Source organism: Camelus ferus, chromosome 1 (genome assembly GCF_009834535.1).
Source record: "Camelus ferus isolate YT-003-E chromosome 1, BCGSAC_Cfer_1.0, whole genome shotgun sequence".
NCBI classification, from domain to species: domain Eukaryota; kingdom Metazoa; phylum Chordata; class Mammalia; order Artiodactyla; family Camelidae; genus Camelus; species Camelus ferus.
The window spans coordinates 21,611,305-22,651,865 of NC_045696.1; the positions used below are offsets into that span (position 1 = coordinate 21,611,305).

General features: G+C 37.3%; 6 protein-coding genes, 2 long non-coding RNA genes, 1 other non-coding gene and 1 pseudogene across 19 annotated transcripts; 5 read left to right on the forward strand and 5 right to left on the reverse strand.

The window, feature by feature from the left end:
- The first annotated feature begins 50,092 nt into the window (after positions 1-50,092).
- On the forward strand, positions 50,093-157,283 carry TMPRSS15 (transmembrane serine protease 15). 2 transcript variants are annotated; one of them, XM_006184077.2, is made up of 26 exons: positions 50,093-50,353; positions 53,432-53,562; positions 53,830-53,897; positions 59,649-59,800; positions 61,277-61,321; positions 62,799-62,834; positions 69,784-69,915; positions 75,818-75,926; positions 81,180-81,286; positions 87,140-87,280; positions 87,961-88,110; positions 94,985-95,090; positions 95,370-95,520; positions 97,599-97,734; positions 104,953-105,042; positions 108,153-108,278; positions 110,195-110,335; positions 118,588-118,698; positions 120,006-120,138; positions 132,846-132,941; positions 137,038-137,087; positions 137,252-137,426; positions 147,615-147,796; positions 149,056-149,151; positions 152,181-152,320; positions 156,358-157,283. In XM_006184077.2, the coding sequence occupies exons 1-26, from the start codon at positions 50,209-50,211 to the stop codon at positions 156,511-156,513; spliced, it is 3,105 nt and encodes a 1,034-aa protein (XP_006184139.2). In that variant the 5' UTR covers positions 50,093-50,208; the 3' UTR covers positions 156,514-157,283. The 2 variants fall into 2 exon arrangements, with proteins under 2 accessions (XP_006184139.2, XP_006184140.2); XM_006184078.2 differs by lacking the exon at positions 61,277-61,321 and having other exon boundaries at positions 50,209-50,353.
- Positions 157,284-158,473: 1,190 nt separating this feature from the next.
- Positions 158,474-428,173, reverse strand: CHODL (chondrolectin). 2 transcript variants are annotated; one of them, XM_032477084.1, is made up of 9 exons: positions 428,056-428,173; positions 363,070-363,186; positions 322,357-322,408; positions 318,450-318,574; positions 168,831-169,140; positions 168,545-168,702; positions 165,107-165,193; positions 163,120-163,222; positions 158,474-160,183 (listed from the first exon to the last, which is right to left on the reverse strand). In XM_032477084.1, exons 4-9 carry the CDS (start codon positions 318,532-318,534, stop codon positions 160,099-160,101), a joined length of 828 nt encoding a protein of 275 aa, XP_032332975.1. In that variant the 5' UTR covers positions 318,535-318,574; positions 322,357-322,408; positions 363,070-363,186; positions 428,056-428,173; the 3' UTR covers positions 158,474-160,098. The 2 variants fall into 2 exon arrangements, with proteins under 2 accessions (XP_032332975.1, XP_032332978.1); XM_032477087.1 differs by lacking the exons at positions 318,450-318,574; positions 322,357-322,408; positions 363,070-363,186; positions 428,056-428,173 and adding an exon at positions 178,236-178,874 and having other exon boundaries at positions 158,776-160,183.
- LOC116662776 lies at positions 428,110-640,956 on the reverse strand. Of its 5 annotated transcripts, XR_004318823.1 has the most exons (7): positions 639,583-640,956; positions 636,141-636,218; positions 592,390-592,536; positions 509,782-509,932; positions 498,314-498,348; positions 437,090-437,193; positions 428,110-428,232 (listed from the first exon to the last, which is right to left on the reverse strand). XR_004318823.1 is itself a non-coding variant. In XM_032477115.1 (6 exons), exons 1-6 carry the CDS (start codon positions 639,856-639,858, stop codon positions 446,984-446,986), a joined length of 711 nt encoding a protein of 236 aa, XP_032333006.1. In that variant the 5' UTR covers positions 639,859-640,956; the 3' UTR covers positions 446,929-446,983. The 5 variants fall into 5 exon arrangements, 3 of the variants coding, with proteins under 3 accessions (XP_032333006.1, XP_032332999.1, XP_032333009.1); XM_032477115.1 differs by lacking the exons at positions 428,110-428,232; positions 437,090-437,193 and adding an exon at positions 446,929-447,007; XM_032477108.1 differs by lacking the exons at positions 428,110-428,232; positions 437,090-437,193; positions 498,314-498,348; positions 509,782-509,932 and adding an exon at positions 590,487-590,736.
- On the forward strand, positions 499,975-531,908 carry C1H21orf91 (chromosome 1 C21orf91 homolog). 3 transcript variants are annotated; one of them, XR_004318802.1, is made up of 6 exons: positions 500,255-500,406; positions 501,395-501,528; positions 522,122-522,658; positions 523,691-523,753; positions 525,209-525,459; positions 531,297-531,908. XR_004318802.1 is itself a non-coding variant. In XM_032477081.1 (5 exons), the coding sequence occupies exons 2-5, from the start codon at positions 501,402-501,404 to the stop codon at positions 525,373-525,375; spliced, it is 894 nt and encodes a 297-aa protein (XP_032332972.1). In that variant the 5' UTR covers positions 499,975-500,112; positions 501,395-501,401; the 3' UTR covers positions 525,376-529,868. The 3 variants fall into 3 exon arrangements, 2 of the variants coding, with proteins under 2 accessions (XP_032332972.1, XP_032332967.1); XM_032477081.1 differs by lacking the exons at positions 500,255-500,406; positions 531,297-531,908 and adding an exon at positions 499,975-500,112 and having other exon boundaries at positions 525,209-529,868; XM_032477076.1 differs by lacking the exon at positions 531,297-531,908 and having other exon boundaries at positions 525,209-529,868.
- LOC116662778 lies at positions 586,854-588,403 on the forward strand (annotated as a pseudogene).
- BTG3 (BTG anti-proliferation factor 3) lies at positions 639,076-657,926 on the forward strand. The gene is made up of 5 exons (XM_032477096.1): positions 639,076-639,295; positions 642,700-642,878; positions 647,050-647,187; positions 652,655-652,862; positions 657,250-657,926. Exons 2-5 carry the CDS (start codon positions 642,706-642,708, stop codon positions 657,487-657,489), a joined length of 759 nt encoding a protein of 252 aa, XP_032332987.1. The 5' UTR covers positions 639,076-639,295; positions 642,700-642,705; the 3' UTR covers positions 657,490-657,926.
- Positions 657,927-658,061: 135 nt separating this feature from the next.
- CXADR (CXADR Ig-like cell adhesion molecule) lies at positions 658,062-715,830 on the reverse strand. Of its 2 annotated transcripts, none has more exons than XM_032477071.1 (7): positions 715,300-715,830; positions 692,298-692,464; positions 687,535-687,739; positions 681,337-681,492; positions 680,255-680,377; positions 679,581-679,719; positions 658,062-658,441 (listed from the first exon to the last, which is right to left on the reverse strand). In XM_032477071.1, exons 1-7 carry the CDS (start codon positions 715,340-715,342, stop codon positions 658,201-658,203), a joined length of 1,074 nt encoding a protein of 357 aa, XP_032332962.1. In that variant the 5' UTR covers positions 715,343-715,830; the 3' UTR covers positions 658,062-658,200. The 2 variants fall into 2 exon arrangements, with proteins under 2 accessions (XP_032332962.1, XP_032332952.1); XM_032477061.1 differs by lacking the exon at positions 658,062-658,441 and adding an exon at positions 674,252-678,532 and having other exon boundaries at positions 715,300-715,492.
- Positions 715,831-726,157: 10,327 nt separating this feature from the next.
- LOC116662823 lies at positions 726,158-753,843 on the reverse strand. The gene is made up of 4 exons (XR_004318920.1): positions 753,733-753,843; positions 752,862-752,941; positions 752,711-752,768; positions 726,158-727,594 (listed from the first exon to the last, which is right to left on the reverse strand). It is a non-coding gene; the product is annotated as an uncharacterized LOC116662823 (long non-coding RNA).
- LOC116662822 lies at positions 726,612-730,015 on the forward strand. 2 transcript variants are annotated; one of them, XR_004318919.1, is made up of 3 exons: positions 726,612-726,738; positions 728,674-728,862; positions 729,763-730,015. It is a non-coding gene; the product is annotated as an uncharacterized LOC116662822 (long non-coding RNA). The 2 variants fall into 2 exon arrangements; XR_004318918.1 differs by having other exon boundaries at positions 729,803-730,015.
- A 54,441-nt stretch (positions 753,844-808,284) lies between the features above and the next one.
- On the reverse strand, positions 808,285-808,386 carry LOC116666859. Its single transcript, XR_004323680.1, has one exon. It is a non-coding gene; the product is annotated as a U6 spliceosomal RNA (small nuclear RNA).
- Between the last annotated feature and the right edge of the window lie 232,175 nt (positions 808,387-1,040,561).

Genomic DNA, 1,040,561 nt, shown 5'->3' on the forward strand with positions numbered 1-1,040,561 from the left:
TTGGACTATTATATGAGTTCATAATTTACAGCCTTTATTGGAAGACAAAGTAAAACAATGCATTTAGGTTTCAGCACTCTCAGAAATAATGTTACTATTAGAGGAGTCAGTATGAGAGAAAACACTCACACGGAGACCCTCTATGGTGCTGCCTCGCATCTTCCTCGTCCAGGTAATGGAGTCATCTCATCTCACTCACACGGTGTAGGTGTCCCTGGGAGGCTGCTAATTCATCATGATTCCAAGTCTGTGAGAGTAAGTGCCTGTGCCTGTGTTCTGGCTCCATGAACTTTGTTTCTCTCCCATAGAAGATGAAGGTACATTTGTGTCCTAAATTAGGCTAATCTGACTCCCCCTCACCCCATGAAGTAGAAAATTGGAATGAGAATCATGGACCCGAATACTGCTAAAACCTAATAACATCTTTTGTTGCCACTATGAAGAGCCCTTGGAAGGTTGTTTTTGGTACCTCTGGAACTTCTCTCGTCCCTGACCTTTCTAGAGCTTCACTATTTAGCTCCTCCTAGCTTCTCAGTAAAATTCCTTCTGTTGATCACAATCGCCAGATCACATATCATATGTTGTATCCATAGCAAAATGTCTACCTTTATATTGCTGCCTACCTACTTGTCCATGTACCTCTGTTGATATATGCATAGATGGATAGATAGATGATTGATAGATGATATATATATATATATATATATATATATATATATATATATATATATGACATATGGATATATGGGTATCCATATCATCTCTGAATACATGAGCATATATGATACATATTGATACATATGCCATTTTATATTATATATTTCATAATACACATAGGGTTACAGTAGACTTAAAAATTGCCCTTCAAAAGGAAAAAGTCCCTGACCACACTGAATAATTTAACAGTCACTGGCTTATGGCCTCTCTGTTCAATACCATCTATCTGTTCAGTACCACCTATCTGTACCAGTAGACTCAATCACATGTGAATGAGATATTGACAAAGATAGCACAAAGTCTTGATAGCAACCTAGATGGAATAGTCAAGAAAATAAAGACAGTAAATTATATCAATAAAACCAATTTTTCTGTTCATTAATGGAAAAAATACATTAACAATTATGTTGCCATAATTGACCAAAAAATTTACCTTACTCAATAATTGATTATAATATGCAGGCACTAAGGTGGATATTCTCAGGTGTGTGAATGGGTGGTATAACCAATTTCATTTTCTTTATTAGAAAGAGTAGTTGTCTTGGCCAGTTCCATGGAGTTGCTATGAAAGTTTCTCCCAGATAAAGTTCTATTTATTTAAAATATTTATGTGAAGAACAGATAACCTGAAGAGGGATTAAAATACACACACATGTGCTTATCAACTTATAACAGGATACAACTGTTTTTAAGATAGTGAAAAGAAAACAAGATTGTTGTATAAAAAAGGGGGAAAGTTGTGCCTGTGTAGATACAGCCTGCAGACTATCAGTAAATGTAAGGACAAATTTAAGGTTCATAATCACAAAATGACCATTTTTACAAAATAACATTCTACTAACCAACCTGAGCTGAATTTTCTTTTTTCTTTTTTTTATATTTTGTAACAATGTATGGTGATGGATTTTTTTAATCTTTTTTTTTTTTTTAATTTTTTTACTGAAGTACCATCAGTTACAATGTGTCAATTTCTTGTGTACAGCATAATGTCCCAGTCATGTATATATAAACATATATTCATTTTCATATTTTTTCATTAAAGGTTATTACAAGATATTGAGCAGAAACTTTTTTAAAATCTGTTTTTATATATAGTGGCTAACATTTGTAAATCTCAAACTTCCTAATTTATCTTTTCCCACCCCCTTTCTCCAATAACTTTAAGATTGTTTACTATGTCTGAAAGTCTGTTTCTGTTTTGTAGATGAATTTATAGTGTACTTTTTTTTTTTAATTTTCAGATAAACCATACCTCCCCCTCCCTGGTCAATGACTTCTCTTGTTTTTTATATAGATGACTACTCAACGGCAAAGAGAAACTTGTACTTTGATAAATCTACTCCTGCTTAAAGAGCTTCTGATTATTATGCTGCACCAGAACTCAGCTTTAGATAAGAACACTTTATTTTCATTCAACTCATTTATTACCTCTCTCCCTTGGAACTTCAGAAATTGAGCTAGAACTACAACTTAAACAGACCCCTTATCTAGCCCTTAAAAGTGGTCGCAATAGAATTTTATTTGGATACAAACTACATCCATCGCATAGTACTTATCACTACCATCACATGCTTTATTAAAGGAGTTTTACCAACCTGACATGCTATCATTGCACCCTCCTGTTGAAATGCCTACCTAGAATTCACGTATTTAGCAAAGTCATTCATATTCTAAAGTAATTCTTATGTAGTGTTTCTTATTGCCCCAACCTCATGCATTTCCCTTTATTGATCTTATCATTTATGCAGTTACTTTTTCTTTTCCCATGGAATTACTATACATAAAATTTTGTGTATTGTTCTCATTGCATCTTTGTCATATTTCCTCTTCCTAATTCCTACTTCTTGTCATGAGCTGCTTTATTATTGGTCTCATTTCTTGCTTTTTTTTTTTTTTTTTTTTTTTTTTGTGACTGTGCCATTCATTTAAATTCATCTAACACTTTATATCGGTACTTTGTGAAACTATTTTGAGCTATGTTACCTGAAAATCTAGAAGCTAATACAAAGCTAGCCATTTAGGTGATTACATATGTATCACTCTTTTGGCTTTAAATTTTTTCCATTACCCTATGTTCTATTTTATTAGAAATATTACTCAAATAATGGACTATTTGAGTTTCACATATTAAAAGGAACAAGTTCATCTTGAGAACATAACTCATTTATTTCTTTTCAGGCTACTTTCCGTTAAGATGTGATATACAAACTATGAGACATTCACTAGCTATACCTCTAGACTCTCTTTTCACTGAAAGAAAATATTTGTTTAGTGATATGGAAATAAAATCTCAGGCAATCACACAAAGGGGTAAGTGTTATTCATGCAACGATTATTTCTTAATATTTAGATAATCTAAATTTTCCATCCTGATAATTATTTTTTCAGTGAGTGGTATTGACATCCAAAGCAACTTCTGACTGAAGTCACATCATCTTCAGAAAAGATGAATTGTGCTGTCTCCTCCTGGGATTTTTATTTCATTTCTCATTTCATCAGTTCACTTCAGCCGCAGTTATACAATAGGGCACTACCTGTATTGCTTTGCCCTCAGCCCCCAGCAGGCTGACCATGGTGACTGTGTCGTTTTGTTGATCCCCCTTATGTTACTGGGTGTATTTAATTCTCTGTTTTGTTCACATGTGGTCACTTTGGAAAACCCTCCTTGGCTTCTGCCTTGCAGAGAGAGATCTCAAAACTCTGACAACTTGCATGGATCTCCCTGGCATTTGGCCCACAGTCTTTTCACACTCAGTGATTTTGCCATTTCAGTGACTCATTTGGGTTGCAAAAGTCTCAATAAAGATTATCATTCAGTTTTCAAATATACGCATATGCACCATTTGTATGACATTTGTTTGAGACACTGTATACATCCCACACACATATTCATTGGTGTATGTTTATTTTTGCACTATACATTTGCTAGCTTGAGCAAACATTACTTGGCCCTTAAGAACCATGAAAAACACCACATTATGTTGTTTTTCTTTCAAAACCTAAAGTCTGAGAAAACTGTGGTCAGTACAGGAATTATAGAGACAAACAAAGAATTAGACCGTTGACTTTTATTTGGTTGTACAAAGTGTTAAAAAAAAAAACACAACAGCTAAAATAATCAGGAGAGTGGTTTCTAAGTTGGGGAACGATTTATCTAACACAATAGCAGCATAAATAACTCTAGATAGAAAAAAGGTATAATTAGCTCATAGACATGAGATTAGATTACAAAACCACAAATAGAATACTAAATGCTTTTTTTTTTTTTCGGTATCAAAAACAGCCTAATTTCTTTCAGGAGGTACTGTGTGAACTTGATACAGTTCTGTTATACTTCAGAACTATTGAAACCCAACATTTCTGCCCTTGACAGTAAGAAAAGTGAGCTCCATCCCTGCTAGTTCACACGGTAGTGTGTTCCATCGCAGGAAATGGTATCCAGGTACCTTCTTTTGTATACGAATCGTCCTCGGGTAAGATAGATTTAAGAAGTCTTAAAAACAATGAGCCTAACTTTTACAAACTTTGTGACTTTTCTACTTCCAGACTAATCTTAAAGATACAGAGATTGGATTCCCAGAAAAGCATTCTGTGGATACTTGGCACTAACATGTCTATTAGTGGAAAAGCATTATCTTAACTGTTTCAGGTTTTTGACATTGTATTTTGAGCCTCGCTGGCTTTGTTTTTTCACAATGTTGAATATTCAATATAAGATTACTTACCCTTTGTATCTCCCACTCTTTCATATTTCCTTTCCTCTCTCTCTGATGCCTACATACAATAAAGTTTATCACTATCAGTAACTGCATCAAAAAAATAAATAAAGGAAAATAAAGAAGCTGTCAACTCAAGTGAGATGTAGGTGAAATCAAGTGAGAGACCTTGTCAATATAAATTTGCATTATAAATTAATCTCAAAACTCTGTTCTTGTACTGCTTGTTCTATACGCATTGATCACCTTCCAGTGCATTGCTTCCAGTGTATTCAGTGTTGTTTAGGCCTAGAAGCACCACATGGTAATATTGAAATTTGTAGTTCTTAGACACCTTTCACAATACTCTTAAAATTTTACAGGAATAAGGAAGGTCTTAAAATAGCATCCTCATTTTTGGTTTGTATATTGGAAGGGTATTAATATATGAGACCAAGAACCGGGATCTGGAATTGTATGTAAGAAAAGAATTCTAAGGATGGCTTGGGGTCCCAAAGAAAAGTTGGAGGGAAATGAAAGACATGGAGAGTGAGTAAATGGTGCGTAGTATCACGTTCTTCGGGAGAAGACAAAGGATATTTCCCAACTAATTCTCACTTGCTCCAGAAAGCAAAACTATGACTCCAGTAGATTTGTTCACCTAAAAACTGACTAAAACCCTTAGCTACCCTTCCTTTGTTTTAGCCCCCAGCAAATAAAGTAAAATGTATTTAGCACAATTTACCAAATTTACTAAAAGCTAACAATGATTCTAGTTCTGTCTGAGCTTTCTTGGTAATTGAGAAAATTCAGGAATTATTTCTTATGTGAATGAAAAATACTACAAACCGTATCTGTAAACAAAGACTGCTGAAGCCATCAAGTCATCAGCAGCTGCCACCACCCCCCAGGGAAGACAAGCCTGCAGCCTGGCCTCTGCAGCCACTCACAGTGGTGCACCCTGAGGGGACTCAGAATAAGAAAGGACAGGATACCGGCCCTAGATAGCTAGGTGCTTGTCAAAGGAATGAATTCAATGAGCCCAAATGTTTGCTTCCTCCCATGCATAGAAAAGCGCAAAATTCTTTAACTTCTTGAGATGCCTGGTTTTCTTTAGTTAACAGGTAATCTTTTAATGTTCCAACTACCTGGTCTTTGTTGTAAAGCTCCTGTATATCCTGGCTCCTCCCCTACCTCTACTGAGCAGTCCCACAGAGCAATCTGAGAGGCTGTCATCCTGGGCTCGAAGGGTTTGAGTCCTCAGAAATGTCCGCCAAATAAAACATAACTCTCAATTTTTAGGCTGTGCATTTATTTCAGTCAACACTTATAATATAAAAAAAATAAAGTTATGTTTAATAAAGACACAAGACTATATTGCATGCACAGAGATAATATACAGTATTGAGTCTGAGTCCTATGACTAATGCAAGTAAGAGTAGTTACTTAAAATTTCACTGCAAACTTATGTTGCCTTTCCCATAAGATTACAGAACAAAGCTTATAGGAGACTCTCTAAATTAATTCTGTCATCAATAACATTAAATCCCCACCAAAACCTATTATAATATGTGGTTCTTGCACCTATATACTTCCTCCCTTATATCAAGATTTCAACTATTATAAAGAATATTATTGCAATAGTTTAAGAGGAACAAGAAAACATAAACTCAGATGGCATTACACTGGTGATTTACTACACAAAAGCTAAGATTCTCTACAAAATTTTTTAAAAGCTAAGAATAAAATTTAGTATTTGTATCACCTAACAAATAACAAATACTAATAATTTAGCCAAGTTACTCCTTTTTAGGGTAAAAATGCTGCCTCAAAGCCAAGGATGGTAAACTGAATTCCAGGGAAATTCCAGAATGTAAGTTATCAAATTAAATAAATAAACTGAGCTAAGAAAGCATAAACTATCACCTCCCAAAATCTGAAGCCTAAATTTAGACATTCAAACACTTAAAAAGGAAGTGACCTCCTTCTTTTATTGCAAATATTTATTCACATCCAAAGGAATTCTGTAATCATCCATGCCTCCTCCGGCCTCCACACTGCAGTCAACAAATAAAAGGAAACTGCTGGAAACGCAGCTGTGGTGAAGGCTGTGTTCATTAGTCAGGTGGACATAGAGCCAAGGCTTTCAACAGCCAGCTGCAATTGCTTCTTTTCCCCTGGCATTTATGTTAAAGCATGCGGTTTTCTACTATATATACATGCAAATTTTCTTAGCACGAGAATGATTTCTTTTCCATTCAGAGGAAAGTCATAACTCAAGACCAGGCATGAACACTCCATATTTTGTCTTGCTTCTCCAAACTGATAATTATTATCAGAGCACATTTATCGAACCTAACAGGGTGCAGCCTGCTCTGCAAAAGGTGGAATTACATATGGTACCACCTGAAGGTCTGAGAGAGGTTAAATTAAAAGGCAAGGAACTGAGTACACATACAAAGTACAGTTGCTCATTTATCGTTAAATGAAATAAAATGAAACATTGAGTGTGGGTAAAGGAAACAATTACCCTCTTATGAAGCAGTTCTTAAATTTTTCAAGCTTTGCCTCATTTCTCAGTTTGAAATGTAAGACATAAATATATATAATGAAAAAGTCCTTGTAAATAATTGGTGAAGCAGATAAAAACAAGCAAAACTCTCACTGATTACCTTTTTGTTAGAAGGACTAGATGTTCCCCTGGTTTGTTCTATTCTGTATATACACCAAAACTTAAAAGGTTCCAGAAGGAAGCTAGTAAGAGACATGGCAGCTGATGAACAAGAGAAATATCTCCTTCATTAACCAGCCATTGCATAATTATGTGTCACTCTGAATTGGCTGGTGAATAATGGAAATAAAGCAATTATTTATTTCTTCCAGATTTATTGGGGTATGATTAACAAGTAAAAATCATATAGATTTAGATTGTGTTAACAATATGTTTTGGGGTTTTTGTTGCAGATGTAAAATGTGATGATTTGATATATCTTTTCATTGTGAAATGATTATCACAATCAAGTTAACACATCCATTACCTCACATAGTTAACTTGTGTGTGTGTGTGTGTATGTGTGTCTGTGTGTGTGTGTGTCTGTGTGTCTGTGGCGAAAATAATTAGGATTTACTCTCTCAACAAATTTCAAATATACAATACAGTATAATTAACTATAATCATCATGCTGTACATTATATTCCTAGAACTTATTCACCTTATAACTGAAAGTTTGTGCCATTTGACCAACATCTCCTAATCTCTCCCACCACCCAGCACCTCACAACCACCATTCTAATCTCTGGTTCTGAGTTCCACTTTTTCACATTCTACACATAAATGAGATGTTAGAGTATTCATCTTTCTGTGTCTGGCTTATTTCACTTAGCATAGTGTCCTCCAGGTTCATCTATGTTGCTGCAAATGGCAGGATTTCCTTCTTTTTTATGTTTGAATAATATTCCATTGTGTGTTTATATACCACAAAATAGCCAACAGGTATATGAAAAGGTGCTCAACATCACTAATTATCAGGGAAATACAAATCAAAACCACAATGAGATACCACTTCACATCCGTTAGGATGGCTAGTAACAGGAAGACAAGGGGTAATGAGTGTTGGCTATGTGTGGAGAAAAGGAAATGTAAATTGTTACAGCCTTTATGGCAAACAATACGGAAGTTCCTCAAGAAATTAAAAACAGAAATACTATGTGAGCCAGCAATTGCACTTCTAAGTGTATATCCAAAGGAAATGGAATCAGTATGACAAAGAGTTATCTGTACTCCCACGTTTATTGCAGCATTATTCATAGTAGTCAAGATATGGAAACAATCTAAGTGTGGATACATGAGTGGATAAAGCAGTTGTGTGTTTTACCAGTGAATGTGATGCCCTGGAAAGAGCACAGAGGAAAAAAACCTGTAGCACTAAGTCTAAATCACCCACTGAAGGGATCCTCTTTGCTCCTTGTTTGTAAATGAATGGGTTGAAACAGAGAATGTCAATTATACATAATTGACATATAAGCTTTCTAAATCTCTAAAGAGCTAAAAATGAAAACAAAATCTCAATGTTGTAATCACTCTGAAAATAGAAATTTGTAAAATATGTTTGAATTAATCAAGAATATATTCTACAATTTTTTTCTTATGTAAATATATCTCATTATAATTTGCACAATTTGCCTGACCTTTCCAGTGACACTTTCTCAAGTTCTTTTTCTCCTTTCTTATCACCTTTCTCTCTGTCTGTCTGTCTCTCTCTCCTGTCTCTCTCCCTTCTGTTAAGAAAATTAAAATTACAGAAACTCTAGATTCTGAAATACTTTCCATTTTTCTCTGATTATCCAACCATAATCTTCCTTTTCTTTTTACTCCTTTATCTTCTTAGCTTCATTTATTGGTAGCATCCACAGGGCGATACTATGAAATACATCTTCATCATACTATTATCCTCATGACACAAATCTTAAGTTTCTGGCTCCTGGTCCTGACTGATCCCACCCTCCTCTTCATACATACACACAAGTCTTTGCCTCATGATTAAACATGCATTTCTCAGGTTCAAAAACTACTCTGTTTCTCCTCTTTTAAATTCTCCTCTAAAACATTTTCTGAGAAAAATACTTTTTAAAAACCTTCGTATATTAATTGCTTTGTATTGAAGTAATTAAAGGTGAATTACTATATGTCCATTTGCATCTCAACATTGGATTCATTAAGGTTTATTACTCAACAGATTCATTTTTGTCCTTACATTTTAGTACTTTGATAGGTAAGGAGGGATATGTTTTTCTTTAATCTGAGATTTTTCTCGGTGCCCTACAAGTTACAATATTTTGGCAAGCATTCCTATTTAACTGAAAGCCATTTCTACACATCAATTTTTTTTTCTGCTTGTATTTCTCATTTTCAATTTCCTTGGACCAAGTTCAAATTCTCAATGTATTATAAGGGAGTTTTTAAATACATACTGCCCAAATCATTTCAAAACCTTTATATTCTTTTAATAATGTGTGAGACAACGTTCAAAGACTGTGGTGTCCTTTCTTGTCTTGCCGCATACATGGCCAGTTAGAAACACAGTAGTTACTGGATTGTGTCTAGTCATGATTTTCCTCACAAACTGGATTCTCTTCTGGGTATAATATACATCCTCAAGTGAATGAACTGCATTTGAGATGTCATGGATAAAACAGTGATTCCAAATAGAAAATTATGAGACTGTATCACACTCTCTCACGGAGCAAAGGTTTGTAGAAACAAACTATTTGAATTTATCGTAATTCACCACATTGTGTTTTGAATTGCTATTGTACATAACCATGAATACTGTTTTAATGCTGCTTTTAATCTTCCTTCAAGACTTCATTTCCCAAAAGCCCAATTATCTGCAGCATTCTATGACCTTGAGTACCAGCAATTTTGTCTCATTTTAGGATAGAAACTTATTTTCTTTGTGATAACAATGCTGTACAAAGATCTTAGATGTAACTGTTTCCCTATCACTTGAATGTGTACAACTGCATTAGGAAGAATAAATTCAAGTCATAGTCAGAATTGTAAACAAAAACAGAACAAGATATAATGATTCTCATGTAAAACTTAACTTCAAGAAATTTAATATATGTGATCAAGAATTTTATATGAGTTTTATAAAATTTTGTAATTTTAATAAATAAAGATTTAGAAAGAAATTCCTCCTCCTAGAAAGGAAGGTTAAGTCTCTTTTATAACACTTGGAAGTGAATTCCAGACAATGCCAATATTCAAAGGTAATTGGTAAATTTAAAGGGGCACTGGAAATAAATCCACTTTATGACCAACATTCCATAGTAAAGATTAAAAGAAGAGGACAGATGTCTAAATGAAGCATTATTATAAAAAAAGAAACTAAAAATTGTTAAGACAAATTTTACTTCTTTATCTATTTCATAAAAATCTGCTTAAAACAGAAAATATGTATTATTTCTGACAATTAAAACTGCATTAATAAAATGTTGATTTTTTTTCCTGTAAAAAGAGAGATGGTGGAGATTTTAGTTTTTTCCTAATTTCTAGTTATTATTCATGATAACAGATACATAAGGTAAATTTATATTATTTTTTCTTAATTGAAGTAACATTTATACCATGTAAGTTTCATGTGTACAATGTTATATTTCTACTTCTGTATACACTACATAGTGCTCACCACCAAAAGTTTAGTTTCCATCCATCACAATACAGTTGACCCCCTTTACTCATTTCACACTCCCTCACCCTCTTTCTCCTCTAGTAACCATTACTATAGTTTGCTTTTGTTTGGTTTGATTTGTTCATTTACTTTGGGGTTTTTTGTTTGTTTGCTAATTTGTTTGTTTATAGTCCACATTAGAGTATAATCAAACAGTATTTGCATTCTTCATGACTTATTTCACTTAGGTCCATTCATGTTGTTGTAAATGGCAAATCGATTTCATCTTTTAATGGCTGCATAGTATTCCACTGTGAGTGAGTGTGTGTGTGTGAGTGTGTGTGTGTGTATGTGTGTGTGTATCACGTTTTCTTTATCTGTTCATCTTTTGATGAACACTTAGGTTGCTTCCGTATCTTGGCTATTATAAATACTACTGCAGTGAACATAGGGTTGCATATATTTTTTTCAAATCAATATTTTTGTTTTCCTCTGTGATAAATACTCAGAAGTGGAATAACTAGATGATATGGTAGTTCTATTCTTAATTTTTTGAGAAATCTGAATACTGTTTTCCATAGTGGTGCAGCCATTTTGAATTGATTTTTGTGTATGGTGTGACATAGTGTTCCAGTTTTACTCTGCATGTGGCTGTCCAGTCCTTCCAGCACCATTTATTGAAGAGACCCTTCTGTCTTCATTACATGTTCTTTACTCCTTTGTCATAAATTGTCCTTATATGTGTGGATTTATTTCTGGGCTCTCAATTCTGTTTTGTTGATCTATGTTTCTGTTTTTTGGCCAATACCATGTGGCTTTGATTAATACAGCTTTGTAATATTAGTTTGAAATTAGGATGTGTGATACCTCCTTTTGTTCTTTTTTTCTCAGGATTGCTTTGGCTATTCAGGGTCTTTTGGGGTTCTATATAAATTTAGGGGTTTTGTTCTATTTATGTGAAAAATGCCATTGGGATTTTGATAGGGATTGTGTTAAATCTGTACATTGCTTTAGGTACTATTTTGACAATGTTAATTCTTCCAATTGATAAGTATGGGATATCTTTCCATTTATGTCTTCAATTTCTTTCAACAATGTCATATAGTTTTCAGTATACAGGTCTTTCACCTCCTTGGTAAAATTTATTTCTAGGTATTTTATTATTTTTGTTACTATGGTAAATGGAATTGTTTTCCTGATTTATCTTTCTACTAATTCATTGTTAGTTCATAGAAATAAAACATATTTTTGTATATTGATTTTTACCCAGCAACTTTACTGTATTTATTATTTCTAACAGTTTTTTGGTGGAGTCTTTAGGGTTTTCTATATATAAAATTATGTTGTCAGCAAGTAGTGACAGTTTTACTTCTTCCTTTTCAATTTGGATGCCTTTCATTTCTTGCCTAATTGCTCTGACTAGGACTTCCAGTACAATATTGAGTAAAAGTGGCAAGAGTGTGTATCTTTGTTTTGCTCTTCATTTTAGAGGAATAGCTTTCAGTTTTTCATCAATGAGTATGATGTTAGACATGGGTTTGTCATATATATGACCTTTATTATGTTAAGGTATGTTCCTTCTATACATTGTATTGAGAAATTTTATCATAAATGGGTGTTAAATCTTATCAGATGCTTTTTCTGCAACTATTGAGATGTTCATACAATTTTTTTTCCTTCATTTTGTTAATGTGATGTATCACATTGATTGATCTGCAGATGTTGAGCCATCCTTGCATCCCTGGAATAAATCTCACTTGATCATGGTATGGTTATTTTAATGTATTCTTGAATTTAGTTTGTTAATATTTTGTTGAGGATTTTTGTATTTATGTTTATCAGAGATATTGGTCTGTAGTTTTCCTTCTTTTTTTTAATGTTTTTAATGTTGCTCTTATGAGGTTTTTATATCCGGGTAATGTTGGACTCATAAAATGACTTAGGAAGCACTCCTTTTCAATTTTTTGGAAGAATTTGAGAACAACAGGTATTAAATCTTTTTTTTTTTTTTTTGAACATTTGGTAGACTTCACCTGTGAAGTTAATTGATCCTGGACTTTTATTTTGGGGAAGATTTTGATTCCTGTTTCAATATCCTAACTAGTAATCAATCTACTCAAGTTTTCTATGTCTTCAAGATTCAGTCTTGAAAGCATTTGTCCACTCTACTAGGTTGCTCAATTTGTTGGCATATGACTGTTCAGAATATTCTCTGATAATCCTTTGTACTTCTTAGTACTCATTGTTATTTTTCCTCTTTCTTTCTGATTTTATTTATCAAAGCCTTCTCTCTTTATCTCTTAGTGAGTCTAACTAAATGTTTCTCAATTTTATCTTTTCAAAGAACCAGATCTTAGCTTCATTGACCTTTTCTTTTGTCTTTTTAGTTCCTATTTAATCTATTTCCACTCTGCTGTTTATTATTTCTTTCCTTCTAGTGACTATGGGTTTCATTTATTCTTTCTTTAGTTCCTTTAGCTGTAAGGTTAGATTGTTTATTTGAGATTTTTCTTGTATCTTGAGGTATGCTTGTATTGCTGTAAAGTTCCCTCTTAGTATCAATCTTGCTGCTAAATGTGATGAGCTACAATATAGAAAAATTTAATTTGAACCGTGACTGCCTAATTCAGGCTACTTAAACATCTTATTGTGTGGAATAGTATATCTTACACTAAAGAGTGTTACTTATCTTTTGCAATAACTACTCACATCTTCTGTAAAGACCAAAATATAAATCTCTGGAAAAATACTAATTTTGAAGTGTGTGTATCAAGGATAATATGTTTATGCCATGTATAAACTTTAATTATGCTTACAAGTAGCAGTAGCACCACTTATGTATTAAATTATTCATTTATGATTTAAATTCATGAACAATACCCAGCTCTAATTAACAATTCTAATCAGCTCTCTAGTAAGTATCTTGCTAAATATTTGTACTATTTCCCCATGCTATTTTTAAAAAGATTATCTTAACTTAGTGGTTTGAGTATCATATTGGAATTTAGGAAACTAGACAACTCTCTTCAGCTTTGTTAATAAATTTCTCCTGAAACACGAAGTTGTTCAGTTTAAATGTCCTAAACACTGAGAAAAGTAACTGGTAAAATAAGTGGGCTTTATGCATGTATATGTTTTATTAAAGTGAATTCTAAATAATATAATTTTAATAGTTAAAAATCCTACTTGACTCATAATTTCTAAGATAAAAACAAATTTGCATAAGTAGTTGTTCAATGAAACTGTGATGTTGGACAATCATTTTATTTTAGGATTTGGAAATGAATGCTGAAGTTCTTAAGAATCTCCTGGAAGAGAAAGTTGATCCCTGAATGCCCTGTAAATATTTTACTGACTAGTTAAATTCCCTTCCTATGGGCTCTTTAAAGTTATCTATTAAATAATTCTGTATTATCCGCTCAAAATGTAATTGCAGTCATTTCATTTCTTTGAAGCAAAATAATTATTTGACTTTTCTAATTAAAAGATTTACTTCCCATGTTAATTACATTCATTCAATTTTACTCAAGGAATTCATTTTACTTTAAATAATTTGCAAAGGGTTTGGTTTATGCATTTTAGTAATCTGCGAGTAGCAAGAACTTAATGCTTCTGAGGAAACCAAATCAAATTGTATCTAGATTTTTCTTCAGTGCTGTGCAAGGAGAGACATTTTACTTTTACTTCCCCTTTAGACTTGATTTCATCTTCTCAGTTGTTAAAATTACTAACAATTATTTGCTATCCTTTTTCTACTAAAGTATTTTGTGTAGTTAAATAACTGTACCTCTTTCTCCCAAACTCACTATTTTCATTGTTGATATCTGATATAAAGCCAAGTGCCTTGCTGAGAAATTTAAGGAAGTTTTCTCTCCCTGAGCACAGGACTAAAAGATAAACAGCATTTTCCTTGCAAAGAGGATGTTCAAAAGAGAATTTTGATAAATGAGTAATTTTGAGGTTTGGGAAGCGTAATAGGGATTTAGAAACTGAAGTTCTGATATCTCTGGCAAGTAGAGGTCATGACTTCACCAGATCAATTATTTCCTAACTGCAGATATATTTTTCGTGTAACTCAAATATTGACGAGAAAATATCTGGAAACTATCTAATAGCTTTCTATGAAGGACTACAATTACTTGATTCCATTGACAATAATACAGTTTTATCCACACATTAAAATTTAAAAATCCACACATATGCCCCTAAGAAAAGCCATGTATTTTCATATTAAAATGGCTTTGGGGGAAAAAGAAAATATTCTATCCTCATTGAATAATTTAATTACCTGTAATTCCAATTGAAGGAGAAAACCCCATCAGGATGAAAAAAAAAAAAAGTATTACATTAACAAGGGAAAAAAATAGTGCATTTAACATCGAACCAGTTTTTCTTAAAAGTGATTTTCAGAATGCCCAAATCTCAAATTAGAGTTTAACTTTACAAGTATGAGTATCTTCTTTGGAACTTAGTAAATTGAGTTCTTTATATGACATTGTCACCATTATAGAATAAAAGACTTCAAATATTCCAATATTAAATTTCCAACACTCACATTTCTACCTTTGATAACTTAGTCTCAAGGAACTAAAGATAAGTAAGTAAGTGCTTTCTGTTTGGTTTATAGTATAAACTCTGTATTGAACTTTTCACCTAGTTCACTTTTATCTGTACTCCTATTCAACAATGCAGCACTCAAAATCAGAATATCTTACTGAATCTTAATGTTGTATCATATGGTCCTCCTGTGTTTGTTTATGTGTGTGGTCTGTGTGTGTGTGTGTGTGTCTTTGAGTTGTAAGTAGAGAATAACCTAAACAAGTTATTTCCATTCCTCATACCTGTGTGCTAATTTCAACAAACCATGCCTAAAAATAGTGCAGACCCAAAGAATCCTGTTGTAAGAGGCTTAACTAAGTTGCTAACTCACTCAGTCTCTATGTACTTGGAGGACCATCACATTACTATTAGCTCATCTATTGCTAGCTGATCTCTCTCCAAGAACCACAAAGTAGGAGGTCATCTTTCCATCCTGCACAGGCTTCTAGGAAGTCCAGAGTGGAGTTTTTGGTCTCAAGTGAAATCACAACAAATACTTTTTTTTAATTTAGTTGCATAAGTTGGATGCAAAAGTCACAATGAGAGAATAAAATCACAACTAGGAGAGTAATTGCTTTGGGCATGCCATGTGTATGAACCCTGACATTGGATTGACAGTAATGATTGCCTCTAAATTCACCTGAGCCAAAAGTTGTAGCCTTTACTCTGTTTTCATCTTGAACTGTCATATAAAAACTAAACCTTCTCTGCCAGGGGAAAACAAAGTGGAAGAAAAAAACAAAAACAAAAGTGAATTTAATAACAAATAGAATATGCTAGTGTCCAGAAAAGCACACGGTCTGGTAGAAATATATATATATTTTTTTGTAATTGCAGAAAACTATTGAAAGAAAGACAAACCAGATCCCAGGTAAGCACAGAGGACTCTTCTGTACTGGAGTCTCAGGTCAGCTTGAAGACCTCAGTGTTGCACATTGGGAAACTGAGTTTTATCCCTCCTGGTAAGAATATTGGCTTTCATTTTGGGGAGTTTCACAATTGCAGCTTTGCACAATATCATGACTTATCAACTTACAAAAGCGGTGTGGCAGACAAATCTATGACTAAATAAAAATAAAAATGAACATTTAATTTAGCAGGGTTTTTTTATGAACTTGCTTATAGTTAAATAATTTCATAACAACTAGTACACTGATAGCAGTGTTTGGCACATTATTTCATCTTATCCTTTTCATGTTCATGATCGGCCTTTTATTAAAAAATGCCTTTTTACATGGGTCCAAACTCCCGGTGAACAGAATTGTATTATAATAAAATTTCTAACAAAATCACTATATCTGATGTGAAAAAAAAAATAGCATTCAGTGTTCAAAAAATTAGGTCAATCTTTTGCATAAATTTGACAGAACACTGCATTGTAATGTTGTACCAGTGATTAATTGTGGATTATCTTGAAATGAGTAAGATAAAAATAATCATCCAGTTTATAATGAATATCATACATAACCATAGCATTTATTATCCAGGTTCAAATATTGGAATGTCTCTCCAGCTTTCCTATTGTTTACTGTGTATATATGGACTAAATATTTATATTCCAGTCCCATATTTACCTTTGTTTCACCTGACAGATGTAATAACTTCCAGTGTTTTATTTGAAAAGGCTGGAATTTATATATACACATGGCAATCGAGCCCCTGAGGCTGACGCCAGGGGATGCCAGGAGAATACCGACATTTAAGACTGCTGTGGATTTTTCTCCCAGCAGAAGGAGCTTTTAAGTGGGTCATGGCCCAAAGGTATTGAACTTCTTCCCTTGCTGACAGCTATTTACCAGAGCATGGTCAAGTAAAGGAAGAAGAGGATTAAGGCGCTCCAATTGATCAGAAAATAGCATTCAAAGTTGAAACTTGTCTCTACTCCCAGGACTCAGCTTTTGAAAATCTTTTAGTGAAACCATTGTCAAGGGATGGCATAATCACAGAATGAGGTAAGAAGATTTAAAATTCTTAAGCAGACAAAAATGCATTGGGATTCTAAGTTTTAAAGGCTCATTGGAAATAGCTATGTGCCACTGAAACACAGGGACTAGTCATTGATCCTTTCAAACTATGACAGACGTTTTCAGAAGAAAATAGATCCTTCTATTACACCACCCCAGATGGAATAGAATGTTAGAAAAACATGTGAAACAATGAAATGTGCATACTATTTAATTTGAAATAATTCATACAAGCGATAAAAACTTGAAGTTAAGATTATTTTCATTAACCTGAAAACTAATGTGCATTACATGTAAAAGAATGCAAAACTGCGTATTGAATGAACTATGTTCTGTAGCTGTTTATTCCATGGGAGTTTTCATTCAATCAATTTCTACCGCAAGTTGAAAATAAAAGACAAGTGAAATGTAAGTGATAGTGAGACAGGAGGGAAGAGGTCAGGGCATAACCAGTAAGAGAATGACACAGCAATTAGCACCAAGATGGTGGAAGATTCAACTCCCAGTAGAACTTGAGCTTCATTATATACTCATTGTAATACATTAGCGTGCTAAACGGCACTCCCACAGATGCCATGACAGTTTCAAGGCTGACTATAAAAAGTCAAAAAATGGGTGATGGCCCAATTCCTTGGAATCCCAGCCCCTTCCTCAAAGTAGAATAATCCTCCCACTTGTTAGCATATAAAGTTACTGAGCCCATAAAAACTAACAACCTTGCACCTCATGGGAGCTCTCTCACCTTCTGAGGCAGCCCACATTCTATGGAGTGTGTATCTACTTTTACTTTAAACACTCCCATGTCTCATGGCCTCTCTGGCCTTCTGAGACAGCCTGCACTCTGTGGATGGAGTGTGCATCTCTCTGAATAAATCTACCTTCACTTTACTATGGCTCATTCTTGTATTCTTTCCTATGCAAAGCCAAGGACCCTCACTTGATGCGGCTCATCCCAGGGACTTGCCTGGGACCTGGGATTTAGTCATCCTCTCCCTCCCCATTTGTCCTGTATCTATAGAAACATGAAGAGTATGTGTCTTAAGAAAAAACTGGGCTGGAACTTATAAATGATATTTGTCTTTTCTTTTGTATTTTCTCAGGATTTTTCTTCCATTTTGTGTGGATTTGTCTTTGTTTTGGAAGAGAAGATTGGTGATTTTCCTGGGTCACCTCAGAGCAAAGACCATTTCCCATTGAAGCCTGTGTAAAATGACTGGAGAGTCATTCAAGGATTTTAGTGATGGGCTAGGCATTCCTCATTGCTAAGATAAACAAAATTTTGAAAGTTTGGTTTAAAAAATAAAAAGACAAAAATAAGTGGTAGGCATTGAGTGCTAGTCATGTGCCAGGGACTCTTCTAAAACACTTGATATAAATTAACTCAACTACTGTCACAAGGACCTATGGAAAGAGGTTCAACGAGTATCCCCCATCTCATACAGGAGGAAACTAAAGTATGTAAAAGTTCAATAATCTAACCAAAATCACACACTCAGTAAATGGTAATGTCAGGAGTTCTTGTTTACACAAGGGAAAAGGAGAATGTTGCTAGGGCTTGTAGGGACCCTGAGGTAGAAGACACACATGCAGGTACTAGTTTGACAAGTCACCCCAAGTCTGAGCTACTTCCCATCTAGGAAATTTTAACTGAGCAGGACCCTATGGGGCCTTCCCAGGACAGGCCCCTCCCCCATATACTCTGCTTTGGCTCTTCTCTGAAGTAGCCAGACAATAGTATCTGATGCACATTTCCTGAGTTTTTTTTTTTACAGATGCTAAGAGGATTGATAATGTTAAACCCTGTGACACCACCCTGTTACCTGACTATCAACCAATCAGAGAATTGTGCATGAGCTGATCACACACCCTGGGATGCCCCTCACACATCTTGCCTTTAAAAACGCTTTGCTGAAACCCATTGGGGAGTTTGGGCTTTTAGAGCATTAGCTGTCCTGGACTGCTTGCTTGGCTCCTTATAATAAATGCTGCACTTTCCTTTACCACAACCTGGTGTCAGTAGGTTGACCCCGTGCTACACAAGTGAGTGGACCCAACTTTTGATAACAAAATAAATTAATAATCCTCATCTCACAGCATGACTACATGCAGTAAATAGAAATGAATGCACAAAAGACTGTTTTATTTTCTGGGTGTGAACTGTTAAATTCTGTATTTTATGTAGAAATTCTATGTTTCATATAAAACTACATTTTCAAAAGCTCCTGGAATAAGGTCATAATTTATTTGATAAGTATTAGCCTCTTCCCTTCCTTTTCCCAAGAAAAGGGAAAAAAAAAAGCAAAAACTCTTCTGGGTGTGGCCTTTAGGTCAGAAATGCAAATCATATTCATATATTTTAATTACTCAAACATCTATTCTTCATTTACCAACTAGGTTCATACAACTCGCATTTATGAGCAGCATAATTATCAAATATATTTGGAGAGCTAGTTTTGTTTCAAAAACAGAATAAAACACATACTGGGATATATCTTAAAATACCAGGCACCTTTCAAATCATTGATTAAAATGTTTTATTTATGGTATTATGTGGTAGTTAATTTTTTTTTCCTTTTGGCTTACTAAACCTAACAGCAGAAACAATACAAAGTAGTTTATCCAAACAGTGGTTTTTGACATTTATAAATAAAAATTGTAAATTAAATGCAAATATAATGGATTCTGGGCCTCTGAATATTAGACTAGAACCACAGTACAACATGGTATTTAAAATTATACAAATATATCATGTTGTCCTTATAAGGCATATACTAGTAAATTTACATTTGATCATATTCAATGCTTAGAATTTTGATATTTTTCAAAAAAGCAACAAACAAAAAGAAAGATCCTTACTGATTCCTCAAAATGCATCGTATATCTTCTTAGGGTGTTCTATCTATTGCCTTATTTAATCATCAAACAGCCCTATGCAGAAGGGACTATTATTATCTCCATATTGAAGATGGTGGAAATGTGGCAGGACATTTACTTAATCCCCCAAGTTCCTAGAGCGTGTGTTAGATCACCTGGGCTGTGCAATGAGGAAATCTGGCTCCAGACTCAACATTCTCAGTGGCTCTCCTATAGCTAAGTGTATTGAGATCTAAGACCTGAGACATGATGTCATAATTCATTTTTCTGACGCACGGGCCAGTATTCTTTAAGTGTGCTAAGAGAACCAGAAGATAGTGGACCGTGTTGGGAGACTGAACTAAAAAGCACCTTCCTGGGTCAACTAGTGCCAAAGAAATCAGATTCCCTGAGGGTGGGTCTGGAAATTATTATTTATTTTTAATCTAACTTTAAGTACCCAGATGATTCTCAAACACATGAAATTTGTAAAACACTGTATGTTTTTTTAAAATAGGATCATGTCTGTGTTCTCAGCCCTGATATATACATTGTAGGCAAGGTCAGTAAATCTGTTAAATGAAATAAATTATAAAAGAATATATCAGGGTGTCAACAAATCATTTTTCTCCATAAATCAATAATTTTTAAAAAAATCAAAAAATATTTGTAGTAGACATTCCATGCATATATATGTTAAGTCAAACCAGCCTTCTTGGTTTCTTTCCTCTTTTTTTGCTTTACTTAGTCCACCACAATGACAATCACACCTGTACACAGTTCTAGGATTTATGAAACACAAATGTGAAGAGTTCGGAATTTTTTTAAATATTGGTAACTGCTTTGAAAAATAAAAGAGGAATCCCTATGGGGATTTTACATATCCAAAGCACCACACTTAGTGTTTTTAGAATCAAACATAGAGAGGGAAAAATATAAATTTTCTCCTTTTTAAAGGTAAAAATACTATAATTTTCACTACGAACTTTCTCAAGCAACTGTGTTCCCCATTTTCTTTAAATTTTTCCAGTAATTCCCAACTTTTCATTTACATATACAGCTAGGATCCCCAGTACTGAAACTTCACATGATGCTGCGCTGCACCTGTAACCCTCTTTCACAAAAGGATAATTCCCTTTCCACAACATTAGATATCTATGTCTTTTTTATATGAATGTTTGATTATTGTGTTATGTTGAAATGATCATTAGGGAAGACCACATATCTACGGTTATCTGTAGCTTTCTCTGAAAGTGATCGGGTTAATTGTATGTTAGATATATAACAATGAGGAAATCCAATTTTGAAATGCCAACCAGAGAAAAACTATTTCCCCAGCTAATGGGTTTGAACATGGAAGATTATTCTGCCTATGCCCAGACGGTGTTGATTAATGACAGTCTCTGCCCTACCTGGGCAGACCAGTACCTGCTCATGACCATTTTCCTTTATTGGACCGTAAGTTTAAAATAATTGTTTTAAGCTGTTCAGGCTGCTATAAATAGCAAAACACTATAGTCAGGGGAGCTTATAAACAACAGAAATTTATTTCTCACAGTTGTAGAGGCTAGAAAGTCCAAGATCAGGGCACCTGCAGATTCTGTCCAGTGAGCTCCTTCATGGTTCATGGTTGCTGTCCTCTCCCTGTGTCCTCATGTGGTAGGAGGGAGGAGGGAGCTCCCTGGGGTCTCTTTTACAAGGGCATTCATCCTATTCGCAAAGGCTCTACCCTTATAATCTAATCATGTTCCAAAGGCCCCACTTCCAAATACTATCATGTTAGGGGGTAGGTTTCAACACGTGAATTTTGGCTGGACACAGTCTATAGCAGTAAGTTATTTAAACCAGATATTTCTGTTTTGAAATTCTGTGTTAACCTGCTGTCTGCTAGTGGCTATTAACTATTATTTAAATGTTCTAGACTTAAGTTGTAGAATACAGTATTAAAGAGCAGCTCCCCTGAGGCCAGGTTTGATGGTAAGAGTGAAAATTAACGTCAAGAGGAAATTAGCCAAAGGAGAAGGGGACTCATGGGACAAATTGAGAATCTCCCTCCATTTCAACAGAAGCTTCTGAATTTTATTTTAGAAAGATGGTAGCAGTTTCCTGAGATCCAGTCCCGTATGTTTCTTTTTTCCATCCAGCTTTAGTTCTTATTTTTGTCTCTTCTTCTGTGCTGTGTCCTCCTTTTGTATTTTTCTATACTTATTTAATTAGATTTAGCTTGCTAATTTATTTGTAATTGTAAATATACGCAAACAAAATGTCCGCGGAGAGCCTTGGGTAAAGGGTGGGGAATACACAAAGCTGATATATCTGAACTTAATTTTTATTAATGTTCAGAGTCACCTGTTTCCTCTAACCTGTTCAATAATTTCTTTCATAATACTTTATGGTGAGTAACTGTATCTGTATCTCCGGAGTTGACTTTTTCTTTTTCAGGCTAACTGGAATTTATAAATCAGAAACATGCTAAAATATACTCTGTTTTCACACTTTTTTTATTCACTCAGAACACTGTATGAACCCCAGAATGAAAAAGTCATGATAAACTTTGTGATAAATAGTTTGATTTTAGCTTAGGAGGAATTACCATTGACTAACTGGGTAAAAAAAAAATAAGCAGTAATATTATGACTTCTTGTCAATTTGCTGAATAATTGAAAGAGACTCATAAGCTGTCACAAACTCAATCTAATAAGAGATGTAATTTGGAGGTTGTGGTGCTTTGGCCATGTGTGATGGAGCTGAGTTTCCACTCCCAAAGATGCCAAGGAAAATTGTGCATCATTAAAGAAAACCTAACACTGATGACTTTGAAAAATTTATTTAAAAGTATGAAGAACTAGTTTATAGCTTAATTTCCTTTTGGAATAAAAGTTTGAAAGTGTGAATGACAAGATATATATATATATATATGTATATATATAGAAAATGCCCTTATTTGGTTCACATAAGTAGTCACGTGGTTTCATCACTTACAGTAGATAATCTGCTAGCAAATATATCAAGTGCATCTACGCCAAAAGTGAATGGGGCCAAAGTAGGATAAATATCATTCTCGGGAAAGATCCGTACTTGACGGAGAGAGCAGAGAAGATGTGAAAATAATGTTTTTTAAATAAAATTAATCAAAATCAAATTCAGAATAACTAAGACAGAACAGTTCATTGATATTAAAATGTAAACCATATCATTGGAGAGATAGGAATTTTAATAACAAAAAAGACAATTGCAGTAAAGTAAGAAGACAGGAAAAGAAGGATAAAATGAATAGGAGATTGTGTTAAACTGAGGAAGAACTTGCTCACCAGAGGAGGGAACTTAATAAAAGCAATGTGCTCTAAAGCTGGTAACTTTCGTAATCTTACTTTTTGTCAAGAATCTCCTATATATTCAATTGTTCAAATAGTTCATCTTACCTCTTGCTTTCAGGCAGTGCCTTGATTATTTTGCAGCATTGAAATAATTATCTTTAAAGCAGAAAATATATATATATTATTATCAATCACTATATTACACTGATTTCACTTCTAATCAGATCTTTAAAGAAAAGATATTACAATGAATGCCTATTTATTCATATGAATAGATCATGATGAGAGTTTAACAAAGCCTTATTTGAAGTTTTAAAATGCACAATTATTCAAAATGCATGAATACTGTCTAATTGTTTAAAACATTGAGGTGCTTTCATTATTTAATTTCAAATTTTAAAAATTTCACATTTAAAAATACATGTGTCCAAGATTCTGATATACACCAGATCTATGAAATTGGCAGGGAAATGGGATTTCAGCACTCAATGCTTTTTCCTTTCAGGTTACACCAGCTCTCTGTATTGACCCCCATGGAAAGATCTACCACTGCAGTTTGTCTAAGTAAATCCACAAAGGTAAGATTAGTCTATAACTTTCTCTGAGCACTTTGTCTGGGAATCCAGCAACCCCCATGCTCTTTAATTATAGGACTCCATAATAACTCCCTGCCTCCTTCACAACCATCCCACATGGGATGAAAATAGTCTATGCCCTTTTAAGTCATTATCTCAGACCTCTAATCTTTCTCAAGTGGTTTCTAGCTTTGGATAAGCCTCTCTGAACTGGGTTGCACTGTTATCTATTCAAAATATTTTACACTTTAATAAGAGATTTAAAGATGATATCCAGGGGGGAGGGTATAGCTTTGTGGTAGAGTGAGTTCTTAGCATGCACAAGGTCCTGGGTTCAATCCCCACTACCTCCATCAATCGATCAATCAATCAATAAACCTAGTTACTTCCCCCACCAAAAAAATAGAGCTGATATCCAGTCTTTCCCCATGTTATAATTTTCTGCTTCTAAATCTAAGCAGCCTGTTCTTGTCCATCCGTAATTCCAGTTTAACATATACCTCTCCTTAATCTGCCTTCTCATTACTGATTGTTGCAACTTTGATCATGATGCTTTTATAAGTCCTAGTGTCTAAAATTAGCTCACCTCTTTTCAAAAGCCTGTTTCTCAAAGAAAAGGTGATGACTGCTATTTGAATTGGAAAAATAGTGCAACATTCTCAGCTATGTATTTTATACTTTGATGACTCTGATGCTTACAAGTTTTTATTAAAATTAAAAAACGTGTTCACTATCTTTCTCTGAAATTCTTCCAAAATTTTATTACATATGCTGAACAGACTACTCTAAGGAAAGATTGAAGACAGCTGAAAAATAGGTGTTCTTGCCTTGTTATCATCAACTAAACTGTTCTTTTGCTGACTATCTCTGGGTACATCTTTTAACTTCTCTGAACTAGTTTCTCCATCAATAATATGATCACAGAAATCATTGCTTCCTTTAACATGGAGCTATTAGCAGAATTACATTAATTTTAAATGTAATGAACTATTTAAATGCAAAGCATTATAACAAAAAATACCATTTGCCATGGGTAAATTTGTAAAAGCAAATGCGGAGATGAATGCAGGCAAACCTCCAATGGCCAGCAGTAATTCCTGAGAATCATGGTAGAGATTTTATCTAGAATTGGATGTAAAGGGAGAATTGACTTTTTAGAGTAGATTGTTTTCAACATTGTTTAACCATAGGAGAGAAGATTTATAAGAAAGAATGTAGAGCATAGATTAATTAAAAGATTTAAAAGAAAACCATATGGATTAAGGAGCTTTGTGACTTTCAGAAAAAACAAATGAATGATCTACAACATTCTGCATTAAAGCATTCTTTTGTGATGATTTGAAGTCATTAATTAAATAGAGTTCGGTGTTCTCTTAGAAAAATTTCAACTTCCTTTAAATGGTGGCTGTAAAAATTAATGTAAGCTGATGTGCACCCATGTCTGACACAGAGGTTTTCTGCTTTAGATTTATTTTCTAGGCCAACACTCACAGTGTGTCAATTTTCCACATGCCCCAAATTTCCACAAAAATTACTGAATGTATGTATGCATGCACATATATTTTGCATATAGTTAGAGTGTGATTTGTTATTGTATTATTGTTGTTTCTGTCAACATTCCTACTATGGCTCAGAATCAGGTTATAGTGTTGGCAGTAATTTATGATATGCAGTCACGTGAAGGTGCTTGAAAGAGACAGCATAAAGGATCACACAGATGCCGAGCAATATTTATGGTTGCTGCTTAAACACTCAGTGTCTGTCTTTTACTTTACCATATGCTGATATAAAGGATGATGTGAAGAGGAATTAACAATGATGTTTACCTTTTCTTGAATAAGTATAGTTTTTGGATTTTATCTGAGGAAAGTGGAATAAAATGATGGACAGATGTTTTTCAAGTATTTAAAATGAGAGAAAAGTCAATTACACAATCTCTGCAGAACTCCAGAACAAAATATTAATCTTAAGGTTTTACAAAATGTATAAAATTAGTGCCAGTGACTGGAAGGTACAATATATTTGGCACTTACCAAAATCTGAGGTGACTGGCCTTTGGGGGTGGGGGGCTCGGTTTAAACTTTGTTATTTTGAAGAGAAATGATGAGGCAGAAATTCCGAACGTTAATCAAAGTTTCTCCTGCTTTTTCATTTTCAACACAAGAGTGTTTAGTACGTGAACAGCATCAACCTGGCTTCATTCTGCTGTTCCTGAAATCTTTCCTTGTTTCATCAGTCAGGGTGGATCAGGTCACACCTCCCCATCAGTTGGAGTATTGGACTGCTTTAAAATTAAAAGGACAGATATTCTTAGCGATGGTAGAATATGGAAATGTCTCCATTGCCCCACTGAAGGTAGGTCTAGCAGGCAGGACGCTTGCTGTTATTTAATGTTAACATTAAAAAAGTACATTTGCATGCTTTATGAACTGAGATTTTCACAAGGTTATTTTAAGTTTTACCTGTTCAGTTTCTTTCCAAATAAGAATTTCATCCTTCTAAGAAAAGTACATAGAAATCTTTGTGTGACTTACTTTATTAAAATAGTTGTCATGAATAATTACTGTCAACTTTTTTCCAAGATAAAAAATTATGTGATGATTAATGAGTATAAAACTATAAAAAGACAATTTGACTATTTCCCATAATACCTAAGATATCCTGACATATCAGTTTCCTGGGGCTGCCATAACAAAGTACCACAAAGTGGATGGCTTAAAACAACAGAAATGTATTCTTTTCCTGTTCTGAAGGCTAGAAGTCTAAAATCAAAGTGTCAGCCAGGCTGTGTTCTCTCCCAAACTTCTAAGGGGGTAATCCCTCCTTGCCTTTTTCCAGCCTTTGTTAGCCTCGGGCATCTCTTGGCTGGTGGCAACATAACTCCAATCTCTTTCTCTGTCTTCATATGTCCATCTTTCTCATAAGGACGTCAGTCACATTGGATTCAAGGCACCCTACTCCAATATGAGCTCATCGTAACTTTACTATTTACATCTGCCATGACCCTATTTCCCAACAAGTTCATGTTCTGAGGTATTGGAGGTTAAGACTTTACCTTTTTGGAGGTGGAACAATTCAACCCATAACATAACACAAAACTAAGCTTACATCATTTTTATGAGGTTACTCTACATTAGATAAGTTAGTTCAGAAGACTACCAGAGGAATAGTGTCTCCAACTAACAAAATAGTTCAGAGAAGTCTTATCAGAGGAGAACACCCTTGGAATAAGTCTTAAAGAATAAAAAAGAGGGCTCTAGGTAGCAAAGAGGAATGGAGAAGATAACTCTAGACTAAGAGGACACTTTATACTAAGGAGTGAGGTCATGAAAAAGCAAAATATAGTCCAGAACCTACAAATTATTTAGAATTAATGTTTCAGATAAGTGGTAGGAGCTGAAGCTTAAGATAAACATAAGAACATAATTTTATTAAAATTATTTGAATCATATTCCAAATTTTTTATTGTTTTTTGAAAAGCAAAGTGAAGTCATTAACACATTAAATTGTAAAAATAAAGGAGGTTTATCTTTGTGTTGTAGAAATCCAATCCTGAGGAAGTGCCAAGAGATAATCGGAAAGCACATTTGTCAAATGTTCAGAAAATGTACTCTGGAAATATTGTATGCATCCAGTTGATATTGCTAACTGTATAGATAAAGCTTTCGAAAGAGGAGGAACTTACAAAAATATATAAAAATTTTACTAAGTAATATTATATTGAATATTATATTGTATAATTTTTAAGTAAATTATTCAAGTTATCCAACAATGGATTAGGTTGCCTCATAAGATGATTTGGGAAATTTTCTTATTAAAAAAGAAGAAAAGATGTACACAATGATTAAAAATCAAAAACTTAATTTCTATTCAGGATGTTGGTTTAAATCAATCTGTTTACATTCATTGAATATTGTCTTTAAGAAGACAAAGAAGATAAAGAAACAGGGGGAAACTTCTGAAATCTTTACTTGAAAAGGATGAAATTAAGGGAAATAACCATAACAAAATTTATATAACATTGTCAACATAAGACTATAATTGAGGAATGTGTCAATATGACTGAAATTCAGCATGTGCTGAGGAAAAGTCTGTATGGGTAATAAGTGCACAGGAATTCTGTCATAATCTGAGACATCTGAGACATGGCATGATAAAGCAATAAGATCCAAGTCTAGATCAGCTCTTGGGGCATTTGTAGCCCAGATGGAGCACACTTTTCTATTCTATAATCTGATGTAGCAGGTGAACAATTCCTTGTCTGTCTTTACTGGATATCTCCTCAGTCAAGGAAGGAAGCCACCTGGACAATTTTCTGCCCACTCTTCTTGACCAGGAACAGTAGTCTTGGATTGATATTGACAAGACTTATGAGACATAGTAAATAATAAGACTCACGTGTCACCCAGCATCAATTTGACTTACCTTCAAGAAAGGATCCAGGACAGGTCACACAGCACATATAGTGATAGCTAGTGGAGGTCATGTGACTCACAGGCACAGAAAGCAACATTTCTAAATCACTCTGCATTTGGGACATAGGCGTGCTAATAAAAGAAAAGGCTTACTGGTTGGGCACCACCTTAGCACAGGGAGGTTGTTAGTTCTGGAGTCGCTTCCATCTTCATACCTTGCTCGTCACATAGCTTCCTTGGGCTGTCTAGTGCCCTTCTCCAGTGTGCCTGCACCTCACCAATTACTGCTTACAGATTTCTTAGTAAGAATTTTGATAACACAAGACAGGCCCTGAATTGGCACAGAGTATATATTACTTTCCAAAGTTCATTTTGCTCCTGTGAATGTTCCTTAATTTAGTGTTGCAAGAGACATTTGACCAGAAGAAATGTCACAGATCAAATAATAATTCTTTCTTTCCAGAGAAATATTTCATTATTCTTTGCAATTGGAGTCAATGAAAGAGAAAATTTTGAGACAATTAAAAATTGTTTTCAGATGATCAAACATGAGTACCAAATGGAAAAGTTCAAAGAAATGTATTGAATACTGAAGAAATATAAATCAAGGCCATAAAAGACCAACTGAAAACATTGAGAAATTGGAGGGATAAGCCTATATATTTATATACACACATATATGTGTTTATATATGAACATTTATTAAGTGTTAAATGTTATCCATATGAAAATAAAGTAAAATTTAAGAGGCATGGATACTAAATCCAGTTTCTCTGTATGCAAATTGGGAATTCTAAAAAGAATTACATAGTCGAAGAAAAGGGATTAATTAAATGAATAATAGGCAGTTCCCTGATTTGAAGAAAGAGTTGAGTAAGCACATTTATTAGGCCAACTTCATGATAAAATATAAATCCCCAGACACACTTTGGTGACACTTTTGAATTTTAAGTATTTAGGAGGAGAGGACATTACAGAGTTACCATGAAAGAAGCTCATGTCCAGTGAGCAAGGCTTTGGTCTTGAACATCACCAAAATCTGCTCCTACATCAGACAAAGGGGTTAAATCAAGAGCAATTAGAACCCCACATCGCTGACTTTTTCTTGAGAGAAAATAAACCAGTGAATGGAAACGTCCTGTCTTCAATGGGACAGCCTTTGAGGAAATGGGTTTCCACGGAGCAGCTCTGTTTCTGAGAGTCAACTAGTCATAAGTGGCTTGGCTGTTACTAGAGTCCTCTACCAGCTGGGACTAAAACAAATAACTTCTGATTCCCAGAGCACAGTCCAAACAAAGGGTCTGACTGCTTCAGAACAGCCGCTTAATGATACAGAAAAGGTAAGGATTTTCTTTCCTAGTCTTTAGCATTTTGACTTTATTAAATTGTAATAGCAAGTGAGGTGGGGAAAGAGGAAAATAGGTAGGTCAAGAGTTAGACTAACCAGGATGTTTTGTTGAGGGCTGTGCACATTGACACCCTGATCAAAATTGGGGTTCTGTTAGCGAAGAAGAAGAGGGGCAGAATTTTGGTTATGCAGGCAATCCTGTCTGCCCCAGATGGACACAAATGAGCAAGTGGCAGGTGGGGAGCTGAAACATTCTCCGAGGGCTGCTGCAGTGTACACATTCCCTGTTAACATGATGCTGAGAGCAGATCATTTTCTCTGCAAGAACCAAGTAACCAACCAGCAAAACTAAGTCACAGTGAAAGGAGTTCCAATAACATCATAATACTCACAAACTCCAAAAGGGATTAATTCACTCTAAATCGGCATGGTGGAGGGTAGAAATGTTAGTTTATTTTTTTGTTCCATAAAATTTAACTAAAATTTTATTTTGTTGTTTTAATGCCTACTCTTTTTCTTATTTATTTATTTATTTATATTGAAGTATAGTCAGTTACAATGTGTCAATTTCTGGTGCACAGCACAACGTCCCAGTCATAAAATGCCTATTCTTTTAATACCTCCTATTTTGACATGGGGGTAAACTAGGAAGAACTGAAATATATTATCATTATATGATTCATTGGTAAACCATCTGGCAACACATTTTTCCACCACTTTATTTTTCAAATTTTGTCAATTATTATGTACAATTTTAGGAGAAGGAAATCTTTGGTGAGCAGGAAATAAGCTGAGTTCACCAGACCTTCATAATGGAGCACATGTGATTGAGGGTACCAACTCATCAGAAAGGACGTTTTAATAAAACCAAGAAACAGAAAGTTTTTTAACCAGAGAGTTATTGTCATTGAATTCAGCTCCTCATGGAGTCCCTTGCTCTACAGGTCATACTAGTGCCCAGGAGGGCAGCACCCTGCGGCCAAATCATCTTCCCTAGGTTGAATCCTGAATCGGCCACTTCCTCGCTAAGTGACAATGGACAAGTTAATGAGCCTCTCTATTCCTCGGTGCCCTCCTCCATATAAAAGGAATAGTATTAATTCCTACCTTACAGAATATATATGAGGATTAAATGAAGTTGTATCTGTAAATTATAACTAATTAGGGAACCTGTCACTTATCTATATGTGTGTGTGTGTGTATATACATATATTTACGAGTACATATAGTAGTTAAGTAAGAGCTTATAAAAAAAGCATTGTGTGTTCTTAAAGCTGCAAAAAGAAACAAAGACATCATTACAGAAAAAGATATGTGGGGTAGAAAAGATTTTGTGCAAATATTTTGGGAATAAATATATGAATGAAGAGAGATTTTGTTAACATTTGTTCCATTCATAGCTTAGAGCCTGGTGCAGAACCAAAACTCAGTGTTAATGTCTTTCTCTTTTCCCACCACATAATGCATTCTTGTCATGTTTCACTCAGATCATTAAAGTATTTTGACACCAAGCTTGCTTGAAGCTCAGAATACTGATGTATCTGAATCACCAAAATATCCAAGAGAAATGTGTACAAGTATATATTTGGAAGATATTTTTAGACACTTTCACTGAATGTGGAATACGGCAAAACAGTTTTCCATTAAGATAATACTATGGCAACATTTGAAACTTTGAGAAGTTTTTATCTGCATATATATTTAAATGTTTAAAATGATTTATCTATCTAACTACATAAGCAGTGACTAAAGACTAATATATAACTTATGAGTCACATTCCATGGAAAACAGTGACAGAAACAGACTCACCCAGGAGAAACCGAAAACACAGAGCTTCTCCAACAATAGAGATGTTTTAGGTTACTTATGGAAGCTTTTTGCTCAGTTAAGATTTACATGATGTGGCTTCCTTTTTTACCATCTCTTGATTTTTAAATTATTTCTTAAAAGTTGAAGAAATATTGCCATCTATGCAGACTTCCTTTAAGCAGCATACAAAGGCAAAGAGCAGGTAAGTTTTGAAAACCAACTCTCTGTAATTTTAAATTCAGATTTGACTGGAGTTCTTCTACCAGGAAGATTTGCTGATTGCAACAAAACTTGGATGGCCAATCAATATGAGTGAAAATTTCAATAAGAATACTTTTCTGCTGGCACCACTACTCTACCTGTTTCCTTGAAGAGATTTTACTGTCGACATTCCAAAGATGCCTTCCTTTATTTTGGCTTCTTTGTGAACAGATACTATTCTGTATTGTATTAGTCATGCATTACTAAGGATTTTTTTTCCCTTAAAATGTCCAGCATCTTATTTTTTCTTTTTGCTTTCTATGAAGGCTCATTTGTTTAGTTTCTTCATCTTTTCTACTGTTGTATTTACATCAAGAAAACATGAACAGCATGTGACTTAGTAAGTCACTCTTGCTTTTCTGCACTGCTTTTGTCTAGCTGTTGGATCCCCAGCTCCTTCCCAACCATCAGCTCATAGCTCATAACATTTCATAAAGCAAAATGCATTCATGTGTTCAGTCCTTTTTGCCCCCACTGCTCCTTTTGTCAGTTCTTTGCATGAATCTGCAGAGTTGGCATTATTTAGCTCTCACTCCGAATTAAACCTATCAGGGACTTGCTTATTTTGTACTTCTTATTTTAAGCACAACAGCATCATGGGTTTTATGAATCAAAAGACTAATGAGCCCATCTGTCATATTTTGCAAGAATGTCGTGGTGAATCACTTTTTCTGACTTTAACTGGCATTGGGAAATGACTGCATGTAAATAGACTCAAGGAGATGTCAAAACAAGAGCGTTGCATAAAGAAATGTCTGTATAGTTTCTCCACAACGTTTGGCTGGGCTTGGAGCTTTGTTAGACAATTGGGAGAAGTCTGGGCACTGGAGTTTAAGCAAGATTTTCGGATGTGAAGAGAGTGAAAAGCATTATGAAAGGGCTGGAGGACAGAATCATCTCTCAAGTTAGCAGAGGTTATGAGGTATGGAAATTACTGCTGAGCTAAATAAAAACCTGAATAATGATAAAGCCTCAGATAACACTAAGAAACTTTTGATGAAGGATGTTTAAAATACTTGCTTTAAAAGTGGAAAATATAAGTGCTTCCCATTTGAGAACCTGTGAAGGAACCCTCTTCCCATTAAAATACTTAGGCAAACTCTTGGTGCCTGGTTGAAACTATTCCTTCTTTTAACTAAAGTGCACTTGAATCTCTCCTTTTTGTTTTGCTTTGTGATAATGCTTCCAGGAAATTTTTAAGGAGGAAGAGGATGAAGATGAAGATGAGGATGACACAGAATGTCACTAAGTGATCTTAATGTCCCTGGCATTATGCTAAACACATTGAGCTATAATCTGTTAATTTCAGGGAAGACTCTCTTTTATAGACAATCATCATCTTTGTTTTATAGACATATGCACCAGTGAGAGTTCTATTAGGGACAGAGAATCACTGAGCAATATGGAATAAGAAACTCATTTTGGTGATTAGATTCTCACAATTATGAAGGAATGCACAAAAGGAAAGATCGGGGAAGGTGCGGTTGGAGGGTCAGAGAAAAGCCACTAACAAGGAACCGTGGACAAGAAGTGGTGAAATCTATAGAAACTATTGCTTCTGCATTTGGGAGTGGACAGGCTATAGATCAGCAAGGTGAGCGATTATGAATAAAATCTGTACCTAAAATGAGAAAAATGAAAAAGAAATAAGAACCCATGGGGACAAACCAAAACCCGGGGGATAAACTAAAAGCCATATCTGCTTTTTGTCTTGTTTCTATTGCAACATGGAGCCTTTAGTGACCTGTGGAAGATGCTAGAACTCTTCATGTTGGCACTGCATACCAAGTTGTGAGCCAGGCCCACAACTTAAAGAACCAGAAGGAAGTCTGTGCTGGCTGCAGCCCATGCTAATGAGATGAACTAGCAGTTCAGCTACAAGGTGAGACCTACAGTGATGCTGGGAGCCGAGGCACCAACCTCCAACTTACTAGCCACTGTTTCACATTCACCTTCCAAATCTCATAAATTTATTTTGTGGCCAGCCTAGCCTAAAGCTATACCAAGAAGGGCATTTGAAAAATCAAGTTGGAGTTTACCTAAATTGACATATATGAAAACCACTGAGTTTAGTGTTTAGATCTAGACTACTTGAATCTATTTCCTGAAACTGGTGTATTTTGGCTCTGATACCTTAGGCTGGTTGGTGAAATGTTCTGTGCCTCACTTTCCACATCTCTCAAATGGGAATAGCAGGAGAACCCAACCCATAGTGTTATTATGAGAATTAAATAAATAAATATGTGTAAAGTTTCTAGAATTACACATAGCATCGTAAATGATCATTAAATGTCAGTAACTGTCTATATTATGTTTTATCTCACTTTACCCTATTTTCAGAATGATCTCAGAAATGATGTCTTAGGATCTCCTCCAAAATTACATGTTTCTCCTCTGAGTTAGTGCACACGGTGATTTTTTAAAATCATACAAAAGATGACAAAGTATCAAGACTCCAAAGGTTTCACCTTCCCTTTACTGTCTATTAAGGATAATACATGGCTTTCAGCCCTCTGCCTGAAGGCAGAAACACCAATAGTCTGAGAAGTCTTTTGCTCAAAGCTGGCATTGTAATTTTCAGCGGACATGACCAAAGGGATGTGTCAACAATAATTTTTCTTAGGGCAGTGAAGGTTGAACTTAAAGCAGATGATGAAATCTACTTACAGTCTCCTTGAGACTTAATCCATTATCTTTCTGGGCAAAATTTTATATCAGAAAAATGCTACTCAGACCTTAAACAAAAGAGCAAACTATTCCATAGATAGATTAAGGAGAAGTACATTCAATAGGCCGAGAGCGCAGTCCCAAAAGGCATGGAAATTGCAAATATTATCTATTTTTCTTTAATGAAACTGTGTAGTTATCTTTAAAAAAAAATGCTGACCTCTAGCATGCCTAAATTAAAACACTAGGCTGAATGTTATTAGAACCCTAAGAAAAGGAAAATTGTTACCTGACCAGGCATAAGAGTATCTGATCTCAATGGAGAACTTTTTTGAAGTTTTCCCTTAACAGACAATTATCATCCCCATTATATTGATGAAGAAACTGACATTCAGAGAAATTATGTAAAAAGTATCCACAGTTTTACAGTTAGTAAGAAGAGGCCACGATCTAAACCAAAAGTAGGACTCAAAGCCAACGTTCTTTTGTTTTTGTTTTTAGCAAAGAAATGCCTTCCCTTCACAATCAGGACAGAGCACTGAAATCTGCAACCAAAGTCTTGGAACATAAAATTCTAGATTCTTTCATGCAAAGACTGAGAGCCCATTTGAAGTATTTAATATATTGCATATTTTTATGTCATTACAGGTCACATTAACCCTATATTCGTTTTGTTTCCTGAGATTAGTATTTGTAGCATTAATATTTCCAGTATTATTTCCCAAGATTAGTATTTATTAGTATTAATATTCTCAGTAGCATTTATCAGTATGTAGTGTTTCTCAGTATTAGTGGTGTAGTATTCAATGGTACGGTGATTCCAACTGGTTATTTAAAATAATAGTTAAAAAGAGAATTTCCAAGTTTCTCCTCAAGCTTATTCTTTGAAAAGTCTGTGCTTTTAGAACTTAAATGTGCATATAAGTTACCTGGGCATCTTGTTAAAATAGAGATTCTTGGTAAATAATTCTGGTGAGATTCTGCATTTCTGACAAGCTTCCAGATGGAGTTCAGAGACTAAACTTTGCGTGGTAAAGATATAACCTCTTCATATCCTCTGTAGATACCACTTGGGAGAGAAAGAAAGCCCATTCCCCAGGAAACTCTTTGATTATATGTCGCTGGGACTCACTGCAGTGATGTCTGCAATGTAACTAAGACCCAGAGTGACATCTACATGGTGAATCCCACTGGCAGTACCTTCCTCACTGCCCAAGCCCAGCTATGCTATTTGTACTTCACAGGAAATCAAAGATCAAAAGCTTGTTTCCTGCAGCAGCAAGATCCAGCGTGCTTGTTATATGTTACACATCTTAATCCAGTATGGTGTCATCAAGAATAACAATATCACTAAATCAAACTGTTAATTGTTTTAGGTAACATATGGGTTTTACTATGCACAAGGTCCTGCTGGTGATTGATTTAACTCTCACCACAACCCATGAATTTTTATTACACCTTTTAAATGTTAAAGATCCTTTTTCCAAACCACCTAGAAAAAGCAAGTTCAATTGATTCTGTCTTCTGTCCAACCACAAAGTACCTCCCAGCTACCTAATAAAGAAATAAAGGAAAGAGATTATAGCAAAGCGAGATAATGGTGTCAAGGACTAAATGTGTTCCTCCAAAATTCATATGTTGAAATCCTAGCTCCCAGTGTTATGGTGTTAGGAAGTGGGAGCCTTTGGGAGAAGATTAGGTTATAAAATGAAGCCCTCATGAATGGGATTAGTGCTCTTAAAAAGAGACCCTAGATTCCTCCTTTTCTTTTCTGCCATGTGAGGATACAATGATAAAATGGCCATCTACAACCAGAAGACGGGCCCCTCCATAACTTGACCATGCTGACACCTTGATCTCAGACTTAAGATTCCAGAACTGTGAGAATTACATTTCTATTCTTTATAAGCCATCCAGTCTATGGTATTCTGTTGTCACAGCCTGAAATAAGGCAAATAGTGACTTTAGCAATCCTGTTTATCTTACCATAAACTCAATGATGCTAAAGCTGGCTAACATTGCCTCTTCCAAACCATTCATTCTATAAATGCAGAAGCTAAAACTTGAGGGATTCAGTTAAGTTGTTTAAGTTAACATTATTAGCAAAATCAAGAAGGGAACTTTAGATTTGTGACTTCTAGTCTGATGTTTAAGAAAGAACAGCACCCTTCTCCTCTCCCTTTGCTTATACATATCTCCACGATTACATTGTCAGTCAGGATAGGCTAAGTTATGCTGCATAAGAAAATGACTCTCAGGTCTCAGTGACACACAACAACGAACATCCATTTCTTGCCCATGTTGCATGCCTACTGTTGGTCAGCTGTGACTCTGCTTCATGGTATCTTCATTTTGTGGTCCAGGTTGACAGAGCAGCCCTATCTGGGAGATTGCTTTTCTCATTGCAGAGGGGAAAAATAATGACTTGTTTTTACTCACGTTTCATTAGTCAAAAAAAAGCTCACAACATGGCAGGATGTGTTTTCTACTTTAGGAGGAACACTACAAGGGTCATGGTCAAGCTTGATATCAATGGAGCAGAGAAGGACACTTTTGACTAGGGTAGTAAAATAATATTTTTAATGATGCAGTCTTCTACAATCACAAATGGTGGGAATTCTGTTGCTTTGGCTTAGATCTAGATATACTGATAGCATACACTCAATAAACAGCCCATAGTCAACCCATTTTCCTTTCCTGCTGGTTCCAATTTCAACAATGTTTTCTAGAAGAGATTGGTCAGGTTTATTGCAAAGTACTTAAATGAGAGTATACTCTCCTGGAAACTAAACATACAGCTGTATGTAGCAGCTGCACTATTTTATAACTATCAAGGGGGTGCCATTTTCCCTGCATCAGCAAGAGGCCACATCTACAGCAGCCCCCAAGCACAGGAAGGTTGGCTCAAGCTTCAGGTATAGCCTAGCCATCTGATATACACAGGAGGATAATTCCACTCTCCCAAAGATGTGGCCACTGTCGTTTCTAGCTTCATGGCTATAAAATCATTAGGATTCTACCTCCTTGGGTGTAGAATGACATTCGCATTCCAGTTGGCCACTACAGGTAAAAATGGTAAGAGATGCAGAAAATACCACAGGACACTTTTCAGAAGAAGGGACTTAACTCCCTCATGTATGATCCACAGAAGCAGGGTATCCCTTAGACCCTCTATTTTGGGTATAGTTTGCCAGCTGGTACTAAAGATTAAAGAAATTAATGGATGAAATGAACCCACAGAGGAGGGTGTGTTTGGGAGAGGTGGAGAGAAGGTGTCATTTCTTTTGCCTTAATTGGTTATAACTGAGAGAACAAATGAATAGCACAGTTAATTCCCTTTTTGCTGAAGAAAGAGACCAGGATGCCAAGTGACTGTTTTTCTTACATTGCTAGGCACGCTCAACATCTCCCAACAACAACTCTGCTAAGGGAAGATCAGCTTTTAAATTTTTTCTAACAAATTCCTCATGAAAAGTACACAGCACTTTGGCAATTATATTCCAATTATGTTTGTGTGTGTGAATATACGTGTGTTTTGCTTTTGTATGAATGTGTATGTGATTCTGAGTATGTGTTATGTGTATGTGTGATTAGTTCTAATCACAATTAGTGATTGTGTGTGTCTGTTTTTATGTGTGTGGATATACATGTGAATAGGTGTGCGTGTGCGTGTTTATATGCATGTAGGTTGCAGTTCTGACTGAACTGCTTATGATAACAATATTCTCCTAATTATTTTCATAGTATGGACCAATATGCATTGAGCAACATTAGTTCCTGACAATCTATTTCGATCATTTCACTAAGAGGTTTATTTTATTTTCTAGATCAGAAACATCTAGAGGATACAGACATCTGAGGGGTTCGGGTCTATTTTTATCACAGGGTTATTAAGCTTAATTTAACTGAATTGTGAAGTAACAAAACCTTGGTCAGCATAGATGCTAAATTAAGTAGTAGGAACCTTAAAATGTTTCCAAAAATAGTTTTTTCTAAGTAGTCTTCTGCTATTGAAAAGAAATTAGCTATTTTAATTGCATGCTTTAATTGCAGATTTTAATTACGCAACTGTATTTTGAGATCTCTCTACAGCATCTCTGTTTATTCTTTATCTCCAGAGTTCTCAATGGGGTTGTCATAGCACCTGCTTATTTGCTGTGGCAGAACTTTTTATATAAGGGAGACAATAGTAGGATTATGTAAAATGTTGGAATGATTTATTGCTGTCTTCTCACCTTCACAAATCGGAGACTTTTTAATTGAATTTTTAATAACATATTTTTGGTGAAAAGGGTAAAACAATCTAAGAGCAGAAGTGTCAAATAGATGGTGATTAGGCTTAACAAGTCCAAAATCTTGACACTATTTTTTGAGAAGTTATATACGAACCTTGGCTGAAATGTTAGAATCAACATGTTTTTTTTTTATTAGAGTTTATTCTATATCCAATCTCAGTTCAAACTGCTACCTTACACAAAAACATTAATCTTACAATTAACCAAAATGTGCATTGATATGATCATTTTACCATTATCTTCAAAGAAATAGAAAGTTGGCTGGCATGGTTTACTCCAAATAAACCTAATAAAAGCAGGCTTTGTCTTCAGAACTAATGTCTTAAAACCTCGTTAAAACAAAATAAAGATCATAGAAAATGTGTCCAAGATAGATAAGTACACCCGAGGTATCAGCAGGATAGGAAGTGTTTATATTCTTGAATGAATGAGCTTATCATGTCCAATAGCACAAGATAAAGAAAGTCAAAAGCTCTGGATATTTTAAAGTCAAAAACAAAAGACATTTTTAAAAAGCTTAAGAATACGCTGCAAATAGTTTGTGACTTTATCAAAGGATTTCACATGTTGGCCAAATATTAAAACTTCACAAACTAAAGAATATCATCTCTATTTTGTGAATGACATGGATAAATCATAGGGACCCAATGTCCTTCAAACTAGGGAGATGGCAAAACCAGACTCTCAAAACAAATGCCTTATATTAACAGTACGTCCACACGTTTCCACTGTCCAAAAGATATTTAGGATGATCTGAATTTTAATCTAGGAGTTCTGGAAAATTAAAGGTTAATATGGAGTATAAACACTTTAAAGTTATAAGAATTAGAAAAATTTTTAAAGAAACCAAGAAGACAAATGACCATGATACCTTAATAATCTAGTGGCAGTCTATTAAGCTCAGAACTAACACATTCTGACACTGGAATACTTACTCATGGAAAAGAAAATAAAGTCATTAAAATATTATAATTAAAGAATTTCTACTTTCAAACACACAAGTAAGCACTTTCTAAAGATATTTTAAAATCTTTGAGAAGTGCATCATGAATTATATTTAAATTCCTCATCAAAATCCAATAGTTACAGTTTACTGTAGAAGTGAGGTAAGGAAGTAATAGGTTGGTTAAATAAAACAGATGCTTGTTTTCCTCTCACTATTAGCGCAGATATAAAAGGCCAGGGCATGTGGTTTGGCTCTGCTATTCACAAGGAACTTCCAAGACCACTACTTTTTCCCATTTTATAGCTTCCAGGAGGAAAGAAGAAAATTCCAGCAAGGCTCCTTAAAGAGGTAATCCAGAGGTTGCACCTGCAGCTTTCTCTCATCCCGCCCTCCTGAAATCAAACATATCACCACGTCCAAACTGAAAGACGGATGTTTCTGGTGGCTCACGGGTAAAACTCAGGGAGTTCCATCACAAAAAGGACAGAGGGAGAAGGAACACAGGAAGAGAGTCATCTCCACCAGAGTTATGTTTATATAAATTTTTTCTTAGATTATGTGGTCACCCCAATGACCAAATGGAAGAAATCTCAATTAATTTATATTTATCCTGCTTAATTCCTTGTGTCTAACCAACTTTACCAAACTCATGCCTCTATCATTGACTTTGTCATCTTAAAATAATAACTTCAAAGCTACATTCCTGGTTACTGCCAGTTATTTTATTTTCAATGTAAATAGTTTCGTCTCTTATCAGTAGCAGCAAGAAACATCATTAAACACATAATTCTTGTTATAATACATTATTTTAGCAAAAGCTTACTACCTACCTGACCGTGTTCATCGAAGAACTGACAATAATAAAGAAGTAAATAAAATCCATATGAAGAAGCTGTGCATTTATCTAGTAAAAAAAAAAAATAATACCAAAAGGATTTATTTGGGTGATATCTAAAAAGACACAGTCATTAAAATGAAGTGCAGAATTTTACATGAGGATTTTGAAGCCCAGATCAAGGCCAAGAACTTCAGTTTCCTTAACTGGATGATCTCTTAATTGGATCTTATCTTTGTTCTTGCAGTTAAGAAAGAAAAGAAGACGAGCTTTCTGGAACTGTTTTAATGACAAGACAGTGAAAACTGCTTTAGCAAGTTGATGTGGGAAACTTACTGTATGGGAAAAGTAAAAGCTTGATGTAAGACTTTGGTGATGCTAGCAGGGCAATTAGATAAAAAAGCACTGAGAAACTTTGACAAGTAGGCTGACTCCCTTTCAATATCAAAAAATCTTTTGACCTCCAGGCACTAAGATGATTAAAGTTAAAAAGTAACATGGTGAGAGGATAAATCCATCCTGAGCTACAGATGTGGCTGCCACGACAATACAAAATCATGGGGTTGTGAATTGGTTAGGATTCTGGATACATGGGGGGTTTCTCTGAAAATGACCTAAACTAGCAAACGATAGGGAAGAACATGCTGATATTTTTTCAAAGCTCCCTACTAACCAACTAAGATGATATAAAAAGTGTGGTAACCCCTACTAGGAAAAACCAATCTCTCCCAGCCTAGTTCATTTTTCTTTCCTGAAATACAGGTCTATTTTTGAATACTGCCATGAATAGAGTTCTCTTATGGAACAGTTAAGTGCTATGCAGTTCAGCATGTTCTGGTATAATGCCTTTGATTCAAAAGTTTCATAATCCACTTTACAGACAAAAGTAGATTAGGGTGAGATGCCTGGTGAGAGTGACTTTCATACGGCAAGGTCCGAAGCCCCGTGTGGAGCGGGAACAAAGGATGAAGAGTTAGGAAGCAGAATTTGCATTAGCAAAGGGAAAGTAAATATGGCTTCACTGCAGTCAGACAAGAGAAGGATAAAAAGAAGCTGCAACGGGAATGAAAGTCCAGTAGGAAAGATGAAGGAAAAGATCTTAAGACAGTGTGTTTAAAGACATTGTCTCATGTAGGAGATTTTGAGGTGAATCTTTGAAAGAAATCTGGGAAACAAAGACTTTTTAACATGAAGAGACATTAATCATATCTTTTCTTTTGGCAGGGAACATAAAAGTCATAAACTCATGAAATTTTAGACATGAAAGTGATTTTAAGATCAATAACTTTGTTCTCCAGATGAGCAAATGGAAGCTCAAAAAGATTTAGTGAAATGCTCTGGGTTGCATATAAGGGTCCATGCCTACATGTGAAGGTGGGTCTTCTGTCTCCATGTCTAGTGCATTTTTCACAACATCACATCATCTTCTTTGAATGGTAAACACATTTTTAGCAAGTCAAGGGTAAATTTTTTGTGATTCAAATAGAGTATTTCCGCATGTTAGGGATTTTGTTTTACTATCAACCTAAAAGTATTAGAAGAATCCAACTACTCTTTGATCAAATGATCAACAGATTACTATTAATTAAAAGGATTTTATTCTCTTCATTTTCAGTTTTCATGTGTGTATCCTTTAGTAAAATAGTATTCAGCTGAATATATTGTTCATAAATGAACTAACTACAATTGTGTACCCAGACTTTTTCAGATCCAGGAAGCTTTGATATGACATCTAAATTAATTTTTGGTACAGTTTTAGATGAATGAAATTGTGGTTTTTAGAAATCACATTGAATAGACTTGTGGGTAAAATCTGAATTAAAGCTGAAGCTTAAAGCATCCTTCTCTAGAATCTAATTAAATAAGTTATAAACTAGTTATAAGCTAGTGAAAAAGCCACCAGCAGCAAAAAAGCAAAAAAGAAAAACAAGAAGAATAACCAAAAAACAAAAATAAGAACACAACAACAAAAACAAAGTTCATGACATATGCTTTGTCCAATAGCAAGAATGTTATGAGGCTTAATGTGGCTCTTTTTTCTATCAATCACCTACAAACTGTCTCCTCCCCATCAATGTTGCTGAAAAGAACTCAAAAACATCCTAATTTTCACTAATACTTTGCAATTTGCAGAAAAGCAGGTCATATTGGTGTCAGTTGCCCGAGAAAAAGGAGAAACTATCTCAAGACTAGTGAGCCCTAGTGGCCAGTGACAACTAGGGGATCTCAGTGGAGATGAGAGAAAACCACAGGGCCTTGTGATTTCTCTTTGCTCCTCATCAACTTGTAGGAAATAGTATGCAGTGCAGTCGGTGTCTCATGCAAATTCACAAGCAGAATAAACCCCCATATTAGTACAAGGGAACCTTGGCACAGGGTGTTTGACAAATTTGCAAAAGAGAGAAGGGAATATGACGGGTCATACAAACGTTGTATTTAGCCACCCATGAGTTCATTCTCTTCCCTCAACACCTTCCTCCAACCCCTCAGTTTACAGAAAAGAAAAAAAAAAAATATATATATATATATACACACATCCTATATACTCTTCAAACTGGAGTTCATAGAGATGCAAGGAGAATTCAGCTCCTCTATGGGAAAGCCATGGGAAAGAGCCTAAGCAGGATGGTCTAAGTGAACCAGAAACCAAGTAAAAAGAAATAGCAGGGCAGCCATGCAAATATACCTCTGAAGGAAAGAGGCAAGGGAGGGGGGGAGAAGAGAAAAGTATATAAAATGTTGCCCCCAAAATCTGACTCTTATCTAAAAGCAAATTCAACCAAAGGGAAGTTTTCTACAGTACTATTTATTATAAGATCAGTTAATAAGAAAATAAGTTCAGGACAATAATAATTCAATAAGATAATAAAACATGAAATTAGATTAAAAGAGAAAAATTATAACTCAGAAAACCAACTGCAATCTGAATCAAGAGCATTATACAAATTAGCAGTAAATTAGAAGCAGCAGAGAACAAAAAAAAAAAAAAACAGAGTTGAACACTGCATATAATTTAAATGCATGAGGGAGTTACAGATATGGTGATAATTAGGAGAAATATATAAATATAAAGACAGAACTAACAGAATCCAACCAAGAAAAACTGGACTCCAACCCCAGAAGACATCTAGTAAATTGAACAACCAAAACTTTCAAAATTTTAATAAAGGAATGTTCATTTTAAGAGGAAGGGGACATTGCGTAAGGTACTCAACATTCCAAGAAAACTCAATTCAAAATAATCAATGCCAATTTATTTCCTATTGAACTTCAAGTGTGAAAAAGGAATACTCTAGGCATTCAAGGAAATATAAAACATGTCACATACAAAAGTAAGGTATAGAATTAGCTTTAGCCATTTTCACAATTGTGTTCTGTGTCAGAAAACCAATATTAGAAAAATATCTTCAGCATTCCAAGAAAAACAATTAACTTATGGTTGGCCCATGTACATAATCCTCAGTAAAGTATCATTCAAGTATAAAAGAAAGAGGAAGGTTTCTCACATATGAATAAACTCAGAGAATATAGACTCCATTAGCCCTAAAATAACACACACACAGAGAAAAACTGGTTGACGATGATGCACACACAATCAAAGATGAACGGAGCTGCCATAAAAGAGGTCTAGTTCAATACTTGAGTCCAGAGAATAGTGGAGGGATACCTGCAAGCTTCTGAGGAAAGGGTGATACTGCTCCACATTTTTATGTATAAATTTTTCTTCAATTGTCAAAACAATTAAAGAACAATATCTAGCAATATCTACCAAGCAAATCTCTGGGATTATAGTATCTAAGGAGTCTTATTGACAAAAATATTTAATAATATTTGAAGGCTTATTTTCCCTCCCTTTCTTATGACATGAGATATTTATAAAATAGTTCTCAGACCTTGCACAAAGAAGGATTACGGTCCTCTTGCAACACTTAAGGTATTAAGAGTCTTACCAATTAGGTATTAATGTGTCAAAATTATGTGAAAACTCAAAGGAAAGAAATAGCTAGCCTTGGAGATGAGCAAATGTGTATTTCATACAGCTCTGTCACGTTTGAACCATGCATCATAGGGTAAGTTAAGGTTAATTGACTGGGGAATTTGGACACATTTTCAGAGAGAAAATCGTAGAATCTCCAGAAGTATTCCTGATGAGAAATATTGATTTTTCTTTTTTTATGTTAGTTCTTTTTTTAACTTAAACTTTATTCAAGAAATTTGTCCAATAAAAGCCTAGTCACAGGAAATTATTTAAAGACGAAAGGTATCAGGGGTTTCTCACATTGTGTTGCATAGAGAAAGAAATGTCTTATAAATGCTCAGGGCCTTAATCTTTAGAGACTCTGCAATTCCTTCAGCTACTTAGGAAAGTCAGAGTTAAAATCACACATTGGTTGAGCAAATGAATAGATTATGTTTTGCACCATAATTCTTAACCCTCTGATTCTTTTGATTCGATCATATTAACAAGAGCTTATGGACTCTTAATTTTCTTAGTTTTCCTACTTTTATCCTTTTGTTTATTATAGGCTAAAATCATCATAATCTGTGGGTTCTGGCCAGCAGAAGTCCCACCGAGATGGAATGAATTACTTAACACTCTGTGGAAAAGTCAAGAGAGCGAGAGGGAGTCGGGAGCCAACTCCACGAGCCTCTCAAATCTCCCATATTTATTGAATATAGTCAAAAGAGGAATGCAGGAATTTAGGGAAGGACAGAGTGGGATCACAATGAGTACAAAGGCTTTGTTTATTGTTGGTGTTTGCCTCAAGATCAGAAGACCCTTTTTGTTTGTGTTGAGCCTTATCAGGGCGGAATGTATGAGAATCAGCTGCTTAACAACTTGGACTCAGGCGGCTGTTCCTGCCTTAGGTTGCCCCCCTCAGGGGATCTTACCCATCATTGGCTAACCAGCCTTCTCACCTCTGAGTCTGCAGTTTTCTATAAGTTGTTTACCATTCCATCCCAAGGCTGTTTTGCAGATAGAAGACTAACAGCAGGCATGCCCAGCGTTTATAGCCTGGGGACTGGGTCATTGCTAAAACCTCAAGGCAGTTACTAAGCACATCTTCTTTAAGGAGATAAGCGGCTGGGATCTGTTACAATTTGTTAACCCAGTCATGGGCTCCCACAGTAATCCTCCCTTAGGAATCTCTAAAAGTTCAAACTCTACCTACTCTATCTACCACTATCTTCAAGTCTCTTCCTACTTCATTATTCACTTAACTGGAATATGTCATTCTCATTACTGAAGGGTCACAATTTTGCTTTCCTCATTGAAAGCTTCATTAAGAGCATTAAGGATGCTTCCCTACCCAGAGCTATGGATATCTTCATTCACAAGCCAGATATTTGTTTCTTCTTCTTTGTTTCTACTTCATTTAGATCATTCTAGATTTTATGGCTAAGTTTTTAAGTATATGTTTAAAATAAATGTTTTACTCTGCTATAGATATTCAATTACTTTGACTTAAGTGGGGTAGGGAGGGGTTATTCTGTAACTTCTACATTCCTCAAAGATGAAAACTAATATCACAAGGACTTTAATCATATACTTCCCTTTTCTTTCTCTCTTTCTTGTGCTCTCTCTCTGTATGTGTGTGTGTGTGTGTGTGTGTGTGTGTTTGTGTGTGTGTGTTTGTGTGTGTATATATATATAATGGGAAAATGCAGAAAACTATTAACTCATATGTCCTAAACATCTAACTCTGTCAAGTTAACATGGTTGATTCATTTATTTAAAAAATTTTAAAAGAATGACACAATTCAAATACAGTTGAAACCTCCTTGGTTGGTATTCCACTCCTATACTCTCCAATTCCCTTCCTACTTAGAAGCAATCACCACACTGAATTTTCTATTTATCAATCCTACATAAACTTTTATTACAACAACTGCATTACTAAACCAGTTATTTTCTTTTTTGACTTAAATAGTGTAACAGTGCATATATCCTTCTGAAACTTGTTTCTTGGTTTTTTTTACTGAAATATAACTGACTTATAATATTACTATTAGTTTCAGGTGTACAACATAGTAGTTGATTTCTAGTCTCGTAGCATTGTGGTCAGAAAATATGCTTGATTCTATTTCAATCTTCTTAAATTTAATGAGACTTGTTTTGTGGCCTAGCATGTGATCTGTCCTAGAAGAATGTTCCATGTGCACTTGAAAAGAATATGTATTCTGTTGCTATTGGATGGAATGTTCTATCTATCTATCTATCTATCTATCTATCTATCTATCTATCTACCTATCTACCTATCTATCTATCTATCTATCTGCTGGTGGGCAGGGCCAGATCCTGGGGTACAACATGTTTACATGTGTAAAAGTTTATTATTTCCAGAATGGTAAATACAGCTTCAGTTCTTGCACATTTAACTTGTGTATAGTATTTTATTATATAAAAACAGTACAATTCATTTTCCTGTTGATGGACACAAGGTTTCTCTATTTTGTGGGGCTTAAAATAGTGTTGTAATGAGTATTGTCTCATTGCCTGCATCTAAGATAAATTTGGGCGTCAAATTGTATGTGTGTATTTTTTGGTAGCTATTACCAAATTGCTCTTCATTATGATTATTTGAATTTTCTTTCTCACAAGTGATAAATGCCACCGCTTAAATATGGACTTAATTGTTGCTAGTATACTTGCAGGCAATAACATTTCATTTTTTAATTTTAGTTGGAATTCCATAATTACTACTGAAGTTGACCATCTACTAAAATTGTGCACCTATAGACATTTGTGTGCTTGTATTTTGTTCCTTTATTACTTGTTTGGTTTTGTGTTTTTGTTAATTATCTGCTGTTTGTCCTTTGTTAGTTAATTAGTAGAAATTCTGAATTCTGAAAAATGTTTTTCAGTTGTAAACTGTCAGAGTCCTCCGCATATATGCTCTGATTCATCTCTGCATGCTGACTTTCCATGAATGTTGTACCCATACACAGGGAGAGCTGAAAGTAGGAGAATTAAAGTCCCAGAAACTATTCTCAACCAGTGAGCAAGGCTGTTTGGTGAATAAAAATCCCTGCTTCCTTGCCTATTAATTGGGAGAACTCTGAGGACTTTTCTTTGCGTCTCTCACATTCCCCAGCAGGATTATGTTCCTGAGGCCATGGTGGTTCCTGGTTTGATTACACAGCTTTTATTGGCTTCTTTTCCCCCGACTTTTCATTTCCCAACTCCTCTTATGGACTTTCCTTGGCTTGCCTTCCAAATACATTTGAGAAACTCATAAAATCTTTGTCTTAATTCTGTTCTGTTGTAGCCAAAATAAAAGACACAATTTTTAAAAAAGGAAACAATCTACTTTGTGTCTCGAGTTTTTACTATATTTTTTATATCTTTTTTAAAAAACTGTTGGTCTTATTATTGGCTAAATTTATCATTATTCTCCTTCCCTACTTCATCCTTTTATTTTTTAATGCTTAAAAAAAAAAAAAAAACTCCTTTAGTATCCTATAACAGAAAAACATCTTTCCACATTTTCTGCAAACATTTTTCTATACTTTTTCTGTATATTTAATTCACCTGGAATTTATTTTCCTTCAGAGTGTGAGATAAGGATCTAATTTTATTTATCCCGAGATGAATAAGCCACTGACCCACTGATCCTTTCTGTATCTGTTGGTAACACTGTCATTTTGATACATGACATTTCCATATACAAATCAAGTTGTTTGTGAGATCTTTATTCTGTTCCACTGAGAGATTTTTCTACTCCTGGACCAATATCACTCCCTCTTTATTATTATAACTGTGTAATGAGTTCTGTTATCTGATACGGCAAGTTCCATTTTATTTTAGTAACTTTTTAAAACTTCAAGACATATGATTTGCCCTTTCACATCAACCTGCTTATTTTATTTCAGTCTGTCCTTCATAAGTTTATGTCTTTTTTCAAGAAAGCCATTCTTCTAATAATTTATTTGAGCATATGAGATATAATTACTTAAGACATATAGTTTAAGGGGAATTTATAAATGCTGATTTCATTTCTGAACCTAAGTATATAATTTCTGGTTTTCCATCTTTTAAAAAATTTTTTTGTATATATTTTCTAAGTGACTGTATCTTCTTGGTTTTCCATCTTATATTGAATATATTATTACCCTGTACTTGGAGCAGAGCACGTGAACTCGTTTTGCTCTCTTTTCCTTCCCTTATATAAATTCAGAATCAATGTAACAAAGTTCTACTCAATTTTCTGAAAGCAGTTGCATCTGCAACAGCCCTAATGAAGGAAACAGTGATTATACTTCCATCTTCTTGGCTCCCCGAATTCAAGGGTCAGTCCCCAGGCTCTAGTTGTATGGGAGGGCCTGGCCTATTAGAATCCTCTCCTAGAATATAAGTAAAATGAAGCTCTCCCACCTCCATCAGTGCCATTTCTCATTTACTGGGTAAAGTGTTTAAGAATACAGTTAGTATGAATTCAGTTAAATAAAAAATACATATATATTCCATGACATGTATTTATTTACTTCTAATTGCTTTCAGCAAGGACTTCAGAGAGCAATACATGGTTGTTTTCTTTCAAAAGTAAAGAAGAAGAAACGAAAGTGGCTATGGGTTATTCTAGCCCATTATAAAATGCCACAACTCCAGCTTATTAAGGGCTCTTGATCTAGAACTTCCTTATCTCTGGCCAGTTTTACTGGCCAGAGCGAGACAAATTGGTTCACTTCAGAACAAGTTTGGTTTTATAATTATTAATTTTTAATTCTAAGCTCATGGTTTTTCAAAGTTTGGAAGTTCCAATGGTTAACTTTACTTTAACGATCAGAGAAGAGTCTTGATTTCCCCACAAAGCATAGGACTCCAGTTAGGAATGCAGTTATTGCAACCGGTCCTCTTGTTATTATTGGTATGTTTAAAAAGATAAAGTTTAGGTCACCTGAGTAACATCTTCCCCACCCAGAATACTTCCTTAAAATAGAAACAAACACTTAATTCCTCTCACAGCGGCTGCTCCTGTTCACTGATAATAGCGTGAGGCCATAAAAAGTAGGCATATAACGCCTTGTTCAAGTGGACCTTCCTTTAGGTTAAATCAATACTACCTTACATTGCATAACTTCACATGGGTGAGATAATGAAGATTGCAACATCTGTGATTGCTTCAATAAAGAAATACATGCATACAGAGAGAGAGAAAGAAAGGGATACAGGGAGGCTGGGAAGAGAGATGTATGTATTAATATATATATATTAGGCTTTATATATACCTGTGCATAAAAGTTACCTTAGAATGTCTACACCTACATAAAACGGGAAAAATCCCTCAATAATGACCTGAGTCAGGGGGTAGAAGGTTGATCTGTCAGGAACTCTCTACAAATAGCATGTGCGTGTGTCCAGTGACTAATCTACTACCATGAATTTCACATTTATTCAGCTCTCAGAATGATAAAGTATAATTTTTGTTTACAACATGTATTTAATTTCATTCATCTCAACATCTGGCCTGTTGAGGTGATTCACATTTACAACTCTAAGCACTCCTTCACTCACTTCTTAAAGATTAACTGAGCTTACAACACTACTTAATGTATAGAGACGTAATGTTCCCAAAGGGACATACACAACTCAGTTACACTGGAGTAGGAAGACTAGTGTAGACTTGTTGTGTCACAAATCTTCTTTGAAAACTTGAGAGGTTTTGCTCTGCAGTTGATGCCAGATTCTCTGCTCTCTCAGAGTTCTTAGAGTAGCACCACCTTCAAAAGCCAAAAATGGGGTCAAAGCGAAGGGCAGTTGCAAGGCACCGTTCTCTCAGCACCTATGAGGTCATGTTTGCAGCTCTCTTTGTCATGTTGGTGGTGCTCTGTGCTGGTTTAATCGCAGTGTCCTGGCTGGGAATCAAGGGATCAGAAGGAGGTAAGTCCCATGGAGCTGGCCACTAAAGGTGCTCTCAGATGAATGTACACACTTTAATCTCAGGAATCCTGCCAGTATATTGTATTCATTGCTGTGCTTTTGTGACAAGGTATTTATATTGCTTTCAGATGCTCCACTGTAGTTCACTTCATAGAATATTAAAGGGAAAAACAGTTTGTATATAATTTGGAATTTAATTCAGAATTCATGCCTGAGACTAAGTTTTTGTTTGGTTGGTTGTTGGTTTTAATCCAATCCATTCAGCCACTTTGTATCTCTTGGGGGGGGGGGGTTAATTAATTAATTAATTAATTAAATGTATTTTTAATCACGGTACTGGGGATTGAACCCAGGACTTGGTGGATGCCAAGCACACACTCTACCATGAACTAAACTCTCCCTGCCAGATTGTTTTGAAAATTAAAAAATGGTAAGTTTCTCAATTTCAACATAGCCCAGGGATCTGTTCTGATATAAATCATAAACATAATCAAACATTGTTCACTATAGAAGCTGATAAATAGGCCAAGTTAAAGAAAAATAATGTTCTTTATTTCTGGAGAATTGTATCTTCTTTCTCTTATTAGTACAACAATTTGAATTGCAACAATGTAAGGGAATTTGGTTGTAATCATGGACTTAAAAGATCTCAAGCTGCCTGAGTAGCAATTTGTGATTGACAGAAAAAAATAAGTAAAGGTAACTAATATTTAGAGCTAAATTACCTGTACCAACTGCTTTCAAAGATCTTCAACTGTATTCTCTTGTTACAACAAATCTATGAGTTAGTTATTATTGTCACCATCGTTTGATATGTGAAAAATCAGTGACAAATTTTAAGTAACTTGTTTAAATCTGAAACATGACTAGATAGTGCAAACTAGACAATCCAACTTCAGAACTTGTGCCCTTATTTACCATTTATTCATTTATAGGATAATTTTTTAAATTAATGGCAGCATAGCAAAAACCTGGATTTATTTTTTCTCAGAAAATGTTTGCATTCTTTTAAAATGATGAATTATATATGGGCATATTAATTCCTTCTGAAAACTCACAGGGCCAAACCTTTTAATGTGAGTGATTTTGGTTTTACCAAGAAAATTCTCCGCCTTTGAGTTGGTTCTTTTCGCCAAGTAAATAAGTAAGTTTAAGTTAGAATATAATAAATGTAATTTATAGTTTTATAAAATAATTCCAATATAATCCCTGGTTTATTTAACTACTATAGCTATATGCAAGGGGTCCATTTTAAAGAGAAAGAAGGCTTGTGGATATTTTATGTAATTATATGAACAATTAAATAAATTATAGAGGCTCCTGGAGACTTTTAGAAAAGTAGCTGCTGTGGTCTTACTTAAATGCTGTGAATAACTTCAAGGATATGTAACCATTTGAAAGTCCATTAGAATCTTTGATGCTCAGTGAAAATACAGAGGTTGATTATTTTACCAGTAAAATAGAAAATACTTATAAATATTAATATGATTTAATTGTGAACTACTGAATATAAAAAGGGATTTGAGATAAGTCTAGAATAGAACACCAGAGGACACAAGACATACTACTTTTAATACACACTTTTACTTTAATACACTTTTAACTCTTTTTATTGGAAATCATTTTAGACTTTAAAAAAAAGCTGCAAAAATTGTAGAGTTCTTTTATAACCTTCATCCAGCTTCCCCTAATGTCAATGTCTTGTATATACGTAGTACGATGGCCACAACCAAGAAATTAAAGCTGGTACAGTATTATTAACTGAACCACACACTTCATTCAGATTTCATCAGTTTTTCCACTAAAGTCCTTTACCTGTTCCGAATCCAGTGCAGATTCCTACATGGAATTTAGTTTTCATGTTTCCTTAGTCTCCAATCCGTGACAGTTTCTCAGTCTTTCCTTGCCTTTCATTTTTAAATACTCAAATCTTAATGTAATTTTGAGTATTTAAAAAACAAATGAAATAGTATAATAATAATATGTTACATCAATTGTGTAATGATAACTGTTCAGACTAAGCGTACATTTATTGTTTAAAATATTAATTCTAATGTTCCTTCTGGAATAGGAGGTTTGTGTCAATATATGACAGATCATGGATTCTGAAGTCAGTCAGTCCTTTGTCCAAATTCCAGATCTGTCACTTTTATCATCTTGGGAAATTTTCTTAATGAATTTATATCCCAATTTCCCCATCTGGGATAAGAAGAAATAACATGTTCTCATACCTGGTCAATGTATCATTATGACTACCTTTACTAATGATTTCATTATTGTGTGAGTTTCACCTGAAGCAATTCATTTTAAATATAAATATATATCAAAGAATATATGCTGATAAAGGGATTGTATTGGGCTTAATGGCACATTTAATTACTCATGTTTATATTCAACTTGTTAGCTTTTTTCTTACATTTTTTCATATTGAGATAACAAATTGTCTGCAGCATTCTCAATAAGTTCTCCAGTAATGACAGTCTCCATCTGATGGCAAAAGGTCATACATACCAATTTTATAATTATTAGGATGAAAGAAGCAACTTCAAGGCTATGTTTCAAAGTAACACACACACTAAAATCTTCACAGCAAACTACATGTCGGAAACCAGCAGTGTCCCTGGATGCTAGGTGTTCAAGAAGTATCTGAAAGCAACTGCAAAACTTTTAATGGTACATTTCTCACCATGTTTCCCTGAATGAGTTCCCATAATTGGCGGAAGCTGATCATCCCTGTAACTTCCAATAGGAATCTCAATAACAAAGAAAATGGAAAAAAAACAAAAAACAAAAAACAAAAACTTGGAAGCTTGGAGTGTTGGTTAGACTTCAAAGAAAAGAAAAAAAATGGGATAAAGAAGTTCATTTTTCAATCTTTTAAAACAACCAGATACCTAAAAATTTAAAAAATAAAAAGTAGCTGATTATAAAACATGATGACTATAGAGGGAAAAACAAGAACTCCAGGGCCAACACATTAAGCCAGAACTTTACTTCCATGTCTTAACCGGCAGGTACATATTCTCCTTTATTCATAATTCATATTTTCAGTGTTTTGCTTCTTATTAATTCATCTAGATGCAGAATTTGGAAAAAGTCATGAAACCAGAGGGACATTCAAAATAACATCTGGAGCTATATATAATCCTAATTTGCAAGACAAACTCTCAGTGGACTTCAAAGTTCTTGCTTTTGACATTCAGCAAATGGTAGGAGACCTTCTCTTTTCACCTAGTTTAAAATTTCATTGCATATTTTTATTAACTACTTGCCAAAAGATATACAGATCCTGTTCTTTTTGAAACAATTAGTTAATAAATATAATATGCTTAGGATATTTAAAGGTATGAGACCCATTATCACAGACAAAGAAATTGCTCCAATCCAGTTCTAAGCAGAATATAAAGATTACTTTGTTTACATTTTTAAATGAAATCTTAGATTTAATATACCTGTTTAAACTTTTCTGTTTTCAGATAGATGAGATCTTTCAATCAAGTAATCTGAAAAATGAGTATAAAAACTCAAGAGTTTTACGATTTGAGTAAGTAAAGCTCAAAAATTTTAGCTAGATAGAAAGCACAGAATCACAAAATAGTGACCTTTTGTTAATATTTGTAAAAGAGTGTCACTATTTTTAGGAGAAAATGGAACATGTTGAATTTTCAACATTTTTGTGAAGATTGGGAAAAGTGGGACAGTAGAAACTTCTGTATATGTAGCAAATAATACTAATAGCTCTAGAAAGTTGGTCCCATGCTAACATGTTTCTCCTGAGTTCAAGTCTTGCAGACACACAGGGACAAGGCTGAAGCTGATTAAATGCAGTTGCATAGAAGTGTGATGTTCAATGTACATCAAGTGGGAGCCATAGGGGACTCAAGGTCATTGGAGAATGCAAAGAGCCTCTCTTATAGAAAGGCTGATGATCTCTTATCTCAGATCAAAAACCATTGAACAAGGGAGCCTGGCACTGAAGACACTTGGTGTACAGTCTTCACAAGAGTCCTGACATTAGCAAGAGTCCCTAGTTCTTAGTGACCAAGTAGAGGTAAAGAGGTCAAGTCAAAAGTGAAGAGGTTGTTTAGAAAAGCAATGACAGAAGGCCAAGTGAGGATTAGTTAATGGGCAGAGGGAAACTTCAGGGCTTGCAATTTCTTGTCGGAACAAAACATATCCACTCAGTGGAAGCCATAATGAAGAAAAGCACAAAGCTTCATCATTTTATACCAAAAAAAAGTCTCTTTTTCTCACCTACTTCTCTACCTGTATTTATCATCCTTTATCCCACTGCATATTCGTGATGTCTTAGTGTCAGTAGCCAGTCAACCCTTCCCCCATCTACATGCAGTCTTCATTCCTGTCTACAATACAGAGGCTTCTACTCCTGTTTTCCAGGGATTAAAATCTCTGACAGCCTCTTTTACTGGCCTAACTTCGGGTCTAGAAGGAGACATGTGGGCTCTCAGGAAAGGTTAGTATTATTATTATAGTTTGTTTTTCTTAAAGTGCTGTTTTAAACTACTTACTTAGCATTTATTCTGTGACGGCAGAACCATACATGCAAGAATTTATTTCACTTTTAGAGCTATTTAGCTACTTTGGAGTGAGTGGAACCAGTTTCTCTTTTCCGGTTTTGGAGAAGATTGAGTGTGGAGAGCCATATTAAAGCATCAGTTCGCATTTAGTTCCCAAAGCTTGTAGTCTTCCTTAAGGAGAGGTATTGCGGGTACCTGCCTCACCCTCATTGGGCTCCGCCCAGTGAAATCCACGCAAAGCCCAGGATCTAGTGCAGAGTTTATTAGGATAGTTTTCCTAATGGAAGCCTTTGTCTTTTCCTGTTTACAACATGCTAGATAACTTTGCTTTTCTAAAAGTGGAAAATTTGCTGAATATAGACTTGTGTACAAGGTCTGGTGGTTTATCAAAACCCCAGCATTTTCTTTGATACTTAAGTAATCTTTTATTTCTCTAGATGGTAAAATCACTTTATTTGAAACTATAAATTATTTGAGCTCAAGAATTATTTCTTTCCCTTCAGCTACCTAGGAGACCAATATAGAGCCTAAAACTTGATACATATTTTATAATGATACTCAAATAATATACTTCATCAGTGTAGAGAGATTTTCACCTAGTTGTAGCTGAACTACTTTTAAATCAGAAGTGAGTTGTTAAAGATGCAATGCAAGGAAATTTCATGAAAATGTCTGTAAGATAAATTACAGGTATGTACTTTGGGAGACTGAGAAGAAAAGGATAAGAAAAGAAATTCAGAGGCAGGAAAGAAAGTAACTAGCAAATATTTAGGTTTACTTTAAATAGTTGCATGTACAATGACATACTCCACTCATAGAAGAAAGTGGCAGACGCCTATTAGCTTTATAAATTATTTTCATTTTAATCTCCAATTGATAAAATGAAAAAATGAAAATAACTGAGTTCCCACTAACAATAGCTACACCAACTGTGAAAAATACATCTAAAAATCCTTTAAAGCACCTATTTCCATTTTTGTTACTGATTTTAATGAAAATCACACCCCATGCACGTGTATATAGTCAAATTGCTCGGAATACTAAACTTGGTCATTAATCTATCTCTTCTTCCTTTTAAAAATATTATTTAACATCAACTCTTGCCTCCCTGCAAAATTGTGTGTGTGTGTGTGTTCACAGAGCCACTGCAGGACAAGCAAATGGTTTACCCTCCTCTGGGAACCCTTTCTGTTATTCTGCTTTGTGGAAAGCGCTTTGACTCAAAGAGCAGTTAGCAGTCGATTCCTTTAATAAAGGTCTGTTTACCCTTTGTGGCAATACGAAGCTGATTTTGCCCTTTGAGCACAGATGAGTCACAAAGTTAGGAAAAGAAAGACTTTTGTTTATTCAGCAGCCCTAGAGGTTATCAATATCATTAAGGAAAATAAGAGATAAGAAACATTTGATTTATTGCACGCAGGCTTTCTGTATAATGATAGGATTTATCTGCTCAAAAAAAAAAAAAAAAGAAAGAAAAAGACTCAGTGATTCCACTGGAACAAGTACTTTGAAATGAAAATGAAAATGGCCATTGTTTCTTTTTTCTTTCCCTAAAAGAAGAATTCTCATTACCGTAATAAATAAATCCAACCTCACAGCAGTGATAGAGATCATTGCTAAACTACTGAAATAAAAGCTTTAGCTTTCTTATTAGGTGAAACACAAACGTTTATTATGGTTTTCCTGATTTCTACTATGTAGCTCTCTTATCTCAACATAAACACTGAATAAGAAATAAATTTTAAGAGAATACAACTGTATGTGGATAATAGGATATGTAACTCCTGTCCTTGCAAAGTGTAAATTATTAAATACGATGTATAATTCACAACTAAGAAAACATCTTTCATGCAGAGATGTTTCATTATGCCTGAGGATGAGCTAATTCAGTTACTTTCAACTCAGTGAAAGAAAATTCCAGATTTGCACTCTCTCTACCGAAACTACCTTACCTCTTCTACTCCCTAAGCCAAATGAAATAAAGGCAAGTTTTCAGTCAAATAAATATTACACAAAGAGAAAGTTACACAAAGAGAAAAATCCAGTCTAATCAGAATTAAAACTATCTGCTATGCAACCAAGGATGAGAGGAATATGTGGACTTGAAGACAGAGCAACTAATGAACATTGTTCACCTCACTTTATTTTAACCATATTTAACTCTGTCCATTTAAGAATTTGGGGTGTGAGGGTGGCTAAGGAGACAAGAAGAAGAAGAAGGGGTTATGGAGAAGGAGGGAGGACAAGCAGAAAAAGAAGGGAGTAAAGGAGGAGAAGGAGGAGGGGGAGAGGGAGGGAGCAAGGGAAAGGCGAGGGAAGATGCTCTTTTGCCAAAGTAGGGAAGCAATAAAATATCTATTTCTTCCCCCTCAAGAGTTCACCCAGATATTTTCCCGATCTATTTGGATATAAAGTTCTAGCAACAAAGTAAGATAGTTAAAACCTGGACCTGCACGCGTGGGCAAATGTGTTGTATTGTCTTTCCAACTGCAAAATAGTTCATAATGGTGTTGACAGAGGTGGTTATAGGGGTGGGGGATGGGAACTATATAAAAACACATCTGGGAAACAGAGGTTTTGTGTTTAATTCCTCTCTCTGATACTAATAAGCTGTATAACTCTAGGCAAAGTTAATTGCATTATTCTGAGTCCCATTCTCCTTATTGCTGAAACTACAAAGTCGGCCAACATCAGATGTAAAAATGGAGTCAGTTCTTTTTTCTGGAGCTTCATTTTAAATGTGGGATGAAGCCTGAGAGTTGTGGGCCAGTTAGGATTTTTTAAATTGCACTTAACAGGACACATGACAATAAAAGTGCCTTGAACAATAATTGTTTATCGTCTGACATCGCAACAAATCTGGAGGTTTCATCAGAGGTTAATTCAGTGGTACAACGACAGTGACGCAATTAAGAATTTAGGTGTTTTCCTTCTTTCTCTATGCTATCTTTAGCTTGTCAATCAGAGCTTGCCTCATGGCCCCAAAATAAATGTAACCGTTCTGACAATCGCATCTAAACGTATTGACATTCAAGGAAGAGGAGTAGTAGTCCACCACAGGTCTTTATTTTATTAAATATGGAAATGTTTCCCAGACATTTCCCATCAGTGCCCCCTCCTATTTCACCAACCAGGGCCTGGTCATACACCTATGAATAAAACCATCATTGACACAAAGAATGATTGGAGAAGCCGTGACAAAATAGAGAGTTATTCTCAAATAAAATTAGGGACTGTCTAGCACGGAAAAATTAACAAGTGTGGAAGAGTAGATAAAAACATTGTCTATGACAAAGTCTATCTTGTCAAGGACAAGAGATTCGACAGGTCAATAAATCTGGGGAAACCTGAACTAAATAGTTACTAAGAAGCCTTGTCATTTACAAGATTTGGTTACTATGATTTAATCAAATGATTGAAAAGTTAACATTCTAACATTTTAAAATTATTAATAGAGGTGAAATGTGCAATTATTGATCAGAGTATACTGTTAAGGGAATCACTTCTGCTAAACTGAACCTGAAAATTAGCACAGAAACTAAAAAAGAATATTCTACTGAGTGTAAATGCTGACCCACTACAATCTTTCAGGAGCATTTTGATCCTGTATATAGTCATGAAGGGAAAAAGACATTTACTATAGGCTCTATTAAGACAGGTATACAGACTCTTTAGGAGTTGATGAAGACCTTCCAGAAACTCTTTATCTTACAAATATCACAAGGATATGAATCTAATTGCTTACATTTCAGAACCAGCAAACATAACTATAGGCAAAATTTTGTTCTCCTTAGTCTGCCTCTTAAGGATCCAAGTACACCCTGAGCTCCCCCAGCTTCCTGAGGGGTGCAGAATGAAGACCAGAGAGCTGGAGTTTGTCTCCAAAGTGGTTGTAGCCTAAAAGCACAGTAGCAAAGTAGAAATGGAGACAGAAGAGGGCACATCTCTCAAGTATCCCTCTTGGGTCAAAAATTTATGCATTTTTATGATTCTTTAAAGTATAAACAAATTACCACTGAAGAAAACTTTTAAAATGCATGTTTCAGAGAAGATGAAGTAAAAGGGAAGATAACTTGGGCCACGTAACTGAACTCTAATGTTATGGTCAGAGGTGATGTAGGCAAGATAATCCCAGCCTTTGACCATGAGACTGAAAATCCCATACATCCCCAATAACCCACTTATGCTTGTCTTCTTTCTACCCTTTGAAATCAGGGTGTATTTCTATATTTTTATTAAAAACAGAGAAGAAAAAGTAGATATAAGTCAGTTGCTGTAAGCTAAATCTCAGGCCTTCATTAACTATATAGAAAAATTTTCTTTGAAATCGGTGAACCTACTTTAGACTTCTTCCTACTTAGAAGTCAAATGTTAAAAATGAAGGATCCGCACTCTTCACTTTTTTGAAACAGTAAAGTGAAAATAAATGTCATGATACCATGTGATTTTGTTTAATTTGACATAAATGACTCTGGCCTGGCCTAGCGATTAGTGTGCTGATGTGGGACTCAGAAGTGTCAGGGTATCAGGTTCTAATTCTGACTATGTTTTTGTATTCTTGGAGAAACATTTAGTCTTTTCTTTTTCTTCCACCTGTGAAACATAGATCATATTTGACGTGCCCTACGTTGTACAGGTGTAATAAGGATTAATAAGAGGATAACTGTGGAGAATTTCAAAGACACCTGGCATAAATTGGGCACAAACCACTTGAAGGAGGCTGACTTTTTTCTCTTCTATCACTTTTTGCTTGGCAGAAATGGCAGCATCATAGTCATATTTGACCTTCTCTTCTTCCAATGGGTGTCAGATGAAAATGTAAAAGAAGAACTGATTCAAGGCATTGAAGCAAATAAATCCAGCCAACTGGTCACTTTCCATATTGATGTGAACAGCATCGATATCACAGGTATCTGTGAACATTATTTGATTTCTTTGATTCATTAAGCTATGAAATGAAAATTCTAGCTATATACCAGAGAGGCAGTGGGATCACCCTGGACTTCAGGAACCTGTCTTATTGCCTGAGGTAACACATTTACATAAGAAAAGTGAAATATGGAAAACTGTATTTGGAGAAAAATATCAGTGATAAAAAGTTTGTAAAGTATCAAATATCAAAAGGGTTCTGAAAATATTGGCATTCATAAACGTTCGTGGCTCTGATGACATTTTTGGCATTGGCCAAGCACAACCAGACTTTGCAGAAACCCTCCATTGGAGAGTGATGCTCATTGCTTTCTGATAGAATCGTAGAGATTATTAGATTACCTAACTGAGTGGCAAGTCCAGTCTCTAACTGAGGACTTAAAAGAAGGAGAGGAAGTAAAAAGAGAGGCTAATGAGTTTGACTCATCCCAGTTACTTTTAAAAAAACCTCATTTTTTAAATGATAAATAGTGTTCAGATAAAAATAAATCAAAGGGGAAGAGATACAGGGCATCAAAAATAATAGCAAGACAATAATGTCCATGAGTGTTAGGTTATTGTAAATTTTCCATTCTGGTTATCCTTCGTTCAACTTAATTCAACAGACATTTACACTGTGTCCTATTTTCTTTGAAAACAATAGTAATTTGTCAGACCCATCCAGATCCGCAGTCTCTAATCTGTAAACCATGAGGCTAAATATGTTTTGGAATTCAGAAAACTTTAGATGTTAGAAAGCTGATCGGTATATAAATATCCATTTTAAGTGGAATAAAGGCAAATTTTATATCACCTGTTGCCAGTTCAAATAGTTTTGCTCCAGAATGAGATCAGTCAGTAGAGATTTGCTTCTGAATCAAGTATATTAAAACATGCAGATGTGTTTTGTTTTGTTTTGATTTTGTAATGGAAGATACTAAATCGAGGACCTCGAGTTCCTTTTCTCTATAGTACAGGTTCGTCGAGCACAGTTTACTTCCACCAAGTCTCCTGTGTGTAGTACGGTGCCTGTTCAGTAGGAAGTGCTGCTGAACTAAAGTGCTACAGCCAAAGGGCTTACGTGCCCCTTCTAGTGATGGTTTGGTCCCCTCTGGCACAGCTGCTGGAAAAGAGACGGTTTTGGATCTTTGTCTAATTCAGATTAGCTAAAACAGGTGTTTTTCTTATCAACAAATTACTCCTGGCATCAATCCTATTATGTGGTATCTTTACTACCCCCATGTTGCATAGGTAAATTTTATAGAGAGAATATACAGAGATTCTGGAAATTCATCAAATGCACCACAATCAACTAATAATGAAACAATTAAATAATAGGAACATTCAGTATGAGATAGGATGAAATGGAAACTCTAAGAGATCAGATACTCTGAATAAATATTCAAACTGCACTCAGTTCTTTGTGATCTATTTATACCATAAGCTCTAATTTTGAATCAAACTTACTTTATTCCAGCATCTTTGGAGAATTTCTCTACAATAAGTCCTGCAACAACTTCAGGTCAGTACTTAAGGCATTTTAAAATATGTAACTTAGTGACCGTAAAACTCCATAAAATGACGTTAGGGAAGGATTCAACTTTTTTTTCCTGACAACTCTTTCTGAGACATTTAGTCTTCACATCAAAATGTAAAAAGCATACATTTGCTTAGGAATAATGTAGTTCATAATACTGCAGGGTTCATAACGCCTAGTTACATATGCAAGGATATGCATTTCCAATTTCAATGCTCCTTTCATATTTTAAACTCTATATACATATATGCATATATGGGTGGGTGTGGGTGTGTGTGGGTGTGTGTTCTCAAAATATGCCTCTGTTCATGCAGCCTTGAAAATGAAGCCATGACACTTGTAAGGTCACTAAAAATGAGGGAAAGGAGTTTAAAAGATAATCAAATGGTAACTTGCAAAATGTATTGCACTCTTTGGAGAGAAGAATCTAGGGCTTAAGTTAACTTTTTGCTCTATTCTGGCATTTTCTTCACTCCATCTTTCTAACTATAATCAGTCACTACTACTTATAAAATTTAGAAATTCACTTTGTCTTATCAAGATCATACACACTATTAAAAGGGTGCTTTGAGAAATTATCAATAATTTTAGAATTAACCTGAGTTACCTTAAAATGTAAAATCACTCCATTGTAGAAAAATTATTTAAATTGAAGTCAGAAGATTTGAAAACTAATCCTTTCTCTGCCAACTACCAGAATCACTGGGCATTTCAACCTCTGAAAATCTGCTTCCTATAAATTGTGAATAATAAAATTTTTATCAATATTTCAGAAGTCATTCTTAATATAAAATTTATATAAAATGATTTTAATGTGTAAATTGTCATAAAACCATAAAGATATGACTTTCAGTATTATCTATAATCATGGCCATTTTTATAATATTTGAAAAATCTATTTTTTAAAGTATCTACTTGGACTGGGTATACATTTTACAAACATTATCTCATTTAATTCTCAGAGTGATTCTGTACAGAGGTAATATTTTTTCCACCTAAAAATAAATAAATAATCAGGAACATACCCAGAGTCACAGCTGCTACACGTCAAAATTAGGAATTAAAATGAATTCCTTTCGATTCTAAAGCCCGTGGTCTAAGCATATCTCAAGCTTCTATTTCAAATAACATCAGATTAACCTAGAACATTTAAGTCTACAGCCATTATGAAACTAATGAATCCTTATGTTTAGTTACTGAAAATTAAAAAACATCATCTTCTTTATTTAAAGAATAAAAGATGACTTATAAATCTAGAAACCTCTGCTCTGTAATTTGAAGAATCAATAAAAATATAAAAGATTTATTTTTAGATCCCAATACTAATAGTATATTCTTAAGTTAATAAACACCAATAATTCATAGTAATTTTTAAAACGTCAAGTAAAATATTAAACAGAAAGAATTCCTAATAATCAGTTTTAAAATGTAATCATTATTTTAATGTCATTTATTTTTATAGACAAGTTAACAACTAGAAGTCCTCTGCCAACTCAAGGTAGGTTTTAATAATATTACTTCTCTTATCTTAAAAAAGTTTTTGCTAATGTTTGATTTTGGGGCTCCTGAGAATTCTCTGATAATACGGCATTTAATAGGACCCCTATCTAATAGATTTTAAAAACTAAAGCATAAAAGTTTACAGTTTTAGCTTAAGATTCTACAAAAGTTAACAATATATTTCAGCTAATTAATGCCTGGATTATCTGACCTCACTCCATTCCTCCATCTATTAGAGCCATGGTTATTATCTACTGCTAAGAATGCCACCAACAAGGTTAAAATGTTTGCCAGAGAGGATGTAGGTTTCATCAGATGTGAGGGATTTTTTCTTCATTTATTCTCTCTGTATACAAATAGGAGATGCTTGCTGTCTCTTCTTAACACTCATATGTTGCCAAACCAGTACCAAAGTAGCCTTGGATTCAACCATCCAACAATTTTTCATTAAATGCCTACTTTGTGCCAACTCCTGGGATGTCTTTGATGTGACAGTTTCTCTGGATTCTTAGTAATGATCTACTGTGCTTTTGTCTATCTGCTGGTTAACTAAAGTGTCTTCTCTGGTCCTAACTTACTCTTCATGTTAAATGATCTGGGTGTGTACCTAATCTCTTTAGGTATACTCTGTAAAGGCAATAATGTATAGATCTTCAGCTCCTAAAATAATACCACCATTTTAATGTTATTAGAATTTATATCAAATATTATATACACACAAGGAGAGAACACTTGTGAAATTATAAATACCCTCTGGATGAGACTTAATAATTCTTGAATAAAATGGTTGGTGTGATGTTTGAAAAGCAAAGTGATACGTGAATCATTAATCAAAATGCTTTATGAAACAGATCTTCACATCTCCAAACGCACAGAGGTCTTCCGCGGTAAGATAAGCATGCCTAGGGTTGTATTTAGGTGTTATCCACGTAGTAGCACACCATACTGAAAAATAAAGCTGCTCTTGAGCCCCCAGTCCCTTCTCCAATGTAGAAAACTATTTATAGCATCTAAAATCACCTTTCAACACGCTTGCAAAAAAATATTTTTAGGATGGAGAATAGCTAATTCTTTTAATCTAAAAATCAACTAAAAAAATAATTTTAACATATTTTGAGAGATTTATTTCTAAAAATTTAAAAGCAACAAATATCTAAATGAGTGCTCTGTTTTTTTATTTCTGTCTGTTTATTGATTCATTGAGTGATTCATATAACATATTGAGGACCTCTCAGTTGTGTAAAATGCCCTAGGAGAACTACGTGGAATGACTTGGGGGAAAAAATCAGTGTTAAATCAAGAAACTCTTGATTTCAAACAAGTTTTTCCCTTTACTATCCTGAAGACAAACCCACCAAAAATACAAGAAGTGACTGAACCATATGCCCAGTTCCTTGTGGGACATTTGATCCTGTTCAAAATGTCCATAAGAAATTTGTCCACACCAAAAAGATCCTTGATAATTTGGCCCCATCCAAAACCATTTGTCATGGACCAAATTACAGTCGTGGACATTTTAGATAGGACCAAATTTCAAGGATCTTTTGGTATGGACCAGATGTCTTAAGGACCAAAGATCTCAAAGACCGAAATGTCTTATGGAGCAAATGTCCTGTGGTCATTTTAGGCAGGACCAAATGTCTGCTAACAACCCAGTTTCCTCTGGCCGAAGGAGATGGTGCCTAGGGAACAGAGAGCATGAGAGTAATATTCAACCCATGCTTTTCTCTCCTGGGGAGGGGAGCAGAAATCTCCTTTCCTACATGTAAACTGTAGGAATGGGATCAGTACATATTTAGTCCTATATTTTACACTTTATGTAGGCATATGATAATCAAAATGAAGACCAAAAAGTAACATGCAATTCTCAGTCATTGAAAGGGCATGGGTGAATCTACCTGTAACTGATCCCACCTATACATGATGTTTGGCAAGCTACCTAGTCTTTTTGAACTTTGTATTTGTTGTCTGAAAGATAAAGATTAAAATATGTACCTTAGAGAGTGGTCATGAAGAAGAGAGAAAATACGGACACCATTGTACTATCTCAATTAATGACTGGCACAAAGGAGGGATATAACCTATATTAGATCCTTTTCCCTTCCCTCTTCTGACTTAGAAAAAGGTAAAAAAGCAGTTGGATATTTCTTATAAAATGGCTTTTCAAAAAATGAACTAAGGTTAAAACAAGATGATTGTACTTGGTCATGCTAATTTTAATCTGATCATTTATTTGAAAAAAAACTTCCTTTTCCTGTTATTAGAGACTGTGTTGAATTACCTTAATCAAACCTCAAAGAATTATATTAAAGTAAGTAGGTAGCAAAATATCACATTCCCTCTTTTACTGGATTGTGAGTCCCCAATCATCCTTCCCATTTACTCCTCTCATATGGCAAGAGACCGTAGATTTATAGAGGGGAACGAGGCAATTAAACTTGAGAACCGCAATTTCCAAGCAGTAATTTATTATGAATATGCCTTTCAGGGATGTTAAGTTTATTTTCATTTTTATATGCCTGGAAGACAGAGTTTGAGAAAAATCAACAAATGCATGCATCATATACCAGGCGTTAGTACTGTTATAAATTCTGCCGAAGAGAATTTTTGGATGATAGCGGTACAAAGTCCATGAGGATCGTGTTCTATTGTTCAGCTGCCTTTGTTGCCAATTACTGTAAAGTTTTACTAACCCACTTGGAACACTAAGGGGAGAGATGGGAACTGAGGGTGCATTACACCAATTGATGTCCTGGCTGCTACAGAGTGCCTGGAGGGGCTCTTTGGGGCAATTGTTCATATGCTTGAAGGGTTTCTAGAAAATGGCCTGTTCTAGTCTTTTGTTGCTTACTGTGTAGGCAATGATTGCAGAAAAACAAAAGTTTCACTATCATGGGCTTTCTCAGTCTCAAAGAAAATGCAATCCTGCTATAGTTCTACTATGTGGAAGGCTTTGGGAACTGAAGAAAAAGAACTGGCTGATTTAGTGAAGAACATGAAATTGAGTCAAGAGAAACTAAAGTAGAATTATGTTCCTCAGTTGAATTAATTGCCCCAGGACTAAGGCACAACCACTGTATCTGACATAAAAATGCATTTTGACTTTAAGTATTTTTTTCCTCTGCATTCGAGAGAACAACATATATATATGTATATACAGCTAAGCACTCTCCCGTAATTTAAGACATTTTGATGCACATGATATCAGAACTATTAAAGTATCTTTCCACTGTAATTTCATTTGAATTGAACAGCCATAGTCTTGCCAAAAAGATTAAATTTATTCTATCAAAGTAGATGAGAATTTCTGTAAGGTGATCTCTATTTCTAATGCAGTACAATGAAATGAACTTGGTCTCTCAGAGCAAACGTTCATGGATTCAGATTACAATTTCATTACTAAGTGAGCTATAAGGACCTTGAGTTTAATTTGTCTCACTTTTGGCCACCAAGCATTATTATTACCCTCATTTAAATCATAGGAAAAACAAATAAACCTCAGATTTCCAAAATATGATTTTCAAATTATAATCTTGTATATAACACTTATTGTAACTGGTTTGGAAGGAAAAAAAATAATGGATTTCAGTCTTTTTTGTCCCCCACAATGCTCACCACAGTGGCTGTACAAAATAGGCACAAAAGATTTCTCACCCTAAATCTCTGGAAATTATTGTGCTCAGTCTGAAATAATCACATTTGAGTGTATACTGAATCCTTCATAATACAAATATAAATAGATAATTAAAACCTCCCATTTGCAGAATTCCAAATAATACTAATTTACTGGTGGGTTTTCATACTATGCAAAAAAATTAATATCCTGAAGATAAACAACCATAAAGACATAAAAATATGCCAGGTGTTTTCCCACTCAAGAGAACAGTAACTAATATTCAGGCAACTTGATCAGCTTCTAATAAACAGAATCAATTATTATTCTCTTTGTGTACATTTCCTTCAATAGAATTCCTTAGCTCCTTTCCTAAAAATTCCCTATTGAGAAGTATAGGATAGATTTCTTAGAAAAGGAGAAAGACTAGAGCAAAATTAAGGAATGGAATGGAAAGCTAAGTAATCCACAAGTCAAAGAACTCTAGTTTTAAGAACGGAAGGTCATTTCTACAAACTAGCATCTGGCTAATTTTTTTCGTAGTTTTGTTGGAAATTGTAATGATAGATGTGCATGTAAGGAGATGAGAGGGAGACAGAAGACTAGGTAAAAATACAACCTGATAAAATCCTAAAACAATCCATCTATGTAACAAGACGACATTCATATTTTCCATATTGGTTTCAATATGAGGAACTTCTCTTTATTCACAGACCAAAACAGCTGAGTGTTTATGCAACAAAGTCCAGAGAGATAGAGTGTACAACCTAAACAAGATTCTAGTATTTCCACCTTCAAGTCAGAATATTTCAGACTAGAGTCATTTTGTGATCCCCCCAGCTGTTGCGCTTACAGTCACTGTCATGACGAATGACCACTGGCAATGCACTGGCCACCCCAAAAGCAAAGCTGTCATCTTCGGCATCTCCTTATCCACCCCCCTCTAATCAGGAGCACATTTGGTCATGAAAGCTCATCGAATCTACTTGTAAAATAGCAAGTGGACTGAATATGCCCTGTCTCCTCTGCTAGTGCAAGAGTTCCAACCCTTAGCAACGTTCACCTTGACCACTGAAACAGTTTCTTAATTGGTCTGCTCCCTTCACTTGAGTCTCCACTTAGTCCCGGAATTGCTTTATGAAACACGGACTGATCATATCACACATATATGTAAAAATTTTCAATGCCATTGCCTATAGAAAAAAATTTTTTTTGATATGTTACAAAGATTTTTTTAAAAGTCCCCCAAGATTTGGCACCACATTCCCTACCATAGCTTCAACAAGCATCCTACATACAGATAAGTTAGATGCCTCTATTTTCCATATATTAATGTGCTTCTGAGGCATCTCCATGTATACGTCCCACATTCCTCTCTTCCTTGTGCATGTCTTAGCATCCTTCAAAACATAGTTTATATGAAGATGTTTTCAATCCATGCCTCAGAAGAAAACTAATCCTTGGTGCAGTCCAGTTCTTGGTGTTCCCATATCACTTTTTTTCTATCTCTTTTTTTAAAAAAATGATTAGTTCTGAACCAGTCTCCCACTAAACTCCAAGCTCCATGATGATAGCCTCTCCGCCTTCCTCATCTTTTTATCTCTATCCCTTAAAAATCCATGACATAAATGAGCAGAAAATAAACACTAGTTAAGTGAATGAACGATCATTAATTGAGATCAAAGGTCCCAAGTGGTGTCACTTGCCAGTGTGGTTTTGAAGTTCACTCTGTAGAGTTAAAAGCAACAGATAAAGTCGTGAAGCATCAGAAAGTAAAGTTCCCATGAGAAGCATTAGGACAGACAAAATTATCGTCTTAGTTATATCTGCAAATCTGTTCTTCTAGATGCTGAACAATTAGAATTCTATTAACTACTGTTAACATGAGACATAGAGTTTCTAGAATAATGTGCTTTTTTCTCATTTATTTATCAAGCATTAGTGGAATACTGTCAACACGATGCCTTTCACGGGGACTCAGTAATTGAGGATTCTCTTGATGAGTGTCTCATATATATCAACAATTATAACATGCATATGAGTTTATCCACTGTCATTTTTATCATTTTTTTATTCTCCTAAATGGGAGTATTCAGTCATTTGGGAGTGGCTCTTGTCTTTATCCTGTCCTGTTTTAGATATTAGGTGCTCCATGATTTCCCCAGTGGTTTATATCCATTTTAATTGTAGCCAATTACAAAAGTCCAGTTTAGTTGTATACATACGCAGCAACCCTGTCTATAATGTTCCTAATTAAGTATTGGCTTAGCAGATTGATTACAGAAGCACTTTTCTTTTCCCAATTAATTTTATGGGGTATAAAGAGAAATTTCAAAATCAAATATATTTTTTCAATCCAGCAGATGGCAGTGCAGTGCTGGTTTTAAGATTAAGAACAATAGCAAAAAATGCTATTGAGCTTAAAGACTTTCCAAAACCTTTACACCATCATTGTTATTCTAATCATAGACATAAGTATTCAAATTCTCACATTTCTCAGAAATATAAAAAGATATGTGTTCATCTAGTGGGCATATAAGTATATTTTTAGAATTGCACCTAAATTTTCCAAGTCAAATTTTAAAGGTAAAATGTGTTTCTTAGTCCATCTTTATATTTAGAAATGAGGAAGCGGAGCAGGTGAAGGACAGGACAGGCTGAGAGGTGCAAATTGATCAGATCCTGGACAGAGGATGGCATGGAACCCTTCAGAGCTATGTTTGCATCTTCCCCCCCTCACTAATAACTTCTGACCCAAGCAAGGAGATATTGAACAGAAATAGCCATTGGGTTTCTCTTGCTCAGTGCACTGGGGATCTTAAGTGTTTTATTTTACTATAAAATAGCTTTCTTTGACAAACTTTGGTCTGCAATATGGAAAACCTTGTCTTCAGTCACTATATTTTCAAATAGTAAGTTTTTAAGTAAATGAAGTGGCTTCAAGATACTGCAGATGATATGATACACATTTCAATAAATTGCCCGTATAATACGTAACAACCCTAGGAGGTGTAAATACTGGGGGCTAAATGTCCAAACTGTAGTATTGATTTATCAGTGTTAAAATCAACAAAGTAAATATCATATTTAACACCTATGAAGAAATATGTATCTTTTTTCAAAATTTAAAATTCTAAATGTTTACAAATTAAATCGATTCACTAAATGAAATAAATACTTCTTTTGGGAATTGAAATACATGCTTGTAAGTAAGTGTATATTTACCTAAGTGATGAAAAAGTACATAATAAATATCCAAACTTGGTACACATCTCATTAGTTGGAAATTAAATCTACTGTGCAAGAAACTTATAAATTGAATCTTTTTCAAAAGGAAACATCTCAATAGAGTGTCCACCTGATTCAAGGCCATGTGCTGATGCACTGAAGTGTATAGCAATTGATTTATTTTGTGATGGAGAATTAAACTGTCCAGATGGTTCTGATGAAGACCATAAAATTTGTGGTAAGTAATGACCTTCCCTCCCCTCTCCCCTCTTCCTTTTCATCTTCTTACACTGTGTACAAACACACACACACACATACACACACACACACACACTCACCCCTCAGGTGCCAGAAACTACTGGAGAATGAGCTATCTCCATAGCCATGTTTATAATTTAGTCAAAAATCTAAAAAATAATTATATTAAAGTTTTCTAAGCTATATCATATGATATTAAACATATTAATCGATTAAACCAAATTCTATTTGACAACTATAGAAAAAGGCTGTGGTTAACCCTGTCTGGGGAAGAAAGTGACATTATTTTTCATCTCTTATTAAACTATTACAAACTATTATGAATTTGGACACTTTTTCACCTTCATATCATAATATCTGTCATTTTATTTTTGCCATTTTAGTAGTCTCTAACTCAGTAATCACCACTCCTTAATTCCAATTGTTGCTTTTATTCACCTTTTGGCCAAGAAACAAAACACAGACAAAGAGTGTACCTGAGTTGCAGTTCTGTGAATAAGGAAAATCAGTTATGAATAAGATCTTCATGGCTGATGAATTTTAAAAATCTGTGTTTTCTTTGTAAATTTTGGCATCTGTTTTGAGTGCTAATAATTTTTTAAAAATCACTGTTATTGTTATTATTAACTAACACTTAAGTAGTGCTTACTATGCACCAAACACCAAACATGGCATATCCATGGCCAATCATCTAGGTGATTTAAACATCTTTAATCTTTGGCTTATTTCTTCGTTTTATAGCTGGGTAATGAAAGATTACCACGTAGATTAAGCACAGGTTGGTAAGCAGTATGAGGAACTAATTACATAACTCCAGCCTATAATTTGCTTTTGAAAAATTAAACAGCGGAAATCAATTTTTTGGTGTGGTTTATGGTCAGTTTAAAAACTGACCACGAGCACTATTAGTTCCTGAAATGTGTAAAGGCTGTAGATACAATTTGCTACACTTGGTCTCCTACTATTTGTTACCCTTTGTTCTTGTTGCTTGACGTTAACTGAAGAGGAATGCTCCAATACCAACCAAAGTTGCAAAAATTAACCTCTCCACTTGGTACATACTTGAAAAGACAGGCAGTCTGTCCGTTTCTCAAGACCAGCTCAAAAACTGGCATCTTGACCAAAGAGCTTCTAGTAAGCAATCCCAATTCAAATGTTCTTGGATAAAATTCAGACTTCAAAGTTTAACCACACACTTTGAAGTGCACTCAGAGCATATTGGAAGAAAGTGCAGGCTACAGAATTTTTTTAATCTATTTTATATAACCAAGTTACTCAAAGAAGAAGAAAGCAATATCTATTTTTTTTTTTTGGTTTTTTTTTTTTGCTACGGTTTTTAGGTGGTTTTCAAAACCTTGTCAGAGAGTATCTGAAACAAGTGTGCCATCGTGAGGTAATAAAGGCGATATTGATTTATATTTCAAAAATAATATGTATCAAAGTGAGACATGGACTTTCAAGCCTGTGTAATGATGATCGGTAACTTTAAATGGGGGAAAATATATAAGATGAATTAAATAATAAGAAAATGAACCACACCTATTATTTGCTCACCACTGTCACAGAGTTTATCATTTTTAAAATAAATTAGTATCCATGCATATCAAAAAATAACCATAGAAATATTCAATGATAAGTTATAAGTTATCCTAAAATAAGTTATAAGGCCATGAATTCTTCTTCTGAGTCACTATAAACTCATGACACGAACCTCAGTATCAGAACTAAATCCTCTAAATTTGCCTAAAGACACAATCACACTGCATTATTATTTTTCAATATCATGAAGGATTTGTGTTAAATGAACTTTAGTGTCAATTCACTGTCCATGTCACTTTCTTAAACCTCTAGATCCTCATGTTCCATTTTTCTTGATTCTTTTCATTATTTGTATCTTACTTATTTATTTTATTTTTTATTGAAGTATAGTTGGTTTACAGTGTCGTGCTAGTTTCCAGAGTTTAGCATAGTGATTCAGTTATACATATATATATGTATATATTCTTTTTCATTATAGGTTCCTATGAGATACTGAATATAGTTCCCTGTTCTACACAGTAGGATCTTGTTATCTGTTTTATATATCATAGTTTGTATCTGCTAATCCCAAACTATCTCAAACTCCTAATTTATCCCTCCCCCGCGTTCCCCTTTGGTACGGCTGAATTTGTTTTCTACGTTTGTGAGTCACTTTCTGTTTTGTAACAAGTTCATTTATATCATTTTTTTTTAGATTCCACATATAAATGATACAATGTGACATTTGTCTTTCTCTGTCTGATTTACTTCCTTTAATATGATAAACTCTAGGTCCATCCATTATTTGTATTTTAAAGTTAGCATTATACCTAGCTTTGAAAAGGAATTTAAAGCCTTTGTGGAATAAGGAAGTGGACAAATCAGTCAATTACTTTACCTTTATCTGTCTAGGATTTTCAGGCATGTAAGTTGTTTCATTCATTACTTAATCATTAATGGTGATGAGTTCTTCACCTAAGCACCACCTTGAACTCCTAGTAGTGTAATTTCTACACGGAAGCCCTTGTCCATCAACCTGCATTCACCACAAAATCATTTTAAGAGAATTCTCTTTATGAAATTGACCTTTGTTCTCTTTTTTCTCTTTTGTACCCTCCAGCTGTGAGCTCTAATTCTAATTTGTGTTATTAATAGAGTCTTATTAATGTTGACTTCCTCACGCAGCTTCCTTTACTAGTCTTTAGAGATTTAGGTTTGCACAACTTATAGCTGACTATAGTAGAATCAAGATTTCTTTAAATTGTTTTCCTTCTGATGTGAATTGCATCAGCAGGAAAGAAAGTTCACTTTTTAGCTGACCTGTGAGAAGAAGAGATGCTGACTCACAGCTTTTAGGCCAGCGCTCAGGCCTATTTGGAAGTTGGCAAGTGTCCTCACTGATTGTTTGCATGTCTCACATGTATGTGCCCAGAGGACCTGGGTGAATGAGCATAGATCGTGTTCGATTTCCGTGTCCTTTAGAGTTCAGTGCCCTGAGCAGACAACTAGTAAACATTGAGCCAGCAGAGGGCGCTCTCAGCGGGTCCTAAGATCATACCCTTAGGAATCCCATCCCACTGCAGGCAGCATTTCAGATAGAGCAATAGAATACCTGGTATTATTTGACAGGCTCATTTATCTCTCACGCAAAAATTTTTTTTCTGATGCTTCGTGGAATAGCACTTTGTAGTCTAAAAAATTATGATCCTGAACATTCAGTAATCTTATTCAGCTGCTGATGAAATATTTGTTTTTCCAGAAGTCTATCCTGCTTATCTAATATAAAATTAGATTCTCCAAAAACATCCTGAAATTAAAGGAAAGAATTTAAGAGAAAGTCCCTAGCACAAGTCTGCATCTTGAAATGATAATAATTTGGCATTCTGAATTGTGTTATTGTAACTAGTTCAACACTCTTGTAATTTTATTGTGGATATCTTCAAGAATATTCTTCTTACTCTTTATTCACATGCAGGATTCCCAGAGGCCCTTTAGAGCAGAACTTGACCTATAGGTGACCCACTTTCACTAAAACTCAGCAATTTCATGGAAAACTGAACAGGCAAATTGATCATATTCTTTAGGGCAGATTAAATATTATGATAAACAGTCTTACCAATGTAAGATGATTACAGGTCATTTATCACTTACATCACAGTCCAAAAAAGATGGCAAGAGGCTGTGCTCTGTAGGCATTCAGGATGCCAGTTCCACCACCATATTGACAGACAATAGAAGAATGTCATAGATCTTCTTTGGAAATCACATCTGCAAATAAACTCAATTACTTCTACATTTTATTAACCAGAATCAGTCATATGACCCATTTTGGAAAGTGCAGTCTAGTCACATGTCTAGAAGGGGACTGAAAAAGGGTACAGCAAACATACAACAACCTCAGCCATCAGGGACATAACTCAGCTTTCTGGAAAATTATGAATCCTGTCGTGCAGCAGAAAGCTGTTGATACTTTTCCCCAAAATATGTAATGAATGGATGTGAAGAATTCCTGAAATGCTACCAGCTTTGCGTATAAGTTTCTCACTGGGTTCCTAAGTATCAGAGTTTAAATATAAACTATTTACAATAGTAGTGGACTTCCTTGCACTGCTTATAGTCTTGGAGTCAACACGTTTCTTGACAAACTATGCTTAAAAGTCTCCATATATCACTTAAAATACACCCAGACACCATTTTCGTTTTTATGGTCATTGAAACTAAGGAATTAATTGTCCCATTTATTTGGCATGGTTTGTGATGGGCAGATAGGTGAGAATGAAGGACAAAATTTTTTTACAACTAGAAAATGATTTATCTCTGAATTAATAAAGTCACGTGTTTTACTGTTTAATCTTCAAATCATACAAATTAGCCTTAATTGTCCTTTTTACTCCAGTAAGTATTACACAAAAAGTGATGCAGTTCTCTCAACAAGCCATAATATTTTCTCTTTCATTTCTTGAAGTCTGTGAGATTGGGTTATTATCTTTTTTGTTCTTAATTTGTTCTTTTTTTCCTTTTTTTTTTTTTTCTCCTGCTGGGAATTGGGCTATCATAATCCAATATAATTACTTCCTAGGCCATTATTTTTAAACAGACTTTGAATCGTAAAATTTATTTAACTTTTTTTCATTCCTTTACCATTTGTGTCTTTAAAAAGTATATAGCAAAAAGCCAACCAATATGTGAGATTTATAGCAAGATTTCTATGTGCTGTTCAATTTCTTCCTTTTGTTCATAAAAATGTTTGATGTCATATAATAGCTTGTATTTTATAACTTGACAGAATAACTGTGTAACATTACAATGGGCTTTTCCATTTACCAATTTAGGATTAGTTTAATCTAGAACTCAGATTCCAGGAGCAACAATTTAATTTTGGTAACTTTCTTTGATTTCCTGGCCCTCCATCAAGTCTGGCATATGAGGAATTAACAATGTACCAAAAAAAAGCACACATTCCAAGAGTCATTCAACATAGGATATCAACAGAACTAAGTATACAGAAAATAACCTAAGAAAAGCTAAAAATTGTGAAGATTAAATAAATTTTATTTTTAACACAGACTATACATAGGAAGTATAAAATAAAAAGCTACAAGTTATGACTCCTGGTTCATGCTTTCAAGATGATTTTAATATGGTTGGAAATGACTCAGACATAAATTAAGACAACTAATAATGAATTGCATGACATTAAAGAGAGGTACGTGAAATAAATGTTCTGCAAGAATTAAAAGAAGAAAATAAGTTGTCTTGACGAGGAAAAACACATATACTGGAATACTGAATGAAAATATTAAGCTAGATTGTGATTGCATACAAAAGGAGAAAAAGTGATGAAATTTGATAAAAGTTGTGTCCAGAAGACTGAATGGAAGACTCTCTCCAGGCCACTTGTACCATGTGTATCATTTTCCTGGCCATGTTCTGACCATATTTTCACAGAGACGTGTCGCTTGGTGCATGTGGTTGAAATTCACCCTAGCTCTAATTTCATGGGGAAAAGAAAACAAAACATAGTTGTTTGTTTAAATTGGAAGTTTACAATTCAGATATATTTGTTTTCTTACAATTATGGAAGAATATACTAAAAATGCAACTTAGCTACGGGCATTTAGAAACAGAATGCTTTTCTAAAGTCCTCTATAATGGAATATGTAAGAATATATGAAAATAGCTAATAGATTTAAAGCTTTAAATTTGATCTACTTCCATTTGATTATTTTGTTTTTGAGAAATAGCTTTATACAGATTTAGTCGCATGTTCTATAAAGGTTCGTTAGCCAGTTTGAATCGCCTTTCATTTGAGAAATCCTTCGAAGATCGTTTTTTGTCTGACATTAGTCGCCATTTTTTCACAGCCACAGCTTGTGACGGAAAGTTTTTGTTGACTGGATCTGCTGGGTCCTTCGATGCTGCCCATTATCCAAAGCCCTCTCAATCAAGTATTATTTGCCGGTGGATTATACGGTAATATACCATCTTCTATTCCATATTCTTAAGTCATAAAGTCTTCCTGTGATACAGTAAGTTTACCATCCTTAGTAATGTGTTTACTTTTTGGACACTTGTTTTCAGTAACTATTTAAATGTGACGCAAAACCTTTCCAACTGGTAACCTATCCAAGAAGTTTCTCTCTCATTCTTAACCTTTTAAAAAGGAATTTTGCTTTCTAGAAGATAAATGGGGCCATCTCATTGGACTCCATAGCAGTTTTTCCCCTATGGTTGGCGTAAGTCAGATGCTCCCAAAATGAAGAGCACACATGTATTTCTGTGTATCACAAGAAACTGTATTTCACTCAGCTGCATCCTGGCGACAGGATAGTTCCTTTCTCACTCAGCTTGCATCTGGATGAAAATCTGCTATGGTGTGATTTGGTCATGGCAGATCCAGAGCTGGGACACTGCCTGTACTCATCTCGTTTGCTGGATCTTGAGTAACAGTTCAATTACTATACATTTGACCTCCAAGTCTAAATTCAACTGAGTAATCCAATCATTATGATGATCAAAATAGTCAAATGCTGATGGCTGATCTACCTTAATATTTGCCTAAACATTTTTCATAGAGTAGTACTTGATGTTTCTCTGAGATATTCCAAAGGAAAGATTATTTGTACTCAATTTAATATAAGGAACATTGGAATAAACTCATTATAACTTTTAAAAAGTATAAGACTTTTCATAGCCTTAAATAAGCCAAGATGTAAGTAAATCTCCTGAAAAATATACAGTTGACCCTTGAACAACAGGAGGGTGAGGGTGCCAACACCCCATGCAGTTAAAATCCATGCTTAACATTGAACACTACAGTTGGCCCTCTGTTCTAGGTTTGGATAATGCATTTATTGAAAAAAATCCATGTATAAGCGGACCCACACATTTCAAGCCAGTACTGTCCAAGAGTAAACTGTATGTATGTGTGTATATATTTCCTATTAAGCCACTGAACATTTCCCCCACAGAGCGTTCAGCACAAGTGCTCTGTGGAATTCGCTTTGAGAAATGCGTTCTAGTTAGTTCATTTCTCTTAACAGCTGGATGGGATTATGGTTTCCCAATCTGACCTACTGTGTAATTATTTTAATGATTGTGATGACTCACTAGAAAACAGGGAATCAATATAACAGCTAATTAAAGGAGGTGAAACGACAGAGCCTCGGGTTCTTGCCAAAGAAATGATAGGAAACGGCCCCATGAAGATTCACAGGGGTTGTTTCCCTGTGTAGATATAGTCCAGAGATGAGATGAGGTATGAAGGGACGATTGTTCTAAACACATTTACTTGGCCTTGTTCAGGGAAAGAAGGACATCCTGTTCAGTTTAAACAATCTCTGTCTGGGAGTTCAGCCCCGTGTAAGTTATGTGATATAAATAGGAACACAATTTCCTCTGTTTTCAGGCTCTAAAAACATGTTACTTGTGTGCTGAAGATAAGATTTTGTATTAAAAATGGCAATTTTAAGTAATTCCTGCCAAGTGAAGAATTAACAATTTAGAGGATATCATTTCAAATATAGTCACATCATATTTAAAAAGAAGGGTTTAAAAATGGCTATTATCATTGTTCATGAATAAAATGAAAAATATTCTGTTCTTTACCTAAAATGTCAGCAGAAAATGTTAGAAAAATCTTCAGTTACTTCCTTTGAACATGGAAAGAACATAACTTCTAATTAATCTACATTCCTAAGTGCACAATGATTTCTTCACACAATCTTTGGAGTTTTATTAATACCGAATAATAATAACTTAATTGTCAAATCCACTTCTTAACAAAGCTACGTCAAATCTACACGGAAGTTGTATTAGCAAGCAGAATAAATTTTTGCTATAATAGTAACATCTTTTAGGTAATAATCACACTATGTTAATTAGGGATTTACACAGTTTTATTCTTTTTACTTCCTTTTTCATTACTTAACTTTTAAAGCTATTTTAAGAAATATACCATTAATCTAGGGATGTTTTTAAAACCCATAGAATCTAAAATATCACCCTAAATAAATACTATACTTCATGATAGAATTATGATTTAACTAATTATGTAAATGATCTAAGTATCTTTTCTTCTTAAGACTGATCACTATATTAGAACTGCATTGTACCTGACAGTTTGTTTTTCCAAACTGTGATCAAAGTAGAGCAAAGACAGTGATGTTTCCTACAAGCTTGGGAGTTGAAGAAACTAGCAGAGAAAGGGTTAAGATGCAATTAAACTATATTTTTGAATTACATTAAGACCACAAGTAGCGGAGTGTCAGTAACTAAGAATGTGAGCCCTGGAGACAGTCTCTGTGCATTCAGATTTGGCTTCTTTAGATTCAAGATGTGTGATCTCGGGTAAATGACTCAATCTCTTAGATACACAATTTCTGTATCTATAGAGTTCAACATCTCTTAACTACAGGGGCCAAGATCATGATTAAATGTAATAATAAATGTAAAACACTTAGCACTATATTAAGTGCTCCATTAAAGTGGGCTTTAAAAAAAGTAACTATTGATACAAAAATGTAAAATATATGTTACATTTAGAAAAGTATCCTTTCCCCTCAAAAATTCAGAAGGCAACCATGTCTAATATTATAAAAACATCAGATACAATATTCACTCATTAATCTCACCTTTGTAAATGCCTGTGTTTTATTGCAAGTAAAGATGGTCTTTCTGAATCAGAAGAAAAGTAGAAAACAGTATGCACTTGTTTCTCTCTTCTACCTTCAATTGTCTGTTTTGAAAAAGTAAAGGGCCTCTGAACACATAGGTTCCTAGTGAGTTTCTCTTGCATGCCTTAGTTTCATAGCTTGAAAACATCATTTAAAAAAAAAAAAAAACACCTAACTATATTCTTGCCTGGAGACACCAAAACTTTCATCAAAAGAACAGAAATCATCCCTGAAGGCTGCTTATTTCTTCTTCTTCTTCAGTCTTCTCCACCTTTGATGCTGGATTCCCTTAAGGTCTCACTAGCAGGTCTCACTTTCGTCATCGTTAAAGAGACCCAACAGAGGCGGAATTTTTATAATCAGCTGTCACCATCTGCTGTGCTCTCCTCCTCTCGGTCTGGGCTGGAAGGACCTCCTGCCCCCTCACACTGATCTCCTTCCAGCCCTGTCTTCCTCCTGTGGTTTACCTGTCTTCCTCCAGTGGCCCTCAAGCCTGATAGCACATCACAGTCACTCCTGAAGTATTTAAAAATATACATCCCCAAATCCACTCCAGAACTGCTGAATCTGATATCCAGGATCGAGGTCCACATGTAATAACTCACTATTGTTCTAAAATCACCTCCGTAGCACCAAAAACTGGTCAGATCCAAAAACCTGAGTTTCTGTCTAGATGTTTTTAATGCTGTCCTGCTAGTCATTGACATGTCAGTGCTGTCAGCCTCACTCCTAGAGGACTGAACTCCAGCCCCACACCAGGAACCTAATACAGGGCTTGCCAAGCCAGAGGTCTTGCCCCACATGGACATTTCCCAGCAATGAAACGTAGGGTTTCAAAACTAACTACATTTGTGATGAATGTTCCCAATTCCCCAACTGATCAAGGTACTACTGATAATTTACCAAAATTCCTAGCTTGCAATGCCCCTGGCCAGGAGCCCTTATTCAATCAGCAGCCTCCACAGCCAGCCTCTGAAGCCAAGTATCTTCTCAGTCTCCTTCTTGGCTTTGGAGATGAGATCTCTCTCTCTATTATCAGCCCTTTCAACCTCCAGCCGTCTTTAACATTATCATCACCCCTGCTCTGCTTTATTGTTCAGCCTTCCTCCTTTCTGAGGAGTTCAGGGGAACATTGTACTTCCGAAGCACTCAAGAATTATTCACATTCCTAACCTACACTTCAGTGAAACAGTGGAATTATAAATAGGTGTTGTCCTAAACACCTTTTCCCCAAACTGAATATCTGAAAATTAAAATATGAACTAGATATTCAGATGCAGAATAAAATTGGACCCTTGTCCTACACCATACACAGAAATCAACTCAAAAAGAATTCAAAGCTTAAACATAAGACCTGAAATTGTAAAAATCCTAGAAGAAAACACTGGGCGAAAGCTTCTTAACGTTGATCTTCATAATGACTTCCTCGATTTGGAAACAAAAGCACAAGCAACAAAAGGAAAAATCAGCAAGTAGCAGGACATCTCATTAAAACCCTTCTTCACAGCAAAGGAAACAATAGAATGGAAAGGCAACCTATGGAATAGAAGAAAATATTTGCAAACCATATATCTTATAAAAGGTTAATGTCCAAAATATGTAAGAAACGCCTACAAAACTCAATAGCAAAGTACAACAAATAACCCAATTACAAAGTGAGCCAAGGACTCAAATAGATATTCCTCAAAAAAAGGCATACAAATGGCCAACAGGCATATGAAAAAGTGCTCAATATCAATAATTAGCAGAAAAATGCAAATCAAAATCGCAATAGCCATTATCAAAAAAACAAAACGTTATAAATGTTGGCCAGGATGTGGAGAAATTGGAACCCTTGTGTGCTGTTGGTTGAAAAGCAAAATGATGTAATTACTATGGAAAGCAGTATGAAGGCTCCCTAAAAAGCTAAAAATAGATCTACCACATGATGTAGCAATCCCGTATTTGGGTATTTATCCAAAAGAATTGAAATCAGGATCTCTAAAAGATAAACACTCCTATGTTCACTGCAGCATTATTCACAATAGCCAAGAGGTGGAAACAACCTAAACGCCCGTTGACAGATGAATGGATAAACGAAACATGGTCTATACATACAATGGAATATTATTCAGTCATTAGAGGAAGGAAATCCTGTCATACGTGACAACATGATTGCACCTTGAGGACGTTATGCTAAGTGAAATAAGCCAGTCACAGAAGGACAAATACTGCATGATTTCATAAATATGAAATGTCTGAAGTGTTCAAACTCATAGAGACAGAAAGTAGCATGGTGGTTGCCAGGGGCTGGGAGAGAAAAAAATGAGAGTTACTGTTCAATGGATACAGAATTTATCCATACAAATTGGAAAAGTTCTAGAGACCTGCCATAGAATATTGTGCTTATTGTGTCAAAAATAATGTTCCATATGTTTAAAAATGTATTGAATGTCTATTTCATGTTAAGTGTTTTTTATCACAATTAGAAAAATACATCCAAATTCAAGAATACCAACTGTTGTACCAACTGTTAAGAGTGTAATCATCTATTTTTTTGCTTTTAATTCAGAGTAAAACAAGGACTTTCCATTAAATTGAGCTTCGATTATTTTAATACATATTATACAGATGTATTAAATATTTATGAAGGTGTGGGTTCAAGCAAGATTTTAAGAGGTAAGTTAAAACAAATAACACTCCATTATCAAAATGAAAATGTGTGGAAAACTTTTTGGAATGACATGTTTTCCCTTTGATATTGAACTGAATGTGAACTTGTACTTTAAGTTACTGAAAGGAAAACAAAATTAGTCCTCATTACTCATTATAAAAATTAATATTTTAGTGCTTTATGATATCAATCTTCTTAGGAATAAAATAGTTACTCTTTCACATGATCCTCTTCTAACTGATGCTTTAAAAATCAGGTGGAATTCTACTATGCTTTGTTTCTGTTACTCCCCATTAAACAAAATTCAAACCCTAAAAAATGACGATTTTTCTTCAACATTGAATCTCTTTTTTTTTTTCTATTGTTCAGTATGCACTCTGCTTCTCAGTCTCTTGCAGGACTATTACTAACAGTGTGTAAAGCAATTAGACCAGGTTGTAGGCTCTGTAAATGGTAGGTGTGGATGGTATTGTTACTATGTAACCATTTGTCATTATGCACATAGACATCGATGGAAACTGAGAAGAGGCAGGGAATGCACTAATGATATGTGTGTGTCTACCCCACGTTATTCCATCTGGTCCCCAAATGCATAGACCTCTTCATAGTAGCCAGTAAAAGTAGGAGTTAAATTCCAGCAAGGAATAAAATAAAGATGAAGGCAAGAATGTAGAAATGGAGTCCCTGGAATAACTAGCTTTCCTCACACTTTTGGGGAATAGTCAAGTGCAGAGCTAAGATGAGGTTACAAGTGACACCTGTTATTAAAGTTTATGTAATAGTTGCATTTCTTTTAATAATTTTGGATTTTACATTGCACTCATGAGTAATTAAAAGCTAGATTCTATTGAATAAAAGTTTTTGATTGACTTACTGGTTTGTGAACTAGCCAAGCATATGATAATAATATGTACTTTTTATTAGGTGCTTTTAAGGTGGGACTTATCATACTGAGGACTCTATGTGAATGTTCTTATTTAGTATTTTCAATAAATCTGCAAAGTATGCATTACAAGAGACAAAAATGAGGTCTAATGAAGTTAAATGACCACAAGTCGACAAAGTTAGTGTTGGAGATAGAAATCAGACTCAGACTCTGACTTCAAACACAATGTATTTATTCACTGTGCTTTACAAGCCCCAAGCACAAATATAATCATGAGTAGACATAAAACAGATGAACTCATGGTAAGTCACATTTGGCTTAAATGAATGGACCAGCCATTTCATAATCTATTTATTTCTGTAGTTGATAAATCTAGTTCCTTAAAATTAATGTCAACATAAATATTTACATATCTGGACAAATAAGCCAGTTCATATAAATTTCTCCAAGGGCTAAGGTGATATTAATAATAAGTTTTAGCATACTTTGATCACTTTCAATATGGAAAGTTGTGTTCTCAACACTTCAACTCAAAAAATGCTCCCCCTAACCATATTATGTAGGTGATATTACAGTCTTTACAAATGATAAAAACTAACTTCATAGAGGTTAGTTGCCCAAAAGTGATAGGTGTAAATTTCCCTCAGGTTCCCTTCTCTTCAAATATCATTTGCCTGAATGCTAATTTTACCTATCTTCATATGCTTAGACTGTCAGTAATACATAACTAAATCTTAAAATCATAAGGTGTAGCGATGTGAATAATGCACAAATAATTATTGTGAAAATGCAAAAAAGAAACTGAATATCAAAACAGAAAAAAAATCTAAGAAAATCTAAAAATCTAAGAAATTTAAATTATAACAACTTTTTAAAAAATGTAAATATATTTTAAAGTTTTTTAATTGTTTTCATTTAACTTGGAAAAATATGAGAAATGACATTGCCTGTTAAAATTACATTTTTTAAATTCAAAAATAATACTTTTTTTAAAGACAAGAAGGTAAAAATTCCTTACCTCCAACATCTAGCATGTGCCTGATATATTGTAAAACCCAGTATCTGCTGATTTAAATTTAAACCAACAGTTTATATATCATGGTATTACAGTATGTAATCAATGGATAGCAATAGCATTTCTTACAATTCTAAAATTATTTAATTTTGTAATAATGCTGATAATGAAATAATACTTTCATTCTTGATTCACAATCCCATCTTTTTTTCTAAATATTTTAGCAATTTCTTTTTGTGAGAGATGTATACAAATTTACTTTCATTAAATTACAATTCAGAATGTGGATCTCAAATAATGTAATTATCTTTATCGCATGGGAAATGTCTACATAGTTTAATTAAATCAAGGAAAACAATATTCTCTAAAGAAATTATAAGAAAATAAAAGTATTCAGTACCATAAACAGTTCTTATATACTTGATTAAGGCATAAGTCAGTATAAACAAATTCTAAAGGCATTTTTCAGTCGTTTTTACATACAGTCATGATGTAAAAAGTTTATCTGGTAAAAAGTTTCAGAGGAAGGTGGGCATTTCATAAAGACAGATTGTATAGAGTAAATAGGGTCTTCTCCAAGTAAGTGTGCAAACTGGGGTAAATCAGAATAGATTAATAGGATAATTAGTTCACAAATGTTTTCTTTAAGTTGTGTTGATGAAGGTACAATATTCAATTCATTGGTGGTAATAATTATCTGTACTGGGTATGGAAGTGGTAGAAGATGGTAAATGTGCTCCTTTAACTCCTTGTTCAGAAAAATGCATAGATATTTTTGCACATCCTCAAAGAAAGACAGCCTGTGTCAGCACACTGAAACTGATTTCAAATTGCCAAGCCGAGAAAATGCACTTGTGTGTGTGTAGTTACGCCATTCTTTCCTTCCTAAGTGCTTAGCTGTTATTCCATTCCCAAAGGACTGTTAACAACATATCCATATTATTGGAGCTTAACAGTTTAAGACCATGTTTTTAAAACCAAAAGTGTGCATAGATATAGCCGAAGATACATAATAAACATACTGAATCTTTCTGAATTGTCAATTTATCCTACAGCAAAAATAATCATATTGTAGACACAGAACTAAATAGTAGATGCAAACATTTTTCACAGCATTTTCGTTAAAATTTGTGCTTTTATTAGAAGACTTTCACGTATGGTTAGAAGTACGCTTTCACTTCTGTTCATAGGGGTTATGTTATACGGAAAAGTTTGACTAGAACTGGCTTAATGTGTTGGACTTCCAGGAGGCTCTTGACTATTCCCCAGACATAGTGCCTGGGAAAATTAAGAATTACTTCCTCAGTACTCCCATGGCATTTCTCCCACATCTATCAATTCCAAAGTAATTTGTTAATATAATTCACTAATCTGAACTTTCTAGGAGGCTAATGGGGAACTTGGTTACTTCTTCTCCAGGTCATCAGCACTTAGACCATACCAGATCCACAGTGAGCACTCAAAGATATGTGTTGAATATGTTAGAAATCTCTTATAATTCACAAAGAAGCTAATCCAATGGCAGAATTTCTTCTCCTATAAATTAGATAAAATAAACAGTTTCGAGCTAGATCTGCTGAATTATACTCTGTGGAAAGTCTGTCATCCCTGACCATTGCCCTCATTCCAAATTCCCCTGTGTCTTAATTATACTTCCCAGCTTTCCTCTTTGGCAAAACCTATTCACTGGAGCCCTTATTGTTAGAAGATAAATGAGTAAACTCACACTTAAATGTGGCTGTTTGGCAAGTTTAATATCGATAGAAGTATTGTTTATTTTAGTAATAGACACCGGATTCTCTTAAAGAATTACTGCCTGAAAGTTTATTGGGTCAGCTAGAGAAAAATCCAGCCTTTAGAAATGATTAGGAAATTGGTTTTTCTTTTAACTCCAGTCCCAGCTCTTTGATGACTCTTTTATGTAGGCGAACTCTATTGCTCTATTTACTCACATCTTAATTCATGCACCCAAATATTGATGACAAATTGCCCATGCTCTGACACAATGGCAGAGGCACAGAAGGTGTTAAGTATAATCTCTGCATCTTCAGGGTTTACAATCCAGTGGGGGAGATAGAGGGATAATGGCTAGCATTCACTGAGCATTTACTATAAACCAGGTAGTCTATCATATGGAAATTACTTATTTACTCCTCACCACAAATCTTTATAGAAGGTGTTATTATATCAAAGCAGAGAAAACTGAGGCACAGAGAAGTCTAATAAGACATGGAATCAGAAATAAATCTCAACATTGCCTCTGGAGTTCTGTTTTTAACCACTGTCTTGTACTACTTTCCTGAATGCATAAGATATGTTCCTTCCACTGGATCTGTGGTCTGGGACTCTTTCTAGTCACAACTTTAAGGATCTGATGAAAATTTTATGAAGTCTCTACAGATGCAAATATTCTACACCATTTCCAGAAGTTTGTGTGTATCTTTGAAGCATATTAAAGGATCTCAGGACATAAACCCCAGACTATCTAGACTAGTGCAATAACATTAGACAACGTGGGAATCCAACAGATTACAACCACGAAGAGTGCTATTGAACCAGTAGCCATTTCTCCCCACCCGTCCCCTCAAATTCCATTGCTTTAAAAAAGAAAGCAAGAAAGAGAGGCAGATAGGTTTGAAGCAAATTTTCTAGAATATTCACATCCTTTAAGCAACTAGACATTTATGGACTACAAAGATTTTCAATATGAGAATCATTTGGATGACACAGTTATACAGGAGAGTGGAAGGAATATGAATAACCAATGTAGTTCTTCATGAGAAAATACTGAAAGACTGACATACAGCATTACTGGGGAAAAGATGCGAATCAATGCTTGCTCACGATTTTCTTTCCATTCGATTTTATTGAAATTATCGTGCATGTATCACATTTTCTCACTAATTTCTATATGATGAGCACAGAATTTTTCAGTAGTTTATGACAGTATCTTTCTTTGGAGCTCAGTAAGTAACACTGGTGCTTTGTCTTCAATTTGCAAGCATGATACTTTTCATAAACTTGAATTTGATGCCCAGTTCAAACCATCAAACTAAAATGCTAAACCATTGTTTCTTATCTTTTTTTATTACCATTCCCACTAAGGAATTTTTAGATCTTTTTTTCCCTAATTGCTCCCCCATTAAATTTTAATTTTTCAGATATTCTGTATACCTGCTTATGTCTTGTATGAATAACTGAGCTTTATACGTTTAAAAATTAAGATTCTTTTGCCCTTGAGAACAAATTTTTACCCCGTAGGAGGAAATATCACCCACTTTGAGAATGTATGTGCTAAATAATTATTTTTATAAAAGCAAATTTTATATAGCAATGCTTTTATAAATCATCATATGAGTACTCCTTATATCCCAAGCACTATACTAACATTTGAGAATCAAAAATCTAAAAAGATATTACCTTTTGTAGCTAGAATCAAGATGGAAAAGTGATGAAATCAATATTAAATTCTGTACCATCTTTAAGTTGCCTGGTACTTTTCTGAGGTCCTACAGTCATAGAAAGCCAAAGGAATACTCTTATTTCTATTATTGTGATTGAATTTAGCCCCTGTTAGTGTGGCATGGGAAATACCTGACAGAATCAAACTCACTTTTTGTTTTATAGCTGTTTAACTTGTGTGTTTCTTATAGGAACTTTTTCAAAAAGAAATGCATCTTTTTTTAAATATGTTTAAAGTATATGTAACCAATAATTAGAAATAAAAATATAGTTTTTAAACCACAAATATATGTAATAATTTGAAACATTATTATCATAGGAGAAGAGATGTTTTAGTTAAATAAATTAATCATAAGACATTCTTTCAGTTAACCAAATAGGATCAGGTAAAAAATTTGATAGATCGATAGATGGATGGATGGATGGATGGATGGATGGACAGATCAACAGATAGATAAACAGATAAATATAACAGTCATTTACTTTCTTTTGTAGCTTCTCTCTGGGAAAAGAGCCCTGGCACAATTAGGATTTTTTCCAACCAAGTTACTGCCACCTTTCTTATAGAATCTGATGAAAATGATTATATTGGTTTTAATGCAACATATACTGCATTTAACAGCACAGAGCTTAATAGTAAGTACTGTTTATTCCTCAGCCTTTGAATCTTCAGTTGCTTTAAAACTGTAATGGAATTTTTTAAGTAGCAGAACCTAAAATTCCAGAACAAGATCATTATATGTTTCATTATGCAAGTTCTTTAATGAGTATCTCTTAAGTATACCTCTACCTGATACTTGGAAGGAAATGAATTAGAAAATAGTTAACATTTTTCAAAACAATCAAATAACCAATTTGAGAAAAATTATGAATTAACAGGAAAATTGAACTAAACTTTTATATACAAGTATTCAAAGTAAAAAAAATTAGCATAAAACTAACTCTGATAATATTCCACATCAACTTAATTTTAACCAGAATATTACATTTAGTAAATAAAAAGGGAGAGACAAAAATTGAGGACAAAGTTTATGTGGGTAAATCAACAGAGGTGAGATTTAAAAATCAAAGAGTAAGAACAAGATGCTTTTGCTAAAGCCCTAGTGGGGCATAAGAAACATATTAACACAGTTGGCAACAAAAAGCTGGGTTTTTTTTTTAACTAAATGGAGTTAAACAGTCAAATAAAGTTTAAAAAATAATTTTATGCATGCCACTTAATTATAAACTGTGAGTTTATATTATGTTCATCTCGATCTATTATAATTAGTCATATTGTAGACTAAATCTGAAGTTTTTTTTTTTTTATTTCACAGATTATGAGAAAATCAACTGTAATTTTGAGGATGGCTTTTGTTTCTGGGTCCAGGATCTAAATGATGATAATGAGTGGGAAAGGGTTCAGGGAAACACTTTTCCTCCCTTGACTGGACCAAATTTTGACCACACTTTTGGCAACGATTCAGGTATAATTCGTGTTTAATTCATAAACCAAAAGAAAAGTCGCATGTGTCATTCTTCGGTTCAAAGTGAGCAGTATTAAATGCAAGACAGTCTCTTCAGATATTCTTTTTTTTTTTTAAACATGAACTAGTAAATGAATTTAAGTGAAAAATAGTAATCAAATAGGCAAGTAAAAATATTTCAAGAAATATATTCTTTTATATATTCATGAAATACTGAAAAGTACACAGAGGGTATTAGAGATAAAGAGACAGTTTGTCACCCTAGACTTGCCACTTATTATTAACTAAGTGGACTTGTGGGAGATAATTAACTTTTCTGAATTTCGGTCTGTTTTGTCTTAATTTCACTTGCTGATTGTTTTTAGCTAGTGTATAGAAATACAATTGATTTTGCATATTGATCTTGTACTCTGCAGCCTTGCTGAAATTGTATATTAACTCTATTAGTTTTCTAAGAATTCTTTAGAATTTTTAATATACAAGATCATGTCCTCTTGAAATACAGATATAGAGGCAGGTTTACTTCTTCTGACAAGCTTTTTTAGTCCGTCAGGGCAGCTATAACAGCTTACCACAGACTGGTTGTCTTAAATAATCAATATTAATTTGTCGCAGCTCTGGAGGCTGGAAGTCTGAGGTATGAGATGGTTCTGAGAGCCCCTTCTTGTCTTCTAACTGTATTCTCACATAGTGGAGGGAGACAGAGAACATGAGAACATCCTGTCTCTTCTTAAAAGATCACTAATCCCATTGTGAGGGCTCCACATTCATGACCTAATTATCTCCCAAAGACCCCACTTCCAATATCATCACATTGGGAATTAGGGTTTCAATATATGAATGTTGAGGGGGACACAACCATTCAGTCCACAGGAGAAAAGCTATGGAAGAGCTGATTCTACAGCATGATCCTAAGGGAAGGGTTGTGTTTTGTACATATATTTTGCACGTGAATGGGATATTAGAATTGAATTTCAGGTGGAAACATTAACATTGAAACAATAATATTTGACTGAGAAGACCAGAAATCACAGCGAATTATCAAGAGGTAAGCAACTCATAGTGAGAAAACCACCCATGTAAACCGTGGAAGCCTGTATTCATAACACCAAATATGATCAAAGTACAAATCTGGAAGTAATATGGATCATACAAAGTAAGGAAAATTACAAAAAGGACAGAATAGAAATTTATGCATTTAGATAATTACCTTGGACAAAATCTATCCTATAATATTTCTTGTTACTGATGAGAATTAAATTCAATTCAAAAAATGCATATCAAAATCTGTCTCTAACCTTGTCTTTGAAGACACAGGTCACATATCACCATTTCTACAAAGTCTTTCTGGACCCTCCTAGTTGAAATCTTCCTTTCTGTTAAACATTAAAACACCTTTTTTCTTGTTTGTTTTTCCCATCACGTGGTGTTATATTTGCTTACTTACTTTTTTCTTTCCACCACAGTGTTCTCTTCAGGAACCAGAACCTTATCTTTTTACGTCTTTGAATTGCCAGTGCATTTGAGTGCCTGAATCTCACTAATGTGGGAAGTTATTTTCAAATACATGAATGAATGTCTACAGCTTTCACTCAATAAGTAATTTCTGAGTGAGTGAGTTATTAACTAAATTAAATAGCTTATAATATAAAAACAGCCTGAGCACATGTGCATCGTGATTTGTTATTAATGGCCATTTATATTATAAAAATCAATATTCTTATTTTTATAATCTGAAAGTAAATAGCTGATTTAATGTCAATTGTGAATGACATCTAGTAAAAATATATTAAAAAGTTATTTTTTTTCATGGTAGAAATGTATCTGACTAATCCTGGTTCCTTTAACAATACATTACCAGAATAACAAAATATGGTTCACCATACTACTTCACCTTGAAGGTATTTCTTAATAAAAAGTGACTACTTTTAATCTATTTCCCTAAGAAATCACTGAAAGCCCCATCCAATGTATTCTTTCACTCCTCCCTTTAAGAAGTAATTTTTGACTCCCAGGCCCTATTCAAGGAACTCAGAATGTATCTGTGAATAAAATAAGCCAGATTTTCTGTTCTCATGGAACGCATATTGGCAAAGAAAAACAGAAATAAGCAATCCACCTGACAAGTAATTACATTTGGGGGTCCATTAAATGTGAATGAGTACTCTGGGAAAACACAGAGCTAAGTAAGGCCAATGGGGAGGCCAGGTGTTGAGGTGTTACAAATGTAAAAAAAAAGTGATCAGGTCAGGTCTTATTGAAAAAGTGACATTTGAATCAAACCTTTAAGGAAGTGAAGGAATTCACCATATAGATTACTCCAGACAGAAGAAACAGAGCAAAGGCTCTAAAGGGACAGCTTGTGCCCGACAGCTTGAAGAAAAGCCAGGAGGCCAGCGTGGCTGGAATAGAATGAATAAGGCCAGTAGGGTCCGGATTACATGGGTCTTCTATGGCTTTGGCTTCTTCTCTCAGTGAAATGAAGAGCTATGGAAGTTGCTTAAGTGTAGGAGTGATGGGATTCGTACTGGCCGGTACAATAGTTTATGGTGGAACAAGACTGTTGTCAGGGAGACCAGGGAAAGGCCATCACTTAATCCAGAGAAGAAACCATGGGACTCTGAGAACAATGCGAACAGATATGGTAAGAACTCAGATTCTGGATATAACCTAAAAGTGACGTTAACAGGATCCTGCTAAATTAGTCACCAGTGTGGACCTGCGGACCAAAAATGTGCTCTGCGTAGATGGCCGATCCCATCTGACCTACATGTTTAGTACTGGAAATTATGACCTGCATAGTCTCATACATAATTAATCTTCTCTGAACAAATTATTTCCAAGAGCCTGATCCTCTATGGATAAATTTGTCATCTGCACAGCTGAAGTAACCCCTAAGTGATAATCACCCCAACCCTCTAAAGAATCCTGACCTAAAACAGTCAAATAATTTGACCAATTTTTTCCATAACTGCAATAAAAAAAGGGAAAAATGTCTCTACCACACTTGGACAAGAGTAGTTAGAGGAAAGTGGAGAAAGCATTTATATCTATTGACTATGACAGATAGCTTTTATGGAGTCGAAGTCTTTGATGTTCAAATCATCATTTTCTACTTTTATGTCATCATAATAAGAGATAAAATAATTCCACTGATAGTTGAAGAATATAAGTACATTACAGGAGAAAAATGGTTTCAGCTTGCCAACAGATTAAGTAACTAAAGAAATAAGATGAAACTGACCAAAGGGAAACAGGTTGAATGTCAGGTGGAGGTTTTTAAATAGTTGGGTTGGAAATGGAGTCTCAGGATAAAGTCTTGTAGCAGGAGTTATTTAAAATGAGACGAGTCAGAGCAGTTCAGAGCCCACCAGAGGCAGCAGCGTAATGAGAACGGAGGAGAGGCCTTAATAATTCCTTCCTAACTCTCATACCGGTGATTTCATAATCTACCAGTCATTCCCCCTCAAGGGGCATTTCTCTTTCAGCCTGCTTTTTTATGTGTCAGAACATCCTGCCACTGAAATGGAAGAGAATTAAATTTCTCCCGCTGTTCCTCTTATCCATGCAGGGGTTTTTTTGTTTTGTTTTGTTTTGTTTTATTTTGTTTTGTTTTGTTTTGTTTTGTTCTTTGCCTTCACTTTAAATGACAGGAAAGTCTAAATGAAACAGATAAACTTTGAATTAACATTGCTTTAGGGAGGAACATCTAAGCCCTTTAACTTTCTGAGTCCTTCTAAAGAACTTTGTCCTGGTGGAGCACCAGCTCCTAAATCTCTATACAGTCAGTGCTGATTCTCCACACCACTTAGAAACAAAGGGAATTGAGACCATGCCACTGATACAGGTCTGCATCTTGGGATGCTCAGAAGTGGCCCCTTTGTTCAGAACATTCAGGGGATATGAGGTTAGTAACATGTGAAAACTTCAGAAACATAGGGGTCACAAAAGAGCTAGACAGCTCACAAGAAAGCATTTTTTGTTGGCCTTTCTCAAGGAAATCATGGTCATTTCTAGTACTTGGGGATTAGTGTTGTGTTGTAATAAGGATCATCAAAATCTGAAATCTTAGCTAGGTGTAAATTTGAGCTCTGCCATTTAGATGCCATTCCCTCATCTGGAAAGTGGGCTGATGATAATAGAACCTGAATTTAGAGGCATATTATGAACATTACATTATTATGTTATAAAAAAATGTAGAAAAATACCTAGTACATGAAAAATGCTATACAAATATTACATATAATAACTATTTTCTTTTCATGCCACAGATGTATTTAACAGACACAAACTGGCTGTGGTACTGTTCTAATTAGGAAGCTTGAAAAGAAAATACTTATACTGCTCAATTTTCAAAAGTACAGTAAATCTTTTAGATATCTGTATTTTATATTTAGCATGTAAACTTATTCTAAAACAAGTGTAACTTTAGCATTCCCAAAAATATTGTCCTTATTTCCTTATCTTTCCTGTGATGTAGAATTTTGGAAAATAACATTACTCTTCAATATTGACCGAATCTTACTGAATTTGCACTATTCTCCAATCAAAAACTTTCAATGTTTATCTACTAGATTCAGTTAATGTATATGCACCACAACTCACAAAGTGATTTATATCAGCTTATTTTCTTTTTGAGAGGGACCTTGAGTTTCCAGGAAGTTCTGCTACCTCTTTGGTTTCTGCTATCTCTTCATCACCATCAGCACGTGTCCGGCACTTTTTCTCTTCAACTGGAGCACTGGGTGGAGGGAGGTTAAGTTCAGTTCATGGAGAAACAAGCAGAAAAAAGGTATAGATGGAAGAGAATTTTCTAGTCATGTTGAAATGGAATGGGCTGCTTTGAAATGCAGTGATTTCTGCTGTATCTGACATATGTTAAATAGGGGTCAAGTGACCCCATAGGTAAAATGTCGTGGATGAAGTATAAGGACAGTTGGGTAGTTTGACTAAGTAAATTTTTCTCTACTCTTGAAATTCATAATTTTATGAGGAATTTCCTTCATCTTCTAATTTGTTAACTAAAGAATTTAGCTGATTCTACAAGTGTAAAAATTTAATATGTTATTTTACTTTATTACAAAATATGCAATTCTATATGCTATTTAGTATATTGTGGTTTTTCAATTTATTTATGCAAAATTCATAAGGTACGACAGTCCATCTAATGGTGTTGTATCTAAACAATGATACAAAGCTCATAGCATCATGATATCTTGTTCAGACTGAAAACCCAGAGTATATTACTTTTTAATGAGTAAATAATAGATTCAAAAATATTTCTAATTATAACTAATAGATTGTGAACATGGCCAAACAAAAGTAGGAACATAATATGTGTTTGATTTATGTAATTATAGTTAACTAGAAATATTTATGAATAAGCTAGCCATTTCAGTACTAATTTATGACATTCAGAAGTGTTTTAATTATTTCCTCTCCAACAATATTCTAAGCAACTCAAAAGGGACTTAGAGTTGAGCATTTAGATAGTAGATTCTGAAACATGTCCTCTGTATCTATACTACATTTTTATTGGATTGAATAATTGGCCCTAACCAACTCCATAGGTAAAAGAAGTACTCATGAAATATCACAGCATTATATAAAACATAAGTAGTGTGTTAATAATATAAAGTATTAAATATACATTTATTTCTACTTTATATCTTGTAATCTAAATCCAGTGAATGTGCATATGTTACATTTACTAAGATATTTGATGATGAGTTCATCTGAAATATTCACTAAGTTAAAGAAGTCATTTACAAAAGACCAGCTGTTGCATGATTTCATTTATATGAACCATCCAAAATAGGCAAGTCTATGGAGGTTTAAAGTAGATTAGTGGTTGCAAGAGGCTGGAAGAAAGGTGACAGGAATGAGGAATGACTGCAATTGGGCATGGGTTTCTTTTTGGAATTATGAAAATGTTCTAAAATTTTTTCTATTGAAAAAAAAAGAAAGGAGATTGATTTCAAACACACACTACATTTCAGCATTTCATAAAAATTACATTCTAATAAAATTAAATTTATCCAATATTTCTTTTGCTTTATATCATAATTTGTTCCATGATTTCTGTGTTCTGTCAAATACACGAGCTGCAAACTAAGAATTTAAAAAATTATTTGCCTAAGAAAATGTTCAAGATGTCTCACCCACAACTGCACTTCAGGTAACTCAAATCATTGGTTGGAATAATGAATTCCAGATCAAAAAGCACTTTATGTAGTGGCTTGAGCCATTTAGAAAGCTATTATGTGAATTAGCATGCTTCCTGCTCCTTTGTAATTTGACTAGTTATCATTCAAAGGAATTGGAAGAGAAGACCATTATAAAATCAGTTAACTTCTTGTTTAGAGAAACACAGTAGACACAATGGAATGAAAAACTGACCATCTTTGAAACACTTAACTTTGCCTACAAATTTGTATTTAAGTCTTTGCCTATATCATGAGTTAGTCCACCAGCACATCTAAATACCTTCATGGACTGGTTGTCTCTAAACAGGTTAATTAATCAAAACATTAATAAATTGGAATTAAAGTAGTACTTGGACATAATAATATGATGCAACAGTCATGTGGACTCATAATAAGTCAGAGCCTGATACATCCTTAGTGGTGCTCCAGTTCAAGGCTCTTGTTTTACAAACTAGGAGGTCCAGTGTTGAGAAGTGATATTCTTAAATAACAATTTATTATGGAAGTTGCCTTCTGGATTCCAGTCTAGCATTCTCTCCACTCTACCTGAATATGTGTCCTTACACTTTCATCTTAAAGTTGTTCTTTACTGCTTATGAATGATACAGCTCACACAATGAAACTGCTAATATTTAAGTGAAGTAAAAATGTTTTTGCTGTTTTTACAGGATTTTACATTTCTACCCCAACTGGACCAGGAGGGAGACAAGAAAGAGTGGGACTTTTAAGTCTCCCTTTAGACCCCACTTTGGAGCCAGTCTGCCTTAGTTTCTGGTATGTTATTGACCCATATGAAGTAATGTTTTATTTAATGAGTAACATAGATTTTCTTATGTTGCCAGGTTCAAATTTTAATAAGATGTTATCCCAGGTTGTCCCATTACTTTTCCTATTGATAGAGTAGCAAAATGCTGGGGGAGTCTCTCTCTTTCTCTAGCAACTCCCTCACCAGAGGGGAAAAGGAATATTTCAAAGACAATAAAGTATTTAGAAGAACTCTAAAATACTCATATTCTTGTAGGAATCATTCATTTTTGCTTGTTTCCAAACTAGGTATTATATGTATGGTGAAAATGTCTATAAATTAAACGTTAACGTCAGCAGTGACCAAAACATGGAGAAGACAATTTTCCAAAAGGAAGGAAATTATGGAGAAAATTGGAACTACGCACAAGTAACATTAAATGAAACAGTGGAATTTAAGGTTGGCAAAATACTTTATAACTTCTAATCATGTATTTGTATTACGAAAAAGTTTATGGTAATACGGTGAAAAAAACTAATTTTATGGTTAAAGTTTATGGTTAAAGTTTATGGTAATACGGTGAAAAAACTAATTCAGTTTCTGAACGTAGCCAAGGCACTTTCTCTACTTTCCTAATCTTCCTCCTTTCTAAAAAAAACTCTTTAAGTGCCTCTATTTTCACTTATTCATTGACTTATTAAAAAGCACTTATTGAGGAACAAATTACTGCATGAAGTACTACTTATAATGAGCCATAAAATTTATAAAAACCTTAAAGGATATTTCAGCTTTCTTCAGCAACTTTTTAGCACAGATCAACCATACATGTCTCCTGCCTGACTAGATCTTCCAACTTTTCACAAACAGCACCTATATCAGCCCTGCACTTTTCTAGGGAATCATCTTTGCCTGTTAGAACATCCTTACTCACCGATATCCCTCCACCCTGCCCCACTCTGACTTAATTGCCATATATTTGCTGTAGCAAGAAATTCTGTGATCTGTATCGTTGGGAAGTCTCTCATCATTTATTTCACATTAGGGTGAATTAATTTTTCACATAACAACTTAATGTGTTCTCTTCCTAAGGGTGTTTGCAATTAGAATATAGGATAATCTAGGCTAATAGTTTGACTAAATGAACAATGCTTTAATTGGATAATTTCAGACAAGAGAGTATAACTTTCAGAAGATGTATATCTGGAAAGACATTGTCATCAGTGAAGCCCGAGTGCTTTCCTGTGGCTTGATAAAAAGCAGACAATAATCAATGACCCTCAACTCTAGTCCTCTCATCTTTCTTTTTCCTTCTTTTCCTTTTTCTTCTTTCTTCTGTTCCTATATTTCTTCTGTGAAGTTGTCTGCTCCATCTTTGTTGGTTTTTTGATCACTCCAGAAAGGGTAAAGGAAAATGGAACACCAAGGTAATAATAAGATGGCAGCAGCAGGGAAATAAGTATTGCAGTGACCAAATCTGGCTCAACTCACCAAGAATTTTTTAAAGGTAATAAAACTGCATCCACATTTTCAAAATGAGCTCATCACGCAGTGTGAGAGTGCCAAGTTCTACAAATATTTGCACCTAGGCTTTGTCACTTTGTTGTGAAATCTTGAGCAAGTTCCTTAGTGTCTTTGAGATTCAGCTTGTGCATATGTGAAAGGGGGAGAAAAGGAGAAGATACTTCCTATTTGGAAAAGTATCTGTCATGAAGTAGGTGCAATGAATGAACAAATGAGTGAACAGATAACTGTACATCAGCGTTGGAAAAATTAAATGAGATAATGTATGCAACGTGCCTCACATGACAATTAACATATGACAGGAATTCAGCTTATGTCTTTCCTTTCCTAAACAGGAGAGGATCCAGGAAAATCCAGCTAAAAATACCCACTGTCCTTAAAAACCTAATATGTTTCATCTGCACTGGACCTTTTCTCCCAAGCCTGTGTCTGTGTCCTCTGAGCATCACCCTCACCAGCTTCCTGGGTGAACTCTGATCCATGCCAGCTAGCCCTGGGTAGCTGTATCATACTTATATTTTCTCTTATTTCCTTCTTCTCTCATCTAAATTATCTAATCAGTGTGTATTCTCTTCAGGGTTTGTGTGCTCTAAGAAAGCAAACAGCTACCTGGATTTTTAATATTGGTGGGGGAAGAACCTAAAAGAAGAATGCTCTCCCCTGACAGATGATGTGTGTATATATGGTGGGGTGCAGTGGAGTATGACAATATCACAAGAGAAAGACAGAGATAGAGACAGAGAGAAACTGACAATGTTGCCTAACAAAGAAAAAAAAACACTAGAGAAAATTCAGACTTGTATTATGAGCACTTGTATTATAATTAGGGAGTTGGGCTCAGCTGAAGGACCTTAAAAAACGTGATTCATCAATATTTCTCTATGCGATGACTAGTCCACATTTATTTGGACATGGCAATATTGATTCTCCAGAGGACACAGACACAAAAAATCAACGCAGAGAAGATTAAGGTGGAATCATTTTATGAAATGATTGTATGCCTCTCTGAATTACAGGTTGTTTTTAATGCATTTAAAAATGCATACCTGAGTGATATAGCATTGGATGATATTAGCCTAACATATGGGATTTGCAATGTGAGTCTTTATCCAGAACCAACCTTGGTCCCAACTCCTCCACCAGAACTTCCTAGTAAGTAACCTTAACATGTGTTTTCCATAATTCAGTTATTAATATTTTTAAGCCAATCTCTTTCTGGCTTATTTTTTATTATCTTGCCCTAGTATTATTTTGTCACTGAAAATCAAAAACTTTAAAATATATGTAAAATGGAAACTAGTAAAATATTACATGTTATATATAAATTCACAGTGAAATCACTTTGTTATGCTCATATTGTTGATAATTTTAGTATATTTCCATTTTTGAAAATAATTAAGGTGCTGATTGCCATTTCATTTTCAATTTAATACAAACTAATACTTTATTCGCCATGTAGCATGGCCTGTAATCTTTTGGGAAGAAGCCTTAAGATTCTCATAGCCTTCTTAAAGAGTGATGTTAAGATCTCAAGAAGAGTTTGGTTAAGCCTGAAACCCACCAAGCTTATTTCCAGAATAATTTAATAATAATGATTGTGCCTGGAATTTGAATACATAGATCACACAAAAGATTTGTGTCCTAAAATGGTGCCTTTGTAAGACCTTGCAATAGCAGTGAGCAGGATTTCCCATGTCCTCTGGGACCTTTTTTTTTATCTCAAACGAACAAAATGGAGCTTGTGTTTACCTGTGTTCTAAACTCAAAGTGGGATCGTGACATCTCAGAAGCAAAAGATATATTACCAACCATCTTATGTCAACAGAGAAATCACTTCATACCACCTTCAGATTCAGACTATGGGATTTGAGCAAAAACAAACAAACATATAAACTATATATGTGTGTCTGTGTATTGATATATGATATCAAACATCTATTACCTATTGTCCCTCTATTGGGATGTTTTCAGTACATTGTAGCTTTGATGCAAAAGCATCCCTTTTGTCTTTGGATAATGCTGGTTGGAAGCTCATCTAGCTCTACAGCTTTGCTTGCATTGAATCTCATAGATGTTTTAATTCTGTCATGAAACACAGCACGTTTTCCACTTCCCCTTTTGTGCCAAACACCCTTGAAAGTCTGCCCATATTCACATCAGCAAATCAGCTGGTAACCTATCCAGATTTGATTTTACTTCCAAAATTATATATTTTTCTTGCTTCTAATCTTTAAGTTAAAAAAACAAACCTGACTTTTCAGATGCATGTCTTTAACAACTCAGAAGTTTTAAAGACAAATGACTAGTATTTGGGCGTGTCAAACAAATGGGCAGCCATTAAGATGAGGAGAGACATCACACTATCATACTTGTTCCATGATGAGCAGTTACATCCCACCGAAAGGCTGGTTTACATTTACCATTGTGTGTATTAACATGTTTAGATACGTGTATGGGTTATACGTAAACTCCTCAATATTTCGAACATCCATTCACACTTTATAGATGTCTACTACATGCAGAGCACTGCACAAGAAATGTAAGCTTAGCAATAACCACTGCTAGATGAAAAATACATAATCTATATCATATAAATTTACAAATTAATCAATATTAAAAACAACATATAACTATATGCCCCTAAATATTATAAATGAGAAGATTAAGTGATAGAGGACTTTGGAGAAGAGAGTATAGAGTGGAGAAATCTTTAAGGAAGCAGTAAGATTGAGAGACAGAATGAAACTCATAAAACTGAAACAAAAGCAGGACAGTAGCATGCATTCCCACATAATAATATTGGCCACGAAATTGTTGCAAGAATTTTTCTTGACATCAAACTCAATCTAATTCATCTTTGCTTCACCAGTGTCTGACTGGCTCTATCACATAAATAGATCATCAATAAATACTATTAGGTGTGAACTAAGTCTCTCTCTCTCTTTCTCTCTCCTTTTATTTTGGCTGTATGTTTCTTTCAGTGACACAAACATTTTTGCCAAACAAAATTTTGATACCAGAATCAAAGCTTGGAAATGATGGTGAGGTTACGGATGTAGAGAATACCAACATGAATGCAATAATTTGGGCTTCACGGCATTGTTTAAGAAAAAATTGTCTCCATTTTCTGTAGGTGTCCCACATTGTTTCTGTCTATTATATAAAACATTTCCATGCAAAAAAATTATAATCTTTAAAATCACTGCTGGTCTGATAAATAATTGCTATGGATACCAGACAGTTGCAACATCTTGCTATTTCGATATTGCAGTCATTTAATAAAACAGATTGTCTTCATAATCCTTTCTGCCGGTATGTTCCTCTATTCACCAATCAATAAGTGGTCAAGAAGAAAAAAATTTTAGGTGAAAGTAACATAGTTTCATAGGATCAATATTTTAAAAGTAGCAAAACCTCATCATTATATGAAATAGAAAATTCGAGGCAACTTTTGGGCATAAAATCATACATATGTAAATAAAACTATAAATATGATTCTCTATATTAAAACTTTATCTAACCCACACAGTCCTCATATCTATTCCAATCGGAAAGAGAAAAGGTAATACCTCGAGGTCAAGGAAGCATGATATCCCTGCATATTTTCACAATAGGGAAATTGTAACGGTAGAATAACCATCTGATTTTAAAATATAAACTTTCAGATTTGCCCAGAGAATATTTGTTCCAGTTTCCAACTGGTTCACTTCAGGGCAATATTTAGCACAGCAGAAAATGTTAATTACCATCAAATGCATTCTGAACAATTTCATTCTAATGCCATTTGCAACTGGTTCAGTGAAATTCTTATTTGAGCAGAGCTTTTCTAGTTCCAGATCACTGACTTGTTTAAGCAGAAACAAAGGGAAACTATGGCTGACTGGCTAATAGCCTTGTCTTTGGCTCTTAAAGAGCATTTAAAGAAGAAAATAACCTCAGTCAAGTAACTAACTAGCAAAGGCCAGTTTTTTCTGTTGCTCCAGGTAGTGCCTCGTTTGGGGAAAGGTAAATTCAGTTTCCATAACCTTAGGGAGTCTTCCATTTTGTGATGTTAATCTGCTGCTGCACCAGCTCTATGATTTTTGCCTTGTGACATTAGCACAAATAATTTAAATGTTGGGCTTGTATTGAGCCTACTTTAAAAAGTTAACATTCCATTGCACAAATATAATGCCAATTTGCAACACAGTTGGGATGATTCATGGCAAGTTCGCACTGAGTAATAGTACTAGATATATACAAAAAGAAATCCACATTTCAGCCCCTGACTTACTTCCAGACTGTTAAAACTAATTAAGGCAGAAAAAGGACAAGCTAGTTTTAGCTATTGTAGTAGTCACTCTATTTCTACATTTTGCTCAATTCTGCCATCATTAGGCCATTTTCCATTTCTAAAGACAAAATAAAAGTTTATGTGAAGTTTCATAGGCTTGATATTATACTTAGAGTGAAATAATTTTTAATTTTGGTTATTCCTGTAAAAAATAAATCAGTACCTATTTAATTCCCTTGTAATTGATGACCACGTTCAAGTCGAGCTGCTGGTCTTTTATACTATTAGTATGACTTGATATTCAAGCCCTCAGCAAATCCCACATCAACTGCACTCATACATTCCTAACTCAGTGTGTTTTGGGCTCTTCTGTTTTCATCTTCTTACCTTCAAAACGAATAGCTTATTTATTAGAGTTATTATTGGCTAGATTGCTATTAACGACAAATAAAATTTAAACCACAAGGAATAAAATTTGAACTACATTGCCACAAATTGTAATAAAAAAAATTTTATCATGGCTGATCACCATAACCTGTTCACAGAAATATAAATTTTGACAAACTGAACCCCAGATTTTCTTTTCATTTTACAACCTCAGCTTTTAAAATGTTGTCTGTAATACTGTAGGGCTTGTTATCTGTTACTCTGATAATAAAAAATAATTGCTGATTTGGAAAATCAGCCACTTTTAACATATTCAAACATCAATGTGAGATATTTTAACTTAAAATTTACTTATTATTTCCCTCGCATAAGAGTACCCATCAGCAACTTACTTTTATCATCCTTATTTCATGTTACAAATATCGTGTAAATTAATTTGAACCCTCCTACTGCAAGTGAAAGCTGGCCTCCCCTTCCTTCCACCCTACAGTGTAAGCCTCCACATTGACACATATCTCATTATGCCAGAGCGTGGATTAAAAATGACATGCCTCACGAAAAATATCTATCCTGGACAACCAGTTTACAAGATGCTGCACATTATTTACATATTGCATGTAGTGGAAATCCCTATTGGCATAGTAAGAAATTAATCAGAATACAAATCTTTGAGAGAACAGTGCCAAGAAAAAGAAAAATGGAAGAATTTAACAACCGTGAATGTGCAGAGTTCCCTGTACCACGCAGGCTATTTAACTCTTGATCTCTGGGTGAAGATGATTTACTAAATGACACAGCATGACTGTGATCTCCAGAATTTCATGAGTTTTGGGCTCTTCTGTTGAGAAGCACATGCTGCATGTCCATTATAGCAGCACCACCATGAAAATAAATTGTGTCGTCATGTTTAGAATGTCTGAAAGAGCTTTTGCCAGTCCCTTACAATCATCTACATACAGAGAGTAACTGATATAGCTTATAAAGCCAAGGATCAGAGCTATCTTACTGATCAGTTATTTGATATAAAATTATGTTTGCAATGTATTTCAAAAATTATTTAAGTATTTTATTATTTTTAAAAGTATTTTAAAGCGATGGATTTTCCAAGGTTTCTATTCAGTGGAGAAATGCTAAGTCAACTTCATACCTTGACATACTTAACAGTCACACTTGACAACATTTTAGCTCTGGCTGTGTGTTTATTCAAGTCTCACCTACTCGTCTACAAATGAGTACTGTCAAGTACTGTAAGGTACTGCCCAAGTGTTCAGAGAGGTGAACATTCAGTACCTTCTCCAAGTTGGTTACTATTTACTGTATTAGGAGTATATGATTTTGACATTTTCCTGTTCCTTGAAGAGAAAATGAGAATGCTTAAACAACAACACCCCCCAGCCCCCACCGCATCAATGGCCACGCTGGCCGTGACTCAATCTATGAACTAGAAAGAGCTGGTGTTCCTCAGTCTTTAATCTGCAGTTTTATGTTTGTCCCTGCAGCTACACTTTCCCTTCTCCATTATTTCCCTTGAGAAGACAAGGAAGCATTGCATGGCACCTAGAATTGCTAAAATTACATGCATTGTGTACACGGGAGTTGAGGGATTATAGTGAATCTTTTTTCAGAAGTCTTTGCAAGACAGTGAGTCACACGATCAAGGAGAGGATTAGCTCAGAAGCACAGCTGCTGTGGGAGCACGTAGTCTCCTCAGACTTTCCCTCACCCCTTCCAGAAGATGCACTTGCCCTTGTTGTGCATCATTACTCTTTCTTTGGTTCCAGTGCCTTCTTCAGCACCCTGTGTTCACTGCTTTCTTCCTTCCAGACCTACCCATTGTTGACCTTACTTGTTAGTGCTCTCATCTGTGTTCCCTTCTGTCCTCCTCTTTGTCATGTACCCAAGTAAACATCACATACCCACCAAGTGCCACTTACTGAGACTCAGTCTAAACCCTGCCTATGGCTTGGACCACATGGTTGAAATAATTTCATTTGATCAACCAGTAAGAGACAGTAACGTACTGTGAGATGAGCTTGAGGTTAACTGAGTTGAAGTCTTGACTTTATACTGTTTATATGCACAGCATTAGCAAGTAACGGAATACCTCCAATGCCCAGATTGTCCATTTAAAATTGAAATAGTAATAATAATTACCTAATTCACAAGGATGCATTGGAAACCAGTACTGAGTATGCCAGGTAATGTGTAGGCACTTTTCATAAATTATGTCTGATTTTTACAATGACCCTGAAAATCTCTAATATATATACATATATCTTTTATATACAAGCAAATCCAGTCTCAAAAAGACAAATAACTAACTCAGAGCAACAATTTTAATCCACCAGCTTCAACACATCTTTCTTTTATACACCATCTTCTCTCCCCAGATGAGACAATGTGCATGGAAACTTTGCAAACAATAAGGTTTTGTAAGAGGTCTTATTATTCTTGCTAAGCTCATCTGGCTTGGGACAAGCCTGGCCCAGGAGGGCATATAAGGCAGACCAAGGCTTGTCACCTTGCAAACAGGATGTGTTGGCAATGATACTACTCTGAGCCACAGCAACTGCCTCTCTCTGTCCCACTGTGCATATCATAACACCCAAATCTAAGAGGATTATTACATACAAGTTTGGAAGATGCACATGGGTTGAAGGGATCTATATAAATGAGGCAAGTAACATGTAAAAGAGGGATCAAAGAAGAGGATATGACTGAACTCACTGCCATAAATGTAGAGACATTTAATTTTCCCTCCTGTAATCTGATTTCTATTCCTGAGTGTAAATAATTCTTCTATCATCTGTCTTTAATGATTGGGAAAATATATACTTATGTCGGTTTTCTATATTCTTCTAATTAGGTTACTTTTATTCTTTTCATTTTAAATGTAACATGGTAATAAAAAATAAGATAAAATTAGGATACTTAAAGTAGTTGATGAATTTTTACAGTACTTTAGAATTTTCTGTTAATAAGTCAGATAAATATAAATTCCAGAACTTCATAAATTCAACCTACCCATTTGAAAAATCAAACTATTAACTGAAAGATCTGTGCTCTGTTTTTCTAATAAATCAGCATTAAGTTCAGTCCCAACTTGACTCCTGGACAGTCTAGGGCAATTATTTAGCAAGTAGAGATTTTGTTTGTCTCCCTTTCTTGATGGCCAAATGCCACAGTACAATATTCAGGATGGTGAAGCTTCCTCTCTACTGAAAGAAAAAGGTAGAAAAAAAAAAGAAAAGAAAGTAGAAAAACAAGAAATATCATGATTAGTGATTTATTAGCCCTTCTGATAAGAGATTGGCAGATACAAAATTCATTCTACTATGAAGATTCATTTTTTTATCTGCAGCAGAGGGTTGATACCTTATCGCATGAAGTCTATTTACAAAGGATGCTCATCCAAATTGTTTCCTTGCCCAAATAATTTTGGGAAATACTGAACAGTGCTATTCCTTCTTGGAGAATCACAAAGAACATAAGAATATTTCAGATTTTGAGGAGTTCTTCAGTAAGGAGATTTATTTACCTATATTTTCCCCCTTATTTAAGAGGCATGATTTTCCCTGACACACATTCTAAAATGTGTCTGTCAAAACGAATATTCCAAGATATATAAGTGGAAATTTGCTGGCATATAGTATTATGTCTCTGAAATTAACCTTATGTTACTAATGGTTTTTCTCTGCTTTATTTTTTAGCGGACTGTGGAGGACCTTTTGAACTGTGGGAGCCCAATACAACATTCACTTCGATGAACTTCCCAAACAACTACCCTAACCAGGCTTCCTGTGAGTCATTTCTTTTTCAGGCCATGAGAAAAAAAAAAATGTCTATATCAAAGTTAGATTCTCCTCTTGATACAGCACAGTAGATTATAAATTTGCCATTTCTGTACACAACTACCACATCTATGAGATTGCTTAATATAGTGATGACAAGAGTAACCGTAATTAATTGCTACCTTTTTCAGCATTTATTTTATGCCAGTCACTGCGCTTGTGCTTAATATACCTTATTTCAGTCAGTTCTCACAATCATTCTTTAAAACAGGTGATATTATCATAATCCTCCAATTTAAAAGGTGCAGAAAAACAGTAAGCAAAAGAGCCAGCCTTACTCCAGATACCACACTCCTTGATTATGCATCTAATGCCTGTAGTGAATAAAACAAGTTTGCAGTTCCATAAAATAAAGTCAGTGTAAAGTATAAAAAGCCAATGGAGACAGCCACGCCTTTTGTAAATAAAGACCAAAGTTAGTAAAACAGACAGCTAGATAATGTGATTAGATTTCCAGTATAAAAGATGAACTAACGAGACTCACTGAAAATTTCTAAGACTAGAGAGACGACCAGACTAGTATGCTAAAAGTATACAAAGCTTATCTCTAGGTCACAGTTCTAAATACAAAAGCTCGTTAGAGCTGCATAGGGATTGCTTGCGTTAAAGATGCTGATTCCCCAGCTCATCACACAAAGATTCCACTCCAGTAGTTCTAGGAAACAGACATGTTCTTCTGCCTTCTATGGCTACACCGCCAATCTAAATAGAAAATTCTACCAGTAGAAAAAAAGGTCTCAGTGGCAGTGAAAAATGTGTTCTTAGAAAATTTCAACTTCTCTTCCTTTAAATGATCCAGAGATAAGGGTCACTTCCATAGGAGAACAGGATCACTATGATGAAGAGATATTGGACTCAAAAAAATGAACAGCCATTAATCTAATTTGACTTATATGGGGAACTAGAGATTATCATCTCTACTTCACATTGAAAATCTCTTTCAAGTATGTCATTTGTACAAAATAATGATCTAAAAATATCCAAAAATTAGTGGAACACTGAAAAAACAGTTTGGAGAAATGTATTAAATTTATTTTTTTATTCAACAAATATTTATTGATTACTTTGTTAGGCATTAAGGTAAGCAAAGAAGAAACAAACATAATGCAGTCTAGATAAAGACTCAGATAAGTTGTCAGGCATTACAAAATGTCTAACGTACTGTTAAAATAAGGGCAAAAACGGGAGGCTGTGGAGGGACATGGAAGGTTCTCAGCCTACAAAAGTTTACAGGTAGATGACCTTGATTTATTCCTGAATCTCCAAGCAGAATTAATTAATGATAACAAATGAGAAAATTGAGGTGTGAAGGTATTTCACACCATGTTAAGCAGTTTGGATTTTATTCTGTGAGCACTGAGGAGACTTTAAATGGTTTACAGGAAAATAGTGATACAATCAAGTTTCCTTTTTAGATGGAGCCATCTGGCTGTGAGATCAGAGAGATGGTGAGGGAGGAGAGCCACCCGCATCACCAGTTAGGAAATGAAAATAACAGTGGCTTGAACTCAGAGGGTGGCAGTGGAGACTGAGAAGGGAGTGGGAATCCAAGGATTTAGGAGGTAGTGTTGGCAGCCCTTGGAAACTGGCTGGATGTGGCAGGAGAGAGGAGGTCAAGGAAGATGCAGAGGTTTCTGTGAGTGGATGATTAGTGGTACCGTTTGCTGAGACAGAAAGAATGAAAACAAGAATGAGTTGGAGAAGGAATAATTGTGTGTTCCCTTTATTACATGTTTAATCTGAGACACCTACACCCATACACAGTAAATAAGTTGATAAATGTATCTACTTCTCAAAAAAGGGTGTAGAAAATGAAGACTATCACTATGTTGATAAAATGATCTTACACAAATGAATTATTCTACAAAACAGAAATATATTCACAGACATAGTGAACAAACTTTTGCTTACTGGGGAGAAAGGGCATGGGAAGGGATAAATTGGGAGTTCAAGATTTGCAAATACTAAATATTATGTAAAAAATTGATAAACAACAAATTTCTTTTATATGGCACAGGGAACTATATTCAATATCTTGTAGTAACCTATAATGAAAAAGAATATGAAAATGCATATATGTACATATATGACTGAAACATTATGCTATAAACCAGAAACTGACACAGGTAAATGGACTATATTTCAATTTTTAAAAAAAGAGTGAATGAGAATATTCATCAAGAATGAGGAAAGAGGCTAGAACAAAATCTAAAGACAAAATCATTTAAGGAATCAGTAAAGAAAAAGAAATGTTTCACAGGCATAGAAAACAAACTTATGGTTACCAAAGGGAAAACATAGGGGAGGGATAAATTAGGAGTTTTGGATTAGCAGACACAAACTACTATATATAAAACAGATTAAAAAAACAAGGTCCTACTATATAGCATAGGAAGCTATATTTAATATCTTATAATAACATATAATGAAAAATAATATGAAAAAAAGTGTATATATATATATAATGACTAAATCACTATGCTGTATGCCAGAAACTACCTCAGCATTGCAAATCAACTAGACTTCAATATAAAAAGTAGAACGAGTGTTTATTGATACTAATTTGTGTTGTTTTGCTTCAGTTTTGTTTCAAAATGAACTAGCAACATATAAATAATGGCAACAATTACTTAAAAGAATATTAAAGTTTAGTTACCGTACAAACTGCATTTTAATCACCTCATTTTTCCTATGAATTTAATCATGGAAAATAAAATAAATGGAAATAGAATGTCCATAACTTTAGATATTCATAACTTTTGGATTGTAGGAGTAAAAGGCTATTTGCAAGCTTTGATTAAAGTATTCCATTTTATATGAAATAAAACAAATTCAATTACAGTAAATTATTTCATATTTAATTGAAATTTTACTATAAATATTCTGGATTACACAAGACATTTCTTCACATACATACATACACAAACAGCTTGGAATGTTGTTTTTTATAAAATGAAAAAATCTTGGAAAGTGATTTGAAATCCTCAAGAGATTGAAGTTTTTAAGAGAAATCAAAAGAATTCTGCTTAAACTAAGTGTTGCTATTTATTACTTTTAAGGTGTTTGGAATTTAAATGCACAACAGGGAAAAAATATCCAGCTTCATTTTCAAGAATTTGATCTAGAAAATATTGCAGATGTAGTTGAAATCAGAGATGGTGAAGGAGACGATTCCTTGCTGTTAGGTAAGTCTCCGACTGAAGTGTTGTGAATGTCAAATGGCTCAAGACGTTGGACTGAGAGCATCTCTGAATAAGTGCAGTCACACTTTCACAACTAGCAAAATGAAAATACAACAGCAGAGTAATGTCGAATTTCACTGAAGCTTCCAATATGAGGCATGTTTGCAATGACGACAGAATAATATTCTTCTTGAGTGTTCTTGGCAAGCCAGGATTAATAGCTTTGCATCAGCAGTTCCTTCCAACTGATACTAATTCACCACAGTAAGCATTACACCTTGTAGACTAAGAGCTAAGAACACCCTTAATGCAGTTTTCTATGCATTATGTGCACATCGTATGTCCATAGATAGCTGTTCAATTAGGTTTCATTTCACTTCAAACTAAAGAAACAGTTGTGGGTTTTATGCAAAACTTTTAAATAATTTGTATTTTATGTTCCATTATTACTTTCTCTGTGTCTCTAGTACTAGTTGCTTCTATATGTCTCTGAGAATGATTTAAAAAATTGACCAAAGTTGATTTTCCCTATATTTATTGATCATTAATTTTTTAATAGACATAGAGGAAAAGTGTACTATTCCAGGGGAAATTATTATACCTAGATCATAAAATAGATGCTCATATAGTAAAGATCCAATAATAGCCAATATCCTATTGAACTACTTATTAAGAAATTGTCTCTCGATAAGTCATGCATTAAACTATGAAAATGCATGAAAGGTCAACTGAAATGCAGAAACAACACAACTTACAAGTAAAAGTGTCTTATCTAACTGTGTTTTAGACCTATATTAATCATTTCCTATAAAATCTGGCCAGATAGCTATGCAATCACATGAACACTGCAACCAATGGGTAAAAACTCCAGAGGGTACTTTCTATAGCAATGAAGGAGCTGAGTGGTGGAGAGGGTTCCCCAGCCACACTCATCCATCACCCATTATGCAGAGTTCTTCAGCAAAATCCCACCAAGTTCTAGAGTATAAGTTTCCTGGGAGAGGATTTTGAGAGCCACACACAGAACAGATAAGTAATGAAAGTCTCAGTGAGGCAAGGAGCCTCGTGCTAGCAAGAACCGAGGAACTTCAAATATGATTTTCATATATGCAGTTATAAACGCATTTTGAGGAGTTTTTCCATTTTCAGCTTGCATTGTCTTTCTAATAAAAACTACAGTGTCTCATTATCTAAGAAAAACCCATTTTTATCATTTTACCTCATAGTATTTCCATCAATCATTGAAAAGCAAGTAAGAATTCCAAAAAGATCTCATAATCATAGTTTTCAAATTTGTAGACAAGACATTCTTTTGAAACAGAATCACTTTCAAGGACTCCAATGTATATTGGATTCATATATATATACATAGAGAGAGAGTGTGTTTTTTAGTCAAGAGTATTTTATTGTTTATGAAACCCTCAAGCCCAGGGATTAGATGGAAATAATTTGAGAGCTACCATTTAGGTTTATTTGTCTCTAATTAATTCATCTTTTGGATTAAGTTAATGATTCAACTTATAAAAAATGTCGAATAAACTTGGACAAAAAATTATTAAGGGAGACTATAATCACTGTTATTTTATAAAGGTCTTTAAAAGCAGGAAAAGAATCATTTTTCTAGGGTAACATGAGCTTTGAACAGTGGTGCTAAGCCAGACAATATTGTGAGTCATTCATTGTTAAATCATAGAGGTATAGAAACCTTAATTAATACTAGAAAAAGTCATTGGGGAAGTTGGCTTTCCTAGAAGCATTGTCTAAAATGTAAAAGAATGTACACACTCACTTACACGTGGCTATTCTGCAGCGAGCCATGCTGCACGTTGCATACATCTGGAAGACAATTGAGGAAAAGGATCTATTTTCCTCGAGTTGAAGAATTGTCTCACTAATTATCTCGTTTTCCTTTGGAGCAGCTGTGTACACAGGGCCTGGTCCAGTAAAGGATGTGTTCTCAACCACCAACAGGATGACTGTTCTTTTTATCACTGATGAAGAGTTGGCAAAGGGAGGATTTGAAGCAAATTTCACTACTGGGTATCACTTGGGGATTCCTGGTAAGTGCACTCAGGATTGCATGTTGCCTTGTAACTTTTGGAGCAAAACCATCCAAACATACAGGACTTAATTTCAATGTTTGCATGCTAGTGCACTCATTCATTCTTCCTCATCTTAAAGGAGATTTTCTTCCTTTCAACCTCTTTAACCACTACCTGATTTTGTTCAAAGCAGCAATCCACACTGCTTTTTCAGCAGACCTATTTTCACTTCTCTGGTGTGGCAAGAGTTGTGCGTTTTGTTCCTTGCAGAGGGGCATTTTAAACTGTAGAGAGAGGTTCTTGGCACTGTAAGGAAGGAGGATTGGCTGTCATGATCCTTTTGCCAAGAACGTCTTGAGAGAACAGCAGGGAGACAGGCAAGTGAGCTGTTTGGATGCCAACAACGTCCAATTAAGAAATTAACATCATTAACTTCTTGGAGACAAGCCATGTAAAGACACTGCCATGGAGGATGAGGAATTTGATGCTGATATTTGCTGGGATGCACAACCTTATTACCCTGTAATTTTATAGTATCCATAACAAAATCAGCAGGAAAAACAAAATGGTGGCCTGCCTGCTCATCATGGAGATTATATATATATATATGTGTGTGTGTGTCTTTTCATTCAAATATGCAAGATATGAAGCTACTCTGTATTCAACAGTCTGCAGAGAATTTTTATAGCTTACTGCTTCACTTGGACTATGATGATTTTAAATGCTTCTGTCCCACAACTTAGTGGTTCTCTCTAGGTACAAATATGTCAGGTAAACAGAACACACATTCCTCCTATGTTGACCTTTCCCTTCCATAGGAGATTATGGTCAGTTTGTCTTTAGCCAGAATGTCTAGAAAAGAGGTAGTATTGGAGCATTGATCTTCATCTGGCCTATTATCTAATCCCAGATTTATCTGTGCAAATATCTGTCCCTCCACTCACCACCGGCCCAGGCCTTAGACTCCATCCCAGAAAATTGTACACTTCCAGCTTTGCTACAAATGTAGAAGTTGACCTGTAGCTTATCTACCCTCTGGCCCTGAAAATAAGTCATAAGAATTGTTATTATGCAAGCTACTTGGGTGGGAGTAAATGGTAGCCTAACCAACTTCCTGTTCTTCTGGATTTTGTGATTGGTCTTAGAAGCAGCTACTTATGATTTATGAGCAACACTGACAGGAATCAATCAAAAAATCAGTGAAATAAGCAAACAAAACTATGAAGGCCTATGAAAAAATTTACAGCACGAAAGAAAAGGAATAAAGACTTTGAGACTGACAGACAATTAGAATTTATCTCAAAACAGAGTACATGAAAAAGGAGAAAATGTAGAAAATATGATTTAAAATTATCTTAATTTATAAATTAAATTATTTGTTTTTAAATTACATTTATAATTATTTTTCAAAACAGCACAAAAGGAAATATATTGACATGAAAATATCACTGGATGTTATGTACTTATGTATATATGTGTATAAATATAATGGGTAACATATATAATGTATATAAAATCAGAAACATAGAAGAAAAGTAAATCACTGCCTTGGAAAATGTTAATCAAGACAATTTTGAGACTACTATTTTGAACTGAGTTACTAATTCTATCCCTATGTTCATCTATGGGCAGAGGAATTTCTTATTGAAATTCTACCACTACTAGATTATTTTTTCTGATTTGATCAGAGTTTCTTGTTAACAGTGGAAACTGCATGGTTTTTTGGTCAACTGCACACTGATTCAAAGTCTCTGGCACCAAAATACCACATTTTCACAAAAATGTTGCACAAAAGCATGATCAAGAATGCTAAAACAATATATAAAGAGACAGAAAAATGTGTGAGTCTGTGATAGACATGCAGGAAAAAACACCAACCCACAAGCTGAAAGTGATAGTCATTCAGAAGGAAAAAACCCATCAAAACTAATATTGAAAGGTATAGTGGGGGAAAAAAACTATATACTTTCTAGACCATATTAAAGTGACTGAAAAATGATACAGTCTTATCGTTTATTGTAAAAAAATTTACAAGCAGAAATCAGTGTTATAACATTTCCTATTTGAAATTTTAAATTTCCATAGGAAAATTTTTCAGCACATTTTTAAGGAAAATAAATAGAATCACCTTTCAACGATGTTAAAAATCAGTCCAGCTATATATTTTAGTCATTTTCTGATGAATATTTAAAAACAGTGGAGTGGTATTTCTAAATTTTTGAGAAGAAACTTCCACAGTAAAAAAAAAAATGTATAGGCATTAATATCCCTTGTATTTGAATGCAATAGAATTCTGTGCTCTGTTCTATAAAGCAGCTTAAAATAGAGTAAGAAAATACCTAACAGCAATTCTCTTGGAGGGAAGGGGCTCCCAACTTGCTTTCCTAGAATTTCGTGCAAGGAATTTTTGAAAGAAGTACTATATTTTTAAAGAAATGGAGATGAATAGAAAAACCGTCTGAACTAATGAGATAAAAAACTAAGAGCTCTAACCAATAAGGGAGTGAATTTATTCACGAATCCAAACTACTGAAATAATGATTGAGCCTTCCACCATCTGCAAAAGTGAAAGCATTTTGAAATGAAATTTTAGAGAAGTAGTAGGTCTTTAAATCAATGTTTTAAATAGTAAATGAGAAGGGAAGAAAGAGGTGGAAAGAGAATAGATCGTGGAAAAGAAGGTGGCAACATCTCTCCCATCAAAAATAATACAGTTACTGGCTTTAATAAGAAAAGTATGCTAAGCATTTTGAAAAATAGTACAAGCAATTTCTATTCAAGATAAAAGACAAAAGAACTTAATCTATGGCTTCCAACACAAAATAGGTGATTTATGGTGTAGATGTTTAGATTGATTTGCCCTTCGGGTAGATTTTAGTTACTGTGATTAGTATTTAAGCATAAATCATTTAGAGAAAATTCCCTTGACTGAAGCTAGAATGGAGTCTTCCATGACCATCACTGTGTGCTGAATACACTGGGAATGCGGTTTCATGTTCCTCTTGGACACGGGACAGATGCTGCGGGGGAATAGAAAATAGAGTGATTGAGTCATCATCGGCACAGTCTTCTCCCAGGGAGATTTTTACACCAAAAGGCTTAAAAGCAATTACAGAACCAGGGAGTTGGCAGTGGAAGATAATCACGCTGGTAACAGAGAGATTAAGCACACAGATCTGTTTATATTGGTGCTCTGCTTTGCTGGTCATTTTAGGAGAAAAAAGCGTAAAAGGCACAGCATCCATTTTCAGCATTTATGTGCTTTATTTATCTTCTGAGATACTTTGGGGACACCTTCCAAAGCATTCAGTTGAAATATATGTCTATTGTATAATGTATTTTTGTATCTCCTTTCTTTATCTAATTTTTAACATTTTATTTACACTAAGGTATATGAAATACAGATTTATTAAGATCATTCTCCTATACATGTCCCCGTATTGCACTTTTCTGAATCTCAGAGTCTTAATTTGGAATTCAATTGTGCTTATCAGGCAACTGTGGAAGAGGTGGCTGATTACATTTGGGGGTTTGGAGCCCTCCCCAGATTGAGTGGCGTGTGCCTTAGAGATCAATTCAGTTCCATTTCAAACCAAGCATATGCTGACTAAATGAGGCAGGGCTATGGGAGACTTCATAAAAAGAAGATGGAGAAATTCAATTCTTAGCAATATTTCTTTCCCTTGCTCTCACCATGGGCACAAAATGATCAGAAATAAGACATCAGAGGCCACAGAGAGTTAAACTTTTGGATTAAAGTTTGCTTAATGAAGTTGAGCCGTTATATGTTGCAAAAAATCAGAATCCAGTTCATGTATAGGAAGGAAAATTTTGAGAGAGTTTATTTACACTTCTCAGAATTTGACATTTTTATTCAGTTAAGCAAAAGTGATTATTTTGCCCCATTCAGCATTTTTTTATCCAATACATTCATCTTAGAGAAATAGGTTCATTTTTTGATGTTCATAGGGGATAACCCTAATCACATTGGCTAGAGCACAAAAATGAATTAGTTTTCAGATATTTACATGTTTCCATTCATATTTTTATTCAAATATTTAAATTTTCATTAGATGGATATGTGCTTTTCCAATTAAATGTAGCTTGGTTATACTAGTAAAAAAGTAAAATTATTAATAAATTTATCTGTGATTAAATTATTGGCATTAAAAACTCATTTTTACATAATGATTTTAACAAACTATGAAAACAAAGTAATGGGATAATTTAAAAATAACTGGTGGTGACTAACATTCTATAAGTATATTAAAATATTTGATTATGGATACATAATTAGTCTGTTGACTTTCATAATATATATTAAATATAGAGTTAAAATAAATACGTAAATTTAAACACATGTATACCTAGTTTTAAGTATTCCTGTTTTCTAAATGAAAATTAATACTAGAAAAATTAAAATATAAAGTCAGTTAAAGCATTAATGCTTGCCTGTAGAATATGTGCCCATTTATCATCCTTCTAATCTGGTTTAAAAATATGCATTTGTGAAATAAATTGATAATTACATTTGCAAGAGTCTCCCTAATAGCATTATATTTGATATATGTAACCTGTTTCTTTCATCGGGTAAAGATTTATGGAAACAACTAGGCCAGCCATGCCTTGCTTAAAGTATTTTTTTATTATTTAAACTTGGTAAGAATGAAAAAATATAGACGTTATCAAAGTTTACAGTAACGTATACAAATAGCTCCAATTACTGTTGTACGATACCCAGAAGAAAGGATTAGGTGTGTTTTTTTGTGTTATCTGGAGGAGAAAATTGCACAACAGGCATTTGGAAGAAAGAATGGCAACTTCAAAATATTAATGAAAAGGAAGATTTTTTACTAATTTTGCTGCTATAGATAAAATTGATTCTGCATCCAGTGTATTCATATTGGTATACTAAATACATTTAATTTTTTTAAATTTATTCTTATGATATACCCAAGACATAAGTAGTATTTTTTCTTATTTGACAGTCAAGGGGATTGAATCTCTGAAAGATTAATTTATTTGCCCATGATCAAAAATAAATAAAAAGAAAATGGCTAAATTACAGATCAAACCAAGATCATATAATTCCACAGCTTATGTTTTAACTACCATTCAAGTTCAAATAAGTAAATTTTTTCTTCATAAGTCATAGAATCCATTCTTATTTTTCAAATTAATAGGGTTACCGTCAGTCAACTGCCTTATTTAAAAATAGAGTTTTTGAAATCATACTTTTAAAGATTTCTTTATACTGTGTCAACTTTATTACTAAGGTTCATACTGATTTTTGAGGCATACCTCTCATTTAACATAAATTAATTCACTTAACAGCTAACAAATATCTACTGATTTTCTACTGTGTGCCGGGCATTTTGTTAAGTCCTGGGCATACAAAGATGAAGAAACAAGGTATATGGGTGTTACAGCTAGTAAATTGCATATTCAATTTGAAGAATGGACTCAATGAGAATATAAACAGAAAAAGCTTTATTTTCCTCCATCTACTTTATTCTAAACCTCTCTTTTTGCTCCTGGATATTTTAGGCAGATATCTTCACTTTTCCAGGTTATGCAATTTTCTTAACCAGGTAATTAAGACTCTCTCTTAGGTATTAAAATGTACAGTCAAATATAGCACCAAAACTTTAATATCATCTAATTCAAAGCTTTTTTTTTTTTTTCCAAATCTCCCAACTCAGGCACAAATCATGGCCCGAAAATTTAAGGTAGAGGAGAGTGAAAATACTGTCTTTAATTTCTCTCCCACTTTCTTTCCCTTCCATCTTCCCATGGCTTCAGTTTTGGGAGAAAGGCCAAAAGGAAAACTCTGTCACCACCGTAGTTTTCTCCTGGCTAACAGTGTTCCTGGCCAAATGCTAACTCATGTGCAGAACAGAGTTACGTGTTCCTTTGAGTGTTCCTTTCCCCCTTCCCCAGGACTCCCACACCATACGCACGGGTAGTACACTGCTTCCCCTTGTGATGTCTTATAACTCTGCTTAGTTCCCAATCCCCACTCGCCAGCCTCCATTCCTGCACTTCTTTGTCCTGGAGCCAGCTTGTCCTGACAGGCAGCTGTCACTCCATTACCCTTCCAAGCGCCCACATGGCCGAAAGGAAACTCACGCATGGCCCTGGACATGGAGAAAATGTAGGTTGTCTCTACCGCCCCCTTCTCTCCTAGACCTAACTACCATCAAGGAAAGGTCCAGCCAAATTTCTGACTTTTAAATTCATTGCACAGGATGTGAATACAAATCTTTATTGATATAGCTATCTGTCCCCAAACTTAAGGAAACTAAAGTCACCACCTCACATGAAATTTTTCACTTCACTTCAGTTTAGTCTGGTATTTTTTAAAAAGCATATCATGAAATCAACTTACTGGATTTTGCCCAGCATTCTTGTTATGGAACAGAATGGATGGAATTGGATACAATGAAATGGGATAGAATGAATGGAATAGAATAGAATAGAAATAATAAAACAAAATAAGAGTAAATTTTAATTTAGTTACACACGCATGCACACTTACACACACATAAGTATACACATTGCTGTGTACCCTGGAGTATGATTCAAAATATATTTTTTACTGCAGTTACAGTTGAAAAGAAAAGTCTGAAAGTGCCTGTACTAGCCCTGTGTAAGTGGCAGTCCTTATGCCTCTGCAAGGTAATAAATGTTCAACTGGGGAGTGAGAGTACAGCCTCCCTTCTTTAAGGCAACCCAGTTGGGTTCTTTCAGAGAGCCTAGAATTGGTTCTCCTGGGGCATCCCTCACTTGCTTTGCTGGATGGCCCCTTCCTCCCGTCTTCCACATGAAAACACTCCTCCTTAAGTTTCCTATGTAGGCTTTTTTAAGAAAAAACTCTAATCATTTTTGTAATAGCTGGAAAAAAAAAGTGATAGCTGGAAATTTATAGTTGCTAGACTAGTTTTGGTAATTTTTTTAAGTATTAGTATGGCTACATTTAGTACCTCTCTTTAGAACATAACAGTATTTGTCAGTGCCCTCAGATTTGGGACAACCACCTAGATTCTAAAACAACAGAAATGATTCCTTACAAGTGCCATTACATTTGGTCATCATAAATTGAGAAAGTCTCTATGGAGATGAGTACCATTTGTTTTGGAAACCATTTTCACTTGAATTGTGTATTCATGAAAGCAGTATAGTAGTTAATGATTAATATTCACTAACAGTTTTTAAAATACAGGTTTCCCTGTTTCTTTTTTTTTTTTTTTCAATTGCTTTTGCTTCCCCGTTATTATTGTCCATGTGCCACTTAGGGGAAGAAACTTTAAGCCTCTCCATATCCAACTACCATTTCCTTTCCCAGGGGACCCAAATCCCATGTGGCCCTCAACAGAGATCCCAGTGTCAGCACGTAGATGTCCCTCCCAGGCCGTAATCAGAAAACAACTTGAGGGAAGCAAATCCTTCTCCTCCAGGGAAACTAGGGCTGTCCCAGGGCACACGTCTTTAAGAATGAACAAACATATCCAGGAAACATAGTTCTCACTCCCTTTGAGCAATGAATATGTGTATTTCAAGTAGGCCTCTTTTGGCACAACTCAACCTCTGGCAAGAACCACCAGATCTACTCAGTTCCTTCCTTGTCCAGCTTCTTCATTTTCCTTCTGTGTCTTCGTGTCCAAGCACATTGCCATGACTTCAGCCTTGTCCTACTAATTTGGAACTGCATCCCTGTTTCCTTTCAAGTCACTGCTGCTACAGATCCCATTTCTTTAGACTACTTTTTCCTGCCTGACCATGCTTTAATTCAGCTCACTGTTTCCAGCCGGGTCCAACTTTGGTCCCTCCAAATAGCAACTTCTACATTTCTGTATAGTAATGGTGTGGAGGTATCCTTTGGACGGTTAAACCAAGAGGTCTCTTTATGCTTGGATAACATTCCAGTGGTTGTCATCTGTATGTTCATTTGGGTTGGAGATGTTTTATTGAAGAGAGACTAGCGGAGATTGTGAGAGAGGAATGGGACCAAAGCCATACCCTGCCTCAAAGGAGCTGCTTAAGCTTTTAGTCACACTCTTCTTTCTCAAGCCACGTCTCTGGCTTTGACAGGACTACTGCGGAAGCATTCTGAGCAATTAAGTATGTAATCGTATTCGGTATCAAAGCCAGCATAACTTTGCACTGTGGCAAAGAACTGGGGTTTAAGGAAGCAGAAGTGGGATGGGTACTCCAGAATTGCCTATTTGTCATTTCTTTATCCTATACAATGCATATTATTTCCCCCACAGAGCCTTGCAAGGAGGACAACTTTCAGTGTAAAGATGGAGAGTGTGTTCCACTGGTAAATCTCTGTGACGGGTTTCCACACTGTAAGGATGGGTCAGATGAAGCACATTGTGGTATGTTTTCTTTTTAAGAAAATACTGCTTATCCATTAACCTCTACAGTTGGATTCTACAAATATGAAAGGAAGATTAGTCCTGTAATTATTAGGGCAGATTTTGGTACTTTTGGGTTATGATCTCCTGGTGATTTCAGCACCTCTGTCTCCGTCCTGGTTAAAAGGAAAGTTAACATGCAGACCTTTGTTTTTGTTTGTTTAAATTTGACGACTTTTAATAACTTTAAGTCTAGGACAACCCATATGCAGGAAGAAAGCACAAAACACCACAAAGAGACAACAGCCCACACCAGGCACATTAGCACCATTCTTATTAACTGTTCTATTCTGTAGGTTGCCTACATACAGAGGCACCGTTATGCTCATTGATAACTCACATTCTTAGACTTAATCCTTTGCATTCTTGATTCTTCAGTATCTACTACTCCTCCTGCCTTGAGTCTTCGATTCAGTCCTACTCCAAATCTCTATAACATTATGAGAAATGGCTAGTTTTACTCCGTCCTACTTTTATTTCAAAGAAAATATTGAATGCAACTTCTTATGTGCCACGCACTATAACTGAGTGCTGTCAAACAATCTTAACAAAGTTAGAATTAATTCTACCTCAGCCACGGGAAGGTTGAGGCTTGGAGAGGTTAAGTGGCTTCCAAAGTTCCCTATAAACACCTAGTACGGGCTAGAGCTGTGTTTTCAACCTAAGTCTGTCTAATTCTAAAGTCAATGCTTTTCCTCTTTTTATAAGAAAAACAAGTAAACAATTAACGTTCACTTACAGAATTACAATATGGTGTCTGTGGATAAAACTACTGTTGGTGATGTTTTAACTGTCTGATAAGCCAGCTTAGCTTGGCCCAGTCCCTACCTGGCCTTAACACTCTATCCAAAACAGTTGTAAGATGGAAGGGAGGATGATGGAAAACAAATAGCAAAAGAAACAAGCCAAAGAAAATAGTTTCTGGGGAAAGAAGTAGAAAAAAAATGCCTAAAGTTATCGCTGAACTTGAGTTTTCCTTCTTTCAAAGACTAAGCTTACAAGCTATGCTCTTCAGAAAAGATTTACTTTCTTTTTATTTGCTGTATTGCATATCTCTGCCCTTTCCACTTTTATACTGATATGAAAGAGCAAAATTCAGCCTGCCAAATTTGTATTTTTCAACTTAAGACTTCCAATATACCCTTAATAAAAAATACAACCAGTCTCTAAACTCTAAATGTTAAGAACATTGCATGTTTAGTTTAGAGTCATTTTTTACTTTTATCAACTTAGGTCAAAATGACTCCATCTTGATCTAATCTCTTTAGTGCGTCTTTTCAATGGTACAACAAGCAACAGTGGTTTGGTGCAATTCAGAATCCAGGGCGCATGGCATGTAGCTTGTGCTGAGAACTGGACCACCCAGATCTCAGATGATGTTTGTCAGCTGCTGGGACTAGGGTAAGTCATTCTACTCTGCTCTCTTTTAAATTATTCTCAAGCTTTTTTATGGGTCTTAAAGTGGGTTTATTAAGAAATTTAAAATTTCTGAAAATTATCTATTTAGAAAATACACATATTCAAAAGGAAGAAAATAAAAATCTAGCTTAACCCCATTCTCAAAAAACAAGCACAGTTAATAGCCTTTTTATAAATATTACATAAATACAAGGATATAGTAATAGTATATTATAAAATTACACAAAATATCATATTATGCTCTGTTTTTTAGCCTACTTACACATGAACATTTCTCATAGCATTAAATATTTTCTATAGATTATCATTTTTAAGAAAATGAAATATTCCATTTTCTGCTATATGGTGTAATATATATATAACTAATTGCAAGTGTACTTTAGAGAATATGCTTTTGCTGTATCTTCGCAACATGTTTATAATAGTTCTTTTGGGAAATTTGTAGCAGTATAATTGTGAGAAAGCATATGCAAAATTGCAAGACTTTCCCAAGAAGGGTGATGCAAGTGATAATTGCATGTTATGGACTCACCAAAACTTTATTATACCTGCCAATTTAATGTCATAATATATTACATCAAATATATAAGTTCACCATATTCATTTTTTTACCTTCCCATCAATCTCAAAAGTGATAAGATGAAAATGGGAGGTAATAAGTAGTGAGGATTTACTTCTTTTAAGTTGTATAATCAGTCCACTCTAATTCACCATTCTGACCCTTCGTTATTCATGATTTTGGAGATCTAACCAAACGCGGTCAGATGTGAACGTTTATCACTTATAGCACTGTATCATTACCAGGCTGGCCTGTCATATTCAACTACAAAGTCTGTAAATGTAAGAACCATGTCTATTTTATCATTGTTGCATTGCTAATATCTAGACTTACCTTTGTCTCAAAATACAGGTGCTAAATAATCTGTTGAAGTACTAAATTATTCGTTATATAAAATATATATATGTATAAATATATATCTAACTAAATATATGTTAAAAGTATACATTTCTATATTTGTCAGTTATAAATCATTATAATTTCCTTTCTGTCCTGAACTGGAGAATGATTTTCTAAATTATTTTAAAAGATTACATAAAATTACAAAGGAAAATAATTTAAGTCCACATGCACACATGCCCCCAGCATTTCCCTGTTTATCTCAACTATTCTTAGTTCATCAAAATCAAATTTAATAGCTTTCCTCATCAGGGGACCTCTCTCTGATTAATAATTCATATAACAGTCTTCATGCTATACACAGATTTTTAAAAATTGATTTCAAAATGTTTATTTTCTAACCCCCAAACCTATGTTCCACTAGAAATAACATTAGTGAAGTGTTTCAAAGTGTTTTTTTTTTTCAACCCAAAACATTATTTTCCACTAAAAATAATGTTAGTGCAGTGGTTAGGTCCTGGTGTCGCCGTAATAGCTGTTTAATTCCCAGTAGACTGGGAGAGTTAAATTGATTACTAATGCCAAGATAGTACCTAACCACCACATACAGATATTTTACAATAAGAAAATTTGTTGAGGTCCCAGTCGGAGTATCAGAAATGCTCCATAACTTCCTGCAATTGGATTGAGAGCTTTCGACTCCCTTTACCTCCTCTAATGTTACCCATTCAGAACAGGAACTCCCCAGCTCCGAGTCTCATCCAAGTGATCTCAGCCTCATCAGAAAGGCAATTCCTATCAAGATCCAAGGGAGGAAGTGAGTTTCGTCATCCAGTATGTAAATCATCATCAATTTGGTTTAGGTGTATTAGTCGGAAAATTCCTGCACTTTATATATATTTATCCCTTTAATTACACATTGCAGTTTGTGTTCTACCAGAAACCCTTTCAACATGGGGGGCTTTGAGACATAGAGTCTTGGAGGAAGGTAGGTCGTAGGGAGAATACTGTTTTTTGATGAAGAATCCACACAACACTGAAAAGGACAGTTGTTTATCCTCACTTCAAGTAAAGCGCTGGGTAAGTGGCTTGGATTCCAGATTCCTACCTTAATGTTGACTTCAGTTCAGTAGTGAGTTCATACAGCTGCGGCCCTTGGAAGTCGTTTGTTTCCCCTTCTAAATCTGCCAATAAAACGGAGGAGCTATTTTACAAACTGAGAAACTTAGTAAAGTTTAGGCTGACGAGATAGGTTACTTGACATTGTGTCCCCAGCTGATGAATCCAAATGCCCTGGGTGACTGGGCTCTTCCTGCACAGGAGCCTGTGGTCCAGTTCATCACCTTCCTAAGCAATCACTATATGATTAGAAACACAGGCATGCTTTCCATTGTGGTGTTCCCTAGAGGACATATGGGGTTAAGATGAACCATTTACAAAGATCAAAATGATCAACATCTTCTTCGGCAGAAATGTTTCTTAATGCATTTGAATAAAAATAAAATATGATAGCATGCTATTGACTCCCGTTATGTGAGAGAAGATATTAGAAAGGAAATATTTAACTTTATTAACAGTTGCTAATATAAATATATGATTTTGATTACTCCAGGTCAGAAATCAAAGCATTGGCAATCATATTCTATCTGTTCTTCAGATAAATAAGACATGGTTTTGGCTTTAAATGCTTATGTGGTACAGATAGTCACATCAATAGATAATTGCAATATAATGTGATAACTACAACGTGCTATAGGAGAACCTATATGCAATTTGTGCATGTCAGGGAAGGCTCTCTAAGACAATGGCTAGTCCAGTGGCTTGCGCCGTGTGGATGACAGCCAATTCCACACAGCTGTATACGATCTATTTACATGTTTTTCCCCGCAGCCAGATTTTGCTCTCTGGTTCACTGACCTTATTTCTTATGAATCACAGTCCTTCCAGATGGAGACCGGGACAGAGAGCTAAATTTTTTACTGGGTGTAAAGCTAGTAGTACATCCCACTGCCTTCGATACAGTATTTTTGATAAAGGTCAGGCGCTTGCTTTCTTCAGAAATGAGTCAGGTCATCTCTGCAAAGACTTTAATCTGTGGGCCTGCACTTATTACATGGTCTCCATAGAGCTCTAGTAATTGAAAGAAAGTTATAGCCTTAATGAGAATTTGCCTAGACTGGTGCATGGTAACCAAAAGAAAACTTAGCGAGTTCAAAATGATGTGTTTGGTACAGTGGAAAGTAATTTAGGAGTCGATTTATTAAAAAGGCACTGGAGTCTCTCAAGATTATTTATGCAGATAGGGCACAAAATGCAGTTCCCCACAGATTCTGGTAAGTCATATGAGGCAGATTTCATCAGCCTTCCCTTTTTTAAATGAAATATTTTCATTCCCTGACACTTACAGCATGCATAAGTAGAAGGTACTTTGAATAACATTTTCATGTCTCTGATCAAAGTATGAAAGAAAACATTTTATACTGATGCAGAAATAATCGTTAAGGAAACTTAGAGTAGTGATTTTTAAAATGAGATTTCCTAGGAAAGCACACCACCCTGTTACTAACCCAGTAAATGACCTATGCGGTTGATTTGCCCCGCTAAGCCAGTAAAAGCTAGAAGTCATCAGGGTCTGTACAGCTGCACAAAATTTAAGAAATACTAATGTTTTTTTTTAAAAATAGAGCTAGATATATGTATCCCCATCAGGCAGTGCTATAAGGAGCTGGTGCTCATGTTTAAGTCCCATGATAATCCTGTGCTAGGTATCTTCTGTTCAGATACCAGAAACATCACACTGACTCTCTTGTTCTGAAACCCAAAACAAGAAATGGAATTCCTTCAAGGTTCTTCCATTCCAGAGGTGTTTTGAAAATGTTGGTGGAGAATGGAGGGTAAGGGGTAAAATTTTTTTTAATTAGTCTTACAAATAAATAGAGCATGATAATTTAACTTCCTGTATAAGCACCACCACAGAGTTGCATTCACAATTCAGCACTGAAAATAGTTTTCTGGGAAACTGAAAAATGGAACCTGTGCTTCAGATGAGTTTAAGAAATTGGTGGACAAATTATGTTCTTGTTCATATTTTCTGTCAGTGTCCCCAGCTTTTCAGCTATGTGGGCAAAGCCTTAACAAAACTACAAAAGTATAGGAATTAGGTGAAAAAAATATAATGATGACCTTCAATTCTGAATGATTTTATTTGCTATCTTGACACAAAAATATGTAAATAACATTTTCTGGTTTTTTAGTTTTAATATTTAGTTTTTTAATTTATAAGTTCAACACAAAAAGGAAATTTTAATTTTATTCTTAGCTATGTTCCTGGGGAGGGATGGGTAAGGCAGTGGGCTGGTGGGGCAGGGGCAGCTGTGGGCAAGATCATGGAAAAAAATTTTTATTTTACTTGGTTTAACTGGCCAAGCTAAGAAGCTCACCATTTGCCTGAATTACAATGTATAACTCTGATTTTTTTTTCCTATTTCGGAATTAGAAATGCATTAATTAAGAATAAGTAAAGAGAAAATAATTAATAGCAAACTATAGTCATCGTATAACTTCCTGAGAGTAATCTTTAATAGGCTTATTATCTAACAGGGTTGGGGAAAGCACAGTGGTTGGGTAACTATATTTGCTATGAGCAAGGGAGTGAAAATAAGAGAGCCACTGACTTGTAATCCAGGAGCTAGATCGGCAGCTCCCAAACCTGGTGATACGTTAGAGTCACCTGGCCGTCGTCCCAGACATTCAGACTCGGGGCGGTCTAGGTCAGTGATTCCCACTGTGTGATTTTAGAGCTAAATTTCTGCATCTGCAACACCTGGGATGCATGTATACAAATGCTCGTGCTGGAACCCCACTTCAGACAAGCTCATCAGAAAGTCTAGAGCAGGGAGCAGCAATCTGTTTTTGAACAAGCCTGTCAGGCGATTCGGTTGCTGGTTAAAGTTTGAGAACCGCCGTCAGGGTGGGTGTCCTTAATCTTCTTCTGTGTGTCATGGACCCTTTTGGCAGTCTGGTGAAACTTACCAACCTCTTCTTAGGTACATATTTTTAAGGGCATAAAGTAAAATAGACATAATGGCAAAAGGAAATTCATTACATTGAAAAAAGTTATCAAATTATTAAATTACAAGTTATCAAATTATTAAAAATACAGTATGGTATTATATATGTCTTTATTAAGGTAATAAATACGATAGACCGGTGATTCTCATGATTACTCTAAACCAAGATGAGAATAAATGATACTTTTGATGTATGCAGTAACTGCAGTGTGACCTGAAGATCTCTGTCATTTGTTTGGGTTGCAAAATTATAGGTGTTGCTAATAATACTGTGGTTAGATGGAAAGCCTATATTTCAATTAGAGGTTAATAAAATAAAGTGTCATTATTTTTCCTCCAACTATAAGCCCCCTGCATGTTAATCATGGACCACTAGGGGCACTGTAGAACCCAGACTGGAACCTTGGCTGGAGTGAAGCCCAGAGAGCCTGGGTCTTTAAAGATAAGTAGTTGTCTCATGTCAAAGGAACCTGAACCTTTGTGTACTTGTTTCAGTAGAAAACACACAAGTTATACAAAACGTCTCTAAAGTTTGGCAGTTTGATTTCATCTGGTATTAAAAACAAAGTCAGAGGTGGGCATAGTTCAGTGGCAGAATGTGCGTTGAGGTCCTGGATTAGACATCCAGTACCTCCATTAAAAAAAAAAAAAGTGAAAATGAAATCAAACGTTTTTTTCCTACTGTAATCAGATTTAAATGCTTTATGTGAGGGCATCTCTGACTTAATCCAGGGGATTTCTTAGCTTGTCATTCTGACACCAGCCTATTTTAACTTCTCAGGAAAACTTCTTCCTCCCAATAGATCAAACACAATTAGAGAGTTTCAAAAGACTACTGTAAATAGGACATCATTAAAAGGGTATATACATATATACATATATATCTCCATGGCTAAGTTTTCACCAAACACAGGCTGGTATTAATTGCTTGCTTGGAAAAAAATCATTCCCAATTTCTCCCACTATGTATTTGAGAACATTATTGGGACTTAAGGAACTCGTTTATTGAAATGTCATTTATTTTATTAGGGAGAAATCTCTTTAATTTTGACTTACACTCTAATTTGTAAGAGTTATGTGGCAAGGAAATTACCAAGAATATAATTATACATACAAAGAGTTAAGAAAATTGGTCAGTTGTGACTTATCTACCAATAAATTTTCTACAACATAGCTATTTAGTCTCTAAAAATCTGTTACAGAGTTCGGGGGGGTTGTTTAATTTTTATTCGTTTGTTTCTTTTTTACTCAAAGGCCATTTTTTTCACTTAAAGTTTGTTACGTAAAAACAACAAAAAATTACGGTTTTCCCCAAACTAGAATATCCTCCACCATGCCCTTAAATCCTGTTGTTTGGGAAGGTGGAGGGAGGCTTCTAAATTCTAAAATAGAAACAGATAAAGGCAGGAAGGAAACTATCACCCCCTGAAATGAAAAACAAAAGTGTTCTTGTTCGTTCTGCTTCCCTTCTGAAAACTGTTTCCAACTGATCAGCCTGTAAAAAACTAATGCTGTATATTCTGTGAGCCAAAGACAATTTTGAATAAAATTGATAAAATCTAATGGAATAACATACTTTTTTCTCCTTTCCTTTAATTTTCCCTTCCTCTTTCTCTTTTCTATTTTCTTTCTTCTATATGTTTTGTTTCCCTCCTCATTTCCTTAGTCCCTTCCTTTTTTCCCCTTATTTCCTTCCATTCTCTCTTTTCCTTGCACCCTTATCTTTTTAAAAGAAACTGAGGTGATTTATAACAGAGTATATGCAGTAAGATTAATAGAATAGTGATATAAATAAGGTCCAAAGAAATAAGGAGGTAAATTGATAAAACATGCAAGGTCAGCATAATTACTAATAATTGTGTCTGAGATTCCTGGAAACTGATGACACAAAAAAGGAAAATACTAAAAATTGCATAACTTTAATTATGAGACAAGATAAATAGTACCAATTCTATGGGGAAAACAGATTTTCTTCTGACATTAAATTCTAAAGGAAATTTTGCATGTATAGTCTTACAAAGTAATAATGCATTGAAAAAACATGCGCCCTGAGAACACGTCATAGTAAACATGGAGGTTTAGATCATATGCCTCTTATTCAAAAATAAGTAAACTCCAATGGTACTGAGAAAATAATGTTACAAATGAATCAAGGATATACTACAAAGGATTAAGATTATTTTGTCCAAGATGCTATCCATGGAGATGCTGCCTCTGACAATCTAAGTATCACTTCCCTCAGCTGCAGTTTTGGTAGGAGATGCCAGGAGTTCATTTTCTTCTGAATATCGTTATGTCTGTAGGATAACAGAGAGCAGCGACCAGACTGACCCCATGGATTTCTGTCTTGTTCTTAACGCAGTGGCTTGCACAAAGGGGGAAATTGATCAGGTGAAGATAGTTCTTTTCTGTTGACATTTTTTTTCCTTCTGTATATGTCACAAAATTTTGAGTTGAGATCAGAACATCTAAAATTAATTAAGCTTATCTAAGTTTGCTAAGAGTTATGATAGTGCTGAGTGAGTGCTAGATGTGTTGCTGTAAACATGGTAAATGAATAAGCAGTTGTGGCTGAAACGCATCCAGTTCAGTTGTGGTGTTTAGGACCTGCCCACGTGTCCTGACTCTCCTAGTGGGATGCGTTGCCGTCCTTTGCCTTGAATCCCTTTCATTCACCACGCCCCTGCCTATGAAAATGCTCTCTCCCGCTTTCTGCCCTGCCAAATCAATGCCCTTCTTCCCTCCAAGCTGAAATGGAAAGCCCATCCTTCTCCAAAACCCTTTTCAGACTAATCCCACCTGGCTCAATTCATTACCTACAGCTTTTGGGTGTGACATGAGCGACAGTGCCTGGCTGCTGCATTTGCAGCATTTGTTATTATTCTCTGCAGCTTTAGTGTGTCCAAAAGCTTAAAACATCCCTCCTAAGCTCCTGCTTCAGGGAGGAATTCTTATCACAGCACATGCAGTCTGAGTAGCGAGACAAAAGAGAGGAAACCTAAGCAGGGTCCAAGAAGAGAGGCAGATTTAATACTGTGCAAGACCCCTTGGGATAGCCTTCTTTTTCTCACTAGAATTCCTCTCTGCGTATATTTTTATGCCTTCATATATGACCTCAAAAATAATAATGGTGGGTTGCATGTGTATGCTTCTTTTCTCAGACAGAATAAGGTTCCCCTGAAGCCAGAGGAGCCCTCTGAGGGCGCACAGCCTATAAAAGTGGTAATAAAGGCTTGGAAACAGGCAGTCAGGAGGCATTAACATGTCATCAAGGTGCTGCTACATGGGCGCATTTTTAGGTAATACCAAACGACAGATTTCAAACAGTCATGCAAATGCATATACAGTTATTGAAATTTGCAGAACTGGAACACATTTAGGATCTTTTTTAATGCAAATTCTAGTTTTAATTTTGAGAGCATGCCTCTCTAAAATTTAACTAATTTTTTTGCAAGAAAAGGAAACTGAGGCTTGCTTTAATTATAGAACTTAAAATATATTCTCAACAGTTCAATTTTTCAGTTATTCTGAGATTTTTGTTTCTCAAAAATAGATGGTGACTTAACACATGGTTCCTAACCTTTTATTTTGCCGAGAACGTTTTAAATATATTTTTATTGTTTCAGTCATTTCTTAAAATAAGAAGTAGTTTGTCATCAACTTCTGCTGCCACTTATATTCTGTTTACTGTGAATACAAACTGGAATAAATTGTGTTCAGTTCAAAAAAGGATGAGTTCAACTTGGCAGGATTTGAAAAGTACTCTGTCTCAAATTAAATTCCAAATTTTAACATCCAACACTGACACCTGGAAATGTGTTTATGAGCTGATGCCTCCGTGCACCACTCTGGTGTTGCAGATATCAATACTTAACAAAAAAATTAATTATGTGATTACTTTAGAAGCTTTTTCCAAAAGAATGTTTTACCCAGTTATTCTGAATAACCCAAACCCACATATCTACACCATTAACTGCAGTCTATTTTCTCATATGAAGTTTGAGACTACAAATGTAGAACACACTCTTAGAATATAAACTGTACATGTGTCTTTTGTCCATATGCACACATAATCTCTGTTTTTCTCAGCCAGGTAGGGAAAACATCACTGTGGTACAACACCTGAGAATCCTAGGGTGGAGCATTTAATATCTACTGAGTATTCTTTATTCTTAAAGCTTTGCCTCTAGCCTTCCTTTCTTCTAGAATAGGCTTATGTTAAAAATTTAACTGGCAATCCCATCACAGTGCAAGGCCACTGGTAGGTAAGTGCAATAAACAGATGCTAGATTAAACACTGATTTACAGATATTTCAGTATTTCTTGCAATTTAACTTTGTCTAGATTTTGTTTTAAATTTCCAGAGAAATAAAGGCAACCCCTCAATGTTGTCTTAAAAGAGATAGCCAAGCGATAGACTAAAACCAGTCAGAGACAATGGAGGAGTCTTAAATCCACAGCTTTGATGTATATTTTTAAGAAATTACCTTTCTGGGTGTTCCTCCACATTATCATGAGTGCTGTCCAATGACAAAATGAAAATAATTTAATAACAAGTCTGATGTCCTTTATTAAGGGTAAATAGCCCACGGACTTGGGGAGGTCTGTGCCTCACAAGAAGTAGGGCAGTCTTCCTGGGGGATTTGGGGTGAGAGTGACTTTAATAGAACATTAGAAGAGGCAAGGAAGAAATGGTCTGATCGGCTACAAGATCCAGGAGGTGAGGACCCCTGATGAGGCCACCGGCTTCTGTTTTCTAGGGCAAGGATGGCTAGCTCAAGGTGAGCTGGAGGATTGCGATTGGTGGTATGTTTCCCTGACAGGGAGGCAGTTCTTGTACATGTGGGCTGACTTAGGTTTAGATGTGTGACAGCGGCCAGACCACTGGACGACCCCTACTTTGTGGGTCCTGATATATGGATTAACTCTGTCAGTTCCTCAAAGAGATTGCTTATCAGGCAGCCAGAAGTCACTGTGGAAGCCAAAGAGCAGACCCCTGAACAAGTAAAGAATCAGATTTTATATTTGGCTACGATGGTTGTTTGCCGGCTAGCAGGTACCAGAATCACCTGGAGGGTTTGGTAACAGGCTCATCACCGGACCCAACCCCCAGAGGTTCTGAATGGGTACGTGGGTCTGGAATGGTGCTGGACAATTTGCAGATAACCCCTGGTGAGGCTGATGCTGCTCGCCTGGAGAAGACACCTGGAAAGTCCTTCATCGTGGAGCATCAGGAACACAGAAAACCACCTAGGAGAACATCCAGCCCATACAGGCATTCAGCAGAATACGGATACTGAGAACATGACCAAAGGCAGTAAAAGAAGACCCACAAACAAAAGGGAGATTGGAGAGTAACTAGGTTCCACCAACTCTTCCCTCCCAGCAAATATTTGCACTAACCAACCAATTCCAGTGATATTTCTGGAGCCTGTAGGCAAAGTCAGCACAACTAGAACCTCTTCAGATTGGATAGACATTCCTTGGTATTCTTAAAAGTCAAGATTAATGTGATGAATTGTACCAGGAGTTGCACCAATGGTAAAAATTAAAGTTCTCTAAAATCTATTTTGATCCACATCCTGTCTTCCCTAAATGTGTGAGTCCTTAACTAAAAGATTCCTGCAGTGGTGAAGTCCTTCCTGATCCAGAGCATTCCTGACTGCCTTTCGAGTTGTTTTTTTTTTAATTGAAGTATAATTAACTTACAATATTGTATTCGTTTCAGGTGAACAACGTAGTGATTCAGTATCTTAATAGATTACACACTGTTGGGGAGGAAGAAATATTCCTTTACCCTTCTATTGGGTCTACTGAGTGGTCTAAGAATTAAGTTAACATGAGACAGACTAACATTTTGTGTCTCTTAATCTCCTTCACCTAATTTCACCCCTCCCTCCATCCGTTTCCGTTCTGGCAACCCTTAGTTTGTTCTCTGTATCTGTGAGTCTATTTCTGTTTTGTTATATTTTTTCACTTGTTTTGTTTTTCAGATTCCACATATAAGTGAAAACACCCAGGATTTGTCTTCCTCTGTCTGACTTGTTTCACTTAGCATAGTACCCTCCAGGTCCGACCATTTTGTCACAAATGGCACAATTTCATTCTTTTTGTGGCTGAGTAATAGTTTGTTGTGGGTGTGTGTGTCCACATTTCTTCATCCCTCTGCCATCTGTCGATGGGCAAGTAGTCTGCTACCGTATCTTGGCAACTATAAATAATGCTGCTGTGAATACTGAAGTGCATCTTTTCAAATTAACATTTTCATTTTCTTTGGATGTTTTTATGCCTGTTTTGTTTTCTGAGCTAAAACAAATACATCTTATGTAAGTACTTAGATAAGATGATTTTTCTGCCCACATGGAAGGAATATCTTAATCTTTAACAATAATAGTAGTAACACTCATTTTTCCCTTTGGTAAATCCACGCCAGATTTTATTAAAGGAACAATCGTTGATTTATGTGCTTGAGTTACTTTTATCTGTTTATAAAATCAAAGTGCAAGGGGCTAAATTCTGGGACATTACATACAGGCGCCATTGTTTCAGCTCTCCATTCAGTGGATGAAAGTTACCAGACACTTTCAGTTTCTTTAAGGCGTTGTCTTACCTGAAAGAGAGAGGGAACACCCTCTGCTTAGATCTTTTCCTCTTACTGAGCATAACAGCCATGAGTGTGGCTTGGAAATTTCCTCCACATGCACAGATAGAAAAGGATCACGGGCGAGTATAGCCTAGGGAAGACACTGGACCTTCTTCTGAAGAGGAAGTGGGCGGGTCCTTCAGATACCCCGAAAGATAAGAACCATATCATCTCCCCGCTAATCAGAAGCAAATAGCGGGAATCAGGATGTTTCCAGCCCAAAGGGGTATTTTTATATGAAGGTTAAAATCTCGAATAAATAAAAGCCAGGAAAAAGATTAGAAAGTGAGAAGCCGGAAGAATAGAGGAGAGAGGATGATTAAAAGAAATCTTCAATTAAGGCTCACAATTGACAGCACGGATGTAACAGGTGTTCAGGGATAAGAAAGACCAGTCCACGTCTTTTGTCTTTTGTCACATGGAGGCTTTTCTGTCTCTTTCTCTGACCCATTCTGGCTCAGTGGGTTTCCAGGCTACATACCCACCCATTTCAGAGCAATAACATAGCTTCTGGCTTTAAATTAGGGCAGTTAGACTTTGAATTGAATGAAATACCAACATCAAAGCAACACACAGAAAGGTAAACAATCAACATCTCTTTTTTCTAGGTTGTTCCTAGGCAAGGTGCATTTTTTAAAAAGATGAATTCCACTCAATAGGAAAAAAGTTTAATAAATTATGGTATGGCAATTCTCTGAAGTTATTATAATTGATGTGAAAATTATTGAACATAGGAAAGTCAAATGAAAAAATCAAACACTCCAGTGATATATACACTGACTTTAGCCTTGTTAAATAATATATATAAGCAAGCAAACAAGAACTAGAGATATTACATAAAAATTAAAATTATATTTTATGTCATTATGGGAAATCCTAACTATCTTTTAGACATAAAACATTTGAAGTTTAATATTAAAATGTTTGGATCTAATATTAAAATGTCTGTCTGGAGTTTCATATTTTATTTATTTATTTATTTCATATTTATTTCAATGTCCACAGCATTAAATAACTAGAAGTTTAGTTTATGGGTCTTTTCCGTTTGTGTTTTTGTTCTGTCTGTGTTTTTCCTTAGGAGTGGAAACTCATCCATGCCAATCTTTTCTACTGGAGGTGGACCGTTTGTAAAATTAAACACAGCACCTAATGGCAGCTTAATACTAACACCAAGGTGGGTCCCAAAATGTGTTCTTTTATTAGTTTTATATTGACTAGAAAGAAAATGGATTTTGAAGCTAGTCAGATTTTAATACCACCACATGCTAGCCATGTAATCTTGAAAGTTATGTAACTTCTTTATTATTTAGGTGACGCCAACAGCATCTAACTGACCTTACCCAATAACATTGCCTAATCCTCAGATAGATGGTAGGATGGTCAAATGAGGTATTGTATGTAATTATCTAGCACGCAGATAGAGATTCAATAAGTTTTACTTCCATATCCTTTTTATCTTTACTCTTGGATTTATGAACAAGTAAATCCCATAGAAAGAAATTGTAAGAGTTAGAATAAAAAGGTCCAGTGCTGATCAGACTAAAAAGAGTGACACAATTAGCTATTGTCGAGAGAGAGAGAAAAAAAAGCCATGGTATTCATTTCTCTAGCAAACAGAGCATGGATATTCAGTGAAGAGTTCAGACTTCTTGTTGTGCCTGCATTTTCTCTTTTGCTCTTTAAAATTAGGTTCACTTTTACAGCTTTTACCAATGTTTTAAAAGCAACCTCCTTCCTGTATTTAAAGATCTGTTTTAGCTTAGTTTGTGCCATTCCTCCTGTTTGGGCATTAATAATAATTTTTGTTGAAACTGGCTTCTGAATTTTACAGTTCCATTAAAGGCCAGCTTGGGCGGGAAGAAAGTAATTTCAAGAAGAGACTATAACAAGGATTTAAGATATCATCGCTGGTGCGCTAGCTTGTAGTTTTTTGAACATACTTAAGAGTGAAAAGCAAAATTATAATTATATTGTATAATAATTATATTATTATAATCATTATATAATGATATTTATTATATTTTTATTATAATATAAATATTATATTATAATTATTCAGCTCTTCATGAAATGTGGCCATTTCTGTGAGCTCTATCAGTAAAACAAATTGTTAAAGGAGAATTTTTAGTACCAAGGTACTTAGCAGTTGAATGTTTTATATGAATGTTTGCAGGGCCTTGACTGATATTGTTAGTCTCATTGGGGGTGAATCAAAGCATCTGCAGGTGAGAAAGCAGCCTTCTCGATTCCCTTTGTGTAAGGCGTGTCTAAATGTGCATTACCATTACAGATCCTGAGCCGTTTTTATATTGAGAATGTCTCTCATTTATACTTTATAGACATTCAAGAGTGAGTTAGGAAAAAAGGAAAAGGCATAAAATACTTTCATATTAATTATACACATGTTTAAAATAAGAACTAGGTCATTCCATGCTTAGCACCAAAATGCCAGTATCATCACACATTGATGTCTTTATTGTATGTATGTTCATGTTATTTGAAAGAGACACCATTTATAGACAAGGATACTAGAAACTTTCATCACATGAATAAGCCAGGACATTGTTAATCTCTCCCGTGATTAGCCATGTTATACTGGGTGAGCAGGAAATCAGACATGTATGCGTTTATCTAGTTAGCTAATTTATGTGTTTATTTATTGCAGAGGTACGTTCACTGCCCCATGAAAACTGGTACTTTTGAAAAATACCCTTTCACTAGTGGTTGTAATTGTTAAAAATTAAAGAAAGGAAGAGGATATCAAGGAAGATGATTCTTCCATGTATGCAGGTCTACTGAACTAGATCTCCATTTTTTCCTTCCTTTTATGAGGCATATGCATGACTAGGGGATTATTTCCCACCACTGAGAAAGGCCGCTCAGCACGACCCCAGCAACCTGCCCCGATATCACTGGAAATGTACAGTTCACGCTGCCACCAGCGCTAAGCTTCCCTTTCCTCCAGTTCTTTGGACCACTTTAGTAGTAGTTCTAGATGCAAAGAAAAAAAAAAGAAAGAAAAGAAAAGAAAAGAAAAGAAAAGAAAAGAAAAGAAAAGAAAAGAAAAGAAAAGGAAAGAAAAGAAAGGAAATGGACTTATGATATACTGATTGACAATATGTTCTAAGCATGGTGCTGGATACCGGATATGAAGCGCTCATCAAACACTTTACTGAATCCTTATCATGTGCAGATGCTATGGTAGGAATATTACGGTGTTAACTAAGGAGATTATTTCCAGTCCACTGAAAAGCTCTGTGGTTTGGTAGCACTGCTCCCCCATCAGGATAAGGAAACAGGCCTGGTGGTGGTAAGTGACTAGGACATGTTCACAAAGCTGGTAGGCACCGTGGAGATTCCAACCCAGGTTTATCTGACTTCAGAGCCCTCCACTTTCCCACTCTTCTGCTCTGTGTTCTAAGCCCCCCAAAGAAGCAGCTCACTTTAAATAGCAGCTCTGGAAGGAAAAAAGAGAAAGAAAAAAGGCCATGTTGTTGGGCATATATAAGGAGAGAACTGAGTTCATTTTGTCAGTACAGTAGATATAAACCCATTCATTCGTCTCCTGGTACTGCCCCACTGGGCGAGAGAAAGACGCAGATCATGGCACTGCCTTTTTTCCTGTACAGAAGGTTAACCTAGTTCTGACTCCAGGACCAAAGGCCAGGACAGTAATTCTATTTTTTCTAATCTCTCTAAATGTTCCTGGACAAATGTACTCACTCTCATTGTGACCAGAGGTGAAGCAACATATTGCTCTCTACTGAGATGCTGCATGTGTGCATTTGTGTATGAAGATTGCCCAAAACACATGGAAAATGGGGTGCTAGGCTCAGTTTATTTTCTGGTTAACTATTAAGTTAACCAAAATCTTTTCTGTGCTTGCTGAAAAGAATGCATCCATCTTATATGTGCCACAGAGTATTAAGCATTATTAACACCTAAGAATGGTGAAGCACTTTGAATGTGGGTTTCCTGGATGGGTATTGTAACTGTAGGAAATGCTTGGATGAAACTTGACAGGATGCTGAGAAGCGTCCTAGGAACTACTTCTCTCCTAACCATGGGCAGATAATAGAAGGACAGTTAACTGAGGCGTCATCCTTGTGGGACTGTGAATGCATATGAATATATCTGTATCTAGGTAAATATACATACATGCACATTGCTTATTAATAAATATATTTCCTTACATTTAAATTGAATATGTCTATTCTAAAGGACATATCCGTTGGACAACATGGATGCATGTCATTTCAAATGAACCTTATCACGTATGTTCCAGAAACACTGAACTGCTTTGATTGTACTTATGAGCTCATGCAGATCTTGGGTCATGTTTTGTATTTTTTGGTTTGTTCTTCCCTAAAATTACAAGCACCTAAACAACATTCACAATGGATGGTGTTAAGTATATAAATATTAAAACTGTATGTCTGTGTATGTGTATGTGTGTGTGTGTGTGCATGTGCGTGTGTGTTAATGTGACCAACAGCTTACAGTAGCTGGATCAGGAACCAATGCAAATACTTTAATTTCTTGTGTTATACTGACCTCTAGTGGTTTGTAAGTATAGCACACTTTAAAACAATTTCTCTGTGTTTAAATTTTCCTTTAAAATAGAATTCTTGGCTTTGAAAAAGGTTGATATCCAAATATTTAAACAAAGAGTGAGTTTTTTAATTATTTGTGCCTACAATTTATTTTATATTTGCCTATTTACATGTCTGCCTCACTTGAAAGCAGGACCCATGATTTATTCATCATTGAATTCCCTGAATAAAGTGCACAGCTTCACAGTGTTGAACACTGAATAGCTGTCTGATTAGCAACATTGAAGCATGTCCTGCATTACAGAATGGTGAAATCCAAGGTTAGTTCGTGCAAACTAACAATAACTATTGTTTATTGAGTATTCACTGTGTATAATGCACAGTAATAACTTCATTGCAAATATTTCTTTACCTCTCACAAAACTCCAGTAAAGTACTAATGTTCCCATTTTGTGGATGTTAAAACTGAGTCTCAGGGATATGAGTAACGTATCCAAAAATCATATGAAGAGTAAATGGTAGAGTTAAGGATGCAAACTCAACTTTATTTGACTTTAAACAGGATTGTCTGCTGTGCATTTCAGCTTCCCTGCATTTTATATGTAACAAATTTAAAAGTCCGTTTTACTAAAGAGAAAAAACAGGATGACCTACACTATGTTTTGTTTTAAAATGTTCTGTGCACAGCTTTTAAATATAATTGTTCTTCTATTACAGTAAACAGTGCTTAGAGGATTCACTGATTCTGTTACAATGTAACCATAAAGGTAAGTAAATATTTCATCCTGTCCTCCTTCAAGCCTTCAGTTTAAAATTCTGTTTAGAGTTAGTATGTCACCTCAAGTTACTTTGTAGTGAGCCACTCAGTTTCCACAATCAGAGGAAATCCACCAAAATAAAATAGATGCTCTTTCTTCAATGATCTCAATAGCTTGTGGGAAAAAACTGGTGGCTGATGAAGTTAGCCCGAAGATTATTGGAGGAGATGATGCCAGAGAAGGAGCCTGGCCCTGGGTCGTGGCCCTGTATTACGACAACAAACTGCTCTGCGGAGCTTCGCTGGTCAGCAGGGACTGGCTGGTGTCCGCCGCCCACTGCGTGTACGGGTGAGTGTGACGTCATGGTGTCCCTTCCCAGATGAGGTGAACCTGGCAGGCACTGTGCATCCCCTTTCAGGCAGCATCCCCAAACCCTCCCAGCAGGGAAACGTTCCCACTGTTTAGAACACTATAAACTTTCCAATCATGTTCCCATTAAAATCATGCATAAAAATAGAGAAGGTTCAATTAAAATTCATTCTTTGTTAGATACTCGCATCAAGTGTTATGTTTCCTGCAAACATAAAAATGGAAATTTCTACCTATTCACAAGGTAAGCATTTTTTAAGGTGTAAAATTAGTTTTTAACGTATAAAATGTGCTAGTTATCAGCCAATTAGGACAATATTTATTGTCAGCAAATTGTCAATATTAAAAAAAGCTTGTATAGATAGCCCTCAAGTTACAAATGTAAAAACTGTGCTCCTTGAAATTCATGCATAAGCACTTTGCTGTGAATTGGGGTTAAAATGTTACTTAGTTCTCAAATCATATCTATTTTGATACTAACCATAACTAAAACTAAGAACAAATATCAACTAACCATAGCTCACTCTTTTTTTGTAGTATAATATGAGAAAATACATGCTGAATCGGGGGATTTACCTTCTCCCTCTAATAGTAGTCGTACTCCCACACGTCTGAATTAAGTCTGAAAAAGAGGTAGCTTCCTCATAAAGATTCGTAAGCCCTGACGAGGGTGATTTCCTGCCCCTGGTTGAGTAGAAAAGGCCTCCAGAGACTGACCTTACCTGTGAGGATTCAAATGAGTCTCTAGTGTCCAGGATCTCTGAGAAAAGAGCCCTGGGTGTGCAGAATGGAAGATGCAGTGGTAGTTAATCAGGTTAAAAGACAAACTCTGGACAAACACAGACATTGATAGTTCTTGGATAGATGGAGACAAATTGCCAGCCACAGAAGTCTGGGAGATTTGTTGGGGAGTTAGGGAGGGTCAGGGAGAATGAGTAGTGAACTACCCATCATACCAGAGTGAGGGTGAACTCAAACTCATAGTCCTGGGAACTTGGAAATGAGGACCCTCAGCTGCATCCTGGCTTGGCCAATTACCTGGGCTCCGAAAGGACTGTCCAAGGTGCTGCCCATCTACATCAAAGCTCTCTCATCCAGTGCATGATACCCTGCATCTGGGTGACTAAGCTATACATAGCCTCTCCCACAGCTAAAAAGCACCTTCATGACTTTGCTGATAATCATATTTTATCTGTTAATTATATTTTGATAATTACATTTTCATCTGTTTTCAACTATATCATAACAAACGTGCATAATCGTCAGTTTTCCCATCCCCTGCAAAATGTGACTTCATATACGTACTCTATGCCTTGGGCGTATCACAGATGAATAACCTTGACCTTAACTATGTTACAAGTAAAAGGTATCTTCAGGTATTAAAAAATACAGTGTTTTCAGTGACACTTAGATAGGTCTTAGTAAGATAGCAACCTCCTGTATTAACCTCAGATTTGGTAAATTCATCCATTTGATGTTCTTACAGAACGTATGCTTTCTAAATGTCAACCAGGCTTGCAGTAATATTTGGGACATCTTTCAATTATTACCTCACAGATGTACTGATTGTAGGTCTAGGGTACCATGTCTTTTCAAACCACAAATATACAAAGGAAATAGAAGAGCAATTCCATCTAATATAAACACATGTTCAGTCATACAGGACATAAAATGTCTTTTCACATGGTTTCAGTCTGAACAAAGCAAACAAACGTAAGCTGTAATAGAATTGTGATGAATTCACAGTTATCCTCACCAACCTTGCGTTTTACTCTTCTTAGCTGCTCTGTGATATTATTTCTTCTTTTTCCTGTTACCAGGAGTTTTCTGGCTTTTGTCTTTATGTCTCTAACCAAGAAAGTAAGTTTCTGATATTATTTCAGACAGCTTCATCAAAAAAAATTCTTACCAGTATGCTAAGAATTACCACCTGTTATTGGTCTTTTTTAAACCCTACTTGTGCAGTGAAAAGCTTAAATTCCTAACAAAAAGAACCCAGATCAACCAACTTATTGAAACCATACCACACAAGTGACCTGACTGCAGTATAAATCTGTTCCAGGTGATTTAACCTGTAGGTGGTGAAGCAGTTTAATTGGACAGGTCTTCTCTGTCTACAGTCATATTGTCCTCCCTCCCATTCCCATCCCTGAGCCTCAGTGTTCCTTGATGTCACTGCACTTCTCTGTGTCTGTTCTGTTTCTCTCTCACTGATTTGTCTTCTTTTCCAACCTTCAAAGGAATATTTGAAAAGTATGGGCCAACTTTGCTATGATTTAAAGACAAGGTTAACTTAGAACCAGAGAACAGGATTTTGGTCCTACCTGTGCTACTGACCTTGTGTGACTTAATGTCTGTGGGTTTTACCATCCTCACCAGTAGAGTGTCCGTAGGATACCTACCTGCTGAGGTGATGGTCAGGACAAAATTAAGACGCCGCAATACTTTTGGATACTGTGAACTGTATAAATGTGCAACACAAAGTTTACTGTGCTGCTGTTCCTGTGTGGGAAAGCTCCATGAAAGAAGGGTCTAAGACTTACCCTCTACACATGTAATGCATTGATCTTCTAAACTTTTTATATTGATATAATTTCAAACATGCACAAAATTGCAAATAATAGCACAAAGAACTCTTGTGCACCCTCGCCGAGATGCAACAATTATTTACCTTTTATGCTATGAAAACTTCCTTATCACTCTTGCATTCCCTCTGACTTGGAGAAATGTTTATTTTCTGAATCAGTTGAGAGTCAGTTAGACATTGTGCCTCTTTCCATGTGATTTTTACAAGAACAAGGATATTTCCCTACATAACGGCAGAAAATCACGGAATTAATTAATGCAATACAGTTGCCCAATCTAATTATCTAACACAGAATACACTCATTCTTATCAATTGTTGCAGATAAGTCCTTTATGACACTTGTGGTTTGTTTGTGTGTTTTCCGCCCAAGAGCCATTTTGGGGTAAGGCGCTGTGTTTAGCCGTGAGGCCTCTTTCATCCTTAATCTAGAGCAGCCTTTCTGTCAGCCTTTCTGTCTGTCTTTCTGTCTGTCTTTCTCAGCCCTTCTGTCTTTCTTGTCTTTTTTTTTTTTTTTTTTTTTTTTTTAATATAAGCGAGTTATTTTACAGAAAGGCTTATCTTTGGGGAAACCCTTCATGCTTGCTCCTTTGTTGGTCTTACTATATCCCCATTCTTTGAGAACTTTTTTCCTTTTTTGGCAAAATAAGATGTTCCAGGTTCACTCTATGCATTCCCTGGCCTTGCCCTCAAATCAGGTGTTCTGTAAGAAACCCCAAATCCACTTAGCCATTTTAGTTCCTTCTACATTAAAAATAAAAACAAAAAACAAACAACAAAAAAAACAGGGTCCTCTTCACCCCTTGCAGCTGCTGGTGTGTCCTGCTTCTAGACCCTCCTAATGGACGTAGCTCTATACCTATAGATATGAACCTAAAATGATAGCTCCAGTCCAAATAAAAGACCACAGGGTACATTCTAGTCTTGTCTCCTTCCGTATTCATAACTCTTATCTCCAATAATGAGAAACCCTGTTTGTGCATCCACAAAGTATTTATGGGTTTGCTCAAGCTTAGAACACAAAAAGTAGTTTGAGGATTATTAACTCAGACCACTGTGTAAAGCAAACTTACCAACCAGAGTTTTATATTTATTTTCAATTTTTTCCCACTAACATATAGCAAAATGCAAAATCTTAAGCGTGGATCCCAGAAGGGACCACTATTCAGTCCCTTGGGTTGGCCAGTCATGTAGAGACTTACTGTCTGGATCACATCTATTGAACAGACATATATCAATGATGAAATTGTCCATAGAGAAGGCTCTTGCCAATCTTCCATTTTTAAATTTGCTCTTCAGAGGGGACCAAATGCAGCATATGGATTACCTCATTTCTTATTAAAACAATTTCTTGAAATAGGTGTCAACATTTCTGAAATAGATGATTCACGATGAGGTGTTTTGGAGTAGGGCAAGAAATGCACACTAATATTTGTACTTTATTTAGTGCTAAATTAACTGATACATCTAATAAAATTCAAAAACCAACTTTTTAAACAGTTAAGTATTGATTATAAAGTAGCATTACTTAACTAATTGATGCAGCAATTACACTTTAAAATTTGAGTTCTTTTCAATGCCTCAAAATTTTTAAATAGGTCTAGATACAGAATCTATCCAAATATAATATTTTAAAATTTATTTCATTTCTACTTAAACCTACTCTAAAAAATGAACATCATGGGTTTAATTAATTTCTCTATTTATCTTCCTATCCTTATGGCTTTAGGAGATTAGCTACTAATATACTATAATTACTTAAATATTTTAAAAGTATAAATACTTTCTCAAGATTATAGTCATGTTTATAGATCCGAAAAAAAAAAAAGGAAGAGCATTTTCCTAGGCCAGTAGAATGTGCAAGATTAGCTTAGTGACATTGGGTTTTGGTTAAGGCATGGCTCTTGTTTTCTTTCCTAAAGGAGTTCAAGTTTGAGCTGCTAGTCATCTTTTTGATAGTTAAAATTTTCTTATTCTGTCACTAGGACTTTTTTGATTTATGCCTTTCTAACAGGTTTTACCAATTTCCAACCAACCTGGTTTCTCCTTAAAATTACGTATTTTTTAAGTCTCCCTTGGTCAATTTTATATAACCCATCTCCTTGATATAATTCTATTCAGTGTTATTTTAATAACATATTTCTCATTAGCAGGTAACATTATAATTCTTAGTCTACCCAGAAGTTTTATTTCCTAGATGCTCCCATTATCAGAGCTCTGAAGTTACTTCTACTTTGAGAACTATTTCATCTTCTTGAATCATGTGACTGTGCCCTCTTTCTCCTTATTTATTTTGTGCTACCACTTGTGTTGAAATGGCCTGATATACACTTCCCCTCCCTTTACCTGGCTGTTGTGTGTGCCCACTGGTCATGCTCAGTCCTTCTGGCTCCTGGATTGCTTCCTGTTTCTCATATATTCACTCAGTCAGATGATATTTACTGAGCACTTATCTTGTGCCAAGCATTGTTCTAAGTTTTGGGGATGATAGTGCTTTACAGACCAACAAAGTCTTTGCCCTAATAATGCTTATATTACAGGGAAGGGCAGAAAGACAGAAACCTCGAGAAGCCCTGCTACTGCTGTTGACAAGGAAGTGATTGGCAGAGGAGTAGGAATAGGATTGGATGTATGGGCAAGACCAGATCCGAGGCCCTGGTGAGAACTCAGATGGCCGTGGTAAATGGGATGTAAGACCATCTGGAAGGCTGAAGAGTGATGTTAACTAATCAGGCATCTGTGTGGAGATGAGACTGCTGGGCAGAGCAAGAGTGAAACTGGGGGGACCAGTTAGAAAGAAACAACGGTGGTCCTAAGATTATGGCTGAGGAAGGCGAGCAAGTGTCTGGATGTCATTAGTGAGTTCAAATGCTTGGAGACATCTGAGTGTACTAATGATCGCAGAGAGATAAGGAGAAGGAAAGAGGAGAACCAAGGGTTTGGGTTTGAGCAATAGGATGTGTTGAAATAAGGAAAATGTGAAGAAATGGAATTGGAAAGGGAATAAAAGTTCTGATCTTTATATATTAAATTGAGACTTCTTACCAGAGTCCAGGTGGTATTTGTTGGCCAGTTGTGGGCATGTGAGTCTAGAGTTCAGAGAAGAAGTCAAGAATTGGAAAACAAATTTGGAAACTTTCAGCATATAGCTGGCATTTAAAGTCATGGCATGGGATGCAATCATCCATGACATTAGTGTAAATGGAGAAGAGAAGATGGAAGGCAACATTCTAGAGTGTTCTAAATATTTAGAGTTTGAGAAGAAAAAGAGCTGAGGGGGAAAACCTAGGACAAGCAGAGAGTGAAATGAAAAGAAAATCACAAGTTCATGGATAGTCTTGGAAGTCGAGTGAAGAAGGGAGCTCAGAGATGATTCCTTTAGTTTTGAGAAATAATCTACCAGGTCAAATAATGCTGATGATTAATTGGCTCACTCTTGGTTCGCTGTACTTCTCTTTTTTACACTTAAGTAAGTACATACCTATATTTTAAAAACAGATTTTTACTTAATAGATGAAATAAAAATACCCACATGTATAAAACTCTTGTCCCTACTCACGAAAAGGAATAATAAGTGAACAGATCCTCAATGTCCACCTCCTTTTACAATAGAACTACCCTTTACACACTTGACTTTTATTTTTTCAAGTTTCATTATGGACTCATGGCCCTTCATTAAGCATTCATTTTATTAACTAGGATAATTACGATTCATATGATGCTCAAGTTGTTTTCCTATTTAATCTGGCTCCTTTGTTCTTTTAAAATTACCTCTGAGATTCTTGAAAAGTTCATTACTCTCTGACAACAGCACTACGTTTTGGAAGCAGTCTAAATTTTAATTGCTTTTAAAAATTAGAGTTGGCAATTTTCTTAGGAATCCTTTCCATTCAGTGGAGAATAGTAATAGGGACCAAAAGCATTGTGCTGTGGGTAAACATTGGGCTTGGCGGTGGGCAAACTTGCTGAGGTCGCTTTATGCCACCGTTAGTAATGGTAGAACATAAAAAACTTTCAGTTTATATTATTGATATATTCCCATTGATTTTTTTTTTCCTTTTAGCATATTGTGTTGCTCTATCTACCTTACCACGTTTATTTCCTACCACAATGAAAATCCCACTTAGAAGAGGATAGCTTCATGTTCGGAGTAGTGACATTATTTACACCGCAGCACATAGCAACATAGAGTGGGGTAGCGCCAGCTCATCCCATCCAGTGCAGCATCTGTGGAGCACCTACTGTGTACCAAGAAGTGTGCTAGTCTTTGAGGTTAGAAACATGTCTCTCTGCTTTTTCTAAGCCTGTACCTTTCTTTCCCTTGCTACTGAGGAAAACACTTTGCTTGGACAGAGCAGGCAAAGGCTAAATGTAGCAGAAGTTCAGCCAACTTTCCCTACCTAAAGCTATCCTATTTCCCTTTAGCCTCTGCTGGCTTGGGGTCTGCCTAGCCAGTGGGTTATCTCCTGTTCCCATCCCCACCTGTCTTCTGTCCTATAACATTTCCTTGGTCAATTAGAATGCAGATGCTTTGAAACAGGGATATTTTTGGAACATGTCTCCTTTCTTCATCTGCAATGATGTCTCTGAAGGCTTTATTCTTCTATCTCTTGGTTTTAGGAGGATAGAAAAATCTGGGGAGGATTTTGTATTGCTCAGTATCCCAACAGTGATTACAAAGTACAGAATCTTGGGTCCCACACCAACCTTCCAAATTAGAATCTCTGGAGGTAGAAACTAAGAAACTGAATTTTAGCAAATTTCTGTTGATTCATAAACTTTAAGTACCATTGGCTATGACGTCTGTATTCTCAAGTCTTTATCATCTGAGAGAAAGAGGTGGTCTTGTGTTAGTGTTGGGCTCGTGGTGGGTAAATTAAGTGCATAGACACAGAAAGGTACGTGGAGTAAGACTTGAGAGAGAAATGCAATGATACGTGTTGGGGAGATAATTCCATTCCACAGTGCTACTTACAGATGCAGGAAAAATGCTATATTCCATGCAGCACATTAACAATTTCAGGTATCGTTAAGAATGTGTCAGAACAACATTCCTGTAAATCACATTAGACCAGGAGCTTGAAACATGTATGTTTAAACTTCACAGTTGGTGGTTCACGTATTGGTTTTCTACTCAAAACTCTAAAATAATGAGAGAAAATGGTGATTACTAAACTTTGCATTACCTACAAGCTGTCTCATATCAGTAATTATATTTATGGTTCTCAGATGGAGTACAGTGCTTCCAAGAGAGATAATTTGGGAATTTAGCTACTGAACTGCATTATTTTATTGACACTGCATTATTTTATCATTGACTTAAATCTATAGCAAATAAACTGCATATAGCACTCTGAACTTTTATGTAATTTTTTAAAATAAAATATGCAGAAAGCATTTAAGGAGATAATTCTATCATTTTTTTAAATAAATGTACTCTATTAACTTCAAAATAGAATTTATATAATGGGCTCATACTCCCTTTGAGCAAATTTTTATAGTTATTATTTAAATGGTATACCATTAATATAGTTAGTATTATTTATAATTTAATATATAAATGCATTGGGTATATAACATATAATGCAGACTATAATATGTGTAAATAAATATAATCAAATACAAAGGAGGAAACATGGTGTGGCAATTTTAAGATTAAATTTCTTCTAAATATTGAGTAAATATAGAAATCAAATGCTGAATAAAAACATACAATTCTTTAAAAAGAGTAACCAGCTGTTACCTAACAGGCATGCTAATCCAGTGACAGCCCCAATCAGCTTGGCTATTGGAAACAAACTTGTGATAGAGGGAAAAACTCAGGGATGGGACATGAGGGAGGAGATTTCACTCCATCCCTTCCTTCTCCCTGAGCAGGCCAGGGCGGGCAGGGGAGTTCCAGGGTTCAGTGGGAGTGGGTGCGGTCAGAACATCTGAAATAATCATTATGTCCAGCTTGACCAAAGTCCTGATTCCTCTGTGCCGGAAAAGAGAGAGTGAGAAGGCCTTCTGACAATCAGAGGGGCCTCTGTGGCACCGTAATGCCTTCCCAGCCCAGCATCTGGGCAGTTAAGGAGTTGCAACCAGCTGCTAGGAGCAGAGACATCAGCCCCTGGCTGAGCCTAGGTAACTCTGTGTCTCCCCCTCCTGCCCCTAATGTTCTCAGCTTTTCCCACAGAACCCTGCCAAGAGCTCCATGAGGCACCCCAGCTCCTGGTGCAAGGGCAGCTTCTAAAGTCAGTCCCACGTCAGGTCTCCACCCTATCATTTTAAACCGTCAGCACCCAGTTTGTTCCAACTGTAAAAGCCGTAGAAACTGGGATAAGGATGAAATGAGATGATGCCGTCAAAGTACTTGGCATCACGCTCGGCACAAAGCAGCTTCCCCATGAATGGGAGTTGTTCTATTGCTATGAAGCACTCAAGGAAGTTCCCTCAGATTTTAATGCAGTGTGGTTGTAAGTGGACGCTTACTGAATGCCTGGGCTTTGCGGATGACTGCTACTTGATCAAACATAATCCTTTGGGAAATATAACGACGTAATGAATAGATAGAAAGATAAACAGATGGACTTCAAACAACTTCAATGCCCCTTTATATTTGTAGGTAACTTGGATTTTAACCTTTGAAATAGCACATGACACTAGGCATTTGAGACTACTGAGAATTAAGTCACTGGTTCTGCTAAGACTGTGTTACTGAATTTTTACATCATTGTGACTATGGCTCAGGTGGCTTAATTCCAGCTGTTCACTGGTCATTTCTTGGCATGAAGGTGTTGCAGGCCAATAGCACATATAGGAGTCCCTGTACACTTTCAAATTACAATATACTCTTCAATTTAATCTGCCTACAATACAAATGTCATCTTTTACCAGTACATTCTCAATATCAACGTTGTATGTGGAAAACCATTGTGTGGAAATCACTCAAGTTGGTGTGTTAGTTTATAAGCATTATAATAGGTTGTATTGCTTATATGAACTCTGTGAATTCAAGGACCCCCCCCCCCGAACAAGAGATGCTGCTGAACCTCTTTCCGTTATTACCCGAGCTGCGTGGTTGTCTGAGGAGACCCTGGACCAAGATGCAGTCACCACAGTGGAATGCACTATAAAGCAGTGGTTCTCAAACCTCACCATACAGCACCATAATCTTCAAGATTCAATTTGAAAATGAATTCTTAAAAGTGCTCCTCTCCATCCCAGATTCATTAAATCAGAGACGGGAGATGGGCAAGTAACAGTGTTATTTGAAAGAATGTATGCATGTATGTGTTACTGAATCACTGTGCTGTACACCAGAAACACAGCATTGTAAGTCAACTATACTGCAGTTTAAAAAAAAAAAAAAGAGAGATGATTTAAAAGATGTGATAAAGATTAGCATTAATTAAGGCTTCATCTATGATCTGATCAGAAAAATAAAAATTAATGGAAAATTTTTAAAGAAGAATTCTTCAGAGAAATTCAAGGATATCTGAGGATGAGAACACATAGCCCTGAAGCACCTGCTATGAAGATCTCTAGAAAGCAACTTGGCAGATGAAGGGTTTCTTATACTTCTTTTTCATAATCTTTAGGAGAAATTTAGAGCCAACCAAGTGGAAAGCAATCCTAGGCCTGCATATGACATCAAATCTGACTTCTCCTCAAATAGTAACCCGGCAGATTGATCAAATTGTCATAAGTCCACATTACAATAGACGGAGAAAGGACAGCGACATTGCCATGATGCACCTTGAATTTAAAGTGAATTACACAGGTAAAATAAATCAGTTTTAGTCATCTCATCTGCCCAAGTTAATTCAAAATTAGATTTAAGTATTATCAGTACCAGTGCATTAATAGTCCATAAAAGTTGGATCATTTGTTACAGAAATCATTATAATTTAAATGGAATTGGGGAATGGAGAGAAACATATTAAATTACCTTCATCAAGGTGCTTAAATCCAACTTTCTAGGAAATTAACCAGTGAAATATAACCCTCGGAGCCTTCTGTAACAGTGGGCTCGGAGGAGCAGCCCAGAGAAAATGTCACACTCTAATACATGCCTTCTCTGGCTCTCCTGTGCAAGAAAGGCAGGTCCCCCTGCCACAAAGGTCAGAGTAGAGCAAACTGAGAGATGAGAGTATGTTCCAGGAGCAAAGTGAGTAAGAACTGCTACCCACAAAGGAGAGTCAACAGCATCCATGAAAATGGCAGGTGGAGGACTTCCTCCAAATACCTGGATAATGTGCGAGAAATCACCTGGGGGAGTGAACTTTACCCCGAAGGGCTCTGCTCAGCTCCAGCCTTCACTCTAAGACTCTCCAGTGCCCAGGCAGGAGGAAGTGCTGCTGTCTCTGTGCTCCTGTGGCACTGGGTCTCCACGTGCATCAGAGCGCTTGTCCAGGGCAGACTGTTGCCACGGTTAGTTGTATTAACCCTGTCCTTTTATTCCCTTTGGTGTCTACCCTGGGTTTTACAGGTCGTGGATGCTGAATAAATGTTCGGAGGCTTGCCAGTTGTTGGAGAAGTGCATAAAAAGCCAGCAACCAGTGCTAATGCCTCCATAAGGGTTCTGTGAAACAATCGCCTAAAAGCTTTGTTAATGTGGAGATAGTTGGGGAAAATCAAGGAAGCCTCAGAACATTGGCACAAGTTGCTCTTAGTTGATGCTGAGAAACAGCCTTACCAAGATTTTCACAGAACTGGCACCACATTCTATTAAGTACCGTGATTATTTAGAAATCAAATATAAATGACTAATTCCAGAACTAAGACATTGTCTACATTAGAGTAACTAGGAGACAATGTGGAGGAACTTAAAAAGCCACCAGTGGTACCTGATTCACTAGCAAAGAAGTGCTGCTCTGGAAAGCTTCTTTCCCCTAAGATTGATGTCAAAAAAATGTCCAGCCAGGATAAAACAAAAACACATTTTTTTTGTTTAGATGAAATGTTGAAAATGATTGATTGTTAAACCTTTTGGATATGCATGTGCGTCTGTTCTTATTTCTGTTTTCTTCATTTTTCCAGATTATATACAACCTATTTGCTTACCAGAAGAAAATCAAGTTTTCCCTCCAGGAAGAATTTGTTCTATTGCTGGCTGGGGGACGGTTGTATATCAAGGTAAATTATCAGACTCAAAAACAAAGAAAACATTTGCTGGTAAAAAACATGCTATTGCTCTATCCTGTGAATATTTTCAACACTTTAAAAACTCATAACAGTTTTCTGCAAAATCTCTTAAAAGCACTGTTAGGCTTATATTCATATGTTGTATATTTGCATAATTTAATTTTTTTCCCAAATTGTGTGAATTATATTATAAAACTACAATTTTTATTGGAGGGGAATTCAAGCATTCTCCAAACTCAATATCTAATTTAAGTATTACAAACACTCTGATAAAGGGAAAAGATACAGCTATTGAAATGAATATAACCAAGGGCTACAAAATTGTATCTCTGTAAAACATGGATAAAGTCTTATCAAAATAAAATCTCATCAAAAACCCAATTATTAGCTGTTACATTTCTCAAATCAATAAAGCTATTATTATTTGTCACATAAAGGCTTCACACTCACATTCCCTAAAATGAGAAGGGGATCAGTTTTATCACGCTGGTTCTGCCTACTGACAAGGAGACTCAGATATGGCCAATATAAATAGATATACCATTGACTCACTAGCGTCATTTAATAGCACATTCTCCAATCAAAGAAAAGATGCATATTAAAAATAAGCAAACTTTTTAAAAAAGCCTTCATACTCTCTAAATGTAACTGTGAGGCTCATTGGTTTTGAAATTCCTAATAGGAGATACTCCATGTAGGATAATGTTTGACAACTCATCAATAGTTAAGCAAAGAGGAAAAACTATTGTCTGGTGGGAGAACCTGGTCTCTGCAGTCACAACAGGTCAGAGCCGTGATATTTAAAAATCCTAATTGCACTTGAGATGAAAAGGCATAGAATCCTGCGGAAAGATGCAGATGCCAGCAACAAAGGATTCACAGCTAAAATATCCTTACTTCTTGTGAATGTGAGCATAAAGTCTAAGTCGAATCCTTGCCTGATGATTCCAAAAAACGTTATTCACTGCAATTACATTATGTTGCTGAAATGCTTCATTTCTGCCATCCATAAAATACACTGAAGTCAAAGACTGTAAATTCTTCTATTTCCTCCACTTGAAAAATGTCATGACTTATTAAATCTGAAATCTAAAGAGTAACAATGATTCTTAGATAAAAATTTTCTCTATCGGACTTCAAGTAAAATACATCTATGACCACAGTGTACTCTTCAAAAAACAAATTATCCACTAACAAAATATAAGACTCTATTCCATAGGAAATTATTATTTTTTTAAGAGCTGAGTAAACTTGCTCCCATTTGCTTATTGGTACTAAAGATATGCATTTAATTGGCTTAAGGGAAGTCTCTCAGAGTGATATGGAGCCAAGAAAAAAAAAAATCTACATCTGAGATCAATTTCATTTAGGAATAAACAGATCATGTTTGAATACTTCCTGGGTGATGGCAATTTTAATGAATTCTATGAACTTTGTCTGAGGGTTTCCAACTACTTCTAAAACCTCAGTTTTCCCCTCTTTGAGTATTTTACACTAATTAATTTTCTAGGAAGATCATGAACATGTTGCTTACTAAGAAGTAATGAAGTAGTCAATTAAATTAAGGCAATTGGTCAACTTAAAATATCATTACTGACATTTTTATGTTTTGTGTGTGTGAATATGTGTATTCTCAATTATTCTCATGGCAACTCATGTTGACAGATGTCACATGTAAGAACACTGCTCAAATTTTCCTTTACCAAAAAGTTTTATCACATACCCAGCCAATTTTTTACCCCTTGACAAGCAGCAAAATTGTCTTTGATCTTTATTATAAAGCTAAGTCTACCAGCCCATTCTTGATCTTCATAGAGCAAATGACAGTGAAATGCTGAAAGTTCTCCTCCATCATAACCTCTTTAATTCACTTTTTAAACTTAAAGTCTATTGTCAAGCTTTAAAAATCATCCAGCTGCTGGAGTCACTGGTACCAGCTGGCATCAGCTCCCAACTTCACATTCACTGTCACTCTGGCACCCTGAAATGGACCGTGGTTGGAGTGTTTACAGCGGGCTAATTGGCAGACAATACACATTGGGGCTTTGTTTTTCATTTCTTGAAGATCAGTTATTAAACATTTATCAACCCACCACTAGGTTATACGTACATTGTTTTGCACCTAAATTATACACACGCAGGTAGACACACACACATACACACACATACATACATTTCTTATCTTCTTAGTGTGGGTGTTAAACTTAGCTGGAAATGAGATCACCTGCATTTTTGCAACAATGTTGGCTGTCAAATGTACCCCCTTATCCTCAACTTTCTGCCTCTCTTGAGAAACTAAATAAACCTGCCAATTATTAGAAAATGCTTACCAGTTACCTTTTCTAGGGCACTAGACACCTGCGTTTTTCATGTCTCTCTTGGGATCAGTATTCCTGTAAACAGAGATTCGTGCTTCCAGTAGATGAGTCATTTTTGTAAAAAGCGTGGAAGTATACTCTGCCACTAAATGCCTCCTTTCTCTTCGCCTGCACGTGGCTGACAAGCTGATTGCCCTTAGACCAGGGCACAGTTCATCTGAGCTTTGTCTCCTGCTCAGTGTGCACCTGCTCGCTCACACTGCATCACACAGGAGCTGAATGCCATTATCCGGGAGCACCTCTTCAGGTGCCAGATGAAAAGCACGCCTGGATTTCTGAGCCTTTGCTAATTTCCATGAATGAAACTCTTTATGTTGGTCGGCTTTTTTCCCCCCATGAGTAATGCTGTAACTGTTTAAAATTACTGAAAATACCTAAAGGCTATCTAGTCTAATCTACCACCCTGTTGGCCCTTGGAAACTAAAGAAGTGCTTTACTGTTATCCATTTGGCAAAATCCACAGATGGGCTTTATTATGTGCTTGAAAGTACGAGGTTTAGCATTTAGCTCCTTTATACGTACACACAGTACTTGATAATGAGCGTGAACTGCTGAAATAAAGAAGACTGATGGTGGCTCATTCAGTGATGCATGCTGATCACTTCTGACTGACGGGCTGGCTGCATTATCCGTGTTGAACAGGTCCTCCTGCAGACGTATTGCAAGAAGCTGATGTTCCCCTTCTCTCAAATGAGAAATGCCAACAACAGATGCCCGAATACAACATTACAGCGAATATGGTGTGTGCCGGCTACGAAGAAGGAGGGGTAGATTCGTGCCAGGTAAATGGTAAAACTGCTTCCGCTGCATTTCCAGAAAGCACTGCTATATGATGACTTCGTTGCTCAACAAGGATCAGGGAACACAGAAATCTTCAGGGTGCTAATTTTTCATTTCTTCTTTTTCAAAACTGTGACTTTTTACTTTTCTGTGTGGCTTTTGCATAGCTTTCCTGGGTGGACCTGAGCGTTAGAAACAAAATGGATTTTTACCGACAAGGGTTACAAATCAGATGTCTTTAGGGATGAGGCATAAAATGCGGATGTCAGACAGCTGAGTAAAATATGCAGTCGTGGGCCTGGGGGTGAGCTGGAGAGTGTACCCCTTAGTTATAAGCATTTATTTCCAAATTTCCAATTCTTTAAAATTTCTATACAAAGAAAACAAACAAAAACAGATCTGCAGGCGAATTTGGCCTAGACTCCTTGTTTTCAACCCTGGTTTAGAGGATGATCCAGGTATCCAGTGACTCAAAATAATTTCCAGATGAAAACCAACCTGGATAGCCCGCAACATATTTGAATATCACTAGCTTTTGACTTGCATGGCTTTCAAAGAAAACCCTTACTCGCAGACTACCCTCTTGGAAGATAAAAAAAGTCTTAACCACCTAGAAATAATGTAGCCATCTGTGAGCTCCATGAAATCTACACACACTCAATGAAAAGTAAATTCTGCTAGATTTTAGAATTATAATTAATTTGTAGGTGCAGTATGGAGTAGCCATGAAAGTATAGATTCTGTGCTCAAACTATTTGACCCTTGCTTTAACACTTACCAGTGAGACCAGGCAAGTCACTTAGGTATGGCTGAGGGGTTTCAAAGAGGTAACACATATAAGACACTAAGTAAGCACTCAAAAATATTAACAATTTTTATTAAGAGACTTTGTAAATAAGTTTTCTGGCATATTTTCTGTATTTGAAAATTAATAAAATATTAATGCGTTAACATCTACTGGATTAGATTAAACCTGATAGCAGAACTGAGCAAATAATTTACAGATGTGGACGTAGCAATTTATATTGTGGACAAATGGTTTCATTTTGTTAACGTGGAAACAACTTATTTATCTTAACACATATTAATGCATATGTCATAATTTGTCTTGATACAAGACTTTCTTAATAGACACTTAGGAAGGTGGATCTAAGTGTCCTCTAGTTAAGTCAATGGCTTGTGACATGTGAAATATTCAGCTTTGTTTTACATTTATTCTGCTTTGATGAACACTGCAAATTGAAGACAAATAGGAGAGCAAACTTGTTTAAAATTTATCTTTGATCTTATACTTTCCTTTTAAAGTGAAAAGTGTGCTAAAGGTAAGATATATTGCCACTTAGCGGGAGATTTATAGAATTATCGTTCAAGAGGGAAATCAGCTGTACAACTTCAATTAGAGTTAATAGGGGTTGCGTGGCAGACGCCTCCTGTACCAGGTAGGAAATATGACTGTTGACGCTACTGATGTTAGGGTCACATTAAGCCAGTAACTCATGCCACATCTCTGAACTGTCATACTTGGCTCTGATTTCCAGAGAGTCTAAGTATGTTGTCCATTAGCAAGTAAGGAAGCTCCCACACAAGGCAATACCTTGTGTGATATGTTATCATGACTGAGTAATCAATAGTCTCGAGTCACTAGGTTGTCTTTGTTCAGCTTTAATACTGTGTTAAACAAGAGGACTAACCGATTAAATAAGAACGCATTATTTTACATGATGCATGTTCATTACTGAGACATCACTTGAGTACGTTCTCTGAAGCATTATTTTTCCCCCTATAGTGGTGAAGAGCTTGCCTTCTTAATCATTTACACGTTCTTGAATATCTTCTGGTTTACCAACGGCTTGTGCTTGTGGGGCAGTTGTTTGGATTTTAAGGTGCCCTGTGTGGCTGTAGAAAGTTGTCTCTCTATAAAACTAAGTAAATGGCAGAAACCCATCTTGCTGACTATTCCGAGCCTTGCTCTGTACGCCACTGGTTTTTCAAAGCACGGCCTCTGGTCCAGCAGATCAGCATCACCCGAATACCTGCTACACAGGCAAGTTCCCGGCCCTGCCAGAGAGCTGCCGAGTCAGAAACTCCAGGCGTGGAGGTCCAGCAGCGTGTGCTAGCAAGCCCTCGGGGATTCCGACGTGATCTGAGGTTAAAGAACCACTCCTCTAAACAAAGATGGTCTCCAACCCTCACACTCAGCTGCTAGGTCAAAGGAGGTTTTTCTTTTCCAGTAGAGCATCTAAGTGGCAGCAGACATTTTAGGTTAATACTGTACATTCTGGACATTTCCACTTCTATTTTTGGAGTACTTAACACATCTCTGGGACAGTGGAAGAAGGAGACACCTTCATTGAACAAATCAGAAAATTAAGGCAGAGAGAAGTAATGGAATAGAACTGAAATGGGGTCTCAGATGGTGGGAAGTGTTTGAACCAGACGTAGGGCTCGCAACCAGACGGACCGCCCAGCTGTTTGGCCTTAAGCCTGCTGGTGGATTCTTTGAATAACTGCAACAGAGCCGGTATGTGCGGGGTAACTGAAAACCCGTGTCCGTGTAATAAACGTCTGGATTCTATTGTCTGTTAAAAAATTGAATCAGTTTAGAAAATATGAAGAAAACCAAATGACTACTTTTAAAAATACCCAAACAGTTGAGGTTTATTTTGACGAATTTCAAGGTCACGTATAACTTTGAGCCAGTATTTATCCTTCTATTTTTATTTTTTATTTTTGTTTTTATTGAAGTATAATTGATTTATAATGTTTCAGGTGTACAGCAAAGTAATTCAGTTATATATCTATATATGTGTGTATATATATATATATATACACACACACATATCCATATATATGTATTCTTTTTGAGATTCTTTTCCACTGGGCCTGTATTTATTCTTACCTTGGATTGATACTGTTCCATAAATATAGACGAAGGGTTTAGGATACAGAAATAAAAATCACAATCCCTGCCTTCAAACAGCTTGAACGCACTTGTTACTTCTAGAAAAGAAGCAACCTGTGGTTGCCAATGCAACTGATGCTCCTCTATACCCAGGAGAGAGAGGGTGATTTTCTAGACCACATTATTTTCCCTCAAATATAGGTCCCAAAGATAATAAAGAATCAGGCAAAAAGTCTCTCTCAGGATAATTTTTAACATAAGCTTGGGTGAAATATTCTATTGTACCAGTGACTTCAACCAAAGTACACAAGGCTTTAAGTTCCTTCATAAATATAAAAAAGATTAACTTAAAAATTTTGCCCAATTAATGTGAGAAAGTTTTTGTCAATTCTGTCATTAAATAATGGTACTATGTGTTTATGTGATATTCACTTGCATTACACGGAAATAATCATGTGCAGTAAAATCTAGGTAATTAACTGTGAATTGCTATAATTAATATTTATGAAAATTAAAAACTTCATCAATTAAAATCTCAGCTGAAAACATGTGTGCCTATCACTAGAAGTTATATCATAGATGTGCCTATTTCAGTTGAAATGTTAAGTTTTTTTCAAATCTGATTGGGCTTGTCTAATGCCAAAAAGTGAATGCTACCCAAGAGAATTAAAATCAACTTTATGTGTGAGGTTTTAGTTATTCTAAAGCACCAAATGTGGGATAATTGTCTTTTCCACAAAGACCCTCATAATATTTAGGGCATACCTCCTTTATTAAAAGGATTAGCTTTTAATACATATTTTACTTGGGATGCTCTCACAGTTGTGCCTTAGAAAATTTCTTAGTACCCAGTAAATTGCCATAATTAAAGTAAGGAAATGCTTGCTATACAAGTGAATCATAAAAAATTACATACAAATTTTTTTTCGTTGTCATAGTTTCTCCGTGTCCTTACTGAACAGCAAAAGGTTCTCATTCTCGACCTTGATTTAAGTGATGGTGAGACTATATACAGATGACTAGCAATTAAACCAAAGTTTTGATCTTCAGTTTTGAATTTATTTGCTAAAAATAATTGTATATATTTCTGTCAATTGATCACACATCTACAACTTTCTTTTGCGATGTACTCTTCAGGGGGATTCGGGAGGACCACTAATGTGCGAAGAAAACAACAGATGGTTTCTCGCTGGTGTGACATCATTTGGATACCAGTGTGCGCTGCCTAATCGCCCAGGGGTGTACGTCCGGGTCCCGAGGTTCACAGAATGGATACAAAGCTTTCTACATTAGGACTGTTTCCTAAAACAAAGATGAATATGAGGCAGCTTTCCCATTCTACTTTAAGAAGTATGAAAATTGAGAGTTTTGAAAAAATTGTTTCTAAAAGCCTTTATTCTTAACTAAGCCACTGAAATGCTGAGTGGAAAAATGATCTTTACAGTACAAAGTAACTTTGAAACAATACATTTTGATTTTATTGGGAACAGCTATTCTTTCACAGATATCATTATTTCCTATGGTCTTAATCATTTTTATCATATTCTCTATAAAGGAATGTTATTTTAAAGTATAAACTATTACACTTAAAGTTTGAGCAAAATTAGGAAAAGAAAGGAAATAAGACTGTTTTGCACAAAGTATGTTATTGTTTGAAACAGACTGCTATAAATTATCTAATTCTAGCTTTGATCACTATTATCAGAATCTCAATTGTCTCCCTACTTTCCTATCCAAATGCATTTCCAATCCATCTTGAGCACATCCTTAATATTTCCTCCACTTATAAAAAAAATACTTATTGTAAGCTCATGTCACAGACCTGGACTACACTGAATGCACAATTCTCTCAAATAAGCTTATTAAACTAGCTTAGCAAACTAGTACAAGTCTATATATCACCGCTGTATCAAAATAAAAGCTAAATTAACTAACACTGTCATTCTTTCATTAGATCATTTTTAACCTGGATTATTCATACCATCCATTTATTTCAAGCTAGTATTTTTTAGGTTTCAAAAAAAGTAATCAGACATATCAAAGAAATACCACTATTTACCATTTTCTTCTGATAGAGGTGCTAGAGTGGATATTTCTAACACGTGCAAAACTTATTTAGACACAGCTGAATCGACCATTAGAAGGCCAAAAATGTGGAATAAATGAATTGGCTTCACTGCTTTAGTCTCCTGGATCATTTCCAGAGTAAGTGCAAACTTCAGTTTAGCTTACAACACAAAATCTACTGATTTCTTCAGGAAGATTAAATTCATACAAATTAATACAAATGGGCACATTCAAACACACACATGCATACACACACACACACACACACATTCTTGCATGAGTCTATAAGGTCCAGAGTAATAGAGGAGAGAGTAAGGTTTAAAAGAATTGGAAGAAGGGATCAGTCAGTTGATATTGGCCTTTCTTATGGAAGAAAGGAGATGTGGGCTACACCCGAGAGGAGTAATCTTTACTGACATATTGAAGAGGCACTGGAGACCACTGTGTAGGTGGGAGTGACCCTGAAAGTTTAGGGAGAAGGGGCAGTAGATAATCATGAGTTGTCCTACCAGAAGACTCTCTCTCTGGGGAATGATCGAGAAGGTGTGGCCAGATGGTTGAGGACTACAAATTTCTGGTTAATAATCATGGGATTTATTCTTAGGACAAAAACTGGGAGTCCCTGAACACTCTGTTCTTTTTAAGACCTGTCCAATGACCTGTTTCAGATAGGAAAGACGGAGTGTTTAGGAACAATGGAGCAGCAGGGTGGGGTGTGTTGTTTGATTTTAACCCCTGAATATAGTTTCACAATCCACCTGCATTTCAGAACACACAGTCCAAGTATGTTCTGAGAATACAAATACTCACAACAGATATATTTTTATTTTTTATTTTTCAAAGGTCAGCTTAAGAAACCCTGAGGACAGCCTCTCTGCCATCTTCTAATAAGAGAGAAGTTCATTGGCCCACCCTGCGTAACTCATGGGTTTAGTAATCGATACCAGAAGAGTAATCCAGTCCTGGATCAAGATCAAAGGCAAAATCAAGTCCCTTCCCCATTGCTCTGCCTCTCCCACCCTGCAGCTGTTGTAGCCATGGGTGGCATAGACAGTGGGGAAAGCCTCGTCTCCCTCTGTCAAGTCCTGACTAAAGGAGTGCATGGTGGGAGCTGGCAGGCAGGAGGGGGATCCCAGCAGCTGGTCTCCTGTTCTGCCCAGAAAGATGGGTGGCCAGGAAAAGAAAGAGGAGTGCTAAATGTAGAACACAGCTGCCCAATTCCTCAGTCACTGAGCAGCTGAAAAGGGACTGATGCCCACTGATTTCTATTTTGCCTCTTAATTTTGCCCACCAACTGGACTTGTGAATTTCTTTAATGCAAGCACGTTTTTATCTAACTGAATCTAACTGAAAAGATGAGGTTTAAAACACTCTACACCCATGACTTCCATTCTCACCACACACAACAGTAATCTGTTCCCATATATTGTTGCAAACACATCTGTATATTGTGCACTTAAGAGATTTAGATAACACCAATGATCATTCTTCAGGAACACGAACTTTTTATTTGATTAAAAGGAGCACAGAGACATTTGACGACCAGATAGGTACAGCTCTCTTGAGAAGAAGGAGCCACAAGCATTGAAGAAACTAGAAGATTAGGACAGAGGCGCCCCAGATTACTGTCCTCGCCACACCCTCGACAACGAACACATGACATTGATGTCTTGCAACCCATTTTCATACTAGTTCATAGTTTCTTTCCTCCTGGAAATGTCAGTGTGCTGGGCCTTAAGTCCACAGCAGCGGTGACCATTCACCTAGTCCCAACTGTAAAGCCCCTTTATATGCTGATAGAGGCTAACCAGGTAGGAAAAGCCTTAGGCAAACTCTGCAGCTAATCCACCTCCGGGGTAATCCCAGACCCAAACCACCATCTTTGCTTTGTGGGCAAGGGAGGGACCACATCAATTCCAGAACCCTCATAGAGCTACTTGTGGTTATAATAGGCAACATGTGAAGACAGATGATTTATATTGAGTATGCCACTTTTTTTGTTCGAAATTGAGTATATTTTTGTTTATATAACTATTAACAAAGTTCTTACAAAATCTGTTGAATTTTAAATTAAAAATAATTGTAAGGCACACATCTTGCACAATTGAAATCAGACAATCCTTGCCTCTAAGTAAAATATTTGAGTAGACTGATACCACAGTTCATGAAATAACTTCTTACTTCTGAAGACATTTTCTACACACAGTCTGACCCAAAGCAGAGAAAGTAAAAGAGGATGAGCCATTTCTAGAAAAGACATTTTTTCCTATGGTAATGTATTTATGTGTGTGTGAAGTCACTTGACAACAGTGATAAATTTCTTTAGTCAAAACAGCATGTACTGAAAAATGAAACACCGTAAAAATAAATATTAGAACAGTCCACTTTTATCAAACACGTATGTAAAGGAAAAATACTTTTTGCACACTGTAAATTGCAATGCGATTTACATTACATTAACTAGATTACAACTTATGAACGGTGAAAGAGACAAAAATAACTGCTTCCAATGCACATACTTCTGTGACGTGTTGACAGCAATTTTATCTGCATGGTCTATCCCATTTACTTGAAGTTTGGGTGCTTCCTTTAGCAAAATAAGCATGTCTCACTCCATTATTAGCATAGCGTAGTTTGTAAATGAAAAAGTAACCATATAAAATTATTTTAATATCTGCCTCAAGGGGGAGCTTACAGTTCATCTTGCAGATCCTTTGAGATTTCAAAGCCATTCCAAGCTTAGGTTCTGATGCCATTCCTTACACAGATCCAGAATTGCAAAACTCCTTCTGGAGCCAAGCCAGTGAATTATTACACTTCCATGCCACTTTCTTTTCTGGTGCTTTTTGAAATCCACAGTGTGGACTGGTTTGGGCTAGTTTTTGTTCTTCCTTTACTGAAAAACAGAAGAAGAAGTGAGTTCAATGTCTGAGACTTTTCTTATCAAACTAGGCACGTCTTGGTCCACATGGAGATATGTCAGACCCTTATCATGAAAGAGTCTTTCTTCTCTCAGCAGCGTATGTTTTCATTCCTATAAAAAATTCTAGATTGTTCCAGTATGTGAAGATGGTAAGCAGTTCATATGAAATAATGAAAAATTAAATAAAACAGATCTTTCTCTGACCCCTCATTGTTTAGAATTCAGATACACAAAAATGTGTCTGACATAGTATCAAAATTTTTATTGTCATCAATAAATCTTCATTTTCTTTGATCAAGGATTTTTATAATTTTGCTTTTTGAATAATCTGCCACTAATAAATGATGTATTTAATGCCAAATCATCAAAACAGTGCTTTTGTCCTAAGTATAAGGACTTTCCCAGTCCCCTCCTCCCATCACTTTTTCTGTCCTATAGTTAAGTCACTGAATCCCTGAAAGTTTTAATTTTGCTTCAGTCTCTGAGACAAACGTAGTTCAAACCAGATTCAGGTCTGATAAGTCAGGCGTATCTGAGGTCCTCTAGATCTGTAGCCTGTACCTCAGGCTGTGATGGCTTCTAACTTCTTCCATAAAATGGCCATTTCAAAGACTCCCGCAAAAGTGACTGTTCCTGAGTTTACTCAAGTCATCCTCTTCCAGATACTTATCAAGGTCTAGGTGCCTTTTGGTCTAGTTTCCTAGGAAGGAGTCCTCATCTGGATCACTAGCCACTTGCTGTCCCTGTCTATTGGGTCCTGTACTTTCTTTCTCCTGCAGACATCCCCCCCTCCACCAGCATCTGCCCCAATCCCCCAGGCATTCCTTCTACCTCATCCCATCCACTCACTATCAGATGCTGCAGAATTCCTGCAAAGAAAGAAGTCTTCCTGAACAAGCCTGAGCAATACAATGTTATCATATGACTTAACTGACCTCAATTTACCTGTGAATTGGTTACTAACAAGTTATTATATGACACATTTTGGAGATATGCATCCAATTAAGTAAGGTCAATACATCTCTATCTATGAAGTCCTCTAACACGAATGGAAAATAAGCCAAGCGAAGTTTATGAAAAACATGAGATTTTTCTAAACGGTTTAAAAAAAGGAGGGGGGGAGGTGGTTAAGTTATTAATGTGGCTTTTGTGTAGCATTAGTATTTATTTCATTTAAGTTACTACAGTTAAGGAAACAAGACTTATTATTTTGAACATGACATGGAATGAGAAACCATCATGTGTACCAGATTGGAATTTAAACTTTCTGCAAGGCACTCAGATGATAATGGAGTTGAGTCTTTGATGAAGTGTCTCCTTGCTCTCCTGGAAGAAAGGAAAAGGGGAGGATCTAAGAAAGAATGAATTAAGCACTACAGCTAATTCCGGCATCTGGACGACTCTGTTTCGGTTTATTTTCTCACTCTGAGAATTCCACATAAGTGAAAACTTCACAGAGGTCTTCAGAGTATAAGAACCTGAAAGAATTTAGAATGCGCAGAATCTGCATATAACACACTATTTGGAAGAAGGAAAACAAATTTTGGAGAAAACTCAGTCAGTAGCACTTTAGTAATTTTAATTTTAAAAATGAGAAGGTCTACATATTTTTTTCAAATATTTTTCACACTGATTTGTTATTTATAGTTATTTCTCAAGAGTTTGGCTGGGTTATGGGGGGATTTCTATCAAATCTCCCTCTAATTTACTGTTTTTCATAATGATAAATTATCTTTACGTCTATAGACTTAGGAATTAAGGTAGAGATTAGACACTGACTATTGTCTTTATTCTATACAAAATACTGAAAAAGAATTTTAAATGTGACATAAAATAAAAAATAAAAAAAAATACATGAAAGCCTAGAGAACACAAAATGTAGTACTAATTTGCCAGGCTTTATTTATCATTATTCAAAATGTCTATTTAAATAGCCAGTAAATCACAGGTTGGATTCTTTTAAAAAATTTATGTGAACCATTTAGTTTATGGCTATTTATTTTTTTCTCAGGGCTCTTTTACTTAGTGGATTCTTTAAGGTTCATTTCAAGAAAAGCAGATGATGAAGTAAAGTCAAAAGAGAAAAATGACTTATCTGCAGGTCCTTCCCCAAGGGAAGCATTCTCTTAATTGGTTTTTATTTAAAACACTCTGACAAAGATGTCTAGTTTATTCTAGCAAGCAGGCATACATTTAAACCCACCATCTTTTCCTTTTCCTTTGATACACATTGATATTTCACATATTAATGTTTTAGTTTACTTGGAAAATTGATACACATGAAAAAGTTTCACTTCTAACTTAGGGGTATGAGTAAACAGATGTAAAAGAATCTTGCTGTTAAGATATATCATTTTATTTCAAGATGTCTACTAAAAGCGATACATTTTTACCATTGTACTGTATTTCCTACACTTAAAAGATCCTGTGACTTCGAGTTTTGAAAAGGAACTACAAAGCACCTACAAGACTCAAGCCTTGCATACAACTTGAGGTCAAGATTGAAAGGCTTAGCACTCAAGCTTATGCTTAATTAACAAGAGACAGCACAGTATAGTTGCACACTTTGTAAGCTAATAAGCATTCACATTCAGATCCACCACACCCTCCAGCTATGAGACCCAAGGCAAACTGGGAAACCCATCCAAGCCGCCATCTTCTCAACTGAAAAACAGAAGCAGAAGGGTACCTACTTCATTTGGTTTGTGAGGATTAAATGAGATAATTCATGAATCCCATAATCATGAGGTATATTTTTAGATTATATATACTGGATCTGTACTGACAGATATGAAAATCAGAACTTTCTTACGGCAAATTAAATACATGCTTGTATATTAAATTTTTAAAGAGTTCTGAAAACCTACTTAAAGCTTTTTAAGTTGTCTCTACATATGTGAGTTATTTACCTTTTATGTAGCATCTGGAAACAGCAGGTTCCAAAAGCAACCAGTATCAGTAAGAGCAGTGGGATGGTGGGTATAACAACATAGATTAGATTGGGAATTATTCCTATAAAAGTAAAACAGTCTTAATGTAAAGACATAGTTGAGGCAGGATTCTAATATCAGAGTTGTAAAAAACTTTCCAAAAAGTTAAGGCAAAATAGAATTATTATCAATAAGTAAATTCCAAGCAAGGTTCTTCCCCAAATACTGAATAACCTGATGAAGTAATATATTCATGTTTGGTAAAAAATTAAAAACAAAATCATACTGCATGGTTGTCATGCTCCAGTTAAATATCCCTATTTCCAAAACTATGATTAAATCTGCGATTCAGATTGGGACTGGTTTCCATAACATATTAATAATCTAAGCTATCTCACTTCATTAATCCTTGTCAGTTATTACTTAGAGAAATAAGCACTGATTATTAAAGAATAATGATTATTAATATAATTCTTGATTTATTGGATATGCAATTATCCTACTAATAAGCTCAGTGCCATGATGATATTCATGACTCTCTGGGCTTAAAAAAAAAATATGTAAACATTAACCAATGCTACAGTCATAACCTAGAGACATAAGATTCCAGAGGCTTAAACACTTGATCTTAATTAAATTCTAAAATGAGTCATTTTTAAATCCTCTTCTATTACACATGATAATGTTAGATATTCTTGCTGGAATAAAAAACAGCCACACAGAAGTCCCATATAACTTAAAATGACTTTATTAAACAATTTTTCAACATTATAAGAGGGAAACTATTCCTAATATAATAATTTACTGATCTATTAATTTAGATTTACATGTTCTGAATGGTTTTAAAGTTAGACACCTGAAAGTGAAAAGGTGAAAAGTGCTAAGGCTTAATATCAAGTCAATAAAAGAAAAGCAAATTGGAAAATTATGCATCTAACTAGCAAATCAAAAGCCATCATAATAATTAATCTAAATAATTTTGGTCAAAGTGGACAGGACTTAGACCAAACTATCCATTTTATTGCACATCACTTCCTTTGTTAACTTTAGAAGAAAAATTAAGCAAGGTCCAGTGATGAGGAGTTTTGGGGATAATCTGCTATGTTTTCACTGACTCTTGAGCCTCCAACATGTGAGTTTAAACTTTTTAAGTATTCAGGAAATATTTCCTTTCCTATTCAAAATACCATCATGATCCTTTATATATAAGAATAAAGAAAAAGAGAAAGTATTTCCTACTCTTTCATGGATTTTGGATAACCTGTGGAAAGATTTTGAGACTTTGGGTCTTTGGCTCAATCTTCACAAAGTAACTAGTATAAATTAGTATTTCTGTCCAACTGGCATCAGGACACACTGAAACATACCCCTAACTGATACTAAGAGCAGTTTTTGACCAACATGAAATTTGCATTGGGATTGCATTTCGTGTCTTCTGCAGACAGTGGTATCTGAGGACACTGAGTTGAAAGCTCATTTATACCTGCTACCCAACTTGCCGTTCAGATGTCACTTTGTAGCTTGAAATTGGCCAGAGTGGAAGTATTCACACCATAGAAAACTCAAAATCTACAAATTAGGCTTTAAAAAAACCCATCCTACCCGAGTCAGTCCCTAAACATTTACCAGTATTCCCGTTTATAGGCCACTGAATCTGCCAATTTACATCATAACACTTCCATACTGGGGAATTTCCTTGTGGATCTATGTTTTCATGTGGAAGACTTAGTACTAGATATACCCACTTAAAGTGAAAACAAGAAGAAAACAAAACAGATTTTTCTATTCAAAACCCAGCCTAACATCATTGGTTCTAACCTAGTCCTAAAGCAAATTTCCATAGGCCTATATTTTGTGCACTATTTTATCACCAAGCAACAAGAAAAGTCGGGGTCAACATGAAGCAAAGTTTGAAAGCACATTTTCTGCTCTTCATAGATGAGTTAAAGATATTTGAACTAATTACCTGCCTCAGTAACAACCACATTTTGATGAGTGTCTCCCGGTTGATTTGTGAAATAAGTCTTTTCCACAGGAGGTGTTGGATTAATCTCTGTAAATAGTAAGTACAGGTATCATATATACTGATAAACAAGACAAATCCAAATGTGGATGAAAATAGAAGTTTATTATAAGACAATATAAACATCATAGTTTCGTTTTCTGAACAATTTACAACTAATTCTATCTTGGATTTAAATTTATATGAAATTACCTAACTGTAAAGTCAACACTTAATTATCTTTGAACAAAGGATCTACTTGGTGAATCTTGGCAACTTGGATCCACTGGGTGGATCCCTACAACCCCAACGTGCATTTAGCAAACCCCAAAGTGCCTGTGCTGATGGCAACCCTACTAGAGGCAAGAGTGACAAAGGAGGTGCAAAGCCAGGTAAAGATATACAAGAATGTGAGACACTAACTGCAATTCAACAACCAGCAGGGAGGATTCCTATACCATAATCAGTGTATGATTTCTCCCCACAATAATAAGCAGCAGATGACTGCATATAAACTGCACCTGGGATTGGTGATTCAAGGAAAAATGTTCTAAAGCATGTTTCTCTCCCCTACAAGCAATGCCATCCTTAGTTTTCCTTTCCAATAGGGTCTACTTCTTTAAAAAATAATAATAATAATAAACTAGGGTTTGCGAGTTGTTTCTTTCTGTGGTTTTATGAGGCAAGATTGCTTCAATTACCATACACCTGAAAACTGTTAAAACTTCTTACCGTGATCTGGTTTAGTGAAAATAAATTTAATTACTAAGAAAAAATCCTGTAAATTTGTTTTTATTTGTTCCAAAAGTATAATTCTCTATTTTTGTCGATTAATGGAAAAGAAAAAAAAAACCTGTAGCGTCTTACATTAGTTTTACAATATTAAATCATTTTTAATGGAATGTTTACTACTCTAATTGGGCCACGTGGTCTCTGTTGACTGGAAGCTTAATCATACAGCATCCTATAATAACATTTATTATTCTTATATACATATTTTACCCTGACACTTTGCCTCCTCTTGGCTTCAGACAGAGTCCTACCCTATGCGCATTCTTCTGCAGAATACAGGCACTCTATGCCCCTGGATGCTCAACTGATATTTGCTGAACAGATAATACAGATATTATGCAATTTAGCAACAGAGAATTGGTCATCCTCAAAATATTTTACCAAACTTTAAATTAATGCAATTGCTGATTAAGTAACAGAATTTTAGGAACATAATCTCATACATACCATTTTTAATGTCTAAGAGCTCTTAATGTAATTTTAATAAATATGAAAGTTAGAGTAAAAAATATCCCCTCATAATTGTCTTTGGATAACATTGGTAGACCCAAAGAAAAGATATGCAACTCACAGGACAGTAACCAACAAAAGGTGGAGAAGAGAGTGAGAAAGCTCAGAAATGAATTACTCAGTTTCCAGATGGCCAGGTTAATTTTTCACTACTTGGGATATCATTAATCATGCTATTGGATGGTATGTAGAAGCAGAAAGAGGAGACTAAGTTCAAATCATGTAGTACTTCTGGGATAATGGGAGAATAAAGATCAAAACAATTCAGTGGTATAATTTGTAAATTTTACTTAGTCCTGACACTTGATCCTCCACTCCTCTCATCACTGAAAAAATAACTACTCACCACCAAAAAAGCACTGATTATACAAGCAAGGAATTTAATCAAACCAACATCTGTCATACAGAAGACACTAAGTTCAAGGAAAGAAGGTTAACTCCACAGAAAAGAAATAAAGATGAAAATATTTAGAGTAAAATAAATAATAAAAATTCTAAGTACATTAATAAGACCAACTGTATAAGTATACATGTGCTTCAAAAACAATAAATACATAAAAGAATTTTGCACAAATATAGGCATTTGAAGATTCAGGTAGAATTTAGAAGATAAGGAAAAAATTATTTTATGTCTAAAATGCTCTTCCATGCATAATATAAACCTAGTCTACCTAATATAAAACAAGTAAAGAAGATTCTGAGGGTGATAGTGTCCTGAATAATGTAATAAGTATGACATAAAATAACATATGAAGAGTCACCTAAAAGCTCAAAGAAAGGAGAAGATAATATTGTATTAAGAATACTCTACAATACACTTGGTTTCATTTAAGTTTCAAGCACATAGTGTCACAAATTTAAAATATCAGAGAGTTTCAACTTTATATTGTTCTAACAACAACAACAAAAAAAAAATCAAGAGAAAGGAGCCCAAGTGCATAACAGATTTAGCTTTGCAAAAGCTTCTAAGAGGGTAATGATGGATGTAGCCACCAAGGGGTTTAAATAAACTCACCAGGGATAAAGAATGTAGGCTAATATACTCAAGAACAGGATAAATATGAGAAGGGTAAATCTAATCCAAATAATCCCCTGGGCTTCACAGTCTTATGAGAAAAAGAATCATGTAATTTCAGGAGAATAATGGAAATAGCAGTACTTGATTATAATTGCCTTCGTGAACAAAGGTTACGAGGTCGAGCAGACAGACAGCACTTGGAAGAGTTGAAATGAAACTTCCCAACATAAAGAAGGAGAAAAACAGCAAAAACCCTTAAAGCCTTAGTATCTGATTGGCCTTCCTTAGACGATTAAAGAGTTGAGTTTACATAGTTCTGATTAGTCTCTCTTTTGGTCAAATAGCAATTCAGTTGAATTGTCCTGTGTAAAATAATTCAAACTTAATGTTTCAACAGGAAACAACACCAGTGTAGCTCAGGCCAGTGCAAGCTCCTCATGTGCCGCACGTGGCAAGAATCTGGAACCTTCAACCAAAAGCAAACTGAGGCGGCACATTCCCAAGAACGAGGATCGCAGGAAGAGCATGGCGCACGCCCTGACTTTTTTGCACCAAGTTTCTTTGAGCCGTGACCAGTCTGACTTCCACTGAGGAGTACACACCAAGTTTCACTGCCGTGACATGATAAGCCAACGTCCCGGGAGAATGCTTTGTTCTCTTAAATTCCCCAGAAAATCACCTAAGGAACTACTGACCAGATGTGTAAACCTATTGGTGTGTGGAGACTTATACCTACTTCACACACACTGATACTCAATGTTTAAATATTTTAAAATAGGTATGTATTCTCCATAAAAAAAACTGTTTACAAAAACACAACTTGCCTTTAATAACAGAGACAATTAATTTCTCTTTAAGACCCCTCTCCAGATGTTTCTAGTTACTCCGTTCTGTTTAACTCATTGTGCAGTTTGCTCTACAGCACAGTGTGCTTTACTAGAGGATCATCAGGCTGCAAAGTAACTCCATGTTCCACAGCAGAAAAATTCAAAGAGCCCAGGGTAGCGAAGGGTAAAGACAAAACTTAATATAAGCGAATATGCACCACATCTGCTTGCACAGAGACTTCCAGGGCCTCCTACCTGGTTCATACTTGCAGATGTAGTTGTGCTTCATGTTGCACCTGTCGTCATTCCACTGGTACAGGTAGGGACCCCCAAGGCCAGGATTGGCCGTTGGTTGATGATACATCACCACGCACTTTTCACTTCCACAGGAAGGTTCATCAGTGTACCAGTTTCTGCAAATACAGGCCAGCAGCCACACTTTGATTCTGCCCATTCTACTCTGAGTAACAGAAATCTCCCCTTGTCCTTTGCCCTCCACGCCCCTCCAGAGCACATCTGACTGGTCAGGATCCCTACTCACCGGTACTGGGAACTGCTTCCGTCGGACCACCGGTAGAGATCTGGGCAGGGACCAGATGTGTGCCCCTCTCCATTCCTCCAGAGCCCTATCCAGAAATCGCCATCCGAAATCCCCGTTCCTGGCTTTGTCAGGTTTTGCAGCATGCTTTCAATTAACTTCTGTTCTGCTTCATTCTCGAGGCTGAGCAGGGCTCCCCCCTCACTCTCACAGGCCAGGCGCGCCTCCTGAAAGCTCACCCGGCTGGACAGCTCGTGGAAGTAGGCCATCTTGTAGCATGGGTGCTTGTAATCAGCAAAACATACCTTTTGGCCTGAAAAAAAAAAAAGATGCCCATGTATTGATTATCTGAGCTATATTCATAATACTACTTACTACAAATTAAAATTAAAGAACCTGTCAAAACAGCAACACTCTGCCAAGGCTTCCCCCATTGAACCATTGCATAAGTTTATTTTCTAGATTATTACTTTCGACTTATAAAGGCAAATTGATTTGCCTAATAAACTTGTAACATAAACTTTTAAACACAGTATCTCAAGGAAATTTTTGTGAAGGGAAGTTATAATTCTTCTGACTTAGATTTTGTAAATTGATACCCATAGCAGGTGAAAATAGCTAAAGAAATATCAGGTAGATACAGAAAGGGAAGCAAAAAGGTCAAAAGTGTAAAATAAGAATAACTCTTAAACAAATTTAATTATTAAAAACAAGTTAAAAGTGTGGGGGAGGGTATAGCTCAAGTGGTAGAGGACAAGACAAGGTCCTGGGTTCAATCCCCAGGACCTCCTCTAAAAAATAAATAAATAAAACCTAATTACCCCCCCCATAAAAAAAATTTTTTTTAAAGTTAAAAGCAATTTTATATAAGGTATCATAAAGTGAATAAATTTAAATAATTTAAATTAAAATAAAGTGGGAAATTTAAACATTTATTTTTATTGTATATCTCTGAAAGCAAATACATTAAAACTGAAAGTTAATAGAAGTCAGAATGAAGGTAACGCTAATAATTTATTAATGTAACACTGCATTAGAAGTGACAGGTTAACCTTCTAGAGTACTCTAGAATGCTCAAAATTTGGAAGGGAAATTTTAAATGTAACTTTTATTTTCACATGTATTTTAAAGGTTTTTATAAGTTACGGTACTCAGTTTAACCAGCCATCCTGATATCTATTAATGATTTTAAAAGTCGCTATATATATAAAATATAAAATAATTTGTGTCAAGATATTAAACAGAACAAGAGATGAAGCTTAAGATAATTCCTGAGGCCTTTTGATGGAATATCACCTTTTAACAAGCTTCGTTGCTGTGGCATCACTAGACTTCTGCTTTAACAACATCTGTGAAGACTCAAATACATGGGCAACAAAAGCTTGATTTCAAAAACTCTCAAACCTGAATTTCACATACCTCTACATACTGAGCATGTGAATTTTCCTAATTACTTAATGACATAACTAGAAATATGAGTGATCAGACTGGGTCCTAATAAAGCCACGTATATAACAGGGATAGTACAGTGTACAGGATTTCACTAACTCAACCAGCAATGGAATTCTTATTGTACTATTGTTTACACCTGCCTCTTTTTACCACCAAATATGTGTACCACACAGTCTCCAGAATGGCATGCTGTTTTGTTTTTCATTAGCTTCTTTGGTTCACCTCTGACCTCTGCTGTCACCTTGAAAAACTGCCACAGATCCTTCTCTGTCACTGTTCCTTAGGATTTCAGCTTGAGGTTTGGCCTTGGAAAATAGACTATCTAGTATTTTATGTAAAATTAAGGCAAAATACTTTACACTAAGAAATCAAGGCGTAGCTATACTGCTTTCTTACAATTCTTACTCTTATTGGGACTAAAGGCGTTTTTCATTATGTATTTAATTTTGTAGCCGATCAAGAAAATCTGTTCATAAGTGGAGGGTTGGAAGCGTTATTTTAAACACTGGCTAAAAAATAAAGCATTCAAGCTTTGTACTGTTAATTACAGGACACCACACTGAGCCAACATGGGTATCACATTCCATTCTCCCACAGAATCAGCAATTAATGACCTGTGATGACACTCAGAGGCAGGAGGGAGCAGACATCAGGGAAGGCCATTAACCTCACAACAGTGTTTGAGTGATAGGCATTCAATATCTTGAGACAAGCTGAGAACAGCCAACTAATAACACAGCCATTCCAGCAAGGCAAGCAAGACAGCCAGTTGTCCTCTCTGTCTGGACCCAGAAGCAACACACTGAATAATAAGAACAAATTAACAGACCACCCCAACTAATTGTTGATGAAAAGTAGCACATTTGTATGAATGACCATGGGAAATTGGAATTAAAGAGACTTCAAGAGGACAAATCAGTCTGAAACAAATAATCCTGGAGAGATGATCATGGAAGTCCCAATGGTTGATCCTAATACAATTATTTTTTTTTAATGTTTCCTAATTTATTATTAGAGTTTGTGATGACTTCATTGTTTAAAATGGTTGTTCCTGGCAATACTCTAACGCCATTAAGCCTAGTGATTTTTATCCCTGTATTTTTAAAGTAAGTTCTGTTTCCATTTTCGTTTTCTACATCTTTTACATATTTCTTAGTCTCAAAATGTATCTGAACCACATTCCCTTGAGTTTTCAATTTGTTCAGTTTTTCACACTAAGAACTCTCAGACTTCAATTGGATTCCAGCACTTTTGCAATATTAAACTTGTCCAACGAGATTGTTTTGCAAGATAACAAAAAGAAGCCACACTAAAACAAACAAATGAAAAAACAGATTAGCCAGAAGTTTCAATGAATGAAAACTATGTAACAAAGCCAGCACAAGTTCAAAGGATATGTACGTATAATTTATGTGCCAAAAGTCTCTGTTTATTATCTTGGATACATTAAAAAAATGCAGTACAGATTTATTGTTTACAGTGAGGCTACAAGAATGATGATGAGAATTAACTTATTTATAAAGTTAAAATCGCACTTCTAACTAAATGCATAAAAGGGCTTAAAGTGTCTAGTGGAAATTCCTAATACGGCCATTAGATATAAGGAATATTGACCTGTAGATAAATGTTAGCCTGTAGAGGAATAATAATAGTATTAAAAGAAAAATCTCTAGACAGGGATTATTATATTTAAAATAAGAACTAATAAGGTATGAGCTCTGGACTAATAGCCAGCTTGGCACTCTCTGCGCCAGACATCCTCTCTTTGGCTGTGGATGATGGGGTGGTCCAGGGGCCCTGGGTGAGGAGGTGAAGTCTGTGGTGGCTGTACAGCAGGGTGACTCTCAGAGGATCAGGACAGTGGCCAATTACCAACTGCAGAGGGATATTAACTCCAAAGTGCATTAACTGAATATCAGCTGTGTCCACACATTTTAAACTGAAAAGTCACTAGCAGTTGAGATTTAGCAAGGCAGTTTTAATGAAATTATAGATACACTGCAGTTTTTTATGGTGTCTATATGCAAAATCAGTTAAAGCTGACACTGTGAATTTCTTTACATCCAATTTGATTTTATTACTGATGTCCACTTTATTATGCAGATTTGGTCCAAGTTGCAGCAAGATCAGCAGAAGCAGCGGCTTCTGCACTGCTCACCACCATTTCAGCTGATCCCACTTGGCTGTAATAGCAGTGCAACTCCCAACAGCTGGGAAACAAATGTTGCCCTAATTCCCAGAAAAGTTCCATTAATACGGATCTTCTGGAAGCAACTTTCCCACTTCTGTAAAGGCTAACTTTCTTAGGGAACCATTATGATTATCTCCTTCTCATTCTGTGAGGTCACATGAAGAATTTCCTTTTCTCTTACTTTTAAATCTTATATTCAGATAAAATCTTCCATAGACTATTTTGAACGAGAGGAATTCTAGTCTTCCATCTACAACATCTAATCTTCCATCTACTCGTCTGCTACTTACAAAACATTCAGATAAATATTCATATAGCCATATAGCAGTTTTTAATTACACTAAGGCTACCTTTGCCTAACAATATTTTCTAACAATATTGTGTAACAATAATTTACTAAATGTTATCTAACATCTGTAGTGTGAAATCTCCCTTGATTGTTGGCTTACTTGCAAGAGAGAAAGACCTTCCACCTAGATTCTACACCTCTTGGTTTCATACATACACGCACGCACACATTCACACACAACTACAAACATACACAATACATACAATGCACTTTCATTTAGAGATAATACTCAGTATTGCCTAGTAAAATAAGCATTCCTATCATTGTCACAGCTAAGATTTTGCTACTGTTTCCACCAATAAATAATTTTGTCTTTTTTCCTAGTCATGAAAATTCCTTTAGAGCTAAAAATTGGCAGTTTTAAATGCTTTTAGCAACAATGTAAAAGTGGGGCCAAACTCATAAAGTCTTGGCAATTTCCTTTTTTCTTCCTGAATACAAAAGACCTATAATTTGGTTTTTGTTTTGCTTATATTTATTAACTCTCTGAGAGTTGGGTCTTCAGTTAATTATGAAAGTAATAACATTTTCCTTACACCTACACTATAATCATATATTGTCAACTTTAAAAAAGTATTGAATTTATATCATACTTTTCAATAAAAACATGGAAGACATATTATGAATTCCTATTGTTCAATTATGATCTACCTTTAGTTGCAAAGAAGTTATACAAAAGAGGATCTACGTGGTAAATCTTTCCCAAACCAGACTAACTGAACTTTGGACATTTTACTAAAACCCCCCAAAATAATGTGTTTTTCATAATCCTTTCTTACTCTACTCAAAATCAAAGTAACAAATATGTTGAAACAACAAGATAGTGTGATATGACCTCTGATAGCAAAGCCAACACTTTCAAACGAAAAAGGGGCAAGCTATCATAAGTGTTCTGCTTTCAGTGTTCAACATTTCACCAACTTCTTAAGACTTTTTCATTATAAAAAAGTTGTCATATAAACTTTATTTTTGCAACAGATTTTATAATGTAATTAACTGCATAGTACACTATTAAGATTGTGCTGGAATCTGTTCTCCAATATTGATAAACAACCAACACTGAAGTCTTAGGTCATTGGCTGGGTGACAGTGGCATCTTAAGCCCTACATCTCCACTTGGGAAATACTACAAGCTTTCTGAGAAGGGAGTGAAATTTATTTATTTTTTAAACCCAATATTTAAAATCAAGATCCAAATAATAAATTGTAAACCAAGTAACTGCATGAGTTAAGAATTCAAACATTCAGTCAATAAGAACTGGCTTGGAATCCCAGAGCTGAACCCGCACTACTGTGTTTGAACCCTTTAACCTCCCAACAACCCTGTGATGTAAGTGCTCTCTCTCATCCCATTTTTAAAATGAGGCAAGGGAGGCAGAGAAAAGTTAAATAATTTGCCAAATTCACCTAGCTCATAAGTGGTAAAGGGTTTAGAACCAGGCAGTCTGGCTCCCCAGTTCACGCATGACCCAGATTTCTATGCTGCCTCCATATAGGTCTCAAATATAATATCTTTCTAAGGTGAAAGATTGCATAACTAAAAGGACTGATTACTAGTGCATTATTAGTATGACCTATGTGATCATTTTTAGAATTGATCTGTCATTGATTACTAGGTGGCTAATGTACACTATGGGTTATAAATTAAGTGTTTCTAAACAGAACGTAGATTTCCTTTCATGAACATTTAGACATAGGATTAACACTAGAACATCTCTCATTGATTTTCAGACCATGTACGTTCTTAATGATATGTTACCTAGACCTTTTATTTTCCAAGTTAGACAAATGAGTCCAAACTGAACTTTTTCTCAATGACAATGAGTATTACTTTAGTCAAGCTGTCAGGCTGTGTTGTATCAGTGAAAGAAATGATCTTGCCTGGTAGTTGGGTACATCCATCCACCTGGGTGCAAAGTGCCTAACAGAAGAGAGAGACACTTGGAGAAAGGAAACATTCTTGGTGAGACCATCAGCCAGATTTCCACTTTGGATGCCTTTATATAATGTCCCCTTCTAATGTTATACATAACTGTTCTAATTTGTATAACTTCTCTTTCTAATGTTAATGTAACATATATTGTCATCTTCAAAAGAAGGAGTTATAAAAAACAAAACCATAAAGGATTAATGGCTACGATGAATGTGTAGTTTATTAAACGACTGGTAATAAGATTAATTTGTCCCTTTCTTGCCCGAGAGATACTTAAAGTAATTGCATCTTTGAAAACTGCACTGTCATCACTTTATGCTCTTGATGATGTCATGAAATAGTACCATCAGCTAGGATATGCTCAGCAGTTTGTTGTTGTTGTTGTTATATCTCCCTTGCTTTTTATATTAATCTGTAGGCTACTGGTCCCCACTCATGATTTTGCAATATTCTGTGGCATTTGCATGATTAAAAACAGAGGTCTCTAAATCGGTCAGTCTCTTAAATAAATATTTGTCAATTTCAATAAATTCAAATGAATACATATTAAAGTCTTCTGCAGAAATGTGGAGGTATCACGAAATACACTAAATGCATTTTGCAGCATAAACAGGTTGATGGAATCATTGCTGTGTGCACTGAAAAGATAAACACACAAACACACTACTTCAGAACACTTCAAATGCTTCAAAATATCCATGTGCTCCTCAAACACATCCTCCCATTTTAGAGACCTAAATTTTGAACTCTTCTTTTTCATATGTATTCATATTCCCCCATGGTAAAATCTTCTTACCTTTGCTCTAAAGAAGGTGTCATTTACCCACCAGTCACTTCATAAATTTAAATGATTGCAGCCTCCACAGACATCCTCTACACATCTGTGTATAGCAACAAACCAGTGCAGGTCTAAGGCCCTAAAAGTAGTTCCCAAGTTAGAATCATTAATCCACTAAATACACTTTGATCATTATCTTTATGGTTATATATTTTTATTCCATATTCAGGCATCAAAATAAGTATAGCCAATAACCCATCAAAATACTCTTCTATTACTGCTAGATGCTATTAAATCTTATGGGGTAGATTATAATGATGATGTTTAAAAAGTTATTTCTCATTAAAATATTTTCACTTTACTTATGAATAATGCTCTCAACTATAAAAAGGATAGTGTGTTTAAAAGTATTGGAAAGTATCCTATTGAATGAAGTACTAAAACGAGAATTTCTATAAAGACTTACTTTGTGAGTTTCTGTTTTTTTCTCTAGGCTCAGTGATTATTTTGGTACACTATATAGAAATTATAAATGGTTGTGCTGATATTCTATAATTAGAAAATGTATTCCATATATTGTATGTTCCTAATAATGACCTTGTTTCAGTTGACAGACAGTTGAGTAGAATTTTGATCCCTAGAGGCATAAAAAAGCTTAACATCAACCAGGAAGGCATTAGACCTACTATTTCCAAAATGTCAGGCTCTAGACTGCTCTGTAGTCATGCCATTATGACTGAAAAATAAATTTTTTAAAATTAGTTTTCAAAGGATAAAATCACAAATCAATTTATAATGGTTAAATTTCAATGTGAATTTTTATGGCCAAAGACAATTAAATTATTCATAAGAAAAACATAACTAAGTAATTGTTTTAATATCAAGTAAACATCATCTTTTATGTTAAATCAAATAGATCATGTTCAGTTAATTAGAAATTTTCCAGATGTCACCTACAAGATGCCTATAAATACTTAACAGGAAAACACAGCAAAAGGCTTATAACAATTTATGCAAAAAAAGAACACAAAATAAACTTTTCACCAACAAATTTTTTCTACTTCTGTTTTTACTATATGTATTCTTTTCCTCTCTTGCAAAGTTTAAGTTATAAAAAAAAAGTTATATATAAGAATATACCAAATAGATACTATGTCAAAGAAATGTTTCTAGGAGTTTAAAAAACATCTTATACTCACAGCCTGATATCTGCTGTTCATTCATTTGCAAGAATAATTCTAACAGAAAGGCAGTCAGATATTTAATTCACACATTCAGATGAGTTTGTTTACTGTTTTCTTTGAAGCTAAATTGGAGGGGGGAGATCTAATGTTATGTCTTTTGTAACATCCTTATCTCATACTGTAAAGTTTTCATTTTATAAACGAATAAAGTCCGAAAAAACAAACGGAAGCAACATGCATTTCCAAATAACATTTCACATTGTATTTAATTCCAGTGTCTCCCCAGGGCCAAAAAGTTAGTGGAGACTGATTGATAACCAGACATTTAAGAATTATATTCAGAAGATGTAGAACATCGCATATTGCTGAGGGGAAGATCAGTAACAATTAAGCTTAATATGCCAGTTTCTAAAGGTCTGGCTTCACTACTGATTAAGTTCCTGTCATCTGTCATCTGCCTCTACCTCTAGTGACACCTGTTATACAGACGCACAGCATGTGAAAAGGAATCCCTGCTTTTACGCTAAAAAAAAAAAAAACCAAAAACAAAACCAAACAAAAAAAAACCCTACACTTAAAACGCATGTCCACATACATTCAACAAATATTTATTGCAACACTTTAATTAGCATCACAAGAGATTTCAGTTAGGGTAGCTATGCTCAATTTTCCTGTAAGGCCATATTCATTTATCCTAGGCTTTTAAGAAGATGTTTTTTGAGACCTCCCCAAAAAAGTAAGGGAGGGTGAATACAATACAAACGGCTCAACAATAGGACAGTGAAAAGTCGACGATAAAGAAAAATCAAAGAGAACGCTGGGAAGCTTGCCAATTCGGATCCATTTCCCTTGCAGCGACTGACTCGACGGACCTGATCCGGCACCTACTGTGTGCACAAATCTGCATTGATTACCATGTACTCGAGCGGACTTCATGCTCTGAGAAGTCCCCAACTTGGAATGCCGTGTGTAAGTAAGGGAAAGGCGTCTACGCACAACGACCAGTCCCCTGGTCTTTGTCAGCCATCCTCAGAACAAAGGCTGCGTGCCCAAGGGTCCGTGAGCCACCCACAAGGAGCAGGTCTGATCATCCGCGTGAACCCCGTACGGGTGGGGACTGAAGTCGAGCCACGCCAACAGAGGGTGGCATTTCTGTGTCGGCTCCCTCTGACTCCGCGGTACCCCACCCCTTCTACAGGTACCAGCCCTGCCCTGCGGCTAACACTCCTACAAAGAAAGTGTAAATCACTCCTAGAAAACGCAGAACTGCTGAGCATGAAGCACAGCTCGCTTCGCAGCTACTGAATCAGGCGCTTTCAAAAAATTTAAACTTTATGTGTGTTTGGAGGTCTGGGAGAAAGCTGAATACAATCAATTTCCCCCTGCCCCGTCCCGCCCCCTACCTACTCAGCAAGGTTTCCAACCCCCCGGAGAGACTCCACCTCAGGACCCGCTGCCCCGCAGCGCCCTCCCCCGCGCGCCCCACCGTCCCCTCACCCGGCTCAGCGGCCCGGGACTCACCGCTGACCACCCGGCGGCAGAAGGCTCCGTGGCCGCAGAGCAGCGCGGCGCCCAGCAGCAGGGAGACCACGCGGCTCATTGCGGCGCGGCGGCGGCAGCAGGTGTGGCGAGTAGCGAAAGCGGCCTCTACTCGCCGCGCAGCCGGGGCCCTCACCCCGCAGCCTCCCTGCCTCCCCGCTGGGCCCTACTCCCGCCGCCTGAGCCCGGCCGCCCGGCCCCCTGCACGCATCGCCTGCGGCCGGACCTGGCTCCGGGCGCGCTGATGCCGCGCGCGGGTGTCCTGGGCTAGAGCTCAAGACCCGGCGGGTGCGCGTTCTGGGAAAGGCAACAGAAGTTAGGGGGTCCCGTATCCGTCCCAGAGGTGAAGCAGGAGCACCAGCTTGAACCCCGCGGCCCCCTTTGCTCCTCTCCTCAGCTTCGGGCTAGTGAGGGGCTGAGCCCGTGCGCCCCGGTCGTGACTCCCGCAGCAGCAGCTCTGCTCTTGAGGCGCGGTCTTATATACTCACATCCCGAGGTTCCGGCCCCTAGCTGGTAATAATTTTTAACTACTTCGTCTCTCCTGCCATGCGGAGCATCCTAGCCCCTCCCCTAAAAACTGGAGCCACTTTGAAAACAGTCCAGTCAGCAGCCCCACCTCCTCCCTCCCCTCCTCCCGGTCTCCTCTTTCCATTCGCTAGCAGACTGGACACTCATTTGTGTAAAATGTGACAGCTTTGCTATTAAACTCTGGCAAAAGTTGGATCCATTTGGTTTTCTCAAAGATTAATGTCCACGGGGATGCCAAGTTTGTGGGGCCTTTCTTTTTTCGTGCTAAATTGCTTGATCATATGTATTGGTAGATGCAGGGCACCGGCCACTATGTAAGATGGATTGGCCGAGTGGGAGCCAAAACCTGCTCAGTGAATTATATAATGTGGCAGGTTTTTTCCCCACCTAGGTTCTGCAAATAGATTACTTCCAAGCAGGTGGTTTGACTAAATTGCCACAGGAGTAAATTGAAGAGAATATTTGAAGCACAGTTTTCCCAACTGATTTCCATCTCACTATCCGTAGCTCCAGAGAAGACCGTCAACACAAAATACGTTTTCTGAATACTTGGGAACTTCCTGGACATAAATGTATGTATTACTTTGCAATCATCCATCAGTGACCTATGGCTTACATTAGAAGTAAACCGTTCTAAAACCTACAAAGGCACTTTTCCATAACCTGACTTGGTCTTTATTTTAACAGTCCATCCAAGGATGTTAACGTTTCCTAGAGTACTGAAAGAGAAGTTCATAAGCATTTCATCTGTATCTAGTCTATAATAGGAAACCTGAGGAAGCTCTCATAATGAGCTTCAGTCGAATTGGTATTTTGCAATTTCATTGTTTTAAATGAACAAAATCCTTCGGTTTTAATGGGTGGTGCATTTACCTATAACACCTCCCTGTCTTTGGTTTTCATAAGCCACAAGTACACTCTAAACATTTGTTCAACTATTTTCTTGGAAAAGAAAGTCAATCTTGCTAAAGACATGTCTTACAGAGTAAGAAATTTTAACACTTGGAAGCATCTTAAAGATGATTAACTCCACTCTACTCAAGAAAGTAGAATTCTAAAATAATTATAATGTCTATTAGTTTATTTTCCTTATACAACTATTAAAAATGCTAATTTATTCCAGGGCTGTGGACAATTAATAAACCATGTAAAGGATATGGATTTTTGTGAGCTTTGCCACTAGGTAAAGGTCCAAAACAAACAGGCATTGTTGGGATTTTAAATGGGAAATGAAAAGCATGTGTCCTCAAAGCAATGGAGGTATATAGGGCTCAGCCCTGTAAATCATGTCAGAGTGTCTCTGGGTGTGGCTGTGTTCAGAGAGCTGCTCCAGGGGCTCACAGGCCAGTGTGGAGAGAGAAATGTAGTAATAAATGTGTGTGTAAATGCTACAGTGAAGTGTGAGTGAGTGTTGTGGTTAGCATGGAGGAATGAGGGATTAGGTATTTTTGCAGGAATTCCTAGCCGCTATCCAGGTTGAGCATGATGCTCCTCATTGGCTATGACCTTAGTGACTGCTCCAAGTGCCTGCAGAACTAGGTAGGACTCGGAATGGGAGCTCCTTTCTCCTTTCATGCATCCTACTCCCAGACATCCGTGTGGCTCATGGAAAAGTCCTCATTTGGGAAGGAATGTCAGTGGATTACAATATAAGCACTGGGTGTAATGTTCCATATGTCAGTAAACCACCAAATGGCTCTAATGCCCCCAAAGCTGGCAAGTCCTTGAAGCCATAATTGACAAGGGGGAGCCCCATGGTTTCAGTACTTCAGGAAATCCAGATTGTATTATATCCTCAATATGATTGCACAAACTTCCTAAAATAGAGTTTCTTAGCTTTAGGCTCGGATTATATCAGCTCAGGGTGGCCACACCCATTAATTAGGGCTACTCAAGTTATTCTGGTAGCTGTTTGACTTACTAGAACAAGTTATTAGAGACTCTTTTTAGATATGTTTTTAAGGAAACTGGCTGATAAGACCAGACTTTTTTCTTTCTCCATCACTAGAAAACATCTGGACAGATCATCATTAAAGTCAGAGTGCACATTTTGGGTAGTCAAAAATATAGAACAGCAGTGGTATTTGGTATTCTCTTTGAAGAACATGGGGCAGAAGATGTCTCTCAATTTTTTTTTCCAATATAGCATAGGAGGAGACATGAATTTAAAATTTTAAACAAAATTCCCTTTTTAAATAAATTATAAAGTTACTGGCAGTTAAGGGAAAGCAACAAATATTCATTAAATTTTTAAACAAATGACTTTCATTGGTTTTCCCTATGGATATTCATACGGTATCATAGGAGACAAATGACTTCCTGACAGCAAACATATCTTAGTTCCAGAAGCTCAGCTGCTTTTGGATCAATCAGGAGATGAGGGTTCCCTTGAAAGCAACCAAGAGAACCTAAGGTTATGTGAACAGGGCTTTCAGACTCTCTGAAACCAAAGTGTGACAAGACCGCGTGACTAGCAAATCAGGAGAGAGTTCTGTTGCAAGTTAAGATTCTTTGCCCAGTTTAAAAATTTTAAATGAGAACTTCAAACTGATTAGGGTAAGGAGTTCAACATTGATTCAATGACATTAAACGTGTATCTTCAAGCCCCAAAACAGGAAGGTGATCTCAGTAAGAGTGATCCCAAAGAAAGCTCCGGCAAGAGTCAACCAGAGTCTCCAGAAGCTCTGAAACATTAATTGAGCAACAATATTTGGAATCCAGAGTTCTGAAAAGTGACATCAGGGCCCTTAGTAGTACACTATGGAAGCTGTATGCTCCAAATATACAACTCACTCCTCCATTCTCCTACTCCCTTTCAAACGTCTGCAATTCCCCGTGAGCATCTGTTTTGTGTGTCCATTAATAAGCCCAAGGACTGACAGTCTGAATTCCAGACACTGATTTGCATTCAGTGGCTTCTCACTTGGGCAACTCTACACAGTGGCTTCAGCCTCAGTCACCACGGGGTTCACTCATGTGTGTTCCAGGGCAAAGAGTGACAAATGTCATTCTCTCATTCAGTTTGGACTGCTATAACAAAGTACCATAGATGAGGTGGCTTATCAACAACAGAAATTTATTTCCCATAATTTTAGAGGCTGGAAGTTGGAGGTCAGGCAGCCAGCATGGTTGGGTTCTAGAGAGGGCACTATTCTGGGTTTCAGACTGCTGACTTCATGAAGGAAAGACAGCCAAAGAGCTCTCTGGGGGCTCTTGTGTAAGAGCACTAGTCCCATTCAGAAGAGCTCCACTCCCATGATCTCATTATCACACTTGGGGGTAGGATTTCAACATGTGAATTGGGAGGGGGATACAAACATTCAGTCCATTGCAGTGGTCTACAAAGGGAATTTGTTAGGTTTTAAATTATTACAACTTTATATTAATATATTTGAAATGCTATTGGAATCCAGTATTAACTAATTTATTCATTTTATTGCATTTTATTAAGGATGCTAAATAATTCTCCTGAGGACTATCAATAACACTGCCAGCACATAATGAAATAAATATTTGAAACTGAAAAAAATCAAGCTAGTACTATATAACTACTTCAGCAGTAGGAAAAAACTGTGTTGTTGTTGGTGTTGGTGGTGGTGGTGGTGGTGGTGGTGGTGGTTTTGAAATGATGGTTAGCCATCACTTCCAGGAAGAGACCATTGAATCCAAGGTTCTACATCGCCATTCTTTAAGGGTGACACATTGGTATCTGTGCAGGCACGTAAATGGCTCAAATGCAAGGATGAGCAGTTGGTCAATTCCCCTAAGATTTACTTGTTCTTTTCAAAATAGATCTGTACTATGGGGTACATGACCTGCCTCATCCAAGATCCAGTTCTGCTCTTCCTCATAATCCCAGGAGAAGCCTTGGTTTTTACAGGGATACCTAAGGGAGCATCATTGTTCATCATGCTGTTTGAAATTCAATGAATAATTGTATACACTACAAAAACTTGCTTTTCTATCATATAAAGTTTAAATTTAGGAACTATGGAGTCTGTTTCATGTTTTGACCATTCAGGTGATGAGTTAAAAATATACTATGGACTATACTTCAATAAAAAAAAAAAGGGAAAAAATATGGAACTCAATTACTAGAAGTATATGTTATCAGATCTGAAGAATCATATGAATTTATGTGAATGTGCAATTAAATCTCAACTCAGTAGTAGAATTTCCTTCTGGTGCTTCTTTATTAATTGAAAGCAATGCAGTCAGTACCAATGTTATCAATCTAGCATGGGCCAATACTTTTTGTGACAATCTTGGCTGGAATACTAAATCTAGTCTTAATCTACATTAGTACAAATAAGCAAAATTGAGGCGATTAAACCAAAAAAAGTATAACCTAAAGTCATCCTTGTTTTAAGTGCCCAGCCTGAATTATCTTGGTATGTAACTGACAAACTCCTCATTGAGTATGATAATATGGAAAAATCACTTGGCTAGCAGAATTCTTAATCCAAATTTTTAGTTAATAAGATCTTAGGCAAGTTTCTTCTTCTTCTTTTTTTTGGTTTTTGTTTTTAAAATATGAAGAAAACCAATGAGTTGAAGTTCTGTGCTTCCCGACTGAATGCCATTCTGCCCCAGAAATACTTCACAAATTTTTCAGATCTTAATCTTTATGTGCACTAAGGATTATCCCCAGCCAGAACATGTCATATATTTTATATATATACATATATGTATCCACTAAGTTTCCAAATGTATACAGATGTAAGTTCAATTTTTAAATGTCAATAAATTCGTAAAACTTTTATCCATATATTTTTGATCAATATTTACTGAAATAACAATTGTTATTATGTGGGGTCATGGAAAAATACATTTGTTAAAAATAGAGCTTCACAATCAGAGAGGTTGGGAATCACTAGATTATTTCTAAAGTCCTTTTCAGCTTTATAATCCTATTTCTCTAAAGTTAGGAAAATCTAACACTTATCTTCCTTCTTTTTTCCCTTTCCTCCTCCTTCCCTTCCTCCTTTCTTCTTCTATGAAAAAGACAATGTCAATTTACAATGAATGGGTGTACTCTCTTATTTAATTATCAAGTTAATCAGAAAATAGGAGTCCTGGAAAATTCTCCTATGATCCTTTGAGTAACAGATCGATATATCACAGATGCCACATAAATGGAAAATCCAAGCAAAATAAATAAAACTGAGCGCCAAGCTGAGTGAAAGAAAATTACATCTAAGAGACCATAAAACTATTAATGAATATTTGATGAACCCAGATTTGTTTTCTTTAAAAGTTCTCCATTTTATTCAAAAGGGAAGTGTACCAGGAAGAGGAACAGCTAAAGACCTAGAAAACGTAAAATATGCCTTTATTGTATTCACAAATATTCAGTGCTTCTCCAAACATATCAAGTGACTAGAAAACAATTGGTGTCAGAGCAGCAGTAATAGCAAGAAACTGGGTTATGTGGAATGACATATAATGTTAGAGAAAACATGAGGAAAAATAAAGATATTAGGACAAAAAAATCAATTTAAATATCCTGCTGGAGGTGCATCTGTCACTGCAGTATTTGTCCATACACTATTTCTAAGGGTAAAGTCTTTTGTGCCAAATGCATGTGAATCCTGCAGCAAAGCAAAATGGAAATTTGGGGAAAAGCAAGGTACACACTCTCCAGTAACTCATGGATATCAGCATCCATAAAAGTCTCTTTATCCTTTAGACTATGCTTTTTTATATATATACACATACAAGTTATCATTTTTCTGTAATAAAGTCTAAATATTCTGCATTGTAAAGAAACCTTTTAAAAACAAGCCTGAAACAGAAAGGGAAAATCCCAAAGGTAAGAAAATTTCTATTATCAAATCCCTTACGCCAGAAAAAATTAACTGGTCATATTACATAAGGAAGTGATGCTGTAATATTCCTCTCCAAAGCATGGACACAAAGATTCATAAGGCAGCCTTAATTTTCAAGAGCTTTCAAGAACATCAGAAAAGCAAGAAATCATCATGAGTCTATTAGCTAAGTACCTCCTATCTTGCCTAACAGGTAGGACTCATTTAATCTGACACTAAAAACTTTAAAATAATGGTTTAGATTTTTAAATATTTATGAAGTCAAATAGTACAAAAGTTGCAAGACAATATAAAATTGTTAATATAAAACTGGGATAATCATTGTGGGATGAGGTTCATCTCCACCGGGGCTCATCTGCATGTAACTCTAATGACTTGTGAAAAAAGTGCATACTGGGAACAAAACGAGACAGAAGTAGACTTGGATATCTTCATCCCCTAATCAGTTGCCCCCACCCATCGACTTCAACCCCTCCCTAAACATACCGCTTCACATGGCTTACTCCAACATGATGAGGGCCACTGGGACCCTGGGGTCTTCCTTCCCAGACTCTACATTGATTTCCCTAACCCAAGTTAATAGTTTACAGTCCTAAGAAGCTCTTTATAATGATTATAAAGGAAGTGTGGAGACCTGTCCCTCTCTTTCTGCCTAGAACTGCAGAAAGACCTTCCCTGACCACATAATCCAAGTCTACTCCAGCTTATTTCTCTGTTTATCTCTATGGCTGCAACTGTTATTCATTCAACAAACATTTAATGAGCACATATTGTACTTTTCTTCAGTTAAAATTGGGGGTATACTGCTGTTTAATGTTTGTCCCCACAAGATTATAAATTCTGAGCAGGTTTTATTTCCCACCAGTAAGTGCCTGAGAAATATTTATCAAATAAATAAATGAAAGAAGGAATGAATCTCTGAATTAAGTTTTTTACTTTCACCTGAAGCCAGATTTTGGAACTTCCTTTTCTGCTCACAGGAATGAGGGTGATGGGAGTAGGAGGGACCTCGGATAATGGTATGCAGCACAGGAAGGACGGTCTCCTTGCTCCATACTTCCTTAATCCCTGGGCAGAGATGAAGGGAGGCTTCCAAAATTCTGAAGAACCCTCCAAGACCTTCCTTTCCTTTACTGATACTGAAGGATGTTAGGCTTACAAAGGGAGAGGCTGTCAGTTGCATTCAAAAATCTTAAACATTTCCTTCATATTCTGCAGAAACCAGAGTCACCCACATTTTAGTGATATGTTCTATGAGAGAGAGTGAACATGAATCCATAATTTAGACATTCCTAAATGATAATGTCAGGGACTCTAAATTTTGTTTTTTCTATCTCCACCCAGCTATAGACCCCAGTCGGTAACATCTATACATATGGTAACCACATTCCCACCTGCCTGGCAAGGTTCTGCTCCTCCCAGAACAATGCTTGTTCACACCTTGCCATCTTCCATGTGGTTGACTATCACCTCCTATATGAGGCTTATTTTCTAATATCCAGAAAAAAAATTTCCTGCTCATGTTCTTTATATTACACTGTATTTCTTCTCCAGTAATTAATTGGGTACATTATGTCTCTTTCTGTAGACACATCTATCTCCTTTAAAGCAGATAACATGGTATAAAATATCCTGTATCCCAGTGCCTACCACTAGGAATTCATAAACGTTGACTTCAATTAAGAGGTTTTTCTTTGGCGGGGGTGGGGATTGTAGCTCAGTGGTAGAGCACATGCTTAGCATGCACAAGGTCCTGGGTTCAATCCCCAGTACCTCCACTAAAGAAATAATAAAATAAATATGTTAAAGTTTTCAAAAGCCTACAAATAGAAATTATAAAATAAAATTTTACCTATCTGAATGTTAATATAAAATTTTACTGTATGTATTCTTATATAATGTTCACTATCAGAGCATAAGATGAGGATATCTTATGAATAGAAAATGTGCATTTATTGTTCAAATGGTTATCTGAAATTCATGTCAAAATTATTAGGATGTAAAATATTACATTTTTATCAAATTGCTATAAACTTTTTGAATTAGGAGACTATCTACTCTTTTGCTGAGCCCCATAACTGCATTTCTAGTGCGGTGCTGAGGTAAAACCTAAAAGAAATAGAAAGCACCTAAAACAAGTGACCATAATGACCATACTTCCTTCCAGAGAAATCTTGGGGATATTTTGCGGAACACTTAGGATTCATAAAACACACTTTGAAAACCAGAGTTGCAATCAGTCAATAGCTATAACATCCTGAGCTAAGGGTCAGAATGTTCAGAATCCACCAAAAGCAATCAAAGCTCCAACAGACGGAAAAGGTTTCTGAGATTCAGGAAAAAATAAACAGGAGTTGACTCATGTTATTTAATAACCAGTACATGACGCAAATATAACTAGACATTCTAAATCTATATGATTTTAAGGGAGAAAACTACTCATTTTTGAACACTGGAGAGTTTCAAATTTCTCCCTGGATTTATAAAAATTAAAAAGGAATACCACCTAGCTAAATGAGCTATCTCTTTTCTGCCTCACCTTTAATGTTCTTGTTTTCAGTGACTGTTCTAGGTTGTCATAGCAACAAAATGCTATTTTCAATAAGTTTTGGTAGAAAACCTGTGTGGAACACCTAATTTATTATAAGTGGAATATATCCAGTTGGTTGCTTGTATGACAGATTTTTAACATTTTTTTTAGATTTAAAAATTTTTTTAATTATTTGATCATATTGTTCTTGATGACTGCTACTTCTTCAACCTGTTATGACATAAAATAACTCTCCCAGTTCACAGACAATAATAGGAATTCAGTACAGACATAGCTGTAGTCAATCCAAACTGTTGACTGAGATTTAGGTTTTAGCTTCCCCCAGCCCCAGTACACCCAATTATCCTGCAGAGTCAACACGTTGTTTGTCTGGAATATAGATTTCTCATATACTCATTAATTTCTTAATTTACTTCCACTGTTAATATAAATATTTTTATAGAAAAACATGAGACAAATATTAGAAGAATTTATGTATAATGCCACCATCAAAAGCTATTTAAAAAAATACCGGTTTTTACATATTCTACTGCTCAAAAGCCTTCAATTACATTCTAGTCAATAAAATAAACTTTGAATTCTGTTGTCCTGCATTTGAAGCCCTCCAAAATTTGACCCTCTTTACTATTCTAGATTCATTTCCACTTTCTACTTTCATAAATCAGCCAGCACAACCAATCAGGTGACCAATTGTTTTTATGTTTTCTCACCTCAATGCACACTTCTCCAATTTTCGCCCACCTTTCCATGCCTGTCTCTCTTTCTCTATGCCTATCATAAACAGCGGCTCCTCTTTTCTCAAAAAAAGCTATCTCCAATCACTCTCTTGCCTTTCCCAAATGGATAAAACTCACTGTCTCTGAGCGAAATCTACCTTGTAAAATGTTTCTATCAATTTTCACAAGTTGCTCAGCTGCTTACATGCATATATTTTAACCTTCTCAACTAGAAGGTAAGTTCGTTCACAAACAGAACCATGTTTGGTGTGTCTTTTTACCAGTCCAGAAACAGTGTTGTTTATTTTATTTAATAAAAAAGCCTTCAGAGCAGAAGTCATGTTCCAGGTCCTTTCTGCCTTCCAGTGACACACTTGATAACTTACTTTGCACCCACACACCAGACATATAGAAACAGTGATGGGGATTAAACATGAGGGGATGTATTGTTCCCATCCCCTTCTTTTAATTGTATTATCTTCTTTTATCCCAGACACTACATGATTGTTATAATCACTTACTTCGTGAGTGAGTTATCTATCAAAGGATACCTTAGCATACACTCAAAATGTACGAAAGAAAAGCTGTAAAAATGGATTAAGAGGCCAGGATGCAATACCAGAAACAGGTGTTTCTTTTCTGCTTAACCATTAGTCGTGCCATCTTGAGGTTTCATGACAAAATGGGGAAAAGATGATACTCTACACTTGTTTCCTTTTCCTACACACCTAAGGAAGTCACCTGGTATCCTTCCAGAAACTTGATTATCTAAGTAAGTACCCCCTCTCTGGAGAGCAATCTATATTTTCTGGCTAACACCCACTTTCCACTCACAGTAGTCAGAGTAAAAGTAGAGCATCTTAATGAGGATATGTTAGTTTTCACACAAAGCAGCTTATTTATTGCCATTAAAGTTAAAAATTATGTGATTTGCTATTTTGCACTTATATTAATGTACACAGTTAACCAAAAACCTTGGGCATGGCAAATTTCTTTATTTTAGCATTTTAAAATGTTTAAGCTTTATTGATTCATTCTATGAAAACAATTTGGAATATCATTCTCCGATATATCACCAAAGAATTAAAATATCATGCATTCCGCATTATGTGTTTTTTGAAAATTGGGGTCAGACTAGAGACAGTATTTTATTGACTTAAACTTTTAAACCTTGATAGATTTATTGTTTTCAGTCACAGGGTAAAGTAATAAATAATACAATTTTGAATATGAAATCTTTTCATTGGCACTTCAGAAGATGAGAAAAGGGAATGCATAAAGTCTTACCAGAAGTAGTCTAACAATTGAAAACTAAGGCCCAATTATCTTAGCAAAAAAGATATGTATGTGATTCAAAATATTTGGTTTGGTGTTTGAGTAAAATATCAGCTGGACTGTTAGAGCTAAACTCAGGTCTTCACACGAGATAATGTTATCGGAGACTATGAGTCTCTCTTTCTTAGGGGAATACTAATAATATCAGTTTATAGTTACTACGTACCAGGCACTGTTCTAAAAGGTTTACGTATGTTTACCCACTTCATCCTCACGAAAGCCTTACGACACTCTTGTTATCCCCATTTTTAAAGATAAAAAAATTGAGGCACAAGGATGCTAAGTAACTTGCCCAAAGCTACCCACGGCTAAAAGATGACAGCTGGGGTTTGAACCCAGGCAGCCAGACTCTAGAATCTGTGCTCTTAACACAGCATCAAACTACCTCTCAAAAAGACTCCCTCCTACGCAATTAACACAGGAAGACTGGAGCCTCCACTAGCCTCCACTGACAGCAGATTTTTTTTCCCATTTCACACACCTAATTCTACACCCATCATGCAGCCATTTGCCAACTCTAATCAAAAGCAAGTCAGTGCTTTCCAAAGATGATCTAGATGGTTTTAGGTGAAATACAGGTTTTCTTAAATTTTAATAATTATATATTTACTTTTATGTGTATTAAGATATCACCATAATTAGCACATCAAAAACATGATCTTACAAATATTACTACTTGAACTAGACTGAATAGTGAAGAATTTAGGTCATTTTAAAGAAAAAAATATCAAGTAAATAACAGGACCGGTAAACAAATGGGGCAGAAATTTTTAAGACAGCATGGGACCAATGGCAATTTGCTAAACCTTGATCTCAGCAGTGCTCTTTTCTGACAGCTTCATTTCCAGAGAAACCATCTCTGGAGTGTTCTAGTTAAACTAAAGCAGAATTATTCTAACTGTATCAGAGTGGCTAGAATTGGCCACCACTTTCTTATCTGAAACTACAAGCTCTCTCCTGTCACAATAAGCCGGGGCCACCAAGGCAGTCATGCCCACTATTCAGCTGTGGTCTTTCCAAACAGAAGCCTCCCTAGAACGCAGGGAGGCTCATCTCTTACTTATTCTCTGAACATCTAGCCAGGCACCTTTTATACAGACCTAAGGTGCAAATAAGGATAAACATGATCAGAGATGGAAAGGAAAAGGGACACCAAAAAGGGAAGGCACCTCCTTGTTGAGCCATGTCTTAAGCACTGTGCTGATTAGCTCATTTACTCTTCCGAATAACTGAGATGAAGGCATAGTTCGTTGTCCCTCTTTTATAGATAAGGACACTAAAGCTCACAAAGCAAGCAGTTGTGCACCAGGCTCTTTGATTCTGAAGCTGGAGGACTTCTACTGTACTGTGCAGTAGAGACTGAAGAAGGGAAGGAATAGACAAAACAGAAAATAAAGCTGAAAGAGACCTTGAGAAGATATATTTCAAATCCTCTTTTTCATAGATTAACAATTAAAGTAAGGCAGAGCCAAATGGTCATGCGCCCAGAGCTACACCATGGATATTCAAACAGCCAGTTCAGTGCTCTTTCTAGCACCTTTTTCGGAAAGGCTTGGTATTCACTGAAAGGTAGAGCTGCAGAAAATGCTTAAATTAAGTCAAATGGAAGGAAGCACTGCTGTGCCAAGTCGCAGAGTTAAGTACCCACCCAGTGGCCGGCAGCCATGGAAACAATTTCTGCTGAATAGGTTATAAAATAAATAGGTTCCTGCAGGGAACTCTCCAAGTGGTGTCACTTCATGATGTTGGAACCAAAAATGTTGAGCACGTTAGTGGACCTGGAGAGGAGCTGACACTTCCCTTGTCAAAATCTTTATCAGAAATACTGCCATTTTATGGTAACGCTGATTAGCACTTTTTAAATTTTGAAAGCTGAGTAAATTTGTTTCTTCAAAGACAAACTACCAGAGACATTCTTCCCAGTGAACTATAATACCACCAATTAAAGGGCCATTTTGTCCTCATATCCCCATACTGTCTTGCCCATGGCTGAGGATACATAGGGGTTTGTTGAATTGAATCAAACAGATTGTAAAAACTGAGGCACCTGTGCAGGAATAAATGAAGATCCTCTAAGTAAAAGAAAAATCATAAAATAAAAAAGCATCTGTATTTCTAGCAGTTTGTGTTCATCTTCCTTCATAGCTATCTTTTGAGAAAATCATTATCATAAAAATAATTTTGGTCAGTAGTGACAAAAATTATGCCAAAATTATTATAACTCTGCTACTCAGTGATTCATAGTCGTATTCTACCTTCTTGATTGGTATTTTAATGCATAACACTGCTACTGAAGCATATTAACCCACCTTGTAACTCCAGACAGCCCTCTTTAACCAAGCTTTTAATTTATAAAATGATACTAGACATAAACTGATGTTACTTTCTTTGCATGTATGAGTAGTTACCCCACGTTGTCTTGTCATATTTTATAATAAAGTATAAAGCCATATTATATGGTGTCAATGAGTGTTAGAGATAATGAAGTTCAAGTAATTATAAGCCTAAAATCTTGAATAGAATATTTAGTTTTTATTTCCTTTTTCCTTTTTCTAAAAGTGATCCCAGAAATGTAAAACTATTTCATTAAAAAGGTCACAATTGCACAAGAAGCTAATAATGCTAATTTTGTAACCCTGAAATGCATAATTTCCTCATTGAAAATCATCTTTTCAAAATTAATAAAACAAACAAAAACCAGTGATGTGCGGCCTACAATTTGAGTGATTTTTATTTTGTTGCTTTTGTATGATTCACCTTCTTCCCAGCTTTTTTCTCTACAAGGAAATTTCGAGCAAAGCAAATTTTGTGTAGAATTAGAACAGTGAAGACCCTGAAGGGCACTGAGAAAATTTCCCAAAGAAACAAAGGAGGATATTTAATGGTAATAGTTTGCTCTTAGGGTAAGTTTAGAAACCTCTCCTTCCTGAAGTCCACAACTATATTCTATTTGGCTACAATCCACTTAATTATTTCTCAGTTATTTGAGGTAGACTGCACTACTTTCACAAATATTGACAACCCCCCCGCCCCCAACTCATACCTTCTACAGGAGCAATAAAATTCTCCATTTAATTGATTTCCATTTTGGCCACATGACTTAGTTTGGCCAGCAGAGTGTGAAAGGATGTGACATAAGCCATATCCAAGCAAAACCTTAAAGTGAGCACGGGTGGTTTCTCTTGTTCTTTTGCACGTTAGATCTTTCCACAAGGGAAGATCTTTCCCAGGTAGCAACTGCTTCTTCATCCTGGGACACAGGATAACAGACATCAGTGACCATCTAGAGCGGAGCCCCGACATCCAACCCCCAGGACCACTTGTGGGAACTGGATGTTGTAAGTTACTGGCATGCTTCAATCCATTGTTCCCTAACATTACTGTAGCAAAACCAAACTAATAGAGACATTGATACCAGAAGTGGGTTGCCTGAAGGAAAATGTAAAATTTATGACATTGGCTTTGGGGCCAGATGTGGGTGGCCAGGAAACCATGCTTTTTAGAGATTATCTTGTCCTATTCCACCACTGAATGTTGTTTGGGGAAGCTATGATGTAGCAATTATCACAAGATTTTGAACTTCAAGTCTGATACCATGAAAGCACAAAACTTGGAGGGGAGGAAGGGGTCTTCACTCACATAGGGGTGAACATATTCTGTGGAGGGGGGAGAAAGGAAAGTTAATGTTACAAACAAATTATGAGTAGGTTGCATAATTTTACCACAAATAGTCATTCTCCCTACCCCACCACTGGGGAAGTATATGTTTCCACCCTACTGATGTTTGCCTCGATTATGCAGTTTGCCTTGAACAAAGGAGTGTGATGGGATGTGACATACAACCCAGCCAGGCAGAGGGTTTAAACGTACTTGTGTGTTCTGGTTTGGCCTCTTAACTAGTCCCTTCTGCCATGAGAAGAATATGCCCTAGTTAGATCATGTTTATTCAACTTACAGCACAGAACGCCAGATATATTGAACACATTTAAATGCACCTGGATCCCAGAAAAGAGATGCCTCTGCCATCTTGCAGACCTGTGAGTAAGGAATAAATCCTTTCTCACGCAAGCCATGGAAGTACTGCAGTTGTTATATGACTATCACAGAAAGTCTGACTAATAGACAATTTCATAATAATGTGTCAGCAATCTATGCATGAGAAAATAAAAGTGGTATTTCACCTGATTTCACCTGATCTTGCCTTCTCCCATGCACATATATTTTACATGCGTGATTTTTATAGTTTTATTTGTAGTTCTGCTTCATCAGGCTATCAAAACATACTTTTGTCAGTGTCTGTTGTTCTAACCATACCTCCCTAGCATATCCAAAGAGCTTTAGGAGATTCATAAATTGATGAGCTCATGAGGTCAACCTCACCGCTCCCCCAAGTAAACTTTATAGACCTTTAATCTGGGAATTTGTCTTCTTATGATAAATTAGGAAAATTGTGCATTCACCACTACTTTCACTTGGTGAGCTAAAACACAAGACAGCAACAAAACTTTCTGACTGCATTGAATGGTAACCTCATTAATTAATTACCCTCTGTTTTATCTCACTATATCAATGTTTTTAGTTGAAATGAAGCATCTTATGTCTTACAATAATCCTTAATCTCCTCAATCAAAACTAAAGAGAAAAAAAATCTTTGACAAACCAATTTAAATGAAAGAAGTAGGTCAGGGTAGACATTAGGGCTTTCAGATTTAAGAGTCGTCCTCTAGCTGCTCACAGATTTAACCGGAGGATTAGGTTGGCTCGTGAGCACCTTTTCATGCCAAAGTAGACACCAGGGAACTGAAAACACAGCTGGGATGCTTAGATTATATGTGTGACAACCCCTGGAGGAACTGCCAGCCAGATGCCCATAGAAAAGGCAGCATTCCTTGTGCAGCACAGACATGAAACTAATGATGCATTCCATGGTGCAGCCATTGAGATAAAACCATCTGTTGGTTTATTCATCCGCCATTTTGTCATTACAGATGAGCATTAAGAAAAAAACATGGCACGAAAAGCAATTTACAAGGGGAGGTTTTTGGTATGTAGACACGCCCTAATGACTATACACATTCATAAATTTGAAACTGTCTATCACAGTGCTGTCTTATGGTACACCATCCACATATTATGTATGTGATTCCAGCAGGCTGAAAAATTAAAACTATCCACTGCAATGAGGGAGGCACCAAATTAATTAACTTATCAGTATAAAATGTTGACGTGAGATGTAAGCAGCTTTGGGAAAAGTCAATCAGATTAACATGAATAGTTTTTATAAATCATCAACAAATGGCACTGTCATACAGCATGGCTGAGTTTGTTCCCATCAAATGAAAAGATGCAAAACTGAAAAATTAGTGATCTAATCATCACCAACTTATTATTCTGAGTGCATATATAGTAGTAATACTAATAATAGTGACTTCAACACAGAAGTCTTGGTGTTTTAAAAAGCTGGAACTTTTAATCAGAAAGTAATATTTTCATTCAGACCTTGTCACTATCTTTTGTTCTGCAGATTTATCTACCCAACAAAGCAGTGTGGAGTCTTGTAAATTTTCCAGTTAATCTATACTATAAGCAAGTGAATAACAACATTTTATAGATCACTAAAATTTAGAAAATGTTTTTATACAATTTTACGGGCATAACTCAGAGAGATTGCAGGTTTGGCTCCGACCACCACAATAAAGCGAGTCATGAATCATTTGGTTTCCTTGTGCATGTAAAAGATACATTTACACTACACTGCAGTCTACTAAGTGTGCAACAGCATGTCTCAAAAACCTTAATTTAAAAATACTTAGTTGCTAAAAAAAAATGCTAGCCATCATCTGAACCTTCAGCATGTCACAGTGTTAACATCAAAGATCACTGATCACAGATCAACATAACAAAAATGGTTCTATTACTCAAAAATGGTGAGAAATACTCAAATGTGACACAGAGGCATGAAGTCAGAAAATCCTGCTGGAAAAATGGTGTCAATAGACTTGCTTTACACAGTGTTGCCACAAACCTTCAATTTGTAAAAAAAAAAAAAAAAAGCGCTATCTGCAAAGTCCAATAAAGCAAGGTATGCCTGTAAATGTGTTTCTGTTAACCATCCATTGTGTTAGATGCCATCAGCTGCATTTAACCATGAGACTCCTGCGACAGGGAGAGAGACATATCCCTGTCCTCCTGCCCCATCACAGGGCTGGTGACTGGAAGGGTTCTGACTTGAACCCAGATTTTCTAAATTCAGATCAATCCAAATTTCTAATAAGAGGAGGTTTTATTTGCTAGTTAAATCATCATCCTTTCCATCTTCATGAGTATTACACTGATAAGATAAAAGTTAAATACCCATACACTACATACATACAACAAATATGCTGTAAAATTTTAAATTTTTAAAATTTCTATTTATTGAAATTTAGAATTTATTGATAATTTATCAATGTAAATAGCAGACACAGGAAATCTTAATAATGTTCATGTTAAGAACCTTGATTTCATAGCAAAATTGTTTGATACTTACTACCATTAGAATTTTGTATATTATTTAAAACAAGTATCTTCCTTAAAATCTGTCTGGCAGGAAGATGCAGATAAATTAAATTGGCTAATCTAAGATTTTAGAAGGTTTAAGTGTACAAAGTCTGAACCTTTTGTCCGGGATGTAACTTTTTTTTTTCCTCTCTCTCCTCTGCCTCCCCTACCCCATGCAGGGAAAAAAAAAAGAAAAACTTTACTGTTTTAAAATAAACTTTAAACAACTACTTTAAACATATGAATCCATTTATTTCTTTTATTATAAACGACAGGAAACATGAAAAGTTTCAGAGGACTATAATAAAAAATCAATTTATATAAAAACAAGATATTATAGCAACACTTCAATGAGTATTGCTAAGAGACAGGAAGAGCATCTTCTATTTAGTATTGAAAGGAAATGTTTTGCATTTTCTATCACAACTCATGTCATCTATAACTAAAAATAATGACTTCATCCCTTGGAAATCTGAGAGAAATAAGCAATGCATCTTCCCAAGCATGAAGGGGAAGGATTTTTGTGAAAACGATGCACCACAGTTTCTCCCCAAAGTTGGCAGCCATTAAAAAGTTATTAACAAGACTGGCTTACAAGGCTGCAGAGTTTACCTTTGGTTCCTAACACATATTCCTTTTAGGTCCCTCTAACCCCGTCTCTTCCTGCCTTTCCTTCCGAATGTGCTGGATTCCCTTGCAGCATCCCTCCAGAGGAAGTGTACTGTCTGTATGTGCCTATTTTATATGGATCTTGATGATAAATGCCCCTAAAATCTAAAGAATATTTTAGAGTTACTGTATGTTTGTATGTCATTTAATTTTGAGTATGCGATCTACGTTTTTCATTAATGTGAAATCAAAGATATCTACTATGAAGCATCATCTTGTTTCAATTTTTTCCCAATTCTCCTGGTTTCCACTCATCTCACCAAAACAAGTCCTGTTTATTAGTCTTGTGTGTTCTTTCAGATACATTTTAAACATATATAAGAAAAATAGACAACACTGTTGCTGGGTTGGTAAAAAGACACACCAAACATGGTTCTGTTTCTGAATGAACTCACCTCATATTGGTCAGAATGGCTATCATCAAAAAAGACTACAAATTATAAATGCTGGAGAGTGTGCAGAGGAAATGGAACCCTCCTACACTGTTGGTGAGAATATAAATTGGTGTAGACACTATGGAAAATTGTACAGAGGTTCCTTTAAAAAGCTAGAGTTACCATGTGATCCAGCAATCCCAATCCTGGGCATACATCCGGAGAAAACTCGAATTCAAAAAGATACATGCACCCCAATGTTCATAGCAGCACTATTAACAATAGCCAAGACATGGAAGCAACCTCAGTGTCCATCACAACAGATGACTGGATTAAGAAGTTGTGGTGTAGCTGTGTATACACACACACACACACACACACACAGAGGAATACAGAGGAATATTACTTAGCCATAAAAAGAATGAAATAATGCCATCTGTAGCAACATGGATGGACCTAGAGATATCATACTATGTCAGACAAAGACAAATATTATATATCATTTATATGCAGAATCTAAAAGATACAGCACAAATAAACTTGTTTACAAAACAGAGACTTATGGTTACCAAAAGGGAAGCGGGAGAGGGATAAATTGGGAGTAGGGGGTTAAAAGATGCACATTACCACGTATAAAATAGATAAACAACAAGGATTTACTGTATAGTATAGGGAACTATATGCAATATTTTTAATAAACTATAATGGAATAGAATTGAAAAAAAAATAGATATTTACATATACATAACCAAATCACCTTGCTGTACACCTGAAACAAACATGATATTGTAAATCAACTACACAACAATTTAAAAAAAATGAATAATACCTGATCAAGTTGCATAATCCACTCAACAGAATTTTTCCCACTGGTGGGCAAACTGACATCTACAAGTAATAAGCAATTGCCCTTAAATACAAGACAAACACATTAGATACACACTCGGGAGTAAACAAAAGAGCCAGCTATTTTTTCAAGAATGACTACACTTTAGGTTAACTATTTTATGCAGTACCACAAATAGTAAAATAAGCATGCATATATATGTATAAAAATTTTCCAATCTAGCAGAAAAATAAGACCTATAACATAAAGAACACCAGACTTCACTTCTATCCAAGTCTTTTTAAATGTAAAATTAACGAAGTATACACACATTCAGAAAAGCACACAAATCATAAATGTCCAGTCTATGCATTTTCACAAAGTGTGTGTACTTGTATAACCAGCATCCTAATAAATGGAGTATTTCTAGCACCCTGAAGATGCCCTTGTGAAAAGAAGAGGTGGAAGTATTATATTAACTGAAAACAGAACAAGTCCCTTTTATGAGAAGTTGAAGAACAACTATTAATATTCTGAAAATATTAACTCCAATACATTACTCTCTCTCTCTCTCTCTCTATATATATATATACATATATGAAGTATATAATCTCCTACCCTCTCAGATTTATACAAAATGCTGTAAATATAGTTCACATTTGAAATCACAGGAATGTGCAGGTTTGAAGACTGGGGCATATTCAAGAAGTGCACAAAAGTCTAAGTTCTAAATCCCAAGGGAATATTAAAAAATTCCAAACTAATTTATGTCTAGAATTTAAATCTCAGAGATTAGATCCAAAATGGAAAACCAGGAAGTGTCAGGGATTTTAGTGAGTGCCAGCTCTCAGCTTCTTATGTACATCGGGCAATTACAACAATTAGTTGTTAATTATGACAGATAACAATGAGGACCAACCATTACTGAGTGTTTTGCTGTGATATCAACAAAGACTATTCTAGATACTTTCCAGGATTATCTCATTTACTCTTCCTATCAACTTTATGAGGTAAGTTTAATTATCATCTCTATTTTAAAGATGAGCAAAGTAAGGTAGAGAGGGGCTAAAGTGACCAAAACAGTATGGAATGGGTCATCCAGCTTGGAAGTGTTGGAGGTGGATTTAAAGCCAGTCTGATTTCCAGTACAGCCTTGGCTCAAAACAGGGTCTCTGAAAGCAGTCTGAGGAATCCAGGAGTCAGCTTGGCAGGAAATAGCAGAGCATGTGAGGGGAGGAATCTCAATTAGGCAGTAGGGCTCCAGGCACAGGAGCTCAGGAAACTGGAGTCCAGCGCAGTATTCAGAGTCCTGTGGAGACTTAGTACTGGGGTCCTCATCAGCCATTCCACTGTGATCTCCTGGCGACAGTTTAGAGGGTCCTCAAAACCGAGGCAATTTTCCTCTCACGGTTGGTATTTTCTCAGTCAGCCTCTGATGCTGGCTTCTTGGTAACGATAGGTTTCTTTCAGTTTTATGATCCTTTCCACTGAGGCATTATTCGAACAAGGCTCACATATATTCTTTCTTGAGAAGAGAGTTCCCTGAACTCTCGTATTAATAACATACGTAGGTTAATATGCATATTGCATTCCACTGCCTTAAGACAACAAAAGCTTATTTTATGACCACAGAATCCATTGTGGGTAGACTTTATCTTCTAGTTATGCCATCTGGCATTGGTGATGACCACGGAAAACAGAGACAAATGGAAGCAGCGCAAGCAGCACGCCTACTGAGAACCGCCTCAGCCTGGAAGTCCCAACTGCAGAGGAAGCTGAGAAACAGAGTGGCTGAACTCTGTCTGCCCACCACACACAGCTTCCTCTTTCAGGAGTTTGAGACATTCCTGTGGCCTTTCCTTGTTCTAGATTATTGATCTTGGCATTCTGTTTGGTCAGTTGTGAGTCTCAAACTTCAAATTTCATTGGCTATTTCTCCTGGAAGGCCTCCCAGACCTTATACAAATTGTATTTCTGGTGGAGAATATTGTGATATCCCAGTACGGACATAACCCTCTTAAAAAGAAAAAATATGTGTGTGTGTGTGTAATGTAATTTGAATTAATTTAATTTTGTAACTCAAGAAAAAAATTCCTATGATTTTCTCTTGCTGCCAGTGACAGCACTTTATAGATATTGGAGGTAAAAAATTCTAGAAAATACCCTGATTGAAAATACCCTCTTTGGACCAATAGCTTTGGTTCTACATTTCCATGACTGATTATCACTCTTCAATTTCTGGTCACTCCTCCCATTTATGTAATTATAAACCTTCTAGTCATTGGCTCTCTTTACTTTTTAATATTTTTTCTATATAATTTCTTTTCAAATGAAACATTATAGTAGTTTCATATCACTAATAGAGAATTTTACTGGCAGTGAGGCTCTTTGCTTGCCTATATTTCTGGTGTTCTTTGAAGCTTCATCTTGCCTGGTTGAACTCAAAATTCATTGTTTGACTCCTTTTCCAAAGCTGAGTAATATTAAAAATATCTCTTTGTTAATTGTTTTGATGAAGTTTAACAATTTCATACAGATGAAAATGCTACTCCATCCCCCCCATGCAGTGACCAATTTAACTGAGACTTAAAAAGGAGATACTTGCAGGTGTAGACATACAGTAGAAGTTGTGAGTTTTTCAGATGTATGCTTTTTCAGGACTTCTCCTTTTCAGATAGTCCCCAGGGTGCTTTATTGAGGTCTGTGTAGTCTTGATTCAGAGAATTCCTGGTAAATAAGTGTTTGATTATAGTAAGGGCTCCAAGATTCCAGGACCAATCACATTCTCGGGTATAACCTTTGGAAGGAAACCTAAACCAGAAGGTAAGTTCAAGAATTAAATTGGACTCTGAATCACAGATGGCTTGGAGCCAAACCAAGTGAAGATGCTAAATATTAGACTAAAAAGAACATGGATTCTTTCAGCATAAGTGAAGTGTACATATACATTTATACACTACATATACATACATACACATACAAGATATATAAAACCAACTTAAACTAGCTTAAAGCAAAGAAAGTGTAATAGCTCAATGTAAGTGGAAAGTCAAGGACTGGAACTAAATTTGAGCACGGCTGGATGAGGGAACGCAAAGGCTATCGAGACCATGCCACTCTACGTATCTCTCTGCTCTGCTTGGCCTCATTCTTAGACATTTCTCTCCACATGCAACCAATGCTTGCAATCCTGCCTGCTCCTGCAATCACGGTGGTGAGGATCAACTGTCCCATCTCCCAAGGTAGGGTTGGCGAGTAGGAGTCGGCCCCACCCTAGGTGAGCAAGTTTATGTTGGAATGATAGGCATTTCCCATTGGAGATAACTCAGAACAAGTTTTCTCCTTCAGTTGGTGGAAATTAAAGGAGATAAGCCTGAGCTCTGTCTTCCCTCCATGAATTACCCAGCTTGAGCCCAAGCCTGGAGGGAATGAGACAAAATGCCTCCAGATCACGGACGGCAACCTCAGACCATAGTACCTTCTTTGCCAAAATTAATGTTTTAACCAGTTCTTGGTTGTTTTATCATGACTATCTTTGCTTATATTTTCCAGTTTAATATTTTAATTTATCACCTTTATCCTTTTGGATTCAATGTTTCAGCTCTTACTGTACATACGTTGCTAATTTTACATTCTTGTTATTTCCGTACTCTTTTAAAAGCACCAGCCAAACCATACCGTTATAGCAGGGGCAGATGTGAGATGGTTCTAGGCGGTAAATCAGGGATATTACGAGGCTGTCTCATGTGTGATCCTGGACAAAGTTCAAGTGCTGTCTGCCCTGAGCTGGCCCTGGAGAGATTCCTTTAGCAACTAATGATGCTCAAAAGAGTGCTTGGCAAATTTTAGATGTTCAATAAACATGTGTCGAGTCAATGACTCTCTTCCCTGTTTCTTCCTTATTTGGATTCTTTAACTATAAAAGTAACCTATAAATTCAGTGAAAGTAAATTGTCCCCTTTCAGTTTACAAATTAAGAACTGAGAGCAAGATAGGCTAAGTAACCTGAGAACAAAAGTAATTCATTGGGTCAGGCTAAGAATTTGTGTAAATATCACGTCATTTGATTGAACAGACGTTAATTAATGCTTACTATATGCAAACCACTTTGCTAGGTGCTAGGGAGTTAGATAATTAAGACATTATTCCTGTCCATCGTAAGCATACAATCTAACTGGAAAAACATAAAAACAAATTGAACCATAGAATGAAATAATTACTACTTAGATCTAAAGTAACAGGAAGTCCAGACAAAGGCATGATTTCATGAATAGACATGGTAAAGCCTCAAAAATGAGGTGACTTTTTTAACATTCCCTTAATGAATAAGACTTTAAAAGGCAAAGAAGGGAGAATGCTGGGCTAATGTAATAATACAAGTCATAATTTAAACCAGTAAAAGTTTAAGGAAATTGGATTTGGGGAGAAAATATGTGATGATAAAGTTAGCATTGCAAATTTATTAGAGTCTATGGATAGAAAAAAATAATTTCGGTGACCATGGCCTCACTGACACTTCTGAGGAGACACTTATCATAGCTTCTTCATATACTTTAGAATTTCTAGCCTGAACCCTCCCGGTAGAGAAAGAAATACTGGCTGATTCAGTAACCAAAGGTCTCTCTCTCTGGGCTCAACTTTCTCAATCTAGTTCACAGCAGTGGGAATACTGCCCTGTCTAAACTCTGACAACTGTTGAATAAACTCATTTTGACCTAACCCATTTCCCGTTAGCTGAGCTCAGTTCTTGTTCCAGTGTCTCAACTGAATAGGTAAAAATCCTTAGATCGGCACAGTTAATTGAAATCCCCATTGGCCTGTCAGGTGGCTTCTAGAGGCACACCTATAATTAGATCGGTGTCCCTGGGTTCTTAGTATCTGGTTTTATTTACGCCACCCCTGTTCAAATTTACACTTAACCTCTGCTGGGCTCTCTTCACACCCAAGCCTACACCCAGCATTTCCGTTTCTTCTGTCTTCCTACAAATTTCTTCTACCTCTAAGTCCAGTCCACCAAATGACTGGTACCATACTGATACTTAAACTCTGTTGATGGCAATAACAGAGTAGAGTTCTTTATGTTCCAACACATACAAGAAGGAGAATTGGACAATAATAGCATTTGTTGTTTGATTGGTATGTACTAAATAAGACAAAATGATCAGTCCCCTGGACATTTTGTTTGGATCCTAGATCAAAACATATTGCTTTCTGCCTCCTTAGAAATTACAGGCATTTTGATCATGCTAATAATCATTTCATAAACAGTAAGTAGTCTGTACTGATACAAGCCTTACAGATATTAAAGGCTGAAAATGTACAAATAACAATCTAAAGCAGTGAGGCTGGCTAAATTATAAGAGTGTCTCAAAAGATGTACCTTTGATCAGAACATTACTCACAATTCTAGTAACACATGCCAAAAGAATTTTTCATGTAGCAGAAATTGGACCCAGATAATTTGCTTGACATACCTAACAACTTAGAAAACAAACAAATCATTGCATCTCCGTTAGTGTTTCCTGACTGATGAATGCGATCAATATAAGTGATTGCTCTTTAAATGAGAATGTCATCACTTCTTCCAAATAACATGATGGCCTTAGGCTTTTTGCTTCCATCCTAGTTTGTGAGTCTCGCTAAGATAAACATGGTATTTACACCTCTCACTGCAGGGTCACTAGCAATTTCCTTTTGGAGACAGATATTTTAAAATGTGATATTGTCATAGGAGAATCTCAACATATAACTTATGTGAAAATAAAGAATAAAAGAAAGTGATGAACGAAGACTATTCTCATTTCAAGAGAATACTTAAAGAAATCTTAAGAATATTAAAGTCCAAAATATTTAATCTCAGTATATTTTGATAATTTACTATACTAAATAATATATTTTTATATAATATATATTATATAATAAAGTATATTTTAACTACAGTTTACATAAGTTTTAAATTTATTAAGAACCTGGTTATTTAGCTGGGGCTTTATGAATTCTTTTAGTTTAATACATTTTTATTTCCAATGAAAACATGCAAAGGTTCACTGTATTTAAATAATAGGTAACAAAACTATAAATGCATGTTTGCACTGCTTTTAGTCAACTTACAGACTTTACACATAAGAATTCTTTTGTTTCTACTTAGGTTTCAAACTAATTTTAAACTTGTCTAAATCGTCATGATCAAAAGTACCCTTTTCAAGATGTGATGTATTGTTCAATACTCTTATCTAAAACCAAAAAGAGTTTCTTATTGATCTATTGACTTCTGAGGGCAATTATGGTGGTTTCAGACATTAAAATTGCTATTAACTACGATATTGTTTGGGCAGTGGCAAAGCCATGCTATTAGTTAACGTTCAGACTGATATTGATTGGCTTTTTTCAACAATAAATATAAACTTACTAGACAGCAGCATTCAACTATTTCTTTTCTGACAGTTATGGAACTAGCAAAAAGATTCGAAACGTGTGTTGCATGGCCAACCCCATACCTGAGACGACAGGAATCACTGCTTTCTTTATGTCCATACAGCATTCTGTATATGCCTCTAATGGAACGATTACTACATGGTATTTATTATTTTTGTATATGAATTCTAAGTTTTTTAAATTCTAGTGGCCCACTCAACAGGAAGGATCTCAATATTTATCATGGAATAAATATATTCAAATAAATGAACTTACAATAGACAAATTTCAATCAGTAACAAGTCTACAGATGCAGGTCCAACAAAACGCTGAGTGTCAACTTAAATGTTCTAGGTCAGTGCCGTTCGATAAAGGAACCACTAACATAAGTGATCATTACACACTTGATATGTGGCCACTACCACTGAATTTTAAGTTTTGTTTTAAAGTTAAATTGAAATATAAGGAGACATATAGTTAGTGGTTACCGCACTGGACAGTTTCTAGAGGTTCTTTAAGGAGTAAACTTTGGCAGTCTTTCAAAAGTATCAATAATTTTCTTCCATAAATGTCAGGAAATCAGAACTCTGAAGGGGGAATTCAGCTGAAGATTTCCTGAGAGCTATGAGACAGATGTCATAGTCAAGTTTTCACTGATAAAGACCAAAAAACACTGAATTGCTAAAGAGTGAGAAGATATTCCACAATCAGATCTAAAGACTCTGAAATTGTTGCCTTTTGCTGTCATGATTATTTACTGCACCCGAGAGCAAAAATCAACTGAAGCAGATAGTCAAAAAAAAAAAAAAAAGGAAATTAAATGCAAAAGAGAGTGAAGGCCAATAGAACTGGCTACTAAAAAGGCAGTGACTGGTCTCAGTGTTCATTCATCCTGAAACATGCAGGTCTCAGGCATGAATTTCCGGGATATAACAGGCTAATTCAATGTACCAAGACCATGTGCCAGGCCACCAAATTTCCCCTGACCTATTTAGACTCTGATGCTAACTTTTTCCCTTTGGACTCATTGTTGAGCCATTGATTGTTTTTATTTTGACTTACTTTCCTCTAACTTCATTCATTCATTCATTCAGCCAATAGTTATTGGGTATCACCTACATGCTGTTTGGTGCCCTAAGCACTGGGGTACAGATCTGAACAAGGCTGACCAAAATCTCTGGCTCCTAGAGCTTAGAGTAGGGGAATACAAAAATAAACAAACTACATAATATATATCATATGCTAGTGGATGACACAAGTGCTATGGAACAAAATAAAGAATAGACAGAGTATGTGTGTCTGTGTCTGTGTGTGTGATCAGGATGCAAGGCAGCAAGCTATGTGAATATTTAAAGGAAGAGTATTTCAGTCAGGGGTAAGAGCAGGGTTGGGGGAATGAGAATCTTTGAGGCAAAGCCAAAACTGTGCAGCTGGAACAGAATGCAATAGAAAAGCAGTAGGAGGCAGATCAGAGAGGCAATAAGGGCTAGAGATTGTAGCCTTAAAGACTATTTTAAGGACTTTAACTTTTACTCAATGATATGAAAGAATTTGGAGAAGTAACATAACCTTTGATTGGGTTAGTCTGCCACTCTGACTACTGTCTTAAGATGACAAGGGATCAAGGGAAAATGCAAAGAAATCAGATTCAGGAGCTCAGAATTAAGAGACTTTGCAGTAGCTCAGGTGATAAATGATGGTAGTTTGAACTAAGGTGGTAGCTGTGAAGGTGGTGAGAAGTGATCAATTTCTAGACATGGTTTGAAGGTACAGCTAAGGGATTGGATGGACTGGATGGATCTACTGTAGCTGTGAGAAAGAGCAGTCAAGATGTTCAACAACTGAATGAAAGGAGTTGTATTTACTGAGATGGAGGCAACTGGAAAGGAGGGATTTGGGGAGGGAAAATCAGGAGGTCAATTCTGAAATTGGTTGAGACGTTTCTTAGGCATCTGTGTGTAATCATTGATTTTAAAAATTCTGGAGTTCAAAGAAAAGGGTGGAACTACAGATATAAATTTGGGAGTCATCAACATCTAAACTCTATGTGCAACTGTGAATGAAAAATGTTGTCTGTCACATCAGTAAACAAAGGATGTTGCAGCCATCAAGCCACTACAGCCGCCCTCAGCGTGCACCAGAGGGGACTCAGGATGGGAAAGAACAGGACACCGGCCATGATAGCTAAGGTGCTTATCAAAGGAGTGATTTCAGTGAGCCTTCCCATACATAGAAAACTGCTAAATTCCTTAACCTGAGATGTCTGGTTTTCTTTAATTAACAGCAGTCTTTTGATGTTCCGACTACCTGGTCTTTGTTGGAAAAACTCCTATATCCTGGCTTCTTCCCTACCTCTTTGGAGCAAGTCCCTCAGAGCTATCTGAGAGGCTGCCTCCTGGGCTTGAAGTCTTCAGAAAATCTGCCAAAGAAAACATAATTCTCAACTTTTAGGTTGTATATTTTCTCCAGTCGACGAAACCCCTAGGTATCATAGAAGACTACCAGGAGCTGAGAGGGATGCAAGTGTTTGTAGTAAGTGCAGAAGTGTCCACAATGAAGATGAGGTGAGGGCATTTCCTAGAAAAGCCAGGAATCCTAAGGGCTGGGAAAAAAGAGACATTGATGTTGCTTTTTGGCACCTGAGAGTCTCAGAGCCCCTGAATTCCTCAAAGAGGAAAATCATTGGGTAACGTTCAAAATCTATGTTCATTAAACGGAAAAATCTGAATTGCATTTTAAAAGGTATTCTACTGTCAAGGTTTACATATAAACATTAGTAAAAATTTTTTCACTTTCAGTAACTTGGAAAATCTATTCTGGGACATACGCCCTTACCGTTCCCACAACTGAAGCTTTACTACTATCTCCACCTGAGATCTGGGTGGGACAATTAAGAAACTCAGAAAATAGGTAACAATCCTGCATCATGTGTTTGAAAGTTGCTAAGAAACTAGATCTTGTAAATTCTCATCACAAGAAAAAAAATTGTAATTACATGAGGTGATGTGTGTTAACTGAATTTATTGAGATAAACATTTTGCTATATGTCCGTAAATCATTATGTTGTATACTTAAACTAAAACAATGTTATATATCAATTATATCTCAATAAAACTGGGAGTGGGGGGGATTCTTAGGACAGCAAACTTGTTCTTTATTCTATTCTTCTCCCCAATATGCTTATTGGGCTTCAAGAGAATTCAGAATTATATATTACTAATGCACTATACTATATGAACCTATCATCTGTAGCCTGAAGAAATTATTCTTTTGGAAGCATATTAAAAAAAAAAAAAAAACCCAAGTGACATCCAATAAGTAAACTAAACCCCTCCTAGAAAATTTAAGTTTCACTGGAATTAAGCAATTAGATTTTCTCAATGGAGATCTTAATTCAGGAGTGTTTTGTGAAGGTATAAATAGGAGTGAGCAGATTATTGTCTTTCTAGAAGTTACAGTCTCATTATGACCACAGAAGAATGGCTTCCAAGAGTTGCTTTGTTTGTACCCATCAGGGAAGGGAGAAAAGGAAAATATTTGAATAGTTTTATATGTTTTATTAAAAGGAAAGACTTTGTTATCACATAAAGCAGCCCAAACTCGACTGTTCCATGTTTTGAAACTCACTCAGGAGTGTTGAGTGTCTTTTCCGGTACTGGGTCTCAGACAGAAATAAGAAGATGCAATGGGGAAAATACCCTATGTTTTATGTTAAAAATAAACTAAATACCATAGAATGGCAGAATCTGACATTTAATGTAGTTGCAATATGTCTGGAAGTATGAATATTATTATCATAATTGATTTACCTATTCCCCTAGATAAGTGTAGTACTCATTTTAAAACAATCTTTTAGGACCATGGTAGGATTTAGAGTCAAGAATCCATAATGATGTCTTAATAGTTTCTGGTAAGATGCTCATTTCTCTGAGTTTCTTTTCCATTTCAATAGCTACAACATTCATTTTTTAAAGTATACAGAATCTTCACTGGTGAACTGCAGAGATGCCTTGAGATTTTTTTATCTTAAGGTTTTAAAAATTTCTAAACAGTACAAAAAAGAAGAGGCAAAGTTTAGTTTTTTTCAGTGAGCTGGTTTTTTAAAAAGATTTCTTTCAGTCACTGACTTCTGCCGTAGTTATCACTTTAAAGAGCACTAAAACTGTGTAATAGCAGACTCTGATTAATTTACTTTTAATTGAAATATTTTTATTGAGTCCATTTCCCAAATCCTGTAGCAGCTTTTAAGTAAGAATGACATATTAACGCCATGATAGGCTATCTTGGCATACACTGCATACAAACAGAATTCTAAGATCTGTATCAATTGTTGGCCAAGATGGCATCTTTCTAAGAGGGACTCTCATGATGATCTCTTATTTATAAGGGTAATAATGGGGCCCACAAATTAGCATTTCATAAAATCAGTCATACGTTTGTGGATCAAGCTACCCACGTTGTCTAAAAATACTAAACTGCTTCTTTAACTGAAAGTCTATCAACTTACTCGCTAAACTGAGTATCTCATGCTGAGTAGAGCACAGTAGTACATGACTTTCATTCACATAAAATTAGTTATGTATTATTTTCTAAATATTATTTGGTGATCAAAACCATCCAAAATATGTGGTCAATGAAAGTAATTTAAAAATGCCCCTAAGTGAAAAACTTGGGAACGGCAGAATTTTAAGAAGCCATAATTAAAGACCCCAAATTAATACAATTGAAAATTCTTCAGAATTTCACTTATAACAAGAAAGTGCAATGTTGTCTAGAAATAAAACTTGAAAATGTAAATCCATAATGATGTTTCTCATGACAATTTAAATACAACTTAGAAGGGTGTTTGAAATTTTAAAGCAAACTATTTTTTTTAGTTGAGCTATAGTCAGTTCACAATGTTGTGTCAATTTCCGTGTAGAGCACAATTTTTCAGTTATACATGAACACACATATATTCATTGTTCCATTCTTTTTCACTGTGAGCTACCACAAGATCTTGTATATATTTCCCTGTGCTATACAGTATAATCTTGTTTATCTATTCTACATATGCCTGTCAGTATCTACAAATTTCAAACTCCCAGTCTGTCCCTTCCCACTCCCCTCCCCCCTGGCAACCACAAGTTTGTATTCTATGTTTACAAGTCTGTTTCTGTTTTGTATTTATGTTGATTTGTCCATTTGTCTTTTTCTTTCTTCTTTTTTATTTTATTTTTAAGATTCCACATATGAGTGATCTCATATGGTATTTTTCTTTCTTTTTCTGGCTTACTTCACTTAGAATAATATCCTCCAGGGACATCGATGTTGCTGCCAAGGGCATTATGTTGTCATTTTCAAGGCTGAATAGTATTGCATCATTTAAATATACCACATCTTCTTTATCCAGTCATCTGTTTATTTTTATGCATGCATACATTTTTACTTGTAAATTTTGGGGCCACCACTTAAGACATTTCAGAATTTTTTTCAAAATTTGAAGAAAAGAAAGATATATCAGCTGTCTCAGCTGATTTTTCCCTCATGTGAAGCCAATAGCTACTCAAATGCCTCAAACTTTGCTTCTAACTCTGCTCTTTCCCTCGTGATCACAAAAATTATAACTGAGTCAGGATCCTCTCAGATTTAAGCAAAACAAAATTCTTGTGAACCCAAAGATCACCAAATAGTATAATTGAATCATTCTGATAATTTGAAAATTAATTTGATCTGCACATTCAAAACTGACTGAATTTAAAACTCAGTTTCATTTAATGATTGGATTAATCTTTACCATATAAAGTATTTTTGATTTATATTGGCTGACATTCTCTAACAATGATTTTTCAAGATGAACTTTCCTTTTAAATTATTCAAGTTAATCACTGACATTGAATGATAAGCTAGCTTTAGTAGATGTAGACACATGCAGGACATTCACCACCTATGTTAAATGATACAGGATATTATATGTCCAAGGACCAAGATGGGTGAAGATGAAAATCTCATTTCACTTTGTTGAAAACCAAGTGACTTTTCTATTAACATTAGTTCATTCTGTCTGAAGTGAGAAGATTTACATAAAGTTACTAAGAAACATGAAATACTTAATTAAGGACTAATTCTCTGGTTGTGTATTTTTCATTTTTCACCTATGTTATCAGTGAATCATTTTAACTTAAAATGCATTATATAAAATGTATTAAAGAATCTAACCTCCCATTTTCTCAGAGATTATTAGAATAAAAAGTAATTTTTTAACAATTAAAAGAAGCTGTCATAGATCCTTTAAGAAGTTTAATAAAAGATTATCTATATAATATAACTTCATCAAAATATGCTTCTGTCTTTCTCTGGTCTATATGAAAGGATGCACAACATACACTTAAAGTGATTTTTTTAAAAGACCCTTAAATGAAAAACTTGGAAATGAGCACAATCTCTAAAATCCAAATGATTTTCTGCATTTAAAGGATGGAGTTTTAGAATATGAATTAAGTCAAATGATTTATTATATTAGTTATTCACTGTCCAATTAGAAATGGTTCCTGCCCTAGGTTAATATGTCAAGGAAAGAGAACATTTTTCAAAATAAGCATGTATGAAATGCTTCGTTGTTCACTTCTGTAGCCAAGGAAGTTCACTAAGTCATCCTATCTTCTGGCCTTCAAACTAAAAGACTTCTGTCATTAAATTAACACCAAATTAATAACCAAATTACCCTTCTGGGAACTCGGTTCAAATACAATACGACTAAATTTTGATTACCTTTTCCAAATCAGGTAAATCATTTTGTTCCATAAGAGCTTATTGAAATAAAAATGTATATGAACATTTTTGCAATCCCCTGTTAAATCCAAGCATCTCATTTTTTTAAAGCAATAATATGCTTACAGTCATGAAATAAGGAATGACTGCCAATACAAAAAGATTTGGCACCTTATTTTTAGTTAAGATTTAAATTTAGCTTCATCAAACTAATAGCCTGGTTCTTTATATCATTGTTTTACTGATAGATATTAACCAGATATTATTCAGATATTAAAAATACTCTGCATTGGTTTGCTAGGGCTACCTTAGCAAATTACCACACTAGGTGACAACGCAATAGGTATTTATTCTCTCACAGTTCTGGAGGCTAGAAGTCTGAAATCAAAGCAATGGCAGAGCCATATTCCCTCTGAAGGCTCTACAGAAGAATCCTTCCTTGCTTCTTCCTAGCTTCTGGTGGCTCCCAGCCATCCCTGGCATTCTTTGGCCTGTAGCTGCCTCACTCCAAGCTTTGCCTCTGCCTTCGCATGGCCTTCTCCTTCTCTCTGTGTCTTCTCCTCTTCTTATAAGAACACCAGTCACTGGATTTAGGACCCACCTCAAGATCCTTAATTACATACACAAAGACACTTTTCAAATGAGATCACATCCACAGGCACTAGGAGTTAGAATTTAAACATATCTTTTTGAGTTATACAACTCAATGGACTGCAGCCTCCAATTAAGTAATTAGGCTGAAAAACTGATTTGATTTCATTCCTTTTCTAAGAATTATTAAGGTTTTGCAAAATATATCAAGTGTTTAAAGTATGTGAGAAATGAGATGGTGGGATATAGAGAGGAAAACTAGTTATCTTTGTTTATAATTACTTCTTTTTGTTGTTGGGGTTTTTTGTTTGTTTGTTTGTTTATAATTACTTCTTATTTTCTCCTTACTCTCTCTGAAATTAATATTTCTAACAGGATAAAAAGAAAAAAAATCTGACCCCCCACTGATAAAAGTACCTTCCTCATGAAAGAAACAAAAAGAGCAGGTAGAAATATTCTGTGTTAAGGTTATTACCTTAGGTAAACAGCTTACTTGAAAGTTCAATTTAACAGATTATTGAATTCATTAATATTTCTAATTTAATACACATGTCAGTAGTTCTTTAGATATATCTAACATTTTTCATTATGTGAATTGATAAATTCTTTAGATATATCTAACATTCTTTAGATATATCTAACATTTTTCATTGTATGAATTAATAAATTTTATTGTCTTTATTGTATTATGGCTATGGCTATTGGAAAGATTTTTTTTTTAATATCCTGAATCAACACTAAGCCAAAATCTCTAATGACTAGAATTCAAAAAGCTGGCAATACCAAATGCTGACAGGAATGCAGAGCAACAGGAACTCTCATTCAATGTGAGTAAGAATGCAAAATTCTATAACCACTTCACAAGAGAGTTTGGCACTTTCTTACAAAAGTTTTATGAGATCCGGCAATCTAGCTCCTACATACTTAACTCAGATAAGCTGAAGATTTACATCCACTTAAAACTCTGGACGTGAATTACAGAAGCTTTGTTCATAATTGCCAAAAGCTGGAAGCAACCAAGATGGCCTTTAAAAGTGAGTAGGAAAACAGTGGTACATCCATACAATGGTGTGTTATTCAGCAATAAGAAGAAATGTGCTATCAACTCATGGAAAGACATGGAGGAAACTTAAATGAATACTGCCAAAAAAAAAAAAAATCTGAAAAGCCTACCTACTACATGATTCCAAATACATGACATTTTTGAAAAGGCAAAGCTATGTTGACAGTAAAAATCAGTGATTATCAGAAGTTCAGGGTAGGAGGGGATGGATGAATATGTAGAGCACAGGCATTTCAAGGCAATGAAGCTACACTGCACAATATCATAATGGTGAATACATGACATTCTGCATCAGCCAAAAAACCACGGAACTACAGAGTGAACCCTAATATAAACGATGGAACTTAGTTAACAATGTGTCACTATTGGTAGTTGTAAGAAATGTACCATACTAATCAAGATGTTAATATGAGAAACTGTGAGGAGAGGAAGTATATGGGAAAGAAACATTCTGTACTCAATTTTCTGCAAATCTACAACCGTTTTAAAAATTAAAGTTTATTAATAATAAAATTGTGTTTCTTTGTATCCTGAATCAAGTTTGATTGAAACAATGCAGCCCTTGAGAGTTACCTAGGATTACACTCCTGACCCCATGATGCCTGGTCTAGGAGCAATCATTCTGTTTTCCTCTTTTGTATATTTTCTGGAGCTCTGTTACAATGGTATCTAAAAGTCAGCAAATAAATCAAATCTGTATTTGAGAACTAAATCTCTAAATGTAAACTTAGCATTTTAGATTTTCTATGCAGCAGGAAATTACTTAATCAATTTATTTTAATTCTTTGGCCTGTAGGATCTCTCTCAATATCTTTAAAATGGCATCAGACAGGGGCCGAATTTTTTTTAAAATGCCATTTCCTATTAATTTTATAATATTTTCTATTCATGAACAATTGCATGTGTTAATGACAGCATTGATACTCTGACGTGTGCTTAGTTTCCCATTTCCTCTATCTTTGGGCAGTCGCTGGGGCAGAGCTATTTGTGCCACAGAACGTACCTTTTCCCTCTTGGTGATGTTATTACTGCCTGTGTTCGAAGGTTTCTATGTTGTGTAATAATGCAGGACATATAAATATAAGGAGCACATTTTGGAGCCACAGAGGAAAATAAAGAATTCTCTCCAAGAATGTTAGTTCTATCCTGCTACAATACTACCACAAACACCAGCAAAAATTTTAAAGTGTAGAACATTGAGAAAACCTGCTCTTTGGGAGTCTGTAGATTTTGTTTTGTCTGGGGACAAATGATGCCAAAAAACAATGTCAAATCACACCAACTAAATTTATTAGTTTCTATGAAGCTTATTATTTTAAATAACTATTATACTGCCTTCTGTTTTTAAACACCATTTCATAAGACTTTATAAGTTATATGGTAGAATTTGAGACATAAAGGGGGAAACAGAACAGTTTATTGAAATCGTCTATTTTAACCTTGTTGCAACATTTACGTGATCTGTGGAATGAAGCATATGATCTTGCTTTTGATTTTCTATTTCCCCAAGATTAATAAAATGTAAAGCCTCCATAAACTATTATACCTACCTAGGGAATATGGAGTTCTTTGTATAATGCGCTACATAGCATTTAACTGAAAAATCGAATTAAGTAGAACCATAGATGACAGAGGCATCTACGTGCTTTCAATTGTCTGTTATTTGCTGACCTGTAGATAACTTTCAGTTTGCTATTTTCAAATAATAAAGCTCACTAATAACAATGGCTTTTCATTAACTAAATGCCCTGTGATCATCAACTGAACTGCCTGCCTCTCTCCTTAATGGTGGCCCAAAATGCTTAGGTAAGTTTAAACTATCATGAAATATTTATTTGGCTGCATTTGCAAATTATATAGTACTCACATGAGTAATTGTGAAGTAGACAAAGCTTCCCTTTCAGCTTACATGTTTGGTTTCCCTTCCTCTCATTTGATGGTCCTTTGTCCAGATGCCTTTTGCTCCATTGCCATTTCCTTGGCTTCCTCAGGACTTGTATTGTGGCAACTCTATATGGCATCCAGTGTGCTATAGAGTTGGGTATTTTCCCAAGACTCCTTGGCAAGGGCATGAGCTCTCGACAAGCAGTGGTGGCCCCACTGTGTAGGCTGCTGCAGCCTTTATCAGCTTAGGGTTAGTTGTGCAAAGCAGGCATGGCTGAGGCAAAGATTACAAAGAAAAACATACTGGTGACAGGAAATTATTAGTGTTAGGGTTAGATACACTTCTCCAGTTAAGTTACTCATGTTATCTTGATCCACCTATCTTTAAGGCAAGGAACGAACTTTGGAGGAGCTAAATTTGGATTCCTATTGTTTGTTCATAAGCTCAAAGATCACTACACCACACGGTCTCACTTTGTCTCTAAACAGTCTTAGTACATATGAGAGAGTAAACTTCCCAAGGATGCAGCCTTGTCGGACTTAGTGATTCCACAGAAAGAGGTAATAGAAACAGCTAGTGTGCACAAGACTAAAGATACCTGCTCATGAGAGATGGCCAAAGTGTTACACTGCTGAATATCACCCACACTTGGTTCAGTACTGGAGTGGCAGAAACAAAGTGTTTAAGCAAAAATTTAAATTAGGAGGGTAATGTGCTGAGAAAGGAAACTCAAGTAAGACCTGTGATGGGGGTTTCTAGCACTGCACATTTTAAACTTTGCAAGATGACCATTTTTCCCACATGCCCTTTTTTTTTTTTGAGAGAGGAGATAGTATTTGCCATAATCCAAATATTGCAGATCCATGTTGCCAAAATTAACTTGTCCCGGTAGAGTTCCAGTTCATTGTCAAGCTCTGGGTTAAGGACAACTGGCAGCAACTGCTATCCTGGCAAAAACAACACAGAGATGGTATCCTCAGATACCACTGAGTCCCTGTTATGCTCCTTGGCAAAAGATACTGGGTTCTGGAAGCATAAATTGGCCTGAGGTAACTGCTCATGAAGATGGAAATTTGCTTGTTTTTTAAATTAGTGTGATTGAGGCCATTGCTGTGGTAATCTACATCTTATTAAGTCTCTGGTCTGTTTAAAAAGTCAAGCGTATCGAACTTGGTTTTGAGAATATGGAAGCCACTGTGTGAGTGACCCCCGCAGAAGGCTCCCACTGAGGCTGGTGAAGCAGCCCAGCTCTTTGTGCACCGAGAGTATCCCTTATTGAGACTCGAGAAAGACCGTGGTGAAGCCTTCAGACTTTTCACTCACAAAGGAGAAAAGGATTTTGGGTTTCAATCTTTTGGCCACTGGATTTTAACTTGCAAAGGAAATGTTTGAACATTAATTTTCCCCATAAAATTAATGGGGTAGACATTCAAATTTGTAATATTCCTATGTTGCTACCATTTTGTTACTGAACTATAAGCATTTCTCGAAGTATCTTTATGCTACATTTATTGAAATATAAAGAACTTCCTTATTTTTTTGAAATATAATCAGTTACAATGTATCCATTTGTGGTGCATAGCATAATGTCCCAGTCATGCATATATATGTATATATATTCATCTTCATATTTTTTCATTAAAGGTTATTACAAGATATTGAATATAGTTCCCTGTGCTATACAGAGAAATTTGTTTTTTATCTATTTAAATTTTTTATTGAAGGAAATATAAAGAACTTCTGATGCAACTGGATAAAATTTTAGGTAAATAAAAGAATGAATTTTCAACGTTAATTGTGTAGTGATCGTGGAGTCAATTTCATTACTGTCCTGTTCTGACCATTTTAAGAGTCTTTTGTTCCCAGAAAGATACCCATAGAAGCAAGGGTTGGGATCAGGGGAGTGAGGCCATGAAGGTGGCAGCTGGAGACTCTTCTGGGATTTGGCTAATCTCGGAAGGCTTTATCCACACACGACAGACAAGATAATTTTGGCACTGTGGTACCACTTCTGGATAATACCCTACCTCTGCAAACTATATTTCCTCTCTAAGAGAAGGGCATCTGAAGAAAAAACTGCTGCCTTCATTTGAAATTTAACAGAGAATAAGGCTTTGGAAAATATTAAGAAAAAAATGACTGTTTTCTTCCACGTGGAAGTTGATCAGAGAGTAATGTTCCCAGCCTCCCTCCACGCCCTGTACTCACTCTGCCCAAAGGGAGAAGCAGTGACTTTTCTAATTGTAAACATGATAAGGACATCATGGGCTTAATGGGCTCAGCTGTTTTTTCCTCAGGAGCTGCTTTTTGCCTGTAGGATGGAGACCTTCTCTGCTTCTACAGCAGGATTTTAACTTAATGGTAAGAGACTTCTGGTCCTGTTTTGCCATAATTGAATAGGCACATCTGTCTAATCCTAGGTTTCATTTGTCAGGCCCATTTGGTGCTTACATTAAGCTACATACTCCATCTCAACTTTTAGTAGCAATAAAGTTGATATTTCTGCTTTACAATTTCCTTACTCTTGTTGGATTTATCATTTTTTTTTTAGATTCCAGTGAGGGAAAAAGAAAACACAATGTTTGGTAACCTAAAAGATCCTAACAAACACTTGTGCTCCGTCTAACATCTTGAAACATATCTCCTAACAGTTATATTTTAATTGGAATAGTTATGTATTCCCCCAAAATGTATGACTATTAGTAACACCACCACAAATTAGCATAGAAATGACACACACCTCACAGATCACCATCTCCCTGCGTAATATTTTCCTGATGAATGCCTTTCATATTTTAACTGATATCATAGAATGTACATTTTTCTCAATGCAATGTTGATCAGCTGATGTTTACACAAAAGTAGTGTATAACTCTGTCCGCAAACCTCAACAACAAAATGATACATGGGAAAAGTCTCGAATTACAACCCAGATACAATTAAGAGGACATCATCAGAACTATGCATAGATATTTCGAAAAGGATGCCAAGTATTAACATTGAGCAAGTAAATCTGAGATATCACTGGAGCTGAAGGAGGCATCAATGGCTGATGGGTTCTGGAAGCATAAACTGTCCTGAGGTAACTCCTTAAAGTGACAGTGATATGATGAAAAGCTTCTCTTTTTAAAGCACTTCCTTGTTTCTTTATGAAACATAATCACTGGAAAAGGGAAAGGTCTATTTTGCAATTTTTTCATCTTCATTCATTGACCACCTCCATGGAAGGTATAAAAAACCCATCACGGTCAGGGAAAGCTACAGCATCGCAGCCAAAAGTGTTTTTAAAAAAACTATCTTGCTTGGATATTTGCTTGATATTGTTGGTTTTCATCCCCATCCAGCACGTCACTTTTTTTGTTTTGTTTTGTTTTGCTTTTCCCAGGTTCTTTAAATGACATTCTCAACCATCCTCCCTCACTTGTTTCTTAATTTTGTTTAAGCTTCAAGTTTCAACTTTACATGGTGGAAAAACATTATGTGACATTTTCCTGTTGTTTTTATTTTTGTCTGCTTTCAAAGATAAACCTCTTTAATATCAGAAAATATTTACCATGTTGTAAATATAGTATTTGTGAATCTATATGCAAACTTTATATGTTAATGAATACAAACAATTTTTAATTATCTAATAATGAGCATAAAAGGATGCTGTAGGCATTTGACATCTGAACATGAGAGTTGTTACATGCACAGATACGTATATGGTTTTCCCATTTAACGTTAATGAAACCAGGCATAAGCTCCTATTTAGCACTGTCACCCAAATTTCTGATTTTCAGAAATGGTTGCTGGTGTTAAAATGCTTTACCTTCTAGAAAGCATATCTCAAATCATACAATATTACTGTACTCACACAGAGTGCTAATTTGTTTAAGATATACTTGCTAGTTGGAGTTACAGGCCTAAGTTCTCAACTGCTTTCAGTTCCCAGTATGACTGCTTTAGAATTACAAAATTTAGACAAACATAATCATCTTTACAAACATTATCAGTAAAATTGAATTATTGGTATGTGGTGTAAGCAAGCCACAAACTTTAACAACGGTGCACTTTTCACTCAAGGATTTAGATATCAGGGATCTGAATTATAAGAGTCTATTAAAAAATCAGTTATCATTACTTTCACTTGATCATTAGAAAAAATGAGACCCCCCCCCAAAAATATACTATATCAAGATAATTTCCTGTAAAATTCAGAAATGGAACATAAATAAGTTTATAAAATGATTTACATATTCAAAATACAGAGAAATATACATGTTAAACTGTAACAAATTAAAACTATTAGAGAAAGGGGGTCATATGATATACAACACATAAGAATTCCAATGAAGAAAAGTGAGCTACCTCAAGAATTTCTGAGTCTCCATTTCCCCGTCTCCATGTGGTTTTCCTCCTACCTTTCAGGATACTTTTAATAAACCTCCCTTAAGTCTCTTTCTGCTCATTCCCTACGTTCAAGGTTCTCATTGGGACACTTTTCTTCTCACTTTGTTCATCCTTCCTGGCTACTTCCTCCACTGAGAGGCCCTCAGTTACCACTGTATTCTGATTGCTCCAAATCTATAACCTCTAGCCATTACCATTTTGAATATCAACCTACATATCCAGCTCCTGATGAACATTTCCATTTAAACACTTAACATGTCCAACAAGTCAATGTTTTCCAATAAAGTCCTCCTGTGTTCTGTAGCTCAGTAAGTGTTCCACCACCCACCATGATGTCCAAACCAGAGTGAATTTTACACATGTCTCACTGAAACTCACATGTAATAAATCAAATCTTGTTGACACCATTTCCATTAATACCAATTAAATCCATCCAGTTCTCTCACTACTGTTCCTAACCTTGATGAGGTTGTCATGATCTCTTCTGGACCATCATCACCCACTGGACCAACTGTTTCATTTCTTGCCAATCTTAAATAGGCTATTCACGGCATCAAGCAGTCCTCTAAAATACAATCTTGCCAATCCTCTGCTTCAAATTAGTTAAGCAAAACTTCAATTCCTTAAAAACTTTCCCAGACACACCATCTATCGCATGACCTTTATATTCTGTTCCACCATACTGAATGTTAGTTTCCTACATGTGCAGGTGTTCTTTTGTACCTAAACATTTGCACAAGATTATATAAACCAAAATACTGCTCTAACACCTCCATCTTTTCCTTTACCTGCTTGTTTCTACTAATCCTTTATAGCTCTATTTAGATAGGCTTTCTTCACAACACTTCTCTGATATCTAAACACCAGGCTAGGTATTCTTTCTGTGTTCCGTGATACCTGGCACTGAGCCCTCTTTGCCTCTTACTACTTTGAACTGTAATGGACTAACCCTGGTGTGAACCTTCCACGTGCTACAAACATCATCATTTCAGGAGCCTTGTCCTTGTTATACAATCAGTGTTTGGTTTGGTGCAGGTTTTAACATGTAATTTCCTAAAAATGTTGAGGGAGTGTAAGAGGAAAGTAGTATCACTGGCAGGAACAGGGTCATTGACAATGGAAGCTGACTTGGGGACTGAAAGTAATTATTTCAGTTTAGGAATATGTTGAGATTTAAGGTGTACTAGAATTCCCAAGGGAAATTGTGGTAGCGATCTGGCAAGACAGAATTGAGAATTGAGCTTTTCATTCTAGCCGTAGGTTTCAGCCCCATGAATGTTGGTGATAAGTAGTAAAAGCAAACCACATTCTTAGTAGAAAAGAAAAGAAAAAACAAATCATTGGAAGAAATAATAAAACTGTTTGAATGATTAGTTTTATTGTTTTGTGTAAAAATCAACATTTCACTTGGCTTTCTGTTAATATAGTGGAGATTAATGTGAGATTTGTTTGCTTTGCTGACTAGCTTCACAAATTAGCTGATATAATGTATCACTGTTTAATATTGGCTTTTACTTTTCCTCAGAATAATAAAGCATAAAAAATCCAAAGATACTTTGATTAATGTAAAATTTAATGTCTATGTTTATATAAAGAAATAGTTAACAGTATATATTTAACACATTAAAAGAATATCTTTTAGACGCTAGAAAATTTTATAAATTTCCTTTAAGGAACCCTTGCTAAAATTGATGCAATCAGTCACAAGGGAATAAGGAAATTATTGAATAGGAAGAAAGTATTTGTGATAATAGCCATAAAATCATGTTTTAGACAATATTTAATGGGTAGATGTTTAGAAGAACATTGCTTTTTCAATTTTAGTTAGACACTGTTTTCAGTAAATGGGCAAAAACTGAGTGAAGACATTTCTCTAAACAATTCCACTTTCCCAAATGGATTCATATTGATTTTGTGAAAGCCACTCCCCTCTCTCAAAATATTGTTTGTCAGTTACACATGCCAGTCACCACTTATAGTTAATTGTAACACAGCAATTCTATAGGAAGTGGAAATAAACATTTCTAGTTGGAGATCTGAGAAAAATATTTGAAAATCTTCCACATTAAAAGAGGAAATTTTTCCTAACATTTAGAAATGTTATCTTTTTCACTTCGTTTTAATAAAAGTTTAATGTTGATAATTTTATAGTAATAGCACAAGTTATTTGAGATATAGTTTGTAATAAACCACGTTTAAGGGAATTTAATTAGAACTGATTAGAAAAATCTCAGATACATCAAAGATTAATATTAACAGGCATGGCAGTTTTGGTGTTATGGTACAATTCTTTCATCCTCAGATTTAAAGTAGAGATTGAGGTAGATACTTAGTAATTAAGACCACAAGACGATTTACCAGTTCATCAAGGAATGTATATTCCTAGAGCTGGAAAGGACTTTGACCATCGTTCTAATCCAGCATTCTCATATTATACACAAGAAACTAAGGTGCTGAGAATAGAACTTGGGTATGTCATACTATATTTACCATGTGCAGAATGATTGCCACTTGCTTCTGACCTCTTCAGAACCTAGCTGGAGGAGAGATGATATGCCAGTCATTGCCAATCTGCATTTTTTTAAGCATGGCCAGCAATAAATATTTATTCTTTAGGAACATCCATAGTGCTGCAAATGGCATTATGTTGTCAGTTTTTATGGCTGAATAGTATTCCATTGTATAAATATACCACTTCTTTTTATCCAGTCATCTGTCGATGGACATTTAGGCTGTTTCCATGTCTTGGCTATTGTAAATAGTGCTATTATGAACATTGGGGTGCAGGTGTCTTTTTGAAGTAGGGTTCCTTCTGGATATATGCCCAGGAGCAGGATTCCTAGGTCATATGGTAAGTCTATTCCTAGTCTTTTGAGGAATCTCCATACTGTTTTCCACAGTGGCTGCACCAAATTGCATTCCCACCAGCAGTGTAGGAAGGTTCCCTTTTCTCCACAGCCTCTCCAGCATTTGTCATCTGTGGATTTTTGAACAATGGCCATTCTGACTGGTGTGAGGTGATACCTCACTGTAGTTTTGATTTGCATTTCTTTGATAATTAGTGATATTGAGCATTTGTATTTCTTCCTTGGAGAATTGCTTGTTTAGGTCTTCTGCCCATTTTTGGATTGGGTTGTTTATTTTTTTCTTAATGAGTCGTATGAGCTGCTTATATATTCTGAAGATCAAACCTTTGTTGGTTTCATTTGCAAAAATTTTCTCCCATTCTGAAGGTTGTCTTTTTGTTTTACTTATGGTTTCCTTTGCTGTGCAGAAGCTTGTAGGTTTAATTAGGTCCCATTTGTTTATCCTTGCTTTTATTTCTATTGCTTGGGTAGACTGCCCTAGGAGAGCATTTTTGAGATGTATGCCAGATAATGTTTTGCCTATATTTTCCTCTAGGAGGTTTATTGTATCTTGTCTTATGTTTAAGTCTTTGATCCATTTTGAGTTTATTTCTGTGTATGGTGTAAGGGAGTGTTCTAGCTTCATTGTTTTACATGCTACTGTCCAGTTTTCCCAGCATCATTTGCTGAAGAGACTGTCTTTATTACATTGTATATTCTGGCCTCCTTTGTCAAAGATTAGTTGACCAAAAGTTTGTGGGTTCGTTTCTGGGCTCTCTATTCTGTTCCATTGGTCTATATGTCTGTTTTTGTACCAATACCATGCTGTCTTGATGACTGTAGCTCTATAGTATTGTCTGAAGTCTGGGAGAGTTATTCCTCCAGCCTCTTTCTTTTTCTTCAGTAGTGTTTTGGCAATTCTAGGTCTTTTGTGTTTCCATGTAAATTTTATTATGACTTGTTCTAGTTCTGTGAAATATGTCCTGGGTAATTTGATAGGGATTGCATTAAATCTGTAGCTTGCCTTGGGCAGTATGACCACTTTAACAATATTGATTCTTCCAATTGAGGAGCATGGATATCTTTCTATTTTTAAAGTCTTCTTTAAAATGTTTTATAGTTCTCCGTGTATAAGTCTTTCACTTCCTTGGTTAGATTTATTCCTAGGTATTTTATTACTTTGGGTGCTGTTTTAAAGGGGATTGTTTCTTTACTTTCTTTTCCTGTTGATTCATCATTAGTGTAAAGAAATGCAACTGATTTTTGAACATTAATCTTGTAAACTGCTACCTTGCTGAATTCTTCGATCAGCTCTAGTAGTCTTTGTGTGGACCTTTTAGGGTTTTCTATATATAGTATCATGTCATCTGCATATAGTGACACCTTCACCTCTTCTTTTCTAATTTGGATCCCTTTTATTTCTCTCTCTTGCCTGAGTGCTGTGGCTAGGACTTCCAAGACTATTGAATAGGAGTGGTGATAGTGGGCAGACTTGTCCCAGATTTTAGTGGGAAGCTTTTGAGTCATTCACCATTGAGTACTATGTTGGCTGTAGGTTTATCATATATAGCTTTTATTATGTTGAGAAATGTTCCCTCTATACCCACTTTGGTGAGAGTTTTTATCATAAATGGGTGTATTCTTTAAGTACTTTTTAATTCCAGGCACTACTATTGGCTGAGATATACGGTGAAAAACACAGGTAATAGATAATGTCCCTATTTTCTTTGTTTGCCTTCTATTGGGAAGACACAAAAAGTAAAATGTATGTAAATCAGAATCATAAAAGTCGTCCCTTGGTATCCAAGGGGGATTGGTTCCAGGACCCCCTCATGGATACCAAAATCCTCAGATGCTCAAGTTCATTTTATAAAATGGCATAGTATTTACATATAACCTATGCACGCCATTCTGTATACTTTAAATTATCTGTAGATTACTACAATGTCTAATGCAATATAAGTTATATGTAGATAGCTGTAAATACAATGTAAATGCTATGTAAATAGTTGCCAGTACACAGCCAATTCAAGCTTTGCTTTTTGGAAACTTCTGGAGGTTTGTTTTGTTTTGTTTTGTTTTGTTTTGTTTTTTTAACATTTTTGATCCATGATTGGTTGAATCTAAGTATGTCGAACCTACAGATACAGATGGCTTACTGTATACACGTTAGATATAATTATATAAAATATAATAAATTATATGAAAATGTCATACATAGAATTGAAATAGAAGGATGTAATAAAGAATGAATTGTTGGTTACTTTAAGTTAGGGCTCAAGAAAAGCCTCTCTGAGAGGTGACATTAAAGTATGATTGAGACAAAGAGGAGCCAGATTTTTAAATCAGAGGGAAAGGTTTCCAGGAAATGAGACAAGTAGAGCGAAGGCACTAAATAGGGGATGAGTTTGGCTCTTTCAGGAACACAAAAGGAGGCTAGTGCACCTGAAGACCAAGGATCAGGGGATCATGTGAGATACAGTTATAGATGTGGGCAGGGGACTGAGCATAAAGGGCTTGTGGATAAGAATTTTTTTTTTAATATGATGGGAAACCATTGAATAATCTTAATTTGGGGAGGGGAGTAGGAAGGCCAAAAGGATTTGAGATTCTGAAAATTTTTCAGTTTCTTTAGTGAGAAGAATGGACGTGCAGAGGGCAACCGTGAAAGCAGGGAGACTAGTTAGGCTATTTGGTTAATCATGGTAAGCATGGCAAGAGACAGTCATGGTTCACACAGGGATGCAGCAGTGGAGATGGAAGAGAAGTGTGTGTGGCTAACCCTAACTCAGGATACTCTTTAGGTTGGGTTGGACTTGCTGTTCTGAATGGCAGCAGGAGAGTGAGGAAAGGGACTTCAACTTGTAAATCTGGTAAATGGCAACCGTCATCCATCCACCCAGAGGGGAAAAATCTAAGGAGCAGCTTTCTAGGGTGAGGAAGAAAAATGTTACCAGTAGGTCTGAATATCAAATTCCCTTCTCAAAAAACCAAGGAAGTTTTGGGGCCACTGTAAGTCTTGACCAATTAATTCACTTGCTGGAAGATAAACAAGGGCCTTGCCAAGATTTGCTGCATACTGCAAACATACCATGAAATGTTTTGAGCAAGATAAATCTGATCTCTCTGGATATGCCTTTCTCAAAATTTTTATCCTAGCCCAACTCTGAAAAGAACATTTCATATCTTAGGAAACTGCCACATAAATATTATTGTCCCAATATCTTATGTATTAACCTAGTCAGCAGGAGATATAATAATCCAATAATAATATAATGTCTTGGCTTAGGCTAACAACCTGTCTTTTTGTGTTGTTATGGCTTCCCAAGGATAATCTCATTTTTTTGTTTGTTTCTTATTTTTTCTAGTTTTGAAAAATAATTGACACACATCACTGTATAATTTAAAATGTACGGTGTGGTGGTTTGACTTACATATATTCTGAAAGGATTACCACAGTAGGTTTAGTTAACATCCATCATCTCATATAGACATGACAACAACAATAACAAATTTCTCCTTGTGATGAGAACTCCTGGGATGTACTATCTTAACAACTTTCCTGTATACCATACAGCAGTATTAACTATAGTGATCATGTTGTGCATGACATCCCCAGTACTTATTTATCATAACTGAAAGTTTGTACCTTTTGACCAACCTTCCTCCAAATTCCCCTCCCCACACTTGGTAACCACAAATGTGATCTTTTTTCCACGTGTTTTTTTTTTTTTAAACTAGATTCTAAATGTAAGAGAGATCACACAGTTGTCTTTGACTTATTTTACTTAGCATAATGTCTTCAAAGTCCATCCATGTCCTAAACAGTAAAATTTCCTTCCTTTTATGGCTGAATAATATTCCATCATATATATGGTATATTATATATATGATATATAGTATATGTACATATATGTGGTGTATGTATATACATATGGTGTGTGTGTGTACACACACACACACACCACTTCTTTATCCACTCATCCATCAATGGACACTCAGGTTATTTCTATGTCTTGGCTATTTTAAATAATGCTGCTGTAAACACAAGGTTACAGATATCTTTCTAAGTTAGTGTTTTTGTTTCTTTTGGATATACTCCCAGAAGCAGAATTACTGGATTATATGATAGTTCCATTTTTAATTTTCTGGGAACCTCCATATTGTTTTTCATAGTGGCCATACCAATTTACAATCCCGTCAATAGTGCACAAAATTTCCCTTTTCTACATCCACACCAACATTTTGGCCATTCTTAATGATATCAATTCCAAGGCAAATCAGTATTTAGTACTTTTCTTCAGTTTTTTATTTAATTTTTTTTTTTTTACTTTATCCAAGTAGGCCTAAAGTCTTACCACAAATTTCTACTATACAAGAAGTTAGAGTTATAATATGTAGTTCTCACCAATTTTAGAGTAAGATGACTTTGAAAGTTAACATTATTAAGAAGTAATTGAACATACCTTACGATTCTTGAAGTTAATCTCTTTTAAAAACTCATAAGGACAATATAATAAGTGAAAAACAGGATTAACTTTTCCAAAGGTAGGGTCAGTAGATTTAAGATTTAATTTTAATAAAGGTAGATAATGGATTTTAAATAATCTTTATATACTTAAAATCTTACTGACCAGGTAAAAACTAGATTGATTGAAACCTTAAGTGGAAGCAGCACAAACAAAAATACCACCTATTGCTTCTTTATACAAGACTTTGAAAACACAGTTTCATGATAAGTGATATATTCAGGTTCAAGTATAGGACTGATTAATTACACAAATGTATTTGGTTTCTTGATCTTTTTAAAATAGGCTATATAACCATAAAAAGTGCTGTGTTTTAAAACAAAAATAAAGATAGAAATTTACATCTTTAACATGAAAATGCTTGCTTTTTTGTTGTTGTCGGTTTGTTTTTTTGCTGCCTAGATACTCATTTGGGATCAAACTTAAGATAAGCACACATTTTTGTTTAAACTGGCATGACATGACTTCCTTCCTTGTTTATGATGCTCGTATAATATGAAAACACTTGCTCGTGTATGCAGCAAGTTGGAAACCGCAGCATACATGCACACTGTCCTATGAGTGGCTAGATGCCCTTCTTCACAGAAATCTAGAACTTGTCTAGGAGCTGAGCAATCAGTCTCTCAAAGTCAAGTTTCCAAGCCAAGCAGACAAGTCAGAGAAAGGACTCTCCCCTGTCCCTGTCACCTAGTTAGGTTGAAAAGGAAGGACATTTATTCCCAACGTTAAGCGGTTCTCCCAGACAGTCTCAATGACACTGAACATTTGCCTTTTCTCAATTCTTGCCTTCCTCTTGCTCAAACTCATGCAGCAGTGAAAACATCAAAATTTTCATCATGATTTTAACAAAGTTTCAGGTTTTTTCAACTCAAGTTTTTAAGTTAACAACTTTTAAGTTTTAACAATACAGTATTATTAACTGTAGGAATGACGTTCAGCAAATGTCTGGAGCTTATTCACCCTGAATAATTGAGGCTTTATGCCTGTTGATTATTAGCACCTCCCTATTTCCTCCTCCACCTAGCCCCTGACAACCACAACCTTACTCTGATTCGATGAGCTTAACTGTTTTAGAATACCTCATGTAAGTAGACTCATGCAGTACTTGTTCTTTTGTGACTGGCTTATTTCACTTAGGAACTCTTACAACTTAAGAAATAAAAAGATACAAATGAACTTATTTACAAAATAGAAACAGACTTACAGATCTTGGGAAAAAAAACTTATGGTTACTAGGGGAATGGGGGGATGAGAAAGGATAAATTGGGAGTTCAAGATTTGCAGATACTAACTACTATATATAAAATAGATGGACAAGTTTCTTCTGCGTAGCACAGGGAACTATATTCAGTATCTTGTAGTAACCTATAATGAAACAGAATATGAAAACGAATATATGTATGTATATGTATGACTGAAACTTTATGCAGTACACTAAAAATGGACACAATATTGTAAAGTGACTATACTTAAAAATAAATAAATAGAACCTCAGGGCAAAAAAAAAAATCTAATAGTCAAGCATTGCAACATCTGTGCCTAAATCTCTTAAGAGTAGGAAAGTTGACTATTACCACAAATTTTTCTTCTTTAAAATCAGAACAGAATCAAGAAAGTCATCTTTAGTGCAGAAATATTTTACAAAAGTAAAAGGCTCCTAAAGCATGAAAAAAAATAATAAAACAAGCTAGACTTCAATAGACATTTCACTAGGAAAACATACAAATAGCCAGTAAGTATCTAGACAGACAATAAACCTCACTAATCAGAAATGCAAGTCAAAACCACAAAAAGCTAACACCTCACTCCTGTTTCGATGGCCGTTATCAGTTTTCTTTTAGATACAAGCCGTCTTGCCGCCTGAGGTCGCAACGTTTTCCCAGGGCCTTGCAGAGACTCTTTCTTAGACAAAAAGTGTTTGCTGAGTAGGCTGGTTCCTACAGCCATGTTCATCTTCAGAGAACTCTGCAAAATCTGGCTCTTCTTTTTTTTTTTGGAAGTCCTCCCACAACTTACCTGTCAGAAATCCGCCTCTGCTAAGATGATACATTTCTGTAGTCAGGACATTCTGTGCCCTTGGTCCAAGTCTCCAATTTTTCACTCATACTTGAGTGATAATAAAACTAATAGTTAACAGTTTTGTACGATCAACTAGAGCTCTGTTTTATCTAAGAGTTTTCACAGGAGCGCTCTCTGAAAAGAGTGTAATGACTGTGTTGGGATATTCTTTCCTTTCCTATAGAGGTAAATCAGTCATGGAGTCAGAACAAGGCTTTTATTTCCAGACAAGAGACCAAATCAAGTGTATCTTAAAGTTTGCTAATATCAGGCAACTCTCTCCAGCAAAAATAACTTTTCGGAATTTCACCATCATATTATAAATCTTACAAATGCTACATGATAATTATTGGTAAAACCTGACTCATCTACCTGAATATAAAATTCATCTTTTATCAGTTTATCACCTGAGATCTCTTTAGCCTTTTGTGCCTAATGTAACATACTACCTAAGAGCGGAACATTCTCTACTGCATCTTTCCTTTAGAATTTCCCTCCTTATAATTTTACAACTTATTATTTTAGCCATTAAGCATGTTATCACCAACAGCATGACTTTACCTTCTCTGAGAAGTAAGTTCCATGTCTGCCACTAAATACCAAACTTCCTGAGCCTTTTTACTAAGACTTTTTTTCCTTTCACAAAAACTTTACTCTGTTTTGAGATTCCAATAACCATTTAAAATTAATCGGCACCTTTACTTGTCAAATGACTAGGATTTGCAGTGAACTGTCTCTTCAATTTTGCAGAAGCCACGCCCAGACCTGTCGATTTTTTTTTTTTTTTTTTTTTGTCACAAAGAGCAAGGAAATAAGACAGCTTGGATGAACAGCCAATAAACACCTTATTGATAAGCAACTTTCATCATAAAGGACTTGTGTTGTACCCCTTGCTGCACTAGCACAGCGACATGATTCATAAGATTGTGTGTACACCTAAAACTGGAATCTTCCTCTCTCATCTCATATCTCACCTTTAAAACCATCACATTGGATCACTAGACACATTCATAATATATAAAAGCTAATAAAATAAGACAGAACGACCTAATAAGCAAATGAGGAAAAAATAGATGATAAAACTTCCTAACAATTTCTAACTTGCATAATCCATGCTTTGCAATTGTTAAAAAAAAAAAAAAAAGAATTAAAAAACAAAAACAATTCTAGGCCTGGGGAGAGCCACTTAACCCCAGGACACAAGCTGGCCTGTCAGAGTGCAATTCCCAGGTATTTGGGCAGAAAAAACCCAGCTCCTGGTTCTGTCTCCACACTTGCACACTGGGAACTGCTGTTAGTTTAGCTTGCAGTTTCCTATTTGTTTGGAACTTTCCCCAGATTCCATGCTGGGAACTGTTGATGGTTACAGGCTAGAATGGGATTGGGTCTGACTTAAAAACCAGACTGGGTCTGAGATTAGACTAGGTCCAATTTAAAAACCAGACTGGGTCTGATTTAGGCTAAACTGGGTCCAGCAAGAGAACTTAGGCGAATAAAATTTTGTTTAAATTGGACCCTTTATATTCGAAGAGTTGAGTTGCCACGTTCTTAACACACCTGCTTATCTTGTGTCTGAGAACTGTGATCCCAGAAGCTGTAGATATTTATAAAAATGACCTATCTTACAAAGCTGTTTTGTGTCCTGAGAGCTTGCCTTGAGAGCTGTCAGGTTACAGGCTCCAAAATACGGACAAATAGAAATTTAAGTCGTACCCCACTTGCAGCAAGACATGGCTAAACTGGCCGAACTCTATTTGCAGGCAGGGACCTACCAACTGCCGCCAGCCCTCAGGGGAAATTACAGTGGTCATTACAGGACCATTCCAAATGTATAAGATTTAAGAAATGCACTTAAAAGCAAGAGCTCCCAAATCAAACAGAATACAAATAGAATGGAGTACCTATTTTAATTAGTATTCAGAAGCCTCCAAAATGCATCACTGAAAGATTTCAAAAGGCTAACACACAGTTAAAGAAATAAAAGGTACCCAAAACAAATTATTTGGGCAATTGAATACTATAGTGCATATCTCTGCAGGCCATAGAAGTTCAAAGTTCATCGGCCCCCTCCTTTTTTTTTTGCCAATCTGTCAAACCTCATCTATTTCTCTCATAATGCTTGAAAAGATCAAGATGTGGAAAACAGAATTGTGCTGTGCTTAACCTGTGCCTTTGTGATGTAACTATCCCAACTTCATCTTCTCTAGAATCTAAGAGCAACTCTTTGAAATGCAAACCTTAGGGAGAAGATTCTCCTAAGGAAAAAAAAAAAAACAAAGAGGCATTTAGAAATTGGGCTAGGGAAAAATCTTACAAGTTTCCACAAATATTAGTAACTATCCTGTCTCTGTGTCTGTCTATATGTTTGTATGTGTGTCCATATATGCATGTTGTAGATGTGTGATGTTTTTCTACCTACAGATGGTATTGCCAAAATTAGTTTTGAAAAAGCTCTATTTAGTTGGTTTGAAGGCAAGCTTTTATAAGGATTGGGCATTATAAAGTTCTCAGAAGTAACAAACTAACCCAAATGTTTTTCAAGTTCCCATGATCTGGAATAATCTTCAGTAATTTAAGTTCATTAGTTTAATTAAAACAGACATGTCTTTAAAGTTATCAACATTGAATACAAAGCAGATAAACTTTTATTCTACCTGGGTTTTATCAGTCAATTCATAGTATCTCTGTTGTGAAATTTGTCAGCAAATACTTAAAAACAGCTTCCAAAATCTTCTTGGTAACAAAATTCAGTTACCAAAGTAACTAGTTCATCCTAGCTACTAAGTTAAATTATATGACAGAAATTTAATATCCAGATCACTTTCAAATTAACAGTGAAATGTTAAAGATCATAGGTTTAACACTTTGGGCTACCTATTGCAAAGAAAATAAAGATAAATTTGGGTCTTAGTTAATATGTTTTATGTCATATTAATGACTGTACTGTAAAGGAGCATGTTTCTAGAAATTATGTATAAATAAATTTGCCAGTCTAAAAAAAAATGCTTGTATGACATACAGTTCAGTCTTTACCTTCTTCTTAGTTTTCACTAGACATTAAGGCTTCTAAGGTTTAAGAGTTCTAATTAATATACGTATTAAAGCTACTAGAAATAAGGTAAACATTTCTGTATGCAAAGAGAGTGGGATGTGCTTTTGGCCAAGAAAAAATACGAGGTTTAGAGATGAATTTTTTTTTTTTTACTTTTTTTATTGAATTATAGTCAGTTTACAATATTGTGTCAATTTCTGGTGTACAGCACAATGCTTCTGTCATACATGAATATTCATATATTCGTTTTCATATTATTTTCACAGTAAGCTACTACAAGATATCGAATATAGTTCTTGTGCTATACAGTATTAACTTGTTTATCTATTTTATATATACCAGTCAGTATCTGCAAATCTCAATCTCCCATAGAGATGAATTTTTGTTAAGGGAAATGAGAGTAATTTTATCCGAACTAAAACTTTTGATTACTTCAAAATGAGAAGGAAGAAAATGAAAGACAAACTATGGCCATAGAAAGCTGGGAAGAAAGAAAAAAAGAGAAGGACTCTTGTGTAATCAAGCTGGCTAAAACTGAATTGTTATTGTGGGAGTTTTAAGAATGAGCTTTAATATCAATAGTGTGTTTATGTAAAACTGGAACATAATTTTCTTTCATCTGCTAAAAGAGCAAAGTTTTATCAGATTATTATTTTGCTCTTGGTAAGAGATTAAGATTTTCTTTACCTTTTAAAGTAATATGCCTAGAAAACAGTAATTCTGTGTTTTGCGAAGATAACTATCTGTTAAGTCTTTGATGACTTAAACATAGTACCCTTGACATTAAATGGCTGTTTTCCTCAAAACTATGTCACATGAATCTGCTGTCATCAAAATTGAGGTTCACACCAAAAGGGCTGAACCTGAATATCAGGGAAAGACCCTAAATGCCTTTCATGCAAATGCAGTAGCCACAGAATCTACGAAGACCGTGGCCCACTGGATGAGTTCTGTTCTGCTTCTGCTAAGAATAATGCCTCATTGCCAGATGTCTGCCATCCTGATGTCCCTGTAACACGGCAACAGTCTGCTCCTGAATCAGAAATTATGATGGGTAAACAATGACTGTAAACTCTACAGTCAGCGTTCTAGGAAACCCAACACAGACATTCAGTCTTTTCCAGCTTTATAGCAAATCCCATTTTCAGTCTTCGCATTCCTTCACCCATCATGGTGCATTCAAGAAAAACTACATTTGAGCCTAGTGGCCTCCCTCCTCTGTACCCTTTAAACACTTCACTCAACTGCCACTTAATATGACTTGTCAATACGCTCTTGTACTGTGTGTGTCTTCCAGATGGCTTCCCCTGCCACAAGGCTGATTCCCTTACGGTGACCAAGAAACTGTTAGAAAATGTGTTTCCCATTTAAGGTATATCTTTCACAATATCCACGGATCCAGGCACCCACTTCACAGGGCAAACCATACAAGCCTTAATGAAAACCTCGCAAACTTCATAGGATTATCACTGTCCCCATCATCCTCAGTCATCAGGCAAGGTCAAGAGAACTAATGGAAAAAACGGATCCTGAATTCTTCCAGTTTACTCAAATATCTGGCTGCAACTGACCAAACCCTTCCAGTTTTCTCCCACCCTTCTGATTTGGAATCACTAGCAACAAAGACTGCCCTTAAATCTCCTTGGAAGGACCATACCAGGTTCTTCTCACTCCTGAAATGGCAGTCAAATTTGAAGAACTTGAACCTTACATATACAACTCACAACTGAAGAAGAGCCAGCTGACACCTGGCCCTGTAAAAATGCCGGACACCTCTGAATCAAATCACAGAGGAAGACAAGTAGCTGACATCAAGGGAGACTGCTTCCACACTAGACAACAAATTAAGACTTCATATTTTAAATATAAAATACTTTCTCCTCCTTTTACTTTCTTTTACTCTGGCATTGGCCCGGAAAGGTAACACCCTCATCTGTATCTTCTAGTCCCTTGCTATGGGGGCAACCCTTTAGATTTCTGGATTTGTCAAAGATTCTGATCTGTCTATAACTATCTGGATTAGACTTGCTCCCACTTAAGCAATCTGTATTTGTGAGGCATTTAGGATGACTATTTCAGGCTAGGAGATTCCCTTCACACATGTACTAAAAACATGACTGACCTTTGGACGGAATGGTTAAGTGCAGCAATCCCTGTAAATAGATCCATGTCCTGGTTAGGAGTAAATGCAAAAGAGAATATGATCAGAAACCTTCCCTTAACCCTTGATGGTATTTGCAAATTCCATTGTTAAGACATTAGCTGTCCAGCAGAAAAAGTCCTTAGACTCTCTGGCCAAGGTTGTACTTGATAATATGATAGCCCTTAATTATTTTTCAGTTGGACAAGGAGGTATCTGCACTGTGGCCCACATCATCTGCTCTACCTGAATCAATACTTTTAGGGAAGCTGAAATTCAGTTATGCAAAATCACTGAGTAAGCCACTTGGCTTAGAAAGGTGACTCCTTCAGTGGGGCCTTTCTTTGATCAGTTTGGGCCTTGGGGACCATGACTCAAAGGATGCTCTAAACATTGGGAATTATCCTCCTTATAATGTTGCTGCTGCATTGTACTCTCTAAAAAGCTTTAGATGCATATTCTCAGCTGCTAACCAAACACATGATCTCCCTAAAACTGGAATATCAGAAAATCAAAGAAAATGACCGATTTAAGGATTATGAACCTGAAACTTTGACCTGAGAATGTCACAAGGAGTAGGGAAAACATCATCTTCTATGGATGCAACAGCAAAAATCAACAAAGCTGAGGACACTGAGTGGTGGCTAAGAGTGATCCTAATACCTTAAATACATCATCTCTCAGACTGAGAATTTGATTTTTTTTTTTTAAAAAAAAGGCAGGATTAGAAAAAAAAGAGGGGAAAAAAGAAACTACAGACACAAGTGGAACCACTTGACCCCCGAGGACAGCAAACCAAGACTTAATTGTAGTTTCAACCTCTCCCCAGAGTAGAATTTCTGGGATTTTCTCATCAGCACTAGTGAAGTAACCTTGTCTGTAACAATTCTTTCTTTTGCTAATAGTCACTTCACCCTGCCTTGTTTCATTAGCAGCCTTCCATATTGCACACAGGCCCTCAGAGCACCTTTCTATTTACTAGACGGGATGCTGCCTGATTCATGAGTAGCTGAATAAAACCCATTAGATTTTTAGATTTTCTCAGCTGAATTTTTTTTTTAACACAATGTTTCTAACACAAAGTCGGGGCAGTTGAGTCATGAAGCAAAAAAATTCCTTTAGAATATCGTTCCAATTTTCTATTACACCCAAAAGTTTGTTTACTCCTTTAAGTCACTCTGAAGTGCATAAGGGTAGACTGTGTGAATTCAAGTAATGGACTGCTATCAGTTCATTGCCTCCATATAATTCAGAGCTCACCAATTATCAATGGCCTCCCCAGACTTGGGTCAAGAATGAGAATAGACTAGATTCAGTGAGAATGGTCCTGCTGTGCACTTCTGTAAAGGACAGAAAGACTACTTGCTCATGTCCATCATCATGAGTACTGACATCACATGGCATGCTCAACTCAAATGATTTTTTAAATCTCACTCTTTTGTGTAACCCCAAGGCTCTCTGGAATCGTGGTTAAGAATCAAAGGTCTAAATTATTATTTTAAAAAACAGACATTTTTAAACCTGAAATTTCTGGATTTATGGAGTGCAGCTATACTGAGGAATGAAAGTCACACTAGCAAGTATAAACGCTGAGTCTCCACAACTTGATGTCTCCCTTAAACGACTTGTAAGTTACAGAGGAAGTGCTCCGTTTCTCCAAAACCAAAATATCAAAATATATCCAGCCTGAAAAAAAATATTTAGGAAGCTGCCTACGATGCTGTGAGGTATCCCAGGTATCAGTGTGGCACCTAGCACCTCTTTATTCTTCTATTCATTCTCAGTCATCAATAAAGGTAGGTTTTGAGTAAGATTTATATTTTGTTTGAATCAGATGGACAGTTTAGCCATTTCTGATAATGCAAGAGGAAATAAAATTTTGTTCTTATTAAGTTTGAAGTGCCTATTAAACAATGATGTAGAGATATAAAATAGGTAATCAAATATGGATTAGCAAATTTAGAGTTGCAGTATAAGTCAGAGCTAAGTACACACATATTCAGAATCTAAATATATATGTTTATGTACATGAGAATGAATGAAACCACAGGGGAATGAAGTCTAAGAATTAAGCCTTCAGTATTACAATATTTTAAAGATGAAATGAAAGCAAGATCAAAATGAACTAAAATGCAGTGGCTAGAGAGAAAGTCAGTTTAGGATATTATCATAAAATCCAAGAGAAAAATGTGTTCCAAAAGGAGAAAATGGTCTCATTTTAACTAATGCTTCTAAACACCAAGAAAGAGAAGTATGTGGGATTTAGAAGCATAAACAACCCTGACAAGAACAATCTCAGTGTAGTGTTGGAGTCACTCCACTGATTTGAGGCTGTGTACGTTAAGAAAATGGAAAAAATGAGAGCACAAATTAGCAAAATAAGAATAATGGAGAAATTACAGCAAATAAAATAGAAATACAGAATATCATACGAGAATATTATGAAAAACTATAAGGAACCAAACTGGATAACCTAGAGGAGATGGACAAGTTTCTGGAAACATACTGTCTACCAAGACTGAATCAAGAAGAAACTGACCACATGAACAAACCGATCACTAGAAATGAAATCGAAATAGCAATAGAAAAACCTCCCTACAAATAAAAGTCCAGGACTGGATGGCTTCACCAGGGAATTCTACCAAACATACAAAGAAGAACTCATACCAGTCCTTCTCAAACTCTTCCAGAAGATTGAAAAGGAGGGAATACTCCCAAACTCATTCTATGAAGCCACCATCACCCTGATACCAAAACCAGGCAGAGACACTACCAGAAAAGAGAACTATAGGCCAGTATCATTGATGAACATAGATGCCAAAATCCTCATCAAAATATTAGCAAATAGAATCCAACAACACATAAAAAAGATTATACATCATGACCAAGTGGGGTTCATCCCAGGGACACAAGGCTGGTTCAACATACGCAAATCAATCAATGTAATACATCACATCAACAAGAGAAAGGACAAAAACCACATGATCATTTCAATCGATGCAGAAAAAGCATCTGATAAAATTCAACACCCATTTATGATAAAAACTCTCACCACAGTGGGTATAGAGGGAACATATCTCAACATGATAAAAGCTATATATGACAAACCTACAGCCAACATAGTACTCAATGGTGAACAACTCAAAAGCTTCCCACTAAAATCTGGGACAAGACAAGGATGTCCACTATCACCACTCCTATTCAACATAGTCTTGGAAGTCCTAGCCACAGCAATCAGATGAGGGAGAAATAAAAGGGATCCAAACCGGAAAAGAAGAGGTAAAAGTGTCACTATATGCCGACAACATGTTACTATAGAAAACCCTAAAAGGTCCACACAAAAACTACTAGAGCTGATCGAAGAATTCAGCAAGGTAGCAGGTTACAAGAGTAACATTCAAAAATCAGTTGTATTTCTTTATGCTAATGATGAATCAACAGAAAAAGAAAGTAAAGAAACGATCCCCTTTAAAACAGCACCCAAAGTAATAAAATACCTAGGAATAAATCTAACCAAGGAGGTGAAAGACTTATACACAGAAAACTATAAACCACTGATGAAGGAAATTAAGGAAGACTTTAAAAAATGGAAAGATAGCCCATGCTCTTGGATTGGAAGAATCAATATAGTTAAAATGGTCACACTGCCCAAGGCAAGCTACAGATTTAATGCAATCCCTATCAAATTACCCAGGACATATTTCACAGAACTAGAACAAATCATAATAAAATTTATATGGAACCATCAAAGACCTAGAATTGCCAAAGTATTACTGAAGAAAAAGAAAGAGGCTGGAGGAATAACTCTCCCAGACTTCAGACAATACTATAGAGCTACAGTCATCAAGACAGCATGGTATTGGTACAAAAACAGACATATAGGCCAACGGAACAAAATAGAGAGCCCAGAAATGACCCCACAAACTTTTGGTCAACTAATCTTTGACAAAGGAGGCAAGAATATACAATGGAATAAAGACAGTCTCTTCAGCAAATGATGCTGGGAAAACTGGACAGCAGCATGTAAAACAATGAAGCTAGAACACTCCCTTACACCATACACAGAAATCAACTCAAAATGGATAAAAGACTTAAACATAAGACAAGATACAATAAACCTCCTAGAGGAAAATATAGGCAAAACATTATCTGACATACATCTCAAAAATTTTCTCCTAGAAGAAATAAAAGCAAGAATAAATGAATGGGACCTAATGAAACTTACAAGCTTCTGCACAGCAAAGGAAACCATAAGTAAAACAAAAAAACCTTCAGGATGGGAGAAAACTTTTGCAAATGAAACCAACAAAGGTTTGATCTCCAGAATATATAAGCAGCTCATACAACTTAATAAGAAAAAAATGAACAACCAAATCCAAAAATTGGCAGAAGACCTAAACAAGCAATTCTCCAAGGAAGAAATACAAATGATCAATAGACACATGAAAAAAAAAATATATATATATAGAATACATAAGCAGCTCATACAACTTAATAAGAAAAAAATGAACAACCAAATCTAAAAATGGGCAGAAGACCTAAACAAGCAATTCTCCAAGGAAGACATACAAATGATCAATAGACACATGAAAAAATGCTCAGTATCACTAATTATCAGAGAAATGCAAATCAAAACTACAATGAGGTATCACCTCACACCAGTCAGAATGGCCATCATTCAAAAATCCACAAATGACAAATGCTGGAGAGGCTGTGGAGAAAGGGGAACCCTCCAACACTGCTGGTGGGAATGCAATTTGGTGCAGCCACTGTGGAAAACAATGTGGAGATTCCTCAAAAGACTAGGAATAGACTTACCATATGACCCAGGAATCCCGCTCCTGGGCATATATCCAGAAGGAACCCTACTTCAGGATGACACCTGCACCCCAATGTTCATAGCAGCATTATTTACAATAGACAAGACATGGAAACAGCCTAAATGTCCATCAACAGATGACTAGATAAAGAAGAAGTGGTATATTTATACAATGGAATACTACTCAGCCATAAAAACCAACAACATAACGCCACTTGCAGCAACATGGATGCTCCTGGAGAATGTCATTCTAAGTGAAGTAAGCCAGAAAGAGAAAGAAAAATACCATATGAGAATGCTCATATGTGGAATTTAAAAAAAAAAAAGAAGCATAAATATAAAACAGAAATAGACTCACAGACATAGAATACAAACTTGTGGTTGCCAAGGGGGCAGGGGGTGGGAAGAGATAAACTCGGATTTCAAAATTGTAGAATAGATAAACAAGATTATACTGTACAGCACAGGGAAATATATACAAGATCTTATGGTAGCTCTCAGAGAAAAAAATGTGACAATGAGTGTGTAAATGTCCATGTATAACTGAAAAATTGTGCTCTACACTGGAATTTGACACAAAATTGTAAAATGATTATAAATCAATAAAAAATGTTAAAAAGAAAGAAAATAGAAAAAATGAGACTTCAAGTCAAGGAGTTATCCTTAAGATATAGGATATAGAAATGAAGGGAAAAAAAAAAAAAAAACAGGAAGAAGCCAAGGGTGTGAGAATGGCAGTGGTTCCCAGGGAGTTCCCATCTTTAAGCAAATAAACTTGCATTATGTGCTTCAATGACTTTGGTTCGTGTATCTTACACCTGAGTGAGTCTGGCTGATACAAACTACCCCTAGGAATTATTTAGAAGTTGGAGATCCACTGAGAAAAGAAGTTACTTCTGGCAGCTCTCCAAGTAAGAAAAGTGACTCCAACCAAGGAGAAAACTTGTATTTGCCAGTCTGGGATGATAATGGGAGCTTGAAATTTTCTTGAATTCACAAACAACTGGTTCCCACCTATCCACAGCTCTCTAGACAGATACGGCTTCCAAGATATGCCTAAGCAATCCAGACACTATCCCCTGGGCTTTGGAAATCTTGGTGAAAGTTCCTGTCCCTAGTTGACACAAACAGATGGTACTTCACTCCTGCCCCTAACATACTGAAAAAATCAGAGTCCTAATTTGGGGACTTACGAATTTTGTACAAGTTTCTCTCTCTTCATATAGTGTTTGATATTAGGTAGTGCACAACCCTGATGACTTAGAAGTTGGGGTCAGATTCAGTTAAATTTAAAACAAATGGTTATTTTACTTTTTTTAGTTTTATTATACACATGGGCATTATGGAGGAAATTCATACCAAATATTTATTTTTTTAAATCAATGCCTGGTTGAGACTTTGTAAAAATGAAAGTAAATGTGTGTTTATTCCTCTATCTTCTTTTAATTCCTCAGAATGTGCTTTTAATAATAAACATTCTAACTTGATTTTTCTCAATTAAATTTCTCAGTCTGAATTTTACTTAATGTTGTACTAACAGCCTTTATACACATACGTGTGGGTGTGTGCATGTGTGTGCACCTCTGTGTGTGTGTATTCTGTGCTTCAAAAGTAAAAAGGCAAGAGTTCTGGTCCAAGATGGCAGGAAGACCCTGAACTCACCTCCTCCCAGACATGTTGAATCTAAACCTACACACAGAGCACTTCTTCCTGAAAAAAACTGAAGGCTGATTGAACAGCTTCTGCACAACAAGTGACAGAAGGACCAGATAGAGATGGGTAAGAGAGGTGGAGACATGGTACTGACAAAAACCCCACCCCTGACTCATCAAACTGCATTAGGGAGGGATATTACGGAGTAGTTCCCATACAGACTTACCTGCCCTGGGGCTCAGCAAAAAACAAACAAAATCAGCCAAAAAAAGAAAAAATCTCCAGCAGTTTACAGAGCATCTAGACTGTATGTGAAGAAAATCCATGTATTAACACTAGGGCATCTATCAAACAGGCAGGAAACTGCTGGAACTCAGTTGGAGGCACCAGAAAGCACTATTTTTTGTGCTCCCCCTCCACCTTGATAGCGCAAGTGGAAACATGGTCCAGGCACTCTAGCTGGCCTCCAAAGGCCCCCCAGCACACCCCAGGTCCCTGGCGCACGTTACCTACAGCTGTCTTCCAAGGCAACCTTGGCATGGCCCACACCAGGATATCCCCAGGCCACACCCACTCCAGCTCCAGCCATCCCACCAGGATGGCCCTGGTGTGGTACACCCTGGGACCCCTGGGCTGCATCTGCTCCAGGTTCAGCTGTCAGCATACAGTTTAACACAGGGGACACTCATACACAAGGCCATACTTTCAAGACCAGGAGAGGCAGATGTTTTGCCTAATTCATAGAAACAAACAGAAACCAAAACAAAATGAGGAGATCGAAGAGTATGTTTCCCCCAAAAAAGAACAAAATAAAGTCCCAGGGGGGAAAAAAAAACCCTAATGAAATGGAGATAAGTAAATAACCTGATAAAGCATTCAAAGTAATAGTCATCAAGATGCTAACTGAATTCAGAAGAAGAAAGGAAGAATACAATGGGAACTTTGACAAAGAGTTAGAAAATAAGAAACAATCAGAGCTGAAGAATAACTAAAATGAAAAGTACATTAAAGGAATCAACAGTAGATTAGATGACAAAGAATAGATGAGCAATCTAAAAGATGTAATGAAGGAAATTACCCAATCAAAAAAGGGAAAAATAATTTTTAAAAATGAGGCTAGTTTAACGCATTTCTGGGGCAACATCAGGTGTACTAATAGTCATATTATGTCACATTATAGAAGTTCCAGAAGGTAAAAGGGGCAAGAAACTTATTTGAAGTAATGGCTGAAAACTCTAACCTGGAGAAGGAAACAGATATCTGTGTCCAAAAAAACAAAGTTTCAAACAAAAATGAATCCAAAGCTACACACGAAGACCTTACAAATAAGATGGCAAAAGTTAGAGAATTTTAAAGGCAGCAAAAGAAAAACATCTAGTCACATGAAAAGGAAACCCCATAAGCCTGTCAACTGATTTTTCAGCAAAAACTTTGAAGGCCAGAAGGGTAGCATATTTAAAGTGAATATATGCCAAAAAAAAAAAATACAATCAATAATACCGTACCCAGCACAGTTATCATTCAGAATTGAAGGTGAGATAAAGATTCCCCGAGATAAGCAAAAACTAAGACACTTCATTAACACTCAACCAGAATTACAGGAAACTTTAAAGGGTCTTCTTTAAGCAAAAAACAAAAAGGCTATAACTATAAATAAGAAAATACATGAAAAAAACAATTCTCACTGGTAAAGGCAAATATGTAGGAAAGGCAGGGGATCAGCCACTTAAAAAGCCAGTTTTTAAGTTGAAATACAAAAGTAGTAAAATCAACTATAACATAGTAAGTAGTTAAGGAGTTAATAAGCAATACAAAAAATTACAAGGTGTAAAATAGACTATCAAAAACAAAACATGTTGGGGGAGTTAAATGCAGTGATTTTACAATGCGTTTATACTTAAGCAACTACCAGCTTAAAATAAACTGTCTACCTCATGATAACCACAAAAAAACCTACCATCATTACACAAAAAATAAAGTAAAAAGTATCCAAACACTAAAAATAAGGTATCAAACCACAAAGGAGGAAGATTCAGGGAAAAAGAAATGAAGAGAGAAGAAAGACAAAAACAACCTCGAAACAATTAACAAAATGGCAATAAGTATATACCTATCAGTAATCACTTTTACTGTCAATGGACTAAATACTCCAATCAAAAAAACAGAGTGAATGAATTTTTTAAAAAATCAAGACCTATCTATATGCTTCCTAGAAGAGACTCACTTCAGATATAAACAGACAGACTAAAATTAAAGGGATGAAAAAAAGATATTCCATGCAAATGGAAACAAAAAGCTGGGATAGCAATATTCACACCATACAAAATAGACTTTGTAACAAAAGACAAAGTAGGACATTACACAATTAAAGGGGTCACTCCAGAAAGAGGATATAACATTTGTGAATATTTATGTACCCAACATAGGATCACCTAATACGTTAAAAAAAATTAACAGATATAAGGGGAGAAATTCAGGGTAATACAATAGAGGACTTCAATACCCCAATCACATTAATGTACACAGCATCCAGACAAAAACAATAAGGAAACACTGGCCTTGCATGATACATTTGACCAGACAGACTTAATACATTTAATACTTAATAGAACATTTCATCCCAAGACTGCAGAATACACATTCTTTTCAAGTGCACATAGAACATTTCCCAGGATAGATCACATGCTAAGCCATAAAATAAATCAATAAATTTAAGAAAACTGAAGTTATATCAAGCATCTTGTCTGACCACAAAAGGTATTTAACTAGAAATCAATTAGAAGAAGAAAATTGGAAAAAGCTCAAAGACTAAACAACATATTACTAAACAACCAATGTGTGCCAAAGAACTCTAAGAGGAAAACAAAAAAATGTGACAAATAAAAATGAAAATAACTTTCCAAAATCTATGGGACACAGCAAAAGCAGTTCTAGGAGAGAGGTTCATAGCATTGCAGGCGTACCTCAAAAAATAAGAAAAAAAAAAAAAACTCAAATAATCTAACATTACATCTAAAGGAACTAAAAGAAAAAAAAAAGCCCAAAGTTAGAAGAAAGAAGGGAATAATAAAGATCTGACAAGAAAGAAATAAAATAGAGCCAAAGAAAAGATCCATGAAACTAAGAACTGATACTTTGAAAAGATAAAATTGATAAATCTTTGGCAAGACTCAAATGAGAGAAGTTACAATGGATACCACATAATAGAATCATAAGAGATTACTAAGTCATAAGAGATTACTACAAACAATTATATGCCAACTAATTGGATAACCTAGAAGAAATGGATAAATTCCCTAGAAACAGATTTCCCAAGACTGAATCAGGAAGAGAAAATCTGACAGACCAATTACTAGTGATTAAACTGAAGCAGTAATCAAAAAACTCCCAACAAACAGACGTCCAGGATCAATGGCTTCACAGGGGAATTCTGGCAAATATTTATAAGAAAAGCTAATATATCTATTCTCAAATTACCCCCAAAAAAGTGAAGAAGCAACCCCAAACTCATTCTGAGATCAGCATTATCTTAATACCAAAATCACATAGACACCACAAAAAAAAAAAATTGCAGGCCAATATTCCTGATGAACATAAATGTAAAAATCCTCAACAAAATATTAGCAAACCAAATTAAACAAGACATTACTAGGGTCATATACCATGATTAAATGGGATAATTTCAGGGATGTAAGGATGGTTCAACATCCACAAATTAGTCAGTCTGATACACCACGTTAACAAAATAAAGGATAAAAATCACATAATCATCTCAATAGATTCAGAAAACGTATTTAACAAATTTCAACATCCATTTATGTTAAAACCTCTTAAAGTGAGTATGGAGTACTTCAACATAAAAGCCATATATGACAAGCCCACAACTAGCATCATACTCAATAGTGAAAAGCTGAAAGCTTTTCCTCTAAAATCAGGAACAAGACAAGAATGCTCCTTCCCAACACTTTAATTTAATATAGTATTAAAAGTCCTAGCCACAGCAATCAGACAGAAAAAGAGATAAAAGGCATCCAAATTGAAAAGGAAAAATTAAAACTATCACTGTTGCAGGTGACACGATATTATATATAGAAAACCACCAGAAAAACTATTAGAACTAATAAATTGAACCACTAAAGTTGCAGGATACAATATACAGAAATCTGCTTCATTTCTACACACTAATAATGACGTATTAGAAAGAAATTAAACAAATCACATTTACCATTGCACCAAAAAATAAAATACCTAGGAATGGATTTATCCAAGGAGGTGAAAGACCTGTGCTCTGAAAACTAACACAGTGAAGAAAGAAAATGATAATAACCCAAATAAATGGAAGGATAAACCACGCTCATGGACTGTTAAAATGTCCATACTACCAAGGAAATCTACTGATTAAGTGCAAGTGCCTATCAAAATACCCATGACATTTTTCACAAAACTGGAACAAACAATCCTAAAATTTGTATGCATCTACAAAAGACCCCAAATAGCCAAAGCAATCTTGAGGAAGAATAAAGCTGGAGGTAATACATTCCCTGATTTCCAACTATATCACAAAGCTATAGTAATAGAAACCGCACACTACTGGTACAAAAATGGACATGTAGATAAATAAAACTGAGTAAAGAACCCAGAAATAAGCCTGTGTTTATATTGTCAATTAATCTCTGACAAAAGGGGCAAAAATATACAGTGGGGAAAAGACAGTCTCTTCAATAAACAATGTTGGGAAAATTGGACAGCTACACAAAAAAAAATTAAAACTAGATTTCTTACACCATATACAAAAATAAACTCAAAATGCATTGAAGGCTTAATTACAAGACTTGAAAACACAGAACTCCTAGAAGAAAACAATAAGCTCTTTGACAACAGTATTAGAGTTTATATTTTATATACATCTAATTTTTTTTTGAAACTGCCTCCTCAGGCAAGGGCAATAAAAGCATAAACGAATAAATGGGACTACATCAAAGTAAAAATTTTTGCACAGCAAAGGAAGCCATCAACAATACAAAAAGGCAACCTAATGAATGGGAGAAGATACTTGCAAGTGATATGTCTGATAAGTGGTTAATATCCAAAACATATAAAGAACTCATACAACTCTATCAAAAAACCAAACAATCCGATTTAAAAATGGGCTGAGGACCTGTATAGACATATTTTCAAAGAAAACATACACATGGTCAGCAAACACATGAAAAAGTGCTCAACATCACTAATTCATCAGGGAAATGCAAATAAAAATCACAGTATCACCTCCCACTTGTCCAAATGGCTATTACCAAAAAATTAAGAAATAAGTGTTGATGATATGGAGAAAAGGGAACTTTCATGCACTGTTAGTAGGAATGTAAATTGGTGCAACCACTATGGAAATAGTAGGGAGGTTCTTCAAAAAAATTAAAAACAGAACTACTATATGATTCAGCAATTCCACTTCTGGGTATTTTTCCAAAGAAAATAAAAACACTAAATCTAAAAGGTATTTGTACACTATGTCCATTGCATAATTTATTTACAATAGCCAGGGTATAGAAGTAACCTATGTACCCATTGTTAAATGAATGGATAAAGATGTGGTATACGTATACAGTGGAATATTCCTCAGCCATAAATAAGAATGAAACCTTGTCATCTGCAACAACATAGATGGACCTAATGGGTATTATGAAGTCAGTCAGAGAAAGACAATTACCATATGAAATACCAACTCACAGTTTATGTGGAATCTCAAAAACAAATGAACAAACAAAAGACTCATATATACAGAGAACAAACTAGTGGTTTCCAGAGGGATGGAATGGGCAAAATACAGGTGAAGGGGATTAAGAGGTACAAACTTCCAGTTATAAAAGTCATAGGGATGTAATGTACAGCGTAGGAAAGATAGTCAACAATATTGTAATAACTTTGTATGGCAATTGATGGTAACTAGACTTACTGCGGTGATCATTTTGTAATCTATAAAATACTAAATCACTACATTGTACCCTGAAACTAATAATATTATAAGTCAATTATACTTCACTTTAAAAAGTACATCATCCAGATTTCCAAGTTAGCAAATATTTATGTAGAAGAAATTTTCAATCACTATAATTAGTTACATCTGTAGAAAACTCTTCCAGTTGCTTTTTAACTCAAAACCCTTTTTCCCTTAAAATCAAACTGCTGAGTTTTTGAGGTTTCCTTTTGGGGTATTTTTGGCAAAAAAAAAAGAGAAAAGTATGCAAAACTATACAGATTGCATTACTACAAAGTGTAAGTGAATTTCAAATGTGACTAATTCACATACTTAAATATCATTTGAGTCCAAAGTGGAAACAATAACTTTGGAAAAGTAAAGCTTTAATATTATGCTCCTAAAGAAGATTTTGGGTTTTTTTCAGGTATGGGAAATGTGTTTTTCTGTGTAAAAGAGAAACAGGCTTTCAAAAAGCTAGACTTTGATGTTACAAAAGAAAATTTATGTTCAGATGACCACAACACCCAAATAAGTTGTTTTTTAAAGCCTAATGTTGAATACAGTGTTCCTGGCCTACATCTATAGCCACATCCCCCAGTTAACATAATACATAAACCATCAAAGACACACCCTTCCTAAAGGATTTTTCCTTGTTACATTAGTGCTTATAGAATTATGATGTCTTATGTGTACAAATACTATTCCAAACAGCAAATGCAGGGAAGAGGGAGAAAAGCATTGTCCTTCTTTTTGTGGCTCTAAGAAGCTTGAATCTTAAGTGCTTTTTTTATTGCAGGTAATAGAAATTCAATCCAGCTTAGGGGAAAAAATAGAGAGGAAATAAAGCCAGAAATGTCTCTTGGACAGCAAAGGCAGGTATCAGAGTTGGCTTCAAGAAAACTAGAATCTCCATCTCTCTCCCTCCCTCTCCTTCCCTCTTTCCAGATCTTTTACTTTATATCTTTATTTTTCTGCACTGAGACAACACAGTAGGTAATGATTGTGCCACAATCCTAATTGGTAAAATTTATCCCAAATTACAGTTGGAATCACTTGGATCCAGTTTTAAATTCCTGAGAAAGGGGCATGATTTGACACAGATTGGGTCAACCCCTGGTCCAATCTCCTATCATCACAAGATAATAGGCTAATAGAAACAGATATAATAGAAACATATATTTTAGGAAGCACCTCCAAAAACCGTATGGACAAATATGGGGAAAGGTGGAATGCATTCTCAGAGAAAGAGATCCCCCAAATGTATATATTCAAAATACCTTTAAAACGTATTTAAAAACCAATATGAGAAGTTGTCTTCTTTTTAAAAATTCTTTGTAGAATGGCTTTTGTGTTTAATAAGTATGACAATTTCATTTTTTGTGAACTTAGATCATGTCTGATAAAAGGTTTTTAGCCCTCAGAACTGTAGTAGCAGGAAGCTACCCCTTTTCTTACCTCCATATACCTTGACTAAGACTAACTCTTAGGGTACAAATGTGACAGAATGGGTAGTAGACAAGGCAACACCCAGAATACTTCGACTAGACTAGGTCCAAAGAATAAAATGACAATAAGGTGACCAGGGAATTTCCTTTGTGTTAAAAAAAAAAAAAATAGTGGATAATGCAGCCCGAGGAATGACTAATGTACTTGCTTACTCTGGAATCACTTTATATAAAATTGATTAAAAGGTTGTGAATTTCCATCTTCTGCTTAGATACAAGAGCTATTTAACAGCATTTTTTAGGTCTTTCCGAGTGTATTTCTCATTAGGTGCTATTAAGATGTGGAACACGAAAATCATGAAAAACAAGGTATACTTGAGACAGAAAATTCAGGACTAATAGTTTCCTAATGATACTCAACCACTCAGTGTCCCTTGAGGACTTGTATGGCTGTAGAGAAAGGATGGGCGTTGGAGCCAGTTAGACCTGGGCTTGAATCCTGACATCGGCCCTCATCTTATCCTTTGAGACAGCCATGGGTAATATCCTTCAATTACTTGAATGGCAGGTTCTTTATTCATTATGAATTCAAAAGCAGTGTTCAAGATGGTATTCATATTAAAGTTTTGAGAACTGTATTTGCTAAGAGGAATGTAAAATGGTGCAGCCACTTTGGAAAACAGTCTGGCACTTTATCAAAAGATTAAATGTAGCACTAACATATGATCCAGCAATTCTACTCCTAGGATATATATATCCAAGAGAACTGAAAAATACGTCAACAAAAAATGTATGCCTCAGTGTTCACAGCAGCATTATTAATAGCCAAAAGTGGAAAATCTATATATCCATCAGCTGATGAATGGATAAACAAATGTGATATTCACACAATGGAATATTACTCAGCAATAAAAAGGAATAAGGTATTGGTACATGGATGAGCCTTAAAGACATTACCCTAAGTGAAAGAAGCCAGTCACAAAAGACCATATGTTGTATAATTCTATTTATGTGAAATATTCAGAGTAGGCAAATCTATAGACAGAATGTAGATTAGCATTTGTCTCGGGCTCGGGGAGAATGGGAAGCAACAATAGGTACAAGGTTTCTTTCTGAAGTAATGAAATGTCCTAAAATTACACTGTGGTGATGATTGCATAATTCTGACTATACTTAAAACATTCAATGGCATAAATGGGTAAGTTTTATAGCATACAAATTGTATTTCAGTAAAATTATTTTAACAGTGATAATGAAATACAGTATCAATTTATAATTCATTTGTGCCAGGATAAATTACATACAAACTTTCCTTCATATTTCTAGTCATATCAATTCACCCTATCTTAGAATAAATAGGAATAGGAATAAAATAAATGATGGATACTCAAAGTATTTAAATGCCATAAATAATATTAGTAAACTAATTAGTAATATTAATAAGAATAGCTGTGAATTATAACTTATTCACTATGCACTAAGCACTAGACTAAGCATTTGTATTTACTAAGTATTCTTAATAATCATGAGAGGTAAGTATTCTTAATCCATTTTATATATGAGAAAGTTAAGGCTCAGAAAGTATTGATTAATTGCCCCAATTTATAAGTCTAGTAAATAATAGTAGATAAACCCAATTCTAGCCGATTCCATTGGCCAAACTCTTAAACAATATACAGCCTCCCCTTCAGTGACCTGATGGATATATGTAACTGGTTTTAGAATATCTCATTTAATCATATGTTAATAATTTTCCCCCCAAACTTAGGTGAATTCAATATATAAACTACACTGAACAATACTGTTTCTTTCTGTAGATTTTCCGGAACTCCTGGATACCTTGAGAGAATATTCAACTCCCTTCTGAGTTAGATATTGTAATGCTGTGCGTACTCTTAACTACTGATTGATTTGTACAAACCAGTCCCGTCACAGGCTCAAGAGTACCCCTTCAGAATGATAATAGTGAAGTCTAACTGTGAATCCCTAACAGAACTTTCTCCAGCACCCACTGGGTAACCACTGGGATCCTGAGTGATGCAGGATGCGTCAGCAACATTGGCAGGAGTCCTTCCAGGATAATACTGTGTAGGCAAATTAATAATTACATATCAATGCACTGTCAGAAGAGCACATGATGTTACTTCTATCTTGCAGTGTGGATTTTTTAACAGGAAAGACACGGTCTCACAAAGTACATCTTTGTCTTAAAACGTTACCAATAATAGAAGTTAGTATTCACCAAAATACTAACTATAACTTATGTATTCGTTTTTTTTATATGTATCGTCTCTTAACCCCTAAGATAATACTACAAACTAGCTACTATCATTGTTTCCTTTTGACAGATATAGAATATGGGGCAGAGGGAAATAGCAGATCCAGGATATCAGGCAGTATAGCTTATAGCTTATACCTCTTAATCATTACTCTACAGTGACTTCAAATGCTTAAATTCAATTTCAGTTAATAAAATCTTTAAACGGTCTCACCATAAAAATCCACATACAAGAAGGCTCTATAATGTCTAAGAAACCAATTAAAATTTCAGTGTTGAGATTTTAATTTGTGTGTGTGTGTGTGTGTGTTTGTTTTGTTTTGGGGGGTTTTTTGCTTTTTTTGTTGTTTTTTTTTTTTCTACAGAGTCAGTGGGGAAAAACTAAAACACCACAGTAAATGAACTGTGTACTGGTTTTTAAATAGTTAAGAATATCTATAATTATGTAAATAAATTATAAACAACATCAATTTTGTATTGGTAAAAACTCACACTAGTTTTTTTCTGAGCATCTTTGTTCTACTTTTGTTTTTTAAAACATGTTGTTCTACATTCAACAGATGATTAAAAAAAATTAAGGGTCAGTGTTAAATTAACAGGCCTTTATATTTTAAATTTCACTAGCTGAGTAGCTGGGGGCCCACTGAGACCTTTATCTTGTCATGTCAATGTTTGAATAAAAACTTACCTTCTCATACTTTCAGATGGGGCATGCATTCTTCATGTATATCCCATCTCAGTCCTCAAATTTCTGGCATTGAGAAGCACGCCATATTAGTTCAAGATGCATTTATTATGTTAATTCAGAACGAAACCTCAGTCATGCAGATCCCTCTTTAAACCAAGGAGGGGGAAGAAGGGATGACGCCATTCACAGAGACTATTTTCAGACATTTTGGTTCATTTGCAAAATATGTAAGCATTTTCTGATATTGCTAGCTAGTGTAAAGAGTTTGCTTGTAGTAATCTCATAAGTCCTTCATGAAGTAGGAGGAAAGGAGAGTAAAAGGAAGAGAAGTGGTAGTAACATCACACCTAATTACTCCCTACATAGCAACAAAAACAGGAGAGTCAAGAAAAAGTGAAGACCTCTCCACTTATTAATTCCCCCAAAACTATTCTTAGGTGAAACTTGAGGGTAAAATTGTCCTGATTCTAGACTGGTAGGAATAAGGGGCAAAGCAAGTTTCTACCAGTCTGGAGTAGGCCACTGAGAAATTCTGCAGCAACAGCCATAAAACTGGCTTGGGTTGGTCCACACAAATCTGAAACCATAAACCAAGAGGCAAAACTGAATCTATTCAGAATGGTGAGTGTAAAGCAGAACTGACTTCAAGGTGATTTTCCGAAAACCAAAGTCACTAAGACAGGAATCAACGAACGGAGGCAAAATCCAAGAGTTAGGACTAGAGGCAGAAAATGGGCCAAAATGGGTCCAAGAGCCAGTAGAACAACCAGAGGGCAAAGCAGAAGCCTGGCTAAGATTTTTGCCAAGCAACTGGGTGTTCCTGCATAAACTCAAAACAAATGGGGGTTTTCAACTCAAGACCCTGAGTTTATTGAGGTTTCAGTTGTTCAAAAGCAGTATCTAAGGATGGATCTATGTGTTTGGTGGTGATCAGCTATCTTTTTTAACAATATTCAACTCTTACTAACAGAAGGCAGGGTTTTGGAAGATTGGAAAGAAGTGAGACAAACTTCCAGAGGACATTATTGCCTCAAAACTGGTATAATTCCACAGTGAACTAATACAGTAGGTATCTTAAAGCTGAAATGAACAGTGACAAAGATAATTAAGATGACCACAATACTCTCTAACATACCTTATGAAACTATAGTTATGAGTATGATAAGCTGGTGATCATAGGAAATTGAAGTTCATGAAATTTTTGAATATGAAAGGGGAAAAAAGATAAAAGATAAAGCAAGCTACTGCAAAGCATAAAGTAGTGCCTGGATTCACCATCACTACCTGCTCATGGCATTAGAACAGAGATAATTTTAAGGGAAAAATCAAGAGAATAGATTGTCCAGTAGCCTTATGAAGATAATTTATACCCAGGATATAGTTATAAAACTTATACCACAAAGTATAATTTGAAATTATAAAATTGTGGCTTTACAGTATACAATTAGCTAGAAGATCTCTAAACTAATTATTACCACCCATAAGCCTGGTGACTGAGACATCCCTAGCCAATTCCTCAAGGTTTCTATCTATTCTGTGAATTCAGGAGGGAATTAAAGTACTGAAAACATATCACCCCAGTGTTCTCGCTGAAAAGTAAGTATTTTCATCTGGACTCAGGTAAGTAGCTTTTTCAAAGATTAGCACATTTGCTTATAAAGTGACATTCTACACCAACTGAATAAACTCAATTAACTTCCTGGAAGATTGTCATAAATAATTTACTGGTGATGTGGCATTCTAAACCAATTGAATAGTTAATTTTTAAACAATTTACTACTATTGTAAATTGGATAACTGATGCAACATTAAATAAGCTTTAAAATCAACAAAATATTGGTAATTCGTTAAATCTAGAGAAACAACTTATTGACTATACTGGCTTCACTTTGTTTATGAATGTTGTCATGTTTTCTGGCATTATAAGGCTTCCATGAGGTGTCTGAGCATTTCGGTTTTGAGTCAAAAAATAATTCTTTTGTGAAGTTGCTTAACACTAAATTGCCATGGATTCCATTGAAATAAGATCAAAATACAATTTTGTAAATTTTGCATGTCAAGAATTATGCTGAAATACATACAGGAAAAAACAGAAGAAGCAATTGATAAATATCTGGATCATAGAAAGAGCTAGACTGTGAAGTTAAGGACTCAAATTTGTCTCAGCTCTTCAACATTTTTGCCGCTTCAGAATTTTAGACAATTTACATAATCTTTCTCAACCTTAGTTTATTCAAGTGAAAAATAGGTTTTATAACACCTGCCTTGCAGGGTTGCTAAGAAGATTTACAATAATGTATATAAATCACTTAGCAAGACATTTAGCTAACAAGGAAAGCTATAGAAACTTGCTCTTGCTAATATCTGTATAATTAGCATACTTTGGACTCTTGATAAATGAAAAGTACAACCCCACATCTGATTTAAGTTCTTTATCTTAATCTAATTTTAATGTAAGTTATTATTAACATCTAAGTTCTCTTATTCTCCATAGTAAATAGGTACTGAATCTTTTCCAGTTTTTAACTCTGTTTCTTCTGGGCTTGCCTAATAAAAGCTTTTCTTTAAACTACTTCAATATCCTTTTATCATATGTATCTTGTAATATTAATATGCACATATTTTAACATCAATGCTTTTATATTTAGTTGTTATATTTTTCCCCATTAATTAGAAAATAAGTTTGGTACCAGGCTCCCAACACTGTGTTAGACTCAGTGGAGACAAAGGAAACAAGGTCTATACTTTGGGATTTTATAGTCTAGCTTGGCATACACATGCTAACATGATATGCTATAGAGAGGGTCAGGATGCCAAGAGAATATATAAAAGTTATAGTTATAGCTCTTTTTTCTAATAATATTAACTATGTGACAGATGAAAATGAAATTATTTAAAAAAAAATTGTCCTAGTAACGAATTAGGAAGATGAAGCTGAAAATCACAATAGAGACCAAAAAAAATTAGTAAAATTCTGCAATCAATGGGAAATCAATTCAAAGGAACAAAGAGGAAAAAACAATTGAGACTGTAACTCAATGTACACTTGTTTCTAAAACTAAATGGATGCCACCCTACGGCTCAGTCACAGATGTCAGCATGATAAGGATTAACTAGCTTCCTATCGGGAAATTAACACCCTTCTATTAATAGTTCCCAGCACCTCTAATGGACGCATATCTTATTTGACTTAGTGGAACCCAACTTCTAACGTCATTCCCCAAACCTATTTCCCCTACTGCGTTTGTGAGTTATTATCTATTACACAGCTCAAGACCCTCTGGAAATAATTGATTTCTTCTAATCCATTATTCCCTCACTAATCATAACTAAGATATTTCTGTTTTCTTCCTGCAGTGAATGTTGCATCTATTTCCCTCTTTTTGCCTTCCCTGTGTTTCCTGTCTTGTGGGTCACACCCTCATCATATCTTGACCACCCTTCTAACCGTTGTCCCTGCCTCCAATCTCTCTCTTCCTTTCCCTCCATCCTGCCCAAGAGTAACTTTCCTGTATCACAGCTCTTATCATAACATTCCTCCATCTCAATAAACCCTTGCTGGCTCCCAATTGCCAACAGAATTTAATTTATTTAGCTTTGTTTTAAAAACATTTGTTTCAAGCACACTTTTCTGCAATCCTCATTGATCTTGGAAAGAATACTGATTTTCCTTGATCTCAATGACAAGAGATGGCATGAGATAAAGACCTCAAAAACCTCAAACTTCATTTACTTTGAAGGAATTATATTTGCCAGTACAAAGTAATGGTCCATTCCATTATACCGATCTTAGAAAAGGGTTAAAGTTTGTGTACATATTTTTAAATCTTTTGTTGACAGAAACAATTCAGCTATAATATATAGACATACACAATGACCATGCAATTCCACTCTGCTGTTCTAACAGACTCTAGTATTGGGATTTGTGAGAATGATATAACTAACAGATCATACTGTGGTCTTAACATTACCCTTAATTATGGGCCTTGAGAAGCTGACCTCACACCCTCCAGGTTTTCTTTCTTACTATCTTCTTATATTCCTTTGCTGGCTCTTCATCTTCTAACTGATTTCTAAATACTTTTGTTCTTCCCATTTCAATCCTTGATCCTCTTCCCTTTATATACTCTTTCTCGATGATCTCATTTATTTATCTGAGTTTAAATATAACCCACATACTGTTATTTCCCAATTTTTTCTATATGCTCAGACTCTTTTGAGCTCCAAACATATGTATTCAACCACCTACTAGACATCTCTGTATGGATGTCTAAAAACTTTTAACAAAATTAAAATATCCAAAACTGAACCTTCGGTGTTCATCTCCACCACCAGAAAGCATGTTCCCCTACTACCACTCTGATATCTTCTTCAGCTTTAACAAGCCAAGATCTTCCATGCCTTAATCATCTTGCACATGTCTAGAGTGCTCTGCCAGCTATTCTCTGGTTCTTAAAATTCAAGGTTAGTTTTAACGTCACCCTCTCAAACAGGTCTTCCCTGATTACTCAATATAATGAAGTAGCTTCTTCTCCGATCTCGGTACTCTGGTACACAGAATTTGTTACAACTTTTAAATATTTATCAGTTTCTTTTTGTCTGTCTCCTTTATCTGATTATAAATTGTGTGAGGGCAAGGACCATTTCTTTCCTCTTCAATAATCTAGCTCCAGTGTCTTGCACAGTACCCAGTATACACGCAGTATCTCTAAAAACATTTGCTAAATGAATAAATAGGTGGGGGAAAAAAAGCACTGAAAATCTCCATAAGATATCACTATGAGAAGTCCCTAACCAGCTACTTCTAAATTGCACCTCTACTGCATTTAGGAAACCTCAGTTTATAAAAGCAGAAAAGTCATTACAAAGTAACTGTTTTACCAAAAGAACTAGTTCATAAAATATTTACTTTGGTTTGAGGGCTTTACAGATATTAATTACTTAATCCTCTCTACAACCTTATGGGGTAGCAACCAAAATTACATATACTCTACAAATAAATAAACTGAGGGGTAAGTTTAAGTCTTGCCCAAAGTCACACACTTAAAAGTAGAAAGTCCAGGATTTGAGAACAGTCATTGTGACATCAGAGACTGCGTGCTAAACCATGTAATTGTGCCCAAATACCTCTGTATCTAGGCATCTCTCTTGGCATTTTAAATGTTTCATTTGCAAAAAAAAAAAAAAATACACGCACAGTGCAAAAAGGCCCTCAGGACATCTGTGGTATTAAATGAAGCACAGCTGTATCCCTGTCCAGCCCTGACAAGCTCTGCCAGGTTACAACACAGGGATATTTTTCCCTCATTGACTTAAGTAGGACCTGTCTGGTACAGTCCTTTCTTATTAGAAAAAGCCATTTCATCATTTAACATTTTTTGCAGAATCATACATTCATCCATTAGTTATCTCCAAGAGCGCTGTCAGCAAAAATTGTATCTTCAAAAAATGACAAGAAAAGCTTACAAATTTGGCCTTAAATATGAAAGTTAATGGCTAAGAGCAACTGTGTTTCATAACCCAATGTAGTCCTTAAAGAATTCTAGAATTATTGATGACATAAAATTCATTTCATTAGAACTTTGGCATTAACATTCAAGGAAAACTAGTAGATATTGAGTGTAATTCTTGGAATAGCACTTTACCTAGAATAAAAAACAATTGCAATAAATAATTCCTTTGCATGTTAATTACTTACTTATAATTTTCAAATGCAATTATCATACCTAGTGTTGCACTGTTTTTTAGAAAAGAATTTCCTTATCAAAATGTGAATCCAAATAAAGTAAACATCACTATTCTCAAAGGCTTAGCATCTGTATCCTGCATTTTTCTTAAAAATTGTATAGGAACACTACAGATGGTTAGAATGTTCTGTGTCAAGTTATTTAGGCATTTTATTTTATGTGCTATTGATGGTTTCTTTTATAATTTTTACTTAATTGGAGATAAACAGCAGTATTATAAGTATCTCATAAACAAGTCAAAGTAAGGTTAAACACATGTATCTCAATTGTCATTCAGTTACCTAAGTTTAAATTTAAAACCTTAGGTCTGAAAAGGATACCATCATGGTATAAAGCTCACCATTATTCCTCACATAATACACCCTGAGAAAATTACCCACTCATGGGAAGTACGGTATTAGCCCTATTTATATGCTGTCATTCTATTTTATCAAGAAGAGCATTTCTACCAGAAGAATGCCAGGACAGAGCTATAAATATAGACTAGGGTATGAAGAGTAGCATGGGAGTGGCAACACAGTTGTGTAAGTTATGGCAAGTCCCCAACATAAAAGCAAGCTTTCCAAGGATAACACTCTATCAAAACTTGCTCTTGTTATATTGGGCATTAGATTTTGACTACATTGGTCAGTTGGAATCCACTCAGTCCACTAGTACTCTATAATGACACTTGTAGTCATTGTTACCTTATGAAAACAAAAATATGAATTGAAAATTACTAAATCAGTAAATGGAATGAGAACTTCTAGAGTTTACTGTTATGTGGCAGACAATTCTATGATGATCCTTGAATAATATCCTCCTCAAGAACATACACAGGACCTGTAACTTGCATCTAAAGAAGAGACTATGGCAAAGGTGATGTAATATCACTCCTGTGATTGTCATGTTATCTTATATGGCAAAGAGAGATGAAGGGCCTTGGCAGGTGTAATTAAGGTCCCTAACCAATTTAAAGTTAGTCACAAGGGAAAAGGGGGAATTATCCTGGGTGGGACTGCACAAGCAAGTAAGCTTTTTAACATTGGGTCTAGGGTTTAGACCATAAGAAGTCAAAGAGATACTCTCCTGCTGGTGTCAAAGAAGCCAACTACAATGTTGTGAACTGCCTACAGAGGTGGGTAGCCTCTGGGAGCTGAGGACCTCAGTCTTACAACTACAGGGAACTCAATTCAGTCAACAATTTTGGGAAAGGACTGAAAACTCTATAGACGAGAAGCCAGCCCAAGATGACATCTTGATTTCAGCCTGTGAGACTAAGCAGAGGATGCTGTTGATCAGTGCTCAGACTGCAGACCTACAAAACAGTGACATGATAAATGGGTATTGTTTTAAGCTATGAAAGCTGTGGTTGTTATGCAGCATAGAAAATATACTGAAGGAAAGAACTTCTGAAAGCAAGGAGTAAATATACCCAAAAATCTACTCCTCCATAAGAGCAACAGAAACACTAAGATTTCAGAACTCTGGGAAAAAACCATACTTACATGAATCTGAGATGTGGTTATTCCAGGAGAACAGCTGAATCTTGGTAAGAATAGCTGGTCTGGTCACATTTTAACCAACATTATCCCATCACCTTCTCCCCACCTGTGCACTGGCATTGAAAATCAGCCTTACAACTAAGATAGCTATAAAAATTGCTAGACTAGCAACCACTGGATGGGACAAAACAGGTTTAGAAACGTTTTGAACCAGAAAGCCATATTCCCAGAGCAATGTCATTATTTAACCTATACGGTTACTGCTTGAAAATCTACACTCATAGGACTTGTCTTTATTTGACTGATTCAGAACTCTCTCAGCAAACCGCTTTTTTCCCTAGGTTTTCTGTCAGGAAAAAAAAATCAGTTGCAATTGTTGAACACCCACACCTGCTTAAGGCAGGAACAAAAATGAAAGCATAGGAGAAACTTAAAACGGGGGATGGAGGGAGGACTTGAAAGGAAAAGCTATGGGATGAGATGCCAGTAGAGAAATCTGAAAAACTGACATATTCCTGGGAATCTAGAAGGTCTTGAAAATGTGGTGATGCCAAGTAAAGGCCTGAGAAGCACTTAATCTCCCATCTGGAGCTCACTTTCGGGATCCTCACAAGCAGGAAGTGACGGCTAAGATAAACTGTAAACTGCTGGAGCTACTAACAGTTTGCTCCAGTACTTAGACTCCCTTAGGAAAGAGTGGGAGACTTATTCTTTCAAAACCTTTAAGGAAAAACTCTGTCCAATCATTTGCTGACCACTAAGCTAACTGGGCAGAGAAATCAGTGGCCACACATGACAAAAAATACAGACCAGTAACAAACAGGAGAGAATATGGTGGGGGAGCTGATTTTCAGAGATGTCATATTATTTAAAATGTCTAATTTCCAAAGAAATTTCAAGATGCTCAAAAAACAGGTTGTATTGCTATATACTAGAAAAAAAAAACAAATCCGTAGAATCTGTCCCCAAGAAAACCCAGAAATTGAAGTTACTAAGCAAAGCTTTTAAAAGTTATTATAAATACATTGAAAGAACTAAAGGAAACCATGTCTAAAAAACAAAGGGAAGTATGAGAATGAAAGACTACAATTAAATAGAAATTATAAAGAACCAAATAGAAATTCTAGAGTTCAAAAAAAGACAAAACCAAAAGTTTGCAAAAGAAAATAAAGATTAGACCAGAAATAAATAAAATAAAGCAAAACAATAGAAACAGTCAAAATCAGAAGTTGTCCTTTGAATCACATGGTTCCAAACACACACTTTCTGGCTTCAAAACTTACTACAAAGCTAGAGTGATCAAGACAATGTAGCCAAGGCATAAGAATAGATATGTAGCGAGGGAGGGTATAGCTCAAATGATAGAGTGCATGCTTAGCATGCACAAGGTCCTGGGTTCAATCTCCAGTACCTCCATTTAAAAAAAAAAAAAAGTAAAAAAAAAAAAAGGAACAGATATGTAGTCAGTAGAAAATATCAAGGAAAATGGCACAACTTTACCTAGACTAATGAAAAAAGTGAGACAAATTACTAAAACAGGAAAACAAAACAATTACTGCCTGCCTTACAGAAATAGAGATTAAGGGAGTATTATTGACAGCCATGTCAATGAATTAAATAATTTGATGAAATGCACACATACAAGACACAGAGTACTAAAACTGACTCAAAAAGAAATAAAAACATCTTAATTAACCTGTTAACAAGACACTAAATTAGTATCAAAAAATTCTCACAGAGAATTTTTCACAAGTCACGCCTTGATGGCTTCACTGGCAAATCCTGTCAAACAAAGTAGTAACAATTGTTCAAACTCTTGCAAAAAAAAAAAAAACTGAAGACGGAACATTTCCGAACTTACTTCATGAGGTCAGTCTTCCCAGAATTCCAATACCAGCCAAAGACAGGATCAGAAAACTACAAACTAACATTCCTTATGAATATATACCCATTCTCAAAATACCAGAAAACTGAATCCAGCAACATAAAGAGAATTATAAAAACGACCAAGTGAGATTTAACCAAAGAACACAAGGTTGATTCATCATATGAACTCAGAATATAGCTTCTTAACACAAAAGGTAAAGAATAGTCTTTTTAACAAGTGTTGCTTGGACAACTGGATATCCACAAATGAAATAAAGTTGGACCCCAACCTTACATTGTAAAAAAAGTCAACTCAAAACAGACCAGAGATAAATGCAAGAGCCCAAACTATGGAACTCTTTAAATAAAATACATGAGTCAATTTTTGTAATCTTGGATTAATGTTTCTTAAACATGACACAAAAGCAAAAACATAGAAAAACTGGAGTTTAAAATTAAAAAGCACTGTGATTCAAAGGTCATCATCAAAAAAAGTAAAACTGGAATCAAGGAAATATTTGCAATTCATATATCTGATAAGGAACTGGTATTCAGAATATATAAATAACACTTACAATTCATCAATAAAAAGACAATCAAATTTTAAAATGGCAAATGATTTGAATTGACATTTCTCCAAAGATGACACACAAATGGCTGATAAGCACATGAGAAGATGTTTACTATCATAAGTCACTAGGGAAATGAAAATCAAAACTGCAGTGAGATACCATTTTGCCACACCAGAATGGCTAAATGAGAGATAGACAATAACCAGTGTTGACAACTCCAGCTCTGGAGCAAGAACGCTTGGATTCAAATGCACATGTTGCCATTTGCTAACTATGACCACGGACTAATGGTTCAGCCTCAGTTCTCACTGGGAAAATGTTAGCAGTAACATACTTACCTTCTAGGCTTGTTTTAAGGCTAATTCAAATAGTCAATATAAAAATAAAACAGATTTTTAAAGTTTTAAAGTGGTAGAAGTATGTAAAATAATACTTTAAAAGTCTTAATCAAAATATCTCACAAAAATCTTCCCCATTGCCTCCCAAAAAAGAATACAAAACATGAAATTAGAAAGGTATTATAACTCTTCATAAAAAATTTTTAAAGAATTCTAATAATGATCTTTTCTTACCTATGTAAACTACATTTGAAAAGTGGATAAAGTGAATTACCAAACTGATCCTGGTATTAAAAATAAATAATAAACAAGTTGTTTTACCAGAGGAGAAATTGAGGGAAAAATAAAAAAATTTTTAAAGGAACAATCTACTGCCTCCATCTGTACCTACCCTGACCCCTAACCCTCAGAAAGCCCTGAAATTACTAGGCTTAAATATTTTCATAGGCACACTTTAGCAAACCTTCATGGATCAGGAAACTCCATTGCTATTTAAACCACTCAAAACATAAAATGGGAAATTCTTAGTACCAGCATAAAATTAATCCCACCACAAATAACACAATAAAAGAAGTCTACAGGGTCATCTTATCAATAAATAATGATACAAATTCCTAAATAAAATTATAGTAAATAGAATTCAGTAACATCAAGTGATGTCATTTCAGAAATATCAGGATAAAATATTTGAAAATCTATTAATATAACAGCACAACACTAATTCAAAGGAAAAGGCCTATTATGAGAAAGATCTAATTGCCCTTGTATTATACAGACCGACACATGTCAAAACCAGAGTCAGCATGTTTAATGGGGAATCATAAACTCTGTGGTTGGCAGAGTTCCAAGATGGAACTTAAGATTTCTGCTCCCTTAATGTACATATCTTGCATAATTCCCTTTCACTGAATGTGGGCAGAATCTGTAAACATGATCACATAATGGGATGTCATTCCCTTGACTATGTTATAAAAGGGGTTTTGCATGTACAATTAATGTTACTCATCAGTTGATTTTGAGCTCATAGAAAGGGAGATTATTCAAGTGGGCCTGTCCTAATCCTGTGAGCCCTTAACAGCACCTAGCACCTTCCTGGAAAGAAAAAAAAAATCTGAAGCATGAAAGAGTATATTGGTGGGGGAGGGGACCTCCTGGCAGGAACTTCAGGCAGCCCCTAGGAGCTGAGAGCTGCCACCAGCGGACAACCAAAAGAGAACAGGAGTCCTCAGTCCTGCAACCACTAAAAACTGATTTCTACCAACAATCACATGAGCTAAAGAGGACTTCCAGTTCCAGGAAGGATGCAGCCTGGCTAATCACTTAATTTCTGCCTTGTGAAACTCCGAGCAGAGAATCCAGCTAAACTGAGTCCAGAATTTGTTTTAAGCCCTGTCTGTGATAAGTCATATACAAAAAAGAAAAACAATGCACGTTCTCATTAAAGTTAACGAGACAAAAACTTCCAACTTAACTTCCTACTTAATATTCATCTTGAAATAGTGTGGAGGTAGTATCGTCAAAAAAAAATGCAGATAGCAGTCATTTTAATCCCACACACCCTTCTAGGATTTTGTCATACCTTCATCAAGAGGTGGAGATTTTCTCCTGTCCTTGAAACTCGGTAGTTTTTTGTGATTCTCCTGGGGAGTAACTCAGAAGTGACACTATGAATTCTGAGGTTAGGTTCTAAAAGGCAGTTTGGCTTTCATCTGATTCTCTCCCTCTTGAGACTCTCACTCTTGGAAGTCAGCCACCACGCTGCAAAGAGGTCTACTGCCCAGGCTTCTAGCCACTTCTGTTGCCATGAGTAAAGCAGAGATGCGGTGTTCTTGCCAACTACTGCCCAAACTGCAGGTTCTTGAGCAAAATAAGTGTTACTGCTGTATTAAATTAAATCAAAGGTTTTTTAAATGCAGAAATAGATACCAGAATAAAAATTTTTAAAGATGAAAGAAGGCAAACTTATCTTTACTTGAAATACTGAATTATATAACAAAAATCTAAATGGATCAAATAAAAAACATAAAATGCCTGAAGCAGCTTTGTGATAATTAATTTTACGTGTCAAGATTTAATGACGACTTATGTGAGTGCAGCAATTCTTAACGGGGATTGATTTCCTCCCCAGAGGACAATTGCCAACGTCTGGAGATATTTTGGATTCACAGCTGGGGAGGCGCTACCCACATCTAGTGGGTAGAGGCCAGGGATGCTGTTAAACATCTTTAAATGTACAGGACAATCTCCACAATGAAGAATTATTTGGTCCAGGATATCAATAGTACCAAGCTTGAGGAAACACTGGGTCAGTGTAATGGCAATGGAAAGAAACGGGCATCTTCAAAGCAGTCATCCTCCAGCGTCTACAGATGATTGCCCCCCACCTCCACCTCAAGGATACTAAAATCCAGGATGCTCAAGTCCCTTATATAAAATGGCTTAGAACAGTGTGCCCACCACCTCACAGATGTGAAACCTGGGAATATGGAGGGCCAACAGTACATATCAGGGGTAGAATAACAGAATTGCTTATAAGAGATGATGGAAAGGGAGGAACAATGATAACTTCCTGGATTTTTGGCTTCACTAGCCTAACGGATGGTGGAACCATTACTGAAAGGAGGAGAACTGGAGAACAGACTTCTGTGTTTGGGATAATCAACAGTTTCATTTTAGTCAATTTAAGTTTGAGGTGCCTATCACAAATCTAAGTGGAGATGGTAATCCAACAAATCCAAGTTGGACAGACAAGTATGGAGCTGTGAAAAGACCAGGACTAGTGATATACACTTAGAATATTTATCATTCAATCCTCAGTCTTATGACATCGGCATCATCTCTCATCCAATAGTTCAGTAAACAGAGGCTCAGGGAGAAGTGAAATCATAGAGTTAGTGATTGCTAAGCCTGACACTTGGAACCAGATTTGTCTAATTCCAAAGTCTTTGCTTTTAACCACGAAAAACAAACAAAAAAATGAAATGACTACACCAGCCTAAAGAAACAGATTTCTAAGTTGTCTAGATAGCAGAGTACAGAATGAAGAGTATTATTGGATATCAGATCCCTGACTTTTAGCTATGGTCTAGATCCTACTTTGACTGCACTCATTTTTAAGTGCCACTGCATTTTTTTGTGCTTGCTTGAAATTGAATTCCTGGCTTCACGCTTGCAATCAAAGTATTTTAATTAAATCTCTCCTGTAGATTTGAATTTACTTGCCATCTGGAATGCAGGATAAGCTCAAAGACTTTTAACTTAATTGGGGTGCAAGCCCTTTTGTTTGGCCCCCGTGCTGTTTGGCAGCCCTGGTCCTGTTGCCTCTGTCTGGGACGAGCTTCCATTCAGACTGCAGTCAGCAAAATGAGACCTCAGGAAAAGTGCTGATGCCTACCACTGCAAGCTGAAACCACTTAATTAATATACAGGTTTAATGCATTTGGTAATTAAAATTTAATTCTTTAAATACATACAATAGAAACAACTCCTCCTGCAAGCATTTAATCCATTGTGCCGCTAAGAATAAAGTTGAGGAGGGAATTGAAATGGGGTTGCTTCTCCTTTTTAAGCATTAATCACACCCCGATCAGTAAAGCTATTGCATGTGCTTTGCCCTGGCTGATTGATCACCATTCTCGCTGAGTCTTGAGCCTTCTCTTTTAGTGAGACAGCTCTTTTATCACAGAAAACCTGTGAATACAGAGAAGCCCCTATACAAATATGGTTTATCATTGAAGTATAAACAATTCTTCAAGAAATTTAAGCTACCCTCCAAACAAGCAAACAAAAGTCTCAGCATAAAAATTCAGTGAGTAGATGAACTAGGATCCAAACCATATTTTTACCCTCCTGAGACTCTAAGGTTTGAGTAATTTATAAGAAGAGCTCATGATACATACCATTTGGGGAAAAAAAGATCCAGAACCTATTTAGTAAGGAAATACAGAGTAGAGCTTAGTGAAATTTTGGTCCCTAGCTATATCCTGCTCAAAACAAAAAGACGTTTCCTGTCAAGCAAATTTGAGAAATACTGCCTTTCACATCACTCTCTAGGAGAGACACAACTCGTACTAGCATTTTAAAGTTCTAAAAAAAAAAAAAAGAAAAAAAGAAATCCTGCAGTATAACTAAGAAGAACAAACAAAATGTCTTACTTTATCCAATCGAACATTTCCTGGCCATGGAACTCTTAAAAAATGGCATTCATTAAGATCCTGTAGAAGTAATATTCCAAAAAACATAATTGGAGAAACACTTGATTTTTCCCTTCCAAACTCTGACATTTGCTCATTCAGTAAAGCTCTTTAAGAAAATACTTTAGCTGCCTCATAAGGACTCATCTGTTCAATAAATACTTACTTATATACATGTACCAAAAGTCATATATAAAAATTTTCACAGCAGCACTATTTGCAATGGTCCCAAGCCATAAATACTCCAACATCCTTCAACAGTAGAATGGATCAATATATGTGTGTGGGCAGTGAACAAAACACAGAATAGTAATGAAAATGAATCACTGATACACATGATGATATGGACAAATCACATGAACACAATACTGAGTCAAAGAAGACCAGAACACATTGTATATGTTCTATTTACTTAAAATAGAACTTCAAAAACAGGTGTTATGGGTTGAATTGCGGCCCCCACCCCTATGCATAATGTTGAAGTCCTAACCTCCCGTATCTCAGAACATGAGCTTATTTGTCAATAGGGTCGTTATAGATGTAATTAAGATGAAGTTAAACTGGAGTAGCCTGAGCCCCTAATCCAATAGGATGTGTCCTTATGATAGGGGAAATTTGCACACAGAGACATACACACATGCCATGTGAAGATGAAGGCAGAGATCCAGGTGATGCTTCTACAAGCCAAAGAATGCAATGCTCCTGCAAACCATCAGGAGCCAGGGGAAAGGCATGGACAGATTAGATCCTCCCTCACAGCTTCCACTAGGAACCAACACTGTAGACACCTTGATCTTCCACCTCTAGCCTTCAGAACTGAGGCAATAAATTGCTGTTGTTGAAGCCACCCGGTTTGTGGCACTTGGTTACAGCAGTCCTAGCAAACTAATACAACAGGCAAGACTGATTCACGGCATTATAAGTCAGGATAGCGACTGTCTTTGGAGAGTGGAGTTGGGGAGGGGACGGTGATTCAGAGGCTGAGAGGGGGAAGGTGGTGGTGTGCTTCTGGGAAGTCAACAGTATCTTCATCTGAATGGTAGTTAATGGTTACATGTGTATGTTATTTTCTTAAAACTCAACCAGCCGTACACTTAGGATTTGTGCCTTTTCAGTTCTAAGCTATATTTCAAAAATGTTTTTTTTTTTTTAAAGAAATATTTACCAGTGAGCAGACACAATCTGATCCTGGGGAACTTTCAGCCTAGAGGGAGAAGCAGACAAGGCAAAGGGAAATTACACTGGGAAAATAGCCTCTGAAGAAGGGTTCAGTAAAGCGCAGTAGAAGCACCCTGTCTTGGGGGTGGGGGGCAGGGGGGATAGAGTTCCCAGAGGAATCAAATGATAAGAAGCTGAGACTTGAACAAGTACAAAGTAACATGAAAGAGTGCAAAATATGTTGCAGTCTGAGCAAACAGCATGTCAAGGAATGGGGTAGGGGGAGTAAAAGCAAAAATTAAGAGCATGATTGATTTAAGGAACTAAAAGTTCTACTGGCTGAAGCACCAAGCGGAAGGTGTGGCGTGTAGAGAGAGAATGGGGAGAAATGAGCAGCAGCTGCACGACGGGGGCTCGGGAAGACGCCACAGAGCTTTGCAGGCCTCAATACGACTTCACTGGAAGTCAAGGAGTTTTAAGTACTGTTTTTTTACATTTTAAAAAAAGAGCTGATATAAATTGATGAAAATACGCCCTCCCTTTTCCCAGATGACACTGAACTCTCCAAATTCCAGAAAGCAATTCTCTGTTCCAGCTAATCACAGGGCTCACACTTTATAAAGAGAATAAGGACCAAAGATAGAGTATTTTGTACTTTAGAAAAGGAGTAATCAGCTTTCACCTAGACAATAATTTCGAGGTCAGTTTTAAGAGCATCAGCTTTAAATTTAACTGCACCTGCCTTTGAGACCTTGTCCTCCAACCCGCTAGCGGGTGACCTTGTGTGTCTTTCTCCAGACATTCATTTCCCTTCCTCCTAGGGCTGCTGAAACGATTAAATAAGATATATAAATAAAATACTGGTATTAGTTCCCTATTGCTACTGTAACAGATTACCACAAAGTTAATTGCTTAAATAAATGCCATTTTGTTCGTTTGTTTGTTTTTTAGCTTACAGGCCTGTAGGTACAAAGTCTGAAGAGGGTCCCCCTGGGCTAAAAGCAAGGAAGTTTCCCTTTCTGGAGACTGTAGTGAAGAATCCATTTCCTTACCTCGTCCAGCTTCTGGAAGCTATCTGCGTTCCTTGGTTCGTAGCTCTTTACCATCTTCAAAGCCAACCACAGCAAGTCGGGGCCTTCCCACACTGCCATCCATCTAACTGAGCTGGGAAAGGTGCTCCCTTCTTAAAGACTCGCGTGATTAGATTGAGCCCACCTGGATAACGCCCAGCGCAAGGTCCTTAATCTCAATCACATGCGCAAAGCCCCTTTTAACATTTAAAGTAACAGACTCACAAGTTTTGAGAATTACAACACATACCTCTTGGTTACCTCCACGTACCTACCACAATCTGGTCACAAAGCCCAAATAAGGAAGCTGTCAAAAATTGGCCCCTTATATTTTCATTCTTTTTTTCCAATGTTTTAATTTTTTGCCAGTTTTATTGAGATATAAATGACATACAATACTGTGTAAGTTCTTTTTTTTTTAACAATCAAGTCAGGTTTAACAATCAAGTCATTTGTGTGGAAATTTACTCCAATAATATTTGAAGTTAGCCTGCAAAACTAAGCATTTTCAATATCTGATGAGGCTTCTTTTGGGAAAAAAAGACATTATCCCAATACAGCAGAAAACTTTCAATGGCGGTGGAGGGGAATAAACTAGGCCAATTTTTGAGCGCTTCCCATGTTAAATCATCACCATTTCCCACCTTAAATGCCAATCCCATATAGGACAGGAAAGTGACCCCCACAAAAAAAAAAACACTGACAAAGAATTAACTAGCACGAAATGTCAACAGAGCCATGGTTGAGAAATTGACTTCAGGCAAGAAAGATTTTAGAGCATGTTTAAACACAAATGTTTGGCAGAGAAACTGTGGAGGTCGGATAAAGAAAGTACGAATGATCGGTATTCCAAGATTGAAAGAAAGAAAATGTTCTACACAAAAACCTACTGTGCGTGAGACTTGAAAATTTTCCTCTCTCGTGAAATGCAGTAACTGGCATGTATGTGCAGCAGCCTCCCTGACCCCTACCCACTAGATGCCGGGAGCACTCTCACCCCACCCCCCTGCCCCCAACCCCAATATGACAAACAAAACTGCCTCCAGACACTGTCAAATGTCCCCTGTGGGTCAAAATTGCCTGCAATGGAGAACCACTGCTCTGAACTAAAATATACAAACTCGCTGGTTAATGGAGTCACATTTAAGAAATAGCAGTGAAAACAAAAGCCAGAACACACGGCCAAAATGTCTGTAAAAAAATGAATCTACTTGTGATATATACTACACATCATTTGCCTAGATGCATAATACACTAATAAAGTTGAAGAGTAAATATATATTCTGATGCTTGCTTTTCTTAAAATGGCATTTTCTCAGCAGTACTGCCTGAGTACGTAGGTGAAGTGAATAGAAAATGTAAATGGAAGATGCAGGTGCAAAGCAACACAAGAGAGTCTGTCTTCTAATTAAGTCTTTTGAATAATCTCTGCTTCTGTCTTATACTGAGTGAAGCAACACCAATAAGGATTTTTTATATGCAGCACCTTCTGTTCCCCCTTTTAAAGTTTCAGGCAGATGCCAAAAAGGGGCCTTCTTCATCAAACTGTGGAGGTTGGATAAAGAAAAATACGAGTGATTGAATGGTATTCAAGATTGAAAGAAAGAAAATGTTCTACAAGAAACCTATTGTATGTCAGACTCTGAATGTCCTCCTCTTTTATGAAATGGAGTAATTGTCTTCCATTTTCACTCCCACCACTCCAAAACTTACTTCTAACATCTCTAGAAGTTCCACTATTGACGAACAGCTGAATTTTCAGAAAAAAAAACAACAAAAAACTCTTGGAGTCTTACATGATTGAAATAAGTCCTCAAATAAAACACACTGTAAAATCATCTCAATATTTCCACTAATTGCCCAATTTATTGTCATCTTTTTTTCCCACTTCTTTTGTAGAATAGGTTTATTTTCAGTTCTCTATTTCACTATAAGATACAATAATTATAGGCACTTATTTTGGCAACATAATCTTTAAAAATGATAAAACCAGAAGATTGGAACTAATAAAATAATTTTATTAACCTTATGCTTAAATTCTATATACAAAAAAGTATATAGATTATGATCATTTGATAAATATCAAATTGAATAGAGTGATATAACCCATTCTGAAACTTAGCAAAATAGTGTTACCACAAGCCAAGCCTCCAATACTAGGTCCATCCAATACAACACATAGCTATAAAAGACCTGTGTACACATTGGACTTTATCCAGTAATTACTGCAGATGATGAGATAGCTTGGAATATGACATTTTTTATTCACATGTTATGGCCCAAATGAGAACATCTGCCCAAATGCATTATGGGCAGGCCATCTGCTGTTTGTCTGACAACCTGCCTAAAGAAAGAGAAATAAAGTCTTCACAGAGATATGTATAAATGGAATTTTTAATGGAATATGTCTATAATGTTACCAGTGAGCTGAATAATAAAAGTATCATTGTTCAATATATTTGTTATTTTCATCACTATTATTAGAATATGTAGTTTCATTTCTTTTTCGACCATAAAGAAAAATTTTTTTTTCCCTCAATAGGTCCCAAGTGCATAATGGCAGGTAAGCAAGACAGACTAGCTAGGAAGATACTCTCAATTGGATAATTAACATGCACACCATGAACACTGTGACAGACTGCGCTTTCCAAAACAGCTGCAACCTATCTTCCGGCTCACACACACTTGCTTTGACAATATAAGCTTGGCACTCCTCCAGTTGAGAGATGGTGCCCAAGTCCAGGCCCCCGTGAATGTGAGCAGGTGTGTGATGTGCTTGTAACTGAGAGAAGCGATGGCAGTGATGGGAGTGGCACCACGTGGTTTCTAAGGGAGCTTCCACAGTGTTCACTGAGACACTTGCACTTGGAACCTTGAACTTGCATGTAAGCTGCCATGGCTGTGAGGAAGTCAAGCCACTCAGAGAGGCCGAGGGTAGGAACACCTGTCAGCCATCCTAGACTTTGGGTCCTACCAGCCCATGGGCAAGGAGTGAACAAGCCATCAGTGATACTAGGCCCCAGGCATGAAATTACACCCCCTTCCCAGCTATTGAGTCTTCCAGCTGAGGCCCCAGGCATTGTGGAGCAGAGACAAGTCATCCCCACTGTGCCCTTTAGAAATTCCTGACCCACTGAAGCCATAAGTACATAAAAGCTGGTTCTATACTACTAAGTTTGGGCTGGTTTGTTTCACAGCAATGGGCAATGGAACAAATAGGCTAATAACCATAAACAAACATTTTAATATGATGTTCATGTAAAATTTAACAAGAACAACACACAATAAATCTATGGATAGTATTAAAATTTATTGATACTACACTGACCCAGAAAGTAGACTCTTAAAATCAGGTCCCTACAAATTTTGCTTTACTAGCTGTATGGGTGCTAATGTTCATTTTATTAAAATTATTTTTAATAAACAATAAGTTTTAAACCCTGAATGTGTAGGCCAGTGCCAATTTTTAATTCCAACTATTTTTTGTTCTTTTAAAGATAAATTAATTGAAAACGAGCTGCCTTTTAGTGTCTTTTCACCCAGACACAGTTTTCATCAGATCTTCTAGGTAGAGTGAGTCACTTGGGTTTCCCTCCAAGAGTCCAAGGTCAAAAGAAATACGTTAGGCCATATTTCAACAGAGAACCTCCCTGCTGTTCTCTGAGTATCTAACACTACAGACAGTTCGGCAGTAGTAGCACTCGGCCTCTAACCTGACAGTAAAAGTACTCCATGCTCATAATGCCTTTAAATTACTTGGTTCCAGGATTTCCTTTTAGTGGACTGATGACCCTAAGACTCTAAAGCCATTTAGTTTAAGTGGCCTGAATCTGGCATTGCTTAGCAATTTAAGCTGGACTCAAAAGGACTAGAATTGAATCAGTAGCAGCCTCCAAGACTGAAATACTGAAGCCTAAGGGTTCAGTCTGAAAGAACGACTTTGGTCAAGATCATTGTTTCCATGGCTGCCTTCCTGGTGCCGATAACCAGAATGAGAGCTGACCTCAGAAGACTACTAACTTCCTGTCTGAAGTCTTCCATGGGTGACATGGTTTAGCTAAACTCAGCAGCCCTGTATTTCTACCACAAGGTTTCTCTAAAACCTCAAAGAGCTTCCCTTGTGCTTTATCATATTCATATTTAAATTACTCCTAGAGGACATCTTGAGAGTGGATACGAATACCTCTAGCTGTCGGCAAAAGTTTGCCGAATTGGTGGAAAAGAACGTTTTCTCTTCTGGGTCATGTTTCACAAATGAGGAAGTTCAGTGGAATAACACTCCTGGTCCCTTACTCCACCCTATCACTCCCTTCTCTCCGTACGGGAATGTGGAAGAAACTTTGTTGGGGCTGGGGTGGCAGGGGTGGTCAATGCATCCACAAGCACATAAATTCTGGGTTTCTCCATGCCACTGGATTTACAAGGACAAATTCTCCTAAGACTGGAGACTTGGCAAACGGGGACTGTGACTGGATAAGTCTAACTTAGCCTGTGTCTTGTATCAGTTTTATTCTTTCCAACCTGGCTTTTATGCTCTCATTTGGTTCCAAATTCTGGTAGGAAATAGGAGTGTTATAAATAGTTCCCCCTACTGTAACTGGATGAATAAATACATCAGTTTCACTCTGTATTACAGGAAAATTCACAGTACAGATTTGCTAGATTCTCTCAATTCCCTCACTTCCGAGCACTAATTCAAGGTTGTCCCTCAGATCACATCCGTACCCTCAACAGTGATTTCTCCATGTCTGCCCACCATCATCATTTTCATCTGTCTCTCACATCCCTCCCAAATACAATCTCTGCATATCTCCATCACACCATCTCTTATACAGACTTGACTTTTTTGACCACTACAGAGAGCAGTAAACACATCAATCTCATTTTTGTGGCCCTCATATTGAATGCAGAATATTAAACATAGAATGCACACCATAAACACTTGTTAATTCATTTTCAGTATGAAGGATGTGGAAGGCAGAATTCCAAAGACATCTCCCCAAGTTCCCTGTCTCCTGGTTATTCATTCAAACACTAACCTAACTACTGGTATGAAGGGACTTTGTAGATGGAATTAAGGTTATTAATCAGCTGAATTTAAAACAGATAAATTATCTTGAATTTACCCAGGTGGACCCAGTATAGTCACATGAGCCCTTAAAAGCAGACAAAGAAGGCAGAAGAGTCAGTCAGAGATACACAGCAAGAGAGGGAGAGAGATCTGAGGCAAAAAGGGAGGTCAATGAGATCTGAAGCATGAGAATGACTCAACCTGCTATTGTGGATTGAAGATGGAGGAAGGTGGACATTAGCCAAAGAATTTGGCAGTTTATGGAAGCTGAGAATAACCCCCAGCCAAAAGCCAACAAGGAAATGGGGTCCTCACTCCAGCAGTCATGTGGAACAGAATTTTGCCAAGCTCTAAATGAGCTTGGAAGAGGATTTATCCCCAGAACCTCCAGAAAGGAAATCAGACCTGCTGACACTGCAATTTTGGCCTTGTGAAACCCAGAGCAGAGTACCATCTGAGGCGAACAGTGCCTGGACTCCCAGTCTACTGAACTAATAGATAATAAATGGGTAGATTGTTTAAGCTGCTTAATTGTGGTAATTTGTTATGGCAGTGATAGAAAACTCACACAGAGAGTATTAACTAGAATAATAATTAATCAGTTCTGTGTAGGCTGCTACATTCAGGGGACACTTAACAAGATAAATACAGAAATCTCTAAGGAATGTCAGGACACGATGCAGCTCCCAATCAGGGTTCATCACTCTTGCTGATGGCAGTGGCTATTTACCCTCCTAACTTCTTGTCAGAAGAGGCATCATAATTATCGTAGCAGCCTGAATATGAATACATTCATATGTTAGGCAAAATTCTAAGATGGTCCCCAAGATCTCTGTCCCCCTGCATACATAGCCTCCTGTTGAATGTAGGTGGGACCTATGAATATAAGGCAGGTCAAATCCATCATAGCAGAGTAGGGTGGCATTTTTCTGCTGGCTTGGAAGAAATAAGCTTCCATGTTTTGAGAGGGCTGCTGGCTAGGACCTCAGGGAGTCTAGTCAACAATTAAGTAGGGGTTTCAGTTCCACCACTGCAAGGAACAGAATTCTCCCAACAACCTCATTGAGCTTGGACAAGCACCCCAAGCTCCAAATGAGAATCCAGCTGCAGCCAACTTGTTGATTTCAGTCTAGTGAGACCCTGACTAATATAGACTTACGTAGGTCTGCTCATTCAATCCAAGCCTGTCATTTCGTAGACAGTGCTACAGAGGGTAGTCACCCTACAAAGGCAAAACTGTGGCTAAATTGTAGAGCTTGGATTAAAAGCCAGATTTTGATTTTGGGCTTCCATGTATTACACAACTGTTATCTTGTCAAATGGATTATTTATTCATGTATTCCAAACCATTCTACAGCCAATTTTATCAAACTTCATCAAAATATTTGCTACACTATGATACTAATAAGTTACACATTACCATACACATTCACACACACATAGAGACATACAGAATTACATACATATTGTCTCATCCCGGGGAGCCACCTTCCTATCAAAGGACAAGTTAGCTTATTGGAGAGCCACTTAGGACACGTAGTGGCATTAATTTTTACAAAACAGGTGCAGTTCTCCTCCAGGGACTTTAATATTTTGACCCTGTGTAACTGGTTTGATATCCCCAATGAGATGTAAATTGCCACCTAGAAGTCTGAGACTCCCTTTGCCTATTTAGAATTTGTAGGATTAAAATAGCTCAGGGTAGTTGAAAGACTAGACTTTAGATGTTGTCCATAAGCAAAAGGAGAACCTTCAGATAGACACACCCAGGAGACTTTTTCTGTTTAAAAAAAAAATTCAGCTTTCCTGTAAATGTTTGATAGATGTATTTCTGAGCACTGTAACATCTATTGGTTTGAACACTGGTGCTACAAGAGCAACTGTGTGTGCATCTCAAGGAAAGTCTTCCATTGGCGATTAGACCTCAGGAGTATATAAAAGAGGATGGTCCATTGACTGTGAGACTCCTCTTCCTGAGTCTGACCATGACAGCCAATTATTGCCAGATGGAATAACAATAAAAGAAGACAAGCGAACATCTGAAAAGCATAGCTTTCCCTTTCTTGTGTTTCCCTTCAAATGTCATTAAAGCTGAATCCAAAATTTGACTCTCATGGTTATATTTTACTTTTACAAATCAGGAAGAAACTAAACAGGACAGGGAAACAAATTCAAACAGAATGTTCAGCAAGGAAAGAAATAAATTCTCTAATTAGAAAGCGGGAAGGCTAGTTTATTAAGGGTAAAACTGCTCACGCCAAGCCAAAGAGCCTGCTTTAAAAAATAAATTGGTGTCGTTATTCCACGGTTAACAGGTGGGAAAGGAGGCTCTAACTGAACTTTTTTCTTTTGATAGCCTACATTTTGAGGTAAGATTGAAATTGGAGTATATTTGAAATAAATTTCCATTTGAATGTTGATGATCAAGTGGAAAGTTTTTGCAATACAAAGCTATTTCTGGGTTAACAGAAAGTTTTCCAATGTCGGCAACTAAACTGCTTGATTAAATGGAGTTTTACGATACGATGAAATGTGTATGTAGTATAAAGTGGTATTTCCTGGGCAAGGAAGGAATTGTGGAGAAGGAAATTCACATAAATATGAAATATTTGGAGGCTGGATTATGTAACCTCACACCCCATAAATGACAATATGAGACACACTGCATCCATTTTCCAATGAAAGAATACTGTATGCGTGTGCATAAGTACCATAAACCTCTGTAAAATCTATAAATTCTCCACAGAAATCTCCAACTTTTTAATTAGATTTTACTCTATCATTTCTTTTAAATCTTGGAAAATATTCTTCTATACATATAAAAATTACATTAAGTGGCAGTTACATTCTCTAAGAGATCTTAGAAGAAGTGTTATGTCGCAATGATATCTTTGAAAAAGATAGCTTTGTTAAGGTACTTATGCTTCTCATGAGACTTTTAACTAGGTCTCCAGAGACATAAAGTTTATCTTTGCTGAGAGTTTTGGTGGCTTGTGAAACAAATTAAAAATATCCATTCTTAAATATTGCAATCTCTGCCCCAAAAGAGTGGTGCCAGTGTGTGTCACAGATCTGGGGATGTCACAGATCTGATAACTTAATTGACGTTAGCACAAATCATCATCACTATCATCATCATCGTATGATAACAGATATGCTCTAGTCCCATCCTCATAATGTAGCTGCCTCAGGAAACTGCCTTTCTTGTGTGACCTTCTCCTACAAAACAGTCACCAGAGGACCCCAACAGATGTTCCTTTGTTTCAATGTTCAGAAATGGGGTATAGACCTATCTCTAAACCCACCGTTGGCAAAAGGAGATCCTCGCTGGTTTACATCAATCATGACGAATCCGCTGACCCTGAGGTGCCTACTTCCCTGAGCATATGCTCACCAACTTAATACTGGAAAAAAAAAAAAAAACTGGGTTTCAGAAAGGAAGCATGAAGGTGAAGCTGCTGGATAGGCTGGTGTCAGCAGACTACAGTCACGCTCATTTGTTTACACATTGTCTGTGGCTCCTTTTACGTGACAAGAGCACAGCCAAGTAGATGTGACAGGATCACATGGCTATAAAACCTAAAACATTTCTTTCCTGGCCCTTTGAAGAAAAAGTTTGCCAAACCCTGAGATAAATAAATCAATAGAGTCTTCCACGATTTATACAAGACCAAAAAGTTCTAGAATAATTATGATAAGAAAATAATTGAAAATATGTCTATAAACTACCAACAGAAAGAAGACTTATTGCTTTAAAATCCTTTTACTAAGCAAACTTAGCTGTTCCTTACTGAATAGAGATGAGGCTTGGGAATGCAAGTGGATTAGAGAAGACCTAGAAAACAGCATAACCAGCATTTGGAGAGGAGAGGGGTGCTACCCCCGGGATGTGGAAGAGACTAGGAACTTTCAAAATGACGGAGAGTTTTCCAGAGAAGAACGTGCTGAATCTGCAGAAGAGACCGTTCCTCTTCTCTGTACCCTCATAACCAAACCAAAACATTACTCTAAGCAGCCTCTTCCAAGGAATTTTTAAGTTCAAATACAGGAGTAAGAAGAAATCAAACTAACATTAACCTGTGTAGCAAGACTGTCTCAGAGGATAGTAACATATTAAAACCATTTTCCATCAGTCAGAACACGAAGCCTCTTTCCCTTCGCCAAGTCGAGAACATAAGGCCAAGAAGAAGAAGCTAAAAGGATCAGAAAAGGATTGGAAAAAATGATGAGCCAATTTTCTCCCTCTTCCAAGATCCCCAAACACTGGCGATTGGGAAAGAAGAGGTAGACATTTCAGGTTTAATCAAAATGACACGAGTCAGAAACGCTAAAAAAAAGCCAGCAAGCTGCAAATAATTTTGATGGAGACAATTTAAAAAAGCAGACTCCAAGACATTCTTCTTCATGACATTTGATAGAAAAGGATAATAAGAAAAAACCTGAGATTAACTGCTTCTCTTGATATAAAAGAGATCAGAGATGTAAGCCAACACTGTGAAGGCACAGTGCACTCAGGAAACTGCATTTTTTAAACTTTTCCTGATGTGCACAGTGTTCTTTCTCAATGTGCACAGTCACTTGGATTCATACAGACACAACTCTGAGGACTGGGTTAGAGACATGAGAGAGTTAGTGTCCATGTGTGTGCATGTGTGCGTGTATGTAAAAAGTTTTCTCAGTCATCAATGAAATCATCACAGTGTGAAAGGAAAATTAACCATCATCTGGTTTCTTTGATCAATAAACACTCTCAAACCAGATTCTCAGTCTCCAAGCTGAAAGCTTCTAGGATTCTTTATGAAGTTTTAGAAACACAATGATGTAATTCATAAAACTTGGCTGAACCCCAGGCTTGTTTTCTTGAGCACATCAACTCTGAATGAAATAGTTTACTGCCTCATTATAACAGTTCCCCTTTAATCTATATCCCTAGAACCAACTTTTGGATGTCTGTCACTCAGTCTTTTCACATACAGTTCTAAGATGATCCCAACATTGCACTGAAAGCTGCTTTCTAATCAACAGTGTTACAGAAGCGTTCTATCTACTTCATCGAGTTACAAATTTCCCCTTAGCCCATAAAACGTATTTGTAGCAAATAAAAATAGATATTTAACAAGATAAAGATTGCTTTTATAAGTTTTTGTTACTGCAGAGAAGAACTGAATTTAAATGAAATTAGTCATTTATCATTAACATGCAAATAATTTATCTTCAAAAGCTTCAAAGTTATACTTTTTCCTTTAAAAAATAGTGTTTTGAACCTTTACAGTGTTAATGTGATTCTGAATTAGCCTTTTTTCTTTAAAACTTTTTAATCTTGTCTCCTACAGAATTCCTCAGGATTTACCTTTTTCTAAATTTTCTTGCCCTGCCCCATTAAATTCAGTAATCCTATAGACAGAAAAGTCAAAATACATCATAGGCTGGAGAAAAAAAAAAAGTTACACTTTCTTCCTAACCTCAGAGAAGGAAGAGGTGGGGAGAAAATTATACATTTTAAACAATATAACCAGACGCATATATCTAAAATGTGCTTTCTAGAGAAATAGTTGTGAAAGCCTGCTGTGTGAGGGAACGTGCAAGTGAGCTCCCTGCAGTCTATGCGTGAATGTAAACCACTTCAAGGTAAACACTTACTGAAGTTGCTTCATGTGATGGGGCCTAGAAATCATCGCAAGTGACACAGACACAGGTTCAAAGTGAACCAACTTCCGTGTAAACGTGGCCTTAAGGTTAGCTGTGTATGTGAAATAAAGAGTGATAACTGGAACAAAGTTCATGAATTCTCCTAATAGTGAAATGAAATTCTTCCCCTGCTTTACATTAATATATCATTCTTCACAGCATTTCAGTTCCTTAAGCTAAGAGGTTTACAGAAAAAAATGTCTATATGTGATGCAATACAATATAATAATTATCAAATATGAAGAACTATCTCCTCAGGTATCAAATAAATCTGGTGTGATTCCTTTGACTATAAACAATCACATTAATTGAAAATAAAATAAGCTATATGTAGAAACACACATACCTAGTTTCAGGCATCCTGTTCAGTCAGAGATAATATTATTAACAGATGTGATTTTATAAAAGGCTAGCCTAATTAATATTCATAAGAAAGTAATTTTTCATAAATTAGGACATTATCGTTTAAAAAAAAATCTTTAAGTTGCCTGAATATGCAAATAAATACGCTGAATAACAGCAATAGCCGACTATTACATAGCATTTAATATGTTTCAGACACTATAGTAAGTGGTTTACGTATTTTAAATAATATTATCTCAAAACAACCCTAGATCATAGGAGCTATTATTATTCCCACCTTATGGATAAACTGAGCTAAAGTAACTTACCAAAAGTCACACAGCTAATATCTGGAGAACCTATCATTCAAACTCAGGCCTTCTTGCTCCAGATGCATGCAATGCCCTTTACCATAAAACTTTTAAAACAATCCATTTGCAAATAGTATCTATTGACAGAAGTAGATAAAAGAATTCATCTATCTATATAAAAAGGACCACTAGCCGTAACAATTAAAACTATGAGACTTTTCTGTTACTTGTTATGCTGAAGATGTTAGACAAACGGACATTGGAGAAACACTACATAGTGGAGAAAACTAAAAAAGATCAACTGACACAAACATTTCAGCTGAATATAGACAGGGCTTTAGCATCCTCCCTCTTGACTGTTCAATATGTCTGCAGTAACTTACATGAGCTTAACCTGGAGAATGTGCTCCCAGCACTCAGTGCTGTGAAAAATATTACATGCATGTAACTATCAGTTCATTTATAAGGTGTTCTTCCCTAGGGTTTACTAGAAGTCAATCAAGTCTGGTCTCTGAAAGAGAACAAAAATATGAAATAGAAAAACAAGTAAATAATTAGAATAGCAGAATGGCTGAATTCTCTTGTTTCAGTGGAATGTTAACTACAGCTCAGTCACACTTCTCCTGTGCTGAAATCTATTTATACTGGATATCTAAAACCCCAGGAATTCCTATAGTTGAGGAACCCTAACGTAGAAGTACACAAAGCACTTAAATATTCTGCAACCATCAAATGCAAAGTAGATCCTGGTCAATCAGCCAGCTGTGTTTACCACATACCGATCTAGGCATTCAGCCAGCTAGCGTCTGCACATACTTGTCAGAAAATCGTGTAACACCTGATGATTCTCCTAGCAGATCTGCATACACATTTAATAAGAAAAGACCACTGAACACCAGACAACTCCAGATTCAGAAATCTGGCATATAGAAAATGGATGGTAGAAAGTCGAGAAGTAAGGGAAGGAAGTAGACGCACAGTGGCCTCACAGGATATCATGACCTACGTGGATTTACCAGGATCTGGAGTCTGATCTTCAATGTCTCAAGGCCAGTAACTGGGACATAATACTGTACTCAGAAATAAGTGATAAAGAAGATGTGGTATATTTATACAATGGAATACTACTCAGCCATAAAAACCGACAACATAATGCCATTTGCAGCAACATGGATGCTCCTGGAGAATGTCATTCTAAGTGAAGTAAGCCAGAAAGAGAAAGAAAAATACCATATGAGATCGCTCATATGTGGAATCTAAAAAACAAAAACAAAAACAAACAAACAAACAAAAACAAAGCATAAATAAAGGACAGAAATAGACTCACAGAGAATACAGACTTGTGGTTACCAGGGGGGTGGAGGGTGGGAAGGGATAGACTGGGATTTCAAAATTGTAGAATAGACTACACTGTATAGCACAGGGAAATATACACAAAATGTTATGATAATTCACAGAGAAAAAAATGTGACAATGAGTGTGTATATGTCCATGAATAACTGAAAAATTGTGTTGAACACTGGAATCTGACACAACATTGTAAAATGATTATAAATCAATAAAAAATGTTAAAAAAAATTACTCTCGCTAAATTCTCACCAAGAAAAGATGTAAAATTAAGAATACCAATTTACTAATTTGTAGTGGAGGATATCTCTTCTAATGTCCATATTTCCTCCAATATTATTAGCCAAATAATTGGATCAGTAGGTTGATCAATGGCACAGATTTAAGGCAAAGCCCAAGGATTGACATGGTGAATATTTCACTGGAGCCATAATGAGGTCTAAAAATATATATCTGCCTACAGCAAAAAACACCTTGTTCATAAATGAACTGGGTCCCCCAAACGTCATCTCTCTCTTCCTGGACAGTGCTTATTCTGAAAGTCAAAATTTGCTTCTCTTAAAGGACTTTCTCTGCACAAGCCAATCCATTTTCCCCTTAACTACATTTTTCTAAGTAGGTCTAGAGAATACAATTTCTATTCCCAATAGATTTGTGTTTTATTCTCAAAAAGCAAACATGTTTCTCCAAGTCCTTTGGAGGCATCTTCTCCACTATATGGTCAGGTTAAAATATAAGGTTGAAGAACTCAAGTTTTAAGCAAAGTCTAGGTCAATTCACAGTAAATCAATAATATCTTGGCAACCACCACCCAAGTCCTCGTGTGGGCTATTCAAAGTCAATGCAGTTTCTTAAAATGCTTCTTTATTCTCATCCTCATTGTGTTTGTTTCTCTGGCTTATATTTCTCCTGCTGATCAAAAATATATGCGTTTTCCCCAACATCACATTACCATTTTCATTTTTCTTCCTACTGTTTCTCGCAGAGAATCTCCTTCAATTCTATTGCTACCATACCCTGGAAGGTGACCTACAAATCTCTACCTCAAGTGCTAACTTCTCTCAACATTTCAAAATACCTAGATCACGTGGAGAGCACAACGGTTAAACCTCCAACTTTCATCTCCAACGTAAATTCATCATCTTTCCACATTATTAAAGGACAGCAAGAATATGAATTACAGTCTTCTCTTGGTATCTGCAGGGGGATTGGTTATGGCACACACACAGTTACCAAACTCTGCATATACTCAAGCCTCTTAGTGAGCCTTCTATACCCTCTGGTTCCGCATCCACTTATTCAATCAACCTCCAATCCCATATGAAGTCTGCAAGCTGCAGTTGGTGGACTCTGTGAAGGCAGAACCCACAGATACAGAGGACTTTGTATTTTTTGGAAAACAAATCCAGGTATAGGTGGACCCGCATATTTCAAATCCCTGTTGTTCAAGGGTCAAATGTTTTTGTACTATCTAAGCAGATTCCTACCTGGTCCCATTTGCTTGCTCTATTTTTTCTCCTTTCCCTGTACTTGGGAATTTTCAGATCCCGGAACAAGCAATGAGCCACTGTGGGAAGAGCCTCAAAGTAATATTCAGCTTTCATGCTTCACAGCTTCCCCCCCACCTGTATGGAATGGGTCTACAAGGGCTCTTCATATAATTGTACAAGCCATCAGGGAAAGGAATTATTCACGAGCCACTGGCAAAGTCAAACAGTAAACAATGGTTCATTAGAAAGGTTATTTTGCCACTTATAAAATTAAAAGCATATAGACAGGGCAGCAGTCCTGAGTTTACCACTGTCCCCTCTGTAAATACTACAGACTTAAACTTTGAGGATTATCAAGTTTACACTCCCATTTTGTAAGAAAGTAATTGAGGTTTAAAGAGGTTAAATAAATTGTCCAAAAGTCAAGGAGATAATTATCCACGCCTTCAAATTTTTTTTCAATTCCTTTTTAGTCTCTCCATTTACCCTCAAATCCTAGAAGAGTGTTCTGAGAGAGTGGACTCCAGAAAGATTCTCATTTCCTAGAAATCTAGCCATTGATATTAAATTGTCTCGGAAGTCAGGGAAAAGGGAGACAGTTACTAACATTCTGTTTCTGGGAGTTTAAGTAGCAGAATATGGAACAGTGCAATGAGATAAAGAGCAGGGAAGAGATTGGGACAAATAATTCAATTAGATAACAGAGCCATTTTTAGCACTATAATCCATGTGATAGTTCCTCATTTTCCCCAAGTATTTAGAGACATTAAACATTAGTATAGTCTCCCAGCCCCATCCCCACCTTTTTTCCTATCAATTCCTGACATTCAAGTATAGTATTCTTTAAAAAGTTAGGTAATAAATATTATTAATAGAAAACACCGCATAGTATACACGGCAAACATTAAATGTATAGCCTGGAGTATACGTTGGAGTTTCTTAGATGTTTTTAGCTGTAAAACACGTTGCTGTTATTTGTAACCACTGATGTTTTCTTTCGTTTTCTAAACAGGCTTATAAAACCTCAGGGTACCAGAATGCAATTCCCAATTTCCCCAGGATTCCATTGCACACAGTGAATCCTGGATGCAGCCAAGAGGTCATGGTCATTGGCTCAGGTTCTGCTCCCAGATAACCTGGGCTGTGAACCTTCATGTCTCAAATTCCAATAATAAATTTTATACCACATACCTCCATAACACCACCCCAAAGCAGCGGAACTGTATCACTTTCATTGTTAGTTGCCATTTGTTTTCTCATTTTATTTTCTTTTTTTTTTTTTTTTTTTTTTGAGAGGAATAGAATCAATTTCACTTCCTATAGGTTCTCCATAGGCCCTTTACCTACTCAGTCAGTCCTCCATTGATGACCTTCTTTGTATCCTATCCCACTATCACAGACTTATTACACTTTCAGTTCCCAGAGAGAATAAAAATTCCTACCTACACTATTAAACATCAGATTCAACCATGTTTATGTAAGAGACAACTGTCACATCACTGTTGCAGACATAGTTTTGGGTATGAACACACACATATACACAGACTCACATATTTACTCATAGGTTTGTATACATACACATACACACACACACACACATCAGCCTGGTTGTAGCATTATTATCTTCCATGAAATAACATTAAAGGGAATAAACAACCACAAAAACTATTTGTTAGCTTTTTCATTTCTCGTGCAACTTCACTGCAGTCTATCCATGCCTGTCTCTGCAGTTGAGAGCCCTGCTCAAAGAAATGAGGCATCAGCTCCTATTTGATATATTCCTAGGTCTTGGCTGAGAGTCTTTCATCAGAGATGAACTGCGCCTAATGCAATGACCAGAATTAAAGCAGCTCAGAGAACGCACCTCCCTGCCAAGAAACCCTGCCGTATTGTGCTCTTGTTCACTTGCTATTCCAGCAAGTATGTAACTAGTACTAATAAGTCACTGGCTGCAGTTCCAGAAAGAGCAGCAGGAACAAAAATGCTGACCTCGGTACATTTGTCCTCACTTTACAATCCATGAAATTCTCACTGATTGATCTACAAGGCAATGCATCCATCCATTCCATTACCGTTCCCTCCAAGAGCCTTTTAGGAACTTGCAAAAATCAATGTAATTCTGTAAACAAAATGAATCCCCATCAATATGACTATAAATGTGATAACAGAAAAAGTTGTCATATTTTAACTTACCAAAAACACGGGTAGAGCAATTCTAACATGATGATCCAATTTTATTTCAGGAAAATAATGTAATTATTATGAAAATAATAAGGTGTTACATTAATTAAAGTGTATTTAAAGTTTTTTAAGGTTCCATATTTTAAGTTTAAGATGACTCAAAACACTTCCTTAATTTGGACCTATATGTAATTAAATTCTAAACATACATACAGATATGAAATAAATTAAATAAACGGGTATTTTTCAGTGGAAAATAGAATGAGGGACACTTCTTTCAATTGCTTATAATTCTGTAACTATTATATAAAACAAAAAGATGATTAAGAATATAAATTATTTTACATATAGGGAAATAATCTCTTTTAAAGATGAAGCTTTGTAACAAAATGCTTTTTCATAAGAAAGGCAAAATGAGCCTGACAATACATCTTTCAATTTGTGTTTAAGTTTTCAGACAAAATGATTTTTCTTAGAATTTTTCTACTAAATCCCCATAGACAAATTGAGTTTTTGAGATTTTTGTTTAGCAAGGAAATGTTCTTAATGTAGATAAACATAAAAGTATACACTGTGTATCTTCATACACGTGTGCATAATAGAGCTAGATGTCCTTACACACACACTCATAGTGTTAAAGAAATGACTACCTGAATGAACCATTTCTCCTAGAAAGACCAGCACTTCCAGGTAGATAAGAAAGGAACACACACACACACACACACACACACACACACACAGTCTATATATTATCTATATATATTATTACTATCATTTTTTAATCAAATGTGCTTACAAATTCCAGGTGAACTCAGCATTTATTTCAGAGGTGGATGACAACTCTATACTGGAAGGTTATTAATGGACCATTGTAGATTTACAAAGTCAGTCCTAGCACCTGGTGCACAATGAAGGTTGAAAGTAAAACTGCCTGGCAGAATAAAGATTGTGGGGCTTGAGAAAGGTTACTTAGAGAAGTTAGGGAGAAAGATCTTGAGAACTGGGGTGGATTACTCGAGAAAGGCGCCTGCTGAAAATGCTCTAGGTACAGAGACATGAGAAAATATAAGATATTTAACATATTCAGGCTGAAATCATTGGTGTATTGTAATTCTCATCCATTATTCTGAATCTTTTCATTTTAAAAATGCTAATAATGATAGCTATTTCTGGTTGATTTCTTTGTAGAAGGGGCATAATAAAGAAAACCTGATGGAGAGAAAAGAACAACTACAGAAGCAATTGACAGATAAATAAGAATAGAGTAGGAGAAGGAACTCAGAGTTAAAGGTGTTTGGACAACATAAACTCCTTGAAAATTCTCAGATATAGTGACGAGAGCACTGTTTCACTCTGTACATGGGCGGTGGATTTAAGCTATTTTAAGGAGATGTTAGAGGAAGATTTGGGGCTACTCCGGATACCCACAACATCTGTCATTCACCTTTAGTATTAGAGATAGCAAGCACAAAACATTGCTGATAAAAACTGATAATTTAGTGTGATACAAACGTGAAATGAGATGAGCAAAAAATAGTCTTTTTTTCTGTATCTCATAGTAAGTGGCATTTGAATTCAAATTAAGCACATCTAATTGGGTTAGTTATCACACTGAAAGAGATTAAAAAACACACTTGTCTTAACTCTGGCTGCTGTAGCAAAATACTATAAACTGGGTGGTTTAAACAACAGACACTTATCGCTCACATTTCTGGAGGCTGGAAAGCTCGAGACTAGGGTACCAGAAGGTCTGGTGCTGGTGAGGGCTTTCTTCCTGGCTTCTAGATGTCTGTCTACTTGCTGTGTCCTCACATGGCAGAGAGAGAGGAAGCAAGCTCTCTGGTGTCTCTTCTTATAAAGACGTTAATCCCACCACAAGGGCTCCACTAACAGGAACTCATCTAAACCTAACAACCTCTCAACGGCTCCACCTACAAATACCATCTCACTGGGGACTAGGGCTTCAACATAGAATTGAGGGAAGACAAAATTTAGTCAATAGCAGTGCCCCTAACAATTTAGACAAGAGCTACTTGTACATTTTATATATATATATTTTTTTACACACACATATATACATACATATATAAATGTTTATACATATAGGAACATATATGTGTGTGTGTGTGTGTGTAACTTTTTTATTGAGGGTATCTGCCTCTCTGTAAACTTCCTCTGTAAATAGTCTATTTGACACAGCTACACTTTGCACACTTTCTGCCCCAGCATATATCAGCCCCACCACCACCACACACACACACACACACACACTTGAACACCAACATAGGATAAGCTACTAAGTGAAAATGCAACTTGTAACAAAATGATTGTTTCCCTGGGGAAAGTCTCAAGGTCCAGATGGAACATTCAGGGGTGGATTCTTTTAGGGTAGTGATTAGCATTCATCTAAGAGACAATGCTCCCCATCCCTAGGATGTGTGGGACATGGGAAGTGTTTTGAAAGAGGATACAGTGAACTTAGACAGCATACAAGTCCTTTCTGAGTCAGCTTTATAATGGTGCTCAACAATTTTGAATTAAACATTGACACTTCCCAGAAAATCAAGGATAATTACTCAGTAAGAATAGAAGTGAATTTTAATTCCAAATCAAAATATTTTAATCTTGTGCATTTCATTCCTCTTCTTCCATAATGTTGGAGAATCAAGAGTTGACTCTATTTGTGTAAGTAAAGCTAACATACACAGAAAATATGCTTTAAGGCAGGGATGGAATTTTAGAAACTCTCATTCACCCATTAATTCATTCAGCAAATACTTACTGAATGCCTACCATGTCTTGAGTAGCACACCAGGCACAAGGAAGACAAAAATGAATGAAGCATACCTGTTCTCAAACACTGTCTGATCCTAGGTTAGTGAGAGAAAACCCACTCCAACAGAGCAGCACTATGTACTGTGACAGAGGGAGGCTGGACTGCTGTGACCTCTCAGGAAAGGCTGCAAGTGAGAAAAGACTTCCAAGAATGAAAACCTTGACGTCAGAGAAGGAACCGGCTAGATGACGGAGTAGGAGACAAATGGAGAGGATTCAGTAGGAACATGACAGTCTATGCATTGGAGATGGAAGAAGATAACTGGGTGGAGTGCTGGGGTCACTCCTTGCTTCCACAAAAGCAACTTTGCTTTTGTTTCTTCTTTTGAGTTTCATCTCATGTTGTATTTCAGTGATTTCTCATGAAAATAGAAAGGATCAAGGGCTTATGATAAGGAACTGTTAGGAGCTTGAAATACTGGAACTGGGAGGGCATGTGTGAAAATGGTAGAAAATTACATCAACAGGATTAGCAAAGAACAATTTGTAAACTTGATTAAATGAGAACCTAAGTACAACGGGATAAAATGGAACGTTCCTCTTATATAAGGACAAAAGACTCTAATCAGAACTGATACCACCACACTCCAATAGAAAAAAGAGAGAGAAAGAATCATTTACTTACATTAAGTATGATTTCTCTTATAATACAAGCATTGCTTGGATTGGTCAAGAAAAAGTAAAATTCTTTGTATTCACAATAATGATAAAATCTATTTTTCAAACAGAACAAGATCAAAGCCAGGCTCCTAAGGAAAAAAAAAAACCACATTTTTCCTAATTTGATTTTTTTTCCATAAAAACTTTTGCCTTGATGCATTATATTTACATCTTAGGTTACCTGATAAAGACTCACACCCTCCAGTGGCAGAACTGAAATTAATACAACTTCCCATCTCTTATAGATTGAATGTTTGTGTCTCCCCCAAATTCTTGTGTTGAAATCCTACCCCACAGTGTGATGGTGTTAGGAGATGGGGTCTTTGGGAGGAGATTCGGTCACTAGGGCACAGCCTCACAAATGTGATTAGTGCTGTTACGAAAGAGATTCCAGAGAGCTGCCTTGCCACTTCTGACATGTGAGGACAGAGCAACAAGACAGCCATCTATGAACCAGGACACTGGCCTTCACCATGTACTCAATCTGCTGGTGCTTTGATCTTCGGCTTCCCAGCCTCCAGAGCGGTGAGAAATACATTTCTGTTGTTTTATAAATAAGCCATCCTCCTTAAAGTATCCTTACAGCAGCCTGAAAGGACTAACACACTGTCTTAGACTCCCTTAGACTCCTCATGGCTTAGTCAGAAGAAAGATCCATTAGTATTGGGCTGAATCTTAAAGTGTCATCCAAGTTTCCAGGACTTAAGGTGGAGTCTCCTCCTCTTGTAAGAGAGGTGAAGCACCGTGAGGGAGGGAATAAGAGCCCCAGCATGATGGATCTAAATGGATAGCTGATGAGGGAAGGAAAGGTAAAAGGAACTATTGGCTTTAGTCTGAAAAGATTTTCACTTTCATAAAACAGAAGACTACTAAGTCTATACCATGTCTATATTTGTTCCTCAGCTCATGTACTGACATTCTGAGAGCAATGTGGCCCTTCGGTTCCGAGATCTGCATTATCTATATTGTAGTCCAGTGTGCTTACTCTGAAGGAAATGAGAAAGGCAAGATGGCCTAAGGAAGTGATGATAAACTTAGAGGTACAACTGCAGAAGTGGGTGTCAGCCTCACCAAACCACCTCCACCCTTCACTGGGTAGATTATAAAGTGAAGTTACCCCTGTTTATCAATAGTATCCAAGAGATCCATAAGATGACAGTGGAAGAAGAGATCATCTAAGTATAAAAACAGCAACATCAGGAAAAGAAACACATGCATATCTAGATTACAAAAGAATGGTAACCTCATCATGAAGGTGCTAAAGAACCAGTGAAAGATTTATGAAGAAGAATATGTATATATATAATGTATGGTATCTGTATGTATATTTCCCTGTGTGAAAATTCAATTGTTTATCCAAAGCTGACACATTAGCACTTTCAACATTCTAATTTATTGTTACATTAAATAAATACAAATTGTAATGCATACTAAAGTTCTAAGAATAGATTTACACTGGAATGACTCAACTTGTGAATGACTCAAATAAAAAGCAACAAATGTTGCAACTTCATTATTTTCAGATATTGTTATGGACTGAACGTCAGTATCCTCCCAAAATTCATAGATTGAAGCCCTAGCCCTCAATGTGTTGGTATTTAGAGATGAGACCTTAGGAGGTACTCAGGTCAGCAGGGCAGGGCCTTGGTCTGATGACATTAGTGCCCTTACAAGAAGAGACACCAGAGAGCTGACCCCAGCACACGAGCACACACCGAGAAATATGTGAGCCACCACCAGAACGTGACCAGGCAGGCCCCTGATCTCAGATCTCAGCATCCAAAACTGTGAGAAAATAAATTTTTACAATGTAAGTCACTCTGTCTATGATATTTTGTTACGGCAGCCCTTGCTGACCAAGATTTGCTAACAAAATGAATAGGAGTACAAACAAGGAAGACCAAACACAACAACAAAAAACCTTTCAAAGTGTTTCAATATTTGAAAGAATTCAGTAAGTATGTAAATAGTTGGGACAAATAACACTCTTCTTTGGGAACCACGCCATCTCTACCTGTCCCTAATAATGTGAAAAGCATTTGCCAAACTGGAGTGTGTAGATAACATCATAAATCTTTTTTACAATTCGATCTTGTGCTTCTCTCAGCTAATTTAAAGAATAGATTTTTTTCAAACAGATTGGTTAATGCCTGTTACTATGGCCAAGCTAGTGTGGCTCCTCATGCTACACACCGTTGAGTATTGAATGAATGGATGAATCCATTTTTACCTGAAGGTAGACTGAGTCCCCAGGAAGCAGTCTTGTCACCCCTCAGCTGCAAGACTGACTTTCTAAAATGCTTTTTATCACATAGATCTACTCTATAGCCTATTTAAAGTATAGAAACACCTCAGGCTGTTATAATGTCCATTTTACTAGTTAAGCTGCTTCAGTTATGCACAAAGATGGAGAGAAGACGGGATGTCTTGCCAGTGACCTGTGTGGATGACAGTGAGCAATAGGAATAATAAAAAAAATGGTAACTAACATTTATTGAGCACTCCCTATGTGCCAGACATGGTATTAAAAATTTTATAATAATTATCTAACTTAATTGTTAAAATAACCCTCAAACAAAGATACTTTTATTATTTTCATTTTACAAATGAGGAAGTTGAAGTTAAAAGAACTTAAGTAAATATTTGGGTTATTTACTACCCATCATGGACATGATCACATAAAAAAGAAACCATAGCTGGAAAAAAAATACAGATTAAGACACAGATACCAATTTGCTCTCTATTCCATCTCCTTGCTGCAGTGAAAATCTGTGTGTAGAAAGAAAACTCCTTGGCTTTCCAAATTATGTTTAGTTAAAAAGATCTCTGCCATAGAAATGCAGGGTCTATTTGTATCACACACACACACGCACGTGCACACACACACACAATGCTAGAATTTCATTTATTACCCAACATGATGTATATATATTTTTGCTTTGCAACTGCCAGGCATTCATCAGTCACATTCCAGGAACATCACACCATTTCAGTATTATCAGAAATGTATCCAAATATGATTTCCCCAAAGATAAGTGGCCCATAGGGAGAGTTTGATGAATGTCCTGCTGCAGAGGATTTTTAATGGATTTTTACTTCTGCCGAAGTTACTTTATTTGAGGCTCTGTTGAAGGTAAGGCAATGCCAGATGAACTGTTAGGGTCCTTTCCAAGTCTCAAGCTCTATTACAGAGATGCTAATATTCTAAAGAACTCAAAAACCTTCACCATCTATTATATCTATTATTCAAATTCATGGAATTTCCTCTGGTGCTGTTGCATAACATTTTCTTTTTTCATACATTAAATTATTCAATTCACTTCCGTTTTTCTCTAACCCCCCTACCCCTTCTCATACCATGCATTCTGAATATATGCTGCCAGAAGGAATAACTCCTGCAAATTAATAAGGCTTGTCACAGAAAATGTCAATTTAGTATTGGAATAACAGAACAATAAAACAAAAGCAATTTCATAAAGTAATGGTGCATGTCTAAAAATAAAAATCTGTTCTTTGTCAAGATTTTGGTGAGTTTTAATAAGAGACTTAATTTTATTAAAATAAAAATTATTTTTATTAGTATGTTTTATGAGCTAGAATTTTATTAAAATAAACCCAGTGTTGTTTTCTCTTTTTTTCATTCCTTATGCTGTGCAATATACAGCAATCAACACTAGAGAAAATCCAGTAAGATATAAAGCAAATTTGTTTAATAAATATATTTCGAATATCTTCATTTGTGTGTGTATATATATATATATATATATATAGTCGTGTGGCTAAATTTGGCACCACATGGAAGAGGTAAATGATGTAAAACTATTAAACAGGGCCTAAATTATTTATATTAAGAATAAATGCATCCCAATTCACATTTAGAAGGCTAGAAGTATTACACAGTTTTATAAGTCTACAATGATTTCCATAGCATTGTCCTTACTAAGGATGAAAACATTAAAATAATTTTACAAATAAGAGTTATGAAAATGTTATCATATATGTATACAAGTACATATATATGTACATATGTGTGTGTGTGTGTGTGTGTATATAAGAGGTGATATGTGGAAATATATTTTGCTACATATGTGCACATATAATTGATCCTCTTAGGAGATACTGCAGTCCTAGTACCTTATCCCCTGCTAAAATAGTATCCAATTATACTTAGTATGTTAATTGTTTTTTAAAAAAAGTAAAAAACAACCTAATGTCTACCAATTGGTAACAGGTAAACAAAATGTGGTCTATTTATACAATGGGATACTGTTCAGCCATCAAAAGGAATGAAGCACTAATGGATGAACACACCCGTTGATGAATCCTGAAAATACTATGCTAAGCGAAAGAAGTCAAGCACAAAAAGCTACTTTATGTATGATTACATTTATAAGAATGTGCAGAATAGGCAAATCCAGAGAAATAGAAAGTACATTAGAGTTTGCCAGGGGCTGGGAAGGGGAGATAGGGACTGACAGCTAATGAGTAAAGGTTTTCTTTCGGGAATGATGAAAATGTGCTGGAATTAGATAGTGGTGGTGGTTGCTCAAGTTTGTAAAAATGTTGAAAAACACAACTATCCACTTTAAAAGAGTGAATTTTATGCCATGTGGGTTATATCTCAAATTGTAAAAGTATTTAAAGCTCAAATGATCACACCAGTGCTCTATTAGTACAATCTTGAAGGAACAATAAACCAGATTCTAACACTATTTGTAAAGACATAACATATCATAAAGGAAGTATGTGTGTTTGTAAGAGTATGTGTGATCATAAGGAAATACATAGAAATGTTAATAAGCATTGTGTCTGGGTGGTGGACTTGTGGGTGAATTTTCTTTTCTTTAATTAAAGTATAGTTGATTTACAATGTTAGGTTAATTTCTGGTGTACAGCATAGTGATTCATTTATAAATATATATATATTTGTTTTCATATTCTTTTTCATTATAGGCCATTACAAGGTATTCAATATAGTTCTCTGTACTATACAGTAGGACCTTGTTGTTTATCTTTTACATACGGTAGTTTGTATCTACAAACTTCCAACTCCCAATTTATCATTCCTTACCACTTGGCTCTCCTGGTAACTGTATGTTTGTTTTCCATGTCTGTGAGTCTGTCTCTGTTTTGTAAGTAAGTTCATTTGTGCCCTTTTTTTCAGATTCCACATATAAGTGGAATCTTTTTTTTTTTTTTGTATTTTCTAAATTTTCTATGAGTCAGAACAAAAATAAACATGTTTTTTAAAAACAAAACTTCCAATTTGCTTGTTGAGTTCTCTAGAGCTCTTTACAGAACAGATTTTGCTAACTTTCCCTGTGATGGCATATGCCATGGTTCTTTGGTGCCTGTACTTCCTACGTATTGGTGGTGAGACCTAGAAGCTTGATCAAATTCAGGTTCAATTTCTTTGGCAAGTCCAATTCATGTGTGTTGTGTTGTTCTTCAGGAAGCATATGATGTCTAGTTGTCTCTCTTTTTGTATGTTAACACTGTTTGATGATATGTTCCTATATTAATTAATTCATTAGAGTTTACTGAATGATGATTTCATCTCTTCTCTCACTCCTTTTTCTTTTATTTGATGGAATACTTTCATAAAGAGAAACTCTCTCTCATCAAATATTTGATTAGGCAAAAAAATAGTTTGTTAAAAAGGTGGAAAAGTAATTTATTTAGAAAGGTAGTATAAATGTTTAATTCTTTTTTAATCAGATTTAAAAATGGATTCATTCCCTAGCATCCTCAAAATGTAATTTTAGTAAGCAGAATTCTAAAATAAACCCCAATCATCCTTGGCCTTGTATAAGCCCCTCTCCTTCAGTATGAGCAGAGCCTATGAATATGATGGAATATCACTCCTGTGATAATGGTATATTACACAGCAAAGGCTAATTCAATTTAATATAATGTATAGTACAATCAAAAGCAAGATTATCCCGGGTGTGGAGAAAAAGGAACCCTCCTACACTGTTGGTGGGAATGGAAATTGGTATAGCCACTATGGAGAACAGTGTGAGGGTTCCTTAAAAAACTAAAAATAGACTTACCATATGATCCAGCAATCCCACTCCTGGGCATATACCTGGATAAAAATGTAATTTGAAAAGACACATGCACCCCAGTGTTCACAGCAGCACTATTCACAATAGCGAAGACATGGAAACAATCCAAATATTCATCGACAGATGACTGGATAAAGAAGATGTGGTATGTGTATGTGGTAAGATATATTCAAAGTCCTGATTGAGGAAAGCTGCATTCTAGTATACTGTATCCAGCAAGACTCTCCTTTAGAATAGAAGGAGAGATAAAGAATTTCACAAACAGTGGGGGAGGGTATAGCTCAGTTGTAGAGTACATCCCTAACCTGCGCAAGGTCCTGGGTTCAATCCCCAGTACTGCCCTTAAAAAAATTTTTTTTAATTTCACAGACAAAAACTAAAAGAATTCATCAATACTAAACCTATGCTAAAACAAATATTGAAAGGTCTACTCTAAATAGAAAAGAATCAGGCCTCTATAGAAAGGAGAAAACCATAATTGGAATTGCAATAACTGCAATGAATTGCAATAGAATAAGCATGAAGATGTAAAAGAGGACATCAAAATTATTAAAGGTGGGAGAGGAGAGCAAGAAAATATAGATTTTTTTCTTCTTTTCATTCTTTTTAGGATGCGTTTGAGCTTATATGACTATCAGTTTAAAGCAAACAGATATAGTAATGGGTTAATATACTTGAAAAACAGGGTAACTAGAAATCAAAAGCATACAATAGAGCCACAAAAACAAAAAAGAAACCAAGATAATACAAAAGAAAATTATCAAACCACAAAAAGACAAAAGAAAAAGAAAGGAACAAAGAGGAAATACCAAATCAACTGGAAAACTAAGTTCAAAATGGCAATAAACAGACATCTATCAATAATTACCATAAATGTCAATGGACTAAATGCTGCAATCAAAAGACATAGAGTGGCAGACTGGATAACAAAACAAGAACCTACAATATGCTGCATACAAAAGACCCACTTGAGGATGAAATACACACATAGACTGGCAGTGAGAGAACAGAAAAAGATATTTCATGCAAATGGAAATTACAAGAAAGCAGGGGTAGCAATATTGATTTCAGACAAAATAGACTTTAAAACAAAGGCCATAAAGATAAAGAAGGACAGACACTATGTAATGATTAAAGGAGCAATGCAAGATGCGGATATTACATTCATTAACATATATGTACCTAATACAGGAGCACCTAAATACATAAAGCAAATACTAACAGACATAAAGGGAGAAATTGATGGGAACACAATCATAGTAGGAGACTTAATACCCTATTAACATCATTAGACAATCTTCCAGACAGAAAATCAATAAGGCAACAGAGATGCCAAATGACACAATAGAACAGTTGGACTTGGTTGATATTTTTAGGACATTACATACCAAAAAAACAGAATATACATTCTTTTCAAGTGTGCATGGAACATTCTCTAGGATAGACCATGTACTTGGGCACAAAAGAAGCCTCAAAAAATTTAAGAGGATAGAAACTATTTCAAGCATCTTTTCTTACCACAATGCCATGAAACTAGAAACATGCTACCAAAAACCAATGGGTCAATCATAAAATCAAAGAAGAAATTAAAAAATACTTTGAGACAAATGACAATGAAAACACAATCATACAAAATCTATGGGATGCAGCAAAAGCAGTCCTTAGAGGGAAGTTCATAGCGATGCAGGCCTTCCTCAAGAAACAAGAACAATCTCAAGTAAACAACCTAACCTATCACCTAAAAGAATTAGAAAAATAAGAGTAAACAAAACCTAAAGTCAGCAGAAGGAAGGAAATAATAAAGATCAGGGAGGAAAAAAATAACATAGAGATTTAAAAAAAAAAAAAAAGAAAAAATTAATCAAACCAAGAGCTGGTTTTTTGAAAGAGTAAACAAAATTGACAAACCTCTGGCCAGGCTCCCCAGGAAGAAAAAAGAGAGAACATTAATTAAAAAATAAGAAAGGAAAATGGAGAAATTACAACCAATACCATAGAAATACAAAAAACCATAAGAGAACACTATGAACAACTATATGGAAACAAATTGTACAACCTAGAAGAAATGGATGAGTTTCTGGAAACATACAATCCACCAAGACTGAATCAAGAAGAAACTGACCCCTTGAACAGACCAATCACTAGAAATGAAATAGAATCAGCAATAAAAAACCTCCCTACAAATAAAAGTCCAGGACCAGATGGCTTCACTGGGAAATTCCATCAAACATACAAAGAAGAGCTCATAATTATCCTCCTCAAATTCTTCCAAAAGATTGAAAAGGAGGGAGTACTCCCAAAATCATTCTGTGAAGCCACCATCACCCTCATACCAAAACCAGGCAAAGACACTACCAAAAAGAAAATTATAGGCCAATATCACTGATGAAAATAGATGCAAAAATCCTCAACAAAATATTACCAAACACAATCCAACAACACATAAAAAATATCAAACACCCTGATCAAGCTGGATTCATCCCAGGGACACAAGGATGGTTCAACACATGCAAATCAATCAATGTGATCCATCACATCAACAAAAGAAAGGACAAAAATCACATGATCACCTCAAAAGATACAGAAAAAGCATTTGATAAAATTCAACACCATTTGTGATAACACTCTTACCAAAGTGGGCATAGAGGGAACATATCTCAAAATAATAAGTTATTTATGACAAATCCACAGCCAGCATAATACTCAACAATGAAAAACTGAAATTCTCCCCACTAAAATCTGGAAAAGACAAGAATGCCCACTCTCACCATTTCTAGTCAAGAGAGTCTTGGAAGTCCTAGCCACAGCACTGAGCCAAGAAAAAGAAATAAAAGGGATTCAAACTGGAAGATAAGAGGTAAAATTGTCACTATATGTGGATGGCATGATACTATATAAAGAAAACCCTATAAGCTCCAAACGGAAACTCCTAGAGCTGATAAAAGAATTTAGCAAAGTAGCAGGATATAAGATTAAAATACAGAAATCAGTTGTATTTCTCTACACAAACAATGAAATAGCAGGAAAAGAAAGTAAAGAAACAATCCCTTTTAAAATTTCACCCAAAACAATAAAGTACTTAGGAATAAATCTGACCAAGGCGGTGAAAGACTTACACGCAGATAATTACAAAACATTGACTAAGGAAATTAAAGATGACTTAAAGAAATGGAAAGATACCCCATGCTCTTGGATTGGAAGAATTAATATTGCTAAAATGGCCATACTGCCCAAGGCAATCTACAGATCACAGCGAGAAATGTTCCCTCCACTTTTAGATTACAGAAGTATTCACTTATGTTTTCTTCTAGTTATTATATGGTTTTATATTTTACGTTTGACTCTGACCCATTCGGAATTTATCTGGTGAACAGTGTAAAAACTGAATGAGAGCAGGGCTCTTTGCTTTTTTGCTGATGTACTCTAAGTAGCAGAACAAGTAACCAGCACATATTAGGGGCTCTGAAAATATTCATTGAGTTTATGACTAAGTGAATAAAGAGGAAGTTAGAAATAAACGTTCATTTAACAACTGAAACATCCCATGTGCATTAACTTAAATTATTTCCTTATAACAGCCCTCTAAGGTGCTTTTTGTTTGCTGATTTTTTTATCATTAAAGAGGAAATCAGTTCAGAGAGAGCAGGCACTTAGTTCAAGACTGCATCACTCATAAGTGGTAGAGCTGCAAATCAGTGTGACATTCTTGGTTTGTGACTCACCACACATGCGTGTGCATGGATAGTTGCTGCAGGGCAGTGTGTCTGTCAAGATCCTAGATCTGGATTTAGATAGATTTATAACTTCCAAACTTCATCTCTACCGCTTGCTAGTCACAGTCAACTTATTTATTTAACTCTCTGTGTCTTGGGGTTTTTGTTTTTGTTTTGTTTTTAATCTATGATAATTGTACCTGCGTCAGAAGTTTACTGTGAGAACTAAATGGGCAAATGCATGCAAAAGTCTTAGATCATGGTACATGTAAGTGCTTGGTAAATTTTAGCTGTTGTGATTTATTCAGAACATTATTCACTTTCCCTTTTCTACCTTTCTTCCACTGGTTTGATCACCAAATGTCCAAAACATCTTCAAAGGGTTTGGTTGCATGCAAAGCAGACCATTTCTTTCTATGTGCTTTCAGGTACATCAGCTTTCCAACAACCCTCCTGATAGTGTACACTTAAAATTCTTACCATTGAAATGCTTAGAATTTTTTTTTAATCTTAAAAATCTATCCCACTGATGGGTTAGCTCTAAGGTAGCTATCGTGTTTTTGCAAAGGCATAGTTAAAATACATTTGAGCACACAGGACCAGAGGTGTTTATGGTATCAGCTAGATGATGTGTTTGACCCTCAGGGAAAAGATACAAGAGGTGCATCTTTCCAAGTACAAGGTTAGCAGTAACATATCAAGATTCCCAAGGATGTTGGGCAGCAGCATGTTGGGGAAGGGTCAAAGAGAGTCCATGAGGTGGGCAGCAAAGAAGCATCATATCACCTGTCTGATCACCTCCTATCCACCCCCTTTATGAGGGAGGCATTCCAGCCTTAGGGGAATGGGGTTGGCCAAACATGACTCCTGACCCTGCACAGATGAGACTGACAGCAGTGTATCAGTCACATATACTTACACCTGGGAGGGAGGAGGACGGTGCATATCATGGAGGGTCACACAGGACTGCACCCAGGAACAGAATGAATGGCCAGGGGTTTTAGGAGGCAGATTTTCTACTATCAAGACAGTGAGGTGCCTTCCAGTTCCTGGGGGAGGATGTGATTGGCTTGTCTGAATAATTCCTCAGGCTGGCAGGGAACTGAAACTGGCTACTCAGAGATAAGCAGGAATTGTGCCTGGTCTCCTTCATATGGAGGGTTGTTTGGCTAGGAGACCTCATCCAACAGGAGCAGAGTGCTAGTGGTGGGGGACTTGGAGTTGGACTGAATGAGCCCTCCTGATGTCCCCAAATGTCAAGGCAGCACACAATACTAAGCTTCAAGTTGAGGCCTTACACCCCAGCATCCAGTGAGGGTGGGTGCCTGGAGGAAGAGAACAGCTGGAAAAGCTCCTGGCAGAGATCTTTAATTCATCTTTTGCTTGACCCCACACTGCTTGTGATACACCCTCATGAGCCGTCTTGTGCATTAAAGACTCTGGCTCTTAATGTGTTGCTCGGTCAGGCATCATAGATGTACGGGATCTTCAACATGGAAAACCAATTACTTCTTTCAGTAATCTCATACAGAAACCAAAACAACCATCCAAATAAACTGCGTAAACTTGTAAGCACAAAAGTTGATGATTAAATGAACAGGTAACTATGAGAGAGAATATGTTGCTTTATACCAAACAGTAACTATGAAGTGATTGATGAAGCCACTCATGAAACTTTAAATTGACAGACACCTTAAATTTGGTAAATGAATAAGCCTCTAGTGGAAACATCACTCTTAGATATGACAGAAAATGTACATGTATTTGATGAATACATTTTGCAAATATCCAGTCATTAGTTTTAATAATTTTATTTCTAATCTCCATGTATCATCTCTTTTGTAACCACCCTCATCCTTAGGTAAAACTACTTTCAATGGTGTTCTATTCTTTGGTGATATTGCTTCTACATCCAAGTTGACACAGGAGGTTTTCTCTGGCCTTGACAGAGCCTGTTAAAATGCCCCCAAAATGAGCAGAAATGTGTTGGTGGGGTTTTTTTTTGCATCGTTATTGAGTTGCTACATTTTGGCACAGCCTTTTAATTAGCCATTCAAGCTCATAGAGAATCTCTTCCAGAAAATGGTGCAACAATATGCTAACTTTCTGTTTAAACTGCTCAAATTAATTATCTTTCTTCAGTAAGAAACTCATATTTTACAAGAATTTAATGCAGTATATGGACCTTGGCCAGTGACTGTAAGAAAGTATATAGTTTTAAAAGATTTTTAAAGGAATGTATGTCCATCAGTAGTTCTGAATGCATCTCTTCTTACATATATTATTTTGTTTGGGGTTTTTAACAAAATAAATCAATTTTTTAAAATGGAGAAAATAGGATCATTTTAATAGAAACAGCTTAGGCATTTAAAACTTCATAGTTTCTTACACATACTAAAATTAAATTCTTCACGAATGGAGATTAAAACAAAGTAATTATTTTTAGAAAATGTAAAATGATAGTTGTTCTTTAAGGGCAATAATTTACCTGAGATAACACAACAATTCAATTATTTTAATGTAGATAAACAAATTGATTGATAAATAGAGCATTTACTAAGTGCCTGACACTGACAATGAAAATCTACATTCATGGAAACAGACACGGTTACCAGGAGGGAAACAGGGGAGGGAGGGATCAACTAGGAGTTTGGGATTTGCAGATATTAACTACTATATATAAAAATAGATAAACAACAAGGTCCTACTGCATAGCACAGGGAACTATCTTCAATACCTTGTAATGGCCTGTAATGAAAAAGAATATGAAAATATGAAAATATGGAAAAGAATAACTGAATCACTGTGCTGTACACCAGAAATTAACACAACATTGTAAAACGACTATACTTCAATAAAAGAAAATCTACATTTATGGGATTTACAGTTTGGAAGATGGTAGGCAAGAACAATAAATGAGAAAAAAATATTAACTACTGACCACACCATGCAATTATTAAAATTAGATGATAATGTTAAAGAGTGTGCTACTCTAGATTGGGTTGTCAAGAAGACTCCTCTGAAAAGTGGTATTTAATCTTAGTTCTGAGCATCAAGAAAATGGTATAAACACCAGGAAGAAGAGCATTCCAGTGTGCTGGCTCTAAGGCAGAAACTGGTTTAAAAAAAAAAAAAAAAAAAGTCTAATGTGATTGAAGCGTGGTGGGTCTGAAATTAGTCAGAAGAGTAAAAGTTGGCACAATCTAGATGAGATTGATAAGCCAGGGTAAGGTGTGAATTTTATTCTAATTGTGATGGGTGGTGATCAGAGACTTAAAACAAGGGGGACATGATCACTCTGGATCTACAGGAGAAAGGACTATAGGGCTGGCTGAAAGAGTCAAAGCAGGCACACCAGTAAGAAAATTGTGTCCAAAGGTTGGATATGTGATTATGAGAAATACAGAGGAATCAAAAAATAACTTGATATTTTGGCTTAAGTCATTTGGCAGAGATAGGCACTATGGTATTTACTGAAACGAGGAAGATGAGTGAGGAGCAGGTTTGGAGGAACAGGAAAGATTTGGGGCCATGTTGTATTTGAGATACATCTTTCATCTAAATGGTAGTGCCAGAGAGGAGGAGAGAAGATGGCGGAGTAGAAGGACGCTCGCAGGTCACCCTCTCCCACAAATACACCAAGACCCACATCTACAGACCCACTCAGCCAACCAGAGCACCTGTGGAACTCCGACAGAACATCGCCCTCTTCAAAAGATAAAGACGCCAAAAATCTGGTAGGAGAAAAGGAAAAAAGAAAGAACAAAAGGCAAAGCAGTGCGGGACGGGTCCCGCGGGGAGGGAGCGGCAAAGGAGGACTGGCGCTCGTTCGCTGGGTCTCCCCTCTCCAACTGAGAGGCCAGCAGGACGGAGGGGGAGCCTCCGAGGCTCAGATCTATACGGAGCAGCCCTTGACTGACAGAACTAAGTTAAACGGGCACAGAGGGCCCCCCCGACACCCAGCCTGAGACGCGGGCCGGCAGCGGCGGGCAGGGCCAGGCTGCACAAGGTGGGTGGAGGACGGGGGCGGCTGCACTGAGGCAGCCCCGGGGGACCGCAAGGGGCTGCGCGCCTTGGCTGTGGGTGTACAGGGCAGAACAATCTGGGCCCTCCATAAAACAACACGGTTGATGTGCCCTGGGGGGAAGGGTGCATACCCCCCCCCATCTCTGAAAACCCCCAGAAAGCTTTCGGGGGAAGAGAGGTGGGGCTCAGGCACAGCTGCCATATCCTCCGGCGCTTAGCATCCAGGCGGGGGCGGGGGCGAAACCTGTATCTGCACCCAAGGGCTTAGCAGCCTCAAAGGCCAGACTGAGACTGGCCTACAGCCTGAGGCAGATAGGATCCTTCCATCCTGGTCCCTCAGAGAACTTGCTCCACAAAGGACAAACAAGGAGCTGGGTTTTGGCTCAGAGCAGGGACAGGGCTGTCCCTCGGTCTTCCCCGAGCCCCACCTGCGGAGTGCCGACCAGGGCGGAGCGCGCAGCCGCACAGAGCAGCGGAGCTACCGGCGGCGCAGGTAGAGGGAGAGCGGCCCCCCGCCTTTCGGGCAGGAACACAGCCCCTGATCGAGGTGCTGGGAGGGGGCAAGACCCTGCCCTCCTACCTGGCCAGTCTGCAACATCTGACTGCGGCATCGGGAGGGGCAGTGACCCGCCCGCCCACAGCAGAGGAGAGCTGCACCTGACCCAGTGTTGGGAGGAGGCGCGATCTGCTTGCCGACAGGTACTGAGAGCAGCACAGAAGAGGGCGCCAACGGAGGGCCTCTGAAAACAGCAAGCTGAGCTTCCAAAACAGGACGAAGACAGAAAGACTTCACATTAAAAGCACACAGACTCCAGGAGAACACCGACAACCCCCCTTCTTTTTTTTTTTTAAATCTGTTTTTACCTGTTCTATTTTCTATTACCTTCTTAATTTTTACTTCTTAATTCATTTCTCTTTCTCTTGGGTTTTGATGCACTGTTATTGATTAGACACAGGTTTCAAATACATCTTTTCATCTTTTCCCCTTTTTTTTAAAGGTTTTAAAAGGACGTCTCAACCCAATTGACACTCTGCTTCAACTCGCTTTTCTATTATTCATTATACACTGTTTTCAAACCTTCTTTCTCCCTTCTTTTAAAACTCTTTATCTCTCTCTCTTGTTTTTTCTTTTTTTTCCTAAGTCTTATCCCTAAATAGGCATTAGATAGATAAACTCCTTAAGGACCACAATAGATAACTGATACTCCATAAACCACAGTGCCAGAGAGGTATGAGCAAGATGAAGAAGCAGAGAAACCTTTCCCAATTAAAAGAACAAGAGAAATCCCCTGAAAGAAAGATCAATGAAATAGATATCGATAGCCTACTAGATCAAGATTTCAAAAAAGGAGTGATCAAAGTGCTGAAGGAATTAAAAGAGATAGTGTTTAGAGATATAAAATATGTCAAAAATGAAATTGAAGCTATAAAGCAGAGCCAAGTAGAATGGGTAAACTCATTGACAGAGTTGAGGAATGATCTAATAGCTGTGCAAAGCCGACTAGATAATGCAGAGGAACGAATTAGTGATCTAGAAGACAGGACAATAGAAAGCACCCATTCAGAAGAGCTACAAGATAAACAAATAAAAAATAATGAAAATAGCATAAGGGACCTATGGGATAATATAAAGAGTCCCAATCTTTGCGTAATAGGGGTCCCAGAAGGGGAAGAAAGATCAAACGGGATTGAAAAGGTTTTTGAAGAAATCATGACTGAAAACTTCCCAAACTTAAAGAAGGAATCAGATATCCAAGTACAGGAAGCTCAGAGGGTCCCAAACAGGAAGAACCCAAATAGACCCACACCAAGACGTATCATAATCAAGATGGCCAGAGTCAAGGATAAAGAAATGATTCTAAAGGCAGCAAGAGAAAAGCAAAGAGTAAGTTACAAGGGAACCCACATAAGGCTGTCAGATGATTTCTCTACACAAACATTACAGGCCAGAAGGGAGTGGCAAGATATATTCAAAGAACTGAATGAAAAAAAGATGCAGCCTAGGATACTTTATCCAGCAAGGCTATCCTTTAGGATAGAAGGAGAAATTAAGAATTTCACAGACAAGAAAAAGCTGCAGGAGTTTAGCAACACTAAACCTATGCTAAAAGAAACATTGAAAGGTCTGTTCTAAATAGAAAAGCAGCAGGATGCTACAGAAATGAGAAACTCACAACTGGAAAGGTGATAACTCATGAATTACAAATAAACACGAAATTATAAAAGAAGACATACAAATCACTGAGAGTGGGAGAGGGAGGCAGGGAAATATAGAATATATTTTTTTCTTTCTTTTTTAAATTTTTTTAATGGTAGGATGGGTTTGAGATCATGTTACTATCAGTTTAATAAAAACAGTTATAGTAATGGGCTAATAGATTTACGAAAAAGGGTAACCACAAGCCAAAAATTTACAAAGGAGTCACAAAAACTAAATAAAATCCATGATAATACAAAGGAAAATTACCAAACCACAAAAGGAAGAAGAAAGGAACAAAGAGGATATACCAATTCAACTGCAAAGATAAGTTCAAAATGGCAATAAACACACATCTATCATTAATTACGTAAATGTTAATGGACTAAATGCTCCAGTCAAGGACACAGAGTGGCAGACTGGATAATAAAGCAAGAACCTTCAATATGCTGCATACAAGAGACCCACTTTAGGGAGAAGGACACATATAGATTGAGAGTGAAAGGATGGAAAAGGATATTCCATGCAAATGGAAAAGCCAAAAAAGCAGGTGTTGCACTACTGATTTCAGACAAAATAGACTTTAAAACAAAGGCCATAAAGAAAGATAAAGAAGGACATTTTATAATGATTAAAGGAGTGATACAAGATGAGGACATTACACTCGTTAATATATATGCACCCAATATAGGAGCACTTAAGTACATAGAACAATTACTAACAGAGATAAAGGGGGATATTGATGGGAATACAATCATAGTTGGAGACTTTAACACTGCATTAACATCACTAGACAGATCTTCCAGACAGAAAATAAACAAGGCAACAGAGAAAGTAAATAATACAACAGAAAAACTAGATTTGGTGGATATTTTCAGAGCATTACACCCCCAAAAAATAGGATATACATTCTTTTCAAGTGCACGTGGAACATTTTCCAGGATCAATCATGTACTTGGGCACAAAAGAAACCTCAACAATTTTAAGAAGATAGAAATTATCTCAAGCATCTTTACTGACCATAATACCATGAAACTGGAAATCAACAACAGAGAAACAAAGGAGAAAAAAAGGAAAGCATGGAGATTAAACAATATGTTATTGAATAAACAATGGGTCAATAAGGAAATCAAAGCTGAAATTAAAAAATACCTTGAGACAAATGACAATGAAAGCACAACCACTCAAAACCTATGGGACACAGCAAAGGCAGTGGTAAGAGGGAAGTTTATAGCAATACAGGCCTTCCTCAAAAAAGAAGAACAATCTCAAATAAACAATTTAACTCACCACCTGAATGAATTAGAAAAAGAACAAAAAGCCCCAAAAAGCAGCAGAAGGAAGGAAATAATAAAGATCAGAGAGGAAATAAATACAATAGAGATTAATAAGACCATAGAAAAAATCAACCAAACCAAAAGCTGGTTTTTTGAAAAAGTAAATAAAATCGACAAACCTCTGGCCAAACTCACAAAGAAGAAAAAAGAGAGAGCACAAATTAGCAAAATAAGAAAGGAAAATGGATAAATTACAACAAATAAAATAGAAATACGAGAATATTATGAAAAACTATATAGAACCAAACTGGATAACCTAGAGGAGATGAACAAGTTTCTGGAAACGTACTGTCCACCAAGACTGAATCAAGAAGAAACTGAACACTTGAACAAACCGATCACTAGAAAGGAAATAGAAATAGCAATTAAAAACTTCCCTACAAATAAAAGTCCAGGACCGGACGGCTTCACCAGGGAATTCTACCGAACATACAAAGAAGAACTCATACCAGTCCTTCTCAAACTCTTCCAGAAGATTGAAAAGGAGGGAATACTCCCAAACACATTCTATGAAGCCATCATCACCCTGATACCAAAACCAGGCAGAGACACTACAAAAAAAGAGAATTATAGGCCAATATCACTGATGAACATAGACGCCAAAATCCTCACCAAATATTTTAGCAAATAGAATCCAACAACACATAAAAAAGATTATACATCATGACCAAGTGGGGTTCATCCCAGGGACACAAGGCTGGTTCAACATATGCAAATCAATCAATGTAATACATCACATCAACAAGAGAAAGGACAAAAACCACATGATCATCTCAATCGATGCAGAAAAAGCATTTGATAAAATTCAACACCCATTTATGATAAAAACTCTCACCAAAGTGGGTACAGAGGGAACATATCTCAACATAATAAAAGCTATATATGACAAACCTACAGCCAGCATAGTACTCAACGGTGAAAAACTCAAAAGCTTCCCACTAAAATCTGGGACAAGACAAGGATGCCCACTATCACCACTCCTATTCAACATAGTCCTGGAAGTCCTAGCCACAGCAATCAGGCAAGAGAGAGAAATAAAAGGGATCCAAATTAGAAAAGAAGAGGTGAAGGTGTCACTATATGCAGATGACATGATACTATATATAGAAAACCCTAAAAGGTCCACACAAAAACTACTAGAGCTGATTGAAGAATTCAGCAAGGTAGCAGGTTACAAAATTAACGTTCAAAAATCAGTTGCATTTCTTTACACTAATGATAAATCAACAGAAGAAGAAAGTAAAGAAACAATCCCCTTTAAAATAGCACCCAAAGTAATAAAATATCTGGGAATAAATCTAACCAAGGAGGTGAAAGAATTATACACAGAAAACATTGAAGAAGGAAATTAAAGAAGACTTTAAAAAATGTAAAGATATTCCATGCTCTTGGATTGGAAGAATCAATACAGTTAAAATGGTCACACTGCCCAAGGCAAGCTACAGATTTAATGCAATCCCTATCAAATTACCCAGGACATATTTCACAGAACTAGAACAAATCATAATAAAATTTACATGGAACCATCAAAGACCGAGAATTGCCAAAGTATCACTGAAGAGAAAGAAAGAGGCTGGAGGAATAACTCTCCCAGACTTCAGACAATACTATAGAGCTACAGTCATCAAGACAGCATGGTATTGGTACAAAAACAGACATATAGACCAATGGAACAGAATAGAGAGCCCAGAAACGAACCCACAAACTTTTGGTCAACTAATCTTCGACAAAGGAGGCAAGAATATACAATGGAATAAAGACAGTCTCTTCAGCAAATGGTGTTAGGAGAACTGGACAGCAGCATGTAAAACAATGAAGCTAGAACACTCCCTTACACCATATACAAAAATCAACTCAAAATGGATCAAAGACTTAAACATAAGACAAGATACAATAAACCTCCTAGAGGAAAACGTAGGCAAAACATTATCTGACATACATTTCAAAAATTTTCTCCTAGAAGAAATAAAAGCAAGAATAAACAAATGGGACCTAATGAAACTTACAAGCTTCTGCACAGCAAAGGAAACCATAAGTAAAAGAAGAAGACAACCTACGGAATGGGAGAAAATTTTTGCAAATGAAACCGACAAAGGCTTGATCTCCAGAATATATAAGCAGCTCATACAACTCAATAAGAAAAAAATAAACAACCCAATCCAAAAATGGGCAGAAGACCTAAACAAGCAATTCTCCAAGGAAGACATACAAATGATCAAAAGGCACATGAAAAAATGCTCAATATCACTAATTATCAGAGAAATGCAAATCAAAACTACAATGAGGTATCACCTCACACCAGTCAGAATGGCCATCATTCAAAAATCCACAAATGACAAATGCTGGAGAGGCTGTGGAGAAAGGGGAACCCTCCAACACTGCTGGTGGGAATGCAGTTTGGTGCAGCCACTATGGAAAACAGTGTGGAGATTCCTCAAAAGACTAGGAATAGACTTACTGTATGACCCAGGAATCCCACTCCTGGGCTTGTATCCAGAAGGAACCCTACTTCAGGATGACACCTGCACCCCAATGTTCATAGAAGCACTATTTACAATAGCCAAAACATGGAAACAGCCTAAATGTCCATCAACAGGTGACTGGATAAAGAAGATGTGGTATATTTATACAATGGAATACTACTCAGCCATAAAACCTGACAACATAATGCCATTTGCAGCAACATGGATGCTCCTGGAGAATGTCATTCTAAGTGAAGTAAGCCAGAAAGAGAAAGCAAAATACCATATGAGATTGCTCATATGTGGAATCTAAAAAACAAAAACAAACACAAACAAAAACAAAGCATAAATACACGACAGAAATAGACTCATTGACAGAGAATACAGACTTGTGGTTGCCAGGAGGGCGGAGGGTGGGAAGGGATAGACTGGGATTTCAAAATTGTAGAATAGATAAACAAGATTATACTGTATAGCACAGGGAAATATACACAAAATGTTATGATAACTCACAGAGAAAAAAAATGTGACAATGAGTGTGTATATGTCCATGTATCACTGAAAAATTGTGCTGAACACTGGAATTTGACACAACATTGTAAAATGATTATAAATCAATAAAAAATGTTAAAAAAAAATGGTAGTGCCAAGTGACCAGTTGGTTCTATCAGTCTAGGGTTTTAGATACAGCAGGGATTGGAGTCATCTTCTTAAAGATGGTATTTAAAGCACAGAAATGGATGAGATTGTCAAGAGAGGATGTGGACGGGGCTCTGGAGAGCAATCCTGGGAAACTTCAAAGTTTGAGTCTGAGAGAAGGAGGAATCACCAAAGACAGAAAAGATAGCCAGTGAGCTAGGATAAAAAAAAATAAGAGACAATTTGGGAAACTTGTAAAAGTTTCAATGTTTTATAAATGCAATCCCTGACTTATTAGAGCTAACTGAATGATAACTGGTTGCTCATCATATCATCTTTCCTGGGCTCCAAAGAAATGTGAGGTGCACTTTGTTTTTCTTGGTGGTGATTGTACTGAAGTATGGGCACATGTAGAAAAGCACATACAATTTGAGTACAGAATTTTAGTTTCCCTACATGTAACAGGACTAAAATGGATGAATAATCAAGAGAGAAGGCCATTATATTATCAGGACTTTCACAGAGGTCTTTTCCAATATTGATCAGACCAGGTAAATAAGAAATATAATTAGCTATGGACAGAGTAGGAAAATATTTAAATATATGTATATATGTAGCTATAGATACATTTTTTAACAAGAAGGTACAGACAATAAATAGGTTTATTATGGTTTCCAATAAATGGTTTCTATGAGTAACTTTGACCACCTAAACAACTCTAAGCTGAAGTAGGAGAGGTCAAAAAAGGTAGAATTGGCTCCCTCTGGTTTCAGTTCATAGACCCACGAGTCTGATTAGAAATGAAAAGAATGTAGGGGACAGACAAATGGTCACACGAAATGAATGAACACAGGCAGTATTACTGTTATTACTCTATTTTCTACCCTATACACAGAGTAAGTCTGCCTGACACAAGCAAGAAAATAATGTCACATTAGACATAGCTCCATAATTTATACCTCTAATAATGCCATCAGCACAGTGTAAAACAAGTCTTATTCTCAAGGGTTCATAAGTACAGATTTATTCTCTTGTCCAGCAGTTTTAGGACTAAAAAGCTGCTAGAGAATATTCTTCACCTAGTTGAAGGGGAAAAAAACACCTTCAACCACAATATTGGGACTTTCATACTCCTGGATTTCACTGCCAATTACAGCAGTTAATTTTAGCAGGTCCTGGTCTATTTAGCCATTTTCAATAGCAATTTTGGTTCTTTGAGGAAAAAATCCTACACATTCAGAATCAGGAGGCTTGGGTCCTAGCTCCAAGTCTGCCACTAGTAAACTGGATGACCCTGAATATCTCATTTTCATGACTCGAAAATAAGAGCATAGACTTATGAGAACTCAAGATTCCTTCTGACACTCAAATATTATTCTATAAGCTATATAAATTCCTATTTTTTCCATCACTACTTTAAGTTCTCTTTCCTCCACTGTTATTACGCAGCTCTCCCTAACCCCCCTACTCGTAAGTTCTTGACAGTTTTTATAGAGCACCTTCTTAATTTAAAGCATCTCTGTTCCACAGTTCCAGAGCTTAGACCTATGTTCCTACCGTTTGACCTACCTCTTCATACAGCCAGCACTACCCTTTTCTTTACATGCCTGGATCACTTTATAAGCAACCCCTTTCTCAGCCATAGCTGTGGTCAGCACCATGAACACACACTAGAGGCAGTCAGAAATTGGGACTTGAAATGGGAAGCCAACCCCTGAATCAGCCTCCAACCAGTCTGATAATCTCATGGGGTAAGCAAACAGGGAGTTACCCCCACCGTACATGGGTCCTTACCTACTTACTATCTTTCAGCCCGGCCTTGGCATCTGGAACAGAAAGCAGATCAGCAGTTGACTGGGGACTGGGCAGTGCAGGGTGGGAGGAAGGGACTACAAAGTACATGAGGAAACCTTGGGAGTGATGGATATACTCATTATATTGAGAGTGGTGATGCCATTGTGAGTGCGTGTCTATGTCCAAGTTTATCGAATTGTACACATTAAACATGTGCCATGTATCATATGTCAATGACACTTCAGTAAGGCTGTTTGGTTTTTTTTTTAATAGTCACAGAGTTAAAAAAAAAAAAAAAAGCAGACAAAACAAAAGAGAGAGAAAGAGGTATTCAGGAGATAAAACTGACCTGGTTTGGTGACTGTGGTTAGTGAAGTAGACTAAGCTGACTCTCCCGTCTTGGTTGGAAAACCAGGGCGTCGGGGAGAGAAACAAATTGGAAGTGAAAGACGCACATGAAGGCAGTCTGAAAACTGTAGGGAAAAAAAGGTACCAATAGTAGTAATAAGTGCTTATTTTTCTAAATGATGAACATATAACTCTGTTTTAATTTTATTTTATTGTGTTAAGAACACTTAACATGAGATCCATCTTATCAAATTTGAAGTGTAAAATACGTTATTGTTGACTATAGACACAACATTGTACAGCAGATCCCTGGAGTTTATTCATTTTGCATAACTGAAACTTCATACATGTTGATTAGTAACTCCCAATTTCCCCCTCCCCCAGCCCCAGGCACCCATCGTTCCGCATTTGATTCTATGAATTTGATTAATTTAGATATCTCCTATAAGTGGAATTATGCAGTACTTGTCCTTCAGTGATTGACTTTTTTCATTTAGCATAATGTCCTAAAGGTTTATTTGAAGTATAGTTAACTGTCCTTTCAAGACAGTTAGAAAAGCTACGAAAGGAAGCACACGATTAATAACTGAGCAGTGGCAGAGACAAGTGCTAGGGGAATTCAGAGTGAGTCGTTCTGTATTGAGTGATATTAGAAGCCTGCTTCATCCCTTCCTGAGTTAATTATTTAGAAAAGAACTGTCAGTCCCACACAGGCACCGTGTCAAGTTAATTACATGAAATATAAGACCCATTTAAGATGCATTTGTTAACATCTCAGAAACATGCCATTATTGGTGATTGCTTTATGCTTTTACTGTAAGAGTGATTTATGATTAGAAAAATGGGGGATAAGGCTAATTTATAACAGAAGTTCCTAACTTTTAGAACAAAGTCTTAATAATCAGATTTTTGACAAATATTTGAGGTCATTAATTAGCGTTATTGAGAAGGGACGTAACTGAAAGGCATTAGCTGTCTTATTACCCTCTACCTTTGAGTTATTTGCATTCTTCTCATTCAAACTACCAGCCCATTAAGGATGGGATGCTTGTCTCACTTCTGCATCTCCCAGAATGCCCCAAACAGAGCTCTGAAGGAGTTGATGCTCAATAAATATTTATTGATTAAACTAGGATAGATGCTCTCTTCTCCAAAGCAATTCATGTAGTTAGTCAATTAATAAAAAATTTCCATTAAAGCTGGAAGTCATTAACATAAAATATGCATGTGCTTCAAACGTTGTATTTTAATCAAAAACATGTAAGTACACATTAACTCCCCAGGTTTTCAATGTAGACACGGGGTCTTGCTCCCCTGTTGTCTTTTACATATTAAACCACCATAACACACATGGTATATGATTTCAGGTTTCAGTTTCTTTAAAGTGGAATGAAAACATACAAACTCCTGTGACACAAGCCAAATATAGAATCAGAAATAGAATTTTCTCAGCTTTGTAAGGTTTCTTGCTTAAAGCTAATTTAACATAATCTCTAAACAATGTATCTTTATGAAATGTTCCAAATTCAATTTAATTTCATAATAACAACTCTCTTTCTTTTAAAATTCACATTTCACTATTATATTGGATATTTAATAAAAAGTCATAATTATAGTTACTCATGTGTTTATTGTTTTTCTCTCCTACTGAAATACTAAAATACAAGCTACATGAAGATACACAATTCATCAGTCTTGTTCATCAATCCATTTTATGGGGAGGTTAGTGGGTAGTTTCATTCACTCATTTTTGAGTGAATTATTAAAATACCACTGGCATACACAGGACTGGAAACAGATACAACTGACTATATTTTGTACATTAACCTAAAAACCAAGATGGCGAGAGGAGCCTCCAAGCTGTGAGCCTACGGTTTGCATCAGGCATCAGTCAGTATGCAATATGGAGGGAATGGAATTGTCATTTAATCCAGCAGATGGGTAGAGATTTCTTAAATGACAGAGCTTCCCAATATGTATCTCATCATAGCACCAAGGAAAATAATACTCTTAGAAATGTTAGAATAAATGATCCAACAGTCCTGGGAGCTCCAGCTGCTCAAGTCTCTGTCCAGCCATCCCAAGGGCTGAGGCACTCAATGACCCATCAGTGAACACTAGCCACAGGTTGGGAAGCTCTGACTCAAAGCTTCTACTTTTATGACAGCTTCTGAAGCGGCCCAGATAGCACCACCACTTTGCTGTTGATCGTGGAGCATTGCCATAGCCTGACCAAGTTACTGTTCCTTTTGGGTCCTAGTGCCTTGATGGCTGACTCCTTCAGGAAGTCAGTGTCACTACTTGCTGAAACTCTGGCTAGCTACAAAAATACAAGCCCAATGGAAGAATCTGCCCTGGCTTCCCGTGGCCATCTACTTTCTGTTGGCATCCTTGCTCATTCAGCCAGGCCACAGTGATGCAGAGGAGGAGGATGCTTCTGTCACTGTCACTCATTCAGGGGTGTCCTGAAGCAAAACTGGCTGAGCTCCAAGTGCTGCAGCTCTCTAGCAGGATAACATGAGATCCATCTTATCAAATTTGAAGTGTAAAATACGTTATTGTTGACTACAGACACAACGTTGTACAGCAGATCCTTGGAGCGTATCTTTAGCAGGAGGTATCTTTAGATTTACCCTCATGCTTTTCTCCAAGAAGCACCCAATTCAACTGGGTGGTAGCATCTAGATGGTACCCTGGATCAACTCTCTCCTCCCGTGACCCGGGGCCTACTGTCCATCTCAGACTCCTCTCTCCAACTTCTCTTTCTTAAAAACCTGCCCTTGATTAAGGATCCCTTAGTCTATCAGGTGCATTTCTCTATCTTTTAATTCCAACAGAAAAAGAAGAGAAAGAACCCACTCTTGAATTAATCTAGAAATGAGATGGAGTGATCTGAACTAGAATGGTGGCAAGGAAAATAAAGATAAATGGACAAAAAATAGAGATATTTAGAAGATAGATTCAATAGGACTTTGTGATTGGGTGGAGGTAGAGATGTGGGAGCCAAGATTGAGTTTAGGCAACTGTGTTGGATGTTGGTACTACTAAATGAACTAAGGCAGGGGGTGGGGGGAGGAAAAAACAGCGAGAGAAACAGGTTTAAAGGACATGGTGACTTTAACCAGACGGGTCAAATCTCAGGAGAAAACCATTTCATATTAGGCACTGACATTTGAGAAGATTAGATAACTCAAGAAAGTTCTGTAAATGATGTAAAAAGGAAAGAGGACTTTTCGTACACTCTTAAATAACACCAAAATTTAAGGAATAGACAGAAGAAGATGAATAAACAAAATATTCTTAAGGGGGAAGTTTAGAAATTTAGGAGAAATGCTAAGCAATCCAAAGGAAAAGAGCATTTAAAGACAGTGGTCAAGAATTTCCAATGCCACTGAAAGTATCCACTGAATTCAACCAGCAGATCATTGATTACTCTTCAAGAGCAGTTAGAGTAGGGTGCTAAGGATGACCTTGCCTTTACCTACCAATCCTAAGACCTATGGGGTGTAGAAGATAAAACAGCCTGTATTTCAGAGACCAGAAGGAGGAGTATTCTCAAAATAGAACCAGCCTCAGGCTTGGGACAATAGAAGAACTGTTCAATGAAGAAACAGAGAATTTGTCTTCATTATGGATGAGAAACAATAGAGAGCAGAGTGGAAAGGTTTGGGCAGAATGGGAGGTAGAGTTGTGGGGAAGGAGGAGGAAGGGAATAGCACTGTGAGAGAAGATGAATCAGGGGTTAAAATTCTCAGAAGTAGTAAAGAATGACATAAAAGAAAGACTTCATGAGTTTAGCTGTACGCAAGTTTTCCAAATGAATAAGTCCCAGGGGAACTGAAATGGTTGAGGGTATGGAAAAAGGAAAGGAGGGTGAAGAGATCCTCTGGAGATGTAGCGTAAGTCCACCACGACCTGGTTGGGAGGTCCGCTGGGAGGATGCTAATCCAGGCAAGTAAACTAGCAATGGCACTATTGTGCACAGGATTCTCATTCATATTTCAGAAATCAGCAGCCTTTGATGATAGGGAGGATGCTATAGTCTGGAAGGAGTCAGATTATTTGCACAAGACCCAGGAAAAAGGCTTTGAGTTCCCGGCTTCTGGCACAACATCTCCTGAGGAACAGCATTGGCCTTTCCTGGGCTCTTCCAATTACTTCTTAAATGCTCTGATTCACCTTTATCTCCTATAATCCGTCCCTGCAACTTTTCTATTAATTTTCCAGAATCAAATACAATTGCATCAGTTATCCACTGCTGCATAACACACCACCCCATCAATTAGTGCCTTAAGACAACGGCATTTATTTAACCTAGGAAGATTTGGGAGGCCATTTGGGCTGGGTTAAGCCTGGCAAGTCTGCTGTGGGCCACAGCGGGGTTCACTCAAATATCTGCTGTCAGCTGGACACTGATGGTCTCACTCACATGTCAGGCAAGCGGCTGGCTGTCACCAGCTCTAGGTGGGTCTTGCCTGGAATGACTGGAGCAAGTGGGACTCCTCTTCTTCCAGATCTACTTACTGAACTCCTACTGCACCTTCAATACTGAGGTCAGACATCGCCTTTTTGTGAAACCTTAACTGAGGTATTTACACCAACCTTCAGGGCTTTTGCAATCCATTAAACATATCTTTAATAGCAATTATTTCCACATAGTATCGTTACTATCAAATGTGCACGTGTCCACACCAGACTGTTATGGGCAAAGACTTCATCTTTACATCGCCTTTACCTAGCATGGTGTTCATCAAAAAAAAATCAATAAATGTGTTTTGGGTGAAAGGATACCTGATTATGTGCTGCCTTTCACTTCTTTGAGGATTCAGAAGGACTGAGGGTACAGAGAGAGCTTTGCTGAGTGAGTTTCACTCCCAGAGTGAGTATAAAGTTGCCTCACAGTGTTGAACAGATCACTGCTTTTGATGGCAGCCAAGGAACCTGCAGTGTAAGGAACAGGCTAATCTGAAATATATTAGAAACAAAAGCACAGCTTCTCTATAGGCATGAAGTGTATATTAATTGATTTCCTTAAAATTAAATTATAGTGTAAAGAAGTAATTGATGAAGAACCACTTTCCATAGGACTGAAGGAAGGGGTATTATGAACTATTGCATACTTCACAAAAGCTAAGGTGTAGAAATAAAATGCCACGCGACCGTGCTTAAAGTGTCTCAACCAGACTGCAGCGGCTTAAGGAAATGATACCGACGTGTCTTTTTGTAATGGTCGAGAAAATTGACAACATAACTACTGGCGACAGAAAATAACAGGGAAGTTAGCTCTTCTGTAAGGAAAATCTGTATCATTAAATACTAGTAGGCTTTCCACGGGCCTAGCCAACAACCTCATCTTTGTGATTGGTGGCCCACATACACAATGAACAAAAAGAATATCCGAATACATATGTGTAACTTCTCAATGGATGCATAACGTTAATTGAGGCTGCTCAATTAAAGCAGAAATGTGAATTGAATTTGTATCAGCATGCCTGCCTCCATCTCCAGGTGTTTTGAATTTAGCATGAAAAGATCTACAGTCTAACATGTGAAAGTCTCCCTCCACAAATGAGAATTTTTTGTGAGTTACTATCAAGAATCTCTAGGAACTAGTTATGCCCTGTTGCACCAATTCATCCACTTGATACCCCTGTCACGCACAGAGTGTAGGTGAGTGGAAGCTCAGTACTGGTCTGTAATTCTAATCCTGGCACATTATACGTGAACACCCACTCAGCGTGGCAGCTCTCCTAGCTTGAATCTAAGTGAGATGCAGACTTTTCTTGAATGTGTCTGGAGAACTTAGGGGCAGGACAAGAGAACTCGAAGGGGACTTATGCAGAGGAACAAATACTAAGAAGGAAGGAGCCAGGGACAATGAGTTTACTTCAGTAAAGAAAAGCAATGAAAACCAAAAGCTTTGGTCTTTGGAAGAGAGGGAGTATCTTAAGCATATTGAAGTCTGTTACTTGGATCTGTCCCATGTTCTCGTTGCACTATGACTCATGATTTATACTTACAAAATGAGGAATTTTAAATTATTCCAAATACTGGTGAACAAACAACAGAGACCCCATCCTCACCCCCATTCTAAAGCATGTTATAAAAAGACAACCCTAAGCTTGGAAGAAGCCATTGAGAGAGAGAGCGGGACCAGGCCATCCCACCCATCTCCACAGCCAGAACTGAGCCCTGCCAGGCACCATCACTGAAGACTGGGGTCTTCATGACACAAAACTATAAAGTAGGGTTGTCTTGTTAATGACTTACATTAGAAAGAGAAAGCAAATGACAATGGAACTGGATTATTAGTGTTACTGTAAACCTATATGTAGCTAGTAAAGCCTGGAAAATTTAAACAATAGCAAAGCTCCTTTAACCGTCACTCTACCCAAACTATTCAAATAAGTGTGCACAACGCCCCAGTGCCCAACACATATGTCTCAGCGCCCATCTTCAGCACCGTTCTCTCAGCCCAGAACCTGGCAGGAAAGCACCTTATATTGTCTTCCTTGCTGACTTTGCAGCTACCTACAGTCTGCCTCTCTCCTTTCACACACTACCTTAAGAGAATGCATTAACTCTGTTCTACCTGACCAAGTGGAAAAACCACCTCGAGTGCTGAATGTTTTCTGGTCCTCTGGCCTTTTACTTCTTGGATTTTGAGCTCCTTCCAGTTAACGCTACCTTGGGTCACCCAGGAAAAGAATGCTCTTTTTACCTTCCTCCTTCCTGCCTTTCATTTCTTCTTAATCAGTCAGAATCTTTGTCGCATGCAATGGAAAGAAAGGTCTTGTTGACTTAAACATTTAAAATATATATATTTAAAGCGTATTTTGCAGCCCTAGAGGACAATATTCTAAATACTGTCTAGAAAGATTTACTGAATCTCCAGAAGCGGGGGCGGGGGGAGGGGGGTGGCGCATGGCAGGCAACGGGTATGGAAAAAGACAGAAATAAAAGATTTGAAGCTGTAGCCAGAACCATAGCCAAAGTCGTGCCAAAAAAAAAGTCCCTTAAAAATCTTAGTGCCAACCTTAGACGCTTGATGTCATTCCTGGATCACTGCCACAGATGCTCCTGGAAACTTAATTCTGTTACTACTGCTTGTGAAGTTCATCACTACCAAAACAGAATCTCCACCCCTTTTGCTTGCTTGAGTCATTAATTACCCATGCAGTCCCATGGTGACGGCATCTAACAGACCACGCCTACATCACATGTTCCCATTCTAGCTGGAAAAAAGGCTAGACCACTAAGTATCTGATTCTCAGATTCTATAAAAGGAGAAAGTGATGCCCTGCCTTCTACCATGACTCATGAGGTGGGTAAATCCCAAATATAAGAAGGAGGACTGAGATGATACACAGGGAGAAAAAAACAAATAATTAATATAATTCATTCCTTAGACTGCACAATACTTACAACCTTCTTCAAATTTGTAAGGTTTAAAAACTGCTGCTACATAATTAATGCTGTAACTATCACCTGTGTGCTGAAAACATCTGCAGTCCTTATTTAAGGTGGGATGATCCAAATTTTAATCAACATTCTGCTTTAAGTCCTGGATCTCTTACAACTATAGGTCTGCCATGATCCAATTTTAATATTCTGTGATGTATATACTAAACTGTATAGATTTTGCAATCACCAAACTACTTGATATAAAAAAGTGACAGGGAAAAAAGGAAATAAGAGGAAATACAGATATACACACACACACTGATATGGCAGTGAGGAAAATATGGGAGAGACTATAATCTTGTCTCTATAGCTATTCATAAAGGTGTTTTTATTCTTATGACTCTCTTCCTTTTTCTCCCTTCTTATAATTTTTTCTCATCAGCTAGCTGGTTAGTGAAGTGACCAAGTTCTAATTTATAAAGAGCCCTGTTGGAATAGCATTAAATTAGACTACTTGCCACGGCAGTACTAGGGAGCAGCCAAGATACCAGGTGACTTCTAGTCAGAGACGTCCCATCCTTTAATGTATATCAGCTATGTAACTACCCTTGACTGTCAAGCTCAATCATTAGGGCCAGCATCATAGCCCTCCTCTTTGACTGATAATTCAGCAGCTTGAGGAGTGCAAAATGGATCAGCAGAAGTTTTACCTTCTAATTCAACATAGAACTTGCTGTGTCCCTTGGTAGAAACACTTCTCCCTTGAGTAAAAATACCTCTGCACTAGCAGAGCATAGTGTTTTAGGGACAGGAAAGGAAATGCTTCCAGCCATAATAAGTGCTGTTGAGAACATGCAACTCCCAGTTCCGTCCACGAGTTCCTCAATTCATGAGAGCTACAACACCCTGTATTCGTTGCTGGCTCAGAGTATCAGTGCATCCTAGCGGACAATATTCTAAATATGTGATGGTGATCTCCCAGCAGACATGATAATTATTTAACCATTCCCCCATTTTGAAAGGTCAACAGCTAAGTAGATCATGGAGTATTTGGTAAAATCCATGAATCTGATGGGCAAATGCCTAGTAAACTCGAGATCTTGGTTAGGAGAGAGATTGTGTGCAAATTCAAGATGCTGTAAAAAGAAATCAGTAAGTTCAAGGTTTGGCAAATACACGAAAAGCAGAGCAAGTAAATCCCAGTGCAGAATAACCATCTATTGTATACAGTAGTAGCATCTAAAATAATCAATCTGTAATTGTATTTCTACTTGAGGGTTATATTTCCCACACATTTATCTATAGTTTCCTCCACTAGGGCCCTTCTGATGAGCTTTCATGTGGAATCAAATAGTCTTAACAACCAAACACATATTCATTATACATTTTGCTTCTTTTTCATTTTTCTTCTGACTTCCTTAACTTCACCACCAAACTGTTAGCCATGGCCCAGGAAGCAATGTAGCTACTCAGTTTGGGCCATTTCTCTGTCCAGAGCATATGGACAACGTGGTGTTCTGCTCCGGGTTCTGTCCAGTGGGAAGATTTTCTTTTTCATTTTCCCGCAAAGCACACCCTGAAGTCAGCTACCAGACTGCAAGAGGACCCTTCCATCACACTAGGCCCACTTTTTCTAGCAACTCAGGGAGGGGAGGGTGGCACTGTAGCAAAACAGACACATCCAAACCACTTGTACAGTTTGTTTCTCAGGGCTTGCTGTGGCCCTAATACTGTTAACACAGAGCTTGTAAGTCCCTTTCAGTTTCTGAGACTTGCCTTTACCCTCTGCTACGCATGTGTCCTTTCAAGGTGAAAGCAGACTGCATCTGATATTGTCTGCTTTAGGGGTAGAGAATAAAAGGTTAGCCAGACCGATGGCCGTGTACCAGGACTAGGTTTTCCACTTACTTGTTCCCATCAAGAGACCGCATCTGGAAACTGCAGCTGCTATAGGAGTAACCATCAGATGAAGCTTCCAGCAATGCACCATCATTCTCCACGGGCATATCCAACCTCTGTACGCAACAGGCAAGCTGGCAGAGTAAAAGGAAATGGGAAGAGCTCGTTATCCCTGTTTCTTTCAAGACTCAAAATGGCACTGATACTTGTATTTCCCTTAGACGTACTATTGACTGAGGAGAGGGAGCCCCAGAGGTTTTCTCGTAGCTCTTTTTAGCATAATCGCTCTTGCCCTCTAGGGCAGGACGTAGAAGTGTGGATTCTCCTGTTGCTTAGCATATCCTTTACTTCTACACACCCGAGTGTGGAAAAATTGTCCACAGGGTGGTGTCAAGGTCCCACAGGGCCTGGTATATGGCAGATGAACCAAGACTCCATTTGTGTTCTGACTCTCAGGGTATCCTGGGTCCCCAGGAATTAGAATTAACACAGATCTAGTAACAACAACAACAAAAACCTTTTGAAACCTTTGTACAGCCTTTGCCCTGTGCCAGCCAAGGACCTTTGAGCTACCTGGTAACTAACCAAGGACTGCTGAAGAAGGCTAGGAGTCATAGACCCTGTTGGAACTACTACGTTATCAAGGTTCTACCCTCAGAGTTACTATTTTTCATCCAAGGTCTCTGGGTGTGCAAATGAACTTAGGGCTGGAAATTGGACATAGATCTAGGACTGTCAAAAGATGAATCAAGTCAGACTTTCGTTCACGAGACTTGGAATTTTCCAGTTGTACAAATCAAATAGGAACTCTGTAGGTTTCTCATCCGTTTTAGTCTAAGGAGCCCATGGCTCATCTTTTGACAGAACCTGGCTTGGAAAAAGGCACAAATAATAAAGCAGGTGTCAGGCGGGATTACAGTAAAATCCTGCAACAAAACAGGTCTGATGTGTACACTGCAGCTTGCTGTAGGCCAGCAGGCCGTGAGAACTGGAGGCTGCTGCCGCCGCACCTCTGCTGCCCTGCCTGGCTCTTTGCAGCACAGGATCATGGTTCCGCAGGTGAAGCAACTATGACTAGTTAAGCCAACATCACGGCTACACCACTTGTTGCCCAGAAGGCTGCGAAAGGGAATATTGCCCTTTCCAACTTCTCATGGGAAGGTACTCTCTGAATCCCACCGGATTCAAGGTAAATAACTCCAAAAACTTCAAAACAAGGTTTAGCTGCTGGTCAGCCAAAAAAACGACAGATATTTCTCATATCATGGCATAACATCATACTGAAACACATCAGTTATATAGCACCATTAGGGAAAGAAAAACTCCGTGAGCAGGAAATCTTGAAACTTACACTTCACACGTGATACACATTTAATGTTAACTATCAAGGTTTAGAATCTCTCTAAAAGAGATTATACATTCTATTACACTTTCAGGTGACACGAAACAAAGTTTAAACTTTGTGTTACTGAAGTCATAAGAAACAGTAATTGGCAACTTAGACTATAAAACAAGAGTCACTGAGATCCTGATAGACTATTATTCCATCAAAAAGTCCCAGAATGCTAGAGTCGCAGTGGCCTGTATTTTATACTTTTTCTTCCCCTTGGCTTCAAAGTTCCTTACTTGTGTCTCTTTTTAGAAGTCCAGCTTTCTTTTAATTTTTTTGTTTCTAATCTGCTATATGCTGCAAAAACAAGTAACTCTGAGAATTGGCCTATAATAAGTTAAAGATTGTACCTGGTCTGAGCCTTAGGTATTTTCTGTGATTAAAGTACATAAATTCACTTTCACTGTTTTTTTAAATAACAGTGCCTTTTATTTTATTTTTACTGAAGTACAGTCAGTTTACAGTGTTGTGTTAATTTCGGCATACAGCATAGTGATTCAGTTATACATATATACACATGTATCCCTTTTCATTTTCTTTTCCATTATTGGTTATTGCAAGGTATTGAATGCATGTCCCTGTTCTCTACAGCAGGACCTTGCTGTTTGAATGCTTGTTGTGCTTACTTCAGTGGTTCCCAGGTATCCTAGTGACATGGGGAATATAATCTCCAGATGCACTGAAGAAGAAAAGAGAAGGGAATTTTCTTGGTAAGTTTCTATGAGAGGCAGTTAAAGACAGTCTCACCGGACCTTCACAACAACTCTTTGGGGAAAGCTGAGGCTGAGAGCTACAATGACAGGATTAAGAGTTGGAGTCTATTCCCCTTCCTCTTGGATTTGGATTAGACATTATGTCTCCCACAAAGAAAAGAATGTGACAAAAGGGATGGTCTGGAACTTCTGAGTTTAAGTCACAAGAAGCCTTAATGGCTCCTGCCTGGGTCCACTGGGATGTTCACTATAGGAAAAGCTAGCCTTCCATGTAGTGAGTTCAGCTCCCCTGAGCCTGACATGATGAAGATGTCAGACGCTGGTATGGTCTTCCACAGGACGAGCTGAGACCCCAGCCTCCTAGTCCTCTCCAGTATGGCACCAGATATGCACAGGAAGCCATCCTGCCCTCCCACAGCAGCCCATCCACCACCTGAACATCCAGTGAGAGACAGTCAGTGCTACAGTGGAGCTGAGGAAGCACCATCTGTGCCCAAATTCCTGACCCACAAAATCATGAGATATAATAAAACAGTTGTTGTTTTAAGCCACTTGGTTTCTGAGTAGTTTACACAGCAATAGATAACCAGAAAAGACATTAAATAAACTCATTGATTCCTTTAGCTAACTTGTGTTCAAATCAGGAGTCAAACTCAGACTGTTTTAACATCAAGGCCTATAATCTTCCCCTAATTTCACAGTGCCTCCAATGAGAGACTAGGATATTTATACTTTGAAATTATTTCATTTTTAAATTTACAAAATGTCAGTCTCTATTATTTTAATATCTGATTTTTGTATAAAATCTGATAGCTTAAAAATGTCACACTTTCTCATAATTTTTTTCATTCTTACAACCATCCATTGAAGTAAATCTTATTATTTCTGTTTTATAAAAGAAAAGGCTACAAACAAATGCAACTCTGTCTCCAACCTGGGTTCTCTGACTCCAAAAGGGACACTCTTATCATTAAATTAAAATACTTTTTCATCTATTCCATACTTAGTCCTTTATAATGAAATTTTTAAAGACAAAATCATCTATCTTCAGTTTGGATTCCAGTGGAGGGCTTAGTGTTATTGCTCTCTTTATGCCAAAATAAAACTTCAGGATGAGAAAGCAGAAATTTATGCCAAGGAAATTAATACCATCACTTTCAGTTCCAATTCTTACTTTAAGTTTTATAGTATCCCATTTACTAAACTTGTCCCTCCCTGCACTAAATAGTTCTATCTTGCTTCTCAGCAAAGACCTACAAAAAGAGTTTCTATCAGCAAAAATGTTCACAAGCCCCTTCAAATGTTAAAGTGATGCAGCTGATGGCCGTGAGCACTGATACTAACATTAAGCTCCACCTTTTCCAATTAAAATGTTACATTCCTCTTTCTGATCGTTATTTTAGACCCTAGCTGATCTCTCATGTTCATTTTTATGACTGGTCCTACTTGCCTAAAAACTATGGACTCCATAAGTGAGCTAAACACTTATAAAGAGCAATAAATATTTCTTTAGAGCTTCACACTACACCTTGCACTCTTTTCAGTGAGTTTTTTTTAAACCAGCCTTTTAAAAGATATCATTAATTGCTTTAAGGCCCTTTCAAAGCTGAGCAAAAGAGCACATTCTAAATAAACCAGAACAAAAATAGGCTCTCATGTACACTGTTATTCATTGTAGACATTGCCTACTGCCCCCTCAAATCCTACGTCATGATGATGGTGTAGGTAACAAACACACTCAGTCTCCATGTACAGTTAAAAATCCAGACAAAACATAAATATTCAGTGTTTAGGGCACTATTTAGGAACTTACTGTGAAGAGCAGATCTAGGAAATATTCAGGTAAAGGAATATGTGGCAGAATCCTGAAAGGGTTAAAAAAAAAAAAAACTGTTAGGCATTATTTCGGGTGATTGACAAGGATGAAAACCCAGAAGTTGTAGAGAATAATCTCCCTAGAATGGGAAGGTCTGCTTAACTGCAGTAAAGTTTCACCCCAAGAGTACAGACCAGGGAGAGGAGAGCAGATATAAAATGCAAGTTGCAAAGCAGCTCTGTGCCTCCTATGATACTGAGCTCACAAATACCTCTTTATCCTGGCAAGATCTGCTGAATTATGTAACATTAATCAGTATTAATTCTTGGGCCTGAGTAATCAACAGTTACTCATCTGTAATTGGAAATTTTCTCCTTAAATTTTCCTTCTTTTTTTTTTTTTATCCTTATTAAGTTTTGGACAACTTCATCTGCCTCAATTAGAAGTATACTTTTTCAAACTGATTTGGACCATGACCAAGCAAATATAGATTTCATTATGGAAACCAAATGTGGATTCCTCTCATTTTTCAAAGACAGCTTCACGGTAATTTCATTAGTGCCCCTAGCCCTGGATGACAAACTTTCTTACATACTTACAAACACAGACATAAGCAAAAAAATTGCGATAAATGGAAATAGACAATGGTGTTGGAAATGTAGATGTTGGCTTCACCTCTTATCTGTTTTTCAGTATTGACATGTTTTTATTGTTATGATAATGTATTTCAAACACAGGTCAGACATCTACAAACTACAAAAATATTCAAATATCTACCTTCCAGTTCTTTGGGTATTAACAGGAAATCTCCACACATTTAGTACTAAAAAAAAAATCTTAAAACTGACTACTGGATAGGAATAAGAAAAATAGAAAATTAAGGTGAAATTAAGGGTGAAAATTAAGACACCATGGGGATTCTCATTAAGAAAAACAAAACACTTTTAAAACCAGAATAAAAATTGTATTGTATTGAACCTATACAAAAAGTGCATCACCATCTCTAATTCAATATTCTCAATTTACTGCTCAGTAAAGGGAGATCGTAAAACACTCATTAACTTGCCTGAAATTAAAAAGCTGGAGTAAAAATCTTAAGACCACTATTCTATATAAGATGGAATTCCCAAGACAAGAAGCTTCTCAAATACAATATATTTAATGTATTATCACTTGCCTTGGTTTCCTCTGGTTTTTGAAACTCTTGAATTGATACTCGACATCTTTTATCTTCTTCCTCATGTTTTATAGACCTTTTTTATTCTCCCTGTGATACATTTTCTCCACCTAATTTAAAGCCTTTTATGTGTGTATTTACACACAGTTCTCATGTTAGAGATGTAATATCTTTTCGATTGTTTTGAAGTTCTTAATTACGCTCTTTTCTAACTTATCGTCTATTGTCTGAAATATCTTTATTTCACCCTTGGGGTGATTCTCGAGTTAGACCATCAACACAGAACCAGTGTCTCCTGGAAAGACACGAGTCGTATTACCTGCCCTAGTTATTACCACTCAGCTTATTCCATTTCGATAGAAGAGAAGTCTCTGCTAGTTCCTGCGTGTCTTTTGCCCTTGTTTTACGTTTTTGTCTCCCCCTACCCCTTTTCTGCCAGGGTAAAACGCCAAGCATCTAATCATTCTGTGCTCAAGTGTAAGTGAAGTAAACGGTCACACTTACAGGCACACAGGAGTTATAATTAGTCAGTTTACACTGATGGTGTCATTCTCTAATGTTTAAGTGTCCATTCTGATTAGCCACCATCATTTTTGTATCAGTAGTGAAGTATTTCGTTATGGCTGACTTAGGACGCATGCCATTCATTTATCTTACAATCTCTTAGTCTGCAACCCTCTTCCACTGTAGGACTTTTCATAAATATTTACATTGTAAGCTTCCTGTGCTTGGCTCATCAAGATAAACTCATTCATCTGATTTCTATTTGCAATAAATGTGTTGAAATATCCTGATAGCCTTCCCCCTACCCTCTTCATGGTTGTAAGCTTAAAAGCTTCTTATCTTTATCATAAATTTAATGGAATCTCAGGCAGAAAGTATATGTTCCACATGGGCTCAATCTGTAGCCTCGAAGTAGAAACTAAAAATTATGTAATAAACTAGAACAAACCACAGCTTGATAGAGATAGGGCAAATTATAAAGTAAAACATGTTCCTGTGCTCAATTATAAAATAAAATACATTATGAAATTCTAATGGTACTTTTATATCTCAGATGTTGTGACAAACGCAACTGGTTAGAAAGAAGTTTATAATACAAGTTATTCCATGACTAGCACAATTTAAGCCAATATCAAATGTGAGAAACATAGTCTCTGCTCACTTTCAAAACTATGATGAGAAGAGAAACCGAATTCTTAACAAAGCTTTAATGCTTACAAACGGAACAAGGACATTATGAATCTAATGAAACTAAAGGTATTTATATATTTAAAAGTAATGGAAATGGAAGATGAAACTAAGGAGATGAGAGAATAACTAGGGAGAAAAAATTGCTAACAGGAAGCACAGAACGAACAAAAGAATTGAAAAGGGAAAATCAAACCACCCACCAGCTGGAGTATGGACTACAGGAGGCGATGGTGAGAGATGAGGCTGGGAAAATAAGTTAGGATCGTGTTGCGGAAGGCTGAGCTTCTCAACCGAAGTTTTTGAGAAACCACAGAAATATATAGATATTTGCCAGATGTTCACGTTCTCTCTGGAACATATTCCTGAAGCATCAAGGTAAGACATTTAATGGTAAGAATTTAAAACATTAGTGGAATATAATGACATTTTTATTTCAATTTTAATGTAAAACATGAAAGAAATATCAGACACTTTAGGTATGGAGCTAGCCACTGCATTCCCTTAAGAATTTTTCTTCACTTTCCTTAGCAGTTGGCGGTATAATGGGAGAAAAATTTAAGAATCATCACTCTAGTTTGATTTTAATGAGTAAACAATATGGATCCAGGGAGTAATATGATCAGAACGGTGCTTCAGTTTGTCTAATCTGGAAGCAAGATAAAAGATGGAGTGAAAATGGGGTAGGTTGGAGGATCTGGCCTTTGGGAGGCTATCACTGGCCCAAGCTAGAAATAATAAAAGTTCAAGTAGAACAGTACCTTACAGACAGGGACAGAAATGTAAAAACAAATTCATTATAGATAAACTCTATCAAACCTGGCATATAACTATGTTGGAGCACTCAGGGAAAAGTGTGGATAATCCATAAGACACTGTGGCACCACTGATGGAAGAGGAAGAGGTTTGTAAAGTTTTGGTTTGGTTTGGAACTCATATTGCATAAGAATTTAATATTGTGGTTTCTTGTGTTTGTAAGACTTATAATCAGAGAAATAAATGAAAGTATCCTTAGGAACATACTTTGTGTTAGCAGAAAGGAGTGGAAATTTCTGTGAGTAAGATCATTCCATCAGTGATCTGCCAATTAACCTCAGAATCAGCAACTCTGAACATTGTAGGAAGAGTAGATGGACACCTAGAGAAGGTGCACAGTTCAGCAGCACATGCTCAGAGTAAAGTTTAAGGTGGGAAGGGGCGTGTAGTGGAGATAATCAGCCCTCCCCTGGGCCTGTAGCAAGGAGCAGGCTTGAAGAGCAGAGTAATAAATCAGAGCTCTCCAGGTCCACTTGTGTACTAAGAGAAGTAAGCCAGAAGAGGAAAGACAAATACCATATGATATCACTTATATGTGGAATCACACACATGAAAAAAAGGCATTAATGAACTGATTTACAAAACAGAGACATACTCATAGACAGAGAAAACAAATTTACAGTTACTGGGGGAAAAGGCAGTGGGGAGGGATAAATTGGAGGTATGGGATATGTAGATATTAACTACTATATAAGAAACAGATAAACAATAAGGTCCTACTGCATAGCATAGGGAACTATATTCAATACACTGTAACGGCCCATAACGAAAAAGAATTTGAAAAGGAATATATATATATATATATATATATATATATATATATATATATATATACACATGTATAACTGGATCACTATGCTGTACATCAGAAATTAACACAACATTGTAGATCAACTATACTTCCATTAAAAAAAATCAGAGCTCTAAAGAAAACTGAATAAATCTGTGAGGTAAAAAAAAATCAAGAAATTATAATATTTACATATAAAGAGAGGTCAATAATGCTTCAATGCAATAATCAAGATATTTAAATCATTATTTAAATATTATTTAAATATTTTAGTTTACTATTTTCCTATACTTATTTCATCTTGGGTATCACTTGTATTAGGGAGAAACTTATATTTATTCAATATCTGAGATATCATTTGAGTAAGACTCTTATTGAATAAACACAGGAATGTATCTTCACTTAAAAACTAATGTGTCAGTGGGATTCAAAGGAAAAAATTTGAAATAAGAGTCAGCAGATCTGGTTTTCATTCTAACCATCTAATTACTAGCTGTGATTTTTGACAAAGTGGATGTTTGCGTTCATTCATTCCTTTAATAATGATTAACTGAGTACCTACTCCCTCCATTCCAAGAGCTGAGAGTTTGTTCTCCATTAATAAAAGCAAATATTCCTGCTTCCATGGAGATTATATCCTGGCAGAAGGATACAGAAATAAAAAGTGAACATAATATATAAGCAAATTTAACATGTTAGACCATGATATCTGCTGTGGAAAAAATTAAGGGTAGAGCAAAGCAAAGAAAATACTAAGTCCAGGGTTGGGAGAAGCGTCAATATTTAGAATGGTCAGGACAGGTGTTATTTCAAAGATGATATCCGAGCAGAAACTTGAAGAAATTAGCGATGAGAATAACTGGGAGGGGTGTGTGTGTGTCTGTGTGTGTGGGTGTGTTCCCAGGGGAGGAGGGGAAGCTATTTTCTTATTACCCATAGGGCCTAGCTTAGCATCACAGAGATAATCAAATTCTAATACATATTGATTTAGTATATATATACATATAGATCATTTAATTAGTCTCTCTATGCCTCAATTTTCTCGTCTACAAAATGAAAAAACTGAACCAGATCCAGAGTTCTCTAAGTCAGAATAGCAAGGATTAAGAGATGATGGTATTCAAGAGAATATGCATAAAGTCCCTGACACAGGAAGCACTTAGGCCCATTCATAAAACAGAGGAAAGGCCAGTTTTGCTGATACAGGAAGAGCGTGGAAGAATATTGTGTAAGACAAGATTGGAATGGAAATGAGGTCCAAATCAGTGTTTTGCAACATTAGTTGGTGATGAATTCAAACTATCAAGTAAACATTTACATTAAAAAAAAAATTGAATACATTGGATAAAAAGATAAAATAATATACATAGGAAAGGTAAATTTTGTTTTCTGAAGCATCTGTTTCACATATATGTGTTGGTGTTTGTGCACATAATTGGTCACCACATAAAGATTTCTTTCAGGGAATATAATCAAAAAAGTTTGATAGAGATCATGTGGGGGCCTTAAAAATGACATTAAATTTTAGAAAGCATAACACAAGAGAGATGCGTAGACCCATTCAGGGTAGCTAAAGAAAGCAGATCTTGAAGTTGCAGGTAGCTGCATTTATGCACACCATAAGGAAGAATTTCCTAACAGCTCCATCAGTTCAATCGCGCAATTAGCTTTCCATCACTGAAGGCTGGATGGTGATGTCAGAGATGCTATAGAAGGGTTCCTGCCTACCTTTGGGATGTGGACCTGAAAAAGGAAGGCTTTGCTCCAGGGCTTGCAGCATAAACTGATGCATGATTTCCCTATCAGGAAGCTTGCAGTTAGATTTAGTTTTAAATCATGCACATAAAAAATAACAGTAAACAACCAGCAGAAGATATAAAAAAGAGTGATACAGATGCTAAAAGTTCAAAGGCAGGTAAGATCACTCTGAGTGAGGGTGAACTAAGGAAAGCTTGAAAAGAAAAAGGGAGTTTTAGCTGAAGCCTGAAATGGAAATGGCCGTGCATGGTTGGAAAAAAGAGTTCCCATCAGGAGGAGACAAATGTGCATGATTCAGATAAGAAGGTGCAACCCACTTGGTGACTGTAGATAAACCCATTCGGCAGACCCTACTGAGGACAAGGACCTGACAGAGGCCTGGCAGGTTATAAATCAGGAAGTCAAAATTGAGTCAGATTCTGTTGGACTTTATCTTGAAGTACTGATCAGATAAAAGAATTGGTTTAGGAAAATTATTTGGGCAGATGTGTCCATTGACATTAGAGAGACTGTAAGAGAAAATTGAACATACATGTAAAGTGTGTCAGTCAAGGTGTAGCCAGGTATAAAGGTTCTATTATACCTGGAATGTAACAGAAAACACTCCAGGTATTTCAATCAAGAAAGAAACAAATACAGTGGATTAGTTATTTTTAAAACTCCTGAAAAGGCTGCAGGAGTGAAGCTGAAAAAAAGAAAAAAATACCGTGGCTTAAACTCTCTAGTTGACTTCTGGCTTTCACAGGGTTGAGCACTTCAGGAACTGGAAGTAACCTAAACCTGTGATCAGAGCTGCTTACAGCTCCCAGGAGAGTGATTCACAGGGCGGCAACCAGAGGCCATAAGAAGCTTCCCATCTGTCAAGGCCCACACATCTGCCTCCTGCAGATAAAGGAGCAATGATTTGGCTTCGGCTTCATTTCTTCTGCCTTTCAAGTCTCACTCTAGTTTTTTTCTTTTCTAGTTTCTTTATGGTGAAGCTGAAAGCTGAACATTGCTGGTAAAGGATGCTGAGAAGTGTATCCATAGACTTCCAGGTCCATTACCCAGAAGAGAGCATAGTAGGGGGTAGAAACGAATGCTTGCTAAAAACGCATACACACATACACGCGGTCCCTGGTCCTGCAGATGCATCAACTCTCCATTCCTTCTTTAAAGTCTCCTCACATCTCTCTTCTCTTCCCCTATCCCACAGTCAACAGTGTTTTTAATCTAGACTTTGAATAGAAATTCTTTCTCTCACCCGTCATGAAAACTCCCATGTTCCTTCTTAGGCAGGAGTAGATTAATTTTTCTCTGCATTCTTTTCTTTTCTTAGGCAATAAACATAGAAAACTCTAATAATAGGATGTGGAAGAAAAAGAGGGAAAAGGAAATTTCAGGGGAAAATCTGAATACTATTTCAAAATAGTTCATCCTACCACAAGTTAAGCATCTCTCCCTTTCCTCCTCACGTGTCTACATCTAATAGTCAAGTGAAAATTTTTTTAAATTTTAAAAGGAGAAAACACAATAAGTTCATCTACTTCCATCTCATCCACTGAAGACTAGATATAGTAATGTCTCAATATATACATTATTGTCTCATACACACTTCTTACAGTATCTTAAAAAGAAACCTACATAAATGCTACTTAATGTTCCTCAGAGCAGCAAACACAAGCAAGTCATAACCATTTAACTCAGAAATTCTTAAAAAGCACTCCAACATTGAAACGATCACTGCTTAAAATCTGTGTTATTAAGCTTTGCTCACGTGACAAGTGACATGTGTCTAAGTCAGAAGTTACTTAGCAATTATTTCTCATTGTTCTAATAGGCATGCAAACAGCCAGCTAAGATTTCTTTTCAGGGATGATTCCATGAAGCCTGACTGGCAAATGAGAGCTTTCTCATCACTCAATCATTCGGTAAAGAGTGGCTATTTTCTATATAATCAATTCCGTCAGCCATTATGATGGTCAATAGCCCAGCAGTTCATTCAGCAGTAATCAGATTCATTTGTCTCCGGCATTGAAATAATTAGGTTTTTTTTCAACGTTTCAGTTCATATAGTAATTAAATTCCACATCTAAGTGATACGAAATTAAAATTTTATCATAAGAAAATAAAATGAGATTCTAAGCCAAATACATGAAATTTATTTTTAATTTCTTATTCCTTAAAAATAGAGGTTATCACTTCAATAAACTGCATCAGGATAAATTTAATCTACATATAATCTGCAAAGAATGTAGTATTTGATATGTCACATGAGTGAATTGAATAATCAAACAAAAATGACTAATTACCAATAAAGACATTATATATTAGGAGTGTCTGAATTTGGGATGGAAACCAAGTAAAATACACCCTCAGATAAAGCCATTTTTTTATCCTTAGACATTTTTTTCTACCTAAAAAATACAGATTTAGAAAGGAATGAGTTGAAATTTCAATGTGAATATTATACTTTTTTTGTGTATTAATTTTTTATTGAAGTATAGTCAGTTTACAATGTTGTGCCAATGTCTGGTGTACAGCATAATGCTCCAGTCATACATGATCATACGTATACTCATTTTCATATTCTTTTTCACCATAAGTTACTACAATATATTGAATATAATTCCCTGTGCTATACAGTATGAAGTTGTTGTTTATCAGTTTTATATATATTAGTCAGTATCTGCAAATCTCGAATTCCCAATTTATCCCTTTTTAATTTAAGTAAATAATGCTGCTTGAATAATCATGTACTCATGTGGTAAAAAGATAAAGCAAATGAAAAAAGAAGTTTCTGCTTTACGGTGAATAATTTAAAGGAGGAAAAAAATCGTAGAATCATACTGAAAGTTTAAACCAATGTAATACAATCATTGGAAGTATAGAAAGGCTTCCTGCCATGCCATATGTTACTGATGCAAAAGATGGATGATGATTAAAGATAATCATTCATGAAGACTGCAATTGATGCATTTATTAAGGGAAAACTACAATCTGAAACCAATTCAAAGTGCAACCAATTTCACCTGCTCCTGAATTTTTTATTCACCTTATGGATGTCATTTTTTAAACTGGTTGCTTGGCATTGCTCTCAGATTTTCACCTTAATTTTACTTTAAAAAACTTTAGGCTGGTATTAACCTTGTATTCCAGATCAAAGTCACTAATGTTTTGACTATTTCAAAAAAAAAAAATTTTTTTTCCATGGTGTGGTATTAATCATAGCTACTCCAGTATCAAGAGACTAAAGTCACAGTAAATGAGATGAGTGTCACAAAGCTGCACTGAGATGGTCTGTAATAGTTCCCATCCCCCAAGTAATTCCTTATCTAATGTTATTGTTACTGAAGAGGTCATACACTGATAAGAAGTCTTCCAAAGGCTTAGCATCAACATATAAAATTTAATAATAAATGAGACATCAAAACACACGGAGATAATAACATATTTAAATGCCATTATAATGAACTCCAACACAGTTTGAAATTAAAAGACCACTGAATATAAAAATAAAACTTTTTCATATGTGTATCTAGCCTAAGAGCCTCTCTATCCTCAGGGGGGTGGCAGACTGTGACTCTTGATACGTAGCAGCTGGAATTCCATTTGCAAAGTTACATTCATGTAATTGTCTGGACAGTCAGTAAAGATTGTTTTTACCCTACACATGGCTTTTTATTTCTTCCTTATCTGTTACCTTAAATTAACATTTCTCTGTCTCTTAAGAAACTATCTGCAGAATTGTTACCAGGCATATGCCAAATTGGACCATCCTACATAGATTTAAATTTATTCTCATTGAAATACAACTATCAAATGCAATGTTACTAAATTCCTACACGTGGAGCCGTCTGGCACTCTCTAGAGTCATAAAACTCCCACCCCTGGGCTTTCTGTGTGCCAGGAGGCTATTGACACCTCAACCCCCACTCCTCACTGCCGTTCACTCCGCATACCTGCATTACTACAAGATAAAAGAATCCTCTCTTGTTGTGTGTTTACCCTAACAAAACTCATCGCCCCAGGAAACAGCCCATCTCACAACACTCTAGGGGAAAAGGCCTGGAATCCTGCCTTTATCAAGTTACAAACCCTATTATTCAGAGTGGTTCCTGACAGATCTTACAATCAATCAGGCAGCTGTGCATGAATTGATCATGTAGCCCCCTACTCCTCATGTGCACAGACCCTCACACCAAATAAAAGGCCCTGAACGTCCTCCCCAGCGTTCACCAGGCACCTCTTGTCTGTGTGGCCCGCTGTTGTCTGCAGCAGCGTATCTACTAAACCTCCACTTTGTTCTTAAGTCCTCGTGGTCTTTGGTTCTTGGTAAATTCTTTTACCAACCCGCACACCATCACGGCACAACATTGAGCACAACTTCTAACACTCTTCCAATTCATTTTTGCTAGAGCTTTTCTCATCAGCCCTCATCTGAAATCTGAAGCCCTTCCTTCAGATAATGTCAACTCTTTGCAAATAAAAAGGGTTGGGGGTGGGAGAAGTTTCATCCATGTAACTGCCATTCTTGCCCTAAAAAATATTGATTACCATAATTTCAAATGATGAACTGTGTGCCATTTAATGTTTGTCACTAAGCACATTTTGACAAATTCCATTGAAGATATAACTAAAGCTTCTAACTGACGCAGGAAAACAAATGTGGAGCATGAGAAGAGCTGTGTCCCAGGCTTGTTGAGCCCCTGGTACGTGCCCCGCCAAGTATGGGTCCTTGGCTTCGCACAGGAAAGAATTCAAGAGTGAGCCACAGTTGAGATTTATTTAGAGAGATATTGCATACAGCGTAAGGCAAGAGAAAGGTAAGGAAATAGATGTGGGAATTGGGTGCTCAGGTTAAAGTAAAAGTAGGTACACATTCCATAGACAGAGCGCGGGCTGTCTCCAAAGAGGAGGGAGCGAAAAGGGCCACTAGACAAGGTGTTGCCAGTTTTTATGGGCTTAGTACCTTCACATGCCTAAAGGTGGAATCATTCCAACTGCCCTGGGGAAGGAGCTGGGATTCCCAGGGATTGGGCCACTGCCCAATCTTTGGCCTTTTGCAGTTAGCCTTGGGGCTGTCATGGCGCCTGCGGGCATGTTACTTATCATGCTGTTACAATGAGCATATAATGAAGCCCAAGGTCTACTAGAAGTCAAACTTCTTAATCCTCAAGGCCAACTAGGAGGTGAATCTTCCACCATTTTGGTGTTAAATTGCTGTCATTCCTTGAGTGGCTGTGCCCTGCCACCTTCCATCCTGTCTCATAACTAATCCAAGGTCTGGAAAGCTGCTTTTCAATGAGCATTACACATTTTTTTTAACTAATTTACTATTAGTATTTTGAGAACTAGAGACCCAAATTCTGCTAGCAGCTGAGTATTCAGCACATAGCTCTGCAATGCAGTGAAGCTATTTTAAAAATAGATTTGTATAAGCAGGTTACTATATCCTTCTATGACAGAACTACAAGGACTTTATTTGTAAAACCTCTAACAAAGTTTCTTACCACTTGTTGACCAGCAGAGTAGAAACACTGAAGACAAAAGTAAGCCTTATATTTGAAGAGGGCTGTGATGTATGTAGTGTGTATAGGAGAAAATAAAGCTTATTTTGGATGTTAAATATTACATAAGGTACAGGCATGTATGATTTACTACTAAATGAAACAGAAATGTGTATTCCACAGATAAGATCTCTGTCCACTTTTCACTTGGCCATCCACACCTCAGATTTTAGGGAAGAGGTACCAAGTGTCATCCATACAGGGAGTTACTAAAAAGTTCTGAAATAGATACATTTTTAGAAAGATCACTCAGGCAACCATGTAGAGGATAGAACTGAAGGAGTGAGCATAGAATTAGAGAGACCAATTAAAGAGCTGTAGTTACAGCCTCAAGTAGGATGTTGAGGGCTGAACCAAAACAGAGGTGGGAATTATAATTGTAAAAAAAAAAAAATTATTCAAGTAAAACCCACAGGGCTTTAATAATTTATTAGTGAACAAGAAAGAAAGGTTCAAAGAATGGCTATGATTTTACTACTTTGCAATAATAAATATTGACAGCATTTACTAAACTGAGAAATGCAGAAAGAGAACATAATTGGGATAAAGAAAAATGGTTCTATTTTAGACATATCATCCAAGTTGCCATGATGAGAGTTCAAAGAGAGAAAGTTTTAGAGGTCATTGAAGTTAAAATGGTAGTTGAAGGACCATTTTTTAGGTTTAGGAGACAGTTCTCCATGAGTCTCTCATGTCTTATCTTGAAAGCAGATGCACTGATGGTCTTTGTTCTGGGCTATCTTTTCAAGGATGTTTGTGTAGTTAATAAGCTTAGAAGATGGAGTTAGTGTCTCCCTCCAGAACATGGGGAAGTTTAGTTCCGGCCCAGAATAACAAAGATAATGTCTTCCTGCAGGGTGAAGATCAGACAGACTTAGAGTCCATTACACAATATCTTGCTTCTCTAAGCTCAGAATTCCTCTTCTATAGTGCAACTCACAGAGTGGCCTTCTTTGTGTCCCTTTGTGGGAATCAGAGCTCAGAGAATAGTGCAAATGCTGATTCTCTGGCCACTGCTAGTGTTAAGTAAAAAGACTCCTAGTCTCTAACCCAAGAGTTATATGAAACTGTGGCAGGTTAACTTGCAAGGAAAGGAAACTGTTGAGGTTTTCCAGGTGTCAGGAACTGTGAAGGGTTCATGTATGGGTTAAAAATGAAAGGAATTGCCTCATGATATTGAAATAGAGCTTCATAACCCAGAGAGAAGAGAATTTTCAAGAAGGAAATTTTCAATCATGCAGAGATGTCCAGTAAGATGAGGCCTTCAAAAGGTCAACTCAATTTGGTACCATCAACAAGAACACTTTCAGGGTGAGAGAGGATGCCAGAACAGTGTCCAGTGGACGACGGAATAATCTTTAGGGAAGGACAGAGTGAGAGCAGACTGAAACATCTATTCTAAAAACTTTGGTTTCAAATAGAAGTTTGATCTTGAAGAGAAGCAAACATTTAGAGGTGTAGACTGAAGAGAGGGCAAAATTAATCTAAAAAAAAGGATTTTTGTTGTGTATCATTTTATTTTTTAATTGAGAGGGAAAATAAAAGAGAAAATCTAGTACTCTGATGAAAAGAGAAAGACTAAAGGTTGGGAGGAAGGAGAAATGAAACAGAACAAGAATTAAAATCCAGTGAATGCTGAAATGAAAAAAAATGTTTTAATCTACTCAGCAACTCCTTAGGTGTGAAGAAAGAGTCGATCACAAATGAACTCTGAATAGACTGCTGGCTGAGGACACAGCCAGTCATACAAAAGAGAAGTGGGAAATTATTTGGAATAGCAATGTTTAGAGAACATTATTGGAGACAATAAACAATAATAACTGAAGTTTTATGATTCAGGAATCCACATTTCTCAAGTATGAACGAAAAGAAATGAAATCAAGTGTGTGTTGTTTTTCTAGGGCTGCCGGGCAGGTGCTTAAACAACAGGAATGTATTGTCTCATGGCTCTGGGGGCTGGAAGTCCTGGATCAACATGTAGGTAGGGTTGGTTCTTTCTGAGGGCTGGGAGGGAAAATCTGCTGAATGTGTCTCCCTTCGCTCCCGGCAGTCTGCTGACAATCAGCATTGCTTGACTTGTAGAAGCATCGTCCTGATTGTCTTTATCTTCACAAGCTGTTCTCCCCATGTGCATGTCTGTGTCCAAATTTCCCCTTTCTATATGGACACAGGTCATACTGCATTGAGGTCCCCCCTAAAGACCTCACCCTAACTTGACTTCGTCTGCAAAGACTCTATTTTCACAGAAGGTCACCTTATGAAGTCCTAGTGGTTAGGCTTTCAACATCTTTTGGGGGAACACAGTTCAATCCATAACAAAGTTTCTACTCATCTTTCCAAGAAGTCTTCTCTCACCAGCTCAGATATCTCTCTATATGGCTTAAAAGTGATACCAACACGTGCTGAGGTGAGTACCTACAAGGAGCCCTTCATACTGTCTGCATGAAACACAGCTCACTAAGCATCTTCCATGCCTCTATATGTGTTTGCTAAGGCTGCCATAACAAACAATCACAGATAGTGACTTAAACAATAGAAATTTATTTTCTCACAGTTAAGGAGGCCAGAAGTCCAAGATCAAGGTGCCAGCAGATATGGTTTCTCCCAAGTCCCCTCCTTGGCTTGTAGATGGCCCCCTTCTTGCTGCCTCTTCACAGTCGTCTCTGTGTGTGTGAACTGCCCTGGTATCTGTATGTCCAAAGTCCCTTTCCTTTTAAGAACATGTCAAATTAGATTAGGACCCACCCTAACATCCTCATTTTAGTTACTTCTTTAAAGACTCTATCTCTAAATAATGTCACATTCTGAGGTACTGGAGGTTAGAGCTTCAGCTTATAACTTTGGAGGAAACATAATTCAGCCCATGACAGCCCCCTAAGTTATACTTCACAGAAAATGTGGTACAAGAATCCACCCATATTTCTTTTTAGGCAATGGCAGGGATTTTATTCTTCTCCCTACATGATTTTCTCTGTCCCCATTTCAAGGTCCTTCCACAAAGTTGTTATGAGATCTCTTATTCGTGGAGGAAGTGGAATGGGCTCTCTCATCAGTTACCAGTCCCTAGAGAGGGACATTCAAACCTATAGCATCATATGAGAAAAAACACACAGAAATAAAATATTCAAATGTAAATTAAACAATGTCACATTTTCTCTTATTGTGGCTTAAAAATAAGATTAAAAAAAACATGTAATTGAAAGAAAGAAAATTGTTAGAGCCTCTCTTAGAATTAAACAATTTCTGGTCTGAAAATCTTAGTTTACAGGAAAAGAAATGTTGCATATTTATGAAAGAAGATTGGAAATCGAGCACATAATTTCCTAGCTTTTTAATAACCTGAAATAAAATACATAACCTTATATTTCACAGAAAATGTAATTTAGCAGCATGAATCATGAGTAGAGGGCATGAAAAAAAGAAATTTCAAGTTTCCAAGTTAATTTAACTCTAACTCAGTTTTAGAGTCAGCAATCAATACCAAAATCCTCCATAACCTCCCTAACAAAATTTGCTATAGATTTATATGGTGGGTGGTCACTGAAATGTAACAAATATTTGCCTTTCAAATTTTCCGATGAAGTAGCTAAACTGGATTAGGTTGCTTCTGCTAAACAGCAGTGCATCATTAACAATGTGAGTTTCTTCCTTCTCAAATGTGCCATCACAGCATTCATGTTAAAAGTTTTTTTAATGCATTTCTTAATACCCTCAAATAATTATTCAAAACTTCACTTGAGCTTTTGTTGCCAAGAAAAACGAAAGTGCCTTAGTGTCTCATGTTTTATCAAAATTGTCTCCAATATCGCATTCAACGAGTACCTCTGAATGATGAATGATCCCTAGCTTTGCTAAAACAATGGTGTTTTCCTCCTGAACTTCTTAAAAATTTTAATGTAATGTCTGTCTGCCTGCTTCTGTACTTAGGCTTCATCAGCAACTTGACTGCAATCTCGAGGAGTGCAATGCTTTGCTTAAAATCTTTCACTTCTTATTAAATAACACTCCACTAATCATCTTATCAGGAAAGAAATAACACTACTGACACAAAATTTCAAGTCTCCAAATACCTATGGCATTCTCAATTCTCAAAATTCCTTGAGAGAACTATGTGCATAGAGGTCCATGCCTTTTGTGCATTCATTAATCATTAAATTTACTCATTTATCATATAATTTTTAGAGTGTTATGAGCCAAGTATTTTATTAGAGCTTGAAGATGAGAAGGTGAAAGAGAAGGTCTATGTCCTCAGGTGGTTTACAGTGTTTCATAAGGCCGATTTCAATGCAGGGCTGTGGATTGAATCAGAAACTGGGCATGACTGGCTATACAGAGAAGCTGGAGGTGTGTGCGTACATCGTGTGTGTGTGCCCTTGTGTTCAAAGAGCACGATATGGTAAGATAATCATATAGTGGGTACAAGCATCAATCCTCCCCATGGAACCTAATCATAAAACCCATCCTTCAATTGGTAGTAGCAACCACCATTTTCAAAAGCATGAGCTGTATCTGATTCACAAATGACTTCGTCCACCCAACACACAACAATGGGGTAACTGCTAGCACCACATACACCAATCATTTGACATCATGATTCCATTTGTGTTAACAGCAATATTCTTGTTGAATCTCCTTTCACTTAACTTAATTAACTATAAACTATTACTGAAATATTAATAAGGCAGACACTCATTACATATTTTTAATTTAGATTCATTTTTATTAATTTTATCAAAAATTGTCAAATACCTAGCTAGTGTCAGGCATTGTATTAGGCACTGAGAATAAATTAGTAAGTGAAAACTGACAGAGACCCAGCATTCTTGGAGCTCTCATGGGAGAGATGGGGATTATTTAAGTCTAACACAATTTAAAATAAATTATAATTGTGATAAGTGCTAATGCAGAAAGGAACATCTGACCCAGGGCAGCAGGCCAGTGAAAGACTCTTAGGAAAAATGAAGATTGATTTATAGTCTCAGAGAACAGTAGAAGCATGAGGTGAAGGAGAGCTTGAGTGTAAAAGGGGGAGATCGTCCAGAAAGAGGGAACGACCTTTAATGAGAAGCAGCTGATCACATGAGCAATATAGTAGACAGAGAATAGAAAGCAGGAGTGAGAAATGTGAAAAAAATGAGATGCAAAGGAGGATGATGAATACCAGGCAATGCTTGGACCTGGAGGCCATGTTCAAATGTTTGGCCTTTATCTTAAGAGCAATGGGAATTCATTAAGGGTTTTTTTTTTAAACTAGGTATTTTATTGAGGTATGACTGACATACAAAAACCCGTATAATTAAAGTATAAAATTTGATGAGTTTAGTGACAGCTATACACCCATGACACCATCACTACAATCAATGCCATAAACTTATTGATTACCTCCATAAGTTTCCTCCTTACCTCTTTGTGTTTTTTTGTGATAAGAACACTCAACAGAAGATCTATCTCTTAGCAAACTTTTAAGCACAAGACAGTACTGTTAACTACAAGCACTATAATGTACAATTCATCTCTAGGACTTACTCATCTTGCGTAACTGAAACTTAGTACCCTGTGACCAGCACCTCCCTGTGCCCCTTCCCCCCAGGCCCTGGCAGCTACCCTTCTACTCTGCTTCCTTGGGTTTGACTATTTTACATTCCTCATGCAAGTGCAATTATGTAGTATTTGTCCTTCTGTGGTTGGCTTATTTCACTTAGCATAATGTCCTTCAGGATCATCTATATTGTCACAAATGGCAGGATTTCCAGAAATGACTCTGCTTCTTCAAGTGTTTTTTAAAGTAATATTCTTTACATAATTCCTTGATTGTATAAAAAAGAACTATTTGAATGTTTACAAATTACAAATCTCCTAAATATATTTTAATTCTCTTTCATATTTAACCAATCAAAACCTAAAATCATCACGAAATTTTAATTTGCTTGAAAATAGTTGTGGTTACTGTTATTTTTTTCTCAAATAGTATGAGCCTAGGTGGGATTCTTATAAACACACCTATGTTTACCCCCAAGGGCACACAATCGATTCTCTCTCACTTTTCCCAGAGAAATATCTGTATACAAATAGGAACAGTCTATTTTAAATTAATTAATGTCATGCTGTTCGTCTTCAATGTATCTTCAGTAAATAGATGGAAGGAAAGGGTAGCAGTAAACTGTGGCAAGTATGCCTACGGAATCCTAATTACAAAGTGTGTCCCCCCGCTGAAACATCCTTCCAGCACGTTCAGCTATCTTCTCTGCCCCCTCCTCTCTGAACTCTGAGTCCATGAGCAGCTCTTCTATACTGATTCTGTTACTTTGCTCCTCAGGGCTTCATGAAGGGTAAACACAGCTGGACTGTCAGCAAAGGTCTAATCTGGAAACCATCTCTATCATCGCTCTTGGAAACTTTTTTGGATCCACGCTAATTCCCGTCTTCAGTTCTTTGAAAGGATTCAGTTTTAGGGAACTTTCATCAAACCAGCCATATCCTGCTATTTTTGTCACTTTTTTTTAATGTTTTTCTGAAAATGTAATTATAATTCCATCCATCGTAAGGTAGTTTTGTTTTTCACAAAATCAGAAGAAATGACGGTTTTCTATAGAGGTCCTTTGTGTCTTCTGGAGGACGATTTTCCTTTTAAAGAATACTTTTTCTGCATTAAAATTAACATGCCAACCCCCAAGCTGAGATCAGCTTCTGGGCTGCTGCTTGTTATTTTCGAACGTGTAAGCTTTGCGCTACAAGTTTCCCCTGCTGTCCGAAAGCAGAGCGTTCCTATGAAACCTTTCATAAGCCGAAATGGCCTAAAAGAAAGAAGCAATTACCTTAGGATACATTTTGCTAACGGATGCACAAAATAAATCAAGATAAAGTACAAGTGCTCACAGACACATTTCAAAGCTATGGTGCTTCATGCTGAGACGCTGCATGTCGTTCCCAGGGAAGCAGCTTGATGGCGCCACTCACTGCTCAGGATGCACACTGCCTCTATAATGGCTGGCTACAAAACAAAGGCTGAAAGCTATTTTCGCTTTCCTTCTTTTTCATAAAAGCAAAAATCCTCTTAAAATTTCTTTCAGTTAGTGAAAAGAGGTACTAATGTAGGTCTTTCATAAAAGCAAAGTGGTATAAAGCAAACTTTGGAAAAGTGTGGCATACCTGTATTTGGTGAGTTTTCTTTGTCACTGAACTCATACTCTATCACGTTTATGGTCTGGTGATTCTTCCTTTTTTTTAATATTCTTCCTCTGTTTTCCTGTTGCTCCAATGCCAACTTAACCTGATTCATCTTCTATCAACACTCAATCCAGGGATTATGTCAATTACAAACAACACACTGTCACATGGAGTGTTGTTTCATGAGTCTATAACCAATGACTTCTTTTAATCATTATTTTCTGCTAAACACAGTATTTTCATCATTTTCATTGTTTCAGATATCGGGCTTGTGTAAATACTGAGAACCAATGGAACAGAATCACCTCTATCCTGGGTCTTGACAAGCTTTGACATAGTTAGCATAGTTTAGTATGCCATTCAAAATCTACATCTTGCAGGTGTTTATATCTTCACTGATGCCTACTCTGCATTCATTTCCATTGTCATTATCATGTTGGGAGTATGATACCAGAGACAGAAAGAGGGCTGCCATTACATTACCCCTGCAGACAGAATGCCCAGGTCATTCGAATCCAGAACTTTTCTGTACTTAGATTGCCATGATCATGTTCTGTAAAATCACTACTCGCCCAGTAAGTTCTGCTACCACAGAACAGCTAAAGACTTTGGGGAAGTAGCAAGTAGCAAGTAGGATGTCAGTGGCTATTTTCCTAAACTAGGCTGTTATATTACACAGCTATAATGAGGCCAAATTAATAATGACATAGTCACAAGCCATTAAAAAAATGGAAGAAAATTCTGTAGAATTTGCTTTTGGCATTGATGTTGCTATTCTATTAGAACAACTTCTCTGTCACATCACCATTGTTTTGGTTTTCCACCTCTCTGTTTCTCTTTCTCTGTGTGTATATATATACACATACACACACACATATATCATGTATACATATACTTTCATCACAGGTAGATATAAATTACATATGATATATATATCATGTGTATGATAAGATATATATGCATGATTTGATACATAATATCACAAATTATACATATTTGTCATGTATATGATATTGTATCACATGTGTGTATATGTGTGGTAGGACGTGTGATGTACAGCAACAGAAAGACAGAGAGAGAAAAATGATAGACACATCTGTGAGGAAGATGTGCAGCTGTGGGTACAGTTATCCTGGTGAGAGCTGGTATGCGGATGCTTTCTTCTTTGTGCTTTTCAGTCCTCAGAAGTGCAAGAACTCTGCAAAGCAATCTATTACTTCCTGCACAATTCATTACCTACTCTTTGTATGTGTCACTCTACTTCTTTCAAAGGAAGCCAAAAAAAAAGTTGTTCAAAATAAATATTAAGAAATAGGTAGATATAGACAATTAGATTTTTCTATTTATCTCCGAAAATATGCTACTGTTGACCTGCCTTTGTAATACTACTTGAGGGTCCTGATATCATCAATGGACAAATGGAAGTTCAGCTCTAAAGCAGTCATCTCATTTGCAGTGAAGTCACTGTAAAATTTTGGTCCTTCCAGCCACTAGAAATTAATGTATCAGACCAGGTCAGCATTTTAATGAAAACCAAACAAAACTATTTTGGCTACTTTGGACACTGGCAATTCTATATGCAACAAAATGTCTTCTGAGGTCAATGCAGAATTGCAATGTCAGCATTACAACAAACAGTACCTCAGGTCAGCAGTGCCAACATCAGTGATGTAAAGATCCTGTGGTTCTTTGGCAAGAGAAAAAATATTTCCCCTTTCTTATTCACCAAATTTTATATTATCTTATGACATCTTTTCTCTTCCAGTATATTTAGCTGTTCATAATAGTCTTCACTCCCTTTCCTAAACTTTTGGGCAGAGTTGTTCTGAGGCAGCTAGCACATTTAACTCCTTCAGAGCAGGTCTTCTCTCGCTTTCACCATTGATAGACTATGTCATTTCCATATCAGATATATAATGCATAAAGAGCTTGGGCTTGAAAACTGCTATATCAACCACGAAAATCAATATTTAACTTGAGTTGCATGCAGTGTGCCTAATGAGAAATTTAATATTCTCTGCAGTATTTTTATTTCCTCAATGTTTGAAAATCTATCTAAACATGGATTAAAGAAAGAAAAATATATTTGTGAGGGTCTAGAAGTTTGATTCCCTTAGCTTAAATTTGTTGATCAGAGAAATCCGGTTGAAAATCATGTTAATGAAATCAAAAGTGACAAATTTAATTCACAGGTTTCAAGGAGCATCTTTCAAAATACTGGCCAGAAATGTTTCCCTCATTGCAGACAATGGCGGCAAAAGAGCCTGATATCGGGGACAACTAAATCTGTGCCAAAGGGGAAAGGTGAACCAGTGTTAGTCAAAAGATGCCAATATGTGTGCACAGAAGCACACGGAGACACAACATGCTTTAAACCCTGCCCACCCTTCCTCGCAAGTCTTTTATATCTATGGTAAGGATTTCTAACAAAATCGTGGTGATTTCAGATTCAGTTAGTATTTCTAACAAAGCACAAACTTAGTTCTTTTAACAAAGGAACTGCCCAAATATTTTATATACCAAAAGAAGAGACCAGTCTACAAAACACAGCATTGTGAGTTGAAAGGTACTAGCCTAGAAATCAGAATCCCTGCATTCTAGCCCAACCAGCTTTCCATTAACCAGCTGTGGGCTAGCTACGTTTCACCTATGTGGAGCCTAGTTTCCTTATCCATGAAATGAAGATGCTGGAAACAAGAATCCTTAGGGCTTTTTTTAATAACACCCTATAAAATGAATCACTACTATCAGACAACTTACATGCCTGCCCTACTGACTGTCACCATCCTCCTGTGGATAAATGAACATTAGCCTTCAGCATGCACAAGTACCAGGATTTCTACAGGTCATTTTAGTAATGAGCTTCTCCTGGAAAAGTTCACTTTATTCCTGGGAGCAACTTAAACACTGAACATACAATCCTTCCTGCCAAACTAACTTCTAGAAAAGCTGAGAATGAGAGAATGGCTAACATGTTTTTTCCTACCTTTAGAATCATCAACTTTATCATATCTATACCAGATGCTCTATAATATATTCTTGGACTCTCAAGTACACATTTTTATGCATATTTGATTCTAGTTTATTTTCCTGTTTTTCATAAGTTATTTTCAAAATTAACAAACATTTGAAAATAACAAAAAGGCCTTGCTTAACTTACTAACACGCATGATTCTTTTTAAGCCCCAAGAGTTAGAGGTAAGCCAAATGATTTATTTTCTTCATCAACAGCAAACTTTTTATCTTCCTATCTTTCTGCCTAGAGCATTAAATATTTAAGAAACTGTTAACAAGAAGTCTTTACTAAATCACTAAACTCACTAAATCACTGAAGCCAGAGGAACCAAACATTTCTTAGTCTCGGCCAGATTTATAATTTGCAAATTCGTGCTAAAAGCATTTTGCTTGGCACTTTCGTGTAAGTTCTAAAATACTCTTCAATTGCACTTTTAAAGTCTAGCATGTCAGTCTTTGGTTTCAAACAATTTGACATTGCCCCTCCAAGACGCCTTTAAAAATAGCACCATCAAATTAGATAGGAACACAAAGATGAAACCCTTTGACTGAGTCTGGAACTATGTCATGTAAAATGTCCAATATTTATTCTATTGTATAGGGGGAAAAGACAAAGCGGTACCTAACCCTTTAGTCAAACCTTAATTTGAAAGCAAGTTATTTAAGCTCATAGACACATTTTAATTCTGAGTCACTAGGACCATTAATAAATGGATATAATTTTACACCAACTTCCAAAACTTATCTTTCTGCTTTCATAACATGTTTCTACTGGAGCAACTCTAAGACTCTTAGGATAACCTAATAAGCACCTCAAACTCCAGGTCTCCAGGAAGAGATAACAGGGAGAGAAAGCTGGACCTGGCTCCCCTTCAGCCCATCCAGCTCTCCTGCCCTCCTGGGCACACTCCTGATCTTTTCCTTCTTCCTGTGATGCAGCTCCGCCTTCCAGCTTCACCCTCTCTGCCCCGTCCTCAAAATGTCCTTTAGATCTTCATTCATTCCAAGTGCTTTGGGAGCCTAAAGTTGAGGCGCTGACTACAGAAGCCATACCACATTGCGGCAGATGTGTTCAGCCTGAAACCTCAGGGTTTTGTGCTTCGTTTAGCAAAATGAACTTCAGTGCAAGGTAGAAGTTCAGAATTTATATGTATTCATAATTCTTCATTACAAAAATAAAATATTTTATTAAACAGGAAGAAAAATGAACAAAGCTAAACTGTTAGATCTCAACCGCCCTTCCCAAGCCCACTCTCTATGTAAACCACCCCCTCAACCCCTAGCTCTTTCATAGCAAATGGCATAAACATCTACTCAGCTGTTCAAACCTGGGAGTCATTCTTGGTTCTGCTCTCTCCTTACTCTGCACATCAACTTGTCTGCAAGTCTTGTCATTTCTACCCTTCAGATATATCTTGGATCCACCTACTTCCCTCGTCTTCCCTGCTGCTACCTTCATCCTCTGCCCTAAGAATTTACTGCCTTTAAATGGGTTCCCTGTGTCTACTCTATCCCTTCCACACCACAGCAGCCAGGGTAAGGTTTTCAAAACAGAAATCTTTTCTGGTTTTAACATGTTCAAGGGCTTCATTCTGCAATTCAAATAAAACCCAGACTCCTTCTGGAGGCCTACAAAGCCATACAAATCCAAATACCTAATGGCCCTCTATCCAGTCTCATTTCACAACTCTTTATTCATTATGCTTCAACCACCTCGACCGCTTTTCAGCTGTTCAAATACAGCCTCTCACACCTCAAAGAAATTGCCCCTCCGTGGGTGCTTTTCCTCAGGATCCCATCTAGGCAGGTTTCCCACAACTTCCCCCCCAACTCACCCTATTGATCTTCATCACATCTGTTACCTTCATAGCACTTATCATCATCTATAAATATGTAGCTGCTTGTTTGCTTAACTCTTAACTGACTTTTTCTCTTCTACTAAACTGTTAGCTTCATGAAGGTAGAGGCCCCATTGCTACTGTATCATCTGTGCCCTGCTCAGTGCTGATTCCTAATAGGGGCTCAGTCAATATTGGTAGATGTGTGAATTCCATTGATGTTATGGGCTAAACTGTGTCTCCCCAAAATTCATATGTTAAAGTCCTAACTCCTCGTACCTCAAATGTAACCATGTTGGAAGAGAAGGTCTTTAAGGAGGTGAACAAGTTGAAATAAGGCCATTAAGGAGGGATCTAATCCATTCTGACTGGTGTCCTTTATAAGAAGAGAAAATTTAGACACAAAAAAAGAGACGTCAGAGATGCGTGCACACAGAAAAAGGCCCATGTGAGAGCACAGCAAGAAGGTGGCCGTCCGCAAGCCACAGAGAGAGGCCTCAGACAAATCAAACCTTCTAACACCTTGATAATGGACTTCTGGCCCCCAGAAGTTTAAGAAAACAAACTTCTGTTGTTTAAGTCATCCAGTCTGTAATGCTTTGCTATGCAGCCCTAGCAAACTGATATCATTGGAACTAAAATGTAAGGAAAATAAATTACATTATATTCCTAAGTAGTATTGTTAATTATTTGAGTTACGTTTGGTCTTGAACTCATAGTCATAATACAGCATCCTGTGAATTCCAGATCTGTTCATGATCTAGCCAATCTGGTTAATAAAGACAGATAAATGATAAAATTTTCCACTTGGATTTGGAAAGCTTCAAAATTTTTCCACAATGATTGGTCAAACTTATTTATCTGCATAAATAACAACTTTGACTAATATTTTGCTTCTGTAACATACTCATTTGAAAGCATGATTCTATCACTTGGCATGCCATTCAAGTTCAAAGATTATAAACAGAGTTTGTCACAGATTAAATACACTTATATAGAAATCTTGCCATTTTTTTGCCCATAGGGTTTAATGGGCTTCAGAATATTTGTTTCTTTTTGTTTTCATTTGGTGTTACATTCTTCAGCTCTTATTATCTCCTATACTTTAGGATTTTTTTTTAATTCATGAATATGAAGACAAATACACCAAATAAGATGTGGTTATGAAGTCATAGACTTGGATCTTCATACCTAGTTCCCTTAATCATTTCTCTCTCTCCTACCCAAGTTACCTCATCAGAAATTATCTCATTTTACAAAGGAAAAAAAATTTATTTTTTTTCACAAAAATTTCAGTGTTGAATAGATGTCAAGAAACATTTTCAAGTTCCTTCACAACTTCACTTCTCCTATTTAGAGTTTCAGGAAAAAATATTAAACTTCATTATTATTGAGAGAAGCAAGTCAATTCCTCCTTTTTTTTCCTCAGGAAAAAAGAGATTTTTAAAATTTGGCCTCTTTTGTCTGATTGCATAGTTAGCAGTGTCAACTCTTTCTTCCATAAACGGCTTCCAAACAGTCAAGTGCAACTAACCCATACAGAGAACATAGTAAGTGTTCATAACGTCCTAAATGGATGAGAGGAAAAGGTGTTATGTTTTCCTGCAGACCATGGAGATACAGCACACCTAACACAATGAAAGAGTTGGTGGCCATTTTCCTAAGATCGGTGGTTAGAGTTATAGAACACATGTCACATTTTTTTTAAATGGCCTCTTGTCCTCACTACTCAAACTGTGTTGCCTCGTAAAAATTTTTTATCACATTTGCCTTCCACCAAAGTGCTTTAGGTCAGACCAGGTGGCATGAGGTCAAGTTGGTAGCTTTTCTCCATTTTTCTCCATAATATGTCTGTTTCCCCCAAAAGGAGATCAGTTACCCATACTCTTTGTAGACATAATGGCTGAGCCTGATTCCAGTCAAAACATGGCACGCTGGCCTTCCCCAGTACTGTTGGTTTCCTATTTACTGCAGTGTGAATGTGGGAAGGGTCGGTGGTATATTCCTCCCTGCTCTGACCAGAAAGGAGCTACGTTGCTATCTCTTGCCCAAGCAAAAATAATGCAAGCAATCTAAAGTATTAGTATATAAACTTAGAAGCCATAGAAAGGAGTTGAACATATTTTAATAACTGAAAACATTCCATTTTTAATATAAAACTACACACTCAAATTTTGAGAGGGGAAGAGGACACCATATTCATAGCTGTGGCCTCCAGACTCTGTATCCTTCATTTTATATTAAATAATATTTCTCACAATTATCACTGCCAAGCCTCCCATATATCACCTATCACTATGGCATCATAGTAGTGCAGTTAATCTAATTAGGCCATATTCAACTGCCTCTGTTAGGGAAATAAGATATACTTTCTCTTCTGCCAGAGTCATTATTGATTAAATGGAGAAAGGTTAGAAAGAGCATCTGTAAGCCCAGATTTTCAGGCTTCTTGAGCCAAGATTAAAGTAGAGTTTGGGCAAAAAGTTGATTCCTGCATTTCCTCTAGTTGGTGGATTAAGCACTCAAGCAAATCACGAAGTTCAGGGAATTGCTTACTTGGGGGGAAATCACTCTCTATGTTTCAGTGCAAGTTAGCCCTAAACTTATAATTACACTCTCTGATCTGTGGACTGGTGTAGAAACATCAAATATGGAGACATGAAAATTAGCTCAGCTCTTGCAACCTGGTCCTTAAAGAACATTAGTCTGCTCCAATAATAAATGAAGGCAAGAACTAATTACTGCAGTGACAGCAGCTGGGGAGTGATGTCTCCAAGAGATAAAAAGGTTATCTTATGAGAACTAAACTAAGAAAGTCAAGTCATCATTAAATGTTGAAGGATGCATTTATTTTTGAGCAATATATAAGTGCAATTAATCAGGCTTTAGTATACACTATCTCAACTAAAGCTACCTAAATAATATTAGCACCTGGATTTTTAAGCCTTAATTATGACTTAAGTGAACTCCTGATTTCCACCCTCAACAGTGGATACCTTTTCCTCTACTAGTAATTGCCATTTTGGTAAACAACTTTACCAGTACCCATTTATTTGCAATAAAATCTTGGAAATCATCTTTGATTCCTCTCATCCAATCCATTACCAAGTCCAGCCATTTCTATCTCAAAATGTATCTCGTTCTGGCCCCCTCACTCCATCTCTAGCACAACCAGACCAGCCTGGGCCACCATCATCTCTCACCTGGTCAACTATTCTAGTCTTCCAATTTATTTCTCTCTACCTGACAGCCCACATTTTGCACTATACTTTCAACAAAGACAAATGATACTCTAGCTACTTTAGCTTGATACCCAGCCACCAATGACTTCCCATGACTCTACAATAAAATCCCAGTTCCTTCCCAAGGTTTACCCAATCCTGCAGAATCTGGCCTCTGTTCACTTCTCTCATCTCTCAGTCTCCATCACCTTGCTCACTTTGTGATCTCCTCTCTGTTCTTCAAAAAAAAAGCCAAGTGTATTAGTTTCCTGGGGCTGCCAAAACAATTTGCCATGAATGAGTGTCTTAAAACAACCGAAGTTTATTCGCTCATAGTTTTGGAGGCCAGAAGCTCGAAAGCAATGGCCATGCTTCCTCTGAAGGCTCTAGGAGAGAATCTTTCCCTGCCTCTTTCTGGCTCTGGTAACCCCAGGTAGCCCTGGGATTCTGGCAGTTTAGCCCCAACACCAGCCTCTGCCCTCACATGGCCTTCTCCTCTGGGTCTCTGTCTTCTCTCTGTCTGTTGGAGGGACACTTTACACCAGATTCATGGCCCACACAGCTAATCCAAGATGACCTCATGTCAAGACCTCTAACTTAATTACATCTGCAAAGACTCCTTTTCTAAATAAGGTCACATTCACAGGTTCTGGGCTATAACTTATCTTTTTGGAGGCCACCATGCAACTCACTATACCAAGGGTTTTTCATTTTTAGTCCTTTTAATTCTTTTTTTTAAATTGAAGTATAGTTGACTTATAATATTAGATTAGTCTCAGGTTTATAGCATAGTGATTCAGTATTTTCAGAGATTATACTCCATTAAAAGTTGTTACAAGATAGATAATGGTTATAATTCTCTGTGCTGTATAATATATCCATGTTGCTAATCTATTTTATACATAGTAGTTTGTATCACTTAATTGCATACTCCTAATTTGCCCCTATCTCCTCCCCTCCCCTTGGTAACCACTAGTTTGTTTTCTGTATCTGTGAGTCTGTTTTTGTCTTGCATATATATTCATTTGTTTTATTTTTTAGAGTCCACATACAAATGATATAAAATATTTATCTTTCTCTGTCTGACTTAGTTCACTAAGCATAGTAATCTCTAGGTCCATCCACTTTGCTGCAAATGGCAGAATTTCGTTCCTTTTTTATGGCTGAGTAGTATTCCATTGTATATTTATACCACATCTTCTTTATCTATTCATCTGTTGATGGACATTTGGTCTTTGTAATTCTTGTTTCCTCTGCTTGGAGCACTCTCTTCTAAGAATTCTGACTCATCATCCAGGTCTTCCCTCATATACTATACACTGTCCTTACTCTGTCCATCCAACCCAAAATGGCCTCTCCTCATTGCTTTTTTTCCCCTCATCACCTGTTTATTCTCATCACAGAATACATCTAAATCTGGGAGGTTTGTTCTGTTAACTACTTCTTATTGTTTGTCTCCCTTTCTAAAGTGAAACCTCCCTGAGGGCAGAAAATCTATCTGTCTTACTCACTGCTGAGTCCTGGCACCTAGCAGAATGCCCAGCATGAAATGGCTACTCAGTAAATATTTACTGAATACACAAATACAGTACCCACAACAACTCTGTGAAGTAGAATAAAATTAGCCATCTGAGATGTAAACTTGGGGATAGGCTAACTCACAAATCAAATCAAAATCCAATTAAGAGGACCAGGACACAATCTCAAAAACATATGGCTGAGTTATTATTGATATAATAAAAGATTATCTAATCAATTATATTGCAATTTATCTACAGAAGAAAAAGTCTTTTTTTATCTTCTGTCTATAGAAAGATAATCTATTTGAAATCCAGAAAATGAGAAGTCATAAAAACAATAAAATAATAGCATGTTTCCAGGATGTGACAGATTACTCTCTTAAGGATCACAGTGAGTCAGGACTGGGTACATAATTTGTTGTGCCCAGTGCAAAATGAAAATGCAAAACCACTTGTAGAAAGGCAAGGAAATGTGTCAGGAATGTACTAAAAAATAACAGACCTTTTTTTTTTTATTCTGCAGTCTCTCTCTCAACTATTATGATGTTTTTATTTATGTTTAATATCTTTCTAAATGAATAAAAATTAATATTTTAAGTTACTAATGTGAATTTTACCATTTATCTTGATAATGTGCAATGTTAGTTTTAAATGCAAATATGAGAGTGTTTAACTGGTACGTTAAATCATCAAAATTACACAATTTATATTTTGGGGCTCATATATGCATGTGTATTTCATTCTTACCAGAAAAGTGGAAACAGCAGAAAACTAACTCAACTGTTTTTATTTTACTTATAAATATATACACATTTTATTAACACTTTCTATCTTTGGCTTACTGGTGAGTAAAAAAATGGACTGAAAGGAAAAGGACTTATAGGTTGCTCTTTCCTTTACCTTCTGTGTCATCATTTTCATCATAAGAAGTTGGCTAATGCAAGGAAGTAAAATGAGTAATAAAGAATATAATAGGCTTCCTTGGTCACTTGTGTTTCTCATCACACCAGTGTGTTCTTTCTGCTTTCTAAGCATGCTCTGGTTAGAACAAAAAGCATGGCTTTGTGGGCTGTCAGCACCCTGCTTACTCAGTACAAGTAACAAGCTTTAAGGCTCTCTGAACTCCCAGACACAGAAGTCCAATGGAATTCTATGCTCACAGAGCATCTTGAACACAGTATAAGAAAGGAGTGGCAAGAAAGAGCAGACACACATAATGCATGAATCACAGACATGCTCACCGACATGTTCCATTGTTCCATCGACTTCATTTATAAAACACAAGTTCAAAGAATAACATTATTAAGAATTTCAAGACTGCAACAGCAGAGCATTAAACCAAGGGTGGGTCCCTTCAAATGTGGGCCCTGTGTGACTGTACAGGTCAAGTGACCTTGAAGTCAGTCCTGCAACGAGTAATCTGGCATTCTAGACCAACTTACTCCTGCAGTGAAGATGGAGTCATCTAGCAATCATCTCAGTGATTTGAATCATGAAAAGAATACAACCAACTTCTCCTGCTCTACACCTATTATTCTATCTTACAATTGTAATTTGCCTTTCCATATAGACTTTTCTCCAAGTAGCAATGAGTAATTTATTCACTCAGAAGTTAAATTACTCACTATAATTTAATACTGTCATTTTGGTGAATGCATAAGACTATTTTGAATTTAGTTAACAAAGAAAATGGCCAGAAACTGATGAACTCTAAATACATTGCCACAATAAAGCTTCCCAGACCAATACAGATAAATACTACATAATGACCAAGGTTGATAAATGCATCAAAAACTCAACAGTGCTGCATATTCATGTCCAAGCAACCACTCTAGATCCATATCTCCATTATTTCACATTGTTCTCAAGAGCATTTTTCTCTTAAAATATTTTACATGGAAGCTTCCTAATATCAAATGATATTAGTAATGTGATGTGATGCTCATTTTAAATCAAATGTTGAACTTATTGGTAGACTACTGGACATACGGAATAAAGGAAATACCACTCAGCTATGATTTACACTGCCTGAACTGTAGTCCCAGGTTCATATTGACTGCATCATAATGGTGAGTTTTATAACTCCTCCAATTCTTCGAATTCCTCATCTGCAAAATAAAGATTTTAGAGCAAATAATCCCTAATATTCCTATCTTAGAATTCTATGACACACACAAAAACATACAAGAAACAAACAAACACACAAAGAGCACACGCTATTATCACCATAGTTCTGAGGCATGTGATACATCCCATGGGTCCCAAAGATGAGGCCATATCATCATATGGGGTGAAGAGCGTTTTCAGAGGAAGGTGGATAGAATAGAGCCATTTATTCAGAACCTGATTAATAAATGTGTATTTACGTGTGTACCATGCCCTGAAAACTCTTTTGGGGGAACAAAGTAAATATTTCTTCCTGAATAAAAACTAAAATCTTTAAGATAGAAAATATTCCCCTTTACTTTTCAGCAGGGATGTTTGTGGATTTTTTTTTTTAATTTTAGATATATACTTAAAACGTGTATACTTTCCCCCCAAAACTTCTAGGGCACTGTCTATTGCCTCCTGTGATAGGCTGTCCAACACTTCAGGCAATGAGAAGAAGCAACATTTTTTTACTTCTACTGTTTGTTTGTTTTTTTTTAAATATTCAGCTTCCTATGTTACATCACCCAAATCTGAACCACATAAGGTAGCTTTCTCTTATACAGTTATTGCTATATGTGGTGGATAGGTTTTATATTGCTTCCTTTGACATACAAAAACACGTGTAAGAATCATAAAATTTGCAACTAGAATAGACTTAACTGAGCCCTTCCTCTGATACCCATTTGTGAATCATTAACCAAGTCATTTAACTTCTGTGAGCCTTAGCTTACCCATTTTTAAAAGAAAAAAGACTGGACTAGATGACTCAGTTAAATAACTGAGTCTATTCTATAATTCTGCCTTTATAGTTTCTAATTTATAATTTTTATCATCTTGAATTTTTGATTAATGATTCACTCAAGTTATATTTAGATTTTTATGATTACAAAAATATATCTTCATGATTTGTACTTGGATCCTAAATAAAATATAACCCAAGTTTATATAAATTCCAGTAAGTAATAAGCTGATGCTTTAACAAATAGAATTTCATTTCCAAAATAACAATTGATATTTTACTGAGTGTTTTACATTAAGATATTTATAAATTTTTAATACTCAAAATATATTTTGACATGGACATAGTTATTTCCTTGTACAGATGAGAAAAGTGAGGCTTAAAGATGTTAAGTAATTTACCCAAATCCCCAGAGCCAAGCAATGGTGGAGTCAGGATTCCAACACCATCCCTCTGTCTCCATAGGCTATTCTTGTAATTGAGTCTAGGTTATGCCTCCTGTGTCTGTGTATGACAGCCAACAACAAATGAATACAATGACTTTCTAATCACAGGTCAAACAAAATGAATGTAAGGATAAAGATTTTCAGTGTAAGGGAAAATTATATAATTATTAAAGAGTGCAGTCAGCAGTTTTTCTTTAAATGAAAGTTGCGGGAGGAGGAAATAATCTCAGTTAAAGCAAGCTGAAGAGCATTTGAAACTCAAATCAAATGACAAGAGTGAATTGTAAAGCTTGGCTCTTTTTTATTTCCTGCTTTCAAATGGATCTAAAATATGTAACTAGGTTTAGGAGGCAATTTACTACCAACATAGTTAAGAGAGGAGGAAAAGTGAGGAAATAAAGAGAAATCATTCATTAAATGTTCTCTAACTAAAGTATATCATGTCCTTTCTACACCACTTGTAACACCAAAAGAAAGCTGTATTTGAAATTAAAGGGTTCTTTGGCTAACATTCAAGATACATTAAAATAAAATGTCCTCAATTAATAAAATGGTATGAAATTTGATTGTTAATAACAGTCTTTTTATGTAAAAAAAAATAATATATTCTGTAGCTTAGGAGAAGTAGTGTGAAATATACCTGTAAACCACTAAGAAGCCTTTTGTTATAAAACTGAAATGCTGATGCAGCCCTGGTATCAGCAAACATATCATTTTATTGCAGATATTCAAGTCCCATAGCAATTCAACAGAAAATTAATTAGTATTACCTCATCATAAATCTCAACAGTATTAGCTAAAATGCCAATTTTGTGGTCACTTTTCATTAAAGCCAAAAATACTAATTAAAATTGATTTTTGACTGTGCTTTGGTAAACGGCTGCCAGTTAATGGCTTTCAGTCGTAATGCAGACTTTACTTAAATTAATTTTGTATGTTGTCTCCTTCCTTTTTATAAAGACAATAAAGTGTGAAAGGATAAGAGATGAGGGTTCAGAAAAAGGCAGTTCACATGCAGGAAGAATAGTGAAACATAAAGAACTCTGGGGTTTTTGCTAATGCTAGCATGACCATGCTCCTTTAAAAACTGTTTTTGAATATGCCATTTCATAAGCAAAAATAAATAAGGCTCCTTAACATATAAGGGATAAGAAGTCATTCTTGTAAGCTGTTTGAATGATTAAATAACATACTTATTTTTAAACAATTTTCTGAGTAAAGTCATATCCTTATTTGTGTGATGTGATCGATTTGTAAAAGAAAATAAGACCATGAACTTGGCCCATGTTTGGAAGATAATTTGGAACCAAACAAGAATAATTTGTCTCAATATATGTTAAATGGAAGGTGATAACCTACATAAATGTCAAATCCCTTTCATTAGAGCTAAACAGAAAAATAATAAACCACAAATTTCTTAAAGGTTAATCCACAAAGTCTTTAATTGTTCTTTCAACTTTTTAATTAATGAAAAAAAAAACTGATATGTACCAACATTGAGTTTTGAGGGGGCATCGGGATGAGGATGAGGGGTTGGGATTTTCCAATAAGTAATGAGGTACAGTGAGTGACTTAGAGTCAAGTTCTCTGAGGAGCCAAAACACAGAACTGGAAGCTATGTGGGCAATATCAAGTTCAGAGTTCTAGAGTTCTATGGATATAGAATTAAAAAGTTGACTATTTCTAAATTTAGATCAAGCGTATAAGAAAAGGTATAAAGGAGATCCTAAATAAGAAGAGCAGGTTCAAGATTCTAAGGGCCAAGATTCTCTGAAACCCAGTAAGCACAGGCAAAAACCCATTTTAATGACTATTTTTGGCTTTAATGAAAAGTGATTATAAAATTAAGATTAAATATTAAAATCTTAGATTAAATTTGAAGATTCTTAAGGGCTCAGAATGGGCGGGGAGCAGAATCTATATACGGTGTTCGCATTCAGAGACCTGCATGGAACCTGTATCATTTTCTATAGGACTCTGTGAACTTGGGGCCTTTGCTCCTCACCCGTACCCTCACCCCTAAGCATTACAACTATAGATTTACACTTTCTATTCTATTCTCATACAAAAGCAAAATACATTTCTTCTTAAGATGTTAGGAAGATATCAATCTTAATAAATAAATATACTCTAAGAATTAATAAATAATAGTTGTAAATCTCTCAGGTTTATTTGCAAGGTGTTTACACAAAGGAATTATTTAGTATGCCCTTGATGTCAGTGCAGCATAAATCCCAACCATTATGAATTGTCCAAATCAGAATTATCACTATACCAAATAGCTGTCATCCCCAAATGGGATAAAATATGGCTGAAAATTTTAGTTTGGACCATGAATTCATAACAAGGACATCATTTTGGACACTGCCCACCATAGATTTGTATAGGTATTTCCTTATGATCTCTTTATCCAAGAATATTTTGCTCCCATATCTAGGATCATATTTTAGATTCTGATTTATAAGCATCACTAACAGACTATTCAAAAGTTCTACCTGTAAGATAACACGAACATGGGATGCATGATTGATGTTAGCCCCCATATCTAAAATTCTCCAAAACTTACATCATTAAGTTATTTTACATTCATTTTAAATGATAAACTAGCCAGGAAACATCCAGTGGCCATTAAATTGTTCTTTGCAACTCTACTCTGAAGTGTGTGTGTTCGGTGATTTTCCAAGCAGTCTCCCAACAGTGTTAAGTAACTTAGTGATTGTTGGCAGGTATTTCGCCCCTTACTTGAGGTAGTCATCAAACATAAGAAGAGATTCTATTAAACTGGATTTGAGTAATGCAGCAAAGAAATACTCATCCTTGTCTCTGGAAATAGAGCAGATTGGCAAAACAACAAATCAGTGAAATATCATAGAAAATTTTCATCTCTATCATATAGAATTCAACCAAAACTACAATATCCAACTGGCTTCCTAAAATTGACTAAAGGAATGCCATAATGAATTTCTATCATGATTCCTACTTTCTTTGAATTTGTAATTTTTATTGATCATTCATATGCCTGAAGTTAAAATTTAAGATTTATTTTTGTTTAATTTAGATGTGAGGTATATCTTCTGAACCTTTGGATAATTGAGAATGCATTTCTGTTGTTCAAAAACATTTAAGATAACTTGGCTAAATGCAAAATTTAGCATTTCAAGTTTTCCCCGTTAAACTTCTATCACTTTAATTCCACTTTATTGTAGCGTTTAATATTGAGGAGAAGTCTGAGGCTAGAATTTCTTTTTGTCCTTTTGATGAAATAACCTAATAACTTTTCCCCAAAGAAGGAGGTGCTAGATGCTTTTCCAATTTTTATTTTCAAAGATTTTGTAAGGCTGCATCTGGATGTAGACTTGAGTCACTGATTTTACATAGATTGAAAATAAATTCTCAATTTGTACTAATTTTTTTCAATGTTAGTGTACTTTCCTCACTTAAGACTCTGGTTATTGCTGCTAAGTGTTGTAATGTTTATGTCAGATATCCTACAATTATCAAGCATTCCACATGTTATGTTCTTCCATATATCTTTATTTACACACATTTTTTTTTTATACCTTTACTCTTATTCTCTCCAGTCTTGGAGAGCTTCTATAAATGATGCACTCCATCACTGATTTAATTCTTCCATGGTATCAATTGTACTCTTCACTATACCCTTAAAATCTTCATTGCCCCTTGCAGCATCATTTTACCTTTCCACTTCAACCCCTATTCTCCTAATGACTTTCCATTTCTGTTTAACAGAGGCTAGAACATCTTTGTGCTTCAAAAGATGATACTTTTCTAATATTTCTTTCTGACTACCATTATGGATCATTTCAAAAGAATGTTCTTCATCTACCATTTCAAGATATGCTTCCTGTCTTTATTTTAAAATACATTTGAGAGTTCCCCATTTGTAACATCTACTCCTGCTAATAAAGTGAAATTTTATTACTAAAACTTTCTAAAAATGAAAGTACACAGGTTTTACTTGGCCATATTCCCTATTTACTTGAGTGTCAGTTAAATCTCCCTCCAAGACACTGAATAGTTTGATAGATACAATTCCTAAGTATCAGCATTTAGCTGGTTTTAATTTAGCTGGTTTTAATTCAATACTGGGGTAAAAACAAAGTGCTTTATTATTCCCACCCTCTAATATTCTGAACAGATGCTAAATATGAAAAGCTACAGTCTCTAGAAAGCAATTTTACCACGTTCTTGTGTCTTTGTTGAAAGCACTAACCTTCTAGAATATCAATCATCCCAAAATTTCTTGTTCTCTGGTTTTCAGAAATTTGTGGTCTTCGCATAGATAAAATACTATTGATAATGGTTGGATATGGGAAAACAATATTGCTCAAGGTGCCACAAATAGTAATATTTACAACAGAAAGAATCCTACCCAGGATCTTGGCTAATATTAAAGTTCTAATAATTTTAGGAGAACTTTGTTGAAGTTACTTTTTCCCTTGCCAAATCAAATAATAGTTTATTTTCATAAAGAAGGGACATACTTATAATCTCAAGTAACAGACATCAATTAGAAAAGTTTTCCAACACTACTTTAAATGTTTACTCAAGATAACACATAACAAGACTTCTGTTTCCAATCAAGGTGGAAAGAAGGATTATGTTTCTTGATAAAGGATATACAAGCTAAGCCCTATAATTGCTCCAACTTTCTGGCTGGACAGAGATTTCAGACCACAGTGCAGGGAGGGGGAACGCAAGCAGAGCCTAGAGGTCTCCCTGAGATGAGCAGTGTTGAGTCCAAGGAGGCCAAAAATGTCTAGACTTTAGAGGGCAGAGTACCAGAGAGTAGAAACTTTCACAGAGAAAGTGCTTCTGAAATTGGCAGAGGATCCCTCTCGAGTCTTCGGATGCACGTGTGAGGAAACTACCCGAAGCCAGGAAAAAAACACCCAAGAGGACTAGCAGTAATATTCTTCACAGCTCATGCAGGGCCACGAATAGTGTGTGCTCACAGCACCCAGACTAGAAAAATTTCAGAATTCACAGGCCATCAGAGTACTCAGAAGAGTATCACCTCAGTAATGGGGCAAAATTAATCTAGGACTATAGGCTGCTCCGATCCCACCTAAAAGAAGCTTAAAAGCAAGCCTCTAAAAGATTAGTTTCCACATAACCTAAATGCACCCTAGAAAAAAGCTCAAGAATAGTTACAGGAATAAAAAATAAGCAGCACCTAGTAAGTAACAGTATATAATGTCTGGCAACCAATCAATAATTATCAAACATGCAAAGGAGAAAATTGTGACCCAAAATGAGGAGAAAGAGATCAATCAATAAAAGCTGATCAGAAATATCAGATGATAAAATTAGTAAAGACATTAAAATACACACATAACTATACTTCATATATTCAAGAAGGTAGAGGTAAGATTACTTTAGGTAAACATTAATGATTTTTAAAAACCCTAACTGAATTTCTGAAATAAAAAATTCAATGTCTGAGACAAAAGTAAATTGAATTAAATTAATGGCAAATTAGATATTGAAGGAGAAAAGATTGGTGAACTTGAAGATATACTAGAAAGTATCCAAAGGGAAACACAAAACAAATAAAAAAGACTGGAAAAAAAGAATTAATATAGCATTAGTAAACTCTGGGACATCTTCAATCAGACTAGAAATATCAAGGAAACTACACCAAAGTAGATCATAATCAAACTGTTTAAAAATCAGTTAAAAACAGGAAATCCATGATGGTTATTTTAGATGTCAAAAATTACTGTGCCACAGGGTGCCCAAATTAAACATTATTTCTGGATCCATTTTCTGATGCCTTTCAAGTGTATTAGAGTTCATCACTTGCACTACCCAGGATTCGTTCACAAACTTCTTTTCATATTTTCCACTCCAAAACAAAAATTTTAATGACACAATCCAGCTTCTCCTGGTACAGAAGGGCTCCCCTCTTCCCAAAGCCTCATGAGTTACTTCATCTAGATTATATTCTCCCTACAGTGTTTCACTATTTTCTCTGTATATTCTACAACCAGTGAACTAAATTTTACCACAATCAACTTCCTATAAATTAGAATAGGAAAAGAAAATGATAAAAAAAAAATTGAAAACTAGTTCAACTGACTAAAAATCTTCAAAACACAGTAAAGGAAAAAAATAAAGGCATAGGCTACAGTCTTCGATTCTGCAACTGGTGATGTGATTGTAATCGGTATTTATGATTTTCCTCCTCTGCTATGCACTCTACACTCTCTTTGCTTTAAAGCAGTGCCTCTGCTAATCAAGATTCTTTAGTGAGCTTTCTCAAACTTCTGTTCTTAAAATAAAGGAATGAGAACTTTTATTGATTATCTTTGCTGTGGTGACAATTCCCAAATCCCAGAACCTTGCAATTACAAAGGTGCATTTCTCCATCAAGTTACATGCAACTTGCAAGTCAACTGTAGGTTGGCTCCAGGCTGAACATCTGCTCCAAATCTCTTCTTACTCTTGGACCCAGGCTGAAGGAACAATCCTGTCCTGATCCATTCACTCTTCTCTCCCTTCTATACACCAACACATCCCTTCCCAGTCTTCAAATACGCTTTCACTCTCATCTCTCAAATGAAACCATTTATTAAGCAGGGACACGGCTAGGGTGAAGCTAAGTGAGATTCTTGTGTTGGGTACAAAATTTAAGAGGGACCAAATCTCATTTATCAAGATAAATAATTTTCAAGGAATATTTTAAAAATCAAAATTAATGCAAAAGCTAACAATGAAATTATGAAATGTTTAAATAGAGACAGGCTCAATATCATAGTTGTTTCTTTTTTTCTCAGCTTCCAATATGGCTCAGCTTGGTACTGTTACCAATTCTGTCATTATTTAAACTTTGAATATTGTACTTATTGTAGATTTTACATTAATTTTTATTTTTTAAAACATCATATTAAGATATCATTTAATTGCACTAAAATACTGAGATTTTTGCACCCAAGGCAAGTACCTCACTTGCCTTACCCTAGTCCTGGCCCTGTTATTAAGATCACCAGTGATATTGATATTTCTGAAACCTATGACTCAATTCTCAGGTCTCATCTTACTTGACCTGTGAGTTGCGTTTGACATGGCTGATCACTGTCTTCTTTAAATAAATCCTGCGTGTAGCTTCCAGGACACAACTCTCTCAGCTCTCCTCCTGGCTCACTGAGCACAACTTCTTTGTCCCTTTGCTAATTCCTCCACTTTCTCTTAACACTGGAGGGCCAGGGTTCTGTTCTTAGGCCTCTTCTCTCCATTTTCTCTACTCACTCCCCAGGGTATCTCATCAAGTTCCAATAGCTTTAAAAAATGCCTTTGATGTAAAAATTCAAATTCATATATTATCTTGGTCCATTCCACCTGCTATAACAGAATTCTATAGATCGGGTGGCTTATAAACAACAGAATTTTACTTCTCACAGTTCTGGAAGCTGGGAAATCTGAGATCAGGATATCAGCCTCGTGGAGTTCTGGGGAAGGCACTCAGTCAGGTTGCAGACTGGTGACTTCTCACTGTGTCATCACATGGTGGAAGGAGCTAGAAAGCCCTCTGAGGTCCCTTTTATAAAAGCACTAATCCCAATCATGAGAGCTCTACCCTCACAACATAAACACCTCCCAGAGGTCCTGCCTCCTAATACTATCACATTGGAGGTTATGGATTTAACATATGAATTGGGGGAGGACACACACACTCAGACCATAGCACCCTGAAGTCCAAACCAGCACATCTAACTGCCTCTTGTTCACCATCTTGTACCCCTGCTTGTTTGCTCTCAGATTCACTCCCTGCCATCTCTTGTTTCCCTCCATTCTGGCTTCCAGAGCATTTCAGCCAGTAGATGGCACTGGCAGAAGCCTACAGGGCAGGAAGGAAATAAAAGTCACATTATTTCTACTCTTCATTCTGTTTCCTGTGGAATCTCAAGCAATGAGTGCTATCCTCCGTTGCCTCTGCTCCAGCTGGACTGCCCTTGCATCCAATGAGAAACTCTCATCTTGGCTCTGTATCCATGATGGCTCCAATTTTTCCCAGTTTTACTGAGAAATATTTGACATATATCACTGTATAGGTTTAAGGTATACAGAGTGATGGTCTGATTTATATATAATGTAAAATGATTACCACAATAGATTGAGCTAACTTCCTTCTTCTCATTTAAATTCAATAGACAAAAAGAGGGGAAAAAAGGAAAAAAATCGTCTTGTGATAGGAACTCAAAGGATTTACTCTCTTAACAACTTTCCTATATATCATATTTTTTGACTCTGGAAATGCTGCTTCTTTTAGTGGTTCCTCCAGCCCAAAAAGTGGTAGCCATTTCCTTCTGTGGCTAACCTCAGGTCAAAACCCTTGATTCTTCTCTTTCTCTTAACACCACAAATTCAAGCCATGAACAAAATTATCCGTCTTTCCTCTAAAAATATATCCAGAGTGTGATTACTTCTCACTATCTCCCACTCCTAACCAACCTGCTCTAAGACACAATCACTTCTCATCTTAATCATTGCAATTTTAGTCTCTTAACTGCATCCTCTTTTCCATCTGGTATATTCATTATACGTCAATCACAATGATCCCTTTAAAATATAATTCAGATTATACCACACTTCTGCATAAAATTATCTATTTCCCAACCCAGTCAAAGAGGGCCTGAAATGTTCATTATGATCTGCTGTCTCTATCCCACCTCCTTCACTGTATATCAGCTACTCTGACCACCTTGGAAATGCAGGTCACTGCTTTTACAGTCTTTGCCTTTCTTCTTCCTTATACTTGGAACTTGTTTCTCCCAGATATTTTCATAATGTACTTCCTCCCTTCCATCAGGCCCCTGTTGGTATAGTTCAACCTAATGTCCAATACTAAGTTACACTGCCCCATCCTCTGACCTCCCCTATTTCCCTTGACTCTGTTTTATTTTTCTGTATAGCATTCACCAGAATTTGATGTGTGATGTATTTACATGCTCATTTGTTTATTGTCAGTCTCTCCCCTCTCTGATGTTAGCTTAAGAGGACAGGAACTTGTTCTTTTGTTCACGGCTACATTTTCAGCACCTAGAGAGATGACTAACACAAAACAGGCACTGAATAGCCACTTTTGAACGAATGAATGAAAACCCGCACATGTCATACTATCACATTTAAGAGAACTGCCTTCCAGGTTCTGGCAGAAGAATGCAAGCTATACAGTGAAACTACATGTTGATGGAATCCTGGGTCAAATTTTGAAGATGCCATGATAGCTTTTAAAAGTCCTGTTATTTTCTGCTCAATGGAACAAAAGGAATAAGAAAAGATCATTTTTCAGATAAATAATTGCATACCAGGTGTCAGGGTACGTTGATTTGCTCCAGTAAGTAGATCACATTTGAAACAGCAGTTGTGACTGAAGTAACCACCTGTCATTTTCTAGAACTCATCTATCTTCAGCACCAGCCATACTGTAAAGATAAAGGAGGATGGGGTAAACATCAACTGTCCACATCTTTCAAGTATTTGATTGTGGCACAAACCTCTGCTCTTCCATAGAGATATGCTATTGCTTGGGTCAAAATTCTATTTATCAGCTAACTTTCCATAAATGCCTACACTGCCTGGCAGTCTGCAGTAGCACTGTGAACCCTTAGAAATTAGTGTCTGCTCACAGGCATTGTCAACGAATCATAAAAATGAGACAATGGTGATGGCAAGTGGAAACAGGATAATCTGGAGAATCCTAGAATGGCAGATTCACACTGTGTGTCTGTTTTTCCTCAAAGGTACTTTAAACTCTCTTCATTCTTAGATACTGAGTTGATTCAATTAGGAAAAGGGGTGAACATTCTATAAAGTGTAATTCATCAGGCCTTAGTTCAAATCAATCAGGAACTTAGTGGACTCCCCTGCTACCTAATATGGGATGCAGGTAAGCCATTCTGATACCACACTAACTTTGCTGCCCACTTTGTCAGTGATGGTGAAGAGGCTCTTTGGCCTCTGCTTCCCCAGAGTCTAACTCTCCCTGCTGCAATCAAGGAAAAAGTTTCACCTGCAACATCTCACTGTGCGCCCAGTCTACAGAGAACAACCTCTAAAGCCCCTTTCCAAGGAAATGGCGTTTTTCTCATGAATTTATTTTTCAAGGTCTTGGTAAATAAAGTATATTCTGAGCCACATTAGGTCATATTAGATAAATTCACCTCATCACTTCAGTCTCCTAAAGTCTTTGAACTTCTTCTGCATTATTACCAAGAAACTTCTGGCATCTCTCATTAAATATGGGCCATCATTAAGTACAGGTTTCAATCTGTACTTGAAATTGGACCAAGCAAACAATTAAAGTCATTCTCAGAGTGGAAATGAGAAAAGTTGTCTTGGTAAGAATCTCCCACAGATTAAACACTTATGACATCTTAAATAGACGGAACACAAGGGATTTTTACGGCAATGAAATTATTCTGTATGATACTATAGTGGTGGCTACATGTCATTATGCATTTGTCAAAACCCAAAGAATGTACAACATCAAGAGTGAACCCTAATGTAAACTATGGACTTTGGTTGAAAATAATGTGCCCATGTTGGTTCGTCAATTGTACCAAATATGCCACACTGATGAGGGATGTTGAGGGTAGGGGAGTATATACGTATGGGTAGGGAGGGCTATGTGGGAACTCTGTATTTTCTGCTCAATTCTGCTGTAAACCTGAAACTGCTCTAAAAAAATTCAGTCTATTAAAAAAAATGATGACATCTTTTTTTTAACATTTTTTATTGAGACAACATCTTAAAGCAAAAAGAGAACAACTTTTTGAGAAAGAGGAGGAAAGGCTTACATTAGTTGGCATGAAAGGGTCAGTGGAGTTAGCAGTTTAAGCTCTGCCAAGTGCTTCACATCATCCTAGATACTGCCATCCCAATTCTCAGTTTCCAGACTTTTTTTAAAAAGATATCATGGACCAGAAAAACCAACTGGCATACTAATTTAGTAATTAATTGATTTAGCCAAACTATTGATTTGGCTCATGACTAATTCACACCTATGGCTTTAAAAGGTTAGTGAATCTTTGGCATGGTCATAGAAAATTGATGCCTTGAGCTAAGAATCTAGGCATTCCAACTTGTCACTCTACTTCTCTGATCTGTCCAGTACTGTCAGAAAAAGCCATCTCACCCAACAGTCCTTGACTTTTTTATACCTCTCCTATTTTTCTAAGGCAAGAGACATTGGATTTCCCAAAGATTTTCCTTCAAAGGATATTTTATTATAATTGATCACAGGTAAAAATTTAAATAACTATATCACTACTGCATACAATAAATTTTCAGATTATTTTTCCAGAATCTTAAGAAGATTTTCACTGCCTTTAGTCCTTACTATATCAAATTTGACCTAGTTCCACTCCTCGTAAGAATTCCTGTATTCTTGGTTACAAACAACAGGATCCTGTTCCAGGGGGTGGGTAAGATGACAGAGTGGGAGGACCCTGAGCTCATCTCCTCTCACAACTACACCAAAATTACAACTACTTACAGAGCAGCTATCGATGAGAATGACCTAAAGACTAACAGAAAAGATTTTCCACAAACTAGAGATATAAAGAAGGAACTACAATGAGACAAGGGGCAGAGACACGGTATAGTCGAGACCTGTATACCCAGAGTAGGTGACCCATGAACAGGAAGATAACCAAAATTTCAGAGGTTCTTCTCTAGGACAAGGGATCTGAGCCCAACATTGGGCTCCCCAGCCTGTGAATCCTGCACCTGGAAGACAAGCCACCAGGATGTCTGGCTTTGAGAGCCAGTGGGACTTGCATATGGGAGAGCAGTAGGGAAGAGAGACTCCACTCTCTTCAAAGGGCACATGGAAAATCTCAAACATGCTGTGACCCAGCACAGAGACATTAATTTAAGAGAAGCCTGGGTCGGACCCACTTGCTGATCTTGGAGACACTCCCAGCGGGGCAGGAGGCCACTGGGAACCCCCCTGCAGATATAGAAATGGTGACAGCGGCCATCTGGAGGGAGGTTGTTCTATCATGAGGACAGTGGTGCCAGCAAGAGTCATTTTGGAATCCTCCCTCTAGCTTATTAGTGCTGGGACCCAGTCCTGCCCACCAGCTGGTTGGCACCAGTCTAAGACCCCACAGACAGAGAAGCCAGTTGTGTGGGAACTCAGCAACATCCAGCTGCAAGCTGGGACCAGCAACAGTACTCCCAAATCACCCACGCATGCCCACTAGCCAGCCAGCACCAGCACTGGGATTTCTACTTCCAAACTCATTCTATGAGGCCACTATCACCCTGATATCAAAACCAGACAAAGATATCACAAAAAAGAAAACCACAGGCCAATACCCCTGATGAACACAGATGCAAAAATCCTCAACAAAATACCAGCAAACCAAATTAAACAATACATTAGAAGGATCATACACCATGATCAAGTGAGATTTATCCCAGGGATGCAAGGTTCAATATCCACAAATCAGTCAAAGTGATACATGGCATCAACAAAGTGAAGATTAAAAACCGTATGATCAACTCAATAGATGCAGAAAAAGCTTTTGACAAAATTCAACATCCACTTATTACAAAAACTCTCAACAAAGTGGGTATAAAGGGAATATACCTCAACATAATAAATAACGTAATATGACAAACCTACAGAAAACATCATACTCAACAATGAAAATCTGAAAGCATTTCCTCTAAGATCAGAAACAAGACAAGATTGCTTTGGCTACTCAGGGACTTTGTGTAACCATACAAATTTTAGAATCATATGTTCTAGTTCTGTGAAAAAATGCTATTGGTACTGTAATAGGGATTGCACTGAATCTGTAGATTGCCTTGGGTCTATGGTGATTTTAATAATATTAATTCTTCTAACCCATAAACTATTATATCTTCCCACTTATTTATTTCATCTTCATTTTCCTTCATAAGTGTCTTATAGTTTTCTGAGTACAAGTCTTTTACCTCCTCAGTACGTTTATTCCTAGGTATTTTATTTTTTTTTGACGTGATTATAAATAGGATTGTTTTCTTGATTCCTTTTTCTGAAAATTTGCTGTTAGTGCATAGAAATGCAACAGATTTCTGTATATTAATTTGGTATCCTGCAATTTAATAAATTCATTTATTAGTTCTAAGAGTTTTCTGATAGTCTTTAGGATTCCTATTTATAGTATCATGTCATATGCAAACAGTGACAGTTTTACTTCTTTCTTTTCAATTTGAATGCCTTTTAACTTTTTTTCTTGCTTGATTTCTGTGGCTAGGACCTCCAATACTATGTTAAATAGATGTAGTGAGAGTGGGCATGCTTGTCTTGCAGGGCCTGAGGTCTCAGGGGCTGGTGCTATCCTGCTGGTGAGTGGGGCTGGGATCCTACGTGGCTGGCTTTAGGGTCTAGATTGATTGATTGATTGATTGATTTAAAAGTAGAACAAAGATGGCAGCATCACACTTTTTTATTTCAAACTATACTACAAAGCTATAGTAATCAAGACAGTATGGTACCAGCACAAAAACAGCTAGATAGATTAATGGAACAGAAAAAGAGAGCCCAGAAATGAAGCCAACCTTATATGGTCAATTAATCTATGGCAATGGAGGCAAGAATATACAGTGGGGAAAAGATGCCCTCTTCAATAAATTGTGTTGTGAAATCTAGACAGCTATGTGCAAAAGAATCAAACTGGGCTACTTTCCCACACTATATACAAAAATAAACTCAAATGAATTAAAGACAGAATATTAAGTGAAGTACATCAGACAGAGAAAGACAAATATATCACTTATATGTGAAATCTGAAAAAATAATGAAATGAACTTATTTAACAAACCAGAAATAGACTCACAGACATAAAAGACAAACTATGGTTATCAAAGGGGAAAGTAGTGGGGAGGAATAAATTAGGAGTTTGGGATTAACATATACACAATACTATGTAAGACAGATAAACAAGGACCTACTGTGTTCAATATCTTGTATTGAATCGAATCTTATATTGTAAAGAATCTGAAAAAGAACATATATAGTTATATATCATTGAATCATTTTGCTGCACAACTGAAACTAACACAACATTGTCAATCAACTATACTTCAATTTAAAAATTTTTTAAATAATATAAATAAAGTTGACATCCCTATAAATACTTATCTATATCATTAGGAGAGGTGTTATTGGTTCATTCATGTCAATGAAAATAATGTCTCACCTCATTTCATTTGATAAGGAAGAAATTAAAGAGGCCATAAGAATGCTTCAAAAAAATTAAGGGAAGTGACAAAGGGAAGAAGGCATAATGGACAATATAACATGCGTGGCCCACTTAACAATTTTTCATGTCTGGTTCTAAATTAGACCAGACCCCAAAAAATAAAGAGATTGGATTTATAAAATCTCCTTTCATTTTTATCATTAAAAAAAGATGCAGCTGTTCATTTAGATATAAAGTATACATCTATCTGTAAACTGGGCTGGGCTAAACAAGTGGCTTTGAAATCATTTATTCAACAATATTCAACAAATATTTATAGGGCATATATTATGCAGTAGTAACCGTCTAGGCACTGGGGATAAAATACTTAACAAGACAAACCTAGTTTCTGATCTTAAGAAGCTTATATGGAAAAAGAGATAATAAACAGGTTACATAGTTAGATAGATAGATAGACAGACAGACAGACAGAAAAAAGGAAACGTTAAAAGGAAATAAGATGTGATGGAGAATAACATATAGGAGAGGTAGCTAATTTACTTGTAGTATACAGAAATTTCCTACAGACAGATGATATCTCAGTTAAGAGCTGACATATGAGATTTCTGCCATTTTTGTATTTTTATTCGTATGGTTTGGAGGAGCTGAAATGACTCTAAGGTCACAAAAAGTTATAGAATTAAAGATTAACGTAAGAAAGAACAAGGTAGTGGTTAATACTAAAAGGCATTATACTTTACCTAAGTGTTGGCTTCTCAGCACTCATTTCAAGATGAAATTCCCATTACCTAAGTTACACCTAACATCTACAAATCATACCAAACTTTAGGTAATTCATGTGCTATTCTTCTATGTAACTACAGAGTGATAGTATAATTAAGTATAATTTGCACTTTGCTTTGTATCAGTGATTCCCAAATCTACAATTAGGAGATAATTATTTAGGTTTATTCCAATTTAGTTTAATTATTGCTTTAAGAAAACTAATAAAAAGGCATGTTATTTCTAGAAAGGAATCTTTTAAGGTATTACTTGCTTTATACTTCAGTTTCCTTTGTTGAAATGGAATTAAAGAGGCAAATTTTGTGAGACTCAATTTTAAACTTCATACACTTCAAAAACTGTAATCCTGAAATTTGACCAAAAAGTAATGATTGTGTTTAACCTTGGACTATAAAACATCTTGCAGGCTCCTTGAAGTCAGCAAACTGTATCTTCCACACCTTGCACTTAATTGGTACTCAGTAAATGCTTACTTGAGACTGATTTAAGGAATCAGATGGATTCCGTTTACATAAAACATCCTTTGATTTCTTGTAATCAGTGTCACACAAAAGAAGAAACAATTTTGGTGTGTGAAAAAAGCAAAGGAGTGCATTTTTTGGAATGTTAATGCATACAATAGAGGGAAGTCACATTTGCAATAACCCTGCCATAAAGTGGAGCTGTACTTATGCATCTGTTCCATCTGCCATCAATTAGTTTGATGAAAACAGGCTAACAGTGCAGTAGTGATTAGCAGGAAAGATTAAATTCATTTCAGTTTTAATTACAAATTTTTGCCCTTAAAGTTTTATTGGCTTGAAGGAACCCCTACTGTTCCCTTGTTTCTCCTCCACAGTTGATGTGCATTTTACTAGTTCACTTCAAAATTATTAATGCATTTTATTTGGTACTTATTTCTAACTACAGACTTTATCCACAAATGTTGTTGATGTGCCCATATGCCAGAATAAGCATAACTAAGACTATTCAAATCTTACTAATTCAAGTACAAATGATCTTCAGTAGCAAATGTGGCATCTGCTGTACGTAGAGAACTCTGAGATTTACACACTTGTCACTAGAATTGTTTGTTTCCTTCATTGACTGATTCATTCATTTATTCATTCAACATATATTAATTTAGTGCCTATTATGTCCCAGGCACTGATATAGGTGATTATGATACAGAAGTGAACAACAACAACAAAAAAGAAACAAAAATCCCTGACCTCACAGAGTCTATATTATACTGGCTGGAAATAACAAATGGGCTGAATTGCCCAAAATTCATATATTGCAGTTCCAATCTCCAGTATCTCAGAATATAACCATACTGGGGATAAGGTCTTTAAAGAGGTCATTAAGTGAAAATGAGGTCTTTAGGGTGGGCTCTAATTCAATATGACTGATGTCCTCATAAGAAGAAGAAATTTGGACAGGGGCATAGATACAGAGGAAAGAGCACATGAAGTCTAAGGGAGAAGACAGCCATCTACAAATAAGGAGAGAGGCCACAGAATGAAATCAACCCTGTTAACTACTTAATCTCAAGATTCTAGTCTCCAGAACGGAGAAAAAGTAAATTTCTGTTGTTTAAGCCACCCATTCTGTGGAATTTTGTTATGGCAGCCGTAGCAAACTAAAGCACCAATAAATAAAATAAAAAAAAAATCATAAAGATGTAAATGATGTCATAGTTTAGAAAGGTATATGTTTAAAAAAAAAAAGACCAATAAAAGAGAACTGTGAAACAGGAAGACCATCATATGCTCCCATCTCTGAGAAAATCATTACAAATGTGGATACTCACCAATTCTATAAAAATAAGACCACAGCCAGAGAGGTTCTTGATAAGGGGAAAGAAATGTTTTCATAAGACTCTACCAATTATTTTTCTTCTATCATTCTTCCCTTGTTAATACAGCAAAGTTTGATCATTTATGGGTATGGTTTACAGCATTAAAATTTTCTAATGTGTTTACTAGTCAAGGTTAAGCTAGCCAAGAAACCAGTATTGAACCAGACTGTCTGATATTTTAACACCTAATTTGATGAAAAGAAAAATTTTAGAAGACACATTAATGTCTACTTTTAAATACTATATTTTTATTGTGCTTTGAGTCAAAAACACAATATTTCTGAACTTTACCTAGCAGAAATTAGACCACACACTTTTAAAACTGTGAGAAGTTTTTCCCCTTAAATTCTAAAAATAAAAGCAGAAACTTTCTTGGGGGTAGAGTCTTTTGGGCTCCAGGAAATAACACTTTGCTGTGCAGACTTAGTCAAGCAAGTGTAACCCACAAGATGGATATATTCCCCATTCTTGAGGTTAGACCAGACATTAGTTAAGTAATGCAAATGCATATAGCTCAGCTTTATGAAGTATTCTATTTAATAATGTAAAATTCACCAGGTCAGTGAGTGAAAGGCCGTGCAGAAGGTATGTGTCTAAAGAAAGTACAAAATTCCATCATCTTCTATGGGTGAGCCAAAACCATTCCACGAGCAGGATTCTCAATAAAATAGGACTTCCAAAGATTGGCAAACTGCTTCATGATATCATCAAAGAATGAGGTAAGGAGTGATTCAGTAGATTTGGCTACTGCTCACTCCCTTTCTCCCCAACCCCCCCACCACCGCCCCATGTGGAGATGCATCCTGCCTGTTCCAGAAAAGAGTCAACCATAGACTTGCTGTATCTTCAGAACTGCCTCTTTTCAATGGAAGAAAAGGAGAAAAATATCCTTTTTGAGGGCATCTTCAGATTTGTTCACAAGTCAAGAAGAATTTCAATTTTTTTGTCTTACTTGTACAGTCCTAAATAAACCAGTTTAGAAGCTTTATTTCATCTGAACTTCTAAGTCTCTGAATTCATCAAAACTCATGAGTTGTGCCTGACTCTACTTTTTCTCTGTTATTATTATGCTCACAGTTCTATCTACCAGTGTATAAAATTCAGAATCAAAGAAGAAAAGGATACCAGTGGTCCTTAGGCAAACAAATGAGCCATATCTTTACTATCGTGGTGATAAATATTTCCAAAATGCATTTTAAGCATTTAGATTTTGAATTTCTTCACTAACAACTAAGTTAATTGGGGGAAAAAAAATAAGGTAAGGAGATAGCTTTAGGTAGAAATGCAACAAAAACAGTTATATAAGGGTCTCCAGCCAACAATTACAGCACAGTGAGGAAATACATATTGAAGATTTGGGGCAGCCAAAGTTACTCTCATAGGGGAAAAAACTATCTCCTGCCTTCTCTTTTACCATAGCTAATCACTAGTTTTTCATGCTCTGAAAAGCAGATATTTTGTGCCTTTTCAACTCCTTTCCAAGGCATGTTTATATTATACAGCAATTCTTTCCTGGAAAGCCATTTGTATGCTGTTTTATTGATCCTCACAACCTCAGTATGAGAAAGGGCAATGGAATGTAAAAATATTTATACATTGTAGATATAAAAGATTAAGGTCATATAAGGGGTAAAGGTAATTCCTGCTTTAAACCCTCAATCCTCTGACTCCCTCGACCAATGTAATTAGTCAAGGAGAGACAACAAGCTAGAGCATATTTGCCAAAGATGATGGGGGACAAGACCGGAAGACTGTCAGATGTGGTACCTGCCCCAGCCAGCTGCGTCTTTACAGACAGGCGTTAAACCAGATGCACAGCCAAGAACTCCACACATCTTGACACTTGGTCACTCTTCATTCCTGATTGGGTTCGTGGCTCCACACACTGGCATCCTTTCTGTTACCCAAGCTCAGCTCTGTCCTGACCCACGCTTTTCCCACCCCTGCCTGCTACCATGCAGGGTGGCCTGCATCCTGTGGGTTACCAGCTGGAGCTGGCTCCTGTAAATAACATCCCTCTCAAGCTGGTGCATACCACAAGCAACTGGCCACCCAGTTCTTCACAGCGGCTTAGCCTCCACGCCACCTCCCCCAGAGAGCAGCTCCAGCTGGGGAAGCTCTTTGTAGTGAGCCGGCCCCCACCCACTTATCCTCAGCTGGTTCCAGCCAGTTGCTGCAGCCAAGCCATCAGGCCCACCTATGTACTGACACAGGCCAAACCCAAGAATACTAGTGAAGTGGCTAGACTATCTCTTCTTTAAGTGTCCCGAGCCACTCCAGAGACAGCTGAGTGGCCCATTCTTGCTCTAAATAGCTATCAAATAATTCCTGTTAAATCTCCCGTTAGGCATTTAGACAAAAGACATTAAGACGTTAATGTGGGCCTTCCTCTCTCCTTCGGTCAATCCTGTCTTCCCAGGCTTATCTCTAGGGAAGAGTGGAGAAAGCATTGAACTTGGAATAAAGAAATCAGGTTCAAAGGGAACCTGAGCAATTACCCTCTCAGAGCCTCTGTTGTGGGGAGCACTGGAAAAGATCATGCTTATTAGGGAGCTTAGAATAACAAACCACACCTAAGAGTGTCTCAGTACAAGTTAACAGAAATTTCAACCGAATTTAGAAAAGCATCTCTGGGCAAAACATCATGAAGCAATAAGAGTTAATATTATAGGGGATGGGTCCTGAAAGGGCCAATCGCTCTGGCTATTCAAAGTTAACCAGAAACTTGTGGCTTGGGACTGGAAAAATTAAGACTCCTTGACACTCATTTTTTTCTCCTTAAAACCTTCCATTTGATTAACTTCCAGGTGTCCAAGTAAAGGCAAAAAAATTCATCAAGGGGGACTGTGGAAGGTCAAAAATGCCTCCCTAAAAGGCCCACATCAAACCCCTAGCGCCTGTGAATGTCACCTTACTTGGGAAAAGGTCTCTTTTGCAACCACCCTGGATTATTTAGGTGTGCCCTAAAAGCGTTCTTAAAAGAGAAAGGCAGAGGAAGTTTGAAACAGAAGAAAGGGCAGTGACTGGAGTAATGCAGCCACAGGACAAGGAATGCCTGTAGCCACCCGCAGCTGGCAGAGGCCAGGAATAAAATCTCGCCTGGAGCCTCTGGAAGGAGGGCAGCCCCGCCAACACCATGATTTCAGACTTTTGGCCTCCAGGCCTGTGAGACAATAAACTTTGTTGTTTTACATCACCGAGTTTGTGGTAATTTGTTGCAGTAGCCCTGGCAAAATAATACAGTGCCCTTGACAGAAACCAATGTGTATTAGTGGGTTCAGCCTGCTATAACAAAATACCATAAACTGAGTGGTTTAAACAGCAGACGTGGCAAGTTCAAGAACAAGGCACTGGCAGATTTGGGTCCTGGTGATGGCCCTCTCCTGGCTTGCAGACGGCTGCCTTCTCACTGTCCTCACATGACACACACAGAGAAAGACAGGAAGCAAGCTCTCTGGTGTCTCTTCTTATAAGGGCACTAATCCCATCATGAGGGCCCCCATCATATTCTTCCAAAAGCTCATCTCCAAATATTATGATACTTGGCAGTTAGGACTTCAACATATGATATGGGGGAAGGGGAGCACAAACATTCAGTCCATGGCACCCTTCCAATGATGTTTCAGGAACAAGACTGCTCACAGGGAAATGATTTATTTCTCCTTCCTCCAATATCATACACTCTCCCACTACTTACCAGTCACAGAGGGTCGCATTGTATTTTCTACATGAGGTCATGGGGAAAGCAGAGAGACTTCTAATCAGTTCTAATCATCACTCTAGTTATTATTTCTATCTCTCTGAAATTCATTCACTCGTTCAGCTAAGCTATGTAAGATATATATTAAGCAACGACATCATTGGGGATCAAGGTGGAGGAATATATAGATGTTTTATTTAACATACAATCTACAATCTGGGACCCTTCTATCTAGAGTGATCCAGTCTACTTTACGCCAGCAGACAAGGAGAATAAGCCTCAAGTTACCTTTCCTCATCTGAAAGGAAACCGGCCACTAGACAAGGTGAACTAGAATTGGAATAAAAAAAAAAAAACAGGTAGTCAGAGAGCGAGAGTGCAGCAAAGCTCAATGCGTGATGCAGATGCCTGGGGTACTGGAACCAAAATAAAGAATCTCTTGACTGTCACTTAGTTTCAAGGATCACACGCTCTTCTGATTTTTCCCTTAACTCTCTGGCTGCTGCCTCTCTCTCTCATTTGCTCGAACTGCCTCCTCTAGTTGACCTCTAAATATCAGGGCATCCCTGGGTTTGGTACTCTTGTCTCTTCCAACTACTTTCAGACCAAATCAATGTCATCTAAGGCCATGGTATTAAATGCCTCCTGAATGCTGACAAACTCCAAACATAGATCTCCAGCCAACCTCTTGACATTCCACTAGAAGCCTATGGTGGAAAAGTCTGTATTTCAAAAATAAAAAATCCAAAACAATCCTGTATATTCCTAACCCCACCTCACTTGTTCAGTCTTCTTCATTTCATTAAAATGCACCTTCATTTACTCAAATGCTCAACCAAAAAAACCTAGGAGTACCCTTGACCCCACCTTCCCTTCCATGCCTCACAGCCAACCCATCTATAAGCTTTATCAGTTCTATCTTTAACATATTCTCCAAATCTGACCACATTCGTTACTTCCAGTGCTGCCATCCTAGTCCATGTCGTCATCATTTCTTACCTGGATGATTTCAAGAACATGCCAGCTCGTCAGCTCCCTCTTTCTACTCTTGGCCTCTTAGAGTCTATTTTTCACACAGCAGTTTGGATGCGATTTTAAAACAAACATCATACCAAGTATATGCTCAAAATCCTGTAATGTTTTCCCTTTACACTTATAATAAAATTCAACATCCTTACAGTATTCTACCATGCCACATACATGCTAAGCTCTAGTACCTCAAAGCACATCTCCAACCTCTTTCATTCAAATCTATAACCAAATATCACCATATTAGAGAGGTTTTTTTTTCTTTCTTAATAGGAGGAGGTAAGTTTAGAAGAGGTACTAGGATTTGAACCCAGGCCCTTGTGCATGCTAGGCATGCACTCTACCACTGAGCTACACCCTCCCCTGAGAGGCTCTTTTTGATCACTGTTTAAGCTAGTGTTCCTTCATCATTCACTAACTCTTTAACTTGCTTCATTGTTTTGTGTGTTGAGTCATGTTACATATTTATTCATTGGTTGTTTCTGATGTATCTCCCCCACTTAGAATATAAACTCCGTGGGTCAACGATTTTGTCTGTCTTATTCACTGCTGTATTTCCAACATTAAAAATAGTGCAAGGCACTCAACAAATATTTGTTGATTGAATGATAGTACTCATCTACTCCAGCCACCATGACAAAACACACAGACTAGGTGACTTAAAACAAAAGAAATTTATTTCCTCACAGTTCTGGAAGCTGGAAGTCCAAAATCAAGATTCCAGCTGATTTGGTTTTTGGTGAGAGCTCTCTTCCTGCCTTGTAGACAGCTGCCTTCTAGCTCTGTCCTCACATGGCCTTCCCTTGGTATGCATACAGAGGGGAAGAGAGGGGGAGGGAGGGAGAAAAGAATTTTTTTTTGTCTCCTCTTATAAAGATACTAATCCTATCAGATCACAGCCTAATCCTCATGACCTCATTTAACTTTACCTCCTTAAAGGCCCCGTATCCAAAAGTTGCCACATGGTGTGTTAGGGCTTCACCACAGTGAATTCTGGAAGGGCACAAACATTCAGTCCATAACAAATAAAGTAAAAGCAAACAATTAACACTAAGGAAGAAACCAACGTTTTACACCAAGAGAAACTGAAGAGTTTAAGGAATAAAAAAATAACTTTTTTTTAAATCTCTCAAAAAGAGAAAGGTAAAAATAAAAGAAGTGGCTTGACTTCAAACCTTATCACACAATACTTATGTGAGTGATGGAAGGTGATTAAAGATAATCATCCAGGCAGACTATGTCTGATATATGTATTAGGATACAATTGTAATTTGCAAGCACTTAGAAATACAAAAAACTTGACTAGAGCTTGTAGCTGTCAGTCAGTCATATTGTCAGTATCTTTTTATTTCCTCTTTATTCCTTTAACTAGTTCCTTGACCTAGTTTTGGTTAGCAAACTCAGGAACTTCCTGAGTGAAATCTGAAATTGGCCCCTGCACACAGAGGGCAAGGGCAGACAGAAGAAAGAGGCAGAGCACCCCCATTTGTTAGGTGGACTTTTCATAAGCAAGGGAACTTGCAAACCAGGTCAGTCTTGGGCAACTGCAAGACAAGTAGAGCTCCACCCCCGCCTGCCAGAATCTGAGAAGTTTATACAGAGGCCTTAACCGGGTTCAGTCATGTATTCAGGCCAGGTGGTCTCAACATTACTCTCCCAAAGCTATGTCCTTGAAATGGCTCCTAGTGTGGGAACAGTGAGCTGAATGTACGTTCTAAGGACAGGCAAGGTGGTGAGGAACTTCCACCAACTGCCCAGGTCCAGCTCTTGGGTTGTGTTCTCTTGATGACCTCCTTCAACACCAAAACTATAATTTTTTATATTAATTTTATTAAAGTGATGCAGAACATATCCTAAATAACTAGCAACCCATAGTTATTTCTTAAAGTCTCCATAGAACTTCAAGTCAATACTTGTTTAAGCCATATAAACAATTTTAAAACTGCTTCTTGAGGGGGGAAAAAAGAAACACTGGGCTTAAACAGAAAGTATCCTTGATGTCCATTTGCTGAAGATTGCATAATTGTTTGCAATTATTCACTATCACCCTTCCCAGTAAGAAGATTATCCACCCCCATCCATTTCCATATGGCTAGTCAGTGCTTTCCATGGAAAGAAGAGAGTTTTCAGTCTCATTAACCTTGGGCTTGGCCGTATAATGTTTTGGCCAATGGAATGTGGGTAAATAAGACATAAGTCATGCCCAAACAGAAGTTTTTAAAGCATCATGAATTCCAGCTTCGTTGTTCTTTCCTTCAGCTTCAAGAATAGGCAAGTCACCCACAGAGGCTGCTTGCTCAATTCTGTGGCCTTGTATAAGAAGACAAATGGAGCAGAGCCACAGCTACACCCACCATATAAGAAACATGCATGAGATATTAACTCTTATTTATAAGCCAGTGGGATTCAGGCATTGTTAATTACTACAGCAAAGCTGATTAATATGTCAGTGAAATTATAAAAAACAAAGATAAAAATAAAAGCCAGATTTTTTTATTTTGGAATATTAATTTTGCATCCCTTGTATATCTGTTTCTATAGCATACAATACTGCTTTCAACTAACTTCCACTAATACCCACATTTCTGTTTGCTTTGAACATAGGCTAGGAACACGTAGCTTACCATAATAATGAACATAACTAGCATTTTGACTGCTTATAATGCAACAAACATGGCTTTAAGAACTTGTGCACAAATCATAACATTTTTTCCTTACAACATCTCTACAAAGAATTATTTTAATCTACATTTTTCACATAAGAGAACTGATAGTTAAAATGTTTAAGTTACTTTTCTTAGGTCATGCAACTAACAAGTGGTAGAATTAGGACTATACAGGCAGGTTATAAAAAATCAGATCATGAAGGGAACTGGAAGGGTGTAACAGACTGGCCAAGCAAGGTATTTGACCTATATACTGACCCTTCCAAGAAACCTCAGAGTATTTGCCATAACTTACAATCCCTCTTGAAACAACTATGAATATTTTCTACACATAGATCTCTTTGCTCTATTCCATGTGCCCCTGTCACCCTGACCGTTAATAACCGGACAAAACACAAGCTCCTGACCCCAATATAGCCACCTTGACTGCACTCTGTTGAACCAGGATCTGTGCTTCATTTGAGGATAGCATTCTCAACACCAGCTAACAGCCTACAAGGTGACTTGGGTTTAAAGGTTGGTTCCATAGGATTAACCTGAGCTGCTTGTTGACTACCTGAATTTATCACATCTTTTCTCTTGGAGAGCTGGAAAGTGAGATGGTCAAAGGGAAACCCAGGCAGAAGGATGAAGAGAAATGTCATGAGAGATGGAAGACTGGGGAGGTTGTTGGTCAGATTCCCACTTTTGAAACAAAAGGCCTCCTAACTTGCACCAAAATTCCACCACTTGAATTTTTTTTTCTTTTTTCCTTACATGGGAAACAAATAAAATTGGCAAAGACTATCTATTTTCATTAAGCAAGCTTCCCAGAAATTATACACATTTCAACACATAAAACTTACTTTTACACAATGCTTTCCAAGTTGACAAACTACACCTCCTTACTAGCTTAGTGCTGCTGTAGGGAAAGAGAAAAAGCCTGCCATTTTGATCAGCTCTCAATAATATGATATCCTTATGACTGAACGCTAACCAGTTACTGTGGCAAATGCTCGGCACTTGTTGCCACAGGAGAGAATGCAGGGGATAAGAGTATCTCCCCTCTTTGAGGTAGTAACCAACTAGCCTGTGCCCACAGAGCCTGGATACATGTTTTGAGCAAACTCCTTTATCTCCATCCTCAAAAGCCAATGAAATGGAGACTTAGTTCTAGTAAGCTGTCTTACCAGTCTTACTATAAAGTAGCAGAAGATTGGTATCCAACATACTTCTGTATCACTTAGCATCATTTTGGTGCTAAAGAATACAGGAAACAGAAGAATGTTCTTTCAACCTCTCTCCATAACTTAATGTCTCAAAAATTCCATCAAAGTAGGCAGAAATCATCCCTAATTTTGGCAAGAACCTAAACTGGAAGTACCAAGGAGTCCTGAGACTCTAGGAAGAGCAGCTGAAGCAGTGACAGTGGATAGCCGACCACCGGCAGCACTTTAAGTAGAGAAATTCTTAGGGATGATCTCACTAGAACAGTTTTTTAATGACCAACAGAGACAACTACAGCTAAGTTTTACCCTAAACAATTTCTTCGTTTGGGTTTCCCCAGAGCAAACACTAAAATGAGGGTTTGAGTGAAAGCAGTTTATTTGAGAGGTAATCCCAAGACACGCAGGTAACAGGAGTGAGAACGTGAGGCAGGGGAGGGAGGAAGCCACGCCTTATTGATCGGGGTTACCTCTCCAGGCAAGTCACTGGAAAAATCAAACAAATGATGTAAGAAATTTCAGAACTAATTAGATTCCCACAGCAGTGGTTCTTGGTGTATAATTTCTGACTTTCAACAAGCTTTCACACTGAAATTATATCCTGAAGGCCATATTCAACTCTCTTTCATTTATTCATTCATCCATTTATTAAACAACACCCATCTCGACCACAGCCACACGTATAGCTGTAATTAAGACTGCACAGTAACTCAAGTGGACAACTTCTATTTGCAAATCCTGTAGCATGGTGACCCAGTTCACTAGCATTCTTTTTATTTTAACTTTATTGTGGTATAATTTTTGTATGGTAAACCACACATATTTCAGATGTAAAATTTGATGAATTTTGATAGATGTATACACCTATGAAATATGAAACCACCACCACAATCAAGATGCCTAACATTTCCATCACTCCCCAAGAGGCGCAAATTTCGAACTCCCAATTTATCCCTTCCCACCTCTTTTATCCCCTGGTAACCATAAGTTTGTCCTCTGTCTGTGAGTCTGTTTCAGTTCACTAGTATTCTTTTCTGTCTTCTAGGTGTTTTCCCATAGTGACTAACCTTCAGAGGTTCTCATAGTAGGAGAAAAAAATAAATTGAATGCAAGACATTATTTGACAAGATGGAGTACACAGACCTGAAAATTAAGAGATCTGTTTTATTTCCAACACTTCTCCCTAATAACTAGTAAACTTGGACTAGTCAGTTAAGCTTCTTAGGGCTCAATTTCCTCAAATGCACAATTACCTGCTCAATTAGAGTATGATAATTAAGTTATTCTATAAGCTCATGTTCATTAATAAAGGTGACACAGAGTGCTTTAAGATTATTTGAAAAGCTATCCTTTTACATTTTTCAGCAGACAAGAGACAGACTCATAGGAATGCATTATAAAGATTAATCTAGGCTATCATTTGGACAGTGAGCAAGTCAGGGGCTACTGCAGTAATCTAAGGGTGAAGGAAGGGCCTGACATGAACAGTGTCAGTAGAAATTAAAAGACAGAGGGGAATGATGTATTTATTAAAGGAAAAATGTTTATGATGACAAATGAGAGCAAAGGAGCAGAAGTCACGATGTCATTCAGTTTAGGTGTCTGGGAGATGATAATGCCACCGGCCGAATGCTCAAACACTCACACCACCAGCATCCTAATGCCCAACCACCAATCCTTCTTGATCCTGTCAATATCCTGTAAGTCTCCACCATGTCAAAACAGAGGAGATGCAACATGGATAAACTTCAAATAGAGAATTAAATGTACTTGTCAGATTGCATCTTGTCAGACATCACTTTCCTTCCATTTATTTAGAATATCATGGATACACCTACAATAATGTCCCTCTCATAGCAGGCACTCAGTGTTTGCTGAGTGGACTGAGCCCATCTGCAGTCTTCTCTGTAAAAGAAACAGGAGTGCCCCGTGCAGCCCTGTGGCCCACCATGCGGAGTAGATCAGTAGCCTGCAGGGCACCACGTCTATGAAACCCTACAGAATCTCCCACAGCAAACCTGCTTTATTGAAACGTCACTGTCTTTTGCTACCATCAACAGTTTAAGAGAAAGAAGGAAAATAACATCTTCCTATTACCCTAGCTTTAAAACTTTTTGATAAATACTGAAAGAGTAGATGATTTAATCACAGCAAAAAACTGTAAAGCTAAGGACTAAACTGCAGCTTGAGAGAATGAAAAGAGCAGGATCCTTTAAAAATAAAAATACTGCCTTTCAGAAAGAGCTGTAGTGGACTTTAGTTTTTGCAGACAAATCTTTCTCTCTTTATTAGTGGGGGAGGGAAATTTTAAGAAAGAGAAAATAACAGTTATGCCAAGTTATATTTTTATATTCTTCCCTCCAAAACAATAAAAATACCCTTTTCCATCACCTGAATCTTCAAAACCCAAGCTCCCAATTTTGCCTTAAAATACTCGTTTATGCTTTCTTTTCTTGCCTTGATGTCTACTCGGACTATTGTACTGATTACAATCAACTGTTTACTGTACTTATTCCTAAAAGAAACAACAGGGGAATGTAGAGTGTTATTTTACATTTTTTCTCAAATTATCAGCCAAAAATTCTGTTTACCACCAAGTAAATATCGAACACGATCATTAAATATCTGGACAAAAATTGATAATATCATGTTTCTCTCTATCTACTTATCCTTACTACCACACTCTCGTCCCAGTAGAGAGTAAATATGGAAATGGTAGCATTACACACAACATACATAATTAATCTGGAAAATTGCCTTTAAATATTTTGCCATACTAAAAATCCTACTAACTTCAAAAAGCACTCTGGTTGAAACATTCAAATAAACGTTCAGAAGTCAATATGGCTTCTAACAACACTAGAAAGTGGTCCTTGCTAATACGTGTACTGCCAAAGAAGAATCTTGCTTCCTGACAGCTAAACTAAATTGTTCTGTTTTTCATTTCATCTTGCTTAAATAAACAGAACTGTCAAAATTTGATGGATTTTTCATAATGATGGTGCTAAAAAACTTAAGTGGAAGCCCTTGAAAATCTCAAAACTGTTAAGGCTTCCCTTTAAAGACAAGTTGGTTTTTAAGTGTTTTGTTTCTGTCTCCCTCAATAGTTGGTATTCGAATGTTTCATTTTTTTCCAGTTATAACCCACAAATGATTCACATTATTAAAAAACCTTACCTGTGAGTCAAAGAGACAGCACAAACAAACTATATTTGTGGAAAAGTGGACTCCTGATTAAACCAAAACAGATTTTAAAAAGAAGATGTAGAAGGCTGGGATTTTGAGAAGGATTCAGTGGGACTATGATGAAGAGTTTAAATATGGGACACGGATAAAGAAGCAAATTAGTTGCAGTGATAATTTGTCAAGAGTTCCGGCAATAGATCTTCACCAGATGAGAAACTTCTCCTGTTACTTGTGGGAATATTTGACCCACCAGGTGAATTCTCTGAGTTAAATCACTTTTCTTTTTAACAGTTCTAACTACAGACAGTCCAAGTTGTCCATATGAGGATTTGAACATGGCAGTGATTTCAAAACAATGTAGATCATGTCTGTGTGTCTGGCTGGACTTACCTGCTCTGTGTCCATTCCTTCTGCCTAACTGACTGTGACTCAAACAGTGTGTCTTTGAAAGGTAAGCCAGCCAACAATTCCAATGTATTGTGAATTTCAATTAGGTTGTACAGCATTAAGAGTAAATTTGGAGTCTTGAAGATGTATATTATTTTTTACATTCTTGTCATTTTATACTTTATTACATAACTGAATTATATCTAGCATTTTCTAAATGTGATTTGTATAATCTATGTTTTAGAGTCCAAATAATAATAATGTGATCACTAGGCATCTAGTAATCCTTCCTCAACCCCTTGGTTTGTACTTTCAAGGAAAAAAGTATACTTCCTTGTTTTATTTTAATTGTGGTTTCTTTTAAAAATTAAATAATATCTGTTGAGCACAAGTTAAACATGAAAAAGACTAGAGGAAAAAGCATCATACGTATATTACAATCCCTACATTTTTAGCTATACAGTTTAAAAATACATGAACATATTTATGACCACTAGACCTAAACTATTCAACTGAATGTAACTGTATTCATGAAGAAAATCATGAACAGAGTTTGGACTCAATTGTCTATGATGGAAAAAATATGAGAAGGCAATGCTTCAGAAAAGCAAAAATCAGAAAATCAATGTACCAAATAGTTTTCTAATATTTTTCTTTTTTACTCATCACAGAATTCTGTGCAGTGAGTATGTCTGAAACCCAATATTGTCTCAAAGTGAATATGTCTGAAACCCAATATTGTTTTAAAGTGGGTTTGTTTATTTCAAAAACATCAGTAATCAGAGTGTGTTTCTGGGACATTTCATCTATTTTAATGAACCTTTTCAAAGAGTAACCAGACTAGGCTAATTTTGAGTCATTTATCTGGAACCAATATGCCAACAGAGTAACATAAAATAAAATATGATCTAGCCATCCCTATCATTATAAAAATTGGAACAATTTACACAGGGGAAATTATAAGATGTAAATAGTAAATGTTTCCCAACTTAACGTGTTGTAATACCTCTAGCAAAGCATCTTTCACAGGAACAATAACTCCCTGTGACTCTTTTCTTCATTTTCTTCAAAACAAATGCACTTAAAACTACACAGTGTAATAATAGATTTGTGCGTGGATTTGACTTTTAATATTCAAGAAACTATCCCACTATTTTCTTACTGATCAGTTTTCAACTGTTCCAAACTCCGTATTAGAATTTTGCTTGAACCAATATTGATCCAGAATATACTTAGTGATACAATTCCTGTGTGGAAACTGTAGAAATTCTGCACATCTAAAATCTCTAGTTAACTTCTATGTTTGATGCCACCATATCTTTAGTATAGACTGAAAAACCTTCAAGTAAGTTTCTTCACCAGTATAACCTCTGCTACATGGTTCATTTATTTGCTGTATCTTGTCTGTGGAGAACAAATAGCAGGCTCAATTTAAGGAGTTTCCTGGGTTCTCTTAGGAGATGTGGAATGCCTTAGGTAACTCAGTGTATGCAATCAATAGGTACCAATATTTTCTCACGTCTATATTTCTGAAACATTAATCACGATGCAAGCACCTAATTAAATCTGAAGTTGTTCCTGCTGATTTGAACCCAGTGTTTATGAAAATCAGTACAAATACTAGGCTACCAGCTTGGTGAGGATCTGGCTCATAATGAAGTATACATTATTTATGTGTTGTATAAATGCAGGAAACATTTCATTGGTAAATATACATATTTTCCATAACAAATAACATATTTCTATTGTCAGCTCTTAGAAAATGACTACTCAAAAAGGCCACAATGAGGCCTCAGCCCCCCTCTAGATTAGTATGTTTCTCGATTCTATGAAACCTGACTATGACTGCTTAACCGGACCCTTCGGACCACTACATCACACTTCCATTTTTTTTTTTCTTGAATTAGTTTCTTTCCCCGACTCAACTCAACATTCTTTGAAAATCTATATGTGTACAACATTTGCTATAGAAATTTCTTGAATATTTTGATTTTTCAATCCCAAGACATAAACACAAAATATTTATGTTTAATGGTGCCGCTGAACCCCAAATTAGGGAGGAAAAAGCTTTTTGTCATTCATTGAGAGGCCCACTGTTGCATCTGTAACATTAAGCCAACAATTGTTCATTGATGGCCACTTTTGAAGTGTCAGAGGGAAGGCACTAAGCTACTTAAGTGCTTCACTCTGCAGCCGAATTGCATCAGGATGGCAGAGTGGACGAGGGCAACATTATAATTCTGCCACCAGTTTCCCGGTAGTCAAGCTTTAAGAGAAGAGTTACCATGGATGTATATGAAACCATTCTAGGAAATATTTCTCAGTAGAAAGATAACCCTTGGCGAGATGGCCTAGGGCTAATCTTATCACTTTAGCCTGAAACACCACTAGCTCTGATTCTAAGATCAGAATGGAAAGAACATTTTGCACAAGAAAATTAATTTCACCATTTTTGGCACTGAGTGACTGTATGGAATCTAAGTATCAGTACAGATGTAACTGAGCTCCTTCTGATCTGTTGGCCCTTCAGTGCTTCTGAGTAGGGGGAGGGGTCTAGCACGAGCAATAGAAGTGGCAGCAACCTGTGAGAAGTCCTGTGCCCGTGCCTATCGGGGGGTGCCGAGGCATGGGTGAAGGGCAGCTCCATGCTTCCTAGGGTGGATGTGGATCCCGCCAGCTCCTAAAAGGGTCCAGCTCTCCAAACTGGGGCCAGTGACAGTCAAGCTATTCAAGGCGCCTCAGAAAGATGACACATTCACATAAAGAGGTTTAGGATCTGGAGGACTGTCTGGTCATTTGCTCTCTCCTGAATCTCATGTTGTCTCCAGATAACTTTAACTCGAACATTTTTAGACCTGTGGGTTATAACCAACTCACAGAAATCCCTTAAGAAGGCTATTTAAATTTGCCTTTTAAATAGTCCTTGCCAGTATAGAGTGAAATTCGGAGCCTCTTTATTTTATTAAGCAAACACTTTTACAGCACTTACTATGTGCTAGGCGCAGTTCTAAAGCGCCTCGTAAACATTGCCTCCTTTAATAATCATAATGACCCCCATGAGTTAGGTAATATTATTACTATTTCTATTTTACCCATAAAGAAACTGGGGCAAGGAGAGTGAATATACAACTTGCCCAAGTCATGCTGAAAGGAAATGGCAGAATTAAAACCTAGCTGATCTGGCGCCAGTGTCCAGACTCATAAACCCTCTGCTATGCACCTATCCTAGCTGATTCCTTTTTTAACGGCTGGCACTTGCACCTGTATTTGAATCCGTACTCTGCCATTGTTCAACTGATCAATAAGTTATTTGCTTCCTCTATCTGTAAAATGGGAATAACATGACCTACTCAAATGAAATGGACTGAAGTAAAGCAAAAGTCAGCCCAGTGTCTGATCTAGTAAGTCTTACCACAACCAAAGGTTGCTAGTTTTATTACGTCATTGCCAGTAGTGATGGCAGGATATCTTCACACAAATAAAAGTAACATTAGCTACAATGCTTAGGACCTCTAATACATTTTTGACAATTCATTATTTCATTTAATCTTCGCAAACAATGCGGCAAAAAAAAGATGATACCTGTTTCACATATTAAAAATACATGCCATCAGAATTGAGTAATAAACCTGAGAACTCATATCTATATAGTGTGATAGTTTGTGTGATTTTTTGAAAAAGAGTAAAAAATGAATCTGGGGCTGATGACTGCTTCCATATGTGTGAGTAAATTGGTTTTAAATAAACAAACAAATAAATTTATAAGCTGTAAAAATTTAATTGTCCTCATTTGACCTGATGCTTTTCCATGTAATTCAAATGACTGTATGCTTTATTTCCTAAAAGCCATGGTTATCTATTTCAGATAGACCAACAAACATAATACCAACATCATTCTATTTTAATCCTCCCAAGAGTATTTCTGCTGTAACTGATTCTTTTTTCCTAAATCCTTGAGGAAGATTTAATGCAGTAGAAGTAGAGTATGCTAATACATATTGATTTAGACCTCTGACACTACTCAGAGAGTAAAAGCTAAAACCTTCTTTCTTCTAAAAACCAATTTACATATTATTCTTGATTACAAGAGCATGTTGTCTATTCCAGTATCCATTAAACACAGTAAGTAATTTAAAATATATGATCAAAGATGTCCCCTCAAGCTAGAAAAAATATATGAGGATAGAATTTTTACTAACTTGCCTTTTCTCAGGCTGATAATGCTTTGCTTAGGTTTACTTATCAAAATTTTAATTTAGTAATTATTTTTCTAAGAAAAAGGCAAACAGATGAAACATTTCTTTTAGCTGATAAGCTAGGTACTCCTCCATCAGGAAGAGTTGAAGAAATTTTGCATATACATTCTGAGTTATATATAGAATAATTGCCATCCATCCCTTCAATAAACTGTTAAATGAACACGTATTATTAAACAAATATGTATTATTAAATAAACATGTATTATTAAATGAAATGACATGTGTAAAGTGCCTAATAGTCTGCTTATTGCTTAGAAAGCAATCAATCAATATTGGCTTTCATTTTTAATATGCACTTTAGAATGTTGATATATTATTTTTCTGAAGCCTTTATGATCTGCCGGTGTAGACAGTAACAAAATCTTTTAAGTGAAAATGATCTTTACTGTGAGATTGGTCATTGCATGTTATCTGCCATTTGAAGAAAGTTTGGTATGCATTGAACAGCAATCTCCTGCCAACATTAAGGCAGAAAAGAAAAATGCATCAGAAGCTAGAGGAAGCTAGAGAAGGTAAACACCCAGGGGTCTTGATTTTAACAGCACTGTCCTCAACCAAAGAGTTTGCAGTGTACAGATTATACCCTCCCCAAATTCATATGTTGAAATCTTAGCCCCCAGTAAGATGAGATGTTAGGAGGTCACTGGGGCATAAGGGATTAGTGCCCTTATAAAAGAGATTCCAGGGAGTTCTCTCTCTTGCCTTCTTTCTGCCATGTGCAACTACAATGTGGAGATGGCTGTCTGCAACTTGGAAAAGGGCCTCACCAGAACCTAAGTATGCTGGTACCATGATCTGGAACTTCCTGCCTCCAGAACAGTGAGACATAAAATTCTCTTGTTTATAAGCCATCAAGTCTGTAGTACTTGGTTAATAGCAGCTCAGATTAAGACAGAGTGTATTCATCCTAGTGACAGTGGTGTCTTTGATCCCCAGAAGGCCTCTCTGTTCATCAACATACATTTCTGTGATCCCTATAGACAGCTTAAAGTGGAAGAGAGGATGTCTTCCACCCCACGGGGTTATGGGGCCCACTGGGGTCTGAGTGTTGGAGCCAGGGCTAAGGCAGAGGTCCCCTTTCTCGGGGGCTAAAATACCCACATGAAGTTCGTGGAGAACCCAGTGCTGGGCCACTTGCAGGTGTCCTGCTTCAGGGTCAGAACTTCATACGCCTCACATGTCTCAGAGCAACCATCTTACTATTCAAAGCCAACATGTAAAGTAAAGGCTTTAAAACTGAAGGTGAAAATTTTAAAAATTAAAGAAAGAAGTATGAAATACAAAAATTATAACAAAGTTAAAAAGAAACTGAAGGAATTAGAACTAAACTCTTCTCGACATCTTAATACTGGGATTTTATCTGTTAGGCGTCATTTCTACACTCGCTTTAGCAGTAATTTTAGGTGGTTAAATAAGTGGGGGCACCAGGCAGATAGGTGGAGGAGGGGGAGAATGGGTCCAGAAGATGATGTTATGCCTGCTTCCAGCATAAAGGAACTTCTTCTAAATGAGTGCCAGCAAGAAACCAGTTAGAACCCGACAGCCACAACTGTGCAGTAGCAGAAAGGACTCAACTGGACACGACCCAAGGTTCATTGTATTATAATTAACATTGCAGTTTAGGGCCCCACCCCCTCATATGAGTTTTTCTGTGTGCACATGTGCAAAAGGGGCCAAACATGACTAAGCATTCCAGGAACAAGAGCTGTCAATCAATCAAAAAACCACCTCTAAGCAAGTGTGTAAGAGAAAAGGGAGACAAAAACCACTGCTTTTCCTCCCTTGATCAGCCTGCCTCCCATTCTTGGGGTGTACTTTTCCTTTTTTTAAAATGAATCTTTTAAAATCTTTCACTACCCAGCACAACATCTCCCGACTGTAAACTCATCTTTCAGATATGGGGTCTTTACCTTTTGGGGTAACAGCAGCATGGAAAAATAATCTTTAAGGAAGACTAAAGAGCTAGGGTCAGTATTAAGTTTTAATCATTTAATTCATACAACTTGACAGTTCTAGAAAATAAGTGGGTGGAATCATGGAAAAAAGACTATATCCAGATATTTTCTATAAAAGTCACCTATTTTATAATTATTAAATTTGCTTTTGCTTTTGCTTTCCTGTTGCAAAGAAATGATAAAAGGGTTGAAGGAAATAATCAGCAGGAAGATGAGGCCAATTTCATGGCACAAATTTTCCCCCTCCTGTACCTATGCCTTTTTAACAACTCATGAAGAACCAGCATATCACAGTGTAACACAGTGCAACAGGAGGACTAAATATATCTGCTGGCAGCAGAAACAAGTGTCTGTTCAACAGCCCCTGAGTAATCCTTAGCATGATGGATCTGAATAAGCCATTACAGCTTTAACCGGTAAGTGAGGCATGTCATTACACTGTATTTATAACAAAAAGAAAGACATCCTTATGGACCGTTTGCCTAGAGACTCATCCTCATGGGCTCTTTAAACACACCCCCTGGAAAGTTCCCCGTGTAGGCAGCAAGGCCAATAAAACTGAATCCTGGCACATTATCAAACTGTTATCAAAATTCCCTGAAGTGGGTGGTGGCCCTTGTTCTCAGACACTCTGCCTCCATGGACTGAAAATGCCCTCTGGTTTTCAGTTCCACTATAGTCAATCATTTGGCTGTTTATTTTCACCCCGCACTACCTTACTCTGCATGTGTTCTGTGGTCTCTGGTCACAAGCCCTGAACTTCTGCCCCTACTTTCCATGTTAGGTGGTGGCCTGGGCCCAGTGCTTCCAAATAGCCTCTCATTTCCTCCCTGGCCTAATCTTGGACTCTGACTCTACCACAGATTGGATTATTATTATCATTTTTTTTTTTTTTAGCTCATTTGGATGTTTCCTCTTTAAAAACCAAAGTAAAAAAAATAGAGTATGCTAAACTAATCTTTAGGATCAAGTTACACTCTATTTTTCAGGAAGTTCAATTTTGAAAGCTGAACTCTATCTCAGGGGAGAAAAAAAAGCTGTTTTGAGAGCAAGGTTTGGATTTTGAACTTTCACCCTTGTTATTTTTTATAATTAATATGAATATTTGTCACAGTGCTGTCAGCAGAACCACATTTCCCTCTCCTGCCCAGGAGACCTCTTCAATAATTTATCATTGGTGTGGGGAAGCCAAGGAAGCCCTTTCTCCATAGAATGAGGAGAAATACTTTACAGAAAATCAGGTGAACCTTTTTCTTATTCCCCAAGGAAGCTTTTAACGTTCACAGAGACAGCTAATGTGTTTTTCTTATTTGAATGATACCATGGCAAAAATACAGATTAAAAAAAAAAAAGTGAATTCCTGGAACAAGAGACACAAATGGGAGCAGTAATAAGTAGCTAATTAGATATCCAGCCCAGTTAAGTAACATATAGTTCCCAAAGTTCATGTAGGACTTCAGGAAACCAAAAAAGACAAGCAGAAAGCACATCCCATCCTAAAATACCTTAAGACTATCACTCTATCAGAATTTTATTACAGTCATATACTTCCTGCAGGCCAAGGGACAAGTCTGTGAGAGTCTTCTATACATTCAGCAAATATCTAGTAAGTTTCACCTTGTTGGTGTGTTTAGGAAAATCCTAAGACAGAAGGTGTTAAAATAAGACTCAATATCAGTTATGACTGAGGCCCTAAGTCAAAAATATAAATTAATCCAATACTGTAAATCAACTATACTTTAATAAATAAATAAATAAATGAATGAATGAATAAATAAATAAATAAATATATCAATTATTATCATGTTACAAATGGAGTGGCTAGACCTCCAAAATATAACAATATTTGAAAAGGAGATGGTCAAAACCCAATTTTGCAACTTTTATTTTTGCACACACTTCAAGTGTTTTAAGAGGTTGAAAGTAGATATTTGAAAGAGGTTTTTCTCTTGAAAAAAAGTGTTAGAGTGCTGTGGCTGCTTCTCTCTCACTTACTATGAAGGAGATGAGGAAATGTTTCTCTCCTCCAGCAGAGGTCCATTTGGAGAGGTTGATATGTGTCTCCTGATATGACCAGCTGGAGGCTGACCATCTACATCAAGAAACTGCTGGGAAGAGCTCCCTGGCTGAGAGGAGGTCTGCAAAGATCCCACAACCCACCATTGTCCATCTGCCCAGCCCAAAGAATGCTGACAGCAGGACTAATCAAGTAAAACCTTTCCTGCTCTCTTCGCCTGCATGATCCTGGTGGAATTGGAAACAGAGACAGCAAGAAAAGGAGGGAGAGAAAGAGACTACGGTGGGAGAAGCAGCAGCTGGTCACGACCCCTACTCCCTGTCCCCTGTGCAGGTTCTGGACTTCAGCAGACCTTCCCTGGGAAAAGGAAGCAGCTTTGATTTGAAACACATTTTTTGATTACTACACATATCTAGACATACCAACGATTGAAATGAGATTATTTGGAGATTTTTCTCCAGGGAAAGCAGAGTAACTAGTCCCAGAGTATGGATTTGAAGGCAAGATGGGAAACAAAATTGAAGTTGCATTACAACAATTGATGTTGTTAGTCTCATTTATTCAATGCTCTGGGTATAAAAATAATTCTTCATGTTTTACTCTCAGAATAAAACATATGTTTTCCTACAAGTCAAGGAAATGGTTTTATTTAAAGTTGATTTTTAAAGTAATATATATTTAGCTAATAAAAATTCTCTATTCAAACCATTTTTTAATCTTTAGATTCCTCTAGGATGTTTTGGTAGGAATCATATATCCAGAGTTTTCAGGTCCTCAGAGGTCTCATCCAAAGAGTATGTGAATTTCCTCCAGAAAGTCTGCAAAAGTAGTCAATTGATTAAATACCTCCAGGTTCATGACTTTGTGAAGCATTTCAGTCTTTGTTGGAGAGTTTTATTATTAAGAAAATCGTTCTTCACATTAAAGATAAAATCTGAACATTCAGCCCTCCACTGCATTGTTTGCTTTGCAAAAATACACTTATATCCTTCAATTCCCAGTTCAAATCTCTCTGAGATTCTCCTCCTGCTCCCTGAGGGTCAATCTGATTCCCAGCTACTTCCCCACTGCGCCTCTATTTCCTTACACCATGCTGCTTAGCTCAGTGTGTTTCTTGGTTTAGGTCACAGCCTCCTCCTCCAGACTGAGCAGCATCTTCCTGCTAATCCACTGTACCAGGTCCTGCAGAGGATTCCAAGATAATCACACTTGGTTCCTGCCCTCAGGTTGCATTAGGTCCACAATGATAAAGCATAAGGACGTAGATAACTTTAACATAAGCTAGAAGAAAATAAGTGTCTAAGGGAGGTGCAGATTCCAGGAGAAACATTATTATTTAGTTTTTTCTGTCTTGCTAGAATTTCCTTTCTGTAGCCTCATTTCCTCCTAGGCTTTAGACGATATTTTACATTCTACACTTCAATTTACCAACAATTGGCACTTGATCTTATCAAAAAGGATTTTTTTTTTCTAGCTTGAGGAAGAGTAACCAAATCAGATGCCACATAACACATACAAAGAATAACAAGTCATTCAGTTCAGTAGAAGCCAAGGAGGAGATAATCAGGTGATCATGTTGAAGCAGTGGGCATAGCCAGGGTACAAAAGGTCTTGAACACAAAATATACTGGACACTTCAACCTCATTTGGAGGTCAGCAATGTGAATGAGATTTGGGGCCCCAATTCTCACTTCAGAACTTGAAGGAACCGATTCCTTCACCCAGTGCTTCAGCAATCAGGCCAAAAGCATTGAAACCCAGTCTTGGCTGATTGGGTGCTCTCCAGAAAGACCCTGAGGGAATGACCCAAGAAGGTAGGGATGGTTAGAAATAATTAAGATGGTGGTGACAGGAGAGGCAAGAGACCCGCTTGCACAAGAGCTGGGATTGTTACCTAGTGTTATTCAAGGATGTGATTTCCTAAAGAATATCAAATTAAAAATTTCTTAGGACTAATTCTCAATTATGTATTCAACTGATATTTCTAGACTCTAACATGCTTAAATTCAGCACTGAAAATCACCTGAACTATTTGAAACTGTAGTGGAAATGTTACTGTATAGTGTGTAAAGATATAACTAAATATCCTTACACACCAGCATACTGGCTGAAGGAAAGTTTCTCAGTTTGTACACAGGAAAAAAAGGATAAAAGATTTATATAGCAGAGTTGGCAGGAAAATATCTTCAGCTTTTAAGACATAAAACTTACAGAGAGTCTCACTGTGCTTTTCCCAAGCATTACAGCTAAGTGTGAACAGAGACAGAAACAGAGGCAGAAAGACAAAGAGACACGTGAGAGGAGAGGAGAGGGGAGGAGAGGGGAGGAGAGGGAAGGGAGTATATAGATTTTTTTTATTTTATATATTTTATTTTTACATTAAATAAATGTTATTTTACAATATTTTATATATTATATTTATATTCTTATAAACACTTACACATATAATATAACGGTTTGGCTATAATTAAAAATAAAATCAACTATAGGTGTGAATGAACAATACTGCCAGCCATATCAGTAAACAAAGGATGCTCTGGCCATCAAGTCATCAGCTGCTACCGGCACCCCTGAGAGTGAGCATGGGAAAGTTAGGATGCAGACAAGCAGGCAGCCCAGCCTCTGCTGCCACCCCCGACGGTGCACCCTGAGGGAACTCAGGATGAAGAACAGGATACTGGCCCTAGATAGCTACTTGCATATCAAAGGCATGATTTCAATAAACCCAGACCTTTGCCCCTTCCCATAGGTACAAAAACGTTAAATTCTTTAACTTGAGATATCTGGTTTTCTTTAGTTAACAGTAATCTTTTAATGTTCCAAATACCTGGTCTTTCTTGTAAAAACTTCTATCTATCCTGGCTCCTCCCCTATCTCTTGGGAGCAGTCCCTCAGAGAGATCTGAAAGGCTGTCATCCCATGATCAAGTCCTCGGAAATGTCTACTGAATGAAACCTAACTCTCAACTTTCAGGTTGTGCATTTTATTTCAGTCAACATAGGGAACAATGGCATTTTATGAAGAGTTTTAGGGGGCTTGAATCCCATGACATAGGACTCTCCAAAGTCCTATGTACTGATCGTTATTCTCTTTAGCAAGGACCACAGGGGAGCCACAAAGAGCACTGTAGTAAACAAAGGTCTTATTAAATTTTATTGTACACTTCAATAAATAAATAAATTAAAACTTTTAATAAAAATTTTTAAAATTTTAATCTGCACTCTGTCTCTTGCTATGTTTACCAAGAAGAATCAAGAAGCTTCCAGAAATGTTTATCTGTTTACTCCCAAGTTCTTCTTTAATTCTTCATAAATGGAACCTTAATTAATGAGTTTGTAAAATACTCAGTTTAGTCCATAGCACCTATTCGTTTTTGAAAAATGGAATGTATTTACTGGGGTTATAAATAACCTGAAGAGCCTTGAATTGATTGACATATTGTGGGCTCTTTCATTAGCTGAAAAGAGTTTGGCCCTTTCATTGCAGGATAATATAAAATAAAATAAACTCAAGCAGATTCAAATCCAAACACATGGCACTGCCTGTGTTTCGTTTTGTTACATTTTTGTTTTTTTGACATTAAAAAAAAAAAGATTAGATAAATAGCCACTCGATACCATTTTGAAACTCTAATATAAATCTTGTTAAGATGTGTGTTCCTCAGAGTTTTAGAGCACTTAAATAAACACAGTCTAAATGTGCAGATGTGGGGGTGGAAAGGAACTCTCTAAGTCCTCCTACTCTATTAGATAAAGCCACAGAACTTGAGAGTTGGGAGAAACTCAACGTCTTCTTCATCAACACTTCAGTTTTACAGATGAGGCCCAAACAGAAATAAGTGATTTCATCAAACTCCCACCAAAGGGCCCTAAACAGCCTGGACAGATGTTCAGGTAAGTGGTCTTCCTATAAGACCATGCTGTGTCCAGTCTTCACCTCCATCTTGCTCTTAAATATAAAACCAAGGCCTTAAATAGTTTCCAAGTCCTTAAAAAATATTTAAGCAAAAACAATATTTACAACATAGAAACTCAAGGACTGATAACCCCATCCATACTATTTTATTTTCAAATTCTTCCTTTTTTCAGCTCTAACAGGTATTCAACAAAGATTATTCTTCTCCAGTGTAAATTTGCATGTAAGTTCTCCAATGTATATTTGGTGTTGAATCTTTACAAGGCATGGGTTAAAACGTCCCATAGGAAATAATGGCCAATAAAGCAACTAGCTACATCCAGGTAGATGGGGCAGGCCCAGCTGAACTTGAAACCTGTGCAATCAGTGGAATTTGAATCTCACGCTGTATCAACAAACTTAGCAAGATCCATGACTTCCTGCACATGAGTTATTCCTAAAAACACCAAATGTTCCATTTTCTCATGACTTCGCACACCAAGAGGATTCAGGTAAGGTAAAACTTAATGTTTTCTGCAACTGCTAGAAATTTTCATCCTCTACACTGTGCCAATAAAATTGTTTTATAATTATATTTTACATAATGCTTTTTTTTAGGGATTTGGATGCAGATAAATGACTTCCTTTGAGGCCAGATGCCTTGCATTCACATCAAAAGGTTTGCCCCAATGCACTCCTCCTCCCCTCCCCACCCACCAAGTTGCGTCTTTCTCAGAGGCATGAAGCAAGGGATGGGTTATAAGTACAATGTCAGATGGCTTATGATTTGTTTTAATAACCAGCAGTGGGATGCTTGTTATTCACGTTAAACACATAATAGACAAAGCAGGTGGTGCAGTTTTTGTTCCTGATAGATCATAAGAGACTGAAATATAACAATGTTGTACTCTACAGTATGTTTCCCCTCAAGCTCTCTCTCCAGAATCAAAGAAAATTTGTGTTATTGTGATTTAAAAACTGCATGTGTAGCTCTTTGCTTTTTTATTAAGTCAGTGTTAGAAGAAAACCGATTATGAATACATATTGCTTTTTAAATGTTCTTCCTTGGCAAGGGTCTGGATGGATGCTCTGGTTACCTAGGAGATGAAGACAAAGTGAAAATTGATTGATTTATCAAATTGATTGTGAGCTGAGCTTCAAGTGGCAGCTGTGTGTGCTGCACACAAAATGTAGCTGCTTGGAAGTGATTTTTTTTTATTTGTCACATCAGTAACAACGCCACATAGACTATTAGGTAGAATAAAGTGGCTATATTTTATTAGAAAATGCAGTATTGAATGATTATGCTAATGATTACAGTTGGAAAGATATTTTTTAAAAGTAATTCTGGCCTCGATGTTTGTTTTAATGTGTCACTAAAAATGACTGCATTGATGACAATAGAATTCTATACATGGTAGGAACCCTGCTGCTGGCTTGCTTTTTAATAATAATAACCCTGTCTTCTGTTGGCTGAGATTGGGCTAGTGGGAAGGAAACTTAATGGATCTTACTGTAAAAGCAGCTATAACCTCCACCCCCTCTATTCCTCTATTCCTCATGCAATTTTCCTATACAACTAGGCAAGGCAAGCCATAGACAAAAAAAAAAATGTCATTTTCTGAGTTCTCCTAACTTCTCATAAAGATCTTCTCTCTCTTTAAAAGACCACATCTATTCCTCCAATTTTGTCATTTTCTGTCCTCTCTACCAATCACCCCACTATAAAAACTGCTGTGTCCAATGTCTAATAATGGTCAGGGTCTTGCTCTTACATAACAATCCAGATGGAAATAATCTGCAAATTGAAATGTTACTAAGTTATAATAGTCTAAGGGGTTATTCCTCTAAGAGTTATTTTCATTCTATTGGAAACAGAGTCTTAAACCAGAAGAATGGACTTCTAACAGTGGAAGATATTCTCTCCTGGGAGACAAATGGTCCATAGGAACCCTCCTTTTTGCTCCTTAATTCACACCCTGTAAGTCACCATAAAATTGCAACATGTGAGCCAGAACAATTTATCTCAGGAACTAATTGAAAACTAGACCAAGAAAAGAAGAAGGAAAAACAACTGGAATTTTCCCTCTCTCACTGTAGAAATACCATTCTCCCATGACCGTGTGATTCTATGAGAACTTCCAGTTAATGCAGCATTGCCAGGTTTGCTACTAATTGGTGGAACCGAACAGGTAAGTAAATCCCAGAATGATGAGTGGTGGAATTGAGGAGAAGATAACTTAATGCTGGAAATAGCAACTGTCCACAAAGTAGTACTCTTGATATAATGAAGAAAGTTTGCTAAAAAGGCAATAAAACAAAATGTTGGATTAAAGGGAAGAAAAATATAAGATTTATATATACATATATATATAATACATATTATATTATACATACATATACATATAATTCAGCTATAAAAAAAAAAACAAAGGAATCTTGCCATTTGTGACAACATGGATAAAACTGGAGGGCATTACGCTAAGTAAAATAGACCAGACAGAGATGAATACTGTATGATATCACTTATATGTGAAATCTAAAAAAAAAAAGGTGGGAGGGGGACAGGTTGGAGAAAGGGGATAAACTTTCAGTTATAAGATAAATAAGCTCTGAGAATCTGATTTATAGTATGGTGACCATAGTTAACAGTACTGTGTTGAACACTTGAAATTTGCTAAAAGAGTAGATGTTAAGCATTCTCACAAAAAAACAAAAAGGAAACTACGTGTTGAAGTCTTAAACTGATTTGATTGTTGGAGTCATTTCACAATGCATACACACATACACCAAATCATCATATTGTACATGTTAACCATACTACAATTTTATTTATCAATTATACATTGGTAATGCTAGAACAGAAAAAGATAAAACACACACTAAAATGAGTCAAGACAAAAAAATCATATGCAAAAGGCAAACAATAAACTGAAAAATATTTTAATTATATATTTGATTAAGGGTTAATATCATTACTGTATAAAGAAATTTTTTATCAAAGTATAGTTGATTTACAATGTTGTGTTAGTTTCAGGTATACATCAAAGTGATTCAATTATACTAATATATATAAAATAGATAAACAACAAGGACCTACTGTAGAGCACAGGGAAATATATTCAATAACTTGTAATAACCTATAATGGAAAAGAATCTGAAAAACAAATCTTACAAAGTATATTTTAAAAATTCCAACAAAAAAGTGGGCAAATACAGTAAGCCAGAAATCCATAAAATATGAAATACAAATTGGCACTTAATAAGTGAAATAAGCCAATCAGTAGTAAAGGATATACAAAGTAAGCAAAATTTAAGATACTATGTTTTGTCTCCTTGATTAACTAAGATAAAAAAAACCAATAATAAAATTTAGTTTGGGTGAAGATGTAGGGAAATGAGATATCTCAAGCACTGCAAAAGTGGTATAAACAGCTACAGGAATTTTGGAGGAAATTTTACAACTTTTACCTAAAACTTTAAGTGTGTATACCTCCTAACTAGAAAATATCATTTTTATAAATTCATTCCAAATAAATAACCAGACAAATTCACAAAGTATATGTATGAACATATTTCTTAAAATAATCATAAACAATGTAAAAGAAAAATTATGTAAATACCCTAAAATGGAGACTTTATTAAATGGCATATAATATACTCACACAATGTAACATTATAAGGCCACTATTAAAAGTTAATACTGATTTTACTGTTATAGCCATGGAAGGATATTTATAACACAGTTGAAGTTAAAAATGAAGCAGGTTAAGTAGCATTTTTTACAGACAGAAAAAACAATTCAAAAATTCATATGCAACTACAAAGGGCCCCAAATAGCCAAATAAATCTTGAGAAAAAAGAACAAAGCTGGAGGCATCACACTTCCTGATTTCAAAATATATTACAAAGCTACAGTAATCAAAACAGTATGATACAGGCACAAAGACATATAGTCAGAAGAACAGAATAGAGAGCCCCAAAATAAACTTATGCATATAGGATCAACTCATTTTCAATAAATGTGCCAAAAATACACAATGGGGAAAGGATAGACACTTCAACAAATGGTGTTGAGAAAACCGAATATCCATCCACAGGCAAAAAAATGAACTCAACCTTTCTTCTACAACACACAACAATCAACTCAAAATAAAGACTTAAACATAAGACCTGGAACTATAAAACTCCTAGAATAAAGCATAGGGAAAAAGCTTTATGACATTGGTCTTGGCAATGACTTCTTGGATGTGACATCAAAAAAGCAGAGGTAACAAAAGCAAAAATTGACAAATGGGGTTACATCAGATTTAAAAGCTTCTACTCAGCAAAGGAAATGATCAACAAAATGAAAAGACAACCTATGGAATGGGAGAAATATACAAACCTTGCATCTGATAAGAGGTTAATATCCAAAATATATAAAGAATTCTTACAACTCAATAGCAAAACAACAAATAACCCAGTTAAAAAAATGGGTGAAGGAGCTGAATAGACATTTCCCCAGAGAAGACATACATATGGCAAATAAGTATTTGAAAAGATGCTCAACATCACTAATCAGGGAAATGCAAATCAAAACTACTATGAGATATCACCTCACAGTTGTTAGGATGGTTATTATCAAAAAAAAAAAAAAAAACAAAACAAAAGACAGCAAATGTTGATGAGGATACGGAGAAACTAAAATGCTGTTAATGGGAATGCAAAATGATGCAGCCACTATGGAAAATGGTATGGAAGTTCCTCAAAAAACTGAAAATGAAATTATCATATGATTCAGCATTCCTACTTCTGGGTATTTATCCAAAAGAATTGAAATCAGTATCTCAAAGAGATATTAGCACTCCCATGTTCATTGCAGCACTGTTCACAACAGCCAAGATCTGTAAACAACCTAAATGCCTATTAATGAATGAACAGATAAAGAAAATGTGGTACATACATACAATGGTGTATTACTCACCCTTAAAAAAGGAGGAAATCCTCCTAGATGTAACAACATGAATGAAACTTATGGACATTATGCTAAGAGAAAGAAGTCAGTCACAGAAAAACAAATACTACATGATTCCTCTTAAATGACAAATCTATTCAAACTCACAGAATCAGAAGTGGAATGGTGGGTTCCAGGTGTTGACAGTAGGAGGAAAAGGCAGGTGCTAATCAATGAGCATGAACTCTAGAGATCTGCTGTACAGTGCTGTGCCTAAAGTTAAAACACTGTTTTGTACACTTAAATATTTATGAAGATGATAGATCTCACGTTAAGGGTTCTTACCACAAATTTAAAAAATAATAAAATAATAAAATAAAATTTTAAAAATTTTAAATAAAAAATGCCTGTTAAAAATAAAGTAGGTTAGAAAGAATATATACTGTTATAAATTTACATAAATATACAAATGAGAGTATATATGTGAAAGGATATTATAACTGCATTTAAGTCAAAACATATAAAAATGTATGTGATGGTATTTTATATGTATGCTTTACATGTAAACGCTAAGTGGTTGGATTGTGAATGACTTTTATTTTCTTTTTAATTCTTTAGTTTTGTTTTAAAAGATTTTAAAAGAGCATACAGAATTTTAATAATCAGAAAAGTAATTAATAAAAATTTCCTATAATAAAATCATTCCTTAGTGGGATAAAAAATGAGATTACCTTTTAATTTGAATATTACATTCCACTTGCTATGTATCTGTTTAGGCTTAAAAGTTGAGACACTTTATATTGTTTATGCCACAAAGCCCACAATCCTTCTCAACTAAACTTTTTAAAATTTTATTTTTCATTGAAGTGTATTTGATTTACAGTGTTAAGCACAGGGATACAGCAAAGTGATTCAGTTATACATACATATATATATATATACACACACACACATATATTTTCAGATTCTTTTCTATTATAGCTTACCACAAGAAACTGAATATAGTTCGCTGTGCTATACAGTAGGTCCTTGTTATTTATCTATTTTATATATAGTAGTGTGTGTCTATTAATCCCAAACTCCCAATTTATCCCTCTTCCACCTTCCTCCATTGGTAACCATAGTTTGTTTTCTATGGCTGTGAGTCTATTTATGGTTTGTAAATAAAATTTGTATTTTTTTTTAGATTCCACAGTATAAGTGGTATCATATGATATTTGTCTTTCTCTGTCTGACTTACTTCACTTAATATTGATAATTCTCTAGGTCCATCCATATTGCTACAAATGGCATTATTTCATTCTTTTTTTATAGCTGAGTAATATTCTATTGTATATATATATATATATATATACCACATCTTTTTTATCCATTCACCTGTCAATGGACATTTAGTTTGTTTCCATGTCTTTGCTATTGTAAATAGTGCTGCTATAAATATTGGGGTGTATGTGTCTTTTCAAATTAGTTTTCTCCAGATACATGCCCAGGAGTGTGATTGCTGGATCATATAGTAACTCCACTTTTAGTTTTTTAAGGAACCTCCACACTGTTCTCTATAGTGGCTGCACCAATTTACATTCCCACCAACAGTGTGGTGGGTTCCTTTTTCTCCACATCCTCTCCAGAAATATTATTTGTAGACTTTTTAACAACAGCCATTCCAACTGGTGTGAGGTGACACCTCACTGTAGTTTTCACTTGCATTTCTCTAATAATGAGTGATATTGAGCATCCTTTCATGTGCCTGTTGGTCATCTGGATGTCTTCTTTGGAGAAATGCTTATTTAGTTCTGCCCGTTTTTGGATTGGGATGTTTGAGGGTTTTTTGATATTAAGCTGTATGAGCTGTTTGTCAACTAAATGTTTTGCTTTTTTTTTTAATAAATCTTCATTTATGGAAACCCATATGGATACTTATAAAGAAAACTTTATAAATACCTGTAAGACAAATGAGATTTTCAGTGAAAGATCTGGTAATCTGAGTAGCCTAGATTGGATGATCCTCACCACTCACAAAGCAATTCAGAAACACAGCTCTTCTTGTAGGGAGTAAACACTGCCAGTAAGCACTCACATACTTTCAATAAACGTGAGTTTGGGGGAAAAAAATGGTGTGTTTCATATCACGTATTAGAGACTAAAGAGGTGAATTCCTGATTTGTTTCTCCCTCTGATGTGATATGGAACTACTGAAAAGTCTTTCTAAAGTAGACAGTGAAAAGTACCTTCATATCCAGCCAGGGAGGTATGCCATTGTTAAATATTCAGAATTAGAAAAAAAAATCTCTACAAAAACAATAATAAAAGCCCCAAAATAAATACTTGGACCGGTATCACATCTGTTCTTATAACTTGGCTTTTATACATTTTTATTTAATTTTTCTTTTTTCGTGGTTCTAATGCTGGTAAACAATAGAACCATTATGTGATATTTTATTAATCCTCCACTCTTTTAGCCTTTCCTAATATTCCTCTACTCAATATTTTAAAAATACATTACAAATAGGTAAGTTGCTTAGCTACAGTGAGGGAAAGCCACATACTAAGTCTCTAGCCCTGAATTACGTCCGCAAGTCTCTATCTACCCATCACATGTGCTTTTCTCAGACTCCCAGCATTGTGTAGATATAATTTTGTAAATGCTTGATTTATCATTTTCCTTCCTCTTCCCTGGAGCTCAGTTGACTGTTATTTCTGTTGGCTCCTCTAGGTGCCTTGAGACAACTGACATTTGTAGACTTAACCTGAGCCCCACAAGTTACAAGAGCTTAGAGACTTCAGCTGTCACTTTTGTTTCCATGGAAACTCAAATCAGATTGCCAAAAAATGAGGTTAGTCACTTAAAAATCATACTGTTTAAAAAAAAAAAAAATACTGCCCATCACCATCATACTGTTTGAAATAGTGCTTTGTTGAAAGCCGTTTTCTTGTTTTTAAGGATTAAATATTTGTTTCCATGGCAGCAGATTAATAAACTACAAAGTTAGAGCTAGGCTCTGAAAGCTCCCTCAGACAGCACCTGCACCCTCAGATCCTCCTGTGCTCAGGAAGTCACCCACAGTGTGGGACTCCAAACATGGCTTCTTACACAATAACAAAGAACTACTTTGCTTCTATATGTATATGTTTCCCATGGATGGAATACATTAGTTAAATATAGTGACAGGAGGATTTTTGTAATAATGACAATAATAATAACTACTAGGCCTAACCGTCTACAGTGGGACTGAAAATGTGCAGGGTACTTTAATTAAGTGACCTCCAGTTCTCAAAATTGTTGTCTCCAGTTTTCATGGAAGGTTACACAGGTATTGACAAGGGAGGGAGCCATGATTCAAACACATATCTATCCTGCTTTGTGACAGGCTTGAAGATTAGGCTCCATCTGGGGGCTCATCCTTTTCAAAGTGAAGGATGGAACAGAGACAGAACAGTTTGTCCCCACCCTCACTGCCAACACAGGTGTGTGCACCCATGGTCACATGCACACAACGCATGTGGGCGATTCAATCCACGTGAGGTGAATGAGGTGAGGGGAAATCAATCTTCAGACGTGTTTAAGCCCTGATCAGGTCATAAAAAGAATGGCCAGGTGCCCCTGAAGCCCCAAAATGGAATCTAATCTTTAAGCTTGCAACCTTTTGATGGAATTCAATGCAATATCCTTTCCCTCTTCACACCTGACACTCTCACTCACCAACCACAGCCTAGCATATAAACTTGAACAGTGTCTAAGTACAGGCTTTACATACAACATAGGTGTGCTGATTTAAATGAATGTATAACTTCTTTTAAATTCTTAATCAAACAATGAAAATATTAGTCAATTCAAATGACTGCAGCAGGAATTGAGTAGATACACTATTTTTACCCTGCAACAATATTTTTTCTGATTTACTTGAGAATGCACATTACCACTGTGTAATCAAAGGCATAGGTGACCACACATTCTCCAGAAAATCAGATAGGTACAGTAGTGGTCATTTATGTCTTATTCTAAATTAATTCTATCAGAGTTAAAAATAAACCCTCAGAAGCTCTGAGGACATATTTAGTAGAAACTGGATCCATTTCAACATGAAACAGCTGTCTTGCACATTTTTTCTCAGGCAAAATGTAGATGGAAAAATGATATAACACATTTTTGTCTCCAGGCAAAATGAAATGGATGATTTTAATGTCAGTACAGGAAAAAAGGAGGGAGCAGTTCCCAAAAGAGCGATTCAGTGCTCACTTTTAATTTATGTCAATATTCTTCTATTGAAGTAAGGTAAGAAACCATGGAATAGAACATTTTTGGAGGAACAAAGTGGAGGCCTCCCTGACATCACAATTACATACTATTTAACCTTGAACTACTTGGATTCTTTGAAAAAGGGGTAAAGTTATTTTTAATTTAAAGAGCTTAGAAGACATGGCATCAAAGGCCTAAGTGACATTTAATTTGAAGATAAAGTTACAGTGTTTCCTAAAATCACAAGTACCTCTCCAAAGACCAACACTCTGAAAAACAATACAGAACATAATTCCTCAAGGAAAAGTCATTTTTCAAAAAAAAAAAAAAAAGTTGCCATTTGTAACTAATTACTGCCAACAATCTGCTCCATCAATTTTCAGATTTTCTAAAGTGATAGAATTTCCAAACCTCTGTGCTCAGCCATGTTAATCACTACAGTAATCCAAGTGAAACTACAATAAACCAAAAATGTGTAGTAATCAAGGGAAATGTATTCCAAATGGATAAGCCAAAAAAAAAAAAATCAAAACTTAATCATGCTTGCAAGGTTATAAATCAGGACTAAGAAATCAAAATAAAACCAGACTACATCAGAAATGGAAGATAAATAAACCCTAAGCTATATACATATAGTTCTGTACATTTATTTACCCACGAATTCCAACTAAGCAAGAAAACAATCATTAAACAAAGAATTTTGTACTTATAATAAATTTTACCTAAAAAAAATCAAGAATTCCCTCAAATATACTTCTAAACTGAGAAAATTTCCACCCTTTCTACTCCTCTTCTGTCTATGGTAGGCAACAGTCCCCCCAAAATATCCATTTCCTAATCTTGGAACCTATGAATATGTTACATTACCAGCAAAATTGTAGCTGTAATTAAGGTTACAGGCTCTAAATTAAAAAAAGATTATTCTGAATTACCTGGGACAGCCCAATCTAATCTCATGAGCCCTTCAGAGTGGAGAATATTCTCCAGCTGGAATAAGATGAGGAAGGCGAAGGAAATTCCAAGCATGAGGATTCAACATACTCTTGGTGGCTCTGAGATGTATCTCTTGCTATTTCTGGCACATACAAAATGGCAAAGTGTAAAGAACTAAGGGGAAAAAAAGGTGAGCCAACATCTTCAATCTCCTCAAACTTTAGCTTGCTCATCTATAAACTGGGGACAATGCTAGCTCCCCGACAGGTTGAGAAATGAATAAATGGTTTAATAAATGTGAAAACATGTAGAAAGTGCTTAATCTATCTTAGTCCCCTCTTCCACAGTCTCCTGTAAAGTTTTCTGAAGGTTGCAATCCCAAACTGAGGAAACACTGTTCCAATCCCTCTATCCATAGGTGGCTGCACAAAGCAATGAAGGTTTCTATGACAAAACTGATCGCAGTGATTTAAATCTTCCTAGAAACCATTTCCAGGAACTATCCCATACAAGTCAGGCCTGACGTCACACAAGCACTAACAGTGCTTCCCAACAACGTAGATGAAAGAAGAGGATGTTCTTACTATTTCAAGTTTACACTGACCTTCTTAGAAACTGAATGACAAAAATAAAATTTGAAATAATTTTAATAAATTATTTTAAGAGAATATATCTGAACAAACAGTCTAAAGAGTAGAAGGAGTAATTAAGGATAACAGTATAGCAGTCAAGCTGAACAAATGAAGACAATCTACCAATTCTAATGTCGAATATTATAGTGCAGAGTGCACTCCGACAACCTCATGGCTAAAGAGCTGGCAGGAAACCATTACCAGTAACTTTTGAACTTGGCGAGCTGGTTGAATTTGGTGAATTTGATTATTAGATGAATTGATTAACAGGAGAACTGATTTTCAGAGATTCGGTCAGTTTCTCATTGACACATGAAAGGTGCTCAATTAATATCTGTTGAATGAATGGTGAGTATTGGTGTTACGTTTGGCCTTAAACTTGGCTCTGAAATTCCTGAAATAATACATTGCTATGATTAAAATAAAAAGGATCAATTACCTATACACCCCTTTTCCAGATTTCTAACCAAAAGTATAGACGCTTAAAAAACAGTAAGTAAAATTTTACTTTTAATCTGTCAGTTTCACAATTTTGTCAAGTTAACAAAAGTCCATCTCTCACAGAAACTTTAGATGACAGAATATAACATGGGCTCTGTGAAAATACATCTCATTATATTAAGTTTGAGGATCATTCATGATTCAAAATTATTTTAAAATTTGTACTCAAACTTTCATAAATAGTCAAAATATTTGTTGAGTTGTTTAGGGTTCTAATAAGGAGTGTAAAGACTGAGGACCCTTTGTGTCCCTTGAATTGATTAATGACTGACCATAATTTTTGGATGTTGGAGCAAGGAAGCCACGTGAGTGTGGGAAGAGAAGACCTCATTAAGGAGATGACACTAGCCCTCAAAGGATAGGGAGTTCCCCAGGAAATAGTGAAGACGAGGAGGGGTGCTCCTGGCAGAATACTGCATAAGGAACACTGGATTAAAGGCCTTGGGGCCTTTGAAAATCTGAAAAGTGGCCAGTGTGCCAATAATGTGATGTATAAAGTTAAAACAAAAAACTGGTATGATTAAGAAATTAAGCAGGAGTCAGTTATTGCAAGGCTTTGTAGGACATTTTAAAGCAATTAGATTGCTTTCCTAGATACAATGGAAAACCTAGGTTTGGGTAAATGTATTTCTTCTAAATTTTCCTTTTAGTTTATGTTTCTGTTTTAATGACCTTATTGTCTCTTTTTTTAAGAGTTGAGTTTAAATTTTTAAGAATAATAACATATCTATAATCTATTAACATGTATTTCATGTTAACTAACATGAAGAAAATGTCACTGGTCTTCCTAAACACAACTTCAAATGGCAGTCGAACAATTAATAGAACAGACCCTCTCTATATATTAAAAGGACATTTTGGCTGCCTCAACAGTAATGTATCTTCTCTATAAAATCGTTTGATATTTGGCAATTCCTAGTCTCCTGATGCAATTATTCCCTACATCTATTGACTCATTAATGAGCCTTTCATTAGTGATTAAAGATGTTTGTTTTGCAAGGAATTATCTCTTCTGATGTGTCTTTTACCAAAATAATCTTCAAATGTCTGCCATAAAATATAAGATTACCCCAATTTCAAGACTTTAAAACCAATTTTCATAAAGACAATTTTATCAAAAAGTAAAATTTGTTTCCTTTTCCAGTGGATTGCTCAAGTAGAAGATATTGATAGTCTTATTTCAATAAGTTGTGTTTATACCAAAAATTCTATAGACCAGAGAGGCATTCAGCCCACTTGATTCCCTACTACTCAGGTTATTTATATAATTGTTATTTTGGTTCATCATATCTGTTTGTTGTTGTTGTTGTTTTTGTTTTCCAAAAACAGTATTTATTTCTCAAAGACTTTAGAAAAATTCAAAATGGTATGAGATGGGGAGGACAGTATATGGCAGCCATAATGAGAAATAAAAATGGAAACAAAGTGCATCTATTCCTGGAAGAATCTCGCTGTGGGGCAGAGGAGCAGATAGGCCACTGTTATTTCTCATTACATTTATTAAATGTGTATTTTATCTGAGTCTACCCTACATATATTTCCCCAACCCATCCCTTAACTTGACATTTCCCTAGCTAGAGCTTGACAAAAAGGAAAGAGGAAGAAGGAGGAGAAGAAGATGGGGATAAAGAGAAGACTCTCAATAATTCCTAAGTGCTGCTTTGCCCAGGATGTATTTCAGTAACTTCACAAGAAGTTTGTGTATTTCTTGGGACAGAATCCTTAGAAGATGGCTAAGGATCTTAAACTTCTGGACAAGTACCAGTAATGCCATTGGACAGGCATGTCTTGGTCTGAATGAGTGAATTAACATTCCAGAAAAAGTTTGATTCTCTTTAAGTGAGGCATTATTCACTACATCATTTATGAAACGGATGGTAGCATCCCACACACCTACTTTATTACAGTAAATGTTGAAATCTGGCAGAATTCCTGTCTCCTCCTGTTGATTTTGGAGCAAATTGGGAAATAAGACAGAGAAGACAAATAGATGGAAATGAAAATGTTGGCTTTATTTTTACAAGCTGATTGGGAAATGTAAATTTAGTTCTGTGGTTAAAAGGCTTACTGTCGTCTCTGCTCCCACACCACCACTACCTATACAGACACACCTATACAGTCCACCAAAGAAAAATAGTTGCATTTGCCCAAAACTGGTCACTCACACTGGCCTAGGGCAATGTGAGAAGAAAAAGATAGTTAATCTCCAAGGTCCAACAGAGCAAACAGACCCAGATGCCACTTATCAATTAAGAGACTCACTTCATCTCATGTACGGAAATGCATGGCGGGTGGGACAAGAGACCAGGAGTGTTACTCTCGCAAAAGTCTCTCCAGATAAAAACACGCAGCAAATGGAAAGAAGGTTAAATTCATGTGAGGCCCAAACAGTAGATCCCAAGAATTCTCTAGATATTAAAAATTAAGAAACCATAAGGTTGCATCCATCTTTAGGACATCAAAATCCATACTCTAGATTTAATATTATATTAACGCTTTAAAGAACTCTGCTAGGTATCATATACTGTTATTCAAAATACCATACTGTATCTCCAGAATTTCGGAAGAAGGAAGGAAAAGCCATTTTTGCATTTTTTTCTAATTTGCTCACAAAACAATGATGTATTTAAATAGTTAACTTTAATCTTTTCATCATAAGATTTGTATATAAAAAAAGCTAGAATTTTCTCAAAAAGTAAAATGTAATACAAGCCAATATGTATTTCCTAATAAAAACTTAACTTAGCATTTAAGCTGAAGAGTCACTAGTTCTGTAAGCGGCTTGCAGATGTATTTCATATAACATCTTTATATAGATAGCTGGTATTTTGAATGGTATTCATAATGCAATCTTAGCATATTCTTTCTCCTCCTTCTCTTTACTTCACATTTTCCTTTTAATTTTTGTCCTTCATATTCACTGTTCTCTCCTTCAATATGAAAAATTTAACTGAGAAATCACAAATACATGTTTAAGATAAAACAAATATGAGAAAATTACCCAAGACTTTGACATTTAAAGCAACTTATTTATGCTTTCGACCTATGAATTGGAAGACTTCAGGGGGGCAACAGCTTCATTTAATTATGTTGAGCAAAAGAATCAACTGACACTATTAAAAGAAGCAACTTAAACAGATAGCCTAGGTGTCCACAGTCTTGGACTATATGTAATTTTCTGAGTAGTTATTACAACACCATTGATGGTTTCTGGCAAGCCACGTACTCTGAAGCATAAAGAACCCTTATTCCTAAAGGTCTTTTGATTTCTAAAGTTGAAAAGCACTCAGCAACAATCAGAGTTCTGAAATAACACAAGCACCAGGTGCACAGGAATCATCACTGAGAATAAGATAAAGATTTTCTCTTCCATCTAAGACAAATGTCCTACGTGGTGAGAGATTCCAAATGAACTCTGTGCTGACTCCATTGGTTACCATTTGGTAAATGTCCGTCAGGTGTTCACCATGTGTTTATCACTGCGCTAGGCCCTGGAGAAAGGGAGAGGGAGAATTCAAAGACTGACAAAGCCCAGGTCTTCCTTCATTAAGTTGACCCCAGTTTTGTCAGAATAAATATGATAAATAATAGTCTCATAGAAATGGTACTCAACAACAGGTACCAATAATGTATTCTATGTTGTATCTCTGATTTAAAAAAAAAAAGGCTTGGAAGAATACTTATAAGACAACTAGGCTATGAGGAGAAAGCAATGACTCTTAAATGTGAGCCATCCTCTAGAATGAGAGGATGGTTAGGGGGTTGGGGTGGTTAGGGTTAAGGTATAAGGTGGCTGATAACAGAGAGTTCAATAGGTGAGACACATGATTCAAATATAATCATTGAGGCATACAGCCAACACAAATGATCCAAGAAGCAGAAGGGTATCCTGGTAAGTGTATAGGGAAATCCAGACAATAATAAGGAATACAGGAGAGGTGACTGAACACTGCAAGGAGATAGGCAGGCAGAATGTGCAGCACTGGGCCAGGCACAGCTACCAAGATCCCAACCCACGTGTGGGGTTCAGGAGCATCTGAGCTTCATTCAAAAACAAGCAACAGAAGACAGGTGCCCAACCCTGAATGTCTGCCCTGACTGCGCCTCTGAAGGCAAATTCCTGAAAATGGCATTTAAAGCTGGAACTAGATCTATCAATGTGTGTTTTCAGCAGGCTGAGGTATACTGTGCCTACTGGCAGAGGGGTTTTGGAACATAGGGGTTCTAAACCTATAAGGAGAAAGAACTAGGGGAATCGAATTTTTAATAAAGGAAACTATAGGTTTCCTTCATTAAAGGAATTATCTACTTCTCACAGTTTGGAACTAGGACCAATCACAAATGAAACACATCAATTGCAAGCTACTTTTTATGCAAAGGAGGAAGAAACCACCTGCCAAGGAAGTACTACGTGTAATAAAAAGATACGCATGACATCTTTGAGTTCCATACAAAGCCACTGTATGTACGGAGAGGAGACAGTGGATCACAGAAAAAGACATGCTATTAATACTAAAAGAAGCATGAATGATCAGGAATATGGATAAACCCCTGACCTTAAGTAGCAGGGGAGACAACTATGGAAAGGTCCCTGAGAGCAGGCAGGTGTATGGAGGAGGCTCTATCACTCCCTCATGTGACACAAACAACTGTCAATGCTTGAGAGAAAACACACATTCCCAACAGACCAGAGCAGAAGACAGAGTGGCCCCCAAGGGTTCTGGGACCAAGTCCAATGTTGGGGGAGGAGGGAAGGGATTCCCCACACCAAGCAGTTTTCCAACACCAGTTGGGTGTCATACAGTTCAACCCAATTCTGACACTATTGACACAGAGATTGCATCAGATCCCACAGATTATGGCCTCAGTCCCACAAGACTGCCCACCGCCCACCCTGAGATGCCAGTCACAAGTCCAGGTTATCACCTGTGCTTCTGGTCAACTATAAATCAGAGGTTCCCAAGACCCCCTCTGTGGGTCTGAATGATTTGTGAGAGTGGCTCACAGGACTCAGGAACCTACTTACAAGATTGCCAGTTTATTACAAAGGATATTAAAGGATACAAATCAACAGCGAAATGAAGAGACACATACAGCAAAGTACGCAGGAAGGGGCACCCAGCTTCTATACTCTCTAATCCTGCCACTCTCTCATAATCACATGTTCACCAACCCAGAAGCCCTCAGAATCCCGTCCTTTTGGATTTTTATGAATGCTTTCTTATAAAGACATGATTGATTACATCACTGGCCATTGGTGATTCATTCAATTCTCAGCCTCTCTTCCCTCCCTGGAAATCAAAGGGTGGGAATGGAAGTTCCAACCCTCTAGTTGTGGTTGGTTCCCTTGGCAACCAGTCCCCATCCTACAGTAACCTAGGGGCTTTCCAGAAGTCACCTCATTAACAACAAAAGACATCTTTATCACCCTCCTCACTTAGGAAATTCCAAGGGTTTTGGGAGCTCTGTGCCAGAAATGGGGACAAGGACCTTAAAACTGTCCTGTTCTTATTATAAATCACAATATCAGAACCTCATGATGCAGGAATTCAGCAATGAATGCTGCCTGACAGTGCTACTGGAAAATATAGAGATTTTCAGAAAAATTCCTGTAACGGTGCAGGACAAACATTGTTTTAACAAAGACCATTAGTCCATGAATGAGTTCTGAAGGGACTTGGATGCAGTTAAGTGACCATCTAACTTGTGTCAAGCAACAAGGTAGGCGTTGGTCCTGCTATGATTCTGCTCTGTAAAGAAACGGCAATTGTTGGGCTCACAGTAACAAACAGTCCTTAAATATTTGAATACTGATTGATTAATTGATTGACTGATCCTGTGATACAGGAAAAAGAATGTGGGGCGAGAGGATGGCAGTGCCCCAGGTTTCGGCTGAGTCCCTGGGATGCTCCCCACCAAGTGTGGGTCCTTGGCTTCACTCAAGGAAAGAATTCAAGAGTGAGCCACAGTTGACTAAAGCTAGATTTATTCAGAGAGATACACACTCCATAGACAGAGTGCAGGTTGCTTTAGAAGGCAAGAGAAAGGCCAAGAGGTATCGGGGTTGGGTGCTCAGTTTAAAGTAGAAATATATACACACCCCATAGACGGAGTGTGGTCCATGTCCTTCAGAAGGGAGAGTGGCCGCGAGGCACCATGTTGCTAGTTTTTATGGGCTCTGGAACCTCATATGCTAACAAGTGGGAGGATTATTCTAACTACTTTAGGGGAGTGGGATTCCCAGGAATTGGCCATCACCTACCCTTTGTCCTTTTGTGGTCAGCCTTAAAACTGTCCTGGCACCTGCGGGCATACCATTTAGCATGCTATTGTATTTCAATGAGTGTATATTGAAGCTCAAGGTTTACTGGGAGTAGAACCTTCCACCACCTTGGTGCTAATTGCTATGTCATTCTTTTAATGGCTGTGCCCTGCCTCCTTCCCTCCTATCTCACCTGGACCACTAGAAATGTGTTTCTGAAAGACTCCAGTTTCGGAAAGGATGAAGACTGTCTTTGCACTCCTTTTTCTTTCTTTCTTCTCCAAATCCCAACCATTCATCTCCTGTTGAAAGGAGAGGTGTGGTCACAAGTAGCAATAACACCGTTAATGGGTAGAAGGCATCTTGAAGAACACAGTGGAACCTACTGGGCTCGTTCAGCTCAGCAAATCTTAGACCTTGAGGTAAATCTAAGAGGCCCTAGTTGCATAAGAAAATCCAGGCTCCTAGAGAGAAACTATGATGAGAAATTAAGGGCAAAAATGTAGACACCCTAAAGCTGGAATAAGGTAACTCACAAAAGAGAGGACACTGTAGGAGGAGCCAGGAAGACAAGTATTTTTTATGTACAGAAAAGTAAAAGGATAGGACTCCTCTTTGGACCTTAGGTTTGTAGTCACTGAAAAATGACTCACCTGTATCATTAACAAGTGCACCACACTAAGAGTGTCCTAGTTCAACTCTTTGGCATAAATATCTCAATAGCTGAAGAAATAAAACTTCCATGATCAAAAGAAGCTACAGTTAGTTATCTGCCAGCCACATGAAGAAGCTTCTGTTCACTACTGAAGGCAAAGGGGCATCTGGGGGACTTTTTGCATCACCAGACACTGGAGCAAACGGAAATCAGCAGCAATAGAGGCTCCAAGGAGTTACTAAGAGGAGCTGATCACCTAAGGAATCACTGTGCTTGAGGTCCTTTTCTCCTCTCAATAAAGCGAATTACCCTGACTCTACACAAGATGATGGGAAAAGCCTGTGAGGCAATTCTGGAGTTGCAGCACATAAAGAAAACAATGAACAAGCAGAGCAACCAATTCAGAGGCTTACACCCAGTCCCGTAGGTCTTGATTAGAATCCATGCTTTTAGCATTTTTCCTGTGGTTGAGGTGACTTGAGAAATAAGAGCAAGACAAGTTGAGGACTCAACCACCCTCTACCTGAATAGGTCAATCAGAAGTCCTTTTTACACTGTAAGAAATATTGGGAGGTAAATATTTTTTCTTTCTTCCTGCCCCTGGTAACCCAAGTCCCGTGTACTCCTTCGAATTTCTCCTCTTCTCAGTGACACCCGTTGCAGCCCTACTTTGGATTGTATTTCTACAATCACTGCTGGGAATGAACAACACTTGCTTCAGGGCCCCCTAAGTTTAACTCAGACTAGAGTTGTAAGCCTACGCCCTAAGTATATTGCCCGAGACTGTGAATGCCATTTCTCACCAGATCAGAGCTGGATAACTACAGATATGCAGATACAAAATCCACAAAACACACAGAATATTAAAATGTTTAAGAAATTATATTTTAATATTGGTGGATACAAGAACTAGGAATTCTCATATTGCATCAGAACTACAATCCATCCAGTCCAGTTTTCTGTTTCCAAAACCAGTCTCCCAAATGTTTTTTGGTTTTTGTTTTTTGTTTTTTTTTTAATAATCTGAGCTTCCCTTGATAGCCATTCAGAGTTGTCATTAAATAGAATAATTAAGTAATTTTAAATTTGAGGTGTCTTGGTCACACAATTCAATTTTTTTCTCTTTATAACAAGATGACCCTGGGTCTTTCATGTATTCATTCTTTTTGTCCCTCTACTAATTTTTATTGTGTTCCTTTTTAATAAGAAATTCCTCTCACAACACCATTATGCTAGGCATTGAGATACAATGGTGAATAAGAGGTGGGTCCTGTGCTCAAGAAACTCAGAATCTAGAAGAAAGCGATGAGCAACCATCTGTAAGTTATACCCTGCATCATGAGGGTTTAAACAGTGTATGACAGAAGCCCAAAGGAAGTAGCAATTTGTTGTAATGGGGGAGGGAGTGACAGAGGTGAATTTGAAGATTCCATAATCCATCAATAAAGTTTTTTAAAAATAATAACAATGATAGAAGGAAGAAGGGGGAGGGGAAGAGAGAAAGGGAAACAGAGATGGAGGAGGAGAAGGAGAAGAGGAAGCAAAGAAAAAGTACATACAGTGAAATAGAAAGCTGTGGTCAGACTAGACAGAGTGTGAAGAGATGAGATCGAGGTGAGACCAGCTGGATCCCAGCATACGGTGAAGGCTGAACTTGAACCTAGGGAGCGTGAATTTTTTCAGCACACCATTGGAAGACTTTGGAGGTTTATAAACTAGAGTGACAGGAGTTTCCATTTTATGTTTTAGGAGGAAATCTGTATGTCTGGAGACTGGATCGGTATGTTTTGAGGAGAACGGAGTCTGTAAAATTATTGCTAAATGAGGACAATAACAAAGTAAATGGGGAATTTGTAGCTTTAGAGGTCTCATGTACACGAACTTTCCAGATGAAATTAAAATGTAAATTTAATTATTCTATGAATAGTCTTTTCTGAAGTATGAGTCTAAATGAAGCAGAAATTTTCAAACTGTTGTTTACTGATTGTTGCCAGATGTTCTTGGCTTCTATTTCATTTGCCTAAATGTAACACAGGAAAAAACTAAACAGGACAAGACAGAAACTAGCAGTTGCAGACCTAACACATCTGTGGCACCACTGGCTCATGTTAAAAATGGTAGGTGTCAGGTATCTGGTTAACTTGATCAAAATAGATCAAGCAAATCAGAAATAGATCGTGCAAACCAAAGTTCTCTAAGATTTCCAGACAGACATTGATTATGTTAGATCACAGGGAAAGTGAGGTTTTGGCAGTGTTTACAGATATTCACTGATAGTTAAACCAGGGATTCTTTGTCTGGAAATAATCCTCAACCTGTTGGAAACAAACAATTCAAAATAAACCTTTTCAAAACAAACACTGAAACAGACAAACTAATTCTTACATAAAGGACAACACTGTCCACAAAGAAGGGTACCCACTTACTCGGAAAAAAAAAATCAGTCCCCTCTATAGCACAGCTGCCAGGTCACTCCCACTAAACTCCTTAATACACAAAATTGTTGGCTTTTAGTTTTTAAACTGAAATAAATTAATTCTCTTTGGTTTGGGCACTTTCATGTATACATTTAAGTATGCATGTGTTGTGCTTGTGTCTGTGTGTGAATCTATTTTACAGATATTCTTTCTGTACTTTTAATATCATTTTTCCTGCTTAGATACATGTTACAGCTTTTTGCAGGTCATTCACGTGTAAAATACGAAACACGTGTACCTATCATTCCCTAAATGAGATGGATTTGATACAAAAAAAGACATTTTTTAAATTTTATTTCAACTTCAAAGGTAGCTTTTCTCTCCTGAAGAAATTTCAAAACATGAGTGTTATGTTAATTTGTATAATCTCTGATTTAACAAGTCTCTTGATTAAATACTTTTCTCAGTCAAAGATGAACAACAGAGTGTGATTATGCACTCTGAATACATTTTCCCATAACTGTGTATGTTTGTGATTTTTTTGGCAAGTTGTCTCTATTGATGGGAGAATAAAAGCCATTAACAGATTAAATTTAAAGTGATTTCATTTTAACCAAACACTCTTTATTTTTCTGGTGCCTTTCTCTGAGTATTAATGCAAAAGGTCATAAACGGGTGAAACCGAAGTAGGGACAGAAGAGAGATGGAGCAGGCTGGTGGCACACCTTCTGCTGGATACTAGAGAGAAGCTGTAAAAAGATGCAGACGCCAAAGGCAGAGAAGAAGGAGGAGAAAGAGGTGTTTTTCTGGCCAGAAAGATGATGACTGAGATGTTCTCATCATCTGGAATTTTCCCAATCTGACATTTTTTTAATGTAAATACAGTAAACTCTATTTGACAAATAGATTAGCAAATTAGAATGGTTTTTATCTAACTCAATTTGGGGGTATACTCTCTGCAGTAAAGAGCTATGGGTTCCTGGAATGGTATTCCTGGCACATCCAACTAAGTAAAAGAATGAACAAAGGAAACCCTTTCAGTTGACACTTTTGAGGATTAGCTGACTGCCTTTCATGAAGGATGTGTTACTTCTCAACAACAATTCGCACTAGATTTATTAACTACTTGCTATACTCGTGATAATGTAATTTATTTTCTCAAAGCTTTTTGTATTTCAGGGGAAAAATACTACTTTATAAGCTGGGCTCCCCTCCAGTTTTTCTGAAAGTTTCCTTTCTACGGACACATCTGGCAGTAAAAGAGCTCCCATGCCCAGGTATCGATATTATGCATAATTACTCACAGATGGCCAGTGAGCCACCCGCCCTGCACAGCACAGACAAATCCTCCGGGTCAGCTTGTCCATCTGCATCAAACCTCTACAACAGAACTCTAGGGAATCCATGTTTCAGAACCACTACCCAAACCCCCTTCAGCTCATGAGAAAACTGCTTTCAGATCAAAAATGGGAATAAATTAAAACTCTGACCTCTCATCCAGCACGATAAAATAGATTTGATAATATCTTCAATTCTTCACATTGAAGAACAGAAGTTCAATTTATAAGAAAATAAGGTATTTAGCTACTCATGGGCTTCAAAGTACAACAAATAAATAAACAAAGCTTTTAGGATAAGTTTAGGTTACACCTTTGAGAGAAGATAAATGTTCTTGATTCCTCATTTTTGAGAAAAATATAGAGAAAATGTAAGTTCTCTCTACTTTGCCCATGTCCTTAAAAATAGGTCCCTGTACACTTACCCATTGATCTCTGGGGTAATCCAGCTCCACATTTGGAAGACCCTGAATTTATTGGTGTGGTTTGATCTAGCCAGGACCAGGAAACTTCCTATAAATTTCTATTCATGGAATTGAATTTGTCTCACTCCCAATTCTTTTTAACGTCTCCAGCTCTTTTGATGTGGTCACATTAAAGACCGGAGAAGAAACAATGAAAACCTTAGGGGAAGCAAACACTAGTCCCTTTTTCCTTCTTCAAATAAGTCCATTCACTGTTGTCTATCCTTTTTATGACCTCTCACATACTGAGAATTTATCACCCAAAGTTTGTTTATATTTGAGAAGCACTGTGTTACCATCCATTTATCTTCCTTTAACAAAAACCATAATAGCAATATAATCTCATCCTCAAGACATAGTTTAAAGTTTTGTTAAGAGGTGTGTTTGTAGCCTGCTCTTAGGGATTAAAAATCACAGTTTAAGAACTGTGGTGAGACAGTAAATCAGACTTCTCCTTGCTCAGAAGCAAGGAGAAGGATCAGCTGGGGATAGGTAAGTTAAATGATATTCTTTCCTTAGTCACTACTTAATTTGCTGATCTTGTTTCAATACTTGCCCACAACATTTTCCCCAGACATCTCTGAAAGGATTTTAAATAAGGATGCTTTTCCTTGAGCCATCTGGCGGCTTCCTGGAAAGCAGCAGTGCAAGATGTCCCTTCTCACAGAGATTGATTAGATTCACAGAGGAACCTTTCAAAGCTGGTCATTTACAACAAGATGCTCACTGCGGGCCAAACTTGCTTTTAGGTAGCTCTAGCTGAACTCATACTAACATGGGCAATCAGCACTTCAAAGATAATGAGCTTACTTCTCAGACACAAAGAGGTGGTAAAAGAACAGACTACAGTAACACTGAAGTTTCATGCAAAGGGAAAGAGGCAAAAGAATCTCCCCAAAAGGTGAACATTCAGATACAGTGTGTCATTCACTCAACAAGCATTTATGGAGAACCTACTATGTAGCAGACATTATTAGGTCCTAGGAATACAGACCTGACAGAGACACAGTCCTTGCTACCCAGAAGCTCATGATCTTACAAAGGAGAAAGCCTTATAAGCAAATATACTGCACTTGAGTTTGAAGGTTACTGAATAATACATAAGTAAAACATGAAAGTCTGAACCAATCCCAGTGAGAAATAAACCCAGCAGAAAAGAGAGTACAAACAAGAGATATAAACAAATATTGTTTCTTGAAGAGTAACGATGCGGGAGATGTGGAGAGAAAAGCATTCAGGTTTGGGGAACTGCGTGGGGAAGGCAGGAGGAATCCAGGAGAAGCTGGACGAGAGATCCAGGCTGGAGAGGCATCAGGGCATCAGTATGGGTTAAAGTCATGCAAGAAGATAACAGTGCATCTTCCTGGAAGGAAAGGAAAAGACCAAAAACAGATTCTGAACCATACCAAGTTTGGGGAGATAACAGAATAAGAGAATCTGGTGAAGGAGATCGAGAAGGAATAGTTGGTGAGAGAGGAGACCAAAAGACAATGGCTTTGGAGAGGCCAAAAAAAGTTTCAAAACAAGGAGCCATTGATTGTATCAAATGTCTCAGAAAAGTTAAGATGAGGACTGGAAAACATTTCTGGGATTTGAACATCAAGAAACTATTAGTGAACTTGGCCAGAGCAGTCAACAGAGCCTTGAAAGCAGGATCTATCACATGCTGTGCATATTGGTGTGTGACGAGCCATTTAATCTATCATCCAACATAACCTTAACTTAAGAACTGAACAGATCCCATTAGCTGAGAACCTGGAATATTTATTTATTCAGTGATTAGTCTCAGCTTTTACACAGGAAAATTCAGGCCAGCTATACGAGACAGTGTTTCTGTCAACCTGCCCACAATATTCTAAATCCAATTAGCTTAGACACCAGTGGGGATGCTGCACAGGGTCTGGGGAAACCTCTGTGGCCAGGCTTAACCCCTCATTTGCTGCATTGTGGAGAAGTCCAGGGTATCCCCCAGAAAAAGGGCTGTGGCTCTGGGTTGGAGAGGATGTAGTGGCTTTTTGCCAAGAGTGTAGAAATGTATCACTATTTTACCAACCTATAAGGCCACATCAATATATACACAGTGATTATCAACCTTCAAATAACTAATAAGCAAAGTTGATCATATCGATCATTTCAACTTGGAATTATTAACTCTTCAATCTTAGAGGTATAAGTGGTAACATGTTTTTTCTCAATTTACTTGTGTATCCTGTATTCAACTTGCACATACTGAATACATTTTGCTTTGTTTCAGAATCCAATATGGTTTAGACAATGGTAAATCTAAAACAGGTGGAAGGTCACCCCTTGTGACCCTAAATTCTATTCAGGGAAATAAATTGTGTATATCTAAAACAACCATCAATAATTAGCAAATCTAAGCAATGGTGTGGCAATGAGAAAAAATAAACTTTATATAATCCTGGTGGGGCCAAGCTCAAGGGAGTCATCAGAATGGCATAATGTTATTTAAGGGTTTCAGAGGTGAGACTTGTGCCAAAAAATAGGGTATTAACGGAAATACTTTTTGTGTAAATGAAACTGAAACTCTTTTTTAGTCCTCTACGCTCACACTTCGTCACAAAGTAAACAAGAGTGAAACTTTATAAGAGTCAGCTGGTGGAGAAAAGCAAGCTCTCCACTCAACAGACCAGAATCCCATGCCTTTCTCTGTGACTCTTTATGGTGAGACCCTGGAGAAACAATCTGCCTTTTATCTTTTTTTGGTCTCAACTGGACTTTTACATAAATGGACTCTTTGGATTACCTGCTTTCTAATATCTGCTCCAGTTCCAGGAGTCTGATCTTGCAGTTCTAAGATTCAAAGTCCTCTCTGGCTGAAGAACAAGGCCAGCATTAGAAGAGAGCAAATTGTGTGTTTGAGCCACCAAAGAGTAGGTCAGAATGAAGAGTTACCTACAGGGATCTGACAACAGTATCTTGAAGAGCAGATAGGCACATTGTTACATCACCCAACACAGGATGGGCTTCTCTGCCAACTCCTCATCCCCATTATTATCTGCTCCCTTACCATCTCATCACTGTTCACCAATCATGATGTCAGTGCTGATACCATGGAAGTTTCTGATAATACTTTAGAGCACAGCCACTATTATCTTTTAAAGGGCAGTGATTCTGTTTTAATTTCCTGAAAATTCTAACTATGATTAGACTGTATTTGTTATAATATTGAATCACCTTTTTTAATTGAAACTACCATATTAAAATAACATCCAAGCTGTCCTAAGTATGGAAATGTAGGAAAATAATTTTGTCTCTCTTTCCTGATAAGACCTACTTACTTTCTCTAAATTGTAAATATAAATGCCAATTGACTCAGACCACTCAGACCATGGACTGTTAACTTTTGGAAAGTCAAAGAGGAAAATGAGGTAATTTCCTATACTTGAATTAAACTTACATTCTTTACAATAACAGATTTTGTTCTTAATTGTAATAAATACTGTAGTCTATGACTTTGCACATTTTCCTTTGAGAAAATCTTCCTTTTTTATTTACCTCATTTTTATATGATAAATGAGAAATTTCTCAAGTTAATAATCATGATCAAAATCCACTTTTTTCAGTCGAAAGTCAGAGTGTAGAATTTCCTGAAGCTGTTTTCTGAATTTCAAATGGCTCACTGTTTCAGAAAAGAGATTTCCTTAAATTATGTCCATACATCATCAAACATCCATGTAGATATTGAGAAATTATGAGGGAATGAGAAGACAAAAAACTCAGTGAACTGAGTAAGGTTGATTGGGAAGTTTCAAAGACACATGCATCTTCCACTTGAACCAAGGATTCACCATTGTTCTAGTTTTCTTTCATAACCTGACCCTGATTACTTTTAAGGGCACAATCAGAAAGAGGCAGGAGGTTTGATACCCCATACCCGGGACTAAAAGCTGAGAGCAAAAATATTTCATAGCAATAGCACTCATCTGAAAAGCCAATTTAGTAAACTGTGTACCTTCCCCCTGATTTTTGAAAAATCTTCCTAATTCTTTATTTCCTTCTAGTGAGGGTGACCGCATGCATCCTTAACATAGGAGGAGCAAGTGTTTTTGTCTTCATGAGCAAGCAAGAAAGAGCGAGTTGAAGAGACTCAAGCAAAGGGAAAACATCCATGGAACAGAGTAGTGTCAGCCAGAAAAGACAAGGAACTCAGGCTAGATGCCCCAGTTTTGCACCAAAACAGCATGAACACACTGAGCGCCCCCAGGCCAGGAAAGTACCTTCAGGCTCAGCACTGAAAGACCCGTGTGTAGTCCCCCTGTATTCAGAGAGTGGGCTGAATTTTCCAGCTTATGGTCAAAGGCTCTGGTGCTAAATAAACCTGCCCTTATTTTTCTGCTCTCTACTCGTGTTTATTTCCAGCAAGTTTAGACACAAACAGCATCTCAGACTCCTCCTTTCTCACTAACTTCCACTGAGAAAATCTTAATTTTGGTTTTACAGTCTTCCCTATTTGTGTCCCTTTGGCTCACAGCACTGGGTGTTTATTCCTACCAGGAGTCTGAAGGGAACAGATGAGCATCTGAATTTCGATACTTTTGCAAGCTGGCTCCGCACACAGACACTGAACAAATGCTTTTGAAGACAATGTTTTTGGAAGAGTAAAATTTTAGAAAAAAGTAGTAGGATACCAGGATGTATTCACAGGAGAGTCACTTGCCAGGAGTCAGGAAGCCACCTTCTACTCCTTCCTGGCAATGGTCTGACCCTAAAAGAATACTGTGTCCAGTGTTTGTCTTTGCAGTTTAAAATGAATATGAAGAAATCTGAGAGGGGCTAGAAGAGAACAAAAGTGGTAAAATACACTGAGGGAAAAAAAAGAAGAAAAGCAGTTATTTGGAGAAAAGATTAAAGACACCAAGACTGTTTAATCTGGAAAAGAGAAGCCTAGGGGGAGATTTAATGAGAAGTGTCAGAGTGAGTAAAAATATCAACCAAATTATTCTGCATCTTGACCAAGGAAAGAATGCAGGAAACGTGCTAAAATTGGAGTGAGGGCAAGAGAGTTTGGTTAGGCATAAGGAAGAAACTGTTGACTTTGACATTGGAACTCTGGAGTATATTGCCAAAAAAGGTGTAAAATTTCTTGGAAATATTACTAACAATCTGTACTAATTGATGAAGGCAGTTCTCTGCCACAAGAAGAATATTTAAACCAGATAACTTCTTGAAGTCCCCGTTTCGGGTCATGTTTATATTAAATTCACTACCTAAAAAGTAAGATCAGATCAAAATTCTCAAGCCCAAAACATTTTGCTCATAAAGGGTATTTAGGTCTCTGACACCTCCAAGTTTTAGTTGATTAGATTTAAGAAGCCTGAAGTTTGTGCTGAAAGATTTTTTTAAAATATTTCTATAATGTATCTTTGTCTCTTTTCTTCATCAGAGTTTCTTTTTAGTAGTTAGGATCTCTCAGGACCTTGAGGTTACTGAAAAGAAGATAAGGACATTCTGGTTTATAGTATATGAGACATCCAAATCGACCTTCTGGTCAAGGCTTATATTTAAAAAGGTAAAAATTAAAACCATCTCCCATTTCTATAACCGATGGTCCCTTACCAGATGAGTTTCCTTCACCACATTAGTAACAGCCTATCCCATGTGGTTTCCTAAGGCCCAAATGAACAAAAATGGAGGAGAAAAGAGAGAGAGAAAGATAACAAAGAAGTGAGAGTAAGACCAGGCGGTGTAAAAGAACAATAAGACGTCTGAACATTATTTTGACGGGGTGGGCGGACATTGAAAGATTTTGGGTAGGAAAGCTATATAATGTTTATTTTACTGAAATCATTCTGCAAGTGCAGAAAATGGAATAGAGTGAGGTGATACTAGATGTGAGGTATGATGATGGCTTAAATATGATAGTGGCAATCAAGGTAGAGCAGGTCAAGTGGTTCCAGAGATATTTAAGAGGCAGAGTGATTAATCTGATGTAACATAGGGTTGGTGAATGAGAGAAAAATCAAGGAAAATTCTCAGGTATCTGATATAAAGGACTGGGAGGACAGAGGTGCTTCTTTTCCAACTCAGTCACTGCAAACCTAAAAGCTGCAAGGGTGGATACGAGAAGACTCCCTGCATTTATAAGAACTTCTCAAAAATCTTTTTCTTCCCGGATCAAAGGCATCGGCATTCAGTTGAACAAATAATTGGACTGCCTTTAACATATTTCTGAACCTTTGCTGAGATAGCCTTGTTTAATCCTCAAAACTTACTTAACAAATGTCATATCTGACAAATACCCCAAAAACTACTTGGCAAATGAAGTACTGGAGACAGCAAACCATAGAATTAGTAAGAGGGCATGCAAGTCTGGAATGCAAACGACCTGACTTGCTTCACAGCACTTCGGGCTTTTGTAAAAATCCTATTCTCAAAACTCAAGTGGTTTTTCCCCCTGAAGTATATCATTCCAAAGGGCAAATCAAAACTTCAACCGCTGAACTTCAACTGAATCTATGTGCAATAGCAGATCCACTCATTATATGATTTTCAGGTGTATTTGGCAACTCTAAGATGAGCTGCTCTGGTGGCTTCTGCATTAGCACTCTCCTGGCGACTGTAGAAGTGTCGTCATGCAGAGTTTTAATTGAATCTGCCTAACACTCTCCTGGAGATTAAAGGTAAGTGTTTCCAAGAGGAAAGAAAAGTAATAGAACAGAAGAGCTTAAAGTTAGGTTGTAAGGTTTTAAGAGAAAAGAGTAGAACAATTGTATAGCGTTTATATCAATGACAATAATAGCACAAACTCGACTAAAGCAATACTTAATTCAGGGTTTGTTCTCAGGGAAACTGTCTCAGACGGACAACAGGAGGTCAAGAGCAGCCATTTAATCATTCCATGAATGCCATTTACAATCACAAAGTGAATCTCCAGGAATATTATTATTTAATCCCATGACTTTAGGCAGGCAAGGTCATTTAAGGGAAATAAAAGAAATCATAATTATTTTTAAACTGGCCATTTTGATTCAATTGGTCAAGGTGGTAGGCTGAAAATTTATGAGAAGAGAATTGCTCTTCGGTTTAAAACACCTTAATGACAAGTTTATTTATGGCAATTTCTGAGTGAATGAAATGGAGACAAAACATATTCTAGTCATAATTCTTAACTAAAAGGTTTTCTTCAAACACACTTATAATATTTAACTTGCAACTGAAAAGCCAAGGGTGTGACACAATTAGGTTGCACTTCCAGAATATATATGCTTTTACACTTCTCACCTAACCAATTTAATCTGGAAAATTTTTTAAGCCAAATGTATTATCCAGCATGACTCTACAACTTTCTAGAAATTGAGTCCTAAAGTCCACTAAATTACATCTGAGAATTGGGAATCCATTTCCTTCCAGAAATTATTGACAAAAAGAAACAAAGCCTAGATTGTTCTAAGCATCTTCAAGTCTCCAGCATGTTACTGTTGGAACCACCATTAAAACTGTACTCAGTTCATAACTTGTGAAAACAGTTCCCAATCAGAAGTAAGCTGAAAGCAATCAAACTGTTACATAATTAGACATTCTAAGTCCATATCCAAATTTAGCATTCCACAGAGTCAAAGGTACCCCATGGAGCAATTTTTTAAATCACACGATGCTGACCTAACAATCTATGAGTGATTTCTCCATATTCACACCCAGTAATACATTACCAAACGGAGAAATCCTTTCCACAGTCTTCACTTAATATATACTGAGCACCTCCCACTGCAGGGATGGGGCACCAGAGTGTAAGCAATAGAGAGCTCAAGTCCTTGTTTTTCAATTTAGCATTAGGTGGATTCTGATGTTATGCCCCCAATTTAGCAGGCAAAGGAGAACTCAAGAATTTCCAACCTGCAATGAGGCACTTGTCATTCAATACTTTCAGATATGAAAGGTCATTATTATTGAACAAAAACAGAAGTTTCTAAAACAATCTTGAGAATCTTTTTTCATATTCAACTTTGGCCAGTAGAGGCCAACTAATTCACTCTGTTAGTTCACCTCATACAGAGTAAGGCTGATAGTAAAGAAATCATCAAATCTATTATTTCTAAGAAGTTTGTCTGTGTGCCCACCACTTTCACCCCCCTAGTCGCTGTTAGCAAAGAAAATGAAACATTTCTCAGCAAAAATGCAGTTGTGGGCACGGAGGGGAAGTGCTGACAGTCTAAATAATGGTTACATAAACATTGATCTCTAAACTTATGTTCTTTCTAACTTCGGAAAGGTCAAGCATCCTTGTAACTCAAAAGGAAGCTATAGGAACACTATGACCCTCATGAGCATGCTATTCTGCATTAATATCCATTCAAGACTAATTTCCACACCAGGACAAATATTCATATTAAAGAGAAAATTCCGTAGTTCTCACATCAGGGACTCATGGTCCCAATTGAACAATTCAGTTATTGGCCTTAGGAAGAGTACTTTTAGTATAGTCACTTTGAAAAGTCCATGAAAACTGATTTTGACTAGTCACTTGTCAATTTCTCTACCTCATATCAAATAGTATCAAGTCCTTATAAATATGGCTACAGCTTAAGAGAGAAAAAGACAATTTTTCACAAGCTCATTTTTCATCTCATTCTGCAACTTCCTCACAGTAATTAGGGAGAAATAAAAATGTGTCCTCTAGAGACATATCTCATTTATGCTTCACTTTATTGCTCTTTGCAGATATTGAATTTTTTACAAACTGAAAGTTTGTGGCAACCTTGCTTCGAGCAAGTCTATTAACGCCATTTTTCCAACATTATTTGCTCACTTTGTATCTCTGTATCACATTTTGGTGATTCCTATAATATTTCAACCCCTCCATCAGCAAAAATATTAAAACTCACTGAAGACTCAGATGATGGTTAGCATTTTTTAGCAACAAAGTATTTTTTAATTAAGATTTGTAGTTTTTTTTTAGACATAAAGCTTCTGCACACATAATAGACTACAGTATAGTGTAAACATAACTTTTATATGTACTGAGAAACCGAAAAAAATTGTGTGACTTGCTTCATTGCAATAGTCACTTTATCGTGGTGGTCTGGAATCGAACCCACAATATCTCCAAGGTATGCCTCAACTTATCTGGTCACTGCCCAGTTTCTCAGATATTTATAAGAAGCATCTGCACTAGAGAAGCCTGCTTCTGACTGCTGTTAGAGGTCATCATCATTGCTGTGTATGTGCTCATGTCAAGCTAAAAACATTTCACACCACAATCTTCAAGACCGACAACTTTTAAAGGTAACTATAAAGTCAGTTTTTCCTTTCCAATTATTCCCTACTAGTAGGGGGTCTTTTTTACTCAGTTTGAATTCTGCTGAGAGCTCTAAGCAGTGGTCAATCCAAGCTGCAATTGTTCTTTTTCTTCTACCATTTGAATCATCTGTCTTTCATCCTCCACCTTTCTAGGAACAACTTTCATACCCCAGAGAATTACACAGGAGACCAAGCCAAGGTTATAGTGAAAGAACTCCATCAAAAGGCTGCTCTCAATGGAAGAAAGAAAAGTTCTTCTTCTTTATTGTCCATCAAATCTATCATGGTACCCTTCCCATCAGCACTTCAGTTCCCAGTTTTGTTTTCAGCAAAGCCTATCCTGATACAATTTGTGCCCATTTCTAACTGGATATGAAGAAACTAGGTACATATTGTAATATTAGACCAAATCTTCTTCAAACTATTTCTTCAAAAATATGAGACCAACTCTTCTTCAAACTAGAAGTACCTCCCTTTGTTTTTATATTTGCCAAATGCAAAGAAAAGAATTGTCCCCTTTTTACTTGAAATAGAAGAGTTTCAGAACACTTCCTATACCAGAAAAATAATGCACAGCAACAGAAGTAGGTCCCAACTTGCAGTGGCCCCAGACACCCAACCTTTTCTTACAAGTTATGGCACAGTTATCAGTAAGCCTGACATCAGATCTCAGAATGCAACCAAGAAAGTGAAGTTCAGAAGCTCTGACTGTAAGATATGTTAAGACAGACTTCTACTGTTAGTGACCCCAAAAACCCACAATAATGTCTTTGTCTAAGCCTAATGTATAGTTTTACCAGACCTGGGATCCTAACATGAAACCATCCTTCAATATTTCCTCATTGATCATTCTAAGCATCTCACATAATTATTCTTCCAGTTGAAAACTTGGGCAGTGAATGGAGAAGTCTATCATTGGCATAATGCTGGCTAACAAAAAGTATAGGTCAGCCTTAACCTTTTTGCAACTTTGGCTGAAATGACAAAGAGTCAGTATAGGTGCTATCACTGATATGATAGAATGGGTGGTGTATACACAACAGAAATTTATTTCTCACTGTTCTAGAAACTGGGTAGTCCAAGATCAAGGTGCCAACAGGTTCTGTGCCTTGTAAGAGCCACTTGTTGACTCATAGATAGTCATCTTGCTATGTCCTCACATGGCAGAAGAGGTAAGGGAGCTCTCTGGGGTCTCTTTTATAAGGGCACTAATCGCATTCATGAGGGATCCACCCTTGTAACCTAATGAGAGCCCTAAGGCCACACCTCCAAATACCAATGGGGATTAGGTTGCAACTATAAATTTGGAGGGGAGGGGCATATTCAGTCCATAACAATATTTATATATACTTCTTTAATTATATAGGTAAATCATGACTGCATATTAAAACATTTAAATATTTCAGATAAGATAAAAATTCTCCTTTGAGTAACACTCTCCCATCACTCCCCAGGGAAAACCCCTATTCTTGCAGCTTCCACTGTCATCCTCTTGTAACCCTGCCACTTCAATGTTATGAAGAAGCCCAAACCAACTTACCAGAAGGTGAGAGATCATGTGGAGGAGAACTGAGGCATCTCAGCTGACATCCAGCACCCACTGCCACACATCAGAGTGAAGACAACTTGGACCCCCCAACCCCAGTAGAACCTTCAGATAATTGTATATTGAATGATCCCAGGTGAAACCAGGATAAGAACCTCCCAGATTTTCAACCTATAGGTAATGAGAAATAATAAACCATTGCTTTAAGACATCAAAGACTGGTTTGTTACACAGCAACAGATAATTGAAATATATACTTTGACCATTTTTCTGTTAGGTTAGTTCTTTATCCTTTTTAGAATGTTGTTTTAACTTTTTTATTCTGAAATATACTCCTTTTTAAGTTTCACAGATATTTTCTTCTAGTCCATTATGGAAAAACAGAACCAGTAGGAAATATCTATTAACAGAGTTATTGTAGGGAATTGGTTTATGCAGTTGTAGACGCTGGCTAGGTAGGCTCAAAATTCATAGGGAAGGCCTCTTCAAATTGAACTGAAGCTGCAGTTCATGGGGCAGAATTTCTTCTCCTTCAAGGAAACCTCAAATCTGCTCTTAGGGCTTCCAAAAGATTAAATCAGGCCCATCTACATAATCTAAAGTAATCTCCTTTGCTTAAAGGCAAGTAGTAATGGAATTTAATAGCATCTTCAAAATATCTTCGCAGCAACACCTAGATTAGTATTTGAATAAATAATGGTGACTGTAGCTTACTCAAGCAGACATTTATGTAAAATTAACCATCATACTTGTCTTTAAATTTATATGGTGATTTAATCAAAATTAAGTTTTTTTATTCTGATGTAATCAAATGTATTAATGCTCGTTATGGTTTTCGGTATCATATTTAAAAACTGCTTCTTGGGTCCAGATCAAGATGATGGAGTAGAAAGACCCTGAGCTCACCTCTTCCCACAGGCACACCAAGATTACAGCAATTTAAAGAGCAACTATCTCTGAGAACAACTTGAAAACTAGCAGAAAAGATTTCCCACAACTAAAAATATAAAGAAGGAGCCACAACAAAATGTGTAGGAAGGGTGGACTCACATCCCCAGCACAGTGACCCCGAAACAGAAGGAAAACCACAACCACAGAGCTCTTCCCCAAGGAACAAGGAATCTAGACGTCACATTAGGCTCCCCAGCCCAGGGGTCCTGCATGAGAAAGTCAAGTCCTCAAAATGTCTGCCTTTGAGAACCAGCAGGGCTTACATTCAAGAGCTGTAGGAAATCTAGGCCCTATTCTTAAAGGGTGCATGCAAAAATTCACTCGCTCTAAGACAGTGCAGAGGCTGCAGTTTGAAAATTTCCAGGGTCAGTCCCAATTCCTGATCTTGGAGAACTTCTTAGAGAGGCAGAAGGCAGCTGGAAATTTCCGCAGGGATTGAAATACTGGTGACAGCCATATTTGTGATATCATTCTACCATGATGACACCAGCACTGGCAGGCACCATTTTGGAATCCTCCATCTAGCCTATTAGTGCTAGGGGCTTGCCCCATGCACCAGTACATCTGTAGGAATCAAACATGCCAGTCCTCACAGCCAGCCGTGCCAAGGTCCTGTCTGGCCGACCACTGCACTCACAGTGATCAGGTGTCACCAGATGTCACTGCCAGATGAGCAAGGGATCTGCTCCATCCATCAGCATGCCCACAGAGGTCACACTCCACCAGGCTGCCCAGTCAGCCACACTGAGGGCCTGCCATACCCACTAACACAGCCACAGTGGTTGTACACCACTGGAACTCACAGCCAGCCATGCTGGGGGCCTGTGAACCTCAGGGTGCCCACAGTTGTTGCATACTCCCAATCCACACAGCCAGCCATGCCAGGGGCCTGCCCTGAACACCAGGGTGCCCACACCAATTATGCATCTCCAAGCTCACAGCCAGCCACACTGGGGTCTACTGTGCCCACTAGCACACCCACAACATTGCATGCTCTGGACCACACAGCCAGCCAGGCAGGGAGCCAGCCCCACATACCAGTGTACCTACAGTGTTGGCTCCATCACAACAGAAAGCCATGTGCACCCCATGCAGGGAACTCACTGGTTCTCTTTATCATTATTATTCTTTAAATTTTTTTAATTTGGTATCATTTTAGACTTACAGGATAATTGCAAAAATCATACAGAGAATCGCCATCTAGGCGTTATCAAGCTTCTCCTAATGTTAACATCTTACAGATCAGTTATCGAAACCAGGAAATTAACACCGGTACAATATTGTTAGCTAAACTTCAGACTTAAACTGGATTTCCCTAGTTTTTCTAATAAAATTTTCTCTCTGTGTCAGTATCAATCCAGAAGCCCACATTTTATTTAGTTGTCATGAATCCTTAAGTCTTCTCCAAACTGTGATCATTCCTCTATCTTGATATCTTCTGTGACCTTGATATAGCTGAAGAGTACCAGTTAGGTATTTTGTAGAATTTTCCTCAGTTTGGATTTTTCTGCTGTTTTCTCAGTGAGTACATTGAGGTTATGAATTTTTAGAAGAATTCCACAGAGGCGATATAGCCTCAGCACATGACAAATGTTAATCTTGATCACCTGGTTAAGGTGGTGTCTGCCAAGGTTCTCCACTGAATAGTGTTTCTCCCCGTGGAACACATATTTAAATGGGTCATAAATGGGTCATTCTTTGATGTTACACAAAAATCCTGTTTAACCTTAAACTTTCCACCACTAATTTTGGCATCATCAGTGGATCTTGCCGGCAGCAATTATTATTGTGGTGTTCTAATGGTGATTTTCTACCTCTCTTGTTTCAGGGAACTCATTCTCGTGACCTAAGGGGAGCATGCTGCTGGGCCCCACAGCACATCTACATAAGGCCACTTCTCCAAGATCAGAAGACATAATGGATCTCTGCCTAATACAAAGAAACAAACACAGAGAATTAGGCAAGCTAAGGAGATAGAGGAATATGTACCAAATGAAAGAACAAGACAGAATCCCAGAAAAATAACCAAATGAAACAGAGACAAGCAATCTACCTGATAAAGAGTTCAAGGTAATGATCACAAAGTGGCTCACAGAGCTCAGGAGAAAAACGGCTGAACACAGTGAGAACTTCAACAAAAGTTATAAAATATAGAAAGAACCTATCGGAGCTGAGCAGTACAATCACTGAAATAGAAATTACACTAAAGGGAATAAACAGTAGATGAGATGATAAAGAAGAATGGATCAGCCATCTGGAAGGTAGAGTAGTAGAAATAACCCAAGAAGAAGAAAAAAATTAAAAAGAATTAAGAAAGTTAAGGACAGTTTAAGGGACCTCTTGGACAACATCAGGCATAGTCACATTCACATTATACAAGTCCAAGAAGGAGAAGAGAGAGAGAAAGGGGCAGAGAACATATTTGAAGAAATAATACTAAAAATTCTCTAATCTGAGCAAGGAAACAGACATCTAGGTCAGAAAGCATAGAGAATATCAAACAAGATGAGCCAAAATAGGTCCAAACCAAGACACACTGTAATTAAAGTGGCAAAATTTAAACATAAAAGAAAAATCTTAAAAGCAGCAAGATAAAAGCAACTAGTTAAATACAAGGGATCTCTCATAAGACCATGAGCTGACCTTTCAGCAGAAACTCTGCAGGGCAGAAGAGAGTAGCCTGATATATTTAGAATGCTGAAAGGAAAAAACCTACAACCAAGAAAGAATATTCTACCCGGCACGGTTATCATTCAGAACCGAAAGAGAGAGAGAGTTTTACAAGCAAATAAAAGCTTGATGAATTACCATTAAACTGTTTATATCAAGATCTGAATAGGTACTTTCCAAAGAAGACATATGGATGGCCAACAGGCACGTGAAAAGATGCTCAACATCCCTAATCAGATGCAAACCAAAACCATAATGAGATATCACCTCACACTTGTCAGAACGGCTATTATCAAAAAGATCACAAATAGCAAATGTTGGCAAGGATGTAGAGAAAAGGGAACCCTTATACAATGTTACTGGGAATATAAATTGCCACATCAACTTGGAAAATAATATGGAGGTTCCTCAAAAAACTAAAAATAGAACTACTACATGATCCAGGAATTCTACCACTGCATATATATCTAAAGAAAATAAAAATATCAATTCAAAAAGATACACGCACCCCAATGTTCACAGCAGCATTATGTACAATTGCCAAGATATGGAAGCAACCTAAGTGTCCATCCACAAATGAGCGGAGAAAGAAGATGTGGCCATGGATGCCCTTTTCTCATCCAAGTGGAAGTTTGTTGGCTTATCAAAATGGGCCACAAGAAAGAAACTTACTGGATACGAACATCCAGCGAGTCTTGTAATCTCTGACAGTGTGCTGTTTTACAGCAGGAATGAAGAGCATCTATTATTACAATGAGTTACTTAATCAGAGATGATTTAAGAGTTTCTACTCGGCTCACAACAGATAATCCAATTTTTCTCAATAACAACAAGCTATGTATTATTTTTAATTTTTTGTATGTATGAGACACATTCAAAAAGTATATAAAACATAAATATAAGAGCTTTACAAAGTGACACACACGTAACCTCCACCCAGGTCAAAAAATGAAACATTAACGGAATCTCTGAGGCCTCCATAACATTCCCTCCCAATTACTATGAACCTCTGTGCCCCCAAATCAACCTCTACACTGTTCTGGCATTGTAAGTGTGCCTGTTGACAAACCTTAAGTAAATGGAATCTTAAACTTTTATTTTGTCTCACCTCTTTCCCCTGATACTATGTTTATGACATTAATACACTGTAACTTTTCATAGTAGATCATTAATCTTCTCCGCTGTATCATATTTTTATATAAATATAACTGAATTTACATGTCCATTCATTATTGCTGGAAATTCAGTTGTTTCTAGTTTTTTGGCTATTATGAATAATACTGAGATAAATATTTCTGTACCATCTTCTGATGAAGATAGGTATGAGCTGCAGTTGGATTTTTGTCCCAGAGTGAAATCCCTGGGTCATTCACCGGGTTTGCTCAGCTTTGGTGGGTAGTACTAAACTACAGGACTCCCTATGTAACTTTCTGGGCCCAGTGATATGTGACAATCCAGAGCCCTCAGTCAAAAATTATTAAGAATTTCAAGACAGAAAGAGGAGAATATTAAAACAAGTGTGGGGCCCTTCTAAGCACAGGGTCCTCCGTGACTGCACAGGTCACTTGTGCATGAGGCTGATCCTGCCAAACTCTTCCCCAAGTGGCTGCACCAATTTTTTCACTCCGGAGTTTTTTCACATCATTTGGATTAATGGAATTGTGAGTCTTGTAATGGGGTTGAGCGTTTTATGATTACAAGAGCTAGCCCCAGAATTCTACCCTAGGAAAAAACATTTGGGGAAACACCTTATTTGATAAAGCTCACAGGGTAAAAGGAGAGATTTGGAAGGAAAAACCAAGGCAACCAAAATGAACACTGGATTTTATTCATGAGGCAACGTGAGGAATGTATTTCCTTCTGAACAGAGTAGGAAAAATGAGAGGCAAGAAGCAGAAAAGGGAAAGAAGAAAGAGAAGATTATGACTCAGGGGTGAAAAATGCCCACTAGCAGACTTTCATTAATAAGAGTTTGTAACATTCAATTTTAATTTGCCTGCATTTCTAAATTGTAAGCATTTCTCCCTGTTTCCCACCAAAAAAATTTCAGGATTGTGTGAGGATAGTTTCTTTGTAAATACTGATATGGAGCCAAGTGCCATAATTAAACAACACTCTGTGGAACCAAAAGATGTGGTGTGTTAGACACCAGGGAAAGAGAAGTCCAGCAGAAACAGTAAACTGGAATCAGAGGTGCTCACACGTCCACCCACATGCCCTTGGATCTTTCTGGAAGAGCTGACACCTTCACAAAGCATAAAATGTGGGTTCCAGCTGATTTTATTTAAAAGCAGAGTCCACAAGCACTATATGTTAAGTAGTAGCCATTTCCACATCAACTGATAGCTATCAAGCACACTGCACTGGTTCTCTTCTGAATAGATGTAACCTGATAGGAAAACAGAACTTGGCTTTCTAGTCAAAACAGAACAGCAATCATCTTTAATACTCAAGGGTTCCAATATATCAGTAGACACTGGGACAGCCCGTAGAAGTGGCAGCATTTCTGCAAAAACATGGCAAAACCCGTGGAGAGAGTATGGTGACTAGCGGGATGAGATGGTGTCAACAATAAGTATCATTTTCATCAGTGGGGACTGAAGCAGGATGAGGAGAAATGGTTCATTCCATGTAACGATTAACCAAAGTTGATGAAAAGCAACCCAGTAATAAGTATATGTGGACTGGGGGTGGTATGGGCTGGGAGAGAGGAGGGATTTTTTCAGAGAGCTATGTTCCTCAATAGCAAGTTAGAGCAAAAGCCCCTAGAATTCTAGGAGCTTGAAAAGCTTCAAGTTACTCGGCTTCTGGTGCTGTCAGCTGGTGCTGCCCAGCTGGAGTTTTGACCTCTGTAAGCACATCAAGGACACATTCCTTATTTCATTTATCTTGGTATCCTTGGGCTTTAGCACAGCATTCAGAATATATGAGGCATTTAAAAATGATCATTAATTAGCTTACATATGAATTAAGTGAGGTGACAAATTTTTATTTAAAAAAAAAATGCAGGAAATTCTTTCCACCAGTGAAAGTTACCTGAGAAGTTTATCAAAATGAAAAAGTGAGAAAGTAGAAAGGTTACCCAAAAACCAAAATCATTCTTTATAAAGAACTAACTGTAAAAAAAGAAATCTAAGCCCCAGTGGTTAAAGGAGCTGAATTTCAAACCAATGTGAAGATTATCAGAACCACGGGAAAATAAAAATGTGTCCATGGGGAGACACTGTATTTTTCTTAAAAAAAAAAAAATGAGAAGGGATTAAACAGAATTCTAGTATGACCTTGGACAAATAATTTAACCCATAAAAACCACAAATCTGATCAGCCTCTCTGTGAGCTTTTTCTGCCCGTGCCCAGGACACTGAACACCCCTGAGAGGACAGAGAGCTCTCAGACTTGTCCCATTACAAATTCCTGTGGTCTAACTTCAAATGAGCCCTCTGTATTCAGCAATCTCCTAACCACAACCAGGTTTCTCCTTTCAGTGGCTAGTTCAAAAACTCTTTTCTCTGCTCTCTCCCTACTTCTCCCTCAGCTGATAACCTGTCCAATTTTAATGGAAAATTAAGACACTGTGACTATCAAGTTTTGGTCTTATGCTAATCCCTGTCCTCATTTTAGTGCCTACTATCTCTCTGTCAACCCTTCCTCCCCAAAATTATGATGAAGATGTTTCCCTTTCACTCTCCAAAGATTATTCCTCTACGTTCTCAGTCACACCCCTTCCTAATTTCTGTGGACCTTGAATCTCATACTTAACCATCTCCCCAGCATCTTTTCCACACTGCTGGATTTCTACACTTTTTATGATTCCAAAGATGCAAATGTATAGCCTAACTTTAAGAAAAAAACATAATAAAACAAAAACCTTCTACTGACTTCTGTTGAAGTAGTTCACCTTCTCAGTATTATGAAAGTCCTCTGAACTACCAAATTTTTCAAAGTGATCTCTGCTTGATAACATTTTTCCTTTACTCCACCTTGTAATATCTTTAACTCCTTGAAAAGGATTTAAGGGTTTATGTCCTAACTTTCAAATCACCTTCCACCCTTACTTCATCCTTTTTAATAATGATTTATTCTCCCAAACCAAAATGATTAAGGCTATCCTGCTAGGTTCGCCTAAATCTTTGCACCTCACAACCCATCAGTCACCAAGTCTTGCAATTCTTCCTTGACACTGACTTTTAGATGGGTCTCTTGTTCTTCATGCCTAAATCCTTAACCATTTATGCTTGGGATGCTGAAATTGCCTACTAGCTACTTATATAAGCTAAGAAGTGCTGTGTCAATAAATGATCCCAGAATCTCAATGACTAACAGTAAGAGAGTTTATTTCAACTTTGAAATATGGGTCCTTGGGGGACTCCATCTCATGCTTCTTAACCCTGAGAGTCAAGGTGATGAAGAAGCCCTTGTCTAAAAAATTGCCAGTCTCACAGAAAAAAGAAAAGACAACATGGCAAACCACAGTGCAGCTCCCGAAGCTTCTGCTTGGAAGGGGCACTCATCCCTTTTCGTTGTTTCCCAATAGCACATCCCCTCTGTCCTCATGCTCTCCTCCCCATCCCCCACCCCCACCCCAACCAGCACTCCCTCTGCAAAACCTACACGTTCTTCAACACTCTCAGACAATAGTTCCTTGTATACATCAAGGCACTCCAGATCCCTCTCCAGTAATTCTTCCCTAATTATTGTCTGTGCTGCCCTCCTTAGAGTTTCTGTATGTCAGATTACAATGCTAGTATATATGTGGCCAATTTGCACAGTAATTGCATCTATATCTCTAACTTCTCCAACTATGTTGTATGTATTTTGTGATCAAGAATAATTCTCTATAATTGTCATTTAAATTCTTGATTTTTGCTTATTTCCAAACAATCAGGAATGTCTCTGATATAAAACAATTTGTAATTTCTCTAAGGCACACCATGAGATAGTCATGCTCCTAACTAGAGTGAGCTTGGTGGGGCGTATAGAGGAAATACAGAGTAATGAATGGTAAATGTGGTTATGAATGCTGGTTCTAGAAATAGCCTACCCAGGTTCAAATCCATGGCTCCATCACTTACAAACTGGGTGACCGTTAGCAAGTTACTTAAAATTTTTTTTGCCACATTATCTCTTATTTGAAGAGTATATTAATATGATTATATCACATGGTTGCTTTAATGAAAAAATAAATACATAAAAAGTGATTACAAAACTGATTGGTACATATTAAGCCCTCAATAAAGATTAGGTGTTGTTGCTGCTACTATTAGTGGGAAGTCTACTATCTCAAAAGAACTTTGTTATTTTCTACTCTTATGACCATCAAGAATAAAGTATATGAGGAAACACATTCTCCAGTGGTACTTGCAAATCTGGTGTTAGGAAATATTGCTAAAATATTCCAAATACTTACATTTCTTATGTTCCCTATAGCACTGAGGGCTGTCCTGGATCCATTCAAGATGTTCAATAACTATTTGTTGGTTGGCATGACCTCTCATCTCTCAGCTTCCAAATCTTAAAAACAGGAATAATATCTAAATTACATATTTAAATTACCAAGTTATTTTAAATATATAATCTTGAATTTGTTTTAGAAAACAAAATAAAACAAAATATACGCACATAAATTTATTCTGATAATAATGAAAGTGGGAAATGGGATATTTGGGGTGACAGGAGAAAACAAAAAAGATTAAATAAATGTTGCTATTCAGCATTAGAGGAGATAGAGATCATATGGGGATATTTATGGAGAAAATGTTACAACAAAGTTAAAAGTGGCCAAATAACACAACATTCTTGCTTTGAAGTCAGAAAAGCAAAAAGTGACAGACTTTGAGACATTCTACGAAAAAAAAATCAAATTCTTGCAATGACTTGAATATAAAGGGAGAAAAGGAAAAAAAGGATCATGGTTGAGAAAATGCCCAAGTTTAAAACATGTATGAAATCTCTACTGACAATCTGGAAGAATTAAAAAACAAGACCTAGGGGTGAGTGTAAGGTAGGGGGGTGGTGTAGGGGAGAGAGCAAGAGAGTGAGGGAGAACGGAAAATGAACAAACTGTGTATGAACAAAATAGCTTTCCATTGTCACTTACCAAATTCTGTTGGGTGCTGAAATGTCTCTGACTCCAGGGCTTTAAGAAGTTATTTATCCTATTCTCAGCATTTTGAGGTATATTTTCCTCCATGTATTCTGTTTTATTTTACTTATTTGTACTCTTCTATAAGAAACTAACTTTTCAAATGTGTCATTAAAATGGCAAATTTGCCACTTCAACTGAAAGCTAGTTTGGAAATGACTGTTAGTGATAATATTCGTATCATGAAAGTACATAATTGCAACCTGGCAAAGACATTAGTTTGATATATAAAAATATCCTGTGTCTGTTTCTGCAATATATGTTCGTTTCCAAACACACACACACACACACACACACAACATTGCTTCTGTAGTGGATTTCCATTTGGAAGAAATAAAATGTTCTTGACTTAACGTGTTGGCTTTCTATTAAAGGGTATGTTTCTTGCCAACAAACCATTAGATTACCAGTGTTCAATGTTAGAAATAGTTTCTTAGTGAAAAATAAAATTGTACCATCATTGGATCTCATCTTTTAGTTTAAGTGGATCTCTAGTGACTGTCATACATACATGGGATCCAGGTTGGAATTTATCACTAATACTATCTTGGTATGGAAATTGAGACATAGATTTGTTATTTCTAAGCCTACTTTCTTAAACTATATCATAATATAGGTTCAAAAACATAACTCAGCACAGTAACAGTCAGAGTTGAGAAGCAAATGGGTCCCACTGTCCTTTACCCATCCCTAAACATTCCTCCTCTTACTGTTACTCCAAAGTTCTTGGTGGTTTCCACAGCAATGGAAGTGGAGAGAGGTCCGTTTTGAAACAAGACTAACCTTTTACTCTCCTACTCAACAATGTTATATATAGTTCATCTTTTTCTGTAGCTTAAGTTCCCAAACCTTTATATTACAGATCAGTTCTCCAACTTGAGCCCTATCACCCAATTTGCAATTATTCTCTAGTTTGTTTTCTGAATGTACCTACCATGCTCATCCCTTCTCCATCTCTGTACAAGCTGTTCTTCCTCGCACACCCTCCCTTTCTCTCTGTATCTGAACCCGATCTGCTCTCTAGGAATCTGCTCAAGGGCCTCTTTCTGTGTGTAGGATCTCGAACTAGCCCCTTTAATCCTGAAGCATGCCACTCACTCTTCTGCATTAGTTATCTGTACCTCTATGGTCACCGATGTTTTCATGTGTGCTAGTCTTGGGACTCCAGGGAGATTATAAATTCACTGAAGACAGCATTATGACTTATCCTCCTTTTTATACTGTGTAGTAAATTGCAACACAGGACTAGCACAGAGATTTGCAAAGAATAATTGCTTGATAAATATGAATGTTAATTCTTATAAAACCTTTAAAGAGCTGAAAGATGAGAATCCTAACGTTCAAGCTTCAAGTTCATTCATGGTCACCATGTTACTGGAACTTTTTTGACCCTTTCTTAACCTATTCAACATAATGTAATGAGGAATCACCAAATACTTCTGCCTGAATCATCTACTTGCACTATTTCTGTTAACAATAAGCTAAATTTTACTCCATCAAAGTCAGCCTCATGAAAAAAGGAAGAGAATTTCTATTCTGTACTTTGGACAGATGGAAGAGCAGCTACATCTTTCATTTATTCTTTTAGGGTTTTATTCATTTATTGAATAACTATTTAGCGAAAGCCTACTATACACAAAGGATAAACCTGCTAAGGACCAAAATGCTACCATTCTATGATCCATTCCTTTATGCCTTAAACATCTTCTAATCTTCACATATCCTCTATTCAATGCAAATACACCAGATAGAAGAAACATTTTGAACCACTATTAGGTAACACCTTTACCAGGATCACTTGATCCCCTTCTAAGAACAAGAATGGTGCCTGGAGAGCCAGAAACAGAAAGTACTAAAAGAAGATGTGTTAAGTGGTAATAACAAGCCGCACCTATAATCTGGTCTAGAAAATGACCAAATCTCCTTTGATAGAGCAGAGCCGGGATGTGTTCAGCTCTCTCCCATTTGCCTGGGACCAATCTTCAAATTTTCTTCACTCTAGGATACATATCTTTGAAGGTTCTTCTGCCCGGGATAGGACATAGAGAGAAAGGCAATCTCCAAAATAGCCCCAATAAAGTCAAACAACCATTATCTGGTCACATTATCTGGGATAAGGGGAAGCTCTTACTTTGTTATCCACAGTAGCTAACTTAAACATTTGGCCTTGTTTAAATAATGCATTTTGAGACCCCAAGCAAGTGTAGTTCCTTTGTCTAACCAAAAATGAAAAAGAAGAATCTTTTTTTCATTTCACAAAGAAAAGGCCAAACTTCCATAAAATGCCAATACAAATATCAGCACATGTTATGTTTAATTAGTTGGACTAATAGGAATGATCAGGTCAGGGAATGTCTCTGAACGAGCTTTTTAAGGTTTTCATCCTGAGCTCTGAGAACTGAGCTGTGCGGTTTTGCTGCCCTCTTGAGGAGAGTTAAGCATCACCTCTACTAGCTGGACTGACATTCTCATTACATTACCATATGTTTACTGAAACTGATTAACTGACTGACTATATTAATCAAGTCAAAAATTAAAATAGTAATTATTACAATATAAAACTTCTTTTAAACATCTCAAAGAACCAATAATCACTACAAACAACCAATAGAAGTTATTGGGTCTACTATTTGCCTTTAATGGACAATTATCATGGAATAATCATTTACTCAAAGGTATTCAGAAAGTGTGCTACACACTTGCAGTCCTGGATTCCCTGTATAAAATGCACCAAATAAAATAACCCCTAAAAAAGAATAACTCAAATTCAATATAAATAAATTTATTCGTTTATTTGCAGGGGTATTTGAAATTTGTAGATATTTTGCTGGAAATATTGCTGTTTCTACAATTTAAATCTTTCTCCCAATTCACAATAGTAGAAAAGCAAATCACATAACCCGTAGCTCCCAGTTTATTTATTCAACAGGATTTATTTAGAGTCTCCTGTGTGCTCCTTCTGAATTATCCCAAAGGTCGGCTGAGAAGCTGATGAATTATTTAATTCTCTCCTGCCACCCTATGATTCTCCTTCTGACGCTTCAAGTGTGTGACCAAATTTACACACAGCACAAAAGTCAGCTATCAATGCATTCATCCTCACTCCTTCTCCACCTGAACAATCAAACTATTAACATGTATTAAGAATTCACTTCCTGCACAGTTTGAAAGTTCTAAAATTTTATAGTGAGGAATTGAGAGTCAACTTTCCCCCCTTCCTACTCTCTGCTGTCACTAATCATGGGATATTTTAACTCTGCCTTATTGAGTTTTCTTAACCCTTTCCCACACCTCTGAAAACAGCCCTTCCATTAAATTCTCCTCCATTATTCCATTTAAGTATTTGCTATCTCTTTCTTGCCAGGACCCTGACTAATACACTCAGCAAGAAATGTAAGAAATTTGCAAAAATGTGCAAAATTTGTATGAAGAGACTTTAAAATATTAGTAATGAACACAAAAATAGGTGTGAAAAAAATGGAAAAGCACACCATATTCTTGATTAGGAAAACTCAACATAATAAAAGTGCAAATCCCCATTAATTAATCCATAATTTTTAATTGATCCTAGTAAAAATACTAGCAATACTTATAACTAAGGAAACTAATCTTAAAGTTTATATCAAAATATAACAAGCAAAAGTAAACAAGAAAATTCTGAAGAGGAACACAGAAGAACTAGCCCTACTGTTTATAAAATAAGTTATAAAGCTACAATATTAACACAATACCTCCTCAAAAATTGATTAAAAAATTCATTGAGAGAAAAGAGAAAGTGCAAACACAGACCTAAACATATAAAAATACTTTAGTATGTCATAAAAGTGTTATTTCAAATCAGTTGAAGAAGATGAATTGTTCAATAAATGATTTGGGGACAATCCAAACATTAACTGAAAAAAGTAAGCTTCTTTCTCTTTTTTATGTTTTCTTTTTATTGATTTAGTGAGGCATAATTGATAGAACAAAAAACCACACATATTTAATGTATAAAATTTGGTGAGTTTGAATGTATGGGTACACCTGTGATTCATCACAACAATCATGGTAATAAACATATCCATCGCCTCCAAAAGTTTCCTTGGGTCTCTTTGGTTTTCCTCTGGTTTTTTTTGTTGTTGTTGTTGTTCTTTTGTTTCATTTGAGGGGGCCGAGTAGAACACTTAGTGTGAACTCCATCCTCTTAAATTTTTAAGTACACAATTCTATTTTGTTAACTACAGGCATTATGTTGTACAGCAGGTGTCTAGAACTTACCTTGTATAACTGTAACTTTATACCTATTGAACAACTGCCCCTTCTCTCTTCCCCCATCCCCTGGCAACCACCATTCTATTTTTCTGCTTCTACAAATTTGACTATTTTAGATACTTCATGTAAGTGGAATCACACAGTATTTATCCTTCTGTGACTGATTTATTTCACTAAGCATAATGACTTTCACATCCATCCATGTTGTTGCAAGTGGTTGGATATCCTTTTTTTTTTTTAAGGCTGAATGATATCCCATTGTACATATATTCATATTGTCTTTATTTAGTCATCTCCCAATGGACATTTGGGTTGTTTCCATATCTTGCCTATTGTGAACAGCTGCAGTGAACATAGGAGGGCTAATATCTCTTTGAGACTCTGATTTGAATTCTTTTGGTATATACCCAGAAGTGGGATTGCTGAATCATACAGTAGTTCTATTTTTAATATTTTGAGGAACCTCCATGCTATTTTCCTTTTCTTAACCTAAGCATCAAAAGAAGATTATCTGGCCCTGTGTGTTATCTGATCCTAGTGGCATACACTGGGGATTGCCTCCTTCTGCTCATTGGCGCAGGCAGGGCATACTGAAATATGCCTCAGCTCTGTACGCATGGCCCCTTCAGGTCCAACACAATCTCTGCTACTTCTGGGAGACTTTTTCTACATCAATACCATACTGGGATACAGGACAGCTGTGTGATTCTCTAAGCTGCCACATAGCCTCTAAAATATGGCACCTGAAGAGAATGGCTGTGCTAAGTCTTCTTTGTGATCCTATATATATGTATATCATTAATGATTAAAGTATTGTGAGGGTCTAAGTTTATAGAGATCAAAAATGAGTAGCACAGTGTGTAAGTCAGAATCCAATCAGAAAACAGCAACAGATGGCATCTTACCACTTCTCCAGTGCTCTTCCTAAGGAGCAAGGCAGAGATCCCTTTAATCACAAATTCTACAAACTCATTTGAAATGTTGCTATGTGCCTGGAGAAGATCTACCCTACTCTTATCCTCAGCTCTGCCTTTTTTTTTTTTTTTTTTTTTCCTTAAAGCCTTAGCATTTTGGAAAGGAAAAGCCAGGGAGAAAATGGAAACCAACTTCATTTCACCAAACCTTCACCTCCCACATTCCTATCCAAGCAAAGAACACAGAACAGCAGATCTGCTTGAATAATGGAAAGGGCAAAAGAGTGAAGGCAAATATGGGGGTGGGAGGATGAAGAGGTAGGATTTCAAAAATCTACAAAGTGCCCTATTTATCATCTAAGAGTGAAAGATAGGAAACAGATTAATTTTTTTTGCTTACATTAGGCTTTGCTGGGGAATTCATTTGGGTGACTTCTACTATGAACTTACGTTTCCACTGAGACATACTGAAGTACTTCATTGAATCTACTACAAAAATCATTCCCAACTAACACCCTCCCTTTTATTCACCTTCCCTTTATTTGCCCCTTAGCTAAAAGTGCTCCTCCCCATCTATGTTCTTCACCCTAAAATGCCACCACTGGGATCTTGATGTAATCAAAGACCCTCCCAGCATTTCCTGGTTCCTTTTTCTTCTCATGCCAACTTGCTCAGGCCTCTTGTCTTGTAGTACGCATCTTCAACTCATTCCATATGCATTTCTAGATTCATCTTCCTGGCTTTACCAAAACCTCATTGTCGTTTTTTGACTATGAACCTCTTGCTTTAAGATTCAAGTGCTTCTTGTGAGTTCGAGATTTGCAAATACTAACTACTATATATTAAATAGATAAACAAGAAGTTTATACTGTATAGCACAGGGAACTATATTCAATATCTTGTAGTAACTTATAATGAAAAAGAATATGAAAATGAATATATGTATGTATATGTATAACTGAACTATTATGGTGTACACCAGAAATTGCCACAGCATTGTAAAATGACTATACTTCAATAAAAAAGAATGCAAAAAAAAAAAGATTCAAATGCTTCAAAATACGGCATTTTAAGAAAATGGTCATGCTAACTGTTCTTAATGGTCCTATACTTGTATGCCATTAATGATTAAAGTATTATTAGGTTCTAGGTTTATAAAGGTCAAGGACCAGAAGCAGAGTGCACAAGTCAGCATTCAACCAGGAATCATAAACCACTCTGAATATTTAAATCAGAGGGAAATTTGTGTAGGAAATTGATAACACAGGTGAGTCAAAAGCTGAGAAGCCAAACAGCATTAGTAAACAACCTGACTGACACCAGCAGATTTGAGGAACCAAAGAAGGAAGTAGTGTTACAGGAGCTGCATGGCTGGGTTACCCAGGAGAATGGGAAGCCACAGCAAGCATCATCACAGACAGCAGGAGCCACAGAGGAGACACAGTCACTTCCAGAAATGCCACCCATGGCAAAGAGATAAAGGGAAAATGCTCCATTTCCCAGTGTATCCTACTCACTTCTCTTTCCCTCTTTCTATGGCCCTACTGTTGCCCTGCAGCAGTGACCTTCAGACGGCTCCTGTCTGGACCTGGCTCAGGTGGCCCTCACATCCCTGCATCCAGTGCTTCCTGCCACTCTAGACCCCCGCCCACTCCACAGGGGCAGCAGTTCAGCTCCCAAGACCTTGCTTGAGTGGGGTTTCTGACGTTTGCAAATGAGAGGGTCCTGATCCAATTCACAAATATCAACACGGTCTGTCATCTATTCCATAAATCTTTCATTTTGTGCCTAAGTATAACAATTTTCTTTTCTTTTCATTGTCTATTCATTTTCATCATCAGAACTATCTGTTGACATTCTTTGGGAAATTATCATTCACAAATAAACATAGTTTCAATATTTCATCAGACATTATGTTCATAAGAACAAGTAGAAATAATACAACTCCTGTGAACTAGAAATGCTGCACAATCTTCTAGTTCAAAGAAAAAGGAAAACACATTTGCAAAATGAGGGAAGGGACATCAGTGGATCCTGCCGTGAGGCATCAGGACACTAGCTGGCAGTTTGGCCCAGTGAGAACATACATGGGCTTTGAACCAAGTAGACATGTGATCACCTTTAGCCTCAGTTTCTTCACTTGTAAATGGATATGTGAACAGTTCATCTTTTTTGGAGCTGCCATATTAAATGAGATAATGCATAAGAATTTTCAGAGTTCTCTGCACATAGACTGATAAAATATCTTTTTTCAAAATTCCTACTAGAAGCAACAGAGGCTGAGAATAGATGGAAGCTGACATTACCCAAGACAGAAAATAAGTGAAGCACGAATTTATGGAATTGTGGGTTAAAATACATGTCTGTCATTTTTGACAAATTGCTGAAGGGAATCCTAAGTACCCTACACCAGTGACTGTACCTCTAGTACCAGAAAAGCTGGCAGACTGTAATAAATACTGAATGGAGAGAGAGAGAGATGTGTATACATAGACACAGGTACAGACGTACCTCTGAGATATTTCAGGTCTGGTTCCAGATCACCTTAATAAAGAGAATATCTCAATAAAGTGAGTCACACAAATTTTTTTGTTTCCCAGTGTATATAAAAGTTATGTTTGCGCTACAACTTAGCCTATTACGTGCGCATTAGCATTATCTCTAAAAAACAATGTACATACTTTAATTAAAAAATACTTCATTACTAAAAAATGCTAACCATCATCTGAGCCTTCAACAAGTTGTAATCTTTTTGCAGGTGGGGGATCTCACCTTGATGTTGACGGCTGCTGACTGACCAGGGTGATGGTTGCTGAAGGCTGGGGTGGCTGTGGCAATTTCTTAAAAATAACAAAATGAGGTACACCGCATTGACTGACTCTTCCCTTCACAAATGATTTCTTTGTAGCATTCGATGCTGTTTGATAGTTTTTATCCACAGTAGAATTTCTTTCGAAATTAGAGTCCATCCTCTCAAACCCTGCCACTGTTTTATCAACTTAGTTCATGCAATATTCCAAATCCTTTGTTGTCATTTCAATAATCTTCACAGCATCTTCACCAGGAGTACATTCTCTCTCAAGGAACTGCTTTCTTTCCTCATTCATAAGAAACAACTCCTCATCCAGTAAAGCTTAATCATGAGATTGAAGCAATGCATCTATGGACACCAGCATTCTTTGACATGCATGTTGCTCATGCAGTTCAAGGTCACCGATCCACTCAGGTTGCTGGCAGGCCATTGGCTTCAACTTCCAAGACCCTTCAAAATTAGTCCTCATTCAATTACATCCATACCCATTGTAAGTTGTTTAGAAAACAATGATCTGCAATCCCATATCACTCTGGAGTTCTGGTCAATTATGAGGGTTGTCTAAGATACTCTACCCCTTCTGTCCTGCCTTCCATGCATAGAAATTGCTCTACTTCTCTCCGTGGCAGAAAGACATAGCAGGAGCCCTGGGAGGCTGACTGAGGCCCACCTTCCTGGACACATCACACCACAAATTTCACACTTGACGTGTAATTTCAGAAGATGGCCGGTCCTTGGCTGTCCCGCTACTTTTCCAGGCTCAGGCTGCAGGAATGGAGGCACAAGTCCAGAGAGTGCTGATAAACGTTTAACAACCAGCTCTCCAGGGTGCGGTGGAAGAGTATTTGCCCATTTCCAGAGAGGAACACCCTCACCACAGCTGATTTCAAATTACCCATGTGATACCAACAAGCTCATACAACTTCTAAAAATGTGACAGTTGGCTCTTAGAAGCGGGGACAAGACAGACCCAGCACACTACGGTGCAGGTCTCCTCGATTTCAGAGCCCTCAAGCCTATCCGAGGTTTCTGTCATTCTAGGGTTGAGGTCAAGGAAGGCAAACAATCAAGCGTCAACCTTCCATTTTCAGTGACAGCCTCGCATCTAATCTCTTCTTTGTCTTCTGACTTCCTTTCTTCTCTGGTCCAGAGATTCAGGAACAGAAAAAAATAACCCTTTATCTAATCTTCCAAATCCTTTGACTCCTGGAAATAGAAATAGATTAGCCAAGAATTTACTTCTTTTGTAATCTGATTTGTCTGTGTTGTCCCTTCCCTACAGCAACGAAGGCAGGACATTCAACTGTTGAAATGGAGGAAACTGGGTTTAGGAAATCTTAAAGGAAAAAAGTATCAGTTTGTATCTCAGTACATACTATGCCACCACATAATCAAAAAAATCTCCAAAAGGTAAGTAAAATAATGATCTCTTACTTAACAACTTATAATTTACTTGCTCATGTTGACCTGAATCAAATAGACTGCAGATATTTCTTCAGCAAAGATGGGTTCATTTAGCCGAGAATTGCAATTTGGTGAGCCACAGGCCAAGTCCCCATGTGGCAAGAAAACCTCTATACAGGGGAAAAGGAAGTCGGGAGGGCTACAGTACACAAATCATCCATGGCTTTTCAATTGGCTGAGTCCTTGCCAGGAAAAAGAAGACTTTCTTCTTCTCTGTTGGGCTCTGCTATCATCGTAAGGTGTGAGAACTCCCTCTTCTGGTCTCCTGACTCTATTTAATTGAGGTTTCTGTTTAGTAATTTTTTTTTACACTCGACAAAGATTTATTGCATGCTATTACAAGCTTATTAAGTATCAGGGTCCATGAGTAAGGCTGGCTAATCTTGAGGAGTTCACAAATCTCACAGACCTATTCTCTAACTAGAGGACTGGTTAAAATTATACATATACACACACCCCATATATATAATTTATTATAAACCACATGTAAAATATATAAAGTATGCACACCACATATAAAATACATACATACACTATACATACACAAATATCTAGAGTGTGTATACACTTCAGTGTTAAAAACAAAAACAAACAACAACAAAAATAAGAAAAAAATTTACCATAAAAATCACCTTTACAGAGGAGTAGGGGAGAGCTTTGTGCTCAGAGAGAGGCTTCCAGCTGCTGGAAAAGTTCTACTTCTTGATCTAGGTGGTACTTACTTTGAGGTTCCCTGACTGGTAACTATACATCTATAGTTTCATGTCCTTTTTATTATGTTATTTTCTTATTTTAAACACCCCTCCCCACCACCTAAGAGATTTTGCTAGTTGACTGTGTCAAGAATTTTTTTTAATACCTCATATTTTCAGTCCTAAGTATAATCATCTTCTAGATTTCCTAGTAAGTTGAGAGTTTTTAATATTCCTGAGGGCAGTTGTTCTATAGACAGTATCTCTGAGGTTTTTTCCTAACAGCTGTAAATATTTAGCCCTCGTTTTCTTTTCTAAACAGAAATGGACATGTTTTCTCCTTTTCACCAATAGGATATTAAGTTAAACTGTGCTGGGGTTAAGTGTTCATGATGGCCTAATCCTGAACAAAAGGGTACTTTTCTTGTGGATGGGTTTTCCAAAACATTAGGGTATGTGAAACCACCAACACACTCAAGATAAAGGCAATGATCCTGCTTTTCCAGAGGACAAGGACTGGGACCATGATCTCAATTCAGACTTATGACTCAGGAAGCTTGGACCAGCAAGAACAGGCCATGACCCCAAGAATTGGGGTATGGGGTTAGGATATTCCATAAACTAAAAGAGAGCAACAAAGGGGAAATCCGCAAAAATTTCTTAAAGCTTTAGATCAGAGAGCACTGCCTAGATGTTCAAAAGCCTCACAGCAGCTTCCTGACTCAGCTGCTTACTAATTATGTGACCGAAGCCACTCACTCCACCTCCGAGCTTGCTTCCTCACCTACAAAAAACAAAATAATAGCAATAACTACTTTGGGGGATTTCTATAGGACTATGATACTGTACGTTGCATGCCTGGCACACATATGGGAACATGACTACGGTGATGTATTCATTTTAACAAAATTATACAGTAAAACAATCTGGATGGTTTCTAGATTTATTTTGTTAGCATTTTACTGTGGAAACTCCCCAGGAGCCAGTAATATATTTATTACCCAGGGACAGATGCTTTGTGCCTAACTTAAGGTTATCTAATGGCTGGTATTAAAAGAAATGAGCAATTATAACCAATTGACAGATTCCATCTAGAACATACCATTTGCGGTATTTACATCAATAAAAATAACTGAGTGTAGAAATGTTATTTTTAACCTGCTCTGAGTGCACATTCTAACACATATTTCTGAAACTCCACAGAAGTGCTCAGGCCGCATGTGTGGAAGACACAAGGGAACTTTTATCTCCCACTCTTCTGCCTGCAGTTTCAGGTCTCAGGTCTTCAGTGAGGCTTTTAAAATAACCTCTCAGAAAAAGCTCCACATCTCGTAAGGACAGTAGAGAGGTCACGGAGCCATTAATTCAAGTGACCGGCACTGGATCTCAGAAACATCTCAGTCCTGGAGCTAGAGACTAACTTCACTCTAACTCTCAACAGTTAGTGTATCCAGACTCCGTGGATTTTGCTACCTAATTTTCCAAAATAATGGTCAAGGGAAAATTGTAAAACTCCTGACAATTCGTCCCTGACTCACATGCTCTCACCTAGGAAAGTGCCGAGGCAGGTCCCTCCCTCACCACTCCCATAGAAATGGGGGATTCCATCTCCTTCACTACAGCTATCTTTCCTGCCAAATCTGCTCCCTTCTACCCACGACACTGGCACTCTCCTATCCAGCCCCCAAGTTCCAGAAATTTCCTCAAATCCCAAATCATCACACAATATTTGGAATTTCATGGGACTCCAATGCAATAAAATGGTAGGAATCCCCTGCCATTACTACCAGTCTGATGACACTCCTCCCATTTATTTACCTCAGTAATGAACCAAATGACAACCTGATTTTTAAAAACTCCCTTTCATCAATCAATCAACAATTGTTACTTCATTGTGTCACCATTTTACTTAATCCACCTCTTCACTCCTCAGTCCTAATCTGCTTCTCCTCATCCAACCACCCACCAGAAGGAACTTCCCCAACAAACTGTAAGGAGATTTCTCTCTAGACTGCCTCATGACTCCATCACCCCACTGTTCAACTGTTTCTTCATCCTTACCCCAGTATAATGGTTCACTGCTTCTTGTGTGGTGTTAATGGTTTTGCTTTATAATCCCATAGGACATTCTGAGTCCCATAGGGCAGGCTCTTGTCCGCCTTGTCCATCTCTTCGTCCCAGCACCTAGCCCAGTGCCTGACAGTCTATCAAAAACAGGAAAGGATCTAAGATTTTACCCTACTTGCAGATCAAAAGTTAGCCTGATGCTGACAGAAGACACAACACTCTGGAGCAGAAGTGAAGGACAGCTTTTTAATCACAGCAACAGCAGTAGCCAGAGTATTGGCACTTTTGCCGCAGTCCCTTGAGCCCAGTTCCATAGGCTGACACCAAAAGGGCCAGATGATACCTGCACACACAGTGGGTTGTGATACAATCCATAAACCCTGAGTATAAAGAATCCAAAAACGTTGTAACAGGCTGTGAGCATGCCTGCCCTGTGCTCCAGAGGGAGACATGGTCTCTATCTTCCAAGGCCATTCACAATATGAACATCTGTGAAAGGGTGTTCTGGGACAAAGGGCAGCCAGTGCCTTTCCTGTAAGACGCACAGGAACACAAGAGACCCATCAAAACTTGTCTGTCAACAAACAGAGCATCGAAAAATATTTGTTGATTGAGTGAATAAATGAACTAGACCACCAGAGCACCAATCCAGCCTAGGTGGTGGAATTTAAAATATTAAATAAATAAGTAACATAAAAAATAAAAAATAAAAATTTTTTAATAAAATAATAAAATAGGAAGTTTCCTTTTTTCATTCTCAAAGACATCTATTTACCCAGTGGTGTGCTGGCAAAGGTTTAAACCAACTCTTGGTTTTATAGCATTTTTCAATTTCCTTGGCAAAAACATTCTCACCAAGACCAACGACAAGCTACTGATGTCACAGAATGCAGAGCTGTGTGACACACACAGCCGCACACCGCTGTCTAGCATTCCCACCACACAAATATAAAACACATAAATCACCTCAATCAGTGGCTTTCCCATTAGTCATGTAGTAAAAGTGCAGTAAAATAATTAGAAAGTGATGAGTTTTGAGTGTATGCTACCTTAGTTTTAAAAACAACTTATTCAGTTGTAAGTTTATATGGTTTAGTTTTTACTAACATCTTTGTTTAACAACTGGCTCACAAAATTCCCAAAAATGTACCACCTGGCTCTTGCAAGTGGATGCGGTGGAGCTCCAGTACCCCACAGCCCGGCCCGCTGCTCCTTCCTGCCCCTCCTGCCTTCGGTGTCGCTCTGGTTCCTCCAGCCCCATTATGTATTTTATTTCCAGATCTTCTCTCTCTCTCAAACTGAGCTTCTTACCCTACTCCTCAGGGCACAGCTCTGCCTCACTTCCTATCTCTACCCCCGACCCCGCCCCATTCCCAAAAACCTTGGGGTCTGTGCGCACCAGCCCATCCCTCTCCTGCCAGCACCGACGCCAGCCCAGCCCACAGCCCAGCCCAGTGAGGGGCCGGGAACCAAGGCCACAGCAGGGGAAACCGTCACTGGATTTCCAAGTGAGACTTTACAGTGCATTTTCTCATGGAATCAGTCAACTTCTTGTTATGCTCCTTGGGTGCCATATTTTAAGTACTTCATGTATTCTAGTCGGGATTTATAAAACAAATTTGAGATTCTGATCTCTCACTTTATATGAAAGATGCATTTGGACTTTGGAACTTACAAAGGAAATTTGGAAAACATATTCAAACAGAAGACTACTTGATATATATTTATATATTTTTGATTTATTGATTTGCTGTCCACCAGAGGGCAGCAAAAATTTTTATACGTGGATAACACCTACTCATTACAGAAACAGAACAAACCAGCATCGCTACTTGCTAAATAGAAAACCATTAGAGTCCTAGACAGCAAAATTACTTCAAGTTTACATGGCAATAAACAAATAACCAGAAGACTTTATTTCTTAAGAGTTAAAAAAAAATACGCATATTTCTATTTATTTTGGGGGAACTTCAGTATTATGAAGAAATATCACCATTAGGCTCAAATTTCATTTTTCACTTCAAAGCCTCAATGCAGTAGTCCCCTTTATCCACAGTTTTGCTTTCCATGGTTTCAGTTACCTTCAGTCAACTGCAGTCCAAAAATATTAAAAGGAAAATTCTAGAAATAAACAATTCATAAGTTTTAAATAGCAGCCCTTCTGAGTACACAATGAAATCCCTCACCATCCTGCCCAGAATGTGAACCATCCCTTCGTCCAGTGGATCCACACTGTATACCCTACCCATCCACTAGAAAACAAAGTATATATAGGATTTGGTACAAGCCACTGTTTCGAGCTTCCACAGAGGACTTGGAACATTACGCCCATGGATAAGGGAGAACCACACTATTAACTTTCTTAGTAATTGAATCTACAGTTGGTTACTCATTGACCCGTTTACCATATATCATTTTACCATTTCTCATGTCTAAAACGCCACACTAGCAATCACCACTTCTGGGGCCTAACATGAGGAATACAAAAATGACTGCCCATCTGTGTTAGTCAGAGCTCTCCAGAGAAACAGAACCAACAGGAGACACATATGCATAAAGAGATTTATTCGAAGGAACTGGTGTACACAGTTATGGAAGCTGGAAGTCTGAAACCTGTAGGGCAGGCTGGCAGGCTGGAAATTCAGGCAGGAGTTGATGCTGAAGTCTCGAGGCAGAATGTCCTCTACTCAAGAAAGCCTCCGCTTTTGCTCTTAGGGCCCTCAACTGACTGGGTGAGGCCCACCCACATTATCAAGGTTAATGTCCTTTACATCAAATCAGCTGACTGTAGATATTAACCACATCTACAAAATGCTTTCACAACAACATCTAGTTAAGAGTTTAACCTAACAACTGGTTACAAGAGCCTAGCCAAGTGGACCCATAAAATTAACCATCACATTGCTCCAAACCATTTCCCCTATCCAAGTACCACGTCTCAGAAATGTCGTCCTCGGAAAACCATGCTTTAAAAGTCATGAATCGCTCATCCCAGACATCATCTTCTAAATGCATGTATCTTTGGTAGGTGAATACACCTACACAGACACTAATGTGTGTCTGCCAGGTTACCACATATGCTTCTCCAGTCAGAAGAGAGTCTGTGGCATTCTAAAAGCACCGAGCAGTAGGAGGTTCTGAGATGCTGAACAGGAAGCTGTGAACCACCACCAGTATCCTAATTTTACATACCACTTCCCGTCTCCAAAAGAGCTGGTATTTGGGGTATATTCTAAGAAACTACATTTTTGTTGTTTTTAGAAACTGCAACCACCTTGTAACTCAGCAACCAAACAACTACTGCAACTGCAATGCCTCCCTCTCCAACTCTTGTTCAAGGTGCTATGCAAAGTTTCAGTTCAAAATGCCTGGCTTAATGGGCACATGAAAAAATGTTCAACATCTCTAATTATCAGAGAAATGCAAATCAAAACTACAATGAGGTATCACCACACAGCAGTCAGAATGGCCATCATTCAAAAGTCCACAAATGATAAATGCTGGACAGGGTGTGGAGAAAAGGGAACCCTCCTGCAGTGTTGGTGGGAATGCAATTTGGTGCAGCCATTGTAGAAAACAGTACAGAGATTCCTCAAAAAACTAAAAATAGAGTTACCATATGATCCAGCAATCCCACTCCCGGGCATATATCAGAGGGATCTATAATTCGAAAAGATACATGCACCCCAATGTTCATAGCAGCACTATTTTCAATAGTTAAGTCATGGAAACAACCTAAATGTCCATCAACAGATGACTGGATAAAGACATGGTGCATATATATACAACAGAATACTACTCAGTGATAAAAAAAAAAAATGACTAAAATAATGCGATTTGCAGCAACATGGATGGACCTGGAGAATGTCATTCTTAGTAAAGTAAGCCAGAAAGAGAAAGAAAAATACCATATGATATCACTAATATGTGGAATCTAAAAAAAAAAAAAAGACAAATGAACTTGTTTACAAAACAGAAACAGATTCACAGACATAGAAAACAAACTTATGGTTACCAGTGGGGAAGGGAGGTAGGAAGGTGAAATTGTGAGTGTCATAAAAGACAAAAATTAAAGGCAAAGACAAAGCTTAAAGGATACTAAGGAGAGATCACAAGTAAATCACTACATTGGATGTTGTACTAGAGAGAAAAAAAATACTATGAAGGGCAGTGTGGGTCAATTCACAGAGTAGAATATAAACAGTGGATTGAACAGAGGTCAGGGTTGTTTTGTTTTTGTTTTTAGGTTGGTAACTGTGCTACGATTGTGTGGGAGAGTGTCAATCTTAAGAAGAGACTGGGTTCAGAAAAAAATGAGTAACCTGCCTACATGTGAAGAAGGCGCAAGAGACAAAGGAAATGGAACAAACAGTAGGTGAACCAAGGCACGGGGTAGCAGGTGCTCTTTGTGCTGTTCTTGGGACTTTTACTGTTTTCAAATTACTTCCAAATTTTAAAAAAAATTAATTTTATCAGGATTAGCTATGCTCTTTTGTAATAAATTCATCTATATGTTTTAAATTGACAGTAATATCACTTTGAGAAATCAACTCATCAGGATTCTTTCTAGCTCACATCACATCACAATATGAGTGGTGATGGGGGAGGGGAAGGCACCTTCCTATGTCCATAAGTCAGGGACCAGGATCCTTCCCATCAGAGGCCTCATCCTTTGGTTCCCTAGAGTCCTCTCCAATCAGCCAGAAAATAAGAGAATCACACAGGGAAGATCCTCCATGCGCCAGTCTGGAAATGGTCTCATTATTCCCGCTCACTTACCACTGCCCAGAACACTCACATGGCAACACTCACCTGTTAGGGGAAGTGTGATCTACCTGGGGGCTCGGGGAGCAATGGCATCTGCCAAAACTAGTATCTTATTTTACAGAGATTTGAGGACACTTAACTGCAAAAACAGAGTGAAGAAATAACCCCTCCTGAGAAAAGCAAGCACAGAAAATTATCTTGAGATAAAAAAAAATCTTGGGATCAAAACCATGTCTCTCTCTCTCAAACTCTTTGTCCTCATGGAAGACAAATAGTCAAGATGGTAGAGTGGAGTTGAAATTGGAGGGATCTTAATTTCAGAAACTGAGATTTCAGAACACAGTCACAGAAACTATTGCATGTGTGGGCACCATGGCATTAACAGTAGAAACTGCAGCTCAGGGATGACGCACACACCTGGGATGGGTTTCTCAGTGTGGAGGATTTACTCCTCCCATCTGTCCATCCATTCTCCTCCCTCCTAGCCTTCTCCTTCCAGGAGCATTTCCAATTATGCTTTTTTCATGAATTCTCTTTGCTCTAGGTCGCAATAATTTCTTTTGATTTGTCTCTCTAGCTAACATGAAATGTTTTAGACCAACAATTCTTTTTTGTGTTTAGAATAATTATTCAAGATTCAGGAATGTAGTTGGTCTCTATTTTATACACCTTACCCTTAGCCCAGTGTTGGGTCCATAAAAAGGGATGAATAAGCATTTGTCACTCGGTTTGCTTCCATTTCTGGAGCTAGGTCAGAGGAATGTCTCCCTGGAACACAGCGATCTTAGCTGGGGACAGAAAATGTATGAGTTCCTCTCCAGCATATTCTCAAATAAGGACTAGTCACTCTTAATAAGTGATTGAGCGTAGTCACTTTGAATAAAGTGCAAAAGATAATCTTTTTAATCACATTCACTTTTTCCCCCCTAAAATTCTCTTACGAAGACCCTGCTGATCTCTAAAAATGACAGACATGGTCTAGTATCTGCAGGCTGAAATGAGCATAGCAAAGCAAGCATTGTGGACAAAGGACTGATTTCTAGGTTTTGCTCCTCTGGGCCCCAGACGTAGATAGCCATTTTCGGGTAATGTCTTCCCAGTCCAGTCATCTACAACAACGTGTGAGGCATGTTTTAATTCAAGAACTTTGTGACAATAAAAACACTAATTTAGATGGAATGGATCTGCACTGTAAAACAAAAAATGACAGTATCTTACTATGTAATGTACTACTAATAAATATAAATATAATCATAATTATATGAGGAATAAAAATTAAAAATGGCATACAGAGAATTCTAATATTAGTTTCCAGTATTTTCCTCAATATGTCTTGGGTGAAAATCCTTAGTCAAGGATGATTAAGAGAATCATCACTAATGGAGTTCAGTCCAGGTCTGATTTCTCTTGTCTCCTTGTTCCAATTTCTGCATCCCTTCTGTTGAAAGCCACATACCATGGTTTCACAGGTGTGCACCACAGGTCACTTTCTTCTAGCAGATTGGTTCTTCTTACTATCTGCTCACGGGCTCGCTCAATGTTCCATTTAATATCTGCTCTTGGTAGTTACGTTGTTAACGTGGGTGTTTCCACTGCTCTCCACTGGGCCTGCAGAATGCCATCGGCCACTTGTCTCTGTTTTGAGCTGTCTGTGTCCCATGGGGAGCGTCCACTTTGGGCACACTCTGTGTTCAGGTGAGGGAGATGGCTCTATTTTCCTCACATTTGAAGAGGAAGAAAAGCTACCTAATGAGAGCAAAGTTAAAAAGACACCCCGTCCTGGGAATGCCGTGCTGACTGCCCCTGAAATAGTGTCAGCTTTCAAAGGAGAAGTTGCAGCTCAGGAGTGTTTAATTCTGTCATGCTCAAGATCAGGTGGGCAACATTAGCAGGTGTTCTATTTTTCAATATTTCTATGGGAAATCTAGCCAAGTATTGGGGAACAATTACTTTCTGAAATACATATAAAAACTAAATCAGTGACAAATGCGGAATACCAGATATTTCAGAGGAGAATTTCGTTCGTCAATTTGACGTTTCTGCTTTCTCAGATTTCTTAGCTGAAATATCTTAGCTCTCTTCCCTGGAGGAAAGAAACATTTCATATATTCATAAATTGTGTTTATAATGTTCACATAACAAAGGCTGTAAGTGTTTAGTCTCAACCGCAAGAGATCACAATACTCTTTCACGTGACCACTCTGAAGTGAACAGAATCACGCTACACACGTCAAACGTACTTCTCTGCTCACTTATCTCTGGTTTATGGTTTGGCACACTTTCTAACTTTACGCCACTAATTCAGTCAGTTACTACACAACCCCACTGAAGCCAAGGTTGTGGGGTTCAATTTAATACGAACCAGTTGTAGCTTCACTCTGTTTGGTAACAAACACACTAAAGCCTTCATCTTGATCAGTCCTACAAATCCATGTCAAGGGTCATAGGCAAAATCAGACAAGACATTCATCACAACTATGTGAAAAACAACTCCAAATGCATGCCCTGACAAGGGTCAAAAGCACCAGTGGCTACAGGGAGGATGATATGCCTTAATTGGTTTACAAATCTTACAGCAGCAGTGGTAAGAAGCATCTTTCTTACATCACTTATGTTGAACTGAAACAGACTGCCAGATGTTTCTCCAGCAAAGATGGGTTTATTCGGATCAGCAGAGAACTGCAATTCGAGGTCTGCAACCGTGGTGAGGCACACGCAAGTCCCCACAGGGCATGGGGAACACACATTTTCATAAAGGAGAAGAGGAAGTTGGGAGGGTACGGTAAACAGATAATCCATGGCCTTTCACTGGCTGCGTTCTTGCCGGAAAGAGGAGTCTTTTTCGTCCTATAGGGCTCTGCTATCATCACAAGGAGTGCGAGCTCCCCCGTCTGGTCTTCCAAATCTATTTAATCGAGGTTTCTATTAATTTTTCACACTTACAATATCATGAATTTTCAGAAGATATACACTTCTGACTAGGGCAAATGAGTTTAAATTATCACTTAAGTAATAACTTTCATGATGAAAATCATGTTGTATAATGAGCTATAATTACAATTCATCATTCAAATATAGAAATTCAGCTCATTTGACACCACCTAATCAAGATCAATCCTGCATCTCTCATTGGCTTTATTTTCATCTTTGTCAAAACTGACAAGTGCAACAGTGCATCTGCAAATGCATAGTCAGGATTTTGTCTCAGAATAACTGACATTAAGTTTCATGAGTCATTTTGATCAAAGATCTCTCTGCTTTTAAAAGTCTATTTTAAATTTCTAACATAGCCAATGGTGTGCCATACTTATGAATAATATGAGTATCAGACATGATCCATTGTATTGGTCAAAGTTCTCCAAAGAAACAGAACAGGGTAAATGTATATATTAAGAGTCCTATTTAAAGAAATGGCTCACATGACAATGGAGGCTGGAAGTCCCAAGATGTGCAGTCAGCAGAACCTAGGGGAGCCAAAGGCATAAGTCTAGTCTGAAGCCAGGCAGCCTCCAGGTCCAGGAAAAGTCAGTATTTCAGTTTGTATATAAAAGCAGGAAAAGAGCAATGCCCCAGCTCAAAGCAGTTCCCTCTTACACAACCTTTTTGTTCTAGCTAGGTCTTCAGTTATTTGGATGAGGCCCATGCATGGTAGGGAGCCCACTGATTCAAACGTTACTTTCATCCAGAAACACCCTCACAGACACACCCAGAGCAATGTTTGGCCAAACGTCTGGGCACCCCAGTGACCCAGTCAAGTTGACACACAGAATTAACCATCACACCCACCTACACAAAAAACCTATCACTTAGAGAAGAAGTAAGACAAACACCATAAATCACAGCAAACAATGACAAAATGATATATGATTAAGTACTAATTTGAATGATAATGCCCATAATTCCTATAAAACTTTAGAAAGGGAATAATCAGAGAATTGCTGGTTAATTATATACCAAATATATTTTCATTTGTATATAAGTGATAAATCCAAAGAAATAAAGAGTAAGTAAGGATTTATCATCCAAAACACATGCCTAAAATGACTTAAAAAATGAAGGCAAAAAACACTCAAGCACAGACATGAGGGCAAAAAATAACAGATGGCTTCAGCATTTTTCCTGTATAAATCCTGATTCCATTTTGTACCTCCATGTGAAAGATTGCTTTAGCTGAGAGAAGATGGCTTTTGATGCCACATTTTTCCAAAACACCTGCTGGTCTTAAGGTTTCAGCAAATAATTCAGCCTGCTGGGAATTCTTAGGTTATAATTTTTATGTTCATAGCTTCAAAAAAATTTAGAGGTTTTCAGCAGAAGGAGAAAAGCAAGTGATGCCAGACTAAATGATCTCTGAACGTAACAGATATTATTCACTGCCTTGGTCTGCTACCCAGTATCCACTGGATTCTATTCTTTCACAGGGAGCATTTTAACAGAACAGATACAAAGAATTATGTCACATCTAGTTATTTTTCCAAGGATTAAACAATGCCATATAAGCAATTCCACTGGCCAACCTTAAGAGCAAGGTTTACTGGAAACTAATACTATAAATTATTATGCAAAAGTTGACAATATCTCTTAATCTTTCCTAAAGATATTAATCCCAAACAGTATCAGAGTCATGGAAGTGTCTATAGCTGAAAACCTATCACCTTTCTTCAATTTATGCTTCGGTAGTTCTAGATAACTCTCCAATCTGACATAACCACAGTTTTGTAAAGCTCAACAGCTGACTGAATGTCCTCTTTCCACCAACAAGAGTGGCAAAATCTACTCCATTTTTCTTCATTCTCCCAGATGTCTTATGACAGTGATTTTCTGAATGGTCACTCTCCACTGAGATCAGACAGGTTGAAGCAGTTCTGTCTCTTGAAATTTTCCTCCTTCTAGAACAATCCTCCTCAACTGTGGAAGATGAGGTGCAAGTAGATGGAAGTGAGCATCCCCACCCCCATGACCAACACTTGCTACATGGAAGGCCAAGAAGCCCAAAGGCCCAAAACGGGGAGCTGGGGAGCCTTGTGATAAGAGATGTGAAGGATCTGGCACTGGGAGAGTGAGACCATAGGACACGGGACCCTGGAGCACATGAAAGGGACTACAGGTGTTAAGAGGAGGTCCCAGCAGGAAACCCAGGTAGATGAGGTGGGATTACCTATACCTTAGTGGACACAGGCCAAAGAAAACCAGGCACTGAATAGGCTAATCACTCCTCAACAGAGACCAGCAAGAACAGAGAAGGCAGCCCAACACCAGAAGGCTGCCTCCATGCTGCATTAAACAAGCCAATCCTCTCTCAGAATACACATGCCATCTTGGGGAAAGAAAAGACTATGAGAGGTGGGGGGAAAGAATGCTGATTGGGAGTTTGGATTTTGAACTGATGGAATATTTTATTTTTATTCTACCACCTGCCTTAGAGACTAATCAGAAAGACTGAATCAATCACAAAGAAACTTCTGTTAAACCAGAAGAGGCTGAGTTACCCTTAACAAGAAAGGTAAGTGTTTTCTACCACACTCATGCTCCCACTAGCAGAAGAGCTGGGATATCCAGAGCTAGATAAGTTGACTTACAACAAATTTTTAAAAAGCAGCATATTTTGCGCAGATTTGTATTGTGGTGTAAACTTTAGCCCCCAAATGCAGAAATGAGCAAGATGTAGTTCGTATCTTCTTTGAACTCACACTGTTCATGGGTGAAAATTCCCTAAGAACGTGGTATGATAAATGGAAAAACAGAAATAAGTGTAAGCACAAAGTTAGCACAAAGGAAAGAATGATAAAATACACGTGGAAGCTAGGAGGAAGGTAAGAAAAGCCTTCCTAACAGATAAAACTGTATTGGGTTTTAGAGGATGAATATGAGTTCATTATGCATTAGGGAGAGTTCCCTGCAGTAAACAGAACAGTAAGTCAAAGACACAGAAGAGTGGAAGAGTTAAGTGTTCAGTCTAGACTTAAACAGAGAACAGAGAAAAAGTAACCTTCAAACAGAATTCCATTCTCTGGTGACTAATGCTATACTTAGAGGATAGAGACTACTTTTGTTTCAAATGTTAAAATTCTATTTTTAAGGAGAAAAATTTTAATAGTGTATTCAGTGTAATGGAGAAAAAAAAGCTGTAGGACTGTTCAGCCACCAAAAGCGAGATGTGACATTTCAAAGAGAAATTTGTGAGGTTATTGTTCTTGTCCTCAATCCAGAAAACAGACTCCAGATGGTTACAAATATTTATTTCTAAGAAGTAAAAAATGAAATCTGTTTTCATTCTATCCAATCTCAAGATCTTCAGTAATTTCCAGCTTTACAGAATTATAAATCTCCATACAGGAGGTACTAGATGTCACTAGCTAACCGTTGTGTTTTGAAATGTCTTCTTAACAACTTCTAAAAATTTTGATCATAATAATTTTGTGTCGTATTGACAGTAACGGGCACTTTTAGAGCCACCATCTTATATATTCTTTATAATTCTTGCTTAGATATTGTTAAGCGTAATTTCTTTAGGTGGTAGTTTACAAACAAGATATGCTTCAAATAATCTCAACAGAATTTTTTTCAAAATTCTTTTTTAATAGACTTTTTCAGAGATGTTTTCAGGGCAGAGCAAAATTGAGCAGAAAGAGCAGACAATCTCTATATTCCTGCTGCCCACACATGCACAGCCTCTCCCACTGTCAACATCCCCAACCAGAGTATACGTTTGTTTTAATCAATGAACCCATATTGACACATCATTATCACTCAAAGTCCATAGTTTACACTAGGATTCACTCTTGCTGCTGTACATTCTATGGGTTTGGACAAATGTATAATGACATGTATCCACCATTATAGTATCATACAGAGTAGTGTCACTGACCTAAAAATCCTCTGTGCTCTGCCTATTCATCCCTCCTTTCTCCTTAACTCCTGGCAACTACTGATCTATTTAGCGTCTTCATTTTTTATCTTCCCCACAATGTCATATAGTTGGAATCATACAGTATGCAGCTTTTTCAGATTGCCTTCTTTTACTTAGCAATATGTATTTAAGATTCCTCTATGTCTTTTTACAGCTTAATAGTTCATTTCTTTTTATCCCTGAATAGTATTCCACAGTTTATGCTTTCACCTATGAAGGACAATTTTGTTGCTTCAAAGTTTTAGCAATTATAAATAAAGCTGCCATAAACACCTGTGTACAGGCTTTTGTGCGAACATAAATATTCTCTATTTGGTTTTAATGATTCTTCTTATTGAAGTACAGTTGATTTACAATATTATATTAGTTTCAGGTGTACAGCATGGTAATTCAATATTTTTATAGATTATACCCCATTTAAACTTATTATAAAATATTTTCTATATCCCCTGGGTTGTACAATATATCCTTGTAGCTTATTTAATCTATACATAGTCGTTTGTATCTCTTAATACCCTACGCCTTTCTTGCCCCTCCCTCCTTCCTTCTCCCCACTGGCAACCACTACTTTGTTCTCTATATATGTAGGTCTGTTTCTGTTTTGTTATATTCATGTCTTTATTTTTTAGATCCCACACATAAGTGATACCCTACAGTATTTGTCTCCCTCCATCTGACTTATTTCACTAAGCATAGTACCCTCCATGTCTATCCATGTTAACACAAATGACAAAATTTCATTCCTTTCTATGGCTGAGTATTCCACTGTGTGTGTGTATGTGTGTGTATACATGACACATCTTTATCCATTCATTTGTTCATGAACACTTAGATTGCTTCCATACCTTGGTTATTACAAATAGTGCTGCTATAAACATTAGGGTGTACGCATCTTTTTCAATTAGCTATTTCATTTTCTTCAGATATAAACCCAAGAGTGGAATTGCTGGATCATATGGTAGTCTATTGTTAGCTTTTTAAGGAGCCGCCATACTGTTTCCCACAATGGCTGCACCAATGTATGTTCCCACCAACAGAGTATGAGAGTTCCCTTTTCTCTATATCCTCTCCAGCATGTGCTATTTGTGATCTTTTTGATGACAGCCATTCTGACAGGTGTGAGGTTTCACACCTCATTGTGGTTCTGAATTGCACTTCTCTAATAATGATTGATGCTGAACCATCTTTTCATGTGCCTGTTAGCCATCTGTATGTCTTCTTTGGAAAAATATTTATTCACATCTCCCCATTTTTGATTGGATTATTTGGGGTTTTTTGATACTGAGTTGTATGAGCTGTTTATATATTTTGAATAATAATCCTTGTCAGTCGCACCATTTGCAAATATTTTCTCCCATTCTGTAAGTTGTCTTTTCACTTTGTCTACCGTTTCCTTTGCTGTGCAACAGCTTTTATGTTTAATTAGGTCCCATTTGTTTATCTTTACTTTTATTTCTTTTGCCTTCAGAGGCTGATCCAAGAAAATATTCAAACATTCAGAGTGTTCCATCTATGTTCTCTTCTAGGATTTTCACAGTTTCAGGTCTTCTATTTATGTCTTTAAGCCATTTTGAGTTTATTTTTGTATATGGTGCAAGAAAATGTTCTAATCTCAGTATTTTATATGTGGCTCTCCAGTTTTCCCAGCACCACTTATCAAAGAGACTGCCTTTTGTCCATAATATACTCATGCTTCCTTTGTCGTAGATTAAATGACCACAGGTGTGTGGGTTTACTTTGGGGCTCTCAATTCTGTTCCATTGATCTATGTGTCTGCTTTTGTGCCAATACCATGCTGTTTTGATTACTATAGCTTTGGTATAATCTGAAGTCAGGGAGCATGATACCTCCAACTTCATTTTTTTCTTCAGGATTGCTTTGGCAATTCTGGGTCCTTTGTGGTTCCATATAAATTTTACAATTTGTTCTAGTCTAGTGAAAAACGTCATGGGTACTTTGATAGGGACTGCATTAACTCTGTAGATTTCTTTGGGTAGCATGGCCATCCTAACACTACTACTAATCCTTCCAACCCAAGAACATGACATATTTTTCTATTTCTTTGAATCTCCTTCAATTTCCTTTATCAGTGTTTTATAAACACGTGTCAGCACATAGGCCTTTCACCTCCTTGGTTAAGTTTATTCCTAGGTATTTTTTGACACAATTTTACATAAAATTGGTTTTTTACTTTCTCTTTCTGATATTTCCTTATTAGTGTATAGAAACACGACAGATTTCTGTATATTAATCTTGTATTCTGCTACCCTGCTGAATTCATTTATTAGTTCTAATAGTTTTGGGGTGGAAACTTTAGAGTCCTCTTATAGAATGTCATGTCATGAGCCTGGCTAAACACTTATAATTTATCTTTTCAAAAAAACATCTCTTGGTTTCATTTATCTCTTCTATTATTTTTTGTTCTCTATTTTATTTATTCCCTCTCTGATCTTTATTCCTCCTTTCTGCTGACTTTGGTTTTTGTTTGTTCTTCTTTTTCTAACTCCTTAAATGGTAGGTTAGGTTGTTTATTTGAGATTTTTCTTGTTTCTTGAGGAAGGCCTGTTTTGTTAAAATTTCCTGCTTAGAACTGCTTTTGCTGTGTCACATAGATTTTGGAAAGTTGTGTTTTTATTTTCATTTGTCTCAAGGTATTTTTTGAATTCCTCTTTGGTTGCTTGATTGACCCGTTGGTTTTTAAATAGCATGTTGTTTAGCCTCCATGTGTTTGTTTTTCCCATTTTTTTTCCTGCAATTGATTTCTAGCTTCATACTGGTCACAATTTCAATCTCCTTTCTCCGCCTTGTTTGGTGTATAAGCAAGCATGTGCACACTCTTCATGAGCAGATTCTAGTTTTCTTAAGGCCCACTGTCAGTCCCACTGGTTTTCAAACTAGCTGAGAGGACTCATCCTCCTAGTGGTTAGATCCCAGAGCTGGGATGACCAATATGTGGTTCAAACCACTCACTCCGCAGGGAATATCTCCAAGCCTGTGTAATTCCCCTCCTCCTAGGGGCACAGATCCCAACCTGACTATTTCTCTTCCCTTCCATGTGGATGTTTCTTACAGCCTTGGTTGTATAAGAGTTTTTCTGATGGTCTCCAGTTTGTTTTCAGTGAGAACTGCTCCATGTGTAGGTGTAGTTTTGATGTGTTTGTGGGGGGAGGTGAGCTCCATGTCCTCTTATTTCTCCTTCTTGATCTCCCCCACTCAACAGTATTTTTACTAGTTATATTTTTTCAGGTGAATTCAAAGATAAGGCTAAAGAATACAATCTTGATTTCTTGTGAAAAGATGCACATTTAGACCACGTCCAAGACTGTGGGCACTGGTCTTATAGATACACGGTAATGACCTAGGGATTCTAGGAAGGCCCACTTGCCCAAATATATTTCATCAACTTGCCAATGTGCTTAGGATGCTCTATTGAAAATTCATGGTCCTGAATTCCAAAGATTTATTAACCATGATTAATCCTATATTAAAGTGTCAGTACCCTATGAGGACTGTCATTGAGATATTATCAAAGAATACCTTTCAGTAGCATGTCCCACCAGGTGTTTGATGCACGAGAAAGGAACTCTGTACTCAAGGTGAAAAGTACTAAACATTATTTTTCCCTCTTAGTTTGTCACAATATATATTAGCTTTGAGAAGATCAACAATTAGGAAAAAAAATCTTAAACTTTTTAAAACTCAGCAATTCCAAAACTCAGTTGACATTGAGACTCTTCTGGCTACTATGAGAATTAATAACAACAGCTAGCTGAAAGCAACATACCAAAAATTAAACAAAAAAGGGACAACTGGATTGGGGCCAGAAAGCAGTGCTCAAATGACTAAGAGAATAATGACAGTGAGTATGAACTCTTCCCAAGGAGAAATTGAGTGTATTCAGTCCTTTTCCTTGGATGGATCCTAGAGTTAATCAGGACTTTCTGATGGATACAATTCATTTGCCCAGACAGCTTTCATTTTATTGGAGGTGAGTCCTTGCAGAATCACCATCAGGAAGATGCATTTTAAGATGTATCACTATTATCTAAAGACAAAACAAGAGACAGTCACATGGACTTTCAAGAACATTATCTACTGTCTCATTCAGTGTCCCTTATATAAAGCGCCACATTGAAAATGTTTTTCAGAACTTAGTGCTAAAAACAATTTTGCCTTCCCTAAGGAACTGAGATGCTTCCTCCTCTCCAAAAAGGAATATTAGGTCTTTCTACTTGCACTGATTACCAGGAAACCCAGAGCTAAATGTCAGAGTAAATACAACAACCACATAGCATTTATGGCCTAGATGTTTGGGATCTTCTATCCTATTCTTACTGATGCATCCTCTAGTCGTGACTCTATTTCTCATTCCCCATTAGTTTATTGTCTGTGCTTGTTAAAAGCTGCCACAAGCCCACTTGGGAATATAAGAGGGCATAGGTGAGGGGATGGAAAGATAAATAAAGACAGAAAAACAGAAATGACTAGCTCCTGCAAGATTTATATGGAATGCAAAAATGTTACCTTATATGGGGCCTGGAATATTGTTAACACCTAATAATTTTAATATTTTAAGTAAAAAAGTATTTTCAGATAATATTTGCCCCATCAAGATATTCAGGAAGGTAAGTTTATTACTGAAAGATAAAGTCAAGGATACTGAGCATGGTTTAGGCTGTCAGCTCCCACCAGTACTTGGGTTGAAGGGATTCTACTGCGGATAGGCTAAGGAGTGGCAGTGAGGACACACCAGAAATAGGACACATAACCTGACAGGTAACATTCAAGGGAGATTCCCCTACAGATCTGCAGAGGGCTTAGGGTGAGTTCACCGTTTCTGCTGAAAACAGGTTGACCTACCAATAAGATAAAGTTAGGACAAGGTGTGCCTTCCAGGGGAGTAGACACGTACAGACACACACACACACACACACAGACACACACACAGACACACACACACACACACACAGACACACACAGACACACACAGACACACACACACACACACACACACACACACACACAAAGCTAACATGTTTGGGTGAGCAGGTATGAATTTGGAGAAGAAACCCCATATTATCTATTCAGAATGTATTTTGTAGCAAGGATAAATGGTAGAACAAGCATTTGTGTTCCAAAGAATTCAAAAACATGTCAATATATAGTTGACTGCTCCCATCATAGAAATCACATTCAGATATGGCTCATGAATAACATTGCCAACTTTAATATCCAATAATAAGCTGAACCACAGCTTACATTTTGTCCTTTTTTTTTTTTTAATGAAGGTACTGTGAATAGAATCCAGCACCTCATGCATCCTAAGAAAGCACTCTACCAAGGAGCTATTACCCCAACCCCTTACAGCTTACATCTTAGTGTTATAACTTGTGGTTTAAAAGCCCCCTCTCTCACTCCTGAGAGACTAGTGGGCAGAGAATAGAACTATCAGAATCTATAGAGTTGGGGAAGCTGTGACAGAAGCGTTGATTCTGATTATGGTTTCCCAAAGGCACAACCATGGCCTGGTCTGAAGGGTACCTTATCTGTGACATCCTGCAGGGTAACCATTCTGAGGACATTATTGGAGAGGGGGTAGCACTACTGCTTGTACTAATTTTCCCAAGGGAAACTACATTGATTACACAAAAACAGAGAGGTTTCCAGATCCTGCCACTAGCACTGGGGGCATATAAAGTCAAATAAAACATGGAGCTTGCCCTAAAGGGGTTAGTTAAGGGTCCCAAAGTTCTGACTTTTTTCTTATAAGCTGACCTTTAGTCAAAATCCTTGCCCTTCTGAGGCCAGGAGAAGGTGACATATGCAGCGGAGAGGAGAGTTGTACTCTTAATGGGTACACTTGCTCTGGGCTCTTTATTTCTCTCGAATTTGCTCTGAAACCTGAACTGAACAGCCTTCGCAGCCCATCACACCTTCCTGATATACAAGTTGCGTACCATTGCCAATAATTCTGTTATTTGGAATTAGTGAATGGGGGTAAGAGCAGGTGGGTGCTTGCTAAATAGGGGTTTTTTGAAGGAACTTCTGGTTCTCTAGGGCATTGCGTCTCCTAACCTCTCATTTTCCTCTAATGTCATACTTATTTCTCTCATCCCATTTAGAACCAAATTTCATTAAGATAGTTCTACCCTTACCATCTTTATTTCTCTGTCTCCCATCCACTCCTCTGCTTACTGCCTTCATCACTCCACCAAAACCACCTTACTAATATCCAGATTGCCTCCTTGTCAAGAAATCTGAAGAACAATTTTCAGTCCTTTTACTTAAGCTCTCAATAACATTCCACACACTTGGCCATGTCCTCCTCTTAAAACCCTCTTGTTCCTTGACCTCTGTGAGACTAGACTCCCCTGGGACTGTTTTTTTTGTTTGTTTGTTTTTCTTTTTCCTGTTCTCTAGCCTCTTCTTCTTACCCATCTTATCCTTCTTACCATATCTCCCCCAATCTTTACCTGAAAATTGTATATGGGATTTCCTCAGGAAAATAATCCAGACACTCTTTTAACCTCACTCTGCATGCTCACACAGGGCCAGGAGTTGAATGGAATGTCACCCACTGGAGATATGTATCCTGTGCAGATTTACATGGGGATAATTTCATCCCCTCGCACAGCTTCACTTAGCACCTCTTTGTCAATAACTCCAACTTTGTATTTCCAGCCAAGAGCTTCCTTTTTAAGACATAACCATATGCAGACAGCCTATGCAACTCTCTGTATATTTTACAGGCACCTCATTACTTAATATATTCAAAACTGAGCTTTGAGACCTGATATTCCTGCAGTGCTATCTCACAGACAGAAGCCTAGGAGTTTTCTTTAATACCTTTGTCTCCATTACTTTTCATGTCCAAACACCAACTACAGACTGCCAATTCCACCTTCTAAATACATCTTGAGCCACTCCACTTCTCTTAACCCCAAGGCCACCCCCATAGGCCACGTGTCCAAATGAACATGTGGACTAGTATGACATCTTCTAAATGATCTTCCTGAATCATGTCCCGCCATCCACCAGTCCATTCCCCACACAACAGCTGGAGTACGCTTTTGTAAGTGTGTAACAAGCGTGAATTGCATAGATTCAGAGACTTCACATGTGCAGAGTTGTAACATCCTTTAGTTCTCTGAAAATTAGCTTAGTCCTAAAGCCCCGTATGTACTAAGAAGTTAAAAACTTTATCTTGAAAAATCAAGGGACACTACATCATTTGGGTTAAATACTCCAATTCAGCTCATCAGCCAATTCAAGATTTTCCTCAGGATTCTCCAAACTGTTCCTTCCTCCAGAGAATGATCTATGATCCTGTGATGATTATATATTGTTCTGGCCTTGGAAGAGTGAGGTAAGGGGTAACTTTTCCATAATCATTCTTTATCCTTAATGACCTCTCTTGAGATTTACCTCATCTTGACTGACCCCCATCAATGATGTCTTCTGTTCTCATTGAGTAGAAAAGGGGCAGTTAAAAAAAAAAAGAAAAGAAAAAAAAAGGGAAGTAAGCAGACAAAAGAATTTTAAATTGGTCATTGCATATGACCCCCATTTCTCTTGGAATATGGCATAAGTATGAACCATGTAGTCTTGCATGAACTCGCTCCTCCCCCCCCCCTTGCTAGGTAATTTACTTCCCTCTCCTCTTTCTTGGGTTCTACCATATTGATATTCAACTCAAATGCATTAAGTTCTCCCCAGATCCGGGGCCTCTGCTCACGCTGGACTGCTGTACCCTCTGTAATACTTTTGTCTTGATTTCTAACCTCATCCCCTCACTTAACTATCTCCTTACTAGGTCATAGCTAAAATATGACTTCCTCAGGGAAGCTCTTTCCAAACTAGCTGTAATCACCATTTCTCAAGCTCCAACAGACTGTTCTTTCCATTTGTACCATTCATAATTGAAGTAAATTATATTCAACATATGAATCGCCTACACTCTAAGCTCTATGAAGAAAGAGGCTATGACTGTCACATTCATGGCAAGATTATTAGTCACAGTACAGTGCCTGGTCCATTGGAAGCCCTCAGTAATCCCGTTTTATTTTGTTTCACTTAACCCAATAACCACCCAGTCTACCATTTCTTCATTGCCTTTAGCAGGTGTATCCTCCTCAGATGTTGGTATCAGCAGACTGTTGCCTTAAACTGGTGGTTCTCTCTGCCTACCCTCTATACAAAGGATTCTATACATCTGTACATCTATTCACCTGGATTTAACTAGCCATATGCTATGATTTCAAAATACATTTCTTCCCCCCAATCACAAGCTTCAGATTTTTATATCTAATTGTCTACTAAGTATTTCCAACTGGATGTTACACAGACACTTCAAACATGTTCCAACCGAGCTCATCTTTTTCCCACTCCTCCACTCCAACCATCACCTGTTCCTCCTACAATTACATTTACAATTTCAATTAATGGTGTCATCAACCACCTACTTTCCTAAAGCAGAATCTTGTAGTCATTCTAAACTCCTGTGTACCCACATCTTTTCATTCACTAATTATTCCTCCCACATGGTTCTATAATCCTTCTCCCATCCCTACTACTGCTGCCTAATCAGGTTTCCGTTCTTTCTTACCTTGACTACTGAAACAGACTCCTAATAACTCTTTTCATCTCAATTTCGCCATCCTTTGAAGCTTCCCCCACATAGCAGCCAGAATAACGTACCTAAAATTCAATTTCACTATACAGTTTCTGAGCTTAAACCCCTTTCAAGGCTTTCCATAGCCTTGTTACTCAGTTAACACTATTGTCCCTTTATAATTTGACTCTACTTTTTCACTTCTACCTTCTACTTAACCTTTGAATGATCTCCAACTGCTTTCAGTTCCAACTAAGCAGTGATGCTTCCTTCATCTTTTATGGTGTCCCCAAGCCTAAAATGTCACTCAGCTCCTACCTACCCTTCAAGATTAGATTCTGGGGAAGTCTCTTCCAAGAAGCTCAAACATCTGGTTTAGACTGAGTCACTCTCTGCTCTCCCACAACCCCAAGCCAACCTCTCATTATTACCACATAATTTGAGATGAGCTGTTTATAGTCTGTCTTCTCCAGCAAACAACTGAATCCTTGAGAACTGGCCCAATATAATATTTGTGTTTGTGCCCCAGGATGTAGTGGACAACCTGGCACATGCTAGGTATCTAAAAACAGCTATGGTACTGAAATCTCTGTGGTCACTTAGACTTTCTGTGACAGAACCTATTATCTATTTTACCCCTTCTTTCTGGTACTCTGTTGAATTCCAATTTCATTCCTGGTAACAAGGTTCCCAGATCAGTGATGACATTTCCCAATCTCCCTTGCCGTGACCAAGACCAAGGCAATGTAAAAACCACTGCTAACTTTCTGGAAACCACTTTAAAAGAGGTTGACTCAAATGGAGAAAGAATGCTTTGTTCACTTATTCCTCCCCTCTTCTACCTGAAACATGTTCACAAAGTCTAGAGTTCTAGGAGACATCATATGTCCTTGAAGATGCAAAGCCATGTGCTGAAGATAGGAGTCTGGTAACCTAATGACCATGGAGCTTTCATACAAGCCTAGCACAGCATCCTTTTAGACTTTTGTTATATGAGAGACTATGATCCATACTTTGTTTAGACTGTGTCTTTGTTACCAGCAACTGAATGCAATGGTAGCTGCTAGCTCTGAATAAAATTTTCTTCTTAAATGATGCAACAGAAAATTAAATTTGATCATGAAAAAAAAAAAAGCTTCATTGGGATCATCTAGGATACATCTATTTCTAAATGTATTGTCCAGAAACTGGCAGGTTGGATGATCTTTAATAGATAGTGAGCTACTTTGTTTTTCCAACTGTTATTTAACTCCAGTGACTTGTCACTTTAATGGAGTTGGAGTTCCTGAGGTAATTACGTGAGTAACTTTTATAGTACTCTTATTCACAGCTAGTAATTATTATGCGGGCTTCGTAATGCCAAATTAAGAAATACAGACAGAGTAATTAGAGTTCTTTTAAGGATTTATAATCAAGAAAGCATTAATAGACCATGATGTATTTACATGTATCTATGTGTATGCACAGATATAAATCTTTACACAGATAGCAAACATAAATTATTATTTTTTCACTTAGTCTCTCCATCTATCAAGTATAAAATAAAACAATGAAAACAATACCACATAGACACACACAAATTTCAAATATACACTGGATTCTGGGTCTCCGACGTAACCAGTATCATGTCTTGTGTATCTAACGACTTACTCACTTGTGGATCTTGTTCCCCACACAGGGCAACCACAGGCTATTTTCAAGCCATAGTGGCTCAGTTTAAATTCTCTTCAGTTGTGACCTAGACCTTGGCAGCATGTGGCCTCTTCTCCGGACATTTAAGGCTAACTTTTCAACAATCATCAGTGTCCATTCCCTGAATGACTCTGAACTGCTTAGAGTCTGTGCCACCACCGGCTGTTTCTGCATCACTCGCTAGAGCTTCTCCCTCCCAGTGGATGGTCACTCACTGTGTGCAATGATTTCTTCAAACACTCATTCCCTTCTAAGCCATTTAAAGTCCATGTAAGACAAAGCCTTGATCCAGCCAGCAAAACATTTATTTTGTTTTGTTTCTAAGGATCAATGATAGGATATGAGATGAGGGATATTCAAACTGTAAATGTCATATCTTGATCCTGATGTTTTGCATTTAATAGGTGCACATTTTTCATAACAAGCAGTTTGCCCAAGACTCATTCATTCACTGACTTACCAATATTAAGTATCTGGTACGTGCTTAGCACTGTGGATACTATAGTGAGCAAAAACAGGTATGGTATCTAGTTACATATTGTGGGGAAGACAGGTATTATGTAAATTATCACAAACATAAGTTCACAATTGCAAACTTAAAATTAGTGCTAAAAGGCTCCTCTCCTACCTCACAGAGATCCAAGAGGCTATCATCCCGGGCTTGCAGGGGTATGAGTCCTCAGAAATATCCACTGAATAAAACATAATTCTCAATTTTAGGTTGTACATTTATTTCAGTCGACAACTGCTAAGTCTTTAATACCTAGAAAACTGTGTGAACATATTGGATATTCAATAAATACTTTAATTAATGAATGAGTGAATGAATCTTTTCCCTCAGTCCTAACAAATTCTAAATTTTGTTTGAGACTATTCCAGTGGATCAAAAACAGTGTTCTTAAATGACTATGTCTGATCTTATTCACTTATATTTATTTATATGTAATAAAACTCCCCAACTTACTTCTTTTTTTTCCACTGCATCCTTCCAATCTACGTATATTATAAAAATTTTAAATGAGGAGAAATCAGTTCAGTTTGTTCTTCTTTCTCAACATCTGCTGGTTTTTAGAATAATAATGCCACTGGTTGTTTCTGATTCAAACACAGTGTGAGGCTTTGTTTCTTACAAGTCAACCAAGCAAGCAAACAATGAGAATTACTCCCAGCTTGAAGAGGCACATTGAATCTCGAAACTCAATGGATGCCCCCATCATGCTAAAATCAGCATGATCTAAAATCATCATCAGTTCCTCTTTGACCTTGTTCCCTCAGAAACCATACACACTCTCACACACACACATAATTCTGATATACAACAAAGTTTTCCAATTTTTTTGTGGGAATTCTTTCATCTCAGAGATTTGCTTTTAAATTGATTCCCAGAGTATGCTGGGATCTGACAACAGTTAAAGCTCTGGAACAAAGAGGGGTAAGGGTGGGATGGAAGAAAAATTAGCTTCCCTCAGCCAGGTAAATCCCTTAGATGGGTCTATTAAAAGACTTGTTAAGAGTCTTTAAGCAAAGAGGAAAGCGTATCATCGGAAAATGAATGAGGGCTGCTTCACTGGCAACAAAGCTCAGCGGGGAGTTGAAGTTCCTCCCACATAACAAAATCTCCATTTTTAGCATCCTATCTTTTCCTCATCAATGCCAAGACTCCACATCAGACATATGACAGGACCATGAATTCAAATGACATTGAATCTAGGAAACCCATAGACTCAATGTATGCATGTGTGTTTTAGTTCTCTCAACCCAGTGACTGCAAGAAATGTGATGTTCCTTTTGCAGAGTCAAAAAAAGTCACTGATTTTCAGTCTATGCCTTCAGGAGAAAACTGTACTGTTGTCACGAGTAAATTTATCTCTTTAAGCTTTGTGGAAACTTTAATAGCAAACACTACACAGTTCTTGCATAGTCCTTCCTACTGGCCTCCTGCAGAAGCTAAGTGGTCCCCAAAGCCTTCTTTCAATTAGCTCTACATTCCAGGGTGAAATTTTTAATATATTGTGTCACCTCTGCATACCATACTTTACCCGAGACTCACTGCTTACTAGCAATAGTGTTCACTACCTTTATCTGTGTATCAGTTAGCTACTGACACAATAATGCTGTATAACAAAACTAGATGGCTTAATATAATTACTTATTCTTGCTCCTGTAACTTCAGGTTGGCAGAAGTTGGCATATCTAGCTTGAGCTCAATTGGACTTCAAGATGTTCTACATATGTCCCATCCTCCTTGGACTACCAGGCTAGCTGAGGCATCTTTTTCTCACAGTGATAGCAGAAATGCAAGAAGTCAGACAACCACTGAACAAATAAACACATCTCAGACCTTGGCTCATATTTTGTCCTCCAATATCCCACTAGCCAAACCAAGTCACATAGCCAAACTCACCATCAGTGAGGCAGGGTGGAACACTCTACACACAGTGTAGAAGAAAAGGAAAGTGACTTGTTTGTTGAATAATAATTCAAACTATCATAATCCCCAGTAAAGTCAGATAAGAAATCTTGGATTCCCTTCTTTCTGTAAATACCTGTGTCTGCACAAACTGCTGATTTAAAATTCTATATCAATAGGGTTTTCACAAACAAACAACAGAAACCAACTCTGTCAGAAAATGAGAATATTGAAAGAATATGGAATTATTAACAGGTGGAATAGAGAAACTGAGGAACTAGGGTCAGAGGCTCCAAAATCAGTTCAAATGCATTAAGCACCACACAGCACAGATCTGTCCTATGTGAAGACACACTGCCCACTGCCTTTGAGCTCTAGGTCTACACTGTCCAATATGAGAGTCTTAGACACATATGGCTATGGAGCACTTGAAATGTGGCTGGTCCAAACTGCAGTGTGCTCTACACCAGATTTTTGAAGTACAAAGAAAAGAATTATAAAATAGTACATCAGTTTCTTAAGCTGTTGACATGTTGAAATTGTAACATTTGGGTGAAATAAAATATATTCTTAAAATTAATTCTACCTTTTTTTTTTAATTAGACAACTAGAAAGTTTTAAGTGGTATATGTGACTCACATTACACTTCACCTGGACAGCACTGCTCTTGAAACTGCAGCCTGCACTCCCTACTCTGCCAGCACTGGGTTCTAGTATGTGCTGCTGGCACCACCACCAATGTGGTCTCCAGAAACTGGAAGTTGCTATAACAGCCAGCACCAGCTGAGAAGAGTCTTCCCTATCCTGTCTTCTTTGCATCCCAAACATAATCCAGGCAAGATTCATCTTCTCAGTCAAACCAGGGTCACATGCTTATGTCCTAGATTCAGAAGAGGCTAACAAAGTGTGTATATGGTGCTTCAAGCCTCTCACCTCTACAGAAAGAGAAACAACCAAGATTCATAAAGTGGAATTCCCCGAATATAGAGAGGTTTCTACAGTGAGTATTCAAAAGTCAGTAAAAATTCCACTTTTTGACCTACTATTTTCCTCTTGAGAAATATAACCTTAAGAAATAGAAATATAGGCAGAGGGTTTTTACAAAGATTTCTATCTTAGTTGGGTTCTGCCCGAAGCACATACAGAAATAAACAGTTCACTTGTGAGATGATCCACGAGCAACAGTAGGGAGCTGGGGAAGAAAGACAAAGCAAAGAAGGAAATCAGTTCAAGGGTGCATCAGTGAGGAGGTCAGTGGGGCTCAGCCCCTCTGGGACCTCTGGGACCCTGGTTAGAACACACCACAGGGTAGCGCCATCTGAGGAAGGGGGCTGACAGAGCTGAGGGCTGATCCTGGGAATGTTTATTCCCTGGCACTCCCAGCCTGTGTGGGCAAGTGTAGGCCTACATCCAGGGAAAGAACCTAGGCAGAAAGTCACAAATGCCATTAGCACATATGAGAAAAGTGAGACATGGGAAGACAGGTAAGCGGATATGAATGAGGCCGTGACAGCAGAAACAACTTCCAAGTTGTTTTTTAAAATGATCGTTGTAGTTGGCTTGGAATGCCCTAACAAAATACCATGGACTGGGTGGCTTAAACAACAGACATTTATTTCTCACACTTCTGAAGGCTGGGAAGTCCCATACCTGGGTGTTGGCAGACTCAGTTCTTGGGGAAAGCCCACGTCCAGGCTTGCAGATGGCTGCCTTCTTGCTGTGTCCTCACACAGTGGAAAGAGAGAGAGAGAGAGAGAGAGAGAGTTTGGCCTCTTCTTACAAGGCTACTGATTCCATCATGGGGCCCCACCCTCATGACCTCATCTAAAGCTGATTACCCACCAAAGGCCCCATCTCCAAATGCCATCACACTGGGGTTAGGATTTCAACATATGAATCTGGGAGGGACAAAATATTCAGCCTATAACAATAATGTTTTTGAAATTTTTAATAATTCATTTATTGAACAGAACACCTAGTATACGCAAAGCACACTTTAAGAAGCTGTGAACTGCCAAACAAAATAGACAAAACCCCTTCTCTCATGGAGTTTATATTCCAGAGGGAGAAAGAGAAATAAATAACAAAAAAATCACCAAATTGGTTTGAATGTCAGAAGATGATGAATGCTAAGGTGAAAAATAAAGCCATGAGTGGTGATATGTGTGTCAAGATTGGGAGAAAGAGGCTGCAGATTAGAATAGGGTGGTCAGGGAAAGCCTCGTGGAGAAGGTATCATCTGGGCAAAGGTAAGGGAGTAAACTATGTCAATACCAGTGGAAAGAGCATTCTAGGTAGAAAGGACAGAAACTGCAAAGACTTCAAAGTGAGAACCTGCTGGTCATGTCCCGGTAACAGTAAAAGGGCCAGCATGGCTTGGGCATAGTGAGTGAGTGGGGCGGTTTCTAGGGAGTCAGAAAAGGAGTGAGGAACTGAATTACAAAGAACTTCCTAGGCCATTTTAAAAACTTAAGAATTTTGCTCTGGATGAGATGGAAAGCCATTGGAGGGTTTTGAAATGTTCATCCATGATGCTCTGTTGAGAACAGACTGAAGGGTAACCAAAGCTGAGCAAGGAGACCAGTTAGGAAGCTACTGCAATGATGCAGCAGTGAAATGACAGTGATTTGAAAAGGGGAGGGTAGCAGAGAAGTTACTGCAGAGAAGACGTTGGGAGAGTATTCTGAAGGTAGAGCCAACAAGACTGGCTGACAGATCAGATGCGGGTTGGGACAGAGAGGAGTCAAGCATGACTCTGAGTTTTTGTCCTGAGCAACTGGAAGAATGGAATCATCACTAACCAAGAAAAGGACAAGAGGAAAAGCAAGCTTGAGGTTAGGATCATGAAGTAAAGGAGAAAATCAGTAGTTCAGTGATGGACGTGTTAATGGGAAATGAATGGTCACGTGGATCTGGCACTCAGGGGCAAGCTCTAGACCACAGATATAAGTTTTGGTGTCTTCAGTATATAGATGATATTTAAAATAACAGATGGGATGAGCTAGATCAATGGAATTAGCACCAACAAAAAAGACTTTCAAGTTGCTTTGGAAAATAGTCTAGCAATTCCTCAAAGGTTAAACACAGAATTACCCTAATCTAGCAAATCCACTGTTGGGTATATGCTCAAGAGAAATGAAAACATGTCTGTACAAAATATTGAACAACATGGGGGTTAGGGGTATTGACCCTCCTACAGTCGAAAATTTGAGTATAACTTTATAACCAGCCCTACATATCCATGGTTCTACATCCTCAGATTCAACCAAATGTGGATTGTGTATTACTGTAGTGCCCATTTATTGAAAAAAATTCACATATAAGTGGACCCGCACAGTTCCAACCCGTGTTATTCAAGGGTTGGTTGTATGTCAATAATCACAACAGGAATATTCATAATTGTCAAAAAGTGGACACAACCCAACTGACCATCAACCAATGAATGGGTAACGTGTGGTATATAATGGAATGTAATTTGGAAATCAAAAGGAATGAAGTACACACCACAACACGTATGAACCTTGAAAACATTATGCTGTACACAGGACTACATGTTGTATGATTCCATTATGAAATGTCCAGAATAAGCAAATCTACAGAGGCAGTGGTTGCCTGGGGCTAGGAGTCAGGGGAAGGAAATCTGGGTAGGGGGTGAAAACTAAGGGCGTGGGGTTTCTTTTGAGGGTGATGACAATGTTCTAAAATTGATTATGGTAAAGGTTGCACAACTCTGTAAATATACTAAAAGCCATTGAATTATACACGTCAAATGATTGAACTGTATATTATGTGAATTATATCTCAACAATGCTACCTGAGAAATAAGAAATAAAAAAAGGAAAGAAAAGAAAAAATAAAGGAGAGTTCCAAGGTTTGAGTTTTAGGGCCATCAGACATTTGGGGATTTCTGATGCTTATTAAACATCCAAGAGGAAGTTCTGAGTAGGAGGTTGGGGTATGTGAATTGGAGATGAGGAGAAAAGTCTGAGCTTGAAAAGTAAATCTGAAAGCCCTTAGTATGTAGATGGTATTTAAAACCACTGTATTCAGTGAGATCACCTAGAAAGTGAGTGCAGAAAATGTAGAGATCTGAGGCTAAGACTGGGGCACGCCAGTGTTTAGAGGTTGGGGATATACAGCAGGACCAGAGCACAGGACACAAACCAAAGGAGCCTGAAAGGAGACACCAGTAAAGGAGGAACAGAGCCAAGAGCACAGTGTCCTAAAAGTCAAGTGAAGAAAATATTTAAGGGAAGAGTGATCATCAGTCAAATACTGTCAACACTTCAAGTAAGATGAAAACTAAGAGTGAGCCCTGGTTTTAGCCACGTGAAAGTCAATGGCAGTTTTACAAGAGCTGCTTTGTAGGAGTCATGAGAAGGAAAGCCTGATTAGAAAGCAGGAAGTGAGCAAACTGCAGATAACAAGCAGAACCATTGAGACGATGTGCTTTTCACAGAAGCAGAAAAATGACCCAGTAAATAAAATGGGACAGAGCCTGGAAATTTTTTTCTCCCTAAGATAGGAGAAATAATAGCATTTTATCAGCTCGTGAAAATGAGCAAGCAATAGAGAAAACATGATTTTACAGGAAAGAGAAGCAAACTGCTGATGTTCAACTGTCCTTGAACATGTGAGAGAAGATGGAAACTGGTGAGCCAGTGGAAGGGACTGGCCTTAGCCAAGAGGGTGGCAAGCTTACCTGCAGTAATGAAAGACACGGTCTATGGGCACAGAGCATGCGGGTGGGTAGATGTGTAAGTAGGAGCATGCTACAAGTGACTTTGGGTGGCTTTTATTATCCCAGGAAATTAGGACACAAGGTATCAGCAGAGAGTGATGATGGGGAGGAAACATTGAAGAGAGAGAAGAAAAAATAAAATAGTCATTGGGCAACAGGCAAGTGGAGACCTAGAAAAATGCAGCTGTTGCCAGACAGTATTAAGTGACCACTTGTGGTTGATACTAATGAATTAGAAGTGAGACCAGTCAGCAAGGTGGTGTTTTTCTCCAGATCTGTTCAGTCATTTGAGGGTAGGTCCTGATAAACAAGAGTTGGCTTTAACCAGCATTGGGGTTAACAAAATAGGAAAATGTTCACAACTTGGTAAAAAAGAAAGTTTGTAGGTTTTATAGGGAGTGTGATTATAGCACTTCCATAGGAACACAACAGACTGAAAGGAAATATTTACAGGGGTATGATTTTACAGGCAATTTTAATTTCTTATATAGTCTCTAATTTTTTTTTTCCAAAAATCAAAGCTCACTCAGTCTTAAACAAGCTAGTATTCAGGACCATCCCATATAACCAAAGGCAGGAAGTAGGGCCAGGTCTCACAAGAAATTTAAATCTGAAAACAACAGAACAAGACGATTCTTTTTGTCCCTGCTCTCACCCAGTACATAGCCTCTTACTCTCAATGAGCACAAGAATCTTCTGCTTCCTTCTGGGTGTCTGAATCATTCTCTTGATCTCCTCTGCTTGTGGATAAACACACAGGATCCCAGTGTGGCCGCACTGGTCTCAGCTCATCACCTGACTGAGTCTTTGTTTCCCTCAGATACACAAGAGGCAAGCTGACTGGCTCAGCTTGAATTAGGGCTCCTCGGTTGGTTCAATCATCTGGAACCTGGGATGCGAAGTCAGCTGGTGAAAATATAGTGGCCACCCAACCTTTCTTCCAAATATCAGGGAGAGAGGAAACTCCAATGAAGCAGGCCAAGCAGGACCCCAGATATATCTCTAAAAAAGCATATATGACTCTAATAAGAAGAACTAATACTTTTAAATGAATACTTACAAAAAAGAGATCAAAAGAAGATAACAAAATATTTAAAACTTAATTTCCCCTTTTTTGTCAAATATTCCTTCTCTGTTTCAGGTAGGTGTTTATTGTAATGTCTGAAAAGCTTCTACTGAGTGCCTGTTAGTACAAGACACCACGTCCTTCATGGCACAGAATGAGTCTGACAGGCATAAAATCATATTTAACAGGAAAATTTAATTTTTGAAGAAAACATTGAGAACTGGAGTGTATCCCTAACTGCAAAACAGAACTGTTGATAACATCAAAAATTCTGAAGATTCTCTCCCCTCATCAGTGAATATTTCCTGCATGTTATTAGATTTGAATGTTACACTAGAGGTGAAAACAGCAGGATAAAACTGAAATGTAAGTCTATTTGCGGCATCCTATTTTAAGGTTATTTTTATTTGCACAAATTGTACATGGTACATGTTTGTGTATATAAAATTCAAGGAAATACAGAAGCCTGGAGAGACAAAGAAAAGGCTCCTTTTTCTGACCTCTCTCACCCCTTACACCCCCAAGTCCACAGTCCTCTGTAGAGGAAAACACAGGGAACAGTTTACACTATACAATTTCAACTGTTTTTCTAGGTTAGTTTTATTACTATTTTGTTCCCAAGCCTTTTCTTTTCCATTTTTAAACTTGCCTTTCTTTCTTTATGCTGATAACTTCCTGTCAGTATTCCTGGTAAGTTATATACCCCAGTGGCCTTGCACCCAGGTTCTATAAAGACATTTTTCATAATATCCCAATGATCTAATCTCTTAAGGTTCTCATATTTCACCTGTTTTGTTTTTGGTTTTTTTTTTTTTTTAAGCAGATAGTTTAAGGACTGGTGAAGCAATCATTTAGAAACATACATCTCTTAAGCCATAATCATGTTATAATTTGTCCTGCCTCGCAAACAACCACAGCCAGCCTTCCAAGAGGACAATCCTTTAAACCAAATCTCTAACATTAAAGCCGCTTACAGCTATTTCAGATAATGGGAGCTGTCCAGTGTGTGATGTGTTCAGTCTCTTCCATTTAGGGAGGATCTGTTGTACTAATAATTGACCTGAAATGAGCTCTGCACTAGAAATTCAGCAGTGAACAACGGAAATAAGTGAGCTTACAAAACTTATTGGAAATTTCTTCCTGAAGGTCAGAGAACATATCAAACACAACAGTAAACGTGTATTTTTATTAGTATGTCATATTCTTAAGAGTCTCCAGTGTAGATTTGTCTAAATTTCTAAAATAATAAATAAGATGCAATAAAAGAAAAAAATCTCTGGAGATTTCCCCTAAAAAAAGAAAAATTCTCCTAAATATGTCCTTTGTGGACCTTGTTATGAGTCATATTTGTACAGAAACACAGTTTGACACTTAAAAGTTACATCACCTTGAACAGGAACTGGAATTTGTCTGATTTTCAGCCTCCTCATTTATAAACTGGAAACAATAACGTCTATTTTGCAAGTATCATATGAAGTATGTACAGCACAGGCTTTGCCATGTGCCTGGTCCATCACTGATTCCAATTTCAGCTGGTGACAGATAATTCCCGTGCTTATGGCAAAACTCGATCCCAAATGTCTCTCTTATCTCTCAGCTTTTCTGCTTCAGGACTTGTTCTGAAGATAACAAAATTTTTCAGTCTTCTGAGAACATTCCAGAAACATGGGGCAGTCAACAACCACAGCGGCAACTGTCAGCCAGTGAGGAATGGGAGTCAGTGGACAAATGCCTCGGTCTTCTGGTTTTGAAGGGACAATTCTGAAGCCCATTCTACGCATTTCTTAGAGGGTCCCCAGTGGAGCGGAGCATCAGCTGCCCATAGCAAAACTGACTCAATAATGCCCCCTTAATTGGCTTCCTGAAATCATCTCTAATAGACTGCCTTCTCCCAAATGTGTATGTCAGACTCTGAGGGGAAAATAAACTAAAGGGCTCTTAACAGTGCAAATACAAATTATGTGGTTAGAACATGATGGTTCCCTTCCCTGCATCTCTTCATAAAAACCATTCACTCTACCGATGAGTCAGTCTTCCAGTCCTCATAGAGGACCTACTCCTGGCAAAATAATGCTCTAGACACAGCTATCCAATATGGTAACCACCAGTGACACAAGGCTATTGGGGACTTAAAATGTGGCTAGTATAAATTAAGAAGTGCTGACAGTGTAAGCCATAGAACAGATTTTGAAAGCTCAGAGGAAAAAAGAATGTAAACTATCTTAATAATTTTATATTGATTAGTTGAAATCATAATATTTTAGATACACTGGATTAAATAAAATGTATTATTAACATTAATTCCACTTGTTTGTTTTTATTTTTTATAATGTGGTTACTAAAAATTTTTTAATTACATTAGTAATTCAGCCTGAGTTAGAATAATGCACAGAAGCATGAAACCTATCAAAGTAATAAGAATTCCCACTGTTTCCTTAGTTCCTTGTTGGTCACAGTTCTTATCATTAAGAATCCTCCAGTCTGAGTGAATTAAATCTTTCACCCATTTCCCAGTGTCTGGAACATAGTAAGTACTCAGTGCTTTCTTCTGCGGAAATAAGTTAGAGATTTCATTACAGGAAGAAATAGGAGACGAATTTTATAAAACAGGTTGGTGTCAGATTATACAGGATGTCAACGTAATTTATCTCAGGGGCGATGTAGCACCATTGAAGGTTTTGGTACCATTTACTAGAAAGATTCATGTGGAATCAGTACACAGGATGCAAAAATGGGAGTGAAACTAGAGCCTAGCTAGCAGGCTACTGCAAAATGCTGAATTTGCAAGTAGAAGGGGGTAGCCATGGCAATAGAAGAGAATCAGATCATAGGATAAAATTAAGAAGGTACTAGAACTTGATTTGTTCTGGGTGGAGAAGGAAGAGAGGAAGGAATATTTTCAGATGTCAAGTGACAAAATGATGAAATGTGTGTTTCCTGTATTCATGTAATTCCTTTTAATGTCTTCGTTGCAATATGAAGTTCATTAAAAATTCACGTTCTATAATTGCTATTGTTAAAAAAAATAGTTGCCCGAAGATCTTTCCTTCACTCTATTCCTTCTGAGGTATTCTCTAACTCAGGAAAAGAAAAATTACTGCAGAACAGCAGAAAAGGATATCATATTCTTTACTTTTAGCTTCAAAAGCAGTGTTGCAGGCCAACAAAGGCATTGCAAAAGTACTTGCAGAAAGAGACTACATCCTTCCTCTCCACTCAAGCTCCCATGCCCAGAAGATAAGAGAATTTCTGATTAAGATGAAAAGAAGTCATGAGGGAGAAGCAAGGGGGTTAAATGCACATGCAGAGAGGATTGGAACAGGATCCTCTCTCCCAGGTGTGTAGCCTAGGGAGACAGAAGGTTAGAAAAAAGTGTCATATTCTAGATCTACTACTTCAACTTGGTACCCCAGCATCAGGGCAGACATGGTGGTGTGGGTGTCTGCACCATAATGACATTGAGCCAATAATTCCACATGGCTCGGTGTGACATAAGGGAACAGTGATGCTCTGATGACAGCTCTGAGTCTACCTTAGACTCACCACTGAGAAGTGGACAAATAAACTTTCCCCACTTCCCAAAGCAGGGCTTAGATATTAGTTGAAGGAGACAGCTGAGGGCCAAAGGGGCTTACATTTGTAACCCAAATGCCAGTGTGAATCATGCAACTGAAGTTTTTTAAATTCCACAGATTTCAGAAAGTGACCTCTGGAAAGCGTGACAGATACTATGACCACCAAAGAGCAGACACACTTCTCCGCTGACTTCCCACCTCAGCCTCCATCCTGTCATTAAATAAGTAAGCCAGGGAACAGGAGTACCACCCTAAAGAGGAGCAGAGGAAGGTAAAATCCAGAACTGACATGATTGTAAACATGACTGAAACAGCATGACAAAGACTGAGTTCACCTGGAAATGATTACATATAGTTTTATAGCATTAGAAAAAATAGGGCATTTAACAGAAATTAAATGCAATAATGGGAAAATAAAATGTTACCTATTTTGCATATATGATTTTAGGGCCTATGAAAATTATACTTTAAGCAGGTATAAAGGAGTTTACTGCATTCGTAAGAGGATTAAGACCTCTCTTTGGGGAATTATAACATATTTTATTTAAAAAAACCATAATAAATCATTGACTGAAATGCTTCAATACTAAATTGAAATTAACAAAGTGGATTGCTATTTCCCTTCTGCCTGGCCTTCCCTCTGAGGTATGCTCTGATTCTAATTTAATGCTGGGTTAGCATCACTAAGGTGACAAGGGTTGCTAGCCCATATTCTTCAGCACAGGACATTCCAAAGATATCCAGTCCATTCTTGGGTCAGTTAAAGTCTAAAGTTAGATACTGAAGTTGACCTGATAGTTAAGATAACTCTAGAGCAGTGATTCTTAATGGGAAGAGGGAGAGAAGCAGCAGGTAGTTAGTGGTGGGGGGCAGGGGATGCTCCCCAAGGGAATGTTGGCAACCTCTAGAAATAGTTTTGGTTGTCACAACTGAGGTAGTGCTATAGGCATCTAGCGGGTAGAGGCCAGAGATGTTGCTAAACATTCTACATCGCACAAAGTCCCTACAACAATCAATAGTCAAAAATGTCAATAAAATGTGGAATCTAAAAAAAAAAAAAGGTTACAAATGAGCTTATTTACAAAACAGACTCATAAACACAGAAAACAAACTTACCGTTACCAGTGGGGAAAGAGGAAGGGATAAATTGGGAATTTGGGATTTGTAGATACCCACTACTATATATAAAATAAACAAGGTCCTACTGTATAGCACAGGGAGCTATATTCAATACCTTGTAATGGTCTATAATGAAAAAGAATATGAAAAGGATCATCTATGTATACATATATATATAAACAAATCACTATGCTGTATGCCAGAAATTAACACATTGTAAATCAACTATGTTTCAATTTTAAAAAGAAAAAAAATGTCAATAATGCCAAAGTTGAGAGACCTGCTCTAGTGGTAAGTTAAAAGCCAAACCACACTGAGGATCCTGGCAGCCTCATAAAACTGACCTATCACTTTGAATTGTTAATATAAAAAATTCAGTGTTCACAGGATCTTTTTTTTGCAGTGAGCTTGGACAGAACTTCTAGAATTGTTACAAAAATAGTTTTTCTTTTAAAGGACTCTTGATGACAATAATAGTAATAAAATTTGGGTAAATTTAGTTCTACTATAGTTTGGAGCAAGAAGGACAATAGATAACGATCTATTCATCTGTCTATTTTGGATTCTATATTCTGGGCATTAAAATACAGAGATCAGGGGAAGGACAGAAAAGGGGGAAAGGAAAAAGTCTGTAAAGAAAAAAAAGCTCAACATTATTTCTATTATACTGGGAAAACAAATTGCTAGGTCATTTAGTAATATTAGCTTCGAAAAATGTAAACCTTAAATTTTAAAAGGGTCATTAGATTGTCTTAAGAAATAATTTAACTTCTAAATAAAAGTAGAAACAGTCTTTAAATACTTTCCTCCTTCAAATGTAGAACACAATTAATCAATCAATAAATAGTCAACTCCCTCTTAATTTCAGTAATTTGTTCTTGAACAATTCTGTACAAAGACACTAGCTGAGAACCTAATTACCATGATTCTAAATGGGAAAAATTATACTGTATATGTCAACCACAAATCCACAGCCAATTTTCTAAAATTGAGTAAAACACTTCTAAATAAAAACGAACTATCTTGTTAGGATGTAAAATGCTTAAAACATTACTTCCCAGTAACCAACAAATCAATATAGCTAATAATCAGTTGTTTGGTTTATAGCAATAGATTGAACATCTCCTCTCTGAGGACTCAAGAGCTTTTCAAAGTATCAACATGTGAGTCTGATGTTGTGGTTGAAATAACCACATATACTTCCCACATACGTTTCATTGAAAATTTTTGTTGTTTTTCACTTCTCTGATAACAGACAGTGCTGCATATTTTTTCATATACTTACAGGGCCTGTGTATATCTTCCTTTGTTAAATGTCTGTCCAGGTATTTTAGCTATTTCTTTTATCCAGTTGCATATATTTTTATTATTGAGATAATAAGAGTTGCTTACACATTCTGGGTACAAGTTCTTTGTCAAATATACATACTGTGAATATTTTTCCCCAGTGTATAGTTTATTTTATTGTTTTTCCTTTCAAAAAAATGCTTTCAAAGAGCAGAAGCCTTTAATCTTAATGAATTCAATTATTTAATTGTTTCTTTTTGTTAACGGATTCTATAAAAAATCTTTATCTACCTCAAGTTCACAAAGATATTCTCGTGTTTCTTTATTCCGGAAGATTTACACACACTAGGATACCTACAAATAAAGGTTGACAACACCTAATGCAGGCAAGGAAGTCAAGTGACCACATCTTTCATAAATTGCTGCTGAGAGTACAGAACGGTACGAGCACTTTGGAAAATTGCTTGGTAGGTTCTTAAGATGTTGAACATACACCTAACTTTATGACCTAGCAACTCTACTCTAGGTATTTACTCAAATGAAAACATGCCCATCAAATTTATACAAAAATACTTAAAGCAGCCATATTCATAATAACTTAAAATTGGAAACCACACAATTGTCCAACAAGAGGTAGCAGAAAAACAAATTGTAGTATATGCATACGATGATAAATAAACTACTGCTATATACAATAACATAGATGAATCACAAAAATATGATGAGCAAAAGAAGCCAGACATAAAACACTTTATACTTTTTGGTTTCTTTTATATGAAGCTCAAAACAGCTAAGGCCAACCGATATTGATAAAAATTAGAATAGTGGTTGCCTTGGGATAGGGAGAAAGAAAGGGGATTGAACAGGAAGGGATACAAGGGCATTTTCTAAGGTGATGGAAATGTTTTCTATTTTGACAGTGGTATGGATTACATTGATTTGTTATTGAAATGTACACTTAAATTTTTATCTATATGTAGGTTACACCTCAAAATACATACATCACATTGCATTTTAGAAGCAAAACTATAAATTTTTCCTAAATGTACACAGCTGAGATATGTACACTTTACAACATCCAGGTATTAAAAGTCACAGGCATTCTACCAGAAAAATGTTAGAAGAAATCTTGTTAGGGTGTGCCTGTATTTCCTATAAACTTGTGACGACCTGTCCTCATCTGTGCCCTTTTACATGTAAATAGAGAGTCAGATTCTGTGCTGAAGGTTGTTTTACTCAGGATTACAATATTTTAACTCAGCGGGAATTCACAACAGTGGGGCTGTGTTCTCCACTACCTTTGATCTGTAGTATTGGGCAAATGCCAAGAGTTAATTCAACCTCTACTTAAAGTTGTAAATACAAAATATGGTATAATGGGATTTTATTTGAAAAATTTATAAAATAACAAGATTGGAAAATATTTTCGTTAGCTATAAAATTAAACATAACCCACTCCATCTTCTCAAGGATCAGAGCAACTGGATCACTGGATCAGTGACCAAGATCTGCTATACCTTCAACTTAGTCTTAATAGTATAAGGGAGACTACATAACTGTGGGTACAGCATTAACAAAACCCTTTGTCCTTTATGAACAAACTTGACCTTCGTTAACTTCACAACACTGTTTCCCTGGAAACCTGAAAAAGGTGGAATGGAAGTGGTGCTACTAGACAATATTTCTCATGATAAAAAATGACAAATTGCATCTGGCAGGAGAGAAAATATATATGACCTATAACTACCTGGTAAGAAACCATAGTTTTGGCCTCCCTGCGTGTGATGACTCTCATAACAAGGCAGGCCCCTTGCAGGGACTCTGGAATTTATGCCTCAAATGTTGTTATAAGAGGTACTGGTTCCTATGGGAGACATGAGGCTTTCAAGCTAAGACGGCCCACACGTACGTGTCTCATCACCTTTCACTTGAGCTGTCAACTTGGAAGCCAGAGACTAGCCCCTTGACTGGCATGAGGATTGCTGCAAGAAGTCTTACTGAAGAGTGATGCCAATCATGCCCTTCTAGCCAGTTTTATTTTTCTGCCCTATATTCCTCTAATTGAATCTAATGCTAAGTCTGCCCCATGGAAGTCTTGTGAGTCAGAATTTTTAGAGACCCCCTGGTGGGCATAGTCATAACTCAGTCTACAATACACCATACCATATATGGAATGGTAGTAAGTAAATATGTTTTTCTTGATGATGGGAAATTCACTGCTCTTAGACTCAGTCTCATCTCTGTCCCATTGATAAGTCACTCTTCCATGCCATAATATAAAGCAGAGATAGCATTTGCTCCTGTGCAATAGTAGGAATGTCATGAACACAAAATAATGCATGAAATACTTTGACCTCCTCAGAAGAAAGACATTATAAAAATCGAAATATGCTTTGGTACAGGCATAATTGCTAGCTTTATTTCCCCAGACATTTTTGACAATATGCTATTTTTTGTTTTTCTCACAGATATGTACATAAATAGTTCCTTTTTAAAATAATAAGTTTATATGCATCAAAAACTGAAAATTATAATCTCTCTCCTACATCTGGTTAACTGCACTTGGCCATTACATATCACAAATCGAAAAGCAAACAAAAGGAACAGTCAAACACACATTAGGGAAGTTGGTGACCAGGCAGTAGACAGGAACATAGAATGGAAATCCCCAAACCATTCTACAGCAGAGAGAAAAACATCAAGGATACTTAGGCTTAAAGGTACTTGACACAAACTTTAAATAAATAAAGCAAACAAAGAGTAGCTCCTGAACAGTTTCCATGAGCATACAAATTAATCTACCTGTTAGGTCTGTCAGAAATCAGTGTACTACTCTGAATCACTATCTTTTCTTGGGTTTGCTATTTAGACTTTTTTTTCAGTATAAGTTTCAATGAGCCCAATATTAAAAGTAAGCCAATAAACCTAATATTATGATGTACTCTAGTAGAAAGATTAAGACATCTTAAGCATACATGAATTTGTCATTTGAACTTTAATTATGAAAAAGAGCTGGATACAGTCATCTTCTCTTACTGAGTTCTAGGTATAAAGCCCACATCCTCATTTGGCAACTGACACTACCATTTGCACATACTGAATGACTTTGCAAAAAAAAAAAAAAAAAAAAAAAAGATTCAATGTATAAATGACTTGATAGCTAGTTTGGGATGATAAGGCTGCAGGGCTTTTTTCTTTTGTTTTATTTTTGAGGAAAAACAAAACAAAACAAAACACCATATCTTTCCAGGTGATTAAACTGAAATATGTAACAATCTGCAATTTTAATTTATTTCCTAGGCACACATGCAAATTTTACCAATAGTCTGTAGCAGAGTACTTAAGCTGCCACAAGTTGATCAACACATTCTAACCAGAGTCAGTTCCGCTCTCCTGGGTGTTGAAGAAGTACCTACTGGTGGAGATGGAGGAGAAAGAGGCAAACGAATCCACCCGATTCCTTAACTGTATAATTTTCCCCACCAATGCATTTATGTCTGAATAGATAGGAAATACATAATATGGCCAAATTGCCTACACTGGTGCCACTCCTTCGGTGGCAATAGAAAAGAGCCTCTCTCAAGTGGTGACTGAGAGTAGAATCCATGTGGCCCCACTGCAGAGACGGCAGGACAGGTTACTTCTATCCAAGTACGTATGCCTAGAAGACTAACCAATTCCAATAGTTACACTAAATTTGAATGCTAATAAGCACTGGCTCTATGATAACAGAGTGTGTGTGTGTTAACAGATGACTCTGCAATTATTTGTTTGAACCCCGAATGTCAATTCCTTGAGAATACACATGAACTATCTCTTAGCAATCCTTTTACTCTTAGTTTTGCATATAGCCTGGGTAAATAGCTAACTTAATAAATGAATGAATAAACAAATGGTTGAATGAGTTGCAGTTTGGTGGCCAGTCTCAGCGGCTACTGAAGATACTGCTACTCTATCAATTACAATGCTTTCAGTTGCAATCAACAAGTAACAGAGCAGCAGATCAAAAATGAATTAAATGAAGTAGACATTTATTATTTCATTTAAAAAGAAAGTGAATCCAAGGTTGGTACAGTGATTCAATTATGTCATATGGGTCCAGGTTCTTTCTATCTTTCACTGTTCCAATCCTCAATATGTTAGCAATGTCTGCCTTCATGGTCACAAAATGGCTGCTAGAGCGTCAGCATCACATCAACACAAGAGTAAAGAATAGACAAATCATAAAGGAAGAGGGCAAGCAGAATTTTTTTTCCAGAGGTTTTTCCGTTCTACCACACTTTTGCTACCCCTCGCTGACCAAGATGGAAACTTGTCCATTGTTAAAACAGATGAAGAAGAATGAAATACCCATAACTGGCAAAGAAGAGTTCTCCCTGGCTAGAGAATAGAGAACAAAGATGCATCCTCCCTGCCTTACTCTACCAAAAGAATGAAGTGACAACTCTGTTTACACAGAAGAGGAGGAAATGGCTATATTCCGCAGTATTTGCACAGTTCATTAACAGCATGATATATAGCAGATGCTGAAGAGCCAGCACACTCTCAAATCATGCATTCACTTATTCACTCAACAAATATTTGGCAGGCACTATTCTCTGTCCCTGAGATACATGTGAGAACAAAATATAACTTCCAAACCTCGCTGAATTTATATGTTAGAAGAGAAATACAAACAATGAACAGTATGTATGATAAATAAGATAAATGTATCACATAAACATTACATATATACATGAAAGTGATGATTTTCTTTTCCCCAATATCAAGGTAAGGTAGAACTGGGTAGAAGCTTTAAATATGGCGATCAGAGAAGGCCTCCTGAGGAAGTGACAATGATTAAACGGCACAAGGTCAGACTGTTGCCTTCCCAGCCCAAACTAATTTTTCAGATGGTTTCAAGAGAACTGCCATTAAAATGAAAGAACATGTCAGAAGAAGAGCAAGAGAGCAAAACCTGAAGTACTGCATAGAATATGTCCAGAAAAATTTTGGTTGTGCTTACAGACACACTGAAAGGAAGTAAACTAGGAGCTTACTAAGATTAAGGAAACTGTGTTGGTAAAGAATCTATAAGCCTGAAAACCAAAGAGCCATGTGACTCTTTGAGCTTTAAAACAACCTTTGGGCCTACAAACAGCTGTAAAATATATGTAGCCTCTAAGGGGAACATATACCCACAACCCACTTCAGATGTGGCCAAGAATAATAGACAAGTAAGATTCCTCCAAAGAGCAGAACAGGGGACTACAGAAAGCAATGGCCAAGAACTCCCTCCTGGAGAGCAGAAACAGGGTCCAGTCGAGGAACTCTAGACTGGCAGAGCAGAGGCTTTTCAGACCCCTGCCCAGGTGGTCTCCATCAACTAATGACTAGTGACTGCTGAGTCACTCACTCTTCTCTTACCTGAAAAGGAATTCCAGCTTTCTGACCCACCCTTATCTACCTGAGTTACACCTGGACTGAGTGAAAAGACTGAACATCACCCAAGCATCATTAGATTTGAGCTGGATACAGCAATTAGATGGAATTTTGAGTTGTCTGCCTCAGGGAAAGGGAGAGTGTGTTCTATGTGTCTCGCATGGAGAAGGATACACACAAAAACGTGACAGTCAGAGACGCAGGCTATGGGAGAGACAGCTAGCCACCCACCAATATTCATCCACCCCTTACTCCTGACACATAATTAGGTTACGTTTCCCGGTCTCCCTTGCAGACTGACGTATTCATATGACAAAAATCTCAGCTGTAATATATGAGTAGTTGTGATATGTGCCTGCCTTTTCAGGACTTGGGTGTCCTGAAAGAGAGGTGTGCCTTGTGCACACTGTTCCCCTCTCCACTGGCTGAAACTTGAATAAGGTTTGACCTGATGACCAAGTCCCAGAGGATAAAAGAGTTATGATAAGTTGGAAGAATCCTGGGTCCCTGAATCACCATGTGGAAGAGAGCTGCTACCAACAGGGAGCACCCTTGATTGATTATCATGGGGGAAAAATAAGCTTCTTGTTCATTAAGTCACTGATTTTCTAGGTCTATTTTTACAACAACTTAGTCTACTCTAACACAGAAAGTTAACTCCCTGGCTAAAGTAGAAATTATGTTCTATATAGTTTAAGGTGGCAAAAAAGAACATAATACACTTTAGCAAACTTTTCTCTTGGTTATTATGGGATGCTATTACAGAATACCCTAGACTTGGTGGCTTATAAACAGCACAAAATTTATTTCTCTCAGTTCTAGAGGCCAGAAGTCCAGGATTAAGGTGCTGGCAGATTCAGCGTCTGGGGAGATCCTACTTCCTGTTCCACCAGCAGCCAACTTTTCACTGTGTCCTCATGTGTAGGAAGGTCTCTTTTCTAAGGGCACTAATCCTATTCATGAGGGCTCTCCTCTCATGACCAAATCATCTCCCAAAGGCCTCACACTGGTGGTTAGGATTTCAACATATGAATCTGGGAGAACATAAACACTGTCCATTGCAGCTTTCTTTCAAAATAGCTAAAATCCTTAAGGTTTTTAAAACTATCATTTTCCAGTTATTTTGGGGAAAAGCCCTGTTGTGGAACCCTTAATTTCCTACAGATTATAGATAAGTGAATCATTACTGTATTTAACATGTAAGAATTAGCAGAATAGTGGGGGAAGAAAAGCAGGACAGAAAAGTATTTGTCAATGTAGTACTTAGACATCTTTACAGTGCTAAAACAATTAAAATGCAAATATATTCCAATGCCATTAAAAACTCCATTCCAAAAGCAATTCCTTAATGCCTGTCTCTTGCACCAGGAGCTAAATTTCTCAAGAGTAGGGACTCTGTTTTGCTCCCTCCTATGTAACTAATACGTGGAACAGTATCTCAAATATAATGAGCATTTGATTAAAAATTGTTGAATGAATAAATAAGTAAATGAATGAATGAACAAATGAAAAAAGCATTTACAAATTTTAATTAGTTTTAACTTTTGTGGAAAAGTACCATGTTTAGTAGAAATTCCAAAAACAAAAAAACAAAAAAGTTGTATTCTTTTTGACTTACCATAAACACTGTCATCTATCTCCCATCAAAAAACTTCCCTGAATTAAAGAAAATTCTGAAAATTTATAATTCTGAAATTCAAAATTCTCTAAGTCAATAGGCACACCAGTAGTCAACTGAGAGATATGCTGGGGTTTCAATTTCTAGCTTGAGTATTCTACATCCAGACATCTGACATTTATACAATGAAATATAAAAATAAGCCTCTGGTAAAATATTATGAAACAGACTCCTTTCTAACTTCAGACATCAATCCCAAACTTTCCTTTTATCATCTTGAATTTAACAGCAGGAACTGTGCACATTACTAAAGACTGGCTTTAGACCCACAGTGGAAAAAAAAATCAGTATCTTGGTAGTTAACTCCCAGTCTCCTCCCAGCAATGCCAACAGTAGATTTATCCACCCACAGACTGGAAATAAGTTTGGTTTGGTTTGCTCGCACAACAGGACAATGGATCAGCAGACAGCTCGTCCATAATGTCAGCATTACTGACACCATGGGTGGTAAATCCCTTTAATGCAAATAGTTGTATCCCAAGCTTTCAAAGGGATGCTTGTCTAAGCTTAAGAGGACCCATAATTTTAAGACAGACATTTCCTTCAGCGTTAAGGACTCCAATGAAGCAGCACTAAATTTTGTCTGGAATCCTATAAAAAATTAGACTTTTAGAAAATGGACCAACAAAACTGAAATGAGCTTACCATATTGTTCAATTTGAGTATAAAGCAAAAAGAATTCTAAAACAAATAGTCAATTTTTACTTTCTTGCTTACCAAAAATAAGAAATAGTTTAATAGGTATTTTACTTCAAATAGATTATTTAAGCCAGCATTGAATCTAAGATTGAAAATTCAGTCTTCAGTGTTTATTAACCAATTTTAATTTTTAATATATGATTCATTCACTCAACACATTCTTTCAAGAAATATTGATTGAGTCCTGCAACAGAGACTGCTTGTTGCTTATTCTAATATCCACTGTCCCTATTCTAGAAGCCCTGAATTTCAGCTAGGTACATGGATGCTGAAATAAAGACCAGATCCCAAGTTTCCCTTTCATCTAGGCTCTTACCTGGAAGTGGGGACTGGGGGTAACCAGAAATGTTACGTAGCAGCTTTTGAGAAATAGTCTTAAAAAGCAGCTGGTATATATTCTTTGCCCTGTCTTCTCACTTTCCTCCACCCTGCTGTTTAGGATCTGTTTCTATTGGAAGGGGCTATCTCTGATGCAAAACAATGAGACCCACATCCTGGGGATGACAGAGTGGAAGGCTAGAAGCAGCATGTGTTCCTGAGGACTTTGTGGGTCAGAGCCCCCACACCAGCCCCAGACTGCCTACCTCCAGGCTTTTCATGAAGAGAAAAAATAAAGTCCTATCTTTTAAAGTCATTTGTATTTGGGGTGTTCATATTACGGCAGTGAAACCTAATCCTAACTGATACAAGCACAATCTGTAAAATAAGCGTTGAAATACAAGATGAGTAAGGCAAGATTCCTTGCACACAACCCCAAATTCTAGCAATGAATACGGAAGTCCAAAGAACACCAGAGTGGATTATGATAGATGGTTTTTGCCTATTTGTTATGGTTTCAAACCAACTCCCTTCTTCTGGTAGCAACAGCCACTTTTCTTTGGAGAAGCTCTTCTCCCATATCATAAGATCAGATTTTAATTCCTGTAGCCCCATTTCTGAGCCAACCTGTTATTTGGGGGGGGTGGGGTGGGGAATGCAATCCAAGCCTGGCCAATTAAAGTACTGGCCATTGTAACTGATTCAGGAATGATCATATAAATTAAACTCAGCCATTTAGAATCCTGCTGTATTAACAATCATCACTATAATATGCTGCATAACAAAACAACCCACAACTCAGTGCTTACAACAACAAGCATCTATCAGGGGTCCACAGGTCCACTGGGCCTCCTTAGCTTTAGGCTGCTGACTGCACCCAGGTCTGCTCCACATGTTTCTCATCCTCCTCAGACCCGCAACCATCTGGGTGAAGTTTTCTCAATAACACATGGCAGAGGCACAAGAAGCCAAGCTAAGTCACACAAGCACATTTGAGGTCTCTGCTCATGTCATGTTGATTAATATTCCAGTGGGGTGGGGAAACATACTCTGCTCACTGTAGGGAACTATGACATCACATGGCAGAGGGAGGGTATGAAGAAGTGGAAATAATAATACAGTCAATTATGCGCACATCTTGAGTTTCCAGCACCTTTAAAGTCATGGTACTAAAAGGCCCTAAGCCTGAAGCTGCATGTGCCAATGTTCCAGGCTAAACAGATGAAGCGAAGTACATCTCCTACAGCAGAGAGTAAGTTAACACATGAAGAGAAGCAAAGACAGCAGAGGTAAGAAATGGATGGGGAGACACACCAAGTGTACTGAATCCTCTACTTTATATTGGGAACATGCCAGGAAAAAATACCGAGAATAGCAGTGGCACGAACAAAAGTTGTGGGGATTCAGAAAAGTGAGAAGATTAAAGAAATTTTTGAAGCAGACATTGATCAGAATGATGAGCAAGAGTCATTTTCACCACAGCAGACACAGAAATGATTTTCAGAAAAGAAAATTACATAAACGCTCTAGCAGTCATCATTGGTTTATGTACCTAATCTCTTTTCTTAGCCTTCTGTCATAGAGGCGAAAAAACCTACTCACTTTCTTAGAATCTGTTGTTGTCATGTAGTTTTGATGATTAGACAGAACAGAAACCTGCTGGGGTCTCTCAGGAAAGCTTTTCCTTCCTTGCAAAAATGGAAGAAGCAACTTTCTCTCCTACTTCTTCCCGCTACCCCTTCCATCTCCATCTTCCTGTCTGGAAGACAGCTTGCTCCCTAACTGGAGGGCAGCCATTCTGCTCTTGAGAAGGAAAGCCCAAATGGCTGCAGAGAGGGCGGTCTTGATGCAATGAGCCAGTGAACCACTGCCAGCAGCTGGCTCCACTGATCTCATTTGCTGAAACAAATAAAACCTTTCCTGATTCAGATGCTGTTGACCTGGTTTTCTGTTACTCACATCTGATAGGATTCATAACTAACTGAAGCCTAAAGTAAAGGTAATGTCAGTTTTAGGACAAGAATCAATTATACAGCTAACCTTTGTATACCACCCTACAGTTTATAACACATTTTTACACACTTTATTGAGTTACTAAATTAGAAAGGATTACAATTAATTAAAGATAAAATCTTTGACTATCAGAGTAAGTAAGTTAGGTTTTTTCAAATGAGACAGTAAACTAGAAAGTCCACTATCACTGTCTAAATGCTAAATAGATTTATCTATTACTGCTATGAGAAAGGCAAGAAGCCATGACAAGTTTTTGAGAAGGGGATTTCATCTGTGTTTATTTCATAATGCACTGTGAAGGACGGACAGAAAAAATTAGACTGAACCAAAGAGATCTGAGAAGCTTTTGTCTGATGAACGAAGGATTCACTGACAAAACAACAACGGACTCTAGCGAGGATGGAGTAAAGAGTACCAGGATAGCTCTTCAAAGTTATAAAGCAGGGTAAAACATATGAAATACCTATTTTCAGACACTGTAACACAGGCAGAGCAAAAATGCGATCCCAAAAAGTAAGGAAACAAATGAGGTGAGCCCTACAAGTGCCCTGGCTTTATGCCTGGCGGTACTTTCAGACCATGGTCCATGTAAGCAGATTCAAGAAAAGCTGGGATGAGGAGATACAAATTGAGTCTGGGGAGTATGAGAGGTCTGGAATTTGCAATAAGGAATCCTAGACAGGAAAAACTATACACAAAAAGAGTTTCTGAATACAATTTAAGTCTTTGCCTGACTACTAAGCTGTCAGCATACAGGGTATAGGGTGAAGCCCCAAGACGCTGGGCAAAAATTAACTACCAGGGGAAAAATAATTACTGGGGAACTACAATCTGACAACTACTGGAGCTCACAGGGAAAGTAATTATTTGAGTTTTATCCAACCAGAGTACAGAAACTTTACTGAAGGCTTGTGATACAGAAAGCCTGAGCCACTCCTTGACAAGAGGACTAGAAAATTCTTGTAACAAAAGGACAGTCGAGACTCTCACAAAGTTTAATAAGCTACTAGGGTAACAGCTTCCCAAAACAAAGCCCAACACTCTTTAAAAATTCAGACATTCAATGTATTCGTTTTATAATGCTTCCATAACAAAGTGACACAAATTTAATGGCTTAAAACAATACCATTTATTATCTCATAGTTCTGTAGGTAACAAGTTCAGGTACAATGCAATTCAAACCCTTCATTTAGAATCTCATGAGGCTAAAATCAAGGTGATGGCAGGGCATTGGAATGAACTTCCAAACCCATTTACTTTTTTGGCTGAATTCAGTTCCTAGCAGTGTTAGGACTGAAGTCCCCATTTCCTTGCTGGCTGCTAGCTGGGTTCCAGTCTTTGCTCCTAGAGCAATGGTGTCTCAGGTCCCCCTCATGTTTCCAACCACTTTGACTTCCTCTTCTGCTGCATCTCTCTGACTTTAGTTGGAGAAAGTTCCTTGCTTTTAAAGGTTCATGTGATTAGACTCAGATCTCCCCAATAACAGGATAATCTCCATATCTGAAAGCCCATAACCTTAATTATATCTGCAAAATCTCTCTTGCTGTGTCACATATATATTCACAGGATGCAGGGATTGGGTGCTACTCTGCCTACCACACTCAACAATGTCACTTTTACAATAGTCAGCATCCAATCAAAGCACATCATAGAAGCAAGAAAATATGACTCTTACTCAGGAGGGGAAAAAAATCTATTAGTAAAAGCAGGCAGCATGTTAATACAAAGACACAGAGGGGGTAAAAGTAAAAAGACTAGAAAAGATATACATAGAAACAACTAATCATGAGAGAGTAGGAGTTCCTGTATTAATACTGGAGAAAGTAGATTTCAGGAGAAGAAATATTACCAGAGATAAAAAGTTGTTCAGTGATAAAAAGGGTCAAATTATCAAGAAGAGGAAACAGTCTTAGCTATGTAAAATGTTACAACCACTTAGGAAAGCAGCTGGCAATTTCTTTTAAAAGTAAGTGTACACTTACCATACAAGTCACCAATTCCACTCCTGGGTATTTGCCTAAGAGAAAGAAAACATAAATAAACACACAAAAAGATTTTTACAGGAATATTCATAGCAGCTTTATAATAGTCCCCAAACTAGAAATAACTCAAGTATTCATAAGTGAATGGATAAACAAATTGTGGAATACTATTCAGCAATAAAAAGGAACTAGTATTACAAAGCATCACTGTGAATCTCAAAACCATGCTAAATAAATGAAAGCAGCCAATCACAAAAGAATACATACCATTTAACTCTACATATATACAGCTCTAGAGCAGGTAAAACTTGTCCTTAATGATGTAAAGTGGATCAGATGTTGGGGGGGCTTGACTGAGAAGGAGCATAAAGAATTTTGGGGTTCTGGATATGTTCTATATCTGCATTGGGATGGTGGATACACTATTGTACACATTTGACAAAATTCAGTGACTGTACTTTTAAAATAGGAAAATTTTATTTCCGTAAGTTATACCCTGATGTGTAGACTTTAAAAAAATAATTAAAAAATAAAAAAGGTAGAGTTTTAAGCAGAGTTAACGGGGTAAGATGCCACAGAAAGAGAGAGAACGCTGAGAAATGAAAAGAACTTATTCAATACAAGGAAACTTCGTGATTTTAGAAAGCACTTTCATTGAAAAGATGGATAGAATCCAAGATGCAAGACATTTTAGTCATATTTATCTTGAATGTAAAATTCAAAAAGAAAACATACAGACTTTTCTATTTCAATTGTGCTTCTCAGACTTTAATGTGCATAAATCACCTGGAGGTCTTCCTAAAAGGCAGGTTCTGATTCAGGAAGTCTTGGGTGAGACTTAGTCTATATTTCTAACTAGATACAAGGTGAGGCCAATGTTGCTGGTTCATCTCTTACACTGTAAGTAGAAAGAACACAGACCACTCTTCTGAGGCACTGATGGTTTATTTATAATGTGCTAATTTGGTCTGGAGGTTCCCAGGATCTGTGGAATCCATTCCTACCATCAGTTACAGGGAGCCTGACAACCCAGCCCCCCTTTCTCTTTGTTAGTGTAACCAGAACAAGTGCTAGTGATGCTCTGGAAAATAACAGTGATTTTACATCAATCAGCAGCTTCGGGTTCAAATCCCAGCTTTGTTTCTAAACCAACTGATAATCTGGGTTCCTAATTTGCATTCCTAGGATGAAAACGAGAGAACGGTTCTCGGTTCTTGTTTCTCTTCTCAAGGCTGTTTGAGGAGGATTATAATAGAAAACGTAACTGAAAATATTACATGAACCATACTCTTTAAAAAAAAAAAAAAGAATGGTTTAAAACGTCAAGCAAAGTGGGCAAAAGAAGTCTTTAGTACCTCACAGGTTTTTTTTAGAGAGGCGGGACCTAAAATAAGAGGTGGGGCCCCAGGATGATCCCCGTGGGCGTGTAAGGAATGCGCCACATTACAGGCAGGGGCGCCCCGTGTCTAAAACAATCTGTAAAAAATAAGCTTCTGTATTTAAAATTATCCTAAATTCTGAAACTTGAAACACGAACTTTTCCGTCATTAAATATTTCAACTGGCACCTAACTCAAAGTTCGGTGATACTATTTTCCTTCAGTCTACTGCTTTCAGACAAAGTTCTACCCACGCATCTCGCTCCCTCTCTCGCATCCACTCGTCACTCTCCGGCCCCCGCGCCCGGCGGCCCCCGCCCGGGGCAGTAGTTTCCACTACGCTAAAGGGGGAGGTGGTGACGGACTCCTCTATCTACTTGCCTCGAGGAGGGGGCGTGTGAGGAGCCACCTCCACAGGACGGTAAGAGACCCGGCGCCGACACGCGGAATCAGGGGCAAACGCGGGTTGAGGAGGCGGCGTCGGCGCAGCAGCAGGGAGGCGGGGCCGGGGTCCGACGTGCGGGCGCGCGGCTTCGCCCTCCGCCGCGCCGCCCCCCGCCCCGCACCCCCGGAGCCTCGGAGGGATGGCACCGGCGGGAGGGGGCGGGGCCGCGCGGCAGCCTTCTCCGCGGCGGCCGCCTGCGCTGCGGCCGGAAACAATAGTGGAGGAGCCCGAGCCGCGCGGATCGGTTGCAGCGGCTCGCGAAGCCGGACGGTAAAGACCCCGCTTCCCCGCCCCCGACCCTCCTGCGTCCCGGTCCTCGGCCTCGCGGTCCCGCTGCCTCGCACTCCGAGCCCCGCGGCCGCTGGCGCTGTTCCGCGCGGGGCGCCCGGTCGGACGGTCGGGGAGACCGACACGGGTCCGCGGCAACCTGAGGGGCGGGCGCGCGCCCCCAACGCCGGAGGCCCGGCTGGGACCCGACTCCCCGAGACGCAGAGTCCGGGAGGACCGGCTGCGGTGGCCCTCGAACGCATTCTCTCTGGGCGGGAGGAAGCCCAGGGCGAGGGGACGCGAAGCTCCCGCCGGCCGGGCTCCGGGACCCCCGGCCGGGCTTGGCCACCCCGCCTCCGGCCGTGCCCGAGCGGCACAGCGGAGCCGCTGCCCGGCCTTCCGTGCGGATCCTTTGGACACTCCCGGGACCCCTCCCTAGTGTTCTTTTCCACGTGCATTTTTTTCTGCCCCCGGATCTCGGATAGGAAACCTTGCTACGCCGAGCTAGCGAAACGCCTCTAAGGTTCCGCCGAGCTAGCGAAACGCCTCTAAGGTTCCCACCATGAAGTTAGCGAAGAGGTGTCCCGAGCAGGTCTTTCTTCCTGCATTTAACAGCGTTAAGTAGGTTGACAGACCCGGCATCTGAAAAGGCCTCGCTACTAAGCTCTTTCTATGCCTGGTCAGGGATGGGGGGCGCGGGCTCGAATGCCAGAAAACTGCTTTCCGCCAGATCCCCCCCAACCAAGTAAAACACAGGATCAAAAAAGGCACTTAGGCATAGTGTCACTTACGACTAGGCTTTAAGTTTTATTAGCTTTGTGTCTTTGCACAGTAATATGATATTGAAGTACAATTATGGCGATGCTTGTTTGATGGGGCTGTTGCTTTAGATAAACTGAACAGCATCCTTCTCTCTTCCTAGAAGTGCCTAATACTGCTGTAATGGCAAGTTCTTGAAATTGTGTAACTGTCCTTTTCTGTTTCTTAATAGGGGCACTATGAACGAGGAAGAGCAGTTTGTAAACATTGATTTGAATGATGACAACGTTTGCAGTGTTTGTAAACTGGGAACAGACAAGGAAACACTCTCCTTCTGCCACCTTTGTTTTGAGCTAAATATTGATGGTAAGGACGCAGTATAGATTAATTTTATGGCATGAACTTTACAGAACTACTTTATGCTGAACCAGTTATAAGCTAAAACTAAAATTTCTTGAATGATTGTAAACTGTGACATGAATGAAGTGTGGAGATCTGTTAAAGATAAAGAGTTCCTGGAAATGAAGCGGAAGTTAGCACTGCTATGAATTTAAGAGAAACTTTTTTTTAAACTCCTGCAGTGTTAATCCCAGTTTTGCTAATATAAAGATGAGGTATGAGTATTAACTGGTAAACTTTTCCGGTTTCAAAGCTTATTAAGTTGGCAGATTTTAACACAATTGTTTTTGTGTTTGTTTTGTTTTTGTTTTTTGTTTGTTTTTTAATATTAAGAACTAACATAACAGACTGACAGAAAACAAACTTACGGTTACGAGGGGGTAGAGGGGGTAGGAAGGGATAAATTGGGAGTTTGAGATTTGCAAATAGTAACTACTGTATATAAAATAGATAAGCAGGTTTGTACTGTATAGCACAGGGAACAATATTCAAACTAAGAAGGCTTTTAAATTTTCTTAATAGTATCTCTAAGAGTATATGAAGAGTTCTCCAAATACTAAAAAAAAATATATATATATATTATTGAAAGTGTTTGGTGTGCAGTTTATGTGCCCATGGATATCAATAGTTTGTCCCCAAGAATCATGTGGAATATGTTTCTTTAATCTTGATGTTGCCATGATAAATTCTGATTTTTTTTTTAATATTTATGAGTCATACTAAAAAGATGCTTAATACTCTGGCAATGAAAAAGTTTGCCTGCCATTTGAATTTTGAATTGTAACATATCAATAGAGAGATTCTGTTACACCTTTAGATTAACTTTAATCATCTTGACTTTTATATTATGTAGGAAAGATCAAATGTTCCTTCAGTTAAAAAAAATGGGAATATCTACCTTAAGATCCCTCTTAGGACTTGTTTTTTAGAAATTGTTGTAGACACCAAATTAATATATTTAGATACTCTGTAGTAAAAGTCAAAATTATAACCATAAGTAGACTACTAAAAACATGTAGAATTAACTATATGACATTCATTTTCCATTTAAAATCATATTGGTTATGACAGTTTTGCCATTGTACTCTCAGAATTGTAGTTGCTGAACGTGATAATCAGTGGAAGATCATGGATTTCCTGTAAGTTCCAAAAAGTATATATAACTGGCTTCGGTAAATATAGTAATTACGACTGATTTCAAAGGAATGACTTAAAAACATGATTCTTTTGTAAATTTAAATTACCATGTCCTTAATTATGCTAGAGTGAAAGATCTGAATTTATGTTTTTTTTTTAGAAATACAGTTGGTCTTTCACATTATAGATTTTAATTTTAGATGGGCAGAGGCATTAGAAATGACTCAGCCCAAACCTGTATTTATACTGAGGGAAACTGAGAACTAGGTAGTTGGACTGTTCAAGGTTGCTAAAAACAAGCTGTTGTTATTTGCCAGGCACTGTGTACCAAGCACATTACATAGATTATCTTATTCCACTCAAAATAGCTCTGAGATGACTATTATTATCCATTTTAAAGTTGATGGAGCCTAATCTTCAAGACAAAAAATGCACTTTGAAGTTGCACGGCAATAAATGACAATGCTGCGCTTTGAAGCCTGGTCATCTGGTTCTAGTGTATGTGATTTTAATTCCATTGATCGATTGTCAGTAGTTATTTTACTTGATAGAACTCATATGAGAAACCTGTTCCCCTGAATCCTAATTGCTGACTTTGATATTCCATCAGCCAGCTTTTCCTACCAATGCTTCCTGCTAAATCATCATTAGTGGTGTTCATGCTGTGATAGAATTTTTCTGCAGAAACCTAAACTTTCATATTTGTTTTTCCAGTTTCTTTTAATAGTGCCTTTTAACTGGTTCTTCATCATTATATAAAAAATATACAGATACTCCTCAGGTACCATCTTTATGAATATTTCATCTCTGATAACATTTATCTCAATTATAAGCTTGTCATAAGTCCTACGTTGTTTAAAAAATAGTTGGCTTTATCTTAAAAGACAAAAATAATTCTCAATTTGAATTAGTATTGTTTCCTTTTATAGTCTATGTACACTCAAGGTTTTAGATTTTTAAATGCTAATTAAACCTTTATGAGAAAAATTATTTTAGAATTAAATTTTCTTCCCAATTTATCTGAAGTCAGTGCTCACAAATAATACATTTCATATTTACTACAGGGATAAGCTTGTGCATTATAACCATTTTAATATCATAAGATTTTTTTTAATCTTAGAAATTTTAGGGAAAAAGGAGGGAAATGAGAACCCAGAATTCCACAAAATTTCAGTTTTTATCAGTACACAGGTTTTTAAAAATCAGTGAAAACAATGTGATAATAAAGTAATCAAATACCTGAAAAATAACTAGGTATATTCTTTGTCTATGTCAACAAACCTTTTAAATGTTTTTGAAGTTTTCTTTCCCCTACCAAATTTTCAGCACAGTGCCAGTCAATAAATGTTAGATAAGAAAGAAGGACTTCAAAAAATATGACATTTAACTTTACTCATTTGATATAACTTTTTTGTAGAATGGTACTGTGGCTGTCCCTTGGTTTCTTAGCTTACAAATTGCTGAGTTTTCTCCAAAGCTTTCTATTCTTTTTTTAGCTAAGAGGCTAAGTTAAAAATTCTCTTGGAATTTTTAGGCTAGTTTTGAGTCCACAGTTAAGCTGAAATACTTCCCACCTTTGAATTGTTGCTTATGTCAGATCAAAACTGGTCTAATCAAATTGTTTAAAACTGTGTGCATGCATGTATTTATAAAATGAAGATGGAAAAAGAAAGAAAGAACAAAAGACAGTTTAATCTTGTAGGAGAGATTTCATATTCTGAGCATGGTTCTAAGTTGCCTTTTTTCTGTGACTTTACAGTACTTAAAAGGAAGTAAGTACCTATATACATATACTTCCAAGCCGTAGGTGATACAGTTCAAGGACCTAAGAAATGCACTTTAAGGAGACTGATTTTTTTTGGAGGGGGATGGTTGTGGGGGGCACCTATAATTCACCATTAGAATTAATTGTCTACTTCTAGGATTAGGAGATAGATGCATAAACTTCTTAATACTTACGGCCTGTCCTTGGCACTGAGACACTCTACACTTTTTATGCATTTATGATCAAATACAATAATATGCATCATAGTTCATGGTACTAAAATCTCTAAAGTTTTTTACTCACTGCCATTCCCTAGACTTTTAAGGCTGGGAGGAACGTAGCCCAGGGTGGTCAGGAGCCATAATAAAACTCAACTGTAATAAAACAATGTGAGAAATGAAACTAAAGATCAGGGGACGAGGCAGAGGTCCAGGGCTCCGATCTGTTACTTCATACTATCAGTTTTCATTTTGTGCCAAAACTATGCAAATAGTATTTTTACTTTTCTCTAATAATTGACTTCCTTTCTCTTCTGTGGAGACAAACTTTTTTATAGGACAGGATTGGTGCCTCTTATGCCAAAGTTTTCAGTGTACATTGATCTTGCTAGTTGATTAGTATTACCAAGGCTTACTAGTCTACCTTGGACTGTATGAGCCATCTCAGACTTCATTCTCCCCTACTTTGTTGACCTTTCCAGGAACTTTTCTAGAAACAGACCCAAATGCAGATCCTTAGTAATCTTTCCAGCAAGAAAAATCTGAGGGTATTTTCTCTTGGTTGAGGCACTGGTTTCACCAGTGCTTACTTTTAATCTTTCTTCCTTGATTCTTTGTGCCTTTGACCGAAACACTGGTCAGTAGTCAGAGAGCAGTTTAAATGTCAATGTTAAATCCTTGATTTAGTTTGAATCAAGACTATATTAACTACTCAACAGCTCTTGTTTTGTCTTGCTTCTGGCACACCAGCGTCTTTCCACAAAGTAAAGGCCCAACACTTTACTTGTGGTAGGGAGGCTGAATATTGTTAACTCAATCTGGCATTAACCTCTTTTCTCTTGTTTCCCATAATGGCAAACATTATATCTTGCTGTTCACTAAAAAAGCACTTTTAAGTATAAAGTGTAATATGACTTTTAAACTTTAGCTTGGCTACCTTTGATATACTTAAAAATACAGATACGTATTTTTCTTTAACTATCTTTTAATGTCACTAAATAAATTTGAACACTTTTAAATGGCTCTGATAGTAAAACTTTAGTATTTGGACAGAAGTAGGGAGGGATGGAAGTGAAATGTAGGTTTAATTGATGATAACTTTAAATTATAGAATATTTTTTAAAAAATTAAAACTAGGCTTGTAACAACATCTAGTTAAGATCTGTAACTTAACTAACAACCCACATCTGAGGAGCCAGATTCCAGATTCCTATCTCTTGTCCTAATTATGGTGACCTCTTTTTAGTTACTCCCAACTTGTTCTCCCTTTAACTTTATTAAACTTTCTAATTTTAAAGTTTAGGATGAATTTAAAAGATATTGAGTTGCAACTAGAAAAATCAGCTACAGAGAGGCCTTTTCAGTAATAAAAGGTTGTACCATGTTGAAGACAAACTATTTGAACTGCAACTGTAATGCTCTGGTGATTCCTCTAACCAAGGAGTTTGAACTGGAAGGGATTTTAACAAAATGAGACAGTGTATACTGAAGATGGGCACGCACCAGATCTCATGTGGACTTATTGCCAGAAAGCTATAAGAATTTTCAAGTTTCTGACCCATCTCAGGACATAAAATGTAATGATTAATGCTACTGCTCATTATAGATACTTTAGATGTTATAAACTTAGAAAAACTCTTCCCTGCTTTCTCCCAGCCTCTGTTTGTGATGGGCTAACATGGTAATTCCACCTTCCACATACCTTTACAAGGAAGATTGCTTTCCTTCAGCCAGTACGTCTCCATTGCTCCACTTCTGCTCTAGTGGTGAAGCATGGGGGCCCTGGACTCACACCCTTGAATCCTGACCCTGCCATTAATTAGTTGGGTTTTTGTGGCAATCCAGATACCTAAGTATTGTGTCATACTGGTTCTCAAATGTTACCAGTAAGAACAGTTTTATATTTTTATTTCTTAATCTTGAAATTGTTGTGCCAGAATCTAAGTCAAAAGGCTGAACTGCAGTTGTTGCCATTTGTTCCAAGAATACTTGGCAGTGTAAGCAGTGGCGCTCAGATTTCTTTGTTTGCTCTTGATGCTCAGAGTGAAGCTGCAGAGTAATGGTAGCATAGTGATTAGGAGGACAGGTTCCTGATTCTGTGCCCCTGAGGTCCGGAAACTCCAGGTTGGGGGTGGGAGGGTGCCGTGCAGGGAGCACACACACTCCAGAGCCTGACTGTCCAGATTCAAATCCCCATTTACTAGCTGTGAGACCCCGAGCAAGTTACTTCTGTGTATTATTATTCTGTCAATTCAGCTAGAAGTATATGCCCATCTAAGTTTTAAATAGGAAAGGATTAATATTTATTTTCTCTTATTTAGTAATACAGTATGTGGCTAAAATGCCTGTAGAAGTGACTAGGATGGTTGGAAACCCTTACTTTACAACTGATTTTTAAGCATCTTGGAGCATTTATCATAGCTAAACATTTATGGAGGTCTCCCATCAGGACTAAGAGGTGAGTAGTAGTATCCTCATTTATATGTGGCGAAACAAAGACTCTGAGGTCAAGTCAAGCTGCCCTAAAGTCATATAGATAGTAAGTAACAGAGAAGAGATTCAGATCAGGTTTCTGATGCCAGAGCTGTTGTAACCACTGTGAGAAATGGACATTTCTCTCTTTTACCTTTGCTATATTCTAAGTTTTAAATTGTAGACCAGCCCCTCTGTGTTGATAGCATTCACTTGTTGGTTTTCCTAATGCCTGTGATTAGTCCTGATCATCTTTTCATTTTCTTTTTTTTTTTTTTTTTAACATGTTGGCATACTCTGTCCTAGGCCTTCCGTCCTCACTCTTTGGGCTTTCATGACCTTTCATATGCTGATAACTAGCAGGTCTCCTCCTGCCTCCTCCTTGCCCCCAAGTGCACACCTATATATGCAACTAATTTGTGGACATCTTCACTTGTATACCCCATAGGTATTTCAACTACATTTCTAAATTTAAACTTTTATTCCACCGATACCTCTTTTCAAAATGAATGAATAAATAAATAAGTGAATTCCCCCTCCATCCCTGCAGCCAAAAGAAAAAAAAAAATGTTGGGCTTGGAGTGAACAGTGGGGAAGGTAAAGACATAAATGCCTAGCTAAAATATATGCAAGGTGGCGCCAAAGAAAGAACCTGCCTTCCCTGAGTCTTAAAAAGTTACTTCTCAAAGCAGCCTTCCCTGCCCTTCAGGGTTCCTTTCCCCCACCACCATCAACCCCAATATACTTTTCCTCATAGCACCCTTTGCTTCCTGGCACTTGCTCTAATTTGTTACTACAGTTGATTCCATGTTTGTTTAATGTGCTCCCCCTCCCCCATTTGTTAATTCTGTAAGGACATGGATTAGAGTCTGTTTTATTTACTAATTTATAACCAGCAGTAGCACAAGGACTGGCAAGAAGTAATAAATGAGTGTTTGAGGAGTGAATCAGTCTAAAGGAGACTTTAGAGGGCTGTCTTTCTTAAATTTTTTTCCCTTACACTTGCCCGCAACAGAACTCTTTAGCAATTTTTCTGTCCTTTAACAGAGTTTCCTGAGATCTTTCTGGAGTCTACTAAAAGTTTTATGAATCTTACTAATGGAAGAACTTTGTGTCATATTCAAAAGAAAAATGTAGCAAATAATACTAGTAGTGATATCTGGTTATCTTTTGGATAAAAAACAGACATAGTATTTTTTCTCCAAACATAGAGCAAGAAGTTTTATACAGGGCTGTGTTTAGAATGGGAGTTTGTAGATTCATCTACACACTGCAGCTCTTGTTATGCTGAACACCCCAGCAAAGAGCTGTTTGCTCACAGTGATGACCCCGAGGCATTTGATGATCCTGAGTGCTTTTTAAATCAATGATAAAAGTAGGTTTTTTTTTTTAATCAGTGATTTAAAGTTGAAAACAAAGAACCAGAATGTACAACCCGGAATATCTTATTAATAGAAACATAATTATAAATAAAGGATTTGTTAGAATAGATAAAAGTGACATTCTGGTTCAGATTCATAATTCATTCTCCCAGTGTGTTGACAAAGATGAAAAGAAATGTTTTATGAGACACATGGAAACAAATTAAATCTAGAATGAAAATCTTTCAATTCAAAATGAAAAATATCTGTTCTCAGTAACAGGACACACTTTTCATGATTAAAATAATTTATATTAACTGTTATTAGAAAGTTGATATAGAGAAATCATCTACCCAGGAATAAAGGGTAATTTTTCTATTACATGCAAAATAAAACTGGCCTGTGAAGAAAGAAGACAAAGTTAAGTTTCTCTCCCCACTCTGGAAGAAGTGAAATATCACTCTCTAGTTGGGAGAAGCTAGTCCAACTGTCAGACACCTAAGGGATTTACACTTTTAGGTAAGTGACTTACCAAATAATAGTCAGGTGTTGTTTATCAGGTACTGTATGCTTTACATTCATTATTTTATTTCATTCTTAATTCAACTATATGAGGTATGTGCTACGTTATCCCAATTTGATAAATGGGGAAAATGAGTAGAGTCTGGGGAACTAGTCTGGATACACAGCTTGGAAGTTCAAACCTAAGTTCTCTGATTCCAAAGAGTCCAAGTGCCTAAATCATTTTTGCCTCCAAAGAAAATTGCATGAACTCTTAAGAATTTAGGAGATATTAAGTAACTTTTAGGCAAAGTTACAGATGAATTACACAAATGTGACTGTTCAAGCAAGAAACAAAGTTTGGGTCCCAAGAAATGCTTACTTTTTACAAGTTAGTTCTACCTGTGATATTATTTGATTAATACACATTTGGTGGAATAGCCAAAAATAGATGTTTCTGATGAGCCAAGAGACTGGGATGATGCAATCTCCATATAGATTGTAATCTAACAAGCTATCTGTCAGGAAAGTATAGTCTTTAGAACTCTTGGGTTGGATTGATAATGATCAGAGAGGAAGGAAGAACTAGGAAGAAGCGACACGCACGGCAGTCTTGCTAGTTCCTGCCCAGAAGGGTTGAGGAAGGTGAGCTGTAGACTGACATTTGCCACAGAATCTTGCAAGTGTCAGCTGGTAGTGAGACAATGGTTCTAACACTGCTCTCTGTCCATTCAACCATCCAGGTGATGGAGGCTAACATACTTACCCTCATTAGTCTTCCTCCCAAGAGACAATAGAGTTCTAAGTAAGTAGAAGCAGACAGTGCAAACAAAAGTGAAAATGTCAGCGCCGATCCTGGAATTGCACACTGTCTCCTTTTTGTTCATCCACCCCAGTAGCTGAGCCTGGAACACTTTCTAGAAAGAGAGAGAAGAGACAGGTGGTAAGACAGTGTAACTTTATATAGCACTTTAGATGTTGGAAGGTGCTTTTACAGCACCTTAAATTTAAACTCCACATTATGAAGGAAATGAACATTAAGTGTAAATTTTAAATATGGTAATACATGAAAAATGTATAAGTGATTGAAACCAAAGTGGCTAAGTAACATTGTAGAATTATCAAAATGTTATCAACTATAGTTAGAGTGGATTTAAATTATTCTAATCCAATTTGGCACACCATCTGTTAGGATTCTGATAAGGGGAATTAACCCATTAAACCCTGAGCCTTGAATTCATAGCTTGTAACAAGGGAAGACTCTTTATATACAAATAATTCTAAACTAGTGTATTTCCGTTAAATACTATTTCCATTAGCTTTTTGGCATTATTGTCTCAACTGTATAACAATAAGGCAAAATAATGATTTGTGTGTATATCCATCAAAATCTGAATCTCAGAATTTAAAGCTATGTTCATAGCAATTCTTAAACGCATTCATTCAGGAAATATTAATTGAGCAACTGCTACGTTCTGGTAGTTGTTCTGGTAGCTAAGGATAAGACAGTTAACAAAACAAATCCCCGCCATTGTGAAGCTTACATTAGAAAAGGAAAAAGACAATGGAATAAATAAATTATATGGTATAGCAGAAGGCAGTGTAGGATTATTTGTCTTTTATGAAGTATAAATTCGATCAGTGATACATTTTTCCACGTATTACCTTCTTTAAAATTCACATTTAGTGTTCGTTTTCTAAACGATATGGAGATTAAATTTAATAGTTAAAAGCACTTTCCTACCTCTAAAGTACTATACAAATATTAAATGACACCTTTACTATCTAATAAACTCATGATAACTGGTGGAATAATATCTACAATGAATTTAATGAGTGACAATTGCTAGTCTGTTTTGAAAACAGCCCGTGTGTTCAGGACGTTTTGGTGGTATTGGAGGGGACGTTTTCAGAATTAGCATGAAGTACTCTTTTATTCATACTTTTATAGTTTTGTCTTCAAATATTAAAGAGGTATTTTTAAGTTTCGGGGACACTAAAATATTTTAAAGCTTTTGTTTTATTACTGCTTTCTCACTAACACTTTGTAGTATTTGCCATGAGAACATTTCTGTTATTTATTATTTAAGTATCCTTTTTAATCTTGACCATATTACTTTGGCCCACCATATTAAATTTAAATTCAATGTCAATCAACATTTTGGCTATTTTTATACTACAAAGTAGAATAAATACAATATAGTAAAATACAATTCCTACTTAGTGTATCAGTCCTCCAGAAAACTGTTTTAAGTTTACCAGTGTATTTATTAACCAAAAGAAATAACAGTCATAAGTATCTGGGGAAAGAAATTAAAATCTCACAATTCTCAGTTGAGACTAATTATAGAACAATTTAATGCATCTCACAGCCTCTCTTTGCTACCGCTGACTCTCAGTTCATTTATTTACGCTCCCCCCATTCATTTTACCTTATACTGACACATCATCTTGCCGCCCTGTAGTTACCTTCTCCGTAACCTGGCAGGTTGACCAAAAAGATGATTACAGTGGCAGAAATGCTAGTGTCTATCATATTTAAAAGAAAGGAAAACATCAAGGGAAAAAGCTTTCCTCTCTTTCCCTTAAGCCTTAGTTGTTGGAAGAGCAGCGTTCACGCAAGGTCTCCTATCTCTCCCAGCTTACTCTGCAGCGCCCCTGCAATTTGCCCGCCTCCTTTGCTTTCACTGGTGACTTCCTGGTTGTCAGCACAATAGTTTCAGGTTCTGGCCATTTTCAAAATCTGCCGTTTAACATTTCCCTCTTTCTTGAAACACTCAGCTTCCTGGGTTCTGTGATAAATTAGCTCTGGCGTCTTATTTCTGCCCACTTTTCTTCCAAGTTTCGTTGCCTACTACGGGTCCCTGAAAAACTAGCGATTCCTTGAATTCTGTCCCTGTCTGTCTGCTCATACTGCACTCCTCTGTTTCTTTCACTGCGTTGGTTACAGCTACACCCTCTGTAAGCTAGTGGAACTCCAGAAACATACCACAGGCTAAATCTTTCTTTTAAGCACCAGACCTCTACATCCAGCTGCCTGCTAGACCTCTCCATTTAGATATCCTACAGATGTCTTGAATTTAAGTTTCTCAAACTAAATTTATCTCCTTACTTCCACATACACATGCATTTTTATTTCCTTCCTTTTTGGTTCCCATAGAATTCCAGGTCCCATACCCCAAAGATTTTGTTTCAGTAGGTCTACAGTTGAGTCTAGGAATTTGTATTTTAACAAGTGTCCAGGTGACTCTTGTGCAGGTGGTCTCGGGACCAAATTTTGAAAAACTGCCCTTAATGAATGAATGGTTCCAGGTTCTTCAAGACTTTCCATGTGTAGGTGCAGTGATGAATTATGGCTGAAATCTTATCTGAGCTCTGCTTTTCAAGCTGTGCGCCCTGGCAGGGATGGGTTTTCAATTTGCAAAGACAAATTGGCCTGTGGACTTGCAGCAGCCCTGCTCCCTCACAACTTCCCTCTCACCCCCCACCTCCATGCAGTCTGTCCCTGAGTCCTGTTAATTCTTCCCAGTCTGTTCCTGACTTTTCATTCCCACTGCCACACCTTTGCCAAGACCTTTATTCCTTCTCACCAATCAAGACCCACTTAATCCTTTTCATAGACTATATCTCTGCTTTCCCCATCACTGCCCCACACCACTAGTTGTCTCTCAGTATCACCAGAAAAGTCTTAAAGTGCAAATCTGATTATGCCATTCATTTTCTTAGAACTCTATTGATTCCTTACCATTTTCTTCAGGTTAGGCTGTTAACTCCCTCACATGACATGTAAGACATTTCATGACCAGCTGTCTTCTTAACTGGCTGCCCTCATCTTGCATTACCCACTTCAAAGGCACTCTGTCTCCTTTCCTCTCATTTCCTCCCTTTCTTTCTTATTTCCACACTTTTTGTTTATCTAGTTCCGTCTGTCCTAACACCATTTACTTCTTCCTCCTGATATGCAACTGCTTAACTTTTGGAGTACTTACACCAAACAGAGGTGATAATAAATTACACCATCACCTATGTTCACAGGGCTGCTGTGATGAATATAGAAGCGGAATATGGTATATGATACAAATGTTAGTATTGATTCAAATTGAAATACAGAAAGGTTTTGTTTTCATCTCATCTAAAAAGATGAAATTCTACTGAAAAGATCACTATGATTCATTTGTGTATTGAACAACTCCTCCTGTGCCAGAATAATTCAGTGTTTTATGTACATTGACGAGGTTTGAATTTATCCTGAGTTTACCTTTTTGTGATTTGGTTTTTAGTAGGTTTTTCTGCCCTGGCGTCCGTAATTTCCTTCAAGTAGCAGCTGCCCAGCAAATCCTTTCACCACAGTTCTTTTCAGCAGTATGAATTGTGTTCATTTATCGGTGTCTTTTTCCCTTACTCCCTCTGAAGTCTGTGGGTCTCCATCTGCAATTCCCAGATAAAACTATACCATGGTGATCATCTTACTTCAGGGGAAGGGGACTTCTTTCATTTGAAGATTAAATACTTTTCTTTGCTAGATATATCATTAGCCTAAGGAAATTCCCAATCTTAAAAAAAAAATTTCAGAATATTAGGATATTTTAGATATGTGTGTCTTTTACCATTTCAGTATTGTAATCTTTTTTATTTTACTTAGTTCATTGGAACATACAGTACAACACCTTAAAGCCTAACTTGTCTTGGGCTAAGGAACATTACGTTCTTTCCCAAAACAAAATATTTCCTTATGGGCATTTTTTTAATGTTTTTAATTTTCACTGTTTAAAATGATAAAAGACTTTGTTTCTCCCATAATAAAGTTTCCTTTTTTCATTGAAAAAAAGCATATTACAGGAAAGTCAAAATATAGGAAGCAAAAACATTAAAGATTTATAATCTCTCCTATCTACTAATAATCTCTTAATATTTTTATTTTTCTAAGTTATTTTCCACAGTAGAATGTGTGTGTAGTAGTAAATTGTGTTTAAAAAGTGAAATCAGGCTCTATATACCATTTATGTCTTTTTATTTAATGTATCAGAAACATCTTTCATGTCAATAGGTAAAATTCTACCATGTTGATTTTTTTTAAAGGTTGCATTGGACCGTAATTTTAAAAAGTATTTGTTTCATCATGGAAAGATTTTATTGTACATTAGTTCTCCAAACCCTTTGTTCAGATCAAAGTTCTTTTTACTCTGGACTTGCTATGATGCAGTTATAATACATAGCCACAATATTCCTATTTTAGCATTTTGCAGTATGATTCATCAGTTACTGCTTTTTTTTTTTTTAAGCTTTAATTTTTCTTATCCAATGGTTGGTGAGTTGCAGTGATTATTTCCTATCAGTCTTAATTTTTACCATTTACTACCAGTAGTAGTAATTGAATTATAAAAGTCTTTAAATTCACTTGCTAGTGTATCTCTTTATTAGATGCTGCTATAAAGCATTTATATAAGGAACAGTCAACTAGAATTTCAGGAATAGTGATTCAGATGTATGCAAAGAAGTTGAGATGCAAAACCAATGTTTTATAAATAATTACAAGACAGCTTTTCATTTTGTATTTCTTATTTTTAAGAAAATTAGTCAGAACCTTAACTGGGCAGACAGCAGTTCAGGAGATAAAGGGCAGAGTTCATATGGCTAGCACATTTCTTACTTTTGAACCATGAATTTTCTTTGTCACAATGGTTTATTCCAGGCTATCTTTTGTTTAGGTAAATGTATCTTTTCGACCTTGCCTGTTTTTAGGAAGGTTTTTCCACTGCCACCCCCTCCTCCCCCTGAAAATTACTGTCTCCATATGTGTCACGTATAAGTGGATATTTAAAACTAATAACTCAGTCATATTTTAAATAACTTGAGTAGCTTTTTTTAGGAGTCGGTAATGACAACTTTATGCACAGAAAAAATTTTAGAATAAATCTTGTACATTCAGAGCTATTAAGGAGAAAAAATTAAACAAGTAGAGGGTTACTTGTAACCCAATAATTGGATTATTGACAAATTTTTTTATACTATAACTTTTAATTTTTTGTGCTACTTAAAAAGTATAGTCTAAATAAAATATATTTTAATGTGCTAGTGAAACAAATCTAGCTTTTATGTTCTGTGCCTCTGCGGGCTTAGTATCTCAAGGCTAGCTTCCATTCATGTTCTTTTCCAGGTGCCTTCTTGTGCTTCATCAGCGACCTAGGGACACGCTGCCCCATCGAATTTGGTGACCTAGCCACAATGTGGTTATTTATATTTAAGTTAATTAAGATTAAGTTAAAACTCCCATTCCTTGGTCACACTAGCTACATTTCAGATGCTCAGTAGCCACATGTGGCTAGTGGCTACCATTCTGTATAGCACACATAGAGAACATGTCCCTCTTCACAGAGAGTTGTATTGGACATTTTTGGTTAAAACAAGTAGCTAAATTCGAGAGCAGAATTGAGTGTGGATTGTTATTTTTTGTACGTTGGTAATAAACAGCTGTTATGTAGGTGTGTTCCCCCACTTTGCCAACTGTTACAATGAAAAAGTAAAATTCACTGAGAGAGATTTTCTTTTTGACAAATCATTTGCAGTTTATACATCCATCATTACAAGAACCCAGTTCTGCTCTGGCTACCTTGAATATTTGACGTTGAAATTTATCTTTTAATATCATCTCTCTGAACTCTTTGCTGACTGAAATTTGCCCTTACAGTTCATTTATTGGATTAAGCTGCTCTAACTGCTTAATCCTTCTCTTAGCACACATGAAAACTTTAAAATGGCATAAACATCTCTAAAGCTGAAATCTGCTGTCTAGAGACCACCTGTTGGTGTATCTTTCTTTAAGGCAGTGATTCTCAAAATGTGGAAAAGCAAGTTGCTAAACCCATCTGTATATTGGCCTAGTACAGTTGCCAGTAATTCCATCTACTTCCAATGCAGACATTAGCGATTACCTGCTACTTTTAAACAGTATGCTGGGTATTTGAACATAGCAGGCTCTAAGTGGCATGAGAGGGAGGGGAATGGAGCACGGTTTATCCTAGTATTTGTTAAGGCATATAGGACAACTGATAAAATTTTGCAAGAGATAGAAACCTCTCCTATTGTGGATTTAAAGAAGGAAGTAGGTGCTGCAGATATCCATCCTTGCCTTCCCACCTTCGATCTAATCTGTCTTTCATCAACTCAGACAATCTGAGCATCCTCCCACTGAGTGGCTGTGATTGGCAACTGATGTAAAAGCAGTAACTCTCCTTGAATCATGGCTTGGCTGCCGCTGCTTGGTCATCAAATGCAGAGTAGCCTGGTCACACTGGGTGCCAAAGCATCATTGGGACAACCATTATTTACACAGAAGCATCCGGCCCTGTGTCACCTCACAGGCTTAGTTACAGCGTAGGAGTCACTAACCAGCATGAGTGCAGAGCTCGCTAGGTCACGGGTACCGCGCACTCATGAAGGGGTGGTGAGAAGTGTTTGAACTGAAGAGCACTTGCCCAGTGTTCAGTCGGTAGCTGCTTTTCATTACTAGCCAGTTGCTGTCAGATCTTCTGATGTTGTTTTTAAGAGAAATCAAGAAATTGAAAATTGTAAGTGACTAATTTTTTTGAACAACTTGTAAGCTAAACAGAACTTGCTTTGTAGTATGGATCCAGACTTCAGGCTGTGGGCATGCCATCTCTACTTACAGAACTTTCCCTCTATTCCTTTTATCAGAAATGGGAATCTGATCCTCAGAAACAAAGGCATAATATCTCAGTCTTTCTTAGTACAACAAAGTTTAGCTCTCCTCCCATTTTTACAGTTAACACTTGCTTAAAGAAGCACATACACATGGGCTTAATATGGGCGACACATAAACACGCAGGTGCTTGTTCTGCCTTTCTTGGCAACCAAAGTAAAATCATAAAAAGAAAACACCTTAAGTCTTGGAAAATTCTTTACCCGGGGCCAAATGTGAGCCTCCATGTAAAAGACTTTGAAGTAGAAGTGCATCAGTTGTTGCACAAATGTTGGCCGTGTTTGGAGGCAATGTGCTTAAAATTCCTTCACAGCCTGGTAACAACCTGGCACCTAAATCATAACTAAATTTTCTTGCTTTATTTAAAAATTAAAGAACACACAAACCTACCATTTGGAAAACCAATACTGCCAGTCCTCTAATTGTTTTTTGCTTTTTTTTTTTTTAAAGTTTGGAGTAAAAGTGCTTACTGCCTGAGCACTTCACAGTCTCCTACTGATATGATGATGTGTGCATTACAGCTTAGCATCCAACTATTGGTTATGATACATTTACTCTACCTATGGGATACCAAATTATATGAAACCAGTCCTTTAATTAGGAAATGAAATATGGTAGTCAAATTCAGACGGAAAGCTAATTGACAGAGTAAACATGCATGAGGCAGTCGGATGATACAATTCAAGAATGTGAAGTAAAAGCCATGTAGCATCAGCGTAGTCAGCTGAGAGATGATGCTGTTTGACAGGTCAGAGGAAGCTTGCCTAGCTTATTTATGATTACCACCAAGTCATAAATAAGGTCTTCTTAAGAGGCTAGGGGTAAAAGCAGAATGTAATGGGGACATGTGATAGAACTCAAGTATTTTGGGTTTTGTGGCTATTTTTTAGTGTCATCATATGAGAGGGAAAAATTATGTTACTACAATAGGCATGTTAAATGTAAGCGTGGAAATATCTTTATTTTAAAAGGGTGACAGTGATAGGTAGACAGAAAGATCTACAGTTGAGTGGCTTTTGCTCTTTTATGGGTTTAACTAAGTTTTCTTAAAGCATATTGATCCTAAAGAGGAATTTAAAGAATAGAAATGGGGATAGCATGCCAGATGGGTTAGTGGGAGGGTTTTCAAAGTATGTGAGAATGGTGTAACAAAATCAGAAATGAAAGTGGGAAAAGACTTTAAAAAAAAAAAAAACTATTGAATAGGAACAGCTTAACTTTTTAAAATACCACTGTTCATACAGAAATATACTGCCTATATAAATTTCTAAAAGCCTCTATCCAGAAGAAACTAGTACATACTTTAAAAAAAAATTAGCAATTATCGTTGCCAGGTAAGGTCTTGGTTCTCTAAAACCATGAACTCAAGACACGAAGTCACATGGACATCTTTGAGGTATGTTTTGAAGTTTCTGTGGTAGTTAAGATGTCAGTTACATTAGCCCTCAGGATTTTTATTAGTTAAGGGAGTTGTAGTGTGATTTTTGTTGAACTGGCTTGGATAGTACTTATAACTCAGTTCCTCAAAAGTATCAACTCATTTAACTGCGTTTGGATTCATCACCTTTCAAAAGCTGCTGAAGAAACAAATTAGTGCTCAGAGCTATTTACACGTGTAAATGCAATTAAAATTGTAAAGTCATTTGGGAAACTCACTGGGATCTCTAATAATAGCAATGGTTGTTTCTCTTATATTAATTCGAACTGATGAGGTGGAAGAAACAAAATCACTTCAGGAGTCTATAGAATGACACATATCTTGCTGATACAGATTAAATGGGCTACTCACATTCTTTTCTAGATTAAAAAGTAATTTGTCCAAGTATATGAAGTAGTCAGTATATTATATTTTTTGAATTTTTTGTTTCATCTGCCACTGCATGGGATATTTTAAACTATGTTTATAAAACAAATACTCGAATTGAACTTTAAAACTCATTCAAGTTTTAAATTTTTAGTGAGCTCTAAAGAAGATATCAGTACAGATCTGGATGAAGGAGCTACAGTTCACATAAAACAGCCTCATTGTATACTCAATAAATGTACATTTCTAATAAAAATATGTAATTGAGTAGAGTTCATGATTTGTTTGGCAGATCAAATGATACCACAGGAGTGCCATCTCTATATGAGTGCCATTCATCAGTTCTTGGAATTAATGGCACATTAGACTAAACATAGGAGTAACGACTTCTGAGAGCCTGGCAAAACTGCACATCCTGCTTACCTTACTAGGATGGACAAAACTTCATTGCAGTAGACCTCAATTGGTAATAAGTTTAGGGTTTGTTTCAATATAATTTTAATTTTTCTTTATTCATTTAATTAGTTTTGTTGAGTACTCACTAAGTGCTTGGCACCATGACAGTGAGGATGCACAAAAAACAGGTATGGTCCCCTTTCTCATAGCAGTTACCTCCTAGCAGGAGATAAAGGCCAGTGAAGAAACAGTTGTAAAATCTGGTGTGATTAATTCAGATGTTATTGATTAGAAAAGTCTTCTTAGAGGAAGGGAGAACTAGACCGGAGATGATGACGGCCCAGATAATGTAGTGGGAGTGGTAATGGAGTGAAGGATGATTTAAGATGTTGTACTGCTAGATTTTAGGGGGCAAAAATCTATTCAGATGGACAATAAGACATCTGGGATGGTGGTGTGGAAGATGCTGTGAAGGAAGACATCCAGGTTTCTTTGATCAGCTGATGGTGCCAGATTCAGGAAGAGGATCAGGGCTGGGATTTGATGGTAAGAATGGAGGAAGAGGAGTTTCATTTAGGCAGGGTGAGATTGAGGAGCCTGTGAGACATTTAAGTAGAGGTATTGCCTGTGCTCAGAACTCTTCCTGCTATGATGGGCTTTTTTTTTTATGTCTTCTATAAAGGATTTTTTCACCTGAATGTCTGAATCTGAAAGTTATTTTACCTTTATGTATTTTCACAGTAGATTGAGTATTGTAGTTCTCTGATTTGCTGTTCATCTCAGCAGGTTACCAATATGCATATAATAACGTGTTACTGGATTCCAGGCATTAATTTGGGTATTTAAGTAAAAGTTAAAAGAAGTTATTTCTAGAGAACAAAAAGTTGCATTACATGAATTACTAAGAAGAGCATTGGGTTTAAAAAAAAAACCTTTAATTTTAAAAGCCCACGTTATTTTTCAAATAAACAAATATTGTATTAACGTGCTATTGAAGCTCTAAGGTATGTCAGGAAATCCATTGTTCTATATGATTTTTATCTTTCTTTAATTCAGTTTCTGAACATTCCAAATAAATTTTTTAAAACCCCAAAAAACAAAATTTAACAGCAAAAAATAATGACTTTCTGTAGCCTAGTTTAGAACCCTTTTTATATGGTGAAGGATTTCCTTTAACAGTAAAGGAGAAACTTATAATTTACAGTGTTTAGATTAAGCTAAATCACTGCCACATGAAATTAGTGCTGTGGCCATGAACTGAGTGAGAATGAGACCGTTTACTGTTTCAGGGATTGGCTAGCCATCTGCTGGCAACGAGACCTAAGAGAGTTTTATAGAGAGTAAGGAAGCTATTGAATCAGTTTTCCAAAGTTACTAAAGTAAGCTTCAGGTTCTCTCTGCCTAGCAGTATTAGAATCAAACAGCAGAACGGAGGTATTTCTTTTTTGGTCTGTTAATTGGTACCAGCCACTTTTTTGTCTTACTAAGATCTAAAACATACATAATAACAAAACTTTTAATATTTTTATTCTAATCAAGTTTTGTGAAGTTCCTTTGTTACTTCACCAGGTTTTGAAAGGTGTACGTTGTGTTGTCAAATAGAGCTTTGAGGTTTTGCGCTTAAATATGTTAATTTTGCTGGAAATTTGGCCTAACCAGACAATAACTGGTAAAAAATATATACACACACAATTGCAGTACAGGTACCAGAGGGGTAAATAAAATGTGTATGAAATTTTCTTTAAGTTCAATTTTTTGCACTCAGTGGAAAAAGCAAGGCTAAGATACTGGAGTTTACCTTGTGAGAGCAGTTGTTCCCGTCTGTGTAGACGGTTCGTGTTTAGGATGCCTTCTCCCATAGCTCACTTGTGAGGGAGCTGACAGAGCCTGCTTAGCGCTATTTTTGGCAGTCTGAGCAGGACTCACCATTGGCTGATGTTATATCATTTTAGAACAAATTAATATTCTCAAACACTTTTATACCTAATTTAATACCATTAAAGTGCAGATACCTCATTTTCTTAGTAATAGCTAGAGTTCAGAGTTCAGTCAATAAAATTGTTACGACTTCAGTTTCTAAAACAAAGGATTAATACAGAATGTAATTTTTCCTGATGAGTCAGCTAGAACTTTTTTTTTTTTTTTTTTAATGTAGCACCTGAGTAGCTCCCCACTTACTCTGTTTTCAAAGCTAAGCAGATTTAGACTGGTTAGTTCTGGTAGGCGTTAATTTTCAGTTCCACATCCTTTATTCACCTCCAGTAATAAAAGCACTGCTGTTTGACTTTAAGTAGCTTGAACTTATGAAAACATATGAATATATTCTGTATTTCTAAGTGTGTCATATATTTGAAAATGTATTCTGTATTCTAAATTTTAAACATTTGAGATAGCATACTTAAGCTCTATAAAAAGTTGGGAGATAATAAAAGTGTAACAAGAATATTTCCATTATTTATGGGGTGTAATGAACATTTATCAGTTAAACAATTTTACTGGCTATTGTATCTTGGTAGATTGAATTTGTTGCTATATGAAAAATAATTGTAATTTTATCTCTAGAAGAAATTATCTTGTTAAAGTTTTAGTAAGTATCAAAAAATGTGAGAACATTTTAGATGCTTTTCTTACTTAAAAAAAATTTAAACATTTCATTGACTTTTTGAGGACTTTGTTAATGTGTATTTTTCTGGTTCTGGTTTATCTTTCCCCAGTAAAAACCTTAATAATTTAAGATCATGACTTACTGTGCTTTTTGTTGAGAAGAAAATTGTCAAGCATTTCTCTTACCGAGCCTATAATAGGAATTTTTTGCAAGTGTGTACTTTAGGAAGATCAGTGAAGAAAACACTATAATGTAAAGGCCAAGATTCTGTAAGTGTAAACTGCTGGTTCAGTAGTATTTTTTATTATTGTGCAATAATATACCTCTGGACTAAGGTTGAAATTGAGTCATTAAGTCCTTAAAAAGGCTTCGCTACTCATAAGAATTTAATGTTACTGAATATATAGGTAAACTGAAGCATAAATTATTAGGCCATAGTTTATATTATTAATATCAATATTCTTTAGCATTTTTCTCTAATTTACACATTATCAGTGGCTGATTTTTACTAAGATTTGTATTTCTTAATGCAACTTATAAACAAAATTGTCTCAAGTCTTCTGTTTCTTTTTTTTCTTTAGGAATACCAAAATCTAATCTCTTGCACACCAAATCATTAAGGGGCCATAAAGACTGCTTTGAAAAATACCACTTGATTGCAAACCAAGATTGTCCTCGATCTAAGCTTTCAAAAAGTACTTATGAAGAAGTTAAAACTATCTTGAGTAAGAAGATAAACTGGATTGTACAGTATGCACAAAATAAGGATCTGGATTCAGATTCTGAATGTTCTAAAAATCCCCAGCACCACCTCTTTAATTTCAGGCATAATCCAGATAAAAAGTTACTCCCACAGTTTGACTCTCAAGTACCAAAGTATTCTGCAAAGTGGATAGATGGAAGTGCAGGTGGCCTCTCAAACTGTACACAAAGAATATTGAAACAGAGGGAAAATACGGACTTTGGACTTGCTATGTTACAAGATTCAGGTGCCACTTTATGCCACAATAGTGTATCGTGGCCTTGTAGTCACAACCAGGAACAGAAAAAAGAAGAGACAAACTCTAATCCAGAGGCTAATGTCCGGAGCCAGCATCCACATTACAGCAGAGAGAAACGTAAGTAAGATGGGGAGAGAAAGGTGAAGGTTGGAGTCTTGTTGTTGTTGTTGTTGTTTTTACATTTCATATGTGATGTGTCAAGAATTTTGCTGTGGAATTATAGATTTGGTAAATAACAAAATTTAAATGAAGGGTTCACCCTAGCAAAAATGAGATGTCTTAAAACTCTCTGTCAGTTCTCTAGAATATTCCTCAATATATCCTGAAGCATTAAAATTATGTTGTGCCATCATTTGCTTTGCCATTTTAAATTATTAATGGAATAGAATCAACAAACTGTGAATTGGAAAGTTCAAGGTTCATAGAGGTTAGAAGTACAGCCTCAGCCATTGATGAACACACATTGTCACGTTGCTAATCCCTATAAGACTAATTGGGGGTAGCATTTCAAAAGCAAAAATATGACATTTTATTAAAGGCCAAAGGTAATGTGTGCACTTGGAAAAAGTGACTCATTCAGTCTGCATCTATTTCTACAAAAACTCACAGAAACTGAGATAATTTTAATTCACTTAAAATCAAGTGATTTTAGAGCTACAAGGGCCCTTGGGTATATTTTTATACAGCTCTTTGATTCTGTATATGAATTATCCAAGGTTATGTAGCTAGCTAGATAAATTGATTTTTCAAACTGTTTCCACAGTACTTAAGTGTTTTTCAGGCTGCAGATCATGAAACATGTAGTGCTTGAGCAAAATCAGGTAGATGGGTGGTGACTAGCACTTTTTGAAAACTGAAACAGAATGGGAAATATCAGAATCCAGTGGACCTAATGCTAAGTATTTTTCAGTGAACTTTTTGTTTCAGGTGGAGGTAGACTGGAAGAGATGGAAAATATGTTTCTTCCTGTGGGTTGTGGTCAGGTTTCAAAAACTCAACACTGCAGGAGCGAATGAATGAATCCTAGGGTCCTGCCGAACGTTATGTTGCTAGACGAGTGCAAATTTTTTTTAAATAGGACATTGTGTTGGTAGTGTAGACGACTTATTTTCCTGTCTTGGTAATAATGAATATATTTTCATGTTTCAGTGAATTCGATGACTCTTGGTGAAGTAAAGCAACTGAATGCAGAGCTCCAACAGCAAATACAGGGTAAAGGACTCAGTGTCAATGCTTTTTACCTGTGCAGATTTTGATACAGAAAATCCCCTATTAGCTTCATCTGCAATTAAAATTTAGAAATGGGATTAGAACCTGTTAGACTTTCCATAGCAAAAAGAAGAAAACAATTTCTTTATGAACTGCAGGTGAAATAGGTTTTTCTTTTTTAAGTGAAAACAGACCACAGCTTAATATCTACCTCTTACTAACATGTTCTTGACTACCTACATGTTTTCGTGCCAGGCACTGTGCAGGTGTGCTCCTTAGCAGTTTCTTAAAGAACCACAGGTGGTATTGGCCCTATTTTGTTCTAATTATTAAAAATTTCAGACACAAAAGTAGTGAGAATAGTATAGTGAAACCCTTGACCCATCTTCCCCAGTTTCAGGAATTACCAAAAGTGTAGTAGTTTTCTTTCATCTCTACCTGTACCCATTCTCCTTGCCCTACGCACATCTCCAGCACATATTATTCTGAAACAAATCCCAGACAACATACTGTTTTGTCCGTAAACACTTCAGGATTTTCTCCAAAATGTAACTTTTTTTTTAGGCAATGATAACCTCATTGTCACACCGTAAAAAAAAAAAAAAAAAAAAACAGCTAATAATTTGTTAACATCAAATAGGATGATGTTAGGAGTTAACAGTTAGTGTCCAAATTCCCCAAATGTCTCTTTTTTTGTTCCCACAGTTCCTACTTAGGTGAGGAAATGGCACTTCAGAGACGTTGCTTACTTACAGAGATCATGCATTCAGTCAGTAATGGAGTAAGGATTCTAACCTCTGTCTTTTTAGCTCCAAAATTAGTGTGGTCTTTTTTGACCACTCAGCCTCTCAGAATAGTAAAATAATAGTAATAGCTGCTTATATTTATCAAGTACTTATTCTATGGTAAATACTTACAAGTATGTCTTATTTAATCCTTACAGTAACCCTGTGAGGTGCTTACTTTCTTATTGGGGCTATACGTAAGAGGAAGTTAAAACGTAGTTTGTTACTTGCCTGAGACTCTTACAAGTCAGGACAAAGATTCAAAAATCCAGGTAGTCTGATTCCAGATCCTCTTAGAGGGGTTTCCACACCTGGATACTAATGGGCACCTTGCTGTTCGTAAGTCACATTAGATACTGATTGGACCTATGTATGTATTCACATCGAGCAGCGTCTCAGGTGGTTGCACCTGCCTTTTCTGCTGTGCGTCTCTGTAGTCATTCTTATGACTCGCACGTTTCATTTGAGGGAGAAGAGGAATACAGTGTTCCAGTTGGCTACGCAAACTATACAGCTTCCTAGGATGATCGGAACACAACTGTTTCTTCGTAGTCAAACCACTTTCATTGCAAATGTTTGTCCAGTGCATTCATTTCAGTTAGAGGACTTGAAATATGTCAGAGGATAAACTTTCTTTGTACTAAAAATGGAACTACTTTTTAATTCTTAACAGAAGTTTTTGAAGAGTTAGCCCACCAAGTGCAAGAAAAAGATTCTTTGGCCTCACAGCTCCACGTCCGCCACGTTGCCATCGAACAACTTCTCAAGAACTATTCCAAGTTACCATGTCTGCAAGTGGGACGAACAGGAATGAAGTCACACCTACCCATAAACAACTGAACTAAACTTACACTCACTTCCTATGCCCTGCCGTTCTTTGGTCTGCCAGGCATGCACACTCGGAAGAAGTTGGAGAGAGTTATGGTCAGTTATTTTATGGTCATTAAATTTGCAAAGCTTAAGGCAGTATTTAACATCTTTGTCAAATAAGGCAGATCATTACACTCTAGCCTTCTAGGGTTAATCATTTTAGTTCATTTTGGGAATTTTTTTTCCCATAGTTACGAAATGGCCCTCCCTAACTTTTACCACTGGTGACTACTTAAATATACTGTTACAGTGTGATTTTATTAAGCATATTTTAATGTAATTCACCTGTCAAAACAATAGAAGGTTTACAGAGTTCTTAGATTAGTCTGAACTACTAAACTTCTAAGAGGGAAATGGAATTCATAATACCACCTCTTATTTATTATGAGCAATATTTTAATACAAAAATTTTATATATAAAAATACTATTTTAGGTAACTTTTCATTCTCTTTATAAATATGTATTTGAATGGCTCTGTATATTATATTTACACTTTCATGTGTGAGTATGTTACCCATATTTCAGATCGTTGCATTTTATTCTCTTAATATACTGTTTTTACAACTGTTATCTTGTTTTCCAAAGATAAATGTATTTTGGCATAGAAATCTATCTAGTTGAATTGTTCTGGCTTCTGATAACTCTTATGAAAGAGGAATTAATAACTTTTTAAAGCAGGTATGCAGGGAAATAAAAGATACTATTTTTTTCTAACAAAAGCAGTTATGAATTAGTTCAGGAAGAAGTGCTGATCTAGTGTTTGTATGTCAGCTTGTCTTCAGAGAAGTAAAAGCCTATCTACATCATTATTGCTTTCATTCTAATGACTTTGATGTGTTAGGATTTGGACAGAGTTTAAGTCAAGCCTCACTTCCAAGTCAAATGTAGTATCTGTCTTCAAATTGAATGTGCCATGAAATTGTTGTCCTATCTTTGAAAAAAATTAAAATCATTTTGTGTGCCAGTTTGGATAAAGGTTCAAGAATCCTTCAGCTGTCCAAATTCTGTTATCAGCATCACTGAAAGTATTGCCCAAAGAAAGCATTGTGAGGTATTTTTCTAAACTTCAGAATCTAAAGGAAAAGAGAAGACTGTTTGACACAGAAAAATAAAACTCTTAATTCAAAAAAATAAGCTCATTTTTAGAAGGATATTCTTATTTGTTGTCTATCATGTTTCCAAAGAGTTCTGAACTAATAGTTTGTCTCAAACAGCTAGATGATTTTTCAAATAACGTATTATAGTAAAAGCTATAACCAGTGCAAAATTAAAATGGGCTCTGAATTCTATTTTCAACTGGTGCTTAGAATATATTTACGACGTAAGATCCTTTGCTTGAAAGAATCCACAGAAAAGCCCATTAACTTGGCAGCTTCGTGCGTAAAGATGCGAATGACTTTTGCCTTGAATTTGGCAGCCTGCCCTAGCTTGGGTCTGATTTTAGTCTTTAACACAAACAGTATTTGACTAAGCAAAGAAACACCTCAGTCTAGTAGAAAACAACTTTTTACGATGCTAAAATGTGTTAAATTTACCTGAGGATATTAATTGGTATCTCACTGATTTTGTTTTGTCTTGTTTTGTTTTGTTTCTGAAATATGACATAACTGCTTTTTGGAGGGAGCTTTTGAAAGATACTTTCAGTTTCTCTCAGTTCTTTGAGTCCTGCAAAATGAATTTAAAATCCAGGGAGTGAGGCTGCATTGCCTTAGTTTTAATAAGCTTTAAATTGAGTGTGTGCAATATCAAAATTCTATCAGTTTATAAATTGAATAAAGACATTCCTGGTGATCCCAGTAAGTATCTCAGTGCTTTGTTGTTGTGGTCCTATTTTCAAATTTGAGTTTACTCTTTTTTGGCACAATTCATTAAGAATGTTACCAGCCAGTGTGCTTGCACACATCTGTGCTTCTAGTGAGATCACTTAGGGACAGGCGTTAAAAGTTTGGTATGTGTTGCATTTGATGTAAGTAGCAGCTTGTTTCCAGAATATGAGCCATATGGTGCAGTCCCAGATACAACACTGTTACCCAAAGAAAGTGTTTGCTTATTTCCTAGAGAGTTTCTGGCAAATATGTAGTTTTACTAGTGAGTTTGGCACAATTAGATGGGATCGTACGTGTACCAAGGTCTTAACTGGGGACTCTGATTTACTCCATTTAGATATTTCTATTTAAGCTCTTCAAAGGAAAGGTGCTCTTAAAAAATATCTGCGGTGCTGGTACTCACACTAGTACTTAATTTGGATGGATATTCTAGTAAGAAAAATTTCGTCAAAAGTATTTTGCACAGCCAAATATTTGGTAAACATATTTTATATTCCTATGTTAGTCTTCTTGAATATGCAATTATTGCATATGCTAAAATAAGGATAATGGGATAAAGCTGAGTTCTATCTACCATGAGAGAATATGAAATACCACGAATGCTGGTTACCATATTTGGCTATTTTTCTGCATAATTGTTAGTACTTTTGAGGAAGTTTAGAAGAAAAATCTCAAATATACCTTCAGTTTCAAAAATGACAAGAAAGACTGCCAGTCAGCCATTACCAACAATTTCAGAGCTTAATTAAGGGGAGTGAAATGATTAATATTTTTTCTCTTTCGATTTTACAACTAGACAAGTTGTATTAAGTTTAAAAAGTCAGTTTGAAGTTGAAAGCGATTTTGACCACACAAAATTGTTCTCCTTGAAGATTTAAAATCCTTTCAATCTTTTAATTAAGCTAAAACTCTTATTTACTTTGTGATTATCATCCTTTGATCCTAGCATTTAGTGTCCAAAGTAGTCTTTTTTTTTAAAGCCATGCACGTAAGACACCAATACTAGGTGATGCACACAGGCAGCAGAACTGTGTTGTGTTTCACTGTGTAGTTTGTTAACATACAGTGTTGGAGCGAGATAATGTTATTAATGTTTTTCAAATTATATGTTCATTTTACCACAAAGTGCCCATTTTTATATATATTTGAGGATTATTTTTTAAATAAGGTCATGTTGGGAAGTGATTTCAGAAATAGAGTCAAAATATATTCTATTTTGTTGTTGGCATCTTGACAAGCATCTTGAGATTTCTCGGGTTTTTTAGTTTACTGTATTCTTTACCACTGAAAGTGGTTTAAAGTGCATTCTTTTTGTTTATATATTTTTTAGTGTTTACACTGTTTGAGGCTTGCTAGCTTTGGGTGTCTTTTTTTTTTTAATATTTTGGGATCAATGTTTACCAGTTTTGGTTTTATTTTGTCTTGTTTTAGACGAAATCTGCTTGTGTTACTAATGTAAAATGGAATGCAAAATGTATATGCTCAAAACTTCAGTAGGAACTTTTAAAGAATAAATTATTTGTGTAGCTTAGTAGGAGGTTCAGGTTATTGACCATAAAATTAGGTTACATGACATGAAAACTTTCAAATGGTACAGTGTAAAGTTCTTTTAGTGTTATTTTTATGCTAAGGTCAGATATTTGAGTATTTTTAAGTACTTAATAAAAAGTTTAGTACTCCACAGTATTTTTAAAAAATATCTTCTGTTCAGATGTGACTGTAAAGCAAAGATAATTGAATTCACTCCAATGTTTAATTGCATTTTTAACTTTAGGTTGGTGGAAATAATTATTTGAGGAAATTGGTGGTAGTGGGGTGGGAGAGAGTTTATTTACCAGAATAATAAGGTAATTGGGCTCTGGCCCAAGCAAAGGTGTCTTGGAAGAGGGCTGTAATGTTGTTCTTGGAATTTCCATTCACTTCATTCTTTCATAATTGCCCCTGTTATAATGTAGTCTGACCTATTATGCAGCTCCATCTCCTTGCTATGAACCATATCATAGCAAGTCTCTAGCATTAAGATTTCTTTAGCCACTAGTTTGTAACATACACTTTCCCTGTTCTTTTTAAGAATCCAGATTACTAAGTGCATTTTAGTGATATTGAATTAGCCCACAGTTTTAACCCTACGAAAGTAAAGCAGATTAAAAAATCATGATGAGTATTGCCTTCCACCTTCCCTTCAAAAGTGTTAATTGAACTTCCCTCAACTGCACAAAAAGTTAAGAGAATTTTAGTAAATGTGTTTCTTTCCTGAACCATGTGTAGAATGTTCGTTTCCATTCTGCTACTTCAAAAGAGGCAGTTTAGAAAGTGTTCAGTAGTGACTTCTGTTAAATGCCATTCCTACTTTTATGATTTGTGTGTGTGTGTTTGTGTTAACATTGCTTTAAATCTGACTAGAAATCCATACAAAATTGTGCTGAGACATTTGGGAAAAGAAAATGAAGCTGCAGTGATAAAAACCAAGTTGGTTTCAAAACAGTTTATTTAGAAATTACTTGGCTGTTATACTTTCCTTTTAAAACTGCAATAATTTATATATTTGTATTGCTCTGCTTTGGGACTGTAACTACATATGCTTGTCTACTATTTTTAATTTTACAACAATAAAATAAATATTTTATTATCTGTTAGCTTCAGTGGATAATTTCAAGTATACGTATTTTTTTTAATGATTGACCTAAAGACAAAGTTTTGTTTTTCAGGCTTATGGATCCTACTTAAAATTGTTATCTAACAGTTTCTGATCTTAATTTTTTGTGAGAATCTCTCTTTAATACTTAATATTTCCTCTGCCCCAAGAATTCAGAAGCAGGAAATAAGATTCCTGTCTTTCTAGACACAGTCTATGCTACTTTTTAAATTGGAGTATACGTTACATACAATAAGTACACAGGTTTTAAGTGTGTTTGAGTTTTAACAGATGTATGCAACTGTGTAACCATCACCCCTCTGGGCCCCTTTGGAATCTCTTCAGTCCCCATTTCCCATCCACTGTTCTCATCCCTGTCACCGTAATTTGCACTTACCTGCCTCACAACCTTACATAAATGTTATCATTCAGGATGTGCTCGTTTGCCTCTGGCTTTTTTTCACTCATCTAGCAGCTTTGAGATTCATCTATATTAGCGCAAGGATCAGTAGTTCATTTTCTCTTTTTTAGCTGACTAGTCTTCTGTTGTATGTATTATAATTTGTTTGTCCATTCACCAGTTGATGGACATTTGAGTCGTTTCTAGTTTAGGACCATATAAATAAAGCTGTTACAAGTATTTTTAAATTGGCTTTTAAAGTGATAGTAAAAATAGAAATTAAAGTATTCAAATTACCTGTGGTTAGCTTTATGAATCTGAATATTATATTACAATTTTTCCCACAAATAATTGTTAAAGTAATTTATATACTTTGTAGTAATAAATAACTTAGAACTAAGAAACAAAGACAGTTGTACAAGAGATCAGAGGCAGATTACAAAATAAGGGATGTTTGAGAATTGAAACATTTAATGGGTTGCTAAAAGAATATTAATCGTCCTTAAGGTCTCTTCAAAGTTTAACAGTCCAACCACTCTTTTTCCAGAAGAGGCAGCAAAGATAGAGAGTCTGGTTTGGAGAAAGTACTGGAAAGAGCACCGGACCATAGTTGAAGTTGTTCTCCTGTGTAGCTTTAACTACCTTGTGATGTAAGGGAAATTCATCCCTTAAACTTTTCTAAGCCTGAATTCGCTACGCTAAAGCAAACATGTAAGCCTACTGCAGCTCCATCGCCTTTGTTCTTTGTCCTCATTTTTAAACGTCATTATAGGACCTGGAACTCTGTGCGGGTGTCTGAGACTGGCAAGTAGGTGTGAGTATGCTGGGTAGAAAGAAGGGAGAGCTGCAGGCAGAATGACGCCTTCTAAATCATTTATATAATTGGGATTCTCAATTACTGTTAAAAGTTTTCAAAAGGTTTCATCTTTGGAATCTCATTTAGATGTCTTAGATCCCTTCTATCTTAAATTCCACATGACTTGCAAGTTCACATCAGTGGATTTTTCTTTTTTTCTTTTTTTTGGCCAGAGGGTGGGGATGCTCTGCATCTGAATCCCATTCCAGTGTTCAACTGGCACAGACCACTTTTACCTGTAGAAACAAAAGCTTAACCTGACCTCCCTTGCATCTGGGATACTCCGCCCTAATTGGTAAAGCAAAGAAACTGGATAAAGGAGGATCCATGTTGAGAGCAGCAGCGTCTTAACTACCAACAGGGGAAACAAACGTCTGGTACCCACATCTAGTGGGGGCAACGGGTAAGCTCCTGGCATCTGGTGTTGAGTAGCCATTGCTCTGTGTGACTTTGGTCATGAATCTGGCAGCTGATTAATCACCTTTGTTGCTGCCCGGTTTCCAAGCTTCCTGGGTGATCTCTGCCCATTGAATAAACTCCTTTTCAGCCTAAATCAACCAGTTACCTTCTTAGGCTCTCAACTGAGAATTCTACTACACCTCACTTCATCCACTGGCTCCATGTCCAATGCTCTCCCACTCTGAGATCTTACAAAACTGGTTTCTGAAGTGAGCTGCTGAGAGCCACCACATACCTAAACTATTCCTCAGGACATGGTCTGCCTGTTGGGTCAGCTGAAACTGATGGGAAGATTCTGAAGAGAAATTAAAACTTTTGGTAACATAGATGTCAGTTTTCTTGTTTAAAGCATTCACTGTTCACAGGTGGGGTGACTTTGGAGAACTTCTTACTATCCTCCTCTAATTATTGAAAGTGCTCACAGTTTGTGTCTACCAGCATCTTGGAGGAAATAATGATGACCATAACTTTAGCTTTGGGCTTGGCCTGTGTTCTCCCTGGTAGTACTAAATGACCCCAGCCCAGCAGGCATTTGTTGAATGAACAAGTGCATGGACTTCAGAGGGAGCACAAGGATTGCGTGTCCTCTAAATCAGTAGCGACCTACCCACCCCTAAAAAATGCCCAAGGCCCTCATCCACTGACTGAATAGTATGCATTGTCTCCATGTACCCCACTGTCCACAACACCTCCATGACTATTTCAGGCATTTGATGACTAGCACTTGTTCTGCTTCTCCTCGAAACCAGTGGTGCCCTAACTTTGAGTTTCATGAAGCACACGTCACATGGCTGCCCCTCCAGAGTTTCTGAATCAGGTCAAGGGTGGGACCCAAGAATTTCATCTGACAAATTCCCAGGTGATGCTGATCCTGCTGGTCTACACAGCACTTTGCAACCCACGGCTCCAAACCATCCACTGTCCCAGAGTTTACTTCCCAAAAGATGTGATAACACTTCTTCCCTGCTCAGACTTCTCTAGATTGCTACTGCCTAGAGAATAAAAATCAACCCTCACAGCTCAGCATTAAAAGCCCTTACCATTTGGCTCCCACCTATTTTCCATTTTAATTATTTCATCAAATTGAGATTTTGTTGTGTTCCAGGAACTCTTAATAAGCCCTGTAGGCTTTGAGTCTAAGGGATTATAAAAGCCAACAAGTCTTTATTGGCCAACTGAAAAGGGTTATGCCCAGAGATAAATATATGAGGATCGAAAAAGGTCCACTGGATTTAGCAACAAGGGATTCAATGAGAACAGTTTTAATTGGACCTAGGGGTGCAGAAGTAGATCACAATGAGTGGAAGTGTGGGTGGGGAAGTAGGGTGGTAGATTTGAAGTAACCTCTAAAAAGTTTAACCAGGAAAGTGAGGAAGTCAGGATTGTGGGCCCAAGGTTTTGTTTTGTTTCAACCTGGGAAGCACTTCAACATGAATAAATACTGAGAAGACAGATGTAGTGGAAAGGCTAAAGATGGAAAGGTAGCAATAATCAAAGGACCAGAATCCTGAAGAGGCAGAACAGTATCACACACCTAGAATGGACCATCTTTGAAGAGGTTTAGGGTCGTCTCAGGCTTTGAGTTGGAGAAGATAAAACTGCAGATGAAAGTCTTCAAGTGAGAGTCACTGGAGAGTAAGGTGAGAAAGTCCCTACCTGGCTATTTCTATTTTCTATGAGAGAAAAGGAAAAGATGGGGTCAGAAGCTCAAGAGAGAAGTGTTGGGCTCAGCAGCTGCCATGTAAGGATGGGAAAGGTCCTGACTACAACAGGGAGGGCTGCCAGACTGATTACGTGACGTGGGGATTGGCACCCATGGCTTGCCATGGATTGAATTTCTCTGAATTTGCATTCAGATTTTGTTGCTGTAAATACAGAGGAATATTTTTGCAATTGGAGTAAACTAAACTGAGAGCACTACTGAAAACAGATTAGAATCTGAAACTCAGATAAATTTGTGGCTCAAAAATTCACAAAACCATACCCAACAGAAAATTTCAAGTTGGTCCTACAGGCAAGAGTGGATGGACTAAGGACTGTTTTGAAGCCCAAGCCCTTACAGGTCAGTTGATATCAAGCTTCAGCAGAAGAAAGTGTGGAAATGTGTAGTCCAGATAAAGAGGGGTTTATTAGAGGCCACTGGTATACAGAACACGGAAGAAGCCAAGGCACAGCTAAACACAGAGTTTCAGATCTGTAACTTCAAAGCAAAGAAAAAGAGATATAAAAAGAGAAGGGCTCTTCTAGGGGGAAGTCAACTGAAATGAAAGTGGCGAAGACAAGAAGAGGAAGTTATGATGAGCAGGGCCATTGCTAAACTGAAATTCAGGAACTTGAGTTCTAACCTTCCTCTGCCACTCTGGGCTCCACTCCACCTCTCTTAGCCAACGATTTCTCGCCTGTCGAAAGTGAAACTGAACTTGGTGATTTTTAGGGAAACTTCCAGCTCTTACACTCTATAAGGATAATAAATTTTAAGAAACCCGTGATAGAAAATTTCCTCAGCCTCTGCATAAACACAGAACTGAACTGAAAGGACACAAAGGAAGTGTGGTTTTATTAAGAAGAAACAATGAGGTGCTTTTACAGCAAGATACTTCTATCATCATCTGTAACAAAAGAGCAAAGATGGTGGAAGGAGCCTGGCTCATAAGCAGCTCATATCAGGGGAAAATATTTGGGGAGACTGTTCTCTTAGGAGTAACAGTGGGGGGTGCTTCTACCACACAGTGAGAAGCTGGGTCACCTACAGCACAAAAGACTGGCCCAGACATTTCCACCTGTGCATGGAAAATGAAAAATGTAAAGGCAGTGTAGTAAGCTGTTTGATAGGACATAATTTATTCAGTCAATCGGACTGTCCTTTATTCTGAGATTACATCTTTCCTATGATGGGAGTAGAAAATTATCCTTTCCGCTCAAGCAATAACAACAGTAGATGGTAAGTTACCATTTTTATTTATTTGTTTGGTTTTGAGTCCTTGGTTAAATTTTAAACCACAATCTTACATGGGTGCATCACTCAGGGTTCTCCAGAAAAACAAAACCAATAGGGATAGGCAGGTAGGTAGGTAGGGTAGGTAGACAGACAATAGATAGACAGGCAGACTTGGGGGTAAGGGTTGATGGATTTTAGGAAATTGTCTCACACAATTGTGGGGGCTGGAAAGTCCAAAATTTGTAGGGCAGGCTGGAAATTCTGGCAAGAGTTAATGTTGCAGTCTTAAACCTGTAAGTAGCCTGGAGGCAGAATCCCTTCTCCTTCAGGGAAACTTAGCCTTTTCTCTAAAGGCCTTCAACTGATGGGATGAGGCCCACCACAATATGGAGATCATGGAGTAAAATCTGCTTTATACAATGTCTACTGATTTCAATATTAATCACATCTAAAACATATTTTCACAGCAACATCTATACTGGTGTTGACCAAACAACTGGGCACCAAAGCCTAGTCCAGTTGACACATAAAATTAACCATCATAGTTGGTTACTATTTTTCATTTTATTTTAATGTTCCCTGAATTGAAAAAGTCTGGAAACCATGGATCTGGCATTACCTCATCCAGGCACTGCCCCCAAGCAGCAGCACTGGAAACCCCTCAGCTCAGGTGTCCAGGATTTCCAGAGGAGGGAACGTACTCAGGAGACTCTTACACTATTCTGAATTTTCTATGCATTCTAAGAGGGCTGAGAGGGACTTTTCATTATTTTGTAAGTAATCCTTTGTGTAACAAAGACAGTTATCTAATTCTCTTTTTCTCTCTTAATCTGGTGTTAGGTCTTAAATTATTTGAAGACTGAATTTTATACAAAAAGTAAAAGATGTATACAGCCCCTAGTAGATTCAACACCCAATAATTCTAGATAAATCACTGAAGGTTTTAGAATATTGAATTTTGGTTTGTACCTGTCTTATTTTCCTTGCTCTCTCTTACTTCCCCCCACTCCCTGCCACAAGTAATTCTCCAGTTATTTTGCATCAGAGGAAGATGTCACTCAGTCTGAAACACTGCCAGCCAGCGGCACACATTCTTGAAAGAAATGTACCTAGTCCTGGGTGGGAGGAGAGCTGGAGAGTGTCCCGTGACCAACCACTGCTTCTCACAAGACACCAGAAAAAGGTGGGTTCTGGTGCAGTGCTGGCCCAGAGGTTGGGGGAGTTTCCCACACTCAACAGAAAAGATAAGGCAGGGAGAGTTGAGCCAGCAACATGCAAAACCACATTTCCTTTGCTTCTTCCACCTCTTCTCAGCTTCACACCTATACAGACAACACACGAGCTAGCAGACTGCACAGCCTGCAGGGTCGCCCCTGCTTTTCCTCAGAATATGGATGCAATTTCTGTCCCAGAATGACACGGATGGGGCTCATCTCAGAGCACAAAGTGAATCAGCAAGTGAGATACAGAAATACCACAGGAGACCACTAATATGTGGTGCTAAAGGGGCCTTTCAGAGCCTCATAGCTTTGATTTGATTTGCTCTTATTTTAGGAGAGCACTTTCTTAAAAAAAATCCTTCAAGAACAACTGAGGTGTAACATATATGAAAGCTGAGTGGCTGCCACCCTCAACGTGAAAGACGGTGGAGATTATCACAGCACAGCTGCTCCACATCCTTCTCAGAGACGACCCCTGCCCCCAGGTCCCCAGAACCACCACCAAGAGCCTGGCAGCAGCTCTGAGTGACTGGCAGACCCTGGGTATCTACAAAGTGCCGACTGGACACTGCTGATCTCATCTCTCCCCCTTAGATGGCCTGAACTGCTTATGAAACTTCCAAACTCTCTATAGACCTTATTAGCCTCAGAGGCAAGGACTGAACCCCAAATCTCCTGAGCTCCCATGAGATGACACCACCTTCACCTGGGATCCTAGCTTTTACTTCTGTCACACAGATGTTCTGTCTGAAGGAATTGTAGGATTACTTCTCCACACTCTGCACTCTGAGTGACCACAGGAACAGCCAGGAGAGGAAAACGGTGGGAAAAGAAAAAGCAGAACAAGTCTTTCCTGCAAAGAAGAGCAAAGCGTAGTCTGAACCAAGGCAACTGCTGCCGAGTCCAGAGGGTGCCTTAGATGTCCTCATTCTGGACGGCAACCAGGATAAGCCACAAGGACAGCTCCCATCAGAACCTGAAGACAGCAAGTGCCTTTCTCACATCAGAAAGCCAGTTTTGGCAATTCAAAAAATTAGTGAATACAATTATTAGTTACCGTTGGTAATAAAATACTATCCAGCTAACATTTGTAGAGTCTTATTGAAGAGCAAAGACTGTTCTTAGTGCTTTAAACCCATTATCATATTTAACTTTCACAATTTCTCTGTGAGGTAAGTATGATTATTAGCCCCATTCTACAGATGAGGAAGCTGAGGTACGGAGAATTTAAGAACCTAGTTCCACATCACACAGTTACCGGGAGTGAACTCGGGGAGTTTAACACTTGTGCTTATGTATTTAATCATTATACTGACAGTTTTAATCCTTAACTCTAACCCTTCGTTCTATTCGGTCTCACATTTAACCAATCATCTAAGATCTATTAATGTTGCCCCTCAAAACATGTCTAGGAGCATCTCTGCCACCATGACTAAACTATCTCAGCGTCAATTCTAACCCTGCTATGTAACACCTTGGTTATTAAGAAGCCTTCTCATTCCCCTCTGTTTTGCACTGAATGTTTGTGTCCCACCCCCAAAATTTCATATATTGAAGCCCTAACCCTTAATGTGATGGTGTTAGGAGGTGGGGTCTTTGAGAGGTATTTAGGTTTAGCTGAGGTCAAGAGGGTGGGGCCCATGATGGGATTAGTGCCTCTAGAGGAAGAAGAAGAGAAACGAGATTTTGCACTTTCCCTCTTTCCTTTCTCTGTCTCTCCCTTTTTCGCTCTTCTACTTTGTGAGGACACAGTGAGAAGGCAGTCATCCGTAAGCCAGGAAGAGAGCCCTCACCAGGAACCGAATGGCCAGCATCCGACCTTGGTCTTGCCAGCCGCCGAAACTATGAGAAGTAAATATCTGTTGTTTAATCCACCCAGCCTATGGAATTTGTTACAGCAGCCTGAGCTGACTAACACACTCTCCCTATATATATTGATATACCAATCCTCCCCATTACTGATCCATACACCAGGCTGTCTCCCAAGCAAGCTTTCAAAGACAGATTTATCCATGTCACACTCCTACTTAAAAAATATACGATGGTATGATGCCTGAGGGCGGGGTTCAAACCCATCAGGAGGGTATTCGAAGTTCTGTACCATTGGACTCAGTTACTTCACTAATTTATTGCTCAGTACACTTGTCTATGAAATGTTCCCTCCAGGCAATTCCCCAAACACATCTAAACAAACATTCGGATATACATCCTTTATCTCTCTGCCTCTATAGATGCTCTCTGGCTCTTTCTGGATTGCCCTGCCCCCACACTCTCTCCAGAATATTCTTTTTACTTTTTAAGACCCACTCTAAGTATCCAATCTTCTGAAATGATTTCTCCAAATTTCTGTGCTCTCATAATACTTTGCTTATAGCTCTATTTTGGCAAGCATTCATTTAGGGTCAGTCTCCAGCAAAGACTGAAAATGCCCTAAGGGCAAGGACAGTATCTCCTTGTGTCGTTTGCTCATCCCTTGCACAGGGACTGTTAGTTAGCAGACGCTCATTAAACTAATGCTGAGGAAATGAATTGAATCTATGAATACGTGCTTTCCAAATTCTGATGACCATTAACTTTAGCTGGGCTAGTAGATTATTTTAACAAGTAGAGGCTTATTTTAGACATACTCTTGCTTATCTAATTTCCTAACACTGCACATTTCCTGCAGCTCCACATCCAGTTCACTGATCAACTCTCAAACTGAAGGATAGCTTGTCATTACATCTGCAGTGAGTCACTTGCCTGGGGAAAAGAACATGCCACACATTTACATTTTGGCCTAAGGTAAAAGTGCTTTTCTCGTTTTCGGGAACAGAGCAAGACTCTTAAAGATTAAAACAGTAAATCCAATGCTGATTGTGGTCAGTGATAAAAACCTAGTATCACTTATAAAAATGTACACTTTTCGGAGGCATGTTCCTGGTCTTGGACTGGTATTTGTGACCTTTACCAGTACTGATGAGTCACCAAACTCCAAAGCCTCACACAGATGACTTGCGCAAACAGAGCCTGCAACAAGCTGTTTGACCAAAATGTTTCTTCGAGAAGGTTTTTAACTGCCAATTATATCACTGGCGACCTTACAACTTCCACTAGGAGAAAAGGTCAAACATTTCTCTGAAAGGTCATTCTGGGGCAGGGTGCCTGAATGTGATGGCCAGGGAGAGACCACTGAGGAGGCACCTAGAATAGACTAGATGGAAGGAGACAAAGACGTGGCTTTGAAGGACCCTTCTGTACTATTTGAGGTACAGACTGCCATATTTAGAGACACACGCGCGCGCGCACACACACACACACACACACTTTCAGTGTCTGTGTTTACCAGCATAATGTGGCACACTTGAACATACAGACTGCTCTTTTCTGGGTAGCAGCAGTATAAAAGAAAGAAAATTAGACTGGAAGACAGGATATCTGACCAGAGGAACTTTGACTAAATGATAATAACAAATAATAATCACAAAAGGTGGTCTAACAACCACTAATTATTTATATATGTTAAATGAGTTAGTCCTCTTAATAAATCCAAGAGGTGGGTACCATTACTTTGCAGATGGGAAACTGAGGCACAACAAGACCAAGCTGACAACATCATACAGTTGTACGTGGCAAAGCTGGGATTTGAGACCAGGCATTTTGGCTAACAGGGTCTAGGCCTAGCCACTAGCTCCAGCATTTAGTAAGTCTAGCATCTGTTTACAAAATGTATGATCTTATCACTTATGATTTTTCCCATTTGTTTGGGTTTCTAAGTATCAGATTTGCCTCCAAACAGCCTCCATTCTAAAGAGTATCTGCATGAAAGGAGAAATTATATATTCAAATAGTCGTGTCATATTAATTAAATGGACTGTATCACAGATGATCTTTTAGTTTAAAAAGCAGGAGACAACTAATAAAAAATGCTGTTTCTTCAACCATCATACAAATGCCTATTCATAAACTTATCCTTAGGTCATAAAAACCCTGCTTCTGTAACAGGCACAGAAACAGACACCTCCTGTCATTCAGTGATTCTACACCCCATCTCCCCCTGTATTTGCTGCAGTCCCACAAAGTGAAAAATGCTTCTTTTAAAAAACAGAAAGTAAAAAACCACATCACTGTAGGTTTAACCCTTCTGGTACCCAAGAGTGTCTTCTCTGGAAGACCTCTAGAAGTACTATTCAGCTCAATCATAACTAGGGCAACATTGCATCTCTTGAGACTAACAACACAAATACGTGCTCAGAAATTACAGCAAGTGAGAGCCGTGAGTGTGCTGGAGGGGACGGGCCCCTAGGAGGCGTGCAGTGCCTGAGTGTCTAGCAACCTGATCTCAGCAAAAATGTCTGGTAAACCAGATTTGCCGTATAATGCCCCATCTCCACTTCCAGCAAGACTGAACCTCAGGATTTCATCTCTTTACCCAGAGCGGGAACATGTCCAATTGTAGCTGTTTCTCAGCCTGCCAGTTTTATGAGGGCAGTGAACTAGAGAATATTGTGTTATTAAACCATAACCAAGCAGTAAATGACAGGGAGGAAAACAAAAGCAAATTCTGCTGAGCAGGGTGGAATTTTTTTTTTTTAAGTGAACGACTCTACCTTAGTCTGAATGAGCAAACAGTCCAGCGTTTCTTAGGAATTTGTCATCATACTTCATCTTTATTGTGTCTTCAGTTTAGCAACAGAAGCAATATTTGAAAGAAGCAGATTCCACGTGGGTGAAGGAAACCTGAGAGGACACTGGTGCCCTAACAGTTGTGACAATTACCAAATGACTCCGTTTCAGTAACTCTTAGGGTTTTGCTTTCGAATTTGTGAACAAACACACAGGGGAGAGGGTCAAACTCAAAATTTCAATCTTCTCCGCTTTCCTGAAACTACTGAGTGTTGGCAGCAGTATGTTTTGCTTATGAAGTTCAGATTTGTTCAGGGAGTCAGTGGGGAAAGAAGGATTCAGAGCAATGCCATAAAACAGACAAAAACCAGTCTTTGGACTATGGGGGCCTGAGCAGGGGTGTGATGAATGGTAGTCCTCTGGGAGGCTGAGAGTGTTGACATCCCATCAAACCTATTTCTACCTAACTTTTCAAACTACTCCCACCCCCAGAGCTGGAGCAGAATTTGGGAGACGAAGGCCACAGCACCTTTGTACCACATAACAAAGCATGAAACTCAGTAGCTTCTCTGCTTGCTTCAATAATCTCTGCTTCCTTCAATAATAACATGGACAATCACCAAAAGATCCTTATTAAGTCTATGTGTGTTATACTATAAAAGCCAAAAAAAGGGAAAGAAAAAAAAAAACCTATACAAGGGATGTTCTCCACCTACCCACACCAACCCCCCATTATTTGAAACAATGTTGAGGGAATTCAATTGAAGCAAAATCATCGTGATGCGTCATGGGATGGAAATTAACGTTCGAATTTGGTAGACAGAGAACCTGAAGTTCTAAGACTTTGCTGTCTTCCTCAAGCCCACAAAGCTTCAAAGGTTGTTGTAGCAATTCGGAGAACAGAGAGTTGTTCAAGGTCAAAGCTGCCCATAGCAGAAGCTTTGGAACTTTGGGAGCCTCCTTTTTTAGCAAAGTCTCAGACTCTAAAGAATTGGGAGGATTAAACTTTATACCTTATCTAAAAAAAAAAAAAAAGTCAAGTTAAAATGCTTCCTAAAATTAATATAGTCATAAAGGTCTTAAATCTTACATAGTTTCTTTGGAAGCAGACTCCCTTTCATGTCTGGAGTGAGAGTTAGGGACGTTGTTTGCATTACAAATGACCATCAGCAAAAATTTTCATTAGAAGACAAGGGACTCTTACTAGAAGATGATTCACCTTTAATTTTGCTGAGAAAACTAATTAGCTCTTGCTAAGGCTTTTTCAAGGATCTTTTGAAAAAAACTAAAAGGAAGTGGAGAAAAAAGAAGAAACCAGTATACAGGGGTGGTGAGGACAAAAATTATGCTCCTTAATGAAAATATTAAAGAACAATCTGCTCACCAGACCAAATAGAACCAGGCAGTCAAAACAGTTACGTCTTGGAATGAAAGATAGTTGAGTGAAAGAAAAAACAGCATATAGGAACAAGTCCTGCTCGCAAACATTTTTTAGGCCACCTCTTAAATCCTAGCACAGTAGTCCCCTCTAGTACATGGTTTCACTTTCTGTGGCTTCAGTTAACCCTTGATCAACTGTGATCCAAAAATATTAAATGGAAAATTCTAGAAATAAATAACATGTCAGCTTTAAATAGTGGGCCCCTTCTGAGAAGCACGATAAACTCTCGCATGGTCCTGCTCCCTCCCAAGCAGGAAAAGTCATCTCTAACACCAGCCTCCTGCCCCACCATCTACACCTGCATCATACAACTTCTCCCATCTCACCCAGTTTCTTTCCCTGACATTTGCTTTCTCTGCCAGAAATGGAAGCCCTTGTGTGGCCAAGGTCAGGACCAACGTCATGGACATGCAACCTGGATACTCAGAAGGGCCTCACATGTGCTTTCTGCTCTGTAGTTGCCTTCTTGAAATTCTACATACATATATATATATATTTTTTTTTTAATCAAAGGATCCTTCATTTTTATTTTGCACTGGGTCCCTCAAATTATGTTCTTGTGACTCTAGTCTATTCTTTTGAAATCTAGACATTAGGACTGTAACAGAAAAACAAACATGACTCCCTATAGCCTAAAATATACAGGATAACCCATTCTCAAGGCCTGCCTCCCAGACTTGACCTTTAAAGCTTTAATTAAAAGCTGCAGAACAGAAAATAACAATTGTCTTATTGCAGTTTTATAGGAGCATTGTGACCAGACCTATGAGCACACCTGCAAGAACAAAGGGTTTTGGCACCAAGAAGTTTGCAACAACCAGCCATACCCCTCCCCTTTTAAAAGAAGCCTGAGTTCTAACTTGGGTAACATGGTTCTTTGGGACACTAGTCCACCGTCTTCTCAGTCTGCTGGCTTTCTGAATAAAGTCGCTGTTCCTTGCTCCAACACCTCATCTCTCAGTGTATTGGCCTCTCATGTGGCAAGCAGTACATGCCTGGGCTCGGCGATACGACCAGAAAGGTTTCCCGTCAGCATGGTGCCTGGCCTCTATATGGTGCCTGGCATCCCCGACCTCATCACAACAGACTACTGAAGTCTAAGTAGTGATTAACCTTCAAGAGCTACTGTCCTTTCTCTGGGAGTTAAGGACTACAGTAAAAGTGGTTGTTTGGATTCCTCCCCAGACTCAAGGGAGCAGCAACTTCTGAACAATGCCATTCAGGAAGACTGGTCTTCTCATCAGTCACAGCCCACTGACCCACTGGCACAGTCCAGACTGTTTCTGGGTCTCTCCAACAACCTCCTGGGTAAACACCTCAGGGCTAACTGAACAAAAGTAACAGAGGTACGATTGCATTACTACACTGTTGCTTCACTCACACAATTACTATAGCTTATTACGATGGATCTGAACCTGCAGTGTCAGTATTACCTGGGAATTTGTCAGAAATATACACTCTCAGATCTACTGAATCAAATTCGGGAGAGGGGAGCAGCAACCTGAGTTTAAGAAATCTATCCAGGTGATCCTGAAAGCATTGAGAACGACTGGCTCACTAGAAATGGGGGAAACAGTATCTTCTGGTTGCAAATATACAGCATCAACTATGAAAAATATCCTCCACCATTCAGTTTATAGGAGAAAAGTTACACTTTTTCATTCATTCATCTACTTCAATCAGAATTGCTTTATGTTTATGCTAAATACATTTGTGTGTGTGTGTGTGTGTTTAAGCCCCTCAGATGAGTCAGGCACTAAAATAGATATAATGGATATAAGGATAATGGTTTGTGTCATAAAAGGGCTTATCATCCAACACAGGAAGACGAGAGGCAAATTCATAAACATGAGTAGCTCTGCTCAGAATGCTGGATGAGAAACTTGAGAAAGTGCAGCATGCATTTGGCCAAGGGAGAGATTATGCAGTTTGTTGGGGCAGGATTAGGGAACTGTTTAATGAACACATAATGCAGCTAGAATTTTGACCTGTAGTAAGTGGGGAAGAGAACCTTCCAGGCACACAAAGGGCATCAAGACATGAGGTGGAGAAGAATAGAGTGTGTTTCCAGATAAGCATCGAATTCACTCTGTTAGAGCAGAGATTCTATGAAAAAGATTAATCTGAGAATAAACCAGAATAATAGTGTGGGAACAACTTGTGGAGAGAGGGCCCTGAGAGCAAGGCAGAGCTCTGGCTTCTGATGAGAGCGAGAGCTGTGCCCTGAGGTCTGTTAACAGAGGTGGGTAGAACCACCTTCTCCATCTCAGCCCCATCTCCACTGTGCAATGCCAGGCAAAGCACTTAAGCTCTCTGAGACACTGTTTTGACAAAGAGAAGAATGTATTTGTCCTTCTACTTGACAGGTAAAATGAGGAGTCTAGAGCCATTTGGAGATAGAGCTACATGGCTGGGTCCACCCCTGCTGAGACTAGATGCTTCTCCGTGGCTCTTGCCAGCCAATGTAGAGGATGCTCTTTGTTTTGTTTTGATTCATTGTTTCTTTTTTTAATTGAAGTATAATAGATTTATAGTGTTGTGTTAACTTCTGGTATACAACACAGTGATTCATTTATACATACACATATATTCATTTTCATATTCTTTTTCATTATAGGCTATTACAAAGTATTGAATATAGTTCCCTGTGCTATAGAGGAGGACCTTGTTGTTTTATCTATTTTATATATAGTAGTTAGTATCTGCAAACCCCAGACTCCCAATTTATCCCTCCCCCCCCCCCCCTTTCACATCAGAATCCTTCAGGAAGCCTGGGGACTTTAATTTTTTTTTAAGTCAGGAATAATTTGTAGTTTGGAAGGTTCTTCTGGGCAAGGCTATGTTTAAGCTTCCACTTTTAGACACCAGGCTTCCAGCTCATTGTCCCCACTCCCATCTCCTGTGTGATCTACGGATGGACTAATCAGCAGTAGCTGTGGGCCTCTTTACGTCCGGGAGCAAGAGACATCTGTGACAACATGATGGGACCTGAGGCAAGGGAGGACTGTCATTTGTTAACTACCTTTCTAGCTGCTGCTGCCTGTTTCATTACACTCACTCTTCCAGACTTTTCTAAGTCTGGACAAAGAAATGTGGGCAAATAAATTTCAAAAAGCCAAATAGTCAATTACAAAATACGTACACCCTTGGGGAAAAAAAAATTATCTCTTGCGTGTGAGTTCTTGTGGGCAAAGACTATTTATGGTTAATTCTGAACAGCACTCAAATGAGATAAAGTAATTTGATGCTCTGAGGGCTCGTTTTAAGAAGCAATATTAAAATAGCTGGGGAATGTAAATTAGTACTACTTCTATGAACAGCACATTGGCAATGCCCATCAAAACTTAAATTACATGTAAAATGCAAGCCAGAAGTTATACTTCTAGGACTTTACGTTACAGATATCCTCAAATAGGCAAATTAGCTCTACACAAGGTCATCCAATAAAATATTGTTTGTATTAACATTTTTTAAAAGGATTAGAAATTAAAGTATAGCCATAGAATACTTACCAACCAGAGCAAAGAATGGGGAAACGCTTTATGTACTGATATGGAGAAAGCTCTAATACATACTGGTTTTGACAAATGGGAAAGGTTACACAGTGTGATCAGCATATTACCATAGTTTTTTCTTAATTTACGTATTTTATTTATACAAAAAATATGGGTACAAAAGAAACAACACTGGCAACTTACAAGGAAAGAAACTCGAGCACATGGGATGAAAGAGACTTTTCATTGCATATCCTTTTGTTTCTTTTGATTTTAGAGCTGTGTTGACGCATTATCAATTTAAAAAAAAAATAAGTGAAGTAAAGTAAGAATTCTAAACAGCTTTAAAAATACATAAATTATTAGCCTGAAAAAAATAATTCAAATTTCTCTTAATCATTTTAAAAGACATTTAAAGAGTCAGTTTTGACGCTCTTTTTCCAGAGGCTCAATGAAACTTCACTCTAAAAAATAAATTAAATATATTTGTCCTGCTAAGAAAAACAGGATGGACCAAGTTTCCTTCTTTGCCTTTATCCCAAAGAGACAAGGCCAAAAGGTAACTCAGGGAGGAAAAAGGCACTGGAATAGCAATCAGGAGGACAATATGTGAAGTATAGAAGGGGAAGCTACATTAAGCCAAGTATCTATTTCAATGTCCCTTGTTTCAGAAAAAGATGTCATTGAACTCAGCAAAGTATATGCCACACAAAAATGCAAAGTCCATAAAAATAAACAAATTGCTCAATAAAAATTAATCCATCACTCACTCAACAGACACACAAGTTTGGTAATGAAACCAGAGAAAGTCATTGCACGAGACCTCATAAAGATAACACCATGCCAAGTAATGACTAACTGACCCACAATAGCCTTACAGTAGTTAAGTTCACCCTGCTGTTACTTGTAGTATCATCAAATGTAGGCAGCAGTCATAATCACAAAACATAACTGAGTAAAAGCCATTGTCCAGGGGACTGAAGCAATGAAATCTAGATAAGCAGCCCTGCCACCATCTAAGTTAAGTATGGATTTCAGATCATCTGAGGAAAGGAAGAGCTGCGTATCTTTCAAGCTGTCTTCCACAAATATCACTCTTCTCAGTGGGCTTTTGCTTCGTACTGAGTGGCTGTGAATTTAATGTTATACTTCCTGACAAGTGCCTGGAGACATTCTCAGGTACTGCTGTTAGGAGAGAATGATGGGTTTTAATCATCAGCAATGCTAGCACTGAATTAACATCTTTTAACATAGGCTGACGAGTGTTTCCAAACCACGTGGAGGTAGAAGATCTAACTACTCTGCATAGAACTGAGCTGATGAGAGGGTCAAGATTTCCCTTAAGAACACTTTGGGCCCATTCCAACATATTCATGAATGGAGGACTGATGCTCAAAATTTGACAAAAAATTGAAAAGTTGCAATATTTTTGCCTGGAAAAGATAAAGACATGTATTTACCAAAAGTTCATCCTAGTCATTTTTTAAAGCCAGAAATGCACCCAGAGAACATTTAAATTTGAGTTAATGTCTTCATGGTAAAAGATCAAAAATAAACTGGTTATAAAATGTATGTCTCGGTAACTAAGTCAGTTGACTTACATGCATGTCAGCACAAAGCCAGTTAAATGTTAGAGGATGCTTAAATAAGAAAGCTGATTTGGCTATATTTTATCTGAAGATATTCCTCTTGGCAGTGTATCAGTTAGAATAGTTTCAGCCTTGTTTAACAGAAAAACCAAAATAACAGTGGCTGATATAAGAGAATTTAATTTTTCTTTATATAAAAGAAATCTAAAGATAAGCAATTTGGTTCAGTAGTCATCAGGGACCAGGATTCCTGCTATCTTTTTCCTCACTTACCCTTGGCCACCCTAGGACGGTTTCCATTTGCAAGGTCACCTGCATGGTCCAAGATGGCAGCTGCAGCTTCTGCCAACATACTCAAAAACAAAGAAAGGGGAGGAAAGAGGGCACAACTCCCACTGAGTGCTGGGGAAACATAATTAAAAACGAAATCTTCTCCTGATCCAGAAATCCTCTCCACAAATGTAGCAAGAAAGAAAACACTTTCTTTGTTGAATAAACATTAAATCAGAATGCAATGCCCATCACAGACAATTGAAAAGAGATAGCAAAAAAAAAAAAAAAAAATGGAGAGACATCCCACCCTTCACCCACATAGCCAAGCAGATAAAACCCATTACATACATGTTCTCAAGATAAACCAAAGTCCTTAGGTTAGAAGACACCATTTTGTTTCACATAGTTCCCCCTACATTTACCTGGCAATTGAGGAGCCCATTTGTGTCAGTTACTTGGTTTTATGCAAAGGGAAAACAAACTTCTCATATCTTTGTGTCAGAACGTAGTTTTACAACTTGGAACCAGGTCAGCTGAAGTTAGGCTCCTATCCTCCTGCTGAAACCTGGGAATGGGGCACTGTCTTCCTTGGATGTTTACATAGAAAGGAGTTGTTTCCCAAGTTCTTAAGAAATGCATTCCTGGGTCAAAAAGCTGACAAAGGCCTATCTAGTCTATGACAGAATTTATATACACCCCAAAAAGAAGAGAAAGTACTTCCAATTACAAGTTTCTAAAGCAAATACTCCATTATGGTTGGTGGGGGAAAGGGTTAGAAAGGGATAAATTGGGAGTTCGAGATTTGCAGATACTAACTACTATATATAAAATAGATAAACAAGTTTCTTCTGTATAGCACAGGGAACTATATTCAACATCTTGTAGTAATCTGTAATGAGAAAGAAGATGAAATGAATATATGTATGTATACATATGACTGAAACATTATGCTGTACATCAGAAATTGATATAACATTGTAAACTGACTATACTACAATTAATTAATTAAAGTAAAAGCTCTAACAAAAAGGATGGAGAAGGGAAATCTCTTCCCTTATTTTCAACAGAGAGAATTAAGCCTCTTACTTTCAATTTATATTTGTTCTTGCATGTGTCAACAGCCTTTAAGGGGTGGTCCCATTTATAACAGCAACAAAAATTACAGAATACCTAGGAATTATCTTAATAAGAAATGAACAAAAACTAAAGATTTAAAAACCCACTGATGAACACAAAAGAAAAATTGATCAAAAGGAAAAGGAAAGGCATGCTCTGTTTTAGTATGAGAAAAAACTCGACATGGTATAAATGTCAATTACTCATATATTTTTAATTCTTTTAATACAAAAAATAATGACTTTTTTAAACTAGACAAGATAACACTGTAGCTTATTTTTTAAAAGTAAATAGGCAAAAAACAGCCAGGAAAACTGTATCAGTGAAGAGCAATACAGGAGAATGATCCTTGTTGAAATATAAGGTCTTAACAGTTATAGCAGTGCTGTCTGGCTCATGAATAAATAGACCAAGTCACAGGATAGAATGTCTAAAAATAGACCAAAATACATAAGAGGATTAAGGATGACAATTCAGATCAATAGGAAAAAGACAAGCTATTTAATTTATGCTGATGGGACAACTGGGTAGCCATCTGGGGAAAAAATTAAAATAGAATTCAATCTTACAATGTACCCAGAAAAAAATTCTTAATCGAAAACTCAAAAAAGAAAGAAAGCCATAAATGCAATAGAAGAAGACAAGGAAAGATCTTTCTGACTGTGATTCCACTAACCAGAAGTCTTAAAAGAAGACTGATAAATTCAATCACACAGTCAAAGCTTATGTGTAACAAAACAAAACAAACCAAAGAATCAAAAGCAAAAAGCCTATAAGCAAAATGAAAAGACAATGACAAATTGGGAAACACATCTGAAACTTACTGTAGACAAAAACCTAACATCCCTAAAATATAAAGTGTGTTTCAACAGATAAGAAAAAATAAATAAATAAAAATGGATAAAGGATATGAATAGATAATTCACCAAAAAGAAAAAAATAACTGGGCCTAAAATATCTGGAAAAGATGCATAAGCTCCCTTGTAACGTAAGGAATACAGATCAGAACAACCTGTCATTTTCACCTGTTAGATGGATAAAAAGACAAAAGTTTCATAACACACTGAGTTGATTAAAATGCAAAAAAATCGGCACTCTCATAAATTGCTGGTAGGGCTATAACTTGTCTCAAGCCCTAATGGAATATAATTGGACAACATCTACAAGAATAACAAATTCTTAATATATTCTTGGAATTAGCAACTCCAATTCTAACGTTTTATTCTCGCACATATGTAAAATGTTTATGTACACAGTTTCTCACTGAAGCACTTTATTGGGAACAATCCAATAAAATATTATGCAGTTACAAAAAAAAGAATGGGGAAGTTATTTACGTACTTTTATATAATTATTTACAAAATATGTTAATACAAAAAGAGGTAGAAAAATTTGTATAGTATGCTACCTGCCATTTATATAAGAAGAGCAGAAAAATAATATTTGTATTTATTTATATATTAATAAAGTTAAATTCCATTTCTCTTTTCCCATTCTCATTTTCCTCCTCCTCTCCTCACAAAAACATGACAAAAATTTCAGGATTAATTAAATAAATGTGGTTACCTTACTGGAAAGAGGGTGCCAGCTGGGGCAAGTAAGGATGGGGTGGGAAGGAGACTGCTCAGTGCAGATTTTTATAGATATTTTTAACCAAGCAGGTTTATTACTATTTTAAGTAACAATTTTAAATTTTTTTGAAAGAATCTCTATTAAGAATTTGTAAATTAGGCCATAATTAAATCTGTTTTGAGTCAAAGCTGAAATAAAGTCAATTAAAAATCATAAATTCCTATATTTTTCTAAAACATTTCTATACTTAATTATATAAATGGCCAGTAGTACAAGATCTTAGGTCTAAAACCTTTTTATTGAATGTTTATCTGGGAAGTTCAGATTTGCATGTATCAAAGAAGGGAACAGGCATATGATTTAGATGATACTTCTATTCAGTTAACATATTTATAATTTAGTAAAAAGGCTGCCCTTTTACCAAATGTGATAAGTTACTTTCTCAGTTTAATCAGATGGAATCAAATTGTTGGAACTGACTTTTTTTTGTTTTATATACATATTTTTTTGAATTGTACACTATTTGGCCACTTCTATTTAAAGTCTTCCCAGGGTAACTTCTTTAGGTTTTAAAATTATATATAAAATTAGAGGGAGCATAAATGAGATCCTGTTGGAAAGCAGCTCAGCATCTACAAAGTTCTGGCAATTGACCTAATTATTACATTTGGTCAAAGAGAACCTTCCAAGGACTGAGTTTCCACAGCCTCACTCATGTAATTTATAATTTAGGTAACTGTTTTACAGAATTTGCCTGGATTATTAGATCTGATCATCTTTCTAAGCAAAATTTTTTTATACCTGAGTTTTTGTTTTTTAAGTCAACGCAAACTTCATGTGAAAAATGTGATTGCAGTTGGAAGCCTGTGCAGGGAGCAAACAGTACATCTGATGTGGTTTAAAAGTAAATTAGAGACAGTCACGCAGAAGCAGATCTTCTATGTTTTAGGAAGCTTTTGAGTAGTCTTCCTTAGTTAAGGAAATAACTTAAGGGGGGACAGGCCCTGGGGTGGGTGAAGGGAATAAGCAGGGTGAAAAAGAACCTTTTGTCTTTCAAGCAAGGTTTTACTGTTCAAGGAACAGCCTGTAGCAAAGCTGTCATTTGGAAAGAAATAGTCTTTTTACATAAAGAATCCAGAGCCTGCAGGGAGAGAAGTTAGGAAGACTCCAGGTCAACCGGAGTAGCCTGGAGACAGTAACCTGGAGAGGAGGATCAGTCTGACTGAGGACCTGGGGTTTGCGAAGGAACTGGCCAACTGGACGTATTCGTTGGAGGCGGGGGAAGCGCTGATTTGAGCACTGGGTGCAGCTGATGATCTGGCCTCAACAGCTGTTTGGCAAACAAGGGTTCAAGCCTGTGAGCAAGCACCAAGAGACCTTTGTCAACCAACTGCGTCATCAGTTTCTGATGGTGTTTGGAATTCTGGCATTTGCAAGTATGACCAACCTGGCTGGGATCCTTAAACAACTGAGTTCTTAAGAAGCAGGTTCTAGACCTCTTATTCAAGGGCAGATGGGTACTGGAGACATTAATTAAACAAATAAGAGGATGTACCTGTCTGCCCCTAGTTTTGAGGCAGTGATGTACATTTGAAAATACTCCATGTGAACTTACGACATTTTTTTTTAATATCAGCTCACTCACATCACTCACTCAGCTGGCTGTGGTTCTTTGTTTCCCTGGCAGTATGAAAGGCTCAAAACTCAAATGCCTTCAGGTATGAAGCAGCTAAAACAATTATGTCCTATAGCAAGGAATGCTTGTGACCACAGCAAACTGAAGGGTACATCTCTTACCTAGGGGAATCCAAATTAAATGATATTTAAAAATCTGAGCTGATGAAGACAAAGGAAAAAACACAAGCCTGTAGGCTGAATTCAGCACCTCAACTGTCACTTTGATACTTTTCAACGCCAGGGTAGCTAGAACCTGTTCTGATTTATTCCGATCTGTTTCTGCTCCCCCAAGGTCACTAAGGAAGATTTTTTTAAAGGCTCCTACAAAGAATAGCCAACACTTTACTGAGCCAAAGCTCAGTTTCAAGCTCTAGGTCCTAAAGAGCCAGAGGTGACTAAGACAAGACCTCAAAGAGGTACCGGGCTCACTTGGATACTGCCAACCCCATTCGTTCAGTTTCCTGTCTCTCATTCCCTCATTCATCAGGGATACTTCTCTGAAACATTGTTGGATAAATCTATTTTTACCTGCCTTAAAGATTTTTATTCAATATTTTTGACTCATTTCTTTTGTTGTGAGTATTAGGAACCCATTCAAGCCTTGACCAGCTCTTGCCTACCCACATTTCACCCTTCGATCCTCACGCTGCTGCAGCCCCTGGACACCCTCAAACCCTGGCTCACATCTCTGACCATGCCTTCTGCTCTGCGCACCCAGCAGAGTTCCTGGCACATTGTGTGCTTTTTGTGTGCTTAATGATTTCAACAGTCTTCTGTTGGCCTGGAATTGTGGTTAATACTCCTGATTTTTCTCTTTGTGAGTCTCTTTACACGGACCTGAATCTTTGGACATTAAACCCGAGGTTCAGCGACCTAGTTTCCTGGTCTCTGAACGCTGCCTTCTCTCTGGTTTGGTGCAACATTTTGACTCTGCTTTCCTTTTCTGCAAGCAGAGTGCCCTTTTCCCCTCTCTCCCCCATGAACAGAAGCTCCTGCACTGAGATACCATTTCTTTTCTGCACTCTCAGCTCCTCAAGCTTGTAGTTTTTCCTGGTTCTTTTCAGTTTGTCCCCCATCTTCTTGTTACTTATAATTCCCCTGATACTTTTGAAAGTATCGTTCTGTAAAGCTTCTCTCAGAAAGGTGAGAAATTTAGAGTGTAGAAGTGAATAGTAGAAGAGAAGTAACTCGTGCACTAGAGACCTCATCTTTAGAGAAAACTTAATCCCCATCATCCACTGAAAACAGTAAAGCATCAGTAGGAAGATTTTGGCTACAGAACAAAAGTCCTTCTTATGTCTAGCTTTTTGCCCCACTCTGTTTCCCTGTTTTTAGTCCCCAGATTATCTATTTTTCTTTCATCAAATAAAATATCCATGTGATTATATCATTATGGGATAGATCATTTGGGGCCACTTAATCACTTAATTTTTGCCTATGAAGCGGCTCTCTGTTTTCCTAAAGATTTATTTCCCATATGATTTCCACTCTGAGTTTCATTTTAATTAACGAAATCCATCCTCATTCCTACAGCCACAGGACCTTTCTAATCACCTGTACATTCAGTGTAGCCAATACAAGCACTTCTTTTCCTTCTCACTCATTTATTTCTCATTAAATTCTCAAACAGCACAGTGTTTAAGGCTCACTAGACGGCGTTTCCTTTAGGAGTAATTGTTAAAAACATAAGTAACCTAATAAAACACCATATGCTTCTAAATTTGCTTTCTAAATATACATTAAATTTTAGGGATGAAAAAGAAATGTCAACCTCAAAATTATTCCCAGTCATTTTGATTTCACATTTTTCAGACTTTTCCTTGGCTGAAATTCTGGAACACTTTGTAAATATAGGATGAAGGCCACTCTCAGAGGCCAGTCAACTGAGCCTTGTCATTCACTTCTGATTTGAATGCTATACTATGCCTACAATAACAGTCTATTTTGATTGTTCCAAAAGTGAAACACACCCTAAAACCACAATTCATTTTGTTACCAAGTGAATATGAATAGTGCTGGAAACCCAGGCATTTCCAACTTTTCCCAAATCATCACCCCCCCCACCAAGTCCATTGTTAAGTATACTTTCCACACAAACATTATTATGTGACTATTTGGTTCCAAGACTGAGGGGAAAAGCCATTCAACCCTTCCTGGAAGGATTCTGCCATATGAATTCCTAAGAGAACCCACATTTAGAGTTCCAGTTTGTACTATATACCAAGTACGTCCACATTCCCAGAGCTATGAAATTCAACTCTGCTCAGGCATCGAGAATAAAGGAGTGACAAGATGGGTTAGTGCTGGCAGCGGGGCGAGGAGTGGGGAGGTGGCAGGCAGGTGGAGGACCACAGGATTTGGTCAGCTGGCTCAGCAGAATAAGGAAGTTTCTGACATCAGGGAGAGAAAGAAGGGAACCCCAAGACAGCTACAAAACAGAAAGTGCACATAATGGATGTTTATAAAATGCATGTTCATAAGCAAGAGAATGTACCTCTGTCTGACCTTAAATACTTGTTTTGAAATATTTAGGGGCTTTTCCAAGGAGAAAACTGCAATCATTTGCTGTTGCCGGAAACTGCCCAGTAGCCTGGCACCCAAAACTGGTGACCAGGAAGTCAGAGTTCAACATAAGCTAGAATTAAATTACTTCCTTTCTTTGTTCATGTATTTCTGCTGAATGAGGAAATTTTAGCAGTGATTTTTTATTCATTAGGAAGATGGAATATCACAGCAAGTCAATTACAGTCATAATGAAAATACCAAGATATTCTTATATGTTTCTCCACAATCCACTATGTTCATCTGGGATAAAATACAGGACCTCCAGTGACAGAACACTGTAAGTGGAGGTGAATGCACTTTACCTCTCAATGTGAATAGATACAGATGACAGGAATTTGTGAGTTGTGTTCAGTAGCTTCGAAAGAACAACATCTACAAAAGCAAATTTTTCAGGATTAAACCTAAAGTTCTTTCATAGAACTGAAATCTGAAAGCTATCCCCCCAGAAATAACCAAAGAAAAACACAGTGTTTTCAGAAGGCAAGGGAATCGTGATCAACACAAATACAGAGGGTGAGAAAGTATGTTAAGTGTGGACATGTTAGAAGCTTGAACAGAGGAGTATCCAGAAGAGAACAGATCAGTGATTCTGAATCATTTTGGAAACTGCTACCTGCCATCCACAATTATACTTTTTGCTTCATGGTATATTACATCCTCTGGAAGCATGCAACCCCTCCCACAGTTGTTATAGTTAACTGTATTTGGTATCAGTTGAAGAGCACAACTATGCATGCAGGCATGTGACAAACCCAAGGGCGTTCTCAGCTTAGCCAGGGATTTTCTGTGCAATCCCAGGCATGCTTAACGCTCTGCATAAGAACCATAACATATTCAACTATGCCAACCAATTCCTCCTACTGTAAGTAGGCTCTTACAATAGGAAAGGAGAATAGAAAAAATTGAATTCTGACTGTATTGTATTCCACCCCTCCCAGATAGGGTCCTGGAAGAGAAGAAAGGACATTACTGGGAAAATTAGTGAAATCCAAATAAAGTCTGGATTTATAGAAACAGATCAATGCTGATATTATAGTTTTATCAAATGTGCCATGGGAATATAAAATGTTAATATTAGGGCAAACTGGCTGAGGGCATACAGAAATTCTGTACCTACTTTGTTAATTTTCTATTAATCTAGGTTTATTCCAAAAATAAAAAGGTTATTTAAAAAATAAAAACCTTCATCTCACCTTTTTCAGCAGTAATATCCAAATACAAATAATATTTTCTATCAAACAATGTGTTCATCTCTGATCTACATTATTTAGTTTAAAACTTGGAGCAGATGCATGCGTAGCCAGGCTTGGCATTATGGTCCCTATTTTACATGCAAGGAAATAGAAGGTTTGAGAGGTGATAATTTGCCCATCGTTCACTCTGTTGACTATGGTACAGATTAAGCTTATTTTTACAAGAAGATCTCAACAATACAGTGGTACCAAAAAAGCCATTGAAAAATGAGATATAATTAACATTCAACATTGTATAAGTGTAGTATATACAACTCATTGACTTGATACATTTGTACACATATTGCAGTATGATTATCATCATGGAGTTGTCTACCTCTTCTGAAAAAAAAACACACATTTAATGATTTATTTCTCTCTCATTTCACAGCCTAGAAGACAGTGTGAAATTATCTGAGGACCCAGGCTCCTTCCATTTTGTTGCTCCTTTAGGTTTTGCCCTTAGCAGGTGACCGGAAGCTCACTAATGCCATATCTGATCTGCATTCCAGCCTCGGGGAAAGAGGGAAAAAGGAAGGGGCAGGCAGGCCACTCTTTCTTGTTAAAAACATTATAAGGAAGAACCCACATCATTTTTACTTGCAGCCCATTGGCCAAAACTTCGTTATACAGCTACGCCTAACCTAAATGCAGTCCAGCTGGGAGGCTGTAACTGAGGGACTGGCCCTGAAAGGATGAAAAAGGGAGGAACAATTAATCAAACCTGCTACAATCACCAGGCTCCTTAGAACCGGAAAGGGGACTTTAATCAAGGTTTTCTGAACTCAAGTTTGTTATTCCTATTGCCTGATGAATATACATGTGTACTCTCCATTCATCACTATATAAAAGGGAAACTCAATAAATTCAGTTAATTTTTGTTTTACTTTTAAATATTTTTCATAACTAAATTTACCACTTGATAAAATTACTGACTTATTAGTCATTTCCTTCTGGGTCTTATCCTTCTGATGTTTATGTATTTCATTACATCAATTTAAATGTGTTTATGTTTTCTGGAATGCATATCCAGAGCAATATTCACTTTTCTCTTAAAGCTGGCAAAAGACTAAAGTGCTAGACAGATGGCAGAAGAGAACTCAGCTGTGCTGTGTGGCCCATTTTGCCAACTGCCATGTGACCTTAGAAAAGCTATTTATCTGACCTTTAATCTCCAGGATCAAATCCGGGTTCTGTGGAACCTAAAGATTACATGTAATTTAAAGACCCTCTTTAAGAAAAATATCCAATTACTAATCCAAAATTAAGCATGAAAGTGAGTACTTATTTATAGTGAGAAATGAAATAATAACAGAAAAAATTCTGAATGCTCACGAATACCACAACTATCACAAAGTCTTGAAAAATAAGATATGTTCATGCTGCCTCACATAGCACTATCATACTTTACCCCCTACAGTTTTGGCTGCATACTATTTGATGCTGTCCTCATATGATGACAATTTTATAATACTTTTTTAAGGGGACAAAAATAATTTTTTTTCTAGCATGATTAATTGAATCTTGTTTTTCTATCATCAATAGTTGGGAACCATTAAAAAAAACCCAGCTTCACACTCGGTGGTACTTGTCGTTTGTAAGTATTGCTATTGGCTTTGCCTTACAAACACAGCAATTATAATAAATTCTATTTTGTGGGATTCCCATCTAATAAAAGAAGAAAATGGTATGCATATAGTTATATGTGCTATATGATCAAGTATGTTTCTGACAGGAGGAAATCTCTACTTTGACTAGACATCAAAAATAACTGAATCCTCCCTGCTTTTGACTTTTTTTTTTTTTTGCGATGTTTGTATTTTACAATTTTAAGACATTTTTTGGAGCAGTTTTAGGTTTACAACAAAACTGAGAGGAATGTACAGAGATTCCCATATACTCCACGTCCCCGCACATGCACAGCCTGCCCCATTACCAAACGTCACTCACCAGAATGCTACATCTTTACCAAAATGAACCTACATCAACACATCATAATCACCCAAAGACCATAGTTGACCTTGAGTTCACTCTTATTGCTGTATATTCTATGGGTTTGGACAAATGTATAATGACATATATCCATCATTATAATGTCATACAGAGTATCTTCACTGCCCTAAAAATTCTCTATGTTCTCTGACTAATCAACTCCTCCATCTCCCCACTCCCCAACCCCGGCAGCAACTGATTTTTTCATTGCTCCACTTCAGCATTTTCCAAAATGTCTTATAGTTGGAATTACACTGTGTGTAGCCTTTCCAGATTGGCTTCTTTCACTTAGCAAGGTGCATTTAAAATTCCTCCATGCCTTTCCATGGTCTCTTACAGTTTTACAAATCAGATGACTGGAAAAGTGTCTCCCAAACTAGCTTCTTTATTTCAAGCCTCCTTTCTTCTCTACTGTCCACCGGGATCAGAGACTGAATCGAGGGAAAGGAGCACCACATCTAAACCTTGGGACAACTAGCAATGGCTTAACCATTCATGGCAGTGACCTAGAACCTTCTAAATATATTCCACCACGCCCCATCGAAGTGCATCCTCACCTCCACTTCCCTCAGCCAGTTACCACAAATGCCCATTGTCATCCAAGACGAGGTGAAGCACGGTGGAGAAGTCAGAAAGGAAAGAGACAGCAGTAATCTGAAGACATGCTTTCTCTCGTAAGTTTACAGAAATATGTGACAATGTAATCACACCGTCAGGATTCCTCCCAGAGCCTGTGCTGGTGAAATGCCCTGAAGCTTAAGCTTGACGATAATCTGCCTCCTTTTACTCACATGTAAAATAGGGATAATACTGACCTAGCTTATTGAGAGGATTGAGTGGGGAGGATTCACACAAACACTTTGAAAATGAAAGGTTTCCAGGAAAGTAGATGCATGTACACTTGACACAGGAACTTTGTGGAGGATTTGCCCCCAAACCGATCATCTCAGTGAATGTAAAGATAAATCTCTTTCTGGTTTATTTCCATCTATGCTTTATTCTTTTCTCCCACCTTACTTATATTGTGTTCATTTTTCCATATTTTATTTCCTGCTTTTTCTGATCCCTCTTTTCTCCCACCTCTAGCCCCTCTTCTCCCCCTCAACTCACAAATCCTGTGTTTTGTGTCCACTTCTGCAGCCACAGGCTGGTCCCTCAGCTTTTTCTAAGCTGCTTTCCATATCTCTAAAACATGTGGCTGCAAGGGCAGCCATCTATCTAGGAGAGACAGGCAGCCACGTGATGCCCACTCTCCAGATGGGGCTTCAGGGTGACCCTTCAGTCTGATCATCAGGCTCCACTTATGAAATACAGCCTCTGATGAAATTCATGGCAGGAAAACTCCCTGCACAACGTGGGGCAACAGCATGATGGATGGGCTGGAGATGATGGATCGTCCCCTCTCACCCTTAGTCCATGAATTTTGGTTCAGGTTTCCTCCAGCAGGGACGGAGTTGTCCCAGAGATAATGACAATCACCCAGGAGCTGGTCTCTGAGCTTACTGCTTGCTTAGGGGTATCTATCACCCTCATTACTCAATAAAGCTAATGATTACTGACGATGTAAGGGTTTAGTCCATTTCAGTGGTTTTTTTAAATTAAACAGACGGTTTGGCATATGTATCAAAATTCCTGGCACTGTAATAAAAAAAAATGTCTTCTAAAGTATGGTCAAAGTGTGGAATTAAAGTAAAAGAGAAGATTTATATATAGAAGCTTAATAATCCTCCTTGTCATCTGTTCATTCTTTTGGGGAAATAACTATTACAGCTCACTATAATCTTAATCCTACATAGTCACTTTTTTTTTTTAAATACATGATCCTTTTTTGGTATTAGGAAATGAATCTGAAATCTGAATATGAAAATAATTGGGTGACTTTAATATGCCTGCTAACACTGTCTCATTAATCTCCATGGTGCTTCTGAAAGATGTATGGAATGTATTTTTATCTCCATTTTACAGAATGTGAAACCAAGATATCTCAAAGCTCTTTTACATACTTAAGATCACACAGTGGCTCGGTAACGTAGTCAGAAATAAAAGCCAGCTTTTCTAAGAAGGGCACTGACAATTAATCAGAAACACAGCAAGTCTGCTCTTTGATGACTAGAAATTTCATCTGAAGACAGATGATGATTTGAGCAGTAATAAAGGTGGCACAGCTGGTGATTATATTACATCTTTAGGAGATTTTTTCAGTCCAAAAACCTGTAACATAGCATGTAGACTCTGCTTAGATTTGGTACATCACAGCAAAGATATCTGCCCCAAAAATTCTTATGAAGAAAATCTTATTCTCCCTCATTTATCTCCTTTATAAAATTCAGAAGTCATTCCTATGGAAAACAGAATCCATAGACACTGTGGAAAAAGAAGTTGCAATGCATAGTTCAAGATTTGGTAGGAAGACAGTCGAGCACCTGGGGAATTGGGCTTAGTTACCTCCTAAGTCTTCTGGTTCCTGGTCCTGGAAACAACTCTGCAAAGCAGGAATAATAATGGCCACATCTATATGGAACAGATGTGGCAAAATCACCCTTTGTATCCCCAGGGTTTGGTTTAGCCTGATGAGCAGGTGTTTAATGCGTAATTATTGACTATGAAGGGGGAGGATCTGTAAGTAATCAAAGATATTCCAATGGGCTGCTATCACTCTGCCCAGCATACTTCCACCTGCAGATGATACTAATGTGCCTGGAGTATTTCAAGCTCTTTCCACTAGTAACACATTTCCAACCAAGAGAGCTCTTCTAACTTCAACACAAAGAACTTCCCACCTCTATGAATATACCAAGGGTTTACATTTGTAACTGCCATCATGTCACTTTAATTGAACAAATGACCGTTAATTCAGGGGTTTTCCAACTGTATTGAGCGTAATAATCACCTGGGGTGCATATTAAACATACATTCTCAGGCCTCCAGCAATTCTGACTCAGATGGGAGGGCAGAGTTTAGCATTTAAATAAGAACCCCAGGGGATTTTGATACAGGCATTCCAAGGACCACTCTTAGAGAAAATAAATCTCTGTAAAATGGCCCTATTCCAGAGATAAAGAGAGGAGATTCAGAAAAGATTCTTGCCCAAGGCAACTCATGCATTCCATCATTCGGTCATTTGGCAAATACTTACTGTGAGTATAAATGATCAGACACCATGGGTTTGTGCAAAACTAGAACCCAGTCTGATCCCCAGGCCATTGCTATTTCTACGCTGCCTGCAGCCAGATGTCATGGAAGCTCCAAACAATATATGAGACCGGCTGGGGGTGGACTCTGGAAAGGCTTCATGGAGCAGGCAGAATTTGGACAGAATTCCAGCCATCAATATGAACAGAAAGGAACTGGGCCAGCAAAGATATTTACAGTGGTATTAATGGCTTGTGTCCAGAACGTCAGGTTGCATTCAGAGGACCCGATGAGTGAGGCAGAGAAAGCACAAGGGTGTTACCAGTCAGGAACCCCACTCGGCAAATTTCAGATCTCAAAGCCTTACCTCCTGTATCTCCTGGGCAGTTCTCACTGCTGTATTCACGTTGGTTGAGACTTCCATTGGTAACAGGAAAATCCCACCAGCAGTGGCCTGAGCCCTCCATACCCAAACACCCCAGAGTCTCCAGTCTCAGCAGCCTTGTTCTGAATGCCTCTCTTCCCCCAGGCTTTCCGGTAGAAACTCTTCTTCACAAACAACTTGTTGATGCAGAAGATGGAAAGGGCTGCATTTAAAAACCAGACAAAAAGTATAAATATGACCTGGATTAAGTCCTCAGGACACAGGGGCCTCATGAGTGAGAAGGGGAACATTAATCAAGAGGCAGAAGCATGGAGTGACTGATCAGGGCACTTTGGTTCTAGCCTGGGCTGCGTATTAGAATCACCTGAGGAGCTTCTGAAACAATACCGATGCCTTAGCACTCCCAAGACCAATGGAATCAGGAACTCTATGGTGGAGTCTAGGCGTCAGTACAGTTTAAAAGCTCACCGGGTGGTTCTAGTACACATCCAAGGTTGCAAACCACTCAACTAATAAGGCAGAGCCTGAGGATAACAAACACAGTGTAAATGTGCTGGAGCCAATGAGTTGTGATGCAGGTGGCTTCACAAAAAATGATTTCAACCTGTGACTAAGAGGTCGTGCAAAAAAAGGCTCAAGTTATCCAAGGAGAGGGTTAAAGGTGTGAGCCAGCCAATCTGAGAGTTCTTGCCTGTGGAGGACCTGAGAAGTAAGCAACATGTGTCAGGCTGGAGAAAGTGACTTTATAAATCAATCATTATCTCCACTATTCAAATAAGGAAACTGAGCTGTGCACAGGTAAAACTGCCCAAAGCTTTTAAGGCAATTGTCCCAAGATAGATAAATGATTATCAAATCAAACTGATTTTGATACAGGCAATAGAATACATCTAGTTGAATTACAGGACATTGCCATTTTTGTAGATTATAAACAGTTGAATACAGGCAATATAGCATGGTTTATCCCAACACATTCCCATCCAATCTTGTCTTTAGGTTGTTTCTCATTCAATTGTTGCTGCTAACATATTTATACAGAAAGATAAACTGTATCTTGCCCTGAGAGTGCTCTAGAACCTTCTTCTAAATGCAAATTACATCATATCAGAATTGTCTATATTCATATATCAATTTGTCTATTTGTCTCATATCAACAATCAGTTCCACTTGATAAAGAGTATAAACTAAAAGGATCAGAGTAAATAAATAACTCTCCCTGACAACAAAATCAGACGAATAAACCTTTTACAGGGCTATCAACCTTAGCCGTAGAACCTGAGATTGACGAGGCAGCTTCCAGGTTTCCATGGGAACAAGGGCAAAGCTCGCAACAAAGTAATAGAAATGAAGCCTGTGAACTTAATCGCTAACAAAATATTTAATAAAATCAGGGAAGAAGAGCAAACTTTTCTCCCCCAAGAATGTTCTGGGTATCAGAATATCCTAGAAGAAATTTCGGTGACTCTAACATCAGTTCAATAAGTAAGACTCTGCCAAGGAAAGTTTAATTTGATTAAGATCCTACTAACTCTGTACTCCATCACAGGGTCCCATTTTTTAATTCAGCCTCCCTAGATTGCTCTGAGTAAGCTCCACGAGGCCAAGACCACCTCTGTCTTATTCAGCTCTTGACCACCAGTGCCTGGCACAGAACAAATTTATAAAAGCAGGAGTTGATGTGGTCACAATACAATGACTGCTTTTCTAATCCCAACTTGTCAGTAACTGGCTATGTGATACTGATCAGTCATGTAAATTATTTGGGCCTCCCTCTTCTTCATGAGAGAAAGAGGGCATTGGGGTGGACTCCCTCTTCACCTCTGTAATTCCAGTGCACAGAAGACACTGTGATGGGGTTAGTCCTATGCACAGGACAGTTAATGTTCCTGCACTCTTTTCTGGTCTATTCAAACCTTAGCAGCTCAAAGCAGCTCCACAGAGTCCTCTCTGTGCTTACCCAAGAGCACAGCAGAGAAGGACAGGGAGTGCAAAATTATGAGTCAAATCACAAAGAATTCTCAGGAGGCTTCTCGGGGTATCTGACACTGCCTGACCACAGAAGATTTTACCACAGCAAGGCTCACAGGGACAGTGTCTTAGTATGCAGAAGTCAGATTCTTTGTTCATTGTCTGATTCGATTTGGGAATAATTTCTCAATCATATTTCATTTCACAGGGTCCACATTTCTGCTGCAGTTCAGTGAAGATTCCATTCTTTCTCTTTTTAAAAAAAACAATTGAAATTTTTCCGTGAAAAGCTGGTTTCTCCCCAATGGAAGGAGAGCAGATAAAAGCATCTTCCTAGCAAGGTCAGACTTTTAAAGCTCTCTGTCCTCAAGGAGAGATAACAGCCCCCAAGTAGTAAATGGAACACATTCTAGGATTCCATTCCATTCTGAAGGAGTGAAGGTGGCCCCAAATACCACTGCTTTTAACCCTCTATTTTCCAACCACTTCATATTCCCTTCTACAAGGTTACAGGTTGGATCAAAAGGACTATACTCTAAAGGAAAGGGGGGAACAGAGAGAAAAAGACCTGGCACTCTCCATATCTACTCATCTAATAGAAAAAAGGCTGTGAACTCCCAACACACATCCCTTACATGTCGAGGCAGATAACAGAAAGAGGTCTTAGACACTTAATTGCTTAATGAATTCTGAGCAACATATTTAAGCAGTTGATATTTTTGGAACATTTAATTGCAGTACTTATGAAACAACTATGAGGAAAATATCACTGTCCTGGTCAGAGACTGAGAATGCCACATTCCTGATGATCCTGGGATTCACTGCTGTGTCACAGAGCAATTCAAACTTTAGTGGCTCAAAGCAATATTCATTTGATGGTATCTTAAGACCTTTTGTATCCAATCAGGAATTTAGGCAGGACTCAGCTGGGTAATCCTTCTGCTTCCCATGGCATTGACTGAGGCTGCTCAGGATATCTGCCCAGTGGATGTGCTGAGTGGAGGGTCCAATGCAGCTTCATGCACACGTCTGGCACCCAGGAGGGGATGACTGGCAGCCAGGACTCAGCTGCAGCCACTGACCAGAGTGCCTATTCTGGCCTCTCCAGCATGATGGTCTCAAGTAGCTGGACTTACATGTTCTTGGAAGAAGTTTTCTAAAAACTGGAGATAGAACCTTCCAGTTTCTTAAGGACTGGGCCAAGCAACAGGTACAATGCCATCTCTGCCATTTCCTCCTGGTCAGGGCAAACACTGAGTCACACGTTTTCAGAGTAAAGGGACATAGACAACTAAACCCCCAAAATTCTCAACAGGAGAGTGTCAGAGAACTCAGAGTCATCTTTAACATGCCATATCTCACAAAGTTCCCCCCAAGAGAACACTTCTTGGGGCACCCACATCTGCAACTGGGCAAGTCAACATAGGCTGCTAAGACCCACCTATAAAAACATACAAGAGGTCTGCCAGAAAGAAGGGGAGTGGGGAGCACTGAGACCAATGCCAAGATGGAGAATGAGAAGAGAAAGGCTGCAGTGCAATCAGTATCATTGGTTACGACACTCATGTTGAAGGCAGGAGCCCCTCTGAGAAGAGAGGACAAGCAGAGCAGGGCATACATGATCAAGGTAGGTAAGTGTGACACTACAGTGACAATTACATTGTCCTCTGATCCTGCTAGTGAGGGAATTGGGCCACAATTCTTTTCAGGAAATGACGGCCCTGAAAAATAGAAAGGCCATATAAAATAAGAGTTACAATCTGTACAGATTTGTTAAAAATAATGAAAACTTTCCTACTTAAACAGCTTTAACATGGGAAACCTAAACAACTTTGGACACTTTTTTCACTTCTGCACGCAGTGCATGTGTGTGAGACATCCAGAGTGTCCCTTAAGGCCAGATACTCATTTCTCCAGTCACTGGGAATTTGGCAGCTGATCTGATGTTCTAAGCTGAGTTCCTCCCTGGGAATCACTCTACTCTAAAAAGAGCCACCTGTCCAAAGGGCAGCCCCCATCCAATTACTGGTCCTTCTCATCAGATTTGGCTGATGCCTTCTTGACAGCTACATTACAATTCAACCCCTCCTTCTGTGCAATCTTACCTCTCCTCCTCCATAAGAGTTGAACTCAAGCACACTCCCCAGTAAGTTTCTGCACACAAGGCTCCATCTCACAGTTGGCTCCAGGGGAAACTCAGCCATAAATATAGCAGCAACTGGGGGCAGCAACAATGATGAAAGGAGTCCATGTGTACTTTGGAACTCCAGGGAGTGACCAGGTGAGACTCAACGAGCCACACAGGGCACTTACCAGTTACACTGCCCCCATCAGGAGCACCTCAGAATGGCAGCCACACAACCACGGGAAAGGGCTCTGCATGCTTCCTGCGGGTGAGCCTTGTTCTCTACTCCATTCAGCCGTGTGCTGGCAAACTGGCTCTCTCGGGGGAAAAAAGAGCCCTGACTTATAGCCTTTGCCATTATTTGTGGTGTATAAGTACTCCTACCAGCTGATTTCCAGCTATAGACTGTTTAACAACTGGACTGCTGACTGAATTTAACAAATTCCTAAACATTTCACCATCAGCTCTAGGGGACCAGTAAGAGCCGCTCCCAGTGCATCACTGCATGTGAGCAAACTGTCCTGCTTGGACCTGCTTGGACCACTGTGAGCACCAACCTCACAGCAAACCTGGTCAGTGGCCCAGGCTTCTTGTGGCATGAGAACCAGAAAAAGATCACAGCAGTTTAAGCAAAGCAGTCAGATGCTCTCTGGGTGAACCTGAACACGAGGTGCACACAGTATACGAGCAGCAGACACCAGGGAGTAAAAGCTAAGAAGGCAGATGCAGCGGTGCCACGCGGACCAGGAAGTGGTGGGAACTGCGAGCGAGCGAGTCGGAGTGAGAGATAACCGGCTGGTGGCAAGAACAGGAAATGAAAGACACTCTAAGCCATGCAGAGGCAGGAAGGCCAGCTGAGCCGTCTTGAGGGTGGGGCCGCACAGCAGGGCAACCAGCCTCCGCGTTTGACATGGTGCCTCCAGAGCTGCGTCAGACCCTGGGCAGAAGTAAGAGCTCTGCTGAGTGGACTGCCCGTCCAGCTGAGGAGATCTCCATCCACCTTATGTCCATGCCTTACAATCAGCCCCTGTTATTTGAAGTAATCAGAGAGAATCACTGTGGCTTGCAAAGACACCAGTTTATTAAACCCTGGTCAACATCTGAGCTTAACAGCCACAAGGCAGAAACAAATTCAGAGTGCGTGCAAAGGTTGTTGACATTATCGGAAGCAATCCAAAATAAAGGCAGCAGAATCCCTGTGACAACAAGGGAAAGACAGAGCCATTTTCTTCTGAGGGGCTAAACATCCAACAAGGCAGCGTGATTAAGTCACTCCTTTGCCTGCTAGTGAAGGGAGCATGTGTTAGGGACTTGAGTACCACTCCTTATTCATTCAACAAATATTTAATGAATGTCTATTCTGAGAGCCCCACACTGTGTGGGACTCTGGGGATGCAACAGTAATCAGAAACAGACAGACTCTCCATCATGAAGCCTTGAGTCTAGTGGGGGAGATAAATATTTGATCCAAAGATGTCCATAGAAAACATAGAAATCAACTCTGCCAAGTGCTAAGAAGCAAAGACACAGGGTTCCATGAGACTTCACTGCAGGGTTGACCTGATTTGACTTGGATAAGAAGGTCACAGAAGGAGTCCCTGAAAACTGATAGTGAATTGAGATCTGAACAATGTGTTCAAGTGAAGAGAGGAGGAAAGGGTACTGAGGAAAACCAGGAACTGCAGGTACAAAAGCACAGGCAAAGGGAGCATAGGGAACTGACCAGTCTTTGGATTCAAAGCAGAGTCTTGGACCAGCAGCATTGGCATCACCTGGGAGCTGGTTAGAACTGCAGACTCTCCAGACTCTCAGATCTACTTAATTGAAACCTGCATCTTAACAATATTCTCAAGCGATTTGCACACACTTTAAAATTTGAGAGACTAAAAGGATACCAGTGTGGCTGGACCTAAGAAAGTGAGAGGTGAGGCATGGTATGGGCCCAGGCTGGACAGGCAGGCAAAGCCCAATGCCCTGCACTTTATCAGCCATGTGTAGGAGTTTGGCTTTATTCTAAAGGTACTGAGAAGTCATGAAGGGTTTTATGGATGTGTGTGATGGGGGGAGGCAGGGGGAAATTCAAATGCAACATACAAACTTTTCAGACAGGAGCAGAAGTCAATGTGATTTGCAGTTAAGAAGGTGATTACTATGGTACGAGCTAGAGAAGAGGGGAGTTTGAGATACAGAAATGGAGGTGGAGTTGGGAAGAACTGAATGAATCTGAAAAATATTCAGGGAATAAGTAATCAACCCTGCTGACATCTTCATTTCAGACTTCTAGCCTCCAGATCTGTGAGAGAATAAACTTCTGTTACCTTAAGCCTCCCAGTTTGTGGTATTTTGTTATGGCAGCTTTAAGAAACTAATACAGGAGATATTTTCTGATATCCAAGAAGAGATGATTATGTGGGTTAAAATTTGGATCTGAAACTGAGCAATTACCCTAATGAAGGCTCTTAGCTAGACCCTGCTATTATTAAGATCAGCGCCTCTGATAATATCCCTCTTCACTATTGCACCCTTGGAAATATGGGCACTCAGCCTTTGTTGAAAAGAACAGTTATGAGATCCTAAGTACCTCATCAGACATCTGAGAGTTGAGAAAAGACAGACATGAAAGAAAAGGGAATGTTAACAGGAAAGCAAGATATGGTAGAGAACACTGGGAAAGTTGTGTTACGGGAGTGCTCCAACTTCTGCTAAAGGGCAGAAGATACTTTTCTTGTGTTTGAGATTGGTGTGTTATATACATACCTGGCTATAGTAGCTGCCCAGAAGTCTCTCGGAGAGTTTCCCTATTTCAGTCATCACTTTTTAAGAAGGGCTGGGAGATAATCTTTCTGGGCCTTTCCTGGGATGTAAACACCACTATCAATTCCCTGTGAGATTCTAAAGGTCATCCTCATTTATTATGAACCAGTTGACTTCCCAGGTATCAGAAATCAAATCACTGCAGCAGGCACACCATCAGTGTTGTTCTACATCTAGCACCACCTCCAGGGTAACTGGGCCTTGAGTCCGGAGGAGACCAACTGACTGAGAACACAGGCTGCTCAGGAATGAAAATCACATTGTTCATCCTGCCTGGGTGTCCCTGGGTTTCTGTGCGTGATAGGTAGCCCATTCCTCCTCCAGAGCTGGCTGAGAGGGATTAGCCTAGCCTGGTCCTAAACAGTGTTTGGCCCCGAGCAGGATTATAAATTAATATGAGCCACTAGAGAGCGAGGAATAACAAAGATGTTTCACATAGATTCAAATGATTTGTGATTTAAGGGTTCACATCTAGTTTGGTCGTCCAGGACTTGAAACCATATTTTCACAGATAAAATGGTGCTGCTAAGGGATTCTAAGAGTGTCCACCTAACATAGCCAAACTCACTGAATGTGACTATTTGTAAATGATTACTGCATGAAACCCTCTCCAGAGCACCCTCTGGAATTCCTGGAACATACAGACCTGATAGTCAAATCAAAGACCCCCCTCCCTTCTCCCCTGGCTCCTATCCCTATCCACCTACTGCACAATCAGAAGTAAATATTTCCACACATCTAAGCCAAGTGAAGCAAAAGTACCTCTGAGCAACACACAGAGAAGGGCTTGTGCAGTAGAGAACTCTAGGTGGTCAGGGACTCTCTAACCAGTCTCTCTCTCCCACTGAATTCTTACCTCTCTCCTGGGCCCCTCTTACTGCCAACTGCTTAACTAAACTGTGCTACATGGATCCTCTCTACAGGCCTAGGTATAAACCAAAACCTTACTTTCCCCTTTCCCTGCTCAAAGCAAAGGAAAATGAATATTTCTAAAAGAGAAATTTAACAACAAAAACAATAAAAAACTAAAATAAAAGAAAATGCAAAAGCATGAGTAAATGTTCAATTTAGATGTCACTGCCCAAGTGGCCCATGGATTGGGGAACAGACTGATATAAATACCTAGGAAGGAATTGTTGCTCACTTGGCTAGTGAGACAGGCTGGAACCTGGGACCTGGGCCCCTTTGCTGCAATGCTTGCACCTGGACAAATGTCTCTTCAAGCAACAGGATACAAATAAACTATAAGGGACTAAAAATAACTGCATGTATATGCAGTTGGGGCAAATTATGAACAAGATACAAAAAGACCAAAAACCCAACTGCCACTTCTAAGATGTCAGGAGCAAAAGCAAGGTATGGCACATGATCCCTGCACACAGCCTCAATAAGGATGCGGACATGTCATCTAAGTCACCTCTCTGGCCCAACCTCTGGACCCACCCCTACCCTCACCGCATTTAAGGGACCAGCTTGCCCCAACTCAGCAAGAAGGCAAAGGATCCTGTTTCTTGTTTTTACTCCCTTGTGCTGAAGCACAAGTCTCAATAATGCCTCACCTGAGTTTCTCATCTGGCCTCTTATCAATTTCTGTTGATTACAGAGTCCAAGAACCCAGACTGGTATCACTAGCATACAGCACAGGTGGTGTTTCTGCTCTGCTCATTCCCCAGCTGAGAGCTGCTCTCCCTATCTGTAGTGCTTGCTTCCGTACACATGCTAGCCATGAGTTGGTCCATGCAGACTCACTAAAGCAAGACTTTCAGGTAGATATGAGAGGACAGAAGAGAGGAGTGAATAATTTAAGACTTTGATGTCTACTCTGGTAAGAAGTATTAGGTGTCACCAAGCCAATTATGGGAGTGATGAGAGCTTTGGGAGTCAGAAGCCAACCCTGGCAACTGGGCTACACTTTGATGTTCCTTCTTGTCCTCTTTACAGTGCTGGGTTGTGCAACCAGTCTTCCTGTCTCTTTCGATCTGAAGCAGGAGGGTAAAGGCTCACCCCTGCTCAGCAGATGGTGATACCACGGGTCCCTGCCTTTGAGATAATCTGCTTTCCTTGGAAGCAAATGAAGTAACCAGAGATTCTTTAGCCAGGAGGAATGGGGCTGTCTTTGAAAACTCTCCCAGGTTGCAGCTCCTCAGCTCAACTGATCTATATTGGGGAATGAATGTGAACCTGTAGGGAACTGAGAGTACAAAGATAACAAAAGTGTAGCAAAGACAAATAGTCTTAGCTAACCCCGCCTATTTCCTGTACACGTTGTCCATGATGATTCAAGAGGAACAATACCAGCAGAGGGAGAAGGAGAGAACTGAGGAGGGTAGAGGGAAGAAAAAAGAAGGAAGAGGAGGCAGAACAGAGGAAAAGGGAGAAGGATAAAGAGAAGAAAGCGAGATAAAAGGAAGGAGGGAGAAGAGGGTGAGGTGATTAAAGAGGAAAATAATGAGGCTTTAGGAGCTACTTTGGAATGCCTATCTGACTTCCCCAGACCCTGGCTTTCCTACTCTGCAGCCAAGGTCTCTGATGATTATCTCCCAGCGCAGCTCTTGCCTGACCCTATTCCATACTCAGAGAAAGGTGATTCCTTAACCACAGCCTTTCTTCTGATATGTCTCAGAATTAACTCAATCTCCTAGGACAAGCCCCAGTGACCAAGTAAGAGGAGCTGTACTCCACAGTTGTCTGCTGGCTAAGATTCTTTTGCTACTAAACAAAACCTGGACTTGGTATCATTTGTTTTCTTACCAAATATTTTGATCCAGCTATAAGCTTCTGCCTTACTCTCCTCATTTCTGACTGACTGTTTCCCTAAAATTCCAGGTCCTTCTAAACCTGCCGTCACCCATTCCTAACCAGAGGAGTAGAGTCTCTATCTTTGCCCCATCTGGTTCCTGTCTTGTTCCTGCTAGCTATCCTGCTGTCTTGGGTCTCAAAAATATAAACAGAATCCTCAGCAAAATTCTAATAAGCCAATTCAACAACACATTAAAAGATTATACACCATGACCAAGTGAGACTTGTCCCTGGGACACAAGGATGGTTTAACTTTGAAAATTAATGAATACACCACATTAACAGAACAAAGAATAAACAAGTCACATGATCATCTCATAGATGAAGAAAATCTCTTGACAAAATTCAACACCCTTTCATTATAAAAACACTTCACAAACTAGGAATGAAGGGAAATTACCTCAAAATAATAAAGGTCATATATGAAAAGCCCACACCTAACATCATACTCAACAGCGAAAAGTGAGAAGTTGCCCCTCTAAACTAAGGAACAAGGAAAGAATGCCCACTCTCACCACTTTTATTTAACATAGTACTGGAAATGCTAGCCAGGTCAATTAGGAAAACTAAAGAAGTAAAAGCCATCTAATTTGAAAAGGAAGAAGTAAAATGATCTCTGTTCACAAATGACACAATCTTATACACAGAAAAAACCTAAAGTTTACCCCCAAAACTATTATTTTTTGTAGAAATAGGGAAAAAAAACCTAAAATTAATTTGGAACCTCAAAGGACTCCAAATAGTCAAAATAATCCTGAGAAAGAACATAGCTGGAGGCCCTATATGTTCTGATTTCAAAATATATTACAAAACTATACTAAGCAAAACAATATGGTACTGGCATAAAGACAGACATATCCACCAATAAATAGAATAGAGAGTCCAGAAATAAACCCTAATCTATAAGGTCAAATGATCTTCAACAAGGGCACCAAGTCTACACAGTAGGGAAAAGATAGTCTTCTTCAACTAATAGTGTTGGGAAAACTGGATATCTATCTGCAAAAGAGTGAAGTTGGATCCTTACCTTTGAGTATACAAAAATAAACTCAAAATGGATTAAGGACCTAAACATAAGACCTTAAATTATAAAACTACTAGAATAAAACATAGAGAAAGACCTTCATGATACTGTATTGGGCAAATATTTCTTGAATATGACACCAAATGTATAGGTAGCAAAACCAAAAATAGGCAAATAAGAGTTCATCAAACTTAAAAACTTCTCCACAGCAGAGGAAACAACAGAATAAAAAAGGCAACCTACAGTTGGGAAGAAATATTTGTAAACCATATATCTGACATCCAGAATATATAAAATCCTCATACAACTCAACAACAAAAAACTAAATAACCTCCTTTTAAAAATGAGCAAAGAACTTGAACAGTCATTTCCCAAAGAAGTTAAGCAAATTGCCAAGAAGCATATGAAAAGATACTCAACATCACTGATTATCATATAAATTATCATAGAAATGTAAACCACAATGAGCTATCACTTCATACCTACCCACTAGACTGACCACTATCAAAGAAAGAAAGAAAGAAAGAAAGAAAGAAAGAAAGAAAGAAAGAAGAAAGAAAGAAAAGAAAATAACAAGTGTTGGCAAGGATGTAGAGAAGTTGGAACCTCTGTGCACTGTTGGTGGAAGTCTAAAATGATGCAACTACTATGGAAAACAGTATAGAAGACTCCTCAAAAAATTAGAAATAGAATTAACACATGACCCAGCAATCCTACCTCTTGTTATATATCCAAAATAATTGAGTACCCAATCTCAGAGATATTTGCACACCCATGTTCATTGCAGCATTAAACACATTGGCCAAGAAGTGCAAGCAACCTAAATGTCCACCAATGAATAAAGAAAAAATATGTACACATACACAGTGGAATATTAGTCAGCCTTAAAAAAGGAAATACTGTCATATACTACAACATGGATGAATTCTGAGGACACTCTGCTAAGAGAAATAAGCTAGTCACACAAAAAAAAGGCAAATACTGCATGATTCCACTTATGAGAGGTACCTAACATAGTCAAACTCATAGAAACAGAGAATAGAATGTGGGCACCAGAGGCCAAGGAAAGAGGAAGATGTTTCAGTTTTGCAACATGACAAAGTCCTAGAGATCTGCTAAACAAAAATATGCATCTAGTTAACACTACAGCCCTATACACTTAAAAATAGTAAAGTTGGTAAATTTTATATTACGTGCTCTTTACCAAAATTTTAAAAAATGTAGAACAACCCAGGTGTCCTTCAACAGATGAATGGATAAGCAAATTGTGATATATACATATAAGTGATTCAGCCATAAAAGAGGGATGGAATTCATGCTACAGCCTCAAAGACACCATGCTAAGTAAAAATAGCTGGAGACAAAATGTTATACATAATATGATTCTATTTATAGAAAATGTGTGGAATAGGTTAATTCATAGAGATAGAAAGCTAATGAGTGGTTGTTAGGGGATAGGAGGAAGGAGAGAATGTAGAATAACTCCTTAGTGGATATAGGGTTTTCATGGGGGATGTTGAAAATATTTTAAAACTGGATATAGGTGGTGCTTATGCAATACTGTGAATGTACTAAATGCCACTGAGTTGTTCACTTTAAAATGATTAATTTTATGTTATGTGAATTTCATCTCAATAAAAAATCAAAACATTAATTATATGTTTAACATTAAATATATAATAAGACATTATACATAGATAGTAAGAGCTCTTGGACCAACAACCTCTTACTATCTAACTAGATTAGACAGTTGGGACCATCCACTATAAATCCCTCAATTTTAAATCCCATCACCTTGCATGCAAACATGTGGACATGCACAGTTTTACTTACCTCATTTCATGCTAGGAGAATGAGGTATCTTTCCCATTTGAAGGTAACTCCTCCACATCCCTTCATTCTTTTTTCCAAGCTCTCATCCTTCCAACTTTCACTTTCTCGTAAATATGCAATCTCTTCCTTCCTATTTTTCCCTCCTCTTTAGTGTATAAATAGTCCCATCTCTTCCACCCTAAAAAAAAATATTTTACTAACCTTGTACTGCTCCCTATAATTTGCCTCCTTCCATTCTCTGCCAAGTTTCTCCAAAAGCAGTCAGAATTCACTTTCTGCTTCAATTTGCCTCCCCAAGGTCAACAATGACCCAGGTAATCTTTGATGAAAAAGAATACGAAAACAAATATATGCATGTATATGCATGACTGGGAAATTATGCTGTACACCAGAAATTGATATATTGTAACTGACCATACTTCAATAAAAAAATAAAAATAAAAAAGCATTGACTCCATACTGTTAACATCTAATGAGCATTTAAGTCTTTACAGTAAAAACAACTCCTTTGATCTCTTTCCATGCTTCCTTTGTTGATACTATCTCCATCCACTCTTAAAATACTCTTGTTCCCAACAGCCCATTTCCAGCCCACGCAGGCTACACACTCTGTGTAATTTCAATCACTTGTGGTTTTAACAACCATCTATGTGATAATGATGAATCTCTAACCTACAGTTCTGACTGAGTCTTCTCCCAAAGCCTCAGACACCCAGTTCCTTACACAACAATTCCACTTGGATGTCCCAGGAAAACCTCAGGCTCGGCATGTCTAAAATAACACATCCACTTTCATACAAAGATTTCTCCTTCCATAGTACCCACAGCCACCCAATTAACTAAGCCAAAAACCTGAAATTCACCTTTGAATCTTTAAAATTCCTAATTTTACTCTCTCCTATAAAGGTATTTTAGAAATCGCATACTTCTGCTAATTATACCTTAAATATTTCTCAGAATTGTAGATCAGACGATAAGGTCATGTCACTCCCTGCTTAAAAGTCTCCAATGGCTTTTCATGGCATTTGGCATAGAATGAAAATTTGAAGGCTGCATGTAATCTGCCCTCCCTCCCTCTCCACGCACATCTCCTACAGCTTGGCCCCTCTGCTACTGGGCTGTGGCCCGTGTCTCTTTGGTTTCTCCACGTACTCAAGCTCATTCCTATCTCCAGGTTGTGTCATTTGAGGTTTCCTCTTCCTGGAAATGTTTCCTGTCCACCCTTTACACGGCTTGCTCTTTTCTTCCATCTGCTTCTCAACATAAAAGCCATGTCTGAGAGCCCTAACCCTGCTCCACCACCCTCAACCAGCAGACCCTCTCATGCGGCATCACTTTTATTTTCTTCATGGCATTGATCACTATTTGAATTGTCTGATTTGAGTACTTCCTTGTTGTCTGTCTCTATTACTAGAATAAGCCCTTATCACTGTGGAAACATTGTGTTTGTTTAACTTGTTTTGGGCTCATCTCCTCTATTAAAATTTAAATTTTATGAGAGTGAGGATTTTGTATATATCTTATACAGCTGACTTCAGTCCTTCTCCTGGCAGGTCTTGGATTCTTCTCTCACCCTCCAGACTCTATACGGCTGATGTCCCAGCAAGCTTTGTGCCTGGTCTTGACTGAAATAGGACAGAGAGAGAGAAGACAAAAAACTCTCTCCATTCACCTTCTAAGAAAAGTCTGAAGTTCCTAGTTTCTGAGTAGTGCTAAAAGTCCCTTGGCCCTCACAATGGTAGCACCATGTTCACACAAACTCTCCATGATTCAACACTTATTAGGCACCTTCTACATGCCTTCTACTATATTAAGGGTTGTATGCATTACACTGTCCTACAAGAGCTCATAATTTTGTCAGGGAAGACATACAAGAGACTGTAACATCTTAGAGTATCTGAGACAGATCTAGTTGCTGGATCACGTGTCCTGGTTTGTGATTCAGAACCTTGACCTTATAACTATAAACTTAGCATGATTTGCTGGTAGAATCAAGGGAAACTTCACAACATCGTTAGTTGGATCTTGATGTAACTATGGGACATTTCTGGCTGGAGAAGATGGAGAACAGCATTCAAAGCAATGTGACAAATATAAGCAAATATACAGAAGTGAGTGGGATCAAGCACTAGGGAAGAGAGCAAGAGAAGGGAAAAAAAAAAGAACCCACTAAGGTGAACACTACAAAATGACAAGAGCTTGGTGGCTGAGAGCCTTGAATGTTGTGGTGGGGAGTGTTAATTTTTCCCCCTCTAATTCAGTAATTCCTCACACCTGAGCTGAACTGGATACATAAGAATTGCCTGGAAAATGTATTTAAAATAGATATTCGTGGGAGTCAGACCTGGATGATCTGATTCAGAGCACTTGGAATGGATATCTGGACTGTTACTGAGAAATTCAGATGATGAGCTCAGGTTGGGAACCACGACTGGAAACTAGAGGAAGCCCTTCTTAGTCCTGCTCCACCAGCTGTTACCCAGATCCAAAACTGGTCGGTTCAGCCTCAGAGAGTTCCCGAGCAGGGCAGGAAGTAGACTGGCTACTCCATATCCATCAGAGAGTGGGCGCTGGGCGTAGTGCTGTTCAGTCCTCATCCAGGAGGCTGGGCGCTCGATGGCCACTGGGCTCCTGTCTTATGTCCTCAACAGAAACCCAGTTTTCCCCTAGGCTCGTGGCTTCTGGGAGAACCCTGAGTTACTTGGTTGGGGCCTGACCACCTGGCTAGCCTTAACACCTCCTCCTCTGTAAGGCTGGACTATTCATCAAGGTCTTACTCCAAAGCAAAGAGAATCCCAGAGACACTTGTCCTTACCAGAGTCATCAGAGTTGCAGCAAACAAAGGATTCAGCAGGAGGATGACATAACTGGGCCTATGTTTGAGGAGGATGGATTCTAAAAAAATAGGGGGAAGCATTGAGAAGACTGCAGTAGTAGTTTAAGGGGACAGACAGTGAAGAACTGAGCAGACAGTGGCTGAGAAAATGAAGAGAAGGGGACTGAGAACTTGTCGCTGATTAGAGGCAGAGAGAACAAAAACAGAGATGATGCCAAGGTTTCTAGTTTTATAAAGTGATGTTCTAGCTGGGTTAGCAATTTGCTTCTCTATCACTTGTTACCTATTTTTTAATCTTATTTAAAGTTTTCATTGTATGGGCAGGCATCATTATTAAATGATGTCATGGTGCGTTGTAGCCCACTTATTTTTTAAAAAAGCACTGTTAACTACTGTTGCATTGAAAGACTTCCCCCTGGCTGGAACTAATTTTCTCCACCACAAATATCAAAAGTGCCTGGAAATGGACAAAGCAATCACTTTCAACCACCAATAGTAATGCTATTATTCTGACCCCAAAGTAATCCTTTGAGAGATTATTTTAGAAAAATAAAAAGGCATTAACAGTTTATCTGAGACAGGAGATTCTTTGCATTCAAGACTGCTAATCTGAAAATTTTAAAAACTGAGTGGCAGGCCACTCATCTTTGTTTCCTTTTTTTTTTTCTTCACATGAGTATTTCAGCTTTACTTAACAATTTTACATCTGACTAATTTGAACATATGCGCATTGCTTTAGTATTTGGCTTGGAGAATTTTTTTCTGGTAAAAATAATTCAAAGTCATGTTTTGTTTTTGGAATGTTTATTTCTTCTGAGATTCTGAGGGATGTGCATAGAGTTAAGGGGATAATTTAAAATTTAGATTTACTCTTGGGTCTCAGAAGTGTCATTCAATTGACAGAGCTTTTGTCCTAAAAATAACACTCTAATCTTCAAATGGTGTCCAGTTGCCATAGCATGGTTCCTTGAAAGATTATCGCTGCATCCTTCACTCTGCTTGAAATTGCTAATTAGAACTAATGGTGAAACTTGGCAGTAAATTTGCTGAGGTAGGATTCTTCATTCCTAATTTGGCTAACGCCCAACTCTAAATTAGAATACAATTAAGCCCTCAGCTTTCACTTGCAAAGAAACTTAACTCACATGCTGGGTCCACAAACTCCCGAAATGCAGATTTGCTCCCCTGACTTGTCAGACACAAGCACTGGAGAAGCCGCCATGGTCCTGTACGCCAGAGCAGCTCTTCCTGAAATCAGAATTTTTTTTTTTCTCCTGGCTTTCTTCTTTCAACAAAATAACCGAACAGTTGCCAAACTCCACTTTCTCTTTTGTTCCACAAATACTTTCCTACCACGGAGGGAGCTTTACTAACATGCACTATAGAAATTAATGTCCTCCTTGATGCGTTCATTTTGGCCTTGTGTGTTCAGGAAGGAGTAACAACCCCTCTTCCCAAAGAGTCGATGAATAATTGCTTACAAGTAAGGAAAAGGCTCCTGGCCAGAGGAAGGGAGTTGCCAGCTCCTTCCTCAGTATCACGCCCCTGCTAGTGAACAATTGGTAGGCTGCCCCGTGATTTTCCACAGTCCAGATTCAGAGAGAGTGATGTCCTTCTTCATTAAGATAAAACAGAGAAAAGAGGGGGGAAAAAAAGAATAAAGCAGCAGCAGATGTAGCCTAATCTACTGCACCTGAACTTCTGAAAAAGAAGCAAAACCCCCTACCTCTGCATGTAAGGACAAAGCTCAACCACAGCAGGAATTTGGAACTGAAAGCCAAGTTACCAACAATGAGTTTGAACTGCCTTAAGCCAAGTTGCAAAAGAAATCCAACGCACAGGCTAGGACTTGATGGGGTGTCTGTTGACTCCCTTCTTTGGCTTCTCCCCAGCTGACTTTTAAGAGCAGCGACGGCGTGACCTAAACCCAGAGTTCTCAGGAAATTCAAGACGGAGTGGTCCTGTGGAGCAAAACTAAACTTGTGCATCTTCTTCAAAATACTTTCACTTTTAGTAAACATCTGCGTACCAGTCAGTGGAGCAAATCCAGCTGCACTGTCCCCATGAAAAATGGGGAGAGAAGATGTAAAAGAGCGAAAAGCATCTATACTCCAAGCCTGTCAGACCACATCAGATTTTCAGTCCTTCCAGGAGGGGTAAATGTTGGCTCCATTGTTACAGGTATCGTAACTGGAGCTTGCAAATGTTACACCGCTAGCTCAACGTCAAATGATTAATAAAAGGCAGAGCCTGAATCTGAATCCAGCATGGCCAAACTCCATCCCTGGGGTTTGTCTTTTGCCCTAGGGTTTCCCAAATGCCAGACCCTGGGCTGAGGCTAACCCAGCTGCTCAGAAGACCCCACCTGGGCACCGATGTCAAAATGCCTGGACCACAGACTAGAAAATCTAATTCATTAGGTCTGGAAGGAGACCTGACAACCTGTGTTTTTCAGAAATTTCCCTGACATTCTTTTGCAGCCAGACTTGGGAACCACTGCAGTATGTATTCTTCTAAGCTATTTTTCCAGCAGTTAATTTATTGATTTCGTGGAAATCTTAGTTCATCTCCCAAATCAAAGTGTAATGTATCTGTCACTCATAGAGATTGTATCTGATGTTTCTATGAACCATGAAATGCATTTTCAAAACATTTTAAAGTTTCAGTGGTCCTTTAGAAAATGTCCTTGAGCTTGGATTTAGGACATGCTTCCTTATGTTCAAAAAATGAGGGTGCATCCTTGGGACCAATGTATGACCCACAGTTTGTCTTGCTGCAAAACTCCATTGTTTCCTGTAGGGTTCAAGACTCTCCTTACTTCTGGGTGGCTCAGAATGCCAGGGCTACTGTTGCTCAGAACAAACTCCCCATCTTAAGATATTTTTGATTTACTACACCATCGAGGCTCTATTTGCTTTAGATGTGGGCTATGTATCTGTTTCAACCAATTTTCTAAAGTACGCTTTTCCCTAAGACGTCTTTTATTTTTGCTTCTTGCTAAGGACTCTGTTGTGCCTCTTTTGAGACCCAAGGCGAAGCTTCTTATATCCTTATGCCTTCCAGTTGGAGGTTCTTTGTGTGCCCCTGTGTCCAGGTCTCCTAAGCTTATTTCTCCTTCTCACTCACCCTTTTCTGTGAAGGAGTCCACAGCTAGACTAAAGCAGGGTTTAGCAAACTGTGATCCAGGGGCCAAATCTAGCCTGACCCCTGTTTTTGTAAATGACATTTTATTGGAACACAGCCAGGCCCATTCATTTGTTTGTCTGTGGCTGCCTCCACAGTACAGTGGCGCAACTAAGTCGCCAGAAGTAGACAGAGACCACACGGCCTGCAAAGCCAGACGTACTTTCTGGTCCTTTACAGAAAAAGTTTGCCAATCCCTGGACTAAAGGAACATTTCCAGTGAAAATATTTGTAAATTTTCCTCTGATAGAGGAATACCGCATATACTTCCAGGATCACCCAAAACACATATGCTGTGAGGATTTTGTCATTTGCCTGTTTTTCTTTCTTTTTAATCCTTTGTTTTAGGGCACAACATACATATTCTTTTTTCAATCCCATGTTCTGATTTTACTGGTTTATTAAAAAGGCAATATTAGGCCTAAAAATGATGGACAGTCTTTTCAATAAAATTCCTTTTAAAATATATGATGAATCATCTAGTTACATATGTAAAGGGAAGGGTTATGTTATGGAGAAGATTATTTGAATCTCTGCTAATTTGTCATAATTTTCTCCACTTAACCTTTCCTCCATCTGTTAAAATGAACCCCAGTTTCACCAATCTGTAATTTGTATTGCTGATAACAAAAGGAAACAATATTTCCGTTCAACTTTCCCCAAACCATCTTGATAATTGGTAATGGTACAAAGTATATATATAATATTAATCCAGAAAAATACACTTTGGGACAAAAAAAATCTCATTTTTTTCTATAAAAATAAGAAATTAGGTGTCTTTAAAAACCTCATTACTCTTTACAAATCCCACAAAAGTTACTAAGAAAGTCTTCCGGATCTGATATTTAATGACTGCAGAAAAGCAACTGGATTGTACCTGAAATCTACACCTCGTCTTTAATTAAGCTCACTCACTTTGCCTACCAGGTTATTACTATTTAAAAGTGCCAGCACGCCCTCTTGTGGCATATTGTAGTTACTATTCTTTTCTACAACTAATTTGGAAGTTTGCTATGGACCCATTAAATTTTATGTAAGTCGTTTTACAAGAGACCACTCTAACTTATATTTCATCTGTGATTGATTCCTATAGAACAACAATCAATAATATACAATGGAACTTTCAGAATGAACTGAAAAAATTACCACTGACTGTAATAAAATATGATTATTGCCGTTTGATACCCACTTTGAAAACCCAAGAACAGTAATAAGTCTACAATCCATTTTTGTCCATAGGACTACTCCGTAGGAGGGGAAAACATAAAGTTTAACCTTATCATATTCTTTCATATCAGATGTTACAAAGAACATCTACATACTCTGCATTCCAATTTGAGGATGTGACTATATACGTAAGTATATATTTTTATCAAAGGGCACACATAAGTCAAAAGGTTTTATGTAAGTCAAATCTATACCCCAGTTTCTAGTTGCTTCCTTTCAAGGGAAGCTTTGGGTACCTTCCTGGCCACCTGGCTTTGAGAATCCCTTGGTTTAGGCTAGAGTGCAAGCCCATGAATCCCCTAGATCATATTTTTGGCACTTGTGAGAACAACTTCTCATTTTATCTCCTCTGGACTGCTTGGGATTGTTTTGTTTCTTAATATACAAGTCCCACCACTTACTGGCTTAACTGGGATCCCTTAAGCAAGTTACATTAATGCTCTCAGCCTTAATTCCTCACCTGTAAAATGGTGATTTTACATTTTACAGGTGATGTAAGAACAGTATCATATAACTGTCATGAGGATTAAATACAAGAATGAATGTTAAGGTGACCAGCTCAAGCAGGGCACATAGGGGGAGATTAGTGTTAACAGCCAGCATTGCTATCAGGTTTCAAACGCATACTAACACTGTGGTTTCTCAATATTCCCCCCTCTCTTTTTGCCACTCCCCACTTATCTAGTGTATTTTTGGTCTGTTTTATTAAATTGTTTGTTTACATTTGCTTTTGCTTCCTGTGTGGCAGTGGAAATGCTAGCTTTGAAAGTGTGGGTTCTTGTTTTAGAACCTGCATTTCAGTTGACGACTTACTTCTTTAACACAGGAAGACTGCATTAGAGGGCCAATGCCCGGAGATGTAAATAGTGGAATACCTCTGTGCTCCTCAGGAATGAATCCTGGGACACCTTTTCACTGGAAAGCTGAAATAGACCTCCTGATAAGATGTTTAAAAAGTATGAAGGGCAGTATTAGGAAGTACTTACTGTTTGTTTTTTCAGTGGTCAGACGATTCTTCTGTATTTATCTGGAAGTTTCTAACGCAAGTGAATTTTGTTAGAAAGAAGTCCCACATCATAGATCTGTCCATTTTGGAGGAAGAATAAACATTGAGTATGGTACACCATCACTGGGTGGAACAGATGCTCCAACTGTCGAGGGTATTTTTTGTCCACAGCTTCATCAAACATCAAAAGCGACTTTCTAGGTCAACTCCAGCTGAAAAGTACTTAGCTTAGAACTTATTTTAGACCCCCTATTTTTTGTTTCTCTAGCAATGCTCTGACATCATGTCAAGGTTCTTACACTCAAAATTAAGGCCTAAACATGATCCTTGATTCTTCTTGTACAACTTATATTTGGAGTCATTTCAATCTCTTTATAAGACATAGCAGGAGTAAAATATGCTAGGGGAGGGGGTGATTTCAAACCCGAGATAATATTTAATAAATAGAATTTTTACCTATACCCACCTTGGTATACACGGTTGTTGCCTGTTACCTAGGAATTAAACGTTGAGTTGCAAGGTATTATCGCTATAGTAACTAGAAGTCACTGGAATGTTGAAAATGTGGGAAGATGTTAAATTTAGATCAAAGTGAGTATATGTCATATTGTCAATCCTATTCTTGCAGGAGCTAATTTTCTTCAACAGATCTTCCTTATTCATCACATGAAAAGCTCTTTTCTCTCTTTTGTGACAGTTTTCAAAATCATTTCAAATAGCAAAAAAATTTTTGGTTTTCAAAAATAATTGTTCTTGTTCTTTCAAACTGTAACTTAAAATAACCATGTCCCAATACTATTTAGCTTTCACTGGATGATAAATAGTACAAATGTCTTGTGTTTTCTGGATACAGACTTTTAAGTAATTTCTTTTCTTTTTAACATCAGAAATATACCATCTGACCTGCCTTGTGACTGTTTGATGTGAAGCACTCAGAGCTGGCATGTTGTAGGATTTTAGTGTTTTTTGCGGCATTAAATTCCCTTTTCGCAAACAGCCTTCAGACTACCCAGATGAGATCAAACAGTTGATGGCATTTATATTTTCCTAAGCATCAGAAAGAATTCAATCCCACAAAATTAAATGACTTTAGGGGGAAAAAAGTGACCATGTGGACATTTGACATCAAATACAGAAATATTGTTCATCTCTGTTTAGTGTCCCCAAACTCCAGCAGCCTTTTTATTTTCCCTTTTTCTCCATTCCCTTTCTCGTCTGGCTCTCTGAATTATAATTAGGAAACTAGAGGATAAATTTGACCCTCATTGTGCTCATTTTTAGTAATATATACAAAGTCTCATAGAGGACTGTTCTGCTTCTTCACAAATGATTGATTCTGCTCCTTCAGTGTTCCTCACACAAATCTCTGGGGTGTGGGCAAATTCTCACCAACAGGAAACTCCTGAAGGAAGTCTTTGTTCCAAGGAGTGCAAAAGCAGGTGTTGCTAGTTACCTGTCTTGTTCTGTCCATTGCCTATCCCTTGCCTAAAAATAACACATGCTCATGACCCAGCATTTTACTGAAACTTTCTGGAGAAGTTGACCTTCCTTGGATTGTGTCTCTACAATCCAAGTGAAGGGCTGTATTTTGAAAGACTGTATTATGCTTCCAACCAGATCCCCTGATAAAGCAGCACCTCCCATTGATCTCGACTGGGGAGAGGATGAGAGGTGCAGTGTTTCCATGGTGCAATGTGACCACCTGGATATAGCTCATAACAGTCAAAATATACCCCCTCTCTTCTGCCCAAAAGAAAGGAGAATGCGGGACCATTCATTACCAAAAGAAACAATCCTACTAGTAACTAGTCCACACACACAGAGTCCAGAGGATGCCCCAAGGTGAAATATTTATTACGCCTGAAAGTGCTTACAGAGTCTGTCTTGAGTGGGAGCCTGGGAATCCCTTTCCTCTGCAGTCTCTTTTCTCTCCCCATGTCCCCAGCGATGCCTAGCCCCTCCTCGGGGTGCTGGCTCCACCCAAGAGAGGAGTAGACAGTAGAATCCCTTGAGGTCATGATGACCATTTTTCCCAGACAACTCAGCCCACGTTATACTTGCCTTCTCCCTCATAAGAAGAGGCTTAGGTGTTTCCAAATCTTCTGATCAGAGCATTTAAAATAAAGATAAACCCTTTTTCTTATAACATTGATCACTGCTCATAGCATCAGCTGTTTAATGTGCTTAAAATCTCTTCCACTTCAGTCTGTATTACAAAGCCCCCTTATCAGAAGTAAACAAGGAAGAAAAGATTTTTAAAATTATGTATATATAGGTAGATAGATTGAAATAGACGGATAGAGATATATCTACTCAAGAAGTTCAAACATGAATTAGTGTCTTCTTTGAATCAAAAATTACAGTAAGTCCTAGGAATATAGAAACCAATCATTCATAAGCACAATTTCAGTATCTACGTATTCAGAAATTAACTGAAGGTGGGGTCGGGGTGGTCAACAGACATATTAAACAGTTAATGGTAGTGCTGTCCTGTGAGAACCTGCATCTAGATAGGAAAAAGTTTCGTGTTAGCTCTGAGGAAGGCATCACCCCTGGGAGAACCCTGGCGAGTAGGAGGCAGGAACAAGAAAAGAAAGGAAAGCACGTACCTTGATTAATGTTCCTATACTTTGCCTTCCAGAGCCATTTGCAAAGTGGACCTGTGCCATCTTACACAGTGGACTGGCATTCCACACCTGGTGCTTAACCACAGTGAAATGGACACAGCCACAGAATGACGAGAGTGGAGATGCCAAGAGGAAGAGGTGACATGGGTCTGAGTCAACTTTTGGTGCCCGGACCAGTGTAGTTTGCTAGAGCTGCCATAACAAACACCACTGATTGAATGGCTTGAACAACAGAATTTATTTCCTCACAGGTCTGGGATCTAGAAGTCTAAGATCAAGGTTTTGGCAGAGTTGGTTTCTTCTAAAGGCCGCCTTCCTTGGCTTGTAAATGGCTGTCTGCCACTGATGTCTTCACGTGGTCTTCCCTTTGTGGGTGTGTCTGTGTCTTAAGCTCCTCTACTGCTAAGGACACCAGTCCTATTGGATTAGAGTCCACCCATAAGACCTCATTTTACCTTAATCGCCTCTTTAAAGGCCCTGTCTCCAAATGCAGTCACATTCTTGGGCACTGGACAAAGATTCTCTCCTTGAGCAGACTTCAGTCAGATTGTTCTCTTCCCCCCTATTTATTTATTTATTTTAGTTTTTAAATAAGATTTCATTGATAAGGTAACCTAATAACATGCAGTCTGTTACAGTATCGTTCTCTCATCAAATAGAAAATTTTATATACTTTTATTATACATGAGAAATTATTTTTATAAATGACTGACTTTATATTGTTAATGACTAATTCTTGGGTATTAGTTTTTCTTTTTTCCATCCCAATTTTACTGAGATATAATTGACATACAGCACTGTATAAGTTCGAGATATATAGCATATTTATTTGACTTACATACATCATGAAATGAAGATAGTAAGTTTAGTAAACAGTTGTCATTTCATATAGATACAAAATTAAAGAAATAGAAAAAAAATTTTTTGTAATGAGAACCAACAGAATTTACTCTCTTAACAACTTTCATATTTAATGTACAGCAGTGTTGATTATATCTATCACATTGCATGTTACATCCCTAGTATCTATTTGTCTTATAACTGGAAATTTGACCTTCTGACTACCTTCTAATTCCCCCTCTCTCTACCCCCTATCTTTGGTAACCACAAATCTGATCTCTTTCTATGAGTTTGTTTTTTTATTTGTTTGTTTTTGAAGTATAATTGACCTACAACACTGCAACTAACAACACTATGTTAGTTCCTGGTATACAACATAGTGATTTAATATTTCTATACATATCAAAATGATCACCATAATAATTCTAGTTACCGTCTGGCCCCACACAAAGATATTACATAATTATTGACTATATCTCCCAAACCGTACATTTCATACCCATGACTCATTTATTTTGTAACTGGAAGTTTGTACCTCTCAATCTCCCTCACCTATTTCTCTCTTCTCCCTGCCCCCATCCCAACTGTTTATTCTCTGTATCTATGACTCTGTTTCTGTGTAGTTATGTTTGTTCATTTGTTTTGTTTTTAGATTCCACATGTAAGTGAAATCATGCAGTATTTGTCTTTGTTTGAGTTCTTTTATATTCCTTTCTTCTTTTTCTTGCTCTCCTCCGCTGTGATTTGATGACTATCTTTAGTGTTATGTTTGGATTTCTTTCTCTTTTTCGTGTGTATCCACTATAGATTTTTGATTTGTGGTTACCACAAAGTTTATATATAAATATGTGTATATAAAACTATATAAATATATATATATAATAAGATTATTTTAAGTTACTGATCTCTTAAGTACAAACACATTTTAACAGTCCTGAATTTTTACTCCCCTCTCCATGTTTACTGTTTTTGACATATTTTATATCTTTTTGTTTTGTGTGTCCTTTAACTGTTTATTATGGATATAGACGATTTTACTATTTTTGTATTTTAACATCCCTACTAGCTTTATAAGCAATTGACCTATTACCATTACTGTATAATTGCCTTTCCCAATGAGATTTTTCCTTTTATAATTTTCAGATTTCTAGTTGTGGCCTTTTCTTTTCTACCTAGAGAAGTCCCTTTAACATTTCTTGTAAAGCTGGTTTGGTGGTGCTAAACTCTTTTAGCTTTTGCTTTTCTGTACAATTTTTTATCTCGCCTTCAAATCTGAATGAAAGCCTTGCTGGGTAGAATATTCTTGGTTGTACGTTTTTCCCTTTCATTACTTTAAATATATAGTGCCACTCCCTTCTGACCTGCAGAGTTTCTGCTGAAAAATCAGCTGATGACCTTATGGGATTTCCCTTGTATGTAACCTGTTGCTTTTTCCTTGCTGCTTTTAATATTCTCTCTTTATCTTTAATTTTTGTCATTTTAATTACAGTGTGTCTGGTGTAGTCCTCTTTGGGTTGATCCTGTTTGGAATCTCTGTGCTTCCTATACCTGGATGTTTGTTTCCTTTCACAAGTTAGGACAATTTTCAGTCTTTATGTTTTCAGATATCTTCTCTATCCCTTTATCTCTCTCTTCTCCTTCTGGGACTCCTATAATGTGAATATTAGTGCACTTCATGTTGTCCCAGAAGTCTCTTAAACTGTCCTCATTTCTTTTTATTCTTTCTTCTGTTCAGCTTCAGTAATTTCCCCTATTCTGTCTTCCAGTGCACTGATCCATTCTTCTGTATCATCTAATCTACTGTTGATTCCCTCTAGTGTATTTCTTTATTTCAGTTATTATATTTTTCAGCTCTGTTTGATTCTTCTTTACATCCTCTAACTCTCTGTTAAATTTGTCACTGTGTCCATCCATTCTTCCCCTGAGTTCACTGAGCATCTTTATGATCATTACCGTGCAATCTTTTAGCAGGTAGATTGCTTATTTCCACTTCATTTAGTATTTCTGGGATTTTATCTTGTTCCTTTGTTGGGAACCTAGTCCTCTGTCATCTCATTTTGCCTAATCTGCCATTTTTATTTCTATGTACTTAGTAAGTTGTTATGTTTTCCTATCCTGGAAAAGTGGCCTTACATAGAGAATGTCCTGTGAATCCCAGCAATGCACTCCCCTCTCGGCACCAGAGCTGTATGCTCTAGGGATGCCTTCTCTGTGGGCTGCATGGGTCCTTATGTTATGGCAGGATGATTGCTGCAGGTGTGCCGGTGGGCGGAGCTGGACCACAGCCTGGTTGGTTGCCAGGCCCCACCTTGTGCAGAGGCTTTGGCCCACTAGTAGATGGGCCTGGGTCATGAGGTGGCTAGCTGCAGAGCCCTGGGGAGGGTCCCAGGAGTAGTGCTAGCCCACTGGTTGGCAGGGCCATGTCCCAGCAGAGCTGGCTCCTGGAGCTTGTGTTGGTCCAGTGGTGGTTGGGGCCAGATCCTAGGGCAGCTGGCTGAAGAACCCAAGGTGTCCTGAAGCTGGTGTCAGTTTGCTTATGGGTAGGGCTGAGGCCCCCAGGGTCCCAGGGCTGATGCTCACCCCCTGGTGGATGAGGCTGGGTCCTGGGCCATCTGGTATGCAGGGCCAGGTATTAGGGTGGCTAGGGCCTCTGGGGATCCTAAGGCAGCCAGCCCGCTGGTGGGTGGGGCTGTGTCCCCACCCAGCTAACTGCTTGGCCTGGGGTGTCCCCCAACTGCTGCCAGCTGGCTAGTTGGCAGGGCTGAATCCTGGCACAATGAGCTGAAGGGAGGATTCAGAAATGGTGCTTGCCCTCTTTCCGTGCCGCCACAATGGTGCACAAGAATGTCCTCACTGATGCTCTCAAGAACATCAGTAATGCTGAAAAGAGAGGCAAGCGCCAGGTTCTTATTAGGCCAGGCTCCAAAGTCATTGTTCGGTTTCTAACTGTGATAATGAAGTATGGTTACATTGGCTAATTTAAAATCACCAGTGACCACAGAGCTGGAAAAATTGTTGTGAACCTCACAGGCAGGCTAAGTAAGTATGGAGTGATCAGCCACAGATTTGAGGTACAAATCAAAGATCTAGAAAAATGGCAGGATAACCTGCTCCCATACATCAGTTTAGTTTCATTGTCCTGACAACCTCAGCTGGCATCATGGACCAAAATACACAGGAGGGGAAATCCTTGGATTCTTTTTTCTAGGGATATAATACATACAAACAAATAAAATGCCTCAGTGGAAAGAAAAGAAAAGAAAAAGGAAGAAAGAAAGAAAGAAAGAAAGAAAGAAAAAATAAAGAAAGAAAGAAAGAAAGAAAGAAGAAGAAAGAAAGAAAGACTGAAGAAAGAAAGAACAAGTAGCACAAAATTAAGAAAAAAGAAGGAAGGAGGACTAGGAAGCGAAGGATCCTACAGACGGCAGGACTTCTCCGAGATAAAGAACGGCCCGCCCTCCAGAAAGCACAAGAACGGCGACTTCCCAGCCAATAAAGGAAGGAAAGTAGGACGTTTAGAGGAAGGAAGGAAGGAAGGAAGGAAAGAAAGAAAGGGAAAATGGTGCTTCCAGCACAAGTGTCCTTGTGGTAGGACAAGACCCCCAAAATGGCTGCTGCCAGCATCTGTCCCCAGGGTGAGTCCAAATTGCCTCCCTCCTCTCCAGGAAGCTCTTCAAGATCAGAAAGTGGGTCTAACCCAGGCTCCTTTCAAATTACTTCTACCCTGGGTCTTGGAGTGTGGGAGGTTTTGTATGTGCTCTTTACAAGTGGAGTCTCTGTCTCCCACAGCCCTGTGCCTCTCCTGAAAGTAAGCTTTACTGGCCTTCAAAGCCAAATGTTCTGGAGGCTCGTCTTCCCAGAGAGGACCCCCAGGCTGGGGAGCCCAATGTGGGTCTCGGGTCTCTTGCTCCTTGGGGAGAGCCTCTGCAGTTGTAACTGTCTTCTTGTTTGTGATGTACAGGTCTTGGCTCACCAGGGTGTACAGGTCTTGACTTTACTGCACCTCTGCCCCTCCTATCTGTCTCATTGTAGTTCCTTCTTCATAGCATTAGTTGTAGAAGATCTTTTCTGCAAGTCTTCAGGCCATTTGCATCAATAATTGCTCTGTATATAGGTGTAATTTTGGCATGCCCGTGGGAGGAGGGGAGCTCAGGGCTTTGCTGCTCTGCCATCTTGCCCACTCCCTGCTCAGGCAGTTCTGGACCCTCTTTTCTCACTAGGCCTGACCTTGGGTTCCACGTCCTTCCTTGTAGAATGCAGTTCTGGCAAGAATCTTGCTAAGTTAGTTTAACCAGAATTCCCCATCCTCTATATCTGATCACCCTCAGTATCACCTCATCACCTACCATCCAGGTGATATCTGATCACCCTGGCCTGACTTCAGCAAGAATCCTGTTAGGTCAGTTTAGAATGTGCCCTTACCTATATGACGTCTCCTCTTAGTAATTTTCCACCCACTGACTCCCACCCTGATTCTTGACTACAAATTCCCATCTTTCCTTATATTTGGACTTGAGCCCAATCTCTCTCCCCTACTATAAAACCTCATTGTAATGATTCCTATACCCTTGTGATAGTCCCCCAAAATAAAGTTTGCCTTACCTTTCTTTAACAAGTGTCATGAATAATTTTCTTTAGATCCCTCATACACTGTTAATGGGACTGTAAATTGGTGCAGCCACTCTGGAGAACAGCATGGACTAAAAAACTAAAAATAGACTTACTATATGATCCTGAAATACTATTCCTGGGTATATACCCAGAGAAAACTCTAATTCAAAAAGATATATGAACCCAGTATTCATAGCAGCATTATTCACAATAGCTAAGACATGGAAACAACCAAAATGTCCATCAACAGATGACTAGATAAAGAAGATGTGGTAGATAGATAGATAGATAGATAGATAGATAGATAGATAGATAGACAGATAGATAGATAGATAGATATAATGGAATACTACTCAGCCATAAAAAAGAATGAAATAATGCCATTTGCAGCAACATGGATGGACCTAGAGATTATCATACTAAGTGAAGTAAGTCAGATAGAGAAACACAAATATCATATGATATCACTTTTACGTGGAGTCTGAAAAAAAAGAAAAAGGTACAAATGAACTTATTGACAAAATAGAAACAGACTTACAGACATAGAAAACAAACTTATGGTTACCAAAGGGGAAATGAGGAGTGAGGGATAAATTAGGAGTTTGGGATTAACAGATACACACTACTACATATAAAATAGATAAACAACAGACCTTTTGTATAGCACAGAGAACTATATTCAATATCTTATAATAACCTATAATGGAAAAGAATATGAAAAAGAAAAAATATATATACATATATATATGAATCACTTTGCTGGACATCTGAAGCTAACAAACTAATACAACATTGTAAATCAATTATAGTTCAATTTTTAAAAATTTATCTTTGATAGATTTCCACATATGAATTTGAGGGGGAGACATAATTCAGCTGACAATATAGAGTTTGGAAACTTTTGAGAAGGCATGGTAAGGAAACCCCAGCTATGAGTTTCTCCTTCGGGAAAGAGAGAGACAGGGAGAAGATTCCTGATTTTCTTAGAGTGCTGTAGGAAGACGTGGATTGGCTGGGGTAACCTGGAGCTCTGTACTGGGGAGTAAGGAGAGGATAATGAAACAAAATGATTGTCATACTGTAGGAAGCCATTTCTGTTTGGTTTAGGAAAAATAAACCTAAGGGAAAAACAAACTCAACAAATGCTGTGACATTTAGCCATATGTATCTCATAGCAACTGAAACTCCCACTACTACTCCATCACCAAAGAATCATTTTTATAATTATTGCCAGCTATTGATTGCCTACTAGTTCAGTATAGCAGAGACATTAAAGGCCCTAGAGTCAGATGACCTTGCATTTGAGTCCCATCTGTACCACTTACCATGTGACCTTAAACAATTCAACTTCTCTGCACCTCATTTTCTCATCTGGAAAATCTGAATAATGACTCTGTCTTCCTCAGAGGGCTCTACTGAGGATTATATGAGATAGTAAAGATTACTATAATTTAGTATTAATATTAATATAGTCAGGAACTATATATAGTATGTGTTTTATATATTTTATCTTTTTTTTTTCTTTTGGGGAGGATATAGTTCCAAAAGTTTTGAAATCAGGATCTCAAAGAGATATTGGTACACCAATGTTCATAGCAGCATTATTCACAACAGCCAAAAGGTGGAAGCAACCCAAGTGTCCATCAACAGCTGAATAAACAAAATGGGGTATATACATATAATGGAATATGGCTGACCTAAAAAGGAAATAAATTCTCATACATGCTACAACATGGATGAACCTTGGGGACACTATACTACTTGGATTTAAACAGTCACAAAAAGACAAATACAATATTATTCTACTTACATACATCATCTATAAAATTTATAGAAACAGAGAGTACAAAGGTGGTTGCCAAGGGCTGGGGGGAGGGAAGAGTGGAGAGTTAGTGTTTAATGGGTACAGAATTTCAGTTTTGCAAGATAAAATAGTTTTGGAGATTGGTTGCACAACAATGTGAATGTACTTAATACTGCCGAACCTAAAAATGGTTAAGATGGTAAATTTTATGTTATGTATATTTTATATAAATTTTAAATTAAAAGAATTATGTAGATGTATACATATGTTGTACCACTGTTAATTTCCTTGTTTTGATAATGTGCTACATTTATGTAAGATGTAACCATTTAGGGACACTAGGTGAAAGGTAGAGGACCCCTCTGTGCTATCTTTGCAATTTCCTGTGAATCTATAATTACCTCAAAGCAAAACATTTTAAAAACTTATATTCTTGTGCTTAAAAAAGTAGGGAAGTTAGAGACTGCCAATTCAATCTCTTGGAGCAGGATAACAGAACTTCATGGAGACAGAGATTAAAGCACTTAACCACAGTCTGCCCATGGGGGTAACTTTGATCAGAAAGACTCTCATAAGCTGGGACCCAGCAGGACCAGGACCATATCATTGATACCGACCCAGGCCATTGGACTCTTTAATCAACAGAAATTGATAACAGGCCAGCAGGGAATTTCAGGCAAGCCTTTATTGGGGCCGGTGCTGCAGCACGAGGGAGCGAAAACAAGTCAGGTGCCCATGCTTGCTCCTATTTTATCTATTTTTAATCTCTTACAACAACCCCATGAGGTATATATCATCAACCCACAGTCTCCCAGTATCCCACCTACCTCTGCTACCACTGAGGACAATTGACATGAGATTCATGAGAGCTTTACTCACCAAAACTGATGGAAAGAGTAGCTTCAAGATCACTTCCTTCCTCTCCTCCTTGGATGGTGCATTTTCCCTGTGCATAGCTGCTCTCCTGGCACAGTTCCTATGACAACCTCTCTCTGGGATATTTTTCTGCTCATCCATAGTACTCTTCTTGTTACCAAAAAAAAAAAAAAAAATCATAAAATAAAGCTTTACATAAAGGCTTTTGTTAATGGAAAATCGTTTGTTAATAGGAGATCTCAGAAAGGAGCTATGATGCTACAGCAACCAAGGCAGTAAATTGCTTTAAACTGTTTCTGTTAAACGCTATAAAGCTCCATATGCACTCACTCTCTCCAGCACAATTAGATGTCATAGTTACTAGTACAACTCAAAGCAGAGGAACAGTTTCATTCTGAAACTGTTAAAAAAAATCTTTTTCTTGATATGTCTTTCAGTTTTTATTGTCTGTTGTAATTTGCTTTACCATACCACAGTATATAACACTGAGAACTCCCGCGTGTGCAATTTAACTCTAATTTACGCCCTAGGGATCAATGAGCATGTGAAGTGGCCTAACACAATTAATATCCTAAGAACTGGCCAGGTGGCATTCAAAAGTATTTTTGTCAAAACACCAGAAGTTTTATTATTTAGCATATTTGAAAGAATTCCTAGTTGGCAAAATTAGTGGAGTTTAAGTTACCTGCTTGTTAAAAGTTGGACATCTCCACCTTTGCAGGAACAAGGTATAAATAAATACCCATCCAGACTAGCGGTTCCTACCAGGGGGACAGGTATGGTGCTGTGCCCCTCCCATCAGTGGACGAGCCTGTCTTCTGATCGAACCAAAAGGCCTGACCCTCCCTCCATCAGAACACACTTGTCTTCATCTTGGGGACACCCTTTCATGAAGGCCTTGGTCATTGTGTCAAGGGTTGAAACTAAAACTATTAGAGGTAAACAGAGACTGTATGATTGTTTTGTGCCTGCTTGCTACCCAATATTTGGTTACTTAGAATTATATGGTCTGAAATGTCCCATTGCTACAACTGCCTGGTAGAAAGGTGGTAGGTTGTAAATGTAGAGCTGACACCTCCTCTAACTTTTTGAAGGTTCTAATAAACTCCAAAGTCACCTGACATTGGTGGAATGGTAAACCGAGTTGTTAGTTCAAATTCTCATACTCTATTCTTCAACACATATACTTCATAATAATCTGTATGCCTGAATTTCCTCTGCCACACTGGCATTTGTTTTCATTGACGGGCTCTTTGATCTTTATAAAGGCACAGTCCACTGGCCAGAATATCATCTTCAGGCAACATAGAAATGCTCTGGTTTCCCTAATACCATCTAGGTAGTGAATCATGCATCCTCGTAACTCCCAGACATTTTTTTTTCCCCCTTTCAAGTAGACTTTATTTTTTAGAGCAGTTTTAGATTCACAGCAAAACTGAATGGAAGGTACTGGGATTTCCCATTACCCTCTGTCCTCACATATATGTGCAGCCTCCCCCAACTATCAACATCCCCCACCACAGTCATACATTTGCTACAATTGATGAACCTACATTGACACATCATTATCACACAAAGACCATAAGTTCACATTAGAATTCACTCTTGGTTTTGGATATTCTATGGATTTGGACACACATATAGTGACATGTATCCACCATGATAGTGTCATACAGAATAGTTTCAATGACCTAAAAGCCTTCCGTGTTCCACCTATTCATGCTTCCCTCCCCCCACTCCCTGGCAACCACTGATCTTTTTATTGTCTCCATAGTTTTGCCTTTTCCAAAATATCACAGTGTGGAATCATCCAGTATATATAGCCTTCTCAGTTTGGCTTCTTTCACTAAGTAATACACATTTAAGTTTCTTCCATGTTCTTTTATGGCTTAATAGCTCATTTCATTTTAGTGCTAAATAATATTCCCTTGTCTGGATGTACAGTTTGTTTACCCACTCACCTACTGAATGATATCTTAGCTGCTCCCATGTTTTGGCAATTATAAATAAAGTTGCTATAAACATTCATGTGCAGGCTTTTGTGTAGACAAAAGTTTTCAGCTCCTTTGGGTAAATACTAAGAAGAATGATTGTTGGCTCATGTTCTAAGAGTATGTTTAGTTTCATAAGAGACTGTCAAACAGTCTTCCACAGTGGGTGCACCATTTTGCATTCCCACCAGTAATGAATGAGTGTTCCTGTTGCCCCACATCCTTGCCAGCGTTAGGTGTCATCAGTGCTCTGGATTTTGGCCACTCCGTTAAGTGCGTAGTGGTAGTCTTTATTGTTTTATTTTACATTCCCTAATGGCATCTGAAGTAGAACATCTTTTCATGTACTTGTTTGCTATTTGTATACCTTCTCTAGTGAGGTATCTTTCAGGTCTTTTGCCAAATTTTTATCAGGTTGTTCATTTTCTTGTTGCTGGTTTTTTTTTTTTAAGTTCTTTGTATATTTTGGTTAACAGTCCTTTATCAGATATGTCTTTTGCAATGATTTTCCCCCAGTCCATGGCTTATCTTGTTATTTTCCTGACCAGTTCCATTTTTAATGTAGTGGAAACATGCATATTTGCTTGCTCATTAGACTTACTCATTTATTCACTCTTTCATTCATTTATCAAGTACTTATTAAGCACCTGCTAAGTATGAGGCACTTCCCTGATTACCCTCTTTATCATGGCAGATGACCACACCTAACTGGTCTCATTTCTCAGTCAGGTTCTCCCCCTTCCATTTCCTTCTCTCCATGGGTGACAATTACCCTTCTAAAATTTAGTGGTAGAGCACATCCTGGGTCAGTTCCTAGTACCTGCATTAAAATTAATTAATTAATTAATCAATCTAATTACCTCCCCTCATACCCCCCAAATTTTAAAAATTAAAAAAAAATATGGCCTACAGCTATAATGAGTAGCAGTTTAATTCTACAACACTAGAATGCAAGAAACATCATTTCTCTTAAGTTCTTTAAAATAGTTAAGTTATGCTGAGCCCTCTCCTTTAGTCAGTGAGAAGTTCAGTTTCAGTTTTTTTTATTGAGTTTCTTCTTTCCACCAAGAATCTTTTGAAATGTACAGGGATCTCATACAGAATATTCAAGAATGGGCCCTCTAGTCTTAGTTTACAATGTTCACATCTGATCTTCACCTTGACTGTATCCAGGTGGTCCTATGACAGTAGGTAATGCCAAGCCTAGTTCTTTAGAAATATTTGATTTTTGCCCAGCAATACAAAACCCTCTGAGGCAAGGAAAAACAGAAGTTAGGCAACTTCTTTGGGGGAAGAAGGTGAAAATATACAAAGCAAAAGAAACAAAAACACTGATTAATATTTCAAATTATCCTGCCTCATGGAGGGCATCCAAACTTCTTACCATAGCTACAAGACACATCTATACCTCCCAATTTCACTCTTACCCACCGTGTGCTGGAGCCAGTTCACACCAGCTCATGAGAGCTGAGTGCTAGGTTTTCAGGAATCGTTGTGAGCCAGTTATGAAACATAGCTATTATTAAAAATTAAAGGATAGAAATATCACCCCCCCCCCGCTTCTATCTCCCTAGAGGGTCCTCTTATCCCCTTCTAACCTCCCAAACTACTTGTATTACAACGTATCTGACATTGTTCCTAACTGTTATTTTCACTAAAATATTCTCCAGATTATGAGCTTGTAAATAAAATTTTTCATTCATATTTGTCTCCCTTGTTCCTAGCAGAGGGCTGGCACATGGTAGGAATTCAGTAATTGTTTGGTGGGTGAGTGAAAAAAAAAAAAAGACTCTTGGAGGTTAAAACTTATTCCCTTCCCAATATCTTGAGATCAGCCCTCTACCCAGCAGCACTCACAGTTTCCCAAATCAAGCTTTACATGCCTAGGAACCTGATGTAATAACCACAGGAAAAGCTTGGTTTCCATCAGTGAAAGATGCATGAAAGATGCAACTTTCATTCTCCAAGTCTTTTCCTCTAGGGGAGAGTTAAAATGCAGATCAAATAAAGCAGTAAAGAAACAAAGACTCTTTAACAATGCCCTGAGATACAGAAAGCGAACTGTAAGTCTCAACGTCCCATCATAATGTCCTGTGGTACATGAGCCTGAAATGGAAAGTCCATGTGGCTGGTTGGTAAGCCAGTGCAGGGCTCTCTTCAGCCTACATGATATTTTGGAGGCAGAGAGTGGATATGGTGAAATGGGAATGGCTGATGTGTGTAGCATTGCTGGGCCAGTTGGTAGATGAACAAAATGGCCAGGAGGGTTGCTCATTGCATAAATATATTTGGGAAACATCCTTTAGAAAAGAATATCATGAACATTCTGGAAAGTTCATGTCTGAAATATGTCAAAGACTGGAAAAAACAAAGGCTGAAAACCGTTGCTTTTGATTTTAGACTATGCAACCCCAAGTACAGAACTGCTTGACCTAATTTGTGATTCCACAAACAGCTTTGGGGAAACAGTCATTGCTTTGCCCTAGTCTTCCCAGAACAAGAACCAAATGTCCCTGAGGACACCAAATGACACCAGCACCCCACTACCAAGCTGGCACCAGCAAAGAGGTAGGCTATTTGCAGAGAGCACGCCGCCTCTGCTGTGAGTGGGCAGTAAACTACCATGGAGAAGCGTGCGCCTGCCTGGAGACAGGGTTGCTAGGTGCCTCTGAAGTAGGGAGACCAAGAGGTGTGCATTATTTCCCCCACACTTCTTATTTTACACAGTGACAGTTGTAGCCTGGAAACAAAAGGAAAATAATAGCTTCTGTGATGTTAGAAATAATCGCCAGTCAAGTGCCCTATGGGGCAGAAGGAGCAGTGTTGAGGCTTTTATCAAGAGCAGGAAAAAAAAATAATGTGATTTGGTTTCACCATAATTGCTTAAGCAGCCTGGGTGAGAACTAATTATGAGTTCATCTGGCTCCAGAGAAACCCCACCTCTTCCCTTCTCCAGGATGATACTAAAATATCAACATTGCATCACCAGAAGTCACTCCCATTGGTGGACTTTCTTGAAGGGGAGCAGCATGCTCTGTCTCTCTGAAAGCCACTGGACTCTGAATAGACCCAGGAATTTATATCTTTCCGAGGCAAATGAAATATTCCTGGCACTTACTTGTCATAGAATACTTGCCATTATTATGTCATAGAGGAAGTGATGTTTTAAAAATGTGGGAGTGATGAAATGCAAAGAAGGAAATGAAGGGACAAGTTACAGGCCCTACGTCACTACAAAAGCCCTGTCATTGTTAGACTCGGGGGAGGTCCTGGGTTTCAGAAGCAGGCTGTTCATTGACAATACTTTGATGCTCTGGGGCTCTCACTGGGCTACAATATCCCTAAAGAGATAAGGACTGTTGCTCAGAAAGTTGGTCACCTAATTCTCAAAAGAGCAGAGCTAACATTGAAAGTCAACAGGATAGGACCTGAATTCATCTAGGTTAGTAGTCCAAATTACAAATCTAGAGGCAAGCGAAGTAATGCTGCTATGATTATTTGGATCTATGTGAGCTCAGAGAGAGAGGTGAATTGGTATACAATAGTAGAAAGAACATGGGTTCAAATCCTGACTCTGATGCTTACCAGCTATATGTAAGTTACTTGCCTCTTCTGAGCGTCAGATTCAACTGAGAAATGAGGTAAAATTATCAGTTTCTTTGCAGGATATATGTAAGGATGAGAAAGAATATGTGAAGTGCCTACACTGCACTTGGAACAGAGGGTGTCCAAGATAAATGGCAGCACATGTCACAGTTCTGTCTCCTTCGATGAGAAAGCCTAATCTGAGTGCCTCTACATGTGTAGCACTGGGGCAGAGGGTGGAGGTTACAAAGACACATCACACATGATTTTTGTCTTCTGAACCATCACAGTTTAGTTAGATGGGGAGGAGACTTGGGACAGAAGGGGTGTAAGGGACTTTCTGAAACAAGAAGCAACAAAACAATGCTATAGAATTAATTACTACAGATCTTCTTCAACTTATGATGGGGCTAAGTCCCAAAAAGCCCTTCATAAATTAAACATGTCATAAGTCAAAAATGCATTTAATGCATCTAACCTACTGAACATTATAGTTTAGCCTCGCTTACCTTAAACGTGTTCAGAACACTTACAATTAGCCTACAGTTGGGCAAAATCATCGAACACAAAATCTATTTTATAATACTGTGTTGAGTATCTCTCGGGATTTATTAAACACTGTACTGAAAATAAAAAGCAAAGTGGTTGTACTGTTACAAAATGGTTGTATATGTATCAGTTGTTCACCCTCGTGATCACGTGGCTGACTGGGAACTGCAGCTCATTGCCACTACCCAGCATCACGAGAGAGGACTGTACTGCAGAAGATCAAAATTCAAAGTACAGTTTCTACTGAATAGGTGTTGCTCTGACACTCTAAAAGTCAAAAAAATCGTAAGTTGAACTGTCCAAGTCAGGGACCATCTGTAAATTGTGAAGGGCAAATCCAAGCCAGGGTAGGAGTTGTGGGGAAAGGAAGAACAAAGCAGGTAGAGCAATAACTTCAACCACTTGAACAGAAAAATAAACCAAAGTGGGATTTGCCAACCACAAAGATTTACAAAGAAGTGGAACTGTAGATGTAACAAAAACAGAGGACAAATCCTCTGAGAAGAGGCTCATTTTAGCACCCAAAGGACATGCTGGCAAAAGCCAGCTCTGGTTGCTTATTCCCCAAGGTAACATTCTTAAAGAACACTGGAGTACTTTAGAAGTTCTAAGCCTAGGCCTTGACTGGGCTCAACTGTGGTGGATAGAAGGTGAGTAACCACCTTTATTTGGCAAGAAAAGTCAGCTCACAGTTAGGAAATGAAGAGCAGAAATAAATCATCCAACTCCATAAAAAGTCCAAACTGAAATACAAGTTTAAAATGTATTACTGAGGGGGGAAGGTATAACTCAGCGGTAGAATACATGCTTAGCATGCATGAGGTCCTGGGTTCAATCCCCAGTACCTCCATTAAAAAAAAAAACAACAACAACAAATAAGTAGACTTAATGACCTCCCTCTCAAAAAAAAAAGAAAAGAGAATATATTACTGTATAAAATTAAATGGCTTATTCTACCCCTGACTCTGCTGATCCTTTGTCATATATTCCTTTAAATATATATTGGACTTATGCCCAATTCCATAAACATGAATAAACAACAAACAGCACTTTATTTTCTGTAAATCATAATGATGTGCGTCTGCACCACCAGGAAAAATCAATCCTTATTATTGACCACCCTGTACACAATAGCTTTGATTATGTATTTAAGTTACACTCATGCTTAATATTATGTATAGATTTGCCTAAATACCATATGAACTTGAATATAAATGATATTTTCTCCAAAAATTATTCCACAGCAATAAAAGAAACTGCCTTATATTTGAGTCTTTACAAAGTCTCTCCTGTTATGGGAAACCTATTCAATTATCCTGATTAAGTCTCAATGGTGGAAGTTTAAAACACTTATTGAAGTTAGCTGCTGGAGTTGGTAAAAAAAAAGGAGGCAAAAATATTTTACATAGATCTGAAATTATTCCTTGAGGTAGGAATTCTAAATTAGAATAGTTGGATGACATTGTAAATAATCATTTCAAAGATCAACTTTACAAGTAGTAAGGTCAGTGATTAGATTGTAAAAATAATAAATATAAAACCGTGGTCTGAACTGAATGTTTGTTTCCCCAAAATTCCTGTGTTGAAATCCTAACCCTAAGGTGATTGACAGTATGGGGGGGAGGCGGCTTTGAGAAGTGATTAAGTCATAAGGATGGAGCTTTTATGAATGGGATTAGTGTCCTCACCAAGCACCAAATTTTTCAGCACCTTGACCTTGGACTTCGCAGCATCGAAAACTATTAGGAATAAATGTTGGTTGTTTAAGCCACTCAGTCTGTGATATTTTTGTTACAGTAGCCCGAACAGACTAAGACGACCCATATATGAAATAAGCCAACTGTGGAGTGAAGATGACTGACTGAACATGATTTTTCTACTTTTATGAAACCCCATTAAAACGTGGTAAAGAATTTTCTGTCAAGACATCAGATTGTAGGACAAAAAAATGGAGAAAAACATGACAGCATTAAAATTTGAAAATTGGGAAGATTAATGAAAGGTAACTAATGTACCAGATCCAAAAGTACTGGGCCCCAAGATGATGAGATAAAAGCCAAGAAGCATTGATTACACACTAGTCTTGGGAATTTGTGTTACTGGGTAGCTCTGGAAGTAGGACTGAAGATAGAACAAAAAATCAAAAGCATTTAGAACCTCAAATCCCCTATTTTCTCCCAACAAAAGCTTAGAAGTTTATTTTCTGGAAAAGTTAAAGCAGAGGGCTCTGGGAGAGTTGGGAGACTGCAATACTAAACAGAAAATTAAAACTATGTGGATGTTGGCATTTTGGAAAGAACTCATCCCTGCCCCTACTCCTTTTTCTTTATCTGGGTCTCAGAATGCAAGCCATCAGGGGTAAGCCTTCCAGAAAGGAGTTCAAAACTCTTTCTCTAATGAATCCAACCCAACCCACTAAAGAAAAAATTCAAAGAGAAAGCCAAGACCTGTGTTGTCCAACATAGTAGCCACTAGCCACTTGTAGTGATTTAAATTAAAACTTAGGTAACTTAAACTAAGTAAAATTAAAGCAGCATTTCCTCAGTTGCACAAGCCACATTTTCAAGTGATCAACAGACATGTGTGGCTATGGTTGTGTTATGGTACAGTGTAGACATACAACACATCCATCATTGCACAGAGTTCTATGTGATAGCACGGGTCCAGACAGACCTTCCTACAGCAAAGTCAACAACCTCCACTCTCACAGTCTGTATGTCCCACTCTCACAGTCTGTATGTCACACTCTCAAATATGTGCAAACATGAAGGATCACCAGATGTCTAAGACATCTTTTAAATCACACTCACAGAAACAGAGACCTGAGTTACAACGTAAGCAAACAGGAAGAACCAGAGAAAATACACAGAGAAAAAAATATATATATATTACCATTGATATTTTCATGGAAGTAAGAGAAAATAGTTTCTCTGAAATAAGTATAGCCTGTTGCAAAAAAAAAATCAATACATAAAAATACAAGATATTAGACATTTTAAGGAGATCATCATTCTAAGTAAGCCAGAAAGAGAAAGAAAAATACCATATACTATCACTTGTACGTGGAATCTTAAAAAAGAACACAAGTGAGCTTACTTACAAAACAGAACAGACTCACAGACATAGAAAACAAACTTATGGTTACCAGAGTGGGAAGGGAATGGGAAGGGATAAATTGAGAGTTTAAGATTTGGAGACACTAATTACTATATATAAAATAAATAACAAGTTTATACTGTATAGCACAGGGAACTATATTCAATATCTTGTAGTAACCTATAATAAAAAAGAATATGAAAACAAATATATGTATGTATATGTATGACTGAAACATGATGCTGCATGGCAGACATTGACACAATATTGTAAACTGACTATACTTCAATAAAAAAAGAACAACAAAAAAATTTTAAAAATACAGTGACACAAATGAAAAACTCAATAGAAGCGTTAGAAGATAAAATTAGAGAAAATTCTCAGAAAGCAAAATGAAAAAGAGAGAAAATAATCAGAAAACTACAGAACAAGTTCGTAAGTTCTAAATTCAGATAAAAGGAGTTCTCAAGAAGCAGAACAGAGAAAATGACGGGAGAAAATTATTTAAGAAACATTTCAAGTGTATTTCCCAGAATGGAATGCCATAAGTTTCCAGAATGAAAGGGGATCCAGAGTACCTCAGCAATGGCTGAAAATAAACCACACCAGAGTCACCTCATCATGAAATCTTAAAACACAGGGACAGAGGCAAGCCTGGGGTGGAGACAGGGGATGGCCACCTAAAAATACTGAGAATCTGAATCGCTTTGTGTTTTTCAACAGTACACTGGAAGTAGAAGATTGATGCCTTAAAAAATTCTGAAGGAAAATATTTCTCACCATGGATGTCTATAGCCAGCCAAACTATTAATTAAGTATGAGGGAAGAATAAGGACATTTTCAGACATGCAGGGTATCAAAAATTTTACATCACCTGCATCCTCTCTCAGATAGCTGCTTAGAAGCTGTGCTTCACGAAACTAAGTGGATAAGCCAAAAACAAACAAAAAAAAAAACAAAAAAGAAGCCATAAGATCCTGGAGACAAGAACCCTACTGGGGAGAAAGGTGGAGGGAATTTCAGAACCCTGGTCACAAGCAATTCCATGATCACAGCTGTGTGAAGGCTCTAAGAACAGCTTTTCCAGATTAGGGCAGGTTAGCGTGCTTCAGGAAGGAGTGCTTCAGGAATATGCAACATCAGAACACCCTATGTGTCCAAACACATCAAGAGATATTAGCAATTGGTAGAAAGTTTCAATTAAGAATACACAGAAAACTATTTTTTTAATTAAAGGATAATTTTTTTTAATCCAGAGAAAACATATAAATCATTGTATTCTGTTAGGCATAGCTGTGAATAGCATTTATATCATGATAATAATGTAGTAATTTTGCTCTGATCCAAATTATGAAATAACTATACTAAAGAGATGAGAGCAAAAAAGAATGCATGTAGTGGGGTGGATTGAAGGCATGCAGACTAAAGAAAAATCATCATCTTCCAAAATGTGGTATTAATAGATAATGACCAAAACAAAAAATCAAAAATGGAAATATTAGCATATAATTTAGAAAACAGATGATCATATACCAAGAGAAAAAAACAAAACAAATTAAAGAACTGAAAGTGGTTGCTTCTGGGTATTGGGGCTCAAGGAAGGCTGCTCAAAACTTGCAAAAGTGGCACATTATTTTGAATTAAAGTTACTGAAGAAACAGCTGGTGAAAAAAAAAGTGGCATAAAAAACACTCAGACTCCCCTCTTTCCCAAAGAAAGTGAGAAACAAATTTTCCATGTGAAGGTGTCCTCCCTATACTAGGAGGACAGAATGCATCCTTATCACTACAGTTAGGGAATTCAAGGCTAAGAAAGCTGCCTGAACAAACTGTTACTTTTCATTAGTTTGCTATCCCAAGTACAAGCCCTTTTTTTGTTAGATCTTCACAAATAATTGTTTCTTTGTCTAAAAATGGTATATTAATGATGATGTAAAATGATGTGACAGCCTGCTTTGGTCGCTTCAGGGGTCCTACTTCTATGAGACCTCTGTACAAATTTTTCTCCTGTTAACCTATCTTGTGTCAATTTAATTACTAGACAAGCCAAAAGAACTCAAGAAGGCTGGAGGAAAATTTTCCCCCTCCCCAGCAGTTGGCCAAGATACTGGCTGAACCCTACTCCATGCCACCTTTGAGGCTAGTCCAGCTGAGAAACCCCTGAATCTCTGGCAAAGACTGGCAGGAGGTAAGATTTCTTACCACATCAGCCCCCCAGATCTCTGCCTCCTGGACTAACAGGAGAAAATATTTATGGAACTGGTTTCTTGGACAAAGAAAATCTGGTAATAAGTATTGATCCTTATCTTCCCAAAGACAGTTGCTCTTTTTCTTTGTGTCTGTCTTGCACGTCATTTGTCATAAAGAGAAAAACCCATAGCTCAGAATGTAGGAATAAGCCCTAGACTATAAGCCTGCTGTTTGAGCCAGCCTCACAGATCCAAGGTCATGGTTCTCACCAGACTGGCAACTGTTTAGCCAAACTTTCCTGTGGGTCCCCTATGTAAAAACCAGGTGATGTTTCCCTTCCATCTTGTTCTACGCCCTGAGAGCTTGGCTTTGTCACCAGTGAGGATGTTCTCTCTGGTGTCTGCCATCCAGAGGGTGCACTCACTGAGGTGCACCTTGGTGACTAGTTGCACAGACTAGGGTTCTGAGACACAGAATCACAGACAGCAGCACTCTCTTTGTCCAGCCATGCAAGTTCTCTGGGAAATTTGTCATAAGGGGTCCCAGTCCATAAGGGGCCTTTGATATCTCAACCTTCGTTACTTAGTGCTGGAAAAATCCCATTCCAGGAGTGCTTGCCAGTGTCACATATTAGCAAGTTTGTGACTGGAGTTGTTTCATATCCTCATGAGAAACCGAGACACAATATTCACCACACCATTCTTACCACATGTAGCAGTGAAGGGCTTTTACTTAGATTAACTCTGGGAGTAAACTTTCTGGATCTTGTGAGGGTTGCACAGTCTTTTGTGAGAGGCCTCTTGCATCTTTGGTTAAGTCAAAAAAGTCTTTGTATTGTACCTAATTCATGGCTCAAATTTTAAAATGAAAGCTAAGATCTCGATGTTTGTTTGTGTATCTATGTATGTACCTGTCAGATACGATATTTTTCTAGCTCTATATTGCCAAAATTAACTCATAAATGAGCTCTATTTACTTGACTTAAAGCAAACAACTACTTATATGAATTAAATTATAATGGAAACTAACACAAATGTTTCTCAAGTTTGCATGATCTAAGGTTAATCTTTAGCAAATTAAAGCTAGTTTAAGGATGTTGGTTTAATTAAAACAGGCATATTTTTAGAGCTATTAGCATTGAATGTAATGCAAACATACAACTTTTATGTTATCTGGGTTTATTAATCAAATAAGCTCATGTTATAAAATTTATTAGCAAGAAAACTAACTTGGTATTATAACATTTTTGCAAGTAATCTAAACCTAATTGTTGAAAAAAATTCAATTGATTTAAGTGAGATAAGTTTTTAGGTGAATTTTTTAACAATGATTTTTAAATGGTATATCTAGTTAAAAATAGTTACTCACGTCTCTTCGGTGACTCCCACTGTTAACAGTTTTTCTATGTTAAACCCCCAAAAAACAAAAAAAACAAGGATTCTCTATTTTATGCTTGATAATTTCCTGTGTTTGCTATCTTTATTAGGTTTCATTACTTAAGTAAACTGAGTCTTTTCAGTATCAAAAGAGCTAAAGCTTTTTACAAATATTTAACTTTCTGTATTAGCTTTCAAAGTCTTTGTCATTTTGGTTAAATGGATAACTAAGTATTGTTTCACGGTGACCTATGATTCTATTTGACCAAGTGGTTTTAAACCTATTGATATTTTTGACAAACTTCCCCAAATCAAATTCTAAATAAAGTCTTAATTTCCTGGAAATAATGGATTTTCTAGAGGGCCCCAGGAACATGTAAAAAGAATTGTTTTCTTTCCTTATAAAAGAGATATTAAACTAATTAGGCTTATTTGGAATGTTAAATTACATGGGAAGCATTGTCAAATAAGTGATGATAAACCTTCTTAGGCTACAATATATAATATATATAGTATGGGCTTACAATATATAATACAATATTTTATTGTATGGGTAAATGTTACTAGAGATTGTATGAAATTTCTAAAATTTGGATATGTCCTGATACAATGTTATCAGCCATAGTCTAGTTATTATCCTGAATGTTGTATGCCTCAGAAATAACCAAATTTCCTTGTTAATTGCATTGTCATGGATTCTCATCAAGATCTTTAGGCATGGAAATTTTTAACTCTTTTATCATTTAAACAGTTGTCATTTTACTCAGATACTTTTAGAAAAGCTTCCTGCAAGTGTGTTTTGTCTTCAGAGGAATTCATGGAAAGGAATCCAACAAGTATTCTAAAGTACAATTTCTGAGAGTTATCAAATCATACCACTGAACTGGGTAAAAATTTACAGAATTTTAATGAAAAAATCAAATGCCTTGACAAAACTTCAAACAAAATATCAAGACAAACAAGAATTAATTACATGGGACTGAATGAACTGAGGAAGGTGACTTTAATTTTTTGTGATTTTTTTTTTTACTTGAAACATTACTGATTTTTTTTTAATGTTTTGTTCTCCAGATTAAAAAAAAACTGTTTACCTCTTTTCTCTTAAGCCACCAATGACTTAGAGCAATCTGGTAAATTATAACCTTTGTAAGCAGAATTGCAACGTTTATCTTTTTCTCTCTCATTCCTCCAGAATTCAGACTAATATGAGTATTCCTATTTTCATGACAATATAGTTATTAAAATAATTTCTATAAGAATCTGTTCTCCTGATAACAGAATACAATTGGAAACACTGATTGTATTGCCAAGGCTTTACCTGGAATGTGATATCGGAGAACATGCGTAGACTCAGATATGACCACATAACTTTAAGGAACTAAGACTGACTTTATGGAGCCAATAAAGCCCATCGGGTAGTCGGCCTGGCACCTTACTTACAGGGTTCCCAGCAACCTTCCCAGGTGTGTAAGGAAGGTCACTTCTTGCAGGCCCAGGAAACTCAGGATGTTTTGGGAACCTCAGGAAGAGAGGAATTCATTCAAATCTATAGGTATTGCAGATGAAGTCTGAGGACAAATATTTGGCTTGGCTTTTTCGCCTTGAGAGACTATTAAAATTCAGTCTAAAGATTCCTTATGAAAAGTTTCAGTGAAGCAGATTTTTTAAAAGCCTATACAATCAATCACTATTTTTGCTGAACTTATATAACTAGGCCAAATTTATTTAATCTAGACTTATTTTGCAAACAAAGTGGTCTTAATTTGGCTACCTTTGGTAAAAATGGAAGTAATTTTAGAAAGAAAAAATACGTTTCAGTAGAAACTATAAAACACACTTGTGGATATCAGATTCTAGTTCTATTATCTTTGAGATTTTGTTTTCTATCTATAAACTGGACTGAATTCTCAATTATTTTAGTATCCTCTAATATTTAGCTACAACTCTTGAAACTAAGTTTTCCAATTTTCTCCCATCCTTTTGACTTGGAGTCATTCAGAATTAAGACTACTCTTTTTCCTGAAGCCCTGCAAACTGAAGCTAGATGACTTGACATAAACTTTAGAGAAATAACCACAATAGCTCATCTTAAAGCAATCTTCATGCCTGTTCCTGTAAAGGCCACTCAAAGTTTGCCTGAACACCTGATAACATCATCAGAGACATGACAAACTTCGAGAGTTGTTTCAACCCTGACATGTAGAAATCTTGACTAGCTGCCCCTGGGCTCAGAAATTGCTTTACAGTTGACTCCAACCATTTACCTTTGTTTTTCTTTTGTTTCCATAGACACAACTCTTATTAAATACCTGATGGCTTGTGCAGTGTATTCCTGACTTTGGGAGCCCACATGCGTCACCACCTCCTGAAATGATTCTAACCGAACTGACTTATTCTCAGGACTAAGAAACTGACTCAATAAAATGATAGGGCAATCCATCAGCTCAGCTTTTAATATGTAAACCTTCCAAGGACATTTCAGAGGAGAGAACTGTTGGGGTTCAGGGCAAGCCACCTCCAAATATGCCAAGTGACATATTAATTATTTTGTTTTGGGGGTTTTTTTGGAGGGGAGGAGGTAGGTAGATTTTTTATTTATTTTTTTTAATGGAGGTACTGGGGATTGAACCCAGGACCTCATGCATGCTAAGCATGTGCTCCACCACTTGAACTACACCCTCTCCTCTTAATTATTTTGAATTAAAGTTACTTGAGAAACGGTGGGAAAAAAAGAAGATATTAAAAAACACTCTGACCTCCCCTTTCTCCCTGAAAGTGGGAAATAAATCTCCCATGTAAAGATATTCTCCCTAAACCAGGAGAACAGAAAGCATCCTTATCATCAAAATTAGGAAATTCAAGGCTAAGAAAGCTGTATAGACAAACTTTGTTACTTCCTCATTAGTTTGCTACCCCAAGTACAAGCCCCTTTGTATTATTAATTGTTTCCTCTGTGTAAAAATGATATATAAAAAGCCTGCTTTGGTCACTTTGGGGCTCCTACTTCTATGAGATTTCCATATGTATGAATTAATTTTTTCTCCAGTTAATCTATCTCTTATCAATTTAATTATTAGACCATTCAAAAGAACTCAAGAAAGTTAGAAGGGAAACTTTCCCCCTCCCTGACATGAGTAATAAGAAAGACTAAGATTTTTTTGCACCTTCCTGTTATTTTTTTTTCTTTAAATTTTGTGCAACTATAACTTTGTTTTTTTTTTAAAAGGAGGGAAAAAAGGTATAGGGAACAAAATACAAACCTGCAGTCCAAGTGTATGAATGACTATTTGTGTCTCAGAGAAATTTTCAAGCGATAGCATCATGCACAAATTCCTTTCACCCCTCCCCACCAGTGTTGCTATCTCTTCTAAGATTCCCATAGGTTTTCTGTTTTAGGTAACGATTCCTGTCTCCAAATTCTTCTATTCAATTTCTCTTTGTCCCCTCCCATGTTTCACCTGCCTGTATTTCTTCCTTAGAAATATGAACCTAGTGCTTCTAGATAGTTCTTTATACTTAATCTGCATCTCTAATTATAACAAAGTTTTTGAGAACTAGAAGTATGTCTTGTGCTTCTTTGAAAACCTAGCACCTGATTCTATTCTTGCAATGGGATGAATATATATAAATATTGCCTAGTGAATACTTACTGAACATACATTATGCAATATAGTCACTTTATACATGTCCCCTAACTTAGTGCTAAAACAACTCTGCAAATGGAGTTTAATAATTGTCATTTTACAGATGAAATGGGGAAAAGAGAAAAGGCAGGAAAAATTTCATCATAACGCTGAGTATAAGAAATATTACATTTCTTTATTTTGTTTAAATGAAATTGAGCCTCAAAGCAGCAATCAACTGACAGGAAATTCCATTTCAGTCCTTTCTGGACGACCCTCCTCCACTTCCATTTCCAAGTGATACAGAGGTCGGGGGTGGGTCTGTCAAAGGAAGGCTTGTGGTCCCCACTGGTCCCCAGTGATAGGCTCATTATCCACGCCACATGGATAAGCTTGAACAAGAGTTTCTATCATCTCCATTCCTGAGACCATGGCTCTCAGAGGCCTTCCTCCCTAACATCCTGTAGCAACCCACCCACTGCGAGTTAACAAGTGGGACCTGGGTGGGCTACCTTCTTTAGAAACCACCCATAACTCTTTCCTCCTGCTTGTCTCAAGGAAGTGCTGACAGTAGCTCATTATATCTCCACCCCCAGCACCCACCAAAGCCGTTCTTTCTTCCACTCTGGCTGATGGGGTATAATTCCCTCAATGAGTCTAATCTTCCAAAACAACCCCCCCAACCACCAAAAAAAGAGAATGAAGCTAGCCTCTGGCAACATCTGCTTTCAGCAACCCAAGTTCCCTAGGGCAAAGAAACACAGTGGTTCGGCTACTTTCCTGGTCTGGGAAGGGGAAAAAAAAGCCTCTAGCGTGAAAACAAAAGTGCAATTTCTTTTTTAATTGTACAGGAAAAAATATCCTGACTCCAATATAAATACATATATAATAGAAACATAGAGAAGTAAGCCTTTATATAATTATATTTATAACATACACAGTTGAATGAATGCCTGTGTGAAAAGATTTTCTCTGTAAAAGCAGTAACGTTTATTACAGTGACCTGTCTCATCCTCAAGCCCTCTACTATTGCCTTTGAACCACATTCCAAACCCAGGGAAAAAACATGTTTATAAAACTGCAAAGGTCAAGACCAGTAATGGAAATTGATTTTACATGCTCAGTGGAGTGTTTTTAAAACCATGGAACAGTCTAAGGGAAAAGAAATCTATTTAATCACTCGACAGTCTTTTGTAGTCCATTAAAAAGGCTCCACAATTGTCTACCTCTCCTGAACCAACTTAACATAAATCCCGCCCATTAAAAAAGCACTTCTTAGAAACTGCACAGAATGTGCCCTTCTGAAGAGGTGAAAACTCCAGAGGATGAACTCTAACTGAGAATAATGATTCCTACATGAAGACAAGCTGCTTCCTTTAAATGTTTTTAATGAGGCAGAAATTTTCCCTCGAAGCTCCTGCCCAATACCTGAGTAGCAGGTCTCTTTGAACTTGAAGTTTTCTCCCTTCACTCTCTGTTTGATGAGAGGATGGGGAAGAAATCAATAGCCTCTGCTTCAGAAGCAATTATGGTGTGATTTTTTGCCTTTATTCTTTTTGAATTTCAGTCTATCATGGTCCACACTAAAAATCTCTTTGCCATTTTTCAAAGCAAATTCATGATAATTTGAAGTATGATTTTACTGTTATTACAACTGACTGCTTTTTAAGTTCTTACCATTTCAGGTAGGAAATAAAGAAGAATAAAATGCTATATAGATTAGATTTAAGAGGCTGTATATCTGAATAACTACTTGGTTATACAAGCAGGTGTGATTTTCTTGATAGGTCAGTGCTCAAATGAGTCTCCAGGCACAACTGTTTTCCGGCTGGGGAGGTCAGACTGCAAGTCCTTCTAAAGATCATTATGTTCGTTAGATCATCAATTTAATTAATTCCATTTAATTAAAGTTCTTGTATAAGTGTATAGTCAAGCACTGTTGTCTGGAATTTTGGTAGTCTTTCTATAAAGCCATAATTAATTAATTATGCATTAACTATATAGAATCTATTCAAGGACAGAAACTTAGAGATAATGATTAATGGTTTGTACTACTACTACTGGTTTGAAACAAATTATATTTCAGATTGATTTATAGCGCCCTCTTTCCATACTAACAAGTCTTCAGTGTATCATAGCTGTTATGTCAAGGTAGACGCTCGTCTAAGGCTACTCACACATTCTTGTCTTTCACCTGATTCCTTCCCTTGCAGCCAGGGTCAGTCACAGCTGCTTCCCTCAACTAGTCCTAAACATGCAAGAAATTTGCATTTTTTTTTCTTTGAGACTGTGGTTTCCAGCTTTTAAAAAACTTCAATAATGTCTATTGTTCTTTTGAAATTTGTGTTGTTTTTTGATATGAGACCCATCTCAGCCAACTATCTATGACCTTCTGTAAGATTCTGAATTACTAGGTAAGTTCTCTTCTCCATCTGTGACAGACTAATACATGGAAACACAAAATAAATCCATGCCCTAATCCCTGGAACCTATAAATGCTACCTTATCTGGAAAAGAAGTTGATCTCATTAAATTAAGGAATTTGAGATGAGGAGATTGTCTTAAATCACCTATGTGAGTCCTAAGTGCTGTCACAGGTGTCCTTACAAGAGGGAGGCAGAGGGAGATTTGACACACACACAAAGGAGAAAATGATGTGAAGATAGAGAGATTTGAAGGTGCTGGCTTTGAAAGATTGGGGTGCTACAGCCACAAGCCAAGGAATGCCAGTAGCACCAGAAGATGGAAGAGGAAAGGACTCGATTCTTCCTTAGAATCTCTGGAGTGAGTATAGCTCTGCTTACACCTTGATTTCAGCCTAGTAGTACTGGCCTCCAGAACTGACAGAGAATAAATTTCTGTTCTTTTAAGCCACCAAATGTGTGGCATAACAGAGCCATAGGAAACTAATACACTATCCAATTCTTGACTTTCATTCTCTAAGGCTTGGTCATCTATATAGTGCCATGAAGTCACATAGAAAGCCAGTAGAGAAGGACTCATAAAAGCCCATGAATAGTCTCAAGAACAAGAGAGTAATCAGATATCTCTAAATATTACTAAAAAGGTTGAGATAGAGATTTTAAAGTGCCTATTGGACTAGACAAGTTACAAAGTCTTTAGTAACCACAATAGTTTCAATACGATGGTAGGGGTCCATATCCAGTAGATTGACCAGTGAATGGGAAGTCAGAAAGATGAAATCAGTAAGGATAGAAACAATTTTCAAAAATCATGTTTGTACACAACTGGTGCTTTAGACATACAGCCTAGGGCCCACAAAAATATTTTAATTTCTTTTGGAATCAAATGAAAATATCAGCTTTCAGGCCAAAGAAAATGTTTTTGTATGTATTAACGTATTTATCTTTATGTAAGTACAATTGTAAAATATAAATGTAAATTTTTTTTTTTTTATGGAGGAGGGGGGCCCATGAAGGCAAAAATGCATTGGGCTTATGAAAGTAAGTCAGTATGTAGTCCTGCCTAGGAAGGGGCAGATAATATAAGAAAAAAGAGAGATGTTAAAGGTGGCAACTAAAGAATGTCACTCGCTGTCTGGTTCTACAAGAATTAAGTCATTAGCCAGTGAAGTTGCTGACCTTCAACATACTCTGAAAGGAATTCAGGACAGAGATCAGGAATGAGGCACTCTGTGCTCTGGGAAAACTGAGAGAACAGAACTTCATAGTTAGATATTTTCAGGAGAAAATTTTATGAACCCCAATTCTTGCATTTTCCCATACTTTAGTGCTTTCCTAAGCACTAAAGTCATTAACAGAGATAATCTGTTCCTTGTGAGTAACAGTAGCCTTCTACCAAGATGTGTATTTGATTGCATGTACCCCTTTTCCAAAATCACATATATGCTGGCCTCCCCTCTTAACTGTTTGGAGAAGTTCCTTAGAGTTACCAGAGAGGTGATCTTCCAGGGTATAGTCTCAGTTAGTCCCCAGATAAAACTGAAACTCACAGCTCTTATATTGTGCATTTTTATTTCAGTCAACAAAGGTCAGATTCTTGATGAAATTATTTTGAATTTATAGTCAAATTAAGACAGCAAAAGACTTAGAAGGATAAGAGATTGTGATGAAGGCATGTGATTTGAGAGTTTTAAGTTTTCAGAAATGGAGAAGGGTCTCACAGGTGATGAGAAGCCCTGGGATGTGGTGATGGAAGGTGGAAGGGAGGTGGCTGTTGTAGCAAAGGAGATCAAGGACCATGGTAGGTAGGAAGCTGAGAAGATCATTAATGCTGAAGTGATCCATGATGGTAGCAGAAGTTAGAAAGACTAGGATTTTAGGTGGGCCAAAGATTTATGTATAAAAATAAACACATAAAAATTGAAATACTGTAAGAAACAAAGGGAAGTTTTTTTCTTAGTTGACATTTATTGACAAAATTCACAGTAAGTGGAATTTTAAGAAGCTCCTTAATAAAGTTTTATAATAATGAAATATATTTAAGGTATTTCTTCTGTGAGTTTATATCTATTTGTATTTAATTGATGTAATTGACATATAACATTATATATCATCTATAAAACATTACATTAGTTTCAAGTGTACATCATAATGATTCAATGTTTATATATACTGCAAAATGGTCACCACAATAAGTCTAGTTAATGTCTGTTACTATATATAGTTATAAATGTTTTTTCTTCTTGTGATGAGGACTTTCAAGATCTACTTTCTTAACAACTTTCAAATATTCAATACAGTATTATTAACTATAAATCATCATGCTATACAGAAAGTTTCTGATAATCTCAAAATAGGAAATATATAGGTATGATATAAAATATGCAAATTATAGAGATTAATAAACTAAACATATGCAAATACAATTATTTTGCATGACAGACACCAAAACAAAAAATGAACTTAATAAATTGGGAAAAAATATATTGCAACTTGTATTTCAGTAGAGGTCTATTTTCCTTATTATATAAAGACCTGCAACAAAACAAAAGGAAAACAGGTGGAAGTTTGTACCCAATTACACTGTGGTGGGGGATCCCCATACTACCAAGCAAATCTCTGACACCAAATGTGTGTTCTTTTATAACTGCAACTCAATTCTGACACTATCTACCTGGAGGTAGCATCAGATTCCACAGATTAAAGTTTCAGTCCCACAAGAATGCCCTCCACTTCAGATGCCAATCACAAGTTCAAGTTGTTGCCTGTGCTTCTGACCTCCTGACTATAAATCAGAGGTTCTTACAACTCCATCCTTAAGTTTGATTAACTTGTTAGAGCAGCTCACAGAACTCAGAAGCCCCATTTACTCACTTGAATACCAGTTTATTACAAAGGATATTAAAGGATACAATCAACAGCCAGGTGAAGAGATACATAGGGTGAGGTCCTGAACAAAGGAACCCTGTCTTTATGGAGTTTGAGGCCCAGCATGGTAGCACATAGAACAGTTCTGTTTAACCAACCTTGAAGTTCTAGAAACCCTCTCTTTTTGGATTTTGATGGACACTGCATTACATATGCATGATTAAATAATTGGTCATTGATGATTAATTCAACCTCTACATGGCTCTTCTCCCCTCCCTGGAGGTCAGGGAAAAGGATTGAAAGTACCAACCCTCTAATAACATAATTGATTCTCCTGGCAACCAACTCCCATTCTTAGGTGTGGACTAAAAGTCATCTCATTAATATAACAAAATATACTTTTTATCATTCTCATCACTTATGAAGTTCCAAGAGTTTTAGCAATGTGCCAAAAAACAGGACCAATACTGAAATATATATTTCTTATTATAAATCACAATATCACAATGGACAAAAGAGATGGCCAACAATTCAGAGAAAACGAAATACAGTGTTAAACATTTGAAAAAATGCTCATTCTCACTCAAAGAAGGAGAAGCACAAATTAAAATTCTAATGAAATATTTTCAATTATCAAATTGGCAAAGGTGAAAAATGAATAAATTATGGTATTGGTAAGGATAACGGGAAACTGACTCTTTCCAACATCACTGATGGGTGTGTAAATCTGCACAAAGCCTATGGAGAGCAATTTTGTCAATATCTACCACAACTTTTATAAAGCAGATAATTTTGACTCAGCAATCTCATTTCTAGGAACTAATGTCACAGATAACTTGCAAATATAAAAGGTGACACAGGTAAAGTGTTATTTATAACAGCTTCATTTGCAATAGTAGATTTTTTTAAAGGAAAATTTGTATGTGCTGATGATAAAAATTATTTAAAATACTTTATTAGTACTTATCAATAATTACTTTAAATGTCAATGGAATAAATACTCCAATCAAAAGACACAGGATGGCTAATTGGATTAAAAATCAGACCTACCTACATGATGCTTACAAGAGACTCACATCAGACCTAAAGACACACACTGACTGAAAATAAGGGGATAGAAAAAGATATCTCATGCAAATGGAAACAGTAAAAAAAATCAGGGTTAACAATACTCATATCAGACAAAATACACTTTAAAGCAAAAATCTAGATAGGGAAGGTACAGCTCAAGTGGTAGACCTAGGTTCAATCCCCAGGGCCTCCCCTAAAAATAAAGAAACCTAATTACTCACCCCCCCCAAAAAAAGTCTATAACAAAAGACGAAGAAGGGCATTATATAATGACAAAGGGATCAATATGACAAGAGGATACCACACTGGTTAACATATACACACCCAACACAGAAGCATCTTAGCATATAAAGCAAATGTTAACAGACATAAAGGGAGAAACTGACAAGAATACAATAATACTAGAGGATTTTAACACCCCACTTACATCAATGGAAAGACCACCCAGACAGAAAATCAATGAAGCAAGAGTGGTCTTAAATGATGCAATATGCCAGTTAAAAATAATAGATATTTATAGGATCTTCTATTCCAAAGCAGTATAATAGACATTCTTTTCAAGTGTACATGGAACATTCTCCAGGACAGATCACATGCTAGGCCACAAAACAAGTGTCAATAAATTTAAGAGGCTAGAAATTATATCAAGCATTTTTTCTGATCATAAGAGTATGAAACTAGAAATCAATTATAGCAAGAAAAATGGGAAAAGGATAAACAGTGGAGACTAAGCAATATGCTACTAAAAAACCAATGGATCAATGAAGAATTCAAATAGGAAATCAGAAAATATCTCAAGACACATGAAAATGGAAATACAACTTTCCAAAATGTATGAGATACAGCAAAAATAATTCTAAGAGGAGAATTTACAGTGATACAGGCCTTTCTCAAGAAACATGAAAAATTTCAAATAAACAACCTAAACTTCCATCTAAAGAAATTAGAAAAAGAAGAACAAACAAAGCCCGAAGTCAGCAGAAGGAAAGGAATAATAAACATCAAAGAGGAAATAAATAAAATAGAGACCAAAAAAATAATAGAAAAGATCAAGAAAACCAAGAGCTGGTTCTTTGAAAAGATAAACAAAATTGATAAACTGTTAGCCAGGTTCATTAAGAAAAGAGAGAGAGAGAAACAACAAGGTTCTACTGTATATCAGAAAGAATTATGTTCAATAGCTTGTAATAAGCTATAATTTAACATTTTATATATATATATATAACTGAATCACTATGCTATACACCAGAAACTAACACAACATTGTAAATCAACTATACCTCAATTTAAAAAAAAGAAAAAAAAAAGAGAGGACCAAAATAAACAAAATAAGAAATGAAAGAGAAGTAACAACTGATATTATGAACATACAAAAAAATCATAAGAGAATACTATGAATAGTTGCATGCCAAGAAATTGAACCACTTAGAAGAAATGGAGAAATTTCCAGAAATATACAACTTTCTAAGACTGAATTAGCATGAAATAGATAATCTAAACAGATAATCAATAGTAGTAAAATTGAATTTGTAATTAAAAACCTCCCAGGAAACACAAGTCCAGGACTGGGTGTCTTCACAGAGAAATTCTACCAAACCTATTAAGAAGAGCTAATACTTATCCTTCTCAAACTATTTCAGAAAACTGAAGAGACAGGAACACTCCCAAATTCATTGTACGAGACCATCATTACTATGATACCAAAACCAGACAAAACATTACTGAAAGAGAAAATTACAGGCCAATATCTCTCATGAATATAGATGCAAAAATTGTAAACAAAATATTAGCAAATTGAATTCAAGAATCTATTAAAAGGATCGTACACCATGATCAAATGGGATTTATTCCAGGTATGCAAGGATGTTTCAAGACCTACAAATCAATCAATGTGATAAACCACATTAACAAAGGAAGAATAAAAATTACATGATCTAACTCTCATCAAAGCTAGTTTAGAGGGAATATGTCCCAACATAAGTAATGAGTACTATATATAAAATAAATAAGCAACAAGGATAACTGTAAAGTACAGGGAAATGTAGCCATCACTTTGTAATAACTTTAAATGGAGTATAATCTATAAAAATATTGAATCACTATGTTGTAAACCCAAAAGTAACATAATATTGTAAACCAACTGTAGTTTAATTAAAAATAATAAAAATGAAATAAAATATTTTAAGCAAAAAAGGGAAAGATTTCAGAACAGTGCATGTAATATCCTACCATTGTTTATTTCTAAAAAGCCAATAATTTAAATACAATATGCATGTATTTGTGTATATGAATAAATATGCATATATTCATATCTGCACACGATTACATTTGCATAAAATATCTCTGGAAGGATGCACAAAAATTGGTGATAAACATTGCTTTCAGAGATGGGTTCTGGGGGACTGAAAGACAGAGGGAGAAGATAATTTTCATTTCACATTTTTTTTTCATGAGGAACCACTTGTCAGAGTCCTCAGTAATCATGGAAGTGACCCGATTAGTTAAGGCAGCGCAGAGGATGTTAGAATTGTGCAACACACAACTCAAAGAAAGAAGACTTTTTGGATATGATTGGAGAGTCAAGGTTTGGAAGTTACAATGAAGGTCTAAGTGAATACCACCTTCTGGTCCAGAGATACAAAGAAAGAAAGAACGGCTAGCATCTTTAAAGAAAGCTGCCTGAACAGTGATGATGTCAAGGAAAAGCCAAGTTTACATTAGGACAAGAACACAGTGAGTTCCGAGAAGAGATTGAGGGTGTTGTGGAGAATAGAAAAAGATTTCCAGAGAGCAGAGAGGGTTGTGAGAGAGGTCAGCAGTGGGAAGTCATGAGAAGATGATTCAGAGAAAAAAAAAGCACAGAGCATGAAGGAGAAGAAAATAAGAAATGCCTGAGGAGCCTGCATTCTAGACCTCAGGGTAACTGGCATGAGAGGCATGAAAGGCATGTACAGCTAACAAGGTTCTATGGTTTCGTCAGTGTCAGTCTGGGCTCAGGGCCTGAGTGAACCAATGGCGTTAGCTGGTGGCCCAGTCTGTAAGTGCTGAGATTGGCACTGGCTAGAACCCATGTGTTCTCAACTATTTGGCTGTGGTCTTATTCAACAGACTCTGCACAGTGTCCCTAATAGAAATTCAGTAAAAAAAAAAAAAATTCTGTGCAGCCACGAAATTCAACTCTAAGTAGTATTAGCCACCCGTAACAGAGGGCCTTTCCTCCCAACCTCATCATCAACCTGAAATTTCACTTTCTGACCTATTTTTTCCAATATTCCCAATCACTCACTATAACTGAGCTTGCCTTTGCCTTCACTGAGACCTACACTTTTACCATTACCTCTCTTTTGAGGATCTTAAGTAAGTAGAACAGAAATTAGAGATCATCTACCCTAGTGGTGCTCAACTTTGGTTGCTCAGTAGAAATCATCCAGTTGTGCAACAGCGCAGATGGAGACTGAGGGAACTATGCTAAGTGAAATAAGCCAGAGAGAGACAGACACTTACACATGGAATGTAAAAACAAAACAAAACTTAGAAACAGAATAGACTGGTGGTTGCCAGGGGTGGGAGTTTGTGGGTAGCTGGGTAAAGCTGGTCAGAAGATGCAAACTTCCAGTTATAAGATGAGTAAGTTCTGGGAATCTAATGTACAGCATGGTGACTACAGGTAACAATACTGTACTGTATACATGACAGTTATTAAGAGAACTTAAAAGTTCTCACATTAAAAAAAAAAGGTAGCTATATGAGATGACAGATGTATTAAGTAATATTATTAATGAATGTGGTAATCATTTCACAATATATACATATATCAAATCATGGCTTTGTATGAACACCTTAAACTTACAGAATGTTACATGTCACTTATATCTCAATAAAGCTGGAAAAAAGTCACCTAACATGCTTTAAAAAAACAACAACAAAAGCCGGGTATCTAAGTCACACCTCCCAATCTGATTTAATTGTTCTAAGATAGGAACCAAGAATAATATTTTTTTTAAACTTCCCCAGGCACGTTTATATATAGCCAAGGTCGAGCACTGATTTACTTCAACACTTTTGTTATAAAGATGAAGGAGCTAAGGGAAACGGTCTAAGGTCTACTACCTTAGAAACTGAAGGTAGGGGGGACCCAAGCCTCCAGACCTAGTGCTCATTACCCTGCATCATGTTGCTTTGACCCATGATTCTGTCCTGTCTCTCAGCCTCACTAGGATCTTTACCCAACTTTAAGGCACCAATTAAAAATACCAAAATGTGACCAGCATGACTCCACATACATCCAGCTCCCAACTCCTGTGGAGGCCCAAAGCTCTACTTCTGTTCCACTGTGCACTGTTGCTCTGCATTGCTTGAGGAAGTTGCTGACTGGTGCCAGTTGGCTCCTTAACATACTCATGCTATCTAACCTCAGCGTGTCCTCATCCTGCTTGGCCATCCTTATTTCACTCTTTTTGTTCCTTGTCATGTCACCCAGAGAGGCTGTGCCAATTCATTCCTGTGCTCCTTGAATCACTTGCCTTAGCTCACCTCAGCAGATTAAACCATCTGAAATTAATGTTTCTTCCCTAGCCTCCCCTCTGCCTGAAATCACCTCTGTGTTTTCATTTATTCTTTTTACAAATCTAACCTTTGCCTGTGATTAGATTTAGCCACCCCCTCCCCAACTTTTTTTCTGTAGTACAGGTTCTGCTTCCTCTTTCTCCAGTCAAGCATTTCTTCTCTACTGTCTCTTCCCTCTCAGAGAGGGAACTTACGAGTTTTTCCCAATCCTTCCCTTACAATTACAGCCCTATTAAGCTACTAATTACCACCCATTTTTCTTTCTCCGCTTAATTTTTCTAATGGATGGTTTACAATCACTCCCTCAGTGTTTCTACCTCTTGTCAGTAATGTGACTTCCATCATCCATCTGCTGAAACCATTCTCTTATTTATACATGCTGGATTACTTGCCAAAATTAAGCCTTATTCATTGTTCTTGCACTGAGGAGCACTCCCTTTTTTCGAAACTTTCTTCCCCTTTTTTTCATTATATTGGATCACTGCATTCTCAATTTTGTTTCCTCTCTCTCTCTCTCACTCTCTCTTCCTCTCTGTCTCTTTCTCTTTCTGCCTCTGTCTCTTCTGGCTCTGAATTTTCTGACCATACCTCAGTATGTCAATCTGTGGCTGTGGACTAGCAATACTGCTGTGACCCAGGAGCTTGTCAGATATAGAGCATCTCAGACCTACTGAGTCAAACTCCGTATTTCAGTAGCATGTCCAGGTGATTCATATACATGGTAAAGCACCAGAAGCATTGCTTTAAGGTTCTGCCCTTGGCCGTTTTCTCTAACCTTTGCTCACTCTATTCTTGATCTGATCCTAAACTCCAAGTAGCCACTCTAAACAAAAATCCCAGATCTATTCCTCTGACCATGAGTTCCTTCCATCCTTTACACCATGCCTGCATTTTCAACAAGCTTTTGAACATCTGCTATGGGTATTTAATGGACAGAATTTCATGTTCAAAGGAAGTCTTAACTTCTTCTCTCAAAACTATTCTTTCTTCCCTATATGAATAGATGAACTCGCCCAGGCACCTGGGGTTATCATTTTTTTTTGTTAACTTTGATTCCTTTTCTCTGTGACTGACCTTCAGACTATAAAGCATATAATCTTAATTGGTTCCATTCCTTGTCTTTTGCATTCCTATTACTTAACAAAACATAGGAGGATAGGCAATGATAGGTAGATAGATACATAGATAGACAATTGCTTATTATGAGTTATGAGCCAAGTATTCCTCTAAGAGCTTTGCAAATATAAACTCATTTAAACCTGCCTTTGTTGGACAATAGTATCTAATTGTCTTGCCCTCTTTTAAACTCTGCTCATTTTTTAGCTAGATCTCTGCTGTTGCCCAACTGCTCTGGTCACCTGCTTACTTCTACACTCTCCTCAATCAGGGACCATATGACAAAAATTCTAATTAACCTGTGTGTAGTGCTTTATAGTTCACAAAGTAATTTCAAAAGGATCATCTTATTTAACTCGCACAAGAAAAAAAAAAAACTAGGAGCATGGTGCTATATCTCCATTTTATAAATAAGTAAAATAAGATTCTAAGTATTTATATGATTTTTTCAAAACCAACTACTTACACTTGAAATAGGCTGAGGTAAGAAGTAAGCTGACTTCTTACACTTATTTGGTGCAGCTGTCTCTTCCTAAAGTACAGAGAGCGCCTCCTCTTAACAAAACAAAGTGAAACAATGTTCATGTCTTCTGATTATCTACAGAATGATGCAAACCACCTTTCCCCTTTAACTCCCCTACACCCTGTTCTACGATTACTCACTGTTCCCAAAATGTTCCAGTGCTTTCCAGATTCAGCTTCTGTTCACTGTTCCCACCACCTGCAGTGCCCTTCCCATCACCATCCAACAAAGCTGACCCCAACACTCAAGGCCCCGCTCAAATGGCCTCACCTCCATGAAACCCCTTCCCTATGACCTATGACAGGCTGAATTAATGTATGCTTTCTCTCTTTTACCGAATCATTTAGAGCATGGTGAATCAGAGCATTGCTTCTGGAGTCCAAGCGCCTGGGTTCTAGGCCTGACTAAGCCATTTACTCGGGCTTCTGTTCCTCCTGAAGTGAGAATGACAGTAGTATTCAGGTCATCAGCTTTGATGAAATACTGGGCATAGTACTGGACACAGATATACAGCAGTGACCAAACCCATGAGGTTTCTGCAGCTATGAAGCTTCATTTAGCGAAGGAAATAAATAACAAATGAGTAAAAATAAATGTTTTACATAATTGTCATCAGCAATGGCCATTAACAATTCCCAGGAACTAAAAATAGAATCTGGGTAATAAAAAAGTCTAACCTTTTTTTTCTTTTCTTTACCCTTGTGCCTAGTATAGTTTCACTTGCTCACAGGGGGCTGTGTGCAGAGGCCTTACACCCAGCTCTTCAGACCAGAGTTCCTAGTGCAGAACGGCAGCACGGAGACCTTCGAGGACGGTGTGCAGAAGCTGCTGTGAACGACGTCACAGCGCAAGATGGCGGTGGCGGGGCAGAGACACGGCGCCGCGCTGCAGTCTGGAGCATGCGCAGTGCAGCTGCGCACGACCCCGCGAGAACTCCACTCCTCCCTCCCTGCTGAGGAGGCCCCAGTGAAGCAGCCCCGCCCACCGCCCCTCAGGAGAGTTCCAACCCCTCCATTCTCTGATCAGAGAATAATGTTTTCCTTTGCTTCTGACCCCAACTCGATATTGTTCTATTGACTTCAACAACACTGGGCAGAAGGACCGTTGCTAGGAATCCACTCAGAAGGGTCAGTAACATAATGTCTTAGCTGATCACCTATTTAAAGGCCCTGTAAGAGAATGGGGAAATGAGCAGGGCTGATCCATTCAAAGTGCTGGAGGAAGTGTCCCAGGTGTAGCAAACAGCAAGTGCAAAGGACTAGAAGAATAAAGGAAACTGAAATGTTTGCAGAACTGACAGGTCCTGTAGCAGAAGCACAGTGAGTGAAGGAAAGAGGAAAATGAGACAAAACTGGAGAGAGAAACCAGGTGCATAAGCTATGGCAAAAAATTTTATTACATTTGAGTTATAATGGGAAGAATTGAGACACTTTAAGTGGACAGACAAATTTTTTGTCCAGTTTTTGTTTTTAAAAGAACAGGGGGGGGGGGTATAGCTCAGTGGCAGGGAGCATGCTTAGCATGCACGAGGTCCTTGGTTCAATCCCCAGTACCGCCATTAAAAAAAAAAAAGGAATGCTCTGGGAAAGGAAGAAAAGAAGGGTGGAAGGGAGGGAGCTGGGGAGGGAGAGAGAAAGAAAAGAAGGAGGGAAGGAAGGAAGGAAGGGAAAGAAAGAAAGAGAGAAAGATGGATGCTTCAGCTGATGTTTGTAGAAATAAAACAACTATGTTTACATATTAGCACAAGGGCAGGTAAGCACTTACTGGTGAATTGTATCTTCCCAAAGTGCCAGCATCAATATATCCCATCCCACACACTCCTCTTACAATATGGTGTTGTCATTCTGATGTCAAGAGGTGAGGTCTAGGTTCCCTTCCCCTGAATCCAGGTGGGCCTATGACTAGAGTGATAATGATATCATGTGACTGCCCAGGTTAAGTAGTAAAAGGCAATAGAGCTTTGACATTGAAACCCATCCACCATGCTGTGAGGAAGCCAAACAGCTACAGGGAAAAGCCACATGAAGGGGTTCCAGCCACTGCCCAGTAGGGATGCTGGTAACAGCCAGAACCAACTTCTAGACACCTGAGTGCGCCTTCAGATGATTCTAGGCTTCAACTTTGAGCCACTCCAAGTGATGCAGAGAGAGACTGTCCCTGCCAAACCTTGCCGTAATGCAGACTTGGGAACAGCTTAAATGTTGTTGTTTTAAATCACTAGATTTTGGGGTGGTTGGTTGCATAGCATTAGAAAAATGAAAGTGTTAGTATTAATATCATATCTGTTAATTGCCTATCCAATAGCATCTCTTCCCTTCCTTTTTAAAAGCAGAACCCCAATTTTCTTTGGAAGAGCAAAATAGCCCATTAACAAAAACTCATTCCCCTAAATACCTCACAGCTAAGGGTTGACATACGATTCAATTCTAGTTAATGAAACGTAAGTGGGCATTTACTGGTTAGGGCTTCCAGGAAAGCTATTGTATTCTCAACAAAAAGGGACAGACTCAGTTAATAGGTATCTTTTGCCTCCACATTTCCCACCTTTTTTGCCCAGAACTTGGATACAAAACGTGGAACAAACTTGCAACAATAAAGATAAAGGTCCAGCTTTATGGGTGTGCAACCCCATGAAGTTGCACAGGACCCTGAGTTGTAGTTTAATGTTCTGCTGGGGTCAACTTGAACTGCTTAATATTTGAACAAGATTCCACCCCCCCGACACACACACACACACTTTTCATTTTGCACAAATTACATAGCCAGTCCTGGTCTGTCACTAAGAAGAGCTGGAAGTTAAAAGGAGCCTTACTAGAAGAGGAGGCCAGACTTTTGCCCTTGGTGCTTCTTGCTAACATGAAGAAAATAACTCAGTTTCTTGCTTAAGTCACTGTAGCAGAACTCAAGGTTAATGATACCCTCTTCAGCACTCTCCCCTGCTTTCTTAGATTAGATACAATAGTGTATCCATGTTTCCCTTGTTAGACTGCTGTAATCTACACAAGAGACAAGGCATTTCTCACTGACCTGTGTGTCCTCTCTGAATTTTATCTTTTCTTTTCTTTTTTTTCTGGTGGGTGGGGGTAATTAGATTTATTTAATTTTAAATGGAGGTATTGGGGATTGAACCCAGGACCTCCTGCATGCTCAGCATGCACTCTGCCAATGAGCTCTACCCTCCCTACGGTCAAACTTTAGAACAGAGCTTTCATTCATGGGTGTCTCCTAAGACTAAGCGCTATGTTAAAGACAAGACTCTGCCTCAGACACATAAAGAAGTTGTTCCATATAAGGCATTAATTAGAATGATAGCACTGACACAGCCTTAAGGGAGAGTAGGCGAAGGAAGTCAGTCAACAAATGTCTGATAAATGTAACTGTGAACGATTACTGTCTCCTCAGGTTTGCCATCAGTCCAAGAATGGCAACTTGGTATGTGGTTGTGTTATACCTCTTTACAGCTTGTTTAGGAAGCCAAACCTATACATGCTTATCCTTTTTCCAGGTTTGGGGATGGTACAACTAGCCCCCCATAGCTGCAGGTTCCACATCCACAGTTTCAATGAACTATGGATCAAAAATATTCAAAATAAATTCCGGAAAGTTCCAAAAGGCAAAATTTGAATTTGCTGTGAGACAGTAACTATTTACATAGCATTTGCATTGTATTATGTATTATAAGTAATCTAGAGATGATTTCAAGTATCGGGATAAAAAAAGTACTATATACAAATATTACACCATCTTCTATAAGGGACTTGAGGATTTGCTGATTTTGGTATTGGTGTGTGGAAACTCTGTACCTTCCACTCAATTTTGCTGCGAACTTAAAACTGCTCTAAAAAAAAGTGTTTTTAAAAATTAAAAAAATTAAAGTTTTTTAAGAAGAAAAACTAAAGATATTTTCTATAGTCATAATGTATCACCTTTAAGTATATTTTACAAAAATACTTCTTTCCTTTTGGGGATTTTCTTGCTAGATTTGACTTGTGTTCTTTTATTTCTTAACCATGGAAGATTACATATTATCTTGGCAGTGAATTAACTGAGAGGCAGTCAGGAAAGGGTTTAACTGCTTGGCCTCTGAAGTCAGACAATTCGGCCATATGAGTTTGGGTTTGAACCTCAGTTTCCTCACTTGGAAAAGTGGAATAATAATAGTCACTGTGTTATAGGGTTGTTTTGAGGAGGAATCAGTGAGGGGATTTAAGGTACCCTGTACATATTGTGTGCTGAATAAATATTAGTACAGTGGACTGTTATTGATTCTGGCAATTCATAATCCATTCCTTCCATGTGTGGTAACCACATCCCTATTTCCCTTCAGAGCAGTACCTCTGCCAATCTCAGATCACGTTGTTTGTTGACTCTGCACCCCACTGAACTCCAGGTCGCAAAACTGGACACGAACTAGAGCCAATCAACTCATCACATTTCCCAGGCCAGGCCAATTCGTTTAGGAATGGGCAAGCAACCCAACTCAGGCAAAGGATACAGGAAGACTTTTGCTGAAACTTCAGGACAGAGCAGCCACTCTTTTCTGGTGGCCTTAAGGCTGCGAAAATGTAAGGTCTGGGGCTGCTGTAGCCCTTTTTAACATCACAAGAAGAGAGGATGTCTGGGAATGGTGCCAGAGAGAAGAGCAGAGAGCCTGGGAGAGAGAAAGTGGGCCCCAAAGGCATCACAAGTCCTTGTGCCTTTCAGTTACATGATCATACAACCTCCCTTTTTACTTCAGCCAATGTCGGTTGAGTTTTCTGTCCAAGGCAAGAAAAGAGTTCTGACTCAGCTATTATTACTGTGATGTCATGAGAGCTATGATGAAATTGTTATTGAAAAGATGATGTACATCAAGGTTGAAGAGCATAACTGAGATATAATATTTTAATTACTCAAAATTATGCCAACCTGACAATTACTTTTGCAAGATGCAGATTACTTCAGAAAAATAGAAGGGAATTTCCTCAACCTGATAAGAGGTAATATGACAATCCTATAGCTAGTGTCATAAATGGAGAAAGACTGAACACATCCCTCCTAAGATGGGGACCAGGGCAAAGATGTCCACTCCCATCATTTCTATTCAACATTGTACTGGAGGTTCTAACACTATAATAAGATAAGAGAAAGACATAAAAGTAAACAGATTGGAAAGAAAGACACAAATCCCTATTTATTTACAAATGACATGATCATCTATGTAAAAAATCCTAAGGAACCTACAAATAAGCTACTAGAACTAAAACTGAGTTTAGTAAGATGGCAAGATTTAAAGTCAATATAAAAAAAAAGTTGTATTTCTGTATATTAGCAATGCAAAATCAGAACTGAAGTTAAAATTTACCATTTACAATGGCATCAAAAATATGGAATACTTAAGGATAAAGTTGAAAAAAATGTTTATGACTCATACAGTAAAAATTACAAACATAGCTGAGAAAAATTAAAGAACAATTAACTGAATGCAGAGATAAACCATATTCATAGATTAGAAGACAATATTGTTAAGATGTCAGTTCTCTCCAAAATGATCTATAGATTCAAGGCATCCTAGTCAAAATCCCAGCAGGCTACTTTGTAGAAGCTGATTTTAAAATTTATATGAAAATTCCCAAGATTCAGAGGAGCCAAAACAACTTGGGGAAAAAAGAACAAAGTTAGAGGATATTTGGAGTTTATTAAAAGTATTTTTCTAGGAAGTCATGTCTAGGAGTATAATTATTAGATAAAAGGCTAGAAACATCTTTAAGAAAAACCAATCTTATTAAAGTAAATTTTGCAGCTCAAAACCCTTTTACACTGGCAATATTTTAAAAGTAAACTAATAGTTGTCAAAATTTGAGAACTGCTATGAGTCCATCATTCATACCAGGTGAGAATGAAATGGGACAGGGTGAGGGTGTGGCAAGTGAAGTATATGGTGGACAGGAACAAAAAATCTAATTTACCAAGTAAATTAATATAGTGGTAAATTTACTAATACATGAAAAGAAAAACATCCCATTATACAGAAGATATTTTATAAATATAACTCAAATATAAATATTTGATGCTTATTAATTATGCTTTCATATAGCAACGAGTAATAATATCAGCTTTTGGAAGCTCCAGGAAATGCACTGAACTGGGAATCTGCTGACCTGAAACTTTAGCACTGGGTCTATCATTTATCAGCCCTTGGGTGGGTCACTTAGCTTAGATATTTTCAAAAGGAGGTTGTTGAAGGAAATAAGTTCTAAAGGCCCCTTCCAGATTTGTGCTAAAAATTCTATTCAGGCCTTTCTGTGGTTTTTTTCTTTCAGTGTTATTTTGAGATAACTTCTATTTATTTCTTCTCTGTACATGGCAACTCCTCATAATTTGCATATTTTTATTAAAGAACATTACTATAGAATTGTTGTGGCTGTGTTCAAGGAAAGAGAGGCTTCAGAAATGGTTTTCCCTTCCACCATCCGGGACCAGTAAAGAAGGCATTTAGTGTGTCTCCATCTTTGATTATGGGTACTTCTATTTTTGATTCTTTCTGCCATCCTCCAATATGTGGTCTCTGACAGATTACATGCCGGAAATACCTCTACAGATTTCTAGAGAAAGCTAGAGTATTGGAGGATATATAAGTAAACTAAAATAGGCGCAAGATTCTAAATAAAAATAACTAGTCCAACTGACCTTTCGCTAGCTACATCTGAAACGCTCCCTAGATACCCTAGATATTTTTGTAAGTCTGACTTACTGGAAGAGCTATTGTGCTTATAAGGCTCTTAGTCCAAAAAGAGCGTCATTTAGGCTATCTCCTTTTAGCGTATAAAGCCAGAATTCAAAAAGATTTGGAACATGAATGAAATTTTACAAAGTCTTAAAAAATGCTTTGTCTTTCAGCTGTGATAGAATGAGGTTCTCCTACCTTATTCTGCCCCAGGCAGGTCCCAGACGACAGATCCTCCCATAAAGGACTCCACTATCATGCAGAGTTTAAGAGAAGGGAAGTCTCTCCTCTGACGTTCATAACCCTGGGTTCATGACCTTTTGAAATTTTCCTTCGTATTCTGTTAACTTTAGTCCAGAACATACATACCATCAGACCAAAAGACCTGCTAATCTTTACTAGTGTGTGTGAGGTCACTCTGAGATACAAGCTTCATATAGTTAAAGAAAGTTCCAGGTATGGTCTCATGGTCTCCAATTACCTTAGCACAGGTTTAAGGAATTTGATCTAAACGTCGGGACCATCTTAACCATAATTAGCCAGAATTTAAGCTCCCTCCTTCAACACCTTCATACCTACAGACACAGGTTTTGACCCAAGTCCATTCCTATTTATTTATTTATTTATTTATTTATTTATTTATTTGGTGGGAGGAGGTAATTAGGTTTATTTACTTATTTATTTTTTGATGACGGTACTGGGGATTGAACCCAGGACCTCGTTCATGCTAGGCATGTGCTCTACCACTGAGCTATACCCTCCTCCTTCTTTTAGTTTTAAGTAGAAGTTATATCACTAATGGCCAACTGAATTGCCAACTTGGCTTGGGTCTCTTAAGTATCACCCTTTAGAAACCTTGACCAGTTTGTCCTAATCTCCTTTTAGCTGAGCCTCTGTATCAATATGCAACTCTGTTACTCTGCTTGCTTTCCTTATCTGTTCTTTTTTATAATTCTTTCCATCCTTGATGTTTCCTAAGGCTGTTAACTCGCGTTGTATTCTCTTAGGGTTCCCTCTGAACCCTTAAACTTTGTATTTCACAGATTTTTAAACTCAGGCCCCAATTTTAACCTACAGACTGTAAAACTCTTCACTCTTGAAGAGATGTGTGAATTTTTTCAGTTTCAAATGGTCCATTCTGAATCTTTTTACTATGTGGTATTGAAACTGGAAATAAATAAGTAAATAAATAAGTTATTTATACTGAAATTCTCAAACATAGTTACTGCTTCCTGTTGAAATTTTCCAAATTCAGACATTTTTGAAATCGTGTGAAATAAATCTCATCTTCCCTTTATTGTCACCTTAATCAAGTGCTGACTAGTCTATCATACTTGGGAGTGGTTAAGCAGCACAAACAAATGTCTTTAGCTTCACTCTGTCTTAGATGGCAGTAATGTAGAGAAATGTACAAAATGAAAACAATATCGAGTGAATTTTTTAAAAAAACTAGAATTATTAATACTGCCATGTTGCTCTCACCAGGTCTCTATGAGAATGGATATTTAATATATTTCAGTTGTTGCTGGAGACTGCATTGATTACTGTACATTAAATTTCCAAAGTAATTCTGGCAGTGTTCTAGTGTATTTGGAATTCATAAACATTATTTCATTAAAAAAGAATACAAGTTGACATCTGTGAGTGCTATGTCACACTTGAGTAAAAATAAAGTCAGCTGCTGCCTGGCTGCAGCAGAACTTTTATTTGACACTTTCAAATACTTGGCTTAAAATGAAGTAGTGTGCTGGCCAACAAAAAGCAAAAGAGCGTGGAAAGCAGTGGGGTGATGAAATTGGTAAGAGCAAGACATTTTCAATCCAACTGTTTTACTTTATAGTCTAAGACTATAAAAGCAACAAACTGTAAAACTATAATAAACCATTTACCATTGAATTCTACATGATTCTACAATGTGTCATGATCTATCCTTTTCTCAAGAAAAAATTTTCGGTTCCATATTTCAGCCAAAGAACCACAATGCCAAAGTAACAATCATCTATTTAGTGGACTTAATACATTCTACTATTCAGATTTCCATCATCTTCTTAGTATAACACTGATCTTTCTACAATTATCATAACATGTACACTTGATACACTTTATGTCTCCATTTTTCTCAAATGGTGTATGGGAGCTGGGGCAAGGCCTTATGTTTCTCTGCATCATCTCTCTCTCTTTTCATTTCTGCTTCCTTTGTCTTCCTGATCTATGCCATTCATGTCACTTTCTGCACATGCATTCCCTTTTCCATATCCTTGACAAATCAAGTTCTCAAACTTTAAAGAGTATAAACTGAGAAACTTTTTCAAAATGCTGATTCCCAAGCCTCCCAACCACCTCTTTCCAATTCTGATTCAGTAACTGGTCATCTACACTGTCATGAGCACCACCCTCCCTGTCCCGTGATTCTGACACAGGTGGTCCAGGGAGCACACATTGAGAAAATACTGCTCCGTTATATATAGTACACGTCTTCTTGCTTGCCCTTGGGCTCAAAATAATATTTTTTGAAAATCTGTTTTAATTCAGAAGGATAAGTATCCTTGCATTGACACAGATCTAAACTAGAAAACGGCTCGGGAGGAATGGGAAACTCTAAAATAGTCTGTCCATGTAATCAAAAATAGGGAAAAAAGGGGGGAGGGGGAAATGCATAGGAAACCAAAGAGACTGCACTAGGTGCTGCCTGATGGATCAGCTGCAAATAAAAAAGACATTGGCTGAAACCCTTAACAACGTTGAAGGAAGTCTAACTGTCAGGATAAGCTGATAGTTCTCAAGCAGCTGTTTACCTAAGTTCAGAGAAAGTGTTCAGATCCCTGCTCAGCACAGCTGGAGACAGACAGCAAAACCTTCAAAATTTCATTTCGTACATTCTTTGCTCCAAGGAAAGCAACCTTAAACAAGAAAGAGCAAAGCAACACCATGGAGGGGGTGGGTGGTGGGGGTTAAAGAAAAAGAAAGAATGGTAACTTTGAGGGGATTCATTTCTCTGATAGAGAGTCATTTATAGATTGAGAGTACACCATCGATCATCTTTGAAGAAATATTTAAAATAAGAGAAGTACCAAGAATTTGCAAATAAAATATATATCCTGATTTCGAAAGAAGGAAAAAAGTGGATTCTGAAGACTACAGACCTGAGCTCTTTCAAGATTTTAGAACAGAGTTTTTAACAGCTCGTCAGCTCTAAGAGATGGAAAAGATGAAAACTTTGAGCTAGGTTAGGTACACCAAGGACATGAATGCCAAGCTCCTTGTTTTCTTTTATGATAGATGGGAAGACACTATAGAAGTTGCAACTAATGATTTCAGCAAGGTGACAAACTAAAGATATTCTTATGAATAAGATTTTTTTAAAGTTGTTCTGTTAGGTAATTCAGAGTTAGTTGACTAATTTCTCTTATGCATGATTAACGGAGTGAGGTCTCCTGGGCTTTTTCGGTGATTTTCATTAATTCAACAAATATTTATTGAACATTTTACCATGTGCCAGGAACTGCTGTAGGTAGTGGGAAGCCAGTGGTGAATAAATCAAAGTCCCTGATCTCAAGAGACTTGGTAAAAGGAGACAGATAGTAGACAAGTAAACACATATATTCTATATCAGGTAGTGGTGAGAGGAAGAAAAAGAAAAAGCAGGTTAAAAGGGGGAAAAAGTAGGGAGGGGTTTCTTTTAAAGGCTGGTCAGAGAGGCTAGTAGGATCTAGTGATAACAAATTTTTAGAGACCTGAAGGAAGTGATGAAATAAGCTGTATAAACATCCAGGGGAAGAAAATTCCAGGTAGCAGGACAGCAAGCATATGAGCCCTGAGATGGAAGCATGCTTGACCAAGAGGCCCCATGATAGGCAGAATAACAGTCCCCCAGAGATGTCCATGTCTTAACTCCCAGAACCTGTGAATTTGCTATATTATATTCCATGGCAAAGGAACTTTGCAGATGGAATTAAAGTCCCAGAACTTAAAACAGATTATCCTGGATTATCCAGGTAGGTCCCATCTAATAACATGAGCCATTAAAGGCAGAGAACTTTCTCAGGCAGCAAGAGAGATTTGGCTGAGAAAGAAATTAGAGAGATTCCAAATGTGAGAATAATACCACACGTTGTTGCTGGCTCTAAGATGTAGGGTCCCCTCAACAAGGACCAGGGAGAGGCCTTAGGGAGCTAAAAGCAGCCCTAGCAGACAGCCAGCAAGGAAACAGGGACCTCAACCCTATAAACATAAAGCATGAGATTCTGCCAACAACCAGAAAAACCAGCTGAACCAACCCAACTTCTGACCTACAGAACTATGAAATACTGAATTTGTATTGCTTTCAGCTGTTAAATTTATGGCAATTTGTGGTCTTTTGTTATGGCAGCAATAGAAAACTAACAGACCACGACAATGGATTGAAATGAGAGGAAAGTGTAATAGGAGATGAAACAACAGAGGTAGGAAGGGTGGATTAGAAGAAGGTAAATGAGGGGGCAGCTCGTGTGGGACCTTGTAGAACAGTGTAAGGTCTTTATCTTTCACTATGGATGAAATGGGAAGTCAGTGAGGATTTGAGGCAGGCATAACATAATCAAACTTATGTTATAAAAGGATCACTTTGAGTGACCCTGTATAAGAATCCAGTTAGATGGATGTTGCAATAGTTCACACAACAGTATAAATTTAGGAAAATTGTAAGAGAGAGAAGATGGTCAGATTCTGGGTACATTAGGCTGGACTATAAAAAAATTGCCATTTGAGTGGGTCAAAAAAGTAGAAAATCAAAGGATAAGTCAAGAGGATTTGCTCATAAATGCCATGCTTGGGAGAAGGGAGTCTTTGTTGACTCCAAAACCATTGACCTGAGCCAAGGGTAGAAGAGTGATACTGAGATAACAAACAATGGAGCAACTCTAGAGGGTGGTTTGAGACCAGGGGCAGGGAAAGGTTCAACTTGGGACATACTATGTATTAAATGCCTATCAGACTCCAAGTGGAGATGTTTATTACGCTGTTAGCTACACAAGTCTAGAGTTCAGAGGCTTGTCTGAAGCTGGAACTATTAGTTAGGGAGCCCTCTCACAGCAACGGTGTTCAAAGCCATAAGATGATGAGTTCAAACACCACAGAAAAGAGCGTAAAGAGAGAAGAATGGTGCCTCTTGGCTTAGCTCTTTTTGAAAATCTCTCTTAGATTATATTTTTTTAACCTGATTTGTAAATACAAATATATGAGTAATCCTACAAACCAACATTTTAAAAAATATTTAGTTATGTATTTAATCAATTATCTGTCATAAAAATAATGAAATTGAATAAAATCTGTACCATCACAGAAAATCCAAAATAGTCATCACTTAATTTGCACTCAGTTTTCCAAATTAAACACAGATCATAGAGCTGAAAAAGCCCAATGAAATCAGCATAAGCTACACACCCATATCAAAAGACTAGTAAATAATATAACCCTAAGATGTTTTAACATCCTTACAATTATGTACACTTTTCCATAACATTTATGCTAAACATCTGGTGAGGAGTATTATTTTTCAATTCATTTTCGTACCTCAACACCATGAGAATTTAGTATTTACATGTCTGCAGTTGAAAACAAAAGCAACACCTGCACCCCAATGTCCACAGCAGCACTATTTACAATAGCCAAGACATGGAAGCAACCTAAATGTCCATCAACAGATGACTGGATAAATAAGTTGTGGTATATTTATACAATGGAATACTACTCAGCCACAAAAAAGTAATAAAATAATACCATTTGCAGCAACATGGATGGCCCTGGAGAATGTCATTCTAGATGAAGCAAGCCAGAAAGAGAAAGAAAAATACCATATGATATCACTTGTATGTAGAATCTTGAAAAAAAAAAAAAGACAAATGAACATATTTATAAAACAGACTCACAGACATAGAAAACAAACTTATGGTTACCAGTGGGGGAGAAGGTGGGAAGGGATAAATTGGGAGTTCGAGATTTGCAAATACTTATAGCACAGGGAACTATATTTGATATCTTATAGTAGTTTACAGTGAAAAAGAACATAAAAATGAATATACGTATATTCATATATGACTGAAGCACTGTGCTGTACACCAGAAATTGACACAACATTGTAAAATGACTATACTTCACTTAAAGGTAAAAAATAAAAATATAATAAAATAACAGAAGCAAAACAAAACAAAAAATTACCAACCCAGCAACTTTATTCTACTCTCAGCTTCCTTCCATTACATACTGTCTCCATTGTGTGTCAGTTTGTTGCTCATGATATAGGTCATTGCTAGCTTATTACTCTCACTAACTTTCCTTCTGAAAAAAAATGTATTGGTGAGCACTTTAAGCTAGTATGAAAACACTAAAAAAAAAAACAAACGCTTTCTCTGTCATAAATCTTTCTCTCTGTATCATGACTATCTCATTCTTTGTCTTATTCCCTCTCTGAGAAAGAGATAAAAGCTCTTATTTATACACCTATATGCTATATAAATATCTATATGTATTACAAACATACATCTAAATGTACACCTATATATATACTTCATATATATAAAACTTTCTGTATCAAGAAGAGTTGTTGAAACCTTCCTATAAGATTAGAAAAAAAACCTGACCTGCTGCAATTACCTAAAGCGCTAAAGCACCAAAGCACCTAAAGCACTCCTGTAAGCACAATTACAAAATATTTTTGCCAATCACATCACAAACAATTATTAATGTACTAACTTTAGTTCCATGTTTTGAGCTTCTCCTAGGCTGGGTGTGGGATGGGAACATGCTCTGTATGGTAACATCTCATTGGGTCATCTGCTGACAAAGCAGATTTTTAAAGCTTACCCATAATCACCCTAATTAAGCCATCAAGTGTCAGGACTTGCTGTGTGAATTTGATTAGTTCTAGCCATCTCTGTGGTGCAACTGATGTTGCTGCATCAAAGGAGTGACTCTGCCTTGGAAGCAATTGCTTTATGCTTATGGCCTCTCCCCCTCCACCTGCCTGGACTGAAAAAGTAGTAAGGAAGGTTTTGGATGCTGCCCTCAAAGTCCACGAAACTCCCTTTCAGCTGGGAGCCCAATAACATCCAAACCCTTTTACATACCTACATCACATGCTATTGCCTTTACACCTTTTTGTGGCACTTCATTTATAATACAACTTGTAATACGTAAGGTAGATTGCTCACGTTTCTATCTTCCACTAGATAGTGAGCAACTTATTTGTTCATCTTTTGATCCTCCTCTCTAATAGATACACTGTCCCAGTTACTCGAGAACAAATATTTGACGTGGTTAAGCAGAAGAGGGCAACTGAAAACCAACATCCAATCTTCCCTTCCCCATCCCCACCCATTCCTACCAGCACACAACTGACTGAAAAGAGCAAAGAAAAACAAAAACAAGAGTATTTGTTTTCTTATCGAAAGCATGTTTTATGATGTTCACTAAGGGATTTAAATTTTTAAACCTATGTACCATAATGCATTAGAGGAAATACTACTGAATGAAGGTCATTGGAATGGTTAATCTTACATGTCAACTTGGCTAGACGATGGTGCCCAATTGTTTGGTCAAACACTAGTCTAGATGTTGCTGTGATTGGTATTTTGTAGATGTGATTAACATTTACAATTACTGGAGTTTAAAGGAAATTACCCTCAATAATGTGGGTGGGCCTCAATCAGTTGAAGGTCTTAAGAGTAAAAAATGATATTTGCCAGAGTAAAAGGAATGCTACTCCTCAAGATCGTAACATAAAAATCCTCCCTCTGGATTTTGGACTCAAGACTGCAACTTCAACTCTTGCTCAAGTTTCCAGCTTGCCGGACTGCCCTACAGATTTCAGACTTGCCAGCTCCCACAATCGTATGAGCCAATTCCTTAATATAAATCTCTTTCTCCATATATATATATCCTCTTGGTTCTGTTTCTCTAGAGAACCCTGACTAACACAGTAGTGTTTCTAAGCAGTCATTTCTTTTACAATATTTCTGAATGTTTAGCTAAATGAATATATCTATATTCTTACTTCTGTTACACTGAATAAGGGTAGGAGTTAATATAATACTTACTAATAGATGTCTGTTTCCCTGCTGGTATGAAGAACAAGAGAGTGTTGTCAAAGGAACCCGACAACAATGGCACCTCTCCTGGCAAGCAGAGGAATCATATACCAGAGGATTACAATATGAAGCTCTATTTGAGTCCAGAGAGTACAGCCTAAGTAATATAGTGCATACATTTTCCTAAGCTAGTTCATACAAATTAACAAATCCTAACCAATTGCCAACAAAGAATCTGAGAAGTCTATCAAAACATTTTCTTCCAAAAAAGATTGGACATAGTTGGGGCAGGGAGGAGGACTTTAAGAGTTAACGCAACTCAAAATAAGAGGTTGGTGTGCCCATTTTCCATTGCCTCATTCATAAGAGAGTTTGTGTTGTGACTCCTGGAAGTCAGTTTAATTTCATGATGTAATGGAGAAAATAACGAAGATTACAAATTTTCTTTATGCTTATTTTTCTTAAACCATTGCCAGTTTGTGGATATTTAAGAAATTGAAGCAAAGAAAGTAAATTTAGTTTCTTTTAATTTAGCCAAATAGTCAGGTCCTGGAAATTTTTGAAGAAATATACTGAAGTGTTTTTAGATTTAAAAAGTCTTAAATCTCACTTGGTAGACCTCCAATGGCCCCCAAAGGCTGCATACTTTCAACTGATATTACATAACAGAACTCTCTATCCTCTATAAAAGTGATGGTTTTGTATTCAGATTCAAACTTGACACATGGATTGAGAAGATGGAACCTGTGACTTCTGTTTTCAATGCTGAACTTCTCTAAGCTCAAAGGAATAACAGATTTGAAAGAGTTACACAGTTATATAGTGGAAAATAAGTCCTAATTTTGGAACCCATTGACAGATTTTGGTGACTGTGGAGTTGGGGTCTCTGTGACTTTTGGATACAACCATATGATGTGTGTATAAGCCCCTGCCCTATTCAGGTGGCTCATTTTCAAAACAGCTTGTGTTAAAAGCAAGCTATACCTATTAATACAACCTTAGTGAACATTTAGTGAACTTAACTGTGAAAAGAAATCAACTGTGAAAGGAAAAACACGTATTAATGCATAACTGTTTGTATCAGCTCTACGTCCCTCTTCCTCCTCTCCTAAAGAGGAGGGTCCTGCATTGCTAGACCAATTCTTTTGAGCTTTTGTGATTTTGAATCAGGAGGAAAGAGAGCTGACAGGAAAAATCTAAAAGTACAAAGCCAGGACTAGAGAAGAGTAAGGAGTTTTAAAAGACAGAGGTACACAAGCAGCTTCCTTGTGTGAGAACACTAGATGAGAAAGAAAAGTGTTTAAGATATGTTGTTACTTATTGTAAGATATGTTGTTTGTTATTTATCAGCTTCACAGTGTTCAGGCTATGATAATTTTTTTAAAAGTTATTTTGAAATTAGGTTTCAGTTACTTGCTTGTGCGTTTTGAATATGGTACTGCTCTTAAGACTGGACCATGTGGGTCACAGATTCATAAACATCACATAAAATACTTATGTTGAGCTATAGACATCTTTGGACAAATTTTGAGTAATGTTTGTCACTACCTCGCTATTTATGAAATCAGAGAGAGAAAAGCCTTCATCAGTAAAATAACGTCAGATTATGAGATTAGAATGAAAACAATTTCAATTATCTCTTAGAACAGACTAAGGTGTAAATATCAGTAGCCTCTTTAAATTGACCAGTAAGTAGCTCTCGGCAGAACAGTATACTTTTTTATTTACTTATTTTCTAACAATCAAAGTTTATTGCACTGGTTTAGGAACTGTTTTCTACTGCTAAAAATATTAGTGTTTTAAACTGCGAAAATGATATACTCACCATCCGTAATATAAATTTAGAATATTCATACAACCAGGCTGAAAACATGCTCCCAGGCCTAGTGGGCAGTGAAATTTCTGGTCAATGTATAACTTGAATAATCAGTTCTTGAGTAATTTCCAATGTCTTAGTTGGAACCAGTGAAAACCAGCTCTCTTTTAATCAAAAAAAAAAAAAAAAGTATAAATACCTTGTATTTTTCTGGCCTGTCTGATGTGTTAAAGTGCTTTCAGAAAACTAACATCATGATGCCAATTCAATATAAAAGGTTGGAAAGATGTTCCTCCTTTTCTTCAGAAAGTTAGTGTACCTTTTCCGTATTTGCATTTGCTCAAAGATTAAGCTTTGAATCTGGAAGTGCTTGAGTAGAAGTGTCTGGGAAATAGAAAGCTTGGCCTCGCGAGGAGTCATTCAGCCGGCATCCCTGGAGCCCCTCCTTTGTGCAAGACACTGTACTCAGTGCCAGGCTGGGACACAGCAGTCACCAGGAGGGAATCCTTGTTCTGAGGGGAGCCACTGGCCAGGCCAGGAAGGGCCCAACTAGGATTTTTGAACAAACTGAAGTATCACAGGGTGGCTGCACAGTTAACGTGCCCCTACTTCTTACAGCAAGAAGATCAGTCCACAAAAGCCAAGTCTCCCTTCCGTCTTACCCGTGTAGCCTCTCACACCCCCGCCCCCAAATCCCCGGGTCTAGACAAGCTGGAGCTGGAGCTGGAAAACTCGCCCTCCCTGCCGGCCGCAGGTAGGCAAGGAGGCAGGAGAGGGGGAAGCAGAGGCCCAGGCAGCAGAGGGGAAGTGTTCCACACGACCCCACAAGGCGCTGCAGCAGGTAGGGCGGGCCGGCGAGGGTTCGCTCGGCCCTCAGTGCCAACCTCTCGAGAGGAGGGAAGCCCGCGCCCTGTGGGCCTCGCCGTCTGAGTGGAGAGTCTGCGCGGCGCATGGCAGGGCTGAGGGTGCGTCGCGGCCCGTGCGGCGAGGCCAGCGCCTCGGGGGCGGGCCCTCGGCGAAGCCCCGCCCCCGGCTCCTCCCACCAGGAGAGCGAGCCGGTCCCGCGCGGCGCCAACCCTTTCCCAGGTCATAGCCCCTCCCCTCTTCCGGGCCGCGAGCCCCCCGCGCGCAGCTCCTGGGCCGCGCTCGCTCGCTCGCGCGCGTCCGCTTGCCCGCCCGCCCTCAGCGCGCGCTCGGTCGCCCGACGACGCGGGAGCAGCACGCGCCGGACGAGGCTTGGAGGTCTCTGCTGCCGAGCGTGACCCACTGAGGCGGCGCCCTCGGTTCCCGGCCCGGAGACGGTCGGGGCCGCCGATTTTGTGGCCTCAGAGCGGCGGCGGCGCCGGCGGTGAGAAGACTGGGCCGGGAGGAGGAGGATATGGCGGGGCTGAGGGCATCGGGAGGAGGGTGGTCCGAGCGCCCTGGCGGCCACGTCGAAGACTCGCGGGCGGGTGGCGAGCGGGGGAAGAGGGAGGAGTGCGGGATCCAACCGGCTTGCATCGGCTCCGGCTGGGCGTGAGGGAAGGGCCGGGGACTGAGGGGGGCGGCCCGCGAGGCTTTCCGCGGGACCCTCAGCGGCATCGTGACTGAGGAGACGCGCCTCGAGGCTCCTGCCACGTTTCCACCGCGAGTTACCTTTCGCTGGTGGTGGGCGACGGCTCTGCGCCTCCCCACCCCCTTTCCGCGCCCGGAGGGTTTCTGGAGCCGGGGATCCGGCCGGGTGTCTCGGGGGCTCGCGCCTGAGGGGAGCCCGGTCCTCGAGCCCAGGACTACCCGGAGGCCGGAACCTGCCCGGGGGCGGCGGACCGGGGGGCGGACCCTGCGAGGCTGAGGGGAGGAAGGGGATGGGGTTGCTGGGCCCGGCCCCCTTAACTCGGGAAAAAACCGCGATTTCAGAAGTTGGACGCGCATGCAGGCCGTTTTTCCAAGAGTAGGGTGGAGATGTTTGATGCCTATTCACCTAGCACTTCAACCCAAGCGCGGGCTCTGAGCCGCGGGCTTGGATTGTTTTAAAACGTCCCCACTCCCGGCCCCGTGGGAATCCTATCTCTCGGGGTCCCGAGCCCGCTTGGCATCGCCGCCGAGGCTGGTCAAGGGCTCGTCACCCCTTCCGTCCCCCGCCCGCTGTCGGAATCCCCTCTTCCTCAACCTTAGGAAGGTCTGTCAGGAGAACTACTTGTTTCTAGAAACGGTCGCGATTAGCTTTTCGTTACAAGGAAGGGAAAAGTACAAAGTTATGAACTCCTGGAAGGCAGGGCTTGGTTCCCCTTGGCGTCTGTGCACGCCGCCCTGAGCGGCGGAGCCAGTGAAACAAAGTAGAACTTGAGCAGCCGCCGCGGTGACTACGTCCCAGGATGACGTCACCGTGCGATATTTAAAATGGGAGCTTTTCGCTCGGAGTGTGGGTGGAGGAATTGTGGCGACTTACTCAAGACGCCTAAGGTCTACTTCGCCCTGCCTGCTTATGGTTTCTTCCTGACTTTGTAACTCCCCCCTCCAGGGGTACCCTTTTGGTACTCCTAGAATACTGACTGGTGGGGGTGGGTTAAATTGTCAGCTGTTCCAGGCATCATTCCTTCAAACTGGAAAAAAAAAAAAACTAATTCCATATGACTCATCTTGTGTTACAACCAAAAGCAACCACTAAGTGGTTCTTTCCTTCCTTTCTTCCTATTGTTTTTTGATATGAAACAGAAGGGAAGAAAAAGGAAGAAGGAAAACAAAACCCCAAACTTAGATATGAAAAACATAGTTGGCGAGTTTAATGAATGAAGAGAATGAGCTAGTTAAGGATTGAGTACATTTTTTTAGTGTGGTTCCTTGTTTTCTTTTGTTGCGTGGAGGTTAATGTAGTTCCATCAGCAACTTTCATCCCAAACCATATATTAAGTTGCAGTGGGTTTTTTCCCCCTCGTCATAACTTAGTGGAGTATAAATATAGCTTTTATAAGTGAAAATGGCTGACATTTTTTCAGGTGAAGGCTGCACAGCAGTTGTGGATGGCTGGGGTTGTATGCTGCTCGGTACCTGCTGCCGGGTAGCTGGCCGTAGAAGGTGGATTTGGCATTCTAGGGTTCCAGGAGGAAGGTTTGGGTGTCTTCCCATCTAGGATCAGAGTGACTAGGGCTGCTAGCACACCTCTCAAATAACTATATAGAATTTATTTCACACTGAGATTCCTTGTTTGAATTTGCACAAGGAGTAAAGAAATCATTATGAAGACAGACTTTTAAGAGCAGGTTTGAGAAACGAAAAAGGAAGCTAACAGAATCAGCTTTTTTTTTTTTTTTTAATGTGGAAGAACACAAACTATAGGCTAAATTAGGCAATTTTTACACTAAACATGGCAGGGGCTGTATGCCTTTAATAATTGGCTCTAAAAAAGGTGATGTTGCTTAGTAAATGCAGCATCTGAATAACTCCAAGTTACTTACAGCAGCCAAATGAATGAGCTCATTGTGTAAAGACAGAATATACATCGAAACAATCCCAGTACAAGGTTTTTGCTTTTATGGATTAATCAGTGATAAATCAGATCTGACATTTAAAAAGAGTCCTTGAGGCAATTCCAAAATGCAGCTGAATCTCTGCTTATTTCTTTTAGTTTGGTTTTCTGTGGATGACCCTGAATTTCCACTCTCTTAAATATGTTTTGATAGACCTTTTTTTTTTTTTGGTCCTTTTTTTTAAGGTAAATATATCTCTGTTCCTGAAAGGCGGATTGCAGAAAGTCAATACTGAATTTTTTTTTTCTTTGTGTATAACAGCTTTATTGAAATATAATTCACATACTGTATAATTCGCACATTTAAAATGCACAGTTCATAGGTTTTAGTATAGTTACAGAGTTATACAACCATCACCACAATTTTAGGATATTTTCATCACCCCAAAAGAAAATCTTATACTCACTAACATCACTCCTCCTTCGCCTCCATCCTCCTACCCCCTAAGCCACTAATCTGCTTTCTGTATACATAGATATGCATATTCTGAACATTTCATATAATTGGAATCATGGAATATTTGGTCTTTTGGCTTCTTTCCCTTAGCATAACGTATTGAAGTTTCATCTATGTTGTAGCACCTGTCAGATCATTTCTTCTTGTTGCTGAATAATGTATCACACTTTATTTGTCCATATATAAGCTGGTCAACTTTTAGTTTGTTTCTCCTTTTTGGTTATTATGAATAATGCTGCTATGGATATTTGTGTACAAGTTTTTGTGTGAACTTATGGGTTCATTTCTCTTGGGTATAGTGCTAGGAACAGAATTGCTGGGTCATATGGTGGCTTTTTAAGAACTGCCAAACTATTTTCTATAATGGCTCTACAATACTGGATTTTAAAGTGGACTTTTTTATGTTTTAAAGTACAATTTATTTTCATAGAATTTTAAACTTGAATTATTGTAGCTAAATATTGACACATTTAGTAAAAACTATATAGTGGTATCGTTGTGCTTCTCTTTGAATGATATGTCTGATTTTATTTTAGCTAACAGGAGCAATTTGGTGTGCTCTCTTTATTGAACTTTACAAAATTAAGTGATAAGATTCTTAAACAGTATTTTATAATAAGGTCTTTATGGCATAAATTAGTGACTGTTCCCTACTCCAGATATGAGCCAATGAAACACAAGATAAAATTGGAAGGAGGGAGGGAGGCTATAAAGGAGAGATATTTAGGAGAGCTTTATCTTCCAGTTTTGATATTTTGTTTTTTTGAGAAAAACTATTCTATCTTTGCAGGGAAAGATGAAGAACGAAATTGCTGCCGTAGTCTTCTTTTTCACAAGGCTAGTTCGAAAACATGATAAGTTGAAAAAAGAAGCAGTCGAGAGGTTTGCTGAGAAATTGACTCTAATACTTCAAGAAAAATATAAAAATCACTGGTATCCAGAAAAACCATCTAAAGGACAAGCCTACAGGTAAAGGATTAGCTTGGACAGTTGTATTGGACTAAGTGAAGAGGTTAATCGGCTTCTGAAATGAGTGCCAGACCAGAGGACTAAGGGTATTCAGTCCATGCCTTTCAGTTTAACTGCAAAATACCAATCTCTGGGGTGTCTCTATTTTTCCCCTGTTCACTTTACAATACAAATATTTGTTGTTGGAGTCCCACTGCCTGGACTTGGGAGGCCAGTAATGTAGGCTTATGGGAATTAGTCTTGTGGTCATAGTGTGGCTTCTAAGTATGTTTCTTTATGTATCACGAGTATGTATTCACAATTCTAGAGGACTAATTACATGTTACATGTTTTTGGAAAAAAAAGTTTTTTGGTAAATGAGAACTAAGATTATTAGACACCTAATATATTCTTGACGCAGGAATAACTTGATTTGTACTATACATACTATTTTATAGGTGAAGGTAACCTACCTATGTTTCACAATTGATAAATATTAGCTTTGAGATTTGAACTCAGGTCTAAATTCTCACAAGCTTTCTGTATTCCACAGTCCAAACACTGCCTTGTCTATGAGAATGAAAGCAGTTCTCACTCTCAGCTATCTTTTGTACTCTGGTTTATAAGTTACATTTACAGCTTTAAGAAGAGCGGACTCCTGCAAAACATGTCCTGGCATGCTCACTGCTTAGTATTTATGTGACTACTTGGGAACCTGAGTTGAGAATGTTCTGCTAAACTCAGATGTCAAACTATGCCCCATTTGTGGATGTGACCAAAAAAATAAGTAGAACAGTTATCATTATTATGAATACAGAAATTCTTGTATTTATGCATATTGTTGCCTCCAGAGATTCCACAAATTAGCACTTCACAGTAAAAAGAACTTCCTTTCAGTCACTGAGCTCTTGCAAGTGTGAGACTATTCAAGAAGTGTATAAGGGAGGTAAAATATGACTTGTTTAGTTCTCATTTGCTAAAAGCCAGGTGAGCATATGATCTGTTGAAAAGAAAAGAATCAAAGTAATTGATGTATTTTCTTCTTCATTTTTATCCAAAGAGTTTTCCTAGTATATATTGGAAAATGTGATGAGTGAAAGTACAATGTGGATGTTTTATATAAAACAGACTCGAGTTAATTACTTTTTATCCTCTTAGTTTATTCTCTTAATTTTTATCTGCTCATCTTCATTTCTGATAGAGTGAACAGCTTTTGTGAATTAGAGCTGTTGAGGCTTTGTACACTGATGTAATTGACATTGGACAAAGGCTTTTGGAAGTGCCAGGCCACTGTACTATTACTGAAAAAGGAGACACTGTCAGGTAAACGCTTAAAGGTCAGACAGTGTACAGTTTCATTTCCATTAATTGTAAAAACTTGAGGAAAAAAAGTTACCCAAACAGGGTTAAATTGGCATGTGATCAGAAGTATCATCAGAGTCATTTTGAAGCCATCTTTGAAGTAGAAAACTATAGAGGTAGGGTGGGTTGTTTCTTTTATAATAATGAATGAACTGTAGGATCAACCAGAGTTAGTAGACTCTTCAGTCCATGGAGAGTAGCTTGAAAGTGTTCTTTTTCTTCTAAGTGTTTGTAAATTTGTATGTTTCTCTGCAATATATACAAATAAGGGGAATTTGGCATTATTATCAAGATCTGTAAAAATATTCATAGTCTTCGAAAAGTAAGTCTCCTAAAATCTATTCTAGAAGCATAATCAAAAAAATGCAGACAAATATGTATGAATATGGATGTTTCTTAACACTTTATAATTGCAAAAAATTGGAAAGAACTACACTGTCAACATTAAGTAAATGACAGACTATTTTTATGCAACTTCCAAAATCTTTTTTTGAAGAGTGGTTAATGGGTAAGTAGTCACGGTATCTAGAGTGAAAAAACATCATAAAAATATGTAAGGTATATAAATTTTGTTGAAGTAGAGTTTCTATTTAAGCATCTGTATTTACATATTTTTTTTTAAGCTTAGAGCCTACATCTCCTTCATTGTAGATAACAAAAACACATATACCTAGGATCTGTCTCCTTACCTTTAACTGCTTTTGATCCTGGGACACATAAGACTTTTGAATCAACCTATACAGCATTAGAATGTATTAACATAGGACCATCTTATAGAGAGGAACAAAGAGTATCTTACATGATTTTAAATAATTTTTTTACTCTGAATTTGCTAAATTGTTAATGGTGATACTAAGATAAACACAGGTATAAAAGGATGTTGTTTAATAAGATGAGCTTTGGAGTCTGGTGGTCTGGTTCTGAAACCTGGATTCACTACTTTCAAGCTGTGTAATGTTGGGCAAGTTATTCAGACTCTCCCTGCCTCCTTTTTTCTTACAATAGGGAAAACAGTACCTAACACAGATGATTGTGAAAATTTAAAAAGTTAAAAGGCTCATCGCAGACAGTGCATTTTTTACAATTGAAAGTTTGTACAACCCTATATTGAACAGGCCTATCAGCACTTTGCTTACTTTGTGTCTCTGGGTCACATTTTGGCAATTCTTAACAATATTTCAAACTTTTTCATCATTACATTTGTTACAGGGATCTGTGATCAGTGATCTTTGATGTTATTATCACAAAGACTCACTGAAGGCTCAGATGAAGGTTAGCGTTTTGTAGCAATAAAGTATTTTTTATGGGGGGAAGGTATAGCTCAAGTGGTAGAGTGCATGCTTAGCGTGCATGAGGTCCTGGTTCGATCCCCAGTGTATCCTCTAAGAATAAATAAATAAGTAAACCTAATTACTTCCCCCAACTAAAAAAGTAAATAAAAAATAAAGTAGTTTTAATTAAGGTGTGTACTTTGGTTTTTAGACATAATGCTATTGCACACTTAATAGACTACAGTGTAGTGTAAACATAACGTTTATATACACTGAGAAACCAAAAAATTTGTGACTAGCTTTATTGTGATACTTGCTTTATTGCTATAGTTTGGAACCAAACCTGCAATTTCTGGTATGCCTGTACATGCAGACCATGTAGGAAACTCTCTATTGCATACTAACCTCAAAAAGAGTTGTTGTTGTTGTTATTATTATTATTTAGAAATATGTATTAGCTGTTACCTAAGGAGACCTTTTTCACTATTTTAAATGAAAATTGAAACCAACCAGTAAAATAATTAAACTTGAAAAATTTAAATAATACATTGATCTGTTGATGTTATTATATTTAGTAGTATAATTGATATTTATCAATTAACTTACATTTTCCTTATTTTAGAGCTTTGAGTCTAAAGAATTAAAATGACTTAATCTAAATGCACCTAATAGTACTAGTACTCAGGACTAGTACTATAAAACCTGGCTTCTCTTGATTAATTTCTTAGGTGTAAAGCAGTAAGTACATTCATTGTAGCTAACATTTCTCTATGTAAGCAGAATGCTTATTTTAACAGGTATTTTTGCATTCATATGGAGAGCCATCTCTGAGTATTCCATTACGTAACCTGTTTCTTAGATTAAAAAAATGGAGCAGTCTATTAGTTTAGAAATTTTTTTCAAATATTTTGACAACTTAAAAAAAAAGGAAAACTCTTGTGTAACAAGTTAAATGAAATAAGCCAGTAAGACTTTTGGATTATATTTTAATCTTAAGTATGTGATAAGAATGGCTTTGTGTCCTTGACTAATTCTATACTTAGAGAACAATCATAGTTAAGGCAAAGGATACACTTAATGCTTATTTCATTATTTTGGATATGTAAGCAAGGTAATGACAGATCAAAACTTGTCACAAGAATTTCCAAATATAATTTGAAATGTTGGTTGAAGTCTGGTTAGTTGGAGATTTTGTTATATAGTAATTTAGCCTATTAAAACTTTTACCTTTAAAGCTCTAAGTAATTTCCTGCAACTTTCATACTCCTTGCTCATTTAATATACATGTGAAGTTGAGTAGTTTTTATGTGAAATGAGGTAGAGCCAGTTCTAGTGATTTCCCTGTGCTCACAAAGATGTCCTCTTCCCACCAGGTTAGGTAGTCTTGATGTTGCTGCTCCCTCTTTGCCTTTAGTTCACATTTATTGATACTCCTGGATTCTTTGCCATGGTTTATTTTATTTTATTTTTTAATTAATGCTGGCAGATGCTAATAAATACAACATATTTTCTGATTAAAATTTATTTAAAGCTGTTAACATTACTCCACTTTGTTGCAGATGCATTCGTGTCAATAAGTTTCAAAGAGTTGATCCCGATGTCCTGAAAGCCTGTGAGAACAGCTGCATCTTGTACAGCGATCTGGGCTTGCCAAAGGAGCTCACTCTGTGGGTGGACCCATGTGAGGTGTGCTGTCGGTGAGTTCTTGCGTTTGGCAGCTGAACAGATAACCTTATTGGAACTGATCTTATGAAATTCTCTCAGGTGCTACCTGTATGTGTATCTTTATGGCCAGGAGCTTGTTGTTTGGCTTTCCCAGATGTGAATTTCGTCAAGTATTCTGATAGTGAAAAACTGGTTGCATTCCTGTTTTACAGCTACAGAAACTCAAAAACTGATAGAGCAGCGTTTTTTAAGAGCTTTACCAAGAAGTTTATTGTAGGATTTAGACACCTGTAGTCCCTGTAGGTCAATTGTCTTCTTTCATTGGTGGTGCCTTTCTCTTTGCCCTCTTCAAATTAGGAAAGAAGCTAATCCCAAGTAATACTGGATAACTTTTGGTTGATCTCTTTTTCTGTTTGCTTCTCTTGCTTCCTTCTCCCTTTTTGGTTTTTAAGTGACTGAGTGATATTTTCATGGTGTTATTTTCATAATGGAAATTACTTCTCATGAGCAGAATTGTAAAAGTGAGTGTTAGGAATGAAATCTGACTGAACTTTGTTCATTCTAAAAACACTTACTGTGGACCAGGCTTTCTTAGTTGTGGGGTTTTTTAAAAATGAAAATGACACTTCTACTTTCAGGTAGCTCGAAGTGTAATAAGGGAGAAGAAAAAATAAGCAGATTACAACAGAGTGTGATTTGTGCTATAATAGAAATATGTACAAAATGCAGTGGTTGGTGGTGGAAAAGAGAGTTACTCCCTCTACTGGAAGTCAGAAAAGACTACAGTCAGCCCTTGGTATCAGTGACTGATTGGTTCCAGGACAACCCCCCTCCCCCCCTGCCACCGCGCCCCCACATATCCGGAACCAAAATCCTTGGATGCTCAAGTCCCTTACAAAATGGTGTAGTATTTGCATATAACCTACGCATGTCCTCTCATGTACTTTAAACCATCTTTAGATTACTTATAATACCTAATGTAATGTAATGATATGTAAATAGTTGTAAAACCAGTGTAAATGCTACATAAATAGTTGCCTTGAATTGAGAAAATTCAAATTTTGCCTTTAGGAACTTTCTGGATTTTTTTCCCCAAATATTTTTGATCTGTGGTTAGTTGACTGCACAGATGTAGAACCCATAAATACGGAAGGCTGACTGAATTGAGTAGATGATAACTTGAACTGAGTGGGAAAGGGTGAATTGCAGTAGACTAGATGATAAGTTAGGAAGGACATTTCCAGTCAGGAGGAACAGCATGAGGAGATACATGAAACTCCTCTGTGAGTGATTTTTATAGCTGTTCCTTTAGGGTCTTTCTCTTTTGTTAGAGGCACAATTTACCCATTAACTGTAGGAACCCTAATATGTTCCAAAGGTTATCATAGCCTTTGACCTAATCTCAAACAATGAAATTGGAGGCAAAGACATGTTGCAAAAATACATGGTTATGCTGCAGCAATTTTCTGGACCACCCTGGAGCTGCTTGATATAAGCTGGTGGCTTATATAAGCTTATTGCTTTGGGAAAATGGTTACAGGTAGTAGATTCTCCAGCACTTCTTTCTCAGGAAAAGGAAGAGTGAGTTATTTCAAGTTTGGTCTAAGGAGGGCAAACATTTTTAGATCCTGGAACTAATTAAAGATTTACCTTAACGCCAGGGTCAGATTTTGTAGACTTCGTCCACTGAACCCCAGCAGAAGACCTCAGTATACAAGAAATAGCGGTAACAAAATTACTGTATTGAATTGCTTACTTTTTTATGAGGCTCACGCTATGATCCTGATTGAGTCTTTTTTTTAACTTTTTTTTATTGATGTATAGTCAGTTTACAATGTGTCAATTTCTGGTGTACAGCACAATGCTTCAGTCATACATGAATATACATATATTTGTTTTCATATTCTTTTTCACCTAAGCTACTATAAGATATCGAATATATTTCCCTGTGCTATACAGGATAAACTTGTTTATCTATTTTATATATACCAGTTAGTATCTGCAAAACTTGAACTCCCAGTTTATCCCTTCCCTTCCTCTTCCCCCCTGGTAACCATAAGTTTGTTTTCTATGTCTGTTGAGTCTGTTTCTGTTTTATAAATAAGTTCATTTGTCTTCTTATTGAGTCTTATTTAACTCACAGTTCTTTAAGTTAGTTGTGTAGTATTTCAGGCCAGAAAAATTAAGCAGTGTCTGAAAGGGGATAGTACAGTTGGCCTTCCATATCCAAGGGTTCAACATCCACGCATTCAGCCAACTTTAGTTCAGAAGTACTTGGGGGAAAAATTCAAGAAAATTCCAAAAAGCAAAACTTAAGTTTGCCTTGTTTTACAACTGTTTACATATAATTTACATTATATTTACAAGAATTTACATAATAAGTACTTACATTGTATTAGATGTTATAAGTAATCTAGGGGTGATTTAAAATGTATGGTGCTTAGGGTGTATGCAAATACCATGCCATTTTATTTAAGGTACTTAAGCATGCACAGATTTTGGTATGGGGATGCTGGTCCTGGAACCAGTTCCCCCAGGTTACTGTAGTGATAAAGCTACAAAAAAAAAATGACACAGTCCGACATTGAGACAGGAACAAAAAAGCTAGAGTTGACTGAAATGTATTATCACACCATCAAATAATGAATATTTAATATCAACGATCTTAAATCACTAGGGAAAAGTTTCTGTATCCAAGGATGTTTAAGAAGTCAGGTAATTATATAAACATTTGGACATATTTATTTGAAATGGTTAGACTAAGTCTTGGTACCTGAAGATAAGAACTTTAATTAGGTGGACATTTTACTGAAGTGAATACTTTATTACTTGATGATGCCAAGTAATGAAAAACTACTGTTTCATCTTGTTAATGTAAGAAAATGTTTGCACTCAATAGCCTTCTAGTAATTTTATATATGATCCAAATTTTGTCAAAAATTGGCTATGGTGTGATTTTTTTCCACAGCTAGTAGAAATTACCTTCAGAATATGGTGCTCATCCAATGATGATAGAAACCCAGAAAGAAAGATGTGTTAGTGACTGGGTAGAGATGATTGCTATAAAATAGTAGAGGAGACTGAGATATTTATTAGTACTTTCGAACCACAACTGGAAATATTCTGAAAATTAAAACAAAGCTGATCTAGCATTTATATAATTGAATAAATATCTAAGTCATTAAAAATAATCTCATTGGTATACTAGAGACTAACTGAAGTTATGAAAAAAACTTGAAATGTCCTCAGAACATTCGTCATAGTCACAGTCAGGATAAAATATTGATTGGAAGGGTGCAAAGAGTTTTATATAATTGGAGAGATTATCACTTAGTGAAATATTTGAGAAGATACTGAATAGGTAACAGATCTTTCCTGTAAGGAAAAGGCCTTTGAATAGCTGGCAACTTTATTGTCTACTCACTATTTTACACTCTTTTTGTTTGTTTGTTTTTTGTAATTTCTATAATCTTTTCTTTTCCTGACAAAGAACATTAGATACTATTGATTTGCTTCAAATTAACTCAGTTGGCCATAATGTTTTAGTAGTGTGTCACTGAAAAGTGGAAAGTTTAAAAATTGTCCATTACTAATTCTGAGGAATTAACTACAATTCTGATGTTATGGTTATATAGTAAGACGCTTCACTTACCCTGAAGAGAAACCTTATACCAAAATACACCAAAATATTACCAGAGAAAAATGCAGAACTTAACTGAACTTGCATGTCGAAGAAATCTGAGTTAATAAAACTGATGCTTTGATCATTGGATGTCTGCCCTTGGTTAGGTTTCTGTTGCTAAAGAGGCAGGGATTTTTCTCAAATTTCCTGCCTTTCTGTTTTTCTTAAATTTTGACTCCATTAATGGGCAAGGCCTAAAGGTCTTGAAGGTAGGCCTAAAATATTGCTGGCATTAACATGTGAATTAACTTTTGATTGTATCAAAGTTTGTTGAGTCTTTAAACCTGGAGAGGACTGAGAGGTAAATTTCCATTGCCTAAAGCTCAATGCTAAGTAATCTTGAAATTATAGTACATGAATTCTTTGTTGTGAAGAACTCTCCCACTTGTTCAGGCATCTTCTAATGAGAATCACCAGCTCAAGACCAGCCACTATCCAGCTAGGAAACTAAGGCCTGGCGACATTAAATAACTTGCATCTGGTAACAGAGCTAGTTAATGGGGGAGCCAGAACCAGAAACATGTCCAGTGCTCTTTCTACCATCCTGTAGCAATTCCTTTTGTGAGATAGACTGAAAGAGAATAGAAAAGGGAATTATGCACCATATTTAGATTAGATTGCATTTATGGCTCCGTCCAACCCATGAGAATGGAAGACAGCACAGCTATATAAAGAAATAGAACTCACCTGTGAGACTACTTGATTTCCATTTAAACTTCCAAAGGCTTTTACTTTATTGTAGATATTCTGATTCAGAAATAATTTGAGACAAGAGTTATCTTGAAATGAAATTGACAGCATAGTCAATTAGCCCTGTTTTTCTACTGAAGTTGTTTTCGTGTTTTTTTAAACTTAGAATCACTTTGTTAACTTTACATGTTGTGTAAGCACTGCTTAACAATTCATTTCCTTTGTCCTAACAGTTACTAGAAATTGTTTCATAGTGTTTGTTGTGCAATCTATTTGAGTGGGTTTGTATGTTTCTCCTTTGTTCTGTCAGTGAAAACTCCTAGTTTATTTTTCCCTCATTACAGAATTTGTTTTCCTTTTTTTTTTTTTTAGTAACCAATAGCCAAAGTTACATATTCTACTAATTATTTTTCTTAGATCAAGGCTTTAAAAATGTATTGGAAGGGTAAAAAGACTCACTTATTTTTACTTTTTAAAAATTAAGATGAGAGGTGAGCATTATCACCAGAAGCTCTATGAAATCAGTAGTATAATTCAAGCAAAATCTTTATTTTCCTCAACAGTAATTTTTTTTTTTTTTTTTTTTTTTTGGTTTTTTCCCTTTCTTTACCCTCAGCAGTTGCCTCAGTTCTCATTTTTGTCAATGTGGATGCAGGAAACATAGGCCCCTTTTTTATTTAATCGTGGTAAAAATAAATCCCATAGGAAATGTCTAGTTATATTTGTAACTTGAATTACTAGCATCTACATTACAAGGGTCAGTTAAAAATACATTAGAAATTTTTACTGTACAGCCAGTTTCAATGCTACATACAAAATGTAATCAAAACAATCCATTTTTCTTTGATATCTTAAACTATTATTGTTAGAAGGAATAGAAGAGAAAATTGAAGAAGAGGATGAGGCCACTTTTATCTGTACTTTAATAGACCAGTAGAAAATTGTGGCCTGCTGTTCATGGAGCTGGGTTAGGATACTCTATATGTAGAATCAAGTTCTGGGAGGGTTCCTTCTTTGCCTAGGACTGATGGCATGTCCAGACCTGTTTAATTGTTTTTATGGACATTTCTTGCTTTGTTGATGTGACTTCAAGGTTTGTCAGTTTTGTTTTTGTTTTTTATTCTTAGATATGGAGAGAAAAACAATGCATTCATTGTTGCCAGCTTTGAAAATGAGGATGAGAACAAGGATGAGATCTCCAAGAAAGTTACCAGGGCCCTTGATAAGGTTACCTCTGATTACCATTCAGGATCCTCTTCTTCAGATGAAGAAACAAGTAAGGAAGCAGAAGTGAAACCCAGTTCGGTGACTGCGACCCCCAGCCCGGTGTACCAGGTAACCATGAAGTGGCTCCATAGTGAAGGTTGTGAGCAGGGCTTACCAGGTCTTTCCAGGTAGTCCTGCTCATGTTGCCCAGGTTTCTGATAGGAGATTCTGGATTACAGTTCTAGCCTTTCTGCCCCAAAGGGAAGTTCCTCTAAGATGAAAATAGGCATCCTGAGTCATTTTATCAAAGATCTGCTTTACTACTCAATAAATAGGATAAATATATTTCAAAAAGAATAGAAAAAAGTCATGACAATAAAACATTCTTGATCTTTTAAAAATCCTTATCGCATTCAAAAAGTCATTCATTTTATTTGTAGTCTTTAACACTTCCAGTTTGTACGTTTGAACTTTGTTCTTTTCTCCCTTTCTATGATTAAAGAGAAACCTCACTAAATTATACTCCAGTTAACTTTTCACTCAAACCAAAATATCTCTCTTCGCTTTAACATTTGAAGTGATATAGTTACCATGCATGCACTTAAAGATTCATTCAGTTATTTGTTATTTATACCCCACATACCAAAGAACATTTTAATATACTTTAAAAAATTCTTAACACAAGAGTACTCTTCAACAGGAAATACATTTTAAAGTCAAAAAATGAAATCTTTTGAGTTGAGCATTATTCTGTACGTGTACTTTTTTTTTGATTTTGAGTCTTTGTAAATATACCTATTTGTATTGGTTTGGCCTTAATTAGACATAATGAAACATAGCAGATTTATGGTAGGGTTTGATTTGGGCTAAAATGAGAATTTAGACCTTAATGAGTAGGAAATTGGGATCAAGAGTGAGAAACCGAAACTTTGAATTCAGCAAAAATTTATAAAATGAACATCCTTTCAGTATAACTTAATTTTTGAGTTCTTAAAATGTTTTTCAGTTATGAATTATCCTTCCTAGGCTTACAAGGAAGATTAGTTCTGAAGATAACCATATTCTTAGGAATATATATATGTGTATTATAAGATAGCATATGTACCTACTTACAAAAAAACAACTTGGAACAGTATAAAAGAGTATAATAGTGACAAGTCCCCTTCTCCCAACCACAGTCCTGTGCCCTTGCTTGGAGGTTTTCATTACCAGTTATTTTTGTGTTTCCTATATAGATAAGTAAACATAATATTTGTATTCAGGGATCATTTATAAGACCATTCCTATAAATATTTTGGGCATTTTTTTCCTCTGTGTGATATGTTGTATATTGCAAATTACCGTTGTTAAATTGCCTGGAATTCATTCAGATGTGGCAGTTTTATCTCAGAATTTTATTTGTTACTTAGCAAAGCAAGAATGTAAATCCCAATTTAGCTGATTACTGCTAATTTTTTACAAGTAAATTGACCTCTAATTTTTAGATTTTCTTTTAAAATTAAATTGTATTTGTTTCCACCATATTGAAAGACTGTTAGGGTGAAATTATAATAGAAGAACATGAAAACTGAAGTGTCTTTTATGTACTTTTAAAATAAAACATTTCTCCTTGACATTATATTTACTAACAAAATATTTCATGACAGAGAAGCATAGCTCTTACAGTCACTGTGTAAAAGCTGATGCAAATGGTCCACTTTTTTTTTTACCTATTCATTTTTTTCTTCTTGAACCTGGCATTACCAAGAGCTTTTAAAATGAGGTTATCAAAGTAAGGACAAAAAAATTCCTAGCTTCTTGGGGTCTTGTTCTCTGAGGAGTCTTTGTGTTTTCTGAAAGGAACCCCTAGAGATAGTTCTCCACTAATTAATAAGTAAAGTTTATGTCATTGCTCCCCAAATTAATCTATAGATTCAACTCAGTATCAATCAAAATCCCCAAAGGCTTTTTCCTAGAAGGTGACAAATTGATTTTGAATTTTAAAGAGAGGAGAATCACATTGGAGGCCTCAAACTAATATCAAGTCATTATGTTTATCGAGTACTGTGGTAATGGTTTAAAGATAAACAAATAGTGGAACAGAATAGAGTCCAGAAATAGACCCAAGTGTGTACAATTTTTTTTTTCAATAAAAGTGCCAAAGTAATTCAGTAGGGGAAGTCTTTAAGAACTGGTGCTGAAACAATTGGATAATCTATGTAGAAGAAAAAAAAGTGAGCCTGACTACTACCTGACACATGCACAGAAAAATTAATCTCAAATGGATCATAGACCTAAACATAAAAGCTAAATCTCTAACACTTAGAAGAAAACATTGGGAGATACCTTTATTATTTAGGATAGGCAAAGGTTTCTTCCAAGGGATACAAGAGGGTGGAGTTGATTGCATCAAAGTTAAAAATCTTTGCTCATCAAAAGAAACCATTAAGAAAATGAATGAGCAAAAGCATAGGCTGGGACAGAATATTCTCAGTACATATATCTGTCAAAGGACTTGTTTCCAGAATATACTTTAAACATCACTACTATAAATCAGTAATAAAAGACAAATGATTCAGTTTTAAATAGTGGGCAGAAGATGTGAATAAACACTGTACAGAAAAAAAGTCATGTAAATGGCCAGTAAGCAAATGTAAAAGGTGTTCAACCTCATTTGTCATCAGGGAAATGCAAATTTAAACTACAGTGAACACTACTTCTTCCGGAATAGCTAAAATTAAAACGTTTGACAACAACAAATGTTGGCGAGGAGGTAAACAGCGGGGTTCATAAACTTGGTAGGAATGTAAAATGGCACAGTCACTTTGGAAAACTGTTTGGCACTTAGAAAGTTAAATATGGACCTGCCCTATAACCGAGCACCTCCACTCCCAAGTATTTAACAAGACAAATGAAAACTAGTATCTACAAAGCCTTATATTAGAATGTTTATAACAACTTCTTTTCCATAATAGTTTAAAAAGGGTGTGGGGGGACAACCCAAATATCCATTAACAAGTGAATGGGGGAATTGTCATATGTTCATTCTTACAATAGAATAATAGCAATAAAAAAGAAAGAATAATAAACACAATAAGTAGACCTCAAAAACATTGGATTGAGGAAAAGATTTGCTAGACACAGAAGAATATGTGCAGGATGATTCCATTTATATGAAGTTCACAAACAAGGAAAACTCAGTCTGGTGATAGAAATCAGAAAAGTAGTTGCCTATGGGATATAGGCTTAACTGGAAAAGGATAATGTAAGCTCCAGAATTGTGTCTATTTTCTGACAGTTTTAAAAGCTTATCAGCAACCTAATACGGAGAGAGATGAAAAAATTCCACTTCGCTACTGGTTTGTAGCATTAAGTCAATTATTAGTTTGGACTCTTGAGTTCTTCCTTATTTCCCCATTATTGTAGATAATCAAGAATTAACTATACTATTCACTGTAGCATTGTTTCGTTTGTTGTTGTATATTTTTTTGTAGTAAAAAGACTGAAAGCAGCTTAATTATCCCAGCAGCAGAACCCCAGTTAATTTAGTTATGACATAATCATTGCATTACTGTCTAGCTGTAAAATAACAAAAATGGTCATTATGTATTGACATGAATGTCTTTGAGATGTATTTATCAAGTGCAAGAAGCAGTATACAGAATTGGGTGGGTTTCAGAATATGTGTATGTAAATGTACATGCAACTGTATTCATAGAATATCTCTACAGGTAATCAAAAAATTAATTAGTGAAAGTTGCTGCTGAGAAGGAAATTGGGTAGCTGGTAACCAGAAAGAGACTGCACTGTATACAGTTTTGTACCTTTTGAATTTTCTGTCATATGAATGCAGTGCTGTTATACAGAATATAAATTTTAAAATACTTATGCTACGAACAGATCAGAAATCAGAGAACTCTGAAGCTCTTAGTCACACAGCATAGCATTTTGAGCAGAGGTCCAAATAACATTTGGACATTTTGAATAATACGAACTTGATGTCCCACTTGATTTATGGGATAATCTAAGACTGATGTTCCAAAGTGCTGAACTAGCTACATTACAGTCACCTGTAAAGTGTCATCAAAATACCTGGCCTCTATTCCTAAGATTTTGTTAATATTGTTCAATAGACCAGGCCTGGAGCATGAATGTTTTGTGTTTAAAAGCTTCTTAGGTGACTCAAAGCCAGCTGTGAAAACCACTGGTCTAAAATATGAGATGTCTTTACAAGCTTCCATTCATTCTGTGTTTTAATCTTTTCTGACTGAAATAACTAGTGCTTGTTTTAGTGTGCTGTGTTTTGAGTTCATTCAGTTTCATTCATTTAGAAAACATTGATTGATGGATCACCTGTTATATTTGAGGTTTTTAACATATATAGACTTGACTGTAGGAATGTCCCTTAGACCTACTCTTAGGGTTGTGGGTGAGTGATTTTGTTTCTCTTTAATGAGTAATGTGGAAGGTCACCTAGTTTTTACATAACACGTGACTAATTTTACCTTTAAATTAACTTGTTTTCTCTTCCCAACAGATTTCAGAACTGATATTCCCACCTCTTCCAGTGTGGCACCCTTTGCCCAGAAAAAAGCCAGGAATGTACCGAGGGAATGGCCATCAAAGTCACTACCCTCCTCCTGTTCCATTTGGTTATCCAAATCAGGGAAGGAAAAATAAACCATATCGCCCAATTCCAGTAACATGGGTACCTCCTCCTGGAATGCATTGTGACCGGAATCACTGGATTAATCCTCACATGTTAGCACCTCACTAGCTGCTTTTGATTTTGTTGGTGTCATGTTGAGAGAAGGTAGAATAAGCCTGACTACATATTAAAAGTTCATACTCAAAGTAGTAAAGTTAGATGGGCCAAACTGTCAAACTTATTTTTATAGAGAAGTTATTGAGAATAATCTTTCTTAAAAAATACATATATGCACTTTAGATATATTGATATAGTTTGAGAAACTTTATTAAAAGTTAGTCAAGTGCCTGAGTTTTTAATATTGGACTTGAGTATTTATATATTGTGCATCAACTCTGTTGGATACGAGAACACTGTAGGACTGGATGGTCTGTTGTAGCACCTTTGAGCATTTACTTTATGGAGAGTATGTAAGTTATTTATACACAAGGAGAAATCTGTCTTATGTCATTGTTTAGAATGCGTGAAATCATGTAGTTGCAAATAAAAAGTAGTTTGAGGCATGACAATGTGTGTTTCTGTTCTGTGCATACAAAAGAAGAGGAAAAGCAAAGGGGGTATTTCACTTCAATGTGTTTAATTAAATATTAGCAATGAATAAACAATGTAACAATTTAAATTTTTCTTTAAAAAAATTAATTTTATTAACCGTACCTTTCTGAAAGGCTACAGGATCAAAATACTCATGTAAATAAAAAGCCTAAAATTTGATAGTAGTAGCTTATTGAAAATATAATCAAATATCTTTCATCCATCAAAGTCACAGTATGTAAGATTTTCCTAATCAAGAATTTGGCCCGTACAAATTTTGATACCTCTGACTGACATGCCTAGTGCCATTGCATAAAGTGGAAAGGTTCTTACAGTCTTACAGCTGCTATCATCTCTGTGCTTTGGGCTTTCTTTCAACATGTTACAGTCTATTAGGTCTAAAAGCCAAATAGTATAATACTTCAGATTCTTCAGTAGTCCTTCATATTTATACCACTGTAATGCCATCAGTCTCGTAAGTGTACTTGAACTACAAAAAGAGAAAAAGACATAAGAATTTAGATTTTTTTTCTAAGGTAAATTTTTTAAAACTAAGATCAATGTGTTTTTGCATTACTCACGTCTTTAAATTTTTAGTCTTAAATTATTTGACTTAAATCAGAAAAAAATCACAACTTGCTAGTAAATCATTGAATGGCCTTGGCTGTTAGATATTCCTCTTGTTTTCTGTTAAATTCTGTTGGAAGTATAGACTACCAGAAAAGTGCACAAATCATAAGGATACATAGCTCTCAAAGGTTTGAAAGGAAGTGGAATTTAAAGTGTTTACAACCTCAACAGAAAATTTATTTTTAAACCTTAGAGACTTAAAAATATTAATGTTAAACTGTACTCATAAGCCATATGCACCTTTAAACCTATTTATTAACTATAATGTCTGCTTTTCCTGAAATACATTGTGGATGCCTATTTAAACTAGAGCATATTTCCATAGGGGTAGCTGGCATCACAAGGGAGATAAGTTTTATTTAAGTTTGAAAAAAATTTTTAATTGTTACTGTTCCCTTATAGGTCCTAGAGAGTTTTGTGTGATAATGGCAGGCTTGTGGGCAGTCGTAAAGGTGGCAAGTTTCAAGTATTTTTGTCATGGAGTTAGCAGGTAGCATTTGTTCTGTTAGTTAGCTCATGTCTTAGTTACAAGCTCGTTGGGGAGAATCAGAAGCATAACAGCCATACTGTTGACGAGGGAAATATTTTTGGCACAGACCTAGTAACATAACTAGGCCTTTCCACGTTGGACCACTATAAAATCTAAATCTTACTCATTAGTGCTGACAACTAAATAGCGGAGTGCCTTGGAGAAAATGCTAATTTTCAATTTTACTGCATGTTAGACTTGGTACCTGTATTAACTATCCACTTCACATCTTGTTCCAAAATTTATTTGAAACAAAAGAAAGCTCTTATCAATACAGCTTTTTCAATGCATTCCTAATGAAATAAAACCATTTTTCTTTCAGCAGCTGGGTCTTAAAGTCAGTCTAATAAGTATGCAGTTCAAACGTTTGTTTAACTTTTTAAATAGCAATTAGAACTCCAGGAGCTGTAACATCTCTGTCTCCCTCAGGCTCTAGGACTTCTCTAATGAAGACAAAACGTCGCTGCATAATTTCAGCTTGAGAGCCTTATCAGGCTGGTTCAAGCAGGAGTGGCATGTGACTGAATGGTGATAATTAGTTATAATTTTTCATTTTATGTTTGTAGTTACAGCTGCAAAGCTTCTCTAGAGGTTAAATTTGGACATGGGACTATTTAAAAGAAAAAATATAAATTTGTAAATTCTATTAAATTCAAATCAAATATTTTCTGGTTTTTTAGTATAATATTTATCTCAAAGTACTTAACTTTTTAGCAAGTTTCTATGATTTCAAACAAAGATAATAAAGCATTTAGGTTGACTTCTACTCAGCTATTACTGTTAAATGATTTCTTGCTTGATGACTGGGGGAAAAAAAAACTTAAAAACACATGTATTTATTTACCTTATCAGAGAGACCATTCTATCCCTTTTACAGATGATAGTAAATAATAAGTTTTTAAAATTTTATTGCTATGTGCCAACAACTTTTAATTCTCATAATAACCCCCTGGGGAAGTTAACCATTATTATCCCAGGTAAGATAAGAACTTCCAGAGAAGCTAAAAATTGGAACATCTGTTCAAGAAAATACTATGGAAAATACCATGTAGACACACACACAAAAGTAGATCATTTTGTAATGACATGGAATAAAATGTTGCACGTTGGGAAAATATTGCAAGTGGAGAAAGAAAAATGTTACATCTAGAATGGTGCTAATATTGTCTGAAAAAAGAAACACCAAATTGTTAACAGTAGGTAGTGTTCTCAGAGGCAGGTGATGAAGTCCAGGTCGGGGAAGCAGATACAGAGAACTTTAATGCTTCTACATTGTACATTTCAGTCTAGATATTTATACTGACCATTATTACTTGGTAATTGGAGAAGTAAAAGGACTTTTTTTTTTAAAGCACTCAATTTAAGACAAGGTCAATGGATTTATTTTTAGCAAATACAAATACTATACATCACTGATAACCAAATTGCGTATGTTTCATGGGCAATCTGGTACATTCTGAATTAAACCATTGCAATGAGGTCACAAAGTTTTGTTTGCTGATCATACTGTGTCTGGAAGAAAATATTCCAAAATAATAAATGCTTGTAATAGAGTGGTATAGACATAATTCTCCAGTGTTCCCAATGATACACATTAATTTCATGACAATACTTTAAAATAGCACTTTGTGGGAGAAAAGTTCCTATTAGGAGTATTAAATACCTGGAAATTAACAATAACAGAAAGGAGTGAGTCCCACAGAGGAGAAAAATGTTTTAAGAATTTACCTAAAGTAAAAACTGACTGGAAGAATACTGCATATTTCTAAATTGACTCAATACTATTAAAAAAGACTTTACCTTTCAAATTAATATGTAAAGCCAATATAAATCATAATTAAAACCTTAGTGAAATTTTAGTGGAACTAGAAAACCTAATTTTAAGTTTACATAGAAGAATTTTCAATAACCAAGAATTTTTTTTTAAAAGAACAATGGACAGAGTGTTCTTACGTAAATTATCAATATATACTCTAAGGTATAACAGGAGTGCATTAATACACCAATGAAATAATACAAGTGCAGAACCAGAAACATTTAGATACAGAAGTTTAATGAGTGGTGAATGTGGCTTTTCAAGTTGAAAATAATGCACCAATAACAAATTAATAGTGAACTATTTGTCTATGAATATTGTACATGTATATATTTTATTGAAATATAGTCAGTTTACAATGTTGTGTCAATTTCTGGTGTACAGCACAATACTTCAGTCATGTAGGAACATACATATATTTGTTTTCATATTCTTTTTCACCATAAGTTACTTCAAGATACTGAATATAGTTCCCTGTGCTACATAGTATGAACTTGTTTTTATCTATTTTATATATAGTAGTTAGTATCTGCAAATGATATGCATTTTTAAATTCTTACTTCAAGCCTTCAAATTCTTACTTAAAAATAAATTCCAGGTAGATTAAAGATAAAATGTAAAATATGAAACTATTACTGAGAGGAAATATGGAAGGAGATATTTCCAAACTTTCAGCTTAGGAAAATTTTCCCCACAAAGATTGATGTTTTGGAATTGAAGAAAAAAAAAATTTAAACTGCGTATCAAAAGACATAAACACAATTAAAAGATAAACTGCAAAGAGGGAGACATTTTCCACAAAATGTTTAAAAGAAAATAAATTAATATTCTTAATATACAAAAATCTTCTACATATAATTAAATTATTTAGCAGAGTCAAATAAATACAAAGAAATACAAATGGCTAAGAAATTAAAAGATGTGCTAATGGCACCCTAATGACAAATGAAATAAAAGTTGAAACCACAAAATACCATTTTCACCTAGCAAACTAACAAGCTTTGAAAGATTATGGTTTGCAGTCTTTGTGGAAGGCAATTTAACAATGTCAAAAATGTTTTTAATGTGTATATTCTCTTACCCAGTAATTCAAATTCTGTACATATAGAAAGTAACCTAACAAAGTAACAACGTAAAAAAACTAATGTACAACTGATGCAGCCTTATTTGCCATAATAAAAGATCATAATTCATTCACACTATGTAAGACTTGATCGAGGCCAATAAAAGAATGATCTGTATCTTCTGATGTGGAAAGATGTCCACCAAATTGCATGAGGGTAAAAATGGTACAAAAAGTGAGGATAGTCATAGAACTTAATAGGTTTATCATGGATGAAATAAGATGATTAATATAAAACACTCCAATATACAAAATATCCAATGCTTAATAAATTGTATTATGTTTACATAAGGTGTATGAAGGGTGGAAACAGGTACAAAAAGTGAGGACAATAGAACCTCTGGATTTATCACAGGATAATGTTAACCACTGTAGTTTACATGGATGCATAGATATATAAAGTACTGTATCTAGCAAAATGGAATTCCATTTGGCAGGTCCTGTAACTTCTTTTCATTCTATGATAAACCCATGTGTGTTCTAGCAGTATCCTCACCTACACAAGGAAACTGAGTCTCAGAGTATTCAAGTTAAGTTGTCCCTGATGACCTAAGCCAGCAGGGCTTCAAACCAGGCAGTGTGACTCCAGGACATGCTTTTAAGAGCAGGACTGAGGGTTGGAAAGATAGGCTAAACTGTTTACAATGGCTACCCTTAAGCGGTTAGTAACAGTGTGTAAGCACTGGCTTTTGTTTTGTGGGGTTTTTTTGTTTGTTTGTTTTGTTTTGTTTTTTTGTCATTTAGAAAGCAATAGAATAGATATTTTAGTATTATTCTCTCAGACTGGATTTCAATGAAAAAGAATCAATCACATTATAAGAATTATTGACCACAAGAGGGCATCACATATTCTTTTTCCAACTTACAAGCTAAAGCTTGTAACTGTAAATAATCTCCCTTCTCCATGAAAAGTATTAGTGGTTAGTTTAAATCATTGTTTTCCCTATGCATCTACATATAGAAGTGCCATTTGTAATGGAGAATAATAAACGTGTGCCACAGTTATTATATATAACACTTACTCGATAAATTTTTGTTAATAAAAAATATGTAATATCTAATGAAAAATATACTTATTTAGAAAAAATAAAAGTACCTAAAAGCATAGAGAATAAGACCATTAAAATTACCTGTAATCCTTGCAGCAGAGATAACCACCGTTAATATTTTAGTGGATGGGGGATGTTTAGAGAGACTTTAACTTTGTATATTCCTATACTGTTGTTTTATGAAATATATTCATTTTACAGTCTCATAATTTGAAAACATGGGATATTTTCTTATGTCATTGATTTTCTCCTAAAACATGCTTTTTAACAGTTTCATGGTATTCATATGTATGTGCCTTAATTGACTTAACCAATCTTTATCATTAGATATGAAGTTACAGACCTATTTTGGAAATTTTTTCCATCATATAACTAAATATACACCTCTTTTTTGGGGGGTGGTAGCAGGGAGAGGAGTATTCCTTTCAAGTCCAGAAATAAATGGGGGCAAATTGATATTAAAACTGCTAACTTTTTTGAATTTACATATAGAAAATCTATAGACGATAAATATTTGAGAGTCAAGTTAATAAGTAAAGCTGTAAGATTTCAACAGAAAAATATTGTTTCAGTCACCGGATGGACATTCACGTGCAAGTAACCCCTATTTTACTTAATAATGGCCCTAAAGTGCAAGGGTAGTGATGCTGGCAATTCGAATATGCCCAAGAAAAGTCATAAAGTGCTTCAAGTGAAAAGGTGGAAGTTCTCAACTTGAAAGAAAAAAATGCCAAGCTTGCTAAGATCTACAGTAAGAATGAATCTTCTATCTGTGAAACCGTGAAGGAAAAAAATCTGTGCTGGAGTTGCCGTCACAATTCAGACTGCAAAAGACAGCCACGGTGTGTGGTAAGTGCTTAGTTAAGATGGAAAAGGTATTAAGTTTGTACACTAAGCTACTTTGAGAGAGACTGCATTCATATAACTTTTATTACAGTATATTGTTATAACTGTTCTATTTTATTATTAGTTATTGTTATTAATCTCTTACTGTGCCTAATTTATAAACGAAAATTTATCATCGGTATGTTTGTATAGGAAAAACAGTACATGTATTACCTGCAGTTTCAGGCATTCACTGGGGGCCTTGGAATGTATCCCCCACAGGTAAGGGGGCACTGCTCCATCTTCTCTACCACACTCTCTTCTCTCAGAATGGCAAGGCCATTCTACCGTTCTCTACAAATGTTCTCCCTGTTGACAGTTCCAGGACTCCACGAGGGAAAATGTCCTACTTAGCAACATGAAAAGAGCACAGTGCCAGTAGCCAACATTCAACTTGGAATAGCGAGTGACAACTGACCTAACACGTGACCACATGTCTTCTTTTTCGAGTGCAAGATAACTCATTTTCCCCATGAGTAGTTTGCACTGATTCCATAAAACTGCTCTGGGAAAAAACTGCACAAACCTGAAGAAACCAAAGATATATTATGAAGAAATACACTGTGATGGGGATACTTGTGGCAACAGCTTGATGTGAACACAGCCAGAACTGCTGCAGTTATCACCATCAACAAAGATTACTGAGAATCTATTACATGTCGGACATTTAGACGTAAACATGCTCAACCTTGGAGAAGTCTGACACCTGCTTAGGGAGAAGAGACAGACAACATGAAGACAGGTGCCCCTCAGCTTCCTCAGAGGGAGCAATTGCAAGGAGGGAGCAATCAGGCTGAACCAGGAGGATGGTTTAGGAAGGATCAGGAGTACATGGTGAGAAAAAGGTAGGACCATAAGCAGTCAAAGAAAAAGGATACCTTGGCCAAGAAAAGAAGTATATTTCATATCATTGAGGATCCCTTTTCTGTGTTCTTATTAGATCCCCTCCCCTGTTCTTCACCCCAAATTTCCTAAATTTCTCCTCTTTCCTCAGTCCTCTTACCTCCTAGCTACCCCCACCGCCCACCCTTCCCAGGGTATGACCTCACCTCTACGGAGCAAAGTGAGATCGTCTAATTCTATCCTGTCCCCGCAGCCACAAACCTATCAGATCTGCCCCAGTCTCCCTCCCTCTCTTCCCTCAGTCTCTGGAGATGCTCTCCTTGCCCTCTCCAAGTTAATCCCACCAACGTTCCGTTTTGGCTCCTTCTTGCTTCCAGAACCATCCTCTACAGCCTCCACGCTCCAGCCTCTCCCGTCCCCACAAACAAGCTAACCTTTGCCCTTCCCTAGTTACTGTTTCCTCTCACTTCCTCCTTCTCTTCATGGCCAAGAGTCTTGAGAGATTAATCTACATAGCTTTCAAACTGGGTCTGATGAATCAGGCGTCTCAGGTGCTGGGGGGATCGGATGACGAGACGAGCAAAACCATGTCTTTCATATAATTTGGACACTGTAGGATTTTGTCTGCGCGAGGCATGGTTTTACATGCTAACTGTATTTCTAGGTTTTCCTTAGATCTCATTCATGCTTCAATCCACTGCACTAAGGGTTGGCCCAACCATTCTACCAGAACTGGTCTGTCATCGTGCATGACTTCATTCCCAGAATTGTTGCTTTTTCAGTCTTTTGTGCCCCAGGGGGCTGCCTGCAGTTCTCTTCTCATTCTCTGTACTCTTTCCTGAGTGATCTCACCCTCTTCTGTAGATTTTACATATGCCTTTGGCTTAAAAAGGCCAGAACTTCTCCTTTTCCCCTTACCAGTTTCCTCAGATTGCGGTCTGGAGATCATCGCATTTATAAAACGTAGCTTGTGAAATGATCTGTGTGTAAGAAACAACGAACCAAACAGTGCTTTCACTTACATCCCAGAATTAAATTTGCCCTAACATCCATTGGTTTATTACTTACGCTTTTAAATACCTGTGCTCTTAAAGAAAGGGAAAAACCTGTAGGAATGCAGTGTTACATATAACAGAATTGGAAACAACCTCTAGGTCCAAAAATAAGAAAAAAATGAATTATGGAACATCAACTTAATGAAACATCATAAAGCTATTAAAATGGAGATATATGTTATATATATATATATATATATATATATATATATATGTATATATACTTCTAACAACAGGTAAGACACGTACAAGTATGATACAACATCACGTAGGAAAAAAAAGGACTAGAGGACCTTCACTTTAGAAATACATGTATACTTAAATATACTAGAAGAGACAGAACAGAAAGGTTTTTGGTAGCAGTATCATTTGAATGAAATATTTTAAAATTTACTATTGTTACAATGCTGTCTTAACAAGGAAACAGGTTTCCCCCCCCCCCAAAATATTGCACCATCAAGTCAGATGAAATCAAATTTAGAAGATGCAATGAGTTAAATGTATTTTGGCTTATAGAGATGGTCACTACTTTCATTACTGGTAAGTATTTCTGCATGACACATAGAACAATCCCACACATCATCATGTACTGGTGCCTGTTCTAAACTTTTAGGGATAATCTAAACATGAAGGAAATTTAATTATACGTACATATATTGGTGCTGCTTTTGATTGAACAGTGACAGAGAAAGTGGGTACCGCCATTTCCTTTCTTCATGCTGAGTACCACCTCACTGAGACCACTGCCAAACTACTCTATAAACCCCAAAGGCAGGGTAACCACAGATCTTACTGCCAATTTGAGACACTTTCTAGAGCAAAAGATTAACTGCCATTTGTAATTACAGTGAAATAACAGCCATAAGGCAGAACTGTCTTGAGAAAACCAGGATACATTCACCCAATCCTATAAGATACAAGGTAAATATTACTATTACAACACAACAGCAGCGATGCTGATGACAGCAGCCAGTGCTTACAGAGCACGGGCACGGGCCAGCCTGTGTGCTGCACATGTACCGACTTATCAGTCCCAGAACAATGCCACGAAGTAGGTTCCATTACCCTCATTTTACTGTTAAGAAAAAGGAGGAGAGAGGTTAAATGGTTCGTCTAAGGTCATCCAGCTAGAACCAGGCAAACCGTCTCCCAAACTCATGTTAGAGTATCATCCTGTCTTAAGTACTGATGAAGGGCACCCCCCCACACACACATACACACACACACACACACACACACACACACACACACACACACACTTTTAAACTGATTGCATTTAATACCAAAATAAAATATGTTCAAGCAATGGATCCTTGATGGGTATTTTTCCCTCCTCCCAAAGCAGCAATCCCCTAAAAAATAAAAATCCAAATTTGAGGAACAGAAACTCTTCAAAATACCAGAAAAGACTTCTCAACAGGAACAGCAACAGAAGGGGGTCAGTTTTTCCAAAGTTTCCAAGAATATGCTCTCTACTGGCTGGCAACACTGGACTTCCACAGTGTCAACCCTTTTACACACACACACACACACACACACACAATTTTCCCTCTTTCATTTTCTTCCTATTTAAGTGAAGTGTCTGATTTGGTTCGCCACTCAACTTTATCAACATCACTTACTTCATAGTCTCCAGTGTTTCCATGCTCAGCCCTCACACTGTACATGCATATATCCATGTATCTACTCAACATCTCCATTTATGTATACAATAAACTTATCAAACTCAACATGTTCAAAACTGAACTCCTTAGCTTAACTTTCAAACATGCAAGGAAACAGGGCTCCAATCTCCACCTTTACTTCTCTCTGTCATGGTCTATTCTTTTGTCTTTAAAATCTATCCTCATGCTTCTGATGGTCAAATTTTTATCTCCAGCCTTGAGTTTACTGTTTAGGTCTGGGTTCATGATTCACCTACCTACTAACATCCTCCACAGATTCTAATAGAAACAAGACTCAATGTCTTAAGGTTCCACTCAGTTGCTCTAGTCAGAAACCTAACATCCATATATAACTGAATCACTTTGCTGTACACCTGAAAGTTACACAACATTGTAAACCAGCTATACTTCAATTTAAAAAAAAAAAAAAAACCAAAAACCTAACATCCCTTCACACCCCATGGCCAACTTACTAACTTTTGAAAATAAGTATTCAGGATAAACTGAAAAAATACACACATACAATTGCCTATATATGTGTAGAGCATTTATAGAAGGATAAATAAGAAATTGATCATACTTCTCATTATATATTTGTATCTTATGAATTTTGTTCCCCATGAATAGATGACCTATTCAAAAAAATTTTAAGTTATGTCTCTTGAAGGGAATTCGGGACAGAAACTGAGAAACATGAGTGAAAGGGTGATTTACATTTCACTCTCTATCATGTGCATTATCTACTTAAAATATTTAAAAAACACTATTTCACAAAAATTATCTTATAAAAATGTAGAATACAGAACTTGAAAAACTGTTTCCCTGGAAAAACAGTTTCATCTTGCCAGCAAGATTCATAAGAAAAGACAATTCGTAGCATTTCCTCAACTACTTTTTCACTTGACGAGCAGATGTGAAGTTAATAGTGTATTACGGGGGGAGGGTACAGCTCAAGTGGTAGAGCGCATACTTAGCATACACAAGGTCCTGGGTTCAATCCCCAGTACATCCTCCAAAAATAAATAAGTAAACCTAATTACACCCCACCAAAAAAACAGTGTATTATGGTCACTCCATATTTGAAATAAATATTCTTCTGGGGCTGAGGATTACAGAGACTGATACCCATGAAATAACTATGTTGGCATAGTTACTTAGGTGCTGATATTTTTATTATACCACTAACAATTAAGGAAACTCTCTGGGCATGTATTTCACACCAACGTTCACTATTTTATTAGGCCTTTGTCATAATTCCCAATCATTGTCACTGTTAATAGATTGAATTGTGTGCCCCAAAATTCCTATGTTGTAATTCTAATCCCCAGGACCTGAGAATGCAACCTTATTTCAAAACAAGGTTGTTGAAGATAGAATTAGTTAAAATGAGATGATCAGGGTGGGCCCTAATCCAACAGGACTGGTGTCCTTATAAAAAGGGAAAAGTAGGACACAGAGCCAGACAACACAGAAGGATGGTGACGTGAAGTGACACAGAGAAAAGTCAGTCATCAACAAGCCAAGCAGAGAGGACTTCCCTCACAACTCTAAGAAACCAACCCCCTCCGAACAGAACTAAAAAACGAATTCAGTAAAGGTGCAGGATACAAGATTAATGTACAGAAATCTGTTGCTTTTCTATACACTAACAATAAACTATCACAAAGAGAATTCACACAAAAAATTTCCATTTACAACTGAATCAAAAAGAATAAAATACCTAGGAATAAATCTGAGGAATGAAAGACCTGTACTCTGAAATACTGTAAGACACTGATGAAGGAAACTGAAAACAATACAAATAAATAGAAGTATATCCCATGTTCATGGATTAGAAGAATATTTTTTAAAATGTCCATACTAACCACGGCAATCTGCTGACTCAATACAATCCCTATCAAAATACCAGAACATTTTTCAAAGAAAAATAATCCTAAAATTTACATAGAACCACAAAAGATCCCAATAGCCAAAGCAATCTTGAAAAAAAAAAAAAAAAAGAACAAAGCTGAAGGTATCATACTCCCTGGCTTCAGACTATACTACAAAGCTACAGTAATCAGCATGGTACTGGCACAAAAAGAGACATATTGACCAATGGAGCAGGATAGAGAGCCCAGAAATAAGCCCACACATTTATGGTCAATCTACAACAAAGGAGAATATACAATGGAGAAAAGACAGTTTCTTCAGTAAGTGGTGCTGGGAAAACTGGACAGCTACAGGTAAAAGACTAAAATTAGAACATTTTTTCACACCATATACAAAAACAAACTCAAAATGGATTAAAAACTTAAATACAAGACCAGAAACAACAAAACTAGAAGAAAACATAGAACACTCTTGACAAATTGTAGCAGTATTTTCTTGGATCTATTTCCTAAGGCAAAGGAAACAAATGCAAAAGTAAATGAATGGGACCAAATTAAACTTAAAAGCTTTTGCATAGCAAAGGAAACCACCAACAGAACAAAAAGACATCCTACTGAATGGGAGAAAAAATTTATAAATGGTAAGATGGATAAGGGGTTAATATTCAAAATATATAAATAAGAGAGCTCTTACAACTCAGTAGCAAAAAGACAAACAACCTGATTAAAAAATGGGCAGAAGACCTGAATAGACATTTTTTTTCAAAGGGGACATACAGATAGCTAATAGGCACATGAAAAGATGCTCATAATTAATCATCAGTAATGCAAATCAAAAACCACAATATCATCTCACACCAGTCAGAATGGCTATCATCAAAAAGTCTACAAGTAACAATGTTGGTGAGGATGTAGAGAAAAGGGAACCCTAATGCACAGTTGATGGGAATGTAAACTGGTGCAGCCACTATGGAAAATGGTAAGGAGTTTCCTCAAAAAACTAAAAACAGAATTACTATATAAGCCAGCAATTCTACTCCTGGGTATACACGTCCAGAGAAAATAAAAACACTAATTTGAAAAGATACATGTGCCCCAATGTTCATAGCAGCACTATTTTCAATAGCCAAGATATGGAAGCAACCCAAGTGCCCATCAACAGATGATTGGATTAAGATGTGGGGTGTGTATGTGTATAAATATGAACTATTACTCATCCATTAAAAGAGTGAAATTCTGTCATTGTAGCAATGTGGGTGGACCTAAAGAGTATTATGCTTAGTGAAATATGTCAGAAAAAGACAAATACTGTATGATATCACTTATATGTGGAATCAAAAAATAATACAAATGAATGTATATGCAAAACAGAAAGAGACTCACAGATAAAGAAAAAAAAAACCAAAAACTTGTGGTTACCAGTGGGGAAAGGGAAGAGGTGACAGGGGAGATAGGAGTAGGGGATTAAGAGGTACAAACTACTATGTATAAAATAAACAAGCTACAAGGATATGTCGTAGAGCACAGGAAATAGAGCTAATACTTTGCAATAACTTCAAATGAGATATAATCTATAAAAAATATTGAATCACTATGTTGTACACTTGAAATATTTAATACTATAAATCAGCTACCTATACTTCAATTTAAAACAAACAAAAAAAATGCAACCAACCCTGCTAACACCTTGATCTCAGGCCTTTAGCCTCCAGAACCGTGCGACAGCAAATTTCTGTTGTTTAAGCCACCCCATTTGTGGTGCTTTCTTATGGCAACCCTAGAAAACTAACACAATGACATACAGAAATTAATTGTAAATGACTACTCTTTTCAGGAGACTAATCATTTTGAAAGACTTGGAAACAACTGACAAAATCCCATTTTTTAAATTAAAATCTTCTAAGAAACGGTGTGTTGGTTATCTCGGTAGATATCTCTAAATTCTGGTATCAAGAAATATTAGTATATTCAAATTAGGCAATGATACCTGAGCATGTAAGTTTTTGGGCCTCATGAAAGGTGTATTCAAATATTTCTGGAAGTTTGTGAGGCCCAAGAAAATATACTCTACCACTAATGACTTAGCATGGAAACCAGTCATCTGAGCAGGATTTCCTGAACAATTGTTTCCCAAATTTGAACTATCAAAACCACCTGAAAGAGAAACAGAGCCACTGACCTCACCCCAAACCTACTCAGTCAGAATCTCTGAGGAGGGTCTTAGACACTTATTTTTCAATATTTCCTCCCCTCTCCACGTTTGCATGACAACGAGGTTGGTGTTTGTGTTGGCTCCTATTGAGTCCGGTCAGTCTTCATTTGTGCTAGTTAACTTTTTAAGCCATGTGCAGAATTTTCCCTCACCACAGTCACTCACCCTTTCCCTTGTGGTAACTGCCTTTTTGGAAGAAACCAGACCAGCCGTCTCGCAGAACACATGACGCAGGCTTGATAAATGCATACGTGCTCCTAGGGCCCGCAGTTTCTTTCCTAAAAATTCATTTGGCATTTAGTGAACAATACACAAGTGAGAGTTAGGAACTGGGGATACAGGTGAATAAACCAGCTTCAAACTCATCAATGAGGTATAGTAAGCATGTTAAACAACTAGAATGAAAAAGGTTTTGTGTCGTGAGACCTGTATCGTATGGGCAACGTCGAGGGCCCAGACACACCTCTAATTTAGCTTGAGTGTGGGGCAGCAGTGTGAACAGGAAAAATGCTTTCAAGGAGAGTGTTTGGACTGACCCCTGCAGGGCAAATAGGCACTGGGCAGGTCAACAGGAGAGGCTGCTCTCTGGCTGAGGGAAGTGCATGTTCACAAAGCTGTGAAACCACGGCCACTTGGCTTTGGAGTACGGCTCTCACGAAGGTGCACCTAGAGGTGTGGGGAAAATAAACCACTGGGAGATGTGATGGTCATGAGAGACCTCTTCCACCAAGTCAAGATGATCTGGTTTTTAGTATGATCATATTTACACTTTAAAGCAAGCAAGCAATCCACTAGGACTGTGGACAGAGAGTGACTCAGGGAAAGACTAGTCAAGGTCACGATGGCTTCTAGCACTTGGTTGGGACGGACGTCAGGTGTTAGGTCGGATCTTCTCCCACCTCTCACTCTCCACAGCTCAGCAGTGAAGCGGGCAGCATACTAAAATAAACAAGTTTATACAACAAACAACAAGCACAGCACAGGGAACTATATCTAATATCCTGTAGTAACTTATGGTGAAAAAAGCATATGAAAATGAACGTATGTATGTTCCTATACGACCGAAGCACTGTTCTGTACACCAGAAACTGACACAACATTGTAAACGGACTATACATCGATTAAAAAGAATACTAAAAAAAAAAATAAAGCATACTGATCAAGGCCCTGGTCTGTGGTTAACTAGACTGCAATTTATTGGTTCTTCATTAACTTGGGAAATTATTTTCTTCCTGTGGTTACCTTAGTATGACTTTTTTTCTATGAATAGTTATCAAATTTAGAAAAATCATTTAAGCGACAGAAGTGTTCTAACAAACCTCATTTGATTTATACTTCAGAAATACCAGCAAGAAAAATTAAGCTGAGTTCCTAAAATTGGCTTCCTGCTCTCACCATTGCCATTACTGCATTTAGAAATTACATTTGTTTGTGCCTTAGACTTAAAACTCAATCATTTTTATTTAACAAATGACTTTATACTCAATTTTGTCTCAATTTCATCAGTTTTGCCATTTGGTATTTATAATTAACCAGAAATATGATCTGGCCTTTAGAGCTATAAGGTTAAAATAAAATATGATGTAAATTAAAGGCATTAAATTGTACTTAGTGGTGTCACTGAGCATATTTTACTGTAATCATGAATCTTTGAAAATCCCTGTATCACTATCAGCATCCCAGGTACCAGGTAGAAATGCAAAGAATTTTCACCATGATATCAATTGTCTCTCTTTAAAACCTTTCCAACATTCCCTGTAATGTGGGTATTTTCATCCCCATTTTGAGCACTGGGAAATTGAAGATAAGTAAAGCATCTAGTTACAAGTGGTATTCAGATACGTCTTGACTCCAAAGCCTACAAAAGCTTTTCTCCTTTTAATCTCTGAATAGAAAACTCTGCATTAGTATAAACCAGTGGTTCTCAACTGGGGGGCGATTTTGGCCCCCACCCCAGTGGCTACTTGGCAGTGCTGGAGATATTTTTGGTTGTCACATCTGGGGATCTGGGGGGGCGGGGGGACCGCCACTGGCACACGGTAGGTAAAGGCCAGCGATGCCACTAAACATCCTGCGATGCACAGGATGGTCCCCCACAACCAAGAATTACCCACCCCAAAATGTAAAAAAGTGCCAAGGTTGAGAAATTATAGGATAAACAAAATACTTCTCAAAATATCTTGTTACAAAAGCATTACTACCCCATCCTGGTTTTTTTCTGAAATCAATGTTTAGAGTCGAAAATAGCTTTAAATATACGTAGATGTATGTGTATTTAATATGTATATATATGCATGCATAGTTTTTAATGCATCTGAAAAACTCCTGGAGTTTATACTGTAAATTGTAAAATCACAGAACTTTGGAGGTTTCAACCCCAAATATATTATGTTACATACTGACAATACAGGCACAGGACTGGGGAAATTTACGGTATATGTGTTTGACAGGTTTTCATTGGTGTGTGATTGTTTTGATGTTTATTCTGTTTAGTAAAAGATGCAAAGGGGGTGGGGAGTGGAAGGAAACTCAAGACCAGGAAAGCAGGGAGGAACAGCATATTGAAGTTTTATGAAGTAGACTTTTTTTAAAGGCACAATGAAGCCACACCATCAGGCAGAAAACTGCTTTCTTGATTTTATTTTAAAAGTACACAAGCTCACAAAACTAGAGCAAGTTTTTTTTTTTTAACCAAAATGTGTTCTTAACAAATCTCAAAATCTGCACCATTGGATATTTAAGCCAGAAACTTGAAATACAAAAAATCATTTTTTTTCCTGAAACTGACACTATCAGTTCTCTACTTGCGTATGTAAAGTGTCAAAATACTTCTCAGTAGTACAAATCTATCACAAAAATTCACAGGAATGAGAATAAGTGAATCAGTGAATTACGGTTCTCTTAACAGTTGTGCTGTTAAATAAAGCAGAAAACACAGAGTTCTTCCTTGGAACTCTTGGTGTTCAGGACCAAAACCAAACCCAATAGATGTTCGCCACACTTTGAAATTACAAAACAGTGTAATTTGTAAAACTGGATTTTAATTACTACTAAGAAGCCAATGAAGCAAATATTTGATACTGTTACCATCCATAAGATACACAGAACCACAGTTCACCAATTTATTTATTATTCTTCCCTGCTTCTGTAACATTTATAAGTAGAATTTGTGCTCAGTTATGGACCATTTTAGTGTCAAACAAGTAAAAAAAAAAATCCAGCTGCTGAACATGTTGACTTTATTGCAAGAATATCCAAAGGCATTTAAAATATTAAAACTTGCCCAGAACATTCATACTACTAAACACAGAAATATTATAAAGATATATGTACATATATATATATAATATAATGTCACAAGCCACTAAAAAGTTAAAACTGTGCCAACATTTTCTACAAACTACTCCTTACATGACACATCAAAGCATTAACCACAAAAAATACGGACTTTTTCTGTTCACACTGGAATAAGGCATCTGAAAGCCCTAAACACTGTGAAGATGAAGAGATTAAGAAAAAAACTTTAAACATTCACATAACTTCAATTTACATGCTGCACACACACAAAAAGACAGAGAATAGTTATTTTAAGAAGCCATACATTATAGAATTTGACATCCAACTTCATGCAATGAGTTCTCTATATTTAATCAAAATGTTTCCCTGCCCCTTCACTTGCTCCAAATTTCCAGAACTCAATCTTAAAAATTACCTTTTTGATAAAAATCAGGTATTTATACATACCAGTAATTTAACTGTGTTTCTTGAATTAATCTTCCCACTAAGACACGCTCAGGTTGTGTTTCCATTATAACAACTCCATGGCAGATAGGCCAAATGCAAAGGAAGTTATCTGCCTGGATTAACTGGTCAACATGATCAATAAGATTTTCTTTTGTTTTGGCCTTCTAACGGGGAAATATTGGTAAGATTGCCAATAAGAAAAAGAATACTGGTGATCTACATTTTCAAAGTACAGAATTACATTCTCTACAGCATCATTTCTTTCCAAGTTGTCCTGCATAACTCAAAAAAGATGGCGTCAAGTCTCCTAGGTATAAAATGGAACGGAAGCACTTTGCGTGCCATCCGTGACTCACGTTCGGCTCTGATGGAAATGCTTGAATAAAAATTTTTGTTGAATTGCTTGATGACTGCCAATAATAATTCTAGAACAAATATTTGATCTCTAGTTCAATGGAAACCATCAGCGAGAATTATTTGGGAATTTATCAGTACTATCTGACTTTTGGATTAACTGAAATTTACATTGCGAGTAGCTGGAGGTGTACACCTAAACTGAATTCTGTCCTCTACACCCAACCACACCCAAAAGGTCTCTTCAGGTCACAGAGTCGCTTTTTATGAACCTGTTTCTCAGACTGTAGGTGGCTTGGACCTGAACCAGCAGGAAGCGTTTTTGCAAGAGATTCTAGTTTACTTACAGCCAAATCCTAGACTATGAACTACAAAGTCTAAAGGAAGGAAAAGCCTTACATATGTCTACTTTTTATAGTAACTTCTACTTAGATTGATCATCTTCATTATATGAAAACTGGGAATAAAGAGGACCAAAAACTTATCATTAGTGTTCGTGCTCGGTTATTTATCCTTATATCTTATAAATATTGTATTCATATAAAACAGACCAGATATCTGATATTCAAAAATAGTTATTGTTATAAAATCAGAAACACAGTCAAAGAGTGTTGGGATGTTGAAATTTTAAAAACTTTGAGTAACACAATCAGTTAACTTGCAGCCAAAAAGAACAGAAAAGAGGAGGCAAGACTGAGAGGAGGACAGACGGTATCACAGTGATGTGTTGTTAGCAACAGTACCTTCACCTCTAAGCACCTTTCAGGTGATAGCCAGCTCATAGGCACCAGAAATTCATAATAAAAATTAAATTACCCAAAAGGCACAGATGAAAATGAAAACACATGTATAAAAGCAATAGTATGTAATGTTAAAAATCTATTTAAAAAACCCTTCCAAATATGTAAAACTATACACTAATCCATGACACATTCAGCTTAAATTTACCATTAAAAAGTGTACACAATACTCTGCCTAGCCATAAATTCATGCCAACATTAATTTATAATGTAGCATTTACCACCACAGCACCCAAAGAGATGAAAAGAAACCAGCTCCCTACTAAAATCTAGGGAAAAGGTTTTAGCGCTAGTGAAGTAATTTATTGCCGACCTTATGTACTATAAAGAAACTGTTGGCTCATTCTACTCTATCCACGCTCCCTCAGTCTTAAGGGAAATACAATTAATTCACTTTCATGTACTAAAACAGTATTTAACGTATTTGGCGGTTAGGAGTATTCCTGTTACTCCTTTTCCTTTCATTTCTCTCTTCCTTTTTTTTTTTTTAAGTCACTTCCACAAAACTAAGACAAACTTTTCAAAGCTCAACTTGATTTTCTGCAACTACACAAGACATGTTGGCCATACGATAGCAACAGTACATCCTCCCAAGTCTGAAATATAGAATTGACAGAGGACACTTACTAGTTTAAAAGTATATTTCATCATTCTAAGTCTAGGAAGAAAAATATCCTCCAGGAACTGCATTCAAGAGGGTAAATTTAAGATTATATTTCTAATATAATATACTACACCATCACGAAAACAAAACAAAAAAACCACACTGAACAAGGCGGGGGCATTAAAATTTAGAACCAATAATTAGGAAATTAAAGATAATCTATAAATGTCAAATAATAAATGAGTTATACTTTTTTTCCTATTACAAAAATATCACCTACAGTAGAGGGCCAGTGTTTAGCTGGGAACCACAAAATACGACACATCTTTGACATAGCAGGTCACCATTCTGAAGGCTACCGCGGGCTTCAAGGCATTGGAACCCTCATCAACAAAACCCATCCTCACCACTGCACTGCTAGTGTCGCTGCCGTGTGCAGCTGACAGCAAGTTTTCTGAATGAATCTGCTATATGCTCCTTTATTGTGGCATATAAAAGAGCTACTACGTTCCTGGTGCCCACAACAATCTATCAACCAAATACTTAAGAAGTCATTTCATACACAAGGTCTATGAATGACTTGGAACTAGTGATTTCTAGAACACTGTAGTGTTTTCTATTTATTAGACATAGTTCAAACGTTTAGAGTTTTCAAAGGAAAAACAAGGACAAACATAAATGTCTCAGTATTTCTGCTATGAATCTTTCTTTACCAATTTGGGGGGGGGGGGAGCCCACTACTGGATCATAAATTAATTGCAAAAGGCAACCTAAAAATAACAGTAGAAATTATAAAGTACCACTTTCAGATGATTCAAGTATCAACTTAGTGTGCATGTAAGTTCACCATTTATTTCTTCACCTATGATTTCATATTCAAAGTGCTACATCTGACTTAAGCATTGATATCCAGAAACCTAAAAAATCAAGCTCTTACTTAGTGAACTTGTCCTTAGAACTTTAATGCCTTTACTATTTCAGTATAACCAAACAAAACTTTTTGTAGTGTAGTTCTTCAGTTTCTGTTTGACTTCTTTCGGATATATTTTGAGGCTGGTAGCAAAATTTAAAACAGAATAGGTGTTCACACTTGGAGAAGGAGACACGCGGGGAGCACAGGCGGCGGACACGGAGGCTCTACACTATGGACCCATCCTTGCTCTGTGCCGGGATCATCACGGGCACCGCCCCCATCCTGCTGAGATTAGGGGCAGCTACCTTAGCAGGCGCGAGAGTCGGACTCTGAGGAGCGCGTTCAAAGTCTTCGCTCGGTACTTGGTTATACTGCGTCTTGGAGTACCCCTCCATGTTGGAAGGAGACATGGATCCCAGGGATGAGTGGTTGCTGCCCATGTAGCTTCTGGCCGTGGACGTGCGGCTCTTTGGAGGCGGCACGTCTTCCCTGGAGAGCAGAGATCCCAGGACACGTTCAAAGAACAAGTTTCTAAAAACCTACAATTACGTAAGCTAGGAGTCGTGGGAAGGGCTGAGGGAAGATCCTCTATTTAAGCATTAAGTATATAAAAGTGTGTCTGACACACAAAAAGCAAGCACAAGAGTGTGCAATGCAGCGAGCAGTGTACACATCCAGAATTTATCATGTACAGTGTGTATCTTCACACATCACGAGATGTGGTTTGTACAAAAAGCGCAAGATTCCATAATGTTGTCTTACGAAGAACAAGCCTCAAATATTTCCATATTCTAGTATCACTGGTCAAGATAATCTGGTTACAGTCATGTAACACTTTATAGTCGATAAAGCACTAACATCTACAGGTATTTCTACCAAAGAAAAGAGAACAAGATAAAATATCCTTTTTATTTTGAAAGTTACTCATCTAAGACTTTAGCTGAAAACTTAGCAGATTGAAGTTTGCAAAAACTGGGAATTAGGCCTAAGAATTTTCACATCAAGCACTGACAAAGGATATGTATCTGAGTTACCTCTGATGCCCAGACCCACCAAATGTCAATTTCCAGTATTATTTTGGTCATATATTATGTTTACAAGTTCTATAATCCAATGTGTACTTCCAGTTAAGATCTACTGGTTTGGGATGTTTGAAAAATAAAATCATATTACCAACAGTTTTTATTAACTACCTACGTCACTTGATACAATCAGGTCTTTTTTTAAAAAAAAAACAAAATCTTCATTTTTTTTGAACACTACATCCCTGTACTTTATTGGAAGAAGGTAGACAGTCTTGAGATAAGCATTCTGCAGTGGATCTTAAAGTAGGGCCCAAAATTGGTGGTGGAGGGAAAGGGCGCGCACACACACAAGGGAGGTGGGTTGGATCTGCACACTTCAAAATGAAAGTAAAAACTTTCAAATGTGTTTCATTTAATTCTCAGAGGCAAATGTTTCAGATGGTTAGGAGAACTAAGGCTTCAGAGACAATAAACTTGGTACATATCAGTCAACTCCTGTGTCACTTAATTACCTGATATCATGATGAACTTCCTTTTCATATTTTTTTTCTCTGCGCTTTTTATGACAGCAAAAGACGATAAGACCAATGAGCACGAGGGCTAGCAAAATTCCTATAACAGCTCCCGCAATTGTCCCAGCTCTGTTTGAAGCTAGAATAAGATGTTAGTAAGAAAGTAATTAACAGTAAAAACAAAAAACAAAACAAACCCTTCCATCTAGTCATACTGAAGGTAATGACACACAATGACAGACTGATTTCATTGCATATATTAACTTTAATAGACAAATTAATTAGCTTTTTCTGCTGGGGGGAAAATCCAGTAAAAACTTTCTTCTGAACTATGTAATCTACTTCAAGGATAAAAACAGTAAGACCACTCTACAAGACTTTAAGTTGGCATATAAGAATGTTCCAAACAGTCTGTACTTCCATTGGCTAGATATGGCACAAGAACTGATTTGGAAACTCTTACCTTCTTAATGTCATTACAATAATAAAGAAAGTTTAATTAACAAAATGTAGTACCTTTTTCCTTTCCATGACTTAGGAAAGCTAACCAAGCCACAGAGGGCTTTGCTCAGTCAGCATTCCCTGGCCCTTAATGTGTATTTGCCGACTGAACCACAGGAGGCTACATAAAGGTAATGGGACCACCATCACAACAACAGGAAGAAGACACTTACGAGGAACAACGTCCAGGCGTAGCAGACACTGATCAGAGCCCACTCTGTTTTTGACTGTACAGCTGTATGTCCCAGAGTACTCAGTAGTGGCGTTTTTTACGGATATAACAGGTGAATTCATTTCTGTAGGAAGAGGCGGGGAGGGACCAAAATCCATTTTTATACTATCACATTGCTGAGTTTTTAGTAAAGGCAAACCCTATCGGTTTGACGATACAGGTAAAAAAGCAAGGCAGAGTGAAGCTAGATGCAGAACAAACTATCAGTGAGATACATGCATGTCTCTACAATGCAAACAATTGTGCCTCCAGCTCATTTATACCAAAGCAAAAAAGTAATCACGGCCGCCTCAGTCAGGTGCACTGAGTCTCCGCTGAAGCAGAGTCACACTGATTATAAAAAATATTCCACGCCACCAAGGCTCTTAGGCACAGCAGCAAGATATGCAAACCTGTTTCATCCCTCCAGATGGAGGAAACATAGAAAGTTAGAAGGGGTCATACAGTTTGGCCTCTCAGTTTGATAAAAAGAACAAGATGCAGAGAGAATCCTGGTTAAGACCACGGCGGGGAGGGTGGAGTATGGTATCAGTTTGAATAACAGGTCAATTATAACAAACAGATGAGTGATCAGATTTAGCCAATTTGAATCTTTCTGGTTAACGTCACATAGGATTTTTTTGTTTGGTTTTACAGACACACCATGGGTAAATAACCATATCTTCAACGTGAATCCAGACAAAACACTTAAGATCCAACTCTTGTTATAACGTAGCCACTAATTCATGATAATGAAGAGTTTCCATCAATATTACCATCAATTAAATATATATATATACCAAAGAAATCAATTATAAACCCTAAACAGTGATCATTATAAAAGTACCTCTTCATTTATACTACATGACACTAAGCTGTCATTACAAAATGCTGAGTAAGTCCCATGGAATCCTGATTGTTCATATTACACAAAAAAGGGGAAGGCATTTGGAAATTAAAAAAATACACACATACATGCACAAACCCTACTAGATATAAGTCCAAATCAATGGCAAACAGTTCAAACTGTACAATCAGCAGTACCTGCTAACCATGAGGTGGGCAGTTTCTGTGAGTTGGACAACTTTTGCCATTCGTATCGTAATGGAAGTGAACCTTCTTTTGGTTCACATTTTAGTTTAAAGTCATTTCCAATTTCTTCTGATCCATCAACGTAACATCTTGTACCTGAAGGCTTAACTGAGAAAAAGAAGTAAGTTATAACTTCATATAAGAGGATAGAATGTATGTTTATAACGATAAACACGCAGCATGCCGCACAGCCACGGACTCGACATCAGGCGGTCCTGGGTTCAGAGCGGACAAGACTGAGAGACTACGTACAACAGGATGTCAACACTAGGTGGCTCAGCTTTATCCAGCACACAACAGGCAAGAAAGAGCTCAGGCAAGCAGCCACTGCAGGAGGCCAGGCAGCATCTCGGGCGCGGCTCCGTGCCCCTCCATTCCATGGGGCACTTCTGAAAAAGCAAGGGTGACGCAGGCTGGGCTGCTTTAGGCCCAAGGAAGCGGCCCCTCCATTCCTAACCTATTCTTCTACTCCGAGCTTGTCACGCAGCGCGGCCCTCAGGGAGTACGTGCGGTCACACCCCTCTGCGCACTGTTAACCAATCAGGGGGGTTATAATAAATAATGCTGGTAAGAGGTACGATTTCCTAGTGCAGGAAGGACCAATTAACATTCTACGTTTACACCATCAATCCAAAACCATCGAGAGCAGTGTTACAAAAAGGCAGATTTGAGGTCATATTCCAGGTCTCTCTGTGCAGCTGTTTAGAGCAGCTGCTAACCTAGTGTTGGTGTGGGCAGCAGGGTAACACCCTGGCACTTCATACTCCTCGGCTGAACTGTGTCAAGGCATGCTACACCTATGATAAAACGAACACATTTTAATCATGTGGGCTGATCACTTTCAACATACGCCCGTTAAGCACCACTCCAATCCTCTCCCAAGCAAGTTCCCTCATGCTGGTTGCAGTTGGTCTCACTCCACAGTCCTGGCCCAGGCAGCCACTGATCAGAATTCTCTTGCTATAGATTAGTTCTGCTTCTTCGTGAGTCATACAAGTGGAATAACACAGTATGCACTTTCGTCTTGTTCGTTTATTCATTGTAAGGCTTCTGAGATTGATCCAACTGATCTATGTTGTTCTAGATGTAACAGTTCATTCTCTTTTATTGCTGAGTTGCATCCCATTGACTGACTGTAGTATAAATTTGTTTGTTCATTAATGTACCGGTAAATGCTATTCCCGTTTGGGGGGCTAGACTGATGAAGAGCAGGTGTGTAGCCTGGCACTGTGAGGAGCTGGGGAGTGTCACTGGATAAGGGGGGAGGGGGATGCTGAAGGATTCTGAGAGTCTTCAAGAAGCAGAGATCAGTTCTGAATCTGATGCCTTTTCTGAGGCAGGATTAGGAGAAGCAGGGATTAAACTGGAAATGAAAGCCATCTAGGAACTGAGGCTCTAGTAAAGGATGAGTGGTGCAAAGTGGGTCTGGGGGCCGCAGAGGGGAGACAGCAGTAGCCGACCGGTCACTAATGCTTCATGACCTTGGGGGAGACATGTTCCCTACACGCCCTGCAACTGGCGCTACCTGCATCGCTCCCCCCGGCCTGGTAAACGGCAGGACTTTTGCTTTTTCAGTCGGACGTGATCTTCATTCTTCCAAGTCCTGGATGAGCTTATATTCTTTCACTACTATGAAGAAACGTGAATGAGTTTTACAGTTTTGCACTATAACGAATATCACTGCTTCAACACTCATGTAAATACTGGTGTATGTTTTCCTTTCTCGGTAACTGTGGGGTCATATGAGGTAAGTGGATGATTAGCTCTGTAAGAAAGTGTCAGACTGGCCAAGTGTCGGCCATACCCAGTGGGGCACCTTTAACTGAGGCTGTTGAGGCTGTCAGTCATGACCTCACATCACACATTTCCTGATAATTCTTAAATTTGATTGGATGTTTCTGTTACTACTGTATTCTTCAATAAGGATCAACACATGCATTTAACGGCGTTGTTGACTTTCCTAAGCAAATCTGTTTCTTTTTCAGATTGATCAGCTGCCCTGCAGACTACGCCTACTGGATTTTTAAATCAGTTTGGCAAATTATTTCACACTCTGAGTCTTCAACAAAATGAGCCTCGTTCTCCATTTCTTCAAATTACCAATAAGTCCTTCAGTACATAAACTAGCAGTACGTGAGACACTGAAGCAATGCTCTGTACATCAAACATCTACTGGTAATACAATATTCTATCCCTAACCTTCCACTTTTCTACTCTAAGTGTGTCCCTTTCCCATATACCAAACATATCCAACAATGCACAGTACTTAAAGTGGCTGCTCAAGAAATTCAGGGCCCCAGTGAATCTGAGATCTCAGCATACTCCGTCCTCAACAGAACAAGATCTTCCTGACACTGGTTTCTGAATGTTGCTTTTAGAATGGCCCACCTGCTTTCCAGTGGGAGGAGAGTGTGCAAATTTTTTACATACCAACCCGAAAATTATCACAAGGGGAAGATTAACTCAATGCAAGGAACTTTGCTGGATTAATAGAAAGGGTAAAACCACAAAGGGAACACAGATAAAATTGTATCCTCTTTGGTCTGGGGTTCCAGGATACCTGGCCATTGTCCTCAGAACATTTGCCACCACGATCATTAGCAAAGCCAACAGTCCTTCTCAGGTAAGGGTACATGACTGTCAACTTCTACTTGGTCAATGTCCCACCAGTCAGCAATGCTGTGCTCCATGCATGTATTGCACAAAATCATCCTTGCATGCTAGTGGCCTACCTCAGTCTACAGGAAACACACTCTAAATCCCTACATGGGACAGATCATTCTTTTACCATCATGTCATCCACCCAGGAATGCTATTTTTCCTTGGTTCAAAACATGCTGACTCCTGGCGAAGTCCATGCATAGACGCTAAAGAAATCAATGGGCAAAAAGTCTGAAGAGGAACAGGTATTTGTATACTCTCAAAGTGGCTCCCCCAAGGCATTTTTTAATTCCAGAAGGAAAAACAGTAATTTTTAAAGTGGAGAAACCCATCAGATAAAACTTAAACCAAGTGATCATGATTAATGACACAGGACATCATGTGTCCCTTGACACAACTGGAGGAGACTAAGGAGATGTAAATGCAGTGTGGATCTTAGACTTGATCCCAACACAAAAGGACACAAACAGAAAGCTATGAAATTCAAATAAGGTCTGTAGTTTAGTTAATAGTACTGTCCTAACATTAATTTCTTGGTTTTGGTAATTGTAATAAAATTTTCCAAGACGTTAACATTAGGAGAAATCAGATGATGGATATATTATCATGAACTCTCTAGTATTTTTGAAACTTTTCTATAAAACTATTAAAAAGTTGGGGAAAGTCCTCCTCTGCACCAATGGCTTGCAAGTCCTACTGTTGACTGAGTCACCACACATGCTGTTGCCACTGTGTTCTGGCAGTGTGGCTGTAGTCTGAGGGCACCATACACATCTGGGAAACTTAAATGCACGAGCTCTCCTCTTCAAAACAACCCAGTCTATGTAGAGCAAAAGGTCTCAATAATAGGCTTTTTCAGAGTAATGAGGGAAGGTGCTAGTTATGCCGCCATCACATTAACCCTTTATCAGTTCCTTTCGTCATCTTCACCCCCTTTCAGCTTCTTATTGACCAGCACCCATGTGCACGTCTGGTGTATCTTTAAGAGCACAACGGGCCAAGCAATGGAGCACGTTACAGCAACCTGCCACCCCTCACACCCAGGCAGCGACACGGTCATCCTGGTTCATGCCTGCACAGCGCCCACGGCTCAGTGAACCCCATGGTGGCATCTTCAGATTTCCCACAAATGAATCAAAGTAGGACACAGATGCTGTGCAGCGAGCAGGCGCTCCACCGGACCACCGCTCAGCCTGGCCCCTAGAGGGCACTGTACTTAATCTTTCCTCCAGATTGTCTAAGGATTCTCAGAAAAATCAGATGAAGCATCTGTCCAGCTCTCACTGCCAACTGAAAATTCTGGTGTTTTCACCCGCAGCAATGGTCATGACGCAGCTGAAAATATGGGAGAGAGAACTACAAGAAACTCTCCTCTGGCTCTGAGACAGCCTTGCCAGGTCAGAGGATTAGTCATCCCCACTTCCCCTTTTCTCCCCTTACCCCTCATTTAATCCCTCTTCCTCCCTGGTCTGAACTCAGGGCTTGCTTGGACATGGTGATCCCCTAGAGAGCTAACAAAACAAGTTGCTGGGTCAAGGCTTTCCACTGATCCAGGCTGGGGAATGAGATGTTGGGGGCCTGAGGTTTCATATAAAGGGCCCTGACTCCTGGCCAACAGTCACGACTGCTGCCTCCAGTGTGCCTGGCCACAGGACATGCCCCACTACAGTCCACCTCCATTCCCTTCTTTCTGGGATATGTGCTGCCTTGTGCTGTAATCACCCCTTCAGTTGTCACCTGCAAATTCAATGCAGAACCTGGTCTTCCGGGATCACACTCAATCACTCATACACACACACACACACACACACACACACGCACACACACACACTGAGTGCCTGTCTACACCTCTTCTGGGAACACATGCCAACCGCATTCCTCCCAGTGTACCTGCCCCCATCAAAGAGGGATTTCACAATAAATAATTCCGACAAACATGTATAATCTGCTTGGTACATCATGAACCAGTTAAAGTTCCATATGTATCCTAACTCAATGCTTCCTGGAGAGCAGTGTTTAAACATATAGTCAGGGTTATAATCCCAGGTCTGCCTGAGCCTTGGGTAAAAGTCCAGACAAGTTATTAAATTTTATGTGCTTTCACATTTATAAAAAAGGAGGTGACCTCATGTTTACTGACCGTACACACGAAAGGCTAGAATTTCCAATGCTACCATATTTCTCTTCCTGGCTCCTTGTTCAGGTTCGCTTGCTTTCAAACCACAGGAAATATTCTGAATGAGTTCCATTTAACAAAGAGTGCCTTTTTCCAGGAACTTCTTGTGTGTCCACTCAATGACATTGCCAGGACACTGCCTTACCCACCAAGACACCCTGAAGTTGCCACTGGGGTGCACAACAAAACTGCATTCCTGTTCCTAGTCTCTACCTGCTCTGATACTCATTCTTCAGAAGAGAATGATACTCATAATGGGCCTGGAACCCAACACACCTGACTCTCAGTTCTCTGAAACAAATGCAATGAGGTAGACGTTAATGCGGGGGAGACTCCACCAGATGAGTGTGGCAGGCAACTCCAGCAAGCAGCATTTCCCACATAAAGTGGGTCCCTAAAGGTCCCCCCAAACCTGACACCTTAGGTGACAGGGGAAATTGACTGTCACAGAACAGAGCTAGACAGTTGTGATTTTCTACATGGCAGCCATTGTACTTTTGTGTAAAGCCCACCACAAAAGATTTTAAAAGTATATTTATGAACAACACACCTTTCAGAGTTTTTCAGTTTGCAGGCATTAGAGTGCTTGTGCATGACCACATCTAGAGAAGGATGATACACTTTGCAATCTTGGACTGTTTACAGAGCAGTTGATATTTACCACCTTAACATCCTGGAGAGCTACATCCTATTGACCATCTGTCTCATCTCACTTTAAGGATGAAAAACAGTGATGCTCAGGGAGGTTAAATGACCATCTGAGGTTTAATGGCCTCATCCCAACTCAATATTCCTTCTACCACATTCCATTTCCTTTGTTCTGAATTCTCCAATTATTCATCATAAAAAAAATCACATTTATTCTTTGGGAAATGCAGTTTGAAAAACCTTAAAGCTCACAAAACAAACAATTTTGAACTGAATGAGACTACATAAAGATTTAAAGATAATTAACTCTTTTTATGTTTCAAAAACGTAGGCTGAGGCCCAGGAAATGAAGAGGTTCTATTTACTTCTCAGGGCAAATCGGAGGATGACACACAAAAAAACCTGGATCTTCTAACTCCTGGCTTAGGGTTCTTATCCTGAATCACCGAATTTCTTCGTTTTCTTTCAAATTCCTCCATGAATTTCACAAAGAAGTTGGTCACATTTTTTTCTATCCAAAAAAAGCAAGTTTTATGCTACTTGAGGACTTCAGAATTACTTCAGATATTTAAAATTATTACTCTGAAAAACTAAGCTTTGTCTCACATAAATGATGCTGTGACCACTCGCTCTGTTAATAAGTAACATTAACATAAATAACTTACCAAGAACTGTAAGCTGAATCTTCTTATTTCCAACACCAGGAGCTTTTTTCACTTTGCACTGATAGGTGCCAATATCTGACAACTGTAAGTTTGTTACGTTTATTGATGCATCACCAGATTTGAGATCACTACTTGTAAAATGTACTCGTCCCTTCAGATCTTGATAGTAGTCATCATAAATTTTGTCTCCAGAATATAAAATAATCTAAAAGAAAATCAAAATAAGACAGGGAGGAAAACACACAAGCAAGCAAGCAAACCCTGTCTCATTAGGAGCTCTGGGTACACCATGGTACTGTGGGATCAGAAAAAAGAATAAGGACACAGTGACACGAGGAAATCTATAGTTATGCAAACCACAGATCAAGAAAACAGGAAGAGACCAATATGATACTTGAGTATGGTCGCACACTGCCATTTTAAATGGGGAAACCAAGCCCCACAATGATTTAGCAATACAGCCCTACATCAGAGTGATTGGGTGAAACTGGACAAGAACACAGATTTGTGATAACACTATTTTTCAGCTGCCTCAAGAGGATGCAGTTAGCCAATCAAGTGTGTAAAATCAAGTACATACCAACACTACTACTCCCCAAAAAGGGCTCATGATAATTTACCTGTGGAATTTAACAACAAAACATTCTTTGGTCTTCATATACTAAGTTGGGGGCACCTGAAGGTTCTACGCTCTAATAGATAAGATCATAAAATAAACCTCTTAAGATGTGTGTGTCCAGCCAGGTTAACAGGACCTTTCAATTAACCTTCTGTGACTAACAGCAAAGGCCCTGCCTAATTCCACTGAATTTTCTGAACCACTGTTACAGGATTTGATGGAAATAACTAAAGGTTAGATTTAGAGGGAAAATAAATTCTGTTAAACTAGACCTGGAAAAGAACTATAATTGTTACCTCTGACAATCACTAAAACTAATTTAACAAACTTTATAATCTTTAATTCGCTAATGAAATCCTTCATTGTGGCCATCCGAGACCAAAAGGCCAAAGAGCGGTGGTGTGGCCAAATCAGAAAACAAGACTGCCAATAATTTTTTATCTGAGATGTTTACTGTGAACAGTGAAGCCGGAACTGGTGCCATCTACAGAAATTTCTCCAGGGCATGGACCTGGGTTCTCCTATTACCACCTCCCCTACCAGCTGACCCCACTCCTAATTCACTAGAGTCTTTATTTATATATTAAGTGTCTGCATGGAGGAAGATGCAATACCAGTTTGCTAAGTAAAAAAAGCAGCAGCTGAAGGGGCCACGAGAACTTCCTCTGTAAACACAAGCCATCACCGCCTTTGCTCCACCTTCCCCCACACTCGCAGGTCAACAGCAACACGGGGAACTCCTCCAATGAGACTGTCTCTTCCTCTGTATTAAGTACCGGCTCTCTTGTGAAAAGCCACAAAGTTCAATCCATTGTACTTTCAGTCCCTCATTTTGCTATACACACACTTTACTAGTCTTTCAAGGAGGGCCTGACAAATAAACTGTCCCCACTGTTAGTCATTTTTGTAAACTATCTTAGTATTTTCCCATGAAAACAATCTTATAAACGGTAGTTAAGAAATGGGGAAGTAACATTTACCAGGGAATTTTGATTTCTCTTCAAAACCCTGCCAGGATGGTGGCATTATCCACGTTGAACCTTTAACCTGATCACAACAGGGAATAAGAATGGAAAATTTCTCCAGCCCAGTCCCCTACCACACTGCCCGCCAGCTTGAAAACACTAAAATAAGGGTTTAGCTAGCATTATAATGCAGCCAGAATTCTATGTAAGCATCCTCTACTGCATCAATCTCTCCCCCAGCCTTTCTGTCTTTTATTTTGGTCTCATTTTTGCTGTGTTTTAGGTTAGAGGCTAGGTTTCCCACTCAGCACAGAAGTCCCGCGGGCAGCGAGGCTGGGCCTCCCACTCAGCACAGAAGTCCTTGGGTTCTCCTTGCATGAAGGACACACAAGGCTACAGGACACACTGCACCTTTTGGTCTCTAGACACCCCTTGTCACAGGGCTTCACCCATAAGTCTTAAGCCAGAAGAATTTAAGACCCATGCTCTCAGAGAGTGGACAAGATGGTGAAGCAGAAGGATGCTCTTAGCTCACCCTCTCCCACGAATACACCGAGACAGACATCCACCCACCCATTCACTCAGAACACCTCTTGAACTTTGACAGAGCACTGCCTTCTTCAGAAGACAAAATTCGTCGCCAGCCTGATGTTCCTCAGTTTACAATGGGGGTACGTCCAGATAAACCCATAGTATCAGTGATGATAAAGCAAAAGCCCAGTAGTGATTCAGTTCTTACTATGGTCTACGAAGTGCTCTAAAATTCTATCATCAATGGAAACTTCCCAAGTTATCATATGGAACTACCCATCCAGTCATGGATTAATCCCCACAATCAATGACCCATTAGTGCCAATTTCATTCAACAGACATCCCTAGTGCCTGTTATATAAAAAGGTTCTCTGTTACATGCCGTTATGAAAGTTGAAAGAAAAAATGAGTAAGACCCATGCTCTCCATTCATACACCTTAATCAAGGACCCAGTCCTGGACTCTGAAGAGGGATGGGCACTGCACCGGCACAGGAGTCGGGGGTGTGCAGGACCTCAGGTAGAAGCCTGCATTCAGGGTGCTGGCACTGCCATGGAGGGGGGTGGGGGGAGCAGACAGTGAAGAGCAAGACAGGAGAGACAAGGGTATCAGGCTGAGTATGAGTCAGGCTGGCACCAGAATTAGGGCAATTATCCTTGAAGGAGGTGACCCTAATCATTTACAACTTGGGAGAGCTCCTTCATTTTTCTGTCACAAATACATCATGGACAGATTGCCTGTATTTGCCAAAAATAGTTAATTACCTAACTGCACTGATTCAGCCATTAAATGGCTGGATAACCACTTCTTTAATATAGATCGTAAGTAAAAAAAAAAAAAAAATATATATATATATATATATATATATATAAACAATATTCTTCTAAGTATTTGAACTTGTTTTTCCTCCCTGGTCTAATTTATTAACATTGATTTTTGTTTTTAAATTCAATGTCAGATGAAGCTACTACGAAGCATTCTCAATTAAATGAAATATTCTGGCACCATTAAAAGGCAAAGTGTGATATATGTATTTGCAGATGAGGTTGAAACCAAGTCCCATAGAATTAACAGAAACTGGTGACTAACAGAAATTCTTGTGCTAGTCCTACAAAACAGCATGTAAGAAAACAGCTAGTTAAAAACCCCTCCACTTGTCCCCTGCCTTAATTTTTGACTCCTTAACCACCTTTATAGATAATGCCTCTGACATTCTGGTCACTATAGCAATGGGAGAGCTAAGTTGTTTCCAGGAACTTGGAGTTGGCTCCTGTGGGACCAACGACCCTAAAACTGGGCATGGGCAGGTAACCAGGGAACAATCTTCTGACGTCAGAGGGGTGAAAACCCCAGCCTCAGATCACGTGCCTCATGAAAAAACACGTAACTCAGATTCACCTGTACAAAACATAGATTACCTCACCTTTTCCCTAACTCCAATCACCTTTCCCTATGCCTACGAGCACTCTGCTGCTTTGTCTCACAAACATCTCAAACCTCTTGCCTTTAGGAAGGCAAGGCTGAGATTTGTTCTTCTGCCTCCTCATTTGGCCGATTTCTGAATAACTCTTTCTCTGTTGCAAATCTCACCATCTCAGTGTCTGTCTTGCTGCACGTTGGCCAAACGAACCTGGATCAGTAGCAAGGTTGTCGGGCAACTTTTCTCCCTGGTGCTCCTTTTGGCTTTTCAAGTTTTCTACATTAGGCTCTTATTATTTTGTAATTAGAAAAATTCTACAGCAATATCGTTATCTGTTGGTATCCATGGGGCATCAGTTCTGGACCTCCCCCCTTTCTCCTTCCCCTCCTCAGATGCCAGGAGAGGCAGCTGCATGTGTTCGCGTCCCTCATATAAGATGACATACGTGCATATAACTTACATGCACCCTCCCATATACTTTAAATCATCTCTAGGTTACTTATAATGCGTAACACAAAGCAAATGCTATGTAAATCACTGATGGCACGTGGGAAATTCACTTTGCTTTCCGAAATTTCCTAGAATTTTTTTCCCCAAACATTTTCAATCCACAGTTGGCTGAATCCATGGATGCAAAACCCAGATACAGAAGGCCAATTGCTGTTTCACTTAAGAAATTCAATGTATAGGGTATTTAACTTGAAAAAATACAGAAGACTCTAATAACATGTACCTGTGTTATTCTTAGACGTGTCCCTTGTGCTAATAATGGAATCCTTGTGCGAAATTTAAAAACTCAGTTCTACCTAACTTTTCACGAAGTCTGGTTTACTCGCTGTCCCCAGCACATTCTGCACTTTCCGGCCAGGCTCTCAGGCCTGCTCCACGTGCCCCTCCCCTGCTCCCTGACTCACACACACTTCCGGATCCAGAATTTCAGAACGTTCACGTCCACAAGTTCCTCTTCTTCCACACAGCCTTCTCTAAGAGGTGTGGTGACCTTCTCTTCCTCTGAAACTGTGGATCACTTATCCAGTTTGCTCCATTACATATGTGCCCTCGCTTTCCACCAGAGCAACTGCATTCCTTACCCAGACGGTAAGCCGAAGAAGTCTAGGGCTTTCTTCACGGCTCCCATGTCCCCCCACCTATGTGACCAACACAGTGACGGACACCTAAGACAAGTTTCCCTGCCATCTGCCAAGTGAGCAGCACGCAGCACACTTACCACCTGATCCACCTTCTGATTATCAGCTGGAGATAGCAGCCACTCAATGTCCAGCGGGCCCTGGTCTTCTGCACCAAGGGTAAATTTGCATGGCAAATAGGCAGTTTCCCCTTTGGCCTTTTCAATCATCTGTTCGGGAGTAGTGATGCTCAAACTTCTGGCGAAATCTAGAAAATGAAACACGGCCTCAGCACCTGTGTCAGGCTGGCAGGACACTCAGCACACCTCAGCTGTTCAGAGGGAGTATGGGATGCGGTGGAAACAAGATTCTATTGGGGACCAGAGTAATGAAATTCTAATTCAGCAGTTCCCAGTCCTTTAAGTTTGTGCTTCTGTAGAAATAGAATGACAATATTAATACCTATCTTATTCAAAACAATTTCCTTTCAAAGCACTGGGAACTTCCCAACATTGTATGGAATATAAGCTTTCCTATGTGAAATATAAGAGCCTAGTAGAGGATTTCTGTTATCCAAGCAGATGTTTAAAACTGAATCTGCTAGAGGCTCTGAAAGGTCAGTTGTGTCGCGCTGATTCAAGGCTACATTAATTCACGCTTGCCATGGTGCCAGGAACACACTGGGAAGGCTTGTCCCTGGGACACATGCTCATGAATTCTGACACATTTTCTGCCAAGGCATCGTTAATTCCAAATTTTTATTAAACTTCGTTCTGTAACTTTCATTGAATGATTAAAAATATTCCTAAACAAATTTTGATGACAATTCAAAAAGAGAGGAAACTGTCACAGTTTATGTATTTTTAAATGTACCAAGTAGTTGACCTCAATATTATCTTTAAGACATGTCTGTTTATCCCTATTTTCTTTCTGAAAGTCATTATTTTTAAAAGATTATCTTAAAATTTCACAACTTATTCTCAAAATAGTACTCTATGAAACTTCCATTTAGATCACAATTAAATAGAGAATTAATGCCAAATGGCAATATTCGAAAAATCTGTAAAAGCAAAAGTAGATGTCCCGAGCCCCAAACAAAAATTCCAACATAGATTCTTCCAATTGAGTTTATGAAAGAGATGGCTTAAACCCACTGCAACTCTGAAAGTCTCCTCAGGGCTAATGCTTTTCTGTAACAAAACTAGTATCTTTTACGTGCATAAAAGAAAGAAATTAAGCTATGAACAAAATATCAAGTTTAGTCAATTCATTCATAAAATTAAGTCTATTTGCTACATCTAATAAGACTGCAATCTGAACAGCCAACAACTTAATATAAAATGTAAATTTAGTTTGTAAATGAACTATCAGGCAAAACTTAATTTTTTTTCACTATTTACACTATAAAAGTTTGCACAGCATTAGTCTGTCAGTGTTTTCCTTGTGATAACCCAACAGTTTCTTTTGTGTAATGTATGCAGATCTGAAGTTTCAAAAACACAGTTTTCGTTCAGCAGCTCTACTATTTGGACCTCTACATCACCCAACCCTGACATTCAGGGCTGGATGATGACCTGGAAGAGGCTTTAAGCACTAAGGTTATGATAAGCAGAGCCTGTCTCTCCTCAACCACACACCCCCCACCCCTCTGCCTTCCCACTCCACAGCTCAAACCATAAAAATAAACACAGAGCAAAATTAAAAGAAAATCCAAGTCTTAATTCTCCATAATGACGGTTTTGATGCTGGTTTTCAAATGATAAACTCCAACAAGAACAAACCAAAATGAAGAATTAAATTACTGGTCATCACATGATCCTTTCCATTAGTCCTTAGAAGAGGCTTAATATAACGGACCATCAGTTGTAATAAAATGTTAATAAGGCTGAAGCCAATAGATTGAGAATGAAAAGAAAGTTAGGTTACACACAAGATCATTTACATTTAAGCACCGTCCTAAGAGTTTACCACATTTAAGTGCACTCATCAAATAGCAAATTACAACTGGACATGGACTCTCTGCAGGCCCTCCCCTAAATCAAAGGCTGGCCTTGTCTGGCCAACAGAACGTAGCCTGAGTACTGCTGCACCAGTTCCAAGGCTGGGCATCAAGAAGGCTTGCTGCTCCCACTGTGGTCCACTGGGACACGGGCCACCACGTGCACACACCACAGGAGAGAGAAGTGAGAGAAGTGAGGTGTTGGACCAGCAGCTCCAAGTGCGCGGCATGCAGCCCCCCAGGAACACCAGCCTGGACTCCAGCCCCAGAAGCCCGGGCAGGATGGTGAACTCACACGTGAGTTAAAGCCACTAAAGTTTGTGTTGTTTTGTTACACAGCAAAGATTGATGATGTGCCATCTAAAGCCACTGATTCAGCCCAAACGGACTACTTACCATCTCCACAAAAATCCACACTATGCCAATCTTCATTTCATGTCCACATTTCTGTTTTAAATGATATGATTTGATATTCATGTGTATAATCTCAACTATCTCTCCTGATTAACATTCAAGTCTCTGAATAAATACATTCTATCATTTCTAATAATCTCAGTTCCATTCCTACGTCGCTCACTCTGGCATCCCTCTACATCTCTAGCCTACAAGGATTTTTCTTTCCGTCTTCCTAGGAATGCTCACAGTGCCTTCCTTTCTGCGGTCTCTCTCACCCATTTGGCACTCAGCGTATACTGTCTTTTATTTTTTCCCTTTTATAAATTTGAATTGTGAAGTTGACTCAGGTAGGCTCCACGGTTTTTGTCATATATTCTACACATCAATGCACTTGTCTTCTTCCCATATTACCTTGTATCTTTACGTGAATTTTTAAAATGAATGCCCTGATTCACCATCGAATCATTAGCTCCGTTAGGGTCAGGAGAAACTGCGGGTATCTTTATCTCCTGTTTGTGGTTCCTTGCACATTAGTAGAAAGGAACTGATGACTGAATTATAAGTTTGATCAATTTAAGAAATGTTGAAAATGAGCATTCATCTGCCAGAAGAGGTCCTGCTCCTTGAAGATTTCCTGTCCACAGCAACTACAAATGTTGTCTGCACTTAATTTGTCTGAGTATGAACACCTTACATATGAAGTAAGGTAAGAACAATCTAAGTACAGTCCAGAATGAGAATTCCATTTCAAAATGAATCCAGAAACATCTCAAAAACACGAAGGCAAGAACGTATGCGAGAATGAAAATTTGCTATAAAAGCAATTAAAGTTTCCTGGTTTCTCTGTGCTTCTAGAGTTTTTATTTTATAAAAATCAAATCAAATTTAAAAGGCCATCAATTAGACATCGAGATGACTAAAAGTTCAAATCCTCTTAATCCATGCTCTCAGTACTTACAGCACAGTCATTAGAATAAAATGTAAGTTTGTTTTCATGATAGTATCATTCTTTCTTGTTTGATACATTAAAATTACTTTTCTCTTAAAAGTATCTGAGGAAACATTTATTTACATGTGTATGAAAATGACCTGGATAGATAAACTGTTAGCAGTTACTTTTTTAAAACTGAGATTTAAAGGTGAGCTTTATAATGAGATTTTCTTAATATGAATACTGCTAAAGACATTTTAAACAGATTTCTAAATGGCTTTCAGTATTTCTTTCTCCAAAAATGTTTAAAACATTCAGCTGCTCTTCATTGCGCTGCACTAGAAATGAATTAAAATCTCAAGATGGTACAAAACAGTTATTGGGTCTCCTAGCAACGCTGAAAGGGCCTCTCTGCACAGAGGCATAGTTTCTCAAGTGTTGATGTATGCAACAGTCACAAATTGCAGAAGACAAAAGGCAGACATTTGGTCTCACGCAGTGTTTTGGGATAGTCTTTCTTAATGCTGCCCAATTCCATTTATGCAGCAAACTGAGTTATAATTTAACATGCAGGTTCAAACATGGTCTCAAAACTAAATCAAATAACAAATCTTGTGATTTTACTCAAACTTCTATTCAGAGTGTGGTGAAATACAGAGCATGTGATCAACCACGAGGACCTGCAGAGTCCTGTTAGTAAGTGCCCAGCACTGGATTATATAAATAAACAAGCTGAATCACGTCCCATTTTGTCCGTGACTGAAATAACATCTCCCAGTTTTCTACTTGTTTCTCTAATCTCTGAATTCCAAATCTCTTGAGTCTGCAGAGCCTCTCTTCTGCCCAGTCTGACCTTTATCTGAGCAGCAAAATGACATGAGCTCCTCGGAGTATCTTTTGGCTACGAGGCTGTCACCTTCTGCTAAGGCCTTGGACCTGCTTCTCCCCTCAATGGAGCAGCACTGGAGATAAGGCAGGGCACATCTTCTCCAGAAGGCAGGCAGTGTTGGAACTGATAAACTGCCTTATATTTCTTTAATTTCAAGTTTAAGTCACATGTTAACCTAAATGACCAGAATGGTCCTCAGCTATCTTTCCCTTCTGGCAACCTTAAAATCAAAGGAAGCTGGACTGTGCTCATGAAACTTTATGGTTGATTAAAAAAAAAAATAAGTAAATGTGTGGGAACTTTCAATGAGGTTTTGACTGAGGAAAGCCATAAAGAAAAATAGAGAACACAAAAGCGATGAAGAAAAACACAAACACTTAACTATATTAAAAAAATTCAGGTTAGAAAAAAAAATCACCATTTAGCTTTCAATAAAACTTGCTGTAGGAAGATTTTCTGCTCTTCTGTCACTGAGGAAATGAAACAAAAAGAATGGTGTGAAGCACGTTTTCCATGTATTTACCCATATGTGGAGCCTGCCAGTGATGGGATAGGCAGTTTTTGCACAAGAGTCCTGAATTCCAGCAGTGCTGGGTAAGGTGCTTCCCCCTGGGCAGAGAGAGGGGCTCCTACAGCTCTCATCTAGAGACCTAGGCAATCAATGAAGCACTTCACTACAGCAGAATCAAAGGGCATTCGAGCAATTCTGGACCCAGGTAAGCAGGTCACAATTCTGTGATACGCTGAGGAAAGCAGAGGCAAGCAAAGTTCACAGGCCCAAGTACTTCTGCACAGGAGAATGGAAACAGAAAAGGCCACAGAAGGCCCAAGTGTTGGAAACTGACTGCAGCACACACGGAGTCCAACTTACTGTCAACACAATCAGAGGCCTGTGAAACGTCAATGTGCAAACCCACAGGACCTACTATGTGCAAGTACTCTGTAGTAGGATGACATCTGAAAACCACCCCCAAAGTCCAACAGGCGGCATCTGAAAACAACCTAAACACCTAGTAACAGGCAGGAAATTAGGCTAAGAAATCCAAGCTCCTCTACCTAGGACAAAGAACTAGCGAAATACACTAGACCAGAACTAGTCCCCTCCAGCAAAAAGACCTTAATAAAATATGGCTCTGGCATAGTAAAATCAGTTCCTACTCACAGTAATGGAAGCTGGACTGATATTTACCTGATGGCAGAGATAGTCACCTAAGCCAATAAGATCTTTCAGAAAGAACATGACCTTTAACACATACACATGTAATAATAAATATACAAATGTAATAATATGGTGGGGGGGGGGCTGTGCAAGGAACTGAATAGTGTCCCATCAAAATTTCTGGTGAAGCCCTAACCACCTCCACATGACTGTGCTGGAGATAGGACCTTTAAGGAGGTGATTATGTTAAATGAGGTCATGAGGGTGGAGCCCTAATCCAATAATTGGCACCTCCTTAATATAACTTTAATGTTATGATTTATAATAAAAAATACATTATTTAGTCTGTGTCCCAGTTCCTTGCACAGGGCTCCTGAGTGATAAATGTGTCTTTTGTTACGATAATGAAGTGACTTAAGAAAATCCCTAAGCAACCAGGGGAACCAATCACTCAATTAGAGGATTGGAACTTCCGGTACACCCCCCCCCCCGCCCCGCCCCATCCCCGGGGAAGGAGATGGGTGAGGGGCTGGAGATTGAGATCATTCACCAGCAGCCAATGATTTCATCAACCATGTCCTGTAATGAAACTTCTACAAAAACCCAAATGGACAGTGTTAGGGTAAGAGAGCTTCTGGGCTGGTGGGGAGAGCAGCGTGCTCAGAGAGCATGAAAGTGCCATGCCCTGTGCCCATACCGTGCCCTCTGCATCTCGTCCACTTGGCTGTGTATCCTTTTAAATAAGCCGTGATTAAGCTCTGTGAGCCGCCCTAGTAAAGTAATCAAACCTGAGGAGAGAGGATTGTGGGAACCTCAGACAGACAGCAGGTTGGTCAGAAGCACAGGCAACCACCTGAATCAGCATCTGATTCGGGGCGGGGTGGACAGACAGGTGGCAGTGTTGTGGGACTGACCCTCATTAACCTGTGGGAGCTGACCCTATCTCCAGGCAGACAGTGTCCAAGCTGAGATGAACTGCAGGACACCTAGTTGGTGTCAAAGAATTACTCGGTGACATGGGAAAAACAACAACAAAACCACACACATCAGAATTGGTGCCCGAATCAAAAAGCCTCAAATCCAACCATTTTTACCTTCATCCAGGCCACAACTATCTCTCAGGAGGACTCAGCCCACGTCCTTCCCCGCATCCACCCCCTCACTCTAACCATCTCCATGCTTCACCCCGAGTGTTCTCTGATCGTTTTCTGAAACACGTCTGAGAACCCCTGCCCCACACTGATTGCCGCTGTGCGCCCCAGGCAGTTCTCCATCCTCTCTCCCCACTGAGCACACACACTTTACAACACTGCCTTCCCTGCTCCAGCCCACCTTTTAACCTCACTCTTCTTACTTTGGTCTCAGTTCAGGCATTTCCCCAGAAAATGTTCTTTGTGTCCAGACATGGACTGAATCCGATATTGCTCCTCAGGCAACTGACGAGGCCTCCATCCTAAGCACTTTTCCTGCTTTGCTGAAGCTGCTTCTTCACCGTGTGTCCTTCTGCCCTGTACCTTCAGTAAATAGTTCACATTTGACTTAGAAGCCGAAGCTGCTTGATTATCATTGATATCCTTCAGCATAGCAAATTTTCTGGTACTCAGCTTTAAAAAAAAAAAAAAGTGAAAGGAAAAACTCACAGGCACAAGTAGCACCTTCGCATAAGAGAAGGGAAACAGGATCCACCAGAAATCAAAGCTGTTCCATTTCAAAATAGTGGAGAAAGGTTAACAAGATGCATTATTGCCAAAAATAGGTGAAAATGAGTTAAGACCTTTCTCTTTCAAAGATGGAACCACAACAGTGAAAGCATCCTTCTACACTGGAATTTGACACAACATTGTAAAAAATGTTAAAAAACAAAAAACCAAAAAAAAACAAAACAGTGAAAGCATCCTGGCCTGGGACCAATCACTGAAGAAAACCAAAGAAATCAGAGGAAGGGAAGAGTAGATTAAGTGCACACCTGTGGAGCACCTAGTTTGCACATGTTTCCCTTACCTAAATGGCCCACTTTCTCCCTTGCTCGGCTTCCTCCCACTGAAAGTACCTGTAGCCATTCATCAAAGTACCTCTTACCTGTGGCCTCCTCCCAGATCGCCCACAGGCAATGTTAACTGCTTCCTCCTCTCTGTTACACAAACCATTTCTCTACTAAAGGTAGTTGTTTACGTGCCCCTACCCTTAAGCACAAACTTTCACTTGCTTAACGGGGTCCCAGGGTTTCATCTCTGGAGGGCAAAGTTCCAAGCCTTAGTCAACAAGTCCCTAGACCTGCCTTGGACAAAATTGCTCAGTTCAAGTGGAGGCAGGAGCTGGGAGCAGAGGGGAGGTGAAGGAGCTATTTGAAAGGGAAATGAGGAGAGGACCATGAAACCGTGCAGGGAAAGTAGGGAAAGAGGGTCATGGGAAGACTGCATCTACGGAAGGAAAGGAAAGGAACAATGAAACCCAGACAGGAGACACAGCTCAGAGGGAGCTGAGCAAGCTCCATCCGGCGCTGACAGGAGCAAAGACTGATGCTTATTACTTTATTACCCACACCACAAGAAATGTTAGCAAATCTGGTAAGAAATTAACATGTGGGCAACTTTATATGTAATTATGTTAACATGAGTGAAATAGGACATGAAAAACTTTTGTGAATATCCTAAAATCACAACTAAAGATGGAGAAGTTGCTTACCTAGCTCTTAACTATCTCTAGAATAATAACACGAAGCAAAAGGAAAAAAATGTTACACGCCGATGTGTGGTTTCTCAAAATATCTGGAGTTCTTCCAAAGATATTAACAAAAAAAGAAAATCTAGAAATAAAAATAAGAATAATCTAACTTTACATTCCAACAGTAACACTGAGTATTTCTTTGGTTTCTTCAAAATGGGTATGTTATAACGACCTTAATGTCAACTGTCTTAAGAGTTTATGTGATATTGACTTTAGTGAGAAATGTCAAAGAATGTCATAGAGATGACTGTTTTAAATGAAGGAGACATTCAATCGTATCGCTGAGTTTAGATCATAAAATTCAGGAACCTTCCATAAAAACACAGTAATATGCAAAAATGATTTATTAGAATAATGTTGAAAAATAAACTGGGCAAATCAGGAACTGATATGTTTAAGGGATTGAGTAATTTTGTTGTGTGTGTTTGACAACAAAAACTACAGATCGGATGTCTGGGTTAGCAAGCAAGTCACTGGGATGCTCTAAACCCTGTGCAAAAAACGCATGCCAAGCTGTTAAGATCTATTTAGATCCCTTCCTTGACCGCAATTCCAAGCTGCCGATTTCCTTCCATCAGGGAGCTGTTTTGGAATTACTTGTTTGAGATGTTTAGAAGTCACCTAAATAGTAAGTGTTTCTTTCTAGAAAGGAAAAGAAAAATATTTTAAATATGTTAATACTCATTAACTCCTCCAACTAGGCCCTTAAATACTGCTGGGGAAGAGAAGAAAAAATTTACAGGAAGGGAGAAATCATGCTCTTTGCTGTCTAGGAGTTTTAGTTGTTTAATTCCCACGTGTGCTACTCAGTACAGTATGTTAATATGTACTGAGAGCTAAGAGCTACAGTCAGGTAAGTTAATAACAATGAGAAATGACATTAAGTATATACTTACTTCCTTTTCTATGCTGTTTTTCATATCAATTCCCAGCTCCCCAATGACAATCAGAAATCAGAAAGCAGGTGTCCAGGAAATAAACTGAGCTGGAAATGGGGAAACCATCATCCCAACAATAAACAGTAACTAATAGCGACTGAGTACCTAGAATGTGCCGGGCACTTTTCAAAACATTTTATACATATTAACTCTTTCAATTCTCATAACGACTTTGAGGGAAGTACTAATATTAGCCCCATTTTACAATGAAGACACAAAGACACTGACAGGCATCTAAGATACTAAGAGAGTAAGCTTCAAAGCTAGGCCAACTAGCTCCAAGTCACACTCATTCTGCAAGTAGAAGTTCACCAGCAAAGACCCTCAGACAGAGATTTCATTTTAAAAATCACTATAAAATAACAGAGTGAGTACGTAATTAGACCCCATTCCAACCACTGTGGTGCAGGAGGGTTTGGAATTTATATGCTATTCCTCTCCTATACTAAATTTCTAAGGAGACAACATTTTAGGCAGCACATGGTTCAGGAGTTTGGGTGGACCTTCTTTTAAACAGAAAAATCATACCAGTCTAGGATCTGTTGTCAAGTTTGTCACAAAAAAAAAGCTCTTTCATTTTGGACATGTTGCTTCTCTAGGGCTCAAACATAAATTAAGGGTGTTGAACTAAATTATCTATTTCAGATCTAAATACGTCCAAAATTTAAACCAGCAATCAAGAAACCATCGAGAAGCCTTCCCCTGACATCCATGCTCAAAGGCAGCAGCAACAGCTCTGGGTTCACCTCACAAGTGCAGACATCTCTGAAACACTAGTGGCCTGCATTATGGAAGCAGTTCTGCCCATGAACAGTGAGGGCTCTAAAGGCAGATCTAGGTTCGAGTTCATAGTGAGCTCACCAAATGCTGGGCCCTGTGAGTATTAATGTTTTCTTCTTTAAAATGGGAATTAATAGTAAATAACAATGCTTATTAATTTGCAGGCATTAAATAAAATAATGCATGTAAAGCTTAGACCAATTCCAGCACAACCTGGTATTACCCTTCCAATAAACAGTATCCAGTATGACAATTCAATGTCATCTTGTAAGCCTGTCATTCCTACTAGGATATAAACCTGTGTAGTGCTGTTTTAATATTTTATCCCTCACATTTAGCAGTGCCTTCCATATAGGGAGAACTCAAAATCTGCTATATAAATAAATGACACTGACATGTATCTATTAGGTCTGGCAATCAGAACCTCATTAGTACAGCTTAACATCAAAAACCAGCAACCCAATCAAAAAATGAACAGAAGACCTAAATAGACATTTATCCAAAAACACCCAGATGGCCAACAGGCACATGGAAAGATGCTCAATATAGATGATTAGAGAAATGCAAATTAAAACTACAATGAGGTATCATCACCTCACACCAGTCAGAATGGCCATCATTAAAAAGTCTACAAATGCACAGGAGAGTATAGCTCAGTGGTAGAGTGCATGCTTAGCATACACGAGGTCCTGGGTTCAATCCTCAGTACCTCCATTAAAAAATAAATAAAGGAATCTAATTACCTGCCCTCCCCTCGGAAAAAAAGTCTACAAATGAATGCTAGAGAGGGTGCAGAGAAAGAGGAACCCTCCTACACTGTTGGTGGGAATATAAATTGGTGCAGCCACTATGGAGGACAGTATGGAGGGCCCTTAAAAACCTAAAAATAGACTTACCATATGATCTAGCAATCCCATTCTTGGGCATATATCCAGAGAAAACTATAATTCTAAAAGACATACACTCCAATGTTCACAGCAGCATTATTTACAACAGCCAAGACATGGAAGCAACCTAAATGTTCATCGACAGATGAATGGATAAAGATGTGATATATATATATGTACACACACACACACAAAAATGGAATATGACTCAGCCATTGGCAGCAACATGGATGGACCTAGAAATTATCACATTAAGTGAAGTAAGTCAGACAGAGAAAGACACATATCATATGATGTTACTTATATGTGGAATCAAAAAAAAAAGATACAAATTTTAGCTGCAAGCCAAAAATACTCACAAACATAGAAAACAAACTGTGGTTATGGTGGCGGAGGGGAAGGGGAATAGATTAGGCATTTGGAATTAACAGATACACATTACTGTATATAAAATAGATAAATAACAAATTTATGCTATATAGCACAAGGAACTACATTCAATTTCTTGTGATAAGCCATAATGGAAAAGAAACTGGAAAATACATGTATGTGTGTGTGTATATGGATAATTGAATTGCTTTGCTGTACACCTGAAACTAACACTATAAACTGACTACTCTTCAATAAAAGATAAGAATTAAAAAAAAAAAAAGAATCCAATTGCTGACATAGACCAAATCTGATTTAGTGAAGGCTTGGGGGTGGGGGGTGGGCGGAGAAGGTTGCAACAGGATTTTTTTTAATTGAAGTATAGTTGATTTACAATGATGTGTTAGTTTCCGGTGTACAGCAGAGATTCAGGTATACATGTAGATATCTATTCTTTTTCAGATTCTTTTCCATTGTAAGTTATTACAAGATACTGAGTATAGTTCCCTGTGCTATACAGTAGGACCTTGTTGTTGCAATAGGATTATTTAACTACAGAGGTTGAGGTGTACGTGAGTAGAGACAGAAGTGACTGCTGTTCTGAGGAACACGGCTCTTAAGAGCAGGAGAAAAATAGCAGAGTGTGATGTGTGGTCAAGGAAAGGCTGTTTTGAATGAGAACTGTAGAGCATGTTTATAACTCACAAGGAAAGAGCAAGTTAAAAACACATATAATTCTCAAGGACCTAAGGATCAAAACCCCAGAAAAGAATGAGACCTAGAAAACAGGGGATAAGGCAGCTGTAAATAAGACTCAAGGGAAGGACTAAGAGGACCGGTACAATTATGGACAAATCTATACACTGAAGCACAAGAAATTAAGGGAGTTTGTACCTGATCGCCTCCATCTCCTCCACGACAAAGGAGGCAGACAGCATTTACTTAGAATAAAACAGGCAGAACAGATGTGGGTAGAGGGGTTTTGGAGACAGTTTCAAGTCTGAAACAGGTGAGGAGGAATGGGAGAAGTGAAGGACTGCAAAACGGTGCCACAGGTCCAACGGGGATGTGACAGCGGAGGAAGCTGAGCAAAGACACACTGGGGTTTATCATACCCTTCTTTCTAGCTTTATATTTATTTAAAATTTTCCATAATAGAAATGTTAAAAAAAAAAAAATGATGTGGCACTACACACCCACCAGAACAGCCAAAATGAAAAAAGGCTATGATGAGGATGTGGAGCAACTCTCATGCTCTAATGATGGGAATGCCAACTGGTACAACTAACTTCGGAAAACATCTGGCAGTTACCTCCTACAGCCAAACAGACGGATAATCTCTGGGACCCCAGAAACTCCAACGGTAGTTAGAGAAGTGTATGCACACATGCACTAAAACACAAGCCTGAGGACATCACAGCAGCGTTTTTCACAACAGCAAAAACTGGAGGGAAAAAAGCGTCTGTCAACAGTAGAACGGGTAAATCAATGGTGGGAGAGTCACACAATAGAACACCATACAGCAACGCAAATGAATAAACTACAGCTACACAGCATGAATAATCTTACAAACACGACAGTTTAAGTGAAGGTTACACAAAAAACATATACTGTGTAATTCCATTTATATAAAATGTTAATGTGACCTATACTATTGGAAACCAGAAGACAGTAAAGGAAGTGACTGCAGGGGCGTGAGGAGACTTCTGAGTTGTGGGTTATGTGTTATTTCTTGGTCTGGGTGACAACTGCATAGATGTGTCTGCTTCTGATAATACTCTCACCTGTACACTGGTGGATAATGCTCTAAACTGCATGCTTTCCTGTGTATGAACATCATGCTTCAAATAAAAGGCTTACTTAAAAATGAAATTTAAAAGAGCTGAAGGAACTAGAAAAGATTGTTTTAGTTTTGTCTTTGTTAAAAATATAATGTCCTTAAACAACAAGGAACGACTGTAGAGCACAGGAACTATATTCAATTCCTTGGAATAACATAATAGAAAAGGATCTGAAAGGAAAAAAAAATGTGTGTATGTATATGTATAACTGAATCACTGTGCTGTACATCTGAAACTAACATTGTAAATCAATTGCACTTCAATAAAAAATTTTAAATACATATATACTATATATATAAAATGTTCTTAAACAACAAAGACCTACTGTATAGCACAGGGAACTATATTCAGTATCTTGTAATAAGCTATAATGGTAAAGAATCTGAAAAAGCATATATATATGTGTATATATATATATATATATACACATATATATATACACATATATACACACACACACACACAACTGAACCAACTTTGCTTTACACCTGAAATTAAGACAACACTGTAAATCAACTATACTTCAATTAAAAAAATACATATATAATGTTTTTATGCTTTACAAAGTACTTTAAAAAAAAAAAAGTCTAGCCAAATCAAACAGCAAGAACTATCTCCCCAACGTACACCAGCCCAATGCATCAGCCCATGAGCAGAGGCAAAGAAAGTGGCTGTAGGACTGATCTACATCAGAGATGGGAGCTGACATCTGACGATGGGACCTGGGATTAGTGAAGAAAACATCGTTTAAAGTAATCGGAAGGCCAGAAACGGGGTGGAAGAGTAAGAGCCCAGAGATCTCACTGACAGCAAGAGAGTGTGACGGAAGTTTGAGAAAGCTGGGAGGCAGTGACAGTGGAGTTCAAGATTTCAGAGGAAGAACTAAGTATAAAGAGAGGGTTGCCTAAACGAAATGGATAGAAAATCACTGTATCTGAGGTCAAGGGACTGTGGTGTAAAGATGTTAGAAAAGTGAGCTATAGCAGGAAAATCCTAAAATGCCAAGATGCTATGATATGGGGGTGGGAGGGCTGTAGCACGAGGCAAGGCATTTTTTGGTCAATGTGGAGAAGCAACCAGAAGTCTGATATAAGCAGTGGGCAGGAGTCTCAAGGGCTGAAGGGTTGGCATACAAGGTGAAGGGGAAACACAGTCTGGAGAGCCAGTGGGCCCCCAAGAGAATAAGCAGAAAATCACATGGTTTTTACATCACATGGCACATCTGCTTGGATCCATCCCCTGCTCTGCTGAGTACTCCGCACTGAAGCTCGCCCACAGTACTGGAATGGTGTCCTCTTCGTGTCCCCTGAAGCACCCACTACAGGGCCTCGCCCACACGTACTTACTATTTATCTACCCCCAAACTTCTTCCACAGGAATTGAGGTTCTGTATAAGAAACTTAGTGTATAATTTATAAACCAGGACCAGGGAAAGTGTAAATTATAATGTAAAGCCATTACACATTCAGTTAAGAATGTGAACATGCAGATAGGCTTTCTGTATTTGTTGAACTGGATTGTGACCCATCTCTTCCTCCCTCCCCTCAAACACACAGACACAGACACACTCGTCTCAGGAAAGCATTCAATTTCATTTCTGATTAAAAACTAAGTCTCAACCTTTCCTCAATCTATGTAGTATATTACCTTCCCCACATTCTCTAATACAAAGATGCTAATTTCAGAATTCTCTGGCAAAACAAATGCAAATAGAGTATTTTGCATTATGGGTAAAGCAGATCCGTTGCCATGGTGAATATTTTCATCACCTTCATAGAATGGTATGTATCACTCCATTTAAAGAAATCTGCCTTTGCCTCCTTGCTCTAAAAACCTCAGGCTCTGTTCTATTCCTTTAATTAACATGAACAGGAAAAGTGACTACTTGGCAAAAACAAACTCAGGTGAAGTGTCTTATAAAGGTGGCATTACAGAAAATAAGAAAGCAAAGAGACATAATAGTAAAGCAAAAAATGTTATCTACATACGGAAAATCCTGAAGTTAATAAAGAAAAGGTTAGTTACAATAAAAAAAAAATCATATCCCTGTTGTATGTCTACCTTGATTGCCTCAATCTTGGCAGTATTTCCGTTCAAATATCCCAAAATGAATTCACATTTCCCTAGTAATCATCACTGGGGACCCCTCTATCCTTACTTTCCATCTCTCCATAAATGCATTTACTTTCCTTAAAGGCAAGTTAAAAGTATTATTTTTGTCCATATACTTGTTTGGTCTGCCTTATACCTAAAATGCAAATGCATATAACTATCTTTATTCGATAGTTATATTTTTTGTGTGTAACAAATCCTCTGATGATTACAAGAAACTAGTAAGAAACAAGAGACTTTAACTTGTTACCAACAGGAATACAATGTGACGCAAATAATTATTTAAGATAAAACCTCAAGGGAGCAATTCCAAAGGCACATCCCATTTGACAAAGCTGTTTTGATGGGCAAATCACACTCATGCTATTTTAGTTAGTATGTTCTGAAACTAGATATAAAGGAAAGTGACTGTAACAAAAAGCTCCAAGTTGTAGACCTGCGCTGACCAACAGGATATCTGCTAGCCACACATGGCTACTGAGCATGTGAAATGTGGCTAGAGCAAACTGAGATGTGCTATAATTTAATTCTTATTAATGTTCAATTTGATTGCATATGGAAATAATATTTTGTGTATACATTGGGTTAAATAAACTATATCTAGATTAATTTCACCTTTTCTCACTTTTAAATGTGACTACCAGAAAAATTTAAATGATATATGTGGCTTGCATTGTATTTCTACTAGGACAGCACTGTCTGGATCAATGCCATAATTTACTGGACTTAGGTCTTGGCTTTACGACTTGATTCCTATAAAAAAAAAAAAACATAATGTATCCTTCCTACTCATAGTGTCAGGAGAGTGGATTCAAATGAGATGTGTCTGAAACTGTCTTAGAAAACACACTAAGATCACATTTCTCGTCCAGAGTTACCAGTTCATTCTAAAAGTATCAGATTTCACATTGTACAACCAAGTAGGTTAAAGAGCCTTCTCAATTCTTACTGTAGAATTATTCAGGGCACAAGACACTTGAAAGTTTTTGTCTAGTCCATTAAAGAAAAAGCCCATGGGAATTGACCTGTATTCAAGAGTTCAAAGCACTCCTCACTGGGGAATCAGAGTCACTCTAACAATTCAACAAAGACGTGGCTCAACACATTTGATTCCACTGTAACCGCGTATTCCTTGAGAGCATTTTTATCCATACAGCCAAATCATCCTTCCTTTGGAGAAATCTATAAAACTCTCATAGCACATCCAGCTATACCATGGGAAAGTGAAAAAGTAACCATGATTAGTTATGTTGCTGCTTCTTGAAATCTAAACAGTTTTATTTCTTAGAAGCAAATGAAATCAGTCATTCCCATTCCAACTTGTGAAATATTTTGAAAGGGCAGAAGTGATTTAACAGTCTCTAAAGACATATGCATTGTATTAATAGGCATAAACATTGGTTAATTTGACTATTAAACCATTTTCTCACCAACTATGAAAGACAAATTGAACCATGTCACTGATCCCACACCTACCCTAAAAATAGACTGTTATTATCTCACCCGCTTACCCTACCTTTCCTTATCAACAGAGCAGGCAATAGTCTTTTACCAGAACGCTGCCGATTAAAATAAACTGCAAATACTGCTGTGTCAAGCTCAGGCCTTTAAGGCTTAAACTTTAATTGGCTAACTCATTATTAGAAGCCAGAAAGGAAGGGTGAGTCAATGAGGGGAGGGAAAGCCCACAGAAGTAGTATGTCCCTCTAAGTCACCATTTTGCCACTGAATGCAGAAACATTTTCAACTTCCTACACATTTTTCTTTTACATAGAGACAGCAATGGATTCAACAAAGTGCACAAATTACAAAGAAATACCAGTAATAGAGCCCCAAGAGATCACCAAGCCACGAACTACCAGCTTCCAGGACAGATCACTTCACTGTGCCAGGGTGACATTCTCCTGCCTGCCTCACTCCACCATCTCAGCCCTACAGAAGAAATTAAACAGAAGATAAAGCAGGGAGCCAGAAGCTACTGCTCTTTACTTCTCCTTAGCATCACACTCCTAATAGAAACCAATTCAATTCCAAAGCCAGTCTAACAATTATTCTGTATCATTAGATTTGTTTTCTTTAAAAATGCAAGGTAGATGAAAGTCAGTGAGATAAAGGCATAACCTCATTTTAGTTAGATAATTTCAAATTATTTCCCGGGTTACTTTAATAATTAATTACTTTAATAATCATTAAAGTTCACATTCACTACTTGCTGACCACCAAATGGAGCAAATCAAAAGCTCCCAGTCTCCATTCTTGCTGTTATTTAATTACACCTGAAAATGATTTGTGTAGGACAGCAGAAAGGCAGAAAAGGAGGGAGGGGGAGAAGAGGCTGCAAACAGGAGATTAAAATACCTGCCTAGTACATCTTTCCCCATTTATTCACTCACTTAATCAGAGGCCAATTAGGAAGCCATTTCAACCATCTTAACAGATGATGGTATAAGGCAAACTGTGAGTAGAGGGTTACAGTGACTTAGAAGCTGTATGTAAGCTGGTGAGAGAACAGGACAAGTAGAGTAAGGTACCCAGATTCCTCCCTGGGCATTTTGGTGCCTCAAAATGCCATTTAATGTGAGACGGGACAGTGGTGTATTGACAGGTTCAACAAGTCTAAGCAAAGATGTCATCACGTGTGTGGTTTGACATTACGGGCAAAGCTTTGAGAGAGTGGGACTAGAAACAGACTGGAAGCTGTAAGGACATAAATGGTAACTGAATCCAGAAACTGACATTTACAGCACACAGAGAACGTGGGCCCGCAAAGAAAAATGAGGAATAGCTCAAGGGGAAAAGAGGCTAATCAACAGAGCCATTCTCGCCGAAAGGGCTGGGCTAAGAGGCTGAAGGTGCAACGTGTCCACTGGATGCAGCCACAGTGGCCACTGCAGTTTCACAGGAGTAGAGGAGGGAGGGTCTCAGACTGTAAAGGAAGAAAAATTCCTGGAAATGAAGGAAAATAATGGAGTCAGCAAATGCCGGCAACTCCTTCAAGAAATCCAGTGGAGAAAAGGAGAGGCCAGGCCGCACTGAAGGAGGGGCAGAAGGGCCGAAGGCACATGAGGGGTACTTCAGCTTTGTTACAGTTGATGGGATCCTAAGGTAAGGGATGGGATAGGAGAGTGATATCCTTGAGAAGCTTTGAAGGTTAAGTCCAGGAATGAGTGTAAAGAGGAACACACTGTTTTATGAAAGAATGATCACGTGAACACGGTTCTAAGTCTGGGTAGCTAGAAGTTAGTTATCTGCCGGCTTCTCCCATGGACTCTGCCCCCTTGGAATTAAGGCCATATGTGCAACATGCACTATTAAACCAACCGCAAGTGCAAAGTCATATCTTATTCTCTACTTACCTGACGCCCACTCAGTCTATTAAAATCTAGCTTTATTCCCAGTACAGAAACTGTCCTCCCTCTAGAATCGATAACTACTTGAATGATCTCAATAACCTCCTAATGTAACACCCATTGGCCTCGTTTCATCATCAGTTTCTGGGACACCTTCATCTTCTGGTTCTCCTGCATTCCTTATCACTCTTTAGTTCCCAGGTTCCTCACCTCCTGCCTCCTTGTTAGAGGGTGAAGTTCCCCAGCATCACATTTCACCTTCTCTTCTAGTCCTGCCTGCTTTTCCTGGTAACCTTACACAGCTGCCACCTATCAGCAGTCATTCGCAATTCTGCATCACCCATCTTTCCCTCTCTCCTGAGATCTAATCCTTCACTTACCAACTTCCTACTGGACATCTATCTTTTACTTCCGTTCCTCTCAGGCACCACAAATACAACCTGGCCAAACCTAAGCCCACTGTCATCTCCCTAAAACTTGCTTCTCTTTTCTTTATTTCCTGTAGATTCCTGATGTCACCCACCATCCAAGCAAGCCAGAAATCGTATCACTTCCCTCCAACTTCTTGCCTCTCATTCAGTCAACCAGATACCAGATTCCACTGCTTTTCCCTCAAAACAACCTTCCAGATGAAAGGGGGAGCCCAGTGCCATTTGGCTGTGTTTCAACAGGGACTGCTTATGCCCAGGTCATCCCAGCTGGCTTCCTGCGTTAGATCTGTTGGTTCCAGAACTGCTGCCAAGAGCTGCCCCATTCGAGAGAACAAATGTCAATGTACAACCTCACTCCTGTAACCACCTCTGCAAGCTTCTTAGTGCCACTGCTGGGGTGGGGGCCTTGACAACACATAACCTGACAGCGATTGTCTCCTAAGCTCCTGGCACAATCTTTACGTCTAGTGTAAACAGTAGTGACATCATGTGGAACCTGTTAAAATGCAAAACCTCAAGCTCCACGTCATACTTTCTTGTAACGACACAAGAGCACATCAAAAGTTTGAGAAGCACTCGTTAGATAATTCATACGTGCTGAACTTCTCAACTCCCAAGATGCACCATACCCCTTCAGATCTCCATCTACTGGGAATAGTCTATCAAATCTTTTGCATCTTGCAAAAATCCTGTACTACTGTAGGAACATCTAGCACAGCCAACAATATTTGAAAGACTAGATCATTTAATCAATTAATTAATGGTAAGTTCAGCTGAGGACCTGCAGGGCCGGAGGTACTCAAGTGCATTCAGGTGGAAGTGGAATGTTGGCGGCTGGAAATCGTGGCCCAGAATCCAAAGGAGAGGTGAGCTGGCAACATTTTTAAGTATTAGCAACTACTTGGAGGATACAGCGATGGATAGATGAATGTCGCCCAGGTTTAAGACAGATTGAGAAGAGAGCTACGGGCCAAATCCCAGGGTAGGCCAACATTTAAGGAAACTACTGTAGAAGGTAGTGGAGAGTAGGTTAACAGAGCAGGAAAGAACCAAAAAAGGTATCAAGGAGCTCTGAAAAAATACATGGATTTGGCATGTGGTTACTGATACCTTTGACAACTGAAGCAGGGAGGTAGGACAGAATCATGTGGTCACAGACAAAGCATAAGCTTAACTTCTTTAGCCCAACATTAATGGAATGAATAATCACTAGTGGATAACCTTTTTTGGATGAGGAGGGAGAGAGAGATGGAACTGACAGCCGTAACACACACATAGTCCTAGTGGCAAAGAGGCTGAAAACGTTCAGTGACACATTTGCTGAATGCTTGCTATCTGCCAGGTGCTATAAGCTAACACTGGGACTGACTGTAACAATGAACACAGGTGATGCCCCTGCCCTCTGACCTAGTGCAATGAGATGTATTGGGTAATTTTATGGAAACGGCAAAACAGATAAGATATGGAGCCAATGTAGGGTGGTTTGTCTTGAAGAAGCAACTTTTGCTCTGATGGTAGTATAGTGACAGGAATGTAATTAAGAGAGGCGTATGGAGGGGATAAAGTTCACATCTAATAGCCTGCATTTTTTTTAAATATAGAGAATAGTCCAGGTAAAGCAAAACAATAAACATTTCCCATTATGTCTACTGATATAGTGGGATCCCCATTCTTGACACATAAAGCAACCGAGGAACACAGAGAGGATAGGAACCTGCCTCCATTAAACGGCTAACAAATGGTTGGAAGAGCAGGATCACTGGCCAGTACTTTTTAAGTTTCACTCATGTTGGCAGTGTGAAAAGGAGCAGCACCCTAAACTTTAACAAGACCCCCAGGTGGATGCTGCTGGGTCTTGGACCACTTTAGCTTACAACTCCAGTGTTGCCCTGAATCCTGGCGTTCTCAGAGCGCCTGGAAACATTCAACTAAGATCAAGATATTAAAGGGTAATATTAAAAGCCTTCAGCATTTGGCACACAGTTAAAACAATAAAAGATTCTCAATAAATGACAGATAACCAATGATACAAATTAAGGATGTCAATTAGAGGTAATCAAAGGGGAAAGTGGCTGTTCTAGGGGCAGAACAGCATAGCAATAAGTGCAAAGATTCTGGAAGAAATTTGTGGCCTTGGCAATTAAGTTACACAACCACTCTGTGCCTTTATTTCCCCACTTGTACAGCAGAGACGATACCTAGGGATGCTAGGTACATTAAATGAGTAAAGCCCTTAGAACAGTGCCTGGCATTTAATAACTGCTTAGCCAAGGCTTTACTTTTTTACTACTGTTGCTACTGCTCTACCACTGCTGTCACTACTACTAGTGACTTGCTACTAGGTAGACAATAAAAATGCATTAAAGAGCTCCATCAGCAACCATAGTACACCACAAAACTCTACAACCCACATAGAGACATATCTAGAGAAAGATCTACCATTGACAGCACTGCATTTTTTAAATACGTAAGCCTCCATGTTGTTTTGCCAATCATAGAATCCAATCATGTTACTACTCAAATTGAGTTCATGGTAATGAATTTCTAAAGAGTCAAGAAGCCTCTGAAGAAATACTCAAAGCTGTATCAACTAGTTTCTCAGTTGTTTCCTGTGCTGGAAAATTAAACATAGTTGCCTTCCTTAGTTGAAGAGAACAGTCCTTTAAAAAGATGTTCACCGTACCCTAGTGTAGTTTATGAGAATGACTCTGTATGTATCAAAATATCTTAGGTTGAGATTGTGCCTATCAAAGTGAGGTATCCAGAAAAAAATGAAATCCAATTATCCTGATATACCTGAAAAAAAAAAATCCTCAACATGGTTTATGTTTTTCCACTTCTCTGCTTTAGATGTAGCCTAAAACTTTTTTTTTTCATAGCAATGACAATGTTCTCAATTTCTACTTCATTTCAGCCCTTGATCAAAAAAACGTGGGAATGTATCATGTAAAATGGTTATTAACCCTTCATCTTTTCTGGAAGCTTTACTTTGGGAATTTCAGCCAAGTCTAAATAACACGTATTAAAAAGGTGGAGGTAATGCAATAGACTCAGATCAAAGATTAGACTTGTTAATAGAATGTTGATCCCATGAGTAATGCTCACGCTGTGGAATCCAACAATAGAATTAACATTTCAACCGGAAGCAAAGAGCCATCCCAATAGAAAGGGCCACTCGATCTCGCTTTACAGCGCTTAAAAAAAATCATCCTTCCGGAGGCTACACGAAGTGTGCCTCTTAGAGTCCCACTTAATGGATTTTGTGTGTGTATGTGGGGGGGAGGGGGGTGCGGGGGTGTTGTTAATGAATCTTTTGATTCCCTAATGAGACAAGTGCTTACTTCGACAAAACAAAGATCAGCTGGTTAAAACACTCACATGGAAACAGATCAGTTTTTTTAAGTGTCAAATGAGTATGCCTTCTAAAGGTCCATGCATTTTTTAAATGCCTTTTTTTCCCTCCCGAGAAAGGAGCAGTCGAACATATACTTGGCGAATCCTTTCAGAATTACCCTGTACAAGTCATCCTATCTTATCACCAAAATGAATCAAATCATTATAAACTCAAAACTGAGGTTACTAATTTAGCCTCTGCACTTTCCCCAGGGACTGCAGAAATCAATACTGCATTTTTGCAGGAACCTACTTTTTGATTTTCCACGGTCTACTTCATCGAGTTACCGTCTAGTTAACAGCTCGTGCCTGGGCTCGCCTCTTCTGTGACCAAGAAGGCTACAGTTCGTTCAGCGCCTCTTTCCTAGAGGTAGCCTGGACGATTTGAGGCGCTGAAAGGCTCAGTGTCCATTTAATCATGGCGTTTTGTAATTCAGCCTCCCCGCCTGGACTGCTCGACAGCTGAAAACTGGCCGCCCAAGGCTTTGAAATCGGGTAACCCTGGACGGAGACGACACGGCGGCTAACAACGGAGAGGGCAAGAGCAAATAAAGCAAAGCCTGCATCCGCGGCAAAGAATAGTCTGGGAGAGACGCCAGGCGCACCCGGCACGCCGCGCCCACCCACTCGCGCCCGAGGAGCCCTTGCACCGCCGCCCCTTATCCTGAGACTCCGTCCCCCGCTCCAGTGCCCGCTGGGCACCCTGCGGGACTCCCTTCCCAGCGGCTCCACAACCCGGCCGCGCAAAATCACCCAAGCCCAATTCCGCGCGCACCGCCGCCACTGCCGCAGCGCCCCCCAAAAGCGCCCGCCCCCTCCCCCACGCTTCATTGTTCCCGGGTGGCCGCAGGCAGCGAGCACCCCCGGGCTGACCCGAGAGACCGAATTGTCCCCCACTCACCAGCGACTCCGCACAGGAGCACGACGCGCAGCAGAAGCGCCATGCTGGCGGCCCGGCCGTGGGCGACGACTGCAGGTAGGCGGCTCTCACCGGGGTCTCAGTCACCCGGCGCCTCGCGCGCTCCGGACTGGTTGCTGGCGGCGGCGGCACCTCGCAGCCCGGTCGCACCCCGCCCTCGCTCGGCAGGTGAAACACGTCACTTCCGGGAGCGGTGGAGCCCCGCGGCGAGCGCCGTCTCCGCCAGGCGCGTGGGGTTACCATGGCAACAGGGAGCCCCGCGCCTGCTGCCCCCGGGACCCTCCGGAGTGAGGGACTCCCTGCCCGGGGCGCTCGGGCGTTGGGGTGCGCCAGGAAGCCACTCGTCTCAACCCTGAGCAGGGATCCTCACCGGCTCAAAGCTTTCAGTTAAATCGGGGTTTGTGCACGTGGGGCGGGCCACCCCTCTCCCAGACTACTGGATCTGCCGCCGCGCCCTTGCTGAAAGGCACGGCACTGGACAGAATTCGCCCCCCAGACTCCGCACCCCGAAGGGCTGCTGAAGCCATCGGCCACGCGTGCACTGACCCCACCCTCCCCTCGGGAGAGTACGGGTGGGGCCTCCAGCCACGCCTCCTACCTTTAGAGGTTTGCTGTTGGGGCGGGCTCCCCCACCTAAGGCTCCAGAGGAATTAACCTCGGCAGCGTCCAGCATTTGCGCCCATCTCTTTGAGTCGATTAGTTTGATGGCGGAGGGTTAGAGAAGCTTTTCCCCATCTCCAGTAATGAGTAACCCCCTAAACTGCAGCTATTGATTCGGGAAATACCCGGATTGGGTTTTCCCTCTTTATATTTAAAGGTTATTCTAGCCCTGAATTGGCCAACAAGGACCAAAGGTTGAAAAGTGGGACCAAGTAATGACGGTTAAAGGCTTGTTGGCGGAGGAGGGGTGGCGGTAGTTGGGGAGCTGGGGAGAGATGTTAACTCTCCCAGAATTTCCCCGTCAGCCGGGCCATGCCGCTTCCGCCTCCTGGTTTCCTCCATACTTGTTCTTGTGTCATTTTGCTGCTTGTTCTCGGCTGCTCTTTCCAGATAACGTTTATTTATAACTCCTGGAAGACTTCGGTGTTCCCAACAGTTCCTTATCAGGAGTGAACTAGAGAAGAGAAGCAGTGTAGTGCAGTGGTAAATTCTTGAGCTCCAGAATGAGGCAATAACTGGGCAAGTGACTTAGAAGCACCTACCTTAGCGGTAGCTGTGAAAATTAGATGAGATAATGCACTAAAGAATGCTTGGCACCATACCTGTCACATAGAAAGTACTCAGGAAAGAAGAAGCTAATAAAAAATAACACTGGAAAATTCTTGTCATTTATTGAAGCAGCAAAGGAAGCAAACCGGTTATCAGTAAGACCAAAATTGCCCAACTGCAATTTAGCCTGGTGGTTTGCAACCGTGGCTGCACCTTGAAATTATCTGAAGAACTTTTAAATTAAAAAAAAAAAAAAATCTGGGAAACTTTCGTAAAATATCAAGACTTGAATCCCCACTCCAGTGATTTAACTTGTTTCTAAGTGGAATCCTTCCTAATCTAAGGAGAGTCCAGAGTAGGGACTTCCTACTAGTTTAGGAAACAGGAATTCTATTGGATATAATTGAAGGTATAAAATATTTGGAACTTGAATTTTGTATACCACATTAACCTTTATGAAATTAGAAAAGATTAGGTATTAAAGTTCATATCTATTTCAGACCTTTATGAGAACTTTTCTCGTATTAATCACTTTGAAGCAGCACACATTTGTTATAAAGTTGCTACTGTTACCGGGAAAAGGGAAATAAGAATTACCTCGGTTCTTAATCACCCGAAAAAAAAGAATTTTTGATGAGAGACAAAAAAAACGTGATATAAGCAAGATTTTTATTAGTGAAGTAAAAAAAAAAAAGTGAAAGATAGTACACTCCTGAGAATTGAGAGCAGGCCAATCCAAGAGAGGAAAAAATGGTGCTGTTCCCTCGCTTTCCCTGTTTTTATATCCTGGTTTCCTGATTGATTGATTGATTGATTGATTGATTAACAGCTCAGGTTTCCTGCTCTCTGGCTGATTGACACCTCAGGTTCCTTGTGTTCTGGTTAATTGACAGCTCAGGTTCCTTGTGTTCTGGATTGTTCCTTTCCCCATCCTCTCCCCCTGCCCACTGCTCATTATCTAAACTACCTAACATTCTCCCCTCTAGTCATAGGACCCCAAATCTTTGGGACATAGAGGGCGTTGACTGCTCTAGCTACTTCCTGCTGATCTGGGACAATGATGAAACTCACTGGGGTCCCAGACTAGCTGGCTGTCACTGGGCAGGTGGTGAGCGAAGGGTCAGTGTCCATCAAGGGGCTTGTGTAAAAGCTGTCTTGGCTGATTGGTTGATTACCTCGTTGTATAGCCATTTAAAGTTTGACTCTAGACAAGAAGAAACACATTTTATAAGAAGGCTGAAAAGGTAGCGGTCAAATATGTATTGCTAATCCTAGCCAAGGGGTGAAGAGGATAAACAAGGGTCTTAGAATAACTGATAACCTTCTGTTGAGCTGCCCAGAGTCCTGCCTTAACACAGATTAAAATTGATCTCTTTCCCACTTTTGGTTAAGGTCATTATAGTCCCATCCAGGGTCCATTGGGGAACAGCTTTTTCCCCTATGGGGTACTCGTCATTAGATAGATGTAGACTGTCTGCATATTTTCTGGCTTCTCTGAGAACCCTTTCCTTTTCTGTCTCTGATAGTGTTTGGCCAAGGAAAATATTAATATCTTCCCAGGTGAGACCATTAGCTTGCCAAATTAGTCTTAATTTGTCTCAGCTCTACCAGAGAAAACGGCTTATATATAAACTGTGGACCAAATTTTCCATGTGTTTCTACCAGGGGGCAGGTCTTAGCTATCAGCGGTAATGGAGGACCTGAAGGCAATGTCTTTCCTGGGTATTAGGGAAACACAGGGTATATGGCAGGGAGAGCAGAAGAGGACGGACGTTTAAGGGAGTCCTCCTCTCAAGGAGGTGTTAGAGATAGCAGGTTGCTGATAGTAACCATGGCCAAGGTGGTTATTTTGCATTTCCTTAGGAGACTATTGCTGTCCCTTAGCAAATAAAATATCTGGATATATGACATTTTAGACCATTTGCCTGTGTATTGTAGAAGAGATCAAGCTGGAGCAAGGTGGTTGAATTTATGCTCCTATTTATGGGCCATGCTTTTGGCTAAGATATAGCCCAGGGGAGTCCCAGCAGGGATCAACTATTGGTTTTTCATCTGAAGGGCAGGATACCAGGGGGAAGAGGGGGTGGTCTTCAGAGCTCAGCGTCCTGAGGTGAAGCCCACAGGCTATAGTCTGACATCTCAGTCTTCTGCCTGTAGCCAAGAGTACCCTGAAGCAATGGACCAAGGAGAGCCTGGTGTCTCAGTGTCATTGGTCTGCAGGAGGAGGATTTGGCATCCCAGCCTCCTCTCTGGATGGTGAGGGTGGAGCTGGGAGTCTCCACAGTCCAAGGAACTAGTGAGTTTTAACCCTGTGAGTGGTTGGTGAGCTGGGAGCTAGAGAGCTACTCAACTGGGATAGTTGGAGAAAGGGGGAGCAAAAATGAGTGAGTTCAGGTTAGAGGGTCCACATGGAAGCTCCTGAATGGGGAAGGCAGCAGGAGAGGAGAACTTGAGCTAGAACTCCAGCAGCTCAGTTTTCTAAGGTAGAGATGTTTTCTTGCCCGAGCAAGTGTCCCCAGAGGGACATGAAGCCAGAAAGGAGTCAGAGACATTGCAGCCCATGATTACTGTCCATGGTGGTGTTTTCTAGAAAAGGCCACCAGGGACAATGTTACTCAAGCCATGTACGAAAGAGGTGGTCAGATACTTGCTGGCCGGTGAATTAGGCAAACAGGATATGGTTATAAGTTCCCAGGGCACCGCAGGTTGAAATAGTGGCAACAAGGGCATGGCCCCAGCCGCATTAGGAAACTGAGAGTTTTCTTTTAGGTCAAAGAGTAAGTTAATAATAGCCCAGGAGGGAGGCACCCCTGTCGGGACCATAGGACCTTGCGGTGACGAGTGGGAAAGAGAGATTGAAGGAAGCTGGTTTTTTTTTTTTTTTTTAAAGAAAACTGGATAGCACAGGTCAGAAAGCAGAAACAAGGATCCCCAGCAAAGGCTACAGACCAGTATATAAAGATGTTGAGACAGGATGGAAGGGGGCAGGGCACAACCACTCAAGGAATGACAGCAAATTTAACACCAAAATGGTGGAAGATTCAACTCCTAGTTAGCCTTGAGGATTAAGAGGTTTGACTTCTAGTAGACCTTGAGCTTCATTATATGCTCATTGTAACAGGGTGATAAATAACATGCCCGCAGGCGCCATGACAGCCCGAAGGCTAACTGCAAAAGGCCAAAGAATGGGCGGTGGCCCAATCCCTGGGAATCCCAGCCCCTTCCCCAGGGCAGTTGGAATGGTCCCACCTGTAGGCGTGTGACGCTACTGAGCCCATATAAAAACTGGCAACACCTCGCCTAGTGGCCTTTTTCACTCCCTTCTCTTTGGAGACAGCCCGCGCTCTGTCTACGGAGTGTGTACCTACTTTTACTTTAACCTGAGCGCCAATTCCCTCACTTCTTTCCTTGCCTTTCTCTTGCCTTACACTCTATGCAGTATCTCTCTAAATAAATCTGCTTTTACTGAATTGTGGCTCGCACTTGAATTCTTTCCTGACTTAAGCCAAAGACCCATACTTGGCGGGGCACGTGCCAGGGCCTCAACTGAGACCTGGGACATGGCCTTCCTCACGCCCCACAGCCATTTTCCTGCATCAGTGTGAAGTGATAAAGTAATTGGTATACAGGCCTGGTCCGGTATCTTGGGTCAGCTGTCTACCTCAGATGTTGTCTTATTCTCTTCCTGGTTTGGTACTTTCTCCCTTGTTTGAACATTGTTTTAAGGTGGTCAGTAGTCCTCTCTGTAGGCCAGTCCAGTGTAAAGGCCAGAAGTTATTAGTTTACTGTGCTTCTAGAGTAAGCCTGGTTATCTCCAGTTGGAGCTCCATGGCAGGCGGGGCTGGCAGGGGTCAGAGCGCGCTGGGGCAGGCGTGCATGTGGCTGGGCATGGGGGAGGCGGCACATGGCTGCAGTGACTGGCTGGGCACGGGATCCCAGATGGGCCACTCACTGCTTGACTGGTCCAGCATTGCTTGGAGCTCCATGCCCTGTATCCTCGCTCCAGCCTCCACAGCCATCCCTAAGAGCTTGTGCTCCACTGGTCCTCGGGGAGGGAGAGGGAAATGAAGGAGGAAAGATTAGGTTTAAGCATGTGATCCAAGTCATGGCACCAAAATTAATGTTACTGGGAAAAGGGAAATAAGAATTACCTCAGTTCTTAGTCACCTGAAAAAAAAAGAATTTTTGAAAGACAAAAAGCGTAATATAAGCAAGATTTTTATTAGTGAAGTTAAAAAAAAATGAAAGATAGTACACTCCCGAGAATTGGGAGCAGGCCAATCCTAGAGAGGAAAAATGGTGCTGTTCCCTTGGTTTTCCATCCTGGTTTCCTGATTGATTGATTGATTGATTGATTGACGGCTCAAGTTCCATGCGCTCTGGTTGATTGACAGCTCAGGTTCCTTGTGCTCTGGTTAATTGACAGCTCAGGTTCCTTGTGTTCTGGATTGTTCCTCTCCCCTTCCTCTCCCCCTGCCCCTCCCCCTGCCCAGTGCTTATTTCTGTCTAAACTACCTAACACTACCTTGAGTGTCTCCTCCAGTAGAAATCGAACCCACCCTTCAGGGTCATCCTAACTGCTTACTACAGGAAATTGTTAGCAATTATCCCAAAATATTTCCATCCTAATCCCTTTCCTTCTGGTAGTTTGATTTGCAATCCTTACCTTTTGCCTCCTTCTATGGTTAGGCATCTTCATACCTATCAATCCCTTCTCTTACTCTGAATACTTCTAGAAGGCCAAAGGCACATTATTCATCTTTGTTACTCTTGAAAGCACAGCCTGGGATAGGTTCTCTAGGATCTGTTGAGCTCAATATATGTAATTTATGTATCAGTATCTTCACATATATTATTGCATGTCGATATACATGCAGTAACTCACAAATTGTATCTTAATATATTAGCTTTTTAGAAGGTACTTCTATAATGTCAATTTTGTTACCCCAAAACTGGACTCACTTCTTGGCAGCTGTCGAGCCAAAAGATACAACCAAGCCAAAGATCTGGAGAAGGAAGGCTTTATTACCTACAGCCCAAGAGAACACCGGGAATCTTTCTCAAAGCAGTGTCTCCCCAACAGCAACATTGGGGAAGTTTTAAGATAAGGATATATGCACATTCATGAAGGGACTTGAGCAGAGGCGAGTTCAGCATAGAATTGGGGCAAAGATTGACTGAAGTCATAAGGGTCATCATCATCTTTCCTTCTTCCACCTGGATAACGGGTCTTAGTTCCTGTAAAACTCAGATATGTATCAGGTTGCCTTGCATATCCCTTGAGGACAAACAAGGATTCTGCTTTATCGCTGAACTACTGTTAATTGACTGCTTTTCCTTTGTTCCTGCATTCCCTCACCTCCCTTAAGATCATTAATTTCTGAGACCTGTTCAAGGGCAAAGGCATCGTGGCCAGTAGACCACAAAATGGCTTAGGCCAAAAGTGGCTTCTCTTGTGTCAAGAAAGCCATGCCTCGTTCTCTTTCTCTGAGAACCTCCTACCCTGTCTGCTTACAATTTTACAGAATGTCTTCTACTTTTTTAGATTCCTGAGCACAGATTTTGCCAAATGTATCATCTCTAAGATTTAAGTAAATTTCAAAGAAGCATTTTATCTTATTTAGCAAACTTTTTAAAAAAATTACATTAAAACTGGGTGGAAAAGTTATATGAAGTCATCTTTAGACTTAGGTTTATGAGTACATTAATTCAGATAAACAGTAGCTGAAATTATGCAGTAATCTGAAACTTCTTAATGACACTTGAAACAGCTTTTGTGGTTGTTGTCAGCTTGGAAATTATGTCTCATGGAAGCTACAATGAGATAATCTCTTTAATTCTGGAACATTCAAATACTGATTGCTTGGTATCCTCAAGACAAGCTAACAAACAGTGCACAAACATTACATGAATCGCCTTTTCTTAGTAAGGTCTTGTTACTGAAGAAAAAATCTTGTACTCGATGCACAGTGAGGCCAAAAAAACCAAAACTCTGGCATTTGGAGCAGAGAAAGGTTTATATTGCAAGGCCAAGCAAGGACCGGTGGCTCACACTCAAAAAACCCGAAGTCTCCAATAGTTTCTGGGGAACAGATTTTATAGATGAAATTTGGGATGAGGGCTACAGGGTGTGTGGCTCTCTTCTGATGAGCTGGTGGTGAGGTAACAGAGCAGAGCTCCAGGAATCTTGTGCTCAGTTTGAAGTTGGCATCCTCCACCTGGGTGGGGGCCTTAGTTCCCACAAGAACTCAAAGATATTGTTATGTATATTCCATGAGGAGGAACTGGGACCCTGCCCCAAGCCTGCACTATTGTTTCCTCCCTCACCTCTGCGTTCCCTCCCTTCCCTGATTAGCAATTGTTTGGATCTGCCTCTGGAGCTCAGGGAAGGTCAAGGTGTTTGAATGAAGCCTATTTCTTACAAACAAGAAACAAGGAAAGGATTTGTACCAGGGAGGATCCCACAGGATCAGACTCTGCTTCAGGACCAAGCATTCCACATTGTATAGCATCTAAACCACCAGAGAAGTGATTCCTGATCCATCAAGAAGGTGCTAATTATAGAGACATAAATAACCATGGTTAATATAGCATCTGTCCTTACAAAGATTTCCCAAATTAATGGATTTGTCAACATACCCACAGATGATTAAAACCCTGTGATCACATGCAGAGACTGATTTATGCCTCAGAATTAAAGGATTTTCACCTCTTCCAAGCCTGGAATATAAAGGCTTGTGAAGCAAGACATCTTCTTTCCCAAGAATGATAATGCTGTTCTTAATAAGAAGTGAAGGTTTCTCACTGTTCTGCTTCCCTTACCAATGTTGGGGAGGGGAAATTTCCCTTCTTTCCCTTCTTAGTTCTTTTGTCTGGCAATTAAAATGACGTAAGGCAGATTAAGAGGAGAAAATCAAATGTATTATGGGCACACAGGGAAGTCTCATGGGAATGAAGAATCCCAAAGACAGCAAGGCAAGGTGAGGTGTATGTATATATACTGGAGGTGGGGGTCTGAGGCTTCAAGGGAAGTAAGGTAATTTGCAGGAAGATAAAAAGAGTTAATGTTTGGTAAACAAATGTTTGCTGCTGGGCCATCCAAAGACAATGGGACACAGAGAGGACTTTGATTAAATGGGCTTTGCTAAGTTCTTCCCTGTCCACCACACCTAATACTTTACACACCCCGCAAGTGATAGCTTCTTCCTAGGACAAACCTATCTTAAATTCTGTTAGGCAGTAAGAGGAAGCTCAAAGGTTTTTTCTGAGTCTTTTGGGTCTTGATTGTTTTCAGCTCAAAATTACCCTAATGCCAGAAGAGGCACATCCTGGGGCAGCCTCCCCTTAGCACCATCACTAAGAACATCGGTTTTATGAATTAATACCATCCAAGTCATCTGTTTACCCCTAAGCAAATGGACTTATAAATATATATATTTTTAGTTTTATATCATGTGTGTAATATTTATAAATCAACCCTTAGCCAGAGACCCAGAATTTTTTTTCAAATTCCTAATAATGCAGATTCCAAAATGAACACATAAAAGTGATACATTTATACAGAGTGAAATTCAGAATTTTATCGATGGCCTTTTTTTAATGTTTAAGAGTAATACCTGTTTCTTCCAGTTGCTTTCCTCTTGCCCTGTCCAAAGAACCTCTTTTTACCCACTCAGTCTTATGCCAGCTTACAGAAGGGCAAAAGTGGGATCTTGGTGTTTAATTTTTATTTTATTTTTTCAGTAACTCTGAAACAATCACCCTGTTTTTGGTGTCACCTTTATCCCACTCTCAAATGTGCCTTAGGTGACCAAATCCTGAAACTCTGTGAAGCTTCCTTTGAACCACTGCTGGCTTAGAATTCAACTTTCTTGAGTTCTTTCAGTCTTTAAGCTTTATACATCTGCTTTTCAGTTTCCAAAAATTTGTGTTTTTCTTTTTTTTAACATCTTTATTGTGGTATGATTCCTATACAGCAAACTACACATATTTCAGATGTACAATTTGATGAATTTTGATAGATTTATATACCAATGAAACCACCATCACAATCAAGATAGCTAACATTTCCATCACTCTCCAAGGGGTACAAATTTCGGATTCCCAATTTATCTCTTCCCACCCTCTTTACCCCTATTAACCATAAGTTTGTTCTCTATGTCTGCAAGTCTCTTTCAGTTTTATAGATAAGTTCATTTGTGTCCTTTTTTTTATATTCCACATATAAGTAATATATGGTATTTTTCTTTCTGGCTTACTTCACTTAGAATGACAATCTTCAGGTCCATCCATTTTGCTGCAAATGGCATTTTTAATTTTTAATGGCTGAGTAGTATTCCATTGTGTGTATGTGTGTACATATGTGTGTGTGTGTGTGTATATATATATATATATATATATATATACACATATATATATATATATATATATGCCACATCTTCTTTATCCAGTCATCTATCAATGGACATTTAGGTTGTTTCCATGTCTTGGCTATTGTAAATAATGCTGCTGTGAACACTGAGGTGTATGTATATTTTAGAATTAAAGTTTCCTCTGGATATATGCCCAGGAGTGGGATTGCTGGATCATATGGTTAAGTCTATTTTTAGTTTTTTAAGGACCCTCCATATTGTCCTTCATAGTGTCTATACCAATTTACATTCCCACCAACAGTGTAGGAGGGTTCCTTTTTCTCCACACACTCTCCAATATTTGTCCTTTGTCGACTTTTTAATGATGGCCATTCTGACTGGTATAAGGTGATATCTCATTGTAGTTTCGATTTGCATTTCTTTGATAATTATCAGTGTTAAGCATCTTTTCATGTGCCTATTGGCCATCTGGATGTCTTCTTTGGAGAGATATCTATTTAGGTCTTCTGCCCATTTTTTGATTGGGTTGTTTGTTTTCTGATATTAAGCCAAATGAACTATTTGTATATTTTGGAAATTAGTCCCTTGTTGGTTGCATCATTTGCAAATATCTTCTCCCATTCTGTAGCTTGTCTTTTCGTTTTGTTGATGGTATCCTTAGCTGTGCAAAAGCTTTTAAGTTTAATTAGATCCCATTTGTTTATTTTTGCTTTTATTTCCATTACTCTAGGAGCTGGTTTGAAAAAAATATTGCTGTGATTTAAAAAATTTGGTATTGTTTTCTTCTGTCCTGTTATCTTTGTCCTTGTACCTGGATGGAGGCCCCTTGAAAAAATCCATTTACAGTAATTTTTTTTTCTCACAAGCAAGTTGTTGATATGAATGCAGTTTTTTTTTTTTTTTAATGGAGGTATTGGGCACTGAACCTCACTAAGCATGTGCTTTACCACTGAGCTATACCCTCCACTCGCCCCCCTCCCCTACCCCCGTTTACTGTAATTTTAATGAGATTTTTCTTTGGGAGGAATAGAGGCAAATGCACGTGTATAGTTCTCCATCTTTATTCAAAAATCTTCCCTCAATTCGGGTGAAATGTCCCCATGCGTAGTGAAATTTTTAAAGTCTAAAGAGAATTAATATCTTTACCCTTCTCTAAATAATACAAGAATCTTAGACTGGTTTAACACCTATCAAATCCCTCTCCTAATTTATTATAATCCATTGTTTTTACTGTATCCACTTTATGATTATATATTGTCTTTTTTTTTTTTTTTTTTTTTTTTTTTTGTATAGCCGAGGTTTAATTAGACTTGTCTTGTGGAAAGGCAATGCTGCCTGTCATTCCAGTTCTACAAGAACCAAGCTGCCCCTCCCCCTAAGGTGCGCCCTTAGGGAAATTCAGGATGGAGAAAAACAGAAAGCACTCTGCACTTTGGATACTAGCCCTATCTGGTTAAGATAGGTGTCTAAGGAATAATTTCAGTGAGCCCAGACTCTTGCATCTTCCCATATACAGAAAAGCTCTAAAATCATTAACTTGAGACATCAGTTTTTTATGACTGGCAGTAATCTTTTGATGTTTGACTGCGTGGCTTTTTTTTTTTTTTTTTTTTAAGCTTTTGCTTAAAAACATCTATATATCCTGGCTCCTCCCTTACTGCTTTGGAGCTGTTCCTCAGAGCTACCCAGGCTATAGGTCTCAGTAAGGTCCACAGACTCTAAGGTTGTACTTTGGTCACTAGTCTACACATTCTTCACCATTTCTTCTTGCATCTCAAACCACCTCTGGAATAATTTTCCTTCTTCTGGAAGTATATCCTTTAGTGAGGATCTCTTTAAGGTAAACTTTGTTTCTGTTTGTCCAAAAGTATCTATTTTGCCCTCATTCTTAAAAGAGTTCTTGGTATCAAATTTGGGACTTATCGGTGCGTTCTGTCAAGTGCTTTCAAAATACTATTTCCTACTCATACTTCCAAATGTCTCATATTTCTCTAAGCATATTAGACACACAATATATATTAGGTGTGCAATAATTACATTCTTTGAAATCTCTGTGTCATTTTATTTTTTGTTCATACAGATTCTTGCTTATGTTAGGCTTCTTTTTTCATGTTTTATGACTATTTTTTTTTACTGTAGGCTCATGTTTGTGGAATTTATCTGTGCGAATTGTTTGAGAGTTTTAAGTGCTTTCCTTGAGAGAGAATTTGTATTAGCTTCTGCCAGGATATTAGGGGCACCACCAATCCAGGAAAAATTGAAAACAGATTTTGGCAGTAAGTTTATCAGATGACACAGTTGATGTAAATTTGGCTCAGAAACTGGCATGAGGAAGGGCTTGTAGTTACAAATTTTCAGTGAGGTTCATGCCTCTCATCTCAATAGTCCTTTTTTTTTTTTTTTTGAGTAAAGGTAGATTTAGTCAGAGAGATACATACTCCATAGACAGAGTGCAGCCTGTGTCAGATGGCAGGAGAAATGCAGTGAGGTGTGGGGGCTCAGTAGATTCACACTCCAAAGACAGAGTGCAGGCTGTCTTACTCAGAAGGGAGAGTGGCCTCAATAGGCCTTTTAAATAAAATAACAATCCGGTGCTCTGTAGGTTAGGTATATGGAGAAATCACACGACGTCTTCCTTTGCTGATAGCCGTCCAGATTTGTTCACTTAGCTGGCTCCATTCAGTTTGTTGAATCACCTGAAAAACATGATATTTAGTTGCTTTTGTGAGATTCTCTAGTGTCTGAGTAGAATAAGTAAATCTTTGTCGAGGATTTCCTCAGTCATTTTTCTTCAAAATTCCTAAGTGAGGCATTTCTAAAGCCACATTTTAACTTTCACAGGCCCTGGGTATTTTTGCCTTTGTGAACCCCTTGCATCATTAAAAAACATTTTTTTAAATTGTCTTATATGGCTGTGTTGATATAAAGACAAATTTAATCCAAACTAGATCATATTATTTCTTCTGATTTTAAAGGAACTGAAAACATTTTCACAGGCCCTGAGCAAGCTGCCTCCGGGCTTTGCTTGTCTCTTCCTCCCTCTCTCCACCCCAGTGTCAGTTGTTCTGATGATTCCAATAATATTAAAGGTTTTCTTTGAAAGGAAAAGAGAGGAATCAGTTTACAAATTTCTCTCTCATCTCTGTCTCTATTTCACTTCTTTTGCCAAAAGTCTAGCCTATCCTTAAGGTTCCTTCATCTGCCATCCCTTTTCTCCACTTTTCCTCTTGGGCCAGAACAATCCATAAAGTACTAAATTGTCCTGTACTAAAGAAAGAGAGAAGATATTTATCTAGGGAAGAAAGTTTATTGCTTATTTTATTTTAGCTCTTCCTTCATCTCCAATTCTATATTTAATATTTCAGCTTTAAGGTGTTTTTTGTTTGCTTGTTTGAATGAGAAAAAAAAAAAAAAAAAAGGACAGGCGTTGTAAACCAGGAGCTTATGTCCTTTTTTCAGAGATTTTACCCCAACTTTGGTGGTGACTTTTAAAAAGAAAGTTAAACTTTGTGAGAACTATCATAGTTCTCAGGAAGAAAGTTCTGTAGTGGCTTTCGAGAATGGATGACTTCATGTTTGCAGAGTGCTCTGGGCACTTTAGATCAAAGATGCTGCGCTTCCCCAGCGTTAAACCCATTTAATTTATACCCAGATTATACATTTAAATATCACAGAAGATGGGTGAAGCCTCATACACTTTGTATTTTGCTGGTTTCCTTTTTGGCTAGAGGCAGCTGTCTGTCTGATAGGTAATAACAATGCTTTACATTTATAGGCTGTATAACATCTTTCATCCAAGGAATTCAAAGATCTCAGCAGCTGACTCATTGTTCCCTACAATATCTCCCAACACTTCAGATGACATGCATGGAGGCCAACTGGTTATAGGTAAAGAAACTCGGGTTTTGGAGGCATGAAAGTGTTAACAAAGCATCCCAGGGCTGCTTCGGAGATGGAATTCAGAGTAAGTCTTTCTTTGATTAGACCATAATCACTAGCACCCATTCCCTCCCCATAGTGTTAGCTCTTTATGGGCTTCCATTACGTTTATGGTAAAGATAATACTCCTTAACTATGAAGGGATTAGCTCTTACCTGCCTCTCCGAGCCCATCTCATACTCCTTACTCTCCCCCTTGGCTACAGCCACTTTGCCTGTGCTGTTCCCTCTGCCCAGAACGCTTGACTGTCTCAAGTGGGTATCTCCTAGTCATCCTTCCTGCTCCCCATCATGTTCCTCCCTAGGGGACCCCTGGACTAAATCAAATTCCAGCCTTACTGTTTCTCCAAGTATGAGGCATCGCCCCGTCAGAGCACTTGTCACACGTGCAGTTTTATACTTGACTGTGTCAGGGGATTGTTTGGTTGATGCCTGTCCCACTCCCCTAGTTTTCCTTACTGCTGTAGCCCCCACATCTAGCTGAGTGCTTGGTGCTAAATATGGCCTCAAAATATATTTGTGGACTAAGTTAATTTAGATTTTAGGAAGAATGTTCTTTCAGAATTTGACCCCAAATTCTGAGCTTCAATTTGGAATTATAATCCAGAAGAAAATGGTTGGTGTTCTAAGTCATTATTCTAACATACCTGAATAGGAAAATTTGTACATTGTTTTAACAAGTTAATTCAAGCTAAAACCATTAAAACTCTAGTAAGCTGACAAGAGACAAATCAGGGAAATGTTGAAAGGGGGCTAGAGGCAGCTCATAAAAACTGTGATTAAGAGGGGCTTCCACAATTTAATACAACGTTTTATCTCTGGTCTTTGGAAATCTGAGATTAGACAAGAAAGCCAGTGGATTATTTCCAGAGCAGGAGTCCCCACTCGAACCCCAGGAGTGTACTTCTCTCTGTATTTCCCTGTAGTTTTCTCACTGTGGTTCTCTTTTCTGGACATCTGAGCAAGACTGGGAGAAGACTAGATACATTCATTCAAGCTGTTTCCTGGCCTTATTGGAGGGCTCACGTCTGAGATGCATGGAGAGCTGCTGCCAGCAAATGCCATAGATGTACTGACCAGTTGCTCTGGTGAAACACAGAGTGGGCAAGACTCTCTCTTCGTGGTGACCACTTTGTATGGAAGCATCAAATCACTGTGCTGTGTGCCTCAAACTAACGTAGTGTCTTAGGTCAATCATACTTCAATTAAAAAATATTTTTAAAAGTATATACCTAAAGTTGAGAATCTTCAGAAGTCAGGTGTGTGTGTGTGTGGTTGTTGCTTTTTGTTTTAAACAGGGCCTGTCATAATCCTATCAGTGTTTTGGGAAGAAAACTCCAGAGGCAGAACCGAGGATGGATCTGCAAAGAGAGTAGGAAGGAACAAAGGAAGGAGATGACTGAGGAAATTATTGTCAATAGTTACAGTAAAAGCTGGTGGGGTCCCAACTCCAGCTGTGGCAGGAGGGAGACTAGGGAGACATTGTGGAGAAAGGACGGGCAGGATTTGAGCCCAGCTGGGTGTGGGCTGTGGGGAACAGGAAACAATCGGAGCTGTCTCAGGTTTCCAGGCTGGGGATTCGGTGGATAAGGTGCTATTAACTAAACAGGGACTGGAGGACAAGCAGGTTCGGTGAAGTGTAAATGTTAGGTTTTGGGCGCCTGGGGGACATCCAAGTGGAGAAGCCAGAAAGAGAGACGACCTGGCTGGAGAACCACATTTTGGAACCTAGATTACACTCCTTTGAGGAATTAGTGGGTTTTTTTTTTTTTTTTTTTTTTGTATTGGTGTAAATCTCATACTAGCCACGCTGATTTCCTTAATTTCCCTAGAAAACACAAATACCCAGTTAGACTGTGGTGTTCCTGATAGAGCAGATGAAACGTCATTTGTAAGAATGGTTCTATGAGAACCCGCATTCACAAAGCCAACTCAGCACCCAGGGAAGCAACTTCTCTCCCTCAGGCATAGACTTGGGAGTGAGGCTTCTTGGCCAAACCTTATTCTCTTCCCAGGAACAATGGAGCATAGAATGTTTAAGGGCAAGTTGCATGTATTACCATGTGGAACTAGTATAGTTTTCGGGAGAAGGGACTACATTTGCATTTAAAGAATTGAGAGGGAGATCTTTCAGGTAGGGATGAGTGAGCTAGCATGGAGAGATGCTGGGGGATGGAGTGGAAAGTGGGAGTGAAGGACCCTGGTTAGAGTTGAAACACCTGTGGCCCCAGGCAACTTTGGCGACCTTGTTAATGGGTTTGGGAAGGTAACAGCTGCGATATCCAAATATATGTATTTGGCCATTCAGATGACCAAAATGTATTTCTCATATGTATTTGGTCTTTGTCCACAGTACCTGGCTCACAGCTCCCAGAACGCTTGGAATCTTCCTAAGCAGTTAAAGCAATGGGAGCATCTTTTGTTACAATATTTGGTCTCGTGTTCAGAGGAATAGGGTGTCTTGATTTTCATAACAAGCTCCTTTCCACCATCCCTGGGTTTATGATAATGAGGTGACTTACGGAAATCCCCTGAAGATGGTGGGGGTGGGGTGGCTGGTTGCCAGTGAAACTATCTGTGAACAGAGGATTGGGAATTTCAGTCCCACCGCCTGATTTCTGGGGAGGGGAAGGGAGTTGGAGGTTAACTCAGTCACCAACAGCCAGTGATTTCATGACTCATGCCTGTGTGATAAATCCTCCATAAAAATTCAAAAGGAAGGGGTTTGAAGAACTTCCTGGTCGGTAAACCAGAACCCTTTCAAGTGCCACCATGCCAGGCCCCAAACTCCGTGACGACAGAAGCACCTTTGTTCAGGACCCCGCCCTGTGTATATCTTCATCTGACTGTTGATTCCTACCTAGCCTTTGTAATAAACCAGTTTTGCTGAGTTCTGTGAGCCACTGTAGCAAATTAACCAAACCCAAGGAGGGGGTTCTGGGAAACTGAATTATAGCCAGTTGGTCAGAAGTACAGGTAACAGTCTGGATTTGTGACTGGTATCTGAAGTCAGCTCTAGTAAATTAATTGAACCCATGGAGGGAGCCTTTGGAACCTCCAATCAATAGCCAGTCAGTCAGAAGCACAGGTGATAATAAGAGCTTGAAACTGGCCTTTGAATGTGTGTTTGTTTGTTGGGGGTAGGGGGTGGTTCTTGTAGGACTGAGCCCTCAACCTGTGGAATCGGATGCGCTATCTGGGTAGATAGTGTAGAGCTGAGTTGAGCTGTAGGACACCCAGCTGGTGTCACAGAATTGCTTGGTAGCATACACACACATCAGAATTTGGAATAGAACAAAGGTGTTCTGCTAATCGGTAACGAAGAAGAGAAGAAAGGTGAAGTGATGGGGGTGCCCAGGGGCAGTGGGGGTGGGGAGGGAAAGGCTGATCTTTGGATAGCCATTCATAGGTATATAGGATATTTCTAATTTCAGATTGCTAGTAGTGAGAACAAATTATCCCAACTTACAGACTGAGCTCTAAAGGACTAGGAAACTTGTAATGTTTTTTAAATTGAAGTATAGTTGACTTACAATGTTTGTTAGTTTCAGGTGTACAGCAAAGTGATTCAGTTATACATATATATATTCTTTTTCAGATTCTTTTCCATTATAAGTTATTACAAAATATTGAATATTGTTCCCTGTGCTATCCAGTAGGCCCTTGTAGGTAAAATTTTTGATAAAGGAGGAGTTTTACCATTGTGCAGATGGGCAAGCTGTCAAGGTAATCTCACTTGTCTCACTTTTATAAATTTAAAAGTCAGTTAAACATTCTTTATTCAAAATCCCTTGAAAGATTTAAGATTTAAAAATTTTTTGTCATTTAAAAAAGCATTCTTGGGAGGAGGGTATAGCTCAATGGTTGACTGTGTGCTTAGCATGCACAAGGTCCTGGGTTCAATCCCTGATACCTCCGCTAAAAACAATAAATAAACCTAATTCCCTCCTCCCCACAAAAAAAAATTTAAAAAAAAGCTTTTATGTCACTGCTGAGCCTTGTGGTTTCACTTTTATGTAAACTTTACTGCATGTAAAAGTAAACTGTGTTTAAGTTTGGTTTTGTTTGTTTGTTTTCTATTTCCCTGGTGCTGCTATTGCTAAGCAAGGAAGGACCATTGGGAGAATCACTGAAAGGAGATTAATTTCTGTGTCAATAAGTCAAACAAACTTCTGATTTTGCAGGAGATGCTGGGAAGGGTTGGGCATGGCAGTCAACCCTTTGGAGAAACTTAACAAAAGTAAGGAAAAACACTGAGATATATTTAATATGTGTTTATTTTAAAAGCATTTAGGTAGCTCCAGTTTATAGCATTTTAGTATTTGTGTCATTGTGATAGAGATTTAGTACACTCTGGCTTGACCACGTAGAAATGTGTTTGGTGCAAAGATTCGACTCTGTTAACATGATGGGAATTTTCCAGACTGTCCTGTAGATGTGCTAGGTCCTATTTTTTTTTTTTTTTTTGAGCTCTTTATTTCAATATTCTATGTTTCCTACTTTCTTGATTAAGAAAAGAAATGGATTTCTGGTGAAGAGTCCCGACATATCCCATATGGCTCTTAACAAATGGCTGTCGGCTTCCTGACATTCTCTTTGTGTAGATGCTCTTTCATGCACTAAAATTGCTTAATGGACAGGAGAAGAATCAAATGGACAAACACTGGCAACTCAGATAGAAACTCAGATGACAGCTCAAAATGGATAACTAGGTTTGGTCTGCAGAACCGCAAAAAGCCATCTGCCAAAAGACATGCCTGCAGATTCCAGGGACTGACTTCTTAGAATGCTACTAAGATTCTGATTAATTTCTTAAGAAGCATGAAAGCCAAGTAATCATAGCAAGAAGGAAGAGTCTTGATTCAAGTTAAAAAAACAAATAAACCCAGGGGGAGCGTATAGCTCAGTGGTAGAGTGCATGCTTAGCAGGCATGAGGTCATGGGTTCAATCCGGTACCTCCATTAAAAATAAATAAATAAATAAACCTGATCAGCTTCCCCCCAAACAAACAAACAGCCTCCCCCCACCAAAAAAAAAACCCCACAAAAAACAAATAAACCCAAGTAGGGTGTAATCTTCAATAGAATGAGGAAATGAACACTTAACCTCCTGTTTTCTAGGTCAGCTCCCCTTCCACTGGTTTTATTTTTCTCCCTCAGGCCTCAAAGGGCTACTGAGAATTTTTAAGAAGCCCAGAAACCTAAAATATTAGGAAGAGTAATTCATTTTCCCCAAAAATTACCTCCAGGGCGGTATGGAGTGTGGTGAGTTTGGATACAAAGTAGGGTCTAATGTAAGCACTACAGAAGTGATTAGCAAATCGCAGGCAGATTTCCAATGATGGATGTAGGTCTAGGCCCATTGAGCAGACACTCTGATTTTAGTGTTGGTTGGTTAGTGTATAGATGACCCAAATGATAGCTAGAATGGATTATCTACCTGGGAACCAACAGGGCAGTGGTTTGACTTGGGCTGACCCTGAGGTACAGATCTCAGTGTAGGCTTTTATTTAGAAGGTGATCCCAGGAATCATGAGCAGGGAAGTGGGGAAGTGGGGTACCATGGAAGACAGCCAGTAGAAGGCATGTTGATGAGCAGACTGACTCTGTGAACAATGGTTTAATCCTAAGGGGAGATCCTGGAAGATTATGTAGAATAAATCTGAGAGTTGTCCCATTTGATGGGTGAGGAGCTGGGGTGGTTTACTTACCAGCTCTCATCCGTCAATGGCTAAAGGCTCTTCCTGGGGATATTAACTCTCCAGCATTCCCCATTGGTCCTTTAAGGGTCTAGCACATTCCTAGACCTGGAGAAAGCCTTTAGGCAGACAGTCAGTCATTGGCTTTTACCCACAGGAAATGTGTGAACAGTAAATGCTGGATGGATATAGGCTAGGCACCTATAGCATCTGTTACATGGTTCTTAAGTTTTTTGGGCAGTTATCAGTCACTTGGAGAATTTGACTAAAGTTATAGATCCTTTCACTAGAAAAAATAAGAAGTGCATACATATATACATGAATTTTGCATTCAATTTATTGGGAATTTGAAGTTCCACTTGAAGTGCCAAAGAGTCTCTGTCTTGGGGGATCTATGCTGATTTAGAAAAATTTTACCTTGTCTTAGCACTGAAAGGTAAATACAGAGTGATTGGGGCCAGCAAGGGAATCATCTATCATGGAAAGCCTTGTGGAAGAAAGCATTTTGAGGTAGGAGTAACAAACTCCATACTTACATTGAAATACCATACTCTAGATGGAGGTATGGATTTCATTATTAGCAGGACTCAGTTGTATGAAAGAGGGAGACCCAGCAGGTGGGTCCTTGTAGCAGATGGCATAACTAAGATATTGTAAGAATGTTGTAACAGAGAGATTCCTAGTGACTGAAGAATAGTATTGCTGTAGACTAACTGTTTGTGTTATCCCAAAATTCGTATGTTGAACGTTAGAGAATCCCCAATGTCATGGTATCTGAGGGCCTTTGGGAGATGATTAGGTCATGAAGGTTAAGCCCTCATGAATGGAATTGTGTCCTCATACAAGACACCTCAGAGACCCACTTCACCCTTTCCACTATGTGAGGGCACAGTGAGAAGAGGGTCATCTTTGAACTAGGAAAAGGGTCCTTGCCACACACTGAATGTGCTTGCACCTTGATCTTGGACCTCCCAGTCTCCAAAGCTGTGAGAAATAACTATTCGTTGTTGAAGTCACTCAGTCTGTGGTATTTTGTTAGAGCAGACCAAACAGACTAAGACATGTATCTTCCCGAGGGGGGAATTGTGAGCCTCAGTCTGCTTCTAAAATTTCTATAGGAACAGCACAGTAATCTATTTCACTGTACATTTTGTTTGCAGAGTAGATAATGCAATTATATGGCCCCATCTTCAATAACCGTAAAAAGATATAAAAATAAAAAATTTCCTCTAGGTCCTGAATGCCAGTCATCTATACTTTCTCCAGAAATAGTAACTGTTATCAGTTTCAAGGACAGTAGTATCAGTGGCAATACGAGTTTCAAGCACCACAGTACTGAGGGTTGTGGGAGGGAGATTACCAGTACTTAGGAAAATGAATCATTATTGAAACAGTACCCACAATTGCCATGATGTCATTATGACTCAGGAACAAAGGCCAACATCATGAAACCAGTAAATATAGCTCTCCCTGCCTGCTCCAGGTCGAGCAGAAGGCTTTTGGGTTTACTGGTGAGATTTCAGGCACAGACCTGGCACATTGGGATACAAGGGACATGAGTACTTTCTCTCATTGCAGTGGACCTGGGGTCACTGGATCTCTCTTGTGGCTGGGTTATGCCTTCAGGTGACCCAGTGTTGGTAGCATGCATTTCCTAGGGTCTGGTATACCACGGGGGCCTAGGCAGGCAGCCGTGTCTGGTTCACTGCTGAGACAGAGGCTTTCTCTTACACAGAAGCTGGTCAGTGTAGACACTGTAAAACAGCTCTTGGAGGCATAAGAATTCTGTGTTTTTGTTTTCCAAGAGGACCTGCTGATCGACAGGAGAGTAAATGGTGGCACCATGTTTGACCTACATGGTTTCCATGTGGTTCCTGAGTAACTAGGGATGAGTGGAGGGGAAGGGGCCATGAACTATAGGTTATGGGCAGAAGCTCCAATTTTGGGGTGCCAGGGATATAGGTGTTTCAGAAAGTTAAGCTAGAATATACTGGGATTATTCCTATTTCTTAACTAATTTAAAGAAATGAATTATGGCCACCCCACCCCCACCCCGAAAAAAAAGAAGGAGGAGGAGGAAGTGGAGGTAGAGGAATAATTGTCCGTAATTTCAGCTTCTTGATCATCTGCTGGTGCTCATGGTCCCTGAGAATCTGTTTCAACCAGAGCCTGACTTCCGTTAAGTAACACAGCAAAGTCTCTAAGGTTGACCTGATGGCCAAGGAGTTTTGACCTTTGATTCTAAGAGTGTGTGTGTGTGTCTGTGTTCAACAAGTCTGATAGTCCTGTTAGGCCTGAGTCATTTAGGGAGAAACGTGCACTCTGGAATGAAAAGACAGACCTGTGTTAGTTCAGGTCCTTCAAGAAGCAAATGGCAAGACAGGGTTAGAAGTGCATGATGTTTCTGGGGGAAAATCCCTGTGAGGGAAATGGAGAGAGAGGGAACAGGGGAGGCTGAGAGATCCTCAGACCACAACACTGATCTGACTCCCCTGAAGGACAGAGGGAAGGAAAGAAGGGTGGGTGGGAAGAGTCTCAGACTGTAGTGCAGTTCAAAAGTTTGGGCAAAGCCAGTGGGGAGCCCTCAAGCCAAAGTCACCAGGTGAGGAACGAGCCTCCCTTTATTTCCCTACAACACGGGGCCATTGGCTGGAAGCAGCCTGTGGGCAGCTTGACCTGGGAACTGGTGGATTCAGAGCACAGCACCTGGGAGTGAGCCCAGGACTCCTGTAGATAGGGCTGATTTCACAAATTTGAAAATATCTGTAATGAATTTGGATCAGAGTTTGGAGTATTTCAGGATGATAAGAGAGGAGAGGGGGCGCTTTAGGGAATAACAACAGCCCAAACAACTGACATTTATGTATTATGTGCACCATGTTAGTTGCTAAGCTCCAGATGATCAAATCATGTAATGCCTGCAATGACACTGTGAAGTTCTGTATTATTTCAGTTTGAAGTGGTAGAACTAAAATTAACTTAGGTGAAAAAAAAAAGAATTTCTAGAATTTACCTGCTCACATAACCAGGCTGTTTCAGAGCTGGGATTAGAGGGAGGCAAGTGAGGTAGGTAATGCAAGTGCAGAGTAGGATCCTGTTTTTATTTAATAAGTTAATTTTTTTCCATCATGGTTTTTTTTTATATTAATTTTGATTTTTAAAAATATCATTTAAAATACTGGGGTTTTTTGATAACTGAGTTTTGTTTGCATCCCTTTAAATTTCGCTCCTAAGATGAATGCCTCACTTGTCTCACCCTAGTCCCAACCTGCTTCAGGCATGGCTGAATCCACAGGTTCAAATGAACACATCATGACTCAGCTAGTTCCTTTGACTCTGCTTTTTCTTAGTTCGATTTTATTTTAGCTAGGCGCCTTCTATATGTGGCTTTCAGCATTCATAAGTCAGAGGGAAAGAGACACATTCTTGGATTTTTGCAAGGACCCTGCTTGAGTCCATCTGAAACCTAGGGCATCCTGGAAGAATTTTAAATTATAAGGTATACTCCAATCCAGGAAGACATTTAATTTCTGGATTCTTATTGCTTTCTTTTTGGAAACTCAATCTTTTTTAAAAATCATATTTATAGTTTACAAAATTCTCACTGGAAAGCAAAACCAGTTTTAACTAACTTCACATATTGACTAGGTGAGAAAACCAAAGTATCTTTCATTGAGGCAGCATTTTTATGGGATAATAAATTTCTATTTGTGCAATAATAACATATCAAGGATATCTTGTTAATAGAAGAAAGCAAGATGCAAAACCATGTCTGTCATAAACCACCGTTTGTGTGAAGTACAGTATATGTATGTGTGTATGCATATGATTATTATTTCTGGAAAGATATAGAAAAACACTGATCATACTTATTGCTTCTGAGGATGGTAGTTGGGTGGCTGGGAGACCATGGGAGAAAAACTAAGTTTTCACTATATAGGGGGGAGGGTATAGCTCAAGTGGTAGAGTGCATGCTTAGCATGTGAGAGGTCCCGGGTTCAATCCCGGGTAACTCCTCCAAGTGGAAATCAATGAAGAAACCTAATTACCTCCCCCTCAGAAAACAAACAATACAAATTTTCATTGCATAAAACTAAGTGTTCACTGTATAATATCTTTTGAATTTTGTACTGTGTGCATACATTATCCATTCAAAAATTTTAAAATACTTACTTTTTTCTTAACAAATATGTGATAGATACTGTTATAGACATTAGGTATAAATTAGGGAACCAGACAGACAAATTTTCTGTGGTTCTGGAGTACATTACCAAGCCCTGATTTGGTAGAAAATGCAATTCATTATAAGATCCCCGGAGTGTAATACGGGATGTCAAAATGGCATGATTTTGTCTAATGTTCATTATTGATGTGGAAGGCAGTTTTCACTTTTTTACTCCTGAATTCTTTTACTCAAAATGAAATCCCTGCTGCAGTATAGACCCAGGGATGCTAGAGTTTTTACAAGGGATGTCTGAGATTAAAGAGACAGAAAACTAATGTTAGTTGACAATGGCAGTCTGTCCCCAATAGTAAATGCAAAGTGGAATTCATTACTGACCCCTACCCCTGGTAATAAATATGGTGGTTGTGTCAATAATATTAAGAGCTACACAAATGTTTAATAAACATTGGTATCCAGAATTCCTGGAATGCCTGGGTGTTGAGTCAAAGAAGAAGTATGCTAATTTCATGAAGTCTCATGTTCTAGGGACCAAAGAGTTAAGATTACCTTAGGTTACCATGGCGGGAGATAATTCTGTAGTTATATGGGAGCACAGCTTCCTCCAGGAGTTTTCAGGATCTCTCCTTGCTACTCTAGAAGGCCGGAGGTGGTCATGAGTGACAGCAGGAGCGAAGGTCTCAGAATGCTTGTGCTAGCCTAGGTGATGGCGATGGGTGCTCCTCCAACTAGGAGACCTTGAGAAGCATTGGGAAAACTAGTGATTCAGTGAGGATGAGTAGAATTATCTCCTGTTTACTTCTCTGCTAAATCCCATTCGGTCCAGTTCCTGGGATTTAAAACTTTAACTCCAAAGTTTACTCATTGAATGTGTCAATTCTTGAAGGAGCTCAAGGGCAAGTGATAATTACCTTCTATGAACATGGTAACAGTGATACAGTTTACAGAGTCCATACCTAACTTGGTCAAAATCTGCAGTGCTTCCAAGATAAACATCAGGAGAGGATGGAGGGATGTATGAATATGCAGGAACATAGGTTATGTGAAAATCCTGTCACCGAGGCAGGAGGAGGTGCCATCACCCTGCCAGCTCATCCCCCTAGTACAGAACTGCTCAGCTGCCGGTGCGGCTAGATTTGCTTCTTCTGATAACCTCTCCCTGGACCACTTGCCTTGCAAGTCTGGAAGAAACAGCTTTTCCACCTTCATCTTTTTTTTTTTTTTTTTTTAATATCATGGAATTTACTAACATGAACACAATTGCTGTTAATACGTTGGCTATTCAAGTCTGCCTGGACTTGTTAGAGGAAGTGTATTTAGTTTCAGTGTTTCCTCACTTACCGTTTTAAATCACCATAGGTTATTCTCTAACATCTATGTTACTATATCAGAGAACTTTAGACACAGAGAAAAGCCAAGAGATCAGTCTGTCTTATTCATTTCTCACACATGGATGCTGAGGTTCAGAGCGGAGAAAAGGTATTAATTTTTCCCTATTCAAAGAAAAATGATTTTACTAAAATTACTTGACAATTTGGAAAAGTACATGTAGTTAGTTCACTTTACAACAACATACCCAAATGGATTAAATAATTAAAAAAATAAAGTAATAACCAGAAGAATATATACATGTATATGTATGTGTGTATGTGTATACATACATACATAAGCTAAAAAGATCTGTCCTACTTTTGGTAAACTTTATTGAAATATAACATATGGAAAAGAATACAAATCATAAGTGTACTGGATAAATTTTCTGAGTGAACACTTCTTTGTAATTACATAAAACCAAAGGAAGAAAACATAAGGAAAATGATAAGTTTGACAACACAAATATTTTAAAACATCTGTATGTCAAAAAAAAAATGTCAAACAAAATTACAAGCAAAAATGACAAACTTGGAAAATGTTTGGCAAATATATGACACGGATAATTACGTTAATATTTATTTTTTCAAAGTAAAAAAAATTAAGAAATTTGAATACCCCAGACAAAAACATCAGTAAAGTATACATAAGAAGCAATTAAATATGTGGGACAAAAAGAATCCTTCCCTAGTAACTAAAGAAATTGGCAATTACTGGAAAACATAACACTCCATTATGGAAGGTGCTGGAAACAGGCTTTTTGTATGCATTTCTTGCAAGAGTACAAGTGGAGTGTAAATGTAGGGTGGAAGGTGGGGGCTGTGGCTGTTTGCAGTTTGAAGTGCTTATCATGAAGCTGAATGTCTATAAGTACTTCTACTCAAAAAGTCTACTTCTAGAAATTTACTTGGAGTTAATAATAGTAAAACAAATGAAATAGCTTAAAGTGTCCAAAAATAGGAGTTTGGTTTAACAGTAGAGCTATATGATATGATCTTCAGCCATTAAAAAAATCACAGAATATTGAATAACATGAAAAAAAATTGCAATATGTTAAATGAAGACAAATTGGAAAACCAAATGTATGCTCAGAACCCAGTTTTTAAAATAAATGATGTACATGTATATGTGCTGAAAAAACACTGGTAGGTCTTGCATCAAAATATGAAGAAGTTTAAATACGAATGAAGAAATACAGATGATTTTAATTTTTCTCTTTGTGTTTTTCTATATCTTCCAGGTTTTCAGTAGAGAGAATTAATTTTGTAACTAAGAAAAAAAATATGCAATAAAAATAATTTTTAAATGTTCTATAGCGTGATTGCATAAAGTCCATAACCTAGGCAGTAAAAATTTCCTTTTATGTGCTAAATGCACACAAAAGAAATAAAAATACTGATTCATTTCATCTTTGTCTAAAAGTGTTAAGAAATTTTATACTCATCTTTAAAGACATACATGATATGGTTGCCTCTCTGTGGTAAAATCCAGAATCTTGACAAACATTCAACATACCACATCAGGATGAATTAAAAATAACCACTAATGAACAACCAAGGTATTAGTCTTGACAAACAGCAGAGAGAATACATTCGCTTAGAACACTGACTAGATAAAATATATTGAATTATCAAATGTATCAAATTACTGTGATATCTCAGCATCATTTGAAGGTTTTCACAGAATTACAAGCATATAAATATTAAGCTTTTACTGACTTGCCAAATGGGATTATCTGCCAAATTTATGCCCTAAAAAGGCATAAGTACGTAAGTGTTTTCTTTCTTTTCTTATGTGAAAATGTTGCCACTCCCATCCTTGTACTGGTAGAGATGGAAAAAATCACCTCTGAGTAGATCATTAGGTCTTTTGCATTCTAGGAGGGCGTGGGCGATGCCCCAGAGAAAGGTAAAAAGAAGTATTTAGTTTAAAGCTAGCTTCTGAGCTAAGCTGTGGGACACCATTTACATCAGGACCCCAGGGGTCTTCTGGGAGGGGAGGGATAAATACTCCAATCCTCACCCCCCAAGTTTTCTACCTGAGGTTTGATTTCGGGTAGATTTATAGGTTTGGACTAGGGTGGCCCCAACCAAGGCCCGGGTGCAAGTGATGCAGCAGGGCCTCTGAAATAAGATGTGGGGCAAGGAGCTGGCTCTGACCCTAAATTGAAAGGAAAAGCAAGGCCTTGGAGGAGCTACCCTAAGGTCTGTCCTGAACCAGGTCTCCTGGGGCCTTCTACTCCTTGAGTTGCTATTATTATGAACAGAAGAGACCACCTCTTCAAACTCTTACTTGGGATTCTGGACTCTGAAGGAATGCCTGTTCTTGAGGATCTTCTGTGAATTTTAAAGGGCTCTGTGTCAGCAGTTCTAACCGTAGAAATCTTGACTTGGGTGTTCTGGACAGAGACTCTGAATATGGGGGAGAAACTCACTCCTTTGCAGTAGTCAGGCTCTTAGAACTGGGTGAGAGAGACTGCTGCCCGGGGTCCCACACTGTAGAGGGCCACACATGTCGCAAAAACAGCCACAAATAAATATTTAAGGAACACATAGGTATCTGCTACGGACTGTACATTTGTGTCCCTCCCAAATTCATATATTGAAACCCTAACCCCCGACGTGATGGTTTTTGGCATCATCACATTGGTCTTCGGGAGGTAAGTAGGGTTAGATTAGGTCCTGAGGGTGCTGCCCTCAGGATGGTGTTACTGAACTAGGTTACTTTTTGACCTGCAACAAGCCAGAACACGGAGACCCCGAGGTTTGCGCCAAGAGAAGCTTTATTCTCCAGGCAGCCAAAAGATAGGAGATGGAGTCTCAGATCACCCTCCCTGAAGGCAAGATGATCGGGGTGTTTATGGGATAAAGAATAATGCAGCAGGGCAGTCTGAGGCTTGGGAGCATGGGGAGCATTTGGGAAAGGTGAGTGGAAAAAGGTGCAGCAATCATTGTGCGCAGGCGTAACTAAGCTACAGGTCTCTGTACATTCAAAAATGGAGGCTCTAAGTACGATCAGAGGGTGGAGTTTTCTGCCCTCTGACGTCAAAAGGTCGCCTAGCGTACACTCGCGCATGCCCAGTTGGAGGGTCGATGGTCCCATCCAGTCTCAACCGGCTCAGCTTGAGCTAGACACAGCTGACGTCAAGTTCCCGGACAACAGCTCAGGAAAGCATCTTATTGTGTAGGCTACCTGCCTCCTGGAGGATGTGCAAGTCTTAAAATGACCTTGATTCTCAGTGAAGACAGGTAAAATGGCAGTGGGATCAATGCCCTTAAACAAAGAGGAGGAGCCGGGGTTTCTGTCTCTGCGTGCGTCCCCACGGAAGGCGTTGTGAGGCCGTAACTGGGGAGAGGTTCGCCTCACTGAAAGCCTGACGTGCTAGCACCCTGATTGTCTTGGAGTTCCAGTCTCTAGAACTGTGAGAAATAAATGTTTGCGGTTCAAGCCACCCAGTTGATGGTATGCCGTGGGAGCAGCCCGGACTGCCTGAGACCGCACCTTTATCGCGCTGCCTGTGACCCGCTCAGTATCCACTCCAGTGGCCAGCGTCATTCAGGCCCCAGGACAGGCTTCTCCATGTCTCCCGACTTCCTTCAAGCTAAAGGCTACCCGTGACCACATATGAAGGTCTGCAGGACTGCTGCTGCCAGTGTCAGAAAAACACACTGCCCTATGGCGCCAGGAGGACTCGTCGAGCGGGAATGCCCAGGTAAGAGAAAGGACAGGTTGCCCAGTCCTTCCAATCAGCTGGCACGAATGCAGTAGATCCTTGCTTACTAAAGGGGCCTTTTGCAGTCAGTGGGGCGCTTGCATTTTCTTGCTTCTGTTCATGCTCCCCACTGTGAGTACCTGTCCGTTTGGCATCACGTGGTATACAGAACAGTGGCAAATGAGGTTGAAGAATCCACGTTACTTTTAAATGTGCGTATATATGTCTGAACATACTGACATGGGATGATTCTTTGTGTTGGTAACTAGATGGACATTGAATGGTAGAATGATGCTTAATTTAAAAAATTAGTACAATGTAATTAAATTTCCAAAAGGTTAGTAAATATTCAGCATTTAAAATAATGTTGATTTAAAATTGTGATATTTTAAAATTCTAGTTTGTATTTTGCCTTTAATTTCAATACATCTTTAAATATTTTTGAAAAATGTAGTTTTCATTATTTGGTTTTTTAACCTTTATTTTAATTTCCATATTTTGATGAAAGTATCATCCAGTTTTCTATACTTTGAACTTTAATCATCAAATTTTGAACACTTTGGATATAATTACATTTAAAAAATTCTTGAGATCATTACTGTTAATTGATCACAAATTATAAGAGTGTCTTTATAACAACAAAATGCTTATTTTGCTGAAACAAGGATGAGAAAAATTGACATAAATAGTAATATATAAATTAAATGTCTGTTTTATTAGTGGTTCAAACATTAAACAGAGTACTGTTATTTCTCCTTCTCTTCCTCTAGCTTCTTGTATGCATAAAAAATCATAGACTAATGATGAATTATCTATAATTTCAAACAAGCTGCGTTTTGTCCTCATTAACCAGAGGTTTCATATCAAATAAATTTTAGGAGCTTGATTTACCAAAATTATTCTGTGAATGCTCCTCTGATTTACAGTCCTCTTTCCAAAATAGATACCAAGGCAAAGTATAGAAAGGAAGCTTAGTGTGGGAAATTCAGATAACACCTTTAGGATGCATATATGATGTGCAAGCAAAAGGAAGTAGGTTCAGTTATACGTAGGTCATCTCTTTGGTGTATTGTTTTTTCGGCACACTTGGAACCCAGTGTAACCTGCAGCTACATAAATCTGTCGACAGTACTTCTGGGGGAAATGTAATGTGTGAGTGTTTGATGGAAAATATTCAAGGTATATTCAGAACTTTACAAAAAACAAGGTAGGAATCCTATGTTGAGCTCTTATGTATTAGCACTAGGAAGAGTTTTATGTACATTATTTCCTTTAATTCTCACTATGGAAGGTACTATTATGAACTCCATTTTACAGAAAACCAAAGCCAAAGAGATTAATTAACTTGAATAGATCCTACAGGTAGTAATTGGTGGACATGAGATCCAAACCCAAGCAAACTTCTTCCCAAACGTTTACTTTTGAGGATGGAGTTAGGCCCCGGGGTTGTCTTGTCTTTCCAGTCCTGCCTCTACCACTTACTAATTGTGTGACTTCAGGAAAGTTACTCTCCGAGGCTAGGTTTTCCTGTCTACACAATGGGACTAGCAATAGTACTAACATTGTAAGGTCACTGTGATAGTGTAAAGAGACAGTGTAACTGCAGTTCTTAGTAAAATGTCTGGTGCAGAGTAAGGGCTCAATAAATGTTGGTTGTAACTATATTGTAAACTACTCAATCATACTACTATTAAAATATTCATGCTTATTGACCTAATACATCTACATTTTAGAGTCTGTTCTGAGGAATAATCAGCCATAGATAAGCAAACAAATTTATGTACGAGGCTGTTTCTTGAACTTTTATACAAATGAGATTTTAGAAAAAATTAACTGTGTAAAAAGAGGGAAATTGAAAAATGACTTCATACGATGGATGATGAACAGACACAAAATGTTTTTTGAGGGGAGGGTATAGCTCAGTGGTAAAGCACCTGTTTAGCAAGCATGAGGTCCTGGTTTCAATGCCCAGTACCTCTGTCAAAACAAATAAATAAACCTAATTACCTCCCTCACCCCAAAGAAAAGAAAATTCTTTTTAAAGTTTTAGAAAAATGGTCACATGGGGAATAGATTATTACATATATGAAATAGATGCATAAAAGGGAAATGCAAGCCTATAAATACTATGTTTCCTCAATTTAAAACCATTTATTAATTAAAGTAGGAAGTGTTAATTAAGTGTCACATATGTGTGTTAGGCACTGTTCTGGGTACAGAAGATACAGCAGAAATAGTCACTGTCCTTCTCCAGGAGGACATTTATCCCAGTAGATTATATACACAATAAGAAACCAGAAGAAAATGCTTATTTTCTACCACTGTGTATTGGAATACACACTGTCATGATTGTCAATACTCAATTATTATCATAAAATCGATATATGCATATTACAAAGAATTTGTGGAATGCAGAAAAGCACAAAAATGAAAGTTAAAAAACATGAGATTTTGTTATTAAGAAATAACACAGTAGTATACCTTACTTAAAACATTTTTCAATAAAAAGAAGGAAGAAGAGTGAAAGATAAACTTCTCCACAAATTGGATACTATAAGTCCTATACATAAATACAGTTTAATTCAAATATACAATATAAGAAAAGAAACAAATAAAACTAAAGGAATTATTGAAATTTAAAATCAGGACATTGATGACAAATTGCAATGATCATGCAGTGATCACAGTTCAGGCATACAGAAATGGAGCTGGGTGGCCACTGAGGATCTGGTCTAGGACACATCTCTGCGCCACTGAAAATTTGAATTTTCTTTGAACTGCACCAGACCCAAGGACACTGCCAGGAAAATTCAGAACAACACCTGCCAGCTACAACCTTATGGTTTCAAGGTCTCCCCTTCTAACTATGCAACCAATTCGGACCCCAACCAATCCTTACTTAACAAGCATCCTTTCTTCTTGCCAGATCTAATTATAATTCTTGATGAAGAGCTCATGTAACTAACTGTAACCTTGTGGTTTTTTGCCTTTATAACCCTCCCCCATTCTGTAGTCAGGCTGAACACAATTCAAGTGCTTCTTGAATTTGTGATTCCTGGGCTGCAGTCCTAACAAATCTCAAATAAATACTTTTTAAATTTAAATCAGGTCTCTTTCTAAAATTTTGGTTAACATCATAGTTGTTTACTACAAGAGATAATATTTTCTAGAAGGTTCCTCTTAAGAAAGAATCTATGAAAAATACAAAGAAGTTGCAGTCGTATTTATTTTTTAATAAAATCTTTACATCTTAGCTGGTAGTAATTAACATCCTGCTATTGGCCTTAAAAAGAAAAGTCAGAAAAATGAGTTTTCTTCGGGAATAGCAGGGGAATTTCATTTCAGGACAAGCAAACTATGGTGAACCATGGGCAAGTCTGGAGAACAGGGGAGAGGGGCTAGCTCTTATAGAAGAGAGGAGGAAATCGGGGAGGCTGTGGTGGTTCTTCATTGGCTGCGAGTCGGGGGCAGCTTGTTGCTGGGTCAGAAGGAAATCATTTTTCCTCTCAGGTTGGCAAGGGAGGGTGAGTGACATTCATGACAGTTCCCCACTCAGGGCTTCCTGACTCCGTTTTAAGTGAAGTTTCTTTTATTTTCATAATACTAAGAAAAATCAAGGACCTTACCATTCCTACAGTTCCAATATTTTTTGTTATTTACATTATTATTATTATTGTTGTTGTTGTTGTAGTAGTTTATACACTATGATCTTTAACATTTATTTTCCAGTCTGTAGCAAAATTTCCATAGTAAGTATTATTTATCCATTTTCAGAGTCAATACTCACTGTCAGTTTTTACTTAAAAATTTTTTTTAATGGAGTTACTGGGTATTAAATCCAGGCCCTCATTGCATGTTAAATAAGCACGTGCTCTACCACTGAGCTATACCCTCTACCACTGAGCTATATACCTTCCTCACTCCTCAGTATCAGTTTTTCACCACAATTTCTGCTTCTGGATTCTTTGCTTTAATCTCAACTGCCTGCTTTTTCTTAACTAGTAGTTCTTTTAGTGGATCTCGCATTGCCTCACATTTTTCATTTATGAAAATACATACTTGTTAGTTTTATTCTTGAATAACATCTTTTCTAATAGATTGTTCTTGGGTTACCCTGCATGTTTTTCTTGGGTCACACTGTGTTTCCCTTTCGGATGATTGTTTTCATTATCTACTGATGCATATCACATTTCTTGAAATTTTAGACACTAACAACAAGCCTCTGTTATGGTACACAGTTTCTGAGGATCCAGAAAATGGGAGCGGCTTAGCTGTGTGGTTTGGGCTCAGGGTCTCCAGGACAAGGCATTCAATCTGCGGGCTAGGGCTGCGGGCATCTCAAGGGCTGGCATCCCAAGATGCCTCACTCAGGTGCTTGTTACCAGGAGGCTCTTCCTGTCTGGCTGATGGCAAAAGACCATGGTGATGCTGCTTTATTGCCTTGGCCTTTGCCTAGCAGCTGGCTCACCCCTGAATGAGTCATCTAAGAGAGAGTGAGTGCATCCAGGGCAGAAGTGGAGATGCCTGTTATAAAATAGCCTTGGAAGTGCCATGCCGCCATGTCTGCAGGATTCTGTGGTCACACTGACCAACCCTGTTAAAATGAGGGAGCGGACTGCACAGGGGTGTGAATATCCAGGAGGTGGGGCTTGCCATCGAAGGTCAACTTGGAGGCTCTACTAGGGCTCTTCTGTGTCTGGTATTGAATATTATCTTGGAGAAGTCAGAAGGCAGCCTAAATGCTCAAATGCTCTCCCTTACTACTAGTTTAACCATAAAACCTAGATGGCTGAAATTTTTTTTTAAATTTTTGAAGATCATTAGTTTGTGAGTTGAATGTTCTATACCAAATTTGCTTTGGCACTGGTATTTTGTTCTGCTGATTCAGTTTCTGGCTCATTTCAGGGATTTTTCTTGAATTATATCTTTGAACAAATTTTTTCTTGCATTTCAGTCAAGCTTAGGTTATCTTTATCTCCCATACCTAATAGCCCCTCTCCGATTGCTTCTGTCTTTGGCTTTTTCATTCTGCTTTCCTTGTGGTGATCTCTTAGTAATGAAATTTCCACCTGCCTTTATCTCACCCCTTGCCATTCATTATCGATTCATTAGTTGTGTCTTAATATTGTTTTGGTTCTTACTTTTTTCCCTTTAGGATTGCAATATTTCTCTTTTCAAAGTTATCATTCTGCTATTTGACTATTTTATCTGAGAGTTCTTGATTTATTCAATTCATGTTTTCATTAAGCTATTTTATAGTGTAAAATAATTGTAAGATACTTCCTTCTGTTCCATTCTTTACAATATGTGGCCCTAAATATCTCCCAGTATGATTTGGTCAGACAAGCAAAAGCAAGAGAGTATAGAAATAGTATTAAATAACTCATTGCAACTTTCAGTTCTCTCAGGTCTGAGGCACTACAAATAAGTGATTTTTTTCCTCAGCTCATATGAACATGATGAGGGAATGGATAATAGTTAAATAGCTATGTGGCCTTACCAGTTCTGAGATGTCAGTAAAATATGAAAAAGACAACCTGAGTGCAGGTTTAGTAAAAGGAAGTTACCATAATGTCTAGCACTTTTTTCACCCTAAAATGATATAATCATTGATCCTTCTTACAAGAAACTCCTAGAGATTATCCAGATTCTTTCACTGGAATTTTGTCATATTAAGTATTATTTAAAATAAGTTAGCCATCAGGAGGAAGAAGTTTGGGATATCATTTTGATTCCTAAAGCTGATAGATGTAATTGATTTGTCTTTGTCTATTTTATGCCCATTTGCAATTTTATCGAAATCAAAGTTGGCCAGATATTCAGTCAAAACATCTGAAACAGCTACTGCCATTGACTCCCCCATCAGTCATTTCTATTTCCAGAATTGTTTTATGTATCTAAACCCAAGTATGTACATGTCTTTTAAAATACTCATATATACACATAAATAGGGACATACTAGAGATACTTTTTTGTCCCTGCTTTTTTACTTATTGATGTTGGAACCTTTTCCTATCAGAACATAGAGATTTAATTCAATTTAAGAAGTACCATGATTAGTTACCCTATTCTCTGCAGATAAATATTTATTTCCTTTTGTGCATGTATAAACACTGCTGCAGTTAGCATCTTTATTCATATACCTATGTGTGTACATGTCTATAGGACAAATTCCCAGGAGGAATTCATGCAATTCTTAATGTAGGATAAATATGACCTACAAGACAGCTTTCTATAAAAGAGACTTCACTTTACTTGTGTCTTTTGAGCCTGGGAAACTCAAATTTTAGGGGAGTTTATCATATTTGGGGTCTTCCTTAAGAATGCCTGAAGGTCTTTGAAAATTGTGTTTTTTTCACCTTTTTATATGATAATGTTTAATTGGTACTTTAAAAAAAAATTATTGTACTGAAATTATATAATTGATGAACTAGGTACAGTTTGTTTACCCTGGGAATGAGTGACATCTCTGGGCAGAAGACTGTTCTGAGTGTAGTCTGGTGTTTGCCATTCATGTTGTTCTAGGCCAGTCTAGGTCCTAACTTGAGGGTTTGTAATTAAAGACTAAGTTAAAATGGGCAGAGCTATTTGTTGCATGGAATATGGAGAGTGGTATCTTCCCCTTACTTCTTACCAATAATGACAATATCAGCACTTTGCTTAGCTCATGCTATAGACTGAACGCTTGGGTCCTGTCAAAATTCCTATGTTGAAATCATAACCCGCAGTGTGGTGATATTAGGATGGGTCCTCTTAGAGGAGATTAGATCATGAGGGTGCAGCCTTCATAAATGAGATTAATGCCCTTATGAAAGAGACTCCAGAGAGTTAGGGTTAGGGAGGAGACCCCAGAAAATTTCTTGCATCTTCTACCATGTGAAGACACAATGAGAAGATGGCTCTCCCTGAACCAGAAAGCAGGCTCTCAACAGACACCAAACCTGCCAGCACCTTGGTCTTGGACGTCCTAGCCTTGAGAAGTGTTCGAAATAAATGTGTGTTGTTTGTAAGCCACTCAGTCCATGATATTCTGTTATAGCAGCCCAAATAGATTAAGACAGTTTTTAATAAGTACTCAATAAATGTTACCTAAATGCTCGATGTTAACTAATGCATTATATCATTTAATCATTATCACAACTCTATCAGGGAAGGGCCATTAAAATTCCCACTGGATGAATATACAAATGTTTGTCAGTATTAATATACCTAGTAAATGGCACCATTGGAATTTGAACCTAGGCCATCTGACTTCACAGATTAAACAAAGGAGATGTTGCCTTCTCCAGCAGACAGTGGCCCCAAAACAGCATACCTCTGCAAGTAAAATAGCAGTGGCAGCAACTTCAGCAAACATTGGCGTCACAGTCGCTCGCTACTCAGCAGATTGAAAGTGACCAGAGTCATATCTAACAACTACAGAGTGTTGAAGTAAGAGAGAGAGAAAAAAAAAAATGGTTCCAAGAACTAGACCAACCTGCTCGGGGCCAATAGTCATTAGTCTCTCCTAGAACAATTTTGGAAGAATAGGAGAAAACTGGAGTTCTGAAGTGATGCAAGGAGGAGATCTGGGGAAATACAAATTTTTGCTGCTTTGCTCATAGTCTTATGCTCGGCCTGGCTGACATGAATGTAAATAAGTGTGCATATGCTGTTCCTGTTACATGGGAGAACCAAGATAATAGACCATACGTGACCACAAAGGTGTTGACTGTCAGCACCTCCGTGGGGTGTGGGGAAACCTGTAACTGAAAGTGAGAGACGCAGCTCTGTACGTGTTCTCCTAATTGTTTTGGCTCTGATTCACCTGCTGATCCTTTCGGAACTCTCCTACCAGTCTTTATTCTAGTTGTACCGTACAGATCACGCCGGGCTGGGAACTTTCTGGTATGGAGCTAAATATAGAAAGTGTATAGAATTCAGTCTGTCTACGACTGTTCACAATTCAGTTGGAAATGCTCACTTTTCATTCACATCGTGCTAATTGTTCTAGATATTTCTGTTTCTGTTCACTGTAGTCAGCTTTGTGTATGTGGTATGATTCTCCTTTTTCCCTCGACAAAATGGCTTTCTTTTTTGCTTCCACTGCTATTTTTTATTGATGACCTGGTTTTGGAGGGAAGTTCGCAGTGGAGTGCTTTATGAGGATTCCCATTATTTAGAAGCAATTTACACTGGTTATTTGGGACATGACTCAATGCCATTGCCTTACCCCCCTCCCTACCCCATTATTTAAACTGATTACGTAGCCTGAAGCAAGAAATGTATTTGCATATGAAGAACAAATAGTGAACAATGAGGATTTGGAGGCTGCTTTAGATTTTAGGCTAGACCTTGTTCTTCCAGACTGTGACCTTGGGTAACATACTTAACCTCTCTAATCCTGTTTCCACGACTGTAAAATGGCGATTAAATGATTAAATGACACCCAGCAAGAATTCTACAAGGCTCTGCTTCCTGTTTCTTTTCCATGTTTTAATTGCTTACAAGTGGACAGTTCTCTGTTATTTACTTATTTTGAAAGATATTTTTTATTTTGGTAAAGTAGTGTTGGGAACTAACATTTTTCCTTGTGGTTGTGAAAACCAGAAAATTTTCTAAAATTTACAGCTTTTTTTTTTTGTCCTTTGTTTACCAACTGCTTCTGACAAGATTAAAAAAATTAAATTTGCTCAGAGATTTCACTGTCTATCAAGTGATTATCAGTCTGGTAATGATTTTCTCAAGCAGAATTCTTGAATTTTTGGAATTAAAAAAATGAGAATGAGAAATTTATTCAGAAGGCAGAAGATGTTGGTGAACTAAGAACTAATGACTTTTTTTTAATTGTGGTGAAGTATAAATAATTAAAAAAATTGCCATTTTAACCATTTTTAAGTGTAAATTTCAGTGGCAGTAGGTACACTTACACTGTTATGCAGCCATCATCACCATCCATCTCTAGAACTTTTTCATCTTCTGTATCAACTGAAAACAAACAAACAAACAAAAAGCTTAAACACTTAAAACTTAAAACACATACTTAAAAGTTGAGAGTTATATTATATTTAGGGAACTTACTGAGAACTATAGCCCTGGATACAGCCTCTCAGATAGCTCCAAAGAAGTTAGGGAGAAGCCAGAATACGTAAGAGTTTTTGCTAAAAAACAAAAACAAAGACAAAAACACATGTAGTTGAACATCAAAAGATTACTGCTAGTCACAAAGAACAGACTTTGGAGGTTAACAATTTCAGTGCTTTTTGATGAATATGTAGATACAAGAATCTGGGCTCACTGAATTTATTCCTTTGGCAAACACCTTAACTGTCTAAGGCCAGGAACTGGTTTTTCTCCATCCTGAATTCCCCTCAGGGCACACTGCAGGGGTTGCAGTGGCTGATGACTTGATGGAGGGCAACACTCTGTTGTTTACTGGAATGGCTGACGATATTTTTTGTTTACTGAAATGGCAGGCAACAGTTTTTTTTTTTTTTTTTTTTTTTGGTCCACATCCCCAAATGAAACTCTGTACCCATTAAACAATAACTCCTCATTCTCCCCTCTCCCCAGCCTCTGGTAACCACCAGGCAGCTATCTGTGAGAGCAGATATTTTTAAGGAGAAAGAAAATGGGATGGTGCTTCCATAGCTTGTGACAGGCATTGCATTTCCGCCCCAGGTCTGTGCTTTCCCACAAAATTTTAATCTGCCTTCTCTCCACAGCGACCTCCCAGAGGAATGCCCGGTTTGACCAGAGCACCTGGCTCTCGGGGCTGCCCCATCCCCACCTGCTGCTTCTGAGAAATCAGTCCTAGCCTTGATATCCAGTGTTAGGCTCTGCTCAGCCTCTGACTGTTCCTTTCAAGCCTTGAATTTCAGGTGCGGGACTTCAGCAGGTTTGACACCAGCCTGCCAGTCCCAGCTCAGTTTCTACCGCACCAAGAACTTACCGTTCAGAACCCACCTCTGGTTCCTCCAGCTCAAATACTGACCCGGTAAAGGCATTATAGACCGCGGTGCTTATCTGTAAACTGATGAGGGTGAATTAGGCAACCTCAAAGGTATTTTCAGCTCTAAAAGTAGTTACTGTCTGGTTCAAGACAAACAAATCCTGATGTCCTAATGTGATAGGTTAGATAAGGTTCTCCTGTGGAAATTCCCTCCTGGTGTAAGTCATATTTTGACAGAAACAGAAATGCTAAAAACATTATGTTTGCTTTGAAAGTTCAGCTAATGGTCAGCAAAGCTTCATGGAATTTAGGAGAAAGGATGATCTGTTAGTTCAAAGAATTTCATATCCTGCATATAATCCTGAAAAAAATTGGTGATCTCCTAGGAGCCTTTGGATGGACTTGGTGTGCTAGCTTTGCATAAAGTTGTTTTGACTTTCACTCTAATACATCCTTAGCCCAGGTGAAGGCAAGTAGCTTGCTATTTGATACGGAGATTTACATTTCAAGGCTACTCAGTATTAAATCATCTTCTGGTAAAAGAAGAGTAAGAGGGTCATTGTGTGTATTTTATTATGTGTAAACTCCCAGGAAAACAAGTGGTGAGGCTGAGAGAGCTCACTCAAATTCTAGCAGATAAGAAAGTGGCTTATGTAAAAGCTCTCTTATTGGGTGAGTTACTCATTTCTTCTGGCCAAGAGAGCCAGCAGGGTCATGTGACTGCTAAGCTTTCTAAGGAAGTGAAAACAAAATGTGGAGAGAATAACCATGTTTATTTCCAGTACAGACCCTCTGCTTAAGGTAAAATCACCTCTTAAATCTTTAGCTTTCATTCCTCTGTAACCAGATGGTTACTTTTCAGGATCTTTAATAGTTTGGATTAATTAATTAAATTCAGATCAAACTTGATTATACCTCTAGTTCAGCTGTTTTTTTGTTTTTGTTTTTTGTGGGGGGAGGGGTAATTATTTATCTATTTAATGGAGGTACTGGGGATTCGAACTCAGGACCTTGTGCATGCTAAGTACTTGTTCTACCACTGAGCTATACCCTCCTCCCCTCTAGTTCAGTGGTTCTTAACCTGAGCCCATTAGAAGCATCAGGGGAAAAGAAAAATATTGATGCTGTTGCCTTAACCCAGAGAACTGATATAATTGGTTTGGGGTGGGGCCTGGTCATCAATATTTTTTAATAGTTCCCAGGTGATTCTCCTGGGTTGAAGGTTGAGAACCACTAGTCTAACTTTTGTCCTGAATGTATCTTTCCTTTCAAAAAAAGAAAAAAAAAAGACCTTATTGACTTTCCCAATGTCTATAGCTGTGATCTCAATTTTTGATTGCACACATCTATTAGTTAAAAAAAAATTAGAGCACATACAAATACCTGTGTGTATGTACTATGCTAATATATTATCTGTATTATAAAACAGAAAATCAGATATTTATAAAAGTATGAATAATAATAAATATTTTCTTCCTATATTCCTGAGCATCCTTTTAGCCACTCTACTTTGGAAACCTTTGTTTCACAGGATAAAGTCCAAATTCCTTAGCACAGAATTCAAGGTTTTCTCCAAACAGAATTTCATCTCTCTTTTATCATTGTTATATCCCATACTGTCTTAGTTTACTGACTGATTGATTGTTGTATTTCCAATGGTCTTAGGTCCACTTTCCTGGGAAGTAGACTTAGAGACAGAGATGTGCATGAAGAGAGTTTATTGAGAAGTGAAGGATGTAGGTAGGATTGGGCAGAAGATGGAGGAGATGCAGTTGCAACAAAGAGTTCTGGAGCTGGGTTGACCCTTCACTGATGCTCCACCTTGAGGCAAGGGCGTTAGGCTTCATATTCCCACTCTCCATCCAACGTTAAGTACATTAAGTAGTAATTTGTGTGGGCTACTCATGGGAAATCTGGGGTTTTTTTTGACGGCAAATCCCAGGGAGCCATCACACGCCAGCCTGCCAGCTGTTGGGGGAATGAATGCCTCAGTCCTAGAGGGGATCTGGGATGCTCGTCATAGCATTCATTTTGTTCCCTGCTTTTATGAGTTAACACAGTTGTTCCTTACACTGGAATGTTTTACCCTCAATCTCTGCACACAGAAACCTATCATTCCTCATAGGCCCAACTCAAAATGCCACCAGAGACTCAACTCAAAATGCCACCACCTCCTTGAAGTTTCCCTGTACTCCCTTGTAGTACCAGGAGACAGAGTAGAGAGAGTCACAGACACCTAGGTTTGGATACTGGGTTTTAGGGAGCTTAGTTGGGTAAATTATTTGACTTCTCTGAGTCTGACTATAACTATTGAGACCTGCTCTACAGGATTCTTGTAAGGATTAATTGAAAAACTCACTCAGTGATGACGATGTTTTCTTTCTAGCTTTCACTTTCTCATCTCCAGATTTCTATAGAAGTCTTAAATGATTTAAATGACAAAATAGGATGCTGTGATGATTTTTTCCTATTTATTCAATTTAAAATCCTACACTTTATTCTAAGGTAATGTGTCATCTACTTTTATGAAAAATTGATTTTTTTTCAGCGTTATGAAAATCTGGTAGCAGGTTAGCAGATTTTTTTGCACAACAAATTCATGATGGTATAAATTATGTAACAGTGGATTTTTGAAGTAATCTTAATTAGGAAAATAAACTTTTGTCATATATACATGCAAATATATGCATTAATTTAAAAAAATTATTGGTTCATGAAATTTAAGAATGTGCAGATACATGCAGTGAATCTTAGCACTGGTCCATTATGCTAATATATATTAGATGTATATTAACATATTATACATATGCTAATATTATTTGTCATTAACTACTTCTGTAAGGATCAATTATTAAGCACCTATAGCACCTATAATATAGAAAACTTTTAAATTTGTGCTATTAGAAAAAACAAAGATAGATGAAATAGGATCCCTATTGTGAAGGAGCTTGAAATTATTTAACAGATGAAAAAGTAAACAATGATACACATGTTTCAAATAACATTTTTTTTTTAAAGGGAGGTCAGTGGAATAGTTCAGATCATTTATGTAATTGGTGCTAACATTTCTGAATATACCACTGAATTTCATAGGCCAGGCTGGTGTGGAGACATTCTCTCAAAGCATGGAGAGAATTTACATAGGCAATGAAGTCCCTGATTAGTAGTGGCCTGATCTGGTATGACTTTGCATATCACACACTGCTTGATATGTGCTTAGGCCCTCAGTTAAAAAAATAAAAAAGTAACACACACACAGTTTAGATAAATGCTGACTGTTTAAATTGGGTAGCTGGAGAAGAATGGGGAAGGATTCCAGGTCAGTGACAGAGTCTGAGGGAAACCGCAGAGATGACAGAGTTCAAGACGTGCTGGGAGGTCAAAGGGCACGTGTGGGGTGGAAGCGGAGCGCTCTTACAGGAGCAGGATGGGCAAGGGGAGGTGGGGTGGGGGAGACTTCTTAGAGCTTAAATAATAGATTTAGATTGTCCTCGGCATGAAACAGGGAGAATGCATAAGAGCGGGCTAAGGAAACACAAATCTGAGCAAGTTGCTTTCAGGATCCAGGATTTACATGGGTTAAGTCTGAATTCCTCAAGCAGACTTCCATTCTTAATTCTCCAATCTCTCTTCATTCCGTAATCTCCTTGTTTACGCACTCTTCTGACATTCCCACGTGGTCACTGCACACACTAGCAAATCCCCCAGTTGGAATTAATCTTCCCATATTCTCAAAGCTCTTCGTTTAATCCATGGTCGTAGCCCTTGTTAGTTTGCCTTTTGAGTGGGTGTGTGTCTCAGGCACCAGACTGCATGCATATAGCGAGCACATCACATGTCTAAGTCATCTGTGCCCGCCTCCTTCCAGCACTCAGTCGGTACAGACTAGTATTGAGTGAAGTTTATTTGAAATGTGACTTCTTATTATAAACTAGTGAAAATGCTGAATGCCATTGCCTCTTACAAGCTGACATTAATACACATTACAAGTAGGCCCAACATAAAAAGGCACTTAATGAATGGTAAAAGGCAGCGTCATATAAATTCCTGTTTGAAGAATTATTTCCACCTGAATCACAAGGTGTTTTTGATCCAACTAACATAAGTAGTTGTGTCAAGTCTTAGAAATGCTTGACAGGGGTGAAAAAGAATTATAGCAAAGGTCGGTTACTATTAGGAAAAAAGTTCTCTTACTGAAAGAACACTTTTACAAATGATAATAAATAAATCCTTCATGATTAGATTTTTATGACCTTCCTGGGTTGGTAGTATTAAAGAGAAGCAATATTGTAAAACAGCTATACTTTAATTAAAAAAAAAGAAACATTTTTTGGTGGTTGTTATAGCTTGATTAAAAAAAATAGAAAGAATGGTCATGATAATCGAACTTGACTTTCTGTTGTCAATGAGGGTCATGTCAGCTGTTTGGGGTGCAGGGCTGGACTTTATTCCGCTGGTTGATAAGCATTATCAACATTTTACAAGACAGAAAGTTTCAATGAAACTGATATTTTTATTGCCAAGTTCATAGTTGGTTTCGAATGTCTGCCTGCTTTGTGCTTACATTGGTCACTAAGTATACTTTCACGTCAGGGGTAGAGAGAGGGGCACCAGATGGAGGTTTCTGGTGTCTTGGCCAGAAGAACACACACCTGGGCTGTTCATTAATGAATAACCAGCATGTATGAATGAATAACATAATGAATGTACAATAATCTGCTTATTGAAAAATGTTTGTTAATCACTCTCAGAGGGCCCAGGCTAGGTGACTATGTCATTCATACTTTTTAAATGACCTTCACTAAATATACAACTGCAGGGAATGCCCTCTGTGGCTCGGCTCCAGGGAATGTAATGAAAATAGTGCTCTCTGGAGTTGGGGAACCTGGAAGTTCTGCCCACCATAGAAAGTGTTCAGTAATGATTCCTGAATGAAGGAATGACTGACCTAAAAGGTTCATTCGGAATGTTAAGGCGAAAGTCTGGCAAAAGCCATTTTTGAAACTCGGGCCATTATTATGGTATTAGTCTGAACAGTGTGACCCATGAATAAACATGACAGTGTCAAATTAGCCACTGCAGATGCTTAAGGAAGCATGCCTCCCTAGGAAGATGAGTTAAAAAAAATTCCCCATACAATTACCAGCAAATACGTTTTCTGCTGGAAATAGTAGGGACAAGTTCAACATCAGTATGAAGTTTAGAAAATCATTTCTGAATATGGTTCTCCCCTTCTTTATCCACTGCCCCTCTCCCCTCTGCCATCCCTGGGGCCGAGAGCTGCCCTTTAATTGGAGTAAGAAGCTGTACTGAGTCATATTTGCTATCTTTAATACACAGACATGTGAGAGAGCTGTTTGGTAGAGGATTTGCTTGCCAGCAAGTGGATTTGTGAAAGTCCAGGCTTCATGCCAGATTCTGGGATGAGGTAGAAGTGGGGACTAGACAGAAAAGCTTGTAGGCTTTTCAGACTAGAACAGAGAGGCTGCAGATGTAAAACTAGGGTTTAATTTGAGCGGTAATTTAGAGTAGGTGTTGATTTAGGAAGATCTAAAAGATCTAGAATTAATGGAAAGGTTAACAACGGGCCTCTTGAAGTGGAAGAATGATGACAGATTATGGAATTCGCTTAGCTCTTAATCATTACGTATTTTAATACCTAGGTGCTAAAAAGTAGTAGCTGATGGTAAATAGCGGTACATTTTAAATTAGTAGATTTCTTCCCTTCTCTGAATTTCTAACCTTATTTCGTGACCATGAACCTGACTTTCACCTATAAAGGAACTTCATACTAGGCAGCAAAGCAGAGAGACTAGTGATTTTTCAACTAATGAGTAGGAAAGTACTCATTGAGATTGGGGAATTATTATTTGTGTGCTTATTTAAGATATTTATTTGTGTATTTGGTGCCTTGTTCCACAGATAATTTAGGCAGAAATGATAGGTAATTTAGGACAATGCGACACTGATGTGAAACTCGCGCACCCAGCCATCTCCCATATCTGGAAGCCGGGTGAGAAATTAAGAGTAACCCCCCAAATCTCACTGCATAGAAATAGATGTTACAAGTTTCATGCATTAAGTCAGTCAGTACTTTTTAGCCATAAAAAAACCACTCAGGCCTTCACTCATTATTTATTTACTTAAATTTTACACATGATTATAATAAGCTTGGTTATCTGGGTTCACGTAGCCCACAGGAGACTAGAGCGGCGCACTGCTGCATATTTCCTTGGCATTAACAATTACACAAAGGGCTTTCACATCCATTACTAGCTGCTCGAGGCAGACACAACAGTAACATCAAGAAGTGACCGTTGACTGCCTGACAGCTCCAAGAAGACTGAAGAATTCTAAATAGTCAGCACATAGACCGCAAGAAAACCCTCGTCTACTGCTGTGATGAGCGGGGAGAAAGGCACACGTCACTCTCCCTGGAGGCATCATCACCACAGTCCAGACTCAGAGCCCCAGATGAATACAGAGGTCGTCCAGCCAAGCCTCCCAGTCAGCACGTGGTTCACCTCTGTAGTTCTTCTCTCAGGTGGTTAGACTGCCTCTGCTAAATTCTCTCCAGTTGACAAAGAATTTGTTGATTAATTTTATGTGTCATTGATTGGGTGATGGTGCGGTCAAATATCATTCTGGACGTTTCTGTCAGGTTTTTTTTTTTTTTCACCAACAGCTGCTCACATGTTTTCTTACAAAAGTCGGACAGTGAAAACTTATAATGCTTTAAATTTAACGATCTGCAAAATCCTGTCTAGCCTGTTACACATTTGTCTATTTTGCATATAAGAATGTACATCAAGCAGGTGAAACTTAAACTTTGCTGTGTATGTAATTGTGTTTGTCACATATATTACGTGGTTGCATAGTCACCTGCAAATTTTTCTATAAGCAGACATACACAGACTAGATTTTTTAAAAAGACCGATGTAAAGCTATAACCTTTCTAAGTAATGACATGTTTACAATAAATTTAAAAATATCCTCAGAAATAACAGGAAAAATTTAATGCTGAGAGCTACACACACAAAATAATAGTTTATGTCAGGCAGGTTTTGGATGAATTAACATTTAAATTGGGGAACTCTGAGTAAAGCAGATTGCCTTCCATAATTTGGGGGTGGGCTTCATCCAATCAGTTGAAGGTCTGGATGGAACAAAATACTCACCTCCCCTGAGAAAGAGGGAATTTCACAGGAGATGGCTTTTATACTTGAACTATATCATTGGCTCTTCTCTGAGTCTCCAGCCTGCTGGCCCCACCTTGCAGATTTTGGACTTTCCCAACTCCATATTCATATAAAAAAGTTGTTAAAGTAAATCCCTTTGGAGGGTATAGATCAATGGTAGAGCACATGCTTAGCATGCACATGGTCCTGGGTTCAATCCCCAGTAGCTCCTCTGAAAATAAATAAATAAATAAATAAATAAATAAATAAACCTAATTACCCCCTCCCAAAAAGTAACAACAACAAAATAGTTGTGGTGTGCACGCGCACACACACGCACACAGGAATACTACTCAGCTATAAAAAAGAATGAAATAATGCAATTTGCAGCAACATGAATGGATCTAGGGATTATTATACTAAGTGAAGTAAGTCAGAGAAAGACAAGTATCATATGATATCACATATACGTGGAATCTAAAAAAATGACAGAAGTGAACTTACTTACAAAACAGAAAGAGACTCCCAGACATAGAAAATAAACTTACGGTTATCAAAGAGGGAGTCGGGGAGGGATAAACTAGGATTTGGGGACTTGTAGATACAAACTACTATATGTACAGTAGATAAACAACAAGGTCCTGCTGTATAGCACAGGAAATAAATTATATTCAATATTTTGTAGTAACCTATAATGAAAAAGAATATATATGTGTAACTGAATTACTGAGCTGTACACCAGAAACTAACACAATGTTGTTAATCAACTATGTGTCAATAAAAACTTAAATTTAAAAAACCTATTTATGCCTGTCTGTCTACCATCCATGTCCTATAGGTTCTGTTTCTTTGGAGAACTCTGAATACAGAATCCCTTTTAAAGTTAGGGCATAATATAAACCAACTATACTTCAATTAAAAATTATTTAATTTTCAAAAAAATAAAATTTATAATATTTAGAAAAATAAAGTTAGGGCACAGTACATTGCATAGCTCTGATTGTGTCATTACTTTGTTAAAAATTCTTAATGGAAAATGTTCTTTGTAGCTTTGTTTATGATGGCAATAAGTTGGAATTAACCTAAATATCCATCAATAGTGAGTTGGACAAATGATATAGTAGAATGTATTCCATATACTAGAATATTATGGTTCCATAGAAAGTGATTGAGATAGAGCTACATCTACGTGTGGTGATATAAAAAGATGTTCAAGATACATTGTTAGTGAAAAATTGCAAACTGCAGTGAAGTACACATAATAATAGGATTCCATTTATGTGGAAATAATTACATATGGTATAGTTCTATAGGAAAATAGTATAAAAAAACTATCACTGCTAACAGTTACTGAGGGCTTCCTATATGCATGCTTCCTAAGTTCAAGGAGATTTACATGTATCAACTCTTTTCATTCATTCAGTTCAATAAATACAAATATTTATCATATGCTCTGCTGAGTGAGAGGCATTCAGCAGTAAATGAGACCAGTGGTTCTCAACCTGGGGGGATTCTGCCCCCAGGGGACATTAGGCCACACCTGCAGACATTTTTGGTTGTCACAAGAGCTTGTGTGGAGGCGGCTTGCTCCTGGCGCCTAGTGAGTGGAAGCCAGGGATGCTGCCGCCTGTCCTCCAGTGCACAAGACAGCTTCCCACGGCACAGAGTTATTCAGCCTAAAATGTCAACAGGGCAGAGGCTGAGAAACGTTGAACTAGATGAAATCCCTGCCTTCCTGGTTCTGACAATTATTCATTTAATTCTCATAAGCCTCTATGAGGTAGGCACTATTCTTAAGTGTTATTATAGATGTGAAGCTTGAGCCACAGAAAGGTTAATTAAGTAAAGTTACAAGCTACATTGTTCATGGTGACCTCTGGGAATTGGGTTTGGTGGTGAACTTCTACTTTGTACATAATATATTTTGTTTTCTTTGTATTTTTACTAATAAATCTATTTAACTTTTAAAATTGCTTTTCTAGGGAGGGATAAATTGGGAGTTTGGGATTTGCAGATACTAACTACTACATATAAAGTAGATAAATAAGAAGGTGATTTGATACTGTATAGCAGGGAACTATATTCAGTACCTTGTAATAGCCTATAATGAAAAAGAATATGAACAGGAATATATGTATGTGCATGTATGTGAATGTGTATGTGTGTGTATATATATATATAACTGAATCACTATGTTGTATGCCCAAAATTAACACATTGTAAATTGACTATACTTCAATAAAAAAATAAAAATTACTTTTCTAATTTAAATTTGAGTTGAAAAGGATTTTAAAAGGCTTTATCACTCCCAACTGCCTGTTTAAAACAACCTAAATCCTCAACTTAGTTTTCCAGTTCTTCCAAGGTCTGGTTCCATCTGCTTTTCCGATGGTCTTGCTTTCCGCCTTACACACTCCACATTCCAGTTTCAGTAGGCTAATGTCTCTTTTAGGAGGCCTGTACTTTGATTTGCTCATCTCTCTAATACCTGTGAAACTAAATAAGATCTTGCACATAAATTGTGAACTGAAGTGAATTGCAAAAATGAGTTCCTTTCACAATGAATCAAAATCTGCTTCCCTATAGTAATTTTTATGCACTGGTTCTCTGCTCTTGGTGCTTATGATTTATATCTAAGGCATCTTCACAAGACAATACTACCAACATTTAAATATTTATCTTCTCTGGGTTTTCTCTTTGTAAGTGAAGCTTCTCTAATTCTTTCAGTCATTTCCCTGACTGGACCTTATTTCTAGACCATTTACCATCCTAGCTGCCCTAAAATGCTCTACTTTGCCGAAATCCTTCCTAAAGTGATACATCAGAGTTCAGGGGTGAAACGAGTAGTTAGAAAGCAAACAGTCTCTTACTGCTGCTTTTTTCTGAACTTCCTGTAAGTAGGTAGGTTTTCATTGCACTCACTCTCTTGGTGGTTGTGTCACACGTCATGAGTCACAGCTTGCCGTGGTAAAAGATGTTTAGCACAGTGCTGAGTCATCAACAAAACATGAAATCATATTCAGGACACTGCTGAAGAAGGCAGGGAAGCATGTAGTGCAATTTATATTTTTATATAAAATAGATACAAATTCTTTTTAAAATGGGTGTTTCTTAAAGAGATGTTCGTACAACTCTGTGGAGCACTACATTCTACAAAAAAAACAAAACAAAAAACCCCCCAAAACCCAAAACCCCTAAAGATCTGGGAGACAACATTTAAGGAATCAGAATGAATCAAGAGAAACTTTCTTAGAGCCCAGCAAGAATCCTAAAGATTAAAGATAGACACATGTTCCAGTGATTTCAAAGCTTGTTTTTGAAATACCCAAGAAGGTTTAGAATAAAAAAAAGTTCCATGGTTTGCCAAAGGTCACTCAAGAAGTCAGTGACACAGTCCCAAATCCAAGGTCAGGGTCTGAAGTGCTCAAAATAAAACTGACTTCAGTTTACCTCTGAAAAATCAGACATTTAGGAGATGATATATTTGTGTGGACAAATGATTGGCAGGCAGTCAGCTGGGTATTATATCTCTGCAAACTCTTTATTTCTTTAGCTGACTTATCTATGAAATGCTTGCTTTCCCATCTCCTGGGAGAAGCTACTCTTTGTACAACAATGTGAAATACATAATAGCTACCAGCGAACACCTTTAGCAGTAGTTCGAGTGACCAAAATTTTACCTTTTATCTTCTTCAACTGTTCTCTTCCAAGCAACAAGGCTCATCTTCCAGTGGTCCTCTGATCAGATTACTGTCCTTCTCCAAAGCCTTTAGGGGCTCCCAACTGTTTTTGAAATTAGATGAAAATTTGAAGTAATGGACTTCAAGACCCTCTTACAAATTGACCTTTCTTTATCACACAGGCTCTAATTTTCATCCCACATGGTGTTTCCACCCCAGACAGGAGAGACTGCCTACTTTCCCCCAAACAAGATTGACCACCTCTGGAATTTGAGGACATGCTTGCTATGTTAGTTCATGCTTTGTAAGAGCTCTGTCTAGAGTCATGAATTTTATCAAATAGCACTAAGTTTAATGGCCCAGATGCACTCATTTAAGCCACCTCTTCACAAACTAAAAATGCAGTGGAATCAAGGTTCTGGGAAGATGGCTTGAGGACTCTGCTTTATTAGGAAGCAAGTTTTGGAATGCACACCTACTTTTTTGACTACTCTTACCTGTATATGGATTCTGTTAGGAAAAAATGTAGGAATTTTGGATTAAGGGACAAATGTAGAGGAGTAGGTGTTGGGGGTGAGTTTCCACGATTAACACTGAGTCAGATTTATTTTGAAATTGAAACGATTTGAGATTGAAAAAAAAACCAAACAGAAAAGAGAATGGATGGTAGATACGGAGATTTTACCATGTATCTTTAGGCACAACATTCAACTTGAAATGAAAAATGGAAACTTTGTGTGTGTGTGTGTGTATGTAAAAACAGGAAGCTAAGATAAATAGTCTGAAAGTGTGTCACAAAATTATATCACTTGCTGTATGATGGGGATCATAAACTGAGGTAGGATAATTATATATTGAAAGATTAATCTGGATATTGAAAAAGGTTGAGAAGTAGTACAAAATGTTTGCTATAGAAAATAAAAGTCAGATAGTAAGACAAGCAGTTTTTATCCCAGATAAGGCTATATTTCTCTAAGTCTTGGAACCTAAAGTCCATCTGAAATTAGAGTTGACTTGGAGGATGAAGAGATTAGAGCTGTTGGTGGGAAAACAAAGCAACAACAATAAAATTTCCTTTGTCTCTTGCTCCTCTGCCAATAGATATTATTTGACCTACAACATTAATTGACGTTTTTCAATTAATTGACGTTTCTCCCAATTTAATTTTTAAAACATTCTAAATTTGCAAGGTCAGTCTGAGAAAAATTTGATCTCTAGCTCCAGTGTAATTTCCATTCTCAGTTCCTGCGAACCTGGGAGTTCTCTTTTATATTTTCTTTCTCAAGGATGAGGCTTGAAGGAACCTTAAATACGTGCTCAGAATCAGTGTAAAGTTTATACAGAGAGGAAGTTACAAATGAATAGAGGTGCTAAGTAGTCCAGCTTTGTCTGATTCAGAATAAATCTCAGATTTTAACTAATTCTGTTTATCCAGCCAAGTTGTTTCTTGCACAGTTTCCTTTATTTGGCAGTTGGAATCTGGAATTTTTTTTTTTTTTTTTTTTTAGTTCCCATTACTTCTCACTGTGCCTATTTAGAAGTGCCACCACCACCGACAACCCTTGTGGTTACTTTACTTTCAGTCCAGATGATCTTACCCAGAGTGGTCATCTTAAGTAAGCAGGTTCTTCTAAATCTGTTGACTTCTTGCTCATTCCTTCTCTAATGAATCACACAGTTTCATTAGACTTTACAGGATTTATCTTCTCACCATTGTACAAATAATTTGTTCTTAGCTGAGTGTGATTTGATGGGAAGAGAACTACACGGTATGTTGAGAACCCTTGGTTATCTCAGTGTGTCCCCTACCTACCCACCCAAGTGACTTCATCCTCAGAGTTGCCTCATCAGCAAAATGAAGGAATAGGATTATAGCAGTTGTTCTCAATTCTGGTTGCAAATTAGAAGCATCTGGGGAATTTAAAAAAAATACTGCTACTTGGCCACACCAGACAAGCTAAGTCAAATTTCTCTGAGGTAAGACCTGCACAATTGGTATTATATTAAAAGGGTCAACTAGGGCTAGAAGCCAGTGGATGAATGATTTTCATGGGCCTTTCCAACTTTGTGATTCCCTTATTCTTACACTTGCTGACTTGGACTTCTTTTCTGACCTAATCTTCAGACAGTAAAGGAGGAGGGCTTACTTGATTTGGTTAATTAACAGTTACAAATGTGAGCTATATAGTCATTATGGGACATTTTAACCACACTGGGTACCTGCCTTCTTGCTGAGAAAAATAAGCATAGTAGAGAGAAGAGTTTGTGTCTCAAATCTTTTAAGACCTTCTTAAAAGGGTTCATTTCTATCTCCATGATTTAAAACATATCCCTTACATGCTGAATGCTAAATGTACAATTGAAAAGCCTTCTGTGGTATCTTTACTGAGGGAGATAGTCAAGAAAAGCAGGGATTCACAGAGGTATGCGTGAGCTGCATTGGGAGCCTAGAGAAGGGCCACCTGTCTCAGCCTGGGGCACAGAGACTTCCCTGTAATCCTGTGTCTGCAACTGTGAGTGCAAGTATCTAGAGGAAAAGGAGGCAGACATTGTGTGTGTGTGGGGGGGTGGTATCAGGGAAGATGTGATGTCCTCTGACAAGTGCAAGGAGTTGCGTGCAATGTGAGCAGTTGGCATGATAAGGATAGAGAAATCTTGGGGGAGCATATTGTGAAGATCTTATTTGAACTTTATCTGTGTAATTATCTCACCTCACTTCCCTAGAGCCTTTTGTAGTCATTCAGCCTCTCTCTACCACTATGACGTTAATTAGATGTTTTCAGAAATGTACATTGTTATATCTAAATAAACTAAAACAGTAATACACGCTTTAAGAAAATAATTCAAACCTGCTAATAGCAAATCCCTAGTCTGGTTAAACTTTCATTTACTCTGTTAGATTTTAAAAATTTTTATTCATTCTTTGACCTAATATAATTACTGTACTGGAGTTAATCTCCTTACCTTAAATTGTAATTCCTTAATTCCTGTTCTGGTAACTATTTGGATAAATAATAAATTGTTTTTCTTCACTGAAATCCTTCTTACGAGTCGAATAAGTATGCTTTCCTACACCTATATATTTCAGCCTAAACTAAAGAACCCTTAACCAAAATGCCTTCACCATCATTCTATAATATATCCCCCACTTCTCCTATCCTCTTCTTTAGTTGGGAAAAAAATAAATCCTCTGTGAAACGTTCCATCATCACTCATTAAACTTATATCGATTTCCGCCTCCCCTAAATTTATGCTACTTGATTTATTTTTAAATTTTAAATCAAAGTACCCAAAATTATTTTGTATTATTTCTATTTTATTAAGTTTGACTACTTACATGATAGTAATATAAATAACAATTAGGATATTGACCCATATTAGCCAAGAAAATTTTAAAAGTTAAGAGAAATAGAAGTTTGTATCACTGGCTGTTGTAATGTGTCAAATGCTCTATAAATAAACTTATATAGTACTAGTATTAGAAATGACTTATAGATCAGTGCAATAGAATTAACAGTCCATAAACATATTTAAGTGTTTAAAAAATGATAATTCAAATTTAATGTAGATCAGTGGACTGGTATCTAAAACATCTTGACAAGTCCAGCATTCTTTCCTAATTAAAAAAATAAAAGAAAAAGAAAACAAATATACCAATAAGAAACCCAAATCCAGTGTAATAGGAAAAGATGTAAAACTTCTTTGACATTAAAATTGTGTATGTGTATAAAATATACCAAAGCCAGCATCATTTTAACGAAAGATTTAGAAGTTTTTTTAAGGAAAGACAAAGAACCCTATCATCATTACCAGTACTCCTAGCTTAGAAGTACTGACCAATGTAATTAGACATGAGAAAGTAAGAAGAGGTATGAATATCTGAAAGAAGGAGACAGAATTATTATCATTGGCAGATGATAATATATTAAGAAGAACATAGAAGTAAAAAAATATTATTGGAAACAATGAGATAAATCAGGATGGTGGTTGATTTCATACACACAAAAATGTATCCAAATCAATAGTTTTCCTATCTGTAAAAAAGATTGGCTAGATAATATAGTGGAGCAGAATTACCACTTGCTAGAGCAACCAAAGAAGAAAAAATACTTAGAAATAAATTTGACAAGAAATGGGCAGAAATTTGGTGAAGAAATGTTAACCTTCTTGAGAGATTTAACAGAAAAAGATGAGAAGAAATGCTGTGATTAACTTCTGGAGTTGGGCAAGATATCAAGGGCATGTTTAAAATCAGTAAGATGATTTTCCAGTTATCTTCTAAGGAGAGCAGTTTTTGGTAACTTGAGGGCCTTTTGTTTGGCTGAATATCTAGACAAGTTTGAGGAAGCAAGATGAGGAGAAAAAGTGAATTGTTTGTAAGCCAGTCCCTATTTCAGCCCCAGGTATAGCTGGTAATAAGAACAGACCTGTCTACTGGGGATTTTTCTGTAGGGTGTGTTTTGCAAAACCTGTTCTCCACCTTCTCTGTGAAAACGTCAGTTACTGTGTTCATGTTCACTAGGTTTTGCACTTGAAGGTTTTTTAAGAGCATCAGAGACATGCTGAGTTCATGTATCCTAGTAGTCAGAGGCATGGAACAAACATAAAGGCAGCTATGTGGACACCATGTTGTTCTCCCCACCTCCCCCACCAACTTCTAAAATTAGGAGACATTTGAAATCTAGGTTATCTCGGAAAAATGTTTGCAATGTATTTTTTTATGTTTAGAGATTCTTTTTTAGGTATATATTTTTACTGAACTATAGTCAGTTTACAATATTGTGTCAGTTTCTGGTGTACACCATAATGCTTCAGTCATACATGAACATACATATATTTGTTTTTATATTCTTTTTTATGTTACTGCAAGATATTGAATATAGTTCCCTGTGCTATTCAGTATAAACTTGATTATCTATTTTATATATATTAGAATCTGCAAATCTCAAACCCCCAATTTATCCTTTCCCACCCTCTTCCCCCACTGGTAACCACAAGTTTGTTTTCTATGTCTGTGAGTCTGTTTCTGTTTTGTAAATAAGTTTGTCTTTTTTTTTTTTTTTTTTAGATTCCACATGTAAGTGATATCATATGGTATTTTTCTTTCTTTTTCTGGCTGAAATTTTTTTTGACAAAGTTCTAACAACTTGTGTAATAAGAATTTAGGAAGAGACAAATAAAAATAAAAGGGCAAAGGCAATTCAAAAAATAAAAGATACAATGGTCAATAAGCATAAGAAATCATGTAACTTTACTATAAAGTAAAGCACATCCAGAGAAAGTTATCACCTATAAGTTATCACCTGTCAGGTTGAAAACACCTATCTATTTTTCATCTATATGAAAATAATCTTCAGATGATAACAACATTATGAGAAAAAGAAATGTCATACATTGATGTTGGGTATGAATTGGCACTATTCTTCTACAGGGCAATTTAGAGTTTTATTTATTTAAAAACTTTAAATGAATGAATGAATAAATAAATAAATAAATATCCTTGACCCATCAATCACAATTCTGAGAATTTAAAACATAATCAGACACATGCACAAAAATTTATGCAAAAGGATGTTTATTGTAGAATTGTTTATAATTATTAAAGTTGGAAAGAATTTAAACAATCAACCATAAGGTATTTGTTAAATGACTTACGGAACAAACAGAAAGGAATACTTTGCACCCATTGACAATGGTGTGGTAGATGTTTATTTACTGATACGGCAAGATTTTTCTATGATATGTTGTTAAGTGAAAAAGGTAATGTATATAACAAAATATAATTTATGATATCATTTGTCTAAGAAACATTTCTTTGCTTGTCTGTAACAAAATCTATGTGTATGTATGTGTCTGCAAATATGCACATGCATAGCCCACATGTTTAGATATTTGGGTCGAATTGTTAATCTCCCTTAATGACTTAATAATGTCTTTACTTCTCTATGTTTTCTGTTTTTTAATGAAACAAACATGATTAATTTCTATGATGATGGTGATAAAGAAAAATTTATGCCCCCATCAGATCTCTTTGTATTTTTCTATTCCCTGAAAAATATTTCTTTTACATTCTTATGTCATTCTACTTTGTAACTTTAAACCATGTTCTTTTAAAGTGAAGCAACAGCTCCTCTCCTCTCCCTCAGGGAACTACATCTTTCCTAGTATTTTTTGGCATGAAAGAGCTGGAAAGAGAGGGGGTCATTGTCTTCTCAGCAGCCCAGTGGTGTTTACAGTTAAGAACATTACTATTTTGGCACCTGTTCCAACACCCTAAGCAATTCTCCTGAGCCAGAAGCTTTCTCAGTGTGAGTGTGTGCATGTGTATGTGTGTGTGTGTGTGTGTGTGTGTGTGTATTAGAAGTGGAACAATAAAAATAAACAGGCGCTGGCTGAGAGCTCCTGGGAATGTGTGTGTATACACTTTTAGACAGAAGACTTGAAACCAAGCCTGTACACAGACTACATGGACAGTCAGATGATTTTTCTTTCTATTTTCCTATGTATTTTATAAACTAAATCAAATCAGTGTTTGCAGGTACTCTTAAGTTTAAACCCAAGTAAGATACCATTTAAGGTATCCCTCAATGAGCCTATTGAAAGACAGAATAAATGCTGCTGGGCATATGGGGACTGAGAAAGAGCACTTGGGTCAGATAGGCCAGTTCTCCAGCCACATAATTGAATGTCTTAAGTGTTAACATATCTTTTTACCAACAAAGAGATTAGGGGGTAGCCTGGACAGAAAAATCACTCAAAACTTAAATGTAAGCTACAGAGAGAGGACGGAATCTCACCAGTGAAATATCTTAGCGGCGTCTGGGTCCTTCGAGGTACTTTTAGTGTATGTACAGTAGAATTTATGCTATAAAAGAACATGACTTGCCGTAAGTGTCCGTTCTCTTATGTGTGCAAACTTGTGCAGATGATGATGGAATGAAGGTGTGTTTGCTCTCTTTGTTTTCCTTTGAATCAGACTGTTTTTAGTGACATTAACCCTAACTTGCTCATGAACCTCACCCACTTCCCTGATTTGCTAGTAAATGATTGGGCTAAAAACTTATTATAAAAAAAAGTCTAAAGAATCTGGTTAATGAACTACTTGAGTTGGCCCAGCAGATCAAGTAATTTGCCATAGTGACTGGTTACTAGGTTGAGTAGGATTTCTAGAGAGGGAGGTATTGGGGAGGCTGGATGGAGCATGATAAATTCCTTAATTTGTGCCTTTTACTCTCAGTGAGAAAAATGGTGGTTATTCAAAAGCGTCTGAACATTTTAATTTTTTTCTGCAAGTTTTATATTGCTTATTTATGTATGCCACACTTCCTAGAGAGGAAGGAAAGGATAGAACTGGGTGATAAGCTAGACAATGGAAGAGAGTTAGTGGGCCATAGTGTCTTCCTTTTGTGTTTCCAGCATCTGCCTACCACTAGGGAAATCACAGGACGTGGCATATAAGTAGGGCAGAGGATTCGCCACTCAGCACTTCAATCAGCAAGTCACATTACTTGGCATCACTGTGGCAGCTGTAAGGAAACTCCAGAGGATTTTCTGGAGTAAGATGAGCTGTACATGGTGCCTCCCAGCTGGAAGCAAGCTATTTTGTCCACATTATTTATAAGATGCTCCCAGGCCATCCTAGTTTTCCTAATGACGCTTGCTGTCTACAACTAGCTGAGCTTATTTCAATATGATTTGTCAAAGGTTAACTGAGAGAAGTCACCAGGAACTAAGAAAACAGATGTAAAATGAAAGAGGGAAAACAAAATCACTTATTTTGAATGGGTACACTTGGTGGCCTAACCAGGGATGCAAAACGGCTCCAGAATGGAATGAAAAGGATAAAAATAGGAACACAGTTGGGCAGAGCACAGAAAGCCATGAGCAGTTAAAACAGACTGATGCAAATGTGGCTCTTGAGCACATTATATTTTTAAAAAGAGTGATAAACATATTGAGTATCGTTTATTCTGAGGACCTTTCCCCAAAGGACAGAATTCTGCTTTTCAAGGCATGGGCTCTCTGCCTTTAAGGCCCGTGCCAGTCTTCTTCACACAGGGTCAGAGGAAGGATGCATTGAAAGTCAGTAGAGCTGTAATTCCTCCACAGCAGTGGTAAAGTTAGATCCTGCTGACTGGAGCAGCTCACTCCTGAGGACGGTGATCTTCTCATAAAACAGCTGGCATTGCCTGAAAGGGAGGTATTGTTGGTAGGTAAGCCAGCTCCTAGGGGCTGGGACACGGCCAGCATCTCATATAGCAAACATGCTGCTGGTTCACTTCTGTTTGTTTTCCCAGATGAAAAGTGATTGCAACACATTTCAGGGCCAACGCAAAAACTTTGCCTTTGTAATGTATTAACTTGCTCTCCATAGTGAGATGTTCTAAATCACTAAACTAGAAAACAATATCTAACTTAAGAAAACAAAAAGAAACCTAGTTAAAAGGTCAATGGGCGAGGGGGGTAGGGGGTAGGTATAGCTCAGAGGTAGAGTGCATACTTACTATGCATGAGGTCTTGGGTTCAAGCCCCAGTACGTCCATTAAAAAAAACGAATGAGTAAATAAACCTAATTACCGCCCCCCCAAACCCCAAAAAACAAAAAATGCTCAATTGGCCAGGAAGTTACTTGTATATTACTTTTGTAAAATGATCATCAGTTTGGGTTTTTTTTTTTTTTTTTCCAGCAGGGGGAAAGACTTGGGGTGTTGCCAAAGAAGCAAAAAATCCATACTTCAGTAAATGTTTTCTTTACTTCCTTTCACCAGGCAGTTCTGATTTAGCAGGACACATACTAGATTAAGCTTCAAAATACTTGGATAGTAACTGTCCTACTTTGGGCAAATCATTTAATCTTCCTGAGCTCCAGTTCATTCACTTATAAAATGACAATAACCATACTTCCAGTGACTACTGTACTATATGATTAAAATGATTACATGAGAAATTATTTGTGAAAGCATTTATCAACTTCAAGGCATGATACTGTGTGTGTGTGAGGTCTGAAGGGATCATCTTTGTTTTCCTTGGAGCAGATGTTGGTGCTAGGGCATTGGAGATGTAGGGAGGCCCCACACCAGTTCTTTCTCATCATCCCAGGCCTGAGAGGCTGGAAGAAAAGAGTGCATCCTGAGGTAGCAACTTCCATTTCTTTATTAATTTGCACAAATAAATCATTTTCAGCCTTTTCCCTCTCCATGAAGTCAGAGTCCTTTCCTCTAAATGTTAGAGAAACTTATTGACTATCTAGCCTTTTCTCCAGTTCTGCTACTTTGTCTAGACCTGTGTCATCCCAACACAGGAGCCACTAGTGACTTGAGGTTATTGAACTCTCAAAATGTGGCTGGTCACAACTGTCCAGAAAAAGGGAAAATATCTTGTTAATACCTTTTACATTGATTACATGTTGTAATGATAGTATTTTAGGTGTATTGGGTTAAGTAAAATATATTGTTTAAGGAAGTTTTATCTATTTCTTTTGACTTCCTAAAATGCAGCTACTATAAAATGTAGAATTCCATGTATGGGACGCTTCGTATTTCTCTTGGCTGAAACTGCTCCAGACAGTCAGAGGAGGGAGGAAAGACCTGGGTCCTGATGGCCTTATTCACATGCCTTTTGCACTTCCCAGTCCCTATGCGTGCTATGTGGGGCTCTCTTTCCTACTCGGTCCAGTTCTTGGGCAGCCAGTTCAATCGAGAAGAAATCAAAGAAGGCTCAATGGGAAAGTCATTCCATCCCCTAGGGCACATGGCACAAAGTAGGCATCCAGTATTCATTCATTCATTCATTCATTCAATCTTGCATTCAATTAAAATAGAGAAATTTGACAAGCTCATATGTTGAAAATTCACTCACGAATTCTGTAAAGGGAGAGATACTGTGATTGGGCTTTATAGTGTCGTGTGTCTGAGTCACTTATTAAATCTTATTTTATAAAAGGGTATTTACCTGCATTTCATATCTCCCTTCTGAAGGTGTAGATCCCCTGAAGTCGGGGAATGTGTTTACATGTCTTGCTTTGTATCTAACAGGTGCAACAGCCAGTCTTGTTGAATATTATGGGTAAGATAAATAATATCACGAGTCTATTAGTGTATCTTTCTGACCAAAATGACAATTTGAACCTAACATGCTGTATAATTAATTTGATGTTGATGATATATGCATTTTAAAAAATAAGGCTTAAGATACATCGAATTGTCTTTTATCTGTCAAAAAAACAACTTATTTTAAAATCACCTCTGGAAGTACATCATTTGAGAGTGGATAAATTCTTTCCAGAATGAATCCTGGCTGATGAAGAAATATTTATTCCTAAAATACAACCCCCACCCACTTTTGTCATCTCAGCAACAAACTAAAAATTGTCTCAGGAACAAACTGACAAACCCTGTATGAAAGAGAAGGACAATAAAAGAAGAACAATAATCCCATTAACCTGGCAGAGCAGGAATGAAAGCTCAGCAGGGGAATGGAGCAGGTTGGAGGTGGGGCATGGCCAAACAACACAGTGAGCACACAGCAGGCTCCCTGCCCAGCAAACCCCCAGAGTCTGAACAGCCTCCACCAGCACAGAAGGGAGGCCTGGGGGAAGGGCCGGGCTCGGCTGTCGGGATCAAAGAGTAGCAGGGGAAACAGCCAGAGCAGTGTCTGCAATTTGAGCAAAGATAATGGAATCCTCTCTGGGGTGAAGAGAATGAACACACAGAGAGATTTAAAAACACAACAAACCCAGAGCTGATCGGATTCCTTTATTCCATACCTCCAACTCATCAGGCTTGTCCTCAATTCAAAATCTCTCTATATTGAATTACAGGGTTAGAAAAAAATAAATAAAAGGGCGTCCTGTGGAGTGTTTTGCAAGCCGTAGGTTGTGTCTGCTTAGTGTGCGAAATCAATTCAGTGGGTGAAGATTTGCATTTAAAAACTGAAATAAAATTGAATGGCAAGTAGAAGGATTTACAGGTACTAAGGATAAACACTGTTTTATGAAATTATTGTTGTGTGCACGTGTCCTAGTGCGCATGTGAGCTTGTGTTTGGTATCAGTAAAATGTATTTCTTATTATGGGTCTCAGTGAAACTGCGAAACTCAGTGAAAACTGATCTGGTCTGTCACTCTGCCTTCTTATTCAGGAATACTAAACTCAGTTCTAGACAATGAAGCCTTCAGGATTAGAGCTTTCATAATCTCCACGACTAATCCTCGGTCGAGGTGTTCTTCCTGCCTTCCACAAAGGTAGAAGATGTCACAGACTCCATGCAGCCCCTCAACAAAGCAGTCAAGTCTTCAGGAAAGACCTCCGGGACCAGGCATTTCATTCTGATGAAGCTAATGCTGTTTGTCAGACACTGCGAGCAACTTCCATTTAAAGCCCCCAATTAAGGAGAAGGAATAAGAAAAAAAAAACAACAAAAAAAACCAACTTGGTAATAGCATGCCTCAAACGTGAGGCTGCCTCCCGGCCACTACTCATTAGAGAGCCCACAAACCAGGGACTCTGTTCTTAAGGAAAGGCTGGGGCGGTTTGAGGGAAAATGAACCAGAACCTTTTCTCCTTACTCCCAGCTTTACCTTCAGCTTACTTATCTCACCTTGATTTATTTCTTGAAATTTTAGTCAGATTTAGTCTACAGTTTGCTTGATGATTTAAAAGCTGACAAGAGTGACTAGAGAAAGGACCAGACAGAGAAAAAGAGCAGAAAGTGTAGAAAGGATTCTGGCAAAACGTGAGGACATTTCCAGATCCTAGAAAACCACAGTGACAGAGCGACCTGATTGATTTCCATGTCTAAATCTCAAGGAATTAAAAATAAAACCCAATGTCAACCGAGGAAGCAAGGGCCATTAATGATAGACTTTGTTATTTCCACAAAGCATGAAAGTGGATGAACGGAGGGAGAACTGTGGGGGGGAAATATTCTCTGGAAGAAGTCCTGAGTACAATTGTGTAACAATAAAAAGGCAGAGCTCTCCCCACCAGACACAGAAGAATGTACTAAGGGTTTACAATAGTGTGGCCACCCATAACACCATTTAAAGATGAGCAAACTGCCTTGTCGCCCCGAGAAATCAGAGTAAACCGTCTGAGCCCCCAGCTGTAGGAAATCCCACTGCTCAGGTAGGGGTATCCAGTGTGACACTGAGACGGCGCTATCACTTTCAGAGAACAGGAGGCTGCCTGGTTAACCTTCCTGGGCGCTCAGTTCGGTGAAACAGACATTCCCTCAGCTGTGTCAGAGACATGGATTTCAGCTGTAATTATAGTCTGTGAATCTGGTGTTGCCTTAGTCAAACAAACAGAATCAGCACATTATCATTAGGGTGGCAACACCATCTCTCTCCCTTGCTCAGGGGCACTGGTCTGGGAGAGAGAAGCTACTGAAAAGTTTGCCTGGCTGATGCCAGCTTTGTCTCTATCTGATCTTTGAGGAGTTCAGTTTCTCCAAATGAAGTAATGTTTGCCACCCTCCCATCTCATAGAGTGGCTGAACACACACACACACACACACACACAAGCAGTGTTAAAAGGCTAGTCATAAGTGGGCACTGAATTCTTGTGCATGAATTTGTGCCATTTCATCCCCTCCCTGGGAAACTGGCATGGAATGGGGCTCATTCTCTGCTTTTCTCTGCTTTTTTTCCCAGGCCTTCTCTCCCTTCAGTTAAGCTAGTCTGAAGCTTTAAGGACATATTGTCGTATTTTAGATGCAGAGAAACATTTAAGGTTAAGTGGTTGGTTACTTTGAGTCCTAAATTCTTAATTGAAAAATGAACTTATGATAGTGGGAATTTCCAGTTAGCTGAAAACAAGATACTAGAGAGAATTTTGAGGAAGGGCTTGCCAATATTTCCTTCAAATATACCATAACAGCAACACTTATTTATAAGCCCCTTACTATGCACTTGTCTTCTTCCTCTTCCCTCCTGTCCTCCCTCCCATCATGCTTCCTTCCTTCCTTTTTTTTTTTTTTTTAAGACAGTGTTATTTTAGAGCAGTTTTAGGTTTACAGCAAAATTGAGGGGAAAGTACAGAGGGTTCCCGTATACTCCCTGTCCCCACACATGCATAGCCTCTCCTGTTATCAACATCAGCCAACGGAATGGTACTCTTTTTTTTTTTTTAAACCATGAAGTGAAAGAGCAAGAACCTTGTGGCAGAAGGGGAGACGGATGAGAAATAGGATAGGTTTTCAGGGTTCTACCTGTGACTGAATAGCAAGAGACGGGGCTAAAGAGGTGATGGGGTGGTGCTGTTGTCTCTTGTCAAGGACCTTGTTTTCTATTCTGCAGATCAATAATTTTTTTTCAAGTGATTTTAGCAGCAGAATGTTTTTCAAAACTAAATCTTGTATGGTACACCAATATAAAATTAGATTGAAAGGAAGTTTAATTAGTATGCATTATTTTATAAATTAAAACCATGAAAATAGTGACATTTGTTTGAATACAACATTGATAAAGAGATTATGGATGACAGTTATGTCTTATATTAGCCCCAGCTTTGCAATTCTTTTATGTCTGCGTTTTGTTTATTGTACAGTGGCAAGATAATTTTAATTCATGGAGATAAGTAGTTGCAAATGGTGACAGTTTAAAAATACTATCTGGGAATCTCAAAATACTGTTCTATAAAAAGAGATGGAAGAGAAGATTTGGTTCTTAGGTCTACAACAAAAGTGAAATTCTGGTTTGAGTGACTATGGGGGTGATGGCACCAACACCTAAAATTGAGTATATACTGGAGGGTAATTTCCAGAAAAGAAGATGAGTTCAGTTTTTGATGTTTTGTGTTTAAGGTATTTTATATCAAAAGATAGGAAGCTTCCTATAACCATGGAAATAATTGGTTCATTAAAAATCAAACATGAAATATATATGTTTTTAAAGTTGTATAACCTCATTTTCCTCTGAAATCCTGTAGCCTGCTTTTGATAAAATTATAATGGTGCATTTAAGTAACTCTTCACTTTTGGAAATTTATGCAGCTGCTCAACTTGTGGCTCAGAATTCTGCTGCTTCATCATTTCAGATTTCTTGGCTTGCCTATGGATGCATCCAGACCAATGTCATCTTATATTTAGCAGAGTTGGAATGGTTCACAGAGACTCGTGTGTGCTTTCTGAATGCTTACAAATATCTAAGATAGGTCTGCTACTAACCTTCTCCCTCAGTCAGGCTTAATGAAAATGTATTTATTTAATGAATGGCTTAGTATAGAGAAAAATGTTACTGATGGTTCCTCCCAGGACTATGGCACCATCACCATTCACATTCATTTACTTAGTCTCAAACTCATGTAAAGAGGTGGCTAGGTTCTTCTTCGATTCTCAGATAACTGATGGTATTCTTATGCTAGGGCTGCCATAGCAAAGTCCCTGGTATTCATTTCAGTTCAGTCACATTCTAAAAGTAAACATTTTTTCTTCCTCCCTCCACATTTTGTGTTTTTGATCTTACATTTTACATCTACATGTCTTTAACTTATTATTATTGTTATAGTTTTATAATTTTTGTCTTTTAATCTTTGTACTAGATTATTTAAATGGTTGATCCACATTCTTTACTATATATTTGCCTTTGCAAGTGAGATTTTTCTTTTCCTATAAATTCTTAGTTCTTGTTGTAGCCTTTTCTTTTTTAGTTAGAGAAGCCCCTTTGACATTTCTTTTTAGAGTCAGTTTAGCATTGATAAACTCTTTCAGTTTCTGCTTGCCTGAGAAGTGCTTTATGTCTCCTTCAATTCTGAAAATCTTGTTGGGTAAAGTATCCTAGGTTGTAGGTTTTTCCCTTTCAGCACTTTATTTGTTTATTTATTTTTTGGACAATGTAATTTTTATTTTTATTAATTTTTATTTTTTATTGTTTAAACATTTTTTAATTGAGTTATAGTCATTTTACAATGTTGTGTCAAATTCCAGTGTACAGCACAATTTTTCAGTTATACATGAACATACATATATCCATTGTCACATTTATGTTCGCTGTGAGCTACCACAAGATCTTGTATATATTTCCCTGTGCTATACAGTATAATCTTGTTTATCTGTTCTACATTTTGAAATCAGCAGTCTGTCCCTTCCCACCCCCTGCCCTTTTGGCAACCACAAGTTTGTATTCTATGTCTATGAGTCTGTTTCTGTTTTGTATTTATGTTTTGTTTCGTTTTTGGTTTTTTTTTTAGATTCCTCATATGAGCGATCTCATACGGTATTTTTCTTTCTCTTTCTGGCTTACTTCACTTAGAATGACATTCTACAGGAACATCCATGTTGCTGCAAATGGGGTTATGTTGTCAGTTTTTATGGCTGAATAGTATTCCACTGTATAAATATACCACATCTTCTTTATCCAGTCATCTGTCGATGGACATTTAGGCTGTTCCCATGTCTTGGCTATTGTAAATAGTGCTGCTATGAACATTGGGTCAGCACTTTAAATATAACATGCCACTCTCTTCTTGCCTGCAAAGTTTCTGCAGAAGAATCAGCTAATAGTCTTATGGAGGATCCCTTGTATATGACTTGTGTTTTTTCTTTGCTTCCTTTAGATTTCCCTCTTTAACTTTTGCCATTTTAATTATTCTCTCTTTAACTTTTGCCATTTTAATTATGATACATTTTGGTGTAAGTCTCTTTGGGTTCATCTTGTTGGGACTGTCTTTGCTTCCTGTACCTGGGTATCTGTTTCCTTTTTCAGGTTTGGGATGTTTTCAGCCATGGATTTTATCAGATACATTTTTTGACCCTTTTCTCTCTCTCTTCTCATTCTGGGACACCTATAATGTAAATGTTATTATGCTTGATGTTGTTCCAGAGGTCCCTTAAGCTTTTCTCATTTTTAAAATTTGTTTTTCTTTTTGCTGTTTCGATTGGGTAATTTCCATTATTTTATCTTCCAGAGTGTTTATCTGTTCCTCTGTATCACCCAGTCTGCTGTTAATTCCTTCCATTGTGTTATTCATTTCAGTTACTGTATTCTTTGGCTCTAACTGGTTCTATCTATTTTATATTTTCTAGTTCTTTGTTAAAATTCTCATTATGTTTATCTATTCTTTTTCAGAGTATTTTTTTTTTCTTGTTCTTTCATTTGAAACAAATTCCTCTGTCTTTTCATTTTGCTTAACTTTCTCTGTCTCTATGAAATTAAGTAAAACAGTTAACCTGCTCTGGCCTTAAAGGGGTGTCCTATGTGGAAGCATCCCTATACAGCCTACATGTGCCCAGTGTCTTTGGTTAGAGAGCTGGATCTGAAATGAGCACATCATGTCTTCCCTGCAGTGTGCTGGTAGCCATCACTTTTTTGTAGGCGGGTCTGGAGACAGAGGGGCTAGGGCCAGAACCAGGTATGAGCTGGGGCTTCTCCTTTGCTCAGTGGCTGACACCACCATATCTGGGGGTGGGGTTGGGTTCCAAAGTGCTGGAGTAGAAGCCCTTATGGTCAAATTTGAGTTGGTTCCATTCCCTCTAAGTGTGAGCTCTCCCTCCTGCCAGGATTGATACTTTTGCCTCAAAGGGGAGCAGCACTGGAGCAAGAGGGGCTGGAGTGGGCATTCAGCATGGGTGTGAGCTGGGATGGTCCTAGCGCACTAGAGCTCTAGGCTGCTCCTGATCTGCTGCCTCTTTGAGCAGTGGCCATCTCTGCCCTGTTTAGATGCCATGCTGGGTCTGAGCAGTTTCCTTATCCCTTAATTGCTCACTCTCCTTGGCAATGGCAGCCTTCAGCCTATTGGAGGGCTGTGCCAGAACAAGAGGGCTTGGCATGGGCTGGGGCATGTGCTGGGCTGGTCATAGGAAACTGGCCAGAGTCCCAGGCAGTTTCAGTCTGCTTCCTCTGATTTGTTCCTGGGGTGTAAGCAAGTGTGTATGTGCTCATCATGAACAAGGTCTAGGTTTCTTACAGCCCTTCTGTTTGTCCTACTAGTTTTCAAATCAGCTGAGGGGACTTGTCTTCCTGGTGTCAGACCCCAGGACTAGGGTGCCCAATATGTGGTTCAAACTGCTTGCTCCCCAGGGAGGATCTTTGAGACCATGTAATCCCCTCCTCTTCTGTGTTCTTTCCTAGGGATTCAGTTACCAACCTGATCTCTTTTCTTTCCTTCCTACCTGAATCTGTGTGGATCTTTCTTTATAATCTTGGTTGTACAGGAGTCTTTCTGCTAGTCTCCAGTTTGTTTTCAGTGAAAATTGCTCCACATGTAGATGTATACATGAGGGAAGGTGAGCTCTGTGTCTTCCTGCTCTGCCATCTCGATCTCCAATAACCTACAAACATTTATTGCCTCACAGTTTTTGTTGGCCAGGAATCTAGCTGCAGCTTATCTGTGCACCTCTGCCTCACAGTCTTTCACAAAGCTGCAATCAAGATGTCTGGCAGAGCTATGATCTCATCTGAAAGCCTGACTGGGGAAGGATCCACTTCTAAGTTTGCTCATGTGATTTTTGGCAACATCCAGTAGCTCATGGGTTGTTACACTGAAGTCCTCAGATTTTCACTGGCTGTTGGCTGGAGGTCTCTCTCTGTTCCTTGCCACATGGATCTGTCCAGAGAGTAGCTCATGTTATGGGCAGCTGACTCATGGCACCTGGCTTTCTTCAGAGCAACTTAGAGAATAAGAGACTCATCAGGCAGAAGTAGTCTTTTTGCAACCTAATGTTAATAGTGGCATCCATCACTTTTGCTGTATTCTAGTCATTAGAATTGAGTTAGTAGATTCAGTCTGCACTCTAGGGGACAGGACTGTAAGAGAGTATAAATATTAAGAGATCATTTGGGATGGTCATTTGGGGTCATTTCAGAGGCTATCTAATATTCTTTTAAAAAAATGAATGCTGTTCTTTTGATTGAAGTATAGTTGATTTACAATGTTGTGTTAGTTTCTGGTGTACAGCATAGTGATTCACTTATCTGTATCTATACATTCTTTTTAAGATTCTTTTCCATTATAAGTTATTATAAGATATTGAAAACAGTTCCCTGTGTTATATAGTAGGATCTTGTTGTTAATCTATTTTATATAAAGTAGTATGTATCTGTTAATCCCAAATTTCTAATTTATCCCTTGCCCCCTTTCTCCTTTGGTAACCATAAGTGTATTATCTATGGCTGTGAGTCTATTTCTGTTTTGTGAATAAGTTCACTTGTATCATTTTTTTTAGATTTCACGTATAAGTGACATTATATAATATTTGGCTTTCTCTGTCTGACTTACTTCACTTAGTATAATAATCTCTAGGTCCATCCATGTTGCTGCAAATGGTATTATTTCATTCTTTTTTATGGCTGAATAGTATTCCATTATATATAATACAATATATATGTATATGTATACCACATCTTCTTTGTCCATTCATCTGTTGATGGACATTTCGGTTGCTTCCATGTCTTGGCTATTGTAAATAGTGCAGCTATGAACATTAAGGTGCATGTATCTTTTTGAATTAGAGTTTTCTCCAGATATATGACCAAGAGTTGACCATTATCAAAAAGTCTACAAATAATAAATGCTGGAGAAGGTGTGGAGTAAAGAGAACCAACCCTCTTGCACTGTTGGTGGGAATGTAGTTTGGTGCAGCCATTTTGAAAAACAGTATGGAGGTTCTTTAAAAAACTAAAAATAGACTTATCATATGATTGAGAATTTATTTATTTTTAACCAATAGACATCACAGGAGTTCAGAGTTTCCTAAACTGTTTTGGTTCATGGTTCATTAGTGTCTCAATAATTATTTTCCCACAGCACCCCTGGGCCAGGAGAAATACTTAACAGTTCCATTTATTAACACCTAATAAGTATTTGTGTTTTGACAAACAAGTAGCTATTTATAAAGCAAATACATGTACACACAGAAAGTAATGTTTAGTTTCATTCTTGACACAGTTACTACCAGGATGTGTGTACCTCTTGGAGACTGCCCAACTTCACCAGCCTTGGAATGAGTGGACATTGCCACTCTCATTTCCTGTTGCCCAGTGATTTTCACGTGGTGCTTGCTTTTGATTGCGGCAACCACTGAAAGCCTGGTTTTGCAGAGAAAGAAATGTCTTTGAAAGGAATGTAGCATGATCTAATGAAAATGTGAATCACCTCGAGGTCGTAGTAGTGTCTGACAGATGCTGCTATGTTGTCCTTGAAAATTTAAAACACCCTGTTGGGTCTCCTGGGTGACCCTAAGGCATAGTTTGGGAACTGCAGTGCTAGGTAAAGGAAGCTGAGAAAGGCATATTCCATGTGAGGAGCCTAACTATAGTACTGCATAGAGATAGGTGGTCAAATCATTATTTCATAAGGCAGACTACCACAATCAAGATGGAGTGGAGCATTTTTTTTTTGTCTGTTTAGTGTCTGAGTCTCTGATACGTGGTTGCATTTTTGCTGGACTGGTACTGTGATATGATCTTAGGTGTGGTGTGGGTGGTATAGCCCCCCTTTTTTATCTGCCCATTCTGAACACAGTGCTCTCGTCTTCCTGAGGTTGTGGAAAACATGATATCCTTCCAATAAATTTATTTCTCTGTTTAGGTCAGCCCAGCTACTCTTCTTCTTCTTCTTTTTTTTTTTTTTTTAATAGACTTTATTCTTTTAGAGCAGTTTCAGGTTCACAACAGAATTGAGCAGAAAATCAGAGAGTTCACATATAGCCCTCCCCACACACACATACATACTCCCCTACCCTCAACATCCCTCATCAGTGTGGCGTATTTGGTACAATTGATGAACCAACATGGGCACGCTATTATCAACCAAAGTCTGTAGTTTACATTTGGATTCACTCTTGATGTTGTACATTCTATGGGTTTTGACAAATACATAATGACATGTAGCCATCACTATAGTATCATACAGAATAATTTCATTGCCCTAAAAATCCCTTGTGCTCCATCTACTCATTCCTCCCTCCCTCCCTCCCTCCCCCCAGATCCCTGGAAACCACGATCTTTTTATTGTTTCTGTAGCTGTGCCTTTTCCAGAATGTCATTTGGTTGGAATTGTATAGTTTGTAGCCTTTTCAGACTCAGCCCAGCTACTCTTAAAGGTGGGACAAATAAGAAAGGATATGACCAAAGATTTCCAATATCAGGAGAGAAACAAGACGATAGAGAGCACATAGCACTGACCTCATAAGACAGAACAAGGGAGGAAGTGCTGAGCTCCGCCTCGTGGAAGCCCTGGATGCTACCTAATAACCAGCCTTCAGAGGTGGAAAAAGCTAGGTATGAGGAGGGTTTAGAGAATGTGGACAGATTTGAGAAAGTGGAAGACTTGGAAATTTGCACAGAATGCATGAGGCTCTTTTAGGTAGTTTCAAAATGACACATTGATGGTGAGTGGGTAAGTTTGTTAGGTCCATGCCATCAGAGATTATGCTCAGAAAATCCTCAGACCCCCAGGAAAGGTAGCTAGCCAGGACTAAAAGGGTGCTAGCTAGGACAATAATAAATAGAAGTTAGGTCTGTGATAGACATTAGACTGATGAGAAGATGAATTTTATGTAGAATTATACAAGTAGGGGAAATAAGGATGAACAAGATTTGTTTGGATGTTGCATGCTTTCGGAAACTGAGAAGTCATTAAATTTATATTTCCCATAGCAGGCACTCCATTAAAGCCAAATCCAGAGAACTGTATTAGGAAACTAAATATCTGGCTTAGAAAGCAAAGGGAAAGGAAAGCGGAATCTTCCTGCATCAACTTGTGAACTAGGTGAAATGAGTGAAACTCAAGTGAGCCTGACTGAAAGAGGAAATGGGCAGCATCAGGAACGAAATCCTAGAAGCATATCCTCAAATAAAGAAGAAGAAATTATAGCAGAAAGAATTGTTGTGCTGTTTTGAAGTAACACAAGTTCCTCAAGATGAGAAAAAGCAGATTTGGAGGTACACCAATCAGAAGACAGTCGTTCCTTGCTTCAGCAGAGTAGAATAGGACGTGCATTTTTAGCCCATGAACTCTCAGGAAAATAAACTGGATCTCTAGCTTGGAAACTGACAGGTTGTTTGGCTTCCATGAGATGAAGCAGTTTCAGATGTGACTCATTTTATCCTTTGATAAGTGAAATCATGATGTCATGTGCACATGCCATTGTTAGGTACACACAGGCTCGTGGGAGTTGCATGCTCTTAGGAAAGCTATGTGGTAGGAGTATTTGGCACAAGAGCCTCTCAAATATTAGGCAACATTATAATTTATATTACTTATTCAAAAATAATTACTGATTATAGCAATGCTCTTAAAGGCACTTGAATATTTTAATGTGAAATCTCATATCATGTCTCAAACCTCGGTTGGATCAAGTTTCAATTACCGGACCCATTTTCCTTCCAGAATAATCAAAGACAGAGAAGGAAACAGACAGGTTGAAAAGGAGCCCCTGTAAGTTAAAGGAAGTTACCTGACAGGAGATATACACTGATGCCGTGGGTTAGCCAGCACTCATGAGTCTTCCTCTGGGTACTTGGTGTAGAACATTCAGAGAATCATCCTTATCCTTTTGGCAAATGGATGTGGGCAGAGCCCTCCACATCTGATAACAGCCTGCATTTCCAATGTTATGTCCAACCCTTTCCTCCCGCATAGTCTGAGCAACCATCCGTGGAGTTCTTCACGATTCTCTTCCCACGTCAGGATCTTTTGTAACCGTTCTTTGCTCCTGCAATGTTTCTTTAACAATATCCTTAGTCGTCGTCTTCTTTCGTGTGGAGTTATTTGTTCTGTCATTGGTGCCCCACAGTGCTTGGTTCTTAACTCTAAAAGCACAGAGTCTGCTTAGAGTCTGTGACCCTATTTATGTTTCTGTCTTTTACACCTGGGCAGAGTCTATTGCTCAGTTCCCTCCTTAGTCATCTTGTTCCTGTCACGTTGCAGGAGGACTCAAAATGTCAAATTGCATCCTATGCGTTAGCGTGTGTTAGTCAAACTCCTGTGTAGAATATTTTCAAGCTTGAACTCAAGTTTGTCTTGACTTTCCCACTTACAGCAATGTGTTGTTTGGTTTAATTTATGTGGTCTGTGGACAGAGACTTAAATTCAAGAACGTTTTTTTTTAACCTATTAAAAGTTACATTTTTCTAGATGACTTCTAGATTCCTTGTAGTCTTACATCCTTAGTTAGCAATCAGGCCTTTCAGTGTGACCTGGGGCAAGTAACTTAATCTCTTTCTCAAATGAAGACAGTACTTCCAAATTCAGAGGGTGGTTGTGAGGATTAAATGAAACAACATCTGGGATGGATTTAGGTCATTTCAGTAAGTAAATGTTTACGGTGCCTGTGTGGGTGCCGGGAACTGTGCCAGGGATCAGGGCTACAGCGATGACTCACTCAGCTGTGGGGGAAGTTACAATCTAGAAGCCTCACCTGGTACGTACGATGGACTTACGAGCTCTTCATTCCCTTCTTCCTTTTTCTCCCTGGCCTATCAGTTATTTATATGCTGGAATTTGGAATGGAATGGGGACACAGCTTTAGATTTTGCATCTATTTGTCACATGATGTTTAAATACAGCAATGAACCTTACTTCAAGGAGTAAAGCTGAAGCACATGTCATTTCCTAATAGTGAAAGAGAGTAGGCCGACAAGAACAGCCCCAGATCAGAGAGGAGTTGTATGCTCTCAGAGGAGGAATGTTGTGGGAGTAACTGGCCCAATGATCTCCCAGCCTGTGAACAGCATTCAAGATTTCCTCATCTTAAGGGAAAAAAATAAAAATCATTTGTTTCATTAGCAAAGTAAACATGGCGACTAATGTCCCTAAGGCAGCAGTTTTATAAATGTATCACACAGAATGAAACAATGGCTTAAGAAGGTTATGTTGTTATTTTTGAAAACAGTCACCCAGTGGGTTTGGCCTCCGGGAATACTGTCCACACATTTTAAAAATGTACACTGGCCAATCAGTTTTGACACCTCCATCCTGCCCTACTGGTTTGCCCTCACTTCACTTCATTTAGCATCCTGTCTCTGTGTCAGTCATTTACATTTATTTCTAAAGTTGTGGCTGCAAGACATGAGACTTCTTACTGAAAATGAGCAATTCAGCAATTGACTCGTAAAGATGTACTTAACTGCTTACAATTTTTAAAATACTGAGATAAAGAAAGTCAGAAAATGCTGAACTTTTAAAGCATCAACCGATTGGCCATTGTTGTGGAGTTTGGCTAAGTGTGTTAATATAGTGAGTTATATCAATAACAAATGATGGACAGGGATAAATGATGGATGGGATAACTCTCAAAGTAGGGGAAGGAATTCTTGGTGGAAGAATCTTCAAAAGCATAGAGATAAAAAGGAGTGTTCAGCGATGTTAAGAATGTAGTTGGAATGCAAAGTGGGCAAAGAAGCTGGTACCATTGGTTGTGCCTGCATGTAAAATAGTCCTTTATGCGGTTCTAAGGAGTTGGGATAGTGTCCTATGTGTGGCAGCCACTGGATGTTTTTAAATAGGATTGTGTAGGTAGGATGGTAGAGCACATGCTTAGCATCCATGAGGTCCTGAGTTCAATCCCCAGTACCTCCATCAAAATAAGCAAACTTAACTACTTCCCCTGCAAAAAAAATAATAAAAAGTGAAATAAAATTAAAAAATAAATAGGATTGTGTAATCTTTATATTTGTATTGGCATTGGTCAGTCTTCCCACCTGCCTCTCCACCGACGTTGCCTCTGTGCCTGCTGTAAGTGTCAGTAAGGACGTCCAGACTTCCAGGCCCAAGGACCGTTCACGGACGCCAGCTTCAGTGTGGAGGGCGTAGAGCCCTGCCTCTGTAGCAACACGGCATTTAGGATGCGTAGCTGGAGGAGGACCTTTGTAGTCTGCATAGAAAGAGCATGAGGACCGTCCTGGAGCCTCAGCAATAGACCACAAGGTTGCTGCGGTTTTATAAGACAGAAGAGTAATGTGCTCATAGCACTGATCCTCATTGGCAGTTGTGAGGATTCTGTTCCATGAGAATGTTATGAATTGAATACCGTGTCAAGTGGAACCAACACAAAGTTGGTTCTTTAATAGAAAGCCAAAACTTTGTTAATTCAGAGAATTTAAAGTCATCATCTGTTACTCGTTACAGACCTATCACTGTAAGTGAAGACGCTGAGGACACGTCATGGATACATGTGAGTGATGGAGGTCATGGTAGACTCCCCAGCAGCAGCTCCCATTTTCTTGGGAACAGCAGTGTCGTAAGGGGAGTTGACCTCAGCCCGAAAACTGGGCATATCTCATCTAAAGAAGTGCTGTTTTCCTTTCATGTGCCTGTGAAACACTTGGTGATCTGGTTAAAAAGTGCAGATTCTGATTCAGAAGATCTGGGGTCAGGCAGAGTTTCTGCCTTGGCACCAAGCTCCAGGTGATGCTGATGCTGTTGGTCCTAGGACCACACTTGGAAGTGTTAGAGGAAGTGTTCCTCTGGGGACATAGATCTTCAACTTTCTAATGGGAAGCGAGAGAAAATAGAATCCATTTACCTGAATTCGCTTTACCGCCAGCTTAGTTGTGTAACAGAGCCCGGATGGATCATTGATTCAGGAGTGTCAATGTGTTTGTTTTAGGGAAGCAGGCAGGAGTTGGGGGGGGGGTGAGGGGGTGGAGAGGGCGCAGTGCATGCTTGCGTGCCCATCTTTGGCCCCAAGCCTGACCTGCCCACCCTCCTCCCTGCCACCTCCCCAGCTCCAGCCTCCCCTACGCCACCCCATCAAGTCTTCACTTAAGCCAACAGCTGCCAGCTACAAAGTTGAAAAGCAGCTAGCCAGTAAGTTGGTGGAAACTCCTCCATATCTGAGCCAGTTAGTCATTTCCACTTGGTTCTTTTTTCCTTTTTTTTTTTTTTTAATGAAAAATGTCCTTATAATCCAGCTCTCATTTGGTGGAGATTTGGGGGAAAACATTTCAAAAGAGCTGCTAGCCAGGGCCTGGACCCTGTTGGCTGTGGCTTGGAAATTTGTACATGAGCAAATGGAGATTTGGGAAGGAAGGTGGGTCATAGCCCTAATTGGGGACATGATTTGAGGGGAGCAGTGGGGGACCATCCCTGGGCAGGTCGTTTTCTCACACTCACATAGACCTGCCGGCTGGTTGTTCAGGCAACGCGATGAGCTAACTTCTCTATCTGTGCGCTAAGCCTCGGGCTGTAGAGGAAGATCCACAGGCCAGAGAAGAGAGCACTTCTGCCTTCAGAGTTCTCCTGATTCAATGGGGGGAGTTTGGTCCTTACATCTAGGGGATCCCGCCCACTAGGGGAAGTAGGAACTCCCATCACTTCCCTTTATCCTCCCCACTCCCCCAGGAAACTGACTACACATTCAGCCATCTGCAAGTGCACATGGGGCCAGGTGCAGACTATACACATCAATCCTGAGGGGTTTCAGAGGAAATAGAGAGGGAGGTGGGCTCCATCAGAACACATCTTCCTAGAACGTAGAACCTGGGGTCAGGAATGAAGATAGATGATTCTTGAAGAATCTGATCATCTTTAGACTCAAGACCTCTCTCTAGACAAACTTATGGTTGTCAGTGGGTAAAGGGCGTGGGAAGGGATATATTGGGGATGCGGAATCTGCACCTCTGGGGGAGTGATGGAAATGTTAGCTATCTTGATCATGGTGGTGGTTTCATGGCTGTATACATCTATTAAAATTCATCAAGTTGTACATCTGAAAAAAGTGCTGTTTTCTTGTTGATGACTGGTTAGTTGACAAGTGATATGTGACCCCATTCTAGTCAGTGAGATGCAGAAAGAGGTTTCCAGGAGGCACTTCTGGAAGTTCTCTCCTTTTCAAAGTGCTGGATGAGAAATCAGTTTCTCTATCTCCAGCTGAACGTGAGCAGGGAGCACATGGTGAGGATTGTACTGGAAGCCACCTTAAGACTTCAAGGTTAACTTAGGTTAAAGCTTTGGGCTGAAAATAAGGAGAGAACCAAGGTCTTGATATCATGGCTGAGCCCTTTGAAGCAACTACCCCTGAAACTCATTCCACCCCTGTCCTTCCAGTTATGATAATTAAAACATTTCTTTAAACTGCAATGCTTTCAATATTTTTTCGTACTCATTTTCTACGTTATTGTGTTATGCCACTTCTGTTTTTAGAGCCATACATCTCAGCTCTGCTGCTTTCTTCCCCAATCATCCCCTTGACTCTTAGGTCATTGTTCTACACTTATCTAGGAAATCAACTCCTGACTGATACATCTTCTCTACTGAAATCCTGCCATCAGCCTGGGTAACTTCAATATCCTCGAATGCTGTGTCCAGCATCCTTAAATCAGGGACCGTGAATCCTGACTCTGATGACCTTTACCTCTATTCCTCCTGAGCACTCATTTCCGAAGTCACATCATCTTCTTTGCTGTTCAGTTTTCTGACCATGAAGCTGTATCCCTTTCACTGCTCCCATCCATCCCACTTCCTTCCTTTCAGCTGAACCTGTTTTCTACCTCTTCGCACCCTCCCAGCTCTGGCTTCCTTCCTGGTTTCCCATTTGTTCTGTTCCTTCTTAGTTTCACTTCCCTCCCAGAACCAGCCCAGAGCCAGCTCAGAACCTATGTTTCCACACCACTATTTATTACCCTGTTATCAGCACCTGACTTCTCTCTCCCCTTTGGCTGTCTACGAATTTTCAATATCTCTTAGCTTTTGAGTGATCTGACATTACTTTTACAGCTAGTACTTCTGGGTGAGGCCCTGCTGGAGAAAAAATACTTAATAGACTGAATCCATATAAGTTGGTTATTTTCAACTCATCTGGACATATGTACCATTCAGTGGAGTTTTTTTTTTTTCATACTTTCCCTGATATTGACCATTCAAAACTTTTACCTACTCTTCAAACCTATCTATTTTCTCACTTCCTCATTCTTAGCAGATGTCCTGGCTTCCCACTTCACATGGAATATAGAAAATAGAAGCCACCGATATAACTTACTTCACATCATCTTATCTCCAACTTTGCTGCCTCTCCCCATCTTTCCCAGTTCTGTTTCTGTCTCAGAGGAAGAAGTGCTGCCCACTTAGTGGAGAGAGACCCTTCCGTGGATATTCTTGACCTTTTTAAGTTTTGTCAACTCTAGAGTTTTAACCAACCATTAGTCAGATCCACACATGTTCCCTGTGTTTACAAGCTCTCGATCTCTGCTTTCTCTGGTTCTGTTCTCTTAGAGACGGGCACATGCTGGTTTAGTCCTGGCAGATTCTGGAGCAGCCATTTTCTTAGAAATGGCTTTGCCAGAGCAGGGGGTCCACTAGGGCCCACAGCCTTACCAGGTGATGGCAAGGGAGTTACCTCAGCTGTCCCAGGAGAGCCCCAGGCAGCTTGTTGCCCACTGACCTTTGTTCTCCCTTAACTGTCGGTGACTAAACTCTTACCTCACGCTGCTGCTGAGCTCCCTGATCCCTGCTGAGATTAGAGTTTCTGGCTGTCGTCATCAGTTCGGTTGCCTTTTACTGTAAAGTGGTTTTTGTAGTAACCTTAAGCAAATGGAAATCTTATCAGAGTGATGTTGAAAGCTCCAAGAAGCAGTGAAGAGGCTGAAGGGAAGGAAAGTTTGACAAAGGACAAGAAGCAGGGCAGCTCTAGAAAGTCAGATCGGAAGGCAGACAACAGACATCAGGCTGAGAAGCTGTGGCTTTGCTCTAGAGACGGTCACTATGCCTGTAACTGTGAGCAGATCCTTGCTGTCCTGTTTTCTTTGCAATACTTATTCAAAATTCAGAATCTTGGGCAAGGGCATTAGATTGCCTGAACTTAAGTCACTTGCTTGTGTTATGACTGCCAGGCTAGGAGTGAAGATGAAGGCAGGGAGGGACCAGGTGCCTTCGTGTTCCATAGTGGGAGGTGAGGTGCTTCACCCAATCCACAGCTGCCCTTTTTGGATTTCCAACCGTCTTGCGTATCCTTCCTTCCATACTCACAGTTATGAAGATGTCCTGCTTAATGAAATACTTGAAAAGGAACGTGTTCTCTCCCTAATGGAACAAGAATCCTGATTTGTTTCACTTGGTTACAAATTCAGTGGTTCAGTTTTTCACTTCATTTACTTGAAAAGGGGAATATTGCCATGTTATTTATAACACCCATGACTACATTTAAAATGATGGTACCTCCATTGTCTCTGACAATGAGCTAAAGGAATTTAGAATCACTAAGTAAACAGCAGCATAGTTACTTTAAAATATGGTGAAGTGCCTCTGAACTGATTTCCAACAAATTTTCCTCTTTTTATTTCATCAGGCCTTGGGGGGTTCGATATGGAGGTAAGGACATTTCCTCTATTAAACCAGGGGATAACACAAGGATTAGTAAGTTTCAGTGAATAGAAATAATGAGGCACCATGCCACCAACACACACACACGTTTTTCAATTTCCTCCACTACTGACGTCCTTTATGTTTTGACAGGTCCTAATCTACTCTTAAATGTGAATTCTCAATAGCATAATCATGGTATGAAAAACACAAGGAGAAGATAAAATATTTCAGAGAAACCTTCTGAATGGTAAACATGAGTGCCTGCCCTTCTCCCTACCCTCCTGCTTCTAGCAAAGGGGTTGGGGACCCCTGGAAACATTGTAGAACTAGTTATTTTGTTCACACTCCATCATCAACATTAAATCACATGGGATTGAGTTGGTAGCTTATTTACTTTCTGTTACAGTCTGGCAAACTCAAGTGAAATGCCTTTAATTGAAAGTCACATTTCTCTAGATTATTCAGACTCTAGGCTATGAGAGCCATAAAGATTTACATATCCCCACTTGCTGGAATGTTCTCTATCACCTTGGTTATGAGTGTTGAAAGATAAGGCCAGATGCTTTTAAGAGTCGGCTCAACAGGCTTCTTTGGGCTTTAGAAATTGAAATTGCCTAGTTTATTAGTTGTTACTCTCAGGTAGACTTCAGTGGATATGAAGTCTTGTTTCTGTAGTCTTCAGTGTAGAAAAATATTACTCCATACTATCTCATAAATTTTCAAGGATTTCCTGATTAGAATAATCATAAAACTTTAATAATGTTCAATTATTTATATGAACATAAGTTAATAAATCTGCAATTCAAAGTATTTTATGTCTCATTTATTTACATTGCTGTGTTGGAATTTTCACAATTTGTATCTCTTCAGTAGATGCAGCAGCCGTGGAAATGTGCTGCTCAGATCTCCTGCTGTGTGTTGTGTATTGTGAGTTGTAATATGCAAATAGGGATGTGCAAAAAATAAAATTGTACAGTATAATGAGTTATCATTAAGTGAATGCTCATAAAGTCACCAGAAAGACCATGAAATAAGACATCTCTAGAACCTAGAAGGTCCCCAAATACTTCTTCTTAAATATTACTTCCTCTCTCCCATGAAAGAAACTACTAATGATTATGCTAACATCCTCCTTATGTTTATTTATAGTTTTCCCAGCTAAGCATGCATCCCCAGTGTACTTTCATTTTGTCTTTTTTAAAAAAAAACTTGGTTTAAATAGAATCATTCACTGTGCATTTCATGTCTGTCATCTTCCTCTCATTATGTCCTTGAGATCATCCATGCTCTATCTATTTGTAGTTTCTTAAATTTTATTGCTATATAGTATTCCATCTTATGGCATATACATTTATTTATTCTTTCTCTATTAATTAAAATTTAAATCATTTCAAGTTTGAGATTATTAAAAATTATGCTGTGGACATTCTTAGATCTGTTTCTTGGTGTATGTGGTATAGATTTGTTTGGTATATCCTAGTACTTGAATTTCTACTTATAGGGTATGTGTATCTTTACTTTAGAGAGAACAGTGAACTGTTTTCCCAAATGGTTGTACAAATTTTCACCTTCACCAGCAATGCATGAGTATTCTCATTGCTCCACATCTTCACCAACACTTGCTATTGTCAATCTGCTTTAAAGATAAATAAAACTGAGAGAAATCATACTTGTTTGGGGAAACTGAGAAATAATACTTTAGAGAGTAGTTAATGCAAAGATTAAGGGCATTAATTTTGAGTCAGAGAGACCTGGATTTTCCTCTTTAATGATATTTAGGGTGATGTTGTAGGAATAAATGGGATACTTAAAACAGTGTCTGGCATATGCTTAGGAATCACACATAGTTTTACCATTATTATTAATTTTCATGGAAGAAGAGATATTTGGAATAAATAGAATTTTGAAAGGAAATATTGAGCAGCTTGGTAGAAAGGGAAGGAGATAAATTCTAGGCAGAAGAAATCTCAAAAGCAAAAGTATCCATGGGGGATGCGATGCTTTGGTTGAAACATGGAGGAACAGTAATAGAAGGTAATCCTGGAAACTGAGGCTTAGAATTAGGAAAAAACCTAATGATGGGTGAGGTGTTTGGATCCCTTGTCTTCTACTTTAACACTTAAGGAAAACTCTATTTTTCAAATTTGCTAGTTATTTCTGCATACTGAACCCTTATGTTTCTTCTTTATTTAAAACTTTTGTTTTTTTTACACTACGGCACATTGCAAAAATGATCATAGATTCTTCCTCTTCCATCAAGAAATGGAGCCTATTTCTTCAACCCTTGAATCTGGGCCAGCTTTGTGACTTGCTCTGGATAACAGACTGTGGCAGAGGGCCATGGTGAATGAGGTTTTCGACAATTCTACCCACCTTCCTGGAACCCTTAAATTACCATGGGAATACTCACGAGCATGTTGTAGATTGGAGACTATATGGAAAGGGGATCCAGGAATCCTGTCCATCCCAGACAACACCACCAAAGTGGCCGGACTCAACCAATCCATAAGATGACCATGGATACTTGAGATCAGCCCGGCCCAGCGCAGCCAAGCCTAGAAGAACCACTCTAATTGTTGACCATAAAACTGAGGCTGTGGCATTGGAGAGACGATTCTTGACAGGCTACCACCTTCAGGACTCAGCATAGATAGTGGTCAGAGACATATAACCTTTCTGTTAAGAAGGCCTTTTTTCTTGTGATGGAGCTTTAGCCTGAGGGGCAGGCTTCAGGTTTGGCACACATTAATGGCTTATCAAGCTGCTCTCAAGGAATGTAGGCTCCCCTCTGCCTTGCTCCAGCTTGCCAGTATCACCCAGAAAAGAGCTTATACACTCATCTGGAGACCTGGTTTTTGTAACTGCTACACAGGAGACACCTCCAGATTTCTTGGCTCTGGTGGCTAGTAGTGCTTATGCTTGTGGTCCAACAGGACAGTAAATATTTGCATACTTTTAAAAGCTGATGCCTGAGGGTCTTGATTTTAGTCAGCTTAAATCTCGGTCTGGGTTCCTCCCCTTTGTGACATGACAGGTCTTGGCACATCTTCAATTATTGGGAGCTATTAAAATATAATAAAAAAAGGTTTGAGAAACAACAAAGAGTAAGATGAGTTTAAATGACAAAGTTCATCTCCTACACAAGGCCACACCTTCAAGACTGAGAGAGGTAATATTCTCATCTACTGATTAGAAACCAACACAGAGTCAGTAAAATGAAGAAACAAGGGAATATGTTCCAAACAAAATATCAGGATAAATCCTGAGGAAAAAAAGTTAATAAAATGGAGATAAGTAAATTACCTGATTAAGAGTTCATAGTGATGGTCATAAAGATGCTCAGCTAAGCTAGGGAGAAGAGAAAATGAACACAGTGAGAACTTCAAGAGATGGAAAAATATAAGAAAATACCAAATAAAAGTCACAGAGCTGAAGAATACAAAACTGAACTGGAAAAATACTCCAGAGGGGTTCAACAACAGACTAGATTAAGCAGAAGAAAATCTCAGTCAGCTCAAAGACAAGGCAGTGGAACTCATCCAGTCAAAGTAGCAAAAAGAAAAAAAAAAAGAAAAAGAAAAAAGTGAAGGTAGCTTAAGAGACTTAAGGGACAACATCAAATGGACTAGCATTTGCATTGTAGGGTTCCAAGAAGAGCATGAGAGAGAGAGAAAGGGGCAGAAATTTTATTTGAAGAAATAATGAATGAAAACTTTTCAAACATCCAGATTCAGGAAGCCCAGAGAGTTCCAAATAAGAGGAACTTAAAGAGACCCACAGTAAGATACTTTATAATTAAAATGTCAAAAGTTAAAGACAAAGAATTTTAGAAGCAACAAGAGAAAAAACAACTATTTACATACAAGGGAACCCTCATAAGACTCTCAGCAGATTTTTCAGGACAAACTTTGCAGGCCTGAAGGGAGTGGCACGATATAGTCAAAGTGCTAAAAGAAAAAAATCTTCCAACCAAAACCACTCTACCCAGCAAAATTATTCAGAAGTGAAGGAGAGATAAAGAATTTTCCAAAAAAGCAAAAACTAAAGGAGTTCACCTTGGTCTTACAAGAAATGTTAAAGCTTCTTTAAGCTGAAAAGAAAGGGTGGTAATTAGTAATAGGGACACATGTAAAATAATTAACCTCACTGGAAAGGTAATATATACTAAAGGAAGTGGATCAATCACTTATAATGCTACTATGGAGGTTAAAGGACAAAAGTAGTAAAAATAACTATGATAACAGAAGTTAGCTAAGGGATACACAAGATAAAAGATGTAAAATATGACATCAGAAACAAAACATGGATTTGGGAGAGTAATGATGTTGAGCTTTACAGTGGGATCAAACTTGTTACCATGTAAAATAGACTGCTATAGGTATACATTGTTATATGTATAATTTGTTACATGTAAGCCTCATGGTGACTGCAAAGCAAAAACCTAGCACAGACCTAGAGGGAGAAATAGAAAGCAATTAAATAAATAGTAGGAGACTTAATACCTCATTTAAATCAATGAATAGATCATTCAGACAGAAAATCAGTAAGAAAACATTGGCATTAAACAACACATTATGCCAGATGGACTTAACAGATATTTACAGAACATTTTACTCAAAAGCAACATATTATACATTATTCTCAAGTGCACATGGAACATTTTCCAAGATTGATTATATATTGGGCCACAAAACAAATCTTGACAAATTTAAGAGAACTGAAATCATATCAAGTATCTTTTCCAAACATGAGAGTATAAAATTAGAAACTAATTACTCAAAGAAAACTGAAAAATTCACAAATAGGTGGAGATTGAACAACATGTTACTGAACAAGCCAGTAGGTCAAGGGAGAAATAAAAAGAAATAAAAAATACCTAGAAACAAATGAAACCAGAAATGTAACATACCAAAATTTGTGGGATGCAGCAAAAGCAGTTCTAAGAGGGAAATTCATAGAGATAAATGCCTACATCAAGAAACAAGAGAAGTCTCAAATGAACCTGGCTTTATACTTCAAGGAACTAGAAAACGAAGAACAAATGAAGTCCCAGCCTAGCAGAAGGAAGAAAATAACAAAGGCTAGAGAAGCAATAAATAAAATAGAGACTAAAGAGACAATAGAAAAGATGAATGAAACTAAGAGCTGGTTCTTTGAAAAGAAATAAAACTGACAAACCTTTAGCTAGACTCACCAATAAGAAGAGAGGACTCAATTAAATAAAGTCGGAAATGAAAGATGTTATAAATGATATCACAGAACTACAAAAGGATCATGAGAGTCTACTATGAACAATTATACACCAACAAATTGGACAACCTAGAAGAAATATATAAATTCTTAGAAACATACAACCTACCAAAGCTGAATCATGATGAAATAGAAAATCTGAACAAACTGATTACTAGTAAGGAGATTAAATCAGTAATCAAAAAGCTCACAACAAACAAAAGTCCAGGACCACATGGCTTCACTAGTGAATTCTACCAAACATTCAACGAAGAATTAATACCAATTCTTCTCAAACTGTTCCATAGATTAGAAGAGGAGGGAGCTCTTCCAAACTGATGAACCAGCATTACCCTGATACCAAAACCAAACAAGAATGCCACAAGGAAATAAAATTATTGGCCAATATCCTTGATGAACAAGATGCAAAAATTCTCAACAAAATATTAGCAAACTGAATTCAACAATATTTTAAAAGGGTCATACACCATGATCAAGTGGGATTTATTCCAGGGATACAGGGATGGTTCAACAATTGCAGATCACTCAGTGTGATACACTGCATTGACAAAATGGAGGATAAAAAGCACATAATCATCTTAAAAGATGTAGAAAAAGCATTTAACAAAATTTAACATCCGTTTATAATAAAAACGCTCAACAAAGCACGTGTAGAGGGAATGTACCTCGACATGGTAAAGGCCATGTATGATGAGCCCACTGCTGACATCAGACTCAGTGGTGAAAGCTGAAAGCTTTTCCTCTACGTTCAGGAACAGGACAAGGATACCCACTCTCACCACTTTTATTCAACATAGTATTGGAAGTCCTACCAGAGCAATCTGGAAAAAAAAAAGGAAGTAAAAGCCACCCAAATTGGAAAAGAAGTAAAACTGTCAGTATTTGCAGATAACATAATATTATATTTAGAAAACCCTAACAATTCCAAGAAAAAATTGTTAGAACTAATATAAATGAATTTGGTAGAAGTGCAGCGTACAAACTCAGTATACTCAGTATACAGAAATCTGTTGCATTTCTATACATTAATAATGAAATATCAGAAAGAGAAAGAAAACAATCCCATGTACAATTGCATCAAAAAGAATATAATAACTAGGAATAAATTTAACTAAGGAGGTGAAAGACCTGTGTATATTGAAAACTATAAGACATTAATGAAAGAAATTGAGGAAGACACAAATAAATGGTGAGGTATTCTGTGCTCATGGATTGGGAAATTAATAGTGTTAAAATGTCCATACTACTACAAGTAATCTGCAGGTTCAATGTAGTACCTGTCAAAATTCCAATGGCATTTTCTACAGAAATAGAATAAACAATCCTAAAATTTGTTTGGAACCATAAAATATCCCAAAGAGCCAGAACAATCCTGAGAAAGAAGAACAAAGCTGGAGGCATCAAACTATATTATAAAGCTATATTTCAAACTATATTACAAAGCTACATTAATTAAAACAGTATAGTGTTGGCATAAACACACACACATAATCAGTGAAACAGAATAGAGAGCCTAGAAATAAGCCCACACATACATGGTCAATTAATATGACAGAGGGGCCACAACTATACAATGGGGAAAAGACAATCTCTTCAATAAATGATATTAGGAAAACTGGACAGCTATATGCAAAAGAATAAGACTAGAGTACTGTCTTACACCGTACACAAAAACGAACTCAAATATGTTGAAGACTTGAATGTAAGACCTGGAACTATAAAACTCCTGGGAAAAACAGTTGGTAAGCTCCTTGACATAGGTCTTGGTGATGATGTTTTTTGGATCTGACATCAGAAGAAGGAGCACAAAAGCAAGCAAGCAAACAAACAGAGCAAACAAAAAACCAAGAGGGACTACCTCAGCTAAAAACCTCTGCACAGCAAAGCAAACCATCGACAAATCGAGAAGGTAGTCTACTGAATGGGACAGAATATTTGCAAATCATTTTTTCTGGTAAGAGGCTAATACACTAAATATGTGAAGAACTCATACATCTCAACAGTAAAACAAACAAACAAACAAACAAAAAAAACCAAACCCCAAAACAAATAAAAAACACCCAAACAATAAAAAAAAAAAAACAAAACCCAAACAATCTGATTAAAAAATGGGCAGGATATGTGAATATCTGAATAGACATTTTTTCCAAAGAAGTTCTACAGTTGGCCAACAGGCACATGAAAAGATGTTTTACATCATTAATCACCAGAGAAATGCAAATCAAAATCACAATGAGATATGACCTTACACCTGTTAGAATGGCTATTGTCAAAAAGACTAGAAAAAACTAGTGTTTTGCAAGGATGTGGAGAAAAGGGAACCCTCATGCACTGCTTTTGGGAATGGAAAACAGTATGGAGATTCTTCAAAAAATTAACAGTAAAACTACCAAATAATCCAGCAATTCCACTTTTGGCTGTTTATCTGAAGAAAATGAAATTGCCAGTTCAAAAAAAAAATATGAACACTCATGTTCATTTCAAAATTATCTACAGTAGCCAAGATATATAAACAACCTACTTGTCCATTAATGGATGAGTGGATAACTAAGATGTAGTATGTACACATACACACACAAAATGAAATATCATTTAGTCATAAAAACAATAAAATCTTACCATTTGTGACAACATGGATGGACCTTGAGGGTGTTAACTGAAATAAGTCAGACAGAGAGTATCAAATATTATATAATCTCTCTTCTATGTGAAATCAAATAAATACATATATACATACAGACACACATATATATGTGCATATGTAAACTAAGCTCATAGATACAGAGAACAGATTGGTGGTTGACAGAGGTGGGAGGAGGTGGAGGGTGGGAGAAATTGTTAACTTTTTTTTTTTCTTTACTTTAAATAAATTGAATAAAAAAGATAATTTCTGTCAAAAAAAATTAAAGTGGTTGGTGTTTTAAGCCATTAAGTGTTGAGAAGTTCTGTTATGCAGTAAAAGCTGAGAGATGCAAAGATCCTTATTTTAGAATCTGTTTCAAATTGCTTTAGCACTTACAGTTTTCAAAGTGACTGATTTTTCTGTTTGCTGCATCTGCTAATTCTCATCATGGTCGTTCATTTTTTTCATATATATTGTAATTTTTTATGGGGACCTATTTGTGGGGAAGAATTTTGTTGAGGGCCTCTGTGGTTCCTAGGTCATGAATGTGAAAGAACAGTTTTGATCTGATAGGGTTCTTCTGGATAAGCCCAAGCTATTTCAATGCTCTGGACAAGTTGTAATTTTAATTTCTTGGCTGTAAATTTTGCACTGTACAAGTGTTTAAATTTGCATCTAGATGGAAAGATTTTTTTTTGTTGTTGCTTCACTCTTTGGATAATTTTTCTAGATCTACTTTTACATAAACTAGGAAGCTCTTTGTGGTTCTGAGTATTATTTGAGGGCTCAATTCCAGTTTCTCCTCCTCCAACTCCCCTGAAGCCACACCCTCTATTATCTCATGGGTATTAAAACCTTAGCCCTAGATTTCAAGGGCAGTTTTTATTTTTGGCTTCTGGAAGTAGCTCTTTTCTTCTATGGAGCAGAGCTATTGAGAATAAATTAATTCTATTTGTCCTTCATTTCTATGTGTCTGTATCCATATTTATTTCCTGCCATGTCAAATAAGTCTACTGTCTTTCTATATGTCTGGGTAGGATTCTATAACACTGATTACTATCTGCTGATTATTTGCCACAAATTCAGCATGTATTCAGTATTGCTCCTATTTCCTCTATTAGCTTCTTTCAGCCTTTAAAATTATCTGTCTTATCCCGTGTCCAGTGAGTAATTTATAAATTCCTTAGGGGAAGATACCACGTTTTGTTCTTGTTGTACTGCACCTGTCTGTATTGCGAGGGAAGTTTTAGGAATGTGTATTAATGGTTGAAAGAACTGTATGTCCCACCACAACAGGATTCAAGCTTTGGAATGGAAGTGATGAGGTTTTGTTTAGTTTGTGAGAATTGGTAAAATATTGGAGGGTATCTTATTAATGTGAGCCATGCCACTGCAGTCACAAGAGCAACAAGGTCGCCTCAGTTCTCTGTTTTACATTATCTCAGAATAAATCTTTTTACTGCAGCCTTTGCCAGGGCTGCCAGCAGGAGCAGGTGAAAGCAGACTGTTCCTTGTCTTGGCTGTGCTGAGGCTATTGCTTTCTGTCCTGGCTTCTCTGCCACAGCCCTGGGGAGATGCCTTTGGGAACCTGTCCAGCCATTCTGCTGTGTGGACAAACCCAGAAGGGAAAGTATGTTAACATCTCAGTGGGGCAACCTTTGGCCAGTGGAGGATGGGAGACTGGACAAATCATCTACTCATTGGTCCCTCAGGTGAACAACTCTGACTCACTCTACACAGCTTCTCAGTAGGATCAAGGTCCACTTGCCCACAGTGTTGACCAGTTCCTAATACACTGTGGTTTATCTTTCTTTTCCCAGTTGCCCTCTGCCAAGCCTTTACTCTTGTGCCCCCAAACTGCTTTCAACTTGTCACAGGCTCTACTTTTTTTTGTGGGGGTGGGACCCAGGCTAAGACAGCTAACCTGACATATAGAGCAGTTGGTGAAGAGGCCTCACTTCCCTGAAAGGGAGGTTCAATATTATCAATTAATTCACAAATCTTACTTAAAAACGTATGTCTGACTGAGAAAAAATTGGCTAAGTTCAAGGGGAGGGATTTGAGGATCCCAGAGCCTTGGAGGGATCTCTAGAAGAACTTGAATTCTAGTGGAAGAATCTTTAAGCAGCAGATGCCAAGGAGGGTTGAACTGGCAGGGAGGGTGGTGGCGAGGGACTGGCATTACAGAGCCAGAGAAAGCAGTACTTAGGACTCCAAACACTCCCAAAATATGTTGTTTTCCATATTTTGAGTTCTGTATTCTCAAATATCCTCTACTTTTTTTTCTCAACTGAAAATAATGCATATTTCCCCCCCTGGGAAAAAATAATACATTTTGACATGGTTTAAAAGATATGTTGGGAAGAATGCCGCCATGTCCTGCCCTGCTGTCTGCCCCATATTTTGAGGAGTCACCCCAAGTCCTTGCTTCAGACATGTAAGATTCCCCATCCCTTATACCATTAATGTCTCTGTTGCTGAAGGAAACAAACAACAAAAAAAAGCTGAGCTGTGTTGTAACCGTGTGGATCCAACTGATTATTGAATCAAGATTCTAGTGTCCAGGAGTGTGAGGCTAGATGGCTCACAGGTCTTGCTGAATGCTACTTCAATAAAGCCAGTTCTTCTTTGACTGATAAACCAATATGTGACAATAAGACACTCTAGAGGTTGAGGCCAAAGAGAATAAAATGTTCCCTAGACACTTTACTCCTGGTTGTGTTTTCTGCCTTGACCGTAGCTGACGGTCCGCTCCTTATGCCGGGGAAGTTTTCGTGTGTCCCTTTCACAGTGGCTCTGAGAAGTCCTACTCATGGCAGGGAACACTGGTTTGAATTTCAGCCACAGCCTTTTGTGGGTTATACCTACGGGAGCTTGAACAGCAACTTAGGAAACAGAAATCTTGTCTGTCTCTTAAGTAAATAAATATTTATTAGGTGGACTGATATATAAATTTATGATATCAAGAAGAGCCAACCTTTATAAGAAACATGACTTCTTTCATGTTTAAACAGCTTAAACAGACTATTACATAAATAATAGGTGGTAGTGAAAGCATTGAGAACAAATGATCGAGAATCTACCTGTGCTAGGCTAGATCCTATGGCTGGATGTTTTCCATACACCATTTCTGGTCTTCAGAACAGCCCTGCAAAATAAATATTAGTCTCCTTATTTTCCAGTGGAAGAAAATGAAACTCAGAATTCCTCACCCAAGAACAGACAGCTGGCAAGTGGCAGTGCTTGGGTTAGAATGACTGTCAGCATCGTAATCATTAAGGTTGCTGACATTTATTGTGTACACACTGATGAGCACATCTGGGAGGAGCACCTTATATGTGTTATTTTAACTCCCATAATGACTCCTTGAGCTACTCATATTATACTCATTTTATATATGAAGAAAGTGAATTTTGAAGGTTAAGTCACTGCATGAAGATCATACAATGGGTACGCAGCAGCTCTGGAATTTTAATTGGAACTTACAGGGCTCTGATGCCTTCACCCATTTCACTAGGGCTCTAAAAACAGATTTCTTCTGTCCTGCCCTATGCTTGTCTCAGCTGACATGCTTCTGTCAAGCATTTGACAGGCTAAGTTCCACTTCCCTCTGTTTCCCCCAAGGGTCTGACTACAGCTGCTCTCTTACAGGAACTGCTAACAGCTCTAGTTTAAGCAATGTGCAAAATAACCGATGCGCATAAAACCTCTTCCTCCAAGGCCTCTCTGTGGTTCATTTTCTGAAATAACAAGACCAAGAGGTGGCCCTGCAGGGTCAACAGATGAAACGTTGGTAACTTCAGTGCCTCAGTGAAGCAACGGGCAAGATTTAATGGAAAATAGGCACATTTTATGGTAAATCAGTTCCATTTGTGAGAATTCCTCAAATGGTGTCTAAGGAGCCATGACAAGCTGGAAAACTAGATGGACGATTGATTCAGATGTCTGCTGTTATATTTTCCTTCCTTTGGACACAGCATGTGTGTTTCTTAAGTAGCAGGGCTATATATAGATCCTCAGGCTTCAATGTAGGGAGAAAGAATTTCACATGTAGGTTGCATATCAACTTTCTGGGTTTTTTCAAAACATCTTTGACATTTCTGCATTCAGAGAAGAACCTGTGAACAATACAATGGAGGCAAGCAACAGTCTCGTTTCTGTTTCTAGAGTTAATAACAAGGTGCCAGATGGTTTTCTTATTTTCTCAAAACACCTAGCCTCCCTTTTACATTCAACCCTTGAACTGTCTCATCTAGATAGAAAGCATGACTTTTGTGAGAGTTCCTTAAAGTAATTGTAAAATCTGTTAGTTAGCTCCTAAATAGCAAAACGATGCAGTGACATGAATCTACAGCACACAAAGGTACAGTTTTAATACACACTTATGTATGCAAACTAAAGAGGAAAGTGCAGTGATGGAAATGGAATCCATTTTTACAATAACTGTACTGTCGTGTAAAGCTCTTGACTTCTTTGAACAGTTGCTATGTCTGTGAATTGGGGTTATGTCTTTTAAGGATTGCAAACATTTTTCTAGGTCCTAAGATCTTTGTGTATTCTATTCTACACAAATACAAGATCCCACTACAGATGTTACCCAAAGAGAAAAGATGAAGAATTCCTGATTATCATCATCTGCTAATTTATGAAAAAAAATTTTAATCCCCAAGCCCCCACCCTGTTCCTTTGCAGGTCTCTTATGTAGTTTATGGCTTTTTTTTTTTTCTGTTTTGAATTGATGTATTGACATGTTTCTTTTACAGAATCATATGTTTCCAATTGAGGTAGAGTTTCATGTAAGACATGACATCCTACACTTGTACCATAGTGTGATTCCCAATGTTTAAAGGTGATATTCCATTGATTGATATTATCAACTGTTGGATCTATTGCCATTGGATCTATCATGGTATACAATATATATCCTTGGAGCTGACTGTATACCTCACAGTTTGTACCTCCCCATCCCCCACCTTCACCCTGCCCCTCCCCCTTCCCTCTCCCCACCGGTAACCATTAGTTCCTTCTCTACATCTGGGAGTCTGTTTCCTTTCCGGGATAGTCACGCAGTGGTTGCCTTTTTTAGATTCCACATGGAAGTGGTATCTTAGAGGACTTGTCTTTGTCTGCCTGACTTCTTTCACTTACCATAATGCCCTCTAAAAACATTCATGCTCTGCACCGGAAGGTGACACAACATTTTCAATCCAATGTCTTTCAATTCAAGAGCAAACCAACAAACTCCCCATTTTGAAAAGGGGGCAGAGGAAATGAACAGACCTCCCTCCAAAAGGGGAAATGCAGATGGCCCACAGGAACACGAAAAATCGCTCCACATCGCTCCCATCAGGGAAGTGCAAATCCAAATCACCATGAGATACCATCTCCCAGCTATAAGAATGGCCATTCTCCCAAGGAACACACACACACACACACAAACATATGCTGCCAAGCATGTGGATAAAAGGGAACCGTTGTACAGTGTGGGTGGGAGAGCAAATTGATGCAGCCACTATGCAAAACGGTATGGAGGTTTCTCCAAAACCTCATCATTGAACCCCCCTCAGGCCCATGCGTTCCACTCCTCGGCATAGAGTCAAGACAAAGACATTGATTCCAAAAGCATTTGTGGAAGAAACCAAAGCTCAAGTCTTGCTTGCATTGTCTGGTTCCTGACGGGGAGGTGATTCGGTTTCTTCATTGATTTCTGCTTGAAGGAGGTACGGGGCGTTGAACCTGGGACCTCTTGGGTGCTAAGCATGTGCTTTACCACTTGAGCTATACCCTTCCCCCACAACTGGCTTACTTTTCTTCCTTTCTTCCTTTCTTCCTTCTCTCTTTCTTTCTTTGTTTTTTCTGAGTTATAGTCATTTTACAATGTTGTGTCAAATTCCAGTATAGAGCACAATTTTTCATTTATGAACATATGTATATTCATTGTCACATTTTTTTTTTGCTGTGAGCCACCACAAGATCTTGTATATATTTCCCTGTGCTATACAGTATAATCTTGTTTATCTATTCTATATATACCTGTCAGTATCTACAAATTTTGAACTCTCAGTCTGTCCCTTCCCACCTCCCGCCCCCTTGGCAACCACAAGTTTGTATTCTATGTCTATGAGTCTGTTTCTGTCTTGTATTTATGTTCTTCTTTTTTTCTTTTGTTAGATTCCGCATATGAGTGATCTCATATGGTATTTTTCTTTCTTTTTCTGGCTTACTTCACTTAGAATGACATTCTCCAGGAACATCCATGTTGCTGCAAATGGTGTTATGTTCTTTCCTGCTTTCCTGAAAAGGGACACCAATGAGTTATCATTATCATGCAGTCTCTGTTAAGAGACCATTCCCCAACAGGGCAATCCAGCTGGCCCTGGCTAGCCTTTGATTTGACAATGTCACTAGAAAAATTCTCTGCCAATGATTTAATAAAGTCCAGATTCAAACTTGAAAAAGCAGAACACGAGGATTGGACTGATTTTTCAAATCCTCTAATGTGAATGGAAAGGTGGTCTTCAATAGGCTAATTTCTTCACTTGCTTCTTGTATCCCAAATAAGGATAGGAAGCATGGAACCTGGTTTCACGTAAAAGGAAAAGTAGGCAGGACCCCTGCACTCTCCTCCCTCATGCCCCTAGACATTAGAGGAAAGGTAGCTCCAGTATTTGTTGTGTCCTCCTTAGGTCATGTACTTAACTGTGGTAGGGCATACGTAAAGAAGGCCTTACCTTTATTTTACAGATGAAGAGACTGAGGTTCAGAGTGGTTAAATATCTCAAAAATTACACTCCAGCACTGGCTTAGTTTGCTCTAATTTCTCTATTCCTGTAAACATGAAGGAGTATTATTTCTTGTATAGACTTTGCCCACTCCTTTACCTGCAACCCACCAAAACAAAATAAATATGCCTTGGAAAATCCCGCCAAATGTAATTTGGACTTGACATTTCTATTAATATGTTTAGTTTTACCAGATGAAAAGTAAATACATTACTCTCTTCTTTCCTTCCTCTCTTCCATCTCTCCTCTCCTCTTCTCTCTCTCTTTTTAACTTTTTATATCAAAAATATAAATGTGTAGAGCATAAAGAGTTGAATAGTTGTGAAAGCCAGCAATCTGCTGTTTCTTCTTTGCCCTTTGTCTTCCCCCAAGAAGAAACTATATTCACCCATTTTAACCGCTAAATTTTGTATTTACATTTTTAGCTCTAAATGGCATGTAATGTGCTTTTCTGCCTACTTCTTGATTTATCCGTTGTATGCATCATCTGTCAGTTTCTTACGGTGGAAGACGAGGATTTAGTTCTTCTTCCCCCAGTTCCCACCGTACCTGTGTGCCCTTTCCATGAACTCATCTTTCCACACAGCTATACTGGAATTTTGTCTGGATTAGTATTCAGTGTTCAGTGTTTAAATTACTATAAGGAATATTCACAGGTTTACCAGGTAGTAAATTATGATTACCTTTTCTTTCTTTCTTTCTTTTTTTTAATTGAAGTATAGTCAGTTTCCAGTGTGTCAATTTCTGGTGTACAGCAAAATGTTTCAGTCATACATATACACACATACATATTCGTTTAAAAAATGTAGATGGCTTCATGAATTTGCATGTCGTCTTGTGCAGGGACCATGCTAATCTTTGTATCGTTCCAGTTTAGTATATGTGCTGCCCAAGTGAGCACCAATTACCTTTTCTTTCTTTTGTCTATACCACTAGGTTGGTGTGTGTGGATGTGGTGTAATATACAATGTTCACTCTCACTGTCAGCATGCCCCAATTTGGAAACCGTTCAACACTGTATTTGCTAATTATCTGAGTATTCTAGACATTACATTGTACCTGAGGAAATTTCTTGTAGAGCCTTTGGATCAACAGGGGTTGGCGCTGATTGTCATCTGTGCCTGTGCACAGCTGTCATCCTGGGGTCTCTATTTATATCATCTAGTGGACTCCAGCCAGCCCTTTCCTTGCATTCTCTGTCATCTTCTTGATTCATTCCTTCCTATTCATAGGCCTGGGAGCTTTCTACTTTATACACTTCCATAAGTTTTGAATTTTTTAGTACAATAATCTATATGTGGAAGAAACAATTGAGCCAACAACACTGACTCTTTATAAAATTCCAACATATTAGCTTCTTTTCTGAACTACTACCTTCTCCCCACCCCCGCCTGCTCCTGTCCACTGGGGCTTGGCGCAGATGAAGAGACTCCTGAGAGTTAATTGCCTGGAGGGCTGCACAAAGTCAAGTTTTCTTTGTTGTGAATACAGCCCAGAGCAGCTAGGAGAGATTATTGCAGACACCACACCAGCAATGAGGTCGTTTTCTCTCTCCCTATATCCTTTGAAGAGGGCACGTAGTCCACTGAGCCGAGAGAGTGCTGGAGTGGAAACCCAGTCATCCCTACCAGGGCTGGGCCGTGTCCTGTAGACCTGCAGTGAATATCTGGTTAAGATAAGGGGCCTGGCTTTGTACCCTTAGAAGCCACTTCTCAAAAAAAAATAAGGTGCCAGTATTCCTATTAGGTCCTTAGAGATATTTGGGGGCAGATTCAATTTCCTCAAGCCATAATCTAATGATTATAGTAAAACTACTGTGGCCCAGAATCTATCTTTTTAAATTGTGTTTTAATTTTTATGAAAATAATCATGTGCATAGTTCAAATTGTCAAATAGCTTATTTTGATGGAAAAAACAGTCGTTACCTGCTCCAACTTTCCCATCTCATGAAAACTGCACCTTGGAGGCAATACCACATTCTACATTTTGGTTATTTCTCCTTTTAAAAAAACACACTTTTACTTTTCTTTCTTGGTTTTCTATTTTAGATGTTATCTAATTATTATTATTTTTTTTTTACTGTAGAACATTAGAATTTCCTAGCTTTTATGTCATTCTACCTTCTTGAACACACTCTTCCATTCCTCCCCATTCCTGGAATATTTAAGCCACAGTTCTGGGTTAAGTCAACATCCAGCATTACCTCCATTATGACTGTGTAGCTGTTTTCAGAGGCAGTTGGCTATGGGCTTTTTCTCCAGGGGTCTTGTGCATTTCTGTGCATCTTATGAGCAGAGGCACTGACAACTTGTGTTCCTGATCACCATTTCAAGGATGTACATGTAGTGAACAGCCTTGGAAGACAGCAGTAGTGTCTCCCTCCAGGGCAGAGGGCAAGCTTGATTACTGTCCAGTATGATAATGTCTTTCAACCGTGTTTGCTTTCAGTCCATTATAAAAGACTAGGGTCCCCCAAACTCAGCGTTTCTCAGCTGTGATACAAACCCTCTGTCTGTGCAGCATCCCCCCGGCCACTCTTTGTCACCACCGGGGAAACTGAAGGGCAAGGGGGCCAGAGTGACCAGGCAGCTATTCTGTGAGTAATCAGATCCTCTGCCTCTGATCCAAGAGTCTCGCATCTATTGCTGGCATCCGTGAAGCTGGCAGGCTCATATACTGGCTTGTGAGTAGGGTAAAGTCTCTGATTCTTCCCGGTTCTTTACTCTACCTTCATTGTCCTTCTCTTAACTTTTAGAAATTTCTCGGGCTTAATACTTGCTTTTGTTTTTGTCTTTTCTTTGCTGAGTTTGGAAACCCTGATGAGATTCACTGAGAAATCACATCCTGATTTTCACGATATTCCTGTCAATGATACATGACCTGGTCCTGAGACACACCGTGAGTGTCACCCTATGGAATGTGACACTTACATTCTTTAAAAACTGGTAAGGACAGCAGAGACTGAGAAGTAGTGTTTTGCGTTGAAAGGCTCCAAAGAGACATAAGAACTAAAGTCAATACATATTCCTTGGCGTAACCCTGAGCCAGAAAGAAGAAAGAGAGTTTTGGACAGTTGGTGAAATTTGGATGGGTGAGTGTCCTTGTTTTTGGGAAACATACACTAGATTATTTAGGGGTGATGAGACATCATGTCTGAAGCTTTCTTTTAAAAGGTGAATGATAATGGGTATATTACCTCCTCCTACATGCACGCACGCGCACACACACACACGCACACACATTTGGAGAGAGACAGAGAGAGAGCTGGCAATCATGAATATTCAGTAAAATGTTAACATTTGGGAAGTCTGCATAAAAGAAACACAGGAGGTCTTTGATCTGATCTGGAAATTTTAATGTATGTTATTTCAAAGTAGATTAAAGAGTGGGGACACAAATGTTGATTGGAAGCTCTACTTTCATGTCTAGTGTATCAAGAGTCAGGTCTCGTGGAGCATCGAGCTGGCTGTCTGTTGGGGGGCTCCTGGATGTCCATACTTATGGGGCTAAACAGTTTCCCCTGAGGACTTCTGCACTCTCTTGCATGGTGTAGTGTCAGCCAGTCAGCTTTCTGAGTGCCTAGTGGGAAGGGGACCAGAGACCTCACTTCAGGATGTACACTCATTGAACGTCTCAGTAGTGATCTACTGTCTTCTGTGTTATGTAGCCACGTGCCTGCCTGGACAGAGGGAGGGAACGAAAATGCCTGTTCACGCTTTACTCAGACTTTTCACAAAAGCTACTGTTTTAAGCCCTACTTGCTAACCCAACACCTTCAGAAGCCCCTGGCTCCTCCAGTGTTGGAAATGTTCTGGATTTCTGTGGCAGGACTCAGCTTGCTTTGTGTTGGCTGTTTTCTTCTTCAGGTACTTAGCAGAGCAGAGAAAGCAGAAACCTAAGTCATTTACCATGAGGTTATCAGCTTTCCAGCTTCCACTATTTAGTGGACAAGAATCATCTGCTATCACTACGTCTCCGGTTCTCTCTGTTTTTGTGGGATTATCCCTTTAAAAAAAGTAATTTTTGTTACTTTAGTGGAGTTTCAGGAAAGTATAAAAAGAAAAAAATTTGTTTTGTTTTTCTGTCTGCTGCAGTTAACAGGAAGACCTTTTATTACCTGAGCTTTTTTAAAAGTGAAGACTAACTTCCTATGAGTGAGGAAATAGATGTACTGTGTCATCATTTGGCAGAGATGCCAGGTCAGCACTGAAATACCATTATATATTAGGAAAGGAGAATAGATTTTTTTTTTAAAATAAAAAGGAAGGGATCATTTCTTAGATACTGATTTTTTTTTTCAAACTGAACTTTAAAAAAAAATTTTTTTTTCATTTGTGGATCACTTTTCCTTCATATCCAGCTGATGTTTGGCTAAAATGGGCAGATGAAAAATATTCTGCCCTTAGAATATTTTTACATTCCACAAACATTTACAAGATGAAACTTCCATTTTATTTCAATACCTTGAATGGCAACAGCCTCCTCATTTTTCTTTTATAATTTCCCTGGAGGATGAACAATAGGGAAACTGTTGACATTTCTAGAAAGCTTTTTATGTTTAACCTTGATTTCATCTCTGAGTAAGAGGTCATTAAGCTATGGTTCCCAAATTGTGCACTGAGTCCACAGGGGCTACATTGAACTCACTGGGGCTAGATGAGATATTTAAACGTTTTGAGGGAAACACAGCAACATCTGTTGGTCGCTATCTGACCGACTAGCTCAAGGTAGCTTACTTTCAACTTTAGATTACGGTACACTGCTTTTGTAGAAGACATCTCTTTGTGAGGATGGGTTTTCAGTGGTTGCTTTGATAAAAAGAAGATAGCGTGTGGTAATGAAGTGGAACAAGAAATGACGGTGATGGGTTCTAATCTGATTCTGAAGTTTGAGTGTATAGTGCTCGTATTAGTCAAGGTTCCCCAGAGAAACAGAACTGAGGATATATGTCTATATGTACCTATTGATTTATTATGAGGGATTGGCTCACATGACTGTGAAGCTGAGAAGTCCCATGGTTTGCCTGTCTTTAAGGGGGAGGCCCAGGAAAGCCAGTGGTGCAGTTCCAGTCCAGCCTCCAAGGCTTGTGAACCAGAGAGTTAATGGTGTAAGTCCCAGTCTGAGTGCGAAGGTCCAAGAACTAGGAGCACTGACGTCTGAAGGCAGGAGAAGAGGGATGTCCTAGCTCAGGAAGAGGGCAAATTTGCCCTTTGGCCACCTTTTTGTTCCATTAAGTCCCTCAACAGATTGGATGCCACCTGCCTTGGAGAAGCTGATCTTCTTTACTCAGTCTACCTATTCAAATGCTTATCTTTTCCAGAAACACTCTCACAGACACACCCAGAAAAAATTGTGCCAGCTCTCTGGGCATCCCTTAGCCCAGATGACACATAAAATTGACCATTACGATGTCCAACAGGTGCATGTACCTCACTGGTTAGCGTAGTGGTTTAAAAATGTGTCCAAAATTATTTGATATCCTTTCTTTTAAGAGATGGAGACTAACACCTCTCCTTTTGAGTATGGGCTGGACTGAGCAGCCAGCTTCTAAGAAGAATACAGCAGAAGTAACGGTATATGGTTTCCAAGTCTGTGTCATAAAAGGCATTGCAACCTCCTCCTTGCTTGTTCCCTCAGATGGCTCACTCTTGGGGAAGTCAGTTGCCATGTGTGAAGACACTCGAGCAGCCCTGTGGGGGTGCCCGTGTGGTGAGGAACTGAGCCTGTTTTCCAACAGCCGATCAGGAGCTGAGCCCTCCTGCCAATTGCCATGTGAATGAGCCATCTTGGAAATTAATCCTCCAGCCCCAGTCAAGCCTCCACGTGGCTGCAGCCCCAGCTGACATCCTGATTGAAAACTCAGGAGACATCTTGGGCCACCGCCATCTAGCCAAGCCTCTCCTGGATCCCTGACCCGTGGAAATGATTAGATAATAAATAACTGTTGTTTAAGCTACTAAACAACAGTTGGGGTAACTTGTTGGGCAGCAATAGATGACTAATAGAGTATGTGTGAAATCATAAAATAAAATACTTTTTTTATATTTGTTTATGTGTGTACACTTTCAAACAGCCATTAAGTTGTTGGAAACTTAAGTATTTCCTAAGTTGTTAAACCTAACTACTCAATAAGTGAACTTTGGGTATTTTTTCTTTGGCCTATGATGAAAAAGTTACTGAGAGACTAAATGTGCCAGGCACTGTCAAAGTTTTAAAGCTCATCATTAAGTTACAGATAGTTGATAACGCTTTTTCCTTTTAATTTATTTTGGCAGATACATAATTTTAACCTATTTTTGGAGTGGAAAAGTTTATTACTTTAGATATTGAATTTTTTTTTCTTGTTATGTCACTGGAGCTATGAAAATGGAAAAAAATTACATGTATAATTAACTTTCATCTAGGGAAGTGATCATTTGAGAGTAAATTGGCTAGTCTTCACATGAATTAAATTATTGGCATATAGAGATCAAGTATATAGGGGCTAATATAAAAATGGGGAATAAATTAACTCGTACATGCAATGAAGAGTGGAGATACCAGCTTATGGGTATAGCCACATGAACCTTCAATACAGCAGTCTGTTCACTGGAAATAAGAAGAGATGAAGCACCCTCTAGTGGTAACTGTTGATATAATTTGGTGGCAGAAAAGATTGTAACAAATTCCTTCCTATACCATCGGACAGTGTTTGAATAATACTTAACATGATTTTTAACCTCACTGATACTATTAAATATTAAATCCTTGATTATGACTTTGGATTTGAATTTTTTTGAATGTAAGCAGGACACCTGTAATTTTTTTAGCCAGATTTAGCAGCATTGGTAGTTTTATTTTATACAGGACGAACAAAATCTTTTCCTGTTATTACATTAAAAAAAAAAAGAACAAGCTCGATAAAGTATAAAATTTTCTCAAATCAGATTGCATCATTACTATGCAAGCAACTCACAAGCATGAGGTGCCCCTTACATTATGAATTAAATTGCTTGTAACGTAGCATCTTCCAACTTTCTTGTCCATGAAGTAAACGAATACTAAAAACAGTAACTTTGTGCTAAACACTTAACTGTGTAGAAGGGATTGGGGAGAGGCGAGGAGGGATTCAGAAAAGTGAACAAGTGTGAGGTGGTTCTGTGGATGATGGAAAGTAGGAGGTGCTATGAGAATCCATGTGAGAAACCTCATTTGGGTCCAAGGGAACAGAGACGGTCTCCCGGAAAAAGAAGCATAAACAGATTGTGACCAGAGCTGACCTGGTAGGGCTGTTTTGCTACCTTGATTTACCCTAGCCTCACAAAATGCAGGTTTTCATAAACTTGTTTTGAACTGAGAATACACTGCTTTAACAAAAGCAACCATGCTTTGTGAATATGTTGATTATTTTAACGTTTGTACTTAACATGGGAATATCTATTGTGTTTGTCTCTGAGAACTGTGACTTTAACACCTCTCAGAACAATGAGTCATTTCACACTAGGAAGAATTCCAGGTATTCATTTAATCTTGTCTTCATAATTGCCACCCATCTATTCTTTAAGGATGATTAATAATTTATGCCATGTGGACAGAGGAGGACTGATTTAATCCACAATGCAGTTAACAAAAAGCCCAGTTTTAAAAATGCAAAGTGATCTCAACTGATCTTTAATGTGAATTAAAAACAATTAGTTTGCACTTTTGTGGATAAGTGTAGCTGGTAGACATACATGAACTTGGTGAAATTTTAGGAGTCAACAGCTTGTCATTTAGAATACTGATTTAGCTCTGCAGTAAATGTCTGTATCCCACAACAAACTGGAGCTGTATTGTACCCCTTTTCCTGATTCGAGAGGTATATTCACTTATCGAAAACACGGGATGCTGCTAGAGTGAGAATGAACAACTCTAATGAGTATTATTTTTTTACCCAATTGATCAAAGAAAGCCTTAAAAGATACGATATTAGCTTCACTTAAACAATGACTACTCCAATAGAAAACTAAGTGAATTAAAAACATGCAACAACTAATTTGGCGATTATCTACTTGTTCCTAGTTATTTCTTATAATCATGAGTCAGAATTCAAAATTCTTTAAAGTAAGTTGGTTGCAAACGTAGCAAATGAGGAATAGCTTTGTTCAGGACGACCTGGACACTGTTAGATTATATCTAAAGGAAGTTTATATTCTGTGTATACTTTTGGTTGCAAGTGAAGAAATCCAACTCAGTCTCATGTAAACAAAAAGTGGATTTATAGGCCTGTGTGATTGGAGTGAAGAGGACCTGGCACCAGGCACAACTGGCTTGAAGTGGAAGCAAAATGGACATTCCCTTTCTTCCCACCTCTGCTCGCTCCTGCCTTAGCTTCCTCTGTTGATGGACTGGCCTGGTTTGGTTGCAGTGTACGACCCTAGACCCCTGGGGAGACAGACCGAGGTCATTGCTACTCCCTGCACTGCCCATAGATCAACAGGAGAGGCACCATCCGAGAACTTATCTGAAATGCAAACTCTCAGGTGCTCCCACATCGACTGAATCAGAATCCTCGTATTAAAAGATCCCTAGCTGATGTGCACATTAAAGTTTGAGAGTGTCTGTATCGGACCCCCTTGGCTTGGAAAAGGGGGTTTTATAATTGGCTGGGCCTGGGTCTCACTGGCATTAAAAGGAATATAGGGGAACAGAGGGTGATGGGCAGTCTTACCAGAATCACATGATTGGGGAGGAGAGAACGGAACCCAGATGTGCAGGAATGAACTGCAAAAAGCAGTGGACTATCGCCACAACACCTGAGTGATGACTTTGGTCCGAAGAAAGGATTGGCTTAAGATCAGTCTAATTTTTGAGAAGATATTGAGAACAAACTGGGGACTTCCAAGGTCATTTCTAATGGAAAGAAGTGGGAAAGAAGAGAGAAACTGTGTATATATTTTCTACACATCTGGTACTATCAGGGCCTTCTTTACAAGATACACTTGTGTATTTGAGTGAAATCAGAACCAGTGTACCAAACTTTATAACTTTATCTGCTTGAGAAAATTATTTTCTCTTTTTTCATATATAAACTTTTTTTATTGAGTTATAGTCATTTTACAATGTTGTGTCAAATTCCAGTGTAGAGCACAGCTTTTCAGTTATACATGAACATACCTACATTCATTGTCACATTCTCTTTTGCTGTGAGCCACCACAAGATCCTGTATATATTTCCCTGTGCTACACAGTACAATCTTGTTTATCTATTCTACATTTTGAAATCCCAGTCCCTTCCCACCCCCTGTCTCCCTGGCAACCACAAGTTTGTATGCTATGTCTATGAGTCTGTTTCTGTTTTGTATTTTTGTTTTTGTTTTTGTTTTTTTTTTTTTTAGATTCCGCATATGAGCGATCTCATACGGTATTTTTCTTTCTCTTTCTGGCTTACTTCACTTAGAATGACATTCTCCAGTAACATCCATGTTGCTGCAAATGGCGTTATGTTGTCAGTTTTTATGGCTGAATAGTATTCCACTGTATAAATATACCACTTCCTCTTTATCCAGTCATCTGTCGATGGACATTTAGGCTGTTTCCACGTCTTGGCTATTGTAAATAGTGCTGCTATGAACATTGGGGTGCAGGTGTCCTTTTGAAGTAGGGTTCCTTCTGGATATATGCCCAGGAGCGGGATTACTGGGTCATAGGGTAAGTCTATTCCTAGTCTTTTGAGGATTCTCCATACTGTTTTCCACAGTGGCTGCACCAAACTGCATTCCCACCAGCAGTGTAGGAGGGTTCCCTTTTCTCCACAGCCTCTCCAGCATTTGTCATTTGTGGATTTTTGAATGATGGCCATTCTGACTGGTGTGAGGTGATACCTCATCGTAGTTTTGATTTGTATTTCTCTGATAATTAGTGATATTGAGCATTTTTTCATGTGCCTATTGATCATTTGTATTTCTTCCTTGGAGAATTGCTTGTTTAGGTCTTCTGCCCATTTTTGGATTGGGTTGTTTGTTTTTGAGAAAATTATTTTATTTCTCTAATGGACTTTTGTCATCTTTGTTGGCTGCCTAGACCATGTCCTCTCTTTCTTATGTTTGGAGAATTTCCTATTTTTATGGGCCTTGCTGGGAGGCACAGTCTACCTGCTGCTATCTGAGGGAAAAGCCACTCTCCTGCTTTCCCGTATTCCCTGTAGCTAGAACAATCAGATATTTCTACCCCAGACACTGAATCAAGAGCTACTGACCCATAGAAACATGGAGGTTATAGAGAATTGTCTCTTTAGCCTTGATAGTGGTTGGAATAAAATTAAGTTCCCCAGGCTATGGTTCCCCAGTCACGGAAGCGCCAGCGATGTCTTTAACATGTAAATACAGGGCTGTAATTTCGCATGATGGTTCTTTCTGTCCAACTTTGAGCCTTGTATGCAACCTTCTTGGAAATTCAACAATTGCTGCTGAAATTGCCAGGATCACTGTCTCGCTGGTCCCCAGGACTGGCTCCGTGGGCTTGTGATCTGTGTGGTCGCACAGAGCTTTGCCCTTAGAGTCGCCTCTGCGCTTGGCATAATGCTCAGCTGTCACAGTTTTGAAATCCCTAAGAATTTTAACAAGGAGACCTGCATTTTCATTTTGTACAGGGCCCCACAGATGGTGTAGCTGGTCCTGCTGCCCCTAACACTGCTGAATGCTGGGTACTACTTTTTCAAAAATGCAAGTTAGTGAGACCAGGATGCCTGAATGGGCTGAGAAGAAATCAGGAACAAAGGTGGCGCCACCTGTGTTTTTGGCAGCGTGCTTTTCCATGTGCTACAGTTATTTGTGAATCCTTATTGTTTCTCCTACCACGCTGGGAATTTCTGAGAGTACAAACTGTGATCCTGCAGCATCTTAATCCTCTCAACCTTTATCTTTCTCTCTCTCTATCGGTCTACTTACAGTTGAGCAACACTTCTAAAATGATGTAATCTCATTTGGTCCTCATTGGAGCCCTGTGGGTGTTGATGTTGCTGTTTTATTATATATTTACCATCGCTGACGCATTGTGGCTCAGGGAGGTCATCTATCCAAGTTCACTGCCTCCATTATAATGAAGTTAGGGTCAGAACACAGGGTGATGTGCATAATTCCTCTTCCTGTATGCTTTTTTCTTCCTAAGTGTGCTTCTGTAATCATCTCAGAATTGAGAACTTCCATTGCACAGATGAAGGTATTTTAGAGATTTTGACAGACTGCTCGAAGTATAGACGTAATAATGAACAGACTCAAAGTCTGATGTAAGCCTAACTCCATGGGATTTTCTATAGTGGTAGGAAAAAGAAAAAAAGAGAGAGAGAGAGAATTGAGGCACACGTACAACCAAACCATTGTAGTTTACATTCCCAGAGATTTTTGAAAATGGTATATTTATACTAGCAAATTTTCTTAAGACAGGAGGGCGCTCTGGAAGATACCACCTGCTTCGTTTTATCTCTGCAGTTTTATTTATTTTGAAAATGTTTCTTCATGTGCATTCTGGCTGCCACAAAATCTCTACAAACATAGTTAAAATAGTTTCAGCTAGTCTGATAATACAAATGTTTTTGAAAACATAACCAGCAGGTACACTCAGTATCTTGAGAGTTCATGGCAACAAAAATAATTAAGAGTAATATACACAAGTCAGGTTGCTGAAGGATTTACACAAATATTTGGTTATCTCATTAGCTCTAAGACAAATATTTCCAGCTAATGACCGAGAAAAATTTCTACTTGGAAAAACACTGATTTTTTTGGGATAAGAAAGTGAAATTTATGTTGGAAGGAAACACACTGATAAAATGTCAATTTTCTGAAATTAAATATAATTTGAAACTTGCTATGTAATGTTTATATAATATGACTCATAACTCATTTAACCTCTACAAGGATACAGAAAATTGAATAGTTTCAAAGTTCCTTCACAGAAGTGTTTTTTTCCCCCGTTGTCCAGTGGTGACCAGTGGTGACCTTCTCTAATCTCTTGAGATGAAATAATTTTGTATTGTTAAAAAATATGATCTCTTTTTAAAGAAATATGGTCACTTTATAAGTGGATAATTTATCTGTTATTAGTTTGGAGCAACCTAGCAAAGACTTTGGGATAATAAGCAAGACTTGCTCACAAATAAAAATCAACACCCTGTTTTATAGGAGGAGAGGAGTAATTGTTCTGCTTAGCTACAAAATCAGGAGGTGAAAAACTGCCTCTGATCAGAGGGAATTTACTCCTCACTGGTTTCCCTTCTTCCTCATGGAGAGAGATTTTGGTTAGATGTGGAGTGAGTCAGAAGTCTGATCTGTGTAAATTCAGGCTGAGGCCAGCATAGATTTAGAGAATCAGCTCTCTCTGTGGCCTTCAGTTAAGGTCTGTGACCTCTGCAGTCCCACAGGGCCTCACACTCAGAAGGGCCTGGTGCCTGAGCTTGATTCAATGCTGTGCTTTTGCTGTTTTGAAATTTTTAATCATTTTGGGACAAGGAATCCAGCTTTTCATTTTGCACTGGGCCCTCTCCCATGTAACCACAAGCTGAGGCTGGTCCTTCCTCTGGTGCTGCTAAACCTGTTTAACAACCTCTAAGTGGAAACTGCAGACTGTCAACACCTCAAACCACTCCCCACTTTCTACCCTCAGTACAGGTTTTACTTCCTGCTTCATCAGATGGGAACCAGTGTCCGACATTTGTCTAAAAAGTTATCTGCATCCATCCCTCTTGTCCTTTTCCTGGTAAAAGGCAATCCTTCCATCTGAGCTGTGGAAGCCTCACCTTCTCCAGACCCTGCTCCATCAATTACTGCCCTCTTCTGACCCTTTAACCTTTCTCTCTTCATTGGTTCCTTCTCCTAGACGTATGAACGCATGCTCTATATGCAGCCTGCCGGCTGAGCACAGGTGAAGTGGTTTAACCCCAGGCCACTTCCACAGCGTCCACCTGCCCGATGGAAGGCAGGTGGACACTGCCTTTTTTTTTCTCCTGGCTCATAAAAATCCCATACTGTTAATCATTTTATTATTAAATGACAAGACAGACCACAGTTTTTCACATCACTATTACATTCATGCTAGGGATAACAGTGCTTCCTCTATCATAAAGGCTACTTGATCTTTTAAAAACATGTTATTTTGGAATATCTATTACTCTTAGAATATCTGGGCATGCTTAATGAAATGAAAAATTATATAACATTCCAATTTTTTTTACTTAAGCAGTGTCTAATTTATACAATTTATACATAACTTTTAATTTTAGTAATAGGAACAATGAAATTATTTCACTTCTTGACTTTTAACAAGACTTTTAACTCCCTAAGATATGCATTGCAACTATACAATAGATTCTGTCATCAATATGATGGTCTTGGCATCTTATATATTATGGCCCCACTTTAAGTCCTATTAACTAAAATAAAAACTGGCAAAGAAATAAATCCTTTTGGGATCAGAAAATGTAGATGAGGCTACCCCTCTGGTACTGGTTCCGAATGTTGACTCTCTGGAGCCCAGCTGTGTTTCTCTATTCCAGCTCTGCTGTTTGCCAGCTGTATGGTCTTGAGCTAGTGACTTAACCTCTCTGTGCATCTGTTTTCTTAGGAAAAACGAGGATAAAAATAGTATCTACTGACACAACATTGTAAAATGATTATAAATCAATAAAAAATATTAAAAAAAAAAGAAGCCAGTAAAGTTTTCAAGGCTCTGAAATAAAACCTCTTTTAATCTGAAAAAAAAAATAGTATCTACTTCAAAGAGTTGTTAGGAGAATAAAATTAAGTGTATTTAGAGTAGCCCACATAGTAAGTGCTAAGTGTCTCTGGTGATTACTCTCCTTCTACTCAGCTCCACACCTTTCTCCTGCTCCTTTCTTCACAGCAGAGAATGGTGTGCTGGGGTAAACAGAATACTGTTCTGCTTGTCAGGGAAATGTATATATTAGGCATTTAGAAATAAATGGAAAAGGCAGGCATTGTGTCCTTTCAGTATCAGACTTGTGCTCAGCTGTGGTTTTTTGTTGTCAAATCTGGAAAACAGGAAACATATCATTCAGTACCCTGCACCGTCCTCTTACAACTCATTACTAAACAGAACAAATGTTTAACTTATTGGTCTGTAGCATCTTCTCCAGAGGGCTGTTTGGGAATTGCTTTATGCGTATATCATCAAAGGGATGGCACTCTTCACCCCCATCTCCAAACAAGGAGACTCTGAAGGTAATCAGTTCTTAGACTCAAAAACTGAAAGTGTCAGCAACTTCCCAATTCCTGTTCTACCACCATATAAAGTTCAGATTCATTGGGTATCTTGTTAAAGTAGTACTTATTTAACTTTGTTTTGTTTTTGTTTTTGAGAAACATCTTGTTCCTTATGTAAAGGCTTCTGAAACATTATCTGGTACAGCTTAATGTCATCAAAATGCAAACAGTAGCCCAAGCCAGAAAACTAGGATCTATCCAAATTCTACATGCATCTCTGGACTTCACCCCTTCACCATCCATTCCATCACCCACATTACAATTGCTCACACCTACCCCCTCCTCCTAATTCTGGTTTAAGAACCTTCCTATCTCAGTAGCTCTCAACCTTAGAATCTCTTTGAAACTAGAAAACATATATATAAGATTTCCATGCCCACCCCAGGATAACTGAACCAGAACCTCTGGGAATGAAGCCCAACATCTGTTTTTTTAAAAAAAAAATTTCCCAGGTGGTGCTGCTGCTCACCTAGGATTGAGGACTGCTGACTTTCTTGGACAGTGTAGTGACTGCCTGGCGGTTCTCACGGGGTCTGTTCACCCTCCTTTAATAGATTTCAGTACTGACCCACAGTGATCCTCTGGTAAATAAATCACACCATGCCCTGCTCTGCCTGAACGCCTTGGCTCCCTTTCTAGGTAGGTTAAAGTCTAAACTACCTGGTTTGGCAAATAAAATCTTTCCTGATTCTACCAAAGACTTCCTGTACATTTTCTGCCTATCTCATTGGTAGACTGAATACTCTTTTTTAATTTATTTCTTATTAAAAAAATTTTTTTTAGTTTTTTAAAATTGAAGTATAGTTGATATACAATGTTTTGTTAGTTTCTGGTGTACAGCATAGTGTACAAGATATTGAATATAGTTCCCTGTGCTATACAGGAGGACCTTGTTTATCTATTTTATATTAGTAGTTTATATCTGCTAATCCCAAACTCCTCATTTATCCCTTCCCCTCTTCCCCACTGATAACCATTAGTTTGTTTTCTTTATCTGTGAGTCTTTCTGGTTTGTGAATAAGTTCATTTGTGTCTTTTTTTAGATTCCACATGTAAATGATATCACAGAATATTTGTCTTTCCCTGTCTGACTTACTTCACTTAGCATGATGATGTCTAGGCCCATCCATGGTGCTGCAAATGGTATTACTTCATTCTTTTTTTTGGCTGAGTAGTATTCCATTGTGTGTATATGTGTGTGTGTGTGTATAAAAACAAACAGCTTTTTTACTTTTTGTTTTTTTTAAATATATTTTAATTGAAGTGTAGTCAGTTTACAATCTTGTGTCAATTTCTGGTGTACAGCACAATACTTCAGTCATATAGGAACATACATATATTCATTTTTATATTCTTTTTCACCATAACTTACTACAAGATACTGAATATAGTTCCCTGTGCTATACAGTCTAAACTTGTTAATCTATTTTATGTATATACAACTTCTTTATCCAGTCGTTGGTCTGTGGACACTTAAGTTGCTTCCATGTCTTGGCTATTGTATATAGTGTTGCTATGAACATGGAGGGTGCATGTATCTTTTTGAATTAGAGTTTTCTCTGGATATGTGCCCAAGAGTGGGATTGCTGGATCATATAGTAAGTCTATTTAGTTTTTTAAGGATTCTCCATACTATTTTCCATAGTGGCTGCACCAAATTACATTCTCACCAGTAGTGTAGGAGGGTTCCCTTCTCTCTACACCCTTTCCAACATTTATTATTTGTGGACTTTTAAACAATGACCATCCTGACTAGTGTGAGGTGATACCTCATTGTAGTTTTAATTTGCATTTCTCTAATAATTAGTGATGTTGAGCATCTTTTCATGTCCCTATTGGCAATGTGTATTATTAGACTGGATACTCTTACATCAGATGCTCAGTTTTCCTCAGTTTCCTCAGATCAAGTTTTCAAGTCTCTGGCCCTTTTTATTTTGTTTCCTCTGCCAGGAATGTCTAAAGGGTTGGTTCTTATTTTAAGGGTTATACCCTCTATAAATGCTTCTCTCATTCCATTTGGTTTTTTAAGGCCCTCTGTCACACATGCTATCACCCTACCTGTGCACACATTTCTAAACGCCCGCTTGTGTATCATGAATGCTTGTGTTTGACAGTCTCTTCTATGTGACTTGTTGCTCTTTAAGAATTCTTATTCATCCCTAAATTACCTAGCACGTGATAGATGGTAAAGCAAAGTTTGTTGAATAATAAATGTGCTTGAAATTATGTCAGAAACAGAGCATGAAAGACGATAATCATGGGGGTGGGAAGAATGATAATGAGTATCTAAAAGCTTCTGGTTCCTTCTTCTTCTAGTTCTTACTCTAAGTTAGCCTGAAACCCAAAGAGCCAAGCAACCCTTTAAAGGGCACTTTGACACCCGCTAAGGGGAGTGGTAGGTATAGAGGTGGAGTCGGCTTTAAGATGGAGAGTAGCTAGTACCTTCTCTCCTCCCCCTCCAACTTCCCCACCCAGGTGATGCCATGTCTGTTCAACTAACGATGACCACGTTGACCACATGTTCAAGCTGTTCAGGACAGTCCCAGTTTACATCTATTTCTTGATATAATTACTAAAGTGCCCCCTTTTATTCTTAAAAATGTCCTCATTTGTAATATATATATACTCATTCAAATTTAGTTCATTGAAAAGTACATTTCCTGTGCTGGCAAACTCATGTGATATAAATAAATACAAATGTAGATACTGTGGATACACACACATTAAACTTCCATCTAAAATAGAAAATGAATTGTTTCCATGAAAGTTGAATGTTCTTTTTCTTCGTGACAGTGATGGTAATGAACGTATTAGCAGAAGAAAACTTAATGAAAATCAGAAATTCCCTTTAGTTTTTCAATTTCTCATTTTAAAACTAGTGTTTTAAAGCTAGTCATAAGTCATGGCTATGCATGTTGAACATTTTGATTTGTATTTCTTATTATGTTTTATCTTTAATTTATAACTAAAAGTTATGAGTATAGTAGGGCTACTGTAACAGGGGCTTTTAAAGGCACTATTCATGATTTATCAAAATGAGAGCAAGAGAATATATATTTCAAATTATGTAAAGGCCAGGAAGAAATGCTTGTGTAAAGCCCAGCTGAGAATAAGCTGGTAAAGGGATGCTTAGGACAAGAAAGAAAAATGTATTGTATCTTAAGGGTTTGGTTTGCTAAAGCTAAAAACATTATTGGTTTTAGTATTTGTTAATATTTACTGAAGCCTAGTTTGGTTTTTTAATAAAGCGACTTTTTTCTTTTTGGAATGGAATGGGAGGAATTAATGGTTAAGGTTAAATCTGGGTGAGCTCAGGATAGAGCTACCATTTTAAGCCCCCAGGCCAACTTTGCTCTTTGAAGTTCAGAGTGAGTGACCATGGCAAGATATAGTCATATGGTGGCAGGAAATTACAGGACATCTTTCTAAATTACACAGATAGTTTTGAATGTATGAGTGGTGAAATTGTGAAAACAAACAGTAGGAGAAGCAGTAGTAGTTGGAGCCAACATTTATGATGTGCTCGCCTCATGTCAGGCATGGGGCTCAGTATTTCATATGAAATATTTGAGTTAATCCTTGCAACAGTGTTATGATAACAGCCTATGAGGAAACCTAGAATCAGTCAGTGGTAGAGCCTGGAAAGGAACACCTGTCAGTCTGAGTCCTGAGCCCAGGCTTCTAATCAACGCTAGGCTGCACCTCCCACAATACGGTGAGTGTCATAATAGCTGTCACTTACTGAAGACATAATAAGTGCCCAGGGCTTTAAAATTATGTTTAATCCTTCCAGCACAAATATATTACTTCAATTTTTCTCTGAAAGGAACCAAGGTTCAGAGTGCCTGAATGACTTTTCAGTTATGCAAATTACCACAATTTTAATTGTTTAAGACAACACACATTTATTCTTTTATGGTTCTGGAGTCCTAAAATCAAGGTTTCAGGAAGGCTGTATTCCTCAAATCTCTGCCTCCATCATTACAGCTCTGTATTTGACTCTCACCTTCCTACATTCCTCCTATAAGGACCCTGTAATTACAATGGGCCCACCCGGGTAGTCCAAGATAATCTCTCCATCTCAAAATCCTTAATTTAATCACATCTACAAAGTCCCTTTTGTCATTTAAAGTGACATATTCACAGGTCCCAGCGACCAGGAGGTGGATATCTTTGGAGGCATCATTATTCAGTCCAGCTAATTCCCCCTGGGTCTCAGAGCTGATAAGTATTAGAGATGAGATTTAGTTCTAGATGTTTTTAGGCTCCAATGTTCACACTATTGCTGCTCTACCACATTAGTGAGGATCCTATCAGGCATTCAGAGAAACATTTGTTGCGATTATAAAAAGAGCCAGAAACTGTGGTAGGTACCGGAAAAATATGAAATGCTTTATGAGTCATTGTGTAAGTGCCTTATTAATCCCTATATTCTTCTTTTAACAAATTTTTAGTAATATATTTTATTTACCCCCAAATATCTAAAATATATTTCAACATGTAATCAACATAAAAAATACTCTATGGTGGGGGGGAGGGTATAGATGCACAAGGTGCTGAGTTCAATCCCCAGGACCTCCATAAAAAAACCCAAAAAATTAATAATAAAAATATTTTACATCTTTAATACTCTGTCTTTAAAATCTAGTGTTTTATACTTAGAATTCGTCTATTTGGACACCAAATTTTCATAGGAGATGCTTGATCTGTATTTAGATATAAAATTTGCAGTCAAAGAAGTAGACGCACATGCCTCATTGTTCTAAATACACTTAAAACAAACATTCCAAACACACTCATAAGTTTTTGAATAACTGGGTTGATGTGTTTTTAAATTAAAACTAAAATGAAAAAATTTAAAACTTTTAATCTCTGTATTTTTCAGTAGTCAAGGAGATTAAAGATTAATAAACTTAAATAATTAAGAAGATAAAATAACTCCCAGGATAAGCATTATTAAGCTCTACTTCATTGTATTAAAATTTTTTTAAACTTATTTCTCCCTTCTAGAGATTAACACTAGATCAAAGTAGACATTGTATTTTTAAAAATTTAATTTTTTTCTCAGATTTGTGAAATGGAAATCTTTGCTGTACAGAAGATAGATAGAAGTATATAAGATCTGGTTCTGTTTGTTTTTCAAAACTTGTGAAATTTGCTTCCCCTACTGCTAAAAAACGATCACCATGCTTGGTGGTCTTCTTTAGATTTTAGAAGGAACATAACTCAAACATTTAACCAAGTAGCCCAGAAGGCTGCTTGCCAGCTCGGAGTGGGTTCCAGGGCAAGAGAGTATACTTTAGCTGGGCCAGAGGGTCTGTTGGGTCTTTTAAGATCTGGAGTATCCAAATATCCGTGGCTGATCTGTATGAATGAAGTCTGTGGCAGGCCTTTGAGTGGAATTGTAATGCTCTCTTTGACAGATAACTAGTCTTTTTGAGAAGAAGCTCTTGGTCTTCTCCTTATTCCTAATGGAGATTTAATTCCTGGCCATGGCATCCTAAGTTCTCCTGGGACCTACATTGCCCATCGAGGACTGGGTGATATCTGAACCCAAGCCTGGGTGGTTCAGCAGCCCTTTAACGTCAAGTTACAGTGATGTATTTCAGTTCCAAAGGGCCAAATTAAATTGAATAAACAGATGGCTCACAACTTCTAATATGCTTACTCTGGCTACACAGCCACATCTCCCCTCAACTCTTATAGAGAAAGTTTCTTTAGATGAGTTGATTGGGAAGAAAAAGAATGAGCCTGTTTACTGATGGCTATGCACCAACCAGAACTGGATTCTGGCCCAATTATAGACTTAGAGGTGCCCCTAAAGGAGAGTGAAGAAGAGAAATCCTCCCAATGTGCAAAACTTGGACCAGGATGTTTCATTGTCCAATTTACGTGGTAGGAGAAATGCCTTGAGGAAATGGATCTATATCCAGAATATTTCCAGAGAACTGTGTGGAAAAACACTGGAGGATTGGTGACTAGAACACTTGAGGAAGTAGTAGGTGGATTCATCCTTTGGAACATGGGAAGATTTATGCCCCATGTGTATATTTATGAGAGGTATCCTACTGCAGAAGAGGATCTCAGTGATCAAGTAGACAGGAGGACTTGTTACTCTGTTTTTCCCTAGTTACCCAAGTTTTGGTCCTTGCTTAATGGGTTCGTATACAAGGTAGATTGTGACTATAACCAAGAGTCATAGATTACACATGGCTTCAACAAGATAGACTTCCTCATGCCAGAGCTAACAGGGCAGCTGTCGCGGTTGATTGTCCAATTTGTTACCAGCATCGACCTGCTCTGAATTGCTGTATGCTACCATATGCCTAGGACTCCAGCCAGCCACTTAGTTGATTACATTGGACACAGAGCATCATATAGGAGAAGTAATTTATTCTTGGTAGACTAGATGATTTATTCTGTATTTCCACTTGCCTTGTCTGATGATCGTGCTTTTGTGTGAATGCTATCTGGAGACTTACCAAATGCCTTATTGTGTTAGCTTTCTGTTGCTGCCGAAATTACCCTAAATCTAGCGGTTTATAAAAGTGGCCTGTTTATTATCCCAGGATTTCTTTGGGTCAGAAGTCCAGGCACGGCATAGCTCAGCTGGTTCTCTGTTTAGAGTCTTCCAAGGCTGAAATCAAGATGTCAGCAGGGACATGTTCCTTTCTGGAAGCTTTAGTAGAGAATTCATTTCCAGGCCCATTCAGGTTGTTGGCAGAATTTAGTTCCATCCTAGTTTGGATTGAAGTTCCCCACTTCCTTGCTGATTGTGAACTGGAATCATTCTAGAGGCTGCCCGCATTTCCTGGATTATGACCTCCTTTGAAGCCAACAATGGCCCTTCGAGTCCCTCTCATGCTTCAGATCTCTCTGCTTCATCTCTCCAGTGTGTGTCTCTGTCACACCTCTTCTAGTGACCCTTCTGTCTTCCTCTTCTGCTTGTAAGGCCTCGTGTAATTACATTGGGCCTGAATAACCCAGGAAAATCTCTATATTTTAAGGTCAGCTAGCTGATTAGTTATCTTAATTACATCCCTGTCTCTATCTCTGTCTCCTCTATCTCTTTCTCCAAATATATATAATACATAGTATATTATATATTATATATGCAGGATGCAGTTGCTAAAGCAAATCAAACAAAAGACGGCTTGCCTGTCACTTTAGGCAAGCATATTCTTGGTCTTGACATAGGAGATGCAGTTCTTAAGGAAGCTGCTCAGATTCTGTGAACACTGCGTACAGAAGAGCTCAGAGAGCTACAGACAGAAATTAACGAGGCCATAGCAGCTGTTCAGGTGATTACTGCCGATCCAAAGCAGAGCACAGACTGGGGAAAGTTGGAAGATGAACATTTTAGGATTTCAGCATCTCACCTACTTAGTACAGTTAGAAACCATGTACACTCTGGCCATGTGTTTGGAAATGTCATGTTTTTAAGGGAAGAATCCCATAAAACTGACTATGTTCTAGAGATTTGCCATCATTGCTTTTTCTTTAATAAAGTGGGGAAAGTGAAAAATATATATATATTTGTCCTAAAGTCAGAATACATAGACATGGATCTGAGAATCAAGAGTGCAAATAAAATTGGTATCTCTGACCAATTTACCAATTTTTTGGTAGTAACAGTTTGTTGCCACTCCCACAATTTGTTTGAAAGTTTAAGTAACCAAAATAAGAAAGACTTCCTAGAGACACCTAGAGAGACAAACATGTTTCTACAGAATCTGAGATTGAGGTTTTTCCAACTGAATAAGAATATTTCACCAGAGAACGTAACAATAGTACTACTATATTGAAAGTTGAAACACTTGCTCATTTTTGACTCCTCATGTCACTGAATAAACAGGCAGGTATTCAGGGTTGCAGTGTTGTCTGGGAGTGAAAAAACCTGTTACTAAAAGAGACCAGGGCTGCTGCTGTGTTGAGAGAGGCTGAGAAGAGTGTTGAACCCAGGAGGCCACTTGGCTTCCTGTCACATCAGGCGGTAAAGATGAATGTTAGGTGGCAGCGTAATCCCTCTCCCCAGGCGTCAAGGACTCCGGCCCCTTAGGAATAAATGTTTGGGTTAGTTCACAAGCTGCTGGCTTAGAACAAAGGAACATGGAAGATGCTGTGGAGGAGGTAAGTCTTAACTTGTCAACTATGTAGCTTTATGACCACCTGTAGGATTAGTGTTATCTACTTCTGTTTCTGTCCTTGCTCTCTCAGTTATTCATTTCTTTATTCCAGCAAATATTCTACTATTTTACATAGGCTGTGCTGGTAGTGTGTGACTTTACAACTTAGTCCACAGATTACAGAATGTCATGTTGGGGACATTATCAAGATGTAGGTCTAAGGATATTATCCATAGACCATGGGTACGTGTATGTGTATGTGTGTGTGTGTGTGTATGATATATATCTATATTATGAAATTTTAAAACTGATTCACCGTTAAGGAGGTACATCCATTTTCAATTATACGAAAGATAGTGGCGTTATGTTAAGAATTTGTTTGTTGTTGCTGTTTGCAAGTTTGCTGATTTTGGGAAACTCAGTGGAGTGGACCTTTTAGGCTTTGTTATTGTCCAGCATCTTTCGGATACCTTATTTTAGTTTGGGAATTTTCCATGTTATATTGGGGAGTAAAATCCCCCAAGACAGAAAACAGAAGTTAATTTTCCCAGTTTCCTTTTGCACTTGGGGAGTAGGCACTGGCTCTACCAGTGAGGTGCTTCAGAGTTTAATATGGCAGAGAGGACCTTGAGGATGGTGTGCCTTACAGAATCCACTGTTTCCCAGTACGGGAAATGGTGGTATCTGGCTTTTAGCGGAATTAGCAGTGGAGGTTCTGTTTTTTAGTGTTTAGTATCAGTTGTTTAAACTGCAGTGTCTGTACCCAACGATGCCATCTGAGATATTGCCAATGGGGCGGTCCTCCTGGTTGGGGTGCTGTTTTTTCTGTGGAAATGCCAAGACTGAGGCTCTGGCCTTCCTGGAGATTGTGAAAGCCACATAATACATTTTACTTTTTTTTTCCTTTTGGTGGTTGCTCTCTCTCTCAGCTCACTTACTCTATGGAGAGGATCATATGGCAAAGAATTGAGGCTTCTGGCCAATAGCCGTATGAGTGATGAGTGAGCTTGGCAGGGAACGCACCAGGTCCAGTCAAGCCTTCAGACAACTCTAGTTCTGGCTGACATCCTGATTGCAGCCTCCTGACAGACTCTGTGCCAGACTCACATAACTAAGCTCCTGACCCACAGAAACTGGGATAATAAATGCTTGTTGTTTTAAGGCATTAAATTTGAGGGTAATTTATTACGTAGCAATAGATAAAGACAAGCAGATATGGTGGAATGAGAAATTCCAGGCTGATTGAAGGGGCAGTGTGAAATGAACTGCTGGGATAGTTGAGTCCCTTGCTTTTCTGAACTTTAAGATCTCTGCATGTGGTACCTAATTTACGACTTATCCATAGCTCCTGTCTCCTGCCTGGATCTGAAGCCAGCACCAGGGGGAGCAGAGATTATGAAGCCACCTGTGTCTGCTCCTGCAGGGAGCTCACAGGCAGAGCAGCTACGTGTGCTGCATCTGGTAAGGCAGTCTTGGGTCCTTGGGAGAGTGCCTGGGCCCTCTGGCATTGCCTCAACTGCTGCAGGCCAGAGAGCTTGCAGGGATACAAGGAACTCATCAGTCATTATCAAGAACAAAGGCATTGCTCCATGTTTCTGTAAGGCTGAGAATATTTGTCCGGGACATGGAAGACTCAATGGTGGTAGACTGCATTGTGAACTGAGCCCTGTCTCGGGAGATGGAGAGTGGAGGTGTGATCAGATCTATATCTTGAAAACATCAGTCGATCACTCTGGCCACATTCCTGGTTCTTCACACCCCATTCATTCTTTCCATCTTTCCCCAAATGGTCTTCATGTGTTATTTCAGGAGGATGAATTGTCACTACCTTTAGAAGAGCCATTTGCTAATTTACCAGTGACCTCACCTCAGTTCTCTTCAGTTGTGTGTAGAAGTCAGCACTGCTCTAGGGAACGGCTTCACTGTCCGTTGTTACATGAACAGATTCCTCATGTTGTTAATTTCTGAGACATTCAACCCCAAAGTTCTTATCTAACCTTCTTTGTTCTCTCCCTCTTCAACTCTCTGAGTACAACAATTATAATGGTAGTAAAATTGATGACTAACGTTTTTGATGTTTGGAGTTTGAGTTCATAAGGAATGTTCGAACGCAGCTTTCAGAAATGAGAGAATAGGCCATTTGTCTGGCAACGTGGACTTGAGAGTTACCTGCGTCAACATGATATTTGAAGCTGGTTATACATAAGATCGGGGGAAAGGTAGTTGAAGACAAAACAAGAAAAGAAACAGATAAGTTTCATTTTACCCACATATTAGAATTGTAACATAATGTTCATGCTTTGCCAGAGCTACTGAAGAAAAATTACAGTTAATACCAACTGATTTTTCAATCGCATCCTTTATTTCTTCTGACCGTTCTAATATAGGAGATAACTTGCTTAGTATTGACAAAGAAAAGGGGAAGCAAAGATTTGTTAATGCATTTTCTGGGTAACTGGTCCCTGGAAAGGTCAGTTTATTGTTAATTAAGCAGTATTTTAAATGTTTTATTAGGGTTGAGTAGGAGTGAGATGTCATTACTGGAAACTAGTCATTGTTGAAAGACGGGATAACTTCTGGTAAAACTGAAAATTTTAATTTCTTCATATAGAAAAAGGCACGAGTGATTCTTACTCTTCAGGAAGTCTGCTGCTCTCAAAGCGTAATTTCAATGTTCAAGAAGAGAGAAAGCAGTCGTAAATTTCTCTGAAATCAAGTTAAGTCAGTGGGGGGTTGTACAAGGAAGTGAAAGGAAGGCAAACAGAACTTATCAAATATATTGTTCATGAAAATGGTTTAGAAAATTTAATATGAATGAATTTATACATTCACTTCCTAAATTTTATGGACAGAGCATACATTTTTTGGGGGAGGGGGAATTAAGAAAAACTTTGGAATGAAGAAAAAAGTTTAAAACAGTTTTACTTATTCGAATGCAGCAAATAAATGTGAGAGGTTTAAAAGTCTGTGTGGTTGAAGGTAACAGTGCTTGTGCAGCTGTGATGGGTGGAACCATGGCCCCAGACATGCCCGGGTCTTAATGCCTGGCACCTGGGAATATGTTACCTGATCTGGCAAAAGTGTCTTTGCAGGTATGATGAAAAGAACAGACTTTGAAATGGGGAGGTTGGATCCTGGATCATCTGTGTGGACTCAATCTAATCATGTGAGAAATGGAGAACCTTTCCAAGCTGGGTCAGAGAGACAAGACAGAAAGGAGAGATCTGAAGCTTGGGAAGGACTCCATCCACGACTGCTGGTTTTGAAGATGGAAGAAGGAGGCTGAGAGCAAAGGCAGGCAGCGGCCTCTAGAAGCTGGAGAGGGTACTCAGCCAGCAAGGAAGTGAGGACCTCAGTCCTACAACTGCAGGGAACTGAATTCTGCTAAAAACCTGAATGAGCTTGCAAGTGGATCGTCCCCTAGAGACTCCAGAGAGGAACATAGCATTCGATTTTAGGCTGTTGAGCCCCAGACTCCTGATCTCCAGAACTGTAATATAAGTATATTTGTGTTGTTTCAAGCCACTAAATTTGTGATAATTTGTTAGAATAACAATGGAAAGCTAATTCAGCGACTTTATTTGAAATGTGTGTAACTACATTACACCTTCAGTAAACCTCCCAGTCTAGACAAGTTTGTATTGAAGCCCTTGATATGCCTTTTAGATGGAGGTGGCTTTTAATTTCCAATTAGAAACAAAATCCAATCTAATTCCTAAAATACCTATCAGTGTTTTGAATTATAGTTTAACTAAAGAAGATAAGGCTGGAATCATGTTTTCTGTTATTATATTACTAACAATAATAAACCATATTGATCATTTAACTTTCTCATACCTACTACAATATATTTGTGAAAGGAAGAAATTGTTCTTAACACTTATGTAAAATGAAGGTGGACACTATGTTGGTTATACACACAGATCTGATGGTTTTCTTGGCTATGCTAAGAAGGCTATCACTTAAGGTAGCTATATACTCTCTTCAGCCAATGAATAAGATCCCAGCTTAACTGAGTAATTTATTAATGCATGCAGTATAGTATGGTGGAATGAGCGCTGTTCTTGGAATCAGAAGACCTTAGTTGAATGCCACCTTCACCTACATTGTGTCAGATAAGACAACAAATCTCTCTGAGTGACTGTTTCCTAATTTGTGATATAGGAATGATGTCTATCGTAAAACTTGTTCTTGAGATAGAATGAAATTTCTTCTCACGTCTTATATTGGCATCATAATGTAGAGTATAATATGCAAACACCGAGTGCTGATATGCTATCTTGGGGCTTTCCACAAAGATTGAAGAAAGTAGGAACAATTATGTTATAGGAAAGAAAAAGCTGGCTGGAGTAGGGGAGATAAAGTGGAGATAGTAGGACTATTGCCAGTACAACTGACTAGAGCAGCAGAAGAGGCGTTGGCAGGCCAGGAGGTGGAGACCAAAGTGGAGATCAGTCCCAGATGGCATCAGCCCAGCTCCATCAGTGTCACTGTTCCTGAGATATCTGGAAGAGAGGGACCCATGCTGAGTCCTCTGGGCAGTGCTGGTTTTCACTGTCGGCTTGGAAGCTTCTGGCAAGGGCTTATTTAGACTCCAAGGGACCTAAATTCAACTTAGAAGCAAAGGACTCTGGATGTACCACCTGGTCTGGAGCCTGTGGCTTCTAAGGGTGGGCAGAGCTAAATGTGTTGGTAGCAGTCATTCTCAGAGCCTCTGGGACAGGACTGTGGATGGCAGGATGGGGTCGGGATGGAGGGAAATGCAGCTGAACTCTGGGTTTCTAGGTGTCAGTGGACTCACAGTAAAAGCTGTTTCTTGAAATTTCTTCACCTGTGTCCTCACCTGAATAATGCAGTGCTTCTGTTTTAACTTTTTAGGTTAAGGAAATAGATCTAATTTAAACAAAAAGAGAATTTTGTTTGTGGAAACTGAAGGGGCACACAAAATCTCAGGCTGGGAAAACAAGGTCTCAGGATGTGAGTCTAACCAAAGAAGTAGGGGCAGAGGGGTATCTGCTTTGGGCTCTTTTCTGGTTTTTTTTTTTTTTTAGACTACATTTACTTAATTCTTCCCTTTCTCTCTGCACACTTTTCTACTCTGACGGAAAAAAATTTGGCTTCAAACAACTTTTGAGTTTTACATAAAATACACTCAGCTAGCCAGAAAGTCTCTTATTATCAGGTCAAAAATCCCTGGGGCAGGAGCCGCCAATGGCCAAAATGAGCAAAATTCGAGCAATCAATAAAGTAATATTGAATTCAAACTCAAAGTATAAAATAAGTATCAATGAATGCAGGCTACTATAAAGAAATGATTAAATAAATAAATAAATAAACAAGGAAAAAGACAAATCTCCTATGCAGAAAAATTCCAAATGATTTACCTAGATACTGTGTCCTTAAGTAGGTGGAACATAACTTTCTGCGCTTTAGGTATGGGTTTCACATAGTGACTTCCTCCCAAACTCTACAATATGGAAGGAGAGGAAGAGTGACTTTACAGCAGAGAGAACTGACAAATGCTATCTCGGCCAGGTGATGAAGATTAACAACAGTGATGAGTCCTGCTGGTGGTAAGCACCCTTGATATGTTGTAATGAGAATGACAATTTATCTCTGAAGTCTTTCTCCTCAAAACCAAGACCTCCAGTCTAATCGTTAGAAAAATATCAGATGAATTTCCATTGACGGACATTTTACAAAATATCTGACCAGTTCTCTTTAAAACTATCAAGGTCATAAAATAGAAGCAACGTTCTAACAGAATATATCAACATCGGTTCATTAATTGCAAAATATGTTCTATGCTAATGTAAAACATTAACAATAAGGGGAAGAGGGTGTGAGGTATACTATCTTCACAACTTTTCTGTAAATCTTAAATGATTTTAAAATAAAAAGTTTGTTTTAAAAAATCCTTGAGGAAGATGCTGATGAACTAATCTTTGCTCAGATATCCACCTTGAACCAATGAAGTGGGGACAACAGTGATGAGGCCAGGCTCCAGGACATGATAGCTTCCTGTAGCCATAGTCATGTTGGGGTGCACGCGCACGCATGTGTGTATGTGTATACGGGAGCAGGAATGTTCATGAAGAAATCCAAGATAACAGTGCTGGACGGATCATTTAATAGATGCCCATTAAATTTTATTTCCTTCCTTATCCACCTACTATGCTTTGCTATTTTGGATTCTTTCATTCTTTTAACTCCAGCTCTTCCTACTTTCTCACACTGGGTTGGTGTCTGTTGCCCTCACCATACCAGTGTCTCTGGTATCCTCCATGACACCACTTGGACCAGTGTCCAAGGCACTGACCCTGAGGGTACCAAAATATTGTGAGAAAAAATTTAATAGAAACTTTGGGAGACTTAATAGAAAATTTAATACAAACATTGGGAGATAAAGATGAGAAATTAAACAGAAAATAGAACAAAGCTAAAAGGATGCATAATTTGAAAGGCAAACAAACAAACAAAGAAACCCCCCAAAACCCCAACAAATCAGAAACCTGGAATTCCAGAAAGAAAGGTCAAAGAGAATGGAATGGAGAACATTGTTAGAAAAAAAATACAAGGTGATTTCTCAGAGCTGAAACTTGCAGTTAAAGACTGCACTGAGTTCTCTTAACACAATGAATGAAGACACATCCCTAGACACATCATTGTGAAAATGCAAATTACTAAGGGTAAAGAGAAGACTCTAAATTCTTTCTTGAGAAAAAAGCATGACCTACAGACAGATGACAAGTCTGGGATCACATCTTCCATCAACAATGTTGAATGTTAGAAGACAGTGAAGAAATAGCTTCAAAGTTCTAATGAATAATGTCATAAAAATCATAAAATATTTCCTGTGCCCTTGAAAGGGAGGTTATTTGAGGTTGGATTATATCCAAAAGAGGAAGAAAATTGAGACAGAATAAATCTTGGAATCTTTGAAATAGTGGAGCCAACTTGTCTCTAGAAGGACAGTGAAGGGAAACCTCTGAACTACAGTTATGCAGCAGACCTGGAGTTCCGCCAGTCCACACTGAAGGCTGCAGGAGGAATGCAGAGTCAACAGAACACCTGTAATTATTTTGTATCAACTGGTGCTGGGATAAAGGCAAGGGGAAAAATCACTACAATTAGAAAACTGGACAGAAGCTGTTAAAAACATATCACAATAATCAATCTACACTGTTTGGGTCAGCAGGAAACCACATCTACATTCTTAATACTTTTATTGATTTTTATCAGTCACATCAACTTACAGATAAAGCTTTGAAAAATTAATCATATATATACATACATACACTATTAAGCTTGACATTGCAAAGTTACTACACTGATGATAGAAGCTACAAGAGAGATGAACAGAGTGGTGCAGAAATGAAAGCTGTGGTCATTAATATCTTAAAAAGTGGGAAGAAAAATTATGGATGCAGCGCATTTGGGTTTGCATTGGTGTTGGTCAAAATGTGCATTTGGTTTACTGCCATACAATATACCGTCACCAGCTGTAGAATAAAGAGTAAAGAAGTTAGCATTTTACTAAAGATAAGTAACTATATGAGGAACTCAAAATAGAAATATAACAACTGGTTGGAAGGGAGTTGGTGGTGAGCCAGCTCATTCCTCACTTATAATAAATTAGATTGTATCTAAAATTTATAAATGAGAAAAGAGGACAAGAAGGATATTATTAAAATATATGGAAGTAAAAATCAAGCAAAAAGGATATAGGGGTGGAATAGTTGCTTCTTGGAAATGGGCTTGTAGATGGAAAAAGATGGAACAGTGCATGTATTAATTTAATGAAGTGGAAAATATCTTTAGAAGAGATGATGAAATAGCAAAATTATGCTTGGTGGAGGTGAAAGAGTTACATTACTAGATCTTACTATAATTCATCTCTGAGGGGAAACTGTGTTTATTTAGAAAACTCTTTTGATACATTGCTTTGAGCTGAAGTTCCTTTTGGCTTCTTCTGGTAATTGTTCATACTATTTACATTCACCTGGGATTTCTCTTTGCTTATTTTAATTTAAAAAATATTATACACATAAAATGTGGCTCTTATTGTCAGTCTGGATCTTAATATGATCAGCACGTTTAAAATAGGAAATTCAAGGAGTATGTTTACAAAGGGACTATTTACAAAGGTACAGGAAGGGGAACCATAGGAATGGTGCATTGACCCTGAGCACAGTAGCATCTAAGATGTCACCACACTCTAGGTCTAAAGCAACAAGGAGAGAGAATGGTTTCTGCAACTCGGAAGGAGAAAGTTGTGCAAGGTGTCACCATCAGTGGGGTCTTGACCTCTAGATGGAGGATATAGCCAGCTTAAGGCGATCTTACGAGGAGAGATTTAGAGGAATAAATACACTGGTTTCATTCTTCTGCCTCTATAAACTCTGTTGCCACAGCTTTCTATTGGTAGAAGCCAACTAGCAGACAGAAATCATGGAATCTTGGCACTGGTCAGCCTCCTGGGGCAGAGAGAGGGGGGGAGAGTAGATCTACAGGAGAAAATGGAGGATTTTTGGTATAGTCAATGCTAGGACCCTCAGCATTCATTTTATCTTTCTTTTCATTTTCCTCTTCCTTCCTTCCTTCCTTTTATTCTTTCTTCCTTTTATTCTTTCTTTCTTCCTTCCTTTTATTCTTCCTTCCTTTTATTCTGCCTTCCTTTTATTCTTTCTTTCTTTCTGCCTTCCTTTTATTCTTTCTTTCTTTCTTTCTTTCTTTCTTTCTTCCTTCCTTCCTTCCTTCCTTCCTTCCTTCCTTCCTTTCCTTTCCTTTCCTTTCCTTTCCTTTCCTTTCCTTTCCTTTCTTTCTTTTCTTTTCTTTTCTTTTCTTTTCTTTCTTTCCTTTCTTTCTTCTGGTAAATTTGTATTTCCAACACAAGGGGACACATGACACATAGACATACATTTCACATGATAAAAACATAGCCATTATTTGAAATGGTTCAAGATACAGAAAAAAAGTGCATTCATCTGACCACTAATGTTTTCTTTTTTGGTGCTAAGTTTGTTATATTAAAAAAAATCTGAATAAAGCCTGTCAGTTACAAAATAAAAACCATAAATAAAGCTTATAAGACTGTTAGACTATAATATTGAATAGAGATCAGATAATCTTTATTTTAGATATTCAGAAATAATTATTTTTTGATAACTTGTTGCTTAAATTGAAGCTTGTGTTAGAAATAGAGTTGACAACATATTAAAAAACTTAAAGAAAAACTTTAAAAGAGAAAAGACTGTAGTGTATGCAGGTTTCCTCAAACTGTATCCCTTAGAACACTGTAGCATTTCATGAAGAATAAATTCTAGGATCCACAAGAAGCTTGTGTAGACACAAGATTTGGTTATCAGGTACCTTTGTCACTTTCTGCCTATTCACTCTTTTTTTTTAACTTAATTTTTTGGTGTGTGTGTGTATATATCTATATCTATATCTATATCTATATATCTATATCTATATCTATATATATATCTTTTTTATTGACATATAGTCAGTTTACAATGTATGACTGAAGCATTATGCTGTAGACCAGAAATTGACACAACATTGTAAACTGACTATTCACTCTTAAAGGCATCATTTCAGCACTCATAGTCTTATATTTTCTAATTTCTAAAATGATACAGGTCAACATTTCAAATGCTTACAAGGTCCAGGCAGGATACTTAGATGAATGAAGCATGTGGTGAGAAGCCGCCTGGCTTGGTGAGAACTGGTGAAGTGGAGGACGCAAGTCCTGTCCAGGATGTCAGTGGCTTCCAGGCTCCAGCCAGTCATTACTACGTGAGGATACCAGCCTAATGCAGCCAGATCATTTTTTTTTAAATTGAAGTATAGTCAGTTTACAATGTGTCAGTTATTTCTGGGGTATAGCATAATGTTTCAGTCATACATATATACATACATATATTCGTTTTCACATTCTTTTTCATTATAGATTACTACAAGATCTTGAATATAGTTCCCTGTGCTATACAGAAGAAACTTGTTTGTTTTATATATAGTAGTTAGTATCTGCAAATCTCAAACTCCCAATTTATCCCTTTCCACCCACTTTCCCCCAGTAACCATAAGATTGCTTACTGTCTGTGAGTCTGTTTCTGTTTTGTAGGTAAGTTCATTAATGTCTTTTTTTTTTTTTCTGATTCCACATATGAGTGATATCATATGGTATTTTTCTTTCTCTTTCTGGCTCACTTCACTTAGAATCACAATCTCCAGGTCCATCCATGTTGCTACAAATGGCATTATTTTATTTTTTATGGCTGAGTAGTATTCCATTGTATAAATATACCACAGCTTCTTTATCCAGTCATCTGTCAGTGGACATTTAGGTTGTTTCCATGTCTTAGCTATTGTATATAGTGCTGCTGTGAACATTGGGGTGCATGTGTCTTTTAGAATTAAAGTTCCCTCTGGATATATAACCAGGAGTGGGACTGCTGGATCATATGGTAAGTATATTTTTAGCTTTTTGAGGAATCTCCATACTGTTTTCCATAATGGCTTCATCAAACTGCATTCCCATCCACAGTGTAGGAGGGTTCCCTTTTCCCCACACCCTCTCCAGCATTTATCGTTTGTGGACTTTTGAGTGATGGCCATTCTGACTGGTGTGAGGTGATACCTCATTAGAGTTTTGATTTGTATTTCTCTGATAATTAGTGATATTGAAAAACTTTTCATGTGTCTTTTGGCCATTTTTATGTCTTCCTTGGAGAATTGCTTGTTTAGGTGTTCTACCCATTTTTGGATTGGGTTGTTTGTTTTTTTTATTATGAAGTTGTATAAGCTATTTATATATTCTGGATAGATGTCTAAATATCGATGTGCAGTCTCCACATTTTAAAATGTGGTCAAGCAATTCCAAAGGCTTAAAATGATGGTGTGTGCTAAACAACACAGCTCTGTAAACCAGATTTCCTCTAGGATGAGTAATGTATAACCCTTGGATTAGCTAATTATTAACTAATCTTCAAATACTGATATTTTGTGATTCTATAGGACTGGATAGGAACTCAGAGTAAGTCAGAGCCACCTGTTAATAACTCTGGTATAATGTTGCCGCCTGATATATTGTGGAATTTTAGTGCAGAGTAGAAGTTAGTCATCTTCTGTTTTTGAATGATTATTAAGGTATAGCAACTATTTTCAGTGATTGAGAAAGATAAGGTCTTTGAAGACTCAAGCCTATAAATGAGAAAGCTTTTAGGAGACCTGTAAGTGGTGCTTTTATGAAATGTTAATGCACACGTGTGGTGGATGGTTGGAGATCAACAGGATAAACCCCAGTGGGGTCATAGCTCTGGACTAGATTTATGGGAGTCAGCTCAATCACCAAGTGTATTACTAAAAGGGTGGTAAAAGCCTATGCAAGGATCCAGCTATCTGTCACATGACCTGATCGAGGGAAGAGATAAAAGCTTATATGGATCTTGTGGAAGTCTGCCAATGCTTGTCTCCATAATACATGATAAAACTCTGACAGTAAACTACTCCTGGGAGTTTGGTATTAAATTAGACAGGCGGCAGCTCTCTCTTCTGCTGTTTTCAGATATCCAGGCATGGCTTTCTAATATGCTGCTAATTTAGAAGCCAGAAGATGAAAAGTTCTATTTTAACATCTCTCTGACACCTCATCTTTTCTATCTCTGTCATAGCATAGTTCAGAAGTATGGAAATATTAATGTGGAGTATGACCCATTTGCTATGCTACAGCTTTCTTGGGATAACATCACACGTGTGTAGATTAAAGATTGTCTTAGGAGAGATCATCTCACTCTTTCTAGAAAATATGTAACTAAGTACTTGTACTTTAGTCAGAGATAATTTTTGTCCTAAAGAATCAGAAATTCAGTCAGTCTCTCTAATTAGGAGGAGGATACTTTTATTTTTCAAATAGCAATCACCAGAATTATTTTTGCATAGAAGTATCTTTATTTAGAAACATAATGATCTTTCTAATAGAGGAGGTGAAACTTGGTAACTCCCAGGGCAATGGGAGGAGGTGAGGGGGACAGAACTAGGATGAGGAGGAGAGAGGAGGGTAGAAGACTGCATTAGCATAATGAGAATCCTCCTTGGAGCTTCCCCACATCTTCAGTAAAATCCACTAAGTCCACAGAGTTTTACAATTTTAATTTTAAAAATTGTGGTCAAAGATACCTAACACATAATCGGTCAGTTTAACCATGGCAAAGTGTATGGTGGCATTAAATCCATTCACAGTGTTGTGCAACCATCACCATCATTCATCTCCAGAATGTAGTCATCGTCCCAAACTGAAAACCTGTACTCATTCAGCACTAAATCCTCCCCCAACCCCCCAACCCTTGGCAACCATCATTCTACTTTCTGTTCAGATGATTTGATTATCTAGGTACCTCACTTAAGTGGAGTTCAGCAATAGTTGTTCTTTTGTGAGGCATTCACACTGAGATTGCTTTGTGTTGTGGGAATCAGTAAAAGGCTGCATTTAACACGGGGTGGTTGGGTCAGATGATTCTGAAGAAAACGCAGGAGCCTGGAGGCAGAGGTGACTCCAGGAATATGACAGGTTAAAACTAGACCCAAAGAGCCAAATCTGGTACACAAGTGTGGTTAGTCTGTAGAGTGCTTTAAACCATTTTAATTGTATGACATCATTGAAAATTGGGAAGATTTTAATAAAGATCCAGATTGCCCATCTTGTAAAATCTGGCAGTGGTGGGCGTGCATTTCCCCAGTGCCCATCAGATGGGCAGTAGATGCACACCTCAGCGCTTCCCTTATATTCACATTGCTTTGTTCATCTGTAATTTATTTTCAGGATGAATAATATTCATAGTAACCTGAATATTCATAGTCATTTTGGAAGTAGGTGTTTTGATCTCCACATATCTAGAGATGAATCTAAGTTTCTTCAGATCTTGAGTGGCAGGAATATGACATCTGAGCTTCAAACCAAAAAGAGGCATTTGTTGAGAGGATACACAGTTGTCCTGTGGACACCAAGGAAGGATGGATCTGTGGGTTTTGTGGAAACCTAGGAGAGCAGTTAGTCAGTCAAATGGACCCTGGTCTAGCTCCCAGTCTCCAGCAGAAGTGTGCACTCTGCTTTTTGCATCTTCTCTATGTCTGCTTTATTCTGCTTTATTCATATGCACATTGCTGCGTGTCTGTTAGGTTTCTGCAGAACAAAATTATTTTCCTAATATGGCTCTTGTAGGCACTTACAGTTCCTGCCTGCTCAAGTGTACCAACCAACGGATTATAGATTCAGAATCCTAATTCCACGTCCCCAGGAAAGGGAATCTGGTGGCCTGGTTTATGTCCACTCAGCCACACCTCTGATTTAGCTGTGGCTGGAGTGGAACATTCTGGGCAGGTTTTCATCAACTTCAGGTTGACAGGTGTGCAGCTTTGCTTCCTGCCCTGAGACTGCCTGGATGCTAGTGACGCCCCTGGGAGCTCACTTTGTCCATGTCCATTGGCTTGTGACATCCCTGCTAGTTCACACCGCCTCAAACAATGAGTGAGAGCAGCTGCACAGGTGCTCCTGCTTTCTGTCCTTCTAGCATGTGGTTCTGGGAGGGGTTCTGACACTTTTCCGGAAGTCCAAGCAGAACTGAGCCCCTGGGTAGTGTCCTCAGTGTCCATCTCAATAACATACCCCGAGATTGGCTCTTCCTCCCTCCTGTCTCACTGTTCTCACCCCCTCACTCCTGCTCACTGGAATCACTACCCCCCCCCCCCCAAGTGCTAACGCCCTTCTGGTATCTGAGCCAATCTACTCACAAGTCTTATCACAAGCTCTGCTTTGGGGAAGCCATGATGCGGCAGTCTGGCTTGTGTCAGGTATTTACCCACTTGTTATGGGTTGAATTTTGTGCTCCAAAAAGATGTGTTGAAGTCCTAACCTCAAGGACCTCAGAAGATGACCTTATTTGGAAATAAGGAAAATGAGGTCATACTCTAGTGGGGTGGGTCCTTAATCCAGTGTGATTCTGGTCCTTATGAAAAAAGACACAGACACATGAGAGAAGAACACCAGGTGATGATAGAGACAGCGATTGAAGTGACTTAGCTGCAAGATAGGGGGCATCAAGAATTGCCAGCAGCCACCAGAAGCCAGGAAGAGGCAAGGGAGAATCCTCCCTCCCAGGTTTCAGAGGAACATGGCCATCCCTATGCCTTCAGATTTCAGATTTCAAGCCTCTAAAATTGTTAGACAATACATTTCAATTGTTGTAAGCCACCTAGTTTGTAGTTCTTTGTTACAGAAGCCCTGGGGAACTAATACACCATTGTTGTAACTTCTCTTGCTAGATTGTGAGCACATGTATGTGGCCTCCTGACCACTTATGATGGACCAGACTATTCAAGAAGTGGCTTTGGTCAGGTTCTCTGAAAAGGTGGATATGGCTAGAATGGAAACCATGGGCATCTGCAACATAAGTGGAAATGTTTGTAAAAAGCTACAATGATGATAACTGAAAAAATAGAATGGAGAATTGATTTAAAATGTATTAAAAAAACCCCAATAGAATAAAATTCTCTATTAACACTGTCCTAGTGATAATGCTGTGTTTTCCCCACTCTTTCTTTTCCTCCTGGACACACAACTAGACCATGTTTCCAGGCTCATCTCTTCTAGTTAGACAAGGTTATATGGCAAAATTGTGGCCAGATTTAACTCAGTAAGTTGATAAACATATTTCTGCTGTAAGGAATATAGGTCAATATTGGTTAATAAGAAGAAATATAAAAATAGCAATAAAATCTGTAAATTAATAATAGAGATTTTTCAGTCAGTGCAATATCTCAGATCTCCTCAGGCATTTAACTCTCTCCTGATATCTAGACCAACCCATCCTTTTGAACCTTAGGATCAGATAAAGGCTCACAGACAAACGCATGTCTGTGGAGCTCATTGATGTGATAAGGTCTGTAGATGAAGGCTTCCATGTGCAGGAAGAAGCTTAAAGTGAATGTTACTGTGTCTTTCTAGAATCAAACTATTGTTTGTTGTTTCCCTGAGATCCTTTGGATAAGATACTGTTGTGTCCATTTAAAATTTCCTCACCATAAACATTATCAGCTGTAGACATAGCAGCAGAAGCAGTAAATACCTGCTTAATAATTGGGTAGGACACTGTGCTAGGTACATGAATTCTGTAGAAACACATTGCACTTGAAGAGTTTATAATCTCATAATCTCTGCCTGCAGTGTGGAGAAACATTAGAGAAATCCAACAGTGAATTTGAGGAGAACAAGTAGGAATTTATTGCAATAGTAAATGAGAGAGTTTGACTAGATTGTTGGTGGTAGAGATGGAGAGAATTTGTGGGTTTGAGAAATATTTAGGAGATAAAATCCATGAGAATCAATGACGAATTTCTTTTTACACTTTCAAAGTGATAAGAATTTATAAGCAGAAACTTAGTACTTATTTCTATTCATCATTTAGTTTTTCTTTGTTGCTGACTTTATATTTTCTACACAGGATAAGTGCTCTGCAGTAAGAATTTCTTCATCTTCCAGAGTTGAGTCAAGATAGTCTTCTTCATTATCTTGGTGTTGGAGATGGCTCTTAGGGTTGGGATTCTCTCACATGGATAGACGGTGGTGCCTCTGGCTGTAATGTGGAGCACTGGAGTGGGGATGCATTTGGATTTGAACTTGTCGAATCTGAGGTATATTTCGGTAGGTGCTTATACAGGTGGCTGCAGCCCAGAGCAGTGGTCTGAACTGGAGACAGAAATATAGAGCCTTTGATTATGGGTAGTAGTTGAAACCACAATGTGGATGAATTTTATTATGGCAAGAGTGCAGAGTGAGAAGACAAGGCACCCTAGAGAGGATAGTGGGGAGTCTACAGAGCTTAGTGATTGAGAAGGAAAGAATAATCCTGCAGCCAATTCCCAGACTTACACCGGTTCATAGACCCTTGCATGAATGGGGGGAAGCTGGGCTACACTGAGAAAAGACCTTGCTACACAGCAAAAACGTATAATATAAATATTCCTCCTAACCTTTCTGAGAGAAGCCTGTGTCCACTGCCCAGGATGGTTGTACATTGGGGAAGAGTAAATAATCAGTTTTTCATGGATTTCTAGACACTGGCTTTCAACTGGCACTAATTCATAGAGAGCATAAATGCCATTAGGGTTCACCAGTCAGAGCTGGGACTTAATAAGGTCAAGTGATCCATGGGGTTTTAACTTGTGTCAGTTGACCAGTAGGCTGTGAGTCTCTGAACCCACCTTGTGGTTATCCCTCAGTTTCAGAATGTGTAACTGGCATGGAAATATTCAGAAAAATGTCAGAATTCCCACATAGGTTCCCTGGGCTGTGATAGGAAAGATCAGTTTAGGTCACTTGAGCTGTCTCTACCTATCAAAACAAACAGTAAACTAAAAAGTCATATCATATTCCTAGAGGATCTGCAGAGATTAATGTCCTCATCAAAGACTTGAAAGATGCAGGGGTGGTGCTTCCTACCATATCCTTGTTCAGGTTACTTATTTGGCCTTTGCAGAAGATAGGTGGAGCTTGGAGAATGACAGTGATTATGGCAGATGTGGTTAGGTGGTGATATCAATTGCAGCTGCTATTCCAGATGTGCTTTATCCTGGGACCTGGTATGCAGCCATTAAAATGGCAAATGATTATTTCTCTATACTTATTATTAAAGACCATACGCTTTCAGCTGCCAGGGTAGCAATCCAACTTCATTGTCTTTTTCAGGACTATTTCAGTTCTCCTGCCTTATGCCATAATCTAGTCTGCAGGGATCTTGTTCACCTTTCTATTCCAAGGGCGTCACACTGAACCATGACATCAAAGCGAGCATGCTGATAAGGAGCAGCAGTGAGCCTAACACCTTGTTAAGGTGCATGAATGCCAAGGAGATGCGTTGCACAGAATCCAGTGATCTACCACCATGGTGCAATTTCTCAGGGGCACAGTGTCTGGGATATCTCCAGATAGTTTTCCAGGCTTAAGGATACATTTCTGCATTTTGCCTCTTCTACTATGAAGAAAGAGGTACAATGCCTAGTTAGCCACTTTGGATTTTAGAGATAACATGTACTTCATTCAGCTTTGCTATTCTGACCATTTACCAGGTGACTTGAAAAGTTCTCAGTATTGAAAGATGCCAAGAGTTAGGGAAGGCCCTATAATAAGTTCAGACTTCTCTGCAAGTTGTTCTGCCACTTGGGAAAATGTAGGATATATGATGGTGCTTGGAGTGTCAGTGGTGGATAGGGTTGCTATTTGGGAACTTTGGCAGGATCTTACGGATAAATCACAGCACGATGACCTTTAAGATTTTGGAGCAAAGTTATGCTATCCTCTTTAGATAGCTGTTCTCATTTTGAGAAACATCTTGATTATGGCTGCCAAGTTACCATGGAACCTAATTTTCCCATCATCAACTGAGTGTTTATGGATGTCTGACTAAATTTATGATGAGACGCTCAGGTTGCATGGTAACTTGATGGCCTGTGGGCAAGTTGTTTCTCAAAATGAGAAAAAGATACAAGTTAGCGAGCATAGAACACTCCATCATTAACAGAATTTTTGTGTATTGAGATTGGGCTTAAGCAGCTACTGAAGGCATAAGTAAGTTGCATACGCAGGTGTCTCAGATGGCCGTGCCTCAGACTCCTCCTCTGTTGTGTCTTCCCTCTCAACCTGAACTGATGGTCAAATGAGAATTTTTCCCATGACCAGTTAGCTAAGGAAGACAGTTCTTCATGTTATGCTGATACCACCAAAATGTGGATGACTGCAGCACTTTGGGGTGGTCCTGAATGTCACTGGAGGACGAAAATCTTCCCAGTTGGCAGAACTTCAGGCAGTTCTGTGGACCTTGTTGTTCATTTTGCTTAGAAAGAGAGAGCCTGGGGGTATAGGTCTGTATTATTGCATGGAAAGCTAATAATCTGGCTTGATGGGGTTAAGAGCTGGGAAGGAACATGTTTGGAAAATCAGTGACACAAGGTGAGGGGAAAAAGTATTTTAATAAACCTCTCACAATAGGCAGAGAATATTTATATTTGTGTCCCATGTGAATGATCACCAAAAAGAGCAATTTCTGCAGAGGAAAATTATAATAATAGGTAGACAAGATGACCTGTTCTGGGCCTAAGTTAGCCTCTTAAACCAAACATCCCTGTTCTTGCTCAATAGGCTGATGAACAAAGTAACCATGGTGACACGAATGGAGATTATTCATGGACTCAGCAACAAGGAATTCTACTCAGTAAGGCCCACCTGGCTTCAGACATCATTAGGTATCCAACCTGCCAACACTGGAGATAACGTTGAGCACCCGCCCCCCCTCCCCCCATGTGGTATGCTTCTTTGAGAGCACTAGCCAATTACTGGTGGCAGGTTGGTTACTTAAAACTATTTGTATGATGGAAAAGTTAGCATTTGTTCTCACTGGAGTAGACCTTTACAATGGACACAGATTTAACTTTTTTTCCCCTGCAATACTTCTGCCAAAACTACTATCCATGAACTTATTGAATATCTTATTAATAGTCATGGCAGTTCATACAACATTGATTCTGAGCACAGAACTCATTTTACAGAAAATGAAGTTCAGTGATGGGCTAATGCTCAGATAATTAACTATTCTTACCACATTCCCCTTATCCTGAAACAGCTGGCTTGATAGAATAGTGAAATGGCTTTTTAAAGCTTTGCTATGGTGTCAGCTAGGTAGCAATACCTTGCAGGTCTATGATAATTTTCTCTAGGATACAGTGTGTGTTCTAAATCAGTAACTGACATATGGTGCTGTTTCTCCCATAGCCAGTATTCACAGTTCTGGGAACCAAAGGGTGGATGTGGGAGTGGATCCTCTCACTATTAGCCATAGAGATCCATTTAGCAATATTTTTTTTGTTTCCCTTTCCTACAATTTTAGGATCTAAAGGTCTAAAAGTTTTAGTTCCCAAGGGAGGAATTCCTTCAGCAGAGAATACAGCAATGATTCTTTTAAGTTGGAAGTTAAGCCTGCCACTTGACCACTGTGGACGCTTCAGGCCAGTAAATCAATAAACAAAGGAGGGTTTCACTCTACTGGCTAGGGTGATTGTTCCTGGCTGCAAGAGGAAATTAGATTGCTTCTATCTAACGGGGGTAAAGAGGGGTATTTCTGGGATGTAGGTGATTCCCCTGAGGTGCCACTTACTACTGCTGTATACTTTGGTTAAAGTCACTGGGAAACTACAATCCCAAACAGACAGGATGCCAATGATCCAGATCCTTTAGGGATGAAGGTTTGGGTCACCATTCCAGACAAGGAACCATGACCAACTGGGGAGTTTGCTGAAGGCAAAGAGAACATGAAATGGGTAGTTGAAGAAGGCACTTGTAAATACTAACTCTAACCACACAAACTGTTTTAGAAACAGGGATTATAATAATAGAGAGAGAGATTTTTTTCTCAATTTTGATATGAATATGTGTATACAGTAATCATTTTTCCTTCCTTTCTACCATTTCCCTACCATTAATATAAGCTGTCTTAATAGTATTTAACCTTATATCTTAGCATTTAAGTTATAAACTTTCAAAAGGGAATTGATCTCAGCAAGAAGAGGAAGGAATCCCACTTAAAGATGCATAAAAAACTTTGTATCCTCTTATATGGAGAAGAGTAATGTGTTTTGGTTGTATGAGGGATAATTGAGGTGGAAGCATAATTTTGCTATTGTCTTCATTTGGAAGTTCAGTATTGTTAAAAGAGGTATATCCTAGCACCAGGTTGACATGGCATTCGCTAAGCTGGACTGATATTTTCTTCCCTGTGTAGGTCTGGGTTAGCATGGGCCACAAGAGACATTTTACTTTAGATTTGGAAGGTCAAAGGGAAGCAGAAGTTATATTGTTTTTATGCTTTGATGATCAGTGCGATGGCTCCAGGAGCTGTTGCAGCTCATATACATGGTAGTTGATTGACTGTTTCATTTTGTTGGCATGGGCAGCAGCCCAGTACACAGGTTCTGGAGCTCCCGATGGACCTCCAGTTTCAACTTCTTCAGTTTATGGACTAGGCTCAGGAGCAGAAACTGAAGGAACAGTCATATATAAACTATTAAAACAACTCCCACAGTCACATAAGGTCCAATCCCTGTAATTCAGCCCAGATTCTGTACTTTTCCTAGTGGTTCTGTTGTCTGATTGAACTCTGAGTGCCATGACGTATCATAAGGCGTCAGTAAAGCAAGGGAATTTGGAGTATTGGCCAAAGATTTGCTGATAAAAGGGACATGGAATACAAGGTAGATAAGGAAGGGACTGAAGAAAGAGAAGAGGTGATAGAGTGAGGAAAGTGGACTTTTAAATAAACCAGAGGTCCTAGTGAGATAGGAAAAAAAGCCACAGTGGGAGCAGTCAACTTGGGACCAGAATGGTTAGGGGTGAGAATGCTTTCTTACTCATGATTTACTGGCATGAAGAGTCCAAAATGGCTCAGTAAGGTATGAAAAATGTATTTGTATAGGCGTTACAAAATAGATAGCTGGTAGATTGTGCAAAATGTTGTATTATCTTTTGTTGACAATGGAATAAGATACCCATTGTCAAATTGAAAACAGTGTTTGGCACATAGTTAGCTCTCACTAAATTATTTATTCAATGAATGAATGGACCCATATCTATTTGACTTTGGAAGAATCGATTGTGATCCAGTTTACCTTGAGATAGAAGTTTAGGCCAAAAATACCATAATTATCAGGACCAGTATTTCTGGCTCTTACATCTTTCCTGTCTGGTAGATGTGATGTAGTGAGGCATACTGGCTGTAGAAAATTAGATTTGTTGTTGAATGTATATGACTGAAAGCTTGAAAATCAAAAGAAATATTGATGTTCAAAAGTGGTAATGCATTTTTTTAAAGTTATAAACTCATACCATATGATCCAGCAATCACACTCCTAGGCATATATCCAGAGAAAGCTCTAATTTGAAAAGATACATGTACCTCAGTGTTCACAGCAGTGCTATTTACAATAGCCAAGACATGGAAGCAATGTAAATGTCCGTTGACAGAAAAATGGATAAAGAAGATCTGAGATGTATATATAGATAATATGATGGAATATTACTCAGCCATAAAAAAGAATGAAATAACATATTTTCAGCAACATAGGTGAACCTAGAGATGATCATATTAAGTCAGATGAAAACAAATATAATATTATATCACTTATATGTGGAATCTAAAAATAATACAAACAAACATTTACAAAACAGAAATAAACTCAGACGTGGAAAAAAACCTTTGGTTATCAAAGAGGAATGAAGGGAGGGAAGGATAAATTAGGAGTCTGGGGTTAACAGTTAACACACCACTATACATAAAATAGATAAACAACAAAACCTACACACACACACACACACACACACACACACACACACACACACAGAGAACTGAATCACTTTGCTGTACATCTAAAACTAACACAACATTGTAAATCAACTAACTTCAATAAAAAAGTTATGAACTCAGAAGAATGTTCTTTCTCTTTCCAGTTAGCACTTCCCTGTGAAACATTGTTCCAAACAAACAAACAAGACAATTTGGATCAAATAATCTACTTGCAGTTTTCTTTTAATTTGAAGAAGCTTATTCTACATCAGGAATAATTAGAGTATCCAGTGGCATCCACAGTAAACAATATAATTAAAAAAAACTGTATAAACAATCTTAGAAATTATATTGATCATGCATATCTTTTATTTTAAAGACTTCAAGAGGTTGGTACAGATGCTCCCTTTTAACCCCTTTTTAGTAGTTAACCCCAAATATCAAGTAGTTGTTATACAAGCAGGCTGCAGTGGGTTACAGACAGTGATCCATCTAGTTCCATTTTAAGAACTGAGGACTAACAAGGGAAGAACTCAACCAGGTTTTAGGTTGCACAAGAACATACCTAAAAATATTTCAGCCTGGGGTATAGATCTGGTACTCATATATCAAAAAATCAAGTCCAAAGTTACCAGATTCTGTCCTTTTCTTCCCCATGGCAGGTTTTGAAGTTTTGGTTAGACTAAACATTTTCCTCAAGTTGGCTTTGACTCTGTGCTACAATGTGTGGGTAGCTAAGCAAATGTAAGATTGTATTTTTGTATGTCTACCATGCTGTCAAAATCAAAAGCTCCAAAATGAAAAGGATAGAAATGACCCAGAGAGTTGTCACAAATAAAAGTGCTCTCAGACATTTCCGTACAATGAAAGGAATGAAAGAATAGATAGGGAAAGAAATTTATTTAACCAGTTGGCTTCCAAATTGATCTAAATGAAGAACGAACTTGCCGTACATTATTCAGATGATTAAGTAGTGCCATAACATCCTTTCATTCTTTCAACAAATATATATATCAAGTAGCAATCATGTGATAGATTCTCTGTAACCCCTGGGAATTCAGTGGTGAACAGAGTCCCAGTTCTCTTAGAGTTTACATTTTATTTTATTATTTTTATTTTTTTGTGGGAGGAGGTAATTAGGTTTATTTATTTTAATTTTATTTCATTTTAAATGAAGATACTGAGGATTGAACCTAGGACCTTGTGCATGCTAAGTATGCACTCTACCCCTGAGCTAGACCTCCCCACCTGGAGTTTTCATTTTAATGGAGGTAAAGAGAAGTAAGTAAGCCTTTACTTGTCTGTGAGGAAGTATTAGAGGACATGGAAGTGCTTATGAGGGACATATGATTTGGGATGGGGGGATGTTGAGGGGAATCAGGAGAGTGAGTTCAAAGGATAAATAGAAATGGCTCAGTGGTGAAGAGGGAGGAAGTAGTGCTCAAGTGAGAGGAACACTGCATGTAACAGTCTAGAGATGAGAACGATCCTGATATGATTAGGGAACTGAAAGAACTTTGGCATGCCTGGAGCTGAGCTGTGTGTGTGTGTGTGTGTGTGTGTGTGTGTGTGTGTGTGTGTGTATGATAGTAGTATCCAGGCTGAACAGGTATAATGCCACCAGTCTTCATATCTGGAGTCTTCAAATAGAGTAATCTTTAAACTGAGTGTGCGTATTCCTAGAGTCCAAGAAGGTTTCTTAGAGGATATGTCATCACGGATCATTATAAGGAAATTAATTATTGTGTCCAAAACTTCCTTAAGCACTCTTCTAAAACTAATCTGTCTGAGAATTTTTCTGTGATTTACCAGGTCTCTTTCCTAACTTTCCTTTCACAGTCTTCTTTCTTTCATCTTATAAAAGAATGACACACCTCTGACCCTTTTAAAATTGCAGCATTATACTTATAAAAGCCTCTGGATACCATTAATGGGATTGTTTGAGAATTGTTTGAGGGAGCGTAAATAAGAAAGTTCCAGTGTGAAATGTTGAAGCCATGGTGGTGACATATTGAATTTTGGATCCAAAGCCAAGACAAGGCTCCTTGCGTCTGCCCATCTATCTTCCTGTCTGTCCACTTTAAAAAATAATTTAAAAGTGAGAAGGTTGTCACATAATGCATATTAATTATTTAATTAAAATATTAAGTTAGGTATTTTTATACATTACAAAATGATCACCATGATAAGTGATCATCATGCTAAGTCTAGTTACCATCTGTCACCACACAAAGAGATTACATTATTAATTACATTTCCCACACTGTATGTTTCATGCCTGTGATCGTTTTGTAATGTACAGAAATATCAAATCACTATGTTGTGCACCAGGAACTAACATAGTGTTGTAGGCCACTTATCCTTCAAAACCAACCAACCAAACTCGTAGAAAAAGAGATCAGATCTGTGGTTACCAAAAGTGGGGAACAGGAGGAGGGGGAATTGGATGAAGGTGATCACAAGGTACAAACTTCCAGTTATAAGATAGATTAGTGCTAGGGATGTCACGTACAACATGATCAATATAATTAACACTGCTGAGTTTTATATATGAAAGTTATTGAGAGAGTAAATCCTAAGAGTGCTCATCACAAGGAAAACGTATTTCTTTCTTTTTCTTTTATTTTGATCTATATGAGATGATGGATGTTCACTAAACTTACAAGTGTTTCATGATGCAAGTTAAATTGTGCTGTATGCCTTACACAGTGCAGTATGTCAGTTATATGTCATTAAAATTGGAAGAAAAAATTAAAATATTAAGTTAGATTTTGGGAGTTTAGGTTTATTTGCTTTGAAATCCAATGATTGTACTGTTTGTAAATGCAGGGATGCCACCAAGGACAAACCAAAGAAGGTAGTGTTGTTTATGCCTAAACAAAATAGCCAGAGACTGTTGCCCTTTTGAAGATCATGTGCAGGCTTTCGCACTCTCTCTTCTGTCTATCAGTTGCCATTCTTTTTCTCTGGGTTCCCAAATACAGTAGCAATCATCATTCTGTTTCTTTTTCTTAATCAAGAACTGTCTGGGATTGAAGACGTCTTAGAACTCTGGGATTAAAGGTCAAAGCCAATTTTTATGTAAGGACACTCTGAGTAAAATTTATGATATTTAGCATATGGATTTTCAACGTTTAATTTTTGTTGACTTTATTGAAGTTTAATTTGAAGTAAAACTCACTCATCCTAAGTGTAGACTTTAATAATTTTAAGTGAACTTATAGCATTTCCTCACAGTCTTTACAGTCCAGGTTTACAATATATGGGAGCAGCTCTGGATTCCTAACCACCCTTCTCAGGGGATTGTTGTTGCTGCTGCTGTGTGCACGTGTGCATGTGGGTGTGGTGTTTAGTAACTCGCCCGGGCAAAATACAGAGTCTGTTTTCCTTCACATTATGTGTCCTTTGGTATGTCTACTCAGTTTTTTAAAGCATTCTTGTTTATATATATAAGCATGGCCTCCTAGGGGTCACTCCTGTGACAACATAGCTCAGTGGTCAGCCAGTGATTGCTCAGAAACTGCACTCAAACACCTCGGCCCAGTAAGACCCTTCCTCTCTTCCCACTGATCTGGCCATGTGTTTGGGAACTATGCAGAAGTCAGACACTTTACATCTGTCCCAGCTTTTGTCTTCTCCAGGTCCTCTCACATCTCTCCTGGGCATCCACAGGCCTCAGGTTCCAGCAGGGATGAGGGGACAGCTGGGGACCTTTCTGGTCTCTCCTGCCACATGCAGCCTGTACCTCTTCCAGACTTGCAGAGACTTGTAGGGACTTAGCAGGTCCCACTGGAATGAGACCATAAGACCGTGGTTGTCATGGACCTTCCCTGTTTGTTGGCCACATAGGTTGCTCCTGTTTTGGACAAGGCCCCCAGCATGGTGTTATTCAGTGCTCTACTCTGAACCAAGGGAGACCCCGCCCCCCCCAACAGCAAAGCTGCTGGTTTTTTTTTTAACATTTTTTATTGATTTATAATCATTTTACAATGTTGTGTCAAATTCCAGTGTAGAGCACAATTTTTCAGTTATACATGAACATACATGTATTCATTGTCATATTTTTTTCTGTGAGCTACCATAAGATCTTGTATATATTTCCCTGTGCTATACAGTATAATCTTGTTTATCTATTCTACAATTTTGAAATCCCAGTCTATCCCTTCCCGCCCCCCTCCCCCTTGGCAACCACAAGTTTGTATTCTAAGTCTATGGGTCTATTTTTGTTTTGTATTTATGCAAAGCTGCTGTTTTTCTGTTTGGGGGCCCTCGTGTACCTACCACACCAACAAAGCTGGAGGACAACGGGAAAGGGCGTAGCCCCAGACAAAAGTGACAGTGACACCTGCTGTTCTTCCTGGAGGCTTGTTTTTGAATAAATGCATCTCAGTTTGTTGTATGCCTTTGGTAATCTCTAGTGTCTTGAAATAGCTGTGTTTTTGGACAATGTTTTAGCTTTATCATTGCTTTTTGGGGAAAGCATTTGCTCAGTTTCTGCCGTTTTGGAAGTCCCCTGCTCTGAAACATTTAATTATTGATAAGCATTATTTACTTCCTCCCTAGTTTTCAGTCATGTGGCAGATAGTGGAGATGCTTAGATAACACACAAGTGTATTTTACCTAGGGCTCCATAAATACTATATTCTAATTTATAGGGGGCTAATTTTCTTCATGTTTTGAAATGAATGTTTTGTACTTACCTTTGAATGTTTTACTTATCTCAACTCTAAAGCTCTTGAAGTTGTCTAGATAGTAGAATGGATATTTGTGATGTCTTGTCTTTTTTTTTCTTGATGACATTTTAGTGCTGTGAAGTAAAGGGGGTCAGACATTAATGGTAGAACATGTACAGCTTACTTGAAACCAAGTCTCTGAAGTACCCCAAGAGCTGACCTGACAAGCTTTTGCAGAGCCAATGCACAGCAATCATTTAACAAGAAAAATCTGACACTTTGCACTTGCCTACGGTGACAAAGAAAATGGAATTGCCCCTCATTTGATTGCTCCATGGGGGTTATACAGATGTTTATGGGTATTCTGTAAAGAAATCATGATTTCTACTTTTAGAAATTCATGATCAAGTTTATCTTCTTATCTGTGGAGAGCTTGGAGAAGAAACGCATCAAGTTAAAGAAAAAAAAGCCAAAAACTTGAACAAAGTTTGTCTATTTAGGTAAAATGGAATTTCACTGAAACAATGGAATTTAAAATTCAAATGTCCGCAGAGCAGTTGCAGTTATCATTGTTTCCACTAAGGTGTGCTAGATCCCCGGACATTACTCCTGCTCTCCTTGTGCTGCCAAACGTACTGCACTGAATTCAGCAGTGCTCGCCGCCTTTCCGGGGCTGCCAAGCCCTCTGCCACACAGGAGGGTTTTGAGCTGAACAACAATGTATTGCACACAAATTCAGCTAAAATACAAAAGAAGACAAGAGACCATGGAAAAATTTTTAAATGAGAAGGACAAACAGCATTCTGAACGGGTGATTTTTACAAACAGATTTCGATATTGGCTTTGATTTTTGTAGAATAATTTGGTTTGAGAAGTTCTAGAAGGTTAATTTCAGTTTTCGGGCAATTTTTCTTCTCATAAAACTCTTTAGTGTACTATTATTTATAACTGGTGCTACGAATGTAAGTTATCTTTGTTTTAATTGCACACCAATCTGACTCTATCATTATTCATATGATTTAAATCCCTATTGGTTTCTGAGATCATCTAGTGAAATTTGAAAAAACAATGAACACAAAAGAGCAGTTCTAAGTAACTATTTCAAGCAGGAAGTGAGACAGATTTGGAAGCATAATGAAAATTTTTTTTTTGTGGATAGAAAGAAAAATTAATTCTTTTTATTTGCAGAACTGAATTTAACTTTTTCCAGGTCTTAAAGTTACCAACCAAAAATTTAGCTATTTTGTGAAAAGGTTTCTACATAGTTGGTAATCTAATGGTAGACTCTGAAATGTTTGCCAGGAGAATATGCCAAATTCTCCCATAGACCAAATACAGATTCTGCAGATACCATTTTACATGTACACCTTGGTTTGGAAGCACTAGTACATATGCAAAGAACTTCTTTGGGCTATATATTTGGAATATGCTCTGGAGCTTTTTTCTTTTCTTTATGTTACAGTGCTTTCAGTTAAAAAGATAATTTACACCTCCCTGCCTCCAAACCAATGTTATCGTCAACTTCTGCAGCTTGGCTGCTTATGTGATTTGGTTTCATAACTTTGATTATATTGACTGACCATTGTGATCAACGACCATTTTAATAATAATTTAAAATGTCAGCTCTAAACATAAATTAGTCTTAAAGAAAATCTCAAATACTATAGCAGTTAATCTTAAATTGTTGGCATGGTTTATGTGGGCAAGAATTACTTTATATTCAGTTAAACACCTGGGAATCAATTGATAAGTAACTGCTTAGTTATAGGTTGTTCTAAAAAATAACATTTTTTGAGGGGACTGCACTGCAAGCTTTCCACCAAAATAAGATTTCTTTATAGATAAACGCTATGGTTATAGTTCCATAGTTACATCATCAAATAATACTGTCTTCTATACCCAGACCAAATTTCACAATCTTTAAAAAATCTTTGTCTGTGATAAGACTCCTATTGTTTTGATGAATTTTCAAAATAATGATAGTGTGCAAGTAATCAAGTGAGTGAATTTTCATGTATATAAATGAGTTCCTGAAAGATTTCATTTGCCTGTTCAGGAAAATGACATGTTTTGTCATTCTTCTGCCTTCTTATCTGGTTATTAAGTTAATGAGTTGGACAAATGTAAAACGTCATCTGTACTTTTGCTGAGATTTGTTGTTTAAATAATTAATAGTAGAATAATCAGGAAGCAATTCAGGATTGTAAAGTTTTTATGATGTTAACCCACAAAACCCTTTCATTTGTGAGATCCTCTGAGTTGATTTATTGAAACAATTGTCTCCATAATTATTGCCTGCTAAATAATGGTGATTAATTGCTATTTCCTAAATCTTTAGATAAGGGAGGAAGAGTCATTGAACCCACTTTGAGTATATCTAAGGAGAAATTATTCTTCTACAGAACACAAATATAAAGCAGATTGAACCCTTTATGCCTGGTGTTAACTGCAAGTTGTTTAAAATACTTTCTAGAAACAAAGAGGGATGAATTTTGAATACCACAGAGCTAAAAGCTAATGAGAGAAAATTAGGATCGTGCCAAAAGTGTCTAAGCATACTACTTACTTGTTAAAGTGATACAAAAGGCAAATGAAAATCTTGAGCATTTAGAACACCAGAAACTCCTGCTAAATGGAAACCACGGTGTTATCTGAGGGTGGACTGACTCAGAATTTGGGAAGGCTCGTCAATGGTGCTTGACTTTCATTGAGATTCAGCATTTCATCTTTTTTAGTTTAGATTTAGGATATTCATGTGTTTTCTAGGAAGTTGGGCCTGTTTGAAATTTAATTAGAAATGTGGAAACTCCATCAGGGATATTTAGACCAATTAATGCTGTTACTTAATATGAAAAAATAATTAAAGAAAAACCACCTCATTCCTATTTGATAAGAAATAAGACTAGAGTGCTCCCTTGGAATGCTTTCCCAGAAATATTTAAAATAAATACAAGTAACTAATATGAATTCTATACAAAATATTTTTTTGAGAAACATGTGCATATATTACAGTAAATTTAGTTATTATTATTGTTGTTTGCTTGAGTAAATGAGATAAAGTGCAAGCCCTTTGTAAATTATAAAACACTACCCATCTGCATTTGAAGAGAAGTTTGTCTGGGTTTAATGTCTTGGTCACATTAAATAATGCTCACTATGTAAAGTCACTTCAAGCTTTGCTACAAAGCTGTTTTATTATTGAAACGAGCAATTCTGAACAGATTTTGGAGCAGGAATGGAGAAAATTGGTGGACAGAGGCATTGGAGCTAAGGGGAAGCTGGGGCTGAGTAGAGGCTTGAGGTGTGGGGTCCAAGAAGCCAAGAATCTAAGGACAGAGGAAGAGACCACAGATTGATCTATTTCACAAGTTTATAAGGATCTATCTGAGTTAAGTTTTCAAGTAGGAGAACTGTGTTACACTTATGGAATATTAAATATGGAAGGAGAAAAGCTGAAAAGAGCAAAATCCCAGATTGGGGGCCAGTGAGATTGGGTGGTGGTGTTGGCAGGGACCATATCTTGGAGGACACAAGTAATGCGGGTATTATGCGTGGAGCTTTAATCCCCAGAGAGCGAGGCAATTTATAAAGATCTAGGACCAGAGAAAATATAAAATAAAATAGTAGGTCAAAAATGAGAAAAATATAGGATAGGATCTGAAATAATTGATAAAGGTGGTCTGCAAATTTAGTTGTTATTTCTTGATACTCAAAGGAAATTATTATTTTTTTTTATCATCCTTAGAGAGAAATTATGCCAGTTTCTCAGGAGAAACAATTTCCTTTCACTGCGTTCTGAAAGAATTTTACTAACAGTTTATTACTTTGCATTAAGCTTTTAGTCTTTAACTTTTCTTTGAAAATGCAAACACCCAAGGAAAATACGTGCTATACTGAGTCACTAATACCTGCAAATTATAAATAATTTTCTTGTGGCCTATGGTGGGAGGATGGGCTTAATTTTGCCAAGGGTGAGTGGTGGAATCAGTAAAACAATGGTTTATAATTTAGATTTCCCTTCCCCAGATTTTTATTAGCTCCAGTTCTGTGAGTTCAAGGTTACTATATTGGAAAAGAAATAAAACACGTGATTATCTATAAAGAAAATTATTTAATGAAGATACTAAATGATAACTAAATTACAGTTTAGACACTAGGCACACAGGAACATTTTCGTGGTTGCTGGCTTAATCTATATCATCCATGTTGCCAATAGACCCTCACTTTTTAACAAGCAAAGACTGTGGATAAATTTTGAGAACACGCTTTCTAACTTGACGGGGTTTGCTGTTAGCTGATTCTGGGAAACCATTTTTTAAGAGAAGAGGTATCCAGAGATTTGCTTCCAGTTTGTCCTTCAGGCTGACTCAGTGGTAATTGGTGTTTATTTAAGATATGGGCTATAATACACCTGCAGTGAATAATCTTTAGTATTGGTAATGAGAATTTGGTATGTGATATTGACTTGCATTCTTCTTCTTTTTTTTTTTTTAACCTTCTTCTCTCATGTTTATTGCCTCATATTCTGGAGAGTGCTGCTTATCCACTTTATTAACATTTTAATCATTAGAGCCAGAGAAAGCATTCTATTTCAGATCCCTGTGTGTTAGTTTTCTTTAATATTCTTTTTTGTTTTCTAAATAATTGATGTGCAAATAAAGAAAAAATAAATTGCATTTAAAAAGTCAAATAAACTTCACAACTCAATAGCAAATTAAAGGGTGAGACTGAGAGATAATGAGCTCTGACAACATCAAAACCATGAGTCGAAATATAAACCATATTCATTTTTAGCTGTAAATATTACTTTTGTAATTAATTTTTAATGTTAGGGTCATGTGAGATAGAGATATATATATATATATATATATATATATATATATATATATATACACATACATACACATATGAATAAATGACAGTTTTAATGAGCTATACATTTTGTATACTTTTTTCCTTTCTGAAGTGGGTTTGAAATAGTTGAATATATGGTTTTTTACTGTGATCTCAAAGGACAAAATTGCCATTTCCTCCCTAAGATGCCCAAATAGTCCAAAAAACATGAAGCAAATCAGTGTGTTTCTTCCGTCTGGTCTTTGTTAGGGAGCTGTTTAATGTCCCCGAGAAGCCTTGAAGATGCTCATCAGTTTGCTTCTATTTTATCTCCTGCTCAAAAATCCTTTGTTGTGACCATCCTCCAGTTAAAGAAGGAAAGATGGTTTCTTATTTTAATTGGTCAATGGGGAAATACCTGCCGTGTGACAAATCTTTTCTCTTTCACTGTGGAACACAGTATTTTGCTTTCTTGTGTTTCCTGTCCTTACTGTCTGGACCTGACATGTTTTGCCTATGACACGGCAGTAAGAAGGAGTTTCTTAGTATTAATTTGTTGATACCTCACTTTGTATTAATTTTTCCAGCTATCTTCTTGGGAACCGTAAAACCACAGACTCAGTCTCTCAAACATGAATAGGAAATACTGCATGTGCATGAAATATTTCTTCCTCTCAAAATCTTTATCCAAAATAACTGCAAAAGTAAGAAAAGGAGAGAGAGAGTACTGAGTATGTGGAATGGAGAGATCTAGAAGCCCGCTGTGTGAGGAGCAGTGATATCATGAAATGCCAATGTGCTAATTCACTTCAGCTAATAAAGACGAAACTAACATTTCATGTTATGTGCAATACCGGGGCTGTTCTCTCTTAAATGAATGTATTCCAGTGTTTTACTCAGTTAGCCAGAGGATCTACTGCCTGTTTATACTTAGAATAGGTAACAGTTATAATATTAAGCTATCTATTCCCTTTATCTTTTTTTAGGCAGAAAATTTTCCACTGATATTTTGTTGTCACTTATGTAATATGTGACAACAACAGGGTTTTTTTCCTCTTCTTAAAAAGTTCCAAGCATGAATATTTACTGTTTCTAATACTTTAATATGACGTTAAATGCTATATTTTTGTAGCTAATTTAAATGAATTCTTACATTTTTATAGCAACTGCTAATTTTGGCAACTGACTGAAAAACTTATATTCTAAAATAAAATACATATAAGTCAACCTTTAGCCTTCAAGTTTAATAAGCAAATTCTCATTTATGACTATAACGTCCAATGTTAATTTAAAATAGATATCTTTTTTTTTGCTCATTATTACTATTTTTTTTTGTAGAAGATTAATTGTTTTAGGTTCCAGTGTATTTTTGATAATAACTACATGGACATAAAAAATTATGTTCATTTACTTCTTTTCTTCCTGAATGGTAAAATTCTCTTTTAAGTTTTCTTAGTATTATTTCTGGAGAAAAACATACTCTTCAAACTTTCTCTGTGCAGAGATGAATTATAATGTTTGTCCTCAATGCATTCTCAACTGGAAAAGAGAAAGTCACACAGACAAATGTATAAGAACAAAAGGCTGCTTTCTTCCCCTCAGGACTGTAAAGGATTTCTGTCCGATAGTAAAAACCTAAAGTTAGAATTTATTGGACAGGGGATGGAGGGCATTCTCCATGGTTATGTTGGGATTTTCACAATTTTTCTGTTTAAAAATTTACCACAGACTTTCTGTGGCATTTATGAAGGAAAATACCATCCTCACTGTATGAAGTCATGAATACTATTTTATAGAGTGTTTTCTTCATAGCTTGAATTTTGAATTAATGCAGAAAAACTAAGGGAACCAACATAAAACAGTCTTATGTTTATGCAGACTTATTTAGTCAAAATATGGCATTTGTCTGAGGTAATATTTACACAGCACAGTCAGAAGAAAATTTCTTTTCCGTAGGATCTTCATAAAATAGTGTCTTAAGAGACAACTATTAAACTATGTACAAGCGTTGTTGGCTTTCAACTTTCTTCCTTATTAACCCGCTCCTTAGCACCGCTTAGCAGTTCAGAGAAGGTCAGAAAATATTTTGCTCTCATTTTCATTTAGATTATTATAAACAACCTATTTATAGAAGTGAGTAATATATTCTTTAACACATTTTAGTGTGTAATTCTGGACATAACTTTCTTTTAGGACTGTAGAAAGATGCTGTTACGTAAGGCCACTAAATAAATGCCACTGTGTCCTCTTCATTAGCTGTGTCACAGACAGAAGAAAATGGTCAGCAGATGTTTGCTGTTAATGACCTTAGGATTCTTTATTTTGTGAAAGATTTTAAATACGTGAAATAAATATAAAAGTTTAGACTTAAATGCAATAAAAGCACATGCAGTATGCACCACTAAAGTTGTGTGTCATACTGTTTGAAAACCTGAAAGTTCAGAGGCAGCCTAAAAATTCAAGTAAAATTACATTTGCTACGGTATACATGCATCTTTTAAATTACTATCTTTTTTAAGGAATGTAGTGAATATAAATAGCTGTGGACGTTTCAGGCTTGTAATAGAACCCTTTTCTTATAATGCTGAAAAAAGATCTGCATCTTACTACTAAAACTAGTTTTTATTTTATGTGCAATATCGTTATTTCATGCAATGTTCTCAAAATATTCACCAAAGCCTATTATTGCAGACAGCAAACAGCTCTAAAAATGGGGTCACTGTTGGAGAGCACTTACAACACGTACCTAAAAGTAATAAAATTGCATGTTTAAACCTATAAAGATTTTTGCTTTACAAAGCAAAATGTTGAACTGATAGGTTAAGACACTGGTCTTATTTACATGCAGGAGATTGATTAGTTTTGATAGATGTATCACGCTATCTATTTAGTTTAGATATTTAGAAATTCATAAAATAGAAGTGATAACACTCTTCTTAAACACTTTCAAGGGATCTTAGGGGAAAAAAAGATTCTGATATTTGATTAAAATTCAGTAATGCAGCCTAATTTGGACTTGTCTAAATTCATGAATACTGTCTTTAAAAACAATTTTATTATTCTTGTGTTCGCAGGCAGGCAAACCAAATAAACCAAATGTTGCCTTTTTAAAGTTACTTTAATTACTAGCTAAGAGTCATTTGTAATTAGTCATGTAACAATACATGCCTTTGCTTATATTGCAATTACCTGCATGAAAATAGAAACTTGTAAATTTGCAAAACAATGTTTTTCTTTAGGAAGAATTTTTTTTTCCCTTTGGAATTAACCTACAAAATAAGTTGGGTGAAAAAATTATTTACCCAACTTCTGACTGAATTAAAATATATTTGATACAAAGCAGCTTTGAACTAATGAATTGTAGAGCCAGTGCATTTTCAAGTAAGAGCAACTTACGTGTTCTTTGTTGGGTGTTTTCTTTTAAGAGCATTTTATTTTTTCATACTTCTAGTTCTGTGATTCTTAGATTGGCCTCATCTGAAGTCCACATACAAAAACTCCCTACTGATACCTGAGATAAATTGGAGATAATTTGTTCTAAAAGGGATTCTTCACTTTATGAAAATATTCACATCAGTATTACTTTGAATAATAATGTACTGTTGATATGATTTAAATACACACATTTTTAACTCATACATTTTTAAGATTAGAAGTCATTTCCAAGATCATTTAAAACAGTGCCTTTCAAAGTTTAGTGCATAGACACATCACCTGGGGATATTGTTAAAATGCAGAATTATTTTAGTGCTCTGGGATGGGGCCTCAGATCCTGCATTTTCTAACATGACCCCAGGTGCTGCTGATCTAAGGACTATACTTTTAATTACAAGGATCTAAAGCATCTTTCTAAGTGCAGTTATTCTTGGGGTGATCTGATTGTTTTATAAAGCTTTTTTTTTTTTTTGTATCAAGATATACCATGGCCTGACTGTAATAGCAATTTTTTTCTACATTAATATTTCTTGAAATGCTCAGAAGAGGGGAACCAACTATATTAATAACTGAATTTAAAGCAAATTAGTTTTTATAGACTCATCCTACTTCTGTCTTTTAAAACAAATTTGTTCTGATTTGTGAACTTGGTTAAGACATTTTAAATCCCTGGGTTTTAGTTTTCTCATCTGTGAAATGAAGGTATGGAATAAAAAGCTGAGTCTGCAGTAGACATGCAAACATACTTGTTGCATGAAAAAAAGCCTCATTGTCAGCCTTATATTTTATGATTTTATAAACCAAGGGTGGGGTGCTTTCCTTGAAAAAAATGAAATGTAGGTCTAGATATTATTAATAAAGAAATAAATTGTACTCGTGTTTAAAATACACTAGGTTGAGCTTGCAGACAGAAAGTGAAAAGAAACACTTTGGCTGGGAATATATTAAAATTGTATTTTCAAGTGGCAGTGCTCTCTCAGCAACTGAGTCCCCAAAGTTCTGAGGAGTGGTCACCCATATATTGACTTTGTCTGAACTGACTTATCGCTGGAAAAATAGACATTCTCTTGCATGGTCTGCTTGAGGGACTGTTTGTTTAAAGCTGAAAGATGGACTCCAAGCCTTTTATTTCATTTATCTTTCCTGATTAATTTACAAAGCACAAAATATCTTAACCCATTAGGTACTATGCCTCTGTACCCTTCACCATGTATTTATTCTTTTATTCTATTTTTTATTGAAGTATAGTCAGTTTACAATGTGGTGTCAATTTCTGGTGTGCAGCAGAATGTTTCAGTCATACATACACATACATATATTCATTTTCATACTCTTTTTCATTATAGGTTACTACAAGATATTGAATATAGTTCCGTGTGCTATACAGAAGAAACTTGTTTATTTATTTTATATGTAGTAGTTATATTCTTATATTTGACTTATTTTCTCAGAGCATAGGCACTGTAATGCTTTATAGAAGATCTGTTATATGCACTATAGTTACAGACTCCAATGACTAAACCAAAAAGTGGTGAACGTGATTAAAAAAATGACACAAGCTATTTGAAATTATAATATCCAGGATGTATGTTCTTGCTCACCATAATTAAAAATAAATTGGTCTTCCTTTCTATACCAGCTCTATATCTCTATAACTTCAATTATGTCCCCAAGAAATTTTTGAGTTATTTAACTCAAGAGTTTCTGAGGACAGATTTTCCGGGTGACTTTTTTTGTGTGGGTACCTTTCAAGATGAACACTGGGGGTGAGGAAAGGTTTAGGGATGGGCAAAGTAATTAGTAATGGAAAATAACACCACATGCCTGTTTTAGTCTTCTTTTTCTAACTGGCCAGAGCTGAGTCATGGGTGATGGATATGCTATCTTTAGTAGGTTCAACCTGGCGAGTAGAGGGGAGCATATGGAAAGCTTCTCTTGTGTTTTAACAAATAAGAATTTGGATTTAAGAGAAATTGTTTTTAAGGGAAAAATGTTCTCAGGGTGGCAGTTCAGCTAGTGGGAACCCATATGACCACACTAGTGGTTTAAAAAATACTGATATACCTGTCTTTTCTCCATTGTTAAATGACTATCTTTTGAGGCCTCCGCCAACCACTCCCCACTCCCCCACTCTCCCCTAGAGCCTTCCCATGTCCTTGGCTGACTTGGCCTCTCTTCCAGGCCCCAGTTATTTAACCAATATTTTAAAATATTATCTTTGAAAATCTCAATTTAAATAGCACCTGTCTTCATATTCTAGAAAAAAAGAAACAGCATCGAAGAAGGGAAAAGATGGCCACGCACTTTCAAAGAAGAAAATATTATGTATATATATAAAGGCAAATAAGTAAGTTAAGCTCGCTGGCTGTGTCCATGATAGTAACATTTCTTTGACTGCTATTATCAATGAAAGTAGACACTAGAAAAAAACTGGCAACAGAAATTTCCTTGCCAATCTGAAATGAAAAGCTTTTCCAAATGCAAAAGGACAAGACCAGGAGAGGCTACTCCCTCACTTTCCAAATCTTTGATGCCCTCTTAAGAAAGGTGATTCTGGGACTGAAATAATAGCATCGTCATATACCTTTTAAAAATTCACAGGATGATCTTCATCAAACTTGTCTACTTACAACGTCAGTTTTGGGATAAGTTTAATTAGAGGTTGCCTACATGAGGTTATTTTAAAAGGTGCCTCTCCCTAAATATCTCCTCAACCAAATGCCATGATCTCTAAAACTCATTCCTATTGAATTTTAGTTTTCTTTTCCAGTGACTTGAACATTCAGTGCAAATGCTCCTCTGAATATTACCAGGAATGGGCCATAACTCTGGCTCTCAACTCTTTCTCCAACTGTTACCTGGCATTGAGTGACCAAACATGAAGAGCTGAGCAGAGTTCTAGTGGATACTGATTGAGAGAAAAAGCCTTCCTGCTCCAAGACCAGTGACACCTATTTGAAAATGATAGTTACAAAAGAGCGTGTAATTCCAATGGCAAAAGGAGGCATCCCCTCGGGGAACATCTGCAAATGCTTGCCTAGTAAAGTTGAAACTCAACACAGAGAAGCTCAGGTTCATAATTTTTATGGGTATGTTCCTGTCTCAAACTTGAAAAGACAAAAAGTAATTATTAGTTTGAAAATTAGTTAATGATGTTAGCTTTTTAAAAAAATAATTATTTTTTAATGGAGGTACTAGGGATTGAACCTAGAACCTTGTGCATGCTAAGCACATACTCTACCACTTGATCCTTAATGCTGGTAGCTTGTATTAAGTGTAACGTTCTGTATTCCAAAGATTAACAATACTGAGTGATTTTGGAAATAACTCATTTCTAAAATCTCTGTGGCATTAGATAGAGTTGATCACATTATATTCATAATGAGAATTTCTTCTCCTGATTTCTTTGATATTATCCTGGTTCTCTATGAATACTAATTTTGTGTTTTTCCCTTTGCTGCCTTCTTTTGCTGTGTGTTTTTCTTCTTCCCACAATACCACAAATTTCTTTCCTTATATCACTCCCCTACACAATTTGTTTTTATCCAATTCTTACCATTCAAGATTGTGCAGTTTTTTTATTGCTTCATGCAAATGACTCCCAGTTTGATAGCTCTTGTCCCTGACTTTGCTACAGAGCTCTAGCTACACATTTCCAACTGTCTACCAAACATCACTTTGTGCCTGTTCTATGGTTTCCTTATGCTAAAAATTTCTCAAGCCAGCTTTATCACTTCCTTCCACAAAAACAACTCATTATTCCTCAATTTCCAGTCTCTGCTACATATAAGACTTTTCCTCTCTCACTCATCCTGAAAAATATGGAATTTTGTTCCAGTTCTGCATCTCTGCCTGATCAGATACCTCCTTCCTTTTCATTAAAAAACTCTGCCTATCATTGCTTTAGTTCACAGCTTAATACTGTTACCCATTCTTAGTTCAAGTGCTACTGAGAGATCTACTTGTGCACTTTGTTTTCCTGCATCAGGGGATTTAGAACCTATGTAGCAACAATTGTGACTTCCTACTTTTTAAGCCTGGGGCATGTAGCTTACTTAGTGCTTTAAGCATAGCTGATACTCATTAGATATTTGTTTAACTAATTGTTTTATTATCATGAACTCCATATTATAGGAGTAATAAAAATACTAAAACATAAAAATAATGCTCCAAGTTGGTCATTAAAACAAAGCATCAAAATATAACAAGCATTCTTTCACCGGTTTGATTTAGGAAGGAGACTTGGCTAGCCAATGCAACTTCAGATTTTACATTGGAATTTCTTTAAATTCCTTGCCTTCAGTGTGACAAATCCTGTCTCACAAGATCGACTTTAATAATTTAAATGTTTCTTTGGGTTTTAGACTTGAAAGCTAAGTGTATGTGGGTGGAAAAGGATGATTCTGACTTGAGTTGATAGGATTAAGAAACAACTCAGCTGAGTAAGCTCTTGTGGCTACGATTCACTTAAAATGCAAAGGGTAGACAGTTGTATAACTAATGCTAGGGACAGGGCCTAATTTTAAGTATAGGAGAGGGATTTAGATTACTAAATAGCACCTCACTTATGCAGTCAAAAATAATTTCGCTTTTTTTCCCAAAACAACAATTGAAAATGGCATTAGCTTTATAGCAGCCAATAAGGCTAGTACAACAATCAAGTTTCTTTATTCTCCATCTAAATACAAATCATATGACAAAACTGGGATGGAAAAAAATAGATGGGAAAGCCCTTGGGAATTACAATTGCCAAGACATGAGCTTCTTAATATTCTGGTCAGCTTTTGCATCTGGCAATAACTTACTCTCAGCCGCTGCTTTCCCCAGTATTAATCACGCGGAGTCAGAGAGTTCCAGCATCTTCAGGTCCAGCATGATCTGGTTTTGGAGCCACTTTGAGACTAGGCTGGACAAACATTCGTAGTCCATAATCATCCCTGGATGGAATTACTTGAACCTGGTCTGAATTGAGTTGTCTTCCTAATCATTATCTCTCTCCAGTATTCGCTTTTCTCCCTATCCAGCTTAGATTCTGTGTATTAATAACTTTTCCAAATAAGTTTTTTTCTGTCTCAGGGCTAAATGGAGATCAAAAGTGACATCAAGTTCAGTTAGAGAAAAACAAAATATTACATTATTTTTCACAATAACATACGTACAATTTTAATACCTCTCTAAAAATGGCAAAATTGCCTTTCCTCTTCTGTCTGTTACCACACCTGTCCAGCAAAACAGCAACCCTGCATCAAACCAAATATCTGCTTTCTCTGAGCATGTGCATGAACAAATGAGCACTACTAGAGAAAATCATCAGCTCAGCCAGGTGCTTCTTACACAAATTCATTAGTTCCTTACTTGGATCCTAAATACTGTCCAGCAGGCCTGTTACATTTTACTGGCCAACTCTCTCCCACTTGGTGCAGAAATGTTTTCAAAACTTTTCTGTTCTAAAGCTTCTGGATGCAACCTTGTTGCATTTCTTTATATGGTATATAGAAAACATGAGGTGAATTTCTCAGCTTTTCATCACTAAATCTGTACATTTGCCTACACATTGATGCACTGGCATTCATCTCTTCCGTCCTCCTCTACAAAGCATGAATTATCCTTCTTCCTAGCTAAGGTCCAATCCTCTACTTCTTGGTTTCTGATCATATTCTTTCTAGTTTTATTGTATTGGTCAAGGTTCTCCAGAGAAACAGAATAGATATATATATAAAAATAAGAAAGGAGATTTATTATGAGGAATTGTATAACTTGATTATGGAGGCCAAGACGCCCTGTGATATGCCATCTTCAAGCTGGACACCCAGGAAAGCTGGTGGTGGTGTAATTTCACTTGCAGTCTGAAACTCTGAGACCCAGGGTATCTGACGGTGCAAGTCTCAGTCCAAAGCAGGAGAAGACCGAGGTCCCAGCTCAAGTAGGCAGGCAGGAAGGAAACAAGGCCTTCCTTTCTTTGCTTTTTGTTTCATTCAGGCCCTCAGTGGATGGGGTGATGCCCACGCACATAAGGGAGGGCAGTTCACTTACTGAGTTCACTGACTCAAATGCTAATCTTATTCAAAAACACCCTGGCAGAGTGTATCCTCTATCAGTTTTCAGAAGGAGTGTGTGAGAATTTAAGTTTGAGATCTGTTTATGCTTGGTATTCTGAACGTTAATGAAGAAATGTGGTGTTTTGTTTTGTTTTGATTGTTTGCTTTTCTTTATTTCTGCCCACTTAGCATGTGGTAGCCTCCTTTCAGTCTGGAGACTCTTATCTTCTGCTTTCGGAAGGATTTTTTTTTTTCCATTTTGTCTTCTCTGTTTTCTATCACCCTCTTAGATGCATGTTGGGTGTCCAGGATCGACCCTATATAACATATAAAATTTCTTTATTATTAAATGTCTTTTCCTTATCTTTTTTACCTTTTATTTTTCTTGGGTGTGAATGCAAATTTTCTTCTAGGTCATCTGATATTCATCTCACATTTTATTCTCATTTTTTAAATAGCAGAACTGGTAGGAACTTAATGAACGAGTAAGGCAAACGAAGTTTACCCTATTTATGTACTTGGAACCACAGTGCTTGCAGAATGCTCATTAGATTATAATACTTGGGTTAAATATTCATTGATTAAATGACCATTATGTGCTGGGCATTGTTATTGGACCTGGAGATACACTGGTGAACAGAACAAGCAAGCTCCCCTTTCTTATAACTTAAATTCTGTGCAATGGGTGGAAGGAGGGAAAAAATAAATAAATACTAAATATGTACCATCATACATGTATACACTCAGAAATATGTGTATGAAAAAAAGCTTGAACAAGTAAATAAGAAGGCATCAATCATTTCATGATAGTGCTGTGCAGAGAATTAAAATAACAGTGATGTGCTGGGGATTGGTTAGGCAGTCACTTTTGATTGCGTTGCCAGGGGCAGTCTATTTGAATAGGTGACATATAAGTTGAAATCAGAATGGATAAATAGAGAAAGAGTATTTGAGGCAGATGGGAAGAGCTTGTACAAAGCCCTAAGTCAGGAACAGAAGGAAGGCCAGAGTGGTCCAAGTCTGGTGTGTGAGAAAGTAGTATGATTGAGATCAGGAAACATCGGCAAATCCCTAGGGCTTTGTAAGCCGTGGAAGGAGTTTGGATTTTCTTTCAAGCATGATGAGAAGCCACTGGGGTATTTTAAGGAGCGTAAATGGGTGATCTGATTTGGAGTTTGGGATGGCTGCTCCAGTTGCTGTATGAAGCATGGATCTCAGTGGAGCTATTGTGGAAGCAGAAGGATTGGCAAGAAGGCCATTGTGGAAGTCCAGGCAACACATGGTGGTGGCTTTGCTCAGTGCTGTTGGTAGAGATGGAAATACGTGGATCCAGTGCAATTACTGAGTCCATGTAATTGTGATTTTTCAGTCTTTGCCAGTTGTTCCATAAGAAAGATTTTACTAATTTGCACTCCCTCAGTGGTATATGAGAATATATAACAATAATATAAAGTGGAAATTGGCTTAGAGATCCACGATTCAGTTTTATATAAAATGAAAACATGATCATACATATATTGGTTCAAGGTATGTTTGTTTCCTAGGAAGGAGCCACAGGTGTGTCAAGTTCTGGTAATCTATTAGACACCACTATGTCTCAGCATTTGTTTTCTCTATGCTAATGCTCTTTTGTTTGACATCTCTCTGCAGCACCTCTCCATGTTATATATACACATGTATATATTCTGTTTCTTTTTTTTATCTGTCTGTCATTATTTAGTTATTTTCTTATTGAAATATATTTGATGTACAATATTATGTTAGTTTCAGGTGTACTAGTGATTTGACATTGCATATATTATGAAATGATCACAGTGTAAGTCTCGTAGCCATCTGTCCCCATACAAAATTATTACAATGTTATTGACCATATTTCTAATATTGTATATTGTATCCCTATGGCTTATATATTTTATAACTGGAGGTTTGTATCTCTTAATCCCCTTCACCTATTTTGTACTCCCCCTCCCCTTCCCTCTGGCAATCACTTGTTTGATCTCTATATCTATCAGTCTGTTTTCATTTTGTTTGTTTCATTTTTTAGATTCCACATATAAGTGAGATCATATGGTATTTGTTTTTTTCTGACTTATTTCACGTAACATAATATCCTCTAGGTCTATTCATGGAGTAGCAAGTGGCAAGATTTCATTTTTTATGGCCGAGTAATACTCCATTGTCCATTCATCTATCATTGGACATTTACTTTGTTTCCATTTTTTGTCTGTTGTAAATAATACTGTACTGAACATGTGTACATATATCTTTTTAAATTAACATTTTGATTTTCTTCAGGTAAATACCCTGAAGTGAAACTGCTGGATCATATGGCAGTTCTATTTTTATTTTTTGGAGGAATCTCCATACAGTTTTACATTGATAGCTGCACCAATTTGTCTCAACAGTACATGTCTCAACAGTGCATGAGGATTCCCTTTTTCCCACATCCTCACCACTACTCATTATTTATTATCTTTTTGATAATAGCCATTCTGACAGGTGTGAGGTGTTATCTCATTGTAGTATCTCAACACAAATTAAAAACCTCATGCTTGAACAACTGTATTAGCCCTTTACTTAATTACCCTATGTGAATTCACAGACAGTGAATCAATATCATAATATAGACTAGCACACGTTTTGTTACATATTATCTTATCAGTAAATATTCTTTATTAACTGGGCCATATGTTTTCCAGAAAAATAACTTTCTGTTATAACATTCCAAAGAGAATAATTTTCTTTCAAATAGATAAACAGTTATTTTAGTTTTCTTTCTTAGTATTTATGGATTTTCTAATACATTCAAGATGTCAATCATGTTTCAAGACCTTAGCTAATGAGATACCACTTCCATTTTCAATTTAGTGGTCAAAGTAATTTTACACAAAAAATTCTAAAATAAACATGAATAGGTGGGTTTACTAATGATGTAATTTTATAAGTATAGTACCATGGAAACTAGATTTCTGCAGCTTAAGAGAATAACTCATCTTAAACTGCCTGATGAAGGTATGGTTTTTAGAATATTTAAAATAATTTCTTCAGTTCCATATGATAAAAATTCTATCTTTTTTTGCACAAATTTTTCTGACACAACAGATGATTATACAAGGCCATTTATGTAAGTGAATTGCTCAGTGATAATATCAGCCAAAATTGTAGGTTGAGGTCAAGTGATGTCAAGTTATTATTTAAAGAAACAAAGACAAAGGGAAAAGACAAATTGTAGAGGAGAAATTTAATACATTTTGGCAACATAAGTAGGAAGGTCAGTAAAGGACATGAAGTTAGAGTGATGTCATTATAATTGGCTTCAGTTCAGAAGTGGCAGGGTGGCAGTTAGCCAAAAAGGCACTTTGATGTTGTTTGTTTATATATTGCTATTTAGCTATCCATATCCAGAAGTGGAGATTACAGCAGATAATTTTATGGTGGATGACTGATTATTGTGGTTATTGCCTTATTTTAATCTTTGTTTCTTAAATATAATGGCTATATTTATTTAGAGCTTTCAGTTTTAAGATGTGTTTCCACCGTGCATGCAGATCTGTAGGACCTACAATCTAGGCAGGTTAAACTGCTGCAGAAATACTGTTTGATGTAATGATATGGATACAGATTTTGAGTTCAGACAAAAGATTTAGGGAAGATTTCCAAGATGTTTTTAAATTATGAAGTAATCAGGTCTCTTCAGTATCCTATCTTGTTTCATGTGTGGAATTTATACTCTGCCTGTAAAGAAGGAGAAAGGAGTCAGCTGGAAGGATGTTTTTTCTTTTTAGTTTCTCATTAGATTGTATTATGCACTTCCCCCCTGAAGACCACAGCCATTTAAATAGCTCTTACTCTATTGGCTTATCACATGCATTTAGCAACTGATAGCTTCCTATTGATTACAGGTTTCAGGTGCTTTTCTTACCCAGCTGGTTAACCCCGGGTGGAAGTCTTAACAATTGCATTGCTATAGTATGCCAGGGGCTCTTAGCAGTCCACCTGTCACCAGAGATGGGGTCCTCACTGCTAGCCTTCAGCAGATGATTCAGTTCTAATGTCCTGTTTTAGACCACTCCTAATTCTGCTGCTTTAGGTAAGAATTCCTGGAAATGGGCTTTGAGATGGAGATTTGCATGTGCAAATTTTATTATTGGTGAATATTCCCAAGAATTGGATTTGAAGGCATTGAAAGAAGTAGGATTAGGCAGAGGGAGAGACTGAAACTGTCTTGCAGTTGCAATAAAGAAGCTCTGGAGTATAAATGGCTCTTTAGAATTATCCTCAATTAAGGCATGGGGACTTATCCCCCACCCTCCCATATCCCACCCTTCTCTGCTAACCAGTCATTGAATGTCGACTGCCCTTGGGGAGGGGCATGACTTTGATTTATGTGGCTCTCAGATTCCAGGAGAGGAACTCAGCTATATTCTTAGAAGCTGAGGTGTGAGTGCCTTGGTCCAGAAGGATGTTTGTGAATGGCATGCCCCTGATCCACTCCATTAGATCCCAGGCAAGTAATTTCTCCCTCTTTAACCTTTAAATATGAATGTTACCCATGGTTCTGCCTTTTTCTCTTACCTTCTGTAACTCTCCACTTTGCACCTTTGCTGCTTCATCCAATTCCATTGTTTCAACATGACCCATACAGTAATTTCTAATTGGTCTTTAGATATAGTGGGCCATCTTCACAAGGAATATCCTACAGGCTTCTCACTTCCTAGCCCAAACTGAATCACTATGTATATGGTGAAGTTCACCTTGAATAGTCACAAACTGGGAAGCAAAAATATAACTTTATGTTCTATGATATCTCATTTTTTCTCCAAAAGACAGCATAATTGTTGGGAAAACATTAATTTCAAACTTACCTTTCAAACTCAGAATCTATGGACCAGGGTACACACCCTAAGTAAATCCCCGAGATCTTCATTAATTGTTTACTTATTAAATAAAATTTTAAATTAACTATGTGGAATAGTGTTTTTCCACATTTCCATAATAAGAATTAGTGGGTGCCTGGAGATTAGTTAATTCTGCTGATTAACAGAGTCAGCTTGGAATGGATTAGTACTTTGGAACTTTTTATTTTTATAAATACCTACAGATGATTATCTTCATCAAAGAAATTTGGGAAACAGTGATTTGAAACATGCTTTTCACTTTAATTTGTAGATAAATTAAGTCTTAAATTGCTGATCCCAGAATGACCTGACTGAAAAGTCTTATCCAGTCCAGTTTTAGGAAAGGAAAGGAAAGTAAGCTTTCTGAACATTTGGTTTGATAAATAAATATGTCGTTCTGGTTGTTTCCTAGAAGACGCTGTTCCTTGTTTCCATTTCTGGCCCAGTTCTTCTCCATCACATTTTCTTTGAAGGGTCCAGCTTCGTTAAGTTGAAGCATAGCAATCCAATGAAATCACTGAAAAAGATTGGCTCCTGAGTAAAGGATTGCTCTTTTGGGTAACCTTTGCTTTCTCTCTCCTGTTCCTTTCTCTTCTGAAACTTGTTAGGAAGCTAGAGTGCTTGTATAGACTTAATATGCTGACCTTTCTACCTTAAATCTCATATTGATGACTCTATGTATGCCAACCTGGTTCTCATAGTTTTCTTTAACAGGTCCGACTCCCTTTGGCATTCTAGTTAAGATACCTCTTTCTTCCAAGGTCATTATTAGATACGTAGTTGATGACGTAGGAATCATGGAAGATGTCTCACCCTCCTGCCTGAGTTCACCATTGACCTACAGCCTGAATTTCAGTTCATGAGAGTCAGGGATTTTCTCTTTGGACATGAATGTGCAGATAGGACAGACGGCCGTGAAGCTCTTAACCAGAGCTTGCTCTTGTCCTGCGTGTCTCTGGCAGTCATGTCCAGGCTTAGGGCATAGCTGGCCACATCGGCTAAGTCCATATGTTGACTCTGTCACTGTTTATTTATTCCTATTTGGGCTTAAATGAAGTCCTCCTAATGGATGCACATATTCTTTCGTTTCTGTCTCTAATCCATAGTCCTTATTGCTATTTGAGTTATATTTCTAAAACAATCAAGCAAAAAAAAACTAATTATGTTACTCTTTACTTAAATTCTCTTATTATATGTGTAGTTTACTGCACAGAAATTATACCACAATAAAAGTGTTAAAAAAAAAAAAAGAAAATAAGACATTGAGTGGGGAAAGTGGTACAGCTCAGCAGTAGAGCACATGCTTAGCATGCATGAGGTCCTGGGTTCAATCCCCAGTACTTACATTCAATATAAAAATAATAACTATAATGAAATAAAAAGAAAATGAGATATTGAAACTTGACAATTTTCTGAGAGTTTTTAGGAAACTTTATAGATTTGGACACTTTAAAAAAGCTGTAGTTGTATTCCCCAACGTATAGCTTTCTTTCCTTTGATTGTGTCATTTAATCTTCTAAAACATAAAAAAGAATTCTCTTGTTAGTTACCTTTTGATAATAGGATGAAGATTATATGCCTTCCCAAGGCTTATAGGACTTACTACAATCTGGGGTCAGTCTTTATTGGTTCCATTGGTACAATTTTTGTTTCTGTTTCCTTTTGGCCAAAATTTCTCTCCCTGTATACATATTAATACCCTTTTCTTTAATGATTTAGACTTCTCAAAATTTCTTGAATGTATTGTATTATTTTATGTCTCTTTTATTCATTTATATTTTTGCCAGAATGCTCAATCTACCACCACCATCTTTCACTGTTAATTTCCCATATATTCTTCGAGACTCCAAATACTGTCTCCTTGGTGATGCTTTTCCCAGTTTTTCCTCTGAGAGAGTTGGTGGCTTTTTCCTCAGTGCATCTTTAGCATATTCTACATGCCTTTGCTGTAGTTACCACTAATTCATCTTGTAATGACAGTAGAGTCATATCAGATAGGCGTTTAACTTACACAAATTCAGTTGCATCTATTCCTTTCTTTGTGAGATGAATAAATTTAAAAAATGGGGCAAAAGTGTAGACCTCAGGCTGTGGATATATTCAAATCTCAAAAAGGTCTGAACATACTAAAGAGAGCTGTGAATTCTATTCAGGATTTTCTCTCTTCCATCTTTGGCAAAGAAGAGAAACATAATTTATGTTGTTGGGCAGGCAGTTGAAGATGGCTTCCCCAAAGTGGTGTAGGAATAAATATTGTACTGAGAACAATTCAGAAACATTGATTAGAAGAGTGTTAGAAAGAGATAAAAATAGCCTCCATAAAATGAAAATGATTATAAGAAACAGGAAGTGCTAATAAGTTGATATTTATGTAAATTTGCTAAAGCTTTTCAAGGTGTAAAACATGCTATAATTTCTGAATATGATCTTGCTAAGGAAATAGATGTTTTACATTATTGAATGTATAGCACATTTATATACATGTTACAGAATAACGTTGTATATATAAAGCCACATACAGCTGACTCTTAAGCAACCCAGATCTTAACTGCACAGGTCAACTTACATGTGGATTTTTTTCAGTAATAAATACTGCAGTACTGTATGCGCCATGGTTGGTTGAATTTGTGGACATGGAACTGCTGATATGGAGGGCAGACTCTAAGTTACACGTGGATTTTCAACTGCGTGCAAGGTCGGCGCCCCTGACCCATGTGTTACTCAAGGGTCAACTGTACGCTGTATTTTACAGCAAATTTAGGGATTTTTACGTGTGACTTTATCATACACAACTGTGACGTATGCTATGGCTATGACTTTAAAATGAATAAATGTAGTCTACAAGTTGATGTATTAGTCTTACTTCTTTCTTTATTTTCCAATTCCCAAGCTCCACTGTCTTCAACTAAGGAATACATTTTGCTGGTAGTGGGCACATGCCAAGATCTCAAAGTGGAGACTTTTAAAAATACCTCAAAATACTAAGACTTCTCAAGGATTTTGATATGTACCCTTGAAGAGTAGGGCAGTAGTCACAGAAATCATTGAGTGTAAAGAGACATGTTGCTGACGGAACAGTTGTTTTACATGTAAATCGTACGTTGTGAGAGGGAAAAGGCTGAAAGGTGAAAGGAAACACAGGGTTATGTGACTGTGGAGGGGCTATAACTTGTCCTTTGTAATTCTTTTTCTCAGCACCAATCGTGGAAACAAGCACAGAGGAAATATACAATAACTATTTATTTATTTATGCTCTTTGGATTTATTTTTGTACTAGGGAAACAAACCTGAAGTCAGGATGTGTTTACACAGGGTGACAGCTAATTTTATGTGACAGCTGGGCTAAGGCATGTCCAAATAGCTGGTAAATATTATTTCTGGGTGTGTCTGTGAGGGTGTTTCTGGAGGAGATCAGCGTTTGAATCAGCACGGAGTACAGGTCTGCAGTCGCCAATGTGAGGGCTCAACCTGCTGAGGGCAGAAAGGCGGAGGAAGGGCGATTTCTCTATCTTCTTAGAGCTGGGACTCCCACCTTCTTCTGCCCTCTGACATTGGACATCCTGGTTCTCAGGCCTTCTGATTATGGGACTGACACCCGTGTCTCCCCTCCTCCTCACCCCCAGGCTTTTGCCTCGAACTGAATCTTACCACTGACATTCTTGCTTCTCTAGCTTGCGGATGGCAGATCCTAGGCTTCCATAATCACGACAGTCAATTCCTATAAAAAAATCTCCTCTGTATATCTTACTGGTACTATTTCTCTGGAGAGTCCTAATGCTCACACCTTGAGTTGAACGTGTTGTCTCAGTTGGACCATTGACTATTGGCACTGCTTACTCTTGCTCAAAGAACATGATTGCTTATTTAATTGGAGGAGAGGAGTGTCCTCAGGATGTTGCCTGAAATGTCCCTTTTCTTCTTTCCTTACTGGAATTTGTCTATTTACAGCTCTTTTTTCTTTTTTTAAACAAAATTTATTTTTCTTTTAAAAAATTTCCCCCTCTCCTGTTTCCAGATCTCTGGCCAGCTGACTGAAATGAATAGTAACACTGCTTCCACTAGTCCTGCTCTGTCTTTAGAAACAGCCCTGTGATGTGATTCTCTGCTCTTTTTTAGGGAGAACCTCCACCATCAGGCTTTCTCAGCTAACCTGTAATCATCCTGGTGGTTGTCCTGGGCACCCTCTGCACATTTTCCATGTCAGCCTCTGGTTTTGGTCTATCAGATGGATATTAGGATGTGGGAGGATTATACGCTTTAATGTCTACTATGGAGCTATCATATTATAGAACTTTCTTTAAAAGTCTGTCGTATTATTTCTAATCTATTTTTCTCATGTCTTTCCTCACCTAAGTGTACAAATCTTCTTTTGTTTCTATTAAAATACATCTTACTTCGATCTGTATGCACAACTTATTTTCCACCTGTAAACACAATGAACATCATCCCTCACGTGATAGGGAGTCCAGGAGCAGCAAACGCAGTTACTCTGCGGGCCGTTTGGGGAACAACCGTGTGTGAAGCTGCCGGATGTGAGAAAATAGAGTGATGTTGGCGCTTAGGAAAGGGAAGTGCCTGCTTTGCCTAAAGGTATTAAAATTTAACTTAAAAATGTTTCTCTGACAAAAGTCAATTTAAAAATTGTCTACAGGCCGGATTCAGTCCCTGTTTTAAATCATTGACAAAAACCATTAATAATATGGAGGCTCTATTGACACTTTTGCTCATTTATTCATTTAACAGACATTTACCGAATGCTGGACAATTCCACATGCCCATTTGGAGCACTGTGCCACTAATACCAATGCTAAACCACCAACAGTAACACTAAGACTAATACTAAGAATTTGTCCCTGACTCTCAGGTTCTTTGGATCTAGTAAAACAAGCAGAAAAATAAATGCCTAATCATAGAACTGTGTGATCGATGCAGTGAAGGTGTGGGTTCCCAGAGGGCTTGGAAACTTAGAAGAGGGGGTGGTGATGCTTGAGGACTCAGTGCTTAACAGGAGAGCCAATCTCTTGCTTAAATCTCAAAAAATAAATTTATGGACTTGGGAATGTGGGAGAAAGTAGTTCAGTAGGCAGGAAACAGATTTTGACAATCAGCAGTACAAAGAGTGATTTTTTAAAAGAAAGATTTATATATTTAGAAATATTTGTTACATCCATTAAGATTGGTAAAATGAAAAAGAAAAAGTATTCCTCATAATGCTGGGGATAGTTCATTGTAGGTTACGTTATGCTAAGAACTTTTAAAAAAAAGAATTGTTTTTCCAGAGCTAACCATAAGTAAGGTTAAATACTGGTCTTTCTGCAATACCAGGAAATGCTAACTGGTGGGCCAAGGGGAAGAAAGTGAAGAGATGCATCCTGTTTTCTAATGCACATTTATGCATTAAGTGCCCCCCTTTTCCTGTTTTTATTCTTATAATTATTAACATTCTGTGAACAGTGTTCTGTGGAACAGTGATAGATAAGGTGCTGATTTGTGCTAAAATAACAGTTATTGAAAAGTGAAAAGTTACGGTCATCCAGGGATATTTGGGCTGTCCTGGACCATACAAAAGTCCACTTAAAAAATTTTTTTTGTTGTTGTTTGATAGTCCACTTTTAATTCTTTCTTCTTGTTCTGCTATTAGTAAAAACGTATTGAGCACTTTACCAGTTCATTCTACCACTGAATTAACTTTTTATTGAAGGAATTTAATGGACTAGTTGATTTTGAAATGACATAGTCCCCCATCTGTTATACATAAAGCCAAATGAAAGGTAGTTGCAAAGATTACACAATAGTGTTAGAACAATGATTAATTGTGCCCCAGTGTTACTAGAAGGAGGATCAGGTGATGTCTTGTTAGATGATTAGTGTTCCAAAAAATATAAATAAAAAAAGAGATATTGCTGAGTATTGTCGAATATCCATTCAGTGAAATGAAGGTAGGTCTCTGCCTGCCAACTGAAAAAGTGCGTAATTGTTAAGGAATCACTAAGAAAATAACAGATGAGTCTTCAGGGTGGCAGGGGCTTCCAAATAGAGCTAAAAGGAATTTTAAGAAGTAGAATAAGAGGTAATTGCTTTCTTTTAACTTTAGTAAGCACTTTTCAGTCTCTTTTCCATGTAATCTGTTACAACATTGTGTAGATGATTAGGGTTGGGACTTAACCTATAAAGTCTGTTTTCAATAAGAGCAACATCTAAGTCACAAGCACACTTGCTGACTCACGTTCTGAAAGCTCTGTCAAGAAAAGCAAGCAAGACTCCCTAGAGACTTCTTATGTGATCTGTGGTTGCTGATCTGTGTAATTGTGTCTTTCAAAAAGATACGTCCCTTGGTATATCTGAGTATGACCTTATTTAGAAATCAGGTCTTTGCAGATATAATTAAATTAAGGACCTTAGGTTGAGATTATTCTGGACTTAGAGTGGGCCCTGAACTAAATGACAGGTGCCCTTATAAGGGACAGGGGAGGAAGATTTGAGATACACAGAAACTCAGAGGTGAACACCCTGAGGGAAAGATCACATGAAGATAGAGCCAAAGACAGGAGGAATGTATCTACACCTGAGGAATGTCAGGACTCTCACAGCCCCCAGAAGCTAGGAGAGGGGCATGAAACAGATTCTCCCTCGGAGCCTAGAAGGAACCAACCAGCTGACACCTCGATTTGTGACTCCTGGCCTCCATGTGAAAGAATAAATTTCTGTTGTTTTAAGCAAGTTTATGATATTTGTTATGATATTTATTGGTATATTCCAGAAACACAAAGTACTCATACTTTTCTCCCAAGGTATATACTATTATATTTTTGAATTCACATTTCAAGTGGGTTGAGCATGGAATTGAAGTATCGCCTTATTTTACCAGGAGTATTATACTTTCAATATTAGAAGAAATATAAGATACGAAAGAGTTATGAATGCGTAGCTAATGAGAGGTACTGCAAAACCAAGTCAAATGCCTTGGTCATCTTTTCCTTTGTTTATGAACCACTAATTGTGCCTCAGACATGTTTCAGACATGTCCTTTTCTAGAATGGGTTTGTATTTGAATTAAAAAAACTCATTGTGCTTAATCTGTCCTGTAATACATATAGATTATGCTATACTACTTCGTAATTTTTACAATTATTTCAAAGTGTCCCCAAGAGTTTCTCAAAATGTTTCTTTTGCCAAAGGGTATTTACTTGCAAAAACATTTGTAACTGTATACAGTCACAAAGGTTTGCAGCTGAAGAGATTTTCACAGATGATGTAATACAATGACTCCCCACATTTTCTCCACTGGAACAGATATCAAGGATGATCATGTTTGGACTTTAGAACACTCATCAGCACATTCTGATTTGTGAAATGCCAGAGTTCTGCAAGGAAATAAAGCATATAGAACTACAGACTTTTTTTTAAACCCCAACTAGCTTTATCTTTACCTTTTATTTTTATTTATTTATTTATTTATATTAGGTTTATTTATTTATTTTGTTTTGTTTTGTTATTTTTTGGGGTGGGAAATACTTAGATTTATTTATTTATTTACTTCTTAGAGGAGGTGCTGGGGATTGAACCCAGGACCTCATGCACGCTAAGCATGTGCTCTTCCACTTTGAGCTATACCCTCCCCCCTTATCTTTTCCTTTTAAAAACATATGCGTAGATAAAATCACTAAGAAAATTTCAGTTAAGAAAAGTATAATTTATGAGAATTATAATAATTCATAATCACTAAACTATTAAGGGTACATAAAGCCTATTACAGGCGATAAAGTAGCCTGTGTGTTGTGAGCAACTCTATCTTTGTCGTCTTAAACTCCACTTCATTTATTCTACCTTAAAAGCAGATGGAAGTGTCAGTGACTGATTTTGATGTTATAATAATAACCTTGGAACAGCTGTATATTTTTAGAAGAAAATTATCTGTAAATCCCAGTGATTTAACTATTGATAGGTTGAACTACTTGTGACATGTTACCCAGCTGTTCATGATGCAAGTGTGTCATGACGTTGGAGTTGTGAATTGCAACACTAGTTCAGTTTTGTATTTTTACAGACAGTAAAACTGAGACCTAAAGAGGGACCTACTTAAAACCTCATGGTGCACTTGTGACTGGACTGGGGCTGGGGAGGGAAGGAAGTCAACACAGAGCGTGTATTCTATGCGCCTGGTAGCGTCCTAGTCCTTTCCCATACATTCTCCCAAATTTTCACAACTCTTCAAGGTGGATGTTAATTTTTTTTGTTGTACAGAGGAGATAATAGATTTCCGACAGTGTAACAGCTTGTTTAATAACATATAGCAAATAAGTTACCCAGCAGGGATTTAACACGTGTCTAACTCTCTCATTACTCTGTTGTGCTTAAAAATAGAACCCATGCCTCTTAACTTCAATTGTGTGCTATAAACCACATTAAAATTTCTCTCTAATAAAAAAAGTTTTAAAAAGACAAATACGTGCACTATTTTGGTATATGCAAGATGCATTCCTACACACAGACTTTTATTTCTCTCTGTAATTTGTTACATATTTTGCTGACTAGCTTCATAGCAAAGTAATACTTTCACTATGTCGTTAGGTCAACTATTGGTAACCACTGACAAAAAATACTTGAGCTGATCAAAAAGGGTCAGAAATGTTAGCAAAATCAGTGAAAATGATTGATCATATCTCCAAAAACACCTAGTTGACAGTTTTTTTTTAACTAGTAATTAGGCTAAATTGTTATTTTGGCACTGTGTTGAATCAACATTAATCATTGAAAATTGATTATTGAGATAATTTAGGTAAAACTGCATTTAGTTAACGGCATGACGTTTATGGGAAATCTGAAAAAATAGTACTTTGCCTTCATTGTTATAGTCTATGAGACAATTGCTCAACCCTACACTTTGTTCTGTACGGATGCTCTTTTTAATAAACATGAGTTATAACTGCAGTGATAATAGATTTCTTTCTTCTGTCATATCCCCATATAAACAGCCATTAACTAATTTATTTTGGATGATGAATGATGAGCTACAGAATTTCTAGTTCAAAGTTGTGTTCAATTACATTTTTTTTTTACAATAACAAGAGTTGTGGTCAGAGGTGTCAGAATAATTTTAACTGTGGTTGATTCATTTATAAAACTTCCTTTGTGCTATTAGCATGTGTTTTTTTAGACCACAAATGTCTCTGTCATATTTTTATAAAGAATTTGCTTTTCATCTGAGAGCCTGAATTTGCTTAGTTGCTTTTATCATCTTAATCAACCATTTTGTCCCTCATGAATATACCTATCATCCATCCATCCATCTCTTCTATAAATATACACTGTTTATAAATAATAGTTGATTTGTGGAAATAATCCCACTTTTAGTTTTTAAAATGCACTTTAGGAAGTTTGTGAATTTGGAATTCTTAAGAGGCTTCAGTTTATCTCAAAATAAAATGGAGAAGTTACGTTCTAATAGAAAATTAGATTTTCCCTGGAAATTAGGCTGACACTATTGAGCTAACAGAAACTTTTTAAGCTAAAACTCTGAGTCTAGCTGCCATAGAACCATATCAATTATAGGTTTTTAAAAATATTTTTGAATGATCAAAACTAAGTAGAATTTATATTCTTTTTTCTGTAGAATGAAACTACCAGTAACTAAAGTCAACACTGTAAGGAAGGAAGGAAGACAAGGCTACTACTGGTATTTTCCTATATAGCAAACTGCAGCTGCTCCAAATCTTTGTGGACTTGTCTAATTAGAAGGAAGAAAGGGAGGTAGGAGGGAAGCAAGGAAGGGAGGGAAAAATGCATAAATACGCTGCAGTAGACCTCCTCCCAGGGTGACCTGAGAGCTGACAGGAGTGCTTTTAAGGATACCGCAGAGGTGGGAAGCAAGCAGGATTAGGAGAAGGAGAAGTTGAACTGGGGCACAGTTGCAGAGGGCTCTCAGCTCTCCTGCGGGGAGACCTGGATTTGTGATGCTTCAGAGGCTTGCTAATTAAGTCAGAGGGACTGGGTCCCATTCATTGGTTGCAATCTGCTCCTGAGGTGGGGGGCATTGATGGACGCCGTGGGAAGTGGTTTCCTTTGGCCGAGGGCAAGTCTTGGGGAGGGGCTCACTGCAAGCCCTCAGCGATCAATGCTCCCAGGAGCCAGCAGATGAATAAGTGCTGAGAGTCAGATCCCGGCAGCACACACCCTCATCTGCCAGACTCTTTTGACATCAGTGAGCCTTTATAAAGAATCTCCAGTATAAACATACCGTTAGAGACAATTCTGTAATTTCCCTGGCCTCCTCTATACTGAGGGTCCTACCTAAATTGCTGTTGGATCTACTGGCTGGGAACTTGTTTGGATCTTTGGGTTCTCTGCTCCAGGCCAGTCCTTCCCACCTCTCCTTATAGGATGCTGGCTGATCCTGCTTAACATGGAACGGTATCTGGCAATGACCTCGGCTCCCCTACTTCCAGCCATTGTCAATATCTGTCTCTGTGGACTGAACTCCCTACTTCTGGGTCCCATACATGTGAATGGATACATTAGTAGGGTACGAAAGGGACAAGGAGTGTGACACTCTCATGCCTTCAGTACCCTGGTAGGCCTCTGAATCCCTCCTTTACTGTTAGCTGGTCGTCCAGCAGCTCTGGCCCGGCTACAGTGAACTCGCTTCTCTGGGGCCTTATCTTACTCCCCAGCTCTGAAGCCAGATTCAGACTCATTCTGACTTAGCCCTAAACTTAACTCCACAACATTAAAACAATGGGAATATCTTACACACTGATCATGCTAATCATTCACCTGTAGTTTCAAGTTGCAAGAATTTTGCAAGACAAATTTCGAGCTGTGGAAAATTTGTGTATCACATATAAAGCTGGATGGAGTTTTGTGAGTTTTTTTAACAGTTAAAATCTAGTGTGGCCTTAGCCAAGCTGAACTTACTAGAGGTTGGGGCCTTTATTTCTGAATCCCATACTGTACACAATTAATCTTGCATACACTGCGAGTTTACAGCTGTATTGAAAATGAATGGATTTAACACACTATGATTTGTTGGATTTAACACACTATGATTCTAAACCAAAACAAGAGAATTACTTTGATTCATTAAATCACTTTGCTTGTTCTGTCTTGATTTCTGCTTAGCTACATCATTCACAAAAAAAGAGGAGGGAGATGTGATAGTTTGTTTATTCTCTTCTCTGTTTTATTTCCAGATAGATTGTTTGTATCTGTTTTATTTTTTTATTCTAGCTTTAGGCTTAATCTACTGCTTCAATCCAAAAGACAGTGCCCGTATTTCCCAATCGGATAACCAGTAAGGGAAAAAAAATCATCCCTATAGTAATAAAGACGCACTTTAGAGAAACAAAACGATATTCTATATGTAAAATAAAAACTCTTTGGTTGAACTGACATGAAAACACTGGGATTCCACCAGAAAGTGTTTCTTTTCAGTGACAGACGTTGGGACTTTAAGCACTTGACGTATATAAAAAATTCAATCAAACCAACTTAAGGGCAAAAAGAAAGCCATATTATTTAAGCCTTGAATTCTGAAGTCTTAAATGTATGAAGTATACTTTGCCAGAATCATACCCGAAATTTTTTCCCTCAACAAACATTTAACAAACATCCAATATAGCTATACTATCACACTAAAAGTGATGTGTTCTCTGTTGGTGGGAATGTAAATTAATGCAGTCACTATGAAAAATAGTATGATGTTTCCTTAAAAAGCTAAAAATAGACTTACCATATGGTCCAGTAACCCACTCCTGGGTATATATCCAGAAAAGACAAAAACTCTCATTCAAAAAGATACATGTACCCCAATATTCATAGCAGCATTATTTAAAATAGCCAAGACATGGAAACAATCCAAGTGCCCATCAACAGACGATTGACTTAGGAAGATGTGGTTGTGTGTGTGTGTGTGTGTGTGTGTGTGTGTGTATGTAAATGAAATTCTGCCATTTGCAGCAACATGGATGGACCTAGAGAATATTATACTTAGTAAATATATGATATCACTCATATGTGGAACTTAAAAGTAATACAAGTGATATATACAAAACAAAAATAGACTCACACATAGAAAACAGACTTATGGTTATGATAAAGGAAATTTTCACATGTTAAGATATAGGGAAGTCATTTTGGCTTATACATAAGTTAACTTGAATTTTTATGCTAACTAAAATAGCCTGTTTGTGGCCTATCAGACATAATTGTACATCTGCTTTAATTATTAAAGAAAAGGGCATATTGACCAGAAGTAAAGAATGTCCATGTTAAAAATAAAGATGAAATGCCTGTCTTCCTGGGACACTAATGTTAGTATTCCTTTGATGATAGGGCTCCGTTCCCAGGTGCCAAGACCATGTCGACTTGCTGTGTATGTGCTGATCTGTGTTTTTTTTTTTTTTTTTTAATCTTGGAGGAATGTATCTCTGAATCGTCTAAGGTTCTTTGTTCTGACAAGATATAAAACTGTACTGGAAGCCATGCTTCTCCGGAGCAGTGCCTCAGAGTAATCTGGGAAGTTAGCTTCTGGGCTAGTCCTCAGTTTGGCTCAAATCAAACTCTTTTCTATTCTTATTATTGATTGTTTATTGATTATTTTTGTTGAAAGTTATCAAAGGGGAAAGTTGGAGGAGAAATAAATGAGGAGCATGGGATTGATAGATACAAACTACTATACATAGAATAGCTAAGTAACAAGGATTTACTGTAGAGCACAGGGAACTATATTCAATATCTTGTAATAACCTATAATGGAAAAGAATCTGAAAAATATAACTGAATCACTTTGCTGAACACCAGAAACTGACACAACATTGTAAATCAACTATACTTCAATTAAGAAATTAAAGAAAAAGGAATGGTGTGTTCTCAAGAGTGACATCAGCAATATGGCTGCTGAATAAGATGTCCCTTGTCACATTCCTCCCACTCCCCCAACAAAAACGATGTGGCATCCATCCATGGACAAAAGTGCCTTTGTGGGAGCTGTGAGATCTGTACCATATGCCAAGGGATGGGGAGGAGTCTCGCCCACCTGTGCATTGGGTGTTAGGCATACAGACCTCATCTCAGCTATGCACCCCGCAGGGTCCCCTGAACTGGCTCCAGCACCGCTTGGTTATGATTCAGGAGCCCATGGGAAACACTGTCTTAGGCAATCACCCATAGAGGAGAAAAATTAAAAAAGAAATGCTACTTTATGCCTTTTATGTAACTTGTTTCACTTTCCTTTATTAACTTTTTAAACACACATCCTGTAATCCTTACAGCTTCTGCCAAAACTTGAGTAAGTCTTGAGAATTCCTTGCCGTGTTACTTTTCTGTGATACAAAAAGAATTACTTTGTCTCTTTCCTCCCTTCTTCGTAGTCTTCCTCTTCTTCCTTATGTTTTTTCTCTTTTACCTCCCCTCTTTCTTCTCTCTTTTATTTATTCATAAGCTTAGTTTTATTCTTATGCTTCTCCATTTTCACCATCTCTCCTTCGCCTTCTCATATTTTGTTTTCTTTTTTCTCATATTTTTTTCTTTATTGAGGATGTATCGTATGTAGGATACTGTCGTGTATTGTAACGTATGTACGCAAAGGCCATAAGAAAGGGTTATTGCCCTACACTGACTCATGTTCTTGAATGGTAACAATTCTTACCAATATCTTTCCTAAGAATTAAGATAATTAAAATTAAGTCAAAAGAAAAATTTCTAACATTACTGCCTAGACAATAAATAAATAATATTATTTTGTGTAATGCTAGATTATAATGCTAGAAAAACAAAATCTTTTGTGTTCATTTTTATACTGTATCTATACATGCAACTGGTTTAAATTCATTTAAAGCATTTGATTTATGTCACCAATTCTTTTTTTGACATTCTGTGGACTGCTTAAAATCAAACATCCAACTCCACCAGAAGTAAGCTTAATGATTTTTGTCAATTTCACTTTCTATTTTTGTCCTTTCATATAAAAGAGCCACCTAAGAGTATTATCACTCACATGTTATTATCCAGAAATCCTTTATTTCTATTTTCTAATATAACAGGTTGTCAAGTAATGCAAAGATTCTAACGTTTTACCCGTTTGCAAGATAAGAAGTTGTTAGCCTGCCACAGTTTTGTGGATGCTGTCAGAAGATGCAAGACTGCTGGGTCAGAGCCAAGGTTTATCACCCACAGAATTAGCAGCAGACAGAGGATCATCCACATCCCATATCAGAATCATTTCTGTGAGACCAGGTCAAAATGGTTAGATGGCGGGCTACCCTTATCTGAATCTTACAGGAAAAAAAGCTTTAATGGCTACTGCTGATGGCTAACTTCATAAAAAGACCACTGAAATAATACGTTGCTTAAGCAAAGTGAAGTTTATTATTCTCCAGTAAAGGAGACCACCTTCTTAACAAAATTTTAGTGTCTTAGAAAAGGACAGATCAAGGGAAAATATTTGTAAGAATTTGGGGACTGGTTTTAGGGTGTCTGTAAATGACAGGGGACTAATTGGGATTGAACAATCCTCATAATATAATAGTTTAGAATTAGTGAACACAGCAAGGTGAGGTCTTGAATTGCTTTGATAATTAAACAGTCTTTTGATAAGCAAGTAATTTGCCATTTCACGTTATGTATTGTCCGTGGGAGGAGCTGTTTACTCTAGTGAGCAGCCTATTGCTTTGAGAGGGGGCTAGTTGAAGAGTTGATTATTTGGATGGATTTTCAGTATTCCTGCAACTTTATCTTACTGGGCAAGCATTTCCTGCAATAGTAGTCATGTTCATATACGCAGTCCTAGTTCTTGTTCCTACTAAGATGTTTACTTGTATGCAGTTTGTTCTCTCATGACATTAATTTGTTAATCCAAAGATATTATTTAATTGATTAAAGGATAGAAAATTTGTGGATAGGAGAGATGAAGATGTAATCTGGAAGAAATGGAGACATGGGCCAAGGGCTGAGAGGCGGAGGCTACGGTGTGATGGTAGAATGCTCAACCTACTTGATGAATAACAGGACAGAGCTGAGCAGATGGAGTGAGTATCAAACCCAGAACAGGTGGGAAAGATAGTTCAGGCAACAGGCAATGTGGGAGGAGCTTCTGCGGCTGCCCAAAGGCACCAGAACCAGCTAGGCATATGTGGCATAATAAAGAATTTGCCTGGATTCTTTTCTATGTTCCTGACATGGAGCTCCTAAAACCCCTTGGAGCCTCCTGAGTGATGGGAATCTTTATTATGCTAACGAGGTGATTCATGGTAGTCCCCTAAGTAGCTTCCAGGTAGGGGGCTGGTCACCAGGAAAACCAACCGTGTGATTAGAAGGCTGTAACTTTGGGCTAGCCTGACCTCAGGGGAGGAGAAGAGGGCTGGAGATTGGGTTTGGTCATGTGGCTAATATTTAGTCAATCATACCTATGTAAAGAAACCCAGTAAAAACTCTGGACACCGAAGCCCAGTGGAGTTTCCTGGTTGGTGAGGTGCCCTTTGTAATAAAACTCTACTCATACGTATAGCACTTTTCTGAGTTCTGTGAGTTGTTCTAATGAATTATTAAACCTGAGGGGCTCAAGGAGATCTCCTGGATTGATAGCCAGTTGGTCAGAAGTACAGGTGGCCTGGGAGACCCTTTGAGACTTGCAATTGGCCTCGAAAGTAAGAGTAGTCTTCTGGAAGACTGGGTCCTTAAACATGGAATCTGATGCTAACTTAGTGTCATAACTGGATGGCAGTACACCCAATTGGTGCGAGACTATTTGGAGTGGAAATGGAATCACATACCACTGAATAAATTACTTCCCTAGATTTAAGTGGGAAGAAATTTTCAGCTACCTTAGGTAGAAACAGGAAGCAGGAACTGAGAACTATATTCCTAGTAAAACTAAGAAAAATAAAGGAAAGGGAAATACAATTTTAAAAACAGTTTTCTTTAAAAAAATCATTAAAGTCTTAAGAGTTATCACACTACTTTCAAATTCAGAAATACATAATATGATCTTCATTTCTTTGTGGTTTTGCTTTTCTGATTGTATCAGCCTTTTATAATAACAAACACAACTTTCTATTTCTTAAGAATTTTTCTTAAACAAAGACTGTATTCTAAGTCTAACAGAACACATCATGGTTGATTTAATTTCCCTGGATATTTTAATGCTCTAAAGGAAGGAAGAAGAGGAGGGAAGCAGAAGATGTATATTCAAAATCCCTACCAGAATACTCAGAGCAGCTTCAATCGCTGGAGGAATTTTACTCTTTTTCACACCTGCAGCTATAGAAAGCAGTAGTTCCCCAGCTAATTGAAATAAAATCATACTGAAATTGCTAGAGGTGAAGTGTTCAAGTTGCAGACTTTGCTGCTGAAAACATATCAGTAACATTTGAGTTTTTTTTTTCTATTTTATTTTTTGCTTCTTTAGAAAAGAGAAACACCAGCTATCAAAGAGAACAAGGAGAATGGAAGATAAACATAACCAAGTCTCTTTACTTCAATCTCATCTCATAAAATGTATAACAATGGAGGAACATTTTATACTTATCCTTGTCATTACCACAAAAGCTTAGAAAACGTAGTAAAAAAGCATCTTTCTTTGTTGACTCTTGTGAATATGCATCTCTGTTGTTTGTGAAAATGACTGGAAACAGAGATCTAAGTTATTTACAGACTAGAGCAGGACTTGTAAATAACCTCCGTACTAGTACCAAAATTATTCACTGGTATCCAAGAAAGACTTCCCTGGAGAAGGCTGCTATGACCTTTAGTTCACCATACCTTTAGCAGAACTACTGCTCATTACGAGAGAAGCTCACCAGGTTTAGTTTACACAAAGGAGATGGGTGATAAATACCAGCAAACGTAAAATTATTAGACTAAGAAGGCTAGTAGCTTTAATAAAATGTGACATATGTTAAATGTACACCAGAGTGTAAACCATGTTTTAGTATCAATTGCTGATCCTTACCTGATTAAATTATTACATTGGGGTTGGAAAATGATGTTTTTTTCTGATTATCACATTTATTTTATATTTATTATCTGGCATTCTTCTCCAAAGAAGAGTTTTTGTTGATAGTTCTTAAACATGCAACTGGTATTTTATATCAAGCTTGTATCCTAATACTTTTCTAAACTGACTTATTCTAGAAGTTTTCATGTGTGTGTATTTCAAAGGGTTTTCTAAACAGATGACCACACTCTCTGTGAATAAAGATAGGTTTTCTTCCTCCTTTCCAATTTGCATGGCTTTAATTTTTTTCCCCCTACCTAATTGTTGTGGATAGAAGCCCTAGTGCAATATTGAATAGAAGAGTTGAGAGTGGACATCCCTGTCTTGTTCCTAATTTTAGGGGGATAGCAGTTGGTTTGCCACCATTAAATATGGTATTAGTTTGGATTTTTCATAGATGCTCCTTATCAGGTTTAGAGATTTACTTTCTATGATTTGTTTTGTTTTTATTAGTAATAGAAGTTGAAATAATTCAAAATATTTTTTTTCGTGTATTGAAAGGAACACATGCTTTGCCTTTTTTTAATTTGTTAATATGGTGAATTATGTTGACTGACTTTCAGATGTTAAACTAACCTTAAATTTCTTGAATGAACCCTACTTGATCATAGTGTATTATCTTTTATGTATAGTGACATTTCTTCCCTAAAATTTGATTTGAACTTTTTTTTAAGATCCGGATTAATGAGGGATATTCATTAGTTTTATTTTCTTATAATGTCTTTGGTTTTGATGTCAGGGTAATTCTGGCATTATAGAATTATTTGGGAATTACTAATTTCTTTTTAAGTGTTTGGAAGCATATGTGTAGAATTAATATTTTTTTCCTTAAATTGGGAGAAATAATCTTGAAAACTATTTGTGTCTGGAATTTTCTTTGTGGGAAAATTAACTACCAGCAAACATTTTAGTAGATAACATTTCCATTTCTTTTTGAGTGGGCATTTGTAACTATTTTTCAAGGAATTTTTCCATTTCATGTTTCTGAATTTGTTGCCATAAATATGTTTATCTTTTAGACATCCATAGACTCTAAAGTGATGTTACTTCTCTCATTCCTGATACTGGCAATTGTCATCTTCTGTCTTTTAATTTTTTTCTGATCAGCCTGGCTAGAGGTATGTCAATTTTATTGATATTCTTAAAGAACCAGTTTGGGGTTTCATTGATTGAAAAAAAAATCTGATTTCTAGATAATTGATTTCTGCTCTGATATTTATTTTATTTCTTTCTTCTTTCTACTTTGGAAGCTGATGTCGTTGACTGAGATGATTCCTACTTTCCAGTAAAAGTATTAAGTGCTTTAAATTTCTTTCTAAATACTATTTTCATGGCATCCTACACATTTTGATACATTGTGTTAGTTTCCTGGGGCTGCCATAGCAAAGTACCATAAACTGTTAACAACAGAAATTTATTTTATCATAGTTCTGGAGGCTAGAAGTTCTAAATCAAGCCCTGCTCCCTCTGAGACTCTGGGTGGAATCCTTCCTTGCCCCTTCCTAGCTTCTGGTGGTGGCAGTGATCCTTGGTGAACCTTGGCTTGTAGGTGTGTCACTCCAGTCTCTGCCTCTGTCATCATGTGATGGTCTTCCTGTGTGTCTCTCCTCTTCTTGTAAGACCATCAGTCATTTTGGATCAAGGGCCAACCTTATCCAGTTATTACCTCTTCTTAACAAATTATACCAGTAATGACCCTATTTTCAAACAAGGTCACATTTTGAGATACTGGGGGTTTAGAACTTGAACATAACTTGGGGGATACACAATTGAATTCATAAGAGTTGTGTTTTAATTTTCATTTTGTTCAAAATGCATTTTAGTTTGTCTTTGGACTTCTTTTTTTATACCTATGGATTATTTAAAAGCATATTTTTTAGTTTTCAAATATTGGAGAATTTTCAATTCAATTTTTTTGTGACTCGGAATTCTTATGGCCTTGTGTGATACTGAAAAATATCTTTATTTTGATTTCATTTTTCAAAGACATTTTCTATGGGTGTAGCATTGTAGGTAGTCGGTTTTCTTTTCCTCTCAATACTTTGGACAAATTGCTCCAGTGTCTTCCTTCCTGCATTGTTTCCTACAGAAAATCTATTCTCAGTTTTATGTCTCTCTTTTTTATTTTTATTGAAGTATGATGTATCAGTTTCTGGTGTACAACATAATGTTTCCATCATGCATACACATACATATATTTGTTTTCATGTTCCTTTTCATTATAAGTTACTACAAGATACTGAATATAGTTCCCTGTTCTATACAGAAGAAATGTGTTGTACATCTATTTTATGTATAGTAGTTGGTATCTGCAAATCTCGAACTCCTGATTTATCCCTTCCCGTGCTCTTTCCCCCCGGCAACCGTAAGTTTGTTTTTTATGTCTGTGAGTCTGTTTCTGTTTTGTAAATAAATTCATTTGTGATTTTTTTTTAGATTCCATATATGTGATATCATATAGTATTTTTCTTTCTCTTGCTGGCTTACTTCACTAAGGATGACGATTTCCAGGTCTAACCATGTTGCTGCAAATGACATTATTTTATTCTTTTTTTATGGCTGAGTTGAATTTCATTGTGTGTGTGTGTGTGTGTGTATAATATATATATCACAACTTCTTTATCACATCATCTATTGATGGACATTTAGGTTGTTTCTGTGTCTTGACTATTATGAATAGTGCTGTGAACAATGGGTTGCATGTATCTTTTTGGGTAAGAGTTTTCTCTGGATATATGCCCAGGATTGGGATTGCTGGATCATATTGCAACTCTATTTTTGGTCTTTTAAGAAACCTCCATATTGTTTCCCATAGTGGCTGCACCAGTTTACATTCCTACCAACAATGTAGGAGAGTTCCCTTTCTTCCACACTCTTTGCAGCATTTGTAGACTTTTTAATAATGGTCATTCTGATTGGTGTAAGGTGGTCTCTCATTGTAGTTTTAATTTGCGTTTCTCTAATAATTAGCAATGTTGAGCATCTTTTCATGTGCCTATTGGCCATCTGTATGTCTTCTTTGGAGAAATGTCTATTTAAGTCTCCATTATTATATCTTTAAGTTCACTACTTTTTCTTCTTTAATGTCTATCACCATTAATCTCATTCAGAGAATTTTTTACCTTAGTCAATATAGTTTTTGATCTCTAGAAGTTTCATTAGGTTAAAAATATCTTCCATGTCTAACTTTTTGGACATATGGAATATAGTTAAAACAACACTTTTAATGTATTTGCTTGCTAATTCCAACATCTGTATCAGTTCTGGGTCAGATTCATTATGTTGAATTACCTGTTGTCTCATGATGAGTCATATTTTCCTGATCTTTGCACGTCTGGTATTTTTCAGCTTTACTGAGGTATTATTGACCCATACCAAGTGTATATATTTAATAAGTACACTGTGAAGTTTTTGATATACATATACACAGTGAAGTGATTACCATAATGAAGGTAATTAATATATCCATCATCTCATATAGTAATCTCAAAAAAAATTTTTTTGGTGTGACTCCCAGAAAAATTCAAATCTACAAAACATTGCTACTAACTGTAGTCTCCATGCTGTACATTAGGTCTCCAGAGACTATTCACCTTATAACTGAAAATTTGTATCCTTGACCAGCATCTCCCCATTTTCTCCATAACCATAGCCCCTGGTAACCACCATTCTATTCTCTGGTTCTATCAGTTTAGCTATTAAGATTCCACATATAGGTGAGATCATGCAGCATTTGTTTTCCTCTATCTGGCTTATTTCACTTAACATAATGTCCTGAAGGTTCATTCATGTTGTCACAAATGGCAGGATTTCCTTTTGTTTTAAGGCAGATAATACTCCATTATGTAAATACATCACATTTTCCATATCCATTCATATACTGACAGATACTTAAGTTGCTTCCATATCTTGACTAGTGTGAATAGTGCAATGAACGTGGGAGTGCAGACAGATCTTTGAGATAGTGATTATATTTCCACTGGGTATATACAGAGAAGTAAAATTGGTGGATCGTATCCTAGTCCCATTTTCAATTTTTATGAGAAGACCCCGTGCTGGTTTCCATAAAGGCTATACCAATTTAGAGTCCCATCAACAGTATTCAAGGGTTCTCTTTTCTCCACAACCTCACCAACAATTGTTATCTTTTATTTTGATAATAACCATTTTAATGGATGTGAGGTGATATCTCATTGTGGTTTTGATTTACATTTCCTTGATATTAAGTTTTCTTATCAAAAATACATACACATATAAATAAATACCTAAATAAATAAACAGTCTGGGAGAAAACTTTTAGAGGTGATGGGTTTGTTTATGAGACTACGTATGGTGATGATGTCATGACTGCATGCTCATCTTCAAACTCATGAATTTGTGCACATGAAATATGTTCAGTTTTTTGGTAGGTCAATCATACCTCAATAAAGTGTTTTTTTTTTTTGATATTGTATTTTTGGTAGGGTTTCAGAAAATATTCCAGATAGATGTACGTGCTTGATCTACTATCTTGGGATAGAACCAATGTTAGTAACTAATAACTGTTAGCATTATTCTAAATATTCTCAGGATAAAATGATATTCTCAGGGTGTACACTTGTAAAACTTCAAATAAAAGTTTAGTTTTTTGCCCCTTTCTCAGTTGAATGTAAGGAAAAGTCATCATCGTTGAAATTAGGTTTCTCACTTTCTGGAGAAAACTAATTCTCACATTCTTCTGGAACAGAAGCACATTGAATGAAGATTGCTTTTTTGGTGGCTTTTCTGGACTTTGGTATTTTGAAGATGCTTTGGATATAGAGTTCTTCTATAACTTACTCAAGAACTCAACAAGTATAAGGAGAATGTTGAAAACAAATAGCTAGTAGTTCTTTAAACATTTATTTGTAATACCTGGATTCATTCTTTGCGAGTGCAAATCCCTGCTCAGTGTAGCTCTGTTTTGTTCTAGGACAGATACACTAAATACTGTGTAGTTGGTTCCTGCCAATTACCTTTCTAGTGTGAGCCTGAAATGCTCCCTTCTTTTGTGCATGAGTTTCCATGGAATTTTTTTTTCATTCAAAAACAAGGCTTATCTATTTGTGCTAACCTGGATAAAATGTTCTCATTGTTATTTTGTAATGTTGTTTACATTTTCCAGTACCAGTCCAATCAAGTTTACAAAGTTTTGGCATTCTTTGTGGGGAAAACTGCTCAAGAAAGGAAATCAGTAATGTGTTACAAATTCTCCATTGTAAATGTGCCTTTTCTTGTTTCTGACTCAACTGCAATCAAACAAAATAAGATTGCTTTCAAGAGTTAGAGAGATTAAAATAGTGGAAATTTGTAACTCTTTAAAGTTGTATCAACTGTAGTTTAGAATTGATTGATCTTATAGGAAAGTGCTCAAACTTTCCTTTGATGCAGGTTTCATTTGGAAAGTCTGGATATGCATCAGTGAGCGTAGATGAATTTGCTGTTTTGTCATCTGGCAGTCGTTTGGCTATTTTCGTTGAAATGATGTTGGCATTTTTTTTCCCTTGTGGATAGTTTTACTATGTGTTGCCAAGTACCAAAAAGATAGGCGTTTCCAAATTCCGTGATCTTACATGCTTGCCGTGCAGATGACTTTCCCCCTTTATCTTTACCCTAATTCAGGGAACTTAAACTCTTTTGTTAAGAGAGAATGAGGGAGAAATAACTCCCTCATTCTTTGTGAGTTGGCTTTAGGAAAAAGGACATTTTATTTCTCCCTTTAATTAAAATATAAAACTGGCCTTTCAAAGCAAATCTAAATCAAATATAACTTCATAATGAAAAGGAGAAGCTGCAAGGGAGATTTTATGTATGGATTCTAAAACAATACTCAGATACAAGGAGCAAATACTATCTTTTTTTTTTTTGAGCAGTTATTGCATGAAACTTTGTGAGTGTAAGAGAGAGTAAAGAATCAGAACAAATTAAAAAGTAAATGTGATGGTGGAGTTTTTTTTTTGAGGCATTGCCATGAGTTTCCTGGCTCAGCTAGTGGGAGATGTCAAACAATAAACTGAAATAAATGAACGCTGAAACCAAATAAGAACCATAACTTACACAAGGATATGTTTTTAGTTTAGGAGAAATAGTCGTTGCTTTGGCTGACAAGGCCCTGTTGTTCAGTTTTGCTTATTAAATCGGAACAAATATATGGATATGTACCCTGACATACATATACAGCTTTTCAAAGTGATTCTCCTGAATATGGGGAATTCTTGGCTACTTACCAATGTGAGGAGAGGTTAGCCAAAGACTAAAGCTTTGCTAAGACCACCCGAAATCTGAGTCTCCACCCCTCCTCTGAGTTTGTGCTGCTGTAATACAAATGGAGGAACTAAGGGGGTTGGGGTGGAGTGGAGGGCAGATGGGAGAGAGGAAGGAAAAAAGAGACAAAAGAAAAATGCAACTTTTCATCAGATGAAGCAAAATTTTCCTTTCTTTCTTTCTGCTTTCTGAATGGATGAAAAGACACAAAGCAATCGCATCGATCACCTCCTAGCATAGATATACTGTGTTTGCTGCTTTCAGCCGAAAGAACACATCGTGATTGTCTGTCATACTCCCAAGCTGCCACCTGCAATGGCTCCTTGGGGGTCTTTCTCAGATTTAGTTTAAGGCATATACAGTATTTTGAGAACGCCTGTCCTAGAAGATTAGTCTAGTTCCAATATTAGCTCTAAATCTGTGCTATAATATTTTGCATGGCAAGCAACTATAAAAACTCATTCCATGACATCTTGCAGCTTTATGAAAAATTCTCACTCATTCTAATGAATCTTTTTGTTTGGAGATTTTTGGGTCAAGATTATGGGTCTTGCTGAGATCTAGCTGAACTAACGTGCTTTAAAACATTCCCACAGATGTTTGTTAGAATTAGTTAAGTGACTATATGCTTATCAGCAAAACCTCCTTAACTGTCCTCCTGAAAATTGTGTCAGTTCCTTTCCTATGAATCTCCTCAAACTTTTTTTAAAGTTAAGTGTGAGCACACTGAACAGAGATGGTAAGGAGTCTCATAAGCTATGTAGAAATCCAGTTATTTTTAACAAGCCATGAGATGGATGTGAAATGGAAAAATGCATAGTTTTACTCCAGAGCATCAGAGAATATTCCAGAAGATCAAGGCAGATCAAATTAAAGGGAAAGAAATCATAAGAAATAATTAAATAAGAGACAATGTGTAGAAAGTATGATGGGACATCAAAAAGAAAAGATGGTTGCGGGGAGGACAGGCATGAAGTGTGAAGATTTGGACAAGACAGCTTTACTCTGGAAGGCATGTGAGATCCACTGCTAGGCTAAGAGGGATGGGCAGAAGTTGCAAGACTAATGACAAGTAGAAGGAGATTGTAATGATTGTGTTCTGCACATGGTTCCCTTCTAACCCTCCATGTGTGTGCTCCCAGGCTTTTCTCCGGCAATGTGCATAGAATTGGTTTATTCACTCCTCTCCACTATTGCTCACTTCATATAAACATTCCCCCAGTGGTTTAAACATTTCTGGAACCAATTATGTTTCTTAGAAGTAACTCTGTGCTTTCCAATTAAGATGCTATGAAAAATGTTGCCAGTTTTAAAAGTCAGGCATTTTCTATTACTGTGAAGGATCTTTAAAATTCTCATGAGGAAATCATTGTCATTGACCTAGAATCTTGGAAAATTCTACATGTATACATCTAAATATCCATCTACTTATCTTTCTAAATATGTACATACATGTGTTTTTAGATACTCGGAGTCTGTTATAAATATATACATACAAAAGCTGGCCTATAAGACTGTTCATAAATTTATGTTTCAATAGCCTAAACTTGGGGAAAAAAATAAGGAAAGTTTTATTCTTTTCAACCAAACAGGTTTGAATTAGAATATTTACAAACAACAAACATTTCAAGTCTCTAATTTTCAAAATTAAAAGAAAAAGCCACTATTTTGTGGATCTATCATTTTAAATTGTACATCTTACAACTGTGCAGTTAAATTCAAAATTTTAATCCTCAATTCATTGACAATGCAAATTATTTGCCAGCATTTGGAAGTCAAACAGGGTGAGAGGGGAGAGACTTTACATGTTCCAGGTTTAATATCTAAGCACCAGATGGAAACAATTCTACAATGAGAGAAAGAAATCTGTTAGGATATTTTGGAGATCTGTTCAGTTCAGCAGCACGTCACCGGTTACGGAGGCCAATTTCTCAGAGGACTTATTTGAATTGCAGATACTCATGTAGTGCGCTAATTTAACCCAGAAAATGCTGAATTTTGGGGGTTCTTTAAATTATAATAATTCTTAGGTTAAAAACAGTACCCATTTTTCTTTCAATAATGACTCTTGTAGACCTGAAACAAAGAATTTGGCAGCAAAGTGTGAAGGGAAGGAGTGATTTTTATGTAAAATGGAAATAATCATAGAAAGTTTCACAGTTAATATCTACAACTATGGCTGTTTTAAGGGAATTGTAAAATTGTCTACATTCACACGTGCTGTGAAAATCTTTTATCCAGAGCAGTTTATGGCATTTAATATTAAAGGATGCGAAACAATGAATGACAATTAAAGTAAATTAACTTATGGGTCTTTCAAAAGATGATTTTTAAGTGAATCTGTGCAGAAATGAAGGGCAACAAAATCTGATTTGGTAAATAATGGCCGGTCAAGCTTTGACAATGAAAGACTGGGGAATGAGTGGGATACTGAGCAGTACCTCTCAGAGGGGGCCTCTTTCATATTCATACCTATTTTTTTGGCAAAATAAGTGTCAAATTTGCGGCCATATGACAGCAAAATTATGCATTGCATGGTGAGTTACAGATTTTGGTTGAAATCCAACTCAAATACTTTCATAAGAATTTGACATGATAAACAAAAATACATTGCATTTCCAAACTGCAGTTTGTTTTAAATTAAAAAAAAACCCAAAATATTACTTTTATACTAGATGATGAGAATGTCAATCCTTCCCACCACCATTACCAGATTTTTATTTCATGTAAAATTGTGAGAGGACTGTTATCTACCTACAGTGTGCTGAGAGCTTCAAGTAAATGAGGATGGAACTAATGGAGAGAGCGGGCAACGAATGAAGCTTGTTCATACATTTCGGGCGGGGAGGATAGGGAGATCCTTTGTGGTGAGCAGAGGCAACGAAGTATTGTCTTTAACTCTCTGACTTGGTCCTACCCTTTCTGCTATATATTTGGATGTTTTGAGCAGAGGGATAGAAATAAGGCAAGAGGAAACCTGAAGGAGTTTGAAACATCAAAGAGGAGCAGAAGAGAAAAGTCGAAGGGAATAGTGGTGAGGAAACTCTATTCCCTTGAGTCTTACAGGGTTGAGTTCTAGGTTTCTAGGTGATGGACGTTACTCAGTCACCCTCCCTGTCTTCTAATGAGTCATGCCTTTGAGACAGTTAACCCACCTCCATGATATTAAGTTGAGGGGATAATCTGAGACTAACTAGAAAACAGATTTCATGGTTCGGAGGTTGTCTCTGAGCAACTTAGGGGGCCAAGAGGAGTAACTGAAGCTTCTTCATGTGGACTTTACCTAGGGGTTGCACGCTTTATTTTGTTAAAAAGATGGGGCAACTTTTACAAGCAATTTGCAGTTGCTCTGAAGAGGTGGAACTCAGTCTTCCCGGAGATGACTGGTCCATGAATCAAAAAATGCGTACTTAAGTTCCACATCTGCAGCTCACTGTGGGAACGAATTGCATCTGTTTTCTCCTTAACTCTGCAGTATTCTACCCCATAAAATAAGGAGGTTGAGTTTGGTGATTTCTAAGATCTCTTCAAGCCCTGAAAATGGATGTTTCTAGGCTTGCTTTATCCTAAGAGCTGAAACATCTGTGTTTTCTTAGTTTCCTGAGTGTGATCGATATGTAGTGAATATCTGGCAAAGGCCTGTGAATATTTGAACGTTCTCCGCTATTCACCGTCATCTTTCTTATCACTGTCTTCTCTTCTGCAGAACTGGAGAAGTCTGTGCCTCACAAATTTAACATTCGGAAAACATTGATTAGATAATTCAAGTTTATACTTCTCCACCTGTTGGCTGACTTGATTATGGAACACAAGCAGTCCTTTTGGAATCAGGGAGATACTGTTATGAGGCAGTTTGTAAAAGTGTTTTATGATGGGGATTTTGTTTGCTGAGGCTGATACCATTGGAAAGTGGGGTACTGGTAATGAAGGGACAGAGGAGTAGGGTCAATAATGGACAATCTTACATACTGGAGGGAATATCTATTTATTCTAAAGTGAGAACTACTTGCTTATGCACTCTGGAGTCACAGTACTCACGCTGTGAGTTCAGAGAGTTAGCTCTTTTTTCTGATTTCACGTTTAAGTCCCCAGAGTCTGTTCTTTCTCCTACCTAATTTGTTCTATGTAAATAAGGTATAAACCTGCAGTTTCCCTGCACCAAATTATCAAATTGAGGAATTAGAAGAATGAAGTGCATCTTATTGGTGATCTTTTCCAATTTACTACTTAGAAATGGCTATTAGGTTACAGCATAATAAAATGCTTATTAATGCGGGCTTAAAATCAGAATAGTGCATTTCCCAACTTCTTTGCCTCTTAGCTGATAACTTTGGGCATTTATTTTTCAGCTGTCTCTTATTTATTAATTAAAAATATTTTAATAATATCTTATTGAGATGTAATTTACATGTAAAATTCATCCTTTTAAGTATGAATTCACAGAATTGTGCAACCATCATCACTAATTTTAGAATATTTTTTATCACCCCAAAGAGAAAACTCATACTCATTAGCCATGCTCTCCATTCTCTCCTATCCTCCAGTCCCTGGCAACCACTAGTCTGCTTTCTGTCTATGTGAATTTACCTGGTCTGTACATTTCATATAAATGGACTCATACAATGCATTGCCTTTTGTGTCTGCCTTCTTTCACTTCGCATAAAGTTTTCAAGGTCATCCATGTTGTAGTGTGTCAAGGTATTTCTTTCCTTTTTTAGCTGAATACTATTGTGTGGCTATGACACAGTTTTATTTATCCATTTATCAATTGATGAACATTTGGATTGTTTTCACTTTATGGCTATTATGAATAATGCTTTTGTGACATTCTTGTGCATGCTTTTGTGTAGACATACGCTTTCAAGTCTTTTGGGTATGTACATAGGAGTTGGAATTGCTGGGTCAAATGAAAACTTTTTGTTTAGTTTTTTTGAAGAATTTCTTAACTGCTTTCCAAAGTGGATGCATAATTTTATATTTCCACCAGCATTGTGTGAATGTTCTAATTATTCCACATCTTCACTTACACTTGTTATTGTCTGTCTTTTTTATAATAATCATCCTAGGGTGTGTGAATTGTTATCTTGTTGTGGTTTTGATTTGCATTTCCCTAATGACTAATAATGTTGACTGTCTTTTCATGTGTTTATTGACCATTTGTATCTTGAGAAATATCTTTTGAAATTCTTCTCTGTTTTTAAATTGTGTTGTCCTTTTGTTGTTGAGTTGTAAGAATTCTTTACATATTTTGGACACAAATCCCTCATGAGGTATATGATTTGAAAATCCTACTCTCATTCTGTGGGTTTTTCTACTTTTTAATAGTGAGTTTTGAAACACAAAAAGTTTTAATTTTGATGAAGTGTAATTTATCTGTTTTCATTGCTTGTGCTTTTGGTGTCATGTATAGGAAATCATTGCATAATCCAAGGTCACAAAGATTTACTCCTATATTTACTTTTAAGAGTTTTGTAGTTTTAGTTGTCACATTTAATTCTATGATCTATTTTGAGTTAATGTTGTCTATAGTATGTGGTAGGGGTCCAACTTGATTCTTATGCATGTAGATATTCAGTTAGCCCAGAACTGTTTTTTTTTTAAAGACTTCTTTTCCCCCTGCATTCAATTACTTTTGCACCATTGTGAAAACTAATTGACCATAAATGGAAAGATGTAGTTCTGGATTCACAATTCCATTTCATTGATCTATATGTCTATCTTTATGCCTACCATACTGTACTGATTACTGGAACTTGGTAGTAAAGTGAAATTGTTAAGTGTGAGTCCTCCAACTTTGTTCTTCCTTTTAGAGATTGTTTTGGCCCTTCTAAAGGTCCCTTGCATCCATGTGAATTTGAAGATCATCTTCCAAATTTTGCATAAAGGACAGTTGACATTCTGATTAGAATTGCATTGATGTATTTTGAGTTTATTTTTGTATATGGTCTTAGAGAATGTTCTAATTTCATCCTTTTACATTGTAGCTGTGTGTGTAGTTTTCCCAGCACCACTTATTGAAGAGACTATCTTTTCTCCATTGCATATTCTTGCCTCCTCTGTCATAGATTAATTGATCATAAGAGTGTGGGTTTATCTTTTGGGCTCTCTATTGTGTTCCATTGATCTATGTGTCTGTATTTGTGCCAGTACCTTGCTGTTTTGATTACTGTAACTTTGCAGTTTAGTCTGAAGTCAGGGAGTGTGATTCCCTAAGTCTGCCCTTCTTTCTAAAGATAGTTTTGGCTGTTCAAGGTCTTTAGTGTTTCCATACAAATTTTAAAATTATTTGTTCTAGTTCTGTGAAAAAATGCCATTGCTATTTTGATAGGGATTGCAGTGAATCTGTAGATTGCCTTGAGTAGTATGGTCTTTTTAACAATGTTAATTCTTCCAATCCAAGAACATGATATATCTTCCCATCTGTTTGTATTGTCTTCAGTTTCTCTCGTCAGCATCTTACAGTTTTCTCAGTATAGATTTTTTACCTTCTTGGGTAGGTTTATTCCTAGGTATTTAATACTTTTTGATGTAATGGTAAATGGGATTATTTCCTTAAATTCTCTTTCTGACAATTCATTGTTAGTGTGTAGAAATGCAACAGATTTCTATATATTAATTTTGTATCCTGCAACGTTATTGAATTCATTGCTTTTTCTGGTGGCATCTTTAGGATTTTCTATGTATAGTATCCTGTTGTCCACAAACAGTGACAGTTTTACTTCTTCCTTTCCAATTTGGCTTCATTTTCTTTCTTCTTCTCTCTAATTGCTGTGGTTAGGACTTTCAGTACTATGGTGAGTAAAAGTGGTGAGAGTGGACATCTTTATCTTGTCCTGATCTTAGAAGGAAAGCGTTCAGTCTTTTAGAATTAAGTATGATGACATGTTAACTGTTGGCATTTTGTAGATAGCCTTTATCTAGTTAAGGAAGCTCCTTTCAGTTCCAAGTTTAAGTGTTTGTTTGTTTTATCATGAAAGGGTGTTGAATTAACTCAAATGCTTTTTCTTCAACAATTGAGACGATCACATGCTTTTTGTTCTTTGTTTTGTTGATATGGTATATCACAGTCATTGATTTTTGCATGTTGAACCTGCTTTGCACTCCTGTAATTAATACCACTTGGTCATGGTGTACAATCCTTTTTTTTTTTTTTTTAAGGTTACTTGATTTGGTTTGCTACTATTTGTTGAAGATTTTGTATTTATATTCATAAAGGACATTGATCTATAATTTTTTGTTGTTGCAGTTTCTTTGGTTTTATCATAGTAATATGGTCAAATAATAAATTGGAAATGTTCCTTCATCTTCTATTTTTGGAAGTGTTTGTGAAAGATTGATATTAATTCTTTTTAAAACACTGTAACCAGTGAAGCTGTATGAATCTGGGCTTTTCTTTGATTGCTGATTCAATCTTTCACTTTTTATAGGTCTATTACAATTTTTTATTTCTTCCAGAGTCAGTTTTTGTAGTTTGTGTCTTTCCAGGAATTTGACCATTTCATCTAGGTTATCCAATTTGTTAGCATACAGTTGTTCATAGCATTTCCTTTTAATCCCTTTCAAAATTTCTGTAGGTTTGGAAATATTGTCCCTTCTTTGGTTTCTGATTTTAGTCATTTTAATTCCTTAATCCTCTCTCTTGCTGTCATTTTTTTTTGTTTTGTCTTTTTCTTTTCTTTTTTTCTTTTTGGTTAGTCTAGCTAAAGTTTTGCCAACTTTGTTGTAGATGTTTTCAAATAAACAAATTTGGTTTGGTTGATTTTTTTAATTGCTTTTTTTCTAGTACCTATTTCACTTGTTTCTACTCTAATCTTTATTTCCTTCATTCTGCTTGCTTTAGTTATAGTTTGCCCTTCTTTTTCTAGTTTCTTAAGGCAAAAGCCTGCATTATTATTTCGAGAACTTTCTTTTTTTATTGTCGTTTACAGCTATAACTTTACCTCTAAGCACTGCATGAGTAGCACTTACAAATTTTGGTAATATTTTGTGTTTGTTTTCATTCATCTCAAAGTATTTTGTAATTTGCCTTCTGAGTTTTTCTTTGACCCATATTTTGAAGAGGGTGATATTTAGTTTCTACAAATTTATGAATTTCCCAAATTTCCCCTTGTTGATTTCTAATTTCATTCCATCATGATTGAGGAATATGATTTCAATTCTTTTAAGTTTATTGAAACTTGATTATGACCTAAAATGTGGTCTATTGTGGAGAAAGTTCTATGTTCACTTATGTAGAGGGTGTATTCTGCTATTCGTGGGTAATATTCCATAGATTTCTGTTAGATCTAGTTTTTTTACAATGTTGTGAAAGTCTCCATTTCCTTTCTGATATTCTGCTTAGTTGTTCTACTCATTATTTAAAGTAGGGTGCTGAAGTCTGTGTTTCTTTGAATTGTTCATTTCTCCATTCAATACTGCCATTTTTTGCTCCATGTATTTTGGGGCTCTTGTGAAATGCATTTATGTTTATGATTGTTATGTTTTCCTAATTAATTTTCCCTTTTATCATTGTAATATATCCTTCTTTGTCTCCTGTTTTATTTTTTTTCTCTTAAAGTCTATTTTGTCTCATACTAATATAGCCAATCCAGCTCTCTTTTTGTTTACTATTTGCATGGTATGTCTTTTTTTATAATCCTTTACTTTCAACTTACTTATGTGTTTGAATCTAAAGTGTGTCTCTTGTAGATAGCATATGGTGGATCATTTTTCTTTTTATTGATTTTTGGCAATCTCTGCTTTTGATTGGAGTGTTTAGTCCATTTGCATTTAATGTCATTATTGATACCATTGGATTTATGTCTGCTGTCTTGGTATTTGTTTTTTTATGTCTTACGTTTATTTTGTTCCTTTATTCCTCCATTACTACCTTCTTTTAAAAAAATAGACATTTTTTTAGTATATCATTTTAATTTCCTTATTGTTTCTTTTACTATATTTTTTTGACATTTTGTTATTAGTTGCTCTGGAGATTACACTTGACATCTTAACTTTAAAAAAAATCTTGTTTGGATTAATACCAAGTTGATTTTAATATTATACAAAAACTTTACTCCATTATAGCTCCTTTCTCTCACCCCTTATTTGTGCTAATATTTTTATGAAAATGTAAAAGTACATAATAAACATTGAGCATTTAAAAATATTTTTAAACTTTGGTTTCTTCACCTGGAAAATTGATACAATAATAGTTTTGATGTCAAAGTGACTTAGTTAGTACCAAATGATACAGTATGTGTGATGCTAGTATAGCACAGTCCCTTATCTGAACTCAACAAAAGTGTTTTATAAAGTTAGTGAGGTATGCGGCACTTTTTAAAAATACCCTAAATGAGGGGAAATTCCCTGCCTAATAGGGAGTTTTTTTCCCCATTGTTAAACAGCTTTGTTTTCACATTCCTATTCAGATCCTTGTCTCCTTGTATTTTCTACACGTTAATTCCAGACTAATCTCCTGGGAAAATACAGATGAAGTTTTCCTGCCCTTTCTACCTGGCAGGCCTTCATTTGGTTTCTCTAAATATTAATGCTATTTAGTTCATCAGCTCTTTCACAATGGACATAGCCCTTGGACTTCTCCCTCCTTTCACTGTTTTCTCCTATATTGATCATAATTTTCAGTGTCTCCTATTCACGTGAAACTTAAAACTAGTGCTATTACTACTATGGTTTAGACAGGGACAATCAAAAGTGCTTATGAGATTTTAAATGGCCACCCAATCCCATTTGTAACTGTGTAAATGGACACTTGGTAGAGCATGATTCATTCTGTAACCCTTGAACTCCATATGCTTGTTCTTTTTCAGCCTCCACTTTATTTCATAAGCTTAACCCCCCTCCAAAGACCTCAGAGAATACTGAAAATGTGTTCTGAGAACCTGGAAAGTCATATACTAGACATCCATATAAAAATGAAAGATTACATGTTTCATAGAGGTGTAAACTTTATTAGTCATTACCTCCTCAGACATAACTCATATTAATCTTGTTTGAAAGTTATTACTTCTCTCTTGTATGATTTTTTTTAGACAATTTTCTTTTTAGCCATGGAAAGTCACATTAGAAAGCTCCCATTGCTCTCCCCTTTCCAAACAGAAAAGGTGTTTATATTCAGATATGTAGTAGGAGTTAGAATGGCTGGAGTAGAACTTCACAGCCTACCCTCTACTTACACTTTCTCTACCACAGCTTATTCATGGTTTATGGGAATCCTGGAATCCTGGAAATTCAACCAGTATTGGTAAATCTCCCACTTGGTCCTCCGATTCTCCAAGACTCCACTGGTCTCATGGTTTCAAGAAAAGGAATGTAGATCTTCCTCATTATCACACACTCAGAAAACAGTGAAGGAAGCCGGTGTGTTCGCTTTACCAAGTAGTGATTTTTTTTTTCCACCAGATTCTAAAATCGTTGAGACCATTAAGTCTCTTCGAGTCTCTAAAGGTTAGACAAATATCTGGCCTAAAAGAATATTTAAAAAATTACTGTTGACTAAACCAAGAAGGAAAGGTTGTGAGCAAAAAAGCATAAAACTAAGGACGGAAAAACAAATCTATTGCAACAGTTAGACTTAGATAAGAATAAGGGGAGGAATATGAGAGATAATCTTTTATAAGAGTGCAAGATAATCTTTTAATTACCCTTGCTTAATTAAATAGAGACAGTGTGGTATAAATAAAAAAAAATAGTGTTTGTTGTTAGAAAGTCTTTAAATTTCAGCCTTGTCATTTTCTAGCCATTTGAACATGGACATAGTAACACTCAGTAAGGGATAGCAATTGTTATGAATAAAAAGGAGTAATGACCATCTTCTATACAGGTACTGGTAGCCCTTGATTTTAAAAATCCCACATAACAGAATTCCAAATTTATTTCTTAAGCGGAGTTCACTGAAATCATTCTGTGTCACAAAATACCACTGCTTTAAAAAGTTACAAGACTAGCATTTCAATTAAGTATAGGGTTTTGAGGCTAGCAGACAGAATTTAGTAACCAATGTGGTATTAAACAATAGACCAGACTAAAGCAATCACATATATCTGTGAGGTAAGACTCTTAATATATTTAGCTTCAGGAATAGTTCATTAGTGAGGTGTAGATTCATCCTACTTTAAATACTTTAAATTTGGCAAGTGCTTTAGAGGCTATCTACTTTGTGAAATATACAGTCATCCCTCGGTGCCTTCAAGAGGCTGGTTCTAGGTCCCCTGTGGATACCAAAATCTGTGGATGCTCAAGTGTAATATTTGCATATAACCTATGTACATCCTCCTGGACTCTTTACATCACCTCTAGATTACTTATAATACCTAATACAATGCAAATACTGTGTAAATAATTGTAAATACAGTGTAAATGCTATGTAAATACAAGTTTTCCTTTTTGGAACTTTCTGGAAGTTTGTGTTTTGAATATTTTTGACCCACGGTTTGTTGAATTTGACGATGTGGAACCCACAGATACCATGCAGGCAGAAACAAGTAGGGCGATTCAAGGTGCCTTGTGCTGTTTTTCTGGTTTGCTTGCTCTGGGCATCATAACCTTGACTTAACCTCTGGAAAGTGTATATATTCTATTCAAGGTAGGTGCCTGATAGCATTTATAGCAATGACAGGGTTTCTTTTATTTGTGACTTTTTCAAGATGGCAAAAGAGATCCTCCATTATGTGACGGAATGAAGCCTGATTGTAAACAACAACTATAGTTCATGTGCCTTGGAGTTCTGATAACATTTCTAATTTATTTCATTAAGACACATAAAAATCATTTTCTAAAATTTGATGCTGGTCTTCTTTTAAAACCTGCTCTTTTTATTCACATCTGCCTTCCATAGTCGTCTTGTTCCACTCCCTTCTGTACTGTGATGCCACATTTGGGTACTTGGGCTCTAGTTCTCAGCCTCTACTAATGGACTTGTTCAAAATATAGCCTTTATCACTTTTATGAATTGTTGGAGATGATTGCTTTCTCCTCTAAGATTGCTAGGATTCTTGCTATTTTATAGTTATCAAAGTGAATTTCCTCTCTCTGTTCACATGGCGCCCTCTTTCTCTCTTCCTTGATGAATATCATCTTTTTATGTGCTGCCTTCTTTGCTACACTGCACTTGGGAGAGGAGTTTTAAACATTTGATAGGGAAAATGTCTTTCTGATGAGGAACCAAGCTTCAAATGCATTCCTTTCTTTTTCTCAGAATTAATTCTTTTGCCAATAGTATTATGCATCTTCTATCCTAAATACAGCATAAATCAGGGGACGCCTCTGAAAAAATGTTTCCTAGTAAGTGTTGCGAAAGCTGTACTCGCACTGAGAAAGACAACAAGGGCTAGGTTATGCTGCCCCACCAATAACCCCTGAGTCTCAGTGGCTTAAAATAATAAATGGTAATTGTTCATCCTTGTTGACTGGGGGCTCTGCTCACTCTAATCACTTAGTGATACCGCTGACAGAGGCTCCATTTCAATATATGCTTTCATAATTGCCAAATTAGGAAGGAAACATGGCAACTTGCACACTGACACTAAAAATTTCTGCTCCAAAGTACTGCATGCCACTTCTCGTATTTCATTGGCCAAAACCAGTCACGCCTGATATAAAAGGGGAAGGAAGTAGGAGCCACCGTGTGTCCAGAAGTGGAGAGAACCAGACGCAGCAAAAGTGATAATTTTCATAGCAGTTAAGAGACATATGGCCTAGTGAGGATAAGCAACATATTCAAGCTCATCCAATCTCATTAATTAACTCATCAATGAAATAGGACCTTGACTGAAAAGTCATCATGGCACAACTCATGTCATTCTCGACTGGAATGGACCTGATAAAGGATCAGAGTCAAATAGCCGCAAGCTTCTTGAATGGTGAGCTGAACAAGAGCAATAGCAACCTGAAAACATGGCTTAAGGATGCAGCGATGCACACCTTCAAAGAACACGCTGTAGCTGGGGCTTGCTGGGAAATAAGTAGCGGATAGGGTAGCTTGTGCACAATATCCAAAGATAGGTGGGTCTTTCTGAGCAAAATTATGAGCTGTTCATAGTGCTCAAAGGGAAAAGCCAAGATACCACATGCACTGCAGAAAGGAGATGGAGTGGATCATCTCAGAGTCATTCTTACATGATACTGAGCGTGGAATGACTCTTGGTTATGCCTCTGCCCTCCATGGCCCCTGCGAGTCCCACCATAGTCGTCGTAAACAGTGGCATGAATTCCCTCAGGAAGAAGGATCACAATTGGAGGGAGATTCTCTTTAACCTGTTGCCAGGAGCTCATAACAATAAGCATTAGAAAATATAACGGGGAAATGAATGTAACCTTAATTAAAATGCTCTTCTGTTGCTAATTCTATAGTCAAAATGCAAAATAAATAGCACTTTTTCCTGTCACTTTTAATGATCTTTGGAATCTTTCCAAAGTATCCGTATTTTTTTCTTTTTTTGCTGCTCACTGATGATGATGAATCAGATTAGACTTGCTAAAGTAGAAGTGTTTACACCTCCTAAGAAGCCTCATGTTTCCCTCAATATTGGATGTGACATACTTGCCCTGTAATATATTCAGTTGGAATTGAATTCAGACTTGAAATGTGTTTACTTTTACATTCATTACACAAGCTTTAAAGAAGTTTGGCATCCATATGAGTTCATTTTCATTTTACTGAGATGGAAAAACAGTATTCCTAAAAAATGTTACCTCTTCTTCTCGATTTGAAATCACACCTTTCAGAAGATCAGTTTACTTTAAGTTCATATTATAAGTGGACTTTTTTCAAAAATAGCCAGTTGGGTTTTTCTAGAAATTGAGTCTTTCTAATTTCTTACTTATGGATTACTATTTTTACATGGGGTTAAGTGTTTAATTTTTAAGTGTTTATAGAAACTGGAGATATTTTAATGGTACAAAGATTATTTAGATTAAAGTGGAGACGTTTAAAATTGCAATATATCAAGTATATCATTTGTATGACACTTACTAATGTTTAAAATGCTCTGACAGCTTGCTGATTTTTCTAACAAAGTTAAACTGGATAATATTTATATCTATATACTCAAGATTAGACAAGAAATAGTAGGAGGTCTGCTTTCTTTTTGCCTGAAAGTTTCTGTGCTTATTTTCTTTATATGTTAATACAAAATGTACTTTATGTCAGATAAAGCAATTCTGTAATAGTTATTTGTAAAATGATCCGACTTGGTTTATTTCAGAGCATCAGTTTTCTTGGTTCTTTCAAGCATAGTTTTAAACACTCTTTTAGTTATCTACTGCTTTGCTACAAACCCTAAAACTTAGTGGCTTAAAACAATAACCATTTCATTACTTACAATTCTGTGGATCAGAAATTCAGGCAGAGCACAGTGGGGATGGCCTGTCTCTGTTTCACCTGGTGTTGGCTGCGGTGGTTCATTTGGGGCTGAAGGCTCCAAGATGGCTTCACTCATATTTCTGGGACTTTGGTGTTGAATGTTGGTAGGGCTTCTCAGGTCTCCTCCAAGTGTCTAGCCTTTTCTCACATGATCTTTCATTTTTTAGTTGCCATGCCTGAGTTTCTTTACATGAAAGGAGAATTCTGAAGGAACAAAAGCAAAAGTTGTAAGACCTTTCAAGACATAGGCTCATAATTGCACAGGGTCACTTCTGCCATATTCTATTGCTCAAACAAGTCATGAGGTTATCCTAGATTCAAGGAGAGTGGAAATAGACTCCACTTCTAGATGGAAGGAGTGGCATAGGCACACTGCAAAGAGGCATGTGAAAATGGAGGGGTTGTTGTAGCTGTGTTGGGAAACAATACACCAGAAACACAAATGAATGAGTTACACTTCTAAGGCAACTACAATATACTCTTTTGCCCAAATTATAACCTGGCAGTTAACTCTGTGAAAGTCTCTACCTTTGTATTCCTGTTTGGGAGCTATTGAAAGTCTCATGTCTCAGTAAATTAGAGTGAACAGTCGTTATCTTCTCTTTAAAATCTTTTACAGTTTTATGTGATTTGGAGTATGCTTCACAAAATGGATGAATGTGGGGACATAATCAGCAGTGTCAGAGACATTTATTCCTCAAACACATCTTGAGTATTCTCTATGGTCAAGCACAATTCCAGGCATTGGCTATACAAATAAAGAAGAACAAGAGGTGGTTTTTATTCCATGGTACTTTACTTATCGGTCACAACTTTTACTCTCTTGAATTAATTCTGTGCATTCAAAGCCTTGTTATGGAGTCAGAGAGGTGGAGTATATTTCCCTAACTCTCTGAGTTTGGGTTTGTCTGTATGACCTACTTTTGCTAAAAGGGTGTTAGGAGATAGAATGAAAGCAGTAGCACAAAATGTGCTTGTGCAGTGGGAGCTTGATTTATTTATTTATTTTTCATCACCAGTAGAAACAGGACCTCAGAAGGAATACCTAAGCAAGAAGCCAAGCCCAGCTGCACTCATAGCTTGAAGCAGAAGGGGCCAGTAGAGCCAGTTTAGATCCACCAACTACCGGGTGACGCACAGATCAGTGAGAAGCATGGCGATTATTGTATGCCTTTGAGAGTTTGTGGTTCTTTCTTTACATACCAGATCTGCTTGAAACAAGTAATATACCGTCTTGTAGGAAGGTATGTGTCAGTTTTAGTGGGGCATGAGGAAGATGCTCTAGAAAAAGGTGAAACAAAGCTTGGTTTTAAAGAACAAAAGAAGGGATACATAAGCGTTTACCAAGAAGAGGAAAATACTGCAAGTCAAAATTTAGTGTGACCAAAGCCATGGGGGATAGGCTCCAACGTGGTGGTAAGAAAACTGTAAAAGCAGTTCATTGTTCCCAGAAGTTTAGTAAATGGGACAGTCCTGATTTACCGAGAGACTCAAACTCTTGAATGGATTTTGCAGTGATTCTAATTTTTAGCGATTTCTAAGCTGATAGTAAGTAGGATTGACTTGAATTTCATTTCTCAGGCTAAACATTTTAGAGTACATGCCCTACCAAAAGTAATATGAGCACAGTTTCATTGTTTCTGCCTTTGCAAATAATGAAATTACATTTCAGAGATTTCAACTGCACACCCAAGATGGGGCACAGATGGCAATTGTAGACATGACTTAAAAGAGGAGAATGTTCAATTGAAAATTAATAAGAAGTAATATTACACTGCCTGGTATTTTAGATAAAAATTACAGGTCATCCTCTTTTCAAATAGTAGCTTTTAAAAAAGATTAGTAAATAAATTATATCACCTATCATTATAAAGTTATTACAACAGGAAATACTTTTGAGAACTAATATGTTTGTTTCTAAGTATAATTTTCATATAATGCTTTTTTAAAAAAAAGCCAGTCTTTATGTAGAGCTATAATTCAGCAGGTGATTCCTGTTTTAATCTGAATTTTAGAACTGAAGGGGCCTTTCAGCTTCTTTTATTGCTAATTTGGACCTTGGTAAATTTTCTGGCCGTGCCTTTCACTAGCTATGAGAACTTGGGCAAGCTTCCAACTCTCTCTGTACCTCTGTGTCCTCATCAGTAAAATGGGGAAGTAATTCTTACTGTATATGGAGCCCTTATGGTGATGAAATGAGGTTTTACAGCATGCTATTTGACATATGGCAAGCACCCAGTAAATGTTAGCTACTGCTATTTTAATAAAAGTAATAATTACTATTGTTAGTTAATCTTATGATTGAAGAAACAAGAGGCTTAGGGAGTTAAAGGACTTGGGCAAAATTGTGTGCTTTTTACAGGTTCAGAACCTGCAAGAGATTTTGGTCACTGAGTCTCATACCACTGCTTTTGTCTGACCAAGGCTGCCCCTCACACTTTTTCAAGAAGTTCATGATGAAAGTGAAGAGTGATTCTGGAAACCACTGCACTGGAAAAACCGCCTTTACACAGAAAGGATATGAACTACTAAATGTAAATATCAAAAGGGTACGTAATGATCCTTCCAGATATATATATATGTGTGTGTGTGTGTGTACATATATATCATCAAACACAAACATATACATTCAAATAATTGCATTACAATTAAACTTTTCTTTCTGGGAATTCTCCATTTACGATAAGCAATTTCCCTTGCAGTTTCAAAGCTTTGGGTCAAATTCCAACAAAAGAGGTAGAGGATTTTTGCATAACACTATCAGACCACTTACTAAAGTTAAACAAAAAGGGCTGCTATTTAGTGGAAAGAATATAGCTATTGGCACTTTCAGTTTTATCCAAATGACTGCACACAGCCCTACTTCGATTTCATTATAAAAGTAAAATTAGAAAAGCTAAACATTAAATCTTATAAGGAAATATAATTTGTTGTAATGTCCTTAGAAGGCAGTGCAAAATAGGGAACAGGGAACTGGCTTAACTGCTTCCGTGCTGAATAAAACATCAGCCCTTAAACCGTTCACCTATACGCTCCCAGTCGTACCCGTAGCAGCTCACTTTTACTCGTTAGCTGTCATTTCAAGGTATGCCATTTTAAAGACACATGTTTCCTATTAGCAGTAATAAATTAATGGGGGTGTGTGGTAACATGATAGCAAAATTCAGTAAAAATTCTATTTGAACTTAATTCTGCGGGATATGAACACAACCCACAAAGGAGTACTCTGATCTACAGTGAAGAAGAATTTGCCTACCGCTCTGGTTCGCAATTAATGAAAAGTCCTCAGGAAATCCCAATTTCTGATTAAAGAGAGTTGATTATGATTAATGTATCCAAATTAACTGCCAAAAAGGAAGACACCTCATAATTATCTACATTGTTCCTCCAATTTTAAATTCCTGAGGCTACTCATATCTGTGCCCTTTTCTCTAATCCTTAAAGATATATATTTGGTTTTTTACTTTTGATTAGCAAGGCAATGATGGCCCTTTGTTTCTGTGTGTAGAAGACAGCCAAGGTCTTATGAATTTTCTCTTCTCCCCTCTTTATCCTTCTGTAAAAATTGCATTACTGGTGTTTCCAGCAAGTTGCCATAAACCCAGGATGTCAACTTCAAATGCACTTGGTCTAACCTTACAAGCACCACCTCACTCCAGAGTACTTACTCTTAGCCATTGTGTTGCGCTGCCTTCCCTGGCGCTTGGTTGACCTTCAGGGGAACGAAAGACATATTTTCAGACAGATATGGCATGGGGGGCTACTAATTTCATTTTTCAATCTCGTTCCCTAAGAATATAAGTAAGTAAATTCTTGCAAACCAAGTTTTTTGTAGCATTATAAGGTCTTGCATTTTTCAGGGTATTTGCAAATATTTTTTGTGGGAAATTTAGAAATGTTGCATCAAGGTCAGTTAACTGGATGCTGTTTTAAACTAGAAGTCTTCCAAGTACAGTATTTATGTTAAAAAGTGTCTACTTCTATTGAAATCACATACGTATTTTAAAAGCATTCAGAGTTTATTATAATTTGTAAGCTATAGTAGTTAGAGTAGGAGTTGGTCAAATGAATTAATATTTTCTTCTCCAAAGAATTTGATTGCCTTACAGAATAGTTTTCTCCTACTGGAATCTCTTTCAGTACTTCAATTATATTTTTGTATTAGTGTGCTTCACTTTATCCAATATTACTGTAGAAAATTTGAAAATACAGATAAACAAAAAAAAATTCACCTAAAATCTCATTATCCGAGCACAAAACCCATTAACATTTTGTTATTTTATCACATATAATTTTTTATTTTAAAAAGTGCATGTATATATCTTTCATTCTAAAATAAGATTATATTATAACATTGCTTTGTAGACTACCTTTTAAAATTTTGTAGTATATATTGAGCTTTTTCATGCATGAATATAATATATACTCATTTTAGTGGCTGTACAATATTTTGTTTTATAAAATGTCATTATTTAGGTTGATTCTGTTGTTCTTATAATTATAAGTCAAATTGTAAAGGGCATCAACACAGCTAAACCTTCATTTAATTAAGTAATTATTTCCTTAGGAAATGTATAAAGAATTCAATTTCAAAGTCACAAGATGTGCTTTTGAAATATTTGTAATGCAGAAATGCTTCTGAAAAAGGCTGTTCCAATCTGTGCTCCCAACAGTAGAAGATGAGAGTCTCTATTTTGGGGGGGTGGAGGGAAGTACTTAGGTTTATTTATTTATTTATTTTTAAGGGAGTCACTGAAGATTGAACCCAGGACCTCGTGCATGTTAGGCATGCACTTTACCACTGAGCTATACCCCTCTGTCAAGAGTCTCCATTTCTTAATAGTCTCACAAATAATGGAGATTATTTCAAATAGTAGACAATTTTATAGGTTTGACACCTTATTTTTAAAAGAGGTTATTCATCTGAGTACAAGTTTTAAAAAGTATTGATCATTTCTATTTCTTCTGTAAATTTCCTTTTACTATCCTTTAACTTTATTTTTCTACCATAGTGTGTGTCATTCTCTTATTATTTTGCAAGAGCTCTTTATTTTCCACTTGTCTTTTATAAATAGTGGAATTTTCAATTTGATGTTTATTTTAAACTCTGCTTCTATTGTTTCTACCATCAGTATTTAAAAATGCTCAGCATAATTTAAAAATGCTCAAGTCTACCAGGTATTCCCAGTTACCTTCAAATTCCATTATTCCCAAATAAAGTGTCCAAACTCAGTTCTACTCCATTCTGAAACTCAACCTGAAGCATGGTGTGGAGTATGCAGCTTGCAAATGCAAGCAGTCAGAAAGATGCTGCCTTCCAGAGGCACAAAGAGGTGGTACCAATGAGAAAGTGCGCAGGGGAAAGGTATTCTTTCTTTGAAATGGCACGACCTTTTACAGAACACTTTTCAAAGACAGGAAATCTTAAAAGTTTAGACAGTTAAGACTTGGATTCAAATTATAACTCTGACACTTACCAGATGTGTAATTCTGAATCTCAGTTTGTTCATATCCACATGATAAACAATAGTAATACCTGTCATTTATTGAGTGTTCTAGGCACCCAGTGTATTTTCTGAATTAATCATTTAATCCTCCCAAACTAAAACTAGTAATAAGGTGGTAGATACTCTTAGTATCACCGTTTTAAAGATGAAGAAGCTGAAGAATAGAAGTTAAATGGCAAAACCCAAGCAATCTGGCTGCAGATCCTGAGATCTTAAACAACTATACTTTGCCTGGACTTTGCCACCTCCTGTGACATAACTAAACAGGAAAGAAGCAGCAACTCAGATACTCAGGCCAACCACAAGGGTGAAATTGTCTTCACCTCACACATCTGAGCTGGAACTAAGGCTGGAGGGGCAATGGCATTGACTCAGGAGATGGTAGAGCACTAAAACTAACTGACATCACCAGAAAGAGAAACTAGTCAAAGGCTGAACACACTGGGGAATTAATGAGATGATCATAATGACTAGTATGAACCTAATACTTACAATATGTCATGTACTGAACTAATTGTTATACATATATTTATCTCATTTACTCCTTAAGACCTATGAAATAATTACTACTGTTTTCTCCATTATACAGAGAAGGAAATTAGAAGCCTTAGAGAGGTTAAGTACCTGGGCTAAGGATCAACCAATGAGGAAGAAACAGAAGTGAGGATTTAATTGAGATTGCTTTACTCTAAAGACTGGGCTCTTGGCCAGCCCACTGTACTGTATTAGGCTGGCAGAGATGGAAGCTTGCAAATCTATGAGCCCCTCATCCTCCTACCCCAACCCCATGATTTGGGCAAATGGGAATGAAGGTGATGACTGAGCAAGGCCTGTGGAGTCTGAATCTCAGGAATCCCTAAAATATATCTCCCACTTGCTTGCTGGTGTATGAACAGAATGTGGGTAACTAATATAATGACCGGTTTAAAGAGCTCCTTTAAAGCACCTGAACTTAAACAGGCAACATGCACCAAGGTTTTCCCAAGAAGCACCACTCTAGAAATGCAACAGTTGTACCCTTAGTTCTGAACCACAAGCTTCTCTTGCTTGAATCTTGCGAAGATCCATAGTGAAGCTGAATCTTGTGTCTGCCACTTACTTGCTCTGTGACCTAATGCAAATTATTTATTTGTATCTCTGAGAATGTTACTTTCCCCAAATGAATATGGGTGTATAAATACCTCATATAGAGTAGTGTAAGGGTTAAAGTTAGCTCATACTTTGAAAATGCCTGGCATGTAGTGAATGATCAGTAAAATGAATTAACTAGTCGGTTAATGAAAATGATAAACTTAATTGTAAACTCCAAGAGAAACTCAAAATGCTTTGGCAGTTGAATTTGAAGCTCTGACACCAGAAAGCCATCATTACGATGGAGACTGAAAAGCACACCACTGGTGTGGCACACCGAGGAAGAGTATTACATGAAGAAAACCGGTCTGAACAGGAGCAGGATAGAAGCGTCATACTTAACTGTTCTTGGCCAGTGTTCCACCCATTCCTTGAAGTGAACCTGAGTAAAAAATTAACAACAGGCTTACAGAATATAATATGTTAAACCTGCTGTATTTATAATAATGTTTTTACTTACTAATTCATAGAGTATATCATTTTTATTCCAGAACAAATATCCAGTGATTCTTAACAAATTATTTTACCTCGATGAATCCTGGCTTTAAGAATGCCTCTGAGTATTGTTACCATATAAATATTTAGGAGGACCATTCTTGTTATCAGAAACTGGATTTCGGTGCCCAGAGTTTGCTAAATCAGTAAGAAGCACCAATTACAGAAAGGGGACTTGATGAAGTACACGGCACAAGTCTGGGTGTGCTGTGTGTGATACGAGCACAAAATCAACAAGTCACTGTCAAAGATCTTACCGAAGAAGAAATGCAGGAACTCCTCTTAGCCTTAGTTTCTTCATCTGTAAACCTGGGAATATTAAGATCAACCTTACAGGACCGTAATAAAGATAAAAGTGCTTGTAATAGTGACTGACACGGCAATATCAACAATATTATTTATTATCATGATCATCAGCGTATCAAAATCATTGCTTTTACCTGGGTTCCTCATAATGCAGCCCTGAAACAAAGAGTTAAGGGAAAGTGCTTTACTGGGGTATGCGACCACAGAGAACCAGGTGAGGGTGACAGGTGGAAGGAAGCAGAAAGAAGAAAAAGGCAATGCAAGGATGCCTTATTAAGTTGACCACCCAGTAGGTGCAGGAGATTGGTTTCTTGATCCACAAGGACCACCTGAGAAGCAGTAAAAACTATATCTTGGGATCCCCTGTAGAAGGGGGAGGGGATAGAGAGCATGTATCTACTGGCTTCCATCCTTGATTGGCTAACGTGTGCCCCCACGAAGTGTTAACTCCTATGTACTTCCAGGCTGTACGGATATGGGCCTCAGGCAGATTACAACAGAATCCCACCCAGCAAAGCCCTGGATGAGGAGGGAGGAGACAGATTTTGGACCTGAGACAAGGTGCAGTTGGGAGGCACCTACAAGAAGCTGGTTAGAGTTTATGCAGGACTGTTGCTGCCCAGGGGCTGAAATAAGAGCCAGGCAAGGCCGAGAGAATTCTCTGTGGTGCCCGGGAGATACCTGACATAACTGTTGTCATTGTCGTCGTCATCATCATCATCTGGAGCCATCCCCTACCTCTGATCACCAGAGTCAACCATTGTGTATAAAAAAGAATCACCATAGATAAAAGGCCAGATTGGTTTAGGTCAGTTTTCAGTACTCCTTTTAATAAAACATATTGCTTTCCATTACACACTCTTCTTTACCCTTATAAACATCTGAACAGACCTGTCCATTCTTACTCCTCAAGTTGCCCTTCTTAGCTCTTCTTTCTTCTTTCTTAGAGTCACCATTTTGGTGCTAGAATCTATCATGTCATAGCTGAAACATTTTTATCCTTCTTGAGTTCTCTCTTTGCTCACTGTGCTTCTGATAGTTACACATGCTGACACCTACTTGCAGTTCCTAAAATACAAATTTCATCTTGTTAGTCTACTGCTCCAAACTACACCTCTAGTTAAAGAAAATATGATCCTCCACAATGTGGCCTTAAACTGCTTACCAGCCTAGTTGGCTCTACTGGTTAAGCAATGCAGTACACCTTTCATTCTCTGGACAACTTTTGAACTTTCTCAAAATAAGGCTCTAGTGTATGCTGTTTTATCTGTCAGATGATGTCTGGTTCTTTGAGGATCTAAATCCTAACATTTCTTCTCAGGATACCACAGGTTTTGCCTTGTTCAAAAAGTATCTAGTTTTTCCTAGGCTGGCTTTTGCTCTCCAATTTAGAAAAATCTGTAAAATGCCCCAAGCACTTATCTGTTGGTACCATTTATTAACAATCACAGACATCCTGATTTATGGCAAGTCTTCTGTTATTATTTGAGTTATTATTTTAACAGCTGCTCTTATATTGAACATTCATGAGTTGAAGCGTTTTCTAATTTCTGGGCGGGGCCTGTGACTTACTTTTCTTAGTGACTCCCACAACATAACAAGTGCCTTTGTGCTGAGTTTGATATTTCTCATGTCAGTAGGTTTCAGGGTTTTTCAAACTTGGTGCTATTGACATTTTTGTGCTATTTTTTTGTTGTAGAGGACTGTGCTGTGCATTATAGGATATTTAGCAACACCTCTGACCTCCGTGTACAAAATCCCGGAGTACTCCCTACTCCAGTTTATGACAGCCAAAAGTATTTTCAGACATTGCCGAATGGCTCTGGGGGAGATTCACCCATTTAGAACTAGTGGGCTACATGACTAAAGAGTGAAATTCTGCATTGAATGAGGGTTTGGTCCAAGAGCAGCTGTATTTATTCCAGGTAGATATGAGTTGACTGTGCTTCTCTTGGATTTTATAGGGTACAAATGCCTTTTATCTCTTTAATCCTCCACACAAGATTGAATGATCATCATTTCTATGTTTTCCCCAGGTCCCTCTTTCTCTCTGATCTTCTAAGGTTTTTTCATCAAACTATGTTTCGTCCTAATTAAGACTTTCTATCATCTACAGAGAGCTGTTCACTAGCAGCTGCTATTAGAAATTGATTGGAAGGGAATTTAAACCAATGTCTAGTAGTATGTGCTAGATTATCTGTCATCCACCACATCTAATCAGTCACCACATTCTAACAATTTTATTTCCTAAGTATTTTTCACGCCTTTTTCCTTTATTCTTATTCAATTGCTCTTTTTCAGTCCATCATCATGTCTCCCTGAGACTATTGCCCTACCTTTTGACTCTTGTACTTCTATATGGGAGCAACGATCAGATATGACCTGTCAGGAAAGAAGAGTATCTGGGGGACTTGTCTTAAAGCTGCATTTGCTTAAATTTTTATTTATATTTTAGGTTAGAGATTAAGGAAAAAACAACAATATTTTCCAAGGAGGTTTTTACTAAAAATTTACTAGTAAAGTATAAGTTGTGTATATAAAAGATTATTATCAGTAGTAGTTCTAGCAATGACACAGATAATGGTAGCAGTTTCATTGAGGTGAAAAGTGGAAGTAGGGGTTGATGGAAATCAGCAACTCCTTGGTGTCACCATGGCTACCCAGCCTTCCAGCTGCCATTTCAGTGCCCACATTTACTCTCATCATGTGTACATTCTCCATTCCTCAGTTCTGGGCTTGTGGAGGGTGTAGGGTGGATCGGGGTAAGAAGATTCTTTCACCTGGGACACATACATACATACACACACACACAAACACACACACACACACACTTAAGTGAAAGTAGATCTTCATTAGACATTACATTACATTTGTGTCTTCTTGTCAGATGTAATGACCTGTGGTGCTCTGTGAATTTTTTATGAGTTCTATAATATTTTTGAATACACTATTTAATGCAATAGATCTTTTTGTATGTGTGTTAAAGGGTTGACATTTCAAATGGAAGTATATAAAAGTATGTCCTGACTTTTCTTAAAATGTTTGGCATTTAAAAAAATTTAAAAATAGTCATTCCTATACTGTTAGCATGGGGTGTGCATTGGAAGAAAGATATAGAAATATCTTGCTATAAAGATACGTTCTTTCCTGACGCGATGTTGACAGTTCTGGTCTTTTCATATCTCTGAAATCATGAACTGCCTGTCTCTGTTTTCTTCCATCTAAATGTTGGTCAACTCTCCCAGGCTGTTTCAGCAATGGTGCTCCCCACAGCATAGCTTTAAATGAGGCTTAGATACAGGCAATTTATTTTGAGAAGTGATCATAAGAAACAGTCTTAGGGACTGGGAAGAGTGAAACAGGGGAAGAGAGAAAGCCCATCCAAGGGTATTTTATTGAGCTAATAACCTCTGTGGGCAATGGGAGCTCAGTCCTCCTGGAGATCCTTGAGGAGCTGTTAGAAGGATCTCAGACCTGGTCAGCAAGTCATGACAGAGGGGAGTATTCATCCACTGGTTCCCTTCTTTCCTCATTAGTCAAGGATTGCCCTGTGGTGTTAGTGTCCCCACACCTCTGCTTTGTGTATGAGTCAGAATGTCTTAGCCAGTTCTTAAAGGAGTCCCATGAGGTGGTAGCAGAGAAGCCCCAGGGACAGAGTTGAGAGCTACAAGAGGCATCTGCAGTGTCGGCTGTCAGGTTATAAATGATTGCAGCTGATGGTATGCAATGCTTGAAGTAAAAGAATGTGTTTTGAGAATGTGAGCCCACTGGGTATTCATTACACAGGCTTCAGCCATGATCACGATCTTCCTAATGTCAAAGGAGTAAACAGATTGACTCTTGTCATTCGCACTTGGAAAGAAAGCACTTACTGTAACTTGTTGATGATCCCTAAAGAGAAAAACATTGACTACACTGTTTCCCCACAGTAATGGATTTATAAATGTTATGTAAATGTGTAATTTAGGATGACGTGTTTTTTTTTAGATAATCAGGCACTGTAATAATCTGGCATTGTTTGGAGCTTTACTAAGTAAAGAATGCAGTATAGGGAACCTCTCCAAACAGAAAAAAAATAGAAGTCAGAAATTCCAATCTCAGTTAGTTTGGGAAAGACCATTGCTCTCGCTGTAACATTGAGACAACATTGATTAAACTAAAAAGTCATATTTTTCCTTGAAACCATCAAAGAGCTGTGGAAGCAAAAATATTGAAATGCGATGAAGCATAGAGAAGGCTGACCCCAGCAGAGAATAGAAGTTACTTTCACCCCTGAGCATACTTATTGCGTGTGAGTACCCAGGTGATCCAAGGAACATGCTTGACATAGGCAGAGACACTTCGCTGGGAGAAGGAAAACCCAGCCAGCCTTTTATTAGCTATACATGGGCTGGCATGGTAGCTTGGAATCTGGAGAGCCTCAGACACAAGATATAGGGAGAGTTGCTGCAAAATGGTGATATGATTATATATATTTTTTCTCTGCTTAAAATACTTCAACCCAGACTCCAATACTTAAATTATAATCCTTTTATATTTGATCCTACTTAGCTCTCCATGTCCACCTTCATACTTCTCACCTAACCGTAATGAACTGTGTAGAAGAGGTGTGTCCTCTATCACATATACTGTAGATGGCACAGCTCAGGGGAGGGCCACTTGGGCTATGACGTCAGAGATTCTTCCCAGAGATGCAAACACGGCAACCCTGCCTTTAGATTGCTAAATGCGCCTATTTTCTCTGTGTGGTGCCAATGACTTCTCTTCACCTGGTGCTGCTCATCACCCTTTGGCCAATTCTTACTTATATTTTAAGGTGGTTTATAAGTTACTTCTCCCAGGAAATTTTTAACCCTCTAAATCAGGATCAAACATTCCTCTTTGTGTTTCTACACACTCTGAATGTCTCCATTATAGTCCTTAGCACATTAACTTGGCTATTTGCTTTCCATCAGCCCCTAAGCTGTGTGAGTACAGGAAAGATGTATTTCTAATCAGTGTTGTAGGTGAAGAATTTAGCACAGTATCTGCCAAATCTTAGGGAATTGGTAAATACTTTCTCAATGAATGTATGAGTGAATTTTATGTTCACATTTGGTACATGCTCATAGAGGTTCATAGAGGAAGTAACATAGTAAATTACAGGGATTTACATGCTCCCCAACAGTCACATTTCAGATTAATATGATGAAATAATACAGGATCATAGACAATTAGAGCTAAGAGTTTAGAAATCAATGAGGACAACATTAGGATTCTACAAAAAGGAACAACCCCTCCTTTTCAAGTTAATGCACTGTTAAGGTCATACTCTGACAAATAGTTCTAGAGTCCAAGTTTCTGGTTCTTGGTTTAATGGTCTTGAACTATGATTTGTATCAGGTTGTGTGATTGACGTTCCCTGGAAGAAGGAGGACACTCACTGGCTTGTTGCCTCCTTTTTCAGATCAGAGACTGCACCAAACTGGAGACAGAACAATATGGCAGAAAATATGGGGATAGCAGGTCTATTCTTTTTATTTTCATACTAGAGAAAACTTGCTTTAATGTGGATTTGCACATGAATTTTCTGGAGAGTCTCTAGCTGAGGGAACAACAGAAAAAGATAGTTTGCTCAAGTCAAGGAGGTTCCAGAACAGTTTATAAGCCACTAAAATCTTTTTTTTTTTTTTTGTCATCAATTAATAGTGAAGCACTAGCCTTTACTCTACACTATTTCCACTTCCTCTTCCAGAAAATTTTCTGCCCATTTCCCTTCCTCCTCCTCCCTCCTCCACCATCCTCTCTCTCTGTCTTCTTCACTTTCCTCATAGTTAGCTTTACCCATTTTAAGAAATGCTGAATTAGATCTATGGGTCATTTCCTACTCTTAAAATTATTATTTAATATGATTTTTGTTAAAATACTTTGCTCTGTAGCCTCTGTTATCCTGAGAAGCTGCTAGAGTATCTTCTAGAAAGAATGTAACCTAGTGTAAAATTTCCCTTATTGTCTGGATCTGTTCTTCTCCAAAATTTTTGATTTGAGACTCTATCAATAAGAAGCATTTGAACAAACATGCACCCTGCAACATAAATATAGGCATATTTATAAGTTAGTAACATGTACTTTGTAAGTTTAAATGTAAAATATTAATAAAGCTTGATCACTGACATTTGAATAAATATTAGGAATTCTAATATGTTCTTCAACAACTCCGTAGCTTCTCTTATGTATTTTCTGGGGTGTGTGTACCCTACTTTGGGGCCAACTAGCAAAAAAATAACTCTGATTTATTTATAAGCTGGTGTAATTTCACTACTGACAGTTTAGTTAGTTTTTCTTCCAAGAATGTTGTGTCTAGAATGATGAGAATTCCCATGTAATGTTCTGTTCTAACTTTTTTTATTGCCTGTTGAAATACTTGACATAATTTATCAGATGATTCTAGAATTGAGGTGAAGTTACACAGAGGGTTTGAGTAAAATCTCATCTCCCCATTCTGAGTTGCTTCAAAATAAACTCACCATTTTTCTTGAACGTCCATGAACCAATTAGAAATGGCAGAACTTTAACAAATGTTCATAATAATATTTTAGAACCTCTACTTCTATTAATACCATTTAGGGAGTTGTGTCAACATTCAGCCTTGCTTGACAGACACATTTTTGTGGCTGGGAGGGCTGGAAATATTCCAGCATAATGATTTTCAGATCTGTAGCATCCATCACTCAAGAATTCTTAAAAAAAAAAAGGGAGAGAGATACAAAAGGATAATTACTACAACATATGTTTCATATTTTAAAGGCAATTAGCTAGAGACCTCAAACTTTCCTTTCTCGTTCTGCTCACACATACACAAAATAATGCTTTACGTGGGGTAAGCATTTTGTGCTTTATGAAGGACATGAATATTCATCGTTTCATTTGATGTTTACACCACTTCTGTGAGGTAGCTAAGATTTATTATCTCACTTTTTCACTTGAAAGAATTGATAAAGAGGAGATAAATGGCTTGAAGTTCATTCAGCAAATTTGGGTGGAACGTACAAAGTTTAGGTCTCTAGGGCTCTGAGCTTGCCTTTCTTTAAATGAGTTTTTGTTTGGTGGACCTTAATGACTTATGTGATTTACTTGCCAATTTCTGGAAATAAGGTTTTCATAATGTTAATTATAATCATGAGAAAATTCTTAACATACAAACTCCTCTGTGTAGCACAAGTGGGATAAATGTTACTTGTAAGTCTGCAGTCTCAGCCGATTCTCCACTCTGAGGATCAGAGAGCTGGAAGGAAACTCACACCATTGTTCCTTAGAATTCTCTTAGACTCTGGTTATACTTATTTGCCTATCCAGTTCTTAAAACTCTTGAGATAAAAACTTCATGCAGTTTTGCCCAGTAATCTTTTTGCATTTTATAACATTACAGTGTAAATGTAAGTGTACCAATTTGGCAAAATTTCTTCACTGGAATGATGACGTTATAATATATATCACAAACAATATTAGAGTGTGAAATTGAATGAGAGTCTTAAGTTACTAAAAACTCAAGACTGTATTCTATCTGGCATCCTAGTCGCCTGCCTTTACAAAGGTGGAAGCTTCTCTGGGATAAAATTTCTAATTCACAATCTCCCTCAAGCACAGTTGCAGGTGCATTTGAGCACTGGAAAAACTGTTATTTACTAGTATGCAATTAGAATTGCTTTCATCGTTAAACATCTTCTAATCTTCAGTAATAATCTTTATTATTTTCTACATCATCACCCAGAATATTTACCTTATACGTGCTTTCCTTTATTAGGTAGATCAAATAATTTAAATTCTTTCCTCAGTACTTATTAAAGGAATGGCAATAACATTGATTTTTTTCAGGATTCATAAAATATGTCTGTCAACTCTTTCAGTGAACTTTATTTATTATCCAGCCATGGCGATTAGAATATTCAGTAAGTGCTGGTGCAGTTCATAGGTATGCGAATCATGTTAAAGGGAGAGTCTTTTGGTAGAATGATCTGAGAAGAAGCTGAATTTCAGCAGAATCTGGAAAGGTTGTCAGTGTTTTCTTGGCAAAATTTGATGAGTACCACCTTCAGAAATGATGAATGTGGGAGAGAGTAGGTGAACCAGAGATAACAAGGAGTGTCTTTTTCTATTCTAAATAATATTTTAAACTTCTTAAAATAGGCCTAACCATCTGATGTAGTTTTCTAACCACACTTTAACAGAGTTCCTTTGTGTTTACTTTACAAACTCTTCACTATGTAAAATCACACTTAACCCGTAAGGGAAGAAAATATGAATTGTTCCTATTTTTAGGGACAGTTGTGGGGCTCCTACAAAGCCGCACAAGTCTGTGTTCCTATGCAAACTTAAGAACTAGTCCCACTGAAAGGAAATCTCCAACTTCACTTAATCTCCCTCTAGCAGCATGGGTGCCACAGCTTTGGGAACTGCCTAGTCATTTGGTTATAAATATTGGCTTAAATGTTTTTGAATATCATCCCTATAAGCTAAAACCCATGTTACATTTTACAAACTTTTTTCCTCTATAGAGTACCACATTATTGTGTTAAAGTTATGCATTTATTTCTTTTGACAAGGGATCCTAAAACTGTTGAATACTATGTATTTATATTTCCTTCCGATAGACATTCTTACTTTTTTATCACGAATATATTTCCACTATTAAAAATACAAAATAAACCAAATTAATTGTCTGGATTTTATTGGGAAAATGTGGAAGTAGCATTTTTACAGGTGGTGGTTCATGGGGTAGGTAGTACGTGCCTGGGAGTTCTTGGTCTCCAGCCACCACGGTGACCCTCGTATTCCCCATGTCCTTGAGAAGAGGGAGGCTTCCTCAGTGAGGCTTCAAGCAAGGAAATGAGTGGTTAGGGAAGACTTTGAAGTTCTGTACTGTTTGGGGAGAGGAGGGTGAGAGAATTGCAGAAAGGCGAATGGACAGGTCCTCACCATACTGAACAGCGGCTAAGAGTGCTGGACACAAAGCCTGAAGGAGCCCAGCCTGAGAACGCATTTGCCTCTTTATTCAATGTGTGGTCTAATCACAGGCAGGTCCCTGAGATGCCGTGTCTCATTTTATCACCTATAAAATGTGGTTAGTGAGTCATAGCTACTTGATATGATTGTGGTGCAGAGAAGCAGAAAGAGTATTTGCAATCTTCGGTAAACTGCATGTGGCACTGGTCTTCCATGGCTGCAAAACGTCCTCATTTCCTCATTAGGTTTGTCTGTGTTAGTCTCTTTTACTGTTGCCTTCAGACTGCATTGCAGAGCAATGCCTGGGTAAGGAGGATGGTGAGGAGAAAATGAGGAGGACCTTTGATTCTGTTTTCCAGGCTCTAATCTGAAGGTTAAGAAAAGTTTTGGTAATTGTGGTCCACTTTCCTTTTGGTTTGAAGTCCAGATCTGAAGAACAGTATCTCCAGTGGTTTTTTGTGGTCTTCATTTAGGGTCAGGGTGACCTTGCTCTCACACGGCTTCTGACATATTCCATTGGACTCTGCTGCCTCCGCTTAGCGATCTTTTAGCTGCCAGGAAAAGCTCTGCCTCCACACCAAAACAGGACCTTGAGTTTCAGACTGAGGGGATGACAGTCGGCAGCTGCTGTTGAGACAAGCCAATTGTCTGCTCTGCAGAAGCTTGTCAGGGACCCTGATGATGGAGGACTGTTCTGGAAACAACTGGCATTGGTCATGGGCTGATTACAGGAGTCACATCTTTGGAAGATTTCAAGGACTTTGAAGTTTGCCACAAGCATGATTTTTCCTTCATCAGGGCAAAAAAAAAAAAAAATCAAAAGATATGAGCAAAGACACATGTAATCAATACTGAGAGAGCAAAACAGATTAATGTGTAAAACACTCCTGGAAAAAAAAAAGCTCTTTATCTTTTGTAGCACGTAAGAACATTTTCCACTTGGCAAATTGTGTATCTTTAAAAATAGCATGGAATCATGTGGTACAAAGTGAGGAAAGGGAGAGGAAAGTACTCTAGCATGCTTGCAGAAAGTTATGAATTGAATTTTACCTATATGTCGAATCTGAAAAAGTTTTTTACTAATGAAAAGTCATTATAGTTGTTTGCCTAATAATGCTTTTTTAAAATAAAAAAGTTATTCCTAAAAGAAATTCAAACAAAGTTTTGGATAGAGCATTTTATTATTCTCTTTCTAGAATGTATTGTTTCTCCATGAGAATGTCAACAGAAATATTATTAACAGCATAAGTTGGTCCTTTGCCACCATTTCTATGAATTTGTTTTCACTGCCTTTTTAGTTATCATGATAGTAATTTCATAGAGCTGAAAAGCCATTTATTATGGAAAATTTTAAACATAAACAAAAGTAGAGATGGAAGAAGAATGGTCTACATTACCCACCTTCAGAGTTCTCCACTCATGGTCAACCTATTTTCATCTCTGCTCCTCCCTTCCACCTCTCTCTAGTGGTTATTTTGAAACAATCACCAGGTATAATCTTTTTTGTTTTTTATTTATTTCAGTCTATGTCTATAAAAGATAAAGACTTTAAAAATGCAATGACAATATAATTATCATACCTAAAATATTATGTTCTAAAAATGAAATATCCATTCAGTGTGCAAATTTACCCAGTTGTCTTGTAATTTAAAAATTTTTGTGTTTGAATCAGTGTTTAGATAAGATCTACACATTGTATTGTTGGAGCTGCACTGCCATGTACCTTAAATCTTTTCATCTTTAGGTTTGCTTGCTCACTCTGTCTCAGTGTCTTTCTTTTTCTCTTAGAGTTTATGTTTGGAAGGCACTGGATTGCTTTGTCTTTTGGTGTCTGCCACATTCTAGATAATGTTAATAGTATACCTGTTGGGTTACATAATAAGTTCTTCTCTCTCTTATAATTCTTGAAAATTTGTAGTTATATCTGAAGGCTTGATTCAATTCAGGTTTGGTTTTTCTGGCAAGACTGCTCCAGAGATGGTATTGTATACTTACATCACACATAGGAGGCATATAATTCTGATGGCTTCTCTTTGGCTTATTAGAACCCATTGGTAATCATTTCTTAGACTCATTATAGATGGGTAATCTTCTATCAATCAGTCTTCAGTTCTGGATATGTATTAAAAAGGGAGACATAATAATATTTCCAATCATTTGGATGTGTGCAGTCTAAGAAAAGTAAGAATCAATGATGATTTTAAGAATTGAAGCAGCTGAGCAATTAAAAAAATAGGGTAGCCATCGACTGAGATGGGAGAGGTTACAGATTGAATAAGTTTGTGGAGAGTGAGAAAGGGAATTTTAGTTTGGGCTTATTGATTTGGAGATGTCTGTTAGATATCTGTATCAGTTAGGATTCAAGCATAGAAGCAGGTATGGTTTCTGCTTCTCTGCTTAAACCCTGAAAGACCCTGACTGATACATGTATATATATTCACATGTATGTGTGTGTGTGTGTGTGTGTGTGTGTGTATATATATATACACTCATATACATATAAATGTACGTATTCAAATCCATCTAACAAGTCCTTTTATATCTGTATGTGTGTGTGTGTGTGTGTATACACATATACTCTTTCCATGTATATCCAATATATATATATATAGACATAGCTTTCTTCATTTCTGGCTATGTATTCAAAGTAGGCATATAAGAAAGAGATATACAAGATAGAGATATACAAATCCCTTCATATATCTCATTATACTGGATAGATACCTAGTATATATAGAGATAGAGATAAATGAAGTGACTTTGATCTTATGCGATTGGAAGAACTGTTTAAACAGTCTGTAAGGCTGTTTGTGTTGTTTGTGTCTTATACTGTCTATAGCTTGAAACTTGAAGTCCACAGGGCAGGCAGTTGAGAAGGAAAGAAGGTTGCAGAGTGGGGGAGAGCAAGATTAGCATATACTGGAATATATAAGCAAGGTCAGGTCTTGGTGCCTTTGACCTTGATGGTATGGGTCTCCTGAAGAGGCCAGGCCCTTTGTCATAGAGGTAAATGCATATGCTTGGCTCTGGGATCCAAAAAACTGAAGAATATTCCAAGAGAAAGTAAAGAAATTGCAGGTCTGACTTCTGCCTCGTGCCAATGAGGAAAACCAGCAGATAAATAAAGATGGGAGGGAATTAGTTTTGCCTTCCAAATGTTCCATAAGAATCTCTCTTGAGACCTCCACCTAACCAGAAACATATAGGAAAGGAATTCTGGAAAATGCAGTTTAGTCTAGACGAGTTGACACGTGTCAAAACGACTACAACATTAAGATAGAAATGTTCAATAGGTAGTTGGATACACGAATCTGTGGAGTTCAGAAAAATAAATGTAGAAGTTGTTAGTATATGGGTAGTTTTTAAAGGCTTAAGATTGAATGCAATCGTTGATGGAATGAGGATAGGAAGAGAAGAAATAGGTCTGGGACTTCGGTCCAGTGCTCTCCAATTTCAAGAGACTGAGGAGAAGAGGAAGTAGGAGAGTAAGCCTGAGAAACATGGTGAGTGGTGCAGGAGGAAAACCAGGAGAGTAGGGCATCCTGGAATTTCATGAAGAAAGCTTTATCAGAGAGGAGGGAGAGACTAATCACATCGAATCCTGCTGATAGGACAAATACAGTGGAGACTAAGCATCGACTTTCTGATGACTTAAGGAGAGTATGTCAAAAGATCCAAGCCTGGTCACCTGGATCCAAGTGGTCGCTTTCAGCTTAAGAGGTTGAACAGAAGAGAAGTCTGGGAAAGTGTGGCAAGTGAGGTAAGAGGAAAACCAGATGTGTGGTGTCAAAAGAGTCAAAAGAAGAAAGTAATTTAAGAAGAAATCACAGAGAAGAAATACACAATTGTGGTGTGCTAGTTTTGATTCCTGTGAAAAAGAAGCCAAGAACTTGGATTCAGGTAGTTTATGCAGTTGATCCCAAGAAGCTGGACTGATGGAGTGAGGAAAAAGACAAGGAATTGAGAAAAATTAATAAAATTTGCACTATGGAACTAATTATCACTCCAGGGCTCCTTGTAAAGGATTCTTTAGAATTTTCCCTCTAAAGTAATGAGTACAATCTAGAGTTTTGCCCTGATTAGTCAAGAATTGTCACCAGATGGTATATTACTTTTCCAGGGCTGCTCATAACAAAGTACCACAGAGTGGATGGCTGAATCAACAGAACCTATTTTTTCACAGTTCTGGAGGCTGGAATTCTGAGATGAAGGTGTTGGAAGCATTAGTTCCTTCTGAGAGCCATGAGGGAAAAATCTATTCTAAGCCTCTCTCCTTGGCTTGCAGGCTGCCATCTTTTCCCTGAATCCTCACGTCATTGTCCCTTTGTACATGTCTGTGTCTAAATTTTGTCCTCCTCCTCTTCTTCTTCTTTTTTTGACTGAAGCATAATTGTCTTACAGTATTGCATTAATTTCAGGTATACAATGTAGTGATGTGATATTTTTATACTTTACACATTGATCACCACAATAAGTCTTGTTACCATCTGTAACCACACATTATTACAATATTATTGACTGTATTATCTATGCTGTACATTATATTCTATAACTTATTTATTTTATAACCTGAAGTTTGTGCCTCTTAATTTTTCTCATGTATTTCACTCATCTTCCCACCCACCTCTCCTCTGGCAACCACCAGCTTGTTCTTTGCAGCTATGAGTCTATTTCTGTTTTGTTATGTTTGTTCATTTGTTTTATTTGTTAGATTCCATGTATAAGTAAAATCATATGGTATTTGTCTTTCTCTGTCTGATTTATTTCACTTAGCATAATACCCTCTAGATCCATTCATGTTGTTGAAAATGGGAAGATTTCACTCCCTTTATGACTGAATAATATTCTATTGTGTATGTGCATATGTGTTTTTTATTCATTCATCCATTGATGGACATGGAGATTGCTTCCATATTGTTTTGGCTATTGCAAATAATGCTTCAGCAAATGTAGGGGTGTGTATATCTTTTTGAATTAATGTTTTCCTTCTTCCAAAAAAATACACAGATGTTGAATTGCTGGATTGTATGATAGTTATTTTTAAAATTTTTTGAGGAACATACACGTTTTCCATAGTGACTGTACCAATTTGCATTCCCACCACAAGTTTCCTTTTCTCCATATCTTTGCCAACACTTGTTATTTGTTATCTTTTTGATAATAACCTTTCTGACAGATGTGAGGTGGTATCTTATTGTGGTTTTGATTTGCATTTCTTCAATGATTAGTGACATGGAGCATCTTTTCATGTGTCTATTGGCCATCTATATCCTTCTTTGGAGAAATGTCTAGTAAAGTCCTCTGCTCATTTTTAAATTGGATTATTTGTTTCTTTGATTTGAGTTCTAAGAGTTCTTTATGTATTTTTGATATTACCACTTTATCAGACATATCATTTGCAAATATATTCTCTCATTTAGTAGGTGACTTTTTTTGTTTGTTTGTTTCATCTGCTGTGCAAATGCTTCTTAGTTTGATGTAGTCCCATTTGTTTATTTTTGCTTTTGTTGCTCTGGCCTGAGGAAACATATCCAAAAAAATATTGCTAAGATAAATGTCAAAGAGCATATTGCCTATGTTTTCTTCTAGGAGTTTTATGGTTTCAGGTCTTACATTTAAGTCTTTAATCCATTTTGAGTTTATTTTTGTACATGGTATGAGAAAGTAGTCCAGTTTGATTCTTTTGAATGTAGCTGTCTGGTTTTCCCAACATTATTTATGGAAAAAGTTGTCGTTTCCCTCACCGAATATTCTTGCCTCTTTTTGTCTTAGATTAATTCACCATATAAGCATGGGTTTATTTCTGGGCTCTCTCTTCTGTTCCATTGATCTATGTGCCTGTTTTTGTGCCAGTATCATACTGCTTTGATTACAGTAGCATTGTAGTATAGTTTGAAATCAGGGACTGTGATACTTCCAGCTTGGTTCTTCTTTCTCAAGATTGTTCTGGCTATTTGAGGTCTTTTGTGTTTTCATACAAATTTTAGAATTACTTGTTCTAGTTCTGTGAAAAATGCCATTGCTATTATGATACGACTTGTATTGAATCTGTAGGTAACCTGAGATGATATTGCAGTTTTAACAATATTAATTTTTCCAATGCATGAGTATGGTATATCTCTCCATTTGGTTGTGTCATCTTCAGTGTCTTTCATCAATGTCCTATAGTTTTTGAATACAAGTCTTTTACCTCCTTCGTTAGATTTATTCCTAGGTATTTTATTCTTTTTGATGCAATTGTAAATGAGATTGTTTTCTTAATTTCTCTTTCTGATAGTTCATTGCTTGTTTATAGAAGCACAAAAGATTTCTATATATTACCCTGAAACTTTACTGAATTCATTGATGAGTTCTAATCATTTTTTTGGTAGCATCTTTAGGATTTTCCAAATATCTTGTCATCTGCAAACAGTGACAATTTTACTTCTTTCTTTCCAATTTGGATTGCATTTATTTCTTTTTCTTGTCTGATTGCTGTGGTTAGGACTTCCAATACTATATTGAATAAAAGTGGTGAGAGTAGGCATCCTTATCTTGTTCTTGATCTTAGAGGAAATGCTTTCAGCTTTTCACCACTGAATAAGATGTTGGCTATAGGTTTGTCATATATACCTTTTATTATGTAAAGTTATGTTCCCACTTTGTGGAGAGTTTTTATTGTAAATGGATGTTGTATTTTGTCAAAAGCTTATTCTGCACCTATTGAATGATCATATGATTTTTACTTTTCAATTTGTTAATGCATATCACATTGATTTGTGGATATTGAGCCATCCTTGCATCTCTGGATAAATCCCACTTATCATGGTGTGTGATCCTTTTATTGTATTATTAAATTAGGTTTTCTAATATTTTGTTGATGATTTTTTCATTTATGATCATTAGTAATATTAACTTGTCATTTTCTTTCTTTCTTTCTTTTTTGTTTCATTTTGTTATGTCTTTGTCTGGTTTTGGTATCAGGGTGATGCTGGCCTTGTAGAATGAGTTTGGAAGTGCACTGTAAGTGTACCTTCCTCTTTGGTTTTTAGAAATAGTTTGAGAAGGTTAGGTGTTTACTTTTCTTTAAATGTTTGGTAGATAAGTTTCCTCTTTTTATAAGAACACCCATCATATTGGATTAGGGCTTATCATAATGAATTCATTTTAACTTAATTACCTCTGTAAAGATCTCATTTCCAAATATGGTCATGTTCTGAAATACTGGGGGTTAGGACTTCAACACAGGAATTTTTGGGCAGTCACAATTTATCCCATAACTGGTGGTGTTAACCTTCCCATCCTTCTTGAATATCTTATGCTAGGGCATAGCACATTTCCATGGCTTAGTGAAAGACCTCTTAAAGAATATTTGAGTGACTCAGTAGGGGCTTGAAGTAGAAATCTGTGAGGATGTGTGTGAATTGTTCACCACAACTGCAGCTGAGTTAGAAGAAGCAGGCCGAGGGAATATGATGCAGGGTACCTAGAACTTCTACAAGATGTACTGATTCACTTTAAGTCCTGATTAATAACCTGAAGTGGACTCTTACTGCCTGGCAATACTGGCTAGTAACTGTATATTTTCTCATCATGTTACTTTCCACATATGCTGAGCATCTGTTTTATATTTTCTCTTCTCTTCTCTAACCTCCAACACTTTTTTTTCTCCAGCTTTGATCCCAGTTGATGAACTTGCTGCTAATTTTACTGAGAAAATCAAGCAAATTAAAGAGGACTTTCACAAGTTCATCCACTCTCTGTCATGATGCCTACATACTCTATTGTCTCTCCTATTACATGCATGTCTGTGCTGCTATTAAGGCAAATGCATCCACTGTCTACCATCTTTTCTTCCTCAAAGATATATCTTTAGTCCCTCATACTCTCACCCATACTTTGACAGTGGTTTCTCCCTGACCATTTAATCTATCCACATCAGCATACAACAAGCTATTATTTCTCTTGAATTCTACTTCCCTATTTTACTACTATCCCATTTTTCTCTTTTTACAGAAAAATTGCTTGAAATATTTGCCTGAACTTCCTGTGTCCAATTTCCACCCAATAGTCTCTTTTGACTTCTTGCCAATCAGCTTTCACAGGTGTCCAATCCACCAGTGCATGTTGCTGAATTAATGTTCAGTGCTCATTCCTCATTTGTCTTGAAGTATCGGTAACATGTGATGTGCCGATCATTCTCTCCCACTGAAACACTTACCTTACTCTGACTTCAGGTGACCACACTCACCTGTTCCCCTCCCACCTGGGTGGCTGCTCAGTCTCCATTGCTCATTCCTCCTCATCTTCCCAAATTTATATTCAGCCCAACCTCTTTTCCAAACTCCAGACTCATTTCTATATTTCCATGTGGATAATTAACAGGTGTCTCAAACCTGACATGTTCAAAATGGAGATCCAGATAATCCCCACCAAAGCTTCTCTTTTGCAATTCTTTTCACTTTAGTACATCATCCTAGTTTCCCATGTCAGAAACCTTGGAGTCATCTTTAATTTTCACTTTCTCACATGCCCCAGAATCCAATCCTTTAGTAAATCCCATCAATTATATCTCTAAAAATTTAGCTGGAATCCGACTGCTTTATACCATTTCCACGCCACCAAGCTTTCCATGCCACCATCACTTCCTTCTTAGGTTGTTGTAGTAGTGCCCTCATGGTCTCCCTGCTTTTGCCTTTGCCCCTCTACACTTAGTCACAACAAACAGCTGGAGCCATTCTGTTGACTACAGATCAGATCCAATCTACTGCTTAAAGTCTTCCAGTAGCTTTTCATCTCACTTGGAATAAAAAGCAGACTACTTACTACAGTCTGGCTGTCAGTTTCCTCACTGACGTCATCTCTTACATCCTCTATCCATCTTGCTCCATCTTTTTTTTTTTTTAATGATTGCTTTCTTGCTTTTGCTTAAACATACCAATAACATTTATGCTTCAGGGCTTTACATGTGCTTTTAAATATTTTTTCCCCTCTGCCTATAATTATCTTTTCCTACACATGACAGATTCCTCCTTCAGGCTTTTGCTTTAATGACATCTTTCAGAAAGATGCGTTCTGATTTCCCTAGCTAACATTTGAAGCCTCTTTCCAATACTCCTTATTTCTGTTTGTTTTTTTTTTTTTTTTTAGTTTATATTTCCTCTTAACTCTCATCACTATCTAGCCTAGCACATATTTTACATTTTTTTATATTGCCTGACTTTTGGTTTCCTATTAGAGTGCAAACTCCTCAGGGGCAGGGGTATTTGTCTGTTTTTTTCACTTCTGCATGTCCAACATTTAGACTAGAGCTTGCTGGGGATAAATAATCAATACATATTTGTTACCAGATGAGGAGAGATGAGTAATCACCTATGCCAAATATTGCTAAGAGGCAGTGGCTTAGTAATCACCTATGCCAAATATTACTAAGAGGCACTTATGACAGTGGTCATAGGTGACTTTGGCAAGGTCATCCAAAGGGTGTGGTGGGGAAGATTCCAGTTGGAATGGGTTGAGAAAATAGAAGCCATGAATTACCAACCCTTATATGTGAAGGGGAGAGAAATAGTGCTGTAGTGGAAGGAGGCATGGGTTTAGGAAGACAGACATAAGGCATATTGGAGTGCCACTGCGAATGTTCTCACAGACAGGGAAAAGCTGATCATGTGGGTAAAGAAAGCTGACATCTGTGCAGGAAGAGTGGGCACAAGTGTCGAGGATATCTTTGGATAGAGAAAAGAGACTTCATCACTTGTAATAAGAGAGAGCAGGGTATTTAGTATAGATGGCAGAAAAGGATTTTTTGTGGTGGCAAAGTAACATAGTTGTCGTTTGATTGTCTCTTTTTCTCAATTTTGAGGAAAATTCCTCATCGTTGAGATGAAAGTTCTGTGCTAGGTGTTTAAAACACACTTGTGAGAGGAATTGGATTATGGAGAAAGAGAAGAAATGCATGAGAAATAGGCTGACCGAATGATATGGTGACTGTCCCCTTTAACAAGTTCACAGGTGTTTGTTGAGGACCTGTTATTTGCAAGGCATCTCACCTGTAGGGTAGAGTAATTGGAGGGTGGTCATCACAAGATTGCTATTTGAGTTTGCCTTCTGTTTTCTCCAAATCTTGGTTAATCCAGTTTTAGGCAGCTACAATTATTTGAGGCTCTAAGATCCTATTTATTTTATTTTCAAGATCATCAAAAGAAAAGTGGGTTAAGTTGGCCAAACATTTCTGCCAGTATCTACTGTCTGTCCTCCAATCCCTAAATCCCAAGATAAATACCAGTCTTTCAATGTGCTTTCATGTGTGCAGACCTGACATTGTACTGAGCTGCAGAATCCTGGAGAAAATGGCAGGTAAATACAGAACAGAGGAGAACATTTCATCATCATGTTTTTTCCACGTTTGCTCTAACTATTTCATCATCTTTCTTATATTCTTTACTGGAAAATAAATAGAAAAGAGCAATTTCAAACCAAGGCTTCCAAAGTTACAGGGTTTAATATACATACATAAATGATTCCATTTTTATGTAATTTTCTATCCTTTCATGGATTCTAACCTGTGGTCATTTCAAATAACTTGTAGACTTGGCACATAACTAGACATTGGGGACCAGCTTAATAAGGCAAATTCTACTGATCAAAAATAATATTTTTTTTACATTTGAAAATTGAGAAAAAGAAACTCTTATGCTTCTAGCCAAAAGGTCTCTTGTTCTGAGTGATATGCTTTTCCTGACCCAGTAACTTACAAGTCAAGTCAACATGCTCAATTTTATTATTTTTACTATGGCATGAAAAACAAACAAACAAACCCCAAAATGGGAAAGAAATGCCCTTAAGAGCTTAACTAACACAAGTTCAGGGGCCTGGGAAACCAGATAAATAAATCAAGACATTGGCTTTGAACCATGCCAGTTGAGCATTTTCTGGGTCACTTAATATGAATTAGCAACATTTAGGGTCAAATAATGTATTTGGGAATTAAAACTGATGAAATTTTAGCTTGCTGCCTGGCCCTGTTTTTTTCTTTTTTGGGGGTGCAAAATGTGAAAATCCACAAATTAAAGAAAAAATAGGAGGCATTGTTTCCCAAATTATAAGAGAAAATGATTGAGATTAATTTCATAAAGAAGGAAGATAATGAGAGTTAAAAAGTAGAATGTAAACAGAAAAAGAATTCTAATACCTGCAGAAGAACTTTCATGGCAATTAAGAAAGAAGGTATGCTAATAAAAAATAGGGAATAAAGATAAACAATAAAGCTGAATTATTGATGGTTAATTCTAAACAAATGATCATAATCTGCAGTCTAGGTGTGATGAACTGATTCTCCATTTTAAAGTGCCCACTGTTTCTTTCTCTCGAGTTAACTACTTGAGACAACCCCCCTAACCTGCCTTTACTGATGTCAATTATTTTTTTCTTGAGCCTTCTTCACCCAAACTTTTCCAAGAACCCTCAGAGTTTACTGAATCCCAAGGGCATAAATCCTCTTTTAAAGGCCAGGTGGGGAGGAATTGGTAATCTGCCCTGTCCGCTGGCACCAGTCCTGCTTAGGTTGCCAACTGAACCTGCTGTCCAAGACTGATTCGGCTCATTACGATGGACACGTCTCAGTTCATTGCTGAGCTCGTTGCTCGAAGTTTATCATGCCCTTCACTTGGGCTGCTTAGGAATACATATTTCTGTTCGAATTAACAGATTCATCTTCTGATCTTGAATAAGAAATCCTGCCTGGGTAACTGGACTCAGAAATATGTCAGACCGTGATCACAAGTTAGGCCAGACCAGCTCTTTTCCTGTTATAATGGATTCATAGTGCCTTGCATTGGGCCTGGGTTCTTAGCCAAAACTCCCCTTCCTTAAATTCTAACTTGTTATTTTCCCCTTCAGTTTCCTATCTCACTATCTGATGTTGGATAGGGCAGTTCTTGTCCACTTCGCAGTTTTTCCTTATTTTGATTCTTGGAAAGCAGAGTTCTTGTTCGCAATACTTTTCCTCCTCTGTGTCTCTTTCCTCCCATGGAAATTGATCCATTACTTTTATGGGGATATTTGTGTGTATGTGTGTGTGTGTATGTGGGGGTGGCTATTAGGGGTGGTGGTATGAGCCCACATTTTTATATTAAACACTAAAGAAGACTTACAAAATCAAATAAAAGTTTATATTTCTTTGTTTGAACCTTGCCTAACTAAGGTCACTCAGGTGATAATGTCTCTGAACAAAGAAAATCTATTTCAATATTCTGTACCTGCCTTATCAGTGATCAGTTTACATTAGTAATAAAAAAGAAACAACAAAAAAAATGACAAATATCCTAGAAAATGATATTACCCAGAACTGGCAAGGATATGGTGCTGTAAATACCCCACTATGCTACTGCCGTCAGTGCAAGTCGATACAAATATTTCCATAGGTGTTTATATTAAATAGTGTATCATTTAGCTCTTGCTGTATAACAAACTTCACCAAAATTCAATGGCTTAAAATAATAAACATTTATTATTATTCACAAGTCTACAAGTCAGCTGGGAAGTACTAGTTTCGGTTAGTCTTAGTCACTTATCTGTGGTCAGCTGTGGGGTAGGGGGTAGCCCTGTTGCTCTTGGCCGGACTCTCTCATGTTTCTGGGATTGGCTAATGACAGGCTCGTCTAGGATGGCCCTGCCCAGAGTAAATGGGCTCTGCTCCCTGTACCCAGTTGGCTGCAGCAGGCTTGCTCACATGTATGCGGCAGCAGGATTCTAGGAGAGTGAGAAGAAGCATGCAAAGCCTCTTGAGACCTAGGCTTGGAATCTGTGGTCCCTTCTGCAAACTATACTGGCCAAATAAGTCACAAGTTCAGCTCCGATTCCAGGAGTGGAGAAAATGCTTTCACTTCTCAATGAGAGGAGCTGCATGTTCACATTGCAAAAGCGTGTGTCATAAAGTTCTGACTCACTTCTTAATGTTAGATCGCTGGCAGCTTTTCATCTCTTCTCTTCCCTCTTCCCCTTCTGCCCCACACCTGGGCAAGCTGATAAGAAAGCCTGGGTTCACCGTCCTTTGGAGCCAATGGGAAGTTCAAACCACTCAAGCCCCTGCCCATGCAGGAGCCTTTACCCCAGCACTGCCTCGTAGCTGCCATCAAACCCTGTGACGCATCTTTTCATATCCTCTTGGCATGTGTGTATATGACATCATTAATCTCAATACCAAAATCAAATTTGGGGGTTCATCCTGAGTGGCACAACAGCGTGGATACTTGGTAAATGTGGAGAAATGCAGCCCTTTGTGAATTACAATCAGCATTTGCTACAGTGTGTTAGTCACAAGCAATGCCCCCATTTCAGTAGCTTATAAGGACAAAGGCATACTTTTTGCTGATGTTACCCATCTTTTTTTTTTTTTTTTTTTTTTTTTTTTTTTTTTTTTTTGTGATGGGCTTCATTCTATTCCTGTTGGCTGTGGCTGTGCTGTGGCCACTGATGTCACCACAGTGGGCTGGTAGCTGCTATCCACATGTCTCTGTTGCATGGATCATTCTTATTCTGGAATCCAAGCTGATGGGATCCAAGCCCTCATCTGGGCCATACAGTTCTAACGTCAGAGGAAAAAGAGGAAAAGAGCTGTGGTAAAAATGCAATGGCTCTTAAAGCTTCTCCTTGGATGGGGTATAGGTCACACCTTCCTTTGTGCACTTAGCCAAAGCAAATCATATGTCCATGCTCAGTGGCAGTGGGACATGAATAGCTACTCCTTCCACGAAAGGCATTATAAGTCACATGGCTATGTATGAATAATCCTCTTAGCAGAAGGGAGGAAATTAATTGGGAAGAATAATATAATCTACCCAGGAACTTTTACAAAAAAGTCAGGTTCTTAGTTTTTGATCTACTAATTCTCTATCTTTGGAATTTAACCTAAGCAACAAGGTGTCTGAAACCACAGAGCTATGAGGCAGATCATCCCAGCCTTATGCAAGAGTCACTCCCATCAAGAGGAAACTTACTAATATGTTATAATATATTATTAATATACAATATTATTTATCCATTAAAATATATTATCGAGGGACACAGCAATATCAAAAAATGTTCACAATATTGTGGGAAAAGTTTGCATAGCAAGTATATACCAAAGGCTTATTCGTTTTTAGAAAGTTTCAACGATGGTAAAAAACACATAACCTAAAACTTACCATTTTAACCATTTTAAGTGTTTTAGCTTCTTTATTTTTAAGAAAAAAATTATTTATGTAACTAAGTATTGGGAAAATACCAGAAAGAAACACACATTAAACATTTGTAGAGATATCTCTGTGTGTTTGGTAAACTTTATTTTCTTCTTTTAATTTACCTTTATTCACTAACATCTTAAAAGAACATGTGGCTTTTGCAATATAAAGAGTATAAAAAATCAGAAGCCATGAAAACTTGGAGATCTTTGATATCAAGAAGTATGGAAATGCAATTTTTATTTATGACCACAGAGGGATGATAAATAGTAGTTTATAAAGCATCCAGTGTTTGCACAGCTTAAGTCTGACACCCAGTTTACGATCCTTTAAAAATGTTGTTAATGGATTGGTGACTTTTTTTGTCAGTTGGCACTGGTTTGGATAACACTAATCAAAATGTCCCAAAGCGTGCTGTTGGAATTCCTCCAAATCACAGGGTAGACTGTCAGCATCCTCTGATATGAGAAGGAATGTGGGTCCTATGTTTTCACAATGTAGACTGTTTTTTTTCAAAGAGTAGAAGAAAAAAGTAATGTGAAAACACTTTTGTTTTATTGGTACTCAGCTGGATTATGATGTCTAGCTGGTAAGAAAACCCCCCTTTACCGCATCAGCAGATGGAAAGCAGGAGCTTTGTCTTGCATATACTGTGTCAGGAGTCCTAAGTGCATCTGTGTCCCTGCAGGATGGATGTCTGTGACTGATGGCTGACAGCTCTGGAGGCTATAGTAAAAGACATCATCACCTGCCTTACAAAATGTCTGGTAAAAGTAACATTACTTTCATTTTTCAACTGCTTTGTCAATAGTTAGGGACTTCAAAAAGTTAATTTACACCTTCATTTGATATAACCTACATGACTACATCTAATACTTGGGGCACAGAGTAATTCAGTGGAATATTTGAATTGGAATTATAGAGACTTTACAAATTACTTCTCTCTCTTAAACACCAAATTGATGTAGTTTTAAATTAGTAAACCAAAGATATAATAAATTTATAATAAATTAAATGTGGGTATGATGCTATATCACTAAATTGACAGGAAAAAGGCAGAATATAGACCCTAACTCAATATTGCAGATTATGCTTTTGTGGGTCCCTTTAGTGTAAGGGGCAGATGGCCTGTAATGTACAGTGTTTCCTGGAACATCAGTCGGTTACATTTGATTCCAATGATTCTAATTTTTAAGATAAGTTAAGAGTTTCCATTTAAGAAGAGAGGAGTATAAAATGTATACATTTCAACAGATCTCACAGTGGTGATCTTATAAAACATAATTGCTAAAAGAAGAAACTTGTTTAGAAAATTCTTCATGTTCATTTTATCTTTGATTCCTTTTGTCTTATAGAGATCAGGTCATTCTGTGAAATGATGGGGGAGTTTCATTATTCGCTGTGTTTTCCTTTAAGCCTCAGCATGGCTTCTACAAACAAAAGCTTATACGGGAGTCTAGTTTATTACAAGGAGCTGCTGTGCCTGGAGGAAAAGTGGTGTAGGAAAGAGGTTTGGAGTTCTGTTCAACTGGCATCCTTGATCCAGTTCTCTTTGTTGGCCCCTGATGCAACTGTGGAGATGTCCAGGGCTCCAGGCAAAGCCGGCTTTAACCATGGCTTTGAAACATAAAGCAACACAACATTCTTCTCAGAAGTAAATCCATATATTGTCCCTCCCACCATTAACACTGGTGAAAAATAACTCCAGTAAAACACTGCAAGCTTGTAAATTGTGGTCAGCTTTCAGGAGTTTACAGTTTCTACTACGGAAACATTTGAACGTCAACATTTCTATTAAAATGATCGAGCTATCATATTTTCATAGAGAACATCTGTTGGAGTTAAATTTAACATGGTCTTACCTGCAATTAAGACCACAAAGATTTATTCACACACTTGTGCACAGGGTTCAGCCTGCCACACATACCAGCCTTATATCTTAACGTGAGAGAGGGTAATCTGTGGCTTAGTGACTCGAGACCAAAGGTTATAGAGTCAAGGTAACATAAGAATAGAGAACATAATGTTTTATGTATGGAAAGAGGCAGATTACCTAGAGTTTTAATGCAGAACAAAGAAAGCTTTGAGACCTGCATGATGCGGGAAGCAGTGACTGTTTAGAGCTAAGCTACTATGTTCAGGAGAGGACAGCAGAAATGCGATTGAATTCCTTCAAGGTTTTGATCTTCATGCAACCCAATTCTAAACCAATTATCTTATGCTCAAACCAATTAGCTGCTAGATGTGCAGGGCCATACACAATTTGTGGGGTCCTGTGCAAAATGAAAATGCGACATCCGTTGTTCAAAAAGCAGGAAAAAAGTTCTGCAAAAGGTACTAACATATAAAGTTTTTTTTCCCCTTCCTTTCACAGTTTCTCTGACTTGTCATGATGAATTTTATTTGTTATTTAATATCATTCTAAGTCAGGAAAAATTAAAAATTTAAATCAGTAGCATGAATTTTACTGTTCATCTTCATCTTGTGCAATACCAGTTTTAATGCAAATTTGAGAGCATTTAGCTCTCAGGCAGAATCATCAAAATCACACAATTCATATTTTGTAGCCCATACATGCATATGTATTTTATTCCTACCAGAATGGTGGAAGTGCTACTTAAAGCTACTTAAAACTAGCTCAACTGTTTCACACCACTTTTTGATATGCATGCATTCTATCAATATCCTCTACTTTCAGTTTACTGATAAGAAAGGATTGGAAGGAAAGGGTCCTACCTTTCCCTTTCCTTCTATGTGATCATTTCCAGCACAAGTGGTAAATAACACAGGGAAGCAACATGAGTAAGAAAGGATATGATGGTGTTCCTGTGCCATTTCTGGGCCTGAGGACACTACTACTTTCTTTCTGCATATGAGCAAGTGCTGGTTGGAGTGAGTAACGTGACCTCTCAGAGCTGTCGACATTCCCATGTAGTCGTAAAGGTCACGTGCTTACTTGGACTCAGTCTTGTTGAACTCCCACACATCTTGGGTCCACCAGAATTCTCTGCTCAGGGGCATCTTGAATGCTATTTTCAAATGGCAAACGGACTTAAGTAATAATTAACTATCTAAGGTAGTTATTATTGCTATTACTATCACTATTGTTGTTATTGCTTGGAGATTGTTTTAGTCCATCTGGGCTGCCATAACAAAATACCATAAATGGAGTGGCTTATAAACAGCAAGCATCTCTTTCTCACAGTTCTGGGGGCTAGAATTTCAAATTCATGGTGCGGGCAGGCTGAGTGTCTGGTGAGAGCCTGCTTCCTGGTTCATAAATGGCCACTTTCACTGTGTCCTCACTTGGTGAAAGGGTCAAGAGATCCTTCTCTGGTTTCTTTTATGAAGGCACTAGTCCTATTAATGCAGGCTCTGCCCTTGTGACCTAATCACCTCGCAAAAGCCCCACCTCCTAATACCATCAACTTTGGGGGTAGGATTCACCTCAAGGTGAATTTGTGGGGTGCACAAATATTAAGACCCGATCAGTGATAGAACTCACCCCCCCTTTAGGTTGGCCATGTCCTCAAACACTTTTCATGATAGAATTGTTCATGCGTTCTGTTTCTTCTCTGCTTAGCATTATCTATTTTGTTGACCATGTCCAGTGTTTCTCATCCTGACTGATTTATTGGTCAAAGAAGAGAACAGAGCCAGTGGGAGGAGGTAGATGTAGCTTGCTGAGAAATACCACTCTTACCTGCCCCTTCCCCCCCTTTTTGTGACCCTTTCCACTTAGTCATATTTGTCCTGTTTAGAGTTCTTCCATCACCTAGAGAACATGATGCTCTAGAAATGTGGTTCTAATACTTGTGATTAAACTTTTTATTTTCTGAAGATTTTAGATTTTAATATTTATATTAACTCCTTACAGGAGGCTAAAACATGGTCCCCCCAATGATGTCCATGCCCTAGTCCCTAGAAACCTGTGAATATGTTACTTTACATGGTAAAAGGGACTTCATAAATGTGCTCAACTTTAGAATCTTGACATGGGGAGATCATCCTGGATTATCTGGGTGGGTCCAGTGAAATCACAAGGCTTCTTTTAAGAGGGAGGCAGTAGAATCAGAGTAAGAGAGAGAAGATAAAGGAAGAAGAGGTCAGAGAAGAGGGAAGACACTACACTGCAGACTATGAAAATGAAAGAGGGAGCCGCGAGCCAAAGGTTGTAGGTTCCCTCTAGAAGCTGGAAAGGACAAGGAAACAGATTTTCTCCTGGAGTCTCGAGGGAACTAGCCTTGCTTGTACCTTAATTTTAACCAATGAAACTTATATTGGACTTCTGACCTTTAGAACTATGATAATAAATTAGTGTTGTTTTTGAGCCACTAAGTTTGTGGTATCACGTGGCAGCAGCAATAGGAAGCCGATACACCTCTCTTCTTAATAGTTTTGATAATTAAAATATTTCCCCTCAGTAGATGGATTATTCTACATAATAAATTCTAATGTTGTGATCCTAACAGAAGAATTTTGGTCTTAGTGTAGGTTGAGTACCTCTAGAAGCTTCTGAATATTCTGCTTTTACTAACCCAGTCTAATGAAATTATATGACATAGATCACCTTTCACTGAATCCTATAAAAACTGCAGAACACAGTTGATGATGAAAGTAAGGAATTCATTTTAGCCTGTTACCTAATGTTAACATGTTTGATGTTAAACTCTGACCAAGAAGATGTGTATGATACAAAGAGGAATACTTGACCTCACGGAGTTTATGAGCTACTAGTGAAGTAAACAATCTGCAGATAACTGCAATACAAGTTAAAATGTAAGTGCCATGAGAGAGCTATCATGTGACATTGAACTTAATGTAAGAAAGTAATATATTCTGGATGACAGAATGGGAAGGTCATCAGACTGGACACCATGATATACTTGTTACTTGCGTGGAACTTTAGGTAATGGGTGGGAATTTATTAGGTGAAGATGGAAGGAGTAGTGAGAGAAAAGGATGTTTCAGGTGAGAGAAATAATGTGAATAAATGACAAGTAAAATCATACAGGTCTTAATTTAGGAACGGATTAAGAATAGCCTATTCCAGATAAGGAATAGACAGGATTGTTGGGAATATAGTCCAAATAAAGGATCTAACAAGAGATAGGGTGGAAAGGTGGAGAGCACTCAGTCCAGAGGACATTGAATGCTAGTGTTTAGAAGTTTTGGACTTGGATCTACAGGCAAAGGAGTTTGATGAGTTTATAGAGCCTAGGAGAATCATAGATAGAGATTTTCTAGAGTGGGCTTAAATATATGTGCCTGAAGAGAGGTTTAGAGCCAAAAAGCTAAATTTTATTTATGATTTTGCCCTCAACTTGGATAATTCTTGTTTTGTTCATCTGTAAAGCTTGTTTTGAAATAGATTGTGAATGAGATACTTTTAAATTTAATAATCTGCAACTCTGTGATACTGGGCTTAACTTGGGGAAATGCAGAGATGTCACACTTTAAATTGTGGAAATAGTTGGGACTGCAAAGGGAGTAAGTATAAAATGAGAAGAAAGAGCAGCAAGGATAGAGCATCAAGGGACATGTAGGTAAGTGGGAAGAACAGGAAGTGGAAACAGAGAAGGGAACCAATGAGGTACTCACAAGCAAAAGAGCTCAGGGTCAGGGAAGCCATCGGAGAGGAGAGGAGGATGCCAAAAAGGGCAAGGGTCGGGAACTTTTAGCTTGTTTATGTGCTGAAAGAAAGGTACGATTCAAAATTAAAAAAAATACTGCAAGAAGATTTCAGATGGGCAAGATTTTCTAAAGAGATGGAAGAAATACAAGCAAGGATGCTGTGGTGAAGGTAGATACAGAAAGAAGGAGGTCCTCTTCCTTCTTACAGAAGAGGAGATGACAAGGTAAGGATTTAGGGACACCTTGAGAGGGAGCCTGGTAAGGTGAAGAATTTCAGGATGCACAGCTTCCACATTCTTCATGTGATGAGGTGATTGAACTTGCTGAGAATGAAAAAAGGTTGTTGAATGGTAGAGAATTTGAAGGAAGAGGGAAACAGGACAACCACTGCTGCAAGTCCAAATGAGAGTTAATAAAACTAAGACTAATTTTAATTAGGATCAAAATAATAAAATTAAATCATAAGTAATACAAAAATTAAAAAGTGGTTTACAAAGGGGACTAATGAAGAAAGCTTGCTTTACCAAATGTTAAAACATACAACAAGGTTGCAATAATTACAGTATCATGAATTTGCAGCATGGCCAGGCTGACTGACTGGTGGCTCAACATACATAGTCCAGACATGGATTTGAGTGAAGATAACAAGTTAGCATATGATGAGGAAGATACTAAGGATCAGCAGAAGAAGGGGTGGATTTTTCAAAATATGATATGGATCAGCCTTGTAAAATTGCTAACATTTTATGACTGTTAGAAACCAGGCTAACCTTGTAAAAATAATAAAGTCCAAACTTTTCCTTATTCCACATACACAAAATTACAAGTGACCCAGAGAATTTAAGTGTAAAAACAAAATTATAAAAATGCAGAAAGTAAAAATGGTGAATAGTTTGATCACTTGAGGTAGGTGATTCTTTATAAGCATGAAAACAAATCCGAAACTTAAAGGAAGATACTGATAAATTTGATTCCCTATAAAATTTTTTTTAATAGTTGGTGAATAGGAGAAATGGGAAGTGTGTTAACTAAAATGTTAACAATAATTCTCCTTGGATAGTGGGATGTTAGTCATTTTTGTTCTCATTTGTACACTTTTTTGTATTTTTCTCAAGAAAAGAAATTCTTATGAGTAAACTGATAAATTAAAAGGTGTTAATTATTTGGAGGTGTTTGGAATGCAAGAATTTGAGGTGAAATGAGTCACTTTTTGGCACTGCTTTGGCAGCCTATGAGTCAAAGTGGGAAAATAAGTTGTGAAATACGCTATTAGGGCCTGAATAAAGTGGTTAGGTGCTATATGGGCTTTTAAGATGCTGGTGAGAAGCTGATTAAAGGAACAATCTGTGGGTTTCAGGGCAGACTAGGAGACAAGGCAGTACAGAAAGACACGTTGCCCAGGGACCCAGGGAGTGGAGGAAATGGATTCTTTGAGGACAAAGGACAATAGATTCATTAGGATGAACCTGATGGCAGGAGAGGGGAAATTCTGAGTTCTGGATTTCAGAAATTAAAAAATTCAGAGTGATGGTCAGGCACAAGGTAAATGTTTCTTGTAAAGAGTAGAAGTAGGGTGGAAATAAACGTTATCTGAGTTGTGCAGGATAAGCACTGTCACCCAATATTTTCACGGAAAGAAAGGATTCTCGGAAGAAAAAACTAAGAATGCTCTTAAAAGTGTAAGCAATTGGAACACTTATGTTTTTTGGAATTGGAATACATTGTTTGTTAATAACAATGATATAATTATTTTAAAAAGGTAACGACATTAATAAAATTTAAACCATGGCACAGACCACGCATTTACACAATTCATACAATTTGTAAAGTGTCCTTTAATCTTGTATTGGACTATGCTATATCCCTACCTAGCCCCTTTCCTAGTTCTTCAATAGCATTAAAAAATATTTTTTTAATTGAAGTGTAGTTGATTTACAGTGTTAGTTTCAGGTGTACGGCAAAGTGATTCAGTTATACATTTTTTTTCTTTTCAGATTCTTTTCCATCATATGTTATTACAAGAGATTGAATATAGTTCCCTGTGCTATACAGTAGGCCCTTGTTGTTTATCTATTTTATATATAATAATGTGTGTCTGTTAATCCCCAACCCCTAATTTATCTCTCCCCGTCCTTTCCCCTTTGGTAACCATAGTTTGTTTTCTATGTCTGTGAGTCTATTTCTGGTTTGTAAATGGAATTTGTATCATTTTTTTTAAGATTCCACATATCAGTGATATCATATGGTATTTTTCTTTTCTCTTTCTGGCTTACTTTACTTAGAATGATGATCTCTAGGTCCATCCATGTTGCTGCAAATGGCATTATTTCATTCTTTTTTATGTCTGAGTAATATTCCATTGTATAAATATATGATATCATCTTTATCCAGTCATTTCTTAATGAACATTTAGGTTGTTTCCATGTATATTCTATTGTAAATAGAATAGCCTTTAACATTACTTCTGGACTCCTATTGGCAATTTTGCTTTCTTTGCAGAAACATCTGTGCAGTTCTTTAGAAAAGCTAAAATTATGCAGCTTTGGCACGCATACAGTGTATTTTAAATTAATTAACTTTAATGTGATCAGCACTATCCCCTAGATTAGGTGACCTCTATGAATTATATTAGTTGAAATATAGTTCTTTGATTTAATAAAGGGTCCGCTGAAAGAAATCTGAATTAAATCACTGAACTTGTTTATATATCTGCAGTAGGGAAGAGTATAAGCGAATCTTACAAAAATTAACCACCTTTCTCTGTTGATGGGTCATCATTCTTGCCAATTTCTCATAAAACTCAGTTTTTTTTAATCTTAGGGATCTTTATCTTCAGAAGTTGGCTTTCATTCCATTTTATATTCTGGCCTATTTACAACCCACTTTCAAATATTATCCTCTCTTAAAGGCGAAAAGTTGGTCTTATCTTCTTTTATGCATATAATGAAATTGCAACTCAGTGAGGTTAATTGATTAGAACAAGAATGCACAAAAAATTATAAATGGTTCTGTGCTCAGAATTAGAAGTGCAACGTAGATTCCACCCACAGAACTGTGAAATGCTTTGTGCATTAATATAAATACAGTTTTTCTTAATTCTGCTGAATCAAGATGCTTAATGAAAAGTCAGATGAAGAATAAGCCACAGACCTCTGAAGGCAAATAATTGTATTGATATAATTCCTTCAGTTTGATGAGGAATAAATTCTAATTCTTAATATCAAATAGTTCTTACCTGGCATTTTCCTCTCTTTTAAATTTAATGATGATTAAGACTTAGCATATTCTGCAAAAACTTGAAACAACTAATTGGAACAATATAGGCAAAGTTCTAAATTTCCTGTTCAAAGTTTTCTACTATTAAAATTCCAGTATGAACTTGAATCACAGAAGATTTTTCTATTGTCAGAAATTGTTCTCATACTTGAGACTCTTTAAATGCCACATGTAGGCTGTACAATATTGGTCTGTCTTATTTTCACTTGCAAGTTATTTTCAGTCTGTGAGACTGAACTGCTGAGACACACTGCCAGACTGTGATGCTCACTGTTATGGGCTGAATTTTGTGCCCCCCAAATTCACATGTTGAATTCCCAAACCCCAGTATCTCAGAATGTAATTGCATTTGGAGATCGGAACCTTCAATAAAGAGGTAATTGAAGTTAAATGAATTCAGATGGGTGGGCCCTAATCTGTGTAACTGTATTTGGATAGCAGGCCTTTAAAGAGGTGAATAAGTTGAAATGAGGTCAATAGGGTGGATCCCTAATCCAATATGACTGTGTCCTTATAAAAAGAGAAGGAGACACTAGGGATGCATGTGCCATGTGAGGACAGTGAGAAGACAGCCATCTGCAAGCCCAGGAGAGAGGCTTCAGGAGAAAGCAAACCTTGATGTTGGACTTACAGCCTTTAAAACTCTGAGAAAGAAATTTCTGTGTGTAAGTTACCCAGTCTGGGGAAATTTGTTATGGCAATCCTAGCTGACTAATATATTCACTAACAGATGACTTTTTTTCCAGAACATTCTATGACATTGAAACTTCAGGTTCTGTAAATGAGTCAGTGCTTTACTATTATTGCTGCCCTAAGGCAAATGGAAGATTGAATTTCCTGGACCCCCTGTGGATGGAGGGTCTGTGTTACTAGTTCTAGAGCATTTAATTGTTAGTGCCAGAATTTCCAGAATTCTCTCTGCCTAGGTGATCATGAAAACATGAGGTAGGATTGCTCCCTGACTGACTATATATACATCTTATATAGAAACTTTTATTCTGTGAGGCCACTGAAATTGGGAAGGGGTGTTTGTTGGGGGGTCACTGTTTGTTACCAAAAATTTATCCTTTAATTTATCCCTTCTGATACAACTGTGTGTTATATTCATTACAAATGAGTGGCAGCTACCTAATATTTTCCTGCAGTTAAAGAAGACATACAAAGATAAAATCAAGTATCAACTGATGCACACACGACCAGCAAAAACATTCCAATACCTTGTTTATGCAAATTGTTGAATCCACAGATAATTTGATCATTCCTATTCATCTCCATGGAACGGGGTTAAAAATATTTTATCCATATCAGGGGAAGAATATTTGGGTGATTAAAGGCCTAGAGCTGGCAAATGTGAGTCTTCACTGTTTATAGAACAGCATTGGCAAGATTCCTAAACATCACCATTTATAAAACCATAAAACCCCCTATTCAACATGAAACAAAGCCAAAGTTCATTTGCACAGTTCTGCTGCTGTAATTGAAACCACTTAGGGCTGTTTATTGTTCTAAGACCAGAAACAATAAAGACAGCGTAAACAAGAAACTGACCCAGTGTGATGCTATCGGATGAATCAAAGAAAAACAACTAAGTTTTCGCATACACAGTTGAGCTCATACTCTTCCTGACTGTGGAACATGCCAGCGTGAAGCTTTCTGTTATCTTTTTTTGAAATTAGGGATGAGGGAAAGGGCAAGTCTGAAGTGATTATAGAGAGAGCTCTGTCTCAGTATGTTTCTTTTCTCTTTAATTTATACTCTATAACATAAATCTGACTAGGGAGAAAATAAAGCTGATTTTATGCAGCCATTCATTCTGTCCTTCATGAAGAAAAGGCAGAATACTGTTCTCTTTATTTAAAAAGTTTGGTTAAAGATTCGAAGGGACCTTACATAAAGACAATAGATATTAAGGAAACATAACAAGACCAAAAGTTAAAGTGAACTGATTCCCAAGTGTTCAAACTGTTAGGAGACACTAGCAAACTGGAACAGGGATCGTAAATTGGGAAGGCAGTGGGGGCCGCTGAGTGGTTTTTAGTCCCTCAGAGATGACATTGGGCCATTCCTTCTGCTTTGTTTTCAGTGTTTGTGTTGGTAGTTTTTCAGATTCAACTCTGTTGATATGTGTGAATGGAACTCAGGTAAGAGAATCAGGATGGCAGAAGGAGAGAGTGGTTTTAGGGTCACCTTCTCTATGAGACTACAGAGGCTACTCAGCTAGACACCCAGGTACCACTGCACATGCTGCGTAGATAGAGCCATTGGCTGAATTCACTGAGAACCAACATTAGACATCATGAGGTCGCCTGTGTTTAGATGCAGGAGGTAGGAGACTGGGGGTTCCACCAGCTGCAGCTTCTTCAGATGGGGAGGTAGCCAGGCATTCAGGGCCCTGACCAGAGCAGCCACTCAGCGTCAGACAACAGTAAAGGTTCCGGGGACAGTGAGTGGCAGGGGGTTCCTTCTCCACCTGGACACACTGTTTGTTTTGTTTTTGTTTGGTGTTTGGAGAGTAAAGTTGGGGAAGTTACTGAAAGCCTAGAATTTACAGGCTGGGTTTACCTGAAAGAGAATGTTTTATAATGGGAGAGAGTAAGGTAATAATTTGCATTATTAATTATTTCTGTTATTATGATGTGGATGGTGGTGTAATTTTCCCCTGATGCCCAGTGGAAGGTGGGCTTATGGATGATAGGTTCAGCTCCATTATATAACGCAAAGAAGCAACAGAATTTTGCACAAGAAGAGATGTATTATGTACATTATCACTCCTTCTACAAATACTTATTGATATTTGCTATAAGTAAGGTACTGGACTAGTCATTTTATTCATTAGTCATGTTACCTAAGACATTTTCATTGTTAAGTTTTTCAGTGCACAATTTATTATGGCTGTAGGTTGCTCTTTTTACTGCTCTAATTATTGTAAATACATATGTTTACTCAGGTTTAATGTAAGATTAAAAGCATAATTTGCCATCTCTTTTGGGGAATATGTTCTATCTATAGCAGTTTTATTAGTGGCATATGTTTTTAATTCTTGTTTCATTTGCATTTCCACATTCCAAGGTGGAATACTTATTTATTTGATACACACTCTTCTCTTAAATACATCAAATCTATTTCAGTGCCTACAATAGTGTAAGCACCCCACAGAGACTTGGTGAATGAATGAGTGAATATATAATTTTTCAGACTGTGTTCAATTTGAGAAAAGATTACAGATACTGTATAACCCAGAATATACTCTACAATTCAGAGTAATTTGTTTAAAAAATAAATATCCTTTGATGACCTACAGATAAATGTTTATTGTAGAAAATCAGAAAGTAGCAGTGTCCACTTTCAGAGAAGCAAAATATATGTAAGTATCCAGTTTCACTGAACTTTCTCTTATTCTTTTCATAGTAGTTAAAAATATATATATATATATATTACCATAAAAAGGGTACATTCATTGTTTTTATAGACACATGTGTATACACACACACACACACACACACACACACACACACACACACACACACAATGTTAGCTGATAATAACAAAGACATAACTTTCCCTGAGAATACTTGTATTGTAAAAGGCAATTTTGAGGGTCAAAATATCTCAAAGAGCCTATACAATGAAAATGGGAGATAACAAACTGTTTAATTCATATTTTGAGTTGGGATTAAACAGTAAGAGAAGATAAAATGTACCCTGAATTGTATTATTGCTGCATAAGAAAAAGGCATTTAAATACACTCTCTTCCAACTCTGACTTAACTTTTCGTTTTCTGTAAATATGTTCTTATTGTGAATAAAGGACATAAAGCTCAAATTGGATCTCAAAGGCCAGCTGTTACTGAGACACAGTTGGTATAGTGGTTAAGACAGGCCCTAGAACCAGGAGGCCTGAGTTCCAGTCCTAGCTTTGCTGCTTGTTGGATGAATAACTGGAGGCAAATTACCTAACCTTTCGGAGCCCATCAGTAAAACTGCTAAAACCCTAGGCTTGGTGTCACAGACCTGTGGTGAGGATTAACTGGGTTAATGAGTGCTAACAGTTCAGAATGGTGACGACACAGGGTTAGCTAATATTGGGACATTTAATCACTTCAGATTTGGAAACAATCTTGGAGGAGGAGGACTCAGAGAAGAGCAATTGAAATAATTTAAAGAATAGAAGAATTCATCTTCTGCGGGAAAATAAAGGGCATAAAATATGCATTGCCTGGCGAAGGGACAGGGAGAGGAACATAATAACCACCCACTCATCTTTCAAAGATTCAAGTGGTGAAGAAAATTGTTTAACACGATACAAAGGAATAAAACTATGATTCGAAAGACAACGTCTAGAAAGAAAAACGTTTTGCTTAACACCGGGACCGGGAAAAGAGATACTTTAAAACTGAGAACGATTTAGGTGCAGGAAGCCTCCCAAGAAGGGTGAGTGAAGCCTTGCTCGTGAAAGCATGTTACCACTCACGTGTGAGAGGGACTAAAGGTCACTGTCCTGTTCAGTTTGGAAGGCGAACTAGAGCAGCTCTCACTGTGCCAAGTGTAAACCCAGTCTTCTTTCTTTCCCCTGTGGGAGAGACAGTGCAGCTCATCAGTAGGAATTTCAGCCTTTTGTGATATTTACTGTATCTGCAGAACCTAAAAATTCAGTTTGTGGCAGGAGTAGATGTGTTTAAATAGAATAAAAAATGAAAATAAAAATGCATTTTCTTCCAAATATTGGAGTAACGCCATGTTCACAGGGTACAAGAAAGCTGGGTCACTGTTCTCTGCTCCCCAGTGCACCTCAACCTGCCCTCACACGGAATACTTGTTGGCCTGCGTTCACCTGGCCTGGCCTGTTCAAATTTGTGTTGAACATGTAAAATGGGAGAGACCAGGCTTTCTTCTTGGATACTTGCTGTTCTTTTATGTCGGTAGAAAAGGTGAAGCTAAATTTCCATGCCACGTGAGAAATTCAATAAGCCAAACCAGAGACCCTAGTCAATACATATGGTTTCTAGGAAGTGAGAACAATGGGAAACCTATTTCTAATGTACAACGTAAAAGGTGAAAAAGTGAAATAAAAAACAAAGAGCAGACCTGGACTGAAAATTAAATAGAGCATGCATTACTCACTATGATAATTTTTTTCTTTTTTTTTTCCTTTTTCAGTTTTATTAGGTAGAATTATTACAGTGTGACTACACATATACATTATATTGCACATAAATACATATATACAGTATACTGCACATTGTTTTTAGTTTATATATACATGTTAATTCTTATTTTGTGGTTGGCTTTATTCTTTTGATAACTATGTACATTTAAAAAGCTACAGCTCTAATCTGTTCTTAAAAACAATGATCAGTACGTATATGTAAGCTATGCTAATTGTTTTTTAAGCTGATTTGATGACTCTAGGGAAGTATCCATAAGGATTTGCCTCTAACACACAGGAAGAAAAAAATATTTTAGATTTGTTTGCTTTTCTTCCTAGAGTGAATTATGTAGAGATTCTGACAAAGGCAGTGTAAGCCAATGGTCAGCTTGGAACTATGAAGAGAAAAACCCAGACGGCAGATGGTTAATCTTCATATGGTTTAATTTAGTGCAGTTTAATAATAATAAAATCTTACATACTTAACAGCACTTTTTAATTTTCAAGTGATTTCTTATGTTTTCACATTTGATCAGTTTTGATTTATCATTTAAAGAAATCAGTCAGAGAGGGAGGTCTGGCCCATGTTTAAGAAGTAATAGACTGTTTTGTTTCTATATGACTTTAATATATAGAGATTTCTGTGTTCAGAAAATTGGAAAATTTTCCTGAGAAGAAGACTATTAGCAATTTCATTTCTTTTAGTGTTTGTATTCCCAAAGCTAATTCAGTGGTTTAGCCATTTGAAATTGGAGGCCAAGAGATACAATTTTTATTTATAAATCTTGATTTCACACTGTAAGTTAGAATTCTTAAATATTTATATGTGCTAAAATCTGATCAGAACCAAAGCCTTAATTATAAATAATGTTTAGTAAAAACAATCCAATGTCTAAACAAAATAAAATTACTTTTTTTGAAATTGATTTTAATTATACCATGGCTTTATGCATGAAAACAAAACCAAAAACTTAATCCAAATGATTGAATCTAGTTCAAGTGGAGTACTTGGTAAATAAAAATAAACTATTACTTTTAGTAATACTGCTTATATTGAAGGTAAGATATTAGTTGACCCAAATAATTGCTTGAATATAATCATATGCATTTTTATATAGAATTTGGGGCAATACATTTGCTAATTGGTCTTCCCCACCACAGTTATTCCATGTTTGGCTTACAGTTACATTATGCATGGAAGTTGCAAGATGGTGAGAAATGGTTCTATAACACTAACACACTCTTTTCACCTTCCATGCTAGATACAACCTTTTAATTTTACCTGTTAAACAAAGAAATCCCTAGGCACTAAAATTTTCGTTTTGAACACAGGGCAATGTTGCTTCACTGAGTTTATTCAAGTAATGTCAAACTAGAATCGTTTTGTTCTCTTCTCTTAAGCGCTCTCAGTGTTATAATCCTCCCTAAGACCAGCCACTTACATCGCAGACCTTGCTTCACGCTGCAGTGACTGAGGGCAGTGAGAGTGTGATGGTGGCCCAAAGCAGGGAGAGAGTCCTTCCAGTGACCTGGCCTGTGGTGGGAGTCGGGGAGGCCTTAGAGGAAAGGGGCATTTGGTCGGTGTCTTGAAGCAAGAGGAGAACTTAGTGCTGCAGGAGGACAAAGAGGGAAGAAATATCAGCATCAAGGCACAAAGATGTGGATGTGGGCAAAAAGCAGTGTTTGGGGTCCTGCTTTGCCAACTAAGTAATTCCGTGAGCTCTAGGCACAAGTGGTGGGTCCACATGGTGTGCAGACTTGTGCAGGCTTGCTGGGTCAGTGTCATAGCAGAGGGACCGTCCACTGGAATTCAGAATTTAAGTTAAATAAGTGTGTGCTTGGAGGGTGGTTGGTGGGTGGGTGTGTGTCTGTATGTACATAATTTCTGTCTGTCAGCTGCATTACTCTGGGCATGTGAGACACAGAGAAGAGTAAGAGAACATTACCTTCAGGAGCCCTGCAGGCTCCTAACCACAAACCGCCATCTGCCCACACCAAGCTCCTCGGACCATCCTGACAAGGCTGGGTGAGCACGTTTAGAGACGAAGAGCAAATGGGAGCTGGTACAGAACCAAGCACTCCAGCTTTGGAGAAATCAGATGGCAAACATCTCATTTTGATGGCTGACCAGCAGCATCAACTTTTCATACGAAGAACAGTTCATTAGCACTGAGTAACTAGTTTATTAACAACCATAAAGGCATTGAAGCCTGACCTGAGTGCTTGTGTTTTCAATTTTTTAATTTTTCTTGGAGAAGCTTCTCCTCAGCCCATTGTGGTTCTTGTCCAGTGCAATGTGGCGGAGGGCTTTGTACCTGGGGGTCAATGGCCCAGGGCCTGAGTCCAGTTTTGTTGCTTTCTAGGTGTCTGCACACAAGGTCACTGGGTTCCATTTCCCCATTGGTAATAGCATCTCTAGTCTCTCCTGCTTCATAGAGTTGTGAGGATAAAATAAGATGATTGATGTAAAGGATTATGTAAATTGTAAGAAAGGCTGTATAAATATAACGAATTGGAGTGTAGCTCAGAGGTAAGGCGTTTGCTGTAAAAACCGGCGGTTAACCACTGTTATTGCCTTCATTGTGGTGGACAGACACGTAAAAACCGAGCCTAACAGTGACTTCTGTAGCTCCATCAGGTCACTGCGAAAACAGCTTGCGTTATCTGGATACGAAAGTATCCAGATTACGAAGAAATACCATGTTTTAATACGTTATCTCTTGAGTATTTAGATAACATTTTGAGGGCCTTCTATTTTATTAACCTGCTCAGTGGATAAAGAATTGAGAATTACATTCCTGTACTGTACGAGGAATTTCACTTTATCAGCATCTGACATGACTTCAGAAAATGCTGATGGTTCTGAAACAGTTTGTTGCTCAGTACATCTCCCATCACTGAAAGCATTAGAGACTCTTATCGAATAAGAATTGATTAAACTTAGAGCTTCCCAGAAAGGCTATTAATGTAGATTAATGAGTTTCTGAGAGATTAGAGTTAGGGAGTTTGATATAAAACATGTACCAAAATTAGCAGAATGCCATGTCAGGGAAGAACAAAGAAAAAGCGTCATTTAAAACTTTCTATCTGATTATCTAGTGTTTATTTAGTATGCAGCTATAAATATGCATACTTTAAATGACGATGTTAAAGAACCATTAATATTGTTTTAAAAACTAATTTTCTAGTGAGTGTGTGTAGATATATAATTTTATCCTTCAAGATGAAAAACTTTGGTTATCATCAAAGAAGTTAAACTTTATATATTGAGGATTGCTACAATTTGCACTAGACTAAGAAACTAATGGCCCTAAATACCAGACTTAAGTGTGTTTCTACATCTGCCTTTTATTTAATTTTTTGCAAGAAGTTACCAACCACTGGAAAAGTGTGGGATATGATTCCTCCACTAATATTCCACGGAAAACATTAGAATCAGATTAACAAATTCCCCTAGAACTGATTTTAAAATTTGAATTATTTAAATTTATTGGTTCCTTTAGGAAAAAATTGATAAATATTAAGTAAATATACCCACGAATATAAAATGTGTTTCCGTTAATTCAGGTTTCCTCCTTAACTAGTTAGTACTGAACATCCTTGTCTAACTGCAGGCTTTAAAGGAAAGTGTCTGAAGTTTCTCCATTGAGTATGATGTTTACTGCAGTTTAGATAATCTTTATCAAAACAGGGACATTGTCTGCTTTTAGTTTTCTAGAAGTTTTTCTCTTATTCTCATGATCATAAAGGGACATTGAATGTTATTTTATAAATTTTTTTGCATTTATTCAGAAGATTGTGTGTTTTTGTCCTTTATTTCATTCTTGTGGCAAATTACATTACATACATGAGATTGAATCATCCTTGCATTATTGGAAAAAAATTTCTACATTAGTATCATTATATCTCATTAAGTATAGCTATATCTCTGTATTTAAAAATTTGTGAGTTTGGATTAACCTTTATATTAAGTCCTATTCTGTATTTAGGTGAAGAATCAAGATTATACTGACTTCATAAATAAGTTGGCAAATTAATTTTTTAATTTTCTTTAAAAAAGTTTATTAAACAGGTATTATCTGTCTTATCCTTTTGCTTTTAATGGTTTATTGTCTTTCTTGCTTAGTATTTCTATTCCTCAAGTATCTTTTATCACCCTCCCCTCCATATTTTCTTTGAACTGCCCATCACATTCACTAGATAAATGTATCTGGTTGACAGGGAGCTGGCAGAGGGGAGAGGGTAATAGCTGGGGTGTAATTTGTTCACTTTCAGGTAATTTTAGGGTGTTTGGATGAGTTTAAGGAAAAGAGCCCCTGGTATAGCCAACTGGGCTCAACTAGTCCTCATTTGCCCATCCAGGCACCTTCGTTTTTGAAAGCATGGTGGGTTAACAGCTGATCCAACCATGCCATATTTATTGACTTCCCTTGGTAATCATTCCTTGAGGATGCCATTCATGGCATAAGGATATTTTCCTTCCAGTATTTCACTTTATAAACATTTTACCCTCTCTTGTTTATTTCCTTAAGTGACAGGGAGATTCTGAAATTCTGATTCATTTAATAATTTGCTCAAAAGGCTTATTTATTTGTATTATTGTGGGGAAGGTCAATTATCAGACACATTTTCTGAATCACTTTAAGTCCTAAGTGGTTTTTCCTGCCATGGGATTAGATCAGGGGCATGTCCAGACCCAGCTTCTGAGTTCTTTTTAGTTTCTAAAAGTAATTAACAAGGAACTAAGCAACATTAGATAGGTCCATGCAACAAAAAAATGTTAAATAAAAATTGATGTTTTTAGTAAATGTAGCCTATCATCCCATTAGTATGACATGCATTTATAATATGCATGATGATTATTGTGCACTTAAGACTTAGCCAAGATTGTAAGACAATAATTATTAATGGATGTTATTAATCTAATTTTTGTATAGCCTAACTAGGTTTTGAGTATCTTTATTTAATTACTGAGCACAGCACTAAAATGGACAATTATCTCTGCCAAAGAAAAAAGTCCAGGTCAAACTCTCCCATAGCCTTGGTTCCCTGTTCTCCTGCTGTAACCTGCCCTGAACCCCGTCCCTGTCACTTCAGACACAGGGCTAACAAAATCCTTCATTGACTTTCAAAGGACACTTTCATTCTACTTTCCAAACCATCTGTCTTCAAAGGTCCTTCAAATAGAATGTCTAACTCTACCCATTACATGAAGGGGTCACCAGGCACTGTGTCGTAGCCACTATTGCTGGCACGAGCTAACAGAAACTTCAGCACTAGGTTCATGGATTTTGCCAAACGTTCAAAAGCGCATCCAGATTCAGGTGAAGGTTCTTCCTAAACACAGCCACAGTCCAGGGTACCAGTACTTTCAAGAGCTCCATGGCAAGATGCCCCTGCCTGAGGGAAAACACCTGACTTCCCAGTTTCCTCTAGGTTTGGGGGTGGTACTGAGTATACACCGCAAATAATAATAATAATACTGTGTGCACTGATTGTTTTGGCACATATTCTTACTTTCTATTGACATGAATACTCTCCAAGATTACTTTGGCATCAAAATAACAGCTAAAGAAAAAGGCAAAACAATTGGTTTGGGTGGAAATCTGAATATTAAGATTGCTTATTGTCCTCACTATGCTATCTCAGTCTTTCCTCTAAGTCTTTGCTCATGTTTCTTTCTTCTCGAACATATGTTTGAAAGATATTTTGAAGATATTTCCTCTTCCTACTTACTCCAGTTCTACCCACTTTTTAAATCTTTTTGGCCTAATGTATTAAACTTTCCTTGGTTATGCCTGGCTAAATTAGTCTCTTTCTTCTCTAAATTGCTTAAAAAAGTTTGAAGTGACGCTCTAAATTTTAGAGTTGATGTTATTTTCTTATATTTAGATAATAACTTTTTTTATTATCCTTACCTCCTCAAATAAAATTTTGGTTCCTAGATTGATGGTTTCCAGAGGCAAGGAGTAGTGGTTGAGTGAAATGGGTGAAGGGAGTCAAAATGTTCAAACTTCTATTTATTAAATAAGTCATAGGGATGTAATATACAATATGGTGACTATAGTTAGCAGTGCTGCATTGCACATTTGAAAGTTGCTAAGAGTGAAAAAAGTTTTTTTTTTTTAAAGTTCTTATCACAAGAAAAAAATATGTAACTACGGTGATGGTTATTAACTAGACTTACTGTGGTCTTTGTTTCACAATATATACATATGTCAAATCATTATGTTGTACACCTGAAAATTAATACAATGTTATGTGTCAGTTGTATCTCAATTAAAAAGTAAAAGGCTAAAAAAAAGTTGGTTTCTGAATACGGACGTTGCCTGAACTTTTTTATGGCTCCCACAACACTTAGTAGAAGTAAATACAGTGGCTGCTACATAAACACTCGGTGACAGACATTACTAATAAATGGGTAATTAGTTAAAAGATGGCACTAATTTTCTTGACATTTTCCAAAGCAAACAATTTGGGGGCAAAGCTTCTCATATCAAGCAGTTTTTCAATTCAAGAACATCTAAAACAAAGATATGTTAGTTGCTTTTGTTTGTTTTGTTTTTGTTTTTAAATTTTATTTCTTTATTATTTTATTGAGATATAATTGACACATAACTGTTAGTTGTTTTTTGAAGAAAACTTGTTTCCCTAGTTTTAATTTTTGTCCTGTGATGGTAATAAAAGGGATTTTTACATACCTCCCTGTGTACTAACATATTATCTTAGTACTCAGTTAACGTCTTCCAGTCTTCTCCTTTCTTTGACCTACTTGCACATTAAAAGAAGTGATGTGACTAGAATTCAGAGGAAGCTGAGGGATTTACAGTCTTTGTTCTATAGATAAGTCCTTCAGCAAACTTGGATTCATTTAGGAGAAGAAATTACTTATGAACTGAGTCTATTTTAAAACAGAACTACAGAAGATGTCAATTCAATTTTATCATCATAGAGGAGTAAGAACTGAGTCCTAGAGAGGTTGTTATGTACCTAAAATCATCAAATTTGATTAGTGGCCAATTTAAGATTGGAGCCCAGGTCTCCACAGATTACATTAGAAATAATAGGCATTACATTTACATGCTTCAGTGTTTCGTTTAATTGGTGTATATGTTGGGTCAAAAGTCTTCATATTGTAGTAGAGAGTGTATCACTAAACGTTGAAATATTTTAAACTGATTCGTGCTCATAACTTTTCTCAGTACTGAAAAATATCCCTTTGATGGCTTTAACCTTGACTTTCTTTCTCTTTTGTGCATAATCTTCCTTAAAAGGAAAAAAAAAGTAAATGAAACAGCAATGCTTTTTTTTTTCTTTTCTTCTTCTTCTTCTTTTATGTTTTTTCCCTCACAATTTCCAAGCCAAGGATGCTAGTATTTAAGTATATTTGCTCTTTTAACATTGCTGTTTTTATAACAATAATTTTGATGTAATAGAATATTCTAAGACAATTCTACACTTAGAACTTAAATTTTTTCTCTGAGTTTTAATTTGGTTTCTAGGTTGTTTCTTTTATTCTTTTCAGCTCTTCAGCAGTAGGCCATGTGATCAAACTTGTTCAAACACTCAAAGCAATTTTCTGTAAACTTCTTAGAATGAGTGGTACCTTAGCCTTGAAAGGATAACATCCTGCACATCTTTTGAAAGACACTATGTGTTAAGCATTTTTAACTACATATACAGGCATGAGGTAGCTATTATTTTAGTAGAGCAAAATATTCCTTAGAACATAAGTATAAGAATATTTATGAGTGTTCTGATACTTACAAATTCAGTGGATTAGCATAACTTTCCCCCAAATCTTTGATCCTTATTACCTTATTTGTTCTCCTGTTTTAATGGTTTAATACTTTACTAAGTATTATTTTTTCTCAGAGATCTCTACCATGTACTATAAAACAACACTGTCATATGGAAATGGATCCCCTCCCAGTCCTGAAGTCATATTTCTTTTTCAAGGTTTTTGCCTTCTTGATTTATTCTACTTGTATCGACTAAAAAGTTCTACCTCATATATTATTTCAATCATGTTGCATCCTTGATAAATAATCTGTAGTAGCTTTAATTTGCCAATCGGTTCAGCATTTTCAGTCTGGCCTTCAGGACCCTTAAAAAATTCTGTCTGATTTTTTTTTTTTTTGATGTTTGCTAATTAGAATTTCCTGTTTCACCCATGATTTCATATACAGTTTCCTTTCCCTTCCTCTATGCCTTGTGCATGCTATTTATCTTCAGAAAACTCATATTAAACCCCTAACACATTGAACATTTTCTTTACTTTTATAGTTAAAAAATATTTCCAGGAGAATGAGCTTTGCAGATTGCTCTTTACCTCTGGAAATACTTTTATAAGCGTTATTTGTAATTCTTATTTTTTTTAACATTTTTTATTGATTTATAATCATTTTACAATGTTGTGTCAAATTCCAGTGTTCAGCACAATTTTTCAGTTATTCATGGACATATACACACTCATTGTCACATTTTTTTCTCTGTGAGTTATCATAACATTTTGTGTATATTTCCCTGTGCTATACAGTGTAGTCTGTTCTACAATTTTGAAATCCCAGTCTATCCCTTCCCACCCTCCACCCCCCTGGTAACCACAAGTCTGTATTCTCTGTCTGTGAGTCTATTTCTGTCCTTTATTTATGCTTTGTTTTTTGTTTGTTTGTTTTTGTTTTTGTTTTTTAGATTCCACATATGAGCGATCTCATATGGTATTTTTCTTTCTCTTTCTGGCTTACTTCACTTAGAATGACATTCTCCAGGAGCATCCATATTGCTGCAAATGGCATTATGTTGTCGGTTTTTATGGCTGAGTAGTATTCCATTGTATAAATATACCACATCTTCTTTATCCAGTCACCTGTTGATGGACATTTAGGCTGTTTCCATGTTTCGGCTATTGTAAATAGTTCTGCTATGAACATTGGGGTGCAGGTGTCATCCTGAAGTAGATTTCCTTCTGGATACAAGCCCAGGAGTGGGATTCCTGGGTCATATGGTAAGTCTATTCCTAGTCTTTTGAGGAATCTCCACACTGTTTTCCATAGTGGCTGCACCAAACTGCATTCCCACCAGCAGTGTAGGAGGGTTCCCCTTTCTCCACAGCCTCTCCAGCATTTGTTATTTGTGGATTTTCGAATGATGGCCATTCTGACTGGTGTGAGGTGATACCTCATTGTAGTTTTGATTTGCATTTCTCTGATAATTAGTGATATTGAGCATTTTTTCATGTGCTTTTTGATCATTTGTATGTCTTCCTTGGAGAATTGCTTGTTTAGGTCTTCTGCCCATTTCTGGATTGGGTTGTTTATTTTTTTCTTACTGAGTCGTATGAGCTGCTTATATATTCTGGAGATCAAGCCTTTGTCGGTTTCACTTGCAAAAATTTTCTCCCATTCCGTAGGTTTTCTTCTTGTTTTATTTCTGGTTTCCTTTGCTGTGCAGAAGCTTGTAAGTTTCATTAGGTCCCATTTGTTTATTCTTGCTTTTATTTCTTCTAGGAGAAAATTTTTGAAATGTATGTCAGATAATGTTTTGCCTATGTTTTCCTCTAGGAGGTTTATTGTATCTTGTCTTATGTTTAAGTCTTTAATCCATTTTGAGTTGATTTTTGTATATGGTGTAATTTGTAATTATTTTTGAGTCTTTAAATGTCACCTATCATTTATATGTTGGCCCTTTATTCTATGCTTTCTAGTTCTATCATTTACTCATTTATATTTTCATCCCTTTGTTTTATATGTTCATAATTTGCAATAGTTTTATAGATTTTTCGTGTCTGCAGCATCAGCTATGCTCTATAAGTATCCAGTGAGAGAAGATAATTTTCTTGGAGATTTTTTTCTGAAAATCTTCTTCATATTGCCGACATCATCTATTTTGGTTTTACTTCATCTATTTCATCTCCATCTTCCCCTGTTCTTTCCTTCTGACTTTGGGTGTCTGATTCTCAGACAATAGGCTTGCTTCCGCTTTTTTCAGAATGACAGTTTTCTGAAATTTTTTAGCTCCTTAATTAAATTTTCAGAAAATATAATTTTCCCTCTAACTATTCTGAGTATGATTCCCTTTCTGTAATTCTAAAGTACCTCATTTGATAGACCACACCTCCTTTTTACCTCTTGGTTTATCTTTAATTGAGTTCTGTTCTAACTTAGTATTTCCTGTGGAGCTGACTGCATCTCAGTCCAATTGCTCAGTTACTCAGCGTTTGAACTGCAGCCGCAGACATTCGGCAGAGTGGAGGTGAAAGTGGAGAAGCAACGCGCTCAGTACAGTTTCTGATTTCTGTTTGGCTTTTACCAGGCAGAGAGGTACTGCTTTGCTGTTGCTGTAGTAAGCACCACGAAACCCCCCCCAAAATCATAGTGGTATACCGCCGTATGCATTTCTTTCTCCTGTGGGTAGTCTGGGCTGTACTGCTGATGTCGTTTGGGTTTGTTTGCATGTGCATATTTTCACTTGGAGCTTGCTCTACTCACATGTCTCTCGTCCATTTGGACCAGTGGGAGAACCAAGGGTTTTCTCCTCATGGCAACGACAGAAGCCAATGAGAGCAAGTCAAAGACAGATATCCTGACACAACCACCTCATTCAGTTGTCTAAAGCAAGCCACATGTTCAAACCCTAAGTTAAAGGTCAATAAAACATGCCCTTCTCCTTTAGTAAGAGAAACTGAAGAGCCACATGACAAAGGCTGAATATAAAGGGAGTGATAAAGAATGAAGACTAATGCCGTTTACCACAGTTGTCTTTCTACTGCCTACAGTGCCAAGCCCTGCCTGGCTGAGCTAATGTAGTAAAGGAGTAAATCCAGCTCCCACCACGGGCTTCTACCAGGAGCACTCTTGTCTCTGCTAACACACACAGTGCTTTACCTCAATCAGTCATTTAAAATATTCTCTTGCATTATTTCATTTAATATTTATAGGGATTCTAAGATGTAGATATTATTACTGTTGGCAACTTTACAGATATGCCATTCAATTTATCAAATATTTAAGAAGTACCTCCTCTTTCCAAGCACTGTTTTGGGCATGAGGATGACAGAACAAATAGACAAGGTCTCTGTTCACACCTTGAGAGTGTAATGGGAAGACAGACAAGCAAATTAACAAGATAACTTCAGGAAGTGATATGTTCTTAAACAATAAGCTGTCTTGACTTGGTTGGTCAAAGAAAGCTTTTGAAGAGTATTTTATTTAAGGCCTGGATGTTTCAAAATGAATAAGCAGGCAGAAATTTAAAGGCAGGTATTTCCAAGGAGAGATACTATCTAGGGCAAGGTCCTAAGGCAGCGTGAAGCTTAGTAGAAACACAGAGATGACAAGGGTGGCTAGCTCATAGCAAGGAAACCAGAAATTAATACTAGATAAAGCTGAAAAGACAAGCATTATCCATCATACTTGGGATTTGAAATTCATAAATTTTGGTGGGGGGGGGGAGACACAATTTATTCTAACAAACTCCCAAACCCAACATACTAGGAAAAAGATAAGTAAAAAAACTTTATGCAGTTAAGGAAGAGAAAACATATTTCTTCAGAGAGCAATGGTTAGTTTGATAACAAACTCCTCAGCAGGTAACAACTGAAGATAGAAGCCAGTGGAGTAATGTTAAGTTGAGCCATATGATACTACTATTTTTGTGCACTGAAAATTGTCAAACATCAGTTTCAGATGGTTTAACCAAACATCTTTATAGTTCAGAAAAGTAACTGCCAAGCTAGGATTCTATAACCAGTAAACATGTCCTTCATGAATTATAGAATAATAAAGATATCTTTAAACATTCACCAGTAAAATGTCTCAAGTTGAAGGCAAATGATTCCAGATGAAATGTATAGTATGCAAAAATGAATGAGGAACAAAAGGAAGTATTAATATTTGAGTAAATGTAAGTAAACATTGACTGTATAAAGCAATAATAACATCAAGCCAAGGTTTAAAAAACAGATGCAGCTAACATATTAGGTAGAAAATAATTCATTTAGCTTTGGTAATGGAGTAAATGAAATTAAGATAGTGAAAGGTCTTTGTATTATTTAGGAAGAGAGTAATGGTTTCAATTAAATTTGGACTTTGACAACGTGTATGATTTCCATGCTTATTAGTGAGGTTGCACACCTTCTCATATATCTTTTGACAGTTTGGATTTTCTCTTTGGCAATGTGCTGATTAAAGTCTCTTGCCCATTTTTATGTCAGGAAATCTGCCATTTTCTTTTCAATATGTTAACTGTTTTTATGTTTTATGCAATTTCTGTATGTATGTTATATTTTAAAATATGTAATACAAAAATGCATGGAGGCAGGAACCAATGTTTATTGAGGATCTGTTTACTTATTTATTTCGTGTAATCTGGTTAAATAGCTATCATCACTCCTATTTATAAAGAGTATAATTGAGCCTCAGAGAATTTCATTCAGTACCCAGGTTCATAGAATTTGTGAAGGCCAGTAGGTGACCTTTAGGTCTGTTTGAATCCCAGTATGTTTGTCCATTTGTCCAAACAAAAGAATTAAAACTTCCTCAGCTAATTAAGATAAATCTGGAATATTATGTATAATTCTAAGTGTTGCACATTAAAGAAAATTTGAGAATTTGGTATAATTTGTAAAATGGTAGCCAGTAGTTTAATATTGAGGCCTTTAAACAAAACTGTAAAAGTCTAAAGCTGCTTTCCACCAAAGAAAAAAGTAGAGATATGTGGAGAGGGAGAGAGAGCAGAGTGTTGTTCTTCATGACATATCTTCAAAAACTTGGAGGGCTATTATATGAAATAAATAATAGATATAAACTCTATTATGCAGGAGCCGGTCACTCTATTTAGTAAGCAATGTTAATACAGTGCCATTTCTAGAACCATGTGCTTTAAGGGTCTATGAACATGTTTGGGTTTGGAAAAAATGTATTAGTCCCAAAACATGAAAAAAAATTAAAAGTCAAAAGTTAAGGAATGTCAGTTAAGTAAAGGTCCACAAAATCTAACACTGTCAAGATCACAGACTGACAAAATTTTATTAACATTAAAATTTTATTTGTAAAAATATGATTTAAATCGGGGAAGATCTGGCTTTATTTCATTCGTGAACATGTGTACTCACTGTTTAAGTACCACAGGTTTGAGTCCTAAGACACAGAAGTTCTGCTAAATTTAATTTTGTTCAATTTCCATTAAAAAAGAAAAAATATTCAATTGGTGGGTTTATGATTTTGTATACTGCCTTATCAAATATGTTTCCAATAGAAGGAAATTTCCATTTGACTAGGTATTAAAAGAAGAATTGAAGTCTTTGAACGAATTTTACATGTCTGATAACAGGAAGAATTTTCCGTACACTGGATCCTGGCTCCGTGATTCCAAGACTCGTTTACCCTCCTCTGCCAGGTACTTCCAGTGCTGACGTTCACGTCACACTCCTTGTCATTCTGGAGCCTCTGACTCTGATCACTCACATAACAATGCCGGTGAGTTTGCTTATGATATGCACGAGGTCTCCTAGAAGCTCTCGGTGCAGCAGGGTTAACTCAGTAGGTGTAGGGTGTTCAAACTCTGCAAATTCCAAAGAAAGAACTGATTCTTGATCAGCTTCTGTGAAATAACCTCCAAAGCCTTGAATATACTGTCTGAGAAGAGTGTCTTCGTATACCTCGGGCTTTGGGCCACATCAAAGAGTTCATGCTGATGCTGATTTATGGTGGATGTCTGCTTTTGTTTACCTAGGGCCTTGGTCCAGGATGCATCAGTTTCATCTCTGGAGGAGTTGGAGACTGAATAGTTAAGATCAGGTCATGTGGACAATCCATGCATATGTGACTGTCCCCTCGTAGTTAATTATCCTGGATGCTAAGGCTTGGGAGAGATTCATTGGTTGGCAATATCTTGTAGGTGTTATAAATATCTTGAGAATGCAGATAGTGATTGTATCTAGCTTATGGGTTGTTATAATAATTAAATAAGATTGTATATGTGATATGCTTAGAATAGTGATTGACACTCTTCTAATAATAAAAGCCATATTAAGTGAAACTAAGGGATGAGCACAGGAAAGCCAGAGTTTGGAACCTGAAAACATATATCAAGCATCAGAGTTGGGGTGATGGGGTTAAAGCAAACAACCAAAGAGTCGAGAGGTAAAGAGATGTGGAGCAAATAAATAAAAGAAGCACACAAATGCACATACCTACACAAAGAATGAAGTAGGTTGATGGAAACTGATTTGGTTTAAGACATAGACCTAGTTCAAGCGAAAGTTTTAGAAATTCACCTTTTTGGGTTCTGACCCATAGAAAAGTACAGAAGTACGGAGCCTGGCAAATAAATTCCACCTGCCTCTTCCTTATATTTCATTTTGCAGAAAGTTTTTATGAAGCAGTGGCAGCACCGATGGTGGCTTTGGTGAAGGGAGTGTTGTCCTTCTCCCGAAAGCTACGTTAGATGCCTATAAACGCTATATAAAGAGGCTTCAAAGGAAGCTCCCTATTTTTCTGCCCTCCAGTCATCTTTTCCACCCCAGTCCCTCCTATGTATAAGTTCTGGAGCTGCTGCTAGTTTGGAACATAGTATGATGAGATTTGATGGTCCCTAAATTTGTTGTGGAGTTAATCATTAGTCTTATTTAATGCCAAAGCAGGAGCAGTCAACTCTACAAAGCTCAGTGTCATTCAAAGTGTGTAAGAAATTGCTTGACGTACAAAAATTTCCTCTGGTCCATGGGTATCATTGTCTTATTGGGTAGTATGAATTTTGTAGGATAAGCCTATTGTATTGCTTTGTTGTACAGCAGGCCTCTGGAACGTACTCAGCTTGTGTAACTGAGTCTATTGGTGACTCTCTTGCAGTTTCAAAGCTCTGGAGGAGGTAGGGGACAGGCTGCAGATGGGTGCACACTGAATGGAGAATGAAGGGATACTGTTGTTCTTGCAGGAAGTTAGCTGAGAGGCAAGGGGAGAGATGGCTCTATGCATAAAGGTTTTGTTGCCCTTCATATTTGCTTTTTTCCCTTAATTTTTGATTATGAAGTTTTCAATCATGCAATAAGTAGAGACTAGGATAATAAACCTCACACACCCATCACCCAACTTCTTGTCTTTTTTGCAACTGCATTTCCTGTAAACTGTAGGCACATGAAGAGACTTGAGAACACATTTTTTTTTTTGATACTGAGTTTTGAGCATAATCATATGAAGTGAAGGCCAATAAAAATCAAGGCTAAAAAATCAGGGGACATATCACAGTAGTTTAAGCAACAAACAAGTCGGGTCTGCAACACAGTAAAAACTGTAGGAATAGAAATGGGGAGAGGATACTAGAGACAGCCATCAGATCCAGAAAATGAAGAAGAAAGAAAGAAAGAGGGAAAGTATATTTGGAGGTTTTGAAACTGTGCTATTTGAAGAAATAGAAATTATGAGGTGTTGGGAAGGCAAAGTGGTCTCCTAACATATCTTATGTATCTTGCATCATTCCGCCCCTCCAAACAAAACAAAACACAACAAAACACTCTGTGCGGCAACAGTGAGATGATCAAAATGGGATAGAATGTGTTGAAATATCGAATTTAAAAATGAATTTTTTATATTCCACATTAGGAGTTTGGGATTAACAGATACACAGTACTGTATACAAAATAGATAAACTCCAAGGACCTATTGTATAGGAAATTATTCAATTTCTTATAACATATAATGGAAAAGAATTTGAAAAAGATATATGTTTATATACATATAAAACTGAATCACTTTGCTGTACACCTGAAACTAACATTGTAAATCAACTACACTTCAATAAAAAACAAAATAAAAAAATGAATTTAACCATAGTTGATAATTGTGTAAAGTTGAAATCCAAAATACACATTCTTTTTCTTTTTAAAGTGTCTATCACATCTCCCCCACCTTCTCCTCAGTCGCCCTAGTTTTGGTAGGAATTATTATTATTATTTTTGCTAAATGGCAAAACATGTGGATGAGGCCATCTGGGACTAGACAGTCAATAACTGGCCTTGCAAATGCCACAGATATATGGTCAGGCTCAGGCCAGCTTAGCCAGACCTGGCCCAGACCAGCAACTGCCCATCAGAATTGTGAGCTAGTTAACTGTTTGTCGTTTAAGCTACTGTGTTGGGATAGGTAACTAAAGCAGTCATCTTATTCCTTCTCGTGTTGTAAGACTTGCTTAATTTTATCTACTAGATTGCCCCAAGGTCAGAGATTGTCTTTTCTTAGCCATATTTATAGAGTGACTATTCCAGTCCTTTTCAATAAATATTTGTTGAATTTAATCCTAATGTTATCAGAAAATGTTGGCACTTTGCCCAGTCTTTGTCTAAATGTGATTGATGGTTGACAGACACTGACTAGTGCTTTTTGTTACCTATTTTTTTTCAAAAAGATTCCCATTTGTCAGTATTTGAGCTAATACATTTTTCCACCTCAAAGTCATATTTTAACTCCTAGTTCAATTTTGTACAGATTTACCTTTCGGCTCTCATGTAAAGTAAAAGTTTTGTAAAAGGCATAGCATTATATTTAATAGCTAGTGCTAGGTGGAGGCAACCAGAGCATTACTGAAATCAAATTAATTGGCCAGAAGGGACTGAGCCTGGAAGCATTTTGGATTAAAACTGTTCTCTTCACTGCTGTCTGGGACAATATATTTAAAATAAAACTGCTTTACATAAAAGTTCTGTTGCAATTCAATCCTACAGAGACATTTCTCTTCTCACAAAACATCTAGAGTGTTTTTCCAATAAAAAACAGTGAGTTGGGATTGTTTTTATCTTCCTTCACATTAAATTCACATATTCCCCATGATAAAATTAAAAATAGCTCGCTTGTTTTATGCATTGTATTGGAGTGTCTTTATATAAATACATTAGGAGGGTTTATGGGTATATATGTGCATATATTTAATATATGAGTCTATAGCTGTTAGGGCATTTGTGGGATGAGAGAGAGCCTTAAAAAGCAAAGAAAGAAAGTCTTAGAGGGATACATACTTGTTAGAATTTACTTGAGTTCTACTGAAGTATCATTATTTCAGAAAATGTACTTAGAGAAGGTAAACCTTCATTTTGAAATAATTGAAAACCTGAAATTAAAAGAGAATGTTTCAAAGATCATATACATTAGACTGTTTAAGCTTTATCAATATGTGCATATGATTTTGACATATTTTATCAGTAAGATTTCTAGGGAAGTCTGAAAATATAGAATATGAGAGACATATTCCTTAAATTACTGAACTGTAGCTCTTTAAAAAGTGCTAACACAGAGGGTCATTGCTTTTTTTAAAAACGAGGCATTAAAGAGTTTCTTTAGGTCGTACTAGATATACTTGGAGGCATGTCCGAATTCTCAACTTCCATTTTCCCCTAGATCTTTTGAAGGTGGCTGATGCAGAAATTTACTTTTACTGTCCTTTATCTTCAAAACCAGGTTTGATATGTGATCCTGCTGGAAAGAGGTAATGAGAAAGGAGAAAATATGACTCAGAAAAGGGAAGTTGAAGCAAAGCTTTTTTAAAAAAAAAACTTTTTCTTTCTTTCTTTCTTTCTTTCTTTCTTTCTTTCTTTCTTTCTTTCTTCTTTTCTTCTCTTTTTCTTTCTTTCTTTCTTTCTTCTATTTCTTTCTTCTTTCTTTCTTTCTTTTCTTTCTTTCTCCTTCCGTCCCTCCCTTCTCCCTTCCTTCAGTCTCCCGTCTTTCTTTCTTTTCTTTCTTTTCTTCTTTTCTTTCTTCCTTTCTTTCTTCCTTTCCTTTCCTTTTCTTTTCTTTCTTCCTTTCTTTCTTCCTTTCTTCTTGCCAAAGTAGTCAGAGCCTCCTCCTTCACCTCAGTCAATGGAAGTAGTCTCTTGAAACCTACAAAGATGTCAAAGGGAAACATTAGGGAAAATTACTAGGGTTGACATTTCATTTTGACAGTTGTAGGCATTTGTCAGGGTGAAAATGACTGTTAAAAAAAGACTTGGATAGGAGTCATGGAAATGTAGTTAAAATAAGTGTGATATATGTATTTTCTCTTAAAAATCACTTTGCTTTTAATGCTAGAAAGAAAGATTGGTTTGAGGAAGGTTGTAATCAGAATTCAAAGCAGTTGAAGTTCACAAACACAGATCTTATTAACAGGAGATTTGTGGAAATTGGATCAGGATTTGAGTTAACATTTTAGAATTTTCTATTTCTTTTTGAAAAAATTGAAACTGCTAAAAATTGAAAAGTGTAATATTACAAATGCCCATGTAAACTTTACCTTGATTCACCAATTGTTAACATTTTATCATATTTTTCTCTCCATGTCCCTTTTAAGAATAACTTTCAAAATTGCAACGGTGATATCAAGATCCTTGACCCGTAGTATTTCAGCAGGTCACTGACATAATCACACTGAAGAAATTTCCTGTTGATACAGTAATAATATCTAATGCACATGTATTTACCCAGTTGAGCCCCAAATGTCCTTTTTAATTTTCAATTCAGGACCTGATTAATGTTTTTATAGTACATTTGTCATATTTCTTTGAACTCCTTTAGTTTAGGACAGTCATCTTACACTTGCTGTTTTTCATGATTATGATATTTTTGAAGAATCCAGCCTAGTGGTCTCATAAACTATCTCACAGTCTGGATTTATCCAATTGCTTCTTTATGACTAGATTCAAGATAAACATTTTGTCAAGAATAATATATAAATAATGTTTTGTACTTCCCATTGCATCAAATCGAAAGGCTAATGATATATGGGTTTTTTTTTTCCGTCTTATTGGTGATACTAAATTTATCACTTGGTTATGGTGGTATCTACAAGATCTCCTGATTATAAAGGTGCTTTTTCTGCTTGATAATTAATGTATATTCCATATGCTGATAGTTTGAAATTATATGAAAACCTGATCCTCAGTAAGTTCTCAGCCAGTAGTTCTAGCACTTATTAATAACTAAACCATGACAGTGATCTAATTGTTATAATTCTGTCATTATACAGTAATTAACTGGCATTATTCTACAAACAAGGACTTCTACCTACTCACCATTTTAGGATAGTTATGGACACCTGGATTCTTTTTTTGTCCAATACTTTAAAACCTATTATAATTTTTTTTTACATTAGTCCAAAATTATCCAATGAAATATCCTTCAAACTGGGTCCCATGCCCTTTCGACATGTCTCTTATCAATACTTAATCCTTTAGTAATAGCCTACATCATCCAGATCCCCACTCTGGGAATAAGGGATTTATTAGCCAAAGATTGAGGGCTGACACTTTCAGCTGTCTGCCCTCTGTGGGAATCGTCCTTAGCTGAAGATAGGGCCCTTTATCAAGATTATGCTCCCTTTCTGGGGTGAGGGTGTGTGGGGGGAAGTAGAGAGAGCTGGGAATCTGCTTCTAATACCTAGTCAATGAAAGCATATAAAAGCCTTACTTCCTCTCTTCAATTTAATTCAACTCAGAAGAGTCCTGCCAACTTCTGATCCCCCTGTGAATTTGGCTAAGGGCTCGTGGTACCTACACCACAGACCAAAGTTTTCCTCCACCCAAATTTGCTATTGTTCCCTTCTCCCACTATTACTGATCCAAGAGTATGCCTTAATGGAGCTCCAATTTGCTAATTTTCACCCCAGAGTATACTTCATGTGGATCCAAAGCTGTGACTATCTGACAATGGTCTGAGGAAACAGGTACTGAAATGGGAGCTGGATTACCCGCTGCTCAGTGAGTAATGAGGCAGAATACGGAGAGCCCTGGGCACAAGGTAGCGGTGATAAAGCTCTCATCGAGGGCAAAATGGGAGGCTGTGCTGGTGAAGGAAAATACAGTGGTGGGTGCAGTGTGTTAGGCATTTGAGCTCATGTGGGAAATAGTGATTACAAGGGCAGTATTACTGCATGGTGCTTTCTGGGGGCAACTGATGCTTTGGGGAAGAGAAAATGAAAGACTGAAGAAGGTTAACCACCAATAAAGGGCTAAATGTGAAAACCAAAGGGCCGTATTGGAAACACACTAAGAGATTTTCATCCCATGCAGCCTGAAGGTAGAAAAGGCTGGAGAATTAGGCGTAGGACTTAAGGCTGGCATAGCTCTAGAGAAAGTCAAGTTCCTTGACTAGTCAGATTTGCCGTGACGAGACTAGGGCCCTGATTAACAAGGAATGAGACACAAGGCTATCAAATGAGGGCATGTGTTTGATGCACTTAAAATCTTAAATCCTCATTCCCCAGGACACACTGAGCCTACAGAAACAGCTCACCATTTTTTTTTTGAAGTATAGTCGGTTTACAATGTTGTATCAGTTTCTGGTGTCCAGCATAATGTTTCAGTCATACATATACATACATATATTTCTTTTCATATTGTTTTTCACTATAGGTTGCTACAAGATATTGAATATAGTTCCCCATGCAATATAGTATAAACTTGTTATCTATTCTATATATAGCAGTTCGCATCTTCAAATCTCAAGCTCCCAATTTATCCCTTTCCACTCTTTTCCCCCTCGGTAACCCTAAATTTGTTTTCTATGTCTGAGTCTATTTCTGTTTTATAAACAAGTTCATTTGTGTCTTTTTTTTTTTTTAAGATTCCACATATAAGTGCTATCAAAAGGTATTTTTCTTTCTTTTTCTAACTGCCCACCACTCTTAAAGAAAAAGATATTTCCTCCAAAAACAGGGTGTGGCTTATCAAGATTAAATTGAAAACTAACTTTAAAATGTAAAAATTGGCCTTGATGTAAATTTAATAGCTATGAAGGAAAATAGGGCTTGGTGGGAGGGGACAAGTAATATTATTGGTTCAACATTTAGGGCAATGTAAAACAAAGTTTAAGTAGGATTTCTCTAATCCTACTGAGATAATAACTTGCTTAGGATAAGAAAGTGAAGACGTTGCAAAGTGTAAAATAATTTATTGATATTTGGTTTTTCAAAGTGTGGAGAAGGCTTGATTTGACAATTAATTTTAGACAAATATCTACTTATTATGAAAGCAGACAAGTACTCCATCCTATAGAAGAATCATAATTAAGATCAAAATATTTTACTTGGGGAAAGATTCACACACTGCTTACAAGTAGTTTTTTTTGGAAACAATAATATATATTGATCATTTTGTAATGTTCAGTTTACACTGGAAGGCATTTGAGCTTCACAGAAAAAAAAAGAAAAAATCAAGTGAGAAGTTATATGTCTGTCTCATTGTTTGGCCAGATTAAACCAGGCACAATACTCTAAGGCTGTTGGCTCCAGACCAGAATTTTTCAAGATTAAGGTTGACGGCTGTTTTATATCCAGCCAAAATTTATTATCTCTAGAAGCAATATGAATGTCTTCTTTAATTATGGAAATTCAATATGATCCTGAATATGAAACTTCATAGAAGGAACTAAATTTGCTTTTTAATCGTTAACCTGATGTGGCAAACTGATTAAGAAGAAAAGGGCTTCTCTGTTGACTAAAAAGATGCAAAGCATAGAGAGCTGGCGCCTTGTGCAAAAACACAGAAACATCAGAAGCAGAGATTTTGAGTTATGGGCAAGAGCACTGGTATCTACAGTTCTGTCTAAGTGGGGTCCCCACATTTAGAATTTCCACTAAATAGTAGCCCCATGAGGGGACAGGACACTCCCTCAACACACATACACGTGCTCATGCACACCACCCTCACTCCCGTCCAAGCCAGTGTAGGTGGGATCTGAAACAGACTCGCAACCCCAACCCTAGTCTGGTCAGCATCCTCTCCCATGGACTTGTTCACACAATGAGCTGGGGTGATCATTTGTTCTTAGGAATTTGAATCAAGAGGCAGAAAGAAAATTTGACTGTTGTTTTCCCATATTTCCTTGAAATTAGAGCAGATTTTCTATTTGTGGAATACAGAATAATTCTTCAGAGGGGAAATGGTGGAATCCAAGGTGTAGGGCTTGGAATGAATACAAAACTTGTGAGCAAAGGGAAAGAGGGAAAAAAGAAGGGACACAAAAAGACTGCCTTGACTTCAGCAGATAATTTCATGTGACACTGAATTAAAAAAATCAGGGCTTGTAGAGTAATTGGGATCATGGGATTGCCCGATGAGGAGTATGAATTCTGCCCAGTGATTAATAACCCAAGATCTCTCTAAACCATAAAGCAGGAGGAGTGGCATCATCAGAGCAGGAGGCGTGAAATCTAATGCAGTGGTGACATGGAAGGGAGCTAGGGGCAGAGATACCTGCAGGGAGACCGTGGAGGCGTTGGTGGTGGTGGGGATGAGCGTCTGGCTGGGAAAATTGCTCTAGAAAAAGAAGCTTAATTTCACACTCTTCCTGTTACCTTCTTCATTTTTTCACTCCTTGTTGACTTTATCACCCTCTTCCATGTTCCCTTTCCATTGCCTTTCCTATTGGACTTCTTGCCACTGTTACTCTGTGGTCATGTATTAAGCAATATCCACTCCTGCTAAAATTTCTTGAATAATAACCCCCCTTCTGCATGCTGTCATCCTAATAACCTCGCTATTTAGGTTTCCTGAAATAACTGTCGGGAAGTAAATACCTTTCGCATATGGATACATATTACTCTAAAATGTTGGAGGTTGCTGCCTTTTCTTCAGCCACAGAAATTTCATCAATTTTCAAAAGTCATTAGGCTGTAAGAAGTCAATTCAGTTTTCCAAGATTGCTTTGGCTCCGCTTGTATTTTCTTATCCATAAACATGCTTATCAACTTTGCTGCTTCATGTGTCATTCGATTGGAGAATGCTGAAAATATAAGCATCTGCTTTTAATAAGTATAAACTAATGCTAATCCCAGAGAAGCCCAACCATAAAGATAACAAAATTAATAATAAAAGGAAAAGTATAAAGATACGTCTAACTCTTAGAAAGCTCACCCTTTGATACGTATGTAAGTGAGTCAGCGTCATGGAGGGATTCTTTTTAATGATTCCTCTCCAGATTCACTTGAGTGTTGTTAAATGATTTTTTTTTTCTGACTACTTGGCTAAGAGGCAAAGACCAAAATGATGGAGGCCAATTGAAGAATAAGAAGTGATAAAAACAAAATCACTGATATTTTAATAAAAGTAGATGAACTACAGAAACGATTTACCAAAATTCTATCTGTTCACAACTTTTTAGCATTTCTTTTGGATGAGCTCAGGATCCAACTTTACACTCATTCCATTTATCCACGGTGTAGATCTGCTTCACTTTCCTGGTGACCATGCTTGTGGGTGAGGCTGATTTTTAGGGTGGGGTCCTGAGAGGAGGGATTTTTGGGGGGAATTAAGGGAAAGTGATTTTACCATTCTCAGTTCATCTGTATCCCAGTTAGTAGGTAAGAGCTTGCCTTTCTCAATGATCTCACCAGTAAACTATAATTAAGGGACAGGAGTGTTAGTCGGTACCTCCCGAGTCTGAGAGCTGCAGCTACTGTCATTCTGACACCCACCCCGTGTCACGTCCCCCGTAGAACTCTGGAGACTTTCAATTCTGTTCTCAAGTGGTTCTCCCTGGGAGACTGTGGGTGGGCCTTTGATTTCAGGAGTGGTGGTAAAGGCACGACGTTTGGCAGAGGTATTACCAGACTTGTACCCACAAAAACTTGAAATTATATCAACAAATTGTGAGGTCACACAGGTTGACTTTATGTCCTTTACGCCCTTTTCTTCTTCGTGCCCTATAATTTTGTTTAAGCACTTTTACATGTTCAGCTGATACTGAACATGCTGTTCTGGTCTGTGTGTTTCCCCATCTTGTACACCAATCCTTATCCTTCATCTCTGTCAAAACTTACCTCAAAATTAATTTCTTATGAGGAATTATTCATGATTAGCCTGGCTTGATATTCTTGATAACTTTACTGCTGTGGTATTCAGAAATGAATTTGGAGCTATATTAAGCCATATTAAATTCATTTACATGTTATCTCCACATGTGTACTTCATTTGTTGTTTTGGGGTAGGTTCCTGTGTATATAAATAGTTTCAGCAAAAGTCCCTGAAGTCAAGGACTGTGCCATAGATTTATTATAGCTTCCCGGCTCTCTGTAATGTCCTTTTCTCAATAAAGAAACATTGCTGGCTGAGAGCCTGGAACTGGAACGCAGCAGCCTCTTCGTAGAAATGTCTTTTATTAGGATAAAGGTGCTTTAGAGAACCCAGGGGCTTGCTAGGGATTCCCCTAGATGTCTCTGTCAGTCCTACTCTTGTTTGTCCTGAATCCACCACATGAGTTAGATGCTCATCTGACTGTGTCAGCTGCCAGCCGTCAAGGATGTCCTGGAAATTCCAAGCCCTGGTTGTTCTGCTTTTCCTTCCTTTGCTTCAGAGCTTACACACTGCCAATGATTTCCATCATATGACAATTTGTGAATGTTAGCATTACTCAAATTAAAGTGCCTGTCTGCTTTCTTGTGCTGAATCCTCACTGATCCCCTGCTGAGTCCAACAACTGGTCTGTGACAAGTCCCCCCAGTTGTGCAGCTGTGTAATGGCTCTCACTTACTTACTGCAGCAGTCAGACATGACAGGTCACAGCAAATCAGAGACTCAAACGTTGAAACAAACGTTGAAAATTCCATGAAAATCCAAAAGGCCAAAACCTTCCTGACTTTTGTTCTTTGAACTGCATCGTTGAAGGGACAGCAGGATTTACCTGGGTCACCACCAAAATGCCAATGAGGAGAAACTTAAAAATCCTCAGGAGAGCTTTTCTGAAACTGGCTAAGTGGGGATCCTAGGGGAGATTGAGAATGAATCAAGTACTTCTTGATCATCTTTTATTATGCACCAGGCACTGTCCTGAGCACTTCCAGAGAATTGTCTAATTTTATGAAATCAAATCTCCCTGTGTCTGAAACTTGTATTTTCCATTTCCTATCAGGGCCTCATCTTTTCCTAAGGAATTCCAGAGCAGTTGTAGATAAGAAATATATTAGGATCTTCAAAAGATTTTACTTCACCACCTGTGGGCCCTCAGATATGGTTGAAAATGACAGTACTGCAACTTAAAACAGCCTGCAAGATAAACTGACAAGTGTTTAAGAGGAAAGATACCAGATGTTATTACTCACATCATGATGTATTTTTTGAGAGAGCCTCACATCGTAATGATGTATTTTTCACATATGATTTATTAATTTTTTATCTCTGTTAAACAAGTAAACAACAAATTTGTAAAGAATGGGAAGCAAAAAATAATAAATTAAAAAGCATTTCAACACAGAGACAGCCATGTGCAACAACGTACAGGCAGCTCTTGCTACATAACATCCACTCTTCTTAAATATGTGTGAGAAAAGGGAACCCTTATACACTGTTGGTGGGAATGTAAATTTGTGCTGCCACTGTGGAAAACAATATGGAGATTTCTCAAAAACCTAAAAATGGAGCCGCCATATGGCCCGGCAATTCCACTCCTGGGCATATATCTGAGAAAAACAAAAACATTAATTCAAAAAGATACATACACCCCACTATTAATAGCAACATTATTTATAATTGCCAAGATATGGAAGCATCCTAAGTGCACATCAATAGATGATTGGATAAAGAAGATATACGTGTATATATAATGGAATACAACTCACCCATAAAAAAGGGTATTTTGCCATTTGTAGCCCTTCATTCACTGTTTTTTTTTTTTTGTTTTTTTTTTTCCTCACTTCAAAAACCAGAATTTTATAACTGGCATAAACATTTCCATTGTATCAAAAAGAACAAAATACCTAGAAATAAACTTAACCAAGGAGGTTACCTGTATTCTGAAAACTATAAAACACTGATGAAGGAAATTGAAGATGACACAAAGAAATGGAAAGATCTTGTGCTCTTGGATTGGAAGAATCAACATTTTCAAAATGGCCACACTACCCAAAGCAATCTACAGAGCCAATGCAACCCCTGTCAAAATACTCACGATGTTTTTCACAGAACTAAAACAAACAATTCCAGAATTTATTTGGAACCATAAAAGACCCCGAATTGAAAAGCAATCTTTTGTAGGTCTTTCTTTTTTTCTCCTTCTTTGTTTTGTTCTTTTTTCTTACGGTCTGATGATTAGAGAAGTTCCTTTAACATTTGTTGTAAAGCTGGTTTGGTGGTGCTAAGTTCTTTTAGCTTTCGTTTATCTGTGATACTTGATTTCTCCATCAAATCTGAATGAGAGACTTGCTGGATAGAGTATTCTTGGTTGTAAGTTTTCCTCTTTCATTACTTTAAATATATCGTGCCACTCCCTTCTGGCCTGTAGAGTGTCTGCTGAAAAATCAGCTGATAACCTTATGGGAGTTCCCTTGTATGTTATTTGTTGCTTTTCTCTTGCTAATTTTAATATTTTCTCCTTATCCTTAATTTTTGTCAATTTGATGACTATGTGCTTTGGTTTGTTTCTCTTTGAGTTGATCCTGTGCACTTCCTGGACTTGGGTGACTGTTCCCTTTTCCAAGTAATGGAAATTTTCAGTTATTATTGCTTCAAATATTTTCTCAGGTCCTTTCTCTCTCTCTCCTCTTCCTGGAACCCCTATAATGCGAATATTAGTGGGCTTCATGTTGTCCCAGAGTTCTCTTAAACTATCCTTATTTCTTTTCATTCTTTGTTGTTGTTGATGTTGTTGTTGTGTGGTTTTTTTTTGGGGGGGTTATTAGGTTTGTTTGTTTATTTGTTTATTTATTTATTTATTTATTTATTTAAATGGAAGTACTGGGGATTGAACCCAGGACCTTGTGCATATGCTAAGCATGTACTCTACCCTCCCCCTCATTCTTTTTTCTTTTTTCTGTTCTACAGTAGCAGTTTCCACTAATCCATCTTCTAGCTCACTAATCCATTCTTCTGCCTCATTTAGTCTATTCTTGGTTTCTTCTAGTGTGTTATTCATTTCAGTGATTTTATTCTTCATCTCTGTTTGGGTATTCATTATATTTTATATTTATATTCTTTATATATTTTTATATATATATATATATATATAGGTATTCTTTATATTTTTATATTTATTCTTCATCTCTGGGTATTCTTTATATTTTCCAACTCTTTGCTAAAACTTTGTTCTGTGCATCTGTACTCATTTTGAGTTCTCTGAACATCTTCACCATCATTACTTTAAACACTTTCTTGTATAAATTGCCTATCCTCTCATCACTTACTTCTTCTTGTGGAATTTTATCTTGTGCCTTGGCCTGGGAGATATTCCTTGGCTGCCTCATATTGTCTATCTTTCTATTTGTATTTTTAGGTAGGTTAGTTACGTTTCTCAACCAAGGAAATATGGCTTTCTGTGGGAGATGTCCTATGTGTCCCAGCAGTACACTCCTCTGTTGTCACCCAAGGGCCAAGGTCCAGCCAGTCTCAGTGTAGAGTCTATCCTGTGTTTGTGGATTCCTTCCACAGGCTTTGGAATTGTTGTTTTCTTATTTCTGGTACCTGCCTCCTGGTGGATGAGGCTGAACTAGAGGCTTATGCAGGTTTCCTGTCAGGAGGAGTTTGTGCCTGCCCACTGTTCAGTGAAGCTTGGTCCTTGACCTCTGGTGGGTAGGGCCAGAGGCATTTGTGGCTCAGGAAGTTTGCTGATGGGTGCGGCTTTATTCCCACCTAGTATGTTGTTTGGCTTGAGGCTTCCCAGTCCTTAAGCCTACAGGCTATTGAGTAGGGTTAGGTCTTGGTGCTAATGATTCAATCAAGATGTCAGCCTCCAGGAAAGCTCATGTAGATGAACACTCCTGGATTGTCCACCACCAGCTTTTATGTCCCCTCGGTGAACTGCAGCTGTCCCCTACCTCTCCAGGAGATCCTCCAAAACCAGCAGGCAGGTCTGGCCCAGGGTCCTATAAAATCACTGCCTCTGCCCTTGGACCTGGTGCACAGGAGATTCTGTGTATCCTTCCCAAGAGAATGAAGTCTCTGTTTCCTCCAATCCTGTGGGGCTTCTGGGGTTAAGCCCCACTGGCTTTTAAAACCGGATGTCCTGGGGTCTCCTTCTCCTCTCAATGCCAGAACCCCAGGCTAGGGAGCCTGATGTGGGGCTTAGAACTCTCACTCCTGTAGGAGGGCCTCTGTGACTTAATTATTCTTCAGCTTGTGGGTTGCCCACCCTGGGGGTATGAGGCTCAATTCTATTGTGAGTACGCCCCTCCTACCATCCTGCTGTGGTTCCCTCTTTATGTTTTCAACTGAAGAAGATCTTTTTTGCTAGGTTCCAGTCTTTTTTTTTTTTTTTTCTATGGTTGTTTAGCAGTTAGTTGTGGTTTTGCTGTAGTTGCAAGGAGAGGCGAGCTTGTGGTCCTATTACACCATCTTGACGGGACCCTGTAGGAGTGATTTTTAATTGATCTCAGTTTTCAGAAAAGACATAGTGATACAATAATTTGATTTACATTAAATTAAGAGAAAAGAAATTAAGCTCCATGTTATATACTCAGATGTTTCCTTTTGTCTGAAATGCTATGCCAATCTGAGGAATCTGACAAAATTTCATTTAATTTTTAAAACGAATTCAAATGACATCTCCTCTTTCCCACTCAAGTAATCTCTTTTTGTTCAAACCACCAACTGAGTACTCTTTACACTTCATCAGCTAAACCATATGTTTATCTGGTTCCCATGTAGACCATGCTTTCCTCCAAAATGTCATGTCCTAGCTTTGTGTGGCCAGCACTTACCTAATTTTTGCTGAATAAATGGATAAGGGCTGAAGTCCCAAGGGGATTACTATTTTTAACTTTATTTCTTATTAGTTTGCATGCTAATTGTTTTACGTTTTAAAAATAGATTAATTTATTTAATTTTTATTTCATTTATTTTTTGAAGAGGGGGAGATAATTAGGTTTATTTATTTACTAATTTTTTTAATGGAGGTACTAAGGTTGAACCCAGGACCTTGTGCATGCTAAATGTGCACTCTACCACTGAGTTATTACCCTCCCCCGTCAAGGGGATTATTAATAAAATAGGTAGAAGAGGGAGGAGCAGTGATGAAGTCCACATAACATCCATAGTGAATTTGTAGGCCATATATGATCACAGCCATCATCGTTAGGAGCCTGGGAAAATAAAAAGAACTGGGATGAAGACTGGTTTTCTTCCTGAACTGATCACCTGCTGCCTGCAGCGTTCTAGAAAAATGGGTAAAAAAAATCAATTTTGAGTTAATGTGTGGAGGGTAGGAGTGGAGAACAACGCTCATTTCAGTCACTAAAGCTGATTGAGAGTGTGATCAGTGCTCAGGGCAGAAAATCACTCCAAATTACCTGAAAACATATTATTACCCAAGCCCCAAATAAGGCCAAGCCTAATGCAATAGGAAGTACATTTCAAATAGATTCGTATATCTATCCATCTGCCTCAATCTAATTTACCATTTGCAATTATAAGCATTTCATTAATCGGTCAACAAGGCATATTTATAAGGCACATTAATTCATAGCTTACAATGGTAAACTGACTTATTTTAAAGTCAACCTTGATATCTGAGCAAGGAAAAGCTAACGCTGTTTATTCCAGTGCTCGGTTTTATATTAAAGTGTTGGATTGCGAATTAGGTTTAAGATGTAAGTCAACCAGTATGTTAATAAATGCTTTAGTTTATTATTAATAGTTTAAAGAGGTGAATTGTTGATTGAGTCTAAATGATATATGATAGATGTAACATGAATATCAACGTTTTAAAAATGCAGGCAATAGAAGAACATGATTAAAATTAATCTTTCATGTTAGCAGGTTGGCTTCCTGTCTGTTATGTCTGTGAAATATGATCATAATATCTTGCTATTTCTAAGAGTCAAGTTTTAAGACACATAATCAGGAGAAATGATACAATTTTTAAGTTCCTAGAGGCATTTGCAGCCAACTATTCTGTAATATTTAAATGACTGAATAAGCATTTTGGATATGATAATATAATCCTGGTTTCCTGCACCTGTGAATTACAAGTCTAAAGTGTGTGACTGAAGATGAATAATTATCTCAAAACAAATGGATACTCTTTTCAATGTAATCACACAGAAGCTTTCTTTTTTTGGTCTAAACGTCTGCTGATACCAGGATAATTGTGAATTTCTGTGTTAGTATATGAGTTTCCTCTTCAAGCTCTCATTTGTTAAATTGAGCCAAAAACAAGGTCTTATTCTCTTGGATGCTTTCTATTGTTACATTTTTCATCTTTTCCTGCCTTTCTGAGCCAAAAAAGAGTTCTCAGGCATTCTTTTACCTAACCTGACATTGACCATCTAATTAAGTTTGAAAAATATTATCAGAAGCATAATCAATGTTTGCTGAAACTCCCATGTCCTAACAGCTAATCCAAAACCTCATGATTCAATAGCAGATCTTACCTGATAATTATAACCCTACCACTATATTAAAGGCAGCCAGAAACATGTAAATCTGATTTCATATTTTCCATCCAGCAGTGTTACATACAATTAGCTTCTAGTGCCTGGAGCTTTAGCAAAAATATTGATTAACTTTCAAACAATGCTATGGATAGTAAAGTGTTGAATTTTGCTGCAGGTGAAATGTGTCCTGTCAAATAATAATCAGCCAATTCACCTGTGTATTTGAGGAAAGAATTCACATTTGGCAGATCATAAACCAACATAGACATTAATATTGATTTGAGTATTCTTACTTGTTTTAACACTTATCACACACATTTTTAGGAACACCCTGGCCTTGGATATTTATTCACATTAATATTACTATACACATTCCTTCAATTAAGAGATACCCTAATAACAATTACTGTGCTCATTTTCCCACCTGGGAAGCAAAATGGCCAATTAAAAAAAAATTGAAGTATAGTTGGTTTACAATGTTGTGTTAATTTCTGGTGTACAGTATAGTGATTTAGTTATACACATATTTATATTCTTTTTCATATTCTTTTTCATTATAGGCTATTACAAGGTATTGAATATAGTTCCTTATGCTATATAGTGGAAACTTGCTGATTATCTATTTTATATATAGTAGTTAGTATCAATAAATCCTAAACTCCCAATTTATCCCTCTGTCCCCCCACCTTTCCCCCCAGTAACCACAATTTCTCTATGTCTCTGAGTCTATTTCCATTTCATAAATAAGTTCATTTGTCTCATTTTTTAAAATATTTCACCTATAAGTGATATCTTATGGTACTTTTCTTTCCCTTTCTGGCTTACTTCACTTAGAATGACAATCTCCAGGTCCATCCATGTTGCTGCAAATGGCATTATTTTATTCCTTTTTATGGCTAAGTAGTATTCCATTGTATAAATATACCACAACTTCTTTATCCAGTCATCTGTCAATGGACATTTAGGTTGTTTCCATGTCTTGGCTATTGTAAATAGTACTGCTGTGGACATTGGGATGCATGTATCTTTTCAAATTAGAGTTTTCTTCTAATATGTGCCCAGGAATGAGACTGCTGGATCATATATTAAATCTATTTTTAATTTTTTAAGGAATCTCCATACTGTTTTTCACAATGGCTGCACCAAATTATATTCCCACCAGCAGTGCAGGAGGGTTCCCTTTTCTCTACACCCTCTCCAGGTTTATCATTTGTGGACTTTTAAATGATGGCCATTCTGACTGGTGTGACTGGTGTGAGGCAACACCTCACTGTAGTTTTGACTTGCATTTCTCTGCTAATTAGCAATATTGAGCATTTTTTCATGTGCCTGTTGGCCACAAAGTGGCCAAGTTTTAAAACCATCCTGAACATATTATCCAGTCCAAACAGTATCTACTGAAGAATGTTAAGATGTTATTGCAGAGGCTACTGGGAAAAACAGACCTTGCTGTAAGAATTTTCAGGCTATAAATTGGCTTGGGGTGGCAGGTGAGTCGTTTTATCCTCTCTGGATTTCAGCCAGTACAAAGTGAAGTGTCTGCACTAGATCATCTCCAAAGTCATTTCCAGTTACAGGAGGAAAAACATTCAAAACACATAAATTCTAATTTTCAAGCCATTTGATTCAGCCTCACTTTTTCTGTTGAATTATTTGGCATGTTTTTAAGAATTGCCATTTAATTAGTCATTAAAGTGAATACTGTTCTTCAGCCCCGGTTGACTTGGTTATGACAACCTACTTCTTTGTGACTTTTTCTTCCTAACTTAACCAAAACACAAGGAGATTCCGTGTGTTACATAAGGGAATAAATATGGAAATAAACAAAATATCTAGTACTCCTAATTAAGACCTCCTCTCAGGAAGACAGAGTTGTACCTTGTGGCTCTGTTTTGATAATCCAGAAATGCAGAGAGTAACTTGTAGGGGTCAAGTATTCAGATAGCTCTACAACTAATTCACGTAACCACAACCAAGTTGGAACATTTATTTTCCAAAAGCTTTTGGGTAAAGCTCTGAATTGCTACCATTTTACCTCTAGAGACCATTTTACCTCTAGAGAACAGAACATTTTCTTAATATTACAAGCAATTTCACTAAAAAGCACTTAATACCCACAATAAACTATATCACAAATGGCTAAGCCAAGAATATAGATTTAGGGAAGCTTATGACCTTGTCATTATCAGGTACAAAGGAAGAAGGCAATTTCTTTGTGTTTAATTGCATTTAAATTTTACACCACAACAGTTGAAATGAGAATTGTTAGTCATTTAAAGAGGCACTTTACAGATTAATTTAAGGACATATACTTGGACTATTTAGAGAGGCCTAAAAAATAATAAAAGGGAGTTTTATTTGGAAAAATCCCTCACTTCTTTGCAGCCCATATCAGAATCTATTACTGCAGCTCTGTGCTGGATGAATAGGTTTGTGTGGGCACAGAGAGAAGGGGCTGGCATTTACCCAGAGGCCTTTCCATTTTCTAAAATTGAAAACCCTCTCAGTCACCGTAAATTAAGTTTAATTTAAATAATGTGATATCAACTATCTACAAACAATAACTAAATTGTATAAGGGGGTAAAAAGACAAAATGAGAGTAAGACAAAGTGTTAAAGAGCTGAAAATCCCTTCTAAAACAAATAAACAAAAACCCAAACTGAAATCATGAAGCTCTTAAGATGGTGTGTTAGTAATTTGGGTTTATTCCTCACGCACCAGCCAAGCTCCAAATTATAAAGTGCACTTGGACAGCACCAGCCTCAGGGTCATGGAACCAGATCTTTTCCCCTTGATTCTGATGCTGACTTTCTGAGAGACATGAAGCAAACTTCAAGGAAATTGAAAAGGAAGACAGCTGGGGAGGAGGAGGAGGAGAATGAGGAAAAAAATGGGGAGAAAAAAGGAAGAATGGGAGGTGGTGGATGGTTGGTGGTAAGGGAATATCTGTATAGTACAGAAGAAACCCAGACAAAGAGAAAAAACTCAAAAAAAAAAAAAAAAAGAAAAAGAAAAGTCATTCAGATGCTTTTGGGTTCTTACCTCTGTACATTCCAGAAGATTTAGAAAAGCAAGCAGCAGTGGGAGCTTATGTTATGCAATTTCTTCCTAGAAAGAATTTACCATCTTAGAAATCAGGAAATTTGGCTTACTTGAAGTCGTCATTATTATTTTTCTGGAAATGTGAGACTCTAACTTGTTTATGGCCTATAAATACTGTGTTCAACATCAAATGTGTACTTCCATTTAGTCAAGTTTATGCTATTAGGACACTAAAATATAGGCATGCCTTGGAGATATTGTGGGTTTGGTTCCAGACCATTGCAATAAAGCAAATGTCACAATAAAGCAAGTCACACAAATTGTTAGGTTTCTCAATGAATATAAAAGTTATGTTTACTGTAGTCTGTTCAACTTGTAATAGCATTATATATAAAAACACTACATATATACCTTAATTAAAAAAACTATATTGCTAAAAATTGCTAACCATCATCTGAGTCTTCAGTGAATTGTCATCCTTCTGCTGGTGGAGGGTCTTGCCTCAATGTTGATGGCTGCTGACTGATCAGGATGGTATTTGCTGAAGGCTGAGGTGTCTGTGATGATTTCTTAAAATAAGACTACAGTGAAATTTGCCACATCAATTACTCTTCACTTCATGAACAGTTTCTCTGTAGCATGTATGATGTTTGATAGCATTTTACCCACAGTAGAACTTCTTTCAAAATTGGAGTCATCCTCTCAAACCCGGTGTTGCTTTATCAACTGTTTATTTAGTATTTTAAATCCTTTGTTCTCATTTCAGCAGTCTTCACACCACCTTCACCAGGACTAGATTCCATCTCAAGAAACCACTTTCTTTGCTCATCCATGAGAAGCAACTCCTCATCCGTTAGAGTTTAATCATGAGATTGCAGCAATTCAGTCACATCTTTAGGCTCCATTTCTAATTCTTATTCTCTTGCTATTTCCACCACATCTGCAGTTACTTCCTTCACTGAAATCTTGAACACCTCAAACTTGTTCACTTCTTCCCATGAATCACAAATATCCTTAATGGCATCTAGAATGGCGAATCCTTCCCAGAAGATTTTCAGTTTACTTTGCTGAGATCCATCAGAGGACTCACTATCCATAGCAGCTCTAGCCTTACTAAATGTATTTTTAAATAATAAGACTTGAAAGTTGAGATGAATTCTTGATCCATGGGCTACAGAATGGTGTGTTAGCAGGCATGAAAACAACATTAATCTCATTGTAAATCTCCGTCAGAGCTCTTGAGTGACCAGATGTGTTGTCCGTGAGCATTCATATTTTGAAAGGAGTCTTTTTTCTGAATAGTAGGTCTCAATACTTGGCTTAAAATATTTGGTAAACCATATTGTAAACAGATGGGTTGTCATCCAGGCTTTGTTGGTCCATTAAAAGAGCACAGGCAGAACAGAGTTAGCATAATTCTTAAGAGTCTTAGGATTGTCAGAATTATAAATGAGCACTGGCTTTAACTCAAATAAAGCCCACATTATCCCCTATCAAGAGAGTCAGCCTGTTCTTTGAAGCTTTGTAGCCAATCATTGACTTCTCCTCTCTAGCTATGAAAGTCCAAGACAGTATCTTCCAATATAAGGCTGTTTCACCTACAATAAAAATCTGTTGTTTGTTGTAACCACCTTCATTAATGATCTGAGCTAGATTTTCTGGAGAACTTGCTGCAGCTTCTACATCAGCACTTGCTGCTTCACCTTGCATTTTTACGTTATGGAGATGGCTTCTTTTCTTAAACCACATAAACCAAATTCTGCCAGCTTTAAACTTTTCTTCTACAGCTTCCTCACTTCTCTCGGCCTTCAGAGGATTAAAGAGAGTTAGGGCCTTACTCTGAGTTAGGCTTAGGCTTAAGGGAATGTTGTGGCTGGCTTGATCTTCTATCCAGACCCTAAAACTTTTCCCATATCAGCAATAAGGCTTTTTCACTTTCTTATCATCCATGTGTTCAGTGGAACAGCACTTTGAATTTCCTTCAAGAGCTTTTCCTTTGCCTTCACAACTTGGCTAAGTGTTTGGCACAAGAGGTCTTGTTTTCAGCCCATGTTGGCTTTGGACATGCCTTCCTCACTAAGCTTAGTCATTTCTGACTTTTGATTGAAAGTGAGAGACGTGTGTATGTTTCTTACACTTGAACACTTGGAGGCCGTTTGTGAAGTTATTAATTGGCCAAATTGTAACATTGTGTCTCAGATAGAAGAGAATATGTGAAAGGAACGTAGGAGAGATTATCTTGAAAGAAAAGTAAAGGGTAAATTTTAAAGAGAAGCAAAATTTAAAATACACTCAGTAAACCTGAAAATGCAATGTAACTTATGTGCCTAATTATTTGCATGTCTCTGTGTGCCTTAATTTATTTTAAAATATTCTAAAATGCCTATGATAACATTATTTTTACAAAGATCTGGGCATTTGATCTTAGGAAGAACAAAGGTGCATGCATGTTTTTGCAAGATTGGTCTGTCCACTCTATGGGGGGTTCTCTTTTGAGAATTTTCACCCAAATCACATTTCCCCCCACTTGTCTAAGTGAACTGTACATATAGAGGAGAAAAGTGGTCCTTGAGGAGAGCACTGTGATATGTGGGGTCTCAGAGGTCATGCGGTACAGCATAAAGATGGAGCTGGGCAGACTCTTAACCTCTCCCTTTTATGGTACCAGGATGGGACAGGTTTGGCGACCAATGTGTAGTGACCCCTTAAAAAATGAACTGACCTGGGCATTTATTTGTTGGTAAAAATTAGTTTTTATCCTTACAACATTTATAACTCTAAAAAGCGGGTGAGATAAATTGTCTTTGAAAAGGCACAAACACAGTCAATCTTACCAAACTTTTTGGGGAAAAAATATGGTTTCCCCTAATTTCTTTCTTCCCATACATCTCCATTCCTTTACCTCTAGAAGAAGTGTAACTCTGAAAACTCAATGGATATATACATAATATACATTTATTGCCCAAAACATAGATATTTGTTAAAAATTTTTTTACCCATCTTCTCACTATCCAGAGGTACGCACTGGAGACATTTTGGTATGTTTTCTTTCAATTGTGTATTTATCTATCTTTTTACAGCCTCACAAAATTGTATGCTTCTGTACATATGGATTTACACCAGGGCTTATATCTTGTCTTTGCATCATGATTATGTGCTTAGAGAAGTTTATTTCTATAGGTTCAGAGGTATTTACTGGGAAACAGAGTAATAAGGAGCCCATCACACTGCAGGAAATAAATGGAAGGGGAAGCAGGCAGATGGAGGGATGTATGTTAAATGATGCTGGAAATAAGCAAGGTTAGAGTCATTAACGCAGATTAGAGCTTGTAAACTGATGACTTGGAGCCACATCTGATCTGCAAATGTTTTTGGTTTAGTTCATAGAGTGTTTTTTTTTAATTGAGTTAATGACCAATTTTATATCTTGATAGATTTCACATATGAAATCTGATGTTGCATTGTGGAAAAGCTAGAAAACTGGCTAATCAACGGCCACATTGCTACATGGCAAATATTGGTGGGCGTCGACAGTGGCTACTCAGTGAGATGGAGCATGTGTTCTCTCATCTACTCATCGCTTCATGTCAACTTGACTTCTGTAGATCTTTGAATGTGCAAAATGATAGGCCAGTCTAGATGCAATTTTTAAAATAATTATTTATTGATTATTATTATATTTTGTGAGAGTGTAGTATCTCACAGAGTTCAATTACACAGGGCAGAGCAGAGATGACAGTTTTTCTTCTTTATGGCCATCACATCTTGCTGACTTATTTTAGAGATTCTTGGTCCATATTTGAAAATTGGCCATCTTTTATGAACAGGAAATTTTAGTCTAAAATATTTTATCATAGGATATGATAAATTGAAAATACATTCGATAATATTACGTTTCCAAATGAGCAACTTAAGAGCAGTAATAAGTTACAGCTCCCCTCAAGTTTCCATACTTATTAATCGATCTGAGAGGATTCGTTGAAAATGGTTTTCATTTAAACAAAAACTCTAGTGTTTTACATTCAACATGCCAGAAGAACAGGTCTTTTAGGCTAGGCACATATGGGTGGTGGGTGTGAAGAGGAAGGCAGGAGGGCTATTAAAAAATCGCAATTCGTAAGCAATACAGCAGTGGTGACCTTTGTGTCAAATGGTACATCTAGTCCTTCTGAGATGAAGATCATATTCCCGAGAAAATAAAGTTATTCATCAGAATGAATTATGGAGTTGCTGTACTGCTTTATAACATCCAGACAAAGGAGGAATACAGGATATAAGACCAAAGAATGCCCTGTGGAGCCTTAGAAATTAAAAACAATCTCATAGGAGTAATGGTTTTTTAAAATCCACATATGGATAATGATTTGGAAGAGTTGAAAACTTTCTCATGTCTTACAACCCTCTTGACTCCTTCTAAAGTTTCATGCCTTTGTGGTAGAGAAGAGTGAACTGAGGGAGAAAGGGATTTTCTTTATATTCAAATCACTCATTTTAAATGCATACAATATGTTTTCCATTTCCCATTATGTGAAATCTACTTTTTTTTTTTTTTTTCCACCTGCCTTATTCTTACAAGGAGAAACATGAAGGGGCTTTCTCTGGGACTACTGACCTTGACTTATTGGTTATCTAGGTCTCTGTTGAGTACCATTTGTTTTTTACTCCGACCAGATGCAGACATTAGAGTTTAATGGGAGCAGAAAGGTAAAGGGTTGAGAAGACAGGAGACCACAGAGGATGTGAGAGCAAAATTTAGGTGGTGGAATTAGGCTGGAGGTTATGTCTGAGAAAACAAGAGACACAGGAAGAAGCTTTTTCTTTATTTGTGCGTTGACACAAAGGGTTTGGGTCTAAAGGCCCGACCTTCTCCAGACTGATTGATTTCTCCGGAGCATTTTGCCAAATTAATGGCTTTCACTAAATCAGTGACTTTAGCAGTTCTGTATTCCTCACGTACAGGTAATTGTGATGAGATAAAACACAAACTGTCCAGCCTAACAGTCGGGTTTTTTTTTTTTTTGACAAAATACATAGAAATATTTACTAAAACTATAATAGAGTACTTACAAACTTCAAATTATCTATCCATCTATCTTCGAAGAAAAACGACATCATAAGCTAGACAGGAGGTGGCAGTTCCTGGAGGACTGCCTGGGATGTGTTGTGGAGCCTCAGGGGGGCGGGGGTGGCTGTTCCAAGCGACAGTGGCCAGGAGTGCGTAGGACAAAGGATGTCTGCTGTCGGCCCAGATGCCCGTGGGAGCCGTGGACTGGAGGCTGCACTGCAGTCAGAATGGAGATGTTTATGAGCTCTGAACCCTGAGCTCTTCTGGGCCTGACAACGTGAGCTGTGGTAACTCAAGCTCTGGGTGTCAGTACGATTCAGGCTCATCAGTTTCACGCAAACCACTGCAACAAACAAAAACTAAACAAGACAAAACACACTACCCTGCTTAGTAAGAGTGATCTATTTACCAAGCGTTACTCCTGGAACTGAGGCCTGGATGGAGTTTGGGGATAGAGCAATGGGACAAGTCCTTGTGACATCTACCTCACCCGCTGGTTAGAGGATTGGAAAGTGCTCCACTGAGGAGTGAGGCTCAGTGGCCCCACTGGGAAAGCACTGTCAACCCAAGCACAGGAGGGAGATTAGCAAACTCCAAGGACGGCACTCCAAAGCACAGGGCCTGCTTAGTCCCAGGCTGGGGCGGGGGCAGCGGCCTGGCTTTTGGGAATAAAGCTCTCATGTAGTGGGGCTGGTGCACTGCCATACACCTTGCTCAGAGTTAATTCCTTTAAGTTCTGCTTAAGATTTTTTTTTTTTTTTGCTTAAATTCATGATAATAGTGGCATATATTCGAGGTCAGGTTAATCAAATCTTTCAAGTTCTACAGAACCGACTTGTTTCTGTCCTGTCTACATCATCCCAAGAGACCACAGCTACAGTGAAGATTTTATTTTCAGTACTAACGTATGATGAGGGAGTTCTTTTTGGGAGACATTTTGCCCCCTTCACCTCAAGAAAGTAGGACTAAAAGCCCACTTGGGTATGATAGCAAAACTGTGAAATTAGGAGATTATTTCTGCCAGTAACGTCCTCACATTCAGGCTTCTCCTTTGGAATCTCCCTTAGATTGAACCTGTTTCCCCTCCCCCCATCCCCCTTCATTCCACTTCCCACTATCTTAGTGCCGTGAATTAGCTCCAAAGTTGTAGAAAGAACAGCTAAAAACAAATTGCAATTTATTTATCTTCTGAATCTTCCACAGAAGGCAACTGGCAGTGGTGCACAAGAAAGTCGAGGGGGTTGTTAAAAATTCTCAAGTAAAGATACTTGGGTCATGACTGGGAGTTTCTGACTGAGTAGGTCTAAATAGGTACCAAAAATCTTTAGTTTTAACAACTCTCCCCAGTGACTCTGATGCAGATGGTTTGAAAAATATGCTGAATAATATAGTAAGGGATGACTGTTGCATAAGGATTAGCAGACTGCTCCAAATTGATACAGGAAGATAAATTGTGGCCTTCTGAAGGTAATATCCAATATCGTGGCATAGCCCTTTAATTATTGTTATTAAGGAATAGTCAGACCAGATAGCAAGAGAATTGACTGGCCAGCGAGAGAACAGTTGTTAGCCATGGTGGAAATTTTGGTGCCTTTTAGGTCATACAATTTAGGTGCCAGTTATTCTTCCTGGTCTGGGTGGAGTATATCCACGTCTGGTAAACAGCTTAAATTGGTTGTATAACTAAGAGAGGTACATCAGGGGTGGAATTAAGCAGCATCTACCGTGATACTTCTGAAAATATGACCTATCTGTGCACCACATTTGATATAAAAATCCTTGGTTGGTGGCAGGAATATCCAGGCAGGGCAAGGGAGCAAGTTTAAAAAAGTAGATTCCAGGTTGCCATCCCAAGCCTTTTATTCAGAATCCCCTGGAGTATGGCCTTGAAGTATGCATTTTTGACGAACTCTCCAGGTGACTCTTAGGCATTTGAGAACCACTGATCTGAAGTGGAAATTAAAAGCAAGATCTTAGAGGCATGTTTAAAATAAAGAAAAATAATAGATATTTAAGCATGAGTCTTTTAACTGTGTTGACAAGAATGAACACAATATATCTATTTTTCTGTGATTTGAAGTGTATCCGTTTTATTACCTTCTGCTCTGAATGTTTTCTTCCAAGCACAGATCTTGCCTGGCTAGCACGTTCAATTCCACCAAAGTCCAGATGACCATCTGTGGGTGGCTTGGACTAGATTTAATTCCTCATCCAACATTTCTATGTATTTTGAAAAAGAAAAGAAAAAGCATGCCCATGTTTTGATTTGTATGAGACCAACCCTTCCCTGTCTTCATGATCTCTTTAGTGTCACATGAAATATACACAGAGCAAGGACTGCCAGGAGACAGATGACCCATCTCAGTCTACCTTATTCCTGGGACAATCAAAGGCTACTTTGCAGTATTGTTGGATAGATGCAATCATTTAAAATTAGTTTTAATTATATGACATTACTTTAATTTTCTATTTACTTTGAAAAGTAAAGCACCTTGGAAATAAATTGCTGCTCTCCATGACCCTCCTTTCTCTGGACCTGGGGGAATTTGTTATGTTCTTACTTTGTCTTGCCAGAGAGGGCCTTCCATCCCACCATTTGCTGTAACACTCAGGCTTCACTTCTGTTCCCAGTATTCAGGAAGGCTGTCACTCCTAGGTCTCATTTTGTCCTTGGTTTGTAGCACTCTGGCTCTGGTGATGATTAACCAACACAAATCTTTTAAAGCACCTCCAAGCAACACTTGTACATGTCTAATAGCTCAGGTCCACTCAGTGTTAAATTAAAAATTGCCCAGTGATGGGTGCTTAGGAGGTTTTGAAATCTAATAAATGCTGAGAAATGTGGTGTTCTTAATGCTTTTACTGCTGTCATGCTGCTGTGCACAGTTGCCATGTGGCACACTCACAGGTTCTGAACCCACCTGCCAGTCAGTAGTCAGAGGAAAGATTTCTGAAAGCAGGTACTTGTGTGCATGAAATTCAATTATTGCTTGGGGAGATCTGTGTAATTTATATTCATATGTTGTACAACCTAATTATCTATAAAGTAATAGTATCTTCTTGAAAATATTCAAAGAAAGGCATAAAATAAAAAGCTCAGTAAAGTCCCAAGGAATAGCTCAATGGGAAAAAAAATACAGAGTCTGAACTAAAACTTTATAACATGTATGGATGTTTAGATATTCTTTGTAATATTCTTTTGATATATTCCATTCCATTCTATTCTTTGGTTTCTCAAATGTTGGTTAAAATTAGTTTTATGATTCACAATAGTTTTTTTTTTTTAACTACAATATAAAATATACTGTTCTAGAGACAAAAGATTCCATGGAGAGTCATGGGAACCAAATACTGGAGACTTGGGAAAGAAAGGCAGTCCAAGGACACCCTTAAACAGCAGTCTAAGTAGCAATTCTTAGGTAACAATTTAGGAGTCACTATGGGGTTTTGAATCGATGTGGCATTATTACTGCTAACTTTTAGAAAGACAAATCTGGCAACAAATGTGTAACAGAGTATTGGAGAGTTTGTTAGCATCCTATAGTAATAGTGCAGGAGAGTAGGGGGAAAGGGTAGAGTAACATGCAAAATATATTTGAATGGCAAGAGGAAGAGAGAGAAAGGAGTCAGAAGGAATTTGAGTTTTGGGTGATTAGCATTTTGGGGGTAGTTGTGGGCTCGATTTTGTTCTCCCCAAATTCATATGTTGCTGTCCTAATCCTCAGGATCTCAGAATGTGACTGTATTTGGAGATAGTGCCTTTAAAAAGGTGTGAGGGTGGGCTCTAATGCAGCCCAACTGGTGTCCTCTAAGAAGAGGAAATTAGGCGACACACAGAGAGAGGGACCAGGAGTGCATTGGAACACAGGGACAACGATGTGGAGAGGCAGCTAGAGGGCGGCCGTCTGCAAGCCAAGGAGAGAGGCCTCATAGGAGAGCAACATTGCCAGCACGTTGATTCTTGAGGTCCAGCTGCCAGAACTGTGAGAAAATGAATTTCTATTGTTTAAGCCACCCAGTTTGTGATATAATGGCAACCTAGTAAACTAAGACAGATATATTAACAGAAATAGAGACATCAGAAAAAGAGATAAACTTGGGGGTTGGGGCAGCATAGGAAAGAGAAATATTTTTCTGACCTTGGATATATTGAGCCTGAAATATTGATGTAACAGGCAAAAAGACAGTAAGAAGAGAAACAAGGAAACATGATCTTGTTGTTATCAAAAATACATTCATGCATACATAATACATACCTTCATACATACATAGAACAAAAGTAAACCTAGTCTTGTTTAGAGAAAGATTATAGAAAATTCCTCACGTATTTTGGAGGTGTCAGAAGTACCATTGGCTGGAATTTGAATTTATCATTTTGCACTTGAGGCTTAAAAAATATAATTCAACTTTACAATATGCTTTCCTCAAAAATGTTGGTTTGATCTAAAGAATAATGTGATAATCTAATTTAAAGGAGTATTCTGCAGTTTTCTTAGTTATTGCTAAATCTGTAGACAGCAGCAGACCACTCACATATAGCATGCTTAAGGAACTGAAAGTGAAAACGAGACATGTATTTAGAATATGCAAAAGATATTCAGCCCTCTTTGTATGCAATTCCATGACTAACTTTAATTTGGACCCATTTTTTTCCTCTCTTACCAAAGCCCCTTAACTATTAAAAAAAAAAAAGATTCATACTGAAATTCATTTAACCATTTTTTAAAAATTTTGCTGAAATTAAATTGCATGCTATGAAAGTTATAGGCCATTTATATATCTTTTACTCTACTTGAAATGTCTTTTCTAACAAACAAAAATATGATCTTTATTTCCTTTGTTTTGTTTTCATTCATAGAAAAAATATCCTGTAGCGTAATTTATAAAACTAGGATTCTACACCTTTTTTTCCACTTAAGAACAAGTCTTGGAGAGCTTTCTATATGAGAAAATAAAGCTCTTCCTCAATGTTTACCTGCAACTGAATGATATTCCATTGTGTGAGTCTCCAAAATTTAGTCGGTTCCCTTTGGTGTGCATTTAGGTTGTTTTCATTCATTTTTTACTAGTGGAAACATTGCTGCTGTAAATAGTTTTGGATGAATGTCATTGAGATGGGCAGAATTCTAATGCTCATGATCTTTGCCCTCCAGTATTATGCCTGTGTGTGTTATGATGCATGGCAAAGGGACTTTGCAGATGAAATTATGGTTACAGATCTTAAAATACAGAGATTATCCCAGATTATCCACGTGGGCTCAATGTAATCATATAGGTCCTGAAAATCAGAAAAGCAAGGCAAACGAGTCAGACTGATGCAATGATGGAAGAAGAGGCAGAGGAGATTTGGAGCATGAGAAGATAGAGGAAAGGGGCCAGGATCCAGGGAATGCGCGCAGCCTCTGGAAGGTGGTAACAGTCCTCACATGGCAGTAATCAAAACAACAGAGATCTCATATCTACCACTGCCAAGGAATGGATTTTGCTAAAAGCTTAACCACTTGACTCAGTAGGAAACAGATTCTTCCCTGAAGCCTCCAGAATGAGCACAGCCCTGGCAGCATTTGATTTCAGCCCTGTGAGATTCTAAGCCAAAAACCAGCTTAACCCGTTGGATTTCTGACCTACAAAACTGTGATAGTAAGTGCATGTGTTTTAAGTTTGTGGCATTTTGTTACAACAGCGACAGAAAACTCACACAGTCGTTTTCATGGGTACCTACTAGGTAAATTTCTACAGTGGAATAATGGGATCAAAGAGTGTGTGCAATGATAATTTTGATAGATTCTTAAAATTGCCTATACAAAAAGGTTATAGCAAAGTCACCCTCCCATCAGCAGTGACAGTCCAGATTTTCCCATTGTCAGATAGTAGAAAATGGTGTCTCGGTTTTCTTTTAATGTTTGTCTTGTTTCATGTAAAGTTTTACATCTTTTACACTTTTAAGAGCCACTTTTATTTCCATGTCTCTGAATTTCATATAGTTCTCCCATTTCTCAATAGGATTGGCAGGTGTATCTTGTTGATTCTTAAAATTGTTTATATACTATAGTATGTTCTTTGTCTATAAGTTGTATTTTCCCCCTCAATTTGACTTTTGCCTTCTGATTCTGTTTGTGGTAGTATTTTAACGCATATTTTAATTTTTATGGAGTCAAGTGTATTTGTCTTTTATTTAATGGCTTCCAGATTTTATGTCTGCCTAAAAAGGTCCTTCCTAGGTAAAGGTCTTAAACAAAAAATTCACTTTTGTGTTTTTAGTACGTTTGGTTTCATTTTTGACATTTATATTTAATCTTCCCATATGTTAAATAATCCTTTTTCCCTAATGATTTGAAATGCTATTTTAATCATGGCTTAAATTCCTGTTTATATTTTGTGTATTTCTTAGTCTGTTCCTTTTATGATTGTTTACTCATGCACTAGCACCACACTTCAGATTATTGAAGCTTTAAAATATGTTTTAATATCTGGTACTGTTAACCTGCCACGTTGTTTTTCCTTTGTTGTTTTCATAACCTTTAGAATTACCTTGCTAATTAAAAAACATCTAGCAAGTGAGTTTCCTTGGGTACTAATGCATTTATAGATTAGCTCAGGGAGAATATTTGTCTTTACAATATTAAGTCTTCTTATCCAAGAACAACTAATGTAATTTTATTTGTTTAACTTTTCATTTAAGTCCATAACACCTTAGTCTCCTGAATAAGGACTTTCACATTTATTGTTAAGTTTATTCCTAGACATTCTTTTTTCATTGTCATTGTAAAGGGAGCCTTCTGTTTTATCTTCTAATGGGTTGTTGTTTGTGAGTAGATATTTTTCTGTTGGTTTGGTTTCTTTGGAGAACCCTGAGTAATACAAATTTGGAACTTGCTGTGAGAGTAGGGAGTCTGAAAAAGTAAACTCTGTCTCTTTGCCTACTTCAAACAACCTACATATTGTTATTCAACTGTTGATGAAAGAGAAGGATAATCAGTGCCCATGCAGAGATAAGCAGCCACAGGAACTCTGACTTCAGGCCTGAGCTGAAACTCATGTGAAATGTGAAACACGGTGCTAGGATACAAAGCGTATTAAAAATAAATGTTATGAATCAGTAGTAAAGTTTACCCAGCATTCATTTCTTTAAAGGTTGCTGAGAAAATACATCTTTAAAAATAGTGGTTTAAAAGTGTTTGATCAGGCATGCCATAAAGCATAGTTACAGTTTTGAACTTTCAGACTTAAATGAGGAGCAAACAGCCACCACTATGTGGAACCTTAAGGAAAACAAGTCAAGGTTTTTCCTATGGCTGTAGCAAAATCATAAAAACTTGTCATAGTATCCAGAGTAGAATAAATATACTAATCGGGGACTTCTTATGTGCTGACATTTAAAAAATTACGAAATGACAGTGACTGTCACAACTGATATAAACAGAGTATAATGAAACAGATAAATGTATTTTAGTAAGTAAGGTCGTATATATCCACAAACCAAGAATGAGTAGTTTCTAAAACTTGGCTACCAGTTTTTTAAAATATGTAATATTTCATAAAAACCAAGTTAAATTTCTAACAAATCTGATGTGTTCCCACAATGAGTTCCATTCAACTTTATACACCTGCTTCAAGTTATTTTTTACAAAGCAACTGGAAATAATGGAGAAGAAGTTAGATGAAGTGTATTTCGACTGAGTAAAAGCAAAATCAAACAAGTATACACACACATAAAATCTACCTTCAGAGAATATTCAGTTAAACAAATTGTAGAAAAATGCCCAAGGCTCAAAAAAATTCAAAGAATAAAATCTATTTGAATTTAAGAGTTAAAGGAGTAAACATAAAACACTTAAGCAAATTCTCATTTTTAAAATAAATTTAAATGATCAGATAGGCCTGTTTTCTAACATTAGTCTTTGGGGGACATAAACCTAATTATACATTTTATTTTATGATATTTAATGTTCTTCATTTAAGAGAAATCAGCAGAGAAGTTTGATGTTTCCACCTATGGCTACCTAATAAAATTTTTCCCATAAAATTTTGCATTTGTGTTGTTTAGTTCAATGGGCACCTTAGGTAAGGGAACAAGTTACTACAGACTTCTATGAAATCACTATTTCCATAAATCTTGGAAGCCAGCTTACCCAATGAATGAGCCTTTAGATTTTAAAGATGTCTAGATTGTTTTAATGTAATTGGCACTTGACTCTGCATGGAAATTTAAATAAATATTCGACACAGGGAGAAGAGCTCAACCCTAGTTCCTGAGGCAGAAATGAGTTTGCTCTAATTCCTTCCTGTGTCTTAACTGGCTATACAAAGTCCAAGGACTGAAAATAAACAAATGAACTGTGTCTCTTATAAGTTATTTAAAGATAGGAGGTTATTAAATAACTTAGTATCATTAATCTGTCAAGTACAGCCTTCTTCGTCAAAGAGAGCACCATTTATAACAACAACTTTATGGTTTAAAAACAATTTTATGCACAAATGCCTGCAGGAAAGGAGGGATAATGAGAAAATATGGAACTGCTAGAATCAACAAAAGAATTTAAAAAAATGTACCAAGTTATCTCAGAAATGAGCAGTTCAGTAACATGATATTATGAGTAAAGATAGATGGTCAAGTATGTTCTAATTTATTTTTTTCGTCCAGTATAATACCTGGCACAAGGTGAGCCAAATATTAAGTGACTTATTTCTCCTACTCTGGCTCACTCATTTACCGAACAAGTACCTTTTGAATACTAATTTTAGAATAGAAGTCAAAAGAAACTCTTACTTTTAATTGTGTTAACATTGATTTTATCATTATGTCATTTTGGTGCCTATTTATAACATAGGACAGAGAATGGTGTAGGGTTTTTGTTTACTTTTAAGTAAAACCAAAAGAAATAGTAAAAATAAAGAATTTTGAAATGATTTAGCTAGTGTTGCTTTTGAATGAAAAAAGCTGATTTGGAGACAATACCTTATGTATCTTTGACTTTCCAAGTTTTTTACTCCATAGTTTTGTTTCTCAATCTTCTCTTGCACGTAAGCACGGTGAAGTATCTTTGATCTCGCCCCTATTATTCTATATGTTTGCTGCTACTAATACTCAAACTTTCCTAATCCACTCTAGGTCTTTTACTAGGCTGTCCAATTGTCAAGTCTAAACCTGAGCCAGGGGTTCATTCTGGCTTCTATGGCTATTCTGTTTATCTCATAGTGAATTTGTGGTCATAGCCCCATGATAGGTACCGGTTAATTCCCACTGCTATCCTTCAGTTGCTGACAGTTCTTTCCTTAACCATTCTCTGATTGCTTCCAAGTTGTTATTATCAAACTTGAGTCCTTTGATGTATTGGAATTTTGGTCTTGTCCATTCATGTGTAGTTCAAACATGGTATTAGGTGATTAACATGACTATTGCAACCTAAAGAAATAATACTCTCTTGGAAAATCCTCACTTTAAACCTGGGATACAGTGGGTATTCTTTATGAATTTTTCATACACAGAAACCAAGGTGATTTCTGAGAAAAAGTATTAGAATCAAAAGCACTAGGCAAGCAGTAACCCCGTCGAGAGAGGTTTTTTTGTTTGTTTGTTTTGGTTTGGTTTTTCTTTTTTTACTCTAAGTTAAATGTATTTTCTACCTTTCAGGTTTTTTCTGAGTTACTTCAACCATCCACCCATGTTCCCATCAGTTAATCAATCAACCCATCTAGCAAACATTTTCTGTGTCATTGTCCTAGACCTTCTTGGAGAGAGAGTAACAAATAATGGAAACATTCTTGTTAGTTTCAGAGAGCTTGGAGTTTAATTAGCAGTATGGATAAGTAATCAGGAAATTTGAAATATTATGTGTGTGTTAAAGGTTTTAAGAGCAGAAGTAAAATGCCCTGTGGCAAAATACAGTAGAGGCAACTATCAGGGATCTGAGGATTCAGAGAAGGATTCTTGACCAAAGAAATATTTAGGCCTAACCCTGAAGTTAGAGTTATTGAAAATGAGAGTGAAGCAGCATGATGATGTAGACAGAGTGAGCAGCAGAGATATCTGAGCAACTGAAAGCAGTTTAGCATAGTGTGAGGTGGAAGCAGGGGAGGAGGGAAAGAAATAGAAAAGTAAATGGGAGTGTTAAGCAAAGTCCTGATTATAAAGAACAGTTTAGCAAAATTAAATCATTTGGGCCTCAAACTAAGAGTAAAGGGCAATCATTATAAAGTGTCTTGAAGTAGGTAATGATGAGCTAGAGTGGAAAATGGACTGAAGGGGAAAAGGCTGGAGACATGGAGACCAGGGTGAGGCTATTGAAGGAATTGAGGTAAGAGATGATGGTGGCTTGAACTAGGATGGTGGATCTAGGGATGGGTAGAAGTTGATGGATTTGAAAAGTTTTTAAGAGATATGTTGAGAAAAATTAAGGAATGATTTAATATTGGAAGTGAGGATAAAGTTGATTATAATGACTACAATACTGTCTTGAGTAGGTAATGGTGATACAATTATACTGAGAGAGAGAATATAGAAAGATAAGGAGTTTGGGGAAAAGGAGATGACAGATTACTCTGGGATTTCTTAACTTTGATATGTGAGTAGAGCTGCAAAGTGGAAATACCAGTGTAAGTAGGATAATGTTTTCCCAAGCTCAGGAGAGAGCCCTGGTCAGGAGATTGATGTTTGGTATACACCAACCTATAGCAGTTACTAAAGCCATGGAAATTAAGATAATCACACAGAGAGTAAGGTAGAGTGAAAAGAATTAGCTTAATTGAACTGGAAAGACAATAACATTTAAGGACAGAATAGGAATCAAACACACACACATCCCCAAGAAGATTAAAGAGAGGTGGGAAGAAAACCAGAAAAGTGAAATGTGATGAATGTAAAGGAAGAAAGTGCTTTAAAAGGGAAGGAATGGATAGTGTGTCAGGTACTTCCAAAAAATAAAATGAGATAATGGGTGAGTGCCCACTGATTTAGGCAGACCATGATTGACGTTGAAAGAGTAATTGGAGCAGAAGCCAGATTACTGTGGATTAAAGAATGACTGGAAAATAAGGAGGTAGTGACAGTGAATGTAGAGAAATCTTCCAAGATCAGCTGTGAGTGGGAAGGAAGGTTTAGGGTAGTTGCTGGACTAGTTTGCAACACTATGGTGGAGACTTGAGCAGTTTATACTCTGATGAGAATTGCTTCCATAGAGAATTGTAGTATTGTAGTTTTCATAAGAAATGAGTAAGGATGCCAAATGCCCTCGGAATGGATTTTCTTGGCAATCCAATTCAGGGGGCGTCACTAAAGTCCTTGGTCTTGTTATTAGTTATGTTGGTTCCAAAAATAAATCTTACCTATGTTAAAGTTTATGTCAATATGTTAGTAAGAATATTAATTTCTCAATTAATAGATTATTTTAGATAAGTTTTAGGTTTACAGAAAGATTGAGCAGGTAGTATGGAGCATTCCTGTACATCCTCCTCCACCTCTTAACTCCACACAGTTTCCCCTACTGTTAATAACTCACATTAGCATCACCTATTTATTACAATTAATGAACCAACACTGATATATTATTATTAATGAAAGCCTATGATTCATTCAGATTTCCTCAGCTTTTACTTATTGTCCTCTCTCTCTTTTCTGTCTCCTTAATCTCTTCTTGGCTTTGAAAGTTTCTCAGACTTTCCTTGTGTTTGATGACCTTGACGTTTTGGGCAGTACTCGTTGGATATATTGTAGGGTGACCCTCTACTGGGATTGGATGTTTTTCTCATGATTGTACCAGGGTTATGGATTTTGGGGAGGAAGTTCACAGAAGTAAAGTGTCTCATTTTTATCATATCATATCAAGGTTGAAGGGCACATACCATCTGCATGAATTATGACCATTGATATTGACCTTAATTACCAGGCAGAAGTAATCTTTGTCAGGTTTCTCCTCTGTTACTCTTTCTCCTCTATTTCCATATTGTACTCTTTGGTGGGAAGTCACTATATGCAGCCCACTTTTAAGGATGAGGCATTAAGTTCCCCTCCATTAGGTTGGAGTATCTCCTTAATTTATGTGGAATTCCTCTGCATAGGAGATTTGTCTCTTTTTTTGTTAATTTATTTAATCATTTATATTAGGTGGACTCATGGATATTTATTTTATCTTTTGGGTTATAATCCAATACTAATTGATCACTTAGAGGGAATATAAAGGAAATCATTTTATTATAAAATTTACTGATCTTAAAATCACATCAAGGAGTTCATTTTTATTTTGATGGTATTCTAACTTTACCATACACATAGTGCCTTTGGCCCTCCTTCCCTTTTGCAGTTAAGTTACCTGTCGAGTGCGCAATACAGTCGTTATGTTCATTACCTTGAATCAAAATGAATGTTCCTTCCTGGACCCATGCACAAATTTTTCTTCTTTGCATTATGCCTCTACTTTTCTCTTGGCTTCTCTGCAGTATAATAGGTATTCTGGCCACATATACTTACTGAGTATTAAAATGTGGCTAGCATCACAAAATTAGATTATAATATTTTGGATACATTGGTTTAAATAAAATGTATTATTAAACGTATTTTATCTGTTCTTTTTATTTTATAAACATGTAGCTACTTGGAAATTTAAACTTACTACACATTTGCTCACGTTGTTTTTCTACTGGACAGCATTGGAAACTGTTAAGGATATGTGAGATTGCTATTTATTTGTCACTGGAAATAAACTATGTGATTTTTAATTGCTTATCATACATCTGTTGATTTTTTAGATGCCCAGAGAAAAGCACACGCAGCTTGTCCACCAACCACTAATGTTTTCAGCAGCCTTTCCAGTGGTGGGATGAGTTGGTAACAAATTGATTGAGTCCAGTATTTATGAAAGAATATGACCCCGTATGTCAAAGAACATATCTAGAAAATGCAGAGGAACTGTTATTGGTTCCCTGGTTAGGTGGTTTTATCTCTTTTTAACATGATTATTACATACTTTTAGAGTCTATTCCTAAGTCTTCAGCAGGTCTGGATTCCTAGACCACATTCAAATCAGTGCAGTTTCTCTGCTACTTTCTCAATAGGGGAGGCAGCTTCTGTTTTTACTCTGTGAACATTCTGTTATTAGTACTCCTAACCCTTGAGTCATACTGAGTTACTTCTCTAGCCTTGAGGTTTGTGCCTTCCACATTCTGTAGACCATCACACGGTTTTCCCAAATTCCTTTTTTTCCTCAGCAAATTTCTCCCGGGTAATCTATGCTTCATTTATATTTCCACATGAATAAAGCAGTCTAACTCATTCATCATTTTTGATTGCTATCCTCTGGAACATTTCCTGTATTTGAACTGTTCTGGAGAAACCTCAGTACTTTTCTTTCCTGAAAAGAAGTGCAGTCTCCATTTGATGAACAGGTTGTGATCTGAAAGGGTGGGAATCATATTACATTACAGCTGGAGTTCCAGTCCCGAGGCCAGCCCACGAATCACACCGTACACTGAAGTGGAGTGCTGTGTCCAGAATGCTGTGAGACTTAACACTGCATGCTGAAATGCTTCTCTGAAAAACCACACATGTTCAGTTTGCATTGGCAACAGTGTAATGGAGTGACAGAAGTCTCCCCAGCACTCACATCTCTTAGCAAGTGGATGGTGCTGCATCCTCCTACACCAGTGGTGGCGGGTACCACCAGGGCCAGTTTAGGGATTTAAACAGCTGAAGTGTTGGAGATAAAACTCACTCTTTGGTGCTGGATCCTGTCCTTAAATTGCTCCCCCACTCTTTATATTTTCCTCTCTCTCTCTCTCTCTTTTTTTTTTTTTTTTTTTGGTTTGTCTGCTTCACGGCACCATCTATGGCTTAACAAAGTTTTTGTTCAACATAGTTCAATTAAAAAAAAACAAAACTAGAGTTAGTTTTTTTCTTTATTCTCCATTTCTAAAAGTAACCGCAGTTCTCTCCCTATCCTTATTTATTGGACATTTTTAGAAATGAGGCAACAGCAGTCTTTTTTATGTCACCCTTCTCCTTTCACTGACTGATTTCAGAGGTGCACATGGATGGTGGAAGATAATCTCTGTACAGAAAAGGGCTTAAAGAATATTAATCCACATTTTCCGTGGAAAAACCATACCTGGGCCACACTGGAGCTTCAACAAAAGCCCCAGTTCTGGGAGGAAGAGAAGCTCTTTTTTTCTTTAAGGTGTAGGTGTGTGTGTGTGTGTGTGTGTGTGTGTGTGTGTGTGTGTGTGTGTGTGTGTGTGTGTGTATGTTTTAAATGGAGGTACTGGGGATTGAACCCAGGGCCTCATGCATGCTAACTAAACACAGGCTCTACCACTGAGCTATACCCAGCCTCCCGCATAGAAGCTCTTGTTACGGAAGCCAGAATACGAGTGTCAACGGGCAGGACCAGGTCTAGGAGAGGAGCAGGGTAGAGGTGGGGCGGATACTGTGATTCTAGCATTTCCTCTTTCTTCAGATTTTTCTCTTCTCACCTTGGCTAAGGGGAATGATGAGAAATAGAGAGAAGATGGATCAGTAGCACAAAGTCTTAGCTTGAAGTCAAGGGGAAAAGGGAAGACAGAGGTATTTTCAAGGTATTTCCTCTGTTTTGGATGTGTATTTTATCTCATTATCGCAGATTTGTTTTCTTGGAAGAGCTTTGAATACCCTTTAAATTATCAACAACTTCCCTTTCTGTTAAAAGATGCCTTAACTATAATCTGCCACTCAGTTATGGAATCATAACTGCTGTGTGCTTACAGAATTCAAATTTAAATTCATGGATATAATGTCCATTGACTTGCTATTATATAGTAGGTGCCATTTCAGAGTCTGTAAGTGGGCCAAGGTGTTTACTCTAGGGTCCTTGGAGTTAGTTCACGAGCTTGTAATTCATATTAGAAAGCATGTTTTTTGGAACATTCAGTTGAGGTGACAGAAAAAAAAAGTGTCCCTGAGATCACTTGTGTTACATGTGGATAAACAAAGTTAAACAAGTTTATTTCCTGAAGAATTTCACTGGTTCCTCAACATGATACACATATTGTAACTCTCCAAAAGGCAGATGAACTGTTCATCATTCAACATTATTATTAGCCAGAGAATTTTTTTTTTAAACACTACTTCCAAGAACTAGAACTTTTGGAATACAATATGTGAAATGCCGAAGTACATTTTATTTTAGTATCATTTTTCTACATGTTTTAAGGCTTGGCCTCCTCTAAGGCATAAATCTAAGAGTTCAAGGGGAAAAAAAATCTTTCTTTTTTTGGTATTCGTCATGCTGCAATTTTATCAGCATTACTTATTTGAAAACGACTGAAGAATTTATTTGGAAAAAGGAGTTCTGTAACAAAACAAAATACGATAGCTACTCATCTAGGCCAAGTGCCTCATTTTTGTAAGTTAGAAAACTTAGGTCCAGACATTCCTTGAAGTGATTTATTATAGATCTTATAACAAGCAAAGCATCAGAACCCCAGCCCAGGGTTCTTTTGTATTCCCCAAACTACAGTGAACATGTCCAGTAAAGCTCAGCTATAATAAAAATGGACTATAACACAGATCCCACTAAGTGACAGTAAAACGTAGAACTTCTTAACCTGTTACTCAAAAGTTTTTGCTTATTTATTTCATGCTTATAATTCTTTCTTAAGTGAACTAAAGATGTTACACCAAGCTTTCATTCTTTTACAAATTGGACTTCATTAGACTAATACATATTTATGTTACAATATTTTATTAAATTCTGTAATATTTTTCTTTTCTTTTTCAATTACAGTGATTGTTCTAATGTCTGTTAAGTATCATTTTTGCTATATCTTCCTATTGTTCTCTATTTATTTATGGCTCCGTTTTCTTATTTTGGGTTTAAAATTCTCATCTGTCAGTCATTGTGATGAAGAAGCATGATTATGGGCTTGGGAGTGGATCACAGATGTGCTTAAATTCCATCTCCACCATTTGCTAGTTGTGTGAGCTTGGGCACATCACAGGATTTGTCAGCCTAAATTTCCTCAAAAGATATATGGTGTGATATCTGCTTCATGGGTTACCAAGAAGTTCACAGATCCATTCTGTTCAGACCTTGGGCAAAGTCTCAAACCCTGGTTCATTCTTTATGCTTCTGGACCTGGAGCTAATTTCCTTCCTTCCCTCTTTTCTTTCCTTCCTTCCCTTCCTCCATCCCCTCTTCCTCCTTCCCTCCTTTCTTCCCCCAGCTCTCCCTCCCTCCATTATTCCCTTACTTCTTCCCTTTCTTTCTTACTGTAGCAAACAAAATCTAAAGTATGTATTGGTGGTGTCATTGGGTTGCCTTTGGGATTGTCATTACCCAACCACAACTGCATTAGACACAGGTTCTCCAATGATCAATCTACTTTATGGCCGAAAGGATAAGGACATTTTTTTTGTTTTGTTTTGTTATAAAGCCAATCATTTTATAAAAGTAGATGAGAAACCACAAATAAAATGACCATGGGAACATTAGAAAGATACAGAAATATTACTTTTTTAGTAGTTCTTGTTCCTCTTCTGGAAATCCCAACTTCTTTTCTTTCCTGCTACCTTGAAGTCTGTATTAGACTTCTGTTCTCAGCTTTTACTTCTAAAGGTAGGGTTCATCAGATTGTACCCCTCTTCTCCTTAGTTCTACTCCAGGAATAAAGTAGACATTTTGTTCCATCATATTAGAAGCATGCAGGTCACTTCTTGCTTCTAATGGGGAGCTGGCCATTCTTGAGAATTTCCATATAGTGTATCTCCCATCTTACTAGACCCTCCAAAGCATCCTCACCCTTCATCATCATGAGGATTGCACATGACAGCATATGAAGCTTTGTCAGGCTCACAGTATTACATCAGGAAATGTTAGTTTTCCCTTTCTCTTTTCTCCTTCAAAGAATTATTCGGTGGAAGATAGGGGAGCAGAAGATGTCACCAATTCCACATAAAGAGAATGATTAGTGACTAATTTATATCATAGTTTCATTAAGCTTTCTTACCTTTTTCCAGTGTACTTCTGACTGCTCTGACTTAGGTTTTGGCTACCTCTGTTCTTGAGAAGCTCAGTACCAGCACCTCCCCCTTATTTACATTTTTTAATTCATGTTTTCATTCTTAATAATTTTTTCCTGCTTGAGTTTGTCATTTGACTATGCCTTTTACTCTCCTTTCTATACATTCTTCCAAGATGTCACTTTGCCTAAAATATCAGTTTTGTGGTCTGCCAATTCATTATCCTTGTATATGTATGGGTTCACCATGACTTTCTATCCTCTTCTCATTACAATCTCTCTTGAGTTTTATAAGCCAGAGACAATTGGATCACACCAACCCATGTGAACATCAAGGGTTGCTCTATCATTGCTCCATCACAGATTCTTCATAATTGGCCTGGGATGCTATATGCCAAACTGGTTGAGTGGTAGAGCCCTAACTAGAGTAGTTATACCCACATCTTTCATTAACAAAAGGCTAATAAGCAGCATTGTTATATTCAAATTCTGCTACATATAAATGACAGAGCTTGTGTTTGGACACTTGTCTGTGTTTTGCTTTCAGGAAGTATCCAGATACCCACATTTCTGCTCATTTATGAAGACCATCTCCCTTTTAAAAATTTTCTATGGTAAATTTTTGCCTCAGCTATTACAAAAGTTAAAATCAAAGCCCAAATACTCAAGCCAATAGTCATGCAAGTATATCATTGGCTGTACAGTTAGATTTTAGAATACGTACATCACTCATGAAACAGAGTTTAGTATTTCCCAAATGGTGCTGTTTCCATTTTTTTTGTTATTGTGTTAAATCATCTAAATGAAATTGTTAAAGTTGAACACCTTAGTGAAATTAAGCATAGGATGACCATAACATTGCTAAAGCATTTTGTCACTTTATTTCTAAAATTTCTGCACTCACCTAGCAGCAGAGGTCACCGGCATTACAAACTTCTCTTTTGTTCCCTGTGAGTTGTTGCTGCTGTCAGAATGCCATCCTTTTTAAGAGTCACATGCAGCTGAGGAAACCGGAAAATAACCTGCAGCTTCTTCCGCAGTTACTACACGTTGAAGTGGAAATCAGTTCTTTGTGTCAAATTTTCCAGTGTGAGGAAGGGAAAAAAATCTATCTCTTGGTCAAAATAATTAATAAAATCACTAAGGATCCTATATAGATTTAGTCTTAACTAGACATTCATTTTGTTCTATTCAGTGAGATTCAGAGAGAAAGTAACAGAAAATGTTGAGGACCAATTTACATAGACTCTCAGAGGTCCCCTCAGGGGAAGGAAGGTTGCACTTTACATTAGGAATAGAAATCTGGTTATCATTTTATGTATTCTTAGAGACTTAAAGATGTAGAGTAGGGCTACTATGAGAGCTGTGACAATTTACAATTTGGATAGTAACCAAGATTTAAAAAATACATATATCTGTGAAGTATCTGGGATTCTTCCAGGTTCAGAAAGTGACCTAAGGACTAGTGGTAGAAGAGAGTAATAAAAAATTCAGTGGCGTCTCCAGCATTCTGGCATTTCTGTTACTTCAGTATGCTCAATTACTCTGTATTCGAACACCTATTATTTTTCATTTCTTCCATTATCATTGGAACTTTGTCCTATAGATAAAGGCACTATAATCACATACTATATGTATATAAGATTTGACCTAGCTATCCTAGGTCAAATTTTTTAAATGATTGTTTTTTAAATGATTTTAAATGATTATTTTTTAAGTGATTTTACTTTGAGAATAAAAATACTTGGGTATCTTAGCTGAGCATGGTAACTGATCTTTACATAATCTAGATATAAAAGGCTTAGGACTGCGATTTAATTTCACAAAACTGTTTTACTAACCTCTATGGTATCTTTAATGTAATAATTCACACCTATCCAGAGCATAGAATATTTTCTACTTCTTGGAGTCAAGAATATCCAAATTTACTACACACTTAGAAAAATGTGTCTTCCTTCTATTAATTCTCTTTCTTTTATTAACCCTACTCCCCTCAGATATCAGAGTGACATCTAAGTCCAGTATTTTAAGAACTGGCTTTTACTCTGTCCACATTCTTCAAGTTTTTTTTTTTTAAATTTTAGGTATATTTTCCAAATATACTAATATTTTCAGATAAATATATCTAAATTTTCATCCTTAAATAAAAATAAGCTCATCATTTATTCAAAGGCATGTGAATGCCTTTCTGTGAGCACACCTAACTTGGTTCCTTTTTCCCCTAAGGTATAAATCTGGAACTTCCAAAGGTCAAGAACATATGTTGGTACAGAAGCAAAACAACTTAAAAATATCCCCCCAAACCTTTCCTTATTAGGCTGCCATTTTCTAGGAACAGTTTGTATGATTCATGTATAATTAGTGATTTTTTTAAATAAATTGACCATCTTTCTTTCTTCTTCTACTACTTTTCTGCCCTTTCATTGAGCTTATAAGTTTTTTTGCAACTTGTCGTTTTTGTTTTGTATAAGAAAGTTTAATGTTAAGTGAAAATTGGAAATTTTCCCAGCGTCTCCCCTCTTCCTCAATACCTAAAACTACATTCTCTAAAACCTTATCATCACCGATATCTAGGGGTAAAATCTGCTTCTATAATGATTGTTCTCTTTCTCTTAGGGCTATTTATGAGACAGATATGAATACAATTTTACAAAACATGTAATAGAAAATGTAAAAGTGTGACACTAATGACAAACGTCCCATGAACCTATTTTTAGCCTATGAATTTTAAAGTTAAGATGTACCCTCCAAAATGCTTAATCATGGGAACTCTAGTCACAAAGACTGGCAAAATGAAATTTTTTCACGGATCACTTCTTGGTGGTGCTATCCAAACTAAACACGTAAACCTTCTGACGTTTACTTTTTTTTTTTTAAGATGGTTGATTTGGAGTTTTGACAGTTGGTGTGAAAATTTCCAATCTACGTGTGAATACTTGATAGATAATGACTATATATACTACAAGAGCACATAAAGTATGATTCCATCTAAATCTGTCAACTTAGACCGTAATTAGTATAATTCTACATTGTCTTAGTTGCATTACATCATTTGGTTTCAAAGCAAACAAATATTTCATCAGAAGAAACTCTGTAAATGTTGAGTCAGCAGAGCCTAAAGCAATTTCCTGTGCCTTAACATCAAGGAAATCTTGTAGAGACAAGTATTTTAGAAACTTCTGAAATAAAGCTAAAATAATAAGGAGAAATGTCACATTGTTTCATGCAATTGAAATAAGTCAAGAACCCTTGCTGTAAACACTTTAGCAAAAAAGAAACATCATGGTAAGACGTGTGTATTTCAGTGAATACCTTAAGTACGCTAGATACATTTGGAGCTTACAACATGTAGCATCAAAGAAGAGGTTAGAAACTACAGACTTTGACTTTTTGGATTAGTTTACAATGCTTTTCATTTTCAAAAAAGAAACAGACAGTCTGTTTCCAGGGAATTCCTGCCTCTCTTGGATGGTGTTTGGTGTGGATCCTCAAATATGTCATCACTATCCATTGGTAAAGAAGTATGTCTTTTAAAGCAAAGGGCAAACTCCTGCAGCCAGATAATCATAGATTTTTTTTTTTTTTTTTTAATATACTGATTTTGGAGTGGTACAAGGATGGCCACTTTATCCTTTGGGAATGGCTGTCTTTCGGATTCTCTCACATTCTGGGCTTTTGAAGGGTGAGCTTTTAGCTCAGAAGTTGTTGAAAAACAGCCTTTTTCATCTCCAAATGAAAATGCAATCTTTTTTATTTTTTTGAGGAGCAGAGTGTAATTAGCCAAGTTGGAATTGGGCCAACTAAGAAGTGTCAACAGGCTAGATGTGCCCCCAATTTTTGGAGCATCCCAAAGATGGGCTCATCCTTGACTGTCCGGAAGAAAAGGTAAAGCATCTACAGAAATCTAAAAGGGTGCCTGAGAGACATGAAAAGAAAGAAACATTTTAATTTTCTCACAAAGTAAAGATAACTGAGGCTAGCCACTGCCTCCCCAGTCTAAAAACTCATGTGACTAATTTTTCTAAGCAGGCACTGGAATGTTCCTGCTGGGAACAGGACAGATAATATATGTAGCTGGCACTCTCACCCAAGGGGAACTCTTGTTTCACTTGGGGAATGGAGGCCAGCTCCCTGCAACTTAAAGAAAAGCTAATTTAGGACACATCTGAAAGCAACCGAAATGAGAAAGGAAAAGAAATCTCAAGTTACTGTGCAGTGTGCCAGCTGACCAAATGTAAAACAAAACAAAACAAAACCAGATAATCTCCTCCTCCCCAGCTAAAGATGAAGGGGGAGAAGGGGCGGAGGGGGAGGGGAGGGGATGGAGAATATTTCTCTTTGTGCTTTCTCTGTATTTGCTTTGGCTTTTTTTTTTTTTAAGATGCTTTCCGAAGTTTAAATTTGAAATTCGATGACTCCCAGGAGTAGACATGTTCTTTTCTCAGGTGTCATTTTTATATATTTTTGTCAAGCCCTTTAATAAGAAATCAAGAAGAACCATCATTTAAGTAAAAAAAAAAACAAAAACAAAAAAACAAAACATGGTTGACTCCAGGATAAAAGGTAGTAGAAATACAATAAATTCACCTAAAAAGGGGAGATTTCTTTGGTTAGTAGAAATAAGTCTGAGAACAGTACCTTTTAAAATATGACATCTGGAACTCACTAGAATTTACTACTTAATGGAAAAAAAAAAAACCCTCCAGATTTAAAGAAACAAACAAACAAAAACTTTCTACCCAGAAGTTTTATTTACCAAATTTATTTATTTTTATATATATATAGAGAGAGAAAGCAAGTGAAATTTAACTTTGTTTGCTATTTCATTTTAGGTAAAAAGATAAAAAGTTTTGAGATAAAGAAGTGTTTATATGCTTTTGTAACTTAAAAGTGATTTTGATTTTAACATCAAACTCTTTCAGATTTTGGCTCATCATGAGAGCAAATGTCTTGGGGCATTTAGTCTTTAACTGAACTTCTTGAATGTGAAGCTTGCAAGAGACCATCACAGTGTCCCTTGCAAGGACATTTCATAGCGCATACATGCAGTGTGGGCTGGTGGAGGGAACATTAGGCTCCAAGTTGAAACAGCTAGATTTGAATCCCCAGCTGAGTGAGGCTGGACAAATTACATAACTGTTTGGAAAATGGAGATAATAACATTTGGCTACTTATCTCATCCATTTATGGCCAGGATTAAATGAAATAATGAATGTGAAAGCACAGGAAAATCTATAAAAAGTTGTATAAATTAAGGTAATATTTTCCTTGGTGTGTGGTCTTTTCTCAATGCACTTGCTTTCTATTATACATTTCTTTTAAAATCTTTGTTCCTATTTCATTTCTCTGAGTTGTACTTATTTTACTGAAAGTTTCTTTAAAGAGGATTAAATGGATAGTCATTTACAGGGTTGAGTTTTTTTGTCTTCATCTATTTCTGTCAATAATTTCTGGAGTTAATTTTAGAGATTTTGACTTGTGAGATGACTAACTCTCTGAAAATACCCTTTGTCCCATTTTACCACAATGCACAGGAATCCTGGATAGGAATGGAGGTGAGGGAGCCCAATGTGACTTTAAAGCTATTACCAACACTTTGTGTTCCTGATGAGAATATGAGCATTTATGGCTAAGTATGGAACGATTATAAAAGTGGGAAAGATATTAGAGGAAAATACACTTATGAAAAATGGTAGCAGCCCTGGGAAAAAATAGACAATGACATGGGACTGTGGAATCAGAATCAAAGAATGTTTTAGAATTATCTAGTAATACCCAGTACATGATAAATGGAAACTTTGAAATAACATCTCTAATGAGAGGTATTTATATTGATTTTCACTTTTCATTTGAGCCAAAGCTGTCGTCTCTTGAACAGCGTTTCCCAAACTTTAATGGGCATTTAAGTTACTTAGAGATCTTTCCAAAATATATATTTTGATCAAAAGCTCTGGGGTGGTGGCTGAACTAGTGAAAGGATCCAGTATTTCTGACAAACTCTCAGTCAATGCTGACTGCTGCTTCTCAGACTGTCTGGGTAGCTACGCTGAATGTCACTATAATTATTTTTCCCTTGCAAGTAACACTTCAGGAATGATATCTGTGTTGGAGAAATTGTGGCTATGGAAATATTATTCAAGAAAAGTTTCCATTTTTGTATAGCTTTGAGATGAAATTGATGTACAACAATGTCATTTTAAAGTCTAAAATTGAATGAGTTTTGACATATGTATACAACCATGGAACCGTTACAGCAGTCCAGGTAATGAACATTTCTGTCACCCTCAAAAGTTCTTTACTCTCCCTTTCTAATCTTTCCCTTACTCCCCTCCCCCCTGCCATGTACCCACTAATCTGATTTCTGCCATTTTATGTTATTTTCCATTTTCTAGAATTTTATATAAAATATCACACAATATGATATGTCCTCTTTTATTATCTAGCTTCTTTCACTCAGCATAAGTATGAGATCCATCCATTTGCTCATTTTTGAAAATTGGGTTTTCTATTTCATAATTGAGTTGCATGTACTCTTTTTTACTTGAATAAAGGATTCTTTACATTCTGTAATGCTTTACTATTTTCAAAATGTACTCGTTTTCTTGCTGGCTAGTATTCCATTCAATGTACGTGCCACTATGTGTCTATCCATTCAACTGCTGATAGACCTTGCATCATTTTCAGTTTTGGGGCTACAACATATAAAACTATTATGAACATGCAGGAACATATCTTTGTCGGGACATATTATTTTACCCCCAAGGGGAGAGTGACTCAGTCATATAGCTGGTGTATATTTAGCTTTTTAAGAAATTATCAAACTATTGAAAGTGATGGTACCATTTTACATTCCTACCAGCAATGCTTGAGGATTCCATTTGCTCCCTTCCCTCACTCAGCTGGTGTGAACAGTCTCTAATTCTAGCCATTCTAGTGGTCACATAGTGACAACTCACTGTGATTTTTAACCTGCATGTCTCTAATAACTAATGACACTGAGAGGCTTTTCGTGTCTATTGGTCATTCGTATATCTTCATTTGTAAAGTGTCTGTTCAAATCTTTTGCTCATTTTTGAAAATTGGATTGTTGGTCTTATTATTATGCCACAGCAAGTTCTTTACATATTCTGGATCAAGGGTTGACAAACTTCTTTAAAGGGCCAGAGAGTGAATATTTTAGGCTTTATAGGCTATGTGATTTTTGTTGCAGCTATTCAACTTGGCCTTGTATCATGAAAACAGCCACCTATAAGACATAGCTGGATAAACATGGCTGGATATTAATAAAACTTTATTTACAGGAACAGATCGCAGGTCAGACTTAGCCTGTGGGCTTTATTACGCTGATACCTGTTCTAGGTGGAAGTTCTTTGTCAAACACATGTTTTGCAAAGATACTTTCCTTGTTAATGGTTTACCCTTTCATTTTCTTAATAGTGTCTTTTAAAGGACAAATGTTTTATATTTTCTGAAATTAGATTAAGAATTTTTCATCTACGTTCATAAGGGCCATTGATTTGTATGTATTTTTCTTTTCCTTCCTTCCTTCCTTTCTTCCTATCTCGCTTTTCCTTCTATCTTTTCTTTTTTGTAATTTTTTTTCATGTTTTGGTATCAGAGTAACAATGGCCTCGGAATAAGCTAAAATATGAATTAGTGTTTTTTTTCCTAAAATATTTCATAGAATTCACCAATAGTCTTTCATATGCCTAGAATTTACTTTTGTGGAAAGTTGTTAAGTACAAATTCAATGTTTGATGTAGATATAGGGCTATTCAGGTTGTCTATTTCTTCTTAAATGAGCTTCAGTAGTTTTTAAAGAAATGTTTTTATTTCATTTAAGTTGTTAAAATAATTGCAATGCAATTCTTCATAATATTCCTTTATTGTTATTTTAATGTCTGTAGCATCAGTAGTGAGTTTCCTGCCTTCACTTATGATATAGACAATATGTATTTTCTTTCCTTTCTCCTGGCTAGAAGTTTATCAGTTTTATTGATCATCTCAAATGACTTACTTTTGTTCTCATCGATTTTCTCTCTTTATTTCTCTTTCCCTCTGTCTCTCTTTCTCTGTCTGTGTATCTCTGTCTCTGTTTCTCTCTCTGCCTCTATTTATATATAGTCGTTATTCTTCTATTGATTTATGCTCTTTTCTTTATTATTTTATTTCTTTTGCTTACTTTGAATATTATTCACTCTTCTAATGTCTTATTTTGGAAGCTTAGTATATTGATTTCAGAGTTTTCTGTGTCTCTTACATAAGCATTTAAAGCTATAATTATCTTCCTATGAACTGTTTTACTTGCTTCCCATAGATTTTGACATATTGTGTTTTCATTTCTATCTAGTTCATATATTTTCTAATTTCCTTTGTGATTTCTTCTTTGACACATCAGTTATTTACAAGCATGTTGTTTTGTTTTAAAGTTATTTATGGATTTTCCATATATTTTTCTGTTATTGATTTCTAGTTTAATTGAACTGTGGTCAGACAACATACTTTTTCATGTTTTGAAAACTTTTGTATTCATTGAGACTTGTTTTATGGCCCAAAATATTTTCTATTTTGGTAAATATTCCAAAAGAATGAATATTTTGCTGTATTTTTTCATCTTTAAAATTTCATTTTGATTTTTAAAATATAAAAAAATCATGTCTCTCCTTATTGTGTCCACTTTCCTGGACATATGGAGCATATTTATAGTGCCTGTTCTAACAGTCTTGTCTACTGACTCTTTCATGTATGTCATTTCTGCATCTGTTCCTACTGATTGATTTTTCTTCCGCTTTGTACTCCTCGTGTTTTTTGTTTTTAACTGGATGTCACATTGTGAATTTTATATGTGGTGTGCTAGAGTATTTGCATTTCTTTTAATATTTTTTGGACTTTATTCTGGGAAGCAGTAAGTTACTTAGAAGCATGTTGTTCCTTTCTAGGTGTGGCTTAAAGCAATACGCTTCTAAGGACTCTGCCCAATGCCCCACGAGTTAAGAAACTCTCCACTCTGCATGTACCAGTGATGCTCTTGCTCATGAGGAAGGCTCTAGGGGAACCCTCTGGAGACCTCTGTGTTCTCTCTCAAGTAGCTGCCTCTCAGCCCTGTGAATCCGAGGTGTATTGGCCTCTCTAGACTCTGAATTTGTCTTTCAACTCAGAAATACCTTCGGGCTCTCTTTCAGTTCCCTTTCCCTGTGCTATGTTATGAAAACTTCTCTAGATAGTGTGGGGCAATCGTAGAGCTCACCTTGTCCCTCTCCCCCGCTCCACCCCTGTACCTCAGAGGTCATCATTTCTTGCTGCCTATTGTTCAATATTGAATATCATTGATTTTTAAAAATATTTTGCTGTTTTTTTTAGTTAAGACAAGGTATTAAGTCTTAGCCATATTATTTCATTCTTCCTGGAGGCAGAAGTAAAAACAGATCACTTTTTTAATGCTAGTCTTACCCTAGACATAATGAGAAGTCTGATTCAGGTAGGTTCAGGTTTTGACAACATCAAGTGACCAATTATTTTTAATGCTATTGTATATACCTTTCACCCATTTAAAGTCTTCTTTTCTATTCTACCCACTTTAGGAGACAATCTAGGTTAAACCCAACTTTCCACATATTTAGTGTCTACACCTGTGCTATTGAACATCCTTGGAAAAAACACACAAGTAGGACAGATGTTCCCCCTTAAAATTCATGATCATTAACATATTCCTCTTAAGGTCGAAGACTAATATCAAGGTTGTTGAAGAAAATAAAACAGTTAAAATAGAGCAATTTGAAGAGTGTTACATAATCTTTATCTTCATAACTGGACAGAGTAAATGTTGCACAAGTGAATCCAATATACAGTTCCTGCCAAACCTGTACATTTGCAAAGAAGCCTCAGTGCAGGAGGCATTTCTGGAAACTGGTCAGGCACATGGAACTGTGAAGCAGACAGAGCTCATTTTGGCCCATGGGATCCTGAGGACATCAGAGCAATTAGAAGTGGAGGTTGGGACTGAACTGAACTGGAGAGTAACATTAGATCTGTCCTCCACTGCCAAATACTTGTTAGAAATATGAGATCAAAGCCTACCTATTGGCCCAGGGCAAAGTCCCACAGAAGTCTTAACTAATGGAAAAAAAATGGACTATATATTTTTTAAAAAAGCTTTTAATAGAAAATAGACTTAAAATAAAAGCTTTTATTGAATTCTGTTGTTTTTTCATTTATGCTAAGATTTTACCAAGAATGGTAGGTGGCATTTTATATCAAATATTAATTGCATTCCATTTCAAGTGGGACTTAGTCACCATTAACTTGTACAACATGAATGTGCACATTTTCATTACACTCCTTTACTCACTTCTCTAATTCTGGCTTTGACACTTGGGCATACAATAATGCTAAGAAATACATGCCTAGGAAATATTTGAACTTTTAACATCTATTTAAAATTAAACAAAACAAATACTTTATTGAGGGTAAAAATGGACTCTAGACTCAGACTGAAGCAACATAAATTGTGACTTAAAAGGATGTTTGCCTTTTTAATTTTTTTAGATTTCATACTAGCCTAATTTTGCTAACTACAACCATATGTTAGAGTTAGAGTCAGGGCAGAGAGCAGAAAGTAGCTATGCTGTAAATTCGAGGAACAGTGTTAATGTCTTATGAAATATACTTACTGAGAACTGGAAGTTTTAGCACCACTTTCTGTTCCAAAAATCTATTATTATGTTAGATAAGATCTTTGATCATCGGTGCCTCAGCTCAGGCAATATTGTAAGGTTATCTTGAGACAAAGGATTATTAGAGAATCTGAGGAATTTTCATGGGTCAAGTAACATCAGGGTGAGCCTGCCTGGAGTGGAGCTGTGGCAGGAGGTCCCTTTTGCACACTAAGGGAGCTAGGAGCTATGATTTGCTACTTCTCACCATCTAAGGAATTTAAATTTATTTACAATATAATCTCTTTAGTCACTGTAATATCTGGCAGGCAATGCTGTTAAAACACAACTGACCAATAACATAATTTCCACTAAATAAATGTATTGTGGCTGCAAAAAGTTTAGAGACTCCTTGCCCACAGCCAGTTACTGAGTCAGCACTGGGCCAGGGATGGAAATAGAAAATTCAGTGACTTATATATCTTCAGTATTTTTGCACACACAGAAAACTAGTCCATGAGATGAATGACATACAGCATGCTGAGTCTTTGTTCTCCCTCTAGATTGCATTAGCTTACCTTCATTGGTTTTTGCCCAAGTTAATTTTACCTATTAGGTCTGTGAAAAACATGGCCATGTCCTTGAGGCCTCTGGACATGCACACTGAAACAAATCAATTATTTGAAATGCTACAGTATAAATACTATCAGAATAAGCTTCTTGGGAGAAGAAAGGTGTCATATAATTCAAAGCAATTTATAAATATCTTCTTTCAGACACAGTGTGAGACCTGATCCAAACTTCTTTGAAGGAGGTTTAAATAGAGCTGCCGATATTATGATTACATTTTCTCTTGTTTCATGCCTAGAGTAATATTAAGGCATCAGAGTTCAAGTGTTTTCTCTAATATGAGTGGAGCAGTATAAAAAATAATGTAATCACTTAGAAAGGAATGTATGTAGAAAATTACTTTGAGTCAGATAGCTCAGCTTGTAAAGTAGAGATTTATTCCCACTGGGATAGTGGAATCTTCGTTGAAATTTCAATGCTGTTTTTTGAGTACTGAAAAATACAAGATTCTGAAGTGAATGCACTTTAGATATTAAGTGAACATGATCAAAGTTTTAATATATTGTTACCATGCATAATGAGGGAATTAGGGAAGGCAATTCTGGAAGTTAGCATAATAGCAATTGCAAAGAAGGCTTTTATGAGCAATGCATATTAAGTAAGTGGCGTAAAAATATTGATTAAAATAAGTTTACATAAGTATTAAGGAAACTATAATTACGTGTGTAGTTCCTGAATTAAAGCACCTATCTATACAAACATAAGGAAGAAAATAGTTTAAACTCAGTATCCTGAAAAGTAAAATAGTTTAGTATCAAGATGACCATAAGCTAGTCATTAAAATTAGAAGCTGACATTGATAAAGTACCCAACTTTCAATGTTAACATTGTGTTTTGTGCTAGACAAATTAAGATCACAATTTTCCATCTCAAAGGAGATCAGCATTCACAACCTAGTGAGAGAAATAGACAAAAAAATCATTACAATGAAGTGGAATAAATGTATTTTCTGAGAGAGGTATGAAAAAGACTCTATGGGGTCTCAGAAGAAGTTATTAAATCTATATTTGTTTGGAAATGAGAAGGCTTTGAGTGGCTTTATCTGGAATGTAACTGGAAAAACATGCAGGAATTACATTTTTAAAATGTGCCTGGCCTAGGATATTAAAAATAAACCATATTCTTCATTTTATTATTTTTATTTTCATTATCATCTAAGTAAAATGAGGATAAAGACATTCTACTGAAGGTTGAATCACATGTATAAAATATGACAAATAGGAGACAGCATGGCATAGTTAAGAAACGCCAAGTGTTGTGTATGAAGTGTGTAGGGTGTGAAGAAGAGAGGAAAAGGATGAAGTTGGAAAGAATCATCAGTTCAGATTCTGAAGGCAGAACTTAGATTTTTATATCCAAAGGAAGTGAGAAACATTGAAAATAATATGGAGAGAATCATTTTATTTGCCTGTTTCTTGTTATTATTTAACTTAAAAAAGTAACATACTTGTGTGAATTAAGAATAAGCATATCATTTAAAAGGATATAAAATAAAAATTAAGTATCTTCCTTCTTCCCATCATACCTCTGAGTCCAGCTTCCCATTTTCGAACATTTTTAGTTGATTCTCTTTCAGGTCTCTGCAAGCTTACAATCTGTGCTTAGACGCCTCCTGTGTCACACTTCAAAACATCTCAGCCCCACGTTGACTCCAGCCACTGCTCCAGCAGTCAGTTCTGTGCAGATTTCCACCAGCCTCATGCAGATGTAACCTGTGAGCATCTCTCCTCTGTCCTGTGCTCACTTTTTGTTTCCTGTGCCAAGGCTGACTGATGCTATAGAGAACCAGCTCAGCACTCACGTGTGTGGAACACAGATGTGTGGGGACTCCAAGCACACAGGGCCACTATTAGCCAACAGTTGTTGGGAGTCAATAAGTGACAAATTTCATAAAATTCGTTAGATGATCCAGCAAGCAAGGGCACTGATTGCCTGAAGGAGTAGGCAAATCCATTGTTTGTCTTTGTATTAGCTTTCCTTACTCTCCTCTTTCACAATCCCTATGCCTAACTCCTAGTTCCTGAGCCTACTTCACAAATAAATTACCTGAACACACACCTCTGCCCCAGAACGTGATATGTGGAGAACCCATGCTACAACAACTAGCTCTGGGAATAGCCTTAAAAGCACACACCCTGGATGGGATTTTGGAGCAGGATCATTTACTGTTAAAAAAGTAATAGTGAATCAGTTCCCACTCTTAAGAAGATGAAGATATCTCCTGTCCTGTCATAGCATAAAAGTACTGAGTCTCATCTCTTTTAGGCAGGATTCTCCAGAGAAGCAAAAAATAAGATGTGTGTATGAAGAGAGAGATTTATGTTGAGGAATTGGTCACACAGTCGTGGAGGATTGCAAGTCCCCTTCTTGTGAGGCAGCGCTAGTGGTCATGTACTTTCTCCGTTTTTGTTTATCTGAGAAGATCTTTATCTCTCCTTCATTTCTTCTAAAGGAGAGTTTTTCTGGGCATAGTATTCTTGGTTGGCTTTTTTTTTTTTAAAATCAGTCCTTTGTATCATCCCACTCTCAGTTGCCTGCAAAATTTCTTCTTAAAAACCTGCTAATGGTCTCATGGCGGGGGGGGGGGGGAGGGGTCCATTGAATGCAATAAATCACTTTTCTCTTGACATTTTTAGAATTTTCCCTTTATCTTTAACTTTTGACTATTTAATTATAATGTGGTTTTTGTGTAGATCTTTTCCGTTTCATCTTATTTGGAAACCTTTAGGCTTCATACATCTGGATGCCCATTTCCCTCTGCAGATTTGGAAAGTTTTTAGCCATTATTTCATCAAATAATCTTTTTTCCCCTTCTCCCTCTCTTTTCCTTCTGGGACACCCATAATGCATGTATTGTTTCTTTTGAAAGTGTCTCATTAATCTTATAGGCTATTTTCACTCTTCTTTTTTTCTGTTTCTCTGACTGAATAATTTCAAACAATTTATCTTTGAGTTCACTAATTCTTTCTTCTACCTGATTGTGTCTGCTGTTGAAGCTCTATATTGACATCTTCAGTTCAGTCATTATATTCATCAGCTCTAAGATTCCTATTCAGTCTTTTTTTTATGGTCTCTATTTCTTTGTTGAATTTCTCATTTTGTTCATGTATTATTTTCCTGATTTTATTTAATTGTTTTTCTGTGTTTTCTTGTTCACTGGGCTTCTTTAAAATGATTATTTTGATATTAAGTAGTTTATAGGTCTCTGTTTCTTTAGGGTCAGTTACCGGAGCTTTATTGGTTTCCTTTGGTGATATTATGTTTCTCTGCTTCTTCCTGATCCTTTTATCCTTGCATTCTGTCCTTGCATTGAATGTTACAGGCTGACTTTGTCAGGGAAAGCATTCACCAGTCAGCTGGCCTAGGATTCAGGGTGAGCCAGTTTGGGGGTATTCATAATTGGGTAGAACATAATGCTGGGTGCTGTGATCAGCTGGGATTCTAAGGTTGTGGGGAATTTGTTACCAGGGTTCATGGTCAGCGGCGACCCACTGTCAGGGTTTCATGGTTGGTCAGAGACTACTGTTGGGGTTTCATAGTCAGATGAGGTTCCTTAATGAGGCTCTACAGTCAGATAAGGCCAGTGGCAGGGATCCATAGTGAGGTGAGGCTACTGAAAAAGCTTTGCTAGTTGGGCAAAACCAGTAAGCAGGGCTCTGCAGCTATACTGGTGGGATTCCAAGATCGGATGAGGCTACTGATGGGGTTCTTTGGTCAGATGAAGCTTCTGGCAAGGCTTCTTAGTGGGGCCAGCCTCCTTATGGGGCTCCATGGTTAAGCAGAGACAGCAGGCAGGGCTCTGTGGTCCCAAGTTCCCTGAAAGGGCTCCTGACTAGACTCTGTGATTAGGTAAAGATTATAAGGAGGCTCCTTAGTTGCAAGGCTGCTGGCATGGCTCCCTGGTGGGACAGAGGCTCCTGACAGCCCTCTGGGGTGGCTGGGAAAGTTCTTGGCCTGGTAACCATCTGTAGAAGGGGAGGCTCCCTGATTGGACAAAGCTAGCAAGGACCTGGAGGGGCTGCAGTTTGGCAGGACTGAAAAAGCCACTGGTGGAGATTAAGGGGCCAGTTCCAAGATTCCCACTTGCTGGTAACTGAAAGTTTTGATCCTTTTATTTGTTCCTGGCCCCGCTAGTCAGGCTATCCATGACAGTTACCCCAGTGTTCTGCATGAGTTGAGATGTAAGTGGGCCACTAAGATAGTGTCAAATGCTAAGGAAGTTAGATGTTCACCTTGGTCTTTCTTTCACCAGGGGCCTGGGGGATCCTTCTCAGTCCCGTGCTATGGTGGCTTGAGGGATAAATGATACGGATAAAGTACTCTTCTTACCCATTTTGATGCAGTTTTTAAATTTGTTTTTTGCTCCACTGGTGTGCTATAACCTTTCCCCTGGGTTCCATAATTCTCACAAAGGTATTTTTATTCGTGCATAGTTGCTTAATCAGTGTTCCTGTTGTGGGGAAGGGGGTGTTGGCTAGGACTGGGAACCTCATATTCTTCCATCTTTCTGACATCCCTGAGACTGGCAAGTCCAAAATATGCAGAGTGGGCTGGTAGATGGGAGACCCAGGAAGAAATGATGCTGCAGTTGAGGTCTGAAGGTTGTCAGGCTAGGGAGTCAATGTTGCAGTTCATGTCCAAAGGCTGTCTGCTGGCAGAATTTCTTCTTGCTTGAGGGAAGCCAGTCTTTTGTTCTGCTTTGATGTGGTCCACCCACGTTATGGGGGGCAACTTTAATCAAGGTCCACCAATTTAAATATTAATCTCATCCAAAAACACCCTCAGAGAAACCTCTAGAATGATGTTTGACCACATATCTGGCATCATCACCCAGTCAAGTTGACACAGAAAATTAACCATCACACACCTGTGATGGATTCAAATAAAAGTGTAGGGGGACGAGAAAGTGTTGAGTTACGCAGAAACTGTTGCTCTTGAATGAAAGGGAACAATGGAAATTCTAAGGGGTGTGGAGCTGTCTGGCTATCGTAAACTGCTTTGGATGCACTGCAAAAAGGAAATGACTAGTTCATATTAGTTAATGATCAACCCAAGGCATACTGCCAAAGCCAGAGCTGCTGTATGGCAGCTTCTAAGGACATTTTTACCTATATTTGCAGGAAACATTTTTCTGAAAATTAGGCCCAGCATCTAATTGTAAGTGTAGTGGAGCAATGCAGAATGCATGGCCTTGACAGTTCCCTTATGTCAGAAACAAGGCCTTGATGAGAAGGGACTGTGAGCCAGAAACGTAGGAAGAAGACATTATGGCTGGCAAATCTGGCACTATTGAACAGCCAGGTTTCCCCTAATTTTCTGTGCTAGCAAAGAATCTGCCTACTAGAGGGGGAAAAAATGACTACTCTTGCTTGGAGAACCTAAGAAATCCTCAACCAAGACCAGCATCTCAGAACTTGATGTTTTATAAAGTCTGCAACTTCCGCCTTCACCATTCCCCATTTCCTCCAGCCCACATGGTGATAAGAGCTGAACATAGCCTTAGCTATGAAATGAAGTTCTTGCTATGGTAAGAAAATAGCTCACAAACCAAAGAACTTGCAAGATTTGGCTAACGTGTGTCATGAGAAACCAGAGGAAAATGTGTGGACTCTTGAGGATGTCAGAATTCAAGGACTAAATGATAAACCTGGGTAGGGAAAAACTTATTGGCATGGGGGCCAAGTTCTGAAGCCCTGGTAAGTTTAACCTATTCAGATATGCCTTGGAATGGCTTCTCATAGATTGGACATAACAATGGTCTTCAATAATAAAATGGAGATACTGAGACAGCTTTAACATGACATTAAAAAAGGGGCTGGAAACCTCAGGGAAATGGGCATGTTTGAATGGTTTTACTATGTGAGGCCAGAGAACCTATCTACTAACTGTATCCCAGGAGGTTCCAGAAGACATTCTCTTTGCCTAGACAATAAGAAATGTACTAGTGAGACAGATACGAGCTTCTTGGAGAATCAGTGGTAGTTAACATCTGTAGGTTGGGATTAGGAGTGGAAGACAATGCTGTGAGACTGGGGTCCCTATAATAAAGAACATGGGATTCAAGAAAGGTGGATGCCAGCTTGAAGCACATAATTAGATATAATTACTGAAAATGTGCAGCAGAATTGAAAATACTAAATACCCGGATTTCCCTAAATTATCAGTGCTAGCAAAGAGTCAGCTTGCTAGGGGAAAACAATCAGGATATTTTGTCTCACAGTGAATTCTGGGCAAAACTAATGGATTATGGTATCCCACGGTGCTTGATAGACGATCAGTCAAGTATAGTACTTTTTGACTTACATTAACAAGAACAACAAAAATAGAATTTCTGGTGAGCAGAAGTCTGAAGTTAGAGACTGCAAAGGAAAAAATCACAGTGTCTCACCCAGTTTCCAAACATAAGTCACTTCACACACCCAGAACCCACTGATTGAAAAGAGGCCAGATTGCACTGAGAAAAATCTTTGCAATAGCAACATATACAATTCTGAGAGAAATTCTAATCTTTCCCCAGATGGCTGTAGTTATTTACCACAGTAGCTCTTCTGGGGAAAGGGTAATACCTAGACTCCATGAGGACTGTTTGAATAAAGATCTTAGATAACACTGATACCAAATTACCCAAAACGCCATTAAGGTCTTCTGGATAAAGTGGGGGCTAATGGAGTCCAGATTATAAATGGAACTCTGGCTCAAGTTATTTTCTTGATTAACTCAGTGGTCCATGTATGCACTCTGAGCATATTTCCATGGCTACTGAGTGTATATTTTATGACTGGCAAAACTCTGAAATTTATTTCCTGATCTGTGAAGAGCCATCATTGTAGGAAGGGTCAAGTGGATACCCCTTAATCTGCTTCTTCTCTCCCAGCAAAAACAAACAAAAAAAAAATCAGAAGCAGCAATACATCCCCAAAAGAACTTCATAGAGTAGTGCTGCCATGAAGGATTTAAAGGATTGTGGAGAGAGGAATCATATCTCCATTTAATCTACCTCTGTGGCCCCTGCAAACACAAATTGATCATGACATTGTGATGCAATAACATAGAGTTAAACAAATGGTACCCAGCTCTCAATTTCTTTGTTGGGTATGGTATCTTCACTAAAAAACATAAACACAACCTCTAGCACTTCATATATAGCTATTAATTTGGTGAATGTAATCTTCTTAATGCCAATCAACAGAGGATTAAATTCAGCTTGCTTTCACAGAAAGGACAACTGTAGACATTCACTTGCCTGAGGTCTTTTGCTTTTGATCAGAGTCTTGATTATGTTGACATTAGATAGAACACATTGTTGGCTTTACCAGGGGGCCTGGGAGTAGATGGATAAATGCCTTCCTGTTTCATTTCCTGGGAGATTAATGTGAAATAATTTTTCTAATGCTCCCCAGAAAACGCATTAGAACTGAGTTTTAATCATCTGTTGTGGTAGCCAACTCAATAACCCGTTCATATATTTGCTTTTCTTCCTTCCCTGTTTCAATCACTGTTTTTCTCATTCCTGGAATCACTTCCCAAATAAATTGCATTTATTAAAGCCTTAGTCTGAAGCTCTGCTTTGGAGAAAACCAGACTAAATATTTCACTACAGGACTAAATAATAAATACCTTTATCTTGAGTCACTGTATTATCCCCATTTGAAAGAGAATTATTTTAGGGTTTTTTCTCTTATCCCTTTCATTTTTCTCTTTCACCTTGATAAATATATTATTATAAATTCATCCATTGGTTTCCTGTAGCACATTAAAATATATTTATATTTCTATGTAAGAATTTTCAAATTTAGACAAGTTTCTACTAACTTCACTATGTAAAATGAAAACATGGTACTCTAAAAAAACCTTCCTTTCCATTCTCCTTGGTGCTACCTCTAGCTTTGTTTAATCTAGTCTCCATATCCTGTAATTTTTTTCCTCATGATTTTCCTTTCTATCTTTTTTGATCCAATTTATAAGAGAATTCCCTGACCCTGTCTGTTAGGCTAGAGTCTTTAGCTATTTAGTCATTTTTGTACTCAGCAATTTAATTTTCAATCTGGAAATTATACTTCTAACATTAAAAAAAATCCAAGTTTTCTTTATAGTTTCTTTGTGTTCCCTTTTGCATATGATATCCACCCCTCACTCCTGGAGTTTCTAGCACATAAGACTGCCAGATTCAGCAAATAAAAATACAGGATACCTAGTCACGCTCAAACTCCAGAGTAACAAATGACCTTTAATATAAAGATACCCCAAGCAGTACTTAGGATATGCATATACTAAAAAAATCCTACTCATTGCTCACCTGAAACTGAAATCTAGCTCAGAATCCTGCACTTTATCTGGAAACCCTACTAGCACAGTCCTATAGATGCAGAAAATATTAATTTGGTGATTTAATGGAACTTACATTTTTACTTGGATTCCTTGTAATTCCTTGTTTTCTTATTCTTTTATGTCTGCAGCAGTTTCTTGTTATGAACTCAACATTCTGTTGATCTATTTAGGATAATCATTGGATTTTAAATACAACCATTTTCTCATCTTGAATTACTGCTTTTTTAATTTAAAGGTCAATTTGATTTGTTATTCTTTCATCTCTTCCTTGCTGCTGAATCCCTTTAAATGTTTAGTAATCCTGCTCTGACTGTTTAATAATCATGCCTGAAGGACTATCTTGATCAGTATAGGTAGCTGCATTCCTTCTTTTCTTTTTCCTTTGGCCACTGTGTGATTCTGTTTTCCTATGATGCCCTTCCTGTAGAGTATATTGACAAGGACCTGACACCTCTTACATGAACTCCAATAATTCATTATTGCATCATTTACCAAGATATTTGAAGATAATCAAGTTCCAAGGGAAAGAAGATACATTCAATGTTAGGCTTATTAAATTTGACTAAGCAGTGCATTATATTGTTAAAGAACTTATTAATCATTAATTAATCAACTGGAAATTCATCTGGAGCTTGGGTGAGTGGTTGCAGCTAGAGATACAGATATCGAAATTCCTTGTTTATAACCAGTAAATAAACTTGGGAGAAATTCATTGGTATTCCATCCTAGTTATTAATGCTAGTGTTTACATAGTCAGGATCTTAGCTACCTATTGGCTTTTGATATACAAATAAAAAATAGCCTGGAAACAGATGTGCAGTTATATTTTCTGTCTGTAGATATGTTTTTGAAATCATGATTAGGAAACAATGAATCAAGGTCACATTGTTGCATCATTATGTGTGTTTCTGAAACATTTCTGTTTGGTCAAACACTAAAATGAATAAATTGATGTCCTTGGTTAACAAAGCAGTAACTTCAAACAATTTTTAGAAATATCAAAATAGAACAACTATGCCATATAGATATATCAAATATATATACTTCCCAGAAGCTTTTATTACTCTTAATAATTTTTTACTTTCTTGCCCCAAAATTATTATTTTTGAATGAATACTTCTATGCTTACAGAGCATCATAGTGGAAAAGGCAGCTTACTATCTAGCAAAATGAATGCACCCTTTCAGGAGATAGAATGATGGCTGTTCCTAGCCTGGAACTGTATTTCTGTGTCCCCTTTCCATCTGAGTATAACCTTGTGAGTGGAAGTCATGTGTTCAATTTCCAGGTAAGACTTTTAAGAGGCAAGAATGCTTCTCTTTCATGTCCTAGGGCCAGGTAATGATACTGAAGTCCTGAGGGCACAGCAGAGTCACAATATGAAAGTAGTCTGAGTCCCTAACTTTTTGCAGCATTAAGAAGAGTCTCCACTAGCCAGGAGCACACACCGATGACTGAGAAATAAACTCCAATTGTCTTCAGCTGCTAAAATTTGGAGTCCATTGACTACTTTAGTCTAGTTTACATAAATCATGTAATATTTCTATTTGATGCATTTCTCTTTCACTAGTGGTACCACATCTTAAGTAGTTACGACTTAGAAACACTGTCATTAGAGATGGAAAAAAACAGTTGTCTAATCTTTTAAAAAATACTAAAGGAATTAATTTTGTATATTGAATCACTAATTATAAAATAAATATAGCACATATTTTCAGAGTATTATTTTTTGCCAATAGTTTGATCTGTGTTGATAAATTTCTGAGTATTATAAATTTCTTCTCCTGAAAAGTAATTTGTAAAGGGGAAAAATAGGTTGTAATAAATTTGGCAAGTAAATACGATACAAAGACTGCTATGGACTGAATTGTGTCTCCCCAAACTCATATGCTGAACTCCTCATGATGGGATTAGGCCAGTGTAAAGGAGGAAGGGACACTAGAGCTGTCACTGCCATGTAGGGGCACAGGAAGGAGGTGACCACTCACAATGCAGGAAGAGGGCCCTCACCAGAAGTGGAATCTGCTGGCTTCTGATCTTAGACTTCCCAGCCTCCAGAACCGTGAGAAATCCATGTCTTGTTTCAGTGACCCTGTCTATAGAATTTTGTTATAGCAGCCTGAGTAGACTAAGTCATAGATGTAACATTTATTCTTTTTCTTTTGTTTAATTTTTCTAAAATCTTGGTCAGGTTATTGTAAGTATTTCTTGCTAACAATTTATTCTGAAGTGAAGTGGAAGAAAACTAAGCTATAAAAAGAGCTTATAATATAATTGTGAAAATTGTTATAGGTCTTACATAGAGCAAAACCTTTTTAGGTTCCAGTGGGGGAAAAAAAGTGTATGTGTGCATATGTGCTTATTCACAGACAGGAAATTAAAACAGTTATAACAGGTGGGTTGTAGTAGTAGGAAAGAAATGAAAGAACCCTACTTAGAAATTATGCTCTGAATTCATCACTTATCATATCTTTTATTCTCCTCCCGTCTTTGGGTATAAACAAAGTTGTAAAATACCGCTCTAAAGCAGTGGTTTTCTTGTGTATCCTCAATTATGCAAAAATTATTATGATAGAAACAAAGTCTACTCTTTCCATGTGTGATAGTTATATTCTTTTGCATCTGTTGTTGTCAATTAAAACCCTGGCCCTAACGGAGAGTCATGGTAGCCAATTCTACAAACAGAGGCCTCAGATGTTGTACCAATACCGATACAGGAAACTTCCGAAACAAGAAAGTTGGAGAGAACTGAAGACACCAGGCCAAGTTAGAAGGTTATTTTGTGCAATTATTTACTGAATATGTTCACACTTCGAAAGAAGAAGTAAAATTATTTGTTAAAGTAGCTAACTTTGGTAACCAGAAATAGTTAGCCTTTCCGTCTCCTGTCTCATGATTTAGGTTCGAAAGACGGAGTAAGGATGGGGAGAGGGAAAAGACAGATTGCCAGGAGCATAATATTTCTCAAAATCATTTTTAACTGAATATGTAGTAAATCTAATTTTCAGCGTGATGGATTTGCAGTTCATGACACATCTAGATGGAGTTTTTAGCTGTCTGGTTTCAAACTGTCAGTTGAGCATTTGAATAATATGTCTGGAAATTAAATGGAGAAAATTCCAGCCATGTAACAGCCATTATTTTTTATTAAATTTTACTTTAGCGTGGTGTGGCGTAACTTCTGCATATGTATTTTTTGTTCCCCCTAAGCGCATACTCTGCACTGCCAGGGCTAATTGATGATTGAATCTGAGGATATGAGTTTTATTGGTTCTATGATGCAGATGCCCTCTGTAATGCCTCCAGCTCATCAGCAAATTCTAAAATAATAGTACTGTCTACTGCTACTAAACCAGGCCTTTGAGATGAATTTTTTTTCCCCCTCAGAACTGGATATGAGACAGTTTTTTTCTTTTTTTCATCTTTTTCTTATTTCTCAGAACTCTTTCAAGGTAGCTGATATATGTAGATTTATTGACAAAGAGAAGAAAGAGATGGTACAGAGATTTCCTTAAATTATGACTTTTAAATTTTATTTTTATCCCCAAATTTCCTGAGGATAAGATTATCTTTTTCTCATGGGAAAGTGTGACAGTTGTCAATTTATTGTTTTTGTATTATTTCAAGACTACCTCAAAGGTCACATAAGAAAATACAATCCTGGTCTGGTTTATCACCACTTTCTAAACAAATGCTCATACTTCTTTCTCCAGGTACTATACTAACAACTCTGGGGGTAATAAGTAGTCATCTCATAATCACTCTATTTAATAGGTGAAAAAATATTCCAGTAATTGTTCTATTAAGCTTTTATCCTTTTTTCCTAGAATTACTTGGCAGGATATTATGTCTCTCTCAGTGAATGTATGTTATATCAACATGACTGATGGCAAACAACTCAGTGTTTTGTTATCTGTTTTCCCCAGAGTCTCTGGCAGTTTATCTTGAATTACATTTGTGAGCTTCAAGATGTACAGATGCCAAGAACATGCCTGATATTATTCATATATATTTTTTAATTTCAGAAAAATTGAAATGAGGCTAATGTGTGGAAAGCATTAGTGAGGAGATGCCCTTAAAAATATCATGGTAGTTAAGAAGAAGAAGAGCCACTGGAGGGTAGAATTGCAAAAATAATTGTTTTTAATCCAATGAGTTGATTAGAAGAGACAATAATTTATATGTTTGATATTTTTACAGGGGACTATGTTAATATTGCTTTTTAAAATTATTTAAAAATTAATGCAACGTGAACAATTATACTCAAGTGAGACAGTTATCCTTTTGGAAATGTTATTTTTCAATACCAGGGGGTGGGGAAAAGTGAAATATATCTTGTTAGGTCATCAGATTTCTAGACAGTTTTTTTTTTTATCTTCAATAATGGTCAATTTAATCCTAAAATACAAATGCATATGATAGAGCTTTTGTTTTTAAACATAATAGCATTATTCTTACAGTGCTATACAATTTAGTTTTACCTGTGTTCAGGGTACATGGCAACAGAATTAGTGTTAAGATATTCACTCTGCTTAGATATATCTTCTGCCTTTAACTTCTTTGTATTAGTATGGAACAAATGTGCGTTATGTTCTGTTACAGTTTGAACATAAGCAGTGAGACAGAGCTATATATTTCTGTAGTGGTGGTATCTTCATCTAGTCACTGCAATTCAGGATGAGCAGCTCAGCTCTGTGATTTTAGAAATGTGAAAGTTAATATGGGTAGAAATTAGAGGGCTCTGGGACTTAACTGGCTAAAGTCATAATAAATAAATACATAGCACTTAATGCTAGTTTTAAAATTTATAATAAAAGCCAATCACACCAGAGATCAGAGCTCACTAATCAGAATACTCACTTTAAAGGTAAATCACATGATGAAAATCACATAAGGTAATTAAAAAGTTGGTGGTAAGAACAGAATCGGAGGAAGGTGAGTTGGTCAGATGATTGAATGGCTAGCATTGCAGAGCTATGAACGTCTAGTGGATTCGTACCACCTTTACAGTCATAGTGGCCACTGGCTTCAGACAATTTCTTTCATGGCCCAGGACCTTCTTTCCTTTGAAGAGTGATAGATAGATTGACACTTCCTCCTTTGTTGGCATTCTAGTTTTTGTAATTATAATCATTGGCACCCCCTTTTGATGAATAGTTATTTCTTTAGTTATGACAAAATCTACCATTGAGTTCTTGTATAGCCTCAGTCTAAGGACCATCTGGTTATTTAGTATGGTTTGGCATAACTCTTCTCTGATCCTCATAGACATAAGCTATCTTGTATACTTCATTCTAAATTCTTAGGAAGACACTTTATTATTGTGTACATTATAATACATAGCTTCATATGGTTTCTTTCATGAGTTACTCTACAGTCTTTCATGAGTATGTTCTCCTAAAACACAGTTTAAGTTCATATATCCTTTCATGGTTTAGCTTACATTATTCTCCATTGATGCAACTCCCATACTCACTAATAGTCAGTGACTTCCTGTTACTTATAGCAGGAATAACATACCACCTCACACTGCTCTTTTATCAAGACTCTCTTACGAAGGCTGAATGTGGTCTTATAATCCCTGTCAATGTATTTTATCAGAGTTGGCATTAGAGATGAAATCAATTCACCATCTCTCTGGTCTGTGGGATAAAGTCTTAGTTTTTTACCTGACAGCAACACAGTTCACATTATGCTCCTAATCTGACTTTACCATTAAGTATGATGTTAGCTGTAGATTTTTCATAGATGCCTTTTATCAGTTTGAGTAAGTGCCCTTCCACCCCTAGTATGGATATTTTTTTATCAGGAATGAATGTTATATAAATTTATCGAATGCTTATGTTGATTCCACTTGCTAAAATTTTGTTTAGATTATTTGTATCTATGTTTATGAAGGATATATTCTGTTGATTAAAAAAAATTGTGTAATGTCATTGTCTAGTTTTGGTATCAGAGTAACCTTGACCTTACAGGATAAGCTCAGGAGTATTTCATCCTCTTCAGTTTTTTAGGAAAGTTTGTGAGAATGTGTGTTATTTCCTTTTTAATTACGGGACAGAATTCACCAGTAAAGACATCATGAACTGGGTTTTTCTTTGGAGAAGAGTGTTAAATAATAAGTCCCTTATATTTAATATATAGGGCTATCCAGGTTATCTATTTCTTCTTGAGAGAGTTTTGGCATTTTGTGCCTTTTAAGGAACTTGTCTATTTCATCCAAATTGTTGAGTTTATGGACATTAAATTTTTAAAATATTCTTTTATTAATTTTTTAAATGTGTGGAGTATGCTATAATATCACCTCTTTCATTCCTTATCTTGCCATACTAAATAGAACTTCAAAAGAATAAAAAAAATTGGTTGTCACATTGTTTTGCGTATGGTTTCCTTTGCTGTGCAAAAGCTTATAAGTTTAATTAGTTCCCATTTGTTAATTTTTGCTTCTATTTGTATTGCCTGGGTACACTGCCCCAGGAGAACATTGCTAAGATTTATGTCAGAGAATGTTTTGCCTATTAAACCACAGATTTTCAGTGGGAGAACTTCAGACATAACAACTGGCTCTGTGTGTGTGTGTGTAGGGGGTGTGTATGTATATGTGTGTGTGTGTGTGTGTGTGTGTTGGGGGATTATATGTTTATATAGAGTATCTACTCAGTAACTTTCAAATCATAAAAATATCCCTGATTACTTGTAAGTGTGGATGACCACATAGGAGCATGTTAAGTACTCCAGAGTTATAGAGGATAATCTCAATGAATAGCCAGGAAAGAAAGAAAGAAAGAAGACTCTTCTGAAACAAAGAAATGACTTAAAGAGGTCACCCCCAAAGAGTGAAAAGTTAGAGAAAATGTTATTTTAAATCTCTGAGAAAGGAACTAGCATCAAAAAACAGGAAACCCATCAAGCCTCAACTTGTTTTCAGAAAGCCCCTAATTAAAGCATAAAGGTGAAATCGGGCAGGTACAAAACAAAATCTCATTTTAACGACTAACAGCCCCATAGCTTTTGTTTGGGGGCAACTTTAACATGGGTTCCTCCACTGTTTCATATTCTAAAATCTTTCTCTCTAAGATAACAAGACAGGAATCAATAGATTTATTTTAAACCTTACATCAAAAGCAAGGTCAAGCAAGGTCTTACGTCTCCAATAAAGTGATTGTTTCAAGCTGAACTTGTGTATTAGTGCTGAGGCATGAACAAACACGGCATTTCAACACCGGAGCAGGAGGGGTCACAACAATTCCATGCTGAGATTTCTAATGCTAAGTGAACAGAACTGATCTTTTTCAAATTAAAAATGTGGTTGCTAATTTTTGCTTTCAAGGTACAGAAGGTCTCACACACACACACAATCACAAGATTTACTGCTTAATATCCTCTTAACCACTGAAAGCGATTCTGTTTATGTTAGGAAAAAGAAGCCAAGTAGAAAGGCCATTATGTTGTGTCTGCAGCTCTCACTCCTAATATGTGAGTCTCATTTATAAGGAGAGGAAAAAATCAATAATCCTTTTAAGTTGCCTTGGATTCCAAGTGGAAAATGCTTTAACCCACTGCACTGTGATGACTTAGAGTCACTGTGAGATATTATGCAATGTTGTTTAACCAAGGAACCCAGCTCACTTCAATAGCTTTTAATTGCATGGTTGAGTCTGTCTTGGCTGGCGAAGAAAATGAATGCTGTCACTGTTTCCTGAAAGTTTAACTCTTTTACTCATCAATTGTTTTTTTAATCACCTTCTTAAAGGTTAATTTTGCTTTCATAAAAGCTACCTGGAAGACTGAAGTTTCAGAAACACAGTTCCAGAAGCCCAGAGATGAAAACCTTCAAGCTGTTAATTTAAATATGTTCAACTAATATTTACAAAGCACCAACTGCGTATAAGGTCTTACATACTAGGCGGAGCAGTGGACGAGCAATGAGTGAGATGGCTTCTATTTTCATGAAGCTTTAATTAACCAGGGAATGAGCTGAAAATCCAAATTTGAAGTTCTGTATAAATGCCATATGAGGAGAGGAAAAAACTTTGTCCAAATTTCAAAGGTTCAAAAGAGCTCTGTCTCACTCACATCAAGGTAAAGGGAAGACAAAGGTTTCTGAGCC

Excerpts from the sequence above, each read along its gene's own strand:
- TMPRSS15 (XM_006184077.2), top strand. The coding sequence starts at position 50,209 with ATGGGGTCAAAGCGAAGGGCAGTTGCAAGGCACCGTTCTCTCAGCACC. Across the intron at positions 50,354-53,431 it reads AATCAAGGGATCAGAAGGAG|ATGCAGAATTTGGAAAAAGT; the intron begins GTAAGTCCCATG and ends TAATTCATCTAG. Across the intron at positions 95,521-97,598 it reads ATGAAACAGTGGAATTTAAG|GTTGTTTTTAATGCATTTAA; the intron begins GTTGGCAAAATA and ends TCTGAATTACAG.
- CHODL (XM_032477084.1), bottom strand. The coding sequence starts at position 318,534 with ATGATGGTGCATTGCTGGAAGCTTCATCTGATGGTTACTCCTATAGCA. Across the intron at positions 165,194-168,544 it reads CATCTGCAAGTATGAACCAG|AGATTAATCCAACACCTCCT; the intron begins GTAGGAGGCCCT and ends TACTATTTACAG. Across the intron at positions 163,223-165,106 it reads TGTGGTTGTTACTGAGGCAG|GAATAATTCCCAATCTAATC; the intron begins GTAATTAGTTCA and ends TTACTTTTATAG.
- C1H21orf91 (XM_032477076.1), top strand. The coding sequence starts at position 500,276 with ATGGCACCGGCGGGAGGGGGCGGGGCCGCGCGGCAGCCTTCTCCGCGG. Across the intron at positions 500,407-501,394 it reads GCGGCTCGCGAAGCCGGACG|GGGCACTATGAACGAGGAAG; the intron begins GTAAAGACCCCG and ends GTTTCTTAATAG. Across the intron at positions 501,529-522,121 it reads TTTTGAGCTAAATATTGATG|GAATACCAAAATCTAATCTC; the intron begins GTAAGGACGCAG and ends TTTTTTCTTTAG.
- LOC116662776 (XM_032477108.1), bottom strand. The coding sequence starts at position 639,858 with ATGCGCGTCCAACTTCTGAAATCGCGGTTTTTTCCCGAGTTAAGGGGG. Across the intron at positions 636,219-639,582 it reads TCGCCCACCACCAGCGAAAG|GAGAGGTGCCATTGTTGTCG; the intron begins GTAACTCGCGGT and ends TCTGCTTGCCAG. Across the intron at positions 592,537-636,140 it reads AGGGAAACAGACATCTATTA|AAGAGTACTATGGATGAGCA; the intron begins GTAAGTATTATA and ends TTTGGTAACAAG.
- BTG3 (XM_032477096.1), top strand. The coding sequence starts at position 642,706 with ATGAAGAACGAAATTGCTGCCGTAGTCTTCTTTTTCACAAGGCTAGTT. Across the intron at positions 642,879-647,049 it reads TCTAAAGGACAAGCCTACAG|ATGCATTCGTGTCAATAAGT; the intron begins GTAAAGGATTAG and ends ACTTTGTTGCAG. Across the intron at positions 647,188-652,654 it reads CCATGTGAGGTGTGCTGTCG|ATATGGAGAGAAAAACAATG; the intron begins GTGAGTTCTTGC and ends TTTTATTCTTAG.
- CXADR (XM_032477061.1), bottom strand. The coding sequence starts at position 715,342 with ATGGCGCTTCTGCTGCGCGTCGTGCTCCTGTGCGGAGTCGCTG. Across the intron at positions 681,493-687,534 it reads GATTCAGCTTACAGTTCTTG|TTAAGCCTTCAGGTACAAGA; the intron begins GTAAGTTATTTA and ends TCTTTTTCTCAG. Across the intron at positions 679,720-680,254 it reads ACGCCTGGACGTTGTTCCTC|CTTCAAACAGAGCTGGGACA; the intron begins GTAAGTGTCTTC and ends ATCTTATTCTAG.